Genomic DNA, 1,153,433 nt, shown 5'->3' on the forward strand with positions numbered 1-1,153,433 from the left:
GTCCAGCTAAAAGGAATTTCTATGCAAAACACAGACATTGTCCTACCATCTGCCTGACCCCTGAGAGATGATTAGGAGCTAAAAATGTCAATCTCAGCACATGTCACTTAACTAAGAGTTGTATTACTTTTCATTAAAAAGATAACATGGGGCGTCTGGCTGGCTCAGTCTGTAGAGCATGCAATTCTTGACCTTGGGGTTGTGAGTTTGAGCCCCATGTTAGGTGTAGAGATTGCTTAAAATCTTTTTAAAAGAAGATGATAAATGAAATGAAAGCAGGGTCATGACTCTTACTGAGCTCCCCAAATATCCTGCCTTCCCTGTAGAGTCCTCTGGAGTCAGGCATCTGAGTGCATTCAAACAAGTAAACCCCTGGGTTAATGACTGCAGTGACAAGTGGATCTTATGTCCACAGTCCTTCCCTCTCTAAATCCCCTAGTTCCTTTGGGTCAGCCTTTCTATTATTTATAGTGTTGGATGACTGTTAACCAAAATGACTCATTATTTCTCACTTATTCATCATTGTCCATGCTATGTGATGTTTGCTCTTCTTTTGCTAACATTCAAAGAAGACTTATGATTAGCTCTTGGAGGGGTTTCAGACAGAGGAGAATGTATAGAATTGGATCTTGGGGATGAGAAATTGAAAGACCCCAAGAATAATGCTGGGGTTCTAGCTTGTGATTGGTGGGATCATTCACAGGGAGAGAAAATATTGAAAGACCAAATCAGGAATGATGCTGTTGAGTATGGTTTTGGATATGTTGCATTTATGGTGTCTTTGAGAGATCCAAGAAGAAAAATGACAAATGGATTTGAGTATGTTCTGAACTTTTGAGGAAATTAGAGACAAATTTCTAAATTATTTTCAAATAGGTGATGATGGATATGATAATTTAGAGATATAGTATATAAAAGTGAGGAGAACAAATCCCTTAGGCCAACCTTGATGAAATTTCATATTTATTAGTTGGATAGTGGAAAATGAATTTATAGGGAAAAATTGGTACAATCAACAAGAAGGGTGGGAAGAAATCCAAGAGTTTACTGTATCATAGAAACTAAGGGGAAAAAAGTATTTAGGAAATAAAGGAGTGGTCAGCATTGATGAGCTGAGAAGCCAAGTCAGAGCCTTCGTATTTATTTGGAAGCCTTTGATAAGCTGAATGAGGTCATCCTAGGAGATGAATGAATAATCCCAAGTTTTTGTGTTTGCTAATATAAACTACTACAGTTCCAAAATTGGCTTTAATATTCAATCTCAAAGAGAAATTTCCTCGATATTCAAACCTTGGCAACCTCATTTGACTCAAAATGCCAACTACTGTGGATTATTTTGCATTAAGAGGACTCTTGTTATTTATAAATTATGGTGAATTTAGGAGTTTATTAATTTTCTACCTACCCTTCTCAAATCATGCTTGCCATTCTGCTGCCCAAAAGCTTTCCAAGAGTCCCTTTTGTTCACAGTATGGCTACATTTTATAAAATTATTACCAAGCTGCTGCTCCTGTTCCTTGCCTCAGTCCCAGTAGTTCCCCAAAATACCCACTGTGGACAGAGTTATACTGGGTTCTCTCGTGACTCAGTGCATTTTCTCTTCTAGGCCTTTTGCTAGGCATGCATGTTAGTTTTCCATTGTTGCTATAACAAAATATCAGAAATTTGGTGACTTAAAACCACACAAGTTTGTTGTTTCACAGTTCTGTAGGTCAGAAGCCTGGATACAGGATGCCACACCTACTCCTCTGCTTAGGGTCTTGAGGCTAAAATCAAGGTTTTGTAAGGGATGCTTTCCATTCTCTAGACTCTGGGATTAAATCACTTACAGGCCCATTCAAAATGTTGGGGAAAGTAATTTCTTTGCAGGTGTAGGACTGAGGTCTCCATTTTGCTAAGTCTTTGTTCCTGGAGGCCTCTCACATTTCTTATCATGCTTCTCTCTGGCCCCCTTCCAGTAATGACAGTGTGAATCTTACTCAAGCTTCAGATCAATCTTCCTCTTCCCTCTTTTCTCTTGGAGTTCAGCCAGAGAAAAAGTCACTGATTTTAAGGGCTATTGCATTTTGATTAAGCCCACCTAGATAACCCAAGCTCATCTCTTGATTTTGAAGGTCTACAGACTTAATTAAAAAGTCTGTTTTTTTCAAAGTAAAGTAACATAATTGCACTTGTTGAGGATTAGGATGTGCACATCTGGGGAGGAGGTGTTTTTCTGCCTACACAACATGCCCATCCTCCTCTTTCTTCACCCGTGTGCTCCTGGGTAACCTTAAAACTCCAGCTAAATGTCATTTCCCTTCTGCACACTATACTAAAGTTCCTACCTCCAGGAAGAGTCAATTACACCTCTTCCGTGTTTCTTCAAGCTTTTGGCCATAACTTTTAGTTTTAACATCATTGTATTGCTGTTGGTGCATTTGCCTCTACCACAAGGCTAAAGAGGTTTTGAAAATAGAAATGATGACTTATTATTCATCTATGTCTCCCTGTTGATAAGTTCAAGCCTATATATGCAGTGAATGCTCACTTCCTTTGACTGAACATGTGGAGTACAACCATATTCTAGAATATCCTGTTTCATTGACTTCTTACCTTTTCATTTTCCCATCTTTCTCTGTCTTTACCTTCTCCTTCTTTCCCACAACTGAAAATCACCTTGGAGTGTGAAAATGACTTTGTCCACACTCAAAAAGAAGTGAATCAGTGTTGCGTTTCCATCTCAGATTTTATTCAATCCAATACTTTATACCATCCCACAGTCCCTATAATTCCAATGATAGAGAATTGGATCTGCAAACATGTGTTGAATATAGATAGACATAGCTGTGCCTATATTCTCCTTTGAAATATTTGATATTTCCAAAAAAAAAAAAAAAAAACCTCAAATGATGGGGACCTTTCTGAAGGGGCTCAGAAAATGGAGAAAGGGACACTCTTAATCAAGCCCCAAGGTTTTGGATCCAAGGCTCTTCTTTCCATATTGCTTTAAAATGTATTATTTTTGAACTATTCTCTTCAGCTTCCACAGACACCCCACTGAAGTGCCTCCTGTCCTTTCTGTCACTGTGTCATTCAAGTGTGAATTTCAAAGACAGCTTCCCATCTTCCTACCCCTGCCATGCCTCCTGGCTCCTGGCTCCATGGACCGGACTGAGGAGCTGCCACCTCTCTCCCAGCAAGGACTTAAAAATACGTCTGGTTCTTCATAGTCTCCACACTTCAGTGTATCAGATCAGGGTCTCTGGGACAATGGAAATTCATGGATGTTAGGGCAGACTTTGCCAGATGTGAGAGAGGCATACAGTCCAGGCATGAGCCCCCTAGATCTCCTTAGAGAAGCCCTGTGTATGACCTGGAGCATTGTGAGTACAGAAAAGAAGTGTGCAAGGGAGATGGAAATAAAGAAAAAGAACAAAAGTAGACAGGGAGCAAATTTTTCCTCAAGATATCAGGCAACAAGCTCTCCTGTTTTGAGTTTAGAAAGAGAACTTTGCCTTCAGTCTCTCGTAAAAATATTTATTTGCATTTAAATTCTAAACCTCCTTTATAATAGGCAACTTTGAGAACATTTTTTTCCTTTTTTTTTACATATAAGAAGTCAGATTTTAAAAGATGTTTTTCTTTTAACATTGTTCCACTGTCCTTGAATTTATGTGCAAATTTAGTCATCATCTACACAGCTTGTTCTGTTTTTCATGGCGTTGTAGGATCTGCAGGGCCCTCTACTTCCCCCCATTTGGAGATGTGTTAATGCAATGCTGCTTACTCACTCTCATTCTCAGAGCCTGTTGGTATTTTCCATATCAAAGGATATGCAGGGCAACATTTAAAATTTGCCTCGGAAATTGCATTAACTGACATTTATGGCATAAAAGGGAGAGATTAAATTGTTCTACTTTTTAAAAAATCTGTGGTATTACTTTGCAAGGAGTACACCTAAAGGGAGGCAGTATTCATGAGAGTAAGTCCTCCTCCCAAGTAAGCACAAGATCCTGTTGACTAAACTGAGATTAAGGAGAGAACAGAGAGCAGAAGTCTATAAATTTTATGCTTACTGATGAAATTTCAAAGTTGTTTTCTTTTTCACAGCATATGTTCATTTTTATGTGCCATCTTTTGCTATGGGACAATGGCATGCACCGAGGGGACAGGCGGGAGACTGATTCTTACATGTGGTTTGTCATTAACTAGTTGTGTGTGGCCTGGGTTCAGGCACACACAACTTAATAGTGACAGCACCAGAACAGGGTTCTCTCTCAGCCTCATTTTTCTTTTCTTTTTTTTTTTTTAAGATTTTATTTATTTATTTGACAGAGAGAAATCACAAGTAAGCAGAGAGGCAGGCAGAGAGAGAGGAGGAAGCAGGCTCCCTGCTGAGCAGAAAGCCCGATGTGGGGCTCGAACCCAGGACCTGGGATCATGACCTGAGCTGAAGGCAGCTGCTTAACCCACTGAGCCACCCAGGCGCCCCAGCCTCATTTTTCTTATGTGGAAAATGTGTGTAATGTGGGGGTTGGACCAGACAGGGGTCTTGAATATTTATTGTAGCAGACTTTTGTTTCTTTGTCTTTAATCTCTTCTTTTGTTAACCCATCCCTGCTTCACAAGAATCTGTGCAGTAACAGTCATGAAACTCAATCACCTACCTTTAAAAATAAAATTTATGTGTACTTGTCTATCTCAGTTGGTAAAGCATGCAACTCTTGATCTCAGGGTCATGAGTTTGAGCCTCACATTGGGTATAGAGAGTACTTTAAAAAAATGCTTCTTAGATCATATCCAACAGTTATCATTGTACCAGCATGATGGTACTCCTGGCTCAGATCAAGACTGCTTTTGCATGGGAAGTGAAGGTGGCCACAAACTAGGAGGGTGTGGCTGGGTTTGAAGACTGTAGTTGAGCCCAAGAGTCTTCTTTCATACAGTCTAGGGCACTGCCATAGACAGGGATTGCAAACACATTAACGCCAAGAAGCCAGTTCTCTGGACTTGCCAAGGGGCAAGGGCAGTCTTGTGAAGTTGGATACCTTTAAGGAACTGGATTATGCAGAAAGGATGAAACATGGTTTCATGAAAGAAGTGGCAGTGTTAATATGAACTTGGGCAGTGGGGGACAGTGTAAGAGATAGTGCTGGCTGGAGTTGGGAGGACGGCACAGTGAAGCAGGCATTCTTGATTCCCACAGCTGCCTTAGAGAGGCTCCCACCCAGACGTCCCTGTGTGCTGTATTCCGTCTCTCCTCTTCCCTCATGTTCAAGGAGTTAACCTCTCACTGTCCAGCTCCTCAGCACATACAACAGACTCTTGAGCAAACATCATCCCCTCAGGACTTTCTTGGAATCTTACATGCTCTTTGCAGGCAGGCAGACCTCATTTTGAACTGCAGCTCTGCCACTGGGCATGTTTTTATCCTATTTCTGGTTTTCTTCGTTCACAAGGAGGAAGAAAGGCTGATCATTAGGCTGATCCTAACAGAAGATGCTACTTTTTAAATACTTACCTGATGCAGGGATTTAGGGCAAACAAAACACAGAGATTTCCATTTAATTTTTGTCTTAGAAAATCTATGTGGGGACACCCGGGTGGCCCAGTCAGTTAAGTGTCTGCCTTTAGCTCAGGTCATGATCCCAGGACACTGGGATCGAGTCCCACATCGGGCTCCTTGCTGAGCAGGGAACCTGCTTCTCCCTCTGCCTGCTGTTCCCCCTGCTTGTCCCTTCACTCTCTCCGTCTCTCTCTGACAAATACATAAATAAAATCTTTTTTAAAAAAGATTAAAAAAAAAAGAAAATCTCTCTGGTAGTAAACATGATTATCTGTATCTCACAAGTAAGGAAATGTGAGGTTTACTAAGCTCGAGATAATTTATACGAGGTCATATACGTGATGGCAAATTTAGGTACAATCTGAACTCTTGGTTATTGTATTAATTTCCAATGGTTCCTGTAACAAAACGCCACAAACTGGGTGGCTTAAAACAACAAATTTATCCTTTCTCTGTTTTGGGGGCTAGAAGTCCAAAACTGAGATGGCGACAGGGCCATGCTCCTTCTGAATTCTGTAGGGATAATCCTGCCTTGCCTTTTCCAAACTCTCCTGTGTGCTGGCAATCCTCGGTGTTCCTCGCATTACAGATGTATCATTCCATCTGTGTATCTTCTGATGTCCTTTGTCACAGTCTGTCTGCTCTTTCTGCATCTATTTCCAAAGTGCTCTTTTCTTATAAGGACACGAGGCCTATCGGATTAAGGGTCCACTGCACTCCAGTGTGACTTCATTTGAACTAATTACATTTGCAATGACCCTTTTTCCAAATCAGGTCTCATTCGAGGGTACTGAAGGTTAGGACTAGAGGACTTCACCCATTTTTGGGAAATAAAATTCAACCTGTAATAGTTACAGTGTAACTGTATGCCTGCGGGGTCATCATGAGAAAAAAAAATGAAGTAATAAATGTCTCCTATCTGGCAGGTAGTAGATCCCAGGAATTGCTCATTTTTCCAAGAAGATGATTTTAGGAGATAATTCATTAATCCAAAACATATATTAAAAAGATGTGGGGCGCCTGGGTGGCTCAGTGGGTTAAGCCGCTGCCTTCGGCTCAGGTCATGATCTCAGGGTCCTGGGATCGAGTCCCGCATCGGGCTCTCTGCTCAGCAGGGAGCCTGCTTCCCTCTCTCTCTCTCTCTCTGCCTGCCTCTCTGTCTACTTGTGATCTCTCTCTGTCAAATAAATAAATAAAATCTTAAAAAAAAAAAAAAAGATGTGAATGAGAAACATGGTAGCTGACCATTGTGGAAACCGTTTTTGGGCACAGAGCTTTTTGGATCCTTTTAAAATGTTATGACACCAGGAAATCCATTGCTTGTTTGGTTTTCTCTTCAGTTTAATTAATGTAAGGCACTATAAGATTTGAACTGCAAGCCCATTTCTCTTGTCTTCTTTAGTAATTTTCTTGGAAAAATTAAAAAGAGGAAAAGTGAGGATGGGAACACGTTTCTTCTACCACATGATGAAATGTTTACATAACCATTCCAGAAGGGGAAGATTTGTAAAAACTAGGGATTCCTATGATCTAGGTTAAGAGTACTGCCACTGTAAAAGAAACATGGTCCAATAATCAAAAAATGATGCCCATAAAGTTAGCAGTTTTTCACCTGAGTGGTTTCTAAATTACCATGATGAAGGGAAATTGTCCATTTCATTAATTCTTAGAATTTTCTTTCATTTTCCATTTTTTTTCCTTAGAGCCAAGCTGCTGTGCTCCTTCTCTTCTAAATTCTATAATTTCCTTCTCTCCAGGGGTTGGCCTAATGCCTCCCCTCCTCTCCTCCCAGACTTTCCAGGTTTGCTTTTGATTCTTCAGATTCTGCATCACAAACTAGCAAAGGTTCATTCTGACAATGACAGGACGATGAGTAAGAGTTGTGGATTAGAAGAAACAAATTGGGCCAAGTTCAAAAGCTTTTTGGTTAGCAAAGAACATGTCAGGATTGGTTAGACTTATTTTGTCTCCTCACATACGATGGTGAATTATTTTGGGGTGGAGATAATGTTAAGCTTGATTCATGTATCAGTCCTGCTAATTTTCCAGGAGGCTGAAAATAGAGACATCTGTGGATTATGAATCTGGTGGCTGTTTGAGTATTTTCTCTATGCAAAGCATGGTGCTAATCACTGGGGAAGTTTAGATACTTGATGCACTGGCATAACAACTGTCCAGTCCAAGGCTTGAATGCGCAGGGGGTTTCCAGAGCCTCCTGGGTGTGCCAGGGCTCAGAGCTAGCTCAGAGCAAAATGAGACAGGAAGCATATATTGAGGTCAGCTGTGCCACAGTGAGCCCACAGGGGGCCTGCTTTAGGCTTGGGTCACAGGGTCTTGACTTCGTGAATCATACATTATGAATATCATACATTTTGAAGGAATTATAAAAATATTAGATACTAGAATTAGGTTCTCAATAATTTCAGCTAGCTGGGATAAGATTCAGTTTAAGAAGGATGAGTGTAATTTCATGAGTATAGGTCCCAAAAATACTCTAACTCCAGGTCCAGAATAGGGGAGAAGTGAATCATGGAGAGGCAGCCTGAGGGACAATGACAGAAGGTTTCAGTTTGCTGCTGGTCCACCAGTGTTGATTTCAGTTTGCTGCTGGTCCACCAGTGTTGATTCATCAGTGTGATGGCAGTAGAAATGTAAATATTACCTGAGACGTCCTTGTTGTTCACAGAACTGGTAAGTGATTTCTAGAGTATTTTGTTCAGTTATGTTTGTTATGCCTTATGAGAAAAAAATTGAAAAAGCTGGAGCTTCTTTACTGGGAGCATACTGAGTGAGTGGCAGAAACAACATCATGTCTTCTGAAAGAGGGCAGGTTGGCCTGGAGAAAAGAAGACTGTCTGCTGGGTGGCCACAGGTCAGAGAGCACAGTTTTTGGCTTTGTGTGGGTCCAGAGGGAAGAACCAATCTACCAATAGTATATGATATAATAAGGCAGATTTTAGTTTAGATGACACCATTTAAATATGACCCATATATTAACTAAGATTTTCCTGCCAATTCATGTCATTAGAAGCCTCTTCCTCTGCCTGTGAAAACATAATGTTTTCCCCAAATTTGTATGGTCCCAGTCAGTTCACTTACAAGACTTTTGTGTTCATAAGACTTGACTGAAGGGAAAGATGAAGAGATTTAAATCACAGCATTTTAAAAATATTTAAAGGTCAGTGTTAGATATTCCTATTTTTAATTGTTCCTAAGTCACTTCCACAACTCAGAATCCAGTTCTCCACCCAGTGTCTTAACATTCTTTTCTTTCCTAGGCTAGTTTTGTTTGTTTGTTTGTTTGTTTTGTTTTTGTTTTTGTTTTAATCTCTTTCTCTTCTCATATGAAGTTATCTAGTTGTGTTTTTTCTTCTCTTGGCTCCCACTAGCTCCTGCCCACAGGGTCATGTCTTTCTTAGGTAAGGGACTTATTAAGTGTCTTAGTCCATTTGGGTTGCTGTAACAAGGATAACATAGATTGGGGATCCTATAAATGATAAAAAATTTCTCACAGTTCAAGACTGGCTGATTCAGTGTCTGGTGAGGTCTCACTTTCTGGTTCAGAGAGAGTCATTTTCTTGTGTTCCACACATTGAAGGAGAGAGGGAACTCTCTGGAGTCTCTTTTATACAGAATAGTAACCTCATTCATAAAGGATCCATCCTCATGTTCTAACCCCATCCCAAAGTTCCCTCCTCCTAATACTATCACATTAGCAATTAGGTTTCAACATGTGAATTTTGAGGGCATACAAATATTCTATCTATAGCCTGGAGTTTTGTCTGAACACTGTTCTCTACCTATCAGAACCTCCAGTGCTAGCTGTTTAGCTAATCTATCCTCTTAGCCCACTCTCTTTGCAAGTCGAATCCCTGTGAGAATGAAGTGGGATACTCAGGAAATACTACCTCCCTTCTGCCAGGTGGTAAGGCTGGTAACCTCTCTGAGTGCCCACCTGGAATCAGGTAGTTGTGCTCCAAGCTTCCACTGTAGGGTGGGACCTGGGTGTTCCCTCAGATGACAGTTAGTTCTGATAGACTATGCTTCTCTCATTAGCACTATTTTGGGAATGGCCAATAATTGTTTGGCATGGATCCCAAAACCACATGACAGGAGTCACTCTTATGTTAATTTTAATTATTCCTTTAATAAGGATGTGTTGGGGCTTCCCATAGCCTTTAACAGGGCTAGAATGCAATATGGAATGAAATCCAAAGACACACTGTCATGGAAATAAGAGTGTTGCTGCTGTAGACTGAGTGTGTGTGTTCCCCCCCAATTATATGTTAAATCCGAACCCTGAATGTGATGGTGTTTAGAGGGGGAGCCTTTGGGAGGTGATTAGATAGTGATGGTAGGACCTTCATGAATGGCATCAGTGCTCTTTTTAATTTTTTTTTTTAAGATTTTATTTATTTATTTGACAGAGAGAGATCACAAGCAGGCAGAGAGGCAGGTAGAGAGAGAGGAGGAAGCAGGCTCCCTGCTGAGCATAGAGCCCGATTCGGGGCTCAATCCCAGGACCCTGAGATCATGACCTGAGCCGAAGGCAGCGGCTTAACCCACTGAGCCACCCAGGCGCCCCGGCATCAGTGCTCTTATAAAAGAGACCACAGGGATCTCCCTTTTCCCCTCTTTTTGCAAGCACAGCAGAAAGACAGCTGTCTATCAGCCAGCAGGTGGGTCCTCGCCCGACACCCCAACCTTCCAGTGCCATGATCTTGGACTTCCCAACCTTCAGAACAGTGAGAAATAAATTTCTGTTGTTAATATGCTATGCAGTCAGTAGTATTTCTGTTACAGTATCCTAAATAGACTAAGACACTGTATTGCTAAGGAGGTGTGCATGTGTGTCTTTCTGAAAGAGCTGTGGTAGATACTTGGAGGGAAAGAAACGTAGTAGGTACCTCAACTTCATGGAAGGATCCAGGCTTACGTGGCTTCAGATGTTTGTTAAGGATGTTGTGTCCAGACTCCCCTCTTCTTCCCTATTGGAACATGGGATTAAGACCACAATGTCTAATGCTTCTCAGTGTCTGATGTCCTGCTTATTCTCGGATCTATGGCTATTTAGTGGTCTGCATTGAAGTTACATAATTATAAGTAATAGTTACACTCACTAAGCTTGCAGCCTGATACACTTGATGGTATCATCTCTGGGTGTCCCCTGGTGCAGGAATTGTGAACATATTAATAGAGTAGAAAATACTAGGTTCCTTGGGGAGAAACCCCATCACTTCCTGTAGAAGCATGGTGTAGGCAGCCTCTTCATAATGCAATTCCCAGTGGCAGGTGTTTGAAGGACTTTGGATTAAATGTGTGGTGAGGTAAAAAGACAAACAGAAATGGAAGGTACCCCTTTGTCTTAGGTAAGCAAAACACATCCGGGCAGCTCATCTTGGGTTCCTAGAATGTTTAAAATGGCAGTGTTCTAAACAAGATGAGACCAGAGAGGGAGATAAACCATAGGAGACTCCTAATCTCAGGAAACAAACTTGAGGGTTGCCGGAGGGGAGGGTGGTGGGAAGGATGGGGTGGCTGGGTGTGGGACATTGGAGAGCGTATGTGCAATGGTGAGTGCTGTGAATTGTGTTAGACTGATGAATCACAGACTTGTACTCCTGAAACAATAATACATTATATGTTAATAAAAAAAAAATGGCCGTGTTCTTGGGTGGAAAGAGAGGCTGAGACCTGAGGAAAGGGAGAGGATTTTAAAGATGTATCATTTAGGCTTTGGTACTGAAATTCCTGTATTTTGGTAGAAAAAGACTTACTCTGGGGGGCATAGGTGCACACAACCTCATTGGCCAGGGCTGAAGTTGTGGTTCCAGACTGAGCCCCAGGAATCACTCCCTCACCATGAGTTAATGAACTGTAGGTGCGGGGCCTTTCACTTCCATGGCTTCTTCCTAGGCTCTGGGAGGCACCCTAGCAATTTTACATTGAAATGTGTATACGTTTTATAAAGGTCCCTCTTCATAATAAAAGTCAGCATCAGCCCAGCAAAGCATGGATTGGTCCCTGTTCCAGGGCAATAAGGACCAATAATCTTGCTCCTACCTCTGGAGCTGCTACTGGAGTTAGGAACTTAAGATCTTTCCTCCACAGTCACAAAGACCACGAAGCAGGACTGAAGCAGCCAGAACTGTGACATGTCCTCGACTCTGAAACTGGCTCTTGGCATCCGGGAAAAGGAGCAACCACTGAAAAGCTGTTTATAGAGAATGTGGTGATTCCATAACCTTACTTCCCAAGAGAAAAAATAGTTTTGCTTTCTTTTCCTTTTACCTTTATGAAATGTCCCCTTTGAAGGCAAGACATTTGTATAGGTACCCCAGTTTTCTTTGGGTTAGTTTTGTAAGGCATATCATGTATAGCCATTTTCTCCTGCAATTGTAACAAATTACCACAAACTGGGTGGCTTAAAACAACAAAGCTTCTTGTCTCACAGTTCTTGAGTCCAGCAGTCTGGAATCACTGGGCTGAAATCAAGGTGTCTGTAGGGCTGCATCCCTTTCAGAGACTCTAGGGGAGAATCCCTTCCTTGCTTGTTCTAACTGCAGCTGGTCACCAGCGTTCTTGGCTCCTGGCTGCATCACCCCCCTTGTCTCCCTGATCATATGCATTTCTCCTTCTCTGTGTATCAAATGTCCTTCAGCCTTCCCTTTAAGATTTTGTTTGTTTGTTTGTTTTGAGAGAGTGAGAGCAAGTGAGCACAAGCAGTGGGAGGGAGAGGGAGAATCTTAAGCAGTCTCCACGCTGAGTATGGAGCCCACCATGAGGCATGGAGCCCAGTGCAGGGCTTGATCTCTCGACGCTGAGCTCATGACCAGAGCTGAGATTAAGAGTCCGTGCCTGGGGCGCCTGGGTGGCTCAGTGGGTTAAAGCCTCTGCCTTCGGCTCGGGTCATGATCCCAGGGTCCTGGGATGGAGCCCTGCATCAGGCTCTCTGCTCGGGAGGGAGCCAGCTTCCTCCTCTCTCTCTTCCTGCCTCTCTGCCTACTTGAGATCTCTGTCAAATAAATAAATGAAATCTAAAAAAAAAAAAAGTTGTGCTTAACCGACTGAGCCATTGAGCCATCCAGGTCCCCCTTCCCTTAGGCTTCCTTTTATAAGGAAGCATGTTAGGGCACTTCGTGCCCACCCAGATAATATGGGATAGTCTATCTCAAAATCCTTAATTTACTCATATCTGCAAAGACTCTTTTTTCCCAAATAAAGTGACATTTACAGATTCCAGAGATTAGGAGCTGTTCTCTTCAGGACCACCATTCAGTCCATTGCACTATTCTTTGACTTGTAACCTTTCTGAGCTTTCTATTTAAGATGTGTCTCTTGTAAGCGATTTTGTTTTAAAAAAAAAAAAAAAAATCTAACACTGTCTTTTCATTTGCATGCTTGTTTGCATTTAACAACATTGCTGATTTATTTAGGTTTCAAACCACCATCTTACTAGCTATTTTCTATTTGTCCTACTCTTTTTCTATTCTTTCTTACCTTCAGGATGGAAAAAATATTTTTCCTTATCCATTGCATTTCTTTGTCTCAATCTCGTGTGCATGCTTTTAAACAGAGCAAAAAAATTTACATCCAGACTTTCAGTTGCAAAGCCATCTGGGAAGTGTATCTTTCAGCTCTTCCACTCTTTGGTTTAGAAGAAGTGTGCAAGGTGGTTGAGATGGGAAGTCTACCATATCCAGCATGCATAGTGAGTTAACAGAGCCGTGATCCTTTCCCCACTTTTCTTTATCTTCATTACATAGCATGAGTCACTCTGTGTGTTCACGGGCTTTCCAGAACAAAATACGGAGCTTGGAGAGAATGGGTGGTTGGATATAAGCTTGGGCATGGAACGTGACCATAAACTTAAACACCATGACACCTTCATATTTTTATAACACTGTAGTAGTTTGTTGAGAGGACTAAACTGAGGAAATGATTTCACAGCTTCTGTCTTGATAAGGTGATTAATAAATGGGAATCGAGAATACAAATCAGTAAAAGAAATCTGAAAATCTTTTCAGTCAGGTGATACCGACAAAGATTGATGGAAGTTGTAGTGAAAATGCATTTTTTATTGCATCTCTGATTAGTTCTGCTTTCACTGTGGATGGAAACATATCTCTACAATTTGGAATTACACTTACTTTTTAGTTTTGGTATAAAGCAGATGAGAACGGAATAAAGCAGGGAGGGGCAGAATGAGATACCGGTTTGGTTCTGTTCCAAGTCAGTTTGGCACAGAAATTACAGCCTGAAATGGAGTGTCTCATTATGATTCCTCATGTGCTAGCAACAGAGGCTGAATAGATAATTTGCCTTAAAATACAATCCAGAATGGGAGTGAATGTGGGGACAGTTGCTGCTACCCAGAGAGCAAACAGGCTTCTGCAGCAGCCTAATGATCTATGCAAAATGGTTCAAAGTGGCCCTTGCCAGCCTTGATGTTTGCTGGGCTGAGTTTTAGTTAACCACCCCTCAGGGTGGTGCACATTTAAGTAGGCTTCCAGAGACAGATTTGTGGAGTACTCAACCAGGTGATCTCCTCCAGAATCTGTACATGGGCCTTTCTTTACCCTTACTTGGAACACTTGGGACAGGTTTTTCAGAATTTAACGTCATGGACAGGTCTCTTAGAACTTTCTTAGTCGTAGTAGTGATTTTGTGTCCTAAACAGTTGACACTATTTGGAAAGAAAGTGCTAGAAGTAGAAAGAGTTTATATGACATCTCCTAGGACATTAGTTTGAGAGATACTGTTTTCTCAGCCAGGATACCTCCCCAGTAAATTACTCCTATTCTCTACTCAGCATGTTGAAAAGGCTGCTTTTCAGAGGAGGCCAAGTCACAAGTTTCTGGCCAAAAAACTATAAGAACTTTGGAGAAGGGTTTCTGTTCCTGAATAAAAAGACAAAGCCTCAGGAAGAGGACTGTAGCTTTTTGGTTTTTACTGCTTAATGTGTGGAGGTAATGCCTGGAGGTACAGCAGCCATTTTGTTAATGTGAGGATGAAAGTCATACATCAAGTTTGGGGGGCAATGTAGGAGAAGACAAAGAACTCAGGTTCTTGATATCATCCTTGATCAACTACAAGAAGCCACAACTGTCTGCCTTCAGACTTTGTTTCTTAAGAAAAATAAGTCCCCATATGGTAGTTCTGTGTTTGTTGAATTTTTAAATTTTTTGCCCCAGATTCTTCTTCTGTCATGTGGATCTACTTCAGTGACACAGCTCCTCACCCACTTCTCCCAACACATCCTACTTCCATACTGACATGTACTTGAACCCACTGATAAACCAATACCCTAAGTAAATAAAAATTTTAGTTTAAAAATGTTTAAAATGTTAAACATTTTTGCACATCAGACCTATATTATTTACTTTATGTAACCCCTTAAAGTACTGGGGAAAATTACAGTGTATTAAAAATTAAGGAGTTTCCGTATAATCCCAAAGGTGAGTAAAAAATTAGAAATTGTATTTTTAAAAATTCAGTGTAACATTTTGATGCATACATGTTTGGAAGAATTATCACATGAGCTATATTATTTAAATTCAATGATTTTCATTTTGTTGTATTTGCCACATCACACAACTCTGATACCACTGGGATCTGAGATCCTTTACGTGTGACTTACAATAGTTAAGTAAAATTCTGCATTAATAACTTTTAAGGAATCTTTGAGAGGGAATTATGTGCAGCTCTACCAGTGTCCCTCCAGAGATACAGACTTGGATGTGTCTAGATGTGAGACTGCTGGCTTGCTGAAGAACATTGCTTCCCCACATTCTTACTCCATCTTTGGTCCAGGGGCCTTCTGAGCATAGTTCTTAAAGTATGGTCTGTTGTGATCATGATCAAGAATGAGAACTGGGTGGAAATGCAGATTCTTTGATTCCATTTTAGTGCTTTTAAATGAGAGATGCTAGAGTGCGCCCACCAACAAGGCTTTAGCTTTCTCATGAAAGTCTGAGAACTAGTATTTTTGAGAAATCAACTATACAGTATTAGATGGTGGTGGTTGAGGGCTTGTTATCACACATTCCTTCTTACAGTTGATCTTCTTTAAGATATACCACATGCATTTTTTTTTCCTCTGAAAACACTATCACAAGGGACAATTTGTGACCAAAATAGAGATAAAAAAATATATAATCTTACTGGAGCCGGTGGATCTGTTGTAAACCAAGTTCACCTCCACTGTCAGGGCTTTGTGGATGTTGATTACTTTTGTTAGTGTAGTTGATCTGATAAAATGTAAAAAAAAAAAAAAAAAAACAGGGGAGCAAATTAATGTTTAAACTGTTCCCCCTACATTGCTCATGAACTGAGCAGAAATGTGACACTCCTTTCCTGATATGACAATTTAGGGGAATTCTTGCTGACCTAGCCTTTGTTTTTCACTTCAAGTTTCTCCCCAAAGACACTGAGGAAATAAACTGTGTGCAATTGTACCATTCAGTAATATTTATATTCTAATTCTTACAATGTCAGAAGCTTTGGTCTGGAAGCTTTTGTTCAAAATAAGTGTACATTTATGCCAGTGGGTCATACAAGTCATTCTTAATGTGAAATCAGAGCCTTTGGATGAAGAAAATAAGATGAGAATGGGAACATGGGGAGTATTAAGGAATCTCTGAGAAAGATTCATGCACAGCTCTGCCATGTTCCCTTTGGAGAGGTAGTCGTAGACTCATCTAGATAGGAAATCCTTAAGCTTTATTTTGACCTGTATTCTAAGTTTCTTCCATTTAAGAGAGAATGAACAGAAAGCCAATGATATCAGAATGAGATGATTCAGTGAGTCAGGTTAGTGGGACCAACAGTCTCAATGTTCCTGGGATTGGGGGGTTTCCTGGGATGCTGGACTTTATGTGATAAAACCAGCAAAATCTCAGGCAAAACTAGAATCTTTGGCCACTTTTATCTCTGTAACTGAGAAAATTCCATAAAAATGGATGGTTTCTAAATCTTTTATTTTCCTATAAAATTGTGTGAATTTCCTATAAAATGTTGTGAACATAAGGTCCCCCACCCCAGCAGCCAAGAGAATCTTAACTTTTTGTCATCACCAGATAGTAGCCCAGGATTCATGTTTCTAAGTGAGAACCTCACAGAACATTAGGCTAATGAAACCAAGGTCTGAATCTTAGGAAGAAACACAGTGTTATCTCTTCCATGGAGGAAAAAGCTGTAGCTTTGACTCTTCATGGATTCTTGATCACGAGGATGGAAGTAAGACTAGGGCAGTTGACTTAATTAGCTCTATTGCTCGTGAGTTTTGTCTTCCTGAAATGGGAGTAGAGCCACCCATCTAACAGAGTTGCAGATCTGAGTAAATGATTACTGATTATACGATGCAGCTTTGCTAACTCTGGAGTCACTGGAGGAGCGTGGCTCATCATGTAAGTTAAACAGCACACTAAGCAGGTCATTTCTAGACATATAGTAGGAAGATTGGGGTCTTAGTTGAGATGATTGTTTGCACATTTGTGTGTAGCCATAAAAGCACATGAGATAGTTGTCATTGTTGCTGCATGAAACACCATCATTATTCATCCATGCACACTCTTCTTTATGATTAATAATATAATGAATTACTTGCTAGTCTATACATAGGCTAACACCTCACCATTACTGATAATTCACTTCTCTCTATGGCCTTCTTTCTTATCTCATTCTCCTATTTTCCCCAGAGGTAACTGTGATCCTGAATTTTGTAAATTATCCTGTAGAGCTTCCTTTTTTATTTTTTTTTCACTCAATATGGTGTTATTAAGATAGATTGAAGTGGTCTCATGGATTTTCTTGCTGCATAGTATTCCATTGTGTGACTGTACTGTGATTTCTTTGTCCATTTTTCTGTCAGTAGACACTGCAGTATTTCCAGGGTTTTGTAATTGTGGATAGGATTCCTATGAACATCCTCTACATGGTCCTGGGGTACCCGTAGAAAGATATTTTCTGAGTTGTTATGAGGCAGTGGAGCTGATGGGCCATAAAGAACATAGATATTCAACTGTGAAGTAGAAATTGTCTGTCCAAGTGGTTGTAGCAGTTAACACTCAAATCAGCAATATATGAGCTCTCCTTTACTCACATTTTCCTGACATTGCAGTTAGATAGGGTGGGGTGTCAAATGTTCTCACTGTGATCTCAGTTTGCTTGTCTCTAATTACTAATGAAATTGAGCATCTCTCTCTTTGTTCCTCAGTCATGTGATTTCCTTTTCTGTGAAATGTCTGTTCTTTCCACAAGTGAGTTGTCTGTCTTTATCTTACTTGCAGGATACATTTGACTTTTTATTTACATTTATGTGGATTTCACATTGTGTGCACATGTACACTTATTCCTAATACATATTTCTAATATGAACCCTTTGTTGGTGTATGCATTTTAAATATCTTCTTACAGATTATTTTTTTTACCTCCACTTTCTTTAAAGTATCTTTTGTTGAACAGTATTCTGAATTTTAATATAATCAAAATCATTAATTATTTCTTCTGTGGTTAGCCCTCTGTTCTTAAGAAACCATTCCTTACAGCCAAGGTCAGAAAGACACTTCCCTGTATTTTCTCTTAAAGTCCTTTTTTTTTTTTTTTTTTACTTCTGACACTTATATCCTTAAAATCTATTTTGGATTGATTATGTTGTGTATAATATGAACAAGTGTTCCAGGTTTTTTTCACAGACATAATGCTTTTTTCATCTCTATGGAAAAGATCCATTTCTGGGCTCTCATTCTGCTCAGTTGGGGGTATGAGCTCTCAGTTTGGTCATGTGTGCTGGGGACAGGGGGAGGCAGGTGGGACGGTTCATCATTCCTAGTATCCATGCAAGTCCTAATCCCTAACATCTGTGTTTCTCTCAAAACCACACTGTAGGGGGACGGGGTTAAAAATACATCAGTATCTAGGTGTCCCTCCAAAATTTGTTTTAATTAGTCTGGGGTGGAGACTGTGGGTCAGTATTTTTCAAAAACCCCCAAGGAGTTTCTAGTGTAAATGCAGGGTCCAGAAGAGCTGCTCTATGTTATGTCCAGAAATGATTTCAAGTGGGGAGCCAGCATCATGCTGTGCTACTTTGCCAACTTAGCAGAAACCCATAGGATGATTTTCAAACTAACTTTTCTCCCTATAAATCTACCATATCTCATTGCAAAGAAAACAAAAGGTTGAAAAATTTAAGAGTAAAAAATAATAATTCACAATTGCATAGCTTATTTTGTATTTTTCCTTCAAGCTTTATCATGGCATGTATATGTGCATTTATGTGGTTAGAATCATCTTGAAAATCATTAAGAGCATTTTTCTACAGCATTCTTCTGAATCACTCTTAAAACTGTTTAATAGTCTATCCTATTATAATTATTATGTATTGTTCATACACACACTTACCCTGTCCAAATCCTATTTCATTCTGGTTAGGGACTGATTTTGCTTATGGTGATTGTATTTCTTATTTTGGAGTGAAAAGAAAGCATATTTTGGGCATTGTAATTTATCATTTAACAGTTTTGGCTCCAGCGTCAATGAGATATGGGTTCAAATGCCACTTACCAATGGCGTGACTTTAGGGAAATTATTCTACCACTCTTTCTTTCCTTTTACTACACATTAACATGAATATAATGCCAACTTCTCCCACACAGAGATCTATTTAAGGTTAAATGAGGTGACTATGAGTTGCTGAACACAGTGCTGAGCACATGCCAAGTATCTGATGAACTTAGCTCTATGCTAGCTCTATGCACACAATGTCTGGCAGATATCAAGGGCAGCCCTGTCCCCCTTGGCTCATGGGCCAGTATGATTTGTCTGACCCAATTTCTCTAGAAGTAAATGTCCATTGGGAGGAAGACAGTCACCAAGATGGACTCTGTCATTGTCCAGCCTAATAGCCAGGTGCAGAACAGGCTGGGAAACTATTTGTTCATAGGAGAAGGTAAAAAAATATATATATTTTTACTTATTTTTATTTTACTTATTTTATTGTTACTCTAACAATGGATGCTGCTCCCTGGCTAGCTGACTCAAAGTTAGAATAATTTCTCCCTAGGATTTCCCTTTATTGTAGTGAATAGGTCCCTGCAGTTGAGAGGCAAATGTAGTTTTGCAACTATGGAACCAGGTGTAAACACAGCTGGGGATCTGCCTGCTTGGATCTCTATATCCTCTTGGAACCCAGAGGAACATAAAACACAAAGTAACAGCAAGCAAAATAAAGAGTCAGCATGTCCACATTTTCTAAGCAAAAGAAAGAGTAGTGGGGGAAAAGAAAAAATGCCGTGAGAGAAGATAGATTTGGGTTGGAGTGCTATACGGTGAATCTGGTTGTATGTCCTGTTTAAGAGAGCTCACCTCTGGACAGAAGTGCAGCATCTGCACAATGTTGAACGCCTCGTCTGCAATGCATACTTTTTGAGGACAGGAGATTTGGCTTATTACTGTGGTGTCCCCAGGAATTTAGAGCAGTGTCTGGTATATAGCAGGTGCTCAAATGGTTGATTGAATGGTCAACCACTGCCCATTATAACACTCAAGGGACAGTGAAGAGAAAAGAATCTCTTTCTCTCTCTTTTTTTTTAATTTTTGTCTCTTCTGTTTTATTCCTTTTTTTAATCATTTTTTTAATTTATTTTCAGCATAACAGTATTCATTGTTTTGTACCACACCCAGTGCTCCATGCAATCCGTGCCCTCTCTAATACCCACCACCTGGTTCCCCCAACCTCCCACCCCCCCACCTCTTCAAACCCTTCAGATTGTTTTTCAGTCCATAGTCTCTCATTGTTCACCTCCCCTTCCAATTTCCCCGAATCTCTTTTATGAACCAAATTCATATCAGCAGGGAAGACCTGGTGAAGAAAACAGGGGAACACACCAATATCACTTGAGCTCATGAGCTGGGGGGTAGCAGCCTGCTCATACAGAGCCAGTTGGATAGATGAGGCTTTGGACAGACAGACTGCCAAATGTCAAAATATAGTAATGAACCCAAGATCAGAACTTGGAAGATGACAGACCTAAGAACAGGAGAAGACACTCAGAATTCTAAATCTCTGGTCAGGATCACAGGAAAGGAGAGAAAAATGGTTTCAAGAGACAAATGTGGGTGGGTTAGTAAACTGTTCATTGAGTTGGTTTTCAGCCAATTTATGCAAAAGCTGGAAGGTGGGCAAATGCAGACCACCACAAAATAGTGACCTCTAAGAGTAGTATTTAAAGCCTAAAATTCAGAATGCATGCAAGGGTGCAGAATGAGTTAGAGCTGATAAAAATATTTTTTGCTTTGTTTTAGCCTTTTGTCTGTTCAAAACCAGAACATGAGAAAAGTCCTACAGTCCCTTAGATTTGACCATTGGTTTTCAAAGTATGGTCCTTGGACCAGCAGCATTAGCATCACTTGGAAGAGTGTTAGAAATGTCAATTAGCAGCTCTCACCCTGGACTACTGTGTTAAATTTGTAGAGGAGGGAACGACTTAGCATTTTGTGTTTCAGTAAACCTTCCAGGGAATTCCGATGCTCACTAAATCTCAAGACACACTAGATTAGAACAGTAATCCTCCACCCTACACATGGGAAGCTACAAGAGGAAAAAGAAAAAAAAAAAAAAAAAGTCCCCAAGCTTTACCCCAGAGCAATTAAAATGGACTCTCTGTGGTGGGTTCTGGCCATGTGTGTATTTTAAAATCTCTTAGTGAATTGAATGTACAATCGGGGTCAAGAACCTAACTCCAATTCAGGTACCAGCAGTGCCATCGTATCCCCAAGGAGTTTATTAGAAATGCAGAAACTTGGGCCCTTCCTGCTGAAAGAGAATCTACATTTTTAACTAGATCCCAGGTGACTGATTGATAGGCACATTAAAGTTTGGGAAGCAATTGTATAACATAAAAGTGTTAAAGGAGAGAAATCAGGATTTGTATCTTGCCTCCACTTTATTGATTTACTAATTTCTTTTAAAGAAAGGGGAAAAAATGACCCAAAAAGCCAGGATTAACACATTGACACTTGAGACACAAAGTAAAGGTTTGGAGTCAAAGAAAGGCAGATGTCAGGAATGCCATGTGAATGAGAGAAACAGGAATTCTGTAAGCCTTAGGTGCTTGAATTGCCCATACAACTCTTTTGACAATACTTGGGTTATTTGTTAGCCAATAAAATAAACACAGTAGGACAAAACCAGGGTCAGTAACCGTTGTGTGATCCCAGGCCATGGTGTTGAGTTTGGGAGAGTAAAGATATTCGGATTGTGCTGTAGTTTCCAAGGCATGCCCTGTCCTCCCCTCTCCCCTTGAGGAGTCCTGGGGAGTGTGTCCGGAGTCTGGAGGTGGTACACCACAGCCAAAACTTCTGATGGGGAAGACCTTGGGAATAACTTCTGAACTTGATTTGATTCCATGGCAGGATTGCAGGGAAGATGATCAAGGCAAAGTCTTATTTATTAATAAAGAAACAAAGAAAGCCCAAAAGCCACTCAGGGTTCATGGAGTCATAGTAGTGTTGGTCTCTTAGGTTTTGTGACAGTCAGAAATAGTGTGGATGCAGTGTGTTGTTACTTACAAGCCATGACAAATGTCCTTGGCTCTGATTTTTCTTCTTATTTTTTATTTCTTCTTATTTTTTCTTCTTATTTTTTATTAGCCAAAAGAAAATAACACAGGACAATCATTCGTACAGTTTTGGGGGGTTTCTTTCTTTCTTTCTTTCTTTCTTTTTAAGATTTTATTTATTTATTTGACCGACAGAGATCACAAGTAGGCAGAAAGGCAGCCAGAGGAAGGAAGGAGGAGGAGGAAAGATGCTCCCTGCTGAGCAGAGAGACTGATGCAGGGCTTGATCCCCGGGATCATGACCTGAACCAAAGGCAGAGGCTTTAATCCACTGAGCCACCCAGGCGCCCCCTGGGGGGTTTCTAATTAGAGCAGTAACCATACTTCTGTTGACCTAATGCTGATTAATGCACCAAAGTCAGCCTTGTCATGGGTCTCTGGTGGAAACCTCTAACGCCCTACTCTGGGCCCTATCATTTTCCAGAATATTATCACTACCTTGGCTGAGAGTTAATAAAGCAGCATTGATCACTACTATGATGATTGGAAGGGTAGGGAACCAATACAAATATCAGGATCTAAACAGATGCTCAACTGAGGGCATGATAAAGCAAATTTTACAAAAGGATAATTTATAGAAGAAAAACGTCAAATGAGAAATAGTACAGCAGCAGCAACTGGAGGAGGGGTTGAGGGACTTGAGTTCATTGGAGCCTGATTGTTTTTGTCTGTGTGAAGTGGTGACCAAGAGTGGTACCAGGTACCTTCGGCATGAATCACAGTGACAGCAAAGAAGGGGCGCTTCTTCCCCACTTGGACCCCAGCCACCCCACCTCTAACACTGTTGTAAGTTTTTGTGTTCAGACGAGGTTAGCACATTTCGATTGTGAAGTTAACATTTGGAGCAAGTTCATATATAGGGGCCTGATGGATGGAAAGACCTGAATCTCTGTCCTGTTGATGTTATAAAATGAGGACATGAAGGGCCCTGGGAGCGTGTGGATTGCCTAGGATTCCATAGCTGATTTGTCCTCGACATAGGAATTGTGATTCTGAATCGAGTACCTGCTTGCTATCTTGTCTCTTCCTTCCTTCAGATGGAAGTGTTTCTGATGTAGCTTATCCAGCCATCTGTGTTGGCTTCCCACTTCCCAAGACTGGTTCCCATTCTGATGAAAAGAAGGACTGCAGGGGAGGCGTTGTTCTCTCCTTTACCACAAAGGCAGAGAGTACAAAGGTCAGGTCTCACCTGTAGCTTCCTCTGGATAACCCGGGTCTTCCCTGCCCTCAGAGACCCAGCTCCAGCCCCTCTTTCCACAGACTCTTCCAGCCCTCCCTCCCTGTGCTCCTGTTCTTTAACTTCATCCTTCCATTCTTCCTTTCGCTGACTGCTTTAGAAATATTTATGGAATGCCTGCTCCTTGTCAGACCTTGCTCTCAGTGCTGGGCTAGTAGTAGGAACAAAACAGACAGTATAGCTTTTCTCCTAGTCCTTATTGCTGAAAGGGACCAACAAAGATGAAGAAACAGATAAATAAAGCAAGTGAGTGGATTCTCTGGGATGGGGGGAGGAGGCAGGCTGCTCCGTTAGATGAGCTCCGAAAAGACCTCTGATGTGATGATGTTTAAGAAACTGGAAATACTGAGGCAGTGGGGTCATGTGGCTTCGTGAGGGGAGTTAGTGCTAGGCAAGAGAATAGGCATTACCTATGCTCAGTATATTTGAGGAAGAGCAGGGAGACCTGGAGGGACATTCGTTCTGCTGCCTGCTATTGGTCCATTTTCTATCACATCTGTCCTAGGGCTATAGATGCACTTCAACTCAGCTGCCCTGTTGGGAAGGGAGGTTATGGAAGATGATTAGAACTGCCTTTGGAGGATTGTAAAGTATATAAAGCATATACTGTAATGCACATGATGTACATAAGGTATATGATGCATATAAAGGAAACGATATGTATTAAATGTACATATACATATATAATGTATATAACACATATACATATATTCCTTTATAGTGCTGTTGGTTTAACTTTTATCCTTGACGTTGTCTTGATCACTGTTAATCTCAATTCTACCCCGAGGATCCAGGGGCAGAGTAAAGGTCCTTGGCAGTAGCTCTTTCCACTCCTCGGTGGCATTGCTTTTGTTATTTCACCTGCACTCTTGCTCATACATCAGAATCATTGGGAAAGGCTGTTACGTGATTTCTTGGTGAAATAAATGGTTTTTCTCCTACGTGGCCAGAAGTCAGCCTGGCTTACCCATGCACTCTTTTACAGATTGCGTTTGCATGTCTGGAAGGAGAAAGCACTGTGCCCTCCATCTGATTTTTAAGACAAGCTATAACAACCGTGGTGGTACGGATGCTGGCTAACACAGGTGGCTGGTTAACCAGGGCTAGGCAGTGTTCTAAGCCCTTGGCGTGAATTTTTTTTTTCTCTCTTAATCCTCCTAAGTCTATGAGATACACCACAGTATTAATCTGTTTTCCAGTGGAGAAAATGGAGGATTCAGAATGTGTCTGTAACTTTCCCCCAGGATAGCTAGCAGAAGGAGAGCCAGGTCGCATGCACAGTTGTTTGGCTCTACTACTTGAAAGTGTTTATAATCCAAAACTCATGTCTGCTGTAATTAGCTTTTTATCTCATTGACCTGTTGTTTGAAGGGTATTTAAGGGATTGGAAAAGGTCGGAGATACTTTAATTTTTCTCAGGGTGATACTGAAATAAGATTTCTAGCTATGTATACAGATTTCCTGGGCCAAGAGAACAGCAAGAGTTTGGTGGATTCTAGACACAGTAGAAAATCAGTCACAAGTTGATCCACAATGGGCCATTTAAATCCATTGAAATGGATTTTGGGGTCCTTCCCTTGTGCTGAAGATCGGAGTCACCCTCTGCAAATTGATACTCTTTTGTGCTCATGACACCCAAATGAGTGTGAGTTTATCCATGAGGGTGTTCCTTACATATGAGTTTGGGGAACCCCAAATCTTAATCTTGCTGTCAACATGGCCACTGTATTTGTTTGGACGTATAGACAAATGTATTGTTGTAGTAATCTTTACTTAGATCCTTTGATTAAGTTTCATAGAGATATTTATCTTTTCACTCATTTGCCCCCAGATTGTTTATTGAAGCTAATATTCCTTTTTTTTCCTCTTCCCTTTGACACTTTTTTTCATTTCTGCAGTTTTTTATTTTTATTTTATTTTTAATTTTTTTTTAAATTTTTTATTTTTTCAGCATAACAGTATTCATTATTTTTGCACCACACCCAGTGCTCCATGCAATCCGTGCCCTCTACAATACCCACCACCTGGTGCCCCCAACCTCCCACCCCCACCCCTTCAAAATTCTCAGATCGTTTTTCAGAGTCCATAGTCTCTCATGGTTCACCTCCCCTTCCAATTTCCCTCAACTCACTTCTCCTCTCCATCTCCCCTTGTCCTCCATGCTATTTGTTATGCTCCACAAATAAGTGAAACCATATGATAATTGACTCTCTCTGCTTGACTTATTTCACTCAGCATAATCTCTTCCAGTCCCGTCCATGTTGCTACAAAACTTGGGTATTCATCCTTTCTTTTTTTTTTTTTTTTTTTTTACAGCTTTATAAACATATATTTTTATCCCCAGGGGTACAGGTCTGCGAATCGCCAGGTTTACACACTTCACAGCACTCACCATAGCACATACCCTCCCCAATATCCATAACCCCACCCCCCTCTCCCAACCCCCCTCCCCCCATTTATTGTTAATTTTTATTGTTAGGTTCAGTTAGGCACACTTTGGTTATTTTTGATGGGTAACTTGCTGAGTCAGTGTCTGAAGGCTGTCTGGTCTTTGATTTTAAGGAAACAAAATGCATGGGCTTTGTGATATTCCTTTTTAATGAGAGCATTGAGCCCCTATAGGTTTATCATTTTAATTTCAGATATAACTTCACTTGTGAGCTAAGGCTTGTTTCTTTAACAAGTTTGGTTGTTTTCAGTATTCCCTGACTTAAGACTTCATAAAATAAGCTATAACTAAAAGGGGATAAACAACTAAAAATATTTATTTCAGGAAATAAAAAAGTTAACCAAAGTATTTTATTGGTACATTCTTGGACAATATCACAGAATTGAAAGAGAATGGAAAGGGGGAATTTTTCAGCAAGGGTGTTTTCCACTAAATTGGCACATAAGCAGCAAGATTAACGAAAGTACTTATTACAAACAGTAAAAAACATACATGCTTTTTTTTAAAGTCCTTATCACACTGGTCAGTCATAGAGGGGCATGAACAAAACCTCAAGACATGAAAAATCTGTATTCTTTTCTTCAAATAGCTTAATCATTATTAAAATTATTGCAAAATATCCATATACCTTAATTAAAATAACAAAAGAGAACACAAATACGAATATTGAACATAAATTATTAACATGTACTGTAAAATACATTACTGGCATGCATTCCAAAGAGCAAGACCTCTATTCAGTTCAGCCAACACCTTCCTTTCATGGGACCTATCCTCATACCAAAGATAGGTGGGGCATACTTTCTCAGCACAGTTTTTGGTCTTTAAATATCTTTTTTGTCTTAAAAAAAAAAAAAAAAAAACATGATTTGCAGTGGTATTATAATCATAATTATACAGCCATTACATACATGGTTTTAATTTTCTTTCTTTCCTTTTTTTTTTTTTTTGTCTGCCGAGATCTTTTTAACATTTAACTTGTTGCAAAATTTTTCCACATATTCTGCCGTCTGAGAGAATAGGGCTCTATGGAAACAAGGCATTCGAAAACAAACAGTGAACCGAGGTACAACATCAGATGGCAAAGTGCAAAAGTCCTCACAAACTGTACAGAAAATTTCAAAACCTTGCAGTCTGGAAGTACATACGTAGAAAGACAGGTCAGCCCCAGAATGTTCACTGTGGCTCTCGGTGGTTCATCCTAAAGAGTCTGGGTGGGACTTGAGTCTCAACACTCCCTGTGGCAGGGAAGGTCCAAAATTGCAGCCGAGTTGGCAGTGCTGATACCAGTGACTTATTAAGCCAAGATAAAGTAAGAATATTTCATAAAGCAGCTGTGTAGGACACTTGGATCCTCTAACATTGGTCTCCTGGCTGGGGATGCTCCTCCAGTGATAGGCAGCGGGCAGGACCAAAAGAGTCCTATGCCAGGTTGGGTGACAAAATAACTGAGGGTCTTCCTCCTCCATGGTTCCATGGAATGAAACAGGTTAGATAACCAGGTTATTATAACTGACATACTTCTTTTTTGCAGCAGGGCCTGGAAAAAAAATGTAAGAGTTAGTTGTAGCAATGATCTTATTTGCAAAGGTAGTAACAGGCTTAGATCTGGGATGACTTGGGTGCAATGTCAAGATGGAACCATGCCCCACTGAGGAACACACATCACTCTGGATTCCTATGATGCTTTCTAAGGTTTTGTCTACTAACATCTGCAGTGCCCAGCAATTCTCAAACCATCTGTGCTCTCTATTCTGAGATGTCTCCAACCTCCCTCTTTAAGGTTAATAATGGTTAGTAAATTAATTAGTGGATGTTGTGCTTTCTAATCAGCTGACCCTAAGCTGAAAGGGCCCACCCACGTTGCAGTGTATTTTGTTGTGTGATCTTCTCCCAAACCTTCTCATAATAAATGGCCATTGCGTGGGACAGTTCTGTCCAGGGTCACGGCGACTGATTTCAGTTGACTACAGATTAGGTCAACCAGTGCCTTCTTCAGTTCTGATTCACACCATCAAATTACTGGTGACCGACTTGCACAGAGTTATCATCAGTAAGTTATAAATAAGTTATAAATGGTAATTTATGGAATGACTTCCATCAAAGTTTGAGGCTCACTTAAATCTTACCATGCATACCTTTTTTGTTTTCTTTAAATAATCAATTACTTTTCTATTTGGTACAGTGATTCTAGAATTCAGCTCTACTCATTCATTCACTCATTCATTCATTCATTCAGTAGATACTCATCAGTTGCCTACCATATGCCAGACATGGGCACTGACGAGCAGATGATGAGCAAATCAGACCCCTTCCTGTCCTCATGTTGGAAATGACACCAAGATTCTGAAGTATTACACTCTAGCTCTCAATACCAAGTAATACAACTATTGTGATGTGACATGTTCTTTTTTTTTTAGACATGATTATTTTTTTTTAATTTAATTTTTTTATTTTTTTATGTGACAGAGAGAGAGATCACAAGTAGGCAGAGAGGCAGGCAGAGAGAGAGGGGAAAGCAGGCTCCCGGCTGAGTAGAGAGCCCCGATGTGGGGCTCGATCCCAGGACCCTGAGATCATGACCTGAGCTGAAGGCAGTGGCTTAACCCACTGAGCCACCCAGGCGCCCCAATGTGACGTGTTCTTAATTCACTAAATCTTCGTAGTTTTGCATCAGCTTCTGTTGGACACAAAGTAACTGTTAAGTGGCATTTACTGATGGCTTATTTTATTTACTGTTTTCTATTCTAAGTAGTATTGTTCATTTACTATAAACAAGTAACAAGAATTCTTCCACACCTCTTAAGTAGGGATTCATATGGGAATTCAGGAGACGGAGAAGCCACAGTAACATACTAAGAGTTTGTAGCTGAACTTTGAGTAGGTAATGAAGCTAGTATATTACAGATACATATACGCATGTGTACACCATACATAAAGACAGATTTTATTTCCTGGATTAAAAATTCAGACTCTCCTCCTGGTAAATTCAGATTAGAAGATTCCAACTCATTTCTCTATTAAATCACATTGCATTTATTAACTAGAACTAGGTTAAAGAAACACAGAGGTCCTCTGGAAAATCTAGTCATGAGCTGGGTCATGCTGCATTGTCCTTGATAAATACATGGTGTCAGTAATGCCCCACTGTTAACAGAGCCTTCACTGTCTTCACTGATATGCTTGGTTTGAGTATAAGGAGAAAAACTTTCTAAAAATGTTTTCTTTACTACGAAGTCTATTTATAGTGTCATAGCTAAAAAACTCCAGTAGATAGTTGTTAGAAATAATTACAGCCTGTCTTGTCAAATGGTAATATAATAATTTTTCTCAGCAAAAAGGGGGGATCAAAGAAAAAACCCAGAGGTTTAATGACCTAAATATCTGAGTTTACCACTATCATGTAATTATTGTGCGATTGTTATCCATATAAGCATAACTGTCTAGTGAAAAAAGCAAAACATATTTGAAATTCCTCAAACAGGTTACTCGAAAACACCAATTTCTCCAGAAAAGTCTTCACCAAAAGAATAAGGAAGTTAGAAAATATTGTCCTTAAATTGTAAAGCTGAGCATTGTTTTGCATTAAACCATCATGAAGATGAGCTTATGTTGTAAAAACTTCAAAATGATAATAATAGTAATGGAAATTCACTGATGCTTAGCATGGATTATCTTCTTGTGTATGTAAGCCTTGAGGTGAATGCTGTTATAATCCCTGCCTTACACAGGACGGGTTTGAGTCTCAGAGGGACCAGCGTTCCAAAATGGGGCTAATGTTTGAATCTACAGGTTGCTCTCCAGATCACAGTAGGAAGACCATGTTGCAGCTGGACTCACCTGACCCAGGTTCTGATTTAGCTCTGTCCACTTATTTGAAGTGTGACTTGACCAGTCACTTGACATTGAACTTCTCTGAGCCTTTATAGAAATGGTTAGAATAATTGTTACCTTGTTGCCTGTTAATGGCACACATGTATGAAATATTTCAGTTTCTCATTTGGCAACATAATGGGTAAAGGTATTTCTAAATTACAAAACTCTATACAAATTATTAATTCAATTCATGCCATCTTGGCAGAATAGCTGGGGAACTTTGCAGCAAAATGCTAATGGAGTTGTGTAGGTCCTGAAATGGTGATTTATGTGCTTTTCAGAGAAATACCCAATGTTTTATAATGTTTATTTTTAAAATGTTCTGGCCCTATGAGTAAATAAGATAAGTACCAGTGGTGTCTGATAATTCCATTTATTTGAATACCAATGCAGTTTATGGCCTAGAAAAGAAAATTGCTTAGCTCAAAATAGTTGTGCAGTGAAACACTTTCTAAGGAAATGTACTTTTAGTATTTTGAAATAGTTTGAATTTTTTCTCTTGTAAAGTTACAAGATTTTCTTATAAAGTTACAAGGAACATTAAGAATAAACAGCAGGGTCCCTATAGAATTTTTAAAAGTTACTTACATCAGAGTTGATGTTTATGATGAGGCAGTAGTATGGGTTCTAGCTTTTGGAATGAATACTTCTTCTCCTTTAAAACATTAGACATTCCATCTTACTGTTGGTGTTTTGTCAAAATCAAAGTGGGCTAGACATTAACTTGAACTACTTGAACTACATTAACTTGAACTACTACGAGTGAACTACTTGTTTTCTCTTTAATTTCTCGTGAGTCTTTTTGTTTCACGGAAGTGTCATTTCTCACTGTATTCCATGGAACACTTAAAACCCAGACTATAGAGGTAAAGAAAAAAATAATAATAAATGGAGAAGAAAAAAGTCTTATGGATAATATAAGAAACATTGAATTATGGGAAACATAAGTAAATAAATATATAATTTTGAATAAGTAAGATTAAATAACCCTCTTTTCTCTACCCATATTTAATTTCTTTATTTTTTACATAATAAGGAACTTGTGTAGTTCACTGACAATATTCCATATATTTCTGTGAGATCTTGTTAAAAATTTAAATGCATATGAAAAAAAAGTGTATATATATCAGTGTATATATGAAGTGATTCAAATAGCCACAGAAAGTATAGACAATAGTTTATTACAGCCTTGAAAAGAGCCTTGAAAATATATATTTACATCTTTACTTCAAGTGCCCTTCCATCCACCCACAGAAAAAGCACAGTCTAGCCTTCCCTACTTCCCCAACCTCTCTGCAAGTGCTTCCCTCCTTCTCCCATCCCAGCCTGTTCCCCTGATGTGGGCATCTTTTCCAGAGAGGTTCATGCTGCTACTGTGTGTGTAGCTGCCCGTAAAATATAAGGAGTTTTACTTTGTGTTTTTTCAATTGTACAAAAATGGTATCACTGTGCATATCCATTTACAACCTGTTTTTCATATAACATTGTGGTTTTAATACTTATTTATGTTGATTTGGTAATCGTAATTACTATCTAGTTTCCTGTATAAGCATAGCAAAAGTTTCTAGTTCCTTTTTTAAATTGATGGGCCCTACTTACTTTATAATTGTTTTCAATTGCAAACAATGCTAGAATAAATGCAATTTGAAAACTAATATCATTTATAAAGTTAAATGATAAAAAACTATAAACTATAATTAATTATTTGCAGTATGATTAAGTGACAAAGGATTGTTAAATAAAATTTTTAACGTATACAAATAAGAGATCTAATTTTTTTAAAAAATGAATCAAATGATCTCAAAAAAGTAATTTGTAGATTAAAAAAACACTCAAAAAATGCTCAGCTTCAATAATTGGAAAATGCAAATTAAAACAATAAAGGGTTGGCATTTCAAGCCTAGCCGCTGCAAAATAAAAAATGTATTGGCACTGATACACGTACTAGTGAGGGTGTGAAGTGTGGATTCTTAGACCACTCTGATAAGAGTGGAAGTTGGTATAAATGCCATGTAAGAACCATTTGGAAAGACCTAGAAAAGCAGAGGATACACATGGCATTCATTGACTGGGCAATTTTGTTTCTACATATATACCTGACACACATTTTCTCGTGTGCACATGGACATGTGTGGGGGCTTCTCAAGGCTATTAACATAATGTTGTGCTTTATGATTCTCTAAGAGGGAATTCTTCTATAGTGGCTGGACATAAAGTACAAATGAGCAAAGTGGGTCAATGTGAGATACTAAGGAACAGCATGAACCCTGATCCATTGAAAAACACTTGCCCCATGTGACAGCATAATCATCTGTAGGATGCTTACCTTAATTTAGTCAGATATTTTGTTTTTTAAAGAGGTTGTTAAGTAAAGTTTCATTTTTTATTCACTTTAAATCTCTTCAAAATGTATTTTTCATTTATTGAGCACATATTAGGTATTGAGCTCTCTTCCAGGCGTTATAAATGCCTATTTTTTTGTACCAGGTTCAAAAAATATTAAAACCTTGAGCAAGTCAAAGGAAAGAGGCCAGGTGATTATTTCTTAAATCTTAGTCCTGTTTATGACTTCCCTCCTTTGTAAAGCTTATCAAACTTGGGAACACTGGTTTATTGCCTGATAAAACTTGGCTCAAACTGACTTTTCTATGAACTTATTCTAAGTGGTATCTGTGCCTCCCCTGTCCCCTGCCATTGTTTTCCTGTCAACCATAATTTGCAGTTGTTGCTTGTTAAAAATACTTTTTTTTTTTTTTACATTTTATTTATTTGTCTCAGAGAGAGAGAGAGAGAGAGAGAATGAGCAGATGGAGCAACAGGCAGAGGGAGAATCAGGTCTTCACTGAGCAGGGAACCCGATGTAGGACTCGACCCCAGGAACCTGGGATCATGACCTGGGCTGAAGGCAGGTGACTGAGCCACCCAGGTGTCCCTAAAAATACCTGAAATGGATGAAATTTTTCATATATAGTTTACAGTTACTAAAACAAAAGGAAATATTTTAAGCTATTATTTCTGTGGCCACTAGCTTGTTTCATTAGTAAATGTCCTTAGCCCATTACTTAAGGGCAAGTAAGTATGTTACCTTCAATTGCTAATTTCCACTCAGAATTTCAAAAGAGCTAGTAAAATTCCTATACTATGATTTTACCTACATCTTTTTTTTTTAATGGATTGTCATCTAAAAGTAGCACATTACTCAGCCAAAAAGATGGAAAACCCAAGAATGGAGAATATGATTACCAAAAAATGAGGCATTCACAATTGTGCAAGTTGAACACTGATCTAAGAAAATCTAAGACTTTTCTGCAACTTCTCTGTCCCACCTCTAGCTCTACTGCAGCAACTTGTCAGGAGGATGTTAGAGTATTTGTCTTTATGTTAGTTAGCTGGACTTCTTGACACAAAGAACCTGGCAGGGGTGAAAATACACCCAGCTAAATATGTTAGGATTTCACATCACCAGTAATTCTAATCTAGTCACCAAAGATCCAGAATCTGAATTTCTGTCCATATATCCAACCATCCATCTAATAAAATATTATTTAGCACCTGGTAAATACCAGTCACTTTAATACATGCTAATCTTGCAAAATAGGCTTGGAAGTTTGCAAGCTGTTTGTTCGATTCTTTTTCATCGTAAATTTGGATTCTTTGACAACATTTAGAGAGGACTGTCATGTGCCTTCAGCAAGGGCTTTGTATTTCCTTTGTTGTTTTTCCTCTGTAACATGATCAGCATAAGGCAGGAGATAGGTTAGAATCCCACTGGGAAGGGCCCCCAAAGCAAACTGGTACCTTCCCCAACATTGAATGAGAGAGGCTGTTCAATGGGTAACTGGACCAGTCTACCATATTTGCAGACAATATTAATCCAGTTCAAGAAAATAAAGAAGCAACATCCTAGAAATCCTTAGAAAAAGTGTGCAAAGTGCTTGCTCCATTTTCACTAGAAACAAAGATATGAGTCGGGTATAGTCCCTTTTGTTAAGGAATTTGTTTTATAGTTGGGGAAATGATTATAGGGCCTGGGATAAGTGTTTAAAGATATTTGATAAGGGCTAACTAACCCTGTCTTGAATGCGGGTGTTTTGTGCTAAGCCTGGGAAGCCTTCTCTGTGAAATGGGCACTTCATCTGGATGACGAATGGGAAAATATAAGAAGGATGCAGGTGGTTCAAAATTATACCATGTTCATATCAACATATAAGGGGAGGAGTGTCAGTTCTGGAACTGAAGGTTGATAGGAGGGTCCAGAAAATTATTTCATTAAATATGCATGCTGCCATACCAAATTCAAGACACTGGAGATAGTGATAAACAAGACACACTCCCTATGGTTATTTAGATTCCTAATGGAGTCTCTTGATAAAGGCCTTGAATGCCAAGGTAGGGCAATGGTGGCTGAGAGGCCGTGGGGAAGCCATCGGTGGTTCTGAAGCTGAATCTTCAACTTGAGGTACCTCCCTACAATGTTTACTAGTTTTCTCCTAAACTTGTTACCTCCTACTCCTTGTTCTCTTTGTAGTTTCTCAAAGTCATTTGATTCAGGGAGCCTTTCCCAACCTCCTCCAGACTAGTTAGGTGTTCCTGCTCTACTGTCTCATGGCTTCTCTACTTTTCCTTGGCCATGTTTAGCACAGCCAGGGTGTGTCACTTACTGCTCTTTGCTCTTGTATGTCTCAGACCTTAGCAGTGCAGTTGGAAGAATGGAACAGAACCTTGTTTTCCCTGGTGCTAGTAAGTGTGTGATACCAAGTAAGTGTTGGTACTGAAGAATCACTGCAGAGAGGCTTATGCTCTCTGAAGTCATTGTCAGATCTAGGAGCCTTTTAGGAGAGAAGGAGAGTTCTGATGTCCTCACCTCACCTCCCACTCCCACCACAGAACATGTGGGAACTTTGTTGGCTTTGTCAAGCTTCCCCCCTCCCATCCGCCCCCACTCAGTGCCCCACTTGGTGCTATCGTGTACAAAGCTATTGCTCCTTAGATTTCATTTGTAACTTCTAAATCACGGTATTCTGTCTTCCCCTTTTAGCAGCCACAGAGGCCCAAAACAGCCTAGCTAAAATTGGGAAATCAATTTTCAATTCTGCCATGAAAACGGCCAATGAACATTCTAGTGTTTCTTTAAGAAATCTAATTTGTTTTTTTAAGATGTAAAGCATCAAGCAGAGGTTTACGTGGTTCTTGGAAGATGTTTTGGAAGCAAATAGACTAGGTCTCTGTTAGGAAACATCTTTAAGCTTGGCCAAGTTAAAATCTGGGTAGCTTAATTGAGGTTGTATATGTTTTGCCCTAGAAACAAAAAGGATGCACTCAATTACTGCATCATAGATTCCTCCTTTTTCTAGTTATGCACTTTGTCTGGGCATTGAAAAGCTTTTGAGTATTTTGCAATTTCTGTCTGTTATAGATATGAGCATTCTGGAGCATATTATGGATGCAGTGGTGCCTCCAAGACTGAAGCTGTGCATGAAAACCTGTCTTAAGGATAATGTTACAAATAAGGCAGTAGTGACAAAATAGTAGCAGAGGAGTACTTAGTGTTTCTGGATGAAAAGCTATAGCTAAAATCCAGGTCTTGCTATTTTTGGGGTAGGACATTCACAATCCATTCATTCATTTCTATTTTCTTTATTCTACCATTACTAAGAGCTTATGGTGTACTAATGGTAGTTTAGTTAAAAACCGGTGGCTCAGAGGTAGGGGATAATAGTCTCTATCTTTGGACAACTCCTGCTTCAGTGCAATTCAGCACATATTTATTGACCACCTACTATGTGTCAAACATATGGCAGGGAAATTTAGCCACATTACAGAGCTGCACAGCCTCTGATGGTATGGTGCTTATACCCTAGTGGAGAGAGACAGATAATTTTTTTAAAAGGTAAATGCAACCAATTCTTGTTATTTGTTGTTATATTCTATAAAGTTGCCATAAACACTGAATTATGGAATAGTGAACCATTGCTCCTAGGAGAAATACAAGGTTAGGTTCCTATGAGATTCTGACCACAACATTTTATCAACCAATCAAGACATAACGTTGATTTATGTTTGCTTCTGTTTGAAGATGCCTTATTTAATATATATTATTGATTGATATCATTGAACTCATGGCCAAGAGAATTATAATTCATGCCTGAACAAAGTTAAATAATACATGCATCCTGAACTCAAAAATACTAGATAGCACTTTAGTTTGGGGGCTATTTTAAACAACAAAATCACTGACAAAAACAGAACAATGCAAAACTTACGCATTAAGCAAACTACAAATTCACCCTTAGAGCTAAAACAAAGCAGAGCATCACCTTGTTCAGCCTTAGCTGAGATTGTGGCATTGAATGACTCAAATATTTCCCTGTTCTGAATATGTCTGTCTGCAAATGACTCTAAAAGCACAAGTAGTCATTTTGGAATTGCACATCAATTTCAGCAAATAAAGGAGTTTGGAAATAGAGAACCTGTGAATAATGAGGCTGATGTCAGGCAATCACAAACACTGTGAAAAAAATGTTGACTAAGGGGTTAGAGGTTAGGCTGATGTTGCTGTCCTAGGAAAGGTGATAGTTAAGGTTTGGAGAGGATGACATTTGAGCAGTGACTTGAAGGAGATGAGGGAGAAACTACGAAAATTCTTGGATCATAGAGTCAATAGCAGGTGCAAAGCCCTGAGGTTGGCATCTGAAAAGCCAGAATGGCTGGAATAAAGAGAGTGAGCAAAAATGGTGGTCTGCATGAGGAATTCCAACTTGGCAGAAGGTGCCATCATAAACTCAAGGAAGGTCTCAAAGTGCAAGGAGTATCCTGAGCAGTTAATTGTGGACATTTCTCTGCCAGGGAACCCAGAAGTCAAGGGTACAGGTATTGAAGAACATTCCATGTGGAGGACCTGCCACTGCCAAAGGCAAGTTTTGTGAAAAGGCTGAGTGTTTGGAGAGAATGGCGAAATGTGTGGAGCATTTAAAGAGGACAGGGTTCATGAGAGAAGAAAGAATGCTGAGGAAGATGATTAGGGAATTTAATCTCCAATTGGCAAGGGCATTTTATGTTACATGTAGTGTTTCGGTTATGAAGATGAACTGTGAGAATTTCACCAATATTTGAAAGAAGTAGAGAATGTTCCGATAGTTACCTGAAGGATAAGTTGGGGAGAAGAAGTGGATAATAAGTGCATGCAGGGAGACCAGCTAGGATTTGATGGAGTAATTAGGATTGTGTTTGTGATAAGTGGAATTCCAAGACAGTATTCCAGTGGGGGTTCTAGATGAGGAAGCATCTCATAGTTCCAGCAGTGCCCTTGTGAACACCTTGTTCTCTTAGGCATGAAAACAAGGGAAAGAGCCTTTAAGGCCATTGTCATGGGGAAGTGCCTTGAGGCCAGAGCTACATTGTTTATTTGACTGATGGATTGATTAATTGATATTTAATTTAAGAGGGGGTGTATGTGACATTGCAGACAAGTGTTGTTAAGTTCAGTTAGGTTGACTTTGGGGCACAAAGAGAAGAAACCAGAGAAAACCTGGCCATGGCAAAGGGAAGAGATGAAGACATAACATTTCCTTCCTTTCTTAGAGTCCAACTCATTTTAAGCTGGTAGGCAAAAGACAGAGCCTGAGAACTGAATCTCTGTTCAGGAGGAAGGATGCAGTATTTCATAGGCTGTATGTTTTGGCATACTGGCTTTGGAAGACGGAAGGATTGGAATCTGCTCCAGATAACAGAAATCAGCTAAAACTTCAGTTTAAAACAAATATAAAACAAATGTCTACTAAATGTTGAACACTGGTTGCTGGGTATACAGAAGGAATAAGACATATCCCTGTCCTCAAAGAGGTCTCAGTCTAATAGACCACATTCCCCTGTGGCTAAATTAGGCATGGACTATAAAGCTTGAGTATGTAACAGTGAAGTGGCAAATATCGGCTTCCACGATGTATAAAACTCACCAGCTCATATTCAGACCTGAGTCTATTATGTCAGTTTCAATATTAGAACTTTGTAATGATGGAATGTTCCTTCCTTATTATTAATTTGGCATATTGATTTGCTCATTTATTTAACAGTAGTAAATTTTTATGAGCAAAGACATTAACATTAAATAACAGTAAATTTCAAGGTTTTTTTGTTTTTTTTTCAAGATAAATAACAAACTTTTAAAAAAGTAAAAAAGTAAATTGTATAAATTAATACTAGGAAAATGAGCATTTAAACAAAAAAGTATTAAGAATATTGATAGAAAATAATAAGGACCAAGTTATCTGCACAAAGATGTTCAGGAAGAGGTAAAATAATATTTGCGGTTTTGAAGAATCTAAATCTCAAACTAGACAGGGGTTAAATAAATTCTAAAGCATTCTTTAATGGGACATTTAAATCTATCAAAGGTAGTTATTATATATTTTTTTATTTTTTCAGTGTTATGATGGAGCAACTTGGGAAAGCTTATGCCATAGCATTAATAATGTTTAGCACAAAGAAGAGGTTACAGAATTGTGAGAGCTCTGTAATTAAAACAGTGTGCTGGGAAGTCTAAAAGAAATGGATCAAATTATTAAAAGCTAAAAGAAAGCTGGTGAGCTTTTCAAATATGTCAGTATCATAATGGACAAAAATAAGACGTGGGACTATTTCAGATTAGAGGAGTCTAGAGAGACAAAAACACTAAATGCAGTGCCTGATCCTTGAGTGGACCATGAATTAAAAATAAACAAAACCCCCAAAATATTAGCTGTATTGGGGAAAATGGGAACATTTGAATTTTGACTTTATAGTAAGTAATAATAACACTGCTTACAAGAGGGAACAGACGAGAGACTTTGTATTCAGATAAAAGATGGAGGGAACAGATGCCTAACTACACCATGCATGAGTAACGATAGTGGCTTCTATTAGAGGTGCTAGAAGAGTATACTGGAAATTGATTATTGTCCAGAGCTAATATAGCAAACTGGTTTACCACTCTGGGCTCTCATGACCAATCCAAGCAACATAGTCTGTGCCCAACCATAGCAGGTGTCTCATAGTTCCATACTTTCCAACCTCAGTGTTCTCTCTAGAAACGTTTCTCTTCTCTTCTTTTGTCTCACACATTGCCAGTCATTTACTTTGAATGGGGTGGATTGATAATGACCCTTCAGTATGCAGATTAGTTCAAGGAGCTTAAGATGATTTAACAATCCTGAGATATACCTTTCAAATTCCTGATTTTAAATTAATGGTTTACATCAATTTAGCATCAATGCTAAAACATTTTCTCTTTGCCATGCTAATGCTTAATGGAATCGGCCACATTGCCTGTTTCTCTTTGTATTCAAGATCAGACCACTTATGATGTAAATTAAGGCATTTGGACAGGAGACTGGAATTCTCCTCTATAGAAATCAGCAAGGTCTTGAGGAAATGAGCACTTAGCTGGGTTCAAGGCATTGGGTTTGGAGAAATTAGAGGGAGGAAATGGAAGGGTGCCTTCTATTAGGAAAGACTGAGAGACTCTGAAGACTAGAGATCAGAAACTGAATGCTAAATGATGTTAGAGAATTACTGTGACCTTGGTTAGATAGATAATTATATGATGGTAAGGTTGGAGAATGTCTGCATTTTATGATGAGCTAAATTTTTTAGAGTAAAGATTTATGGTATCTGTAGTTTAAAATGGTTCAAGGCAAAAATTACATAGGTACAAATGGAGCAAGTAGGGGAAAATATTAGTTTGTTCAGCCTTGGTGTGGCTTATACTACTTTCCTTCCACTTCTCTGAATGTTTGAGAAGTTTTATGATTAAATAGCTTGAGACCTGTCATCTCCAAAGAAAAATGTATGCTTCACAACTTGTCTGAGAGCTAGCCCTACCTTTGTCTCATACCATTTGCCCCCAGGAAGCAGTGCTCTCAAGACAGTTTTGTATCTCAGAGAAGAGATGAAAACAAACGGCAGTTGTTTCTGTGGCCGGGTGTAGAACCCTGATGATCTAATTCAAGAGCAATCATCAAAAGAGCCACAAGAGTGAAAAGTAGATCAGTGGAAAAGATGGACAGATGGACATACAAGGATAGCCACCACTCAATTTTATGACCTTGGGCAAAGTAACTTTATCTCTCTGGACCTGTTCCTATCTGAAAAATGGACATAACAATAGTGTCAGTGGTGTTAAGAGGATAAAAGGTGTTAATACATGTGAGACACTTAGAATGGGATTTAGTATAATTTTAATACAGTTTGGCTGTGATCTGGCTTTTCTCTGGATGTGTTTGGAGAATGTCACACACATAACACTGACTCAATTTTGTGTGCGTTGCCTTTCTCTTAGAGAAAGGGGTCCTTCCACAGCAGAAGGTCAGGCTCCCTGTAAAATGAAACCAAATTAGTTGTTCGGTGTTTGGATGCCCGTAGGGTGCCAACAACTTTCCTTGAGGAGGCTTAAGGTGTTGTCAAAACACCTAGTACATTTCTCCATTCATTGACAAAGGAATCTCCCAAGTCACTTTCAACATGTTTCCACTTCTCTCCAGCTATATTGCCATCATTAGCCACTGCTTCATCTTTGCAAAAGTGTATCACTGAGCGCTTGTACTTTGAGAGATTGTGTTAGTCAACGGGAGCCAAAGAGGGAAGCAGGACTTTGGCAGGTTCTATTATGACAAAAATGACAGTTTTTTTAACCATATGGACACACTTGTACACATAATCAATGGCTGTTGCTACTCCTACATACAGTCCATGACATTTTTGTGCAATATTAGAACTGGTACTTATTGATTCCAGGAACCTTTCCTGCTGTGCCATTATGTTATGGGCAAAATCAGTTACTAGAGCCTGTAAATGTGCATGTACTTATGTACTGCTTTTATCTATTTTGATTTAGTAATTGGATATCAACTGAGAAGCACATACCAAAATCATTTAGATGAGCTGAAGTGACATATCCTCTATTTATTTAGTCCTTAGCTTTGCAGTCAAGGTTTGAGTGGTGTCTGCACTGACAAAGCAAATTGAAGACTGGGGTAACTACCAAATCGATTCTGTCAAAAAGACTGAGCCTGAAGCTATCTATGCATGTCTATGATACATGAATGTATAAGCACACTGGGTCCATATGACCCAGGTTGCTTAGCAAACGCTTAGCAGTGACCACTCAAATTTCCATGTTTTCCAGAGATTTATGTACCCCATACCCAGAACAATCTGTTACATCCCAAGTGCAGTCATACAACTTGATTGCAAACAATGTAGGGTGAATCCTTAACCTCAGCAAACATTGCTGAGATGATGAAACACTAATTTTTTTTTTTTAAATCTCAATAGTTTTTCTTTCCCTGAAGTTAAGAAACATAGGGATGTACAAATGCTTGTACTTTGACTGTCGTGTTAGAACTTAAAATGTTCTAGGAACTCTGCTGAGTATTTGGTATTTACAAACCCTTTTAATACTTTCAGCAAACCCTGCAAGACAGATACCAATATTATCCCTACTTTACCAAAGGACATCTGAGGATTAGACAGATTAACAGACACATTCAATGTCACATCAGATATCTCTACCTTCTTGCAAGTATGAGTTTTGATAAAGCAAGAAAGGAGTAAGAGAGGTGGAGCTAATGTCAAGGGGGCACAGATTATCTCTTATTCAACAAACATTTTCCAGATGTCTACTACATACCAGGCAGGGAGGCATAGTCAGCTTCAGTAAGTCAGGACAACATCTCTGTCGCTCACTCCGTTTTACATCTAGCATCTGTCCAGCCTTGGTTTCTTCCCCAGAATTCCATTCTCTAATCCCCATGTATGTCTAGCTTGTTGCAGGAGATGCTGAATCCTGTGATGTGCTTAGGAAGTCTCAGTGACTAAAGTGGCAGCATGGATGCTTAGGTTCCAGGAGGCTGAAAAGCACTCTTACAGACAGGGAAATACCCTGACAACAAATCTGGCACGTGATAGACCTTTGTTCACAATCACCTTCCTTCTCCCCAGAGGAACAAGTGCAGGATAGATACTTTAAGAAAGAAACATAGCGTTTGTAGGAACTTGGAGGATAGACCTGAAATGGACAGTGTGATCCTAATCCACTCTGTAAATTTGGAGATAAGTCTATGGCTGGAAGCAAAGACAAAACAAAACAAAATGAAATAAAACAAAAGTTGACAAATGTCCAGACTTTGCCTTCCCCAAAAGAAGAGAAAGGTAGTATCACCCAAGTCAGTGATAGGGGCAGAGATGTGAATCTGTGGTTAAGGAGAGGTCTCTCGTGTCACACTTCAGGGATTTAAATCCCAGCTTTGCTCTGTAATCTGTATCTTGTAATATACCCCTAAGCACCAGCTTCCTTGCCTTTCAGTTGTTGGCGAAATCAGGGTGGTGATACTAGGGACAGTGCAGGACAGCAAAGAAATTATAATCATCACTTTCCCCCCTCGCACCATTCACCTCCATCTCTTTTACCGTCCAACCAGCATAATTATCATCACTAAAATGGAATTCAGAAGAATGGTTATATCTAAACATAGCTGGTTACCTGTTTCACAGGATGAACACATCTCATAGGATGTGATTTAAGCACAAAACGGATATGAGACTTGGAATTGCCAGTTTTGCTATTGTGTACTAGAGAGTGGTCAGTTCTGAACTCCAGCTTCAGTGCAGTCTGTTAGGCTCTTGGGGAAGAACATTCCTGGTCTATATATAGTGTGTAAGGAGATTATACTTTTGCAAAGAAAATAGAGGTGCATAGTTAAAAGGTAGATTTTGTTATCACTTCAGAAAATAAGAGTGGTCTCTAGATAAGAGAGCTTGGCTAAACAAATACTTTAATTTTAATTTAGTCAATGGAGTTTGGCTAAAGAAACAATTTTGGTTAAAGGAATATTTAAATATTTTAAATAAATTTAACTTAATTAAGAAAATACTTAATATCAGGGCCATCTTAAAAATATGGGTTATTGTGTTGCAACAGAGAATAGCACTCTTTTGTTCTTATGAATACTTCCAAATAATTACTATTCTCTAAGATAGTTACAGTCCCCAGAGTTATGTCACCTCAAACCGCCATAATGCGCACACCATTCCATCTCGCAACTACCTGCCTCACTGGGAGGGGATAGAACAGTCAGTAAAGACTTATCAAGTCCCTAATATGAGCCATCTTCCATTCCAGATTCTAGGGCTGGTACAGGTGTACAAACATATGAGGTATAACCCTAACCCTCAAAGAACTTTCAACCTGGCAGAAAACCTACGCGAATCATGCATACAACAAGGTTGCCAACATTAGCAAAATTGCCAGCAAAGACTGCTGCTCCAAAGTTAGTCATTGCCATCTGTCAGTTTTACATGACCTTCTCCTCAGGGAATTATTTTCTGGAAGAGATGTCAATGACATCCTCCCAAATAGGAAGTCCAGACTGTTGGCTTGGCCAGTGGTCCTTGCTCAGGTATCCTCTCTAGGTCTTTCTGTGTGAGTAGATGCCTGACTTTTTTCACTTCCATTTCCAGTCCTACTCTTTCAGTAAGCTGCTTCAGTTCCCAATTCCCTGGGGTCTATGTTAATCATTCTCTCTCTCTCTTTGTTGGCTACCTTTCATTATGCCATTTTCTCAGGTCTGAGCTTTTCTGGAGGCTTGAGATAATTGTTCTCTACTCCTTTTAGTGCTGCCTTGTTCCAAGGCCTTCTTTTTGGTTACCTTCCACCCCCATATGATGTTATGAAGATTCCTTTGTCTATTGTAAGACTAGTGTACAGAGGAGGGAGTAGAGAATGAGCATGTCTCAAGTGCTGCTAGAAACTGCAAAGTGAGGGAACAATTTGAAATGCTGATGAAAGAGAATTTGCTTGATAATGGTAATGGTTGACATTTATAGTGTGCTTCTGATGCCAGGAAATGGCACCAAGCATTATAGACAGATCATTTTCACAGTGATCTGTGAAGATGTTTTCATTCTCCCCATTTTGCAGATGGGAAAAGAGAGGCACAGAGAGCTTAAATCTAACTCCCAAGACCACTGAGCTAATAGAGCTAGGTCACCCAACCTGAGAACTCCTGTCTGACCCACGGTGAATCTCTTCTTTATACAGGAAACTTTGGTTTTGCTCATCTGCTTCGTCTTAGAAAATGGAATTATTGCACATCCGGAGAGTGGAGAAAGGGAATGAGGAGGGTGTGACAACATGTAGGTCCATTCTGCTGGCATGCTCTAGCATACTGGGGTGCCACACTGAGGACGAATAAAATGTAGCAGTGGACTGTGAAAAGCTGAGAGCAGATTTCCATCCATAGTAAGCATCCTGGGTAGAATTTGCTGTCACGTATACTCTTCCTTTTCTTCTTGCCTCTGAAAAAGCTCATACCTGGAAAGAGAATCTCTTTTCTGTCTAGCACTGAAGCCCCTTCCCTCCTGTTGCTGATGGACCATTGTACCTGATGAGCTACAGGCTGCTAACAGGTGTCCAGGAACAAAGATGTATCAGTTTTTTGGGGGGACAAAAATATGATTTATCTTGGACACTTGTACTTGAATCGAGGTTTGCATTTAACCTGCTGTAATTTCTGCATTTGGGCAATATATCCATTGCTCTCTAAAGATCAAAACAGGTGATAGATTGAAGCATATATTGCGAGAAAATCCCATGGCTGAATTCGTGACTCTTCTTGGTCTCTGAGGGAGAAAACAATGCACCAGTAGTTTCCAGATCTTCCATAACTGCTAATATAATTTTCTAGTCAACATGATTTCACCTTTTCGAAACCACAGTCAAGCAAGAGAGCTGTGCGTTGTCTCTGTCTACTGGCAAAGAAATTAGTTTGATTTTGATTTTTTTTTTAAGATCAAAGTTTTAGAGTATTTTATATCCATTTTTTTGGGTGGTTTCAAAATAAAAACTCAAATTGACCCATCTTTAATTCATCCATTTTTACATGTGGTGAAAGAAATAAGGTTACCTAATCACCGCTTTGAAGAAGAATGGAAAAGAATAATCCATTTTTCGGAAATTAAGACAATCCCAGGAAGATATCCCACATTCTAGACTTCCACACCTGCAAGTCTTTTTAAAGTTAATGCCAATAGTCAGAAAAATGAACTGAAGGCCATTTCAGAACTCCCACATGACAAGAGAAGATGAAATAATGCTCAGCGTGCTTCACCAAGTAAACAGAGTGATATAGTTTTGAAAATAAAAATTTCAACTGCAAAGATGAAACAAAGACATGTTGTCTGGTAACCCCAAGTCAAACAGAAAATTCAATAAACCTCAAGGACCAGATTTCCCAGTTCACTACTTAATTAGTGTTACTGGAATTAGTTTGAGTGAATCTACTTACTTTTCAACCAGCTGTTTAGATATCCTCTAAATACATCGCAAATATCAATTTTTGTAGCAGAGCCAACCATAAAAATAAAATAAACCAGCAGCATCATTCAATCCACAGGATTAGGATGTCCATATGAACTATATTATGCATCCAAGTTGGACTGGGGCCATTAATGTCATTCCATTTCTGCATCCTCTGTGGTAGTCTGTGAGCAAGTTCTGGCAATCCCTGTTCTTTCCATGCCCTATATTTCCTTTTTTAGAAAAGCCTACAGATGTTTCTACTTCTTAATATATGCCCTAGGTTTTGAGATGTTGACATGTAAAGTACTGAGCATTGGTATCACTTTTGCTGGAAATGGAATTGGATAATGGTCAATTTATAGACCCTAATCTTGAAAACTATTATTTTCTCTGTAGGCAAAAGAAATGAAAATGAGGGCAATAAATGTATCCTGGCCCTTGGGTAGTGATGCAATGAGTGTGGGGAATTGCTGGCTAAAGGAGCAGTCATTTTAGAATGTATCCCAAGAAGGAGACAGCTTGTGTGCCAGGAGCAGGATGCAAATGTACATGGATATGTCCATCTCATGTGTCTCTGAACTAGGAAAACACCGTCTAGTGTGTTAGAAAGCTCTATATTGGCCAAAGCTCCAGACCTTTGAATGAGGCACGGGTTTTCTCAGATGCGCTTGCACAGAGGGCATGTGATGGGCTCGTTGGAAGGGAAGAGCCTAGTGGCGCAAGAGAGGATACTCTCAGGGATCAGAGGGGAGGAAGGCCACTATGAAGGGGTACTAGGGAAGGGCTCCTGAGTTCCTGTGTTCTTTTTTGCAGGAGTAGCAGAAATGAGCAAAGGAGGACAGGAGACACTCACACACAATGTCGTGGGAGATGAAGAAGGAATAAAAGAGAAACAAATGATTTTTTGAAAGGAGGAAGGCTGAATTTGTGACCTTTAAGTTCTGTCTTACTTCTCTGTGTATATGTAGAATCTGTATGAGTAGAGTATGAGTGAGTCTCTGGAGCCAGGCTGTGGGAGTCTGAATCCGTGTTCTGCCACTTACTGTGTGACCTTGGGCAGGCTGATTAAATTCTCTGTGCTTCAGTTTACTTATCTCTTCAATAATGATGATAGAACCTACTCACTGAGTGGTTCCAAGGATTATGTCAGTAAAGTACTTACTAAACATTGACTATGCACTTGCTATGATGTCATCAGGCCTGCTGAGTATTCCTTTGTTCCCTTCTGTCTCTTTTATGGCTTTCTTTTTGTCAGAGAAACAGTTGCAGACATGGTATAGGCATACATTACACAGTGGCTAACTGAACATAATAATAATAATAAAAGAAATAAACTATTTTAATTACAAGAGATGAGCCACCCACTTAATAGGCATTGTGTGATGAATTCCTTTATAAGCTTATTTTGGAATCATAAGGGATTGCAGAATCCAGGTCTGCTTATTAAGGGACTGGACCTTTTAGTTCTAGGATATTCTTCTTGTATTCCCAACCTTTGGCATGCGTGGTGTTTCATTTTGTAAATTATGCCACAGTGTGGTATTGACTGTTCTGCCTTGGGCAACTGAAGAGTGCCTCTTAAGCATCCTTCCTACAGAAACAGGTGCTCTGAGAGCTGTGTATTGTTAGAGATGCTTGGATTTTATTCAGATTCAACAGGAAACATATACTGAACATCTAGCTGTTGGGTCTGATACTCTGGGAGTATATCTCTAGGCTCCTCTCCACCCGATCTCAGTGTACCCCACATCCTAATAAAGATGTGTACTATTTCTCAACATTGCCCAGAATCACAGACCTAAGAGGTAGAGTTTCCAGAAGTTATCAGAAAGATCATCATGATCTGGGAATGTGGCAATTTGTATTTTCCTCTTCCCAAGGGCCCAGAATGCTCTTCCTTTGTCTCTGGCTTCTCTTACTCTTCTTTCATGTCATCCAGAAAAATTGGACCAAATGCTGCTGCCCAGGGAGGATAAGAGAGCCAGTTCTATCATAGGTCTCAGGAGAAATGCCTCATTTCTTTGTGTTTTCCTCACCCCTAGCTTTGGGGAAAAAAATTCCATGGGCTTTTACATCAGCTATAACATATAGGTTGGTGATAAAAATCCAGCTAAGAGTAAATAATTCTGTTTTCCTGCTGTTTCGATAAACTATACAAACATATTTCCCTTAGGGACCTTGCAGGGAGCCTAGATGATCATCATGATGTCTCCATCTCTCTCACTAGCCATCACCTCATTTTAATTCTGAAACAAAGAAAATATTCTCCTTGCTCTAAAAGATTTCATGGCCTGGCAGTGATCTTTCATCATTCTTATTTTATTATGGACAACTAGGTCATTATCCCTACAGAGCAAATAGTATTTTCTTGTTACAGTCCCCAGAGTTCAAGACCATCTCTGAGTACAAGTAGTATTGACATTGAATGTGTGGTATATCAGGCTCTGAGACCCTGAAGATGCCTCCTTAGAAATGGATATTGATTTTATTTGATGTGCTGTAATCATTCAATACAGATGCTTAGCTACTCTAGTAAATTACATAATGTCTCTCCTTGAGACTCTTATACCCAAGGAACGGTTTACTGCTCTGTTTACACAGAGCAATTGGGTCATAAGCAACACTTACAGCTGAAGCATTTTATTAGTATCCAGAATTCCTTACACATTCCTCAAAAAATTCCAAAGGAAGGTTATGCAATATTTTGCTAATCCCCTTACATAGAAATTTGTTGTAATGGACTGTTCATTTTAGTTTGCAAGGAAATTTATTTTTAAAGAAACAATCTCCTTACAAACAGGTTTATATTTGCTATTTTTTTTTCAAAAAAGATTGTATAGGTCAGTAAGAAAACTACAGGATCAGAACTTGAGGATGGACAACAAAACAAAACAAATGAAAAGCCCATCTAGTGCTTAAAGGCACAGTCAGTGATAGAAGGATAGTCTGAGTTGCAATCAGTGATAAATGCTTCAACTAGCTGTCAGGGTTTAAATACTGAATGCACATCTTCTAATAACACAGTCCCTAGGAAGTTCAAAATACAGCATTTGGGAAGGGACTATATTTGACATCCATTTACTTACCATAAACCAGTTGTGATTAAGCAAGTTCACCCCTTCCCCAGCAGAGTGGAGCAAGGAGCCAGCATGTTGGAAATCAGACTGTCTTTAATTCTTAGTTTACCTGTGTTTGTCATGTTGTTCATTTAAAGTTCTATAGAAGAATATCAGCCTGATCAATGGAAAAGGTGTCCAGGCTCAATGAAGTGGATGCAAAGCACTTTGACCCTTGAATAACCAGTCAAACTTCACTTAGATATTGGTAGCTAGAGCTGCAAAATTCCCTGTCTGCCCTTCAATGAGAATCCCTTTAAAGCCCACAGAGGCAGAAGATAAAAGAAATGGGCATTTCTCTCTGAAATTGAAACCCATGTTTGTTGTCCAGGGAGAGCCTTCGATGTCACGTTTTGGGGAAGGAGAAGCCTAGGTTCAACCACTGTTTGGCTGGGAAGAGAAGCCACCAGCTCGGTGGCTATTAATTTGCCACTGGCCTGGGATCCAGGCTGATTGAGCATTTTTCCACCTGCAGATCTTCATAGGTGGGAACAAAGCCATGCTTCAGTTCCGATGCTCTTTATCACCACTGCCACCAACGAGCAATGTGTGCTGCGGCTTGTGACGGTGTCTCTTTTGGATTTAGGAAGAGATGGACTGAGGTCTAGCCTCTCACAGTCCAGTTAGTTCTTCAGTAGAGGAGTTTCATGGGGAGAAGTGCGTGTTGGTGGCCCTTGGCTGGTACAACCGGGCTGCTGAGTAGATATACACACACGAGAATCAGCATGAGGCAGGCTAGGAGAGCAGACTGGTGCCGAAGAGCACTTTTCAAACTATGACCTGTCTCTGAATCACCTGCAGATCTTGTGTTAATGTAGATTCTGAGTCACTTAACCTGGGATGGAGCCAAAGTTGATGCACTTCTAACAAGCTCCCGGCGATGCTGCTGTTGCTGGCTCACACACCAAACACTGAGTAGAGCAAGGCATTGGGGGCGTTTCTAGAAATGTACATTCCTGTCGTGTTCTGTTTATCACTCCCGGGCGTGTTGGCACACACAATTAAAAGGAGTGCTGGCACTTTTTCCAAGGCTCATCAAGGTATAAAAGTTGAGATAACTGAAATAGACCTGGGTTGGAGTTCATTCTTCAGTTTGAGATACCAAAATGGTTGCCTCCGTTTTCTGTTCTTTGCTACGTATATTTAAAGATGCCCTGTGCAAACATCTTCTCGCCAAGTCTGGTTTGTATACTAAAGCATTCAAAATAATTCCAAGCCTTCTGAATGACACCGTTCAGTTGTGTGTTTTGTTTTGCATTCTGGCTTCATTCACTGAGTAAGGCTGGCAATACATGCTCATGGACGCGGGACTCAGAAACTCGGATGTGCACACTGATTGGAGATTGGTTTCCCTGCCTTCCAGTTCTGCATCACGGAACTGACAACAGAGGCCCCTCTGCCTAATTCCAGGGAAAAAAACAGAGACATTGGCAATGGTTTTTAGAACTGTCCTTCTGTTTGTCCAGACAGGCTTCTTCACCAAGTTCTCAGTTTGCTTCCCAGGAACCAGGCACCGGGCCAGGCTGGTGAAAGGCTAACTCACACTACCGCCGGGGAAATAGCATCCATGACTGGTGCTCCCCTGCAGCCAAGGGACAGACTCCATGTTGACAGCTTCCTTTATTTAACAGTTGTAATCATTCATCATCCTTTCACACGCAGTGTTCAGAGAACTGTACTTGGCACTAATGCCTGCACTATTCTCTGAGCCAGGTATTATTTGTCCTATTACACATATCAGAAAACAATAATTAAGACAACTTATTCAAAGTCACGGTAGTAATCAGAAGTAGAAGTGGAACTCAGGCTTTTAAAAATTTTAATAATATTATTATCACTATTATTTAGAAATCACACTTTTAAATGCTCCAGAGCTTTGAACTTTTAGTCCTATAACCACTTGGAGTTCCATAGGGGACATGTTAGGGGTAAACTGCATCTCCCCCCTGCCCCCCGCCAAAGATATATTGAAGTCTTAACTCCCGGCACTGTGAATATGACCTTATGGAAATAGGGTTTCGGTGAGGGAGGGACAAAGAAAGAAGGATGAGGGAGAGAAGGGGAGAGGGAGACTGTTCTGCCCTAACAAAATAGACCTTTATGCAGAGTTCAGCCCAAGGGGTAACTTACTTGGGGGACCAGCATAATGTATCCAATAAATAAATAAATGGTATCAAGTAAATACTGTGTAAGTAGTATTTCAGATAATGCACACACACACACACACACACACACACGTAAACACATAGAACAATCTATAAGAAGAATATCTTTTATTGTTTTCATATTATAGATGTGAAAAATTAAGGTCTAGAGAGGTTAACTTACCCAAAGCCACCCAGATTATAAAAGGTGGAGCCCAGAGTCCCATCTGTCTGGTGCTGCCATCGCCTGTCCCTAGTGTGATGGCCAAGAAGGCCTACGCTACTTGGGGAGACTGAGGCTTTCCTGGAGAGCCTGTAAATTGGAGGCAGAGGAGCTATGGATGTGGTATAGTCTCCTGAGTTTAGTTGTTCAGTTATGTAACTTAAGTAGGTGCAGAAAGAACAGGAAGTGCATAGACTGTTTTTTTCTCACTGTTTTAATAAAATATTTAAAAGTCTGAGAGTGACTTGTCAGTTTATGCTTTTAACAGTCATAGTCCTTTAGATGGAGTTTGACCATGGAAAAGCAGTGAGATATCATAGTCACCTGTGAGGGTAATGATGACCTCCAATATGTGACACACAGGTGAGGTGTCAAGAGAACCCTGGGAAGGGGGTGTTGTCCCTTTAGCAATTGAGCAGAATGTTTCCCGAACATCTTCTGTGTCTTTGAGACACCCTGTTTTTGAGAAATCTTATTCTGAATGGCAAGTCAGAGGTAGTTCAGTTAACATCACATGGTTGGTTATACCCTTAGAGACTTCGAGATATAATGTGCCCTGTTCCTACCTGCAGCTGTGACTTCATTCCCTTTCACTCCCCTGCTCGGGTATTATACTACCCTTCTTGCCATTCTGGTGTGTGCCAAATTTGCCTCTACCTCAGGGCCTTTGTACTTGCTATATGCACAGTGTACCATTTCTGTCTTAAATGTCTTCCCAGAGATGTGGCTTATGACTTGTCATCATTTAGCCCCATCTCCATGTCACCTCCTCAGGGATATTTTATCTAAAATAGCAACCCTCTATCTCTCTACACCACCATGATGATTTTCTGTAAACATAACCTTTTCTTGCCTTTCTTTTCCACTGAAATGTAAACTCAGCATGGTAAGAATTTATCATGGATACTGTTGTGCTTGATACTTAGGAATTGTTCACCAAGAAGGGCCGTGTGAGTGAATGAAACTGGGCAATGACATAAAAGTGTGAGAGGGCTCTGTATAGGGCAATGAATATACAGGAGGGGCATTCCAGTCTTAGAGAAACTCTCAGGAAGGGTGAGGATCAGTAGAGTACTCGAGCTAAGATTGATGTTGAGATAAGGGAAGAGGGAGAAAGGTTTTTGGAGAGAGACTGGGACTTTTGAGATACTAAATGTTCAGCATGAATGGGGGGGTAGATTATGACAGTGGGGTTTTGGAGAGATGAAACTGGGGCAAGATCTTTCAGGGGCTTTGTTGATGAGTCTGGACAAACAGATTCTGGAGTGTGGCAGAAGCCGAGACAAGTGAAGGCAAGAGCTGAGCATCTCCTGATACATGTTGCTCACCTAGGCAGGACCAATGTCCTGCCTTTCCCCCACCTTGTCAATACTTAGATAGATGCCATCTGGCCTGGAATATCTGGTGAAGCCTTGGGTTTAATCTTGTGGGGCTGGGACTCTGGTTGGCTTCCTGATTTACTCCTTGTGACACCTTCTGGCAAGGTCCCAGGAATGTAAGTGACAAGGCAAAATAACACACCCTGAAATTACCTATAATGAAAATGACTGGTAATCTCTAGTGATTACTCTGTGTGTGAGTGACAGGGGTGCAGTTTCTGCAAAACCTTTTGCTGCAGCAGCTGCAGTTGGAGACTTGTATATTTTTTTTTTCCAAATGAGAATAGCTTCAAAACTTTGGCATCATGTATTCTTTTACCCAGATAATGAGGCTGATTGTGAATATTTAATAAACCTTATGAGGAGATACACTGAACCTCTTTTAAAAATGTAAACCCAAGTTAGAATGGATGAAATAGTATAATTCTTATACTACAGTGGAGTGGGTCAGCAATTAGATGCCAGGGGTCCTATCCCAGGGCCCGAGTTCTTAGAACATCTACAGGTAACAGGGGAAAGAGGGAGCCAAGGTTAAGTAGAGGTGGAGGAACAGCCAATGTGCCTCCTAAGGTGGCATATGGAGAATGAAAGTAGGACCAAAGACGGTCTGACGGCCCACGTGCATTGACACATTTACTGTCCTTTTTGGATGCCAGTTCCCTGTTATGGAGAAAAGGGGGCTCAGAAATCATGGGGGAATGCCCCTCACCTAAGTTTCTCCAGACCCATGCAAGGAATTGGAGAAATACTGAGGTGCTTGTTGAAATTAGTTTTCAGACTTGTTTGGAACTCTAACTGGAATGAATACTGCTCAGGAAGCCAAGATAGATGCCAGATGATGGAGAGGCTGCTCTGCTTGAGCCCACATGGCCACTCCTGCCCCCGACCCTCTGGGCCACTTCCTGGTGTCCCTGTGCCATTTTTAGAACACCCTTTGTAGACTGGATACATGTACGTGCATATGATTTTCAAGTTAGATATAATTTTATATATTTATGTGTGATATTTATATTGTATATTAATATATAACTATATATATATATATATATATATATATATATATACACATATATATGTATATATATATATTTTTTTTATGAGTAAAGAAGTCCAACCTAACTCACACCTGACTCCAAACTAACTCAGACCTGGCCTCAGGTGATTTTTTAGATCCATACCAGGTTACTGAGTGAGCTGGGAGATCTAGCCAACCACAGGATGTCAGGCATCATGCTATCAAAAAGGAATGGTTTCTAACCTCCATTACTGACATAAGAGTCTCCATCCTGATCATGCTTGTCCTTCTTCCAGGCAAATGCGTTTGCTCCTATGACTGGAAATTTAGGCTAGGTCTCCATACTCTAAAAGTACCTGTTCCTATATCTATAAACATAAATGTATTGTACTTAGCTCCTTCCCTCCCTCTTATCTACTAGACTCTGTACTTCTACCATGTTAATGCCTCTCAGCCTGTGAGATGCAAATTGCTGTCACCTCCCTCAGGAAGCCTTCTCTGAATACTTCAGGCAGAATTAGGTCTCTTGTCCTCTCTGCCCCTCTAGCACTCTGTGTTTTCCACACAGTCAGCCTTTCTACCACCTTTTCCACTTTTTACCATATTTGTTTACTCTCTGTAGTATTGGTTCACTGCTTTCTGCGCATCAACCTTAAAACAATTCACTCGGGGGGGAAAAAAAAGAAACTAGGCCTCCTTCTGGATAACAATGTACCATAATGCATTGAAAAGTGAGAAACCAAAATGCACTGAAACAAAAACTAGATATGTGTTGTTAGGATTGAAGATAAAAAGTAAAAATAAAAGAGACTTGGTGAGGGAAATAAAATGACAGAAGAGACTTGTTAATGTCCTGTAAAATCCTATAATTATGTGAAATTAGCCAAGACAAGTGCTCCATGAGATTCCCAATTTGATACATCCCCCAAACTTCCACTTTCTGAATTTGGAAGTCAATAACAAGCTTGCTTTACAGAGCGTGGAAAATCAGGAAAATTAAAACCTTTATAGTGATCATGTCTTATCGCAGTGCTACAAAGACCATATTTTGCAAAGAATAAAGTTAAATGGGAAGAGGACCAAACCAGGAACATATAGCACAGGAGCCACTGTCAGAAGCCACTTACAATGGGTCTGTCTTGGAGAGAGAGCCCATGGGGAATAGAAAAGATAAAGGGGACTCAGAATTTCTCCAAAAGAGAAAGCAAATATCAAATTAGTTCCTGGGAATGCTTTAGAAGCATCTGGCCTAAGTGATTTTGGAAATTTCTGGTGACCATGATGCTTCTACCATCTGCTGGTATCTTGTAAGTAATATTTTCATCTTCCTTTAAAATAGATGGCTTCAATTAAAAAAAAATTGATGGAATATCAGCAACAATGCGAACTTAACATGGGGCTAACTTAACATAGTGCATAGTACCAGCGTTTACACATTATGTCAAGTGTTACCTCCATGGAAACTGCTTGATTTTATTGAATGGCAAAGTATATGTAGGTGTGCCAGGGAAGAAACTGGCCTGCCTCTCCATTTCCTCGTGGGGGTTTCCTCAAATATAGAAAGGGAAGTTATTATGATCTGGCTCATTAACTGACTCTACCAGAAATGACTCAACCAAGAAACTCAGAATTTGGAGAAAGATTAAAATGTTGAAATGGGGGCCAACTTCCCTTTTAGGTGACATTAAAAAAAAAAATGCATTTTCCCTCCCTACCACAGGGGAGTAGATTGTGAGGGCAATAAGGAAGAACAGATAGAGAAATCTTTAGAAGAAGCTTTCTAACAGATGCAAAGCTAGTTGTGGACAAGGTGGAATTTGACCTTGGTTCATTTAATTTGCTGCTTCTAAGAGAAATTGCATATTTCTACAAAGCCCATACTCCACTTCAATGCAATATTGACATTAATTACATTTCTACTGCTTATGACATAAATCATCAATTTTTTTATATCATTGGCATATTATGCTGTAAAGAATTTAACCTTGCCCAAGAAGAAGTCTAGCCTTTTGCTCTTGGCCCCTGGGATGTAACATTTGTTTGCCTTGGTGCCTCGGGTGAACCAGATAGTAACAGTGTGATTTTGGGTGCGGGCTTTGGGTAATGTATGCCTGGTTGACCTGGAGACTGAGTTCAGTCACATGCACAGTCAGCCAATCAATCTTGCAGATATAATGGAGCCCCAGTAAATTTCTGAACACTGAGGCTTGGATGAGCTTCCTTGGTTGACCATACTCTGGGTGTCTTCTCACATATGAATGCCAGAAAAGGAATGCATGTTGACTTCATGGGGAAAGGACAATGAAAGCTCCAAGTGTGGGTCCTTCTCCTGGACTCTGTCTTACGTACCTCTTTTCTTGGCCGACTTTAATCTGTATCCTTTCCCTTTGATAAACTTTCAGTATAACAGTTTTCAAGTGAGTCTTTCTAGCAAAGTATCAAATCCAAGGGTGGTTTTGGGAACTCTCTAAGCTTGCAGTTGGTGTCCTAACTGGGACGATTTTAAGGACTGCTCCCTTCTAACTTTGTAGCTGACCTAAGCTCATCACACATATAAACTACTTTGACTTCCTGCATGGGGTTATGAATATAACATATATGGACACAGAGATCTCTTCTTTTTTTTTTTTTTTAAAGATTTTATTTATTTATTTGAACGAGAGATCACAAGCAGGCAGAGAGGCAGGCAGAGAGAGAGGAGGAAGCAGGCTCCCTGCCGAGCAGAGAGCCCGATGCGGGGCCCGATCCCAGGACTCTGAGATCATGACCTGAGCCGAAGGCAGCAGCTTAACCCACTGAGCCACCCAGGTGCCCCTAGAGATCTCTTCTTAAAGCTCTCAAAATTAATTGGCTTTGTGCATTGGAGAAATTGCACTTTACTTCATAGTACAGATAAATGAACAAGAATAAAATCAATTGAATTTGAGTAAAACGGCTCTGTAAAGATTAACCAACTACTTTGTTTTTCCCCATCTGGAGACACAGAAGTCAGTGAGTACATAGGCAAGAACTGCCATCTAAGTCGCCAGAATGTTCTTAAGGGTGGAGAACCAAATCATTACAGATCCTGTTGGTTTTATCTCTGACATAATTTATCCCTTCCAGTTCTCTCTGCCTCTACTACCCCATATGCAGTCAAAGTCAACATTATCACCTCAACTAATAAATATCTTCAAGCTGAATTCTGGATGTTTACATACAGCCATTCCTCTATCCAGCTGCTGGAGTGATTTCTTCTAAAAATGTAAATCAGATCATGTTCCTTATTTTCTCACCTCTTTTGCTTGAAACTCTTAAATGGCTTCCTTCTGCTTTTAGAACAAAGATAAAATGTCTCATTTGCTCTAAAAATATCTGTGGGACTTGACACTTTTCCATCTCTCTTGAACCATACTTCCCCTGGTTTCTTGCCTCTGGTCACACTGGCCTTTGCTCAACCTTTCCTTTTTTCCAGGTAACAGGGCCTGTAACAGTGCCTTTGAACATGCCTTTGCCTAGGTGGTTTGCCTACCACTTTTTGCTTGCTAATGTCCACACGCCCTTTAAGCAAACCTTTCTTAAGAAAGCTACTCTAGGTCTCCATAGTTAAGTTTCATGCTCCCTATAATTCTTGTTCAGTGTTTTCTGTTATCTACTATTTTATAATCTGTGTCTCTAGTAGACTGAGTTCTTTGAATTTGGGGGGAATCCATGATACTGTACTTTTGCCAGGAGCCCCTGATCATTTTGGTGTAGGTGGGCTTCAGACTGGACTCTGTTCAGAAAACACTTGTCAGGCAGGATGCTGGCAGCTGTCCCCTTGGGACTGAATATGGGTTGGAATGAGTGACTGCAGAACAAATATAGCCACTCAGGATCATCATTCACATCCAGGAGGTGCTTGCAGATGTTTTTCCCTAGTGGATTTGTCCTGAGCCACTATTCAGAAAAGTGCCTTTGATGTCCAAAATAATGGCATGGGTATGATAATTGGCCATCCTGTTGCCATCATGGGCTCCAGGAATGCAGAGTGTGGTAAGATACTGATCCCTTTAGACCTTGGGGCAGCTATTTAAAGCTTGGGACAACCATATCAGTCATGTGTAGCCACCAGGAGCATTTTCTGGGATCTACGTCTCCCTTGAAAGCTTCTTAAACAAGAAGGAACTGGTGACTTGTCTGACTGTTTCTACAGGTGAAGGGCACAATAAATGAGGTCCAGCCCTTGCCATTCTTCCCTGGTGCATGGGCAATTAGGTGCTCTCCCAACTGGATAAAAGATTCAGTCTAGTGTGTGCCACTGCCATGGTGGACAAAGAGCCCCATGAGCTTTAAGAAGATGTCATTCATGTGCTCAGAAAGCCAGGCAATTGGGGAGAGGAGGGCAAGATGGCTGAGTGGGCCTCCTGGCAAGTCCACATCCAATTGGTGACCCCGTATGTTTGCGTTCACATAAATAGTGGATACTTTTATCCATCTGTGACTGAGGCAAAGTCTCAGCTGCATGATAACTGCTCTAACAGCACATGTGTATCAGCAAACTAAAGCATCATCATTATGTAAAACACTTGCAAGAAAAAGCTTGCACTGTATTCAAAATCCATTCATATTGTCAGAGGACATTTTAACACTTCTTTTTTTTTTTCAATAAAGAAGAAGCTACTGGACTCTTGAAATATAAACCCAAATGCTATGCATTTTTGAATTATTATAAAAATGCTGTCAAACTCTGTATCACCTACTTACACAAAGTTTTTCATTTATGTTCTCTATCAAGAATTTGAAGAGATCATCATCAGTCTCAACCAGAGATACCCACTTCATGCATATAAGTAGATAGGAAATACCTGTTCATGGAATTAAGTCCAAGTTATGAAAAAAAAATGAAAATACTAGGTTTTGAAGTTAGATACAAATTCAGTCTCTTCCATAAAACTTTTAATTATTTGGTAATATCCTTATAAATAACATGCAATTTTTTTTTCATCAAGTCTTGCATAGATTTCCCCCACCCCACCCCAAATCCTCTCGTTTGCCAAGTATGCCTTACCAGTATTATCATTTTCACATGTGCCAAGACATGAAAAGACACTGTTCCGATGGATAGACGGAATGCATAAACAGTCTATTAACAGTCTTGCTATGTAGTGTGCTGATCAATAGGACCCAGCAGGGATGATGAAGGGGCTAGGTACTGGCTATGAGTATTTATTTTACAAGGAGTATTTATTTTAGAGATAAGAGAATGTAAAATGACAGTTTTCTTAACAACAGATTATTGATTATCTTTTCTGAAAATGAATTCTCTATACTGCCTCAAGGCAAAGAACTTGGTATAAATTTGGTAAGAAACTGTATGACCTTGCCCAACTGTGAAACTTCTCTAAGCATCAGTTAGTGCAGATTATGGGATCCATCCCAAGGGTCACTGTCACACATAAATGAATCATCTTTTAAAATACTTAGACTGTGTACCTAGTAAGCATCTGAAGGGGGAAAAGATTGGGCCATGTGGTAGTTCCTATCACTAGAGGTATTTGAGCCTATTATACATGATCTTATTTTTTAAAAGGCATAGTGGCAATTAGACCGTTAATTAAATGACACTAAGTTTCTTTCCATTGCTGAGACTCCCAGACTGAAAGTAGCAGAACCCACTCTAGAATCAACATTACAGCCCAGGTTGGAGGCCATCCAAAGGAAAAGTCTCAGCATGAGCTCTTTCAGTGGCCCCTCACAAGGATCTCTTGGGTAAGAACATTGGCAAGGACTTACCCCCTTCTCAGAAAAGAACTTCCAGTAGCATGCATCAGACTTACCTAGAGGGCTTGCTAAAACATACATTGACAGCCTCTGATCCCAGAGTTTCTGATTCAGCCCATCAGGGATGGGCATGGGGTTAAAAGAATCTGCACTTTTAATAAATTCTCAGGTGATGTTGATCCTGCTGTTTCTGGGACCAAATTTGAGAATCTCTGCCATAGATCAAGGGTTCTCAGCCCTGGCTGCCATTAGACTCACCTGGGGAGCTGTTTGGACCACAGCTTCCTAGACCCCATCTAATAGAACTCCACAGAGTGCTGGTGGTGAAGCCCAGGGTTAAAGGCACTCCAGGTAACTCCAGTGGGCAATCAGCGCCAAGAAGTACAGAGTCAGAGTGTTTTTATTTCAGTCGGTGAGCTCAGGGCCCCTTTCACTAGACTTTAGCATTTGTATTAGTAATAGATTAGTATTTGCGCTGTTTTTGTTATTACTTTCTCTTTTGAATTTTTTTTTTTTTGAAATGTCATAGTGACATTTGAAAAACAAGTGTTTTGTACTCTGAGACTCTTCCAACCATAAGTCACACCCCTTCCTCCTAATTATTCAAGAGCCGACTCACTGTTAGCAATTAGATGAAAATCTACAGTCTGTAATTATGATCAGTATATATGACAGTGCAAACAGGGCCTGAATATTTTACTATTTAACTTTTTATTACTTGATGTGTTTTCAACCATTGTACTTTAACCATTCTTCAACCATTGCAAGAATAACCTAAAATGACAAAAAAAAAAAAGAATAACCTAAAATGACTCACAGGTGAGATGATAACTTGCCATATTTTTATTTTATTTTTTTTAAAGATTTTATTTATTTATTTGTCATAGAGAGAGAAGCGAGAGTGAGCACAGGCAGACAGAGTGGCAGGCAGAGGCAGAGGGAGAAGCAGGCTCCCTGCCAAGCAAGGAGCCCAATGTGGGACTCGATCCCAGGACGCTGGGATCATGACCTGAGCCAAAGGCAGCTGCTTAACCAACTGAGCCACCCAGGCGTCCCAACTTGCCATATTTTTATGTTTTCTCCTCAGAGAGACTAAAACACCTTCACATAGCAATAGTCAATTGAATCATAGCAGGTTTTCACGTTCACTAACAATTCAGTGACTGTGTGAGGTTAGCTTAAAATGCTTGCATCTGGTCAATGCACATCTTTTATAGGTTAGGTTTTAAAGTCGACAAGCCTGGTAAAAGTTAGGCATGGTTAAAATTTTCCTGCGTAGTCCCTTGAATCCATGATACCCAGAGTGTGGTCCAAAGGTCATCGGCATGGGCATCACCCAGGAGCTTGTTAGAAACAAGGAGTCTAAGAAACCTTTAGAGTCCATACCAGCATTTTAACGAGATCCTTGGATGATCACATGGTCATTAAAATTTGAGAAGCACTGTCTTAAATTATTCATTAATTGCTAAGGCCTGGGACTGCAGAAGCTGAAAAGTCCAGAATTACTTATTTGGATTCTCTCTGCATTTTCGCTGAGGCTTCACTTTTCCCTAGGTGGGGACGCTCATCTCTAGACTGAACAAGAAAAGCAAGGAGAGCAGTTTTTCTTTCTTTTTCTTCCACCTCTCCTTCTACATTTTTCTTCCATAGAATCCATGTAGTTGAATTAATGTTCCTTGGAAATACATGTATTGCAATTTTCATTGTATTTTATGCATTAGCTCAAAATTGGACTGCCCATCTAGTGTGCACCAGGAACCACACTATCTACTGAAGCTATTACATCAGGGAGGAAAAAAAAAACAGCTCCCAACTTAATAGACCTTAGTGTCAGAAACTGTCCATTTAGAGATGTGATTAGCAGCTCTCATCATGTAATACATGAGTGTGTTCTGATTAACTCAGTGTTTGGTTTCCAAAAAAATTTTAGTGAGGAACCTTTCCTGTTAGGAGTTCCTGTTAACTGACCATCCACATTTGAGGCTGAGAGGGCATTTTCTGAGCGAGAAACCTGCCATCAGTTTAATTAGACTCCTCCTACAACTCATACAAAGGCCAGAAGGGATGGCTTGACATAAAGGCAACCACATGTCTGAGCTTCCAGCCCCAGCCTCCAGTGGCCAAGGAGAATCAACAGTGTTGAAAACAAAAGCATCCTCTGGGAAAGGCTGGGCAGCATGCTAGCAAAAGTCGCACCTGTCGCTCTGCCAGAGCCTCTCAGTATTACTGTCCTGAGCATGTCTTGGGCTGTTGTCAGCACCAACCCCATGCTCTCCATCAGAGGTCCCCAAACAATCTAAACAATTTTGTGCTCCTGCTCCCTGGAGGAATGAGGGGAAAATGCTTCTTTTTCCCTGCCCCCTTCAGAATTTATCAATTTCACTTTCTGACTGTTTGCCTTCTGTTGTTAACATCTTTCTTGGAGAATGCTTTTTTCACTTCTGAAGGGAAGGAAGGCATCTCCTATGAGATATGGGCTGTTCACCTAATCCTGTGATCTGAATTTCTTCCTGATATCTTACAACTACTTACATTCATGCCAGATGTTTGCCATCCTTAAAATGCCACAAGGCATTGCTCAGTGTTCTCTTTTCCCAACAATGGCTAGCAGATGTTTGGGGTTTGATGTCTTTACATGCCTTTCATCAGTACAGAAACTATACCTCTTGTTGGTTGTTCTTCCCATACAACGGCTGCTGTGTATTGATTTATTGTGTTTAAATGAGAAATTGCAACTTGCCTCCAAATAAAAGGAACAAAGCACATATTACAGGATATTTATGTCTAAATCTATTTACTATTTATGAAGAATCTAAAAGCTTAGCAGTCTCCTGTTAAGTGAAGCTCAAACGGTGAAGCTTGAAAAAACTACAGCTGTTTAAAGTTTCAAATCATTAGTTGAAAGCCAGATCTAGACTTAAACTTTCTCTTTGAGTACCTCTTTTAAAACAAAGCTGTTGAAGACAATGCAATTATGTCTTTTTCCCACTACAATACAAGCTGAGAGCCTGATGTTATTCCCAGGAGAACTGCTGACTCAGAGATGCTGGGGTTCCAGTTTCTAGCCTCCTAGCCCTCCCAGCTAGCATTGAGCCCATGGTGAGATGGGCTGTGGGGGAGCCTCCTGCCTTGAGTTGAGAGACAGTCAGACAGTGGCTGGAATGCGCCCTTGCTGAAGCCAGGTCATTCCCTCATTTAAACGCAAGAAGAATCTCCAGGAGCTTCCAAGATAGATCTGATCTCGCAAAAGTCCTAAATGATTGTTTTAAGTTCTGGATGCGAAGGAATACTAATTACTGAATGTTGGGCATAGATCAGACCACAGCCTGGGGACTTAGCTTGTGTTATCTTACCCAACTTCAAAAGAGCCTCATTAATAAGGGTACTCAAATCCTTCTGTTGACAGACATGGCAGCTGGAGTGGGAAGATACTTTTGTCAAAGTAACACTATGTCTAATTCTGAAGTCCATGACTCTCACCCTAAGGGTGTCTTTTTCTGTCAGAGATGCACTGTTTTCTTCCGTAAGGGTTAGATTAACTTCTCACAAGTAATCAAGTTATACTCTTAAAAGAAATCCATCTTTGAAACTCCGAAGTTCATTAGAAGCTTAGAGCTGCACTAGATTCAAGATGGCCATGGCAATCTTGTAAAGAAAGCTCAGAAAATTTTCCCTTCTAATCCTTTCCAGTGACATAATGCACTGAGAGTCAAAACAAGGAATAGAAAAGAAAGCTGATGTTTGATGAACAGATGAAATTATGCAATTAGGCCAGTGTTATTCACTGCCTGAGGCACAATTCTGAATTAGATCATTTGAGAACCATCTTTTGTTTTATAACACGTTTATTGTAGAATAGTTAGAAAGTGCGTAGATCTTGCTTGCTGCTAATAAAAGAGCTGCTCTGAACACATACCCATAGGTCTGAAATTTTGCCCATTTAGAGACTTGCAGGGAGAATACTTCCACTGTTTCCAATGTTGCTAAGTGTCTAGTATATCTTGCTGTAGAAGTGGCCTCTCTGAAGTTGACATAACTATGTTCATACTTAACAACATAGAATCTGATACTGGAGCTTCTTAAGAAGACTGACTGGGTAGTCAGTTTTTTCCCTCAGATCCAGAAGTTTTCCTACCTGAAATAAAACTGAGTTTTGAGCTTTCAGATTAGGGATTGGCTGCATTCCAGGGACCACTGGGTGAGATGGTTGCCTCAGCTTTTGGATTGTTCTTATAGATTATCCTTCGGTATCTTTAACTTCAAGATTTTTGAACACACGGTCCATAAAATCAGAGAAAACCTTCTGTTCCTAAGCGGAGAACTCAGAGTATACATTGTATCTCAAAGAACCTACTGTTGTAAGGCTTCTGCAGGTTCTCTCTTCTGCTGCCCTTCAGTTTAAAAACCCCAAATGGTGCCTTTCTCTCTAAGGATACATGCCCATAGCCTTCAGAATAGAACTTGAAAATAGTCACAGTTTTAATATATTTTTCTGTCTTGCTTCATTTTCACACGTCATATACTTGTCCAGTGGTTTCCAGCTGGGTGAATTGTGCCCTCAGAGAACATTTGGTGATATGTAGAAACATTTCTGGTGGATGTACACAACTGTAGGATGGAACTACTGGCATCTAGTGGTTAGAGGTCAGGGATGCTGCTAAACGTTCTACAGCACAAAGAACGGCCCCCTGCAACAAAGATTTATTTGGCTCCAAATGTCACTGTGTCATGGTTGAGAAGCCTTATGGTCTCACAGTGCTGGAGAATGGCTCTTCCTCAAACTACCTATGTACCGGAAGGCACTACAGTGGTCAGAAGCAGGACCTCTAAGCCCTGATGACTGAGCATATATTCAAGTTCCTCTATCTGTCAGTTGTGTGCCTTTTGGGGAGTCACTTAAAATCACTGTGCCTCACTTTTCTCATCTGTAATGTGGGCTTAATGATCCATATACAATAAGGTTATTATAGTAAATGAGTTAATACATATTAAGAACTTGAAATAGTGGCTTTTACATGGGAGGTAGTCAATACCTGTTACCCAGCCCTGTCACTAATATCGTTGCCACCATTTCACATACTTGGACTTTAATTAGGATGATCCATCCGCATGGAACACCCTTTCCCATGTTGGTTCATTGTTTAAGCCACAGTTAGAATATCCCCTTGCCATCCATGAGAGCAAATGACTACTTTCAGTCCTCAGGACATACTTCTAGTAATGCATCCATGAATCACATCTGACAAGGAGTTGTTCTTCCTTCTCCTTTGGGTTATGACCTAGGGAGCTGCAGCTAGTTCTGTTTGAGGGTTACATGTCCAGTCCCTAACAATAGTAAATATTCCATAAATCATGTCAGTTGGCTTGGGGTCAGGCTCTGTTGACAAGAAGACTAGTAGACAAAATAAATAGTAAACTTATCTTTCTTTTCAGACTTGGTTTAAGCTCTTTAGTAAGCTTCAGAAGCTTATAAAAAAGAAGCTTGAATTTAAATGGGGACATATGCATTATCTTTATAACCCACTCAGCATAAGCTAAATGAAATTCAAGACAGAATCCTCTTCCCTCCCATCAGACACAACACACTCCTCTCTAGCCTTGCCAACCTCCTAGCCTCGGAGAGATTCCAGCTTAAGTTGTTATCTGGTATTAATGATTCATTACTCCTATAGCTATCTATCTTTATTTCCAATTCTGGCTTGAGCTGTTTACCTTTCCATAGAAAAGGTGACCAGTGGCTACTCATTGCTGATGATTATCTACAGGTGGAAGGAAAGAAAGGCTTTTGTTGTTGTTGTTTTGTTTTGTTTTCCAGACTGTGCTATAAAAAGGAATCTTCTATAATGAGGGATTTTTGGCTCTTCTGCTCTGGCTTAAAAACTCATTTGTTAGTCTAAAGATATTTCAACTCTTTAAAGAGTGATGGGTGTATGTAAAATGGTGTCAGAATGGCTTCCAAAGCTACCTTGTAAAAGGTTGTATGTTTATAGATGCTGTATGTGCAAGCACAGGGCAAAATAAAACTATAAAATGTTATATACAGGGTAGTTGCTTGTCACAGTTAATTGATGATGCAGTTTTAAAAAATTCTGTGGATTTTTCTTTTTATCTTTTTCTGTACTTCTGGAACATTGACTCATTATACTGTTCTGCAGACAATATTTAGAAATCAATATAATCAATTGTGGGTTTGTTTTCTTTTTTTTCCATTAGACAATATATAGCTTGTCTGGAAAGTCCAAAAACAGAGGCAGTTTTTGTTTTTCCTGTCCCTTATGCAGCCATTTTATATCCGGAGTTCTGGAATGAGCATCTGAGAAGCTAGGAGAGGCCTCTCTTCATTTGCTAGAGCTGCTCTGGGATTTAGTATACTGCACGGGCTCTTGTTCCTAGCTTTCTGTGATAGTTTCTCAGTAAAAGTTCTTGGAATATAAACTGATAGCAGAGACTCCTTTAGACATGCATAACATCACTAACTGTTCCTCCTTCACATAAAACATCTGCTTGTTGAAAATGATAGACATCTTCATTTTTTTGCTTGTATTTTTTCCTTATTCTCAAACATTCATAAAGCACCTGACAGGCACTGTTTCCAAGGACTAACCAACACATAGAACAAATCAAGTATCAATGTGTGGGACAAATCTATCCTAGGCCATGTCATTCTGACTCTGATGGGAAACAATAATCATTTTTCAGCCAACACCAGAATTGCAAATTTGGGTAATCACAAGTGAAAAGTGTCTGGAAATGTGCTATTTGAGATTGGGTGAAGGCCTGTGCTCACATCCTTGAATACTTAAGTTGACATTTCCGCTGTGGAGCAACATTGGTGTGGCAAAACGAATATGTACATTGCTTCCATTTGGGTGGCGATGAAGAAAATCATCCTCTCCACCAAAACATGTGATGACTACAGAGTTGCCACCGAGCTTGATTTTCAAGAATTATGTGCAGTTAGAGAATCAATTAATACAGAACATTATAAAAGAACGGGGAACTTTCCCACCTGAGAGAAAACAGTTTATGGAAATTTTGTTGTTTTTCTTCACAGTATTTAGTGTATATTCCACAGTGTAAACCATGCTTTACCAGATGCCACACAAAAATTGATTCCAGTGCTTTCAGAGAGAGTCTTGAGACTATTTTCACAATCAGTGGAAAGTGCTAAGAACAAGTGATATCACTTCTATAAAGGATGTTCCTATGCTCCTTTTTACTTTCTCTAGGCTACAGTCCAGAGCACTATCCAAGGCAGCGTTTTGTATCTTTGCCATCCAATATGGTAGTCATTAGCTATGTGTGCCCACTGAGCACTTGGAAGGTGGCTAGTACAACTGAAGAACAAAGTGAATTTCTTTCATTCTAATTAGCATACATAGCTCTGCCATAAATAGCTCTGTGCGGCTAGTGGCTATCATAGGAACCAATCAGCTACCACTTAGTTGGTGATATTCATAAAAAGAGTAACATAATTATGGAGTATAATATTATATATCAATCAGTGTATTAAGCATTTTATATACACTAAGCCTAATCACAACCTAACGAGGTAGTAACTAATATTACACCCTTTTTGTAGGCAAGAAATTGATGCACAGAGAGTAAGCAAGTCCCCTACATTGCGATCTAGAACAGGGTACAGTTGGATCAGGCGTCCAGGAGTAAGAGTTTGGCACCCTCATTTTTAACCTGTGCACCAGGCTGCCTCTCCTTAAGATCACATTGAATTCATTAACACCAGTGGTCATTGAAACAATAGTTATCCTGATCTTTTTTGTTACCTGGTTGAACAGAAAAGCATCAATGAAAATTTTAAAATATTTCATCTCTTTGAAAACTTTTGGGCTAATTAAATTCAGAGGTGACCTACTGAGTAGCTTAGAATTGTTGTATAAAGATGTATTACCTCACTGTGCCTACAGAAGGCCATGACCTGTGGCCCCGTTCAGGAACAAGAAACACTAACACAGCTTCTTATCTGGGGTTGTCATGGAGATTCAGCCTTAAACAAAGATGGTGCTATGTTTTCCAGCTCCGGTAATAGAGCACAGCAATTGGCTTCATCTTTATTTAGTTTGTAACGCCAGTCTGGAAGACTTTCTTGAGAGGAGACCTTGAAATAGCTTCTCACAGTGCTAGCAGAAAGCTAGAGATGATTTCCTGGGAATATCGTCGATGACATGCATGTGACAAACCTGAGTATTTTTTTTTAATCAGTCATTTTAATATTCTGGAAAACACTCAGCTGTATAAATGATCGCCATCGCATCAACACCATATTTTATGTGTTATCGGGCAGAGTTTAAAGAGGGGGAAAAAAAAAAAGAAAGTTCCAAACCTGGATGTGTGTCAGAACCCTGGGGAATTTTGTGACATTTTGATGAGCACCAGGGGTAGGGAACAAAAGATATAAATTAGACTGAAGTATAAACTGAAATTCATTTCAAAAGGTTTCTTCTTGGCAGATTTTCTGCCATAAATAGAATTTTTAAATTGATCCTTGGTATTTCCTTAAATATCTTAGTACTAACAGTAATATTTTAATGTAACATTGCCATGGTGGTGACCATGTTGAATGTATTTATGGAAAGGAAATGTGTGCTGTGTTATGAAATTAAACAGAAGCAAAGTGTGTTTAAATGTGGCTTCCCAGTTTCTCTCTTGATAGCGCAGTGAACTTAGGCTTTAAGACACTGTTGCTCCAGAAATGATCAATACTAAACAGGTCAAAGACAAGACCGGAGATGTATTGATATTTCAATCTGAAAATCCTGCAAGTCTTTCCAGACAAAACTCAGATACAGATGGATTACTTGACACTCTCAAACTTTATTATGTGTGGTACAAAAATGGAATAGGTACAAGAGATCACATGGAAAAGGATCAGATTGGAATCTCCAAATTCTTTCCTAGAGGAAACACAAATAGAAAAATTCAGTTAATGTTAGGGGACCTAATAACAACACTGATGGCTAACATTTGAATGATTATTGTGCCAAACTTGCCAAACTCTTTTCTTTTCTTTCCTTTCCTTCCTTTTTTTTTTCTTTTTTTTTGAAGTAGGTCCTTGAACTCACAACCCTAAGATCAAGACCTGAGCTGAGATCAAGTGTCAGATGCTTAACCAACTGAGCCACCCAGATGCCCCCAAACTCTATTCTCTTTTATGTAGTTTTCACAACTATGAAAACTAAAAGGTTATATTTTACATATGAGGAAACGGAGGCACAGATGACCTTTTTTAAAGGGTGAGCATTTTGTCCATTTGGCAGAAATGGCAGGGTCTCACACACTGATCCTATTTCACTTTCTTTTACTTTGTAGGGGAATCAAGTAGGAGACCCTACTGATACTCTCATACCTGCCACTTTACCCAGGACAGAATGAGAACCCAATACCCAGGGAGAAACTGCCTTTGAAAGGGTCACATCAAAGTAGATCACAGTAGAGATCTCTTTTCCCATTTGCTGGTGTTGATGTCTTTCCTTTAAAAAAAAAAAAAGTCCCTAGAGATGGTTCTTTTTTTTTTTTTTAAAGATTTTATTTATTTATTTGACAGAGAGAAATCACAAGCAGGCAGAGAGGCAGGCAGAGAGAGAGGAGGAAGCAGGCTCCCTGCTGAGCAGAAAGCCTGACGCGGGGCTCGAACCCAGGACCTGGGATCATGACCTGAGCCGAAGGCAGCGGCTTAACCCACTGAGCCACCCAGGCGCCCCCCTAGAGATGGTTCTAATGGGCTAAAGTCTAAAGTTTCCTCTGGTGTCATTTCTCCTTGATTTTGGAATATTGATTTTGGAATATTGCTATATGTGAGGAGGACCACTGATGGCTAAGCTAGTCCTGGAAATTAGAGAGGGTCTCTTCATCACATTCCTTGGTGGGTTGGGTAGTAAAGCTTGCTCAGGATACTTAGAAGAATGCAAAACGATACTTGCCTTGGACAATTGCCTGACTGTATGCCTGTGCAGATGGCCACTTGTGGTTGCACTTTTCACCTGAATAGAAACAACAGCTAAAGTCTTAGTCTGGACTTTGGCAAACCACTGCAAATTTAAATGCAAATGAAATTTGCAAACATGGCCAAAATGAGGAAAAGAGAAATTAAGTTCCTAGAATAAAAATCTAGAATTTTTCATGCTAACCCTGGGAGGCCAGCTTAATCAAATTTTCAGCTAACGCAGTTGATAATGAGTCCAGTGTCCAGTTTCTTTATAGAGCTTCACTCTGGCAAAAGCAGACAGAAAAGGAGGAGGTGATGAAACTATGGTGGGAATTAGCTTTCCACATGGTTGTGCCAGGGAAGTGTCATTTTTTTAATGTGAGCAAATCCTTTTCTGAGTTTAATTTCACTTGCTGAAGTTTTCATAGCACTGAATGCAGAGATGGAGTCTGCTTGCAGCCATCATTATCTGATGACGTGGGATTTTAACTCTTACAGACTGCATTTACAGCCTGGGATGACCACAAGGCCTTGAGTGTGTTATTCAGTGCATTTCGATGAGTTCTCAAGAGTTAACATTTTCAACTCTGGAAGACCATGTTCTTGGAGGCAAAAACTACAGTCTTTAATTTTTCAGACCACCAAAAGAATCCAAGAATAGGTAAAACAACACTAAATTGTGTTATCATTTGCAGTACCATCCAGGAAGAAAAAAACGAAAGTGGGCCTTTCTCATTTCAAAGTGGCCCTGAACTCATTATGCTTTCTATCTTGAAGCCCTTGAGGGTTTTTAGAATCAACTGATGAGAGCAATAAATGTTGATGAGATAGATTATGTAGACTGAAGTGTTGTGTTCCATCCTATTTAATTTTAGAAATGTTGATTAAATAGGACTCTGGCCAGAAGCCCATGTTCAGACATGCACTGTGCCACACTGGGCACTGTGCTGCCCTGCTCTGAGCCTCAGTTTCTCCATATGTTAAGTGGGGACAATAAGTCCTGTCTCAATGGATGGTTGAGCACTTTGTAAATTTGTAGCAATAGGGATAATATGGTCCAGTTACTATCATCATCAGAAATGATAGTATTATTATAACTAATTATTAAATTGCTATAAAGCACCATGTGAGGTCCTTTGAAGACTAAGATAAATGAGCCCAGCCCTTCAAGGAAGTTCTATTTTTGGGCGCCTGGGTGGCTCAGTGTGTTAAGCCGCTGCCTTCGGCTCAGGTCATGATCTCAGGGTCCTGGGATCGAGTCCCGCATCGGGCTCTCTGCTCGGCAGGGAGCCTGCTTCCCTCTCTCTCTCTCTGCCTGCCTCTCTGTCTACTTGTGATCTCTCTCTGTCAAATCAATAAATAAAATCTTTAAAAAAAAAGGAAGTTCTATTTTTGATATAAGCTTGATAAATACCAAACTTCAAAGTATCAACAAAGATCTCTGAGGGGTTTTGTTAATTGATTTTGTCATAGTATCCTGGCCTTGAAAGGAAACAAAATGTGTTTTCACAAGCAAAGATTAAGGGACTCTGTTCCACTCAGTCATTATTCTGTCACTCAAGACATACCCCAGAATGATTATTTGTACTTAAAATGATCTTCAGCTTGCAAGCCAGCATGGAGTTACCTGTCGAAGTTAATCATATGGAGTGGTTCATGTATCAGGTGGTGTGAACCTATCGGTCCCACAGCAGCCTTGCTGAGTGACTGATAGCCCTCCCTGTCAATTTCACCAAGCTGAAAGACTATCACTGACCCATCAAAAGACCAAAGTGACCCATCTTGGAAACAGAGCTTGTCGTACCCAGAGAAAAGGTTGCCTGACTTCGCTGGCAATCTAGATGTCATTTTTTCCAACTTTGATGGTTTATGGAAACAAAAAATGTAACCACAAAAAGGAGGAGAAAGCAAAGCCAATTGAAATAAAACAGAAAGATGGTCAGGGACTAACGATGCTACCTCATATATGCATAGCCTTTGTAGAGGAAGGCTTTTATTTATAGGATTCCAGGCCATCTTCATGGAGAAAAGCATGCTCCCATCTTCTACAAGGGGAAACCGATGATCACATAGGACAAGACTTATCCAGGATCCCAGAAGGCCATGAGGCGATCGATAAAGCTTATGCTACCTCAAATATCGGAGCAGAAACTTGGTGCAGTTTTCCTTATTCTTGGCCAGAGAAAAGCAACAGCATGCTCAAGGTCATAGCTAATACTTGGACCAACACTTACGGGAAGTGGGGTTGCTGATTCATATCGTGTTCGTCAAAGGGTTTGAGTCAGCTCAGCAAGATCAGGCTGTGGACAAATTTCCTCAATCCTCTTAGTGCAAGCTGGGGTCCTTGGAGGTTAACTCTGAAAGAAGGCAGAGATATAACGGCATTCAAAACTAATCTTAAACTTGAAAAGAAAAAAAAATGAGAATATTCATGTGGATCATAAAGAGAAATAATGATTACCTTTGATTCCTAGAGAAAGTTAATTTAAAATGCATCCAAGTTCCATTGTACAGCCAAAAACAACAAAAGAAAAAAAAAAAAAAAACTCTGCGAAGCTGAGACATGTCTTTAGGAGGCAGAAATAAGAGTCAGCATCACTTGTGTCCTGAGAGGATGTGCATTCACAGTAATTGGGAAGAAGAAAGATTGTAGAGATTAACTGAGTTTGGTTTAGGATACACACTGTTTTCTTTTTAAATGCAAATGATACTTGGGTCCCAAAAGACAAAATCTGTTCTAAATGCCAGTTTCTTTAAAAAAAAAAAAGTACTTAATAATCAGAAAACTACCAAATTGATTATGTTTTTGTTTTTACCAAATTAGAAGTTCTAACCACTTAAATCAAGCCTGTACAGGATCCATTTCCAGTGGTAATTCTGAAGTTCACATGCCCTTTGAAAGAAAAGTAGAATAAATATCCATAGACCATAAAAGGAAAGAAATCGGCATGAAACTCTGTTGATTTTATACACAGGGTTAGCTCATCAAAAGAGACCCTGGTTAATTACCTATGTGCAGATGTAGCATTGACCATCAGTTTTAAGAGTTTTATGTAAGAACCACAACATAGTTTTGAAACCTGTGACATCACGGTCAAAAAATTGCCTTTTCAAGGCAGTCCGCAATTTTTAGAGGTTTTATCTGGAAGACTACAACTCCACTTGCACAGTCTGTAGATGCAGTATTTTCTTATTATTAATAAATACTTAATATTTAATGTGTATATACTGTGTTCTAGGTAAGGTTAGGAGGCCTTGGTATGTGAGGTATTATATATACTCCAATCATCTCATGCACATTTTCTGAGAACCTAGTATTTGCCATACCCTGTGCGAAAGGCACAAAGATAAAGGTGACTCAGTGCTTCTACACACAGGCCACTTTCCTGCATGTCATCCCCTACAACTATCTGCATCAAAACACAATACTTGAGCCTCACAGAACTGCTTTCTAATCCCAGCATACACCACATCCTTTTGTGCATCTGGCTCTTTGTGCATACTTGTTTTCTGCCTTGAGTGTCTTTCCTTTATGCTTGCCTGGAGCCCTGCATCTTTTAAGACCAGCTCAAACAAAACCTGCTGGGTAATGCTGTCTACCTGCAGCTTGCTAGCACCTGGTACAGACCTCGTCTAAGACCTACTCCTGTCACTTTGAACTCTAATTCCTTTCCTCTGAGTCTTCCATAAGATCTGAGCTCCCTGTGGGTATTGTTCACTTCTGTCCCCAATTCCTAGTCAGTTCAGGGCTGGCCCAAAGGAGTGGCACTTGACAAACACGTCTTTGATGGACCCAATTTAAGTTCAGAAAGAGTTCATGAAGCCTGCCCAGATAGCATAGTGCTGTGATAAAATGTAAAATCTAATTGTCATGGTTTTGGGGTACAATGCATATGTTTCTTTAATGCTAAGAAAGAGTGCAAATTCCAGCCATGTAAACTTTCATCCTGTTCCTGAAGTGGAACTGAAATTGTAGAACCGAGGTGGGAAATACTCTTTTTTTGAGGATGCTGAGATATCAAACCCCAATGAGAGAAATAATGGTGTTTCATGGAGCTCTTAGGTAGAAAGAAATAGGCCAACAAGATTTATAGCTGCATTTATTTCTAAGGTGATTCTATGTCAAAGGTCAGGTAACATATATTCTGCGCTATGCTATACTTACAGAGTGTTTCAAGATGGATTTTAAATTGACGGAGTTTCCGGTTAGCACAGAAATATCACACTGAATGTTAAGGACTAGGGGGAGTCTCAGTATGATACAAAAACATGGCTTACCCAGTTCTGCAAAGCTTTAAAATATAAGATAACCCCATTATAGTAATTATAAGAGATGAGATTATTGAATTTTTTACAATACCGTTTAATAAATTAGTGAAATGTCAATAATATTATAACCAGTGTGCTTGCTAGGAAGACTGTACCTTATAAAAACAAGACTCAGGGCTATTACTTGTGAGGCTGAATTAAACTGTTCAAGTTTTAAAATGAGAAGACCGTCCTGTAGTGTGAAAATTTACCTCCTAACAAAGCAACCTGTTTGCTGACCTGGCAATGACTCTAGAATGATTGTGTTTTTGTTGCTTAATTGCATTTTAAAACAAATGTCATTAGATTGATAACCATCTGCAGAGTTTTAAAATCTACAAACATTCAGACAAGAGACGGCAGGCAGTGCTGATTCAGCTGATGTCTGGCCTGTGGTGACTGTGAGACAGAGTTGTTCAACTGAGCCAGGAGGTGGAATGCATTTTCAAACCAGGTTAGGTCTGTTTTGTCTGAATTTGAACTTGCTTCCTTCAACCTGTACAAGTAGGTGCTTGGTGTGCTTTGTAAATTCCACCTTTGTTGGGGCGTGGTGGCTGAGACTGAATTTCTTACTAGCTCAGGAGTACAGAAGTTTACTTGAATCTACAAATCTCACATTACTGTTTTGTCTGCCTACACATGACATAGAAGTGGATTTGAATGCACAACTTTATGCACCTTCCTTCCTTGTTCGAGAGTTGTCCTGTCTTATTGTCATCTGAACAAGGTAAATCACTCCCCTCTCTGAATAAATCTAACTTGAACCTATTTCCCAATTATTTTTTACATAGCAGTGTAAGAACATTGTCATTAACTTGGAAAGCTACCTTCCCATTGGCAAAAAAGGAGAGCACCCTGTCAAAATCTTTGAAACAAGAAAATCCTAGCCAGAAGTTATTTTGAAACAGCACATCCTATAAGTATTTTTTAACTGAAAAATTGACTTAGAACATTTTCATCTTGCATCCTTTAACCCAAAAGGCATCAACTTAGAATGGAGCTAAAGAGAATTTTTAATGGATTGAGATTAAATCTATCATATTTACCCAGGGAAAATGCCCTCTCTTTTATTCTCAGAGAGTCTCATGTAAAAGGATGATTCAAGTGATGAGCTGCCGTGTTTTGACAAGCCCTTGGAGTACAAAAACTTGAAATCTCAGTGGAATACCGTTATATATTCGCTGGGAGAAAAGAATGCCCTATTTAAAAACTAGGACAGATCATTTTGATATAGAAAAAGGACATAAGTGTGTGAACAGTATATCCCAAATGAAAGACTGAGTTGCAGGCACCTACCTAAAAATCAACAGGAAATATAAATGGATTAAAAACACACACACACACACACACACAGCAATTGATCTGATTAAAGTTCCATGCTAACAACATAGAAAAGAGGAATATTAGCCCAGATTAGGAAGCAATATTTCCCCCTCCCATGGCAGGACCTCTCCACTCTCTCTTGGAATCTTTCTACAGATAGGTTTTTCTATTTTCTAAGCACAATAGCAGATTTAAAGGGAATCAAAAGGCAACCTTTTATTCACAACCACCATATAATTTTAATAACTCTATACCATGTTTTCTACTATTTTCCTACAGTTGGGAATACTTTGACATTCAGCTGGATAGGGATGCTTGTCAACACAAGGGTTCTTTTCCACAGTTTTATACTATTGTATAGGCTAGAGGAGGAAGGTAGTAAAAATAATAATGAGTAACAATAATATAAATTCATACACAGCATATACCTTTTAGTGAGAACCCCAAATAATAAACATCAGTGAAGAATCAATGATTATTCTTACGTTTGCTCATTCCCATGCCCAGTTCACACATCACACCATTCACCATTTTTCCTTAGTTATTTGTTTGAATACATTTGGTATTTATTGGTAATTCCTGGGTTTGACTAATGTTAAAACTCATTATAGATTCTTGACGCCCTTCATTGAAAATTTCCTTGCTCAGTGACATGACTGAAGTTGGTTCTATTTCTCTAAGACAGAGCTATGAGCCACAGTTCATCTTCAACACACTTCAAGCCCATCTAGTACGGCCTTTACTGAGAAGAAGGGACCAAGACTTTTTTGGGTTTGATATAGTAAGGCCATTCATTGTTTTTTGAATGAATACATTACTAGGAATATATTTACTAAAAATAAAGCTGAACAAATATTTTTGCTAGGCTTGTAAAACACGCCCCCCCCCTTTGTTCCCTGTAAGTTTCCACATTGCCTTCTAAAAACCAGAACAAGACAACATACTTTTAAAAATAATCTCTCACCATCGGTCATTTTAAAGTAGCCCAGAGTGACCCACACCAACTCCACCACTGTCGGCTACCTGATTAGAAAAGACAAATGTACACACACCCACATGCATGTTCTCCAGAAAAGAAACCAAGCATGTGGGCCATAGCAGCTGTCTGCACTATGCTTAGCAAACAGATCATCTTTGAAAACACGTTTCGTCATGTAAATATATTTACAGGTAATCATGCACAGTTTTCATAGAAAGATTTCTTTTCTCAGTAGAGACAAGAACATACAAATAAATAAAATTAGATTGTTTCTTACCTTTTAGAAAGCAGGCAAAAGCTATACTGTTGGTGGGATAGTGTACCAAGTAACAGACTTTTGTACACTCTTTCTTACTGGTGGTATACAGTCTACAGGAAAAGTAAATATATAGGTATGTATAAAATAAATGTACACACAATATTCCTTTATTTTATTTTTTCCCTTTTGGAGAAGAGGCTGCGATAGAGACCATAGACATTATGCTCACTTCAGTGCATTCAATAGCCTTTGGTAGACCAGTTCACCACAATTCAGGTACCTCTGAACATGGGAGTGCTGGTGCCTCTTGATTTAAGGCAATTGGGTTTTAGTTGCTTGAGCTGTAGCAGTTGAGGGAACCAGGTCCCAAATAAGTTATCTATCTGGTCAGAACTTTCCTTTCTTCCTTTTGCCCCCCCCCCCTTTTTCCCCCCTCCTTAGCCTAGTCCAGCCATGCTGACCAGCCTGCATGGTTAGTCTGGCAGGATGAAACAAATAGCATAATGTTGAGAATGTTAGAGATCCAAATAAATGAAGAAGCAAAACAAAACAAAAACCATAACAAATTAACACAGCACAGGAGCGTGTTCCAGAGTTTTCTAGGCATTATTACTTAGGTAGATTTGGTAACTACATCCATTTTCCAGCAATATATATATATATATATATATATATATTTTTAATCAAATGTCTTATGTTAACAGTTCAACTATTTTATGTAATAATTACCTTCTTTGAGAACAGCACAAGTTTTCATGTATGTTTTCCTTATATTAGGTGTAAAAATGATAGTAAAAAATGAAAAAAAAAACCCAGCATCAGAATACAAACATATTTAAAATATCTTATTTTAGATTTTCTATTTTAGGTACAAATTATTCTTCTAAACTATGCTTCATCATACAGTGTACTCACAGGTCTAGTGTAGGTCTAGCCTCTGTGTCAGTCAGTTAATCATACATTCCCACATCCTAGAAAGGGGGACCCAAGCTGTCCACCTGCCTGACATCTCTAGTTGCTACTGACCTTTCAGAGTCTAAGCTATCTGCAACCCATGCAGGTATTTGAGGACTTTGTCTGCACTACCTGGGGACATTGGCTTAGAAAATGGATGGTAGTTTAGGACAAAGGTAGCTTAGGGCTACTCATCGCTATGCACTGCGATTCTTTACAAGGAGAGCATCTGGGCTGAAGATAATTCAAAGAGTATCTTCTGTTTCTAACCAGTCCAGCTGAGGAAGGCAGCAGTTTTTATCCACCCATCCCAATAAAGACATACTGCCTCAGTTAATACCGTTCATCCAACTGCAAAAGGGTCCTAGCGGCCATCGATAAACCATGTCCCAAGCACAACAGGTCCTCTTATTTATTTGGCATCTACACGTTTGCCATGAACAGACAGCTACCAAGTCAGAATAGAAAGTGTGGGGAAATGTGCTGAATTCAGGATGCAGATGCGAGAACCAGAGCTCAAGGTGCCCTTCTTTTTAGAAAGGAATGTTGAGAAGGCATCATGGTGGCTAGATCTAAAGCTGTCTGAAGTAGGTCAGGCTCTTCTGACCCTCTAGCAATAGAAATCTTGTTTGTATACATAATAATTCAACAAGTAGCTGAGCTAAGCCCTTAGACATCCTACTGTTTTTCAATCCTGATACAGAAGCCAACTAGCACTTGCCCAATGCTGAATATCTAACGCCAGTAGTAGTAGTGTACAGATATGTTAAAATTTTAAGATTTACTTTTTGTGCATTCCACACAGAAGTTTTCCTTTTAAGCAATGACATTTTGACAGAAGAAGCAACCTAAGAGGAAAACTGAGCTTCCTGGGGGAAAACTCAGGCAGTGCTTGGGGCAGTTGTAATTTCTGCCCATAGTAAGCCAACAAGCAAATTCGTTGTTATGTGGACATGTAGTTGCAGTAGATGAGTAGAAGCGTGCATGCACCAGATGGCAAGCTGCAATGATGGAGCAGAGCTGTTAAAAACGAGAACACTAAAGGTTGAAATACATTGAGACTAAGTGTTTAGAGCAACAACGAATAAGGGGACACTGGTGTTTCATTATTTACTTCGAGCTCATCCTATAAACCCAACTTTCTCTCAGATACCCTCCCTCAGAGAATAGTGTACAGAATTTTCCCTTTGGAAAGACACATTGCTTTTTCGAGTACATGGTGTGTGCTTTTGTTTCTTTTTTCACCAGACAGCTTAATTTCAGCAAATAATTCCTCTGTCTCTGCTACCGAAGTTCAGGAATTTGAGAATACTTGAGCCATATTTGGTATTAATATAGTAATATTCCCTCACATCAGGTAGTCTTACTGTTTATTTTCATGAATTGAATTTTTCATTACTGCTTTTTGCCTATATACATACAGTTTTGGATTACTCAGGACTGATTTTCTGAATAAAATGACTATCTAGGATACCACTATTTCTGGATTAGATGCTCTTCTGGATCATTTGAAAATAACTACTTGTATTTTTGTCTCATCTCAACTGTTTCATCCCTTTAAGCTGACTTTATCCCAGGTCACCATCACTGCTAAAACGTTGGGAGACATTTCCAATATGTGCCCTAGATAAAATCCTTGCCTGTTAAGACATATTAATTTCTAGAGATGAGCTTTCTCATAGAGTAGCCACAAACACAGATGGCTATTTTGAGTGAAATTATTTAAAATAAACAACACTTTTTCCTCAATTAAGTAACCATATCTCAAGTGCTAACTGGCCACATGTGACTAGAACATTTCTACCACTACAGATGGTTCTTTTGGGAAGATTTTGTTTGGATAAACTCTTTTGATTTTTGAGGGGGACCTTTGGAAGCTGGGTCAACAGAGACGCCAATGTTTGGAGGTACATGAATCTCCTCCTATGGTTAGGCAAATATCTATTCAAATTACTTGTGGTATTTTAGGGAGTGTCTACACAAAACCAAATGAACTAAGACAATTTTTAAATTGTTTTGGACTGCTTATAAGGACTCTATTTGATTTCATTTTTCCCCTGAAATGTTTATTTTTGCTCTGTGTAGACATGAAAATATCATTGACAAAACCCAACAAACTTTTTCATGGGAAGGCACCAAATGAATTCCAAATGGAATAGTTGTCATGACTAGCATAAATGATAAGTTATATAAATTTTTGAGTAAGTAAGATGAGGCCTCTACCTGGGCAGCCTTCTTTGAGCTCAAGTTACAGCTATCTTTATGACAACACAGCAACAATAATACATTTCCCAGCACATTTAACTAAAGAGTCTGAAACACACATCATTATATGCCTTATATGCAACCTAAATCATCAGTTGAGGAAGCCAAAAGAGTAATTTCTATTTTGGAAGTATGATATGACACATTCTAAGGAAAAGAGCAGCAGAGAGAAGTAGGCGTGGATTTGGGAGTCAGACCTGGGTTTCAGTCCAACCTCCACTGCTAACTAGATGTGTAATTTTGGTAATGGCACTTAATCTCACTAAGCCTGGGTTTCTTCAGTAAAAAGAACAATTCTCATACAGAGGTACTGTAAGGGTAAGAGATCTTGCACACAAAGCACTTTGGATAATGCCTATTTCAAAGGTTAGCTGATGCAATATTGTTAGTAGTATTAGTGTTACTACTAGTACGAGTGTCAGTATTAGTGTTAGTATTAGCATTTTACAACCATTACTGTATCCAAAATAGCTGCCTCAAGGATAGAACATAATCATTAAAATTAATAGTAGTAGAAATGTTGTTTGAAAGCTATTTTTAAGTAGCAAAGTAATGAATTGTCCAAATTCAAAACTTCTAACGTGGTCATTTTTTTTTCAATATGTACAGACTTTTGACCATATTTTCTGTTTATTAATTTTGGGGCATATCTAGTTAAATTCTGTACATGTGTATGTGTGCACATGCTCAGATATAAATGTAAAATACTTAATGGAATGTCTTTAGGATAAAGGTTTAATAAAATGCAAGTCTAGCAAGGGGTCTAGAATGAAACACTACAGAAGTATAAACGTGCAGGTATATTTATCAACACAAGTATGCATAAAAATAGATGCTTATGCATATATTTTCATGGAAATGTTTCTTTTGGGGCATCAGCTGCATCTACCTCCATACAGACCTGAACTCTACCATCACATCCACATAACCAATCACATTAAAATGCACTTTTCTGCCTTTTAAGGAATAAAAAGGCAAAGTCACAACTGATATATTATTTTCTAGAAGCATAACGTTATGACACACTTATGACATAAATATTAGTATCTCCATTTTAAACATGAAGGTGCTGAGCTTTAGGATAGCTCAGTGATTCTAAAAGCCACACAGCTGGGAAGTGGAGTGGTTGGGATTTGAAACCAGGTCTGTCTCAACCCAGAGCCTCTTCCAACATCACGTCAAATACCACAGGATTCACTCTCCACTTTCCCTCCTCTCATTCTCCATTTGCTCTGAAGACACAAGAGCAGAGGCTATACATTCATTCTGTTTCTCCTTTCTTTCGGTGTGGTCTTTGCCCTTCCTCTTGTCTTGTCCCAGAATCCTTTCTATTAAAAGGTCCAAGTGAAGCCCACAATATTATTAACAAGCCTTTGTAACCCTGTCTACATATTCTCAATGAGTTTCACAATATTCACTCAGCCAACTGCTTAGAAATGGAGAGGAGCCAAGATCATGGATCTTAGCACAGTATTTGTCAGGAACAAACTCTGTTGCCTCCTGCTCTTAAAAGATCTCTTTCTTACTTGCAGAGTATAAAGGATTACCGCAGAGTCTTTAGAATAGGGATTCCTTTCTGCTTGGTGAGAAGTCTTTGTCTATGACAAAATGAGTTCATAACTGAAAAATGTCTTGAAGGATTTAATGGATGACCTGAATCCCCCTCTACTTTTTAAAACAAAGTATTATGAACACTTGAATCTGCCACATTGTATTTGGAACTGGTCAACTCATTCCTAGAAAACAAATCCTGGAAGTAATGTTTTTAATTTAAAATGCACTCTTCTCACCATATTATTAGTAAAATTGACAAGTGGGAATTCTATGTGTTTAACCTCTAGTTAAAGCGGTCTTGTTTTCTTGCATACAAGTGGTATGTGTATGTCCATCTTTTTGGAGTCATTGGCAGGGGTGACTAGAGGCTACCCAGGGGTTGCAGATATGCAATGTAGCATATCAGATGTGACATTTCACCTTTAATCTCCTCCCTAATATTCTGTCCTTCATGGAACGAAACTCTGCTGCGGTGGCACAGTAAATGTCTTTCCCATGTGGGGATGTCACGACCATGGTGGTCTTCAGCCTGTATACTTGGGTGTTTTCTTGTTTCTAGAAAGCTTGCTTAGTAAAGGATAACTTTCTCTACATTCATGTTCCAGTGTAAAGAAGTTTTGCTTCCTAAGTTATTAAATATTCCAATTTTATTCACTTTGCTACAGTTCAATCAGGTGTTAAAGCTTCCCTACTGGGAAGTTGTTCCCCTAACATGAGGAGATCTGGAAAGGTGGGTCACAACCCAACGGGTATGTTTCTGTCAATTGGAGGGTTTGGTACCAATGAGATTGAAGGAAGGAGGAGATTTCACACTTCAGAAGCAGAGCTTCTAAAAGCTTTTTTCCCACAGGGAGTAAAAGTGAAATCAGGCAAGAATAAGACAAACTCTTAAGAGCAGAGGTTAGCATTCACCCAGGAAATCACTCCATTAAGACAAAAATGGACACCGTATCTCTCCAAAGAAAGGCAAACTCATACCACAGTTCCTAGAGCTTCCTGATGTAGGAAGGGAAGTCGAAAGGAAAGAAAAGTTACTTACTGTTTGGGTCTACGTTTTCACAGAGTTCTGTCTTTGCCTCACCATTGGGTCTGTCACTGGGTTTGTGTGACAGCCGCGACGACATGGTGGCTGCCGTGACTACCGCCTTGAAGCTTCGCTTCCGCTTCTGGACATTGAGTTCAGGGTGGAAAATGATGATGTACACTTTCGGCATGTATAGCATCCCCAGAGCCACTGACGCACTTAGGTTCATGGAGATTGTAAGTGTGGTAGTTTGTATGTAGAGCTAGGAGACACAACACACAAGACACTATTACAAATAAAATGACTGCAAAGGAAGTCTGAATACTTAACACATGACATTAAGAATGACTTTGGCTAGGAGAGAAAGCATAGCCATCTCTAGGGCCTTTTCATTAAGAAAATAAAAAGGAAGTTGGTATAATAACTTGGCACATTTATTGGAGATTTTTTTTTTAATTTTTTTATTTTTTTCAGCATAACAGTATTCATTATTTTTGCACCACACCCAGTGCTCCATGCAATCCGTGCCCTCTACAATACCCACCACCTGGTGCCCCCAACCTCCCACCCCCCACCCCTTCAAAATTCTCAGATCGTTTTTCAGAGTCCATAGTCTCTCATGGTTCACCTCCTCTTCCAATTTCCCTCAACTCCCTTCTCCTCTCCATCTCCCCTTGTCCTCCATGCTATTTGTTATGCTTTATTGGAGATTTTTTGCGTATATTAATTGATCGAATGCTTTTGGGTGAATCCATGTGCATGCCTGCCCTGGAGAAGTCTCCTACATAGAAGTTCATACTTGTAATCAGAGTTGAAGTACTTTTGATCAGAACAAAGATGTGAAAATCACAGAAATCTGTGATCTTGAGTAAGGGTGGTTATTTTTTATTTTCTATATGTGCACAGAAGAATTAATACTACATGATTTCTTGCTACACAAAGACTCTGGCACCTTTGAAAGTTAGGTTAATATATGCCCCTTTTGTTGTATTATTATTATTATTACTATTCACCTTCACCATACCTACAAAGTAGTGAGTTAAGTTGCCCTGAAAAGTAAGTTTTTCTTGCTTAGTTCTGATTTACAAAACACTGATGGCAAGGACCCAAGATCTAGTGATGCTGACTCTTTTATGTTGACAAATTGCTAATAGGGCAAAAACATCCTGACATTTGTGTTATTTGTGGTGTGGATGGTGTCTCCATAACTGTCCTTGTCTCCTTTGGCTCCCTTGAAAAATCAGTAAACAACTATTGACTTATTGTGCAGTGTGTTAAATTACTGCCTTGGTTATAAACTTGAAAAGATGTTGGTGGAAGGGCGTGGGGAATTGTAAGATCAGTAAGGAGAAAACTATAGACAACTTGCCTTGGTCCAGTTGTGTTTATGAAGTGCCCTCTTTTGTGATCTGGAGCCCCACCCCTATATATTTAGATATGTTTGCCTTTTGCATGACTTCTAAAGGTTATATTAAATGTGAGGTGATGGATGCATTAATTAACTTGATGCGGTAATCATTTTTCAAGTATACATATATTAAATCATCACCTTGTATGCCTCAAAAAGGATCATGTTGTATGAACCTGAATTTATACAGTTTTTTTTTTTTTTTAGTCATACCTGGTAAAGCAATAAATAAATGAATATATTTGTTCATTCATAAAATTTCAATTATATTAAAAAAATGAATAGATGCCATGGCCTTTTGTGTCAGTGGAAATCCGATGATATATTTATTCAATCATTGTGTTCCATAACTAGGTCTTCCCATTGATCAGAGGGTAAAATCCCCATCCTTAATGGAGTCTACAAGGTCCCATGTGGTCTACCCCCTACCAACTTTTTCAGACTAATTTGCCACCACTTTTCCCCCACCCTTCTCCCCAGGCCACCATCCATATGGACAGTCCTTTAGGTCTTGAAGATGTTGTGTTCATTCAGCCACAGAACCTTTAATACATGCAATATTTCTTTACTTTTGTTTTCTTCTGTATGGAATGATTTTCCTCTGCTTCTTAGAAGCAACCTCAAGTCTAGGCCAGCTTCTTTACTTATACGGAGAACTGTTTTCTTTGTACCATCGGCCTCTGCTTGTAATTATATACCCTTTGCTTGTAATTTATATACCCAATTATATGCCCCAATCATTTGACTGGCCATCTCTCTCTGATTAGGCCACGAGTACCATGAAGGCATGAACAAGTGTCTGTGGTATATCATTGTGTCTGCAGTACTGACAAACAGGAGGCACTTAAATAAACATAATAGAGGAGCTCACTTGTTTGTATAATGGGTGTCTTACCTACCTGTGATTCAAACAGTCTTTCTCTAAACAAAAAAATTTCATCAGACCTATTGGCTGCCTGGATATTTCTGTATTGTATTTCAAACTGAGGCTCTGGTGAAGAATTAAGAGAGACTTTGCCATCTCATGTGGAAGGAAGGTAGTTTTCCAACAAACATTGATTTGAATGTGCATGTCTTTGAATGGTTTTAAGGAGCTGCCAGAGGCTAACTGTATAATACATAATGAATATAAAATAGAAAGACAAAACAATATTGAATTAATGATCCTTTGGTTTTGAATCAGACTGTATTTTAAAAGCTTATCTTTTCCTACTAGAATACTTCTAGACTTTGAATTCCATTCCACCATGCTAACCTACACCATTTATGAAAGGCTTACCATGTTCACAGGCTTTAAGGACCTAGGCAATGATGCTTCCTTCCTTCATGATCCTTGCTGTCATCTTACTAATGAGGACTTTGCAAATCATGGTTTAGCAATCCAAAAAAGAAAATGATACAATTTAACCTAGGGTTTTGTTCCTGTTTCTCTGTTCATGAGCAAATTTTACAATTGAAGAAATCATCCATAGTTTCTTTACACATAACTGTAAATTCTATACCTACATAAGCTTCTGTATGGGTGTGTGTCTGTGTGTGTTTACACTTTTTCTTAACAAAGACTACTTAGCAATTTAAGACCTCAAAAGCTATGACATTCATTTTATGGAGTGTCTGATTTCATTATTCTCAAACTGGAGCTCATTGAGACTCGATATTTTGTGTTGAAAATTTTACCATCTCTGGTGACACTTTAGGAGTATGTGAAAACCAACATGAATGCCGCTGACCAAATTCCCACTCCCACATTTCCTCCTTACACTGCATAATGTTTAAGAATGAGTGAAAGAAGCTAGCCTGAGTTCGATTCCCATTTCCTGGTTCTGTGACCTAGGACAAAAAATTTAGCCTGTCCATGCCTTAGCTTTTGCATCTGTAAATGGGGGTGATAATAACAGTACCTACCTCATAATATCATGTTGACAAATTAGTTTTTGTAAAGTACTTAGGATCAGACCCAGCAATACTATAAAAGTATTTTTAGACAAGTATATACATATAAAGATATGCATGTTTTAGTCTACAGGAATCCCAGAGGTATTGGTCCACAAAGATTCAACTCCACCAACTCCCAAAGAGAGGCCCCAAGTCACTGTCGCTTTGGCCTCTGGTGGGAGGCTCATCTTCTTACTGTGTTTATTCCACCACCAACTTTTAGTACATTCTTTTAATAAATTACAACCTATTTTAGTCTTGAGGCTATTCTTATTTTACCTGCTGCTTACTGTAAAATACATTATCCTGTTTATTTAACCTTGGGTATTTAACAATATGTTATCTTCTTTATAATTTCTTTAGCGAGGTCAAGGCATTGGTGATCACTGTTGGCCCCTTTCATCAAGACATAGAGGCCCTTGACACATAGAGAGATCAAGACTCTCTCCAGGGTTGACATACAACTAAACCTCATTCCATTCTGGCTCTCTGAGGATCGTCCCCAGGGGAGCTAAGTCTCCCCACCCTGGCCAATCCTCAATGACTCAGGCCTGTGGGAAGGATGCAGATTGCCTTGGAAATTCCATGTGTTTTTATAATTAAGCCTTAATTTTATCATCACCCTAAGTGAATTTCCAGAATCTAGTTTCTGCTCCTTGGTTAAATGTGGCTTTTCTTACACCTATCATCTATAATTCAGCTTATATAACCAAACACATTCAGGCAAGGAATTTACAGTCAAGCCAAGAAAAGTTTTTGCATATATTCTAGAACAGTGGTTATTTTAAAGTCTAATCCCTGGAATTTTGGGCTATAACTCTTCTCTCTGTCCATCAGTTTCCTCATCTGTAGAATGAAGACAATAATTATTACTACCTCATATGGTGGTTTTGAAGATCTAATAAATATATGAAAAATGCTTAGCATAATGCCTAGGAAAAAAGTACCCATGAAACATTAACTACTTACTATTATAACTACTTTTTATTATAACCACTATTTATATTCTGCTTAATATTTATTTAGATTAGGTTATTGGGGTCTAGATCTCAAGATGAAGGCTCATAACCATTTTCATTTATTTTGAACTTTTTATATATGTCTTATTGATTAACTAGGTTGTAGTGTCTAAAACACCAGGCCTAGTCATGTCTGGTCTGGCTGAAATGTACCAGCAGGTATACTGTTAGAGTGTATAGGTATATGCTTAATTTAATGCCATGCAAAGCCCACCTGAATCTTTTTCATTTTGGTCTAAATTCATTATCAGGTAAAATGCTAATCTATATTATGAGATGCCATTATTGTTTCAGAAGATGGTGTAGCACCATGGTTACTTGAGTTCTCCTTGTCCAACTTTTTATTGCTAAGATATTAAGAAATTTGAAAAGTGGTCAGATAGTGCTCATGAGCAACTTTGAAATTTGCCAACTCTTCTGTATAAATTTATTTTGAGAGATTTCAAGGCAAGCTATTAAAATTTGTAATAGTGACAGGCTTCAAACTTTTAACATCACAGTATTTGAGATACTGTCCAAAGAATAATGAGAAAAAGAAAGTAAAGAAAAAATTTATAGGGCACAGAGACAGATACAAAACTGGATTAGGAAAAACTCACTTTCAGGTTTTTTAGTTCATTGAAATACTCTCATCATTACTACTGATGTCCCTAGAAATATATACTACACAAAGGAACTAATACTATATTTATACTAATGAATTACCAGCTTTATCAGTAAAAATACTTTATTAGAAGAAGAGTCCTAGAACTATCTGATGGTGTCAAACTGTAGACGTAAGATGAACTTACATTTGAGAATGTAATTTCTTCAAATAAGAACTATTTAAAAAGGTGTCAAACCCATGCTGTAAATTCACATTTAGTTCTATTTTCTAGACAGGCTATGTGAAAGACTTACTTCTCCACTCTTGGTGCTTTCATCCATGTGCTGGTTCTCCATTTTTACTGAGATACTACTAAATGCCTGCACCAGCCCAAACACTAAGTACACCATTGTGAAGACAACAGACATTCTCCCTCCATCAGTTAGCCATAGTCTAATGGCATGAGAAAGCCAATCAAGAATGAACTAATGCACCAACTGTTCACTAAGTCCTTTCCCCACAATGTATATTGTCCCCCATTTTCCCCTCCTCTTGTCCTTTTCTTTGCTGACCTGTTGTGCTTCTGACACCTTGTTTATATTTGATGCATCATCCAGTGGCCCCTTCTACATAAAGCTTTCCCTATGTCTCCAGTCAGGGCAGTTCCCCTGTTGGCCCCTTCATAGGTACAGCTCCAAAGAGCACTTACCCTGGTCTGCTCAGAAAAGTATAGCCAGTTAGTTGTGCTTTAAGCCTTGTTTGGAAATGCAAATGCATCCCTAACAGATGGATAGGTTAGGAAACAATCTGAGTACAGTACAAAGCTTGTGCATGTATAAATTTTTTCCCCAAGAAACACTAGATGAACACAGTACTATATGCGGGGAACACACAAAAATGCACACACATACACACACACACACACACCTCAAACATCCTTCTTTGTCCCCTTGCACAATTTTACAATAAATCACAAGCAGCAATGCTTCTGGCACTTCCTTCCACGAGCAAAGTTTACCTCCCTTTTCTTAAGGTAAAATGCCATATTCATTGTAACATTTATGCACTGTTTAGCCATTTAACTTGTATAAAACCTTGCCACCATTTTATTAGATTTTTTTAATGTCACTGGTGATGTTTATGAGTGTTATGTCCCTAACCCAATTTTTTCCCCATAAGTCTTGTATTTTTATTGCACAATTTTGCATAGCATGGTGATTTTTAGAGGAGAACCGACTGGATAATAAACACAATGTCTGCTAAAAAGTGTATGCTTATTACATTCTGGTTGAATAAAAAGTTCTATACTTGAAGCAGGCATGAGGTACCATAAATTCTTGGCATTATGTTGTGTTTTGAGGAAAGCTATTACTTGTAGTCTGTTAGTTTGATCACTTTTATTTTTGAAATTATTTGTGTGGCTCTGTTTCCTTATTTCTAGAGTGGAGATAATAATAGTACCTCTCTTAGCAGGTTGTTGGGACCAAATGGTTGCCATTGTGAAATATATACAACGGTATTGCATGTAGCAACCACTCAGTCAAGTGTATTAGTACCACTGATTTATTAATTGGCTATACCATAAAATAGTTTTCTATGTTGCATTTCTTCATATTAGTCCATTTTGTAATGACAATATTTCTTATGAAATCTGAATCACAGCCTTTTCAAGGAACAGGCATTTCATTAAGTTTGCTTCTCTTTTGTTTGAAGTATTCTCAAACTCCTATTTTATCTTTTATTGAATCTTTTATGAGAAATAGTAAATTCTGTGCATTCCCAAATGACAGGTGAAAATTGGGACAGGAAGGCCTTAATGGAGACTTCAGGTGGGAAGGGACAAGTTTTCATAATCCTCACAATATCCCCAAAGTCAGTGTATTAAAATGAAACATGTGTCTGATGGAGTCCCAGAAAATAGGAAGGATACATTATTACCTGACAGATGATTGGAACATTCATATGACTGAATTAAATGAAAGTTCCTGGCAGTTAAGACCAGTGTTTACCATCCTTACACCCGTACTCCTTGCTTCCTAATTAGAGTAACCATATCTTCAAGAAGAAAAAATAACTTATATTTGAGGATAGGACAGGATGTTTGCAATTGGGACTTTCTCAGTCATTGGGAGGGAGTATACTCTTGGCTTAGTTATCAAATATTGCATGATGATAAAAGGATTCAGTATAATTATGGGGGAAAAACAATTATTTTTTGGGGTAGAGAGAGTTGCATCTTATAGAAGAATGGCGTAATAGAAAAAGTATGATCTTTGTTATATTAGAACTGATTACAAATCTTGGTCTCAGATTGTTGGTTGGTGACAGTGAGCAAGCTCCTTCACCTCTGGCAAGTGACAAGACTCAAAATTCGGACCCTAGCAATTTGTTACCAGAGTCTCTGATATACAACCCCATCAAACTCTACCACGACCATTGAGATGTTCTCACCATTTGAAGTTTAAAGGGTATCATGTGTGAAAAGTAGTGCACAGTGCCTAGAATATTGTGGGTGTTCAGGAAATGCAAGTTGATGCAAGTACATTACAGTTGATGGCCCCATCATCTGTAGGTCATTTTCGTGCTATTCTCTTTACACTTCCTATCTTTGATGAGGTAATAAAGAGGGAGGGAGGGATGGAGAAAGGGAAATGGGATATACATAAAAAGATACACACACCAAATAGTATAGCCACACTTTGTGGATAGGTGTCTGGCATAGAATTATAAATAATGAAGGCAACCAGATGACTATTGGACAAGACCTAGTTTTACGGTGTGTTTTGTTTTTGTCATTAGTATTTCTAGGCAGACATGATATTACATCTACACACAATTACATTCTTTATTTGGACGGACAGAAGACAAGCACTCCAGGTGAATGTAAATCTGTTTCTAGAGTATGAGATAAGTGATTGTGTCATGCTTGAAATCATTCTACATCTCAGTTCTTTCCTCTCCTGCGCAGAAGCTTGGTGTTGTGTCTATTCCAGTGGGATGCTATTAGTACAACTGACCACATGCTTAGGAAATTCAGTGTTTGGCTCTCCATGATATCCTCAAGAGCTCCAGGCCACCTCAATAGCCAGTTCTTCCAGGCAGTCACTTCTGATTTTGTTGGGCATAGCAATTTCTTTCCTCCACCAGTCATCTGACTCCTAAATTTTGATTTCAAGATATTTTTCCCCCATACCTACAAGGCAGATTTGCTCTTTTATATATAGCCAGCGCTGGCACGGTCCATGCTGTTGTGTTATCTAGAAGGATATTTACCATTCCTGCTGGGTTGAGAGTCCCACAACTGTTAGGTCACTGCCTTGCAGTGATATAACATACAAAGGCAAAGCATTTTCTCCACAGTCAGCCTGGAGAATCACACTTCTGCCAGATTCCATTGGTTCCCTTTGAACCTTTGGCCACATTCATTAAGAGTAAACTGTAGATCCTTTTTGTAGGAAGCAACCTCAAATTCTTCCTTATAATATGAAAATGCTTGTTTGTACCTTGCTGGGGAATACATTAGGTAAAAGACGATGATGCTCTGTATTACTTTGCAAATAAAGCAAGTAGATTAACAACAACAACAAAAATTAAGTCTGGACTTAATATATTCTTTTTCTTATTTTTAGAAAAGATTTATTCTATTTTGGTGGGGGGAGGGGTATAGGAAAGGGAGAAGAGACTCTCAAGTAGACTCCCTGCTGAGAGCAGAGCCCAATGAGGGGCTTGATCTCGTCATGACCTGAGCCAAAAGCAAGAGTTGGATGCTCAAGTGACTGAGCCAACCAGGTGTCCCTAAAGTATTCTGTTTCTAAAGTTGTCATTAGGAATACTCCACTTCTGTAAGTGCAAAGCTATCTAATCTTGCCAACTTTTAAAGTCAGCTTTATAGTTCTAAAGAACATAAAGAGATAGAAATCAAATGAAAAAATTGATGTCTAATTAATAGCTGAAAGAAAGAGACAATCTTTGCATTTCTTAGGCATAGTCAATGTGTTTTAAGTTGGACTTGTAAAGTGTTCATTGAAACTGGACCCCAGAGTGTCAATGACAAGAAGACAAAGTCAGGCTCTTACTAAAATAAAGTGTGTTCTTATCTCAGTTTTCAAAGCCACTGACAATGGCTTTCTGTTGAACTTTGACAAATTCCGATCATCATAATCATACAGTTTTCTCCTTTCTCTTTTTCATTCTGGCTATTATTTTGGTTGATCTTCCTCTGTTCCTTTTGGACCCTATCTTTTCCATCTTGCTGCCGAGTTGTGGTATCTTTCTTTCTGCCCTTGAAATTCATTCCCCCTTCCATTAGCTCATAGCTTTCCATCTATCATTTTTACTCCCCTGCTTTTGCATTGCCTCCAGAGTGGTGTGTGCATGCGGGTGGATGCAGGACCCCCGAACTGCTGCGATGCTGGGTAGTGCACTGTGGCACTCATTAGTGATCGTGCAAGTGCTGCCCCTGGCTGATGGGCAAAACACTTCAACAGCTAGAACCCAGTCCAGCTGAATTGCCTGCCCAGAGGTAATTTAGGCTCTGAACTTCTCATCGAGGCCCTCAGCTATTTAAGCCCATGGTTTAAGTCCCAAAGGAGCAAATAATTGCAATGAAACTTTACTCAGAAAATTGTCAACAAGTAGTTGCTCAGCCTATGGCCCTAACTGGAACAGTGAGGGCTCTGAGGTTGGGCAGGAAAACAACACCTATCCTGCCAAGAGAAATGTAGTAGTAAAAGGGAGGGAGTCTGGCTAAGGAGTAGGGGCTGAGTGGTTCATGGTTTTAATTCTGACTTCACAAGATCCTTTGGGTTTTGCTTTTGTTTGCAAGGTCTTGTGTCAGGGATCTCAAAGCTGCCATTTCCTACCCACTCACTCTCTGAGCCTGTCATCGGGCCTCCATCATCCCCTGGTCTGAGTGTGTCCTCGAAATCTTCCCAGACTCCTTGTCAGACAGAAGAGGTTTTGTTTTGTTTTTTTGTTTTTTTCCCAGGTGTCATTTCTTTTTACAATTCAAGTGCTAAGGATAGTGCTCTTGGGGGTTTCTGCTGTCCTGCTGCATTTGCTCGATTTTTCCATCACATTTGAAGTGAAGATAAAATCCTCAACACGGTCCAAGGAACTCTGTAGGTGTCCCTTCTGTCTTCCCTCACCTTCTCTAAGTCCTTCAAGTGTGTAATGCTCTGTTTATCCCCAAAGCTTTTGTACATGCTATTCCATCTGCCTCAGATGCTATTCCCACTTATCTTTACCTGGCTACCTCCTACCTGCCTTTCCTGTCTCAGACTTACTTCTCTGACTCTCAGATGTAAATTGTGACCTCCTTCTCTTGCTTGCATAAAGAATGCATCATGCCTCTTCATTACATTAATCATGGTTTGTGATTATTCATTCAAGTATTTATTTCCTAAGTATGTTGTCAGTAGACTCCTCCCCCAACGCCCCCCACCCCGCCACATGACAGTGTGGCCCATACTTTTCAAATTATTGTGTGTAGGTCCTGGAACATAGCACATGCCTAATTCATAGCAGCTAAACAAAGCAATGAATATGGTCCAGGAGATAGATACTGTACGGCCAAGAACAATAAAACGTATGACCAGTGCACTGGAATCACAGTCAGGAATTCGGCATTTGGATGTAGGCTCTGCTGTTTATTAACAACGGCAGGGGCGCGGGCATTTTGAGTACCTCACTTAGCCTTTCTAAGCTTGAATATTGCTACTTATAATATGAGGTGAGTAATGGCATCTACCCTCGCTGTGACAAGGAAGAAATGACTTGTAAGTGGTCAGACTTCAACTCTAAAGCCCTGGTCAAAATGCTGTGCTGGCAAAATTTATGTCTGTGTGGCACAGGATAAATTAACCATGTCCAGAGGCTCTTTGTCTCTGAACAATCATAACTGCTTCCCATTTTTTCAAGTACTTTTTCCTTTAGCAATTTCAGTGGCTTCACTTCTGGCTCCACTCCTGGACCTGGGGCATTCCTGTGGCCCAGGCATGGTATTCAGAGGTAATAGAGGAGATAAAATATAGAGATAAATTGCTTCATATAATAGGGAGAGAACCAGAATATTTTGTGGAAGTCAGAGAGGAAGAGAACAGTTATTAGTGAGCAAAACAAAGGCAGGACCATGTTTATCCACACCTTCATGCCCGGCATAGGGAACAAATTCAATACATGTTTGATGAAGATATGGTCTTCATTCATTTGACAAATCAAAGTCAAATTCAAAGGCATTTATTCATCTTTATTTTACAGCTCATCATGTCTCCCTGTCCCCTAGCCTCTTTCATATCCCTGAATATGGCATGCTCTAGTCTGCCACAGGGCCTTTGCATATGCTTTCCCCCTTCTCCTGGAATATTTCCCTACCCTCACCTACCTTGATTTAATTTATTCTTTAAATCTCCATGCAAGCATCACTTCTTCAGCTGAGAGTTTTCTAAACAAAATTAGGTAATACCATCCTGGTATAAACTCTCAAAGCAATCATAAGATTCATACTTAAATATGTGCATGAATGTGTGTGTGTGTGTGTGTGTGTGTGTGTGTGTGTGTGTATGATAAATATCTGTCTCTCCCACCAGGAAGCATGTCTGTTTATCTCATATTGTATCCTTGCATAGCACTGTGTGTGTGTGGGGGGCAATACAAGTGACTTGATTGATACTGACACTGTTAGTGAACTAACTCTTAGTGATAAGGAACTAGACAGTGTATTTCCAGTCTTTAGCTCCATACCTTCTTCCACAGAGCAGAGTCAAAAGGGAACCTGGCAGGAAGTGATGTTCTCATGGACTTAGACTGACTGTAAAAAGTACTCTCCTAACTGGCCCAGGGAGGATAGGACTGTATTGTCCTGGGGGTTGCCACCAACATTTCTTAAACCCTCTTCCATGTGTTCACCAATAAATAAATAATTAAGTAGGTAAAGTAATTGCCAATAATGACTCCTTTGGAACCAGAAGTAACAATGAAAATAAACAACCCTGCCCCTTTTGGAAGAATGAGATTTTTTTCTTTCAAAAAGTTTGCACTAACACCTAGGTTAGTACTTAATTGTCTCTTTACAGTGAAAATGAAATGGTTGCTATGACAATGCAGTGAAGAATGAATTTTGTTTTTTTTTTTATTTGACAAAAAGCTGCTGATTTTGACTTAACTGAGGCCATATATGCATTTTGGTTTTGCAATCCTGATCCTTCCTGGAAATTTTCAGAAGCAGCACTAAAGATAAGTTAATGAATCCACCTTCTTTAGACAGTGCAAAAAGCAATGAAGTGGATGAAAAAGGACAGGTGAGAGATAATATTAGGAGGGAGAAAAGAAAGGACACGGATGTGTTGGGTGGGAGGAAGTAAGAGGAAGTTACAGACAAGGGATCATTTTTTTTACATTCTACCTCGTTTTATGCAAGCCCCATCAGAGTACTATCCTAAATTGAATCAACCTTGCACAAACCCTAGAGTGACTTTGATCTCTCCTAAAAAAAAAAAAAAAAAAAAAAAAAAAAAAAAAAAAAAAAGTTGTCCTCCCTCCCTACGTAAGAGCGGATTGGCTAAACATTTTTCCAAGAGATTTTTAAATTTTTTTAAAGGATTTTATTTATTTATTTAACAGAGAGAGGGAGAGAGACAGGGAGAAGCAGGTCCCCCACTAGGCAGGGAGCTGGATGTGGGACTTGATCCCAGGATCATGACCTGAGCCGACCTGGGACAAATGCAGATGTTCAACCAACTGAGCCACCCAGATGTCCCTCCAAGAGATCTGAAGTGATATTAGCCCCCTTTGGGAGTGCTGGGACCCAGAAATTTATACCAGCTTCATCTCTCCCAATACCAGTGGAACTCTGATCCTAATCTAGCTGACCATGCAAAGCCAATCCTTCACCCTGAATTATTTTTATAGTTAAGATTTTCTCTCCAAGCCTCTACTCTGCATTTATTCCTAATTGGAACTCCTAAACCACCTGTTTAAAAAAATAATAAAAAAATCTACTTGTTTAGAAAGTACAAAAGAGATCCATAAAATGGTTAAGCACCAAGCATGTGAGTAGATAGCTGTCTCTCCACACCCCAAAATATTGAGGTTTGTGTATAATAATTTAAGAAAAAAAATTCTTAACAGTCGTTGTCTCATGTGAGTCTTGAAACCATTCCACAGTTGGATTATAATTCTAAGAAAAATGGATGAAGGAGTCTTAAAACATAATTTTAAAGGCAAATTCTCTCTTCAGTCTTGGCTTATGGAATCACCATATGCTATTTATGGGAAGGAAGGTAAGACATGAAAGGTCTTCTCTACAGTTTATTCTATATGCCTACAGAGATTTCAGGCCCACATGTCAGCAGAAGTTTCTGAGAAGGTTATTCTTATTTATATGCAACTAGATGTTTATTATCTTTAGTGTAGGGATAATCACCTTTGCCATCCTCTTAGGGCTGATGACACAATCAAGCAGACATCTCAAATAACACTGAAAATGGGGATTTCCCTGCATCTTGCCTTTGCACTAATTTTCCTCATCTCAAAAAGTGTTACCCTCATCGACCTGGTTGCACAAATTGAAACTTTAAAGGTTATTCTTGAATACTTGCATTTCCCTCACATTGTACTGTTTATATTCAGGCCATTAGCCAGTTAGCTAATATTATCTGTAAGATACTTCTTAAATCTTTTCCTTTCTCTTCCTCCTGCACTCCCCCACCCCAACTTAAATATGTTTAACCAGTAAACACAACTAAGTACAGAAAAGAGTGGTTACCATTTCTCAGTTCTCAAATTTAGCAACGACAACGATGATGGTAAATGAGGACATGATGACACACTTTCATGTTGTTCCTGGGGTGCTAGAGTGGTATCCCAACTGGTTTTACTACACCCATTTTTTTAAGCTCCCTTTAAGCAACTTTGAACAGACTAACCAGAATGATCTTTGTAAAAAACTGCAAATCAGCTCACATGGTCTCCTGTAAAACATCTTTCAAAAGACTTTTTCCATTGCCTTATGGTATGGTATCTGGCCTGGATACATTTCCAACTTGTTAGCTAGTCTATCTTGAATATGATCAATCTACAATGGCATTTTCTTTTATTAACTTATAACGTATTACTTGCTTCAGGGGTATAGGTTTGTAAATCACCAGTCTTACACAATTCACTGCGCTCACCATAGCACATACCCTCCCCAATGTCCATCACCCAGCCACCCTATACCTCCCCAACCCCCCAGGAACCCTCATATTTTTTCCTGAGATTAAGAATCTCTTGTGGTTCATCTCTGTCCCCAGTTCCATCTTATTTCATTTTTTCTCTCCCTACCCCTCAAAATCCCCTACCATGCCTCTCAAATTCTTCATATCAGAGAGATCATATGATAATTGTCTTTCTCTGATTGACTTATTTCACTGAGCATTATACCCTCTAGTTCTATCCATGTCATTGCAAACGGCAAGATTTGAGGTGTTATTGATGGCTGCATAGTATTCCATCATATATATACCATATCTTCTTTAGCTATTCATCTGTTGATGGACATCTAGGTTCTTTCCATAGTTTGGCTATTGTGGACATTGCTGCTATAAACATTCAGGTGCACGTGCCCCTTCGGATCACTACATTTGTATCTTTAGGGTAAATACCCAGTAGTGTTATTGCTGGGTCATAGGATAGCTCTATTTTCAACTTTTTGAGGCTCTTCCATACTGATTTCCAGAGTGGTTGCACTAGCTTGCATTCCCACCAGCAAGGTAGTAGGGTTCCCCTTTCTCCGCATCCTTGCCAGCATCTGTCATTTCCTGACTAACATGTTAATTTTAGCCATTCTGACTGGTATGAGGTGGTATCTCATTGTGGTTTTGACTTGTAATTCTCTGATGCCGAGTGATGCTGAGCACTTTTTCAAGTGTCTGTTGGCCATTTGGATGTCCACTTTGCAGAAATGTCTGTTCATGTCTTCTGCCCATTTCTTGATTGGATTATTTGTTCTTTGGGTGTTGAGTTTTTTAAGTTCTTTATAGATTTTGGATACTAGCCCTTTATCTGACATGTCATTTGCGAATATCTTCTCCCATTCTGTCAGTTGACTTTTGGTTTTACTGACCGTTTCCTTTGCTGTACAAAAGCTTTGATCTTTTTTTTTTTTTTTTCAGCATAACAGTATTCATTGTTTTTGTACCACACCCAGTGCTCCATGCAGTCCGTGCCCTCTCTAATACCCACCACCTGGTTCCCCCAACCTCCCACCCCCCACCTCTTCAAACCCTTCAGATTGTTTTTTCAGAGTCCATAGTCTCTCATTGTTCACCTCCCCTTCCAATTTCCCCCAACTGCCTTCCCTTAACTCCCCATGTCCTCCATGCTATTTGTTATGCTCCACAAATAAGTGAAACCATATGATAATTGACTCTCTCTGCTTGACTTATTTCACTCAGCATAAACTCTTCCAGTCCCGTCCATGTTGCTACAAAAGTTGGGTATTCATCCTTTCTGATGGAGGCATAATACTCCATAGTGTATATGGACCACATCTTCCTTATCCATTCATCCGTTGAAGGGCATCTTGGTTCTTTCCACAGTTTGGCAACCATGGCCATTGCTGCTATAAACATTGGGGTACAGATGGCCCTTCTTTTCACTACATCTGTATTATAGGCAGTAATCTCTTTGATAAAAGCTTTGATCTTGATGAAGTCCCAATAGTTCATTTTTGCCCTTGCTTCACTTGCCTTAAGCGGTATTTCTAGGAAGAAGTTGCTGCAGCTAAGGTCGAAGAGGTTGCTGCCTGTGTTCTCCTCAAGGATTTTGATAGATTCCTTTCTCACATTGAGGTCTTTCATCCACTTTGAGTCTATTTTTATGTGTGGTATAAGGAAATGGTCCAGTTTCATTTTTCTGCCTGTGGCTGTCCAATTTTCACAACACCATTTGTTGAAGAGACTGTCTTTTTTTCCATTGGACATTCTTCCCTGCTTTGTCAAAGATTAATTGACCATAGAGTTGAGGGTCTATTTCTGGGCTCACTATCTGTTCCATTGATTTATATATCTGTTTTTGTGCCATACTTTCTTGATGCTAATAGCTTTATAATAGAGCTTAAAGTCTGGAATTGTGAGCCGCCAACTTTGGTTTTCTTTTTCAACATTCCTCTGGCTATTTGGGGTCTTTTCTGGTTCCATATAAATTTTAGGATTATTTGTTCCATTTCTTTGAAAAAAATTGATGGTATTTTGATAGGGATTGCATTAAAGGTGGCATAGACATTTTCACAATATTTGTTCTTCCAATCCATGAGCATGGAACGTTTTTCCATTTCTTTGTGTCTTCCTCAATTTCTTTCATGAGTACTTTATAGTTTTCTGGGTACAGATTCTTTGCCTCTTTGGTTAGGTTTATTCCTAGGTATCTTATGGTTTGGGGTGCAATTATAAATGGGATCGACTCCTTAATTTCTCTTTCTTCTCTCTTGCTATTGGTGTATAGAAATGCAACTGATTTCTGTGCACTGATTTTATATCCTGACACTTTACTGAATTCCTGTATGAGTTCTAGCAGTTTTGGAGTGTAATCTTTTAGGTTTTCCACATAAAGTATCCTATCATCTGCAAAGAGTGAGAGTTTTAGGGCGCCTGGGTGGCTCAGTGGGTTAAGCCGCTGCCTTCGGCTCAGGTCATGATCTCAGGGTCCTGGGATCGAGTCCCGCATCGGGCTCTCTGCTCAGCAGGGAGCCTGCTTCCCTCTCTCTCTCTCTCTGCCTGCCTCTCTGTCTACTTGTGATCTCTCTCTGTCAAATAAATAAAATCTTTAAAAAAAAAAAGTGAGAGTTTTACTTCTTCCTTGCTGATTTGGATGCCTTTTATTTCTTTTTGTTGTCTGATTGCTGAGGCTAGGACTTCAAGTATTATATTGAATAGCAGTGGTGATAATGGACATCCCTGCCATGTTCCTCACCTTAGGGGAAAAGCTCTCAGTTTTTCCCCATTCAGAAGGATATTCACTGTGGGTTTTCCATAGATGGCTTTTGTGACATTGAGGTATGTCCCCTCTAACCCTACACTTTGAAGAGTTTTGATCAAGAAAGGATGCTGTACTTTGTCAAATGCTTTTCAGCATCTATTGAGAGTATCATATGGTTCTTGTTTCTTTTATTAATGTATTGTATCACATTGATTGATTTGCAGATGTTGAACCAAGCTTGCAGCCCAGGAATAAATCCCACATCGTCAGGGTGAATAATCCTTTTAATGTACTGTAGGAGCCTATTGGCTAGTATTTTGGTGAGAATTTTTGCACCCATGTTTATCAAGGATATTGGTCTGTAATTCTCCTTTTTGATGGGGTCTTTGTTTGGTTTTGGGATCAAGGTAATGCTGGCCTCATAAAATGAGGTTGGAAGTTTTCTATCCATTTCTATTTTTTGGAAAAGTTTCAGGAGAATAGGTATTAATTCTTTAAATGCTTGCTAGAAATCCCCTGGGAAGGCTTCTGGCCCTGGGCTCTTGTTTCTTGGGAGATTTTTGATGACTGCCTTGCCTCAATCTCCTTTCTGTTTATGGGTCTGTTCAGGTTTCCTATTTCTTCCTGGTTCAATTTTGGTAGTTTATCTGTCTCTAGGAATGCATCCATTACTTCCAGATTGTCAAATTTGCTGGTATATAGTTGCTCATAATTTGTTCTTTTAATAGTCTATTTCTTTGGTGTTGGTTGTGATCTCTCCTCTTTCATTCATAATTTTATTAATTTGGGTCCTTTCTCTTTTCTTTTGGAGAAGTCTGGCCAGCGGATTATCAATCTTATTAATTCTTTCAAAGAACCAGCTCCTAGTTTCATTGATTTGTTCTACTGTTCTTTTGATTTCTACTGCATTGTTGAAATATAGATCATTTACCCAATCTTTATTATTTCTTTTCTTCTGCTGGGTTTAGGCTTTCTTTGCTATTCTTTCTCCAGCTCCTTTAGGTGTAGGGTTAGGTTGTGTACTTGAGACCTTTTTTGTTTGTTGAGAAAGGGTTTTATTGCTCTATACTTTCCTCTCAGGACTGTCTTTGCTGTTCCTCAGTGATTTTGATCAGTTGTGTTTTCATTTGCATTTGTTTCCTTGAGGTTTTTTTTTTTTTAATTCTTCTTTAATTTCCTGGTTGACCCATTCATTCTCTAATAGGATGCTCTTTAGCCTCCATGTATTTGCATTCTTTCCAACTTGCCTCTCATAGTTGAGTTTTAGTTTCAAAGCATTGTGGTCTGAAAATATGCAGGGAATGATCCCAGTCTTTTGGTACTGGTTGAGACCTGATTTATGACCCCGGATATGATCTGTTCTGGAGAATGTTCCATGTGCAATAGAGAAGAATGTGTATTCTGTTGCCTTGGGATGGAATGTTGTGAATATATCTGTGATGCCCATCTGGTCCAGTGTGACATTTAAAGCCTTTATTTCCTTGTTGATCTGTTCCTTAGATGATCTGACCATTTCAGTGAGGGGGATGTTAAAGTCCCCTACTATTATTGTATTATTGTATTGTATTATTGTTGATGTGTTTCTTTGATTTTGTTATTAATTGGTTAATATAATTGGCTACTCCCATGTTAGTAGGTTAATGTAATTGGCTACTCCCATGTTAGGGGCATAGATATTTAAAATTGTTAGCTCTTGTTGGATAGACCCTTAGGGATAATATTATATCCTTCCACATCTCTTATTATAGTCTGGCTCAATATCTAATTTATCTGATACAAGGATTGCCACCCTAACTTTTTTTGGATATCTATTAGCATAATAAATTGTTTTCCACCCCCTCACTTTAAATATGAAGGTCTTTGGGGCTAAAAGGAGATTTTTGCAGGCAGCATATCAATGGGCCTTTTTTTTTTTTTTAATCCATTCTGATACCCTGTGTCTTTTGATTGGGGCATTTAGCCCATTTGCATTCAGGGTAACTACTGAATGATATGAATTTAGTGCCATTGTGCTGCCTGTAAGGTGACTGTTACTGTATATTGTCTGTGCAATGATCCCAGAAAAAAAATATACAGTAACCAAATCAGAAGAGACAGAAATGGCGGGGGTAAGGGGGGGTGGTAGGGAGAGGAAGAAGAAAGGAGGAAAAAAAGAAAAAAATATATATATATTAGACTGTTGAATAGAACAGAGCCACACACTTGATTTTGGGTGTATTTTGATCTGTTAGAAGAAACTGCCTCCCAGAATTTTAAAGAAAGATAAATATGTATATATACAAAAGTAAGTAAAAAACATGTATATATACAAAAAACACAATGAAGGGATGGAATATGATTGTAATGATGAAAATTTTAAAAGATTCTAAAAAAGGAGTTGATAAGATGTTCATTGAAAAAAGAAAAAAAGAAAAGAATATGATCAGGCTGGAGACTAGAACAAAGCCATGTGTTAGATTTAGGGTATATTTTGATCTATTAGAAGAAACTGTATCCCACAATTTTAAAGAAATATAAACCTATATGAATACAAAAAATAAGGTTAAATACAATGAAGAGATAGAATATGACTATTATAATGAAAATCTTAAAAGATTTTTGAAAAGGTATTGATAAAATAGTTTAAAAAAGGTTAACACAGGAAAGAGGAAAATTTTAAAAATAGAGTAAGAAAAAGTAAAATTTTAAAAATTTAACTTTGAAAGACTAAAGAATCATGGGAAAAGAAGACATGAATTCTATGTGCTGTATTTCACTAGCTCTGGAGGTCAGCAGTAATCACTGACCTGTGAACTTGGTCTTGGCTGGATGTTCTTGCTAATTTTCTGGGGGAGGGGCCTGTTGCTGTGATTCTGAAATGTCTTTGTCCATAGCGGAATTACACCACCCTTACCAGCAGCCAGGCTAAGTAATCTGCCTGGGTTCACTCTCAGTAGCTTTTGTTCCCTGAACACTTTCTGTACTGCTTTGGAGGATGGGAATGAAAATCCCAGCCTCCTTATCTTCGGCCCCATAGGAGCTGAGAGCTCGGGGCCCCAGTCCTCAATGTGCCCTCAGAGAAAAGCAGTCAATCCCTCCCTTCTCCCTACCTTCCAGAAAGTGGTCAATTTTCTTTTCCTAGAATTGCTGCTCTTCTTCTTTTCGACCTCCTGTTGATTTTGTAGGTGTTCAGAATGGTTTGATGGCTATGTAGCTGAACTCCTGGGACCTGATGATATTTAGTTCTCCTTCTCCTCTGCCATCTTGCTCCTCCCCCACTCTGGCATTCTTGAGGGCTCCAAGTTCATGTCCAGCAAAGGGACATAGCACATACAATTCTCCCTGCCCAGAATTTTGTTTGTTTATTTATTTATTGCCTGAGTTCTTCACCCAGATAACTCTTAACTCATCTTTTAGGTAACTTCCGTGCATTTCTGACAGACTTTATAGGACTACCTGCTGCTCCATGAATGAGTTTTCTCCTTCCATGATGTTCTGTCACTGAAGCCTGTTCTTTTTATTCATTGCATGTATTATAATCAGTAATGATCAACATAATCATGGATTCATTGATCCCAACTCTTAATCTCCCTCTAGAATTTAAGCTGATGGCAGGAATAGACCTGTCACACACACACACAAAGACTTAAAAATATATTTTTTTAATTAATGAGGAAGGATAACAGTTAAAAAATAATTCCAAAGTAAGGCACAAATATAAGCATCCTAATGAGTAAAACTATTTTGGAGCTATAAATATATTTTGGGTAGATATTTGTTCTTAGAGTGAATATCCTCAAAGAGTACTAAATCAGAATCCTGAGTTTCCAGATTACCACAGTAATGAGGTACAAAGCTAGGATGTAAGTTGAGGTCTTTTGATTCTCCCATCCAAGTACTAACCAGGCCCGACCCTGCTTAGCTTCCGAGATCAGACGAGATCGGGCGCGTTCAGGGTGGTATGGCCGTAGACGAGGTCTTTTGATTCTAAAGTGCACTCTACTATATTCACATCCAACTAAAAAGTCTGTTTAATAAAAGAATGGATCATAGAACTGTTTAAAGTTTTATTCCCCAAGGATTTAATTGCCAATGCTTAGAAAAACCAACAGCTCTAACTATTTCTAAAGGGAATAGACAGAAGCTTCCCATTTTTTTTAAGATTTTATTTATTTATTCAAGAGAGGAAGTGATAGTGAGAGAGGGAAGGCAGGAGGAGTGGGAGTGGGAGAGGGAAAAGCAGGCCTCCTGCTGAGCAGGGAGCCAGTTGCAGGGCTCAATCCCAGGACCTTGGGATCATGACCTGAACTGAAGGCAGAGGCTTAACCAACTGAGCCACTCAGGTATCCCAGAGGCTTCCCATTCTTTATCACAGATTGCATATTTGTGTGCATTTTATATTTAAGACCATATTCCCCACCAAGAATAATGTATAAATATCCCCTGCATGTGATTGAAACTGTGTCCAATTTCCTTGCCAAATCCAGCTTCTTGTCAAGAGGATGCAGCATTGCTGTAGTTCCCCCAACTGTGCAGATGCTTATACCCAAGGAGATGCCCCAAATGAAATGATAAAAGGTTTGATTGAGCAGGCAGAAAAACAGGATGAAAAATAAGTAATATGCAAATAGCATGTAAATATTATCTGAAGCACAAATAGGTTGCAATGTCTGATGATTCTGCTGACATGTGTTTATTCTATGACTGACTGATTTGGGAAGGTGCAGAGTAGACCAAGAAAACTGCACAGAGGAGAGGAAGGGAATTAACAGGAAAGGAAACTGGAATTCTTCGATTTTCAGATAAACACTGAAGGTCCCAGCATCTTCGTTTTTTTTTCTTTAGTGGTAGGACAGGACTCCTCCCTCCCTTCAGTTTCTAAGTGTTTAGCATATCATAAGGTGGAATAAATAAAGGGCAGTTAGCTATTCCCCTACAGGCAGGGTGTCTGTGAGTAACAATACAAAGAGATAATGCTAAAAGGAGACCCAGCCCTGCAGTGGGAAATGTGTGGTCCCTTTAGGGACATATGGCAAGCATCTGAAACATGGAGTATTCATACCAGAGGGCAGGAACCAAGAAGTAACACCTTGGTGAGAGTGAGCCAAGGAATCAGGAAGAGAAAAAAAAAAGGATTTATTCCCATTGATGAGGTAGCTGGAGGCTGGCTGAGGACAGGGGACCTTGCACCCCCTCTCCAACCACTCCCCTGGGTAATATGTGTGACATTCCTCAGGCACCCCTGACTGCCCTAAAAGAAAAACAAATAGTTAACTTGCAGAGATCACAATCCTGCAAGACAGGAGTCTCCCTTGGTTTACCAATGTCCTAGAGATCTACAACAAAGAAGTTATCTTAACAATAGCACAATTTCCAGAGGCAAATAACTCAGTTCCTCAAGCCCTAAATAAAGTTAAATTTCTTAAACCCAAATCTCACTGACAAGGACACCTGATAGGAGAAATGTGAAACTTTATCTCTAGATCTCCAAGATAGTGTCGAGAATCATTCCCAAGCATATGGCCCACTGATAGACATCTAAAGGGTCTCACAAGAAGATTTTTACTACTAGTAATAAATAACCTTTCTCCCAACAATAGCTAGCCCCTCAAGGTCCTAGAGACCTTGCTTCCAAAATTCCTTAGAGACTAACATCACCCACTTTGTTCTCACCTACCCAACTCCAGTGTTATAATCAGCCACTCCTCAGGATAACGGGGCAGCAGCTCTTTCTGCCCACGGTCCTGTCCCCATGCTTTAATAAACCACCATTTTGCACCAAAGATGACTCAAGAATTCTTTCTTGGTCATCAGCTCTGGACCTTATCCCACTGAACCTCACCTAGGTTCTAGAACTTCATCACCATGACTACAAAAAAGAGGCAGTCTTAGGGGCGACCTCCAAAGGAAAGACCTTACTGTGCCCAGAAGTTGAGGGGATTAATTGACTAGGAGAGAGGAAACTTTGCTCTGGCTGGGAAATATGGCTATAACCTTAGGATATGAACTATTTGTACCCCTCTCTGGACTCTGGGATATTTGGCTGGCTGAATGTATAGTGTTTAATAATGAACTCACCCACCTGTTCCTTCCCCTATGAAGACGTACTACGGGTTATACATACATTGGAGGTATTTTGGGACAAGGGATCTTATGCTTATGGTTAGAAAAGTGATAGTCTTTGTGTTAAGACTTGGGGCTGTCAGGTTTATTAATGGTATAGGGATGAGGTCAGTGGACTCAGGTGTCAGCAAACCTGGATGCTAGTTTCTGCTCTGACACTTAGTTAATGGATTTGGACAAGGCCATCTGTAAATATATTTGTGACAGTGTATTGTTATCTTTACCTTGACCCTCAGAAACATGTGTCTATTCTCTTTAACTACATTTAAAAAAAACAAAAACATAGTCTCTATATCATGCCATGAATTGAGGAAAGTTAAGCCATCATTTGAACAAAGTTAGAATTTGGAAATCATTTGTATACTGACAATGTATAAAAGTGATGAATGATTATATGCCAGTTACTTTATAAGCACTTTAAACAATTACTCATGCATGACTTGTACAAAAAGGAGGAAGAACCACAAGAAGCAGGGTGTTGCCTGCTTCCTGGGTCATGCCACACAGGATTCCGGTTCAGAACTGAGGGATTCATTCCCCTAGATGCTGGTGGCTGAAGGGGCTCCTGTTGTCTAAGGTGCTGTGCTATAACACTGGAAGACCCCTTGCCCCAGGAGGGGGCAGCTTTGAAGCGCAGCTTTAGAGTGTCTCAAGAGGCATCAGCTGAGACCTTGTTGATTCTGCATCATGGCCCAGCTTTTCCCTTATTTCGATCCTGTTTCTTTTCCTTCTACCTATGGCTGTTGATAACAGGGATACTCCCAAATAAACCTGCCCTTGGGCTCCCAAGGAGGCCAACTTGAGAATTGGCATATCAGTTATAATTCTTCTGGGCACCTCAGTTCCAATCACAATCAAGAATTTTCTCAGAACAATTTGTCCCACAGCACGGACCTCAAAGTCCGATCAAGCAGCCTACTGCATTACAGCATGCGCTAAGTGAAGCCAGCTGATCTCAGACAAAATGTATCCCCTCCCCAGAACTTGTTCCTCCACTTCTACTGTGTATCCATGAAATGAAAATTTTCCCTCTCTCACTTTTCACATCCAGATACATGTATGTACTACCTACATTGTCCCCCAAATCTTATTAAAAACTTGAAAATTTTTAGAAACTTTGACATAGGACAAGGACTATCTGTACAGTTCTCATTGAGGTCCACCACTTGTTAATATCCAACCCATTGTTTTCTTTTTTCCTTTGTGCCAAACACTTTTGTATGTATCACCTAAGGAAATGGACATTTACCACATAACCGCAATAATGTTATCACACCTAAGAAATTTAACAATTACATTGTATCATGTAATACATGATAACAGCCAAGTTCCCCCATTTTTCCCAAAAGTGTCTCCTGTGATTTTTCTCCAATGCAAAATTCAGTCAAAGTTCATGCATTGCATTTGGTTATGTTTCTTCAGATTCTTATAAATTAGAGCAGTCTTCATGCCTTTGTTTAAATAGCTTTATTGATGTAATGATAAACTGCACATATTTAAAGAGTAAAATTTGATGTTTTGACACATGTAAACACCACTGAAATCATTACTACAATCAAGGTAGTAAACATATGCATCAGCTCCAAGAGTTTCCTCCCATACCTTAATCCTTCTCTTTCACTCCTCCTCTCCCCCATCCCCAAGCAACCACTGATTTACTTTTTGTCATTGTAAATTAATTTGCATTTTATAGTTTCTTCTCTGTGTGTGTGTCTGTATACACATACATACATATATACACATTCCTCTGTCAGGCTTTTTGAATTCAGCATAATTACTTTGAGATTCAACCAAATTATTGAATGTATCAAGAGTTCATTCCTTTATATTACTAAATAATACTCCACTGTATGGTTACATGACTGTACTTATTCATCTGTGAACAGACAACTGGGTTATTTCAAGTTTTGGCTATTACAAATAAGGCTGTTATGAACATCATACCAAAATCTTTGTGTGAACACAGTTTCCACTTTATTTTGGGTATATTACTAAGAGAGGAATGCGTGGCCCATATATTAAGTATATGATTAACTTTTAAAAAAATTTTTTCCGAAGTACAATCTAAAATGGTAGTATCATTGTACATTCTTGCCAGCTGTGTATGAGAGTTCCAGTTATCAGAATCCTCTCCAACACCTGGTGTGGTCAGTCTTTTTTAATTGTAGCCATTCTAATAGGTGTGTAGTACAATCTCACTGTCAATTTAATTAGCAATTTCCTAGTAGCCAGCAATATTTAGAGGAATTCGTAAGGCTATTTCCCATTTGTATATCTTCTTTGATGACATGTTTGTTCAAATCTTTTGCCTATTTGTTTTAAATTGGGTTTTCCTATCCTTAAAATTTGAGAGTTTTGGATTCTAGATATAGGATCTTTTTCAGATATATGTTTTGCAAAGATTTTTCTACTAGTCTGTGGCTTGTCTTTTCATTCTCTTAATACTATCTTTTGAAAAGCAGAAGTTTTTAATTTGGTGAAGTGTAATTTTTAATTCTTTCTTCTAGGGAATATGCTTTTGGGGTGTGATATCTAAGAAATCTTAGCCTAATCCAAGGCCAGGATTCCCTCCCTATTGTAGAAGTTTTAGAGTTTGGGGTTTTATGTTTAGATCTATAATTCATTTTGCATTAACTTTAACATATGGTACTAGGTCTAGTTCTAAGTTCATTTGCGGGGGGGTGTCTGTCCCTCTAGCACAATTTGTTTAAAAGGTTACCCTTTCTCCTGCATTACCTTTGTACCTGTGCCAAAAATTAGTTGTCCAGCCATGTGTGGTTTTTTTTAATGGACTCTTTATTTAGTATCATTGACCTATTTGCCTTTCTTTACACTAATATTATGCTATAGATTTATAATAACTCTTAACATCAGATGGTGCCACCCCTCCAGTTTTGTTCTGTTTCAGAATTATTTTAGCAGTTGTAGGTTCTTTGTATTCTCATACGGGTTTTAGAATCAATTTGTCAGCTTCTGTAAGATTTTAAGGATTGTGATTGATATTGGATTGAATGTATAGAAGAACAATTTGAGTTATCCAGCATATCAACAACATAGATCACTCCATGTTTTAGGTTTGTTTTAATTTCTCTCAGCAATATTATATAGTTTTCAATAGACATCTCTGTCCAATTTTGTTGTTTTTCAAGACATTGACTTTTTGGAAGATCCCAGGCCCATACCAATGTCTTATAAAATGCCCCACATTCTGATTTATCTGTTTTCTCATAGGTTGATTGAGGTCAGAATGTCAGGGTGTTCTGCTACTGGTGATGCTGTTTGATCATGTTGTTAAGGTGGTGACAACCATACCTCGCCATTATAAAGGTACAATTCACTTTTGTCATTGGGAAATCATTTAGGAGTAGTACTAGAAGTCAAAACTGTTTAGAAAAGTTAAGTCATAAGGTTTTATTTAATACTTATGCTTTGACATGTGATAGTTTCTTTTTAAAAGATTTTATTTATTTATTTGAGAGAGAGACCAGGGGCAGGAAGGGCAGAGGAAGAAGCAGATTCGTCGCTGATTAAGGAAGTCTGACAGGACGTGGGGCTTGATCCCAGGATCCTGAGATCATGACCTAAGCTTATTAACTGATTGAGCCACCCAGGTACCCCTGACATGTGATAGTTTTCTCAGTGAACCCAACTCTAGTTTTCTCTCTAGGAAAAGTATTAGAAAGGAGGCACTTATACTTTGCTTATCCTAACTCTCTCCTAAAATAATTTACTACCAGAAATAATAGGCCACTAGGAAAGGTTTACCTGCCCCCAGTACCAAAAGCCTAATGATGGATCAGGGTGGGGTTAGTATGTATGAAATCTGAGATGAACCCTCAAGACATGAGGATACTGTAAAAGCAAATCTTTCTCAAAATGTTGACAAAACAAGTTCAGCTCCTATCTCCATGAGATCTTGTCACTATGGAGCCAGCCAGGTTTTGATCAATGCTGTAGGTTTATAAGCTCTGAACCAATTACATACGCCCTCAATCAACATTAAGTACAAACAGGTGTCTTGCATAATGGCATGCACTACGTGTGAACAGATGGGGTTTCCAGTAGGTGATCCCTTTCTTTTCAGACAGGGTGTATTTTATATTCTGTGAAGAGAATGCAAATCTACTGATACTCTATATCAAGCTTCATGCTATAGGATATTACATGTGTGATTGCTTTAGAATAGTCACACACTAAGCATTATTGAAGGAACAGAAATGTACACATGGCCTTTTAATGGACATTGGACTCTTTGCTTTCATCCAATGCACCTCTCTTCCTTCCTCAAAAGACTCATTTCCCACAGCTGGAAAGTATATTTCTGTAGAATACACAGTATACTTTACTATGCAATGTCTCCGCATTCCTTGTTTTGCATCCATGAAAACCTGAGTAAACAGGTGTACTGAGATTTATGGAGAAGCAGCAGTATTTATTTTTGCTCATGGGGAAATTTGCCAAGATTCAGCAAGTTACAGTTAATGTTCACCTCATTTGCCTTGGATCAGAACAGGTCTTGGTGGGAGATGGCTAGACAGAAATATGAGCAATTCAGACAAAAGAGTGTTTGGTTACTGGGTTAGAAAATAGTAATGACTTTTACTATTTTAAAAGCCAGTTTTTACATCTTTGCTTAAATGCAAAGATACATTTCACATGGAATACCCCCAACACTATATTTATTTAAAATGTGAGTGCTAACCCTTATAAAATTTTCATTCCTTCTTTTCATAAATTAAAATGTAGCAAAAGGAAAAAGCTGAAATGTATATAAATGACAAAAATGCATGGGAAATTGTTAGAATTGGAAGATTCTTAAATTACTTTGTTGATTTCATTTATTTAAGGTTTGCTATTCTATACACTATATTATAAACAATGATAAGGATCATTCTAAGATACATTATTACTCTTAACAGAATATCCACCCCTCCATAAAATACTCTTTTTAAACTGTTTATACAGCATTTATCACAAAGAGCATCATTAACTTGCTTTATATCAGTCTGCTCTCTAAAAATTGTGGGTCAATTTCACTGGATATCAGACATTTTTGTTGCTGAGATCTCTTGCTGTGGCTAGCTTTTATTGAATGTTATAGACCAAATGAGGTGGCAAGATAAGCAACTTCTTCTGTCTAAACAAAAGGATACAAAATAATGACAAAAGAACCAGTCTTCATTTCCCAAAACCAAACCGTTCAAGTTTCACACAATCAAATGGTTTTCCTCCCCTACTTTGTGGGATAGTCCCTATTTAAATGATAGTGAATGTTCCTTGGGCGTTTTGCTACTGTATTCTTTAAATTCATTAGAAACTTATTAAACTAGATTTATAAAATTCACCATGAAACCCAGCAGGGTTTAACACCGCAAAGATTCATTTAAGTTTTAGGGTGTGTTTACATGGATAGGTACACACATTCTCAGTTTTCCTGCATGTATTCACAAGGAATGCCTTTTGATGCACATGAACCTGGGAATTGTGGAGAAATGTAAATCATGTTTTTCGTCCTTAACAAGTTTGTTTTTGCCATTATTTTTTGGTTAACGTCCTTAATGATCTAACAGAGACACAGGTCTAGGAGCTGAATGTTTTCTCCAAGCCTCACTTAGTTGTTTAGTTGGAGGAATGAGTATTTGCTATAACTTCCAGCCTGATCTGTATACTGAGACAGTGTTCCTGCTCTCCTTGGGTGTGTCCCTCAAGGTTTCTTAACTTTCTCTGGCAGAGTACGGTGCTCCTTCTACTATAATTGGTATAATTAATAGTTTATGTATCTGTCTGCCCCCTCTCAGACACCACTACACTGGACTTCGAGGTTTTCTAAGGTATATATTATTCACTCTGCTAGCCATTATTGTAAGCGGATGGACTTTCAAAGTGATGGATACTCACTAAGTGTATATTTGGGGGAAAAAGGGAATGAAATTTTTTAAAAATATATTTTATTTATTTATTTGAGAGAGACCATGAGGGCGGTGAAGAGGAAGGGAGAAGCAGACTCCTCACTGAGCTAGGAGACAGATGCTGGGCTTGATCCCAGAACCCTGGAATTGTGACCTGAGCTGAAGGCAGTTACCCAACTGACTGAGCCACCCAGGCTCCCCTGGAATGAAATTCTTATGACTGTTTTCTTTGTCCTGGTATTTCACAAACTCTGCCTCAATGGAAATTAACATCAAATCAAACCTTTTGTCCTCTTCAAAAGCATGCTTTAGCTGCTTTAGTACTTTTCTTCTTCTGTGGACTGGGTATACAGCAACACAAGCCCATCACAAATGAGCCCTGCCTAGACGTTCAATATGTGATAAAAGATTTACCATTTCCATTAGATTGTATCCAAAATGTCTGACACTAAAAGGTATGGCCCACATAATCACTATTCCTTGAATAGAATATCCCCCCCTCCCGCCACAGGCTTGCTATTTTTTTCTACTTTTAACATTTTTCTTATTTGGAGGACTCCAGACCAACACTGTTCACACAAGGGAATTGTGAACTCTACAACCACATATTCTAGTCACTCTTTCCGTTGACGTATGCAGGGAACACGGAAAACAGGCTTTACTTTCTGAGTACAAATGTGCTGTTCCTTTGGCACTCATTACCTGGTTAGCCTCATTAGTTCAGATAAAAACACTGAAGATTTTCCCCTGCTGTTTTCAAAAGATCTTTGTACTTTACCCAAAGTAAACACTTACTATGTGTTTGGTAGCCTAAGTGTTCAAGTGACATTAGGTAATGAGAATTCACTTACTAGCTCAATTGGTAGGGAATTAGGCCCATTTTAGGTGACCTAATACTTCAGTTGATAAAAATGTCCTGATATTTTAAGGCATAGTCTAAAAGGCCCAATTATTTCATTTGTTTTTCTAGGAACTCTTCTTGACTATTTTTTTTTTGATGCTTTGCTTTTCAAATGACATTTCTGAGATAGGCTGTAATTTACAGTTTTAAGTGTAGGCATAAAGGAGCTTGAGTCAAGTATAAATGAATGCTGATGCTCAGAGAGATGGGGTTTAACCTGGCTGTCACATGGTATTCTGCTTCTCTATCACCATATCTGCAGTATATGTCATTTTGTATGTTCTAGGAAATGTACAATCACACAAACATTTTATCCTGTCCAGATAGTGACAGGATACAAAGAAAACCTAGAGTAAAAACATGTATGCATCACTACAGAATGACCAAACAATCTCTCTAGGTTGCTGTCATATGCCAAGCATGGTGCTAGGAGCTTTTACATTATTCTCATATTATAGATTGTAAGTCAAGTACTTTATGTAACATAAATATGGTCACATCACACGTAAGTGTTGGAACCCAGATCTGTCTTGCATATGGTTCCTTTATAAAGAAACCCTGAAAACGGATGCATTTATTTTCGGATTTTTCCACATGTCCAAAATTTTTGAAGAGGGCAAGGATGAGCAGATTTCTATTCAGGGTGAGAAGTTGTTCCCACTCTTAGAATCCATATGCTACAATGGGAAAGCAGAATTGCATTCCTAGTCTCTTTCTCATTTTGAAATTTTCAGTATCTAACAGTCATGACAACTAGTAAATCTAAACTGAGGTGATAACAAGGGCGAAGTCTCACCCTAAATCCCATTCAGTGGGTATTCCCCTTTTTCAATGAGGCTTCAAGGCAGAAAGTATATTTTCAAACTGAGAAGAAGTCATCTAGAAGTAAGTCATCGTAATCAATTGAAAAGTGAATTGAATATATACTATATAATACACACACATACATATAATGCCTGTCTGGAGCTTGTGAAAGTGACCTTCTTTGGGATAAATGTCTCCATAGAGGCTAACATTAAGGATCTTGACTTTAGAATACCTTGGAGCAGGGTGCGTCACATCTAATGACAAGTGTTCTGAGAAGCAAAGAGCAGAGAAGACACAAAGTACTGTGAATGAGACAGCAGAGACAGGAGTGATGTGTTTATTTATGAGCCACAGAAGCAAGGATTGCTGGCAGCGCCTAGAATCTTGGGGAAAGGCTTGAAATAGACCCTCTCCAAGGATCCAACCCTGCTCACACCTGCATTTAGAACTTCTGTCCTCCAGAACTGTGGGAGAATATAAGCCTATTGTTTGAAGCCATCACATTTCTGATAATTTGGCAGCCCTCAGAAACTACTGTAGCCAGTCTGGGGGCCAATGGAAAGTAGTTTTGTCTTCCCTCCTCTCACCGCCCCCATCCCTTCCTTTGTTATTTTCTTTGTCAGCTATAGGGCTATGGTAACAAAACTCCATAGCATTTAGTGGCTTTAGTGGCTCAAACAATGGAAGTTTACCTTTCACAGTCTGGGAAGTCCAAGATCAAGATGGTGGAATGTAGGTTTTGTTCTTAGAACTCTTTTCTTGGCTTAGGTGGCCTTCCCCTCACTGTATGCTCATGTGAACTATTCTATGCATGCAGAGAGAGCGAGACAGCTGTCTGTGCATCTTCTTTGAGGACATTAATCCCATCAGCATGGTCCTACTCTGGTAACCTCATTTAAGTGTTATTACCTCCCAAAGGCCCTGTCTTCAAATACATCACCTTGAGGGTTACAGCTTCAACGTGTGAATTTGGGAGGAGGGCCCAAACATTCAGTCCATAACCCATTCTTCCTTCTTTCCTGCTCCTCTAGGTCAACCTTCCTGAGAATTACATACCATAAAATTCACCAATTTTAAATGCACACAATCCCACAGTTATTACTACAATCATGATAGAATATTTCCAGCATCCTGTAAAGTTCCTCCCTGCCCCTTTGCAGTCAAGTCTTTTTCCTACATTCTGGCCAACACTGATTTGCTTATTTTAATCACAACAGTTTTGCCTTTTCCATAACTTCACAGAAACAGAATCATACAGTATGTTGTTTTTAGCATCTTACTCCTTATTTAGCATGATGCTTTGAGATTCATCCATGTTCTTGTATATAGTCAATTCTAGATTAGTATTCCACTGTATGGATATACAACCATCTATTTATCCCATGAACAGTTGGGTTGTTTACAGTTTTGGTGATTATACATAGAGCTGCTATGAACATCTATGTACAACTTTGTGAGGACATATGTTTTCATTTCTCATGAATAAATACTTAGGGGTGGAATTGCTATCACACAGTATTTAATTTTTATAAGAAACCACCAAACTCTTTAATTAAGTAGCTCTATACTTTTGCATATCCATTAGTATGAATGTATTAGTTGCTCCATATTCTTGCCAACATTGGGGTTGTCAGTGTTCTAAACTTCAGCCATTCTAGTGGGTTTGTAATAGTGTCTCACTATGGTCTTATTTTGCATTCCTGGGACTGATTTTATACTTCTAATCCTGCACAGCTTCTCCCTCCAGTTATCCCAAAGAGCCGCACTGAATTCTTCATTTCATTCTTGGATTAAAAGTTGATAATGTGGGACCCTTGGACCACAATAGTGTAGGAAAATGGATGTACCAACCATCACACACAAGACCCATGTGCTTAACAGTGTTTGCCCATGCAGTCATCTTGGGAAGAATTTTTTTCATATTTGTTCAAGTTAACCATTATATATGCTTCTGATTCTCATGAGTAGGGGATGCTAGGTAATAGGCCTTTCTCTTTCTTAGACCTTAGTGTCCCTAATGTAAAAAGTATGGTCCACCATGGTGGTGGTGACATGCATACAAGTCACCCAGGAACTAAAATAAAAATGAAGATCTACTCCTAGCTTTCTTTAGTTGGGCAGATCTGGAATGAGACCTTGATTTTATACTTTTAACTGTCTGATTTTCTAGATTGATGGCTGTTTAACTGTATTTTGGAAAGAAGCTTGCCTAGTTGCTCCCAGATTGCTTCTAAGTTTGATATCCTATGCAGAACATGAGATGACCTTGATCTATGACTCAGGCCTTTCCTCAAGGTTATAAAAAAATACAGTGTAAATAGTAGATGCTTTATAAATAAAGGCGGGAAAGAAATCATTGATGGGAAGTCAGTTTTAGGAATTCAATTATTGCTTGCCTGGTTCAGAGCAGCCATCCCTGAGTGTCCAGAAAAGAGAGGTCTCCATTCATTTTCAGTCAGCTCTCTGATTTCCACCTGCTACCTTTCACCCTGCTCTACCATTCTCTTGCTGTTGGACTGTGGCCAATTGCTTTATTTCTCTGAGCCTGTTTCCACATTGTAAATGGCTGTGGGGAGAACCTTCAAAGGCTGTTGGCTGTGAAATAATTGAAATAATACAGATGGAAAGCTGCATATAGCACTTGGCATTTAGAAAATAGTAAATAATAGCTATTGTTGTTTTGGTTACTATTATTCAGGGAAAATGATGCCCCCTCTCTCCTCTGAGCTGTAAAGGCTGGCCTCTGCACTTCCCCTTATGCCTTCCTGCAAGGCTTAGAAACCAAGAAAAGAGATGACCCAATTTAGCCTGCATTCGGCCAAGGCTTTGAGTGTGCATAAAGGAAGGAAGCTAACATGGCTAGGGGTGAACTATGATGCCACAGATGGGGGGCTCTGAGAGTCACTCTGAGAGAGTCACTCTGAGAGAGGCTTTAGAAACAAACTTTCAGCAAACATGGGAGCAATTCATTAGAGAAGCTGAAGGAGGAGCTTTGGGGATTTTGCATAAAACTTCCTGCTCTTCTATATCAAATTGAGGCAAGGCAAAGCAAAGCTGCTATATATATATTTTTTTATGACAACAATCTAACAAAAGTCTACCTGCTTTGCTGTTTTACTGTGAAGTAACCTAAGCTGAATCCCCTTTTAGTTGGAGGGTCACAAGCTGGGCTTTAGCCAACTTATTTTTTTTTTTTTTACTTGGGTCAATTCATTGATCTAGAACTCAGGATAACTGAGGCAGCTGGTAAGAGGCTCCTTATGCATGTTCATTGACATCCTGTTACACTCTAAGAAGAAGAAGAGAGAGAGAGACAAAGGTGGGAAAACGAGGCAAATTTCTAGTCTTCTGTGAGTAATAGCAATGACCATAAATAGAACATATATGTGGGCCACCCTGTGGGATTGTTTTCTAACACAGACTTAGGAGTCTAAATAGGAACAACAAATAATTCAAAACTACCATGTTTGAGCATTTACTCTGAGCCCAGCACTGTGCTCTATATAATGTGATTTATACATTAGCTAGTTTCAGCACCATGGTATCAGTCTCAGGCAATTCCTATTTCCTCAGATGAGACCCATATACTCAGAAAGTGGGGACAATCTCACACAGTTGTCTCATGGAAGAGTATAAATTGAAACCCAGGGATTCCCCTTTCCAAAACCCAGGGCTCAACCTCTCCAGCAACCTGAAAACAAGACTAAATCATGAAATGGAGGTGTTCTTTATAAAACAGTACCACTCCAGTAACTAATCCAGGAAAAAGAACTTCTGGATATATTAGAGACCCTATTAATTTGAGAAGAAAAAAACATTTCTAGGCTCTTTCGTTAATAAGCGAAAGACAGAGTCAAGTAGAAATTGTGATTCAAACTGGTAACACTTCAATTGTCGAGATCACACAAGGGCTAAAGACGTCACCCCACAAATGTGGGAGTGATAGATGAAGCCCTGGCCACTCCCTTTATTATGTTGAGTAGGCAGGTTTGTGCAAAGGACACAGTGAAGAGCAGGGTCTGGGGCATTCTCAAAGTTAGTTTGCAACTTATTTATGTATCCCCTCTATTTCTACAAAGTTCTTTATAAAAGACATTTTAAGGGGCTTACAATAAAACTAGATGAGCTCAGAGTGGATGGGGGTGGGAGGACAAACAAGAGAACAGCATACTTGAGGAAGGGAAGAGATGGTTTGAAGAGGGACCTAAGAGATAACTGCTACTAGCTATGAGTTTTTAGAGCATGATTCTGAGTTTCCTGCCAGGAAATGAGGACAGAAGGAATGTATCAGGATGATTGAAGGCAGAGGGGTTGGGGAGCACTGTCAGAGCCAGCAGTACCTGGAGGCCACACTGCTCCTATGGTCCTGACCCCATGTTTTAGGTGCATCATTTTGTCTACTTACATATATTCAGAATAAGTCAGCTCCCAGGCACTGACTGGGTACTCTGACCTAGACCACCGCTGGCTCAGGTAAATGCACTGCCCTCCAGGATTTTATATTCTTTTGCCCAGATGTTGGTCAAAATGTCCTATTAGGTTCTGATGCAGTTCCAAAGGGATGAGGCAGGAGGAGGCAGATGAGATACTCAAACTATTTACTATTGTAGGCATGGGCCTAGGTTGGTCTGCAGGCCATGTAGTTATGCTTGGGCAAAGGAATGGAATCCTCTCCCTCCCTCTGTCTTAGTTCTTTTGGCTGGAGCTTTGTTCTGCAATGAACTTAACAGGAGCTTCTTCCTATCGCTGAGTTCCTTCTGCTTCTGTAAAATAGAGTAGGACTCCATTATCTCTAAATGCCACCGCCCAGGATATCTGCATTTGGAGCCACACAGAATGAGCACATCTTTGGACCAAATGTCCTTGGTTGAAATTCCCCCCATGGAACCAAATAGTGAATCTTTGCACAGAGCCAGGTCTGGGGATTGGTTCCCCGGAAGGTCTAATGAGATGTATGTAAATAGCTCTCCCTGCCACCAGCCTCCTCAATTACAGAAACGGAGCTTTGCCAATTCACCCGACTTCTAGAAATTCACCTCTCCAGTCCAGCAAAACAGGCATTAAGATGCCTATAAATAATCATCTTATTCCCACATTTCTGCAATAGCAGAGAGGCTGGTGCTGCAAACAGATAAACCAGTAGTTCATAGGCAATGCAAATGAATACTGAAGGATGAAGCTTGCCTGATGTATTTGGAAACAAGCAGCAGGTTGGGGCCTTTTTGGTTTTGTTTTGAGGAACAAAAGACAACCCCCTTCCCTCTGTACCTCCTGTTTCAGTCTGTGGCTTTAACTCCTTCCCCAGCATCAGGTCCATGGCTAGGGTTTCCATTTCACATGCTGAAGCTAAACTTCAGGAAGAAAGAAACCCTCTGGGCCCCTGAACTGGGGAGACCCTGCCATTTATCAGAAGAAGACATGAGCGCCCTGTGCTATGAAGTTATATGTATTGAATGATAAAGAAGCTGCTTTTGGTTCCCCTCAGTTTTCTTTTAAAAGCCAGGACCTACAGTCAGATTTGGTGGGATCGGGAGACTGTTTTCATGAATTTTCATTAGTACCCTTGCTGTAATTTTTTAAGGACCCTCTGACTCTGTCCTTTTGATGAGGAGAAATTACTGTGGACTTGGAGTTTTCTCATTCCCTTCAGAGAAAATGACCTCTGCTTACTCTCAGTAACACAGGAATGAAGCCAGATTTCACACTCAGTGCTACAGTAATTAATAATCTTACACATCTGAAACCAAATTAGAGTCAGAGTCTTCAAAGGTGACAAGCAGAATGCCTTCTGCAAGGTGAAAGGAATACTTTCTTTACCAGCAGAAAGAATTATTTAAAAATTTCCATAGGGACCAATGTGAAGAATTGTCATCTTTATGGTGTAATAGCCAATGGTAGGCTCTCTCCTCAATGCTTTTTATGCAATGCCTCACTTAGTCCCTGCACACCTTACATGCTGGGCAGATGGGTGCCATCATTACCAGCAGATGCCCAATAAGTAACGAAGGCTCAGAGAACTGAAATCCCAATTCAAGGTCATATAGTGGGGGGTGCGGAGCGGGAGGCAGAGTCAAAATCTGTACCTGGGAGTGTCTTCACTTCATAGCTCATGTATTTATAGCACACAAGGCCTTAAGAAACACTAATCTTAGTTAATGTCATGGAACTTTAAAATATCATTAAATCATTTCTCAAATTGCCCTCTTTTCTTTATGCAGCATAAAAGGTTCCCTCTCTTTACTGAACAAACTGGATTGACAGACATAAGCATTCAAATCAAAATAATGTAGGAAAGAACATAAAAACAAATAATTCACCCTCTAATTAAGTCCTCAAATTTTCCATTTGAAGCCTGGGTAATGATATGGTGTGATTATTATAAAAATAACAAACTATTATCACCACTATGAAATTACCAATTATTACAGAATTCATATTGACTTGGGAACATCTCTCCTTGTTAAAGTAGTACACCCCCATTCCCCCTTTTTTTTTTTTACCTGTAGTAGAAATAAATTTGTGCAGAAAATTACATAAGGCATATTATATAATGAGAAAGAGTTTTTGGGAAGGAGGATGGTAAACACTTTGATTCACTCAGCAATCATTTTTCACCTAAATGTCAATGCTGCTCATCTTCCCAAAAGAAAGACACATAAGTTTGTTAAAAATTGAGTGGTATAAAAATCTTCTCATGCAGGTAAGCAAGGCAGGTGGTGGGGGCATAGGGTGTACAAAGTGGGTGACCTTGAACCACTTAGCAAAAGAAAAGAAACACCTCTCAACCAGGAGGCAGAAAATTTGTCTTTTGTGAAAAACTTTACCTAAAAGATTGGTTTTACCACCCTAGACCAAATGAAATATATAGTAACTTGAAAAGAATCTTAATTTCATCAGAGGCAGTCTCTTTTCTTGCAGAGTGAGCTTGGCCTGGTCAAACAGACACACAGTGCCCCATGGTGGGGTGAGAAGTGCCTCCTTTGGTTTGTTCCATTAACCAAAGAGCAAACTTTGAATTGTAGGGGGACTGTTGCATGAGGCTGAGCAAACCCTAGGAACACCACACTCTTGCTCTCACCAACTCCCAGAAGACCTACTTTTTTCCTAATGTCACTAAGTCTGTCAGGAAAGTGTGCTTGTAGGAAAGCACATTTGGTATGAAGCTTAGCTTAACTGAATCTGAAGAACTTATGCACTTTGGCTATTATAGGAAATCAGCTTTTTAAAAAATCCTCATTGTGTCCCACATCTCTATGTCTTTCTTTTCTCTATTAACTTTTTCCCCCTCCTTTCCACCCCTTCCCCACAAAATCCCAACTATTTTCCTATTACAAACATCAAAACTAGACAGAGTTCATAATTTAAAATCATAGCGACATTGAAAAAGGAAGTTAAAGGATTCTCTCATTTCCTTCTTTCTCAAAACCTCCTTTGGGAGTCCAAAAACACTTATACTCAAAGAACAGAGAAAGATCATACATTGCTTTGGAGATCCTGTAATACAATTAAGCTTTGTCCCAGTTTATTTCTAGGTTGGTTATTGAGCTACTGGGGCAACATCATGAAATGGCAGTTATGCCCAGTGAGATTCAGGAGCCCAGTAACTCCCGTTGTGCTGAAATTCTCTTTTTATAGAGCTAAATAAACAAAAAGCAAGACATATAGTAACAATCTCAAGTAGATTTTAGTACTTTTAATTTGTCCCCTTTCCTGCTACATCCCAAATCCATTTCTTTCCTGCTCTACCCCAAGTCCTTCAATAACAAGGTCATCCTCTGAAGCCAGTGATGGTCTTCCTACTCTCTCTTCCTCCCTCACCCCCAACCTTCAACCTGTAGCACGTCATGTCTGTTGATTCCAAATCTATGTCTATCCATTAACTCTGTCTCAGTGGCCACCATAATTTCTTACCTAGAGGATTCCTAAGTGGTCTTTGTTTTCATTCTTGTTCCCTCTATAATGCAAAGTGGTTTTTGGTTTTGTTTTTACTTTACATGAAATTATGTATGTATTAAGTATGATTCTCATACTTAGAATCTCCTATTGGCTTTCTCTTCCTTCTGCAATAAATTCCAGACTCCTCAACATAGTCTATGCTGCTTCTGCACAGTCTGGCCCTAGCCTCCTTGCAGTTTCTCCAAAAATTCAGTCACTCTTCTGGTTGAATTAGTTGGGCAAGGAAGTTCAGGTGGATGTGTTATTAAAAAAAAAAAAACAAAAAACCATTTTTGAGACATGGGAAGGAGAAAGACAAGAGACGATGATGTGCCTGTTCTTCCTAAGAGCAAGAAGGGGCTGGCTCAAAGCTGACTGAGTAGGAGGTCATAGTCAGGCAGAGATTCTGTGATTTGGAAGCAAGAGGGGAGGGGGAGAGGTTGATTCTAGGCTGATTCTTACAAGATAGGCATCCACATTCATCTCATCATACCTATTTGGGGGCTTTCTTTTAGTCCATCTATGTAACCACACTTCTATCCACTTAGCAAACTCTCATGGAACACAAACTATGGTCAAACAGAATGAAAAGTCAAGGAAACATTAGAACAAAAGAAGAATGTCGGTGGACAGCACTTTGGCTGGCCCCACCATATCTAAAAGCACACGCTGGGGATGCAGCACCCAACTCAGGCCCTTCTCCTGTCCTGGTCCTTGAAAATGAACTCGAGAATACAGACTTCCCATGACTCCCTGATTAAACAGCCAGCTATGGACTGAACCTTCTTCCAGCTGTGGACTGAAACTTCTCTAGCCTAGGAAAGGGTCTTTTTTGACTTAAAAAATAAGGCAGGGGGTTCTAATCTCAAACCATTTCCTATCATCAGAGATTCTAAGCTCACCCTCTCACTGTAATATATGCAGAAATATACATATAACCTATCCCCCTGCCTCCCAAAAATCATGAAGTGGAGGGAGATATGCAGCTGGTTTTCTTGGGCCTGGGGAACCAGGCAAAGGCTGTTGACAAAAACAAATTACAAGCATGCCTTTGGCCCCATGTGTACTCTGTGACACTAACAAGGCCCTTCAAAGAATTGGATATTGGATCTGACAGGACCAAGTGGCCTGTGATGGCTTGAAAAGAGACTGGGGCCCACCCTCCCCCCCCACACACACATACCCTGGAAACAGGGAGAAAGCAACCAGTGTTCCAGCTACGGAACACGGACCCTGCCCTGACACTAAGAACTTTTCTTTTTTCGTTAGATTGGGAACCTGCTCATTAGATCCAAAGCCAAGAAAGAAAGAGAGATAAAGAGATATGATGTTCTGATAGATTTTTAAACATATTTATGAGAGCTCAGCAAAAAGCACTTCTGATTTAAAACAACCAACCAGTTGCTCCCCAGACAAAATAAAATAGCTTATTTATGCAGGGACGGGGTGTGATAAAATTCTGTCTCAACGTATTCCTCTGTAGTGGAGGCTTTGGACACTGAAAGTAAAATTGGGGTCAGATTGGGGAAGATTACCACCTGCAGAGGCTAAATGCAAAGTCTGATAGCTCAGTCATAAACGGGGCCATGGGGCTCATTTTCAATTCTCCTTCCAAGCAACTCACAGAATTGCGGCTGCTTTTTCCAGCATTACATTTAGGGGGACCGAATTAAGACTGCCTATCTTAAGACTCGAAGCCTTATATAGACTGCAGTCAACTGGGCTCCGTGAGTCTAGAAGACAGAGAATGTAGACTTCCTAGTGATTCTTTCATCTTTTTAGGGGCTGGCAGGAAGGAATTCACTTCCTATAGACTCTTTGATCCATCTCTCTCAGTTCAGGAAGCGGACCAGTTCTCAAGCAAGGTCTGAGTTATTCCTCTCACCTAATGCTATACAGATTCATTTGGGGGAATTTGGCAGGGAGAGCCAGCCTGGAGGAGGCTTGCTCCTTTTCGTCTTTCTCTTCCTGGCTGAATCCATAGCTGAAAAGGGCTTCTGCAGAAAGGTGCATCTGGTGATAATGAGGCTTAGGACAGCCCTGGGAGAATGGAATTCCAGGCAGGATGTGGATCACTGAGAAACTGAGCAAGGTCTAAGAGGAGGTTTCTACCTTCTAGATCTGACCCAAAAGGGAGAATCAAGTCCATGTGAATTCCTCTGGAATAAAAAAATTAATTTTCCTTGAAACAAAAAACTATACAGACTGCTTGTATAATGAAAAGTGGTAGGAGTTTTCCACATCATATGGGTCTAAAATTACCTGAAAAAATCCAGGTCACTGAGACCAATTAAGTGTCTATGGTAAATTATCAGGATAAATGATTCATGCTATCATTTTCCCTAGGGGCCATTCCCTGGACTACCTTTTCAAAGAGTCTGACATGAGATACCATGTTGGAGTATTTAGCATGATGAGGAATAAAGACCTAGGAATAAAGAATTGTTCCTCAGTTTCTGTACCTTTTAGCATTCTGGGAATTTGTCTGGAAGGCAACTGAATTATTTAGATAATTTGACAAAAGGAATAACAAAAACTCACCTTACTTTCTCACATAACGTATATCAAATGGCGACCAGGAGATAACTGAGGGATTAGGTCTGTGATGTTAAAACTAACCATTTCTTCAAACTCCATTATCGGAAGATCTGTAGTCATAGAAACATGTTCAAGCATGTCTACAGCTTCATCTGTATTCTTTCTTGCATTCCATCACTATCTTGGCCCTCATACATACTTAACTGTACTTTAGAACCATAATAAGGCTCATAATTGGCATATTTAAAATCTGCCAATTTTCTCTTCAAGGCCACATATAGAAAGACAAGACCACAGAGTTGCCCTGCCCCTCAGATCATCATTCAGGCACTTCTCACATAGGAAGGATGGATGTACTGCATCTACTGTCAGTGGGTAAATGGACTTTAAAAAGAAATAGCCCTCTCTCCCCCCTCATCAACATGGAAACCACTTAGGCATTGGGGTACAATGCTTAGGATGATGATAATGATATTAATAATCTTTTTTATGCTTTATGATTTATAAGTGCTTTTCACTTACATTATCTCTGACCCCTGCGACACAAATCCTGCATGGTAAGTGTTATTAGCCTCATTTGACAGTTAAAAAAAAAAAAAGACAAGGCTTTAAGACACAGTCCATAACCTGGTAACCACTGGACAACTCCCAACCCTTGTGGCAGAATGCTTAAAATTCATGACAGAATCACATTTAAAAGTCACAGATTTTCATGTAAAACTCTGGATTTCCAATTTTGCTTTAAAAATCTCAAGATCTGGCCATAATTTTCTGATAGAGTTTGGTGGGGATGACAATCCTTAAGCAAAACAGGAGTGCTTTCATTTGTCACAGTCCCCACTGTGCCCTGTCAACGATGACTGCCCTGGTTCATTAGGCTCCCTACAGTTCCTGTAGACACTAGAGTTGGCTAAGAAGTGGGTTCAAGATGAAATGATTAATTAAATGGTAGAAGTGAAGACTGAAATCTGAATCAGAGTTCTGATACTAAGTCTATCTCGGCTTCTGTTTCTTTGGTGTTCCTCTCAAATAGAACCACCTGATTTACATTTTGGAATCCCAGGTATGGGGTCCAAAAGTCTGAATTTTGAAAAATCATGCAGGATGTGATGTAACTGAATGAAAGGAGCAACATCCTAAGGAGTCTGAAGACCCAGGGATCCCCTTGGTCCTTTGACTAAATTAATCTGCCTCTCTGTCCTTCAATCATGAAGTCTTTGGACACCCACAGAGTGCTGTGCTCTCTGGATGATGTCATCTTTTTGGGACCTTAGCTTCATTACTTACTTGTCAAATGGGTTTGATAATATTTGCCTTCTCTCTGCCATTTGGGTATTGATATTTTCTACACTTGTCCATTCATCAAGTATTTACTGAATGTCTACCTTGTGATAGGAACTGTGCTTGGCTGTAGGTATCCAACATCACAGTGTAGACGTGGTTATTAAACCCAAGTGAGACTGAGCTGTGGGTGTGTATTATACAAAACGCACTTCAGTATTTACCTCATGTTGGTAGGCACAGTCTTTACCAGAGTCCACATTGAGCTCACATGGTTAATGCATTCCTATGACCATGCCCCTTTTGTTGTGGTCTTAACTGAAAGTCTTTTTCAAAAGCAACTCCAGGATTTAATTTTCCAGACAATGCATAAAAAAGTAGGCAACTGTTCAAATGCCAAGTTTTAACTAATATTTCACTTATTTGCATGAGATTGAGAATATTGGCTCTTGTCTATGAGACTATATAGATGTGTATACCTAAGTTATGTCTTATATATCCCTGACCATTTTTTTAAGTCTTTAGAGAATCTAAAGATGAATATAAGCTATAGTCCTTTCTAAAATTCTGAAAGTTGACGAAGTCCTTGCTACTGAAAATTTGGTCCCAGAACACCTTGTATTAGTACTTACTGGGATTTTGCTCCAAATGCAGTTTCGTAGGCCTAAATTTACATTTAATACAATCCCCAGATTGTGACTATATACATTTAAGTTTGGCAAGTGCTAAGTTAGATTCCTTAGTAACAGTTCCAATTAACCTCATTGTGATAATCATTTCCATATACACATATATCAAATCACATACTTTATATATGAGTTATACACACACACTATGTACTTGATATACATGTATCAAAACATATATATACAATCACATCATCACATTGTACACCTTAACATTGAACAATGTTATATGTCCATTATATCCCCAGAAAGTTGGAAGAAGGAGAAAAAGAGTTCCCAAGATGTGGGTGTTTTGATATCTGCATTTATATAAGGACCATTTAGATACAGAAGGGTAGGCAGTAAGTAGAAAGTGTCATTCCAGAGGCTCTAAAACTCTACTCTTGAACAGTTACTCTATATTTAGGATTCCTCTACTAAGTCTAAGTTGGTTTATGAATGGACAAAGAGACTGTCTGAGGCAGACACATCTCATGATAATCACTGTCATGGCTTAGATGAAAGTCATGGTCTTTTATTTTTTTTTAAAGATTTTATTTATTTATTTGAGAAAGAGACAATGAGAGAGAGCATGAGCAAGGAGAAGGTCAGAGGGAGAAGCAGACTCCCCGTGGAGCTGGGAGCCCAATGCGGGACTTGATCCGGGAACTCCGGGATCATGACCTGAGCCGAAGGCAGTCGTCCAACCAACTGAGCCACCCAGGTGTCCCGAAAGTCATGATCTTGACATTGTATTGGATAGTCCTAATTTCAGCTTGAAGACGAAACAATATGTCCTTTTCTCCATAAAAGCAGCTGACATCACTGCAAAAGACTTTAGAGCCTTGGCATAATTTCCCGCCTATTCCATAATTTTTTTTCCTGCCCCATGAAATTGGCACTCAGTCTTAAGACTTTAGAAGCTTGAAGTACCAGGCTCTAGTCATTGCTATAAATAATATCTCTGCCTCTCTTTAGATTTACTTTATACATAAACTAAAAGGGCAAACAGAATATGTATTCTCTCAAAATATTTGCTTGACTGGCATTCAGAATTTGAATTCTTCAACTTCATCAGATTCCATTATTTGAAAACAAGCAAAATTTTTGACATTTTCATTTGAAATTTGTGGTCATAAAATCCACAGAATCCAGGACATGGTAACCTGTCCCAGGCATATGATCATGTCAAAATGCAGAATTTCACTTCCCCAGATATTGCATATTTGATCAATTCTCACAGAATATAATAAGGTTCTATAAGTATTGCTCTACCTCCTGCTTTACATCATGATCCATAAAACCCTCACCTCTCTAAAGCACCTGTCCTGGGGACATATAGTTTCACATAGGACATGCTATCTGCTTACATTTTACTTTTCTGCTCAAGTGATCTCATGACCCAAGGAAGGGATTGATCATTTACTCAATTTAATTCAACAGATATGTATCCTGTGTCAAATATACTTCAAATCCTGTGTGGGGTATTGTAGGAGACAAAATATAAATTGGTTGTGCTCTCTGCCTATAAAAGATGACTTGTTAGGGTGGAACAACAACAAAAAAAAGATAAAGGCAAAGAGTTTTTATAAGATGTGGCAACAAAGTGCTCCAGGATTTAAGAACTGTGTGTGTGTGTGTGTGTGTGTATGTGTGTGTGTGTGTGTGTGTGTGTGTGTGTGTATATATATAAATAAATAAAACTAAATCTTAAGGAAAGTTTGGAATAAAACAATCTAGACACAAATGAGTGCATACTATATAAATTCATCTATGTGATGCTTAAGAGCAAGCAGAACTAATCGATGATGATTGAGTCAGAATAATGGTTATTTGGAAATTGGTACTACCTAGAAAGAGACAAAGGAAACTTTTGGGGCAACAGAAATCTTTATCTTGATGTGAGTGATGGTTATACAACTGTCCACATTTGTCAAAGTTCATCCCAAATAGACATAAGACTTGTGTATTTCACTTTGTTATTGAACAGTTATATATGTCTGTCTGTGTGTATAATTAAAAACAGAAATACTGTTGTACCAGAATATCATAAAAACTGAGATATCCAAACACTAGCTCCATTTTTTACTCAGAAACAAGAGGGGGTTATTTCCCTGGTAGGCCTCCCTGTACTGGGGTGGCTTGTGTGGGAGAGTAAGTGTTTGAACTGGTGGGAATCCCACCTCCATTATCTTCAAGTTGTGATCCTGAGGCAATCTTTTAATCTGAGCTTTAGCTTCCCCTTCTGAAAAAGATAATGATGTCTACTTTAGAGAGTTATTTTGAGTATCAACTCAATTAATTGGTGTCAAAATGCATTATAAACTGCAAATCATTGAAGAAAATTGAGCATCCGTCATTCCGTTTCATAATGGTTAAGTCCCTCTATTTGGTGGAGCCTCTACTTCCTCCATCACTGAATGAATGTGTGTTCCCAGGACACTTTAAAGGCACAGTAATCTTTGTGAAGATTAATTTGTGATTCTGGAACTTGACCTTACCCCTGCCAAAAGGATGCGGGTCTGTTAGAGTGAGCATGTGTGGAATTCATCACTGAACATGCGTTCAGGGCCATTTTCTTTGTCTTGGTTTCTTACCCTGTGTCTCCATTCTCTCAGATACCTAGAGAGAAGTTAGCAAGTTTTCTCAAGGGGTCATCCAAGTCTCTGGACACTGCAGTGCTGGCAGGGGGCAGACGTAGCTTTTGGACTCTTAGGAGGCCTGTGTCAGAACTGTCAGAGCAGGTTCTGTGACCGGGGCCTGCCATAGAAGAGTGCCGTGAAGGCTCTCATGGGAGCAGACGCTCAGCACCACAACCTGTCTGTGCCTCGAAGTTTCACTGCTGAGTTTGCACTAGCTGTTGCTGTCACTGTTGTATCAGGTGTACATGCTGTGGTGACAGAGCAACACCACTGTTCAGCCTGACCAACCCTGTCACCTCAGCGAGTGGTCTGCTATGAGGGTTAGGTGTCTTTGTATCATAGGATTTCAAACCCTGTTTCAAATCCCCATGTGACTCCTTTCTACCCAACAGGTGGCATGCTCCTGCCAAGCCCCAGCAGAGAGAATTTCTGCAAAGCAAGTTCTATTTCCCCACTGGTAGGCTTGTATCTGACTGATATTTTATTGGGGGTGGCACCTGGCACGTCAGAATTGTCATTCTCGGGGACATGAACACAGTAAAGAAAGATTTTTTTTTTCTTGACTAAATGGATGGCTGAATGTGATCAAGTCTTTTGCAAAGGAACGTATCCTGACAGAGAAACCTAATACATCTCTTCTAGAAGTTGAGATCCTCTTGTTTAGAGGAGGCATGTCTACAACTGTTCCTCTTCCTTAAGTCTGCATCCCCCTCCCCCCCAAAACATGCATTTCTGCTAAACATTCTTTTGAAGCCATTTGGGAAAAAAAAATGGAGCAAAAGTTTGGGATGTCTCAGTTCATCTGGAAAATTGTCATGCCATGACCACTAAGTTATGGGCTTTTTCCATAATCAAGGGAAAAGATCATTTTGGAGTATGGTCTTTGAGGAAATTATTATCTCTTCTAGAAACCATTGATTTTAGTAGATAGAATGCTTAATACTTTCATGATTTGTGAGAAATTATGAAAGGTTTGCAAGGCATTTTACCATAGTACCGTGGTGAACCTTGGGTACTGGATGTTTATACATGATCCTGTCAGTTTGTACATGAGTGAAGTGGTAACTGGCACTCAGATCACCATGAATCTGGGCTTCTCTCTACATCTACACTAACCTGGTGTGTGGGGAAATATTCTTTCTATACATTAGGACCATAGCATTCAAGATAGGTCCAGATGCAATTACAGATACCCTTTTAGTCATGAATTTTTATAAGAACCTGTATAGTCTATATCTCCATTTGCTGTCCTGATATAGACAAGCAGATCTCTGCTTAGTACTTTCATTGAGAACTGACCCAGGGAGTTATTCTCCCATACTTAATGGAAATGTTCTCAAAAATTTTAGAATGCATATGTATTAATTTATCAAGTATTTGCAGTGTCTCTACTATGCCCAGACCCCATCAGAGATTCAGAAAAATAAAGATGAACAGGACAGAGTCTCTGCCTTCATTTGGTTGAAGTCCAGTGGCAGAGAAAGATAAGAACACTCACTCCTACAATCTCTGTTAGCATGACTAAAGCAAAGCATAGGTTCTGGGAAATGGGGCAAAAACAACAACAACAACAAAGACAACAACAACAACAACAACCCCCCAAACAAAAATCATAAAGTGAGGCTCAAGCTAAATCTTGAAGGATGAATAGGATTTACCCAAGTGGACATGATAAGAAAGGGTATTTCTGGCAAAAGTTAAGCACATATGAAGATAAACTATCTATAGTTAAAATTTGCCATAAACCAATTTTGAAGAAATCCGTTTTTAAAAATTTGCTGGTTGTGATCCTGTAGTGTATTTTTAAAATGATGAAAGTCAGATATACTTTTTGTGGCAGGGCAGATTAGCTTGTACAGGTTTGCAGCAAATTTGGCTTTGGATTACAGTAGTGTTACACAGAGGACTCTGGGCCTTGGATCAGTGTAACTCCCGACAAGGATCAAAGTAATTATCTACTGAAGATGCTACATGCAAACACAGCAGGGCAGTCCATAGCATTCAGCTGAGAAATAATGAATTTCATCTTAAACACTAGTGACGATATCATCTAGAAAAGTTAATTAAAGATGCCATTTCATTAAAGAATTAGGCTGGTGTGACAGCCCCATGCCTCAAAGTTCTTGATGAAACAGACGCAGTGTTGAACATCCCTCAAGTTCTGCTTGACTTCAGCCAAAGTTCTCTTAAGTCACTGGAGAGATTTAGTCCCTGTACTTCTGTTGGGTCCACTTTTCAGGATTTTCAAGTCTCCTCTACTCACTGACAGTTGTTGCTTTAGGAGGTACAAATTCCTGGCTTTTTCCTTTCACTTGTATTGCAAGAAAAATCTCTATAGTTGGGTCATGCTACATGGTAGCATGGAGCTAGGAGACAGAGGTGTTATTTGCATTTAATTAAAATTAAGTATTTTATTCCTCAGTTATACCAGTCACATTTCAAGTGTCCAATAGCCACCTGAGGCTCGGGCTATCATACTTGGCAATGCTCATATAGAACATTTCCATCATCAAAGAAAACTCTACTGGCAGTGCTGATCAATGAACACCCATGATTATTCCAACTTAACCATATTACAAGAGTATTAGGTAATGCTCTTGAAGAGATCTTTTGTACCTCCTAAAAACTTTTTTTTTGTGAATAGAATATCCAAAGTCTGGACCATTTACTAGTAACCTTGAAAGATCTATACTTGTTTTATTTTCCTAAGTGCAAAATCCAAACCAAACATTCCCACCTTTAATGAAAATTTGACAATGTGTTTAATAGCATATTCTTTCAGTTTGTAATGGGAAAAAGAGATGTAGATATTCCTGGTGCTGTGTTTAGGAAATAGTTTCCTAATTGGCCTAGGAGAGATTAAGATGATATGCGACAAATTACTTGATTATAACCAGTTGGCAGTGGTGAACAGATCAGAAGTTTTGGTGAACTGCCTAGTATAGATTAAGACTAGTTACACAGTTCTGAGCTGAAACCTACTGCTTCTTTCAGATTACTATTACGTTATCAGCCAAGTCATCCAAAAGTCACTCTACACATAAAAGGGAAATGCAGTGAACATTCGATATGATACCATATCATAACTAAGCACAATGTTAGAGTTCCCACATACCTATGGAATGAGATCTACCATGTTTTTTGAATACTAAATTAATAGCAGTGTCTTTGTGAACAAAAAGCAAGCATAATGCATGGGACAAATTGGGATGTTTTCTCTTAGGCTGCTGGCAATATCTATCGTTACACACATATGCCAAGGTCAAGGAGTAGGACATCGCTAATTAAGAGAATCCTATTTATTGGAATGTAATTAAGTTGATGAGAAGAAGCTATAACACAAGATGCAAAAAATAATTAAAAAGAAAAGGTCAGCTTGAAAGGGTCTTATTGATAATCATTGGGTTCATACAAAAAAGCAAAGTAATGGAAAGAACATCAATGATCATTTTGCTAGCACCTTCTAATACGCTACTGTGCATAGCACAAAAACTTGAAATTAGTTTGGTGTGGTTTGTAGAAGCTGCCAGGAATAGTGGAGGATCACAAGAGGCTTCAGTATTGAGGACGATAGCAATTCCCGTTTTATTCCTCTTTCCTCCTAACCACCTCATCCTTATTCACATGCACCCTGCTCTGCACATCACTTTTCCTAATTTATTTCAAATCCTGGCTCTATCACTTGCTAGCCATGCATTTTTGGGTAAGTTACTAAACCTCACTAAGTCCTCTGTTTCCTCATCTATAAAATGAGGCTAGTAATAGAAGCTAAGATCAGATACCTACTACACCAGGTTGGTAAGAGTATTAAATTACTAACAGAATAATCATGAACAGTTCCTAGCACATAGGAAGTACATGAATGCCATCTTTAGCAAAATGGGCTGTCTTTGGGAAACCTTTAGGGTGTTTATCCCCAAATCGACATTTTAATCACATGATCATTGTAAGAATGCATGCCCCCTCCACTCCTGCATTGGCTGGGACCATTCTAGATTTTGATACCTGTTGTATCCCAGCATCTAGTATGTACCCTCTTCATAGTAGGCATCAATCCAGATTTGTGGATGAATGACTGCTTGATTCCACCATTTCTAGGTAATAAATCAGGATACTAGTATAGTTTTCTTCAAAATATTTATTTATTTGAGAGAAAGAGCATGCAGGCAGGAGGGGCAGTGCAAAAGGGAGAGAGAGTCATAAGCAAACAATGTCCTGAGCCCCAGAGCCAGATGCTGAGATTGAGCCACTCAATCTCATAACCCTGAGATCCTGACCTGAGCTGAAACCAAGAGTCAGGAGCTTTAACTGACTGAGCCACCCAGGTGCCCCCCACCTTGGCTTCTCTTTCTATCAAAGCAGAATCTTATTTTCTGTTTATAGTTCTTAGGGTGATTCTGCAAATCTCAAGGTTGGCTATTCAACACTATACATGATATTAAGGAGTAAAATCGTTCCACTGCAGACCTTCCTTGCTCTATCATTAGTTAAAAATAGATTCACTAAGATCTTTTTTCAAAAATAAGTTTAACATGAGTTAAATGCAAACTTTCATAACTAAGTACAGGCTAGGGAATAGACTATAGACTGCCCGTGGTCAAGAAGAGCAGGTGAATTTGAAAGACATGTAGGAGATAAAACATGACACTTAACATGGAGGAAATTGTTAAGAATAAGACAACAGGCACCAAATGGAGGGACTTATGCTAATCCCCACATCACCAAACCAAGAGTCTTAATCAGGAATCACCTGTTCATCACTAGTTAGGAAATCTGATAGACTCCTGACATTCCCTAAAGGAAAATGACCTTGCTACAACCCATCCAGTTTTTGCTAGTATAACTTCCTTGTCCCTGCTCCTTTCTGCTTATAAAAGTCTTTCATTTGTACAGCTCCTTAGCGTGCCTTTCCATCTGCTAGATGGGATTCTACCCAATTTATGAATCACTGAATCAAGCAAAAAAAGATCTTTAAAATTTATTCAGCTCTATTTTATTTTAATGAAGTTAATGTCATTGCTCTTGATAAAAGTAATTAAAATAATTATGTTCATATAAGATAAGGCTTTAGTTAACTATCTCATCTTCATTAATAGATGTTTAATACATTCTATTTTGATCCCCATCTTACAGATTCGAAAATAGTCTTCAACACATTTCAAACCATCTTATCACTTAGCCATTTTGATTTTGTACCATCATTATTTCTTTTTAAATAAAATGGAATCTAAGATCAGATTTGGCTACAAATTAATTTTGCCAAATTGATGGGATTCTTGCCATAGGACTCTGTCCCTTTACTTTGTATCCCTTACAAGCACAAGTCAAACATACAGAGGGCCTTCCCACAGTAAATTGAGTAATAATGCTGACTTATCCTCTATTCCACTTCATCTCCACCAAATACATTTTAGGAACAACAGATTTCCTCCTACAGTATAGACAATGTAAGTAAAGACAATGTAAATAATGTCATCTTCCATTCTTGAAATTCTCCAAAGCCTTCCCACCACACTTATAATGAAATCCAAACTCCTATCCCTGCCCCAGCACCCTCTCTGATGTCACTTGTTCCCCTACCCCCAGTCCCATTCACACGTGCCTACTTCAGTTCCATGAATAGATCAACATTTGCTCTAAGCAAGGCCTGGGGATTGCTCTTTCTGGAACACTCCTGTATTCACTATGATCCTTCTTTAAGTCTGATCTTAAATATCACCACCTTAAAGACACTGTCCCTAGCCTTTTAACCTAAATTAATCCCATTCCATGAATTTTTCTCTTACCTAGTGCCATATATGTCTCCCTTGTGATATTTGTAACTTAAAGATACACATATATGTATTTCATTTCATTTCTTAGTTTCCTTTTATTTTAGCCAGGTCAACCAAGGGTAATTTTGTCCCTCCATTTACCTGGGGGTAAAAAGGTTTGGAGACCTTTTTATTGTTCCAACCAGGTTAAGGGGGTGGCTACTGGCAGCTAGGGGATAGAGGCCAGGGATATTTTTAAATATCCTACAACGCACAGACAGTTTTACTCCTCCCCTCCCCCCAAAGAATTATCCAGCATGAAATGTCAGTAATACTGAAGTTGGAAAACCCAGATCTAGTTCCACCATTATCCTGAAAGCTTCACAAAGGCCATCCTTTCTCTGGCTTGTTCATCACTGTGGTCCCACAACCTAGCAAATCATCCTATTGGAAAATTAGTGAGTAACATAAAGAAGGGGGGCAAAGTGTGGCAAGTTCTGGAATCTAGAAGCTATCCAAATGCAGAGATCTCTTATTCCAACAGGAGCTCCACTCCACTGAGATGTTTTCATTGAAATAAGTATCCTCAGCTGGTTACTTCTACCTGAGACAAAGTAGTCCCCTGTTGAAATCTTTGTCATGTATAAAGCCAGAGATTTGTAGCAGAAACAGACTTTTCCAAAGGTGAGGATCACAGGGCACAAAGAAAAAGCACAATAGGTCAGAGCCAGCTGATTGCCCACTGGTGGTCTGGTGCAGGAGAGCACCATCCACCTTCTACACTACATGGGTCATTGGAGGGGCCAATTGTATTCCTGTGGTCTGGTTCCCACATCTGAAAAAAACAAATGGTCTCTGACCCAGAGGTCTGAATGTTTGGCAAGCAGTCAGCTATGAAACAGACTACTGATCCACAGGGGACTAAAATGAGGCTTCACAGTAATTTCCCCTTTTATAACACCTAAGTGTTGCAGTGATGATCATATTTGACATTTCTGGAAAAGTCACATCATTATTAAATAAGAATTCCTCCTTCACCTATTGGACTAGACACATGGTGGCAACATAGATAATCAGAAAAAAAAAATTTAAAAGCAGGCAACATACATCAAATGCCCCAGAATCCCAAATAATGTCAAATATGCAGCTACTCCCTGAGGGTCAATAATTTCATCCAAAATTCGTATGTCTATGAAATTAGAAGATGTGACATAGCTTAACTGTTCTCGGTAAAGTGTTATGCTTTTCTACTAAAAAGGAATTGCTTGACTTCACTGATAATGTCAAATGTTGTCATAGGAAACAGAGGTTAGCTTACCAAAGCACGGATGTAGGATGAGGATACGAATGAATTGTAAGGGACCATCCAAACCTGGTCCTTCCAGTTCCAAGTGATTTCTAAAAGCCTTTTGTGAAGTAAGAGAGTACATTTTTGGATAGTAAACATCCACCCCTTTCCCGTCCCTATCTTCCCTCCATCTGGTCAGGAGGATGGACATCTGGCAATGCTGTCAGTGTGGCGGGTGAGCTCAACAGAGATGCAGGTCACCACCAAAATCTGATCTGGCAACTGACAGTCTTCTATAAATTTGCACAATGGTAGCTATGTGCCAAAAATAGTGAGGTAACTCAGTGAGCCCATTGTCATACTTGTTTGTGGCTGATCAAACATCTCAGGGAAGATGATGTAGTCTGACAGAGCAGGTGAAAATTCTTATTCTATGTTCCCAAGGGGACTTTCTTTCATGAGTCTTCCCCCACCCTCAAATTACTGAACCTTGATAATGGAACTCATCCTTCACATAAAAGATTTGGGGGCAAAAAAACTACAGAGTACCAACCATACGTAAAACCAACTGCACTTCAGGCTAAACTTTAGGTGTCAGATTATACTAACAAGGCAACTTGCTTTAAATATCACCTCATTTCTAACTCCGAAGAGTCTAATGATTAATTCAAATTAACCTACTCCACAGCCAAAGTGGTATGTGTTATAAAACACGAAAGTAAATTGGCTGAAAATTTTTAATTTTCCCTACTTATTAGCTATCTGTTCTGGGAATAAATTGAAGGTGTTAATTTCCTAGGTTTCAAATCTATTTTAAAATGTGCTAGGCTGAGAGAAAGGGGAAAAAATGGGATGTAGAATAATCTTCTCTTTGAGACAGAATTAAGAAACGTGGCTCTTTTTTCAGAATTGTGCTGGCTTTTTTTTTTTTATTTATTTATTTTATTTGACAGACAGAGATCACAATTTGGCAGAGAGGCAGGCAGAGAGAAACTGGGAAGCAGGCTCCCCGCTGAGCAGGAAGCCCAATGGCAGGGCTCGATCCCAGGACTCTGAGATCATGACCTGAGCCAAAGGCAGAGGCTTTAACCCACTGAGCCACCCAGGTGCCCCTGTGCTGGCTTTTTAGATACTATTTAGGGTTCAGGTGCCTGGTCCCTTATAATGCTTAGCATAAGATAATACTTAAAGTGCTGTATCAACCTGTTATGGATTGAATCATGTACCCCCAAATTTACATGTTGAAGCCTTAATCCCCCAATGTGACTACATTTACAGTTAGGGCCTTCGAGGAGGTAAGTATAATTAAGTGACGTTATCAAGGTTGGCCTTAATCAGATGGAACTGGTGGTTGCTTTTTTTTTTTTTTTTTTTTAATAAAGAGACACCGAACAGTTCTTTCTTTCTATGCACATTCAGACTTAAGACCACATGAAGACATAGCACAAAGATGACATCTGCAAACAAGGAAGAGACAGACTGCACCAAAACCCGTGCCTGCTGGTATCTTGATATTGGAATCCTAGCCTCCAGTACTGAGAGAAAATAAGTCTGTTGTTTAAGCCACCCAAACTATGGTATTTTGTTAGGGCAGCCCAAACTTCTACACAACTTTACCTAATTCTCTGCTTTGGTCATACAGTACTATGTGTTACTACAAAGTCACATAAGGAGACCTGTTTCTTATGCAATTTCATCTTACTAGTGAACCCAGTATTAAGTAATAAAAACAGCTATCCCAACATCCATGTACTTTGAACTGTGATAGGTCACTTGCTTCTTTAACAGAGCCTTTATAAATAATACCCACCAACCTACTAGGATCATCCTACTTTTTCCAGATCATTGCAAGATTTAGTTACAAGGTAGGTGGAGATGCAGAATATATATCCCCATGCCTACTCTAAATAGGATGGCAGTTGAAGGGAAACAATCACAAAGATCAACCAGTATTTAAAAGCCAGTGATCTAAGAGGTCAATGGTGACACACAACTAATTAATCACTGTCTTGTCTGAATAATGTCTCTGCATGTTTCTAGAGGTTCACATTTGGGTTCAACTACCCATATGGCATCTGGAACTTGGGTCAGGTTCTGGGACCACTCTAGGATTGGTGTCACTTCTGATCCTTTCACTACCCAAAATGCTCCTCTACCAACTCTCATTTATACTTCATGATGAAACTCAACTGCCCCCTCTTCCAAGAGGGCCTCTCTGACTCCCCAAACCTGAGTTAGACATAGAATTATTGAATTGGAAGTGCCCTTAGAGATTTCTGTTCCAAAGCACATTATTTTACAATTTTAGAAACTAAGGCAGGTGAGGTCATTGGCATAGGATTAGGACTCTTAGACAACCTTTTTTTATACAACACATTAAAATATTGATGTCTAAAATAGTTTTTCAAATGCAATTGAAAGAAGGAAGGGGAATAGTTTGTAACTAAGTGCTGAGCACTGAGGATATGGAGGAGAAATGGCTCCAGGGATTTTTCTAAAGTCATGGCCTGGACAAGCTGTTAACAAATATATCGGGGGGCTGTTACAGTAAGAACTTGATCTGAAGATACTGCCACAGCCCATGGACTGGCACACAGTAGGCCTTCAGGAGAAGGGTGGTGGGTGAATTAGCTAATATCTGTAATATAACTGAAGTATATACCACTTATTTTAAGGCAAAGGAAAAATGACTCTAATAACTTTTTTCCTAAGATTTTATTTATTTGACAGAGAGAGGGAACACAAGAAGGTGGTATGGGAGAGGGAGAAGCAAGCTTCCTGCTGAGCAGAAAGTCCCATATGGGGCTCCATCCAAGGACCTTGGGGTGATGACCAGAGCCAATGGCAGATGCTTAACTGCCTGAGCCCCCTGGGTGCCCCCTAATATCTTATTATTTCAAGTAAAAACTGCCTTAATTTTAGTATAATTCTTGGGAGCTATGCTTTGGAGTTCTAAAGTAAAACGGTAGTTATACTTTGCCTATGAGGAGGACATTAATCTGGAGTGATCAAAGAGGAGAATGTTATGTGCTGATGGTGTCCCCCCCCAAATTCCTATGTAGAAGCCTCACCCTCAGTGCCTTAGAATATGTAACTGGATTTGGAGTTAAGGTCTCTAAAGAGTTAATTACGTTGAAATGAGGCCATTAGGGTGAGCCCTGCATCTGTTATGACTGGTATCTTTTTTTTTTTTTTTTTTTTTTAAAGATTTTTTATTTATTTATTTGACAGAGAGAGAGAGATCACAAGTAGACGGAGAGGCAGGCAGAGAGAGAGAGACAGAGGGAAGCAGGCTTCTTGCTGAGCAGAGAGCCCGATGCGGGGACTCGATCCCAGGACCCTGAGATCATGACCTGAGCCGAAGGCAGCGGCTTAACCCACTGAGCCACCCAGGCGCCCTTGACTGGTATCTTTAGAGGAGGAAATTTGGACACAAAGTGTACCGGAACAGGAGGAAGACCATGTGAAGACAAAAGGAGAAGATAGCTATCTGCAAGCCAAGGAGGGAGGCCTCAAAAGAAATCAAGCCAGCACCTTGATCTTGGACTTTTAGCCTCTAGAATTGTGAGACAGTACATTTCTATTGTTTAAACCCCCCAGCCTATGGTACTTACTTTATGGAAATCTAGCCAACTCCTGAAGTAGAAAACACATACCTTGAGATAAAAGGATTTTCCAGCAAGCTACAGTGACAAGCTTTCAACTCTGACTAGTTGAGATTTTGTAGTTCTAATCTTATGCAAATATCTGTCATGCTGACCTTTCTACACCTATAAAGGAAAATTTCTTATTGTCTTTATGAATATGAGATGCTACTCCTCCAATGGGGAATAATTATTTCTGAGATATCTAATCTTAATAAGCTAACAAGAACATCTAAAACAGGGACACGATCTCTGTTCTACATTTACAGAAAGGTGGTGTGTTAATTTTTACTCCAGGTAAGATTTTTGAGACTAATTTACCACCTGAGGCCATGCGCTTGATTCAAACATTTGTTGATCAATAAGAGGCAAAACAAAAATGACTAGGTTTCTTCTTGGTTTTGTATTTATAAACGTGAAATGATAAAAAATAATGTTGAGCGTGCTTTATGGCTCTTCTAATCTCTTTTTGCATTTTATTTAATTTGAAGCACAATCCCCTGACTTGGAAGGATGAATTTCTAATATGTAAACAAGCAAGCTGAGGCTCAAAGACTTATCACAAGCTGTACACAACCTGATAACAGTTGAGGTGGGACTGCAGTCCAAGGATCCTTCCTTTCTACCCAACTACTGATACTTTTAAGGCAGCTAATGGGAACATAGTTGTTATTTCAGAATTTGTACAAAGTGCAGATGAAAGGAGGTGCTTGTGTAGGCTTCTAGACCTGAGCTACAACAAATCAGATCATGGTAATGCCAGATTCTGACATGATAAAAGTTTTGGTACTTCTGAATTCTGTCTCCCTCACCACAGATTCATATATGGAAGTCCTAACCCCCACTACTTAAGAATGTGATCATATTTGGGAATAAGATCTTTGTAGATCTAATAATTAGTTACAATGGAATCCTGCTGGAGTAGGATGTGCCCCAATCCAACATAACTAGGGTCCTTATAAGAAGGGGAAATTGGGGGGCACCTGAGGGGGCTGTTAAGTGGCTACTTAAAGTTAAGTTTTAAGCTAAGTTAAGTGGCTGTTAAGTGGCTGCCTTCAGCTCAGTCATGATCCCAGGGTCCTAGGATCCAGCCCCGCATCAGGCTCCCTGCTCAGTGAGGATCCTGCTTGTCCCTCTCCCTCTGCTGTTCCCCCTGCTTATGTTCTCTCTCCCCCTGTCAAATAATTAAATAAAAAAGGGGGGGTGAAATTTGGACAAAGACATGCATACAGAGGAAATGCCATGTGAAGTTGAAGGCAAATGTTGGAGTAACATTTCAACAAGGAATGCCCAGGATTGCCAGCAAACTACCAGAAACTTTAGAAGAGACATGGAAAAAGTTGTTCCTCACAGCCTCCAAAAGGAACCAACCCTGATGACACCTTGATTTCAGACTTCTAGCCTCTAGAAATGTGAGACAATAAATTTCTGTTGTTTAAGTTACCCAGTTTGTGGTCCTACGTTATCCCAGCCCTGGCAAACTAATACAGTCCTGTTACCACTGTTGCCCATTGTGATGATTTTAGAGCCAAGGAGAGGATATGCCAGTGTCTGGTCTGGGAACTCCAGCAGCCTTCTGGACTTTTTATCCTCAAGGATCCACTTTTTCCATTTATCTCCTAAAGCTGTTATTTCCTATCAAGTAGAATGGTTAGCTTCTACCAACCACCAATTTGTGAGCTACACTGTCAAAGTGAGACCCTGGGAGGAAGGGACCAGGACTCAGACTAGAGGAGCCTCATTCAAAGTAGGCTGCCTGAGAAACCAGCTCCTGATATGGGCCACATTTTACCCCTTGTGGTCTAGCCTCTGAACCTTCCATTGCCCTAAGATGGCTCCCCTTCTCCTTAAAAAATATCTCCGTGATGCTTAATAACATGCTTTCCATGTTGTTGAAAACTGCCCTTTTCTCAGCTGTGAGGACAGTATGTAACCTGCATTTCTTCTCCCTTCTTGGGCCATGCCTTGTTCTCTTTTAATGCTGTGTCTTTGCTCATCTTTTTATCTACTTTCTCCTTTGCTGATATTGTCAGAAAAATGCCCGGATACAAATGCCTCTTTCCAGCCCCGGACTCTCTTTGATAGTCCTAATATTTGAACTATCTACAGCACATTTCCATTTGCATGTCCAATAATTACTTCAATCTGAGCCTATAAAGGCAGCCTGGAGAGAAGACAGAGGAGATAGATGGTATCTTCTTGCTCTTATATCTTTACCACATGAGTTGTGTAACTATTTCTAAGGCTCAGTTTTCCCATCTAGAAAAGAAGTGAATGATTTATAAGGGCTTGTTCAGGTATAAAGTTCAGAGAGTTAAAAAAAAAAAGTCAAGCTCCTGTACCAGTTGACTTGTTTTTTTGTTAGAGTTCTATTATTTTTTCTTCCTCTCCAGACTATGGACTTTGGACTCTCTTCATTCCTGATCTCTTCAGCAAATCCTGTTTCTTACTTCTTTGCTAGGTCCCTTGCAGGCATCTGACTCAACATTCCAAATGCACCATCTCAGAGCTGGTCCTTATCACAGTATGACAGTTATAAGAAGCCTCTACAGATTTTCTCTGGTCTGGAAACTTATTCCCGTTGCCCACTGTATCCAATGTTGTGTGTAAACTGGCCTTCCTAAAGCTCTGCGTTCCTTTTCTGCTCAAATCCTCCCAAGGTGGCCAGCCAAATGAAGTTCAGACTTGGGAAGAACAAAGTAGAGCCACAAAAAGATTATCACTAATCTAATCAATAGTGAGATTTCTAAGACAAATTAATGTTTATTGAGCCTCTAAAACTCTTTAGACTCTGAGTTAGGTATTTCCTGCACATTATCTCAGTAAATCTTTATAACAACTCAGAAACAGTAGATTATATCACAGTTAGTAGAGATAATGGTTAATAGCTAAATTTATAGAACCCACTGTGAAAATTAGTAAAGGGAAACCTCACTAACATACAGTTGGAGTCTTACCATGCAATGTCAACTGTTGGAAGAACTGTCATTTACAGACCCAACAGAACAATCAAGAGGGAAAAATAATCTATTAATTATAGGTCCCACTAAGGAGAGATGTACTTTACATCTCTTACAAGACACAAACTATCCCTACAACTAGGCCAGTGAGATTCATTCAAAACAACCCCTCCCCGGACGCCTCAGTCAGTTAAATGTCTGCCTTCGGCTCAGGTAGTGATCCCAGGGTCCTGGGATGGAGTCCTGAGTCAGGCTCCTTGCTCGGAGGGGAACCTGCCACTCCCTCTGCCTATTGCTCCCCCTGCTTGTACTCGATCTTTTTCTCTCTATGTCTTTAACTAACAAACAAATAATAATAATAATAATAAAATCTTTAAAAACAAAACAAACAAAAAACCCCACACAACTTTGTCTTTCTCCTCCATAAAATAATGTTCCTCTCTTTTGTTGGACTGGTCTTTGGTTTTCCCACAGTCCTTGCATGTGGTTCAAATTACAATTCTTTTATTTTCAAATGAACCCATTTTTGCTGGTAAAATAATTGACAGTTTTAGTTTGAAGGTTCACAAACTGTTCTAGCACTTTCTATACATTAGGATTCTGTAGTGTTTGACAAACATTATATAAACTGAACTCAGTGTAGAGGTTTCATTAAGAAGTGTCATTAGAGGGGCATCTGGGTGGCTCAGTCAGTAAGTGTCTGACTTCGGCTTGGGCCATGATCACAGGGTCCTGGGATCAAGCCAAGCATCAGACTCTGTACTCCATGGGGAGTTTGTTTCTCCCTCTTTCCCTCTCCCTGCTTGTACTCTCTCCCTCTGTCTCGGTCTTTCTCTCAAATAAATAAATAAATAAATAAATAAATAAATAAATAATTTTTTTTAAAGTGTCATTAGAAATTCCTGTGTTATCAGATACTATAGTGCTAATATACAAATGTACCCACCTAGTTATTACAAAGCCAAATGTAAATGATCTGTAGTTTTGCAGTTCCTGAGTGTATTAAATTCATATTATAATGACTTCCTATGTAGTGTTCTACTTCAGATCCTTAATTCCTGAAGTCCATATGGTATCTCTCCTGCTAAGATGGCTTATTCTGGGAGAGGTCTTCCTCATCCCATATATGAGACATAAACAGCCCCACTCTGAGCCCTTAACTTGCTTTATTTCTCTTCTTACCAATCATCAACAGTTTACTTTCTATACCTTTGTTTGAAAGTAACCTCTGAGGGGCACCTGGGTGGCTCAGTGGGTTAAGTCTCTGCCTTTGGCTCAGGTCATGATCTCAGGCTCCTGGGATCAAGCTCTGCATTGGGCTCTCTGCTCAGCAGGAAGCCTGATTCCCCCACTCCTCTCTCTGCCTGCCTCTGCCTACTTGTGATCTCTCTCTCTGTGTCAAATAAATAAAATCTTAAAAAAAAAAAAGTAACCTCTGAGACTAGTTACTTTGTTTATTTCATTATTATACCTAGCCCTCAAAACAACCTTGTCACATAGACAGTATTACTGATAGAGTAGGCGGTTAGCTAGCTATGAGCTGGAGGCAAGGGTGGTGGTAAACGGTGGTTTTGTGGTTTCTCACCTCCTGGGGCAATCAGCCAAGAACAACAGTTGCCAAGCATGCACTCTCCTTTACAGCCAGTGTCCTACAATAACATATAATTTCATTATAATATATTTACATTGCAATTTCAACCCCCACCCCCATGGAGGAAGATGGCCATGAGGTCTGGTAAGAACTTCCTAAGGCCCAGCTCCCCCTCCCAACTGGTAGGAGGAGTCCCTCAAATGATTGGGAACAACCTCTGTCAGGGTCAGAATCAGCCCTAGTTATGACCCACACCCTATGCAAATGTAAAAGAAAAACCACCCCTAACCCAGGTGCAGTTGCTACCTCTGGGCCTGCCTGCTCTCCCACCTTGAGAGTGTACTATTCTTTTTTTTTTTTTTAAAGATTTTATTTATTTATTTGACAGAGAGAGATCACAAGTAGATGGAGAGGCAGGTAGAGAGAGAGAGAGGAGGAAGCAGGCTCCCTGCTGAGCAGAGAGCCCGATGTGGGCCTCGATCCCAGGACCCTGAGATCATGACCTGAGCCGAAGGCAGCGGCTTAACCCACTGAGCCACCCAAGCGCCCCAAGAGAGTGTACTATTCTTGATGAAATGCTTTGTCTTGATTACTTTCCTTCTGGCTGTCTTTACTGGAGCACAGATCCTCAAGTAAATCTTTCCTGGGGAGTTCAAGGAGAGCTCCACTCAAATCACTCAGACTCTCCCACTAGTAACATTACCTCTATATTGTAAACAGCTGAAGCCCAAAGGGCTGTAGTGGTTTAGGCCAAGATTCTAACCCCAATCTGATAAACTGGGCCCATGGATGCTCCTTCTGCTGTCCCATAAGACAGTCCGCTGCCCAAAATTCTAGCCAAACCCATCTTGATTGAAGTTGATCAACTTCCTACATGGGAAATTGTACATCAGATCTGAGAGAAAGAAGTGAATCATCCCCATTTCTTAGTTCCTGTCCACAGTTATCTTCTGAAACCACACATGCCCCACCTTTTCCTGGATTCTCCTTCAGCTTCTTTGACTCATGGGCAGGTGTGTATGCTTTTAGCTCCAGTGATGCATTATCGTGTCAGAGATGCACACACTGACATAGTTTTCAGCTGGCCTTTCAAGGCTCCAGCTTGTCCTTGTTCTGCCCCATTTTACATCCTTCTTACCTCCTCAAGGGCCTGCCTTGTAGGCTCCAAGTTCCAGCATCAAATACCAGGATGACAGGCTTACAGACTCTGCCACCAGCTCCCACAACACCCTGCTGTCATACTGAACACCTGGCTAAGTCTTCTTCAGATATCAGCTCCATCCCTGATTGAAACTGGGTCAGTTTCACCCTAGTCCTAGTCCATGCCCCATAGCACAACAGCCTTTCCTGAAGCACTTAACACTGTTGCAATTTCTCACTTATTTGTGGGGTTGCATAAAGACTGGCTGCCTCCCAGGATGCCTGGGTATTTCAATCAGGTAAATGTTTGACTCTTGATTTCATCTCAGGTCATGACCTCAGAGTCTGGGATTGAGCCCCATACTGGGTTCCATGCTCAGTGGGGAGTCTGCTTAGGATTCTCTCCCTCTCCTTTTGCCCCCCACCCCATCGTCTCTCTTTCTAAAATAAATAAATCAATCCTAAAAAAAAAATGAAAAAAGGAATGTCTGCCTCCCTTACCTGACCATAGTTCTCAAAAACATGGGCCATGTCTATTTCATTCAGTATTGTATACTTTGCACAATGTATATTCATTCCAATGACATTTCTGTAATGTATAGGTATCGAACACATTTCTTTAAAGCCAAGGTGGTCTGTTGCATTTTGAATAAAAGGGCAACATGGCATAGGTAGGATGATATGGGAAGGGAAGTTTTATGGCAAGATTTTACTTTTTTTTTTTTTTTAAAGATTTTATTTATTTGACAGAGAGATCACAAGGGGCAGAGAGGCAGGCAGAGAGAAAGGGGGAAGCAGGCTCCCTGCTGAGCAGAGAGCCTAATGTGGGGCTCGATCCCAGGACCTTGAGACAACAATCTGAGCCGAAGGCAGAGGCTTAACCCAATGAGCCAACCAGGCACCCCTCACTTTTTTTTTTTTTTTTAAATCCCACATGCCTACCACAGTATTGGTTCTTAATAATTATGTTCATTGAATGTTTCACCAAACTGATACCCTAAAACCCATCCCTGAGCTATTTATGAAGCTCTGTTCTACAGTCTTCAGGGCAAGAAAGGCCCTGGCTTAGTGATTTGCAGAAAATCATTTTACCTCTCTAAGCTTTAATTCTATCTAACTGAAAAATGGAGATTGTATCACATTCTTTCCAGGACAGAGAGTATTAAGAGCAATATGAAGAGACATTTACAGTGTCTGATGAGGAGAGAGCTGTTGTTCTAGCATTTTCCCAGATTCATAAGCAGAATTTAACAACCCCATCCTACTTTATCTCAATTCAATCTATAATGCTCTTTGCTTCTCTGTGTGAAGCGCCCACCAGGCTTTCGATGATGTCAAAACATAGCTGGGATGCCACAGTTATTCCTATGTCCGTGTTTTCCATTACAAACTCCTATTTTCAGGAACTCAGTGTGTTAAAGGAGACTCTGATTTCATCATTTTCTGTAATTGCTGTGAGCTACTACCGCTCTCCATGCGACATTTCACATATTTTCCTGATATGAAGAGCAACAAAAAAACATGTTTCATTGATCAGTACTATTGTATTTCATTTGAGAACATATTTAAAAAATAAATTATGAGTGTTGTAACAGGATAAGGCTAAGAAAGACATATTTAGAATACAAAAGCACTTCAGCTCCCTCTCACCCTCAGCTGACAGGACTTATGCAATACACATTTTACAGGTGCATGCCAGTGGATGCTAATTTCATCCATAATTCTTTTGGCAGAGTCCAAGTTTCTGTTTAATTAACTAAATGACTTGAACCATCCAATTCTTGTTGCTACTAATGTATCACAATTAGAGCAAACAGTAGCCATGGAAACCAATGGCCTCGTCATAATTCCTAAAACAAGGATGGCTTTACTTTTGAGCCCATCAAATTCACAGCTCTCTGCAGCATACGTTTATGGTTATTGCTAAATGGGGATGTGGTCACTCTGGAATGTAATGTGGAGCTCCTCGTTACAAACTAATGTCATTATAAGGAGTCTGTCATTTCACTTGTATTTGCCAAGTTCCAATCATTCCCAGATCCCTCATATTTATGTTCAATTAAGGAGATATTGCGGTTCATAAAAACAGATATGAATTCACTGTGGGGGTGGGGAAACTCGGCCCTTGTTCTACAGTATAAAAAAGGCAAAGATTAAAAATGTGTGTTGGGCTAAAACTGTGACAGTCTTGAAGTTAATCATTTACCTCCTCCTCTGAGATGGGTCGTTCTCCCCTCTCCCTTGTGGCAAGAATATTACTTTCCATAATTTTAGCACCAGGGTCTGCTCCACCACTGGGAAACAACAACAACAACAACACCAAAAACAAACAAACAAAAAACCCAAGATGTGCCATTGAAATTCTGGACAAGACTACTCTAACCTAACAGGCAAGGACATGGAATCTGCTGTTCCTGAATAGGGGTTGCTAAATGGTAGTTTACAATTTGGGTCATTCTAAAGCAATTTCTGTACTCTGTAACTGGCTATAAAAATGAAGAGAAAAGTAGCATGCCACATTCCTCCACCAGCATATAAAAGTCATTTTTAAAATAAAGCCACATATGTATATTTATGTGTAGCACATATATAATGTGAGTGTTGGGCCCAAGTGTCACTGTATTGCCCACTAGGCTGCAAATAGAAACCAAGAAGACATGCCATTCTATCCATTTCCTGCAGTTTTGTTTCTGAAAATGAACTGTGGTTTTAAGTCATCCTAGTTCACTGAGACAGTCACTTAATGCTTTACCTGTCTAAATTCCTGAAACATCACCTTCTTTCCCCCAAAGGTGATTTAGCTAGGCAAACTGAGTTGCCAGATAAAATAGAAGATACCTACTTCGATTTAAATTTCAGATAAACAAGAGGCATTGTTAATATGAGTATGTCCCCAATACTGTATGTTTTATACCAAAAATGATTCAGGTTAACTAATACTCAAATTTAACTAGGCATCATATATTCTTATTTGCTGAGCCTGGCAACTCTGGAAGCAACATGTTTTAATTTTTTTTTTTTTTAGTACTAAACATTATTAATGATGTCAACAGTCTCTCTTCTTCTCCACTTCTTACTACTGATAAATACTCAACTCCCTGCAGAGGCCAGGGGAGTGGGCAATGAGATTAGGTGGAGAAAGCCTCAAGAGAAGGGGGTCGCTGTGATTTATATTAAGTTGGCTGCCATTTCTAAAAGAGTGCAAAGGCAGAATTTTTTAAAAATGGCATTGGATGGCTGAAACGTTTTGCCAACAGTTATCTCAGTCATCATGGACAACTGAGGCCAAAAGTGATGCGTGGATGAGAAAGGTGAACTTTTAGAATAGAAGACATAAAATGTCATGAGACTGTTTACAAAACACAAGGTTTTGCTGAGCATTAGTCTAGGACTCCAGGCCACCTGTTCTGAGGGAGAACTTTCTGATCACAAGTTGTATTCTTTAAATCTGGCTTGAGTAAGCCCTCCACACACTGAATCCTGCCATAAATAGACGCATGTTTCATGGACAGATTTGCTTCCTTAAAAAGAAATTCCTGGATAATGCCCATGTTTTACTGTGCTTCTCAGAGGACGTATGGACAACATAGCAGCTAACAATGATCCTTGCAGGACGGACCCTTTTTGAAACCATCTCTGCATCTTTTACTTTGTTCCTATATACTGTTTAGTACATAGGCCCTTCATGTCTTGCTTTTGGTCTTCATTCACAGAACTGAGACCAGGCAGATCTTTCTATGCAAAGGCCAGGATTTTCCTAAAATCCATGCATTTCTCTCTTTTAGGCGCCACCTGATGACTCAGAGCCATTGCACTGTCCAGTGTAGACTTTTATTGACACCTGACATTTGCTAATACCCCAATTCCTCAATTTCATCATTTAGGGCCATTTAGTCTTCACATTACGTTGATAACCTAAATTATTAGCAGAAGCTATGCCACCACTAGTGAGGAGAAACTTGTCTTTAAATTACATTTAATTACCTTCATTAAGGATGGCAGCATTTGGTGACACATATTTGCAAAGTGGGCAGACTAAAATAAGCCTGGTGCATCTCATTTCCTGAACATCCCAGGCTTTTTTCAGCCTCTGTCCCGTCTGTGTCTAGTCCTCTCTAGCATTATAGTCAAAGGCAAGATCGTCCACACACTTTCTGACAAAGATATGGCCGTCTTCTAAAAATAATTCCTTCTTTTGATCCCTGGACCTCTGTTGATAAAGACTTTGATAAAGGCAATACTCACTACAGACTGGTATTTTTCTAAGGGACTGTAGATAGGCAATTTCTGCTTGTAGATGGGTGAGAATTGGATCTTCAAATGGCTTTTCTGCATTATTATCAGGAAGCCACTGATGCCATGTCCAGCTCACTGTAATTAGTAGCCTTCAAGGTATAGGTTCTCTTAAATGAGTATGTGGATTGAGCAGTGGCCTGACAGCTTCTGTGAAGGAGATATGGCTTTGTGCTGGTGAGTTATGTAGGGGATTCTGGGTTACATACAGTCAAAATAGACTTTTTAAAGCAATATTCATCCAGACTCAATTCAGTAGAGTCTGCTTTTACTTTATTTGTGATATTTAATTGGATTATTTGAAGTCACAGTTGGCAAAAGAAAATAAACTACCTAGGCCTATATGAACTAAAGGAAAAGAAAACAAAAAAACACCTTTACTTCCCTTTTGAATGTTTTAAAAGTTGGCTTTGGAAGTTCCCTCTTGGGATCTTAACACACTACTCTCAGCAACAGACAGATCATCTAAGCAGAAAATTAACAAAGAAACAAGAGCTTTGAATGACACATTGGACCAGATGGACCTCATAGATATATAGAGAACATTCCACCCTAAAACAACAGAATACTCATTCTTCTCGAGCACACAGGAACTTTTTCCAGAACAGACCACATACTGGGTCACAAATCAGGGCTCAACTGATACCAAAAGATTGAGATTATTCCATGCATGTTCTCAGACCACAATACTTTGAAACTGGAACTCAACCACAAGAAAAAGTCTGGAAAGAACTCAAGCAGTTGGAAGCTAAAGACCAACCTGCTTAAGAATATTTGGATCATTTGACAGAGAGAGATCACAAGTAGACAGAGAGGCAGGCAGAGAGAGAGAGAGAGGGAAGCAGGCTCCCTGCTGAGCAGAGAGCCCGATGCGGGACTCGATCCCAGGACCCTGAGATCATGACCTGAGCCGAAGGCAGCGGCTTAGGTTTCACTTATTTGTGGAGCATAACAAATAGCATGGAGGACAAGGGGAGATGGAGAGGAGAAGGGAGTTGAGGGAAATTGGAAGGGGAGGTGAACCTTGAGAGACTATGGACTCTGAAAAACGATCTGAGAATTTTGAAGGGGTGGGGGGTGGGAGGTTGGGGGCACCAGGTGGTGGGTATTGTAGAGGGCACGGATTGCATGGAGCACTGGGTGTGGTGCAAAAATAATGAATATTGTTATGCTGAAAAAATAAAAAAAATTAAAAAAAAAAAGAATATTTGGATCAACCAAGAAATCAGAGAATAACTTAAACAATTCATGGAAATCAATGAGAATGAAAACACATCAGTCCAAAACCTATGGGATACAACAAAGTTGGCCCTAAGAGTGAAATATATAGCCATCCAAGCCTTACTCAAAAAAATTGAAAAATCCAGTTCTTTACACCTTAAAGAACTGGAAAATCAACAACAAATTAAGCCAATCCCACACACAAGAAGGGAAATAATTAAGATTAGAGCAGAGATCAATGAGTTAGAAACCAGAGATATAGTAGAACACATCAATGAAACTAGAAGCTGTTTTTTTTTTTTAAAGAATCAATAAGATCGATAAACGACTGGCCAAACTAATCCAAAAGAAGAGCGAGGACTCAAATTAATAAAATTATGAATGAAAGGGGAGAGATCAAGACTAACACCAAGGAAATAGAAATGATCATCAGAAATTATTATCAACAGTTATATGCCAATAAGTTAAACAACCTAGAAGAAATGGATGCATTCCTGGAAACCTATAAACTTCCAAGACTGAAACAGGAAGAAATTGACAACCTGAATAGACCAATATCTAATAACGAGGATGAAGCGGTGATCAAAAACCTCCCAAAAAACAAGAGTCCAGGACCTGATAATCCATTCCCTGGGGAATTCTACAAAACATTCAAAGAAGAAATAATACCTATTCCCTTGAAGCTGTTTCAAAAAGAAAAAAAAAAAAAAAAAACCGGAAAACTTCCAGATTCTTTCTATGAAGCCAGTATTACCTTGATCCCCAAACCAAGCAAAGACCCCACCAAAAAGGAGAATTTCAGACCAATATCCCTGATAAATATGGATGCCAAGATTCTCAACAAAATCCTAGCAAACAGGAACCAATAGTACATTAAAAAGATTATCCACCATGGCCAGGTGGGATTTATCCCTGGGATGCAAGGGTGGTTCAACATTCGTAAATCAATAAATGTGATAGAACAAATCAATAAGAGAAGATCCAAGAACCACATGGTCCTCTCATTTGATGTGGATAAAGCATTTGACAAAATACAGCATCTGTTCCTGATTAAAATGATTCAAAGTATAGGGATACAGGGACTATTCCTCAACTTCATAAAATCCATCTATGAAAAAGTCACAGCAATTATCTTTCTCAATGGGGAAGAGCTGACAGCCTTCCCATTGAGATCAGGAACACAACAAGGATGCCCACTCTTGCCACAGTTGTTCAACATAGTACTAGAAGTCCTAGCAACAGCAATTAGACAACAAAAAGAAGTAAAAGGTATTCAAATTGGCAAAGAAGAAGTCAAACTCTCTCTCTTCATAGATGACATGATACTTTATATGGAAGACCCAAAAGACTCTACCTCCAAACTACTAGAACTCATACAGCAATTCAGTAATGGGGCAGGATACAAAATCAATGCACAGAAATCAGTTGCTTTCTTATACACTAACAATGAAACTACAGAAAGGGAAATTAGATAATCAATTCCATTTACTAAAGCACCAAGTACTGTAAGATACCTTGGAGTAAACCTAACCAAAGAGGTAAAGGATCTGTACTCAAGGAACTACAGAACACTCATGAAAGGAATTGAAGAAGACACAAAAAGATGGAAAAGCATTCCATGCTCATGGATCAGAAGAATAAACATTGTTAAAATGTCTATACTTCTCAGAGCAATCTATACTTGCAATGCCATCCTGATCAAAATTCCACCAGCATTTTTTCAAAGTCTGGAAAAAATAATCCTAAAATTTGTATGGAACCAGAAAAAACCCTGCGTCCTAAGGAAATGGCTGAAAAAGAAAAACAAAGCTGGGGGTTCGTGTTGCCTGATTTCAAGCTTTACTACAAAGCTGTGATCACCAAGACAGCATGGTACTGGCACAAAAACAGACATATAGACCAGTTTAACAGAGTAGAGAGACCAGACATGGACCTTCAACTCCATGGTCAAATAATCTTCGACAAAGGAGGAAAAAATATTCAGTGAGAAAAAGACAGTCTTCTCAATAAATGGTACTGGGAAAATTGGACAGCTATGTATAGAAGAATGAAACTTGACCATTCTCTTATACCATACACAAAGATAAACTCAAAATGGATGAACAACCTCAATGGGAGGCAGTAATCTATCAAAATCCTAGAGGAGAACGTAGTCAGTAACCTCTTCCACATCAGCCACAGCAACTTCTTTCAAGATATGTCTTCAAAGGCAAAGGAAACAAAAGTGAAAATGAACTTTTGGGATTTCATCAAGATCAAAAGCTTCTGCATAGCAAAAAAAAAAAAAAAAAAAAAAAAAAAAAAAAGTCAACAAAACAAAGAGACAACCCACAAAATGGGAGAAGATATTCACAAATAACAGTACAGACAAATGGCTGATAACCAAGATCTATAAAGAACCCCTCAAACTCAACACCCAAAAAACATAATCATGTCAAAAAATGGGAAGACATGAACAGACACTTCTCCAAAGAAGAAATACAAATGGCTAACAGACCCATGAAAAATGTTCATCATCATCTGCCATCAGGGAGATTCAAATCAAAACAACATTGAGATTCCACCTTACACCAGTTAGAAAATCCCAAAATTAACAGGACAGTAAACAACAAGTGTTGGAGAGGATGTGGAGAAAGGAAAACTCTCTTACACTGTTGGTAGGAATGCAAATTGGTGCAGCCACTTTGGAAAACAGTGTGGAGATTCCCTAAGAAATTAAAAATAGAGCTTCCTTATGACCCTGCAATTGCACTACTGGGTATTTACTCCAAAGATAGAGATGTAGTGAAAAGAAGGGCCCCAATGTTCATAGCAGCAATGGCCACAATAGCCAAACTGTGGAAAGAGCCAAGATGTCCTTCAACAGATGAATGGATAAAGAAGATATGGTCCATATATACAACAGAATATTATGCAGCCATCAGAAAGGATGAATACCCAACTTTTGTATCAATATGGATAGGACTAGAGGAGATTATGCTGAGTGAACTAAGACAAGCAGAGAAAGTCAGTTATCATATGGTTTCACTTACTTGTGGAGCATAAGGAATAATATGGAGGATATTAGAAGGAAAGGAAAAGTGAATTGGGGTAAACCCAAGGGGGAGGCGAACCGTGAGATACTGTGACTCTGAGAAACAAACTGAGCATTTTGGAGGGAAGGGGGTGGGGAGTATGAGTGAGCCTGGTGGTGGGTATTAAGGAGGGCACATATTGCAAGGAGCACTGGGTGTGGTGCATCAACAATGAAACTTAGAACACTGAAATAAAATATTTCTTATAAAAAATTAAAATAAAAGTTACCTCTTTAAAAGTTGGTTCATTGAATTAAAAAAAAAAAAGGAATAAAACTATGAGATAAAAAAAAAAAAAGTGGTCGCATTTCCCAAACGTTCCTTCTGACATTTAAGCACAGTGTTGATTGCTACAGGTATTTTTGTTTAGGTAGAGCCAGTTGTGCTCTTTTAACACTTAAATGGCATTTAATGTTTGCCTTACATTATAGACTACAACTGTGCAGTCTAAATGTTAATTCAGTGAATGGTCCTACCAACCCTACCATGTAAGTACTATTATTTCTCCAATTTACAAATGAAGAAACTGAGGCCAGAAAGGTTAAGTGGTTTACTCAAGATCACCTCCAGTTCCTTGATATGGGTTTTGATTCCTGACTCAAAATGAAGATATGGAAGTAAAAAGTGTATCAGCCAACAGTTATTTTGCACTTATTGTATGCCTGCCACTGAGCTAAGCATTATCTATTTTCTCTTCAACAATTCTGTGGTATAGATATTCCTATCCTGCCACCCCACTTTGCATATAAGAAAACTAAGGTACAAGATGGGTTAAATGATTTGCCCGGGACAACCACACAGGACAGGTATTTGGAACCCTACTCACCCCCTGCATCCAACCCATTGTTCTAAGGTATTTATCGCAGGACTGAAATAGTTTGATTTACTGAGAAACAAATCCTTATTCTCTAACCAAGGGTCAACATTGGGAATTTCTAGCCATGGAGACTCCCCAGAATGTCCTCCAAACGATCTTGTATCTCTGGTAAGATCATATCTTGCTATTTTTCTCTCACATGACTTTATCAACTCTATTCCAAGTTGTGGAAATTGTTTTCTATTTTTATTTTTCTTTTCCTTGATTTATTTTGTTTTCCTTACTTTCAGGAATCCTTTGTAACTTCTTGTTTCTTTTGTTTGCTAATAATGTTTGTATCCATTCTGTCATTCTTTTGCTTTACAGTTTCTTGGTTACTGTTCTTCTTAGAAAGCTCTTCCTGTCCTAACATTTTTCAAATTTATATTATATTTATAGATGTTTTTCTTTTTAATTTTAGCTATTTTCCTTACCTAAAGTTTCCTTTTCATGCAAGATGTAAAATATAGGTTGAAATTATTTTTCCTTTCATGAAGAATATCCAGTTCATTATATATTATGCACTGAGCAGAACACCTTCAGTTCATGATTTGCGATGACACTTGCAATATAAAGCAAATTCCCATATACATGAGTTTGTTTCTATACTTTTATTATGTTCTACTGAGTTATTTACTCACCCTTATAACAATACCACTAATTATGTTAGCCTTGATAGATATCTTGCCACATGATAGATTAAGCCACTAACACCACTTTTCTAAACTTGTCTTTATTTTTTATTTTTCTCCTCTATTACTTTTAGAATCTTACCAAAATTACACTGAATCTATATATTAATTGGGGACCGATAATCTTCTTCTCCAAAGCCTATCTTCTCAATTTATTAAGGCATCCTTTAAGTTTTACTTTCTAAAGTCATGAATTACAGCAATAAAACTGAAGTAAACCTATTGTCTCTGGCAGGGTTTCTAAACTAATCAGTGCTTATCCTTAGTAACTTTAGGTTTTCCATAGTTAGGATCCAAAGACTTGGAGGTCCTTTCATATGTCTTACCTACTCCTTAAGCAGTTTATTACAACTACGTAGGAGAAACCAACTGTACACATGCAGTAAGGAAAGCCTATCATACAGAAAATAAACACATGGCCCAGCAGCTAATGAGCACCAGAGCATGGTAGCAGGAAAGTTCAATATGGCTGGGGTCATGAAGGAAATCTACATAGAGGAAGGGGGGGCATTTGCTGGGTCCTGATACACTTATTCAAAGTTTTGTTCAGTGAGTGACATGACCGCACTATGTGTAACCAGCTGTAACATACATTCTGGATTAGCAATCTGAGATTGAAAGTTTCAAGCACAGTCTGTGTTAAGTGTAACAAGCATGTAGATCACTTAGCTTTATAAACTTGAAAATATTCTAAGTTGTAAACTTTTTTTCTTGATGCTGAGGGAAGGGGAACACTTAATGTTGAAAGAGCCTTATGCTTTTCATTTTAGAAGCTTCAAATATTTGTGCAAAATGTCGCCAACAGTAAAGTCTGCTAGCATAAGACCTTGCATTTCATCACAGTAAACGTTTTTTGTTTGATTTTTTAAGTAAAGTAGTATCTAAATAAAACATCATTAAAAATTGGATTTCAGGACACTTCTGCTAATTGCATTTCGGGTATTTCAGATCAACCTTCCAATAAGGACAACTAGAAAAACTGAGCAAAGTTGACAAACTTTCTCTTGCTCACTCTCTCTTGCTCTTTCTAATCTGTTCCAAGGTCTTAAAGAGAAGAACTGTAGGGAGAAGATCTTACAAAAGATGATAAAAAAATAAGTAATCCTCACATTTTCAAGGGTTTTATTTTTTTCTCCTTCTACTTTGTATTTCCCAAGAGCCAACTGCTTATTCTATAAAACTTCATATTCATTCAGGCTTTGGTTTGAGACCTTAATGGGATATAAGCTAGGAATAAGGACTATCTAGAAGTATACCAGTCCTCACAGAGATTGGTTTAGACTTACTTAGAAGCAAAATCAATCTTTTCTACTACCTCAAATTATCTGTACAGTGTCTCCTATATAATATTCAGCAGGGATTCATTACTAGGTATTCAAGGTAACAAGAGTAAAATGATGGTTAAAAAAAGTAACTCAGAAATTACTGCATAGATTTAATGGCAGATTAGAATAGAGCTCAAAATATTAGAAGATGTGTCAGAAGAAAATAACCAAAAAGGGAAAATAAAAAATAAGAGATTAACTAAGACATTCTAAGTTATTTAAATTTCAAGTCTCAGTATAAACTGAAAGTGAGAACATAGAAGAAGTAATATTCCTCTTGAATTTGGCCATTCATGCTAAATCCATTTGAGGAGTGGACCAAAATCGTAGATTTGCATTTCTTACCTTCAACTGGATTCTTCTGTTTCTGCCATTACCCAAAACCTACTAAGGTGTTAGTGACAGGAAGGTGTGGGGGGTAGGAAGACCTGGGATGTTAGAAATACTCTGATTATGAACTTGGGTACCATTTATCTGGATGTGTTCATTTTGTGAAAATTCACTGAGATGCTCTTGTATTTTTCAGGTACTTTATTTAAATTAATCAACTAGTTAATTATTTAATTCATGTTTTCTACAAGTTGAACAGCAGTGTTATCAGAATATCTAATAAAAGTTTCCCCCAACTTTCCCTATCCTAGGACTTAGTTATTGCACTAGGAGTATCAGTCAAAATATCAAACGTGGGGACCCTGGGGTGGCTCATTGGTTAATCATCTGCCTTTGACTCAGGTCATGATCCCATGAATCCCCTGCATTGGGCTCCTTGTTCACCGGGGAGCCTCCTTCTCCCTCTGCCTGCCACTCCCCCTGCTGTGCTCTCTCTCTTTCTCTCTCTCTGGCCAATTAAATAATTAATGAATTAAAAACAAAAACAAATATCTAACTCAAGGCCCTGATGTCAGAAGTTGAGACTTACTATCACTGTCTTCTGAATTAGCTTTTATCATGCTACCACAAATTAGCTCATTTAGAAGTGGTCATAGATAGGAAACCAAGGCTCACATCACCTGTTTTCCCAAACACAGGGCATTCGTGTTTGGGGGAATGCTGAAAGACATTCTCTCTCTTGTTAAAATGTAAATTTTCTTCAACTTCAAGGGAAAAACAGCAACTCTCTTTATACATTCAGAAGATGTGGACATTTCCTTCTCTACTTCTCCACCCTGGGAGAGGTGGTTGCCTTATGTTTAGATTCTGAGTGTCAGGGATGAATAATGCCACATATTTGGAGTGTTTCTCAAATGCCCAGTCACCATCTGGGCTGAAATCTAGATCCTTTTACAAATGTTTTGCCAGCTATAATTGAATCTTGTTGAAATATGCTGGACATATGTATGTTATTGTTGGAATGCTGAATGCATAGACTGAGCCCTATCCAGCAGTTGGAGGGCAATAGTAGAAACAAGTATTTTACTGTTCAACCCAACACTTCTGCTATCTTTACCTTTACTATTTAAGCAAAATTGCATTAGTCTGGTAGTCACTGATTCCAAATCCCCATTCATTCAGACTAAGTGAAACTGGCAGAATTTAGCTCTGCAGATGAAAAATATTTCCTAGGCAAACTGAGAGAGTAAATACACTGGGAGATTGTTTTTAAGATCTTTACATCACATAAATATGTTAAAGACTTAGAAACACTAATTATATATTCATGTTGCTGATAATTATATGTTCATGTTATCTGTTCATTAACGCAGCTCATTAATTTACTCTGAAAGAGTAATTGGTTCAAGTTACTGTGCATATTTGAAAGAAATGAAATTCTGCTTCCTTAAAGATAAGCAATGGATCTTTTACTGAATCTAATTGGTCCTCTCTATAAGCTAATTCAAATGTATGCAGTTTTATAGAAGTTCTTTAAGAATTCTTCCTTGGTGCCCAAATAAGTTAATCTCTCCTCGAAACCCAAGTCTTCCCAGATATTAGCAAATATGAATGGTTATTTCCCCAATCTTTAGTAGTCATCTCTCCAAAGTTGCTTCTACCCTCCATCTTAATTCTGCCCTTTGATGCCACATGGAGACATGTGAGCCTTTACTCCATGACAGCTCACTCTTATTTTAAGATGACTACTATATACAGTGTAGCTGTCTTATCTTCTCCAAGTTAAATAGATCCCATTTCCACCATGAGTTAAAGCTTAATATTTCCATGATCTTTTTGAATTTGGCCACTCACTTAAATCCAGACCTACCCCGATTACAATAATCACCAGCAGTTTCGACCCAGAGTTCTCTCCTCAAAAGCAGGGATTCTTCTTTGCTGCACATGTTAGCCTTGGGCCTGACATATTAAACACCTATTGCTCAATGGTCTCAAATACTTTATAAATATTATCTCAATTTAATTCTAAAGATAAACTAAGGAAAGTAGCTTTTGTTGTTTTCATGCCCATTTTAGAGATGAAGAAACTGAGACAGGTTAAAGAAACCTAACTAAGGGCATTAACACGAAGGTGGTGAGCTAGCTAGAGTCTGAAGTCTGGCTCTGGAGTCCAGGCTCTTAAATGCTAGTCTTTAACCATTCTCTCATGCTGTATTATTAATGCCATCAATAGAACTACAATCCAAGATTTTTAGAAGGGTCTAAGACAGTATCTAGCAAAGCCACACAGGAAAGAAAGTATATCCAAAATAGGGCAAGGAACTTTAAGGTGACAAAATTAGGATTGAAATTCCAGACTACTACTGTCTTTCAATCCAAAGTTCTTCCCACAATATTCTTCATGAGCACTGTGAATTTCTTTATGAAAAAATGTCCATAGTTTTTTTTCATTTATTTTTACTTATTTATGACTATGTGCCATCAAATTGTGAATTAACTTGAATGTTCCACATCTTTAGACTTTGTAAGAGTAGCCTCATAGGGCTGTGGTTTTCTACCTTTAAGGGGCATATGCGTTATCACCAGGGTATCTTGATAGAATACACATTCTGATTCAGTAGGTCAGGCCTGAGATTCTACATTGCTGTAGTGCTCCCATGGGATGCCAGTGCTTTCTGTACATGGGTGTGAATTTATAAGCAAGAACACAGCTGTTCTAGTTCTTTGAGATCCAGTTTCCATTTCTGGTCATTGGAATGTTTGGCTTTAATAATCACAAAGACCCCCTCCACCTCCAGTAAGTCTGTAGCAATTTTTGTTACTCTCTGGCCTCTCCTAATTTCTCTGTCCTCTTGGTAGAACTTCTAGCTTGTTAGCTGTGATTAGAATATGTAAGTTGGGGTTGAGAAGTCCTTCTAAAAGAACCTGTTTCTCCCAATCCTGGCTTGGGAACTTTGGAAATCCTCCCTCTCAATTTCCTCACCTGCAAAATGTGAGGTACCCACAGAATAGTTAAAAGGAGGGCTGGGTGGTGAATATTATTGTTTATACTGCCCTGGTGTGGCAATCAACAGACCTTTATTTCCATTCCTCTCTACCACCACCACCACCACCACCACCACCACCACCACCACCACCACCTCTCTCACGGACATTATAGATTCAATCATATCACCTGCCTTCTCAAAAACCTCGATAGGTTATTAGCATTTTCAAAAAGTTCATCATACCCATTATCCTCATCTGGGGGGATATAGAGTCCTCTCTCACTACCATACCTAAAAATAAATGTGCTTATCGTTCATCCACAAGTCAACAATAGAGGATAAAAATATGCAAAGCCACCTAAAGAGAAAGTGGCCCTTGCCCAGAAGATTAAAGCCAAAGAAGCTTTATAAGGCTATAAGATCTAAGAGAGAATTTGGGAATGAGAGAGGGGTTTGGCAAAGAACTATCAGGCAAAGAACTTAGGGCAAAGCACTTTCCAAGAGCCTGATGCTATCAGCCTGTTGTATCTTGTTCTCCTGGTAAAAGCATCCTGAGGAGAGAAACAGTTACTAAATTAACTCGCCTGAAGCCCTTAACCACTCATTTATCTGACCCCCACCATTATTTACCTAACCATAGGAGAGAGGACATACTAGTTATGCTGAAGTAGATATGCTGGTTCCAGTGGCAGTTCTGTTTGGCATTGCAAACTAATAGTCTGCTATTCCATTTTTTGTACAACAGTCTCCTGAGCTTGGATAATTCAAGTAGACCTATTATATAGGTGGTAATTGAGTCTGATGGTCAGAGTCCACATAAGCAAACAGAGTTTCATCCACTGACTAAGCAGAACAATGTGATCTACAGTGACTTGGGAGGGAGTGGCCATGGAAGAAGGAGAGGCATTCTTCACACTATAATCATGGAAGGCTTCTGAGGAGGTGACTTTATGTCAGACCATAGGTATGAGAGGTGAAGAAAGAGGATTCTGTACCGATCAGTCATATAGAAGTAAAGTACAATAAGGGTTGAGCATCATGTGTTCCAAGAATAGAAAGAGAAAGCTTCATAAGGAAGATAATACAATGAATGAGCTTGGTTAGAATAGAGACAAGGACCATACCATGCAGTCCTTTTAAATTTTAGAGTTCCCACAGAGTACTGGGAACTGGAGTTCCCAGTACTCTGTGGGAACTCTAAACTGCCACGGTTGGGGTACAAACTGTTAAAACTTTCAATTGGGTAAAACATAATCCCTCACATTAAAAAAGAATGGAAGTAAAGAACCCAGTCCAGAGACTGTCATGGTCACAAGGAAGGATGGAGGTTTGTTTTCAGGTGGTAGCAATGCAGACCAGAAGGAAAGAGGAATTACAAACATATTTTGGAGGAGGCTATTTCCTCTTCCCTGACAGGGTTTTTTTGTCCTTTTTTTTTTTTTTTTTGCATCCCCATGTTTCCTACTTTAATTCTATGTTCCTCTTCACGACAAATAACTCATTCATTTTCGTATCATAGCTTACTGTTCTCATTCCCACCATTTTCTACCAAATGACGGGGATTTTGATACAATAAGGGAACATTTTTTTATATAGTAATTATTGGTCACTATTAGGCAGTGTTCCAAGGAATTTATGTGGATATATTCATTTAATCCTCACAACAATCTAAGGTAAGTACTACTAGCATCTCTACTTCAGAAATGAGAAATATGAAGGTCAACAAACTAAAGAAGTGTATGCAAGGCTTGGGATGTTCATATGCATTTGTAGAATTAAAGTGATTATGATCCAGGAGGGAATGTACAAGTCAATTCTACATATTCTCTAAGACTGCTTTGCATATAGATTTATTTGAGGCTTGACAGTATACTCCATTGGCTCAGCTATATCTAGTGAACAAAAAAACTCTTGTTACACATTAAATATCTTCTCACTGATGTTTGTTTTTTAGTGGGTCAGCCAAGGATGGTCAACGTAAAGTTTAAGCTAACCATATCCCTTTGCTTATAATCTTCCACTCCAATGCATAGTGTGATAACTATAGGAGAAACCAAAAACAAAAACAAAAAATCTTTAAGCCCGAAGAAAATGTGGCCTTGGGGATTATCTGGAGTCTGTGAAAGACTACAATTTCAACTGCTATGGGGACAGCAGAATAAGCCAGATGTAATGACCTGAATCATGAAAATAAGAAAAAAAAATCACAAGATGTTTCTTTTGGACATATCTTGTACCTAATTCATTTCGCCATCTTTGCAATAGCTGACTTGTATTTTTCTGGTGTATTTCTTTTTGTTAGGCCAATTACCCACTGAAAACTGAAAATTTGTCCCCAAATATATTGCAGGTCGTTTAATTCTAAGTAGTAGTTTCATGGCCATAGCCAAGTATTTTAATAGAAATGAGAACATAAATGAAAATGCCTTATGACATTGCAGAAATTAAAAAACCTTATCTGGTTGTTTCATCTGCAGGGTAATTGCTTCATTTGACTAGACTGAAACCAATGTCAGCAGGGCTATTGGAAATTCCTGTAATGGACTGTCATGTCAATTGGTGTTGTGTTGGAGGCGGGGGTGAGGGGTGGTTCAAATTACTTTGAAAAGCATCTCTATTATGGCTAATTCTTTATTCAGTAGACATTTCATGAATAGCCTTACACATTAAAAAAAAAAAAAGATTCCTGGAGATAACTACCACTATTATGGACTAAAATCCTACAGGAATTTGGACTTAAAATGCAAGAAACTTTTAGCCCAACACAGTTAGCCACAATTCTTCCAAGTCCTTTACATTCAATAAGATAGATGTTCACTCAAACCAAAGAACAAAGATGTTCACTCTTTCCAAAAAATTAACAAATTAAAAATTAAAATTAAAATAAGCAGCAAGCACAGGACAGCAATGGTTGAGCCTGTTTTAAGTAAAACCAAGCCAACCAAGAAAGATTAAAGGACTAGAAATCTATTTGATGTGAATACTCAGGTATAAGTGGGACAGCTACATTTAGAATCAATTCCTTCCGGGTATCATTTGTTTAAGTTTTCTTGCTTAACGTTCTTGAAGTGGGTTTTTCAAGTTGGCTTGTTTCACTTTAAATTCACTACTACTAATTTCAAGTGGCTTCTGGATGTCACCTAAACATCAGACTGTAATGCTAGTCCTACCTGTTCTAACTCTCTAGGTGATGGGGTCTTACATTGTCTCATCCCCTTAAAATCTCAACATCTCTGCCCCCAATACTCATTTGATGTCCTTGTTTTCTATGTAACAGAAGAGAAGCAAACAGAAGTTCCCACCAACTTCCAGTCCACATTTACCCAGCTACCCACGAACTGTGTCATGCACTCTGCCTCCTCCTGTTGACACAAAAGAAATGTCCATCTTCCGTTCAGTCAACTGTTCCAAGGAATCTCTAGAGCTCATCTACTCTCCCCTCCTCAAGAACATCATTCCAGCAATCTCTGACCCTCTCCCATGCATCATCAGTTTCTGTTTACTGGATCATCTTCTTCTACATGCACGCATGGTGTCATTTCTCCCAACATTCAATTTCATCTACTGACGCCACTTCCTTTATCAACTAAAATGACATTTCCTGCTTCTCCATAGTTTTGGATATCTAGATTATTTCAAAATATTTTTTTAATAATATTTTATTTCTAAAGTACAGTACAATAGTATACTTTTGACTTATGTACATTTGTTTCTTACTTAGAAGCTCTATCTTTGCGCTCTGCAAATGAACATATTCATTTTTGCCACTTTGAGAATCTGTATCAGGGGCAGGTAGGGTGGTAGTTGTTGCTTGTGAGTTCTGTGAGTTTGTTGAAATGCTGGTGGAAGACCGTCCGTCTTCAATTATCCACCTCACCATTTTGTTTTGTTTTTTCCCCATGAATTAGTGTCTATTTTTATTAACAATTATAACTAATATAAGCATTTGATATTACACTTAGGACCAATAGTTTCAGGGGAATAAAACTGTGTGTACGCTTCTGTGTTTTTTCAAGGAAAAGAATATTGTATACTAAAGCAGTGGGAAATTGGGTTTCTTTTATTCCTCTTATATTTGTCTCCTTTCTGCTCTTTACACACCTTATACTCCTACATTCCTAAAACCTATTAAGGACTCCAAGGAGATTTTATTTGTAAGTTTTAACTATCAGTATGTACCAAGGTAGAAATATAAAGGGAACTAGTTTTACAATGCTTATATAATGATTCATGTGAAGATAACAAAAATAAAAACACTGCATGTTAAAACATCTTAAGAGTATAAAGTTAATTCTGACCTTGTATACTCTGAGATCTGTTCTAAAATAAAGTGTCAATTTGTTCCAGAACATCAAAGAACATGACAGACACAACTTAGAGGATGAAATTTATTTGCCTTTGTTAGAATACCTGAATCTGAGAAACTATAAAATGTGTTCGACTATCAGAAGAGCTTCTTCAATTTTGATTGACTTATTTTATTAATTTACTAATTAATGACCTCCACTGCAATATGAAGAATTAAATTTTTCTGCATAACCTCTCTAGGTAACAAAGGTATTGCTTTGCCAGATAAACTTCTGTGCTTTCTGTTGACTTTCTTTTGCCCTTGATTAAGAAGAACAACAATCCCTCTCTTATTAAAAAGCCAAAGTTCTTTACAATTGTATTACTTTGTATGCTTATTCACATGTCCTATTGTCAGATATTAAAAGTCCAAATCGCCTCTGCTATTATTTTTAATTTTTTGCCTTCCCCAAAGGAGATTCTTAATTAATAAAAAAAGAAATAATTCAGGATACTTTTATCCCTAAAACTCTCTTTGATATTTCATAGAGGTCACCTGGAATCATAGCTTTGTTCTTCCACCTTATAGAAAGAGAAACTAGAAGTGATTAGGTTCATTTGCTATGTTACTGTTTATGGGATTGCATGGGAAAAGTCAAAATAAAAGAGGTGCTGAGCCTTCCCTAGATTAAATCTGTGTAAGGTTAGATGTTATAAATATTCAGAAATTACATGTCTTATGGAAATTTCCTAGAAATGTGTCAGTGTCCTCACTGTGCATAGTATGTTTCTATTTCTCAGAGTCCTGGTTATGCTTGCTCTGATGATAGTATAATAATAGTATAGTGCAGCCATATGGTGGCACACCAGTCCAATATAGCCCACTACCTGTTTCTATAAATAAAGCTTTATTGGAACACAGACAAGCCCATTTGTTTAGGTATTATCTATGGTTGCTTTTACCCTGTAATAGCAGAGTTGAGTATTTGTTGCAGAGACCTTATATCCTATCAGCTGAAAAGATGTACTAATTGGCCTTTTATAAAATAAATTTGCTGAAGCCTGGTAGAGTGTTAGCCATAACTTTAAATTATTAAAATTTAAAATGCTTACTTGGCCAAAACCTCATCTCTTTTACTTATCTCTAGTGTTTTCTAGGACAATGGATTTCAATTTGGGGTGCCCATCAGCCTTCCCTATGCAGTTTTATAAAGATGAAGATATTGAGGGCCAATTCTAGACTTAAGATATTTTTGACATATTCTTGGTATTCCGGGTGAGTTATGTCTCTAGATTATTATACGTTATACATCAAGATTTTGTTCATCTGTAAAAATTCTGGTCACTAAGTTCTATAAATGATATCTAACATCCCCTATCTTCATTGAAAACAGAGTTAATCATTATTCTTTTTTTTAAAGATTTTATTTATTCATTTGACAGAGAGAGATCACAAGTAGATAGAGAGGCAGGCAGAGAGAGAGGGAGGGAAGCAGGCTCCCTGCTGAGCAGAGAGCCCGATGTGGAACTCGATCCCAGGACCCTGAGATCATGACCTGAGATGAAGGCAGCGGCTTAACCCACTGAGCCACCTAGGCGCCCCGAGTTAATCTTTATTCATAGAGAAGTTTTGTCTAAAACGTTTTTTGGATTAGCTTTGTTATCTGGTTGTCTATGCCACTGAAACAAACAAATTTCCTAGTCATTGAATTACACTTGATATGAACTCTCATTAGACACTTCACATTTGAAAATGGCCACTAATAAATGAAACACAGCTACCATAAGTCTCTCTGTTTTACTGACTGTTCCCTGAAGGCTTTGCAATCAGCTACAGACCCTCTCAGAGCCCTAAGGTAAAGGATTACCCCAGAATTGGATGGCATGATTTGGACAACTTTCAGACTATACCAGGACTTCTAGAACTTTTTTTTGTCAAAACAGTCATCTTCATGAGACTGCTATCCAAGAGTCCAAATGAAACAAGAATTAATTACATACGACTGAAGGAACTAATGAGGGAAATTTTATTTGTTAGCAATACTGTTGATGTTGGCCTAATGTCCTAGTTTGAATAGATAAGGAGGCTTTTTTCCTTCTTAAGCTGTCTATAACTCATAACAATTTAGTAGGTTCTGCTTTTGTAAACTGAAATGAAACACTTGCAAATGCTATCATTTTCATTTTTTTAACTCTCCTGCCCCGCCCAGGAATTCTTTTTGAATCTTTACTTCACATGACTGTATAGTTGCACAGATTCAGTTAAGAGTCCATTCCCCTATTTTACCAGGATAGGAAATACTGGTTATGCAACCAAAGACTTGCCTGGTATACCATATTTGATGGTGATATTCATCTAATCAGGTATGGCAAACCACATTTAAGGAAGAATAACTTTTACAGAAAACTGGCCCGGCACCTGGATATATGGGGTCTCAGGTAACAGGTGGTAAGGAAGGCTGCTCTCAGGCAGGCCAAGAATACTGAAGTAATTTAGGAAACCTGAGAAGAGAGAAACTTAACCAAGTATTTAGATACTGCAGGTGAAATCAGGTAGACCTTCTTGGGCTTGACCTCCTAGCCTCAGAATGACAATGATAATCTTCAAAAGTCCAATATGAGATTCCTGATTGAAATTTCCAGCAAAGCAAACTTAGGCTGTCCTAGATAATAAATTAACACTTGCTGCACCTCTATAAATAACTAGGCTGAGCCTCATGAGACCAGTCTTATTTTATAATCAAGAATAATTTTTTTTGAGATTACTTGTGGTCAAAAGGAGGACTACAAGAAAATTGGGAATAAATGCATAATTAATAAGTGTCTCTGTTGGAAAACTATGCGTTTTCTTGTTTTTGTTTTTGTTTTTTTAGAGCAACCCTTCCAGATTATCTGATTTGAGCTTTCATTGCCTTTGAGCTATTTCATACTCTGTAATTTGCAGTTAATTCATGGTAATGCTAAATAATTCTTGACTATAGACAGATCAATTTTGTCCAGTATGTCCAGAAGTCAAACTTATTTCTCTCTTCCCACACAATAGTGAAAGTCAATTTTGTGTCTACTTGAATATCTGTTTCAACATTTTTTATTCCATATAAATTTGTGCTTCTTTGATTTCTCCTCTGAATTGGTTGTATCATCTGCTTGATGCTCTCATTAATAATGCTCTGAGTTCTACAAAAACAATCTTAAACATGTATTTATTAACGTTTCTTTGAAATTATTTGCAAAGCTGGATTTTTAAAGACAGTATCAAAATAACTTATCTCCCCCTCTCCTTGGCTGAAAACTATGATAAATATAATAATCAGAGTAAAGCAGACAAAAATCCAATCATCCTAGACCGGACTCTCTGAAAGAATAGATACAAAATGAATACCAAAAGAGGAGAGCAACAAATAAAATGAATCCATAAATTAGTACATTTGAAAGTGACAGTATTATGAAAAAAATACAAGACATCACTGGTATGAGCTGCTACTCTGGACATTTAACTCAGTGGCACAGTTTTTCTCCAGGAGCTAACAAAACCTAGAAGGATAATTCTTGAGATTCTAGTGCCATTTGTGGCATATCAGAGTCTTGACTTTTGTGACCTTTACTATAAAATGGCAGAAATTTCTGGGCTGGGGGCACTTAGAAAAACAAAAATAACAGCTTCAAATAAGTGACACAATGTATTAATCAGTCATAACCTTTTTTCCCCTAGGTTACAAAAGGCAGCCTCAAGCATGTGAGTTAAAGTGCTGATTTGACAGAGAGATTGATTTTTGTTTCCATTAAATAAGATTTGTACTTGACCATGTGTACATCAGGTCTTTGGGAAAGAAATTTAAGCTCTGTTGTACCAACTGAAAATGGACAGGTTTAACTGAAAGACACATGACTGGGCATTAATGCAATATTCAATGGCAGCTAGCACTAGACAGACTTTATGACGTATAGTCTACACCACAGATTTGTAGGAAATCATACAGCTACAATTTTATGTCTGATCTCCCGATACAATGAGGTCACGAGATATCCCCCACTTTTGACAGTAGATGGTTGGCTTACCCATGCTAACCTACAACATTGAAAAACTGAACTTCTTACCTCATACCCAACAAACCAGTAAGCCCTTAGAAATAGTAGAGGGGGCTAGAATACTTACTCATAGGTAGTAGTGATGGCAGAATACCCTGATTTTCTACCAGAACATCAAAGACAAAACTTGCAAGTCTTCAAAGAATTCCACATTGACTACCAGCCTACCTTAGAGAATTCTAACTTATAAAAAAGTAATTTCTTCTGAAATAACTTTCTTTATTATGAAACAGTAGCAGGCAAATTAACTGCAATTGCATCTTCATAAAGATTTCCATTCCAAGAGCTAACATTTCAGGAAATCAATGGAGGGCTAATTATGCATGAGTAGTCCCTGATGCTGAAAGCAGGGACGCAAGGGACAGTACCGGAGAGACATGAATTGTTACCTCCCTGAGATAGTATCTCTCCTTCTGCTGATAGGCATATAAATCTGTACATAATTATAGGAAAAAGACGACTTTCTGTTCTTTCTTTTTAATCTCTTCTGTAGATGATAATCAGAGAGACAGATACTGAATGAATATGAGGTATAAAATATGACAACAGAGAAGAACTGTGTTAAATTTTGTTGTTCATTTTGTATCCTTTCTTTCATGGTGTGTAAAGCCTGACTCACAGTGTGCCACCTGATTTAGGGGAAGAAGGGAATTGATTATTCAGAAGACTGAGATGCTTCTATTTCCCCTGTACATTCTTGAGTGAAATTCTACTCTAAATGCATTTAAAAAAAAAAGCAGGCTGCCTATAAACGTCATCCCTTTATAGACTTGCTCTCCCCATACCTTGTTTTCCAAGGAAATGTGTTTAACAAACATAGAATGACATTTTTTTTCTGCTAACACATGGCCTCTGATGAGCCTCCCTGAAGAGATGTGTGTCGTTGACTCCGTTGATTCCCCACCTTGCATTTATCCCTTCCTATTTCTAGCATGGCTTATCATTTGTTAATTTTTCAATCAGGCCCTCCTCAGCTGTGGACAAGGATGCTCATCAGTCTTGCCCATCAATACATGATATTATGCTGGCAGATCTTCTTCTCAGGGCAATGACATTCATTCTGATTTGGCCCAGTGAGACTGAAGGGAAGATCACATTTCCCATGGCTAAAGGTGAGGGTCTCCTCCTTTCAACCATATAGAAACAAAGAAGCACATGGCCCTCTCTGCTACTAGCAGCATCCTGTAAGCTTGACTACAGACATCAAAATTAAAGCTTGGAAAGAGCCTGAGTTTTCCAGGTTTCAGAGACACTGACCATATTGAACCCTAAAACCGGTCACCTTTGGACTTCATGAGCATGTATCTCCTTAGTATTCAAGCTATCCTGAGTCGGGTTTCTATTCTTTGCAGCCCAAATCATGTTAAAGAGAGAGAACTTTTTATGTACCTTTTCTCTAAGAATTAAACTTGAGCAGTCTATATTAAATAGCTAGATCCCTGAATGGTTGTCTTTTCCAACTTTCTATTTTTTCACTTATTCATTCAACATATATTTATTTAGCATCTGCAGTCTGCCAAAAACTTTAATACACTGATCCAGCTATAGCCCCTGATCTAATTTATGGTTTAATATAGATTATCTTAAGCTCTTAGATGCCCAGCACCTCTTGACAGTCCAAAGAAACCTATGGACTCCTTCTTAGCATATTACTTTTAGATGCTCAGGACCAAAAAAAAAAAAAAAAAATTGCACTACAAAGAAAACCATGTATATCAATATACAGTTATCAAAATGTTTTTAAAAATTGTGACATGCAGAGAAGCACACAAATGCTTCTTTATTGATGATTTAAATAACAAGATCACGGCAGAAGTTTTAATAGCCAGCATAATTTAAAAGTAGTGATGAGCATAAAAGAGATATTGAGATATCTACAAGTACAACGTGGTTTGAATATGTGCGTGATTTTTTTTTTTTAATGTATGTGATTTTTAACATGTGCAAAGATCCTGTGGCAGGACACAATATAGTAAGTATGGGGGATTAAGGCCAATGTGGCTGGGTCACAGAAAGTTAGAAAAAAATTATATAAATAAGGTTGCTTAGGTGAAGATAGGTTGCTTTTCTCTCTCTTACACTTTCCTTTTCTCTCTCTTTCCCTGTCTCTTGCGCACACACACACACACACACACACACACACACAACTATAGAAGGGAAAGAGCACATGACTTGGCTAAAATAGAACATGAGAAGGCAATGGACCTGCATATGCAGTTTTTGAAACAAATGGGGCCATTCATCAATTCAGTGAAATGTTAATTTTCCCAAAGACACTATAATCTATAGTCAATTACAATAAAAAGAAAACCTAGTTTGAGATGTTATGGGCAAATGATAAGACATTTTCCCAGTTCATTTAATAATCATAGACTTGAGGTGACTTTAAAACCCATTATATGGATAAGGAAACTGATGCCCAGAGAGGAGAAAGTAACAAATGAGGTTACATGGGTGGACAGTGGCAGAGCTTGACATAAGCCCTGGTCCTTTCACTTGAATTCATGCTACTCTATTGCTTCGGAACACCCAGTTAAACACGACAGGCGTAACAAGGTCATTTGTGCTGCTTACCAAGAGCTTTTATTGACAACTAAGGGCTCTAAGGAGAAATTCAAACAGAATTATCAAAATCTAAACTTGTCTTCTTGCCAGTCCCATCTCCCCACCTCAACTCCTGGGATTGGGAATGAGAATTTTATTTGATGTGTCTCTCATCTAGCCGACATTTCTCTGTGATAAAGAAAATCCATTTCCCACTAAATTAAAATTGCTTTTTCATCCTAACAAACACGATACCCTTGGTACACACCAGAATAAAAATAAATTGATTTTTAAATATCCACTGGAAAAAAAATAACAATAAGAAGCATAAAAATCATGGTGCCATTGTATGCCTTTTGAACAATTTAGCTACAGAAATGGATTCCTTTCCTGGAGACAGCCATTATATCTCTATGATGGCAACACTTCAGGGCAGTTCAGCAGCTTCATTAAAAACTTCAGTCTTCAGGATATTTTGCATGAATGATGCCAAATGACCTGTTTGCTTGACATATTGCCAAGGTGATAAGATAGTTAATGGAATATACCATTCTATCACTCAATAAAAGAGAATAACTTTTAAAAAGCATCTCAACAACTTTTATGTCCTCACTAGAAACCCTCCAACCATGTATGTCAGGGTTTTAAAGCCAGCACCCAATGGTGTGCTCCAGAAACAACAGCTGATACCTAGGGCTGCAAGGGCTCAGTTTGCCCCTAATCCCTTGACCTCTGGGAGACCAAGATCCTTTGTTCTGTCCTTCTGTCAAAAGGACAACTGTCCTTCTGACAACCCCTCCTCCATAATGAGCTTGTAAAACACTTGCAGAATCACACAAAGACTGCTTCTCTATGCAGTGCTCTGCTAGTCACTGGGAACATATCTTTCTTTTGATACTAAAGCAAGCATAGACAGATGTCTGTGTGTCCACCTCTGGATCTAAGAGCACAGATTCCCAGTACTAAAACTCACACACAGATATCGGTGCAAAACTGAAGCTAATGCTTTGAGGACCAGGTTTTCTCATCACTCAGGATACAGGAACTAAAGGTTAAATAGATGTCCATAATATATCATTAAGTGATGCTCTGAACCTTTTTGGAGATTTACAACAAGTAGGAAATAAATGTATTTTAGTTTCATGATTAAAAAAAAAAAAGTCACAGAAGAATACTAAAAATCCCCAGTGTTTAACTTGTATGGCAAATATTAATTTTATAATAAAAACATCAAGAAGGACATCTCTGAATAATAAAAAAGCCCCTGTGAAAAGATAATGTGGTACTCTTAGTGCATTGTGGGAAACAAAATTTGCATTTGTCCCATTAAATGAAATCAATGCTGCCACTGATGATGGGTCCCTAGACAGGTCCCTTCAAATCTGAGCCTCTGTTCTCAGATCTGTAGAATAAAAGAGCTGGACTAGAACCTATCTGTAGTTCCTCTGGGTCAAATATCTTACAAATGGGGGGTCTCTTCTAAGAGACATATATAAAATTTAAGGGAAAAAGTTAAGTCCCTGCACCCTTGCCCTTTGCTCTGATTAACTCTATATAATTTCATTATATCCAAGTTTGGAATCCTTCTGAAAAGACATATTCATGTTTCAAATCATCACTGCTCTATATTTAATCCATCAAAGTCAATTATTTTTATTTCACTATTGATGCAAATGCTTATTTTTTCATCATGGAGAAACCCTTCTGCTCTGTCAAGAATTATCTGTGTCTAGCCCACTTTGAAGTGTGCCTCATTAAATGCAGAATTGCCAACAGGATTTTCAGAAGCCTGAGTAAAGGTCACAACTTTTAAGATTAATTTTACAATTGTTTCAAGGATTAAAAAGTCCTATTTGATTTCATTATCACCTGAAGGACAACTTCAAGACCCTTGTGATCAAAGCTTGGGAGCATGAGACCCTTTCCATGTAACTGATAAAAATGTTTTAAACAAAGTTTCTGTCCTTCACTATAGGGGTGGGAGCCATTGTGTCTCTATGAGGGAGAATGCTAGATAAATGGGTGGGGAGCATAAGGGGAGTGTGCCTGTGTTATCGAAGGACACATTGTTGGTGACATTGCATGCTGTTGCAGAGACAGTGGTCACCTTAATACCCATGTACTCCCTTCCATCTCAGATATTCTCTTACCCCTCCCATGCTGCTGTGACCTCATAAGTTGTGGGTTACAGACAGCATCCCTGGAAGACAGAGAAGGGCTGCCCAAACTTTATCACACTTTACTTGGTCAATAACCACTAGGATATGGAGATTCATCATTTACGTCATATCCCAGCCTATACTAATACACGTCTTGACACTGACATTTAGCCAACTGTTTTGTGATCACTGCTCCTCCCTCAACCTCCAGCTTTGTGTTCCTTATCTGTGATACACTGGATACCAGAAATGAAGAACAGACTTGTGAGATTCAGAAAAGGTTCTGATTTGCATGCAGATTTTATGGCTGAACAAGGTTCAAACTTCAAACATATGCATCCCCCCCGTCCAGAGGAATTTGTCCTCTAGTCTTCCTGAGAATGAAACTCTCTCTCTCATTCTGTTCAGAGGAGTAGAAGATAGAAAGAGAAGGGAGAGCCTTGTTGTCTCAGACAGACTGTTGTCTATCTCCTGATGGCCCCGTTCCTCATCTGTGATGTGTCCTGATTGACTGAAGACTATGCTGCTTCCTGTTCTAGCTTTCCTTCATTCCTGGAACCTGCCAGCTCTATCGATCTGTTCGATGACAGGTATAGTTCCAACTGCTCACGACTCCGTGGTTCCAGCAGATTACATACTTTAAAAATCTCATCCTCATGGAAACAAATAAACAACAACAACAACAAACTCAAGCTCCACCATTACACAAAGAATCCTAGATCAGAAGGCTTGAGATATATTCCATCTAATGGATGGAGGCATCACACCTCCTCATACACAACAGTCCCAGGAATTGATGTGATAAAGCCAGTACATCCAATTCCAGTCAAGGAAGACAATCTAGCAGTCAGCTGGACTACAGGCTCAGCAAACTATGGCCCATGGGCCATATCTGCATATTTGTGTATTGCCCACAAGCTAAGAATCGTTTTTATATTTTTGAAAGGTTGTAAAAAGCAAGTAAGCAAATGAACACTTACCACTTTATTTATTTTTTTTTAAAGATTTTATTTATTCATTTGACAGAGAGAGATCACAAGTAGGCAGAGAGGCAGGCAGAGAGAGAGGAAGAAGCAGGCTTCTGAGCAGAGAGCCCGATGCGGGGCTCGATCCCAGGACCCTGAGACCATGACCTGAGCCGAAGGCAGCGGCTTAACCCGCTGAGCCACCCAGGCGCCCAACACTTACCACTTTAGTAATGATTAAGTTTTCTCTCTCTGCAAGACTGTCTTCACCAAACAAACATTGTCTTCACCATCCAAACACTCTCCCTTAAGCTTAAACTTCTAACCTCTACCTCCAACTTGGGTCTTCACAGCTACATTCAGGTTGTTTATAGAATTCTTATAGTCAGCCCTGTGAAAGCCTTCACTATACTCACTGATGCAACTTTCTCCCCTCGCATCCTTTCTCGCATCTAAACAAGCTTTCACCTCTTGCCATTCCAGCAAACCACTCTCTAAGGTCTCCTGTGATAACAGTATTGCCCAAGCCCATGTTCATGTTCACATCTCAGTCTGTATCTTTCTCAACTTTTCAGTAGCATTCGGTCATTCCCTCCTCCTCCAGACCCTTTCTTCTATGTGTATCCAGGAAATCGTTCTCCTCCTCTCTAGCTGCAGGTTCTCATGCACTTTCTTTGCCACCTTTCCTTCCTTCTTCCCTAGTTTTAAATATGGGAGCATCCTCAGGATCATTCCTCTGCCTTCTCTGCTTACAATCATGCCTAAATGACCTCACTGAGTCTCAAGGTTAATGTATCATTTGTAATCTGCTAACTTCCAGCATTTCTCCTGAATTCCAGAACTGGATATCCAACTCCTAACTGACATCTTCATCATTTTTCATAGCGATCTCAAAGTTAACTTGTCCAAAATCATACCCCTCCCTGCACCAAATCTGCCCCTTCCATAGCCTCTTCCTTTTTAGGAAATATCATTGCCATCCACTCAGCTATTGACAACAACAACCATGGGACTCACACAGATTTCTCTCTTTTGTTTATGGCCCCTATAAAGACAGTCACCAAATTCTGTCCAGGCCATATTCACATCTCCAAACTCAAGCTACGTTCAATACTTCCAGCCTTGTTTCTCCAGGCCAGGAGAACATCAACTCTTATATGGATTTCAGTTATTATAACTGACTCATCTCCCTTCAACCTTTACCCCTAGAGTCTGTTCTCCCAATAGCTAGGAAGTCTTTGTAAACTATAAATCGGATCATGTCATTCTCTTGCTCAAAACAACCCAATAACTTTCCATAAAAATGTAGAGTAAAATTGAAATTGCTCACCGTGGCCCTTGGCTCAACTGTCAGGTTCCTGCCCCTGTAAGATCCCCTCCTGCCTGCTCCACATCCAACACACCAACCTCCTGGTTCTTCCTCTTGCCAGTCATGCCTCTGTCTCAGTGCCTGTCATTTGGTTGTCCTTTATCTGGAGTACTCCTCCCCACCTTCTGCTCCCCTCCCAGATCTATTCACAGCTTCTTTCTCCGCTTTGTTCTCTGCACAAATGTTACTCCCCACAGAGGCCTTCGCTGACTACCTGCTCTCTTTCCAACCTATCATGTCACAACATTTAAGCAACTGATATTACATGTTCATTTTCTAATTAATTTAACATTGGCCTCTGCACCAGCATGTAAGTGCCATTAAAAAAGGAAATTTAATTCCTTAACTCTTTTATTCCCTAGAATGGATGCTCAACAAGTATTTGCGCCCCACGCACCCCCCCCCCCCAAAAAAAGGAATAAAGAAGAAAGGGGAAAAGGAAGTATCTAGGCACCTCAGCGTGAATGAACTTAACAGATTATGTTTGCTCTCTGGATCTTTCTCAATACTAAGTCAGTGCAACTGTCACTTCCTCACTGAAGCCTTCCATAACTACCATTCTGAAGGATCACTGCTCTCCACAGCCACTCTCCATTCTCACTTGCCTGTTTTAGTTTCTTCAGAGCATGTATGACTATCAAATTATCTGATGGCTGTTTTCTCTCACTAGAATGAAAGCTTAATCTTGTCAGTTGTGTTCCCTCTCCAAGGCCTGGATAATGGCACGTACACAGTTGATAGTCCTAAAGCTACATTGAATGAATCAATCAATCAATAAGCCAAATGACTGAGTAGATCATTCCTTTATAGTAGAAGACACCACAGGATAGAATATTAGAAAATGTGGTGGCAACAGAAACATACAGAGAGAGAGGAGGGAAGCAATAGAAAGGTCAGGGAATAGAAAATTACTTTACCCTTCCTTCCACAATGATGTTGAGTTGACACTTTTAGCCCTAGGAGAGGTTGGGCAACTCACCATCTGCTGGTTTCTCCTAGATTGTGTAACTTGTCTTGCTCTTGGTGTGAGGGCCCTGAGCTTTGAGAAGAGCCTGCAGATGTTTCAGTAGAGGCCCAGATGGTGCTCAGGGATGTGTCTAGAATCTCAGACGAGCCCTGGCTGCAGCTCACCTCTGTTACCTGCTTTGATCTGAAATGTTTCTGATGGGTTTCCAGAATGAATGCTGCCAGAAGCCTGTCTAAGAGACAGGTTTAGAGGTTTTGCCTTTTTGAAAATGCACCCTGCTGTCACCACTACTGGCTGGACTGGCACTACAACAGAAAATATGTTAATAAACAAATGAACTCATTAGAATGCCAGAACAAGGATAATCACTATAGCCCATGTTCTCAGTAAACTGAAAAGATTACCTCTTGGTCATCTATTTCCAGTGGATGGAACAGTGGCAGGCTACAAGGTACAGCTGTGCAGGTTACACACTGTACAACTCCATAGAGGGACATTTCCATCATAGTCTGTATGAAAAACAGACCCTGGCATTGTGCAAGATATAACCTGCAAGACTCAACATTGTGATCCTGATTCATGGCATGCGGAACATCAAGGTTCTCTATAAAATGTGCTGAATGAATCAGGGAGGAGGATATACATGGGAGGCTCATTTGCTGTCAGGAACTATCTTAGATGGCCCCTGACCAGGTGGGTGGGCTTGAAAAACCCACCTCTTTTTAGAAGGAAAAAATAAAGAAGTAGGGTCCATAATCCTGGTGCATTACCTATAGAATTTGCCTACTTGAGGGAAGTTGTAGAACCTTGCCTACCTACCTGGTCTGATAAAGTGGGTTCCCCAAAGGGAGGAAAATGAGATGTTTATGCTGTAAATCACTTTTATTTCAATTTTCAATTTTCGATTTTATTTCAATTCCATGGATTATGTCAAGAACATAGTTGCAAAAACTCTATCAAATATATGTGTGCTTCTGAAACTGCTGTCTACCTCTCTGATCCTGCTCTGGGCTCTCTACAGTTTTCTTCTTACAAGCAGCCTAACTAATCTTTCTAAAACATTATTCAGGCTCTCAAGTCTCTTGTTGTTCCCCATCTTGCTCAGAATGGATTCTAAAGCCCTGCTCGAACATCCCCCAGTCTCCCTTCCTGAACCCATTTCCTACTTTCATCATCTACATTCCAGCTTCTATTTCTCCAATCATACTCTGAGCAACTTTGCCCATGCTGTTCCTTGGCAACTTGGCCTCTGATATCTCATCTCATGCAGATTTCTGCACCTCCTCTAAGTCCTCACTGGCCAGTCCCATCTAAAACAAGAGCCCCTGCAAGGTCTATTCCAACTGGTATTTCTTTATTTCTCCTACTTCTTTCTATTGTTACCTATTTATTTGAATACTGTCTCACTTTTCCTACAAGCATAGAATTTCCCTGAGATCACAGATTTGTCTTATTCTCACTGTTTCATCCCTAATACATAGGAAAGTACCTGACATATATTAGACATTCAATAAGTATTTGTGGTGATAGATGAATGAATGAAAGAATCAATCAATGTTTGATGTATTCTAAATGCAAAAATTTTATTGTTGAATCAGAGCTGGAGAGATGTACCCATTTTAAAAGGTCTTCTGTGGTCTTCCTAGACCCTGTCTTTCCATTATTGCATAATTACATATGGGACCCCTAATGGTTGGTCTCAGGAAGTTATCAGCCCACTGAGGTCTGTTCAAACTTAACTGTTGTTAGGCTGAACACCAGGACAGGGTTGGTGCAAGTATTCAGTTTCTTCGTATCTTCCAGTACAAACTGCCTTCTCTTGAGCAATGAGGAAATGGCATGTATCTGGGTATATAAGGGGATAAAGGAAGATGAAGTTTTTCTTATTCGTTTACAATATATATTAGTCCCAAAGACATTTTGAAAAATATATTGAAACTAGATAGATGATGATGCTAATACCACAAATAAAAATGTCTACACTTTACTGAACATTTAACATGTATCAGGCACTGCTCTGCGTACTTTATATGAAATAAATGTATGTTACATTGACCCTTTCAAAACTGAAGTCAGATCATTTTGCCTTCATACATAACCCTCTAAAGCCTTCCTATTTCATCTATTCTGATGCCATATGAACCAGTACCTTGTTCTCTATTCTTCCACCCCCTTCAACTACTGTGTTCTTCCTTACTTAGACTGTCTTCCTTTTTATTTCTGAGCTATTCCTGACATGTTTCTCCCTCAGGACCTTTGCACTTGCTGTTCCCTCTATCTGGAATGCTCTTCGAGGGCTCCTCATGGTTTGCTTCTTTAAATTTCTGCCCAAGGGTTATCTTCTCAGTGGAGCCTTCTCTGAACACCAATTCAGAATTGCAAATGCCATCTCCCCCAATCCTGGCACTTCTGTTCCCTTGGTTTCTTCATATTACTTGCCATAGTCTAACATTCTCAGTCTCTTTATCTATTTAAAGTCTATCTTCAGGGTGCCTGTGTGGCTCAGTCAGTTAAGCATCTGCCTTCAGCTCAGGTCATGATCCCGGGGTCCTGGGATACAGTCCCATGTTGGGCTCCCTGCTCAGCAGATTGCCTGCCTCTCCCTCTCCCTCTGCCAGTCCCCCTGGTTGTGCTTCCTCTCTTTCAAATAAAAAAAATAAATTAAAAAAATGTCTATCTTCCCTCCACCACATTACTGAGTATAGACTGGGAAATTTATCTCCTTCATTTCCTGCTTCTTCCTCAACATACACAATAATGCCCAATCCATGTACACATGTGCAATTAGTTAACTCATTCAATCTTCATGATAACCTTTTGAGATACATATCACTGTCATTTCTCATTTTACAACAAAGGAAACTGAGGCACGAAAAGATCAAGTAATTTGTCAAGGATATCAGAAATGAGTACTTCTATTATCGATGTCCATACTCTTGAATATGGTAGTTATGTGAGACAGGCTTTCATCGCAAATTTCTTTGTCTTTACCCAGCTCTGGGGCCAGAGTCACTTAACCTCTGTGAGCCTCTATTTTCTCATTTGTAAATGGGTGGATGTTAACATCTATTCAGAGTTTGGTGTGGAGTTTTTTGTTGTTGTTTATTTTTTTGTTGTTTAAAGATTTTATTTGACAGACAGAGATCACAGGTGGGCAGAGAGGCAGGCAGAGAGAGATGGAGAAGCAGACTCCCTGCTGAGCAGAGAGCCTGATGCGGGGCTCGATCCCAGGACCCTGGGATCATGACCTGAGCCAAAGGCAGAGGCTTTAACCCACTGAGCCATCCAGGCGCCCCTGGTGTGGAGTTTTAAAGAGAAAATATATACAAAGTGTTCAGTCTAGAGATCGATGCATAGAGAATGCTCAACCATTGATACTCCGGACTTGATCATTTGCACCATCATTTTTTAACAATCCCAAGTAGTGCATTGTATGGTACATCTACAATGCATTTAACCACTTTCCTTTGGCCAGACATTTCGATTCTGATGAATATTTGGATACCTCCATCTTTGGGAAAATTTCCAATTTCTTCCTTATCCTAAACTCTTAGAGATGGAACTACTAGGTCGGAAGTCATTTATATTCTAAAAGCTCTTGGTGCATAGCATTAAACAGGCCCTCCTTATGACTTGATCAGTTTAGTGATGTGATAGAGGTCTTAAATATTGCTATGATTTCAATCATATTATAACATCCAGTATACCAAGTTAACATATTTTATATCTTAAATTTACACAATATTATATGTCAAGTATATTTCAATTAGAAAAAGGAAAGAAAACAGATGTTATCATCCATTTGTAATTAATAAGAATATCCATTTTCTGTCACCACCATGTATATTATTGGATTTTTTCATCTTGAGTATTCTGAAGACTAAAAAATGGTTTGAGATTGGATATTTTTATAAATGATTTGGTAATTAATTAAAAAAAAAAAACTTCCACAATCAGTTCCTCCAATTTAGAAGGACTCTATCTAAGAGTGCCTGATTGTCTTTGAAATTTGCCTTGTTTGTGCAGTCTTCAAGAACATACTGCTCCGGCCAATCCTTCTCATTTCTTTCAATAAAGCTACTTTTTAATGGTTTTTATATTGAAGGCCGGGGTTGCATCTTACTCCAAAATAGATTCATTCATTTATCTCACCCACTGAAATTTACTGAGCATTTACGAATTCCAGTCCCTGAGCTGCCATTTGGGACCATAGAGATCCAGAGTAGAACCAGATAAACCAAGTGCTTGCACTCAAGGTACTTATATTTATGAGGAGACACAGGCACAATTATGTGAACAACAATTACTGATATTACTTATTGAAAAACAGGAAGAAACAGGATATAATGGGCTAGAGAGAACTTTAGCTGGGATGGAAGAGTTAAAGGACCCCTTTGAGATGAGTCTGGAAGCTGAAATATGAATGATGAGAAAGAATAGTTTTGGAAGACAGCATTCTCAACAGATGGCACATCCTGTATAAAGGTGCTAGGAAGAAAATGGTCACAGTATGTTCAGGGGCAAGGGTTAATATCAGCAAGATGAAGAGAAATCAGCAAGCATGAGAAGCATAGGAAATGGGGGTCAGAAAGATCCACTAAGGCAGTGGCAGCAAACTTTTTTGGTAAAAGACCAGATTATAAGTATTTTCTGCTTTGCAAGCCATATGATCTCTGCCACAACAGCTCAACTCTGTCATTGTAGCATGAAAGCAGCCACTGGCGGTATGTAAATGAATGACTGTGGCTGTGTTCCAATAAAACTTTATTTATGAAAACAAGCAGCTGGTTAGATTTAGCTCACCAGCCAGTTTGTGACCCTTGTTCCAGATCTCACGGACTCTAAGGAAGAGTTTAAATGCTATAATTTGCATGGTGACAAAGAGGCAATACTAATATTCACACTACTACTACCGCTACTAATATCCATGGGAAGCCCCTGGGGGATTCTTTTTAAGAAAAGAGAGGGATAGGATTCCCAATTGTTGGAGTGTCAAGGTTTGACATGTTACAGGCCCTGAAAAATCAATGCTAAGTAACAAGGGCCATTTTCAAAGACAAATTATTTGAAAACTCTTTCTGAGAATATCCAGCTCAGGGGTGGTAGGCACTGGAAGAAAAAAAAAAAAAGTCCTATTACGGGGAATATTTGTTGTTTTGGTGCATCTACTAACCTGGTGTTTTTAGACCCATGCCATGGGAAGCACTGGATCAAAAAATTGATCGTTGATTATAAGCCAAGCAATCAGTTGGAACATAAAGCTGAGTGGAAGTACACAGACAAGTTAGAGAGACAATTTTCAATTTTAGGCACCTGAGGACCCGTTAGAGACTCGAGCACTTTTGTGTCAGGCAGACTGATTGCTGGCATCACTGTTAAGAAAACATTCCCTCACATTTTCCTTTCCTAACAGCTGTAGTGGGAAACTGGATTTCTATGACAAAATGAAACAATAGGCCCTTCCATTTCCCAAAGCTCTTTATTAGAATCTAAAATTTAACAAGCTCACTTACCAGTCATCCACACAGCTCAAACCCTGGCATCAGATGGTGAGTCTCCTCTGCCATAAGCATTCTTACAGTAGCCAGTTTATTTCCTGTCAGCTGTTTGCCTCTGTCTGTTGTTTATAACTTTTGTGCCATATTTTCAACAGTGGAAAATCTGAAGATGCTGAGCCTGTTGCCATTACACTCTAACTGGGTAATGCCCCAATTTTGAAATTAACACACAAGTGCCAAAGTCTGATAAGACAGTTATCCCTACTCCTGTCCACCCAGCAAGAATTCTGGGAAAAAGAAAGGAAGAAGTAGATTGAATTTCACTATGTAAATTGGAATTATCTGTGTGGTTCTTCGTCTCTCAGTTAAATTTCTTTAAAAAAAAAAATGACCTGGGGAGGAGTCAAGATGGCGGAGAAGTAGCAGGCTGAGACTACTTCAGGTAGCGGGAGATCAGCTAAATAGCTTATCTAAAGATTGCAAACACCTACAAATCCAATGGGAGATTGAAGAGAAGAAGAACAGCAATTCTAGAAACAGAAAATCAACCACTATCTGAAAGGTAGGACTGGCGGAGAAGTGAATCCAAAGCGACGGGAAGATAGACCGCGGGGGTAGGGGCCGGCTCCCGGCAAGTGGCAGAGCAATGGAGCACAAAATCAGGACTTTTAAAAGTCTGTTCCGCTGAGGGACATCGCTCCAGAGGCTTAACTGGGGTGAAGCCCAGGCGGGGTCAGCGCGGCCTCAGGTCCCACAGGGTCACAGAAGGATCGGGGGTGTCTGAGTGTCGCAGAGCTTACCGGTATTAGAACAGGGAAGCCAACTACAGAGACAGAGCCGAGGAGTGAGCTCTCAGCTCGGGGTTACCTTGAACCGGTCGCAGGCTCGGTCAGCTCGAAGCGCGGCCGGAGGCCAGGGTGACGGGAGTAATTGGGCGCTATTCTCTGAGGGCGCACTGAGGAGTGGGGCCCCAGGCTCACGGCTCCTCTGGGCCGGAGACCGGGAGGCCGCCATCTTCATTCCCGTCTTCCGGAACTCTACGGAAAGCGCTCAGGGAACAAAAGCTCCCAAAAGCAAACCCAGCAAACCCGAGCGGATTACTCAGCCCGGCCCCGGGTAAGGGCGGTGCAACTCCGCCTGGGGCAAAGACCCTTGAGAATCACTACAACAGGCCCCTCCCCCAGAAGATCAACAAGAAACCCAGCCAGGACCAAGTTCACCTACCAAGGAGTGCAGTTTCAATACCAAGGAGAGCGGCGGAATTCCAGAGGAGAAGAAAGCAAAGCACGGAACTCGTGGCTTTCTCCCCATGATTCTTTAGCCTTGCAGTTAATTTAATTTTTTTTTTCTTTTTCAATTTTTTTTTCTCTTCTTCTGCTAAATTTTTTTAACTTTTACCGTTTTCTTTTTTAACGTTTTTTAAATAGTTTTTCTAATATATATATATATTTTTCCTTTTTATATTTTTTTTATCGGCTTTCTTTTTTTAATAGTTTCTTCTTTTTTTTTCTTTCTGAACCCCTTTTTATCCCCTTTCTCCCCCCTCACGATTTGGGATCTCTTCTGATTTGGCTAAAGCATATTTTCCTGGGGTTGTTGCCACCCTTTTAGCATTTTACTTGCTCCTTCATATACTCTTATCTGGACAAAATGACAAGGCGGAAAAATGCACAACAAAAAAAAGAACAAGAAGCTGTACCAAAGGCTAGGGACCTAATCAATACAGACATTGGTAATATGTCAGATCCAGAGTTCAGAATGACGATTCTCAAGGTTCTAGCCGGGCTTGAAAAAGGCATGGAAGATATTAAAGCCAGGAAGAAATAGAAAGCCTGAACAGACCCATAACCAGTAAGGAGATTGAAACAGTCATCAAAAATCTCCAAACAAACAAAAGCCCAGGGCCAGACGGCTTCCCGGGGGAATTCTACCAAACATTTAAAGAAGAACTAATTCCTATTCTCCTGAAACTGTTCCAAAAAATAGAAATAGAAGGAAAACTTCCAAACTCATTTTATGAGGCCAGCATCACCTTGATCCCAAAACCAGACAAGGATCCCAACAAAAAAGAGAACTACAGACCAATATCCTTGATGAACACAGATGCAAAAATTCTCGCCAAAATACTAGCCAATAGGATTCAACAGTACATGAAAAGGATTATTCACCACGACCAAGTGGGATTTATTCCAGGGATGCAAGGTTGGTTCAACATCCGCAAATCAATCAATGTGATACAACACATTAATAAAAGAAAGAACAAGAACCATATGATACTCTCCATAGATGCTGAAAAAGCATTTGACAAAGTACAGCATCCCTTCCTGATCAAAACTCTTCAAAGTTCAGGGATAGACGGCACATACCTCAATATTATCAAAGCCATCTATGAAAAACCCACCGCAAATATCATTCTCAATGGAGAAAAACTGAAAGCTTTTCCGCTAAGGTCAGGAACACGACAGGGATGTCCGTTATCACCACTGCTATTCAACATAGTACTAGAAGTCCTAGCCTCAGCAATCAGACAACAAAAGGAAATTAAAGGCATCCAAATCGGCAAAGAAGAAGTCAAACTATCACTCTTTGCAGATGATATGATACTATATATCGAAAACCCAAAAGACTCCACTCCAAAACTGCTAGAAGTTGTACAGGAATTCAGTAAAGTGTCAGGATATAAAATCAATGCACAGAAATCAGTTGCATTTCTCTACACCAACAACAAGACAGAAGAAAGAGAAATTAAGGAGTCCATCCCATTTACAATTGCACACAAAGCTATAAGATACCTAGGAATAAACCTAACCAAAGAGGCTAAGAATCTATACAGAGTAAACTATAAAGTACTCATGAAAGAAATTGAGGAAGACACAAAGAAATGGAAAAATGTTCCATGCTCCTGAATTGGAAGAATAAATATTGTGAAAATGTCTATGCTACCTAAAGCAATCTACACATTTAATGCAATTCCTATCAAAGTACCATCCATTTTTTTCAAAGAAATGGAACAAATAATCCTAAAATTTATATGGAACCAGAAAAGACCTCGAATAGCCAAAGGAATATTGAAAAAGAAAGCCAAAGTTGGTGGCATCACAATCCCGGACTTCAAGCTCTATTACAAAGCTGTCATCATCAAGACAGCATGGTACTGGCACAAAAACAGACACATAGATCAATGGAACAGAATAGATAGCCCAGAAATAGACCCTCAACTCTATGGTCAACTCATCTTCGACAAAGCAGGAAAGAATGTCCAATGGAAAAAAGACAGCCTCTTCAATAAATGGTGTTGGGACAATTGGACAGCCACATGCAGAAAAATGAAATTGGATCATTTCCTTACACCACACACGAAAATAGACTCAAAATGGATGAAGGATCTCAATGTGAGAAAGGAATCCATCAAAATCCTCGAGGAGAACACAGGCAGCAACCTCTTCGACCTCAGCCACAGCAACATCTTCCTAGGAACATCACCAAAGGCAAGGGAAGCAAGGGCAAAAATGAACTATTGGGATTTCATCAAGATCAAAAGCTTTTGCACAGCAAAGGAAACAGTGAACAAAACCAAAAGACAACTGACAGAATGGGAGAAGATATTTGCAAATGACATATCAGATAAAGGGCTAGTGTCCAAAATCTATAAAGAAGTTAGCAAACTCAACACCCAAAGAACAAAGAATCAAATCAAGAAATGGGCAGAGAACATGAACAGACATTTCTGCAAAGACGACATCCAGATGGCCAACAGACACATGAAAAAATGCTCCATATCACTCGGCATCAGGGAAATACAAATCAAAACCACCATGAGATATCACCTCACACCAGTCAGAATGGCTAAAATTAAGAAGTCAGGAAATGACAGATGCTGACGAGGATGCAGAGAGGGGAACCCTCCTACACTGTTGGTGGGAATGCAAGCTGGTGCAACCCCTCTGGAAAACAGCATGGAGGTTCCTCAAAATGTTGAAAATAGAACTACCCTATGACCCTGCAATTGCACTGCTGGGTATTTACCCTAAAGATACAAACGTAGTGATCCGAAGGGGCACGTGCACCCAAATGTTTATAGTAGCAATGTCTACAATAGCCAAACTATGGAAAGAACCTAGATGTCCATCAACAGACGAATGGATAAAGAAGATGTGGTATATATACACAATGGAATACTATGCAGCCATCAAAAGAGATGAAATCTTGCCATTTGCGACGACGTGGATGGAACTAGAGGGTATCATGCTTAGTGAAATAAGTCAATCGGAGAAAGACAACTATCATATGATCTCCCTGATATCAGGGAGAGGAGATGCAAATGGGGGGTTAAGGGAGTAGGAGAAGAGTAAATGAAACAAGATGGGATTGGGAGGGAGACAAACCATAAGTGATTCTTAATCTCACAAAACAAACTGAGGGTTGATGGGGGGAGGGGGGTTGGGAGAGGGGGGTTGGGATTATGGATATTGGGGAGGGTATGTGCTATGGTGAGTGCTGTGAAGTGTGTAAACCTGGCGATTCGCAGACCTGTACCCCTGGGGATAAAAATATATGTTTATAAAAAATAAAATTTAAAGTAGTAAAAAAAAAATGAAAATGCACAGGATATTTCTACACCTCAAGATCTGGAACATTAAACAAAGAGATAATTATTTTATTTCTGGGTTAAAACTAGCACTCAGTTCAGCTGGCTTTAGGTGTAGCACCAGATAGTGGCCCTGGCCTCATCAACAATGCAATTTGGCCATGGTATCCCAACCTAGTCACTTTGACAGGGCACTGGGAAGGTTACCAGAGAAACACAATGGACTCGATCAAATAGAAAATTTAGCCAGCTTAAATACCTAGTCTTGGATGTGAAAACCCAATCATTACAAGCTGATCTGGGGTTTTGGGGATGTTGGCCAGAATCTCCCAGGTGTGAACAATTGAATTCTTATATGTAAATCAAGCCTCATTGGAAACAATTTTAGCTTCCTAAAAGTGATAAATCAGCAAAGCATATCACATCGATGTTTAAAGTGAAATTGGAAAGCCTGCAATATAAGAAAGAAAATGGGACTTCCTGTTTCAGTCATTCAGTTGCCCATTTTTACTGGTGACCCATTGTGCATGACTGAGGTTCCTCCTTCAAGTGCATAGGGATATTTGAGAATCTCAAGGAATTGTTAATTTAGTGGTGTTGACTTGTCCTTTACATTCCTTACTATAACATACACTCAGCCTTTCCCTGTAATTTCTCTGTTGATAGTTTGTATACCCTTCTCTTCCCCAATAACTCCATGTACATGAGACCTGAATAGGGAAGTGTGATTTTGTTCAGAGTTGAGAGTTGAGAAATTCCACATGAGTCCTTTTGAGGTCTAATTTCTTTTTCTTTCTTTCTTTCTTTCTTCCTTTTGTTGTTGTTTTTATTTTTTTGGATGTTGCTCAATTCCTAATGCACTGACTTCTCAACAGCTTTATGGCCAAATTCAGCCAGACCTAGAGAGCCAAATGTGGTACTAAGCTGGGCTAGAAAGCTACCAAAGGCACAGGTGAACAAACTTGGCCATCTGAGATTTTGCAACTCCACAGCAGATGGCAGGCACTGTGATTCTAAGATCCAAGTGCCAGTCAGTTGAGGACAGCTTTATTCATTGGGAAATGCTTACAATTCAAAAGCCAGAGACCGTTATTATCCTTGGAAGACACCAGAGTGACAGTAACACAGTTAGGAAAACCAAAACCAGGGAGACTATGTACAGGAAATATTTCTAAATCTATATACTCTTCAAAGCCATTCTTACCAACGCTCATAATATAAATCAACAAGTACTGTGTTGTAGTCTTCTCTAGGTTCCTCTCTATAGGTTCTTCTCTACATGGGGACAGAGAGTATAGACTGGAGGCAGTGTTCCCCAGTCTTCTCCCCACCAACCATCCTATGGAGCAGCGAAGGGAACAGGATTCTAATTCTCAGATCCCAGGTAACACTCCCTGGTATGGGAGGTTTTTTGGCTCCTTTACTGAAAGGGAAGTAAAGGTAGGGACAGCTGGATACCAGCTCTAATCCAATGTTTTTCTCCAAGAGATTTGTCTCAATCTTCCTCATCCTTTGAATTATATACTATCATGGAACCAAAAGTCTAAATATAGGAAAAGTCCATTTAAATCATCACTGATAACCACTATTTATCTCTCCAGGTTAGCATTTCACATATAAACTATAAAATGTTCTGCACTCAATTCTAATGTGTGGATTTCCCCCCCCCCACACACACACACCACCAGGCAAGGCTTTGACACCTACTGGGTGTCCTGTAATTCAACCCAATTCTGACACTTTCTACTTGGAGATTGCATCAGACTCTATAAGGGCTCAGTCCTGTAAGACTGCACCTTTCCACTTCCACTTTAGATGCCAGTCTCAAGTTCAGGTTGTCACCTGTGCTTAAGACCTATAGGTTATAGATTAGAGGTTCCAACAACACCCTCCTTAGGTTTGATTAATTTTCTAGACTGCTTAACAAAACTGACTGTGACTTACAGTAATAGCAAACAGTAAGTAAACTTACTGTTTACTTACTACATTACTGGGTTTTTGGTTTGTTTTCTTTTTGTTGTTTGGTTTTGTTTCCTTTTGTTGTTTGGTTTCTTTTTGTTAATTGGTTTTTATTGTTTATTTTGTTGTTTGGTTTGCTTGTTTGTTTTAAAGATCCATTTATCTATTTGAGAGAGTCAGAGAGAGAGGGCACACAGGCACTCAGAGTGCAGGGAGGGGCGGAGAGAGAGAATCTTCAGCCCAACTCTTCACTGACCATGGAGCCTGACATGGGGCTTGATCTCAGAACCTGAGATCATGACCTGAGTTGAAACCAAGAGTCATACATTTAGCCAACTGAGTCACCCAGGTGCCCTTTGTTTTGTTTTTTATAAAAGGATATAACTCAGGAACAGCCTGATGGGAGAGCTGCATAATGCCTACGTATGGGGAAAGGATGCAGAGATTTCCTGCTCTTGAAGCATGCCATTTTCCCTAAATCTCAAAGCATTCATCAAACTGGAGACTCTCCAAACACTGTCCTCTTGGTTTTTTATGAAGCCTTCATTATAGGCATTATTGACTAAGTAAGTCACTTGTCAGTGGCAATCCATTCAACCTGCAAGTCAGGGAGTGGGACTGAAAGTTCCAACTTTCTAATAACATGGCTGGCTCTCTTGGTAACCAGTCCCTATCCTTCAGTAGAGTCAAAAAGTCACCTCAGTAACATAGCAAAAGATACTTTTATTGTTTTCATCTCTTCATAAATTCCAGAGGTTCTAGGAGTTCTGTGCCAGAAGTGGAACAAAGAGCAAACATATCCTTCTTGTTATAAATCACAATATCACAACTATCATGCAAACTATAACTCATAAGCAAAGAGGAATCTTTTGAAACCATAAATCCAACAATGTCCCACACATCGCTGCTCTAAAATTCACTGCAGAACATTTCCCCCTTCTTGACTAAAAAACAAAATCAAGCATACAGGGTCCTTCAAGAATTCACCTCTCCCTGCCTCTTCAGAGTTCATTCCTATCATTCCTCTAATCCATACTAACTCCTCTACTTTCAGCTTCCCCAAATACAGGACTATTTTACCTTCTGCGGACTCTCTTGCCTTGACCTACAAAACAGTCTTTGCTAAGGGGACCCTGGGTGGTAGGATACAGTTCTCCTTTACTGAGCATTTACCACGGGCTATAGAGTATTTGAAGAGCTCTTATATTGTAACTCATTTATATAATTCTAGTTTCATTACCGATAGAGTTTATAGTTTCAGTACTGGCACATAGGCTTATAGGCATAAGAGCACTTAATGATTCAGTTTCAAGAAACTAGAAGAGGATCAGAGAAGGAAGAGGGTTTCTGGCAAAGCGATTTTTAATGGCTTTATCGATATGCAACTGACGTATGATAAACTGCACATATTTGAAGTATGAAATTTGATTAGCTTTAACACATGCATGTGTCTGTGAACCCACCACTACAATCGAGAGAGTGAATACATACATCACCCTCCAAATTTCCTTGTGCTCCTTTGTAATTCTTCAGTCTCCCACCCATCCCCAGCAAACAAATGATCTACTTTCTCTCACTGGAAATTAATTTCAAAGTTAAAAATATTTTGCTATAAGTAGAATTATACAGCTCATATTCTTTTTGTCTTTATTTCTTCAGTGAGACTAATTATGTAGGATTTAACCATGCTGTTGGACATATCAATAATCCATTGCTTTTTACTGCAGTATTCCATTCTATGGCTAGACCACAACTTGTTTATCTACTCAGCTATGGATGGGCATTGGGCTGTTTCTAGTTTCTGACTATTAAAAGTAAATCTACAAAAAAAAATTATGTGCAAGTGTGTGTGGGTTCATTTCTCATGGGTAGAGAGACAGGAAGAACGGCTAGAGTAGTACAGAAGGTGCATGCTTAACATTTTAAGAACCTTCCCAACTGTTTTCCAGAGTGGTTGACTAACTTGCACATTCCCACTAGCATTATGTGAGAGTTCCAGTTGTTCCACACCCTTATCAGCACCTGTTATCATCAGTTTTATAAACACTGTACTAAACAATTTAAAGATCTTATTTTCTCCTACACACACCTAGAAGTAGGAATGATTATACACATTGGGCAGATGGAGGAACCTAGGACCTAAAAGGTTAAATGACACATTCCCACTATGTACAGTGATTAGGTTCAGAGCTCCACAGCATGACAGGGTATGGAGGAATTGCCCTCTAGGACCACAGGGCACCTGGACCTACAAAACTTACTAAGTAGAGCAGTATTATGGTCTGTGCTATGGGTAACTCATGATCCCAAACCTGGATATGGCAGCCCCCTGATGCTCATCAGCAGACTGTTCCGTTATGATTTCCCATGCTTTGAGAAGAGTTGTTTCTGAAAATAACAGGTGGCCTTTGATGCTTAGAGAAATGCCAAAGAACAGAGATTTGTCTGACGCCCTGGTACTATTTATAAAGGTGAGGCCTGGGTCCTTGGGACTGTATCCTTTGGAGGCTGAGATCTCAAAGTGAAAGACACGTTGGACTCTCAGGGGACACCCCACGGAGGACTGGTTCAAGACTTGCTGAGTTTTTCATTTTAGCAGCAATTTCTCTTTCTTGAGCACCTCTCTGTTCAAACCTTTAATGGCAGGGCCTTTTCTTTTAATAGAGTAAGCTATTTCCTTATTCTCACTCAGTTCAGTTTTACAAAGGCTCTTGAATTTTAGCTGCTGAACTAGCTCTTCTGGCTAAAGAAAGGGACTAAGATGGTGAAGACTCCAATTATCCTAGGTGACTGCACTTGAAATTAGCTGATACATCATGAGGGGAGTACAGGAGAGCGTTATCCCAAGTCATTGACTAATACCAGACATGCAAACAGCTGGTTTCGGAGTGCTGTTTGTAGAGGAGCTCAGTTATCATCAAGGTCGCAGCAGGAAGCACAAAGGAGATGGTTCCATATGCTTCTGATATGAATTTGAACAGACAAAACTGAACAACAGAAGCAAGACCTCAACCACCAGTATGCTTGCCCATCACAGCATGAGTACACAAATGACCTCAGCCTAAGCAATGCAATGGGACACTTTTCTCAATTATGTTTAGATGCAAGGAGAAGGTAAGGATTTTTGTCTTAAAAGACATTTGTATTTGTTTATGAATATGTGAATATCTATGTATCTAGAAGCAGAGTCATCAGACTGTTGGCAACAACTATATATGGCGAATGGGAGAGAGTCCATTCTCTTGCCTTTAGTGGGCAAATTAAATAGTGGGCAATTGCTACTTGCAAAATTCAAAAAAATAAAAAAGTATCTCTAAGCATATCTCCATTTCAGGAACAAAGCAGCATAACACAAAAAGAAAGATAAGGCATATTATATTCTCATATTCTTTTAATGTTCAAAATGTTCAAAGCAGCTTTCAAACCTGCTTTATCTTTTCTAGTCCCTCAGGCCTTCTTCAAACCAGCACCATCTTTTGTCCATCTATTACAAGAGCTACTTGACTTAGTTTTCTTAACTCCAGCTGCTTCACCTTTGCTCAAGTACTGTCCCTGGAATTCACATTCCCAAAATACCCTGTGTTGACGTTCTTCCCACCTTTATAAACTTGTCTTGGCTTAAAGGGATAAATCCAAAGAGAGTTCTCTGAAATTTGGATTTGCTGCTCTTCACTACGTCATTAACTCTTTCACAGAGCCCAGGCCTCCAAAATCAAAGGGTGGCTTGCGCGGGGGGGGGGGGGGGGGAGGGCGTGGATTGCATCAGAGGGAAGACCCTGCATAATTCAACATAAGCATGAGGGAAAATATCAGCCTGAGAAAGGAAAGCAGGTATTTCAGTTTACTAATTCTAGTATTTAAAATTAACTTGGTCTGTCACTTTGAAAAGATGAGATTCTTGCCAAAAGTTCAATTTGGGGAATGAAATGTTGGGATTCACCCTGTTTTAAAGTTTTCCCATAAAATGTGGTTCTATTAAGTTTTATTCTTACACCCTCATATTTGCAAGAGTCAAAGTTGCATTAAGCGTAATCTGTGTCTTCAGTCTCTGTACCATGTGGTGAAATTGCCATCCCATACTTTTTGACAGTGGATGTAATTTCTCACTGGGTTATCATAGTGCTTCCTCTGCCTGCTAACTTCAGTCCACTTGTCATTTTTCCATGAAGCAGAAGTGGAGTTCCTGTTTCTGGGTGCCCGTCCTGCATTCCTTGTGCTACAACTACAGGATGCCTCACACTATTCAAAGTTGGTTTGAAAATATTACTCCCATAACAATAAATCTTGGAACACCGCATTAAAAACTAATGATGTATTGTATGGTGATTAATATAACACAGTAAAAATTAAAAAAAAAAGAAATAAAGAAAATATTATTCCCAAAGAGAGCTAGGACAACCCCTTTCTGTATGGCATTGTGAAAATTTAGAAGAGATGCATAATCAGAGACAAAATAAAGACTAATTTAAGCACACTCCCATTTCCCTATTGTTTATACTTAACCAGATTAATTTTAATGAAAGCCACCCAGTGGCTCTTGCATAAGGACAACAAAGAGCTGAATGGGAAGAGGTATCAAAGGTCATTTGTCAGTGCCCAGTATTAATCAGAAATGACACATGGATTTCAGATTTCTTCCAGTTCTGACTTATTGGTAGTGGCCTCCTAAAGACTGTGTTGATAAGGATTTTTAAAACTGCACCTGGGTTCAGGGGAAGCTCACTGTAATTGATTATCAATGTCTGCGTAGGGCATGGGTTAGGAAATGTTTATCTACCTGACAAATATTTCTGATCCCTAATATCAGTCCTAGGTTGGTTTGCTTTTTGTTCAAATTCTGGGGAGCTATCTGCTACATGTGGATGATCAAAATGTTGGTTTATAGTCCAAACCCTTCTAGAAATACTCCCGGGATATATTCTTCCTGTCTTCTTGCTACCTCTGGTTGCAGGGCCAATGCCTTGGTCCTGCCTTGTAAGGTCTCTGGCTACAACCTTGGAGTTAACACTTCATTCAGACCTTCTGAGTCTAGGCTTTGTCTTTGTGAATAATGTCTTTCTTATCTCCTGGTTCCTTGATGTCTGCACTTCCTAGTTGCTTGAGATGAGAGTTAATATATTCCTAAAGGCTCTAAAACTAGAGATCAGGAAATAGTTAAATGACATATTTTGTAGATTAGGAAGAAAATGCTCAGGTAGTTTTAAGAAGCATGCTTGTTTTGCACTGATAAACTTCCAGCATGCTTGTTACAAAATCCAGGATTCGATGGTCACCCTATTGCCCTATTGAACCAGTCAGGAGGAGCAGATATGGAATATTTTTAAAATCAAGTTCCAATGGGGATTATCAGAGACACAATTTTGAGAACCATGGGGTTAAGAAACCTGAGCTGGTTCAGAGATTGCTAACAGTAACCTTATTTCTGTCATCTAGTGAATTAATTCAATAAAAAACAAAGAATTCGATTATTTAAGTGTTGTAATCCATGCTGTTCTATTCAGCTGTGTGCAGAAGAATGGCCTGTGGGTGGCATTATAGAAGACACACACTCCTTCCTGTATGCAACTACTCTTTTTTCATATTTTCCTCTGAGCAGAAAATGCCTGTTCTTATCAACCTCCTGTTGATAACTTACTTTCTCCTGTTCTTATCAACCTCCTACCTAAACAAACACATACAGATGGGAAGACCTCTGAGACCCTCCGACTCCTCTCATGTTATATCTAGGTCTACTTTGTCTTTACTTTGTCTTTGCAGAGCTAAGTGGTGTAGAGCTAAGTGGTGTCTCCTCATCCATGTGTAAAAAAATGATACACTGGTTTACCTAGAAAGTTCTGACAATAACTGGCTAAAAAAATCTGGATAATCATAGCATCTTCAGGGTTTCTCAGATTTTGGGAGGGTAGCTTATGTCCTTCCTACCTGAAGCATGCTCTTTTCCAGGTTGCATGCAAAAAAGATAGATAAGCCACAAACCAAGCCTTTGTGTTCTTGGAAAGTAATCTAGTCCTCTAACAGCTCTTACCGGTATATAGCCATGGGACATTACCACACTTCACTAGAACAGCTAACTCCTACCTTGCTATTACTCAACTATTTGCAGGGTTTCCTTGAATCATTTCAGTCATCTAAATAGAATTCCTAAAATCAAGGATTGTTCTCTTATGGCTAAAGTTTACCTCTTCCATCCCTGACCATTTTGCATGATCCCCATTCTAAAAATCACAGGATTAGCAACAATAAAACAAGATAACTGTAATCTCCTGCATCCTTCACAAAAGGAAAAATATACTGAGGGTTGATGTTTCATAAGAAAACAAACATTTCTCATCCTTTATGCTGTACTAACAAACTCAAGTGGTAAGAAGTTTCACAAAGATATCCCTAGCATAATCAGAATGGAACTCAATTTCCTAAGACAGTAAATAGTTATTACTGAACTCACTGCCTAATCTTTTTTTTTTTTCCTCTTACAATGGAATTCTTCCACTTAAAACACTCAAATTGTTTGATCTAAACAAAAAATGTAAGGGCTGTGATTCTGAATATTGCTAGCTTGGCAATGATGCCTTTTTCTGTTATCTCTGTTGCATTTGGCAATTTGCCACTTTCCACAATTTAAATTCCATGGTTTCATGTACAAAAACTATTTTTAACTTACCACTCATACTTCTGTAGCCATATGCCTATCTTTAAGATGTGTGAATTTCCAAATAAAATTTACTGTTCCCATTTGGCAATTTAGTACCTTTAATTGTGCCAATCAACCATGTAAAACATCATAACCTACCGAGAATATATGAAGAAAAAATACATTTCTTCCCAATCTAGGATACCAAGCACACTACTTAAAGACAGCTTAATTTTTCCTATGGTTCAGTTCTACCAGCTCAAGGCCTTGTAGAACAAGTGGAATCACTGAATTCAATTCTTGAAACCCGGTATCATTTTCAGGTTTTTAAGCAAGTCAATTATACACTTGACCTTACTGAAAAGATTCATAGTCATGACTAGAAATGGCTAGAAATGACAAATGAAATGGTAGACCCTTGCAGTGTCAAATATCATTACTCCAAGGCCCATCTTTAAGACAGCTGCAGGTGTTCCTGTCTTTTGCATTCCCCAAGAATAAATTTACAAGAAAAGGATTTAATGTTTTTAGCCTGTTACATAAGCAATTGTGTTTTAATAAAAAAAATTATTATCTTCATAGGCTTTGATGATACACATCATTTCCCATAAAAAGTTCAATGGTTATCAACTTACCAGCATACATTTGGGAAATTCTTTTTCTTTTCTCTCTATTGCATTTCACTACCCTAACTCATATTTTACTATTCCCCTGGCCCAGGGATAGAGGGAAGCAATAAAATGCAATTCAAGTTGGTTTCACAGACAGTAAACATGCATTATGAATTTGAAACATACCGTTGGAAACATACTATGCTCGTTGAACATCTATTTTAGAACTTCCTCTAAGACACTTTATGACTAAAACCATATCTGGAACCACTCACTGTCCTTGGTTGCAGAATTCTTTGTGGTTTTATAACATATGCATTTAAAAAAAAAAGAAAAAAGAAATAAGAAAGCCCCCAAACCCACACAGTCCAAACTGATATCTTCTGAATCAAACAGTTTAGGTGAAATATATCTCCTCAGGTGGAACACCAAATGTCATTAATTATAGGATTCTATGAGAATAGAAGCAACAAAGAAAAATTCAGATTCGACTAATTCCTAGAGGCACAGATTAGTGAATTTGTAGAGATTCCTACTTCAGTCCTTGCTTTCTTCATGCAGGGCACTAAGTCCTTGAATGTTTTATGGACTTCTCCAAAGTAACATGGAATCAGGCTAGACTCCCTGTGTTCTAACTTCTAATCAAGCCATAAGTGTACTCTCTCTGATACAGCACACCAGTTAGGGCTCTAGGTCTTGGTTCTGGTTTTAGTTGTACTGCCCTGCCAAAGCTGACTTTACTGAATGAAGGACAATGCATCTTATTAAGACCAACATATTAAAACTGCCTAATTTGCATATCTACAAAACCATATCCAGGTGAGTATAAAAGTCAGATGTGTATGAATCTCATCTAAAATCAACGCTTTAGTTTTGCCTAATTTGCATGCCTGTCAAATCCACAGCTAGACATGCATTCATAGTCTTAGGATTCAACACATTAGGGCTGCCTAACTTACAGATTCATACAAATGCATAACTATATGTGGAGAACATGTATACTAACTATATCTGGGACAACACATTAAGGCTTACCAATTCTGAACTTCCATAGCTTGACGACACATGCTCTACTATATACTGTCCCTCCCACTGCTAGAAAGTTGAGTCTCTGGTAACTCTCTGAATCATTTGATGCGATTAATGTATATCTAGTTTTAGGGAGCTGAGGGTGGAATGACAACCAAAACTTCCCTATATTCATCTATGATACACACACATATATATGTGATATGCAAATGAAAAATATGCAAATGGACAACTCATACATGGTGTTGCTCACACACTAGATCCAATCCACAGCGACAGCCTAGATGGTCACTAAGAGAGGGAGCTAGTAATCACCATCCCCATCCTAATGAAGGACTGTGGCCTTTTTCCCCTATCCCAAGGAAACATATGTATAAGAGGAGAGGGTGTGTAACGAATGAATTGGAAGGTTTAATTTGGACAGATCACACAATTTTATACTGGATAATCTATAATCAATTCGGTTCCAGTATTTACAAAAACAAACATATTTCTGAGATGAACAGTGCGGTGTGCATTTTCACTTACCTTTTCCGCTGACTGTGCAGTGCCAAAAAAAATGGGAATGAAGGCAAGCCACACTATACATGTCGTGTACATAGTGAATCCAATGGGTTTGGCTTCATTAAAATTCTCTGGGACACCCCGAGTCTTGATGGCATACACAGTACATGTGACCATGAGAAGAATGCTATATCCCAAGGAGCAGATGATTTGGAGATCTGTAATGTCACATTTGAGAACTCCCCTGGCCTGCTCAGGGTTCATTGTCTTATGTTCATCATAGTCTATGATGATGTTGGGTGGGTCAACACCAAACCAAATGAAAACACCTAGAAGCTGAACTGATATTAAACTGGAAGTGATGGCCAGCTGTGATGTTGGGCTTATGAGTCTGGGAGCTGTAACTGATTTCTTGCCTTGCTCAAATATGCGATAAATCCGATTGGTTTTTGTCAAGAGGGCTGCATAACTGATGCACATACCCAAGCCCAAGAAAACTCTCCGGAAAGAACACACTGCCACATCAGGTTTGGCTATCATCAGGAAAGTGATAATGTAGCAAAGAAAGATGCCAGTCAACAAAACGTAGCTCAGTTCCCGCCCAGATGCCCGGACAATGGGCGTGTCATTGTAGCGGATGAAGGTGGCCATGACAAAGATGGTGGCGATGATTCCCAACATTGCTAGGAAGACAGGGATTACAGCCCAGGGGGAATGCCATTCTAGTTTGATGATGGGGATATCCTGGCAGCCAGTTCGATTTTCATTGGGCCTCTGGTCATAGGGGCAATGTTGGCATGTCATCTCATCAAACTGGTACTGGTAGCCGTCGCAAGGCTCACAGGTCCAGCAGCATGGAGTTCCCTTCTGTGTCTTCTTTCTTTGCCCAGGCTTGCATGGCAGTGTGCACACTGAGGGGGGTATCTCCCGGACTCCTTTACCCCACTGCATGTCCTCTATCTGCAGCATAAGAAATGAGAAGGGGTAACTGGCAGATTAGTTCAGAGAAAAGGAAAAGAATTGAATATAAGTGATAGCAGAAGCATTTGAAGACTTGACAACATTAAGGGACTACTCCCCCCGCCCCCACAGTCAGTATGAACTACAACTAAGATTTGACCCCAACTATTCCACCCTGGAATTCTTACTTCTCACCACTATGGAGTATGCCAAACCTGCCTGATTCTAAGAATTCACTGTGGAAACTAAAAGTACAAATCCCCTGTTCCTACCCTAGACCTGCCAAATAAGAATATGCTAAAAATAAAATAAAAAAAAATAAAATAAGTAAAAAGACCTTTGGCTCTTCAACAAATGCCCAGAGGAGTCTTATGATAAAACAAAATAAAAATCTTAAATAATGCAAAAAGTTACACACATCTCCCTTATTAGCTGCTTTTTAAAAAAATGTTTTAAAATTATTTTGAATGATATTGCAATGTTGACCACCTTCCCTAAAATTCTGTAGACATCACTGCCATTGTCAAAGAGAATTTTCAAGGAAAATTCAGTCTAGTCTATTATATAATCACACAGGATCAACAAGGTTCATTACTGAAGGCTATAATGGTAGTTGACTATATCTAAGTAATTAGGAGGCATTTGATTGAAAAAAAAAACAACTTTGGTCTAGAAACCTTTTTTTTTTTTTAAAGATTTTATATATTTCTTTGACAGAAATAAAGAGGGAGAGAAACTGAGAGACAGTGCACAAGCAGCGGGAGCAGCAGGTAGGGGGAGAAGGAGAAGCAGGCTCCAGGCTCATCAGGGAGCCTGATCTGGGACTTGATCCCAGGACCCTAGGATCATGACCTGAGCTGAAGGCAGATGCTTCACTGACTGAGGCACCCAGGCATCCCCTGGAAATCCTTCAATATTGGTCATGTACCTATTTGGAGATGAAATTTAAAACTAAAACCTATATCCTAGAGGAGGATGAATGTCGATTTACTTAATCACAATAGTGGTCTTCTGGAGGGGAATTCATAGTCAACAGTGTTCTGAGAAATAATACCATTAGAAACAAAAAAAGTACTACTGGGTTGAAATTTCATTGTAGCAGAGGTCTCTCATTTGCCAGCACAGCATCTGATCTTCCTCCTCCCTGACATCAGTTCCTCAGATCTATTTTCTATGTGCTTGCTGTAAGATGCAACTTACATGGAAGCCCTGTTGCAGGGGGTAGGAGGGAATGGGAGGTTTGCTCCCATGACCCAGTCTTCACCAATTTAGTGTACTGCACTGATTCTCAAGCTCAAGCATTCCTCAAGATCACTAGGAGGACTCTTTATCACCCAGTGGGCTGGGCTCCACAGCAGGATCTTTTGATTGTTTGGGTATGGGAGGGGGTCTGAGAGTATATATTTGTAACAAAATCTTAGGTAATGTTGCTGGCGGTTCTCTAGGGACCACACTTTGTCAAAAGCAAATACATTCCAACCTCCTAGCCATGGAATATGGGTCAGGGACAGGATCATTATAGAATGGAAAGGAATTTAATTTTACTTTTACTAAGATAAATTAAATATATATATATATATATATATATATATATATATATATATATTGTTGTTGTTGTTGTTGTTGTTGGACTGGCAGTTTCTAGGATGTAAAGATGCCAGTATTCATGGTTTTAAGAAGGAAGGAGTTTATAAGAGAAAGAAGTCAATGCAAAGGGAAGGATTACTGAAAAAGAGAAAGAGAAGAGAAAAATTACTGATTAGACTGTTTGAACTACTTGATGTAGCCATGCCATGATTCCCTAGACCTCATCCCTATGCAAGTCAGTAAATTCTGCTATGCTGAAACATGTTAAGTGGCTTTTCTGTTACTCACAACCAACAGTCCTGAAAAACGTATGTACTAAATAAATATGTTGAGTATCTACTAGTTGCAAAAGCTGTGCTGAGTCAGCAAATTAATTTACAGAATAAATTCCAATGACCAAATTTAACTGATATCCCCCATAACTTTTTAATACAGTTGGACCAAAAAATAGGTTAGAAAAATACTGGAAAACCTGAGGCTTTAAAAAAATGCATAATTTTAAGAGATATGGGGGAAAGAAAATGAATTAATTGTTCTTAGAAGTTTAGTGTCATATTAAAACAGGATGTAATATACAGCAGGATATGACACTTCCATCAAAACTTGAATGAGAACTATATTCACAATCTAAATCAAATGCAGGTAACTATGAAAAAAATGGCTCATGGATAAATTTCATAAAATTTCATAAAATATTCCATGAAATATAAAATATTTCATAAAATACCATAAAATACCATAACCTTCTATGACTGTCAGCAGGGACCCAAGAATCTTCAGATGACTCGTGTAAACTCATTTGCCTTAATGCAAAGCCCAAGTCAGCACTAATAAATCTTACTAAATATAAAACATAATCATCTCTTTCTCAACATCATAATTTTTGAGGCAGTAAGTCACTGGCAACCACCCCAAAGTCATAAAATTAAAGAAATAATTTGTAATAAGAGAGAAAGAGATAGGCATTAACTTTACAAATGTCAAGTTGCAGTAAGTTGGAATCTAAAAAACTGCTATCATTAATACAAATGTTCCCAAATGTCAAATTAAAAGGTCTTACTCGTGGTTAATAAGAAAGATTAAGCGAAAACAAACAAACAAAACAAAACAAAATAAAAACAAAACAAAAAACCCTCTATAAATAAATTTCATTAGCTAAACTTGAGATTGCCTGATTCTAACACTAGTAGGTAGTAATACACCATATGATTACACTTGATCTATGGGAATAGAAGTAGGGCTTATACAAATATAAAAACAAATTATCATTATCTGTAATATTTTATAGCCAATTTTAAATGTTGCCAGCTATTTTTCCCCACTTGGAATAAAATAAAATGCCCAGCAATGCTGAATAGCGTTCTTTTCCCCCTTAACTTATACAAATATATACAAGAGCTGTAACTACAAACATTACGTTGACTGATTACTTAATTTGTTTTCAATTTTCATTTAAAGTACATCTCAACTCAGTTTAATTGTATACATTACAGCAATAAAGTTGCCTTTTGCACCAAATGAACAAAAGTCTAATTTACTTGCTTTGCCAACAAAGATCATTATTGAAAATATACTGTGTTCAATGAAGGTACCAACTAACCTTTAAAAGTTCTAGTAAGTGAGAATTTTTTTTAAAGTGATACATTTGATTTGTGTGTATTTATACCCAATCACACAACTTCAGTGGCTTGTTTCAAGAAGAAAGAGTCAGCTGCAAACGCCCATGGGTACTTATTGAAGGGAGAATAATCATTTAGGACTATGACAACTCAAGTATAATGTCAATTTATTTTGCCAGAGGGTAGTAGGAATGCAAATTTCAATTTCATTTTGAATGCTGCAACAAAACCATGTTTCAGTTAGGCATACTTGGAAAGCAAAAGTTAAGGTACTGAAAGATTAGAAAAAAAGGGCTAGGATGTTAACTACTATTTTCTTTAGAAGATACAGTTCTAAATTCTCTGTAAGAATGCATTTTCTTCTGGATGCCAGTGTGGATGGGTATTGGATACTGGATCTGCTCAGTAGCTGGCTCATGGGGAAGAGATGTTGAAATCCTAGCTGTTAGCAAGAGAAGAGACCCTTATTGACAGAACTATCAATTAACACTATGTGTGGCACATGTATTATATGGATAGGTAGATCAATGATTTAGGAAAGAGACAATATAGAGTTCTAGCCAATGCAAGCAAAAATAAGCCTGATGTAGTGTCCTAGGAAAGTGTTCTTCACTCTTAAAAGAGACACAAAGAAGAGTTATACTGTCTTTAGCCTCTGAACTTTGATGTGTGCAAATGTAATGTATGGAGCTGCAGCGGCCATTTTTAACCATAAAGAGACAAGCTACGGGAAGAAGCCAGTATACTGAGGATAGGGGAAAAAATAGATAAAAAGAATTTGTGTCTTTGATGTTGAAATAACTTCTAGGCCCAAAATGGAGCCACCCCTTCCCAGGTGACATGTCTGAAAACCAAACTTGAATAGGCTGTGTGTCCCTATAAACAGGTTTCACTTGACCAGACACAGAGTGTATCCAGTCAGCCATATGATTACACTTGATCTATGGGAATAGAAGTAGGGCTTATACAAATATAAAAACAAGTTATCATTATCTGTCAGAAAACCAGGTGACATGTCAGAAAACCAAACTTGAATAGGCTGTGTGTCCCTATAAACAGGTTTCACTTGACCAGACACAGAGTGTATCCAGTCAGCCGGTCCCCAAATGCCAAGCCAACTCTGAACCAACCCCAAAAGAGACTGACTATAGGGTCCCAGCCAATCAGGTATTTTCTGTCTTTTGTTTGTTTAATCTTTATCCTGTAAAAAGTTTTCTGTCTTCCACCCCATTTTGTGGTTCTCTGCAAGGAGACTGCCTAGTTCATGATGTGTTAAAATTAGTTTGTATCATCTAAATTGTCTTCATTAATCATTCTTTAACAGTGGCATGATGATATCACCAAATTAACAAATACATGTACAACTGTACCCCTGCATTTTGAACATGAAATGATAAACTTTCCTTAGTTGATGACCAATATTTCCCGAATAGTCTACTACTTGCAATGAAACATTGTAACAAATACACTATTTCTTACTTCAGCATCTAGTATGTGAAGACCTTCTGACTGTAGGCAATTAGCCAATAATTCAAATTCCAACAGGGAGAGTAGATAGCCCCAGAAGGAAAAGGGATTTTCAAAGCACATATGATCAGACACATGTGTCTTGTCTGGGGGATGCTCCTAAAAGAGAGTGGTACAGCCCTAGACTCTGACCATAAGCTGTGACTCCACTGCTTCTGGCTCAGAGAGAAACAATGAAAAAGCACCTGTCAGCTGAAGTTCTCTAGCACATGTGACTGGCAAAGATTGAGGTCTGGCTTTCGTAGAGAGTTAGCTGCTCCACAGGGAATGTGCAGACCTTATAATCACTGGAATTTTAAAATAAAACCAAATTAGTTGCTGTCTTACTGCCAAATGCAGAACTCAAACAGAGATAGAATTTTTATAAACACTGTTTGATGTATCATTTTTATCTAGAAGAGATCTGTTCTTTTCCCTACATAGACATTTTCTATCTGAAAGAAAATTTTGTTACTCCAGGAATATTTTCTTTAGTGAAATTCCATTTTCATGTTTCCAAAGCTTACTCTGTAGACCAAGCTGGCTGGCACTTTTATTGCATAATTCTCTACAATATTATTTTTTTACTTATTAAAACCCTAATAGAATGAACTAATTTAAAAAGAGCTTTCTTATTAAAATACCATTTGTTCATTAAAATACATTTGTTCTGTCTAATTTATGAAAAAGGCTTTTTTTTAGGAAACCTGCAAAGGAATGCTGCAGTTTTAATACTACAAAAGAGCTAGGTTTTCGTTCTAGGTGGAGAGGGCGGAGTGGGCAAGGTGGAGGGGCCACCAAGAGCTTCACAAGGAATTCTGTAGCAGCACTCAATGACTTTCTTTTTATTTTCTTTCTTCCTTTCTTTTATAAGACTGAGTCTCTATTTTTAAGCCTTAGGCAGCATGACTAGACTATGAAACAGAATTTCAGGGCTGCTATTTTATAATAAAAACACTTACTAATTCAGATTCTACTTCTTCAAACTTTAATTATAAGAATCACATTTTTTTTTTTCAATGTACTCTAGGAAGAATGCCAGGAATGGCTTTTTACTATGGTAGACCCTGGGCTTCATGGAGGAACCCAGAGCTTCATCTCACCATGAAGCCCCTGGAGATCCAAGATGTAGATAAATGTAGATAAATGATGCTGGTATAGCCTTTAGTTTTAATTAAGCCAGTGGTTCCCAAACTTGCCTGCACATGTGAATCATTTGGGGATCCTCTAAAATTTTCAAATAGGCATCAGTGTGTTTTAAAGCTCCTTAGGTGAAATGTAGACAGGTTTGGGAACTACTGAATTATACTCTCTAAGGGGCTGGGGTAACAAAGAAAATCTGCATTTTTTAAAGAAGCTACTGATCACAGAGATTTAATTCCCTGGTCTTTTATTCTTGACCTTATGATGCAGTATCTCATTAAAAGTCTGAATGGGTAACAGGAAATGCTCAGTGATACTGTGTTATGATTTAATGGGAAAGTATGAAGTTGTAATGAAATTACAGATTTGCATAGTCAGTAAAGTCTCCAGACTTACATTTCATAATGTCATTGGCCAAACAACTTAAAATGCCTATAGCAGCAGAACATATGAAATAAACAAGTGACGTGGGTAGGAGTAATACAATTTTGCCCCTAAAACCACCAAGTCTAAAGGAACAAAATACAATTATGCATACTTATAAATATGTGTTAAATTATACATCAAGAACAGACTTCATAATAGTTCAGTCTAAATAATCTACATTCACTGTTTCAATGCCTGCATTTCTCTCGAATACAAAGCAATGGGGTGGGTGCTTATTTTTAAATGTATATAATTAAAACCTCCCAAATTAATTGAACGGTTTGCTCCTCAAGTCAATCTAGGTTTCTCATTTTTTTAATGCCACTTCTCTATACCTCTAACTAAAAGGAAAGACTATACTTGGTTTCAGCACTTCCTTTCCCCACCCCCCAACAGCCTCATGTGAACCTTCTGATTTTTAATAAGGTTGATGCCTTTCAAAAGATATCATGTACTCTGAGGGCCAAACAATGCACATCTGCTGACACTAGCTAGCTGTCACTTTCTGAAACAATGCTGTCACTGGAGGAGCCATCTCCTTAAAATGTACATGCTAACTACAAATGACCATTTACCTACTCTTCCTCTGGGGACACAACTCCCTAAAAGATGCTTACCAATCAAAGATAGATATTTCATCTTGTTCTAATTATTGAATACTTTTGTAAGCACTTTTCTTAACAGCACAATTTAACAATAATTAATAATGTGAACGTATGCATGTGGCGGCCTCAAAAATAGCTCCAGTTCCACTTGTTTAAAACTAAAGTCATGAGGGACGCCTCGGTGTCTCAGTTGGTTAGGCATCTTCCTTCGGCTCAGGTCATGCTGGGATTGTCCCACATCAGGCTCCTTGCTCAATGGGGATCCTGCTTCTCTCTTTCCCTCTGTTGCTCTCCCTGCTTGTGCTCTCTCATGCTCTCTCTCCCTCTCATACACAAATAAATAAATAATCTTAAAAACAAACAAACAAACAAACAAAAACTAAAGTCATGATCTGCTCAGGGACATGGACTGAATCTTGCTGACTGCCTGTTTTGCAAATAGCGGCTGGATCAGAACATCATGGCACTTGTTCATTCAAGTTTTGTCTCTGGCCAATTTTATGTTACAGCCGCAGAAGCTGAGTAGCTGTGGATGCATGGGCCACAAAGCCTAAACTACTTACTTTCTGGTCCTTTATGGAAAATATTGACTGATTTGGATCCAAAGAAAACAGAAGAAAGCCCTCATGCATGGCAACCTTATCCGCCTATACACCACAAGTTTTGTCATCTGTCACATCTTTCCTTCCCTTTGGCCCCCCATATTTTTTTTAAGATTTTATTTATTGATTTGACAGAGAGAGATCACAAGTAGACAGAGAGGCAGGCAGAGAGAGAGAGAGGGAAGCAGGCTCCCTGCCGAGCAGAGAGCCCGATGCAGGACTCGATCCCAGGACCCTGAGATCATGACCTGAGCCGAAGGCAGTGGCTTAACCCACTGAGCCACCCAGGCGCCCTGGCCCCCCATATTTAAGTTACCAACAACTCATGTACGTTTTACCTCTTGAAATTAAGAGTTAATTATTTCATATAACAAACTATATATTAAATACAGGCATACCTTGATTTATTATTCTTCCTTTTATGGCCCTTAGCAGGTATTGCACTTTTCAAATTGAAAGCTTGTGGCAACCTTACACTGAGCAAGTCTGTGGGTGACATTTTTCCAACAACATTTTTCTTCTTTTTCTTTCTTTGTTTCTTTCTTTGTTTCTTTCTTTTTTTAAATTTATTTGACAGAGAGAGAAAGAACTAGCATGAGCAGGGGAACAGCAGGCAGAGGGAGAGGGAGAAGCCGACTTCCCACTGAGCAGGGAACCTGATGCAGGGCTTGATCCCAGGACCCTGAGATCATGACCTGAGCTGAAGGCAGACTCTCAACCAGCTGAAGCACTCAGGCGCCCCCGCAACAGCTTTTTTCACTTCATGTCTCTGTATCATATTTCGGTAATTCTCACAATATTTTGAATTTTTGAATATTTTGAATTGTTATGATTATCTGTGATCCTTGATCTTTGATGGTACTATTGTAATTGTTCTGCGGGTGCCACCAAGCAGTCCTATATAAAATGGTGAATGGGTTACTTAATTGATAATTTATTTAATAAATAAATCTTGTGTTTGTTCTGGCTACCACAGCAGCCAGGTGTTTCCCCATCTCTCTTCGTCTCCTCCAGCCTCCCTATTCCCTAAGACACAACAATACTGAAATTAAGGTAATCAGTAACCCTACAATGGCCTCTAAGTGTTCAAGTGAAAGGAAATTTAATGGAGCAAACTTCATTATTGTTTTATTTTAAGAAACTGTCACAGCCACCCCAGCCTTCAGCAACCACCACCGTGATCAATCAGCAGCCACGGACATTAAGGCAAGGCCCTCCACCAGTAAAAAAAAAAAAAAAAAAAATTAAATTAAATTTTAAAAAATAATTTAAAAATTACAACTCAATGAACAATCATGCTTAACATTTTTTTAATTTTTAATTTAAATTCAATTTAGTTAACATATACTGTATTATTAGGTTCAGAAGTAGAATTTAGTGATTCATCAGTTGTATATAACACCCAGTGCTCATTACATCCAGTGCCCTCCTTAATGCCCATCACCCAGTTACCCCATCCCCCCACCCACAACCCTCCAGAAACCCTCAGTTTGTTTCCTATAGTTAAGACTCTCTTATGGATTGCTTCCCTCTCTGGTTTTATCTTAGTTTATTTTTCCTTCCCTTCCCCTATGTTCACTGTTACTTAAATTCCACATAGGAGTGAAATCATATGGTATTTGTCTTTCTCTATCTTACTTCACTTAGTGTAACACCCTTCAGTTCCATCCATATCGTTGCAATTGGTAAGATTTCATTCTTTTTGATGACTGAATAATATTCCTGTGTGTGTGTGTGTGTGTGTGAGTGTGACATCTTCTTTATCTATTCAGCTGTTGAAGAACATCTGGGCTCTTTCCATATTTGGGCTGTTAAAAACATTGCTGATGCTTAACATTTTTTAGCAATAAAGAATTTTTTAATTAAGGTATGTACCATTGTTTAAGACACAGTGCTATACTGCACACTTAACAGACTACAGTTTAGTGTGAACATAACTTTCATACACACTGGGGAACCAGAAAGTTCATCTGACTATCTTTATTGTACTATTTGCTTTTTTGTAGTGTTTGGAACCAAACCCACACTATCTCTGAGGTATGCCTACAAACTCATTGGGTGCGATACCCTGTTTTAGTTGTTGGGAACAAAACAGAAAAAAAAAAGTGCTTTAGAAAAATGAATCCTACTTTCTCATCTTTGCTACCACACCTCCTCTGCAAAATCTTGCTGCGGAGTTTCCCTACCTCCCTTTGCTCCTAGCCCCTTCCTAATTCTATTAGCTGCACTAAAGCCAGAAGGATCCTTTAACATGCAGATTTGATCATGTCACCTTTAGGCTTAAGCTCTTCAGCAACATCTTGCCACAAAACATCCTAGATGATCCTGTATAATCCATCAGGGACACACATCAACTGACTTTAGCTGAGTTCCATGAAGTTTCCATGATGGTTACTACCCTACAGTGAGTATGGGGCTACAATATGCTGTTCTATGACTTCTTGCTCAGGAGTTCCCTACCCCACCAGACTTAGTGCCCCTCTAATAAATTCTAAAGATCCCCCTTTAAAGGACTTAACAAGAAATAACTGTGTGTCTAAAGAAGTATGTGTGTTTATATGTTTATGATCATGTTCTGTGTAAACACAGAATGCATGCACCATGCCCTATCAGCTATTGTTCAGAATACAATAGACTAGGGATTCAGAAGGGAAAAGCCACTGACCTCTCAATAAAGAGGTCACAAATCCAAAATAAATAGAACACAATTTGTCATTGTGCAAATATGTTACTTCATTGAAGTCTTAATTTCCAATTTCTATGTAAGCTCCTTGAGACTAGAGCTTCTGTCTACTTTATTCACTTGTTGGAAACTCAGATATGGGAGGAGGCTCCATAGCCTTGTTGGATTGGATGGGCGAACGGCAGGGTGAAGGACAAAAAGACTGACTTCTCCTTTCGTCAAAACTGGAGTTTAATTTTAACTAGGAATGAAAGATCCCAGATCCCTAACTGGGGTGCTTCGGTGGCTCAGTTGGTTAAGACTCTGCTTTTAGCTCAGGTCATGATCTCAGGGTCCTGGGATGGAGCTCAGCATCAGGCTTTCTGCTCAGTGGGGAATCTGCTCCTCCCTCTGACTGCTCCCCACCCTGTGCCTGACTCAAGCTCATGCTCTTCTCTCTTAAATAAATAAAATCATGGGGAAAAAAAGAGAAAGAATCCATAATCACTTTCTTGAGTCTTGGCTGTTTTCTGGTCATTTGCTACACATCTATAGAGTGAAAGTTAATAGTTGAAAAGTCCTTGGCATTTTCTTCAGGGAAGAAATGGAATTAAATACGGAGCACTGAACTCCTAGGTAGAGGGAAAATGAACACAATGAATACACCAAAGAAAGAGAAATAAGTCATGTACCCTTTGCAGCTAAAGACAGAACTTGATTTGAATAGGTCTCCATTTCACCAGCTAGACCCTAAGAGTTGGGCTTGACTGCCCACCTGCTTGTACTCACTAACCCTTGTCTTACATTTTCCCCAAAGCTCTTCTTTCAGGCTTTCACCTTAACTCAGACAAATGAAACACAAAACCCATCCCCAGGTGATGGCGACTGCCCTGAGAGGACCTTCCTTAGATCCAACCACCTAGACCTTCTGACCTAAACCTGACTCATGCCTGCACAGATGGATCAGGGAGTGGCCTCTAGAATGACTTACAATTACCTTTACCTCATTATAATGCTACAATCTCCACCCAGGAAGGAGCCTCAGCCTCATTTATATAGCGTACAATGTCTGTATAGGCATGCTTCCCTTAAGGAGCATGTGTGACTTTATGCCTGCCTCTGCATAGGATGAGAGGGTGTTCCCTTGTAAATATTCATCCTAACCCTAAACAAAAGAAACCCATTCACCCTCTCTCAAGGAGCCATCATTTTAGAAGCCATTCCCTGTCTTCTTATTTGCCACAATTAAAAAGTTTCTTTGTGGGACAACTCAACCTGGTATAGTTTCTGACTCTTCAAGGAGCAACTCATGTTGGTTCAGTCACACCTGACTATGTAAATAGAAAGAGTTAGGGTTCCCTGGGAAATGAATACAAGGCATTGCTTTCTTGACATAGGAAAAATCAATTTAGGGGGCACCTGAGTGGCTTAGTTGATTAAGCTTTTGACTCTTGATTTGGGTTCAGGTCATGATCTCAGGATCATGAGATAAGCCCTACATCAGGCTCCGCACTGAATGTGGAGCCTGCTTAGGATTCTCTCTCTCTCTCTCCCCCTCCCTCTACCCCTCCCCTCCCTCTGTTCCCATACATGATCTTCTCTTCCTCTCAAAGGGAAGGGGGAGAGGGAGAGGGGGAGGGGAAAAGGAAAGGAAAGGGAAGGAAAGGAAAAGAAAAGAAAAGGAAAAGGAAAAGGAAAAGAAAAAAGTCATTTTAGGCCCCTGGCCATCTTGTGATTTCTCCCTAATCAGCACTACTTGCCCAAAGCACATTTCTTGTAGGACTTCCTGGGATATGTTGAAATTGCAGAATAGACCCCAGTAGATAGTGATTTTAAGGGAACAACTGAATGTTAGAACAGCTACTATTAGGCTAGGAGATAACCTAATTATATCAGGGACAATAAATCAGTGGTAAAAGTCCCAATGCTGGCTCAAAAGTAAAGACTGACCTGATGCACATTCTTGAATTATCTTTGCAAGATTTAAGCCCCTTCAAGCACTCAAATATGGAACCAACTAAAGCTAGAGGACTGATGATGCTGAACATTGCTGGACCTTATGACCTTGACTTGGACTCTGTTACCTTAAGATGACTTTTGCTCCAATTCCAGGCTGAACTGCCTATCGTGTAAGCACCCTTAGTTTAAAACTTCCCCAGTATTGTTGTTCAGGGAGACACTGCTTTGGGAAAGATCTCCAGTGTTCCCCTTTACTAGTTGCATGCTCAACGTGTCCCAGTTTCAGGTAACAAATGTTCTCTGAATACTACCTTCTGTTAATAAGCTTAGCTACAGTTCAAAATAGAAAGAACACAATCTGGGAAGTCAGACTTTCCTGGGTTCAGAGACAGACCTCATCACCTTCAGACATGATACCCATAGGCAAATAGAAAATCCAAGTGTATGTTTGCCAAGCTTATCGGTTATGAAGACTAAATGAGATAACATGTCTAAGGAATTAGCATGGTGCCTGACACACCATAGCTGCCTGAATAATCATCATTAGAATATTTTATGGCTTCAGTGAGCAAGAACCTCCCAATGGCCATTGCCAATTCTCCCCAAACTCTTGAGCACTGATTCTTCCACTAGAATATGAGTAGCAATTTATGCCACATGGGCATTTCAGACTCTGTGTCAAAAACCGAACATATCATTTTCCTTCCTCATCTTGATTTCACCCACACTGTCTGACTTGTCTTGGAATAGCAGAGTACTTAATGTGAGTGTTAGACTCAGAGGGACATGTGCTCAAATCCTAAGAGAAATCTTGGCTAGGTCATTTATGTTCTCTGAACTTTTTTTTTTTTTTAATCTGTGAAATTTAGACAGTAAGAACACCTCCTGGACTTACCAAGAAAATTAATTATCTGTGACACACATCATTTTACAACATGGTAAAAGCTACATGAGTTATGTCTATTCAAATATTACTGACCATACTGTTCATTTTTGATACCCCTCTCCATCTTGCTCCCTTCAAAAAATCACAGTTGCAAAGTTTGTTCTAGTCTTCTTCTGTAAACCCCTTTTGTCTTTGTCCTCAAAGACAAGGATCTATTATAATTATCATTACTGTGTACTCTTAATGGCTTTCTCTGATTTTAGGTCTTCCCTTTCATTTCTTACTCTTTTCCTCTGGCATTCCTCTTCACAATAGTCACAGTCTGCAATGAAACATGTATGTGTTTGCTTCTTTGTCTCACTCCCCGTGAAGAGAGCACATCTGAGTTGTTTCCTTATGTTCTTTAGAAGGAACCTGCACTTCGAAGGGTGACTTGGAAAGACTATTTGCCATGTCAAAGCCAGAATGCCCTTTTGGAAGGTGAGTGCGGGGTTACTGCAGCCTAGATTCAAGTCCACTGCCCATCTGGAGGCAGTGCAGACACCTCATCACTGAGTCCTTCCCGGACCTGACCCTCCTCTCCAACCTTATCTGCGTTCACCACCCCAACATCTTAAGTTACTCTTCTAGCAAAGGGCAGTGCTTGTTTCCCCTGAATACCCTCTGATTCCCTACTTGCATTACCCAGTTCACACTGTCCTTTAGCTATCACATGTTTGCCTAATTCTTCAAACACCAGCTCAATGCCCCAAATCTTCCCTGATGCCTCTGTGCTATAAACACCCTCTCCCTTTGATGACATCTCTTAGCATTTTGACCTGGACTATTCTACCTCTTAGACTTTGAGAACTGGGACCACCACATATTTTTTTAAAACCTTCAGAGCTTAAAAGGTGGGTCAGAACCAGTGTAAATTCTGTTCCAAGAAAAATCCCCAGGATTAGAATGTAAAGAGATGAATCCTTGGCGGGGGTGTGTGTGTGTGTGTGCAGGGAATAGCTTCTTGTTATGCCCTTGAATGCTCCCCATTCTTTCTTTCTGTTTGAGACTCCCAACTCTGACTTGCTTAAATATGACAAAGTACATAAGCAAGCATAATAGAAGTCCTCATATCACTGCTACTAATCTTCTTTTCTAACCAGACAACTTGCAAATTTCTTTTCACCCACTCACCTGTGGTGAGTCATGCTCTCTGCCAGGTAAGTGGGGAAGGATGCTGATCAGTCAGTTTACCATCCGAGACAAGAAGGATTTTGATTTTCTTTCTTTCTTTTTTTTTTTTTCGTCTCTTCTCTTTTTGTAAGCCCCTAGATCTCTTTCTTCCCTTTTCTAAACTAGAGGAAAGAAACTTTTTATACAGATTTTTTTTTTTAGGATAGTTATCCTACATTTCATTCTGATGAATACTAGCCTTGCAATATATTCTTTTGAACATAGGAATCCACCCCCAGCCACCTCCCATTAACAACTGCCATGTCGGGAGGATCCATAGTACAGTTTATTAAAGACCCTGAGAAGTTTTGCTATTAAGGAGACACTATGTTTTGATGCAAGCCAGTGGTTTCTAATTCGTTTGAATATAGAATGAACATTCTTTACTACTTTGTCATATCGATTATCTCAATATGCTGCAGAATCTGTATCTGTCCAATAACCTACAGCGTCCAAACACTATGGAAAACAGTGACACTGCTAACTAATACTAATAACTAATTTGGGATTTTAGCATCACTTTTCAGATCTTTTTCTCTTCTTGGACGAGTGTAATCTGCCAGGTGATGGCAAGTCAGAGACATGAGCTGGATTGTCGACTCTCAGGATGCTAGCTGGATCCTCTTGGGCTTCAGTGAATCTTCACTTCCTCACCGGTAAAATGGAGTTAGTTATTGGAGAATCAAATATGACTGTACACCGGGGAGTGTTTTAGAAGACTTAATATTCAATTAAAGTATTTTTATTTTTTCTAACTTTTTCATTAGAAGGAGAAAAAACTATTATTTCAAGCCGTCTTTAGCTTTCTCTTTTTCACTGCCTCCCTGCCTTTGACCACACAGCCCTGCTAACTGGCATGTCCTCTTCCCTATGCAGATTAGCAAGACTGAGCCAAATATGTCTTCCTGGGGAACACGAGGCAAGCCAAACTAAAATATTAACTTCCCTATTACAGGGAACTGGGTTACAGCTCCCTACAAACTGAGCTTAAGTTAGTCTTATTTTTAAAGCCTATACTTTCCAATGATGAATTGGAAATTTATCACTTTAACAGACACCTCCACATCAATCCAAGGAAACAACTCAAATAACTACAATTACAGACTCAGTTGGGAGCTCAGAAGATATGGAAGTGACATAATTGGGTAAGAAGCCTTTGGTATCTTTCGTATTACATTGAAGTAACTGGTCACCTACTGCCACTGAATTTTATCCCATAAGTTTTGCAGAAGGCTGTTGAGATGTTAGAATAGGATCTATGATGTCACAAATGGAAAGTCCACAAAGCTAAGAGACAAGTGGTCTCTAAACCAAACAGGACATGCTATTCTCCCCAAATTCCTACAGTGAAGAATTATCCCAATGGGATGATATTAGGAAGTGGGCTCTGGGAGGTAATTATGTCACTAGGTAGAGCCATCATGAATGGGATTAGCATACTTATCAAAGAGATCACAGAGAGCTCTCTCACCCTTTCATCCCTATGAGGACAAAGTGAGAAGACAGGGCTCCCTGAACCAGGAAGCAGGCTGTCACCAGATTTGGGACTGATTTGGGACTTACCAGCCTCCAGAACTGTGAGAAATCCATTTATGTTGTTTACAAGCTACCCGTGAATGATACTGGTTATAATAGCCTGCATAGACCAAGACAGCATATTTGTTTATTTCTACATTGAGAAGCTAGGTTATCTTTGGGAGTGCAGTGAATGAAGTATTTATTTGATTCAGCTTATCTTTCCAGGCCTGCTAGACCATTAAATAAAGGGATAGGAAAAGTATTTTTTTCATCATGAAAAGTACATACAGGATTATAGAAACTATGATGCCTGGGAAGGAACTCTCATGGCAAAATTTTGAAGTTGACATGGGTGGTCTTTAAATCCTCCTCCAGACATCATGTATTTCTCCTGTCTCATAATTCAAAGGCCATTCACTGAGACATTCCTGTGCTCATGCACTACATTAAGCAATGACAATACAGACATAAGAAGCACCTATTTCCTTTTTCTCAGTTGAATTTTGGTGTCACGCTGGAAATTTGGACTTAAGTGTCACTAAAATCCAATGTAACTCAAGATACAACTGTGGTCCAACTGGCCCTTTAACTACCTTTTCTAGGATATTAGTGCCGAGTATCTGGATGAATTGCACTCTTTAGTGTGACAAGATGGGAAGAAAGCATTCAGGAATAATGAACAGCTTGAGCAAATGCAAGAAAGCATGAAAACACTTGATTCACTGATGAGGATGAGGATGAAGAGCTATAAGTAGTTTAAACTGAGCTGATATCTAGAATGCAAGGAAAGAAGAAAGAGGACAATGTTAGAGCCAGACACAGGCAGGCCCCAGATCACAGAAAATCAGTTTGCTCATAATGGATTCAACAACTGTTTACTGGTCACCCGGTCTGCACAAAGTGATGTTCTGTAGGATATGGCTGATGATCAAGTCAGGTAAGATTCCTTACCTTCAGGAGCTTAAGTTAGCTTAAGTTAAGCTTAAATTAGTAACACAGACAAAGCAACAATACAATTAAAATATATATTATAACAAGTGTGAAGCAAGAAATAATGGGCTAATGCAAGAGTAACAGGGGGGCAGCACCTCTCAGCAGATGAAAGAGAAAAGGTGATTTTCAAGCTATGAATTGAAGGATGAGGTCACATGAATGGGAAATAACTGGGCAACTGCATGGGCCCTGAGGCAGAGAAGACTGGCCCATTACAACGAAGATGATGGTGCCTCTCAAACTCGACTGTGCAAACAAATCCCCTGGGAATCTTGCTACAATGCAAATTTTGATTCAGTCCGCCTGGAGTGGGCCATACACTTTGCATTTTAACAAGCTCCTGGGTGACAGTGCTGGTCTGGAGACCACACCTTAACAGCAAAGAAACTGATGTCAGAGTGTGTCCAGAGCTTTATGGTGAGACTAACAACTCCGTCTGTAAGCGTGGAGAGGCGGAAAGAGGTCAGCTCAGGACTGTCACAAGTCCCACTGGGAAGCCTATGATTACCAGCAGGACTACAATTTATTCTCCTCCAGTATGGAGTGCTGTGGAGGGTAAATGTGGGGGCATCTTCCAGAAGGAAAAAAAAAGTAAAGTTACTGCATCAAATTTCCTTGCTCTAACAACAGACTTCCAGGAAAACAAACCAATGGTAGGTTGAGAAGCTTATCTATGGAATGCTTTTAGCAGGTGTACCTACTCTGTGTGAAACTGCCTATGTTAAACCCACTGAAATCTATCAATCTACAGGGTATGATTTCCTAGAAAACATCTTATAAGCTCCGTACCTAAGTTTAAAATAATGTTTCATATCCAAAACAGCTTTTCTCCATGTAGCCACATAAATTACTTACAAACTTAATATATTACCCTGAGTCAAAAGTATGACCTGAGGGCAAGAAAGAACCCAGGGGGTGGTGTTGGTACTTCCAGATCTCTCCCTACTTCCTGTGTCTCACAATTATTTGTAACTCTGGAATTCAGAGTAAAATGTCTGTTAGTGGGTTTTATGGACTGAATAATGTTCTCCCCCAAATTTGTAAGTTAAAGCCCTAACTCCGCCCCCCCACCACGTAACTCTCTTTTGAGATGGGGCCCTAAAAGAGATTATTAAAGATGGATAAAATCATAAGTATGGGGTCCTAGTCTGACAGTATCAGTATCCTTGTAGTAAGTGAGGAGTCACCAGAAGTATGTGCACATACAACAAGGAAGTAGGATATGCAGTCCAGGAAGAGAAGTCTCACCAGACACCAAGCCTGCCGGCACCTTGATCTTGGACTTTCAGCCTCCATATCTGTGAGGTAATACATTTCTGAGATTAAAGCCACCAAGTGTGTGGCAGTCTGTTACAGCAACCCGAGCTGACTAATACAATGGGTAAAATCACGATGTGTGGAAATCAGATTTTATCATCTAATCCTTTATGTTGACTCACCTTTGCAGAGAAGTTGCAAAATAATTCTGTAGAATGACTGATGGCTCAAAGCAGTAGTTCTCTGCCCAGAACATGTTGGGAGTTTTTGTTTTGTTTTTTGTTTGTTTGTTTTTGTTTTTTAAAGATTTTATTTATCTATTGGACAGAGAGATCACAAGCAGGCAGAGGCAGGCATAGAGAGAGGAGGAAGCGGGCTCCCCACTGAGCAGAGAGCCTGATGCGGGGTTCGATCCCAGCACCCTGGGATCATAACCTGAGCCGAAGGCAGAGGCTTAACCCACTGAGCCACCCAGGCGCCCCGGGAGTTTTTGAAACGTACCCATGTCAAAGCCCTAGCCAGAAGAGCTCTGATTTAATTGTTCAGGGCCTGTACGTCAGTAGGTTTTAAAAGCTCCCCATATGATTCTTCTCTGCAGCCAGAGGTTTGAAATAGTGGCTTAAATTACAGTTGTAAAGAGATTTCTGAAGATCCTGGACATAAATGTGGGTCACAAACCTTAGGTTTTTGTCTTTCCCAGACCTGATAGGTGATAAACAGCACAGATTGCCTTCCTTTCAAACCGCCACATGTTCGCCTCTGTCAGGGCACCTGATTTTCTATGTGATGAGAAACCAAGCAGTTCTGTAAGGGCCACAGATCCTAACCATGCCCAGAGCGCAAGGCCCCTCAATAATTGCTCATTTTAATGAAAAAAGTAACTTGTGATATATATGCATTATTAAAATGCACTCTCCAATCTTTCTTGCCAACCTGCACATTTCTATAATAAGCCATTTGTTCAGAGCTCAATTATTTTGTGATGTTTGATTAAACAAAAAAAGCACCAAAATAATTTTATTAGGGTTAATTGACATCTCTGAAGAAAATTAACCATGTTGTTGGTCATGCTTTCAATAACAAGCTTCCCAGATTTACATAGCCATATCTGAACACAATGCCTAAAGACTGCTCAGAAGATTGACTACAACCTCACAGATTGCTTTAACACAACAGTTACCATGTCAACAGATCAAACAATTATTCAGCCTTATAGATAGCACTATAATATTCATAAGACTTGGCAGCCAGGATTTAACTATTTAAGCCTTATAATTAGTTTCTTAATCCAGAACTTGAAAATGATAGTAGTTTAATGCCCAGACTACGTCAGTAACATTTAGGCAATGCAATCCACTGAAACAGATAAAATTCGAATTCTCTTAAGAAATATATGAGACAAAAAAAAAAAAGGAAAGAAATATATGAGACAAAGATGAAGTTAGCTTGGATCTGGATTAGCTAAGCTTTCTGAGCATAAAATTAATTAATTCATTGTTGTTGTTGTTGTTTATTACTATCCTCTTCCCTCCCATTAGGGTATGGTAGCTAGAATTGTGGAATCCTCCTATGGCACACAAGCACTCTATATCAGTGCTGGAGGCCTTCTTTTCTTTTCCTTTTTTGACTTTTCTTTTCCTTTTTTGACTACCAGGTTAGTATTTTTACTTGTGAAACTGCTTTGGACCTAAAACTGAGCCAGAAAAAAATTTATTTAGCTACGACTTATCATAATAAGGCTTTTACTCTTCAATAATATAGTTCTTGTTATTGAATATCCACTGAATGCCAGGCATTAAGTATACAACATCTCTAATCCTTATTATATACCAGTCAAGGTAAGAATTATTGCCTGGACTTGGTGAATGAGGAAACTGGGGCTCGGGTGTAAAGGGTCTGAGTCCACAACTTTTTATTTATATCTTGGTGGCTTTCAGAACACAAAAATGTATTTAGTTACATATCTTTTAAAAATTCAAGAGGTTCATAATCATATACTACAAAAACATAGTTTCCTTTCCATTCTTGCAGCCAGCTTCTCAGAGGCAAACACGCTTAACCAGTTTCCTGTACACGTTTCAGTGGATCTGTAAAAATACCTTCACTAATTGCAGTGCTTATGTTAATTTTCATGTGTTTCCCTCACCTCCCCTGGGGCAGGGTGAGGGAAGAAGAGCTACAAGGGGTTCAAGACACCAATCATTAATTATAGATACTGCTTATTTCTAAGGATTGTTCCCCTTCTCACTGGACTCTATGGCTCTTTGAGGTTATGCTCAGTTAAAAAGAGCTGTCTTATTTGTAAATGGCTGGCTTAAGGGAACAAAAAGAAACTTTACATATTCAGGCCCTCGTTCAGAATTATTTTTAGTTATAGTAATTATAAACTATTTGAAGACGGTTAATGAGCTTATGTCTCCTACTGTTATCAAGTATGTTTAATATGATTTTTGGTTAATGTTTTCATGAGCAAACTTGGATCTCTAAAGATGGCTGGGAATTCTAGTAGCTCTAACATGTCTTTGCACACCCTCCTTCTTCTCTCTCCATTTAACGAATCTCTCCATTGCGTCTCTTCCTCTGACCCAGCTCAGGGTTTTTCTTCTCCAGAAGGCACAGAGAAATCTCACAACTTCTCTTCTTTAGATCCAGGGCATCTTGCTTAAACCTCCACTGTGAAATTATAACTATCATCAAGATTTACATTTACATCTTCCTGTAAATTCTCCCAGGGTTGGAATGCAACATAAAGTAGGCACAGAGGAGAGATTTTTCTGGTGGAAAGCTTGTAGTAGATTTTCATCTAATATAAATCTGAGACCCAACACATATTTTCCTGATCTTTCATTTTGTATTTTTAGGCAAGTCAACAGGTCTTTCAGAAACTTTTTCTGATTCAATCAATGAAGAGAGTATCTGCCTTAGAAGCTTCTAGAAAGATAAATTAAGATAAATTAAAAGCACCCAAAACATAGGAGATGATGAATACATGGTAATTTATCTCATTTTTCTCTCCTCCTTCAATCTGTTATTTTTCTGAATTGACAAATATTGGCATTCTAGTTTTTATTTTAAATTAATTATAAAATACATCCCCAAACTTCAAAATTAATTCACAATCTGTCTGGATCTGGCCCTGTCCCGGTGAATGGCACAGCTACCCACACGGTTGAGGAAACAAGAATCCTTAGAGAGTCGCCCTACATATTGTCCTTCCCTATCTAATCGATCTCCAAATCCTGTCAATTTTACCTTCTAAATACCTATACCAGTCACCTGCTTTTCTCACTCTCCATCTTTATCCCTAGAGAGTGAGTTCTCTTCATTTCTCATGAAACCCTAGACTCTAGAAGAAACCCTGTGCAGGTCAGTGCACATCTGTCTGCTCAGATCTCCCCACTACATACAGAAATGTTTCAAAAGGCAAGTGTAATCTAATCACAGCAACTCCACTTTTGTTCACTTAAAACCAACAAATGGTTGTGTTTTCATTGTTCTTTAGCAAAATATCATACTTCTAACTGTGGTCTTCAAGACATGTTTTGTTGGCCTCATCCCACATGCCATGATCCCCTTAGCTTTCTACAAAGGCTTATGCATATCTGAGCTCTTAGAGCACATGTGGCTCCCTCTGATAGCTTCCCTTTGCCTAGGCAAGCTCCTACTCCATCCTTTGGTCTTCAGCTCCCAGATCGCTTCTTCAAAGAAGCCATCATTTCCCATTTTGGTGAAATTCCCATAAAATGGACTTAGAGCATTATTCATTGTCACAAATCTAGTGTGATATGGTATGTGAGTGAACATCTGATTACCATCTGCCCCTCTCCCACCCCCCCACCAAGTCAGCGAGTTCAGTAAGGGTAAGGGCAATGTTTTGGTTCACCATTGTGTCCTTCTCAGCTAGCACAAGACCTGGCATAACAGAACCAATAAATGTCAGTCAAATCAGTATGTAAACTATCACTATAGCTAACAACAGGTAGGAAGAACTCAGAGCTTACTATGTGCCAGGCACTTTGTCTGGATCATAATAGCTCTTTACAACAAGTATTTATACCTCTTGAACTCGACTTTAGAGAGGTGAAAATAATTTAAACATACAGCTTAATCTGTGTGGATTATCTAAAATGCTGATTCTCCTTTAAACATTTCAGGCTGAGGACATGAGGGTCTGCTGGTTGTTCCGCCATACTGAGCAGTGATTCTGCTCCTTAACTGCAACTGTCTACCTTGAATATAAGTACCAGTAAGTGCAAATACCTGCCAGTTCAAGATTTCTCCTGGCAAAGAGAAGAACTGAGATTCAGACAGTCATAATAAGGTTTTATTTTTTCCAATAAAACTATACATAGGTTGTTAGGACTAAAAGAAACCTTGGAAAAAAGTTAGTTGAACTTATCATTTTATTATTATTATTTTTAAAGATTTTACTTATTTATTTGATAGAGATCACAAGCAGGCAGAGAGACAGGCAGAGAGAGAGGAGGAAGCAGGGTCCCTGTTGAGCAGAGAGCCCGATGTGGGGCTTGATCCTAGGACCCTGGGATTATGACCTGAGCCGAAGGCAGAGGCTTAACCCACTGAGCCACCCAGGTGCCCCTGAAACTATCATTTTATAAGAGAGAAAAGCCACATAGCTATTTGCGAAATGTGAGTAAAAATGAACACCACACATCTACCCTGTCAGAGTCCTGGTTAGGAGAGAGGTGTGGGGAGCCTGATATAGCCAGGTAAAGGGAAGGGAAGACATTGTAAACTACTCCAGTGCTGATAAGCAAAGGACCAGGTGAACTATCACACTGACATAGGAGTGTTACACTGACATAGTAACCAAGAAACAGTAGCATTTTCTGTCTCTCTGATTTCAAATTCTAATTCCTTCAGGTCTTCCCTTGGTCACTCATGACAATCCCAATAACAATTCAACTGTAATAATTTGCTTGGAATAAACTAATCAGACTCTGTGCTATTATTTATAGAGTGCCTCAATTATTTCATTTTACTGCTCACAAAACAGAACTCTGGTATTGTCATCCATGTTTTTTTTTTTAATTTTTTTATTTTTTTCAGCATAACAGTATTCATTTTTTTTACACCACACCCAGTGCTCCATGCAATCTGTGCCCTCTACAATACCCACCACCTGGTGCCCCCAACCTCCCACCCCCCAACACTTCAAAATTCTCAGATCGTTTTTCAGAGTCCATAGTCTCTCATGGTTCACCTCCCCTTCCAATTTCCCTCAACTCCCTTCTCCTCTCCATCTCCCCTTGTCCTCCATGCTATTTGTTATGCTCCACAAATAAGTGAAACCATATGATAATTGAATCTCTCTGCTTGACTTATTTCACTCAGCATAATCTCTTCCAGTCCCGTCCATGTTGCTACAAAACTTGGGTATACATCCTTTCTTTCTTTCTTTTTTTTTTTTTTTTACAGCTTTATAAACATATATTTTTATCCCCAGGGGTACAGGTCTGCGATTCGCCAGGTTTACACACTTCACAACACTCACCATAGCACATACCCTCCCCAATATCCATAACACCACCCCCTCTCCCAACCCCCTCCCCCCATCAACCCTCAGTTTGTTTTGTGAGATTAAGAGTCACTTATGGTTTATCTCCCTCCCAATCCCATCTTGTTTCATTTACTCTTCTCCTACCCCCTCAACCCCCCATGTTGCATCTCCTCTCCCTCATATCAGGGAGATCATATGATAGTTGTCTTTCTCCGATTGACTTATTTCGCTAAGCATGATACCCTCTAGTTCCATCCACGTCGTCGCAAATGGCAAGATTTCATTTCTTTTGATGGCTGCATAGTATTCCATTGTGTATATATACCACTCTTCTTTATCCATTCATCTGTAGATGGACATCTAGGTTCTTTCCATAGTTTGGCTATTGTAGACATTGCTGCTATAAACATTCGGGTGCATGTGCCCCTTCGGATCACTACATTTGTATCTTTAGGGTAAATACCCAGCAGTGCAATTGCAGGGTCATAGGGTAGTTCTATTTTCAACATTTTGAGGAACCTCCATGCTGTTTTCCAGAGTGGTTGCACGAGCTTGCATTCCCACCAACAGTGTAGGAGGGTTCCCCTTTCTCCGCATCCTCGCCAGCATCTGTCATTTCCTGACTTGATAATTTTAGCCATTCTGACTGGTGTGAGGTGATATCTCATGGTGGTTTTGATTTGTATTTCCCTGATGCCGAGTGATATGGAGCACTTTTTCATGTGTCTGTTGGCCATCTGGATGTCTTCTTTGCAGAAATGTCTGTTCATGTCCTCTGCCCATTTCTTGATTGGATTATTTGTTCTTTGGGTGTTGAGTTTGCTAAGTTCTTTATAGATTTTGGACACTAGCGCTTTATCTGATATGTCATTTGCAAATATCTTCTCCCATTCTGTCAGTTGTCTTTTGGTTTTGTTCACTGTTTCCTTTGCTGTGCAAAAGCTTTTGATCTTGATAAAATCCCAATAGTTCATTTTTGCCCTTGCTTCCCTTGCCTTTCAAGATGTTCCTAGGAAGATGTTGCTGCGGCTGAGGTCGAAGAGGTTGCTGCCTGTGTTCTCCTCAAGGATTTTGATGGATTCCTTTCTCACATTGAGATCCTTCATCCATTTTTTTTTAATTTTTTTTAATTTTTTATTTTTTTTATTTTTTTTCAGCATAACAGTATTCATTATTTTTGCACCACACCCAGTGCTCCATGCAATCTGTGCCCTCTACAATACCCACCACCTGGTGCCCCCAACATCCCACCCTCCACCCCTTCAAAATTCTCAGATCGTTTTTCAGAGTCCATAGTCTCTCATGGTTCACCTCCCCTTCCAATTTCCCTCAACTCCCTTCTCCTCTCCATCTCCCCTTGTCCTCCATGCTATTTGTTATGCTCCACAAATAAGTGAAACCATATGATAATTGAATCTCTCTGCTTGACTCATTTCACTCAGCACAATCTCTTCCAGTCCCGTCCATGTTGCTACAAAACTTGGGTATTCATCCTTTCTTTTTTCTTTTTCTTTTTTTTTTTTTCAGCTTTATAAACATATATTTTTATCCCCAGGGGTACAGGTCTGCGATTCGCCAGGTTTACACACTTCACAGCACTCACCATAGCACATACCCTCCCCAATATCCATAACCCCACCCCCCTCTCCCAACCCCCTCCCCCCATCAACCCTCAGTTTGTTTAGTGAGATTAAGAGTCACTTATGGTTTGTCTCCCTCCCAATCCCATCTTGTTTCATTTACTCTTCTCCTTCCCCCTCAACCCCCCATGTGGAATCTCCTCTCCCTCATATCAGGGAGATCATATGATAGTTGTCTTTCTCCGATTGACCTATTTCGCTAAGCATGATACCCTCTAGTTCCATCCACGTCGTCGCAAATGGCAAGATTTCATTTCTTTTGATGGCTGCATAGTATTCCATTGTGTAAATATACCACATCTTCTTTATCCATTCGTCTGTAGATGGACATCTAGGTTCTTTCCATAGTTTGGCTATTGTAGACATTGCTGCTATAAACATTCGGGTGCATGTGCCCCTTCGGATCACTACATTTGTATCTTTAGGGTAAATACCCAGCAGTGCAATTGCACGGTCATTGGGTAGTTCTATTTTCAACATTTTGAGGAACCTCCATGCTGTTTTCCAGAGTGGTTGCACCAGCTTGCATTCCCACCAACAGTGTAGGAGGGTTCCCCTTTCTCCGCATCCTCGCCAGCATCTGTCATTTCCTGACTTGTTAATTTTAGCCATTCTGACTGGTGTGAGGTGATATCTCATGGTGGTTTTGATTTGTATTTCCCTGATGCCGAGTGATATGGAGCATTTTTTTATGTGTCTGTTGGCCATCTGGATGTCGTCTTTGCAGAAATGTCTGTTCATGTCCTCTGCCCATTTCTTGATTGGATTATTTGTTCTTTGGGTGTTGAGTTTGCTAAGTTCTTTATAGATTTTGGACACTAGCCCTTTATCTGATATGTCATTTGCAAATATCTTCTCCCATTCTGTCAGTTGTCTTTTGGTTTTGTTCACTGTTTCCTTTGCTGTGCAAAAGCTTTTGATCTTGATAAAATCCCAAAAGTTCATTTTTGCCCTTGCTTCCCTTGCCTTTAAAGATGTTCCTAGGAAGATGTTGCTGCGGCTGAGGTCGAAGAGGTTGCTGCCTGTGTTCTCCTCAAGGATTTTGATGGATTCCTTTCTCACATTGAGATCCTTCATCCATTTTGAGTCTATTTTCGTGTGTGGTGTAAGGAAATGATCCAATTTCATTTTTCTGCATGTGGCTGTCCAATTGTCCCAACACCATTTATTGAAGAGGCTGTCTTTCTTCCATTGGACATTCTTTCCTGCTTTGTCGAAGATGAGTTGACCATAGAGTTGAGGGTCCATTTCTGGGCTCTATATTCTGTTCCATTGATCTATGAGTCTGTTTTTGTGCCAGTACCATGCAGTCTTGATGATGACAGCTTTGTAATAGAGCTTGAAGTCCGGAATTGTGATGCCACCAACTTTGGCTTTCTTTTTCAATATTCCTTTGGCTAATCGAGGTCTTTTCTGGTTCCAGATAAATTTTAGGATTATTTGTTCCATTTCTTTGAAAAAAATGGATGGTACTTTGATAGGAATTGCATTAAATGTGTAGATTGCTTTAGGTAGCATAGACATTTTCACAATATTTATTCTTCCAATGCAGGAGCATGGAACATTTTTCCATTTCTTTGTGTCTTCCTCAATTTCTTTCATGAGTACTTTATAGTTTTCTGAGTATAGATTCTTAGTCTCTTTGGTTAGGTTTATTCCTAAGTATCTTATACTTTTGGGTGCAATTGTAAATGGGATGGATTCCTTAATTTCTCTTTCTTCTGTCTTGTTGTTGGTGTAGAGCAATGCAACTGATTTCTGTGCATTGATTTTATATCCTGACACTTTACTTAATTCCTGTACAAGTTCTAGCAGTTTTGGAGTGGAGTCTTTTGGGTTTTCCACATATAGTATCATATCATCTGCGAAGAGTGATAGTTTGACTTCTTCTTTGCCGATTTGGATGCCTTTAATTTCCTTTTGTTGTCTGATTGCTGAGGGTAGAACTTCTAGTACTATGTTGAATAGCAGTGGTGATAACGGACATCCCTGCCGTGTTCCTTATCTTAGTGGAAAAGCTTTCAGTTTTTCTCCATTGAGAATGATATTTGCCGTGGGTTTTAATTTACATAGATGGCTTTGATAATATTGAGGTATGTGCCGTCTATCCCTGAACTTTGAAGAGTTTTGATCAGGAAGGGATGCTGTACTTTGTCAAATGCTTTTTCAGCATCTATGGAGAGTATCATATGGTTCTTGTTCTTTCTTTTATTAATGTGTTGTATCACATTGATTGATTTGCGGATGTTGAGCCAAACTTGCAGCCCTGGAATAAATCCCACTTGGTCGTGGTGAATAATCCTTTTCATGTACTGTTGAATCCTATTGGCTAGTATTTTGGTGAGAATTTTTGCATCTGTGTTCATCAAGGATATTGGTCTGTAGTTCTCTTTTTTGTTGGGATCCTTGTCTGGTTTTGGGATCAAGGTGATGCTGGCCTCATAAAATGAGTTTGGAAGTTTTCCTTCTATTTCTATTTTTTGGAACAGTTTCAGGAGAATAGGAATTAGTTCTTCTTTAAATGTTTGGTAGAATTCCCCCGGGAAGCCGTCTGGCCCTGGGCTTTTGTTTGTTTGGAGATTTTTGATGACTGTTTCAATCTCCTTACTGGTTATGGGTCTGTTCAGGCTTTCTATTTCTTCCTGGTTCAGTTGTGGTAGTTTATATGTCTCTAGGAATGCATCCATTTCTTCCAGATTGTCAAATTTGTTGGCGTAGAGTTGCTCATAGTATGTTCTTATAATTGTCTGTATTTCTTTGGTGTTCGTTGTGACCTCTCCTCTTTCATTCATGATTTTATTTATTTGGGTCCTTTCTCTTTTCTTTTTGATAAGTCTGGCCAGGGGTTTATCAATCTTATTAATTCTTTCAAAGAACCAGCTCCTAGTTTCGTTGATTTGTTCTATTGTTTTTTTGGTTTCTATTTCATTGATTTCTGCTCTGATCTTTATGATTTCTCTTCTTCTGCTGGGTTTAGGGTTTCTTTCTTGTTCTTTCTCCAGCTCCTTTAGGTGTTGGGTTAGGTTGTGTACCTGAGATCTTTCTTGTTTCTTGAGAAAGGCTTGTACCGCTATATATTTTCCTCTCAGGACTGCCTTTGTTGTGTCCCACAGATTCTGAACCGTTGTCTTTTCATTATCATTTGTTTCCATAAATTTTTTCAGTTCTTCTTTAATTTCCTGGTTGACCCATTCATTCTTTAGAAGGATGCTGTTTAGTCTCCATGTATTTGGGTTCTTTCCAAATTTCCTCTTGTTATTGAGTTCTAGCTTTAGAGCATTGTGGTCTGAAAATATGCAGGGAATGATCCCAATCTTTTGATACCGGTTGAGACTTGATTTAGGACCAAGAATGTGATCTATTCTGGAGAATGTTCCATGTGCACTAGAGAAGAATGTGTATTCTGTTGCTTTGGGATGAAATGTTCTGAATAGATCTGTGATGTCCATCTGGTCCAGTGTGTCATTTAAGGCCTTGATTTCCTTGTTGATCTTTTGCTTGGATGATCTGTACATTTCAGTGAGGGGAGTGTTAAAATCCCCTACTATTATTGTATTCTTGTCGATGTGTTTCCTTGATTTTGTTATTAATTGGTTTATGTAGTTGGCTGCTCCCACGTTAGGGGCATAGATATTTAAAATTGTTAGATCTTCTTGTTGGACAGTTCCTTTGAGTATGATATAGTGTCCTTCCTCATCTCTTATTAGAGTCTTTGGCTTAAAATCTAATTGATCTGCTATAAGGATTGCCACTCCTGCTTTCTTCTGATGTCCATTAGCATGGTAAATTCTTTTCCACCCCCTCACTTTAAACCTGGAGGTGTCTTCGGGTTTAAGATGTGTTTCTTGTAGGCAACATATAGATGGGTTTTGTGTTTTTATCCATTCTGATACCCTGTGTCTTTTGATTGGGGCATTTAGCCCATTAACATTCAGGGTAAGTATTGAGAGATATGAATTTAGTGCCATTGTATTGCCTGTAAGGTGACTGTTATTGTATATTGTCTCTGTTTCTTTCTGATCTACTACTTTTAGGGTCTCTCTTTGCTTAGAGGACCCCTTTCAATATTTCCTGTAGAGCTGGTTTGGTATTTGCAAATTCTTTCAGTTTTTGTTTGTCCTGGAAGCTTTTAATCTCTCCTTCTATTTTCAATGATAGCCTAGCTGGATATAGTATTCTTGGCTGCATGTTTTTCTCATTTAGTACTCTGAATATATCATGCCAGCTCTTTCTGGCCTGCCAGGTCTCTGTGGATAAGTCTGCTGCCAATCTAATATTTTTACCATTGTACGTTACAGACTTCTTTTCCCGGGCTGCTTTCAGGATCTTTTCTTTGTCACTAAGACTTGTCAATTTTACTATTAGGTGACGGGGTGTGGACCTATTCTTATTGATTTTGAGGGGGGTTCTCTGAACCTCCTGGATTTTGATGCTTGTTCCCTTTGCCATATTGGGGAAATTCTCTCCAATAATTCTCTCCAATATACCTTCTGCTCCCCTCTCTGTTTCCTCTTCTTCTGGAATCCCAATTATTCTAATGTTGTTTCTTCTTATGGTGTCACTTATCTCTCGAATTCTCCCCTCGTGGTCCAGTAGCTGTTTGTCCCTCTTTTGCTCAGCTTCTTTATTCTCTGTCATTTGGTCTTCTATATCGCTAATTCTTTCTTCTGCCTCATTTATCCTAGCAGTGAGAGCCTCCATTTTTGATTGCACCTCATTAATAGCTTTTTTGATTTCAACTTGGTTAGATTTTAGTTCTTTTATTTCTCCAGAAAGGGCTTTTATATCTCCTGAGAGGGTTGCTTTAATATCTTCCATGCCTTTTTCAAGCCCGGCTAGAACCTTGAGAATCATCATTCTGAACTCTATATCTGACATATTACCAATGTCTGTATTGATTAGGTCCCTAGCCTTTGGTACTGCCTCTTGTTCTTTTTTTTGTTGTGAATTTTTCCGCCTTGTCATTTTGTCCAGATAAGAGTTTATGAAGGAGCAAGTAAAATACTAAAAGGGTGGCAACAACCCCAGGAAAATATGCTTTAGCCAAATCAGAAGAGATCCCGAATTGTGAGGGGGGAGAAAGGGGATAAAAAGGGGTTCAGAAAGAAAGAAAAAAAAAAAGAAAGAAAGAAACTATTAAAAAAAAGGAAGCCGATAAAGAAAAAATATAAAAAGAGGAAAAAAATATATATATTAGATAAACTATTTAAAAAAGTTAAAAAAAGAAAACGGTAAAAGTTAAAAAAAATTCAGCAGAAGAAGAGAAAAAGAAAAAAAATTGAAAAAGAAAAAAAAAATTAAATTAACTGCAAGGCTAAAAAATCATGGGGAGAAAGCCATGAGTTCCGTGCTTTGCTTTCTTCTCCTCTGGAATTCCGCCGCTCTCCTTGGTAGGTGAACTTGGTCCTGGCTGGGTTTCCCATTGATCTTCTGGGGGAGGGGCCTGTTGTAGTGATTCTCAAGCGTCTTTGCCCCAGGCGGAGTTGCACCGCCCTTACCCGGGGCCGAGCTGAGTAATCCGCTCGGGTTTGCTTTCGGGAGCTTTTGTTCCCTGAGCGCTTTCCGTAGAGTTCCGGAGGACGGGAATGAAGATGGCAGCCTCCCGGTCTCCGGCCCAGAGGAGCCGAGAGCCCGGGGCCCCACTCCTCAGTGTGACCTCAGAGAACAGCGCCCAATGACTCCCGCCACCCTGGCCTTCGGCCACGCTCCGAGCTGACCGAGCCTGCGACCGGTTCAAGGCAACCCCGAGCTGAGAGTCACTCCTCGGCTCTGTCTCTGCAGCCGGCTTCCCCGTTCTAATACCGGTAAGCTCTGAGACACTCAGACACCCCCGATCCTTCTGCGACCCTGCGGGACCTGAGGCCGCACTGACCCCGCCTGGGCTTCCAGTTAAGCCTCTGGAGCGATGTCCCTCAGCGGAACAGACTTTTAAAAGTCCTGATTTTGCTCCGTTGCTCCGCCGCTCGCCGGGAGCCGGCCCCTCCCCCCGCGGTCTATCTTCCCGTCGCTTTGGATTCACTTCTCCGCCAGTCCTACCTTGCAGAAAGTGGTTGATTTTCTGTTTCTGGAATTGCTGTTCTTCTTCTCTTCAATCTCCCATTGGATTTGTAGGTGTTTGCAATCTTTAGATAAGCTATTTAGCTGATCTCCCGCTACCTGAAGTAGTCTCAGCCTGCTACTTCTCCGCCATCTTGACTCCTTCCTCGTCATCCATGTTTTATAGCTGACAAGAGCAAGGCATGGAGAGCTGGGATCACTAAATCCAAGCTGGCAAGTGGCAGAGCCAGGAGGAGACCCAGGAAGTCTGATGCCAGAGCCTGCATTTCTAACCCAAGTCACTTCCTGGGCGACGCTGTACTTGACCAGCCTATTCTCTACTTCTTCTTTGAGGCAGAGAACAACTCAAGACTCTGGCGGGCACCTAGCTGGTCCATGCTCAGACTCCCTTGCATTTATGTTATAAGCACAGTGGTGTGTTTCATCAGCAGACCTGCCCATAGAGCCTTCCCCTCCAACTGCATGTATGCTGTCTGCCTGCTGAATAAGGAAGGAGGCCCTAGAAATGACCACATGGACAAATGGAGAGACTGGGCACTTAAAAGACTGAATGGAGCCCAGGTCCTATCATCTCCATACCAGCCCCAGCCCCCACTGTCCAGCCATAGTGGCCTGTGACCTAAGAGAAAAAAGAAACCATTATTATGCTAAGCAGCAGAGATTTGGAAGTGGGTTATTGACCCTAACTAATTCAATGGTATAGGTGTCCTGCACTGATCACAATTACAATTTAATTTGTATGTTATTCATTTACTGCTGTCTTCTTTGCTCAGTTGTAAGCTCCCTGAGGGCAGCAACCAAATCTGTTTTACCCACCACCATAGCTAGTAGCAAATACCCAGCCTGTAGCAATCCCCTGGTAATATTTGTTAAATACTGGGAGGGTGGGGAGTGAAAGCAACTAAGTGATCAGGGGCACATGCTCCCCCCTGCTAGTGATATGGGAAGTGCTGAATGGAATTTAATTCAAGAACCAGGAATGCTAGTGTCTTTGAGCATATTCTTAAATGAAAGCTTTAGGTTCAAAGGTTGTATATCTCCTTCCCCAAGAGATGTATTAGCATAAAATTAGAATTCAGCATCAAAATATGTCCCTAGATCTGGTAAAGTCCTACCTTGCGCGGCTCATAGTGGCTTTGAACAGATAGTGGGGTCCTAGAAACCCACACTGAGGCATGAGGCCCCTGTTTCTACCGAATGGGACCACTCTCTCTCAGCTGACTTACAAACTGGGAGCTGAAAACAGATTAAGAACTTAATGTAACTTTGAAGAGGGTCTGTGATCCCTCCTTGAAATCATAGCCTCCCCCAGATGATACACTAAATGAATGAAAAACAACAACAAAAAAATACCTCTGAGAGCTCACCATGGACCAGGAACTAATATGATTCACCTAATCCTACCTCAATCCTCTTGAGCAAATAATGAAATAATCTTAACAATAATAATAATAATAATTCTAGTTTCTACCCACTTTCTAACTATTACGGACTAGTCACAGGCAGTGTCATATGTGCTTCGGACATTATTATTTTTAATTTTTTACGATTTTATTTATTTTTTTATTTGGGAGAGAGAGGGCATATATGAGCAGTGGGGACGGACAGAAAGAGAGAAGCTTGAGCAGACTCTGTGTTGAGCATGGAGACTGACATGGGGCTCAGTCTCACTACTGGGATCACAACCTGAGGCCAAAACCAAGAGTTGGATGCTTCACTGACTAATCCACCCTGGTGCCCCACTATTACATTTAATTATCATAACAAATCTATCGTAACAAATCTATGACAAGTAGTATCAAGGTTCTGAGATTTTACCCTATTTTCGAACTAGCAAGTTAGCCTGCCATGGTCTCATGGAGGCTGGCAGAAGCAAGTCCTGGGGAGAAACACAGGACCATTTACTGTTCACAGTAATAGCTGTGTATCTGTGTCCCAGATTTGCGCTGGTATCTGAAGTCTCAATTCCCATCGGGCATTGTGAAGAAGGGCCTGATGTATGCTGTACAAACTGGTTGCCTTACAAGTGAAGGACCTGGAGTTTAAGAAACCCCAGTATCTCATAGGGACTGCACACACGTGTTCTAAGCTCTGGCATGGACAGACATTATTTTTATTTTCCTGGACAGAAAACAAATCTGCCCTCTGCTCTATAAAGAGAAATTTATATCTTGCACAGTATTCACAACATAAATATCCTAGAAAAAAAAAAAAAAACAGTATGAAACAAAAGCCGAATTCATTTGCTCACAAAACATGTGGAAATGTGACAGACCCATGGAGATTTGTTTCCCATTTTATAAATGTGATATCAGGTCTAGAGTCTTTGGGTAATTTCTCCAACTAATTAACCATAACTGGGAAGAAGAAAAGCAAGGATTCCAACTCGGGTCTAACTAACTCTAAAAGCCACACTCCTGGCTACTATGCAACATTATTGTCAGGTTTTCTTGAGCAAGACTTGGGGAATTAAGGATTAAGTCCCTTAATGCTGAAGGAGATTGTGAGGAAGATGAGATTTGAGACTAAACCATCCAGCTCCAGACCCAGTGGTATTACCACTATACCACAGCTACTGACCAAACGGACGCCAGGTAGGGATTCAGGGCAATCCAGACAAAGTGAACAAAGCAAGGAAAGGTATGGAGAGAATGGGAAGCACTGTTTACTCAGGTGAGGCAGGCAGGCTCCATCATGGTTAAAGAAGAGAGAGAGAGAGAGAGAAAAGAGAGGGAGAGGGATAGAAAAGAAAAAAGAGAGGGAGAGAGAAGGATGCGGGGAGAGAGAGGAGAGAAGGATAGGGGTGGGAGAGAGAAAAAGGAGCTAAGGGTGTGACTAGGCTTTAGTTTGAAGGTTGGTTTTTACAGTGTGTAGGTTTGCTATCTCATTGAAATGGAGATTGTGGGTACTGTGTTTGATGAACAGGTATTTTGGGGACAGACCTACCTCTCCTTTTCAGATTATCTCACCTGCTGCACAATATCACATTTTATTTGCCCCAGCTACCTGAAAGCTTAGCATAGCAGATGGTAACAGCAAATAAATCTCACCAGTCATGGGAATATACACTCCATCCTAGGAGGCTTGTAGGTGATGCTTATAGGCTTTAAAATGAAATTAAAAACAAAAACAAAAAACAAAAAAACAAAAACCCACCTAGGAAAATGAGTAAAGGATATGAAAGGACAGATCATGGAAGGAAGGAAGGAAGGAAGGAAAGAGAAGGAAAGGACAAGGGAAGGGAAGGGATAAGAGATGAGACGAACAGGAGAGGAGAGGAAAGGAGAGGAGAGGAGAGAAAAGGAAAAGAAAAGAAAGAAAAAATACGAATTGTTTCTAAACCTATGAAAAAAGCCCAAGGCCACTCAGAATAAATAAAATACAATTTAAAATCCCATGGAGACACCATTGCTCAGCTGTCGGATTGGCAAAATCCAACACTTTGACCACTCCTTCAGTGAGCTGGGCTGCCAGGAAGGAGGCAGACCTTTACAAAGAGTTACTCACTGCAGAATTATGCAACAGCAGAAGAATTGGCTACAACCTATGGGTCAAGGAAGTGACTGATGAAATAAATTCATATAATGGAACACTCTTCAGCTATTATCTAAAAAATGAAGGAGCTCTTTATGCACTCATATGGGAAGATAACCAAAATCTATCATTAACGGAAAAAAAAAAAAAAAAAGCAAAAAAAAAAGCAAGTGAGTATATTATGCAACATTTTGTGCAATAAAGGGGAGAATGGTGGTTAAAAAAACATATTTATTTTGACATGCAAATAAGAAACAAAGGATATGTAAAAAGAGCAGTAGGGGTACAGAAGGTGTGGGGTGTTAGAAAGATGGTGTTATGATCATTTCAGGAGTTTCTATACCTTCTGGTTGTTTGGACCACTTCACTATAATTTAAAAACTCAATTAAAATGCAAATCCTACATATTTATGATCAAGGATTAGCTCTTCTACAAGATCAGGACTGGGAAAGTTGGTCTTGGATTTCGTAAGGCAGTTTCATAAGCTTCTGGCATCAACATCACTCATGAGAACAGGACTGATTTCACCATCAGGAAGCAGAGCATGGATTCTACTGCTAGTTGCTGGATTTCTTTTCTCAGTATCTTCCCTGGTTTGTATAAGATACTGAAAACCCCACTTGGTTTTATAAGCACCTTTTGTGAAAGTCTTCTTCCAAGTTCTACCTCATCATTGTCCTTTGTGATAATAATCGAGGTGCTTCAACTATACTCATCCCTTCTCCCCAAACAGTAGCCCTACCCTAGAGGTGTGCTGGAAAGGTTGCCAGCCAGGTCAGTGAGGGAGGAAAAAGGCTTGCTTTATAGCAGTTGATGATTCCCACACTATGACTACACACTGTAGCTGATTTCAAGTTGGCAATGTGATGTCATGGAGCAGGACAGTGCATAATTAGAGAGTATTTCCACTACACAGAGTCAACAGATGTACATGACCTCAAGCATGGAGATAACAGTAAAATGCAGTAAAATAATTAGGAAGGTTGAGTTTTGAGTATTTATTACTTTTGTTTCTAATTTATTGAATTATAAGTTTGTATCACTTAATTTTAACATTTGCTTAAAGACTACCTCACAAATTTCCTAAAAATTTAAGTCAGCTCTTATGAGTCAATATACAATGGTGAGAGCTAGGTCCAGTGGGCCACTGCCATACCCCAAAGCTCTTTTCAAGGCTGTGTACTCTCACCACACTCTGCTTATGAAGCGAACTTCAGAGAAACTGAGTAAGACATCCTATGCCAGTTGATAGGCTACTAACAACCGTCATAAAATACCGAGCCTTACAAAGACCCAGACACTGTGCAATGTGCTTTCCATCTTGCCCAGCACTGTAGCCAAGCCAGACCCATGCCTGTTCTTGAACTCACCCTCAGCTCCTTGGAAATGTCTTCAAGAGCGGATTTAAATTGAATTGGACAAATGAACCTAGTGGTCAAGTTTACGAGAAGAACCAAAGAGAAGTGAGACTAACAGGTGGCCCTGCTTCCCACCTTACAAGCAAATACATTATTCCTATTTTTTAAGATTTTTTTTTTTTTTTTTTGCATTAGGTTTTACATTGAAATGTAGTCAGATTTCTCTCAGAATATTTTTCTCACTCATGCTCTGGGATGCTGACTGGAACCTTTTAGAATCCAAACTTGACACACCTTTAACTCTGCTTTTCTTCCTTGATCTTGCCAGCCACCCTTTCCTCTTTCTCCTGCCCATCTCCACCACTCTGCCTTCCTTGGGCTTTCTTTTGGGATCAACAGTCTAACAAAGTTGTCTTTTCCAAACTAGTTTCTCAGGAAATGATGTCCAGTTAGTGAAAGGGCTCACCTGACTTCAAGTCCCCTGTATATATACTTTTCCTTTTTAAGATTTCATTTATTTATGTGAGAGAGAGACAGAACACAAGTGGGCAGAGGGGCAGCAGGAGAGGGAGAAACAGACTCCCTCTGGGAGCCCAATGCAGGGCTTGATCCTAGGACCCTGAGATCACAACCTGATACAAAGGCAAATGCCTAATGACTGAGCCACTCAGGTGTCCCTCAATTGTATTTTTAAAAACCAAAGGAATGACACTTCTTAGAGCATGTATGTGGCTAAGGAGCAGTTTATACCCATATTTGTTTATTTGTTTTTTGTCTTCTTGTTCATTTTTTTCTTCCCCTTCTTCAGGTACAAGTAGGTGTGAATAGGATCCTTCTTAGGCTGGTGTTTGCCAAACTTTGTTACACATTGGAACAATCTGGGAATCTTAAAAAGATATATTGATGTCAGGGTCACACCTTGGAAATTTTTAACTGGTAAGAGATGGGGCCTGGGCACTGGGATTTTTTGAAGTGGCTTTGGTGATTCTTCTATGCAGCAAAGTTGGGCAAACAGTAGCAATTAAAAATTCACCCTGTAGGTAGCTGTGATGAGAAAGGCCACTCTCCCAAAGGGCTTTCTCATCAATCTGATATAGGACAGGTCCATTAATTAACACTTCAATTAACTAAATTTTCAATGAGCCCTCTCTTTCTACCTTAGGCCTGGTGGATTCATGATGTTTCAAATTCATGAGATGCAATTTGATTTAGTTTCCCAGCACCACCTTGCTTTCAAATAAAATAAAACAAAACAACCTCTCCTCCAAAAGAGATGCTCACTAAATAGAATGTAATTCAGCTGGCAGTAGAGAATGTTTTTCAATGGCTTATTAAGTTACTCTAACAGATGCATTTACATGCAAATAATTAATGGACAAATTATAAATTATTTGTTTTTGTCCATTAAAGCAGAACCATGAATTATTAAAGCAGGAACCAAAACAAACGCTCTTATTGTACAAATGATCCAGTCATTATAGAAAATTTAGAATATAAAAAATCAGCATGTATGTAAGAGAAAAATATTTCTAGGCTTTTCAGTATTCATCCAATGGAAAATATGACTAATTCAAGGTCAATGTTAGTTCATGAATTCACATGCTCTTGGGAAGAATTTACATCTTCTGAGGTGTATGCCCTTGGCCAAGCCAAGGTCACCTAAAGTCTTTGTTTTTCACTTGCTTTTGTAAAGGATACAATAGCCTTGAAGCTATATTACCTCCATTTCCCACAGCAAGCTCTTTTTGTTTATGGGCTGCAGAGAGGCGTAAATATGAAGGCCTGAATTAACTCAACATGAGACAGCACCATCCAGGTAAATTCATCTGAGATATCTTCCTGATACTGGTCTATTGTTTACTAAGTTTCCTTAACCAGTTTCACCCCAGGGCTATGGTCCCTTCTCTGTAACAAAAGGCCCAACTAGGGTCTGAGGAATGGATCTATCACACAGACGATCTACCAAAATATTGAGTGTAGAATGCAGGTGGTTAGGTCTAAAAGAAGTCACTGTACCATTCTTTTCACTTATCTGTGTGTTTGAAAATTTTCATGATGAAATGTTGGGGCCAGGGGGAAGTCTACATCTTATCCTGTTTCTATACCAAGACCCCCATTGTTCATGAGCTGTGGTGATGGAGACTTCTAACTCAGTCTCAGTAAATCTGAGCTAAATGAATAATGCTAATGAATAACAACTAATTCATAATTATTAACCACCAATGAACCAGACCCTGTGCTAAGCCATTTGTATCCTACCATCAAACCTGTGAGGTAGATGCTAATATTAATTTGGTTTATAAAGAAGGAAATCAAAGCTCAGAGAAGAAAAGTGACTTGCCTAAGTAAGTGACCTTTAGAAGGCTCAGACTGCATTTCTTGGTTTTATTATTCTGTCTTTTGGTTGAATTATAATGCACATCTATAAAAATACACAAGTCGTTAAGTGTGAAACTGTGAATTATCACCACCTGAACATACCCATATAATTAGCATCCAGATTAGGAAACAGAAACACTGCAGAGCCCTCAAAATTCCCTCTTTTTACCTCCCAATCACTGCCCCTGGGCCTCAAATTACCCCCTCTCCTAGCTTCTGATATCCTAGATTCAGTTTGCTTGTCCTTATTCTTGGTGTGTCAAAATTCTCAGGGCAAAGTTTTCTTTTTGCAAGGAATAGCATTCTCATCCCAAAGATTTCTGGTTAAAAAGTGAGCTAAGTACACTGCTATTCTAAAGTGCAAGGTTTCTTTCTCCTCTGCCTACAGAGGGCTTCCAGCTAACAGAAATAAATCACTTCAGTGAGACAGAATTGATGGTTATGAACAAAGGTATTGTGCTCCACTCCTTCACTAGTGGAGAGATCTCTACACTCTTGGGACTATTTCAACCCAGGATGAGTTGATCTACATTTTAATTCCTCCTTTCATGTGTTTGTTCATTAAAAAGTTAACACTGTTAGGGTACGGAGCCGACCACCCCTCAATCAGACAGAGAACACTCTCGAAAATGCAAGTCGCACAGCGAGGTTTATTTCCAGCCAGCTGGGGCTCAAGTATCCGCCCGGTGCAGCGGGTTTCAACAAGGACCCCAAGCACTCAAAGCCAAGGGTCTATATAGCATTTTCAAGGCACTTTTTCATGGCTACATACATATCTTGCGCCCCACTTTGACAGTTTAACTTTGTTTAACCTTTTGCCACCCCAGCATCACCCTGGCGCCATCCTGGCGGTTAAGTGAGATTTAGGTTTAGAAGAAATTTAACTTTATTTACATTTCCTTCTGCCTCAGCCTCCCTCAGTTTTGTGGTGGGGAGGGCAACCTTTGGCCTCAAGGCACTGAGCCAAATTTCTCTGGAAATTGGGCCATTGAAGAGATGGCCTTTTTGTTGTAAATCACCAGGACATTTCCAAACCAAAGGAGATTCCGTTCTAGCAGGATTGTGATCTCTGCAAGTTAACTATTTGTTTTTCTTCAACATTTGGTCCCTGTAGCACCACCACCTAACTGCCCTGGTGGTATATGATTAAGTTGTTTCTTAGGGTTTAGCTACTTTCTCTTGTCTCACCTCACGTACGCCCTGTGGGCTGGTTAGGGACGCTCAGTAAAATGGCTTTCCGGCCTTCAAGATGGCCATTCTTATGCTAACCCACTCTTACAACACAAGGTTAGTGATACAGAGCAATAGGAAACATGAAACCTATTGAGAGATGAAAACAAAGACCTGAAATAATTTCAAACAATGCTGTTGGAAGGTTTGGATTGATTTTTGGAAGTGAGAACAAATATGCTTCCAATTGCTATGTAGCAAGCATAAGATTAAGCAATTTCTTTACATTGTTCTCAGTTAATCCTCATCCCTCAACTGATAAATCACACCCCCATCCAATAAATATCACTGTGCATTTCTTATGTGCTATACACTAAGGATACTGTTGTAAATAAGACACATATCTTTTGCTAGCATATAATTTATAGTCTGGGGAACGTATTCTTAACAAGGGGCAACATTACCCCCAACAGGCCAAGGGGGGTGGGTGCGTTCAAAGAATAATAAATCTTACAAAGTTTAATGGCCTTCTAAGGGACTACAGTACGCAAACTGATAGAGCATCTGTGATATTAAAATACAGTGGGGAGGGGAGCCCACCATTAGGAAAAAATGTCAAAAATAATCCCAAAGGGACAGTAATACAGATAAGAAACACTGGTCTAGAGGGAAGAGCTACACCACGATAGATCATGGGTAGAGGAATAGCAGAAATACAGGGACTTTTGAAAAGAGGTAGCTAGGAGTTCTTCCAGGTGAGCATTTGGAAGTGACCTCAGGATGCCACCTGAAGGGATTCGTGGAACAACTGTAATCTTGGATTTACAAATGAGATACTGGGTTTATTTTGGCCGACAGCTACCTGAGATCTCCCACCTGGTCATGGAGAGGCAGAGGTGATTTCAGATCCAGAGCCCTTTGCACCTGACTCTAGCCTAAGTACATGTATGCTTTCTGGTCCTGAAAGTGTGAGAACTGAGATTCTCTATCCAGTCTACTCCGGACACCAAACTGAACTTGCCCCCTCCTGGGTGTAATCAAGCTGTAGTCAAGCTTCTTCACTAGATTTCTTCTTAATGAAATTATAGAATCCATACAATTGGCTTAAAATAGTGAAAAGCTCTGATTTAAGGAAAATGTAATAGCTTTGGCCAAAGAACAGCAAGTCTCAGCTTTTACAGGGATAGTGTAAGCCCAGGGATGGATCTGTGCCTCTCATTTAAAGCTAACTCAAGTATGGTGCCATCCCCAGACCCGTATTTTGTCTCCTATCTCTAGCAGCAAGTACTCACCACAGTTGAAGATCTGGTATTGATTTATGGCTTCCTAAAGACATATCCTACAGATATACCCAAGGAATTTTCTTTTTCTATTATATTCTAGCAAATTCTCTTTATAGCTTCTTACTAAAATTTTCCTCCATAAAGTCACAAGGACCCTTCCAAATTCCTGCACAGCCATCTTCAAGGATTTGAACTATTAAGTGTAATGGGCAGTTCCCCAGGCCTGTTGCCTAGTGGCAAAATTGTTGCCGGATCAATTAGCTTCATGTGAAAAGCACACAAAAAGTGGCCTCAGGATAGTACTGTCCTCTATGTTTTTTTGGAGCTGGCCAATGAACTGAGTGAGACAAGATTGCTTCTTTGGGAACTTCCTGCCTGCCCCAACATACATCACTGTTTTTTGATAACCTTCCGTTGTTGCCTACCACCCACATCCTTGCATTCTGCCTCCTCCTCAATGACTGAGCCAAGTGGGTACTATAATCACCCCTGTTCTCCACACTACATAACAGAGACTCAGAGGTGTCAAAGTCAATGGTCATGTGATAAGTGATAAAACTGAAAGGTCTGTCTTATATTAACCTCTCTACTTTGAACCTTTTATGTAAGACTGACTTCTTGACAGAGATGTGTGTTTCATACTTGCTTCTGGGTTATTCAATCACTCATTTGTTCAATTATTCCTTTGAACAAAAACTTAGGATAGTTAGTGTGTGTCAAGCAGTGTGCTATAATTCAGAACCAGTCAAGATTCGTACCCTTCACAGAATTTATTTGGGGGGAGGGGGACAAGAAGCAACCCCAGCAAGTCAGTAGTTAAATATTTACAGACTGTTTTTTATTTGTAACTTAATTATAACTATCTACAAATTGCTATGAAGGAAACTATCAGAGAAGAAAGAGAAAGAGAATAATAAAGAGGGATAAGGTCCTTTTTAAGAAAGGGTGTGATAGGAAATACATCTTAGAGGGGGTATTATTTAAAACCAAGACCTAAAAACAAAGATGGAGAAAGCTCTAGGAAGATCAAGGGAGTGTACTCCAGGCAGAGCAATTTGTAAGAGTATATTCTAGACAGAGAGTGGTACATGCAAACAGCCTGTGGTAGAAACTAAGGAGGATGCTCCAGAAAGTCAAAGATCAGTATAGTAGCCTAGTGGGAGACAGGCAATGGGTAATAGATGGGCAGGTCTTGAGAGACCTTTATTATCGGTTGAATTGTATCACCACTAAAGATATGTAGAAGTCCTAACCTCCAGTACAAGGTGACTTTATTTGGGAATAAGGTCTTTGTAAATGTAATCAAGTTAGGAGGAGGTCATACTCAATTAGGGTGGGTCCTGTTCCAATATAATCCTGTAAGAAAAGAAAACAGAAGCAGACACAGGGGAAAGATGCCAAGTGATGACAGAGGCAAAGTTTGGAATGATGCAGCTGTAAGGCAAAAAAGGATTTCCAGCTACCACTAGAAGCTAGAAAGAAGCAAGTGAAGATTCTACCCAGAGACTCAGAGGCCCTGTCAATGGCTTGATTTAGGATTTCCAGCCTCCAAAACTATTTTGTTCAAAATTCTGTTGTTGTTTTTAAGCCCCCAGGTAGGTGGTACTTTATTATGGCAAGACTGGGGAACAAATACAACCTTGTAGATGCCAGTAAGGACTCCAGACTTCATTCTAAGTGACTGAAAGCAGGACAAAGGGGCAGCTGGGGAACACTGGAGAGATTCAGCAGCCAAGGAAAAACTGGTGGTTGAGTAGAGGAAGGCTGTCACAGTGAAAATTAAAACAAAGGGATAGCTATGTTTTGATATTGAAGCTAGTATTTTTATGTAAGACAGTGTAAAAGATCCAGAAACTAGCATTCCATACATCACTTGGGGGTAAGTTCTTAAAGCAAATACATTATTCTTTAAAGTATGAGTCATAAACTTTTTGTGAACATTTACATTGCCCAGCACATAATAAACGTCTAATCAGAGTTAGCCACTCTCGCTACTCTTGTTATTATTATTTATTTATTTAATATTACTTATTATTGGGGCGCCTGGGTGGCTCAGTGGGTTAAAGCCTCTGCCTCTGGCTCAGGGCATGATCCCAGGATCCTGGGATCGAGCCCCACATCGGGCTCTCTGCTCAGCGGGGAGCTTGCTTCCTCCTCTCTCTCTGCCTCTCTCTCTGCCTACTTGCGATCTCTGTCAAATAAATAAAATCTTTAAAAATATATATATATATTACTTATTATCGTTATTATTACTCATTATTACAACCCTTGTTATTATTACTGTATCAGTATTTAATGAAGCCTGGTACAAAACTTGGGCCCCAAATGTATGTACCATGTTAAATTTAGTGCTAGAAAGTTTGTGTCTAAATCTCCATTCTTCTATTTAGGTTTAAAAAAATATTTGAAGAGGAAATATTTTTTTTTTTGACAAAGAAAAATTTCAATTTCTGATGGTTTAACCAAATCTCATAGTCACATGCAAAAGAATATTTACTATAATAAAATATAATAAATGTTGATCTCTACCATATTTGTCACTCAAGAACCAGAATATTGCCAGACTCTCGTCTTTAACACATATTGCCACAATGACCATTGTTTGGTTTTTTTTTTTTTTTTTAATTGTTTTTTTGTATCTATCGATAGATACAACAAGTTGTATCTACCTGCCAACCTACCCACCTACCTGTATATTTTCTCTTACACATGTTATCAGCCATTAAAAAGAGAACCACAAACCCAAAATGGAGTCACTTACTTGTAGGCTTTATGTCCGCAAATCAAGACTTAACACCTAACATAACTGCAGTCCCCACCTTCCCCTCCCACCAGGAATATAACCTTTAACCAGACAACATGGGATTTCCCGGACAGAAGAAGTAAATTTTTTGATAGACCCCCTCTGTCCCTCTTAGAAGGACCTCCTTCCCTAAAAGAACACATCATTTGCTAATAATTTCCTTTTCCTCTTCTCTCTTTGCCTTTAAAAACCTTTCCCTGATTGTAGTTCACCAGAAATCCTTTCTGTTTTCTAGATAGGATGCTGGCTGATTCATGAATCACTAAATAAGGTCAACTTCATCTTCAAATTTATTCAGCTGAAATTCTTGTTATTTAACACAGTGAATGTATGTATTTTCAAGCTTTATAAACACATGGAACAATCTTTGTATTTTTCTTCAACTTCATTTTTTTCCACCTGAATATGTTCTTAAGATCCATCCATGTCCTTGCCTTTAGTTACGGTTGTTTCATTCAGTGCTGTGTAATATTCTACTCTGAATATGCTGCAAATTTTTTAAAATAATCCATTCTTCTGCCAATGGCCTTCCCTTGCTGGGTAAATTAAATCACTTTTTCGTGATCTTATGCCCTATTTTCTCACATATTTTTTGTAATGGAGATATAACCTGCATGTCAGAAAACCCTCCATTTTGAAGTTTAAGATTCAGCAGCTTTTAATGTATTTTTTTTTTATTTTATTTTTTTTAAAGATTTTGTTTATTTATTTATTTGACAGACAGAGATCACAAGTAGGCAGAGAGGCAGGCAGAGAGATAGGAGGAAGCAGGCTCCCCACCTAGCAGAGAGCCCGATGCGGGGCTCCATCCCAGGATCCTGGGATCACGACCCGAGCCGAAGGCAGAGGCTTTAACCCACTGAGCCACCCAGGTACCCCTTAATGTATTTTAATACATTAAATATACTCATCAACTTGTATATAGTGTCACCACTGACCAGTTCTAAAATTTCAATCCCAAAGCAAGCCTCAAACCCATTAGCAGTCATGCCTCAACCTACTTTTCTCCATTTCTGGTCATTACTCTTTAACCTTCTGTCTCTATGGATTTGCTAATCCTGGACATTTCACATGAATGGGATCATACAGAAAGAGAGAGAGAGTATGTGTGTGTGTCTGTGCCTGTGTGTGGTGTCTTTCACTTAGCATAATGTTTTCAAGTTCCATCACTATTGTAACATAAATCAGGACTCATCTTTTTGTGAAATAATATCCCATTGGGTGGATATACTACACTATGTTCACTCACTCATCAGCTAAGGATTGAGTTGTTTCATCATTATGAATACTGCTACTATGAACATTCATGTACAAGCTTTTGTGTGGATGTACATTTTTAATTCTTCTCAGTATACACCTAGAAGCCAAGGTGCTAGGTCATCACGTAACCCCATATTTGACCTTTTGAGAAATGCCAAACTGTTTTCCAAAGCAGCCACTCTGGTTCACATCCCCAACAGCAATAAAGAGGGTTCCATTTTTTCCATTATTGGTACTAATACCTATTATCATTTGCCTTTTGGTTACAGATAGTTCCTCACTTTAAAAATAGGCATATAATAAGAAAACCCATTTGCAAAGTTATTAAGGGAAACAAATATGATAGGTATGAGAATGCTACTAAAATTGCTACATGTCCTTATAACACTGATGGAATCAAGGAAAATAAAGAGCTAGAGACAGCACTTCTTTAGTGTGCCACAGAGACACACAAGATATTTTAAGGACTAAGTAAGACAAGCCATCTTTGAAATTTGACTCAGTGCCAATTCCATTTACAATTCTAATGAACTCTTAAAACTGAAAGAACCCTGGAGTTGGAAGCATTTAATCTCTCTTGCATTCCACTGGTTTGCCTTTACCAGGCTTTCAGTGACTGATGAGGGACTGGCTATAAAGAAAGCAAGAAAAACTTCATCAAGACATTTAGGAGAACTTCCTGATTCGAAGGCAAAAGGCAAATTTGCTTTTTCATGACACATGCTGATGGTTGGGTCACGAACTCGCATAAAACCCTGCCAGAGGCCAGAGAGTAAATGTTAGGGTGAAAGCTTGGGGCAGAGTGGTGTGGTCTCCCCAGCTATTGTGCCCCAGTTCCCCACTGATCTAGACACAATAAATCACCTCAACAGACATGTTCTATGGCCTTTGGGTACTTAGAATCCCAGTTCTCATCTATAAGAATCAACCATCTGAAAGTTAATTTTAGAGGGCCATGAAGAGGAACCAAATTTTGCATCATTTGGCAAATGGACGGTTAGTTTGGGGGTGGAGGCTGCTGTGAGTTCCTCTCTGAAATACAAAGGCACAGTGGAGCACAAATTCAGTTTTTCTCTTACTAGCTGCAGTCAAGCATAAAATCATATCCTATTTGCCAAGTTCCTTTTCTGATAACCTACTTAGTAACTCAGGTTTACCTAGCATCTATTCCCTTGATTTTGTTAGAAAAGGAACAACAACAACAACAAAAAAAAAAAAAAAAAAAACAAAAAGAACAAGAAAAACACGATTCATGGTAAATAATCCTTCTAGAATAGTTGATATTCCTTCTGAATCTTCAAAACACTATTAAGTTGTATTTAATTGTATGTTCTTTTCATCACATTAAATTCTTTTTTTTTTTTTTTCTGGTTGCTGTGGAGCATTGTATTGCTTTATAAGCCCTGAATCTGACATCTAGCTAGTACTCAGTAATATTTACTGATTTGAATATAATTTTGCCAATACTATAAAAACTGCCAACATGCTTATATACTATCATCAACCAACAGAGCTTATTAAATTAAACCTTGGTACTTTCCAGTCTTGTGGAAAGAATGTGCATTTATTGATATACTTTCTCCAGCCTGGCAGGGGGGTGCTCCTGCCCAGGGTGCTGTAAGAGCCAGAGAGGGCCACAGAGAAAGCCCAGGTATCAAAATGTATTAATGACAAGGGCAGAAACTCCTGTTGTAGTCATGAAGTCAGCAGAACCAAGAGGATAAGCTTAAACCTAGTTAAACTGTGGATACAGCTACCAAACATATTCCTTCCAAATACTATTTTCATCTTGCCAAAACCAGTTTGGGAAAAAAACCCAAAACAAAAAACAAAAACGAAAAAAACTCAGCTGAACCTCTATTTTCTGTTCTGTTGATATAAACTGCAGACCATACCAGCCTTGATCAGTAGTTCTCACACTTTGGCAGGCCCTCTAAGAATCTGTCAAAAGTAATCGACTTTCACCTCTAACCATGGACATCTGCACTGTTAGTTGAAGCATATACAGGGAAATGACCCCTTCCTGGGCCACTCTGCTCACCTGCCTGAGTTCCAGAGGAGAGGAAGCTTATACATTCCACCTTTGAGCAAAACCTCTGCTAGCACAGGGCTTGCATGATCAGGCCTCCAATGCATTTCCGGCAACTGACCTCAAATCTGAAGCTGTTTTGGGCAATGCAACATGAAAGGCAAGTGCCTGTGGCCTCTTACATTGAGACTAGGGTTTAAATTGAATCAACCCATTTGTCTTTCCATGTACTTCTTTATTTTTTTTTAGAGGTACTCTTCCAAGTTTCATGCATCTGCTGAGGTTGACCCTGCTGTTTGCCTCAAGCCACAGAGTTGGACACTCAATTCTGAAAACAGCTTCTTATAAGAACCAAAGACTCATTGTAGTCCTTCAGGGTTTGCCTGAGCTGACTGTCAGGAACCCCAGTTTTATGATATTTTTAAAGATTTTTTATTGTTGCATGTTTTGGGTTCTTTATTTCATTTTTAGAGTGATTTATTTTTATTGTATTTTATACAAATAACATTATGTGCTAGATAAAAAATTAAAAGCTTATCCTTCAACACAGGTAATTAGTTTATAGGACAGTGTAGAAGTACGCTTCCATCCTTCCACCTCTCATTTCTCACATCCTTTTCTCTCTTAAACCCATTTACTCATTTGTATAGCTAGCATGGCTGTGACCTGTCCTGACACAACTTCCAGAAGTCACCTATAGCTTCCGTGGACAGATGCGGTATATGCTATAAACTTCCTTTCTCAGCCACCTGTGCTTCTCTTCCTCATGATTTTTTTCTGGCCACAGGAGCTCACCTGGCTCATGCAAGAAACAACTCAGAAGTGTTAGGAAGCTAATACCATGTATGAGTTATTACTACTGCATAACAAATTACCCTGCACTTAGGTACTCTTTACTATCTCACAGTTTCTGAGAATCAGGCACTTGCGAAAAGCTTATTGAGATGGCCTCAGATTCTTTCTTGAGACTCTATCAAGGTGTTGGCCAGGGCTATAGTCATCAGGAGGTTTGACTCAGGCTGGAGGATCCACTTCCTAGGTCACTGACTCACATGGTTCTGGGCAGGGAGCCAACAGGACCCATGTGAGCATCTGTACTTGGCTTCCTGAGTGACAGCTGACTTTCCCCAAGTAAGTGATGCAAGAGAGAAAACAAGGCAAAAGTCACAATGTCTTTAATAATCTAGCTGCAGAAGTAGCAACCCATTACTCTGCCATATTTTACTGGTCCTATAGACTGATGCTGATACAATGTGAGAAGGGGTCACACAAGGGCACAAATACCAGGAGGCAGGGATGGTAACTAGGAGGTTATCTAGTTAACTACCACATGTCCCCAGGCTCAACCATCATCTTTAGGAAATAAGAATCATAAATACCTGAGTTTTTGTTCCTTGGTGAGACAATTCTAAGTGGTGTCCTATAATGCTCTTAGATGGTTCCTGGTGGGATGAAGGCCCAGCTGCCAAGAGTGATAACTAGTATCAGCTTTCCTCTGTTCCCTACCACATCACCATGCTTCCTGGGGTCATCTACCAAAAAGCTACCTGACCTCAAACTCTTGGCTCAGAAGGACAAACTTAGACAATAACAAAGAAGCCAACTTGAGGGCAAAGCTCAGGCATTATGTTTCCCTAGTCCATGCTCATAGCTATCACACATTTTTGGTTCTGGGCTGCAATGAAGGATTAAAACAATGTGCCTACTTTCCTGCACATTGTCTTGCATGAAGGCCCAGCAGAGAGGCACCAGTTTCTCACTGTGAGCATCTTGAGGAGCTGGACTGCTGCTAAGCCACATGGTACCTGGTGCCAATTTTTAGAAGGTATTACTCTCCCTGTGCAGATGCCAACCCCTAGACTTTTGCAAGTGTGGCAAGTGATGATGTCTCGGTGGGATGATGTATTCCCTGGGCTGGTGTAAGCATCTGCCAAGATGCACAGCTTGGTGAGTGAAACAGGGCTGGATTTAAACTCTCCTTAATGGTCAGCAGTGTGGATAATCTTACATCTATATTACATAATATCTTTACTGGGAAAAATTTCTGGATGGATGTCTTCTGTTCTACTGGATGCTTAGAGGAATATTTATTGTTGGTCTCCTTGGGCATGGGAAGCAAAGATCTCAAGTCTTTCACTCCTGACAAAGACTCCTACTGTGCCGCTGAAGAAACAGAGTGCATGGAGGTTAAGTAATTTTCCCGAAAGCACACAGGGAGGAGATAGCAGAGCTGTCATTTGAACTGTTCCAGGTGAGTCCAGGTATGTTCCGAAAGTCCAGATAAGACCCCAAAGATGTAGAGTTTTAGAAGTGCTTCTTGTTCTCATGTCCCTGAGCTTTCCTTGGGCATTCTGTGGCTTCCAAGGCATTCCCATAGCCAACAGTAGTCATCCCGGCTGGCTCCTAGAACTACTTTGTGATTGTCTCAGATTCATTAGCATATATCTATATCTATATCTGTATCTATATCTATATCTATATCTCCATCCATCCTCCAGCTGCTTCAGCTCTGTCCCATGGGTCCTCTAAATCAGTCATAGTTGTTCCATTTCCTGAGACATCAATAATTTAGGGGATAGAGATTATGCAGTTCTGGCCAAAGATGCTCAGGGGTCTGTGGGGGAACATGTGGGAAAGGTTCCTCATTCTCTTTTTTAAAGATTTTATTTATTTATGTGTCAGAGAGAGAGAGTGAGTGCACAGGCAGGGACAGTGGCAGGCAGAGGGAGAAGCTGGCTCCCCACCGAGCAAGGAACTTGATGTGGGACTGCATCCCAGGACCCTGAGATCATGACCTGAGCTAAGGACAGATGCTTAACAGACTGAGCCAGCCAGGTGTCCCAAAGTTTCTCCCTCTTAAAAAACAAGCACATAGGAAGATATGGTATATCCTTTAGTTTGTGGTCATTTTTGAGTAAAATACCTGATACTCTCACAACTACCCTGTTAACAGTGAAGGAGGTTAGCTTCAGATACATGACAAGACAGAGTGGAAAGAAGGAAAGAATAACCTACATCTGCATCCTTATACTGTTGAGATGCTGAATGACCCAGCCCCCAAGGCACCCTGTCTGCGGTCTTCATGTTATGTAAGGAAATATATTTCCAATGGTTTACATCAATCTGAGTCTCGGATTTCTGTTCCTAAAAGCCAAAGGTAGCTCAGTGGTTTCACCACCTGAGCCATGTCTGGATTCCCACATGCTATGTTTGTTTTCACTTGTCATATTGCTGTCAACTAGGCCATACATTCTGTAAGGACCAGGACTGTATCTTTAAGTTTATATTCCCTCGAAGACTGACTACAGTACCTTATTCACTGTAGCTCCTTTATTAACAGGACAAATAGGACAACTGAAATTTAACTCTTGCTTCAAAGAAACTTTTTTTTTTTTAAGATTTTATTTATTTGTTAGAGAGAGAGAGGGAGCGAGCATGAGCACAGGCAGACAGAGTGGTAGGCAGAGGCAGAGGGAGAAGCAGGCTTCCCGCTGAGCAAGGAGCCCGATGTGGGGCTCGATCCCAGGACGCTGGGATCATGACCTGAGCCGAAGGCAGCCGCTTAACCAACTGAGCCACCCAGGCGTCCCTTCAAAGAAACTTTTAAAGATGTATCCATGCATTAGCTATGTGTGGCCTGCCAATGTTATTTCTGAATTTCAGTTTACATATCTGTGAAATGGGAGATGGTAACAAACAGTGGTAAAACACCCAAGATGTGGAATTAGCAACTATAGGTTCAAATCCTACCTCTGCCATATTCTAACAGGGCAAGTTGCTTCACATCTCTGTGCCTTTGTTTGCTCATCTGTAGAATCAGACAGTAACATATCTCAAAGTGTGGTAGTGAGGCTTAAGTATTCAGCACTTTCTATGCCCCATATTTAATACTTAGGTTAATAAGTCACTTGTTGGGATTATCATGTGGATGTAAGAAAACGTACTACTCATAGCACCTGACACATAGTAGGAATGCAGGAAATCACTAGGGAAGAAATTGTGTCTCAGTTGTGAGGCTGAGATGGCCCAGCTCTCATTACCCTTTGGAACTGGGGGAAGTTGGCATGTGAACATAGACCATGGAAGTATCTCTTACCTGTGGGAATTAAATATTGATTTCATTTTCACTTCATTAAGTCTCCTATCGATTTCAAACAGGCAGTGTGGAAGATGGCAGTCAATCACTAAACAGACACTCGATAAATATCAGGGAAGTTCGTTCTTCCTTCAGGATTGCGGCTCCCTCTAGCTTTTGAGAACTTTTGTGAGGCCGCATGGTTTACAAGGCAGAGATGAATCATTCTTGTTGCCCTCATGAACCTAACCTCTACTGGTCCTAATTGTAAAAAGTCATCTATATATTCCCTAGGTTAGGGTTTTAAGAATGACCATAATTCTTCTTGTCACACCAGAATTTGACATCAAAGGACAGCACAGGGCAGAAGGATCAGAATCCAGAGTCTGGGGGCACCTCGGTGACTCAGTGGGTTAAGCTCTGCCTTCGGCTCAGGTCATGATCTCAGGGTCCTGGGATCAAGCCCCACATCAGGCTTCCGCTTGGCAGGGAGCCTGCTTCCCCCCACACCCCCGCCTGCCTCTCTACCTGCTTATGACCTCTCTCTCTCTGTCAAATAAATAAATAAAATCTTAAAAAAAAAAAAGTATTCTCAAGCACTTTACCATATGGCACGTACTATGTGACAGGCTTTATGTATTTTGTTCAGGCTTCACAACCACTTAGTGGTAGGAACTGCTTAGTCTTATTTCACAGAAGGGGAAACTGAGAGAGGATACAAAACAAACCCAAGATTGTACAGGCAGTCGTGGCAGTCAATACACCAACCGAGATTCTTCTGATTCCCACAGTTCATGCTCTAAACCTCTGCTATACTGTTTATCAAAACCATGCAATAACAGATTTCTCTAACACAAAGTTAGAGAAAACAAAATGGTGGAATGGGAAACTGCACATACAGAATGGCAATAGCCATATGGGACGTATACAGCAAGCAGACCAGGGGAAAAATGCCAAAATGTACACTGAGGTAGAATCAGGCATTATTTTAAAAGCTGCTGCTGCTTCTTCTTCTTCTTCTTCTTCTTCTTCTTCTTCTTCTTCTTCTTCTTTTTTTCTATTTCCCAGAATAAGCATGGGTTACAATTAAAATGGGGGAACACATGCTGGGAAAACTTATACTTGCTTTTCCTATGTACTTCCAAGGTAAAGCCTCTTTATAAACTCTACCCTGGGGGTCCCAAGAGGTCTTGGATATTATTCCACCTCCAGAGCAGCATGAGGTACGGAAATACCCAACAACATTACAGGTTTTGTTTATGATATTTGCTGTCATTGTTTTGCTTTCTCTCCTGTATCCCTTAAGTTTTAAACTATGCTATAAGCACACTCCCAAAAGCTTTTGGAGAGATCCTTGGAAAGCTGGAATGGGGGGGGTATGGTCAGATAAGCTTTGACAGAAGATAGCAGGTTTAATTATAGGACCTACTCCTGCTGCTCATTCGTAACCCCCCCCCCCCAATCTACTAGCCCTACCATGACTATTCTGGATGACCATACCTGGCCCCTGTTCATGTGTGTACTTCAATGTCCCTCAACCCAGCCCCACCCTCAACAGCTCCAGCACTACCCCCTCCCCCACTACTGGTTCAGTGACCGCTTTGGCTATTCAAGCAGGGCACATAGAAGGCCAGAAGGAAGTCTAGTTTCTACCTCATTTCTCTGCAGCTGCCTTTGTCCTGTACCCCTTATAACTCAGATCTTTGTCCTTCAGCTGTGATGATATTACTGACTCCCCTTCCAGCGGTTTGCTGCCTTGCCAAATCCTAGAAGCTGAAGGAACGTGTAGATAGATGGCTAGCTACTTGAGTGGATTGAGTCTTTCATTCAGAAGCACCTCTTACAAACCAGACTCTATCGTAAACATTCATTTAAGATTATTTAATATTATCAAATATTTAATATTATCAAATATTATTTAATATTATCCTGAGTCAGGAACTATGCTACAAAATGGGATCTGTTCTTTCACAGCAGTAATTATTTTGTGACTATTAGGAGTCAGAGACCATATTAGACACTGGAACGCCCAGGATAAAAGGCTTTCCAACTTGAGTACATAGCAATTTTCCCAGACTTTTCCTAAAAATTTAGTTTCCCAGACTCTGTTCTTAAAGATTCTGATTCAGTCCACATTGGCTGGGATTGAGAAACTGCATTTTTGAATAATACCAAAAGATTTAATAATACATGGCTCATATTACTTCTGAGAAACAGTGAACAGTGCTTCAAAGCATCATCTGAATTCACTTAGGGTCCAAACTGAACTCATTCCAGCCCACTGGTACTGTCTGTGACCTCCATGGGAACAAGATGAAAGAAGAGGGGCTTTTCCAGAGACACCTAGAGTTTACTGCTTTGGAAAAGCATCGGCAGTAGAACCCAGAACACTATGCTGAGATATCACCCCTAATTATCCTTTTTTTGTTCTCAAAGTCAGGATATGTTTCTAGAATCCTCCCTCTCCCCATCATTGCATTTCTATGACTGTCTTTATTCTCCAATATCTCCCCAATCCAGCCACCTGCTAATGTGAGAGTGACTATGACTGTGACAGCCACAAAGGCCAGAATCAGAGGACATACCTTTCTAATCCAGTCTCTTTTAGGATCCTAAAAAAATTCCTCCCTTTCCCCAACATTTTTCTTCTGATGGTGCCACAGTCAGGAAAGCTCCTCCCTTGTAGTTTTCCCAGGTTTGCTTATTTCCCTTGATGTTCAATGATGCATATTGTCAAATGGCACATTTATTATTTAAGTGCAATAGGCTTTGGTCTTTCATGCACTTGGCAGAATACAGCAGGAGTGTACCCTGCTACCAGCTCAGAGATGTTTTGCTGGCCACATTGTTCTTTTAAAGTCCAGTCAAGCAAAATGGAGTGCACATGAGCAGCAAGACACTTCAGGCTCTCTTAGGCTCCATTTGTTACAGGTTACTAAGAAACTTGCTTAGGTGGGTTCAAGGTTTAATTAGGATAGAGGGGAAGAGAGTGGGACAATTTCACATTAGAAAAAAACTCCTTCTATATGTCAACTACTCCTTCCTCTTCTCTGACCTCTTTACTTAAAGGCCCTACAGGAAATAAATGGTGAAAAATAAATGGTGACAAGTAGCTCTCTCATGGGAAAATATGGGAAGAAAATATGTTAAGTAGAAAAAAAAAAGAAACATCAGAGCACAGAAATATTTTTCCTGCCTTTAAAAATAAATTTTACTTGTAATAACTATCATTAACAATTCTATATTTAATCCTTACCCTAGAGAATATACAAACATAGGCATTACCAGCTTTTAACATTTACTAAAAAGGTATGCCCTATACTAATGCAAAAGGATAAGACTCCCTTCCCACGCAGAATCTCTTCTTTACTATAGAGAATTCTCACTGCATTTGAATTAAGATTCTAGAGCATTCAGCAGAGAAGAACTTGGGTATTAGTCAGCTCCACCTGCCATAACAAAGTGTCATAGACTGTGGCTTAAACAACAGAAATTTATTTTCTCACACTTACAGAGACTGAGAAATAGAAGATCAAGGTTCTGGCCCATTCACTTCCTGGTTAGGGTCTTCTTCCTGGCTTGCAGACAATTGCCGTTGTGCTGTGTCCTCACATGGCAGAGAGACAGTGCTGGTCTCTCTCTTCCTATGGCACTAACCCCCTGGGCCACAAGCTCAGGACCTAATCTGAGCCTAATTACGTCCTAAAGACTCCATCTTCAAATACATTGACACTGGGGGCTTTAACATATGCATTTTAGGGGGATACAGTTCATAGCAATAAGCTACGGAGGCCATTCTGCCATTTTCAGGCTTCTAACCTTGACATGTGACTTACACTCTCTGAGTCTTTTCCTATAAATCCAAAGAATGTAAATTGAGAAGTAAAGCATTCTGGAAGTATCAGATGTGGCCAGAGCCCAAGGAATGTTTGAACAGGAATTTTCTGACTGCCAAGTATCCATGCGTGCATGTGTACATGGTTGTTGGTGGGGGAGGCAGGAAAATGATCTTCAGGAAATGGGGAGGAGGACAGGTTTTATAGCACTGAGGTCCAGCAGTTTGGGTCTCCAGATGGAGACAGAGCAGCAGATAAGATGGTATAAATGGGAACATGAGGCCAAGGACACTTCAGGATCCTGGGAGGACAGGTTAAGTGGATTAAGTAGCACAGGAAACTAACTACTGTTTCTGGCCTATTTGTATGTTTCCAAAGCTTAGGTTTTTTGGTTTTGTTTTTTAAGTTGATTGAATTTGTACACAAGGAAGGGATGGCACAGTATGGTAGGATAGTCAAATTTTGGCTTTCAAAAGCTAAGGTCAAGTCATGTTACAATGGATTTAATTGGCAAGAACCAGTCTATCTCATCCTCTTCCCTTATCACCAGGCTAGATGAAGATTCCAGATGCTATAGTATAAGTCAAACATAGCCTCTAGTTGGGCTAGAGGAGAAAGGCAGGTCTAACCCTATATAAACTGCTTCCCTGAATAAAGCCCAAGGTTGAGATGCTGGGTTCCACACTCCAGTGTGAAGAAGGAATCAGAGAACATAAATGTCCACATGACCTATGGAGGTAGGTGGGACTGGGAGTTTTATCCAGCTCCACCGATTCATTGAGAATCAGGGAGCCTTCAACGATTTTTATACAGGAAAGTGATGATAACTTCGTTCCCATTGAGTTGCTAGGTATCCCAAGTAGCTCAAGAGGGCAATTCAGTGTTTCTTTTATCTCTAAGGGGCATAGCAGTATCTAAAGAGGATCCCTGATGGAAGGATGATGATCAAGGATTGAGGCCACGCCCAACCACCACTATTGCTTTGAGGTCAGTGTCCAATACCACTGGAATCTAGGGAAAACTGGGAAGCAGAGAGACTGTGGCCTGCTTGACACTAGGTTCTTTCACCCAGGGGAATGAGGCACAAACTAGGAGTATATAAATTTATTCATTCAAACATAATTCTTTGCACACCTGAATTTTTGTCCTGATACTTCTTTCCATTCATTATTGCTAGATAATCATCCTACTATCAATTTAACTCTCTCACCTCCTTCTGTGTTCTTCAGGAAAAATGAAACTTGGATCAGAACCCACCCATTACTCAGGATTTAGAAGGGTATGGGGTGAGAGGAAAACAGAATCTGGGGTATGTTAGGAACGGAAATCTCCCAAGTTTTATATATATTAGAGGGATGAGCAGCAATGAAGTAGAAATTCAAGTTGCCTTCACAATGAAGTGCAATATTATGCGCTGACAGGAACATTTCTGATGTCCCACTCTGGAAAGTAGGCCATTGGGATGATCTCCCCTAGGGAATGAAATCTATTTTAAATGAGAATCTGAACGCTACAATTACAGCTCAATTGTCTATGTAACAGCATTATAAGCCTCAGACAAGGGCAAGCTATGAATTGGGCCCCAGGAAACATGTTTTCTACACCCTCACACGCTCTGGGAAATAAAAAAGGAAATAATCCGTAGAACATGAATTTGCATTGGGTTCAGTCTCAGTTGATTCTGGTTTTTAGATGCATTGTATCTTAATGGACAAATCTTAAGAGTCCCATGGTGGTGTTTTATTACATCCAGAGAGTCATTTGAATGTGGGATATAAAGAAGACAGAACTTAGAACTAATTGATCCAAGGAAGACCAGAAATTAGACCAGAGGATTAATAAAATAAGATGGACTCTTATGTGCCTAAACCAGACACGTGCCTGGCTAACCACTAAAGTGGCTCTTAAACCTATTAATTCAGCAGGTACTTGTCTGCCTCCTTCTTGTGTTACCTTTCCTTCAGGGTTCTAGCAACGATGGCTAATCAGATTACCAAGCTTTTGTGGGATCTGATGTGTTCCAAATATGGCCCATGTCACATGCTCCTCTTATGATATAAAAGATGTTTTCTCCTTCAAAAGGTAAGATCTATGTTTCCTCTTCTTGTATCTGGGCGGGGATTAGGATTGCCACAGTCAATAGAGTAAGGTGAAAATGATGTTATGCTTTTTCCTGAAGGTTGGGTCCTTGGACTATAGTTTCTACCTGTCTCTCTCAATCTTACTCTTAGGATGCTTGCCCCTTAGCAGCCAGCAGCCACACTTTGAGGAAGCACAACCTAGGCCACAGGTAGAGAATATGGATAGGCTCACATGGAGTAGAACTGTGGTCCCAACAGTCTGCATCAACCACCAGCTAAGTCCGTGAATGAGGCTTCAGATGATGTTAGTGTTCAGTCTTTGAGCTGTTCCAGATGATACTAAAAGTAGAGCAGAGTTGAGCTATCCCCACCAGACTTTTCTGAAGTTACAGACTCATGAGTAAAATAAATGTGTCTTGTTTTGAGCTATTAAGTTGCGGAGCAATTTATATATTGCTTATAGGTAACTGGTACTGATGAATAGTTCCCAGGTACTACTATAAGACTGGATTGTGTGCTGCCCCCCTGACCCACCAATTCATATGCTGAAGTCCTAACCCTCAGTGTGACAATATTTAGAGGTGAGCCTTTTGTAGATAATTAGGGTTAGATGAGATCATGAGGGTGAAGCCTCATAATGGGATCAGTGCCCTTATAAGAAGAGGAACTGGGGTGCCTGGGTGGCTCAGTGTGTTAAGCCTCTGCTTTCAGCTCAGGTCATGATCCCAGGGTCCTGAGATCGAGCCCCGCATCGGGCTCTCTGCTCAGCAGAGAGCCTGCTTCCCCCTCTCTCTCTCTACCTGCCTCTCTACCTACTTGTGATCTCTGTCAAATAAATAAATAAAATCTTAAAAAAAAAAAAAAGAGCAACTAAAACCCCAGAGCTCTCTCTCTTGCCAATGTGAGGATATTGAATGAAGGCAGCCATCTGTGAGTCAGGAAGAGGGCTCTCACCAGGAAGAAATTGGGCCAGCATCTTTCTCTTGTACTTCCCACCTTCCCAGACTGCAAGAAATAAATTTCTGTTGTTTAAAGCACCCATTCTGTGGCATTTTGTTATGGCAGCCCACACCAGCAAATATAAATGCCTAACATTACTGAGGCACAAAATGATAGTATGATTCCTGGATCATCAATAAATGATCCTAATTTTGCTTCACTGGTAATTGGAGTTATCTATGGCCTCTCTGACCCCTGTTCTAGGTAACTAGGAGTAAATGAATGGCTATTATTTGAGTTGGATGTAAAGTAACATTACAAGTTCTATACAACAACAAAGGTTTTAGACTCAGCCCAGGTTACAGATCCAAAAGGAAGGGAAATATAATGGCAATATCAATTTTATTATGAAACACTTCTAGGTGCTGTAGGATGGTTTCATGAAGACTATTGCATTTACAGCAAGAAAAAAACTGGATTGAAGTATTCATTGTCATTTTTTAGCTGAGCAGTCACTTAATTTCTCCAGACTTAGTTTCCCTTAATGCAAAACTGGGCTGAGAATAGTGTCCCCTTAGCGAAGTTCGATGAAGATTTAATTAAGTGGGTTCATAGAGGGAAAGTACTCAAAATTATTTCATGAATGAGAGTTATGAATGGCAGTTTTTTAATGATTTTTTAAAGGACCAATGTTAAAAATAGCCATCTAAATCTTAACATTAATCAGAGGTCCATTTTTCACTAAGGAAAATTAAAAACTTATTTCATTAACTTATATTCATTAGTATTACATGAAAATTATTTTCCATATACTGAAAATCATCTTATTAATTTCTACTTGGGCAGCTATAATTTTGAATTCCCCTGGCTTCTCAGAGTTTGATTGGCCGATGTTGGTCTTTTAGCCAAAACATAAGCTACAGGAAACCAGAGCTGGCAGCTTCAATATTATAATTTTGACGTTTAAAAAGTCCAACCAGTTCCGAGGTGTTTCTCTTAGCATTTTAATGTCAATGAGTTAATGGCTTAGTGAGAGGAGCAAGGTTAAGTCAAGAATAGGAATCTTAGATGTGTAATCTTTTCCTAGGAAGATAGGAAAGAACACCCTGGCTGGCACCTTTTTATCCTCTTGCTTAAAGCTTACCATGCCTGAATTACGTAAGGTGAGAGGGAACACCCAGGCCATGCCAGGCAGAATGAGAAAGTTTTTTTTTTTTTTATGATGCTTTCTGATGTACTTTACTCAGGAGCTATCAAATCACATTTACTTGGAGCTATCTCCATCTGGGGTTTGATTGTGTAGAACTTCCATTGGTATAGTTAGAATTCCCCCACCCCTTGGAAGTGCTACAAAGGTTCTCCAGTGGGAGACTATGAGGACTCCTTCTGAAGAAAGGATCACACCAAGCTGTGTTCTCTTGGGGGTACTTAGCTGCAAGGGTCCAGAGCCATCTTAAATCTGCATTTTGGGCACCTGTTTAAATCCCACCTCTGTCACATGTCAGCTAGGTAAACTTGGGACATCTGCTTCACTTAAAGTCTGAGGATAAAAGAATTCTAAATCATTGAACCATTATGAAGATGAATTAGGGTAATCCATGAAAAGTGTTAATGCCTGACCCCTATAAGCCCTAAAAATAAGCAGCACTAGTATCAATAAATAATACTATTTTAACGATATCAAGCATCAATTTATTTATAAATTTATTCTCCATTTTCTACATGTTTATTAATATTTACTAACTACATGTAAAGGAAGTGCAAAACAATGTCTGTGAAATTAAAACAAATAAAAAATGACGACAAAACACTTGTGGACTCTGCCTCAGTTTTACCAAAAGGAAAGGAAACAAGACAGTTGGAGTCTCAGTATGATTTATGCAACCCTGACTTGTCCATTGTCTCCTGTCTTGTCATGCCCTGTGACCACAATGCCAAGAGAGTCGCAGAGTGAGAAAGCTGCCACAGCCATGTCTGTGAAAGGAATTTCAGACAGGATCAGTGTACTTCAGCGAGGCTGGCCACAAAGAGATTGATGTTCTAAGTGGTGGAAAGTGAATGGGGTCTGCAGAGAGGTGCCTCTCAGCAACCTAAAATTAAGGTTCTCTTATAAAACAGGAGATTCACTAAGTCATCTCGATGGAAATAGCAAGGCTCTAAGTTAAACAGGACCGACTTAAATCTGATTGGAAAAATGTTGAAATGCGTCACTACAGAGGAGTCTTAGTCATCAGTGGAAGCAAAGAAAAGAGATTGTTGAGACAATGTTGGCAAGACCCATCAAATAACTCACAAGGGCCTCACTGGTACACATCCCTACTGTGGGGTTCATTTGTGGGGTCTGGGGACTTGATGCCATCCAACCCTCTGGTTCTTCAATACATGCCCTCTGTTCTCACTGCATGCTCACCAGGTAACTTCAGAAATCTGGCTTCCCCTATTTTGTTTTAGAGATCAACTGCACTGGTTACACCAAATTTAGTAAAGGTGGTCTTGATAATTTTATTTCTCTTTACAAATGAGTGAACTAACCATCTAATTCTTATATCTGTCTCATGAAAGAGTCACTGCCTCCTAGTTTATGCAACAAGGAACATCTGGCCCTAGGTCAGTAAGATCTAGGAGATAAGCAAGGCTAAGAGCATATGGTCTTTCAAGTCTGAGAATCTAAGCCTTTCATATAGCTAAATCATCAATTATATGTGGCTTCTCCAGGTGGCAGGTCAGTTTCCCTTGCTGTACCCTAATCGCACTATGAGACTTCATAATTCTGGGGAATTATTGCAACAGATAACCATTATACCTAGGTAATGCTTTAATGTCCCTTGTGATGCTAGTTTGATAAAATATTAGCAAGTATTGATTTCTGAGTCTTATTTTATCCTTTAATGCCTTAAAATCACAGACAAACTGCTAAGACAGAGCTTCTTAGTGAAGTGATTTTTTGCTCCCCAGGAAACATTTGACAGTGCCTGGAAACATTTCTGTTGTCAGAACCAGGAGAAAGGGCACTACTAGAATTTACTGGGTGGAGGCCAGGGATGCTCCTAAACCTCCTACAATGCACAACACAAACTTCTGTCTCTCCCCATCCCCTGCCTCCCCAACATACATGCAACACACACACACACACCCCCCACACATACACATATACACACAAAACACACACATACAAAGAATGAGCTGGTTCAAAGTGTCAGTAGTCCTCAAGATGAGAAAACTTCAGTTAAGAAAAAATGTGTGGGGCGCCTGGGTGGCTCAGTGAGTTAAGGTCTCTGCCTTCAGCTGGGGTCATGATCCCAGGGTCCTGGGATCAAGCCCTGCATTGGGCTCTCTGCTTAGTGGGGAGCCTGCTTCCTCCTCTCTCTGCCTGCCTACCTTTGATCTCTGTCTGACAAATAAATAAATTTTTTAAAATCTTTTTTTTTAAAACAGAGAAAATGTGTTAGCTTTTTCTTCCCCATCTAATACTGTACTTGTGTTTCAAAGGAACAGGCACTAACATCTTTTGAGTATTTTGCTTTCACATGCATTCTTAATTTTTACAACACCCTTTGGGTATTAATCAGTATCCCCATTTTACACATAAAGAAAATGAGGATCAGAAAGGTTGAATAACTTGCCTAAGTTTCCACAAAAACAATATTCAGGCCAGGCCTGTCTGCTACAGTAGATATCCTCTATGAATTAAGATTTATAATCTGAATTCAAGGGTGAAAAAACCCAGCTAACTCCTAAAGACAAACTGAGTTTTAGAGATACTAAAAACTAAGCAAAGTTTCACTGAAAAGGACTCTGGAGAATAAAAGCAAGTGCTTATGTCTTATGGAAAGTATTCCATTGAGAGGCAAAAGTTCTCACTGGCTCCTTTAATCATGGTATACGCTTACATCAAAGTCGGGCTCGTTCTGAATTTATATTGTACCATGCAGTGATTTATGTTCATTATTAAATTCTGCAAATAAGATGGTCCTATAGGACTTTCATGGGAGTCCTGAGAACAGTGCCCAAGAACTTCAGGATATTCTCTGAGAAATCAATTACCCTTATTGTAATGACCAGAAATAGGACTGGGGCACTGACTGGCCATAGCCATCCCAACAAAGAACCCTCTGATTAGAAAATAAGTGAAACATCAAACACGCATACGAAAGACAATATCTGGGCTTCACCACTTAGTAAATTCAGGACTGACCATTTTTCTTTGACTAAAATTCTCAAACTTTGGCTTTCATCAGAGTACCTGCAAAGTTTATTAAAGAGGCAGATATGTGGGGGTCCTAGTCCAGAAAATCTTATTCAGTAGAAATCTGTAATATTTACATACTCTGACGCAAGAGTTCCTTCTAACTTACTGCTTTAAGCCAACCTATTCCAAAAGTAACCTAGAGTGAACCTCTATCTCCAACCTCATTTTTGTCCCTCTCTGGCATTTTTTAATAGGAGAATTACATATTTTTTAATATGTTATATGCTCAAATTATTTCTTCAAAGAAAAGAGAAAATAAAGGGGTGCTGGGTGACTCAGTCAGTTAAGTGGCTGCATTTGTCTCAGTTCATGATCCCATTGTCCCAGGATTGAGCCCTGCACCAGGTTCCCTGCTCCATGGGGAGTCTGTTTCTCTCCACACCCCCCACTCTTGTGCTCTCTCTTTCTCTTCCTTTCAAATAAATAAATATTTTTTAAAAAAGATAAAAAGGTAATAAAAAATAGCAAACTAAATTCAATAGTACATTAAAGCAAGATTCATCCCAGGAATGCAAGGATGGTTTAATATCCATAAACCAATCAACATGATATGCCAGTAATGAACCAAAGGATAAAAAATCATATAATCATCTCAATGAACACAAAAAAACACCCATCATTTCACAAAAGTTAACATCCTTTTATGATAACAGAAGGGCCACAACCTCAACAAAATAGGGTTATATATGACAAACCCACAGCTAATGTCTTACTCAATGGTGAAGAACTGAAAGCTTTTCTTTTAAATGAGACACAAAACAAGGATGTTCACTCTCAACACTTCTATTCAACATGGTATTGGAAGTCCTAGCCACAGCAATTAGGCAAGACAAAGAAATAAAAGGCATCCAAATGGGAAAGATAAAACTGTCACTATTAGCAGATGACATCATACCATACAGAAAACCCTGAAGACTCCTCCAAAAATGAATTAGAACAAATAAATACAGTAAATTTGCAGGATACAAACATACAGAGATCTATTGCACTGCTGTACATTAATAGCAAACTATCAGAAAGAGAAATTAAGAAAACATTTCCACTTCCATTTGTATTAAAAAGAATAAAATACCTATGAATAAATTTAACCAAAGAGGTGAAAGACCTGTACTCTGAAAACTGTAGGACACAGATGAAAGCAATTGGAGATGACACATATAGGTAAGAATATACTCCATGCTCATGGATTGGAAGAATTAATATTGTAAAATGTCCATACTACCCAAAGCAATCCTAGAAAAATACCAATATCATTTTTCACAAAACTAGAACATACTAAATATGTTAAATATTAACATATTTAATACTAATATAATAATACTAAATAATTTAATATAAAAATAATACTAAAATTTGTGTGGAATTAAAAAAAGACCCCCAAACAGCAAAACCAATCAAAAGCAATCTTGAGAAAGAAGAACAAAGCTGGAGGTATCACAATCCCAAATTTTAAGATGTACTGTAAAGCTGTAATAGTCAAAACAGTACAGAACTAGCACAAAAAACAGACACATAGATCAATAGAACAGAATAGAGAGTCTAGAAATAAAGCCACACTTACATGGTCAATTAAGCTACTATAGAGGGGTCAAGAACATAAAATGGGAACAGTCTCTTCCATAAATGATACTAGGAAAACTGGCCTACTACATGCAAAAGAATGAAACTGGATCATCTTCTTCTACCATATATAAAAATAAGCTCAAAAAGGATTAAAAATGTAATTAAAATTAAATTAAATTTACAAATTTACAAATTAAAAATGTAACACCTGAAACCATGAGGGATTAAAAACTTAAATATATCATCTGAAACCATTAAACTCCTAAAAGAAAATATAGGCAGTAACTTCTCTGATGCCAGTCTAAGCTATATCTATATCTATATCTACATATCTGTCTCCTCAAACAAGGTCAACAAAAGCAAAAGTAAACAAATGGAGCTATGTCAAATTAAAAAACCTTTTGCAAAGCAAATGAAAGAAACCATCAACAAAATGGAAAGCCATCTTACTAAATGGAAGAAGATGCTTGCAAATGATATATCCAATAAGGGGTTGATACCTAAAATATATAAAGAACTCACAACATGCAATGACCAAAAACAAAACAAAAGCAAAAACAAACAAACAAAAAAACTGATTAAGAAAACTGGCAGAGATGGTTTCACTTATTTGTGGAGCATAACAAATAGCATGGAGGACAAGGGGAGATGGAGAGGAGAAGGGAGTTGAGGGAAATTGGAAGGGGAGGTGAACCATGAGAGACTATGGACTCTGAAAAACGATCTGAGAATTTTGAAGGGGTGGGGGTGGGAGGTTGGGGGCACCAGGTGGTGGGTATTGTAGAGGGCACGGATTGCATGGAGCACTGGGTGTGGTGCAAAAATAATGAATACTGTTATGCTGAAAAAAAATAAAAAAAAAAATAAAAATAAGAAAACTGGCAGAGGACCCAAATAAACATTTTTCCAAAAGAAGATATAACATGGCCAACAAACACATGAAAAGATGCTCAACATAACTAATCATCAGGGAAATGCAAATCAAAATCACAATGAGATACTACCTCACATTTGTCAGAATGGCTAAAATGGAAAAGAAATAACAGGTGTTGGTGAGGATATGGAGAAAAAGGAACCTTCAGACACTGCTGGTGAGAATGTAAGTTGGTGCAACCCCTGTGGGAAACAGTATGGAGGTTCCTCAAATTAGCATATGATCCTTTAATTCCACTACTGGGTATTTACCCAAAGAAAATGAAAACACTAATTCAAAAAGATGTATGTACTACTGTCTTCACTGCAGCATTACTCACAATAGCTAAGATATGGAAGCAATTTAAGTGTTTGTCAATAGATGAGTGTAAAAAGAAGATGTGGTATGTGTGTGTTTGGAGGAGAAGAAGTGAAGATAAACATTCTTGAGGAAGGTGGAAAAGGGGAGACACACACACACACACAGAGGGATATTATAAAGCCACAAAAAGAATGAAATCTTGCTATTTTTGGCAAATGGATGTACCTACAAGCTATTATGCTAAGTGAAATAAGTCAGAGAAAGAAAAAATACTGTATGATTTCACTTATACACGGAATCCATAAAAACAAAGCAAAAAAAAGAGAACACAAACCCACTCCTACATATGGGGAACACACTAGTGGTTGCCAGAGAAGATTGGGGAGGTTGCGGGGGGGCAGGCAAAATAGGTAAAGGGGATTAAGAGGTATAAACTTTCAGTTATAAACTAAACATAATGTATAGGTCCATAAAATAGGACATAATGTATAGCAGAGGGAATATAGTCAATAAGGAAATAACTTTGTGTGGTGATACACAATAACTAGACCTCTTTTATATATTTCATAATATATAAAAACAGTGAATCAACTATCTTATGTACCTGAAAGCAATTTATATGTCAATTATAATTCAATAATAAAATAGTATTATCAGCTGTCTTGTTTGAGTTCAAAGTACACACCAGAGCTTTTGGTAGAAGCTTCATTTAGAGTAACTTATTAATACTCACCCCAGACACCATCGCTACTCACATCCTACTGCTGAGGAAACTGATTAAGTTGGTCACTCAAGGCACAAGGTAAAGAGTGAAGAGCTGGATTTAGCTCATTACTAAAATGAGGTATTGTTTTTGAGGAATTTTTAGACTAGTTAGAAGATAAATATGCATATAACATAGATAGGAAAGAAGAGGTCCAGTAAAAGAAAGACTGATTATGTCCTGGAAGTTCAGAGAATCAAAAGAATGCCCAGCGAAGGGATCAGTTCAGAGGTGGTCTTTGAGGTATGCCTTGAGGATTGAGTGTGGCTTTCAAGGGCTCACCAATGGAAAGCCGTGTTAATTTGTGAAGGTAGGTGCAGGGTAGCTGGGCATCCATCTCATTATTCTTAAGTAAGACATTGCCTAGGACGAAGTAAAAGTTGGCCTAGAGGTGAGAAAGCCCTGGGTATGCATGTACAAGGAATTGTAACTTGGTGACTGTTGGGGGAGGTTGTTTGGTGTTGTTTTTGATCCATGAACAACTATTCTGAGTGTGCACTCCTCCTAGGGAAACACCAGGAGGGAGAAGAGAATGTGGAAAAAAAGAAGACAGCTCTGGCTGCAGAGTCCTAATGAAAAACACCACTTTGCAGACTTTATAGGTAATCTGTTTTCTGTGCAACAACCCTCCTAGGTTGAAGACTCTAATGCCTTCCCTGAAATGCTCCTAGGAATTGAAAACAATTCCCTACTCCCTGGACTCATTTATTTTCTCCAGGTACTGCCTGGCAGCCATCTGTAACTGTAAACAATAGTTCCAGTTGGGACAATTAAAACTGATTTTCTATTATGCTAAAAACACTTAATTAGTATTCCTGCCTTTGTCACATTGATGAATTTTTTAAACACAGTGACCCCTTCTAGTGACTGGGAGGGAAAGGACATCCTCTGAGTCCAGACTGGCCAGTCACAGGCCTCCCTTTCTTGTCTCTTTCCCACTCTTTTCCAGAATGTCTATCTTAGCTTCTCTCCTTCAGAGAAGTAGCTGCTGGGGCCTCTCCCAAAGGTGCTCTAGGTTGGGTAGAAATATTTTCCTCAGTATCAAGTGATGGCTTTTAAAGAGCATTTTCTTCATTTCATATCCTTGATTTGAAGGAAAAATACCCAGAAACACTCCTGTAGCAATCCCTCAAATTTTCAAAAGCCTCTCCTCTATTCAAAAACATCCAAATGACAACAAATAGATGGATAAACAAGAAGACTCAAAGCAAAAAGCTACCCCCACATACAGATCTATATTTATTTCCTCCCCCAAAAGATACTTAAGATGTTTCTCTTCTGTTGGAACCCAGAAAAAGGTTGACAAATGCCAAATATTTTACATCCTTATATAGAAGACACACATGCACATGAACACCATACACACAGACACATTCTCTACAACTATTGCATACAAGCTCTATAGAAGTTGTATCTTTTTTTTTTTTGGCGGGGGAGGGGGGACTGACCCTCACACTGGAAGGTAATTTACCAATCTCCAAACCTTTTATTACACTTAACTTTTTTAAGTAAAATTCAATTTCACATTTTTCACCTTTGGGCATTAGCCAAATATGCATTAGTCTGCTTAACATGAACTTCTCACAAGAACAATAGCAAAATGGTTTTTGTGCTGAAAACTATTGCTCCATAGGCCTTCTTATCGTCACTGACTGGTGCTGTTAATTTCATGGCAATAACACATGAGGGTTAAGGCTGGACACACTGAAGACATCACTCTGATGAGCCTCATTCTTCCCACCACCACCTTCTTTCACCTTTGCAGACAGGCAATGATTCCTCTGTTAGTCTTACTAGACGTCTTCAGTTTAACTTCATTAGAAAGTGATTTATAGCCGTTCTAAAACTTGATTGGGAAAATCAAAATAAATTTTTTTTAAGTATCCATGCTTTCCTTGGTGCTCTGCCACTTTAGCATGAGATGGGGCATCACTGGGTGTGATCATCTTAGGCAAAATGCAGCTGCAGAGATGAAAGTTGACACTTATGATGAATGAGAGCACACTAGGTAATGAGGCGGCCGCTCAATCTTAATGACAAGAGGTCACAGTGTCAGGTGTGTGCCCACCACTGCTCAACAACCTCTGAATGTGACCAGGTAGCAAACAGCTTCTGTTTATCTTTGGAAGGATACAGGAAGGAGCTTGGCTATGATTTTATCTTGGCATTGCTGTTCAAGTACTGTAGTGAACATCTGCTCTTTTTGCTACCTTTCTGTATGATGGATACATTAATCAAGGTTTTCTCCATCTCCATCCCTACAGTCAAGGAGTGAACATGTAACCTAAAGCAGGCCGTTCAGGCTCTCTGTTTCTAGATTTTGAAAATGGAGCTCAAGGAAACACTGATGAGGATGAACAGATTTGGTTTGATGGTAGCAGCCTCAATGCCAGTCTCTTTCTGCTATCTAGATTCCCAATAGTTCCCTGGTTTCTGAATTCCCTAAGCTCTGATCTCCCAGCTTGGATATCATGAGCTAATTTAGGAACTGGGAAGCTTTTTCCCATAAAGGGCCAGGTAGTGAATATTTTAAGCTTTGCTGACCATAGTGCCTCAGTCACAATTCCACCACTGTGTTGTGGTGGTGCAAATATAGCCATAGAAAAAACATAATCAAATGGACATGGCTGTGTTCAGTAAAAATTTATTTACGGACACTGAAATCTGAATTTCATATAATTTGCACATGTCATGAACTACTCTTTTTGTTTTGAATTTTTCAACTCTTTGTAAATGTAAAAATTATTCTTAGCTCATGAGCTGTACAAACACATGCAGCAGAACCAATCTGACCTCACCCCTAACTACCCCTGATAACCCATCTCCTTCCTATAATTTCCTTTATTTTACCTAATCTAACTAGAGTCAGTTTCTGTTGCCCGCAAGGGAAAAAGACTGACCACAATGTGCACCAAATTAATTTGTATCCAAGAGACACTGGCTACAAGGTTCCCCAGCCAACACTATTCAGTTACTTATTTGCTCATTCATGGATTCAATCTGTGTTGAGTACCTTTTATGCTGCAGGGAATGTACCTGGCACTGAGAATACAGCTATAATTTAGGCCAGCACCATTTTGCCTTCCTGAGGGAGCTTTCCTGTGTAAATTGTATGGACAACCCTGATGAGAAATAAAGGTCGGGATTTAAAAGAATCACCACTGGCTGCACAGGACACTGTCTGGGGAGGCTGGATGTTCAAAAGGCATGTTCCAGGAGTGGGATGGGGGGAGGGAGGATTAAAAAATCCAAAATGGTAAGAGAGGGTCAAGATGACTAGGCTCTGAAATGATTATTGAAAACAAGTTAAGGCCATCAAAGGAATTTAAAACTCTCATTTAGAGAAAGGAAGAAGAAATAAGCAATCAAAATCTCAGAAAATCAATGTAAAGAAGATATTTTTAACACGTTTTTTATTGGTTAAAAAAGGAAACAAATAGTAGAGATGACATTGGCATGCTTTCATAATTTACCAAGTGTGGATGGAATCACACAAAAAAGCTATCTAGTTTCTCTCTCTTCTTCTGTGATGAGTGTAATCAATGTCCCCAACCAGGGTTTTGGCTTTTCAAATCTTTGTTGATGATTCAATATCCTTCCTCTCACCTCATCTTGCTTTTGTTCTCTGATACTCAGGTTTGGGTGGTCCTTTTTAGTATTAAGGAAAACATCTGAAACTGAATATGTATGCCTGGCCTCCTTGCTGTGTACTCAGAAGAAATGAACTGTGAGGGCACCTGGGTGGCTCAGTTGATTGGGCATCTGCCTTTGGCTTGGGTCATGATCTCAGGGTCCTGGGATCGAGACCCACACTGGGCTCACTGCTCTGTGGGGAACCTGCTTCTTCCTCTGCCTGCTGCTCCCCCTGCTTTTACTCTCTCTCTGTCAAATAAGTAAATAAAAATTTTTTAAAAAAAGAAAAAAAAAAGGAATGAATTGTGGTTGCCTTCTCTATGAAGGATTTCTGAAGTGCTACTAAGATTTGTTACTAGGATTAAAAAAAAAAAGATTTATTACTAGGTTGATCTTAAGATCATCATTCCCTGGGCTTAATTAATTTGGGTGAATATACTTCTTCCCAAAGGGATTATAGTCCAAGTCCATTATGAAGTGGTTTATCAGAGCACAGGTTGGATCTACCTACTATGGAAGAGAGAGGTCCAAAGTAGTGCCTCTTTCAGACTTGGCTTGCCAGTGCAGTTATAGTGTCAAGGGGATTCCAGGCATGTAACAAGAGCTCAATAAATGCACAGCACTTTCATAGACATATTCTGAATTGACTTTAATAGGACATTACTACTGCCTTCCCAAGGTTTTTGTAAATTCCGAATTTTGTCTTTTATTTTCCTAATACTCTCAAGGGAAATGCCATATGAACCACTTTTTCAAAAACAACTTTTCAATCCATGAAGATGAAAACTGGCCAAACAAGGCACCTAAGAATACCCTTAGAAATACATTCCAGTCTCCTTTATCAAAGATTATTTGAGGGACGCCTGGGTGGCTCAGTTGGTTGGACGACTGCCTTCGGCTCAGGTCATGATCCTGGGAGTCCTGGGATCGAGTCCCGCATCGGGCTCTCAGCTCCATGGGGAGTCTGCTTCTCTCTCTGACCTTCTCCTCGCTCATGCTCTCTCTCACTGTCTCTCTCTCAAATAAATAAATAAAATCTTAAAAAAAAAAAAAAAAAGATCATTTGACCATAGAGTTGAGGGTCAATATCTGGGCTCTCTACTCTGTTCCACTGGTCTATGTGTCTGTTTTTGTGCCAGTACCATGCTGTCTTGGTGATCACAGCTTTGTAGTAAAGCTTGAAATCAAGCAATGTGATGCCCCCAGTTTTTTCTTTTTTAACTTTCCTTAGCAATTCAGGGTCTCTTCTGGTTCCATTCAAATTCTAGGATTGTTTGTTCCAGCTCTTTGAAAAATGCTGGGAATTTTGATCAGGATGGCATTGAAAGTATAGATTGCTCTAGGCATATAGACATTTTAACAATGTTTATACTTCTGATCCATGACTATGGAATGCTCTTCCATCTTTTTGTGTCCTCTTCAGTTTCTTTCATGAGTGTTCTATAGTTTCTAGAGTACAGATCTTTAACCTCTTTGGTTAGGTTTATTCCCAGGTATCTTATGGTTCTTGGTGTATAGTAAATGGAATCAATTCTCTAATTTTCCTTTCTATATTTTCATTGTTAGTGTATAAGAAAGCAACTGATTTCTGTACGTTGATTTTGTATCCTGCCACAGTACTGATCCTCAACTCTATGGTCAAATAATCTTTGACAAAGCAGGGAAAAATATTCAGTGGAAAAAAGACATTCTCTTCAATAAATGGTGCTGGGAAAATTGGACAGCTATGTGTAGAAGAATGAAACTTGACCATTCTCCTACACCATACACAAAGATAGACTCAAAATGGATAAAAGACCTCAATGTGAGGCAGGAATCTATCAAAATCCTATGGGAAAACATAGACAGTAACCTCTTCCACATCGGCCACAGCAACTTCTTTCAAGACATGTGTCCAAAGGCAAAGGAAACAAAAGTGAAAATGAACTTTTGGTACTTCATCAAGATCAAAAGCTTCTGAACAGCAAGGAAAACAGTCAACAAAACAAAAAGACAACCCATGGAATGGGAGAAGATATTTGCAAATGACACTACAGACAAAGGGCTGATATCCAAGATCTATAAAGAACTCCTCAAATACACACAAAATAGATAATCATGTCAAAAAATGGGCAGAAGACATGAACAGACACTTCTCCAAAGAAGACATACAAATGGCTATCAGACACATGACAAAATGTTCATCATCATTAGCCATCAGGGAGATTCAAATCAAAACCACATTGAGATACCACCTTATACCAGTTAGAATGGCCAAAATTAACAAGATAGTAAACAACAAGTGTTGGGGAGGATGTGGAGAAAGGGGAACCCTCTAACACTGTTGGTGGGAATGCAAGTTGGTGCAGCTGCTTTGGAAAACAGCGTGGAGATTCCTTAAGAAATTAAAAATAGAGATACCCTATGACCCTGCAATTGCACTACTGGGTATTTACCCCAAAGATACAGACATAGTGAAAAGGAGGGCCATCTGTACCTCAGTGTTCATAGCAGCAATGGCCACAGTCACCAAACTATGGAAAGAACCAAGATGCCATTCAACGGACGAATGGATAAAGAAGATATGGCACATATATACAATGGAGTATTATGCTTCCATCAGAAAGGATGAATACCCAACTTTTGTATCAACATGGATGGGACTAGAAAAGATTATGCTGTGTGAAATAAGCCAAGCAGAGAGAGTCAAGTATCATATGGTTTCACTTACTTATGGAGCATAAGGAATAACACGGAGGACATTGGGAGATGGAGAGAAGTGAGATGGAGGAAATTGGAGGGATAGACAAACCATGAGAGACTGTGGTCTCTGAGAAACAAACTGAGGGTTTCAAAGGGGAGAGTGGTGGGTGGTTGTGTGAGCCTTGTGGTGGTATTATGGAAGGCATGTATTGCGTGGAGCACTGGGTGTGGTACATAAACAATGAATTTTGGAACATTGAAAAGAAAAAAAATAAAATAAAATGGAGGGGAAAAAAAAGAAAGAAATACATTCCAGCCTCCATCATATTGCTCACTATCAAAAGTAAACAGCTTTAAGGAAATCATTTATGAGTACTGTGTAACAAACTGACCCCTTTTTATAATTATGTGTATGTATATACACATGTGTACACATATATACACACATATAAAATTATACACTAATATCCTTTAGTGTAGAAATATTTTTTGAACATAAATTCTTTGTGTTCATATTTAAATATACGCATAAAACACCACTTGAATATTTAAAGAACTACAACTTCATGGCACAGATCACTGCCTTCTCTCCAATATCTCAACTGTTATCTATCACACCCACACTTTTTTTTTTTAAAGATTTTATTTATTTATTTGACAGAGAGAAATCACAAGTAAGCAGAGAGGCAGGCAGAGAGAGAGGAGGAAGCAGGCTCCCCGCTGAGCAGAAAGCCCGATGCGGGGCTCGAACCCAGGACCTGGGATCATGACCTGAGCTGAAGGCAGCGGCTTAACCCACTGAGCTACCCAGGCGCCCCATTTTTTTTTTTTAAGCCTCCTTTCTTTACGTTTTTCCCACAGGGCTAATTGTAAATGTGATTTCCATTCCCAGCGCTATTTTGTCACTGAAAGGGTTAGCCCACATATTTTTGTCTTGATGGTCTCACTACAGCTATAGGCCTACCCACTTCTAATCACTGGATTGCCCAGGATTAATTGGTTGACAAGTATCTGAGAAGGAAAAAATGCAGACACAACTTTCAGCACCTAGACACTCAAAATTATGCATTAGTTTTGAATGTTGTACATAAGAAAATAATACATATGGCCTTTTTCTGCTCTCAGACTCTACAAATCTATTTCTGGGTGCTGATATGGGAAGAGGAATGATTGCCCCAAAGGAAAAATCAAGGAGCTGTCACCAGAAGAATGGAAATAAGTGTTGAGCAAGCAAATGTTAGCCAGAAATTGTAGATCTTTTCTGACCAACTTGAGGCATAACTATATCAGGAATTCTACCTTGTTTGAGAGAAAACAGAACCCTACACTTTACACTATGAGTTCCTTTAAAAAAAAAATACACAGAAGTCTGAAAACAAGCATTTTTTTTTAAAGACTCAAAACAACTGGAACAATATAGTGTCTTCTCAGTCATAATTAACTATCAGGTAATAGTTCAGGTTTGTTCCATCTGTCCCAAGTAACTAAAGTTAGTGGAACTACATCAGTTCTCCAATTGTCCTATGCCTTTATCTGTTGATGGATTGACTTCAGTTAGTTTGCAAACCTTTTCAGAACCACTGTAGTCCTTTAGTCTGATGAATCTTTGCAGAATAATGAATGTTTTCCCAGAAGCAGCTTTCCCCATAATACAAACACACGATACTGTATCTGCTTTCTCTACTGGGACTTGGTTTGATTCCTATCTGCTCATATTTCTTTATATGGAAATTAAAATCCTCTAAGTGTTCAAGGACAAATATGCAGTTTGTGTTAACTGACACCACACCCTTGTCCTGCCCAGATGCCCACTACCAGGAGCTCGTTGCTGCAGTTCCCACCTCCAAGTCCTCTAGACTAGACTGTTTCCTGCCTGTTCCCAAGCTGGTTCTCCAATCACACAAGAGAAAATTTCATGTAACTCTCTTTTGGTTAAATTAACCAGAGTAAACTCCTGCTTTTTCCAATAAAATATCCTTATCTGACAAATCATTTATTCAACTTATGTTTTTAAAATGCCCATGATCTGTCAGGCACTTGGGCTTCAATGATGGGCAAAACTAGTCTCTGCTTGTAGGAGCTCACACCATAGAAGAAGGGCTTCCAAGAATAGCAGTGAAAAACACACAGGATGTGAGAGGCACGTTGTGTCCCTTTAGATATGGTGACAGAGAGGACTCTCTGAAGCTAATTTTAGAGCTCAGATCTAAGTGGAGAGAGGGAGGCAGATGTTTGAAGAGCTGGAGCAAGAACATTCCACACATAGGGAAGAACTAGTACAAAGATGGAGGAAAGAACTTGACAGTTTTTGTTTTGTTTTGTTTTGTTTTAAAGAAAAGCAGACTGGGGCGCCTGGGTGGCTCAGTGGGTTAAGCCGCTGCCTTCGGCTCAGGTCATGATCTCAGGGTCCTGGGATCGAGTCCCGCATCGGGCTCTCTGCTCAGCAGGGAGCCTGCTTCCTCCTCTCTCTCTGCCTGCCTCTCTGCCTGCTTGTGATCTCTCTCTGTCAAATAAATAAATAAAATCTTAAAAAAAAAAAAAGAAAGAAAAAAAAAAAAGAAAAGCAGACTGCCACATGCAGCGCCTCATTTGGATGAGTCTGGGGTCTTGGAAGATTGACTACCCTACGTTCTCCTACAGATGGACCTTGAGTGCTTGTTTGGAAGTTCTAGCAAGGAAGTACAGCTACTTATATACTTTTGAGTGACGCTCTATCGAGAGGGGTGTTCTCTTTGCCTGAGCCTACAGTTTCAGGAGGGGCACAGTTGGAGCAGTGAGAAAGGGGACACCTGCTTAGCCAGTCAGATCAGTCAAATCAACCTTGGCAATCAATGGGATGACATGTCACAACCAGATCATCCTCACATCCAAGAACTTGGAAGTTTTAAGGGGAGTGATTGAACCCGTGTTGGGTATTTTCACCAATAGACTCTTTCCTGTAGATATCTTTGCCACAAGCATTTTTGCTGCAAATATTTCTGTTACATAACTAATAGGCTATATGGTAACTTGGCTGTAGAAGAGAAAAAACAACTGGTTGACAGTTTGGTTTTATTTCTCCTCTGATGGAGTACTACAATTTTTATATTATATTCATCTTAGCTCCCATAATGGTCCTCATAGTGGTACATAGGCTTGAACACACATTCCCCATAGAATGTTGAAATGTCCATCAGTGGACATGTGACAATATGCCAAGGGCGGTGGGGGGGGGCAGTGTATAAGGCTTTCATGAGATAGTATAAAGCTCAGTGACAAATGTGCCTTCTAGTATCCGGAACTAGTACCTCTCTTAGTGAGGGAAGAAATTTCAGCAAAGAAAAAAAAAAAAAAAAGAAAAAGAAAAAAGTGCACTGCAGAATAGGGAGACAAATCAACTAACAAGAACACAACAAAGTATAATACTGTGAACAAACAACTGTGAGGATGAATGGTTAGGTACAATCCATAAAATAAAATCAGTTATTTGTGCAGAACTGCCATGAAACTATACCATTCATTTTAAGTGTATTCAAGTATTTTGCAAGCAACCCTTTTAAATCTTGTTATTCACTTTTTATGTTTCATTATGCTCTTTTTAATCAATGCCCCTCTTTCTTCATGTGATTTTATATTTTATAGCAAAATTAACTTATAAAAATTAGTTACAAGGCAAAAATATTTGTGACAAAGGGGCTTAGGTAAAACTACCAATAACAGGACCAACCATCTGATTCAGGTTAAGTGGGGCCTAGCCTCTCCTTAAATCCCTCCCAAGCCCCTGTAGCTATAAAACGCTTGTGAAGCAACCATACTCCAAAAATGATATCTCCTTTCTCTAAAATTATTTTACCATAAAATTTTTATTTATTCTCAACTTGTTTCATACATTTGAGGCTTGTTTCTCAATAAAAAATATATAAGCCCTTTCAGAACTAGGGACACGTCAGGTACTTTCTTTTTATCCCCATGCATTATAAAATGGTAGGTGTCCCATAAAATTGATATTCCAAGTGCCCATCAGGAGCAGATTATTGTTAGTCTGTTACCATGTGTGGTAATCATGCTGTAAAGATCTTGCAGCATTCTCTCTATGGGCCGTCTTATTTCTGCATTCATTAATTAAAGCAATTAGGATGGAGATTCTTCATATATCCAGTCTAGCCTGAAAAAGCTGACAGTTCAATTGGATTCATCAGCTAAGTCCCTAAAGTTACAAGCTCTTATAATTAGCAATTGACTTAGAGGATTTAGTGAACAATGACAAACATGCGGACATTTTCAATCCCTGCTAACACACAAAAATAATCAGCTAACACACAAAAATAATCATCTTTAATACACGTATTAACACCATATACAGAGGGTGTAGGCAGTATACTACCAAGTGGGGATCCACTCTGTAGTAGATGATTAAAAGATAATGTTTCCAGCATAATTGATTAAAAAAAAAAAAAAAAAGAAGAAGAAGAAGGAATAATCACCAGGGATGTGCCCAATGGTGGGTAAGTGAATTGCCTGGAATGTTTTTACATTTGATGTAATGTGCAGGGATGTCTCAGGAAAACTGGGGGAAATAATTATTTTTTTTCTTCTTGGTGGGGAGGCCATTGTCATTGAACAGGGAGCTGTACTTTCCATTTGTTCCCATGGCAATGAAAAGCTGCATAGTGGGGAGATAATAGAGACAAAAAAGGCAGATGAACTTTATCTCATCTCTGTCTTTCCTTGGGAAGTCTTCATTTGTTCATTAATTTCAGAATTTTTTAGGATGTTTTATCAAAAATAATGATATGGTTGGGTGCCTGGGTGGCTCTCATCAGATTCTTGACTTTGCCTCAGGTCATGATCTCAGGTCCCTGATCTCTGGAGCCCTACTTTGGCTCCAGGCTCAGTGGGTAGGGTGCTTGAGATTCTCTCCAGCTCCTCTCCCTGCACCCTGCCTTACTTTCTAATACATAAATTTCTAATACATAAATTTTAAAATTTAAATTTAAAAAATTTTAAAAATTATATGGGAGATTTACTTGTCCCTAAAAAAGCAATTGTGTAATCCTGCATGATCGTCTCCTGCCCTGCTTTCTAGACACTTCCTCTGATGCTAATTAGACATAGCATGTGACAGCCATATTAATATCCTATAGAACAAATTACATCTGTTAGTTATTACTAAGTCTTTTGTACGGGCACAGAAGTAGAGCAGGAATTTAAATTGAGAATCACAAGTCATAATTTACTGTAACACTGAATGGACTGTGTAGTTATGTGGACTTAGCATTTCATCTGTAAAATGGCATGTATCATACATCAAGGATTACATTAGAATTAAAATGAATGTTGATGAATATTCAGTCATTACTACACTAAATATATTGACTTTGCATTTTGTCTGTGGTTTTTTACAATGAATATCCTCACCTGTTCAGACAGCAGTAACTATTTACTAATTAGTAGGAAAGGATTTTTCTGGATAAACACCAGCATACCATACATTTTCTCTGAACTTCTCAGGACATAAAACATTCCATGGGATAGGTAACAGTGAACCTATTCAGTAGAGGCAATTGGGAGCACTTAGCCACACACACATACACACTCGTATTTACTAGTATTTACTCAGATTATTTACTCTCAAATCATTCATTTTGGTTTGTTAGTTGGGTTTTTTTTTTTTTTTTTTAATCTGGAAGGAATGAAAGTTGATCTAATGCAAACAGCTCATTTTAATGTCAAGGACCTGAGGCCCAGCAGAGGAAGAAACTTGTTGAGTTTCTTATGTCCACCTAACTAGTGTTGAAGATCAATTTCAAGAAGGTGCTCAATTCTGTTAAGTTTTAAAGAGTAATATCTTCAAATAAGAATATATGCAAATTAGAATGATCCAGATGGTGAGTGAACAAGACATAATTCCTTATTAGACAACAGTGGCTTTTATTAAATGATTTATTATTTATTGAGGATAGTCATTGAGCTAAAGGCTTTAATACATTTTCATTCTTGACTCTCTTTATAGCAATGTGAGGTAAGCTCTACACTTAAGATTGTATAGATAAAGGTAGTGAGGCTTAGAGAGGTGACATAGCTTACCCAAGGCCTTAGGTAGCAGGCAGCAGAGCCAGAATTTAGGTCCTATTTTATTTGACACCAAAATCAAGTGCTCTTTTTCTGTTTTTAAATTTAATGAGTGGGGAGAGGGGCAAAGAGAGAGAGAGGAGCAGAGTCCCTGCTGAGCCAGGACCCTGATGCAGGCTGGACCCCAGGACCCTGAGATCATGACCTGAGTGGAAACCTAGAGTTCAATGCTAAACTGACTGAGCCACCCTGGCACCCCCAAAACCAAGTGCTCTTTACCACTATTCCATGCTTCATTGTCTATCAAAAAAGGTAACAAGTTCCACAGGATAGAAATCTCAGTGGAAGTTGCATGTAGAGCCCATTCTACTTATGTTCTATGATCATATGCAACAGAAGAAGACTGATATACGGCCCCAAGCTCCTTCCTTTATTCACTTCCATTTCATTGCAGTGTTCGGCACATATATTCTCAATCAATACTTTTTCAAGGAACAATTGCAAAAAATGATGAAGTCACTCAAATAGGAAATATAATTTCTCTACAAAGAAAATGCTAGTGAACAAAGTAGTAAAATATGCAGCAAAGAAATTCTGCATTCTGAATAAAAGGTGACTTAGTGGAGTAGATTAGAAGTTAGGTGCTATATCTGAATTCCATTAGAGTCACCTACTAGCTGTGTTACTTTAAGTATATTACTTAACCTCTCTGATCTTAAGTTTTTCAAGTATAATATAGGAGGATAAAACAATAGCAGCCTCAGATGGCTATTGTGCACTAAGTGATATGATCATTGTCTGACACAAGCAGTCAATAAATGACACCCTTAATCACTGCTCTTAGCAAATATGCCTGTGATAGTGTTTTCTGGCAGGATTTCACCAAGACCTATTCTTAAAAAGCAGAAGTTGTCAGTGTTCCAAGAATTTCAGAAGCATCTGCTTTTCTGATCTTAATAAGGATTTTCAAAATCCACTTTGGTGCCTTGTTCAAAGGGGGAAGTTTGATGAATTATTCTAATCATTTTAATGAAAGGCAAAGGTCTTTCTAACACTCAAAAATGGAGATAACATTATATACTTCATAGGCTTTAGAATTAAAAGTTAATGCATGAAATGTGCTTAGACAGTACCTGATACCACATCTTAAGTACTTAATAACAATAATTTTATAACAATCAATACTGTTATGATTCTGGCACACCAATTTCAATGTATTTTTTTTTCTTCCCCTAAACACTGAACAATTCTCCAACACTAGCATCCTCTGTGCCATCTCTCTTTAAAACTGAGCTTGTCTTTATGACTTGGAGAAACAGAACACTGTAGAAACTCTGGGTGGCTCCTAAGGCTAGGTTAGACAAGATGTGCTGCTTCTGTAGTCTCTCCTGGGATGCTCTCTGGGAGCCTTCAGGTGCCATGTAACAAGCCCAGTGATCTTGAGGCTGCCATGTGGCAAGACCACACCCAATACCACATAGAGTGTGAGAAATGCCTGAGGTGCTTCAGCTTTTCCACCCTGACCCAGCCAGAGAAGCTTTCAGATTTTCAATGCCCAGCCACCACCACGTGACTGCAAGTGCTTACAGAATCTAAGTGACAGCTGCCTCACTGGGTCTAGTCAACCTCAGTTTCAAGGGTAAAAATTAGTAACTTATTTTTTTCAGTCACTGTTTTCCCATGGTTTGTCATGTGCCAGTAGATACCCAGTTTGTAGTAATTCTGCAGTGCTCCAGTGGAACGAGGGAACCAATGGTATGAAGAGACCCAGGGCAGGCTGCCCCAGAATGTGCCACTATGACATGTTTTTTTTTGTTTTTTGTTTTTATTTATTTGACAGAGAGAGAGAGAGAGAGAGAGACAGCGAGAGAGTGCACAGGCAAGGGGAGGGTAAGAGGGAGAGGAAGAAGCAGGTTCTCCACTGAGTAGGGAGCCCAATGCAAGGACCCAATCCCAAGACCCTGGGATCATGACCTGGGCTGAAGACAGACGCATAACTGACTGGGCTACCCAGGTGCTCCGGCATTTGCTCATTTTCAGTAAAAGTTCCTTAAGAGACACCTGTGCAAGAAGGACACTCAGAACTTCCTCCGTCCCCCTGAAACCAGGAAACACATCTCTTATGGCAAAGGCATCCTCCCTCCCTATACCAGGAGGTAAAGAGACAACGTTATCACCAGAGATGGGACTTTTAGAGCTGTGAACATTATATAAACAACGCTTGTTACTTTTTACAATTTATTGCCCCTGCCCAAATTCTGTTTAGGATTCCTTACTAACCGAAGCTCCCAAGGTGAAGTTTGCTTTGTCCTGTCAGATATACTGTGTCTTTGTCTAAGAAGTATAAAAAACTTCCTTTCTTGGTCAATTCTTCAGGACTCAATTTCATTATTGGGCCTCCATGCACACATAAAACTTCTTTTCCTATTCATCTGCCTCATGTCAGTTTATTTCTCAGTCTAGCTGTAAGAACTGTGGACTGGGAAAAATTTCAGCTTCACCTTCATGAGCCAAAGAGGGTGGGGCTCTGGCTCACCCTCTGTATGTCAATCAGAATAATTCTCCTTTATATACTGGATATCTCACTTTCTCTTTACATATATATATTTTTTCTTTTTTTAATTTTGAAGGGAAAAAAACGTTTATGGTTCTGGAACTGGATACTATCGCAACCGTCTTCTAGATCCACAATTTCAAATATTAAGTTCACATTAAATAATGACAATGCTTGCCTATGTACTATAAGCCACACGTACTGTGCACAGTGCTTTATATACACTGAATCATTAAATGCTCATCATGTTCACCAGCCTAAGGTCAACCAGCTGTGAAACAGCACAGCCAGGATGTGAACCCAGGCATTCTGATCTCAGGGCTCACACTTCTAATTAGATCACAAGTGCTAAGCTGAGCTGTAGTGCTTAACAAGAAATAGTTCTCAAACTTCTTAAGGAAAGTTGTGAATGAGGGCCGCATCTACTTGTAAGTTGAGTGTCAGCTATGTGGCACAATTAGCTTCTAAAATATTGCTAACACAAAGCACTGATTCCAACTGCACATTCTCTTTAGTAAAGGCTTTGCCACTGGGGAGAAGTGATTCATTAAGTCATTTACACACATTAATTTCTCCAGTGGACAAGCAATGTTCTATGAGGACTCAGAAATAAGAGAAGAGAAGCAAAGTTTATTGGTAGAAATGTCAATATTTTTTCTAAGCAAGGTATAGTGCCCAAAGGGCTGTTTCATGTGTATTGGCAGAGACAATGGGTGGTAGAGGAATTCAGATGAAGAACAACCTGAGGAAATCTGACACTAAAAGAATTAGAAGAGGTCCTAAAATAAAGATCTATATTTCTTTCTTGAATCTTTCCAAAGGATCAGCCTTACCAGAATAATAATCAGTAATAATATGATATATTGTTAATACTATTGAGTCCCCAATACATACAATAATTTTAAAAATATTACATGTAGTTATTATAATCATCTTATCATTGTATTTGCATTGTGCTTATAAAGAAACTGAGGTTCAGATGGGCTTAACACTTACCCCAGGCCACAGAGCTAACTATAGGAGAAGACAGAATTTAAATCTGAGATTCAGTGACTAACTTTGACATATGCTCTTCCTTAGAGACATAAGAGATATCTTAGGGGTGATATTATCTCCCTGTAATTATACACAAAAGGCATATTTATATTTTTATCTATGTATCTACATAAGATACAGAAGAATCAGGTGTTTGATATATCTGACTCATATATATATTTATATAAGATTAACTATATGCAGATACATAGATATACCAAACATCTGACTTTTCTATCTCTTCTTTAAAATGACACAAGAAAAAATTAAACGAGATGGATTATGTGGTCATGCTTTGTAAACTGAAAGCACTACCATGTAATCTCCAAGAAAATGTGACTCTGAGACAAAAAAGATAAATCCAGTGGAGCACCAAAATTTGTATGTTGTTTGGGCAGTGGCTACATGGAGAGAAATCTAGGATCAAAACCAATTGGTAGGGGCACCTGGGTGGCTCAGTGGGTTAAAGCCTCTGCCTTTGGCTCAGGTCATCGTCTCAGGGTCCTGGGATCGAGCCCCACATCAGGCTCTCTGCTCAGCGGGGAGCCTGCTTCCTCCTCTCTTTCTGCTTGACTCTCTGCCTACTTGTGATCTCTGTCTGTCAAATAAATAAATAAAATCTTAAAAAAAAATTGGTAAAAAAGAGGGATTCGTGAGGCATAAACAGATCCCAACAGGTGGAATTATGCTCCATGAGAGACATATATGTGGTTGCAAACACTCTATGAGAAACTCTGCCATATATTCTATTTATAACCTCATGTCATGGTGTGGCAATGATTTGCTGTGTCTTGGACACCTCTGAGGCCCTGCAAGGTTTATCTGTTGAGGTGACACAAATTCCACACGTGACTGAATTCACACCACACTATCGAACTTATGAAAACGTTCCAGGAATAGTACAGAAAACCTCATACACTCTTTCACAAATTTTAACATTTTGCTACATTCTTTATCTTATCCTCTCTCTCCCTTCCTCAACATGTGTATGTGTGCACATGCATGGAAGTGTGCTTGTGTGTATCTATCCCTTTATACCTTAATGTCTTTTTCCTGAGCATGAGGACATTATCTTACATAACCACAGTTAAGTTACCAAATCTGGAAATTCAACACCAATGTCTTTCATGGCTTTGTCATGTTTGAAGAATATGGTCCTGTTCTTTTTTTCCCTTTTTAATAGTTGTCTCTCATTTTCAGTGTTTCTGATGTTTCCTCATGATAAAATTTTGGTTTGGTATTTCTTTTTTTTTTTAATTTATTTATTTGACAGAGAGAGACCACAAGTAGACAGAGAGGCAGGCAGAGAGAGAGGAGGGAAGCAGGCTCCCCGCTGAGCAGGAAGCCCGATGTGGGGCTCGATCCCAGGACCCTGGGATCATGACCTGAGCCGAAGGCAGAGGCTTTAACCTGCTGAGCCACCCAGGTTCCCCTGGTTTGGTATTTCTAACCAGAATACTATACAGATAGTAATATCTTTCTCAACATAATGTGTCCAAAGATTCATGGTGTCCACCTGCATTTATTGATGATATTAATGATCACTCAGTCAAGATACTGGGTTTCTCCTCTGAATACTGTTCTTTCTCTTGCCATGAATAAGTGATCTGTGGGGAAACACTTTCATAGTACTAACTTTTGAGTCCATGAATAAGGGTTAGATCCCCAGATGCCTATATCTGCCCCCAAACTTCCACATTCGCCTAATAATAAGATGACTGTCATAACAAATATTTGGGCATTGCTTGATATAAAAAAGGGCAGCAAAAAACACATTTTATGCTTCCTCTCCAGATGAGCTGACATAAACCCATTTTTCCTTGCTCTTTCCTTCTAACTGTAACTATCAACTCTGGAAATAGCTTAAGAGACAACAAAAGGAGACCTCTGAAAGTGGTCAGAAGAAGGTGATTTGCAACCCCCTATGCAATTGAAGGCAACCCAGACCCATGATTGCCCTATACATGATCTAGCAATCAAAATCCAAGCGGTTTATTTCTCCCAAGAAAATAGGAGTATCTCTGACACCACTGATAAGGGAGATCTACTGGGAGTCCCACCACAAATAAGCCATCAGGGGAAATACTCTCTTTCTTTGCTGGGCCTGAGATTCTCCTTTCACCTGTAGTGATACTGAGGTGGGCAGAGCAGGTCAAACCAACAAGGAGGACTCACATGTATCAAGGATTTGTAACCAGGAAGCATATTTGTCTTTATGGACCTGAAACTATTTTCCTCCATCCAGACACACAGAGGTAGGTAAGGGAAGGACCCCACTACAGCAAGCATCCTGATCTGAGGAGCCTCTTTGTTCCTGCAGACTCATGACTTTCTTCCTTCCTCCCCTGTTCAGAAAAATCAAGAGGAGACAGGAATGGTAGAAGCATCTCACCACAGCCCTCTTCCACCAAGACACCCACAGCCTGTCCTCTGGAAATCTATGCTTCTACCTCAGGCAGCACCATCAGTGACCAATGGGAGTTGAAGTACACCTGATAAGCCAAGCAGACCAAAATAGCACTGCAAAGACAACAAAAATTAAGCTGTTATAGGAAGCACAATTCACAGAAATAGGCCAAGACCCACATGCTAAATAAACTTTAATTCAGTGACTGCCTGCCTGTCAAAATTAAAGCTTCAACTAAGCCCAGAGTTGAGTAATACAATAAATAATATATGCAGGATACAAGTCGAAATTATTCATCATGCCAAGAACCAAGACAATCATAACTCAAATGAGAAAAGACATCCAAATGATGCTAACACTGAGTCAATCAGATGTTGGAATTATCTGACAAAGATTTTAAAGCTGTCATTATAAAAATGATTCAGTGATTACTTATAGATTCTTCTGAAACAAATGAAATAAAAAAATTAAAGCCTTATCAAGGAAAATAGTAAGTTATTAAAAAACAAAAAGGAAATGATAGGGCTTAAATTTACAATAACAAAAAAATACTCACTGGATGAGCTCAGGAAAAGAGAGGAGATGATAGAGAATACAATCAGTAACTTTGAGCATGTATTTATACAATGCACACTATTTGTACAAAAGACAAAAGACTGGAAAACAATGATGACAGCCTCAGTCACCTGTGGGATAATAACAAAGGATACAATATTTCTGTTTTCAGAGCCCAGATGAAGAGAGAAAGAGAGTGAGGTTAAAGAGCATCAGAATAAATCATGGCTGAAAGCTTCCCAGTTTGGATGAGACACAAACCCACAGATTCTAGACGTTGGACTGACCCCAAATAGGACAATCTAAAAGAAACACATGCCAAGACTCATCATACTTAAACTTCTGAAAACTAAAGACAAAGAAAAAAAAATCCCAAAAGGAACATTATCTGTAGAAGAATACCAATTTGAATGACAGGAGATTTCTTGTGGAAATGATGAAGGCCAGAAGGGCATACTTTGCAAGTGATAAAAGAAAAGAACTGTTGGGGCGCCTGGGTAGCTCAGTGGGTTAAAGCCTCTGCCTTCAGCTCAGGTCATGATCCCAGGGTTCTGGGATTGAGCCCTGCATCAAGCTCTCTGCTCAGCTAACTCAAATGAACACTGATTGACTCAGTGTTAGCATCATACCGGGGTTGTGGAATCAAGCCTTACATTAGGCTCCCTTGCCCTCTGCACCCCCCGACCCCATGTTCACTCACTCATGCTCTCTTTCTCTCTCATAAATGAATGAATGAATGAATGAATGAATAAATAAATAAATAAGAAAACAGGGATTTGCAGGATTAAAAAATGAACAAAATATATGCTGCTTAAAAGAAACTCATTTCGGGCGCCTGGGTGGCTCAGTGGGTTAAGCCTCTGCCTTCGGCTCGGGTCATGATCTCAGGGTCCTGGGATCGAGTCCCACATCGGCCTCTCTGCTTGGCAGGAGCCTGCTTCCTCCTCTCTCTCTCTCTGCCTGCCTCTCTGCCTGCTTGGCCTCTCTCTGTTAAATAAATAAATAAAATCTTAAAAAAAAGGAAAAGAAACTCATTTCAAATTTAGCTACATAGATAGGGTGAAGACAAAAAAATAATAAAAGGATAGAAAGATGTGTACCATGCAAATATTAATCTTTTTTAAAAAGCAGGAATGGCTACTTATTATCTCATAAAGTAGACTTCAGAGTAGAAACAATTACCAGAGATAAAATGTTATTATAATGATAAAAGGATCAATTTATCAGGAATACATAATGATCTTATATGTATAATCACCAAAAAACAGAGCCTCTAGATAAACGAAGCAACTAATACAACTGAAACTTATAGACAGATCCACAATTATAGCTAGGATCTTCAACACTCCCTTCTCAGTGACTATTTAAACAACTAGACAGAAAATCAGCAAGGATATTGAGATATGAACAACATAGTAAACCAGCAGGATCTAATTGACATAAATAGAACACTTGATCCAACAAAAGAAAAATGTACATTTTCTTTCAAGTGCCCCTAAACATTCACCAGTATAGACCATATAATGGGCTATATAAAACTGCAACACATTTAAAAGGATTAAAACCACTCAGAGTGTTCTAGAATACCAATAGAATCAAATTAGGAATCAATAACAAAGAGAAAGAGGAAAATCTCTAAATATGTACAAGTTAAACAAGATACTTCTAAATATTTCATGAGCTAGAGAGGAAATCTCAAAGGAAATTGTAGATTATCTTTGGAGTGAATGGACATAGGCATTTCATATCAAAACGTATGGGACACAGCTAAAACACCCCCAAGAAGGAAACTGCTTACTGATGCTTACTTTAGATATGAGGAAACTTCTCAAATAAGTAACCCAAATTTTTACTTCAAGAAACTGGAAAAAGAACAAAATAAACCCAAAGCAAGCAGAAAGTAGGAAATAATAAAAGGAGAAACCACTGAATTTGAAAATAGGGAATGGTAAGAGGAAACAAATCAATGAAAAATATCAATAAAATTTATAAACTTCTAGGAAAACTGATGAAAATTAAGAGAAGACATAAGCCACTAACATGGAATAAGATATTACTAGAAATCCTACAGTCATTAAAATGGTGAGTATGACCAAAAACTTTATATTCCTAAATTCAGGTACTTAAAAGAAATAAATCAACCCCTTAAAACTAAAAAAAAAAAAATTCCCAAACTCAATTAAGATGAAATAGACAGAAGCTCCTATCACTCTAATTTTGCTTATGTTTCAAAAGTCTCATTAAAAATCTTTTTTTTTTTAGAGTGGTAATAATGCATTAGAAAATTGGTATTATTATTATTTTTTGATTATTTTAAATTTTATTTTTTTATAAACATATATTTTTATCCCCAGGGGTACAGGTCTGCGAATCGCCAGGTTTACACACTTCACAGCACTCACCATAGCACATACCCTCCCCAATATCCATAACCCCAACCCCCTCTCCCAACCCCTCTCCCCCCATCAACCCTCAGTTTGTTTTGTGAGATTAAGAGTCACTTATGGTTTGTCTCCCTCCCGATCCCATCTTGTTTTATTTACTCTTCTCCTACCCCCTTAACCCCCCATGTTGCATCTCCTCTCCCTCATATCAGGGAGATCATATGATAGTTGTCTTTCTCCGATTGACTTATTTCTCTAAGCATGATATCCAGTCTCATTAAAAATCTTTTTAAAAATCTCAGTACCCAGGGGCACCTGAGTGGCTCAGTCATTTAAGCATTCCATCATTGGTTTAGGCTCAGGTCATGATCTCATGGTAGTGAGTTTGAGTCCCCACTTCTGGTGTCCCTCAGCTCAGCTCGGCTAGGTATCTGCCTAAAGATTCTCTCCCTCTGCCCCTTTCTGCACCCGCACAAACTCACGTTTGTGCTCTCTTTCTCCAAAATAAATTAATCTTTTAAAATGAATGATGAAATAGACAATTGAAATAGGACTGTAATAATCAAGCAAATCCAATCTATAATTTAAAATCTTGGGGCACCTGGGTGGCTCAGTGGGTTGAAGCCTCTGCCTTCAGCTCAGGTCATGAACCCAGGGTGCTGGGATCGAGCCCTGTGTCGGGCTCTCTGCTCAGCAGGGAGTCAGCTTCCCTTCCTCTCTCTCTGCCTGCCTCTGCCTACTTGTGATCTCTGTCTGTCAAATAAACAAACAAAATCCTTGAAAAAAAAAATAAAATCTCCTGAAAAAGTAATCTCTAGGCCCAGAGGAATTCACTGAGCAATTCTATCAAACACACAAACAAGAACTAACACCAATTTCATCCAATATCTTCTAGAAACCAGGAGAGAAGGAAATACTTCCCAACTCATTTTATGAAGCCAAAATTGCTTTGATACCAAAACCTGGAAAAAACAGCACAGGGAAAAAAAATAATAGACAAAAAACAGACCACTATCTCTCATTAACTCAGATGCAAATCCTCAATAAATTATTAGAAATAAAATTTAACGGTATATAGAAAGAATTATATAGCATAATTAAGTGGGATTTATTCTAGGTATGCAAGGCTGGTTCAACATTAGAAAATAAATCAGCGCAATACACCATATCAACAAGCTGAAGAAGAAAGATGATATGATCTATGTTTTTGTTCCCCACTGTCTCTGTCTTAGTGCCTGAGTCTGGCCAGGTGGACCAGGGCTACTCAAGAGGCTCTCTGGAAAAGGGGCACATTCCTTCCAACACTAGAGTTTTTAGAGTTTTTATGAAAGTTTTCTTGTCTTTAGGCATTTGTTGAACATCTACCAGGTACTGAGCTTTTTACCTGGTATTCCTATATTTTATATTATTTTATCCTTATTGTCTTCACTTTTCAAATAAGGAAGCAGATTCCAAAAGGCAAAAACGATTTGCCTAGGGTCATACAACTATTTTATAGAGGAGCTGATGTCTAAATCCAACACCCATGTTCATTATACCCTCCACTGGTGACTAAATGGAGGCTATCACAAAATGTGGTCATTTTAAAAACTGGAAGGAAATGTAGGGTTTAGAGGTCCAACTTCCTCACCTCATTAATGAGAGGTAGAGGGACAGTCTCAGAGCTTCCTTCCTGGGAGCCCAGGGCAATACCATAAACACACCATAAACGAAAATTTTATGCAAATACCAAATGAAAGATTAGGCTCAAATTCCAAATGAAAGATTAGAAAGATCTGACCTACAGATTGCATGTTCTATCTCAATAATTTTCTTTAATATTTTATTGCACACACAACTATAAAAGCAAAAGAAACCAAAACATGTAAAATAATTCACCTAGAGTTCTAACACACTGACAAATCCCTAACAAAGTACCTTTTTAAAATCATTTTTGCATATTTCTCTCCAGTCCTTGTTTACCTGCCAATGTTATCTTTATAAAATTTTTCACTCAGTCCTTTGATACTTTTAATAGGCACCTCATATCAGGTAAGAAATTTGCTGGACTATGGGGATATAATGAAAAGCAAAAATAGTCTCTGTGTCCTCATGATGCTTAGACAGTAAGGAGTCCATTTTTATTATTTTTATCATAGTAATGTTCTTACATGTCCACATAATTTTATTTGGAGCTATGAAAACACATTCCATTTAGACAGAACATAATTTGCTTATTTTAAATGTAGAACTTAATAGTTTCTCAAATTTTTACTGTTTTAGATAATAATACAGGTTTTTTGTTTGTCTTCTTTTCGCTTTACATTATTTCTTCTCCTTAGGCTTCATCAAGTGGGGCTGTGGGGTTGTAAGAGTATGCATAACTATGTAGTGTTCAAATTTTAAGTTAAGTTTATTTCTGAAACAGCTGTCCATTGTTTATACAGCTGTTCAGGAAGATACATTGGGTTTTACCATGTAGGTATAGAGATATATTTAAAAACATTTATTTATTTATTTACTGGAGAGAGTGGGTGTGTGAGCATGATGGGGAGGGGCAGAGGGAAAGAAATTTTTAAGCAGACTCTGGCTTTAGCATGGAGCCTGGTGTGAGGCTTGATCTCACAACTCTGAGATCATGACCTAAGCCAAAACCAAAGGTCAGACATTTAACCCATTGAGCCACTCAGGTGCCCCTAGGTACTGAGATTTTTTAAATAATTTTTAATGAGACTTTTGAAACACACACAAAATTAGAGAGTCTAAGGGACCTCCATGTATCAGACAATCATTTTAATAATTACATACCATTTTTTGAAGTATTTCTTTTATTGGAGTGAGGTTGAGAAAGAAATATTTTTTAAGACTATTTTTTTATTTGAGAGAGAGAGTGAGCAAGAGAGAGCAAGAGTGAGAGAGAGAGAGAGAGATATCACAGGCTAGGGGAGAAGCAGAGGGAAAGAGAGAGAAGTAGGCTCCCTGCCCCATGTGGGACTTAATCCCAGGACTCTGGGATCATGCCCTGAGCTGAAGGCAGACGCTTAACCAACTGAGCCACCCTGTGCCTAGAGTTATTTTTTTTTTCACCCAACGCCCACTAAACAAATATGCTACAAGTGATATTTCAAGTTATAGTTTCAGAGTAAGATGAATCTCAACCAGTCAGTTTCTATTTAGTGAATATCATGTAGAGAAAAATTTGAATTGCATGCTACATCTGAATGAACTGAAAATGTAGCTTTGCATATTTATATCAAAAGGAAGATTTAGGGAAGGAAAATCTGTTTTTTAAAAGATTTGAGAGAGAGAGAGAGAGAGAGAGAGAGAATGAGTGGGGGAGGGGCAGAGAAGAGAGAGAGAATCTTGGACAGGCTCCCTATTGAGCACAGCACCTGGCATGAGGCTCCATTTTCTCATCCTGCGATCATGACCTGAGCTGAAATTAAGAGTTGGCCACTCAACCAACTGAGCCACCCAGGTGACCAGAGGAAAAATTTTTGACTTGAGTTCATCCAGCACTTACTCTACTTCCATGTTTCAAGTTTAAGTGCAAAGTGACTATATGTCTGCAAGGTAAAAATACTGGGAAATAAAATGGTTCAGAAAAAGAGAAAAATAACGAATATGATAAATTTTCATTATATTTTTCAGTAAACTTTATGTATAATGTCTACATATTGATTTCAGATGGCTGTTTATATAAATTTGTTTTTATTATTCATTTAGTGTCTTTTTCTGTCATAATCACTTATGAATCTTTGGTTGGGATGGATTACACCATATTTTTCATATTATAGGGTATATACTAATATCTGTGTGTATAGATGTATATAATTTATATTATTTTATTAAAGGGAATAATACATATTATTATAGATCTTACTACTAATAATAATTACGTATACATACACACACTATCAGAGGATCCTGGTGCTTCAGTGATTTCTTCCCAAAGAAACTGGCTATCTGCCTTTGGCTCAGGTCATGATCTCAGGACCCTGGGATCCAGCCCTATATCGGGTTCTCTGCTCACCAGAGGGTCTTCTTTTCCCTCCCCCTCTGCCTGCCTCTCTGCCTACTTGTGATCTCTCTTTCTCTGTCAAATAAATAAATAAAATCTTAAAAAAAAAAAACCACAAAACTGGATAAATCGCACAAGCAGGGGGAGTGGCAGGCAGAGGGAGAAGCAGGCTCCCCACTGAGCAAGGAGCCTGATAGAAGGCTTGATCCCAGGACTCTGCAATCATGCCCTAAGCTGAAGGCTGATGCTTAATCAACTGAGTTACCCAGGCACCCCCAAATATAATTTTCTGAGCTACATTTGCAAAAGAGAAATAGCACATACATTAAAAAAAGGTTGTTGTGGTTACTAAATTATATTAAGTAAATTCCACTGTAAATAAATGCAACAGATGGTGGTTGTGGTAAAGGAGGGAGAAAAGGAAGAGGAAGAAGGGCACAGCATTTATGAATCTACAACCAAAATATTAACAAAAAAAAGAATAAAAATACATTTCTTTGGGTATGTTCATGTGTGCGTGTGTGTGTGTGTGTGTGTGTGTGTGTGTGTTGTCATATGAAATGTGTTTCTTACATAAGCCACAGTCAAGTTTAAAAAAAAAATCTGGGGAGACACTTTAATACTGTGAGGATGATGCTAGTACCTATTTCATAGGGTCGTTCTTAAATGAGTTTAAGCAAAGTAATTGAAACAACATCTGCACAAAGTAAACAACTGGTAAGAGTTAGCAATTATAACTAGTTGCTGAAGGTACAATTGGTATTGGTGACCTTGTCACTCTGCTCCATCCATGTGAAGAGTATGCTTTGATGTGTACTCTAACTCTGTCTACTATGCCATACCTTCTGCTAAAAGAGCAAAGAAAGACCTTCTTGTATTACCAGTTTCCAGAACATGGAACAAAAGCAAACAGTGGAGAGAAGAATCTAAAATAAGACAGCCAACTTTTAATTTTACCAAGGACATAAGAAAAACAACAACAAAATCTTCCTACATCTTATCATGATCACTATCACCACCATCATTATCCTTTACAAACCAAGTACATTTGAATATTTACAAATAAAACAGAAAAAAATCCCAGAATAAAGTTAATCACATAAATGTAAAATCATGAAAAATCTTATGGTATCTGACTTGCTTCCTTAGAGCAAAGGGAAACATATTCCTAGATCAGAGTCCATTCAAGAGGCAGTATTCAAGATCCACATTTTTCCTAATCCTTGGACTCTTAAACTTTAAAGCTATATCCTCAATTTCTGTGAGATTTGGTATTTCTGGAGAATATGATCACATATAACATACCTGTTTCAATATGTATGCACTTACTTGTGCATTCACTTATGTCTTAGCATGTTAACAGTGCCTCAAGTTTCAGCTTCTACTATTATCTACTCATGGATTGCTGGATAATATCCAATATTTAAGTTCTTCCAGCTTTCACTTTCATTCTACATGTGGGCAGAGTTTGTAAACATGGATTAATAATTTGTGCGGTAACCTTCCTATACAAAGGCACCAACAAAATTTTCTTGGTGTTGTGACAAACAACAACGAACAGGAAATGCCTAAAGATATATTTTTACAATCTTTGAAAAAGCAAAAATTAAGACAACAAACAGGCATTCTGGGAAAACAGAAACTGCTATCTCACATGTTAAAGAATCAGCAACTCCTGAACTTCCTTTAATACTTTGATACTTTGGGATAAGTTAGTGTTTATCTTAGAGTTCTAATTTTAAAATCTCTTGTGTTTACACTTCTTAAAATCTCTTGTGTTTACACTACACTTGTTGAAATTTTTTTCAACCACTCAAACAGGAAAAGGTAAGTACAAACTAAAAGATACATGACACTATTATGAACAGATCTATCTCCCAGAAACGGGAGGAATGATAATTTTAGAACTAAGGTGATATATTGTACACTTTCCTGACTAGATGTGTCTAAATGATGTGTCCAGGGCAGTCTTGGCAGGTGAACTGAGCGGCTCATAAAGGAACATTTCACTGTAAGTCTTAACTCCCTGGAGAATGTGCACATTTGAGGAAAAAGAAAAAAAAGAAAAAGTTGAACCCAAGGGAAAGGAGGCATATTAGTTATCTACTGCTGTGTAACAAATTGTCCTAATGCTGACTTAAAACAACATAACTTTTTTTTTCTCATATATTCTGTGGGTTAGAAACCTAGATACAACTTAATTGGGTCCTGTGGCTCACAGTCTCTCATACTGCTACATCCAAGGTGCCAAATGGATGGAATCTAATTTCAAAGCTTGAAAGAGAGACTATTTCCTTCTAAGCTGTGAACACCTCACTGCCTTTGCTTATTTTATCTATTACAAGCTGAGTCTCTAGCTTTTGCTAACAACACACAGAGAAGAGAGTCACAAAAGCTTGAAACAAAGATGTGAGGAGCACTTTGGGCCATTTTAGAGATCCCATTCCACGAGGTTAGAAGGCTCTATTTTATCATAAATTTCTTTTTTTTTTTTAAAGATTTTATTTATTTATTTGACAGAGAGAGATCACAAGTAGACGGAGAGGCAGGCAGAGAGAGAGAGGGAAGCAGGCTTCTTGCTGAGCAGAGAGCCCGATGTGGGACTCGATCCCAGGACCCTGAGATCATGACCTGAGCCGAAGGCAGCGGCTTAACCCACTGAGCCACCCAGGCGCCCTTATCATAAATTTCTTAATGTTGAAATCAGAAAAGTAGGGGTATTCGAGTGGCTCACTCTGTTGAGCATCTGACTCTTGGTTGTGGCTCAGGTCATGATGTCATGAGTCATGGGATCCAACCCCAGGTCAGGATCTGCACTCAATGGGGAGTCTGTTTGAGATCCTTGAGATTCTATCCTTCTGCCCTTTCCCCCATTCTCTCTCTCAAAATAATCAAATAAGCCTTTCAAAAATAAGAAACCAGAAAAGTAGAATTATAAAGAAATCATACAAACATACTAACACTGCAAATACTTTTTGTTTGTTTTGTTCCAAGTGCATTCTGGTTCTAAGAACAGTGCCTGGCACACAGTTGAATGAAGGAGGGTGTGGAGGATATACCAGTTGTGCCCCCTGTCTGGGCCTCCAATTTATACATCTGCACAATCAGGGGTTTGGAGTGTGTAATCTCCACTCAATGATCCTTCCAGCTCTGGAAGCTGGAGGAGACATATTTTCACATATCATGGGGATTGCCACTTACAGTGTATTGATATTATCCAGTGTAAAACAATCCTCACAGTATGGAGAAATGAATTTAAGAGAACCTTGGATTGACCAAAATAATAATGTTCACTGGTGTCAGTGAACATTAAAGAAAATGGCAGAGCTATCAATTCTCTTGTTCCATCTTCAGTGCCATTAAAGGGTATAAACTGTTCTGATCCAATTAAGTCTGACAAAGTCCACACAAGCACAATGAACAACATCAGAAAGACAACTGGAAATAAAGATTGCTCTGCTGTTGTTAATAACATACCTTACCATAAGTCTTCATTTTATATTTACATTTTGTTCCCTTATGAGGGAACTTTCTCACTTGTGAATAACTATTCAAAAAAAAAAATCAGGAAATAAACTGATTTTTGAGCCAGATCTGTGAATCTTAGTATCAGCATTTGTTAAAACACATTTAACAAAATAATAAAGTATACTGAATTATATTACTCTCACTAAAATATTAATGGTGTCTTAAATAGTAATATTTAGTGAGAGCAATATTTTTTTTTACTTTTAATGAAATAAATTATTTAAAAGGTTACTTTCCTCTTTAGCATATTTCTCTTTAGCAGATTTTAATGTATATTTTGTGTTTGATAATATTCCTAATATTATAGTTCATATATAGTCCAATATAATACATTTTTATATATCAAAAAATTTATATACATATCAATATAAGCTTATATTGTATCTATTTATCTACAGAAAGATGGGGAATGCTGAAAGTTATTTTTATTCTTTGGAATTTCCATTTGAAAGACTTAATAAATGGTCCCTCTAAACCTGGAATAATAAAACCAAGAAGCCTAACTAGCTTCCCTACTGCTCCTATCCCCTACAACTTAGTTTCAGTCCCAAAACCACAGATATAACTCAGATCATATCACTTCCCTAATTAAAATCCTCAAATGACTTCTGATACTCTGAAGAAAACCCAAGCTCTTCCCAAAATCCAAGATCCACTGGCCCTTGCCTATCACTGACCTCATTACCTGTCCCCTAATCTTGTTTACCTTCTACCATCCCAGTGGCTCCTTCAGTTTCTAGGACACACTAGTGTCCTCTCTCCTTGAGTTCTCTGTTCCTTGGCTGCTTTCTGTTTCATCTATCAAATCCATTCTGTCCACAGATTAGTATCCCTGGCCGCTTGTCACTCCCATGTCAACTTGACTGTCACCTCCACAAAGGACCTTTGCCTTCCAGTTTAAAGTATCCCTGTGTATCACATCAGGGATATTCTTCTTATTTTCTTCTCACATAGCACTTATGGCTATCTCTTTAATTACTGGTTTATTACCTTCTACTGCACCTGTCATGCTTCATATGAGCATAAACCTACACCCTTTTGACCAGGGCTGAATCCTCAGTATTTAGAAAGATATTTTGCACACAATAAGTCCTCAATACCTATCTACTAGATGAATCGATGAATATGCTAGAAGACAATCATGTTACTCATGTTCTTCTTGCTCATATCCTTTTTGAAAAAGGGCAAATCAAGAATCACACACTTTTTTAAAAAAGGATTTTTATTTTTATTTATTTATTTGAGAGAAAGCGTGAGAAAGAGAGCCTGAGCAAGGGGTAGAGAGAGAAGCCAGCTCCCCACTGAGCAGCAAGCCTGATGTAGGGTTTGATCCCTGAGCCAGAGGCAGATACTCAACCAACTGAGCCACCCAAGGAATCATACTTAAGTTTGTTAGGAATATCATAGATGATAAAAGTAAATAAGGGTGATACAGGAGACAAAAAAATATATGTTTGTTCTTCCCCTTCTCTCCCTAAGGACCATATAACTCTCTTAATGTCACTTATTTAAAAAATCATCACATGCACATGAATCAGAGGAACCACATCCTCAACCTTTTTCTAGAACACTTCTGAGAGCTCTCTGCTTAACCTTTCATTAATAAGGTCTGCTCATTCTTTCACTTTCTTTCCTTAAATTTCTACAAAAACCTCTGTGATCTACTTTCTTCCAGAAAAGAATCCAGCTACCCTAAGTTGGTAGAGAGTCTTTCACATCTGGACCTCAAAGTTGGCTTGTAGATATAGCATCATCTTTATATCACTCCAGCCTCTCATTTCATGACTGTCTAAAGCCATGTTGCTCCGTCCTGGCTACATCTTCCTTCAGGACCTTAGGGACTGACTCCTCATTGACTTTCACCAGTTCTCGCAGGCAGAGCTGAATTGCTGGCACATTAATAGGAGCTAGGTACATATGTATCCATTTTTCTTCCCATCTGCAGTTAAAAGAGGTGGCTTTTTTTCTTCAGGACATGCAAGTTTACTTAGAATCTATCAAGTGACAGATTTTTTGTCTAGAGCACTGGCTATGGGATTGAGACACATTTAATCAAAATCACTGGGTTTATAGGACCCAACTTGCCTGCCATGGTGTGAAATGTTAATTTCTAATTAGCAAAATTCTTTGACCTCTGAAGTACATTCACACCTTCAATGCTTTCTGTAGTTCACAGCAGGGCTTTTGCATGGTGCAGCCAGATGCTCAGCCCAGCTTGATGGAGAATACTTCTTCCATATTCTCTAAGAACCTCGGGGAGGCATTGTGCAGATCCAATACCCACATGAATAGACATGAGTCCTTTTGCCTCCCTGAGACAGGTTCTTTCTACCAAGTCATTATAACATACATCAAGGGCTCCATCACACATAGTGATAACAATTATCATTTTCCCTTGAAACAACCTAGCTAGCTGGCTATTATTCCCCCTTTCTCAACTGTGGAAATTGAGCCATGCAAGTTGCTCAAAGCCTTATAGCCATTACTTGACAAATCTGAGATTCAACTCCATGTTTATCTTACTAGCTGCCTACCATTTGCATCAAATTAAAGAATGAATTTCAATTTGCTTTGAAAAGCCTGAAGACCAACTCATCCTGTACCCTGAGTCCCACATGCAGGCCCACTCATGCACACACTTTTGCACAGCTACCATCTAGGTAACCATTCTGGACTGTAACATAATGCCATTTTCAAATGTCTCCTTTTTAAATGCACTTTGTAAATGCATGGGTTAGCATTTAATTGATCATTTTATTGAATTTAATGCAGCTCAATCTTGGCTCGCTCAGTAAATATGGGTAATGGGCCAGTCTTTCCAAAATGCATTCCATTCTTCAAGTACACCAGAATTACCTCTAATACTGAACAATGTTGTTTTAGCAGAATCAGAATTTCAGAGGTGGTGGTGGCCTGTGGTAATCTCTATCTCAACATTCACTCCAGTAATAGGAATGTATGGCAAAACTTGAAACTCATAGCTCTAAACTGTACATTTCACATCTCCTATCCTCCACTAGCTGTAAGTCTGCAATACTCACAATAAATTACTGTTCCCAGAGTACAAGCAAAGAAAGAAAAAAATAACATTTATGGACCATCATTTTGCTAGTTTGCTTTTTAGTTAACCTTGCAACACACTGGTAAAGTGGATATTATGGGGCCTATTTCATACTTTGAAGTTCAATCTCTGAGCGCTTAAGCCATTGTTAACAGAGCTCCAAACCCAATCCCAATTTGGTTCCAATTGCTTTGAGGTATGTTTATATATAACCCACTTTCCCTGCTGTAAGTGAAGAGGTTGGTCCCTCCCGCTCTGTGACTTTTTTCCTTATTATGTTGCTCTAAATCTGCATTTTCACTAGCTGGAACCTGGAAAACACGTTGCGGGCAAGGAAGAAGAACCTCTCTGCTACCTTAAGGGGCCTAGCCGAGTTTTGCATGCTTAGTTTTCATTTCTGCCACTTAGGTAGGGAATCCTGGGCATCTGTACTACCTGGTTAGATTCAGTGATGGATAAGACTGTCTCCCCCACTTCCTCTCTAACTCCCAGCAGCTCTGAGAACAAAGCTCTGTGCAAGAGAAACCTTCCATAAATGCTCTTGACTAATGATGGCCTCTGTGTCTGACAAGCACAGCATCCAATTGTGTGTAGCAAACGAATGGACCTCGTCTAAATTAAGCAAAGTGTCAAGTCCTTTATCTAAAGGTCTGTTTCTGTAGTCACATAAATGGCCTGAGTGGAAAGGTAAAGATAAGGGTTAGAGGTAGTTAACATGTATGTGAATCTAAAGATGTTTGCAGTCATTTTCTGTTTCCTTTTTACTCATAGAGAGGAATAACACATCGTGGTTAGACATAGTGGTTAGACACAGAGACTGTGAAGCTAGATTGCCTAGGTTTGTTTATCACTCCCACTTAGTACCTTAGTACCTTTGGAACCCTGACAAATGTTGGGGAACCTGTGCTCCTCATCTGCAAAGTGGTAGTAAAAATACCCTCATTAGTTAACTGTGAGAGTTAAACAAGTTAGCATGTATATAGTGACTGGCAGACAATAACCATAGGTGATCAAAAATGTTATCTACTATTATTATTAATCAAATCTCTATTGTGAAGGCCCAGTGGGGTAGACATGGAGCTCGTTCCTCTATCTACCTCACTCCTCTGTATACTCTGAGAAGAAGGTATTTATAGCAAATGTCAGTGCTCTACTTTTACCAACGTAGCCCACATCAGAGACTCCCTTGTGGATAGTTGCAGCATGTGCTGATTTCTTCCCAAAACACTGGCCTGACATTCTTTGTTGCCTTACCCAAGAGTCTTTACTGGCCATTTTTAGGTGGAAGCACTGGGGAGATAATGCCCAAGGAACAGCCCTCAATCTATGAAGCATGCAGTTCCTTGCCATGATTCGGAAGCTATTCTGGAAACTCACTCAGAATCTCAGTGAGACTTCTCTGTAGATGGCTCTCAATGACAACTTACCTGTTGACACACTCTGTACTGGCCTCTTCTTGCCTCACTCCCCTGCCCCCTTACATGTTTGCTAAGATCATCTCCCAAATGTGGAGATCTAAAACCTTGTCTCATAAGCTGCCTTTGGAGGAATGTAGTAGACAAGGACGACACAAATATCCTCACTTTACACATGTGTACACTAAGGTCAGAGAAGTTCACTACACTCCAGAGGCCATACTCTTTTCTCTTCTATGATATAACTGTCTTCCAGTGCTTAGCATAAGACTTTAAGTATTCTAAAGATTTTTTATTTATTAATTTGACAGAGAGAGAAATCACAAGTAGGCAGAGATGCAGGCAGAGAGAGAGGGGGAAGCAGGCTCCCTGCTGAGCAGAGAGCCCGATGCAGGGCTTGATCCAGGACCCTGAGATCATGCCTGAGCTAAAGGCAGAGGCTTAACCCACTGAGCCACCCAGATGCTCCGAGACTTTAAGTATTCTAAAATAATGGTTAACAGTGCTCTAGGGACATGGAATCCATTGCAAATTAGGGAAGGTTCTACAGCGACAGTGACATCTGAACTACCTGCAAAGATGAGTAGGCAATTGCATGCCTGGGGGAGGTGGTCAAAGATGGACTAATAAGCAATCATATACACAGGAATTATCTTGTGAATTGTTAAAATACTAAAATTCCTTCACGTATCTTGGTGAGTAGGACTGACCCCTTCCTCTGGTGTTTCCTGCTGCTCTACATCCCTGGCCTTTCCCTGTGAGACCCTGAAACTGTCCATGACCCAGAAACTTATGGAGTAGCACAGTACGGGGTTTCCAGAACTCTAGGCTAGCAAGAGCTGGTGACTGTGCTGTAACTGTATTGACTAGTTGGTCCCAGATCTTACTGGTTATTAAGTATTTGTAATAAACCCTCTTGGAAGAAGGAAGAGCACTAGCAAAGATATTTACTTTTCAAATCCAACGTTCTTTCTCCCTTCTTCCTTTTCAAGTGCCCCATTCATCTCACAGCTTAAAAATAAATGTCTACTTGATATGTTGGCCAACATAAATTTTTAATGCCATGAGCAATTACCCAGCGAGTATATTCCCCAGAGCATACAAGCTGATGAACCAGAGCCCAGTGCTTAGCTGTGAAGACTTCCACCTATGATGGCAGAAACATATGGTCTTGCAACAAGCCAGTAATTCCCCAGATCTCCCTCCAGTTGGCTTGGGAAAGACCAAGCATACATATTCATGGTTACTGAAGGACACTGTCAGTGTGAGGTTCGGTGAGCTGAGGAAAGGAAAGTGACTACAAGGGAAGAACAAGCACAACAGACAAAGGACTGCCAAGTCCATGGTTCTAGTTGGAAAGCTGCATTTTTCAGATTAATGAAGTCATCTGTTCTGACACCCTGAACTCGATCTTCCAAGGGAAAGGTACAAGGGGTCATGATTAAAGACAAAGACTTTGCAACTTTACAAATGGACATCAGATGCCCTTTTGTACCACACTCTAGATTAGACATTGATATGTATTAAGGTTCTGAATATACTTGTATGTAATTTTACTTTTTAATTGGAAGATACAGAGATTACAGGAGATGGAGGAAAATTAGCAATCCCATAAGAAATGGCTAGAAGAAGGGATGCAAAAACATTCAAATTAGATCTCAAAAGGCTTATTTTAAAAAGGAACACATGATGATTTTTCTTTGTCGTGATCACAGCAAAGAAGAAGAAAACAAAAGGAATAAAGATCCACATCTCAGAATGAAACAACCAAAATGAGAGGCAACTAATAATAGCCCCAAAGCCATGTCCTCAGAGGGTTCATTGTTAAAGAAGTTACCTAACACAGCTGAATCTGTTATCTCTGGCCACATGCCTGTGGATGCCTTTTTGAAAATAACTGTTGTGGATAGTAACTGATCTCTGTCTATTCATTCTGAAAGCCAACTGACAGTAGGGAGTTAAAAAGGTAAGATATCTGAAGTAAACCCCAGAGTTGGGAAGGGTTGGAGAGGAATGATTAGTGCTTTCTTAGTCTCTGTCTACAGAAGACTTCCTGTGCCCTCTTTACCCTCTCTCAGGATGAGGTTGAACTCCAAGGGTCTGGGTGATTTACTGCTCTGGGCAGCTGAGCATCTTGCTCTGTCAAGTGCATTTTACCAACTTTGGCCAGAGGTGCTTCTGCCAGCTTCAATAATGACTTCCCTTTACATCGCAATTGCAGAACTCTCCAACAAAAAGGAAGTTGGTGGCAGGAAGGAGATCCAAGTTTTCAATATTTTACTGCTAATAATTTCATTCTTAAGTAGCAATTCTGTGCCTAACACTGTGCTGGTGAATTTGGTTAGAGAAAGGAAGGTGCCATGGGGAGAGGGATAGTCCCATCTGGAGGGGAAAAGGAAGAGGAAATACTTGATATAGGGTCTTCCCAAGGAAGTTGGAGTATGTTCGGGGGCCAGTGTTTCAGTTCTGTAGTGGACTATGGCGTTCATTTCAAGTGACTTGGTAAGATGCAGAAATGTCAGAGAGAATGTGACAGATCTGGGACACTTCAGGGAGGTCTGGGTGACATGAGTACAGCAGGGAGGCTACCTGGGAGAAGGCAGAAGCTGAGAGGAGTGCCCACCCTGACTCTGGAGGAAGGAGAGGATGGTGTACAGGTCTCATAAAGAGTAATGACAAGGTCAAATTGGGTTTTAAGAAAAGCTGCAACAACAATAGTAGTCTTAGCAAATAGTGAATGTACCGGCCACCATGATCAGTGCTTTTCATATAGGTGATCTTGCAACAGTCCTTGGCAGTAGTTCCCCTTATTAGTCCAATCTTACAGATAGGGTGAGTGAGGCAAGTTAAGTGAGATGAAGCAAGTAGTGGTACTAGTAAGGGGGTAAAGCTCAGGTTTAAGCCTTCATGGGCTTCCGTGGTCCATGCTTGCTAACTCCATGCCATGTTGCTTCTTCATAAATGACCTTTGCCAGCATACCTGCTCATTTGACCTATTCCTCTCCATTTTTCAGCAAGGGAAATAAGGCAGGTAACACAAATCTCTTTCAGGAAAGGTTACCCAGAGGAATCAGTAGTATATTCTATTTGGAAATATTCCCATCAGTCACTTTAGCTCTAGGTATCTTTAAAAAGCAAATTTAAACATAAAGCTAAGACCAGCAAAAGTAGGCTGATTTCAGCAAGAGTCCCTAAATCTTGTATACTCCTTTATAAAAAAACTTTTACAATACTGGATATGCCCAATAAGAGGCTTGACAGTGACATTTGCAAGGCATCCAGGAAATCTTCACCAGTTTTCCAACAATGTTGCAAGTTTATGACCATAAAGCAAATCAGCTAGTCTTCCCCTCAAGCTTCTTTTCATTACAGGCAGTCACTTCAAGTGGCGATGACACTCATTTCTGTAATAGTAACAGTGATGAGAGAGAAGAGCTATTGGTTCCACCCCTTCTCGCCAGACTCCTGACAGTCTAATCTGCCACTCTTGATTGAATCCTGTAACCTGGCATTTATAGTCAAGGTGATCTATATCTTTAATGGAAAAAATTAACTATTGGGAAATATGCACACAAATCATGTAACTGACTATTTACCAACTTCACTGCTAGCTTCTTACTGAAGCATAAATGATTTCAGGGCAATTTCAAAGAGCCACTTACCTTTCCAATGCATATCCATCAATGTGTTAAAGCCAGCTTTCAGAGCGTGATTTCAAATGGCAGGCGTCATGTTCCCTGCTAAGATAAAGGCCCTCATGTCCTATTCAGTCATTGTGAAGGCTGTGTTACAGTATCACCACACAATAAATCAAGAATGCATTTGTTATTTATGAGAAATTTGGAGTTCTTTGTATTTTCCTACTGCATCTTTTCTGTTTTCCTTGTTCTGAGCTTGTTACTTCTTTCTCACTGTCATACTGAGGAGGATTATTAAGTAGGGCAATTGAAAAACACCACCGACATTTGAATAGTTGAGTGTTTGTTGAAGAGGTTTTAAAGAATGAACACCTATTGGCCAGAGCTCTGTGCCTGAGTGGCAGGCAAGATAACTCGAAGAAAGAGGACAAAGGGTATAGCTGGAAGACCACCGCTCCCAGGCTCTCCACATCTCATTTTCCAAGAATGACAGAGATTTCTCATGGGCTCCACAATCAATCAAATGAAAGAGGGTAAGCTCTGGGGTCAAAAACTCAACTGAAGCCACTTTTATTCTTAACAATGGGAAATAATCTGTGCAGCCGTGGAAAGACCAACTGGAACCTGTTCCCAGGCATGGGAAACACATTTGTAAACATGCACAACGTCACGGAGGGCTGGCAGGGTCTTTGCTCATTCAGATTTTTTGTGGGGAGGGCTTGCTACTCTGAACTGTAGAATTTTTGGAGATGCTATTTGTAAACATGATGCTACATAAAATGCTAGGAAGAAAGATGGCTTTAGCAAAGTATCCCCAGGAACTGCAGCGCTTACCAGAGTACACTGGGGGTGGGGTGGAGGGAGTTTACAGGGGAGCAACCAGAAAAGTGAACTTTTTCAGACTAGAGCCCCTACTTAGGACACAGACACTAACTTAAACAGAGGATGACTTGAATAGCATCAGTTATGGAGGTGGCTTCCATAAGCAAGTAGAGTAGGTTGGGATGGCATATAGCTCAGTGTCTATGCTATTTGGGTTCTGAAGATTGGGAGAGAATGGAAAAAGCAGACAAGTTTGACTTTCCACCATGGCCAATGACATTTGGGCAAGAATTATCCCTATATCTGAGAAGAACTGATACCACAAAACAGCCCCTTGCTAGGTGTCCCAGAACTCCACTGAGGATGACTCTGCACCCAGCTGGCTTATTGTAGGTGAAAAAATTCTAACTTGGTCCATCTTTTTAGAAATTCTTGCATGTAAGGATCAAGGACATATCAACTGTCTACACTAACAATGGTTCCATAATCCCAGAAATTCTTGATCAGGAAGATAAAGTTATAAATATTTTTTGGTTTATTATAGGAACTTCCTAAAAATCCATCTATTTCAATATAGGACTTGATCATCCTATTTCAAGGAAAATAAATTGCCATAGGGGAAGTTGTCTTTTTTCAAGAGGACTTATCACCCTACCTGCTCAAATCCTCCAATAAAATGACTGCTTACTCAAAGAGACATGCTCCCCAGCCCTCCTTGCTGTGTCCACCAACATGAAACTGTGATATCAGATACTTTGCTCAATTCTGATCAAGCCTCACCCATTGCAAGTAGTGCCTTAGTTCAGACAGCCAAACTGTAGAAAGATCTGTCTTTGCCCTTTCTCTCCTGAGAGGCTATGAAGACTCTATTTAATGGGTGTCCTCCTTTACGCAGTAATGGTACATATAACTTTGGTTTATCAAAAGGCTGTGATGGTAGCTCTGTCAGGGAGCTGGCAGTCAATACCCAACATTTCAAGCTGGTACTATAGTCTATTGCTTCATGGTCTTTCATGAGCCACAGAAAGTTGGAGTTAAGTATATGCCTAGGAGTGGAATTGCTATTTCACATGGCAACCTGATGTTTATCTTTTTGAAGAACTGTTTTTTCTCTGCATTTCTGCTTTGCCAATTAAAGAGAACTAAGGCAGTAAAAAACAAAGCGCTTGGGAATTGGGGGGGGAATAGGAGTAATAGGTTAAAATAATTGATCTTCTAAATTAAGAATTGGAATTAAAAGATTAATTAATTGGGGTAGGATGATTGGGAAACAGTAGTACTGTCAAATTATTATCCCCTGACAAATGAAAAAAGAAAATGGGTTAATGTAAGATGAAACCTCATTTCTCATTACCCTTTTGGGAGTTTCACTTAATTTTAGCAGGTTGGGCCATGTTGTCTGCCTAAGAAAGAGTTGGTGGTCACAGAGTTCCTTCCTGGAGCTGAGCTAAATCTCCTGTTGTACTGGCATCACTTATCCTTTCTGTTAATCTTTGATTTTGCCTCCCCTCTTAAAGAGGATTCTGTTTGCTTCTCATTATTTCAGGGTTCTTGCCCAGACTTTTTCAGAAATATGATTAGAACATTTATCAGTCAAACAGATAAGCTCAATTAGACACCAAAGTTGCTTAAGTATACAGAACTGCATAAAACTCCTATACATAACTATATTAACTCTCTACTGATGAATAATGTGAATTTAATATGGATGTTATAGACCTTATAGAAAGAGTTATGCAGTAAAGAACTGTAGTTAGGCAACATAATCTGCCCCCACCCCAACCCCAAGATTTCCACAACCTAATTTCTTAAACCCGTGAATATGTTCCAATACCTGGCAAAAGGGGCTCTTGTAGATGGAATAAAACTCCAGATCTTAAAAATAGATTATTCTGGATGATGAAGATGGGCCCCACATTGGCCCTTCAAAGTGGAAAGGATTAATAACAAGGGTTATTGAGAGAGATTCAACTATGAAAGAGAAGGCAGGAGAGACCAGAGGCATGAGGAAGGCTTGACCTGCCATGGCAGGCTTGGAGGAAGGAGTGGGGGTCACACACTAGTACATCAAGACAGTCTCTAGAAGATGGATTGACCCACAGCTGCTGGCCAAGAAAGAGACCCCAGTCCCATGCCACAAAGACCCGAATGGCTGCCAACAACATGAGTGAGCAGTTAACACATTACCACCTAGAGCCTCCAGAAGGAAACACAGTGCTGGTGACATGGTGATTTTAGGCCAGTGAGACCCACATTGACTTCTGACCTCTAAGAGGATTCATTTGTGTTGTTTTCAGCCACTAAATTCCGGATTATTATTTAGGGCACCGATAAGAAAATTAATGCAAGAAACACAACCACAAATGTCGTAGACTTTCTTCTATCAGGAAAATTATTGAAATTTATTCTCAAAGTGTTCTTGTGAAATAGCTGTTTTGCTTGACTTCACTTTATTTTAAATACATAAGGGAACTGTGGTTCAGGGATGTTAAATGATTTGTTTAAGCAGTAAGTGACAAAGGCAGGACTCCAGTTCAGACCTTCTGACACTACCTCCCTTTATAAGACTATCTCCTACTTATTTGAAAACCCTTTATATCTAATTCTTATATTTTAATTTTAACATAATCAGGTCATTCTAGATTTTTTTTGGTTTCATAGGGTGAAAAGTTGGGCAGAAGGTACATAAACTCAGCTCTTTCCTTTTTGTAATTTTGGGTTGGTGGTGATTGCTAAGAGCCCCTGTTATAACAGTTGAACCTTCTCTACTTATCCAGATTACTCCTTCTTGCTTATGTATTATGCCTGAGTTCACAATGCACATACTAATGAAATTTGACAATTTCCCCATAGAACATAGTTGTATGTTCATAAATATGAAGTGATTTGCATGAATGCCTATAATGCCAAACAGAAAAAAAAAATGGGGTTTAGAGTTCTCTATTTAAATGTTTGTGGAGCCATAAGGATAATTATAAATACTATTAATCTTCCAAACATTCACAGACTGAACACAGTTATACACCATTGACTACTAGAAAAAAATGCTAACAAAAGGGTGAACCATTTCTTCCATTTTCTTTTTTTTTTTTTAAGATTTTATTTATTTATTTGACAGAGAGAGAGATCACAAGTAGGCAGAGAGGCAGGCAGAGAGATGGGGAAGCAGGCTCCCTGCTGAGCAGAGAGCTCGATGTGGAGCTTGATACCAGGACCCTAAGATCATGACCTGAGCTGAAGGCAGAGGCGTAACCCACTGTGCCACACAGGCACCCCTGTTTCTTCCATTTTCAATGTTTCAGAATATGTACAAACACACATTTCCGAACAAAAGCACTCTCTTTACTAAGGCAGCCTTCTCTTGCAGGCTATATTTCCTGAGCCTTTAAATAAAGTCTTTTCACATATTAATAGGTGTTTTGGGTCATTGATAGTATCGATATATTATTGTTGATTTTTAAATTTCCAGAGAAAAACGTCCAGCATATGCTCAAACTAAATTAGTGGAAATAAATTAGAATGTATTCTAAATATAGATTGGGTGAATGAAACACACTGCTGATGGCAATAAGGTAGTGGTGGGTTCTGTGGAAACCTGGGAGAATATACACCTTGCTCAGTGGGAAGCAGCTACTTAGGTCCAGACACCTGTTACAGCATGGGATAAAGATCTATTACTGCCAGGTTTTCTGATCTTTAAAAGAACAGCCCAAAACATAGTTTTTCTTATGAAATTTCTTGATTTCTAAAATACTGCCAAATCAGTAACTTCCTAAACCTATCTGCTGTCTGTATTCAGTTTGCGACTTCTTGTCTCAAGCTGGCTGACAACTGGAAAACAGTAGTTATTGTCAGTTTCAGAAATGCTAACAAATGCAAAGAACTCTTGTTGCTTTGGTTTCACGTGAAATGTCATCTTTCAGGGAAACTTCCCTTGTCCTGGTTCATAGATCTAGGAACTGCAAAGAGCATGATTATAAACTAGATCTTCAGATCTCAAATCTTCTTTTCTTTGGCTCCGTCACTAGGGTAGCATTAGAGGGTAGAGAAGCAGGTGGCGGATGGAACCAACTTCAATGGCTTGATTTTTTTTTTTAATTTTTTTTTTTATTTTTTCAGCATAACAGTATTCATTATTTTTGCACCACACCCAGTGCTCCATGCAATCCGTGCCCTCTACAATACCCACCACCTGGTGCCCCCAACCTCCCACTCCCCACCCCTTCAAAATTCTCAGATCATTTTTCAGAGTCCATAGTCTCTCATGGTTCACCTCCCCTTCCAATTTCCCTCAACTCCCTTCTCCTCTCCATCTACCCTTGTCCTACATGCTATTTGTTATGCTCCACAAATAAGTGAAACCATATGATAATTGACTCTCTCTGCTTGACTTATTTCACTCAGCATAATCTCTTCCAGTCCCGTACATGTTGCTACAAAACTTGGGTATTCATCCTTTCTTTTTTCTTTTTTTTTTTTTTTTTACAGCTTTATAAACATATATTTTTATCCCCAGGGGTACAGGTCTGCGAATCGCCAGGTTTACACACTTCACAGCACTCACCATAGCACATACCCTCCCCAATATCCATAACCCCACCCCCCTCTCCCAACCCCCTCCCCCCATCAATCCTCAGTTTGTTTTGTGAGATTAAGAGTCACTTATGGTTTGTCTCCCTCCCAATCCCATCTTGTTTCATTTACTCTTCTCCTTCCCCCTCAACCCCCCATGTGGCATCTCCTCTCCCTCATATCAGGGAGATCATATGATAGTTGTCTTTCTCCGATTGACCTATTTCGCTAAGCATGATACCCTCTAGTTCCATCCACGTCGTCGCAAATGGCAAGATTTCATTTCTTTTGATGGCTGCATAGTATTGCATTGTGTATATATACCACATCTTCTTTATACATTCGTCTGTAGATGGACATCTAGGTTCTTTCCATAGTTTGGCTATTGTAGACATTGCTGCTATAAACATTCGGGTGCACGTGCCCCTTCGGATCACTACATTTGTATCTTTAGGGTAAATACCCAGCAGTGCAATTGCAGGGTCATTGGGTAGTTCTATTTTCAACATTTTGAGGAACCTCCATGTTGTTTTCCAAGGTGGTTGCACCAGCTTGCATTCCCACCAACAGTGTAGGAGGGTTCCCCTTTCTCCGCATCCTCGCCAGCATCTGTCATTTCCTGACTTGTTAATTTTAGCCATTCTGACTGGTGTGAGGTGATATCTCATGGTGGTTTTGATTTGTATTTCCCTGATGCCGAGTGATATGGAGCATTTTTTTATGTGTCTGTTGGCCATCTGGATGTCGTCTTTGCAGAAATGTCTGTTCATGTCTTCTGCCCATTTCTTGATTGGATTATTTGTTCTTTGGGTGTTGAGTTTGCTAAGTTCTTTATAGATGTTGGACACTAGCCCTTTATCTGATATGTCATTTGCAAATATCTTCTCCCATTCTGTCAGTTGTCTTTTGGTTTTGTTCACTGTTTCCTTTGCTGTGCAAAAGCTTTTGATCTTGATAAAATCCCAAAAGTTCATTTTTGCCCTTGCTTCCCTTGCCTTTGGTGATGTTCCTAGGAAGATGTTGCTGCGGCTGAGGTCGAAGAGGTTGCTGCCTGTGTTCTCCTCGAGGATTTTGATGGATTCCTTTCTCACATTGAGATCCTTCATCCATTTTGAGTCTATTTTCGTGTGTGGTGTAAGGAAATGATCCAATTTCATTTTTCTGCATGTGGCTGTCCAATTGTCCCAACACCATTTATTGAAGAGGCTGTCTTTCTTCCATTGGACATTCTTTCCTGCTTTGTCGAAGATGAGTTGACCATAGAGTTGAGGGTCCATTTCTGGGCTCTATATTCTGTTCCATTGATCTATGAGTCTGTTTTTGTGCCAGTACCATGCAGTCTTGATGATGACAGCTTTGTAATAGAGCTTAAAGTCCGGAATTGTGATGCCACCAACTTTGGCTTTCTTTTTCAATATTCCTTTGGCTAATCGAGGTCTTTTCTGGTTCCATATAAATTTTAGGATTATTTGTTCCATTTCTTTGAAAAAAATGGATGTTACTTTGATAGGAATTGCATTAAATGTGTAGATTGCTTTAGGTAGCATAGACATTTTCACAATATTTATTCTTCCAATCCAGGAGCATGGAACATTTTTCCATTTCTTTGTGTCTTCCTCAATTTCTTTCATGAGTACTTTATAGTTTTCTGAGTATAGATTCTTAGTCTCTTTGGTTAGGTTTATTCCTAGGTATCTTATAGTTTTGGGTGCAATTGTAAATGGGATGGACTCCTTAATTTCTCTTTCTTCTGTCTTGTTGTTGGTGTAGAGAAATGCAACTGATTTCTGTGCATTGATTTTATATCCTGACACTTGACTGAATTCCTGTACAAGTTCTAGCAGTTTTGGAGTGGAGTCTTTTGGGTTTTCCACATAGAGTATCATATCATCTGCGAAGAGTGATAGTTTGACTTCTTCTTTGCCGATTTGGATGCCTTTAATTTCCTTTTGTTGTCTGATTGCTGAGGCTAGGACTTCTAGTACTATGTTGAATAGCAATGGTGATAACGGACATCCCTGCCGTGTTCCTGACCTTAGCGGAAAAGCTTTCAGTTTTTCTCCATTGAGAATGATATTTGCCGTGGGTTTTTCATAGATGGCTTTGATAATATTGAGGTATGTGCCCTCTATCCCTACACTTTGAAGAGTTTTGATCAGGAAGGGATGCTGTACTTTGTCAAATGCTTTTTCAGCATCTATGGAGAGTATCATATGGTTCTTGTTCTTTCTTTTATTAATGTGTTGTATCACATTGAGTGATTTGCGGATGTTGAACCAGCCTTGCAGCCCTGGAATAAATCCCACTTGGTCGTGGTGAATAATCCTTTTCATGTACTGTTGAATCCTATTGGCTAGTATTTTGGCGAGAATTTTTGCATCTGTGTTCATCAAGGATATTGGTCTGTAGTTCTCTTTTTTGTTGGGATCCTTGTCTGGTTTTGGGATCAAGGTGATGCTGGCCTCATAAAATGAGTTTGGAAGTTTTCCTTCTATTTCTATTTTTTGGAACATTTTCAGGAGAATAGGAATTAGTTCTTCTTTAAATGTTTGGTAGAATTCCCCCGGGAAGCCGTCTGGCCCTGGGCTTTTGTTTGTTTGGAGATTTTTGATGACTGTTTCAATCTCCTTACTGGTTATGGGTCTGTTCAGGCTTTCTATTTCTTCCTGGTTCAGTTGTGGTAGTTTATATGTCTCTAAGAATGCATCCCTTTCTTCCAGATTGTCAAATTTGTTGGCGTAGAGTTGCTCATAGTATGTTCTTATAATTGTCTGTATTTCTTTGGTGTTCGTTGTGATCTGTCCTCTTTCATTCATGATTTTATTTATTTGGGTCCTTTCTCTTTTCTTTTTGATAAGTCTGGCCAGGGTTTTATCCATCTTATTAATTCTTTCAAAGAACCAGCTCCTAGTTTCGTTGATTTGTTCTATTGTTTTTTTGGTTTCTATTTCATTGATTTCTGCTCTGATCTTTATGATTTCTCTTCTCCTGCTGGGTTTAGGGTTTCTTTCTTGTTCTTTCTCCAGCTCCTTTAGGTGTAGGGTTAGGTTGTGTACCTGAGATCTTTCTTGTTTCTTGAGAAAGGCTTGTACCGCTATATATTTTCCTCTCAGGACTGCCTTTGTTGTGTCCCACAAATTCTGAACCGTTGTGTTTTCATTATCATTTGTTTCCATAAATTTTTTCAGTTCTTCTTTAATTTCCTGGTTGACCCATTCATTCTTTAGAAGGATGCTGTTTAGCTCCATGTATTTGGGTTCTTTCCAAATTTCCTCTTGTGATTGAGTTCTAGCTTTAGAGCATTATGGTCTGAAAATATGCAGGGAATGATCCCAATCTTTTGATACCGGTTGAGACTTGATTTAGGACCAAGAATGTGATCTATTCTGGAGAATGTTCCATGTGCACTAGAGAAGAATGTGTATTCTGTTGCTTTGGGATGAAATGTTCTGAATATATCTGTGATGTCCATCTGGTCCAGTGTGTCATTTAAGGCCTTGATTTCCTTGTTGATCTTTTGCTTGGATGATCTGTCCGTTTCAGTGAGGGGAGTGTTAAAATCCCCTACTATTATTGTATTCTTGTCGATGTGTTTCTTTGATTTTGTTATTAATTGGTTTATATAGTTGGCTGCTCCCACGTTAGGGGCATAGATATTTAAAATTGTTAGATCTTCTTGTTGGACAGTTCCTTTGAGTATGATAGAGTGTCCTTCCTCATCTCTTATTATAGTCTTTGGCTTAAAATCTAATCGATCTGATATGAGGATTGCCAGTCCTGCTTTCTTCTGATGTCCATTAGCATGGTAAATTCTTTCCCACCCCCTCACTTGAAACCTGGAGGTGTCTTCGGGTTTAAGATGAGTTTCTTGTAGGCAACATATAGATGGGTTTTGTTTTTTTATCCATTCTGATACGCGGTGTCTTTTGATTGGGGCATTTAGCCCATTAACATTCAGGGTAAGTATTGAGAGATGTGAATTTGGTGCCATTGTATTGCCTGTAAGGTGACTGTTATTGTATATTGTCTCTGTTTCTTTCTGATCTCCTACTTTTAGGGTCTCTCTTTGCTTAGAGGACCCCTTTCAATATTTCCTGTAGAGCTGGTTTGGTATTTGCAAATTCTTTCAGTTTTTGTTTGTCCTGGAAGCTTTTAATCTCTCGTTCTATTTTCAATGATAGCCTAGCTGGATATAGTATTCTTAGCTGCATGTTTTTCTCATTTAGTACTCTGAATATATCATGCCAGCTCTTTCTGGCCTGCCAGGTCTCTGTGGATAAGTCTGCTGCCAAACTAATATTTTTACCATTGTACGTTACAGAATTCTTTTCCCTGGCTGCTTTCAGGGTCTTCTCTTTGTCACTAAGACTTGTCAATTTTACTATGGGGTGATGGGGTGTGGACCTATTATTATTGATTTTGAAGGGGGTTCTCTGAACCTCCTGGATTTTGATGCTTTTTCCCTTTGCCATATTGGGGAAATTCTCTCCAATATTTCTCTCCAACATACCTTCTGCTCCCCTCTCTGTTTCCTCTTCTTCTGGAATCCCAATTATTCTTTTTTTTTTTTTTTAAAGATTTAATTTATTTATTTGACAGAGAGAGATCACAAGTAGACAGAGAGGCAGACAGAGAGAGAGAGAGAGAGGGAAGCAGGCTCCCTGCTGAGCAGAGAACCCGATGCGGGACTCGATCCCAGGACCCTGAGATCATGACCTGAGCCGAAGGCAGCAGCTTAACCCACTGAGCCACCCAGGCGCCCCGTATTCTAAGGTTGTTTCGTCTTATGGTGTCACTTATCTCTCGAATTCTCCCCTCGTGGTCCAGTAGCTGTTTGTCCCTCTTTTGCTCAGCTTCTTTATTCTCTGTCATTTGGTCTTCTATATCGCTAATTCTTTCTTCTGCCTCATTTATCCTAGCAGTGAGAGCCTCCATTTTTGATTGCACCTCATTAATAGCTTTTTTGATTTCAACTTGGTTAGATTTTAGTTCTCTTATTTCTCCAGAAAGGGCTTTTATATCTCCCGAGAGGTTTGCTTTAATATCTTCCATGCCTTTTTCAAGCCCGGCTAGAACCTTGAGAATCGTCATTCTGAACTCTATATCTGACATATTACCAATGTCTGTATTGATTAGGTCCCTAGCCTTTGGTACTGCTTCTTGTTCTTTTTTTTTTTGTGGTGCATTTTTCCGCCTTGTCATTTTGTCCAGATAAGAGTATGTGAAGGAGCAAGTAAAATACTAAAAGGGTGGCAACAACCCCAGGAAAATATGCTTTAGCCAAATCAGAAGAGATCCCAAATCGTGAGGGGGGAGAAAGGGGATAAAAAGGGGTTCAGAAGGAAAAAAAAAAGAAACTATTAAAAAAAGAAAGCTGATAAAGAAAAAATATAAAAAGGAAAAAAAAATATATATATATTAGATAAACTATTTAAAAAACGTTAAAAAAGAAAACGGTAAAAGTTAAAAAAAAATTTAGCAGAAGAAGAGGAAAAAAAATTGAAAAAGAAAAAAAAATTAAATTAACTGCAAGGCTAAAAAATCATGGGGAGAAAGCCATGAGTTCCGTGCTTTGCTTTCTTCTCCTCTGGAATTCCGCCACTCTCCTTGGTATTGAAACTGTACTCCTTGGTAGGTGAACTTGGTCCTGGCTGGGTTTCCCGTTGATCTTCTGGGGGAGGGGCCTGTTGTAGTGATTCTCAAGAGTCTTTGCCCCAGGCGGAGTTGCACCGCCCTTACCCGGGGCCGGGCTGAGTAATCCGCTCGGGTTTGCTGGGTTTGCTTTTGGGAGCTTTTGTTCCCTGAGCGCTTTCTGTAGAGTTCCGGAGGACAGGAGTGAAGATGGCGGCCTCCCGGTCTCCGGCCCGGAGGAGCCGAGAGCCCTGGGGCCCCACTCCTCAGTGCGCCCTCAGAGAACAGCGCCCAATTACTCCCGTCACCCTGGCCTCCGGCCGCGCTCCGAGCTGACCGAACCTGCGACCGGTTCAAGGCAACCCCGAGCTGAGAGTCACTCCTCGGCTCCGTCTCTGTAGCCGGCTTCCCCGCTCCAATACCGGTAAGCTCTGCGACACTCAGACACCCCTGATCCTTCTGCGACCCTGCGGGACCTGAGGCCGCGCTTACCCCGCCTGGGCTTCACCCCAGTTAAGCCTCTGGAGCGATGTCCCTCAGCGGAACAGACTTTTAAAAGTCCTGATTTTGCTCCATTGCTCCGCCGCTCGCCGGGAGCCGGCCCCTCCCCCCGCGGTCTATCTTCCAGTCGCTTTGGATTCACTTCTCCGCCAGTCCTACCTTTCAGATAGTGGTTGATTTTCTGTTTCTAGAATTGCTGTTCTTCTTCTCTTCAATCTCCCGTTGGATTTGTAGGTGTTTGCAATCTTTAGATAAGCTATTTAGCTGATCTCCCGCTACCCGAAGTAATCTCAGCTGCTACTTCTCCGCCATCTTGACTCCTCGAATGGCTTGATTATTAAGTTACTTTCACCAACACAAAAGTAGCTAATGACTCTCCCACTTGATCCCTCAGGACCATAATCCCACTGTTCTCAATAGCAACAGGTAGGTTTATAAATGAAAAATAAATGGAAACAAAATAAAACCATCTCCCATCCCCCTTTTCCCAAAGAGACCAATACAGTCTATCTTTGCAATTTTAACAAGCCTGTATACCACTTATAAAATGGAACCTGGCATCTGTCTGGTGAATCAAGTTCTTGAATAGATCTCTAAATCATACAGAATTTCTGACTAGGGTTGAACTCTGGATAAATCCTCCTATCCATCTAAGAGACACTGAAAATTCTACATTAAAAATGAAAATCCTTGCTCCTAGGTAATTTATGGTATAATTCAATGGTCTGTTCATCTCCTCATCTAGTTAATATAGAACAAGCCATTTTTATAAGCTAAGCATTATGTACTAGGGTATAAAAAATAGTGTAGCTAAACACTAGAAAGTGACATTTTGAGCAGTTACAGATGATGTTATAAACTACGGATATTCAATTATTGTTGCTGTTATGGCTAATATTAGCTGAATATTTACTTTGTGCCAGGCATGGTTTTAAGTATACTCCATATATCACTAAATTTAATTCTAACAATAACCTTAAGCTATTTGTGCTACTGTAATCCTGCTTTGCAGCTAGTAAGTAGTAGAGCAGAGACTCAGGTCCATTTAATCAGGTCTGCTTCGAAACCTACAGTCTTAACAAGAAAACAAAAAATTGTAAAAGAAGTGCTATTAATTATGATGAGGACTAAGGTGATTCTATAAAAGAAGACCATAAATTGAAGCTGAAGAAGTTCTAAGTTTTGACAACTTACATATATTTTTTTCCCTTGTCAACACTGCTGTGAGTATGGCTATCCATTACCCCATAGCTCAGGTAATACTCTAAATTACCAGTATGATTAGATTTTTGAAACATTTTTACTGTTGCAATTATGAACAATAGCGTGATTAGTAGTTTTATAGGCAGGTGTAAGTAAGTATTGATTGTGGCATATGTAATTTGATTAAACAATGATTTCTGCAATCAACTGTACTTTTTATGTCTTCGGATGCCTCTGAGAGCCAAACTTCTAAGTGCTGTGGAAGACTCAATATTTAACAAAATCTTAACATTTAAAAATTACATTTTGATCATCTCGATTTAATGAAATGTGGAAATAACTCTGCTTATTGAGGGTAGGCACTTTTTCTTTTCTGATCTGGGCATATTAAGAGAAATTATTTTTTAAAATTTTGATGGCTATGGTGAATGATATTGCAATAAATAAGTATCATACTTAAATCCCTTTAATTTATTGATAATGGAAGAATCCAGACACCATTATAAGTGGCTTCCAGCAGGGGTTTCCTAGGGCTCAAAGGCAATGAGCTGGACCTAGTTTTTCTCTCCAAGTTTTGACTCTGCTTACCTGGAACTCTGTGGCCTCCAAATGGCTCCCTGTGGCTCTGAAGGGTCACACCCATTGGACAGGAGCTTCTTGGTACCTCAGATTACCCCATGTACCCCTTGGTACTGACAGATTAGTGATTCTTTCTATTGGATGGCTAAGTTCAGCATACACCCTATTACTAAGGTCCTGGCAATTGGCTTAAATAGAATCAGATCTCACCCCCGGTCTTGGGGAATTCTCCAGGACAAACCATATGCTAAAAGGAAACCTGGGGCTTCTCCCAAAGAGAGGAAGTATGGTTGCTTGCTGTAGGTCATGTCTGTCATTAAAAAGTGTTCATATTCCCTTTACATGGTTTCATATATTAACAAAAAACCCCAAATGCCTACCGTGTGCCAGGTACTTGCTAGTAAGTATGAAAAACAATGACTTAATTTTGGGTTCTACCTTCCATGAGCTTTCAGTCTCTAGGTGAAAAGTAAGTTCAACAGTGAACAAATCACTTAAAAAGCTAACGAGGTTCACATACCTCACAAGATCACAAAGTTGTACTATTTTACAGAATGACAGATGGTTGAGGATCCAGAAAAGGTTAAGTAATATTCATCCAGAGCCTTTTCTGTAAAAGGAGTGCAATTCCCCGTAGGAAGATGCCTACTAAGAATGCTTGTTGTTTTTACACTCTAATTAGCATTTTGGTATTTGAAATAATTTCAGGTATTTGAAACTTTTTTTTTTTAAGATTTTATTTATTTATTTGACAGAGAGAAATCACAAGTAGGCAGAGAGGCAGGCAGAGAGAGAGGAGGAAGCAGGCTCCCTGCTGAGCAGAAAGCCCGATGCGGGGCTCGAACCCAGGACCTGGGATCATGACCTGAGCCGAAGGCAGCGGCTTAACCCACTGAGCCACACAGGCGCCCCCAGGTATTTGAAACTTCAACATTTTGGGGGCACATCTAATTTCCGACTAATTGCAAATAAATGAAAGATGACAAAAGTCATCTTCATTTCTCATACACATAATAAATATAGAGTTTACTTCACATCATACATTTCAAAATTTTAAAAAATCTACATTTCATTTTTTCCTTTCTCCTGACAGAGTCCGTGATGCCAATTTTTAAATGATACTGCATTATGCATTTTAAAACGTGTTTTTTTCTTCTCCATCCTGGGAACACAATTTATCCTTCAATTCCAACTCAAATATAGATCAAATGTAAATACAAAAATTAAATTATACAATATCTAAGCCTTTTAGATGCAATATATTCATTACAGACCCCTTATCCTAGTCCATGAACAGCAGGTACAGGGCCAGCCCCTCCTTATCCTAGCATCTCTATTAGCTATCATCCTTTCTGACACACTGCAGATGTCTCTTTGTTGCATTATCCCTTTTCCTGCTTTTCTGCTAGGCATAATGTTTTATGGAAACTCTGTATAGTAGAATACAAGCCTGAGAAAATAAGTCAGGATTATTTCCATGGAGGTTGCAATGGGGAGAGTAAACAGCTTTGCTCTTTAAGATTCCCTTCTGATGAATTCTTGTTCATGCAGAAATATCCTAGTAGCAAATCATGTGCTCATCTCTTAGCCCACAGAGCAGACAGACCCCTAGGCCTATCCAACAGGTAGTAAGGATGCACGATGGCATTCCCTAATGAGCAGCACACTCTTAGGCACCTAAAGTCCAGATAAAGAACAGCAGAGCTGTCTGGTCGATAGACTGGATTCTTAAAACTCTGATTTCTTGGCTCAGAAACTCATTTGCAATCACTGACCACAGAAACAGCACTTGTGAAAATTTCATTTGCTAGAGATTAGATCTAACTGGGGATTGCAAGAGTACCCCTGAGTCTTTGTAAATGAGAAGTACACTTGTCACTTGAAATGCTTTGTTTTGTTCTGTCGACTGCAAGAAAGCAAACCTATGAAACTAAGTTTGCCTGAATTACACTCTTAATAGAATTTTTAACTGAGAGTAATTATAACAAAAGGAACCTTATCGACAGGGTGGTGCTGGGTAAGATATCAACCATTGGTAGGCACCTGGGCCTACCTCTGGCTGTCCAGGATATGGTGCAGGAGTCCCCTCTGGATACTCTACTTTTCCCCTCTTTTGTCAATTTACTGATATCCTAAGAATCCCATAAAAGGTGTCAACAGGCTGATCGCCTATCAAGGCCAGTTATTCTAGCTGCCATCCTAAACTGAATTAACCCAGCCTCTCACCATTCTGAACACCCTGGCTCAGTCATCCATACCTTCAGGTTGCATGTAGGACCAAGCATATGCTACTGGGTGACGCGAGAATTCAGGTGTCTTGTCTGCTCTTTATAACACGGCACTTTCAGCATGAAAAAGTAAAATAAAAGATGTTCCCACCTAATGCTAGATCTCCCTGATTGGCTTCCAGTAACAAACACAAAACCAAAGTGTGTGTTTGTCCTAACTTTCATGAAACAGAGTATTTCAAGTTGTGTAATATTTGGAGTAGTTGGAAAGGACCTGTACCATTTACTATGAGGTTTTCAAGACCTTGGGTTCTTGGCTATTCTCTTTTCTCTTTCTTTAATGGCTTTAAATGTTATTTATAGGTTAACAACTAACTGGATTTTGGTGGGTTGTTTTGTTTTTTAATAACTATAGACCAAAACTGTTTTCAGAGCTTCAGATTTCTATCCACTTCATTTTGGCTCTCGAACATTTAAGGGCACTAACTCAGGATTCTCAGATTTACCCCCCTTTCCCACCCACTCTGAGTAGCCTTCCTAATCTTATGTGGCTATCATCCTCACAGCCTCTCAAGTTATAAACATGGGGTTCACTTTTGACTTTTATTTTTCCTTCAACCCCAGCACTGAATCCATCACTAAATTTTTTTTTTTTAAAGATTTTATTTATTTATTTGACAGAGAGAAATCACAAGTAAGCAGAGAGGCAGGCAGAGAGAGAGGAGGAAGCAGGCTCCCTGCAGAGCAGAGAGCCCGATGTGGGGCTCGAACCCAGGACCTGGGATCATGACCTGAGCCGAAGGCAGCGGCTTAACCCACTGAGCCACCCAGGCACCCCTCCATCACTAAATTTTATTATTGTTCCTCTAAGATATATATATCTAAGAGGAAGAATATTTATACAGACACACACACACGTAAATATATACACACGTGTATTTTATGTGTTTTCCACACATGTGTTTCTACTTATTTCATTACAACACTACTATCAGCACAGTCTCTAAGCCAGTGACTTCAAAGTGCCATCAGCATTACACAGAGGCTCTTAGAAAGGCAGATATTTGAGCCTCCTTCCACTCTGAGACCCTCTGAGTCACAGAGGCTGCTTTCAGGCAACAGGCTTGAGCAATGAAAACTTGATCAAGGCAAAGGGGCCTGTGTGAGACCACTTAGCTGAATACAGACAGGCTCATCAGGAGATCCACCTCAAGATACCCATAGGCGCTCACTGACCAATGGACTGTTTACCACCAGGCACAGTTCCCTAAGTCCCCATACCTCCTCACCTTGCCCCTTTAAAACAGCCCCACCTACTGCCCCATTGCAGACAGTTTCTCCTTTGCTATCCTTCCCATGGATCCCTTGCAGGGTATTCCAAAAATTTCTATCTCCTTTGCTCTGCCTTGCATAAATCCTTTCCCCACAGGTACCACCAGCTTCCACTCCACTGCTGCCCCACATCTGGGGGCTCTCTAGGTGGTCAAGACAGACACCACATGAATTAGAAACTCTGGCCGGCAGGGGGGTGGGGGGGTGTGGAATAGCAATCTGTGCTTTCACAAACGCTCCGGATGATCCTGCTACCTGCTGAGGTTTGAGAACCCCCTTCATTAACCATCCTATTTCACTTGACAGCTAAAATCAACTCTCAGTTGGTCTTCCTCTCCCACTCTTGCCCCTTCCAATTCATTACCTTCTTAGTAGACAAATTAATTATCCTTAAATTTGATCCAGTCACTCCCCTGCTTAACAGTTCTCAATGACATTTAAATTCACTCCGAATAAAATTTACAAATGTTTTAGCATAGCCTGCAACGGTCTTCATGCTATGTGTCTTAGCAATGGTTCTGACCTCTCCTACCACCTCTCTCTCCCCTCTCTCTTAGTCACGCCATTGCCACAGCAGTCTCCTGACCTGCTTGGTGGATCTTTCCTATTCTTCACACTGCTGGCTTCTCATCTGGGAGGGCTCTCTTCACCTCCACTACTCTCCCTGCTTTATGCCTCTTCTCACACTTTCAAATCACCATATATACATCTGTTTACTTGTGTCTCATGCACCTCCAATCCAAGACCATCAATTTTGTGAGACTAGGGACCATGTTTATTTTCCTCCCCCACTGTGTACCCATTGCCTCCTGAGATGCTTATCACATCACAGATGCATTAGAAACAAACAAAAACTTGTTAAATGGCTAATCAAATGCAATTTTTTTTCTTAATATTTTATTTATTTATTTGACAGAGATCACAAGTAGTCAGAGAGGCAGAGAGAGAGGAGGAAGCAGGCTCCCGGCAGAGCAGAGAGCCCGATGTGGGGCTCAATCCCAGGACCCTGGGATCATGACCCAAGCGGAGGGCAGAGGCCCCAGCCCACTGAGCCACCCAGGCGGCCCTCAAATGCAATTTTTATGAAGGACAAAATACACAGCAAATAAAAAAAAATAAAATTGTTGTTGATTTTGGTTCTTAAAAATTGTGGGCTTAAGAATTTCCTAGGTAATATCTGGATTTGGCAAAGCATGGTTGGGATTGTTTTGTATGGACAAACTACACAACGCCAGGAATTTAACACCGGTACAGGGGTTATGCTAGCAAAAGGTAAATACACCTATATAATCTTGTGGGTCTTATAATTAAGCGCTGAGAAGTTCACATGCATAGCACAGACTTTGATTCTCTACCTTTAGTTCAGGCTAATCCATCTTTGTATCCCACAGGCAATGTCCATTCAAAACATACTTTGGCTATGTCAGCCAGGTTATGCTACTTTGATTCTGCTTTTGATTATTACTCCTTGAGATTACCAGCTGAATTTTGTTTATTTGCTTGCTCTGCTTTCATGTTCTTTTTTTGCTCACGAGTTTAGTATGCTTTAAGTTCAGCATAACTTTAGCTTTTTCTTTGCTAAAAGAAAAAGTACTCAGCTCTTATCCCAGCCATGGCTTGCACTGGCTGGTTGGCTCCATCCATTCTCAGATGCCGGATCACAATCCTTTGGACCCGATCATTGTGTGAACTCACTTGGATGGGAGATCTCAGGAGAGGGAGAACTGGACAGGTATAAACAGAGCTAGGCCAGAGCAATGTGCAAATGAGGTAACTGGCCTCTGGTGGCCTCACCAACCCCCACTCCACCCCCCACTTATGAAAAATCCTCTCTTAGAAACTATGACCCAAAATCCCCACCCTATGACATTAATTCTGTATTCTACTCTCAAGAAACCCTTCTCTCAATAATTTCCAAAGTGCCTTCTAAAGGTATGGATTGATAAAAGTGAACAACAAAATACCCAGCTTTGTAAGAGATATTAGAAGGAATTTTCTGAGATGGGGCCTGTGATCATTCATTTTATGTACATGGGGTACCCAACCATTTGATTAAGCAGTATTTTAGGTGTGTCTGTAAGGGTGTTTCTGAATGAGATGAATATTTAAACTGGTATAGTGAGTAAAACATATTGCCCTCCCTAATGTGAGTAGGTCTCAACAAACTTGAATGCTGAAATACAACAAAAAGGATGAGTCAGAAAGAATCCTCTCAGCCTATCTTTACATTAGAACATCAGTCTTCCCCTTACTTCACATTCAGAGTAGAACTTACACCATTAACTCTCCTGGGTCTCTGGCTTGCAAATTAGACATTTTGGGACTTCTCATCCTTCATAGCTGAATGAGCCATTTTCCTATAATCTAACTATCTATCATCTACTCCATTGGTCCCATTTCTCTGAAGAAACCAGAATAATTCAGGAACCTGCTGGACCAAAGAAAATCACGTATTTGTATATACTATAATATTTATGAAGTTGGGATGTTCTACCCAATTTATAAGTCTTGCCCAGTGTAGCCACCCACCACACCACTGCAGGAAGGGACCTGCTGCAGAACCTCTTGAAGCGTAACCCTCTCAAGTACACCTGAGCACAGAGGCCCCACAATGCCCTTACTTCTCCAACTTCTGCTGCACTGGGTTCCAGGACCCCAAGCACCAGACTGGGGCATGACCTGTTTAAGAACCCTTTCAGGAAAGGAGGAAAATAATGGGATACATGAGTTGCTGAGCTCCAGCTGGGTTTGGCTCAGCCAGGGTGGATGGACCGTAGTTCGTGTTCTTTACTGTCTGTGAAGATTGGTAGATTTATTTAAATTAATAGTAATTTTAGGGTGCCTGGGTGGCTCAGTGGGTTAAGCCGCTGCCTTCGGCTCAGGTCATGATCTCAGGTTCCTGGGATGGAGTCCCGCATCGGGCTCTCTGCTTGGCAGGGAGCCTGCTTTCCTCTCTCTCTCTCTGCCTGCCTCTCTGCCTACTTGTGAACTCTGTCTGTCAAATAAATAAATAAAATCTTTAAAAAAATAGTAATTTTAAGTAGGACATTGTAAATATTATGAGAAGCACACCAATGAATGTTGAACCTAAAATATGAAGAAATGAAAAAAAAATGTAAATGGCAAGAAAGCTGTTAGGTAACATGGAGGCGGGCCCATTCCAAACAGAACCTCAACAACTTCTGCAGAATATAAACGATAATCAGACAAAGCCACTCAATGACTGTGGTGGAACAAGACAAAAACAAGGCCACTCCGCAACTGGGTCTGAAACTAGACAGAAAGAAGGATACTCTGCAACCACAAATATAACTTCTCCCTTCTTCAGTTCTCCAAAGTGCCTATTATTTCTCTTTTAAGTGACAACTCTTGCTTAGCCTTTATCTCCCCATCCCCTACACAAAAATCACGAAGGTATACTATCATCAACTTGTGTCTATTTCCTAAGAGGGCCCAAGCCAAACTAGTCATTTCCCTAAACCTCCTGAAAATCACCCACCTCAGCCCCAAACATATAATAAATGACATCGAAACTCCTTCATCATGAAGAGGTTTTGCTGGCAGGAGCAAACTTCATGCAACTAAAAGTTAAATAAACCTAACTGTGTCTGACTACAGATGACCAACTGATGGTCTCTGGCTGGTGCACTTTGACCTAACCTTGCACAAGGAAGTGGCCACTTACTCAAGGTTATGTTTGACCAGAAGAGGAAGAGGTTATGGATGTTAACATTGCAATTACTCAGACAATCTCAGTAAAATCCAAAGTGACTCACTAAAATGCTCTAAATGAAAAAAAAATACATCACCATATGAAGAAGAAAAGAAGAAAGAAAAAAGAAAATCTGACCAAGAGAAGGATCTTTTAAAGTATTAGCATGGAACTTGTTTGTTAAGCAATTCAAGCCTCAGGCTAAATAAGATCATTCCTGTAAGAGCTGAGTATAATATCCAGTACAAATTCAAAGCACACATTTATCATCATAATCATCATAACCATCACTCTTACATTATTATGGATTATCAATCCCTGCAGATGATTTTAACAGGATGCATGCCCACATATATATCCACACAAACGTAAAAACAAGAATGCTTGCCAGACTGAGCACATCACATGAGCAAAGGAAGGGGTAAGTAGTACTCACGTTGAGCTGAAGTTCATCTGTCCACTGCCCAATCAGGCGGTAACCAGGGTTGGTGGTGTTTGTGGTCTGGTACTGAAAGATGTCGTAACGCCCAGGAGCATCCCCATTTTTGTTAAACATTACTGGGGTGCCTGCACTACCTGAGGAAGACAAGAAAATGCCAGATTTTATAATCAAGATTCAGTCTACCTCTTATGCCTTGGGTGATGGTCTGGAGACCTGCTGATAAGCAAGGTAACTGGTAGATAATCACATTGTTTAATAGGTTCCCCCTAAATGGGCAATGGATTACCCCATGGGAAAATCATCACTGTGGCCTGTGGATGCTTACTAGAGAAGGTGGGCAGGTGACCTGCCTCCCCCTTTGAACAGTTCTATATCTCAATATTTCTTGATATTTTATGCTAATCTTCCCCCCTTGTGGAGAAAATTAAATGCATTATTTCCCAGAGACCATCTAAAGTTGTATTATTATTTTAGTTTCCACTTAATTATCAAATGTGGTTAATAAAGAATCATTTCAAAAATAATACATTTTTTAAAAAAGAAATCTAAGAGAATTAAAAAGCAACTAAACCAAAAAATTTACTTAAATATGTACTTGGATATTGATCACATTTGAACATATTTATTGCTGACCATGTCTAATTTATATAACCAGTCTAAAATGCTTACCAATGTACATGGAAAGTATTTAATAAATTTTTTTTTCAATCTGCTATGTGGGTCTTCTTTAAAATGTGGGTCTTAATTGAAACCCATTATTTTGGCAGAATTAGACACTGAAGTCAACTTAAAAAGATGAATACATTTATTTAGAGAGAGAGAGGGTGTGTGTCTGTGTGTAACCTTGAAAGTTAGATGTGAGTGAAAAGCTCCTTAGTATTAACCACATGGACCAACTGGCAAATCATACACAGAGAATGAAAGATGTGGGTTTGGGTTACTTTCAGCAACAGTTACAAAGGATTCAAGAGTTGGCAAACTGAGTGCTGTTTCTCTCATGATCCCTTGGAAATAGGATGAACACCACTGGGTATGTGACTGGTATCTGTACTCTAAGTTAATACTGGATTGATATTTTGCAGAGGAAACGATCTATTTCCTGTCTTTTACAAGGAAATTAAGGATCATTTATAAGCTGAAAGAGAATCACTAAGAACAGAAGTTCATTTTGCTATTTTTTGTTGGAGAGGGGTAGGTAAATTCAGATAATAAGCATGAAGCTCTTTTGATAATTTTCATTATAAATTTAAGATGACAAAGTTCTGCATTTGATTAGCAAAGTCATTACCTTCTGCAGAAGCTGGGCCAACATGGTATTTGCATCAATAACATGCACAGGGTGGGGGGTGGGGGATAAAAGACATGTTAACTGGAAAAGAATAATCAAGCTTAAAACAGGAAGAAAAAAAAGAAAAAAAGCACCTATAGTCAGGGAAGCAGGCATGGTGCTGAGTGGCCACACATGAATAATCACTCAACACAAGAACAGAGTTAGGAAATGGATCCAAACAGAGTGACAATATATTAGGTCATCAGAGACATACAGAATTGCAATCCTATGCTGAAGCTTACCTCTAGTGGAAGAGGGAATTCAAAATATAGGCAGGATACAGAAACAGCTACAGAACTCCATACCATCCTACAACTGCCGAGCATAGGATTTTATGATACTTTGTTATTGAAAATGGAAAAAAAAAATGGAGCTTATAGTAGTCTCAGTAGTGGCTCCCCAAATATTTCCATATCCTAATCCCCAGAACCTATGAATGTTATCATTAGAAATGAGAGATTTCTGGAGATATGATTAGGAATCTTGAGATGGGAGAAAACTATCTTGGATTATTTGGGTAACCTTGGAGAAATCATAATGATCCCTCTAGGAATGAGGGAACAGAACTCAGAGGAGGAAGGATTTGTGATGGTCAAACCAAGGAGTTAAAGTGACGTGAGGAAAGGTTCATGATCCCAGAAGGGCAAGTGGGCTCTCACAAGCTAGAAAATCAAAGAAACAGATTTTTTTCCCCTACAGCCCACAGAAGGAACCAGCCCTGCCTTCACCTTAACAAAGCCCGGTGAGACCTGTGTCAGACTCCCAAACTACAGAACTGTAAGATCATAAATAAATATATGTTGTTTAAGCCACTAAATTTATGGTATTTTTTAAGGCAGCAATATGAAACCAATAAAGAGCTGGAGAACACAGAACATCAAACTTGCTAATTTTACAGGTGACAAAGTATACGTAGGTTTAAAAGGGAGAAGTTCCTTGCCCCAGAGTGACTCAGCTAACTAAACTAAAATAGTGCTTAATAACTGGCTTTGGAATCCCGAAGAAGGGGTTTAAATTCCAGGAACCACCTTCTAAGTGTGACAGTTATGTTATTCAGTCTCCTTCAGGTTCTGAATATCCCTGATGCTACCTTTCTCATGGGGTTAGTGAGGATTGAGGATTTAGTGTAATTAAGTATATAAACTGCTTAGTTCCATGTCTCTCATGTAACAAATGCTCAAGAGACGGGAATGATTTTGTTTATTGTTTTTGTTTTAAAAACAAGCTCTGGCCAGTTTTATTAAAGAAAAAATTTGTGTGATTTACTTTTCACCAGCCTGTCCTGGCATGCTTCTAATGAGACCAGAATCACCTGGATTAATGATAACCAGTGTGCTTACTCTGAGTATTTCTCACATGCTGTGCCCATCTCAATATTATTACCACTACCACTGTAGTGATGATGTACACCAGTTCTAGCCACGGGGCATAGTACTCTATTTCTGATTTCCTCAGAACTGGGCAGTTGGTGAAGATGGCATGCTTCGCTTTGCCATGTCTGATTGTTTTGAGAGCCTACACTTCCCACTTTTTACAACAAGCTGGAGCCTAGGTTTATTGATCCCAGTGGCCTTTTCATCTTCTCCCGCCCACCATCTTCCTGCCTTAGGTGAGGGACAGCCCCACAAAGAGTACATGCCAAGGTGGCCAGAAGCGAGAATTATCGTCGTTTTATTTGTTGGTATCTCAAGACCAGAACACCCATCTTCAGATATTCAGTCTGTTGTGCACCAAAGTTGTCTCTCCTAATTCATATCTTATTTGAATTTCTCCATTAGTGTAAACTTTTTTTTTTTATTTTCTAAAGATTAGATGAGAGCCCATTCTGAAGATGAGCTGTGATCTATAAACAACATTACTCTGGTCTCACCAACTTGAGTTAGTGGGTGCATCTTCGTGTGGCCAAGGGCACTATTTCAATTTGCTCCTCCTTTGTCTTACCTAAACACTATCCCCAGAGCCCACAAAGGCACCCAATTTTATCATAATAGAAAGCTCTTAAGCCCGCTCTGTATGCTAATCAACATAAGCTTTTCCAGTAGAGAGGGGAAAACACATACACACACACACACACATCAATAACAAAAACAGCTTTTTAATAGTGACTTTCTGCTTTCAGTGAGCATTCTAAGTATAAGGAGAAGAAAGAAAATCTGGATTCCACATGTTATTAGCAAGAAGATGAGAATCCTATCATTTTGCAGGAAGATATTAATATTCATATGCTCACCTTTCTTTTCTTTCACATTGGATACTAGGATTCATGTTGTGCTTTGCTGTAATTCAACAGCTTCTATTCATTAAATAATATGACTTGAGCTTTTCATAGTCTTTGAGAAGAGAGAGCAAGAATATTGGAGGCCTGGGGCTCCAAAGGATCTCTAGCTCACCAGCTAAATATTCATCAAAATGAGACACACTGCCTAATCTTTCTCTCTTCTTACAATCTTTGTTAGGAGAAATGATTCTTGTCATGCCCTTTCCATTCTCATTAAAGTTCATGCTTTAAAAAAAATTAAGGCAGAAGAGCTGAATACTTTATCTAAGTGATGACTTTAATAGCATATTGTGTAGCTTTGACCTTTTTGATGGATTCTATAATGCAACAGGCTTATTATTTCCAGGGTTTTCTTGTGCCATAGCTCCTATTTAACAGGATCCCTGAATTTCTTAAGAGAATAAAGGGGATTATGTTTAATGAAGACTTGAAGACTATATTTAAAAAAAAAAATCAAAGAAGTCCAGAAAAGAGAAAGAAGTTATCAAAAGAGAAGTGATCCTCTGCAGAAATGTCCACAGCTATCAGGGCCAGGACACAAGCATAGAATGGTGAAGGAAACAGGGCCCCTTGCCAAGCTAGGACATTGAGAGGAAACCAGATGACAGAAGGTATTTGTCATCAATCTCCTCTACTGAATTAGAGTATCTGAATCAAATTCCTTTCTTCCAGAGCAGAATTTGGGATCTAGATTGCCCAGATGATGAGAGTCCTTTGCATCAAGGTTTTTACATTTTTCTCTCACTTTACCCCCCATACCCAGATTCCAGAAATGCAGCACTGATTTGTGTTTAATCATCTATTGCTACTCAACAAACCACCCTAAAAATTAGTGCTCCAAATAATGACGACCTGTATTTTGAAATTTGAGCTGGGCTCGGCAGGGACATCACCTCTCTGGTCCTCATGTCAGTGGGGGCAGCTTGAAGCTCACATGCCTGATAATTGATGTTGGCTGTCAGCTGGGATCTCAGCTGGGGCTATGGCCATACCCTCATATGGCCTGTTTGAGTTCTTGGCTTCCTCCCAACATGCTAGCTGTTTCCATAATACTAATGTTCCAAGAGTATCAGGCAGCAGTCCCGTTACTTTTATGCCTCAGAAATCACATGGTGTCACTTCTGCATTAGTCATAGGCTCACTCAGATTCAAGGGGAGGGAACTAGATCTTACCTCTCAACAAAGGAAAGCTAACCTCATTTTTCAAGAACACATGAGATGTGTCTTTCTTACAAAACATAGCACAATCTGATTTGTTCTCTGGAAACTAACACATGTAGATACAGACACATTTCAGGTTAACTACTTTCATGATACAGCAATTCTCTAAGATTAGATATGTGGATAACAAATTTGTTAAATTTACATCTGCAAGTAGTGACATTGAGTTGGATGGGCCAACACAGAGATAACTAAATCAAATTTAGGTTCAGGTCACTGCATTCATTTGGGATGCAGGAAAAAATGGCTGTAAGTAATGAAGAAAAAATTAGCCATCTTTTCTCTTGGTGCATAAAAGTAGGTTAAGTACTTGGTGAACCTGTAACAATACTTTCAGGGCATTTTCTTACTTCCTAAATTGATGCTTTGGTAAATTTGAATTTCAGAGTTATTAAATTGTACTCTACTGGTCTGGAACAAAACTCCCAGGGGTACAAAAAACTTCAAACTAAAGTAACATAAGAGCACAATTAAGCTTACTGAGACAAAGAAAAATCAAAATCCTCCATAAAACGTGCAAAAAAATCTCCATTCTGTCAGCAGGAATGATGCAGTAAACCCTTCTTCTCAGACACTTAAATAGTAGTCAAGGGAGAAAGCTGTGGAGTTAGGAACCTAGGGACCAAGTATGTAGCATCATCACTACATATGTGTCTTTGAACATCGTTGTTCTTAATTTCTCTATGAATTTCCTTATCTATAAAAAATTAAGGAAAACAAGAGAATCTAAACAATTTTGTGTTTTGAAATTTAAGCCAGCCAATACAAGTGAAGTACATAGCACAGGTTTTGGTTCATAGTAATCATTTGAAAACCCTTTGTCCAGTCCCTCCGGCTCATCAGTGGGAAAGACAGTCTTGACTAAATGAGTCTACAGAAACCTAGAAGAAGAGTCAGGGAAAAGTCACAAAGAACATTTTTAAAATCAACTTTTTCGTTAGTAGGGTAAAAATGGCCAAGCACATCCACAGACCAGAATGCAAAACCACAAACTGACCATAACACATATGATAAGCAGTTCTGTTTGATAAATAATAGAGTTTATATGCATTTAGTTCTGGGGAATTATGTATTCTAGGATATTCTTAGAATTTGGGAAAAACAACAACAAAAGATTATTTGTGGTTAAACTGTTTTTCTGGTTTTATATACGGTCATTTTTGTCTCCATCTTAACTAAGAAACTATTAGTTCCAAAATTGGATATGGTTCCCCTTTGTCCACCTGCAAGGTAACTCCTGAATGACTGACACAGTACTGTGAGCTTAAATGGATTATTATTTACAAGAAGAGAAGATGATTTTTTAAACCATAACGTAATAATCTAATTCAGGAAATAAACATTGATTTAATACTATTTGAAACATATGCAATTTTAAAAAGTTCTCACAATCAACAAACTAAAAGGCAATCTACGGAATGGGAGAAGATGTTTGAAAATGACACATCCATTAAAGAATTAGTATCCAAAATATATAAAACTCAAGACCCTAAAAATAGTCCATTTAAAAACTGGGCAGAAGACATGAGCAGACATTTCTCCAAAGAAGACATACAGATGGTCAACAGACACATTAAAAGATGCTCAACATCACACAACATCAGGAAAATGCAAATCAAAATTTCTCATACCTGTCAGAAGGGCCAAAATAAAAAAAACTCAAGAAACAACAAATGTTGGTGAGGATATAAAAACAAGGGAACCCTCTTGTACTGTTAGAGGGAAAGCAAACTGGTTCAGCCACTGTGAAAAATAGTATGGAGGTTCCTCGATAATTAAAAATAGAATGACCCTATGATCCAGTAATCTCAATATCGGGTATTTATCCCCGATAAATACAAAGACACTAATTCAAAGAGATACATGCACACCTATGTTTATATCAGCATTATCGACAATAGCCAAATTATGGAATTAGCCCGTGTTTATTGATAGATGAATGGAAAGAAGATGTGGTATGTATATAGAATGCAATATTTTTCAGCCATAAAAAAGAATGAAATCTTGCTGTTTTTTTTTAATTTAGTGAGACGTGTTTTGCATTTTTGTAAAATTTTTTTAAGGATTTATTTATTTATTTGACAGACAGAGATCACAAGTAGGCAGAGAGGCAGGCAGAGAGATGGGGTGGGGGAAGCAGGCTCCCAGCTGAGCAGAAAGCCGGATGCGGGGCTCCATCCCAGGATCCTGAGATCATGACCTGAGCTGAAGGCAGAGGCTTAATCCACTGAGCCACCCAGGCGCCCCAGAAATCTTGCTGTTTGCAATGACATGGATGGACTAGAGAGTATAAGGCTGAGTGAAATAAGTCAGTCAGTGAAATAAATGCTATATGATTTCACTCATGTGGAATTTAAGAAACAAAACAAATGAGCAAAGGAAATAAAGAGACGCAAACCAAGAAACAGAACCAAGTGACAGTTACAGAGGGGAAGTGATGGCGGAATGGGTTAAATAGATGATGGGAATTAAAGAGTATACTTATCATGATGAAAAGAATAAAATAAAATGACAATTAAAAAATTCTTCATTGTCCCATTAATGTCCTTTAGTATAGGATCAATCAGTGTTCCCATATTACATTAATAGTAATGTCTCCTTAGTCTCTTCAGTCTGGAATAATTCCTCCTCTATCTTTACCTTGACTTGGAAAGTCTTAAAGAGTACCCATCAGTTACTCTAAAAAACATCCTTCAATTTGGATTTCTCTGATGCTTCCTTGTGATTAGAGTGAAGTTACCCATTTTTAGCTATAAGACCTCAGAAGTGATGTTGTAACATTCATAGGGTATCAAAGGTAAGTGATGTCACTAAGGTTCAGTATTGGTGATGTTAACCTTGATTATCTTGTTAAGGTGCTGTCTTCCAGGTTTCTCCACTGTTAAGCTATTCTTTTTCCCTTTGCAATTAATGTTTCTTGCTGGAAGGTACTTTGAGGCCATGCAGATGCCTTGTTTCTGATCATACTATATCCCAATAATTTTAGTATCCACTGATGATTCCTACTTGGAGCAATTAGTAGAGGGGTCCTTGCAAAATGGTGATTTTGCGCTGCCATCTATCATTGCATTATACTTCTTCTGCACTTATGTATTCAGTTCGGTTATTTATTTCTATCAGTATGGACTCATAGATGTTTGTTTCATTCTGTTAGTATAATCCATTATTGCCCTCCAATTGGCAAGTGTGGTCTCCTTCAAGTTGGTTCCTGGGCTCTTTCAAAATCCCCCTATCAGTTTTTGAGCACTCTCTTACTTTCTGACATAACATGATGCTTCAGACTCATCTTTTAACCAGGTGGTGTGTATTAGAGAGGGCACAGACTGCATGGAGCACTGGGTGTGGTACAAAAAACAATGAATACTGTTATGCTGAAAATAAATCATCTTTTAAATGTCCTGGCCCTTGAATCTACAGTTATTCTAGACAGCCCTCATGCTTTTTAATGGATAGTGTCTATATAAATAGGATGTGGGAACTAGGTGTCATCTTTTCTACCAGGGTGTCATTGCTCCTAGCCCTTTCAGTGGCCAGAACTAGGCAACACAGATATGTATACATATATAACATACACACATCTATTTCTCTATCTACTTATCTTCAGACATATTAAAAGTTATGAGTTCTGGTGCATCTGGGTGTCAGTCGGTTGAGCAGCTGACTTAATTTCAGCTCAGACCATGAGCTCAGGGTCCTGGGATGGAGCCCCATGTTGGGCTCCATGCTCAGTGGGGAGTCTACTTGAGGTTTCTCTCCCTCTGCCCCGTCCTTCCCCATAATCCCCCACCTTGCTCAAACACTCTCTCTCTCAAAATAAATAACTCAAAAAAGAAAAAGAAAGAAAGAAAGCTATGAGTTCATGCAGGTATCTCCTATCCAAACACAACACAGCATTCCTTCCAGTTCTCTCTCATTCTTACTAGTAATTTTTTTTCTGACTGTAAGAAACCTAGCGCTCATTATCTACAATATGCTTCATTATTCTCTGAGTCCTCTTACATACATAAATTATTTTCAGAATTGTGAACCCACAAGTTTACTAGCTATTATACAATAGTTGTGTATAGCTATTTTTGTCTTGGTCTTATATAGCATATAGTCAAACTGTGTTCTGAAACTACCTGTGCTCATTTTTTATTCCTCAAACCCCTCAGCATGGTTACATCACTCATTTGTGACATAGTTAAATTTATTTATTACTCTCTATATTGAATTTTGTGTTATACCTACGTGATGGTTAACTTTCTGTGTTGCCTTGACTGAGATGCCCAGATAGCCAATAAAATACAATTTCTGGGTGTGTCTAATGAGGGTATATCTGAAAAAGATTAGTATCTGAATTGATAAACTGAATATAGCAGGTGTCCTTCCCCAAAGTAGAGGGGACATCGTTCAGTCTCTTAAGGCTCTGGCTGGAGCAGGAAGACAGAGGAAGGGCCAATTCACTGTCTCTTCTTGAGGTGAGACCTGTGCCTTCTCCTGCCCTCAGATACTGGTGCTCCCAGGTGTCTGGCTTTTGGACTCAGAACAGGACTTAAACCACAAGCCCTCCATTTCTTAGGTGTTTACACTTGGACTGAATTACAATACCAACTTCCCTGGTTCTCCAGCTTGCAGACAGAAGGTAGTGGGACTTCCCTCTCTCCATAATAACGTGAGCCAATTTCTGTAAGTTACTCTTTTCTGTATATCTATATATATCCTATTGGTTCTACCTCTCTGGAAAACTGACTAATGCAAGCCACATTTGGGTTTATTTTAACTGTTTAGTTTTTGATACGTGATGTGTTTAAATGTTATAAGAGTCAATACTATATGAAAGATACTATCAGAGAAGTGGTATTTCTCCCTTATGCCTTCTACCCTATTTGCCCATTTTTCCTACCCTTTTAGGTAAACAATTTGTAACAGGAATGTGCATAATCTGGAATGTAGTTACTGTGGCAATTCACAATCATTATTTCAATTGACACAGACACCTGGAGCAATGGTTCCTTTTCTTTCCTCTTCCCCTTCCCACTCCTACGGATATTCACGGAGGAAGAATCTAGCTTTCTGCAAGTATCTTTCTATTTTGGGGAAGAGAAGACAAACCATAGCTCCCAAATATTCACTCATTCATTCATTTACTCATCATTCATATATTGAATTGGCCATTTGAAGTCATATAAACAACTGGGTTTTTGCAATAAATAATTCAACTACATAACTTAGGAAACACACTATGCCAACACTTAGAGTTCCAAAAACATGGTTATTTAGAGACTCACCATTGAAATTAACATTGCGGATATACTTCAATAACTTCTTGCCCCCAGCTTGCTCCATCTCTGGACAGACACCTCGGTAGTCAGCACAGAGATCTTTGTTCATATGATGGAGGGCATGAGCCATCGCATAGACTGCATCAATTACAAACTGAACTTTACCTTCCTGTTCATAGTTGGAATCTTTTCCAATTCTCTCCTGTCCTGCACATTAAAACAAGAAACACACGCACAGAAAGATTGGTGTTGAGTAAAATGTCTACATTTGCATTTAAACTATACTTAAAACAATGTTTTGGGGGATACAATTGTGCAAAGTACATATATACGTTTGGCTACCATATTAAGTTGTTTTGATAGTGTTTGGTATTTGACTTGGTAGCATTAATCTTTTTCATGTAATAGATAAATTTTAGAAGCATACTCCAAAAGATCACAATGACAGCTTTTGTAATAAGCCAACACACTGATCAAATATAGCAGTTCCATAGAATAAAGGGATTGCTGGGATTAAAGACTGGACTTCAATATTCAAATCTTCAAAGTTCACTCACACTATAAAGGTGATAGATCAAAAGGAAAATGATAGAAAACAAACTGAATTCCACACCTAAATTTCAATCTTTTTCTATATACCTACTCCGTCTTTTGTCTGGCTCAGTGTTTGGTATTACTGGCAACTCAGGGGCTCGGGCTACATTTGTCATTTTTTATTCCTTCCTTTCTTACTCTCCACCCTCACATTATCTAATGAGGAGCCAAGTTCTATGAATTCTAGCTAAGTAATACTTAACAGTTGTAGCCACACTATGAGCCCCATTATGCCCTTCTCATCTTCCATTAGGATGCAATGCTAGATGCCTCTCTTCATCTATTCATTCCTCCATATTCATCTTTCCACACAACAGAGCTTATCACCTCACCCTCATGCTCAGAATTCTTCCATGGTTCTTCATTGCCTACAAAACAAAATTCAAATTCTTTCCCTTGACAAATGAGGATGCTCATCACTTTGCCCTGATCTGCCTAATAAGAAGAAGTGACATTAAATGCCCTTCACTGTGTTAGAAATGTTATATGTTATTTTTATTTCATTCTTACTTTATGAGTTAAATATTATTTATCCTTACTGTACAGATAGAAAAGGTCAGCCTTAATAGAGATTAAATTACTTCCCAAGACCACTTGGGAATAATCACTAGAGTGATTATGACAGGTCAAATTTGTCCAACTCCAAAGCCCATATTCTTCTTACTAGGATGGACTTACACAAACCTTTCCCTATAATTTTTTGTTGTCGTAGTTGTTCCAGACAGGGTGCTCTTTTTTTCTGAATACTATTGACTCTAATGTTAAGTTACATTTGCTCATGATCTAGTCTTTGCCAGAAACATCTTGCCTCCTGCTGTCATTCATCACAACCTAATTTTCTCTCTCTGGCACGATACAATGGTTGCCTACACTTAGTCCCTCGATAACATTTAAGGATTTTCAAGAAAAATTTCAAATCTTTATTATAAAATTAATAGTAGCACTATATTTTAATGTTCTACCAGTTTCCCAGAATTTTTTCTTTCTTCCCCTTATGTCACCAAAAGCAAATACAATATTTAATATTTAGTAGATTCTAAACAATACTTGTATTAAATTATGCATTCATTAACCACATGATACCAGGAACTCTCTTTAGACTTCTTGATTCTTTAGGAAGAATAATTATCCACAGATTGAATTTCACTTTCACAGCAATATTTCCCAAATTGTTTTCTATGGCACACTTCTATAGTGAACAAACAAGAGGAATTCTACAACCCCAAAACTTACCCCTGCAAAAGAAAAGATTCTTGATAGACACTGCATTACATATTTTTATTTTTATTTTTTTTTTAAAGATTTTATTTATTTATTTGACAGAGAGAGATCACAAGTAGACGGAGAGGCAGGCAGAGAGAGAGAGAGAGGGAAGCAGGCTTCTTGCTGAGCAGAGAGCCCGATGTGGGACTCGATCCCAGGACCCTGAGATCATGACCTGAGCCGAAGGCAGCAGCTTAACCCACTGAGCCACCCAGGCGCCCTGCATTACATATTTTTAGATTTGTCAATAGACTTTTCCAAAGCATTTAATGTTATGAGAAAAATTATAATGTCTAAGAACAATTTCCCAAATTTGCTTGAATTTGTATTTTTCCTTTTTAGACTATACATTAGTATCTTATAAGGTAGCCACTCTGTTTTATATGGCTATAGAGACATAAGTATCTATCTATACATAAGTATCTCTCTATATATCTCATTTAAATATCAATCAACCTAATGCTTACTGCTTACATGCTTACTGGTTCTTAATGATACCGTTCTGAAGATTCATTTGCTCTATTCAATACTATAATGTTCTTAAAATATCGTGTCTAACACTCTAAATATATGAATAGCCTTTTGAAAATTGTTTTTCAGGGCACCTGGGTGGCTCAGTGGGTTAAAGCCTCTGCCTTCAGCTCAGGTCATGATCCCAGGGGCCTTGGATCCAGCCCTGCATTGGGCTCTCTGCTTGGCAGGAAGCCTGCCTCCCTCTTTCTCTCTCTCTGCCTGCCTCTCTGACTATTTGTGATCTCTGTCTGTCAAATAAAAAAATAAAATCTTTAAAAAAAATTGTATTTCAATTTGTTACTTATTTTGGTGGTAGAGTCTGAGATAGGGATTGGTTTGTTAAAGGGTAAGTTTATATGTATTTTTTGCTAAATACTGACACATTCTCTAGGGTGAGATTATACTATTTGCTCTCCTACCAACAAAGGCTGAGAGTGATCATTTCCTAAGGACCTCAATCAAAGTATATTGTGGAACCTGATTTTATCAATCATATAGATACATGTGAAGCACCTCTACAGTATATTTTCATTTGCAATTTTCATAGTATAGGGGAGGATGAACATTTGTGCATATGACTAAGAACCATTGTATTTATTTTTCTGTAAACTATTCATAAAGCAACCAACTTTTATAAAACTTGGTCATTTCCTTGTCTATTTTTACAGGCTTTTTTAAATTAGAAACATTAACTCTGTGATTAACTTGCAAATCTTATTCCTAGTTGGTCATTTTTTTTTTTCCAGGATCCCTGAGATCATGACCTGAGTTGAAGGCAGATGCTTAACCATCGGAGCCAACCAGGTGCCCCTAATTTAACTTTTTAAAAGTGAGAATAATTTTTTTTAAAGCTGACAAAGGAATATGCAGTGAAATCCAGGCAGGGAGTTACTCAGAAAAGGGATTTGAAAAGGAAGACATTTCTGCATTGATTTTAAAAATATGGAACGCTTCACGAATTTGCGTGTCATCCTTGCGCAGGGGCCATGCTAATCTTCTCTGTATCGTTCCAATTTTTAGTACATGTGCTGCCGAAGCACATTACTTACTTTCTTTATATACTTCTTTATATACTTCTTTTCCAAATAAAATTTTTAGATATAAAATTTTCTTTCTTTTCAGTTTTGTTATTTTAAATTCAATTAATTAACATAGAGTATAATATTAGTTTCAGAGGTAGAGAGGTCAGTGATTCATTTGTCTTATAAAACACCCAGTGCTCATTACATCATGTGCCCTTCCCTTAAAACCCATCGCCCAGTTACCCCATCCCTCCACTACTCTCCCTTCCAGTAACACTCAGTTTGTTTCCTGTGATTAAGAGTCTCATGGCTTGTCTCCCTCTCTGATTTCATCTTGTTTTATTTTTCCTGAGTTTCTTTCTTTCTTTCCTTTCCTTTTAAAATTTTCTTTTTTAATTTTTTTCAGTGTTCCAAATTTCATTATTTATGCACCACACCCAGTGCTCCATGCAATACATGCCCTCCTTAATATTCACCACCAGGCTCACCCAACTCCCCACCCCCCCTCCCCTCCAAAACCCTCAGTTTGTTTCTCAGAGTCCACAGTCTCTCATGGTTTGTCTCCCCCTCCAATTTCCTCCAACTCACTCTTCCTCTCCATCTCCCAATGTTCTCCATGTTATTCCTTATGCTCCACAAGTAAGTGAAACCATATAATAATTGACTCTCTCTGCTGGACTTATTTCACTCAGCATAATCTCTTCCAGTCCCATCTATGTTGATACAAAAGTTGGGTATTCATCCTCTCTGATGGAGGCATAATACTCCATTGTATATATGGACCATATCTTCTTTATCCATTTGTCTGTTGAAGAGCACCTTGGTTCTTTCCACAATTTGGCGACTGTGGCCATTGCTCCTAGGAACATTGGGGTACAAATGGGTTTAAGAACCAGGAACATGCTGTATGTTTGGTTCTTTGATGTGCTTATTGATGTTCTCAGGCTAGCACACTCCTTTTATCCATTATATATTCCATGGAATTAGTGTCACTGGATTGCTTCATTCTGCTGTTGTAATTATGCCAACTTTTGTGCACAAACTTGAGCACAAAGGCTGGAATTTCAGGGGAAGAGTGTCAGTTTGAGTCCTTGTCATTCTGAGGTAAAGGTGTGTTGACTTGGCATTGAGCAAGTGGCAGGCAGTGCACGCTGACTTGGGCAGGAGGGTGGCTGGACTGGATTTGGGACCCATAGACCAGTGCCATCATGTGCGATGTGGATGTGACTGGTTTTGCTCCTGGCCATGAATTCTTTTACTTTTGTTTTCTAGGACACTATCTCTCCTATTCTGAATGAAAACCTTGCTGGATAGAGTACCCTTGGCTATAGATTTTGTTTTTTTCCTTTTAGCACTTTGAAAATATCATGCCACTCCCTTCTGGACTACAAAGTTTCTGCTGAAAAATCCACTGATTGACTTATGGGGTTTCCCTTGTATGCAACTGCTTTCCTTTCTCTTCTTTTAAAATTCTCTCTTTAGGGACACCTGGGTGGCTCAGTTGGTCAAGCAGCTGCCTTCGGCTCAGGTCATGATTCCAGCGTCCTGGGATCAAGTCCCGCATCGGGCTCCTTGCTCAGCAGGAGCCTGCTTCTCCCTCTGCCTCTGCCTGCCATTCTGTCTGCCTGTGCTTGCTCTCCCTCCCTCTCTCTCTGACAAATAAATAAAATCTTTAAAAAAAAAATTCTCTCTTTATTACTACTTTTGACTATCTTATTTACTCTGTGTCTCAGTGCAGATGTCTTTGGGTTGGTTTTGTTGAGAGCTTTCTGTGCCTCCTGGATCTGGATTTCTCTTTCCTTCCCCAGATTCAGGTTTTCAGCTATTATTTCTTCAAATATTTCTTCTGCCCCCTTTCCTCTTCTTCTGGGATCACTATCATCTGACTATTATGCTTGACAATATTACTGAGTTCTTTTGGTCTATCCTCATCTTGCATATTTTTTTCCCTCTCATCTGCTCAGCTTGATTATTTTCCATCACTCTGTTTTCCAGGTTGCTGATCCATTCTTTTACTTCCTCTTGTTTGTTACTTATTCCAGGTGGTCTATTTTTAATTTCAGTTAGTAAGTTCATTATCTCTAATAGGTTCTTTGTTTTTAGGTCTCCTATCTCTTTGTGGAGGGTCTCATGGAGATCCTGCACTCCTTTTTCAATTCTAGTGAGTATCTTTATGAGCATTACTTTAAATTCACTGTCAGACTATTACTTATCTCCATTTTGTTTAGGTCTCTTGCTCTGATTTTATTTTGCGGTTTCATTTGGGACATATTCCTCTGACTCCTCATTTTATCTATTGCTGTATTGGTTTCTATGTGTTAGGAAAGTCAGATATATCTCCTGCACTTGAACATAGTGGCTTTATGAAGTAGAGGTCCTGTAGTGCCCCATAGTGTAATGTCTCCATTTCACCGGAAAATGGTGCTTCAGTGGTGTCTCCTATGTGCGTTGCTACAGGGGTGTCCTACTATTGTGACAGAGCTGTGCATGCCTTCAGTCCAGCCTGTGATGCTCTCTTGCCGGGCAGATGCTGGTGCCTGTGGTGTCAGTGGGCTAGTACAAGGCTGCCTTGGGCTTGAGTTGAGTCAGACCTGGTGTTTACCAGAGATGAGGTAGCTTGTGCACCAAACTGCTGTGCACTTTCTCTGTGTTGTCCACTGAGAAGATTTATTGGTGGGTGGGGCCTGTAGTCAGGCTAGCTACATGCCCTAGGCTACTGCTGGGGTTACATTCAGACTGGTGTGTGGTTATCTTCCCCTCACCTCCCCTTAGAGTGGTGCTGGCCCTTGTCTGGGCTGCTTGCACCCTACCAGGTTTGAGGCACTGCTTTGATGGAATCCTGCCAAGGCATATCTGAGGGGTTGGATTTCACTGTGGCCTCTTGTTTATATCTGGCAGCTGAGAGTCTGTTCTGCCAGTCTTCAGGTTGCTTTCTGGGTTATTTATGCTGATGTGTGATTTCTCTAGGTGGCCACGCCACATAAGGTGAGCCCAGGGTCTTCCTACCCCACCACCTTCCCAGCAGCCTCTCAATATAAAATTTTTTAAAACAAGTTTTCTTTTTCTTTTTTTTTTAACTTCTAGGTTATAAATTCCCACTCTCAGAACAAAGAAGATTCCACCCATATCTTTTTCTAATACTTGCACAATTTTGCTTCTAAAAGTTAGATATTTTAGGGCTCCTGGGTAGCCCAGTTGGTTAAACATCTGTCTTCAGCTCAGGTCATGATCTCAGGGTCCTGAGATCGAGTTTCACATTGGGCTCCCTGTTCAGTGGGGAGTCTGCTTCTCCCTCTGTCTCCCCTGCTCATCCTCTTTCTATCAAAAATAAATAAATATAATCTTTTAAAACAAATGTTAGATATTTAAGGAGCACCTGAGTGGCTCAGTTGATTAAGCATCTGACTCTTGATTTTGGTTCAGGTCATGATCTCAGGATTATGAGAACAAGCCCCACTTTGAGCTCTGCCCTGAGTGTGGATCCTGCTAAGATTCTCTCTCTCCCTTTCTCTCTGGCTCTCCTCCCCTACCCCTGCTCATGTGCATGTTTTTTTCTCTCACTCCCTCTCAAAAAAAAAAAAAAAAAAAGATATTTGATCCATTTCAAATGTATTTGGTGTAGAGAGTGAAGAATAAATCTAAATTTTATCTTTTTCCATATAGCTATTCACTTATAACATACAACAGCTTATCTTCTGTCACAAATTTGAGGTGGTGCCTTCATTCTATACTAAATTTCTGTATGTAATTAGGTCTATTTCTGGATTTTAAAAATCAATTTCATTGTTTGGTTTGTCTATTCATGCACCAATGCTAGGATTCAATTTTATGGGGTAACAGTTTTAGAACTGGTAGAGTTAGACATTTTTACACAAAATTATTCTTTTCTCTTCCAAGTTTCCTGGTTATTTTTATTTATTGAAATGAACTTTATTAATTACTTATATAGCTTGAGGAAAAAACTTGATGGTACATTTATTGGGTTTATACCATATTTATAAATAAACTAGAACAAATCTTTATGAAGGTGAGTCTCCCTACCTTTTTCTTTCCTCTTGGTCAAGTCTACTTTGCTTCCTTAAGTGTTTAACTATTTCTCAAAATAAAGATTTTGTGTGCTTCTTGAAAAGAAAAAGAAAAAGCCTAGGTATTTCATCTCTTTTTGCTATTATAAATACAATTTTCTTTGCTATGTATTTCTTATTGGGTTTTGGTTGTATGTGTAAAAGCTATTCTTGGTTTTGTTGTGGTTTTATTACTTTCCAACTTTCTATCATGAAAAATTTTAAACATAGTAAAAGGTTGAAAGAACTTTACAGTGAACCCACCAACTAGATCCTTACATTAATTTTACAATACTTACTATACAAGGCAATTCATTTTCTCATATTAACTTTATAACCTGCTACTTTACAAATTTGTTATTTTTTATAGTACTTAAAAAAGGCCGTGAAAGTATTATGACCACTATAAAATATGTACTATGGAATAGGTTCAAACTAATAATTCAGGAGATTAGTTTCTAACTGTATTCATAGAGACATTTATCCCAGAAAGGATATCTTGAAAAATAATAGCAATATTTTAAATAATATTATTTGTGGAACACTGCAGGCTTTATATCTTTCTTGGAGAATCACCAGTTATATTCGCTTATTTTTAAAGGCTCTATGAAGACTTAAGAGATAAGTTTGTCTTTGGGGCTACCAGGACTTGAAAAATGTAATTCTATATCAAGAGTATCAGAAGTGGAAAGTTCATTACAATGAATAAAAAAAAAAAAGTTCATCTTTATTTTTCCTAGTGTCAGAGACACAGCTATTTGCCAACTTGCTCCACTCCTTCTTTTTTTTTTTAAATATTTAATTTATTTATTTGACAGACAGAGATCATTAGCAGGCAGAGAGGCAGGCAGAGAGAGAGGAGGAAGCAGGCTTCCTGCTGAGCAGAGAGCCCGATGCGAGGCTCGATCCCAGGACCCTGAGATCATGACCCGAGCCAAAGGCAGCGGCTCAACCCACTGAGCCACCCAGGCACCCCAACTCCCCTCCTTCTTTAACTGAAATCTGTTCTCTTCAGATACTGACACCACTAGTGTGTGTGTGTGTGTGTGTGTGTGTGTGTTGGGGGGATAGAGGGAAGCAGGGAGATGGGGAGAAAGATAAGGAGAAAGAGAGAGAGAGGGAGAAGAGAGACAAGTGTTCTGAACCTCCATTAGCCTCACTGAGTCCGTTCTGATTTGTCTCACTAATCTCATTTCTTCTGCAAAGGCCAGTTTAGAACAAGCATGGGAAGAAATTCTAGCCAGTGAGATAGAGGAGTTTAGTGGATTACTCCTGAGAAAGTTTATTTGCTCTTAAAAAGTGATGTACTCAATTTTATCAAAATAGCCAAACTATGGAAAGAACCTAGATGTCCATCAACAGATGAATGGATAAAGAAGATGTGGTATATATACACAATGGAATACTATGCAGCCATCAAAAGAAATGAAATCTTGCCATTTGCGACGACGTGGATGGAACTAGAGGGTATCATGCTTAGCGAAATAAGTCAATCGGAGAAAGACAACTATCATATGATCTCCTTGATATGAGGGAGAGGAGATGCCACATGGGGGGTTGAGGGGGTAGGAGAAGAGTAAATGAAACAAGATGGGATTGGGAGGGAGACAAACCATAAGTGACTCTCAATCTCACAAAACAAACTGAGGGTTGATGGGGGGTGGGGTTATGGACACTGGGGAGGGTATGTGCTGTGTGAGTGCTGTGAAGTGTGTAAACCTGGTGATTCACAGACCTGTACCCCTGGGGATAAAAATATATTATATGTTTATAAAAAATAAAATTAAAAAAAAATTGTTATCAACACATACCCTGCAATTACTCTCGTCATTTTGTGGTCCTAAGGAAATTACACAGCAAACAAATGACAGCATAACAATATGTTGGGTATATGAAAATATAAATGAGTTTTGAGTTAGCCAAGCCTGAAATCACCCTATGTTTTCTCCCTGTGACATATTAAACAGTTTGTCCACTTAACTGAAGCTTAATACTCAATATTTTCCATGTTCCTATAATGCTACCCTCCTAATTCATATAGCACTTATATTATCCTAGCATTAAGTATCCTCTCCCCCCCCAATACCATAAAATGCAGTTTTAATAAATACTTTTAACACAGATGGGAGTAGAGGGAAATAAGAACATTTTCTTCTTCTTTTTTTAAGATTTATTTTTTTAGAGGGAGAAAGAGAGCACCCCCACAAGTGGGGGGAGGGGCAGAGGGAGAGAGTCTTTAAGCAGACTCCCCACCAAACATGGAGCCCAAATTGGGGCTAGATCCCACAACCCATGAGATCACAACCTGAGCAGAAACTGAGAGTCAGACACTGAAGTAACTAAGCCACCTAGGTGTCCCAAAAATAACATTTTCAATTAATTGTTAGTTAATAGCTCATTCTTTCTATCTTTTGGATTAGCTAAGATGTTGTCATATTCTTTTCTTGGATGAAGTTCATCCCTTTCAACTTGTTTCCCAGGAAAGGGTCTCAGGTTTAGATGAGTAAGGAAAATTCTGAAGCATTATCGTTTGTTTCTCCAGCATGCAAAGAAGCTTATCTTTTAAATTCTTGTGATTTTCTGGAAATGGATAAATTCCTAGAAACAAAATCTTCCAAAATGCAATCAGAAATAAGTAGAAATCTGAGCAGACTAGTTACAAGTAATGAAATTATATTGGTAATTAAAAATCTAACAAAAAATAAAATTTCAGGACTAGTTGGATTCATAGCTGACTTCTACCAAAGATTTAAAGAGGAGTTAATACCAAAATTAGTAATTTTCTCAAACTATTCTGAAAAATTAAAGAGGAAGGAAAAATTCCAAATATATTCTGGAGACCAGCATTATCATGATTAACAAAACCAGACAGCGAGGCCACTAAATACATACATACATACATACATACATGAATAAATAACCAAACAGCCAATATCTCTGATGAATATGCTGCAAAAATCCTTGGCAGATTATTAACAAACCACATTCAATAATACATTAAAAGGATCATTCACCATAATCAAGTAGGATTAATTGGGGATGCAAAGATGATTCAATACTCACAAATCAAAGTGACACACCTCATCGCAAAATGAAGGATAAAAATCATATGACCATCTCACTAGATGCAGAAAAAGCATTTGACAAAATTCAGCATCTGTTTATATTAAAAACTCTCCACTAAGTGGGTTTAAAGGAAGCATAACTCAATGTAATAAAGGCCATATATGGAAAACACAGAGCTAACATTATACTTAATGGTGAAAAACTGAGAACTTTTCCTCTCCTATCAGAAACAAAATAAGGATATCCTCTCTCACCACTTTTATTCAATACCATGTTAGAAGTCTCAGCCATGGCAAGCCTAGAAGAAAAAGAAAACGTGGACATATGGGTAAAGAGGATGTTAAAATGTCATTTGCAGATGACATGGTTTTATATATAGAAAATCCTAAAGATTCCATCAAAAATGTACATAATAAATGAATTAAGTAAATGTGTGTGATATAAAATTAACACTGAGAAATTGGTAGCATTTCTAACCACTAATAATGAAACAGTAGAAAGAGAAATCAGTAATTCAATTTACAATTTCACCAGCAAGAATAAAATGCTTAGTAATAAAGTTAACCAAGGAGGTAAAGACCTGTACTCTGAAAACACTGATGAAAGAAATTGAACATGACACAAACAAATGGAAAGATATCCCATGCTCATGGATTGCATGAATAGTTACAATGTCTTTATTACCCAAAGCAATCTACAGATTTAATGCAATCCCTATCAAAATACCAACAGAAACATTTACAAAACTGTAAGTAGTAATACTAAAATTTGTATGAAACCACAAAAGACCTCTAATAGTCAAAACCATCTTGAGAAAAAACAAAGCTGGAGGTATGAGGTATCAAAATCCCAGATTTCAAGATATACTGCAAAGCTGTAGCAATCAAAACAGTATGGCACTGGCACAAAAATAGGCACACAGATCAACAGAACACAATAGAGAGCCCCAAAATAAATGCATGCTTTATAGAGTCCATAACCTATGCCAAGAGGGAAGAATATATGGAAAAAGACAGTCTCTTCAAAACACACTGCTGGGAATGCTGGACAGCTACATGCAAAAGAATGAAACTGGACCACTTTCTTATATGATATACAAAAAAGAACTCAAAATGCATTAAACATCTAAATATGAGACCTAAAATAAAAAATATTCTAGAAGAAAACACGGGCAATAATGTCTCTGATATCAGTCATAGCAACATTTTTCTAGATAGGTCTTCTGAGGCAAGGGAAACAAAAGCAAAAGTAAACTATTGGGACTATGTGAAAATGAAAAGTATTTGCACAGCAAAGAAAATCATCAACAAAACAAAAAGACAATCTATTGAATGGGAAAAGATATTTGTGAGTGATCGATGAGACTTATCAGTGATATATCCAAATATATATATATATATATATATATATATACATATCAGTTAATATCCAAAATATATAAAGGATGTGTACAATACCAACACAACAATTTGATTAAAAAAATGGGCACAGAACCCAAATAGACATTTTTCCAAAGAACATACAGATGGTAGACATATGAAAATATACTCGACATCACTAATTAACAGGAAGTGCAAATCAAAACCACAATGAGATAGCACCTTATACCTGTTAGAATGGCTAAAATCAAAACAACAAGAAATAACAAGTGTTGATAAGGATGTGAAGAAAAAAGGAACCCTTGCACACTGTTGGTAGGAATGGTAAAGGGTAGAGCCACTGTGAAAAACAGTATGGAGGTTGCTCAAAAAATTAACAGTAGTAATACTATATGATCCAATAATTCTACTACTGGATATTTATGACCCCCCAAAATTGAAAGCAGTAATTTGAAAAAATATATGCGCCCCTAGGTTTACTACTGCATTATTTACAATAGGCGAATTATAGAAGCAATTTAAGTCTCCATCAGCAGATGAATGGATAAGGAAGTGTGATGTGCACATACGCACAGGAATATTACATAGCCATAGGGTAGATGAAGAACGAGAAAAGGATGAAATTGTGCCATTTGTGACAACACGGAAGAACTCAGAGGATATTAGAATGAAAATAAGTCAGACTGAGAAAGAAAAATATCGTATGATTTCACTCATATGTTGGTTCGAAAAAAAAAAATAAACAAAAAGCAGAATCAAACCTATAAATACAGAGAACAAATGTGATTGCCAGAGAGTAGGGGAGTAGGGGGTTGGACAAAAAGCATGAAGGGGAGTGGGAGGTAGAGACTTCCAATTATGGAATCAGTCATAAATAAAAGGGTGCAGCATATGGAATCTGGTCAACGATACTGTAACACTGATGTATTGTGACATGGTAGTACACTTGCGGTGAACATATAGCATAACACATAAATTTTTGGAATCACTGTGATGTGCAACTGAAACTAATGGAACACTGTGTGTCAACTCTATTAAAAAACGTTCAAATGAAAACAATAGTCTAGGGACTCCTGGGTGGCTCAGTGGGTTAAGCCTCTGCCTTTGACTCAGGTCATGATCTCAGGGTCCTGGAATTGAGCCCCGCATTAGGCTCTCTGCTCAGCAGGGAGCCTGCTTCCTGTCTCTGGGCCTGGTGCTCTACCTACTTGTGATCTCTCTCTGTCAAATAAGTAAATAAAATCTTAAAAAAAAAAATAGTCTACTGATATCCTGCTCCTTTTGCATTTTTCCTCAAGATTCTAGTATTTAGCTTCAAAATGCACAACTTTTAACCTTCCATTGAATAAATTCTCAGCTACACTACACAAAAATAATCCATAAACTCTTCTACTATCAGAATTTCTAGTGTTCATTTTGCTGGTGAGGTAAGTCTTCTCTTTGAAAGACCTGCTTATTTTACCCACTGTGGCACACTTCTTTCTCAGAATGTACGCCTTAGTATGCATAAGCAAATTCTTAGAAGGAAAAGCAATTTTAGAAAATGCAAGAAATTACATACTTAAATACATAATATAAACAATCCTATTTCAGTGGGGAAAGCAAAAGAAAAAGACTGGGTGGGGGGCAGATAGGATTCAGAAGATGTTTGTTAATGCAGCCTGAAAAACTTACCAGACTGGTTCAGCAGCTTTGAACAACTGGCCTAAAGCTTACCATATGTTTATGAAAGAGTGAAAAACTGTAATTTTTATTTTGATTTCACATATTGATTGAAATTATTTGCTTTGGAAAGACCTCTCTCAAGTAATGTATGCTTTGTGCTGACCACGCTTTTAAACTATGCATTTACAGATTTATTTTGTTGAACACAGAGACTCAAACTTAAGTAAATCTTGAGGCTGAAGTCCTGAGTAGTACACTACATAATTAACTATAATACTAATGTTTGGATTTATTGCAAATGACACATACCCTAATCAATCGGAAGAGTGTATCACAGGAGCTCTCCAAATAGGGTCAGGGCAGATTTTGTTGGATCATGACCTGAGCCGAAGGCAGACACTTAATGACTGAGCCACCCAGGCACCCCTTCTTTTCATTTTTAACTTGAGAACCACAAATAATCTCTAAATTTATGCTAGCCATGATTTTTACATCTTCTTGTCCCCACTGAGTTTTTCACTATAGAAGTTTTCTTGCTGGGGCGGGGGGCGGGGAGTGAGGGTGATTTTGACAATGCCATCATATCCTTCCCTGATCTCGCCTTGAGTGGAAAAATTAGCATGCAGAGAAATGGCCAAAATGCTGGCAAAGGAACAAAGAAAACAAAGGAGAAATGGCAGATCACTTACCAACTGATTTCTTAGATGACCAAAATTTGATTACAAATGAACCATTAACATCCTAATGTTCTGCAGTGGATACACATGGAGTACTTTGTTATAGATTCATAAAGAGTTCCAGCAAGGGAAATACACAAGGTCTAGACACAAACTCTCATTTCTAATCATTTTTCCATGCAGGATGCTTCCTGGAGGACTATTTGATTGTCCATTAAAACTGAGTTTTTTTCTGCAATTCTGTTTCCAGTGTCCAGGTAAGTGCCAATAAAGATACACGCAGTGAATTAATGTATGTGTGTGGTGGGACAGAAGTGGGGGATAGCTTTCATAGAGTGCACTGGGGCACAGGAATAAAAGGGAGGGGTGTTTTAGTCCCAGTGTTCACACACCCCAAATGTGTAGGTGGTGTAGAGAGACTCAACCAAGGACTTTCTTCACTGCCAAGAGCAGCCTGTTGTAGGGAATGAGAGCCAATTCAGCAAAGGTAACAACACTACTTCTGAAACTCACACCAGGAAACCTGCTATACCAAACAAGAAAAAGATGTAGTTTCTTAAAGATGAGCATGGATCCAGTTTCAATTTCTCACATAGCTTTCTTCTCCTCTGATTTCTTAAGCTGAATTTCTGTTAATGTACTTTTTATTGTTTCTTTATGCAAACTGTAAAAACACTGGTGAAGTTTCCTTTCCAGAACAGACTTAAAGATTAAGAAAATATATGGTATAGAAGACTATCTTTTTAACCCCTTCTTCAAGGGGTTTAAACTGCTGCAGTAATGGGGTTCTGTCCCTCTGAAATTCTGTGTATGTCGTTCCAGGAATTGCACTCAGGTTGAACCTTCAGACTATTAATTAACCAACTTTTTAAAAATACATTAGATACCAGGTGAAATAATGGATTTATGCAATCATCACCAGTAGCTGCTAAAACCATGAATGGAAAAGCTGATGGAAATTTTATAGTGGATTTGGCGACAACATTGGTGACACTGCTTACTCTTTTCCTTTCTTCTCTTCCCTCCCAACCTCTTTCTTTCTCTCTCTCTTTTTTTTTTTTTTTTTTGGCTTTAGACATTTCACGATTTATTTTTTTTTTTAATTTAGAAATCGGCATTGTGTATGTATGTGTGAGAAGAGATGGAACGTGTAAAACTAAAAACTTTACAACAAATTTTCAGAGTATAAAATGTCAACTTAGTTCCTTTGTCTCCAGTTGCTCCCCTTTCCAAAGAGAGCTACTCTCACTTACCATCATCATCGTCATAACATGTGACATGTCCTCTGAATGATGCAATAATAAATGTACCTCTTGGTAAACATTTTGTCCAACATAAGACTGCCACATAGAAAAAGAAAGAAAAAGAGTGAAAGAGAAGGGCAGAGAAGGACAGAGAGAAAGAAGGAAAGATCTGAATCTGATCTACTGAATAAATGAAAGGAAATACAGGAAATGGAACAGGTAAATTGACATTACAGAGATGTGAAGAGCAAGATCCAAATGTGAGAAATTCTACAGAAATAGTAATTAAGCTGTTTTATTCAACAAAGGCAAAAAGTAAAATAACGGAGAGGAACTTTTTTTTAAAGATTTTATTTATTTTAGAGACAGAGCATGCGTGTGCATGGGAAGGAGCAGAGGAAGAGGGAGAGGGAGAAGGAGAATCCCAAGTAGGTTCAAGTGCTCAGTGCAGAGCCCAAAGAAGGGCTCGATCCCAGGATGTGAGATCATGACCTGGGCCAAAATCGAGAGCTGGATGCTTAACTGACAGAGCCACCCAGGTGCCTAAGGAGAGGAACATTTTTAGATAAAAAAAAGATACATTAAAAATGGAGTGTATGGGGGCACCTGGGTGGCTCAGTCATTATACCTCTGCCTTCAGCTCAGGTCATAATCCCACGACCCCAGGATCAAGTCCTGCATCAGGTTCCCTGCTCAGCGGGAAGCTTGCTTCTCCTTCTCCCACTCCCTCTGCTTGTGTTCACTCCCTCGCTGTGTCTCTCTGTGTCAAATAAATAAATGTTATAAAAAATATAAAAGAAAAACAATAAAAATAAAAATGGAGTATCTGGACTTTGTTTAGATGCACATGTGAACAAATCCACACGAAAGACATTCATGAGAGAAGGGGGAGGCTATTTGATAAGGAACTAGTGTTTTTTGTGTGTACGTGTGTATCATATATTTTTAATAATTTCGCAGAGTTGTGCACTGAAAATAATTAAATGCCTGGGTTTATTTTAAATGGGCCAGCAGTGAGAATAAAGCACATGCTGGGTATATGAAAATGAGCTACATTGGTACACATGGACTACTGCTGAGGTGCAGAGATGGACACATGAGATTCACTATACTATTCTCTCTGCTTTTGCATTTGTCTGAAAGATCACATGCCACTGAAAATAAAAATAAAAGGAGAAGAAGATAAAAGAGTAAAGGAAGAAGAAGAGCAGCAGTGGAAGCAGGGGTATGTGAAGTGGCACAGGAGGGAAAGGAGAACAAAGAGAAAGAGGAAAAAGAACAAAAAGAACAGTATCGCCAGGGAGGCAGGTTAGTTGCATCAAACCGGCACCTACTACGTGCCACACACCCTACTAGAGACAAAGGATGTAGATATAAATACAGAACCCTTTCCTACTAGAACTTTTCACAGTCCCACTCAGTCTCCAGCTGAAATGCAGTTTCCGTCATCTCGGGTCTTCCAGAATGATTCTGCTTCCCAGGTGTTTTTTCAAGAGCGCACACACTCTAGATGCTGAGGCCTATGGGCAGGGTTGCCTGACTCTCCCAGTCTAACGTCACTACCTGGAAGCACAGTGGCCAAGCTGCCAGGATGGAGCAGTTCCAGCTCAATGGCACCTTGACTGCCACAGAGAAAAGTCCTAAGGGAATTCGTCCCACTGCAGGGTTTGAGAGGGATTCTCTAAATCATCCATCCAGTGAAAGCTTATATGAAAAGAAAAAGCTATTGTTTAACTGCATGTGTGCTCCATATCCAGCACTAAGTGACTCTAAATAAAATGGACAAATATACCTACATTTACATTCAATTCCCCAGAGGCAAGTCTAGAGACTTAAATGTTACCATATGCCTATAACCCAAAGCAGGAACTGGAATATAGTGGATATCCGTTACGTGTGTGTTGAATAAAGGATGAAACAGTGAATGAATATCTTGGAAAGGGAAATAAAATAATGAGCAAGTAAGTACCTTCCATAAAAGAGTAGGAAAGGAAGGTAGTAATCCTTCACTCAGGGTAGTTGATGGTGGGAATAGAGAGTTTAATTCCATACAAGAGGATTACATATAAAAAGGGAGAGAAGGTAGAAGCACAATGAACCCTGATATTTGGTATCTTTTTTTTTTTTCAGCATAACAGTATTCATTATTTTTGCACCACACCCAGTGCTCCATGCAATCCGTGCCCTCCACAATACCCACCACCTGGTGCCCCCAACCTCCCACCCCCCACCCCTTCAAAATTCTCAGATCGTTTTTCAGAGTCCATAGTCTCTCATGGTTCACCTCCCCTTCCAATTTCCCTCAACTCCCTTCTCCTCTCCATCTCCCCTTGTCCTCCATGCTATTTGTTATGCTCCACAAATAAGTGAAACCATATGATAATTGACTCTCTCTGCTTGACTTATTTCACTCAGCATAATCTCTTCCAGTCCCGTCCATGTTGCTACAAAACTTGGGTATTCATCCTTTCTTTTTTCTTTTTCTTTTTTTTTTAACAGCTTTATAAACATATATTTTTATCCCCAGGGGTACAGGTCTGCGATTCGCCAGGTTTACACACTTCACAGCACTCACCATAGCACATACCCTCCCCAATATCCATAACCCCACCCCCCTCTCCCAACCCCCTCCCCCCATCAACCCTCAGTTTGTTTTGTGAGATTAAGAGTCACTTATGGTTTGTCTCCCTCCCAATCCCATCTTGTTTCATTTACTCTTCTCCTTCCCCCTCAACCCCCCATGTGGCATCTCCTCTCCCTCATATCAGGGAGATCATATGATAGTTGTCTTTCTCCGATTGACCTATTTCGCTAAGCATGATACCCTCTAGTTCCATCCACGTCGTCGCAAATGGCAAGATTTCATTTCTTTTGATGGCTGCATAGTATTCCATTGTGTATATATACCACATCTTCTTTATCCATTCGTCTGTTGATGGACATCTAGGTTCTTTCCATAGTTTGGCTATTGTAGACATTGCTGCTATAAACATTCGGGTGCACGTGTCCTTCGTATCACTACGTTTGTATCTTTAGGGTAAATACCCAGCAGTGCAATTGCTGGGTCATAGGGTAGTTCTATTTTTCAACATTTTGAGGAACCTCCATGCTGTTTTCCAGAGTGGTTGCACGAGCTTGCATTCCCACCAACAGTGTAGGAGGGTTCCCCTTTCTCCGCATCCTCGCCAGCATCTGTCATTTCCTGACTTGTTAATTTTAGCCATTCTGACCGGTGTGAGGTGATATTTCATGGTGGATTTGATTTGTATTTCCCTGATGCCGAGTGATATGGAGCACTTTTTCATGTGTCTGTTGGCCATCTGGATGTCTTCTTTGCAGAAATGTCTGTTCATGTCCTCTGCCCATTTCTTGATTGGATTATTTGTTCTTTGGGTGTTGAGTTTGCTAAGTTCTTTATAGATTTTGGACACTAGCCCTTTATCTGATATGTCATTTGCAAATATCTTCTCCCATTCTGACAGTTGTCTTTTGGTCTTGTTAACTGTTTCCTTTCTGTGCAAAAGCTTTTGATCTTGATAAAATCCCAAAAGTTCATTTTTGCCCTTGCTTCCCTTGCCTTTGGTGATGTTCCTAGGAAGATGTTGCTGCGGCTGACGTCGAAGAGGTTGCTGCCTGTGTTCTCCTCGAGGATTTTGATGGATTCCTTTCTCACATTGAGATCCTTCATCCATTTTGAGTCTATTTTCGTGTGTGGTGTAAGGAAATGATCCAGTTTCATTTTTCTGCATGTGGCTGTCCAATTTTCCCAACACCATTTATTGAAGAGGCTGTCTTTTTTCCAGTGGATATTCTTTCCTGCTTTGTCGAAGATGAGTTGACCATAGAGTTGAGGGTCGATTTCTGGGCTCTCTATTCTGTTCCATTGATCTATGTGTCTGTTTTTGTGCCAGTACCATGCTGTCTTGATGATGACAGCTTTGTAATAGAGCTTGAAGTCCGGAATTGTGATGCCACCAACTTTGGTTTTCTTTTTCAATATTGCTTTGGCTATTCGAGGTCTTTTCTGGTTCCATATAAATTTTAGGATTATTTGTTCCATTTCTTTGAAAAAAATGGATGGTACTTTGATAGGAATTGCATTAAATGTGTAGATTGCTTTAGGTAGCATAGACATTTTCACAATATTTATTCTTCCAATCCAGGAGCATGGAACATTTTTCCATTTCTTTGTGTCTTCCTCAATTTCTTTCATGAGTACTTTATAGTTTTCTGAATATAGATTCTTAGTCTCTTTGGTTAGGTTTATTCCTAGGTATCTTATAGTTTTGGGTGCAATTGTAAATGGGATGGATTCCTTAATTTCTCTTTCTTCTGTCTTGTTGTTGGTGTAGAGCAATGCAACTGATTTCTGTGCATTGATTTTATATCCTGACACTTTACTGAATTCCTGTACAAGTTCTAGCAGTTTTGGAGTGGAGTCTTTTGGGTTTTCCACATATAGTATCATATCATCTGAGAAGAGTGATAGTTTGACTTCTTCTTTGCCGATTTAGATGCCTTTAATTTCCTTTTGTTGTCTGATTGCTGAGGCTAGGACTTCTAGTACTATGTTGAATAGCAGTGGTGATAACGGACATCCCTGCCGTGTTCCTGATCTTAGTGGAAAAGCTTTCAGTTTTTCTCCATTGAGAATGATATTTGCCGTGGGTTTTTCACAGATGGCTTTGATAATATTGAGGTATGTACCCTCTATCCCTACACTTTGAAGAGTTTTGATCAGGAAGGGATGCTGTACTTTGTCAAATGCTTTTTCAGCATCTATGGAGAGTATCATATGGTTCTTGTTCTTTCTTTTATTAATGTGTTGTATCACATTGAGTGATTTGCGGATGTTGAACCAGCCTTGCAGCCCTGGAATAAATCCCACTTGGTCGTGGTGAATAATCCTTTTCATGTACTGTTGAATCCTATTGGCTAGTATTTTGGCGAGAATTTTTGCATCTGTGTTCATCAAGGATATTGGTCTGTAGTTCTCTTTTTTGTTGGGATCCTTGTCTGGTTTTGGGATCAAGGTGATGCTGGCCTCATAAATTGAGTTTGGAAGTTTCCTTCTATTTCTATTTTTTGGAACAGTTTCAGGAGAATAGGAATTAGTTCTTCTTTAAATGTTTGGTAGAATTCCCCCGGGAAGCCGTCTGGCCCCGGGCTTTTGTTTGTTTGGAGATTTTTGATGACTGTTTCAATCTCCTTACTGGTTATGGGTCTGTTCAGGCTTTCTATTTCTTCCTGGTTCAGTTGTGGTAGTTTATATGTCTCTAGGAATGCATCCATTTCTTCCAGATTGTCAAATTTGTTGACATAGAGTTGCTCATAGTATGTTCTTATAATTGTCTGTATTTCTTTGGTGTTCGTTGTGACCTGTCCTCTTTCATTCATGATTTTATTTATTTGGGTCCTTTCTCTTTTCTTTTGGATAAGTCTGGCCAGGGGTTTATCAATCTTATTAATTCTTTCAAAGAACCAGCGCCTAGTTTCGTTGATTTGTTCTATTGTTTTTTTTTTGGTTTCTATTTCATTGATTTCTGCTCTAATCTTTATGATTTCTCTTCTCCTGCTGGGTTTAGGGTTTCTTTCTTGTTCTTTCTCCAGCTCCTTTAGGTGTTGGGTTAGGTTGTGTACCTGAGACCTTTCTTGTTTCTTGAGAAAGGCTTGTACCGCTATATATTTTCCTCTCAGGACTGCCTTTGTTGTGTCCCACAGATTCTGAACCGTTGTGTTTTCATTATCATTTGTTTCCATAAATTTTTTCAATTCTTCTTTAATTTCCTGGTTGACCCATTCATTCTTTAGAAGGATGCTGTTTAGTCTCCATGTATTTGGGTTCTTTCCAAATTTCCTCTTGTGATTGAGTTCTAGCTTCAGAGCATTGTGGTCTGAAAATATGCAGGGAATGATCCCAATCTTTTGATACCTGTTGAGACTTGATTTAGGACCAAGAATGTGATCTATTCTGGAGAATGTTCCATGTGCACTAGAGAAGAATGTGTATTCTGTTGCTTTGGGATGAAGTGTTCTGAATATATCTGTGATGTCCATCTGGTCCAGTGTGTCATTTAAGGCCTTGGTTTCCTTGTTGATCTTTTGCTTGGATGATCTGTCCATTTCAGTGAGGGGAGTGTTAAAATCCCCTACTATTATTGTATTCTTGTCGATGTGTTTCTTTGATTTTGTTATTAATTGGTTTATATAGTTGGCTGCTCCCACGTTAGGGGCATAGATATTTAAAATTGTTAGATCTTCTTGTTGGACAGTTCCTTTGAGTATGATAGAGTGTCCTTCCTCATCTCTTATTATAGTCTTTGGCTTAAAATCTAATTGATCTGATATAAGGATTGCCACTCCTGCTTTCTTCTGATGTCCATTAGCATGATCAATTCTTTTCCACCCCCTCACTTGAAACCTGTAGGTGTCTTCAGGTTTAAGATGAGTTTCTTGTAGGCAACATATAGATGGGTTTTGTTTTTTTATCCATTCTGATACCCTGTGTCTTTTGATTGGGGCATTTAGCCCATTAACATTCAGGGTAAGTATTGAGAGATATGAATTTAGTGCCATTGTATTGCCTGTAAGGTGACTGTTTTTGTATATTGTCTCTGTTTCTTTCTTTCTGATCTCCTACTTTTAGGGTCTCTCTTTGCTTAGAGGACCCCTTTCAATATTTCCTGTAGAGCTGGTTTGGTATTTGCAAATTCCTTCAGTTTTTTTTTTGTCCTGGAAGCTTTTAATCTCTCCTTCTATTTTCAATGATAGCCTAGCTGGATATAGTATTCTTGGCTGCATGTTTTTCTCATTTAGTACTCTGAATATATCATGCCAGCTCTTTCTGGCCTGCCAGGTCTCTGTGGATAAGTCTGCTGCCAATCTAATATTTTTACCATTGTACGTTACAGACTTCTTTTCCCGGGCTGCTTTCAGGATCTTCTCTTTGTCACTAAGACTTGTAAATTTTACTATTAGGTGACGGGGTGTGGACCTATTCTTATTGATTTTGAGGGGGGTTCTCTGAACCTCTTGAATTTTGATGCTTGTTCCCTTTGCCATATTGGGGAAATTCTCTCCAATAATTCTCTCCAATATACCTTCTGCCCCCCTCTCTGTTTCCTCTTCTTCTGGAATCCCAATTATTCTAATGTTGTTTCATCTTATGGTGTCACTTATCTCTCGAATTCTCCCCTCGTGGTCCAGTAGCTGTTTGTCCCTCTTCTGCTCAGCTTCTTTATTCTCTGTCATTTGGTCTTCTATATCGCTAATTCTTTCTTCTGCCTCATTTATCCTAGCAGTGAGAGCCTCCATTTTTGATTGCACCTCATTAATAGCTTTTTTGATTTCAACTTGGTTAGATTTTAGTTCTTTTATTTCTCCAGAAAGGGCTTTTATATTTCCCGAGAGGGTTGCTTTAATATCTTCCATGCCTTTTTTAAGCCCGGCTAGAACCTTGAGAATCATCATTCTGACCTCTATATCTGACATTTTACCAATGTCTGTATTGATTAGGTCCCTAGCCTTTGGTATTGCCTCTTGTTCTTTTTTTTTGTGGTGCATTTTTCCGCCTTGTCATTTTGTCCAGGTAAGAGTTTATGAAGGAGCAAGTAAAATACTAAAAGGGTGGCAACAACCCCAGGAAAATATGCTTTAGCCAAATCAGAAGAGATCCCAAATCGTGAGGGGGGAGAAAAGGGAATAAAAAGGGGTTCAAAAAGAAAAAAAAAAAAACTATTTAAAAAAAGAAAGCCGATAAAGAAAAAATATAAAAAGAGGAAAAAATATATATATATATTAGATAAACTATTTAAAAAACGTTAAAAAAGAAAACGGTAAAAGTTAAAAAAATTTAGCAGAAGAAGAGAAAAAGAAAAAGAAAAAAATAATTGAAAAAGAAAAAAAATAAATTAACTGCAAGGCTAAAAAATCATGGGGAGAAAGCCATGAGTTCCGTGCTTTGCTTTCTTCTCCTCTGGAATTCCGCCACTCTCCTTGGTGTTGAAACTACACTCCTCGGTAGGTGAACTTGATCCTGGCTGGGTTTCCCGTTGATCTTCTGGGGGAGGGGCCTGTTGTAGTGATTCTCAAGGGTCTTTGCCCCAGGCGGAGTTGCACCGCCCTTACCCGGGGCCACGCTGAGTAATCCGCTCGGGTTTGCTTTCGGGAGCTTTTGTTCCCTGAGCACTTTCCGTAGAGCTCCGGAGGACGGGAGTGAAGATGGCGGCCTCCCAGTCTCCGGCCCGGAGGAGCCGAGAGCCCAGGGCCCCACTCCTCAGTGCGTCCTCAGAGAACAGTGCCCAATGTCTCCCATCACCCCAGCCTCCGGCCGTGCTCCAAGCTGAACGAGCCTGCGACCGGTTCAAGGCAACCCCGAGCTGAGAGTCACTCCTCGGCTCCGTCTCTGTAGCCGGCTTCCCCGCTCCAATACCGGTAAGCTCTGCGACACGCAGACACCCCTGATCCTTCTGCGACCCTGCGGGACCTGAGGCCGCGCTGACCCCGCCTGGGCTTCACCCCAGTTAAGCCTCTGGAGCAATGTCCCTCAGCGGAACAGACTTTTAAAAGTCCTGATTTTGCTCCATTGCCTTGCCGCTCGCCGGGAGCCGGCCCCTCCCCCCGCGGTCTATCTTCCAGTTGCTTTGGATTCACTTCTCCGCCAGTCCTACCTTTCAGATAGTGGTTGATTTTCTGTTTCTAGAATTGCTGTTCTTCTTCTCTTCAATCTCCCGTTGGATTTGTAGGTGTTTGCAATCTTTAGATAAGCTATTTAGCTGATCTCCCGCTACCCGAAGTAATCTCAGCTGCTACTTCTCCGCCATCTTGACTCCTCCCCCTCTTTTTTTTTTTTTAAACTGAGTTTTTATGTGGCCAAACAATTATTTCACTGGATTTGATCATTTATGTAAAGTTGAAAAAATACAGTTAGCCTTTTTTTTTGAAGTCAATATTAATTTTACACTAAACAAAAAACATATGTATTTACACATACTTCTTCACACAAACTTTTAACCTTTTAGCTATTATAACTCAAAAATAAGGCTCAATATGAAGAAACTGGTCTTAACAATATCCCTAACTGATGAGAAATAAAGTCAACAGGATTCTCAACTCAGAAATTCTGAAGACTCTGCACTTCTTAGCATTGCCACATCACACCAGCATTAAGAAAAATCAGACACACTGAATAATTTGCCTGCAAAGCAACTAGCCACATCCATGCTACCTGTGGAGGGAAAAATCAGTCATGTAATGAAGCAGAACTCTTCACAGAGCAGTACAAAGAAGATTCTTGATGTTAAGTTTCCAAATCCATGCTTAGTTAGTAAAACTTTATTTGTCAGAGAGAACATAAGCAGGCTCCTCACCGAGCAATGAGCCTGATGTGGGGCTCAATCACAGGACCCTGGAATCTCCACCTTAGCCAAAGGCAGATGCTTAACAGACTGAGCCACCAGGTGCCCCTCTATGCCCTTCCAACACATATTGCCATAGGACTTAACTGGGGCAAAGTCAAAACACTAACATTTTGAAGCCAGTATGTGATGGCATTTCCGTCTCTCCCACAAGCAACCCAACAACTACACAAGTTAGGTGCATGTAGGCTGGCATCAGACAAACCTGGGTTGAAACTCTGCCTCTCTATGTATTATAGTTGTGACTGAAGTGAAGTTACATAACCTCTCTAAGCTTGTGTCTTAGTCTATAAAAAGGTAGTCATTATGAAAGAGAAACTGGGTACATTCTCCATGTGGCTAGATAAAGTGAGAAATCTTGTATCACTGCCAAGACCTCCAAGCTTACAGCCAGAAATAAGCTACCGAAATAGAGATCATGATTTACCTTAACCCTATGGGGATTCTTGATTCCAAAGTTCACCTGAATCTTCATAGGCTCAAATGATCACCCTCCTCCAGAACATTTTCAGAACTAAATTCTTCATGCCTCCTCTCTAAGCTTTACTGGGCACTGCCCATATGGCAAGCTTCTCTGAAGGCTTTACTTCACCCTTACCTTTTACTCACTCTCATATGTTGCCTTAGTCCTTGATCAATGACCAGCCCCTTCCATCTTCACATCTTTGGCTGTGCTCTCTGGATTTTTTCTTTTTTAAGATTTTATTTATTTATTTGACAGGCAGTGATCACAAGTAGGCAGAGAGCAGGCAGAGAGAGAGGGGGGGAAACAGGCTACCCACTGAGCAGGGAGCCCAATGCAGGGCTTGATCCCAGGACCTTGAGATCATAACCTGAGCCAAAGGCAGAGGCTTAACCTACTGAGCCACCCAGGTGCCTCTGGATTTTTTAATCCATATTGGTCACTCCTCTACATAGTCTTACCCTAGTTTTCAAATACTTTTCCTTAACTAAAACCTGGCCATTTCCTGACACTGCTTACCCCATGGCTCTATTAAGTGGAGATCATCTTCTTCCACTTAAACGACCCTGCCTTCTTTGCTTCCCAATCCCACTTGCATCCTGTTATTTCTCCTTTTGTAAAAACACTCCTGCTCCTTTGAGTCTCATCCCCATAGGTCTTGACTCACTTGTCAAGAACTGTGAAGAGTCTGAGATTTTACGATGTCTGCAAGCCTACAAGTTACATATATGATGACAAGAGACAGGAGACTCATGGGTCAGTTCCAAAGGGCTTAATTATTCACAGCAGTAGTATGGAGTGTTAGCATTTGCTGGCCTTGGCTCTCTGGCCCCAAATTCATACACAAACAGGGTAACAGAAAGAGGGCCAAGTGACAAAGTGTGCTGTGCTACAGGAAAGGAGCCTGGTGTTTTACACCAGACCATAAACGTACCTGACCTTTGTCAGAAGAGAGTCACTACTTCCACCTTCCAAGATGGTTTGCTATATAAACTTCCTTGAAAACATAGTCTGGAAGGAAGGCACTTAGCGTCCCTGCCTGTACAAAATGCAGAAATAGGAGAGACCTACAGAGAATCGCTTTCTGACAGCATTCACTCCTCTCATCATACCATTGGTCTCTGGGTTTGAGACCCATGTTTCCTTTCCTGGGCAGTCATATTCATTCAAATGACTTTACCAATCATCTACTGACAAAGCTATGCTGTGTACTTCCAGCACAGACTTCTGAGTTCTACATTCTACACCCATGCACTGAATTGCCTTCCTAACCCTTCCAATCCGATGCCTTATTGCTGTACTGAACTCAACATGTCCAAATGAAATCAACTCTTGCCTTTCCCACCTACCAGATGTTTCCCACCTAAATACTTGAGAACTCCTGAACTAGAATATATTTTTTTTCTCCCGAGATCTACTCAGCAACTTTCTTTGTGCTCTGAAAAGCTCATGTTGATAGACAGAATCACAGAATTCTCATCCAGTCAGGTTACCAAATGGACATCACAAGCAGGAGAATGGAGGACGACAAGATGGTCTAGTTCTCCAGAGAGTATAAGTGAATACATTTCCCAACTCATCTTTGAGATCAACATTAATCTGGTACTACTGCCATAAAAAGACACTATAAAAGATGCAAACTATAAACCAATACCTATGATGACCAGAGATATAAAACTCCTTAACAAAATATTGGCAAATTTCATACATCAGTACATTAAAAAATACTAGGATTACAAATTTAATATTTGAGAAGTCAGTATAATTCCTGGTAACTAAAACAAAACAAAACAAAACAAAAGCATTATATCAGCTCAACAGATCCCAAAATAAGGATCCCAACAGATCCCAAAAAAGCATTACATCATCTCAGCAGATGCCAAAATGAGGAATTTATTAATGATAACAGAACTCGAAACTAGAAGGGGAACTCTTCAATCTTCTCAAGTAGGTCTACAAACATTGACACAAAATCCAAGAGCTATGATCACATTCACTGGTGCAAGACTGCTTTACCATAAGACTAGGAACAAAGTAAGGTACTTTCCTTTTTATTTAGTTTTTCATGTAGACTGACTGGGTGATTTTTTAAAATTTAAATTCAATTAAGTAACATATAATGTATTACTTTTTTCAGGGCTACAGGTCTGTGATTCATTTGTCTCATTACAACACATACCCTCCCCAATGTCCATCACTCAGTTACCCTATCCTTTCCCCCCACCTCCCAGCAACCCTGAGTTTGCTTTCTATGATTAGGAGTCTCTTATGGTTTGTCTCCCTCTCTGGTTTCATCTTGTTTTATTTTTCCCCCACTTCCCCTATGATCCTCTGCCTTGTGTTTCTTAAATTTCACATATCAGTGAGATCATATGATAATTATCTTTCTCTGACTGACTTATTTCACTAGCATAATATCCTCTAGTTCCATCCATGTCATTACAAATGGCAAGATTTCATTTTTTGATGGCCAAGTAGTATTCCATTGTATATATATACCATGACTTCTTTATTCATTCATCTGTTGATGGACATCTGGGCTGTTTTCCTAGTTTGGTTCTTGGGTACATTGTTGTTATAAACATTGGAGTACAGGTGCCCCTACATTTATATCTTTGGGGTAAATACCCAGTAGTGCGATTGCTGGGTCATAGGGTAGACCTATTTTCAACTTTTTGAGGCACCTCCATACTGTTTTCCATAGTTGCTGCACCAGCTTGCATTCCCACTGACAGTGTAAGAGGGCTCCCCTTTCTCTGCATCCTGGGCAACATCTGTTGTTTCCTGACTTGTTAATTTTAGTCATTCTGACTGGTGTGAGATGGTATCTCATTGTACTTTTTGGGTACTTTTATTATTACTTCTAGTTAAAATTCTATTGGAGGGTCTAATCAGTGCATTATAGGACTAACAAAATGCATTGAAGTCAGAAAATATAATGTCACAGATGACATGATCATTTACATAGGAAATCCTAAAAAATCTATGAAAGCTCCTATACCTAGTAAAGTAGCACAGCAAATTTATAGTATTCAAGCTCTGTATACAGAAGTCAATTTTACTTCAGTATGATAGCACTAACAATTGGAAAAAAGTACAAAGCCACTACTTTGCAGTAGCATAAAAATATGAAATACTGCAGGTTAAACAAAAGTTTATACAAAACATAGGAATAGTTAAATAAACAGAGAAGCACAGGATGTTGATGGATGAAAGACTATTATTAAAATGTCCATTTTATTCAAATTGATCTACACTTTAGTATAATTTCAGTCAAATTTTGTTGCTGGTCTCATTTAAAAGTACACCCAAAACAACAGATATGATGGGATGACAGAAGTTGCAACATGATAGGACAAAATTCTATTTTTAATGCTATTTATTGCAAACCTTTGGAGGGCACTAACCATCATTTAGGGATTATCCCTCAGTTATGGGGATACATTTGGCATGGGTATCCTTTACCTAGAACAGTCCTGGAATAAGTCTGCTCATCAGAAGAGATTTGAAAACACATTTGGATCATCCTTGGACTTAGATCTCATTCACTTTCATAGTATTACACACTTTCATAGTATTACTCACATAATTTTCACCAAAAAACTCCTTCGATAGCAACATAACATAACAATAGGGCAGCACTCACTCATCTTACCACATACTCTTACACTAGAAGTCCTGGTCTAATAAAATGTCATACGACCTTATCAAAGACTCGGATGCCACAGCAGCTGGTAGACAGCACATTGCTGATAGGGATGGTATCTCAGAAGAGGAGATAGTCTCTTTTTTTTTTTTTTTTTAAACAAGAACCTATGTGTAGTGTTGTTTCTCCATCACAGTGCTGGTTATCTTGAAAAGATCATCAATGCCTCTGTTTTCAAGATAAGTAGAAACATAAGGGACCCACAGAGGACTGCCCCAGTCAGACAATTATGAATAAAGCTATGATGAGCATCTCTGCATAAATGTTTTGAGGATATGTATTTTTATTTCTCTTGGGTCAATACTTGAGAGTAAGCATTGCTGTATCATAGGCTCATGCATGTTTAACTTTTAAAGAAGCTGCCCTGTTCCAAAGCAGTTGTACCATTTTACATTCTTTTTTTTTAAGATGTATGTATGTATGTATGTATGTATGTATGTATTTATGGGGGAGTAGAGAGACACACACAGAGAGAGAGAGAGCATGAGAGAAAATGCACACACAAGTGGGAGGGGCAGAGGGAGAGAAAATCTCAATCTGCTGAGTGCAGAGCTTGATCTCAGAATCCTGAGATCACAACCTGAGCCAAAACCAAGACTCAGAAGGAAGGGAAAAATGAAGGGTGGGGTGGGGGGTAGGAATCAGAGAGGGAGACGAACCATGAGAGACTGTGGACTACGAGAAACAAATTGAGGGTTTCAGAGGGGAGAGGGGTGGGGGTTAGCCTGGTGGGTGTTAAGAAGGGCACATGTTGCAATGAGCACTGGGTGTTATATGCAAATAATGAATCATGGAACACTATATCAAAACAAATGAAGTACTGTGACTAACATAATAAACATAATAACATAATATAATAAAATCTTTGGAAAACCAAAAACAAGAAAAAAGAAGCTCAACTGACTGTGCTACCTAGATGCCTGTATTTTACTTTCTAACAGCCATGTATAAAGTGCAGGCGTCTCCTTATCTTCAATACTTGGTGTTACCTATCTCTTCATGTTATCCACGTGTAATCTCCCTGTGGTTACAATCTGCAGTTTTGTGAATTATGATTAGGTGCATCTTTTTCACATGCCAATTAGCCATTTATATCAGGTCTCCTAGCCTCCTTTGCCAAGCATCTTAGCATCTCAGCATCCTAGACTATCCAAATTCTCTACTAGACTAGTTCAACAACCCAAGAGACCACAGGGTTAATGTCTGGATAATGGTCAAATTATATTTATTTTAAAACTATCTTATTGGCTGCAGCCACCAAATAATACTGCATAAGACAAAGATCTCGGAGTTGTAATTTGTAGCTAATTCTTTGTTGTTTAGTACGTCTTTCAAGGTCAGAACATAGAGTCTCTTTACTGGTTTCCCAATGAGCTACAGGTAGCAGCTTCTCTTATAAGATATCTAAATCATATTTTCCAATAGGCTTAATTAAGCTTTTTAAATGTATTTTTAAAGATTTTATTATTTATTTAGTAGAGAGAGAGAGCGAGAGAGAGCACAAGCAGGGAGGAGAAGGAGAAGCAGGCTCTGGAGCCACATGTGGAGCTCGATACCAGGACCCTGAGATCATAACCAGAGGCAAAGGCAGTCGCTTAACTGAGCTACTGAGGGTGCCCTGTGTTAAATAAACTTTTAATACGGAAAAGTTAGACATTGTTTGTTGTTGTTTATTATTTTAAAATTTTTATTTATTTATTTGAGAAAGAGAATGAGAAAGAGAGAACAAGAGCAGGAGCAGAGGGGAGAGGCAGGAGGAGAGGGAAAAGCAGATTCTCCATTGAGCAGGGAGCCCAATATGGGACTCAATTCTGGGACCCTGGGATCATGACCTGAAATGAAGGCAGACGTTTAACTGATTGAGCCACCCAGGCACCATGTTGTTTTTTAATGTGGCATTAACCCTTTTATGCCAGGAGATGCCACTTCCATGGGTCATAGTTTACTAGAGTAAAACAAAATGCTTTGGTTCAAATCACAGGTTTGCCAGATGCTAGCCAAGTGACTTTGGGCAAACCACCCAACAAATCTCTAAGAACTTTCCTTTATTCTTCTCTTCTGTATACTGTAAATATTATCAGCTCTGCCAACTCTGCTGAGTTGCAGGGATGATCATATGACACAAGGGATATTAAAATAATTTAAATACTCTAAAGTCATCTCATAAAAAAGATAAATCAGGACCCAGACATATGGAAAAAATACTCAATCTTGCAAGTTATCCAAGAAGTACAAAAAGAGAAACAACATTTTAGTTGTTATTCCTGTGGCTGAATAAATTAGTACAAATCCTTTCAGAAAACAATTTGGCAATACATTTCAATTGCCCAAAAATACTTATATTTTGAGTCTAAAATGACTTTTAAAAAAGTAATATGTGCTTTACTGGTATTTATCAAATGCTTCCTATGTGTTGCACATAGCACCAAGCACTTCACAACTTTATGTATGTTAATTTACCTAGTGCTTCTCCTTAAAACATAAAACCAAATTCTATCAGGTTTTATTATCATCTGAATTACAAATTAGTAAATGGGCACAGAAACCCAACACCATTTAGGTTAGGCTTCATGCTAGTATGGAACAAGGGTGGAAATTGATTTAAGGTGATTTGGCTTCAAAGTTCTTGCTCTTTATTACTCTATGGAACAACTTCTAGAAGTTCATCCTGAGAAAGAAATCCAAAAGAAGGAAAAAGCAAGGAATTTAAAGATACTTTCTTAAGTATTTTGTATATACCTGCAAACATGTGGAGCAATGTAAGTAAAGATTTAGGAAATGATGGCATATCTGATCAATTCATAGAACTATCATAGAACACTTAAAATAATCAATGAAATGCTAAGTACAGTATTTATGATGTAGATTTTTAAAAAATTACATTATTTGAATTCGTTATTTTACCATGTTAGGGTTATCAGATTGCCAGAATTTTTGCTCAGTCCTCACTAGCACTATAAGTTTTCTCAAGGACTATGAAGTAGCACAAAATGGTCTCCTTCCTATGACAAGATGAAATTCACAAATCCAAGTGATGTCACCAGGAATTCCTTGTTTCCATGAACACTAGTCAACAACAAAGAACCAATGACATGTAACTCACTATTTTAAGGCAAGAACACACATTCTGGTGTTAAATTCAGAAGAAAATTAGATACAGATGAGCAATTAAAGATGCTGTCCCAGGAGAAGGGAAATAGTCTTAGTGGAACATTTGCCTGGAGTGGATTATGTTATGTACAATCTTCTCCATTAGAGAAGTGAAAGTCCTTTCAAGAACAATTTCTTTTCCTTTGTCCATTTCTTTTCTCTCCCCTTGGGCAGAAAAAGAACTCAATTATTAAAAGACACATGCTCCTTTGGTGGGCCAACTCAGTAGTCCACAAACCCAAAGTAAAAAGCTCCGATCAGACACCCAAATTTAAAGCAAATGCTCAAAAGGACCAGAAGCCCATGGTCACACATGACACTCTATTGCTCTTCAGCCATAGTAGTGGCTACTGCTGGATCCTGAATGTCTCAGCTTTACAGCATTTTCACTATGAGGTATCTCTATTCAGGAGGACGGTTTGGAACAAAAATAAAACAAAACAAAAAAACAAAGCAAAACCAAATAGTGACATAGGCTGTGGAGGTGATCAGACCTGGCTTTCAATCCTGTGTCTGCCACTTTTGAACTGTGTGACCATGAGAATGTGGCATAACGAAGCTCCCGAAGGCTCAGCTGCCCTCCTGTGCTATGTGAGCCTGGGCCGGTCACAGCGGCTTCCTGGGCTTCCATTTCCTCATTCACAGAACAGTGAAATAACTATCTCAGAGGACTGTTCTGAGGATTAAAAGAGTTAAAATTGGTTTCCTCTTCCTCAACCAAAAATTGAGGATAAAAATGTAATACTCATTTTGAGGATCATTATTGTCTATGATGAGTGCTTGAGCTACTGGCTCGCACATGACAAGCACTCAATAAATAGTACTTATGGTAATTATTTTTAAAAAGATGCTCGAAATTAAAAATCTTAAATGTAAAACTTGCAAAAAACTAATGTGTTTGTTCATTTCGGTATGTATTCACTGATTTGTTTGGTGGGATGAGAGACTATCATTTAAACATCTAATAAGCATTGCCTATTTTATTCTTTTTATTACTATGGTTTTAGACCTGAATCTCCTTTCTTCCTCCTAGCATACAAAATGCAGGAATTCTTCAGTTATGAGAATTGCAACAATCAATAGAGGGAAGGATATGATCAAAGCTGAGAGGCTGATGTGTTCCTATCCTCTGCTCCTGTGATTTTTTATTTTTTTTAAGGGAGGAATGGTTTATATATTATAGTTTATTGGATTTTGGAGTTTTCACATTTTTACTTAAAATGGAGCACTTGTCAACTCAAATAAATGCAGATCTTGCTATTTTCTTTTTGTGTCTTGTAAAAAAAAAAAAAACACAACATAATGGACTTATGAAACATGTAACAGGGGCAGCCCAATAAATCCTACAAAGCCCTTGATTCAATCCATTTGCCCAGGCTGACTCCACAAATCGGAGATTGCGCTTCAGTTGCCTTACATGCAACGAGCTGGGCACCTTTAGCACAACCCAGGCACACAGGACTTGATCACCACCTGCCCTCACCCTAACCCCTCCCTATGACTACAGGGTCATGTTTTATGCAAAGCAGCTTTTTGTTTTAAGCACTGGAAGTTGATTCTTTGACAACTCCTACCCCATGCCTGCGCTGAGCTAGGGCCAGCAGTATGAAGAAAGCCATCAACAGGGAAGTGAACGCCTGGTATCATGGAGCTCACAGCTGAGTACAGGACAGAGACATGCACCACATATATAATCCAAAAGAACACCATCACAAACATATACAATGCCATTCAAAGAAAAGAAAGGGGGGAGAAGATAACAAAGACCCTGACCTACACTGTGGTGGAAGCATCAGTGGAAGCTTCTCATAGAGTTGACACTGTGAGATATGAAGCATGCTTGAGTGTTAACTAGTCAAATTAGTCCACTGTACTGAAGAAAGAATTCCAGGCAGCTGCAACAGCACATACAAAGGCCCCATGGTAGGGAAAATCCAGATGCCTTTACAGAACTGTAGGAAGTTCAGAGCTGCAGAAATAGGAGATGGTACCCTGCCCCAGGGGGGTCTGGAGATCAGGCTTAGAGTTTTAGTCTTTTTTCAGTGAATAATATATGAACACTGAAATGTCATAAATATTGGTGTAACAGGATTACTGCATGCTAAATATAGCACCAACTCAGGTTGTGAGCACTTCTTAAAATTCATTTAACACTTTCTCTGCAACCTCAAAAAATGTCCAAGGAACGAGAATCTCCTGAAATACAGTCCATGCTGGAAGTGTGATTTATGAAGTCATGTTAACAGTCAGGCTGTTGGACATTACAAGCCCAATAATGATCTGCCCTAATGATTTGTGTATACTTGGATCCACTGAAGGGGAACTGCTTCAGATTGGCTCTTGGCATAGTTGTCTTTTCCTCTTTGTGGTTTAAAAAAAAAAATTTTTTTAATTCTAAAATGTAGCCATTTGTTACAAACTTGTCTGAAACTTGCTCCTGACAGTTGCATTTTTCTCAAATGAAAAAGCAATATCACGTTGTAATTCAACATTTTCCTTCCATAGTAAATTGCCTACTTCTGCCAGATCATCAGACCACTTTGGTAGCTCAATTTGTAACTGCTTCTCCAATATTGGTATGCATCCCCTTCAAGGTATTATTTTGTCCTAACTCCATTTCTCACTTTCAGTCTCCACCATCTGTTCTGTAAGGCTGCAGGTCCCTTTGTCCCACCCTAGAAGGACAGGGAATCCCACGGGGGTGAGATATATTCAGAGAGAATTTTATGGTTGTAGCTGCAATTCCCTGTTGTATAATTATGGGACAAGGAGTTTGAATCCTGTGTCTTTTCTCTCTGCACAGCTACTAGCTTGTCATCAATAAAACAGAGTTTGAGCATAAACTGGAAAATACTGCTCTATTTTGAGTTCAGAAGAGGAGAAAGAGAAATGAGGTCAACTTGCTTCTTCACTGCACTGTACTGTTTATAAGGGAGGACCAAAGGGATCAATCCAGGATAGTTTTCAGATAAATTCTACTAAGAGTCCTTCTGTGGCTGGGTGTCACAATGTAAGGAAATTGCTCTATAAACAAAACCACGAAGTTACTAAAATGACAAGTGCCTGGTCACACTCGGTTTTCCAGGAGTCCTAGAAGGTGACTAGGTCTTAGAGAAAAGGGCACTGGGAGAGATCAGCTGCCTTCATCATTCGGCAGCTCCAAGAGAGACACAGTTTCCTCATCTGCGAAATGGGCATAATAATCTTTCAGGGACAGCCAGCACTGTTGCGGTGATCTCTGGCAACACGACTTTCCTGTGGCAATTATTTCCCACGGTTTTCTAGTTCGGCCCCTTGCTTGTTCCTTTCACAGGATTAGTCACAATTTACAATTATTTTATTCATTTGCTCTTGGTTTTCTGTCTACCTCTTGCATTGGAAGAGACGCCCCTGAAAGCAAAGCTTTCAGAGAATATATCTCACCTCCAGCACAGGTCAGTCCCAGTGCAGCTACTGCACACACATTTACTATGAGAATGAGGGACAGAATTCATGAGGAAATCAATGTAGGCCACTGGGGTTATTTTATTTTTCTTATTAGCAACCATGCTCCCATGGAAGTCACAGGATTTCTCCAACCTTCACTTTTGTTTTGATCTGTAAAAGGGGGAGGATACCAGCCTTGTCTATTTCACAAGGTTGATACAGGCAACAAATTGGATGATATAAGCACATAAAAGTGTCTTAATACATGTATAGCTACATATAACACAGAGGACATATAAAGGAAGAACGAGTCTGGGTATGGAAATAAGGAAAGGACAGCAATTTTAACGCATGGAGGAGTTTTTTGGGACCAAAAATAGCATCCATCATCACCACCAACCACAACAATGGCAGCTGAATTCTGAAGCAGCAAAGTCCTGCTTACCCTTGTGCATGACACTGCAAAGTATGGACTATTTTTATCCTGGTTTTACACGTGAGTCTCAGGATGTTTGAGTCACTGGCCCATGGCGACATAGTGAGTCAGCCAGTGAGAATTCAGCGGGCAGCCTGTCTTGTTTCTACATAACAGCCACTATCCTTCAAGTAAGCACAGAGCTATCTGTGCTGAGGAAGGGGAAAAAGAAATACTATTTGAGGTCGAAGGAATGGGAAACTTCCCCAAGTTTTTATCCACAAACCCGATCTACTGTCGCTAGAAACAGTAAGACAAAGTTAGAAGTTGCTCTTCCAGGTTTTTATCTGGGTTTATATATATGGTAGTTATTTAACTGGTGAGCACATTTTTATTCTCGGAAAAAATGAATATGATGCTGCACATGCTATAAAAACCTAAAACGCTTTTAGTATCCATATTTCTCTTTGGAAGTGGGAAGGGGGGAGAAAAAAAGAAAAAAAAAAACCTGTATTATTAGAAATTCTTCCTAAGGAAAGCTATACTCCATTCTAAGTTGCTTGATGATACTTAATAAGTCATTCAACAGCACTTGCTCGTACCTACTAAAATGACTCTAAGCATCCAATTTATAATACTTCTATTGCTTAGAAGAGGTACTTTGTTTGCAAGGACTGATGCTGAGAAGATGCATACACATCAATTCTCCTAGTTCAGGAATTCCTTCTCATTAACTGCCTAGCCTGACAGACTTTCTGAATCTGGAAAGGCCATAACTACCATTTTTTTTTTTTAAGATTTTATTTATTTATTTGACAGAGAGAGAGATCACAAGTAGGCAGAGAGGCAGGCAGAGAGAGAGAGAGGAGGAAGCAGGCTCCCTGCAGAGCAGAGAGCCCGATGCGGGGCTCGATCCCAGGACCCTGGGATCATGACCTGAGCCAAAGGCAGAGGCTTTAACCCACTGAGCCACCCAGGTGCCCCTCATAACTACCATTTTTAAAGCCATTGCCTATCAGAGCTAATGAGAAAGAAATGACACACAGCTCAAATAATTATGGCTTCTAACATTTATGGGAACCATTTTTCCCCAGTACCCCTGGGCTTTCAAATTAGTATTCTACTGTCTGGCTTGATTCTGCACAGAAGTAAGGACAACTCCTATAGATGCTTTAGTGTGCTGTCCGGCAAGAGGGACTTGAGGGAACACGACTTCAAGTACAAGGGTATTTCGTAGTGACACTTCTTTATACTTTGAAGGGTTTGTGACAGAAAGAATTCATTTACTGCGGTCCTATAAACATCTATTTCAGAAGGCTGAAGATAGCCAGCCCCTTACCTGGGTATCTAGTCAAGGATTGGGAAAATGGGCCTTAGGAGTTTAGTGCTATATTTGCACTATTTAGTGGAGACAAGGACCTGGCCTGCCATCCACACCCCTTATACTTGGGTTGTGCTAATATAGTGTTATATGGCAATATTCTTCTATGTTAATATGTTGTTTTATTTTTTTAAGATTTTATTTATTTATTCGACAGAGAGATTACAAGTAGGCAGAGAGGCAGGAAGAGAGAGAGGGGGAAGCAGGTTCCCTTCTGAGCAGAGAGCCCTATGTGGGGCTCAATCCCAGGACCCTGGGATCATGACTGAGCCGAAGGCAGAGGTTTAACCCACTGAGCCACCCAGGAGCCCTTAATATGTTATTTTTTTTTAAAGATTTTATTTATTTATTTGACAGATAGAGATCACAGGTAGGCAGAGAGGCAGGCAGAGAGAGAGGAAGGGAAGCAGGCTCCCTGCTGAGCAGAGAGCCAGATGCAGGGTCAATCCCAGGACCCTGGGATCATGACCTGAGCCGAAGGCAGAGGCTTTAACCCACTGAGCCACCCAGGTGCCTCTATTAGGTTTTTAAACTCAACAATGAATAATAAGCCAAATGAAACCATGTGCCCTACCATGGCTCTTAATTAAAGTAGAGCCACAAGGCCAGGAGCTTTTTCTTTCTCTACACACCAGCCCACTATGTGGCCCCAGGTGTGCTGTGTAATCTCAAGGTCTTCTAAGTAATAAACCTATCCATTTTTTTTAAAGATTTTATTTATTTACTTGACAGAGAGAGATCACAAGTAGACAGAGAGGCAGGCAGAGAGAGAGAGGGAAGCAGGCTCCCTGCCGAGCAGAGAGCCTGATGCAGGACTTGATCCCATGACCCTGAGATCATGACCTGAGCTGAAGGCAGCGGCTCAACCCACTGAGCCACCCAGGCGCCCCATAAACCTATCCATTTTTTTAAGGTTTCCTGATGGTTGTTGCAGAAGGTCTTCCAAACAGTAAAAACCACAAGGACTGGTCCATTCACAACACTGGTTGAGACCAGTGGAAAAACAGTAATACCCTAGCCTTTCTATGATTCTGAGACATTTAATACTTACTTAATCATCACTTTAAATAGATAAATTAGAAAAAAACAGGTATTTTGAGGAAGCAAGATGGCAGAGAAGTAAGACTGAAATATCATCAGGTCCCAGGAGTTCAGCTAGATAGTTATCAAACCATTCCAAACACCTACAAACTCAACAGGAGATAGAAGAGAAGAGGAGTAATCCTAGGAACAGAAAATTGACCACCTTCTGGAAGGTAGGACATGCAGAGAAGTGAATCCAAAGCAACAGGAAGATAGACTGCAGGAAGAGGGGCTGGCTCCTGGCAAGTGAAAGAGCAGCAGAGTACAAAGTTGGAACTTTTTTAGAAGTCTGCTCCACTGAGGGCCATCACTCCAGAGGCTAAGTGGGGGTGGAGTCCCTGTGGGGACAGTGTGGTCTCAGGACCTGTGGGGGTCACAAAAAGACCGGGGATATCTGAGTGTGGCAGAGCTCCCAGATGTTAGATCAGCGAAACCTGCTGCAGAGACAGAGCCAAGGCATGCTCTCTCAGCTCCAGGTTACCTTAAACCATGATCTGAGGCACAGTCAGGTACTGCTATCTGAGCAGGGAGCCCACAAGCAGCAGATCCAGGAAGACCCTTCCTTCCTCCTCCAGGAGGAGCGGCCCAGAAATGCATGGCAAGAATATGCTGTGTTTGGAGACCCCAAAAGGGGCTGTGGGCCAAAGACAGAAACGCCTGGTGGCAGGCTGGGTGAGCTCAGAGTGTGGCTGGAGACCCAGGGAGACAGGAGTGACTGACTGCTTTTCTCTGAGGCACACTGAGGAGTGGGGCCCCGAGCTCACGGCTCCTACCAACCAGAGATTAGGAGGCTGCCATCCTCATTCCCGGCCTCCAAAGCTGTATGGGAAAGCATTCAGGGAAAAAAAGCTACTGAGAGTGAACCTGAGCAGATTGCTTAGCCTGCCCTGTGGCAAGGGTGGTGCAATTATGCCTTAGACAAAGGCATTTGAGAATCACTGCAACAGGCCCCGCTCTGAGAAGATCAGCAAGAACATCCAGCCAAGACCAAGCTCAGAGATCAATGAGAACTGCAGAATTCCAGAGTGAGGGGAAAGCAACACATAGAATTCATGGTTTTCCCATGATTCTTTAGTCTTTCAAAGTTAAACTTTATTTTTTTCTTATTCTATTTTTTTTAAATTTGTCCTCTCCTGTTTTAACCTTTAAATATTTTATCTTATCAATACCTTTTTAAAAATCTTTTTAAATTTTCATTGTTATAATCATATTCTAGCTCTTCATTGTATTTAACCTTTGTATTTAACCTATCTTTGTATATAGGTTTTTCTTTCTTTAAAATTTTGGGATATAATTTCTTTTAATAGATCAAAATATATCTTAAATCTAGTTCATAGCTTTGTTCTAGTCCCCTTTTTTCTTCTTTTTCTAACCAGCTTATCTTATCAATTCCTTTTTTAGAATCTTTTTAAAAATTTTAATCTTCATAGTCATATTCTATCCCTTCATCATGTTTATCCTTATAAACACACACACACACACACACACACACACACACACACACACGTATTTTCTTCTTCTTTAAAATTTTGGGAGGTAGTTTCTTCTAAGAGACCAGAATACACCCAAAAATCAAGTGGGTGGCTCTGTTCTACTCACCAGTCTAATATATATATCCACCCCCCCCACCTTAATTCTCTCCCATGGTTCCATCTCTTCTGATTTGGTTAGCATATATTTTTCTGGGGTCTTTGTTACCCTTTGAGTATTTTGTTCTCTCATTCATCTATTCTTATCTGGATAAAATGAGAAGGCAGAAAAACTCACCACACACACACACACACACACACACACACACACAAAGAAGAACAAGAGGCAGCAACAGCTAGGAACCTAATCAATATGGACATTAGTAATATGTCAGAACTAGAGTTCAGAATGATGATTATCAAGGTACTAGTGGGGCTCAAAAAAAGCATGGAAGATATTAGAGAATCCCTTTCTGGAGAAATAAAAGAACTAAAATCTAATAAGGTTGAAATTAAAAAAAGCTATTAATGAGGAGCACTCAAAAAATAGAGGCTCTTCCTGCTAGCATAAATTGAGGCAGAAGATAGAACTAGTGATATAGAAGACCAAATGATGGAGAATAAAGAAGCTGAGCAAAAGAGAGACAAACAACTACTGGACCACAAGAGGAGAATTTGAGAGATAAGTGATACCATAAGATGAAACAATATTAGAATAATTGGGAACACAGAAGAAGGAGAAAGAGAGAGGCAGAAGGTATATTGGAGTGAATTATGGTAGAGAATTTACCTAATATGACAAAGGGAACAAGCATCAAAATCCAGGAGGCAGAGAGAATCCCTTCAAAAATCAATAAAAATAGGTCCACACCCCAACATCTAATAGTAAAACTTACAAATCTTAGTGAAAAAGAGAAAATCCTGAAAGCAGCTAAGGACAAGAGGTCTGTAACATACAATGGTAGAAATATTAGATTGACAGCAGACCTATCCACAGAGACCTGGCAGGCCAGAAAGGACTGGCATGATATATTCAGAGCACTAAATGAGAAAAATATGCAGCCAAGAATACTATATCCAGCTAGGCTGTCATTGAAAATAGAAGGAGAGATAAAAAGCTTCCAGGACAAACAAAAATTAAAAGAATTTGCAAACACAAATCAGCCCTACAGAAAATATTGAAAGGGATCCTCTAAGCAAAGAGAGAGCCTAAAATTAATTGACCAGAAAAGAGACAATATACAGTAACAGTCACCTTACAGGAAATACAATGGCACTAAATTTATATCTTTCAATAGTTACCCTTTACATAAATAGTCTAAATACCCCAATCAAAAGACACAGGGTATAAGAATGGATTAAAAAAAAAAAAAAAACAACAAGACCCATTGATATGCTATCTACAAGAAACTCATTTTAGACCCAAAGTCACCTCCAGATTTAAAGTGAGGGGATGGAAAACAATTTATCATGCTAATGAACATCAAAGAAAGCTAGGGTGGCAATCTCTATATCAGATCAATTAGATTTTAAGCCAAAGACTATAATAAGAGATGAGGAAGGACACTATATCATACTTAAAAAATCTGTCCAAGAAGAAGATCTAATAATTTTAAGTATCTATGTCCCTAACATGGGAGCAGCCAAATATATAAATCAATTAATAACAAAATCAAAGAAAAACATCGACAACAATACAATAATAGTAGGGGACTTTAACAACCCCCTCACTGAAATGAACAGATCATCTAGGCAAAAGATCAAAAAGGAAATAAAGGCTTTAAACGACACACTAGACCAGACAAACATCACAGATATATTCAGATCATTCCATCTCAAAGCAACAGGATACACATTCTTCTCTAGTGCACATGGAAAATTTCCAGAACAGCACACAACCTGGGTCACAAATCAGGCTCAACTGGTACCAAAAAACTGGGATCATTCCCTGCATATTTTCAGATCACAATGCTTTGAGACTAGAACTCAACCACCAGAGTAAAGTTGGAAAGAACTCAAATAAATGGAGGCTAAAGAACATCCTACTGAAGAATGAATGGGTTAACCAGGAAATTAAAGAACTAAAAAATTCATGGAAACAAATGAAAATGAAAACACAACTGTGCAAAATCTTTGGGACACAGCAAAGGTGATCCTGAGAGGAAAATATATATAGCAATACAAGCCTTTCTCAAGAAACAAGAAAGGTCTCAAGTACACAACCTAACCCTATCCCTAAAGGAGCTAGAAAAAGAAAAGCAAAGAAAGCTTAAACCCAGTAGGAGAAGAGAAATCATAAAGATCAGAGCAGAAATCAATGAAATAGAAACCAAAAAAACCGTAGAACAAATCCAATGAAACTAGGAGCTAGTTCTTTGAAAGAATTAATAAGATTGATAAACCCCTGGCCACACTTCTCAAAAACAAAAGAGAAAGGACCCAAATTAATAAAATCATAAATGAAAGAGGAGAGATCATAACCAATACCAAAGAAATACAATTATAAGAACATATTATGAGCAACTATACACCAGCAGATTTGACAATCTGCAAGAAATGGATGCATTCCTAGAGACATATAAACTACCAAACTGAACAAGGAAGAAATAGAAAACATGCACAGACCCATAACCAGTAAGGAGATTGAAGCAGTCATCAAAAATCTCCCCAAAACACAAGAGCCCAGGGCCAGAGGGATTCCCAGGGGAATTCTACCAAACATTTAAAGAAGAACTAATACTTATTCTCCTGAAACAGTTCCCAAAAAATAAAAATGGAAGGAAAACTTCAAAATTCATTTTATGAGGCCAGCATTACCTTGATTCCAAAACCAGACAAATATCCCCTCAAAGAGGAGAATTACAGACCAATATGCTTGATGAACATGGATGCAAAAATTCTCACCAAAATACCAGCCAATAGGATCCAAGAGTACATTAAAAGGATTATTCACCATGACCACGTGGGATTTATTCCTGGGCTGCAAAGGTGGTTCAACATCCACAAATCAATCAATCTGATACAATACATTAATAAAACAACAAGAGCTATATGATACTCTTAATAGATGCTGAAAAAACATTTGACAAAGTACAGCATCCTTTCTTGATCAAAACTTTTCAAAGTGTAGGGATAGATGATACATACTTGAATACCATCAAAGCCATCTGTGAAAAATCCACAGTGAATATCATTCTCAATGAGGAAAAACTGAGAGCTTTTCCCCTAAGGTCAGGAACACGTCAGGGATGTCTACTATCACCACTGCTATTCAACGTAGTACTCGAAGTCCTAGCCTCAGCAATCAGACAACAAAAAGAAATAAAAGGCATCCAAATTGGCAAAGAAGTCAAACTCTCACTCTCTGCAGATAATATGATACTTTATGTGGAAAACCCCAAAGACTCCACTCCAAAACTTCTAGAACTCATAAAGGAATTCAGTGTCAGGATATAAGATCAATGCACAGAAATCAGTTGCATTTCTATACAACAACAGAAAGACACAAAGAAACAGAAATTAAGGAGTCAATCCCATTTACAATTGCACCTTAAAGCACAAGATATCTAGGAATAAACCTAAACCAAGAGGTAAAGAATCTATAAAGTATTATAAAGTACTATAAACTACTCATGAAATAAATTGAGGAAGACACAAAGAAATGGAAAAAATTTCCATGCTCATGGATTGGAAGAACAAATATTGTGAAATTGTCTATGCTACCTAAAGCAATCTACACATTTAATGCAATCCCTATCAAAATCCCTTCCATTTTTTTCCAAAGAAATGGAACAAATAATTCTAAAATTTATACGGAACCAGAAAAGACCTCGAATAGCCAGAGGAATGTTGAAAAATAAAGCCAAAGTTGGTGGCATCACAATTCCAGACTTCAAGCTCTATTATAAAGCTGTCACCATCAGGACAGTATGGTACTGGCACAAAAACAAATACATAGATCAATGGAATGGAATAGAGAGCCCACAAATAGACCCTCATATCTATGGTCAACTAATCTTTGACAAAGCAGGAAAGAATGTCCAATGGAAAAAAGACGGTCTCTTCAACAAATGGTGTTGGGAAAATTGGACAGCTACATGCAGAAGAATGAAACTGGACATTTCCTTACACAACCCACAAAAATAGACTCTAAATGGATGAAAGACCTCGATGTAAGACAGGATACCATCAAAATCCTTGAGGAGAAAACAGGCAACAACCTCTTTGACCTCAACCACAGCAACCTCTTCTTAGAAACATCACCAAAGGTAAGGGAATCAAGGGCAAAAATGAACTATTGGCATTGGAAGCAAGGGCATAAATGAACTATTGGGATGTCATCAAGATCAAAAGATTTTGCACAGCCAAGGAAACAGTCAAAACCAAAAGACAACTGATAGAATGGGAGAAGATGTTCACAAATGACTTATCAGATAAAGGTTTAATATCCTAAAATCTGTAAAGAACTTATCATCCTCAACATCTAAAGAACAAAAAATCCAATCAAGAAATGGGCAGAAGGGTGCCTGAGTGGCTCAGTTGGTTAAGCAGCTGCCTTCAGCTCAGGTCATGATCCACATCAGAGTCCCACATCCCTGCTCTGCAGAGAGTCTTCTTCTCCAGCTGACCCCTCTCCTCTCATGCTCTCTAATTCTCTCTCTCTTTCTCAAATAAATAAAATCTTTAAAAAAAAAAGGAAATTGGCAGAAAACATGAACAAGACATTTCTGCAAAGAAGACATTCAGATGGCTAACAGACACATGAAAAAGTGCTCAACATCACTCCATCAGGGAAATACTCATCAAAACCATAGTGAGATACCACCTCACACCAGTCAGAATGGCTAAAATTAACAAGTCAGGAAATGCCAGAAGTTGGCAAGGATGTGGAGAAAGGGGAACCCTTCTACACTGTTGGTGGGAATGCAAGCTGGTGCAGCCACTCTGGAAAACAGTATGGAGATTCCTCAAAAAGAAAATAGAGCTACGCTATGACCCAGCAATCGCACTACTGGGTATTTACCCTAAAGATACAAATGTAGTGATCTGAAGGGGCACATGCACCTGAGTGTTTATAACAGCAATGTCCACAATAGCCAAACTATGGAAAGAACCTAAATGTTCATCAACAGATGAATGGATAAAGAAGATGTGGTATATATATACAATGGAATACTATGCAGGCATCAAAAAATGAAATCCTGCCATTTGCAATGACGTGGATGGAACTAGAGGGTATTATGCTAAACGAAATAAGTCAATCAGAGAAAGAGAATTATCATATGATCTCTCTGATATGAGGAATTTGATAGGCGGGGGGGTTGTAGCAGGGTAGGGAAGGAAAAATGAAACAAGATATGATCTGGAGGGAGACAAACCACAGGAGACTCTTAATCTCATGAAACAAACTGAGGGTTGCTGTGGGGGTAGGGAGGAAATGATAGGGTGACTGGGTCATGGGAAAAAAAGTAGCTAGAATGAATGCTCAATAAATTTTAACTTGTTTTAAAAAATAAATGAAAAAAAAAAAAAACTATTAATTTGGCTTATATGGTTCCACTTACCATATAGACAGAAATCAGCCATTCAGGAAGAAGGTAGGGTCAGACTTAAGTGTGATGGTAGCAAGAGAAATGTCAACCAATATTTTGACTTCTAGAGGTAAGTCAGAATACAAATTTCAACAAAGAACCTATAACACAGAATTCCATCATGGTTGCTATATGTAAACTAAGTCATAATTAATCTGCCTTGAACTTTTATTTAAAAAGGCACTAGGGTATAAAAATGGTATTTTACACTGCTTTTCATCAAAAGGACTTCAAAAAGTCAGAGCACCAAGGGGTTAGCCTTTATCTGTAACACTTTGATGTGGATTCCTCAACCATGCTGGGTATATTAGGTGCTGCAACAGAACATCTATATAACAATTAAAGGTCAATTCAGAATAAGATAAAATGGCAGGAAAAATTAATTAGTATAGTCAAATGCTTTCTGCACATATATTCTCAAAGCACTGGACTTACTCAAGTGTTCTTCCTTTGTCTTGATAGACTTGTTCAATTATGTAGGGTCTGATGGGCCTGGATCCCACGAGAAATGAATGAAAACTTGAGAAATACATGGTTTATTCGTTAACAGCTTTTCTTAAAAAACTTTTTTGTTCCACCAAGAAAGTGACCTTTACTTAAACTATTAGCTTTGAGAAGTGAGGTGTAAAGAAAAAGATAGTTTAAGGATTCTCCCAAAATGTGATCCTTTACCAGAGTATGCCCTTAAGCCTCTGATGGCTTTCCACAATAACCACTGATTGATTAGGGACTCAAATCAAAATCAAATTTGCTTTTTGTAGGACTTGCAAGCACTAGCATGGAAAACAATTTTTTTTTTTTTCCCAAAGATCAATTTATTCATCCTCTGTCATTTCAAAAGGAAAACAAATCTTTGAAAGTTAAATTGTCCCTTCATGGGATGATGGATTTCTAAATGCTGAGTTCCTTCTGTTCAGTAAAGAGGTAACTCTGATGAATCAGTATCCACAACATGGCATTTGGCAGAGGAGTAATGTTAGTTAGACAAATGTTCTATGTAAGTCATAAGATATGACAGAGTGATAATTTTTATGGGCTGCAATAGGCAAGCACATGCAGATTCTCAGAACATCCTTCTGAGTTTAAAAAATGGGCTTGAAAGCAAAGACCTCAGAGATGCCACCAACCACACAAAGGTATAGCAGGTCAGAGATAAAATGGCACAAAAGTTGGACTTGATGGACACCTCATGTACCAAGTCCCAGGGATGCTTGGACACATACTCTACATTATGGCACTGAAGTTTTTGAAGCCCTGAGCTTCATATTCTATCACAGCATGAAGTTACCTGCCTGTCTGTAAACTTTTGCTATCTCATTATATCACTGTGCAATTTGCATCCCACTGAAAATTTCCTGTCCATATTTACATTCTTATTCAATTTCCTGGCTGTGTTTTCCTGGAAAAATTTGATATACAGCCTGATTTTCTACAGCATTAACATGTGGCAATAGGATCTTCATGAAACCCTCACAGGCAACTGTACTCCGCCCCAAATGGCAGGTAATTGTTATAATTACTCAGTTTTATTATGTATTCTTTCAAGGTTTTATTTATTTGAGTGAGAGAGAGAGAGAGAGAGAGCACACATAGGTAGGGGGAGAAGGAGAGAGAGGAGAGGGAGAAGAATCCCCACTGAGCAGAAAGCCCAATGTGGGACTCTATCCCAGGACCCAGGGATCATGACCTGAGTGGAAGGCAGACACTTAATTGACTGAGTCAGTCAGGCTCCCACCATTACTGAGCTTTCATATACCAGTATCATTTTAGATGCCAAGTTACCTAACGTACTCCCTACAACAACTTCATGTGTAAAGCTTTATTATTCCCATTTCAAATATGAGAAAATGTTTTGAAAAGCTAAATAATATCCAGTCTCTCATGGGACCATTCAGGGATAGCTCTGAAACATAAACACAGGCCTCTTTCATGCCAAAAACTGGTTTCTTAAACACTTTGGTAGAGTGATTTTTTGCACTCCAGGATGGCTCCAAATTTCTTTTTCAGGGATATCACCACCTGGGTACTTTCCCTTATTCCCTTAACCTTGCTATCTCCATAAAAAAACATGTCATTCCCCCAAAAGATCATATTCTAAACTGGTCTTTGTGTCAACAATATACTGGTAAGTGTTAAGGATAAACACATTTAGCTAGTGGGGTAGGAGTGGGGAAGCACAGAAAAGAAAAATCACATCTGACCTTTCTGTTCCCAAACAACAAATAGTCTACAAGTATACTTCTAGAAGTATTGAGAGGGACTTACTTTATTCTGGTAGTCTATCTAGAAGAACTTACTTTATTCTGGAAGTATCTAGAAGGACATCAGTATGTGTAGCTAGCACTATGTCCCTAACAAAATCTAGGTCTACTATGAAACAGCATAGTATCTTTCAGAATTTGTGTTGTTCAGACACCTCTATCTCCAAGTTAAATTACCAAGAGTACATAGCTTAATAGTAATATTTTTTTTCATCATTCTTCCTACCATGACTTTTTACCATCTTGACTTTTCAGAACTCACTGCTATTTCCCTGACTGCAGAAATCTGCTCTCTCCAACTAGTATGGGGCCCACTCCTCATCTTCAAAGTTGTCTGGCCAGGTGACTAACTCATTGAACGTCTGCTTGGAGTTACTATATAATAAATACCTCATTATGGCTAAAGAGGCTATGTAAAAAGATACAGAGAAACAAGTTGGCATTTTAATTTGTGCCCAAATCCTAGAAGCATTTTAAGACTTTCTTATTCTTTAGCAGAACCCAGTCATAGAGGGAGATCTACAAGGTGGGCTGCTGTCTGCAGTCCTCAGAACATCCACGGTCTATGCTGTATAGAGCCAAACTGTCTGCAATGCCAGACTTCTTAGCCTGCTTCCTCATCAGGGTATTTCTTTCCAATGTGACTATTCTTTCTATTTTCAGAATCTCATTCCCAAAGCATCTTTCGCTTTTATCATCTACATCCTTAAGCTTATCAACACTTCCTCTCCCATCCACTCTTTTCCATCATTAAAACTTACTTTCTCACAATGGTTTCAAGAACTCTTATCAATACAATAAGATTGGTCCCGTCTCTCCATCTCTTCCTTCCCTCTAGTCTAGCAAATCTCAGCATGCTTTTTCTCTGATTATTCCATTTCCAAGTTGACTCTTCAACAATGTGTGTGGTTAGTATTGGCAACCCCCTGCATAGTCAAAAGTCCACCTGTGACTTTTGACTCCCCCAAAACTTTACAAATAGCCTACTGATGCAAGGAGGCCTTACCAGCAACATATTAATGAACACATATTTTGTATGCTATAGGCCTTACATACTGTATTCTACAAAGTATTCTAAAGAAAATGTTAAAAAAGTTGTAAGAGAACACATTTATAGTACTGTATTTATGGAAAACAGTCCATTTAAGTGGACCCATTCAGACCCAACCCATGTTGTTCAAAGTTCAGCTGTTTCTAAAGGTCAAAATTTTTAAACAGTAATTTGTGAATACTTCCAGAGCAGAATGCAGGATTCACTGGATTTGGGGAAAGGTGGTACAAAAAAAAAACAAACATGACCACCCATGTACTCATACCCAGTAACAGGAATAAGAGACACAATGAGGGTAGTAATATTTATCTCCACTCAATACGGCACATCTTACAACTGCTAAAGTGGTAAGGAAGAAAAGAGAGCAGAGACAGTATTCAAATAATTCTGGGTCACAGAATTTAGTAAATGTGATCAGATATTCTACATGGAATGAATGAGATATTTTTTGAAGATAATGATTTTGATCATGAGCTTATTTTTATGAACCTGAATTCTTGATGATCAACATGAAAATGTCACTACAGATAGAACAGTATTGTTAAAACATGGAAAGTGTGGGGTTGACCTTATAACAATCCTAATGGCCACAAAACGATCCATCCTACCTTCTCGACTCTACAGAATACAAAATGTCAGAAGGAACCAAAAAACTTCTATCATTAATCATATAGATACTTCTAGTGTACCTGGATGTTTGTCATACAAATTATCCAGATGTCAAACTCATTTTTTTTCAGTTTCCTCTTGAGAATTTTGTTTCACCCAGTCTAGTCAACATTGAAATATTTTTTTCCTCCCTCCCTTCAATATTATAAAGATCGTATTTTTTTTTAAGATTTTATTTATTTACTTGACAGAGACACAGGGAGAGAGGGAACAGAAGCATGGGGAGTGGGAAAGGGAGAAGCAGGTTTTCTGCTGACCAGCGAGCCTGATGAGGGGGTCAATCCCAGGACCCTGGGATGATAAGCTGAGCCAAAGGCAGATGCTTAATGACTGAGCCATCCAGGTGTCCCTAAAGATTGTATTTCTGAAAACACTGTTGCTATATACCATGGCATTGAGAATATAGTTCATGTGGAATTGTAATTTACTGAGTTGTTTATCTAATTATGTAACATTGATTTTGCATCATTATTTTTTCTCATACCTCTCTTCCTATCTTATCTCTCCTTCACAAAAACACTTTGAGGAAAAGCCATCTTAATACCATTCCTGATATTTTTAGGACCATGGTTTGCATGCATTATTCCTCATTAATAGGTGTTTGTCAAGTGGTTCAATCTACCATATTTGGATGGCCAATATTCAAAGACTCATACTGCAAAGATAAACTAAACAACAGTATACCTGAGTGCATTGTCTAGATCATTCTAGACAATTCTAGATCATTGTCTAGAACAGTTTAGAATAACATTTTGGGGTTTTGTGGTATTTCAAGGTCATCGCTACAATGATAAAGGTTACTAAAGTATGAAATTGGGTATTGCTATATAATATAGGAGTAGGTGATAAGATGGTAGAACATGTCACATGCTTCTGTAAACACCCCCACCCCTAGTTCCAGTATGCTTAGGGTAAAGACCAAATTCCATGTATGTCCCCACACATGACTTATTCCTTATCCACATCTCTACACTAGCAGCCTTAGCAGACATATTCATCCTATTCACTGTACTTCAGTCAGGTAATGCTGCTTATTCTGTCCACAGAGGTATCATAATTTCTCCTGCTTCAAGCCTTTTGCCATGTTATTCCTCCACGAGAAATTCTCCTATCTGTCCTTCCCTCTACCTAACTAGCCGGTGCCTACTTCTTCCTCAAGGAGGTCTTTTGAGACAGCTTCTGCCTTCAGTATAAGTGAAATTTCTTGGCTATATGCCCATATAGCCCTCAGAACATTTATTACAGTTTATAATTATGTATTCATGGGGAGCTCACAGGAATAATGTCGATTTTCTACCACTGTCCTCTGAGTATTATGAAAGCTAGGTCTTTACCTGGCTTGCTTACCATCAGAGCATGGTGCCTAGTATTGTGTAGAAGGAGTTGCTCAATAAATATTTGTGAATACACCAGTGAATGTTTATCCTCCGACTACTTCATATATGTACATACAAATGCATAGCATACACACATGTTTTTTAATTTGGAATTATTATGCAAGTTTATCTATGAGGCTGCTTATGGTTTTTTGTTTGTGTTTTGTTTATTTTTTAGGTAAACTCTAAGCCCAACATGGGGCTCAAACTCATGACCCCAATATCAAGAATCACAAGCTCTATTGACTGAACAAGCCAGGTGCGCCCTTAAGTATTTTTAAGCATATTTTATATAGCAGCAGACACATTAACTTGGATATTATGGAAATTATTGAAACTCACATCACTCTAAGCCCAAGTATTTTGTTTCTTTAATCAAATACACAGTATGGTCCATGATAACCGTTAAATCCGGTGCTGAGAGGGATTTGCTGGATTTTTGTCTATGTGAAAATGACTTCATACTCCTGGCTAAAACATGAACTAATATTTACCACTGAGAGCATTCAAAGCAACATGACCCTTTTGAATTCCAAGAATCAATGAAAATGTCAATTACTGTTAGATGGACAGGCAGAAAAGAATACAATTTTGTCCGTTCTACTCTTGTCCTGCAGGACTTATGCTCCTGCTCCATTTTCTGAACAATCTAGTAAAATTCAATTTACTTTTTCAATTTGTCTCCAGCCAAGCTTCCTTCTGTCAGCTATGCAGACATTTCAATGCTGGCCACGTAGAGTACCAGGAGAAGAACAACTGGAATGAAATTACCTGTGCATTTGCGATCTGTGTCTTCTTTCTTTGACCCACTAATCGTCAACTTGCAGTTGAAGTTTTCCTCCCAGTATTCAGCAAACCATACATTTCTTCTGTTGTTTTCAAGTGTGCGGGACGTAAAATAGGCATCAAACCCTAAATAGAGTTAAATGAAAAGGTCATTGCTTGTGGGGCACTGCTGGGACATTTAGAAATAAAAATACCAGTGATGGTTTTTCTTTGTTTTAGTAGACTGTATGCTCTTTCGTGTCAATTAAAAAAAAAAAAAAAAAGAAGAAGAAGAAGAAGAAAAATATTCCAGGACTAACCTTTGGCTAAGTCCCTATTTCAGTCTGTCAGGCAGAGATATGACCTCCAAATGACACAGTCACAATGACTTTAGAGAGGACATGATGATCACAATAGGTCTTGCATCTCCAGTGATGCTAGACCAAGGACAAAATGTCTTCTTCCTTCTCACCAAGATAATTGATAATTTCAGAGCTTACTATAGATAAGATTTTCTGTTTCACATAGATTCTTTTATTCACCTCAACAACCAATATAGCAAACACTATAATTCCCACTTCGCCAATAAGGAAATGAGGCTCAGATGAAATAGAAACATGCCCAAAGTCAACCACTAGGCCATCCAGTATCTGGGACTATGTGAGCTACTGACCTGTGAATATCCTTTTAACACCTTCCTTTCATTTAATAACGCTCCATTGTGTCGTTGATATCCTAATCAAAATGGAAGCTTTTGAAAAGGCCAGAAGTAAATAGGAGTCTAACAGAAAGCTCAGTGCTGCTCACTGAGTGCAGTAGTGTATGTGAAGAGCAGAAACTCAAAAGGCCAGGTCCCCAGGAAATCTCTTGCTACCTCTTTAGGAATGCAGCCTCAAATGCTCCAATGGAGCCACAAGGTCTTGGGAGAATCAGATAGGATTCAGTAATACGAGGTGGGCTGGGGGGCCAGCTCCACTCACTTCCTAAGTAAGTCAGGAGAACTTGAGCATGTGCACGCTTCCCTCATCATCCTTTCATCTTTCTGTAAAAATGAAGATTACCCTACCTCTTCCTTCTCAGTACCTTGTTTGGCATGGGGAGAAGACCTTGGAAACTTACAGAGTTCAGGGTCAAGAACAACAGGAGATGGACTTGAGAAAACTGAGTAACTGTTATGTAAATTACTTAGTTTTCTCATTTTAAGGCCATTAAAAAAAAAAAAAATAGCTCCAGACTCTCAACTCCATAATAGGACCATATCAGGTTAACTATATTCATTACTAAGTGGCCAACACCAAATTCATGGCCTGACATATATGAAACCTACTATAAATGGAAAATATAAAGTAAATGAGACAGTAAAACAAACAAACATAAAGTACAAGAGATTATATAATATTTTAGAGAAAATAGAGTATTTTGCATCTCTTATTTCATTTTCCAGGATCTTATCAGTAGATGCTGGCCAACTGTCCTTTTATCCCACTACCTTAAATTATTTGAAAGTAATCTGGCTAGAGTATATGATTCCATTCCATTATCAATACTGATTAAGCTACCTGGCTGGAAGTCTTCCTGCCTCACTGTTCTCCCACAGCCCTGCCTCCAGAGGACTATAAAGTAGAACAACACAATATTCTTCAACAAAGTAAAATCTCTGGGGGAAATACATGAGTCCCCGATGTTTCCCAAGACACTAAATGTATGCCTTCAGTCATATATATACATACACACGTGAACACATGGTGACTGGTGACAGAGTTTTCATTTCTTTCACCATTTTGCCCTGTGTTCCCTCCTCCCACCTCCCCCACCCCAAAACCCAATTAATCAACAGTGGTAGATTATGACAATGACCCCTGACTAGACCTGCTTCCAGGGCTTCATACTGATACACACCTTCCCTTTTCTGTGGGACATAGACAGGTGTGATGCAAGCAGAGGCTGGGAAGCCCTGGCCCCACTGTGGCTTGTTGTTGTGGAATTCTCTTTCTTGGAATCCAGCTGGCCGTGCTCTAAGACATTTGACAGAAGGATGGTAGGTCATGTGGCAAAAGCCCCGCTTGTCTCAGCCGAACTTCTTTGGAGATTGCAGCCCTCCAGCAGACCAGCTCCAGTTGCACAATGGAGGCTGTTCATCAAGCCAGTAACACTGGAGCTAGTTTTTTAAGTAGCTAGATGACTGAAACTCTCCTTCTTTATCACAGCACCATAATTCTCTCTGTGCAATACTGAAACAACACACCCTTCACAAAGAAGCACCCTCGACAGAACATGTCCAAGTTTCAAAAGTAAACTCTTCTGCCACATGTCACAGGTCTAAATCCCCAACCAGCCTCAGAACAGGAACTACTAAAATGGTTCAGATTGTAGCAAGGGTATATCCCTTTCCCAGCTCAGAAAAAAAAAACATCTTTAAAGGAAACCTCATCACTGAAAATGTCTGCTGCTTCAAAATGCTTCTCTCCATCCTGTGTCTGCTGGAAATGCAAAAGCTCGTTGAGGAAGGAAGGATTGTATTGCGGCTAACGTGCAGGTAGGGGACTGTGGAACATTTAAAACAGAAGAAAAAGAAAACAAAGCAGCAGTCAGAACTTCCCTCTCATCTGAGCAAGAACAAACAGAGTTCAGGAAAAAAAGCAAGCACCATTAAAGCTGTCTGTATGCACTACAGTACAACGCAGAAACCCTGAGCCACAACCCCTCTCCTTTTCACTCACACAAATAGCTGGTGCTTAGCTTCCTCCTCTTCCTCCTCCCCGTGAGTCCTCCAGCTACCTGCATTTCTAAGTTGAAAACTGTTCTTACTTCCCAAATGCATGTATATATGGACTTCCAGAGTATCTCCTCAGATGCAGATTTGGGTGGAGGAGGTCTTGGGTAGGGCTAAATACACTGCATTTTTAACAAGCCCCAGGTGATGCTCGTGCTGCCTACACTTTAAGAAGCAGGGCTCCAGGGCAAATCCTGCGTTTTAACAAGCGCCTTGTGATTCTCGTACTGCCCGTACTTTGAGAAGCAGGATTCTAGAACAAATCCTGAACTTCAGCAGATGGGACTTGAGCAGTTCCAGCCTAATTGGTGAGATCTTAGTATTTTCACCCTCAAATATATGTCTGGTTCAGATGAGAGGGTCTTTGCTTTGCTTCTATAGTTGTAACATTTGCTCAGTACCCAGCTCAGTATGGCAGGAGCTTTGCCTTACCATCTTATAGCCTACAGATGGCCTGGGGAGGTAGAACATGCTGTCTTAATTGCTGGTGAAATTTCCTGGTGTGCTCACTGTGTCTATATATCCCTAAGCATTGCTTCTCTGGGCCCCTTTGCAGCCTCCAAAGTTGTTCCTCACCTGTATGCCCTGTCACCACTCTGGGCTCTCCAGCCTGGCATTTCAATCTAGCTGCATGTCTTAGTGTTGCTGAAAAGATAACCTGAACTAGCCCTGTGTCTTCACTACCTCCTCTGAAGGTCCTATGGGCTCTGAGGGGAAAACTCAGAGCTCTCAGTCAAGTAGTAGAATGTAGCATACATTTGCTTTTGAGTGGTGTCCTGAAGACCTTGGGTTAAAACAGATGGCCCCTCATCAGGCTGATGGCTAGCCTGGTGGGGAAGATAGATTTTGGCAAGTATCATATCAAAATAAAATTACAACTGTGATTATTTCTATGAAGGAAGAGTACATAGTGTTTGGGGAGCACACACACATGCCCAGAGAGAGCGAGAACTCTCTTGGAGTGCCAGAGAGGGCTTCCTGGAGGGAGTAAACACAGGTGAGAAAAGGCAAAAAACAGATTTTAACCAGAAATGTGGGAAGCAAAGAGACTGGACATTTATTCAGTGGAACGCCATGTGCTTTGTCTTAAGAATATTGAAGTCATTTAGCATTACAAAATTCCTCAGAACAACCAGGCCTTAAAATCAACAAATATAAAGAAACCATCTCCCATGTGTATGCAATCTAGAATTTCTACTAACATTCTAATAAACCAATGGCTTAAATATTAATGTTAATGAATAAATATATGAATAAGCTATTCTTGGGAGTGGATGTCAAAATCTTTGTCAGATTTCAATTTGGTCATACAAAAAATTGCACTGACTGTTACAATTACAAAGGTAATAAGCATTTAATCTTCATTTTCTCAATGAGTGTCACATAAATCCTAAGAAGTAGGTACTAATCATATCAACAGTTTTGAGGTAGAAACTAAAGCTCAGAGAAATTTGGACCCAAATCAGTTTGCTTCTAGACCCTTGTTTTTGATATCCATGCAGAGTGGTGTTTCACACATTTTGGTGGGAATCCCAATCATCTGGAGAGTTGATGAAGAAAATAGGGATCATGGAGGCAGGTCAGCCCTGTTTCTTTCCCCCTCAAGTTCCCCCAGGAGATTCTCGTATTCCAAAGATTGAAAACCATGCCTATGGTGCATTGCTGGGGTTGACTTATTATGCTACCTCTTCACTCTCTCTAATGAATGCCCTATCACCAAGCTACTACATCAAACACAAATCCACTAGGCAACTAGACAGTTCAACAGGTGGAAGAACAAAGCTATTCTATGATCAGGGGCTGGAATGGGTGAGCCAATCCAAATGGTAAAACTGGCAGCTTGGGCTCACCAAGCTGGGGCAAAAACTAGTTTCAGAAAATGGAGCTCCTCTCAGACAATTCAACAAAACAGAAGCAGAGGTCAATAGCTATTATTCAATCGAGTGAATCTTGCTGATTTACCTCAGTTGAGTCCAATTTCTTGGACCTACTATTTATTTCACTTTAGCAGGGCCATGGCAAGAGATAAATTAAGTCTCACTGGTTCCCTCATTTTCATCCATATGGAATGAAGCTATCCAGGAAATATTCAAGTTTTTTAAAAGAGACCTTGCTGTAACCATCTGTTTACAATGCTTTGTTATGTTTTTGGTTGCTTTTTGGGTTAGGCACACATCATACCTCTGTCTTAGTAATAGACAAGGAGCTTCTGCTATGGGGTGGTTCAAAACTTTCCCTCCAGCTGCAGGCACTAACTCAACACTCTTGGTCTGTCATTACAGTTTCTGCGGCCTAGTGATTTTACATTTGTTTTAAGTCAGTTCCACACCCAGCATGGAACTCAACGTGGAGCTTGAACTCGTGACCCCGAGATCAAGACCTGAGTCTAGATCAAGAGTTAGATGCTCAACTGACTGAGTAATCCCAAGAGACCCAACTTGCTTTTTTTTTTTTTAAAGGAATAGGGTATTTAATATAAGATGTGCTGTCACCAAGGTGCAACAGAATTAGGGACAGAAGCAGAAAGTAGAATAACTAATCCAATAGTATATGTATACAGGGGTATATATGTGTATTCCAGTGAATTGAGACTTTATTCCTATTCTTACGGGAGCTCAGAAGAAAAGTGATCTGGAAATGCATGCCTTACTCTTGGTTAAATTATCAGTTTTAAAATTTAATCCAAGGCACCAAGATTGGGATTTCATCTCACAGAAAACGGAATTAAGAATTATGTTAAAGGAGAAGTTCATTCTTGTATGTAAAACTGATGAAATTCTTAGTATTAAATTATTCCTTTGGTTGAACAGATTATTTTAATTTCAGAAATTAAGCTACAGGGGATTCTAAGGCAAATGTCTCACATGTTGAACAAAATTCATATAACCTTGGAAGTAAACTTAAGGCAACATGGAAATAACAAGCAGGGTTTTAGCTGGCGTTACAACTACATTTATATGGTTCTTTTCTCTTTAACTGGGGTGCTGCCCTCAAATGCTCCCTAAAATTTGTGGCTGAGACAAGAGTGTGCAAATCAATAGACACATAATTCATCCCGAGCAGGATGTTTAGAAGGTGACCTTTCCAGCTGAGGAGGAAGAAGCTCTTACAAGTGTGTGGCAGAAGAGGAAAGCTATCAGTGTCAAGAGGGGGTTAGAGGACACAGCTGCCTGTTCAGCCAGGGTGAAGGGATGCTGACAGATACTAATGGGGCTTTGTACAGTCTAAGAGAGTGACCAGTAAGTAGCCCTGATTGCTGATTTAACCACACAAGTCATGCACTGCAGCTTAGGACATCACTGTCAGCCTAAATGTCAGGGAGCGCCCAAGGCTTCCTTCTACCAGTTTATAAAGGAGAGGTTCTTAGCTCTTCCTGAGCCACCTATGTTCTTTGTTCAACTCAGGAAAGATGGCTAATGATTTAGAAACACACAGGTTCTGGCACATCATAGGGATATGATACTAACAGAATAAATCCATGAATCAATGAATAAAAAGACAGAGTGAGAAAGAATGACAGCGAGAAGGAGGGAAGGGGAAGGAGGAAAGAAGAGGAGAAGAGAGAGGGGACAAGGGATGGAGGGGAAGGTATCTGCGGGGAGAGGCGAGAAGCACAGAATAGAGTAAGAACCAGGAGAACTCACATTGTCTGCTACCAAGAGGGTGTATCTGAAAAACAAACTTTGAGAACCAGTCTTAATTTGTTTAGCCCTTTTTCTATGTCTATTCTATAACTCATAGGGTTTAAATTGTAGTCCTCAAAAAGATATGTCCATATCCCAACCCCCTGAACTTATGAGTGAGGCCTTATTTGAAACCTATTTTGATAGTGGATAATGAAAAATTATATGGCAAGTGGAATTAAGTTAAAGATCTCTGAGCAAGATCATCCTGCATTGTCTGTATAGGCCCTAGATCCAAGAGAGAAGTATCCTTGCAGGAGAAAAAGGGAGCAGGAGTCATGCATAGATGCAGGCACAGATTTGAGTAATGGAGTCAAGCCAAGGTATCCTTGGAGCCACTTGAAGCTGGAAGAGGCAGGAAGCACTGCCTCCCCACCCCCCCGCCCTGGTAGCCTTCAGAGGAAGCAGAGTCAAACTGATATCTTCATTTCAGACTTCTAGACTCCACAACTGTAAGACTATGATATTCTATTGTTTTTAAGCCACTAAGTTTGTGGTCAGTTGTAGTTGAACTCCCAGTACTAATGCACTTGTAATAAGTAAAAAAGTCTTATTGGTAGATACCTTTCTACTACTTTCTGTGGTCAGAATGACAACATTTGTTTCTCAGATGTTGCAAACTGATGTCTTGCAGAATATATTTAACCTATGGACTTGTCCTCTATATTTCTCCCAACAGTATTTCATTTTATTTCTTTTTCCCCAGGAGTATTTTAAAACTAATTTAAAAATCATAAGATTTCACTTTTAAGTCCAAATTTTTGGATTCACTTGTAAAGTCAGAAGATCCTTTAACACAGACCCCATTCCCATGTGACAGCAGTCAGGTGCCAAGGAAAGTCTGTCCCCTTCAGATGAGCCTGCTCTCTCGAGCTCACAGTATTTCCCCACCACGTCTGATGGCTTTAACCTGGCCTCTTTTTACATTCATAAGATGCAGGTTATCATGTTTGACACTGAATTTCTCACTCCCAAGAAATGCATCGCCCATTTGCTGCAACATGAATGGTATACAGTCTCCACTGAATTGAGTATCTCAGGCCCCTAAGAATATATCCATGAAAAAGTGACTAAGAACAGAGGGAAGTCGGGAAAAAAGCAGGATTTAAAATTAACACACCTGGTGTGCACCTGGGTGGTTCACTCAGTTCAGCATCCAACTCTTGATATTGGCTCAGTTCTATTCTCAACATTGTGAGATTGACCTCCACCTCAGGCTCTGCACTAGGCATGGAGCCTGCTTAAGATTCTCTCTCCCTCTCCCCCCCACCCTAAAAAACTAACCCAGAGAAATGTATCCTCATATGCGCAGACAATAATAACTTAAAAGACAGAGCAAAAGAGAAGACCATGATTAAAATCATAACACTAAAATAACACCTATTGAAGAACAGGTACACCCTTCTACACAATCAAGTTGACTTTTGCTCTTAAGGAGTATTGCTTTAATTAATTAATGTTTCTCTTATGTCAATTCTCTTGAAAATTGTACATTTTACATGATCTTTATAAAAATATTAATATATTTTTCCCCCTAGAGCTAGGCAAGCTACCTTCAGAGCTCATATGGAAAAAATAAAAGAATGAGGAGACTTCTGAAAAAGAAGAGCACAGAGCATGAGTGTTTGGGGGGTTGCTGAAGATTGGAGGTCAGGACGAGGGGGGCAAACTCTACCAGGTAATATATTGTAACAACAGATTATAAACTCTCTATGATTTAAAAAGAAGACCTGACACAAGAATAAAGAGATCAATGGACCACTGAAATACAACAGAAAGTCCAGAAAGACTTGATTGCACATGGGAATTTCATATAATAGAGAATAAAGGTAGTGTTTCAGATCACTAGAAACATGTTACCATTTTAATAATCATGTTAATAAACAGCAACTTGTTGGATAACTGGTTAATGATCTCTTTGGATCCTAATTCAGAATGTGACATTGTATTAGCCCACAAAAATTATGGGAAGCATTACAAAGATTTAACGATAGTTAGTGAACATGGGGTTTTTTATCTCTGAAAGAGAAAGGATTTTGTACAGTTTCAGAAACTGGAGATCCTCCACACTTGGTGTGATGCCACCTGCTGCAGGACATCCATGGGAGGGTCCAGGGGCATGTGGCACATTCCCCAAATCCTGAGGACATGGCCCTGACTGCACTTGCAAGAGTGCTGTGGGAGATCATGTCTTTGTCTGTATCTCTCTCGTGACTCTGAGCTCTCACCATGAAGAGACTGCCCAAGTGCCTGTCAACATTTATTGAAGTAAATCAAAGTTAGAAACATGTAAATAGGGGCGCCTGGGTGGCTCAGTGAGTTAAAAGCCTCTGCCTTCAGCTCAGGTCATGATCTCAGAGTCCTGGGATGGAGCCCCACATCGGGCTCTCTGCTCAGCAGGGAGCCTGCTTCCTCCTCTCTCTCTGCCTGCCTCTCTGCCTACTTGTGATCTCTGTCTGTCAAATAAATAAATAAAATCTTAAAAAAAAAAAAAAAAGAAACATGTAAATAAGTTTGGCAAGAAAATCATTAGTGATCTAGTGGGATAAGTTAGGCTATCAGATGTACCCCCAAATTTGTTGGCTGAATCTATTGAGAGTGGTGGAAACCAACCATTATTTTTGAGAAAACAAATAAGAATTACTGCAATGGACATTATCCCACAAAGAACAAAAATCTCATGGGAAGTGTTTATGGATGAGGTAGAAGGAATAATGTTTGCAATATTATTCCACAAAATGCCTCCAAAGGGCTGTTGCATATTATATAATGCTAGAATGCTTGCCATTTTTCACTCTTTTAAACTGTCTGGGACACAGAAGGGCATTTTATGTAACCTGAGTACACTTATACAGGAACAAATATGGGTACAAACAATACATATTAAACTGATAGTTTTAGCATTACAATGGATAAAACAAACTCCTTCCTAAACTGGAATTCAAGGTTTCAATTCCTAGTTTTGTCACTTCCTAACTAGATGACCTTGAGCAAATGACCTAACCAGACTAAGTTTTTCAGTCTGTAAAATGAGGATAAAATGATGATAATAGGGGTCCCTGGGTGGCTCAGGCATTATGCATCTGCCTTCAGCTCAGGTCATGATCCCAGGGTCTTGGGATCAAGACCCACATCAGGCTCCTCACTCTGCAGGAAGCCTGCTTCTCCTTCTCCCACTCCCCCTGCTTGAGTTCCTTCTCTCGTTGTGTCTCTCTCTATCAAATAAATAAATAAATAAAATATTTAAAACAAAATGATGATAACATCTACTCCATAGTATTTGCAAGAGGTATCCATGTGAGAATATATGCAGTGTTGTGAATAATGCATGGCATATAATAAGAGTACAGATGTTAACTAAATGAAAAGAAAATGAAAACAGACATACATGTAAAGTGACAAAAAAAGAGAGAGACTACAAGAAGAGGAAATTTAGAAAACTTTGAACTTGAACACCAGAAATTCTCCATGAAATAGCCATTTATCAAGGTCCTGGCTCTGGAGTCAGAAAGACCTGAGTTTGAATCCTACCTTTGCCAACCACTAACTCTTTTATTTAACTTCTCTTATGCTAAGTGGATCACTTACTATCCATGTTTTGCTGTTGAACTTGTTATCTATTCACTCCTTTGCTTCCCCATTCATTTACACATGAATATATGCATTCATTCTTTCATTTATTCCAGAAGAAACTTAAAGTGGTATTTTTGTTTCACCTATTAAATAAGTACAGTTGTATCTACCTTAGAGATGGGTGGAAAGATTTAAAATATAAAGGCTAAACCAGCTAATATCTTATAGTTGCTCAGTACCTGGTGGTTCCTACCTCTTGTTAATCTAAGCAGTTTCAGTAGCATCTCCAGATAGCATAAAATAATCACCTTCCCTCTGAGAAAGCTCCTCCTTGATTTCCTATGCCATGTGCAGCATCTGTGAGCCTAACAGTTGGAATGGATGTTGCTTTGCAGCAACTTGGGATGCACAAGGTCAGTAGACAAGAAAGATGTAGGGCCATCCCTCAAGGGAGTGCTTTTAGGAGTTTGAAGAAGCCAACGTTCTGGAGGCCACTGGGTGAGGTGGAAGGTTCCTGCTCTTCTTCTACCCCACCTTCATAATCATGCTCAATTTAAACCCCTATGTTAGTTGGTTAAATGTTCTACACAGAATGTTGGTCAAGGGCCAAACTCAATGATCACTCACACAGGTTACAGCATTAACTTGGCCTTGGGTTTTTTATTGTCATTCCTATAATTTCTTGCCTTCCTCCCCTCTGGCCTCCCTTATCTTCCCCTTCATCTATCCATATTATGTTATTTTCTATTTCCATGTCTTTCTTTCCTCTCCAGTAACAATGAACCTACAAATCATGGTGCTAAATTTGTGCAATCTTGGCTGTGACACATATTAGTGCTATGTGTCAAAACTCATTAAAAAAGGGTACAAAGTCTTTGATCTAGCGGTTTGATTTGATCTGAAATGTCCCTTCATCATAAAAGTTCAGAGGGAGTAGTTAAAACATGGAAAAACACATGGTGCTTTTGCTCTCATTTTCATAAAGGAAATATGTATTATGTATTACAATATGTAATATTGTAGGGATTGCCTTTATAGAAATCAAGAAGAGTCGGGTGTGTTGCAAACATTGTTTATTCATAGGTCAGTGTCTGTGGCTTAATATTGCTGTTTGCATCATAAAAACTTTTTCTTTTTTTTCTGTAGGACTCAAAAGAGTTTAGAATTCACTATGGTTTCCTATTAGGCCACCAAGAAGCTTCCTCATGGGAAAGAAGTACAAGGATGAAAGGGAGCATATCGTATATTCCATAGAATACACATCCTGTTATTGCCCTCCTGCTGCCATCAGGGTTGAAAATCTACCATGTGATTAGTAGATTCCAGGGAAGTTCCTTCTTTTTTTTTTTTTTTTTTAAACCAAGTCTTTGAGAATCCATCTCCAAGACCCATCTCAGCTTCTATTACTTTCTTAACATCCAGGAATGACCATGATAGTAAGTTCCCAGACAGGCTGTTGGCCCAATTACTCAGCTGAAGAAATTCATGTTAAATCCAAAACAATCACTGAGGATCTTCCAGGGAGTTCCCCAGCTGATACCTGCCTATCATAAAATACAGCCTTTAGATAAGAAGAGGAATACTTGCCAAGGCCTGATGCATCTCCCTAGGGCTGTGCTATAGTGCCCCACAAATACTCATATGTGTACAGTTCCTCTCTCGAGGAACTCAGCCTCTGTTCCGCATGAGGTATTTGGAGAATATCTATGTCTGCAACAGTAGTTCATAACCCTGGCTACACCCTGGAATCATGTATGGAACATAAGAAAATAAATACACACACACACACACACACACACAGAGGCATACACACACCCCTAGGGCTGGACTCCAGGCCACACCAGCTAAATCAGTGCTTCCATTGGTGGGCTTAGGCATTAGCATTTCAACTTCTCAGGTTATTCTGAGCTGCAGTCTAGAATATTGCTCTAGAGTATTATGTGATTTTGTCACTCATACATACATTTTACACACCATCCTAGAAGAGTTGCCCAAGGCACACCAGAAACACAAGACAAGGTCTCTTAATTTGAATGTATCTATTTTTGGTATATATATCATGATTACTCAGTATCTATTCTTGGTATATGCATCATGATTACTCAGATAATATCACTTGCTCAATGTCTTTTGAAACATCAAATAAAAGTTGAGTATGTTGTCATAATTGACTGCATCTCAGTGTCATTCTTTTAAAATTGGTATACATTATATGAAAGCTTCCCCAAATTTTAATTAATAAACTCTGCCATATAGAGATTATACATATATTTATTCAAGCTCGATATTATTCTAATTAAAGATTAATGCTTCCATAGTAAATTTTGTGGACATTTGTAATACATGATTTTTTGTAGACATGTTTAAGAATTTTTAAGGGGACGCCTGGGTGGCTCAGTTGGTTAAGCCGCTGCCTTCAGCTCAGGTCATGATCCCAGCGTCCTGGGATAGAGTCTCACATCAGGCCCCTTGTTCTGTAGGGAGCCTGCTTCTCCCTCTGCCTCTGCCTGCCACTCTGTTTGCCTGTGCTCGCTCGCTCTCTCTCTCTCTCTCTCTGACAAATAAATAAAATCTTAAAAAAAAAGAAAAGAATTTTTAAGATCATATTATGATTACACTTGTGTGTGCCTATAGTTTTCCAACAATCATAAGATTACAAAGTAATGAATTTAACCCACAGTAGGTATTGAACTTTAACTACTGGAACTTACCAATTTTTCCAGCCAACAACAGAGTGAAAACCAGACAAACTTGTTAGAGAATTATTCTACATTGTAGAAGCTACACGTTTTATTTTTAATAACAGTACAAAACCATGTTGCCTGGTTACCATCTTCATTTTGTACCCTGATCTAAAAATGTTTCAGCAGCCAGAAGTTTTCAGTGAGCTCAATACCTAAACTTATATAATCAAACATCTATAACAGCCCAGAAACAATTTTACCAAAATGATATTTCATTTTCTACCTAATCATTGCCTAAAGATTGGGTAAAATTAATAACAACAACAACAACAACAACATTTTGAGGTAAGTACTTTCCTTATACAGATCTGAGAGGAAGAAGATTAGTGTAAGGAAACAAAAGCCCTTAAAAAACAATACCAGTGGGGCACCTGGGAGGCTCAGTCCTTAAGCGGCTGCCTTGGGGGCTCAGGTCATGATCCTAGGTCCTGGGATCCAGCCAGGCATCTGGCTTACTGCTCAGCCGGAAGCCTGTTCCTCCCTCTCCCATTCCTCCTGCTTGTGTTCCCTCTCTCTCTTCTGTCTCTCTCTGTTAAATAAATAAACAAAATCTTAAAAAAAAAAAAACAGTATCCCAAATGTTTGACCATGTATTATTTCAATTCCCATGGAAATATAAAACCAGAGGAAAAAAATTGGAGGTTCTGAAATTCTTAAATTGATTTTTAAAACAGCACCTAATAATTGCAAATAAATAAATCCCTTCTTGAGGTATTTTCAGATTTGAGGAGAACTGTCTAACATCCTGCATTTTTTATCCCTATGCCAGCAATTCCTAAGCATGTTATTTTGATGCATATTATTTATTTGTGTATTTTTTGGCATATAAATAAAGACACCATACTTTCAGAAACGTAAAAACAGGACAAAATAAATGCTCCTAATGTCTTCATGTAAGAATCAAGCTCATGAAGCAAAGTCAGGTTATTTAATTATTTTACCACCCACGTTACTAAGCTATTTTTGGGGTGAAGACACTGTATCAGGTAGTGTAATAGGAAAAGGTTATCTGTTCTATACTCTACTCTCTTTCACTTTTGGGCAGCTATATCCTATTTTCCAGGAATCCACTTACACATTTATATGTCTGTACTAGGTGTGACTGACTGAGTTAGGGCTAAGCACCTAAGCCAATCTGTGTCAATCAAATTCCTGTCCTTGGGAACCTGAAATTGGAAAAAATGAAATTCCTGAATCAACCCAAATAATAGAGACATAAACTTAGGAGTTGCTGACAGCAGTCATGAAGACTGGGAAGTAGAAAAAGTTTGCATTGGGAGCAAAGAGTGAGTCAATCAGAGGCCAAGAAAGAAGAGACATGAAGGAGGAAAAAAGAAATGTCTTACATTTCCTACAAGGATCAAATACCTGATTCCAATTTTCTCTAGGACTTAGGTATGTTCCCTGTCTTTGGCTTCTGTAAGACATCTTTTTAACTTTATTATAAGTTACCACCCCTCTTTTGTGCTTAGGCAATTCCCAATGGTTGTCTGCCATTGACTGGTAACTATAAGGGTTGTAACTAATACTGATGTGGGGATATGTCAGATTTGGATCTTGTTTTCAAGGAAATCCTGCTAAGCAGGATACACACAGATCATTTTTTTTTTAAAGAGAGTTTTAGAAGTTGTAGAGGTGAGATAATAGACATTTTCACAGGAAGAAGCAAACTTTCCTGGTTCTGAATAGGTAGATCAGACAAAAAATGTTTTTCAGAGCAGTGATAATCAATGCTTTTGAAAATGTCTAGAATGATGAACAACACTATTTTTTGTAGGTAATCAATGTTACAGGAGTACAAATTCAATTTTATGCCATTTGGTTCAGACACAGAAATCCTTGTTTTTCCTCTCAATGTGAAATACCTCACAGGGGAACTCCATGCTCTGTGTATTTCGCATAAGCAATGGGATGAATTGGATATTCAAACATATAGCAACATAGTAAATATGGTCTTTCCCTGGACATGGTATTTCCAACAACAAAATATAGTTGGCATTATCTGCACCATAGCCCTACTGATAGCATTCTCTTTAGAGTACCAGAGGAGAATTTTGTGACAGTGATTGGGAGAGCCTGTGACAGCACCTGGGTCACTGACATTATCCAAGGAAATGCAGTCCCATTTCATTCACCAGAGTTTGCTTCTTTGTTATCCAAATTTCGACAGTCTTGGATAAAAACAAAACAAACAAAAACAAAAACAAAAACAAAACATGACAGGGCAATTAATCACAGCAAAAATTAATTAAATTGATTAAAGCAAGAGGCCCCATGGTAGGGAGATTATGAAAACATAATACACAGTCACTACCTCCAAGACATTTTCAGTTTTGGGTGGTAGGTGAGAAAATACAAATAACAACAATAACAGTAAAACTGACCAATGTTTATTGAAAAAAAATTATACTGGGCTAAGGGTGTTAAATGTATTAATTCAATCTTCAGAAACATCCTATGAATTAGCCATCATTATTATCCCTATTTGGTGACTGAGTGAACTCAAACTTATGTAGTATTAATAACTTGCCCAAACGCTTACAGTTAATAAGTGGAAACTGAACATAGTCTGCCTGATTCCAAAGGTAAGCTCTAACCACAATGCAAAAAGAAATAAGAGAACAAAGCCATATAAAAATTTCAAAGGTACTCTTTAAATTTTACAGGAATTCAGGGGATGAAAGGGAACAGCATGCTGCAGTTACATGCATTTATTCCATGGCAGAGCTGTGATCTGAATTTAGCCTTGAAAATGCACAGTTCATATAGACAGGAAGAGCCAAATAAAATAGATGATGATAGCAAGAATAAAGGGGTGATGTGGTTGTATCATATGTGTTTCTGGGTGTTAACTGGATGAATTTGACTACAATGCTTTATTCAGGGAAGAACCTTATGTAAAGTTATGATGGAACTAGGCTGTACAAGAAGTTAGCATATTATCTCTTGGCACTGTGAAGTCACTGAAGGTCAGTTCTTAAGAATGCATGCCATGATAACAGAAAGACTTGAGGAAGAATACACCAGCAAGACTGGAAGGAAGTTTCATATATGCTGACCAACATTGTGATAGAAGCATTAATCTGTGTGGTCTAATATAATTCTTATAACATCCTGAAATACAGAAACTGCCATGTCCATACTTGCTTATCAGGGAAAATGCCTCTTTCAAGGTCACCAAGCAGAAAAAGGTAACCAATTTAATGATAATATTTCCATAATATTTTAGTCTCATCTGTTTAAAACCCAGACTCTTAAAAATTCAATATGAAACACTCTAAGCAAAGAAACATTGCAGAGCTATAATAAAAATAATAACTAACATTATTAAGCATTTACTATTTCTAGATTCTAACTGATTTACATTAAATAAGCTATTGTAAATCCAATAGCCCTGAGATAGGTACTTTATTATCTCCATTTTTCACATGAAAAAAGTGAAGCAGACATAGCATGGGGACATTTGCCTGTGGATATGGGAAAAATCTTTCTGTCATGACTGAGGGAGATGAGATTGTAACTAGATTTTCTGTCTCTACAGTCCATGCTCATGGTTCTTCTTGGAGCCCCTCAATTACAACACCAGGTGACTAAAAATGATATGCATGCCACCTAGAGTAGAAAGTTTTACAAGGACAGGTTGAAAACAAGGAACTTGATGGAGAAAAAAGGACATTTGGTGATTGGATCTAGAGTTGGGGGGGAAATTGATGGAATAACTTTGTTTTGTTTTTCGTTTTAAATAGAAAGATGGTGTGATTTCCCAATCACTGAACTTTAGGTGATGATTGAACCATGAAGGAAAATGCTCTCAAGAATAAAGCTATAGATTCAGAAGTCAAAGAAATGCATGTGATATTTGGAACTAACAGAAAGGATAAATCAAAAGGAAGAGGAGAAATGAAGAAAAGAAAATATATAAAGGAGAAAGGCACATGAAGAGATGAGTCATGAGAAATACCCACATTTAAGGATGTCAAAGAGAAACAAAGAAGCCATCGATGGAAATGTTAGGGGGATTGTCAGAGAAATAGAAGGAGGCCACAGGGTATTTGTAAAAACCCACAGCTCCATAAGATCTAGGGTTGGCTTTATTGGCATATGCTCCTCAGAACTCCTCATAGGAGTAAATTTCATTCACACAGGTCTTCAATTGTAGAAGTGCCTCATGCTTTGGCTTCATGCTCTCATGTCATCATTCTGGAACTATTAATTTTTTAACAAGGGTCTTCTCATTTTTATTTTACACTGGGCCTCACACAATATAGCCAGTACTAGAAAGATCTCAGGGGTCATCTTTTCCAATTCTCCATTTAATGATAATATTTCCTTTCAAGTTTTCCCAACCATATACTATCAAATTTCTTAATAAATTATCCAGTCACAAGGAACTTGGGGAGGGCCTGTTGCCTTCTCAAACATTTAGGAAGAAAACAAAGTGTCAGTATAATTGTGCTGTCATTTTTTATCTAACTTTCATGATTTACTAGATTTCAAATGTTTTGGCCAATAAACCCCATAAATTCTTCACTGCCAGTTGCCAAGAATGTGGTTAGCACATAGTAGGCACTCAGGAACTACTAATGAATTAAAGTGATTCTGAATCACATATCCTAGCTGGTTGTTCATTTTCAGAAAAAATACTAAAATGCACTTATGGGCCAATTTAAAATTTCTGAATATGTCATTTAAAATTTTGGTAATTCTGAAAAATTTTAGAAAGCAATGGTCTTATTTACACAGAATCTTCTCACTTTTTTTCAACCTTCCCTAAAATTTAGGAGAGTTTCTTCATCACCTGGGTCAACTGTAACTTAGAACATAACCAATGTTACAGATGTTTTGGGTCACCTTAAAGCAGGGTTCCTCAACATTGGCCCTATTAACACTATGGGCCCAGTAATGCTTTGTTGTGGGACTGTCCTGTGTATTGTATGATATTTAGCAACATCTCTGTTTTCTACCCACTAGATGCCAATATGATCCTCCCCACTGCAAACTGTAACAAACCAATGTCGCTAGAAACTGTCAAATGTCTAGGGAGCGGCAAAATCACCCTTAGTGAAAACCACTGATTTGAAGTATAACAACTCCATAAAGAAAGAAAGAAAGAAAGAAAGAAAGAAAGAAAGAAAGAAAGAAAGAAAGAAAGAAAATAATGAACTATAACAACTCTGCACAATGGTTTTAACTGGATGTGTGGCATTTGTTTCAGCGAATTACATTTATTTATTTATTTACTTGTTTGTTTATTTATTGAGAGAGGCCATGTTCCCTGCATGTGCCTAAGCCTGTTGGGGAGGGGAATGCACAGGGAGAGAGAGAAGATCTTCGGCTGGTTCCACACTCAGGGCAGAGCCCATTGCAGGGCTCCATCTCACAACCCTGGGATATGATCTGAACCAAAATCAAGAATTGGACGCTCAATTGACTGAGCCACCCAGGCACCCCATTTATGTTATTTTTTAATATTATGATGCTTGGAAAGAGAATATTAAAAATTTCATTATGGTAAACTTCCCTGGGGAATGAGCCGGGGTTTCTTCTTTATACTTTTTTGTGCTTTAGTTATGTCTTCACACTTTCCATACTCTTTAAATTATTAACAATTAGAATGAATGCTTTTTATAAGCAGAGAAAAATCATGTTTTCATCTTGAAATCCAATTAGGAACATGTGGGTAGTAAGGAAATGGAGCCTGTGGGTATAGAAACATTTAAGGAGGATTCATAAGACAGACTTTCCCCACTTTGCTTCCTAAGAACCCGTATCCTACAGTATATAGGAAATAGGAATAATAATAGAGTCCATGAAGTTCTACTCTATGAGGCAAAACTATTTTATAAACACACAGGAAAAATAGGCTGATTCAATAAGTTGGGATAGTACTTTAGAATGAAGAAGTAGCCAGCCACACCTAAGTACAGTTGCTCCTAAGGAAGAGGAAAATGGTGCCATCGGCATCAGATGCCACGCACAAGAAGGGCTTGAGAGTTTCTTGGGAAATAGGCCACCAAACTGAATGAATTCCTTTTATACATTCACATACTCATGCTTTTAAAACACTTTCTTAAACAAGTACTACTTTTTATCTTGATGATATAGATATAGATATATTGATAGATAGAGCATGAGACACTACTCTTGGATTTCTCCAAACTTCATGTAGGCATTTATACCAAAATAATAGCAACTAATATAATAAAATATGGATAACCAGAAAAAATCTCCAATGTTAATTCATAATGTAAAAGATGAGAATTTTTTTTTAAATTGATGTCAGGTTAAGTGGTAAGGATTTAACAGTTATCTTTTTTATTTTATAGCATTTTTTTAAAGAGAATAAAAGAGTGACAGAGAGGTTTTTCACTACCTCAGACATCTCAGATACATCATTTTTATTTTGTGTGATTGACTTTTATTTCACTAAAGCTTCTAATAAAGAAGTTCTATATTAAAATATATTTTCTTTTCTTTATAAACCTTATATATATATTTATATATATAAAACAGAATATTATTCAGTCATAAAAAGAATGAAATTTTGTCATTGCAATGACATGGATGGACCTAGAGAGTATAATGCTAAGTGAAATAAGTTGGTCAGAGAAAGACACTACTGTATGATTTCATATGTGGAATTTAAGAAACAAAGCAAATGAAAAAAGAGAAAGAGAAAGACACATCAAGAAAAAGACTCTTAACTATAGAGAACAAACTGTTGGTTACCAGAGGGAAAGGGGCTAGGGGATGGACTAAATAGGTGTTGGGGATTAAGGGATGTACTTGTCCTGATGAGTACCTAGCAGTGTAGGGAAGTGTTGAATCAGTATATATTGTATACATAAAACTAATATAACATTGCATGTTAAGTAATTGGAATTAAAATAAAGATTTAAAAAGCCCCCAGGAAAGTTTTATTGGACAAATAAATGTATTAAATCAAATAAATGTATTAAATCCAATATGTGGTTATAAGGATTTTTAAAAAGGCTATTACTGGGAAAGTTTTTATTTTATCTCCCAACTTCTCCTAAAGTTACTCAGGTCTCACTAATGTCTTAAATAATTTTGGCCAAGATGGATTCTCTCAGAGATGAGAATCATGGTAAAAAATGAACTGTGATATTTGGGGTTTAATTTTTGTTTTCACTGAGTGGAAACATGGGGAAGAGAGACGATAACTGAAATTCAACTCTATACTAGACTGGAAAGAGAATAAAAGGTAAGTAAGAGAAGTTATTTTCAATTTATTATGAGAACTAATGTGTACTCTATTTGGTAAATGGATGACAAAAAAGTAAATGAGGTTGTTTATATATGAAGTGGAAGAAGAAAAAGAAGAAAAAAAATCATAAAATGGGGGGGGCATCTGGGTGGCTCAGTGGGTTAAAGCCTCTGCCTTCGGCTCAGGTCATGGTCCCGGGGTCCTGGGATCGAGCCCCACATTGGGCTCCCTGCTCAGCAGGGCGCCTGCTTCCTCCTCCTCTCTCTCTCTGCCTGCCTCTCTGCCTACTTGTGATCTGTCTGTCAAACAAATAAATAAAAATTTTTAAAAAATCATAAAAAGGGAATAAGGGGCAACTTGGTGGCTCAGTGGGTTAAGCCTCTGTCTTTGGCTCAGGTCATGATTTAGCCCTTCATCGGGCTCTCTGCTCAGCAGGGAGCCTGCCCCCCACCTGCCTCTCCGCCTACTTGTGTTCTCTCTCTCTCTTTCTGTGTCAAATAAATGAATAAAATCTTGAAAAAAAAATAAAAATTAAAAAAAAATAAAATGGGAACAAAATCTCCAACCAAATTAGGATAGAGAAAAAGGGCATTTTGTCATTCTTAATGAGTTCAAATTCAGGTCCAACCAATTGTACTATGAACATTCTGGCAAGACTAAAAGAATACAGAAATTGATGAAAATTATAAAAATTAAAGTGTTTTCAGGTCTCACACTGAAAAAAATGTTTTTCCTACCTGAGAAAGGGGAGGACAAAGGAAGACAAATTATGGAAAACACTGAAGCCACTTTCTGGAAAATTTCCATGTATTTATATAACAAATGATCATGAATATAAGAAAAGAATTTAAAGATCATTGAGAGATTGCTTGACAAAAAGAAGGTGACATCAAGTCCCTCTTTCAGTGACCAGCCTCCATAAGCAGACAGAACATCTAGAACACTTTACATATCCTCGTTGGACAGGTTTTTTCATTATCATCTTTTACAGATTCTGTGAACAAACAAAAGAAATGTGTTTGAATCCATCATTTGGCAAAATGTGAGTAAGGCAGATTTATAGCCAACTAAAATAAGATTGTTGAACAATGGCTTAAAACACAGCCAGAAGGCAAGACTGTAGAGAGAAAGAAGCAGTCTTTTAAATCAGGTATATCTGGGTTCACATTTAGGTTCTGTTCCCTCACAGCTACAAGCTCTTGGGCATGCTATTTAAATTTTCTAAGCCAGGGTTCATTTATCTCTAAGATGGAGGATAACAATGATGACTTAGAAAGAATTTAAAATAATAATTCTGTGTAACCTCATGTAAAATGATATATGTAAAATATATGCAGAATGTCTAAACTGAAGAAATGTTACCATCTGATTATTATTGTAACTGCTACTACTACTACCACTATAATCTAATGGGAAGTATCTAAGTGGTGTGCTACGAGTTCCTCTTCTTGCTGCTGATCTTTTCGTGGTTTTTTTCTTTTTTAAAGATTTTATTTATTTATTTGACAGAGAGAGATCACAAGTAGATGGAGAGGCAGGCAGAGAGAGAGAGAGGGAAGCAGGCTTCTCGCTGAGCAGAGAGCCCGATGCGGGACTCGATCCCAGGACCCTGAAATCATGACCTGAGCCGAAGGCAGCAGCTTAACCCACTGAGCCACCCAGGCGCCCTCTTTTCGTGGTTTTAATCAACACCTTGTTGAATGAAGACTTAGTTGTTACATTTACCAAATTCCTACCCAGCCTGAAATGTAGAAGAAAGTAAACAGTGTGACAGGAGATACACAATAGTCTATAATAAATGAAATGAAATTTAGTGAAGCAAATATATATATACAGAAAACCATTTTAATTGTGAGTTATAATTCACATAAAGAAAATTATACAACACTTAGTTGCATGGTAAAATGAGTCATTATAAAGCAAGCAACCACTTTACCAACAGCCAGGTTAAGAAGAATGCTGTGAGCACCCAGAAGCTTTCCCTTTTACCCCCTTTACTGCGACATCCCCTGCCTCTCATGAGTTAATCATTACCTTGGTTTTTATGAGAATTAGTTCCATGTTTTTCTTTTTAGTTTTAGCATACTGTACACCCCACTAAACAGGACAGAATACTATTTTGAACTTAACATAAATGTAATAATGTTGTACATACTTTGGGCTTCATATCTTTTGCTCAACATTTTGTTCCAATATGAACAGTCATTCTTATTGATGAGTTCATTTTCATTGTTGTGTAGTTTCCAGGATAGGAATACATCACAGCATCTTATCCTTTCTATCACTAATGGATAATTAAGTTGCTTCCAAAGTTTGACTTTTGGCAAGAAGTATGCTATGAATATTTTTGTTTATATCTTGCAGTGCATTTGTGTACACATGGAAAAGTAGTCATGAAAAATATATTAAAGTTACTATTTAAGTTATTTTCTATTTTCCATTGCCAAGCAAGCATAATTTAATTCATGTAACTTAAATCTATCCTTTTGACATTTATGCACATAAAAATATATGTAGAGATACAATTTGAGAAAACTTAATAATAATAGTTGAACGTTTCTATGAATTACAGTTCAGCAATGTATCTTGACCACAAGTAAGTGCTTTTTTATCAATATGTCTAACACATTCCTTTCAGAAAAACGTAAATTATATTAACATAAATAAAAGTCACATTCTATATGGTCAAACAGAACATGATTTAATTTCCTAGAAATGCATTTTCATTTCTCTTGGTGAGAAAGGATTTTTAAGATACTGTATGGATTTTTATTTATTTATTTATTTATTTATTTATTTATTTTTTATTTTATAAACATATATTTTTATCCCCAGGGGTACAGGTCTGCGAATCGCCAGGTATACACACTTCACAGCACTCACCATAGCACATACCCTCCCCAATATCCATAACCCCACCCCTCCTCTCCCACCCCCCTCCCCCCATCAACCCTCAGTTTGTTTTGTGAGATTAAGAGTCACTTATGGTTTGTCTCCCTCCCAATCCCATCTTGTTTCATTTATTCTTCTCCTACCCCCTCAACCCCCCATGTTGCATCTCCTCTCCCTCATATCAGGGAGATCATATGATAGTTGTCTTTCTCCGATTGACTTATTTCGCTAAGCATGATACCCTCTAGTTCCATCCACGTCGTCGCAAATGGCAAGATTTCATTTCTTTTGATGGCTGCATAGTATTCCATTGTGTATATATACCACATCTTCTTTATCCATTCGTCTGTAGATGGACATCTAGGTTCTTTCCATAGTTTGGCTATTGTAGACATTGCTGCTATAAACATTCGGGTGCATGTGCCCCTTCGGATCACTATGTTTGTATCTTTAGGGTAAATACCCAGCAGTGCAATTGCAGGGTCATAGGGTAGTTCTATTTTCAACATTTTGAGGAACCTCCATGCTGTTTTCCAGAGTGGTTGCACCAGCTTGCATTCCCACCAACAGTGTAGGAGGGTTCCCCTTTCTCCGCATCCTCGCCAGCATCTGTCATTTCCTGACTTGTTAATTTTAGCCATTCTGACTGGTGTGAGGTGATATCTCATTGGGGTTTTGATTTGTATTTCCCTGATGCCGAGTGATATGGAGCACTTTTTCATGTGTCTGTTGGCCATCTGGATGTCTTCTTTGCAGAAATGTCTGTTCATGTCCTCTGCCCATTTCTTGATTGGATTATTTGTTCTTTGGGTGTTGAGTTTGCTAAGTTCTTTATAGATGTTGGACACTAGCCCTTTATCTGATATGTCATTTGCAAATATCTTCTCCCATTCTGTCAGTTGTCTTTTGGTTTTGTTCACTGTTTCCTTTGCTGTGCAAAAGCTTTTGATCTTGATGAAATCCCAATAGTTCATTTTTGCCCTTGCTTCCCTTGCCTTTGGTGATGTTCCTAGGAAGATGTTGCTGAGGCTGAGGTCGAAGAGGTTGCTGCCTGTGTTCTCCTCAAGGATTTTGATGGATTCCTTTCTCACATTGAGATCCTTCATCCATTTTGATTCTATTTTCATGTGTGGTGTAAGGAAATGATCCAATTTCATTTTTCTGCATGTGGCTGTCCAATTTTCCCAACACCATTCATTGAAGAGGCTGTCTTTGTTCCATTGGACATTCTTTCCTGCTTTGTCGAAGATGAGTTGACCATAGTGTTGAGGGTCTATTTCTGGGCTCTCTATTCTGTTCCATTGATCTATGTGTCTGTTTCTGTGCCAGTACCATGCTGTCTTGATGATGACAGCTTTGTAATAGAGCTTGAAGTCCGGAATTGTGATGCCACCGACTTTGGCTTTCTTTTTCAATATTCCTTTGGCTATTCGAGGTCTTTTCTGGTTCCATATAAATTTTAAGATTATTTGTTCCATTTCTTTGAAAAAAAAAATGGATGGTACTTTGATAGGAATTGCATTAAATGTGTAGATTGCTTTAGGTAGCATAGACATTTTCACAATATTTATTCGTCCAATCCAGGAGCATGGAACATTTTTCCATTTCTTTGAGTCTTCCTCAATTTCTTTCATGGGTACTTTATAGTTTTCTGTGTATAGATCCTTAGTCTCTTTGGTTAGGTTTATTCCTAGGTATCTTATAGTTTTGGGTGCAATTGTAAATGGGATGGACTCCTTAATTTCTCTTTCTTCTGTCCTGTTGTTGGTGTAGAGAAATGCAACTGATTTCTGTGCATTGATTTTATATCCTGACACTTTACTGAATTCTTGTACAAGTTCTAGCAGTTTTGGAGTGGAGTCTTTTGGGTTTTCCACATATAGTATCATATCATCTGCAAAGAATGATAGTTTGACTTCTTCTTTGCCGATTTGGATGCCTTTAATTTCCTTTTGTTGTCTGATTGCTGAGGCTAGGACTTCTAGTACTATGTTGAATAGCAGTGGTGATAACGGACATCCCTGCCGTGTTCCTGACCTTAGCGGAAAAGCTTTCAGTTTTTCTCCATTGAGAATGATATTTGCCGTGGGTTTTTCATAGATGGCTTTGATAATATTGAGGTATGTGCCCTCTATCCCTACACTTTGAAGAGTTTTGATCAGGAAGGGATGCTGTACGTTGTCAAATGCTTTTTCAGCATCTATGGAGAGTATCATATGGTTCTTGTTCTTTCTTTTATTAATGTGTTGTATCACATTGATTGATTTGCGGATGTTGAACCAGCCTTGCAGCCCTGGAATAAATCCCACTTGGTCGTGGTGAATAATCCTTTTAATGTACTGTTGAATCCTATTGGCTAGTATTTTGGCGAGAATTTTTGCATCTGTGTTCATCAAGGATATTGGTCTGTAGTTCTCTTTTTTGATGGGATCCTTGTCTGGTTTTGGGATCAAGGTGATGCAGGAATCATAAAATGAGTTTGGAAGTTTTCCTTCTATTTCTATTTTTTGGAACAGTTTCAGGAGAATAGGAATTAGTTCTTCTTTAAATGTTTGGTAGAATTCCCCCGGGAAGCCGTCTGGCCCTGGGCTTTTGTTTGTTTGGAGATTTTTGATGACTGTTTCAATCTCCTTACTGGTTTTGGGTCTGTTCAGGATTTCTATTTCTTCCTGGTTCAGTTGTGGTAGTTTATATGTCTCTAAGAATGCATCCCTTTCTTCCAGATTGTCAAATTTGTTGGCGTAGAGTTGCTCATAGTATGTTCTTATAATTGTCTGTATTTCTTTGGTGTTCGTTGTGATCTCTCCTCTTTCATTCATGATTTTATTTATTTGGGTCCTCTCTCTTTTCTTTTTGATAAGTCTGGCCAGGGGTTTATCAATCTTATTAATTCTTTCAAAGAACCAGCTCCTAGTTTCGTTGATTTGTTCTATTGTTTTTTTGGTTTCTATTTCATTGATTTCTGCTCTGATCTTTATGATTTCTCTTCTCCTGCTGGGTTTAGGGTTTCTTTCTTGTTCTTTCTCCAGCTCCTTTAGGTGTAGGGTTAGGTTGTGTACCTGAGACCTTTCTTGTTTCTTGAGAAAGGCTTGTACCGCTATATATTTTCCTCTCAGGACTGCCTTTGTTGTGTCCCACAGATTCTGAACCGTTGTGTTTTCATTATCATTTGTTTCCATGAATTTTTTCAATTCTTCTTTAATTCCCTGGTTGACCCTTTCATTCTTTAGAAGGATGCTGTTTAGTCTCAATGTATTTGGGTTCTTTCCAAATTTCCTCTTGTTATTGAGTTCTAGCTTCAGAGCATTGTGGTCTGAAAATATGCAGGGAATGATCCCAATCTTTTGATACCGGTTGAAACTTGATTTAGGACCAAGAATGTGATCTATTCTGGAGAATGTTCCATGTGCACTAGAGAAGAATGTGTATTCTGTTGCTTTGGGATGAAATGTTCTGAATATATCTGTGATGTCCATCTGGTCCAGTGTGTCATTTAAGGCCTTGATTTCCTTGTTGATCTTTTGCTTGGATGATCTGTCCATTTCAGTGAGGGGAGTGTTAAAATCCCCTACTATTATTATATTATTGTCGATGTGTTTCTTTGATTTTGTTATTAATTGGTATATATAATTGGCTGCTCCCACGTTAGGGGCATAGATATTTAAAATTGTTAGATCTTCTTGTTGGACAGTTCCTTTGAGTATGATATAGTGTCCTTCCTCATCTCTTATTATCATCTTTGGCTTAAAATCCAATTGGTCTGATATAAGGATTGCCACTCCTGCTTTCTTCTGATGTCCATTAGCATGGTCATTCTTTTCCACCCCCTCACTTTAAACCTGGAGGTGTCTTCCGGTTTAAGATGAGTTTCTTGTAGGCAACATATAGATGGGTTTTGTGTTTTTATCCATTCTGATACCCTGTGTCTTTTGATTGGGGCATTTAGCCCATTAACATTCAGGGTAAGTATTGAGAGATATGAATTTAGTGCCATTGTATTGCCTGTAAGGTGACTGTTTTTGTATATTGTCTCTGTTTCTTTCTGCTCTACTACTTTTAGAGTCTCTCTTTGCTTAGAGGACCCCTTTCAATATTTCCTGTAGAGGTGGTTTGGTATTTGCAAATTCCTTCAGTTTTGTTTGTCCTGGAAGCTTTTAATCTCTCCTTCTATTTTCAATGATAGCCTAGCTGGATATAGTATTCTTGGCTGCATGTTTTTCTCATTTAGTACTCTGAATATATCATGCCAGCTCTTTCTGGCCTGCCAGGTCTCTGTGGATAAGTCTGCTGCCAATCTAATATTTTTACCATTGTACGTTACAGACTTCTTTTCCCGGGCTGCTGTCAGGATCTTTTCTTTGTCACTAAGACTTGTAAATTTTACTATTAGGTGACGGGGTGTTGACCTATTCTTATTGATTTTGAGGGGGGTTCTCTGAACCTCTTGGATTTTGATGCTTGTTCCCTTTGCCATATTGGGGAAATTCTCTCCAATAATTCTCTCCAACATACCTTCTGCTCCCCTCTCTGTTTCCTCTTCTTCTGGAATCCCAATTATTCTAATGTTGTTTCGTCTTATGGTGTCACTTATCTCTCGAATTCTCCCCTCGTGGTCCAGTAGCTGTTTGTCCCTCTTTTGCTCAGCTTCTTTATTTTCGGTCATTTGGTCTTCTATATCGCTAATTCTTTCTTCTGCCTCATTTATCCTAGCAGTGAGAGCCTCCATTTTTGATTGCACCTCATTAATAGCTTTTTTTTATTTCAACTTGGTTAGATTTTAGTTCTTTTATTTCTCCAGAAAGGGCTTTTATATCTCCCGAGAGGGTTGTTTTAATATCTTCCATGCCTTTTTCAAGCCCGGCTAGAACCTTGAGAATCGTCATTCTGAACTCTATATCTGACATATTACCAATGTCTGTATTGATTAGGTCCCTAGCCTTTGGTACTGCTTCTTGTTTTTTTTTTGTTGTGAATTTTTCCCCCTTGTCATTTTGTCCAGATAAGAGTATATGAAGGAGCAAGTAAAATACTAAAAGGGTGGCAACAACCCCAGGAAAATATGCTTTAGCCAAATCAGAAGAGATCCCAAATCGTGAGGGGGGAGAAAGGGGATAAAAAGGGGTTCAGAAAGAAAAAAGAAAAAAAAAAAAAGAAACTATTAAAAAAAGAAAGCCGATAAAGAAAAATATAAATAGAGGAAAAATATATATATATATTAGATAATCTATTTAAAAAACGTTAAAAAAGAAAACGGTAAAAGTTAAAAAAAATTAGCAGAAGAAGAGAAAAAGAAAAAAGAATTGAAAAAGAAAAAAAAATTAAAATAACTGCAAGGCTAAAAAATCATGGGGAGAAAGCCATGAGTTCCGTGCTTTGCTTTCTTCTCCTCTGGAATTCTGTCGCTCTCCTTGGTATTGAAACTGCACTCCTTAGTAGGTGAACTTGGTCCCGGCTGGGTTTCCCGTTGATCTTCTTGGGGGGGTCCTATTGTAGTGATTCTCAAGCGTCTTTGCCCCAGGCGGAGTTGCACCGCCCTTACCCGGGGCCGGGCTGTGTAATCCACTCGGGTTTGCTTTCGGCAGCTTTTGTTCCCTGAGCGCTTTCCGTAGAGTTCCGGAGGACGGGAGTGAAGATGGCGGCCTCCCGGTCTCCGGCCCGGAGGAGCCGAGAGCCCGGGGCCCCACTCCTCAGTGCGCCCTCAGAGAACAGCGCCCAATGACTCCCGTCACCCTGGCCTCCGGCCGCGCTCCGAGCTGACCGAGCCTGCGACCGGTTCAAGGCAACCCCGAGCTGAGAGTCACTCCTCGGCTCTGTCTCTGTAGCCGGCTTCCCCGTTCTAATACAGGTAAGCTCTGCGACACTCAGACACCCTCAATCCTTCTGCGACCCTGCGGGACCTGAGGCCGCGCTGACCCCCCCCCCCGGGCTTCACCCCAGTTAAGCCTCTGGAGCGATGTCCCTCAGCGGAACAGGCTTTTAAAAGTCCTGATTTTGTGCTCCGTTGCTCCGCTGGGAGCCGGGAGCCGGCCCCTCCCCCCCGCGGTCTATCTTCCCGTCGCTTTGGATTCACTTCTCCGCCAGTCCTACCTTGCAGATAGTGGTTGATTTTCTGTTTCTAGAGTTGCTGTTCTTCTTCTCTTCGATCTCCCGTTGGATTTGTAGGTGTTTGCAATCTTTAGATAAGCTATCTAGCTGATCTCCCACTACCTGAAGTAGTCTCAGCCTGCTACTTCTCTGCCATCTTGACTCCTCCCCCTCTACTGTATGGATTTTTTTAAAGGGAGGTTTTATCTTCTTTCTTTAGCCCTAAGGGGATATGTTTATGAATATTGTTTAGAGGTTTTACAGATGAAATATTCTCCATTTAAAGGTGGTTTACAAAGGAAGGTAAAATGTCTTTTTTTTTTTTAATTATTAGTCATGTGTACTGTGTATAATCTATTTGTAAGACATTTGGTCTTCATAGTACATTCCTCAAGTTTCTGACACCAGAGGAAAGAGAGAAGGGAAGGGATGGACAATAAAAAGTGTGGTTCAGGCAAAGATTATACCTTCCTAAATATTCCTGATACCCTGTGGGGCAGTTAGAGGTTAGCTGTTTCATGACTGCCTATACCTATACTGTCCATGTTGGTAGCCAGACACGGCAATTGAGGAATTGAAATGTGGCTAGAGCAACTTAGGTGTTCTCTAAATTGAAAATACATCCATGATTTTGAAGACTTAGTATAAAAACAATAAGATATCTCATTTATAATTTTATATTAAATATATGTTAAGATGACACTATTTTGAGTATATTGGATTAAATAAAATGTATTACTAGAGTTAACTTCATTTATCCCTTTTTACTTTTTTAATACTAGAAAATTTATAATTACATATATGTTTGCATTATATTTGTATTGGACAGCACTGGTATAGATCCTTAACAAAATAAACTATGCCAAAAGATCATACATTTTTTTTCAGATTCATGGATTTATTTCATGATACTCCTCAAATGGATAAAAATGTAACATTTTTTGGTCTCTAATGTTATAAATAGTTCACTTTTACACATAGAGTAGCCACTATGTGGCTAGTTTATTCCTAGTGAGAATTATTAATAAAATTAGTTATAAAAAATAAACTTCAGAAAGCTAAAGGAACACTAGGGAAATTGTAGTTCCACGTAAAAAAGGTAAACACTAATGTTAATAAAAATAAATCTTGAGGTAGACTTCATCTATTCCCACTGTGGTAAGGGTACAGTTATGTATATTTCATTGGGTTAATATTTGGATGACTTAAATACAGATGTGTTTCTGTTTGTGTATTTTTGTCTTCCAATGTGGTAGAGAAAGCCAAAGGATTAGTTTAAGAAGTCTCTGGGGAAACTATGATATTTCACATTGACCTGTTCCTTGATGGTGGGTCTTAAAATTATTTACCAAAATCTGCTCATCCCCAGAGCATCTTATTTAACAGGTAAATACTACTCTGTAATAATTTGATAGGAAAGTATGTATGCAAACAGTGACTAAATGTGTGTGTCCTTTTTTGGATGGTTATTTCCTAATAGCATGGAAATGGCCTAAAAGTTCATTTTCTTTTTTTCTCTTTGTATCACAAAGTTTATAGTTTCCACTCCTCCATAAACCATTTTCCTACCCATTTCTATTTGCACTATGTCCCCTCAGCTACTGCAGTTCTACAAACCAAAGAACCAGAAGGAAGATAAAACACACCCAGCAGTTTCATGTATCCAGCTTTTTAATGTATCTAAATGAAATACCTTAAAGCATTTTCCATGGAATCGCATAGGCGAGGGGGAAAAAAGGATATGACACCTCCTTCAGGATCAGTGCCTTGGTAACCAATGGCTTCCATCTGAAATTTGTACAGGAGGGTCTTGACGTTGAGTCTGTTTTGTACTGATATTTAAGACCACTTATGAATAGCACAAGATCAGTGCAAACACATTACTGACTTGGCTTGGTTAAAACAAGTTCCTTTCTTTAGAGTCATAGTCTGTGAGTGGTAAGGGCAGGGGTCTGTGTGTTGTGATGGAATGAATATATGTGAAGTGAGGGTTAAATAATCTGCTCCAAAGTCCCTGAGTTGAAATTGGGCAGAGTAGTTTGATTACTTGGACTTAAAAATCCTGCCATCTTCAAGATCTGTCTCCTTAATGTACTGAGAAGGTGGTGTAGTAGTCTTCCTGACTTCCATCAAATGTCATTTTAGGTTACCCACTTCTAAACTATAGACAAATACTCTCAGAATAACTTATTTTTAGGTATCAATCACTGCTCTTGCTTTTTATGTACACTTTTAATTCAACAAACTTCTTTGAGTGTCTTTTACAGGCTAGTTACTGTTCAAAACTCAGACTTTGGTGAACAGGATAGGTGAAAATTTCTGCTCTGTACAGTTCACATTCTTAAAGAATGTCAATGGATTCTGTTGTTTGCAATAGTAAAATTCTTATGGTTGGAAGAGGATTCTCAGTAAAGTTTAAGAATAAGGCAAAGACAAGTACCACCACTGCCCTCTCCTGTACCACAAAGGACAGCTTCTCTAAAATAACAAAAGAAGAAAAAAAAAAAAGAGATATATGGATTAGAAAGGTGGAGACAACATCCTCCTGGTTTATAGCCAATGGACTTGTAGGCATGGAAAGTCCATGGTGATCTAGAGGCATTATGAGTTCACAACGGTGCCTGGTAAGTATCAACAACTTGCAATCATATCAGAAATCTCAATAAAGATCCAATTTCCAACAGCAAAAGAAGCCATAAAGTAACCAGGTTAAAAAATAAAAAAAAAACATTTTAAAAAGAGAGAGATAAAGGATTATTATAGAGAAATTCATAAAACATTTTTGAAGAATGAGTTTTGGTTTATTGTTTTGTTTTGTTTTCTTTTTTTTTTTTAAATCTGTCTGCTGAACGGTTTGATGGCTAGTGATTCTTAACTTATTTTGAGTAATAGACTTAATTTTTTTGACATAACTTATGGTTTATCGTCCTGGAAATAAATGTACATACATGAAATGTGGTGTTTGAGTGTTTGGTCAGCCTCTTATGTCCACTTATTCGAAACTGTATAATCTCCAATGTCCCACCAACTCTAAAATGATTCTGTTTATCTTATTATTGCTCTAAGATTAAGATAATATTAATAGAATATAATAAAAATCACAGCAGCAGAGAATATTTGAGTTAATAAGATCCTATTCTTTGCCAACAGTATGCTAAGCACTTAATCTACAATGTAATATTTAATCCTTTCAATGTACCTATGCTGTAGTCACTATTACTATTTCTACCTTATGGATAAGGAACTAGAGGCTCAGAGATCAAGTAATTCTTACTTAAATGGGGTCAGGCTCTTTGGATATAGCTTCTCATGAAACTAACTGATTTATCACTTGTTTTTTCTTTTTCTAGAGAACTTATCTCAATTTATACTTATATACCCCTCAGTATGATTGTTTGATTAATGCTGGTCTCCCCCCCTTGGACTGTAAACACCAAGAATAGAGACCTGAATTAGTTTTGTTCACCAGTATAACTCTATTTTTTGTACATTATGTAGGACTAAGTTATCACTCAACAAATATTAGCAGAATAAATCAATGAATAGGTAAAAAAAAAAAATGAATGAATTAAGAATGAAGCTGTCCAAACCTGTACAACTTTTGAGTAGGAAAGTCTGAAGTCCTGTCCAGATCTACATGATCCCAGAGCCCCACACATTGTAAATGAAGTGATAAAACATATAAAAAAATGAAAAGTATAATATTTTAAGAGTAACGAAGTTGAGCATCAAAAAGAAATCTACTGGCACAAAAACAGACACATAGATCAATGGAACAGAATAGAGAGCCCAGAAATAGACCCTCAACTCTATGGTCAACTCATCTTCGACAAAGCAGGAAAGAATGTCCAATGGAAGAAAGACAGCCTCTTCAATAAATGGTGTTGGGACAATTGGACAGCCACATGCAGAAAAATGAAATTGGACCATTTCCTTACACCACACACGAAAATAGACTCAAAATGGATGAAGGATCTCAATGTGAGAAAGGAATCCATCAAAATCCTTGAGGAGAACACAGGCAGCAACCTCTTCAACCTCAGCCGCAGCAACATCTTCCTAGGAACATCACCAAAGGCAAGGGAAGCAAGGGCAAAAATGAACTATTGGGATTTCATCAAGATCAAAAGCTTTTGCACAGCAAAGGAAACAGTGAACAAAACCAAAAGACAACTGACAGAATGGGAGAAGATATTTGCAAATGACATATCAGATAAAGGGCTAGTGTCCAACATCTATAAAGAACTTAGCAAACTCAACACCCAAAGAACAAAGAATCCAATCAAGAAATGGGCAGAGGACATGAACAGACATTTCTGCAAAGACGACATCCAGATGGCCAGCAGACACATGAAAAAGTGCTCCACATCACTCGGCATCAGGGAAATACAAATCAAAACCCCAATGAGATATCACCTCACACCAGTCAGAATGGCTAAAATTAACAAGTCAGGAAATGACAGATGCTGGCGAGGATGTGGAGAAAGGGGAACCCTCCTACACTGTTGGTGGGAATGCAAGCTGGTGCAACCACTCTGGAAAACAGCATGGAGTTTCCTCAAAATGTTGAAAATAGAACTACCCTATGACCCAGCAATTGCACTGCTGGGTATTTACCCTAAAGATACAAACGTGGTGATCCGAAGGGGCACGTGCACCCGAATGTTTATAGCAGCAATGTCTACAATAGCCAAACTATGGAAAGAACCTAGATGTCCATCTACAGACGAATGGATAAAGAAGATGTGGTATATATACACAATGGAATACTATGCAGCCATCAAAAGAAATGAAATCTTGCCATTTGCGACGACGTGGATGGAACTAGAGGGTATCATGCTTAGCGAAATAAGTCAATCGGAGAAAGACAACTATCATATGATCTCCCTGATATGAGGGAGAGGAGATGCAACATGGGGGGTTGAGGGGGTAGGAGAAGAATAAATGAAACAAGATGGGATTGGGAGGGAGACAAACCATAAGTGACTCTTAATCTCACAAAACAAACTGAGGGTTGATGGGGGGAGGGGGGCTGGGAGAGGAGGGATGGGGTTATGGATATTGGGGAGGGTATGTGCTATGGTGAGTGCTGTGAAGTGTGTAAACCTGGCGATTCGCAGACCTGTATCCCTGGGGATAAAAATATATGTTTATAAAAAAATAAAATTAAAAGAAAAATTAAAAAAAAAAAGAAATTAAAAATAGAGCTTCCCTATGACCCTGCAATTGCACTACTGGGTATTTACCCCAAAGATACAGATGGAGTGAAAAGAAGGGCCATCTGGACCCCAATGTTCACAGCAGCAATGGCCACGGTCGCCAAACTGTGGAAAGAACCAAGATGCCCTTCAATGGACGAATGGATAAGGAAGATGTGGTCCATATACACTATGGAGTATTATGTCTCCATCAGAAAGGATGAATACCCAACTTTTGTAGCAACATGGATGGGACTGGAAGAGATTATGCTGAGTGAAATAAGTCAAGCAGAGAGAGTCAATTATCATATGGTTTCACTTATTTGTGGAGCATAACAAATAGCATGGAGGACATGGGGAGTTAGAGAGGAGAAGGGAGTTGAGGGAAATTGGAAGGGGAGGTGAACCATGAGAGACTATGGACTCTGAAAAACAATCTGAGGGGTTTGAAGGGGCGGGGGTGGGAGGTTGGGGGAACGAGGTGATGGGTATTAGGGCACGGATTGAATGGAGCACTGGGTGTGGTGCAAAAACAATGAATACTGTTACGCTGAAAATAAATTTAAAAAATGATTTAAAAAAAAAGAAATCTACTAAATAATAGAATGAAACAAGGAAAGTAGATACAGCTGGAGCATAGATGTGTATGTGGGGAAAGTAAAATTGGTTCTGAGATTTCCTCTGGCCCAGAGCTAAGAAAGAAAAAAAGATGAATCACTTCTACTTTCAAATTTGAGTTTTTCTATCACCTTATACCTCCTGTATTATAATCCACCATTTTTGTGCACCTTGTCTTTTGACCTCAAAACACAAAGCCTTCCTTTCATACTCTTCACTTTAATACAAAATTTTCAGAGACTGTGGATATTACAATGGAAAAACACCAGTTTCCGCAGGGTTGTACCCTGGAAAAAATAATGTAAACAGAAGAAGCAGAAATGAATCTGGCTGAGCAGTTCCATTGAGCATAGTGAAATTTTGACCCCTGATGCTGAATCCTCCTAAGCTAGAATGGTGCAGAAAACACATACTTTTAAAGTTATATTCAACTCTACTACCTTCATATAAATTAGTATGTTCAAAGTTGAGCAGGCTTTGAAAGATTGAATTTCATGATTCATATAGACCCATTTTCTCACCCCTCTTTTAACTCTGGTGCAACAATCTCAGCAATTAATAATTCATTTATTTACAAAGCAGATGTTTACACTGTCAACATATGTTGCATCTTAAGCCAGAGAAAAAGGAACAGAGAGGTTGAGAGGAAATGAGTGTGCACAGAACCCATCTGATGATGCTCTAACTCATTCCCTATCAGGAAATTCATCCATCTGATATTTCAAATCTCATGGGTGCCTATGTGATACAAAATATCTACTGAATATGTGTTCTGAACAGAATATGATGCTCAGGGTACAGATACTCTCCCTCTTATTCTGAACTGAAACTCTTAGCCTCAATAGCACAGATCTTCCACAGTGGAATATTAAAACTTAAGGCTGTGTCCAAACTAGGTCATTCAGACCATTGCCTGCATTCATGTGGGACATATAAGACTTCTCTGAACAATTCTTTGTTTCTCTCAAAAAGTTACCAGCATTTATTTGGTATAAGTGAATAGGGGCTCCCACATTTCAAGTCACGCCAACCTTCCCTGCTTGTTTCTTAAATTAGTTTGATTAGTTTTGAAATACCATTTAGAGCTGGAGTAGACACAAATTAGGTGTAAGCTGTTTTTGCACAGGGTCATCTGCCAGTGAAAAAGAAAGCAGGGTGAGAAGAAGGTTGGGAGAGTTGGAGATCCAGGGATAGGACGAAAGACCAGGGCACAGTGTTTGAGGTTATGCTTAGGAAGCAGGTAAGGGAAAAAAAAAATCTGCTTTAGTCTCTCTGGAAATAGTGCCCTCTGTACAGTAAAGATTCAGAGAGCAAGAAGGAGCCAGCTGGGAGACGCTGAACAAGAATGTAGGGCGACCTTATATTCTTAGGTACAGAAGGAACATATGTAAAATAGATTCCCAAAAAGGGTTTGCTTTAAAATTTAAATCTCTAGCAAGGATACATTTCTTCCTGAAAATTAACATACTTGCATTTTTTTACAGATTTATAAAACATTTGGTCAATTTCACTCCAAAAAGAGGAATAAAAATATCAATTTCACACCAAAAAGAGAAACAGAATAACCCATTCTTTTGTAATTTTTAAGAAAGTAAAAGAGGGAAAAAAAAAGATACTAATAAAGTTTTGAGAAAACAAAGGAGGTGGCATTCTTAGCCATGTAGGGCTTAGGATATTAAGTTTGACAGTACTGAGGCAAGTCATGGAACATCCCTAATCTGTAGAGGCTACAATGACAATGCATAAAAAATGCCAGACTCCTGAGATGTAACATGTGTTCAATAAATAAATTTATCCAAAAGCTATGTTACAAAGATATGTTTTAGCCAATCAGGTAATTTGATACTTGAATTGATAATGAACTGTATATTATTTCTGTTAGATGTTGAGAACAGTATGCATTTATGTAAGAGAATATTCCAAATACTTATAGAAGTATATACTTAAGCATACTTAAGGAGAAAAAGTGTGATGACTTGAAATTCTTAAGGAAGGAATAAAAACACAGAGGAATCAAATATGGCAAAATCCTATAATTGTTAAAAGCAGGTGATTTACATATGGGAATTCATTTCATTATTTTATCCATTTTGACTTTGTGTAACTTTTCCCAGAAAAAATAAGTTTAGTCATTTTTAGTTAATAGGTTACATTGTGTTATACTACAACATGTTTTATTATATTACTATTTAATTAATACTAGCTAATATAATGTTATCAAATATACAACTAGCTCTTAAGTGCCTCTAAAGTCTTAACTGTCCCTCTTATCACAAACAGGATTCTAGCATGATATTTCCTATAAAGAGAAGTACAGGAGATGAAAGATTCATCTTAGCAGTTGATGCACCTGGGGGCAGAAGATCCCTTAACTCCAGGAATGGAAACAAAACTTGAAATTCTTTTCTCTCAAGAGGTAGAGAATCCAGCCTAATCTGGCTAAAGCCAATAGAAAAGTTTCACTTCATGTAAATTTACATGTCCAGGTGTTCAATTACCTTTAGGCTTGGTAGCGTCAGAACAGCAAATATCATGAAGGATCAATTTCTATTTTTCATCTCTATCTTTTACTCTGAAGTCTCAGATTCAGACTTCATATAGTAACAAGTTGGTGGTAATGATTCCAACCTCTATAACTTTTCAAGTTTCAGGACGAGAAGATACTAGGAAGAGTCTCTCTCTAGAAATTCATGAGTGAATGGCTCTACCTGAGTTGTGCTGCTATTCCACACCCAGTTATAAGGAGGCTTAGGCTTGACATCAGTTGCTTTTTACTAGAATTGAGATTAAAATCGGCTTCACTAAAACAGCATGGATTGGAATGGGAGAGGAGTCTTCCCAGGAGGAGATAATAGTAGATGACCAGATTCTGGGAAATGAAAGCAACAATCATTTCATATAACTGAGAACCACCATTTTGTCGTCCACAGAGAGAAAACCAGAGATTTTTTGCAAAGACATTTCAGCACTAAGCAGCAACTTCCGATGTCTTTGAGACTCTAAATGCAAGATTTTCTTGTTCTATTAGCACAACTAGTGTCCAGTATTTTTGTCTCTTCTTATATAATCTCTTGTTATGTAAGTATTTCTATTTGGTCTCTTACAGAAGCTGCTTGAGGAAGTGCACCATGTCTTTCATCAAAAGACCTAGTTCACATCTTAGGGGATGCAAGCATTGTCTTTAAACACATACCCATGGCAGGGATTCCTATGTCCCTTTAATGTTTTTTCAACCCTATCACATTATGGTATTAGTATTTCTTTTTATTACTTCAGATAGTGTTTTGCACATATCAGTTTCTCCCTCCATTCCTTCTTCCTCCCACTCTCCCTCCTCTTCCTTCTTTCCCTCCTCCTTCCTTCCCACTTCTACCATTACCATTCCCATCCTTGCCACCCCTTGAGCACTCATTAGGTGCCAGGCACTCTCCTAAATGTTTTCTAAAAACATGATCCCATGTTAATTCTAATCACATTTTACAAATGAGGACATTCAGGATCAGAGGGAAAAAAAATAATTTGCTCAAACTTATAGAGTTTATATGTTGATGAGGCTCAGACTTAAACTCAGTTCTACCAGATGTCACAGGATGTGCTCAACACCTTATGGCCATACTGCCAATCCACACACATGACTTGACTTGAACTTCCAGTGGAAGGATAGTAATAGAATGTGGCTAGAAAAAAATCTTAATATTTTTCCTCTCCTAACCACACAGACGTAGCTGTATTACCCTTAGGTCAGTAAAGTTTGTGTAACGAGTTTGCCAGAAGAAAGTAGGTGATACACTGGACTCCTTTGCATTTCTCATTACCTGATTTACTCTTGCTCTCTTCTAGAAATGTGTTTGTGTCTACTGTGTCTGGAGAGTGGTTCTCTTCAGACTGTGAGTGGTTTTGTCCCATCGGGGACATTTGGGAATAATTAGAGACATCTTTACTTGTCACAAATAGGGAAGATGTGACACTAGCTTCTAGTAGGTAGAGGCCCAAGATGCTGCTAAATATCCCACATTGTACAGGACTGCCCCTGGCCACATCACTTATCCTCCCCCAAATGTAATAATTCTGAGATTAAGAAACCTTGCTTTAGGGGCACCTGGGTGACTCAGTGGGTTAAGCCGCTGCCTTCGGCTCATGTCATGATCTCAGGGTCCTGGGATTGAGTCCTGCTCAGCAGGGAGCCTGTTTCCCTCTCTCTCTCTCTCTGCCTGCCTCTCCATCTACTTGTGATCTCTCTCTGTCAAATAAATAAATAAAATCTTAAAAAAAAAAGAAACCTTGCTTTAGAACAGAATTTAGAAAAAAAGTTTCCCCGTAAAAGGCCACATAGTAAATATTTTAGGCCTTGCAAGCCAAATGGCCTCTGATGTAACTAGCAACCCCCCTGTTGTAGTGTGAAAGTGACCATAGGAAATCCATAAACAAATGGTCAGACTGTGCTCCAATAAAACTTTATTTACATATACAGAAGTACAGGACAGTGGGTTTTGTCCTGAGAGCCATACATTTGCCAAACCCTGGCCTAGAGTGTCCCTGAAACTGCCTAACCTCAGCCCAAAGATAGCTGAAGGCTCTAAGATGATTATTCTGAGGAAGACTCTATTTTCAGGTACTCATCCTGTCTCAGGGTATCAGGGAATTCTAGTTTGTTTGAAATCCTCCTCTATGTTCTCCTTAAAGAACTTAAAGACATTTTTCAGAAGAGTGGGGAAAATACACACATGACATTTATTAGGAAAACAACCTTGTCTGAAGATTATAGCATTTATAAGAGACTATCATCAGAGTGCTGGCAGCAATGGGCTATGAACTAACAAGAGAGAATCAGAAGGAGAGGAAGCATCCTATTTGAAATAGAGTTGTCTGGCCCACATGGTGAGAAACATCCAGACAGCTAGAACCATGGTGTGTGAGCTCTTTGCTTGCCATAAAGCTGGTCAGCATGATACAGACACCAAGTCAGCAGAAAAGTTTAATTAAAACAGTGCCACCTTATATCTTTGAAATGCTTTGCCATTTTGAAAATGCTTTCACCTACATTAGTTCATGGGATCCTTGGGACAGTCTCATCTCCTCAGTAAGCCTTTCTGATGTATAATTAACAGGTATTTGGGTTACAGACAGAAGTGAGACTTGAGCTTTTCTTTCAAGGAGAACTTACAGTAATGAAGGGAAAGACAGACCTAGAGATGGAGAACACTGCCCTATCCTTAAGGAAAGCATCTAGAAGAGGATGGTGACCCAGCCTGGCTTTGGGTAAAGCTAAGATAGGGAGGTTTTCCTAGGTTGTCTTGCTTGAATTGAATACTAAAATAAAGAGAAGTCAATCTAGAAACTGGGATGGGGAGGGAGGTAAAAAGGGAAGTGGTGTATGAAGAGTTAGTCAATACAAGGATGGGCTGTGATGAGATGGAAAGGAAGAGGACACTGCAGGCACAGAAAGAGCAAAGCCAAGGAGGTGAAAAACAGCAGGGCACAGAGCACGTGACAGGGCATGGCAGGGAGTCTGGGGAAGCCAGAGGGGGGCTGGATTAGATATGGTGAAGAAAGCAAGTACAGAATAGATGTTTAAACAAGTAGGAGTGGATGTTTAAGTGAGAGCCAGTTCATGATTTGTCTTTGGTTGTCAAGGAGGGGTATGGACTTGATCCTTTAGGAGATGGAGAATTCCAAATTTCAAAACTCAAGTTGTGATACAAAGTCCATATTTGTGGAGAGTTGAGGCAACAAGACCTGGAAGGAGGTTGCTGTGTCATCACAAGAGATGAGGCAGTGATAGAAGAAGGAGGAAAGGAAGTAGACTCCAGAAACACTTAGGAGGTAAGAGTTTCAGAACATGAAGTTCTCCTCAAATAGGCAGGCCAGGAATTTTCTCCCTTGACAAATGAGGTAACAAACTCAAAAATCTTAAGTCATTAGTTCACTGTCTCAAATACGGATGCTCAGGTTTAATCCAAATCCTCTATCACATGCTCTCTGTTTATATATATATATTTTTTCCAAGATTTTATTTATTTATTTGACAGAGAGAAAGAGAGACAGAGAGAGGAAACACAAGCAGGTGGAATGGAAGAGGGAGAAGCAGGCTTCTTGCTGAGAGTGGAGTCCGACACGGGGCTCGATTCCAGGACTCAGGGATCACTACCTGAGCCAAAGGCAGACGCTTAATGACTGAGCCACCCAGGCGCCCCTCTGTTTTTTATTTTTTAAACTAATGCTTAAAAAGTGTCTACATGTACTAGACCTCAAGAAAGTCCATGTCACCCATGCTATATCTTACTAATGCTTCATGCAAGAAACAGTTCTTAACTTTGATTTTTTCCTGGTGGGGAAACTAAGGTTCAGAGACATATGTAACATTATAGCATGCCTAAGGGCCCAGAGATATTACCAAAAGAGGCTGGATTTTCACTATACCATGTTGTGTCTCCCAAGGAACGTGCCACTGAGTTGACCACTCTTCAGAACTGCCCTTCCTTAACAGAGGCCACTAGTCACCTGGGCTATTTCAATTTAAATTACTTAATATAAATAAAGTAAAATATGCAGTTCCTCAGTCACACAGATTTCAAGTGTTCTATAACCACATATGGTTAGTGGCTACCATATTGCACAGCACAGAGAATGACTTTCATTATGGTGGAAAGTTCATTTAAATAGTGGGGCTACTTCAGAATATGGAATCCCAAAAGTGTATGCCACACTCCAATACCATTAAAGCAGAAAATTCAGAGCCAGCTTTTGATGTCACAAACTCATGGTCAAGGGGAATTGTTCCCATTTTGTTTTCTTTCTCTTCATCCCTCAGTAGCAGAGACCCATTTTGGATATAAAAGTTTCACCATAAAACAAGAAGAAAGCATAGTGTTAATAACAAAGAAGAGCTTTGGTTTTTGATGCTCTAGATTTTTCTTGTAAAGAACTGGTTTCTTGGTGCTGTTTATTAATGCAATTTAATGGAAACTGGAGATTAACTAGAGGAGGCTGATAAATAAGGTCTACCAAACAGATATTATATGGGGGATTAAAGATCAGTCTAAGCAGCCTCATAATCTGATTTCTCTATATTCCTTTATGTATAGAAACAAAATAAAATGGCCCAACTAGCACCATTTGGAATGATATCACAAATAAACTTGAGTTAACCAAATCAGACAGCTCCGAAAAAATGAATGACCCAACTTCTTGGGTACCGAGTATAAAAGCAGTTTGTGATTTTGAAAGACTTGGCAAATGGGATTTAGAAAGCAGGGTACCAGTGGTAACAAAGATAAGGTACCACAGATAATTAAAGTATTAAGCAGACAGTGGTAGCTTTCCTTTGAACCATAAGTCCTTGTGCTGAGTGTCCTTGAGAGAGAATAAAACAGTGTGAGTGCCTTTGGATTTCTTAAATGGCCAGATCATAATTCCAAGTTCCAGGAAGATTTCAAATATGCTGCTCTAATTATGCCTTCCAAATGGCAATTTGAATTGTGTTGGCTTAGTTGTACATTATATAAGGTTTTTCTTTGTTCAAAAAATATATAAAATAAAAAGAGAAAATCTCTCATACATGTCCTTCATTGTCAAGGACAATTTTCTTGTAAATTTTTTAAAGATTTTTTGCTGTTTCCTTTTCTCCCCCCCCACCCACCCACCAACACATTCCTCTCACACATAAACATAAAATTTGATGCAGGTAAAAATTGTTGTGGTAAGATATAGCATAGATTAAAATAAGTGATGGAGTCTTCACTGTCCTTGATGAAGAGTGTAAGTATTAGCAATTACCTGTTTTGTACCAAAGTGAAGAATTAAAAAACACCTGCTACCTTGGGACCTTTTATTCTGAGTCACCCTGCTACATGTGAGAAGGAAGATTCATTGCTGAAATATTAGAGTCTAAACTGTGACTAAAGTGAATGGCATACCATTAGGGGTCACAAAGTATTCTGTATGCTTATAGTCTCAGGGCTAATTGGGAACAAATTTCATGTACACAGACCACCCTCTACAATTCTGGTTCCTAAGGACCTGTTAGATTTAAGAAGCACTTCACTTTTGGGCGCCTGGGTGGCTCAGTGGGTTAAGCTGCTGCCTTCGGCTCAGGTCATGATCTCAGGGTCCTGGGATCGAGTCCCGAATCGGGCTCTCTGCTCAGCAGGGAGCCTGCTTCCCTCTCTCTCTCTCTCTCTCTGCCTGCCTCTCCATCTACTTGTGATCTCTCTGTCAAATAAATAAATAAAATCTTAAAAAAAAAAAAAGAAGCACTTCACTTTAGACTCTACCCCTGAATTTCTCAATGTTTACTGAACATTATTAGCTTGTATGAAACCTGAGAATGCAAGATGAGTGTTTCTAGCACCCCAGAGTGTCTGAGACATATGAGGAACTTGAGAAAATCCATGTGTATGCATCTCTATATGATTGCCTTGCCAACATTTGAAACTCAGCAACTCCTAACAGGAACACTATCTTCTGCCCCCGCACCACTGCTCTTTACCTAGCTATCCCTTACTTTAGTTAGTGCCAGCAGCTTCCCGTCACCATGCCGAGGCTCCTGCTCACCTAGCATTAGGTGAGGCCCTTACCTATACCTGCAGAATATCTGACTGGCTATCTCTTCATTTAGACTCTTACATCTCCCCATATCTGCCCTTCTAGCAGATTCAACTGCTTCTCACTCCTGAGCATCTTCTACTTCTTTAGAATTATCTCCAACTATACCCTTAGGGTCTTCTGTTCTAGAACACTAGTCTACACACACCAAGAGCACTAACTCCTTGATTCATACTTTTGCTCATTCTGTTTGGTACATCTGTTAGAAACTTTCTCCCTTTTCAAAATTCAATTCTTCCTTCAAAGCATTATACCGAAGAGAGTGGGCCCATGGGCTGTTTGCTTGACTCCAACAGATTGGCCTAGGTGTAAATCTGAGATCTACTTATTACTAGTGTATGTGTATGGGAGGGAGGATCCAGGGGGTACAGGAGGAGACAGAGATAGAAAGAGACAGGGACACGGAGAGACAGAGACATGTCTATCTCTCATCTATAGCACTGGTTTACCAATACAATAGTACCTACCTACTCATATCTTTTCAGGTATTTCCTTTAGCTGTAGGATCCTCAATCAGTTTAGAATAAGGATAAGTAAAATGCGAGGAAATACACTGTAAAATAATGATGCTATTAAGACAAACAAATAAACAAACAAACAGAAAAGCCAAAAACTTTTACCATGTATTTCCAAGAAATTTGTCTTGATTCTGGGATTGTTCATCCATTTAAAAATATTTACTGAGCCCATACTATATGTCAGGGACTATGATCACCATTAGTGACAAAATGATGTATGAAATGTACTTCCTGTCTTCAAGAATTCTAAACCATAGTGGGAAAAAAAAAAAGAAAAAATGAAATGACAACTACCATTCAAAGAAAATAGTAATGTAAGAGGGAATTATGAAAACTTACATGGCAATAGCTGCTAATCATACCATAACATCTATCTCCCCTCCTTTAGTAATCAAATCCCATGTTTTAGCTATCACCATGGAAACCTAGCTAAAAATTACATTTCCCAGCTTCCCTATAGTTGGGTGTGGCCATGTGATAAAGTTCAGGCCAAAGGAATGTGAAGAGATGTAAAGATTGCCACTCTGAGAAGGAATGCATATGTGTTCCCCTTTCCTAGGCCTCTTTACTCCCTTCTTCTGACTGAACAGGACAACTGTACAGACATAGAAGACAAATGTTGATGACACTGAGTCATCCCACCAGGCCTGACCATTTACCTCTATCCAGCTCCACAAGAGAAATAAATGCTTATCCTGTTTAAGCTAGTTCATTCTGGAGTCTTTTTGTTCCAGCTGCTTAGCATATACCCTAACTAATACAATACAGCTTGGGCACCTGGCCAGGTTTTGGGTACGTTCAGTGTAAAGGATAACAGTGTAAATGATAACAGTATAAAGGATAACAATCTTGTGTTTAAAGAGAAGATTGGAGTATAAGATGGGAGCTCTGTCATCTTGGGTCCTGAAGCTCTGTAAAAAATTTGGACTTTATCTTAAGAATAATGTGGGGGCGCCTGGGTGGCTCAGTGGGTTAAAGCCTCTGCCTTTGGCTCAGGTCATGATCCCAGGGTCTTGGGATCGAGCCCCACATCGGGCTCTCTGCTCAGCAGGGAGCCTGCTTCCTCCTCTCTCTCTGTCTGCCTCTCTGCCTACTTGTGATCTCTGTCTGTCAAATAAATAAATAAAATCTTTAAAAAAAAAAGAATAATGTGTAAGATGCTTATGTATATTATTTACAAAGATCCTTCTGGTTGCCCTGTGCAATATGGAGGAGGAATACGAGGAAAGATAAGTTGAAATAAGTGAGAATTAAACATGGTTGGAACTTAGTGAGATTTTAAAAAATGGGAACAGGTTGGTGGATTCAGAGTAAGCATGGAAAACACTGATTAATATTATACATTTGCTTATTCAACACATTATTACCAGACTACTATTCTTTGACAAGCACTGTGCTTAACTTCACAAATACAATGAAAACAAAGAATAGATAGAGTCCCTGACACCATAAAACTACACCAAGAGAAGTTCTGTCCCATGCATTGCCTATATATAAGATCCCTACTATAAGTAAACTGCGATATTTATTATCACCATCACACACTTACTGATTGGAAAGATGAAGTTCAGAGGATTTTTAAGTAACATGATCCAAAAATGGCTTCTTTTATTATTACAGCCTACATTCTCAACTAAATCATGCAACTCCCTGTGGAGTACCATAACACAAAGAAGGACATATATCATCTCTATTTTCAACAGTAAGTGCTGAAGTAATCCGAAGGTCTGAGTTACATTTTGAATGAAAAAGATGCAAGATAAATTATCCATTACTACCAATAAAATGTTATGAGTCTCATTTTACTTGTTGTTAATGCATAAATTCTAAGAACTTTACTTAATTAAAAAAATTAAAAACTTACAAAATAAGCCCTAGAAAAGGAAAATTTGGGTTTCACTTTGGAAGATGGTAAGGAAATATAATTACATATCACTTTGGTTTTGCAAATCACTTCCATTTTTTAATTAGTGGCAAATTTGTATGTTGTACCTTAACAAACCCACCATTCTACCTCAGGGAGCAAAACTCCCCAAAATGCCTGTTAGTCCTTCCAAGCCAGTCTCCAGGAAGATGAATTCACTCAGGTAAAGTATTTTCTTAAGGTGTGATGGTCTTGCATTTTATGTACACCTCTTACACTTATTTTTTTCCAAGTAGACATTATTGCTTGGGTTCTCTTAAGTCCTTTTAGAATTCTTATTTTATTTATCGCTTATTTCCTCTCTCTCTCTCTCTCTCTCTCTTTTAAGGGATTGATGTTCCTTTTCCCTTAATGGTCAGGTTTGGGGAATAATTACTGCAAAGGGAGCAATGTAGAATGTGAAGCTTTGGATAAATGTTGGGATCAGCTGTCTACAGAGCCCCATCCTAATGGATTACAGAAGATCACAAAGGGATTTTACTATCCAGACTCTTCCAGACTAATTTCTTTCTTTTTTGTCTATCTCTTAGAGCAACCATTTCACACTGCATTGTTAAAACACACTTAGGTTTCTTGAGAAGATACTGGAGGGTTTTATTTTTTTGTTTGTTTGTTTGTTTCTTTTTTTTTTTTTTTTGGTCAGATGTGATTGTTGTTCAGGGCCTTCTTCCCTCCCATCCCACCCGTTCTCCTAGAATAGTTCAACTTGGTCTAAAGAAAACACAAGAGGGAAAGATAGGATACAATAAATAATGTGCACATTCCACTAAAAGCATTCTTTCTAGTATCTTGTCAGTAATCCCTAACATATTTTAATAATGGAATTGGTATATAAAATAAATTAATTCTTCTTGCATTTATGGTTTAGACCATTACCATGCTTGCAAAACAAAACAAAACAATAACAAAAAGCTCCAAAAAAAAATCCAGTGATATTAAAATCCATTTTCAAGATGAACCTTGGGCTATAATCATTAGAAATACATCAGTGATGGAGTACATGCAGACAAACAGTTAAAAACAAAAACAGAGCACCATGAAGGGGAATAAGAGAAATACATTATATTCCTGATCCTTTTTCAACAAGATTTTAGAATTCTTATCTAGAAAGCATATGGAAAAAAGTGCCATCACTCTTGGAGTAGGGATAGAACCATATGATATAAAAATAGATGGACCAATGTCAGGAATTATACAGATGACCTGTAAGCCACTTCATTATGTTCCTACAAGCATCCTTAGTGAGATTCATAATAAATGTGTGGAAATGTACTTCCAAGATAATTTTAACATTAATTTAAAAACCCATTAATAAACATAGCATAATCAATCAGTATGACTTATCTGACCAGTTCCTATTAAAATTTATTTTGATTAATAGAAATCTCAATTACCCATGGCTTTTGCTAACACATTACTTTTAGAGGAAAGACTCAAAAATGATAAGAGAGTTGAGTGATACTCTGTACTATACAGAAATTCTAGTTATTGTGATTCAGAATTCATGCAGCCATGTCTCACATAGCTTTTTTGATCTTCTCTTTTATACAGCGAGAGATGATGTTTTAAATGGCATACGGGAGAGACTGCAAATATCTTCAAACTAGAGAAAGATTAGGGTTATTAAATGGTATGCACTTACAGAAAAATATAGAGAGCAATTTTAGATAATTTCTGATCAGAGTTAACATAAAAAATGAGTAAGAAAATATCATTTCCCAAATTCATTAATTAAACATTACTTAAGCATGTTCATTACTCAAAAAAGTGTGAAAACATTGAAAAGAGCTATACTTCTATTTCTAGCAACATGGTGGACTAAGAATATGCAAACTTTCCAATAGTTTATTTTTTAAAAAAGACACTTAGAAAGTATGGATGGCATAAAACTTAGCATATTTTAGATATGTAGATAATTTGAGAGTGTAAAGAGAGTGTCAAAATTACCAGTGAAAATTAATGCCTATAATGCCACAGAGACCAGAGGGGAGAGGCAGAAAAAGGGAGTATTATCTAGATATAAGTCAGAACCAGTACAAGCTGAGTGTTGAAGTCCTCCTGGGGATGGGAGATACATCTTTGGGTCCATAAGAGTCAATAAGACCTCTGTATAAACTAGAACTCAGGAAAGACAGTTCCCTCCATTACAGTAAAAACAAAACAAAATGGCCCTTCCAGTCCAGAAAAGTAACAAAAGAAAAACATCTCCAGCTTGTACCCCATACTGTTCTGTGGCCAAATTCACTCTACTAGTGTAGTGTAAGAGTCTTACACTGAAAACTTAATAAAAAAAAAAACTGGTCCTAGACTGCTGAAATTCCCAGTTGTCTGGCAAATATTATATATTGATCTTCTCTATCGTCACACTTTCACAGAACAAGTCATTCAACCCTCCACATAAAGAGCAATCCCTACCAAAGAGAAGTTTGAAAACAAAAATTAGGGTTAGTGAAGAGAGCAAACAGCTAAATTAATCTGCAATAAATTGGGTAATACATTCATGTAAAGGAGGGGATAATATACTGGGCCTAGATGATTAAGGAGTTTAAACACATTATTGGTATAATAAAAAATTAGAACACTATGAGGATCAAGAAAGACAAGGAAATATATTATCATGCGGTTAATCTAAATAAAACTTTGGCTATAAACAACACTAGCCATGATAAGTACAAGGATTAAAAAATTTATAAGCCCTGGAATTTAATAGAAATAAACATACCCGGGGCACCTGGGTGGCCTTTGCCTTCGGCTCAGGTCATGATCTCAGGGTCCTGGGATCGAGCCCCGATTGGGCTCTCTGCTCAGCAGGAAGCCTGCTTCCCTCTCTCTCTCTGCCTGCCTCTCTCCCTACTTGTGATCTCTGTCTTTCAAATAAATAAATAAAATCTTAAAAGGTAAAAAAAAAAAAAGAAATAGACATAGCCATGGAATATGCAATTAGATGAGCAGGGTTATTCCCTTCAATAAAAAAAACTCTATTGTTTGAGTGGAGAAAAGACACAGTGTTTAATTTTTAAGTCAAAGTGAATGTTATAATTTCAGAAAAATAAAATGCATAATTTCCTAAAATAGGGAAGAAAAATGAATGAAAAAATGTTAAATAGGAGGAGAAAGGGAGGCAGGCAAATAAAGATTCTAGAATATAGAAAACAAAAAAGAAAGTAGTAGAAATAAATCCAAGTAATCATAGTAAAGAGAACACAAGTCAAGTTACTACTAAAAGGATATAAATCCTCAAATGCATTTTTAGAAATCTAGACCGACACTGTTTATAAGAGATTTACCTTAAATTTAATAATGAAAAAAACCTGAGAAATATATCAACTAAAACTGAGAGACCCTACATATGAGACAAAACAAAATTTAAGATGAAAATCCTTAAAATAGTAAAGATGTCATTATGAAAGGAAAGATTAACCAGGAAGAATAAGGAAATCAATATCATCTCTGAATTTCCAACCCTGCCCTCTGTCAAAACTGATAAGGTTACTGGAGAAATTAAAAACACACATATACAATCATGATGAGACATTTTATCACAACTTTCTTGGAAACACACGGATCAAACAGTATGATATCTATTAAGAGTAAGAAGTTTTGAATGACACAATTAACAAGCCTTATATACAATATATGTAGAACCCAACTTCTTTTAAGTTTTTTAAAAAAATTTATTTATTTGACAGAGAGAGAAATCACAAGTAGGCAGAAGTAGGCAGAGAGGCAGGCAGAGAGAGAGGGACAAGCAGGCTCCCTGCTGTGCAGAGAGCCTGATGTGGGGCTCTATCCCAGGACCCCGAGCCCATGACCTAAGCCGAAGGCAGAGGCTTAACCCACTGAGCCACCCAGGCGTCCCGTAGAACCCAACTTCTAACAATTGGAGAATTCTCTGGTGAGTGGGAAATCCATCAACAGAAAAATGAGAAAGGGTATGAAGAGTCAGTTTGTAAAAGATAAGATTAGAATGGCAAATAAAGATATGTAAAGTATACTATCAGGGCAATGAAAGATAAAATAGTACTTTTGCCCATCAGATTTGTAAAAATCTAAAAATCTAATAATATTAAGTGTTGGTGAGGATATGAATTAAGAGGAACTTCCATTGAATGTTGGTGGGATAAATCATTTGACAGCTTATTTGACATCAGTTTGATTGAAGGTAGCCACATGGGCGCCTGGGTGGCTCAGTGGGTTGAGCCGCTGCCTTCGGCTCAGGTCATGATCTCAGGGTCCTGGGATCGAGTCCCACATCGGGCTCTCTGCTCAGCAAGAAGCCTGCTTCCCTCTCTCTCTCTCTCTGCCTGCCTCTCCGTCTACTTGTGATCTCTCTCTGTCAAATAAATAAATAAAAAAAATCTTAAAAAAAAAAAAAGAAGGTAGCCACATAAGCCATGCGCCAGAAGTTCTCTTTAATGTGAATTTTTCTAGAGAAGCTATCACATATATATATCAAGATGTTCATCATCTTTGCAAGTGGTAAGAAGGAAAATTTGGGAATACACTAAATGTCCTTCCAACATGTAAATGGATAAATAAAGTCTGGCATAATCATAAGCATAATTAAAATGAATAAATAGGGACTAAATGAATTAAGATAAATTAAATCTCTGAAACATAATGTATCCCTGACAAATAATACTGACTGAGACAAAAAATATAGACGTGACATATGACATTTAAAAGAATACATGTAAAATTTAAAACCATGTAGGATTTTACCATATGTTTAAATATAAAAATACAGAGGCACATTGTTAGACATGATTTCACACTATTGGTTCTTAATGGGGAATGATTCTCCAGAGACAAATAGAGGCACCATTACTAGGAAACGGATATAGAGGGGAAAAGATGTGTATTATACACCTTCTGTTAATCTTATGTAGAGAAAAAATAGGTTTTGTAAGTGAGTATTATGAGATGCAACTGATGTTCTGGTTAGTGGATTATGGGGAAAATTATACATGAGACGAGGAGAAGGTCTAGAGGGTGGTTGTGTTTCCCAAAGTCTCTCATAGCTTGGGTTATTAAATAATGTTCATTATGCTGCATACCTTGCTCCTTTGGTCATATTGGCCCAAGTATTAGATAAAGTGGATTTTCCCTATCTTTATTTATCTTGACTTCTGTTTTTTTTGGAGTCCTTAGTGTTGGACAAGTCATGGAATTATGCTAACAGAGCAAACATGGCTTTTTCTACTTTGTGTACAGTGTCATTTAACTATCACAGTGACCCTGTGAGTTATATTATATCACTGCCGCTATTTTCAGATATAAGAAACTGGAGCTTGGAATAATGTGGCCTGACAAGTAAAAAGCAGTAGAATTGATATTTGAACAAACACCTTTTTATTATACTACCCATAAACTTGGACATATAGGTTTAGGGCTGTTATGCATGTTACTTACAAAGAGGTTTCTAAATAAACAGACATTAATTATATTTAAATGAGTATAACAACTGTATGATAGACTAGCAGTTGTGGATATTGCCAATATCTATTAATTGGACCACATGCATAGCAACATATGGGAGAGTTCACATAGGAATTATATTACAATAATTGGCTGTGAAAAAAGAAATATTCTCCCAATGTTTCTTAAAAATTATGTATCTCATGTCAATACCACTTTCGAATTCTGCTGAAATAATAAACAAAGAACAATTATTCTCAAGCTTGATCATTTTACTCCATTTTGGTTTTTGACCCCATATATATATAAACTTCTTTAGTATCTGACAATAGGCTTTTTAAAATTAGGATGTATCTTTGATTATGGGAACCTGCTATGCTATGTTTTTAAAATGTCCAAAATAATTATTATTATTTTGCTTCTTGCTTCCCACTTGAGTGCTAATAATACACAGCTTCAAATTTCATTCAACTATGTCCCAGCACCTTAATCATGCTGTTACAAATGACTTGAAAAAAATGATCATTTTTTAAAAAGTATTTCAAATACAATGACATGATATAACTCTCCATTTCTAGTTGTACCCTTTCATCTCCCAGATCATAATGACATACAAAAGCACTGCAATATGACTCTACCATCAAAGTTGAAACTTAGGATTTGAATAACCTACTTGTCAAAATTTATTGATGTGTGATAACCCTTAAAATCACCAGAAATCTTCCCTAGTGATCCTCCATTCTATAGTTACCAATCTTGAATTAATTCTGGACTCCTAGAGTTCTCTATAAGCAATATTTATCCAATCTTTTCTCCTCCCTTCAACATAAGTTTTTGAGAACTCATTTGGGGCCAAGTATGTGTTGAATGGCCAGAAGAAAATATCCATAGGCTCCTAAATCTTCTGAGCTGTCCTACTTCCTGTCCTTTTGGGTTTTTTTCCTCCCCATTTCTATAAGCCATACATTTTCAATATACATTTTTCTTAAATTATGTATTAGGAGCATCTGGGTGGCTCAGTAAGTGTCTGACTCTTGGTTTCAGCTCAGGTCATGATCTCAGAGTCCTGAGATCAGGCCCCATGTCAGGCTCTGTATTCAACACAGAGTGTGCTGGCCCCTGTCCCTCTGGTCCTCCCCCTACTTTCTCTCTCTCATAAAATAAATAAGATCTTAAAAAAATATATCATGTACTGGTATGCACTAGTTTCTGTTGTTTGCAACTGAAGAGCCACCTGAATAATACAGTTGTGCTTGAATGGTTTCTTAACTTCCAGAAAGAGGACAAGGTAGCCTATAGGGTATGATCTGAACCATAAACACATGTGTGTGCGCGCACACACACACATACACACACGCATACACACACACACATAAACTCAGAGATGCGAGTCTTAGCCAGAATACTTTAGAAAGCCAGAAAACTAAATAGTCATGTCAAGTACAAAGAACAGAAATGAAATCATGCACAGAAAATAGCCAGACAACTGGGGTCAAGAGAAACAAGCCTGCAGTAGCATATGGTTAACAAATAAAGCAAGGATGACCTTGAGTGACTTTGGATCTAGACTTGGAGTTTTTAGTTGGCTGGTGTTCAGAATTCAGGATAACAAAAATGCACAGAGTAGAGGCAGCCTGATGAATTCTAAAAGCTATTTTCAAAAAAAAAAATTAAACAGAAAAAGCATATACTTATTATTTATAAGTCTGAAGTGGCTATTTAGAATACCAAATTTCTGCTTGGGTCAAAGGTAGTTAATAAATAAAATAAAACAAGTGGCTAAGCAAACACATAAATAAATAGTAACACTAGTTATACCATGGCACTTGGGAATTCTAACTTATCACTGAAATCATCAAAAGAGTTTTTGTTTGTTTGTTTGTTTGTTTGTTTTTAGAATAGAATTTTGGGGTTAGACACTATGACAAAGACCACATGTTAGATATATTTCTAGAACTTCTCAAAAAATATGCTCAGGATGGAATTATCTTGCAACATGACTGCAGAGAATGTCTGACCTTTTAAAATATAGGGGCTTCTGAGAAATGAAAATTAAAAAGAAAAGTAAAGAAAATCTTTGGAGACTTAGTGATATTAGTTCAACCCAGCATGTTATACAGGAATTTTATTTATTATGTTTTGATGATTATCTACTCTTTTTTTTTTTAAAGATTTTATTTATTTATTTGCAGAGAGATCACAAGCAGGCAGAGAGGCAGGCAGAGAGAGAGGAGGAAGCAGGCTCCCTGCTGAGCAGAGAGCCCGATGCGGGGCTCGATCCCAGGACTCTGAGATCATGACCTAAGCCGAAGGCAGCGGCTTAACCCACTGAGCCACCCAGGCGCCCCTGATTATCTACTCTTAATCGGCCTACATACTTCTAGCCATCCTAATCATCATGACATCCCATGACATTTTGGCCCACCAGGAAACTTCACAGATTGGTAAAAACAGCCTTCATTGATGCAGACAAATAGTTTAGCAAGGCCCATTTGTTTGGTTACAATATTATTTGACACAGATGGATTAGAATTCCTATAGTTGAGCTAAGCAAAAGAACTGAATAATAGAGATATCAGGGAGCAAACAATATTAGGAAAATATTCATTATGACAAAAAAATATGGCTTTGTAGAACTTTGGAAACATTTACATAATTATAATTTTTATGGTGATCCCAAATAGTTGTTACCTGATGTATTAAAGTGTAATTTAACAAATACATACTTTGTCAAGTTTTATTTCCCCAAAGAGTATACTTGTACATTTTTATAATTTTTTAATTAATTTTAATTGCCTTTTGTTCCAAATAATCTAAATGCATACAGATTTTTAAAATGTAAACTCTAGGCTTTATTTTTTAATATTTGCCAATGTCACTTTCTTCTCAGATAAAAATGGTTTGTGAATAAACACATGCAGGTCGATCCAAAGATATATTCATTCATTCATTTATTCTCTTTATACAAGTAGGTACATGTGTGCGTGCATGCACACACACACACACACACACACACACACATAAACAAATATAAAGGCATCTTCATGCTTGCCAACATTACAAAATTGAAATTTCAGGATAAAAACAAGTTTTCCCCAACATCAAAGAAAAATATCAATCATTGTAAAACAGTTCTCTATCAACAGCCAGATTTTTACTGGCAAATTATGTCTGCTAAAAATCTCAGTAACTAATAAAGATCTTACTTGTCTGGCTGACTAAATCACTTCTCAGAGATCAGAAGAAACCTTGAGGACAATCCTGTTTGAGATTGAATTCTAAAAGAGGGAAGAAATGATAAATAATGGGAAAATAACAGGAATTACAGAGTAAATGTCTTACTTAGCATGAAGTTTATATTCAGCTCAGTATAGTTCCACAAATATTTTCTTCACAGCTATCATGTGCTATGTGCTGAACTCATTTATAAAGATACAAGTCAACTAAAAGAAATTGTGCTAAAAAAAAGAAAGTCAGAGAATAGAAAATACATTTCTTGGATGGAGACATTCAAAGGGATATGCTTGTTATTTTTTAGCGTCTATTAAAAGAAAATTTTGAGTAAAAACCTCAAAACACACACACACACACACACACACACACACATCCTGTAAAATGGTAAAGGCAAAGGCATTTTGAAATAAAATATACAGACCTAAGGAAATTCTCTGAGTTCAAGTTTATAAAGTACGTATGCAGTATAGTGAGGGGCAGGCTCATAAACAAAACGAAATGATAAAAAGGGGCAATCACCTATAAAAATAACCTGTATTCAATAATGCTTATCACAAAAGGCATTAGGTGGAACTTTAATCCTACAAGAAGTTTAAAATTATTACTTGCAAGAAGAGTGCCATGGAGAAATAAATTTTGGAAGGAGTATGTTCTAGTTAAATTGGTTTCTTTATTGCAGGACCTCTCAGAGCCTTTATAGAATTGAAATATACTTTGAATCTTCCAGGAATAAAAAAAAATAGTAAACTATATTTTCCAATATATTTGCCCACAGGATCCTTTCAGTACAGAGATCTTTAAGAATAGTGCTCTATGAAAAATATCAAAACTCTGGTCCATATGGTCATTGAATTCCTTCAACTTTTTAAAAAGATTTTATTTATTCATTCAAGAGAGAGAGAGCGAGTGAGTTGGGGGGAGGAGGAAGAGCAGAGGGAGAGGGACAAGCAGATTCCACGCTGAGCAGAGCCCAATGTGGGGCTCGATCTCAGGACCCCAAGATCACGACATGAGCTGAAAACAGGAGGTGGACACTAAACCAACGGAGTCACCCAGGTGCCCCAAATTCCTTCAACTTTTAAGAATGTTTATTGTTAACTGAATGACTGGGTGGTGACCTCCTGGGACTTGATTAATGTATTCTCACTTGTGGACCTAATTAACTAGATTTTTTTTTTAAAGATTTTATTTATTTATTTGACAGACAGAGATCACAAGTAGGCAGAGAGGCAGGCAGAGAGAGAGGAAGGGAAGCAGGCTCCCTGCTGAGCAGAGAGCCCAATGTGGGGCTCGATCCCAGGACGCTGGGATCATGACCTGAGCCGAAGGCAGAGGCTTTAACCCACTGAGCCACCCAGGCACCCTTAATTAACTAGATTTCTGGTAATAAGCTGATGTCTGTCCTTTCTTGCCTGACCATCACTTGGACTCCAGAATAATAATCTCCACATATGAAGTATCTCTTCTTTTTATTCCTGGATGTTTTATAGATCTAACTCCGTCCCCCAGCTCTCCAAATATCATCCCTAAATTGTGAATCTAATTTTCAACTTCCAGGCCTCTCAGGAGAGTTGCCTGTAATGTGAAATCTTAGACTAAGTTAGAGGAGAAATGGAGCAGAAGAAGACAGCGATGTAGCACAACATTAAGGGATCTATACTGAGGTTAACATTTCACATGCCTACAGGGGCCAGACAGAAAACTGACATGAGTTAAGCTGTGCAAGTACTGGTTTATTGGGTTGGAAGCAGTATTTTTCCATAGCCACAAATAACTAATTTTCTTATTAACTGCAATCCTCCTGGCCAGCATTTCAATGTCCCACTTTTGATAAAGAGATGAAGACAAAGAAAAAGTACCTTATTTTGAGGAAGCACAGAGTATAAAAGCTAGGATACATGGTAATCAGTCAGGTTGAACATCAGAAAGACCAGTGAGAGCAGGGACAGTGATACATGGGGTACATGAGAAGGACGTATGTCCTTACCAAAGATGGCATTCTCTGCTGCAGAAAGCTCTTCAGCTGTGACTATCACCTGCCAAGAAAAGAGGCAGTGCAACACAACATTCTGATTTTATTTTAAAGGATGCCAGAGATAGAGATGTTATGGGAAATCTCTGGTTTTAAATATTGTCTCAATATTTGTATAGCACCTGCAAAAGGAAACATGTTTTCGGGAACTACAACCTGGAGAATTCAGGTGGAAAAGAAGGTAAGAGGAGAAATGAAAATCTTATGGCAAGGACGATCCTGAAGTTTTTTGTAATTCAGTACTGAAGAGTTTCTTGTGAGAGAAAAGTGGGAAGAATGGAAGGAGAGTAATGCCACAAAGCTCTGTGAACTGCATTGCGTTTTCTTGTGTATCCTTAAGGATATGTGTAAAAAAGTAAAATTCTTTGTTTATTTTCACCTGTTTGCACAGTTCAGTAGCAATGAACCACGGCTTCAGTGGAGTTTCAAGATTATAAAGGTGCTGTTCTTATGATGATGGAGGGGGGCTGGCTCCAATTGGATGGTGGGGAAAAAGGACCTGAAGATGGTGAGAGGATAACATGAAGTTCCTATATGATTTTTTTTAGTTTTCTGGGACACTAGATGAATATCTTCTGTCTGATATGCAATGGCAATCGAGGGAAATCACTTTCCTCTGATGGAAAGGAGCCTCCTTGCATTAAGATCTCCTTCCTAGGAGAAGAAGTGATAAGTAGTATCCTCGGCTATACAGTGAGACCAACCTGGGTTTGAATCCTGGTTTCATCCTTCACTGACTGGGAAGTCTATGAAAATCACTTAAATCTCAAGAGTTTCTCCATCCTTATGACAAACAGAAAGACAAAACCCCACCACACAAGGTTGGTATAAGAATAAACGAGGTAGGGGCGCCTGGGTGGCTCAGTGGGTTAAAGCCTCTGCCTTTGGCTCAGGTCATGATCCCAGGTCCTGGGTTCAAGCCCCGCATCGGGCTTTCTGCTCAGCAGGGAGCCTGCTTCCTCCTCTCTCTCTGCCTGCCTCTCTGCCTACTTGTGATTTCTCTCTGTCAAATAAATAAATAAAAATCTAAAAAAAAAAAAAAAGAATAAACGAGGTCATATGTCTCACTGATGAGAATTTAATCTGATGTCCTACAGGTGTTACAGATTTCCCCTCGAACTTTATCATATGATCATATATTGTCTTTTCCTTTTATGTCACACCAAAGGGAATTTGCTTATAATTGAATTCATATAAAATCATTCATACAACTGAGCATTCTCTGGTTTACTCTGTTTGGACTGTCAGGACACCATGAGAAAAGACCCTAACCTGTAACAACCTCAACCTATGCTAGTTTAGGGCATTACCAAGTTCCACTAAAAAAAAAAAAAAAAAGAGCCAAAAGTAAGTGTAGCACATAGCTATGAATTACTCTCAGTGGAATAAGCTAAAAGGGCAAGGATTAGCAACCTTAAAAAAAACCTTTTCTAAGTCATTTTAGAAAGCAGTATGTACATGACTATATTGGAGAAGAACACTGTGAACACTAAGGAATGAAGGAAACTTTAAACAATATGAAATGGCATTGTTCTTATGTTTTGTGATTAAGCACTTACTGTACTATGGCCCCATATCTACATGGAACAAAGACTGTATTTCAAAAAATGTAAGAGAAAGTCAAGATGATATGCTCAGGAAAACTACAAAATGATTCAAAAAGTAGCTCTAAGAAGACAAAGGAATTGGGCTTAAACATGCTTATGAAACACTTGAGATTAATTATTTTGTGAAAAGAAAAAGAATTCTAAACAAGTATGTTATTCTTCATGTGAATTAAAAATGTGCATATAAAATCCATAGATTAATAAATATTTGATTAAAGTGCAGAAAGTGTACAGATATTTGGTTATTTATAAATAGTGTATAAATAGATGCTTGGTTATTTAAGCTATATCCTTAGCAGGACAAAAATAACCTTTTTGAATCTTGTTATAGGGGAAATAGAAAGTTGTTTTATATTAGGTAATAAATAAAATATCTGGTTTCATAACGATTTCGTCATTTCCTAAACTATGGAATGTTCCCAGGGGTTGAGCCCACTCATGGCGATGAGTTTGGCTTCTTAAGTTGCACAGAGCTGAGGCAGACAGCAAAGTTTCAGTTCGCCTACTTTGATACCATGAGTTAAAAAAGTATCCCCTCCTGTCCAGGGGACAACTTGAAGACTTGAGTGCCAATGAGTATCAGTGCAGAATACATGTGGAGAAGACCAATTCAAAAATAAAAATGCTCATACTGTGCTTGAGGAATAGCTAGCCATTATGTTCTGAGTTCTACACAACAAGCCCATGAGCTGGGCCACTTTATGCTAATAGGAAATAAGCTGACATGTTATAGCAACCTGCAAATGCAAGTTTGCAATGGCCGGTCTCTTAATGAATGGAGAAAGAAATTTATGTCAGGCTGTAACCAAGCAAAATGATGAAGAAAATCAAAGTCCAATAAAGAGGGAAAAGGAATAAAAATATTCATTGTGAGGAACTAAACTGACCAAGCCACTGAAACAGACTTTAAGAACCTGTCAGGCTGTGTTCTAAAGCATGCTATATGGAAACCAGGGAGAGAAGATGGTTTCTTACAAGAACCTGAATTCAATCTGTCTCTGTCTATGTAATATACTACTGAGAAGAGGCCTGCAGATACCACACATCACACCCCAGGCCCCCTTGCATGGAGGTAGAGCTGTTTAATTAGCACTCACCAATAAAATAGGGATGGAAGTGAGGTGTCTGGGTGGCTCAGTTGTTATGTGTCTGCCCTCAGCTCTGGCCATGATCCCCAGGTCCTGGCATCGAGCCCCACATGGGTTCCCTGCTCAGCAGGGAGTCTGCTTCTCCTTCTCCCTCTGCCCTTTCCCCTGCTCATGTTCACTCTCTTTCAAATAAATACATAAAATCTTAGGAAAAAAAAATCTATGGATGGAAGTGATGTGCATTGCTTCTGGGACAATGCTTTTAAGGTGCAGGTGTATCTAATCCATAGTCTCTGAATTTCCATATTCTGGGGGCAGGTGACTATGAGGCTGTAAAATAGTGATTCTCAGGCTTGGTGTACATCAGAACCACGTGGAGGGCTTTTGCAAGTAAAAATTTCTTGGCCTTTTCCCCTTGGTTTCTGATTTAGCGCCTTTGGGATACAGCCTTTTAATCTGCATCTCTAACAAGCTTTCAAGTAATGCTGATGTTACTGGCAGGAGGACCAGTCTTTGAGGAATGGAGGGGCCATGTGGTTGAGAGGTGTCTGGGCCTATGAATCACTGTGTGGACAAGAGTCACTTGCTGTTCATGGATATATTATTCTAATATAGTTGTATCTTTATGTATTTGGCAATCTATTTGCTAGAGAAGCTATCACTACCATATGAATAGAGGGAATAAATGAATAAGCAAGATTCCAGGAACCAGTGTTGGGGGAAACAGAAGTGAATTAAAGTTGAGTGTAGAGATAGGGTCAGAGCTGTGTGGTTGGGACATATCAGTAAGGAGAATGACCTAGTTGGAGTAAAGAATATACATTAACAAAAAGTAGGGATCTAACTCTCAAGATATAAATTGGAGTTCGTGGTAATATGGCCTAGAATACCAAATAGATTAACCAGGCTGTCAAAAGTCACTGCTTAAAAGAATGAGTCTGTGAAGTTTAGATTAGAGGGCTGAGGACATGAACCGCAGGGTGCCATGTAGAAGAATCATACAAATTTACTAGCAGGGGACCTTATGAGGAGGTCACTTGATCAGTCACAGCCTCAGTTTCCTCTTCTGTAAAACAAGAATAATGACACTCAGGTTATTATAAGAAGTAAATGCAAGTGTGTATGGAAAATATTCAGCACGATGCTTTGCTGTAAACCCACAATAACTATTAGCTATAAGGCCAGAATTAAGATGAAAGAAAGGAAAGAATCGACCCAAAGGACAATATCAAAGAAGCCCTTTGAAGATTTCGTAACCAATTACATGTGTTGAAGAAGGGATGGATAGGACTCATTAGCATCTCTAACCTAGGACACCCTTAAAGAGTGGGATAGACAGAAACTCTGAAGAGAGGCAGGGACAAGAAAATGAAGTGTTGTATCTTTTTGTTTTTGTTTTTACTCCTTTAGGTCTGGTTCATGTTTGGTCAAAGGTAGATTTGTGGAAGCCCTTGAACAAAATGGGCTGTTGGGATGTTTGGATGGTTCTGTGATAGAAATATTTACTCCTAATTGAATTTGCAGCACTTGAGAGAATATTTTCCAAATTAAAATGACTCATTCTCAAAAATATCTTGTCAGCATACCTGCGAATGTTGCAGGTGACCCAAGCAAAGTTCAGAAAATGGAAGGATCCACTTTAGGAGTTATCTATTGCTGTCCAGTAAGGTCCAAATACCCATTTACACAAGAAAATGGAACGTGTGTCAAAGGTGTCAGTGTGTTGTCTTAGACTCAAAGGCATTGTAAGGATCAGGCTTGAAATATTTTTAAGCGTGTTGTGATAGCACTCTAGCAACAGCACTCCATTAAAATTTCAGAGCCATTCTTCTCTCTAAACATACTTGAAGGCTTTTTTTGGAACTGCAATGACATTTTATTGATTTCACTAAGTAACCTGGATTGATTGAAAACTTGGGGAAACTTAAAACACTGAAAGTTCCTCAAGGGCATTGATGCCCTGTTTATTTTTAATACAGTGTTTTGCCTTCATAACCCATCTGTCTGACCATTTTATGTGTCTGGTTTCTTCTAGAGAGTTTAGGCATAGTATGAGATCTCACTAGCTGTGAGCCAAAGTCAAAAGTTACAAAACAGGTGTTAGGGGCTGTCACATAGGTTTAAACTTTCATGTTTTAGACTTAAGGTCTTTCTTGGTGCCAGAGCTCACCTAGAATTCCTATATTACTAGAAGTATCAGATTAGATTTAATGGGTATGACATACATGGTGAAATCACACACAAAAATGGGAAAGATATCTTATAAAGGGAAGCAGTACCTGCCTTTAGCTCACAGGCGATGCATTTACCAGTGGGTGCTCTTACTACTCACTTGATAATAAAATGAGAGTAAGGAGACTAAGGGAATTATGAATCTTATAATTACTCATTTCCACAGGAAAAATAAATGAAACTACATTTCTTTCTTTTTCCTCCACACAATCACTATTGCAACTAGACATTTCTGGGAGTAATTGTTCTCTTTGCATCCCCACAGAATATGATTTTTCTCACAAGGAAATGATTCACTGGAGAAATCAAACAAGCAATCCCAATGAAATTCATGGAATTTTTATTAGTATTTCAATACTTGGCTTAGTTCTAAAGAAGTCATGTCATCTACTTTCCACACAGACTAAAAATATGGAGACCTTCTGTTGGCTCCTGAAATTCACCAAATCCAGCATTCAGAAAGTTGAGGTGGGCTATTAGAATTGCTACAGGTCATTCTGGGACACATCAGAGTTGATATGGCATACACCACTTGCAGACAAATATGTTGTTAAAATCTGAAATCTGTGGTTTCACATGACTAAAATCTCCATGCACACAGAGCATAGCTGATAAAAAACCTTATTATAAGCATGTCCTCACCCGGCTATGGTGACCATCATCCAATTCAAATAAAACATAATGAGAGTCTTTGTCACATGTATGCTAGGTGCATAAATATCAAGATTAACGGCTATTAATTTGTAGCTTTTATAGTGTGTGGTCAATATATATGACGGAAAGTGGTATGGTTTGATTCATGGTTTATAATTACTTCTTTGTAATGGTATTGCTAATCATAATATCTTTATATTGTGCTTGAAAGCTGCAACTGTACCTTACATAAATATACCAGCATTCTTAAATTTGATGAACATCTTCTTCCAAATTGAACTTGATTTAGTTTTTGCAACTCTATGTGCATAAATACACATCTTATCTCAGCCTCTTGCAGGTCTTAATTTCTTCTGATGGCTATAAGAATGAAAAATGGGAAGCATCTGAAATTTGGTTTGATCTTTACCCATTGTAGTGGCTGACCATAGTCTGTAAGAGTTGACATTTATTCAAGTGCTTCTTATATTCTAGACACTGCATCTAAAACAGGCTGCAAAAAAGTCTTGCTGGTCATCAGAAAGAATGATCGTGAAGACCTGACCATATATGACAAGTCACAAGTGGAAATCATTATCATTATTTAATAGGCAACCCCATGTGATATGAGTTCAGATGAAGTTCAGACTTGGATATTTATAATGGAAAATTCAAATGTCACTTCAATAGTAGATCAGTATCTCTCTATAACAATTACATATTCTGGATTTTTCATCACTCCCCATTTTATGCATTTTCTTATTTTCATTAAACACAATTTGATAAATGTACAACTAAAGTTACATTATATATGTGTATATATATATATATATATATATTTATTATTCATATAGACATAGATATATAGATAACCTCACAAGTCATAGGACAGACAGCTTTGTTAATTTGAGTGCTCCCATTTTAGACTCATATAGTCAACCCTTTAGTTGTAGCCTCTACATCAGGGGTCCAGATTCCTGAGTCTCTCCTTCCCTACCTGCTGTATGCAATTTGTAGCTGAGGGGGCTGTGAAGGAATTTCATGGCAATGCATAACTGTAAACACATGAAAGAAGAATACAAAGAGCAAAATAATTGAGATGACGGATTTCAATCATTGTCATGGGAAATGCCAGTCATAAAACCAAGCCATGGTCTGGTGACAACACAATTATTTCCAAGCTCTTGCAGTTTCTGGAAAGAGGCATCCTGCTCTACCTTTACCAAGAGGCAGCGCTGAAGACGTTGCAGTGATTTAGTCTTTCTTCCCTCTAACAAATGTGTGTTTTTGTTGTGAGCATCAATCTGTGCAAAAGTCTGCCTCTTTGTTCATCAATTTGATAATGAAAAAACTCAAGCAATGGGTAACACAGTCTATGAGTAAATATTCCAACTGAAAATGGCCTCCTAAAATAGCTGTGAACTGCTGTAACCTCTTACATCCTGGTGCCTCCTGATGCTTAAAGGAATCCCATGTGAGATAGGTCTGGATGCTGAATTCCAATAAACTGAGCATTCGAGCACCTGCCATGTATAGAACACTGAGCTGAGTAAATGCAATGAATAAATAATAATTGGCTAACACCAAGTTCCAGGGCTCTTTTAAGCACTTAACATGTTTATACTCACTTAATTTTTGCAAAAAGCCCATGGGGAGGTATTGTTATTACCACATTTTACATATGAGAGATTATAGGCACCTTGACGTTTAATAATTTGCCCAAAGCCACACACCTCTTAAGTGGTTGGGCTGACATTTGAGCAGGCAAACTGGCTCCAGAGCCCATGATCTCAATCATGATATTACCAATTAAACAGCAGTGGTTCTTAAAGTGTGGTACTTGACCCAGTAGCATCAGCATCACCCAATAACTTGTTAGAAACAGAAATTCTTTGGCCCTGTCAAACATAAGGAGTTGAATACTCTGGTGTTGAGCCTTGGAATCTGCTATAATAACATTCGGCAGGTAATTTGGAGGCAGGCTAAAGGTTGAGAATGACTAGCACAGAGGGTTGACAGACTTGAGCACAACACATTCTGCCCTCAATAAATTCTTGAGGTAGAAAATAAAATTACATTTCTTACGCTAATCACAAAAGTGATAATGATATATATCATGGACTCGGACATGGGAGGATGGATGAGTAGTAGGCAGACTGCATCCTTTTCACTCTACAGCAGCAAAGAATCTAGGACCCAGACACTTTTGATGTTTGGTGGCACGTTTAGAAGTCTGGATTGAGGACCCACTTAAGAAAAACAACTGAAGCCAGGGTGAATAAACTTATAGTTTGTCTTACAAATCACCATGCAAAGAAGTCAGGGAAAATACCATCTCTGGCTTCCTGAGTCACTGCAATGTCATTAAAGCAAACTAATTTCAGTGCCTCATGGAGAGGTAGAGCACAGATCCTGCAGGGGCTTTATTTAGGGGACTATGAATTAAAGACAAAGGGGTACAATAAAGGAACACTGTTTCTCTTACATCCCATAGTCTCACATATTTATTATTTAAGAAAGCTTGGTACCTAGTATCATCTACCTCTCCTAAATGACCTTCACTTTAACCTTCACATTCTGTGAGTATAGCCTTGGCTCTTCAAGGACAGAGGCAATAAATTAATGGTTCAGAGTACTGGTTTGGGATTCACACAGCCTGAGTTCAAATCCCAGCCCTTCTTTCAAATTCCTATGAAACTCAAGCAAGGCTTTAAACTTCTAACCTTTAGTTAATTGTAAGTATATTAGTTCTAAGTTAGCTCTAAGTTTAGTTAGTTCTAAGCTTCAGTCTGAAGCAATATGAAGTCCTATCCAAAAGGTTTTATCCAGAATTAAACACATGCACAATACATAGTAAACACTCAATAAACATTAAGCCTCTAAATTAGACAATGAGTTCAATGTCGGGACAGACAAATCTCTCAGCTCCCACCATGTGCTCTTTGAATGAAATGGATTCAAAAAGGCAAAAACTTCTGCCTGAGGTAGTTTTGCAGATCTAATCAATGTGCAGAGTATACTACATACTGAAGTTTACTTCTATCCACTAGATTCTAAGCTCCTATAAAAGAAAGAATACTTTATGAGCCTTTGCAATGGCCTAACTCATAGTAAATGCTGAATAAATGTTTGATAAATAAACAAGGAAAACATGCTCTGAATTTTACCATTATTTGCAATAATATCTCTACAGCCCCTGCACAAACCCACAATCTCCTTTAAATTATGTTCTCCTATTGATGCATGAAGTTAAATCAATTGAATTTTTACCCTAACATGATCTCTAGAAGCGCTCTCAAATCCGAGGAAATGTTCTCTTCCATAGCATTCATTAACTATGGCCTTTGGCTTCCACATAGATATTAGATATCTTTTTAGTAAGTGATTCTTCTCTAGCTAGAAGTTGTGCCAAAATTAACAATGCTGAAGAATAAAGAGAATCATCCATCAGTGTGAGCTTTCTTCATTTCTAGAATCTGGCTGTGTTTGATTATGTTTTCTTCTTGCTGCAGAAAGCTGTGGGAGCTGCAGGCTGCCTCTGCTGGTACAGTACACACATAGGGGAGGCAGTATGCATGGGCCTTCAGCCCTGTGCAAAGCTAGATGCATGCACACAACTCTCATCCTTGAGCAGTTTGAGCTTGCTGCAAACCCAACTGAGATTTATGAAAAAATCTTTTTCGAAAAACCTTCATTTCATTTAAGCCTCTTGTTCAGAAATTGGGAGTTACTAATTCTATTGCTCTTCATGGATTTTTTTCCCCACTTCTACAGAATAAAATAGTATAAATGATTGATCCAAAACTGAGCTAATACCATGGTTGAAGGCAAGAGCTCTCACTTCTGGGGAATGCCCTCCTTCTTACCAGGTGGAAATATGAAAATGGAATCATGAGACATTGATGGAGAATGTAGTACTTTCATGGAGACACTGACCCTGGGCATAGTAAAGCATGCAAAAAAGATGTGACATCATTCTTGCTTGGAAGAAGCTTATTGTAGAGAAAAAAGATCAAAAACTATCCCAGCAGCAATAATGTGAGAACACATTCAACATATAATGTAACTTAAATGTTTACATCTTAGAAAATATATATTATCTTATCCCTAAATATTTAAAATTATCTTTAGGAAAGTTATTTCTCAGTTTCACAAAGATCTGGACTTTAGAATAACAATCTTTAGAGCCAAAACATTTTATTGTTCCCTGGCTTGTATTTTTCCTCTCCTGCTGTCCAACAGGTATAGTCAGCAGTCACTGAAGTAATTTTATATTTAGTAGATAGAATGTGTTCTTTGAGGTAGGTGAATGAACTTGGCTGGCCAGTTATTTAGGAAAAATAGTCCCCAAAATAATTCCTCCAAACACTTAGGGAGTACTCAGCAGAGCTCTTCAATTCAGTCCTCCCATCCTTAATGAGATGAGATTGACTTTGCTCTTTGCCACGAAGTAGCCCATTTCTCCTTTTTTTTTCTAAATTTTTAAATTTTTTTTCAGTGTTCCAAGATTCACTATTTATGCACCACACCCAGTGCTCCATGCAATACACACCCTCCTTAATACCCACCACCAGGCTCACCATCCCTCCACCCCTCTCCCCTCCAAAACCCTCATTTCTCCTTTAAGTCAATTCCTCTAAGACATCAAGCACGCTCATCTTCTAGGTGCTCTCTGTTTGACTACTGTTTCGGCTGACTCAAAAAGCCAAAGATGCTGGAGTTCAGATGCTCTAGGGGGCCACTCTGAAATTCTGACAGTGCTTTAAGGAAACTAACAATCTCCTAATTCAACAGGGTTTGGTAAAGATTCTATCAGAGACCAGTAAACCTAAAGCGTTGTATACAGATGAAATGCCATGTCAGCTAAAGGTTATACCCTGTGGTCAATTACTGTGATTACTGAAAAAACATACTCTAAACACGTTTACTTGATAAAATGAAAAGGTAGTGTGCTAGAAATGGAGGGTAAGAGTTGGCACCTACTAACTGCCTTAATCTTTGTTCTTCCGATTGCTGTCCAATCTATTACAGGTCTATATGCCTAGCCAAGTGGCCTTGGAACAGTCACTCTGGCAATTTACAAAAGATGAATGGATTTTTCCAGAGCTTCTCTTCAGAGAGATTCCAAATATTTAACCATACTTCTGTCTACCACATCTTTGAGATAAGACTCTTATGATCCAACTTACATTATTTAATTATTGTTAAATACAATTCTCTGTGGCTTGAATAATTTTGATCTTTTAACTGTGATTTTGTGGGTCATCTGGGTGGTTCAATAAAGCATCTGACTCTCAGTTTCAGCTCAGATCATGATCTTGGGGTGATGGGATCAAGCCCTGCATCAGGCTCTGTGCTCAGTGGGGAGTTTGTTTCTCTTTCTCTCCCTCTGCACTTTCCCTGCTCACCGTCTTATACTGTCTTTCTAAAATGAATAAATAAAAACTTTTAAAAAATGTTATTTTGTAAATTCTGATGTTCCTCTGAACTAGATAGATATGAAAAGATAATATTATGGGCAGTCAATATCAGGAGTTTTTCTGACCTAGACAGGAATCTCTTTTTATGAAATTATGGCAGGTGCAGTGTGCAGCTGGTAGAATGCCAAGCTACACTATAGGTCATAATTTTTTTCTACAATCATAAAATCAAAGAGATAATTTGTTGGTTTCAATACTCAGCTTATTTGGGGGCAATGATAAATTGTTATTTCTATAATCATGATATCAAACGAAGAGAGTTTGCTAGTTTTAATATCCATGGTCCAGTGATTTGAAGCAATATAGACATTTATATACAGCATCCATTATAGTGAAATTCAAAAGGCAAATATTCTCCACATAGTCATGAAATGCTATTCAGATTCCCTAAATACCAGCTATAGGTGCTTACTGCATTTGAAGATCCATGTGAGGGAAATGTGTTCTTAATTGAAAGAAGAGATCTTTGAAGACTTGGTTATTATTGATTATGTTATAGACTCATATATGACCCAGAGGGGAATTACACAAAGACATAAATCCATGATTTTAAAGTTTATTTAAACTACTTAGAATGACTATTTGATACAATGAAGATAGCTTATTGCCTATCTTAATATGGCTTTTCTTTGAGCATAACTTACCTCCTTTGGTCCCAAGAGACTGTATGGAAACAGGAGGCTTCAGTTCTAGTCTGACTCTCACTAACTTTTTAAAAAAGACTTATTTATTTATTTATAGAGCAGGGGAAGGGCAGAGAGAGGGAGAGAGAGAATCTCCAGCAAACTCTGCACCAAGGGGGTGCAGGGGTCAATCCCATGATCTCAAGATCATGACCTGAGCCAAAATCAAGAGTTGGATGTTTAACCAACTGACATACCCAGGCACTCCCTGACTCTGACAATTAACTCTAGGTAATCTTAGTTTTATTGCTTTCCCTATAAATTAGATGAATTATATATACTTGTTCCATCTCCTCTCCCCATACAGAGTTGTTGGGGAGACCACATTTGATAAGAAATGGAAAGCAGCTCTATAAACTCCAAACACTATATAAACTCAGTGCAGCAGTAATTAGTGGGATGCTGGGTTGACTTTCACTTTTATTGTATTTAATGCTACAAGGATCTGAAGTGCACTCTAGACAAAAGGGAAATTTCTGTTGGATACACCTTCAAAATATAATTTGATGACTTTTCACCATTACCTCTACTACTGATCTAGTCTGGGCACCACCCTCTCTTACCTCCTTTAAGTTTTAATATCCTTTTCCAGATACATCCAATGGGATTGCTTTGGGTTGGTTTACTTGCCAGTGTGGTACTGCATAGAACCCTTCAAAAAATATTCTTGAAATTTAATTCCTTGATTCTTATGTAATTCTTTTTTTTAAAGATTTTTTATTTATTTATTTGAGAGAGAGAGCACATGCTGAGTGGGGGAAAGGGATAGAGGGGAAGAAGAGAGAGAGGAAGAGGAAGAGAATTCCAAGCAGACTCCCCACTGAGTGGAGAGCCTGACATGAGGCTCAATCCATGACCCTGATATCTTGACCTGAGCTAAAATCAAGAGCTAGACACTTACCCAACTGAGTCACCCAGGTTCCCCAGATTCTTACCTAATTCTTGAATGCTGGAACCAATGGAACCCTCAGAGAGATATCTCTGTACTTTTTTACATAAGGGGAAACTGAAAATCAGTAAGACAAGAGACTTCTTTTATGCCATACAAAAACTATGAGGCACAAGACAGGACCTTGTTCTACGACAGGCAAAAGCCTCTAGAAGACTGGAGAGTAATGAGGCCAATACATCTATGACTTAAGTTGCAGGGCTTCTGGGACTTCTGGCTATAGAATCCATGCTGCAGTTTCACAGAGACAGGTTAAATAGCTATATGAAAAAAAAATGTAGTATGCTTTGAGCATGATATTTTGTTTCCTAACATATTAACTGGTGGTGTGTCCACTTGGGAGTCTCTGCTTCCACTACATTTTCAGAATCTTCCCCAATTTGTCCTCCTACTTCTCTTAGTCTTTTGATCATATGATTCTCCTTTTCAAGAAAATTCTCCATTTTTCTAACTCTGCTTGTCAAAATTCTACCAAGTCCACCATGAAATTCCTACTGATTGCCTCATCAGACATGTTCATTCCACTACACAATGTTTTTGTAGTTGGGTCATCACACCTGCTTTGTATTCACTTATTTTAAAATGTTTTTTAAGTACCTAGACCTCATTTAGACCTTATTTTTCAAATTTTAGTTCAGAGGGAAGATAGTGTTAACTAAGAGAGACATAGTCCCCGAACTTGTGGAGTTTTTATTCTATTCGGGGAGACAGGTAATAAGCAAGTGAATATAGAATTAATTTTCTGATAGTGGTTAAGTGTTATACAGAAAATAAACAAATAAAAAAATAAGATAGAGAGTAAGTTTTTGCAGGGGCTCAGCAAAGAGAGACATCTCTGAAGCAGTGACAATTCAGGGAAGAACTGAATGACTGGAAGAAATCAGACCAACTGAAATAAAAGAAACGAGATACCAAGTAGAAGCCCCACTTTGTTTGCAGGTCCTGAAGTGGGAACAAATATGGAACACTGGCGGAAAGGAAATGAAGTCAGCATGTCAGGTACAAAGTTGCAGATAACAGGACAGAAAACAAGGGTGTTGTAATCCTCCTAAACCAGCACTGAAAGGTGGGTTTTCTTTTCTTTTACTTTTTCTTTTGTTTTTTTTTAAAGATTTTATTTATTTATTTGACAGAGAGAGAGAGAGCACAAGCAGGAGGAGTGGCAGGCAAAAGGAGAGGGAGACTCTCTGCAGAGAAGGGGAAGCCCGATATGGGACTCAATCCCAGGACTCTGGGATCATGACCTGAGTCATGAAGGCAGTGGCTTAACCAATTGAGCCACCAGGGAGCTCTGAAGGTTTTCTTTTAACTGGGACAGAAGTCAGTGGAGGGTTTCAAGTGAGGTTCTTCCATACATCTCCAGAGAATCACTGAAACCATCAAGTGTTTCTTAGACATTTTTGTGATTTTAGCAGAACTAAGACAGTGTCTTACAAATAGCAGGAATTCAACATATATTTGACAACCTGACTATGAAGTGCAATTTATGAGATGTTTTGAGTTCATTTAGGAAGGATTCCATTTACCTGAAGTGGATACTCCATGTCACAACCTCTCAATTGACTAACATTATCTTCTGTGTTGCAAAATTACATTTTCTTCTTCCCAGTGGCATTATGAGAATTTAGTAATTAGTACTATGTGGTGTTTCCAAAACACTAGTCGTTCATGAACTTTCAATATTTTTTTTTGCTAAGTCCACATACCATCTGTACAATTGAATAATTAATATATTTCTCTAAAACAAAATACTTTTTTATTTAAATAAGCCTATTTTAAGGGAAATATATACATATATTTATGTGTGTATACACACAAGCATACACACATACAGACAGATAACATATGTCTGAGAGAAACATAAACACGCACATATATGCGCATGTAACACTACTGAGTGTACATGAAATCATGGATGTGATATGCTAAATATATTTTTAAATCACATTAAAATGCATGATTATAAAACAAAATTTAAATGTTCATTTATGTAAATCCCAAATCACTTCATTAATGGTGTAAGTATCATCCTTTCAGAAACTATGGTCTAATCAAGCCACCTGGCTTTATTCTGAATATCCCGAGTCTCTACTCCTCAAATCAGGGCAAGGAGAAGAGTAGCTAAGTGGTAGATGGTTACACACACCCAGTCAGAAAGAATAAATCAGGCTGCAACTTCTCCATTACTGGCAATGCAGTCTAGCCCATCATGGGTCAAATAAGTTCTCCAAGGTTGAATGTGACTGAATGGCAAGGTAAAGCAACTTATGGTGAAGCATGGTTGAAGGGACCTGCTTGCTGAATGATGGATAGAGCGGTTTTCAATATAGTTGTCCCTATTAGAATGAGCCCCTTGGGAAACTCTCTTTCTCCTAGTGGAAATCACAGCAAAGTAACAAAGTTTAAGAGATAATTTGTCATCACAATGTTCCTCCAGTGACTCATGGCCCTGGTTTGGATACTTTGATGATGTCTTTTGCAGCAGAAGGCAAGTTATGATTAATGTTAATGTCACAGAGCTAACATCCTTAATATAGGCCAGGTTATAGATATCAGAGGGCTTGGGATCTGGTTTTATTTAGGTTCTTTACCAAAGCTAACTCTCACAGAACTTTAATTTATGTTCAGAAGGAAGAACATCTGCAAAAAGACCAACAGGCCCTGCACCACAGGAAGTAGACATCCTGAAACTTTAAAACAGACCTCACACATACCCATCCCCACAAAAATGTCCCTGTGTTTCTCCCATATGAAAAACTCAATTCTAGGCACTGTGGGAATAAGTAATAAACCTGATCTGTGAGGGGTTTCGCATGTAGCTTTCTCTATCTAGTACAAATCATGTCAAGAGATGAATGCATTTAGCTTAAAGTAATAGCATTAATGACTTACAGGACCATAAACAGATAGAATGCAATGTTTGTTTCCTAACAAGTCCTCTGAGGGCTGAAGTTTAGGGTCAGTGTCAAGGCTTAACAATATCATCGGAGACCTAGGTCTATTTTAAATGTGTGCTTTGCTGTCTTTACCACGCTGACTTATTGACTGAAAGGTGAATGATGGCGGCTCCAAGAATCACATCTGCATGAAGGGCATAGATTGGGGTCAAGATGCAAAGAAAGGGCTGCTCCATTGCTTGTATTTTAGGGACCAAAACCCATCCACCTGGCCAACTATGACCAGCAGAGAAGCTAAACTATTAAGCAAAAGGTGGCCTATCAGTGAGTGATTAGAAATGATTTGAAGGCATACAAATCAAGTTTCTATTACATCAAATCTTTCTCCAGAGAATTTGGAACTAAACCATGTGATTAGAGTGTGCACAATATCAATAACACTTTTATTAAGTAGCACAGGGCACAACAATCATGACAAAGAGTCAATTTTCCCCAATCTGTTATCCTCAATAAATCAAACATGTATAGGGCTATTAATAGGCAAATCTTTCTGAACCCTAGAGTTTAGATGAGCCACAATGACTGGATATTAGTAGGTAACTCTATGGTATGAGAGAAAAGGAAGAGTTTCAGCATTGAAGAGCCCTGGGTTTTACTCCTATCTTGGTGCCTGGTAGCTAACAGCCCTAACCATAATCATACCATCTCAAAGTATTGTTTTCCCTGTCTACAAAATATCATTTACCTGTTTATAGGTTTCTTGTGGGAGTTATAATGTGTTTGTACATTATTTAGAACAGTGTGTGGCTCAAGATAGAAAAATAAATGGTTGCTTCTGGAATTAGATCTGCTTTTAATATCAGTTTGAGTTACCTATCAGGGTCACCAGAGAAATTTGTTAAAAGTTAATTATGATGAGATTTTAGACCTGGTCAAATCAAATTTTGGGTAATGAGGATCAGGAATTTTTATTTTTTGATAGGCTTCATTGGAAATTTGAGCACAAAGTTTGGTGTGAAAAATCAAAGAGGTCTGACTGCTTTTCCACTGTGAAAATATTTTCCACAGGGGAATATCAAGATGACTTTTTGAGGCTAAATACAGAAAAAATAATTCTGCACTTAGAGAATATTAAGGTCAAATATGTTTTGAATATGTTATCTTGAGGTTTTTAACCATTTTCCCTTATATGTCCCAACAGAATTCTGTATCACTGAATTATATCCAAACTAAAGAAAAAGAGCTAGAATACCACTCCCCTTTCCTTCCTTCTTTCCTTTCTTCCTCCATTCTTTTTTCTTTTCCTCTCTCTCCCTCTCCCTCTCTTTCTCTCTCTCTTACTTATTCTCTCTCTTCCTCTTACAAGAGTCAGAGGGGAGCTCTCAGTATTTTTGTCTGGTAAATAATAATGGGGAAATGAACACCTAAGAACTGGCAATAAAGGAATAAATTCATGGACATTAACTGTTAGCCCATCTTTAAAACACTCACAATAAGACATTTTCTTCACAATAAGTTTATTCTTATTAGATAAAAGTTAATTTGAATAATTAAAAATGAATTCACAAGTGTGCTCAGGATAAGTTTTAGGTCCAGAGCTACTGGCTAGTATAGAAAAATACTTTAATGAACAAATCAAATTCTCTAACAGTTTCTTCAGCATGTATTATATTCCTGGCACCATGCTCGGGATGAACTAGAGAGACACAATATGTGTTCTCAGGAAGCTTAAACTCCAGGAACACGGACAGATATTCTACCCATGGTTATGCAGACAGTTATTTAAACGTAACTGTAATAATTGTGGTGAGGAAAAAAACTTAAGTCTCGTTGAGCAAGTATAACAAGGAGGGGTGGGCAAAAGAGCTGGGAGAAACCCTAAAGGTTAAGGGAACATTATAGGCAATGTGAAAAAATAAACGAGTAAATATGAAGACATACTATTTTGGAACCAGAGAAAAGTTTACAACCTCCAGAGAAGGCTAATACTTCTGCAAAGCTCAATAACTCAAGGGAGCCATATTTGTGGCAAAGGGGAAGCAGGTCAATTCATGCAAGGCTCTTTTGGCTTCAGGTAAGAAAAGAAAACAAATTCTGACAACTCTCTTCTCAGTGACTTTCATGTCTCAAATCAAATGTCATAAAAATTAAAGAAAGGAAGGGGAGAAAATATGTCCCCTTTTCAGAAAGCAAAAGAACTGGTAAATATTTCACAATAGTAAATGTGTAAAGTGTATCTCAAATACTATTTGTTATGTATGCACAGAAGCATATGAGCTCGAACACCTGCCAGAGAAACAAAGAAGAGAATGACAATGGAAGGCTATTGAGAGTACTGTACAAACATGCACAGAGATGGATGATGAAAAGAATGGATGGATGCACAAGTGTGTGGGAGAGTCATTGCAGAGACAAAATGATGTAGTTACAACAGTTATGGTGGAGGTACCTGCACCAATAAAAATAGCATTCAACTATTTACAATGTGCCAGGCACTTTCCTGTGCACTTTACATGTATGAGTGGTGTGCATATTAAACTGAAAAGCTACAACAAACAGGTTGCTACTACATACGGGTTAAAAAAACAAAAAAAACAAAACAAAACAAAACAAAAACTACTAACCTAATACTTTCCAGGTCCCCTTCCTCCCCCAAATAGACCTGATCACAGTATTGTTTCTATAAAGCTGCCTGGAGGAACCCATCTCTCTGCAAAAATGAGGACTGGCCCCCTCTTAGCTGGAGAACAACAATGCCATTCTTGGAGGCCACCGTGAAACAGCAGGGCCAAGCTCTGTGAGCCTTTCATAAGGTAAGACAACCAAAGGAGAGATTCACAAGTTCTCGGGCTTGCAAAGCTAATTTCATGTTAACCAGGAAAGACTGGATTCAATACGTAAAGAAAAAAATAAATGCTATTCTTTCTCCACAACAATGGTTTGTGTTTGAGGATTATGTTGCTCTATAACTGGGTTCATAATGTATATTCCATCTAGAAAATTTCCTCCATCTTTCAAAGTACACACATCTTCTCCCTCTTTCCCCACCCCACACTCCATACTACCTTTTTCCATCTGTCTCCATGTTTCTTTTCTGTCTTTCTGTTTCTTTCTCCACGCATCCCTCTCCCTCTCCTTCCCACTCTCCTCTCTGCTTCTGTCTAACTCTCTAGCTTCCCCTCAGTACCTTCCTCAATGGCCCCACACCTCCAGGCCCTCACTTCACTCTCTCAATTCCCTAGTTATTCCGCCTTCCCGACATCAGTCCCAATCCCTCCCTCTAAATGTCCTCTACTTCTCCTCAATGTGTCTTCCTTTCTCCCTGACACACAGAGTGCTTAATTCAACCTTATTATCTAATGGTATGACAATTAACTGACAAAAATATTGCCTGGAAATCCTCTTTAAATGTTGAGCTCTTTACAGAAGAAGTGCTAGAGTCACTAAAATGTATCATCATCTGCAGTTACAAAGAGGATCAGGATCGTAGTAACTCACCTGCAGTTGTACTTAATGAGTTCTCAAGACTTAGTTAGCTCAACACTGACAGAAAGGAAACAGCTATCCAATAATTATGTGAACTTTTAAGTAGGCCTCCTTATATGAAACCACATGATTAGGTGGTTGTTTTCCCTTCAAAAAAAGTAATTTTTTCCTACTGTTGTTCAACAGATGTTGGCACTCTTAATTACTATGATTCTCACTTAAATCTAATTTCAAAGCTCTTTTCTCTTTGCTAAGAATCAGGTGGTACTCAAGCTTTTGGGAGAATAGAAGGGCTCATTTACTTTCTTTAGACAAGTTGGGTTTCATTTTACTATGATGTTCCTTCAAGCAATGGTTCATTAAGATGAAACACAGACTCAGGCATGGTTTTTGTGCTGTTTCTTACCAACAAATGGGTGTAGGCAAATAGTCCTTCATTTCTGAGAAAGAGAGAGAGAGAGATTATGAATTAATTAAGGGCGAGAAGGCCAGAACCCACCAAAGTTTTCACTGCTGCATCATTTGGAGGAATAAAAGTATGTACATTATTATTATTTTTAAATCTAATTTAATTTTATTTTTTTTCAGTGTTTCAAAATTCATTGTTTATGCACCACACCCAGAGCTCCACGCAATACACGCCCTCCATAATACCCACCACTAGGCTCACCCAACTCCCTGCTCCTTTCCCCTCCAAAACCCTCAGTTTGTTTCTGAGAGTCCTCAGTCTCTTATGATTTGTCTCCCTCTCTGGTTTCCCCCAACTCACTTCTCCTCTCCATCTCCCAATGTCTTCCATGTTATTCCTTATGCTCCACAAGTAAGTGAAACCATATGATAATTGACTCTCTCTGCTGGACTTATTTCACTCAGCATAATCTCTTCTAGTCCCCTCCATGTTGATACAAAAGTTGGGTATTCATCCTTTCTGATGGAGGCATAATACCCCATTGTATATATGGACCATATCTTCTTTATCCATTCATTCGTTGAATGGCATCTTGGTTCTTTCCATAGTTTGGCGACTGTGGCCATTGCTGCTATGAACATTGGGGTACAGATGGTCCTTCTTTTCACTACACCTGTATCGTTGGGGTAAATACCCAGTAGTGCAATTGCAGGGTCATAGGGTAGCTCTATTTTTAATTTCTTAAGGAATCTCCACACTGTTTTCCAAAATGGCTGCACCAACTTGCATTCCCACCAACAGTGTAAGAGGGTTCCCCTTTCTCCACATCCTCTCCAACACATGTTGTTTCCTGTCTTGTTAATTTTGGCCATTCTAACTGGTGTAAGGTGGTATCTCAATGTGGTTTGATTTGAATCTCCCTGATGGCTAGTGATGATGAACATTTTTTCTGGTGTAAGGTGGTATCTCAATGTGGTTTGATTTGAATTTCCCTGATGGCTAGTGATGATGAACATTTTTTCATGTTTCTGTTAGCCATTTGTATGTCTTCTTTGGAGAAGTGTCTGTTTACGTGTTCTGCCCATTTTTTGATGTGATTATCTGTTTTGTGTGTGTTGAGTTTGAGGAGTTCTTCATAGATCCTGGATATCAACCCTTTGTCTGTAGTGTCATTTGCAAATATCTTCTCCCATTCCATGGGTTGCCTCTTTGTTCTGTTGATGGTTTCCTTTGCTGTGCAGAAGCTTTTGATCTTGATGAAGTCTCAGAAGTTCATTTTCGCTTTTGTTAGTTGCTATGGCTTGTGTCGACAACATTACTGCCTATGTTCTCCTCTAGGATTTTGATAGATTCCTGTCTCACGTTGAGGTCTTTCATCCATTTTGAGCGTATCTTTGTGTATGGTGTAAGAGAATGGTCAAGTTTCATTCTTCTACACATAGCTGTCCAATTTTCCCAGCACCATTTATTGAAGAAACTGTCTTTTTTCCACTGGATATTTTTCCCTGCTTTGTTGAAGATTATTTGACCATAGAGTTGAGGGTCCATATCTGGTCTCCCTACTCTGTGCCACTGGTCTATATGTCTGTTTTTGTGCCAGAACCATGCTGTCTTGGTGATCACAATTTTGTAGTAAGGCTTGAAATCAGGCAACGTGATGCTCCTAGTTTTTGTTGTTGGTTTTTTTTTGTTGTTGTTGTTTTGTTTTGTTTTGTTTTTTTGAGGAACTAAAAAAAGGAATTTGTTTATTGAGGGCAAGAAGATGCAAACAATATAAAAATCAAAAGCTTATCTGACTTTTCTTTCTCTGCTTCTCAAATGGGGTTTGGATTTTCTTTGTACATTTTCTGAGGGTCCCCAACTGCCAATGGAATACTTTATACAGGGGGAAGCTGTGGGACAGATTCCTTAAGAGACCCTTCGGAAGAACTCTCATTGGGCAGGAGTGGTGCTCAATATCGCCTACTTCTTTCCCTTCTGCTTCATTGCATGCAATGGTGAGCCCCGCGATTAGCGAGAAATAGCTCTGGAAGTCCAATTTGCCATCTCAGCCCTGGTCGAGGTCCTTCATTATTTTGTCCATGGTCAGAGGGTCTTTCTGATTTTTCAAAAATCCTGCGAACTCCTTTTCCATGAGTACTTGCAGGTCCTCCTTTGTTAAGTAGCCTTTATCCCCAGCAAACTTGTGAAATGTGAACATCGTGGTTTCCATGGCATGTTCCATTTGAGACGACATTTTGGTGAGGTCTGTTGAAATCTTGGCCCAAAGCACAGTGGGGATGATTGGTTGGCTGGGATGCACCTGTTTTTCTTTTTTTAACATTTTCTTAAGAATTTGGGGTCTCTTCTGGTTCCATACAAATTTTAGGATTGTTTGTTCCAGCTCTTTGAAAAATGCCGGCGGAATTTTGATTGGGACGGCATTGAAAGTATAGATTGCTCTAGGCAATATAGACATTTTAACAATGTTTATTCTTCCAATGCATGAGCACAGAATGGTCTTCCATCTTTTTGTGCCTTCTTCAATTTCTTTCATGAGTGTTCTGTAGTTCCTTGAGTACAGATCCTTTACCACTTTGGTTAGGTTTATTCCCAGATATTTTATGGTTCTTGGTGCTACAGTAAATGGAATCAATTCTCTAATTTCCCTTTCTATATTTTCATTGTTAGTGTAAAAGAAAGCAACTGATTTCTGTACATTGATTTTGTATCCTGCCCCATTACTGAATTGCTGTACGAGTTCTAGTAGTTTGAAGGTGGAGTCTTTTGGGTTTTCCATGTAAAGTATCATGTCATCTGTGAAGAGAGTAAGTTTGACTTCTTTGCCAATTTGAATGCCTTTTATTTCTTTTTGTTGTCTGATTGCTGTTGCTAAGACTTCTGGTACTACGTTGAATAACAGTGGCAAGAGTGGGCATCCTTGTGTTCCTGATCTCAAAGGGAAGGCTGTCAGTTTTTCCCCATTGAGGATAATATTCTCTTTGGGTTTTTCATAGATGGATTTTATGAAATTGAGGAATGTACCTTCTATCCCTATACTTTAAAGAGTTTTAATCAGGAACGGATGCTGTATTTTGTCAAATGCTTTTTTTGCATCAACTGAGAGGATCATGTGGTTCTTTTATCTTCTCTTATTGATTTGTTCTATCACACTGATTGATTTGTGAATGTTGAACCACCCTCGCATCCCATGGATAAATCCCACCTGGTCATGGTTGATAATCTTTTTAATGTACTGTTGGATCCTATTAGCTAGGACCTTGTTGAGAATCTTGGAATCCATATTCATCAGGGCTATTGGTCTGAAATTTTCCTTTTTGGTGGGGTCTTTGCCTGGTTTGGGGATCAAGGTAATGCTGGATTCATAAAAAGAGTCTGGAAGTTTTCCTTTTGTTTCTATTTTTTGAAACAACTTCAGGAGAATGGGTATTATTTCTTCTTTGAATGTTTGGTAGAATTCCCCAGGGACTCTGTCAGGTCCTGGGCTCTCGTTTTTTGGAAGATTATTGATCACTGCTTCAATCTCTCTACTAGATATTGGTTTATTCAGGTTGCCAATTTCTTCCTGATTCAGTCTTGGAAGTTTATAGGTTTCCAGGAATACATCCATTTCATCTAGGTTGCTTAACTTATTGGCATATAACTGTTGATAATAATTTCTGATGATTGTTTCTATTTGCTTGGTGTTAGTTGTGATCTCTCCCTTTTCATTCATAATTTTATTAATTTGGGTCCTCTCTCTTTTCTTTTGGATTAGCTTGGCCAATGGTTTATCCGTATTATTTTTTTTTTTATTTCTTTTCAGCATAACAGTATTCATTGTTTTTGTACCACACTGTTTTAATGACTCAATATGTAGAGATTCTTTTTTTTTTTAAGATTTTATTTATTTATTTGACAGAGAGAAATCACAAGTAGGCAGAGAGGCAAGCAGAGAGAGAGGAGGAAGCAGGCTCCCCGCCAAGCGGAAAGCCCGATGTGGGGCTCGAACCCAGGACCTGGGATCATGATCTGAGCCAAAGGCAGCGGCCTAACCCACTGAGCCACCCAGTTGCCCCTAATATGTAGAGATTCTTGTAGAAATTCTGTTCTAAAGTAAGTCATGTGTAATTAGAATGGTGAATTCAACACTATTTAGATTCGTGTAACACCAGGTATACTGGATGATTTGGAGCCCCCCAGATTCCCTTTCCAGGCTGGTACATCTATCCATAAATTGTGTGTTGGCTGATAATGGCTTATTGCTGACCCTTTCTCCAGAGAAGTGCTTCTCAAAATGTGGTCCCTGGACCAGGGTATCAGCATCACTTGGGAACTTGAAATGCAAAAACTTGTATCCCACCTCAGACTTGGCAGATCAGAAACTCAGGTTGAGACCCAGCCATCTGTGTTTTAACAAGTCATCCAGGTGATTCTGATTAACACTTAGAGTTTGAGAAACATTGCTCCAGAAAATTTCCTTTAGGTCAAAGAAGGCCTATCAAAAGAAGTGCCACCAAGGAATCTGACATGGTAATATCAAGACAGGTATATTTAAGCAACTTCAATACCCAGATCTCTCTGAATGCTCTGGCCCACCCCTTTTTAGAGGATATTGATGGATTCTTGCTTGAAGATTCTGAAAAAGATAAATGGATACAGGTGGCTTATAAGACAGTACTTGGTATCCTCATGTTCCAAGTCCCCTAGCTTCCTGGTCATTAGAAAAATAACCAGAAATAATCTCAGCATAACCTGACCAGAGTAGTGCTAGCTTGCTAAGTGAGGAGAGGAATTATATGTTGGAAAATGCTGCAGGACCAGCTAATATATACTATTAGGAACTAGAGGAGTATATGCGGAAATAGGACTTCAGAGTGTTAGGTCAAAGGAGAAGGGGTCAGAATATGAAGGCAGATAATAGAGAATTTTTTCATATGGGGTACTTTCCTATTTGACATCTTGACAAGGATCCTATGGGCTCCATCCTTAAACAGTGTTGGAATGGCTCTTAGAAGGAGAGATACCAAAATGCCATAGCAGAAAGTAACTTGTGGTCATGGCTATTGATCTAACAAAAGTTAGATCTCCAAACTTTCTTACAGAAGTCCCCCTCAATGCCTAAAAGGCAAGAATATCAAAAGCAATTTGCTTTCAAATGGGAGAAAGAAGAGTATATATATTAACGCTATTACAGGATTTTAAGTTTTCTACTTTAACACAGTTTATTTCAAGATTGTAGACATTTTGCAGAAGAGAAAATGTGCCCACAATACTAATAATATTATGTTCATCAGACACATTGGGCAATAAGTAGTAAGTTCTGAAGATATCTTAGTAAGATGGATGTGTACCAGATGGTAGAGAGGTGTATTATGAAGATTTAGGATCCTGCAACATCAGTAAAGTTTTCAGGGGGCCTAATAGTTTGTGACATGTCAAGACTAATCCTTCTAAGTAAGGAAAAAAGTTTCAGTCTTGACTCCTCTTACTCCTAAAAATGATTCATAACGCATGATGTTACAAGCTGGGTATTTGTGGCCCACCTTCCCAATTTCATATATTAAATCCAATTGCCCAATGTGATTATATTTGGAGATGGGACCTTTGGGACATGATTAGGTCATGAGAGCAAAACCCTTATGCATAGGATTAGTGCTTTTATAACAGAGAACTCAGAGAGCTACTTCTTCCCTTCCTTCATGAGGCCATCATGAGAAAAGGGCCAACTATGAACCAGAAAGTGGGTTCTCACTAGACACTGAATCTGCCAGTGCCTTGATCTTGGATTTCCCAGCCTCTAGACTATAAAAAATAAATTTCTGTCATTTATAACTCCCAATATAATGCATGTTGTTGCAGCAGCCCAGATGGACTAACACACATGATAAGCTGCTAATAATTCACAGCTTATTTCCTTCTTCTTTGGCTAACCAGGGACTGATCCTATGAAGTTATTTATACCTCCTCCTAAGGGAAACCTTCAGCTAATGGATAACTAACTGGGGTATATAAATACCTTCTTCTTGCCTTATAGTGGGATCAATTCTCTGGATAAATTCATACTTTAGAGATCTCCTTGGAATCATGCCGAAACTATGCTCCAGTGGCAGTCATGTCCTTAGTGCCTTCCCCTTACCCACCTTGCTTTCTTCATTCCCCTTCTCCCATGAGCATTCCCTCAGTAAAACATATGCATCAGAATCCCTGACTCAGGCTCTGCTTCTAAGGAATTTAATCTAAGACACTGATGCCATCAAAACAAGCACTTTTCTAACATCCAAATGACACTTTCAATATTTCCCCAAGCTCCATTTTAAAAAATAATAATAATGAATTTTATACAGCAACTGGTCAATCTACTCTTCACCAAACAGAATATAAAATGGTAGCTAAGAAAAAGTGCTAGGACTCAAATAGCTGTTATTTGAGTAAACTCAAATATCAGTTTCAGCATATATTATTTTGTGTAAGTCTGGGCAAGTTACCTAATCCAAGCATCCATTTCTTCACCTCTAAGATGTGGATAAAAAAGTTTTTACTTTCAAGATTGTATTTCATAATACCTGCATATTATAAGTGTTTAACAGGAGTTCATAACTAATGTCATTCCTGTAAACATCAACATAACATCATCATCATCATCATCATCATCATCATTATGATAAATAGCTCCATATAACTATATACTCCCCTATCCATGCAGGAAAAGGAAACAAAAGAAAACAAACATCTAGATGGCTTTTTTTTTTTTACTATTTACATAGCTAATTTCAAAGGAATCCTGTTTTTATTTCACTCTTGATTATGCTTTTGATATTCTTTGGTTCTTTCTTAGACTGAAACACTAGCTTACCAGAAGCCACTCATATTGACATTGACATATGGAGGCCAGATATAACCTAAGCATAGAGTAAGTCACTCACATCTGCATGAATGATGTTGAGAGTTGAAATAATCAATTCAAGACAAGAACATTTTTTTGGAATCCCATGGTACCCAAAAGTACTGGGTATGTGCCAACATGCTGTGCTTCACTTGGCTTATGAATAAGAAATTCCATAAAACCTTTTTAAAAACATTAGACAGAAATTTTTAATGGTCAATTTATTCCTAAAAAGTAAATTCCCTGAGGTTAGAATAAATTAGTCCTCCAAATGTCAGTGTCAGAATGATTGGCTTTTGGCAAGCTAGTATTTGATTAAAAAAAAAAATATATATATATATATATATATATATATATTTATGTATACACACACACACACACACACACACACGCAAAATACCCTGACACAAAACCTGAGTGTGTTAAACAATGTAAAATATGAATAGGGAAAAAGAATTTTGTTCTACCATGAGTTGTTGTATGAAAACAGATGATAAAATGTAGCAGAGAGATCATAAAAAAATGCTATCTGTTTCCTAAGGATGAAAATTATGTGATGATTACTCTACTCTTTAGACTAGTCAGAGGTTGGTTTCTATATTCATCAAATTCAGCAAAGAACTAGACTCTCTACTTACATATATTGCTATGTATGTACACAGGGCGTGAGGAACTTGGGTCTAAAAGTAGAACTGCAAATAGAAATCTCATTTAAATGTAAAACCTGTTAGTATCAACATTACTCTCAGAACCTCATGAACTCTATAGTATTTGTATGACAACTCAGGTTTAGATCAAATATAATATTAATAGTTCTCACATTGTAAGCCATATCTTTCTGCATTCTCTGACTTTTCTTTCCATCAATATATATTGTTTTTCTCTGTGACTTTATGACTGCATCAAGAACTCATCAAAGGGACTCAATGACAATGAAACAGATGATGGAAAAAAGCACTAGGATACTTTACTAAAATGGGCACATTAGCTGAAAATGTACAAGAATATCAATTTGTCCAGTAAATTTTTCTTCAAAAAGTAATAAAAGATAACAGGTATACTTGTTCCTTAATACAGTGTTTCAGCTTGAAACTGGAAGTATCAGAAATTACATTGGCAGAGCACCATAACACAAATGTTTATGATGTATCAGTGGATAAACACATTGCAGTGTTTGGACAATGGAATATTATATAACAATAAAAAGAATAAACAATGTTATATGCTGCAATAGGGTTCTATCCCTAAAATAGTATATTTAGTGAAGAAATTAGACACCCACAAACATATACACGGTATGATTCCATTCTTTCACATATGATCCTATGGAATTCAGAGGCAAAACAGATCTATTGAGGGGGCGCCTGGGTGGCTCAGTGGGTTAAAGCCTCTGCCTTCTGCTCAGGTCAAGATCTCAGGGTCCTGGGATCCAGCCCTGCATCGGGCTCTCTGTTCAGCAGGGAGCCTGCTTCCTCCTCTCTCTGTCTCTGCCTGCCTCTCTGCCTACTTCTGATCTCTGTCTGTCAAATAAATAAATAAAATTAAAAAAAAAACAGATCTACTGTGAGATTAAAAAAAAATCTATACAAAGTGAAAGAGAAGACAACATTAACCCTTCTGAAGATGGTAGAATAAGTGATAGGAAATGAAACCAGGAGAATTCATTTGGGGTGATGAGAAAATTCTATGTCTTGATTTGTGTGGTGGTCACTTTGGTGTATACATGGAAAAAAGTCACTGAATGGTGCATTTAAGATTTACATATTCAAGCCAATGGAGATTATACTCCAATAAAAATATTTTAAAATAAAGTTTAAAAAACAAAGCAATAGAATACAAAAGGAAATCAGATTTAGAACAGGAAATGCATCTAAAAGAACAATGAGGAAACAAGAATGGTGTGGTATAGGTAAGTTTCGTCAGTTTTTTGTTAGTCATAAGTTAGAAAAGCTTTTGGTTTTTGGATCAAGTTCACTAGTAGCTTCAGGCAGGCTGGAACTAAATACCTTCAAATAGCCAGTCAGATGTGGACCTTTTCGTTCAACCATGGTCATTCTGGTTCTCTGAGGATAAATTTTGGTGTCCATAAGAAATCTAAGATAGACCAGTCTGAGCTCTGTGTTGACATCAGATCCTGGGATCAACATCTCAAAGGTTCAGATTGGTCCATTTTGTTGTAAGTCTTCAATAAAGCATGCCCAGGGTGCTGTTTATGGTTTAGTCCCTGCCAGTCTCTTCACCACTGATCCAAACCCCTCCATGGTCTTCAGTTTGTTCTAACATGTTGAAATACTATTTGTTACTTCTGGCCCCTTGTAAATTCTGCTGTCACTAAATGGAACCCCTCTACCTCTTATTTAGTAGGTCAACTACTATTTGTTCTTTAAAGATTACCTCTCTTGACACCTACTTTTGCCACTTAATGCCCTCTTCTAGTGATATTCACATACACCCCCCTCCACTTGGCTTATATCATGAGCACAATTCATCCTCTGCCATGATGATAATCAGATCTTTCACCTGATTGTCTTTACTATCTCCAATACACCATGAGTTTTTTTTAGGGAAGGCATCAGCATCGTATCTCTTATCCCTGGAGCATATCAGAATTTCTGGGCTGTATTCAACTAAAGTTTGTTGAAGATATGTTTAATGAAGGGACTTCAAAATACATCACAGTTTGCCCCCCTCCCATGTGTCTTTCCAAGACTTCCTAAAATTCAACAAGACAAAGTGGTATTTTTGTCTGAATTGTGAATTCTAAGAAAGGTAGTCAGCAATTTTACAATATTAAAGAGGTTTGAGTGTTAGAGGTTAGGGAAGTAATTTTCCAAGTCAAATTACAAATAGCACAGTAGACTTAGTGCTTAGGAAACTGCAAAACAACCCCTTCAACAACTGAATGGGGAAAAAAAAATTCTATTTAAAGTTAGAAGGTCATTTTAACTTGAAAATTTCAATTAACCTAATAGCACACACCTGATGTCATACATACAGTGCCTGAAAAAGCCCTTATCTGCTTTAGTAGGGTCTTTTTTCTTCTTCTCCAAATGAGGAGAGATTAACAAACATCTAATTTTTGTTAAGAACATTAAATAAACCCCTTCAACCTCTCAATTTTTGTATCTGATTTTTCTTCCTGCCATCCATTTGGCTAACTTAATGACCCTTTAAATTCTTACTACTGCTTTGCTTTCATAGTCAGCCCCGTGTTTAATAGTTTCAAGTGCTTCTGTTCATGCTCAGTCCAAACTCATGACACTTTTTAATTCTACTAGGTGCAGCTATTCAAAGCCTTTAGTGGAGTCTGTGGGTTCCTGCAATGACCCACTGCCCATAAAGAAGGGGAACCTTGGTCTCAGTCTTGATTTAATGGTCTTCTTCTAGGCAATGCTCCAATTCAATGTTCTCCTGCACACTGAAAACAGAAACTGTTTCCCTTTCTTTCTGTTAAGGAAATAAATAGCTATTGTTCTGGAAAAAGGAGAAAAAGCTATTGTTCTGGAAAAAGGAGAAAAGTTGGTTTTGAACAGTTTAATTTTGAAAATAGGGATTTTCAAAGAGTTACTCAATGTGTACATTTCTTCCTTTCTTTCAACTTCTGATTTTAGACTTCACTTCTCCCAGATTCCCTTTCTTGTTTTTCTTCTTCGGTGCCTCCTCCAATAATTTCATTGTTTTCTATCTCTGTCTTCTATATGAGTGAAGTAAAGATGGGTATTTTTAAAAATATTTTTGGTCTATTTTACAATTTATGACTGTTCCGAAATTTTGCTGTACTTGTGATTTTATCTCTTTATTGTCTCCCCTGGGTGCTTACTCATAGCAAGAGTTATAGTTCTTTCTGTCTACATTACACACACTAACACACTTAGACACACACTCATGTAATTTTTCCCCCAGTGGACAATCAGAGAACACTAGGGCATTAGCAGTTCTCACTAATCATTTAAACCTATCCTCTCATTTTCTATAAGAGAAGACTGAAGTAGGAAAAAAATGCCTACTCAGCACCTAACTAGTTGGTGGCACAACAAAGGAACTGATGTTGATTAGCTCTGTACTCAAATCCATTGTGTATGCATTTAGCAATATTGTTGGTAGTGATTATAGCACACACACTCACACATACACATACATTTTCTATCTGCCAAAATATAAGTGCAAGTATATGAAAAAAAAAAAAAAAAGCCTACAAGTAAATTCATCCTGTTGAAGATACTAACCCTGCCTTGTTAAGTTCCTTTGAGGCTTTTGCTCTATCTACATGTTATGAAATGGTTTCAGATACAAAATTAGCTTGATATCCTGAAAGCAGGATTATTATTTGTCTTAAATATATATGCCATTTTGCCATTTATAATGGCATATCCTTTGAAGATACTCCAAATCTCTTTTGTATTTGGATACCATATGTTGTGACAAGGTACCATGTTGTGACCATACCCCGCTTCCTCTAGGTCTGTGGTAATAAACCTGGGGAAACATTGCTGGGGATTCTACAGGATAGTATTTATTGACTACAGACACACTCCTACAATACTTTCATCCAACAATTTCATCCAGGATTTTGTGAACATCACTCAAATGTAACAATTTTTCAGAAATCACCAATGAACTCCACTTTGCCAAACTGAATGGCCAAGCATGAATAAATGGTAGTATTTTGATGAAGCAGATGACATTCCTCTACTCTGAAATATTTTCTTGACTTGATTTCCAAAAAACCACAGTCATGTAATTTTTATCCTAGCTCAGTGGTCAATCTAGTTTCTCCTCTTTGTAGTCTCTTAATGCTAGAATGTTTTAGCAATCAGTATTTGGTACCTTTTTACTCTCTAAAATACTTCTTCAAGTATTTCTTCAAGTAATGAGTCCAGGAAATTAAGAGGCTTCTAGAAGTCTCTCTTAAATTTCAGATACCTATAATGAATTGTTCATTTCATATCTCTACTTGGATGTGTAAGTATCTCTAATTCAGCACATCAAAAATTGATATTGCTGTTTGTTTCCCTAAAACCTGCTCTACTGACAGTTTTCCCCATCTCAGCTGATGACAATTCCATTCCTCTTGCTGCTCAAGTAAAGAACTTTGCAATCATTCTTGACTTATCTTTCCTTCTGTCCAAAGTCCTATTGGTTTCATTTTCAAATTATATTTTATTTTATTTATTTATTTATTTTTAAGATTTTATTTATTTATTTGACAGAGAGAGAGAGAGATCACAAGTAGGCAGAGAGGCAGGCAGAGAGAGGGAGAAGCAGGCTCACTGCTGAGCAGAGAGCCCGATGCCGGGCTTGATCCCAGGACCCTGAGATCATGACCTGAGCTGAAGGCAGAGGCTTAACCCACTGAGCCACCCAGGTGCCCCTCAAATTATATTTTAAATCAAAACACTTCTTACCTTCACTGCTACCCCCTGGCTCACCCTACTATTATCTCTCACTTTGTCTACTGTAAGAGCATCGTAACCATAATTTTAGACTTTATCCTTGTTTTTCTATATTCTATATTCAACCTATCAGTATTATCCTGTTAATATGCATGACATATCATGCTATTCCTGTGCTCAAAACCGTCAAAGGTCTTCTACTCTATTCATAATAAATGGCAAAATCTTTACAATGGCTTCCAAGATCCTATATGATCTGAGCCTCCCATTATCTCTTGGCTTCATCTCCTTCTTTCTCACTCTGTCCCAGGCTCATCACATTCCTTGCTCTTCACATACACCAAGCATGCTCTTGCCCAGGACAACTGCACTATTTTCTATAGACAGCTATAAACTCTTATCCCTCCAAAGAAATATCAAAAACAAGCAGAAACTACCGAAACCAACTATGTCATAACTCTGGAAGACACTAAAAGGTTACAGCAACCAAGTGAATGCTAAATTAAGAAAAAAGCAACTTGAAAGTGTTAGAAAAGCTTTGTGGATTTTTATTTGCTTTTGCCCCCACCCAGTCCCTGTCTCAATGGCAGTCTTAAAAAGCTGAAGGCCACAGCCTGCATTCTAAGAGTGAGACTGTCATACTTGGTTCTGGGGAGAAAGCAGAGCAGACCTTATTAGAAAAATATCATGTTTCTTTATTTTAACCTTTCTGGTGGCTACCTGAAAGATTAAAACCACATACTTGTTTCCATTTCACCTAACTTAGAAATTACTTAAGGTGTAAAAGAGATATACATTGTTCATAATCATTATAAAGTGAATGGAAAACCCATAGCCACCTGGAGCAAAAGATTATGATTGAAACATATAATAGACAGCCTAAAGCCTGAGAGAAAAATCTGAAAAGAGAGTTCCTTTGGGAAATTAGGACATTCACAAGTGCCTGTGTACACTGGGGAATTTAGAAAACCACACAAAAATCCAGGGCAGGATTGGTGCTCAGGAAAGACCTATGACCTTAATCTCTCATACTTGGCTAATCTCTAGGCTCAACAAAGGCAGGACGTAAAGGCTAAGGCAGAATTGTACATGGCTTGTTTAAGCCTTGAATGAGTGCCCCAGAAGAGAGCCAATTCACAAAGACTGGATGGTATGTCTTATTTGGATCCTGTCAAAATTTATTTGAGGTCTCTACCAGTATCTCAAATGTGAATGTATTTGAAAATAAGACCATTGATGATGCATTAAGATGAGGTCTTTAGGGTGATCCATAATTCAATATGACCCATAGCCTATGCAAAGGGAAAACTGGGACAGACAGACAGGGAGAACATATATGAAAATGAAGGCAACCTAAGGAATGCCAAAGATTCACAGCAAATTATCAGAAACTACACAAGGGAGCAGGAAACATATTTTCTTTCAGACCTCTGAAAAGGAACAACCATGCCAACATCTGGATCTGCCAACACAGCTTCCAGAACTGTGAGACAATAAATTTCTTTTGCTTAAGCCACCTATTTTGCAGCACTTTGCTATGAGACCCCTAACAAACTAATTCACCATGAAAGGTATGTTTGGGGTGTTTTGTTTGTTTGTTTATTTGTTTGTTTTAGGACCTGGCCTTCAAGGAACTCTCTGTCAAAACACAAGCTGAATATAATAAGCTAACAGAGCGGGCTGAATGCCAGTGATCATACATGACAAGTAATATAGTCTTTTCATATTTGGAAAAGTCACTAAGCAAACAAACAACTGCAGCCTTCAATAATCAAGACCATCAAACCATAGGGAAGAGGTAGAATCTCATTGCCAGAGTTATCACATTATAATAGTCAAAGTTTTAGTTTTCAACAGCAGCAACAACAACAGAATGACAAAAAAAAACAAAAAAACAAAAAAACAAAAAACCCAAAAAATTAGTAAAGGACAGGCCATTCAAAGAAAAAAAAAGAAGGACAGAAATGATCCCCTAGGAAGCCAAGACATTGAACTTACTAGAAAAATATTTTAAATCAACGGCCTTAAATATACTCAAAGAACTAAAGGAAACCATGGACAGAGAACTAAAGAAAACTAGGAAAATGATGAATGAAAAAATGAGAATATCAATGAAGAGACAGAATTTATACCATTTACCACCTGCATTTATTTTATTTATTTATTTATTTATTTATTTATCTGTTGATTATTATCTATTTCCCTCTGCTAGTGCATAATCCATGAGGGCAAGGGTCATTCTTTTCTGGTTACCAGCACCTAATTTGTGCCTGAAAGATAGTAAAGAGTCAAGATTTGTTAACTGACAATAAATGGTCAAATAAATGTGATATACAGAAACATTAATGATTATGTGATGACAGAGAAAACAATTTTGGAGTGGGTAATGAAAAAAGGAGGTACATTTCTAAAGTGAAAATTCCTACATATGATAACTTGTAGTGACATAGTTGGATGAATAGTCTATAATCCTGAGAATATATTATGATCAATTCTCATTTGGGCAAAGATCACATAGCAATTGTGATTTATTTTAAGGAACTATTCTCTACAGTGTAGAAGGTGCTAATTCAATGAAACTCTCAAATAATATTATCAGTGTCATATTTGCTTAGTCTGAAAAAATGCTTTCACATTCTGATATTTGAATAAAAATTAAAATTAGGTTATAAATATTTATATATTTATAATTTCAACATGGAAGGGCATTTGTTTGCAATATTAATTCTATCTCCCTTCCCCATTCTACAATTTTATTGTCAATCAATGACCAGAAGCTGTACTGATCTTACAAATATAAAAGCATTCCTTACTTTACATTTCTCCTTCAAGGGTAATTCTTGCATGGATATTTTCATATAATCTATAATAGTTACAAAACGGCTTATGAAATGACTGTACTTCATAATAAAATTAAAGTAATAATATTACCTGTGGTGAAACATATAGGCATATACAGTGAAAGTAACAATCTTTCTTGAAGCTATCTGAACTTTCACTCTACAGTAATATGATTTGCCATATATATATATATATATATATATATATATATGACATTATATCTACAAAAATGCTACAGCTGACATCATACTTAGTGTTGAGAAACTCTAAGTTTTCCTACAAAGATCAGGTACAAAGCAAAGGTATCATCTCATACTAATCCTTGCTAATGAAATTAGGCAAGAAAAGGAAATAAAAGTTATATAGATTTGGAAGAAAGACATAAAACTGACCTTATTCACAGATGATGTAATCATCCATGCAGAAAACTAAAAAGAATCAACAACAACCACCACAACAAAAAACTCCTGGAACTAATAAGCAATTATAAGAAACTTACAGGATAAAATGTTAGTATATTGAAATCAATTGCTTCCCTACATAACAATGAACAAGTGAAATCTGAAATTTAAAAGAGTAGCATTTATATTAGCACTTCAAAAAAGATATAATTAGATATATATCTATTAAATATTTATAAGTTCTATATGAAGAAAACTATAAAACTCTGAAGAATGAAATCAAAGATCTATAAAAATGGAGAGATATTACATGTTAATAGAAAGGAAGGTTTAATATTATCAAGATGCCAGTTCTTCACAAATTTATCTACAGATATGCAATCTCAATGCAATACAATCTCAATAAAAATATGAGCAAGTTATTTTATGGATACTGACAAACTGATTCTAAAATTGACATGAACAGGCAAAAGAACCAGAATGGCTGACACAATATTGAAGGAGAAGAACAAAGTTGGAGGACTGACTCTTCACAATTTAAGACTCACTATCAATCTATAGTAATTGCAATAATATGGTATCTGTAAAATAACAGACAAAAAGATCAATGAAATAGTCCCTCATAAATATAATCAACTAATCTTTGACAAAAAAGCAAAGGCAATGCAATGAAGCAAAGATATTCTCTTCAACAAATGGTACCAGAACAAGTAGACATCTACATTCAAACAAAATCACATTTAGATACAAACTTACACCCTTCACAAAAATTAACTCAAAAAATGGATAACAGACCTAAATGGTCTGTTTTTTTACAATTTTACAAAATTTTACAAAATTGTAAAACTCTTAAAAGATAACAAAGGAAAAAAATCTAGATGCCCTTAGGTGTGTTGATGACTTTTAAGATATAATACGAAGATAATAATCCATGAAAGAAAGAAACTGATAAGCTGCACTTCATTAAAATGAAAAACAAAAAACAAAAACTTCTGCTCTACAAAAGATAATATCAAGAGAATTAGAAGATAAGCCACAGATGGGGAGAAAATATTTGTAAAAGACATATGTGAAACAAGGCTCTTACCAAGAGTAAAGAGGAACCTCAAAACTCAACATTAAAAAAACAAAACAAAACAAAAAAACCTTGATTTTAAAAATGGGCCAAAACCCTTAACAGACACCTTACCAAATAAAATATACAGATGGCAAATAAGTGCATGAAAAGATGCTCCATATCATATATCATCAGGGGAATGAAAATTAAAATAACAGTGGTAGGATACCACTACTCAAAGAGCCAAACTCTTTTTTGACAGAGAGAGAGATGGCAAGTAGGAGAGAGACAGGCAGAGAGAGAGGGGAAAGCAGGCTCCCTGCCAGGCTGAGAGCCCAATGCAGGGCTCGATCCCAGAACCCTGGGATCATGACCTGAGCCGAAGGAAGAGGCTTAACCCACTGAGCCACCCAGGTGCCCAAGAGCCAAACTCTTAAACACTGACACGAAATGCTGGGAGGGAAGCAGAACAACCGAACACTCACTTCTTGCTGGAGGGAATGCAAAATGATAAAGCCACATTGAGAGACAGTTCACCACTTTCTTACAAAATAACATAGTCTTACCATACATTCTAACAATTGTGCTTCTTGGTATTTGCCCAAAGCAGTTGGAAACATGCCCACACAAAATCCTACACATGGATGTTAATATCAGCTTTATTCATAATTGCCAAAACTTAGAAGCAGCCAATATGTTCTCCAGTAGTTGAATGGATACATTAACTGTGGTATATTCAGACAATGAAATATTAGTCAGCACTAAAAAGAAATGAGCTATCAAGCCATGAAAAGACATGGAGGAAACTTAAATACATATTACTAAGTTGAAGAAGCCAATCTAAAAAGGCTACTAAGTATTATGATTCCAGTGATAAGACATTGTAGAGAAGGCAAAACTATAGAGACAATAGAAGATCTGCGGCTGCTTGTGTGTGTGGTAAGGGGATTAATAGGCAGAGCCCAGAGGCAATGAAAATACTCCATATGATATTATTATGATAAACATGTATCATTATACATTTTTTTCCAAACTCATTGATCATACGACACCAAAGGTGAAGCCTAAAGTAAACAATGGATTTTGGGTGGCTATTCTGGGTCAATGTAGAGGTAAGTAATACTGATAATGGGAAAGGCTACACATGTGGAAAATCTCTGTACTCCTTCTCAATTTTGCTGTAAACCTAACATTGCTCTAATAAAGTATTTTTTTTAAGTTAATTTATAGGGGTGCCTAGGTGGCTCAGTGGGTTAAGCCTCTACCTTCAGCTCAGGTCATGATCTCAGAGTCCTGGGATCAAGTCCTGCATCGGGCTTTCTTTGATCTCTAGCTCTGTCAAATAAATAAATAAAATCCTTTAAAATAATTTTAGAAAATTAATTTATAAAATCCACTCAGTCAACAAATATTTTATGAGAGTTGAGATTATTTCATAGGTCTATTTCAAGTGCTAGGTATACAGAGTGAGTAAGACAGATGAATGATTAAGGGCACCTTAGGCTGCATGTAACAGAATACCTAGCTCAACAGTGGCTTAAAGATAAGAGGTGATTTTTCTCCCATGAAAGAAAATCCTCAAGGTAAATAATTCCAGGATTGTTTCAACAACTTAAATAAGTCATTACGGACCCAGGTTTGCCAATCTGTCTTCTGTGCTTTCCTTTGTTGTCATTTGCTCCCCTCATTAAGAGGACTGCCATCACTCCAAGTATCCTGTCTTCACAAGTTAATATGACAAACACAAGAAGAGAAGAAGGCAGGGGGTTTTCTCCTTATGAAATGGGTGACCACATACTCTGCTTTGCCTGGGACAATTACAGTTTATGCCCTCTTTTACTTTTAATTTGTCCTGGATTGGATAATAATTTGGACTGTCACTGTAGTAACATGACTTTATTATTTTTTTTTAAGAGAGGAAAATATTTATGAAATGCTCTCTCAGAAAATGTTTTCATGGGTCCCAAAAATGGTAGGATTAGGTCACCTGCTCATCCCCTAACTGTAGGGGAGTTAAGGTCAGTGAGCATTTGGCATTTTCAAACTTCATAGAATGAGGAGGCTTCCACTGGTCAAAAAGAAGGGTTAAAAAAAAGAACTACTGGATGAACAGTCAAGAGCATTGGTCAGAAAATGACCAATCTGCATTTTCAGAGGTAACTGGAATTTTCCCAAGCCTTACAGCATGCAGGAATAAATGGAGTCACATTATCTATGTCCTCTCACTGACATCTTCCCATGTGGTTCATGCACAAACTCTGTACAAGGGTATTGCCTACATTCTCATGAACAAGTCTGCCAAGTATCTTACTATTTCCTAGGAATAACTTTTTTCATCTGGACTATCTTCTGGATTCAGTAGAACTTCCAGGGCTCTGCCAAGCACCATATTTTCCACTGACACCAGGATCCCCTACTTTGGATTACTGCCAAAGCAGTGCTACTGGTGTCAAAGTTATTCAGAGTTCTGGGGCAAAGGAGCAGAGAATGTTATTCTCCTCATATGCTGAACTCTTGTTAGGACATTCTAAAGTATTATTACGAGTGTCCTCATAGCTGACAGTTTTTAGTCAAATGGAATTTGAGATAGACACAAGTTGGTTTCAGCAATATTCAGCTTTCTTTTAGTTCTCTGCAGGATTTCCCTTGAATGGAAAACTTGCTTTGGCTAATGAAATTGAAGTAGGAATAATGCGTATCCCCTCCAAACTAGAAGCATTTGAGCATAGTTTGTGAATGTGCCGCTCTCTTTTTGGCAATGTGCACAGAATGTGTTCATATGGATGTGCCAGAAGACAGAAACAGCCTAGAAGGCTGAACAAGTACATTGAGGCCAGCTGCCCTGGAATGTCTCCTAAAGTCAGAGCAGATTTCACATGTGTGAGCAATATTTGTTTGTTGTCTTAGTCCTTGAGAGTTTATTATTTGTTACCACAGCAGGAGATCTACTTTCTGCATAGTCTGCCTGTTCCCTATGGAAATCATGTATGAATTCAATGAGTTCCAGCCTGGGAAGAGGAAATTTGTCTCTTTCTCCTGACAACTAAGACTTTCTTCCTGGGTCAGACTCATTTTGTCATTCTTCCTTTAGAAGGGCATCTCTTTCAATGGTGTCCTGAATTCTGAAACAGATTTCTGGAGAGTGATCTGATAGTTCATCTGTATTTCCTGGAAATAGCTGAAGCCACACTTAGATTCCAGTTAGCATTCTCTGGATATATACAGAAAATAACTGATTATGTGTGAAGATGCCTCACAAGCAGAAGAGCCACTGCATGCCTGAGAGGATGAGACTAGGAACATGGCTGAGGCAACAAGGGAAGGGAAACACCATGGGGCTGATGAGACCAATGGTCTCCTAACAGAAGAATGTAGAAATTTCACAGGAGAGGGATAAAGAAGCGGAGAAAAGGCAGGGACATCCAGGTGAGGTAAATAGCACTTGGAAAGGAAGTAACTCAGAGAAGATACAACATCTAACAAAAGGCCTAGCAGAAGGCTATCCTAATAAACAATCATTTCTGTTAAGTCATTTGAGATGTATGTTATAGAAGCCCATTCTGAAGGATCTTACATAATTAACAGAGTTCCGTAGTTTATAAAGATGGGAAATCCTGATCCAGATTTGGAGCCAGGGGTGTGATATGAACTCCATGCCCTATCACAGAGCCAAGGGTTAGATCAGTGTCACTTAAGTCACATGTGCTGACAGAAGAGTGTGGGGTTCCCCAGGTGAGAATTGGGGGGCTGTAGTGAGAAGAGAGAATGGATGCAGGGTAGGCAGAAATTTAATAGACAATCATTCTCACAATGTTCCTCCTAGAAGGAAACTTTGGGGTGATATAGTTTCATTTATAGGTGAAAAACTTAAGTCCAAGAGAGGGAAAACCCAAATTAAAGTATATTGGAAACTTTGTCATTAAATAGAATTGGGATGAAAGATTGGTCAGTTAATCAAAAGTCTCTATCTTGGTAATGAATCACTAAAAATACATAAATATATTAAATGTTTTAACTCAAAATCCATCTAGTCATGTACACACACACACACACACACACACACACACACAGACTCACTAGTCAATTTTCTAATGTGGGATCAAGATATTTTTTGTGTAGTTGGCTTCCCTGTCATAATCTTGAAAAAAAAAATCAACTGTAATAAAATTCAGTACTGTGGTCTTTATTTTTTTTTAAGATTTTATTTATTTATTTTGACAGAGAGAGAAAGCACAAGCAAGGGGAGTGGCTGGCAGAGGGGAAGAGAGAAGCAAACTCCCTGATGAGCAAGGAGCTCAATGTGGGACTCAGTCCCAGGACCCTGGGATGATGACTTGAGCTGGAGGCAGATGCTTAACCAACTGAGCCACCCAGGTGACCCCGTATTGTGATCTTTGGGAAATGAAATAAAATCCCAACACAGTAGGGTTACCTAGTACATTACCTAGCACAGTAATTAAGTGCAGTATGTTTCTAGTGTTTCTGATTTCCCTCCAAAATCCCCCCTTATTTAGCCCACAACTAACAGTGACAAACTTACCAATCTTTCCAAAGAATTCAAATGTGTCTTCTTTTAAACAGCAGCTCTCTCTTTTACTCTCTTTGCACTTACTTCACTGGTTTATACAATTTTAATTACATGAAATAATTATGGTAATACATATCTCTACAGTAAATATGTTTGGAATCAAAACTAGCTAGTTCTTTGTAGCCAAGAATTCAACCAGTGAGACATACTAGAGATCCGACTATTAACTATGAGTGTTCAGGGTACTGGGGGCATGAGACAGCATATCAGGAAAACAGAATGGATATTTTCTTGTTGATTTCCATATTCACTGGCTAGGAAATGATGGGTGGCCAGTTAAGTCAAGCCAGCTAGGAAAGCATCTATCCTAGGAGATGGGAGACAGCATGGCTCAAAACCTGGGCCTTTATACACATAAAGGAAATTGTACTCAGCTCTCCATAGTTATTTAGATTACAGGTGTCTCTATTTACATTTCTTACCACTTGCTCAAGGCCAACAATCTCTAGTTTAAACAACACAAGATGAAAAATAGGATGGTATTTTTCTTCATACACCTATTCTCACCCCTGGGACCTGCCGGCCCTCTCTTTTTCAGTCTGTTCTATTAGTAGAAACAGTACGGTCTGGAAAAGAACTTCCCACTGGAAGATCTAACACAAACAGAGGCAGCCTTATCTATGCTTCCTACTTTCTGAGGAGTCAGAGCTGAGGCTTCCCTTCTGTATTTAGAACACCCTAACAAGTCACCTAACTGAGCCATGCTATCCTACCCAGAAAGTCTATTCAGCCTTGGAAAACAAAGGCAAGAAGACCAAGAAGGCAAGAGGTGCTCCAAAGGCAAGCAAAAGGAAAAGTGTGCAGACCCACTTTAAAATTCCTGGAGTGGAGGAGTCAAGATGGTGGAGAAGTAGCAGGCTGAGACTACTTCAGGTAGCGGGAGATCAACTAAATAGCTTATCTAAAGATTGCAAACACCTACAAATCCAACGGGAGATTGAAGAGAAGAAGAACAGCAATTCTAGAAACAGAAAATCAACCACTAACTGAAAGGTAGGACTGGCGGAGAAGTGAATCCAAAGCGACTGGAAGATAGACCGCGGGGGGAGGGGCCGGCTCCCGGCGAGTGGCGGAGCAACGGAGCACAAAATCAGGACTTTTAAAAGTCTGTTCCGCTGAGGGACATCGCTCCAGAGGCTTAACCAGGGTGAAGCCCAGGCGGGGTCAGCGCGGCCTCAGGTCCAGCAGGGTCGCAGAAGGATCGGGGGTGTCTGAGTGTCGCAGAGCTTACCAGGATTAGAACAGGGAAGCCGGCTACAGAGACAGAGCCGAGGAGTGAGCTCTAAACTCGGGGTTACCTTGAACCGGTCGCAGGCTCAGTCAGCTCAGAGCGCGGCCGGAGGCCAGGGTGACGGGAGTAATTGGGCGCTGTTCTCTCAGGCCACACTGAGGAGTGGGGCCCTGGGCTCTCGGCTCCTCCGGGCCGGAGACTGGGAGACTGCCACCTTCATTCCCATCTTCCAGAACTCTACGGAAAGCACTCAGGGAACAAAAGCTCCCGAAAGAAAACCCAGCAAACCCGAGCGGATTACTCAGCCCGGCCCCGGGTAAGGGCGGTGCAACTCCACCTGGGGCAAAGATGCTTGAGAATCACTACAACAGGCCCCTCCCCCAGAAGATCAACAAGAAACCCAGCCGGAACCAAGTTCACCTACCAAGGAGTGCAGTTCCAATACCAAGGAGAGCGGCGGAATTCCAGAGGAGAAGAAAGCAAAGCATGGAACTCATGGTTTCTCCCCATGATTCTTTAGCCTTGCAGTTAATTTAATTTTTTTTCTTTTTCAATTTTTTTTCTCTTCTTCTGCTAAATTTTTTTTAACTTTTACCATTTTCTTTTTTAACGTTTTTTAAATAGTTTATCTAATATATATATATATTTTTTCCTTTTTATATTTTTTATCGGCTTTCTTTTTTTAATAGTTTCTTTTTTTTTTCTTTCTGAACCCCTTTTTATCCCCTTTCTCCCCACTCACGATTTGGGATCTCTTCTGATTTGGCTAAAGCATATTTTCCTGGGGTTGTTGCCACCCTTTTAGTATTTTACTTGCTCCTTCATATACTCTTATCTAGACAAAATGACAAGGCGGAAAAATTCACAACAAAAAAAAGAACAAGAAGCAGTACCAAAGGCTAGGGACCTAATCAATACAGACATTGGTAATATGTCAGATCCAGACTTCAGAATGATGATTCTCAAGGTTCTAGCCGGGCTTGAAAAAGGTATGGAAGATATTAAAGCAACCCTCTCAGGAGATATAAAAGCCCTTTCTGGAGAAATAAAAGAACTAAAATCTAGCCAAGTTGAAATCAAAAAAGCTATTAATGAGGTGCAATCAAAAATGGAGGCTCTCACTGCTAGGATAAATGAGGCAGAAGAAAGAATTAGCAATATAGAAGACCAAATGACCGAGAAAAAAGAAGCTGAGCAAAAGAGGGACAAACAGCTACTGGACCACGAGGGGAGAATTCGAGAGATAAGTGACACCATAAGACGAAACAACATTAGAATAATTGGGATTCCAGAAGAAGAGGAAACAGAGAGGGGAGCAGAAGGTGTATTGGAGAGAATTATTGGAGAGAATTTCCCCAATATGGCAAAGGGAACAAGCATCAAAATCCAGGAGGTTCAGAGAACCCCCCTCAAAATCAATAAGAATAGGTCCACACCCCGTCACCTAATAGTAAAATTTACAAGTCTTAGTGACAAAGAAAAGATCCTGACAGCAGCCCGGGAAAAGAAGTCTGTAACGTACAATGGTAAAAATATTAGATTGGCAGCAGACTTATCCACAGAGACCTGGCAGGCCAGAAAGAGCTGGCATGATATATTCAGAGTACTAAATGAGAAAAACATGCAGCCAAGAATACTATATCCAGCTAGGCTATCATTGAAAATAGAAGGAGAGATTAAAAGCTTCCAGGACAAACAAAACTGAAGGAATTTGCAAATACCAAACCAGCTCTACAGGAAATATTGAAAGGGGTCCTCTAAGCAAAGAGAGACCCTAAAAGTAGTAGAGCAGAAAGAAACAGAGACAATATACAAAAACAGTCACCTTACAGGCAATACAATGGCACTAAATTCATATCTCTCAATACTTACCCTGAATGTTAATGGGCTAAATGACCCAATCAAAAGACACAGGGTATCAGAATGGATAAAAACACAAAACCCATCTATATGTTGCCTACAAGAAACTCATCTTAAACCCGAAGACACCTCCAGGTTTAAAGTGAGGGGGTGGAAAAGAATTTACCATGCTAATGGACATCAGAAGAAAGCAGGAGTGGCAATCCTTATATCAGATCAATTAGATTTTACGCCAAAGACGATAATAAGAGATGAGGAAGGACACTATATCATACTCAAAGGAACTGTCCAACAAGAAGATCTAACAATTTTAAATATCTATGCCCCTAACGTGGGAGCAGCCAACTATATAAACCAATTAATAACAAAATCAAGGAAACACATCGACAAGAATACAATAATAGTAGGGTATTTTAACACTCCCCTCACTGAAATGGACAGATCATCCAAGCAAAAGATCAACAAGGAAATCAAGGCCTTAAATGACACACTGGACCAGATGGACATCACAGATATATTCAGAACATTTCATCCCAAAGCAACAGAATACACATTCTTCTCTAGTGCACATGGAACATTCTCCAGAATAGATCACATTCTTGGTCCTAAATCAAGTCTCAACTGGTATCAAAAGATTGGGATCATTCCCTGCATATTTTCAGACCACAATGCTCTGAAGCTAGAACTCAATAACAAGAGGAAATTTGGAAAGAACCCAAATACATGGAGACTAAACAGCATCCTTCTAAAGAATGAATAGGTCAACCAGGAAATTGAAGAAGAATTGAAAAAATTCATGGAAACAAATGATAATGAAAACACAACGGTTCAGAATCTGTGGGACACAACAAAGGCAGTCCTGAGAGGAAAATATATAGCGGTACAAGCCTTTCTCAAGAACAAGAAAGGTCTCAGGTACACAACCTAACCCTACACCTAAAGGAGCTGGAGAAAGAACAAGAAAGAAACCCTAAACCCAGCAGGAGAAGAGAAATCATAAAGATCAGAGCAGAAATCAATGAAATAGAAACCAAAAAAAACAATAGAACAAATCAACAAAACTAGGAGCTGGTTCTTTGAAAGAATTAATAAGATTGATAAACCCCTGGCCAGACTTATCAAAAAGAAAAGAGAAAGGACCCAAATAAATAAAATCATGAATGAAAGAGGAGAGATCACAACGAACACCAAAGAAATACAGACAATGATAAGAACATACTATGAGCAACTCTACGCCAACAAATTTGACAATCTGGAAGAAATGGATGCATTCCTAGAGACATATAAACTACCACAACTGAACCAGGAAGAAATAGAAAGCCTGAACAGACCCATAACCAGTAAGGAGATTGAAACAGTCATCAAAAATCTCCAAACAAACAAAAGCCCAGGGCCAGACGGCTTCCCGGGGGAATTCTACCAAACATTTAAAGAAGAACTAATTCCTATTCTCCTGAAACTGTTCCAAAAAATAGCAATAGAAGGAAAACTTCCAAACTCTTTTTATGAGGCCAGCATCACCTTAATCCCAAAACCAGACAAGGATCCCATCAAAAAAGAGAACTACAGACCAATATCCTTGATGAACACAGATGCAAAAATTCTCGCCAAAATACTAGCCAATAGGATTCAACAGTACATTAAAAGGATTATTCACCATGACCAAGTGGGATTTATTCCAGGGCTGCAAGGTTGGTTCAACATCCGCAAATCAATCAATGTGATACAACACATTAATAAAAGAAAGAACAAGAACCATATGATATTCTCCATAGATGCTGAAAAAGCACTTGACAAAGTACAGCATCCCTTCCTGATCAAAACTCTTCAAAGTTCAGGGATAAACGGCACATACCTCAATATTATCAAAGCCATCTATGAAAAACCCACCACAAATATCATTCTCAATGGAGAAAAACTGAAAGCTTTTCCGCTAAGGTCAGGAACACGGCAGGGATGTCCGTTATCACCACTGCTATTCAACATAGTACTAGAAGTCCTAGCATCAGCAATCAGACAACAAAAGGAAATTAAAGGCATCCATATGAGCAAAGAAGAAGTCAAACTATCACTCTTTGCAGATGATATGATACTATATGTGGGACACCCAAAAGACTCCCCTCCAAAACTGCTAGAAGTTGTACAGGAATTCAGTAAAGTGTCAGGATATAAAATCAATGCACAGAAATCAGTTGCATTCCTCTACACCAACAACAAGACAGAAGAAAGAGAAATTAAGGAGTCCATCCCATTTACAATTGCACCCAAAACTATAAGATACCTAGGAATAAACCTAACCAAAGAGGCAAAGAATCTATACTCAGAAAACTATAAAGTACTCATGAAAGAAATTGAGGAAGATACAAAGAAATGGAAAATTGTTCCATGCTCCTGGATTGGAAGAATAAATATTGTGAAAATGTCTATGCTACCTAAAGCAATCTACACATTTAATGCAATTCCTATCAAAGTACCATCCATTTTTTTCAAAGAAATGGAACAAATAATCCTAAAATTTATATGGAACCAGAAAAGACCTCGATTAGCCAAAGGAATATTGAAAAAGAAAGCCAAAGTTGGTGGCATCACAATTCCGGACTTCAAGCTCTATTACAAAGCTGTCATCATCAAGACAGCATGGTACTGGCACAAAAACAGACACATAGATCAACGGAACAGAATAGAGAGCCCAGAAATGGACCCTCAATTCTATGGTCAACTCATCTTCGACAAAGCAGGAAAGAATGTCCAATGGAAGAAAGACAGCCTCTTCAATAAATGGTGTTGGGACAATTGGACAGCCACATGCAGAAAAATGAAATTGGACCATTTCCTTACACCACACACGAAAATAGACTCAAAATGGATGAAGGATCTCAATGTGAGAAAGGAATCCATCAAAATCCTTGAGGAGAACACAGGCAGCAACCTCTTCGACCTCAGCCGCAGCAACATCTTCCTAGGAACATCTTCAAAGGCAAGGGAAGCAAGGGCAAAAATGAACTATTGGGATTTTATCAAGATCAAAAGCTTTGCACAGCAAAGGAAACAGTGAACAAAACCAAAAGACAACTGACAGAATGGGAGAAGATATTTGCAAATGACATATCAGATAAAGGGCTAGTGTCCAAAATCTATAAAGAACTTAGCAAACTCAACACCCAAAGAACAAATAATCCAATCAAGAAATGGGCAGAGGACATGAACAGACATTTCTGCAAAGAAGACATCCAGATGGCCAACAGACACATGAAAAAGTGCTCCATATCACTCGGCATCAGGGAAATACAAATCAAAACCACCATGAGATATCACCTCACACCAGTCAGAATGGCTAAAATGAACAAGTCAGGAAATGACAGATGCTGGCGAGGAGGCGGAGAAAGGGGAACCTTCCTACACTGTTGGTGGGAATGCAAGCTGGTGCAACCACTCTGGAAAACAGCATGGAGGTTCCTCAAAATGTTGAAAATAGAACTACCCTATGACCCAGCAATTGCACTGCTGGGTATTTACCCTAAAGATACAAACGTAGTGATCCGAAGGGGCACGTGCACCCGAATGTTTATAGCAGCAATGTCTACAATAGCCAAACTATGGAAAGAACCTAGATGTCCATCTACAGACGAATGGATAAAGAAGATGTGGTATATATTCACAATGGAATACTATGCAGCCATCAAAAGAAATGAAATCTTGCCATTTGCGACGACGTGGATGGAACTAGAGGGTATCATGCTTAGCGAAATAAGTCAATCGGAGAAAGACAGCTATCATATGATCTCCCTGATATGAGTGAGAGGAGATGCAACATGGGGGGGTTAAGGGGGTAGGAGAAGAATAAATGTAACAAGATGGGATTGGGAGGGAGACAAACCATAAGTGACTCTTAATCTCACAAAACAAACTGAGGGTTGATGGGGCGAGGGGGGTTGGGAGAGGGGGGGTGGGCTTATGGATATTGGGGAGGGTATGTGCTATGGTGAGTGCTGTGAAGTGTGTAAACCTGGCGATTCGCAGACCTGTATCCCTGGGGATAAAAATATATGTTTATAAAAAATAAAATTAAAAAAAAAAGTATTAAATTAAAACACTAAAAAAAAAAAAAAATATTTCCTGGAGCGATCACAAATGAGAGCCTGGAATTCCTGGACGTGGTCTTTCTACTAAATGTTTTAGAACACAAAGTCAAAGAGAAACCATTTTGGACATATCTTTCCCCATCCTGAGAAAATTTTAAATTCCCATAGAAATGCAGTTGTTTGCATATTCAGGTATTACAGATAGTTTGAGATAGAAGAGACAAAAAGATAAATTTAGCTTTTTAAAAATTTACTATGTCTCAGATCCTCCAGTAAATGCTAAGGAAGTAGAAGCAAAGATGGCTAATCTCAGGGAACCCAAGGGCTGTAGGCACTGCCTCCAATGTTCAGATTTTGGATCTAAGTGTTATAGTGAGCATGGTTATGTCTGGTGCTTGCTGTAAAGGGCATATGTGACACATTTTGGACTTGGAGAGCAATGAGCTTGGTCTTTGCAGGGTAGAGTAACGCTGGAAAAATTAGGTAGTCTTTTGAAAAGATTAATGATTTGATCTATCATGAAGAAAAAATTATTTTCCAGATCAATAAGAAATAGGGAAATGGGAAACCTTGGTGGGTTTTTACCAGTGAAAGAATCTGATATGAATATGAACCAGGAAGCTAGAGTAGGCTAGAGAGGCTCAAGCCACTGGCCTGCACCAACATCCTCCTAATCTTTGTTTTGACCTGCATTGTGTCCTGATCTCTCTTCTTCCTTTGTATCTCCATAATTTACAGGCTGGTCTTTCATGGAAAAAATACGGAAATTGATCTAATATGATATTTTCTTATTTACATTTTTCTTCATCATCACTTATCACCTCTGAATTAAGTAGGCACCTCCAGGAGAGCAGGGACCTGGTCTAGACTGTCACTTGCTATATCTCACTATTTAGGTTGGTCCCTGATACCCTGCTAGAGTTTATAAACTATTTGTAAAAGATTCAATAAAGAAATTGCCATGACACCAAATAGGCAATCCTCTTACTTCTTTCTTATTACACAGGTGATAGCTCTAAAAAGCAGATATGTTACTCAGAAATAGCCCTGTGATTTAAGGCAATGCTTTCTTTCTTGTCGTTTTCTCCCATTCCCCTAACAAAATCTTGTGATATGTGTGGAATATTCTAGGTACTCAAGGAAGGCTAAAGTAGGACACATCTAAATTGGAGCCAGAAATATTTTAGTTCAGCTCTTCATAGCTTTGATCTCTGGCTTTAGGAAAAATAAAGATTTCATTTCAATCTTGAATTAAAAAAGCATGAAATAACCAAGATTTTTTTATGCCAGGTCCAGAGCACTTTTTGTCTCTCCTACATATACTGCAGATTTAATTCAGGAACCAAGCTGTTCTGCAGCCCCATTTGAAAGTATCACCAATAGTCAGAGCCATTTTAGTTAGCTTTGAAAATCCACCCTTCATTACGCTAGCTCCCTAATGTTAATGATGATGGCTGAGATGAAAAGATGCTGGTCCATGATCCCTGTTGACTATAATTAGAGGATGCTTTGGACACCTATTCTCAGAGAAGCAGAGCACTTTGTAGAGCAAAGAGTTGAAGGCAACATAGGCATTTTTTTTTTCTCTGAAAACTTGTTGGGGGCTGGAGAGGATGACAGAGAATCCTAGTTAATGGGGCAACAGAAGAGAGAAACATGCCAGGGATCCCTTGGCTCATCAGACAATTCAGAGAAACTAAATATTACAGAAGTGTTTTGGCTCAGGAGCTGGAGGAAAGCTGCCAAGTTGTGGAGACATTCTCCAGATATCCTCTGACTGCCGGGCAGCCATTGAGGCCACAGCTGACCTTTCCCGGGCACAATTCCTATCATCACCCAATTGAAAGGGGGAAAAACAACACACTTGGCTAGCAAACACAGAGGCCCTTTATTCTATAAATGAAGAATAAATACAGATAAAAGATAAAAGAAGATGAGCACTACTTTCACAGAGGCCGTGTGCTTGCTAGCAATTTGGCCTAAAGCAATTTATTGTTAATTATTCATGGAGATAGAGAAGAGACCAGCCAAAAATTCAGAACTTTGCTGAACATGGTCAAAATATAAATCTAAAGAAAAGAATCATGTTGATTACTGCTTGGCCTCTTCCTGTTTACATCTGTACATATAGCATTATAAAACACAAAGATACAGGGATAGAGCAGTGTTATAAACATTTGGAGGATATGCCACGGCAGTAGAAATCAATATAGAACATTCATCAGAAAGAAAAAAAAATAGACAGGAGAGGAAAACTTATTTGCTAATACAGAATGTGCTTGATTATTACTTTCATTTGTGATATTTCATAGCTTGGTTCAGAAACCTTAGTGCAAGTGAATATATTTCTTTTTTTACTTCCTCAGGAGTGTGTCACTGTAAATGCACAGCCACAGTCTTGATGTCTCATCTCCTGGGTGAACAAATCCATGCTGTTCTTTGTAATAATGTGCATAGACAATATTGGTTAGACAGAAGCCACACACACCAGCTACCAAAAAGTCTTCATTTCTATCTGGTTAAGGATGGAGAGTTTTGTATAAAGAGTTGCTGCTCCATCACATCCCAATGTTTCTATTGCTAACAATATTTCTCTTTCATTTTGTTGTTTGGGATTCTCTCTCTCTCTCTCTCCATAGATATATATATATATATATATATATATATATATATATATATGTGTGTGTGTGTGTGTGTGTGTGTGTGTGTGTAAAATTTCCTTTTACAGATTTAGGATGCTGTTTGTATCTGACTTAAGAACTCTGTGTATCCAAGAAAGAAAGAAAGAAAGAAAGAAAGAAAGAAAGAAAGAAAGAAAGAAAACTCTGTGCATCCCTAAATACATAAATACATAGCAGGAATTTTTTTTTCAAAAATTTATTAAAAACTTCAAGATACATAGTAATTTCCATAAATATCATGAAACTGGAGTTGGTAACCATGGAGTATGGGCATCCATGTCTATGCAGCATATATAGCTAAGGAAGAAAGGATCTTAGTCCTTTCTTGCTTGCTTTGGCTCTCACCCAACTCCTACTCATCACCTCTTCATAAAGTCACCTGAGTGAACTTTCTTTGATCACATCCACTTTTCAGATGCTGCCCAAACTTTCAGAATAAAGAACACATTCCTTAGTATAATTTCAAGACCCTTCATAATCCAACTCAGGCCCATTTTTCTACTATATTTTATGTGAGGACCTGAGGTAGTCTGTGATTCCTCCATCCATTCCAGCATCCAACCACATCCATCCACTTAAAAATTTGCCATATGGGGGCGCCTGGGTGGCTCAGTTGGTTAGGCAACTGCCTTCAGTTCAGGTCATGATCCTGAAATCGTAGGGTCGAGTCCCGCATCGTGTTCCCTGCTCAGTGGGGAGTCTGCTTCTCCCTCTGACCCTCTCCCCTCTCATGCTCTCTCTCACTCACTCTCCTCAAGTAAATAAATAAAATTTTTTAAAAAAATCTGCCATATGTAGGCCAAGATCTAAGTGCTAGGGGTACAATGGAGGGGTTGCATAAGAGATATGTTTCCAGACAGAGACAACTAAAGAAGTGCTACAATGGTAGGGGTCATGTAGGATGCTGTAGAAGGAATAGAAAGGGCTTCTAACTCAAACTTAGCTGGGGTAGAATAGTCACTTGTAGCCTCCAAGGAAAATTAATATCTCAGCGGAGACCTAAAGGATAGAAAGGAGCCAATCAGGCCAATGGTGTAGTGACTGGAAATCTGGGGGAGAAAAGAATTCTCCCAATGCATTGTAAATGGGAACACTTTTTTTTTTGTTTTTGTCTTTTTTTTTTAATTTTTTTATAAACATATAATGTATTTTTTATTTCCAGGGGTACAGGTCTGTGAATTGCCAGGTTTACACACTTCATAGCACTCACCATAGCACATAAAGAACTATAAGAATTTCAGAACCATAATGCAGGACTATTTTGAAGAATGAATTATTTACTGTTACCCCAGTGTGTCCTTCACTCTTCTGTTCCTGCCCGGTAGGTTAGGAGTACAAGACATTCTTCTCATTGTTTGCTGGATGAACTTCAAAGTCATCATTTTACCTTCTCGCAGGAATATCCTCCAACTAACACCCTCACCACTGGAAAGACACTTCCACAGTCTTTCCTTTGTGCCCTGTGGTATCTATTCCATACTGCACTTACACAGTATCTCATTTGACCTAGTCATTAGCTATTTTTGACACCTTCTCTCAGCCCTGTATGCTTTGAAGTTAAGAGTTTTGTCCTTATCTTGTTTTTTCAACTTTTGTAACAGAGCAAGACACACAGCGGATACTCAAAATTTTGAGTAAAAAGGAGTGGAGATAGTTAAAATGTTGTCTTTTATTTCTGCAACCCATCTGCAAGTGCATTGGTCTGTGTTATAAGATAAGCAATCTTCTCAGGACACGTTCTGCAGAATGAAATGAATTCTAAGACTCCCAAGGAACACATGGGTGACTCATGGGATCTTTATCTACCCCCGATAACACAGAAAGGCAACAGTGACAGAACCACAACCTGGCTTGTTTAAAAAGGTCTCCACAGACCATGCAGTCTTCTGGGGAGAATAATTAATTATATTGGAGTGGAGACAGAATGGAAAGAAATGCAAATATTTGATCCCCTTTTGAGTAAGAGGATACAGGCTTTTTTAATGTGCAAAGCCAGCATGTTTTAGGGAATCTTTGGAGACCTGGCCCATCAGAAAAAAAACACAAAGAGCAGCAGCAGAGGAGCTCCTTTTCTTTACAATATCTTCTGTTAGAAAAAAGTTTTCTTTTCAAATTAAAGGAAAACGTAAATTATAATCAGCAACTTTTGTTAGATCAGAAGCATGCCAATAAAAGCCCTCTCCTCCTTCTTCCTCTTAAAGAATCATGAAGCAGCAAGGAAGGCAAGGAAAAGAAAGAGGGCAGTGATTTAGGAAGGCACAAGAAAGAGAAAGAGAAAGAGAAAGAGAAAGAGAAAGTGAGAGAAAAAGAAAGAGAAAGAAAAAGAGAAAGAGAGCAAGAAGAAGAGACCCATGAAGACAAGGTGGTGTTAGTGCCCAAGAGAAGTGGTATGTTTTGCCATCATAGGCACTGCAAGAAACCCCACAAGGTAAAGAGGGAAAGGATCCCTGTAGTTATCCTGCTATAGAATGGATAAATTGCAAAGGGAAAATATTCTCTCAGAAAATTCAGTTCACTTAAGTACACTTGGATTGTGTTATTATTTTACTTATTAATGGTAATGTTCTTCTCTCGGAAAGCTCTGGTGTCATAATGAAAAAAAATACACTAATTATTATAAAAATACATGATCTCTTCAAAAGAGGAATATCAACAAAAGAACAGACAAGATATATGGCTTAATTTGCATTTCATGGCTACATGTTTGAAATTATACTGCATAAATTATGTAAAAAACACCAAACCCTCAAAGAGACACATGATTTAGCCTGGCACAAACCACTCTCTTAGCATGTTTTACAACTGAAAAAACCCATACCTTCTACAGTTGCTCGCTTGGGCTGAATGGTAATGGCTCCTTCTGCAATATCTTCATGCTGGTGCAGTGGGTTGATTTTGGATCCCCAGCTGTCTGATCCTACCCAAAGAAAATGGCCCACTTGGTCAGCTCTCTTGGCTGCTGCAAGGATCTGCCTGTGAAAAAGAACATGACACATTATATTAATAATAAGGAGCAGCTGCTGAACATATATGTATTAGTAATGAAGCAGAAGAAAAGCAAGCTACCAGTTCTCAAAAAGTAAGTAATCAATGGCAAAAAAAAAAAAAAGTATGCCTCAGGATTTATATCTTGCTTATATAAAGAGATCTTATAAACCACTAAGAAAAATAATCAATGCAGCTTGAGGAAAATACACAAGAAACATTGAAAGTCAAAAGATAAAAGGAGAAATATAAATAACCAATAAGCTGGAGATAAATATTCATACAGATTAGAAAGGAGGAAAATATAAATTAAGGAAAGATAATCACATTTGGTTCTCATGTTGGCCAAAAGATTTGTTTTGTTTTGGTTTGGTTTGTGAGTTTGGGCATGGGGCTGGAGAAATGAGTGCTTGCATTCATTGCTGGTGGTGTGTATAATTTCTGGAAAGCAACATGCCAATCTAAATTAAGGGTCTTAAATTATTAAAATAAACATGTATGTTATACTTGAAAATTTTACAGCCCATATTCATAATAGAAATAGTACACAAATAAAAAGGGCAACAAGGCAAATAAAACAAAAGGAAACTAATCATTCATAGTAAAGTTATTAAAATTTTTTTTTGAAAGAAGTAGATAAGAGGTAATTATAGATCAGAAGAAGCTACAACTAAAGCTCCTTTGGTGGGCTGTACCACAGGAGTAGCAGTTTCTTTGTTTCTCAAGACTTGGAGATACTAAGTACCACAAAGGTACGTGGCCAAATAAAGGAGAATCGGTTGAAAGGTTGTATATAAAATAGCAAAACCTTAGGTTTCTTTCTTTTTCTTCCAGGCAGAAAATGGAATGGTAATTTAGTAATAAAATTTTAAGGAATAGGTTCTGATATTGTAAACATCAAAATACCAGAAGGTTGTGAGTTAGAGATGGAGAGTTGAAGGTGAAGGGAAGGAAGGTAAGTTAAATTTACCACTAAGTATTGAAATGGTAAGATCCTCTATGAAATCTACACTTCTGCTGACAGAATGTTAGAAACTAAGGGAGTGTCACCAGAGGTAGAAAATAACTTTTCTGGAAAAATCTGGACCACCCTAGAAAAAGAATTTTATATACTGACATAGAGAGACCCTCTAATAGATGGCAACTTGATGTCTGACCAGTCCACCAAAGGTCTGAAGTCTGAAGGGACAGGACTCTGCTGTTTGCATCAAAGTATTTCCAGTCATATTTTAATTTTTTAATATGTGCATGCATAATTTTAATAAAAATAAATGTAATCAATTATTTGTACCCTTGACCTAGAGATATGATTTCTACTAATCTGTCCAAAGGAAATGATCAAATACTCTCTCAAAAACATACGTTCATTACTGCAGACAGCCTCAGTGCAGAGCAGCAGGGAACTGTCTGAATAAATGACAGGGAGGATAGACTGGTAAACAATTAGAATATACTGAGTAAGATTTCCACAAGCACTTGTTAAAAAGAAAAATCAATTTAAAAAACTGCAAGAGGGACGCCTGGGTGGCTCAGTTGGTTGGACGACTGCCTTCGGCTCAGGTCATGATCCTGGAGTCCCGGGATCGAGTCCCGCATCGGGCTCCCAGCTCCACGGGGAGTCTGCTTCTCTCTCTGACCTTCTCCTAGCTCATGCTCTCTCTCACTGTCTCTCTCTCAAATAAATAAATAAAATCTTAAAAAAAATAAAAAATAAAAAACTGCAAGAGATTATACAACTCATATATAAGAAAAAAGCTGCCTAGATGTTGCTTGTACGTGTGTATATACACACAGGAGTATAGAGCCATCTGAGAGCACAGAAAAATAATGATAATACACAATGTATTGTTAACCTAATATTCCACCTGGAAGACACTGCTGAGATTGAAGAAGTTGCAAAGGTGGTCAGAAGCCAAGTAAAACATGAAAAACGACAAAACTACATAAATGCAAAAAGTGGATGTTCACTTTAATATAAATGGAAAAGTGTGGGTTTATTGACAATGATAAACAAGATTAAACCATTTAAAAATACTTATGGCATCAAAAGTGACATGTGAATTACAAAAAGTTGGAGATAAAAAGCAGGAGATTGTTTTGGGGGGAAATCTATGTATGTTTAGAAAGAAGTGCTGGCAAACATTAACCCAGAATTTTATGCTATCTCTGAGTATTGGGATTGCAAATTTTATAGGAAATTATTTAACTTTATTCTTTCTAGATAATCATGAGACAAAGTAAACTTAATAGCTCCTTTCAATAAAGAGCAACAACAAAAAAAACTTTTCCTTTTTCCAGTAGATATACAGTAGCTAGGTATTATTTTTATAATCAGAATAAAGTATTCCAGAAAAAGGATTCATCCTTGTCTTAAATCCAAATTATCAGGCGCCTGGGTGGCTCAGTGGGTTAAGCCGCTGCCTTCGGCTCAGGTCATGGTCCCAGAGTCCTGGGATCGAGTCCCGCATCGGGCTCGCTGCTCAGCAGGAAGCCTGCTTCCCTTCCTCTCTCTCTGCCTGCCTCTCTGCCTACTCGTGATCTCTCTCTGTCAAATAAATAAATAAAATCTTTAAAAAAAAATCCAAATTATCGGTACCCATGACTTACTTTGCATTTATTTTAGCTTTAAAATATAGACATTACTGTCTTCTCACTGCCATTCTCTTACAAAATATTTGAAGTTCTAATGTTCTAAAAAATCTCAAATTTCCCATTTACAGTGTAAATCTTCTGAAAAAAATAAATAATATAACACTGTGAGTTAACAGTACTCTTCAGACATCCATGTATTTAAGATCATGTTTTGGAAGGAAATTATATATGTACTTAAATGTTATCACTGTGGTCAAGAACTATTTCTGCTATCACTGCTATGAATCACAGTATGCAATAATATTCAGCACACAAACCCCAAAACAAAAGAATGAGCATACTTATTGAGCAGATTGCCTGCATTTTTACATCCTAAATTAAAACTTCACATTACCTACAAGTCAGGAGTATTAAAAAAAATTAGTCATCAGAGCTATCTGTGGTAATTTTTTATGTGACAGGTACAATGTATGTGAAGATAAACACAAAGCCGCACTTATCAATGTATTACCTATAGGAAAATATATAAAATATTTATGAAAAGCATTTATGAGATAAGAAAGATATCAACAGAGATGAATAAGATACAAGCCAAAAAAAACAAAAAACAAAAAACCAAAACCACCAAAACAGCAACAACAACAACAAAACAATGACCCAAGAGTAATATTATGAAAACAAAATCTTTTAAACAACTATAACTCAAAGTGTAGATGAAAAATGCCCTAAGAGCAACACTGGAGAATTTTTAAGGAGAGAAGTAATACATTTAAGGGGTTACCAGAAACAGTTTCTGTCTTAGAAACACATTCTGGGCATGTTATCTTCTAAAAACAAAGGTTAACTCTACCTGGCTTGGCCAAGAATGCAAAGAATGAGGAAAAATGGGGAGTCGAGATTCCAGTCGAATTTTTGACTCCAGGGAGGATCGAGGTAAGAAAAGAGAGGAATAAATGAATTAGAGACATACTGGTAGACAAGGTTGGTTTGGAACATACTGGGTCTAAAGCAGTAGCAATACAGCCAGGATTATATGACTTTTTTTTTTTTTCTTTCCTTTTACGTTAAGAGGAACCATTCTTTGGATAAAAGTCTGTTACATTTGGATATATTTTTAATAAAAGAATCTTTAAAAGGTCTAGTGGTTTTCTCTTTTTACAAGTAATTGAATACATTTATTTTGCTAATAGAGGGGGAAGACATGACAGCAACACAGTGCTGCTACCATGGTTTGCTATAACTACTCACGTAAGGGAGAAAGCACGAACAGACTTTGCCACTGTGTAATTATAGATTTGCTTTTGTGCTATCTTTTCCCCTTTCTCTGCCAGTATCCTGATCTTTCTGTCTCCTAAAGTTGCAGCATGCATATTAATTAATTTCACCAGTCATCCTTACTTTATATCCTCATCGTTGGCAAAAATCACGACGGCCCTGGAGTTGGGGGTGTCCAGGAGCTGTTTGATAATTCTATCAAAGTCAATAGTTCTGTCTTTGCGTTCTTGGGGGATTCTCACGGACTGTGCAATGCAGAGCCCACCTGTTTAAGAAAAGAAAGCAGAATGTCAATAAAGTTCCCTCAGACATACCAAAGGAACCAGGGTGAGTAGCTGGGGAGGAGAGAATTTTGAATTCTGAGTGCACAGCACTCCCTTGGTGATGCTGAGTGAGGAAGGCTTAAGATGTCATGCTAAGTCCTGAGCTGTTATTCATACTTGGTGCACCTTCCATGACATTGCACAGCCTGATTTTCTTAGCACTGCACTTGTATGATTAAGGATGCCCAGGAACACCAGTGATAACAATTGTGGGGAGGTAGATTTAGGCTGACAAACTGGGTGGGGGAAGGTCTTTAAAATGAATGCAATATACCACAAGAAAATTGTAATCAATACACTACAGTAAAAATGTACTGAAAGACATAAAACTCAGGTGAATTTCTGTGGCTTTTCTGGTGTTTGCATTCCCAGGACTTTTTTCACCTTCATAGTCATCCCAACTTTTAAAGGTCAGAGCCAATGGAATAAATCTAAAAATAAAACAACAACAAGAACACCAACGACTGTAAATCAGAGCAACAAACTATGAGTGACCACATACAATGTGCCGAACCTTCAAATATGTGTTTTATGTATATTATCCCATATTAAAAATTTTTAAAGTTATTTAGTAACATGTATTTTTGGTTAGAACATAAGGGGATTAAATAGAAAAATAGATTTGTTGACTCCAGACTTCTCAGATCTGTGATGATATTAATTATCATTACAAATTTCAAGACAGGGTAACATGTAGCAGTTTACTAAGCAATTGATACAGTCCTCGCTACCCCACCTCTTGCTTACTAGCAGCCCCTGGATCTAGTATTTTATAAAATACACTTTTAAAAAAGGCTGGTATAGGTGAAAGGGGTAGAGGGAATACTTGTAGAAAGGTAACAACATCCATCCAATGGACAGAAGACCTAGAGGTCAAGACAAATGGATAAACTTGTTCTTGTAATGTGCTGGGGAGGTAGTTATTGTCAAGCTTACACCTCGAGCATGGACAGCTGGGTGAATGGTACTAGGCTTCCACAAAAAGAAAACTATGAACTCTAATCCAAACTTGAGCTCCATTACACTTTTAGCTCAATTAGTGTTAGCTCTCTGTAAGTGGCTCTTAATTTTCAGTATGCATAAAATCTCTAATGGTCATTTTTCAAAATGTAGAGTTCCAATAAAATTACCAACCAACTTGACCTAATTAACATTTATAGAACAATCCATAGGACAACAGAACAGTATACATTCTTTTCAAGTGTAAATGGGACATTCATTAACCATACTCTGGGCCATTAAAAAAAACAATAATAACAAATTTAAAAGCATAGAAATTGTACAAAGTATGTCACCATGCCTAACAGAATCAAACTAGAAATTAATAACACTTGGAAATTTGAAAACACACTTCTAAATAACTTGTGAGTCAAAGAGGTATTGTCAAGGGAAATCTAAAATATTTAAAACTAAATGAAAATGAAAGTGGAACATACAAAATGTATAGATTACAACTAAAGTGGTATTTAGCAGGAAATACATAATCATCAAATGCTTATGTTAGAAAAGAGACAGCCAAAATAGAAACCTAAGCATCTATTTAAGAAATAAGAGGGAAAGAGAGCTAACTAACCACCCTCCCAAAAATGCAGAGAGGCATGATAAAAGAGCAAAAAACAATGAAACCAAAATCAGAAAATATAAGAGAGAAAAAATCAGTAAAATTAAAAACTGCTTCTTTGAAAAGATTAATAAAATAGATAAATCTCTAGTCAAAGCTGACAAAAAGGAAAGAAGTCACAAATTATCATGTCAGGAATAAGAGGAGCTAACCTTACTGATAGATCCCACAGACAGCAAAAGGTTGTAAGGGAATATTATAAATTATTTGATACCAATATATTTAGCAACTTAAATGAAATGGATGAATCTCTTGAAAGACACAAACCATACAAACTGAGGGCAGAGTGGATAATATTAATAGTTCTACATATATTAAAGATAACCAATTCATAGACACAGACTCACACTTTGAAAAAAAAAAAAAAAAAGACTCAGGCTCACATGGTTTCACTGATAAATTCCACCAAACAGTTAAGGAAGAAATAAAACATGATTTAGATATAACTTCTAACTGAAAATAGGAAAGGAGAGAAAATAACTCATTTCATAAGGTAGCTATTACCCTAATACACAAATCAGATGAAGATATTATTAAAAAAGACCAATATCATTTATGAACATACTTAAAAAACTCATACAAAACCAAGTGGATTTTACTCAAGGAATGCAAAGTTGATTCATTATTTGAAATTCACTATTTCATTATTCATTATTTGAAAATCAAGCATTATAATTTATATATGCTTAAATTAATAAGAAAAACCATATGATCATCTTAATACATATGGAAAAAGCACTAAACAAAATTCAATATACATTCATGATAAAAACTAAAACTGAGGATTAGATGAGACCTTTCTAAGCCTAATAATAGGCATCTACAAAAAGCCTAAAATAAGCATCACATTTAATAGTAAGAGATGACAAGGCAATTTTGTCCTATCTTAAAACTCTTATACAACATTGTACTGGATGTCCTTGTCAGAGGAATAAGGAACAAAAAGAAAAGAAAAGAAACAAAAGACAAACAGCTGGCAAAAGGAAAAAAAAAATTCTCTCTATTTGCAGATGATATGATTGTCTATGTAAAATCTTCTAGAATTAAAAGGTGAGTTAAGCAAAGTTGTGGGATATAAACTCAAAATACAAAGGTCAATGATGTATCTACAGATCAGCAATGAACAACTAGGATTTTAAAGGAAAAAAATATCATCAACAATATTACCTAAAATGTGGTGTTTATGTATAAATCTAACAAAATATGTATAGGAGCTATATTCTAAAAACTATAAAACATGGCTGAAAGAAATTTTTAAAAATCATTTAAATAAACTCTTCCCAATTTCATCTATAAATTCAATGCAATGTCAGTCAAAATCTCAGCAAGCTTTTAAAAATATGTATCGATAGCTAATTCTAACATTTATACCAAAAATGAAAGGAACCAGAGTAGTCAAAACAATTGAAAAAGAGCAACAAAATCGGTGAACTTGAACTACGTAAATTCAAGACTTACTATCAACCCCAAGCTGCAGCTGCAGTAATCAAGACAGTGTGGGACTGTAAAAAGGACAGACACTTAGGATCAATGGAACAGAAAAGAGGTCCAGAAATAGACCAACACAAACATAGTCAACTGATTGTTGGCAAAGGTGCAAAGGAAATCAGTGGAGAAAAGATATTCTTTTCAAAAACTGATGCTGAAAAAAGTGATATTCATATATAGAAATAATCTGGACAAATACTTCATGCTGCATGTAAAAATTAACTTCAAATGGATTGATAGACCGAAGTCTAAAATATGAAACTATTAAACATTTAGAAGGAGACAAAGAGAAATCTGCAGTGGTCTTAGCTTTTGTAAAGAGTTTCTGGATATGAGATCAAAAGCACAAACCATAAAGAAAAAAAAGATAAATTTTATGCAAATTTAAAACTTTTGTTCTATGAAAAATAGTATTAAGAAAATGAAAGCACAAGCCAAAGACTGGGAGATAATCATACGCCTAATCAAAGACTGGTATCTACAATATATAAAGAACTGAAACTCAGCAATAGAAAAAAGGAGGAAGTAGGCAAAACATCTAAATAGACACACGCACAAAAATAGATAGCAATTAAGCACAGGAAAAGAAGCTCAACACCAGTCATTAGAGAATTGTTAATTAAAACCACAAAGATATACTACTACAATACCTACTAAGACAGCTTTAAAAAACAGCAATATCAAATTCTGGAGAAGATGCAGAGCAATAGGAATGTTTGTTCATTCCTATGAAGGGAAGGGATGTACAATGGTACAGCCACAGTGGAAATCAGTTTGGCAACCCCAAAATGTTAAATATAGAGATAACATAACCAGCAGCAGTCAGTTCCAATCCTAGGTACTTATCCAGATGAATTGAAAGCTTGTGCTCACACAAATGTGCACACAAATGTTTATAGGAACTTTATTCATAATCACTAAAACTGGAAACAACTAAGACATCTGTCAACAGGTAAAGAGATAAACAAACTAGTACATGTTTACAACTGAATCCTACTCAGCAACAAAAAGGAACTACTGATTTGTGGATGAGCATCAATACATTTTAAAAGCATTTTGCTAAGTGAAAGAAGCCCCACTGAAAAGGCTACATATTGTGTAATTCTGTTCATATGAACTTCTAGAGAAAGCAGAACTATAGGGGTGGAAAATAGATCCGTGGAAGCCAAGGGTTGAGGGGAGGGGTTGAGTACAAAGGGACCCCACAAGAAAATTTGGGGGTAATGGGGAAGTTCCATATGGTACTATGGTAGTAGATGCATGACTCCACAAAACCTTAAAAACAACACACCATGATAACCAGACTTACGCAAGATTTAAAAAATCATCCAGGATGTCAGGGGATCCTAGAGTGGAATGTGGACTGTGACAAATGAATTTAAGTGTATTACTAACATATGAGGAAATTTTACTGATGGAGATGAGTAGAAAATAAGTTGACCTAAGTAACTTAAAAATTGTGTTTTGAAAAAAAAAAAAATTGTGTTTTGACTGGAAACTCTAAAGCTAGAGAGTAAAAGAACTGAACGTAAAATGGTACTTTGATTTGTATATTGTTTGCAGGGATATGAGTTAGCAATTCTGGAACTGCTTTCCATGCTCGAGTTGAACAAAACAGTAAATAAATTGTAGATAACATGAGCCAGGATCCTCACTGTAAAGAATTTATGCACAAGCAGAAAAGTAAGGCTAGCATGCACCATGTGGTGCCAGAAAGGGTCTGAACTATCCGTGGAAACTCACGTTTTAGATGGATGCTTGTTTCCATGGGTTACTACACAATGTCCACTGAGAGAGCTTAGAAGCAATGACGTTCCAGAGCAACCAGCCCTCCTAGGACCCCAGTGTTGGTTTCGAAATCCCACCTTTCAACAAAAAGATGGTTCTTTCTCTTTGAAGAAATGGCTGATTCTAAGGCTAGGGCAGGACAAACACAAGATGAGCCTACAATGTCAGGAAGTAAGAAGAACACAAAGGAAAAAGAAAGTTATGGGCACATCAATAGGATACAGGTGCCACCTAAAAGCATGTCCAGTGAGCAAAGCTAAAACAATATGAAAAACAAAATAAGAAATGATGGTATTAAATGATTATCTAAAGAATACAATACAGCATTTCAGTATGAGACCATACTGAAAAAAAAAAGACTAAATAAATATATAAATAAGAGAGAAGGAATTAATTTTCTGTACAGAACAATTCCAAGTAATAAATGTAGAAGGAATGAGAGAAATGCAATATCACCCTGAGAACACTATAGTAATAACGCTGCACAAAAGAGGCACTGATAGATGCTCAAGTTAGTGTGGGAAACTGTAAGGAGATGCAGAACATTTATATAGCTTAAATGTTATTTCCCCCCAAATATTTATTAATTACTCTGGTGGTTTTAACATATGCCTACAACTTCTTTGATCCCCTTTCTTCAAAGAGGTGGAGATTAATTCCTTTACCTTTGAGTTAAAGCCAAACTTGGTGACTTGCTTCTAAAGAATATAGGAAAGGAAAAATAGTAACTTTGGAGTAGAGAAATTCCAGACAGTGGATCACTTTAACTGGATCATTAAGTTAACAGCACTACTAAGTAACGAATAAGGTGCTGCTGGCTGATTTCACGTCATCCCTGTGATGATAAGGGCACCCATTTGTGTTTTAGTCTTCTCCCAAACCCATAACCTTCATCTAATCATGAGAAAATATAAAAATTCAAACTGAAGGACATTCTGCAAAACACCTGACTTGTGCTTTTCAAAACTATGAAGGTCACAAAATAAAAGACTGAGAAACTGAAAACTGAATTGGATCTTGAGACGGAAAGACATTCATGTAAAAACTAGCAGCATCTGAATAAAATCTGTAATTGAGGTAGTAGTATTTTTTCCATTGAGGTATGTACACTGGCTATTTGAGATATTAATTTTCGTGGTAACTTGGGGAAGGGAAGGGTAGAGGGGAATTCTATCTTTGCAACTCCTCTGTACATCTAGAATTATTTTGAGGTATACATATATATGTATACATCTACCTATCTACCTATCTATCATCTACTCATGTAATCTACCTATCTACCCACGTACCTGCCCAGGTCTTACCTCTGGAACACTTATTTAGTAAGTAGTAAGTAGTACAGCAGGTCCAAGGATTTTAGCAAGAGCTTTAGGTGAGTGATTCTTAGGCATTAGTTCACCTAGAGGACTTGTTAAAACACCCATTTCTGGCCCCACTTGGAGAGATTCTCCTTCAGTGGGTTTGGTAAGGCTTGTGAATTTGCACTTCTAACAACTTCTCCAGTGATTCTGGTGCTGCTGGTCTGGTGGCAGCCAGAGACCACTGCTCTAAGTGAGACGGCTGCAGGTGGCTAGGGGAGCAGGTTCTGAGAAGCACTGGCTTGGGCACTCCAAACTGACCAGCTTAGGCAAAAGTAGCATACTTGTATACATATTCTAGTCAAACGTTTTTAGAGAGCTCTTAGGAGGGTGAGATAGGGAGAAGGAAGGAAGGGAAGGATCATTATGCTTTGTTACAAGGTTTATAATAATGCAGAGAGAGAGAACAACAGGAGAAATCCCTGGGACTACAGTCTCCATGCCATAATTCCTCCAACTCTGGAAAACATCATGGAGTATGGAGAAATGAACCATCTGCAAACTGTCCTGGGGCTGCTAGGGAGAAGAAATGGCTACTTTACCCACCTTCTCAGCAGGAGAAGGGAATAATTCTGGTTGGAAACCCAGCGTCCCATCAGGATTCAATTACAGCTGAGCGATTAAGCAAATTAGAGCAAACTCCATTTGGCGATGTGATTAGTGGAGGGGCGGTCTGCACTCACGGATTTAGGGCCCACCCAGTGCACACCGAAGGAATCCATGCATGGAGCTCTGCATTGCAGAAATGAGCTGCTCGCCCCTATCATACAGAACTGCCCACAGGTGTGCAAAATCAAACAACTCAACAGAAGGGAGAAATTGGCTATTAACATGTTAACGGGAGCGAACATCTGCATAAAGCTAAAATCTTAAAAAGAAAGAAGATAAGAAAACAAAGGATGAGAGATAAACAAGCTGTTTTGATCTTCTGTTCTTAGAAGGCTTGAGCTGTGCCTCATAGAAAGATGGTCACTTCATTTGCTTCATATTTATAAGGGAATGTGGTAGACTGAGAATTTTAGGTATATTATACATACATGACTTCACCTCAAGAATTCAATCGAAAGTGTATCATGCTAGAAATGTGTCATTGTGAGAAAGTAATGCAAGTCTTATTTATATTTCAGCAAGGAATGAAATGGTCTGCACAGATGCACATGCATGCCCACACACTTGAGGCGTCCTGATAGCAGTTAGCTTATTTTTCAACAACGGTGGTAACTCAGCAGTCTACATTCTCTGACTTTGACCATCTTTTCTTCCTAAACTGCTGTCCTACTGAATGCTGACTTTCTCTCTATGGTTTGTCTTTCAGCTTAGACCCTCACAGTGGATTCAGCTTGCCTGCTGTTAACATCTCGGATGTAATTGTGGTCACCAAAGCATACAGGCAACTTATATCCAGAAAAATATTTGTTCAACATCAAGAGCTTAAGAATCTCACTTGTGAGGGGCATTTCATAACTCACATGAAAAGTAACTGGAGTTTTATGGTGCGGGTTGGCATTGACACTGCCAAATTAATTTTCACTTCTGTGGGGAGTAAACATACAGGAAAAAATGAACAGTTTCATCATAAATGGTGCAAATGAAGAGGCATGTCACAGACAGGATAACACCATTCATGACATGCCAGCTTTATCTAAGAAAGCCCACTGTCAGTGGCTTGAGGGGGGAGATACAAGCCACTGAGGTAATGGAAAGAATTTCAGAGTCCCGGAAATCAATCTGCTTCTCAATTTGAAACTGGGAACTGGTCAGTTTTCTGTCTGCCCGTGGTAGCTAGCAATCTGTAACAGCAAGAAAAACGTCAGAAGTTAGACCACAAATGACTTCCATTAGAAATATTTTTCTCTCTCAAATGAGAATGGATGCTTTTCCATCTAATAAGCAGAAGCAATAGGAAACCATTTAACATTTGCTGCTCAATCCTGTCAGAGGTTATACATGATACAGTTCTACTGATGATTTGCTCTATTATTTAGGTCTGCCAATTCAATTTAGAAAATATTTATTGAGACTTTTGTGTGAAAGGCTCTCTAGGATTTTTTATAGGAATAATATATGAGAGCAAAAGGAGCCTGAGAAATAATCTCATCTAATTCCCCATTATGAGGGGAGAAACTGAGGTCCAGAGGGTTTAACAGTGATACCAGCAATCATAGTTGAAGGATTGGAAATCACTGAATTCTATGTGTCATATACCATTCTAATGTGTTACGTTACTGACAGAGTCCATGGTCATACAACCATATGAGGCAGGTGTGCTAACATCCCCATTTAGACAGGAGGAAACAGAGGCATTCTGAAGTTTAGTAACTCATCCCAAACCATAAATTTAATGGCAGAGAAGTACTATAATTTTCACCTTCATGCTAAGTGATAATACAGCATTCTGGTCCAAATCAAGAGGAGGAGAGGAGGGCAAATGTTATATAAGAAAAAAAAAAAAAAAAGGTGGACATCTTGTTAGAGGAATCATCAAAGGCCTTATGGGGGAACTTAAGTCTTACATGGGTTGTTTCACATCTGGGGGGTGGAAGAGGGCATCAGTGGAAAAATGGAAGAATATGTAATGAAGGGAAGAAAGAGATCAACTGGAAAGGTAATTTTGGATAAAACTGTCCAACTGTCCATTCCCTTTCTTTGCTGACAGATACCTGGTGCTAAGGGAAGTCAGCTAGCCATTCCCAAGCATCAACCCATCATTGATCACCATCAAAGGTGCCTATTCTGTTTTCAAATCTCTAACTTCTTTTCCAATAGGAATGACCTTGTTACTCATGAAACAGACCACACTTTTCTGGGGACAGTTCTGAAAAACCAAAACTGAGGGGGCTGTGGGGTTAGAGGGGGTGAGGGAGAGAGAGAAAGCCTGTGCTTCCTCCAGCATTTTGGATATCATGTCTGGAACATTTATTGTCCTTTCAGCATCACTGAAAAACATGAAAAATGATGAAAATGAACACAGTAAAAATAGTAAAACAGAAAGCTAGAACCAGAATCCCTGAAGTCATGCATCCTTGGGCAGAAGAAATAGTGTCAGTAACCACTGACTCAGGGACTTCCTGATAAAAACCAACTTTTTAATTTAAATTACCAGCAATAGATTTATGTTATTTGCAATTGAATACATTACTAATTTATCCTTGCCTTCTAAGAATTCTCATCCTTATATAAAATGGAGAGAAAATTCCCAGAGTGAAAGAATTTCAAGGAAACATATCAAGCAGAAGAGAGACCAGGGCTCACCATGGCAGTAGAGAAGCTGGGAGAAAGGGACTGACTGGCACCTGCATGTATTTGTGGATGAAACTTTTAGGTAGGAGAGGGAGACAAAGGGAAAGAGTAAGGATTCCCATGGAAATTAGAAACAGTACCCAGGATTGGAGGAGGGTTGAGCAAAGATAAGGTGATGGAAGCATATCTGGTGGAAGCCTGGGAGTTAGGACTTCAGGGTTCTTGTTTTTCTTAGCCATCAACTCTCTATTTAATCTTTTTTTTTTTTCTATGTAATATTTGAGATATCATTGTCCTTTTCAGGATTGAGAAGGGGGAGGAAGGAATGGAGGAATGGAGGAAGGAATGGAGGAATGTCCAGGAAACAAGGATAGATGAACACCCCAAGAAAATGCTCAGCTGCCAGAGTATAAGCAGTATTTTGGGGAGCATGGAGAGATTAACTTGCCTGGAGCAAAATAGGATAAAATGCAGTAGTTAGACTGGTGGGCTTGGGGTTGTATGGCACAAGACTCTGTAACAAGAAACTCAAGGCTTGGGCAAGAAATCTTCTGTTTATGGCCTGCTGGTGAGGAGGGAGCAGAACTCATGTGCTACCTATACACAGTAATTCGACCTTATTCCATCACGTCTTTCAGCCAAGTGATGTCAGACAGCAAGTCTCAGTTAAATATGTTCAGGAATTTCAGTGGCTTCATTTTGCCTGAGAAGAACTTGCATCTTACTTTGAGAGACATGGAAACTTGAAGCAATCTTGAACAGAATCATGTATATTCTAGCTGACTTGATCTTAGAACAACCCTCCAATTGTAAAGATGGTGAAAATGGTATAGAAACAGGAAGCGACTGACCAACTTGCCACCAGAGCTGATGCTCTGCAATTAGCCTTTTTGATTCCTGATTTGATAATCTTCTGGCTGGTGATGTTACCCTGTGGGTTGCTTTATTTGCCATTTTCACAGCCAAGCATTCATTCACTCTATTAAACAAAATATTTACTAAGCATCTGCCATTTTTTTTAAAGACTTTATTTATTTGAGAGAGGTAGAGAGAGCACAAGTAGGCAGAGCAGCAGGCAGAGGGAGAGGGAGAAGCAAGCTCTCTGCTGAGCAGGAAGCCCAATGCAGAGCTTGATCCCAAGACCTTGGGATCATGACCTGAGCTGAAGGCAGATGTTTATCCGACTGACCCACCCAGATGCCCCAGCATCTGCATGTTTTAAGCACTCTCTTAGTTGCTAGCGATATAGAAATCAAAACAAAAGACAAATATCCTACTCGTTCACATGAGGATACATACTAATAAGACAACTTTTCTTTCTAATTCTCTTTCAGAACTGTGCTGGCCTCTGAGAACCCTCCGAGTTTAGTTTACAACCAAAATCCCAACATGGAACTAGTTTTTCTCAACAGCTGGCATCTTGTCAGGTTGTGAGTGAGTTAATCGAGAAAGTGCTCTGATTCAGGAAGCTTTTAGAAGGCAAGTTGTTCCTTTCCTGGAACAAGAACTAAGAAATTGGCTGATTATTTCCCATGACTGCTTTTCCCTGTGGCTTGAGCATGCTTGGGTGTCAGAATCAATTGTCACTTGTCTCCAAGCAGCAACTCTGTAAGTATATCCCACTATGCATCTCTGGACAACAACAAAGGAGGTCAACTCATGAGTCTAAAACATGACTGATATTTCTGAACTACTGTTTGCATTTGTTCAGTTCTCACTTGGGTGTGTGTCAAAATGGAGCAATGAAGCAGGCCAATTTCATGATTGATTTTAAATCTTGAAAACAAGGACATAATAGGATATCATATCTGTGTGGGAATCCATCCAGAGAATTCAAATTTAGTGGAAATTTAGGGCAGGCATACACACGTGTACACAAACACACACATACACACACTCACAAACTAGTTCATATTCTTAGGACAGTAGTTCTAAAGATATGCTCTTAGATTTGTGAATTCTTTGCAATCTGTGTGTGTATTTCTTGAGGTACTATACTCTAGTAATTTAAAAAAAATCATTTCCATACTATTATCTTCCATGAATAAATTAATAAGGGATTTCTGTCATTCTTCATTGGTCATTTCACGAATTGGTTACTATCTTTTCCCCAAAATAATCCTTTTTATTGGTCCAAAGCTTTTTTAATTCATCCATTCTTTTTTGAATACCACCAAGTATTATAAGACATAGTGGAAGTACTTATAGATGAGGGGACAAAAGCTTGGAAATTAAGCCTATTTGCACAATACTATATAGTTAAATACAGTACCAAGAAAAAAACTGAGAGTTCCTGACCCTTCATCCAGAGCTATTTCCCTCCCTGCTCTCAGGAATTCTGATGAGATTTCCTCCACCTCTGGGTCCCTTACTCTCTTCTCTATCACATTTCTCTCAATCAATCTATCAAATAGAAGAAATGGGATGCTGATAGCTCCTATGACCTTCTAGTCTATCAAACTCTCCTGAAAAATAAACATTTTTGTGAACACGTTTACATTAATGTCTCTTCATTTAATGAATCAGTGCTGATGTAGGAAAGACATTAAGGTTCAAAGCCAATGGTCAAGAAAGAATTCTTGAGATGTCTTTGGTGCAAAAAGGTGGTTTTATTAAAGCACAGGGACAGGACCCTTAGGCAGAAAGAGCTGCACTGGGGTCATGAGGAGTGGCCCATTATATACTTTCAAGTTGGGAGGGCCTTTAGGGATAGTGTAAGTCTCCAAGAAAGTTTAGAAGCAATGTTTCCATGACCTGAGGGGGCTAGCTATTTGGAAAAAGTTCATTTATTCACCATCTAATGAAATCTTAGTTATGCGACCCTTCAGATGTATATTGGTGGGCCATATGTTTGGGGATGATTGCCAACATTTTTCTTATGGGGTTTAGAGATAAAGGAAATTTCTAAAGGAATATTTCTATGTTAAAGTAGACTTACAGGATTATGTCTCAATCAGAAAGGATGAATACCCAACTTTTGTATCAACATGGAGGGGACTGGAGGAGATTATGCTGAGTGAAATAAGTCAAGCTGAGACAGTTAATTATCATATGGTTTCACTTACTTGTGGAGCATAAGGAATAACACGGAGGACATTGGGAGATGGAGAGAAGTAAGTCGGGGGAAATAGGAGGGGGAGACAAACCATGAGAGACTGTGGACTCTGAGAAACAAACTGAGGGTTTTGGAGGGGAGAGGTGAGAGGGGTTGGGTGAGCCTAATGGTGGGTATTAAGGAGGGCACATATTGCCTGGAGTACTGGGTGTGGTGCATAAACAATGAATTTTGGAACACACCCACACCAAATAAAATTTAAGTTAAAAAAAAAAGTAGACTTACTGGATCCTTGTTGGGGTGGGGGTAGGGGAGATGGGGCTAGGATTGCCTTCGACCCTTAGAAAAATGTTAACATTGAGGCCATTGAGTCCCTAGAGGAATGTCACTCGGCCTATTTCAAAGACTTATCAATGGGCTGTAGGTAGTAAGGAAATTTAATGATTTTTCTTCTGCCTTTGTTTCCTACATCAAGTGCCAGATATTTTAACCCAATATCTTCAAACAAATGATTTCATCCCTTTTGGTCTATCCTTAGAGGATTAAAAAAAAAAAATGATTGAGTCTTATCTTGTCAATAAGAAAAGAATAGTTTGTACTTAGATCTCTAGGCTTGGTCTTCATGATTGATGAGATGTTTAAATACACATAATTCAACTTTGTAAAGAAATATAAAGAAAGCATTACTTTTATATGAGTAACCCCATCGATTTGGATAGCAGTTTGCCACACTGGATGAAAAAATTATAATTATATGATATGATTAGCTATCATTGAAATAGTGACCTCTACATGTAAATGATAAATTGAACTTTAAGAATTATGCTACTTCAGCAATGGCCACGGTTGCCAAACTGTGGAAAGAACCAAGATGCCCTTCAACGGACGAATGGATAAGGAAGATGTGGTCCATATACACTATGGAGTATTATGCCTCTATCAGAAAGGATGAATACCCAACTTTTGTAGCAACATGGACGGGACTGGAAGAGATTATGCTGAGTGAAATAAATCAAGCAGAGAGAGTCAATTATCATATGGTTTCACTTATTTGTGGAGCATAACAAATAGCATGGAGGACATGGGGAGTTAGGAGAAGGCAGTTGGGGGAAATTGGAAGGGGAGGTGAACAATGAGAGACTATGACTCTGAAAAATAATCTGAAGGGTTTGAAGAGGTGGGGGCGATGGGAGGTTGGGGGAACCAGGTGGTGGGTATTAGAGAGGGCACGGACTGCCTGGAGCACTGGGTGTGGTACAAAAACAATGAATACTGTTATGCTGAAAATATATTAAAAAATGATATAAAAAAAAAGAATTATGCTACTTTTCACGTGTTTTTCTACAGCTCTCTTTCTCTTCCCCTTAGTATCTCTGCTAAGATATATCAGTACTGCTGCAAACTGTTATTCTTTTAACAGTTGGAATGATACACATATCAATAAAATACATGTTTAAAGAATTTGAGCATCTATCATTATTAAATAATTCTTGCTACTTATTAATATTTATGTCCAAACCAAAGAAGTGGAAACACACTGAATCTGACATTTGGTGGCTTTAGAAATGTGTCACCCTCACCATTTTTCACAAAGCCCAGAAAAAAATATTTTCCCTCCTCATTGAGAAGTGTGGTACTTAAAGCTTTATGCCATCTGACACTTCTTTATTCACAAGAGGTAGATGAAGATGCTGGTTAACAGCACAGTCTTCACCTATATGACCAAAGCAGGTAGCTTTGTATAAATGCTTCCCAAGGCCTAGGAGATGAACTGTACTATTGACAGTAAGGAGCAATGAATTCGATGAACTTTTCAAGGGTCTTAGACTCCTTCAACTTTCAATTGGTCTGCCTTTGGAGAAATCTTGTTCCCTTCCTTTATATTTTCTTTAGAGAATTCCCATAAGAAGTCATACTACAAAATGGGCCAATAAGTTGGAAAATTCAATACTTTCTGAGTTCTTAAGTCACTTAAGAGTTTGAAGAATTTATCCTCCAGATATGCTCATTTATTATTTGCAAATGAGATAAGAGCTTACTGAAAGGATTCTTCTGGAAATCAACCTCCTTCCACAACATCAACCATGCTGGTTCTAGAAGGGGCTTAAGTCCTCTGTCTAGAAATCAGGAAACATATTCCTCTACAATCATCTTCTAAGTGATTTACCCAAAGCTGCACCTGATAAAGACAAGGTTCTATTCTGGGAAGGTGCTGTTAGTGTTAAATCAAAATGACTTTTTTTTTCATCGTATTTGCAAATATAGTTATCTTTTGTGACATAATCACTTTTTTATTAGTTGATAATAGCAATGACAAATCTCCATTCTTAGAATATATTCAAAAGAGAAATAAATAAAATCACACCTTTAATGACCTCGATATAAATTTGATCAACCATTTGCAAATCTTGAAAGAAGAGAAGGCATGTAAGCAGATATCCTCAAATCCTAAAAAAAAGACAGGAATGATCAAAGAAAACGTGATCAGCTTTTAAAGCTTTATGTTTTGGGTCACCAAAAAAAGTTATCATTTTCACCTTTGACTTCTATATATTCTCAAAGGGTGATTGAGATAAAGTAAAATACATAAAAATTAAGTGTTATGTACCATGCATGAAAATAGAACCAATGATTCTGAAGAAGCTGGGCCTAGAAATAAATTGCTTCTGATAAACTAAGTTTCAGGCTGGTATGAGAGCAATGCCTATAAGAAAAGATGTTGTAGAATAAATATTTGTAGCCAGCACATGATTTCTACCCAGAGTGAGAAATCTGCAATGACAAATCCTCAGGATTATCAACTGGCCCGACAAATGACAAATGATATCTTGAAATGTGATTGCACAAAATACATTCTAATAAGTGGAACATTAAATGTTTAGTGTAAAATATTAAGAAAACACATGTAATTACGACAGAGACTATGGGTCTTAATTTAGGTTGAACCTTTGTGATTATGTGAGCTCTGAGCATTCCCTAGAGGGGAAGGCACACATTTTTTCTCATTCAAATATCTTAATTAGAGGTTAGGATCAGATCCAGGTTGCTACCCTTTTTGACAGTGCTATGACTTGAAGGAACCAAAGGAACACACGTCTAAAGGATATGCTATATTCACACATGGTTTGGATTCAACCAATGTTACCTGCAAAAGACACCATACGGACCTGGGCTCCAAAAGCTTTATCCACACTAAAATCACCCTTGGGCTTCAGGAATTATTTTAAGAGGTAAATGGGGGGAGGAAAAATCCATAAGGAAAGACGCTAACTAGAAAGGTACTCATATATAAAGAATCAATAATTCTTTTCGTCCCAGTCCAAAATTAGTGTTGACTTACCAACAGGGGATAGATATCACATGGCAGTCAAAAAAAGCAAAATACTACCTGAAAGTACAGGCATCTATAATTTCAGCAGGCCCTTGAATATATACTTAATCTAGCCTGGCCCTCTGGGATATAGGAATTTATATATAGATATTGCAAGTGTATGCATACTATGCCACATATATCATCCCCAGTTTTACTACCTGTATGTTTGTGGACTACCTCCCCTTATAAATTATGGTGTTGCACTCTTGAAAGGGAAAGCATACTGATATACATGGAAGGTTTATGTTATATTAGACTCTATTTGGTACTCATGTGTAATCTTTATTCAGTAAGATGACACAAAACACTACAGGTTAAACCTGAGATAAACCAAGATGGCATAGTGGGAATAGTCAGGCAATAAGACGTGCAATGTCTGTAGTGGGGATTTAAAAAAAGAAACCATTAAAAGTCATCTGCTTTTTATTACACCATATGATAGCAATTCTAAAAAATAACAGGTAAAAAAAATTACTTTTTGCCCCCAAAACTTTGGTTGATCTATGTCAGGAGTCGGCAAACTCTTTCTATAAAGGGCCAGGTGGTAAATATTTTATACTTTGCAAGCTGCAGAGTCTCTGTCATAGCTACTCAACTCTGTTATAGCAGAAAAATAGTCAATTTCCCTAGAGAATACATTTAAAAAGTGGTCAATTAAAAAGATATTTATAAAAACAGGCACTTGAACAAATTGGGCTTGAAGGTCAAAGTTTAGTGAATTCTGGTTCAAGTTTTAAACAACTGCTATAGTTACTACTGACTTTTATATGTGTGTGTGTGTGTTCTAAATTCTAAATTACCACCATTTTCATGATGTGTCATTTGACAAACATTTTATTCAACATGTAAGTGAACCCGGAGACACAAATTATGCAGTTGGCCTCTGACACGTGCAGATTCAGTACACACTCTCATTTCAAGAGTAAGTTCCTAACGCCTGTAAGTCATTCAAGCTCACGTCAGGCATAGTTCATCCCTCCAACTCCTACAGTATTGCATATTCTTGCATTTAAACAGTGCATTTGCAGTAATCAGTGACAGCACAGTGATTGCAAAGATGAAGAAATAACACTGAATATTTTGATTCTGTTAATTATTCTAAAGCAGTGGATTAATGTCAATAATTGACATCAGTTACCATTTTATCTGTTTTTACAGAAAATGATGTTACAAAATATAATAAGCATTTAAGATGAAGTTGTTGACAAAGGAGAATTATGGACGCTATGACAATTTCTGAAATATCAATGACACAGGAATTTCATTAATTTTGGCCAAACTTACACTTATCTTCAAGAAGTTTCCAAATTCTGTATCTGTTGCTTCTTATAAAAAATAAACTTTTACAAATAAAATTAATAAAAAAATTTTCTTTGATCAACTTTGAACAAATATAGATTGACAAATCTGGCTAAGTTGTCCACTGAACATCCAATAGGTAAAGAACGACTTTTACAAAGTAGTTGACAAATTTACAGAAGTCAAAGCCTACAAACAAAAACTGATATTACTGTAACAAGCCAACCAATATAGAGATATAATGTTTTCCCTTATTTTTATTTTATTTATTTATTTATTTTTACTTATTTTTAAAATTTCTTTTCAGTATAACAGAATTCATTGTTTATGCACCATACCCAGTGCTTGATGCAATACATGTCCTCCATAATACCCACCACCAGGTTCACCCAACCTCCCACCCCCTGCCCCTTCAAAACCCTTAGATTGTTTTTCAGAGTCTATAGTCTCTCATGGTTCATCTTCCCCTCCAATTTCCCTCAACTCCCTTCTCCTCTCCATCTCCCACGTCCTCCGTGTTATTTCTTATGCTCCACAAATAAGTGAAACTGTAGGATAGTTGACTCTCTCTGCTTGACTTATTTCACTCAGAATAATCTCTTCCAGTCCCGTCCATGTTGCTACAAAAGTTGGGTATTCATCCTTTCTGAGAGCCCAGATATGGACCCTCAACTCTATTTTTATTTTTTTAAAGATTTTATTTATTTGACATAGAGAGAGATCACAAGTAGGCAAAGAGGCAGGCAGAGAGAGAGGGAGAAGCAGGCTCCCCGCTGAGCAGAGAGACTGATGCAGGGCTCAAACCCAGGCCCCTGAGATCGTGTCCTGAGCCAAAGGCAGAGGCTTAACCCACTGAGCCACTCAGGCACCTGTTTTTCCCTTTTTAAAAAAGATTATGTATTTAAAATTTATCTCTTCCAAATCCCTATTCTGAAATTTTTGTGTAGTTATTTATGTATAATTTTATTATTAACATGAACATACATATGAAATGCAATAAAATAAGATTTTTACCACTTGCATTTTCCCCATTATCAATATTACTATTTTTCACTTCATGATTATTATTGAAAATAACTTTATCATACATGAGAGAGAAGTTGCTAAAAATTATTTACTTTGAGAGTTAAACAGGTTAAGTATGCCCCTGGTAAATAGTACTTTTGTTTCATAAATGGAGGAAGAGGTGAGAAGTTGATTTGCCCAAGACCAGGCAGGAGGTAAATTAAGCCTTATTTCAAAATTAGGTTTAATTATATACCACAAATATCCTATTATTTCATAACAGACATCATATAACAATGACTGTGGCTTAGAGTAAACCTGAGCTAGAAGAAGAAAAGCTGCCCTAGGATTCTTAGCCAGCGCTCTACTGAGAGTAGGATTACATCTAAATTGTAATAAAGAGGTAGAAGGGGAGAAAACTTAAACTCCAACCTCTCCCAAACTAGATTTCTCTATTCTAAGAGACGACATATTCCATTCTATTAATTATGTGAGGTAGTGCTGATATTTTAGTAATATATCTGTCTATATATTTCTGATTGTATCTGTTAATATGTTCATATTGACTGTTAGCATTGGTTCTATGCAGTAATGTGAAGATCCCAGAGAGAGCACATGTACACACAGTGACACACATACCATATACATATATCACATACATCACACATATATGCAGCACACATACGTGGCATACATAGCACACACCACAAACACACCACACACACACACCACATACCACACACATCATACACCACACACCCCTCACTCCTGAAGCTAACCACTCTGGTACTTTGGTAATCAGCATTTTGTAACTATGTTTATCTGTGATTACGAGTATTGTGATTTCGACTTACCTAATTAAACCTGGGGAAATTAGTGTGTTTCTCTCAACTTCCTTCAAAGCTCATTTTTCTATCACAATCTAATTGAGTTATTAGGCTGCAATAGAGACAAATTAAGATTCCCGATTATGTTTTCCTCTTTCAGGAAAGATACTGACACTGCAGTTCCAGTTATATTTGAACTGTCACTGTAGAAAGGTATAGACAGCACTTTTTTTTTAATTTTTTTTTTAAAGATTTTATTTATTTATTTGACAGAGAGAGATCACAAGTAGATGGAGAGGCAGGCAGAGAGAGAGGAGGAAGCAGGCTCCCTGCTGAGCAGAGAGCCTGATGCGGGACTCGATCCCAGGACCTTGAGATCATGACCTGAGCCGAAGGCAGCGGCTTAACCCACTGAGCCACCCAGGCGCCCGTAGACAGCACTTTTAATTGCAAGACCTAATCTTCTGAATTGGTTTGATTAATATGTTGCTGGAATCAGCTTTCATATAAATGGGTTTTGTTTATAATTTTAAAACAAAATACTAGGTTAGGAGCCCATATATTTCTTTCAAAAGAAAAAAAAAAACAAAGAAAACTTACTAAAGTGTTTTATGTGTGTCAATAATTCTTTGTGAAATGTTTAACTGCCAGTACAAATCCATGTGTAGAACCTGAAAGAATCTTCCACTGATTTGGCTGAAGTAGCCTAGATTTGTATAGTCAACTGAAATGGTACTAATGATAAAAGTATTTCTGCCATATGATGTACCAAAGCCTTTATTTTTTTAAGATTTTATTCATTTATTTAGTTATTTATTTGTCAGAGAGAGGGAGCACAACAGGGGGAGCACCAGGTAGAGGGAGAAGCAGGTTCCCTGCTGAGCAAGGAGCCTGACTCTAAACTCTATTCCAGGATCCTGAGATCACAACCTGAGCCAAAGGCAGACATTTAACTAACTGAGACACAAAAGTGCCTCTGTACCAAAGCCTTTACACTTAAATCTTATTTACTCAACCAAATGATACTCTAAACTCTTTTCTCTGGTTTGCATTTAACAGTAAATCTTAGAATTTCCCTTGTTTTCTTGTGTGTTTTTTTTAGAATCAAAAGTACTCTTTCATACCCATTAAACCAATATCCCTAATGAAGAACAGGGCTTATCCTCCTTATATTATTTATGTATTTGCATAGGACCTTAGTGTTTACATTTATTTTCTATTGATAATAATAATGATAATAGTAATAACCAAAAATTAAAACCCTCATCAAAAGTACTTAATATGTGCTAGGCTTTGTGTCAAGTATCTTATGTGCATTCCCTAATTTGAATTCACAGTTTTATGAGGTTGATTCTACTTTTGCCCAACAGATGTGAAAGCTAAAGCACAAAGAGATCAAATACATTTTTATAGGTCATGTAGCTATAACATCAGCAGTCTAACCCAGACTGTCTGACTCTAGAATCCATGTTATTAACATTTCCCAAAACTCAGAACTTTGAATTAGAGAGATTAAAATCTAAAAGAGTAAGTGGTTGGTCCAAGATGTGAATGTAACTTTCTTAATATACCAATCAGAATTAAAACAGAAGAATAAAGTAATCTGCATGCCATTACAGTAATTTGAGATTAAGTTCAATAAGGAAAACCTAGTCCTAAACCTAGTCCTAAATCTAGGCCCATATTTCCCAAAGTCTAGGAGATCTAAAAAAAAATAGTAATGGGGACAAATACATTTGGGCATTATTATACAGTATATCTCATTCTCAGAGCTTCATAATGTGATTTTAATATATTCTCAGGGCTTCATAATGTGATTTTAAGACTTTGAGAAGTCCTTCAGAACAGACATTTTCTAATTTATATTTAATCAGTGTTACCCAAATTTACTAGGTCAAAGATCCTATTAGTGAAAGCAGAATAATGACACCCTGAAGAGGCCCAGTTTTCAATTCCCAAGGCCTTTGATTAGGTTGTGTTTTATGAAAGGGAAAATTAAGTTGCAAGTGGAATTAAGGTTGCTAACCAACTGATCTTAAGATGTGGACATTATTTTGGCTGTCTAGTGAGACTATAGCATTCACAAGGGTCATTGTAAGTGAAAGAGGGAAGCAGACTCATCAGAGTGAGACAGAGATGTGAAGATGCTAGACTACTGGCTTTGAAGATATAAAGTGGACATGAGCCAAAAAATGGGATCAGCCTCTAGAATCTGGAAGACATAGGAATATCTTTTTCTTGAGTGTTCAGAAGGAATATAGCTTTTTTGACACCTTGATTTTAGATCACTGAGACCCATTTTGAGCTTCAGACCTCCAGTATTTTAAGATCATATATCTTATGTTGTATTATAAGCCAATAATTTAAGGTAATTTGTTATAGCAGCAAATATGAAACTAATACACAATTTTCTCTTCTAACATCTATTGTTACTTTGAAATACTGATCTAGTCCATCATCCTGGCTTGAAGAGACACATCTTATAAGCACAGGGATCATGAAATTATGATGTTTTAATGTAGCACTTCTCAGATTATAATATGTGTAGTAATTATGTAGGTACATTTTTAAAACACAGATTCTGATTCAGTGTATCTTGGGTGGGGCCCCAAATTCTGTATTTCCAACAACTTCCAAGGTGATCCTGAATCTGATACTGGTCAGATGTTCACATTTAGAGTAGTAAAGATTAAAGAATACCTGGAAAAAAAAGTCCCCAGCCTTCTTCAGAAAATTTTAGTAAAAGGAATTCCACGAAGTTTCACAAAGGAAATGTCTGGCTTCAAATAGATGATCTTGGAAATAGGGTGCCTGGGTGGCTCAGGGGGTTAAGTGTCTAACTTTGGCTCAAGTCATGATCTCAGGATCCTGAGATCAGGTCTCATGTCAAGCTCCTTGCTCAGCAGGGAATCTGCTTTTCTCTCTCCCTCTGCACTTCCACGCCTCCTGCTCTCTCTCAAATAAACGAAGAAAATCTTAAAAATATGATCTTAGATTTGTAAGTATTGCCCCATCCATCAGTATTTATGACAAAGAAAAATTTCTAAGGAAAGGGGGATAGAGGAGAAAAGTCACAATTCATTGAGGTCTCCCCTCCGTGATAGTTTAGAGACAATCTGCCTCACTAATAAGACACAAGAAATATAAGGCACAATAGGAGGTTTTATAAAACATTCTTGATTCGATATCAAAGTTATATAAAATACCTGGCGTAAACTATAAAAAGAACTAGATTTATAGAATAAAATGATAAATTTAAAAAATCTGGAAAGCTCTGCCTATTCTCTTCTAAAAACTATATTCTAGGGGTGCCTGGGTGGCTCAGTGGGTTAAAGCCTCTGCCTTCAGCTCAGGTAATGATCCCAGGGTCCTGGGATTGAGCCCCGCATCGGGCTCTCGGCTCAGCGGGGAGCCTGCTTCCCTTCCTCTCTCTCTGCCTGCCTCTCTCCCTACTGTGATCTTTGTATGTCAAATAAATAAATAAACATCTTTAAAAACAAAACTATATTCTAAAACAACAACAAAAAATTTCCCCTATGTTTCATACTTGCTCTAGAAACACCTGAATTCATGGAACCAGAAAGCATCATCAATTATCTTACCTCTTCTCTGCCTGGAGGGAGGAAAATAGAGCTTAAGTAAATTTGAGGGTGCCAAAGAGAACCATTCTCCACTACCTCTGCAAGCAAGAAAAGAACTGATGCTTTTTCTTTTTTTCTTTTCAGAGTAAATTTAGTGTCCATGAAAGATGCCAAGTTAAAGTCCCTAGAAACAAATGCCTTCTCTGTACCTGCAAGTCTGGCAATGATGATAAAAGCTTTTTCATATACCTGCCCAGTCCTGCAGGAGAACTCATTTCTAGACCATTTCTATGTAAGTGGTCTTTATACAAGGAGACAGAAATTACAGATTAACCTATTAGATAGCTGCCAGTTGTAGGTGTTTTGAAGATTAATCCAAAATACATCATTTTGTACCTCAAGAAACCTTTGTTTAAACATCACCACATTATGTACAATGTTGTAGAATTTATAAAGCATTTTGTAATGGCTCTGAGCTCTTAGTATGTGCTGGGCACTACTAGGATTTGTATCAGTGCTTTATATGTTTTACTGTATTTACTTCTCACAACAGCCTGTAAACAGGTCCCATTGTTATTTCAATTCTGCAGATGCCCAAGGTGACACACAAATCCAATATGTTGCCTATGGTCATATAGCTAATCAGTAGAGAAGCCAGGATTTGAATCTAGGATACTGGTTCCAGAGCTCACTCATTTAATGATTATAGGACATAACTATCACAATTCCAAGAAATAGAAAATTGTACTTACCAAATGATAAAACCAACACCCAGTGTTGGCATGTAACCAACTATCTCACAGAAAGTATGATAAGTCATATTTGAATGTAGCACTGCTTTCAGAGACCAAGGACTTTCCATCTTGACCTGATATACTCGCTCAAAGTGCTGCCTTTTAATAAGTTTTGCTAGTGTAGATTCAATTTTGCCCATAAGGATAAAGGGTAGGTAAACCTTTTATGATTAATGAGGATATACAATGCTAAATATTTCTGGCTTTCAAATTAAACAGTAGATTAGCTTTTATTTTAACAAAGCAAGCATGCCCATTTCTGATGGAAATATGTCCTAGGCCTGGGAAGAAATTCAAGCTCAAGAGGTTTCCTTGTAGTCACCAGCCTCCCATCTTGACATCCAGCCTACAGTGAGGTTTTTTTTTTGTTTTGTTTTTGTTTTTTTTTTTTTTTTATTTGACAGACAGAGATCACAAGTAGGCAGAGAGGCAGGCAGAGAGAGAGAGGAAGGGAAGCAGGCTCCCTGCTGAGCAGAGAGCCCGATGCGGGGCTGGATCCCAGGACCCTGAGATCACGACCCAAGCTGAAGGCAGAGGCTTAACCCACTGAGCCACCCAGGAGCCCCTACAGTGAGGTTTTATAGGGAAGGGCATGGGACACTGCTCTCAGAAGCAAAAGAAGTAGTCCAAATACAACCATGTACTTGGCAAACCTGTCTCTCAGCAGGAAAAATCATAAGGACAACCTGACTAGCCTTTGAGAACAGCAGGTACTTTGGTTTCAAGGTCTGTGAATCAACTCAAGTTTTCTTTCTCTCTAACACACACAGACACAGACATACATACAGAGGCACACACTGGTATGGGGTCCTAGAGAAGCATGTGTACCACTAAACCTGTTCAGCTGGGTCTTATGAAAGTGGAGCTGAAAGGCATGAAGATCTCAGCTATTCCTCATCTACCCTCCCATTTTAGGTTTTCTTGATTTCCATTCATCTGCTGTACCCTTCTTTCTACATAGAACTTCCTCTGCTTCCTCATAGTTTCTGCCCCCTCCAAACGTTAGCTTGCATACATCTACTGGTGGCTGTGGTGCCAACTCTTAGAGCCCACACCAAAGCTCATTGGCTCCATCTCTCAGTACTGCAGCACATGGGTTTGGTCAAATGTCCATTTCTCACACAATTAGTTGTGCAGTGAGGGAAAGGAGGATCCTTCTTTGCAACATATTTTATATATATATATATATTGTATACATGCATACATACATATGTGCGTATGTGTATATATTTTTTATATTTTTTAGTTGGGACAGTGATTGAAGTGAGTAGAGATGTTGGCGGTATGGTCAAGCCAAAATTTGCCGACTTCCATCATGTTAAAACTGATTTGGGTATGGCCTCACGTTTGTTATTTAGAGTAAGTGGAGATTTGTTTACAATATAAAGCTTTTAGATAAAATGATTTAATATCCTTATTTAACAAGTCAGTCCAACATTTGATGAACCTTAACAAATCCATTATATCAACTCCGTTGTTAGTAAATCTGTAATATAATGTCTTATCTATGCTGAAAAACTAAAATATTGTCATGCAGTATTTAATTTTTACACCAAAGTAGATATTAGAATTATAAATTGTCAGGTTTGAAAAGGACCACAGAAATAATCTATTTGGGGCATGATATTTTCACAGTTAGGTTTCAATAATATTGAAATTTCTAATCTTAGGCTTACCAAAAAGCTAAATGATAACTGTGTTTGATATTTCTTATTTGCTTGGAAAAAACTCAGTATGTACCTAACCCATTAAGCAAAGACCTGAGAAGTCTCTGTATTCTAATTATACCTCAATTCTTTTATCTTAAGGCTCTTGCAGATTCAATTCTATACTTTATCATGACTGTTATACTTTCTGAATTTGCTTATATACTTGTTTTACCAATTAGATAGGGAATAGCTGATACCAGCAATCACATCTTATTCATCATTATGCTCTTAACACCAAGTAAATATCTATGTAAATAGGTGCTCAATAAATGTCAAATCAATAAATAAATGCATCAAAAATATATACATTAAATGATCAGTGAATAAGTTAAGAAGAAAGAAGAGTAGAGGGAAAGCAGATGTTCTTGTCTCTTAAGAAACTTAACAAGTGACATGAAACAATGACATTACTTCTTTAAAATATGAACATACTATGCAGCTATTAATTAAATACATGTTTTCATTTACCTGAATATTGATTTGCTCAAATAAGACAAATCACAGAGTTTGAGCCTTATCACACTTTTATCTCTACCTTAAATTTATCTAAGCCTTGATAAAATTAAAGTCAAAGACAAAATAAAACTGAGGGCCCAATACTAATCCTTAATAAATTAAGATTTTGTATCCAGAAATTGCTTTTAAGGTATCTTCTATTAGACACAGTCTTATAGTTTTAAGCATATCTTAAATATGGTTTTCATGCTTTTTATCACTTCTAAGAATATTTTATTATGTTAACTAAATCAAACTCCCTATGATATAGGGGCGCCTGGGTGGCTCAGTGGGTTAAAGCCTCTGCCTTCAGCTCGGGTCATGGTCCCAGGGTCCTGGGATGGAGCCCCACGTAGAGCTCTCTGCTCAGCAGGGAGCCTGCTTCCTCCTCTCTCTCTCTGCCTGCCTCTCTGCCTACTTGTGATCTCTGTCTGTAAAATGAATAAATAAAAAATCTTAAAAAAAAAACTCCCTATGATATAGAAATGCTACTGTAAACTTAATTTAAAATCAAAATGATATGGCAATTGAAAGGCAAATATTAAAAGACAAAATATCAAGCCAGAAATATTTGTTTTCAGCAATAAAATAAGACTTAGAATACTTAACATCTTGAAAAATCATCAATTATTACTTAGTCTCATAGTGGCCTAGGGAAGAAATAGATTCAAAATATAATACATAGGTACCACAACCATCTTCCCTAGTTAATAGCTATGACAAATGTAAAATGTGTCAATAGTACATCTTCCTGTCTATTTTTTTTGTCTTCATCTTGTTCTCTATAATCCTCTTCCTTTTTTTTTTTTTTTTTTTTAAGATTTTATTTATTTATTTGACAGACAGAGATCACAAGTAGACAGAGAGGCAGGCAGAGAGAGAGAGGGAAGCAGGCTCCCTGCTGAGCAGAGAGCCCGATGTGGGACTCGATCCCAGGACCCTGAGATCATGACCTGAGCCTAAGGCAGCGGCTTAACCCACTGAGCCACCCAGGCGCCCCAATCCTCTTCCTTTTTAACATTCATTTAAAAAAAAAATCTCTGAGTATAGAGGACACAATATTTCAAATGTATAGGAGCAATCATTTCTTCTTAATGTAGGTCTAGACAGCTAGACTGGTAACATGTGTACCTGTACCCCAGGCCACTAGTGGTTGGTTCAGGATGGGAATGTTGATCAAGTGTAGCCAATATTTTATAAATAATGTGGATAGTAGACAGAAATGGATTTTGTTTCGAGTGGTCTTGGCAAATAAAGTATTAGTAATCTCACATTAGCCCACAGATTTTTGTTTTCTTAGAAAATTGTCTGGTCAATGAAATCCAACATAATAGAAATCACCTACCCGGTTTAGTGTGGAGGGACAAAGTCTTTATGAGAGAGAAAATAAGAGGTTAAAACCTGATCCTAGAGTTTTGATGATTACTTTTGTGCATCAACTTGGACTGAGCCCTACAATGCCAAAATTAAACATTCTTTCTGGGAGTGTCTCTGGATGAGATTAACATTTGAATCAATAGAGTAAGTAAAGTAGTAAGTAAAGTAAAAGTAAGTAAAGCAGACTGCCCAAAGCACCCCACGTGGGTGGGGCTCATCCAATCCTTTGAGGCCTTGAATAGAATAAGAAGGCGAGAAACAGAGAACTCACTCTTTCTGCTTGATTACGGAGCTGTGACATTATTCCTCTTGTACCCTCACACTCAGACTAGAAATTACACCTTCATTTCCTTATGTTCTCCCGTTCTCAGGCCTTTGGACTTAAGACTGAACTAGCCACCAGCTTTTCTAAGCCTCCAGCTTTCAGTAGACCGTGGGCCTTCTCAGCCCTTCCATAACTTGATGAGCCAATTCCTTAAAATAAGTTTCTACATGTAAATACATATACATGTCCATATATGTATATATAATTTATATTTCAATTTGCTCTATTTCAGTTGAAATCTCTGACTAGCACAAGGGTAAAATGGATTACAATCCATCAGTGACCAGTTTGGTCATGTGATGGATTAAGTGACCTTTCTTTGACTTGACTGATTACCAGTTGTAATATTGCTCTTGTTTCAAGCTGAAAATAACCAACTCTTATCACAAACCTAAGTTGGAAAGTAATTGGACATTCATGATAAATTAATTGTCATTGAGCATAATAATGACTATAAATTACTGTATCCACAAAGCACTTTCCTATAAATGATATTGTGCATATGGTTCTCGCTGTACAATAAGCAAGAAACAAACAAATGGCAAAGGAGACTTAGGTGTCACTAATTCCAAGGGCTAACTAGGGGTGTAATTCACTGAGTCAAAAAGATGACTTGGTAATCATCTGGCATTGTGCATCGCTTGGAATAATCTGAAAAATTACCCATAAAGAACCTCACAACTAGAATTTTTAGGCATATTCTAGTCCTCTATATTAGCCATTGAATCTGCAATAATTTTCATCTGAGATCGTTATGGAGCATGCTGTAATACTAAGTACCGGGATAGATCAGGAATGGGAAGTACTCGAAGGAGAGTAAGTCCAGTTTGTATGTTGGAGAGGCTCCTTTCTAGGGGAGACTGCCATGCGATACCTCTTTGAGCAACCTCTGTGTATCTTGCCAGGTTATCAAGAGAGAAATTAAACAAATTATTCTTTTGCTATTAACTAGGTTGGAAATGGAATTCATGATTTTGGAAGGACAATACTAAAATTTAGAGATTGTTCATTTTCTCTTAGACTCAGGCAATATTTTCACAATAAAGGGACAATTTTATATACATATATTTCATGACATAAGTAGTGGTTATAATGACAACATTTCACATACAGTGTAGTGTATAATCTTCTGCATTCACCTACAACACGCACCCCTATGCAGTCCTACTTCATGGGGATACATGCTCAGCAGGGATTAGGTTAGGTCAAACTCTATTTATGAGGAAAGATCACTGGATTGGGCATCAGAAGCCTGCATCATTCTTTCCTAGGTTACTCATGAGGAAAATGAGAGGGCCTGCATTAAGTGGAAGTTGAAACTCCAAATGAGACGGTCTACATTATAAAATGATGTTATACAGATGTCTAATAATACGAGAGGAAGAGGAGAAAGGGTCATGGAAGGAGAGAAGGAAAGAGATGGGGATGAACAACCAAAAATGAGATAATGGAGAAATAAGAAGATGGGATGTGAGACTAAGTGACAGAATCCTAACAATCTAACTACATAGAAATGGATTTCTTCCATAAAACATGTGTATGATTTAAAGCTCCCTCATAGGTTTTTCTTCTCCACAAATCTCTCACAATATTTGTGATTTCTGTTTCTTTCATTCTTTTAGATGGGACTTGGAAAGACCCTGTTAAAACAGAATCGCTGATCTCTGAGGAAGGGTACGAGAAGCAGTTACCAGCTGCCAAGAGTGCAACACAAACGTGTTGACAAGATTCGATAAGCACTCCGCTAAGAAGGCCCTGAGAAAACAGGAAGCAGCTATCTCAACTGGCAGATTTTGGGGACTGACGATGCACTTGGGCTGATGGAGAGAAAAGTGTTTTTTGAACTTTAAAGTGCAGAGGAACCACCTAGGGTCCTTGTTAAAATGCGATTCTAATTCAGTGAGTCCAGAGAGGGGCCTGAGAGTCTGTATTTCTAATAAGCTTTGAGTGATGCTGAATCTGCTGCTTCTCAATCACATTTTGGAGATAAAGAATATGCAACTTAGAGAAGAGTCCATTCTCAAGCCAAGCTGAGGTGTCACAGAGAAGACCTCCAAATGGCTGGAAAGTAACATAATATATTAAGAATTGAAAATAAAGAAAAGGGGGGTATACTGAGAAAAATTTACATTTTAATCTGAATGCTTGATGAGAAAAAGTTTATCCACAATTCAATACTTAATTGCCCATCATGCAATATAAATGTTAAAGATTCTATGATGTGCGCAAGCACAAAAGATTTATCCTCATGAAGTGCAGCCTAGCTAAAGCCTAGTGGAGAGCCAATCAGTTATCAAAACCACCAGAAAAGAAATGACAGCAAGCTAAGATTTAAAGCAGTGGTTCTCAAAGTGTGGTCCCAGGTGAGCAACATCAGCATCACATGAGAACTTGTCAGAAATGTAAATTCTCAGCCTTATCCTACATCTACTAGATCCCAAAGTCTAGGGGGTGGGACCCACCACTGGGTGCATTAACAAGCTCTCCATGTACTCTGAATGCACACTACAATTTGAGAAACAGTAATCTAAAGGAAGTGTAGAAGTTACCACATAGAAGATAGAGGGAATGGAGGGTTAGCATGAGAGAGTAAGAAGGTGTTCTTAGTTCAAGAGGTCATGAAATGGCAGCCTGGAGAACAAATTTCTTTACAGTGCTATCTTCCTTAGCTAGCAGAAAAAAAAAAAATTAATTTAAATAAATAAGAGGAACAGAATCTTCCTGCATTTACACCATTAGCCTGGCCCCCAAAGACCTTCAGTTTTGCAACCTTGGCTAACTCATCACAATAGAAGTAGTTGAGAAGTCATACCTGTATCTGTAGTGCATTAGTTCTTAGCATGGCTACCTATTAGAATTACCCAAGAGCTCGACCCTATATAAGATGCAAGCAGTAAACCCAGAACAATTAAACTGGATCTCTGGGGCTGGGTCCAGGCATCAGATTTTTTAAAGTTCCCCAGGCTGTTTTAATATGCAGCAAGAGTTGATTGAGCACCACTTAGTTTGTGGGGGGAAAGGAGTCAGTAAAATCATGGTTCTGGTAGATTTTCTTTAAAGATGCTTAAAGCAGCGAAGAATATAGGAATGACCATTTTGGTTTTCTTGTTCAATCCCCTTTTGTTCCCATTGGAGAGGCTTTCTGTTAAATTGTAGACTCATTTTCATGAGCAGAATGAATTATGGGTTGCTACAAATAATAGTAATGCAAATTGTGCTTTCATGGAAAACTATGCCTTATTTAGAGAACACTTTTCCTTCTAGGTTATCTGATTCTGGTTTTGTGGGGATTCTGTCCCTTCATTGCCTTTGAGCTATATTACAATTCCATGAATTGTAGATAACTGATAGCAGTGGGAAATAATTCTTGGCTAAAGACATGCAAATATATTCTATCTGTTGGAGGTTCAACTGACTACCCTTCCCAGGAGCCACTTTTGCATCCATTTACAGTACATTTCAATATCCGTGATCTAAAATGTGTCTGTTCTTTGGATTTTCCTCTGAATTGGTTATAATATCTCTTTGGTTCCTTCATTAATAATTAGTTAAATAAAATTTTTAATGGGCTCATTTTATATCTGTATGAGAGTCATAATTTTACCTTTCTTGAAAAATTATATTTGATACAACCTTGACTCTAAATCAGTGCTAAAGACACTTGAGAAATGTGGAGGTATGATAGGGTTTCTCTATTAGGGCTAATGAAAAACAGCAAGGGATATTTATAATCGTCACTAACTGGACATTTTCTCCATTCATTCCCTGGTTCTGCAAAAATTAAACTATCACAAAAGTACAATTCTAACCCCCTGCCTCCCAACTTCTCATTAGAATACCAATTGATACAATTTTCTCATTAGCCCATTCCAGTAAATTAAATCAACATTTCTAGAAGGTCTTATAGTAACAGCATGTTTTCATTAGGGGACATAGAATACTCATACTCTTATTGAACATTTTTTTGCTAAAAAAGGGGGAAAATAAAAAAATGAAAAAACAAATGAAAGAAAAACCAACCCCCAAGCCCCAGCCTTCTTTTCCCCTTGCCAACCAAAGATAGTGGATTGCATATAATCAATAGTTGCCAAAATATATAACACCTACAACTTGGAACTTTTAAGTTTCTATAATCAGTATCAATTGGTACATTTCAATTTTCGCCAAAGAAGCAATTTCCACTTTTATAAAAACAAACAAACAAACAAGCAAATAAATAAATAATAGAGACAGTCAACCGTAAATTCCAAGTGCATAATAATAGTTACAGTTAGTTTCCCTAAACAACAGACAACACGAGAATCATATCAGCAAATACCGCACTCTTTATGGAAAACTACCAAATGCTGTTACGAAGTCAAAAATGGCCTATGAAAACCTTGACAGAGCCTCCACGCAATCTCAAAGTCAAAGGGCCAGTTGAGTGGATATAAAATAAGTAAAAGTCATGTCTAAATATAGAATAAAACTTATTTTAGGATACATGGTTAGCCCTTTGTTGAAAAAAAAATGAATTATCCAAGTTCAAAAAATGAATGTGATTTTATGATTGTAGGTACAAGTACATTCAGCAACTTGAAATGTGATACAATGCATATTTTCTATTTAGATTGTCATAAAATAAATATATTTTTTCTAAGTTATATTGGATTTACACCAAAAATCCTGAGCTAGCTGTTTTCACTAGGTTGAAAAATAAAATAGAAATCATTTTGTTTGGTTAAAAAACCAAACAAGCAAACAAGTTGGCACATTGTTTTGTTTTCCCCATTTAATATTTTCAAAGGTGAATAAGTATTAGAATTTCTTAAAGTTAAATGAGATCAAAATTCTCCTTTTTTTAAGGATTTTATTTATTTATTTGAGAGAGAGAGAGAATGCAAGACAGAGCACAAGCAGGGTGGAGGGGCAGAGAGAGGGGGAAGCAGACTCCCTGCTCATCAGGGAGCCTGATGTAGGGCCCTGTCCCAGAACCCTGAGATCAGGACCTGAGATGAAGGCAGACGTTTAGCCAACTGACCCACCCAGCACCCCAAATGAGATCAAAATTCTAAGCTGAAAAAATTTCTATTCAAAATACGCTCATAGATAGAATGTTAGATACTAATAGAGTGGGACATGGGCTGTGTCATTTTTGATATTCTATCTAGCCTAGGGTAAATTTGAATGTGAACCCAGTCCTTGGGAATGAATTTGCAAATATCCAGCTGTCCACTCAACCAGAAAAGGTATCCATTAAGAAGTGTATCAGTGATTTGAAAGTTAAATATAAATATTTGCTTCTCCACTAACCACTAAACATAGATCCTCATCGAAAAAGGTGCATAGAGATCCAATTAAAATAAAACTTTTAAAAGTTAACTCAAAATCAATTAATTATTCATTGACTAACAACTCGTGGCAGCTTTAATGCAAGCTGCTTTAAATACATTTGCTCATTTAGTCCACCTTCATTTCAAAGGTGAGGAAACTGAGTCCAGGGGAGTGAACTTAATATATTTTGACACACACCTGATCTTAAGTGCTTTTCACTTTTCATATGCTTGGTCTTCACAGCAACCCTTAGCTACAGAACAGTGTACTTTTCAACTCCAAGAAGTCACTTAACTGGTAAGTCCACATTTTAGTCTCTGAGACTGCAGTGATTACAGTATTTATAACCACAACATACACTTGACCACAGCCCTAGGAATGCAAAGAACCAATTCAGCCTTTGCTCCTAGCAACTCTGTTAATCCCTTGGAGTCTCAGCTCTTCATCAGCAAAATGAGATTAACGTACCCCAGGACCTCAAGGGGTCTTTGTGAAGCTAATGTTCTGTAACTGTTGGAAATCAAAATCTCTGACCAGAACCTTTCCTGAGTAAAACAGTGAAGCAGGGAGCAGTGCTATTGAGCCCCTCTACCACCAACATCCCTACAGATTCCTGGCCCACATTTCTCCATGATATTTGTTTATAACCATTTTATGAGGCCTAGAGCTCTTCTATGTGGCTTGAGTGTGTTGAAGACTTGTACTTTACATATTAAGTAACATTCTTGAAAAATTTCAAAATTTATCAAGCAGTCAGCATAGGCTTTAGAATTCCAATTCACCAGTGTTGTCTTGCTTGCCAAATGGTGTAGCAGAAAAGAGACAGTAAAGAGATTTCACATGAGTGTATGAAAGGCTGTGAGCACAAACGGATCATTTACACTGTCAGCTTTATTTTTTCCATCTGGCTCCAACCTAGCAATAGACCAATGCCAATGCATTCAACTGGAACATCCTGCAGGGTGCACATGTTTTGCACACATACCTTAAGTGACTCTAGTAAAGTAGTTTTACAAAATTCTTGGACTTTTCCATACTCACTTTGGATTGCCACATTTATGCAGCCTTTCCTTTCTGCTCCTTCAGTATCTGTGTGCATATTCAAGACCACCACCTTCCCCCAACTACCCTTTTGTCATTGTCGTTTCCTTTTGATTCTTTACAAGCTATTGGGATGGCAGCAACACACTGAGGATTTACAGCACAGGTGTCCTTGAAATAAATCAGAAGGATATGATGGATTGTGGCAAGCATTCATAGTTCTACAGTTTAACCAAGAGGATATACTTCTGGTGCCTGGTTCAAACACATGCAGGAATCGTTTGTTTACACATTGTTTTTAAAAGATTCGAATTAGTAGCCCCATTTCAAAACTTAGAACTTTTTTACTAGGACCTGCATTTCTGGCTTTCATTGGAGAACAGAGGATTTAGCCACAATGGGCCCATTTGCCCAGGGCTAAATAACAGCTTCCTTTTCACAAGGATTTGAACTCTCCAATTACCATTGAGCATACTAACCCTTACTGCTTTTATGAAATAAAAAATACTCAACCTGCTTTTTTGGTAATCTACCTACCTAGATTCTAGGCCTTTGGGTTTTTGAATCTAGACATAAAGCCTACTTTCTCAACCCAGTCACCCATTCCACAGTCCTCTATACTCTAGATTTAAGTATGCTTCTGTGCAACCTCCAGTGACTCTAGAAGACATCATGCAAGTGGAATGAGAAGAAAAAAACTAGCCAAGAAATAGGATAATAAGAAGGCAGGGAGAGAATAAGATTTATACTTAAAGAAGGATGTTGGTACAGGAACACTACAGCATAGTGGTTAAACAACAGAATTCAAATCAGGCTATTGTCATGTGCTGGATGTAATTTATGAACTATTGTACTTTTCCGGGCCGAGTACTCTCAATGGAAAAAAAAAAAAATGTTGCAAAATACTACCTCACTCTTAGGGTTAGAGTATAAGGATTAAAGGAAATTCTTAGCACAGTGCCCAACACATGGATGGTTTAGTCACTGGAAACTCCTAAGTGTGTGTGAGAAGGTAACTGGAAAATAATTCCCACAATTCCTTATGGCCAGTTAGCAAATTAGGACAAGAAGGGGAAACAGGGCATGAGCATGTTACAGACATTAACCGTTCACTATGGGAATCTCTTACGCGGGTCAATGAATGAAACGTAAGTAAAAGTTTACAAGACTGTGTGGGATTTATGGAAGAGGTAGACATGTGAAGTGCTGAAAGCCGGAACACTACTAACAAGAATGGTTTTGCAAAAGCAATCATTATCCTAGTTAAGAATGAGTCATAATTAAATTTGCTTGCCATTGCTAGGTTTCTACCAAGGTCAGTTGGACAGAATAAATAAATGCATATAATAGACATGAGCAAACTATAGACCTGGCTCAATCTTTATGATACATTTGTGGGAGAAATAGAAAGGAGTCAAAGCTAAATTAGAGCTCTCTAGATACCTCCACTCCTGAGGCATCGAGTTTCCTAAGTTAATTGGCATGGGGTAAGCAGATTTTAATGGCCATTCAGAGAGATTCTCTCTGCTACTTAAAATGCTAGGTTGTTCTTTATCAAAAAACTCTTCTGATCTTGAGTAATCAAGATATCCCCAGAGAATGCCTTTGTGGGTGGGATGGTGGATATAATGACGGACATGGAGACAATGATGTAAAAAAAAAATAAATAAATAAAAGGATATGGCTTTCTCAAGTCATTTACTTACTGGTAGGGTTGCCCTCTGCAGAAGATTTTATAAGGTCCCACACCTACCATGAGTCTATCTCAAAAGCCTCCCTCATTTAGGACTCCCCCAAAAGGCAGAATCAGAATTAATTAAGGGGCAAACTATACCACTCAGGATCGAAAAGAAAATTCCATGTCCACCCAACAATCATACCTTTGCTTAAACAGATCCCCCAGCTAAAATGGCATTCTCTTCCCTGCTTGGCAAATTCTATTTGCCTTTGGAGACCTAGTTACCTAGTTAAGGTTTCTCAAATACCTGTGAGAAATTTAATCACTCTATCTTAAGTCTTCTCAGCAATTTTTAGTAGTTTCTACTAAAACATTTTTTGAACTATCCTTATCCTTTACAAGATGATAAATTCCTAAAGGATAAGTGCCACACTTAACCACTTTATTTTTATTTATTTATTTTTTTTTCCATTTCCAGTGCTTGGAATAGTCCTTGGGATATAGTAGGTGCTCAGTTAATGGAACCTGAGCACCTTCCTTTAGGGACTTGACATTACTTATATTGTGTGTATGTAGGGGGAGGGCTAAAATAGCTAAAATAGCCAGCATTTCAAAGGGGTTACCTAACTATAAAAACTCTGTGACTATAACAATAGAAAACCTTAGAGACACACCAATAACCATCCAGCATTTTCTCTGACACTGAAATGATAAAATGGTGAGCAGGAAAACTATTCTGCTTTTTGAAATACATTCTTTCAAACAAACTACAAACAGAAATCATTCTTATTCATCCATTCAATAAATACTTTTTTAGTGAACACCTAACAGCGTCAGGCAGTGTTCTAGGGACTGAACAGAACATGACAATCCCCTCTTTCAAAATGATTTCCTTCTGGCAGGGGAAACTATAAACTAATGAATAAAACAAATAATTTTCTAGTGTAATAATTGTTATCTGATGTTTGAGCTGATCCCTAAAGAACAGAAAGCAGACAAGCATGCAAAATTCTGGAGAAGTGTTGTTCTAATAGAGGAAATGGCTGAGCTGGGGCTCTCAATGTGAATTAAACATAGTGTGTTGAAGAAATAGAGAAAAGGCCAGCATCATGAATGAGGGGCAGAGTGGGCCAGGCAGGAACATCTATATCAGATCTGTGACCTGAAGTGCAGTGGAGAGATGTGCATTTTTGCTAAGGGCTAATGGAGTAATTTGAGGTGAGGAGTAGCAGAGTTTGGTTTCTAGTTTTATATGTTTCTTGTATAAAAGTTTTATTTGTTTCTTGTGCTATGGGGAAACGGACTGCAGGGGAGCAAGAGTGGAAACACATAGCCCCTTGGGAGGCTACTGTCCTAATCCACTTGGGGATGACATTTTATCGCTGGTTAGTGTGCTCTGTGGAACCCAGAGAGAATCTGTGTTAATTACAAGAAAGTTGCATAGTTCTCATTAACAGTGTCTTCAAGGGAGAATGCAAACTATTACTGTTATGAGTTTCACCCAAACAACCTCTCTACCATCCCTTATATAAAAAGCGTATATGACTTAAACACCTTGAATGAGTAGAATGATTGTTTTTAGGCCACTTTGGTTTTCATCCTTATCTAAAAAATATTGAAGCAAATATTTGGTGTTGCCAAAGGACCTAATTAAAATGGGAACATTTCTGAATGTGCTTTTATAATGCATCAGCTTTAATTCAGAGTCAGATTTGGTTGATAAGAAAATGTGTTGATTCCTTATTTTATGCATGAAGAGTTCTGGCAACTAAGAAGAAAGTGGGTAGACATTTACTCTGGGAGCTGGAAAAGCAGCGGCCCCTCTGAGACTCAATGGAACATCACAAGCTAGAGACTAGTAGAGACAGGCATTAAAGCCAAATGCAGTTCCAGTTTAACTGCTGATTACCTACATAATGAAACCTCTCCAATTTAAAAAGGACGTAGGGCAGGATTCTAGTGCAGCCCCTTCAATTTGTAGATGAGAAACAGAGGTGTGAAGTTGGTAGTTCCTTTAAAAGAATAACCTGGGGGACACCTGGGTGGCTCAGTTGGTTAAGCAGCTGCCTTCGGCTCAAGTCATGATCCCAGCGTCCTGGGATCGAGTCCCACATCGGGCTCCTTGCTTGGCGGGGAGCCTGCTTCTCCCTCTGCCTCTGCCTGCCATTCTGTCTGCCTGTGCTTGCTCTCTCTCCCTCTCTCTCTGACAAATAAATAAATTAAAAAAAAAAAAAAAGAATAACCTGGGCCTTTGCCTCTTAGTTGACTAGTTCCAGTGAACGAGGATCCTCTATGAAGGCCAAATCATTGCTTCCTTTCCACGAAGACTTACAAAGGAAGGTAGAGAAAGATCATTTAATCGAGATATTTAAGAATATGTTTGCTTTTTTCTCAAGGCGGATCCAGCAAAGGATTTGATTAAATTATCTCTTACGTGTTTATTATTTGCAGAATGCATAGAGGTCTGAAAGTCAAGCAGTTAATAGCAATGACTGTAAAAGTAGTATATTTAGTAGTTCAAGGAGTTATCACATGTTGAACTGTGCTAAGTGTCTTTTGTGCACTGACTCATTTAGTACTCACAACCACCCCATGAACACAGCATTTGTATTATCCAGGCTTTGCAGAAAAATAAACTGAAGCTTAGAGATGTTAAGCAACTGGCCCAAAGTCACAAAGTAAATGGGATAGCCAGGGTTTGAACCTGAGCCATCTGACTCTAAGCAAGGATTAGTAAACGCAGCCTACTGGTCAAATCAAGTCCACTTCTTAACTATATAAAGTGGTTTTGTTTTGTTTTGTTTTGTTTTGTTTTGTTTTTTAAAGACTTATTTGAGAGAAAGAGAGAGAGGGAGAGAGAGAGATCTAGCAGGGAGAGGGGCCGAGGGAGAGGGAGAAAGAGAATCCCTAGGAGATTCCCCAGGAGTTTCTATCTCAGGATCCTGAGATCAGGACCTGAGCCAAAATTAAGAGTCTGACACTCAATCCACTGAACCACCTAGGTGCCCCATGTATAGATAAAGTTTTATTGGAACACAGCCACACTCATTTTGCCCTCCATTGCCATGGCTGCTTCCATACTAAAATGGCAGAGTTAAGTAACTGCAATACGGATCATACAGTTGGAAAAGCCAAAAATACTTACTATCTGGCTCTTAAAAAGTTTTCTGACCTAAATCCTGTACTCTTAATGTTCTTCAAGAATGTTTACTGAGGGGGATGCCTGGGTGGCTTTGTCAGTTAAGCCTTTTCCTTCAGCTCAGGTCATGATCCTAGGGTCCTGGTATTGAGCCCTACATCAGGCTCCCTGCTCGGTAGGGAATCTTCTTCCTCTACCCCTACCCCTGCTCTGTTCTATCTTTCTCACTAACTCTCTCTCAAATAAATAAATAAGTAAAATCTTTTTTTTTTTTTTTTTTAAAGAATGTTTACTGAGTGCTTATAATGTCAGGGGCACTGTTCTGGGTGTTCTGAAGGTCTAATAAGGAAAACAGATAAAGATTTTGCCCTTGTGGAGCTCTACCCTAAAATATTCTAGGGCTCAGTGAAAAACGAAAATGGGAGAACTTCATTAAAAAATATTAAGAAGAAGAATATGTTCTGGATGGCAACGGCAGAGCATGACACCAAACAAAGGGCCTTTGCTAGGCATGGGGTCCTGTGGGAGTATAGGCTACATGCCCATGAAGCTAGCCTTGCTCCTTATATAGCCTTGCTGTATATGGGTTATGATACAACTGTGCCCAAGAGACCCTCACAAAGTAATCTCGATACATAAGAAAGGAACACTCTACTCCTTCTTGCCTAGTTGACCTCCTGGGATGGGTGGCGAAGGTCTGTGTAGCTCTCTAAATGGGTCACATCCCACAGGGTTAACAGTATGCAAAGCTATGTTCCTTACACTTAGCACAAACTCACCGTGCATTCTCCTTTTTAAGCAATACTTATGCAGCCATCATTTGTTAGAGTGCATAAATGCCAAACAACTTCAGTTTTCATGTTCTGATTTAATCAATCATCATACAATAGGATAATGAAACAACTCAATTTTTAGCTTCCATAAATATCTATTACATGATGAACTTGAAGTGTGCATTTATAAAGCATTCTCTGAGAGGGCCATAACCCAGTGGCCAAGAAATCTTTGTGGGATCCCTTAAAGAGGTGCAGTTCACCAATATAGTCTGTAATGGTGGGTGAATTTATGAATGTATGTTTGAGAGTTCATTCAGGATAGTTTAAAAGCCCCACCTCCAGAATCTGAATGCCTGCTCCTGAATCCTTACTCTACCACATCCTAGCACTGTGCTCTGGAACAAATTCCTCAACTTCTCTGTGACTTGGTTTCCTCAGCTATAAAGTGGGAGTAGAAAACAGGATGCTGTGCAGATGAAATAAGTGAAAATGTATAAAATGTTAAGAACAGGGGGCGCCTGGAAGGCTCAGTTGCTTAAGCGACTGCCTCCGACTCAGGTCATAATTCCAGGGGGTCCTGGATTCAAGCCCCCACATCAGGCTCTTTGCTCAACAAGAGCCTGCTTCTCCTCTCCCTGTTGCTCCCCCTGCTTGTCTCTCTATGTGTGTGTCAAGTAAATCAGACCTTTAAAATAATTTAAAAAATAAAATGCTAAGAACAACATCTGGCAATGCTGAATACTATATAAATTTGAATATCATTATTAATTATTATTATCATTATTTCCTTTGGGTAGGCTATAAGCAAGAGGTCATAAATTAAAATATCTACCTAGGTCACTTTGAGTTAACAAGGGACTGACATAAATGAATGAAGTTGGCATTTTAAAACACTGTTTTAAAGTGAGGAATACATGCTTATCAGAAGGGCCTTCTACCACTCAGCCTAAGCCAGTTGCTGCCATGTTCAACACTATTTCAGTGCAGCTTTTTTTTTCCCAAGAAAGAAAAACAACTAGAAATTTGAATATATATAAGAAATCTCTCAAATATTCAATGTTGACAATGACTTCAATTTCATTTAAATGCCCTGAGTAGCCCAAAAACATCTAAGCTCATCCTCCAGACAAAGGTTTTGTATACTTGGCTCTGTAGCATCCATCAGATTCTCACACAAGTGTGAGCTTCCCCAAAAGGGTAAGAACTCCCATTCTAGAGCATCAGTGGACCATCCAAATATCTCAGACCGTCACAGACTATTCTATTTGGGAAGGTCTTCTGAGAAGTTGTGGAGCTGTGTGTTCAAAAGGACTCGATGGCAAGGGAAAGAACAGGTGAGCAGGGAAATAAAACTTGTTCTCTTTGAGGCAGCCATTTCTACTGCCAACACCAGAACCATCTCAGACTAGCTTACCATATAGGAGAGCTTGGAGTTCATGCATCTGCTTTTCTAGGACAAATTCTATTCTCCCTATCTGGTTTCCTATCTATGATCTTTTTTCCCTCTTTCACTATCAAAAGTCAACCCAGGGAAGAGTTATAATTTAATGTGAATGGAAGTCAGAGATCTTCCATTTCCCATGGATTTTTGTGAGGGGCATAGGGAGCTTCATGTAGAGTGGATTCCCTGTGTTCCCTCTTGGTTAATCATATTATTTCTGGTAGCTGGAAAAAAAAGTGGGGCATTGTCCTCTGGCTAATGGAGTTTACTTATCCATTCTGGGCCTCTTACTTCAAGCAGCAGAAATGGAAGAGTTAATAACTTTAATAATTTTCACTTGACTGAAGGTTATCCGTATGACTTTTAATGCATACAGTGGATGTAAAGGCCTTAAATCTTAGTTGTCAGGGACTATTTTGAGGAGTCACTATATTTGCACTATATTTGCAATTGTCTTACAGTAATTGGGTACACAGACTGAGTTCACTGGAAGGACTGGACGTTTTGGAACTGAACTCCATGGTGGCCAATGTACTTTGGATATTTTTGCACTGCCACCATCTGAACAAATTATCTGTCTCACAACAAGTATTAAAATAGAAGGATCCTAGGAATAAATCCCACTTGGTCGTGAATAATCCTTTTAATGTACTGTTGGATCCTATTGGCTAGTTTTTTGGTGAGAATTTTTGCATCAGTGTTCATCAAGGATATTGGTCTGTAATTCTCCTTTTTGAGGGGGTCTTTTTCTGGTTTTGGGATCAAGGTAATGCTGGCCTCATAAAATGAGTTTGGAAGTTTTCCTTCCATTTCTATTTTTTGGAACAGTTTGAGGAGAATAGGTATTAATTCTTCAAATGTTTGGTAGAATTTCGCTAGGAAGCCATCTGGCCCTGGGCTCTTGATCTTTGGGAGATTTCTGATGACTGCTTCAGTCTTCTTACTGGTTATGGATCTGTTAAGGCTTTCTATTTCTTCCTGGTTCAGTTTTGGTAGTTTATATGTTTCTAGGAATGCATCCATTTCCTTCAGCTTGTGAAATTTGCTGAGAGCTTTTCCCCTAAGGTCAGGAATATGGCAGGGATGTCCACTATCACCACTGCTATTCAACATAGTACTAGAAGTTCTAGCCTCAGCAATCAGACAACAAAAAGAAATAAAAGGCATCCAAATCAGCAAAGAAGAAGTCAAACTCTCATTTTCTGCAGATGATCAGATACTTTATGTGGAAAACCCAAAAGACTCCACTCTAAAACTGCTAGAACTCATACAGGAATTCAGTAACGTGTCAGGATATAAAATCAATGTACAGAAATCAGTTGCATTTCTATACACCAACAATAAGACACAAGAAACAGAAATTAAGGAGTCAATCCCATTTATAATTGCACCCAAAAGTATAAAATATCTAAGAATAAACCTAAACAAAGTGGCAGAGAATCTGTACTCAGAAAACTATAAAGTACTCATGAAAGAAATTGAGGAAGACACAAGTAAGTGGAAAAACATTCCATGCTCATGGATTGGAAAAACAAATATTATGAAAATGTCTATGCTACCTAAAGCAATCTACACATTTAATGCAATCCCTATCAAAATAACATCAATTTTTTTCAAACAAATGGAAAAATAATCCTAAAATTTATATGGAACCAGAAAAGACCCTGAATAGCCAGGGGAGTGTTGAAAAAGAAAGCCAAATTTGGTGGCATCACAATTCCAGACTTCAAGCTCTATTACAAAGCTGTCATCATCAGGACAGTATGGTACTGGCACAAAAACAGCCACATAGATCAGTGGAGCAGAATAGAGAGCCCAGAAATAGACCCTCAACTCTATGGTCTACTAATCTTTGACAAAGCAGGAAAGAATGTCCAATGGAAAAAGACAGTCTCTTCAACAAATGGTGTTGGGAAAACTGGACAGCCACATGCAGAAGAATGAAACTGGACCATTTCCTTACACCACACACAAAAACAGACTCAAAATGGATGAAAGACCTCAATGGGAGACAGGAATCCATCAAAATCCTTGTGGAGAACACAGGTAGCAACTTCTTCAAACTCAGCTGCAGCAACCTCTTCCTAGAAACATCACTAAGGGCAAGGGAAGCAAGGGTGAAAATGAACTATTGGGATTTCATCAAGATCATAAGTTTTTGCACAGCAAAGGAAACAGTCAACAAAACCAAAAGACAACAGAATGAATGGGAGAAGATATTCGCAAATGACATATCAGTTAAAGGGCTAGTATCCAAAATCTATAAAGAACTTCTCAAACTCAACACCCAAAGAACAAATAATCCAACCAAGAAATGGGCAGAAGACATGAACAGAGATTTCTGCAAAGAAGACATCCAGATGGCCAACAGACACATGAAAAAGTGCTCCACATCACTGGGCATCAGGGAAATACACATCAAAACCGCAGTGAGATACCACCTCACACCATTCAGAATGGCTAAAATTAACAAGTCAGGTAGGGACAGATATTGGCAAGGATGTGGAGAAAGGGGAACCCTCCTACACTGTTGGTGGGAATGCAAGCTGGTGCAGCCACTCTGGGAAACAGAATGGAGGTTTCTCACAAAGTTGAAATAGAGCTGCCCTAAGACCCAGCAATCACACTGTTTGGTACTTCCCCTAAAGATACAAATGAAGTGATCTGAAGGGGCACATGCACCTGAATGTTTATAGCAGCAATGTCTACAATAACTAAACTATGAAAAGAACCTAGATGTCCATCAACAGATGAATGGATAAAGAAGATGCCATATCTATCTATCTATCTATCTATCTATCTATCTATCTATCTATCTATCTATCTCTATGTCTATCTATCTGTCTGTCTACACACACACACACACACACACACACACACACACACACAAAATGTTAATACTATGTAGCCATCAACAAAATGAAATCTTGCCATTGGAAAAGAGGTGGATAGAACTAGAGGGTATTATGCTAAGGGAAATAAGTCAATCAGAGAAGGAAAATTATCATATGATCTCTCTGATATGAGGAATTTGAGAGGCAGGGCGGGGGGCCATGGGGGTTAGGGAGGGAAAAAATGAAACATGATGGGATTGGGAGGGAGAGAAACCATAAGAGACTCTTAATCTCATGAAACAAACTGAGGGTTGCTGGGGATTGGGAGGTAGGGATAGGATGGTTAGGTTATGGACATTGGGGAGGGTATATGCTATGGTGAGTGCTGTGAAATCTGTAAGCTGATGATACACAGACCTTATCCCTGGGGCAAATTAACATTATAATTAACATTATATGTTAATAAAAAAATATAAGGATTCTAATAGCCCAAACACATAACTTTAATTTTATTCTCTATTGTTTGCTGTATTATAGTGATTTCAGAGCAATGATTCAAATTACTTAAGCATATGGGATTTGAACAGGATTTAGTATTTTTTTCAGGTATTCTCATTATATTCCTATGCTATCTCTGTGAAAAAGATAACATTCCCCCCATTATGTTGATACCCTGACAAAAATAACTGATGTAAGGTCAGGCATTTGAGAGAATAACTTAATTCTCTTGACTCCTAGCCAAGTACACTTTTCTCAGGAAATGAACCATTCCCTTTTTTCTTGCTTTGAAAGCATTAAAATTCTTCCTGGTTGTTCAAACTTTTAATAGCTCCTTGTTGAACGGCATCAACTATGGCTACTTTCCTTTCAGCATATCATTAGTGAAGACTTAATAACATAACATTCACCTTATGTCTCCCAATTGCCTACAGAATAATATCCAAACTCCTTACCAAGCTTTAGAAGGTACTTCACAATCTAACCCGAGTCAACCTCTCTGCCATTATAATCTTCCACTTTTACTCTGTATTTCCATGTTAGCCAAATTGATCTTCTCTCCATCTTTCTTTTTACTAAGCTTCCCTAATTGGTATCTCTCACTCATAATCAAGTGCACTATCTAATGCATTCATAAATGAACTAGACTTACTCCCAACTTCCTGACTGCCTACCATGCAAGAGTTTTAAAGATTTTATTTATTTATTTGACAGAGAGAGATCACAAGTAGGCAGAGAGGCAAGCAGAGAAGGCGGGGAAGCAGGCTCCTGCTGAGCAGAGAGCCCGATGCAGGACTCGATCCCAGGACACTGAGACCATGACCTGAGCCCAAGGCAGAGGCTTAACCCACTGAGCCACCCAGGCGCCCCAAGAGTTTTAAAGATATTTTCCAGTATGCCAATTATTTTTAATTTTTTAAATATTATTGAATGTTTAGTTTTTAAATGAATCCTTACTTATTAATATGAGTTATTTCTATGGTTAAATAACATTATAAAGTAGTTCTCTCTTTTATCTACTTCTAAGTACTTCTTGCCAAAATAGAAAAGAAAAAAAAATTATGTACTCTGGCTCCCAATAATGGTCACTGGCAATTAGAAGGAATAATATAATCCTTTGAAAAAAATGCATAAAGGAAAAGGAAACTTCTGATTTTTTTTCCCCTCTCTGTAGCTTTGATTCTTTAGGGATATCCAGTTCCAAGTAAATTTTTCCATCAATATCTACTCTCCCCTTTTAGTGCAGAATATTCAGCTAAGCCTTTGACCCCAAAGAATACGGTGACTAACTTCTGACCAAGAGATATGAGCCTAAGAGTGTCAACAACCTCTGGCCATGCCCTTAAAATGAAAGAGTGTTCCCTGGCCTTCCCATTTCCTACTTTCTACTCTCTATGCAGACACAGTGGTATGACATCTTGATATTTTGCAGGTGAGGGCAATGCCCTGGGCATTGTAGAAAAAAACAGCATTAATTTGGGCCCCTGCCAACTTGTGGATAGAGTCACATTAGTGAAACAGAGGTACACTTCTCTCTTGTTTTGATTCTGTTATTTTTGTTCTCTCTCACACACAACTATATCTCTATTATAACAAATATAGAAACATAAAATCCTTGTATATTTCCACAGATTTTTCACATGGCAAATTCAGGAGGCAACCTTATTCTAATGTGGTGATTTGTCTATGCCAATACTTTTCATTTGGCTAATTAAGAAGTGTTTAGTCATGCTCTTTTTTACCTCTAAATATAATTTCATGTCCCTTGTCAGAGTCAGTTTCTATATTATTGACCCATATTTAATTTTTAAAATTATGTAACACAATGGTTTTGAAGATAAACATTCAAAATCATTGCTACCCACATTTTCTAATCGTCTCTAGGTATATGGCTGATAGCACATAAAATTATTCTGTCCAAAATAATACTGAGAATTCTTTTCCTCTCTCTCATTTACCTTCACTCTAAGAAATGATGGGGAATTGTAAAAGCTAAACAAAGCCCAAGGAAAAAAATGCAGAAATCTATAGAAGTCACACTCACATTAACATCTATGCTCTAGGGACCTTTTGCTTTTACTTTCACAAGCCAGGTAACTGCCTGGAACAAAAGCACATCAGGAAAGATAATTCTGTGAATAGGTGTAATGAGTTTTGGCGGGGAGGTCACAAAATTCCTTTGAGAATCTCAGGCAAGTTATCCTAGACTACCTATCTATCTATCTACACACTCACACACACACACACACACATATATACATTTAGCATATAATTCAGTGAATTCACTTTAAAGACTTCTAGAAGACCATATATGAATTCCAGAGTAAAATCCTAGACTTGAGACTGATATCCAGATACCCATACTCATGTCTGTATCTATGTCTATGTCTGTGTCTGTTTCTGTGTCTGTGTCTGTATCTATGTCTGTCTATCTATCTACCTATACTTTCATCCCAGATTTTTAATACATTTAGTGTTTAAACTGCTGTGTTCTCTATCTGATATCTACTTATGAATAATGATAAACATAATAAAAGAATAAGATCAGCAACTGCTTTTATTAATGACTTCTATGTCTCAGCTATTGTGCACTTTTTCTGTCATTTAGTCTTCAAAATAAGTCTTTTACATAGATGATTTACTCTCGATGGTATATCTGAAACATTGAATATTTGTATTACTGGTCAAAGGTCTCCCATAGAAAGTGACAGAGTTATTATTTGAAGATAAATTTACCTAATATGAAGCCAGAACTCAAAACGACTTAATTATGCCAGATAAAACCAACTTATATAGTTAATTTCATTCTCAATCAACTTTTTTTCTTAAATTGAAGAATAATTTACATGTCATAACATGCACAGATTTTGAGTTTCAGTGAGCTTTGACAAATGTGTAACCTTCTCGAGCAGAACCCCAGTCCAAACCTCAGCACATCTATGTTCCAAACAATTACTTGGTGCCAACTGAGAAGAAAAGGTCTGCCCTTCGTTGGGGTGTTCGTTGTGACCTTGCAAATGGTGTCATGCCCAGGAAGCTTCCCTTCCCTCTTTTTCCTTCTTAAAAAAAATTTTTTTAACCTCTTTTATGGGATTGTTTGGGGATAACCTCGTTCTTTATCTCTGTCCTTCTATTTAAATAGAAACAACTAACTTGAAAGCCCATGGAACATTACACAGTAAGGACCTCACCCATCACTGGTCTTTATCACATTGGTATCAAATACCACTTCATTTCCAAATTACTACTCAAATCCATTAATTGTAAGAGAAAGCCACAGACCTACTCTTTCCCTTTGTCAAGATAGCACTGTTTCTGTCCTATACTGTTTTTAATCTTTGGCTAATGTGAGCTGCTGTTTTTAAAGTTGCTGGGCATTAAGCTTATTCATTAAAGAATTGGGATTTTGTGAAAAAAAAAGTAATCAAAAAAGGAGCATTTCTCTAACCCCCAAAATCTTTTTTTCAATTAATCTACTTCCTCCAAATGTAAGCACTGTTCTGATTTTCAGCACCACATAACAGCTTTGACTATTCAAGAATGTCACAGAGGTGTCCCTGGGTGGTTCAGTGGGTTAAGCCTCTGCCTTTGGCTCAGGTCATGATCTCAGGGTCCTGGAATTGAGTGCCGCATCAGGCTCTCTGCTCGGCAGGGAGCCTGCCTCCTCCTCTTTCTCTCTCTGCCTTCCTCTCTGCCTACTTGTGATCTCTCTTTGTCAAATAAACAAATAAAATCTTAAAAAAAAGTCACAGAAATGAAATTATTCAGTATGGTCTTTTTGTGTCTGCCCTCCTTTAGTGGACAGGTTTTTTAAAATCCATCCATACTGGTCATTCATTCCTTTCTATTGCTGTATAGTATTCCCTCATATGAATACAGCACAATTTGCAATATCCTTTTTGCTCTTCATGAACATCTCAGTGACTTCTAGTTTTGACATAATGAATAAAGGTCCTATGAGTATCTACGTACAAGTCTTTAAGTGGACCCATGCTTTCATTTTTTTTTTTAATAAAAACTAGGAGTGAGATTGCTGGGTTATAGTCCAGGTATGAATTTAAATTTATTAGAAACTACTGAATGTGTTTCTAAAATGACTGCCCTTTTATGTTCCCACTAGTAATATGAGAGTTCTAGCTTATAGACAACATTGATACTGTCAGTATTTTTTTGGCTGTTGTTTTTTTTAGTTTTAGTTTTAGTCATTCTGGTGGCTGTAGGCTAGCATCTCATTGCAGTTTTATTTGGCATTTTCTTGATGGTAATGACATCGAGTACTTTTCAAATGCTTATTTCCTTTTTGTGCTTACTTTTGTGAAATTTTCACTATTTGACCTTTTCTTACTGGATTCTTTGTCTTTTTATTATTGATTTGTAGGCATGCAGACATTCTTAATTTATATAAAAAATATGAGGTATATATATTATTTTACATACTATCATATTTTTTCCTTCTAGGTATGTAGCTTATCTTACTAAAGAGCAGAACTTTTAGGTTTGACAAAGTTTAACTTACCCATTTTTTTCTTTTATAATTTAGTTAGTGCTTTTTATGTCATATGAAATCTTTTCTTACACTGAAGTCATGCATATATACAGCTGACCCTTGAACAACATGGGGTTAGGAGTACTGACCCCCCACAAAGTAGGAAATCTGCACATACCTTTTGACTCCCTAAAATCTCAACTGCTACTAGCCTACTTCTGACCAGAAATCTTACCAGTAATATCAACACTCAATTAATACATATTTTGTATATGTTATATACTGCAGTATTAAAGTAAAGTAAGCTAGAGAAAATTTACTTGAAAAATCATAAGGAAGAGAGAAGACATTTATAGTATTATATTGTACTTACTGAAGAAAAAATCCCTCTGTAAGTGAACCCATACAGTTCAAACCTATGTTGTTCAAGGGTTAATACTCTCACATATTTTGTTTTCCTAAAAGCTTGATAGTCTTAAGTTTTATAATACATTTATGATTTTGATTAATTTTATGTATGTTGAGAGATAAGGTTGAATTTTTTTTAAATATATATATATATAGTTGATCAAGCAACTTAGGCTAAGAAAAAAACAAAAACAAAAACACCAACTTTCCTAACACTATTGAATTATCTTGGCACTTTTGTAGAAAATCAATTGACATGTGTGGATCTATTTCTGGGTTCTATTATATTGCATTGGTCTATTTTTCTATTTTTATGCCAATGTGATATTGTCCCAATTACTATAGCTGTATAATAGGTCTTGAATCTGGCATAGTAAGTCCTCCAACCATGTTCTCATTTTTCAAGCCTGTTTGGGCTACTGGCTGTTCCATATCACTTACATTTCCATATAAACTAAGGAATTAGCTTTTACAATCTCTACACAAGAAAATCCTTCTGGGAGTTTGACTGGAATTGTATTGAATCTACAGATCAGCTGGAGAATTGACATAGGGAGCTGTCTTAGATCTATTCACACCTTATTCAGACTCACAAGGCATGAGTCCACAGCTGGTACCTATCTATCCACAAGGATTCAAATCAGGTAAGAACTTGGCAGCAGTACACAGATCAGGATTCCTGCTGCATGTAGTCCTTATTTCTGTACAAATAACCATCCAGGAATTACTGTCTTTGATCTACCAAATGATGACAGCTGAGGGAAGAGGAAACAGGATCCCCACTGTGGATGTGAGGCCCACCTTTCTTAGCCCTATGCACATAGGAGCCAATATCTCTTGTAACAATATCATGGATTTAGTTTCCAGGACTCCTGCAAGAGATATGTCAATATATAGGATTCACTTCACTAAGAGAAATCGAAAGTTAAGTCTTTCTATCAGGAATTTATATTACTTCCCAGGCAGATGCTATTCTGGGGTCACATTTATCATATAGTTAATGTTGCATCTTTTTCGTATTTCTAGGGGAGCAGAGCTAGAAAACCCTGTAGAAATCTAATTATTTTTTTATCTAATAAATTTTCCCTTTAGTCCAATACCAAATTTCATCTTGATTCTAAGTTCAAGTTCTCATGTAGAAGGAAAAGTTTTTCGTTTAAGATGCACTTAAGGGTGAACTAGTAATATTAAGTCTTTCTAAATATAAACAAGTTATAATTCTCCAGTTATTTATATTTTTCCTTAATTCTTCTAAGCAATGTCTTGAAATTTTCAGGGTAAAAGTCACACACATATTTTTTCAAATTATTATAAGTATTTTATTATTCTGATGTTATCTCAAAGGCACTTGCAATTTAAGAAATGTTTAAATAACTAATTAATTTACTAACACTGTAATTTTTATTTTCTCTGTATTATAAGGCCCTAAACACGTTGCTGTTATTTTGGTTTGAATACTCAAATGTAATTCAAAGAATTTAAGAATAGGAAAAAACAATGATTTCTATTTATCTGCATATTTACATTTCTAGTGCTCTTTATACCTTTCCAAAGATCCAAATTTCTATTGTTTCATTTTCCTCATACATACGGAATTCTCTGTGTTGGTTCCTCCTGTGTAGGATTGTTGAGATTAATTCTCTCAACTTTCATATTTGAAAATGTCTTTATTTTATCTTTATTTTTAAAGTATATTGTATTAGGGTATTCCAGAGAAACAGAACAGGATCAAAAGGAGACACACTGCTAACCCTCTCTGTCTCACCTCTTCCACTCTCCTCCTCTTCCTCCCTTCCTCTCTCTGTCTGTCTAAATAAACATATGGGAATATGTGTGTGTGTGTATGTGTGTGTGTGTAAAGAGGGAGATGGTTAATTGATAGAGAATTAGCTTATGTGTTTGTGGAGGCTGAGAAGTCTCATGATCTGCCATCTGCAAATTGGAGTCCAGAAAAGCCCATGGAGTAATTCCAGTCTAAACCTGAAGGTCTGAAAACCAGGGGAGCCAATGGTGTAAGTCCTAGCTCAAGAATAAAGACCAGAAAACCAGGAGCATTAGTGTTTGAGGGCAGGAGAAAATGAATACCTTTTTAAGAAGAGAACAAATTTTCCCTTCCCCATCTTTTTGTTGTATCCAGGCTTTTAATGGATTGGACAGTACCAGCCCACACTGGTGAGGGTAATATTCTTTATTTGTCCACTGATTCAAATGCTAATCTCTTTTATCTACAACCTCACAGACATACCCTGAAATAATGCTTTACCAGTTATCTAGGCATCCCTTAGGCCAGTAAAGTTGATACATAAAATTAACCATCACAGATATTTCCCCTGGATATAGAACTCTAGATTTATGGCTTTTCCTTTTCTCTTTTCTAATTCAGCATTTTAAAGATTTTTTCATTGTTTCTCACAAGAAGTAGGACATTATTTATTCTTCATTACATTTTTCCCTTTTCTCTGTCCACTTTAAATAAGTTTCATCTTCTTTGGTTTTCAGCAGTGTGACTGTGGGGTGCCTAGATATGATTTTCTTTGCATTATATTGCATGAGGTTCAATAAGATTCTTTGATCTACAAATAATTGTTATTCATCATTTTAAGATATTTCTGCCATTACTTATTCTAATATATTTTTGCCTCTTTTTTAAAATTTTTAAATTATTTTTATTAACATATAATGTATTATTTGCCCCAGGGGTACAGGTCTGTGAATCATCAGGCTTACACATTTCACAGTACTCACCATAACCCATACCCTCCCCAATGTTATTTTTTGCCTCTTTTTCTCTCCCAACACTATTGGGAGTCTAAATATATATGTATATATACATATACATACATATGTATACACATGTACGTGTATGCACATATACACAGATATATGTGTGTATATATGTATATGTGTGTGTCTACACACACACACACACACACACACACACATTATTTGATGTTATGCCACAGGTGATTGAGGTTTTGTTCAGTTTTTTTCAGTCAATCTGAGCTTCATTTAGATGATTGCTATTTATCTTTCCTCAAACTGATTGATCAGAGAATCTTATTTCCTACGAGCTGTTACTCTCATTTAATAAGTGTATGACTTTAAATACTGCATTTTTCAGTTCTAGATTTCCATTTAGTCATTTTTAAAGCATTTTTTTTACAATTCTCTTGAAAATAATGTAGTAAAAAATCACAGTAATATAGAAACCAGAAAATATAGGTTTTAGAAATCAGAGTACATCTATTATTTTACCAGCCATCCATTCTCTCTTCTTTTGGTAATTATACTTTTACTTTGTGGGATGTCTATTTTATTTAGGCTTATCCTGACTCAAGAGTAAAGTGCATGACTTTAGCTTAAGGAAATCAGTTATTTACAGTCCCCTGAGCAAACTGATTGCTTTGGATATAGGTTCATGTTTCATTCAGAACCAATGAGATATCAGAAGAATTTCTACAGGAATTCTGGGAAGGGACTTCTCATTCTTGTAGCATTTTATCCCAGAACTCTGAAAAGTCTAGAATTGCTGAAACCATTTTGCCATCATGAGATGATCAACCTCCTGAAGATGGGGTCAACATACAATAAGACAAGAGACAACTTGAGCTAAGGAATTGAAGGTGAGGTCTGATCCAGAGCATCAAGCCTCAATCCTGCCCATATTGCACAAGGCAATATACTATTTTAGCTTAAACTGATAGAGACTGGATTATTGGTTAACTCTAATGCCAGCTGAATTTAGATTGGAGCCTTGAAAATGATGAATTATAGGTTATGTCATAAGTGAGTAAAAAATGTGTTTATATCTTAATCTTTCAGGCTTTAGGAAGGCCAGAAAGGTCTGCAGCCACTAGTGTTGTTCAGGTGGTCAGCTATAACTACTAACAACCTCAGAAGGTTATTTCAGTTTGTCATGGGTATATCATTATCTTCCATCTGTGCAGCGCTATGAAAATGTTTGGAAAGCATTGCCTTATGCAAATGATTTAATATTTCTAAACTTCATTTTTACCATATGTTAAATAAGAAAGCTATAAAATGGTATCGTTAAGGGATTTTTAATCTATACCATTTTATGAATCCACATTGTCAATTTTGGCTGCAAAATTCCAATAGCCAAGTCCAAAACCATATTGTATAACCCTGATGGGAAATGGATTATGTCAACACTAAAAGAAACAAAAGGAAAGGCATAATTAACAAATGGAGACACACTGAACACACAATGCTGGGACACACCGGGTCATTAGGGATGAGTGTACATAAAAAAAAACTTTCTAAAATGGGTCAGATCACTTCACCTATAACCTAGATGGTAGCACCCAGTTTTAAGAAAATTCTATACCTAAAACTGCAAACACATCAAAATAGATAGATACTGAGTCTAAAGGCCCTATCAACCTTAAAGTTTCCATCATTTGATTACCATTCAATAATCAGTAATTACATTCCCATGTGCAAGAAAATTGTCTGAAGTTGCAAACAAAAAGGAATGGCATTCAAAAAGTCTACACCAGAAAGCAAGACATAGATTGAATGTGGGCACATCCAGTTTCACAAAGAAAAATACACTGCATTATGCTGGAAGAGGTTTCATTCATCCTCTAGCACAAATCCATCATTTTAAAGAGGAGAAAGACCATGACAAATCTGATCTTTTCTGATAAACCAAATAGGTTCTTTTGCCATATGGCGCTCAACCACGGTCATCTAATTTGAGGTGTACACCCTGTAAGAGATCCCATATTATGAACCTCCATGGCTTCCTTTCCTGGTAAATAAATAGCATGTGCTATCCCTCTGGACCATTTAGCTCTTGCTAGTCAGAGAATCATTATTTAAGTTGAAACCCTTGTTTAATAATCTCATGATGCTAAGATATATCCTGCAGGGAATCAGATAAAACCTTTTAGCTCAGAAAGAATTATAAGTTAATGGCTCAGTTAGTGGTACCTATGCCTGTTGTGCTTTCTCAGAGATAACGATGCTGCTTCCATCCCATTTCACTGAAGCTGTAAAAAAGTTCCATGGGTAGAAACAAGAATTTCAGCAGGTGATACAGAAAAAAATAGGTGTAGTTACTGTCACTATATGCTAGCATTGCTGAGAAACTTACTCCTGGGGCATGATGAAAAAGCTGGGACCCTCGAAAGCTGGCAGATCTCTGAAATGTTCTAACAACCAAAGCATGCATCTGTGCATAAATAGAAATCTGGAGGGATGCCCTGGAAAGCTGGTTAGAGCAACCATGTGACTTACTCAGTTGGCAAAACTGAAGTATCACCAACTTCCTAAGTCTCCCATTTTTCATGCTGATGGGAGTTTATAATGGTTCTGAAAACTCAGAATCAGCATCTCATCTGTTCACACCTTCACTAGCTAGTCCACCCAAGCCTGCAACGTCGTGTTTAGCTGAGCATTAAGCTCAGAGTGGGTAATAAATATATTTTGATTAAGTATGTTTAATAGAAAAGTAAATAATCTTTCCTTTAAGTTTTCCTTTCCCTTTATTTTTAAAAAAGATTTACTTACCTGGCATACCTGGGTGGCTCTGTAAGTTAAGCGTCTGAGTTTAGTTCAGGTCATGATCTCAGGGTCCTGGGATCTAGCCCAGCATCAGGCTCACTGCTCAGCGGATTGATTGTCTGCTTCTCCCTTTCTCTCTGTCTCTCCCATCTGCTCGTGCCCATTCTCTCTCTCTCTCTCTTTCTCTTTCTCAAATAAATAAATAAAATCTTTAAGAAAAGATTTACTTACCTACTTGATAAAGAGAGAGAGAGTGTGAGAGTATGTGAATGGGGAGGGGTGAAGGGAGGGAAGAGGAAGAGAATCTCAAGCAGTCACCTTGCTTGAGCCAGAAGTGGTGAGATCTCAGGACTCTGAGATCCTGACCTGAGCTGCAATCAAGAGTCAGGCACTTAACCAAGAGCCATCTAGGGCCCCCATCCTTTTCCTTTCTTGACTTCAGGTTTATGGGATGGCTTTTTCAGTTATTTCACATTTTTTAAAAAAAAATTCCTAATTTAGGGGCGCCTGGGTGGCTCAGTGGGTTAAGCCGCTGCCTTCGGCTCGGGTCATGATCCCAGGGTCCTGGGATCGAGTCCCGCGTCGGGCTCGCTGCTCGGCAGGAAGCCTGCTTCCCTTCCTCTCTCTCTGCTTGTCTCTCTGCCTACTTGTGATCTCTCTCTGTCAAATAAATAAATAAATAAATCTTTAAAAAAAAATTCCTAATTTAAACATTAAAATAAGTTCCTCTATAGATAGCAAATGTCAACAATGAGTATAAAGTAAACTGATATGTGCAAAACCCTCAACGAAGTGCATGGCACATATATAAGCATTGTTACTTACTCATTGTTGTTCTCGTTGTTATTATTATTACTATCATGAGTAATACTAATATCACTACCACTTAGATACTTGTAATCTACAAAGACACCTTCATTCACAAGCCCTATAGAAATCAAAATTCAACATTTTTGATCAAATGATCAAAATTATTTTATCAAATGATCAGAATTTGATCATTTTTGATCGAAAGTGCCATTTTGTTCATTGATTAAGTTTCTCTCAAATTGGAGATCAAGCAAGGACCATCAACATTGAAGTAAATTTTGGCTAAATTATGTTTTATTTAATTAATTTAACAACCATATGCTGGCTGCTTATTTATGTGCCAAGCACTGTGTGAAGAACCATGTGAGAGAGAGTGAGTAAAGGAATAAGCAGTCAGAAGCAAGACTGACATTTTCCAGAAAGGCAACGTAAAAACCAGACTTTTAAATCCCATATCAATGTTACAGATGGGAGACTTATGTTGCTGATGGAGATACATGGTTCTTAATAACTAGATCTTCAATTTATGCCAAGATCTAACCATATATTAGTAATTATGTAATTCCCTCATTCATTATTTCAAATGACTTTCAATGTCTTCTTGCAAACATAAAAAAAAACTATATTACAGGTCACAAATTCTAAGTTAGTGGGCTGAATTTACTCACAACAGACATGTTTATTTGGAGCATTTTAAAATTGGGAGCTTTCAGATTTAAAATTTATGCCATATGTCTAGATGCCTTAAAAAAGTGGAGGATGTTGCAATGCGGGGTCTTCATTCCTGTATGACCATGGCTAGCTGAAGAGGAATAGCACATGCCTTCTTTAGAAAAGTTTGTCTTCAGGGCACCTGGGTGGCTCGTGGGTTAAGCCTCAGCCTTCAGCTCAGGTCATGGTCTCAGGGTCCTCGGATTGAGCCCCACATTGGGCTCTCTGCTCAGTAAGGAGCCTGCTTCCCCCTCTCCCTCTGCCTGCCTCTCTACCTACTTGTGACCTCTCTCTGTCAAATAAATAAATATAATCATAAAAAAAAAAAAGGTTTGTCTTCTCCAGGGTGTCCGGGCCCTACTATTCACTCCAGGATAAATGAGCATGCTCTTAGCTCACTTCACTTATTCATAGGACTTGCTCAGTGCCTTCAAGAAAGGCACTGAGCAAGTATTGAATGGTATGACTTCCACTCTATATCCATAGATTTCCAATATGCCTCTAGATGACCACAATGCCCTGTGAAGTTAATGATGCCTAAGCTCAGAGGCCCCTCGCTAGCACAAATTCTTATAATTGCCCTATACCTAATTTTATATATTTAGAAGGTCTTCTAAGTTTCAGTAAGTTTCAGCCCCATACCACCTTGATCTGCCTCTGCTATCTCTAAAATATTGTCAAACTAAAAGGAAATTCAATCATGAGAAAAAAACCAACACCAAAACCCATACATGCTGAAAAATTGCTGCCACTCCTAATTAATGGATATTTGATGGAAAACAACTGGGGATGGTGGATATCTGCTATCGTTGGGCATTATTTCTGACTGGGTATGGAAAACTAATTGATAAAATGACAGAGTGCCTTTACTCTTAGAATGTTTGTTAAAATCTGGGGGATTGCTTGCAGCCAAAAGTAATTGAAATCGTGATCAAAAGTTACATCCAGACTACTTGGTATAGTGTATGATGCTCCGATTTTAGAAGGGCAGAACTAACTTGTGAATTAAAGCCTTGCAAGAAAACCCTGATTCTGGAAAAAGGGGCACAAAGTCTTAACCCCTACGTCTCTTGCTCCCAGAACTCTACTTTCAGGAAACGAGTTAAACAAGTAGAATCTTTCAGAGTCTTTAGGAAAATTTTCCAGACCAAAAATGTCTCTTGTGACCAGACCCTTAAATCATGTTCTTAACAGATGGTGGTGGTGAGTTAGGGACAGTCATGAGGGTCTCTGCAGGAATAGGAAGGAGCAAGAACAGATAGCCTGCCTGAATTGAAATGCAAGGGGAATTCTCAGAAAGGCTCAGCCTAGGTTGGGCTCCACAGCATTTGGAAATCCAGCCAAAGCAGTAAGAAGCCAAAAGAAAGGCAAAACTGATACACAACAGTCAGTAACATATCAAACTCTACATCAACAAACCATAACCCACAGACCACTAGCCCCTTTTACTACCTGAGCTAGGCCCATATATAGGGGGTACCAAAATTTAATAATTATCTATCAGCTATTCTGTAGACTTCTTAGAGCATCCAATAGTGACTACTTGGAGTTGAAGCTTTCTTAAAGCAACTACTAAACATCGTCATTTTAAAGGGATGGGGGACAAGAGAAATATGAAAAGAGAAAGAACAGGGACTTTAGTCTTGTGCTCAGATGCTGGAACTGCCACTTAAGACCCCGCTGACTTGGTGTAAGGCAACTTTTCTGAATAACAATTGCTTCATATGTGAATGGAGGTAAGATTCTTTTGGAGCTAAGAAGTTCACTGAGGACCAAATGAGTTTACTTTTGTTCTCACAGAGTGGCACGTCAGGAAACATTTAATAATACTTATGTCCCCTTTTTTCATTAGCAGCATCAATGCACTGGGTCACTGAAGTCAGAGCAGTAAAAGGAAGAAAGCCCACTATATCAGATAACCATTGTTGTATGACAATTTGCTCCAAAGCACAGTGGTTTGAAATAGTACACGTTCATTGTTGCTCAGGAATATATGAGTGGTTCCACCTGTCTGGGCCAAGATTCGTTGATCTTTAATAATAGAATCCTGTGTCTCTGGTCAGCTGGGTCAGAGGCTGGGTGTTCTAGGAAAGATATCACTTATACATTTAGTGGTTATCTGGCTGGCTCTTGGCTATGGCAAGGATAGGAACTGGTTATGTATCTCTTATCACCTACTAGGCTAGCCTGGGCTTATTGCCATGGCATCTGATCAGGGTTCAAAAACACAATGCAAAAAGAGGCAAAGCCTCCTGAGAGCCAGATCGGAAACTGGCACATTGTCAATTTCTTCCACATTCTCATGGTCAAAGCAAGTCACAAGGGCAGTTCATATTCAAGCAGCAGGGGAAACCCTATTTCTTATTAAGAGTTGCTATCAAAGATGTTGGCCAGGTTGCAGAGAAAGGGGAACTCTCTTATACTGTTGGTAGGAATGCAGGCTGGTATAGTCACTCTGGAAAACAGTATGGAGGTTTCTCAAGAAGTTAAAAATAGAGCTACCCTATGACCCAGCAATTGCACTACTAGGTATTTACCTCAAAGATACAAATGTAGTGATCCAAAGGGGGCCCTGCACTCCAAAGTTTATAGAAGTAATGTCCACAAGAGCGAAACTATGGAAAGAGCCCAAGTGTCTATCGACAGAAGAATAGATAAAGAAAATGTGGTGTACATATACATATATACCATATATATGCATGTATACCATATGTATACATGTATATGTATACATTATAAATACATGTATAATTTGCATTATACATATACATGTATAAATATGGAATATTACTCAGCCATCAAAAAGATGAAATCTTGCCATTCGCAACTATGTGGATGGAATTAGACAGTATTATACTAAGCAAAATCAGTCAATCAGAGAAAGACAATTACATGATTTCATTCATATGTGAAATTTAAGAGACCAAAGAGAAGAGCATAGGGGAAGGTAGGGAAAAATAAAACAAGATGAAATCAGAGAGAGAGACAAACCATAAGAGATGATTAATCACAGGAAACAAACTGAGGGTTGCTGGAAGGGAGGGGGATGGTTGAATGGGGGTAAGTGGTTAACAGACATTAAAGAGGGCATATGATGTAAAAAGCACTGGTTGTTACATGCAGATGATGAATCACTGACCTCTCCCTCTGAAACTAATAATACATTATATGTTAATTAGTTGAATTTAAATTGAAAAAAGTTGCTGTCAAATTGTACTGCATAGGGCATGGATATAGGAGGCATAAAAAGTTAAGATCATAACCAATCTACTACATCTCCTTGTTCTGAAAAAAAGAGAGAGAGAGAGAGAGAGAGAGAACAATATTTGTCCATGTTTATGGTAAAGATAAAATGAGACAAAGTATTTAAAAGATCTAGAGCAATGGCACATCCTAGGCACTTAATACAGCTTTTGCTATGTGGATCAATCTTATGCACTAGAATTCAATCAAACATTTTCTTCGCAGCTTGTGTTTTTCTTTCAAAGAAAAGCTAAACTCCAAATAGATTTAATTCTGGCTGAAAAACAAATTATATGTACTTTATATTCTTTACATCTAGTTTAGAAATGATGAATATTATCTGCGTAGGCAGCTCAAAAATAGGATATGTTTCCGTTGTGAGTTGAATGAATTTGCATCTTTTCTGTGATGTGTTAAATAGAGAAGCAAGCTATAAATGCCAAGTGAGGGTTGTGCTGTCACTTGCTATGAAGGATCTGCTCGGTGGCCGAGGCCACATGCCTGGAGGTGTTGGTGTAACTCTGCATGAGCACAGTCCTTGGAGGCTAGAGATAAAGGCTGGTAAATATTACAGCATAATGGAGAGCCTAGGTATATTTAAGAGTACTATAGAATTTTACACAAGTGGTGGTCAAGTTATAAGGATAAACAGGTCTCTTCAGAAAAGGTTAAGAAGCAAAAGACTATACTTACCCATGCACGAAAAGTGCTGTACCAAATACAATGAGTATCTTGACTTACATACTGAGAGCTGAAAAATGCTATTTACGGGAGCAGAAAATTGCAGAGGCACATTGTATGAAGGACTATGTACAAATACTGGGACACAGAAAACGCAAATAGAAAGGAAGGGAATCACTGGCCATTCCTGTTGTTTATTATCTGATGGATTAGAGATGACAAGCAAGATAATGCAGGTTTAAGGCAAAAAGTGTTAGCTAGTTTTCTAACTTTTAGACTGGAAACTTTATTCTAAGGTAGGAAGTGCTTAGATAATAATTAGAAAACAAATGGGTCTACAGAAGGGTGACATAAATAAATAATATAAGGAGTTCTGTCTTCTAACAACTAACAAAAAGATAGATGAATGCCATATTGCAGAGTCCTGTCCTAAAATAATTCAAAGAAAAAAAGAAAAAAAAAGAACCTTTAATGAGTGCAATGAAGGAATCTTTGATCTGGCACCTGTCAAGAATATTAAGTAGTAAAAGCAAAACAGCATCTCTACTGGAGAGTATATTCTACGAAAAATTCACAAATCTCCCTCTTAGTTAACAAATTATCTCTTGGCAACAGTATTTTGCAACTAAATCGTGTTTTGTAAACTAATGATCTTTATCCCAAAATATAAAGAAATCATTTTCTTTTGGTGTTGCTAGAAAAATATATGGAGAAATGAAAGTTTTAGAAAATATTTTATCACATAATGTTATTTTTAGAATCATTCCTTAAAACAGTAAGGGGTTCCTCAAGAAGTTAAAAATAGAACTAGCCGATGATCCAGAAATTGCACTACTAGCTATTTACCAAAAGGATATAAAAATACTGATTCAGAGGGATGCATGCACAGTGATGCTTAGAGCAGTATCATCAACAATAGCCAAATTTTGGAAAGATCCCAGATGTCCATCAATCTATGAATGGATAAAGAAGATGTGGTATATGTATATGGAGTATTACTCAGACATAAAAAAGAATGAAATCTTGCCATTTGCAATGAGATGGATGGAGCTAGAGAGTATTTTGCTAAGCAAAATAAGTCATTTAGAGGACAGATACCATATGGTTTCACTCATATGTGGAATTTAAGAAACAAAACAAATGAGCACAGGGAGAAAAAGAAAAAGAGAGAGGCAAACCAGGGAAAAGACTATTAACTACAGAGAACAAACTGATGATTGCTGGATAAGAGCGGGGAGGTGGATGGGGGAAATAGGTCAGGGGATTAAAGAGTGCAATCGTGGTGATGAGCACCAGGTGATGTATCTAAGTGATGAATCACTAAATTCTACACCTGAAACTAATATTTCATTGCATATTAACTAACTAGAATTTAAATAAAAACTTGGGGGGAAAATCACTCCTTAGATAAGATACTTGATATATGTGTCATCAATGGACATTTGTTGAATGACGATTCCAGTAAGTGTGTTTTTATGGACCAGGATCATTGCTAAGTACTTTATAAACATTGTCACAACCATGCAACAATCTTATGATGTAGGTACTATTATTACTGGTTAGGAAACAGGCCCACAGAGGTAAGCAACTCACCACAAGTGGTACAGTTACTAAGTGGTAAGGATGGGAATCTAAACCAAGCATTTGGAATCCACATTAACCACTACCTTCCTTTCCCCAGGTGAAGTAATAATTAACACTGAAGAGATAGGTACACATTTTCTAAAGAACCTCAGAATCCAAGTCAAAATATCAAAATCAGTTTCCATTTCTGAAAATTACTTTATATTTTCGTATTTTATCAAAGCATTGTTTCTGGGTAAATATAGGGCATAATTCTGAGTTCTTCAATCCCATTCAATTTGCTTAAGAATCTCTTTGCTTTGACTATCATGAAGGTTTATATTTTAAAGATCTTAAACTGTGTTAAAGATAGTAGAATATGGAACAACTAAAATTAGAATCAACGGGTAGAAGTTGCAGGAAGAAAACTGAATGTTCCAAAGTACTTGAAAATGCTCTGAGCTACGACAGGATATAACACTCACGCAGGAAGTATTCAAGACAAGGTTAGCTGCTCAGAAGGAATGCTGCAGGTTAAGGGATATTCAACAGCAGTTGGGGAGGGGAGGATTAAATGGTCTACCTTCCAACCTAGAGAGTCCAGTAATTGGATTTACTCACTGCAATTTGAAACAATTTTGTTTGCAAAAAACAAAAAACAAACCAACAAAAAAAAACAAAAAAACTTCTGACCTGTTCAAAAGTCATAGCCTGTATGAAAACTAAATAGAGCAGTTCCATCTGACACTTTCCTCCAGCAGAGTGTCTCACATGGAATAGATATTCCATAAATGCCTATTACTATATTGACCATAGTTGGTACAATTACACAGACTACATGGTTTTTCAAAATAGCTATTATAGACATTTATTCTCACAGCTCAGATTAAATAAACTGCAAGGCTTTCAGAAACCTGTTACAATAGCTGGTACGATCTGATATCATAATCAGAACTCTATGTTATTCTCTGCATCCTTTTTCCTGTATTTCCTAACAATCATGGCAGTGGTTACTTCCCACTATATGAGAAGATTAGTCACTGATATTTAATCAGTGAAAGGATCATAATTAATCAAAGCGTCCATTTAGAAGAATTTGCCAGTGGTCTTTTTAGCCTTCTGACAAGTCTTATCTTGGAACACTGAAGTAAGCAGATTAAATAAATTGGGCTTTTTCAATACAAAATGTAATTCTGTAACTTCAATTACTTACAAAGTTTCCCAGAATTCTGAACTAGGACATATATATTCCACTCTCTATTTTAAGAACATATAATCAGTCTTTGAAGTAAAAGCAAAAAAAAAAAAAAAAAAATCCTTTGAAGAAAAAAAAAGTCCAAACCAAAACTTAACAGCTTTAAGTTCATTCAACACAAAGAACTATTTTAATATCACTCTCTCATCAGGGGACTCATAAGTATCCATAAATACCCATCCTTCACTACCATCTGAAGATCCACAGAAGACAGCCATCTAGAAGGGGTCATGACAAGGCTACCTTAGGAGGCTTGCAAGTTCATCTTTGTCAACTTGAAATTGAGTCTCTCAGCCCTGAGTTGGAATCTCTGCTCTGCTTCTTAGCAAGTGTGTTACCTACAACTGCAAAATGTTTTGAAGAAAAGCAGCTCTTGCGGTCAGGTTGTTGAGTGGATCAATTGAATCAAAGCTTGAAAAGCACTCAACAGCGCTTGGCACATGGAAAATATGGCCCAAAATATTCAACAGTTTTTCACTACATACTGTGAGCAAGTGCCTTTCATCAATGTCTCAGGAAATTCGAAAGGATGTGGATTGAGTTATATTCTGCCATATGAGCTGATCCCAAGAAAACATTCTCCCACTTTACATTTCTCCACTTATCATCTGACATTTCAGCTTGTTTTCCCCATTTCCAAAGAGATTCTTCTCACCTAGACTGATCTAGAAGGGAGTTGATGATGGGCATAAGGGAAAATAAAGGTTCAGTCTGTCCTATTTTTTATCATATCTCTGTCCCGACTGAGTCTCTAATGATAGATACATGTCATTGTACCTTTGTCCAAACTCAGAATGTACAACACCAAGGATGAATCTTCAGGTAAACTGCGGACACTGGGCAGTAATTATTAAGAAATATACCACTCTGGTGGGAGCCTTTTTTTTTTTTTAAGATTTTTTAATTTATTCATTTGACACAGGGATCACAAGTAGGCAGAGGGGCAGGGAGAGGGAGAAGAAGGCTCCCTGCGAAGTTAGGAGCCCAATGTGGGGCTCCATCCCAGGACCCCGGATCACAATCTGAGCCAAAGGCAGACACCCAACTGACTGAGCCACCCAGGTACCCCACGGTGGGAGTTTTTAATCCCTGGGAAGGCTAGACATCTGTGGAGCAGAGGTTATATGGGAAATCCCTGGATCTCCCTCTCAATCTGTACATTCCTTAAACTGTGCTAACAATGTTTTAAATAAATGAAGCATTAATAAAAGAATAATAACTTTAAAAAAGCTCAGTCTAACCTTTTAAAAAGTTGACCTACATTTTGGGAAAAAGTGATCTATATTTTGAGTCAATCCAGAGCCAACACTGTGAATTTTACTTTTTTTTTTTTTTTTTAACAACATTTGAGTGAGAAAAGATGTTGGAAAAGAGTTTTCCCATATACAGGAGAAAGCTGTCTCATGCCTCCATACTGCTCACAGGTGCTACTTCCCCTGTCTGTTAACATCCCTTCCCTTCATTTGTCAAAACTGCTACCCGTGCATCAAAAGACATCTCAGATGTTGCCATATCCGTGGAGTATTTCCTTTCCTGATTCTTCACAGTTAATCACTTATTTCTCTGTCCTACTTGATTATCTTTGACATACTTCTGTTCAGTGAGCTGCACATAGTTATTTGTTCATACCCCGTTCCTCAGCAGCTCCCATGGCTGAGACTCCTTGTGCCTTATCATTACCTCCTATGGTGCCTAACATAAACCGGGTCTTGATACATGTTGAACTGAAGCCCCATGGGAGGGTGGTAGCTAAGGGGGCAGATTTAGAGCTGGACTGCCTGCTTGAATCGAGATCTGCCTCTTCCTAATCAGGGGTAATGGTCTACCTTCCAACAGTAAATTATTATTATTCAGACAGTAAATGCCTTAGTTTCCTTACCTGTAAATAGATAATCATATAATATGTTATAGAGATGCTGTGAGAATTTAAAAAATCAGTACATGGAAATTCCTCAATCAGTGAGTACTACATAGTATTCTGTAAATGCCTGGTGTTGTGATGACTGTTGCTGTTATTGGTGGTTATAGTGATTTGTCCATAGATTTGTCTTGTCATCACTCCAGGAACATCCCAGCAAATATAACTTCATTGGTCAGCCTTGGAACTCTATCAATATAAACTGTTTTTGAGAGAAAAATCATATACTCCCAATTAAAAAAAATTCAGATAAAAATATTATAGAATGCCATCTGTTCATATGTTGGAGATGGCCAATTGGATGAAATCCTAAAGTAATATATTTAAGTGCTGACATTGTACTATTAGACACCTTTGACTGGGTATCGAGTTTACTCAGGTAATCTTTGTAAGACATATTCATAGGATGGATCATGGGGTGTATGCAACAAGAAAAATGACTGGTGTCTAGGAATCACTAACTCATATCCGGATTCACAGAGTGCTAATTCAGTGTTCAAGGCTCATTCCCACAGCCTTCCAAGGGAAACATGACAGAGCTGGTGCACAGAGACCTCCTCTCTGTCTCTAGCTGTCTTTCTATCTTCTCTGTAACACACACATATACTCACATACATACTGTTTTGTAATAGCTCCAAGTTTGAGAGTTTGAGTCTGTTGGGTAGGTATTTTTTCAATGCTCCTGTGAATAAGTGAATGGATGGGTAAGTGTGAATGGTGTTTCTTGCGGTCCAGTTGAGGTGGTAATGGCCTATATCACTATTCCATCACTACAAGGCTCATAAATATACCATCACGTCTTAACCCAATAGCTGATTCCCAAAAGTACTCCTACATGAACAACCCTGGTTTGCTCCATTATTTCTTCCCTGCAGCACACTTAGTACTGTTTGCAAAAAATCCTTAACACATAAATTTTCCAGGTCACTGTCAAGTCACACAATGCTGTTCAGAAAAAAAAAAAAATTCATTCTTATACAAATAAAATCTCTCTGAAAGCTTTCTTCAAGTTACTGGCCTACATTCAACTTGTAATCTATGTCCAAGTTTCTCCTTATCTTTTACACTGCTCTCATAAGTTCAGATGAATCTTGAACATTTGCAGGAGAAGAATCAAAGTTATACCAAATGCTTCCCTTATTAAAAAATGAACCTTCACTCAGAATTGGACAGTAAGAAACCCTCACTGGTATATACTTAATCATATGACTAGAATTCAAGTAACTTATACATAATATCTACCTGTTGACCCTTGACGATGTGAAAACCCAGCATGATGTAATCCTGCCCACTCTCTCTTTTTTTTTTTAATATTTTACTTATTTATTTGACAGAGATCACAAGTAGGCAGAGAGGCAGGCAGAGAGGTGGGGGGGAAGCAGGCTTCCTGCTGAGCAGAGAGTCCCATGAGGGGCTCGATCCCAGGACCCTGGGATTATGACCTGAACCAAAAGCAGAGGCTTTAACCCACTGAGCCACCCAGGTGCCCCCAGGAATGTGTATCTTAAGAGAGGGCAGGGGGTGCCTGGGTGGCTCAGTGGGTTAAAGCCTCTGCCTTCAGCTCAGGTCATGGTCTCAGGGTTCTGGATGGAGCTCAGCAGGGAGCCTGCTTCCCCCCAACCTCTCTGCCTACTTTGATCTCTGTCAAATTAAAAAAAAAAAAAATCTTTAAAAAAAGATACACATTTCTTCAAAAGGATAAACATCTCCCTGGTGGCTTTTCTACTTTAGTTTTTAATTCCTTCAAGTGTTGGGTATAAAATTTTGTTACTTTCTATCCTAAAACATTTGTGAACATATGTTTATTTCACTATTAATTTAATCAATTAGAATAGATATCTTTCCCTACATAAGGGTTCAAGTAGAAGATAGAGAATTGTTGATCCATAAAATATATAAATGTAAAGAAGCATTAAACATCTGACAACAGGGGTGCCAGGGTAGCATAGTCCATTAAGCATCCAACTCTTGGTTGTGGCTCAGGTTGTGATCTCAAGGTTGAGAGATTGAGCCCCATGTTTGTTCTGTGCTCACCATAGAGTCTATTTGAGACTCTGTCTCCCTCTTCCCCTGTTCCCTCTCTAAAATAAATGCATAAATCTTTTAAAAATATCTGACAATTAGAAAAAAATGTGTCTAATGTGAGCTGAGCTGGGGAAGGGAAGAACTTCTTTTGTTTTCTCTCTTTTCGAAACATCATTGTTCTGTTTTTTTTTTTCCTCTCCAGAGAGAATTTTGCATTAAAATCCATCTACTTTCCAATTTTTCTCAGACTATATTCAAACAGTCTCAAAAATTTTCAAACACCTAGACTCTACTAAATTAGGATAATTGATAAATAACTAGCATCTTCATGTGTAGTGAGAGGCAGTTTAACAAGTATGTATAGAGTAGTTGGTTTCTATCCTAGTTCCAAGGTTGTAGATGTAAGACACTGGACATGTTTCTTAGCTCTCTGTGCCTCAGTTTCCTCAGTTATAAGAAAGAAATAATAAAACAGTCTACCTTATAGGGTTGTTATGAGTAGGAGGTGAATTAATACAAAGAAGTGCTTAAATTGGTGCCTGTTACATAATTAATGCTCAAAAAGTTATCTAATGATAAAAATATTTCTGTGAGAGTTAACCATTTTGTCTTTCTCCTCTTCCTGTTTTATTGTCATAAGTATTGATACTACAAGGTAAACATAAGATCCACAAGTTTCCCCCACACCAACTCTTCAGTTGAAGCCAGAAAGTTAAGGTCACTTTTAAGTGGTTCTTAATCAATCACAGTGGACATCAGGGAAAAGTACTCAAGTCCACTTTTTCTTACTCCATGACTCTTACCATTGCATGACACCATGAGGTATTACAAGAAAAAGTCTGATTTTTTTCCTTTTGTATAAAAATAAATATTCACTATAATGTCAACATTCATCATATTGTTTAATAAAACTACTAATATCTTAGCTAATTAATAGGTAGCTGATGATATCTTCCTAACATCATTCTCAAAGCTACTATCCTTTCCCATTCTAGACATCTAAAATGTAGGTACCAACACTATCCACACCGAGAAAGGCAAGGAATGGAAATGGTAAGTAATGTATCTAATATCACATTCATGGGAGTAGACCCATGGTTAAAACCTTTTACACTTAATTCCAAATTCCATATACCTCTATCAAAAAGGACTCTACCATGAGAATGAAGAATATGGCTCTAGAGGCCTCCTCTGTATTCTTGTGTGCCAAATATCTATTTCCATGTCTTTTGACAGCCCCTCAGATTTTGATTTGGGAAGTTGTTCTTCTCCCACTGGGCACATTACTAGTGGGGCTGCTGTACAAGATTCTCTCATAATTCCCCCAATCCTAGGCAAAGGATGAAGACATGAACCAAGCTAGGGGAATAATTCACTTTTGTTCTAGAATTTGATTCTCCTTTCAAACCAATTTGTAGTAAATTCTCAGAGATTCCTTAAGCAACAGCCCGAGATTGAATTCCTAATGATTCTGTGCCCTGAAATTCCTGAATCCTGTTTCCCCACCTAGTTTCTTGTATTTTATTTCTGGCCCCTATCCTAATAGATTTGTGTTTTGTTAGTGTTAGCCAAGAACAATATCTATTTCTTACTAGAAAATGTTATAACTTACACAAATAGAGACATTCACCTTAAACATAGTTGTACTGAACACCTGTTCTTTTGTTTTTCGGTATAATATCTAGCATTGACCCTTCCCACCTTGTGATGTCAACAATTGCCCTCATCCATTCATAGACCACGTATCTCAGTTTGGGTTGGCCTCACCCACGGTGCTAATATTGGGCAACCTTAACACTAAATTCACCTCATCACAGTCACATGCTCAGTGATGGATTCATCACATAAATTGGTAACATCATAACTAACCACAGTTATTTCTGTGAAACAAATTGTGAAGGAATACCTTTCAGGTTGCTGTGAGAGAATCAGTGACTCAGTGAATATTTTCATACTAAAGTAGGTGGTAGATTGTGGAGAAAACCTAATTCTGAAAGTTTTTAAGCCCAAGAACACAACTATCCCTAAAGCTAAGAACTGTCCTGAACTTTTGAATCATCTAAGCCACTATGTTGCTTATCTCTCTGGTTTGGGGAGTCATATTTCTGTCAGTTGCAATTAAAACTGTCTGATCTAATATGACAACCAGTGAAAATTCCTCTCACAGTTTTGTTCTGATGCTAACATATGATAGTAAAGCTGTCTCTTCATGCCTTTTAGAACTCTAATTTTTTTAAAAAAACCTCCTACTTGTTTCTTATTGTATTTTTTTTCACTTTGATAAATATTTTATTTTTGCCATCTCATTTTAACACTAAGAGCCACATGGGGAAGGTAATGTTATTTTTCCATTTTGCAGATGGGAAAATCAAAGGAGGGGAAAAGTTTAGTAACTTATCCAAAGTCATACTGAAAGGTAGGCAGAGGACACAATTCTAGGTTTCTAAGAATTCACTGCTCTACCTTCTTTGGGAAAATATGGTGAATTTATTGAAAAAAGAGATGTCAAACACAGTCATATAGGTACTACTAAGGCAATAGTTACTCTACTATCTGCTAGAACTCTAAAAACCATGTTGTACAGAGTTGCCCAATTATTCTAGAATAAATGATTGACCCTTATTTTCTAAATATCTAAACTGTAAACTTTCATTCAATATGGATGAATATGAATTCAATATGAATCCTTATAATTTCTCACAGATTCATAAAAAAATGGTAAAATTACAAATGGTAAAAGGCAATCCAAAAAGAAATTATACTTAATATAAAAAAAATGATTGCTATATGACCAAGTAAGACTTCTACAGTTAAATAGGCAGAATACTGCAAGAGATTCCTTAATTAATATTAAAATAATTTAAATAAAAATTATACCACATATTCCAGTTGAAATCTATTTTATTCTAACCTGTAGGTGACTTTTTAACCTCTATCAAGTCTTAGCTAAATCAGAATGCCCTTGAGAATGCTCTTTGAATATGCTTAATAGTAAGTGAAATTTATTTATGGAAGCAAATTAGAGTAATGCCACTTTTAAGCTTTGTATGATTTGATCCTGAAACAAATGTTTGTGATGAAATAATAAAAACCCTTAAAATAGAGTTTTATTATCATGCAAATTCCCTGGGAGCTGACTATGGAGTATCACACAACATGAGGACTTTCACAGTTACAAAGTAGATAAATGAGAGAATCAATTGAACATAATGAAAAATAGGGCAGAAAACTTGTTTTGTACAATTTCAAATAGGATATTCACTTTTCAGATTACCTTATTCAGTAGACACACACTGAATAATCCATACCCTTGAATAATTCCCTCCCTGAGTGCAGGTAAATCCTTTGACTTGCTTCTAATTGATAGAATATGACAAAGTTAATGGGATATTGCTCCTGTTATTATGTTGTGTCAAGTAGGGCCCCATCTTAGCCAAATGGGTTGAGAAAATTTTTCACTGTCCTTGAAAAAACAACAACCATACAGAGGACAAAATGGCAAGAACCTATGGAAGGCCTCCAGGACCTAGGGTTGGCCTCTAGCCCCACCGTAAGAAGCTGACATACTGAGTCATACGGCCACAAGGAAATGAATTCTAGCATCAAACTGAGCCTGGAAGTAGATCCCCCACCCCCGCCCCAGTCAAGCCTCAGATGACACTGTAAAGGAAGCTGATACAGTAATTGTAGACTTGTAGTGTCGTCCTGACTTCTGACCTGTAAAAACTGTGACATAATAAATGAGTACCGTTTTGGGTTGGTAAGTTTGTGGTAATTTGCGATACAATAATAGAAGGATCCATATACTTTCTGCTCTGAAATTCATGTTCTCATATATATATATATATATATATATATATATATATATATACATATGTAGATAGATAGATAGATAGATTTAGATTTTATTTATTTATTTGACAGATAGAGATCACAAGTAGGCAGAGAGGCAGGCAGAGAAAGAGGGGGACACAGGCTCCCTGCTGAGCAGAGAGCCCGATGTGGGGCTCGATCCCAGGACCCTGGGATCATGACCTGAGCTGAAGGCAGAGGCTTAACCCACTGAGCCACCCAGGCGCCCCTCTTATATTTTTGATGAATCTCAGGACCTGTCATATAATAGATACACAGTAAATATTTGTTGATGATAGATGTGAAAGTAATTTTTTTTTAATCCAGAATTGGGACTACTGCCTTTACCAATAGAAGACACTGATAGTCTTTTGAAAAAGGCCATGCAGATCTGAAGATGTGATATGAAGCTTCTAAATTTTTCACAACTGATTTTGTTATTCTCATAGACACCCAAATAAGTAGTCATTATATGTGGATTATCAGATGAGGCTGATATTCCAGGTACCATTTATAAACCAGCACTTGGGTTTCAGAAATTCAAAATCTCTCCTAAAATAGTTTATGAGATATCACTAACTTGCAAATGAAATAAACTGAGAAAATTAAAGTCCTCAAAGACCAAAATGTAAGGAAACTGAACAATTCCTAAAGCCAAATATATGAAAAATTCCTGAGTGCAGATGCAGAGATCTTACCAATTAATTGGTGAGATTAATAACAACAAAAAGTCACCCATATATATATTTCAGTCAATATACAAATTTTAAGAACAAATATCTAGATAGAAAAACAATATGGAAAAAGGGGGGGGGGAATGCTGCTTCCTCTTCAGCATTAGTTTAGTAATGTGAATAAAATTATGAAAAAGAAAATGTATGATTCCAAAATTCACTACCGATATGCTGTCATTTACGTTGATGGCAAGAGATAAATACTCTTACATATACAAGTGCCCAGAAAACAAACTGGATAAAATTACTGAAAGACTGGCTTTGAACAAAGAAATAGTTTAAAAATAAAACTAATCCTAATTAACACTTGTGAAATGTAATGCAAATCTCAAGATCACACCAATAAATCTCAGATAGGATGGTGTGTAAAGGAAAACTGAGATTGAGCTAATCTCACTGCCTGCTGTATTAATTTTGCTGTTGCCACCATGACAGACTCACAAATGTAGTGGTTTAAAACAATGTGCATTTATTATCTCATGGTTCTGTTAGGCAGAACGCTGGGGGGCTTAGTGCTTCTCTACTTTAAGTCTCACAGGCTGAAATCAATGTGTCAGCATGGCTGCATTCGTTTCTGAGGTCTCTGGGAAGGATTCTACTTGCTCAATCAGGCTCTTGGCAGGATTCAGTTAAGACCAAGGTCCTGTTTCCTTGCTGGTGTTAGGAGTCATTCTCAGCTCCTGGGGCTTCCTGCATTTCTTACGATCCTCTCCTCCATTTTCAAAACCAGTCATATGGGATGTGTTTCCTCACTTGAAATCTCTTGCTTCATCTTCTCTCCTTCTTCCAAACTCATCTCTCTAATTCTTTTGCCTTCCTCCTTTACTTCTAAGGGCTCAGGTGATTACACAGGACCTGCACTGATAATCTAGAATAATCTCTCTATTTTAATATTTTATGACATCTGCAAAATCTCTTTATAGCACTACATAGATTATTGTTTGATTGAATAACCAGGAGATGGGAATATTTGAAATTCTTTGAATTTTTTGAAATTTTGCCTACCATACCTGGCAAAGGAAACATTCAGAAATACTGTCATATTGTTGGTGATGACTCATAAATACAACTTCAAATAAGATTATTTTTAAACTGAGAGTTAATTACTAGGGAATGTAAAAATAGGATGTATCTCCTCCAAGTCACTAAAGAGAAATGAGAAAAGAAAACTTAAGTAAAAAAATATATAAAGCAAAGAAAAGTGGAAGGAAGAAAAGAAGTAAAATAAAAGACTAGAAAGAAATAAATTTAGGAATTACATTAGTAAAAAAAAAAAAAGAATTACATTAATAAAGGCAAAATGTGAAAATAAAAAAAAAAAAAAAAAAAAAACAAAACAAAACCAAAAAACCCTATAGAAGTATTAGGTGAAAATGTGGAAGATAGTTTATATAACGTGAGAGTGGGAAGTCCTTATGATTATAAGATGTGGAATCTATGGGAGAAGAGATTAGCTAGGCCAATTAAATAAAAAATATTTCCAAATACCAAGAAGAAACAAAGTAAAAAACCAACAAAGCAGAAAACTTCTTGTTGCATAACTTCTCTAAATCAAAGAAAAAGAACAACCCAATAGAAAAAATAAGCATAAGACCTTGGGGCACCTGGGTGACCCACTCAGTTAAGTGTCTGCCCCTGGCTCAGGTCATAATCCCAGGGTCCTGGAATGGAGCCCCACTTAGCCGGGACCCTGCTTCTCCCTCTCCTCCTTGCTTGTGCTCTTTCTTGCTCTCTGTCTTTCTCTCTGAAATAAATATATAAATAAACAAATAAAAGAAAAATAAGCCGAAGATCTGGATTGAAAGTTGACAGAAAAACATACAAATATTTTTTTAAAAAACTGAACCGGTTTTCAATATATCATAAGAAGGAAAAACAAAATTATCACACTGATGAATGATGACTGCATTTATCATGGTTAGCAGTAATGTACAGAACTGTTTAATCACTGTGTTGTATACCTGCAACTAATATAATACTGTGTGTTAACTACAGTTCAGTAATAAATTTTAAAAAGGGAAAAAAAGTACACTGAGATTTTATTTTTAATCAGAGTAGAAACATACAGAATCTCTGGTAAATATTTTGTAAAGGAAACTTCTCTTAAACTGCTAGTGGAAGTTTAGATGGTATAACCTCAATATAGGGGAGATTGGGTAATGTCTCCCTTTTTTAAAAAACAACTTTAGAGTTCTGGACTGACAGAAAAATTCTGAAGACAACTGCTGAGACCTCACACTTACTTTCCCCAGTTATTAGCATCTAGCATTAATATGGTACATTTGTCACAATTAATAAGCCAATGTTGATATATTATTAAAATTCCTACATTATTATGTTTTTGGTTGTTTTTTTTTTTTTTTCCTAACGTCCCTAATCTGTTCCAGAATCCACCCAGGTAACAATTTTACAGTTAGTTATCATGCCTCCTTAGGCTCCTCATGGCTATGGCATTTTCTTTTTTTTTTTTTTTTTTTAATTTTTTTATTTTTTCAGCATAACAGTATTCATTATTTTTGCACCACACCCAGTGCTCCATGCAATCCGTGCCCTCTACAATACCCACCACCTGGTGCCCCCAACCTCCCACCCCCCACCCCTTCAAAATTCTCAGATCATTTTTCAGAGTCCATAGTCTCTCATGGTTCACCTCCCCTTCCAATTTCCCTCAACTCCCTTCTCCTCTCCATCTCCCCTTGTCCTCCATGCTATTTCTTATGCTCCACAAATAAGTGAAACCATATGATAATTGACTCTCTCTGCTTGACTTATTTCACTCAGCATAATCTCTTCCAGTCCCGTCCATGTTGCTACAAAACTTGGGTATTCATCCTTTCTTTTTTCTTTCTTTTTTTTTTTTTTTTTTTACAGCTTTATAAACATATATTTTTATCCCCAGGGGTACAGGTCTGCGAATCGCCAGGTTTACACACTTCACAGCACTCACCATAGCACATACCCTCCCCAATATCCATAACCCCACCCCCTCTCCCAACCCCCCTCCCCCCATCAACCCTCAGTTTGTTTTGTGAGATTAAAAGTCACTTATGGTTTGTCTCCCTCCCAATCCCATCTTGTTTCATTTACTCTTCTCCTACCCCCTCAACCCCCCATGTTGCATCTCCTCTCCCTCATATCAGGGAGATCATACCATAGTTGTCTTTCTCCGATTGACTTATTTCGCTAAGCATGATACCCTCTAGTTCCATCCACGTCGTCACAAATGGCAAGATTTCATTTCTTTTGATGGCTGCATAGTATTCCATTGTGTATATATACCACATCTTCTTTATCCATTCGTCTGTAGATGGACATCTAGGTTCTTTCCATAGTTTGGCTATTGTAGACATTGCTGCTATAAACATTCGGGTGCATGTGCCCCTTCGGATCACCACGTTTGTATCTTTAGGGTAAATACCCAGCAGTGCAATTGCTGGGTCATAGGGTAGTTCTATTTTCAACATTTTGAGGAACCTCCATGCTGTTTTCCAGAGTGGTTGCACCAGCTTGCATTCCCACCAACAGTGTAGGAGGGTTCCCCTTTCTCCGCATCCTCGCCAGCATCTGTCATTTCCTGACTTGTTAATTTTAGCCATTCTGACTGGTGTGAGGTGATATCTCATGGTGGTTTTGATTTGTATTTCCCTGATGCCGAGAAGAATAAATATTGTGAAAATGTCTATGCTACCTAAAGCAATCTACACATTTAATGCAATTCCTATCAAAGTACCATCCATTTTTTTCAAAGAAATGGAACAAATAATCCTAAAATTTATATGGAACCAGAAAAGACCTCGATTAGCCAAAGGAATATTGAAAAAGAAAGCCAAAGTTGGTGGCATCACAATTCCGGACTTCAAGCTCTATTACAAAGCTGTCATCATCAAGACAGCATGGTACTGGCACAAAAACAGACACATAGATCAATGGAACAGAATAGAGAGCCCAGAAATGGACCCTCAACTCTATGGTCAACTCATCTTCGACAAAGCAGGAAAGAATGTCCAATGGAACAAAGACAGCCTCTTCAATAAATGGTGTTGGGAAAATTGGACAGCCACATGCAGAAAAATGAAATTGGATCATTTCCTTACACGACACACGAAAATAGACTCAAAATGGATGAAGGATCTCAATGTGAGAAAGGAATCCATCAAAATCCTTGAGGAGAACACAGGCAGCAACCTCTTCGACGTCAGCCGCAGCAACATCTTCCTAGGAACATCACCAAAGGCAAGGGAAGCAAGGGCAAAAATGAACTATTGGGATTTCATCAAGATCAAAGGCTTTTGCACAGCAAAGGAAACAGTGAACAAAACCAAAAGACAACTGACAGAATGGGAGAAGATATTTGCAAATGACATATCAGATAAAGGGCTAGTGTCCAAAATCTATAAAGAACTTAGCAAACTCAACACCCAAAGAACAAATAATCCAATCAAGAAATGGGCAGAGGACATGAACAGACATTTCTGCAAAGAAGACATCCAGATGGCCAACAGACACATGAAAAAATGCTATGGCATTTTCTTAAATTTTCCTTGTTTTTTATGACTTTGGAAAGTTTGAAGAGAATAGTCAGGTATTTTGTAGAATGTTCCTCAATTAAGATTTTTCTCTTGTTTTTCTCATGATTCATCTCCATCTGTGTTTCTGAGAGGAAGAGCATGGAAGTAAATTGCCAGACTCACCAAATCATATCAAGATTACATACTGTCAGCATAAATTACCACTATCGATGTTTGCCTTGATCACCTGATTGAAGTAGGGTTTGTCAGGTTTCTCCACTGCAAGTTACTCTCCCCCTTCCAAGTATACCTTTTGAAAGGAAATCACTCTAAGCAGCCCATATTTAAGGAATGGCAAATGATGTTCTATCTCCTTGAAAGTGGAGTATCTACAGAAATTATTTGCATTTCTTTCATATGGGGGCTTTGTCTATACTTTTCATTTGTTTATTTATTTACTTACTTATTTAGTAACTTATTTATATCAGTATGGACTCTTGGATATTTATTTTATACTTTAGGTTATTATCTGATACTATATTATTCTGTTGCTTCAAAACATTTTTAGCTTTGGCCATTATGAACTCTTTTAGTTGGTTCTTGGGTCCCTTTGATTTACTTTCATCATCATGACTGGATTTTTTATTGTTGTTTTGTTTTGTTTTTGTTTCTGTTTTTAGCACTTTACTTTCTAGAACTATAGGATTTCCAGAGTCATTTTTCTTATTTCCTCTCCCAAATATAAAATCAACCATTTCTCTAAGAAGCCCTGATTCTTTTTACTGGGGAATAGAATAGAAGTCAAGATCTTGGTGCCGACCATACTTGTTGACACTAAGACATAATTGCTAACAGGTCCTCTCTGGTAACAGAGCAACACTAACCCATGTATATATAAATATCTATCAATATTTCTACATGTGTATGTACATACCTATTGTAAACTAAATATGACTTCATCCTGATGCCTCCATATCTAATCCATTACCACACAACATTATAGCCTCCTTCCACTGTTTACTATAACCTATCCTATCAGTTAAGACAGTGTCTTTGAAATAAAAAGATACATCCGATACTTTCAGTTACACAGACCAACTCATACAACTACAAAATGACATATATACAAATATACTCATTTCAGCACAACTTATAAGTCAAGATAGGAAAATAATTAAACCATCAACTGATGACTGATTAAATAAATTTATTCCATAGGTAGATTTTATGTAGATACTGTATAGTCTGACTGGAAAAGATCCCCAAGTGATAATTTTTAATAAATTAATGAATAAAAGAATGAGTGAATAAATGAATAAATGGATGAGTGGGTAAAAGATGAATAACAGAAATGAAGAAAAAAATCACTGGACATTATCAGAAAAATTTACTTATATGTAAGAGAAACCTTTTAACTAAGGAAGGAAATTCAAGAGCTGGAAAAAAAAATAGTTTCTCCTCAATCTGTATGCAATAATTAATCTCAGAAGGATTAAACCTTTTCAGTGGGAAATTAAAAACTTATGTGACCATATTATGTTTAATGATCAAAATACAACACAATTTATAGCACTAATGCTAAAAATACCATATAATTAATAGCATAGCATAAGCACCATTAATTTATTTTAATGACAAAAATTGCAAGTATAATGTGAATAGAAAAAAGGTACTTTGAAAAACAATTTTAAATTTGTAATGCACATGACAAATCTGTAACTATAATATGAAAAGACAACACAATAGAAATGAAGATAGAAAATATGAATAGGCAACTAATAGAAGAGCAAATTTAAATTGTCATACATATTTGAAAAGATTCTCTACCTTCCAAAGTAATGAGGAAAATGCATTAAAAATTACATGTGCCGGGGCGCCTGGGTGGCTCAGTGGGTTGAGCCGCTGCCTTCGGCTCAGGTCATGATCCCAGGTCCTGGGTTCGAGCCCCGGATCGGGCTTTCTGCTCAGCAGGGAGCCTGCTTCCTCCTCTCTCTCTGCCTGCCTCTCTGCCTGCTTGTGATTTCTCTCTGTCAAATAAATAAATAAAATCTTTAAAAAAATAAATAAATAAATAAATAAAAAATAAAAATTACATGTGCCTCTATCCAGAAACCAAAATATTGATAGTTTTTTCTCTTAATCTTATATATAATATTTGATCTTCCCTCACAACAATTATGTATTACTTACCTAATCATACAAGCAAAGGTATTTTTATTAAAAAAAATAGAAATAGAATAAAATGTAGGAAGAGGCAATTCAAAGAAGAAAAATGAAGCAAACTGAAAATAAACGTATGAAAATTTTTAATTTTACTAGAGAGCAAAGTATCATTAAATAAGGCAGTATCTTCCACCACCTAAGAAATTTCCAGTGATAAAAAATATTGATAATGCTGTACTATTTAGATTTTAAGTTGGTAAGAGCTGTCTATAGGGATTTGAAAATATCTATCAAATATTTAAACATACATACTTTTTAAAATTTTTTAATTTTTTAAAATATTCTATTTATTTATTTATTTGAGAGAGAGGGAGAGAGAGAGCACAAGCAGGGTGGAAGGGCAGAGGAAGAGGGAGAAGCAGACTCCCCACTGAGCAAGAGCTCCTCTCAGAGCTCTATCCTAGGATCCTAAGACCATGACCTGAGCCTAAGTCATATACATATACATATTTTCTAATCAACAACTGAACTGCTAGTAATTTATACTAAGGAAATAATCTGGGATTTCTGGGGGTTTGGCTGTAAAATTGCTACAGTGTTAGTCACACCACCCATTGTTACATGCTCACAACTGTTCATGTCCCTGTGTATTTATTAACTATTAAACAATAATTATCTCTTGAATTTAGGAATTTTAAAATATTTAAAATACTAAATATAAATGTTGTCATAAAATATTTGTACCTTACAGATAATTTCTTAGAGAAATTTTAAAGATTTCATAATGTGCATATATTACTTTTCCAATTAGCATATATGTGTGTGTAGATGAGAAAAACTCATAAAACATGTTCATAAAACATGAACAAAGGACCCTGGGTTATTATTTTCCTCACAACTTTCTTTATTATTATTGAAATGTCTTTTAAATAAATAAAAAGTAATATGGGCTTAGTGATTTGTAATTTTTTTCTTCAGATTTTAGGACTGGATAATCATTACTATTTAAAAAGTCAATAGTAAGAATCTGAACCAGAGTGGAAAAAATCAATTGTAGGTAATAAAGCTGTAGAAGACAGCCAGGAACCCACAGGGAAACAACAACAGCTTTACAGTTTGCCAGTTGAGTGGGAATTAGGTCAGTCAGCACACAGTTAAGTCGATCTGCCATTGGAGCAAAATTATAATTTGCTTGAATCCCATTATCAGGGTCACTGGTGGCCCATTTGTAATTCACTTGTAGTTCATCACATCCTTTCTCAATCTGGCCATCATAATCCCTCATTCCTCTCTCAAATTAGCTGCCTTCTGTTATGAAAGGCATTTTGTTGTTTTGTTTATTTTTTCCTTTCTTTCGATTTCAGCAATAGTTAAGCAGACCTCAGAGGTACACCTAAAGAGTTTGCCTAAAGATAGGAACCACTTTCTCAAGATGCAAAAACCAAATGATATGATTATATAAATTACTAGAAATCTTTCCATTTGGCTGGTTACAGAGATGCCTGAATCAAATACCAAAGACAGATGCTTGCACTTACACAAATACCCTAAAATCTGTTGATGTAGCAAAGTTTAATATTGGCATATCCAACACCATCTATAAAGCTGTCAGTTGGGTCACTTGTGTCTCTAATGAAAGCAAACCAGCAGAGAGGACAACACACACAAAACAAAACAAAACCTTGAACATTCTTCAGATGTGCCCTTTCAACCTAAGATACAAAACCATTTCCTAGCAAATTTCTGCAGTAATAGAGAATAGATTTTTTCAGGAATTTTTTTTATTAGATTTATTTATTCATTTGAGTGGAGAGGAGCTGGGAGAAGAAGAGAGTCTTAAGCAGACTCCACACTGAGCACCAAGCACGGAGTCCACTGAGGTTCTCAGTTTCATGACCCTAAGATCAGGACCTGAACCGAAATCAAGAGTTGGAAGCTTAACCCATGGCACCACCCAGGCACATCTATTTCAGGTATTTTTAGGAAAGCAGGGGCACTGATATCACTAATCTGCATATATAAGAATGTAGGCACAAAAGATTTATTATTTTCCAATTTTGAATAAGCATCTTAAAGCAATCTCCAATCATTATATATTATGTAGAAGAGAGACAATCTCATCTTTTTACAGGGTTGGCAAAGATGGTATTACAATATTCTGTCACCAATTTTAGTGTATAATTTTATTATTCTAAGGAAATAAAAATTACAATATATTACATATTCTGTACTCAAAGCCTATCACAGACATGTTACATGCACACACACACACACACACATTTAATTGTTTCCTATTAATAAACAATCAAGTATTCTCTATTACATTATCACAGGATAATAATGCAAAGACATGTTTCCTATAGAAAATTCACTCTTTGCTCTTCTCAGCTTCTAAATTATAAGAGTCTAGGGATATGACTACCTGTTTAATCAGGTATGTTCCTTTGAAGTGAAAGGACTAGCAGAAAGAGGTAAGTTTCCAAGGCATTTCTAAAATCCTTTGGAAATAAAACAGAATCAGACCTGGGAAAACATTCATCTTATTATTTTAAAAAGATTAGAAAATTTTAAAACCTTTATGTAGAGCTAGGGCTAACTGTCTTTTTAAATGGTGAATATTTGACCGTTTGTATTCCTGTCCTCTGACATGGGATATCATTGCCAGGAGGGTTTTCAAAGAGAGAGAGTTGGACAGGGATCACCAGCGAGATACCAAGCATTCTCTCAGTGGGAAAGCTGAGCTTTGTCTAATTTTCCAAAAGCTGTGTTAAGGATAGTGACTCAGAAAAATGCATAACATCCAGTTCTTCAAAACTTCATTCACAAGACTCTGGTCTAGCCTTTAAGGTTTATAAGCCACCTTCACACATTTAACTTTTTAAATGCGCATTACTAAACCTCTGAGGGTAGAAAAGAAATAACACTTCAGACACTGAAGGAGATTGAGGCACAGATATGTTCAGGGGTTTGCCCAAACTCATGAAGTAAGCATCACAATCAGAACACAGATTTCATTTTGGACTCCAAAACCTTTGTTCTTTCCAATAGGTGAAACAATTTTGAATGCTCAGAAACACTAAATTATAAGGGGTTGTAATCCGTTTCAGAGGATAAAGCTTAGGGAAATGTATTCTTCAGCAAACCCACCAAGTGATGCATGTATGCTACCAAGTATTTTACCACTTTGTTAAATTATTTTTCCATTTTTGTGGAGGTCACTTTTTAAAGGTCGCAACAAATCCATAGTTTCATGAAACTCAGAAGATACATTTTCTCACTATGAAAGAGGTTTAAATGGGAGACATATCATTATTCGTAAATCAGGCTTTCAGGTCTTTCTAAACACTAACCTCAGAAAAATCCTGGAGTGTATCAGGAATTCAATGTTTCAACCTGGGTAACCTTCTTAGGAAAAGTCTGTAGATGGCTGAATAATGATGCCAAGAAAATAACAACAACAGCAACAACAAAATCAAAGCCAAGATGATTTTTTCCAGTAACTAGCAAATCATACTTTTTTTTTTTCTGTATGTATTTTTCAAAACTGGCAGGGTTTCCTTTCCTTCTAGTCCACCCCAGGAAGATTTATGAGATCTCTGAAATCTGGCTGAAGATGAAATACTTGGGGGATAATTAAATATTTAGAGGTATGAAGTTTGAAGTTCAAGTATTTGTCTATGTGTGTAGAATAGTCTGTTACTTGTTTCATTCTACAAACATTTATATGCCAGACAAGAAGGCACTAGAGATATAAAGAAAAATGTCACATTACTGTATCCTCCAAAAATCCACAACATGGGGGAAAGACCTAAGACAATACAACAGAATGACCTGCAAGAGATGAGGTCATAAGAGCCAGGGCTTTATTTTGTTTGCTGCTCAATCTTCTCTAGGGTCTGGAACATCACCTGGGACAGACAGGAGCACAATAATTATCTGCTGAATTAAGAATTTGAAAAACAATGTTTTTTAATCCAATTAAAAGACAGTTACTAAAAATGATTTTCTTACTTTCCTGTAGGCATTTATTTGTGACCTCTATATTTATTGTACTGCCCCAGAAAAGACCTTCAGAATCTTCATTTTAAATGGTTGCTGATGCTTTCAATTATAAGGTTTCATCCTCAAGAATCATCACTGAGTACAGTTTCTTTTCCTCCTCTTCTGTCAATTAGCTAGGGCAGACTCTGTGGACATCCCAAACTAACTTTGAATGATATTTTGCAGGTGAATATAATATCTTCAAATAGTGCCTTTTGTATAAAATATGGAATTGAGACACCACCCAGTAATGAGAAACTTAGTAAAGAATCAAATATAAGGGGCACCTGGGTGCCTGGGTCAGTTAAGCATCTCCCCTGGGCTCAGGTCATGAACCCAGGGTCCTGGGATTGAGCCCCATATTGGGGACTCCCAGCCCTGCACTGGGCTCCCTGCTCCACGGGGCCTACTGCCCACCCCCACCTCCCCCACCGCCTGCTGCTCCCTCTGCTTGTGTTCTCTCTCTTTCAAATAAATAAATAAAATCTATAAAGAAGGAATCAAATATAAGGCTCTTTGTCCACATTTACTGGGAGATATTTTTATGAAATTATCCTCATCCTACATGGCAAATACTGTGGTGAGCAGCCTGCATACCCCTTGAGACCAAGTTCCTCATTCTGGCAGGTGCTGAGAGTGTTGGAAGGTGATGGCTTTCCTAAATCTGCCCTTGTCCAAAAACTTATTTATGTACCTCCAGGCAGGACAACTCTAAGGGGCCATCCTAGCCCAGAACCCACAGTGGGATCATTTGAGGTACTTGTTGTAGCTACATGGAAGTTCAATGCCTTCTTTTGCCTTCCTGATCCCTCTACTCGTTCACAGGTGTTTCCAAGGGTTCTCCCCAGTAAAACTGCACACACATCTCTCATCACCTATATCCCAGATAACACAACCATCTATTAAAGTATGTATGGCATTTGCATAACTATCATCAACTTGTTTAACATCTGTGAGCTTCATTTTTATTCTACCTGCAACATGAAGATATGGCCCTGTGATCTCCAAAGGCCTTCCTACCTGTAATGTTGTATGCCTCCACTACCTGATAATGTTACTATGAGATAAATAAGTGGTAAATTCTATAGATGTTGAGAAAAAAGAAAAGCATAGTTATTATCAATCTTTTAGAGCAGTATTTGGATAATACTGTTTAAAACCAATTTTCATGGGACACCTGGGTGGCTCAGTTGGTTGGACGACTGCGTTCAGCTCAGGTGATGATCCCGGAGTCCCGGGATTGAGTCCCGCATCGGGCTCCCAGCTCCATGAGGAGTCTGCTTCTCCCTCTGATCTTCTCCTCGCTCATGCTCTCTCTCACTGACTTTCTCTCAGATAAATAAAATCTTTAAAAAAAAAAAAACAAACAAACCAATTTTCATATCCAGATGACACAATACCTTATTTTTTCTCCTCTAGGAAAGAATAGACTAAGAATTTTGTTCCTGACTTGTTGAGCTGGTATCTAAAGGAGTCTTTGTAGCCTTGAGCAGGGACTGATAGAACTAGCTAGTAATTATCTTACTTGGAGCTCAATGACATGAGGAATTAAACCTGCAAAAATGGAGAATCAGGATGATGAAATCTTCCTGATGAAGGAAGGCTTCCCAATAGTTAAGAGTTTTGTACCAAGTTTTTTGGTAGTACAATAGTAGTCACTGCTACTATAATTTTTCTAGCAGCCTCCTCAACCTGTATCTGTCCCCTCCCAAGCATCATTCACTGAACATACGTTGTGTGGTCAGACATTGTACTTACTCATACTTAACATGAACAATAACTTGGCAAGTTTATTATCTTCTCCTTTTTCGCTGGTGATAAAAATGGAGTCAGAGGTCAGAGAGGTTGAGCCCCTAGCACACTATTCCATGAGTAGTCACTGCCTGACCTAGGATTTCAGTTGAATCTGTCACCACAGCTTTTGCTCTTTCACTCAGGTACACTGTGTTCTGGAGGGAGAAGTTTCTAGGGCAAGGAAATACACCAAGAGACAAGTATGTACCAAAGCACAAAGACTGAGTTAATATGTGTCATGAAGGACCATAAACTGATTAACTTTACTTAAAGAAAAATGGGTAATCAAACATGATATGATTGGTGTAGCCCAAGAAGTCTCTTTTAGAAAGTTTGGATTGGTTATACAATGAAGGCACTGGAAGATCTTCATTAGATAAAAGGCATGTATCTTTGCAACAACACCTGCATGCTTGAGGAACGGAAACTCAACATGCAATATCTTGTCAGTGGCTGGCATCTACAAGATAAGTGATAAAAATCTGTTGAACTGTTGAAGGTATTACTTACAACTGAATCTCTTGTTTTAAGTACATAATCAGGCACCAAACATTCACTCAAATATTATTAGCTGGCTGATGAAGGAAGGCATGAACAAAAACATAAATAAAACTTTAGAATGTTCTTTTCTTGCTCCCACTCAGCTTTAACCACATATGTCCCCTCTGTTCTTTCAGCAGGAAATTATCTTTCTTAGAAATATCTTCCTCCATCTCTTCCTGCACGCTTATAAGATCGGTTCTCCAGACAAATTTACAGTATTCTGAACATTAACTTCCTGAGGTTGATCAAAGTTTGCAATTACATATTTGTGTAATAATTTCACTAATCTATAATCATTAATGTTCCATACATGCTAGTATGGATCCATACTCTCTCTCTTATTGTATCTCTGGAAATTAGCATAATGCTTGACACATAGCTGACAATAAGTATTTGATAGGTGGATGGATGGATGAATGGATGAATGGGTGGGTAAATACTTAGTGAATGCAAAGAAAGAGAGAAAGAGATGGAAACTGAAAGGAGAGAAAGAGAAAGAGAGAGGGGGAAACCAAGGAAAACAATTAGATATTTCAGTTTTTCTACCATTTAGTGGAAATGAACAAGTAGAAGTTCTAAATCTCAGTGCCAAAAAAAAAAAAAAAAACCCACAAAAACAAAACCAAAAAAACCCCCAAAGAAATGAAGCTATGCTACATTTAGAAGGGGTGGATTATTTCCATGGTTTGACATAAGAACAAGGTATTTAACTGGAAATTGTATAGAATTTTAAGTTTCGTGAGGTCAAGACTTCGAAGGTAGTTTAGGATGGGATTTGCAGGCCTGTTAACAGTTGATCCTATTTAAGGAAAGTGTTGAGCCTGAGGAAGTAACATTTGTTAATTGGTAGAGAAGTGCCACCCAAAAAAAGAGAAACCAGCCAAAAAGTGGTCCCAGGGCCAGCAGCGGGACTGAAAAATTCTGAGTCAGGGAAGTCAAGAGTGGGAAAGTTTTAATATTGGTAAGCCACCATTGGTAATGTCAAATGCAGCAGAGAGTTATTATGTTCCTCATAATAATCTGTGCTATTAAATCCAATGTGAAGTATGAAATACAAATGAATTTCTGCTTATACCTGCCTTCTATAGATATTCCTAGTTGACATGCACAATAAAGTTTTTTCTCCTTTGGGGTGCCATTTTTTCTTCTGGAAGCACAGAAGGAATACTGGGAATTTATTGGCTCCTTCTGTAAGTTTATGTAAAAATCAATCTCCCAAATAGATTCTACCTGTCAAAACTGAATAGACGATGGATTTACCTTATTCTACCCAGCAAGAACTAGAGCAAGGCTTTGCCAATTAGGGTTTCAAGGCTACACAGCTCTCACTCAGGAACCCAAGATGACCATGACCCAAATCCAGTTTCTCTTGATGTCTGGTTCTCTTCCTACCTGAAACAGATTCCCAGAGGGACTGGGCCTTACCTGTAAGGCATCTGATTTAGAAGTTCAAAAGGGAGCTTCTACAAATGTAACAAGCACCTGGTACTCTGGATGCATACCACAGTTTGCAAAACTACATTGGAGTTTATGCAGAATCCATCTTCATGCATTTGCCTTTTAGAAAATGTGGTCAAGTTATACATACATTTTAAACAAAGGTACAATGCTTTAATCTAAGGTGAAGTAGAAAAGTCTACTTTTTTTTTCGTACCCATGATAAATACCATCATGTGAAAAAGGCTGACAACCTCAGTAATAAACACAATAATAGCCTTGTGGCTTTTTTTTTTTTTTTTTTTTTTTTAATTTGTGGAGTTGCCTTTTCACCTGGGGATAAAACTGGTGGATATCACTTCACATGATTTAGTACCACCAGGGAGTAAAAACTTCTCCATTTAATAACCAAGTGGTTTCCATTTCTAATATTGTGTAGCCTCCTTGTTATTTATTACTTCTACAGTTATTCATCACACCAATCCCTCCTCTGGAAGTAACACTATTTCAAATTTTATAAGGGACAAACAGGACACTGTAATTCCTCAAAAACCCAATACACAATATGTACATAATCGTCCCTACTGCTGTGTCATTTTGTGTTTTCACATACTATACCTAGAGCACATGAGCAGAGGGCAGGTCATGGAGGTCTTTCTTGGTGAACACTGTCCTCAGTTTCCACTTTGATACTGAGGTATTCATTTTATTTCCTTTACACAACCTTTCTTGAATATTACCTTTATCATGCAGACAGCAAGATCTTAAATTAGAAGGAAACTTCCATTAAAATCCCATCTGTGGTGCTTCCAGCATTTCTGTTCTTGACTTGATTATTAAAAACACATTCCTTCCGTAACACCTGGTCCTATGCTTCCACATCCCTGCACTCCCTAGAGTTTATCAGTTAAAAAAAATAATAATAATAAGGTTCTACTTTCAGGATAACAAATCCTCCAAAGATATGCAAGACTCATTCATATGCTGAATGGGATGCTAAGGTTTTATAAGGAAGTAGTGGGAATGTTTCTTCCACGCATTTCTAATGGCTGTGAAGCCACTGCAGCTAATAGATGAGAACTGAATAAATCCTCCGTTTGTTTAAGCTGATAATACTTTTGCCAGCTCGGTGCAGCAAAAGCTCTGTGTGAAGTTCCTTAGCTAGGATTCCTTGACTCAGCACCCAAGCCACTTCCAATTACCTTGAAGAATGTGGCAATAGTTGAATGCAAAGAGGTATTTTATGTGACCAGACTGTGAACAGCTGATGAAGATTAGGTTCCTAAGTAGACCGGAAGGAAACACTTAATTATCATACTTAACGTATCGTCTCTGCAAGGATGGTAATGAGTTAGTACATCTTACTTGAAAGTTTTACTGTCTGGGTTTTTTCACTTCCCATCTCCACTCCTCTGCCCTTTGTTCCTAAGAGGTAAGACACAGATCTCCCCTGCCAAGTAAAATCATTGCTCCTCTATACTCCTATAAAAAATAAACAGAAAAATTATGTTTCCAGGCCCACGTCTGCCAGCTGCACCTTCCTCTACTCTTACCACCTCATCTCCTGGCCCACAGTACTGTTCTCAACACCTTGCTTCAGGGTCACACTTTTCTTTAATTTTACCCTCTAGGTCTTGGATGACTTCCATGGGCCTTTGAACTCCGTCTTCAACAGAAAGTTCCTCAGTTGCCTTTGTTTCCCCCCTGTACATTCCACATTACCTCCACCTGTCACAGAACAGTGCCTACCCAGCCCTTGACACTTTTCTGAATTGCACCATCTTTTAAAGCTTTAAATCCACTGCCTGGACCTCTGGCATGGCCTTCTGTGCTTCTAGCTCTCACACTCCCTCACTCAGAGCACATTGTTTCTGGAGATTTCACCTCCCTATTTCCTCTCCCTCGATGGGGCCCCTCCTCTCATGTCCTTATTCCTTTATCTTGCCAACTTAGATCCTTCCCTCGATTCATTTATTCATCCAACTAATTCTTGATTTCCTACTATTTGCATTACTTATCCCCGAGAATATAGCAGTAAATAGCAAAGACAAGATACCTGACCTTGTGCAAGGTACATCTGACCATGCTCCTGCTGAACCCTGAATCACTTCATTTCGTATCTATCACATCCTCCTGGAAAAATTCTGTCCAGAATCGTGTTAAATATTTATCATCTTTGCTTTTACACGCAGATTCCTGGGTGCTGCTAACAAAGACTAATTGCAGAGCTCTAGGAAGTGATGCCACAAATTTGATTAAGCAAAATAAAAACGTGTTTTATAAATCAGATATATTTATGATCACCCTCATTCTGAATCCCTTGCAGAACCCAGTACAGTCCTGTGATAACAAAAACAATGGCCACTAGTGTTTATTGTACTAGGTGCTATGTAAAAAATGCACCCCGTTAAAAAGGCTCCCTCCTGTCTCTGCACCTCTGTCACCTGGCACCAGGCCCAACACACAGAATCTGTGAAGGTAGGTTTGGCAAATAAATCTATATCTTACAGATGAGAAAACTGAGGCTGAAAGCAGCTCAGTTACTTGCCCAAGGTCATATACTAGCAAGTACAAGCCAGCACCGCCAACATGAGAACTGCAGCCCCGGGCACCCTGCAGCCCCAGTCTATCACGCTGAATGGACACTGCTTGTGTCATGTCATCACCACTAACGAAGGCATCAAACCTAGTGAGGGTTCAGGCCGTGTCTGCTTTGCTCTCTCTTCTAGTACCATTGCCATTTGAAAAAGAAAAAAAAAAAATGAATGAATGAATGAATCTTTCGAGCGAGAGATGAGATGGGGAGGGGGGTGAAATATTTATCTTCTCTGACTGTGAGGAGTAACTGTGGCTGAATATGTTGTTGTCAAAAGTACTCATGCCTTTCCAAAGTGCCTTCTCGATTTCTCTTGCTATAGTTGGGTTTAAGGCAGCTGTACTAAATATAGAAGGCCCAGGATCTCTAAATGACCTATGTAATAACATTTCTCTCTTGTGCTCCAGACATTTCCTTAAAAAAGAAATGGGTTTGAGTAAATAAATCCCATTTTCATGGTAATAATTGCAGAGGCATCTGAAAGATAAAATGTGCCATTTTCATCATGTTTGTGAACAGATATAGCAGAGCCAGGATGATTTGTAAAAGATAGCAACATGTTCCGAAATATATGCTAGGAGTGTCTTAAAAATGTTAAATATCTATTGTAATTCTACTGTTTCCTATTACACATTTTAACATCTTACACATTTAGTGTCCAAAGCTGAAGACAAGGAGAGGAGATCCTCGATTTGACATAGAAACCTCCACATATGGAGACACTGCTATAAAGAATTTGCTTCTACAGCTGAAGTGTTAGGATATTTTATCAGTTTATCTAGATTTCTGTTGTGGCTGAGACTATGTTTGCAGAGGAGAGAGAGTGATGGGCAGGATATAGAAAATGAGCCCGCAGATGGGAAGGCATCCCCATGAGAGAAGATGGCATTAAATGACATCATATTCCAGAGCCATGGTCGGCTGGCTAAGAGGACTGTACAGTAGAGTCACCAAATGTGTAAGCCCAGTCCTAGACCAATTCAGTAACTATCTCTTGGAGTAGGATGGAAGCATCAGCACACTTTCAAATTCCCAAGGAATTGCAAAGTCCAACCAAGCTTGAGAAACGCTCTACTGGTGTTTCTGGCACAGACACAGCTGTTTGGAATCGGAGGTCACAGCAGCTCATCTGAGCAAGGCCAAGTGTGTGCCTTCATGCTTTGTATGCTCCGCAGCAAACCTTCTGTTCCTTTGCATTTTCCCCTATTTCTCTTTCAGGATACATTTAATTTCTCATGCTAACTTTCTTCATTGCTGTTACCTTCTCTCCATCCAAAAAGTCCATGTGCAAATTATTTTTAGCCAAAACCCCGACTTCATTTTTTCATGTATATATTTTGTCCATATTTTTAACCTCAAATCTTCCCTGGTGCTCCTTCCACTCCAGCATCCCCCAGCAGCTGCGTTCCAGGATCTATCACAAAGTCAGCCGTTTGGAAGTGAGCATCCAGGAGAACACTTCTAATGATAAAAGAAGGCTGAAATGGCTTCAAATTTTCTTTACATCACCTGTTATTTAAACCAATTAGAGTCACGCTATCACAGGCAGGGCCCTGCAAGCACCAACACCTCTGGATTTTCTCAGATGCTATCTCTCCTTTTGCTTTTCTTGCCAAGGTTTAGCAGATATATAGATAGACTCTCCTGTCTTGCACCTCAGAAACAACAGGGTTATTTTTGCTTTGTCCAAGATGATTTGATGTAGCTATTATTAGCACTGTTATACATCGCAGAGAATAAAGGAGGTTGGCTTTGTGAGATCATGGACCTTGCTTTATTAAATTTGAGTTTTATTAAATATATAATACTTGGTATCTTTTACAGTAAAAATTTTTAACTGTGAGCAAGAAAAAGCACATTTGCTATAATTTATTTGTGCAATAAATTGGCTGGCTTAATTTAATGATCAATTATTAATGAATTAGTAACAGATAAATAAATTCCATAGATTATCCCTAAGCTTCCTTTTAGCTAATAACGATAGCTTCTTCTTCCACTGAACATTTAATAGGAGCTGCTAACAAGTTGCAAAATTAGCAGATTTAAGTTTCATTACCTTTTGATTTCCCTATCTGCCTTCTAATGAGAGATCTAATGAGCAAAGAAGTGGCCAGGAGGAGGCAGTGAAAAAGAGAAAAAGAAAATAAAAGCAAAAGGACTGAGACACATAGAACTAAATGTACTTCATTCTCTACTCACTATTTAAGTGTCTCTTTTCTTTAAGACTTTGGTGTATGTCCACGTTAGACCTACAGCACTAATACAATGTCATGAACAAAGGCAATCATGTCCAATATACTGAGGTACCTTAGGGAAACTCAAGAATGATTAAAAGACACACAGCACAATTCTATTCATTCCTATTTTATTTAGCCAGGGTGTTTGAGTAAACATCAAAGTTAGGACTCTTCAAACGACTCTTTCATCAATTTGGTACAAATGAGCAGATTATCAACATGCATTTATTTTTTTTAAGAATCATCTTCTTGGGCAGTTTATCATAGCATGTGAAAATTACTATTATCACTCCACACTCATATCTTGCTTTTGCCTTTCCTACCTCCACATGATGGGTCACCATACTCACATAATAAACCTGCTACTGTTCTGAATGACTGTTGTATTTCCAAATATTGAACCCATCTTCAAATAAATTTGAACCCATCTCACAGAATATTAAAATAAATAAGTCTTGCTATTGGAAAGCAATTTTGAAAGGAAACATGATGTAAGACTATTAAGTAAAAATAGCATGGCTTGACATCCTGCTTTGTGTGTGATTCTGGGTGAATTATGTGCCTCTGAACCAAGGACAGCCCTGAAAGGAAAACCTTCCATTTCCTGGTGCCACCAGGTGTATGTGTTACTTGGTTGACTGAGCTATGGAGTTGAAATGAACAACTTCACAGTCCTAGTTAAAGTTCTTTCCAAATTATTAATTCAAAGTTATAAGAAAATGGTGACACTAAGTCTAATGCATATCCATAATGCAAGAGTCCCCAGATCTTCAGCTTCTTTGAAATTACTATTATTATTTAAAAACATGTTTCTGAGCAAACCAATTCATCCAATTCAGAAAAACACTAATGTTAACTTATAAAGGCATAACATGATGTTTGGGAAAAGCTATCTTACACTATAAAAAAAAATTAAAAAATAAGAGTAAAAAACATATTTTGGAGTCGAAGGCCTTAGTCCTCCTAAGAATAGGATTCAATTTGAATGTAAAAAACATAGTCACTTTTCCACACTACTATCCTTTTCCCATACTTATTTTTAGAGCTAATGCTTAAATAAGTCACCCAGAAAGCAAGATGATTATTAATTATTTACTTATTTGGAGCCAAACCATTTTAGTCTTCACTGAATTACTTATTTACAAATGAAAAACAGTTCAGAAATCCCCAAATATTGACCTAGAACATAAATTGCACATTTTTTCCTCTTACAAAGCTATTTTTAATATGAGCAATTATTAATGTATTCATTTCCAAATGGAGGGAAAAAACACTGCTCTACAATTAATGTAGTGTTGGGTCCAGTATTTTTCCACTTCTGTTAAAAAGCAACAGACTGTCCAGCACTCACAATGGAGAAGTAAGGATGTGACGTTCAGTGCAATCAAGAACACTTCTAGCACCAGAACAAGACCTTCTTCCTATCTCTACGGTGGTTCTTTGCCCACCCAGCATCCATTTCTCAGTGTTTTCACCCTTTATGATGAGGTAATCCATGCGCTTCAGGGAGAGCTGATCTAACCTCCAGACCTGAGTAGGTTCAAGGGACTCTTTTACCCTTGTCACTGATGAACTCAATAATGCAGGATTAAATCACTCACTTTCATGAAACATTCTTGGCTAAAGGGATTGGTGAAATAATTGGCAGGTAACCCATTATTGTCCAGTAAAACATAATGAATTATTGCTTAGGCCACTGAAAAAGAGATGTCTTTGCTTCTATTAGAGAACCACAGGAAGAATCATCAATCCTTCTCTGAACTTCAAATACTACCTGAGGCTTCAACATGCTCCAGCCATGCCCTCCTGTCTGAAGGTGAAGCTGCCACAGCAGGGAGTGGTGGCTGATTCAGAGAAACAGGGCAGGTGTCCCACACCCTAACTTTTTCCTCTATGTTCTGTCTTCTGTTAGTTTGAATTTTCTTCCTTCCTATTATATATAACCCCAAATACTTTTTTTTTGACATGTCCAAAAATGGTTTTTATAGGACTCTTCCTAATACACAAATAGTGGAAAACAACCCAAATGTTCACGAACTGTAGAATAGGTAAACTGTAAAATTCAAATGGAATATTGTACGGCAATAAAACAGAACAAAGTATTGCAACAGGTATAATTCTCACAGACATAACCTGGAGTTAAAGAGGCCAGATATAATGGAGTCCACTTCCTGTGATTCCATTTATATTAAGCCAAAACCAGACAAACTAATCCATGTTGGCAGAAGTCTGCAGAATAGTTGTTCCCTATAACCCAAAACACTTTGACCTATTCTTCGATCATAATCACAAACTCTTCATGTATTATATCCCAGCTTTCTCCACACATTAAAAGGCCTATCCCCTTTCAACTGCCTATTTTTTTTTAACAGTTTAATTTCCTTTTTCTCAGCAAGTCTTTCCTGCTTTACCTGGAATCAATCTAATTTCAAATATCTAAATTTACCGGGGAGGGGATGAGGCATTGGGGCATGGATATGAACATACATAAGTATTTATTTTCTATGCATCTCAGTACAAAATATGTTTATATACTATATGATGCCTAACATACTCAGAAGTTTCATAATTTAAAAAATAGTCTGGACTCAAAAAAAACCCAACAACAACAAAAACACCTCATGATAAGAATTAGTTTCTAAGATATCAGTGGCCTTCTAAACTACTGTAGCTCAACATCTAGATTATGGTAAATGCAGAAGCTCATACTGTCCGAGGCATTACCAAAAAAAGTAGTCTCTTAAGCTGGAGATTTTGGACTTTCCTGGAGGGTGAAGCCTTTCCCTCTGTGTCTTGTACCACTCTGGGGTCTCCCATGCATTCAAACCAAGGTGCTGGTCCTTCCCAGGAAATAGGGTAGGGGTGGAGGGTTGCAGAGGAAAGGGGAGAGCTAAGGAAGGAGAACCTGGGATTTGTACCAGGCTTTGGGGTTAAGTTCTTCATTCCCGAAGAAAGGATTTGGGAACACGAAGGGTGTGGGGGCAGGAAGTTTGGGGGAACCCTTTGGAAGGAAGATGAAGTTCAAGGATATTCTTGTTTTTAATTCCTGCATCACTCATCACTTTGTTCTTAAATAAAGAAATCTGTGACACAGTAGGTGGGGGAAAATGTATATTTGACTTAGGAGTAGAAAATTGAGTAATGGCAATAGCAAAAGGCTACTTGAAACTTTACCTGAATGCAGGTATTTAATTAAAGAAGATGACATAAATGGGGAAAACACTTACTTCCCACATATATCATAGAACAGAGAACAAGACAATCCTGAGAATTACATTTGATTTGAGACAACATGACTACAAACTTTCTCAATTAACCACACCAACAAGCCAAAAGACACTACTAGGGAACACAGAGCTCCAAAAGCAACAGATCTTAGTAGAAAGTTAAGATAAATACATTAAAGTTTCAAGAGGGTTTAAAAAAAATAGCTGGTAATGTAATTAGTAGTAGAATATTGTACAAACTTCAACCATGTTGAGGCAGTATATAATCTTATCCCCAAATTATTTTACCCATTATAGAGAGATCATTCCATTTTAACTATTGCTTTACATAAGAAGTGTTCTTTTTTAAAAATTGCATTTAATACAGATGCTTATATCCTGCCTCTTATTCATCTACCAGTTATCCTACGAGACAATGTAAAACTCTGGCTTTGATATTAATTAGTTATACGATCTTGGGCAAGTATCTTAATTTTGGTATGCCTCAATTTCCCCATCTAACCATTGGGAATAATAGTACCTGCTTATGAAGAGATTATCCGTCTATTACATTAGATACATAAGAGATTATCTGGTGTATTACATTAGATAGCTTTTGCTAAATATTTACATAATGTCTAATACATGGCAAAAATCCAAGAAAGTTTAACTGTGGCCATTAGTATTGATGTTTTCTCTCTAAGTTGACAGCAGCATACAGCTTGCAGCTGCTACAGAGAAGGAAAGTGCAGGGACTCAGAAAGAATTGAGAAATGATACAGGAAGAAAGCACCCTTTCTAAAACTGTACTGCCAGTATATAATCCATGGCAACCTTCATAAGCAGAAAAATTTTCTCTACTCTTTCAATGCTATTTGATATTTCAAAATAAATTAAAAATGAGAATCAGAAGCAAATCAAACCAATTATAAAATTAAATGTGTTTCTCCGTGATTTGCCCAGGCCCCTCCCATAAACACTAGATATTCTAATATGTTCCCCTAGGACAGTGTTTCATAAACCATGGTCCTATACCACTAATATTAGAATCGCCCCAGGTGAGACAACTTATTAAAATGCAAATTATTTGGTTCCCAGCCCAGAATGAAAGAAGAAATGTAGTGGTGAGTGGGGAGAGGTTCTGAGAACCTTCAATTTTTGCAATCGTCTGAGGTAAATTTTTATGTACACTTAGATCTAGGGCATTGGTTCTCAAGTGTGATTCAGACTACTAGCATTAGTGTCATCTAGGAACTTGTGGGAAATACAAAATCTAGACCTGCAGAATCAAACCTGGGCATGTGCCTTCTAGTTTATTCTGATACACGCAAAAGTTTGAGAACTACTGCTTTAGAGTCTTGCTATTCAAAGTGTGGTCCAAGAAGCAATGCTTAGGTATCACCGAGGAGCTTGTTAGAAGTCAGAAATTTGGGACTGCAATACCATCAGTTTGTTCTTTCCCAAGATTGCTCTAGCTATTTGGGGCTTCACCCCAGTCCACATAAACCTGATTTTAAAATTTTAAACAATGGCCAGATTATTTCTATGCACATTAAAATCTGAGAAATCCTGGGCTAAGTCAGTGTTTTTCAAACTTTCATGAAAGCAAAAATATAACTTTCTAAGCTCCTTCCCTAGAGATTCTGACTTTGAGGGTCCAGAATGATTTTAAGATTTTATATACATTAACATGAATCCTAGGTAATTAATGTTATCAGCGAAGTTTAGGAAACATGGCTTTGAAGACAAATTCCTGGGTACCACCTAAATTATGAATCATTGCTCTATATCAGGTTCTCAATTTTGACATTATAAATATTATGGGTCAGATGATTCTTTGTTGCAAGGGCTGCTCTGTGCAGTGTAGGGTGTCCAGCAATGTCCTTGGCCTCTCCCCACTAGATGTCAGTAGCAGCCTCTTCATTTAGGACAATTAAAAAGATCTCCAAACGTTGACAAATGTCCTCTATGGGAAAAAAATCCCCCCCATTCTCCACTGAGAGCCACCACTCTAAAAGGCAACTGTTGTAGTTATCTATTATTTTATAATACACTACTCTGAAGCTTAGGAGCTTAAAACAAAAACCAGGTGGCTTTTCTCAAAAGCCAAGAATTCAGGGCAGCTATGGTTGAGTGGTGGTTCTTTTGCTTCATGTGGCATCATCCCATGATACTCCCTTGGTTGTCTTCTATCAGCAGCTGAACTGGAAGATCCATAAACACTTAACATCTGGTCATCACCAGACCCTAGATCTCTACTACTTTAAAAATAAAATCTAAATGCTTAGCCTTCACAATCTCATGCCAACCTATTTTTCAAATCTTATATCACTTACTAACCAGAATACCTAACTGGACCCCACTTAATCTTTATGTCCAGCATGTTTTCACTCAGCCTTTTTTTTACTGGGGTCCTGATGGAGAAATGGACCCCCTCTCAAGGTCCTGCCATTTTTGTTTTTCCTTACTCATTTGAGTTGGTTAGGCTTTCAAATATGATTTTTTAAGCATAAGAGTAACTATACACTCCAGTAACTGGTCAGTTGAGATCTAATAACATGAGACTGTTTCTGGCTAGACTGCGAAAAAACCTTGAGATAGAAAGTATTTCTCCTTTGAGATAACACCTCAGAAACAGAAATTCTCAAAATATAAAACTTGACTGATATTTCAAAACATTACATGCTCAGGAACAGGTAAAATAGAAGAAGAGGTATATTTGAATAGAACTGCACGATCTTAATTAATCATCTTCCATACTACAAATATGTCCGGAGAAAGAGGGTTGGTTGAGTCTCTATTAAACAACATTGGAGGGACCATCTACTAAAGAATCAAAGGCATCAGAGAAGGCTAAGAGTCCAGGAAAAAATAATTATCACTGACAGAACTGTAATTTTTTTGAACATGAAATAATAGTAGACATGAAAGATGTCTTTAGTTATTTGAGAGAACATGATTTCTGTTTCCACTTAGTCTAGAATTGGGTCTAATCCATGTGTGTCAATATGACATAAACAGTATATGCACACAATGAGCTCCCATCATCAGGGGTGGGAGCCCTGACTTAGATTAAAATTTGGTCTAATATAGGTAGTTCCCAGCTGCTGGTATATTAACTAGAAGCCCAAGAGTCACTGAGGTACTTTTTTTGTTTTGTTTTGTTTTTTATTTATGTTATTTATTTTACTTCTAATTTTATTTTACTTCCTAATAATTTCCCTTCCTAATATTATTTTATCTTATTTTAATTCATTCTTTTTTTTTTCAGCATAACAGTATTCATTATTTTTGCACCACACCCAGTGCTCCATGCAATCCGTGCCCTCTACAATACCCACCACCTGGTGCCCCCAACCTCCCACCCCCCACCCCTTCAAAATTCTCAGATCGTTTTTCAGAGTCCATAGTCTCTCATGGTTCACCTCCCCTTCCAATTTCCCTCAACTCCCTTCTCCTCTCCATCTCCCCTTGTCCTCCATGCTATTTCTTATGCTCCACAAATAAGTGAAACCATATGATAATTGACTCTCTCTGCTTGACTTATTTCACTCAGCATAATCTCTTCCAGTCCCGTCCATGTTGCTACAAAAGTTGGGGATTCATCCTTTCTTTTTTCTTTTTTTTTTTTTTTTTTTACAGCTTTATAAACTTATATTTTTATCCCCAGGGGTACTATGGTGAGTGCTGTGAAGTGTGTAAACCTGGCGATTCGCAGACCTGTACCCCTGAGGTACTTTTTAGAAGGCAAAAACTTCTAATCTCACTTCCTAACCTACTGAATCACATAGGACATAGTGTCTAAGAACATGCATTTTTAAGTTAAGTACCTATCAAGCTTTAAGATCTCCTTTAACTGAAGAAATGTTTGCCTTTGATACCAAAAGGTATAAGGAAGTATTTCAAATTGTTCCTGATTCAAAAGATTCTTTGGATTTCTAAGCTTAATATATGGAAAATATTTTTTTTTTCAATTTCTTAAAGCTTCATCCATTTATTTGGAGGCTACCATGTGTACTGACATGGGGTTAACACAATGACTCAGGTCCATGAACTCACATAGTATCCAAACTGAAAAGGAAAACAGACATGAAACTGGGAGATACAGAAAATGAATTTATAATTACTACTATGTCAAGCCATATAAATGTGATGAATATAACGAAAGAAACTATGGCTTGATGCAGAGATACTAATAAGGAAGTCTGATTGAGACTGGAGGTCAGAAATATCTCCACTAACAAAAGGATATTTAAGCTGAGGCTGAAGGATGAGAGAGGGCTTTTCAGGCCATGAATGAGTAGAAGGGCATTTCAAGCAGAGGGAATGGTACCTATGAAGACTTTAAAGTGGAAAGAAGGAATTTGTGTCTGTCAGGAACTGAAAGAAGACCTGTGTGTTTGAAGAAGAAAAGTGTTCTAAGATGAAGTTGGTAGTTAAACAGGAGCCAGATCATGCTCAGTGTGATGCTTAATTTTATAATGAGGTCAAACATTATTCTGTATGTTTCCTTGAGGGTGATTTGAATGAGAGTGACCTTTAAGTAGGTAGACTTTATGTAATGCAGATTGCCCTTCAAAATGTAGGTGGACCTCATCCGACTGGAGTCCTAAACAGAGCAAAAGAAGGACCTCACCAAGAAAGAGGGAATTCTGTCAAAAGACAGCCTTAGGACTTGAACTGCAACACTGTCCCTTCCCTGAGTTTCCAGTCTGCTGGTTCACCCTTCAAATTCAGGGCTTACCAGACTTTTATATATATACACATATATCCTCTTGGTTCTATTTCTCTGGAGAACTATGATTAATGCAACAAAAGTTTGAAGATTTACAATATATACTTTATTTTGCTAAACATTAGAATGGGAAGCCATTTCAGAGAAGTAGCTTTAGCAAATAGTGGTCATCACATATTTAGTTTTTGTAGATACATTTTTATCCTGGTATCTCCATATACAGACTTCTAGAAAGGGCTACCAGATTCATAGTTTCCCCTTAGGCCCCTTTATCTCTTTAATATACTCTCCCATGCATTTTATATCTTTCCTTTATCTCCCTATTATTTCATTAAGTCTAATCTCAAAAGTTCTGCACTCCTTGTTTTAAAGGTTTTGCTGGGGAAATCACTGAAATAAAGCAGCTGTGAAACCAATTTAACTCCACTGCTCCCAACATATCAACTATGTATACTTCCAAAATCCCAATATTCTTTCTCTAGAATTTACATTGAACGACCAGAAAAATCCAGCCCAGATCCCCAAGTTAAAAGAAACACTAATTTATTTCCCTTTCTAGAAATAAATCTGTAAAGAACTTTCTTTGAATCGGGGTACATGGGAGGGAAGTCTTCTTGTAATTTATTTTCATAGCTCCCATCCAAGGGAAGTCACCAAACTAAATCAAGTGAAACAGAGGCACCCTGACTGACTCACTAAAGCATGGAGGGAGATCAGAATCTTCTTGAAGGATTCACACAATTCAAATAGCAATTATAGCTCTCAATTTTCTCACTAGGCAATACCTGCATGACTTGATTTAAAAAAAATCATGAATGATATTTGGGCTTTCATCATCAAATATATTTTTTAGAACCTACTATGTACAATTTCAGGCCTTAGGAATTAGATGATTGATAGCATACACTATTCATTCAACAAAAACACGATGTACATCAAGCCCTGTTCAAGCCTCTGGGGATACAGCAGTAAACAAGGAAATACGAAGCATGGATCTTTCGTCTTCTATTGAATCCTTTTCTATTCTGGAGGGGGTGAAATAGACTATAAAATTATAATTAAGCAAGATAATTTCAGAATCCAATAAGTGCTATGACTATAATCATAAAAAGAGCAAACACTTAACATATATTTTGTGCCAGAAACTGCATGAAGAATTTTACTCACATGAACTAATTTTACCCTCACAACAACTCTATGAGACAAGTACTATTATTATCTGTTTAACAGATTAGGACCCTGAGTTATCGAGAGGTTAATGAATTTGGCTGAAACTAGGTAGAGCCAGGATGTGCTTCCAGGCCCCTCTCACTTCCATGTTAGGCAAGTGGCTAGGATGGGAGGCACTGGGGTCCACTTAGAGAAAATAGTCAGAAAAGGCCTCCCTGAGGATTGATGTAGCTCTAAGACATAACTAAAGGATTCAAAACATCCCAGAACCCAAAAAACTCAAGGAATCAAAGCATTCTAGAAGTCAAATGACTTAAACCATAAGTAGAAATATGATGTCTAAAGTAACACAACAGGAGCACCCAACATTTTTGGAATGTTCCTTATTTGCCAAACTGTGTTAAGTGTACTCTCAGCTTAGTCTCCGTTAGTCCTCCAAATGCTCCTATGTGGTAATGCTATATATCTCCACTTCAATGAGGAAGGCAGGAATTCAGAGATAATAGACAGCTTGCCTTCGGTCAGCAAGAGACCAAGAGTGATTCTGTGTACAGAGTACAGAAACATTTGGTGACTGTAAAGGCAGGTAAATTGGAAACCACAAACTGAAAGAGGAAAGAAGAGTGACTGAAGTGAACAGAAAATATATTTTATACACAGAGTTTGTTTTTTCCTTCATTAATGGAGATGAACTATGTGGTTTAGTAGAGAATGTCTCAAGCAGAGACAACACCTTTTTGTGAAAAGAAATGGGGAACAGAACTGACATTTATTGATTATCAGTTACATATTAGGCACTGTATTCAGTACTTTTTGGAATTACAACTTCTAAACTTGAAGTAATCAAGATTCCCACTAGCAGCTCAAGGTACTAAGTTTGAATCTACACAGCTGTCATCTCACTAATGTTTGATGTCATGAGGTTTCTTACAGGTGTTAGAAGTCTGGTCTCTAGTTGTATATTTATGTGCCAAAATTTCTATGCTTTTGTTGTAGCTGGAGCTCATATTTTATTTCATTTATTCTTTTAAAGATTTTATTTATTTATTTATTTATTTACTTGACACAGAGAGAGAGATTGCTTCAGAGAGAGAGTACAAGCAAGGAGAGTAGCCGTAGGAGGGGGAGAAGCAGACTCCCCATTGAGCAAGGAGCCTGATGTGGGGCTTGATCCCATGACCCTGGGATCATGACCTGAGCCAAAGGCAGACGCTTAACTGAGCCACCCAAGCACCCCTAGAGCTCATATTTTAAACATACCTCTTATTACCTTTTTTTAAAAGATTTTATTTATTTGACAGACAGAGATCACAAGTAGACAGGCAGGCAGAGAGAGAGGAAGGGAAGCAGGCTCCCCACTGAGCAGAGAGCGCTATGAAGATCATGATCTGAGCCGAAAGCAGAGGTTTTAACCCACTGAGCCACCCAGGTGCCCCTTTTACCTTTTAATTTAATAAAGTATCCCAATATTTTAAGTTATGTGAGTGTATGTGACTAAATGAAAAAGAGAGCAAGAAAGAATAATAGCAAGAGAGAAAAAAGAATGAAAGAGAGCAAGAGATAGAAATCGAGAGATATAAAGAGAATACATAAAAATGGGTTTGTCATAGGGAGATGGAGAGGGGATGGGAGTTGAGGGAAATTGGAAGGGGAGGTGAACCATGAGAGACTATGGACTCTGAAAAACAATCTGAGGATTTTGAAGGGGCGGGGTGGGTGGGAGGATGGGGGAGCCAGGTGGAGGGTATTAAGGAGGGCACGTATTGCATGGAATGCTGGGTGTGGGGCAAAAACAATGAATTGTTATGCTGAAAAGAAATTTAAAAAATGGGTTTGTCACAAAAATCTTAGCTGTCACAGATGCTTCGAAGAAGTGGTGTCCATGTATTACCATTCATTACCTTAGTATAATTCAGAAGCTTGTTTGTGTGTTATTAATTTGCACAATAGAGTCAGGTCCCTGGAAAAAAATACAAAAAGGAAGAGGTCCACTGAATCCTTGGTCTTCCCAAAGTGGTCCAGTGTTCAACAAGATTTCCTGTTCTATCATGGAACTTCTAAGATAAACACAATTTCGTGTTCTAATCATCCGGAAGTGATGAAAAAGGGAATAATGAAAGCAAATAAACAACTTAGAGTCTGTCTCTGCTTATAAGCAAACCCATGCAATCAGAAATCAGTGACCTATTTCTTTCAACTGTGGTGTTTCTCCAGTTCATAGATATTAGCTCAGTTATCCACCCTTACAGTCACCCATTTATCCTCTCAACAAACGCACACTGAGCACCTATAATTACAGGCCTATGATATTATAGGAATCACGAGCCTTAGAGACGATGACTAAAGTCATAGACATAGAAGAGATTTCCCAGAGGGGGAGAAAATCAGTGAAAAGAAATGAAGGCCAGTAACAGAACCCCCTGGATAAAACAGACAATGAAGCATAAAGAATTATGAGCCAGGAAAGGAAAGTTAGACAAAATGGTCAGAAAATTAGGAGGAGAACAGAAAAGGTCTACTTTCTAATAAGAAAGGAAGGTCTGACAAGATCAAATCAGATGAAGACTAGATTAGTCCAGAGGCTTAGGTATCTAGAAGGTTATTGGCAGATTTTCACCTGTGACATCTTAGTGCAAGGTTGAAGGTAAAAGCTCGATTACTGTGAAGTGACAAGTGAAGGATAGGCACTCAGTGGAAACTGTAATGGGAGATCCACCTGAGGACTCTAGATGTGAAGAAAAACAGAAGGGGTGAGCAATAAAAGGATATTATAAGTCAAAAGAGAATTTCTAGTATAAGATGGAGGTGACTGTGTGGAAGGAACCAGTACAGAAAGAAAAATTGGAAATGCAGGAGAGAGGGAACAGAGGGTCATGAGGCACTCAGATCAAGAGCACAGAAGCAGAGATATGTAACCTTTGCAGGTGAGACACACCTTTTCCTCAGGCACTGAAAAAGAGAATGAAATTAAATGCAATTCTATATTTTAAAGTATAAGAAGAGGAATTTGAAGGAGAGCATCTAAAAATACTGTTTTTCTAGGTGACAAAGGCAAGGTTCAACTAACTACTGGCAGAGTGAGGTCGAGAATTTGAGGGGGCTGGTGTGGTATAAATACCTATGCTGGAGAATGGAAGGGGAAGCGAATCAAGGACATTTAGAATTACTGAGTGGACACAAAAGAACCATCTGAGTTTGACATCCACTTCATAGTTTTGAGCCACAGTGGCATTTCTTAAAGTCTGTCCCACAAACCACCTGAATTAGATTTTCCCTAGGTCCTTGCTATTAATGCCAATTTGTGGATCCATTTCAGACCCTACTACATCTTCTCAGTTGATTCTGGTGTTCTGTGAAGTCTGCAACCACTGTTCTGGACAGTTTCTCAAACTTTCTCAGTCCCCCAAATCACTTAAGCTCTTGTACAGATTCTTAGACTTTGATCAGATCTATTGAATCAATATCCAGTAGAAAGTCTTGGGGGTCTTTACTGTTAATGAAAGGGCCGGATGTTTCTGATGACCAGTCAAGTTTAAGAACACTGACCTCAAGTTCAGATGTGATGGAAGTTAGCAAGGAGTATTAATAATGGTGTATAGGGGTACCTGGGTGGCTCAGTTTGTTAGGCATCAGCCTTCAGCTCAGGTCATGATCCCTGAGTCCTGGGAGGGAGCCCAGCATCAGGCTCCCTGCTCAACAGGGAGTCTGTTTCTCCCTCTCCCTTTGCCTCTCCCCCCACTTGTGCACACACTCACTCACTCTCTCTCTGTCTCTCTGAAATAAATAAATAAAAATCTTTTAAAAAATAATGGTTTAATAGTTCACAGAGTACGATTTTTATTTTATTTTTAAATTTATATACAGTAAAATTGATATATTTGTGTCCAGTTATAAGAATTTTGGAACATATATAAATTTGTGTAATGATCACCACAATCAGAGTAGTTGAATAAAGCAAAATTTTTCTTGTACATTAAAGTAAAATTCTCCCGTAATTGCTGGCAACAAGTGACCTGTTTTCCATTATTACAGTCTTGTCCTTTCAAGAATGTCATATGTTATCATAAAGTGTGTAACCTTTTGAGACAAGTTTCATTCAGCATAATACTTTGAGATTCATCCAAATTGTTGCTTTTATGAACACTTTGTTATTTTTCTAGCTGAATAGTATTCCAATATATAGATGTACCACAATTTATTTGTACATTTACCCATTAAAAGACATCTGGGTTGGAGGAAGGAGTCAAGATGGCGGAGAAGTAGCAAGCTGAGACTACTTCGGGTAGCGGGAGATCAGCTAAATAGCTTATCTAAAGATTGCAAACACCTACAAATCCAACGGGAGATTGAAGAGAAGAAGAACAGCAATTCCAGAAACAGAAAATCAACCACTTTCTGCAAGGTAGGACTGGCGGAGAAGTGAATCCAAAGCGACGGGAAGATAGACCGCGGGGGGAGGGGCCGGCTCCCGGCGAGCGGCGGAGCAACGGAGCAAAATCAGGACTTTTAAAAGTCTGTTCCGCTGAGGGACATCGCTCCAGAGGCTTAACTGGAAGCCCAGACGGGGTCAGTGCGGCCTCAGGTCCCGCAGGGTCGCAGAAGGATCGGGGGTGTCTGAGTGTCGCAGAGCTTACCGGTATTAGAACGGGGAAGCCGGCTGCAGAGACAGAGCCGAGGAGTGACTCTCAGCTCGGGGTTGCCTTGAACCGGTCGCAGGCTCGGTCAGCTCGGAGCGTGGCCGGAGGCCAGGGTGGCGGGAGTCATTGGGCGCTGTTCTCTGAGGGCGCACTGAGGAGTGGGGCCCCGGGCTCTCGGCTCCTCCAGGCCAGAGACCGGGAGGCCGTCATCTTCATTCCCGTCCTCCGGAACTCTACGGAAAGCGCTCAGGGAACAAAAGCTCCCGAAAGCAAACCTGAGCGGATTACTCAGCCCGGCCCCTGGTAAGTGTCAGGATATAAAATCAATGCACAGAAATCAGTTGCATTTCTCTACACCAACAACAAGACAGAAGAAAGAGAAATTAAGGAGTCCATCCCATTTACAATTGCACCCAAAACTATAAGATACCTAGGAATAAACCTAACCAAAGAGACTAAGAATCTATACTCAGAAAACTATAAAGTACTCATGAAAGAAATTGAGGAAGACACAAAGAAATGGAAAAATGTTCCATGCTCCTGGATTGGAAGAATAAATATTGTGAAAATGTCTATGCTACCTAAAGCAATCTACACATTTAATGCAATTCCTATCAAAGTACCATCCATTTTTTTCAAAGAAATGGAACAAATAATCCTAAAATTTATATGGAACCAGAAAAGACCTCGAATAGCCAAAGGAATATTGAAAAAGAAAGCCAAAGTTGGTGGCATCACAATTCCGGACTTCAAGCTCTATTACAAAGCTGTCATCATCAAGACAGCATGGTACTGGCACAGAAACAGACACATAGATCAATGGAACAGAATAGAGAGCCCAGAAATGGACCCTCAACTCTATGGTCAACTCATCTTCGACAAAGCAGGAAAGAATGTCCAATGGAACAAAGACAGCCTCTTCAATAAATGGTGTTGGGAAAATTGGACAGCCACATGCAGAAAAATGAAACTGGATCATTTCCTTACACCACACACGAAAATAGACTCAAAATGGATGAAGGATCTCAATGTGAGAAAGGAATCCATCAAAATCCTCGAGGAGAACACAGGCAGCAACCTCTTCGACGTCAGCCGCAGCAACATCTTCCTAGGAACATCACCAAAGGCAAGGGAAGCAAGGGCAAAAATGAACTATTGGGATTTTATCAAGATCAAAAGCTTTTGCACAGCAAAGGAAACAGTGAACAAAACCAAAAGACAACTGACAGAATGGGAGAAGATATTTGCAAATGACATATCAGATAAAGGGCTAGTGTCCAAAATCTATAAAGAACTTAGCAAACTCAACACCCAAAGAACAAATAATCCAATCAAGAAATGGGCAGAGGACATGAACAGACATTTCTGCAAAGAAGACATCCAGATAGCCAACAGACACATGAAAAAGTGCTCCATATCACTCGGCATCAGGGAAATACAAATCAAAACCACCATGAGATATCACCTCACACCAGTCAGAATGGCTAAAATTAACAAGTCAGGAAATGACAGATGCTGGCGAGGATGCGGAGAAAGGGGAACCCTCCTACACTGTTGGTGGGAATGCAAGCTGGTGCAACCACTCTGGAAAACAGCATGGAGGTTCCTCAAAATGTTGAAAATAGAACTACCCTATGACCCTGCAATTGCACTGCTGGGTATTTACCCTAAAGATACAAACGTAGTGATCTGAAGGGGCACATGCACCCGAATGTTTATAGCAGCAATGTCTACAATAGCCAAACTATGGAAAGAACCTAGATGTCCATCAACAGACGAATGGATAAAGAAGATGTGGTATATATACACAATGGAATACTATGCAGCCATCAAAAGAAATGAAATCTTGCCATTTGCGACGACGTGGATGGAACTAGAGGGTATCATGCTTAGCGAAATAAGTCAATCGGAGAAAGACAACTATGGTATGATCTCCCTGATATGAGGGAGAGGAGATGCAACATGGGGGGTTGAGGGGGTAGGAGAAGAGTAAATGAAACAAGATGGGATTGGGAGGGAGACAAACCATAAGTGACTCTTAATCTCACTAAACAAACTGAGGGTTGATGGGGGGAGGGGGTTGGGAGAGGGGGGTGGGGTTATGGATATCGGGGAGGGTATGTGCTATGGTGAGTGTTGTGAAGTGTGTAAACCTGGCGATTCGCAGACCTGTACCCCTGGGGATAAAAATATATGTTTATAAAGCTGTAAAAAAAAAAAAAAAGAAAGAAAGGATGAATCCCCAAGTTTTGTAGCAACATGGACGGGACTGGAAGAGATTATGCTGAGTGAAATAAGTCAAGCAGAGAGAGTCAATTATCATATGGTTTCACTTATTTGTGGAGCATAAGAAATAGCATGGAGGACAAGGGGAGATGGAGAGGAGAAGGGAGTTGAGGGAAATTGGAAGGGGAGGTGAACCATGAGAGACTATGGACTCTGAAAAACGATCTGAGAATTTTGAAGGGGTGGGGGGTGGGAGGTTGGGGGCACCAGGTGGGTATTGTAGAGGGCACAGATTGCATGGAGCACTGGGTGTGGTGTAAAAATAATGAATACTGTTATGCTGAAAAAATAAAAAATTTAAAAAAAAATGAAATGTATTCTATCTCATCACAATGCTAAAACTATTATTAATAATAATTTAGTGAGCCCTTTAATATAGATTTTTGTTTAATTAATAAATATATTCTAAATGTTTTAAAAAAAAAGACATCTGGGTTGTGATTTCAGTTTTTATAATTATGAAAAATTCTGTAATGAAAACATGTGTGCAAATTTTTGTGTTAACATAAGCCTTCATTTCTTTAGTGTAAAGAACCAGGAATAGGATTTCTACAAGATGAATTCTGAATTAATTAACAAATAGTTATTGAGCAGTCATTGTGTATAAATGAAAGTTTTAACTGTCTAGTTGTAGAAGAATTATCATAATGTTGAATAAGATGCAGGATGACTTTCAACATGAGGTAGAGGAGATGGACATACACATGGTAATTGCAAAGGAGTGAAGTATGGCATTAGGGGTAAAGGTTCAGGGGGAAGTAAAGACTGTGGGTTGAACAGAAACATATTCAACTTCGAGGTTGATACAATTATATAGAAGAACCAATTTCTCCACTTATTGCCATGGCTAATACTATAGAACTCTGTGGGGTTGAAAGCTATAACAAATCTAAAGCAAGTAAAACAAAAGAAAATAAAACAAAAAACAACTTTCACTGATATTTTTGTCTACCACTATATAAAAAGATTAGAATATAGTATACAGTCAATGAATGCTTGGTAAAGGAAGAAGAGCCATACATAGGTATGCGGGGGGCCAGAGGGCATGACTATTTCAGAGGAAGTGGGTTAGTAAGAGTATAAGTTGTTAGTGCTGTAGAAAAAGAAATCAGATGCATTTAAATCACTGTTTATATTGTGAAACATTGTTTGGGGATTATGGGATATAGATTCCCATATACTAGGATGGGATGTCTGCCTTACCTCTAGCTGGGATGTGCCAGTGGCTGTACTTGTCTTCCAAGTCTAGCAGGACACTCCACTCAATGGCATGTGTTAACTGAGGATTCAGCTGTGTCTATATGCTTTACATGGGGGACACATAGTGAAAAACAATCCAAGAGTAACCTTCTCACAGGAGAGGCAGCCAAAGCACAGTAACGAGTTTGCAAAATGATGGTCTCTAGAGGATAGCCCATGCCAGCAATCAGAACTGGCGAAAACAAGGCATCATGCTAGTATGAATTAAACTCTTTATGAAAAAGTCTGTAGAATAAAGCGAAGTTGCTCAGGCAGTAAGCAGGAAGGGATCAAGGGCTATCAGATCTTATTTCCAAACAAGCAAATAGCAGACTTGGATTCTTCCTTGGCTTTAAAAATAGGTCCAGGAAGTACCTTTGTCTAAAACCAGTCCATACTTGTTTTTGAAATTCACTTCTGAGGTGATTTGTTTTGTTTTGTTTTGACCAAGACAGCATCCATTTAAGGAACATTCCCAGAAGAGACACTGTATGTGGAAGATAACTAAATGACAGCCTTAAGTTCGTCAAGGGATATACTGGCTTACTTATATGAAATGAAGGCCAAACGCCTGCTGTCCTTTAATCAACATGCTTCTAAAACTGTACATTAAACAAGACTATCAAGAAAGCACAGAGAGGGGCACCTGGGTGGCTCAGTGGGTTAAGCTTCTGCCTTCGGCTCAGGTCATGATCTCAGGGTCCTGGGATAGAGCCCCGCATTGGGCTCTCTGCTCAGCAGGGAGCCTGCTTCTCCCCCCCTCTCTCTGCCTGCCTCTCTGCCTGCTTGTGATCTCTCTCTCTCCATCAAATAAATAAATAAATCTTTAAAAAAAAAAAAAAGAAAGCACAGAGAGAGGGTATTTGCAAATAGCATCAAAGACATGTTACTTGACTAGAGGATAATCACAGTAATGACCATGGCTCCTGGTTTAGGACGTGAGTCAGAAACAATACAGACATGAGGACTTTATCACTGTTCAACAACCTCTTAGAGAAGAATAATTTGTTTAATTTTTTTGTAATTTTTATAATTTTCCACAAAGAACATGAACCTTCTTTGTGGAAAGTGTGTGTGTGTGTGTGTGTGTGTGTGTGTGTGTATGAGCATGTGTACATGTGTGTATAAAACATGCATTGCAGTAGTCTCAGCAAAAGGGATGATGTTTTGGTTCTATTCTAATATACCACTGGAGGAATAATGATTCCTTATCCTGCAATGTTTTTCTATGATGCTTTATATATGATTTGCAACCATTAAATTCCTGAGTCCCTGAGGAGCATATAGGTGCAGGAATTATTTTTATCACTGCTTTTGCTTGATGATGGGCACCTATTTTAAATTTACCCTGCAAACCAGCTCTTCACATCTTCCCTGGATCCATTATCCTATTATACAAGACAAAAGTTTGAGGTCATTGTGCTTTATGTCTCTCTTTCATCTATCCCTACCTAGTCAGCTGTTATTAAACTCCATAAACATTTCCTAGTATATTTCAAGAGAATAACAACACTAACTGAAAACAACAGCAGTAGCAGACATCTTTTATTGAGCATTTAGTATATGTCAGATGACCTAAAGACTTCAAAGGACTAACCCTCACTACAAAGCCAAGAGTCAGATAATCCTCATTTGACAGGAAAGAAAAAAAAAAACTACATTAGAAAGAATAACATCTTGCTCAATATCATAACTGGAACAAAGAGCCAGGGGTTGTAGGACAAAGTTGAAAAATCCAGAAAGAAGCAAGTAAAAAAGATCAGTCTTTAGACTCCAACCACCCTTGATTCATTGCCTCCTCATATGTGTGTGTATGTGTTTGTTTGTGTGTGTGTATGTGTGTATGTGTATCTAAAATATATATGCATATAAGTGAATATATACGTGTGTGTGTGTGTATACACACACATATATATACATCATATATATCTGTATATGTAAGCTTTATCTATATATCACTATATGGCTTCTGGTTCCATTATTATGTAAAACAAACACTTTGCAGCTGAGTTCATTACCACAACCACCTCTCACTCTAGCATAAATGGCTAACACAGAGCAAGTGGCCATACCACAGATCTATGACTGGAAAGGGGCCACTCAGCCAGGAAGTTCAACTCCCAAAATCTTCTATTTTTAGTTTAGAACACATAAAGAGCTACTGTCAATAGAAAATAAATGGAAGGGATGGGAGTTACTTCAAAACCAAGGTTTTTACGAAGCAGGTATGTCTGTCACTCTATTTCTCTTTTCACTGTTTGGATGCAATAATAATGGAATCCTATGGAATGTGAGGGACACAAGATTATAAGAGCCTGAGTCCCAAAATCACCACAAAGCTGCATACCACTACCAACAACAACAACAAAAACAATGAACAATTTTTTGTATGAATGAGAAATAAACTAGCTGCTCAATTGGAGAAATTTATTAGTAACCACTGTCTTTCCTTCCCTACACATTCAAGAAGATCCTTTATTTCATTATCTTTACTTATCATTTCCTATCATTTTCCCATGCAAGGACCAGAACATTTTTTCCAAAATGGCCAGATAGTAAATATTTTAGGCTCTGAGGGCCACAAAACATCACTGTGGCATATTATACTTCATTTTTTAATGATTCTTTAATGTTTAAAATAAAAGCCTTGGAGTGCCTGGATGTCTCCATGGGTTATGCATCTGACTTTTGATTTCAGCTCAGATCATGATGATCTCAAGGTTGTGAGATCAAGCCCTCCATTGGGCTTGATCCCAGGGGTGGAGACTGCCTGGGATTTTCTCTTTCCCTCTGCTCTCCCCCAGATGTCTAAAAATAAATAAAATAAAATAAAATAAATTTTTAAAAGTCTTCACTTGAGGGCTATACAGAAGAATGCTGTGAGATGGATTTGGCATGCGGGCCACAGTTTGTCATCCCCTAACTTAGGAATATTTGGTCAGGCTAAAATTTTAATTACAAATTATGTCACATACCCACTAACAAAGTTATTTGGGTCTGCACTTCCTATTTTATCAGCTATGAAGTTTTTCTCCTAGATTCCAGACTCTTCCTCATGCTGGTTATGCTGAATTCCCATCTTCCAGTTACTCTCTAAAACAAGCCCATTTCCTCATTCCCCACTTAACACACATCCCTTGTCCCATGTGTAGACCTCCTTGTACAGTGCTTATTCATGCTCTTGCCCAAAGTTCAATGTCAAGTACATGACCGTACATGACCAGGCAATGCCCACTCTATGTCTTTTCTCCTCCAAAAGCCTTCACTATTAAATTTTAATCCTTCCAGCTTTCCCTTTCTTCTGAGCTCCTGAAAGAGGAATCTTGCATTATATTATTTGGTACTTAATTATATTCTTGGGACTCAACTATGCACCAGTATTGTCCCGGGCACTGAGACTGCAAGAATGCATATGCCATAGGCCTTGCCCTTAAGAAATTTATGGAGGACTAAACAGACCAGCATGCAATGGCAATACAAGGTTGTAAGTGCTACCAATGAGAATCAGAGAACAGTGTGGGAAGTACATAGTGAATAGTTTGTTTCAAGCTTCATGCCTTTTTAAAATTTTGTTTCAAAGGCACATCTTATTGTTAGCTTGAGAAAAGAAGATTGTGTGTGTGTGTGTGTGTGTGTGTGTGTGCGTGTGTTCTCCCCTTTTGCTTAGTGCTGAGCATATTTCAGAAGAGCATTCGGTTGATGGAAATAAAAGAATTCAGACCAAATCCGTTATTAATTTTGGCATACTTATATGAAGGGCAGTGTCTCAAACACTTTGGTATACTAGAAGAAAATAAAATATATAATTATGCCAGTTTCAGGAAAGTTTTGAAATTACTAAAATTACTAACCATAGAAGACTAATTAACACCTGGATCATTAAAATAAAAATAAAAATGGAAAAGTAATATAGTACCAGGGAGACTGCAATTATTCCAGAAAGACAGGCTAAAGATCATTATTACAATGGCATATTAAATATGTCTCTTAGCTACACAATAACCAATATAAATATACACAATAAAGAGAGATAGAAAATATTATCTGATGAAAGAAAGAGAATCAGTTAACCAGTCTAACTGAATTATCTGGTGAGATATTTATATTTAAAAATAACTATGCCCTGAACTTACTCATTTTAATAAATCAAACCAAAATGTTTTTAATGGCCAATTAGGAATAATACCAAGGTAATCAGGACAAAATCTTCCTGGCAGTAAAATTTAAAGGGAATGTATTGCCTGGATTCTTAGACAAGGAAATATTCACATGTAACAATTTTTAAAAAATTAACCCTAGAAGAAGCCTAAGTTTAAAGAATAGTTCTATACTTGAATTTCTTAAGGAAAAATAATAAATAAAACTGTGTGCCAAACACTAAACCTTTTGTTGATTTGAACTGATAATGCAGGGCATCTGGGCAGCTCAGTGGGTTAAAGCCTCTGCCTTCAGCTCAGGTCATGATCCCAGGGTCCTGGCATCGAGCCCCACATCAGGCTCTCTGCTCAGCAGGGAGCCTGCTTCCTTGTCTCTCTCTGCCTGCCTCTCTGCCAACTTGTGATCTCTGTCTGTCAAATAAACAAATAAAATCTTTAAAAAAGATTAACTGATAGAACAAAAAGACAAAGAGTAAAATTTGAAATATGGATGATTGTTTAAGTCTATTATACTGCTCCTCCTGAATGTCAATGGGTATAGGAAGATTTTTGGCAGATCCTGAGCAGCAGATGTTTAAAGAGTCAGCTCATTATGGAATGACTGGAAACCAGGCTTTGTTTCCTGGTTATGGGAGATGTACCTCTGCTACTGCAGCCAGACATGCCCATTGCAAAGTTGGCATTTTGTTAGAAAACTTAAAGTTCTTAACTCATATCTTTGTTGAGATGGAAGACCATATCACTTCCATCTGATGATGGGGGAGAAAGGGCAGGCCAACTTTGGCCTCATAAACACAATTTGCTCAATTTTCTGTCAAAGTATTTAGATCTGGCCCCAGAAATGTAAGCACTGGCATGATTTGGAAACTTAGAAAGGTAGGTGTTCCCAATTGGCTACATAAACCATAATACATTGATTCTCATGGGTTGGCATGTATCAGAATCTCCTAGAGGGTTTGTTAAAACAGATGGCTGAGTCCCTCTCCATAGTGTCTGAGTCAGTAAGTGAGATGTAAAGCCCAAGAATTTGCATTTCTCACAGGTCATCGGTTACTGTTGATTTAGGAACAACACCTTGAGAAATAAATCAAAAATGAAGTACTCAGATGCCTAGACAACATCTCATATTAAACAGTACTGCTTTTTAAATGGGCTCATTCCTACTGGCTAGCTGCAAAACAGCCACAGAAAATTAATTAAATTGCCCAAATAGAGTTACATAGTAGGATCCATCTGAAAATTGAGGAAAACTGGCTAACATGATTATTTTCTTTGAGGCATGAATTGTCTTCAGGACTTCTCTGAGGTTTTTAATTAGTATGCTCAGATGAGAATGACAATAACATGAAAATGAATAATAAAATGGAGGCCAATCAAATAATTTCTCAAATCCCTATGTACCATTTCATTGTGACATATAACCAGTCTTTTCAAACCCTCTGTGAAAGTGTCAAGGTTTATTTTGGAAGATGTTAATATCAAAGGATAAAAGTACTTTCTTTGTCTGCATTATAACATAGTCTAGTAATTAAGGCTATGGTGGCCTGCATTCAGAGGGACCAGAGTTTAAAATCTTTACTTCAGCACTTACTAACATATCAAATTAAGCAAGTGTTTTGTTTTGTTTTGTTTTGTTTTAACTCGCCAAGCCTCTGTTTCCTTACCTGTAAATACTTGTAATGCCACTTAATCCACAGCACTTTTAGGAGAATAAAACTGTAGAATGTTTTTAAGAGAATGAAAAGACAAGCTGCAGAGAGGGAGAAGATATCTGCAAAGATACATCTGAAAAAGGATTGTTATCTAAATATACAAAAAACTCTTACACCTTAACAAATGAAAACAATCTGACTAAAAATGGTCCAAAGACCTTAAAGGACACCACACCAATGAAGATACACAGACAGTGAATAAGTGTATGAGAAGATGCTTCACATCAGATGTCACTGGGGAAATGCAAATTAAAGCAGTGATATACTACTCTACACATATTAGGATGGCCAAAATCCAGACCATTGACAACACCAAACGTTGGTGAAGATACAGAACAACAGAAATTCTCATTCATTGCTGGCAGGAATGTAAAATAGTACAGTCACTTTGGAAGACAGTTTGGCAGTTTCTTATAAGTCTAAAAAAAAATTCTTATGATATGATTCAGCAATTACACTCCTTGATATTTACCCAAGGAGCTGAAAACTTATGTTGATACAAAATCCTGAACACAAATGTTCATAGCAGTTTTGTTCATGATTGTTTAAAACTTGGAAACAAACAAGATGCCCTTTAGTAGGTGAATGATAAATACACTGTGGCACATCAGACAATGGAATACTATTCAAGGCTAAAAGCAATGAGCTATCATACCATGAAAAGACAAGGAGAAACCTTAAATGCATATTAAGTGAAAGAAACCAATTTGTAAAGGCTACATATGGTATGTTTCCAATTATTTGACATTCTGGAAAAAGAAAAACTATGGAGATGGCAAAAAGATAAATGGTTGTCAGGAGCTAGGGTGGGAGGAGGCATGAATTTGAAGAACACAGAAGCTTTTAGGCAGTGAGAGAGAATACTCTGAGGTCATCTGGGTGGCTTATTTGGTTGGTTAAGCATCTTTCTTCAGCTCAGGTCATGACATCAGGGTCCTTGGATGGAGCCCTGTGTTGGGGTCCCTGCTCAGTGGGGAATCAGTTTCTCCCACTCCCTTTGACCTTCCCCTCTCCCTCTATCCCCACTGGTTTTCTCTCTCTCTCTCTCTCTCAAATAAATAAATTAAAATCTTTAAAAAAGAGAAAATATCCTGTATGATACTACGATGATAAACACATGTTTGTCTAAACCCACTAAATGTACACTAAGAATGAGCCCTACTGTAAACTACAGTCTTTGGATAATCGTGATGTGTTACTATAAGTACATCAAATGTACTACTCTGGTGGGGTATGTTGATAATAGGGCAGGCTATGCATGCCTGAGGCAGGAGTTTATAGAGAATCTCTGCTCCTTTCCCCCAATTTTACTGTGAGAATAAAACTGCTCTAAAAAATGTACCTTAATTAAAAAAATACAGAATATATCAAAACAGTATAGTGAATGACATACAGTAAATTCACAATATTGAAATTCTTTTTCTTATTACTATTACTATCATTGACAACTGGGTGAGCACAAAACACCATTAATTAGAAGAACAAGAGTGAAATGGAAATAGATCAACAACGAAATGCCAAGGCAGAACAGGACTACTACATTAATAATGTAAGAGGCATGCATCACAACATGGTTTGTAAAAGCAAAAATATTTGAGTATATTAATGTTCATCAAGAGTAGGATGCTTAAGTATATTAGAGTTCAGGTAATGGAGTACCATATAGTCATTAAAAATGATGATGTAGTTCTAATTCATTTATATGATAAGATACCATGATGCACTAAGTGGAAAACAGAAAGTAGTTCACAAAATAGAGCAAAAGACACACATAGGAAGAGAGAGAACAGAGAAGAATTATATCAAAATGTATCCATACACACAATGTTAACAATATTTATCATTGAGCAGTAGAATAATTAATATCTTGTACTGTCTTATGAATATATTTTTCTTTTATAAAAAAATAACCATACAAAAACACATAATAACTACATGTATTTTACAATTGTAAACATTGTTTTTTATTTAGAAAAAATAAAACTAGATTTATTTTGGAAATTGATACACAAAATCAGTTAATACAACTGAACTAATATGAGGAGCTCTATAAAAAGACAAGGATGACAACAGGGAGCAATTCTCTAGAACAAGGTTATGGAGTGATACTCGTATTTTTGTTTTTTGTTTTTTACTTTTTCAAAGGAGGAAATAGATTATTTTCCATATAAAGCTGGAATTTCCTGCTATAAAATTGTTTTACATAATACATTATGACTTAATAAAATGGTTCTGCCTTTGGTCTCAACTTCTCTCTCTCAGTCTCTCCCTTCCTTTTATTCCCACTTAGTCATCATACCTATTATCATGAAATCAATTATTCCAAAGCAAAAATTTGATGTCACTGTTTTTGCCATACATATTTACTAATTTTCTTTTGTGTGTGAAATCACTTTTTGAAATATGGCATATATGCACCTTTTTTGTGTCATATAATTATCATTTTTTAAGTAGGTTCCTCACCCAACATGGGGCTCAAACTTATGACCCCAAGATCAAGAATCACATGGTCCACCAAATGAGTCAACCCAATTTTCATGCAATCTCCTAAATTTATCTTCTTCTCTAAAGATTTCCTTAATTTCTCCACCCTGAATTGTTTTGTTTTTGAGTTCTTACAACTGTGTATGTATGTGCGTGCATACAACTGTTGTAGCATTTATGATAGTCTGCCTTGCTAATAGCACCAAAAGCAACCACAATGAATACAATGGTATAAGTAGAAATGAACATCTAGTGAGTACTTATGTAATGCCAAACCCATGACAAGAGCTTTCCATGAATCACCACTTTCAGTTCCCCATTAAAATATAAAGTTCCAAGGAATAAATGAAACAAGATGGGATCGGGAGGGAGACGAACCATAAGAGACTCTTAATGTCACAAAACAAACTGAGGGTGGCTGGGGAGGGGGGGTAGGGAGAGGGTGGTGGGGTTATAGACATTGGGGAGGGTGTGTGATATGGTGAGTGCTGTGAAGTGTATAAACCTGGCGATTCACAGACCTGTACCCCTGGGGCTAATAATAATTATATGTTTATTAAAAATTTAAAAAAATATATACAGTTCCATGTGTTAAAAGCATGAAGTATTTTTCCCCCTGGCGCATGACTAGGAATTGTAATAGGCAGAACTTAATTATGTTTTTTCTTAATCTGGAGTCTTTGACGTTAATAACCATAATACTGATAACTATCCTTGAATGCTCATTGGGTTTATGGAAGGAACTTTAAAAAATATGGATGCGACCTGTACCCCTGGGGATAAAAATATATTATATGTTTATAAAAAATAAAATTAATAAAAAAAAAATATGGATGCTTGGCTACAACCTATAACTTCAGAACCGGCATCTCTTAGAATAAGGCAAGGGCAAGAATGTGTGTGTGTGTGTGTGTGTGTGTGTGTGTGTAGTTACTGAAACATTTTAAAAGCTCTGTTTGACTGATTAGGATTTACCAAGAGTCAGATGATTTGTGTCATTTATACTTTCCCCATTGAACTAAGCCTATCATTTTTATTTATCTATTCTTTTATTTGGCATTAAGATTTTACTTTTTTAAAGCCATTTTAGGCTCACAGCAAAATTGAGGGGAAGGGGCAGGGATTTCTCATATACACACATTTTCCACACATTATCAATATTCCCTAACACAGTAGTACATTTGTTACAATGGACAGCCTCACACGGACACATCATAATCATCCAAAGTCCATAGTTTACAAGAGTTCACTGACAATGTTGTACATTCTATGTGTTTGGACAAATGTATAATGACACATACCCATCATTATGGTATCACACAGTGTACTTTCACTATCCTAAAAACTCTCTGAATTCCACCTATTCATCACAGGGCCTCTGTCTCAGGACCCTGAGACCATGGACCTGAGCTGAAATCAAGGGACTGATGCTTAACCAACTGAGCCACCCAAGGACCCTGACATGCCTTTTTATTATTGGTGAGATCAGGGAAAGTTTTTCTTCAGAAAAAATGCTTATTCCAATTAATTGAACCTCTCCTACATGAGAATTTTGGGGAATAAAATACTCAAAGACCCTTTGAAGGAGTTGGTACCATCTTTCTGAATTGACCTCTGTAACGGGGCGCCTGGGTGGCTCGGTGGGTTAAAGCCTCTGCCTTTGGCTCGGGTCATGATCCCAGGTTGTGGGATCGAGCCCCACATCGGGCTCTCTGCTCAGCAGAGAGCCTGCTTCCTTCTCTCTGCCTGCCTCTCTGCCTACTTGTGATCTCTGTCTGTCAAATAAATAAAAATCTAAAAAAAAAAAAATGAATTGACCTCTGTAACGACAGCTAAGAACAGAACATAAACTACTAGATTTACCATGTTGTAACTTCATCTTTTTTCCCCTGAGGTCTTTCTTCCTTTATTGGGGAACAAAAGGTAAAAAAGAAAAAAAAAAGAAAAGAAAAGAAAAATACAATACACAAAAACAAAAGCAATTCTTTCCAAAAGATTTCTATTGAAGCAATAATGTTTAAAAGCTTTCAGAAAAGATACAAAGGGAGGAAAATCTGCAATCTACACAAAATAGCTGATTACAGCTCAGTTTTATACAATGCTTGGATAATGGCACATTAAAGGCTGAAGAGCTTGAGGCTATCTAAAGGTTAAAATATATTAGGATTCTCTTTTACTTAAGTAGGGTTTTTTTTTTTTTTTCATTATCAGTAAATTCTGAGAGGTTTTTATTACCGGCATAAGTCAATGAATTTGAATGTGGACAGTATGTAAGAAAAAGAACAATGGACAAAAAAAGAAAAAAAAGATGTCAAAAGTAGAAAACAGTTATAAGTGGAACAAGGCTATTTTTGGCCTATGCTATTCTTTAGCCATGAACTTGGAAAAGAGTGTAACAGATTGACATTGTATCAAGGCCACTGTTAATTAGATTTATATATACATATATATGTTAAGTGAAATTCTTACATCTTTTCTTAAATTTTGTGTAATTTAATATTATTTAAAAGCTGGAGGAAAAGGTATTTCCCTTGTAAGAAATGACAGAGCATAGTCTATAAAGCATAGACTTTTACTTTTGTTGTTATTTTCAGTGTTTTTTAAGAAGTGTGAGAATACAGGGAATTACTAATTGTACAGTCATTAAGGATCAATAAATGGAGTCTAGATTTTGAAACATTGGCTAAGGCTCAAAAATGATGGATTCTTACATAGGAAAAGACTGGGGAAAATGGATCTACAATGAGAGACAAATCCAATTAAAGAGTCTCTAAATTAAATCTGAAAAAAAAAAAAAAAAGGCATGGTGACGATTACAGCATAAGAAATGAAGGAATACCTCATGCCCAATCATTATGGAACAGGGAAAAGGTACTAATTTAAGATCTTTATGGAAATATATCCTGGGGGGGCACCTGGGTGGCTCAGTGGGTTAAAGCCTCTGCCTTCGGCTCAGGTCATGATCCCAGGGTCCTGGGATCGAGCCCCGCATCGGGCTCTCTGCTCAGTGGGGAGCCTGCTTCCACCTCTCTCTCTGTCTGCCTCTCTGCCTACTTGTGATCTCTGTCTGTCAAATAAATTAAAAAATTTAAAAAAAAAAAGAAATATATCCTGGAAGATTGGGGAAAAATGTAAAATAAGATATTCTATGATTGTATATCCGTGCTCAAAACATCAGTTATAAGTAGAGAATGAGACTAGCAGAGAGGAAAATGATCTCAGCAATCAACAATACTTTGCCAACTGGGACTTTTTTTTTTTTCTTTTTAATGATCATGGGAAGTTTTGCTCAGTTCAAATAAAAATGACTTGCTAGAAATGGAGGTCAAACAGTAGACGCATTAAGGATAAAATGGACTGGCTCAAATTTTTAAAATAAAACCTAAAGGATAGTATAAATATGATAGCAAAGTTCAATAAAAATAATAGGAGCCAAAAGTTGCAAGCTGTAGAATCCTAGTCAAATAGAATATATTGTTACTCCATAACTGAAACAGAAAATAGACTTAAGAGTAATGGAAGATGTAAGTTTGCCAACCATATGCTAATGTGTTTCCTTGCTAAAAAGAAGTATCTAATAAACCCTTGGCTTGACTTGGGATCTATCAGAAAAAAAAGTATGAACTTTGGGGTCAGGACTTTGGGCTCCGGATTTGAACTCCAGTTCTTCAAATTAGAAGCTGTGATGCGAGTTACACCTGCCTGAGGTAACTGGGTTCTGTGTCCGAACTGCATTTCAACTGTGGGGATACATTAAAAAAGAGATCACCCTGAGTGTCACCCTGGCTTGTACTTGTATGCAGTCAGTCAGTGTATGCCCACACACTACTGTTTGGGATGCACTAGGCTATTAGGAACAGTAAAAGATACTAAGATGTATAAGCTTCCTGTACATAACAGCACAATGTACATTAATTTCATCATTTTCTTTGCAGATAGGGACACAGAAGCTATTTGGTGATAACACTGGTCAAGATTTTAGTACAAATAAACAAAACTGTAAACATTTGAAAGTAAAGTGTTACCACTAGATTCCAGTATGGTTTACTACCCCCAGCAAGTTGTTACAAATCAATTTCTCAAATAATGCATTTTAATATCAATTGATTATCTCTAAAAAGATGGTGTTTTGAAAATAGAAAAATGGAGTATCCACATACAAAAGAAAGAAATTGAATCTTTACCTTATAATATACATAAAATTAACTCCCAAAGTAACAAAGACCTGAACAAAAGATCTAAAGCTATAAAATGCTTAGAAATAAATTTAGGGGAAAACTTTGCAACATTGGGTTTGGCAAGGAATTCTGAGATGGGATACCAAAGGAGAGACAACAAAAGTAAAAGAGACAAATTTTTATATCAAAGAACACAATCAACAGCACATAAAGGCAACCCACAGAATGGGAGAAAATATTTGCAAATCATACAACTGCTAAGAGGTTAATATCCAGAATACACAAATAACTCCTACAATTCAACAAGACAAAATAACTCAATTTTTAAAATGAAGGAACAGCCTGAATAGACACTTCTCCAAAGATGATACACAAATGGCCAAGAAGCAATTCTGACATAGGCTACAACATGGATGAACTTCTAGGACAAAAAAAAAACAAACCACAAAAAAACAAATATTGTATGATTCTACTTATATGAAATACCTATAATACACAAATTCAAAGAAACAGAAAGTAGGAGATGTTTGCCAGGAGATTGAGGAAGGGGAAATGGGGAGTTAGTGTTTAGTGGATAACTGGTTTCAATTTTACAAGATTAAAAAGTATTGGAGATTGTTTGTACAACACTGTAAATATATTTAACAATAATGTACTATACATTTAGAAAAGATTAAAATGGCAAATTTTACGTTATGTATTTCCTTGCCATGATAAAAATGTGAAATATTGATTACTAGACTACCATTTTTAAAACTACTTTCTGTGAGTGTCAAGAGATTACAATTTATAGGAGGTAAAAAGAAAACAAAACAAAAACAAAAACAAAAACAAAACAAAGCGAAAGAGAAAAGGAATTCCAAAGTCAATTAAGTTTGGAAATTGCCTTGTTAACCAAGTTAAAGATTTCAACTCAGACTTTGCAGAGCTATTTAACATGCTAATGTGTAGTGAATCTCTGAATAGGGAATAAGGTATGAAAAATTTCCCAAACTTTTATTTTTTTGCATAAAGTAAAAAAAGCAGAGGTAAATGGTGTTTTTCACACTGTTACTTGTCTTTTTTCTATACAAAGTGAACTTAATCCCTAGCTAGGTCTATTCTCCCTTCAGTATGAAACAGCTAGGGACATGTAAAAAGTTTAACATGAATGTAACATTTCTTATTCAGTACTAGATATATTACAACCCCCAAGAAACTCTATTGTATCTGAAAAATAAGACTAGATCCACGTTTTCTATTTGGAGAGTCTCAGCTTGCCTAAGTATTGGGGTTGTAATATTAATTAATTTAATTAAATATTACAGATGTTTCTACTTGCTCCTGTCCTGTGGTAAATGATTTTGTGAATGTTGGGCTGTACTGGGGGGTGGAGATATGAATATGACATTCCCTCCATTGACTTTAGATACCAAGTTCCTCTGTGCATAATGAAGTTTGAACTTCATGTACTAAGTTAGATTCTAGAGTACAAAGATATTGTTTTTGAGGAATGTTGTATGTCAACTATACTTAAATTAAAAAAAAAAAGAGGGATGCTATGTTGTTGTTGTTGTTGTTTTATAACATCCCTGAAACAAAGCACAACACACTTATTTGGTGTTCAATTCAAGAACTGGATATCTGCTTCAAGGTTAAGGAAAAAATCCAACTGTGTTAGACCATTTGCAACTTCTGACTTTAGTATGGGATTCTCAAGGATAATTTTGGCAATATGCAATTCCTGCCTTATGGGCTGGCTTTTGAAACCAACCATTAAACTCATTTTCTATGTATGTACAAACCTAAAGCCTTAGGAGAGGAAAATCAGAGCGGGGGTTGCAGTGAACACAAGGGCTCAGCACGGAGCTATTCTCATTATACAGCTTCCAGGGAGATGGAGATCAACAAGAATGTGATGTACCTAACAGAAGTACAAGATCATTGGGCCATTTAAAAGTCAAAGTGCGGGCGCCTGGGTGGCTCAGTGGGTTAAAGCCTCTGCCTTCAGCTCAGGTCATGATCTCAGAGTCCTGAGATTGAGCCCCACATAGGGCTCTCTGCTCGGCAGGGAGCCTGCTTCTTCTTCTCTCTCTGCCTGCCTCTCTGCCTACTTGTAATCTCTGTCTGTCAAATAAATAAAATCTTAAAAAAAAAATTTTAAAGTCAAAGTGCAAGAAAAAAAAAAGTCAAGTACAGAAAAAAAGGCAAAATCTAATTATACCATATAAAACAAATACTATGTAATAAGTCAGGAAGAGAATGGCAGAACTAAGGCAGTGAAGAAGAATTTAAAAAAAGAAAAGGTTTCTAAATCAATTTTTATCTTGGTCTTAATGCCCAATACATCAGAGGTGTTGCCTTTAGAGTAATTTCAATTAACTACTAAATGTCCTTAGATATTCTGTCTAGACTTTCTGATGCCATGATATGACTCTGGCTTCAATAAAACAACAGAAAAAATTATTCGCTAAGAAGCCTTGCTTTCATATTAGCTGAAAGATAGGCTTAACCAAAATGTTAAATTCATTAAAGTCATCTGCTAATAAGGAAGGTAATTAATCAGCAAATCTGAGGAAAACAAGAAAGAAATTAAGTAAGAAAGCAAGGTACTTTAACATTTAACATAGGACTACATATTTTGAACAAGATTAAAAGGAGTTATTTCTTAGAGGCAAAGGACATTATTATTGGAATGAAAAATTTCTATTTTAAAAGTACTCTCATTTGTGATAGGTTTTAATCAAACTTGAGGACTTAAGTAACAGTGAATTATAGGTAATAAAAAAGTGTTACTCTTGAGTCCTTAGAGCATACATGAAGACAAGTGGTTTAATAAGTAGTAGTATTAAAAACATATTATATGTCCACAGTCTCGAGATTTAAAAACAAAAATGGTATTATTTCTCTCCTTCCCTCCTTCCTTCATTCCCTCTTTCCTTCCATTTATTTTAATAAACACAAGATATCAACTGGATACCTAGATGAATCAGACACTGCCTTTCCATAATTAAATGTGGGGGCAAAAGTCATACCAGGACAACTTAAACACAATTAACTATATCCTTCAACAGCTCATGTTCAAAGAGTAAAAATAATACCAGTAGTAAGATAGGCAAAATGACACCTGTTATTCTAGAAAAACAGAAAAAGTGGGAAGAGGGAAGAGATTTTTACTTTCATGTTGATATTTTAACCTCAAAGAGCTCTAAAGGCTATATATACATTTGGGGGCATATTTTAACAATGAGAAAGCCAAGGCCCCAGAAGTTTAAATGGCCTGCTCAATGCTCTGCTAAAAAGTAGAGAGAACACTGAAATCAGAATTCTGGGACTCTATCTTAAGAATCCATACTCTTGAAGATTTTGTTGAATCCTGACTTGTAGAGATCAGAAGTTAAGGGAGAAGAAAACAGAGTCAGTAAAGAGAGGGAAATTTGAGGTCTGGGAGGAGAAGCACAACAAACTCACTCTTGCTTGAACTTTGATTTCACTGAATGGTACTAGTTGAAAGTTAAGGACAACTGTAATGCAGTATAAAATAATTTAAAAAAAATATAAAGATAAAATAAAACATCTCACAGATGGAGGTACAAGGGCTGGCTCCAAAAGGGGTTGTCCAAAGCTAACAGTCCACAATCAATAATCAATATGATTCAGCCCTTGGTTTGCCTAATATGTCCTGAAGCAAAAAGTTTTCCTGATAAATAAAAAATTACAAATGTTAAAAAAAAAAAGTAATGCTTAATCACAAAGTTAGCTTCTGTTCTTCTATAGGTAATAATGAGTCATAGAACTTTGAGTGACATGAATAAAGATGATTCATTAAGTCAGAGGTATAAAATGGAAGACTATTTGGGTTAATTGGTTATTTTATAATCATTGAGGTAAGAAGACAAAGAGAGAGAGAGGGAGGCCAGAAGGATAGGATGTGGCCAAAATAAAATTAACTCAAAGACATGACCAATAAAATAGCTCAAAGAAACAAGGAGGAGACACGAGTGGAGAAATAACTGCAAGGTTTCCAGTTTGGGCTCCTGGAAGAGTCATTTTTAGTTCTTTACCTCACTTTTCTAGGTTTCACTAAAAGTTACATGATACTTAGTAAGTCTTGATAAGAGGGAAATATTACTTAGTTTTTGCAGATCAATTTAGTAGGTCAGTTTCATTTATTTTCTTAAAAGAATAAATATGAAAGGATGAGCCTGTAAAATCTTAACATGAAGTGTTAGGTTTTGTGGATTTATTTGACTTTTTTACCTCATTTACAAATGCAAATCCATCTCTTTTGAAGTTTTCCAAGGCACATAGTATCATTGTAGTCAAGTCAAAGTCAAAAGTGGGAATCACACTGAAAATGTTATACTTAAAAATGCAAGTATAATCTCTTTCAAATGTATGTATATGGATGGATGGATGGATGGATGGATGAATAGACAGATAAGACAGACAACAAAGATTAGCCAACAATGAAGATACCACTTTTACTTTTAATGCTTTTGTGCTGATTTCTCTGCAGCATTTTTTGCCTTACTTTTGATGATGTTTATTAGTAAAATATAAGGTTTCAAGTTGATTCAAGTTGTTCTTCATTATTAAATTGTTCCTATATTTGTTCAGTGTAATATATTAAATACTAAATTTATTCTTTTATATAAGCAAAACCCAATGTTTGTTTCATTGAGCCACTACAAGAATGTCAACCAATCTTTAATAAAAAAATAACTCAGACAGAAAACTGCTGAAGATAATAAAATCATGGCAATCTTTGAATACTCTGCTAACTTGAGAGAGATGAAGGACCATGATATTTGCATAGAATAGAAGTGCTAGGAACAGCTGCTGGCTGCATTACAGAGTTGTCTCTAGCTAAATATGGGAAAGTTATCATTTTCATTCACGTTCTCAAGAGTTTAAATATATGTTCCAAAAGCAAAACTGAAAACATCAATTTAGAACCAAGTTTAACACACACTTTTCTTGGTTTCTCTCATTCCTTTCCTTTTCCTCTGTCTTCAGTGGACTTTCCTCCCTGATCTTCTTTCTATTTAATCCAAAGCAATGGATCACTTATGTTCTTGATACTATGCTGGGACATTTCACATATCCTTATTTCTCTTTAAAAATCTATATGTTAGTTATTATTGCCAGCATCATTTTACTGAAAAAGAAGTTGTGGCTTAGACTGTGCAAAATAATTGGTTGGATGCCTGCCAAAATTTCAGACTCCTCTTTCACAGTGTGAAGTTGTGTATGTGGTCTGTGGCCACCATATGGAAAATGAACTGAAGTAGGACAGGAGGTGGAAAAAGCAGCTCTCATCCATTGTAATGGTCCAGCATAATGCGAGACATTACACTGATCAGATACAAGGTAGTGGCAGTGGAATTTAGAAGTGGCTGGATCTAAGAAGATTGTGAGTAAATAAGGGCAAGAGAATTTGATCATTACTTTGCATGTAGTTGGCTGTTTTCTTCACGTGCTTAGTCTTTCTTTTGGAAGGCATAAGAGAGGACCTAGGAAACCAAACTAATAATATTCAAATAATGGTTCTGTCACTTCCTAGCTCCATGAACTTAAACAAGTTACTATACTATCCCTCAGTAGCTTCACCTGGAAGACAGTTTTGAGAATGACATTATATATGCATGTGTTTGTATGTGTGTACGTTTATTGCCATGGTTATGTTATTATTATATATAATTTATACTCCTCTAGTAAGCAATTATTTTTTTAAAGGTAGGACTGACACAGAGCATAATACCTGCATCTATTAGAGAATCAGTATATGTCTATTAAAGATCCAGTTAACTACATATATCATTTTTTAAAATCAGTATAATAGTACCACTGGGTTTAACCCTTCAAAAGAAGTATCAATTTTCAAGTAAAACTCCAAATGTTTGCTACCATGCTACCAAATGCCCAGAATGTGTTGTTCTTTCCCCCCCAAAAACAACAGAAATTAATTTTATAGCCACTGACACAGGCCCAGTGATGTAACCTGGTGATAAATATGCAAGATTATATTATACAATATGTGTAGACGACTATGTATTGACTTTCACAGATGTCCTGGGGATTGTGAGCTGCAAAAGATGTGAGCATTGTTTTTAGGACTTCTAGCATGAAGAAACAAGACTAGCTCCTCAGCTTTTGAAAATAGGCACAAATTATTGAAATTGCTATTGTCTGAATTAAGACCACAATGTCATACAAACATGTCTGGAGAATCATCTATTCATTTTATTTATTTATCTTCAGAAGGACTACAGCCAATGCTTAGGTGATAGGGGACTATGAATAGCTATTTCATTTAAGAATTTTAAGTGTCGGGGCACCTGGGTGGCTCAGAGGGAGAAAGCCTCTGCCTTCAGCTCAGGTCATGATCCCAGTGTCCTGGGATCGAGCCCCACATCGGGCTCTCTGCTCCGAGGGGAGCCTGCTTTCTCCTCTCTCTCTCTGCCTGCCTCTCTGCCTGCTTGTGATCTGTCAAACAAATAAATAAAATCTTTAAAAAAAATCTATATATCTTTAAAAAAAAAAAAGAATTTTAAGTGTCTACCACATCACTCTTCTAATTTTACCCCTAGATTTAGCTCGCAATTTTGTTGCTTAAAAAGCAAACAAACAAACAAAAGTAGAGCTCTATCATTTCAAGCCCCAGAGGGGAATCTCATATGTTCCTCTGGCAAATCCTTTGGATGTTTAATAATTTATATCTTACTGGCACTGTATCATCTGGAAAACCCTATGCTAAAAGAATGCATGTGGAAATGGAGTACACTGACAATTTCAAATACCAGCATGGAAATCCTTTTCCAACAGTGCTGAAAGACACACATATTTCTAGGAAAAATGTATTCTAAGCCTATTTCTACAGCCAGGGAATCAGTGCACTGGGAGCACTGCATGCTGTTTTCACTTCATTGCAATCATCACATTCATTATATTCCTAGGAGAAGTTGTAGAGAGAATGCTTTAAACTGTGAAGCTTTCCTGACGGCACATAACCCTCGCCTGAAAACATGCGATGCACTTGGCATTTGCTTGTGCTGGTGTTCAGGGAGGAGGTGGTGTTGTCATTTTCTAAATCAGAGTTCTCAACAAGTCATGCCCTGTATCTCATGGCTCACATGAGAAAGACCAAACAATTCAGATGGGTGGGCAGGGCTCTTACCTTTTGTTTATTTAACACATACACATTGGAACTCTAAGAACCTGACCTTGCCTCCTTGGGAATATGATCTAATGGTGGGGACAGACAATCACGCCAACTGCATAAATAACAGTGACATTATAACTGTGATACAGTCTACAATTGGAAATCCATGGTGCTATGAAACCTATTGTTATAGGTTGAATAGAGTCCCCCAAATAAATATATGGGGGAGTCCTAACCCCCAGTTCCTCAAAATGTGACATTATTTGGAGATAGGATCTTTATGGAGGTCATCAAGTTAAATTGAGGTCATTAGGTGAGCCCTAATCTGACTGATGTCCTTATAGAAAGGAGAAATTGGGACACCAGACACAGACAAATATATCCAGGGATAATGATGCACACATACAGGGAAAAGCCTTAGGTCTGCAAATCATTGATGGTGGCCTGGAACAGATCCTTCTCTCACAGCCTCAGAAGGAACCCTGACAACATCTTGATTTCAGACTTCACAACTGCAGAACTGTAAGATAATACTTTTCTGTCATTTAAGCCACCCAGTCTGTGGTCTTCTGTCATGGGAGTGAAGGAAGTTGAGAGGGTCACAAGAGGAGGCAGCTGAGCTGAGAGCTGAGCATGAACCAAGCAAAAATAAAGAGGTTATAGAAGCAGTCCAGACACAGGGAACAGCATGACCTAAGACGTACTTTAGCACATTTGAGATGGAAGAACCGCAGACATAGGTGGAGATGAATGACCAGGAGGAAGCAAATGACAAGATGAGGCTGGAAATGGATGTCGAAGCCAGATCACAAAGGGCCATGTAGGTGTCATTATGGATATTCTTTCTTTTTCTCACATCCTCTCCACTTTATAAGACAGGCCACCTTTATCCTTTTCTTCTGAGTGGAAGCAGCCAAATATCTATAAAACTTCCTTGCAGTGGACCTGTTTTCCCTATGCTTAGTCCCTTATGAATCATCTTGCTGTGTATGATGATAAGACAAGGCTTGTTGGTGTCACTTCCCTGGGTCCCTTCACATCTAATGCAGTACTAGGTGACAAGCATCCGCCAATCAGATTTGGGCCTGTGACACTGTGCCTCAAAATCAAACAAGCTGAGGAAGAAGGCTCCAAAAAGAATTCAAGAGTGGAGAAAACATATATTACATTCTGGGGATGATAGTAGTTTTCAGAAGTGGCGTCAGTGCAGGCAAAGTCACAACTATAGCAAAGTGAAGTTTCTGAAAGTACTGAAACTGTAGCAAGAATCCCTTGCTCAGGTCTTATGGCCATTTAGTCCTCAGGCCATTTGCTTGGTGTCGTTTGAGTCACTGTTCCTGGAAAATTGGCTACCACAGTGATTCCACTTCAACCAACCAATATCTATTTAATATAATGTTTCTATTTAAATAGCTAAAATCTGGTTTTTATAACTAAAAATGCAAATAACTGATTTGCTGCTCTAGTCACCCCCAAGAGTGGAGACAGCAGTCACCAATCATGCCTTCACAGGTTCCCATGTCACTGGTTTCTAAAGCTTGGTCCTCAGACCAGTAACACCTGGGAATGAAAAACACAGATTCTCAGACCTACTGTGGGTATGGGGACAAACAATATGTATTTTAACATGTCTGTTAAGTGATTCTGATACAGACTAAAGTTTGAAAACCATTGCTCCATATACACCTCTATTTTCAATATTTTAACATGTTAAAAATGTCTTCCTCCCTACCAGACTGAGCTCCTTGGGGAAATTACCACATCTTACTCATATTTAGATCCTGAGTATTTAGATTGAACCGGCACAATAATGTGATGACTGGCAAAGACATTTCCTACTCTTCTCTTCGTCAAAATGGGCTAATCAGTGCCCAAGAACTTTGTCTACTATGGCTATATCTAAAGGGGATGAAGAACAACAGACCTTCTTTCCATCAACAGTATATACATAACAACAGGACAAGAATAAAAAATGTTATGCAAATGAATCTTAGATGTTTACCTATGGTTCTACCTACTTTCATTGCTATCTGCTACTACATTCTTCAGTTTTCAAAGCTCAAATAACATTACTCTGCATCTCACTCAATTATATAATTTTCGCAGTGCTTCACAGTATCTCACATCCAATTTTTTGTGGGCATTTTTTGATGTGTGTGTGTGTGTGTGTGTGTGTGTGTGTGTGTGTGTGTTTTTCTGTGTGTCTTTTGTTGTTGTTCTTGTTTGTATTTTTATTGGTTTGGAAATTTAAGGACTCTTGTGAATAATTCTTCAGCCAAGCAACCCCGTGACAGAAACAATGAATTGAAGCCTGTACTTCAAAGGGGCTACCTCAGTTCTTTATTACACTAGGGGATTAGGTGGGCAGAGAGCTAGAAGTCAGTGTTGACTGGAATAAGTAATATTTATGAACAAAGACACAATGTATTTCTCTGACATGGATGCCCTAATGTATAGAATGGAAGCCAGGAGAAAATCTGTGGTACTCCTATACTTCCACCTCAGGAGAGAAAGACTTCCAGGAATGAGATAAAATGTTAATCCAAAACAAAGGGAAAGTAGAGTGGGTCCTGGAGGGGGGTGGGTTGGGGGTAAGGTCCTGAATACAAAATGTGGTTATATAAACAGTTTGTAAATCCTCTGAATACATATATATGTACAAACTAAAAAATATGTGTGAATATTCATGCACATATAAAAATATACTTTTTCTATTCTGCTTTAACTTTTTCTTCCTTTATATTATACAAATAATGTAGAGATAATTAGATGGGAGACTTGTCCACTACAAGCTCAGTATCAGGACAAGATAAAATCCTACCAAGGAGAGGCTAGTCATCTCCATAGGGAATGTTATTCCATAACATCACTTCTGAATATACCCTCTGGGTATAACCATGTATGTTCTCACACTGGAGAAGGTCAAATAAATGTTTAGTGCTGTATGGGATATTTGGATCAAGCTAACAGGAATATTTGAATGTCCTGAATAATAACAACAATGAAACAATTATGTAACCATCACCAAAATAATAATGGAAACTTAATTGCACATTTATAAAGTACCAGGCACTGAGCTGTGTTTTCTATGAAAAGTGAGTGTTTGTATATTCTAAGAAACTAAAATGTGGGAATATAGGAGGCATTCCTGGGCTGACTACTTAGCTCACAGTGGCCCCCCTCTCTCAGAGTTGCCATGTGATCCTGATCTAAGAGTGAATACCAGATATTATTTGGACCAGATTATCCCAAGAATTTGGATTACTATTATTTTGTATTTTACTTATTTTTAAAGGATTTTATTTATTTATTTGACAGAGAGAGAGAGAGAGAGATCATAAGTAGACAGGGAAGCAGGCAGAGAGAGGGGGAAGCAGGCTCTCCGCTGAGAAGAGAATCCAATGCAGGGCATCATCCCAGGACCCTGATATCATGACCCAAGCCGAAGGCAGAGGGTTAACCCATTGAGCCACCCAGGAATCCCTTATTGTTATTATTTTAATAAAATAAGATAGACTCTTGAAGTCACTGTAGTTGATATGGTAGATTCTACATAGATGATTCATTAGGACCCACTGAAAGGGGGTGATCTCTTTTGAGCTTATCGTTTCAAAGGCTGCTTACGCTAGTCTGCCTTGAATGCTGTGATGTAGGCAAATACCTTTCAGTAAATCATCATTTTCCTTAAGCTCATATGAATAAATCTCTATTATTTGCAACCAAAGGACTCTTAGCTAACCCCAAAATGGCACTCTGCAAAAGTACATGCAGGGATGTGTGAAAAACTGTTGATCTTCATTCTTAAGAGGGCTAGGGAAAGTGAAGCTATCATCACAATATAATGATTAGAAATAGTGTGTCGCAGGCTGCACAAGCAACCAACAAGTTTCAAAACTGAATTCTTACTGTGTGTGGCTAATGCAAATTACACTTATTAGGGTTAGTGTTTCTATTTGGACAATAATGTAAAGAAAAGGTGGTATAGTATTTTTGCTTAGAGTGCTAATGAGGAAACATTTGATTGAAAACAAAATCACTTTCTTAAGGTTCCATTACCAATAAAATAGTGACTATTAAAATGCAAAGAGCCATATTATCTATGTTATTAAAATACTAATCTATCTTTTATCACTTCATTTGTGGTATCCCATTCAGCTGGGCAAAGCTTACCTTATTTCATAAATGAAATATAATAAAACACAAAGGTTGCCATGATTTACAAGACATTTTTCATTTAAACACAAATAGTCAAATTTTATTCATTTCCTAAATCTTAGATAACTGACCAGGCAACATGGGCATTTATTATTAATAAAGCAGTAAGCGGGAATCTTGGGACAATGCTTACAATAGTGACTTTTGCACTGCCCAGCAACTGATTCAAGCAGAATCATTTTCTCTGATGAATGTCAGTGCCATCCAGTGACATCTGTTTGTTAATAAGCAGCTGCCCTGAAACTGGCTGAGGAAATGTAGGGATTTGTTGTCCATGGTCTAGCAGTTAGAACAGCAGGCCGAGAGTGCACATTTCTGGGCGAGAATCCCAGCTCTGTTACTGTCACTTCAGGCTGCCTTGGAATGAAATGTAATCTATATGGCACTAAAACAATCTCCTAATTTGGGTGGAGGCAGTGGTTGGGAAGGGGTAAGGGAGGTTTCATCCCAATTTGTCATCTGAGAGAAAACATTCCCTGCTAACTATCGGATTATTCATTCATCCACCGATGAGGGGGACAGTTCTAATACTGAAATACATTAATGGCTATTATCCAAAATGCTCATTTAGGCTATTGGTTAGGTGGATACATAATTCCACTGTCATGAAAAAATATTACAATATTACAGGCATAAGAACAGCAAGAATAATTCACCCATGCTATTACTAGAAATTCAAAAAAAAAATTTCCCTATTTAAACCTAGTTAATGAGGTACCTCGGTGGCTCAGCTGGTTAAGTGCCTGGCTCTTAATTTTGGCTCAGGTTGTGACTTCAGAGTCATGGGATCGAGCCCCACATCAAGCTCTACACTCAGTGAGTAGTCTGAGATTCTTTCTCTCCCTCTCCCCTGCCTTTCCTCTTGCTTGAAAGTACACACACACTCTCTAAATACATACATACATACATAAAATCTTTAAACCCAGTGAAAACTCCTTTCTTCAAAAGAACAAAGTTTTATAATTTAATTACCAACTCCAACGTTTTGCTTTCCATGTAGATAGACTGCTAAGTACAAAATTATATAAGAGCTCTTTGTCTCGGTTTCTTTAATTCTAAAATTGGTATTGTTAACCCTTAGCCAACTCAGACAAAATTGGTACTTTGTCTCAGTTTCTCTAATTCTAAAATTGGTACTGATAACCCTTAGCCAATTCAATGAACTTTCCAGATAACACATTATAAATAGCAGTAAGATAAAGAAAAGTTAGCATTCACACTGGTGAAAATTAACTTTTGCTCTTGACATTAGAGTAAGAATATATTTCCAAGTACTAGAGAATTTAAAACTACTTTAAAAGCAAAATTAATTTGCAATTACTGAAAAAATTCATTGAGAATGAAAAATTAATTGGCAATGCCAAATATATAATACAAATGTTGGTATTAGCATGTAATTTTAGAAAGCCAGATGGCTCAACTGAAATTTTAAATATTTAAATAGAGCTTTGAAGAGTTTACCATTAATATACATTTTTAAGTAAATGTTTTTAAGTAAAATTTCCTGAAGAGACTTGTGGTAACCAACATTTTCTCCCCTAATGTCATGATCACACATATTTAAGTTCTTGTATTTTGACAAGCTGTACAGATACTGAATTTACTAAGTATACTCTATTAAAATTATTCAGTATATACTACAGTTCTAATATTACTCTATATTAACAAAAGATTTTCTTCTTTTGTGGTGTATCTGGAGTCTGTTATTATAGAAAATAATACGGAAGTTTGAACCAAAATGTAAACTACTTATGGTAAACTACTATGGTAGTAAAAATACACATTAAAATACATGTATATATTCAAATAGTAAAGTGAATGGGCCATAGAAAATAAAACATTTGATTCTAAATTACTCAAATAGTTTAAGCTTTTCTATTTTTTTCTTCTTTGTCACACATAGTACCACTATAGAGGTAGGCACTGGCCTTTTATGATCAAATGTAGCTTATGATAGCTTGCTCTGTAGAATACATTTATTGGCGGATTCACTGAAGATACTTAAGCAAGAAATGCAGTTGCTGGGATGGGCCATGGGGTGGCTCATCAGACAGCTGAGGTGGGGGTGGTGAGGCAAGTGGGAAGAATGGAACCATGGAAATGTGAAAAATGCTATCTCAGTATCTCAAGTGAGGGATGATAAAAACCTAAAGTGGACATCAGTTATGTTTGCTCCTAGATGCATTCCCCATCTCTAACAGCATCCTGATATGGCCATGAGAATATATCTAGTGCTGGTGGGGCAATAAATACAGATGTCTATCCTCTCACTGTGGGAATAATAGGACTCCCACAGAATGACTTTCTTTCTTTCTTTCTTTCTTTCTTCCTCAGCTTGTTCTCATATTACACTGCTATCACCTTGTGATGGGCAAGGGACCCAGTGGGCCCAGCTGGATCCTCTCTCTTAGATTTTGTCTTGAAGTCAAGTGTTAAAAGGACTGAAGATATCTTTGAATGTGTTCATTCCAATAGCAGGGCCAATAACAAGTGGGTGACTCTTACTGAGTGTTCAGTTCTTATAAGCTACTTCACTCCTGTTGATTCCAATACATTTCTTTATATGTAAATTAGTGATAGTTTGTTTTTGCTACTTGCAATCTAAGAATTCTGTCTGATTTCTATGGCAACAGCAGTGGAAGAGGATATGGTCTAGCAACTAATAAGACTTGAAAGGGAGAAGTGAAACTGTGACTCTGTTAATGATGATGCTGGGGACGGAATTAGACATGTCATGTGAAACATGGCTTGGGGCATGGGTGATAACTAACTGTGGAAATGCCACTTTGAGAAAGAAGTCTTGACATTCTTTGTTACTTACTTCTACAAGTGTCCAGAGGTCTAAGGAGACTAATTTGAGTCTAGGCTGAGATTTTATGTTCTGATAAACAATGAACTGAGATGATCTAAGAGGTGGCCATCTGAATGCTTACCACAGGGACCATAAGGAAGCCACCTGACAGTGTAGCTGTTAAAATGATTTCTGTATTGGAAGGGAAGTTATACTCATACCCCAGGATTTAGCCTCTTGTTTGAAAAATTCTACACACAACTTAGAAAGTGATCAAGGGAACTTTTTAAAGCGTGATGTATGACACAGATGTGATCACAACTAAATCATTCCAGATAGTGACATTCTTTCTTTGAAAGTAGTAAGATATTCCTACCTCAAGCTCTTTGAATACTGCTGTTTCCTCTATCTAGAATAATTCCTCCTAAATCTTCATATGATTCAGTACTTCATTTCATTCATCCTACCGTTCAAGCATCAGCTCCTCAGAGAGGTTTTCCCAGCTATTTTATGTAAAATGACATCCAACACATATGCTTTCACTCTCTCCTATTACTCTGCTTTATTTGCTTATTGTTGATTGTCTTCACTCACTAGTATAAACTCTATAAGGACAAGGACTATTTACTATTGATTACTCAAAAACTCTAACAGCAATGAGCACAGAGAATATACTCATTAAATATTTGGTTAATGAATAAATAAAATGAAAATCTCTCTCTCCTTTTTGAGTTCTGCACTTGTTTACTTCAAGAGAAAGGAAGAGCAGCTGGTTACAATCTCCAAGCAAGACTGTTTTACATTTCCATAAAACTCTTGATCAGGAAGCAAGTGTTCCTCAATATTGATACAGACACCCTGGCTGCAACTTTTGGGAAACCTAAAAGATCAGGCCAGAAGTCTAGTCACTGCTGCTGACACTCTGAGCCTGAACTAAAGCAGCGCACCTTCTATACCACTCACCTGCTCAGGACCTACACAATGAGCTTTTCAAGAGAAAGGCTGAAGTAGTCTCATATTTGCATCCTTAGCCCAGTATAGTCTAGAGCAGCAACAGTTTGGAGAAGGAGGGAGATGAGGAACAAAGTAGGTGAAAGGGCTGGAGGAAGTAGAAGAATTGGAAGAAGAAAAATGGGAATAGGGAGTGAGGTGAGTGTGAAAAATAGACTCTCCAAAATGCTATCCTTGACTCTTCCCAACTCTGACAGCTGTTTCTCTCATCTCTATTATAATTCTCCCCTATTAAGTTCTCTACTCACTTTGTTCCATTTATTGGTCCCCATTCTTGCTTAAATTTATTTTATTCAGGTGGTGGCCTCACTGTCCCACCAAAACATCTCTTTCAAAGCCATTAATGACCTCCATGTAACAAAAACCAATGGTCAATTCTTAGGCCTCATCTTACTTGATTTTCCATTCATCACCCCTGCTTGTTGAAGCACTCTTTTTAACTTGATGTCTGGGTCACAGTACTTCCTGGATTTCTTTCTACTTTTTCAGACACTTCTTAATTCATCTTGGTGGAACCATTTCCAATTCTGGACTTCTAAACATTCTGTTGGGTCAGTCCTCCCATGTTTTCTCTGCTAAAATGATTATATCCCACCTCAAAGCATTATGTAAAATTTATATGCTGATGACTTTTCAAAATTAGATCTCCATCATGGACCTCTCAAATGCCAGATCAGCCCTTCTACTTGGGTATACTATAAGTATTTCAAACAATGCAAGAACAAAATAGGGATCTTGATTTCCACTCTAATCCTCAAATCCCTCCTCGGTACTGGCTCTACTTTAAAAACATAACCAAGCATTTGTGACACTTCACTCCCCTTCACCCTGTTTCAAGACATATATGTCCCCATGTAAGCATCAAAAATAAAAGGAATTTAACAAAATTCACTGTTGTATAAAATAACTCTCAGAATTTCCAAGTAGTAATGACCACGTACATGATATATTGCAGTATGTGCAATAACGGCATTGTGATATGAAAGTACTTGTGATCCTTATAATTCACAAAGTTACCAGAACTGTTCGTACTACTATGGTTCATTTCTACATTTATAATACAATGAAATTCTGAATTTCAGTTATATATTTGTTAAAATAAAGATGCATGAGAAAAGTGAGAAGAATTTTTTTTGTTCAAAGAGAGAGAGATAAACCAAGAAACAGACTGTTGACTATAGAGAAAAAATTGATGGTTGTTAGAGTAGAGATGGGTTGTAAGATGGGCAATACAGGTGATGGGAATTAAGGAGGGCACTTATGATGAGCACTGGGTAATGTGTGGAACTGTGGAGTCCCTATATTGTACAATTGAAATTAATACAACTCTGTATGTTAACCACATGGAATTAAAATAAAAACTTAAGAGCCAAAAAATTTAATTCTAATTTAATTTAATTAAAAAATACTTTGTTTCTCACATCCTCAACACTATATGGTTATTTGTTTACTGTACCTGCTTATCTCGTTAGAATGTACAGGAAAGGTCTAGATCTATTTTGTTCAACCCTGGCATCCAGAATTGTGCTTGAAAACCAACAGACCCTCAACAAATATTTGTTGACTAAATGAAAATAATAGAAGTATAAGAAAGGAAGGATTATTATTATGGAAGTACTAGTTAATATCTATCATTAAGGTAAAGATCATTCTAACAGCTAATGTTTCTAAAGTATTTAGTCTATGATAGGTACCATAAGCAATTTTATCCATTAAATTATTTTATTTATTTCACACAAAAGCTTTCTAAACTAGTATTATTCTTGTTTTGTATACAAGGACATGGAACCTTTGTGATGATAAGTGACTATATGTTACTTTTTTTTTTAAGATTTTATTTATTTATTTGAGAGAGAGAGAGAAAGCACAAGAGGAAGGAGGGTCAGAGGGAAAAGCAGACTCCCTGTTGAGCAGGGAGGCTCATGTGGGATGAGATCCTGGGACTCCAGGATCACTACCTGAGCCCAAGGTAGTCACTTAACCAACTAGACCATGCAGGTGCCCCTCTGACCACACATTTCTGTAAATGACTAACTTCCAAACATTTTCTTAACCATCATGAAACAGGAATATTCAAGTGTTCTATGGATGTTTGGGAAAAGGATGACAAATGGAAAGAAGAAAGAAAGAGAAGGAAGAAAGCTTGATTGCCAGGTATTGAGTATTTGCCCACTTCCTGTTGGTAAATCTCTGTCTTCCTCTAAAAAAGTAAAATGAAGTTTGATCTTTCTCCCAGACTGATTCCATTTACAGGGGAGAGAAATATGAAAGAGGAAGTCAGTTGGGCCCTTTATTCTCTTCTCTAATGAATGCACTCAGATCTTGATTGCTGCAAAAGCTAAAGCAAATTTATCTTAAATCAGGTAGTAGTCCTGTCCTATGGGAAATACATTTCTCCTGAAATGTAGTAGTTTATTGTTTGTTCCTCTTCTATCTATCTTTTCTTTTTTTTTTTAAATCTATCTTTTCTTAATTTAGAAAAAAAAATCTGTTTTAATCCCCCAACTCAACAAAACCTACTTGCCTTTAATTTTCTAGCTCTAAACATATATAATTGTCTCTATTTTAATTTTAATCTTTCACACACACACACACACACACACACATCTATGAAAAATCACTTCATGTGTTGAATGCATAAAACAAACCCTTTAATCTATGTGCAGAGTGAGTTTAAGATTTAAGAATGTGATTAGATTAGGTCTTGTTTTAACAAACTCAAGGGCACTGACAAAAAGAAAATCACTAATAAGGCAATCATAAAACTAGTGTTAACTCTGTATAACTTTCCTAATCCATCATAAACTCTCACCTAAACCAACCTTAGGAAATTGTGGGATACAGGTTTCTTTACCAGATTGCCACAGCAGCTTGTCTCCAGTATTACACAAGGTGGGACGAAAGGCTCTCTAGAGAGCTGAGATTTACAGAAGGATTTGAATGAAAAGGGCAAGTAGATTTATGGATTATAGATGCCAGCATTTCACTACATAAACAAATGTTTATTTAGTATCTCATATTTCCATGGGACCGTGTGTTATAAGTTCTGGCCAGCACCTGGATTGGGGGAAATGTCCAAGAATTTTTAGTTCCCCTTCACCATGTTAATATCTGAGGCTGCCCCTATGGAGTTCATAATCTTTCCTGTAATAACAGTGACAAAACAAAATAACTATCGCCATAGAGATATGTGGAAGTGCAAGGAATAATATACAGGAGTAGAGATGAGAAAAGAACATACTGTAAAAACTTCACAAAGAGAGGTATATGCCAGTCAACTGAGCTTGGGAGGGGATATTCCAGGCAGAAGAAAGTAGTTGAATGAAAGCCTGGAGGGATGCAACATTTGGTGTTTGGGGTCTAGCTTGTCAAAGGAAAATAAAGGACAGTGGAAACTAACCAAGGGGTCAACCTAAAACTGAGAGAAGGGAAAATAGATTGAAAGCAGAATGAAGTGTCCTCAATCCTCTTTCTCTGTATTAGTTTATGCATTGGACTTTGCTTCATAACAGAATAATAACCCACATCTTATTTGCTTTTCATTTCTGCACTTTACAGGGTTTTGATTATTCACATGTCAGAAAAGTAGATACATATGTTAAATACTCCTCTTTCACACTGTTTGCATTTTCCCAAGCAAACAATTAATGGCGGGCTCTCTAAGCTAGCTTTCCTAGAAATGTTTGTTTCCCACGTAGTGTTTGAAAAGTGTTTTCTTAGGCTCTATGGCAAACACAGCCAGAAGCTTCTCATCCCTGTCCCAGCATGCAATGGGCCCCCGTCATTTTCCTTCTCAACAAGTATTGTTTCTCCTGGGCTTCAACACAGAATGTTCAGCCACCTTATTAAACTCATGCCCCTGCAGGGAAGAACTCAGGAACAAGGCCTGTCTACCACCACTTCTACATTTCAAAGGGAGTTTGTTTATTACCATTATCAAAAATTCTCAGCCACAGAGGTTGGCTTGGAGGAATTCTGGGATGTAAAAAAAGAAATTACATCGATTTTTCTAAACTGCTCAGCACAAATGAGCAGAAGCCATTCTTATCATGTAAAAATGCCCCTCTTGACCCTCTGTCATTAGAATGAGTGCTCAGATTCTGTGAAAATTTCCAGTGGTGGTGATAAATCTCAACCCCCCACTCTCATTCTTTATATCTCAAGTCATGGGGTAAGTTAAAACTAATTGGATCACCTGACGTTTGAAATCTGACTCTTAATGAATTCTGTCACAGGTGTAAAGCTTGGAAAATTACATTCCCTATCTTTTTAGAAAGCCAGTGGTTTGGGGAATATTCTACAAGTATTTAAAGTCAGAATGGTTTCCTTAGAAAATCTCTTTAAAGGAAAAAGAAAAATACTTTTATTTTAGAAATGTAACAGAACTGATTCAACTAGAACATTTTACATTGCTATAAATTCTATTATTTCTTTTGAATGTATAAGGAAAGACATTATGGAGACTGAGAAGAAAATATACTATATCACATCTGGTAGGACATATTTGTCACCAGCACCTGCTTGGATATTAGGATCTGATGTTTATCTTAGATGTCTATGGATCTGATGTTATCTTTGATGTCTACATCCAAAAAAACTGTCTGGTATAATTGTTAATCAACTGTGAAAGGATGGGCACATTGCAGAATTCTGGGATGCTTTCTACTAGATCCTGTTTGGAGCACAAAACTAAAAGTCTAAATTGAGTTGGAACTGATTCGTGTTGTTGGTGGTGTCCTGAAGAATCAGTTCTTTATCTCCTACTACCTGAATTTTCAGAGTAGCCTACTTTCCTGTCTGTTTCAAGCTTAGTTCCTTGGTTTTTCCTCTATTTCCTTGAGAGAGCTCATAAACTTTCCATACAATCCTTTTTTCCCCTTAACCACTCATAGTTAGTTCATGTTGCCATGTTTTTTCCCTCCTTTTTTGGTAATTCTCAAAAATTTTCAATCAAATGATTTAAATATCTAATAAGATTAAACAAATAAAAACACCACCAACAAAAGAACTTCCAAAGTAACTAGAAATTCTACTGGTCTGTCTCACGGTGCCAATTCTGTCCTAGAGCATAAGACAAGTTCAGGATATAAAAACATATGTACTCACTTTGCTGTGTACTAATTTAGGGATTTTATACATAGAAAACTGACTTTAAGACTGAAGTTGTTCAGTCACATTCCACTGTAAACACCTTTTTATACTTTCCCTTAATAGATATGAGGATGACTTACCCCTTTAAAAGGAATGGATATAAGCCAGGCAGCAAATAATAATTACCAGCCAAAAGCCAGTCAAACTGGGAATCAGACAGCTCTGCAGAAGTGTTGTTTTATTATCGATTCAAGTTGCCACCAAAGCCATTACTCTAATATAGATGCAGTAATCTAAGGCTGAGTGAATTTGTTCAGAGAAAATAAGCCACTGTTAAACCTTAATTCACATTATAAGAAAATGGAAACTTTCCCTTTGCCCAATAACATTAAGGGAGCATCTTGGAAAACTGTAACCCCTCAAAAAAAAAAAAAAAAAAAAAACCAACAAAAACAAAACAAAACAAAAAACTGTAAAGGAGTTTATATTCAGAGACCCTCACCTCCTAATTATTCTCTGCCCCATTACTTCATTCTTACCATCCTGTGATCTTGACTAATCTTCACCACTGATGCTTAGCTTCCAACCAGCATCTTCTGTCAGCTCTTCTGTCTTCTCAACAACATGTTTTTTTTTTTTTTTAAGATTTTATTTATTTCTTTGACAGAGACAGATCACAAGTTGGCAGAGAGGCAGGCAGAGAGAGAGGGGGAAGCAGGCTCCCTGCCGAGCAGAGAGCCCTACGTGGGGCTTGATCCCAGGACCCTGAGATCATGACCTGAGCTGAAGGCAGAGGCTTTAACCCACTGAGCCACCCAGGCGCCCCTCAACAACAGGTTTTATTTAGAAATTTAAAAGTGTTTTCAATTTAGTATTACCATTTTTTTGAGTGCCTTATATCAATTTAGCAAAAACATATAGAATAGTAAAATATATTAAATTTGATTCAGTGTAATTCTTTAGAAAGGCAATTACTTAGTTAACACATATATTTTCATTTACAAAATGTGCTTCTTCTATCTTTTTCCTTTCAATTTAGATTTACTATACCCAAGTATAACTTATATTCTATTCTTTAAAAATATAGTGGAGGGGAGTGACATCAGCAACATGGCTGAGTAAGATATTCCTTTTTGTATCTCCCTTCAGTACCAACTAGAATCCATCCACAGACCAAAGTTCCTTTGTAGGATCTGTAGAATGGTACACCATACACCAAGGGACTGAAGAGGAGTATTACCCACCCATATATTAGGCAACAGATGTACAGACCTTGAACACGAGCCTGCAGCGGCCTATGAACTTGATCCTCTTGGCCATGATTCACAAGTCCTTGGAGAATACTATCTTATGCAATCACCCATGGATAAGTAAGCTGTTGTAGTAGTCCAGGTTTCCAGTGGAGAAGTCCCAACATATAATTGGAACCAAAACAAACAAACAAACAACAACAACAACAACAACAAATGAACAAGTTTGGATGCATTGGAGAGGGTTAAGAGGAAGACTTGACTTTACTTGCATTGCCTCTGCATTTCAGAATTACACTGCAATTCAGTGCAATTCATGCCAGATGAAATCTCAGCACATGATTTCTCCCCAGAGGTTAAGTGAGAGCAGGGGAATGAAAGCCTGTCTTCCCCAGCTATGTGGGACATTACCAAAGAGGCTCAGTTCTATCTCACCCTATCTCATGAGTATGGTAGAGTCATGAATCATGTCATATAGGACTCTTAGATGATATTAAAGAGATGTTGATCCTACCAACTGCATTGTAGACTCCATCAAGAAGCACACTCAGGAGCTGCTAAGAACAACTTGCCCAAAGATCCTCTCAACTGGCCACAGGCATCCCCCTTGCTGTGTTTACCTCACCCACAAACACTCCTAATCTGTGACTGGATCTCAATGCAAGCCACAAAATGTGGCAAGCATGAACTTAAACTTTGGCAGACATCTAGTGAAAATATACAGAAAGCCATCGTGAATCTGTGAGCCAGAAACAGACCACAAACTTGAGCTTCAGCTCCACCCTTGGGAAAGCAAATGACAGGCTACAACTACCTAACATGGTGTACTGAAGGATAAAGAAAAGACACACAAACCTAAGTATCTTTCCACAAGAAGAAGCAAGAAACATAAAGCAGACATATCCATAGAAAGACTGAGAAAGCCTCAGACTCCCTACCAGAAGTAATGGAAATAATTTCTCTCAAGTCTGTTAGTAATGACTAGAGAGGTGACGGCTATTGCAAATTCAAATACAGCAATGCAATACTTCAAAGAACATGAAAAATCAAAGAAACAAGACACCACCAAAGAATTACAATAATCTTTCAGTAATAATCCCAAAGACAAGGAGACCTATAGCTTATCCAATAAAGAATTCAAAATAGCTTTTTGAGGAAACCCAATGAGCTACAAGAAAACACAAAGACAATTCAATGAAATCATGAAAACAACACATGAACAAAATGATAAGTTTAACAAAGAGACAGAAATCACAAGAAAGAGCGAAACAGAAATTCTGGAGCTAAAGAATATAATGAATGGAACAAGAAATGCAATGGAGAGCATCAATATCAGAATGGCTCAAGCAAAAGAAAGAATCTATAGATTAGATGATAGGAACTTGGTTATTATCCAGGCTGAAGGGAACAAAGAAAAAAGGCATGAAAAAGAAACAAAGAAAGCCTATGTGATCATAAGATATCATCAAAAGAAGTAATTTCTGCATTTTCAGAGTATCAAAGGGAGAGAAGATGGAGAAGAGGCAGAAGGCTTATTTAAATAAATTATTGCCTGAGAACTTCCCAAATCTGGGGAGAGATTTAGAAATACAGTTTATGAAGCTCATAGATCACCAAACTCAATTTAAAGAGATCTTCCCTAAGAACCATTATAAAGATCAAGGGAACCCTTATAAAACAATCAGCAGATTTCCCAGGAGAGAGTGGGATGATATATGCGAAGTGATAAGAGAAAAAAAAAGTCAACAAAGAAAGTTTTATCCAGTAAAGTTGTCTTTCAGAAATAAAGAAGAGATAAAGACTTTGCCAGATAACCAAAAGCTGAGAGAGTTCATCACCGTTTGATTTTCCTTACAGGAAAAGCTAAAAGAAGTTATTCAATTGAAAGTGAAAGGAAGCTAATTAGTAACAGGAAAATGTATGAAAATATACAACAAACTAGTAAAGGTAAGGTTGTATCAACGTCAGAATATTCCAACACTGTAATGTGGTATGTTAACCACTTAAGTATAAAGTTTTTAAAAAGTACTAATAAACTATAATTACAATAGTAGGCTAATGAATACACAATATAAAAAAGAGGTCAATTGTGACATCAAAAACATAAAAGGGTGGGGGGAATAAAAGAGTAGAGTTTTTGTATGCAATAAAAATTAAGTTGTTATCAGCCTTATGTCATATATATATAAGATGTTTATGTAAGCCTCATCGTGGTCACAAAGCAAAAATCAATAGTAGATACATAAAAGATACCAAAAAGGAAATCAAAGCATTCCACTGTGAATTGGAAAACCACCAATTCACAAAGGAAGGCAGAAAGAGAGGGAGAAAGAAACAAGGGAAACCATAAAACAGCTAGAAAATAATTAATAAATGGCTTTAGTCTTTGTCTGTAAATAATTAATCTCAGTGTAAACAGATTATAAATTATTGAGTCAAAAGGCATAGCATTGCTCAATGGATTTAAAAAACAAACAAACAGAATATGCATATGTTATATACCTAAAATTAATATACTATTTCAGAAATAAATAAATAAATAAATAACATCAGCAAGCTGATATTAAAGCACACTAAAAGGATCGTATATCATAATCAAGTAGGATTTTTCTTTGGGATACAAGAATGGTTTAGTAAGTAGACATCAATAAATGTTATATACTAGATTAATAGAACAGAAGTTAAAAAAAAGCATATGGTTACCTGAATAGATGCAGAAAAAGCATCTGACATCACATCCTTTCATGATAAAACTCTCAACAATTTGAGCACATTAAATAAAAACTTTTAAAAACAGAAGAAATGTACTTCAACATAATAACTTGCTAAGCCTACAGCTAACAGCATCTTCAATGGTGATTAAGGTTAAAAACTTTTCCTCTAAGATCAGGAACAAGAAAAAGGTACCTACTCTCAAAACTCCCATTCAACAAAGTACTATAAATCCTAGCAGGAGTGACCAGGCAATAAAAAGAAACAAAAGATCCAAATAAGAACAGAAGTAAAATTGTTTTTGTTTACAGATATGATCTTACATACAAAAAGTACTAAGGACTCCACCAACACTAGTAGAACTAATATAGACTTACAAAGACTCTGCGTAGCCAAACCAATCCTGAGAAAGAACAAAGCAGGGAGCATGATGCATCCTGATTCCAAACTATATTATAAAGTTACAGTAAACAAAACAGTAGGATATTGGCTTTAAAAACAGTCACATAAGTCAAAAGAACAGAATAGAGAGCCCAGAATATAAATCCTCACTTATACATTCAATTAATATTTGAAAGGGAGCCAAGAATACTCAATAGAGGAAGAATAATCTTTCCAATAAATGGTATTGGGAAATTGGATAACCAATGCAGAAGAATGAAATTAGACTCCCATCTTACACCACTCACAAAATTTAACTCAAAACAGATCAATGACTTAAACAAAAAACCTGAAGCTGTATGATTCCTAGAAGAAAACAAAGAAAGTTATCCTGATACTGGTCTTGGCAGGGTTTTGTTTTGTTTTGTTTTGTTTTTGTTTGGTTTGGTTTTGGTTTTGTTTATTTTATTTTGTTTTGTTTTTTGATATTACATCCAAAGCAAAAGCACCCAAAGCAAAGTAAGTGGAACTACATCACACTAAAAGTTTCTACACAGCAAAAGAAATAATCAGCAAAATGAAAAGACAACCTACAGAATGGGAGAAAGTATTTGCAAATCATATATCTAATAAAAGGTTGATATCCAAAATATACAAGGAACTCATTCAACATAATAGGAAAAACAAAAACAAAGCAAAAAACCCCACTCTGATTAAAAAATGGGCAGAAGAACTAATAGACATTTTCCAAAGAAGATATACAGATGGCCAATAGGTACATAAAAAGATGCTTAACATCACTACTCATCAGAGGAAAGCAAATCAAAACTGCAATGAGATACCACCTCACACCTGTTTTAATGGCTATGATCAAAAGGACAAGACAAACATGTTGGTAAGAATGTACACTACTGGTAGCAATGTAAATTGGCACAGCCAATTTACAAAATAGTATAGAGGAACCTCAAAAATTTAAAATTACAACTATTATATAATCCAGTAAATAGACTGCTGGGTATATATCCAAAGGAAATAAAATCAAGATTGCAAAGAGATGTCTGCCCACCCATGCTCCTTGAAGCATTATTCACAATAGCCAAGACAAGGAAACAATGTAAGTGTCAATGGATGAATGGATAAAGAAAACTTTATATATACATAAATTACAACAGATACACACATATATATCTATACACACAAACATACACTGAACTATTACTCAGTCATTACAAAGAAGGAAATGCTGCCATTTGCAACAACATGGATGGACTGTGGAGACATTATGCTAAGTGAAATAAATCAGACAAAGACAGACAAATATTGTATGATATCACTTATATATGGAATCTATAAAAGCCAAACTCATAAAAACAGAGAATAGAATGGTAGTTGCCAGATGTTGGGAGGTAAGTTAACTAGGAGATCTCAGTCAAATGGTGCAAACTTTCAGTTAGAAGATGAGTGCGTGCTAGGGATCTAAGGTACTGCTTGTGGGTGTGGTGCATAAACAATGAATCTTGGAACACTGAAAAAAAATTAAATTGAAAAAAATAAGGTACTGCTTGGTGATTATAATTAACTACACTGTATTACATATTTGAATGTTGCTAAGAGAGTAAATCTTTAATGTCCTTACCACAAAATGAAACAGTAATCATGTGAGGTAACAGGTGGTAACTAACCCTACCATGGTAATTATTTTATAATAGATAAGTGTATCAAATCATCACATTGTATACTTTAAACTTCCCCCATTGCTGTATGTCAATTATAACTGAATAAAGCTGGGAAAAAAATATGGTGCGAGCCCAATAAATAAATGATGCAAACTCTTGAGAAGAAGACAGTCTGTGAGTATAATGCAAGTCATCCCAGTTTCTACTTCCTATCTTAATTATTCACTGGTTACAGTTGAACAAAACTTCTGTAAGAAGGGACTGATAACAAAATTTACATTATTTACTCCAAAGTGTGGAGAATGGAATGTGTACTAAGTGCCTTACCATATACCAAGATTTTAGAAAATAGCACTCCCGATCCTGATATAAAACTAGGTATTAATATTTGTGCCAAAAACCTTTGACCAGAAGAATATGTCATTTCTGCCCCCTTTAGTATTGAATTTGAAAACAACATACTTCTATATAATCAGTCATCACTCATCAAAATTTCTGTAATTATAATCTAACAACTTCAGCATTCCCAAGGAAATTTTCCTTATTTGAAAAGAAATAGAACAGGTTTGTACATACAATATTGATTTTTTTAAAAAATTTAAATCCAAAGGATCACTAACAGCCTAAGAAAAACAAAGCTTTTTCATAAGTGGACACCTAAAGTAAGCATTCTTTAAACTTAACACTTAAACACTTAAAGTAAGCATTCTTAAAGTAACTATATACTAGTTTCTCAAAGGTTTATCTCAAAATAGTATGGCTTGTAAAGAGGGATGACATCCCATTGATAGCTATCTAAAAAGGAGTTTGCATGGCAGTTAATGTCAACCCTAAAATATTAATATAATAGGATAATACCAACTAATCACTATTGGCAGTATGTTTAAAGTGCCTATTATTTAAGATACCCAGCCAAAAGAGTCACAAAAAATTTGAAACATCGGGAATAGGCAAATTTGGAGCTACCCAAGGTCCAAGTATTTCAAAGTCTTAAGGTATATGTATTTAGGATGGCTGCTGACCCTTCAGTTTGCCTGAGAGTGCTAATGCAACTGATGGAAGGCTTTGTAGAATTTCCTATAATCTCTTGAAAGATTTAACAGCAGGGAGCCATTTGCGAAGTAAAAGGAAAACAGATCCCTCAGTGTGAGCCTCAAGCCTCAAAGAGGCTCCATTTACCCACATCAAGTCGTTCAAAACACAAAATTATTTAGGAAGGAGCTGGAGTCCGGTAAATAGATATTTCACAAGCAACCAATTATTAATTTAAGGTTTCTTGAACTAGAGTATCTATTTTCTAGAACTATCCATTTGACTAATTCCAGTGCCCATCTCCTTGCCACTGTTTTGATGAATATTGCACTTTTCTGTGTGGATTCTATTCAAAACTCCCTCCCCTTTTTACTTGCCTATCCCAGTGGAATGAAACACTGAGAAGCCTCTGGCAAAGGCAACCAAAAAATAATATATTTTGGAGTATGACCACCCCCAACTTTTGGTTAGAGCACTGAAATTACTTTGGGAAATGTCTCTTCCCCACTGTGCATGGCCTTAGTGGGACTCAAAATCAAGTTTCCTACTTTCCCACAATGAAAACATAAGCATGCCCACTAAGCACTTGAACTCTATATGTTTCCTTTTAGTTCTACAGGCAGTTATTCTATTTTTTTTTTCTACTGCAATTTTTCTCCTTGCTAACATCCATCAAAACCTGTGAGATTCAAGCTGAGAGTTTCTTCCAATAAATACTTCTGTAAAGACCAAGAAAAGACAGCCTCACTTGAAGGCAGAATGCAGCATCACTAAGTAGGGAGAATAAATCCAATCCTCTGCCTCTAAGGTTTAGTGGGTATATTATTATATAAAAGCGTGGTTACTTTCCAATGTAAGTTCTGGGGTACATACTTACCTCAGAACAACAATGTTCTTCTTCCCTACCCAACTGACCAAGAAATTCTATTGTTCATTAGAATTCTCTACTTTTGAGTCTCTCCTATATTTTAAGTTGAGCTATGTTCCTTTTTCAATACATCTTTAACCTCAGTACCAGAATCCTATGTCCTTCCTCTACAAAGCATGTGCAACATATGGTAATCATACCAAGTAGGTGAGAAAAACAGGAGTTCCCTTTATCTTCAGATCCTTTCATATGCCTACATGATGCTCAAGTGCAATGAAGGTAGGTGGAAGGGGTGAGAAGGAATTGCTGAGATGTCTTTTCTAGTGTCTATTCCTTCATGCAGCAAAAAAATATTCTGTCATCATCTATTTCCAGTTGCACATCCACAGTTACAGTCCATTTTTGCCTGGAAGAAACCTACCCTTTGCAATCTGGATGATAGGCATCCGGGAATCGTCAGAATCAAGAAAGGCCAGTTTTCTCAATAAACATGTGATGACTTTACAAAGCAAAGGAGCAGTATGTTGACTCCCAGTCAGTTACCGTAGGACTTAGGGCTAAAATGAGAAGTTTTTGGCCCAAAAGCCAGAGCATTTTCTGCAATAGTTTCCATGTTGTGTGGAAGAACATTTTAAATCATAGTAATTCAAAATGCATTATTTTTTTCAAAGCAATGCTATTTCTTCTATCCTTTAAAAATTAAAATACCATTACATATATATATATATATATATATTTTTTTTTTTTAATATGACTCTCTCTTCCTAAAATGGCATTCATTACCCCATTTAGGTCAACCTTCTTTGCCAAGTCCTTTGAGGCTTAGCTAAGCATCTATTTTCTTCTAGAGTTCCCCCTTACAGCATGCCTCAATGAGGCTGTTTTCATGGCTCTACTTAGGTATTTCTACTCTTAGAAAGCAAAGATTATTATTACTATTGCCTTGAGGTTGTTACTACTATAATTATTATTTATAACTATTATGCTGGAACAGTATCTGACACAAAGTACTCAGACATACACTGTATGAAGGAAGGCAGACTAGCAGATATTTTATGCCTCTTTTTCCTTCTATAAAATCAGTTTATTACAACAGATTAATGATAAATTTAGAAAGCTTAATTGGAAAAACTTCCAACAGTTTCACTGTGCCAACTATAGCCATTAAATCATTACCTCTTCCATTATTAAAAGACTATTTTTAAATTAAATGTGCATTTATTGAGCTTACTCTATGTTGGACATTATCGTGGGTATAGAGTATTGAAAGACAAATAAAACATAACGCCTATCCTCAATAAATTTACACTATAATGGGAGAGGATAATTAGACAGATTACAATAACATGCAATCAATTCTATAACAGAGTTATGCAAAAGGTATTATGGAACTTATAGAAGAGACACTTTCAATTATATTAATGAAGGTAAAAGCCAAACAACTGAAGTAAAACCTGTCTAGATTAAGTAGAAAATAAATTATAAATTTAAATTATTATTTTAAAGTTTTTTGTTTTTTGTTTTTTTTTTGAGAGAGAGTGCACATGCACATGCACCCACACAGGAACAGGAAGGGAGGGGCAGGAGGAAGGAGAGAATCTTGAGCAGGCTTCACACCCCCCAGGGAGGTCTCTGATACGGGTCTCCATATCATGACCCTAAGATCATGACCTGAGCTGAAATCAAAAGCCACATACTCTGGGGCACCTGGGTAGCTCAGTGGGTTAAAACCTCTGCCTTCGGCTCAGGTCATGATCCCAGGGTCCTGGCATTGAGCCCTGCGCCCGGCTCTCTGCTCAGCGGGAGCCTGCTTCCTCCTCTCTCTCTCTGCCTGCCTCTCTGCTTACTTGCGATCTCTGTCTGTCAAATAAATAAATAAATAAATCTTTTAAAAAAGTCACACACTCAAACTGGCTGAGCCACCCAGGTGCAACCTTAAATTATTATTTAAATTATGCTGGACACTCCACAGAATCCCTGGGGAGGCCAGGGAACCGAAGTCAGAAAATGAGCCAAAACAAAGAATGACTAAGCTATCAATATCAAAGCCAAAAACGGTGTCACAGAACCAAGTTAGCTAAGGCACTGTTGCTGCCACTCTTGGAAGTTGGAGACTGTCTTTCTGCTGCCAATTCATGCTGGATGCCACCTCTAGCCTGAGAACATGGATATCACTGCTGCCACTGTCAGTGATATGGGTTTCCATTGCTTCTGCTTCTATGCACCCCCAGCTCTTGATTCACCTAGGTTGTGAATGTCTGATTAGCCAAGACTGGGTTGCAGGGCTTTGTCTTGGCTTTAAGGGAGGCTGGGAACATGAACACGTAGCAATTTTAGCTCTACAGGGAGATGAAGCTTGTTTTCTCCTTAAGACTTATGCAATTAGTTATTCTCCAAGAATTTGTTCAGGGAAGTAGACTTAAAATGGAGCACTGTTAAAATAGACAAATGTATACACTGCAGTCCGAAATAGAATCACAAAGGAAGATTAAGTCAGGGATGGCTTTTCCCAAGGGGTTCCGTTTTGAGAAAACAAATTGAGAGTTAGCTGGTAGTCTAGGCAGAGGTCTAGCATTTACAAAGGAACGGAGTATCCTGATACCTACAGAAGGTTATAGTGGCAGGGTAAAGAGAGTATGTATGGGGGTTTGAGGTGAGAATAAAAGAGGACAGGGATAGTATGTGAATGAGACTGGTGACTGAAGCACACACTGGATCAGAAAGGACCTATATGCCATGCTAGGTCTCTTTTACTTAATATTCTGGGGAAAGGGAGACCAGAGACAGATAAAGAAATTTCTATTTTAGAAAGATTATCATCATAACTGAATTCATTATACATTATGAATACATCATAACTGAAGTATTCACTGTATCAGAGGGGCTAATCTGGAGGCATGGATAGCTGTAGCTACGAATGAAGGTGAATCAAATGGGGCCCAGAAGTTAACAACAGTGATGGGGTGGCTAAGGGGTCACCCTCAAGATGTGCTAAGAAGTGGAGTCAGGGTTAAAATCTAAAATGCTGTGCTAACCCTTGAGAATCCAAAAAATAAAATAAAAATATAAAGCCTTTTCTTGAGGAATTTACAGTTTAGTTTTAAGCACAACTGAAGATAAATGATGTCACGGGAGTTCTTGTGATTGTATGTTTTGAAAATTAGCCTTTAAATGTTTAATACTTGTATTTAAACTAGGACCACTGAACACTTCATTCAGGAAACAATGCAGTTAGGCTTTAAAATGCCTTTGAGTTTTCTGTATTCACCATGACACAGGCAGAGACAAAAACAAAACAGAACAAAACAAAACAAAACAAAAACAAAAGGAAAGGAAAACCCTGAAATCCATCCTAGATGGAGAACTGGGAATTAAAAACATGTTGCATCACAGTGCTTCAAGTTTTGTGACGGGATCATAAGACAGAAGAAGGTAGTAGAGTCAGAGAGAGAGCAGCTGTAATAAATTACAGTAAACAGGTATAGGATATAATTTTTTATGACCCACAAGTCACAAAATTACATATCATAAAATTATATATCATAAGTGCTTCATCTACAGGCTTTGTTTTTCTAAAAGGCAAAGGAAGACATGCAATTCCTCCTTCCTCCTTTCCTTCCCTTAAATATTTATTGAATGCCTTCTATATGTCAAATACTATGGTAGATTATAGAGTCACAAGGCTAAGTCCTTGACCTTTTAGAGGTTATGGTGGGGTGGGGAAGACTGACAATTTCCACACAATGAAAGAGAACACTGCATCTCTGAAAGAGAGAGAAGCCCAAAAACCTATAAGGAAAACAAAATCCCATAATTAGCAAATCCAACTAGCTCCTGAGATCTAGGAAAAAAAAAAATCTCAAAACACAAAAACAACTGAGGGTTGTAAAATAGTTATTAATAGTTAATTAAGTCTCACTTAAGTATTCTAGGAAAGAATATTCTAGATTAAGATAGAATACTAAATAAAAAGTCTATGGTTTATCTGACTAATAATGGCTAATTACTTCATAAGACTAATTGAGAGGGGCGCCTGGGTGGCTCAGTGGGTTAAAGCCTCTGCTTTTGGCTCAGGTCATGGTCTCAGGGTCCTGGGATCGAGCCCCGCATCGGGCTCTCTGCTCGACAGGGAGCCTGCTTCCTCCTCTCTCTCTCTGCCTGCCTCTCTGCCTACTTGTGATCTCTGTCTGTCCTTTAAATAAATAAAATCTTAAAAAAGGAAAAAAAGACCAATTGAGATATCTGTACTAAGTAACTGTCATGAAAGACCAAAGGGATAGTTCATCTGTTATTTCAGATTTTGAAAAGTTGACATCTGTCATAATACCATGGGCAGCAGCAAATCATTACTATTTGTGTCATATTGTGAACCAGTGGTCATGGGATTCTCCTAAAAATTGTCTGGCAAACTTGAAAATCATAGTGATGTACTTGTTCTCATAATCTTTGAACCAAATTTGATTCAAAAGTCTAGGATATATTAATGCTGTAAATGCTATCATAAGCATTTACTTTTACCTTCGCTTTAGAAAGAGGAGTCTGTATGTCTAATTTAGGCTATTTAGGTTATTATGTTGACCTGAATATTAAAGTGCATTGGGAGTGAATGATCTCTCATTCTTATGATATGAAACAATAAATTGTTTTTGTTGCTATTGCATGTGCATTCATTCAAATAAACAGGGCAATTTATGCAAATATAACTGTTTTACAAAAATCTCATCATCTGAGAAAATCATGTTACCGTCCTCTCTGAAAGTTCAACAAGGAACAGCATCCATGCATATTTAAATGTCCAATGACTACATGAGAGAATTACTGAGGTTTTCTTTGACAGTTTAGAGAAAGTGTGCCTAGGCTTCCATGTTCCAAATGAATTATATGGCCTCCTAATAGAGGATGGCTCTTTTCCTCAGAGATCATTGTCTTGACTTGTTCTATCAGAGTATGATAAAGGATTGTTCACACGTTCTTGACTATGTGCCTGATGGATACACCTTACACTCTAGTTCCATAAGTAGAACTACTTTAGGACTTAAGTTGAAAGTAAGGTTTGGAACTAAAGTATCCTGAAAGGGTAAAACTCTTTTTTTTTTTTTTTAAGATTTTATTCATTTATCTGATAGACAGAGATCACAAGTAGGCAGAGAGGCAGGCAGGGAAAGAGAGAGGAGGAAGCAGGCTCCCTGCTAAGCAGAGAGTCTGATGCGGGGCTCGATCCCAGGACCCTGGGATCATGACCTGAGCCAAAGGCAGGGGCTTTAACCCACTGAGCCACCCAGGTGCCCCTAAAACTCTTTTTTTAAAAGATTTATTTATTTATTTGAGAGAGAGACAGAGTGCATGGGAGGGCAGAGGGAGAGGGAGAGAGAGCATCTCAAGCAGACTCCCTGCTGAGGCACAGCACCCACGCAAGGCCTGATCCCACGTGGGGCTTGATCCCAAGATCCTGAGATTATGACCTGAACTGAAGTTCAAGGTTTAACTGACTGAGCTACCCAGGCACCCCAGGTGAAACTCTTAAAGACATTTATAAAAGAGAAGAATCCTAATCTTCAAAGTCAAGCTGTTCAGGAAGAATGGAAGTAACCCCTTCAAGCCTGCTAGCAGTACACAGAAACATCAATGAGCTTATGCTCTCTCTCACTCGCATTCTCTCCTTCTCTTTCTCTCCATACACACACATACATACATAGGACAATATGAAAACTTAACCTCCTTTTCATCTTATGCTTCTTATCTAATGAAAGCATGTTAGCAAAAATAGCAACTCAGCTATTTATATACACTTATAGTTTATATTACATTATATAATTATAGGTAATATATAAAACCTTGTAGTTCTGGCTGAAGGCAAATGTCATCCATCACTTATATTATTTTCAAATTTTTAAAACTCAGAAAGTAACTCTACTAATGAGTAAGGGACAGGTGAGGCTAGGGAGAGACAGGTTGGGGACTACCTAACCAGGCTCACAGAAATCTCAAATGTGGAGAAATGTTATAGACAAGATATTAACCAGAGAAAAGGAAACAACAAATCCACCTTGTCTGTTCTAAATATTGGCAAGATATTTTCATATTTACAAAGCCACCTGTTTGTCTTCAATGTTACAGACAAGGTATTTGCCAAGTGCCCTGATCAGTTTTCTGTAAAACACTGACCATAAAATCCCTCAATGGCAACCCATTCAGGCCCCCTCACTCTAGAGAACTCTTTTTCTTTCCTTTCTGTTCTCACCTTCCCTTAATCAACTTTCACTTCACTTCACCCAGTTGTCTGACAGATTCATTCTTCGACTCCATAAGACAAGAACCCTGCAACAGTAATCTATGGAGAACAGAACTGTGTGAGGCACTAATAAGAATCTGGTATTGTTAGGTGTGAAGAGATTCTCTATGTATGATCATACTTATGTTACTAACCTGATGAAGCAGGTATTAATTTCATTCTCTACATGAGGAACCTGAGACCTTCAAAGTTAAATCATGTATCAAAAGTTTTACAGCCTGAAAGTAACAGTGACTGTTTCTCAATTTCCCATCCTTCTGACATCAGAGTGCTTACTTTTCTCTGTGACCCACCACCCCTCCTACACATGCATGTGGACCTGAATCTTTCTTTGGGGACAAGGTTCTACACTCCTCAGACAAGAGGAAAAAAGTAGACTTTTAAAATTACCCTTAAAAATTCTTTAAGCACATATACTTCTAAGAAATTCCAATAAAGCAATTTTTTTCTTTTCTTTTTTTGTTTCTGAACTAGAATACATCACTGTTTCTTTGGCTGAATATCAGAGGAAGCAATTGGATTATTTTAGAGACTATGGCATATGATTATGTATCTGTCTACTGAAGTCACACTTGGGGTAGGAAGATGCTCATATTACGAGGCCACAGAAGTGAAAACAGCTGAAGAAGCAATACAATCATGTTTCCCACCTCAAGTTTTCTCTAAGTAATGTACACATTGGAGAGTAAAGGTCTTGCACGCCATTTAAGTTGCAATATCCCTTCCTTTCTTTTCATTAGGAGAGGAACAGGGGTGTTCGTTAAGCCCGTGAGTGCATTCACTTATATTAATTGCACATATGCTATGGTTTCAATGAAATTTATTATAAATACATAGTGAATATCATAATACTTATAGGAAAAGAACCAATCTGTGAGGTGTTACCTGAACCCTCAATATTTTCTTGAAATTCTGAAACTGGCTTTTTAGTTACTCTCGTCCCCAAATTCAAAGGCTCTTAAACTGAAGAATCTCATCTGAAATGCCTGCCAATGATACTATTTTTATTTCTGCACAGGGTCATCTCACTGTATGTTTAACAAAAATTATGAGCTTGGAGTTCACACCATATTGCAACAGCTTTTCCTTTCTGCAGTGTCATTATAAAGCAGACGCTGATATTGTATCTTAAGTTTTCACCACGTGACACTAGGAATAAACAACCATATGAAACTCACCACTGACCTATCTATAAAATATAGTCTTTTATAAAAGATCCAAAGCAAACATTTGCCTTGTTCCTGTCCTTTACTGAACAATCAACATGATTTTGACCTCATGGACACTAAATTTTGTAACAAAATAGGTACTGCTCTTTGCTTTATCCCGCACAAAGATCAGCATTAAATCTGAGACCAACTTGCAGCAATTACGTAGAATGAGATGATATCTGAACTGTATCTCTGAGCCTTATCTTATTATTTTACCCATATTTTCTCTTTATCTTTTATATTGGCTTTTATGCTCATATTTTAGTTATTTCTCTAAATTGGCTTCTAGCATTTGGATCAAAATAAGAGTCAAAGAAACAAAGAAAGAAATAAAAAATGCAGTTATCAAAACTGATAAGGTATGTCTTTGGAGATTCACAAAGTGAACTATTAATGATGCTTATAAATCAAAGCATGCATGACACAAGCCCAGATTTAAGGTTTCTTTCCTAATCAGAGAATTTCTGGCTGAATTATACTGAGTATGTTTCCCTTAGAAACACTGTGGCTGAGACTGTAGTAGTGAATGAGACAGACAGGATCTCCTCTTAGAGTCTATGGGGCAAGACAGAAAAAACATCAACAACAACAAATTATACCAGTATGTGACAAGTGCTGTGGGAGAAGACACTAAAAATACAACCAAGTGGGTAGACCCAAGGAAGTTTGGAGTATGCTTATATAAAAACCTAGATATGGCATTTAGGATGAGACCTGTCAACAGTCAAGAGTTTTCTAGTCAAAGGTATGAAGAATAAGAACACTTCAGTCAGATGGAAAAGTATAAAAAGGACCCAGTTCTCAAGTGAATTATTCAAATGAGAGCAAACAGTAAGGGACTGAGTTAAAATCATGGAATTTATACAAGCCCTGGCTCCCTTTTTCAGTAGCCACATGAAGATATACCATCTATCCACTAACACATAACATGTCTTGGTGAAACTGTAGTCTGACAGTCAAGTATTCAAAACCATGTCTTCAGGATTTATGACAATCTTTCCTCATGAAAAGGACCTTTCCTGTGTGTGTGTATTTGCCTTAACGGTCAGCTAACTATTCCAGTCAATAACGGTTTAGATTAGATGAAATTCTTACAACCCAAACTGAGGGCCTACCTTTAGCATGAAGAAATTTACAAGAATACCCAAGCCTGCATCTTTAAAATACATGTTTACTGTATCCAATATTTCCATATGGGGAAGCCTCAATATTTATTGCCAGAATTCTGAAGTGTGAAGATTCTATCTCATTTTTCAAAGTCTCCCCAATGGCAACCAGCTGGCCAAACACTTGAACTCATTACTTCCATTTTGAACCAATGAAACATGAAAGAATCTACTACAAGTACTATTTAATTGAACTGTTTTTGTCAAAATAAAGTTCCAAAGATTATTTGGCTAAATACAGTCTGCTGTCCAGATAATTTGTTTAACTTTGTTGTGGATAAGTAATTCAGAGTTGTCACTGTCATTTTTCTTCAAAGCAAAGAGCCCCCCCATGATTAGAGTCTCATAATTCTAAACAATTTGTGCATTTTAGAGAGGGGCAGAGAGGAAGGACATGCACATTCAGCAGCACCACCTCAGGTTTCTATATGCAGCCTGCAATCCACACCATTACTCATTACACAGAAGTAAGGTACCAGATTAAGTGCATATTCTCTTGTCTTCCTTTCTGCTACCAAAACTTAAAGGACTCCAGTTTCACACTTTTGAAAATATTCTTTTCAAAAATGGCAAAGTGTTATAAATGAAGTCTTTACCAATTCACTTAATAGGCAGTAGGAATGTGAGAGTAGGGGTATGGTAATTATCTACAGTGTTGGTTTGATATGACGAAGATTGGAAAGGACACTACAAGCCACAGCCATGTGAAGATGGTCATTTGACCAATGCAATCTCTTCCTACCTGCCTCTTTGGAAATCTGTGTGAAGGATTCCACACCTTTCTCTCCATAACTCCCTTCAGATGCGAGGGTAGACACATAATTCCAACCTAGGGCCTTCACAATGTCCACCATAGCCTGAGCTTGGAAGGAGTCGGGTGGGACCACACGAGAGAAGAAGTCGTAGCGTCGGTCATCACTTAACTCAGGTGCTGTTGATGCGTAACTGATCTGGGGGATCTGGAAAGAAAGGAAAGCACCACATGAGAGAGCACACGACCAGGATGTGAGAGATTCATTTATACTTAGGATAATTCGCTCAAAATACAGGGCTTGAGCTCCAAAGAGGATGTGTGTTTTAGCAAACAACAGCCTGCAACTGTAAACCATCTAAATGCAACCAACTACTTTCAGACAGCTCAAAAGTGTGTACTTTTGTGCCTTGGCCTTTTGTTTCCTCCTCAGAGAGAAAGAGGATGGCAGTGGGAATCACATGAGTCATGGTGCTAGGAGAAAAGAGTCTGCAAACATTCTGACCAACACTTAGAATCATGCTTTACTTTTTTTTTTTTACACTTATATATTTATTTGAGAGAGAGAATGCAAGCAGGAGTAGGAGGGAGGGGCAGAGGGAGAGGGAAAAGCAGGCTCTCTGCTCAATGGGGAACCAGTCATAGGGTTTGATCCCTGGACCTCTGGGATCATGACCTGAGCCAACGGTAGGCGTTTAACCGACTGAACCACCAAGGTGCCATGCTTTACTTCTTAAAAACTATTAGATACCACCACCACCACCACAAAAACACAACTGCCTAACTGGAATTTGTATAGAGATTGGTTTAGTTGACCCAGCTCATGAATACTGGTAGAAGTCATTAGACATCTAACATTGAGTACCAACCATCTGTGAAGAAATACCTAAGCGAGCTGCATGCATTATTTCATGTATTATTCATAAGAATATTATGAAGTAGCTAAGGAACACCCTGAGAACCAGGCCAGGGGTTTCTTGCCACAAAGCCTTCACTTCAGTAGTCCCTGTACTCTGGAGGGCCTTCCTCAAAATTTCTTAAGCTCCTCTTTGGGTGATGATAGAGGGCTGGCAGTTCTGCTTGTGTCAAGCCCATAGGAGTTCCTGATTCCCATTTTTCCATTTAGGCAGTCCTCCAGTCCCCTACCCTGCATGGTATTAACCAGGTGTCCTAAAAGCTCTAGAACTTATACCTGTAAGGATCATCCTCGGCCCCAATAGCAGCCCCCTCATTCCAGAAGGGTAGCCTAACATGCAGATTTCTCCCATTACCTGATATAGCACTTGTTTCCTAAGACCGCATGAGATTAGGCTATCTAAGAAGGCCTGATATCCTGATTTTAGCTCAAATTATGTATACATAAAGAAGCCCGACAAAAAATGTTTGCTTGGGATTCCAAATACCCAAGAGGAAACCCCGAATTAGCCATCAGTTAGGACCCTGCCGTAGGTCCTAACTTCAGGACCTCTAAACCACTTATGATTACAATACATTGCCCCCTCGGTCTTCTAACCTCAGCATGCAATAGACTATGATTGGTACCATTAATCTGCCTGCAAGAATGAGCAACTTCACAAAATTTTGCTTGCATACTCCCCCAGAATTTACTCTTGCTTTATCATATGGATTTCTCAATTATCTACAGGCCAGTTTTGATCTTTGCTCAAGCAAAGCCCAAAGGTCGCTCTGCTCCAAAAATGCCAAAGTTACACTGGAGTCTATTCCTTGAGCCCTGAAAAATTCTACTCAGTGTTGATCTATTCCTCTCCTTCCAGTGCAGTTTGCCTAAACTAAACCCATTTACTGTTGTTTAAAGCTGGTTACCACCTCTGTAAAGCTCATTTTTCTAAGAACGTTCCTAGGTCATCATTACTCGTACCAAGTCAGACAGCCCTGACAATAGATATACCCACCAAGCAGCCCATACTTGATGCATTTTCTTCCTTGTCCACTGGGGGCACTGTCACTGATTCAAAGCCCAAAACCAGTGTGACAAAGTCCGCGGGGTAAGGAGAAACTCCTTGTAGTAGTAAGTGTTGTGAGGTGTAATGGAAACAAAATGGGATTTAGTATTGGCAGGATCCAGAACCAAAGCCTGATGTTTCTCTTCATGACAGTGTGCTCTTGTGAAGTTGTTTGTTTGTTTGTTTGTTTGTTTTAAATTCAATGAGGTATCATTAATAAAATGTTGTTTTGAGGGATAAGAATAATGATTATGCTGTGCTTAGCGTAATGCTGGGACGGACTGGTTGATTCATACATGGGGGTGATGATAATCAAAACAGACAACAGTGCGTCTTTCCTTACTAAGTTTACCCATTACTCATATTTGACTTTCCAAGTACTCCATGACACATTATTACATACATTCCCCTTACTGTCTAAGGGAAGAACATTTTTTTTAAAGATTTTATTTATTTATTTGACAGACAGAGATCACAAGTAGGCAGAGAGGCAGGCAGAGAGAGAGAGGGGAAGCAGGCTCCCTGCTGAGCAGAGAGCCCGATGTGGGGCTCGATCCCAGGACCCTGAGATCATGACCCGAGCCAAAGGCAGAGGCTTAACCCTCTGAGCCACCCAGGCGCCCCGGGAAGAACATTTTTTTAATATATTTCTGTCATTATTGCTTTAGAAATAATGCCTATTATTTATCCAACTCTTTCTTACAGCCAGTTATGTTCTAAAAGTTTCCTATGCATGAGTTTATCTAACCATCAGTAAATATTCTTTAGTATATTAGATTACTACCTCATTTTATATAAGTGGAAATTGAGAGTTCAAAGTAGAATGTGACCTTGCCTCAAGTCACAAAATTGTAAGAAAGAGAGCAGTACTCACACCTGAAACTATCCGGTGCGAACTTCTGAACTCTCAACTATGATACTTTGCTGTATTGCTGGTAAACCATTTTAATAAGAAAATAAAACAAGGAAGGCAAGTAGATTTTTGGAGTCCACAGCACTGACTACAGAGCCACTAAATGTTTTTTAGTGATCATCCTTAGACTGTTACTCAAACATTTTATGTAAACACCTTGTTGAAGCCTATACAGATATCTTAGTAAAATGAGCTCCATATGTTTCAGTTATCATTACAAGGTTATGAATTTTAGGTAAGGAAAATATCAAATGAATAAAGACTTTGGGTGGGAAAAAAAAGGAAGGGATTAAAGGGAGGGATGAAGAGAGAGGGAGAGAGAAGAGTGGGGAGAGAGACAGACTTTTTCATATAAGAAATAAAAAGGAAAGAAGCCAAGCATGTCAATACATTTCCATCAATTTCAACTTGTGGAAATGTGAAAGCTTCATGCTGTTGCACAGATACCTTTGCTGCCAAAAGCCCTTTCTACCTTTGAGACAGTGCTAATGAAGATACTTCCAGCCCTCTACTTGAATTTGCATTTATGTAGCTGCTGTAAAAAATCAGAATTGTAAAGCGCTCCCAATACAAGTGCATTTTCTAAACTGTATCCTAAATTTAGTGATGAAAATCCTGGTGAAACAATTTCTTCCCTCACTACCATGCATCCTTTCAAAGTGGTCACTATCTGGGGTCTATCTCTTTATCATAAATAAGACATATCTCCTGGTTTAAGATGCATATGCACCTTTAGGATCATGCACACAACTTATACACAGTGTACTTATTCCTACATTATGCATATTTAGAATAAGGAATGAAAGAACAAATGGATTTCATTTCTGTGATAAAAATATAGCTGCATATTTAGTTACTTGTTTTCAAAATAGTATTTAAGCACACCAAGTAATTATTTTGAAGTGTATGTTATAATTGGTACCTACAACTGGCCAAATTATTTTTAGTCATCTCCCATAATTGACCTTCACACTCTCCTTGATACCTTAGCAATACCTTCTCCTCCTGCTACTGAAACCCTCCTGTCTATAGTAATGCAGAATTGATCTTTTGATGAAGAAAATTAAGTGTAATAATACTTTGGCTATAGAAAAGTAGATATTCGATTTCTCTTTGAGACTTCCTTTCTCTGATAAAACAAAAAACAAACAAACAAAAAAACCCAGTAAAGTGTTTTTTTAAAAGATTTTATTTATTTATTTGACACAGAAAGATCACAAGGGGGTGGAGGTGGGGCAGAGGGAGAGGGATAAGCAGACTCCCCACTGAACAGGGAGCCTAGACCTGGACCTGGACACTGGGCTCAATCCCAGGATCCCGGGATTAAGACTTGAGCCAAAGGCAGATGATTAACTGACTGAGCCACCCACGTGCCCCAGGCACTTTTAATCTTTATCATAGGACTAAATTTTCATTTTATTTTATTATTCTCTACTCTTCATAAAAATTTGTCTATGACATAAATATGGTTTTGTTACTTATGAGTCCCAAAAAGGATTGGGGACATTTATAATCCATTGTAATTATTTAGAATGAATTTGTACTTTTTCTTAGAAATGTATATTATTTGTGAAAAATAGAGAAACAAAAGGAAAATAACTTTAGTGACTTCATCCCTGTTAACATTTTATCTCTTTACCATTTTTTGTTTGTGCATGTGGGTATGTACATACATATTATAAAGTATGAAAATGTGAGTCTTAATCTCTTCTTTCCTCCTCCCCTTACCTCCAGCCTTTCATTTCTCTTTCTCATTCTTTTTGGTTGTATAATATGCTCAGCTAAACCTAATCTAAGCCTAATGTTCACTATTGAGTGCTTAAACATTTTCCAAGTTTGCTACTAGAAAGAAAAAAAGAAGAAGAATCCTCAAAGTTAATTTTGCATAGATATCCCTGAGCATTTCCCTAGAATATTGTTCAAGTCCTTACCCTCACCAATGTGACAGAAATATTTGAAGCTTACATTTAAATATTTTCCTATATGGGAATTATTTGGGATTATTATAGAAGGTAGACAAGCAATCTATAGTGACTTCTCTTAAATGGTTAACTACTTGCCCCAGCACCATATATTAAATAATTAATCATTTTTTATTGATGAGAAAGACCATCTCCTGTCACGTATTAAATTCTTAAGTATCCTTGGATCTTTGGAGTGTATTCTCATTTCACTTTTCTATCTTCCACGTCTTGGGGCAGTATTTTATTATTTTAGTTCTTATAAGCGTAGAGGATTTAGGACTCTATTAGTTGGAACGTATCCTCTCTTCATAGGTGTTCTTTTAAAAATGACCACAGGCAATCACATACGTTTAATTTTCTAGCTGAAATTTTAGCATAATTTTTTTCACATTCATAATAAAGTTTCATTAAGATTTTGATGAGAATTACATTATATTTACAAATTAATTTGGGAAGAATTGATACACATATAATATTTTATTTTCCCCTATGAGAAAATAACTATTTTCATCCATTCTGTTCATTTTTTTCTCTTAGTAAAATTTTATGACTTTCTCCATGTAGGCACACTGTTAACTTTATTTCTAGATAATTGGTATTAACTTTATTTGTAGATAATTGTTATTTTTATTGCATTATGAATGATATAACATTTTCATTTTGTTTTCTATTTATTGCTGGTATACAGGAATCTATTAATTTTGTATATTTACTTTGTGACTTACACCCCTGTTAAAATTCTTATTAGTTTTAATAGCTTTCAGTTTATTTCCTTGGGATTTTCAGGTAGGGAAGTTATATTATAAAAATTCATTTAGTTTTATTTCCTAATTACATCAGCTAAAATATCCAGGAAAACAAAAATGATAATGGTGAAAACAGCTTCCCTTTTTCACATTTCTCAAACTGAGCATTTAAAGTCAACTAGCATTTATTTTTATTTCTTATCTTAAGAAATATATAGTCAAATGAAGAATTAAGACTATCAGTTAAAATCTCATTTTGCAAAATAAAACAAAGCAGTGTTTAGATAGAACTCATGGTACTCTAAGTGTCTTCAAGGAGTAGAAAAAGCATCCACCTCCACCAAGTCTCTTTTTTAAAGAAAATCTCAGTTTCTCCAATTATTTTTCCCAAGGTATGAATCAGGTGACAATAATCACAAGATGGAAACTAGTTTCAAGTAATTGAGTTTTTGAGCTATTCTCACACCTGAAAATTGTCATTTGAAAGCTATGTAGAAGCCAAATTCCTTGACCCTTTTTAAACACTGAAAAGCAAACAAAATAAAAACAGCAATAAAACATTCATTCTTCAAGTTATCAGATGCGACATTTCTCAAACCCATATATTACTCTTAAAATAGAAAAGAGAACAACAACCAAACAAAATCCCAATTCACTGTGGTCTTACTTTAACCTTTAAACTACGTACGCACATTTACAATTCTAAGAATTCCTATAACTCTAAGAGAATTAAGACCAGGGGGAAACTAATTTCAAGAATGTTCAAGAATAATTAAAGGGGCATTTAAATAACTTATATCCTCTTTATCTTCTAAAAAATTCAAGTTCATTTGTATCTAACAAATACAGTGACTGTGGTACCTGATTTGTTTGGTATACAGACAGAGTAATTGAGTTAATTCACATCCATTTCCTAGCACTCACAATCACTAGGAGGCCCGCAAGGCTCTCTCCTAGCCTCCAATGTTCTCCCTAGAAAGCCAGAGTTCATGGGAAGGTCAACTGATGAATTGTTGTTGTTTTTTTTTAAATTTATTTATTTGACAGAGAGAGAGATCACAAGTAGACAGAGAGGCAGGCAGAGAAAGAGGAGGGAAGCAGGCTCCCTGCTGAGCAGAGAGCCCGATGTGGGGCTCCATCCCAGGACCCTGAGATCATGACCTGGGCTGAAGGCAGAGGCTTTAAACTGCTGAGCCACCCAGGTGCCCCAACTGATGAGTTTTGAAACACTGTGGTTTTCCTTTGGAAATAAGTGTCACAACTTTCAGCATGCTGTTAGCTACCTGTGTAATTATCTGTTTATTCTTCTCTCCTTTTCTGGAGAAAACTTACCCCCATGGAGAACAAGGACCTTGTTCATCATCACCACTAGATAGCACTGTGAATGAGTAAGCCAGCAAATGAATGAATAGAATAATCATAAGAGAACAGAATCGTCATCTACTTGGTTGGTGTGGGCCAAGAGACCCACAGGAGTTGGGAGTTATCCAAGTCTTTGGTGGACCTGTGACTGACAGGTTTAGGCATGGATGCAAATGCCTTCTTTTGCCCTTTTTTCCCCCTTGGCACACTATCCCCTAGGATTTCCCTCCTCTTCATTGGAATGTAGAACAAGCTGACATTGGTTGGGGATTCAAAGGTAAAGGGAACTTAGGAAATCATTTAGACTGTTAATTGTTCTTTTCTCTTAGACCTAAGATTTGATAATTCTGGGCACCACTGGGCAGTGCCCAGAGTTCAGTCTAACTCTTCAAAATATACTTAAATTTATCATTTTAAATACGGTCATTCTGCCCTGCTGTCTCCTTAGCTTTTCTCCCTTCCCCAACTAGGCTTGAATGTCAGATGCAAGAAGCAATTAGTATTTCACATCCCATGTTAAATGTCTAGTTAAATGTCTTTGCTCAATGTTAACATTGTCACAAGCAAATTAAAATAGGGGGTAAAAAAGGGAATAAATTAAACAAATCTAGAGAAAATAATTCTATGCCGTGTCTAATAGAAAATCAAATGAATGTGTGATGTACTTTCACTTTTCAAGTGTTGACAAGATTGAAATCTACTAAATTTAATTTATCCCATAATTACTGCAAAGTTAAACATTTCTAGGCAAAGGGATACCATGGGCTTGGAATAAACACTCTTTTAAGCATCACCTTAGTGTCCAAATCTGCCAAAATAACTGAAAACCCAAAACCAGATTTGGGCTGGATTACTCTAATGTTTTTAATCAAACTGTTACCATTAATCCAACATAAACTTGATACTCTTTAAAATAAATTCTTAAATATTTACAAAATGAAAGACCCATTTCACTTATTTAGAAAAAATGAAAGACCTGAAATTGGTTCGATGCATTTTGAACTTCTTCTTTATATTAGAAGGACTGCCTATGACAAGGTTGTTTACCTGGAAACTTGTTATTTTTGTAAAACTAAATGAGGTTTATGGTTCCATGTTCCTGGGAAATCTGCACAGCAAGGAAAGGAAATACAAAATGTACTAATGCTTGTTCCAGAGGGCAGTTTCCACAAAACTTCTTAAAGACAATTTTTGAAAGTATCATGTGCAATTAAGATAATGCTTCAGTGTACCTGTTGAGATATTAATAAACTCCCAGTGGGGCATTATTAAGTTCACAGTTAGCAGTAATTTCACTCTTAGTTCTTATTAAGCTTTATTGATATGGATCTGGAAAAAGGGAAATTGAATGAATAAACCTTTCAGGTTCATTCTTTGAAGCATTCTCTTCAATTTATACTTATCTCTTCCCTCGATAATATCTCAGCTCATATAAGGATGGTTGGACTTCAATCCTGATTTTTGGTGGTATTTATTTATTTCAAAGTACTGAGTAATGATTAATAACTTTCAATTTGTCTAATATCTGGAGTTTCATTCAACTTTAAATTACTCACAACAGAGATTATCATCAAGTATTTCAACTGTTTTTCCTTCATCTTTCATTTCTTTAATTGCATAACACCAAACACCTTCAACATTCCGTGGGTGGTAATAACCGTCTTGGCAACCAAGTAGTTCTATGTATGGATTGCAAGCCATATATATTGCAAGCAAACATGTATAATACATGTTTCAAGAAATTTATCTCTAATTTGTTTTATTACAATTTCTTTATTAAATCTCTCTATATATTGTACTTTTAGATGCGTGATACTTTATATATGTAACCTCATGAACTTTGGCAACAACCTTTAATAGATAAAAATATTATCATCATGAATTTCATTGTTTTGCTTCTTCTCTCCAAGTTTCTAGAATTGTGGTAAAGATGACTATATTTCAGAATCCAAATGTTGGCACATGTGGCCAAATAGAACACACGATTCATATAGCTATTGAGTCAAGGGGAACAACATCACCTGATCTAGACTAATGTGAATAAATGAGATGTAATATAAAGGCAAAGTGGGGCAACCTAATATTTTACACCTCACATAGTTGGCAAATGTTAGGAACGGTTAGGAGATGTCCTTGGAACGTCTGTGTGTCACTTAGAACATGTCTATCCACTGAATTTTATTTTTTATTTTTTTTTATCCACTGCATTTTAAATTCAAGTTTTAGAATAATCCTCATTTTTTATTTTAATATTTTTTTTCTTTTCAATTTTTTAATTTAAATTCAATTAACTAACATATAATGTATTATTGGTTCCAAATGTAGAGGTCAATGAGTCATTAGTCATACCCAGTGCTCATTACATCAAGTGCCCTCCTTAATGCCCATTACCCAGTTACTTCATTCCCCCACCCATCTCCCCTCCAGCAACTCTCAGTTTATTTGCTATGATTAAGAGTGTCTAATGGCTTGTCTCCCTCTCTGGTTTCATCTTGTTTTATTTTTTTCCTCTCTTCTCCTATGATTCTGTTTTGTTTCATAAATTCCACATACGAGTGAGATCACATGATAATTGTCTTTCTCTGATTGACTTATTCCACTTAGCATAATACACTTTAGTTCCATCCACAGCACTACAAATGGCAAGATTTCGTTTTTGATGGCTGCATAGTATTCCATCATATATCTATACCACTTCTTCTTTATCCATTCATCTGTCAATGGACATCTGGCCTCTTTCCGTAGTTGGGCTATTGTGGACATTGTTGCTGTAAACATTGGGGTACAGGTGTTCCAATCTTCAAACTCTGTCTTGGCACAAGGTCCTCCAGCATTCAGGACTTCTGTTATGCAGCTATGCCCTTTCTTTCTTCAGACAATGCTTTGAGGATTTAGTTAACTTTGGACCAAGCTGATCCACACTTTCAAAGGACTCAGTGATTGGTTCTATGATGGACTTTCATTTTTTTTTTTAAATCTAAATCTGGAAAATATATACTGGTTTAGTAATTCCTATCTACTCTGATCTTCAAAAGTCACCCATCTACCTCCCAGCCATGTTCTGAGTGGGAAACCCTACTTTATGTAGACATGAAAACACCAAAGTAGGAGAGGAACAGGATCTAGATTGGAGCCTCTCCTTATTTTTCTACCTGTTTGTATTCACTTCCTTCTCTGCACTGCCTGGATGCGCACAAGGGAAACAAGGGGATGATTTTTCTTAAGGGTCCTGAGACCATCATAATTTTGTTGAAGTCACATTCTTGACATCCTGATTCTAATAAATCAGTGTATAAAGTCCCTGGGCAGGGGGAACATGTCTATCCACATTTCTTATGACCATAAATACTCAAGAAGGGGCACCTGGGTGGCTCAGCAGTTAAACATCCAGCTCTTGACTTCAGCTCATGTCATAGTCTCAGGGTCATGAGATCAAGCCCTGCATCAGGCTCCGCACTCAGTGAGGAGTCTGCTTGAGATTCTCTCATTCCCTCTCTAAAATAAATAAACAAATCTTAAAAAAAAAAAGACAAAACAAAAAAGAGAAAGCTGGAACTTTTAGATGGTTAACAGGAGCCAAAACAGCAATAACACATGTAATTCCCATCAAGGTAGATAAACTCACCAGGGTTATTTTTCCACCCATAAAATGGGGTTAATCATATAAGCCCAAGCTACATCACAGGGTAAAAGTGAAAGAGCTACAGAACAAAAATTTGACATGTCATATGTGGTATACAATGCTGTTCTGTCTGGTGATAATTTGCTTAAAGAAGCATTCTACTTAAAAGTGTGTCTGGGGATATATATGTATATAGTATACAGACAGGATCTCTAAGGACTTTTGTAGATTAGATAAATATCTCCACCCACATTTCCATAGCATTCAATGACAAAGTTAATGGAGACCTTTCTGATACCCCTAACATGGCATCATAGAAGTCATCAGCATATGCTTTACTAGAGAAACAGAAGAAAATGGGAGGGTGAGTTTTATAACCTTTCAGCCTTCTTCCTGATCCTACATATCTATGAGTTACCTCTGGCCAGTATTCCTGCAGACAACCACATATTAAGAAAAAAAAAAAAAAGTAACCAAAGTAAGTGTTATTTCAACATTTCTCATATTTATTAGATATGATCCTAGATCTCTTTCAGGCCATGGCGGCCAGAGTCTCACATCTAGAGTGTGGTTTACCGAACACCAAAGGCTGACTTTTGAGGTATTCCACTAGCAATATAAATGTCAACCGTCTGTAGAATGGGATTCCTTAACTTTGCTGCTATTGACTTCTGGGATCAGATAATTCTCTCTTGTGGTATAGGGAGGGATCATCTTGTGTGGTGTAGGATGGTTAGTGTCATCCTTGACCTCTGTCACTAGGTGCCAGTAGCACAACCTGTAGCTGTCACAGTCAAAGATGACTGCAGACAACACAAAATATCGCCATCTGTCTGTGTGTATGTATTGGGCAGTCAGAGGGGGCCAGTGCAGGGGGTGAAAAATTGCTTCAGTTGAACCAGTTGAGGTTTGTGTGTGGAAAGGACAATTATAGTCACAACACTGTGGTCACAAAATAAAAATGAAGAGATATTTTTAATGTCTTGCAAACTCAGCTTTACATATTTCCCCCTCTACCTGCCAATCTTTCCCAATTATCAGAGCTCTGTGCATTTCCCTGTCACCTTCAATTATCTGGTCTCTCAAAAGAATGCATGGAGATAAGAAACCGACATGCTCAGTCCTTCACATGGACACAGCCAGAAACTTCTTAAAGTGATAAAGAAAATAAAATGAAATCCAAATTTATTTTCTCTCTGAGAACCATTGCCACCTTTATTATGTTCTAGTCCAGTAAAATGGAGTATTGAAAATGGACTACTACAGTTAATTAATGTTGTAGTAAGCTATGCACCGTGGTCTATGCGAATTTCAGTTTTCAAGAAGTTAGGGCACAATAAAGTGCACTAAAAAGAAATGCTATTGAACATGATGCAATCTTTGCTTAGTGACTTAGGAGCCTTTTCAGGGTCTGGCAGGGCTCTAGGTACATTAATTCTCATTGTATAAGACTACAGATGTAGATGTTCCAGAAGGTGAAGTTAAATTTGTGCTGATCCTTTGATTCCCTGAAAGAGGCTTACTAGACAAAAATTCCTTATTTACTTTCTTTCTCTTCTACAAGGGAGGGAAAGCTATGCTGTTTATTTTAGCTTTTATATGGCTTATATTCTGAGTAAACAAGAATTTAGGAACTATTTATTAATACAAATAGGATGATTCGTCATCCTATTATTCCTGCATAATAAATATCATTTAATTTAGGTAATATGATACTATACTAGCACTATGACTAGATTTTTTTTTATTTGTAAATTTAGGAATTGTAGGTATAAGAATTAAGGAGATAAACCAACATTAGGGAGTGTGATGATTTAATATGTAAATATATTTGAAACCACTTTGGTGGGGGAACTGGTCTAAATGAAATACAGAAATGTCAGTATTTAAATTCAAAATTTGGAGAAGATATGACCAAGATGGGCTATTTAAGCTAATTGGAAGACAGGAGGCAGATATCCCCCAGCAAAGGAATGAAAGAAAGTCTCTTTCTTTAATTCTAAAATTACTCTTACAATACATAGAGTAAGACATGGGATTCTTTTGAAGAAAGCAGAGGAACTTGCATGACTTGAGAGTAGAATCCATAATTCCACTTGCTTTAAAGCTGGAGAAAGAATAGGGCAAAATGATGAAAGAAAATGAATACCTATCTGAGTTTATTTTGTTTCTTCTATTATAGTAATAACTTTTACACACTAATAAAATACACTGAACCTTTCTGACATCCATTAGTGCACTCTCAGAAGAATAATAAGGTGACACAAAGAGAGAAATCTCAAGAGTTACTAGTCCCAGGTACCTGGTGTGTAATAACTGAAATGTTCCTTTCATCAACAATGTATCACTGATCCTTCAACAAAGTCTCTGTGACAAAAGTTTTTCATGGTTTCACCTGACACCCGAAGAGAGGTATTCCCTGTTGCTTGGGGAAATGAGGAATGTGGTCACTTTGTTAGTAGGTATATCTCCTGCCTATAGAACTCAAGCGTTGGAAGAAGCAGTAAAGCTGAGCATTTGTCTGTTTTTTTTTTTTGGTTTTTTTTTTTTTTGGTTTTTTTTTTTTGTTGTTGTTGTTCTTTCCAGTCCTTCTTCCTAGTTCCTGGATGGGCATGGACAAATAAATGGTAAAGATTTTGGAAGGACAAAGTCTCAGCCAGAGGTCCAAAATGTTGGTGAAGTTCATCTGTGGAGTTAGTAGATGTTGATATAACTGTAAACTATTTGAATTTATACTAAACAGAACTGTCAACCGTTAAGTAAGTAGAACTTGTACTGGTTTCTGCACTCATGTCTTTCATTGACCCAGATATCTCTCTCTGGAAAGAAAAGTACTGCGTTCATCTCATTGTTAGCTTCAGTTTTGGGGACCTGGAACCAGGTGACTAATTCTTGGTTAAGCATATATGTGATAAAATACCCCTGTAAGATTTCCAGGATATTTTGCCGACTGAAATAGCCTGGTAAGTGCTCTTCACTGTACATTGTTGGAAATATTGATTTGTTCTGGAATTTACCATTTTTAATATTCTTTCCCTATACCCTGCAAGTTCTACTATCACATCACCTGCCACCATATCATCATCCAATTACCATGATTGCATATTTTTTTTACATGTAATTATATTTTAGATTGACTGTTTCCTGTGGAGATTGAGGGAGAGAGAAAATATCACCAATGTCAGTACCACACCTGGGTTTTAACAAGGCTGCTTCAGGAAAGATTTTGAGACAGATCTGCTAATCCCCTCCATAACACATGGATTCCTATTAGAGGCAAATTTTGCCTGGATGTGGGCATCATATCCTTTTCCTGAACTTGTCCTTTAGATGTTAGGTTGCAAATGGCAAAGGATATGATGCTGGTACTAATGGAGTCAGATCTCTACTTCCTCCAGGAAAAAAAATAAAAGATACTCAGGCAATATAATTTGTGAAAAGTCACCTTGTCACAGTGTTACTGAAAAATTATTAGAATCACATATTTTGACTAGTTCTTACAGTGATGTTTCAAAAATCCATACTGTTTTAAAGTGCATGATCCCTCTGCACATTATATTTAAAAATTAAAAAGACTCATTTTGGCTTTTATTCAATACCAATTATTAACTGGTTTGGTTTCAAAAATAGAAAACTCAAAATAACAGTTACTCATAAACATGTGTTTTATATGAGTCATATAAAATGTTCTATGTTTATATGTTTAAAATGTTTTATATGAGTCATATAAAATAAGTTGATAGGTAAACAGCCCAGAGCTGGCAGAATGGCAGGACAGTCCCATTGTCACCAGGGAACTAGGCACTTTGTAGTTTTCTGCTCTACCATACCAGCATATCAATTCCATCTTCAACATCACTTATGGTTCTGAAGGGTATCAAAGCTCCAGCAATGATAGACTCATTTGAGGGAACAATATGGGAGATGTGGAAAAAGACAAAGGGGCACATTTTCCAGTGAGATGAAGTCTTTCTGAGACATATTTCCAGACTTGCATGTAACATTTCCACCTATGTTACTATTCAAAAGAGTCTCATGATCACATCTAGTTGCAAGAAAAAAAAAAAAATTTTAATGTAGTCTTTTAGTCATGTACATTGTCATCTCAAATAATACTGAAGCTTATTACTAAGGAAGAAGAAGGAATATAGACAGAGTGGCCATTACCTACCACAATCTTGAAGGATGGATAAGTCAGCCATCTGCATCTCTAGGCCATGGGACTGGTAAGTAGATACAGTTGACAATTTAAGTCTGATTAAACTAATCTCCAAAACAATTGTGGACAAAACAAAGAAGACAAAGTAGTAGTCAATAATTAATTCCCTAGTAGGATATTAACTACATATTGACCATAGGTGATAAAAGATGTTGGGAGTACATTTCTACTAACATTATCCTACAATGACCTCCAAATAGTATTCTTATCCCACGAAGAGAGTCCAGACATTAAATTGGTGTGTTTAATGGCATAGCCGTTATAATTTCCCAATTCTTCTGCTAGAAACATCCATGAAAGTTCACTAAACTTTTCCAATCTTCTCCCACCCAAGACTCTTTTCAAATGTTTTTAATATGAGTCGGTTTACTATTCATTCAAAAAAAGTTTCATTTTATTTTCTCTCAACTTCACTTAAAGGCAACATTGTGATTATTTTGGGGCTTTTTTTTTTTCTTTGCCATAGCAATCCTTTACAGACTGTAAAGACAGCTCCCTTTACTTACTGTGTTCAAGTAATTAAGGAAGTTACAATTCTTGATTTCTGTGCTACCAAGGGCAGGAAAACAGCTATAGCTATAAACCATCATCCGAAATGAAGAACCCATGAGAGTCAGTGTCATCATTATCAGCCCAAGTATCTTGGATCAATGAGTTACAGATACTAGGTATCAGGTTTTCAGCAGTCAGACTTTCATGCATGTTTATATTCATGCATAGAAAGTAAAATAAAATGAATGAAAAGATCATTTCCTAGCTAAAATGCCAAGCAGAGTTATGAAGATACATTTCATTTCTTATAGTGAATAAATATACTTTAAAAGAAAGTCACAATCAAATTTTAAATGAACTCAAGAAGATCTATACTGTAAGTAATTTATTTTGAAAGTTAAAGAGCTACTATGCCAAGTAGAAAGTTTCTTCTACTTTCTATCCAACAGTGGTCATTTTGTTTTACATCTGCCAGATTTGTTGAAAGCAAACGGCCCCATATGTGTATTTAATTTTGACTTCTTCTAGTCTTCCCTTAGCCATCTTTCACGTTATCTCTCTAAAATTATAATGGATAAAGAAAATGTAGTCCATATATACCATGGAGTATTATGCCTCCATCAGAAAGGATGAATACCCAACTTTTGTATCAACATGGATGGGACTGGAGGAGATTATGCTGAGTGAAATAAATCAAGCAGAGAGAGTCAATTATCATATGGTTTTACTTATTTGTGGAGCATAAGGAATAACATGGAGGACATTGGGAGATAGAGAGGGGAAGTGAGTTGGGGTAAATTGGAGGGGGAGACAAACCATGAGAGACTGTGGACTCTGAGAAACAAACAGGGTTTTGCAGGGGAGGGGTTGGGAGGTTGGGTGAGCCTGATGGTTGGTATCATGGAGGGCATGTATTGCATGGACCACTGGGTGTGGTGCATGGATAATGAATTCTGGAACACTGAAAAGAAATTAAAAATAAATACAATTTTTTAAAAAATTACATTGTGTGTGCTCCTACTTAAAAGAATTCTCTTTACCCAGGCTGGCACTATTATACCTCAGAGAAAAAGCTCTGTTTTCATTCTGATCTAATCTGTCTCCACACCAAAATCAACAAACATATTAAGGAGCTCTGGCTTCTCCACTTCTTGTAGAAAACTTGACAGATTTGAAAATTCGTCATTTGGATTAGGCAAATGATATTGGAAATACCAAAAATGTGAGAAAATCCCAAGACAGTTTCTCTTAGGTTTTAGAATAAAATACTTATACATTTCCCATGCATGTGTAGTATAAATATATGTTTACTATCATTACTCTGTATATATTACTAGTGACAGTACTATATATTACATGTGACTTAAAGGATACAACTTCCTAGTTACTATTAAGAAATATAAAACTAAAAACCTGAATCCATCCTAAGGAATATTCTAACTAGATGCTATTCTGAAGACCATTAACACTGGAGTAGAAGGCAGCCATCTTGAAGTTAACAGTTATTGGTGACAAGGTAAATAGATGATAAAGCCTTGACTCTAATTTGTCTGAGGAGATGCCACACTGTTACTGGTATTAAATGCTTTGATCTATTTTCTTTGTAGTGATGGTTGCTCTGATCAGTTCCGTTCACCTAACACTTCCCTGGAACCATCCTGTGGGAGATGTCAGGGACACAAAGAGATAAAATCTCTCTTCAGGCATTTAGTGGGGAGAGAGCTGTGACCTTATAAATACACAATAGAGGTGGCTGCTCTCTAGAAATGCAAATAGAAGAATATATTTCCCAAATATTGCCTTCCACATGCTCAGTAAAATGCCAGTGTTAGATAATTTTACAAGTGACATCATTTTTTTCTAGTGAAGTGATAACTCCTTCTAAAATTAGTATGAAGCCAATTTGGCATAGTTTGTGGCTTCTGAACATTATCCACCTTTGCATAACTTCTTTGAAATAGCACATTTAGATAACTGAGGTTTACTTAATTATTAAAAGCAAACTGTGTGCATCTTGCTCCCAACATCTCAGAGAAATGGTGTCCAAGTGCATTTTTTAATTTTTAAATTTTTTTTATTTTTTTATATTTTTAAAGATTTTATTTATTTGAGAGAGAGAGAGCATGAGAGTAGAGAGGTCATCAGGAGAAGCAGACTCCCTGCCGAGCAGGGAGCCCCATGTGGGACTCGATCCCAGAACTCCAGGATCATAACCAGAGCTGAAGGCAGTTGCTCAACCAACTGAGCCACCCAGGCACCCACCAGTGCATTTTTTTAAAAGGCTTATTTATTTATTTTAGGGAGGGAGGGAAGAGTAGAGGGGGGGGGGAATGAGTGGGGGGAGGGGCAGAGAGAGAATCTCAAGCAGATTCCCTGCTGAGTGTGGAGCCCAAGGAGGAGCTTGATCTCAAGACCAAGGAGATCATGACCTGAGTCGAAACCAAGAGTCTGGTGCTTAACCAACTGAGCCACCCAGGTGCCCCACGCTTTTTTTTTTTTTTTTTAAACAAACTACAAATAGTCTGGCCATGAGGAAAAAAAAAATGAAGGAAAGCCACAGAGGTGAGAGACAGAGATATGCTGACAGTAGAAATGAGGAGATTGATAAATAACAAACAGAAGGACACAGTAAAAGAGAGGTAGAGGAGGGGGAGAAACAGAAAGGGAGGCAGTAACCCAAAATTTGTTTTAAATGGACATTTTTTATCTTGGAATGTTAAACTTTTTGTGAATTAAGGATTCCTCTAAGTTCCCCATGATGCAAAGAGTAATTAAACTGTTTCCCTCCAAACTCCACATAATCCAGGAAAAAGTGGAAGGTTATATAGGAAACAAAACACTGACAAGCCAGATGCCCAGGCATTTCTAAGCTTGATCATTTTTCAACCACCAAACCATACACCCATCAAACTTGATAAACTATCAGGGTTTCATATGTGACTAGTGGTTTCCCACAGCAATTTAAAATAAGCTATGCTGTCTAGAGCATGGCAATTAAAACATCAGGGCAATTTTATTTCATTGCTCTCCAACTGAGTGTCACACATTTGACCTCCACTGACTACTTAAAAATGGGAGTTTGAGTGCAGAGTTACGGTAATAGATGGCACTTTCAGAAAGGTAATTTCAAATCTTAACAAAGTACCAGAGCACCAGCCTATTCTGGGATAGAAATAACGGAACCCATCATTAGTCAAGTTCACTTAAGGCTAGAGGCAATTTGAAGCACCTGAGTAACCTTCCCAAAAAGCTCATCTTCACGACCGGCCAGCACCTTTGAGCTATTTCCAATGTGACTTTTCCTCAGCTCCCAGGCTGCCCTGATCCCCTTTGCTTTGCAGCAGTAAAAGATATTCTGTTTTTCTCTTCTTCTATTTCCTGACACTGCACAGAACAAATTATAATTAGGAAACCACCTGAGGGGGAGGTGACAATTCAGTTGTCAATTTTCATGGATAAATCCCATTTCTAACAACACAAGCAAGGCAAGCCTCTTACCCTCAAAATAGATACTTAGGGGATGCTACTGTTAGCTGGTTCACTGCCCTGAGAAGTAAGCAAACACAAAGATGACAGCAACTGCAACAACAACAGAGATGTGAACAAAAAAAAAAAAAAAAAAAAAAAGGCCTCTCACTATAAATATTTTCACTGCCAACAAGTCTCTAATGTGGTACGATGGAGTGATGCAAAACAGCCATGTTGCAAAGCACCCCTTATCAGGCTAAAACTAAAAGCTGTCACATCAACGCGTTGAACGCAGCCCAACAGGGCACTAGGAGATAAATGAGTGCAAGTGTTCAAAAGGCAGAAAATAAGCAAGTGTGTAGCTTGTGGTGGGAATATTTATACAGCCCAGCCTCATGTGAGATTTTAGCTCAGAATGGATTAAGGAGATGTTATAACTGTCTTATCTTTAATCATGTGGATGCAAGCTCTGAAAATCCGTTAGCCAAATAGATTTTTTTTAATCTCAGATTAATTTTTCTTACAACACGCTATCTTTATTCTACACATGCTCCACGAAAATCTACCCAGAGAGTGAGACACATATGTTAAAGGTAGGATGAGACCAAAAGTAAAGCAAGTATTAGAAGTAAAAAGAAGGACATTAATCTTAGCCTTGCATAGTAGGTCTCAGATACGAAAGCCATCATTAGCCTATGGGACTGAAACATAGGTATATCTAGTTATTACCTTAAGATATTATCTTTCTTTTGGACCCATTTTTCTTTCTCTTCACAAAAGTTTTTCATTTGAGGGGAAAGAGCCCTGGGAAGAAGTAGGTCTATTAATAAATGACTGTGCCACCCCCTTTTATTAAGGGAAAGTATAGTTGGTGTGATCTGAGTAATTAGAAAAGCTCCATATTGCTTATGTCTACTGTGGCAAAGTAATTAATATCTTATCAGATAATTTTAAAGAAAATTGTTCTGGGTTTATGAGGTTCCAAATCTGTGTCCAGCACTCCCCACCCCAGTCCATTTAATTCTCAATTACCATAGCTCTCCTCTGGGGAAGTAAAAGGCTATGGTACTGCCACATTTCTTCAAATCTAAGACTTCTATATTTCACATGTTAATTTGCCTGAAATTGGGATGTTTCTTCAATCATGAAGTTGTCAGAATCAGAGAATACTGTCACTGATTAGTTTAGAAACTTCCGATTTAATAGTATCTTTTTCAATTATACCCTTAAAACACTAGAAAAACAATAGTTTCCACAGCAGCTTCATCACAAGCCATTATGTATCACAACAGGTGATGAGCAGTAGCAGATTAGGGGTGTGGAGAAAGGGGAAAAATAGACAAAACTTTCTGGGTGAGAATAGGCAATAGGTCAAGATAAGGGCAGGGCACCAGGGTCCAGGACACAATCCATTCTGAGTGAACCGGGAATATACTCAAAGTAGAACTGAGTAAAATGGAGACCCCCAAATTCAGGGTCAGGAAGCAGGATAACAAACAGATCTGCAGGAACTGATGACTAGAACAAAGGACAAAACAAGACTTGAGTGGCAAAGACAGATTTTATCAAGGAGGCAAAGGAGACCTAAGTACAAAGGCATTTCTATTGTCTTCTAATGCCAGGAAGCATTGATCCCCAAGGTTGATGACAGAATTGCTGTTGTGTCCCATTGGAATGGGCAGTGGAGGAAGCAGAAAAATAATCACTGATGTCCTGTATTATACAGTAAGGCAACCTATTTCCTTAAGAAGAGTATATGACAGTCATTGTAATGGTAGATGGGACACCACTGTTCAAATATGCCATCTTTCCTAAGTCATTGGTCATCCTCATCTAAGCAGCTAAAAGAAAGAAGAGAAAAACCTGTTTTAAAGTTCCTGCCAAACATTACTATGATGATAAAGAGAAGGAAAAATTATCATTATCATTATCATCAATTATCATTATTTTATTTATCATTATCATTATTTTTAGTATCAGGTATACAATGATTCAATAATTCTATATATTACTCAGTACTCATTTTAATAGAGGTGGGAGAAGAAAGAAATGAAAAGAACACAAGATGGGCAAATCATTTGTGAATCACACATTCACCGCTGACATATTCAAAGATGAGAGGTTTCTGACAATAGTGATTCTGATTTACCAATTCACTTTGGGAAAGGGTGCATAATTTCCATATGTGTCTCCACAGGGAAAATGGAACCTTTTCAAAAATTCCCAGAGATGCTTTTTATACCTACTAAGTTGTTCCTACTGCTGATTATTCAAGGTTAAACAGATGTCCCTCCTCACGATAAAATACGTGTGAAGAACTTATGAGCTGCTTTCAGTATTTATCTTAGACTTAAAGCTAACTATTATTTTTGAAAAGTAATTTGTACCTAATGGCAGGTATCTACCCCAGCAGATATTTGCTAAATAACACGTGCTAGATGCATAAAATATTCTTTTACTATTTTCAATAATTTAACATGTTAGCACTTAAATACCTTTAGCTCACAAGTACTTTCAAAATAGAATAAAAGTTGAATAATTATTGTATAAGTAAGTCAGCCATGGTTTTCAAAGCATTTTCCTACCATTTTCTGTAAAAGTCATATTGGTAAAATATGCAGTTTTATGAAATTACACAGTTTGAAGAGCTAATTACATTAAAACAAAGATAATAATATTTTGATTAATTCTTACTATGGGTCTTAACAGTCATTTTATCTTTCAGGAACAAAAAAGGTTTCTGTGTTTTGACAACATATAAGTTTACTATATATGGTATTAAGTACATTTTGAGTCATTACTTAGCCTTCAAAATTTATATAGTTTGCTCTTTATGGCTTTTTACTTCTTCAGTCAGGATAAAGAACTTAAATTTTTGGCAAAAGGTAGTAAATTAGTAAATATTGCAGAAATGGCTACCAAAATGTCTACAATTGGACTGCTATGCCTCACTTTCCCAGTTGTGCATACCTACAGCTACTCAGGACCTATTTCTTACCACGCTGAGGTTTGGTTAACCATATTGGTATTGTTCTCAGCATTATCCATAAATTCCATCTCTGCTCCCTCATTGATCTCTCCACTATGATAGAGCCACGCACCTTATGTTCATAGATATTCAGTGCATGTTCAGTAGCTTTTTGGGATAAACTGTCTTTTCAATGGGACTTGATAAGAGATAGGAAAGAATGAGAAACAAGAGAAAAGATGGATTATGTTGAAGAGTTTGTGGTAAGGGTCTCTGGGAAGCTCAACTCATATTTGAATTTGGTAGTTTCTATAGACTGAATGCTTGTGTTCCCCCCAAAAGTCATATGTTGAAATCTTAACCCTCAATGACATGGTATTAGGATTTGCAGCCTTTGGGAAATGATTATATCATGAAGGCAGAGCCCTCATGAATGAGATTAGTGCACTTGTAAAAGAGACCCCAGAGAGCTCCATTGCCCCCTCTGCCATGTGGTGACACAGTACAGTATGTAACGAACAAGGAAATGGGCTCTCAGCACACACAAACCTGACAGCAACTTGATCTTGAATTGTTCAGTTTCCAATATGGTGGGAAATATATTTTTGTTGTTGTTATTTATATGCTGCCTAGTCTATAGTATTCTGTTGTAGCAGCCCAAACAGACTAAGACAGTACTTAAATGCACTAGATTGGGTCACAGGTTTTTGAAAGAGTATATCAAAGTGACTTCAAGAAGGTAATTCACAAATTCATTAATAAATCCAATATGTGACAAGCAAAGTAACATAAACATAATTCTATAAAATGGATGAATGGATGGATGGCTTGATGGATGGATGGATGGATGGATAGAAAAACCATACAGATAATCTCAAACTATAGCAAAGGTCAAATGTCCCTTCTTTGGTATGTGCAGCTGGGACACATGGTCATTTAGTCACTTCCTTTTAGTGAAATCTGCCACAGGGTACAATGAGTTCTTGGGCCAAGACCAAATGAATATTACGGAAATAGCAGGAAGACGTGATGGTAATACTCTTCCAGTTATAGTTCAACTCAATAAACATGTTATGAGATCTGTGTCAGGAACTCTGCTAGGGCTTGGAGCATGTGATGGCAAGAGGCTTAATATGTAGCTTTGGAGAGAGGGAAAAGTCACAATACAAAAGCATGATAAGTGTGGTGATTCTGTAAGGGCAGGATGTCCTTGGAGGCATAGTGAAGAGCACATAAGCTGTGACAGAACCTGGTGACAATTTAAGATTTTATTCTACTTAGTTTTATAATGCCAACAAAATCTACATTCTAAAGATTTTATTTATTTATTTGACAGAGAGAGATAGGGGGAGAGAGCACAAGCAGGGGGAGCGGCAGGCAGAGACAGAGGGAGAAGCAGGCTCCCAGCTGAGCAGGGAGCCCAACACAGGGCTCAATCCCACGACCCCGGGATCAGGACCTGTGCTGAAGGCAGACTTCTAACCTACTGAGCCACCCAGACACACCTAAAAACTACATTCTAGAAAGTTATATCGGGACACCTTACTGTGGCCTACAGGTAAAACTAGCTTCAGAAATATAGGATATTATAAGAATGGTGTTTTGTTTTGTTGTTGTCATTATTGTTTTGTGAGAAAGCAGAGCAGGACTAGGGGTGGGGGAGAGGGAGAGAGAACGAATGAGAAAGAATATTGAGCATGCTGAGCATGGAGCCTAATGTGGGGCTTGATCTCACAACCCTGTGGTCATGACCTGAGCTGAAATAAAAAAAAGTCAGATGTTCAACCAACTGAGTCACCCATATGCCCCTATAAGAGTTTTAACATTATGGATCAAATAAATAAGTTTTTTTTAGATTTTATTTATTTATTTGACAGACAGAGATCACAAGTAGGCAGAGAGGCAGGCAGAGAGGGGGGTTGGTGGGAAGCAGGCTCCCTGCTGGGCAGAAAGCCCAATGCAGGGCTGGATTCTAGGACCCTGAGATCACGACCTGTGCCGAAAGCAGAGGCTTAAGCCACTGAGCCACCCAAGTGCCCCAAATAAATAGCTTTGATCCAAGAACATTATGGATTTGAGATTTGGGTTGGTTTTAGAAATGGGAAATAGCCTTTAGTTAACACACATGTTGTTGAAATTGTTTGTATATTTAATGTAATTTTTTTCTGTCTTTTTTTTTTTTTTGCAATACATCTAAATACATGCAGTAGAATCCAAATATTATCTTGTAAATTTGCCATGGAGTTGATTGTTGCATAGTTCTTATGTTCCCACAAAACCATAAATGCATAATAGAAAATGCTTAGTACCTAAGGGCATTAGTCACTTCTATAGCAAGATAAGTATGCTGTGCAATCATCTGGGAAACATTAAAATTAATATTGACTATCATTATGATAAAGAATGAGTACCAAAAATCTTCCCGCTTTTCACTAAACATGCTCTGTAAATTAAGGTAGAGTTGGACAACTACATACTAATTCAAGATCTGGGAGCTTGAGATCTTAGAAATGCAGAACTCAAGTCTCCTATATGAATATCTTAATTTTTCCACATTTCACTCAGAGGTTTTTGTTTTTGTTATAGTTTCTCTGGCACATGAATATTTCAGTCACTGTGTGCATCAGCTTCTTGCAGCTCTAATGGTTTCCTTTCCCCTTTCTTCCTATTTTCATCCAGTGTTAGGAATCTCAAAGGTCTTCTATGTTCTTAAAGATTATCATGGATTTTTTGTGCTTGTTTATTTCGTCTCTCACTTGCCTGAGATTGATTTGCAAGACTCTGGGGGGGAAAAGTTATCATTTGCTACCTCAATGAAAGATTGTCCTCTCTAGAAAACCCTACAAGGAAATAACATGTTAAATGAAAACAAGACAAATGTCATGTAAACACATTTTACACTGGGAGGAAATGAGCTATGCAAATCAGGTGCACCCATGATCTTGAAATGTGAGCTCAAGTCACCTTCTCAGATATTGACCTGATTTTGCTGTTCTTGAAATAAATCTAATCTGAACAAATCTACAAAACAATAAAATTATGTTTGTGTATAGATAACTAATTCCTGATTCTAGAATGTAAGAAAAGCTCAGAGGCCAGTGTTGAAAGGTTTTAGGGAGGTTAAAAAAAAAATATTATGGACAAAATCCATCCCTAAAAATAATAATGTATCATAGGGAAAATGATCCTGGGGGAATTCATAAGAAAATGTGAGAGGATGTTACACAAAATTATACACAGCTCTGGACTGCTAGAATAATATGACTGATCAAGCAAGCACACACACACACACACACACACACAGGCACAGACAGTTTCTAATAAGGGATCAATAATAAAGAAGTGGAAAATTTAACTGATTTTTTAATGACAATTTAATAAGAAAGTTGTTTCTAAGTTTTAGAGTCAAGAAATAGTAATATTAATAATTATTTAGGAGAGAAGAAAGAGATTAATTATTAATTTAAGGTAAGCCAAGATATTATTGTAAATTTGACACTTCTAAGATATGAGTGTAATTTCCAAAGTGGAATGCAATGTACATATGCACAGATTTGGGGAGGTAGGCACATTAATATTCTTGTGATTTAAAACAAAACAAAACAATAATAACAACAACAAAAATACCTCATTTATTTTTTAATTGTTTGCATTTTTAAATCTGAAAAGCCAAAAACTATCTCTAGGAATTTCCAAAGGCACTGGTTCATCATCTTCAGGTGGTACCACAGAAACCACATGGAAAGATGGGATTTTAAAATCTCACCATTAGAAGAAAAGAATCAGTTTTTATTTTCATTCTCTTGTTTTTAACTATTTTTTAATAGGAATTGTAAGGACTGAAATGGTCCAATACCAAAATTAACTATATATAATATCACTTAATGCTACATCAAAAGCAAATCATTGTTTTCTATAGTTTTCTGTAGTTTTATGGGAAAAGCCTAAAGTATAGACTAAATTTTATTCCTTATCTGAAAAAGGTTATTTTAAAAAAGGATTTTATATATTTATTTGAGAGCGAGCGAGAGAGAATATGAGTGTGGGAGGGGTAGAGGGCAAGGGAGAAGCAGACTCCCTGCTGAGCAGGGAGCCTAAATAGGGCTCAGTCCCAGGATCCTGAGATCACAACCTGAACTGAAGGCAGATGCTTAACCAACTGAGCCACCCAGGTCCCCTAGTCAAAACTTTTTTTTTTTAATAGATAATTATGCATAAGGAAAATATTCTTCCTTTTGACAGAAATTTTTCCTCTTTTTTTTTGTAATCCATGGTGATAGCTAATCTTCTTTCCTTTGCTGGCTGTTATTTACAAGGCCCAACGTTTCTGGGATCTGATTGAGGGAGAATCAGAATCATCCTATAGCTTTATAGACAATAAGAAACTGGAGTTTTAGCTTTAGGAAAGAAAGAAGTTACTCCTGGGTAATTTCTATGAGGCTGGCATTTTCTGAAACTCATTTACTCTTTAGCAGAAACACATAGGTAGTGACTGAGGCTTTAGTTTACAATTTCATCACTGAGGACCAGAGTAACCAAGAGTATGCCCAACTTCACACAGCCTTAACTGTTGAACTGGGATTTTTAAACTAGGCTTTCTTTTCTGAACTATTGTGGTCTTTCCTCTGTTTGCTTTGAGATGGTAGAATAATTCGCCAAGGGAACATGAGGACAATTGGTTGTGATGGACTCAGGATCAAGTCTTCGGATGCCTAGGAAGTCTAGTGTTCAAGTCTAGCTTGAGCCACCCTGATGAAGGAAATCAGATGCCACATTCCCCCCAGAGCAAGTGCTACAAGGCAAGGATGTCTTCTTATGTGGTCTGTGGCTATAGAGATGCAAGTGGTTTATTACTTGGTTCCAAGAACAGATGGTCAAAGCCTTGGTTCAGAATTTTACCGAGACCAAGGATTCTCAGGCCAAGAACTGTGATGTTATTTCCTCTTTTCAGATACTGTTAAAAAAGACAAGAAAAGGAAAAAAATAAATCAGGCACTGTGACACGGATTTGTTCTTTCCATGTCTGAGTTCTGTGATAGTGAAGATCACAGGGGAAGTGTCCACCACAGCATCACCTTGTAACATGTGACTCTTTCCCTCATTAGACTATCATTGTAGTGTTCTTCCACTTCTCCTACGGGACTGCAAGGTCTTTCAGGACAGGGATTTATCTTTCCCTGTATTCCCTGAGCTGATAAAGCTCCCAGACATAGGATGACAGAAGTGCTCATCCCCCATTACTATGCCACCTACTCCTAATTTCTTCTTACAGATTTATTTTTATGAGCAAATTATCAAATTGCTTGAGCCAAAGCTTTATTCTCCAATATGGGTTGAAGCCCTGAATTTATAAAATGGCCAAATGTTGCTGGGTAAGGCAAATTATCCATTTTCACAATCACAAGCAATTGAAATAGTAAACACTTAGGCAGAACCCATTTATGGCCCAATTTCTTTTTCAAAAGGTACCCAAGGTAGGAGTATTATGCTCTGTTGATGATGTTATTTTACAGCAAAATAAACCTTGACAATGTTTTAAGGGAGGAGATAAAATAGAGGCATATCAGAGAAGATTTAGATTTTGCTCCCAATGACCAAAGTCTGCAAAGTACAGTAACAGCGGCAGAATTATTTTTTCTTGGCCCCATTCCAAGTCATCCCTTTTCTATTTGCTCCAGAAGGTATTGCTTTCTTATAATAGCAAAGTAACCCTATCACTTTTTTACAAGTGCAATGGTGGTTAACTTTTTAAATAAGGGTATAAATAGAAATAGAAAGGGATAGCAGTAAAGGACTTAACTCTCCAGAGGGAGAGCACCTGGATGCAAATTTGTGGCTTTCCACTTATCAGGTGCATCTCTCTATACCTTAGTTTCTTCATGTGCATAAGGGCATGATGCCAGGCTTTTGTTAGATGTATTCAATGAGCAAATATAAGCCAAGAATCTAGAATGGTGCCTGGCACATAATAAGGCCTTACATCAATTTCAGCTGCAATGAAGTTGTTAGCTTATGGGAAAACTGACAGCCCCTCGAGAATAAAAACAGATTAGGCAATTGTTCTGGTAAACACCAGGAGAATAGCTACCAACTCTACAAAGGATATTTTGCCACCATTACCACAGTATGTTGGCACAGTCTTTGAGCAACCCTATCGAACACAACAAACTCACACCCTTGTAAGATGGTAATATCAAGTCTAGGGAACACACCTCATGATTTAGGACATGTTTAAATCCTTACTTGTAAAGTCTGCAGTTTGACTGCAGGAGGACTATGTGTAATAGTCTTCTGGAAAAACCCAACTATCCGGAGTGGCCATGATAAGATGCTTAAAAGGCAATGTATAAACCAGATAGGGGAGTCTGGGTGGCTCAGTCATTAAGCCTCTGCCTTCGAATCAGGTCATGATCCCAAGGTACTGTGACTAAGCCCCACATCGGGCTCCCTGCTCAGTGGCAGGAGGCCTGCTTCTCCCTCTCCCACTCCCCCTGCTTGTGTACTCTCTCTTGCTGTCTCTCTCTCTGTCAAATAAATAAATAAAATCTTAAAAAAATAAAAACAAAAACAAGATAATTTTCTGGTCCCTGTTTTCAACTTAAAGCAAAGCCAGGGGGCGCCTGGGTGGCTCAGTGGGTTAAAACCTCTGCCTTTGGCTCAGGTCATGATCCCAGGGTCCTGGGATCTAGCCCCACATCAGGCTCTCTGATTGGCGGGGAGCCTGCTTCCCTTCCTCTCTCTCTCTGACTGCTGCTCTGACTACTTGTGATCTCTGTCAAATAAATAAAAATAAAATATTTTTAAAAATAAATAAATAAAACAAAGCCAGGTTAATAATTTGTGATAGCGAGGAGGCTCTGGCGATTTAAAAATTCATTCAACCCTCTGACGTATCTACTACAGTCACTGATTCAAGTTCTCTCTTACCAACCCTTCCATTTGTTCATAATAATTAGGAATTTTCTGGAATGGGACGAATGTATTGCATTCTATTCTGGTCTCTCTCCATGAGTACTTGGGGCAGACACCATTTAATTAGATGATCTGAGTAACTCTGGTATAGCTACCTTTCCTGAATAACTTCCCACACAGTCTCCAGGAAAGACTAATGTTTATAACAGATTAGCCATTTTCTAGGGTTGGAAAATAGGCACGGAGTTATCATCCACTGGCCTCTTACTGACTCTAACATGAGAAAAAGACTCTCAGAAGTATTTTTTAGCATCCATCTGTAAGTTCATTGATGGCATGAGGGGCAAAATGTCTTAGTTGTGAAGATGGCCAAGTTTCTCTTAGAACTACTCAGGAGAAAATAAAGTTGGGAAAGAAGCTAGCATGTCCTAGGAACATAAGATTTTTTGAGGCACTGGTTTAGTTGCTTGGCTTACGTTGTCTTGAAAGTTCCTTCCAAACTTCAGCAAGTCTGTTATTGCTAGTTTTATAGATTAGGAAACTGTAGCATGTCCACTATACTTGATATGCCACCAGAAAAAACAGTAAAGATAAAACAACAAAATAAAAAGTGCAACTAAACTATGATACAGTGTATTCTATTCATGTAGAATTGCTTTGCATTTATATAAAGAATTCATTTACATATATTGAAACAGATACTTTATTTTGTTTATGCGTACTTGATAGTGTAATCAAAACCAAGCCAAACCAAAGAAGTGGTTAATGTAGTCCTAAAACTTCATCCCATTCAGGATCTAACTCTTCTCAATCACTCTTCACCCCGGGACCCACTGACATCTGTGCCCCATTACTTTCTGCAGAATGTTCATCCCAGTGCATCTTAATGTTGAGGCTGGCACTTGCCTACCTTATCAAACTTGGTCTCTTCCTCTGTTGAGCCACAGGCCACTGGAAGCAAAGGAGCTTCAGTTCAAAGTCAGCAGGGAGTTGTACTCCCATAGTCTGTTGTGTTAGCAGCAGTCCTGGTGAATCAGTCACGCCAATCGCTTGTGACTTTGGCCATTCTTCTATTCTGAGGGAGGGTTAATTTGTCCTCCCTTCGGTGGCACCTCTGTACATGTGGCACCAACATATGTGGTAGCAGCAGTGCACATAACTCCACTGAAATGATGACAGCCATCACTCAAGCGAGTGCAAGCACATGAGGGCAAAGGCAATGGGGTGGGAGTTGCCACAGACGAGGTTGACAGTGTCAATACTGCAGCACCATTTGTACTGTACATCTCAATGTCAGAGATACAATAATATGGAAAAACGCCTTTTAAAAATGATAAAATATGGAATCTCGATTGGCAAACTATTAGAGAGAAATTTATCTCCTTCCATAAAAATGGCTATCCAAGTCCCTACTATTATCAGTTCCTGGACTAACAACATAACTGTTCCTTTTTCAAGATTTGACTTTTGCCATATATAGTACTCAGAACTTTGATGAGTCCCCCACCTTTAGAACTCCTGCCAACTTAAATTTCAACTTCATCCATTTTTGCCCCTTACCAAAAACACTAGGCAGCCTGAAAAATGTAACTTTTAGGGACAGTCAATCTCAGGCTTAAATTTAAAAGGCCCTGAAATGAGGCTTTTCTAGTTGACCAGTGATATATTCTTTTTGATCTGAGGTGCTGTTCATTCCAGAAAAAAAGTGGGGCCCTGTACAAATCTTCAGTTTAGAGCTTAGTGGTTGTTTGCAAAGTAAAAACACTAGGTATCTATGATATGTGCACTTTTCTGTGTGCATATTATAATTCAATTAAAATATAAAAAATAAAAAATAAAACAAAAAGACCTTAAAATATTCTGAAGAAAAACAAATTCAAATTCAATAATCAGTTTATTTTATAAGTCTGTGTACAAGCAACACTCTGATACTGTAGATCTTGTTCAGACCACCACAATAAGCGAATATTGTATTAAATGAGTTGAATTAATTTTTTGTTTCCCAGTACACATAAAAGCTATGTTCACCCTATAGTATATTAAGTGTGCAATCGCATTTTGTGGAAAAAAATGCACAATGTACATACCTTAATTTAAAAAAATACTTTATTGCTAAAAAAAGGCTAATCATTATCTGAGTTTTCAATGAGTCATAATATTTTTGCTGGTGGAGGGTCCCATTTTGATGCTCACAGCTGCTGACTGATCAGAGTGGTGGCTGTTGAAGGCTGGAGTGGTGGTAGTGATTTCTTAAAATAAGGTAACAAGGAAATTTGCCACATGACTGAGTTTTCCCTTCACAAATGATTTCTATGTAGCCTGCGATGCTGTTTGATAGCATTTTACCCACAGAAGAGCTTCTTTCAAAATTGGAGTTAACCCTCTCAAATCCCACCACTGCTTTACCAACTAAGTTTATGTCATATTTTAGATTCTTTGTTGTCATTTCAACAATCTCCAAAGCATCTCCACCAGGACTAGATTCTGTCTCAAGAAACTACTTTCCTTGCTCATCCTTAAGAAACAACTCCTCATCTAGCCAAGTTTGATCATGAGTCTCAGCAATTCAGTCACGTCTTCAAGCTCCACTTCTGGTTCTAGTTCTCTTGCTATTTCCACCACATTTACAGTTACTTCCTCCATTCAAGTCTTGAACCCATCAAACTCATCCATGAAGATTGGAATCAACTTCTTCTAAATTCTTGTTCATGTTGCTATTTTTACTTCTTTCCATGAATCATGAATGTTCTTAATGTCATCTAGAATGGTGAATCCTTTCCAGAAGGTTTTCAATTGACTTTGCCCAGATCCATCAAAGGAATCACCATCAATGGCAGCTTACAAATTGCATTTCTTTCTTTTTTTTTTAAGTTTGTTTGTTTGTTTGTTAAGTAAACTTTACACCGAACATGGGGCTTGAATTCACAACCCTGAGATCAAGAGTTGCATGTTCTTTCAACTGAGCCAGCCAGGCACTTCACAAAATGCATATCTTAAATAATAAGACTTGGAACTAAAAATGATTCCTTGATCCATGGGCTGCAGAATGGATGTTCTGTTAGCAGGCATGAAAGCAACATTAATCCCACTGTACATCTCCACCAGAGCTCTTGGGTGACCAGGTGCCTTGTTAGTAAGCAGTAATATTTTGAAAGGAATCTTTTTCCTTTTTTCCCAAATTATAGGTCTCAACAGTGGGTTTAAAATAGTAAGTAAAGTATGTTGTAAACAGATGTACTGTCATTCAGGCTCTGTTTTTCCACTTCTAGAGCACAGCCAGAGTAGATTTAGCATAATTCTTAAGGGCTCTAGGACTTTAAGTATAGTAAAATAAGCATTGGTTTCAACATAAAGTAACCAGCTACATTTGCCCCTCAGAGAGTCACCCTGTCCTTTGAAGCCAGACATGGACTTCTCCTCTCTATGAAAGTCTTAGATGGCTTCTTCTTCCACTAGAAGGCTATTTCATCTGCATTGAAAATCTGTTGTTTAGTGCAACCACCTTCATTATATTATCTTAGCTAGAGCTTCTGGATGATTTGCTGCAGCTTCTGTATCAGCACTGGCTACTTGACCTTGTACTTTTATGTCATGGAGACGGCTTCTTTCCTTAAGCCTCACGAACCACCTCTTTCAGCTTCACACTTCACTTCTGCAGCTTCCTCACCTCTCTCAGTCTTCACAGAATTGAAGGGAGTTAGGGCCCATCTCTCCATTAGGCTTTGGCTTAAGGAAATGTTGTACCTGGTGTGATCTTCTATCCAGACCACTCAGATTTTCTCCATAGCAGCAATAAAGCTGTTTTACTTTCTTATCACTGAAGTGCTCACTGGGGAAGCACTTTTAATTTCCTTCAAAAACTTTTTCTTTGGCTAACTGTTTGGTTCAGCTTCCAGGCTGTCTTGGCTTCAGACATGCCTTTTTCACTAAGCTTGATCATTTTTAGCTTTTGTTTTAAAGTGAGAGACATACGACTCTTTCACTTTAACACTTAGAGGCCACCAGAGGTTTATTAACAGGACTAATTTTAATATTGTTGTGTCTCAGGGCATAGGGAGGCTCAGGAGAGGGGAGAGATAAGGAGAGATATGACCAGTGAGTGGAGCAGTCAGAACACACACGTACAACATTTATCGATTAAGTTCATTATCATATGGCCGCAGTTCATGGTGCCCAGAAACAACTGCAATAGTAATGTCAAAGATCCCTGATCACAGATCATCATAACAAAGATCATAATACTGAGAAAGTTTGAATTTTGGCCATAATTACCAAAATATGACACAGAGACACAAGGTGAACAAATGCTGTGGCAGAAATGGTGCCTATAGACTTGTTCAATGCAGGATTGCCACCAACCTTCAATCTGTAAAAAACACAGTATCTATAAAACACAAAAAGTAAACCGCAACAAAACAAGTTATACCTGTACTGATCACAAATACTGTTGCAATTAAGTTGATTCTTTAAGCAGAACCTCTACTTCTCTGAATCTGTCAGTTAGAGGCAAGGCCATCTCTTAGCTACTCATAGTTCCTGCTCCTTTCTTCCAGTCTCCCACCCCTCCCAATCTTTAATCAAGTGCCATGTCATGCAGAGCTCACTTTGTACAGGCACCTTGACTTGGTGCACTTATATCTATCTCTTCCTTGTATCAGTCCCTCATAACTCCCTGCCTGTGCCTCTGTAATATAATACCATCTAGAGCAACTTTGGCTTCTAGTCTTTCCTACTTTCAATCTATTTTGTCACCATGTATCATGAGGTACCTGTCAGGCCATGAGTTTTCCTGAGTAAAAGCCTACTTCAGTGCCTCATCCATAGGGCAAAGTCAGCAATCCTTCTAGAAAGGGGCCTGGATCAATCCCTATAGCCTATATGAACATCATCCCCTGCCTTGCACTTTATCCCCTGACACATGTGGTTTCCCTGTACCAGGACATTTCTCCAGTCCTTGCAGCTACTCAGGCTGGTATAGTTCTTTTCTCCATTTCAGCCCTTCCTCCTGCCTCTTCTCCAGCCCAGATCTCTTCTCCAGGCTCACTACTGGCACTTTAATTTCTATCTCTGACATCATTTCTGGAAGCCTCCAGAATTCCCTTTACCCAGGCTGTGTTGAATTTCCCTCATCTGAGTTCACTTCCAATGTACACATTTCTCCTGCAGATCTTGTTATACCTTGTTACTGCTTATTCACAAGCCCTTCTCCCCTCTAGACCATTCCACAAACATTTCTATGGATCTTATTCATTCTGGCACGCTCATCCTAGCATCTGGCACTTAGTAGGCGATCGACTAATATTTTATGAACTGAAATGAATGCCAAAGGACTCATTGAAATGGGAGGGCACAACTAGCAAGAATCTAATTATAGCAATTAACCCGAAGTTAAGTAAGCTAATATAATTAACTTCCCTTTACGTATTTGTGAGATTTTTGGCATACGTCTTATTCATTTCTAACAATTAGTGTTATATCCTACATTATAGTTTCCTATAAGGAATAATACATAATCGATACTCATATAATATGAAATGGGAAAACATCTGGCATTAGAGTTTTTGAAAATTTTTCACCATAATCAAAATCTGTTGGAGATTTAGGTACTGTGTTAAATTACTTGGCCACTAAATGATTTTGCAAACTCAATGGATTCAAATTTTATAGTTTCAATGTTTAAAATAAATAATGAGATTTAGTCTTCAGGGTAGAAAAACCTCACGTCCCATGTAATTTTTTTTTAATATTACTATTTACAGTCAGAGAACGACTGAAGTACATTTGTAGCTAGAACAGTTCGGCTTTGATTTTTGTTCATCTAATTTAAGGGAAGCTAAACAGATTTAATTTAAAAGTGGGAGATAAAAACATAAAAAAAGAAAAATCAATTCTAGATGAGAAGATTACATTTATAATGGAATCACAGACATGCTCTTCACAATGGTGGGTAGAATGGGGAAATTGTAATAATTGCTTGCAATGGTATTGTTTTTCTCTAAATTGATATTACCTGCATACTATTTCAAAAATAATCAAAGAAAGATACATATGAAAGTTTCCTTTTACTGGTAAGTGAATTGTTTAATTTGTATATTAAGCTCTTATTTTTAGCATGTAAAGCTGAATAAAGCAGAAGAAATGGAAAAGATTCCAACCTCCTCCATAATGAATTGGAACAGCAGAGGAAAATGCTAGAGAAACCCGAACTAAGCAGCAGTATATTTGGGTCATTGTTTGGCCATTCCTGGACAATAAGTTTATTGGCAATGATTATTTTTCCTATAGATGATCACATATCTCAGCAGAAATTGAGCTAAGAGGGGAGCCTGGGTGGCTTAGTGGGTTAAAACCTCTGCCTTCGGATCGGGTCATGATCCCGGGGTCCTGGGATCAAGCCACATCGGGCTCTCTGCTCAGCAGAGAGCCTGCTTCCTCCTCTCTCTCTCTCTCTGCCTGCCTCTCTGCCTACTTGTGATCTCTGTCTGTCAAATAAATAAATAAATAAAATCTTAAAAAAAATAGAACAAAGAGAATAGCTAAACATAAAAACTTGTGAGATTTAGTTTAAACCCATATTGTGGACCACAGGCTGGTAAAATGGAGGGAGGGACACAAAATATTCATCAGAGTTGGTACAGAATTTAACAAAATCAGTAGCCGTGCAGCAACATTTACACAACGTGAATTATACAGAGTTAAAACAGAGAATGATTTCAGCTTCCGAGTGTTCTTTATATTTATTTCTCTTCATTGATTTTCTTACTGATCAAATTTCAAAATGACCACTTCCTTGAATATAAACTTGCTACTGAGTTCTGGTTCAAATTAAACATTATAGTCAATCAAATGTGAATGCAAGTGTATCTCAGCAAAAGGAACAGGTAAGAAGGAAAAGGAAGAGTGTAGCTTCCTTCCCATTTCATATCAGCCTCTCTAGTGTTCAGTGCTTAGACAAACACACTTGCTGAGGGCTCTGATGGCTCAGACCTTTTATCACTTACCTAGTATCTGAGAGAATATCATAAATTAAAAAAATAATAACATTATTCTCTAGAAAAAAAATACATTATGAAATCCTCAATTATATGCTACCCCTGAGACAAATCTGCTTATGAGTTTTGCTATTATGTTGAATCTTATCACTCTGTAGAAACTTGGGAACTTAACCTGCATTGAACCAGGTCCCTCATATGATTGCCACCTCCCTGTGAGAAAAACAACCCTGGATATCCCTTCAGCAGAAGTGGTCTTTTCTGTATGGCATGTGATTCTTTTATTTTGGCTGTAAGTAGCTATAAGAGTGCAAGAGCCTCTAATATGGCCTGGTATAAGAAATCAAATAGAACTTGTCCATAATGAATGGCTGATTACACCAACCTTTACTATTGCATTATCTTTAATTTACAGAGAAAAAACAATACAATAATAGGTAAGTAGAGATCTCAGAGAGACAAGAAACAACGAAAAAACCCACAATAATAGCTAAGTCCAAGATACAGCAAAATCACAGTAGAAACAAACACCTGCTTCTAATGGACTACAAAATCACTGGATCTTCAGAGTCACATCAGTAGGTCTATACTCAATAAGGGATCAGTAATTTGTCAGTTCTCCAGAGAGCCTGGCCATATATTTGCCCAGACTCCTTCATAACCTCCATCATTGAAGGCCACCCAACCATACAATCAGCGAGCTAACACAGGCCCCTGACATGGTTGCTGACAGTCCATTTTCACTCTAAAATACAGATTGTAGAAGACTGTATGGCTTGCTGAACACCGTATCAAGCAGTACTTACTCATCAATTTAAACAAGCTCCAATCATAGCACAAACACTATTTCCACTAAAAATGGCACACTATCCAAGCAAACAACCCTACAGCTTGGTTCAGTGAATAACAATCAGAAAATTACTATTTCTTAAAGGGTTATACGCATCCATCTCTTTTCTACCTGCACTTAAATTGTTCTCTTTGCCCACCTTGCTTTCACTGACAAGCATTTTATGAATATGCAACACCTGTTCTATCTCCTTCTTCATCTTTTATCTTAATTTTCTGATTCTGAGTTTTGGCAATATCCTGCAACCTAAGCTGGCATAGTAAAAGGCCAAGTAATTCCTCATTTCACAAACCTAATTTTTATCTCTTCAGCTCCCTTCTTGACTGACCTTTAGGTAACATGGTAAAAATGACTATCCTTTCTTTTAAATTCTCCAAACAACTGTTATCTTCTTGCAAACACTTCTTGCCAATCTATTTGCAATTAAGTGTATTATGAATTAAAATTATACTGACAGCCAATTTTTTTTAATTTTTTTTATTTTTTCAGTGTAACAGTATTCATTATTTTTGCACCACACCCAGTGCTCCATGCAGTCCGTGCCCTCTACAATACCCACCACCTGGATTCCCCAACCTCCCATCCCCCATCCCTTCAAAACCCTCAGATTGTTTTTCAGAGTCCATAGTCTCTCATGGTTCACCTCCCCTTCCAATTTCCCTCAACTCCCTTCTCCTCTCCATCTCCCCTTGTCCTCCATGCTATTTGTTATGCTCCACAAATAAGTGAAACCATATACTTGACTCTCTCTGCTTGACTTATTTCACTCAGCATAATCTCTTCGAGTCCTGTCCATGTTGCTACAAAAGTTGGGTATTCATCCTTTCTGATGGAGGCATAATACTCCATAGTGTATATGGACCACATCTTCCTTATCCATTCGTCCATTGAAGGCCATCTTGGTTCTTTCCACGGCGACCGTGGCCATTGCTGCTATAAACATTGGGGTACAGATGGCCCTCCTTTTCACTACATCTGTATCTTTGGGGTAAATACCCAGTAGTGCAATGGTAGGGTCATAGGGAAGCTCTATTTTTAATTTCTTGAGGAATCTCCACACTGTTCTCCAAAGTGGCTATACCAACTTGTATTCCCATCAACAGTGTAAGAGGGTTCCCCTTTCTCCACATCCTCTCCAACACATGTTGTTTCCTGTCTTGCTAATTTTGGCCATTCTAACTGGTGTAAGGTGGTATCTCAGTGTGGTTTTAATTTGAATCTCCCTGATGGCTAGTGATGATGAACATTTTTTCATGTGTCTGATAGCCATTTGTATGTCTTCATTGGAGAAATGTCTGTTCATATCTTCTGCCCATTTTTTGATATGATTGTCTGTTTTGTGTGTGTTGAGTTTCAGGAGTTCTTTATAGATCCTAGATATCAACCTTTACTGACAACAAATTTTACTGGTGTCTCTTCTTAAAACTTAAAACTTCAAAATCACTGGCTTTGCTGGATCTTTTAGTGCAGCATCTATTTCATAGAATTTATGTTGGATTTGTGCTATTCCATAGGATATATTTTCCAGGGACTCTGCTGCAGCAAATATCCTGCCTGGTACATACCCTTCTTATATCATTTATAGCAAAGTACATGGTAGCAATCATGCATGCTATCCTTGAGAAGCTCCCCTTTAAAGAATTTTCATCCACATAATAGATTTATAGGATATGACTACTTGAGAAAACTGGCACAGACTTTACTATAGAATATATTACATAAATACTCATTCAGCAAACATTTACCAAACTCCTGTTAGGCACTAGGCACCTATCTAACTGGTGAGAGAACTACAATTTATACTCTAGAAATTAATAGGAACCATGTATTTGAGTTATAATCTCCACTATTTGCTCAGTGCATAGAGAATATCACTATTTGGGTGGAGCTCAGGAAGAATTTCTTAAAAGAAAGAAAGCAAATGCTACATGACCTGGGCTTCTCATATTCTACTAGTCTCAATGCAGGCTATCTTATCCCTCATGCTCCACATCCCATGGGCCTAAGGTGAGTTTGTAAGGGTTATTCCTTTCAAGCTCAGCACATTGACAATGGTTTTTTTGGTCATCATTAGATCCCTAGCATACTACCTTATATTAGACTTGACATTCAATTATTTGTTCAGTGAATGGAGTGATTTACTCTTTTCATTTGTTGAATAGAGTCTTGGGGAAACAATAGTTGTAAGAATTCCTCACCTGTCAGACATACAGAATCCATCTGCTTGTAGACATTCAGTAAATGGAAGAAAAGACACAGTATGGCTTTGTTTTAGTCCACATCACCATTCCAACTTCATCCCACAAATAGTCAAGTGTCTAAAAGCAACAGTGACAAATGCAGGTGGAATTAGGTCACTAGGAGAAATCAAATGTCCAAATGCCAGAACAGAAATGGACATAGTGCCAAATTAATCCAATTGTAGCCTTTGCTTCAGCTGGATCATCCTGCATTTGTTCCAACTCAGCTGTTGCCATTATCCATTTGTTGATTGCTGCCCCATTCTTGGAAATACACAGGCATCCCATTCATTCAGAGCTTTGTTTTCTTGAAAATTATCATCCACATTTGAATTTTTTTTTTTTTTTTGTAGCTGCCTAACATAGCAATGTCCAAGAAGTTTGAAAATCAGGAATTTGATGAAAAAAAGAATTGGACCATCAATGAGGTCAATAAGGAAGCAGAATGGTTCCAAAAAAGAACAAAAGAAGAAAAAAATTTTTATCTCTTTATTAAAGATGTTACTGACCTTTTTCAACTACTAATTTAATTTTCTCAGAAATTTAAATTTTGAAAAAAAATACCCAATACTTTTATTTTAGATATACATTGTGATTTTTAGTTTAAAAGCATTAGTTGGATGTGAACATTGGTTGGATGAATGAATGGACAAAGAAGCAAATGAACTGAATTAAGTAGGAATTAGTTGAATGGGAAACATAAAGCCTATAAACATTTTCCAAATAGAGATCTGGAGAAGTTAATGATTTTCCAGGCAGGATTGTATTATATAATTTGAACTGTGAGAAAATCACCAATAAATACCACTATAAATTCCAAATGGGTCCCTTTGAAAGCAAATTCAACTTACTCCAATATTATTATTGAACAGAAAAATGTTTATAATAATGGCTTTTATATAGTATTAGTGTATATTTAATAGTAACTAAAACCCTCTATCTAAAAAAATCTCAAATACTATTAACAGAAAATCATTTAAGTTTATTCATCCCACTCCATTCTAAATTTTTGTTCTAATTTTATAATTCCACCTATTTTTCAAATAGAATTTTTGATAGAATTCAAAGGTAACAAAAAAAAAGAAGATAAAGTAGATGTAGTAGATGACAGAATCAATGAATGAGAATTATCAACATTTCTAAGATCTTAAGAAAAATAAATAATTAAGGGAAGGAATAGTTTCTACAAAAGAAAATTTGAAAGATTTAAGAGGAGCTTATTGGTTCCTACAACTTTAGATGTTTGCTCAATTTAGTCAATTAAATGAGGCAGGGCAAACCCCTGAAAAAACATGGAGGATTTACTAAAATATAATTTGTGTTCTGTTGCAACTGACTGAACTGATTTCTAATAATGTGGGAAAGGGGTAACAGCCAGAAGGTAAACCCAAAGTAGGCAAAGCTGCTACCAGGATTTTCAACTTTGTAGCTAGATCTCAGGAAGGATGGTTACAGATGAAAGATATCAGTGGTTTTCATTCATTTTGGATAACCAAAGCCCTGAGACAAATTTGCCAACTAATTCTAAGCCAACAGCAAATTTTCTGGATTTCCTAAACTAGGAAGATTTCTCACTTTCCATATAAGTTAAGTTTTTTACTATCATTACAACATTGTGATGAAGAATGTTAAGGCTGAATTAAACAAAATGTCAGGATCTGAAATCTAGGTATTTCAGAAATAGGGGCCTGAATAAAATGAAACACATTAAGTATTTATGGAGAATCTCTTGTGTCTACTGCCTATGGGTAATAAAATAATGCCTTCATGCTCAGAGAACACACTATGAAACCATATATTATTAGATGGAAATATAGAATTATATTAAAAAATAGAACTCAAAGAATGGCAAAATGTTCTTTACTTTCCTTTTAAAAAATGTTCAATCTAATTTATGTTCTTTGAATGGACAAGAAATCAATCACATAGCATTTTGAAGTTAAGTCACCAAAATTTTAAGTTAAGTTAAGTCACCAAAAAAGTCACCTAATTTCTTCAGTGGAGGTCAATGGAACCTGATAGGGTAATACTGTTATAAACAGAAAAAGAGATTGATATGCAAACATATTATAGAAGTGGTTAGTAGTCAGCTCCAGCTGCCATAACAAAACACCTTACATTGGGTGACTTAAATGATAGAAATATCTTTTCTCACAGTTCTGGAATCTAGAAGTCTGAGATCACAGTACCATCATGTTTGGGTTCTGGTGAAAACTATCTTCCTGGCTCACAGCCAAGAACTGTCTCACTTTATCTTCAAATGGCAGAGAGAAAGAACGTGAGAGCTTGCTAGCTCTCTGTTGTCTCTTCTTATAAGGGCACTTACTCCATCATAAAGGCCACACTCTCATGACTTCATCTAAACTTAATTATCTCCCAAAAGGTCCCATATTCAATACCATCCTACTGGAGTTAGGACCTCAACATATGAATTCTGGTGGCACACAATTCAGTGCATTGTGTGGAGACAGAATTTGTGAAGATAGACAAAGTAAGAACCCAATGTTGGAATTCAAAAAACCCAGAGCAAACAAATCACAATGATACAATAACTGGATTATATTAAAAACACTGGCTGTGAACAATTTTAAATTGGTGGGTTCTGGATTCCTTCTTACCATGATAGCCATCTCTCAGGGGAAAAAGAGGAGAAAAAAGAAGAGATCCAAGACTAAGAATCAAACAGACATGGTGTGAAGAATCCAAGCAATTAAATGTTAGTACATATTTGACTGAAGAAGCATGGAATTATCCCTGTCCCTACACGAATGACCTGGTACAGAACTATTTATTATAGACTCAAGTGGGATAGGCTCTTGGTGCTCCAAGCCTCTGAGTGCCTAAAGGAAATAATGGGCTTGCCTCTATTTGAGGCAAAGCCTCTCTTTGCCTCTCTATTCTGTGTTTTGTGGTGTGTGTGTGTGTGTGTGTGTGTGTGTGTGTGTGTGTGTGTGTGTTTTAATTTCTTAAACTTGGTCTTGATCTCCCTTTGATTTATTAATATCTTTTTTTTCCTCTTCCTAGCTGAAGTTCTTTTCATTCTTTACTTTACAAGTACTTTACTTGTAAAAGTACAAAGCTGAATGAAGTTTGAGCTGGCAGGCATCAACTATAGGAGGATTGTGCTCTGAGTTTAACCATATCCCTCACAAGAGAACTTTAAGAATGTTAAGAATAAAAAGATAAAGGTTAGTTAACAGGTTAATTGCATTGCACATGTTAGTGATTAGATTAGTCAGCAACTAATCTCTAGAAGGACTAAGTTATAATGACCTTCATAAGGCTGGTTCAGTTGCATTTATATGTGCAAGAATCCACTGAGCAGGGAGCCCAATGCAGGGCTTGATCCCAAGATCTTGGGATCATAACCTGAGCTGAAGGCACATGCTTAACAGACTGAGCAACCCAGGTGTGCTGATTACCCAGGATTTTTAACAGCATTTTTGAAAAAATTCCCACAATATTCTTAATAGAAGGATAATAAAGTCCTGAATTCCTACAACATATTATTCTTGATTTATGTTTAGAATTATTAAAAAAAATGCAAAGAAACATAAGAATGTGATCCAAAGTCAAGAGAAAAAGATCAATAGAAACAGGCTCCCATTGGCACCTTGGTGGCTCAGTCAGTTAATCATCTGCCTTCAGCTCAGGTCGTGATCCTGGAGTCTGAGAATCCAGTCCCGCATTGGGTTCCCTGCTTGCTGGGGAGTCTGCTTCTCCCACTGACCCTCCCCCTTCTCCTGATATCTCTCTCTCATTCTCTCTCTCAAATAAATAAATAAAATCTTAAAAAAAAAAGGCCCCCAAATTACCCAGAATCTGTTGGAATTAACAAGTAAAGTTTTAGAGAAGTTATTATAATATATCTGAAATTTAAAGGAAAAGATGGTAAAATGAAGGAAAAAAGAAAAATCCAGCAGAAAAAAAGGAATCCCTATGAAATAACCAAATAGAAATTCTAAAACTAACATACCCACACACATACACACAGTATGTGAAATAAATTTTTATTTACTGAACTGGCTTAACAGAATGCTGCACACAGGCAAAATAAATAAATAAATAAATGAATGAATAAATAAATAAATAAAATAAAATAAATTCACTGAACTAGAAAACAGATAAATAGACTTTATCCAATATAAATATGGGAGAAACCAAAAAGTTGAAAAAACAAAATGAACAAAACCTTAGTGAGCCTTGAGACAATCCAACACAGCCAAACACATGTGTAATTAGTCTTAGAAATAAAGGGGAGAATGGTCTAGAAAAACATATTTGAAGATATATTAGCTAAGTATTTTCCAATTTAAGGAAAGTGCTTTCACTTATAGATCCAGGATGCAACAAACTCCAAGCAGGAAGAATATAAAGGAAATATAAAGAATATAAAGGAAAAAAAGAATATAAAAGAAAAAAAAATATAGGAAAAAAGAATATAAAGGAAATCAGACCTAGGCACATCATAGCTGAAGTGTGAAAACCAAAGATAAAAAGGGAATCTTGAAAGCAGCTAGAGAAAAATAGCATGTTACATACAAATGAATATTTATTTGAAAAAAACAAAACAAAATCCTGACCTCTCTTCAGAAACAGTGGCAGCCAGAGTACAATGCATCAGCATCTTTAAACTGCTGAAAAGATAAACTTTTAACAAAAATTACACATTCAGGAAAAAATATATTTATATGAAGTCAAAAAAATAAAAAATAAACACGCAAAAACAGCAACAACAACCAAAATAAAAAACTACCAGACAAGTAAAAAGTAAGACAGTTGGTTGGCAGCAGAAGTGCACTCAATAAAAGTTAAGGCAGACATTTTTCAGGCTGAAAGCAACAAGGATGGAACAGAAAGAGAAATGGAAAATAGGTGGATAAAGATTTTCCCCCTAGTTGCTGCAAATGATAACTGAATATTTAATGCAAAAATGTTCACAACATATTATGGGATATTTAATATAAGTAGCTATTAAGTAGTTGACAAAAATATGACAAAGGATGGGAGCAGGTTAAATGAATTTATAATTTTGCAAGTCTCTCACATTTTATGTGAAGTTGTACAATGCTATCTCTAAATGGAATATGATATGCATATGGATATTTCCAGAAAAAAGTCATGGAAACACATAAAAAAATTATAGGCAAAAGCCATGAAAACAGTTTAGCCAAATGCCAACCATCTAAAAATATATTTCGTTAACCCAAGAGAAGGTGTGAAAAGAGGGAAATGGAATTTAAAAGAAAACAAAAAAAACAAAACAAAACAAAAACATGGCCTAGACTCATAAAAGAATGGTAGAATAAACCTTATCAGTGATTATACTACATGTAACTGTCTTAACACTCAAATGAACTGAGTAAAAAATAATGACACAATTATATGCTATCCATAAGGTCTGCACTTTAAATCTAAAGACACAGTAAGGAAAGGAAAAAAAGTCAGGCAAACCATAAGCATATAAAAGCTGGCAGGCTATATTAATATCTGACAAGTTCTCAAACAGAAAAATGTAAATTAAAACCATAATGAGATATAAATACACACTATACAGAAAAGCTAAAATTGTAAAGACTGGCAACATCAAAAGTTGAGAAGCTGTGGAGCAATTGGAACACTTATGCATTGCTTGTTGGAATGAAAAATGGAATAATGACTTTGGATAATAGTTTCAGAGGTTTGTTTTTTTTTTTAATAAAGTTAAACATAATGCTACCTTATGGCCTAGCAATTCCACTCTTTAATATTTACCCAAAATAAATGAATAATTGTCTACAAAAAGACATGTAAAGAACATTCATGGGATTCCTGGGTGGCTCAGTCAGTTAGGTATCTGACTCTTGATTTCAGCTTGGGTCATAGTCTCATGAGTTGTGTGATCGAGCCCCATATGAGGCTCCACACTCAGACTGAGGGTGGGGGTAGGATCTGCTTGAGAGATTCTCTCCCTTTGCTCCTCCCCACAGTCATGCTCACTCATTTTCTCTCTCTCTCTCTCAAAATAAATAAATAAATAAATCTCTTAAAAAAGGACATTTATAATGGCTTTTTTTCACAATAACCAGTATATGGAAACAACATAAAATTCCATCAGCTACATAATGGCCTAACAAATTACGGTCTACTTAGAAGATGGAATACAACTCAGCACTGAAAACAAGTTACTAATAAACAATATAAATGAATCTCAAAAGTATACTTTAAAAAATGTTAAGCAAAATAAGACACAATACATAATGTATTATCACTTTTATAAAAGCTTCAAGAACAAACAAAATAAATCTGTTCTGCTAAAAATGAGGACATGATTTGTCTTTGGGGTGGGAAAAGGTCAGAAAAGGATACAAAGAAGTTTTTTCCATTGATAGAGGTTGAGTACTTTATCTTCATGGGGGTAGTGGTTCTCTATCTTGATAGGAGAAACTGTTCTTATGTGTGTATATATTTATCAAAACTCAAATAATGCTACTTTCACAATTTGAGAATTTCACTGAGCATATTTTTTTTTCAATGAGAAAAATCACATTTCCAAATAATAATAGAACAGGAATTTTAAAGCTCATCTAGGGGCACCTGGGTGGCTCAGTGGGTTAAGCCTCTGCCTTTGGCTCAGGTCATGATCTCAGGGTCCTGGGATCAAGCCCAACATCGGGCTCTCTGCTCACCGGGGAGCATGTTTCCCCTCTCCATCTGCCTGCCTCTCTGCCTACTTGTGATCTCTGTCAAATAAATAAAAAAATCTTTTAAAATTTTTTTTAAAAATTTCAAATATTTTTTAAAAATAATAAATCTCAGCTAAACACAAGTCTCATGTTTTTTCACTATTCCACACTACACTCATTAACATTAAACTGTGTCAGGGATTTTAGACTATGATTTCTGTTAGTATTTTTGGCTTATGAAAAATTATCCTATTTTTGTTTTTCTAATAGCAACATCTTCCTTTTGTACAGTTTTCTTTCTGTGGGAGAAAAAGAAAAGTGATTCCCTTGGGAGGCTGCATCAAGCTCTTTAAAACTGCAGGGGTGTCAATAAACAAAGTTTCAGCAAGTGTCTGAACTTAAATCCCAGTGTGACATTCCCTTATCACCCAGTACAAAGTCCATGAAATACCATGTTGTTTCCTAAAGCTGATATAGTTCAGTAGTCATCTAAAGGAAATAATAGTTATACAAAATATAAAAGTTGATGAACCCAGTATGTCATAAAATTTTAGGTTTTTAACTCTGTCCCATTTTTCTATTGCATTTTTATATTCACATTGAAGATTTAAGTGAGTCAGTGCCTATGGCTCTCTGTGGAAAAAGTAAAGATTTTTTTCTTCTTTTACAATTAAATCTGTGAATTTAATTTAAATCTGTGAAAGGCCCAACGTCTTTCTCCATTCCTTGTTCATGCATGCATGCATTAATTCATTCATTCTAACAATCATAACAATTACTAAACTATTACTATAAAAGAATATTAGGTCTGAAACAAGTTCAAGGGCAAATAATGTATAAGTCCTGGCCTTAAGAAACTCATAGTCTCATAGAAATGAAAGATAATTAAAGGATAATGCTAAAACTGCATAATGAGTGCTAGAATAAAGAAAGGCCCATGAGCACCAGAGAGCATATTTCACAGCTATTTAAATATACCTGTGCCTGTGTACTGTGTCTCAATGGGAGAAAGATGGCGATGTTTATCTAACATGTATGCACAGCAAATGTCATTTCTTCCTTAAATGGAAAAATGCATCATACACATAGCCCATACCTAAGGAGCCCAGATTGTGACATCTTCTTACAATACTAAAAAATTAAGCCCAATGAAGTTGTTGTCCATCTTAGATGTCTTTGTGTGTTTTGTTTTGTTTTTTAATGGCACCAAAAATATTTCCTAAAACTTTCTCCACTAGAGCTATAATTGTAGTCTTACTGAAGAATAAAACTAAAAATTAAGAATATGTATTTTTACCTTGAAGCTCTTTTTTAGCTGATGTTTTCCTTGCTATTTAGTCAACTACATAAAGATGTGGGACACATAATATATGAAATTAATTCACAGATGAGGAAAAAAATGTCATATCTAATTCTAAATTTTAGGGTTGGGCATTTCTTAATGACATCATCTTCATTTTTTTGATAGCTCAAAATGACCTTAGAAACCTCTAGTTGAACCAAGGAATTGTGTTATATAATATAAATGGTGAATTAGATTTCCAAGGTAGTTCAATGCATCCTTCAGGATCACAAATGTAGCTTTTATTATTGTTATTTTAACATAAAAAAGACCCAACAAATATACTAGATCGATTTGAAATCGTTACTTCATTGATCAAGCTATTCAAAGTGCCATGGATTCCATTTCCTGGCATACCATTTCAACATTCATGACACACAAAGTTGAATCACTAGAAGACAGAAACATCTGTTACTGGGGAAATAAGGGAACTCTATAAAGGATTTAAAAATTATTCTGGGTAATCAGCTTCAATTTTGGAAATTAACAGCTGCTTTGAAACACAAAATCTATACGCTTCAGGCTTTATTTTGCTTTTGTTCCTTTGCCATTTTAATGTTTGTCATCAGGATATAACAGCTGAGAATATGCAATATATTGGGTTTTCATCAGTTACTCATCTCCTCAAAGAGATTCAAAGGCTCCTATTGATTTCTATAAGTCATAAGCATGATAAATTCAAACAATGTTGGGTAATAATTACAAGAGAAAAAGTTTCCATACAAAGGGGGAGGTCGCAAATGTTAAATGAGTCATAAGAGTCAAGGGTTTTGAAGTGTGTGACCAAACCATGGAACTTGTCAGTTGGGAAGTTCTGAAGACTTCTCACAGAACTCATCAAGAGTATAGTGTCAAGAGTATAGAGACAAAGCTCTAGCAGCATGTTGAAGGAAAGGAAGCAAAGGAGAGGAGTCTATCTGTAACTCTTAAGTGAATGGAGGATTCTTTATTCCTTTAATTATTTTACTGATGCTAATACTTTTATATTTCATACCACTCTACTGCAGTTCTTTGTAGATGAGTTCAGTGCTATATCAATGTTTCACTGAGTAGAGGATCCTTCTTCACTACTCCATAGGAGAAAGAAATATTTTAATGACTAGTTATAGTTCTCCATATAATACTCCTTTCAGGCCAAAGTTGTAAGAACAGTGAATTTGATTAAAAAAAGAGACTAGCATCAAAAGTTCGTATTTTTTTAACTAAGATAGATTGTTATTATATTGAAAAACACAGCTGTAGCCACTTCCTAGTTGTTTCACATCATTTTAGGCATGCCTATGTGTAGGTAAAATGTTCATCTTGATTATTGATGTAAGTGGTGAGGGAGGATAAAGTTTCCAACAATGTCTAGGGTAGATGTATCTATCATTCTCCCTCTTATTTACCTGTCATGGGGTAAGTGATCAAACTGGCTTTGTTCTGCATGCATGAGTGGCTTCAGTGTAAAGGAAAAGTTTTGGGAACATGAAATCAGGCCTCAGATTCTTGCCATATGCTCATTTGTTCCACATTTAGGACTTTCATGTTTCTTATTCATCACTTATGATTTAGATGGAAGGATACAAGGTAGCATAACTCCACTATTAATATACACTTGTCTTTGACTTTATTTCCTGACTAAATGTTTATTTTGAGAGAGGGAATCTGTAGTATGTATGTATATATGTATGTATGTGTGTATATATCTTTGTCCCTGTTTCCTAGCAAGGGTCTTAGGGGTCTTAGAACTTTTTAGCATTTCCTGAAAGGTAGCAGTGTCTTTGGTATGCTAATGAGAGAACTCAAAGTAGGCCCCTGGATGGCTTCAGAATAAAGGGTTGTCTACGAAAAGATTAACCATATGATTAGGACATTGGAACTCTGGACAATCTCAACCTCATGGGAGGACAATGGGGGTTAAAGATTAAGGTCAATCCTGTGGCCAATGATTTAATCAATTATGCCTAGGGAATGAAACCCCAAAATAATTTCTGGAATCAAGGCTCGGTGGAACTTCCTGGTTGGTGAACATGCTGATGTGCCTGGAGGATGATACACCATGACTCCACAGAAAAGAGCATGGAAGTTTTGTACTCCCTTCCTGACTTTACCCTATGTGTTGCCTTTATAATAAAACTGTAATCTTGAGGGGGGAGGAGTCAAGATGGCGGAGAAGTAGCAGGCTGAGACTGCTTCAGGGAGCTGGAGATCAGCTAGATAGCTTGTCTAAAGATTGCAAACACCTACAAATCCAACAGGAGATTGAGGAGAAGAAGAACAGCAATTCTAGAAACAGAAAATCAACCACTTTCTGAAAGGTAAGACTGGCGGAGAAGTGAATCCAAAGCGACGGGAAGATAGACCGTGGGGGGAGGGGCCAGCTCCCAGCAAGCGGCTGAGCAACGGAGCACAAAATCAGGACTTTTAAAAGTCTGTTCCACTGAGAGACATCGTTCCAGAGGCTTAACCGGGGTGAAGCCCACACGGGGTCAGCGTGGCCTCAGGTCCCGCAGTGTCACAGAAGGATCGGGGGTGGCTGAGAGTCACAAAGCTTGCAGGTATTAAAACGGGGAAGCCGGCTACAGAGACAGAGCCGAGGAGTGATCTCTCAGCTCAGGGTTACCTTGAACTAGTCGCAGGCGCGGTCGGCTTGGAGCGCGGCAGGAGGCCAGAGAGATGGGAGTAATTGGGTGCTGTTCTCTGGGGGTGCACTGAAGAGTGGGGCCCCGGGCTCTTGGCTCCTCTGGGCCAGAGACCAGGAGGCCACCATCTTCATTCCCGTCCTCCGGAACTCTACAGAAAGCACTCAGGGAACAAAAGCTCCCGAAAGCAAACTGGAGCAGATTACTCAGCCCGGCCCCTGGTAAGGGTGGTGCAACTCCCCCTGGGGCAAAGACACTTGAGAATCACTACAACAGGCCCCTCCCCCAGAAGATCAACAAGAAATCCAGCCAGGACCAAGTTCACCTACCAAGGAGTGCAGTTTCAATACCAAGAAGAGCAGCAGAATTCCAGAGAAGGAGAAAGCAAAGCACTGAACTCATGGCTTTCTCCCCATGATTCTTTAGACTTGCAGTTAATTTAATTTTTTTCTTTTTCAAATTTTTTTCTCTTCTGCCAATTTTTTTTAACTTTTACCCTTTTCTTTTTAATGTTTTTAAACTAGTTTATCTAGCATATATATATATATATATATATATATATATATATCTTTTTTTATTTTTTCTTTATTCATTTTCTTTTTTTAATTGTTTCTTTTTTTTTTCCTTTCTTAAGCTCTTTTTATCCCTTTTCTCCCCCCCCCCCCATGATTTGGGATCTCTCCTAATTTGGTTAAAGCATATTTTCCTGGGGTTGTTGCCACCCTTTTAGTATTTTACTTGCTCCTTCATATACTCTTATCTGGACAAAATGACAAGGCGGAAAAATTCACCACAAAAAAAAAGAACAAGAGGCAGTACCGAAGGCTAGGGACCTAATCAATACAGACATTGGTAATATGTCAGATCCAGAGTTCAGAATGACGATTCTCAAGGTTCTAGCCGGGCTCGAAAAAGGCATGGGAGATATTAGAGAAACCCTCTCGGGAGATATAAAAGCCCTTTCTGGAGAAATAAAAGAAATAAAATCTAACCAAGCTATTAATGAGGTCCAATCAAAAATGGAGGCTCTCACTGCTAGGATAAATGAAGCAGAAGAAAGAATTAGCGATATAGAAGATCAAATGACAGAGAATAAAGAAGCTGAGCAAAAGAGGGACAAACAGCTACTGGACCATGAGGGGAGAATTCGAGAGATAAGTGACACCATAAGATGAAACAACATTAGAATAATTGGGATTCCAGAAGAAGAAGAAAGAGAGAGGGGTGCAGAAGGTATATTGGAGAGAATTATTGGAGTGAATTTCCCCAATATGGCAAAGGGAACAAGCATCAAAATCCAGGAGGTTCAGAGACATCCCCCTCAAAATCAATAAGAATAGGTCCACACCCCATCACCTAATAGTAAAATTTACAAGTCTTAGCGACAAAGAGAAAATCCTGAAAGGAGCCCGGGAAAAGAAGTCTGTAACATACAATGATAAAAATATTAGATTGGCAGCAGACTTATCCACAGAGACCTGGCAGGCCAGAAAGACTGGCATGATATATTCAGAGCACTAAACAAGAAAAACATGCAGCCAAGAATACTATATCCAACTAGGCTATCATTTAAAAATAGATGGAGAGATTAAAAGCTTCCAGGACAAACAAAAACTGAAAGAATTTGCAAACACCAAACCAGCTCTACAGGAAATATTGAAAGGGGTCCTCCAAGCAGAGAGAGACCCTAAAAGTAGTAGATAGAAAGGAACAGGGACAATATACAGTAACAGTCACCTTACAGGCAATACAATGGCACTAAATTCATATCTCTCAATACTTACCCTGAATGTTAATGGGCTAAATGCCCAATCAAAAGACACAGGGTATCAGAATGGATAAAAAAAAAAAAACCCATCTATATGTTGCCTATAAGAAACTCATTTTAAACCCGAAGACACCTCCAGGTTTAAAATGAGGGAATGGAAAACAATTTCCCATGCTAATGGACATCAGAAGAAAGCAGGGGTGGCAATCCTTATATCAGATCAAATAGATTTTAAGCCAAAGACTATAATAAGAGATGAGGAAGGACACTATATCATATTCAAAGGATCTGTCCAACAAGAAGATCTAACAATTTTAAATATCTATGCCCCTAACGTGGGAGCAGCCAACTATATAAACCAATTAATAACAATATCAAAGAAACACATAAACAATCATACAATAATAGTAGGAGACTTTAACACTCCCCTCACTGAAATGGACAGATCATCCAAGCAAAAGATCAACAAGGAAATCAAGGTCTTAAATGACACACTGGACCAGATGGACATCACAGATCTATTCAGAACATTTCATCCCAAAGCAACAGAATACACATTCTTCTCTAGTGCACATGGAACATTCTCCAGAATAGATCACATTCTTGGTCCTAAATCAGGTCTCAACCGTTATCAAAAGATTGGGATCATTCCCTGCATATTTGCAGACTACAATGCTCTGAAGCTAGAACTCAATCACAAGAGGAAATTTGGAAAGAACCCAAATACATGGAGACTAAACAGCATCCCTCTAAAGAATGAATGGGTCAACCAGGAAATTAAAGAAGATTTGAAAAAATTCATGGAAACAAATGATAATGAAAACACAACAGTTCAAAATCTGTGGGACACAACAAAGGCAGTCCTGAGAGGAAAATATATAGCGGTACAAGCCTTTCTCAAGAAACAAGAAAGGTCTCAGGTACACAACCTAACCCCACACCTAAAGGAGCTGGAGAAAGGACAAGAAAGAAACCCTAAACCCAGCAGGAGAAGAGAAATCATAAAGATCAGAACAGAAATCAATGAAATAGAAACCAAAAAAAACAATAGAACAAATCAACGAAACTAGGAGCTGGTTCTTTGAAAGAATTAATAAGATTGATAAACCCCTGGCCAGACTTATCCAAAAGAAAAGAGAAAGGACCCAAATAAATAAAATCATGAATGAAAGAGGACAGATCACAACGAACACCAAAGAAATACAGACAATTATAGGAACATACTATGAGCAACTCTACGCCAACAAATTTGACAATCTGGAAGAAATGGATGCATTCCTAGAGACATATAAACTACCACAACTGAACCAGGAAGAAATGGAAAGCCTGAACAGACCCATAACCAGTAAGGAGATTGAAACAGTCATCAAAAATCTCCAAACAAACAAAAGCCCAGGGCCAGATGGCTTCCCGGGGGAATTCTACCAAACATTTAGAGAAGAACTAATTCCTATTCTCCTGAAACTGTTCCAAAAAATAGAAATGGAAGGAAAACTTCCAAACTCATTTTATGAGGCCAGCATCACCTTGATCCCAAAACCAGACAAGGATCCCATCAAAAAAGAGAACTACAGACCAATATCCTTGATGAACACAGATGCAAAAATTCTCGCCAAAATACTAGCCAATAGGATTCAACAGTACATGAAAAGGATTATTCACCACGACCAAGTGGGATTTATTCCAGGGCTGCAAGGCTGGTTCAACATCCACAAATCAATCAATGTGATACAACACATTAATAAAAGAAAGAACAAGAACCATATGATACTCTCCATAGATGCTGAAAAAGCATTTGACAAAGTACAGCATCCCTTCCTGATCAAAACTCTTCAAAGTGTAGGGATAGAGGGCACATACCTCAATATTATCAAAGCCATCTATGAAAAACCCACCGCAAATATCATTCTCAATGGAGAAAAACTGAAAGCTTTTCCGCTAAGGTCAGGAACACGGCAGGGATGTCCGTTATCACCACTGCTATTCAACATAGTACTAGAAGTCCTAGCCTCAGCAATCAGACCACAAAAGGAAATTAAAGGCATCCAAATCGGCAAAGAAGAAGTCAAACTATCACTCTTCACAGATGATATGATACTATATGTGGAAAACCCAAAAGACTCCACTCCAAAACTGCTAGAACTTGTACAGGAATTCAGTAAAGTGTCAGGATATAAAATCAATGCACAGAAATCAGTTGCATTTCTCTACACCAACAACAAGACAGAAGAAAGAGAAATTAAGGAGTCCATCCCATTTACAATTGCACCCAAAACTATAAGATACCTAGGAATAAACCTAACCAAAGAGACTAAGAATCTATACACAGAAAACTATAAAGTACTCATGAAAGAAATTGAGGAAGACACAAAGAAATGGAAAAATGTTCCATGCTCCTGGATGGGAAGAGTAAATATTGTGAAAATGTCTATGCTACCTAAAGCAATCTACACATTTAATGCAATTCCTATCAAAGTACCATCCATTTTTTTTTTCAAAGAAATGGAACAAATAATCCTAAAATTTATATGGAACCAGAAAAGACCTCGAATAGCCAAAGGATTATTGAAAAAGAAAGCCAAAGTTGGTGGCATCACAATTCCGGACTTTTAGCTCTATTACAAAGCTGTTTTTGTGGTACTGGCACAAAAACAGACGCATAGATCAATGGAACAGAATAGAGCCCAGAAATAGACCCTCAACTCTATGGTCAACTCATCTTCGACAAAGCAGGAAAGAATGTCCAATGGAAAAAAAGACAGCCTCTTCAATAAATGGTGTTGGGAAAATTGGACAGCCACATGCAGAAAAATGAAATTGGATCATTTCCTTACACCACACACGAAAATAGACTCAAAATGGATGAAGGATCTCAATGTGAGAAAGGAATCCATCAAAATCCTTGAGGAGAACACAGGCAGCAACCTCTTCGACCTCAGCCACAGCAACATCTTCCTAGGAACATCACCAAAGGCAAGGGAAGCAAGGGCAAAAATGAACTATTGGGATTTTATCAAGATCAAAAGCTTTTGCACAGCAAAGGAAAGAGTGAACAAAACCAAAAGACAACTGACAGAATGGGAGAAGATATTTGCAAATGACATATCAGATAAAGGGCTAGTGTCCAAAATCTATAAAGAACGTAGCAAACTCAACACCCAAAGAACAAATAATCCAATCAAGAAATGGGCAGAAGACATGAACAGACATTTCTGCAAAGAAGACATCCAGGTGGCCAACAGACACATGAAAAAGTGCTCCATATCACTCGGCATCAGGGAAATACAAATCAAAACCACAATGAGATATCACCTCACACCAGTCAGAATGGCTAAAATTAACAAGTCAGGAAATGACAGATGCTGGCGAGGATGCAGAGAAAGCGGAACCCTCCTACGCTGTTGTGGGAATGCAAGCTGGTGCAACCACTCTGGAAAACAGCATGGAGGTTCCTCAAAATGTTGAAAATAGAACTACCCTATGACCCAGCAATTGCACTACTGGGTATTTACCCTAAAGATACAAACGTAGTGATCCGAAGGGGGACGTGCACCCGAATGTTTATAGCAGCAATGTCTACAATAGCCAAACTATGGAAAGAACCTAGATGTCCATCAACAGATGAATGGATAAATAAGATGTGGTATAGGGCTGCCTGGGTGGCTCAGTGGGTTAGGCCTCTGTCTTCGGCTCAGGTCACGGTCTCAGGGTCCTGGGATCGAGTTCCACATCGGCCTCGCTGCTGGGCAGTGAGTCTGCTTCCTCCTCCTCCTCTCTCTCTCTCTCTTTACTTGTGATCTCTCTCTGTCAAATAAATAAAATCTTAAAAAAAAAAAGAGATGTGGTATATATACACAATGGAATACTATGCAGCCATCAAAAGAAATGAAATCTTGCCATTTGCGACAACGTGGATGGAACTAGAGGGTATCATGCTTAGCGAAATAAGTCAATCAGAGAAAGACAACTATCATATGATCTCCCTGATATGAGGAAGAGGAGATGCAACATGGGGGATTAAGGGGGTAGGAGAAGAGTAAATGAAACAAGATGGGATTGGGAGGGAGACAAACCATAAGTGACTCTTAATCTCACAAAACAAACTGAGGGTTGATGGGAGGGGTGTGGGGTTATGGACATTGGGGAGGGTATGTGCTATGGTGAGTGCTGTGGAGTGTTTAAACCTACGATTAACAGACCTGTACCCCTGGGGATAAAAACATATGTTTATAAAAAATAAAATTTAAAAAAAGAAAAATAAATAAATAAATCGTTAAAAAAGAAAACAAAACGGTAATCTTAAGTATAGCACTGTCTTGAGTTCTGTGAGTCATCCTAGCAAATTATTGAACCTGACGGAGTTACAGGAACCCTCAAATTTATAGCCAGTATGTGGGTTGCCTGGAGGCCTTCCAAGTGCTGCCAGTGTGTGAAGTAAGAGCAGTCTTGTGGAACACCAAGCCCTTAACTTATGGGGTTTGTCCTAACTCCAGGTGGTTGACATCATAATTGTATTGCTGTATGCCCTGTTGATGTTGGCCAGTGGGGAAAGTACAGAATAGAACCTTAAGGAGCCAGCTGGCTTGAAGGTCCTTTTGGATAAGGAAGACCAGACTGTTTTTGCAGACTTGACAGAAGTTTATAGAGAAGATACTTGAAAGAGATCCCCCCAAAATAATTGATTCACACTATAAAGTCAATATATTATTTTCAAGATTCTTAGTTTCAAGCAATAGAAACAATAAAGTATATATGTATATGCATATAGACACAAGTACTTTATATGTATAAAGTATATATATATATATATAGCAATATTTTTACTATATTACATATGTATATGTGTGTATAAATTGTGTATAACACATTCACACACTCTTACACATTTATACACACAACTCTATATACATATACAATATTCACATACACATGCAAATAGGTATATATTCATACATGCACACACATATATTCTCAAAGGGCACAAGACATCAAGTAGTTCCAAGAATGCCAAGAAAGCCAGAGAGCAGGGAATGAACATTTTGAAAATGAACAGTCAAAATCATGTCAAAATTATCTCATAGATAGAGCTCATGAGGAAGGCCATCAACACCTGCAAACGTCGTACATCAGTGTCACCACCAGCATAGGACACAGCTGTCAATCACTATGACCACACTGGCTTTGGAAACTGATTGTTGCTGCCAAAAGTAAGTTCTCAGCACTGTATTTTTTATTTGTGAGCTCGAGATTCAAAGCCTAAGATTGGCTGAGTCTGACTGGCTAAGCCTTGAATTCTTATCATCAAACTTGCAAGGGTCTTCAACCAAATTGCAGGGAAGCACTTTTAGCTTCTTTATTGGAAGTTAGGCTTTGCCTTCAAACAAGATTCATGTGGTTTAGAATTTCCTATATATAATGAGTGTTTCTTTTTCAAGCAATCAAAAATTTACAAATCTCTATTTCAGTTATCAAGCAATTTTTTTAAGTTAAATAAAACATTTGGGAGTATATAGCTTCTGAATCCTGAGTCCTCTTGAAATCCAACCCCTTGTAAATTCCTCATTCTTCCACTTTATTTCACATACAACCAATATTTTATTATGGATGTTTTCAAACATGTAGCAAAGTATAAGAAATTTCACAGTGAATACCCATATGGCTACTACCTAGATTCTACTATTGGCATTTTATTATACCACTTATCACAGATCTCTCAGCCCAAAGTATTTTTTAAGATCTGTTTACTTATTTTAGAGAGAGAGAGGGAGGGAGCACAAGCATGAGGGGCAGAGGGAGATGGAGAAAGAACTTCAAGCAGACTCCAAACCAAGTGCGAAGCCCGATGCAGGGCTAGATCCCACAACCCTGAGATCACAACCTGAGCTGAAACCAAATGCTAGACACTCAACTGACTCTGCCACTCAGGTGCCCCTCAGTCTGAAGTGTTTTTAATGCATTTCAAAGTAACCTATAAACATCAGTACACTTTTCTCTAAATATTTCAAAGTGCATATAATTAACTAGTGTTCAATAATTTTCGAATTTATGTAAAATTCAAATACACTGGAAAATAAAAATCTTTTTTATTTATTCATTTATTTGAGAAGGAGAGCATGAGAGAGAAAGAAAGAGTATGAGATGGGAGAGGGTCAGAGGAAGAAGTAGACTCCCTGCTAAGCAGGGAGTCTGATGCAGGACTAGATCCTGGGGCTCCAGGATCATGACCTGAGCTGAAGGGAGTCACTTAACCAACTGAGCTACCCGGGTGTCCCTGGAAGACAGAAATCTTAAGTAACAATTGAGTTTTGACAAATGCATACACCTACATGATCCAAGAAATAGATAACCTTATAATCACACCAACATGCTGATTTTCTCTTCAAAGCCCCCAAAGCAACAGCTATTATGATTTTTTCCAGCATACATTAGTTTTGCATAATATAGAATTTTTTTATAGAAGGGATTATACACTATTTATTATTTTCAGATAAATCTTTTTTCACAAGTATTTTGAATTTTTAGTAAGTCTCCTACTTTTCCTTGAGAAATTGAGCATCTTAAAGGATCAAAAGAGAAGTGAACAAATTTAACCATCAGCAAAAAGAAATATGGCAAAATGAACACAGAGGAGATAACTTCCTCTGAAACCAATACGCTGACCACATTTTTAATGATATTTTGCATTTTATATCATCTCTGTATTCCATGAAGATGATATAGAATACATTCCAAATGAAATATGAGAAATGTCTATCTCCATATAAAATAGAAACATGGAGTTATTCTTCAGGCAACCAATGAAAAAGAATGTTGTTTTTGCATCTCCCAATGTCCCAGGTTCCCCAGAATGTGTACCCTCAATGTGAATGAGTTCTGTTGAAAGGAAGGCAGGAAGGAAGGAAGGAAGGAAGGAAGAAAGGAAGAAAGAAGGAAAGAGAAAATTCAAAGCAATGACAGACATTAAGCTTGAAAATTTCTTAAAGAAGGGGCATCAATTTGGTGATTAATTTCTCACTGAGGAATTCCTTAAAAAAGGAAGTACAAAGTATCGAATTAATGAGTTTATAGAAAAAGTCAAGCCATTTAGTAACCTCAGAAAAAGAAGAGAATCTGAGGACTCATTATTTATATTCATCCAGCTGTTTGATAATTAAAGTTATTCAATTTTGAGAGGTTTAGGGACAATTAATTTATTTCTTCAAGTAATTTGAAGGTGAAAACTCCATTTATTTTTAGCAAGTCTCTTCCTCATATTTACTAGGTTGGGCATGACTATAAATCATTACTAAAGACCAAGAGATTCTACTACAGCAACCCAAAAATATAGAGGATGGCAAGAAACTAAAGCAAAAGGCATTGGCCCAGACTCACAGATTTTTAAAATATACATATCTTTGGTACCCACTGAAGTACCATTCTTCTATCTTATTCATCAAACATTAATAAATGTCCCTACATAATTATTGTAATGAACTTATTAGAGTTCCTTGATTAAATCAAGATTTAATAACTTTTTAACATTTATTCTATACTAGGCTATGTGTAAAGTGACTTACATGTATGAATTTTCTTCCCCAAATTTATAGTATATCTAATACATTTTATTACTACCATTTACAAATTATGGCATTGAGGCTGCATGAGTTTAAATTTTTTCCCCAATTTACATAGCAAGAAGTAGAGGAGCCAAAATATAAATTCTGTAGCCTACAGTTTTAAATATATTGCCTACAAAAGCTATTTAAAGTATTTCTATATGATAATTTAGTTTAGGCAAAAATATAGCCCAGATGGGAGTCCATCTGGTGCAAGGAACAGATAGGCAATGTATTTTAAGCCTAGTTCTGCCACTACCTATCTCTGGTTTTGATCAAGTTAATTCTTCATTTTCTATTGTAAACTAATAATGGTGTGGGAGATTTCCTGTCTCTTTGTGTTCTATGTCATCCTTTTTGAGGCAGAAGCCATTTCCTATGGGAAACAATATGCCATAATGTGGTATAAGCCTCGCATAAGTGAAATAGTTTGTATGATCATTTATGTAGGTAGAATGTAAAGAATGGAACAATATAATGTGCCACACTTATTCTTCGTTTCAAGGAATTGTGCTTTGCTTAGCCTACTTTGTGTACAGAGCCACCTCTACTGTCTGATGATAAATTGGTGATCTATTTATTGTTTGTCTCTTCCAGTGGAATGAAAGCTCTTTGAAGACAATAGATTTATTTATACTGTTTCCTGCTATATCTCTAGCTCCTAGAATAGTGCCCATCAGACATTCAATAAGTAAATACTGCAAGAAGAAAATGGCTAAAGGATTCAATGATGAAATATAGTTTTCTAACTCCTACATTTGGGCTAACAGCTCATTCTCTGGTTGTTAATTTCTAACCACACTACTTTCAATGATACAGGATGGGTGACAACATCTACAGCAGTTCCTGGTACACAGTTGGTGCTAAATAGGGGTTCCTTGGAACATAACATAAAACTCTCTACCTGGTTCCATTATCTTTTCACATTTTGAAAAGCAAAAGCAATTACTTTTTACAAAGAGTGTAAGAATTCCCTCTTTTCTCCCAATACACACACACACTCTCACCCCTATGCCATCAACCCAGTAATATTTACCTTCTCTGTCATTGTCTGTCCATACAACTTAAGAATATCAATTAACCAAACTTGGTTTTAGTTGCCTCACTGGAAAATTAAAAATATTTTAACTGCCTGAAGTCTCCAAGCAAAGGAGAGTGATTGCTAATCTTCTCTGTGTCACTCCCAAATCAGAGTTTAAAATTTCAGTAATTTCCTTTAAGTTTAATATTGACAGTAGGAGAGGGTCCACTTTTCTGACTAAGGTTAAATATTCTATTAGGGCTTTTATCAACATGACAGCCACCTTTCTTATAAATGTTAACAGTTCTTCTGACCTGGTTATAGTAGTCTTCAGAGTTTACAATGATACTTCAGGATCTCAAGGAATTTATGAACATATCGGATCCCCACATTCAAGGAATATTATTGCAACTGAAAACAACACAAAGAACAATCAATAGGGCCCAATATTTAAATGTTCATAAAGTGTCAGTCAGCTTTAATCATTTAACATAAATCATCTTATCTAAACCTTCAATAAGCCATTTTACAAAAAAACAGAACTACAAAATGATTATTACCTGACCAAAAGCATGAAACTAGGAAGCAGTGGATCACAGATTAAACTAAGAAATTACAACTGTAACTAAAATCTCTGCTGTTAACATTATAGATAGATCAATAAATGCATCTAACTTAAGATCAAATAAGGAATTATTATCTATTAAGAATTCCTGTCCTAGAGGAGGAGCAAGATGGCAGAGTAGTAGGAGACCTTAATATCCTCAGGTCCCAAGAATTCAGCTACCTAGTTATCAAACCATTCTGAATAGCTACAAACTCAACAGGAGAGAGAAGAGCAAAGTAGCAATTCTAGGAACAGAAAATCAAACATTTTCCGGAAGGTAGGACATGCGGAGAAGTGAATCTGAGGCAACATTCACGAATATAGGGCCTGCTCCTGGCAAGTAAAAGAGCAGCCCAGCACAAAATCAGAACTTTAAGAAGTCTGCTCCACTGAGGGACATTGCGTCAGAGTCTAAGCGGGGGTTAGGAGCCCTTGCAGGGACAGTATGGTCTCAGGACTAGTAGGGTCACAAAAAGACCAGGGGTGAGGTAGTGTAAGAGTGTGACTGAGCTCCCAGGTATTGGAGGGGGGAAGCTGGCTAAAGAGACAGAGCCAAGAAGTGGGCTCTCAGCTCAAGGTTACCTTAAACTGTGATCTAAGGCACAGTTAGACCACTGCACTTCCAGCAGGGACCACACAAGTGGCAGGTCCAGGGAGACTCACCATCCTCCTCCAGGAGGAGTGGTGCAGGAGCATGCTACTGGAATCTGCTCAGTTTAGAGATTTCAAACGGGGATGTGTGCCATAGATAGAAATGATCGATCACAGTCTGGATCACAGTCTCGATCACAAAGACCAGAGAGATGGGAGGGATTCCCTGCTTTTCTCTGGGGGTACATTGAGAAGTAGGGCCCTGAGCTCTTGACTCCTACGAGGCCAAGGCCGGGGATTGGGAGGCTACCATTTTCATTCGATCCTCCAAAGCTCTATGGAAAGCGTTCAGGAAACAAAAGCTCCCCAAGACCAAAACTGAGCAGATTAATTAGCCTGGCCCATGGCAAGGGCAGTGCAATTCTGCCTCAGGCAAAGACATTTGAGAATCACTGCAACAGGCCCCTCCCTCAGAAGAATTAATACCTATTCTCCTGAAAATGTTCCAAAAAATAGAAATGGATGGAAAACTTGCAAATTCATTTTATAAGGCCAGGATTACCTTGATCCCAAAACCAAACAAAGACCCCCTAAAAAGGAGAATTACAGACCAATATCCTTGATGAACATGGATGCAAAAATTCTCACCAAAATACTAGCCAATAGGATCCAACAGTACAATGAAAGGATTATTGTCCATGACCAAGTGGAATTTATTACTGGGCTGTAAGGTTGGTTCAACATCCACAAACCAATCAGTGTGATACAATACATTAATAAAAGAAAGAACAAGAACCATATGCTACTCTCAATAGATGCTGAAAAAGCATTTGACCAAGTACAGCATCCTTTCTTGATCAAAACTCTTCAAAGTTGGGGCGCCTGGGTGGCTCAGTGGGTTAAGCCTCTGCCTTCAGCTCAGGTCATTATCCCAGGGTCCTGGGATCGAGTCCCGCATCGAGCTCTCTGCTCAGCAGGGAGCCTGCTCCCTCCTCTCTCTCTGCCTGCCTCTCTGCCTACTTGTGATCTCTGTCTGTCAAATAAATAAATAAAATCTTAAAAAAAAAAAACAAACTCTTCAAAGTGTAGGGATAGAAGGTACATACCTCAATATCATCAAAGTGATCTATGAAAAACCCACAGCGAATATCATTCTCAATGGGGAAAAACTGAGAGCTTTTCCACTAAGGTCAGGAACATGGCATAGATGTCCACTATCACTACTGCTATTCAACATAGTACTAGAAGTCCTAGACTCAGTAATCAGACAACAAAAAGAAATTAAAGGCATCCAAATTGGCAAAGAAGAAGTCAAACTCTCACTCTTTGCAAATGATTGGATACTTTATGTGGAAAACCCCCAAAATTCCACTCTAAAACTGCTAGAACTCATATAGGAATTCAGTAAAGTGTCAGGATATAAAATCAATGCACAGAAACTAGTTGCATTTCTATACACCAACAGCAAGAGAGAAGAAAGAGAAGTTAAGGAGTCTATCCCATTTACAATTGCATCAAAAACCTAGGAATAAAGATAAACCTAAGATACGTAGGAATAAACCTAACCAAAGAGGCAATCAATTTGTACTCAGAAAACTATAAAGTACTCATGAAAGAAATTGAGGAAGACACAAAGAAATGGAAATATATTCCATGCTCATAGACTGGAAGAACAAATATTGTAAAAATATCTATGCTACATAAAGCAATCTATATACTTAATGCAATCCACATCAAAATACCACCACCTTTTTTCAAAGAAATGGAACAAATCATCTTAAAATTAATATGGAACCAGAAAAGACCCCAAATAGCCAGAGGAATGTTGAAAAAGAAAACGAAAGTTGGTGTCATCACAATTCCAGACTTCAAGCTTTATTACAAAGCTGTCATCATCAAGACAATATGTGCTAGCACAAAAACAGACACACAGATCAATGGAACAGAATAGAGAGCCCAGAAATGGACCCTCAACTCTATGGTCAACTAATCTTTGACAAAGCAGGAAAGAATGTCTAATGGAAAAAAGTCTCTTCAACAAATGGTGTTTTGAAAATTGCACAGCCACATACAGAAGAATGAAACTGGACCATTTCCTTATACCACACACAAAAACAGACTCCAAGTGGATGAAAGACCTCCATGTGAGACAAAAACCCATCAAAATCCTTGAGGACAACACAAGCAACAACCTCTTCGATCTCACTTGCAGTAACTTCTTCCTAGAAATATTGCCAAAAGCAAGGGAAGCAAGAGCAAAAATGAACTACTGGACTTCAAGGATCAAAAGGTTTTGCACAGCAAAGCAAACAGTCAACAAAACCAAAAGTCAACTGACAGAATGGGAGAAGATATTTTCAAATGCCATATCAGATAAAGGACTAGTATCCACAATCTATAAAGAACTTTTCAGGCACCTGGGTGGCTCAGTCATTAAGCATCTGCCTTCAGCTCAGGTGATGATCTCCGCGTCCTGGGTTTAGTCCCACATCGGGCTCCCTGCTCAGCAGGGAGCTTGCTTCTCCCTCTCTGACTCCCCCTGCTTGTGTTCCCTCTCTCGCTCTCTGTGAAATAAATAAATAAAAACCTTTAAAAAAAAAAGAACTTATCAAACTCAACACCCAAAGAACAAATAATCCAATCAAGAAATGGGCAGAGGACATGAACAGACATTCCTGCAAAGAAGACATCCAAATGGCCAATAAACACATGAAAAAGTGCTCAACATCACTCGACATCAGGGAAATACAAATCAAAACCACAGTGAGATATCACTTCACATCAGTCAGAATGGCTAAAATTAACAAGTCAGGAAATGACAGATGTTGGTGAAGATGCAGAGAAAGGGGAACCCTCCTACACTGTTGGTGGGAAAGCAAGCTGGTGCAGCCACTCTGGAAAACAGAGAAATGAAAAAAACAAACAAACAAAAAATTAAACAAGATGGGATTAGGTGGGAGACAAACTGTAAGAGACTCTTAATCTCACGAAACTAACTGAGGGTTGCTGGGGGATGGGGGGTGTAGAGATAGGGTAGCTGGGTTATGGACATTGGGGAGGATATGTGCTATGATGAGTGCTGTAAAATGTGTAAGCCTGATGATTCACAGACCTGTACCCCTGGGGCAAATAATACATTATATGTTAATTTAAAAAAAAAGGGGGGGGGTGCCTGGGTGGCTCAGTGGGTTGGGCCTCTGCCTTGGCTCAGGTCATGATCTCAGGGTCCTGGGATCAAGCCCCACGTTGGGTTCTCTGCTCAGCCGGGAGCCTGCCCCCGGCCGCCTCTCTGCCTACTTGTGATCTCTCTCTTTCTGTCAAATAAATAAATAAAATCTTAACAACAACAACAACAACAACAACAAAAGAATTCCTGTCCTGAAGTTGTTCAATTAGCAATGGAAAAAGATGATTTAGGGGCTCATAACTAGATTCTGGTTTGCTATAATACTGTATCATGATTCCTTTATTTTATGGCTTAAAAGCAGTTTTATTTTATTCAATATATTCTTCCACTTTACAAATAAGGAAATCGAAGGTCCAGGTAACAAAGTAACACCATGTGACTGCTTTGAGTTAAATAATTGCGATACAGGTCAAGAAAGAGCTTTCCTACATTTGCGTGAAGGCAAAAACTTCACTATAAAGTACAAAGCAGCAGAAAGTAGCTACCGTATTATTTAAGCTTCAAAAATTATTCTGGTTTTTTTGTTTTGTTTTGTTTTGTTTTGTTTTGTTTTTTTGACAGAGAGAGATCACAAGTAGGCAGAGAGGCAGGCAGAGAGAGAGGAAGGGAAGCAGGCTCCCTGCTGAGCAGAGAGCCCGATGCGGGACTCGATCCCAGGACCCCGAGATCATGACCCAAGCCGAAGGCAGCAGCTTAACCCACTGAGCCACCCAGGCGCCCTTATTCTGAGTTTTTAAACTCAGTCTGCATCATCCTGTCAAAAATATTCATACTGACTTTAAATACCTGGCTTTAATTAAGTTATTTATATAGGCTTTACTCCAAACGTGTTTGTCAAAAAGGCAGAAGATATCAAAAGCAAATAGTGAGATTTTGCTATTCATTATTGCATCTCCCCTCCTGCACATAAATGATTTAATGAGATAATGGGACTCTAGATGAGAGCACAAATCCAAAAGGGAACAGACGCTGCCAGAAAGGTCATTTTTTGATGCCTGTAGCAAAGGAAAATGTTCAAAATGGACTAGTGTAAACACACCAGGAGGCACAGCACAATGTGCTCTACAGCCATTTATAAGGTATTTTATGTGTAATGTCTGATGGAAATAATAAACATCTTATATCCAGAGGTGGAAATGATGTTGTGTGTTTCTGTACTTTGCTGTAGTATCTCTTTCTGTGGCTAGAGAAACCTAGAGGATGTTTATGTCCCAGGAGAGTGCCTTTAGTCCTCAGCAATTAACAAATGCCCTGACTGTTTCATCACAGGTCCTTCTAGTAGGTCACTACTGGACCCACACACAAATCCCTTTGATACCCATTAACCTATAAAAGTTCTGTACCCTCTGCAGAGTTGGAGAATTTGCATCAACTAATTTGTACATCACACACATTCCAAAAGATGGTCCCAAATAGGAAACATACAAGGTCAGTATTTTGGGACAAATAATCACAGTTACATTTAATATGCTAATCATTTTGAGTCAAATTCTTAACGTTTAGCTCAGCATGTCCTTACTATTCTATTTTTTAAACTCCATGTAATTTTCTTAAGTAATTGTTTGCAAAAGCTCTGTAATGGGATCTCATCACAGTTTAACATTTTTTTTTTTTTAGAAGCCAAATGCATTTTCTTAAGGACTTCAAAGACTCACTGCTGCCCTTGAGTTAGCTACTCATGTATAACAAAGAATCACTTTCTCAGTCTTAGAGGTTCCTCTCTCTATATATATTTTTTAATACTTCATTACCTACCACTGATTCCCAGTCTGAGTTCCTTAAAAATAGTAACTGGCAGATACAAGAGTTCTCTGCATACAAGATAATTAAATCTAATTGTTTATCTTCAGTTTGGAACACTATCAACTCTCTGTGGCCATACTAATCAGAAGTTTTAATTGGCTGTTGACATTATAAGAATAAACTGGCATTATCAATGAATTAGGCAGTTATCAGAGTAGAGTGGCACTCAATCAAATCTTCAATTTGTTAAGAAGAAAGTGGAGACATCTAGTAGCAACACTGTTGGGAACACTCTTGCATTTTGAATGAAAACCATGTTCTGGAAACCATTCCTTATTTCATATATCCACCCCCTGCACCAATCCTAATGCCACTTCACTCAAGCCAACATGACACTCATACAATCTCCTCATGGGTCTACATTTCCAGATTGATCTGTTCTCAGTCCAGTTACATTTTTCAGATTAATCTTCCTCAGTGGCTGCTCATTGTTCACACATAAACATGCACACACAACACATACACACACACACACACACACACCACACACACACACACCATCCCAAACCCTCATTACATTTTTTCAAGTTCTACTTATTGCATGCCAATCCTTTAAAAAAAATCCCCAAACCCTACGTACCCTGTAATCCATCTCTTTTAAATCAGTATTATACTTAGCTATGTTTTCCATCATTACTCTGGTCAAGCCCACATCTCAGCATCCCTTGAAATGTACTTATTTTCCAACAGCCAGCACTTTCTTTATGGGTGTCTTCCTCTTTCTCTAGCAACTGAAACAAAAGGTGTTCAAAGATGTACCTTAGGTTCCAAACTCTCAAAGTTTACAAGTCAATCCACATTGATAACCTCCTTCCTTAATGTCTATATGATTCAGGGCTTTTATCAACTATCATGGTGCTGAGACAATTACCACCTTTGGTTTTAATTTCCCTATACATATAGCCTCCCCTCCTCCAAATAAACAAAAACAAAAGCAAACAAAACAAAACAAAACAAAAAAAACCACAACACTACTTAAAGGGCAGAGATAATAAACACAATTCTTCTGATGCTCTCACAGCTCATGGTCAGCATTTTGGTTGATTACATACTATTTAATGAGGAGTAATATATGTCTGGAGAATTATGGAAGTGAAACAGCTTAGAAAGAAATGGATATACAAAACACTCCTTTTTTTAATTTTTAAAAAATTTTTATTTATTTATTTATTTATTTTCAGCGTAACAGTATTCATTGTTTTTGTACCACACCCAGTACTCCATGCAACACATGCCCTCCCCAATACCCACCACCTGGTTCCCCCAACCTCCCACCCCTTCAAAATCCTCAGGTTGTTTTTCAGAGTCCATAGTCTCTCATGGTTCACCTCCCCTTCCAATTTCCCTCAGCTCCCTTCTCCTCTCCATCTCCCCATGTCCTCCATGTTATTTGTTATGCTCCACAAATAAGTGAAACCATATGATAATTGACTCTCTCTGCTTGACTTATTTTACTCAGCATAATCTCTTCCAGTCCCGTCCATGTTGCTACAAAAGTTGGGTATTTATCCTTTCTGATAGAGGCATAATACTCCATAGTGTATATGGACCACATCTTCCTTATCCATTCGTCCATTGAAGGCCATCTTGGTTCTTTCCACAGTTTGGCGACTGTGGCCATTGCTGCTATAAACATTGGGGTACAGATGGCCCTTCTTTTCACTACATCTGTATCTTTGGGGTAAATACCCAGTAGTGCAATTGCAGGGTCATAGGGAAGCTCTATTTTTAATTTCTTGAGGAATCTCCACACTGTTCTCCAAAGTGGCTGCACCAACTTGCATTCCCACCAACAGTGTAAGAGGGTTCCATTCTAACTGGTGTAAGGTGGTATCTCAATGTGGTTTTAATTTGAATCTCCCTGATGGCTAGTGATGATGAACATTTTTTCATGTGTCTGATAGCCATTTGTATGTCTTCATTGGAGAAGAGTCTGTTCCTGTCTTCTGCCCATTTTTTGATATGATTATCTGTTTTGTGTGTGTTGACTTTGAGGAGTTCTTTATAGATTCTGGATATCAGCCTTTTGCCTGTACTATCATTTGCAAATATCTTCTCCCATTCCATGGGTTGCCTCTTTGTTTTCTTGATTGCTTCCTTTGCTGTGCAGAAGCTTTTGATCTTGATGAAGTCCCAAAAGTTCATTTTTGCTTTTGTTTCCTTTGCCTTTGGAGACATATCTTGAAAGAAGTTGCTGTGGCTGATATCGAAGAGGTTACTGCCTATGTTCTCCTCTAGGATTCCTATTTGGAATCCAAAGCTGATGCAAGAAAACTGCAGAATATCAGAAACCTATATACCTTTCTCATTGATTTTCTGACTTGATGTTCTATTTATATTATTTCTTTATCCTACTGCTTTTCTTATAGATTTTATAGTGTCTCTGGTACTACTGAATTCTGCGAGGCACTTGGTAAATACTTTGAGATAAAGTAACTCTACCAAGGGAAATTGAATTTCTCAAAAGATATACCTTTTTGAACCAAAACCATTAGAAAACGGGGAGGCTAAACTGAAAGTAATGAAAAGTTCATATGTGATTTTTGTCACTTCGTCACTGACATTTGATTTTGTTTGGGGGAAAGCTGTTTTTTTTTTTTTCTTTCTAAAGGAGAGCAATAACAAACAGATGATGGTATAGTATCTTGCTTTTAAGAGAACAGCTGTACATCAACACTGAAATACATCTCCTTGGGATATCAACTTCACCAAATAGCTTTGAGAAGCTCTGAAAAAGGTTCTTTTAAAAAGCCCCTGTTCCATATTTTACATGCTGTTCTAAAAGTAATTTCCAATCCTTCGATCTTTGGCTCAAAAGGACAGGGTCATGGGGGTGTTGTGCCTGGAACCATCTGTTTTATAGCACTCCTGCTTAGCACATCAGTCCTCCTATGGAATGAGAAATCAATAAACTTCTGGGAGCCACCAAGGCTTTAGGTGACTTTCTGGGGAAAAAATGAACCAAATGATCATTCAGCAATGCACATTTATGTGGAAGCTATGACCATGAACTTTCTGAGGCCACACATTTAGAAGATCACTGACCTGCATCCTTTACTGGTACACTATAGCCATTAACAACAACAACAACAAAAAACAAAAAACAACAACAAAAAAAAACCCAAAAAACCCCAAAACCCTTATTCTAGCTAAATACGCATTTATAATCATGGGCCATTTTTGCTATTTTTTTAAAGATTTTATTTATTTATTTGACAGAGAGACAGGTCACAAGTAGGCAGAGAGGCAGGCAGAGAGAGAGGAGGGAACAGGCTCCCTGCTGAGCAGAGAGCCTGATGCGGGGCTTGATCCCAGGACCCTGAGATCATGACCTGAGCCGAAGGCAGAGGCTTTAACCCACTGAGCCACCCAGGCGCCCCCATTTTTGCTATTTTTTAATTCCATATAAATCTTAAATTTTTTACTTCATTTTACAGATATTTTGAAGAATCTCTCAGCTGCTTCTTCTAGATATATTTGAGTCATAATTGTTGATCAGTGGAACTGATGTGAACACTTCCCAGATTTTGGTAACCATCAAGAAAGGGAGAACTGACTTTTTCTTCCAGCATGAGTCCCCCACAACCCAGTCTATGCCCCAGGAGTGAGGAAAGGGTGCTGAACTCTTGGCAACTGAACTGAGTAATGAATGACAATAATAGTTACTTTTTATGGCTCTGCCACAGCTTTATTGCTAGATTCTCCACATTAATCTTCCCAGTATGACTGTTAACTAGGGGTTGCTAATATTATTTTAATAGATATGAAAAATGAGGGTCAGAGATGTTAACTATTCTTCTCAGTGACACAATTATTAAGCAGTAGAGAATCCACACCTGTCTGAAAGCAAAACTTATGGTTTATGCCATTGTTTTGTGCACTAAGCCATGTTGTTGCTCTTATAAGTATTAGCCAATGTTGGCCAACTAGTAGAATGTTTTTATATCAATACTAATAAAGTCATTTCACATTTATATATCATTTAATTGCCACACCCTTTGAAATAGGTGGGCAAGGTATCATTTGTTAAAAAAAAATAATTTTAGAAACTCTAATGCCACAGTCCTTGTACTTTATCTACAAAACATTGTCCTGAGGGGAGGAGTCAAGATGGCAGAGAAGTAGCAGGCTGAGACTACTTCAGGTAGCGGGAGATCAGCTAGATAGCTTATCTAAAGATTACAAACACCTACAAATCCAACAGGAGATCGAAGAGAAGAAGAACAGCAACTCTAGAAACAGAAAATCAACCACTTTCTGCAAGGTAGGACTGGCAGAGAAGTGAATCCAAAGCGACAGGAAGATAGACCGCGAGGGGAGGGGCCAGCTCCCGGCAAGTGGCGGAGCAACAGAGCACAAAATCGGGACTTTTAAAAGTCTGTTCTGCTGAGGGTCATCGCTCCAGAGGCTTAACTGGGGTGAAGCCCACGCGGGGTCAGCGCGGCCTCAGGTCCCGCAGGGTCACAGAAGGATCGGGGGTGTCTGAGTGTCGCAGAGCTCACAGGTATTAGAACGGGAAAGCCGGCTACAGAGACAGAGCCGAGGAGTGACTCTCAGCTCAGGGTTACCTTGAACCGGTCGCAGGCTCGGTCAGCTCGGAGCGCGGCCGGAGGCCAGGGTGGCAGGAGTCATTGGGCGCTGTTCTCAGGATGCGCACTGAGGAGTGGGGCCCCGGGCTCTGGCTCCTCCGGGCCAGAGACCAGGAGGCCGCCATCTTCATTCCTGCCCTCCAGAACTCTACAGAAAGCGCTCAGGGAACAAAAGCTCCCAAAAGCAAACCTGGGCGGATTACTCAGCCCGGCCCCGGGTAAGGGCGGTACAACTCCGCCTGGGGCAAAGACACTTGAGAATCACTACAACAAGCCCCTCCCCCAGAATATCAGCAAGAAACCCAGCCAGGACCAAGTTCACCTACCAAGGAGTGTAGTTTCAATACCAAGGAGAACGGCGGAATTCCAGAGGAGGAGAAAGCAAAGCACGGAACTCATGGCTTTCTCCCCATGATACTTTAGATTTGCAGTTAAATTATTTTTTTTTCTATTCTTTTTAATTTTTTTTCTTCTTCTGCTAAAATTTTTTAACTTTTACCCTTTTCTTTTTTAACATTTTTTAACTAGTTTATCTAATATATATATATATATTTTTTCCCTTTTTATACTTTTTCTTTATTGGTTTTCTTTTTTTTAATTTTTTTTTTATTTCTTTCTGAAGCTCTTTTTATCCCCTTTCTCCCCCACCCACGATTTGGGATCTCTTCTGATTTGGCTAAAGCATATTTTCCTGGGGTTGTTGCCACCCTTTTAGTATTTTACTTGCTCCTTCATATACTCTTATCTGGACAAAATGACAAGGCGGAAAAATTCACCACAAAAAAAAAAAAGAACAAGAGGCAGTACCAAAGGCTAGGGACCTAATCAATACAGATATTGGTAATATGTCAGATCCAGAGTTCAGAATGATGATTCTCAAGGTTCTAGCCGGGCTCGAAAAAGGCATGGAAGATATTAGAGAAACCCTCTCGGGAGATAAAAAAGACCTTTCTGGAGAAATAAAAGAACTAAAGTCTAACCAAGTTGAAATAAAAAAAGCTATTAATGAGGTTCAATCAAAAATGGAGGCTCTCACTGCTAGGATAAATGAGGCAGAAGAAAGAATTAGTGATATAGAAGACCAAATGACAGAGAATAAAGAAGCTGAGCAAAAGAGGGACAAACAGCTACTGGACCATGAGGGGAGAATTCGAGAGATAAGTGACACCATAAGACGAAACAACATTAGAATAATTGGGATTCCAGAAGAAGAGGAAACAGAGAGGGGAGTAGAAGGTATGTAGGAGAGAATTATTGGAGAGAATTTCCCCAATATGGAAAAGGGGACAAGCGTCAAATTCCAAGAGGTTCAGAGAACCCCCCTCAAAATCAATAAGAATAGTCCACACCCCGTCACCTAATAGTAAAATTGACAAGTCTTAGTGACAAAAAGAAGATCCTGAAAGCAGCCCGGGAAAAGAAGTCTGTAACGTACAATGGTAAAAATATTAGATTGGCAGCAGACTTATCCACAGAGACCTGGCAGGCCAGAAAGAGCTGGCATGATATATTCAGAGTACTAAATCAGAAAAACATGCAGCCAAGAATACTATATCCAGCTAGGCTATCATTGAAAATAGAAGGAGAGATTATAAGCTTCCAGGACAAACAAAAACTGAAAGAATTTGCAAATACCAAACCAGCTCTACAGGAAATATTGAAAGGGGTCCTCGGAGCAAAGAGAGACCCTAAAAGAAGTAGATCAGAAAGAAACAGAGACAATATACAATAACAGTCACCTTACAGGCAATACAATGGCACTAAATTCATATCTCTCAATACTTACCCTGAATGTTAATGGGCTAAATGCCCCAATCAAAAGACACAGGGTATCAGAATGGATAAAAAAACAAAACCCATCTATATGTTGCCTACAAGAAACTCATCTTAAACCTGAAGACACCTCCAGATTTAAAGTGAGGGGGTGGAAAAGAATTTACCATGCTAATGGACATCAGAAGAAAGCAGGAGTGGCAATCCTTATATCAGATCAATTAGATTTTAAGCCAAAGACTATAATAAGAGATGAGGAAGGACACTCTATCATACTCAAAGGAACTGTCCAACAAGAAGATCTAACAATTTTAAATATCTATGCCCCTAACGTGGGAGCAGCCAACTATATAAACCAATTAATAACAATATCAAAGAAACACATCAACAATAATACAATAATAGTAGGGGACTTTACACTCCCCCCACTGAAATGGACAGATCATCCAAGCAAAAGATCAACAAGGAAATAAAGGCCTTAAATGACACACTGGACCAGATGGACATCACAGATATATTCAGAACATTTCATCCCAAAGCAACAGAATACACATTCTTCTCTAGTGCACATGGAACATTCTCCAGAATAGATCACATTCTTGGTCCTAAATCAGGTCTCAACCGTTATCAAAAGATTGGAATCATTCCCTGCATATTTTCAGACCACAATGCTCTGAAGCTAGAACTCAATCACAAGAGGAAATTTGGAAAGAACCCAAATACATGGAGGCTAAACAGCATCCTTGTAAAGAATGAATGGGTCAACCAGGAAATTAAAGAAGATTTGAAAAAATTCATGGAAACAAATGATAATGAAAACACAACAGTTCAAAATCTGTGGGACACAACAAAGGCAGTCCTGAGAGGAAAATATATAGCGGTACAAGCCTTTCTCAAGAAACAAGAAAGGTCTCAGGTAAACAACCTAACCCTACACCTAAAGGAGCTGGAGAAAGGACAAGAAAGAAACCCTAAACCCAGCAGGAGAAGAGAAATCATAAAGATCAGAACAGAAATCAATGAAATAGAAACCAAAAAAACAATAGAACAAATCAACGAAACTAGGAGCTGGTTCTTTGAAAGAATTAATAAGATTGATAAACCCCTGGCCAGACTTATCCAAAAGAAAAGAGAAAGGACCCAAATAAATAAAATCATGAATGAAAGAGGACAGATCACAACGAACACCAAAGAAATACAGACAATTATAAGAACATACTATGAGCAACTCTACGCCAACAAATTTGACAATCTGGAAGAAATGGATGCATTCCTAGAGACATATAAACTACCACAACTGAACCAGGAAGAAATGGAAAGCCTGAACAGACCCATAACCAGTAAGGAGATTGAAACAGTCATCAAAAATCTCCAAACAAACAAAAGCCCAGGGCCAGATGGCTTCCCGGGGGAATTCTACCAAACATTTAGAGAACTAATTCCTATTCTCCTGAAACTGTTCCAAAAAAAAGAAATGGAAGGAAAACTTCCAAACTCATTTTATGAGGCCAGCATCACCTTGATCCCAAAACCAGACAAGGATCCCATCAAAAAAGAGAACTACAGACCAATATCCTTGATGAACACAGATGCAAAAATTCTCGCCAAAATACTAGCCAATAGGATTCAACAGTACATGAAAAGGATTATTCACCACGACCAAGTGGGATTTATTCCAGGGCTGCAAGGCTGGTTCAACATCCGCAAATCAATCAATGTGATACAACACATTAATAAAAGAAAGAGCAAGAACCATATGATACTCTCCATAGATGCTGAAAAAGCATTTGACAACGTACAGCATCCCTTCCTGATCAAAACTCTTCAAAGTGTAGGGATAGAGGGCACATACCTCAATATTATCAAAGCCATCTATGAAAAACCCACCGCAAATATCATTCTCAATGGAGAAAAACTGAAAGCTTTTCCGCTAAGGTCAGGAGCACGGCAGGGATGTCCGTTATCACCACTGCTATTTAACATAGTACTAAAAGTCCTAGCCTCAGCAATCAGACAACAAAAGGAAATTAAAGGCATCCAAGTCAGCAAAGAAGAAGTCAAACTATCACTCTTTGCAGATGATATGATACTATATGTGGAAAACCCAAAAAACTCCACTCCAAAACTGCTAGAACTTGTACAGGAATTCAGTAACGTGTCAGGATATAAAATCAATGCACAAAAATCAGTTGCATTTCTCTACACCAACAACAAGACAGAAGAAAGAGAAATTAAGGAGTCCATCCCATTTACAATTGCACCCAAAACTATAAGATACCTAGGAATAAACCTAACCAAAGAGACTAAGAATCTATTCACAGAAAACTATAAAGTACTCATGAAAGAAATTGAGGAAGACACAAAGAAATGGAAAAATGTTCCATGCTCCTGGATTGGAAGAATAAATATTGTGAAAATGTCTATGCTACCTAAAGCAACCTACACATTTAATGCAATTCCAATCAAAGTACCATCCATTTTTTTCAAAGAAATGGAACAAATAATCCTAAAATTTATCTGGAACCAGAAAAGACCTCGAATAGCCAAAGGAATATTGAAAAAGAAAGCCAAAGTTGGTGGCATCACAATTCCGGACTTCAAGCTCTATTACAAAGCTGTCATCATCAAGACAGCATGGTACTGGCACAAAAACAGACACATAGATCAATGGAACAGAATAGAGAGCCCAGAAATAGACCCTCAACTCTATGGTCAACTCATCTTCGACAAAGCAGGAAAGAATGTCCAATCGAAAAAAGACAGCCTCTTCAACAAATGGTGTTGGGAAAATTGGACGGCCACATGCAGAAAAATGAAAATGAAAAATGAAAAATGAAATTGGATCATTTCCTTACACCACACACGAAAATAGACTCAAAGTGGATGAAGGATCTCAATGTGAGAAAGGAATCCATCAAAATCCTTGAGGAGAACACAGGCAGCAACCTCTTCGACCTCAGCCACAGCAACATCTTCCTAGGAACATCACCAAAGGCAAGGGAAGCAAGGGCAAAAATGAACTATTGGGATTTTATCAAGATCAAAAGCTTTTGCACAGCAAAGGAAAGAGTGAACAAAACCAAAAGACAACTGACAGAATGGGAGAAGATATTTGCAAATGACATATCAGATAAAGGGCTAGTGTCCAAAATCTATAAAGAACGTAGCAAACTCAACACCCAAAGAACAAATAATCCAATCAAGAAATGGGCAGAAGACATGAACAGACATTTCTGCAAAGAAGACATCCAGGTGGCCAACAGACACATGAAAAAGTGCTCCATATCACTCGGCATCAGGGAAATACAAATCAAAACCACAATGAGATATCACCTCACACTAGTCAGAATGGCGAAAATTAACAAGTCAGGAAATGACAGATGCTGGTGAGGATGCAGAGAACGTGGAACCCTCCTACGCTGTTGTGGGAATGCAAGCTGGTGCAACCACTCTGGAAAACAGCATGGAGGTTCCTCAAAATGTTGAAAATAGAACTACCCTATGACCCAGCAATTGCACTGCTGGGTATTTACCCTAAAGATACAAACGTAGTGATCCGAAGGGGCACGTGCACCCGAATGTTTATAGTAGCAATGTCTACAATAGCCAAACTATGGAAAGAACCTAGATGTCCATCAACAGAGGGAATGGATAAAGAAGATGTGGTATATATACACAATGGAATACTATGCAGCCATCAAAAGAAATGAAATCTTGCCATTTGCGATGAAGTGGATGGAACTAGAGGGTATCATGCTTAGCGAAATAAGTCAATCGGAGAAAGACAACTATCATATGATCTCCCTGATATCTGAAGTGGAGATGCAACATGGGAGGTTAAGGGGGTAGGAGAAGAGTAAATGAAACAAGATGGAATTGGGAGGGAGACAAACCATAAGTGACTCTTAATCTCACAAAACAAACTGAGGGTTGATGGGGGGAGAGGGATTGGGAGGGGGGTGGGATTATGGACACTGGGGAGGGTATGTGCTATGGTGAGTGCTGTGAAGTGTGTAAACCTGGTGATTCACAGACCTGTACCCCTGGGGATAAAAATATATGTTTTAAAAAAATAAAATTAATTAAAAAAAAAACATTGTCGTTAGGGAGCTTTTCAGCTATTAGATCATTCATTCACTCACTTAATCTCTTTCATCTCTTCACTCAGGGTTTTAGAACAAGTACTGACTCATAATAGCATTTAAAATTTTGACCGTGTGAATCAACACAATCAGGAAATACAGATATTGAAAAGTCTATGTCTTCCTCGTCCCTCAGCTGTCTCTCTCAAGTCCACAGACCCTGAAAGTTTTCTTTCTCTCAGCTGTAAATAAGCTTGTTTTTGTCCTATCAATTAGAAAAAGGTCATAATAACTATAAATAATTGTTCAGTTAGAGTGAAAAAATTGAGTCTATTCCAACCTAAAAGATACGCAGTCACTAAACGGAGAATTTGGCACACATCAGATAGAACCATTAGGTGTACCCAAAAACTTAATGAAATTAAGATAACCATTAACTTGTAGAAGGGAAGGGATATATTCCAAAACTTTTAAGCTCCCAGAAAGGTTATTTCATTTAACAAACTTAGAATAACTCTCTTGATGAACTAAATCTCTTAATCATTAAATAGATCTCCTTTTTATTTTTTTTATTTTTTTTTAAAGATTTTATTTATTTATTTGACAGAGAGAGATCACAAGCAGGCAGCGAGGCAGGTAGAGAGAGAGGAGGAAGCAGGCTCCCTGCTGAGCAGAGAGCCCGATGTGGGGCTCGATCCCAGGACCCTGAGATCATGACCTGAGCCGAAGGCAGTGGCTTAACCCACTGAGCCACCCAGGCGCCCCTAGATCTCCTTTTTAAATTAATATATAATGTATTATTTGCCCCAGGGGATACAGGTCTGTGACTCATCAGGCTTACACATTTCATAGCACTCACCATAGCACATACTCTCCCTAATGTCCATACTCAGCTAGATCTCCTTTCTTAAGATTGTTTTTAAGCTCCAGTTACATAACATACAATGTAATATTCATTTTAAGTGTACAGTTTAGTGATTCAATACCTGGTGCTTATCACAAAAGCCCTCCCTAACCCCCATTACCCGCTTAACTCACCCGCCTCCCCGCTGCTAACGGATTCCCACTAGATATGTCTCCTGAGGCAAGGGAAACAATAGCAAAAATAAGCTATTGTGACTTCACCAAAATAGATAGATCTCTTAATCATTAAGAAGAAAAGGCATGGTTATCAATGAGATATGTTGGGGATTTTAAAAATGGCCCCTAAACTTAAAAGTGAACATTTTTTAGTTTCTTCTATTTGCTTTCTTTTTGACCTCCTGAAATGCCTTCCTTTATTTAGCACTCATTGCCTCACCCAGGAAATGTGTCTCTTTCATGTCCTTATTTACTTTTGGAAAGAAGCACCAGAAGGGCAGCTCCACAGACTGAAATCCTCATTAGCCTCAGAAATAGTAGCATGGGCTCTGCCATCTGACAACAGCCAGGAGCCAGAGAGTCACCTCGACCTGAAGCAACATTTCCACTCCTGAGTTCTTGAGCCTGGATCTTTCCTCTTCCTATTCTTTTATCTTTTTCTTACATAAATGCAACAAGAAAGGACAAAATGGAGACTGATCCTTTATGTCTTTCAGTTAACTGACACCTGCTAAGGCCTGGTGGCCTTCTGTTCTTCTACCCGGCTAGGTTCCTTGGCCACTTCTCTTTTTAAAAAATCAACAAAGTGCTGAACAAGAGAATAGTATCTAGCTGCCAACCCCCTAGACCTTCATATCAACAGTTTTCTATACAGAAGTCACCAGGGTATTAGGAAACTATCACGAAGTATGTGAAATATTTCTTTGGAAATATTTCCCTTCCTTCATATCCCTCACTTTTGTCTTCTAGAAACCCTATGCGCTCACATATTCCTCTACTTAAACAAAACTTCTGAATGCTCAAAGCCAACCTAGTTTGACTGACCTATGGTTATAAAGAATACTAACTTGTGTCCTAAAGGGCTTTTTAAATTTTAAGATAAACATTTATAAACACATAGATTTACACACACACACATGCCTTCACACGCTATTTTTTTTTTTTATTTATACTGGTAAAGCATCACGTGGAAGATTATTCTAGATAGATTCAAAACCCAAGTAGCTGCAAAATGTAAAAGTATTAAATAAAATGCCTCGGGGGTAGATTTCCCCATCACTGAAAACAGTAAGGAAGAAGTCTTACTGACTACCTACCAGGAGTGTTGAAGGTATTTGGAGAGGATTGGCCTGGAAAATTTTGTAGTTTTCTTACATTCCTAAGATTCTGGAATTGTATAAGTATTTGGATTTTTCTAATAACTGAGGTAAACAAGAGCTAGGATTTTCATTCCTATTTAACATTTTAAGAAAGAGCTCAACAATAATATTGAAAGGCTCAAACTCTATAGTGGCAAAGCTAATATTCAGTTCTAATTCCTTATGTTTCTCCAAAAATATCATATATCCCTTTTCTGCTTTGCCCAGCAAAAACTAAAACTAACATATTCACTGTTAGACTAGATATTAGAAAGAAAACACATTGCTTTTAAGGATAACCTATTCTATGTTTGTCCTCCCAAGGGACACGTGTATTTTTAAAAAAGGAACACAGCAGTGTAAACTATACATACTGATAGATAAAATGTGGAAAGCAGTAAGGAAACACCATCTATGATGAAAAAGAAATCACCCAAAATTTAAAGTGATTTTCTTTTTCCTTATGAGTTCAAATTTAATAAAATAAAACAAAGTATTATTAGCCACCTCAACTTTATATGCCACACAACATATAATATATACATATATATATATGTTTTGAAATGTTTTGATCATATATATGCAATGGTCAGAATCCTACTTGTATTTATTTACCTAAGGTTGAATATTTAAAATGTAAATAAAATTATATATGTATATATTATATATATTATTATATGTCTGTATAGAGATTTATTTATACATTTATTATTTTCCTTCCCAAGATTCATGAAACAATTTTTTTAAAGATTTTATTTATTTATTTGACACACAGAGAGAGAGAGAGATCACAAGTAGGCAGAGCAGCAGGCAGAGAGAGAAGGGGGAAGCAGGCTCCCCACTGAGCAGAAAGCTCTATGTGGGGCTCGATCCCAGCACCCTGAGATCATGACCTCAGCTGAAGGCAGAGGCTTAACCCACTGAGCCATCCAGGTGCCGCTCATGAAACAATTTTATTTTATTTAAAATATATATATATATATTTGTGCCTTCAAAATTAGCCTCTTTATCTTCACTAGAGCAATGTCTTTTAGTACATTTTTCTTTAGTAAATTTTTTCTTTCATGTTTTTGAAATACAATGTTTATTCAATTTGAGTATAATACTATTCATAAAAAAATTGTATCCCAAACTGAAACATAGAATTCCATAATATTGGAATCTCTCATTTTTTGTATCCACCCCATAAGCATATAACAATGATTTCTGCAAGATAACTGTTTATTACTTTGTAAAAGTGAATTTGAAGACATGCTTAGAATGACACCAAATATCTCTAATTCTATGGTAATATTTTCATGAGTATATATCAAATCTGTCTTAATTTTCTTCCCAATTTTTTTTTTTTATTCTTGTTATATAACCTCCTTAAGCATCCAAAATAAGCATTGATTTGGGTAATTTCAGGCTACGGTGTATTCTCTAAGCAGCACCTTGTTCCTTTAAATAAAGAGCCTTACATTATGGGAGAGTCTGAAAGAAATCCAATACAAGATACTTATCTTTTTGGCAGATGTATTATTAGTACTGTTGCTATTTTAAAACTTCTTCTGACATTCCGGCATTGTGATATTTATGCGTGCTAGACCACACCTCTGCCTAAAACAGCAGAGGCTAATATTTGACATGTCACTTCTAAAACAAACCCTCCTGCCCTTGTTCACATTTCCAACTAAACCTAAACCTGAACCTTTGCAGGTCCACAGAAATAGAGAGCAAGGAAGAGGTATGCAAGGCACATCCATCACCTGAAGCATTTTTCACAAACATCACTTCTCAGTCTCACTGCACACTGAATGACAAGACAGAATCACCTAACAGAGTCAGCTCAGCAACACAGAAGCGATCTTTTCTGCCAAACATGAACCAGAATGCCAGCTGCATGTCCAAGCAGCTAATGTCAAGTTGGAGAAGCTCTGAGCTACACTGGACGTGAATGAAAATGTTAGAAGACACAGTGAAACACAACTGCAGAGTACGTGAGGTTAACCAGGATCTGCGAGGGCCATGAACACACACCCCTAGCAATTACTACACACATTAGGTTCAATGGATCTCTCTTCAAAGATGTTAATTAAGCAAGTTTCCGATCCAGGAAGCAACTTTATCCTGACCAACTCAAAACTAAGTCATGACAATTCAAAGTTTGTCAACACAGTTTTTATCGCATGCATAATTTTAATTATGCATATCACACATTGTTTTTATGCCTGATTCATACATTTGCATCATTAAGGCATGCTGACATTTCTATTGGATTTGAATAGCCTTTAATTACTTTAAACAAGTGAACAAAATCTGTATTTCAGTGGGCTGGGTAAGTTCCACATCTAGATGAAAAGGTAGATATTTTTTCCAGCTACCTGTGTCCTTGTGAGAGGCTCAAAGGGGCCTTGGAAACCACTCCAGGGTTTTTAGCTTACTAGCTTCCACCTACTAGGCCAACCACTCAATTCTTTCTTGGGTACTCAGCAAAACAATTAGTTGAACTAAACAAATCTGCATTCTATCTTCAATATGCCTAGAATAATTAGCTTGAAAGTTTACTCTATTTTCCAGCACTTTTCTTGAAAGTTTGAAACACTAAAATTCTAGAGCATCAAAATATATCAAAACCATAATTAAGGACAGAGCTAGGCAAATACTGTTGTTTATAATTAGGTAGAGAGTAATGCTATTACTTCAGATTCTTAATTCTGTAGAAGGTCTAAATATAACTAACTATCCCACTATAATTCAGGTATATTGTTAGTTGAAAAATAGCAAACATTTGATTCTTTAAATAGAAAGAAAATGTGTTATACTTCAAACAAAGGGGAGACTAAATAACATGATACATAATTCAGACATCCAAATTTTACAAAATAATAAATTATGTATCAGCAGCCAATATAACTTTGAGCCTGGGCTGTTCAAAATTAAATTGATTGGTGCAAGTTAGGCCTAGCAGATTCTGAATATATCTGATGTGAAACAGATTTTACAGACTATTAGGATCTTTAGTTGCATCTTCACAAAAAATTTCACTCTGTGGACTTCTAAAGCAACTCAGCCCTTCAGCAAGCTGTTCAATCAGATATAGAATACTACCTGAAGATCTGAAATGCTCATGACACCTTTGTCTTTCGAAGCAATAATAGAATAATTTTAATTTCTGGGTTCATTAAAAAATAGTCAGTTAAGAGATTCTATTAGCTGATCCCTAGCATATGACAAGTTAGAGGAATTAGACTCAGGAAAAATTTAAAAACTCACTTTTCTTTTAGAGCTAATTTTAAAAATGTTGACCTACATAGTTCTTTAATATCTATGGATCCTCATCTAGTTTTACTTCTTGAGCAAAAAGAAAAAATTCAGAGTAGCAATCGAAGTCTCCATATATATAACAACTGAAATAGACTTATTAAAGAGAAAGAGAACTCCAGACATGAATGCCCAACTGCCTACTCACAACTTCACTTGGACGCCTGATGGACACACTAAAAAGAATATATTGGAATGAAAGTGATCCCCATTCCAGCTGGTCGTCTCAGGATTTCTCTCAGCATGTGGTAACTTGATTCTACCAGTTTTTCAATCCAAAAACCACACAATTATCCATTTCTTACACATACCTCACATACAATCATCAGTCAAACCAATCAGCTCCAGCTTCACTGTATGTCAGAAATGGGATGACTTCTTACTGCTTCCAAAATCATTCATGCCCCAAAGTGGTGGTTTTCAGATGGTGGTGAGCATCCCTATTTGCTGGAAAGTTTGTCACAACACAGGTTTGGGCTCCACCTACTTCTAAGGTCTCTAGTTCAGAAAGTCTGGGGAGGGACCTATGCAATGTTCATGTTGCTCCAGAAAACACCCATGAAAATGACTGTCCTATATTAAGTCACCAATACTTCCTGACTAGACTTTTTCATAGACTCCTCTCTGGTTTCCCTTTTATCAACCCTTATTTCCTTGAGGATTTCCTCCTATAAGTGTCACAGATGATCTGCTTTAAATCTAAGTCAAATTATGTCACTCCTCTTCTTAAAATCCACTCACTGCTCCCATCTTCGCCAGAGAGGAATCTAGAGTATCTATAATCACTCCTCTTCTTAAAATCCACTCACTGCTCCCATCTTTGCCAGAGAAGAATCTAGAGTATCTATAATGACCTGAAAGACCTTATAGCATTGATATCCCCTTCTCCCTCTCTAAAATCACTAACTCTTCTCTGGTTGTACTGGGGGATGACCATGAACATCCAAATGCCTTCCCACCTTAATGCTGTTCAAGTTGCTGTGGGTTCTGCCTGCACTACTCACCTCTACCTTGTGGCATGATACATTCTTTCAGAATGTTCCAAAGAACTACTGTTTATTTCCTCTTAGCAGTCACAGAGAATATATGTAAAGTTTAGTAAATGTATTCACTTATTTTATATTTGTCTCCCACTATGAAACTATAAGTAATCATAAGAGTGGAGATGTGGCCTATTTTGTTCACCACTGGATTCTCAGCACCTGAAATAGAACCTTACTCACAGTGACTGCTTACACATCACTGGGTCGATAAGTGAAAAAAAATGAATATAAGCCTAGAAAAGGAGTGACAAATTAACAAAAGATCATATACTATGCTTTTGTATCAGGTACTATAGTAGACACTATATGACATCATTTATATCCTTACATGGATTCTGTGCTATAGCTGTTTTTATATATTGTAGTAAGATGCCAAGAGGGGTTTTTAGACATAATAATAAGGTGACAAGAAGGGGTTCAGAGAAGATACATAACTAGATTGTACAGGTATGAGTGGATGTCTAGGAATCCAACTCAAGTTTGTGTGAATCTGAGTTTCGTCTACGCTTTTGTCACTGAACTAGTTTAATCCACTTACTAAGTATTCTGAGTGCCAGTTATATGTCAGTCCTTATCTAGGTAGAGGGTGAACTGGGATAATTTAAGATGAAGAACAAGAACAAAGGGAGGAAGGAAAGATGGAAGGGTGGGCAAGCAGGAGGCAGTGACCGCAAAGAAGTCTCCATTTTATAGTCCAGTAGAGGGAAAATACAACATAATCACTATATATTTTAATGTCTAGTTATAAGAGGAGATGAAGCAAAATGGAATATTAGAATCCTAGGAAAGTTCAGTTTATAGCGAAGAGCTTCTTGCTATATTCAGGAATTTAGACTGGACTTGTTTCAGTTGCCTAGGAAACAGCTAAGAGGCTGAGTAAGTGTTACTTCCCACCAGTGTGAAGATGAACATCTGACTGAGGGGTCCACATCTTAAACTTGTCATAGGAGAGTTGGTCAATAACTTCAGGACTATGAATGCTATTTCCAAAGCAAAGTGTACACAGTGAGTTCAGCAGGGGACCAAAAATCACCAAAGGAGACTGTGGTATTATAGGGTCCATGGAAAAGTGTTCTTTGAAGAGTGCAATACTTAACAGTGTCAAAAATGCTGAATGACTTGATATGATTAGACTTCAAGAAAATGTCTTTTGATCTCAAAGGCACCAAAGTGGCTGGTGATCCCATTTTTTGGAGTTTGTGGAGAAGAAGGCAGTTTGGAGAAGTCTGTAGAGTGGGAAGGGGAAGGGGTAGGAGAAGAATAGAAACACCATAAAACAGGTTATAAAGGGATAGCTGAGGGATGTGCTGGGAAAGGGATGTCTTTCAGAAGCTTCTCTGGAATGGGGAGAGAGAATTAGAATGGGTCTCCTAAGGAAACCCAAATTCCTTAGGGTTTCACACAAATGTCATTTATTAAATGAACACTAGCACAGAGTTTCCAATTGTAAGAACAAATGAATAAACATCTTTGAACACTTGTTTCCTATCAGGAATTATGTTAAGGTTCTCCCTTGCTCAAGACCACCTGGGATTCTCACAACACCCCAAAATGCACAGTATCAAAACCATTAAATAACTTAATTGTGCTTTTTTTTCTTTTGTAAATTACTTTCCAGCATGTCTATTTCACATGCATTTCCAAACTTCTGCTCCATCAACTCCAAAATCATAGGCTGGTATAGCCCGATCCACCTCTCTACACCAGTTACACTTTTCTCCTGCCCCTCACAGCCCTTTCCTTGGTACTCATACTCAATCAGACGAAATGCCCGCTAGGTGTAATGTTTAATCACCCAACTCTGACTGGAAAACTCTCCCCAATCACCTTGGATTAATTTTTTAAAGAAAAAAAAAATGGGATTTTTTTCAGCCTCCCAGTCATTAGACAAGTCCCCATTTTTTCTTCCAATAGTCATCACTGCCTGCTTAAAAGGTTGAAATCAGATATTTCAATTTTAATGTTATGTTGGATTTATATAGTGCCATTCTTTCAGAGAGCATAGTGACCTTTATCATCTGTACTCAACCATATCTGTGGAAGAACAGGCATTATTCTCATTTAAAGGCTGACAAAGCCACTGTGCAGGTGTAGGGACTGTTTGACTATGTTCTCTCCCACTCAGGCTTAGCAGTGAACTAACCACGTAGAAGTCTTTATAGAATGTACACTCCTTAGAAAAAGAGCTATTCAAGCTATGATCTGGATCACTACTCTAACATAAACCACAAAATTAAATTCATATGGAAAGCATAAGTCACTTAATTATGACTGCTATACCTCACATAGCAAAGTTAAAATAATGCAGTATTCATGTTTACTTAAATTCTGATTAACACTCCTTTGTTTGGTTTTAGTCTTTAAAGCAAAGTTTCTCAAACATAGTAATATATCTCCATTACCTTTTTCACTTCAAAGATGACAGCTACCTCATTCTGATGACATCTATTAATCCTATTTACCACAACCAAGTAATGGGGGAAAAAATACATCAGGATTCCAAGAGGACTAAGAAAATGCCAGCAGGAGGTAAACCTATCTTTCTCCCATTAATTGATTTCCCCAAAATGACTTACTGATTACTGAGAGTACAGCCATGACTTACTGGCTGAACAATGGCACTAATATGCTATAGCCCCTATCACTCCATGACTAAATCCCACTCATTATTCAAGGGCAATTTCATATAATACTTTCCTAAACCCCACTAGATTCTGAGCTATCTGGAAATCTTAGCAGAAGTATGAATGAGTAAAAAAAATTGAGGGAGTGATTATGTTAGTCTTAGCATTATGGTAAGTACTTCAAGAGTATCATCTCAATTAATCATACAACACACAGGTGCTAAAATCACCAACATCACCTACTGCAGAGCTCCTCCCATTGTAAGGTGCCAAAAAAAGTACCTTGTTTGTACTTTTTTAAAAAGAGCTTTTTAAAGAGCAGAATCTGGATCTCGACCCCTGGGGCAAGGCCTGAGATTCTGCATTTTTGAATAGTTCCTAGGTGATACCTATTGGGATCTCACTGAGGAAACGAAGGCTCAGAGAGCTGATGGAACTGGTACATCACTACACACCTGGCATTGATACTAGAATCTGTTACCTAGTGTGACTGCAAAGCCTGTACTCTTAATAAGGGTTCAGCGAGCCACAGGCTGGCATCACTGTGACACAGCCAGGCTAAGTGGGTTCAGTGTTGCCTCAGGCTGTCTTCCTTCAAACTACTGAAGGCAAAGTTGGGCTGGTTGTGACCAAGACAATCAGCTCTGAGAACCTCAAGTATTTATTTTCAGGTTACTTTTTAGAGAAAGTACGCTGAGCTCTGCTCTTAGTCATTTTACCCTATGTCATACACATTTTTTTTTTAAATTCCCAGACATAGGTGCATAGAGAGAACTGTGAAATAAATGCTTAGAATCCATTAAATTTGCAGTAATAGCTCCCATCTATCACTGTTCATCATTACTTTTATAACTGTCACAATAAATTATATTCTACTTTGTGATGTATTTACGTAATACCTGTATGATCCCACCTTTGAAGAGTGGTCTTTACAGTAGTACGCTTGTCTAAGGAGTATTCCAGGTGGCCCACAGGGATGCGAAAAGAAAACACTAGAATTTCTATTTGTAATTATTTTGTCTTATTCTACTTTCATTTGGGGATATTTTAGAATTATTCCTGATGCATATTACAAGGACCTTCCCAGTACACACTGCAAGAGTCAGTGACCCATATTTGTATGCTCCCTGTGTCCGGCAGAGAGGCCTGCACAGAGCAGGTACATGGTAAGTCTGTACAAAGTACTCATTCATTTAGTAAAGGATTTTTCTTTAATTTTAAAATCCTAGATGTGATTACTTTCATATGGTTTCATAATCTGAGATAGAGGGCCACAGCCAGAAAATAAAAACTCATTTTTTAAGCATGGAGGAAAAATTCAATCTTCCAGGCATATGGCAGAAAGGATTACTCAAATAGGCTGGCATTCAGACCCAAAGATTCTATGAAAGACTCTATAATATTCTATGAAAGATATATGGAAATTCAGGTCTTAAAAAGAAGGAAGTTTTGTAGGGGAGGAAGATTTAAGAGGAAACCAACCCTGTGGATTTAAAGGAGGGGAGAGATAGGCCTGGGAGGCACCGAAATTACAGAGAAGAAAGACCTTAAAGATGAACCTGGCAAAACAGCACATCAGGCTGAAATTTCTGAAAGACAGCAGCTAATGCTGCCTCCTTGCTGCTCAAAATCTTCCTGTTTGCCTCTAGTGGGGAAGTCTGGGCATCAAGCACCAGGAACGTCCCCTGAGCAGTTATAACTCTCCAAGTGCCCGAGTCATCATTCTAAAGCACTAGTTCTCATTGTAAATGACAGAAGATGGATCTGAGTCCAACCAGAATCTAAATTCTTTACAAATTGTTTTTGACATAAATCCCTTACATGGCCCTTTTTCTTCTCATTTGCCCCCCTCCCCTAGGATCAAATCACAAAACTAGACTGGCTAAAGGAGGCTCTGCTGAAGAAAGGAGGTTCTGCTTCAGGACCTCCTTTCCCCTGACCAAAATGTTCACTGGAGTGAAATGCAATGAAAAAGCTGTTAAGGAATTCTTGGTTTTTTTCTTGTGGTAACATGCTTAGCTGGCTGTGACTGAAAATCTACCACGTGCTAAACACACTGCTAGATGCTAGCTACTACGTTCCTGCTTTTACATTCTGCAGCAGTCTTCTCAGGCAGGGACTAAACCCACTGAAAGAATAATAGAAATGAACAGACACCAGGATGGCCTCAAACTACATACAATGAAATACCCATTGGCTTTGTTCTGATTTTCAAATTTCCAATCTGTTGTTGATTGTTACTTATAACATACACCAAAAAAAAAAGTCCTGGAAATATGAAATAAAGTGTAAGATGCAAGCTTGATTTATTATTATTATTATTATTATTAGATTCAATACACATAAAATTACTGTCAAATAGTTTTGAAGTGTTGATTCTTAAATTTTGTATTTATATTGCCTCAGCACGGTAACAGATATAACTAGCAGAAATTCACTGACCACACCTGGAGTAGTGCTCTCTACATCCCTAGGAAGAATGTTTCCATCCTTAGCTCCTCTGGGTAACTTCTCTTTATCTTGTGATTCAGGCAAAATGGATGTAACTCCAGGCTGACATTCATAGGATTTACTGGATCTACAGGTGAGCTCTACCACTCATTGACTGTGTAACCTGAGTCAAGTGCTTCAACTACTCAGTTTCACCTTCCTTTGGCTACAAAATTGCAACAATGATAGAACCAACTCCATAAGTGCTACTTTGCCACGTGACAGAATACAATACATATAAAATGCTTAGAATACATTTTAGTCCATTGGAAACACTCAGATATGTGTTGTTGCTACTCTTAATAATAAACATAACTGCAGAAATATCTAAACATAACCACAGAATTACCTTTATCCCTGTCCTTCCTTTCTTGCAATATGCATGGCCAGAGTCCCTGCTGTGTAGCCTATCAACACTATCTGGCAATCTTTCTCTTTTAGTCCCCACGATCTATATCCTTAAACAAGAAGCGAGATTCTTTTCTAAAAATCCCATAATAAGGAAATGTCTATGGAATGTTTCATTTCAGTGACATTTCCTTTCCTCCTCACTCAGGGGCAGGTGGCTCTTGTCTAAGGCATTACTTACCCATTTATTTCCTGTGGCTCCAGGCCTTTGTAGGTAAGGGCAGGGAAACTATGACCTCTTCACCTTCATCAGGAGAACCTAATATACCCTGAACTTAGAGCTCAATAAATACTTACTGAAGTAGAGTCTCAATAACCAGTCAAACCTGGAAATTTTAGCATAAACTCTCTACGATACCTATCATGTAAGCTTGACAAAACTCAACAGCAATAATTCTTTTTTACATTAGATGAACACAGCCTGTTTCTTTTTCTATGATGAACTATTAGCTTATGCAACATTCATTTGGGAATCAAGGATTTTTTTGAAATGTGACTTGACAATCCACTATTAGAGGAAGATTACAATTGTTTTTACCTTCAAATAAAAAAGAAGATAGCCTACTTGTCAGTAATACTAAGATACTAGTGCTGTCTTGAAACAAGGGGATTAATCAAACATTCTTTATGAATTCCTTCCAGCTCCAAGGATTTCATGGAGTACCTGAGCCATTATTTTCAAACTGCATTGCCATTAGCTAATCAGCATCCATTCTGACAAGGCATGAGGTGTGGTACAAAGAGGAATTATTCTGAGATATGAAAAAAGTATTCTAAGTGTTTCTTCCTATCTTGGATCTACTTAACTATTTTATCACCATGTCAATCTGAAAGGATTTACCACATTGGTTATGCATTTTGTATATTTGCCATTAAAGTTGAAAATAGTAGCACTTGACCCTTTGTTATATGGAAACAAGTAACATATAATATTAAAAAAGTATGTAGTCCTTCACTAGTTAAACTACTATAAAAATTATTTAATAGAGGGACCATCAAGTTCCACTTTTGAACCCTTAAATCCTTCTTACAGGTCTGCACCAAAGGGATATGACAGCAGGCACATTGAGGAATGTTCAATATCACAGTCTAAATTTAGTCAGACTTTAGCCAAGATGGTATGATTCAGGAAAATAGCAATCCTTGAAATATATTTTAAAACCCTTCAAGCATTAGTATCCTTTCACAGAGTTTCTAGACACATAGGGGAAATTTTACAACTCAGTTAACTTGAGGTAACAACTTTAGATCTGATATAATTTGGCAGATATATGAATGTATAGACAACAACTTAAAAATATTTAAGGGTTCGTGAGATCACTGAACCCCACCTATGATAGATGACCTTTCCAGCTCTGCTGTGAGAATTTGAAATAGCTAATGGGGAAGGGATTATACATCTATACCACACTCTCCTACAAGAGATGGTACAGATTATTCTCACACAGGAATCTCTCCTCGGTAGAAACTGAGCATCTTCCTGTCACATGGAGTTATCCAGGACTATCAGGGGGAGCATATACAGAAACATAATGTGAATTCATCCATGAAAGGGGAAGACAGGTTTCTTCTTTTCCTTGCAGTTGTCATAGTAACAGTGGGACTGAATTTAACATTTTACTCAAGCATTTTTTTTTTTTTTGGTAGACAGTTCTCTGAGATTCAGATATAGTTAGTAAATATTAAATGTTATGACAAATCAGTGTTAATGTTATTGTAGTTTTAACATGACCAAATGGAATCCATTCCCACATGATTCTAACACTAACTTGACAAATCAGCTGATTTTAGAGGAATTTTCTTTAGCCACTGATACCAAAATTTATAAAATAATTGTCAAGAAAGTAAATATTGTGTGACTTTGAATTAATACGTATTTTACAAACATACTACAAAGGACCTAGCCTCACTAAGAGTCTTTTTTTTTTTTTGTCCTAGCGTTCCTTTTATGATACATCTTTTTCTCCTCAGTGTGGGGAACAGTTTTTCATTTATTTCTTGGAGATTAATCAGTCTAATGCAAAGATAGTAAGTCACTAGAGCATTTCAATAATTGAGAAGAAAACAGAAAGAAAGTAGAGTAAAAAATATTTAGAAAGTAGAGGAAAGTATGTCCTCAACTTTGGAATGTCTAGAGTATGTTCTTCTTTAATACCGAGGACAGAACCTGGAAGTTTCGTGCAGGTGAAACTAGTTGGGTGTCCAAGTCTTGGATGTTTCTTTGAAAGGGGTTCAAACTTATTCTAACAGTGACTTTAAAAAATACCACCTATGGGATGCCTGAGTGGCTCAGTCAGTTGAGCGTCTGCCTTTGTCTCAGGACATGATCCCAGGTCCTGGGATTGAGTCCCACATCAGGCTCCTTGTTCAGCTGGGAGTCTGTTTCTCTCTCTGCCTCCCTCTCTGTCTCTCTCTCTTTTTCCCTCTTCCCTTCTCTCTGACAAATAAATAAAATACTAAAAATTAAAAAAAATTAAAATGTCACCTATTTCATTTCTATGACTGAAATGTGGAAAAGCATCTAATGTGGAAAGCATCTAATGTGGAGAAGCATCGTAAAACCAAATGCCCATGCACAGGCAAATTGGTGTAGGTAAGAATCAAACAGAACAAAGTCACCATCCCTTGCTAAGCTTCACTCCAGTGGGGACTGGGAGTTTTGTGACCCTCACAATGGGAGGCTGAGTTTTTCAAATGAACACACAGTCACTATTTTCTGTCTTCCCAAAGGGTCTTGAAGAGAAAACCACTAACACTCTTCAAATGTAAGTCTTGGTCAATTTTAAAAAGCAAACTAAAGAAAAATAAAAGGTCATTTTGGTGACGTTAAACCAGTTGACCATTCATGAACCAGTTGTTATAGTAGGACTCTTTGAATATAGATATATAAGTCAGGAGGCTTCTGTCTACTGGATATACGTAATTTCCATTAGCCCTGCCGTATTTCTTTGTTCTTCCACTTAATCAATCATTTCAACTTAGATTCTCATAATACAAAAAAGAACTTCTGAGCAACTGATTGGATCTAGATGGTCAGAAGCTCTCAAGATACAAATTACTGTGATAAAATAGAATAGACAGGGAGAGAAACCAGCTTGATGTCCATTATAATCTCACAGTGACTGGTTTGTTGCTTTGTTTTGTTTTCTTTCTTTTTTTGTTTTGTTATATGGCAATTTTCACCAAACCAAAGGAATAATCCTACCTGAAAAAGAGTTTAAGTCCTTATACTGGAAGAGTATTTACAAATGGCTATATTTTTCTGTACTGTTAACTATTAAAATAAATGCTTTAGCAGAACATGATTTCTATGTTGAACATTCATTTAGAATTAAGGTAAACCTTCATTCCATAATGGAAAAAGTTTTCAGCATTTGGCACGTGGATCTGGATCCTACATGGTCAACAGCAGGTAACTTTCATTTTCCTCAGCTACCTGGGAGATTGCAAACATAATATAGTTTAGAAACTGTTGTTCAGACAATTGGCTATTTCATAAAACGTTTATTGACCAGTTAGTCTTTCTCAAGTCTTGGGTTACAATTTGAAGATATAAATATTTTTTGAAGTATGAGGAACTATCCTCTTCTTCCTTCTTCTATACATTCCCCTCCCCCAAAAAACCCCCAAACAAACAAACAAATATAAACTTAGCTCATCTTCCCAAAGGAAAGTACTATGGTTAAGACACATTTTTTCACTCTCAATATTACTTCCTCCTTCTCTGTGGAAAAGTGAATTTTTAAATTGTTGTAAAGTACAAAGCAGCTGGGATCTACTGGGCTTTCTCACTTGTAGGGGAAAACGTGGATCTTAAAAACCAGATAGAGAGTCTACTATGCCAGCTTCTTCGATCTATAAAAGTACTTTGAAAACTCCTCCCCATATACAAGTTATTGGCCAGTTGTTAATCATATTTTCTAGACACCAACAACGACAAGGTATTACAATCAGAACACCACATTTCCTTGGCTACCCTGTGTGGACATATGGTCCATGGAGGGCCAATGAGAACTTCTCCCTAAAAATTACATCTGGCCACAGGAAGAAACCCTATCTACTTACTCATGGGGCTAAATTGGGCATGTTGGATACCCCCCATTTTCCCTTGTGTACTAAATTCCCACCTTGCTCTGTACCCTCGGAAGTTGACCTCTATGGGCTGCATCACCTGGATTCTCTTACATTCAGTTAGATTTGGCTCATGGAAGACATTTGAAGACTAAGAGAGAAAGAAAGAAATTTTGATATATTTATTGCTTCAGTTCTCTCCCTCTGGGCTGCAGTTTGGCAGTAGCTGTGTTTTTCTACTACCACAGTTCCTGTTGAGGGGCCCTCTCTTATAACTACCATAATCACTGGTTCTGATAACTCATTCTTCTGTTTATTTCTTCAGCCTAGGAGTGCAAACATTCTCACCAACCCTTGTAGCTGTCTCTAGACCTACCTGAAACTTGCAAATATCTTCCATATTAATTCTCTTTGATCATCCTTTTGACTATGCTATTTTTCTCTCACTAACACTGATATATATATCATGACACCATGAACGAGCCTTAGTCTGAATAAACCCCCTTAATCTGCCTTATAGAGAAAGCCTGCATTCAAACTAAAGTCAAGCTTAGCTTGAATTGAGAGAAGTCCAGCTAAGAGATAAAGAAAAAGAGATGAATACTTAAAATCCTATTTGGTTTTTGTTTTATTTTGTTCTATTTCAAGCCATGGCTACAGATGTGCCTGAAGCCAACAAAATCCTTGAGCAATCCAGTTACATGAATTAATACATTTCCATTTTCTTAGAGGTGGTTTTGACTGCATCCTTGACACTTGTAACTGAAAAGAGAGGTGTATTTTCTGTAGCGGAATATATGCAGTGCTGAGAACTTCACATTCTGCAACATCAATAAAAATAATATGGTTGGTAAAGAAAAGTAGGTTTGAGAGAGTGTTCAAAACCTCCACAACCACAGCTCTGTATCTCACTCACTAGCTCAAACAACCCTAATAAAAATACACTTTATCATTTTTTTAAAGACATACTACATTTCCAGCAAAATTAGCTACAGTAAGCACTGTTGCATATAACACATAATAGAGAGCATAGCCAAAAATAGTTCCTGCAGAAATGGTGAAATACAAGGGTGTCTTGGACAGAATATTGCTCTACAGTTTACTGCAACCAGCTGTATTAATATAGTTTGTGTTTAACTACTGTTACTTGATGGCAGAAATCCTTAATGGGCTGAGAGAAAAAAAGCGTATAAATCAGTGTGACTGGCATATTATGCTGATATCATTATCCTATTTACAAATAACAAATGGGTTAATTCAAACTATAGAAGCATGCACTGTCCCAGGATAGACAGTAGGCCTGTAAAACTATATATTTTTTTCTTTTGCTCAGTTGTTTGACTGATTTAGAAAGATGTACACGTTGCATTTATTTTATCAGTAATTACCTCTAAGTTTTCTAAGAACACATCTGAATGTTTTCCATTTCCATGCAATCTCCCAGTCTCAGATGATTTGTCATAAAGACTTCTACTTTCAGCAACAAGATTTAGTATCTTTATGTATTATGAATTAAAGCATATCTAAAATGTTCTATTTTTTAATACCACATCATAGGGTGGCAGCTGTTCTGAATAGGCTGGATGTGGGTTATTTCCTCAGTATTTATATGATCAGTATTACATTGCAATTTGACAGAGCAGGTATTTCAGGCAATAAAATATTGGAAGTTGAGATACTACATCACAAAACTGGTTGTTCACAAAATTTATTTCCTTTCCTTCTAGACAGACAACTAAATGATGCCCCCAAGTTTATTTTCCTTATCATTACATTCCAGCCAATGGACTTTAGGCATAAGTAATATATTATCTTTCCAAATTTAACCATGGAGCTCCTTTCTGGTCTCCCATTTTTCTCTTCACCTTGTCAAGAGGAAGCCAGTCATCAAGACTTGCCAATCATCAGCGCATTCTTGGGAGTCATGCACTAAAATGGGACCCCCTCTACCTGCTTAGGCCCCTGAATGACTGGGTGTGTCAGAGGCTTCCACCTAACACAGACACCACTCTACATGGAAAAGAAACAAACTTCCATTGTGATAAGTCATGAGCCTTCCAGATTTATCTAGGATATCAGCTTGTGTGATTTTAACTAACATGTAAAGCTTCTGTTGGTCATCTACGTTATTATTCAAAAACTGTAGACCCAGATAGATGGGGGGAAAGAGGGTTTTGTTTTTGTTTTTGTTTTTTTTTTTAATTTTTCAGTTATTTTGCATGTAATCCAGCACTAAAGTATATAAGGACCAATTTGGGGGGGGGGGGTGTTCCAGTAGGAAGTTTCACCTATATACCAATCAGTTTCTCTTTTCAGTTGATAATGATTTTTTTTTAAGATTTTTATTTATTTATTTGACAGACAGAGATCACAAGTAGGCAGAGAGGCAGGCAGAGGGAGAGGAAGGGAAGCAGGCTCCTCACTGAGGAGAGAGCCCAATGCAGGGCTCGATCCCAGGACACTGGGACCATGACCCGAGCTGAAGGCAGAGGCCTTAACCCACTGACCACCCAGGCACCCCTCAGTTGATAATGTTTTAAGACATTTTTGGATTCAAGGATTAAAGACCAATCAAAATTATCTCACAAAGAAAGTAATTATTTTAAGGTATAGAGTCTTACCGAATTCATGAAGAATGAACTTTCTGCAAAGAAGTTAAGGTATGTCAAGACCTGAGGAACCTACTGCCTCTAGGTAGATATAGCTCTACCTAGAGGCATATTCATCCCATCCTTTAACAACCTCTTTCTGCATGTTCATCCCATCCTTTAACAACCAGCTATTAGACTCATGTTCTAATACTTACTCATTAAACTCATGGTCCCACACGGCCACCAACCCAGCATTTACCAACATAGCTCAATTGTCTCTGAGTTCTTGACAGAATTCTTGACAGAAGGCAAGAGAATGGATATGAATGGAGCTGATAAATTAAAATAATTACTCATTCAGTGGATCTTGCATAACGCACCTTAATTAGGTCTTAACTGTCCTTAGTTTAGTCAAGTGTTACTCTCTAGACTAATTAGTCACGGCCAAAGAGGGCTGGGATACAAGATCAATACTCATGCATCAGAGAGTAGGTTTAAGACAGACAACAGAGAACATGTTTGGAACAAAATGGCATCCAGATGAAGTAACTGCCTGTCTTACTTTGAGGGGAGGCAGGAATCAAATGTTTCTAAGTACTCTCTCCTCAGTGTGACTTTCTGGTGTTTATCGTGGCTCTCCAAAACATCAGTAGGAAACAGATGATTTCTCAGGCAATAGTTATATCTTTCAATTATGACTATTAGTATAGTTCTTCCAGTGATATTTCCAACCATGAATTATCTCTCTTATAGAACTATTTCTCTTTAGAACTATCTAGGAAGAGGCACAGACAAAATAAATATTTTTTGAAATTCAATCTCTTATGTACCATATTTGACCGAAATTACTCAGATTTTTTTAGTTTATTGATGACAACCATCTACGGTTGATATAGATTGTCTCATTTCCTGTAAATCTATAATTTAATTGAATTTAGATGTGAAAAGGTGTAATTAAACAAATATACTAAAAGTCAACTTTTACTTGGAATTTTCTATTATTCATTATCAATACCAAATGATGGGCTGACCCATTATCTACGGCACATTTTTTCAAATGGCAAACACCTTGGATTGACCGGCCAATTAAAGATACTGAATTATAGAAACCCTGTTTTATATTTCTTTGTATTGTTTCTAAAGTTTAGCTTAATATTATACATATAATAGGTACTCTGTTTCCTTTTTTAAAAAAAGATTTATTTATTTGTTTTGATAGAGAGAGAGAGAGTGTGTGTGTAAGTGGGAGGGGCAGAGGGAGAAGGAGAGAGAATCTCAAGTCAACTCTGCACTGAGCAGCCTGATATAGAGCTTGATTTCATGACACTAAGATCATGACGAGCCAAAAACAAGTGCTTAACAGACTGTGCCACCCAGGTGCTCCATAGGTACTCTATTTTTTAATTAATTAATTAATTTTTTTAATAATTTTTTTTATTTTTTATAAACATATATTTTTATCCCCAGGGGTACAGGTCTGCGAATCGCCAGGTTTACACACTTCACAGCACTCACCATAGCACATACCCTCCCCAATATCCATAACCCCACCCCCCTCTCCCAACCCCCTCCCCCCATCAACCCTCAGTTTGTTTTGTGAGATTAAGAATCACTTATGGTTTGTCTCCCTCCCAATCCCATCTTGTTTCATTTACTCTTCTCCTACCCCCTCAACCCCCCATGTTGCATCTCCTCTCCCTCATATCAGGGAGATCATATGATAGTTGTCTTTCTCCGATTGACTTATTCCGCTAAGCATGATACCCTCTAGTTCCATCCACGATTCTCTCTTTTCAGAATGAAATTCTCTCTCTCTCTCTCTTTTTTTTTTTTTTTTTTTGGCTCTTCATTTCTTCCTTAATTTGTGGATGGGTGCTCTCAAATTTAATCTACAGCCCTACTGTCTGCCTAAAATTCTACATCATCACTTTCATGTCCACTGAACATAAACTCTTCAGTATATTGTCCCCCATCCATTAACCAACCCATCTCCTGATTCCCATTCATTTCTCCCTCATCTCCTAAGATCCCTGTACTCTGAACAACTCAAGATGCTTGATTCTCACCATGTTCATATCTCTAAGAGTTCCCACACCATTCGCCTTCCTGCAAGACCCTTTAGCTGGATAAATAGTGGAAAATCTCATATTTTGTATTTAAAAAGACTGAATTTAAATTCCAGCTCTTACATTTACTCTTACTTTGACAAGAAAGTTATTTAATTCCCTTGTGCTTCAGCTGCCTTGCTTAAAAATTCAATGATAAAAAACTATTTTGCTGGGTTGACATTTTGGGAGGGGGTATTAAATGAGAACATACATATAAAACACTCAATCATGTTAGTTCCTGATCCTCTCTTTCTGTGTCAAGTCCGGCTTATCCCATCTAGCACACAGATCAAATGTCACTATTTCTCATTAAATCTATGCTTAATCATTTTCTTCACTGACTATCTAATTCATGTGCATGCCTGGCTGTCTCAGTAAAGAAAGGTTGAAATGTAAAACTTTTCTTCTTTTTTATCACAGTTCCCAAGTCTCAGCTGGGAGGTTTTACAGTATAGTGGCTAACAATGGTCAGCTCCAAGTCTGAATTCCAGCTTACTCTCTGTGGAAACATGGACAAGTTAGCTAACATCTCTTTTTAATTCATCAGTAAATGAAGTTATGTTAGTAACCCACCTCATCCATTTTCTACGAAGATTAAATGAGTTAATATAGGTTATAAAATTGAACAGTATGTAATATATAGTGAAGCCTCAAAAATGCTGGCTGCTATTATTTTTACTATTACTAATATTATATTACCATGTTTCATAACCAACAGTCACTCTGCAAGTACCTAAAAACAATTCAACCAATATGAAAGTGACATCCACATTATGTGGAATTTTCATGCACAGCCTTACATGATTTATCTTACCCCAAATCCTAACATGAGGGATGTGCTTTTCAGCACATATAAATCTTAGTATTTTTATGAAAGTGTGTCACGAAATGCCTGTACTAACACGACAGTGAATTCTAAATAAAGCTTAAAGGGCATTATATTACATTCACAGAAACAGCTTGGGAGAAGGCTTATGGATTCAATGGCAATGTGTTCTATAAATCAGTCACCCAGTATGACAGTAGGCATGGGAAAGGGGATGATACATCTCATGTGAGATGGGAAAATTGCTTGAGAGATAAATAATGATATGCCTTATAAATATAAACATATGCTTCAAAGACATTGTCTTTATCTCTCCTCATGACATTTTTTTTTCTTTCCTACTTTTCACAATAAAAATAAGACTATTTCTTCCTTTATAGACACAGGGAAACATCTAGGCAGTAAAACTGACATGACTAATCCAGAAAGCCATTTGAGTCACTGTAATGTTAGTGACTATAGCAAATAAACACCAAAACTGGAGTGGCTTAACATAACAAAGGTTTATTTATCATTCTTCTAACAGCTTATTAAGGATGTTCCTGATTCATAGGCAGCTTTCTTTCTGAAAGTAATTCCTTCCATTCTGCACACTGGTGACTCCTACAGCCAGAGATTTTTCTGTGCCTCAGTCAATGAAGAGAGGGAAGGTAGAAAGACACATTGGTGTCTCACCATCTTGTCCCTGCAATGATATATCCTTTCTGCTCTTACACAGTTAGCAAAAACTAGTCATAGAGTCACATCCAAAGGCAACTTTGCTGTCATGGTGGTGGTGATGGTAGCTATAAAGTTAGTACCAGACAGCCATTTCCAGGGACTTTCTACCAAACCACAGCAAAGACAGCCTAGATCTTGGTAAACACTGGTCTCTCTGTTACAATTGTTCTTGAAATTATGAACGTAAGGGCCTTGCCAATCATCTTAAGGCATTTATGCTAAAAGACAGAAATAGAGGCCAACTGGAAGGAAACCCCTAAAAAACTTTGATCCACCTTCTTAAAGGTTCACTTTCTTCCTTCTGGTTCCTCAATCAATTACAGGATAGAGGGAGGGAATTGAGACTGAATTTCTCTGAGCATATATACTTTCTATCTCCTCTAAGAATGGAAAATAAACTATTTTGGGAAGATTTAAGTTTCCTTTCAAGAAATCTAGCAATCTTCTGGGGAAAATTTAGGACTAGCAATAATCAACAGAGCTAATATAGACATATCTCTTAGTCTTTAGAGATGTTCTTTCTCTTATCTTATAAAAGATAAAGATTAAATAGAAACTTTTCTCAAGACCTTTCTAGTTGTAAAAATCTGTGAATTAAACAATGGCAGGGAATGAAGGAGAAAGAGAAAAAGTGTAAAAAGAGGAAATATATACTAGCTCTTTAGATCCTATTTACAGGTATGAAAACTTTTGCTTTGGAACATTAAAAAAATAAAAGTCTCTCAATCCTATGTGAATTCACTTTGTTCTATTTAAAATAGATATCATTAAAACACTAATACTTAAAGATAAAAATCTAAACAAATAAATGACGATTGAAATTTCAGTGCAACTGGCACTTAGAATCATAAACACATGAAGAACAACAAAAAAGTCAGTAAAACAAAATTGAGTCAACTCTTTCCAAACCTGTTTTTTAATAGTAATCAATGTGATATTCCAAACTAACCAATTAACATGGAACAGAGGCTTTGATATGATGTTTGTGTTGAACATTTTTCAATTGTAAAATGTATAAACATAAATATGCAAGTAGAAAATTATCTAGTTCACACTTTCTAGAATTAGTTTACGGACTCTCATAGAGCTAGTTACCTAGAACTATGGGTAGCCTAAAGAAAGAAAATTTGATATGATCAATCATCTCACAAAGGCCAAAAATCTCAACTTCTGAATTTCAATAAAAAGGTATCTGAACTTACAAAATGGAGAATGTTTCACGTGTTTATTTTCATAGAAGTTAAAGACAGAGTGATTCACACACAATTCAAACAAGGCTATCACAGTATCCCCAGGAAATTTAATTAGGTCACAGAAGGGGCACTGACCAAATACTAATGAAATGTCTAAGAACTAAAAGTCACATATTATATAAAACATATCCTATCTAGATACTTGATGAATCCATGGCCTTACTATGTATCATTCATTTGCCTATGCAAGTCAATTGACTAACAAGATATTAAGCAATAAAGTATGCAATAGAGATAGAAGTGACCTAACTCATGACTTAGTGAACCATAAACTACATAGTACACACTAGTCATTCTAAAATCTTGTTGAGCCTCAATTTCTCCATCTGGAAAATTCAATTTGGAAAAGATTTTAGAGATCAGCTCATCTAATCAAACATCCTAGTATTCTAAAGCAGATATGCTGTGGGTTATACATTCTTTAGAAACATATTTTTTTTTCTTCAAAATGCAATGACTTACCACAACTCAATTATGAAAAAGAAAATGTTTGATTTACTAGAAAGGAAGCTCTTGGGTATTTCTATCTGTAAGTTGGGTCAGAATTAATTGTTTAGGGAAAAGGTTATTAAATATATTTTAAAAATAGTGAAGTAACATCTAAAGAGAAAAATTTAAATGACCCATATTTCTATACCTAGTGATAACCACTGCATTACTTTTGTATTATACCAATTTAAAATAAGTTACTTGAAATGAAGGATCATTTATAAACAAACGGTATGTATAAATACAGGGGTAAACAGATTTCAGAGTAAGACTCACAAACTATCGTTGAGTGTGAACCTTCCCAACATTCCCTTAAGTGACTGAGAAATCTTTATTTGAATAGAAACAACTTATATGTTAATTGAAAATCATTCAAATTTACCAATTCAAATAAGTTTCCTAGGGATCTACCACTGACAACACTTACTTTGTCAGCACAGCTTTTCACATCAAATAGTTTTAAAATGAACTTAATTGAACTTCTTTTAATATTTTCATTAATCATACCACATTTATAAAGACTCTTCCTACAAATTCCAAATTAGTAAGTTTAATTGTACTGCAGAATGACTTAGAAAATTTAATCAGTTAAGAAAAACAAAATCCCATTTTTATTTTTTATTTTTTATTTTTTTTAAAGATTTTATTTATTTATTTGACAGAGAGAGATCACAAGTAGAGAGAGAGGCAGGCGGAGAGAGAGGAGGGAGCAGGCTCCCTGCTGAGCAGAGAGCCCGATGCGGGACTCGATTCCAGGACCCTGAGATCATGACCTGAGCCGAAGGCAGCGGCTTAACCCACTGAGCCACCCAGGCGCCCCAAAATCCCATTTTTAAAACCTTGTAACAAATACAGACATCTATGAGGTCTACAGTAAAAAGCACTAAATTATGATATTAATGTAATATAATAATTCAAATTCAATTTAATGATATGGTGAAATATAATATTAATTTTAGGAGGAAAATCATTAAGATCTTTTTTCTCTTTGTTATTCCATTATTTGAAAACAGACATGAAATTTTCAGTAAATGTGGATAATATATCTAACAAATATAGGTAATATGGTACACACAGTTTCCTTGGAGGAACCCATAATGATTTTGTTGGGGTGATAAATGGACCTCAAAGAAATAAGCTATCATCTTCCACAGCAGGTTCAAAAACTGAGAAACTACCAGGCTGCTTCCCACTTGAATAACTGAAAACACTTGTTCTGAGGTGAGTATCAGAGGGGATTTATTTAACAAGTTCTAATGATTCTCCTGATCAACAGTGAATGGACCATGAAAATATATATACACATACATATGCCACATACATCTTTAAGTTCTTGATTTGAAAGCATAAGAGAGACAATGTAGCATGAATTCAACAAAATAGTTCACTACCTACCTATAAAAGAAATGATCTGAGTAAAGATGCACCCAGCTTGTTTGGCTACCTAAGACTGGCTACTGATTTTGAGAAATAGCTAATGACAAGTAATAACCCTCACCAGCTGACAGAAAGAAAAAAAGAGAAAAAGAAAGAGAAACACTATCCTAATGAATTGTTTATTATTGTTATATTAACTAGAACCCTAGAGAATGAAGTAAAACATGACTCAAAGACTACAGATTTGTATTTGGTCCAAGTAAAAAACAGACAAACCAAACAAAACAGAAAAACAGAAAAAGACCAAAATATGATACAAAACCAATAAATAGACTTCAACTTTGGGGTCACAACAGGATAACAGAGGCCTGATTTATAGTTTATATACTCACTTTAAACAAAGGAAAAGTAGAATATGTATATAATTCTTCTAAATATATGTGAATATGTACATATATAATATGCAGATGTACATCTATATAAAATATATACATGAGTATATATGTATATATACTCATATATATTTTTTTCAGACATTAAATATAGGCAGGAAGAGGACAGTGAGCCCTGAGAGATGGAAAACAAATTAGATGAGCCCTATAGTCACCCCAGCTCGTTTTCTCGACAGAGATTCTAGGATATACCATATGGAGGAGTAATCTAAACAGAGCCTGGTGCACTTCCTGAGTTGGAGAGTCAGACTTTGTGCTTCAGGGAGCCCAAGATGGCTAGAAATTCAAGAACAGAGGGAAGAGTTGGCACAAAGAGGAGGGAGATGCACAGAGAGGCCAGTAGTTGACAAAGACAAAGGAGTCCCCTTGAGTCTTGGGCCAAATAATGATCTGTGCATGAATGTGTGGAAATCAGCTAGATTGTGCAAAGTACCATGGGGGAAAGAGTAGATGGTACAATATTCAGAGTCTACAGTAGGACTGAGGTTGTGTTCTGCACAGGGCATCAAGTAGCATCCTCAGAAAAGTACTGCTTTAGCAGCAGAGCCAAATTAGCCCGAGTCTAAAGGCTACACAGGATCTGACCTAACAAAGCTTAAAAGCAAACCTTAAAAGAATAAAACTGTGTTTCAAGCAACTTAGCTGTGCCTTAGAACAAAATCCTACAGTAATGAAAAGGATACGACAAACCCAGTGACCAACAAAGTAAAATACACAATGTCAAACATCCAACCAAAATTGGAAAAACAAACAAACAAACAAAAGCAAAAAAACAAGGTAAGCTGACCCAAAATTAGGAGGAAAACACTCAACAGAAACAAATTTAGAAATGATGAATTTAGCAGACAGGGAGGGACTTGTTATAAAGACAAGGGGATTTCTATTATACCTATTCTCCATATTCAAGAAGATAGAGCAAAGAATGCCCATGAGATGAAAGAAATGGAATTATAAGAAAAACATCTAGATGGGGCTTCTATAGATAAAAAATATAATATCTAAAGTGAAAATTACACTAGGTGGAATTAAAAGCATATGAGGAGCTTAATGAAAATAAACACATTATAATAAAATCTATCCAAGATTAAATAGTGAGAGAAAAAAGATTTGAAAAAAGCAGACAGTTTATCAGTGAGCTGTGGGAAATTAACCAGCAGTTTAACTTGGTGGTTATTAGAGTCTCATAAGGAGGTTTCTTTAGTTTTGTTTATTTGTTTTTTGCTTGAACCAAATACAAATCTACAGTCTTTAAGTGATGTTTTTCCTCCTCTCAAGAGGAGGCACAGAGAGGGAAAAAATTGATAAAAACAATATTTTTTTAAATTTGATAAAAACTATAAAATAGAAATAAAAAAACTTTATGCAAAAGAGAAGGAACAAAAAGAAAAAAGTGGCACAGCATCAGCAAAATGCTGAAACTACTGATCAATAAATTTTAGAGCAGCAATAGAAAAAATATGTACAGAAAAACAAAAAGAATAATGATAGTAGACTTCTCTTCAGAATCAGTGTAAACAGATGAGTGAAATCTTTAAAGCACACAAAGTTTGTGTTGGGGAGGAAGCAGGAGATGCACACCCAGCAAAGTACCTTTCAAAACTAAAGATGAAACAAAGATTTTTTTCAAATATACTGAATTTGAGATTTGATTTCCCATATCTATACTTCAAAAACCCTTAGTAACCCAGACAGAAGAAAAATGAGACCAAATGGAAATCTGGATATATAATAAGATTACACCAGAAGATGTAAGAGAAAATATTAAAGGCTTGCTTTTCATTGTTTAAACTTCTTTAAAAATTGTAATTATATGAAATTATATTATATAAAATGAAAAGTCTCAATATATTTGAAAAGATGAAAGTCATACAAAATATGTGAATATATAAGAAATTGGAGCAAAAAAAAAAACAAAGAGATAAATGAAAAATACCTAAATATTTAGAAATTAAACAGCACATTATAAAAAGATACTAAAGCCAACCAAGATATCACAAGAAGAATTATAAAATTCCTTCAATTAAATGAAAGTAAAACTGCCATATTTACAATTTGCTGGATACATGCAAATTAATGAATGTGTAAAGGGAAATTTCATAGCATTAAACACTTATTTTACAAAGTAAGTATACAAAAAAACACTTGTTTTACAAACACTTATTTTAAACACTTATTTTACTATTTTTTCTTCACTAAGAAGATAAAATTGATAAACCCTTAGTCAAATGAACAGGGAAAATAAAAGACAAAAATTACCGTATTAGTAATCAAACAGACGATGTCAGTACAGATTCCACAGAAATTAAAAGAGCAATGACATATGCAGAAAACCCACTGAACTTCTGAATTAAATCTCATTAAAAGAATCGTAAAAAGGACATAGTAACAACTTTATTCCAATGGCTTGGAAAACTTAAACGGACAAATTCCTTAAAGAATCCAAACAACCAAAACTCACTCAAGAAGAAATAAACAATATGAATAACTCTCCAAATAAAAAAGAAAAGAAACCTATCTTCAGCCAGTTCCCAGTTCCACATGTAAAAAACTTGGAAGCCACCAATCTCTCTTAACCAGCAAAAAACCTGAACAGGCTGACCAATCAACAATTTTCCTTGGATCATTAAGAGAAGAAAGGACTCAGAGAAGCCCAAGGCCTCCAGGATAGAGAGTCGGACAACAATCACAGTCCTGCCTTACCAAGAGCAGAGACTCATATAATGAAACTGGCGGGGATGCGGTACAAGGACTTGGGCTAGGATAGGAAAACCTAGACTGAACCTTAAGAATTGCTGGAATAAAGAAAACAAAAAGAACTAAAAGCTCTAGGAACCCAGGGACATGGAAGAGGAAGCCCACAATATGGTGAGATTTACCTCTTGGAGCTTCACTAGGTTAAATATCAGTAAATGCCACCACAGTAAATATCAAAAGAGAAAAACAAACAAAACAAAACAAAACAAAACACCTAGTAATCCCAGCAGGGAGAGGAGGAAAGGAGCCACTTTGAAATCTATGGCAGCACTCTTTCTTAACAAGGCCTGTACTCAAGGGGAAACTAACCACAGCCTGACCTGTTGGGGGAATTATCAGAGCCTAATTCACCTGAGAGAAGGGAAATGACGAAATCCAGCCCTCTTTAGGGCTAAAGTAGGGAGAAGAAAAGGGAAACAAACAAACAAAAACCCAAAAACAAAAACTGAGAATTCTTGTGAAGCTCGCAGTCCAGAGGTGGAGGCTCGCTAAAATAATAAGATCTAATGTGTCACTGGAAAGAAATCCTGCCATTTGTTACCATATGGATGGAACTTGATTGAGGGCATTATGCTAAGTGAAATCAGCTAGACAAAGACAAATACTGGTTGGTTATCATTTTCACGTGGAAGCTGAAAAAACAACAACAAAAATAAACAACAACAACAACAAAAACACAAGCTCAAATACACAGAAAGTAGAAAAGTGCCCACTAGGGGCTGGAGAGTGGGGCAAATAGGGAGAGGTTGGTAAAAGGATACCAACTTTCAGATACAAAATGAATAAGGTCAGAGGATCTTATGTAAAACATGGTGACAATAGTAACACTGTATTTTGTTATTGAAATTTGCTGGGAGAATAGAATTTAAATGTTCTCACATACACATACACATACACACACACACACACACACCGGAAGAGATAATAGATGTGTTAAATAGAAGGGGAAAATCCTTTCACAATGCTTACATATGTCAACATGATGTACACTTTAAATATTTTGCAATTTTGTCAATTATACCTCAACAAAGCTGAAATTATAAAAATAAAATAAACCTGATTAAAAAATGAGCCAAAGACCTTAGCATATATCCCAAAGAAAAGATCTATAGATGGTAAAGTAGCCTATGAAAAGATGTTCCACATCATATGCCATCAGGGAAGTGCAAATTAATACAACAATGAATTTCACTACATACCTATTAGCATGAGTCCCAAACCTAGAACACTGACAACACCAAATGCTGGTAAGGATGAATAGGAACTTTCATTCATTACTTGTGAAAATGCAAAATGGTAGGGACACTTTGGCAGGCAGTTTGGTGGTTTCCTAGACAAGTGAACTCTACTAGGTGACTGATGGTGAGCAATGAGTAACATATTGTGGAATCATTATATTACCCACCAGAAACTAATATTTGTTAATGTTGTATGTTAACTATACTTCAATAAAAAAAAAGAAAACAAACAAAAAACTAAACATACTCTTACCACAGAATCCAGCAATTGCATTTCTTGGTATTTACACAAAAAAATAGTTCAAAATTTACTTTCACATAAAATCCTGAACAGTTTTATTCATCATTGCCCAAATTTGGAAGCAGCCAAGATATCCTTCAGTAGGTAAATGGATAAATAAATTGTGATACATTCAGACAATAGACTATTATTCAACTCTAAAACAAAATGAGCTATCAGGCCATGATAAGATACGGATAAACTTTACATGCATATTACTGAATGAAAGAAGCAAAACTTAAAAGGCTACATGCTGTATAATTCCCACTGTATGGCATTCTGGAAAAGATGAAACTATGGAAAGAGTAAAAAGATACATGAATGGAAAATAAGCACATGAGAAGATTCTTAATATTGTGAAACCTTAGGGAAATGCAAATTAAAATCACAATGAAATACCACCACACACCAAATTGAATAACTAAAAAAGAGAAAAAGCAAGTGTCATTGAAGATATGGAATAATTATACTCTTATATAACACTGGCTGGAATATAAAGTGGTATGGCAACTTGGAAAAGCAGTTTAGCAGTTTCTGGAACACCTGGGTGGCTCAGTTGGTTAAGCATCTGTCTTTTGCCCAGATCAGGATCCCAGGGTCCTGGGATCGATTCCCATATTGGGCTCCTTGCTCTACCAGGAGACTGCTTCTCTCTCTGGCTCTCACCCTGCTCAGGAGTGCTCAATCTCTCTCTCTCTCTGACAATAAATAAACAAATTCTTAAAAAAAAAAAAGGAAATGCAGTTTAGCAGCAGTTTCTTATAAAATTAAACATACACATAACATAAAACCCAGCAAAACGTTACTAAGTATTTACCCCCAAAATTAAGACATATGTCCACTGAAAGACTTGTTCAAAAATGTTTATAACAGCTTTATTCTTAATAGCCCCAAACTGAAAGAACATAAATACCCATCATCTAGGGGATCTACAAATAGTGGTGTATCTAAACTACTCAGCGATATAAAAAAACAATCTTCTGATATTTGCAATTACAAGAATGAATATCCAAAGCATTAAAATGAAGGAAAGAAACCAGGCACAAAGATAACCTACTGTTTGTTAAGAAGCAATAGAAAGCAATCCAGTGGTTACTTGGGTCTATGGATAGGGAAGAAGACTAACTTCAAAAGGAGTACAAGATAAAAAAATTTAGGGGATTATAGAAATGTTCGATATTTTGATTGTGGTAGTGATTTAAGTTTTCAAAACTTATAGAATTGTACATGTATGTTGGTGAATTTTGTCTCTAAATTATACTTCAGTTAAACTATAAATAGAAAAAATATCTAAAAGTTAATTTTTCTTAATGCTTAGATTTGGATAATTCTCAAAGAGTCCCATGCACAAACTAGTACAGGGAATTTTTTTTATATTATTGTTAATATAAAACTGAACAGGATAGATAAATAGTTTAGACCAGTATGGTGTCTCTTAGGGAATGAAGTTCCCATATTAAAAATCAAGATAATGAAACTCAAAGACAATCATTTATTCATAAAACATTTTGGCCCAAATATTGTGTTACCTCTTTGTAATCTGAAAGGTCCACAAGTAGACTCCTGGAGCAGAGTATAAGAAAAAAACAGAATTTCTAAAGCAATGAGATGACTTTGTTAACATGATTTATTAATTTATAGGTTAAAACTGTGCTTATATGTAGAGAGGGAGGGCTGGTATCGCCTTGCCTTCTAGCACAAAGACTTAAAAATTAATTCACATAAATAATTTTTACAGCTTAACAACTTAATTAGATCAGATTTATTTAGTTTCTAAACTATAAAATAAAGTTGCCCATTGATGTAGAGATTATAGTTGATCTGACAGGTCAAGCCTCTCTTCCTGTTTTCATTATATACGCTGAATCCTCCTAAAAATATTGTTCTGGTTGAAATCAATAGAAACTATTGCAGAATACAAGAAATGTTCTTGACCTTAAAAGGCATTTTAAATTGCTGACTTCATTTGAATTTCTAAAAAAGAAACCGATCTTTTAAATTACAGGCATAGGGAGGGCAAAAAGGAGAAAGCTTCCTATTTACCTAATACCTTTAGACACTTTTTAGTGAAGTGGGATTGGACCAACTTTCTCAAAGATTCCAAAGGATTTTCCACATTTTTCAGTCAAAAGGAAAAACTTGCCCATTGCACAAGCAAGACTCATTGCTTGTATGTTCTGGAGCTAGACTCTCTTCAGACTGGAGAAATGCTACCTGAGAGTCAGAAAGATAGAAGTGAAGGTTCTCATAGACAGCCACATGGGTTCAGTTTCACAATTATTTACCCTTACAATTCATTAGGAACTCCATGATCCCATCATGCTGAGCAGAAATTTATACTCTTGCAGTCACTGTACTTGAACTCTCTTAAGTTTAGGCCAACCACTGTTTTCAATTAAGGAATCCATCTCATAGGGTTGGGTGAAGATTACATGAGAAAAGAGTTTGAGAATTTTTTTAAGGTTCAAAGAAGCTTTTATAAGGAACTTTCCTGTACTAGACGAAGCTTTTGATTCTGGACCTTAGAGTGTAAACCCCATGTATACTCATTTGCAAACAGATGTCAGATTTTTACCTTAAATTAAACCACTGATCTCCAAACTCCAAAAAAATGTGTGCATGTGTGTGTGCATGTGCGTGTGTGTGTATACATATATGTGAGAATTTTTTTTAGATCAGGGAAAATAAATTTCTAATACTTTTTGCCACACTTCCCTGAGGAGTTTTCCCAGGTGAATGCTAATTTAATCAAATACGAAAGAAACAGAATTCCAATTTCAGAACAATTAAGTTTTCTTTCAACTGGCATCTAATCGGTGATCAAACACTGTGTGGAAAGGAGGAGAACTTATAAGTTGAATCCTACTGTCATAGTAAGAGATTATGGGTGCATATCAATACTTGCAACTCCAAATCCTAGTGGATGATCATATTACATAAGCTATATTCAAAACAAAAACATTTTTCTATACCCCTGGGTAATCAACTGGAATGAACTTTTGAGATTTACCTCCTGCATTTGTATGATAGGTTATGATTTAATTTAGCATTAGGTTCTCAGCTCTACCTCTGAAAAGAAACATGGATTTACTTTCTGAAACTTCATTATATTTTATTAAATAATCTAATTGAATATTGATCCCTATTGAAATATTTACATTAGGAGAGGACTCTAAGGTGACTGTATTGGATAAATCATGGGTTTAGTGGTGAAACTGTCATGGATTTAAACTTTGTTCCCATGCTAAGAAGCAGTGTGACTTTGAGAGTCACTTGAGATTTGTAAAGCTTAACTTCTTCATGTATAGAATAAGATTTATATTTGTGAAGTTGATGTTGAACAGCTTGATGTATGTAAGGCTTTTGATTCAGAGCAGATTTCATATTAGCATTCCTCCTCCTTCATTAACAAAGAAATCTTCTATTTCACAAACAGTTATATGGGTGAATTCCACAGAGAATTCCATACTTATGAAATTGTGGAGCATAAAGAGACATCCCATTGCACAAGTCACTTAACATAAACCTCACTCAGGTCTTGTATCTTTCTTTCTTAGCCCTGCTCCAATTCATTACGAGCCTAGCACCAGGAATGGTATTTTCAATTCTTAAATACAGCCACATTACCTCCCTGGTGAACTCTTCACTGGTTGTATTCCTACAGTGAAGCCAAACTCTTCAGTGTGGTGAGCCTGGTGTGATCTCTATTTTCTATGTCCACTCCCTCTATACTGAAATAGCCTGGTGTTCATTTTGTAAATCAGCCATTATGCTTCCTCTTCCATGACACAATCTTTGTACAGGCAGCTCATTTTGTTTGGGGCATTCTCCTTCTGTCTTCCATCCACCTTGAATTAACTATTTGCCTGTCAGTTAGCTTTCAGCTCAAATAAACTCTGAGTCCCCAGTTTATAACAGGTTTCCTTTGTATAGTTTTTCACAGAACCATAGAAGTATTATCTTTTCCTCTATAACACTTTTATCAGGGAGTTACTCTACATTTACTTTTGTGGTATAATTTTATTAATAGCTGCCTCCCTCTCTATAACACAGTATGCCTCAGGAGAACAAGACGAGTGTGTGGTTTGGCTCACCATTTATTTCAGGTGCCTAATTGAGAGTAGGAGCATAGTGAACTGTCAATAAATACTTGTTTAACAAACAAGTGTGAGAAGAACAAATGGACATGGATGAGTAAGATGATTCATTTCAAAGTTTTAATATTTATTTTATCCTTGAGTAATAACACTATGACAATACACTTTTTAAATTCCAGAGATGCCTGTTTTTTTTAATCTAGATGAGGAACAGAATCATTAACGGAAAGACATAGTATAAAACATGGAGAGAGTAAGGATTGTCTTTCTAAACTTAAGCCTCATTTAATTCTAATTAAGTTAACTCTCACCAATGTATTTTTTTTCTCTTTCTTTCTATCTTTCTCTTTAAACATGATAACCCTTACTTCCTTTGGTCAGCAAAACAAAAATACAAACATCAATTTAGCATAAAATTCAATTAACTATTATTTAAAGTGAAACTTGAGACACTGATTTTAATGTCAAAGTATCGATTTTATGTGTACACCTCAGTGCAGACAAAATAACAATAAGAATGAAAAATCTATTCAGTTCTCTCACATCAGATGCTAACCCAACTCTGAGTTATGTGCTCTGACATATAAAAAGACAATAACTCAGTTATGCTTGGATCAGGAAGAGAAAACTTTGAATGTAATCTGTTACTTTGCTTATCTATTATGCTTGACAATGCAAGTCAGAGATAATTAAAAATATAGGAAATCAAACTTTTGTGGAGGACTTTAATAATCCAAGAACTCAATGCACAAATTTGGCTGTGTTCCATTTTGTCACAAAGTTGAACTCCAAATAAGGATTATTAATTATGTTCATGTCGAAGGCTTATTTAACATCAAAATCTTCACATTGGCAATACTTCTCATGAAGAAAGCACAGCTGAAAAGAAGGATAATTAAGCACCACGGTCTGAATTACATTAGTAGAACTGGGAATTCGAGGTTTCATAGAAATTTTCAAAATAAAGAGCAAAATTATCTTTTGAATCAATAAAAATAATCTTTGAAGGATCACTCAAGCTTTATGATAATGCTGACCCAAAAGTTACTTCCAGGATCTTATTAAACAAGTCCATGTTATAAACCAGTGGAACAGAGTAGAGAGCTCAGATATGGACCCTCCCCTCATCTCTGTGGTCAAATAATCTTCAACAAAGCAGGAAAAAATATCCAGTGGAAAAAAGACAGTCTCTTCAATAAATTGTGCTGGGAAAATTGGACAGCTATGCATAGAAGAATGAAACTCGACCATTTTCTTACACCATACACAACGATAAACTCTAAATGGATAAAAGACCTCAACGTGAGGCAGGAATCTATCAAAATCCTAGAAGGGAAGATGGGCAGTAACCTCTTCGACATCAGCCACAGCAACTTCTCTTGACATGTCCCCAAAGGCAAAGGAAACAAAAGTGAAAATGAACTTTTGGGACTTCATCAAGACCAAAAGTTTCTGCACAGCAAAGGAAACAGTCAGCAAAACAAAGAGGCAACCCACAAAATGGGAGATAGAAAAAGGGCTGATATCCAAGATGTATAAAGAACTCCTCAAACTCAACACGCACAAAACAGATAATCACTTCAAAAAATGGGCAGAAGACATGAACAGACACTTCTCCAAAGAAGACATACAAATGGCTAACGGAAACATGAAAAAATGTTCATCATCATTAGCCATCAGGGAGATTCAAATCAAAGCCACATTGAGATACCACCTTACACCAGTTAGAATGGCCAAAATTAACAAGACAGTAAACAACATGTGTTGGAGAGGATGTGGAGAAAGGGGAACCCTCTTACACTGTTGGTGGGAATGCAAGTTGGTGCAGTTTTGTTTTGTTTTGTTTTTCCCAAAGTGTTTTCCACTTTGGTAAACAGTGTGGAGATTCCTTAAGAAATGAAAAATAGAGCTTCCCTATGACCCTGCAATTGCACCACTAGGTATTTACCCCAAAGATACTGATGTAGTTAAAAGAAGGGCCATCTGTACCCTAATGTTCATAGCAGCAAGGGCCACAGTCACCAAACTATGGAAAGAACCAAGATGTCCTTCAATGGACAAATGGATAAAGATGTAGTCCATATATACAATGGAGTATTATGCCTCCATCAGAAAGGATGAATACCCAACTTTTGTATCAACATGGACGGGATTGGAAGAGATTATGCTGAGTGAAGCAGTCAAGCAGAGAGAGTCAATTATCATATGGTTTCACTTACTTGTGGAGCATAAGGAATGACACGGAGGACACTGGGAGATGGAGAGGAGAAGTGAGTTGGGGGAAATCAGAGGCGAAGACAAACCATGAGAGACTGTGGACTCTGAGAAACAAACTGAGGGTTTTGGAGGGGATGGGGATGGGGGTTTGGGTGAGCCTGGTGGTGGGTATTAATGAGGGCATATATTGCATGGTGCACTGGGTGTGGTGCATAAACAATAAATTTTGGAACACTGAGAAAAAATTAAATTAGAAAAAATGAGTTCATGTTATAGTCAGGTCTCCCTGTTATTACCAAGGGTTAAATCATCTTTAGGTAGTATCCAGGAGACATGAACAAACATTCCATTATGCAGCAGCTTCCCAAACTGTGAGTGATTCCTGTCAAATACTAATCAAAAGGAACCAACTTATCTATTCAAATTCATAATGTAAACCTTCTTTATCAGTTTCTAGAAACAGTATTGGCTGGAATTGTAGCAGCTGGAGGTTTATTCTTTGTCTCTTACTTGCTGTGCAACCTTAGGCAAGTCATTTCACCTTTCCTGCTCTTGGTTTTCTACTGGCAGGAGAGGTAAGTGTTAAACTGGATGATCCCAATGAACCTTTCGGCTCAATTATAAAGTCAGACACATATTTCCCAGTGCCATGGTAGCTCTAACCATTCACATGGGATTTTGGTAACAACAATTTCCTAGTTTTTAACTATGTACTATATAAAGCAGGTGTTGACAAAATTTTTCTATAAAGGCCTAGATAGTAAATAAATATGATCACTTTTTCAGGCCATACAAACTCTGTGCTGCAACTACTCAAATCTGCCAATGTAGAGCAAAAGCAGCCATAGAAAATAAGTAACTGAATTGTTTTTCCAATAAAACTTTACTTATAGGGGCGCCTGGGTGGCTCAGTGGGTTAAGCCTCTGCCTTTGGCTCAGGTCATGATCCCGGGGTCCTGGGATCGAGCCCCGCATCGGGCTCTCTGCTCAGCGGGGAGCCTGCTTCCCTTCCTCTCTCTCTCTGCCTGCTTCTCTGCCTACTTGTGATCTCTCTCTGTCAAATAAAAAAAAAAAAAAATCTTAAAAAAAAAAAAAAACTTTACTTATAAATATGGGTAGTGGGCCAGATTTGATCCATGGACTGAATTTTGCCAGCTTCTGTTATATACCATAGCAAATACAACTAAGGAGCTAGGATTTATAAAAAAAAAAAAAAAAAAAAAAAAAAAAAAGCCTTCTTAATCATATCCCTAGACTTGCCCAAAGGGTTTGGACTTATTAAATAAATAATTTCATTCTTTTTATCAGAGTTCTTTTTTTTTTTTAAGATTTTTTAATTTTATTCATTTGACAGACAGAGATCACAAGTAGACAGAGAGGCAGGCAGAGAGAGAGGAAGGGAAGCAGGCTCCCTGCTTCACAGAGAGCCCGATGTGGGGCTCGATCCCAGGACCCTGGGATCATGACCTGAGCCAAAGGCAGAGGCTTTAACCCGCTGAGCCACCCAGGCGCCCCTCAGAGTTCATTTTTAATCCTTCTGTCTTCCTTTTTCCTTTTAAGAACTACTTCATTGTTCCTATAGTTCCTATCTCCCAGAATTTACTTTGAACCCAGTTCATGGCAAAAATGCAGTATTTTCTGGCAACGATAGTCACATCATATTCTCCTTTACAGAAACTAAAGTTTTATCACTCAGGATTTTTTTTTTAAGGACCCTTGTGTAAGTATCCATTCTCCCTCTTGTCATAATCTGACTGCCTCTAGTTTCAGTTATTAACTGACTTTGCCTCCCAAAACAAACCCCTCAGGGAAAACACCTAATCACCCACATAATCTATATATGTCTCTTGAACAGGAGTGTCTCGTGTAAACACCTGAAAATGACAAAACTGCAAACCAGAAAATGCAACAAATGTGGCTGTTGCTAGATTCTGCAAAAGATAGTAAGCAAAGACAAATTCTAGAAAAGGTAGTCTGTCTTCCCACCATATCAACCAACCAACAGCAAGCGAACAGCAAACAACTTTGTGTGGTTTACCATGTTGAAGACGTGTTGATATTTGCATAGAAGCCATAAACACGGTGACAGTTAAGTTCCTCAGAATGAGTCCAGCTCCAGCTCATCAAGATCCCCAATTCTGCCAACTGCTCACACTCACCTGTTTAAACTCAGCTTACAGTCCCATTTAGAAATGTCTACCAACAGTGCAAAACTGAGCACTCCTAAATTTTAATGAATACCTCAAGAGCAAGGTCGCCTGCAGTATTATCACTCATAAGGGGCAACAGAAAGAAAAAGAAGAAAGAGAATTTACTCAGCTTTTTTTAAATTTTATTTTTTATAAACATATATTTTTATCCCCAGGGGTATAGGTCTGCGAATCGCCAGGTTTACACACTTCACAGCACTCACCATAGCACATACCCTCCCCAATATCCATAACCCCAGAGAATTTACTCAGTTTTTGAAGGAATTTTTCATCAAACACTTGAGTTAGTTTGTTTCAGTTATGAAAATTTTATCCTAAGATACATATACACAGGGTGATGGGTATTATGGATGGTGCGTGTGGCAATGAGAACGGGTGTTATATGCAACTGATAAATCCTTGAACACTACATCAAAAACTAATGATGTACTATATGTTGGCTAATTGAACATAGTAATAAAAAAATAAAATAAAATAAAAATTCTTAAAGATGAAAAAAAAAAAAGAAACATACAATAAGGCTCAAAAGTCAAAAGATAGAATGCTTCCCCTGCTATATTTCTGCAAGTTTATAACAAAGAAGCAAGAAGCAAGTTTATAACAATACTACCGAATAAAATGATAAAAAACCATGAGCAAAGCATGGTTACCCTGCTAGCAGCAATATGGACAACAGTGTGTATGTGTGTGTGTGTGTGTCTGTGTGATCATGTTATGTTATGTTATGTTATGTTATGTTATGTTATGTTATGTTATGTTATGTTACGTTATGTTATGACATTTCCATAACATGAGGTGAAATTCAGCATTCCTGGATTGCATTAGCCTAAGAAATAATCTGAATAGAAGGGTAACACACTGCTTTGTCCAGCCACCCAACTTGGAGAGGATAATGACAGACAGCTGAGGCGGAAGTCCATGAGGTCTATGCCCACCTACATTAGAAATACTGATACTTCTGTGCATGGTGTCAGGATGGAATGGAGAAATGAACAAAAGATGGAGTCATCCAATTATAACCAAAGAAGATAAACATGTTAGAAACTCTTAGCAGTGTGCTAGGACATGTGCAAACCAGTGAGAACAATTAAAAAAGGCTTTTTTCCTGTGGTCAAATCTGGCTAGCAGCTCAATGATTCCTCTTTTCCCCTCCTAGTGTTAAAGACAGAAGTCATAGCCTTGCTTTCATGCAAGGTGGGACATTGAAATGTGATGCTTCTTGAGTCCTCTCTTTGCTTATTGTCCAGGCAAAGGCAGTAGATTCAGAAATCAGTCTTAAGTTGGATGAGATAGATGGAAGGAACTTTCCATGGAAGGCTGACTGCCAAACATCTGATTAGACTGTATGTACTTTGATGCTACACCATGAAGATTTTGTGCAGTTTATTATAGCTGATGCCAACAGACTGAACACAAAAACTTGTGCAATTCAACCTCATAACACTTCACAGATATGAACAAGGACAGGCTCCATGTCAAAAGCATACCACCTTTCCTCACACTAACACACAGCTTCAGCAGTCACACTCACACCTGAGAATAGCTTTTAGAAAACATCATCTACTGTATGCAGTCTAGTTTCTATATTAAAAACAAGAAAGAAAAAGAAAAACAGGACTTTGTGACAATGCTTCAACAATAAATACAAACAGGATGGAAATGAAATGCTTCCACTGACTCCACCCAAAAATTTTTGACAAGAAGTAATAATAATAATAATGATGATGATGATAATGATCATTTTAAAAAAATGACCTGCAAACTGGTCTGGGTAAAATAAATATCAATGTAAGTTCAGTGAAAAGAAGGAAAGAATCAGGATCTTTATGAATGTGGGTGATTTTTTTACCAGATAAGGTCCATCTTACTGCCAGGAGGCAATTAGATATCAAGAGATATCTTGAATCTTTACCAAAAACCTAAATGATATCAGAAATGTTTTGTGTTTTTAATGCATAAAAATGTGGATTTAATGAAATTACTAATTGTAGTTGTCTCCTGCCAGTGGGAAGAGAGGTGACCTTTGTTTTTTATTAGTTTGTTTTTATATTTGTCTTTGGAGTATTTTTTACATGGACATCAAGAATTTGAATATCTGGTAATGATGGACAATGGTCTCAGAAAGATAAAAAATAAATGAGGTTGAGTCCAACGGTTGCCTCAGCTTACTGGATGGAAAGAGTTTCCAAGCTGTGACAGAGAGGGGAAATGCAGACAGAGCCCAGGGGACTTCATCAATTGAAGAGACAGAGCTGAGAGTCCAGGGAGACAAAGGCTCTTAGAGTTCCAAGACAGAATATCATAGAGAAAAGAGGAAACTCAGAGAGAGAACTCTGACCATGTTCAGAGCACCCCACAACTGCAGTACATAGCTTAGGACTACTCATTTCATTAATATGAAGTCATTTTCTGAAGCCAAAAGAAGAACCACTTAAAAGTATTTGAGAGAATAATAGCAGGTCTCACAAAGCTAAAACTAGTTTTTGTTCCCACTATCCAAATTGGAAAACCTCACAACTCATGGGTATCATATAGAGTACTCAGAAGAGTGTTTTTCTCAGCAGTGAAGCAAAAATTAGCTCTTTACTTAACACCAATCTGGTTCCATATGTCAAAGCTTAAAAGAAAAATGAGAAAAGATCAAACTGGCTTCAAGTAACTGAAATATACCCTAGAACAAAGCACAAGAATATTTGCAGAAATACCAAAATATCCAGTACTCAGCAAATAAATTCACAATTTTCGACAACCAATAAAAAATTACCAGGTAAAGGGGCGCCTGGGTGGCTCAGTGGTTAAAGCCTCTGCTTTCGGCTCGGGTCATGATCCCAGGGTCCTGGGATCGAGCCCCGCATCGGGCTCTCTGCTCGGCAGGGAGCCTGCTTCCTCCTCTCTCTCTCTGCCTGCCTCTCTGCCTACTTGTGATCTCTGTCTGTCAAATGAAATGAATAAAATCTTAAAAAAAAAAATTACCAGGTAAAGGTCATATATGACAAACTCACAGTTAACATCAAACTCAATGGTGTAAACCTGAAAGCTAAGATCAAGACAAGACAAGGATGCCTCCTCTTGCCACTTTTATTTAATGTTGTACTGGAATTCCTAGCCAGAACTAGAAGAGAGGGGAAAAAAAAAAAAGGCATACAAATTGGGAAGGAAGAAGTAAAACTGTCTCTATTTGCAGATGGCATTATATTATAAACAGAAAACCTTAAAGACTCTACACTAATTTGATAGAACTAATAAATGAATTCCATAAAGCTGTACAAAATCAACATATAAAAATTAGTTGTGTTTCTATACATTAATAGTAAACTATCAGAAAAAGAAATTGAGAGAACAACCCCATTTATAACTGTATCCATGAATTAATTAATTAATTAAATACCTAGGAATACATATAGCCAAAGAGGAAAAAGGCCTACACACTGAAAACTGTAAGATATTTGTGAAAGAAATTGAGGAAGATGCAAATAAAATGAAAAGATTTTCTGTGCTCAAGGATTGTTAAAATGTCCACACTACCCAAAGTATTCTATAGAGGCAATTCCTATCAAAAGTCCAATGGTATTTTTCAGACAAATGGAACAATAATCCTAAAATTTGTATGTAACCAAAAAAAGACCCTAAATAGCCAAAGCAACCTTGAGGAAAAAAAAGTTACACTTCCTGATTTCAAACTCTAAACTTCTAAAGCTACAGTAATCAAAATAGTATGATATTGACGTAAAACCATATACAAAGGACAATAGAACAGAGTAGAGAGGCCAGGGGAAAAAAACCCACATAGATACATTCAATTACCTTACAACAAAGAAGCCAAGAATTTACAATGGGGAAAGGACAGAATAGACTCCAATAAATAACGGGAAAACTAGACGGCCACATTCAAAAGAATGAAACTGGGTCATTGTCATATATCATACATAAAAACCCACTCAAAGTGGATTAAAGACTTGAATGTAAGACTGAGATCACAAAAGTCCTAGGAGAAAACAAAGGGGGTAATCTCCTTTACATCAACCTTGGCTATGGTTTTTTGAAAATGACAACAAAAGCTAAGGCAACACAACAAAAACAAATGGGACAAAAATTACCATGTATGCAAAAAGAAGGAAAATATGGCCTACAGTGAGGAGGAAAACCAGTCCATTGAAATAAACACAGGAATGACACAAATGATGAAATTAACAGACAAATATGTTAAAACAAATACTATAAATATATTCTACACGTTCAAGTAGCTAGAAGAACACATTGCATGTTAAGTGGAGACTTGGAAGATGGACAAAAATCCAAATAGATATTCTAGAGATGAAAACTATTATCTCTAAGATGAAAAATATTCTGGATAGAAATAAAAATAGATTAGAGATTATAGAGAATATTTTATGAATTTGAAGATTTTTAAAATGATGATTCAGTGTCAGTGATTTGACATGTGCCTGAAAGCATGTCTAACATCCCACCCAGTGAGAGCCACACTGGTGGTTCCAGGACAGTATTTTCAGTAGCAAGGGATCAGGGTCTTACTTGAGACCCCAAACAACAGAACTAGGCAATTAGGTTAAGATTTTAGGGAGGAAGAAAAGATCAAGGTATGAAATATATCCCACTATCCCATTAGAAGTGTTGAGTCATCAGCGTTCAGCTATGTTGCGGAGAAGATGGAACTGGAACATTTCTGAACTTCCTTCCAATGCTAAAATAAGAGGATTCACTAAACTTGAACTTCAAGTATGTTTTATAAACTGGCAATCTTGGAATATGGCCACAGAAAGGATATACTGGCTTTGTGAAAACAACACAAAAGCAGCAGTCTGGGGAATAACTTCACTGGTGGCAGCATTGCCTACCCTCCAGTGGATACTTATTAAGCTATTGCTATGTGCTAAGTACAGTGGATACAGTGGATGGCAAGACTGGCATTCCTGAACTTGGCAAAATCATTGTTTTAAAAATGACATCGCTAGGACCAGAGAAGCCAGATAGGCTTTCCTACTCATAAACATTCCAAAACACTGAATAAAATAGGAAATAACCAGTTTACATATTCACAAGACACACTTAGTCATGAAAGACAGATTAGCAACAACAAATCAAATCCACAGTCAGTGGAACAGCTTCTAGTTTATCTAGGAATTCTCAAAGAATTTTTTCTCAGTTGTTCTGCCAGAACATTGCAAGAATGACGCTTTCTCTGAACTGAATTTCAACTTCGTATTGATTGACATTTCCTAGGTGGAAATTATGTCTTTTACTTTCTCCTATCATGGCACATCCAATATTATCCATGTAACATGCGTTTGCTATATTGTCATCTTTGCAAGCAAAATGATGCCACTATAGATTGATTAGCATATGCATTGCTCTAATCCCCTGAAAGGGAATAAGCTGCCACAAATGTTCAGGATAAAGAAGGTTACTTTTTACTTCAGTGCACTTAATTAGACAAATAAAGACATAAATGTAATTTCTTGATCCATAAAATACCTGTCACAAAACATAAAAAACACTTTCTCGTTTAAGATCAAGCCAATTTTCTCCACATCATCTGCCTTCCTACATAATTACGATCATAAGTATCATGCTACAGGGTGAAAGTAACTTGGAAAATTTGGAAGGTCTGTGTGTTTTTCCTATGTTTTTCTTGACAACTTATTCTTTTTTCAAAGGAACCACACATATTCCACAATTTCAGGCTTGTAAAAACAAAACAAAACAGCAAGCTTAGCTGGGTCCATGAGGTCATTTTCTGACATTAAACTAAGACTTCTTTTTTTTTTTTTTTTTTTTTTTTTTTTTTTTTAATGTGGGAGAATACAGCACAAAGCAGTGGTCCTCAAACTGGACATCAGAATGGCATCAGAATTTCTGGGAGCTCAGTGGAGCCATAGATGGGTGGACCCCACCCCCAGGGTTTCTAATTATCAGTAGGTCTGAGATGGAGCCTGAGAATTTGCATTTCTAATTCCCAAGCCATGCTCTTGTTGCCTTCTGGCAGCACTTAAGAACCACTGGCAGCAAAGTTAAGAACATGGGGGTTGGTATCAGAAAAGGGGGGTTGAGTCTTTATTAATCAACGATGACCTGTCTACAACCCCGTTGAGCAAGTCACTAAAATTCTCTAAGCTTCAGCCTTTTTACCAGCAAAATAAATATAATAACTGAATCAGTATCTTTTTATGAATGAGAGAAATATCTAGAATAATGCCTATAAGAAACTTCTCATTAGATGTCAGGCTCCAGGCATAAAGAAAAGTTAGCCAACTAGCCCTCATTAATAGCAGTTAATAATATAGGTAGGGAGCCTTTGGGGAGAGTATCCTGGGTCTTGTAACCAGATGAGTATTTTCCTAGCTCTTCACTCTATAAAGCTTCTCTCTTCTGACCCTCAAAGCAAAGGGTTCTCTTGGGCAGCAGCTAAGTCAATGAGCTTTGCTTTTGCTGTCTCTCGCCTGTTGATAAGATCTGCTTGAGTTTAGTGCCAAAAGCTAGGGAAAGGAAGAATTGAGCAAGTCTGTCGAAAGTTCATAGAGTAGCAAGGATTTGGGAGGTAGAGATTCTTTTTTATTTTTTTTTTAAGATATTATTTATTTATTTATTTGATAGAGATCACAAGCAAGCAGAGAGGCAGGCAGAGAGAGAGGAGGAAGCAGGCTCCCCGCTGAGCCGGGACCCTGATGCCAGGCTCTATCCCAGGAACCTGGGATCATGAGCCCAGCTGAAGGCAGAGGCCTTAACCCACTGATCCACCCACGCGCCTGGGGGGTAAAGATTCTTGAGACTGTGTGCTAATGAATACCTTGGAGCCTTCCTTCCTGGCTAGTTGTTGAGTGGAAGTTGGTCAAGCAAAGATTTTTACTAAAGATGATCCAAAAGAGTTTAAGATTTAAAGAAAAATAATAATATATCCTCAAACACATCACGGGGGCACTAGGCAGCAATGGCCTGGTTCCTAGTTGAGGATAGTGCTATGGTAAAGCCGGGCTGGATAAACCCATCTTTAGTCAACAGAGGAGTTTGTATATAGGAAAAGAAAACTTTTCTCACTTCAGATGTCTTTTTTTTTTATTGCCTGAAATTATATTATTCATTATAATTCATCAGCAGAAAAAGAAAGTGGCAAGGTGAAAAATAAAATAGTGGCTATCTGTTTAATATGGAAAGCAATTAGACTTCGGTTAAATTAGTAGAGCAGAGCTCGAGTACTTTATGTTTGGAATACATTTCCATGCTTATGAGGTCTCAGTTTCTTACTTAATAACTAGAGACTTGGAAATCTGCTTAAAGTATAATTTCCCCTTTGTGGTTTCTATGACTACTCTCCCTTTTATTTTATGAACTCCTTGTCATTAGATGTACGGCTGTTGCTGCAGTAACAGGTTCTATTTCTTGAGGCAATTAAAATATTTGTACCAAATATATTTTCCCTGTTCCTAAAGGCATTTAGCACAATATTAAATATATCACATGCTTGTTGGTTCCTTCGTTCAGTCAGACATGGTATGTTTAAATTTCTTTTCAGTTCTTCAAGAAGTGTGGGAAAATATTGCATGTCTCTGCGGAAAGGCACCCCCATTCCAAAGAAGGTGAGAAAAGTAATAGCAATGCTTATCTAGCACTTTCTGTGTGCCAGGCACTATTCTAAACCCTTCCCATATATGAACTTACTTAATCCTTAAAACAAGCCAAGGATGTAGTTTCATTATTTCTATTTTTAAGATGGGGAAACATGAGACAAGAGCACATTAAATAATTTGTCCAAAGACACACCGTTATGAAGTGTCAAAGCCAGGTTCTAAAACCCATACAGGGGCGCCTGGGTGGCTCAGTGGGTTAAGCCGCTGCCTTCGGCTCAGGTCATGATATCAGGGTCCTGGGATCGAGGCCCGCATTGGGCTCTCTGCTCGGCAGGGAGCCTGCTTCCTCCTCTCTCTCTACCTGCCTCTCTGCCTGCTTGTGATCTCTCTCTGTCAAATAAATAAATAAAATCTTTAAAATAAAAAATAAATAAAATAAAATAAAACCCATACAGTATGGTATCCAGACTCCTTCATAACTTAGTATTGTATAGAGTATATTTCTTCCCACCCAATAAGGATAACTTTGTTCTAAATGAGAATGGAAAGCCCATTAGCATTCTGTCAATTGAGTCAGCTAGTAAACTGCAGTAAAACACTGCTGTTTTCCTTCTGCTTTGGGAAAAACTCATACAGCTGTTGCAATATTTCTAGGTATTTACCCAAAGCCAAAGGTATTCTTTGGTACTTAGTGAAGCATCATTAGAAACATTAATAAACATTTCAGCACCTAAGACATGCATCTACTGATTACCCACGCCACCATGCCATCTGTATTACAGGTAATTCAGGGGTTCTAATGGGGAGACTGTTTCATGGATGGAGACATCTGAGACTCAAGAAACACCGCTCATCCATGGATCACTTGGTCTGCCACACCCTCTTCATTTCATAAATTTCAGGAAACATTTTGGCCAGACTCTTTGCGGATGGAACAATTTGAAACATAGGACAGTTCATGATTTCTCTGAATCTTATTCAAAATTTGTGGCTGAGTTTGTAACTGCTCTACAGCATGCTAAAAGGCAGTCAAGATGTTCCTAAATCTTTAGAAGAACAGTGATTTAAACTGCCGAATTGTGGGGCAATAACAAAAAAAATTGGAGTTTACTGTAATTTCTGTATTAAATAGGGAACCCTTTCTAGTCATTCAGTGGAATTAAAGTATATAAGATTTTAAAGAAAAAAAGTCAACCAAATAAAATGTCTATTTTATAGTTCAATTAGCTCTTCATTGAACTCTAACTGGATTATACTCCACAATCTCCCCTCTCCCAGATGATATTTTTAATGAATTAGATGTATAAATTAGAGATTCCATAATCATCTCCGAGTTATCTCTTGGTTATCTGGATGTTATCCTGAAGATTATAACCTCCAGAGCTCTTCCCATTTTCAAAATCATCATCTGGGCGGTGGTCAACAACATGAAGTACATTCTCACCCCACAAAGCAAGTAAAGTAAACTCACTCCCATAAATAAAATTAGCCATGGAAATTACATTGTAATGTCATAATGTTGTAATATGCTTCTTACTCTTCCCTTCTCAAACTCATTCCAAACCAATGGCCACAACTCAGCTGTCAGAGTCTCCTATTTATCTGTCCTTCTCAGTGATATTTATTATACAATCATAGCACACTAACCTCTGTGGTTATACCCACAAAGCATGGGTAATACAAACAACTAGTTTGAAGTTTGATAGACTTGGATTCATGTCCCAGTTCTGTCCTTCTCTGGTTTGCTGATCTTAGATAATTTAATTCACCTGTCTCCTTATCTGTAAAATGGGAGTAAAATACCATATCTGTTGTCAAGAATAAACAAAATGATGCACACTGAAGGGAGTAGAACATTTCACCCCAGTATATGATGCAAGAATTCAGAACACGCCACCCCCAAATAAGTCACATTGATATACTGGTTATTTTGAGCTCTAGGCACTACAAAAACAACATATGTGGAAAAAGGCATTCTCTGAACTCCTCTTATCTACCTAAAGAGACAAATCCTCCAAAAAGAAATTGATTGCCATAAATTCTCCCTCTGGGGATTTTATCCATCAGAGAGGGTCAACTCATCACAGCAAAGGAGACTAGAAATGGACAAAACACACACCCAGATAAACTTTGTCACAAATTAACAAACTTACTATCTATTCTTCTAAGGGCTCATTCAATCTTTCCTAAAGATCATTTATTCTTCCCTGAGAGGCCTACATCCTCCCACCACCCCACCCCCCTGCCATCCCACCCCCACCCCTCACTTCCTTTTCCCTATTAAGATGGTATTTAATCCTAAATTCTAAAGCCACCTCTTTGAGAGTCACTCACTTTTCCTGGATCACCCATACACACATGAAGGATGCATGTTAACAACATCTCTGTGTGTTTTTCTTGGCAATATATCTTTTATTATGGAAGTATCAGCTAAGAGCTCAGAAGAATAGAGGAAAAATTCTTTTTCCTCTTCTACAAAGTCATAACTTTAGTGACATAGCCTAATACATAGTACATGCTCAATAAAATGTTAGCAAATACTGATGCTTAACCCCATGTGTGTTTTACCTGGGCTAAAACAACCCATGAATATTTTTAAGACAAGGGGGCTGAGAGGGTGATTCTGAAATTAGTCTCTGGAATGGCCCCACATTCTTGATGTTTTCTCACTTTACATGTCTACAGGCTCATGGGAGGCCAGATGAACTGCTATCTTCTTTTTTTTTTTTAACATTATTTATTTACTTAGAGAGTGAGAGACAGCATGAATGGGGGGGGGCAAAGAGAGAGGGAGAAGCAGACTCCCCGGTCAGCAGGAAGCCCCACATGGGACTTGATCCCAGGACCCCTGGGATCATGACCTGAGCAGACACTTAATCAACTGAGTCACCCAGGTGTCCCTGATACCTCCTTTTAAATGAGTTCTTTTTTTTTTTTTAAGATTTTATTTATTTGACAGAGAGAGATCACAAGTAGAGAAAGAGAGAGAGAGGAGGAAGCAGGCTCCCTGCCTAGCAGAGAGACTGATGTGGGACTCGATCCCAGGACCCTGAGATCATGTCCTGAGCTGAAGGCAGAGGCTTAACCCACTGAGCCACCCAGGCAGCCCTAAATGAGTTCTAAGAGGACATGCGACATTCAGGTTGTTTCTTACAGGTGGCACCCTCCTTATGCAACTCGGTATGGGCCTTGAAACAGCATTCTCTATTGTGTATTTGCTTTCCCACCCTTAATAGGACGATGTTTTATTCCAATGGGATTCTTTCTAAGTCACTGGCTAAAGTATCTGAAACATCTTCTTTCCTAATTAGGAAGGAAGAAACCCTAATGAGGCTCTTCTGCTTCCATTTTCTTCTGCAGCCATTTCCATAGTCCAGGACTCTGGAGTCTCAGGCACTGCATGTCTCTGAGGTCAAAGAAGTATTTTCTTTGACCTGCCACAGGGTGCACCCACAGTCCCTCACAGGGTGCAGACGCTCAGTCCCAAAATGGTGGCCAGGGCTAACACTCATACCTCCACTCGATCTTCTAGTCCCAGCCAACCCAGTATCCATGGACCTCCTCAGAACCTAACAAAGATCAACCACCCATGAAGCCAAGTGTTCTGTACAAGGTGACTCACCCAGACCTAGAACTTCGGGCTTCTATTATTTCATCTGGTCCTATCCTTTCTGAATACCTAAGAGATCTCCCTCCATACTGCCACACTGTCCCCTAGCTGCTATCACAGCCCTCCCCCTCCTGAGCTAGGGAAATCAACACAGACTGTTAGGCTGAAGTGGACTCAGCCAGTCACCCTCTAATTGTTTGGGGTCCTGGCTCCTATACACAGATCATTTGATTTTTTATTACTCTTCATCACAAACATCTGTCCCTGATTCCTGGTTTATATTTGCCAATGCTGAGAACACAGCGTAATTTGTGATGGACTGAGAGTTCTCAAATTACATGACTAATAAAGTCTAGAAGGAAGTCATAAGATTCGAGTTTTATTATTATTTTTATGCTTTCTTCTAGAGTAGCTACAAATCAAGTAGTGATGCAGTGATGCTTCTAGTGGTGAGAGTTATTTGTCCAGTCAATGCTTTGGTGTCGGTCCTTTTGTTGATAACTCAAATGTAGGCCAAATATTTCGGTCATTTAACTATTTTTCCCAAACTCAGTTCATTATCAGAGTCACCTGGAGTATCTATTGATAAACACAAGTTCCTAAGCCCACCAGAGACCTATTAAGCTTCTGGTTATGGGGTCAGAAAGAACCTTTTTTTTTTCTCCAAAAGGATCCCCAAGTGACTTGGGTAATGAGCCCAGGTTTGGAATAAACAAGCAATGATGGAATGGCACCAATTCAAGAAACCTGGTCCAGTCTTACCCAGAGGAAAATCCTCCCCTCAGCCCACCCTTAGCTAACTCCTGTATCATGCTGTATGTCTCTTCAGCTGACTGGAGAACAAAGTTTTAATCTAACCGAAGGGGAAAGCTAGATGAAAGATTTAAACTCTATGTCCTATAATGATGCCTAGGCATGGCTGCAGATAATCACACTTGAATATTTTAATCATTATGTTTTTTTTTTTTTTTAAGATTTTATTTATTTGTCAGGGACAGAGGGAGAGCGAGCGAGCGAGCACAGGCAGACAGAGAGGCAGGCAGAGGCAGAGGGAGAAGCAGGCTCCCTGCCGAGCAAGGAGCCCGATGTGGGACTCGATCCCAGGACCCTGGAATCATGACCTGAGCTGAAGGCAGCCGCTTAACCAACTGAGCCACCCAGGCGTCCCTGTTTTGTTTTTTATTTATTTGACAGAGAGAGAGAGATCACAAGGAGGCACAGAGCCAGGCAGAAAGAAAGAGGGAAGCAGGCTTCCTGATGAGCAGAGATCCAGATGACGGGATCGATCACAGAACCCTGAGATCATGACCTAGACTGAAGGCAGAGGCTTAACCCACTGAGCCACCAGGTGCCCCATTCATTGTTTTATCATGCAAGTAAACTAAGGCAATTCCCAAAAGCAAGCACTTTCAGAAATATAATAAATTCACTAATGAATACTAGTTAGTCCTCTTCATCACTTTAACCCCCTTGGGTCACCTTCCCACAAGACCCCCTGCCAGGGTGACCAGCTCTCCCAGTTTGCTAGGGAGTGAGGGGTTCCCCAGGACTATCAATATTAAACACAGGACATCCTGGGAAAATTGGAATGGCTGGTCCCCCTCATCAGCTCATGTTTCTTAGGCAGAGAGAAAGAAATCAAAGAGACCTTGGGCAGAGGGAAAAAGTAAGGGGGACAGCCCACCAGCAGCTTTAGGGGGCAAATACCTTTCAGAAGCCTTTTGTATATGGCTGGGCAATGAAGAAAGCACATCTCAGGGAAGAATAAATCTGAAAATATATGTGTTTAGAAACTATAGTTTTAAATCTATATTTTGAAAGTGGTTTTCACAAATATTACTGCTTTTTAATGTTAATCACTAAGTAACATTATAAACAGATAAAACTTGATTTTAAATACATTTTATTTTTTAACAGTTCAGGATAATTTTCTGTATTTTGTGAGTTGAATAGCATACTCCAAAATTTATGTCCACATGGAACATCAGGATGTAACCCTTTTGGATATACAGTCTTTGGAGATATGATTAAGTCCCAGTAGATTCAGGTGGACCCTACACCCAGTGGCTGGTGTCCATAGGACACAGAGACACAGACACACAGAGAGAAGAAGACCATGTGATGACCCAGACAGAAACTACAGTGGTGTGTCTGTAAAGCAAGGAATGCCAAGGATTGTCGGCAACCATCAGAAGCTGGGAAAAAGGCATGGAACAAATCTTCCCTCAGAAGCTCCAGAAGAAACCACTCCTGGTAACACCTTAATATCAGCCTTCTAGCCTCTGGAATTGTGAGAGGAAAAATTTCCACCCAGTTAGTGGTGATTTGTTATGGCAGCCCTTGCAAATGAATCCACTGTACAAGTGAGTACATTATAGAGTACTCCCCTGGAATGAGAACAGTGTCTAGGTTCTAATCCCAGGATTGCCTTTGACTCACTTTGATACTTTGAACAGGTTACTGGACTCTGATTTTTTCATTTGTAAAATGAAAGAATGATTAAAACCAGATGATTTTCAAAGGGCTCCCCCACCCCCCAAAAATCTGTGATCTGAGTATCATGACTCTTTTCTACCATTTTTGTTGTATCATCGCTGCATCATTTGTACAGTTTACAAGTCAATTCCTACTTATAACCCATACAATAGTATCTCTGAGGAAATAATTTGAAATCCCAAAGATCTATCAGAACCTGTTATAAAAAATATCCTAGGAAATGGATCCAAAACATGGTTAGGGAAACAATACTAAGCATGAAAGTAATAATAACAATAATAATAATAATGATACTTGTATCTATTATCTCCTTTAACACTTATACAACCTTACAAAATTGTAAGAAAATATTATAGAATTACCTGTGTTTCCTGCTCATATCTAACGAATAACTTACAGACCATATAAGCACAGTTTGGGCTAAAAGCCACATTTTCCCACAGATACTTAATCAGTCATGCATTTGGGTATGAAGTATATATTCTACATTTCTCTCCAGCAGAAGGCCTACATACATTTTTGAGAGAAAAATCATCACTTAAAGTATAAGAACATATTGTTCCACAAGCTGGCTTACCAAATTAACTCCCATAGTGGCTGACAGCTATGTAAGATGTCTTTTACATATTTTAGGATATCAGATGCTTCAAATGTAATATTCATCTGCAATTCCTTCCCTTAGACATAGAGGCATTGATACTATTTCCCTCAATGTTAGAGGCTGAGAGGGTTAATGGAGAGGGCACAGGTAAGTTAGCACATCATGGTAGTACACTCAGCTGTGTTTCCTTGGGCAGGGCACTACCTTGTTCATGTCTGAGTTTGACTGTTTTTTTTATTTTCACTAGAGATTTACTAGAAGCCTATGTGTGCTAGATCTTATACTATACTCTAGGGATAAATTATTGAACACAATGGAAACAGAGCATATGGTCTTGGAAAGACAGAAATTAAGCAAAGTTAGATATTAATGTGTTAACATTAACAAATCAACACAATAATTACAACACAAGATATTAGCAATGTCTATAAAGAAAAAAGTATTCAGGGTAATTCTATAAAAGAGAGTCCAAATTCAATGGCATTCAAGGAAGGTCACTCTGCAGACATGAAAGTAACATCCAAACAAGGGGAAAGTATCCAAGGAGTATTATGTGTGAAGGAACTTAGCATTTCGAAGAATGCTATGGGAGTTAATTTGGTAAATTTATTTACAAACTTCTAAAGAAAGGCAGCATATCAGAATAGAAAATACAAGGACAGTGGCATGGTATGAAGTGACTGCATTTTTTATCTGGAGTTTAATTTGCATATAATGAAATTTTAAAATCTCTAAATTATGGACAGGAGTATTTACTACATAGTCTTTTTTTTTCTACCTAAGGAAGAAAGTGATAGTATTAATGAATATGACTTATACAAGTGTCATACAAAATAAGGTACTTCTTACTACACATCTTTTTCAATAAGAACAACATAGAATCCGTTCTTTCATCTCTTTCAAAAATTGTCCAAAGAGGGCCAGTTGAAGAGGATGCTTTAACATCACACTCCAAAAGAGTTAGAGTTTTTGGCAAACTTGATTCTGAATCATTTGCTTCTAAATAATAGATGCTAGACAATTTTATGACATACATATTAATTATTCATTTGGATAATTTAAATTGATTTCAAATTATACTATGTCATTTTCTATTAAATTTCAATAAGCCTGCAAGGAATCCATTAAATTCCAAATCATTATCATTAATTTTCATTAAGATGCATGGACAACAAATATATTCCATTTCTTAGAGTCAGTAGTTTCCATGATCCATCCGATTAAATTATAGTGAATAGCAGCCAGGTCTTGGCTTGTGCCCTTCATAAATAACAATGGCTTTTGGATCAGACGCATGTAGATATTGTGATAGTTTAAAACCCTTTATTTGAGTATAATTAAAATACAAAAAACTTCACATATTTAAAGTGTTAAATTTGATGAGTTTTGACATAAGTATACATTTATTATAATAGCACTACAATCAAGTAATGAACATATCCTCCTCCAAAACTTTCCTAGTGGCTCTTTGAAACGCCTCCACCTCACCTTGTCTTGACACCACCCTTGCTTTCCCTCACCCACACGCAAATCTGTAGGCCATCACTGCTCTCCTTTTGTCACTATAGATTAGATTTTTTCTACATGTTTTTCTAATGTTTTCTATAAATTTTCTAATGTTTTCTATAAATGACATCATAGAGTGTACACCTGTCTTCTTTCACTCTGCATAATTATTTTGATATTCATCAAATTTGATGTGTGCCTTAATAGTTTATTTCTTTTTATTACTGAGCATTATATTATTGTATAGATGTACCACAATTTGTTTATTCATTTATCTGTTAATGGATATTTAGAATGTCCTCATATTTGGCTATCATGAGGAAAACTGCTATGAACTTTCATAAACAAGTCTTTGTATAGATATCTATAATTGTGACTATTCTATGTACCTCATATATCTAGAATAATAAAATATTTGTCCTTTTGTGTCACAGTCATTTCACTTACCATAATGCTTCAAGTTTCATTCACGCATGTACACATTTTGTTCATCCATTCATCTGTCAGTGGATATTTGGGATATTTCCCATATTGTGAAAGACTATTCTGAATAGTGATGCTATCGACGGTGGTGTACAAATACCTTTTCAAGTCCTGGCTTTCAGTTCTTCAGGGTATATACCCAGATGTGGAATCAATGGGTCATACGGTAATTCTATGTTCAATTTTTTGAAGAAACACCATATTGTTTTTCCAACAGGCCATGCCATTTTACATTCCCACAAGCAATGTACAATAGTTCCAATTTCTTTTGTCTAGCATTTTAAGAAACTGCCCAATTGTTTTCTAAATGATTGCATTATTTTACATTCTCACCGTCATTTCCAGTTTCTCTGTATCAGTGCAAACATATGGTATGGTTAGACTTTTTCATTTTAATGATTATAATCATTGTGTAGTGGTATTTTATGGTGGTTTTAATTTGCACTTCCCTAAATGGCTAATTCTCTTGAGCACCTTTTCATGCATTTATTTGTGCAATAAGCTAACACAAACATAGGTATCACACCTTGTCTTAAAAAGACATACAGGGGGCATCTGGGTGGCTCAGTCAGTTGAGTGTCAGACACTTGATTTTGGCTAGGTCTTGAACTCATGGGTCCTGAGATGGCTTCACATTGGGCTCCGTGCTCAGCAGGGAGTCTGCTTGAGATTCTCTCCCTCTGCCCCTGCCCCTACTTGTGTTTTCTTTCTCTCTCTCAAATAAATAAATCTTAAAAAAAAAAAGACCTACAGATGGCCAAAGACACATGAAAAGGGGCTCAAAGTCACTAATCATCATGGAAATGCAAATTGAAACCACCATGAAATATCACCTTATCTCTGTCAGGATGGCTAAAATAAAAAACACAAGAAATAACAAGTATTATTTCTAAGGATGTAGAGAAAAAGGAACCTTAGTACACTGTTGGTGGGAATGTAAGCTGGTATGGGTGCTGTGGAAAACAGTATTGAGGTTCCTCAACAAATTAAAAATAGAAGTATTATACAGTCCAGTAATTCCACTACTGGGTATTTAACCAAAGAAAACAAAAACACTAATTTGAAAAGACAGATGTACCCCTTTGTGTATTGCAGTATTATTTACAATAGCCAGATTATAGAAGAACCCCAATTGGTGCCCATCTGTAGATGAATAGATAAAGAAGATATGATACTATATATTTATTACGCAGCCATAAAGAAGAATGAGATCTTGACACATGGAGGACCTAGATGGTATAATGCTAAGCAAAATAATTCCGTCAGAGAAAGACAAATACCGTATTTGGCGGGTGGGGCGCAGAGGCAGAAGGAGAAAGAGAATCCTCAAGCAGGCTCCCTGCTGAGCAGAGAGCCCCACAAAGGACTCCATCCCAGGATCTTGAGATCATCACTTGAGCCAAAAATTAAGAGTCACATGTTTAACTGACTACACCACCCAGGCACTCCAAAACACTCTTAACTGGCGGTTGCCAGAGGGGAGGTGGGTGGGAGGATGGATGAAATACCTGAAGGGAATTAAGAATATACTTATCGTGATGAGCACTGAGTAATATACAGAATTATTGAATCACTATATACTACACTTGAAACTAATGTAACACTGTATGTTAATTATACTTCAATAAAAAAAGAAAAAAACATTACTTCATAAATGTTTTGGTTTTTGTCTTTAAACAGTTGTTTCAAACAAGAGGGTAAATATGGAACCTGTTACTCCAATCTTGGCCAGAAGTGGATATCTGAATTGACTGTTTTTAAGCTGCGAATGTCATCATCCGAAAGTTTTAAAACTAACGTAATTAGCAAATTTTTTTCACCCTGGCCTTTTAAATCTGTTCTTGAATAAATCTATAAACATGTTGTCAAATGTCTACTAAACATCTATAAAGAGCTAACTACTTTGTACTTTTCAAAAAATTAGCAGACAGGTATCACTTATAAGATGCTTACAAACACTTGGGCAGGAAAAGCACAAGTATCTGTTCTATGATGTTATAAACCAGGAGTCGGGTAGCACAAATATTCAGTAAGCTGTTCACCTATGATTGCTATACTCCATGGTAGGCACTGAGAAAACTGCAGTGAAAAAGATAGACATGGTTTCTGACGTCCTGGGGCTTATAGTCTAGTGGAAGGAAGTAGAAAAGATAAGGATTCAAATACAGAAATAGGATCATGTTAGATATATAATCAAGGAAAATAAGATAGGGTAAGTGGGCAAATATGATGGGGGGGAGAATGAGGGTGACTTCATTTGGGTGATAAAATAATTACCAGCACTTAAATAATGAGAAGAAGCCAGCCATGTAAACATTTGGAAGAAAACCTTCAACATTACTAATAAGTACAGAAATGCCAATCAAAGCCACCATGAGATATCATCTCACACATTTTAGAATGGCTATTGTCAAGAGGATAAGAGATAAATAATATGTATGGGTGAGGATGTGGAGATAAAGGAATCTTGTGCACTGTTGGTGGGAATATAAACTGGTGCAGCCACTGTGGAAAGCAGTATAGAGGTTCCTCTAAAAATCAACAATAAAAAACTACTGTATAATCCAGCAATTCTACTTTCGGGTATATATCCAAAGGAAACAAAACTACTCTCCTAAAGAGTTATCTGGATCCCTATGTTTACTGTAGCATTATTTACAATAGCCAAGACATGGACAACCTAAGTGTCCACCAACAGATGAATGAATAAAGAAAATGTGAAGGATGTGTGTGTATATATTTGTGTGCGTATATGTATGTGTGTGTGAATTGTATTCAACCATAAAAAGGAAGTAAATCTCGCCATTTGCTACAACATGGATGGACCTTGAGGGTGTTATGTTAAGTGAAATAAGCCAGGCAAAGACAAACAGTACATGACCTCATTTATATGTGAAATCTGTAAAACAAACAAACAAATAAAAACTCACAGGAAAAGAGGTCAAATTTGTGATTGATAGAGGAAGAGGGTGGAGTGGGGGATAGGGGATGAAGATGGTCAAAAGGTACAAAGTTTCAGTTATAAGATATGTAAGTACTAGGGATATAAGTACAACAACATGATGACTATAGTTAACATGGATGGTATATTTGAAATGTGATAGAGAGTAAATCCTAAAAGTTTTCATCATAAGAAAAAAAATGTGGTTTTTGTTTTGTTTGTATCTATATGAGATGATGGATGTTAACTAAATTATTGTGGTAATCATTTCATAACACATGTAAGTCAAGTCACTACACTGTACACCTTAAATGTATACAGTACTGTGTCGATTATATTTCAATAAAAATAGAGAAAAAAGATTTGAAAGAAAAACAAATTTATACAGACTGAACAGCTTGGCATATTCAAGGAAGAGAAAAAAGGGCAATGTGGTTGATGCATAATGAGTAACAGGGAAATGGGTCTCAGCGAAAGGACGGTATCATAGGAATATGCAATTTATCTAAATTCAATGGAAAATCATTGGGGGAGGTGGATTAATGGAAAGAGAACAACCATTTATGTACTTTTTGTTTTGTTTTTCTTCCTTTTTAAAAGATCATTCCACCTCCTATATAGAGAGTAAGCAGTGGGGAGGCAAAATAATGAATATGAGAAAAACAAACAACAACAACAAAAAGAGTAAAGGCCAATGTGTGTGCTATCATTGTCCTGGGAGAGATAATGATGAAATAATAAAAATGAGTAAAGTTGGCTGTATAAAATCAAAAGGGAATAGTGTCTAGCAAACTGAAGTAAATATCTATATGTATAAGGAATGGGTACCACTCAGTTCTATTGGATTTTTGCCACATTAAATGTAGGCCCAATGTTGCCAGCTGTTGTAATTTTTCAAGGGTCCAGACATCCAAAGTTTTAAGATATTCTAACTCAGAAATACTGTATGGAATGCCACAAAAGGTCTGTGAGATAAATGGATACTATGGACCAAGTTTGCAGTCCTTGGTGTCAACTGATAATACAAAAGTTTAAAGGCAGGAAGGTGCCCAGGAAAAGAGAAACTGATGTTAAGTTTTGTGATTTCTGCATACTAAGAGCCCACTACCAGGATGTGCATCAGGCTCCTTGCTCTTTGGGGAGTCTGCTTCTCCCTCTCCCTTTGCCTCCTCACTCATGCTCTGTCTCTGTCTCTCAAATAAATAAATAAAATCTTAAAAAAAAAAAAAAATGAGCTCACCACCAGACAAATGATGGGAGTCAGGAATGGCTTCATGGGAAAGTTGGAGGCATTTTTGAAAGAAGCCATGGTTTGAAGTAAGGCAATGAGTTTTGAAAAGCCTAAGAGCGGTTGGGGGAAGATGAGTCAACTAGCCAGCACCAGGATTTTGGTAATGGAGCAGAAGTAAATCCAGCTGGAAAGGTAGATTGGGGTCAAAAACATTAATTTGGGCATTATTCTTATGTGGATATAATTTCTGGGCATGCATTATCATAAATGAGCATTTTTTTTCCCTCTCTTCTAAGTACCAGGAAGATGTTTCTTTTATATATGCATCATGGTGATAAATATTCCAAAGTACTTTAGTAAAGGTAAATTTACCCCATTTTCAAAAACATAGCAGACAAAACTCCCAGTGTTAGAAAAGCCTTGGACTTTCAATGTAGTGAGTCCTGTATAGGCAGGAATAAATGATAGGATTCTAAAACAGGCATTCCTTTCAGGATTCAGTCATCCTCCTTTGAATGCAATGACTAAAGCGATTCACATGATGGCATTTCTGTTGAACAGCATAGATCTGTCAAGCACTGAGTTGTCATTCCTGGTCCTACTGGCTACAGAATTCCTGGCAACTTAGAGGTGGTCCTGATAGATAACAACCTTGGCCACTGCCTACAGTGCAACCCAGCTTGTCTTAAGGAGGCTGCATGAGTCATGTTCCCAAAATCACCAGGTTATGGCAGGCCCATCATGCTCTCTGATATGACTGATATGACGCTGCCAGGATCCACTCCCTCTGCCTCAGCCCCCTTTTGCTTAGTGTATAAAGTGATCAGCACAGAGAAACTGCAATTTAGTCATTGTCAGGGGGTTGGGGGGATGATAAATAGTCACAGGTAGTCACCTAGCTGCCTTCTCTTAGCCATGTAAGGCTTTGCAAGGTATGTGTCATGAGATAGAAGGGATATAAATACATCGGTACAATAATTCTGATGCTGGAGACTCCTACTACTTGTAACTAAATGATAGATTGCATACAGAATAGCTTCTGCCTTTTAAATACAGATGCTACAAATGTCATTCTCTCTGTCATGGTCATTTGCTAATCCTCTTTAACTAGATCTTTGGGCAAGGAGGTTTCTAAAAGAGCACAGGAGGTCAGGATTAGAATAAGAGGCAGGCAGAGCAAAATACACATGTAGGAAGGCCTTAAGTGGAAAAACCAGCAAAGACACAAGAGAGAGAAAAAGAGGGCAGGGGAATGTTCCAACAATTCTGTTATTGAAACATACTCATGTGCCCTGGAGCATGACTCGGGGAGTCGGCATCCAAGCCTTCACAGGGATGATTGAGAGCAGAGTTCTGGGGATACTCGAACGTCATATCTTAAGACATTTCTCAAGATCTGCCCCCAGCTCTGCATAAACAGAGAACTGCTGACACTCACTCTACTATATATTAAATCCTAAAATGAACTACCCTTTAACTTCTTCACAGAGATATGTTGCACCAAAGTCTATATTTTAGCATCTCCTAGTGGTAGGCAGAAAGGTGTCCAAACTGTAACCTCTGACACCCAGATATGTCTATTATAAGGCAAAGAGGAAAGATTGTAAATGGATTTAAGATTACTAATCAGTTGACCTTGAGGAAGGGAGATGATGATGATCCTAGTGGGTCCAATGTAATCACCAGGGTCCTCATAAGTAGAATGGAAGGCAGAAGGGAGTGTCAGGGTAATGGAACATGAGAAACACTGGACAGGTCATGGCTGGCTTTAATGACGGAAAGGGACATGGACATGGACAAAAGAATGGGGCAGCCTTCAAAAGTTGGAGAAGCAAGAAAACATACTCTCTCCTAGAACCTCCTGGAAAAAAACACAGCCCTGTCAACACCTTGATCTAACCCAGTAAAATTCATTTCAACTTCTGATGGCCAGACCATAAGATAATAAATGTATATTGTTCTAAAACCAATGAGTTTGTGGTAATTGTTATGGCTGCTGTGGAAAACTAACACACTCCTACATCTACCCAGGAGCATATGCACTCTAATGCCACCTTTATGTGGGGAGATTCCTGGGTAAAGGCAGTTGTAGCTTTTCAGAAACTGCCCACACAGATTCCCAGTAAAATGATGTCTAACAAATAGCGCTTTATAGCCTCAATCTTATTCTGCCACCACACACTCTAGGCTGATAGCCACACTGGACAATTATTTTGTGAACATGTCACCTGTTGTCATACTTGGTCTCTGTTCATGCTGTAGTCTCTACCTGGAATGCTCTTCCCACCCACTTATCCCAAAAGCTATCCGTTTGTGCCCAGCGATCTTCTATTTGTCTGTTAAGTCCCAGTCCCAGCAACATCTCCTCACTGAAGCTTTCTATGTTCAACTATCTTCCTTCTTAAAAAATACTAATTTTTCTCTCCTCTGTAGCATAATACTTATGTTAGGATATACATGGTCAGTTTGCCTCATCTTGGAAACATAGAGATTGCATTTGGTTTGGGGGGTCTGAGTTGGCTTCTTTGCCATGGGGGGGTGCTATATATTCCCCTTCCCTCTTAGGGGGATTTAAATATTAAAACTTCCCCAGCCTAAATTAGAGGAAACTAGTTTTTCCATTACTTAAGTTTTAGATTTGGAATTAAATAGGTCTGCTGCAAATAAGACAAAAGGAAAATCTGCAGAGATACCACCCCTAAAAGAAACAAAAGGAGGTGATATGATTTCCTCAGAATTAAAAAGATACTGAAAGAAAGAAGTTATCAATGCAATTTGTGCAGCCAGGAAGTGGGCTTGCAGGGTTTGGGTTCCCTTTGCTAGATCACACAGCTTGCAGACAATACGCTGGGCTTCCATCATCAGCAGTACCTATGAAGACTTTACTCACCATCTCACCTGCCCTCAGGAGGGATATCACCAAATTTCATTTTGTCTCCTTCTGATCATCCCACAGAAAAATCTGTACAGTTGAACTATGTTCCCCAAAAAGATATGTTGAACTCCTAACCCCCACTACCCGTGAATATGAACTAATTTGCAAATATGATCTTTGTAGATATAATCAGGTTAAGATGAGAGCATTAGGGTGGATCCTAACCCAATATGACTGGTCCTATAAGAGAGAAATTTGGACAAAGACAAAAAGGGAGAATGCCATGTGATGACAGAGGATTGAAGCAAAGCATCTGCAAGCCAGGGGACAGCAGGAATCACCAGTGTCATAAGAAGCTGGGAGAGAGGCATGGAATAGGCTTTCTCTCAGAAGGAACCAACTACCAAAACATTAATTTTTGACTTTGAGCTCTTCGAACTATGAGAACAAGTTTCTGTTGTTTTGAGCCACCCAGACTGCATACTTTGTAGAGCAGTCCTAAGAAACTAACACACAATCCTTCAGAAGGAAGCTTATAAGCCAAAAAAAGAAAAGGAACCCCCAGGACACCTAGTGGGGTAAGAATGTGAAAGTCCCCCCATTTCTGCCGCCATGGCTGCATTATGACATTCATGGGCTCAAGGCACTTTTGCTTTCATGGGTCTCTTCCTCCATTAAAAAAATAAAATAAAAATAAAAATCTATTATATAACATGTATATTTTTTACAACTAAATTGATATGTACATTAATGTATTACTATATATTCAAACATTTTCTGTAACCTAAAAGTTTAGTGTTTTCCTTCTGATTTATAAAGAAATAAAATATTTTATTGCGTCCCTAGAAAGATTTGGACTCCGTAGAACCTGAAAAGATAGTAGCTCACCAAGATGGGACAGGATATGGAGAAATACATATCCATACAGACTTTTATATTTATATCTTTTTAACAGTTTTCTCTTAGGTCATATTATATTTGGCTAACTTTGTAGTTAGCACTGTATATCATTTATTCCTTTATGAAAGCTCCTCAGTGTTGTAATGCATTTGACGACATTGAGGTCACACCAAATGCTAAGTGGTGCTAATTGCTACAGAAACAACTTGTGCTGAATTGCAGCCACTTCATAAATATTTGGCCACTATTATTAACAAACACAAAAAAAGATAAGAAAACAAGAAATTGAAACATACTTTGTCTTAAAACCTTTCAAGTCAAGGCCTGCTCTAAGATTTCCTAGACAGGGTTCACATCTTCAGTTCATTCCTCAGAAATGTTCTTCCTCCTGAGGGACAGGTTGCAGAGTGGGAGGCAGGGGGGACAGTGCTCTGAGAATGGCATCCTACAGTGCTTCTGAAGTTCAGCTTCTTGATCCTCTAGCAATTATCACATAAGTGACCTTTCCTAGGTAAGGAAGGCACTGCCATCACTCAAAGTTCTAGTAACTTAAAGTTCATTCACTTAATGTTCTTTTTGATGTACTAAGTGGACAACTATGAGCAGGTTACACCTATTCCCACCCCAGCGGGGGAAAGCCAGGTTAAATTAGTAGCTTCTCCTCAATTACCATGAAATTACTCTAGTGCATTCCATAGGAATTTATTATTGAGTCAGTTGGATAACGCATGGATGTATATATATATTGCCCTAATGCCCCTGTGAACATATAGGGGAAATAGAGAATTCATCAGCTTAAGTTCCATACAGTTATTTAGTAAGAAAGGGAAAATGCATATAATTAGTAGCTTTAAAATAATGATTTGGTCATTATTTTCATATTCATATTATTAACAAATCATTTAAAAATTGTATCTAGGAAACATACAAACTGGCGGTTTATTAAAGTGATCTGCTCTAAATACTTCGCATGCAGGCTTTTTTTTTTTTAAGATTTTTTATTTATTTATTTGACAGACAGAGATCACAAGTAGGCAGAGAGGCAGGCAGAGACAGAGAGAGAGGGAAGCAGGCTCCCTGCTGAGCAGAGAGCTCTATTCAGCGCTCAATCCCAGGACCCTGAGATCATGACTGAGCCGAAGTCAGGTTTTAACCCACTGAGCCACCCAGGCACCCCAACACATGCAGCATTTTAAAAACAGGCCTCCTTCCTTCTTAAAAGGACCCATCCACCATCATAGCTAGGGATGTCTTCTGGACTCTGAGAACGTATTTTACATTATGTAACCTGACACTCATCAAGCTGAATGATAATCTATGTTCTGTCAACCAGACTGAGCATTTTCAGACAGGAGAGAGTATCTTATTTTATCATAAATTTCCCAGCATCTAAATAGACTTGCACATAGTAGACACCCAAAAAGATTAGATAAATAAACCAATGCATAAATGAAGCATGAATAAAATAAAATTCCATATTTACACACAAGATCATTGGAATGCTTTTTTAAAAAAAGATTTTATTTATTTAATTGAGAGAGAGAGAGACAGGGAGAGAGGCAGACTCCCTGATGAGCACAGAGCCAGAGGCAAGGCTCCATCCCAAGACCCTGAGATTCTGACCTGAGCCAACAGAAACTTAACCTACTGAGCCACCCAGGCACCCCAGGAATTTTATAGTGTTCTATTTAGCCTACAAAAGAGGGTTTTAAGTAGTAGATTTCACAGTAGCATTCCTCTGAACTGTAGTTTTCAAGCTTTAATGGGTATGCTAATTGTGTAGGTACCTTTAAAATTCAGGGGCCTGAACCCAGTTTCAGAGAGTGTGATTGTAGTAAGTGTGAGGTGCACCACAGAAATCTACATTTGAACAACGAAGCCCAATGTCTGTTAAACAACTTGAGAAACTTTTCTCAATAGGGAGATCTCCTGTGATACATTTGACTGAAGGTCTTAATTCACTTAATAGAAATATACCTATTTTATACAGTGAAATAATCACACAAGTGTCTTAAACAATTAATTGATTATATCCTGGTGCAGTGCACTATTTTTGAAATGTTAGTATACTTAGGAATTTCTGGGCACCTTGTTAAAATACAGATTCTCAGTGAGTCTGAGGTGGGCCTGGGATTCTGCATTCCAAAAACTTCCAGGTATGGCCTTTCAGTTGATGATATCTCTGTCTCCCTTGTATGTGTCCAGTGGCATTTAGGCAACGTATATAACTGCATGTGGAGGCGGCTAGTCCAGGAAAAACACTTTGAGTATAGCATCTTTCTGTAAAATGTGATACATGATTCATTCATTATAAGATACACCTCACCAAAAGTATTCCTTGTGTCTCGAGCGAGACTCCAAGACCTGGCCTTTACTGCCTACCTGCCTATACTCATTAACCTTTACCTTACATTTTCCCCTAAGCTCTCCTTTCTGGATTTCCTCTTAAGTAAAGGAAACCTGAAACCACACCTCAGGTGATGTGATAGTGACTGTCCTCACAAGGCCATCTGTTGGCTCAAACCACCCAGACTCTGTGAGCTAAACCTGACTCACGCCTCTGCAGATGGACGATGGACTGGCCTCTGGAATGACCTACAATTACCTTTACCTCATTATAATACTAAAATCTTCACCCAAGGATGAGCCTCAGCCTTATTTACATGACATACTGTGTATATATTGGCTTGTTTCCCTAAGGCACACATGAGACCTTATGCCTGCCTTTACATATACTGACAAGGCTTCCTGATCTAAATATTCATCCTAACCCTAAACAAAAGAAATCCTTGAGAGCTTGTTTGTAGGTTTTAGCAGGGGAGCGCAGCTACTCGTATACAGCTACTCGTATACAGCTACTCGTATACCCTTGACTGAAGAACGGGGTGCCTGGGTGGCTCAGTGGGTTAAAGCCTCTGCCTTCGGCTCGGGTCATGGTCCCGGGGTCCTGGGATGGAGCCCCGCATCAGGCTCTCTGCTTGGCGGGGAGCCTGCTTCCTCCTCTCTCTGCCTGCTTCTCTGCCTATTTGTGATCTCTGTCTGTCAACTAAATAAATAAAATCTTTAAAAAAAAAAAATCCATTCACCTTCTCTCAGGTGGCTTTGGAAGCCATCCCCATGAGCTCCTTATTTGCTATAGTTAAAAGTTTCTTTGTGGGACAACTTAATCTGGTGCAGTTTCTGACTCACCAAAGAGCAAACTCACTTTGGTTCAGTTACACTTGGACAAATAAACATTCTCAATGCTGTATGCTCTAGAATGCTCTTGAAAATATCACAATACATGGGAATGTAATATATTAGAAGTTGTGGCAAGTCATACAACACTTTTAAATAATTTAAAATTCACAAAATTTATTTTTAAGCATCACTATCAACTTCCTGTGGAATTGGTTTTATCCAGCGTGTAGGACATCTCTTGTGCCACTCAGAGCCTCTCGGTCCCACCCCCACTCCAACCCCTGCTGCAAGGACTATTCTGGGCTCTACCTATTTCAGGAACCTGATGGAACCTGATGTGGGGAACAAAGGCAAAAGAAAAATTTAATTTCCTTACTACCTACAGTTCATTGACAAGTCCTTGAAACTGGCAGAGTGACATTCCTCAAGGAATTCTGCTGAGTCCATGTTAATTCATACTTCACTAAGGGCAAAAGACAATCTTAGCCTGACCCCCAGGATGCTGTAAGTCTATTTTAACATATGAAAATTCCTTTGGAAACTTGGTTTATCTCTCCCCTTCACCAAGATACATATTGGCAATCATCCCCCAAGCATATGACCCATTGATGTATATCTGAAGAGTCTCAGCACTGAGTTTTTACTGAACAGTAATAAATGACCTTTTCCTAACAATAGCTGGCCCTGTCAAAGTCCTGAAAGCCTTGCTTCCAAAATACCTTGGAGGCTTGTGCTATCCCTACCCCCCTCCCAATGTGAAAGTATATAATGGGCCAACCTTCAGGACCCCAACAATCCTACTTCAGAACCTGCTTGGCCCACAGGCATTGACAACACAGAAATGTGGGGCTCTTAGAGCTATGGGGCCACCCTTGTCCAAAAAGTGATGGATCAAACTTTATTTATCAACCCAGCTGAACAGTTCTCAGATATATTTAATAAGACTCCTGAGAAGTGTCAATAGCCAGACACCTGTAGGGGTGGCCCTCATGGTAACACATCTCTGCCCCCTTCTCTGTAATTCTACTCTTTCCCTCATTCCAACTCTCTGGTATTATTTTCCAAATGAACTGATAGGAAATGTTTGCTAGTCTGAATTTAGTTGTACTATGAATAGAAAATACACACTTGATTTCATAGCCTTTGTATTAAAAAAAAATCCAAACATCTTCTTAACTAATTAATCATGTTGATTACATGTGAAAAGTAAAATTTGAATATATTCAGTTGTGATATTGTGATTTATATCATAACAAACATATATTTGGCCTTTATCCCCATTCCTGACATAAAGCTCCTAAAAACCTTGGTATTTTCTAAGTGTAAGAATGATAAAGGTGATGTGTGTCTTTTGTTATTCATAACAAGCCTCTTTTAACCCACAACTGAGTTTATGTTAGTGAGGTGACTCTAGGGAGCTTCTAAAGGGGGCTGGTTGCCAGGGGAAACAACCACCTAATTAGAGGGTTGGAAATTTAACCCCCCTCCCCTTTTCCTCAGTCTCCTGGGAAGGAAGATGGGCTGCAGATTGGGTTGAATCACCAATCGCTCATGATTTTTATCAATAATGCCTGCGTAATGAAGCCTCCATAAAAATCCCTCAGCTCGGGGTTTAGAGAGTTTCCAGGCTAGCGAACACATGGTAGTTGGAAAGGTAGCCTGAGTGGAGAGGGCATGGAAGTGCCACATCCTTTCCCCATACCTTGCCCTAGACATCCTTTCCATGTAGATGTTTCTGAGTTACATCATTTTTTAATCAACTGATAATCTAGTAAGTAAGCTTTTTTTTTCCCTGAGTTTGCTAGAGCTATTCTAACAAATTGTCAAACCTGAGGAGGGGTTTTGGTAGCCTCTGATTTATAACTAGAGGTCAGAAGCACAGATAGCAATGTGGATTCTGAGTGGCATCTCAGGGTGTGTACATGGGGCGAGCAGCCTAGTGGGACCGAGCCCCTAACCTGTGGGGTCTACAGTTTAAACTAGGTACTTAATGTGTTAGAAAAGCACTTGACATGGGGAAAATCCACAAACATCTGATACCCAATGTACTGAGAAGGGCATAGAAATACAGAAAAAGAAAAAGTGAAGGTTTTTTTTTTTAATCTGTTAAATAAAATATATTATTGAAGTTAAAATCTTGCCTGTATTTATTTATTCATTTACTTATTTATAAAAAGCACTACTAGAAATGTAAAATCAGAGATGTGGTTCACATCTGTTTGGGCAGCACCGTCATCACCTGGTGGGCTACCACAAATCCTTCCAGAAAATTCACCCTCATATCTATTAAGCTTGTATGTGATTAAGTTGTTTGCAGCCTAAAGACCCAACCGGTAACTCTAGTAGGACAACAGATAAGATGTTATTGTGTAACTTTTCACTATATCTCCACTTATGCTCACTCAACTAACACTAACTGAACAATTAAGAGGTACAAAGACAGATTGGAACTCACAGAAATTCTCTAGGTCAATGGTTCTCAACTCAGATTTTAAATTAGGCCTATGTGGATGGTTTTTTAAAAACTTCTGGTAATGGAGCCTCATGAAAGACCAATTAAGTCAAGATTTCTGGGGAAGAGACCCAGGCATCAGTATTGTTTTAGGAAGTTCCCATGTGATCATAACGTGTAGCAGATGGAGAATCACTAGAAAAGCCTGTCTAGACAGCACATCTTATCTACTTCAGATTAGGGGAAATATGACTATTACCGACAGACCGTGGGAGTAGCATTTCCTTCCACATAGTTGCTTTTGAGCACCTAAGGTAATGAAATTTTCCTCAATTCCTGTATGATTTCATTCAATATCAATTAGCAGAATAGACTTGCCACTTGTTGGAGTTGATACTCAGTGGACTTAAATTTCATTCTCTCTTGGGTATGGAGAAAACTGTCCCAAGTCCCTGTATTATTAATTATTATAATTATTAAAAGTACATATCAAATTGATCCCTCTTTGTAAACCCTGAATGGTTCTTCTTTAAAAAAAAAAATTACTTATTTATTTGAGAGAGAGAGAGAGTGCGTGTGCACCCATGCATGCAGTGGGAAGTGGCAGAGGGAGAGGGAGAAAGAAACCCAAGTAGATTCTGCACTGAACACAGAGTCCAAAGTGGGGCTCAATCCCACAACTCAGAGATCAGACTTGAGCCAAAACCAAGAATAGGACACAACCAACTGTACCACTCAGGCACGCCCAAATGGTTGCTCTTAATTTTGTTGAAAATTCTCAGGAAAGGGGAGATGTGTTAACACCAACAGTCTCACTATAGTAACAATTCAAAAGTTTCATTTTCTTTTAAGTACATATCTTCTACATGGTTATTATATGTACAGAATTTGAGTTATTTTTATGACTGTAAGTTTCCTTAGAGATATCAATAGCATAGTCCTTAAAAAAATGCTTCTCAAATTTTAATGTGCATCTGAATCAGTGGGAGCTCTTGTTAGAAATGCAGACACTACTTCAATAGGTCTGGAATATATGGCCTGAGACTCTGCTTTTCCAACAAGCTCCTGAAAATGATGCTGATGCTACAAGGCCACAAAAAAAAAAAAAAAAAAAAAAAAAAAAAAAAATCAAGGGGCAATGTTTAAAGTCCAGGGTATAAACTGAAATCAAAACTGCTGAGTCTGAATTCTGTCTCTACCAGTGGGTGATCTAGGCCGAGTTACTCAATCTCCCTAGGCTGGATTTCCTCATCCCTTAAACAGAACAGTAGTGGTTACCATGATGACTGAAAGAGGTACTTCATCTATAGCACTTAGAATTTCAGTGCTCTAGTATGTGATGTGGGAAATAAAGGTAGAAAAAAATTATTAGATTTCCTTACTACATACAACCCATTGACAAGTCCTTGAAACACACATAGTAACATTCCTCTAAAGACTCAACTGCCTTGATATTAGTACTTTGCTAAGGGTAAGAAGCAAACTTAGCCTGATGCCCAGAATCCTATAAATCTACTTTAAAATATAAAAATTCCTTTAGAAATTTCCTTTACCTTTAACCCCCCCCAAGATATATGTTGGCAATCATTCCGTAAGCATATGATCCAATATACATCTGAAAGTCTCATGACTAAGGTTTCATTAGATAGTAATAAATGGCCTTTTCCCAACAATAGCTAGCCTCCCTGCCACCCCCCCCCCCCCGCCAAGGTCCTGGGAACCATGCTTCCAAAATTCCTCAGAGACTTATACTATCCCTAACCCCCTTGAAAGTATATAATGGGCCACTCCTCCAGACCCCAGTGGAGCTCTTTCTGCCCAAAGATCCTGTCCCCATTCTTTAATAAAATCACCTTTTTTGCAGCAAAGACATCTCAAGAATTCTTTCTTGGCCATTGGATTTGAAACCTAAAGTGTTTCCTACCTCAATATATACTTGATAAATGTTACTTCATTTCACTGTTGTTATAGCCAAGTTCAATTCCAAATTTTTTCAGTAATGAAAAGTGTGACTCAAAGGAAAATAATAATAATAATAATAATTAATAATAATAATAATAATTTGCCAAAGCTATCAGTTTCGTTTGTAACAGAGTTAGCCAGGATTTCGACTCAGATTTCCAAACTCTTATTTCATTGCTTATTCTTCTGCTGTGGCCTCCCAAAGCTTCTAGATCCACCTTGGACATCTCTCTACAATAGTTTTTCCTATACATCATGATCATCATTATTTGTGGTGGTTTAAAAAAATGTCCAAACATCCTTTGTCGCTTTCTTTAAAAGATGTAGCCTAATTGTTGAGTGTGGAATGGAAATAGTGACTCATTCCTAAGGCAGAGTGAACAGAATAAGGCAAAAGTGAAAGTGTGTGACTTTTGAGATTAAGTTATAAAAAGGCACAGTAGCCTCCTTCTTGCTCTCGCTTAATCATTCACTCTGGGAGAAGTCAGCTACATATTGGGAGGACACTCAATCAGCTGTATGGAAAGGTCCACATGTCAAGGAACAGAGAGCCCCTCCCAAAAGACAGTAGGGAAATGATGATATCTGCCAACCACCACATGAGGGAGCCATGTTGGAAAGGTATCCTCTGGCTCCCATCCAAAATTCAGATGAATACAGCCCTGAACAACAGCTTAACTGCAACATTCTGATATGCCCTAAACTGGAATCTAGTTAAGCTTCTCCTGAATCCCTTACCCATAGAAACTATGAGATAATAATTTTTTCTTGTTTTAGGGTGCTGAAAGTTTCTGTGTTAATTTGTTGTGCAGCAAGAGATAATGGATACATTGTTTACTTAACTGTGTTCTTTAATAGACCAAAAGCACAGTGCCTGGAACAGCGTATAGTACTCCATTTATTCATTGAATCACTCATGCACTTTCATAACAATCCACCTACCCATCAAATATTAATCAAGAACCTATGATGTGTCAGGTATCACTTCTGGATATTGGGGAAACAATGGTTGAACACAGTACAGATCCTTTCCTTAAGGAGCTTACAATTAAGGCAAGAAGACAGGTTAGTATTCACTAAATATCTGATAAATGACTTGAGGTAGAACATAGTAAATAATGTAAAACGCTGACTAATGTTAAGTGTTTTTTTTTTTAATTTTTTTTAATTTATTTGACAGAAATCACAAGTAGGCAGAGAGTCAGGCAGAGAGAGAGGGGGAAGGCAGGCTCCCTCCTGAGCAGAGAGCCCGATGCGGGGCTCGATCCCAGGACCCTGAGATCATGACCCGAGCCGAAAGCAGAGGCTTTAACCCACTGAGCCACCCAGGTGCCCCTAATGTTAAGTGTTTTAAAGATAAGCTAATTTTGCTGATTTAATCACACTGAGCCAAACTGTATCTACTCTCCAAGTTCAAGGTAAGCAAGAAATTCTAGAGCAGTCTTAAACTGATGATAGTACCTAGAGTTTTTTGTTTGTTTACATAAATACCTTAGTAAATTAATAGATGTAGGCATTGATTATTAAGAGATATAACATTACTAAAAGACAAGCATCTAGAACCCATATGCATCAAAACGGAAAAACACAATAGCATAATGGTTCCATATATTCTTGAAACAAACTACCATAATCTATTTAAACCTTTATATATACTAAAAAATATACTGAAAATTCAAGGAAGGTACACACATGTTAATACCACAAAGAACAAAATCCAAATTGTAGAAACCTACATAGGAAAAACAAGTAAGTTTTTTCTACAAGTTCTTTACAATAAAAATAAATAAATAAGAAAAGGAAGGGCATATTAATAGATGAACAAATAAAATACTTAAAAGACATAGCAACCAATTACAATTACTTTTATTTAGCTGTCAGTGAAAATAAACTCTTAGATGAGACGAAGAAATAAAAATAGGTAAGTACTTAAAACATTCAGGGAAACTATGAAAATATCAGAACTTAAAACACTGACTATATATTTTTTTAAGATTTTATTTATTTATTTATTTGGCAGAGAGAGACACAGCTAGAGAGGGAATACAAGCAGGGGGAGTGGGAGAGGGAGAAGCAGGCCTCCTGCTTAGCAGGGAGCCTGATGTGGGGCTGGATCCCAGGATTCTGGGATCATGACCTGAGCTGAAGGCAGATGCTTAAGGACTGAGCCATCCAGTTGCCCTGGTATTTGGAGTTCCATTAAAAACTATCTTCTGCCTTTATTTGTGTTTGATATATAATGAACATTTTGTTTAAATTAGGAGATTTCAGATAAAACCTCAGGTTTTTGAATCATCTTAAAACATCCAAGTATCAGGCAACAAGGAATTGTCACTGCGCACGGAGAGCTGGCACCTCTTCTACAGATAAGCCGTGCTTACCTTATGCTGACCATAGCCCACCCTATTTTTTATTGTCTTTGTTTGACTGGCTTCATTTACATACAGTGTTCTCCTGTGCACTCACTCAGTGCATGTGACCTCTGGGGAAACTAGGTTTCTCTGCAGTGCCAGGTTGGAAACCAAGTGTACCCAGGTACTCTAGTGGCAGGGAAAGAACAGGCAGCCCAAGTAACAACTCAGAAGCATGGTTAATCTGATTCAACAGATTAACCTCCTTCAAAGGTTAATTCAAAAGCTTTATCTTAGAGGAAAGCTCTCTTCTAGGAATCTTCATTTGCAAGACAAAGGACAGAATAAAAATGAACCACGTACAACCAAATGGCTGATAATGTTATTTCCTAAGGCTTTTGTAGAAGCTCCCATATAAAATGATACCTTTCCCACTGTTTCTATTACAAATTCACTTAACATTTTAAAATCTCTTTTTAATCCTTTAGGAATGAAGAAAAGAGACTCCTATTACCATATACATGGCTCTCAGTAGAGGTAACTCTGCCTCTTTTTTTTTTTTTTTGGTTTCTAGGTTTGCTTTCACTTGTTAGTCGATTGTAGGAATAAGTTCTTGGTGGTATTAAATGGATTCCATTTTAGATAAAGCTAAAACCACTGGCACTGAATGATAGCTATGTAAATGAAAAATAGGAGATACTCTGGCTTTGTTCTCTACATTAACTGGAAGGGGGGCAGCATGCAAAGACTAAAAATGGCCCAAAAGCACCTCATGGTGGTCACATGTCACCAAAGAAATATAAACACTCATTTTAAAATTAATGAGTTAGTAAATTAATTAATTAATTAATTGATAATTATATTTATTATTTTTATTTATTATTTAATACTTATTTAATAACAAATAAAAACTCAATTTAAAATTAATGAAACAATTTATAAATGCTTCTAAAGAGAAAACTTGGCACTAAGAACATCAGAGACTTATCAATCAACTAATGGTAATAAAGGTTATTTTCTTCTATTTATTAATAGCTCTTTTATATATGGGCTTACAATTAATAATAATATTAATTATTTTTATCATTGAAAATGATGATATATGTGCCAGGTACCATTCTAGCCAGGTGTATGATTATCTCATTTAATTCACATAACAATCCTACAAATTAATTATGGGGATTACCTATTCTTCCCTAACATTTTTGCCACATGACAGAACCAAGTCTTTGAAGGCTAAACCTTCATAAACTATAGAGTTAACCCAAAGGGAAACAGGATGCCAAGCTAAGAAATCTGACATGATATTCTAAGCACTCTTGACAAGTCTTGATGTTATCCACTGCAGCATTTTTCTTAAACTAAGTATCAAGAATATGATCTGAAGGATCTGGAAGACCCTTCTTCCCCTGACTCTGCTTCTACAGTCATTTTCCTGAATGTTCAATCACAAGGAAAATGCTTTTGCATTTTCCAGAAGTTCCATGGTCTCAAATACCCATAGGCTTGTCCAACAAATTCCCTACAAAGACGACTGAGACTTGAGGGTTAGTTGCTGCTCTTTGCCTCAAGCTAGGATTGTAGGTGTAGCTGGAAAATAAATTCTTTTTAATGCTGAGTTTAAAGAAAGGGCCCCTTTGATAAAAATGAAAGTTGCTAGATGTAATTTAGAGTATCTTCTTGGGTCCCGGCATTCTGGAATCCAACTTGAGAATCTGTAAACTGTTCACCAGCTACAGGTTGTGTTTAATTCCAGAGATTTCTCAGACTCCCAAAGCCTATTCAAAGGATCTCCTAGATGGCCAGGGATTGCTGGTTAAGAACTCTTTCTCTTATGACTACCCAACACACAGTGTCAAAAAGATGACGTCATTTCTAATCACTAAAAGCAGGCAGTGTGCACAGGATCAGGCAAACAGAACTGGACATGGAACACACTCTGTCACTTACCACTTCTATGACCTTCTGAAATTCCACAAACTCCAATTTCCTCATTTCTAAAGTGAGTTTGTTTATAGTTCTTGTGTCATAGTTGTGGATGAATTAATTGTACTATGTAGTTTAATGTTTAACACACAGTGAATACTCAATACATGTCATCAAAATGATGAATATATGGTGATACAGATCCTATTATCATCTGACATAATAAACCTTAATGAAACAGAGGTAAGGATAAAGAAGAGTTTAGGCACCAGTTGTTTTATTTCTGAGCACAGAATAATAGGAAACTGGTTTAACTGAAAAAGCAGTACCTATTTGCCTTGGGATAAGCAAAGGTCCTCATGACACAAGAATTAAGAAACATTAAAATTATTTCTTTAAAGAAGTCCCTAGAGCCTAGTAAGACTTACAATTCTGGAGAAGATCCTTTCACATTCATTATTTCATCCAATTCTCACACAAATTTTTTGAGATAGTCATTATTTTCACCTGCATTTTTCACATAAGAAAAGCTAAGTTTCAGAAGAGTGAGGTGTTTTATTTAAATTCATGGTATTAACATTTAGCAGAAACATAATTTGAATATTATTCACTGGTTCTAAACTAACTGCAAGCAAAAAGGAAGGAAAGAAAAAGGAGGGTAGAGAGGGAAAGAAGAACAACAAGAGGAGGAAGGGAAGACTAGAACCATAGAGGAGATTTTCAGGTAAACCTACTCAAGCTCTGAAGTATACCTCCAGCCCTAAAATGAGGTAAAAACAACTAAATGCTTCACTTAAAATTTTAGATATAAACTTCTATTGGAGAAACAAAATCCACCATGTAGTAATTGTAAGTAGTGTAGTAAGTGTCCACAGGTTTCCCAAGATGATGTGAGTTGTCATCAGAGTCCCCATTAGTTAAGAGTGTTTGCTTGGAACCAAATCAACTACATAATTTCTTAAAGGCCCAGGCCCTAAACAAAGGATGAGCTTGGATCCTCAAAAATAACCATCCTTGAAAAAGACAACAGACAATTGGAAAGACAACTCCCACTGGTGCTCCAGCTGTTTCACAGATGCTTCAGAGTCAATTCAGCTTTAGAATTCTTTCTGATCAAAGAGGCACCTTGTCACAAGGAGAGAATCCATCCATTTTAAGTGACCCCAATAAAAAGGTCAATAAATAGCTATAGATGAGGGCTATATACTTACTTCTTAAAAATTGCATTCTAATTGTTATTTACAGACATCTCCAAATGAACATTGTATCATCTTGCTAGCAAGTCTGTACCATATTTCATTTCCTTGTGACAAGCTGGACTTTTCACTTGGAAAAGATTATAAGTTACATTTAATTCAATGTAGAACAGGAAGAAAGGACTGTTCTAGACAATTCTTGTATTTCTCGTTCTGCAGGGGCAGTTGACAAAGGACCAAATCTGCTTGATGTCCACAGTCAGTTAATGGGTATAAGGCCTATATCCCAATATTAAAGTCTGTCAAAACATTGTGCTGTTTCAGTTTGGATTTAATTTGAAGCCACTGTATATAAAAACTGTTTTCAGTTTCAAGAAAGGAATAACCCATGAATGAACCTGAACTTTTTGTGGGGAATCAGATAACTTAAAATTATTTCATAATTACAACAAAATTTCTGTTAAGTGGGAAGTACAAGCCAAATTTTTCAGGGTAGAGGAAACTCAGATAATCCAGAACTTTTCATTTTACGCATGAGGTTACTTCTAGGCACAGGTGTGACTGGGAGAGTAATGAGAGCATGAGATAATTTGTGCTTAGAGACGTTGAACTGTTCCAAGTATTGAGATGTACTTGTTCATTGATCTATCTGAATCTTTGTTAGTTGGCAATATGGAAGATATTATCTTTATTTTGAGGGATAAATATCTGCTACAAAAAAGTTAAGATTGCAGAGAAGATCTCCAAGACCAGTAATATCAAGAGCTAATATTTGTATTGGTATTTCTATTGCTTTGTATAAACTGTGCCATTTTATCTTTGCAACCACCATGTAGGTTAGATGCAGCCTTCATTTCCATTTGATTGATGGGGAAACGGAAACATAAAATGCCAAAGTAGGTGAATGAGGGACACATAGCAGCTGTTAAATGGCAGAACAGAAACTTGAGAGGTCACCTGCCCAGTTCTGAGCTTTATCTTCATCAGTCCCACTGTCACTAATTATTCAAGAAATTGACTGTAAGCTGGAGACACAAGTAAAATTACCTCCGACCAGTATTTTCAACCTATCCAGAAATAATAGTCAAATTAGCTCTATCAAGTTGTCTGTCAAAAATCTGTTACTCTTAACAAACAGACCTTCTAATACTAGAGATATTCTGTACTGTCTGAAGTTACTCACATGTCTTATCAGTATTACTTGTCAAGGTTTTGAAGGAAAGTCCCCTCTTTTCTTTCATTGTATTTTTCTCAGATCCTAACACACAGTAGGTGCTCGACAGTGCTTGCTTAACTTAACTCATTAAAAATAGTTCAGGTTTGGGGCACCTGGGTGGCTCAGTGGGTTAAAGCCTCTGCCTTCGGCTCAGGTCGTGATCCCAGGGTCCTGGAATCGAGCCCCACATCAGGCTCTCTGCTCAGCAGAGAGCCTGCTTCCCTTCCTCTCTCTCTGCCTGTCTCTCTGCCTACTTGTGATCTCTGTCTGTCAAATGAATAAATAAAATCTTTAAAAAAATAGTTCAAGTTTGTAAACTGGAATCCGTACATTTTATATTCTTTCAGATCTATATATACAAGCACCCATACATGTCTATATATTCACACATACAAGATATATATATAGATAGATAGATATAGATATACATATACATATATCTATTTATATGTATATGTATATCTATCTATCTATATATATATCTTTGGCTCATATTATTGTAAAATCAAGCACTGAAAAACAGTCATGAGGAAAGTAGAAAGGATATAATGACCACAAAGACTACTATTATTAATATGGCAAAACAACACCTTTTCCTTTGAGCTTCCTTGCCTCCAGAGTAAAAAGATAATGATAATTGGATAAGCAATCTTTCTGATCTGATGGGAGGAAATACATCAACTCATCAAGAATTGATTAACAGGAATTTATCCATGGCCATTCACACTGAGTGACACTATGGATTTCTCAGACTACATTTCCTAGCAAATAGAGATGTTCTTCACACACTTCCTGGTGATCTAATTGGTATGACTTTGAAGCTCAGGGTATCTACTGAGTTTCAGTAAGGATTAATGACCCAATTAGTTTTCTGTTATCCTATCTATCTCGAAATGAAAAAGGCTGTAATATAATGCAAAAACAGTGCTTCCTAAATTCTTGGGGAACTCTTCCAAAATAAAAATTCAAAGCCCAACTCTTTGGAAATTCAAGTTAGCATATATAATGTATTTGGGAGTGGGGACAGCAAAAGGGTGACCAAATATCTATTTTCCCCTTCTGATTATAGCATCTCATTTTTCCTTTAAGGAATCTGGCCTCTCTTATGGATGTAGTTTGAATGAAGTTGGCTCTATACCTTTCATTACATGAGTAGGCATGTGACACAGTTCTGGCCAGAGCAATCCTCTCCTCTGACCACACAGCCTAGCTTAGCAACAGGAAAATGAGACTCAATACTGGACCCTTTGTTAGACCTATTAGGAGAGCGGCAACCTCTATATGCTAAGCATTGAGTGAAGATAGGAAGTAAGCCCGCTGCTGCCTATACATAGAGCCATCAGAGAGAAATCCAGAGCTCCAGTGAATATTCTGATGCCATTTTTGGTGCTCCTGAATTTTGGTGCTGAAGTAATCCTGGATTTTTAAATTCAAATTCAATTACTGATAGTTGCTATTGCAAGGGTAATGACCAAAAATGCCTAATCATCATTATTTTTAAATCATACAAACAAACCTTCCCAGATGAGTTTTATTCTCAACCAAGGTAGATAAACAATGCATAAAGTATTTTCAAGAAGCACCTCTTAGTATATCCACAAATACCCAAAACAGTGTACATTATTATTAAATTTAAGTTCATTCATAAAATACAGTATTACTGAAAACTTTGAGATGCTTTCTCATCTTGAGAGATGCCAGGATTAGATTATAGGATCAAATTCATTTGTCAGACTCTTAAATATTACTCCCATGCTATGAGTGAGTCATAGTTTTGGCAAGGCATAGGGATCCCATGTAATTGATGGGGGGCGGAATTAGAGCCAACCAATATCTAACTGGACAGACCCACTGGGATGGTCACCTCCACTTGTGAGTACAGTCTAGGCATCTATAGAAGGTAGCCCTGAGAGGACGTATACTGGGTAAAATCATTCAGCCCATGATGGTCCTAAGTGGCAGTGAAAATGGTGAACAATATCCAACATTGACTGCCCCTCCATGATATGCTTGGTCAAGGACATGACCTACTACCTGGACATCTACCTCAATAGCTGGCTGGATACCAAATGTGGACCCTTCCATGTGGACATAGGATACTATCAAGCTTTTTACAAAGCTTGCTGCATAGACAAAGGACAGTCTGTAGAGGGGACTGTGCATGGGGATGACAAGCAGGACTCCTGATGTACTCCAGGCAACAGCCTGAAATCTAAGTCCTCTTGAATATTAATTTGTTTGTCTTTTGATGTGTTTTTTTTAGAGGAATTTGTCTTTTTTTCCCCTTTTTTAACAGGCATCGAAGCTTGTTGTAGGACTCCTAATAACACAGTGTATTTCATAAATTAAGGTTTCATCATTACTTTGAGACACTTGACATAGAAAAACTTGATTAGATTTGAAATCCATTCACATTATCACAATAAATTGAAAAGAAAGACCTGTTACAATCTGAAAACATAATTTTATATAAATTCCAAATGGGTTATAAAATGATTTTAATTCTTTTAGTATCCACTTGTGTAAATGAAGTTTCTTATTAAAGATGCCAATCAAGAATTTGAAGAGAGCATCATAAAATAGGCTTGATCACAAATTCCATGTAACCATTTCAAGCATAAAATTAGCTCTTAAATAATTTTGCCCTCAAAGAAAGTTCAAGATTCTTATTAATAACTTAAATAGATTTTATTTAAACATTTTACCCAATTCAGTATTTCATATCTGTCATCTTACTTTTATAAACCTAACCAAAATTATATAATATATAAAAAATAAATATTTTCACCAAACCTCATTTGTATACCTTCAAATTCTTCCAGTTTATCTCAGTGCACTATAAATATGTAACTCTTGTTTTTATTTTAACTCCTTTAGCCAGGCTCTTAGATGGGCCCCAATTATTCTCACCTCCTTTTATTCACTCACCTACTTAGTCACCTTCTCCACTGCATATAAGTAACATTTGTAACCATGAGTCACTGCATAAATGATGGAGTGTGACTTCTAAGATGACATCATAAAGGTCTATGTGGCTTCTGCCTTAAGCCCCTTGGGATCACTTACTCTGGGAGAAGATAGCTGCCACCATGTGAAGACACTAAGATTCCTTAGGTAGTGAGCCACCTTGCAAGAAATTGAGGCCTCTCTCCTACAGTCGGGGCTAACTTGCTAGCCACTTGAATGCACCTAGGAAGTGAATCCCCCAATTCTAGTTGAGCCTTCAGCTCTAGTTGACACTTTCACTAAAACCTCATGAGAGATGATGAGGCAGTTAAGTAGCTCCAATTATTCCTGACTCACAGACACTGGGTGAAATAACAACAACAACAACAACAACAACAACAATAATAAATGGTTATTGTTGCTTTAAGCTGCTACAGTTAAGGGGGAAATTGTTACACAGAATAGATGCATATACCATTGTGTTATATTGCTATGCTAACACTACACTGCATTAATTACTAGTATAGTAGCAATCACCCACCACTTAGCTAAAATTGCAAAATAAAACAATACTGGAGCATGTGGTTGACACAGATCTAGACTCATTCACTAGCTCAGTGACTCATTTCCACATGTCAGTCTTAAAGTGATAATTCATGGTTCCCCATCTATGGGTTTTGTACACTCTAATCCTGTGAGGAGTACCCAAAAATGTAAAATCATTATACTGCAATGGTCTATGGTGTAAGTTTATTACAGAGCACTCTAACTCCTACTGCCTCTCCCATTAAGCTAGGAACCATTGCTGTTTTGGCACATCTCTGTATGTCCAGTGGCTAGCAGAGTGCTCAGGATAAAGTAGGCATTCAATAATATCCTTTTATTTATATATTTGAAATATAATTAGGCATCTTATATGTGTATATTAGTGATTCTTTGTCAGTAATCTGTATATTTGAATATCATGTAATCTCTGGAATGGTGCATAATATGAAAGCTATGCTTTAATGAGGAACACTATCTGCTAGGCACTTTAGTTATAATTTAATGATTAGAGCAACCCTGTCACTATCCCATTTTTCAGATGAAGAAAAATAAAGTGTAATAAAGACAATGCAACTTCCCCAAACACAAATTGGGAAAGTTGTGGAGTAAGATTAGAGAAAAGTAGATCTGTCTGACTCAGGGCCCTTGCTCTTAACCACTGTACCCTCAAGGTATCAGCCTCCCTTCATAATTCTTAATGATTCAATCTTCAAATCAAATTATTTGTCATTTTATACTTCTGATTTTTTTAAAGTTGAAATAATAGTTGTATAAGGAAGTATCTCTACTTGTCTGTAATGTTTCCCATTAAAATGGGATATTGATACTATATAATTTAAGATTATTTCCATCATTAATAAAATGTATATAATTAAAGATGAAATGAATTAAATGTCTCAGGTTAGTAATTGGTTTGGAGCAGTTAGTGCATCCTGCAATAACAGAGCATGTAGTGTGAATCAATGTACAGATGGGACTTCCACTTGCAAGTGGTGCATAATTCATGTTTATTGCAGAGAAAAGTTTGATGGAGGGCAATAAATGTGAAAGATAAAGTTTTAAAATAAGTTTATTTTTCATTCAAAAGAGGCAGTCCAAAGACAAATTAATAAAACTTATATTGAGCACATTTTGTTCAAAAATAAATTAATTTCAAAGCCCTTGATTCAGTTTTAGAAAGTGAAACCACTCTAGTAACTCAATTTATCTATAACTTACTCTTTTTTCAACTCAATTTAAAAGTTAACTTTATTATATTTTTAAACTCTAAAACAAGCTGTTTTTTGTATGTGGGGAGGAGCTTTTTTCCCAGCTTACAGATAGATATGTTTTTCATTTGGTCTTAACAGATTTACCAATAAGTTCATAATTTAACTAGTTCACCTATAAATTACACATGCATAAATTCCATATGCATGCTCCTCTAAAATGTAACATATTCACATGCAAAAATAAATTAGACTTTATAAAGCTTTGCATGGATATAAATTGTCAATAGTTTGGTTTAAAAAATATTATTATTGTTTTTTACCTTATTTTGGGTTATGTTGGAAGGTTAGGTTATCAATTACCATCATCGATTTGAGGACTTTCTGAAGAAGGCCATTACTGCACAGAGTATCCCCCAATTGGTAGTAGCCCTGAGGCATGTTACATAATTCCTAATCATGGTTTCCTCTTTTCAGCCCCACAGATATATTGAAGTATGCTTTCAAGGACCCTTATAGTCAGAGTGCACATTTCTACACAACCACTAGGCTCTATTATGTGACGCATTCTAGTCAATGGCATGTGAGCAGGGGTGACATAAAGCAATGCTGAAGCAAAAGTCTGGCTTTGTCTCTTGCTTTTCTCACTTCATGAGAATGTCCCAAATAGGAGCCAACCCTTGAGCCTGGGTCCCAGGGAAAGAAGAATCATGGAATTGCATCAGTCAGTACACAGCTGCTGATAACTTGGCTTATACTTGTGGTTGTAATCTACTAAGATTTGATGATTGTTAATTAAAGCACTTGGCTGAAAAAATCATCTTTCAAAATTATCTCACTCAAATGAGATAGTATCTTTAAAAAACAACAGATAGGACCACTGATGAACTTCCTACTTACCCATTTAATTCAGATAATGCTAGGTGAGGTAGGGATTTGTATCCATTATACAGAAGAGGATTCTAAGGTTCATAGAAATTAAATGTTGCAAATCACAAAGCAAACAAGTGCAGAGAAGGAAATTAAACTTAGTTCTAAAATGCTCTACTTGTACCTGGAAACCTCAGAATGCACTTTGTAAAATGTCAGACCCTGTATCATTATTGTTGCAGCTGCATTCATGTTAATGAAAAAAATGGTTACAAAATACTTGAACATAGAAGAGGCAAATCCTGAACAATATTATGTAAGCCACTCTACTATGTGCATAATTAATCCAATACTATTTATTATTAACAGTACTCATGGTGGCATAAAGTTTAATTTGGAAATAAAATTAAAACACCTTTTATTATATAGTAAATATAGTAATCATATTCACTAAACTATTAAGTTATTAAGCCAAAGCTTCAATTAAAAGCAGATAACATAAATTATTCCTGCAGAAAGGCAACCTCAGTCATGGCCCCTGACCAAGATAATTGTCCAATATAGCTAATAAAACCAGCTTTAAAAGACAAATAAATAAATAAATAAATAAATAAAGAAAAAATAATAGAAAAGAAAAAGAGAAAAGAAAGAAAAAATGAAAGAAAAAAAGAGAAACAAGAGAACCCAAGAGTTATGGAGTAATGAATTAAATATACCCATATTCAATTTTTACTCTCACATACAGTAAGCAAATAATAACTAAAAGTTGGATTCTAAAATTATTAACATATCTGTTTTTGTGTTCAAGCACAACTTCCTACTACGTTACCGCTATATGAGAATTTTTCATTCTGAAGTGTTTCATCTGGGTTTGTGAGTCAGGGAATTGGGCAGATAGTTTCCCTTCCCCAGATTTATTTGCCACAGGTTTGATTCTGGTGAGTAAGATCCTCTCAGCTCCCATCTGGAATCCCTGGCTCAGGCTTCTGTTTACACAAAGCAGGAAATCAGCCACATGAATGACAGGAGATAAGACATAATGGCTGAAGGAAAGAAAGATACCCTCCGCCTTTGCAACAGAAAATGTGAAGGATGTAATAAATTTGTCTGAAATGGCCCTTGCTCTTAATGGAAGGAGAACTCTGGTATGCTTTCTCACCAAAGAGGCATTGGATACTTGTGAAGTTTACCAAGAGAAGCACTTATTTAGAAAATAAGGGAATTCAGGAGCCAACTTATAAAGACAGCCTTGCCTAAGCCATTACTGTTACAGAAAGCTGAAGTTGACTGATAGCATAACAATCACACTTTACAAATCACCCTGAAAATCAGATAACCACATTGTGCACTTATTATGTCGCATTTCAAAACTGATTTCCCTCACTTTAGTTTTTTTTTTTTTTAAGATTTTATTTATTTATTTGACAGACAGAGATCACAAGTAGGCAGAGAGGCAGGCAGAGAGAGAGATGGGGGAAGAAGGCTCCCCGCTAAGCAGAGAGCCAGATGTGGGCCTTGATTCCCAGGACCTGAGGTCACGACCTGAGCCAAGGCAGAGACTTAACACACTGAGCCACCCAGGTACCCATTTTTCCCTTTTTAAAAAAGATTATGTATTTAAAATTTATTTAATAATTAGTTGTAAAATCTTTTTTTTCTAAGATTTTATTTATTTATTTGACAGAGCAAAAGAGGGAGAGACAGAGCACAAGTAGGGGGATCGCTAGAGGGAGGGGGAAGAACAGACTTCCTGCTGAGCAGGAATCACATGCAGGGCTCTATCCCAGAGTCCTGGGATCAGGACCTGAGCTGAAGGCACTTAATCCACTGAACCACCCAGGCGCCCTTGTAAAATTTTTTATTGAAGTAGAACATACATGCAGAAAACGTCACATATTGCAGATGTACAGCAGTACACATTTTTACAAAGTACTCTTCACAAAGAGCATCTCGATGCAACCAGCACTGAACTTGAGAAATAAAAAAATTATGAGTATCCTAGAAGTCTAATTTTGTCTCTTTATAAACTTGATAATGATCATTTAAGCCCAATTTCTGGGCTCCTGGGTAGCTCAGTTGGTTAAGCAATTGCCTTCTCCTCAGCTGATCCCAGAGTCCCAGGATCGAGTCCCAGTTTCAAGTCCCACGTCGGGCTCCCAGCTTCATGTGGAGTCTGCTTCTCCTTCTGACCTTCACCCCTCTCATGCTCTCTCTCTCTCTCTCATGAATAAATAAAAACTTTAAACCCAATTTCCATTCGTATTGGGGTTTAAGTGATATGGAGGAAGTCAGAAAACCTCTTCCCATGGACCCTTTCTTAGAGATCATTCGTTTCTGGGTATTATTTCTCTGACATTACAACTGCTCAAAGTGGCTTTCTTTTTTCCTTTCTGTGTTCATATTGGAGAAACTTTCTAAGTGTTTGGCCTATTTTTTTCTTAAATAGCTGTCCTAAGTAGATTTTATGTCCTTATTTCTTTAATTCCTAATATGACTCATTCAGATTAAAGATCTGAAACCCAAGTGATTTTATACGGTCCCATTTTAACAAACAATCTCCTAGAGAAGTACGAAATGCCATCGACTCTTCAGGTCTCACATTCCCTTTGTGAAGTGTAGTAATAGTTACTTCAGACAGTACAGGCTGGGTGATGCTGCCACAACAACTCAACAACTCAGTGGCTTAAAGGAGATGCCAATAAATTATGGCTCATGGGCTGAATCTGGCTGCTGCCCGCGTCTATAGATAACATTTTATTAGAATACAGTCATGCTCATTTATTCATTTATTACCTATGACTGTCTTTGCACTACAATGGCAGAGTTGAGTTGTTGATGACAGAGCCCATATCACCCACAAAGCCAAAAATGTTATCTTTTCCTTTTCAGAAAAAGTTTGGTGACCTCTGCTTATAAGCAATAAATTTTACTTCCACTCATACCTCATGAAGAACGTAGGTTGGCTGACAGAAACTATGCTCATTGGGTCATGCGGTATTCCAGGAAGAATGAATCTCCATTCCTTTATGATGCCAATACAGATTTACCAAAGGAGAACTCTACAACAACTCTTGAATGCATCACTTCTGCTTACTTTTTATTAGTTAACACAAGTTATGCAACCCTGACTAATGTCAGGATGGCGGGGAGTGTAACCTGTGTGCTCTGGGTGGGAAGAACCAAAAATAACAATTACCCTCAAATAAAATCTCCTTCTAAATATAGAAATAAAAAAGTCAACTTAATCCAGCCATTCAGACATACAATTCCATCACGGAAGACTTCAGAAAAACACTAAGAATTATTTTTAAACATTTACCATAAAACCAGGAAATATAATTACTAAAAAGATAGCAAAACTGTTTTATGTTACTATCACTGGCTAAGATCTAATCATAACAGCAAATAGTAAGTTGTCCTTAAAAAAGAAAAAAAATACTGTATTTTAAGTTAAAGAATTAACATGTTCAAGATAAATGTCCCACTAATGTTATTTAAGTTGTTCCTTTTTAAAAATTATCAACGGAAGAAAAAGGGGGCTTTATATTTCTGCTTTAAGTATGGGGATGTTATGGCAATTTAATTACTCAATGAGTCACTCTTAGAAACTAATCTCTCCATCCTGTGGACTCCAAGCATATTGTTACTAATTTTTTTTTTTTTAAGGACAACAAGTACCATTTCATTTACATAAAACCAGATAGAAAATATGAGAATAAGAGAATTGATTCCCTTCTCCCTGCAAATATGCTCAAGTCTTCTCTATTAGAGAAACAAAAAACCACATTCCTGCCCAACCACCTCCCTGCATATGGTCTTACTCATTCTGCTCCTTGACCATCAGAGTCTGCAAGAGTAATTTACATAATTATACAACCCAACAGTTTTTCTTAGTCCTGATTCTTATTTGAAATATTTTACTTAAAAACTGCCTCTTTCCATGGATTCTAATGTTCCAGTATTTTACACTTTTCTTTCCCTACTTCTGTATCTTGTATTAAACTCTATATAGAATCACATCTACTAAAATACTATTCACCAAATTTCCACTAACAAGGTGTTATTATTTTCTATTCTTGGCAACCCTATTCACTCTTAGGCAACTATCATCTTCAGGCAGTTGACTACCAAATCTACAACTTCATCCCATAATCCATTCCCAAATCTTCACCCCCTGCACAAGGAACTAAAAATGAATTCATCACTTTCTCCTTCAGTTCTACTTCTTGCCAACTTTTCCTTGTGCTATACTACAACACAGGTTACCCAGGTTCAAGTCTTCATTCTTATATTTCCTTCCATATTAATCCATATTTAATCCTGTGCCTCTAGAACCATAATTTCCTGCTTTCTCCCCACTGCCAACATCCTTTTCAGACACTCATAGTTGTTCGCTTTGAACACTGCAAATAAGCTGAGTGGTTTCTCTGCATAGAGTTTCCACCACCTCCCACTTACCCTGACATTAGATTGTTTCAGCATGCCATTCTTTTTAAGTCAAAACCATCCAGAGAGGAGGAGTCAAGATGGCGGAGAAGTAGCAGGCTGAGACTACTTCGGGTAGCGGGAGAGCAGCTAAATAGCTTATCTAAAGATTGTAAACACCTACAAATCCAACGGGAAATTGAAGAGAAGAAGAACAGCAATTCCAGAAACAGAAAATCAACCACTTTCTGCAAGGTAGGACTGGCGGAGAAGTGAATCCAAAGCGACGGGAAGATAGACCGCGGGGGGAGGGGCCGGCTCCCGGCGAGCGGCGGAGCAACGGAGCAAAATCAGGACTTTTAAAAGTCTGTTCCGCTGAGGGACATCGCTCCAGAGGCTTAACTGGAAGCCCAGGCAGGGTCAGCGCGGCCTCAGGTCCCGCAGGGTCGCAGAAGGATCGGGGGTGTCTGAGTGTCGCAGAGCTTACCGGTATTAGAACGGGGAAGCCGGCTGCAGAGACAGAGCCGAGGAGTGACTCTCAGCTCGGGGTTGCCTTGAACCGGTCTCAGGCTCGGTCAGCTCGGAGCGTGGCCGGAGGCCAGGGTGGCGGGAGTCTTTGGGCGCTGTTCTCTGAGGGCGCACTGAGGAGTGGGGCCCCGGGCTCTCGGCTCCTCCGGGCCGGAGACCGGGAGGCCGCCATCTTTATTCCCGTCCTCCGGACTCTACGGAAAGCGCTCATGGAACAAAAGCTCCCGAAAGCGAACCCGAGCGGATGACTCAGCGCGGCCCCGGGTAAGGGCGGTGCAACTCCGCCTGGGGCAAAGACGCTTGAGAATCACTACAACGGGCCCCTCCCCCAGAAGATCAACGGGAAACCCAGCCAGGACCAAGTTCACCTACCAAGGAGAGCGGCGGAATTCCAGAGGAGAAGAAAGCAAAGCACGGAACTCATGGCTTTCTCCCCATGATTTTTTAGCCTTGCAGTTAATTTAATTTTTTTTTCTTTTTCAATTTTTTTTTCTTTTTCCCTTCTTCTGCTGAATTTTTTTTAACTTTTACCGTTTTCTTTTTTTAACGTTTTTTAAATAATTTATCTAATATATATATTTTTTTCCTATTTTATATTTTTTCTTTATCGGCTTTCTTTTTTTTAATAGTTTCTTTTTTTTTTTTTTTTTTTTCTTTCTTTCTGAACCCTTTTTTTCCCCTTTCTCCCCCCTCACAATTCGGGATCTCTTCTGATTTCGCTAAAGCATATTTTCCTGGGGTTGTTGCCACCCTTTTAGTATTTTACTTGCTCCTTCATAAACTCTTATCTGGACAAAATGACAAGGCGGAAAAATTCACAACAAAAAAAAGAACAAGAGGCAGTACCAAAGGCTAGGGACCTAATCAATACAGACATTGGTAATATGTCAGATATAGAGTTCAGAATGACGATTCTCAAGGTTCTAGCCGGGCTTGAAAAAGGCATGGAAGATATTAAAGCAACCCTCTCGGGAGAGATAAAAGCCCTTTCTGGAGAAATAAAAGAACTAAAATCTAACCAAGTTGAAATCAAAAAAGCTATTAATGAGGTGCAATCAAAAATGGAGGCTCTCACTGCTAGGATAAATGAGGCAGAAGAAAGAATTAGCGATATAGAAGACCAAATGACAGAGAATAAAGAAGCTGAGCAAAAGAGGGACAAACAGCTACTGGACCACGAGGGGAGAATTCGAGAGATAAGTGACACCATAAGACGAAACAACATTAGAATAATTGGGATTCCAGAAGAAGAGGAAACAGAGAGGGGAGCAGAAGGTATATTGGAGAGAATTATTAGAGAGAATTTCCCCAATATGGCAAAGGGAACAAGCATCAAAATTCAGGAGGTTCAGAGAACCCCCCTCAAAATCAATACGAATAGGTCCACACCCCGTCACCTAATAGTAAAATTGACAAGTCTTAGTGACAAAGAAAAGATCCTGAAAGCAGCCCGGGAAAAGAAGTCTGTAACGTACAATGGTAAAAATATTAGATTGGCAGCAGACTTATCTACAGAGACCTGGCAGGCCAGAAAGAGCTGGCATGATATATTCAGAGTACTAAATGAGAAAAACATGCAGCCAAGAATACTATATCCAGCTAGGCTATCATTGAAAATAGACGGAGAGATTAAAAGCTTCCAGGACAAACAAAAACTGAAAGAATTTGCAAATACCAAACCAGCTCTACAGGAAATATTGAAAGGGGTCCTCTAAGCAAAGAGAGACCCTCAAAGTAGTAGATCAGAAAGAAACAGAGACAATATACAATAACAGTCACCTTACAGGCAATACAATGGCACTAAATTCATATCTCTCAATACTTACCCTGAATGTTAATGGGCTAAATGCCCCAATCAAAAGACACAGGGTATCAGAATGGATAAAAAAACAAAAACCATCTATATGTTGCCTACAAGAAACTCATCTTAAACCCGAAGACACCTCCAGGTTTAAAGTGAGGGGGTGGAAAAGAATTTACCATGCTAATGGACATCAGAAGAAAGCAGGAGTGGCAATCCTTATAGCAGATCAATTAGATTTTAAGCCAAAGACTATAATAAGAGATGAGGAAGGACACTATATCATACTCAAAGGAACTGTCCAACAAGAAGATCTAACAATTTTAAATATCTATGCCCCTAACGTGGGAGCAGCCAACTATATAAACCAATTAATAACAAAATCAAAGAAACACATCGACAAGAATACAATAATAGTAGGGGATTTTAACACTCCCCTCACTGAAATGGACAGATCATCCAAGCAAAAGATCAACAAGGAAATCAAGGCCTTAAATGACACACTGGACCAGATGGACATCACAGATATATTCAGAACATTTCATCCCAAAGCAACAGAATACACATTCTTCTCTAGTGCACATGGAACATTCTCCAGAATAGATCACATTCTTGGTCCTAAATCAAGTCTCAACCGGTATCAAAAGATTGGGATCATTCCCTGCATATTTTCAGACCACAATGCTCTAAAGCTAGAACTCAATCACAAGAGGAAATTTGGAAAGAACCCAAATACATGGAGACTAAACAGCATCCTTCTAAAGAATGAATGGGTCAACCAGGAAATTAAAGAAGAATTGAAAAAATTTATGGAAACAAATGATAATGAAAACACAACGGTTCAAAATCTGTGGGACACAACAAAGGCAGTCCTGAGAGGAAAATATATAGCGGTACAAGCCTTTCTCAAGAAACAAGAAAGATCTCAGGTACACAACCTAACCCTACACCTAAAGGAGTTGGAGAAAGAACAAGAAAGAAACCCTAAACCCAGCAGGAGAAGAGAAATCATAAAGATCAGAGCAGAAATCAATGAAATAGAAACCAAAAAAACAATAGAACAAATCAACGAAACGAGGAGCTGGTTCTTTGAAAGAATTAATAAGATTGATAAACCCCTGGCCAGACTTATCAAAAAGAAAAGAGAAAGGACCCAAATAAATAAAATCATGAATGAAAGAGGAGAGATCACAACGAACACCAAAGAAATACAGACAATAATAAGAACATACTATGAGCAACTCTACGCCAACAAATTTGACAATCTGGAAGAAATGGATGCATTCCTAGAGACATATAAACTACCACAACTGAACCAGGAAGAAATAGAAAGCCTGAACAGACCCATAAGCAGTAAGGAGATTGAAACAGTCATCAAAAATCTCCAAACAAACAAAAGCCCGGGGCCAGACGGCTTCCCGGGGGAATTCTACCAAACATTTAAAGAAGAACTAATTCCTATTCTCCTGAAACTGTTCCACAAAATAGAAATAGAAGGAAAACTTCCAAACTCATTTTATGAGGCCAGCATCACCTTGATCCCAAAACCAGACAAGGATCCCAACAAAAAAGAGAACTACAGACCAATATCCTTGATGAACACAGATGCAAAAATTCTCGCCAAAATACTAGCCAATAGGATTCAACAGTACATTAAAAGGATTATTCACCACGACCAAGTGGGATTTATTCCAGGGCTGCAAGGCTGGTTCAACATCCGCAAATCAATCAATGTGATACAACACATTAATAAAAGAAAGAACAAGAACCATATGATACTCTCCATAGATGCTGAAAAAGCATTTGACAAAGTACAGCATCCCTTCCTGATCAAAACTCTTCAAAGTGTAGGGATAGACGGCACATACCTCAATATTATCAAAGCCATCTATGAAAAACCCACCGCAAATATCATCCTCAATGGAGAAAAACTGAAAGCTTTTCCGCTAAGGTCAGGAACACGGCAGGGATGTCCGTTATCACCACTGCTATTCAACATAGTACTAGAAGTCCTAGCCTCAGCAATCAGACAACAAAAGGAAATTAAAGGCATCCAAATCGGCAAAGAAGAAGTCAAACTATCACTCTTCGCAGATGATATGATACTCTATGTGGAAAACCCAAAAGACTCCACTCCAAAACTGCTAGAACTTGTACAGGAATTCAGTAAAGTGTCAGGATATAAAATCAATGCACAGAAATCAGTTGCATTTCTCTACACCAACAACAAGACAGAAGAAAGAGAAATTAAGGAGTCCATCCCATTTACAATTGCACCCAAAACTATAAGATACCTAGGAATAAACCTAACCAAAGAGACTAAGAATCTATACTCAGAAAACTATAAAGTACTCATGAAAGAAATTGAGGAAGACACAAAGAAATGGAAAAATGTTCCATGCTCCTGGATTGGAAGAATAAATATTGTGAAAATGTCTATGCTACCTAAAGCAATCTACACATTTAATGCAATTCCTATCAAAGTAACATCCATTTTTTTCAAAGAAATGGAACAAATAATCCTAAAATTTATATGGAACCAGAAAAGACCTCGAATAGCCAAAGGAATATTGAAAAAGAAAGCCAAAGTTGGTGGCATCACAATTCCGGACTTCAAGCTCTATTACAAAGCTGTCATCATCAAGACAGCATGGTACTGGCACAAAAACAGACACATAGATCAATGGAACAGAATAGAGAGCCCAGAAATGGACCCTCAACTCTATGGTCAACTCATCTTCGACAAAGCAGGAAAGAATGTCCAATGGAACAAAGACAGCCTCTTCAATAAATGGTGTTGGGAAAATTGGACAGCCACATGCAGAAAAATGAAATTGGATCATTTCCTTACACCACACACGAAAATAGACTCAAAATGGATGAAGGACCTCAATGTGAGAAAGGAATCCATCAAAATCCTCGAGGAGAACACAGGCAGCAACCTCTTCGACGTCAGCCGCAGCAACATCTTCCTAGGAACATCACCAAAGGCAAGGGAAGCAAGGGCAAAAATGAACTATTGGGATTTTATCAAGATCAAAAGCTTTTGCACAGCAAAGGAAACAGTGAACAAAACCAAAAGACAACTGACAGAATGGGAGAAGATATTTGCAAATGACATATCAGATAAAGGGCTAATGTCCAAAATCTATAAAGAACTTAGCAAACTCAACACCCAAAGAACAAATAATCCAATCAAGAAATGGGCAGAGGACATGAACAGACATTTCTGCAAAGAAGACATCCAGATGGCCAACAGACACATGAAAAAGTGCTCCATATCACTCGGCATCAGGGAAATACAAATCAAAACCACTATGAGATATCACCTCACACCAGTCAGAATGGCTAAAATTAACAAGTCAGGAAATGACAGATGCTGGCGAGGATGCGGAGAAAGGGGAACCCTCCTACACTGTTGGTGGGAATGCAAGCTGGTGCAACCACTCTGGAAAACAGCATGGAGGTTCCTCAAAATGTTGAAAATAGAACTACCCTATGACCCTGCAATTGCACTGCTGGGTATTTACCCTAAAGATACAAACATAGTGATCCGAAGGGGCACATGCACCCGAATGTTTATAGCAGCAATGTCTACAATAGCCAAACTATGGAAAGAACCTAGATGTCCATCTACAGACGAATGGATAAAGAAGATGTGGTATATATACACAATGGAATACTATGCAGCCATCAAAAGAAATGAAATCTTGCCATTTGCGACGACGTGGATGGAACTAGAGGGTATCATGCTTAGCGAAATAAGTCAATCGGAGAAAGACAACTATCATATGATCTCCCTGATATGAGGGAGAGGAGATGCAACATGGGGGGTCGAGGGGGTAGGAGAAGAGTAAATGAAACAAGATGGGATTGGGAGGGAGACAAACCATAAGTGACTCTTAATCTCACAAAACAAACTGAGGGTTGATGGGGGGAGGGGGTTGGGAGAGGGCGTGGGGTTGTGGATATTGGGGAGGGTATGTGCTGTGGTTGTGGGGTGTGTAAACCTGGCGATTCGCATGCCTGTACCCCTGGGGATAAAAATATATGTTTATAAAGCTGTAAAAAAAAAAAAAAAAAAAAAAAAAAAAAAGAAAGAAAGAAAGGATGAATACCCAAGTTTTGTAGCAACATGGACGGGACTGGAAGAGATTATGCTGAGTGAAATAAGTCAAGCAGAGAGAGTCAATTATCATATGGTTTCACTTATTTGTGGAGCATAACAAATAGCATGGAGGACAAGGGGAGATGGAGAGGGGAGTTGAGGGAAATTGGAAGGGGAGGTGAACCATGAGAGACTATGGACTCTGAAAAACGATCTGGGAATTTTGAAGGGGTGGGGGGTGGGAGGTTGGGGCACCAGGTGGTGGGTATTGTGGAGGGCACAGATTGCATGGAGCACTGGGTGTGGTGCAAAAATAATGAATACTGTTATGCTGAAAAAATAAAAAAAATTAAAAAAAAAAAAAAAAAAAAAAAAAAAAACCATCCAACCACCCACCACAGTACAAATCACCCTGCTAGGCATCTACGGCTTCCCTCCATATTCCTCTCAAGACCACTTACTTACACATGCCATCTATTAGCCAATCTGAATGATCATCTTTGATTTTCCACTTCTTTGTCTCTTCTCAATCTGTTCACATTCCTGGAAATGCCCTCCTCTGATATTAACCATATCATTTATGCCCCAAATCTTATACTATTATGTGACCTGCTCCTTTTTGACATCTCCAACAAGGACTCTCTGTTTTTTTCCTCATCCTCATCCTCATCCTTCTTTTGCCTGTGCTGATCTGTGTCCCAGAAAGCTGATCCCATTGACTGCCTTACTCAGCCTCCCACATTAACTCACTTTGAATTTGCTTGACCAATAGCATGCAACAGCAAGAGATAAGAGGATCAGAAGAGAGATAGTTGGAGGTGTTTCTTCCTCACTCTCTCCTTATTCAAGGCTTTATTTTCTGGCAGTGGTCACTTTTCTCAATGACTACAGCCCCTGTGGGGCAGCTTTCATCCATGCCTCTACTCCTTACCAGGTTCAGTAAACTATTCTCTCTCCTGGCGCCTTTGGGGCCCAAGATGAAGCTTCCCATGACTGTTAGCCTCTATAACATCAACATCCCTTGGAACCTATTCACATTTCTATGAATAGTATTTCATTAAAGGTTTCTAAACAATTCAGATTAGATTCTTTCCCCGTTGGTAGTCTTATTAATATGAAGAGGTGTCGGGGCGCCTGGGTGGCTCAGTGGGTTAAAGCCTCTGCCTTCGGCTCAGGTCATGATCCCAGGGTACTGGGATTGAGCCCCGCATCGGGCTCTCTGCTCCACAGGGAGCCTGCTTCCTCCTCTCTCTCTCTGCCTGCCTCTCTGCCTACTTGTGATCTGTCTATCAAATAAATAAATAAAATCTTTAAAAAAAATATGAAGAGGTGTCATTACCCACTTATGAGCCCCCAAATGCAATCTGTCCCTGTTTTTGTGACCCATGTCCAATTCTGCACTGCATTTAGGTTATTTGTATGTGTGCATCATTTCTTCCACTTGACTGTAAGTGGTTTCTGGTTACATATTTATCTTTGCAGACTTCAGATAATCAATACCCAGTCTGGCACATGTAGAGACTCAGTAAATACTTGTTGAATTGAGTCTATGGAATAGTAGTAAATTATGTCAAAGGTGCACACGGCACAATAGACAGATAGAAAAGGAATACTAAGAGCAATTTTCCTCATTGAATGCCCATTTTCAAAACAGTCTGTGGTTGTGCCCCTATCCTCCCATTATTTCTTTCCATTTTGGTCTTTCTTCTGTGACCATAACTCTTCTACCTTTCTTTCTTATCTCTGAATCCTCCTCAACTTTCCCCTTACATGGCACAATTATGAAAACTGAATGTTTGTTAACATTTCTGTTTCCCACCAGTGACTTTATAAACAAGGAGAGTAGTTATAACTTTTAAATGCCTCATATGTCTGCTGTTTCACTAACAAAGAAAAATGAAGGAAAAAAGAATTCTTTTTTATATGTAATTCCTAATCCCAGATTCCCAGTCCAGGATTAATGGACTTTCAGAAGTAAAGAGATGTTCATTTGTTGAACCCCCAAAAGAGTCCATGAAGTTGTACCATTGGGTTTTATTTACTTGTTTCTAAAGTTTTTATTTTCTTCTTATGGAACTTCTAAATGTTAAGGAAGCAATGGATTAAAATATATATCCAGAATACACATATCTTTCAGAAATTTTAGCAAAATAATGATCAGATTCAGAATACCACCACTACCCTTCAATTTTCAATTAGTTCAAGATAAAAGGGGAAGTTGGGAAGGACTGCCTATATCTAACATCCAGAAAGTCCACAGAAAGCCCTGATTAGTCTAAAAAATAAGCAGCTCTATTAACACAGCCTTTTAGAAATGGAGGAATGAATATAGGTAATTTAGAAAGGATATGGAGAGTCAGCTGGCATTGTGTGCTCTTGAATGTTACAGAATCTGAGCAACTTAGGGAATAGAAGCTCTGAAGATAAGTGGAAGCAATTGTTGTTCACATTTCTGAGTGCTTAGGCTAATGCTCCAGAAGAAGACTAATTAGCACATATGGGTCTTCCTCTTTCATTCTGGAAACTCTATTTCTGTTCATGCATGCAAAGATAATATTAGCTCTTTTCATGGCTATGTTACACTGATAAATTCATATTCAGTGAGTGGTCAATTAAGACCACTTCATCCAGGGAGCCTGGGTGGCTCAGTGGGTTAAAGCCTCTGCCTTTGGCTCAGGTCATGATCCCGGGGTCCTGGGATTGAGCCCCGCATCGGGCTCTCTGCTCAGCGGGGAGCCTGCTTCCTCTTTCTCTCTCTGCCTGCCTCTCTGCCTACTTGTGATCTCTCTCTCTCTCTGTCAAATAAATAAAATCTTAAAAAAAAAAAAAAAAAGACCACTTCATCCATCTAACCTGCAACACTCCTTAGGTCATATGAACTATCAACTTTTTGAAGCGAAAAGTAGGAATTTTCCTTCAACTCAACCACTTTTGTCTTCTTTAGTTGGGCCAATTTCTCTTAAAACACTTTTTGGTTCTAGATTCAGATGTCTCATGTATTTGTCGTCATGACCGTTCACTGTAAGCTCCAGAGTGAGAATTGTGGGGTGGCGGGAGGGAGGCAGAAAGGAAGGAGGAGGAGGGGGAGGAGGAGGTGATATCAGCCTTTTAAATATTCCAGATATCATGGATTTATTAATCTATGTTCATCTATACAGTACTAATAGTATTAGTCAATGTATTAGAGTACTTGAAGTCAATGAATGCATAAACACATATTACTTCTTTTGGACCAGAAAATAACCTTTTGAATTGCTATTTAAACATAGAAGCAACTTCAAGTGATATCTTTTGATGAGTAATTCACAGACCACTACTTCCAGAAGCTTTTCATAATAGGAATATCTTGTCAATTTGCTTTGAGAACTGTGGTACATTCTACTCACCTGCTCAGTTAGAAAGCTCAGTTAGAAAGCCTTAAGACACATTTGCATCCTGAAGGATTTGCAAAATCCCATCCTAAAGAAAACCGATTTTGTTTGCTTATTAAAAAAAAGATAGGGAAGTAGGAGTTTCTCCTGGCAATAATATCATTTACATCTCAAGAATCAAGTTGAGCTTTTAGAAAACATTGCCTTAGGAAGACTTATTTATATGACCTAAGAAAAATGCTAACATTGGTGTGTAAGGATTAAAGAAATTGCCAACTTTCATGATGGTTTTCAATTAAAAGATAGAAAATATAAATGATTTGGAACTTTTGGTCCAATGAAAAATTTGGCACAGTGGAAGTACACACAGCAGAAGATTTGCAAATAAAAATTAAATTTTAAGAACTCAATCTCTAGTGCTATCTTGTGAAATGAGGAAAAATGATATGAAATATCATGATGTTCTGGTACAGGGGGAAAAAAAGTAAAAATAAGTGTATTTCACAGTGTATACCTGAGCTAGAGCTGTGAGGGTTGATACTTTAAGGCTTCAGAGTTAATAATTGCGAGAATAACATTAAGACATGTCATTATGAGACTTAATCAGTAGAAAAGTAGAGTGTTTTTTTGTTTTTTATTTTAGATTTTATTTATTTGACAGACAGAGATTACAAGTAGGCAGAGAGGCAGGCAAAGAGAGAGAGGAGGAAGCAGACTCCCTGCTGAGCAAAGAGCCCAATGCGGGGCTCGATCCCAGGACCCTGGGATCATGACCTGAGCCGAAGGCAGAGGCTTTAATCCACTGAGCCACCCAGGTGCCCCTAGAGTGTTTTAAAAAAGATTATTCCCTCAGTGATTGAACAGCATTCTTGGAGAATACTGGGTCCATCTGGTGCCTGCTGGAATTTCTGATGGCCACCCAAGAGGTCCACATGTTAATTCCTGAAAGAGTGGTCCATGATGACCAGGAAAGCTAGAGCTGATGCAGCGTCCCTAAACACCAGACTAATTCCTAGGCATAATTCATGCAGGGACAGACCCTCTTTCTGTGACCCTGAGTTTATCTTTTAAGGATATGTTGTTCTTCTGGGATGAGTTCAAGTTAAAGAGATGAGTCTGCTTCAATCACTATCAGCCTGGCCCAGACTACTGTTAGGTGTTTCCTGGACCATGTCCATAGCCACCTTCTTGTCTCCCTGTTTCCAGAAATCTTCCAGTATAATTGATTCTTCACAGATCAGCCACCGTGATTTTTTAAACATGGGAGTTTGATCATTCCATTTTCCTGTTAAAATCTCTCTACTGGCTTCCCACTGCACTTAGAAAACAGTGGTCTATAGGCAATTAGCACAGTCTGGCCTGGAAAAGCTCTTGAACTTCACCTCAATATGGTTCTGCTCCCTTTCATTCTGCCTCTTGAAGATATCACACTCGCTCCTGACTCAGAACATTTGTACTATCTTGTTCCAGGCAGGTCTTTCTCCTCTCACCACTCAAGCCTCAACACAAACAGCTCTTTATTAGAGAAGTTTACCCTAACCTCCTTATTTAAAGTAATGCTAGCCACTTGGCATAAATTTATCTTTCTTTCTTTTTGTTTTTCTTTTCTTTTTTTTTTCTTTTTCTTTTCCTTCCTTCATTTCTCCCTTCCTCCTCTCCTCTCCTCTCCTTTCCTTCCCTCTTTCTTTCTTTCTCTTTCTTCTTTTCCTTTCTTTTCTTTTTTTTATAGCATTAACAAATTCTTTATTTACCTGTATTTACTCCTTGTTTTTTGCTTATCTCCTCCCCACTACTAGAATGTTAGTACCCTAAATGCATGGAAATTGTTTGCATTTTTTGCCATTTTGCTCTTAGAACCCATATCTGTCCCTGCTACAAAGTAAGTGTTCAAGAAACACTTGACATAAACTAGAAAAGAAAAGGCTTATAGAGGAGGACAGCAAACAGAACTGTTGTTGAATGGGTTAAGAATTAATTGAGTAACAGAGGCTGGGATCAAATTTTTGAAAAATATGTCATTCATTTATTTATTCATTCACTTATGTAGCATATGTTAAATGCTTATATAAAATGCTGCTGAATGCTAAGATGGAAACATGCAAAGAATGGCTGTGGAATTCCAAAGAGAAACCACTACCTTCATGTATTAGTGGAACCAGGGCAAGTTTCCTGGAAAAATAGCATTCTCATAAAAAGCAGAAGTTAGCCAAGTGAAAAATGGCAAGATTCTATTCCAAGCAGAGGGCACAGAGGGGAAGAAGCAAAGGCAGCTTAGAAAATCATTATGATTAGTTCCAAGATTAAGAAATAACAAGTTAAGGTATGAGGCAGAAGTCAAGTATGAACCTCAAGAGTGTGATCATAATAAGTTAGGAAAACAAGGAATAAGTTTTAGGAACTAAAATACTGCTTGTGGTGGAATTACTGAGAGTTTGGAAAGCCCTCATATAGGTGAATTTGAGTCCTGATAACATTACTGGTGGGGCGCCTGGGTGTCTCAGTCAGTTAAGCAGCTGCCTTCGGCTCAGGTCATGATCTCAGGGTTCTGGGATCAAGCCCTGCATTGGGTTCCCTGTTCATTGGGGAGTCTGCTTCTCCCTCTTACTCTCCCTCGGTTCTTTCCTTTTCTCTCAAAAAATACATTTAAAAAATCTTAAAAAAAAAACCCACAATATTTGGCAGGGTTTTCTTACACATTATTTTAGAAGAAAATATTAAGATACTATATATGTCTTTGTAATTTACTCCCTTTGCAGTCAAGCCCATTTTGATAACTAATAATACACTCCTGCTACATGGAGGCCAAACTGCTTCTGCCATTATCTGCATCTCTTTCTTACCACCTAAGTACCAGCAGCTATAGAATAATGGAAAGTTAAATGGGAGTTCAGTTGGAAAGTAGAGATTCATATCCAAGGTCTACCTCATATTGGCTGTGTAACATTGGGCAAATCATTTAAGCATGGCAAGCTTCAATTTCTTCATCTATAACGTGGGATTCGTAAGTTATACCTACAAGTGTGTTGTGTGGTAAATAACATAATACTTGTGAAAATGGTTTGGAAACAATACATTAAGAGTGTGATAAATGATAGAAACACAGTGAGCTGTGAGCTTTGCCCACACCAGTGTCTGTAGCCTTTTTAATCTCTCTGAAGCTGAAGAAAAAGATGAGGCACCGAAATGGATTGCTTCTTCACTTGAAGCATAAATACAAACTTTTGTTTTGGCACATGAATGCCTATCATAATGAAATACATTAAGTCAGCAACCTACTTTCTGTGCCCCAGTGGGAAATGGCTTTGTTATACTCCAGGAACACTTTCTCAACAGTCTGTGACCTTACTTTTCTTGCACTTGATTTTCTAACAAACACTGACCTAACAACCGTCACTGGGATATGTCAGTGTACCAGAAGGGTGGTCTGACAATTTCTCTCCACAAAGGCTAAAGATAGCATTCAGGGTGACTTCAATATCCACAAGAACAGTTGGTCCACCAGAAGACAGATGTAAATATAGGTTAAATTCTTCTACAATATTCACAGAAGAAAAAATAAAGTGCTGTAGCATAGATATGGAACTTTTTACTGTGATTACTGTAAAATACCTGGCAATCACTCCTTAATGAAAAAAAGAGATTACGGAGTCCAGTAAACACTGATGGAATGAAATCTATGCAATCCTTACTAAGGACTGCCTTTGTAATGCATCAACTTTCAAAAGGGTTGGGGGATATATCTTAGACAGCAAGATTATCAAAGCAAGACATGTTAGCTTCACTGATAGAGTATTATTCCTTCTCCTAACCCCTTCTGTGCTCTGCTTTTTGTCATAAGATAGGTACTAATTGGCGAGATAATAAGGATGATAATAATAATACAGTTATATTCATTCTGCTCTTGATGTTACAGTTCTTTTTCTTAACTATGAGTCTCAACTGTCTCCAAGATAATGTTCCAAGGAATTTATGTATATATATATATATATATATATATATGTATATATATATATATATATATTTTAGCAGGAGTTAACTGGGGATAATGTCTTAATTTAAAGACCGTCTAAAATATGGTAGATTCATGGGAGAAATATTTTTTAGCAGTTAAGCTTTTGATTTGTCCTTCAAGTTATTCCATGGAAATGACTACCTATCAGGATTCTATACCTGACATATGTTCTTTGTTTCATTACAGGAAAAAAAAAAAAAAGCATGCAAGGGTTATTTTAGTTGTTTTATGGGTTAAATAAGATGGTCTTTTCAGTGAAATCTATTAATTTTTTGGCACTTAGAAAACTGAAAGAGAAGAGAAGAAGACATGAGAGGGGAGGGAAAGGAAGAGGAGGGGAAGAGGAAGAAGGAAGTAAGAAAAGGTCATTTGAGGGTAAGATTGTAGGAAAAAGTTTAATGCACTTAAGTCCATAAATAGGAATTCTGTAAAAGTTGGGTTCTTCCACAATGTTTAATTTGTAGATGAATTGCATTGTATAATGTCAAGCCAGAAAACAGAAATGTCCCAGAATAATTCACAAGTTTACAAGTTTATAATGCCCTAGTCAAACATGAAACTTTATATCTTTTCATTTTTATTCTTCTCTTTTATTTTATTTGGGGAGGGGGGTAAGGGAAGAGAGGGAGAGAGAGAATCTTAAACAGGCTCCACACCCAGTGCAGATCCTAATGTGGGGCTCAATCTCACAACCCTGAGATCATGACCTGAACTGAAATCAAGATTCAGATACTTAACCTACTGAGCCACCCAGGTACCCCTGAACATTTATGTCTTTTTAGTAAATGCTGAGTTCCTTGTATGTATAAAAATTATGATAAACAATGAAGAGACCCTCACTAAACAGTTAATTCACACAGTATCACTGATGTATCCCTATATTACTCTTGAAAAAAAAAATCAATTTCTTGAAATCTTTAAGTAGAGTAAGCTTTCCTTCTACCCAATCCTTAAAGACTCCTAACCATAGAAACCTAAGAAATTTTCCTTTGTGGATTTATGACAGTTCCTTCTCTCCCCAAGGCTAGAAATATCAGGCCTATTTTTTTCCTGAAAATGAATGAAACTGGGGTGCCTGGGTGGCCCAGTCAGTTAAGCATCTGCCTTCAGTTCAGGTCATGGTCCCAGGGTCCTGGAATGGAGCCTGGCATTGGGTGCCCTGCTCATTGAGGAGTCTGCTTCTCCCTCTCCCTGCCCCCTGCTCATGCTCTCTTTCATGATCTCTCTCTCTCAAATAAGTAAATAAAATCTTAAAAACTACCCATTTTCTTGAATATAAACTATTTCCCATTCATTATCATTGATTTATTGATTTCCCTCTGCAGTAAGTTGGCAATTTTTCACCCAAATATTCTTGGATAATCAGAGACAAGTGTGACTTTTTAGTGATTTGTGATAATGTCTAAAATTCTCAAGGATATCTTGTTTTCATAATCTTTCATCTTTGCATTGAGCACAAAGATAAAAAAATCAATAAAAATAGAATTTCTAGAGGAAAAGAGATTTGTTAGAAATAATTTGTGGATAATTTGTGAATAATTTCCCCCCACTACATTTTCCCCCACAAAAGTCTTAAGTGAATAATTCCATTCCTGATGATTTTCTCTCAAAAAATGAAAATATACATTCATACAAAATCCTGTGCATGAGTGTTCCTAATAGTTTTATTTGTAATATCCCCGAACTGGAAGAAATCTAAATGCCCTTTACTGAGTGAATGAATAAATAAACTGTGGTAAATCCTTATAGTGGAATACCACTCAGCAATAATAAAGAATGAGCTATAAATACAAAGAACAATTTGGATGAATCTCAAAGGCATGTTAAGTAAAAAATGCTGAGTTTCATATTGTATTGTTCCATACGTATAACATTTAAACAGGCAAGACCAAACTGATGGTGATAAGATCAGTAGTTTCCAAAGGTTACCTGCTGAGTGAGAATCGAATTATAAAGGAATAAATAGCACCAGGGACTTTGCGGGGGTGGCGGTGGGCAGGGGAAAGGCAGATAATGGAACTGTTCTGTGTCCTGATTGTGGTGATATTTCCACAGATCTATACATGTGGTAAAATTAATATAACTGTGTACTAAAGGTGGCTATATTATGTGATAATTTAAACAGTAAAATTAAAGAAAGATGTCCTAGGTATTTTACAGTTTTTATGTTATACATTCTATTTTCTTCCCACTGCCTTCCTTGCAGCATCCTCTTACAAACCAAAATTTAACTTTAGTGGAAACCAAGGCAGTCCTTCCCTGCAAGCTAAAAAACCCAGAATCAGGGGCTTTCAAATTGAGGGTGATCAAGTGGCTAGAAAGTCATCTGTGAGGGAGATGAATCCCCAGCCTATTAAGGGGAATGGTAGGACCCTGAGTAATTATCCTGCAATGTAATTTTTACATTCAAGAGGAACAGGCCTTAGCCAACACTAGCCTCTGGATAGAGACAATTATTTATAAAAAGAACGAAAGACACTTATGTAGCCTCATTTAACTAATTTGAACAGGGATGGAGAGCTTCTATTGCCTTCTTCCAAGTGCCTTGTTCACCTTCAACTACTAGAGAAAAACACCCACAGCAAAGAAAGCCCAGAAGTTGTGGGGAATTACATAATATGTCTAAATTTAGACAGTACATATAACTATATTAGAGTTCTCAAAGCCAAGATATTTCGCCCTTAAAAGAACACATCTGAATTATAAATGAATCAAACATTTATAATTTAAAAATCAAAAATATGCAATATGGAAGTCAGTTAGGTCCCAACACCCTTCAGATTCTTGATGAAACTCTGAATTCCATTCCAGGCCCTGCACAAATTTCTATAAATTCTTTCCAGGACTCCCTGTTTTTAGCTCTGTGTCCATTCTCTCTTACTGAGTTCTCCCCAAGGCAGGCTAAAGATAAAATTTAGCTTCTTTGAGTCTTTGTATCAGAGAAAAAGAATCCCACTCCTAATCTATCATTTTGTACTTCAATAATTTTACCAGTTCACATTGGCTGGATCATGGAGAGGGGTCATCCCCACAAATCTGTAGCCTTTTCCAGTTCTTCTAGCTTCACACTTTTCCCTTCATGTACTCCCAGTCCTCCTTTGGGGTAGTAAGCAAGTTCTTTTTATTTATTTTATTTTTTTCTTTTTCCATCAGGGAAACTCACCCAGGCCTTCCTGAGTAAGTTTCCCAACTTGTCTCTCTAATAGGAATTTAGGTACGTGTGACTCATAGGAATTTAGGTATGTGTGGCTCAGAGAATTCTAAACATGTCATTATATATACATTGGGTGTGAGCTTGCTTAACTTTGAAAGTGATCACATATTCTTGTTGTAGATAGGTGGACACAGATATGTAGATATGTATCATTTATTTAATACATATCCTCATAATCAAACAATGGAAGTTCTCATATGAACACTTTATATCTTTTATAAGTAAGTTAGTTGGAAATCATGGAGATAGAGCTACACATCCAAGTTTCCAGAGTCTGAAACAATCAGGGAGAATTGCCATTCAATTTTTTTCTTTCATTATAAGGATTTGTTGCAAAGATAAAAAAGTGACTAGTGCCATGAACACAGGCAAGGATACAAGACCGACATTTGTCTTTGTCTAGAACACAACTAGAAAGTATCTCAAAGGTTATTTAACCAAGGAGCCTCCTAACCTGATCTAAGGAAAATGACTTGTGACGGACATCAAACAGTTCATGAACACCACTTTCTCCCCAAAATTGTATATAAAGTTTTATGTATGTATATTTTTCTAGAGAAAAGGTGAATAGTGTTTATCAGATTAGATATAGGTCTGTGATGCATATAATTGAGTTAACCATTAACAGGATGACAAGATTATTCAGTGAGGGTTTTATTTGCTTTTCTTTCCCAAGGTTTCTTCTTCATTAGAAGTTAAGTAAACTAACGGGAAAACAAACAAACACATTATGAAGTTGAGTTTAGCAAAATATATTCCTTTTTAACATTGGTCCTATAGAGCATTAATCACAAAACACCAGAAGTGGGATGGTAAACAAAAGAAGCCTTGTTGAGATTCAGGGCTGTTCAACAAGAATGATTAATTGTTATGTGTTATTCTCATGTCTTTATGAAATGGAACATGTTACCTCTCCCAGAGCCACATGCAGGGGGTAGGGGTAGGGAGGAGGGTTCCCCATAACAACACTTATCAGGACACCAACTGGGTTTCCTGCAGTTCAACTCAGTTCTGATACCATATACCTAGAGATAACCAGTTTCTACAGGTTGAGAGCTCAGTCTTACAAGATGGCCACCTTTCCCCACTTCAGACATCAGTTCCAAGTCCAGATTGTTACCAGTACTTCTGACCAACTGACTATAAATCAGAAGTTTCTAGAAATCCCACTTATGTTCAATTAATTTGCTAGAGAGGCTCACAGGACTCAGAAAAAACATTATACTTACTAGATTGCTGGTTTATTTAAAAAAAAAAAATGATAAAACCAGAAATAGCCAGATGGAATTGGTGCATAGAGCAAGGGATAAGAAAAAATACAGAGGTTCCATGTGTTGGGTCCGCGGGCTCCAGGAGTGCAGGAGGAACAATAGAAATGACCACCAGGGCCCGACTTCCTCAACCCTTGACTCTCCCGCCAAAAGGATGTATGCCCAGGTCACGTCTCCATAGGTAACCCGATACCTATGTAGGAAACAGAAGTATCAGGACCCCCCACCCCATACCTTCCAATCACCAAATACCCTACCATATATGGATGTGAGCCCACGCCCTTCCTTGGCCTGATAAAAGACCCCCACCAACTCCCTCCCAATGCGACTTCCCCCACTCCCCTTTCTGAAGTCGAGGAACCTCGCCCGAGGGTGCCCACCTCCTCCTGGCACGACTTTCCTGGCTCCCCTTCTCCTGAGCCCTGAAACTTCGCTGAGTGCCTTTAATAAATCTTGCCTTGTGCCTACTTCGCCTGGTGTCATGTTTATCTTGCCTATAAAACCTTACACCATGCCCTCTGCAGGTGCACAATTCTCCTCAACCCCCATGTGTTCACCAACTCTAAAGCTCTCTGAACACTGTCCACTGGGGTTTTATGGAGGTTTCATTAAAGAGGCATGATTGACTAAATCTTTGGGCATTGATGACTGTTACCACTTTCAGGCCCTGTCCGTTCCCTGGAAGGAGGGATAGGTACTAAAAATTTCTAGCTCTTTAATCACTTGGATGATTCACCAGGCAACCAGTAACTATCCTTAGTTTACCTATGGGGTTTCCAAAAGTCACTCATTAACATATCAAAATACACCTTTATGGACTTTATCACAGGAAATTCCAAAGGTTTTAGAAAATCTGTGCCAGCAAGATAAAAAGCTTCTGCACAGCAAAGGATACCATCAACAATATTAAGAGGCAACCCACCAAATGACAGAAGATATTTGCAAATGACATTACAGATAAAGGGCTGGTATCCAAGATCTATAAAGAACTTACCAAACAACACTCAAAAAACAAATAGTCCGGAGTCAGGATGGCAGAGAAGTAGCAGGCTGAGACTACTTCAGGTAGCCGGAGATCAGCTAAATAGCTTATCTAAAGATTGCAAACACCTACAAATCCAATGGGAAAATGAAGAGAAGAACAGCAATTCTAGAAACAGAAAATCAACCACTATCTGAAAGGTAGGACTGGCGGAGAAGTGAATCCAAAGCGACAGGAAGATAGATCGCAGGGGGAGGGGCCGGCTCCCGGCCAGCGGCGGAGCAACGGAGCACAAAATCGGGACTTTTAAAAGTCTGTTCCGCTGAGGGACATCGCTCCAGAGGCTTAACTGGGGTGAAGCCCAGGCGGGGTCAGAGTGGCCTCAGGTCCCGCAGGGTCACAGAAGGATTGGGGGTGTGTGAGTGTCGCAGACCTTACCGGTATTAGAACAGGGAAGCCGGCTACAGAGACAGAGACGAGGAGTGAGCTCTAAACTCGGGGTTACCTTGAACCGGTCGCAAGCTCGGTCAGCTCGGAGCGTGGGCGGAGGCCAGGGTGAAAGGAGTAATTGGGCGCTGTTCTCTGAGGGCGCACTGAGGAGTAGGGCCCTGGGCTCTCGGCTCCTCTGGGCCGGAGAGTGGGAGGCCGCCATCTTCATTCCCGTCTTCCAGAACTCTATGGAAAGCACTCAGGGAACAAAAGCTCCCGAAAGCAAACCCAGCAAACCCGAGCGGATTACTCAGCCCGGCCTCCCGGGTAAGGGCGGTGCAACTCCGCCTGGGGCAAAGATGCTTGAGAATCACTACAACAGGCCCCTCCCCCAGAAGATCAACGAAAAACCCAGCCAGGACCAAGTTCACCTACCAAGGAGTGCAGTTTCAATACCAAGGAGAGCGGTGGAATTCCATAGGAGAAGAAAGCAAAGCATGGAACTCATGGCTTTCTCCCCATGATTCTTTAGCCTTGCAGTTAATTTAATTTTTTTTTTCTTTTTCAATTTTTTTTTCTCTTCTTCTGCTAAAATTTTTAACTTTTACCGTTTTCTTTTTTAACGTTTTTTAAATAGTTTATCTAATATATATTTATTTTTTTTTCCTTTTTATATTTTTTATCAGCTTTCTTTTTTTAATAGTTTCTTTTTTTTTTTTCTTTCTGAACCCCTTTTTATCCCCTTTCTCCCCCCTCACGATTTGGGATCTCTTCTGATTTGGCTAAAGCATATTTTCCTGGGGTTGTTGCCACCCTTTTAGTATTTTACTTGCTCCTTCATATACTCTTATCTGGACAAAATGACAAGGTGGAAAAATTCATAACAAAAAAAAAGAACAAGAAGCAGTACCAAAGGCTAGGGACCTAATCAATACAGACATTGGTAATATGTCAAATATAGAGTTCAGAATGATGATTCTAAAGGTCCTAGCTGGGCTTGAAAAAGTCATGGAAGATATTAAAGCAACCCTCTCGGGAGATATAAAAGCCCTTTCTGGAGAAATAAAAGAACTAAAATCTAACCAAGTTGAAATAAAAAAAGCTATTAATGAGGTGCAATCAAAAATGGAGGCTCTCACTGCTAGGATAAATGAGGCAGAAGAAAGAATTAGCGATATAGAAGACCAAATGACAGAGAATAAAGAAGTTGAGCAAAAGAGGGACAAACAGCTACTGGATCACGAGGGGAGAATTCGAGAGATAAGTGACACCATAAGACGAAACAACATTAGAATAATTGGGATTCCAGAAGAAGAGGAAACAGAGAGGGGAGCAGAAGGTATGTTGGAGAGAATTATTAGAGAGAATTTCCCCAATATGGCAAAGGGAACAAGCATCAAAATTCAGGAGGTTCAGAGAACCCCCCTCAAAATCAATAAGAATAGGTCCACACCCCATCACCTAATAGTAAAATTGACAAGTCTTAGTGACAAAGAGAAGATCCTGAAAGCAGCCAGGGAAAAGAAGTCTGTAACGTACAATGGTAAAAATATTAGATTGGCAGCAGACTTATCTACAGAGACCTGGCAGGCCAGAAAGAGCTGGCATGATATATTCAGAGTACTAAATGAGAAAAACATGCAGCCAAGAATACTATATCCAGCTAGGCTATCATTGAAAATAGAAGGAGAGATTAAAAGCTTCCAGGACAAACAAAAACTGAAAGAATTTGCAAATACCAAACCAGCTCTACAGGAAATATTGATAGGGGTTCTCTAAGCAAAGAGAGACCCTAAAAGAAGTAGATCAGAAAGAAACAGAGACAATATACATTAACAGTCACCTTACAGGCAATACAATGGCACTAAATTCATATCTCTCAATACTTACACTGAATGTTAATGGGCTAAATGCCCCAATCAAAAGACACAGGGTATCAGAATGGATAAAAAAACAAAACCCATCTATATGTTGCCTAGAAGAAACTCATCTTAAACCCGAAGATACCTCCAGGTTTAAAGTGAGGGGGTGGAAAAGAATTTACCATGCTAATGGACATCAGAAGAAAGCAGGAGTGGCAATCCTTATATCAGATCAATTAGATTTTAAGCCAAAGACTATAATAAGAGATGAGGAAGGACACTATATCATATTCAAAGGAACTGTTCAACAAGAAGATCTAACAATTTTAAATATCTATGCCCCTAACGTGGGAGCAGCCAACTATATAAACCAATTAATAACAATATCAAAGAAACACAAAAATGAACTATTGGGATTTTATCAAGATCAAAAGCTTTTGCACAGCAAAGGAAACAGTGAACAAAACCAAAAGACAACTGACAGAATGGGAGAAGATATTTGCAAATGACATATCAGATAAAGGGCTAGTGTCCAAAATCTATAAAGAACTTAGCAAACTCAACACCCAAAGAACAAATAATCCAATCAAGAAATGGGCAGAGGACATGAACAGACATTTCTGCAAAGAAGACATCCAGATGGCCAACAGACACATGAAAAAGTGTTCCATATCACTGGGCATCAGGGAAATACAAATCAAAACCACAATGAGATATCACCTCACACCAGTCAGAATGGCTAAAATTAACAAGTCAGGAAATGACAGATGCTGGCGAGGATGCAGAGAAAGGGGAACCCTCCTACACTGTTGGTGGGAATGCAAGCTGGTGCAACCCCTCTGGAAAACAGCATGGAGGTTCCTCAAAATGTTGAAAATAGAACTACCCTATGACCCAGCAATTGCACTACTGGGTATTTACCCTAAAGATACAAACGTAGTGATCCAAAGGGGCACGTGCACCCGAATGTTTATAGCAGCAATGTTTACAATAGCCAAACTATGGAAAGAACCTAGATGTCCATCAACAGACGAATGGATAAGAAGATGTGGTATATATACACAATGGAATACTATGCAGCCATCCAAAGAAATGAAATCTTGCCATTTGCGACGACGTGGATGGAACTAGAGGGTATCATGCTTAGCGAAATAAGTCAATTGGAGAAAGACAACTATCATATGATTTCCCTTATATGAGGGAGAAGAGATGCAACATGTGGGGTTAAGGGGGTAGGAGAAGAATAAATGAAACAAGATGGGATTGGGAGGGAGACAAACCATAAGTGGCTCTTAATCTCACAAAACAAACTGAGGGTTGATGGGGGGGAGGGGGGTTCGGAGAGGGGGGATGGGGTTATGGATATTGGGGAGGGTATGTGCTATGGTGAGTGCTGTGAAGTGTGTAAACCTGGTGATTCGCAGACCTGAACCCCTGGGGATAAAAATATATGTTTATAAAAAATAAAATTAAAAAAAAATTAAAAAATAAAATTAAAAAAAAATAAAATTAAAAAAAACATATATAACATCAAGAATGTAGCAACATGGACAGGACTGGAAGAGATTATGCTGAGTGAAATAAGTCAAGCAGAGAAAGTCAATTATCATATGGTGTCACTTATTTGTGGAGCATAACAAATAGCATGGAGGACAAGGGGAGATGAAGAAGAGAAGGGAGTTGAGGGAAATTGGAAGAGGAGGTGAACCATGAGAGACTATGGACTCTGAAAATCAATCTGAGGGTTTTGAAGGGGCGGGGGGTGGGAGGTTGGAGGATCCAGGTGGTGGGTATTGGAGAGGGCACGGATTGCATGGAGCACTGGGTGTGGTGCAAAATAATGAATACTGTTATGCTGAAAAAAAACAAAAAAACAAATAGTCCATCAAGAAACAGGCAGAAGACATGAACAGACACTTCTCCAAAGAAGACATTACAAATGGCTAACAGACACATGAAAAAATGTGCAACATCACTAGCCATCAGGGAAATACAAATCAAAATCTCAGAGATGCCACTTTATACCAGTTAGGATGACAAACATTAACAAGACAGGAAACAACAAATATTTGTAAGGATCTAGAAAAAGGGGAACCCTCTTGCAGTGTTGTTGGGAATGCAAACTGGCTGTACCAGCTTGTCTGAAAAACAGTACAGACCCAGCAATTGCACTACTAGGTATTTCCTCCAAAGATACAGATGTAGTGAAAAAAAAGGGCACCCCCCCCCCAGCAATGTTCATAGTAGCAATGTCCACAATAGCCAAATTGTGGAAGGAGCTAAGATGTCTTTCAAAAGATGAATGCATAAAGAAGATATGGTTCATATATACAATGGAATATTACTCAGTCCTCAGAAACGATGAATACCTATCATTTGCATCGATATAGATGGAACTGGAGGGGATTATACTAAGTGAAATAAGTCAAACAGAAAGACAATTATCATATGGTTTCACTTATATGTGAAAAAGATGGACTCTCACAGCGAACCATAGGAGAAGGGAGGGAAAACTAAACAGGAAAAAATCAGAGAGGGAGACACACCATGAGAGACTCTGTACTCCAGGAAACAAACCGAGGGTTAGAGAAGGGAGGGGGATCGGGAGATGGGATAACCACATGATGGGTATTAAGGAGGGGACATGTTGTGATGACCACTGAGTGTTATATGCAACTAATGAATCATTGAACGCTACAAAAAATAAAAATTAAATTTAAAAAAATCTATTACAGGAACTGGGTCAAAGACCAAATACATATTTCTTATTATAAATCACAATATCCACATAGTATAAAATTTTCTAGTCTATTTTTGTGCACGTATATTTTTAACAAAATTGAGATGATGCAGTAATTAATACTTTTCAATCTGCCCTTTCAACAGCTCAATAAATATAGATCTCTGTAATTGTTAAAAACTGATTAATTTTCCTATAACCTAGACAGGTAATTATTTAGTTAATCTCCATATCAGGATGTTAAGTTTTTTAGACTTTTCAGTTATTAGTAAATACCATTGAGATGAACATCCTTGTAGATAAATCTGCATGTATCACCATACTTACCATTACTCCTCTGTAGGTGAGCAATATTGCCACCCCAAAATGTGTCTCTTTGGCATGTGGATTATTTTAGGCTGATTGTATTTAAGAAACAACAGAGGTTCAGAAAGAAAATCTAACCTTCCCCAAATGCCAAGAAGAATTTATCTAGATAGATAACCTGATATAGAAAGAGAGCCATTACAATAGAGAACTATAATATATTATTAACTAAATGTGTAGATAGGAACTTAGCAAAGTCTTTTTGTTAAAACTCCTCTTTGCTTCCCTTTGCGGCTATAAAACCCAGTAAACACTTGTTTACCAAACATTTATTCTGTCCATTATTCCTGTGAATTTTCTTCCTTCTCTTTAAAGCCCCAGACCACTAGCTCCTTCTACTCAGTCTAGAATCTCATTTTGCCCGACTGCCTTTGGACCCTCATGTTTATGTGGATTCCCCACACATACATAACTAAATTTTATTTTCTCTTGTTAATCTTTCTCATGTCAATTTAATTCTTAAGAGCAGCCAAAAGAATTTTGAAAGGTAGGGGAAAAAAAAATGTTTCTTCTCCAACACCAGGAAATATGGCTGTTGGATCAGAAGGGTTGCAAAGAACACAATATTGGTATGTTTCTCTTAGGCTCATGGTGAACATCAGAGATACCAAATGTTTTCCTCTACCCATTGGCAGGAAAACCTTGGCTCTCAGTGTACTCCAGACAGGTCTTCTCCTTTTGAACATCTTATTGAGCATAGTGTCTTAAGATCATGACTACTGACATGTCCTACTGCAGAAATTTCTCCCCTGCTAATGTTTAGATTCATTCCCTTATTATCATTAATAGGAAACATTAGAAAATTTCCTATTAAAAAGTTTTGGGGTGCCTGGCTAGCTCAGTCAATAAAGGGTGTGACTCATGATCTCGGGGCCATGACTTCAAGCCTCATATTGGGCATGGAACCTACTTTAATTAATGAATTAATTAATTTTTTAAGAATTAAGTCAAATGATGGGTCTTTTTGGTTGACTTTACTGGGAAACATTTTAGTGCAAATACTTGTTATTCAATTAGTCACTTTAAAGAATGCAATGGCTATATTGGAATAATCTGTTTTATCTCCTCACTTACTATTTGGCAGACACACTACTCTGAAACATCTATACACTCACCCAGAAACTTCTTCCTTCAAGAACTTGGGTAGAGTGAAAAGAGATATGTGAACTCTTCTTTCTAGGTCCCCCTTTATTTTGAGCCCACTATCAAGAATGAATGTTTATTCTGGAAGTGTTTGGATGTCTTCCTTCCACCATGGAAGAATAATACTTACAAATGCATAACAGACACATGAACTCTGGGTTAATAAATTTCTACTTGTTAATAGAGTCTTTCCTATTTTTTAAAAGATTTTATTTATTTATCAGACAGAGACCACAAGTAGGCAGAGAGGCAGACAGAGAGAGAGGGGGAAGCAGGCTCCCACTGAGCAGAGATCTCAATGCAGGGCTCGATCCCAGGATGCTGGGATCATGACCCGAGCCTAAGGCAGAGGCTTTAACCCACTGAGCCACCCAGGTGTCCCTTTCCTATTATTTTTAATAAAGAAAACTGTTCTAAGAAGTCTTTTTATTTTCTTCCATGCTACTATGTTCTCCTCTAATGGAAATAATGTAGATAAGTTATCCTCACTCCCACTCACCTTCATCAAGGGAAACAGTAGATACAACAACTTCATTTTGTAGTTTTACCAAACCCAACATTCACCTGACTAAACAAAGTCCCTGCTTGTAGAAAATGATTCTAGAAAACAATGGAGTTCAATGCATAATAGCAACTTAATCATTGGATATAGTAGGAGAGAAAACAATAATTCTCATTGCCCTTGCTGTGTTTATGACTTGTGCAGCCATTAAAAATTTTTTTCAAAAACTCAGTAATTCAAGACAATAGAAAATGATTCACTCATAGTTCTGAAGGCCACGAGTCCAAAATCAAGATGCTGGCATAACTGTACTCTCTCCACAGCCTCTAAAGGAGAATCCTTCCTGGACTCTATTTGGTGGCTCCAGAAGTTCCTTGGCTTGTGGCTGTATCACTACATCTCTGTCTCCGTCTGTACTTGGATTTTCCTTTTCTCTGTACATCTCTTCTGCTGTCTGTGTTGAATCTCCCTCTGCGTTTCTCTTAGAAGATGTCTCTTTCATCATGGATTCAGAGCCCACCCAGATAATCTAGGATAATTTCATTCTGAGATCATTAATTATGTCTGTAAAGATCTCTTTTCCAAACAAGCTTGCATTCCCAACTTCTGAGGATTTGGACATGGACATACTGTTGGGGGAGCCAACACCATTCACCTCACTATTCTTGCTTACCTGAAGCTTTTCAAATAAACCTAATAAGTTTATTAACATAGGATGAAAGCAGAACTTTATTTTTCCCCATTCATTTTTCAAGAAAAGTTTATCTTCCTCTAATCACTCAACCATTGACCAAAATACTATCTGATAGGATTACATTAAAAGGCACTTTTCCAAGAATTTATAAGTCCTTGACTCACCAAAGTTGTGCTTGACCCAGCATTTGGCAATACTCATATATTTCAGTGTACTTATTATCTCCTGTCCATCTACAACTTGGCCCATTCTAGTAAAATCTACCAAAGTGCTCATCAACAATATAAGGAATACATATTGGATTGGATTTTGATCATATTTATGGCTGATTTGTTTGTTTGCCTCCTGTTTTTTACTTTTGTTTGTGGGTTTGCTTGAGTTCCTCCATTTAATGGTGGGTTTATATTGCTAGATCTAAATTCCAAACTTCAGCGACCCCTGACATTGAAGAGAAGCAGTTAGGATGTTATGGTTTTCATTATATTCATTAAATTCCAGGAGGGAAGACAAACTCATATGCTTGTAGCCTTAAGGGAGTGACCTAGGTAAATGACTTGATCAAGTGTAGAGAGAGAGAAAACAGACTGGAGAATTCAAAGAGAGGCTAAGAAAAGGAACATCAATTCTTCTGTTTTTAAGTTTGTTTTCTAATTTATATGTAGAAATATAAATTATAGAATTACCCCATTTTAAGATCTTGATAACTAATATTTTTAAACAAAATCAGCCCATGGTCCAGTTTTATTTTCTGACTACATATTCTTAATATGGATGCTGTGATTGAGATTTCTTTATGCCGCATGAACTCTTTAAGAGTTCACAGAATTTTGGGGCGCCTGGGTGGCTCAGTGGGTTGAGCCGCTGCCTTTGGCTTGGGTCATGGTCTCGGAGTCCTGGGATCGAGCCCTGCATCGGGCTCTCTGCTCAGCGGGGAGCCTGCTTCCTCCTCTCTCTCTGCCTGCCTCTCTGCCTGCTTGTGATCTCTCTGTCAAATAAATAAATAAAATCTTTAAAAAAAAAAAGAGTTCACAGAATTTCATAATTACAGATTAAGAGGCATTTGCAGGAGTGTCTTTTAAAACTATTCTCTTCATGTGGTATATATGTACAATGGAATATTACTCAGCCATCAAAAATAATGAAATCCCATCTTAATGTGGATGGAACTATATAATGTATATGTTAAGTGAAATATGTCAGTCAGAGTAAGAAAAATGCCATATGATTTCACTCACATGTGGAATTTAAGAAACAAAACAGATGAATATAGGGGAAGGGAAGGAAAAATAAAATAAGATGAAAGCAGAAAGGGAAGCAACCCATAAGAGAGTCTTCACTTGAGGAACAAAACTAAGGGTTCCTGGAGGAGAGGTGGGTGGTGGGATGGGGTACTAGGGGATGGGCCTTAAGGAGATCACTCAACATAATGAGAACTGTGCATTGTATGCAACTAATGAATCACTAAATTCTACTCCTGAAACTAATAATATAGTATATGTTAAATTGAATTTAAATAAAATATTAAATAAATAAAAAATAAAATAAAATGAAAAACCTGATTAAAAAAGAAAACAGATGAACATACGGGGGAGAGAAGAAAAAAATAAAGTAAGATAAAAACAGAGAGGGAGGCAAACCATAAGAGACTCTTAACTATAGGAAACAAACTGAGGGTTGCTGGAGGGGAGGGATCAGGGGATGGGCTACCTGGGTGATGGGCATTAAGGAGGGCACGTGACACAATGAGCACTGGGTGTTAAATGCAAATAATGAGTCATTAAATTCTTCCCCTGAAACTAATAATATACTGTATGTTAAATAAATTGAATTTAAATAAAAAATTTTTAAAAAATAAAAATAAAACTGTTCTTTTCTTTTTTTTAATTTTACTTATTTATTTGACAGAGATCACAAGTAGGCAGAGAGGCAGGCAGAGAGAGAGAGAGGAGGAAGCAGGCTCCCTGCTGAGCAGAGAGCCCAATGTGGGGCTCCATCCCAGGACACTGAGATCATGACCCAAGCTGAAGGCAGAGGCTTTAAGCCACTGAGCCACCCAGGCGCCCCAAAACTGTTCTTTTCAAACTATGGATCATGATCCACTAGTGGTTTATGAAATCTATTTCACAGTCAGACTAGCCAGACTTAAAAACAAACAAAAATTAAAATACATTACTAAAAATATATTAGGACAAAATAGATTAACACAGAAAATATCAGACAGTATCACATATAGGAAGAATAAATATTGCTTTTTAAATTTTTAATATTTATTTATTTATTTAAAGACTCCATTCATTTGACAGAGAAAGAGAGAGAGAGATTGAGAACGAGCAGGGGGGAGCAGCAGGTAGAGGCAGAGGGAGAAGCAGGCTCCCGGCCAAGCAGGGAGCCCAATGCAGAACTCAATCCCAGGACCCTGAGATCATATGCCGAGCCAAAGATGCTCAACCACCTGAGCTACCCAGGTGCCCCAACATAGCTCTTTAAACTTTAGTTGTGTAAGTACATGGGTCTACATCAGCATGTGTCTTTAATGGGTCTAATACAAAATGTCTTAAGATGAAACAAAATGTCTTAAAGAGTTCTGGTCAAGAGGCACCTGGGTGGCTCAAGTTAAGTGTCTGCCTTCAGCTCAGGTCATAATCCCAGGGTCCTGTGATACATCCCAGTGTCAGGCTCCCTGTTTGGTGGGAAGCCTGCTTCTCCTTCTCCCACTCTCCCTGCTTGTGTTCCCTCTCTCACTGTGTCTCTCCTTGTCAAATAAATAAATAAAATCTTAAAAAAGAGAGAGAGAGAGAGAGGATTCTGGTCAAATAAAGGTGAAAGCCCTGATTTTTTTGTCTGATGCCTACATGTTATAGTCAAATATACAGAGGCCAAAAGAGGTGAAGTGATTTTACAAATCTCACAGAAAAGGAGAGAATTGGAACTCAAGTTGAAATTCATATGTATCTTCTTGAAAATCTCCAATAGAATCCTTTTTCAGAAAGGAACTATGATCAGAGCTGTTGCGTTGAGATCTTTCAAATGAGGATTCGAGATCTCCTGGTAGATTTAATTCTGACCATTACTCTCTCTTCTCCAAGCTCAAGGACATGTTCTACCACTCCATTCAACACTCATGAATTTTTACTGAGAAGGCAGAAGAAATCCAGAGATTCTCCACATATTCTTCCATTGCAGCTACTCATCTACATGCATTTATACCCTCAACTATGCATTCCAACAAATGTACTGTCTTTGCTCCTAAAGGCAACCACTCTTTGTGCATTAAATCCTGACCCCTTGCTTACTGAATAACTTCTCTACTAAAATTGTCTCCATTTTCTCCTGCATCAAGATTATCTGTCTCTACTGATTCAAATACATTAATACATAAGCTTGCACTGATATTCCCCAATATGTCCCCAAAGCACTATCCCTTCTACCTGTCCCTCTGCCATGACCTCTTTTCTACCATCCCTTTCCAGCAGAAGTCCTTGCATAACTACTGTACACAATTTCAATTCTTTTCCTCCTATTTTCTATAAGCAAAACAAATAAAAAACCAAAACAAAAACAAAACCAAACCACAGTTCAATCAGGTTTCCACCTCTATCTTCTACTCCTCCAAAAGATACCTCATCATGGTTATAAAATAACTTCACTGTGAACATCTGATGGGCCATACTCAGTCTCCATCTTAACCTGACATAGCTGCAGCTCTCAACACAGTTGCCTGCTCTGTCTTCCCTGAAATACTTATTTTACTTTGTTTCTAGGACACCACTTTCTATTTGCTCTCTTCCTGCTTCACAGGAGACTCCTTTTCAGTATTCTTCACCAATTCCCCCACATTCTACAGATTGCTAAATGATGGTGTCTAGGGCCCAGTCCATCTTCTATCTTTTTTTTTTTAAGATTTTATTTATTTATTTGACAGACAGAGATTACAAGCACGCAGAGAGACAGTCAGAGAGAGGAGGAAGCAGGCTCCCTGCTGAGCAGAGAGCCCGATGCGGGGCTCGATCCCAGGACCCTGGGATCATGACCCGAGCCGAAGGCAGAGGCTTTAACCCACTGAGCCACCCAGGCGCCCATCTTCTATCTTTAACCCAGACTTACTCCCTTAATAACTTCAACTGCTTTCTCTAGGCATGAAATACCATCTTTAGGTTGGCAGCTCCCAAAATGGTATCTTCAGCTGGATCTTCAGAGACTTAGTTGCCTATTCAATATCCTCACTAGAATGATTACTAAATCAATTCAAACTTTGTCCCAAACTGAGCTCTGAATCTTTCCCCAAACACTGCCTTCAATGCCCCTCCCCCCCCCCAGTATGCTACTCCCATCATCTTTTCCTATGTCTGTAAAAGGCTATCCTCCTTGTCCACAGTTAAAACTTTATGGAGTCATCCTTGCTCTTTGACTTTCCCATTTCGATCCTCTCCATCTGTAAACACTGTTGACTTTATATTGAACTCAGGTTGAGAAAACAATCACCTCACTTCAAAGTTAAAAATCTGTGCCTTGGTCTGAGCTGTCATCATTCCATCTCATGGATTACTGTAGGGCCATATAACTGGTCTTCCCATTCAGCACTACTCTTCATACAGTCCATTCTTAACACACCAGCCCAACAGATCATGCCCAACTCTGCTCAAAAATAGCTACCCCTCTCCTCAATCAACAACAAAATCTTTAAGACAGTGATAAGTCTCCACAGTATCTACCTCTCAGACTTCAACACCTTTTATATTCCCTTTGTTCATGCATTTCAACATGTGATGCCTTGTTCCTAGAACATTCTAGGCACATTCCTACTTTAGGGGCTTTGTACCTGCTATTCTGCCAAATGGTTCCTTTCCCAAAACTCCTGACTCACTTTCACTTTATTTTTATCTGGCTCAGACAGCACCAGATCAGAGGTCTGTCTTTACCACCACATGTAATATGCTACCCTCATTCCTCCTCCTGTATCTTGCTTTATTTCCTCCTAAGCAGTTGTTGTCACCTAGTATCATATTATTATTTTTTATTGTCCACTTTTATTCCAACTGGCATGTAAGCTCCTTGCAAACAGGGATTTTGTCTGATTAGTTCACTGCTATAATTTCAATGCTAAGAGGGAGCATGCTGCATAATAAGTCCACAATTAATAGCTACTCAACTAATGAATGAATAAATTATTCTCTTTGGTAGTAATAATAATAACTACATAAAAATTCAAAGCATTTATATAACCCACAATAGTCTCCGCAAGTGCATGGCCTCATTTTTGCCTTTCTACCCCTCTTTATGGTTGATGTATATCATGTTCCCATTTTACAGAGAAAGAAAGTAGGCTCCAGGTACCATAGCCAGTACATAAAGAAACCCAAATTGACACCCATATTATCTGGCTCTACTTCAAGTTCTATTTCCCAGTGACATGGCTCATAACTACATCACTCTGCTGCAGACAGAGAAACTTGCCACTGAGATTGCCCCTCAAGAAATGGCTTGCTGGGGCGCCTGGGTGGCTCAGTGGGTTAAAGCCTCTGCTTTCGGCTCAGGTCATGATCCCAAGGTCCTGGGATCGAGCCCCACATCAGGCTCTCTGCTCAGCAGGGAGCCTGCTTCCCCCTCTCTCTCTGCCTGCCTCTCTGCCTACTTGTGATCTCTCTCTGTCAAATAAATAAATAAAATCTTTAAAAAAAAAAGAAATGGCTTGCTGCCTAGCTACAAGGAGTATGATCTGCTAACAGCCATTGGCTTCATTAGAATTCCCCTCAGTTTTTGATCTGAGAACAAACTGTTTGGGGGACCAATCACTGAAGAAGGTGGTAATATAAGGTACTAACCATTTCTGCTGGACACAGATGCTTCCAGGCAACAATGTACACTTCAGAGCTGCCCACTGGCCTGGCAGAGACTTTCTCAGATCTAAGCCACAGTCTAAGGGCTCTCCCTGCCCATTCTTGCTTCCTCTCTTTTCCTCTCATAGGCTCCTCTATAATAGACCTTTAAACTTCTGTCTTCACCTCAGCATGCACCTGCCAGAAAATCCAAACCGCACACATGAACAAATGATACTTGACACCCCAGGGATGGCACTGGACCAAAAGCAAGAAAAAGGGAAAGATTTTACCAGATATGCTTTATCATATATTTCTCCCAACATTGCAATAACAACATTTTTTTTCTTCCTCATCTTCATCTTCTGCTTTCTATCTGAAGACTCAGGGACAAGGAAAGTCAGAACCCTCTCAATATGAAAAACTTCAGGGCTGCAGAAACTTGAGGAAGGGCCTGTGTATTCAAAATCTAATTCAGAGAAAAGCCACAGAAGTCTTTTCATAATTGAGTGCCTTCCTGCCCTCGGAGGCCAACACATTTCAAAAGGGAAAGGCACTACTTGTTCTGACATCAGTGAGATGAGAAAAAATTATCTAATACAACTTACATGTCTCTTCAGAAGTTTGTGCTGATACTACAAATCTCCCTTTTACAAATTTAGCTAGAGATAATGGCAGATAGATAGATACTTCAACTATAAAATAGGGACACTAACAATAATAATGGTTGTGTGGGAATTAAATGAGATAATACATTGTAAAGAGGTTAGTATAATGCTCAATAAACATCACTTGCTATTATTATTATTATTATTTTACTGTAACTATTATTTCTACACCTAAAATGCAATAAAACTATCCTTTAAAATTATATTTACTTCTAAATTGTATTTTTAGTTTAGTAAAATACCTGTGATGAGCCCTGTAGAAAATTATTCCTGCTTTTATTTTATTCAATTTGACTGTTTCTCTTCATTGCTTTAAGGGTCTCTTAACCCATGATTATCTTTTTCTCAATGAAGTAAATGAATGAATATATAAATTGAAATGTGTGGCAAGGAAAAAAAAAACAGAATTTGGGGCTAAATATGTATACATGCAAATACGTATATGAAAGCTGCTTTTTATCTGGTTCAAGTGTATCAAAGACAAACATTTTGCAATGCATGAACCTGAACTAGATTTTTTTTTTTCCCCATAAAAGATACCTCTGAAAAAAAATCACTGAAATTTGATGGGAATAGGAATAATGTACTAGTGTCAATCTCTTGATTTTGATGGCTGTATTGATTTTTATAAGAGAGATGTCCTTGTTTGTGGCAAATGCACACTAAAATATTCAGGGATGATGGGCATAAGATAGGCAAATTCATTCTCAAAGGGTTTAAAAAGAATAGGAAGAAAAGCTCTTCCTGTAAACTTCTGTAAGCTTGTGATTGTTTCAAAATAATAAAAAAAGGTTAAAATACCATCAAACTTTTTTTTTTTACTTTTGCCAATACATACAGTTTTAAGCAAATGTTTTTTAAATATGCATCCAAATTAGGACCAATTAACAGTGTCTTATTGTTATTTTTGATGTCTGTTTTAAACACAAGCAATTACCTTGGAAGACAAAATATTCTGTTTGAACACAGTGATTTAGCTGGGAGGCCTAGCTGACTCTGGTTTGATAAGTTAACATCCCCTAATTAAACTGCAGTCTTTTTAAACATTTGTTATCACCTGTAGGTCAAAACGAAAAGTCTTGGAGCTGGTTTCAGAAAAGGACACTGCTTTTCTAAGCTGAAAGATGTCCTGGGTCATTGTTGGCTAAGAACCAGGTGGCACAGAAGAAATTTCTCTTTTGAAAGATGTATCTAGAATTAAAATTTTACTAAACGAGGTACCTTCCACGTCAGTTCGCTTCTCAGTTTTGGGAAGAGGTAAGGGGAGTATCTATTGTGTTCCTTCTCATCTCAGGCAGGAATTAATTCCTTCCACTTCTTAGGAAAGGATACTTGCATTTCTGCCTTACACGTTCTGAGGGTGTCATTGAAGAAACAAGAGCTGACAATTCTAACACTATCCAGTACTCAGTTTTCCTGCTAACACCCTTGTATGCTAGGAAAATATGATGGGCCAAATGTATTTGGGGATTAAGACCTACTATGTCCCCAAACAACCACCACTACCTTGTATCTTTGAAGAGTATGGGTTAGAATTATCAATTTTCCAAGAGAAGGAGTACTCAGGGTGAAACCAGGGTGATGTTACACAGCTTTCCCATGATCTCCTAAGAACTGATAAATTTGCTTTTCTCTAAGCCATTCATTTATTCACTCATGACCTACTGTGTTAGGTCAGAAAAAGAGGTCTCACAATCTATGATATTTCCATTGCTCTTTAAAACCCCTAAATATGAAGTGAGCCACGGTGGTTGGAATACTGGTATAGGGTTAGAAGTCTTGGATTCTAGTATATATTCTGGTATATATTCATGAATTCACTAAACATTCATTAATTGTGTGACCTCAGGAAGTTTAATAAACTTTTCTGAGTAGTTAGTGTATTCATATGTATAATGGAGATAATGGTGACTATTACCCATGGCTATATAGAAGATGGAAACAAGTTATGTTCATACAAATATTTCTATGAACTGCCAAGGGACTATACTTATATATAATGACCTCCTTTAGTCAGGAAGGGATATATATATTTATATACATATATAAATATAATTCTTATGACATACTACCTACCCTACCCTGATGGGGCCAAGTTCTAAAACTATGACTTTAACAAATTTTTTAAAAAATCAACCACAACAATAAAAGGGTGTGCTTTAAATTTAATTATTGGCTCACCAGAAACCGAAGGCACAAACACCAACAAAAAACCTCTGATTTGTAGTGTTTGCTGAGGTCAGTGGTGTAAATACTCCCACCATGGCCAATTTTAAGCTACCAACATGACATCATTGATGTTGCAGTTGAATACAGAACAAAATAGTTGCCAACATTTAATAATTGGTAGATTTCACATACAAATTGAATTTTTGGTGTATTCGAGAAAATCTGACAATCTAGACCCATATCTCACTTAACTGCCATTGTTCCCTGGTGAATCTGTAGAATGTGTAGCTTCTTGTTTTGGGACACTTATTATGTCTCAAAAGATAGGGAGGAGAACTCTCTTCAGTCAGCTTCTACTTCTGGACTCTGTAATTAAAAACCACCCCTAAGCCAAAGGAACCCAGAAGTATTGCCTATTTCTTTTAATAAGGAAAAGGAAAATAAGGGAGGAGAAAGTGAATAAAAAAAATCATAATAAAAGATTCTGAGAAATAATATTAAAATAGTGTATTTTGCAATAAGCATTTTAATGATTACACTTCATTCTCTTAACAATATAATGAGAGAGGTATTATTATGTACATTTTCCAAATACATACACTAAGTATATGGGTTAAATTGTGACTTCATTAATCCCCAGTACCTCAGAATGAGAATGGGACCTTTTAATCAAGGTTAAATGAAATCATTAGGATGGGTCCTAATCCAGTATAATGGGTGTCCTTATAAAATGGGGAAATTTGGACACAGAAACATGTACTGAAGGACGATGACTAAAGAGGCACAAGGAGCAGATGACCATCTGAAAGCTAAGGGATGCCTAAGGCTACCAGAAGCAAGGAGAGAAGCATGAGGCAAACTCTTCCTTCGATCCTTCAGAGGGAGTTTGGCTCTGCTTGTCGACACCTCAATTTCAGATTTCTGGCCTCCAGAATGTGACAGGATACATTTCTGTTATTCTAACCCAACCGTAGTGCATTTTTATAGCAGCCCGACTGACTAAGTTTCAGAGAGGATTAAGCAAATGGCCCTAACTCAAATAGTTATTAAATTCTCAAATTGGCTGCAATGAATTTGTTTGTGTTGTTGTTGTTTTTGTTTAAGAAAATACCAATGCCCATATCTTCTTACCTCCTACCCTACTGAAACACGGATTTAATTGGTCTGTTGGCCTGGTGTGACACAAAAGAGGATTCTGATGTGTAGTCAGGTTTGAGAACCACCATATGAGGTGGCACAATGGGGATCCCAACCCATAGTCCCGTCACTCCCAAGCTCAGCTTTGAGATAATGCACTGGCATTCAACATTTTATGTCGGACATGAGTTTTTCTTTTACATTTGTTCTGTATCAGTATCTAATAGTATCCATTCCAACTGATTATGAAGATAAAATACTCCCCAAAAAGTACATCCCTCTTCAAGAAGATGAGACAAAATGATAATTTATAATGTATAGTAACATAAACTCATTTCAACTTCTGTAAATGATATGAGAAGACATCCATGTCTTCTCACTTTAATTAAGAGTCACTTAATTACAGGAAATCATGGAGATCTTGTTAAAGTCTTATTCTAGTTTAGCAACCTAAAGTGACTCCTATAGTGGTTACTAATATTGTTTGAGAGGCAGTAAAATTCCCTAGTTACTGTGCTTTCACACACTCACATACCCAATAGCATTTAATCAACTATAATCCTCAGTGTAATTCTATAAACTAATATTATCATTCTTACCCAAGTTTTGTAGCAACATGGACGGGACTGGAAGAGATTATGCTGAGTGAAATAAGTCAAGCAGAGAGAGTCAATTATCATATGGTTTCACTTATTTGTGGAGCATAACAAATAGCATGGAGGACAAGGGGAGATGGAGAGGAGAAGGGAGTTGAGGGAAATTGGAAGGGGAGGTGAACCATGAGAGACTATGGACTCTGAAAAACGATCTGAGAATTTTGAAGGGGTGGGGGGTGGGAGGTTGGGGGCACCAGGTGGTGGGTATTGTAGAGGGCACGGATTGCATGGAGCACTGGGTGTGGTGCAAAAATAATGAATACTGTTATGCTGAAAAAATAAAAAAATTAAAAAAAAACTAATATTATCATTCTTCATTGTAATTCTGTAAATTAGTACTATTATTCCTCTTTATAAGACACCAGAGGATAAGAGGTTAAGTCTCACAAGGCAAAAGATTGCAAAATTATAAATGGCAAGGCCAAATTTTACCCCCTCAGATCTCTACTCCAAAGCTGTTACTCTCACTAACATCTGGGCTCCCTCTATTTCATCTATTAGCAATTACATAAACTCTCCTGCTTTACTGGCCAGTTACACTCACAACTTCCATATTTGACTTTAAGAACATCACCCTTCATTTTGACCCTTCCCCCCTGATTGGCACTTTCTAATAGATGCACTGATTTATCACATATATTGACCTTAAAACAGAAGATTCAATGTTTAAAAGTGTTTTTGCAGGGTGAGGATAAAAAGACTTTTGCCTGACTCAAAGCTAATGAGCAAGCCTTTAGAAGGTTCACTAGCTGGCAAAATCTGACCCTGCTTTCTAAGAATATGTATTCATTGCAAGAAATGTAAACTTCAAAAATACAGCACCTTCCATTTATAGCTGGAGACCCCAGGAAATCCCGAGCCTAGAAGGTCTCTGTATTACTCATCCAACCTTGCATCTTTACATCTTTCCCTCCTATTTAAGGTTATTCTACTTTAATCTTCAACAGAAAACCATCAGTTATGAAAGAGGATTATTTTGTCACAACTCTTTCACCTCCTGTCTACTCTAATTATGCGGTTTGGTAGAGAAGGAGATTAAAATGATGCCACCCAAAAACATAAAATAAATTCCAGAAGTCCAAACAATTCCCTGAATTTAATTAGCACTGGTGTAATCACAGTAAATTATTATTATCATCACAGGAACCTGGTTTGGGGGGGAACCTAAAGGGTATATAATATAAGCACCAGTGATACTTAAATTACCTTTACAACATTCCTGTAAAATAATTCTCCTCCCAGGTTTGAAAATCATTCAGATCACCTTAATGCAAATCATAGGGTATAGTAACATGGATAATCAAAACACTACTTGTTTTCAGTATGGACAGGATTTCTCAACTTCTGTGTGACCTGTTTGTGGATATTCTGAAGAGCTGCTGAACTTCTTTCTGCCTGTCCATTATTAGCAGAACCTTTGACTGATGCAAATAGAACAGTGCTCACATATTCTCCAGAATGCATCGAAAAGTGGTCATAGGCAGAATTTGGGCTGGGAAGGAGTCAGAGCAGCCTAAGATTTTAAATTTAAAAGGAATCTCTTCATAGCAACTACTTGAGCTATCAGATGCAGATAGGAAGTGAGAATAGAAGATGCAGCTAACAAAACTATCTCCATGAGAAAGTGGAGACAAAGAGACCCAGTATTGTTCTTAAGTAACTTTCTCTTCTCTGCGCTTCAGCCACATTGGCTCCAAATCATTTCCTGACAAGTGGCAAAGGGCATGCTCCCTCCTACCCAAGGTCTTTGGATATGAGGTTCCCACAGTTAGGGATGTTCTTCCTCTCTCCTCACCAGTCAATACCTACTCGTATCCCTCCAATCTCAGCCAAAGTGACACTTTGCCAATGAAGCCTTCTTTAAACACATCCCTGTATTTCAGAGCCATTAAAGAGAAGATCTCTTACATTTCCTTTATAGATCTTACTGTTTGTCCTTCTACATGTGTATAGTAATGTGATTTCTATCAGCCTCCTCCACTAAACAACAAGATGGACAAAAGTAGGAACAGGGTCTGTTTGTTCATCATTTCCTCAGTTCCTAGCTTAGGGCCCAGCATATGGCAGATGCTCAATAAACAACAACTGAATGAATGAATTCATTTATTCATTTTCAAATAGGTAAAATATGGGTGCCTGGGTGGCTCAGTGGGTTAAACCTCTGCTTTAGGCTCAGGTCATGATCTCAGGGTCCTGGGATCCAGCCCCGCATCAGGCTCTTTGCTCAGAAGGGAGCCTGCTTCCCTCTCACTCTCTGCCTGCCTCTCTGCCTACTTGTCATCTCTGTCAAATAAATAAATAAAGTCTTTAAAAAAAAAGAAATAAAATAGGTAAAATCTCTCCCTCCTATGCCTTCTTGTCATCATGCATGAAATCTCTCACTTCATTTGTAAAGCATCTCTTTTTGATAATACAGGACATTTAACCTAATTTAAATAGTATCACTTTAACTGAATACTATATGAAAATATGTAAGTCCAGAGAAGAAAAATAACAAATAAAAGTAATTTTACTTTAAATAATAATTATTAATATGTTATTAATATGTTTATGCATATCTTTTAAGATAAATACATGCATATGTATGTAGACAAAGCAAAAATCATATTGTTATAATATTTTTATGAATTTAATAATATTCAGTAATATATTTCCAAGTCAATGTCAATATACATCATAATTTCTTTTTTTTTGTTTTGTTTTGTTTATTTATTTGAGGAAGAGAGAGAATGTACTTGTGCATGTAAGTGGTGGGAAGGGGCAGAGGGATGGGAGAGGGAGAGAATCTCAAGGAGATTCTGCACTGAGCGAGAAGCCCAACAAGGGCTTGATGTCACCACCTTACCCTAAGATCATGACCCAAGCTGAAACAAAGAATTGGATGCTTAATCAACTGAGCCACCCAGGTGTCCTTATGTATCATAATTTCTAATGACTGGATAGTATTACAACATAAAGAATTCATTTAACCAGTCCCTCCTCCCTGAGTTTTAATGGAATTAACTTCACACAATGGAATACTATGCAACAATTAAAAGTGTCCCCATTTGGGGGCTATTAAGTTTTATAAAACTGAATTAATTCTACATAATGGATAGTATTCAACAATTAGAAATGTCCCCCATTTTTGACACTTAGATTGTATGTAATTCATCAACCCTACTGTTTAATATATTGCATTTAAACAAAAAGAAATGTGTATGGGTATATATCTTGGGAGGTCATGTCAGCAGTCATCCACTAACATTAATGTGAATTAATATATCAGCTCACTTCCCTCAATGTCACCTAGATAAGAGTTAGTTCAAAATTGAGTTGGGGTATTTATGAATCCAAGGCTAAAGGGAGATTGGGAATATCTCTGGAGAAGAAAGGAGAGGATAGGCTTATAATCATTGGAAGAATTTTGGTTTAAAGAAAATGTCAACATCGTATGTTTTCATGTGGATCTTGAAAAACAGGTTAAAAAATGAATAATAGGGGCGCCTGGGTGGCTCAGTGGGTTAAGCCGCTGCCTTCGGCTCAGGTCATGATCTCAGGGTCCTGGGATCGAGCCCCGCATCGGGCTCTCTGCTCGGCGGGGAGCCTGCTTCCTCCTCTCTCTCTGCCTGCCTCTCTGCCTGCTTGTGATCTCTCTCTGTCAAATAAATAAATAAAATCTTTAAAAAAAATGAATAATAATCTTTCTCTGCTTCACAATTCTCATATAACAGGGTTCTGAATTAGAAAAGATGAAATTAGAAATCAGACTCATGTTTTTACATTTATTAACTGAGAAGGTCTTTATAAAGTAGGTATGGCAGAATTTATAATCTTCATTTTAAGATAAATTAAATGAGGTTGAAAAAATGTGGTATATATACATATAACAGAATATTATTCACCTTTAAAATAAAAAAGGAAATTCTGCTATTTGCAACAACATTGATAAACCTGGAAGACATTAAACTAAACAAAATTAGTGAGGCACAAAAAGAAATACGGCATGATTTGCGACAATGTGGATGGAACTGGAGGGTATTATGCTTAGCAATCAGAGAAAGACAACTATCATATGATCTCCCTGATATGAGGAAGTGGAGATGCAACGTGGGGGGTTTGGGGGTAGGAAAAGAATAAAGGAAACAAGATGGGATCAGGAGGGAGACAAACCATAAAAGACTCTTAATCTCACAAAACAAACTGAGGGTTGCTAGGGGGAGGGGGTTGGGAGAGGGTGGTGGGGTTATAGACATTGGGGAAGGTATGTGCTATGGTGAGTGCTGTGAAGTGTGTAAACCTGGCAATTCACAGACCTGTACCCCTGGGGCTAATAATACACTGTATGTTTTTTTTTTTTAAATATATATAATGAAAAAAAAAAGAAAGAAATACAGCATAATTTTACTTATATTTGTAATATAAAATAGTCCAACCCTTTAAAGAGAGAGAGAGAGAGACTAGAACAATAGTTACCACGGGCTGAGAGATGGGAGAAATGGCAAGATATCGGTTAAAGGATACAAACTTTTACTTATAAGATGAATAAATTCTGGAGACCTAATGTACTGTGTGGTAACACAAGCTAATAATAATGCACTGTATTACTTGAAATTTGCTGAGAGTACATCTTCAGTATTCTCACCATTAAAAAAACAGTAACTATGTGATGTGATAGAGATGTTAATCAGCTTCGTTGTGGTAATCATTTCACAATGTATATGTATATCACAACATCACATTGTATGCCTTAAATATATAAAACTTGTTCTTCTCAATTTGCCTCAGTAAAGTTGGGGAAAAATTAAATAAGTTTCAGCAGAAATAAGATTAAAAATCCAGTTTGTGGGGTGCCTGGGTGGCTCAGTTGTTTGGGTGTCCAACTCTTGATTTCAGCTCAGGTCTCTGGGGGTTTTGAGTCTGGGTGCAGTGTGAAGCTTACTTAAAAAAAATAAATAAAATAAAATAATAAAAATAAAATGAAATAAAATCTAGCTTGTGAATGACAGTGAAATCTCATATCTTTGACTGCAAATATAGGGTTATTTTTTAAAGATTTTATTTATTTACTTATCAGAGAGTGAGAAAGTGCAAGCAGGGGGAGCAGCAGGCAGAGAGAGAAGCAGGCTCCCTGCTGAGCAGAGAACCCGCTGTGGGACTTGATCCCAGGACTCTGGGATCATGACCTGAGCCAAAGGCAGATGCTTAACTGGAGCCAACTGGAGCCACCCAGGCATCCCAAATATAGAGTTCTTTTCATAAATTGGTCTCAAAATTTTTTTTTTTTTTACAGCTTTATAAACATATATTTTTATCCCCAGGGTTACAGGTCTGCGAATTGCCAGGTTTACACACTTCACAACACTCACCATAGCACATACCCTCCCCGATATCCATAACCCCACCCCCTCTCCCAAACCCCTCCCCCCATCAACCCTCAGTTTGTTTTGTGAGATTAAGAGTCACTTATGGTTTGTCTCCCTCCCAATCCCATCTTGTTTCATTTACGCTTCTCCTACCCCCTCGATCCCCCATGTTGCATCTCCTCTCCCTCATATCAGGGAGATCATATGATAGTTGTCTTTCTCCGATTGACTTATTTCGCTAAGCATGATACCCTCTAGTTCCATCCACGTCGTCGCAGAATGGGAGAAGATATTTGCAAATGACATATCAGATAAAGGGCTAGTGTCCAAAATCTATAAAGAACTTAGCAAACTCAACACCCAAAGAACAAATAATCCAATCAAGAAATGGGCAGAGGACATGAACAGACATTTCTGCAAAGAAGACATCCACATGGCCAACAGACACATGAAAAAGTGCTCCATATCACTCGGCATCAGGGAAATACAAATCAAAACCACCATGAGATATCACCTCACACCAGTCAGAATGGCTAAAATGAACAAGTCAGGAAATGACAGATGCTGGCGAGGATGCGGAGAAAGGGGAACCCTCCTACACTGTTGGTGGGAATGCAATCTGGTGCAACCACTCTGGAAAACAGCATGGAGGTTCCTCAAAATGTTGAAAATAGAACTACCCTATGACCCAGCAATTGCACTGCTGGGTATTTACCCTAAAGATACAAACATAGTGATCCGAAGGGGCACATGCACCCGAATGTTTATAGCAGCAATGTCTACAATAGCCAAACTATGGAAAGAACCTAGATGTCCATCTACAGACGAATGGATAAAGAAGATGTGGTATATATACACAATGGAATACTATGCAGCCATCAAAAGAAATGAAATCTTGCCATTTGCGACGACGTGGTCTCAAAAATTTTTTAAAGCTGTCTGAAAACCTGAAAGGTCTTGAAACTGGAAGACTTTGAAATTTTTCAAGAATCATGTTTAGCATCTAGAAAATTAAAAAGGAAGTGACTTTAGTAAGGTTGAGAAAGGAAGAGAAAGAGGTGAAATTCTTGCAGAATTTGGGGTCCAATACTTCTCTGACTCAAAACTGATGTCTGATGACCATTTGTAGCTGTTTTTCCTGCTTTCATCTGCACCTAAAACCAAACTCATCATGGTTATTTCACACCAGCCCATCCTCCAGACTTCTTGGTGTAACTGTCTGCAATAATACCATCACCCTCCCCCGGTCTCCCAGACATCCTAACTCTTTGCTGGTTGTCATGACACAATTCAATGAGACAAATGATATCGATCCTAAATCTTTGGGATTTAGGAGAGGGAGAGAATCTCAAGGAGATTCTGCACTGAGCGAGAAGCCCAAGGACTTGATGTCACCACCTTACCCTAAGATCATGACCCAAGCTGAAACAAAGAATTGGATGAGAATACAGAGAGGATACACAGAGAATACAGGGGAAGGTGGGGAATTTGTTGATTTTGGTGGGAAGAACAGAGAGTTGAAGACTGAATCTTAAGATGTGTTTAGGTTATAGAAGCATGTGGGAGAAGCAGAGTCAGCAAAGAAGAAACCAGATATGTTGGAGAAGTAGGGCAAGTCACCATGGAAAGCAAGACAAAGTTTGAAGAGGAAGGGGGTGCTTAATAATGTCAAAAGCTATCAAGAGACTTTTAAATTTGGTGATTAAGGCATTGTTGCTGACCTTGAAAAGCGCAGGTTCACTTAAGCATTGCATAAAAATGTGGGGGTAGGACTGGGAAATCAGAGGTGACAACATGGGGGCAGCAAATAGATGGTCTTGCAAGGAAAAAAATTAAGTGGTAAAATGAAGGTGGTTTCCTGAAGGCAATGAAGTGTCAAAAACAAATGTGTTTAGAGAAAACTCCAATGGAACTTAAGTTTGGCAAACTCTGATGTGCACAATAGAAATGAAAAATATAAGCTTGCATTTTCTAATTCACACAGAAAACCCTTAATATTAGTTTTGATTCCACTGAAATCTAAATGCTATCACATAAACCATTATTGTTTTACATAAGGAAAAAAATGTTGCTAGTTAAAATATAGCCCACATCAATTGTAAGTTCTACCCTGATTTCAGAAATGCTAAAATGTTTGCATAGATGAGCTTTAGTGTTAGCTTTACTTTCTCTATTCTTGAGTCTATGCTACTGTAAATTGCTAGCAGGGGTATATTTTTTAATGCAGGGGTCTATCCATACATCCTCATGCATGACACAGCCCCAGAAACATCTGGATTCTGGCAGTCTTATTACACGGATATTGTCTCAATACAGCTTAGGTATTTGGGGTTGCTGGGCTCGAGAAGGCAGGAATAACAGTCAATAAAAGTTCTTAAGAACCTTCAACTTTTGACTTTTCTCCATGGCTTTATTTTGGCAAATAATTTACTTCTCTCCTGGAAAAATCGCAAAGCTTTATGTTTATGCTGAACCAGCAGCTATACCCACTTTACAGAACACCGACCACCTAAAAAACATTCCTGAAGAAAATAAGGGCTCCTATAGACTATCAAGACTGTTTTTAATCTTATTTATAAAAACTGCAATTACATACTACAGAAGAATAAAGTGAACATGGGTCCTCTGGCAGTTTTCCAGAGATGAAGGCAGTTTCCCCCTTACATTTAACCTTGAAGCATACTTCATGGCATACAATCACGGCATGATTGATAATAGCTGGAGACAAGTAAGCAGCTTAAATTTAAAAAGTAAAATGATTACAGTGTTTGCTGGGGTTTTTGTTTGTCTGTTTTTTGGAAGAAATCCTCTCTATTTTCCTGTGGAGTTGTTAGTCTTCTGGATGCAACGTGGGACTATCCCTCTCCACTACTTTGGTAATGCTATTCTTGCTACAGCATGGCACAGTGGTTAAAAGCAAGCATTCTAGTTGGTTGTGGGTTTGAATCCCAGTCTTGGTACTACTACTTATTTGTATAACCCTAGTCACATTACTCGTGTTAACTGATCCTTGTCACTTTTAACCTCTTCTTGCCTGCTTTAAATGCATCAGCTGGACAGGAATAAATATACGTAATCATTACTCATCATTTCAATATTATTTTTGCTTTGACTGACTACTGAAGGAGGTTTAATATATTCATATTCCTCAGTTTAATATATTTGTATTAGTATATTCATATTCCTCAGAATTCATATTCATTTATCTTTGTAGTTCTAGCTATTTTTTCCTTTCATTACCTACGTGAGCCCTCCCCTTTCATCCTTTTCACTAATTCTAGCATACTGTTCTTTTTACTTTTTCATGTTCTCTGATCCCCTGAATCCTGGGTCAAATGTCTATAGATGTACATTTTATGGATACTATTATCCAATGGGAGAATTGTTTTTATTTTGTCATGCATTCATTCAATAGAAATGTATGCAGTATCTACTACATGCCGGGATTGCACAGGACTATGCAGATGCAAAGACAAAACTGTGACACAGCTTTAATGTCCCCAAAGTTCAGTGGGAATAGACAAATAGTAATTATGAAAGACCAAAATAAGAGCTAAGGGACATTTAGCTCAGAGAAGTCAAGAGGATGCATAAGATGATGAATGGGAATTGACTGCTATATTCGGCAAATTGAAGATGTGGAAATGAAAACTCAACTGGAATGGAGTAAAGAAAGATTGAAGGTTGAAGGTGTTTGGGCACATTTTTAAGGAAATGTTGCTATAAAGGGAAAAGGAGATATGGGGCCCTGGCTATAGGAAATTTGTAGTTAGGTGTTTATTTGTTTGTTTTGTTTTTTAGTTTTAAGTGGAATATAGTACTGCATGATAGCTTGTTTATACTCCAATGGGGACAATCTAGTGACAACTGAGAAGTTGAAGAGGAAAGACTCAATTGGCAGACTGGTAAGTGAGAGAAGGGAAATAATTGCATGAGCAAAGTGCTGATATGTAGGGCTGCCTGGGTGGCTCAGTGGGTTAAAGCCTCTGCCTTTGGCTCAGGTCATGGTCCCAGGGTCCTGAGATCAAGCCCCACATCTGGCTCTCTGCTCAGCAGGGAGCCTGCTTCCTCCTCTCTCTCTGCCTGCCTCTCTGCCTACTTGTGATCTTTCTCTCTCTCTCTCTCTCTGTCTGTCAAATAAATAAATAAAATCTTTAAAAAAAAGTGCTGATATGTGATGGGGAGGAGGTAGAGGGACTGCATATACAAATGGGTTGTTTGCCCCTAATTAGCAAAGAGATATCATCCATGGTAAAGTGCAAGTGGGTTAGTACACTTAAAAAGAGAAAGACAAAGCAGTTTTCTCCTCACTATATTTATTTTTCAGTGAAAGAAGCAGAATCACTGAGAGTAAAAAAGAAAGAAGGATGTACATCTAGTCATTTAAGTAGAGAGGAGAAGGTGCGATTGATGGAGGATATGGGGTAGGAGCTCCAGTCAGTGTAGAGGTTCACTGAGAACTGTCTGAGACTGGTCAGAACATCTATGCATTTTCCTCAAGCCATATTCTACTCTGTGCAGGTGTCTAATAGGTAGAGAGTTAAGACAGAATTGTCAGGTGAGAGGAACAGATGGAAAAGAGGCAAAAGAGTTGAAGACTTGAGCAAGGAAGTGATTATGACAAGAACTGTAGCCATTAAACTGAGGAAGGAGGAATTGATGTGAATGGGAGTTATTGGAGATGTGAAAGGGTTAAGCAAATTTTAAGTGAGATTATTTGTATGATATGGAAAGTTGGGAGGCAGCTGTGAGAAGTTAGCCACTGAGATTTGGGAAATGTCACTCTTTGGATGATAAGTTCTAGAATGCATCCAAAGGAATGAGCAACTCGAGTCAGGCAGAAAAGATCACCAAATGCATAGAGGCCACGAAACCAGGGTAGATTATTCATGTGACTTTATTATTTTTTTTAATTTTATTTATTTATTTAACAGACAGAGATCACAAGTAGACAGAGAGGCAGGCAGAGAGAGAGGAGGGAAGCAGGCTCCCCGCTGAGCAGAGAGCCCGATGCGGGGCTTGATCCCAGGACCCTGGGACCATGATCCAAGCTGAAGGCAGAGGCTTAACCCACTGAGCCACCCAGGCGCCCCTATTCATGTGACTTTAGAAGTCTCCAAAAATATTGGCAAGAATAATGGCAGAAAGACAGAAGGCTAAAAGCAAAAACATTCAGGAAATGAGACATGAGTGAGATTTAATAGATCATGACACCCAGGACAGCACAGACTGATGGTATGTACTTAAAACAAGCTGAGTTTTTTGAGACTATGCCAGATTAAGAGACACAAGAGGTTGTAGGTGTAATCCACTGTGGGCTTCTAACATGCTCAAAATGAAGTCATGGCTAGGGAAAGAGAAGTCTATACCAGAACCACAGAAAATTCTTCAGGTTCTTCTTGAATACAGAAGAGTATAAGATATCAAAATGAGAGGAGGCTGGGAATCAGCCACATGAAGAGGCTGGAGACAGCAGAGGAATGGACTGAGGGCAGAGTGACCTTGAGTCATTGTCTGAAGCTGGAGCTTGCCTTAAAAGAGAGAACCGGAGAGTAGATATTTGCCTAATGTAACAAGAGAATTAATTACTTCAAGCAAAATGCATTCAGGAATGTAGGAGTCTATCACTCATGAGTATGAAAAAAAATTAACCTCCCATTACAGAAACTGCATTTTAAACTTACCATAAGGAAAATGAACATTGAAGGGGCCTGTATGGTCAAAGGCTGATGATCCATAACACATATAGTCATAAAGATAAATGGATTCTAAATGGATATAGTGATAGATTCTATTTACACTTCTGGTACCTCTTATTAAAAAAGACTACAAACTCATTTTAGTAATATATGCCCTTTGTAATTAAAGATGATAACCAGTCTCCTTAATGAGCCTATATGGGGTAATACATTGTCTAGTACTAGCATCACACACTTGCCACTTTTCAGGAAATGCTCTTCATTGCTCACTACAATCTTTTCATAGACTCACAGATAACATGAAGTATAATGTAATCGTAAGAAAACTTCATTTATTTGGCATGATTGGGAAATAAATGTTTCCACCCTAAGCACTATTTTAGATGACTCGAACACTCCCCTTAAGAATCTAAAATTTAGGGGGGCGCCTGGGTGGCTCAGTGGTTAAAGCCTCTGCCTTCGGCTCAGGTCATGATCTCAGGGTCCTGGGATCGAGTCCCACATCAGGCTCTCTGCTCAGCAGGGAGCCTGCCTCCTCCTCCTGTCTCTCTCTCTGCCTGCCTCTCTGCCTGCTTGTGATCTGTCTGTCAAATAAATTTAAAAAAAAATAATAAAGAATCTAAAATTTAGGGACACCTGTATGGCTCAATGGGTTAAGCCTCTGCTTTAGGCTTGGGTGGTGATCTCAGGGTCTTGGGATCAGGCCCCACATCGGGCTCTCTGCTGGGCGGGGAGCCTGCTTCCCCCTCTCTCTCTGCCTACCTCTGTGCCTACTTGTGATCTCTTTGTCAAATAAATAAATAAAACCTTTAAAAAAAAAGAATCTAAAATTTAGAGAAGAAAATCTGTTTTAGATGTATTCTTTAAAAAATTTGTTATTTCTTTAAATGGGGTAAAAGAATACCAAGTAATCCTTTCCTGATTACTTAGACTAAGCAGGCTGGAGTCATAACTAAAAGCTATGTAACTAAGGTCAAGATATTTAAGTTCTCCCAAATTTTTGCCTCCTTTACAAAATATATCAATACCTACTTTATAAGTCATCATGGGAATTTAATGAGATAATGAATATAGAGCTTAGCTTCAATTCTGGCACATAAAACACAATCAAGGGTTCCTATCATTATCAGTAGCCTCATCAGAACAGTATTTTAATTGGTGAAATCAAAATTTGCTTCCACTTTAATCAAGTGATGCCATCGGGTCACAGGACCCTGGACAAAATGGCCCAAGACTGCTGTGGTTTTGAATTATAATTTTATTTTTCATAAAATATTAATTCTATGTTTTCACTTTTTCTTGCAGTGTGTGTATGTGCCCATATCTGAATTAATTCTCCTCTTTGCCACAGGATTTTCTGCTTCTGATATAAGAAACTTGATACCTGAGTTTACTATGACTGTATAAAGTATAGAATAGATTTTGAATGAAAGCTAGAGAATCTCTCTTATAAGCAAAGTCACGAATTTTCTGTATGAAATTGGTGACATCCATATTGGTTATTGGGAAACTGTTCTTGGATTTATTTCAACTTTTCTTCTCAAATATTTGCAAGGGATCTGTTACATAAGGTCTAGAACAATGTCACAACCATTTATTGAATGATCAAATGTGTTAGAGGACTTAGGGTGCCTGGGTGGCTTAGGTTCAAAGTCCAACCCTTAATTTCAGCTCAGGTCATTATTTCAGTGTTGTGAGATCAAGCCCTGCATCAGGTGAGGCTCAGCACTGGGCATGGAGCCTGCTTAAGATTCTCACTCTTCCTCTGCCCCTGCCCCAATTCCACTCAGACACAGTCTCTCTCTCTCTCTCTCTCTCTCTCTCTCATCTCTCAAAAAAGAAAAAAAAAAGTATTTTTTTATATTTATATTTATATTTATATTTAAGATGTACTGCTATACTAAGTATTAGGGATGCAATCATAATGAGTTAGGCCCTACCTTTAATTAGGGAGGTGGACCAGAACCTTGGATATCATAATAGCTTAAGATTGGAATAGAGTGTTGAGCTAATAAAAGTTATTTTACGGGCACCTGGGTGGCTCAGATGGCTGAACATCTACCTTCGGCTCTGTCGAGTCCTGCATCGGGCTCCCTGCTCAGCGGGGAGCCTGCTTTTCCCTCTGCCTCTGCCTTTCTCTCTCTTTCTCTGTCTCTCTCTGTCTCTCATGAATAAATTAAAAAATCTTTAAAAAAAAAGTTATTTTACCTATATGTGAGCTCTCCAGAGGAAACAACATTTAATTGGTTAAGTAAGATTTAAACAAATAAATGGACAGAAAGGCAGAGACATTGAGAGTGCAAAGGTTCAGAGGTAAGAAAGAATTTGGAAAGCCTGATGTGACCTAAAAAAAGCTTATTATAGGTGAACCATAAAATGGAACAGGAAGAAAATACTGAGTCATAATGTTAGAGTGTGCATTAAACTGAAACATGAATATGCAGACTATGTAAACCATGGTATAGATTTGGGGCTTTTTTTCCAAGAATTATGTCAAGCTATTGAAAGGTTTAATCTGGAGTGATATACTCAGGTTTATTTCAGTATACAATTTTTTTGAAGGTCATTCTGTCTTAAATGCAGATATGGATGAAGTGTGCAAGTCAAGGGATGGGGGACCAGTAAAGATGCTGCCCCAGTGTTCCAGGAGGCAGAGAGCAGTGATCTATACAAAGCACTAGCAGTGCAAATGGTAAAGATTTTCATGAGAGAAAATTGCAGAACTTAAAGACCGAAAAAATAAAGAGGGTAGAGGAGGAACAGGTGTCAAGGCAGGCTTTCTGTGTTGCTAACTCTACAGATACTGGTACCATTTACTAAACTAAGGAATACTGACAAGGAACCATATGAAAAATAAGATCAAGAACTGAAATTCAAAACTTGCCAAATTTGAGGTGCTTTTGAAATATATAGTTAGCCTTGGTCGGGAACCAACAGAAGTCCCAACTTTCCTCCTTCAAAGATCCACTTCTTTGTGTACTCCAACTTCTTGCACTGTTTTCTTGCATCAGTTAAAGTTCTAATATTATATCCCAGGAATTATACTCCTAGATATTTACTCAGGGGAAATGAAAGTACAACGTTCACATAAAGACTTATAACCAGGTATTCATAGCAGCTTTAGTTCTAACAGATGAGACTGGAAACAATACAAATGCCCATCAGCAGGTAAACAAATGAAAAAATTATGGTATGTTCTTGCAATGGAATACTACTCATCAATAAATGAGAAAATAAATAGAGATACATGTCAAGCATGGATAGATCTCAATATCATTATGCTGAGTAAAACAAGGCAAACCAAAGAAAACCAACTAAACAAAAAAGAGCATGATGCCATTTTTTACAAAATTCTAGAAAATGCCAACTAATATAGAGTGAGTAAGGCATAGAAAAGAGGAGAGAGTGCAAGGGGGCACAAGAAAACATGGGGGAGGGCAGTAACATATTTGGTATTTTGATTGTGATGATAATTTTGTGTGTGTGTGTGTGTGTATATATATATGTCAAAACTAACACTATTTAGTATACTTTAAATAAGAACAAAGTATTGGATGTAAACTATATCTCAATCAAGTTATAAAAAATTCCATCTGTTACTCCGATCACTTACTTCCAAATCAGGTGAGCACTTGTTCCCCATTCTACTTCCCATTATAACAACCTGCACTTTGGCTTTATAAATGAATCCAATTGTGTTTTGTAATTAGTGGCATATCTGCTTGCTTAATGTCTTTCTTCTCCTCTAAACTGTCAGTTGCATGCAGGCAAATTATATACCCCTCTTATTCACTGTGCTTCCTACATACCCAACATGTTAAATAAATAGATGATATTGATTGTCTCCCTTGTGCTGGTAACTACCTGGAAATGAGTCTCCTTTCCTGTTAAATCAGGTCCTCTGAGGACAAGGCAATAGGAGATGGATCTATGGTGAATGTGAAGAAAGGTGTCCACTTACAGTGATCTGGTATGCAAGTGAGAGATGGAGAGTGATCAGTGGTGGATAGGACATAGGGCAGAAACAATGCTTTAACTTGAGACACACACAGAAAACCAGTGAAAACAAAACAAAACAAGCAAAGCTTTCAGAGGTAAAATACAATTAAAATATATCCCATGGAGAGGCGCCTGGGTGGCTCAGTTGGTGAAATGCCAACTCTCGATTTCGGCTCAGGTCATGGTCTCAGAGTCCTGAATCCAGCCCCATGTGGGGCTCCTCACTCAGTGGGGAGTCTGCCTGGGATTCTCTCTCCCTCTCCCTTTGCCCCTTGCTCACTCATGTGCATACACAGGCACTCTCTCTCTTTCTCTCTCTAAAATAAATAATCTTTTAAAAAAATGTAGAATGTGCTATCTATGGGACACCAAGGAATAATGCTTGCATATTACAACTGGTGTCAGAAATACAAGTACAAAGGGAAACTTCTGTGTATATGTTAGATGCAGCCCTCAGGAAACACCTATTTTGAAATGAAGTGGTATCATGCAGCATATTGGGGTTCCACTGCCATACAGCTACCTTCGGAGCTCACTGCTCTCACCGAGCTGGCAGGCTAGACACCTTAATTGAGAATGGAAAGCTCTGAGTCCTGGGAGATAGTCCTGCAGCCGAGAGATTAATTTTAACTAAATGGAAACACCTCATGAAATGAAAGCAAGTGTGGGCTTAATGGAAAATTTTAGGATTGCACATGGTGGCAGTCCTAAGATGAAACACCAGGGTCCAAAGGTAATCTTAAAAAGATGCTTTTAGGGTCTCTTAAGGCATCTGAAATGACCTACAGTGGAAAATAATATTCTAGTGGGCAAATCTTTACACTATATATGCCTACAAATGGAAGGTTTAAATAGTCATCTAGCTATTTTTAGATATTTAATTTGATGCAACCTTGATGTTATTCTCAATAGCATCTTTGCAAAACCCTCACTGAATGTCATTTTAATTGAATTTATATTATTTAGCCTATGCATTCAGTACCAGTGGGTTGCAAATTGTAATTTAAGTCATAATCAATGCCTGCCTTCAAGGATTAGCCTCTCCCTTCAAATAACATTTCCTGCTCCTGTGCTACATGAACTAGACATGGTAATATAATTGAAAAATATGGAAGAAATTCTGCAATTTAACTCAAGTGAGAGACATGAACACTGTTTCAAGGGGTTAGAGAGAAAGAGGTCTATGTGAGCAGTACTAAATAGGTAACTTTTCAGAGAAGAGAATGACTTTAAGTTTACTCTTGAAGTAACCTCTTTAAGGTTACTCTTAATTCTTAGATTAGCGAAGTGATATCAGATAGAGGAAGGGCATCCACATAGAACAGGATAAAGAGCATGAGAGAGATACCAGAGAAAGCTCTTAGGTTTTACTCTTTGTTAAGAAAATGTAACAGTTTGCTGAGTTTGTCCAAGTCTCAGAGAAAAGCATCCAAGAGAGCAGGGCTTCTCGGCAATTACTTGATTATCTAATCTGCGTTAGAAATCACCTCAGAACAGAGGGAGGTAAACAGACACACTCCAACCTCCTCCCACCAATGCTCATTGAAGGCATTACTCATAGATTAAAACCCTTTTGACTGTGGACTTCGAGGTAGGCTGTCTAGGAATATGGGCCTATGGTGTTCAACATCATAAGCTACCTTTTATCTGTTTCTGGATTTACTTTAATGTTTTCTACAACATTTGTTGTGAGAGAGCCTCTAGCTGGTTACTAAGTTTCTAAATGGAATTAGTCTTTATTAATGATATTAAAATTAACCTGGGGTAGTAGGGCTTATAGAATCATAGATATTAATATTCCCCTACTTTGTGATGAAAGCAATCCATGCCATGTCATACATTTAAGAAATGTTGCCACACAAATCCAGCGATGGTTTTCGTACACAATTCCAGTGGTCAAATCCTTCAGGAAAAGGATGCCATCCTATTTTTAAATAACAATGTTAATAAATATTAATAGCACTATTCCTTACAGTTGCTTGACATTTGTTTGTTTGTTTTAATCTTAACTATAACGGGCCATGTAGAAGGCATAATTTATGTGAACTAGGGCCACCGATAATGAAAATGCAAAGAATTTTAACAGATACTTCACGTTGTGCAGGTACTAGGCAAGGTTCTATGCAATTTCCCATACCTTATAATCACTCTATCAACCCTGTGAAAAGAATTATATAACCCTATTTTATAGATCAGGAGACTGAAGTTCAGCATTAAGCAACAAAGCATGGATATAAATTAAGTTATCTGACCCTAATCCCAATATTCTGCCTATTGTATTATACTGTCCCTTCATTATAATCACACTAAGTATAAAAACATTTATTAGGCACTAACTTGTATGCCATTTCTTCGTCTAAATGGTTTATGTATTTTTTTCTTTATCTTATTCCTGCCCTAAGGTCCCTATGAAGGTAACACCACTGACGAAAATGCACAGATTCAGAATTTAGGATGTTCAAGTTCATACAGTTGATAAGCAATGGAGCGAGAGTTTAAATACTGACTTTAGAACCAAAGTTCTTTGTTAGTATACTTACTGCCTTTTGTAGGGCAGTAAAATTCTAAAAGTAGCTTCAAGGTATTCAGCCCTTATTCAGGTAATATCTCTCTGACAAGGTGAGGGGAAAAATTCAGTCTCTTGAGAAATCAGACAGCAAGCACCTACTAAAATCTTATTAATAGTTGCAGAAAACAATACAAGTTTAAATTTTTCTACATATTATCACCATCCCCAACAAGAGCGCTAAAATTTTTGCTTAACATTCTATCCTTAACTCATAATTATAAGAGCTTCAATTATTGTTTCTATATATGCCTTCGACCAAAGTGCTAAGTAAGCACTTTACATAAAATATCTCATTGTAATCCCCATTTAATAATTTAAGCCTGTCTGCTCTATGATTTCTTTGTGTAAGTCAAGGAGGCAGTCTACAAGGCCCCAAAAACTCCAATAGGTACTAACCTAACTGGTTTATGGGGAACAAACAATTTTGGCCCAAAATGCCTTGGAAGCTAATTATCTTTTCCTTTATATGGACACCAGAGTTGGAGATTATTCAGCAGTCACTTGGTGAAATGTAATGCATGTGGGAAATCCAAATGTGGGAAAAGTACTATGAAAAGAAACCCTCTGTACTGTCCTTCTTGTGCAAAAGAAGGTTCTTTTGACAGTGTGAGTGGATGAACCACTAAAAATATATTTAGGCTGTTGCCCATGATCAGAATTTGGGAGATGGAAAAAATAATAAAGCATACATTTCAGAAGCAGGTAAAAGGCTACAAAGTTTCTTATGTTTGTCAAGAGATGGTTTCCTTGTATCAAGTTGTTGCTAGAAGTTAGCTGCCAGGACTGCATGTCCCAGTACAGCCTGCATCCAGATCTTGCCTATGAAATGTGAGCTGAGGTAATGAAGGTCACTTCTGAGTTGGGGTGATCAGGAACAGAGCCTTCCATACTCTCTTCTCTGTCTTCCAGCTGTATTTCAAAGTCTATGAGGCCCTAGGAAATGGCAGAGTCAGGACATAGAAGAAGTGTGGGCCCCTAATTCATTTAATGGAAAAAAGCCCTTAGCAAATCTGAAACACCATATTGGATTATTATGTGAACAAGAAATAAACCTTCTTTTTATGTCAAGTCACTAACAAATAGAGATTTGTTGTTACACCAACTCATATTACCCTCACTAATATAATGTAGAATTGTGAATCTTTTTTATTTCATTAAGAACAGATGTTGTATTGTGCAGTCAATTATCCGTTGTCATTGGAATTTTGCATCATGACTACATTGTAGAAATCCACAGGGAATCATGAAACTTCATTTTCTCCATGAGGATGTTAGTAGTAGAGTAACACAGAGAGGAAAGTCATTAGCTACTATTAATTCAATTTGGTATGCTCACAAACTGCCAATTTCCAGTTAAAATGTAATACAAGGACTACATTTACTCTTTTATCTGAAATGTTAAAAACGAAAAAAGTAGAACATATGAACCTAATGTTTAAGAAACTAGGTATCTATCAGGCAATGAAGATCAGTGATCCCTAAGAGAGAGGACAAATGGGGCAAGCCCTATGATTGCCCCAGATTACTGCATTAGTAGAATTTTCAGACCACAGGGAAGGGAGAGGAAATAATGAAGAGCCTGGCCAACTCCTTGAGCTGAAGATCCAGAGATGAGAAATCAAGGCCACTACAGTTGACAGAACAGAATGCCAAAAAGGAAGAGCTGCATACAGAGGGAACTCCAGAGATCTGCAAAGGGTCCTCCTTAAGTGTTTAGCACTGTACTGATTAGTACATGCATGTGAAAAAACCACCAAGCAGGAAAAGAATATTTCAAAGGGATTAGCAGTAACAGTGCCTGGTGCACACAGGATCTGGAAGAGCACCAATTCCTACTCTCCAGCCTAGCTAATCTCATAATTCATTAAATATTAGAGGACTTGGAAGAGTCTAGCCTCGGTGTGTGGAATAATTACACCTACACTAAATGCGACTCTGGTCCTTCCTAACAATGCCTAAAAGCAAGACCAGAATGAGACTGTTTCATGTAACATAACTTCATCCCAGGACAAAGCTCCAGAACATTTGAAACCTAAGATTCAGAACAGATTAATCAAAAACGTAGCAAGATAATAGGCTTAAAACTAACAATATCAATAACTGCTTGTCAAAGAAAGCTGAGGGGTTATATTAAGACCAGTCAAAGAGGATTTCAGAGCACGGAATATTACCAGAAACAAAAAATATCATTTCATAATGATAAAGGGGTCAATTCATCCAAAGGACATCATAGTTCTAAATGTCTATGCAAACAAACAGACAAAAAGAGTTACAAAATGCATAAAGCAAAATAATCAAAAGAATAAGCAGATAGGAAAATCAGTAGGGATATATTAGACTTTTAAAACATCGTCAACTGGGCGCCTGGGTGGCTCAGTGGGTTAAGCCACTGCCTTCGGCTCAGGTCATGATCTCAGGGTCCTGGGATCGAGTTCCACATCAGGCTCTCTGCTCAGCAAGAAGCCTGCTTCCCTCTCTCTCTCTCTCTGCCTGCCTCTCCGTCTGCTTGTGATCTCTCTCTGTCAAATAAATAAATAAAATCTTTAAAAAAAAAAAAACATCGTCAACTAACTTGCTAATTGACATTTGTAGAACTCTTCATCCAACAATAGTGGAACACATACTGAAGTGCATTTGGAACATTCATCAATATAAACCATATTCTGGGCCATAAAATAAGCCTCAAAAAAATGTAAAAGAATTCAAGTTCTACCAATTAGAAATCAATAAAAGAAAGGTCTCTGAAAAAAAAATCTCCAAATATTTATAAACTTTAACACACTTCTAAATAACCCATAGGTCAAAGATTAATCAAAAGGGAAATTAAAAACTGTCTTGAGCTAAATGTCAATGAAAACATAACCCATCAGTATTTGTGGAATGCCACTAAAGCAAAAGAGGAAATTTATAGCAGCAAATACCTATGTTGGAAAAAGAAAAAAAAAATATTTCAAATCAATGACCCCAAGTACCACATTAAGAGGTTAGGAAAGAGAAAATTATACCAAACATCAGCTTAAGAAAGAAACTAAAAAAAAAAAAAAAAAAAAAAAAAAAAAATCAGACTGAACTAAAAAATACAGAAAACAAAATAATACATAAAATCTATGAGACCAGAAGTTGTTTAAAAAAAATAAAATTGAGGGCACCTGGGTGGCTCAGTTGGTTAAGCGACTGCCTTCAGCTCGGGTCATGATCCTGGAGTCCCGGGATCGAGTCCCGCATCAGGCTCCCAGCTCCATGGGGAGTCTTCTTCTCCCTCTGACCTTCTCCTCGCTCATGCTCTCTCTCACTGTCTCTCTCTCAAATAAATAAATAAAATGTTTAAAAATAAATAAATAAATAAAATTGATAATTTCCAGTCAGATGAATCAGGAGGAAAAAGACACAAATTACCAAGATCAGAAATGAGAGAGGTAGCATAATTACAGATTCTACACATATTAACTGTGTAACAAAAGAACATTAGAGATTAGTATTTTTGCCAACAAATTGATACCTTAGAAGAAAGACATGAGTTACCAAAGCTTACTTAAGAAATAGAAAATCTGAATAGATATGCATCTATTAATGAAATCAAATGGAAAAAAAAGATCTCACAATTAAAACTACAGGGGCAATGACTTCATTGGCAAATTCTACCAAGTATTTAAGACAGAATCAATACCAATTCTAAACAAACTCCAGGAAATTGAAGAGGAGGGGATACTTCCCAACTTATTATATGAAACCAGCATTACTCTGATATCAAAATGAGAGAGAAAAGGGCATTAGAAGAAAATAAAACTACACATCAATATCTCTCACAAATACAGATGAAATATTCTAAACCAATTTTCAGAAAATAAAATCTAACTATTAAAAAGTATCATATATCATCTCCAAATAGTTTTGTTCTGAAAATACAAAGCTGTTGTAGCATTTGGAAATTAACCAATGTAATTTAACATATTAAGATACCAGTAGAGGAAAGCCACATATAGTTGACCCTTAAACAATATAGGTATGAGCTGCATGGGTCCACCTATACATGGATATTTTTTAAAAATTAATATAGTAGCCCTTTATCTGTACGTCATTTGCAAATATCATCTCCCATTCTGTCAGTTGTCTTTTGGTTTTGTTAACTGTTTCCTTTGCTGTGCAAAAACTTTTGATCTTGATGAAATCCCAATAGTTCATTTTTGCCATTGCTTCCCTTGCCTTTGGCGATGTTTCTAGGAAGATGTTGCCGTGGCTGAGGTCGAAGAGGTTGCTGCCTGTGTTCTCCTCAAGGATTTTGATGGATTCCTTTCTCACATTGAGATCCTTCATCCATTTTGAGTCTATTTTCGTGTGTGGTGTAAGGAAATGGTCCAATTTCATTTTTCTGCATGTGACTGTCCAATTTTCCCAACACCATTTATTGAAGAGACTGTCTTTTTTCCATTGGACATTCTTTCCTGCTTTGTCGAAGATTAGTTGACCATAGAGTTGAGGGTCCATTTCTGGGCTCTCTATTCTGTTCCATTGATCTATGTGTCTGTTTTTGTGTCAGTACCATGCTGTCTTGATGATGACAGCTTTGTAATAGAGCTTGAAGTCCGAATTGTGATGCCACCAACTTTGGCTTTCTTTTTCAATATTCCTTTCGCTATTCGAGGTCTTTTCTGGTTCCATATAAATTTTAGGATTATTTGTTCCATTTCTTTGAAAAAATGGATGGTATTTTGATAGGAACTGCATTAAATGTGTAGATTGCTTAAGGTAGCATAGACATTTTCACAATATTTATTCGTCCAATCCAGGAGCATGGAATATTTTTCCATTTCTTTGTGTCTTCCTCAATTTCTTTCATGAGTACTTTATAGTTTTCTGAGTATAGATTCTTAGCCTCCTTGGTTAGGTTTAATCCTAGGTATCTTATAATTTCAAATGTAAATGGGATGGACTCCTTAATTTCTCTTTCTTTCTGTCTTGTTGTTGGTGTAGAGAAATGCAACTGATTTCTGTGCATTGATTTTATATCCTGACACTCTGGAAAATAGCACGGAGTTTCCTCAAAATGTTGAAAATAGAACTACCCTATGACCCAGCAATTGCACTACTGGGTATTTACCCTAAAGATACAAATGTAGTGATCCGAAGGGGCACGTGCACCCGGATGTTTATAGCAGCAATGTCTGCAATAGACAAACTATGGAAAGAACCTAGATGTCCATCAACAGATGAATGGATAAAGAAGATGTGGTATATATACACAATGGAATACTATGCAGCCATCAAAAGAAATGAAATCTTGCCATATGCGACGACGTGGATGGAACTAGAGGGTATCATGCTTAGCGAAATGAGTCAATCAGAGAAAGACAACTATCACATGATGTCCTTGATATGAGGAAGTGGAGATGCAACACGGGGGGCTAAGGGGGTAGGAGAAGAATAAATGAAACAAGATGGGATTGGGAGGGAGACAAACCATAAGTCACTCTTAATCTCATAAAACAAACTGAGGGTTGCTGGGGGGAGGGGGGTTGGGAGAACGGGGGTGGGATTATGGACACTGGGGAGGGTATGTGCTATGGTGAGTGCTGTGAAGTGTGTAAACCTGGTGATTCACAGACCTGTACCTCTAGGGATAAAAATATATTATATGTTTATAAAAAATTATAAAAAATTAATATAGTATAGTACTTTAAATGTATTTTCTTAATAACATTTCCTTTTCTCTAGCTTACTTTATTGTAAGAATATCATATGTAATACACATAATATATAAAACATGTGTTAATTGACTGCTTATGTAATCAGTAAGGGTTCTGGTTGACAGAGGCCCAAACTGATCAATAAATTCAACACAATCCCAAATTACAACAGTTGTTATTTTCAAAATTGACAAACTGATTCCAAAATTAATGTGGACATGCATAGTACTCAGGATAGGCAAAATAATCTTTTTTTTTAATTTAATTAATTAATTTATTTATTTGACAGAGATCACAAGTAGGCAGAGAGGCAGGCAGAGAGAGGGGGGCGGGAAGCAGGCTCCCCGCTGAGCAGAGAGCCCGATGAGGGGCTCGATCCCAAGACCCTGAGATCCTGACCTGAGCCGAAGGCAGAGGCTTAATCCACTGAGCCACCCAGGCGCCCCAGGCAAAATAATCTTAAAGAAGAAAGTTAAATGGTTGTTATTATGCAACTTCAATACTTATAAGGCTAAAGTAACTGAGAAGTGTGGTATTGACACAGAGATAAACAAATGAACCAATTTACAGAGTCTGTAAATTACCCAAAGCAGTTTTTTGACATAAACAATTTAAACAGAAAAAGGAAAGCCTTTTCAACAATTGTGCTGGAAAAAAATGTATTTCCATACACAAAATAGTGAATTTAATCCGTACCTGACACCACATAAAAAATTAACTCAAAACAGGCTACAGACCTAACTGCAAGTCATAGAACTTTAAAGCATTTAGGTCAAAATATAGAAGAAAATCTTAGGACTTTGATTTAGACAAAGATTTCTCAGATACCATATCCAAAAAATGATCCATAAAAGAAAAAATAACAATAATTTGGACTTCAAAAAATAAAACACTTCTACTTTTTGAAAGTCCTGCTAAGAAAATGAAAAGATAAGCCTCAGCCTAATTTTTTTTTTTGCAAAGCATATATCTGACAAAGGACTTATCTCTAGAATATATGAAGTATTCTTAAAAACTCAAGAAAACAAAAATTGAACAAAGATCTGAACATATACCTTATTAAAGAAAGAAGTATGGATGACACAAAATAATCTAGAGATAATCAAAATCATTAGTCATTAGGGAAATATAAATCAAAACAAAGATGGAGGAGGAGTCAAGATGGCGGAGAAGTAGCAGGCTGAGACTACTTCGGGTAGCGGGAGATCAGCTAAATAGCTTATCTAAAGATTGCAAACACCTACAAATCCAACGGGAAATTGAAGAGAAGAAGAACAGCAATTCCAGAAACAGAAAATCAACCACTTTCTGCAAGGTAGGACTGGCGGAGAAGTGAATCCAAAGCGACAGGAAGATAGACCGCGGGGGGAGGGGCCGGCTCCCGGCGAGCGGCGGAGCAACGGAGCAAAATCAGGACTTTTAAAAGTCTGTTCCGCTGAGGGACATCACTCCAGAGGCTTAACTGGAAGCCCAGGCGGGGTCAGCGCGGCCTCAGGTCCCGCAGGGTCGCAGAAGGATCGGGGGTGTCTGAGTGTCGCAGAGCTTACCGGTATTAGAACGGGGAAGCCGGCTGCAGAGACAGAGCCGAGGAGTGACTCTCAGCTCGGGGTTGCCTTGAACCGGTCTCAGGCTCGGTCAGCTCGGAGCGTGGCCGGAGGCCAGGGTGGCGGGAGTCTTTGGGCGCTGTTCTCTGAGGGCGCACTGAGGAGTGGGGCCCCGGGCTCTCGGCTCCTCCGGGCCGGACACCGGGAGGCCGCCATCTTTATTCCCGTCCTCCGGACTCTACGGAAAGCGCTCAGGGAACAAAAGCTCCCGAAAGCGAACCCGAGCGGATGACTCAGCGCGGCCCCGGGTAAGGGCGGTGCAACTCCGCCTGGGGCAAAGACGCTTGAGAATCACTACAACGGGCCCCTCCCCCAGAAGATCAACGGGAAACCCAGCCAGGACCAAGTTCACCTACCAAGGAGAGCGGCGGAATTCCAGAGGAGAAGAAAGCAAAGCACGGAACTCATGGCTTTCTCCCCATGATTCTTTAGCCTTGCAGTTAATTTAATTTTTTTTTCTTTTTCAATTTTTTTTTCTTTTTCTCTTCTTCTGCTGAATTTTTTTTAACTTTTACCGTTTTCTTTTTTTAACGTTTTTTTAAATAATTTATCTAATATATATATATTTTTCCTCTTTTTATATTTTTACTTTATCGGCTTTCTTTTTTTTAATAGTTTCTTTTTTTTTTTTTTTTCTTTCTTTCTGAACCCCTTTTTCCCCTTTCTCCCCCCTTACAATTCGGGATCTCTTCTGATTTCGCTAAAGCATATTTTCCTGGGGTTGTTGCCACCCTTTTAGTATTTTACTTGCTCCTTCATAAACTCTTATCTGGACAAAATGACAAGGCGGAAAAATTCACAACAAAAAAAAGAACAAGAGGCAGTACCAAAGGCTAGGGACCTAATCAATACAGACATTGGTAATATGTCAGATATAGAGTTCAGAATGACGATTCTCAAGGTTCTAGCCGGGCTTGAAAAAGGCATGGAAGATATTAAAGCAACCCTCTCAGGAGATATAAAAGCCCTTTCTGGAGAAATAAAAGAACTAAAATCTAACCAAGTTGAAATCAAAAAAGCTATTAATGAGGTGCAATCAAAAATGGAGGCTCTCACTGCTAGGATAAATGAGGCAGAAGAAAGAATTAGTGATATAGAAGACCAAATGACAGAGAATAAAGAAGCTGAGCAAAAGAGGGACAAACAGCTACTGGACCACGAGGGGAGAATTCGAGAGATAAGTGACACCATAAGACGAAACAACATTAGAATAATTGGGATTCCAGAAGAAGAGGAAACAGAGAGGGGAGCAGAAGGTATATTGGAGAGAATTATTAGAGAGAATTTCCCCAATATGGCAAAGGGAACAAGCATCAAAATTCAGGAGATTCAGAGAACCCCCCTCAAAATCAATACGAATAGGTCCACACCCCGTCACCTAATAGTAAAATTGACAAGTCTTAGTGACAAAGAAAAGATCCTGAAAGCAGCCCGGGAAAAGAAGTCTGTAACGTACAATGGTAAAAATATTAGATTGGCAGCAGACTTATCTACAGAGACCTGGCAGGCCAGAAAGAGCTGGCATGATATATTCAGAGTACTAAATGAGAAAAACATGCAGCCAAGAATACTATATCCAGCTAGGCTATCATTGAAAATAGAAGGAGAGATTAAAAGCTTCCAGGACAAACAAAAACTGAAAGAATTTGCAAATACCAAACCAGCTCTACAGGAAATATTGAAAGGGGTCCTCTAAGCAAAGAGAGACCCTCAAAGTAGTAGATCAGAAAGAAACAGAGACAATATACAATAACAGTCACCTTACAGGCAATACAATGGCACTAAATTCATATCTCTCAATACTTACCCTGAATGTTAATGGGCTAAATGCCCCAATCAAAAGACACAGGGTATCAGAATGGATCAAAAAACAAAAACCATCTATATGTTGCCTACAAGAAACTCATCTTAAACCCGAAGACACCTCCAGGTTTAAAGTGAGGGGGTGGAAAAGAATTTACCATGCTAATGGACATCAGAAGAAAGCAGGAGTGGCAATCCTTATAGCAGATCAATTAGATTTTAAGCCAAAGACTATAATAAGAGATGAGGAAGGACACTATATCATACTCAAAGGAACTGTCCAACAAGAAGATCTAACAATTTTAAATATCTATGCCCCTAACGTGGGAGCAGCCAACTATATAAACCAATTAATAACAAAATCAAAGAAACACATCGACAAGAATACAATAATAGTAGGGGATTTTAACACTCCCCTCACTGAAATGGACAGATCATCCAAGCAAAAGATCAACAAGGAAATCAAGGCCTTAAATGACACACTGGACCAGATGGACATCACAGATATATTCAGAACATTTCATCCCAAAGCAACAGAATACACATTCTTCTCTAGTGCACATGGAACATTCTCCAGAATAGATCACATTCTTGGTCCTAAATCAAGTCTCAACCGGTATCAAAAGATTGGGATCATTCCCTGCATATTTTCAGACCACAATGCTCTAAAGCTAGAACTCAATCACAAGAGGAAATTTGGAAAGAACCCAAATACATGGAGACTAAACAGCATCCTTCTAAAGAATGAATGGGTCAACCAGGAAATTAAAGAAGAATTGAAAAAATTTATGGAAACAAATGATAATGAAAACACAACGGTTCAAAATCTGTGGGACACAACAAAGGCAGTCCTGAGAGGAAAATATATAGCGGTACAAGCCTTTCTCAAGAAACAAGAAAGATCTCAGGTACACAACCTAACCCTACACCTAAAGGAGTTGGAGAAAGAACAAGAAAGAAACCCTAAACCCAGCAGGAGAAGAGAAATCATAAAGATCAGAGCAGAAATCAATGAAATAGAAACCAAAAAAACAATAGAACAAATCAACGAAACGAGGAGCTGGTTCTTTGAAAGAATTAATAAGATTGATAAACCCCTGGCCAGACTTATCAAAAAGAAAAGAGAAAGGACCCAAATAAATAAAATCATGAATGAAAGAGGAGAGATCACAACGAACACCAAAGAAATACAGACAATAATAAGAACATACTATGAGCAACTCTACGCCAACAAATTTGACAATCTGGAAGAAATGGATGCATTCCTAGAGACATATAAACTACCACAACTGAACCAGGAAGAAATAGAAAGCCTGAACAGACCCATAAGCAGTAAGGAGATTGAAACAGTCATCAAAAATCTCCAAACAAACAAAAGCCCAGGGCCAGACGGCTTCCCGGGGGAATTCTACCAAACATTTAAAGAAGAACTAATTCCTATTCTCCTGAAACTGTTCCACAAAATAGAAATAGAAGGAAAACTTCCAAACTCATTTTATGAGGCCAGCATCACCTTGATCCCAAAACCAGACAAGGATCCCAACAAAAAAGAGAACTACAGACCAATATCCTTGATGAACACAGATGCAAAAATTCTCGCCAAAATACTAGCCAATAGGATTCAACAGTACATTAAAAGGATTATTCACCACGACCAAGTGGGATTTATTCCAGGGCTGCAAGGCTGGTTCAACATCCGCAAATCAATCAATGTGATACAACACATTAATAAAAGAAAGAACAAGAACCATATGATACTCTCCATAGATGCTGAAAAAGCATTTGACAAAGTACAGCATCCCTTCCTGATCAAAACTCTTCAAAGTGTAGGGATAGACGGCACATACCTCAATATTATCAAAGCCATCTATGAAAAACCCACCGCAAATATCATTCTCAATGGAGAAAAACTGAAAGCTTTTCCGCTAAGGTCAGGAACACGGCAGGGATGTCCGTTATCACCACTGCTATTCAACATAGTACTAGAAGTCCTAGCCTCAGCAATCAGACAACAAAAGGAAATTAAAGGCATCCAAATCGGCAAAGAAGAAGTCAAACTATCACTCTTCGCAGATGATATGATACTCTATGTGGAAAACCCAAAAGACTCCACTCCAAACTGCTAGAACTTGTTCAGGAATTCAGTAAAGTGTCAGGATATAAAATCAATGCACAGAAATCAGTTGCATTTCTCTACACCAACAACAAGACAGAAGAAAGAGAAATTAAGGAGTCCATCCCATTTACAATTGCACCCAAAACTATAAGATACCTAGGAATAAACCTAACCAAAGAGACTAAGAATCTATACTCAGAAAACTATAAAGTACTCATGAAAGAAATTGAGGAAGACACAAAGAAATGGAAAAATGTTCCATGCTCCTGGATTGGAAGAATAAATATTGTGAAAATGTCCTATGCTACCTAAAGCAATCTACACATTTACTGCAATTCCTATCAAAGTAACATCCATTTTTTTCAAAGAAATGGAACAATAATCCTAAAATTTATATGGAACCAGAAAAGACCTCGAATAGCCAAAGGAATATGAAAAAGAAGCCAAAGTTGGTGGCATCACAATTCCGGACTTCAAGCTCTATTACAAAGCTGTCATCATCAAGACAGCATGGTACTGGCACAAAAACAGACACATAGATCAATGAACAGAATAGAGAGGCCCAGAAATGGACCCTCAACTCTATGGTCAACTCATCTTCGACACAAGCAGGAAAGAATGTCCAATGGAACAAAGACAGCCTCTTCAATAAATGGTGTTGGGACAATTGGACAGCCACATGCAGAAAAATGAAATTGGATCATTTCCTTACACCAACACACGAAATAGACTCAAAATGGATGAAGGATCTCAATGTGAGAAAGGAATCCATCAAAATCCTCGAGGAGAACACAGGCAGCAACCTCTTCGACGTCAGCCGCAGCAACATCTTCCTAGGAACATCACCAAAGGCAAGGGAAGCAAGGGCAAAAATGAACTTTTGGGATTTATCAAGATCAAAAGCTTTGCACGCAAAGGAAACAGTGAACAAAACCAACAAAGACAACTGACCAGAATGGGAGAAGATATTTGCAAATGACTATCAGATAAAGGGCTAGTGTCCAAAATCTATAAGAACTTAGCAAACTCAACACCCAAAGAACAAATAATCAATCAAGAAATGGGCAGAGACATGAACAGACATTTCTGCAAAGAAGACATCCAGATGGCCAACAGACACATGAAAAAGTGCTCCATATCACTCGGCATCAGGGAAATACAAATCAAAACCACCATGAGATATCACCTCACACCAGTCAGAATGGCTAAAATTAACAAGTCAGGAAATGACAGATGCTGGCGAGGATGCGGGAGAAAGGGGAACCCTCCTACACTGTTGGTGGGAATGCAGCTGGTGCAACCACTCTGGAAAACAGCATGGAGGTTCCTCAAAATGTTGAAAATAGAACTACCTATGACCCTGCAATTGCACTGCTGGGTATTTAACCCTAAAGATACAAACATAGTGATCCGAAGGGGCACGTGCACCCGAATGTTTATAGCAGCAATGTCTACAATAGCAAACTATGGAAAGAACCTAGATGTCCATCTACAGACGAATGGAATAAAGAAGATGTGGTATATATACACAATGGAATACTATGCAGCCATCAAAAGAAATGAAATCTTGCCATTTGCGACGACGTGGATGGAACTAGAGGGTATCATGCTTAGCGAAATAAGTCATCGGAGAAGACAACTATCATATGATCTCCCTGATATGAGGGAGAGGAGATGCAACATGGGGGTTGAGGGGGTAGGAGAAGAGTAAATGAACACAGATGGGATTGGGAGGGAGACAACCGTAAGTGACTCTTAATCTCACAAACAAACTGAGGGTTGATGGGGGTAGGGGGTTTGGGAGAGGGCGTGGGGTTATGGATATCGGGGAGGGTATGTGCTATGGTTGTGAAGTGTGTAAACCTGGCGATTCGCATACCTGTACCCCTGGGGAATAAAAATATATGTTTATAAAGCTGTAAAAAAAAAAAAAAAAAAAAGAAAGAAAGAAAGAAAGGATGAATATCCAAGTTTTGTAGCACATGGACGGGGACTGGAAGAGATTATGCTGAGTGAAATAAGTCAAGCAGAGAGAGTCAATTATCATATGGTTTCACTTATTTGTGGAGCATAACAAATAGCATGGAGGACAAGGGGAGATGGAGAGGGAGTTGAGGGAATTGGAAGGGGAGGTGAACCATGAGAGACTATGGACTCTGAAAAAACAATCTGAGGGGTTTGAAGGGCGGGGGTGGGAGGTTGGGGAACGAGGGATGGGTATTAGGGCACGGATTGAATGGACCCTGGGTGTGGTGCAAAAAGAATGAATACTGTTATGCTGAAAAAAAAAAAAAAAAATTAATAAAAAAAAAAAATAAAAAAAAAAAATAAAAAAAAAAAAAAAATCAAAACAAAGATATATCACCACACACATGTTAGAATGACAGAAATAAGAGTATACAAAATTCGGGGGGAATGTAAAAGAGTTATAACTCTTTCACACTGCCAGTGGAAATGTAACATGGTACAACCACTTTGGAACACTGTTTGTCCATTTCTTTAGAAAGTTAAGCATACCGTTATCAAAGTTCCACCATTCTACTCCTATGTATCTACCTGAGAGAAGTGACAGTATCTACCCATACAATGACATGTACATGACTATTCACAGCAGTTTTTAGTTTCAAATCTGAGTTAACTGGAAATACACATATTCCCATCAACAAGGTGAATGGATAAACAAATATGGTATAACCACACAATGGAATAATACTTGCTGTTAAAGAAAATAAACTATTTACATGATCTCAAAGTAATTAGCTTAGGAAAGAAGCCACATGCTGACTTTATGAGTTCTTCTTATTTTAGAAAATACAAACAGGGGCCCTGGGTGGCTCAGTGAGTTAGCCTCTGCCTTTAGCTCAGGTCATGGTCTCAGGGTCCTGGATCCAGCCCACATCAGGCTCTCTGCTCAGCGGGGAGCCTGCTTTGCCCCTCTCTCTCTACCTGCCTCTCTGCCTACTTGTAATCTCTATCTATCAAATAAATAAATAAAATCTTAAAAAAAAAAGAAAATACAAACAAATCTATACTAGCAAAAAACATGCATGAAGGAACTTTTATGGTGTTGGATATTGTGGAGACAGGTTTCACCATATGTACACATGCTCAAAATGTACCATATTGTGCATTCTAATCATGTTATTTTATGCCAAATATACCTCAAAAAGCTGTTCAAAATCAGGCCTTTAAGTGCATATTCTTTTATCTTCACCATTTTCTTACTGGTAGAAATTGTGGTAGTTTTTGTCACTCTACAAAACGGAATCCATCCTTTGGAGAATGTTGGGAGGATCATAAGAAATAGCTGCAATATATATTCAATAAAATATAGTTCTTGCATGTGAAGCATATGAACATAGTTACTTTCATGTAAAACATCTGAGGCAATGCAGGTAAAATAAAGTAACTAAGACATGTATGGTGCCCTTAAAAGCACAACCTCTTAGACAGGTAAATAGTCAAATATACAATGAGACTAAATGAAATAGCTCTCTTCTGGTATTCTGTTCATAAGACTACAGTGGTACTTGTCCATTGCGTGATGATTATGTGTTAACCACTATGACGCCCTTCAAGACTAGGAGAGTCTCCAAGGTGATGACAATGCCATCTTACCTTTCCAGTCCAGCAGCTAGATCAATACCAGGAAAGTCTACACAAACAAAAACTTGGTAAATATATGAATGAATATGTAAATGGATTAGGGACCCTTGGGTGGCTCAGTTAAGTGTCTGCCTTCGGCTCAGGTCATGATCCCAGGGTCCTGGAATCTAGTCCCACATCGGGCTCCTTGCTCGGCGGGGAGGTTGCTTCTCCCTCTGCCTGCTGCTTCCCCTGATAGTGTTCTCTCTCTGACAAATAAAAAAAAAAATCTTAAAAAAATGTAAATGGATAAATACATGAATACAAGAATGAACAAATGAATGAACAGACAAATATACAGAAAAAGAAGCCATTATTTCCATATCAAGACCATTTAAAATACTCCATTTACTTTAGAGCGCCTTTTTGAAGTTATATTGAAATGTGGATGTGTCTAAATCAGTTCAAAATCATTAACAATAAAGTTAAGTCAAATGGTTAGAGTATAAATCCAGCAGAAAGAGCTTGTTTGTTTTGCTCTTGTTGCTCACTTTCTCGCCATAAACTTTCCTGGCTGAGACAAAATGCCAACCTAACTTGTATTGCCCTTTTTTGGTTCAAATTGTGTTACCTTTCAAATTATTGTCTTAAGTGGTAGACAAAGAATAAATGTGTGTTCTCAGTATGAAAAGCCTGTTTTCAGCTCCTTTTTAGCTATAGGTTTAGTCTAGCTAAGAAAAAGTAAAATAGAGAAATCTGCCATTTAGAGTACTACTTTGACAATTTCTTAAAAGCTATTAAAGTCACATAACTAAAGCAAGAGCGCAACCATTCTGCTTAGGTATATCATTGTGAATCTAATGTTTATAAGTGGGACACGAGGCAATGATCCCTTTAGCCCTGGGACTGCCAGGTGAAGCTTAGGTTACCTAAAATCCTGGAGCTCTTCACATTCAACCATGAGTAGCATCTCTGGGGTCTCCCAGGAGGTGGCCTAGAGAGGCAGAGTCTAAAAAGAGGGTCAATTTGATCCAAAGTGGTCTCATGGCAGCACAATGAGAAATATCCACACCATGGTCCCCACAGTTTGCTCAACATTCAACCACTGGGCACAAATTTCTGCATCACCTAGCTGCACAGTATGCCAATGCTCATAGTAAGAAGGGGGAAAAAAAAGATTGTCAAGATTGCTGGAAGAACTCATGTTCAGGGCATAGGTACACATGTCAGGGGTAGAATTTCAGGGAGAACTTATCAGCATAGTTTTAGGTAGTTGCTCCATATCTCTGCCTTTACATAAAGATGATATGACTGTGTTACAGATGCAGGCACTTTAAAAATAGCAGGTCCTCCCACCATAATTATTGTGACATACTTATAAAAGCAACAACAAATTGGATTGAATTCTACCTCATACACACTGTAAGATGACATTTCAATAATCTTTTCATGTGAAAGAAAAAAAAAGAGAAACTAGGTTCTTTTTTCTTCAAGATTTTATTTATTTATTTGAGAGAGAGCGAAAGAGGGGAAGGGAGAGGGACAAGCAGACTCTGCACTGAGTGTGGAGCCCGATCCCAGAACATGAGATCATGACCTGAGCTGAAACCAGGAGTCTGATGCATAATTGACAGAGCTACCCAGGTGCTTCAAGAAAAACTAGGTTATTTAAAAATAATCAGCTCTTGAAAATTTTTGAATAGTTGTAAAAATGATTAAAATTTTCTTGCTGAATGTGATTATCAAAAATTGTAATCTAATATTAAAACATCTTGATTAGAATTACAGTCATCACTTAAAGTATAAAATCTGATGGAAAAACTTATGTTTGTAGAAGCAAGCACAAATTTCCTAATAAAAACATGGAAATGTTATTTGAAAGTTTTATGTAAATTAAGAATTTAATATCTATCCAAATACTTGGCATTTTATTGTAGTTGTTCTGTTAAGAATTTTATTTATGTTATAGTTGTTTTATTTTATTTTTATTTTCATTGTTTAAAGAAGGATATATAGTTTTTACCAAGCTCCACTTTGATTCCCCCCAGATTGCCCTAGTGTGGCCATATAACTATCATTTTATAAGTGTGCCATGATGTGAAACAGTAGGTATTAGTATCCTGATATATGAACAACATATTAATATTCACAACTAGACACTCTGTTTTAGATTTGAAGGGGGCAGAAATCAGAAGACTCCCTTAGCTGTTGATTAGGTAAATGCTCAATTTTAGACTATATATTCCCTAGATGACACACACACAAAATAAATACCAGGATAATGATGGGATTTGAGATGTTAATTTCATTGGCAATGTAATCCTTAGGGCAGAATCACCAGTGTTTGATGCACTAATTGCTTACCACAGAGCTTTTTGACACAGGATAGAAATTAATTTCATATAGCTCCATACCTAAAAACTTACTTACATTTTTCATGATACATGCAGAATCTAAGATTTATAATATGGAAATAGAATGTTTTCCATTTAAAGTGGTATCAACTATCATTCTGAGCTGCAAATAACAATGCAAATAATTTTGGTTTTAAAAAAATTCCAGTTACTAATGTTGCTGCTATTGTTCCTCTTGCCCATTTAAAAAAAAAAAAATCTTACTCAATGAAGTCAAGCCAAAGTATTCTGTATTTGAAGAATCAGATTTTATTGATTGATGGTGATGTAGATGAATCATAACAATGAGGAGGTAGGGCAACCTAAAATTTCTGATTAAAACTATTTACATATTTTTTTTGGTTGTGTATGGATCCAGTCACTTTTCTTTTTCTTTTTTTTTTAAGATTTTATTTATTTATTTGACAGTCAGAGATCACAAGTAGGCAGAGAGGCAGGCAGAGAGAGAGAGGAGGAAGCAAGCTCCCCGCTGAGCAGAGAGCCCGATGTGGGGCTCAATCCCAGGACCCTGGGATCATGACCTGAGCCGAAGGCAGAGGCTTTAACCTACTGAGCCACCCAGGTGCCCCATCCAGTCACTTTTCTTATTTGAGCTAGAGTTTCCTCATCTCTAGAATGAAGGTTTACATTAAATATTTATTGAGTTCCCTTAGGCATCCTGTGATTTTTGTTATCTTGTATGAATTGTAATGGAAAATAATAAATAAATAATACAGAATCTTAGAAGTACTTATTCTCATTATAAATTCAACATGGGTTTGGGGAGTGCAGTTTATACACTGAGTTCTTTTGATTTAATGCCATACTATCTGCTAATAAATAAATACCAAGTGCCCTGACAGTGATTCTATAATATTATGGGGATGTAAAAACATTTTGGGATTGAGAGCTTGGATCACCTCCCCCATTTATGTTACCTGCACTGTCTCCTTTTATCGCCAGTCTCCTTCCTTTCTTTGCCAGACTTTGTTTTTGTTTTTAACACCAAGAAAAACCTTCATGGTACAGAATTTCCCAGAAGTAACCCACATTTGAACAGCATAATTCCACTAAGAAACTCAGGAATAGGCCACACTTCAGCATTCCCTGCTGACATATTCTTCTCCCCATCTCACTCCTTTCTTCAAATGCCATGTGACTGAAGGGATTTTTGGCAACGGTGTCAATGCCTGTCTTTCCTAGGCTGTCTTATTTTTAAAATCCTCGACAAGCTACCACAGTAAGCCAGCTCTTTACACGTTAAAGGTGCTCAAGATATATTTGTCAAGCCATCACATCTCTCTCAATTTCTCTAGACTATAGGCCCTTAATTATAGAACCTAGGACAAGTGGGAGACAAAGGAATGGAGTTGTGGCTGGCCTGGCAGAAACTACAGACTTTTACTTACAGTGCTTTGTGTATTAATTCTGGATAAGCACATGATAGAATATTGTACATGTGAATTTTATTTGTCAGGTGTAGTTATGGTGGGAAAGAGGTTGGTAATATCTATGCTAGACCATATTGCACTATAAAACATCTGATAAATTCAAGCAATTCCATTCAAAATGGTCAATTAAGGGGAAAAACGTAGTCATTTAACTTGATAATTCTACATGAACATTAAGTCCAACAGAGACTCCACTGAAATGAAAGCTGAAAGGAATTGAATGAAAGTGGGAAAAGGTTTTCTTTAGCTCCAAACACATGGGAAGCAGTAAAGCAGACTGCTTGGGCCACTGTATTCACCTGATGGTGGAGTCAGACAGTCTAATCTGTGCACTGGGTGAATGGATGGATAACTGTGTGATCAGAGGCAAATTTCTAACTGTTCTCCTCCTCAGTATCTTCATCTTTAAAATGGGGATATGATTGGTATTTACTTATTAAGAGCTTCATGAGGATTAGCTAAACGAACCCATGGACAAGAGGCATATCATCTCCATGATAGGTGCTCAATACAGTGCTTCTGTTCTTTTGTTGATAATGACCATGACAACAATGTTACTGTTTGTCTATCTATTTTTATGATTAAATTTTGATTATACACAAGATGGCGGAGAAGTAGCAGGCTGAGACTACTTCAGGTAGTGGGAGATCAGCTAGATAGCTTATCTAAAGATTACAAACACCTACAAATCCAACGGGAGATCGAAGAGAAGAAGAACAGCAACTCTAGAAATAGAAAATCAACCACTTTCAGCAAGGTAAGACTGGCGGAGAAGTGAATCCAAAGTGACGGGAAGATAGACCGCGGGGGGAGGGGCCGGCTCTCAGCGAGCTGCGGAGCAACGGAGCACAAAATCGGGACTTTTAAAAGTCTGTTCCGCTGAGGGACATCGCTCCAGAGGCTTAACTGGGGTGAAGCCCATGCGGGGTCAGCGTGGCCTCAGGTCCCGCAGGGTCACAGAAGGATCGGGGGTATCTGAGTGTCGCAGAGCTCACAGGTATTAGAACGGGGAAGCCGGCTACAGAGACAGAGTTGAGGAGTGACTCTCAGCTCGGGGTTACCTTGAACCGGTCTCGCAGGCTCGGTCAGCTCGGAGCTTGGACGGAGGCCAGGGTGGCGGGAGTCATTGGGCGCTGTTCTCTGGGGGCGCACTGAGGAGTGGGGCCCCGGGCTCTCGACTCCTCCGGGCCGAAGACTGGGAGGCCGCCATCTTCATTCCCGTCCTCCGGAACTCTACAGAAAGCGCTCAGGGAACAAAAGCTTCTGAAAGCAAACCCTAGCGGATTACTCAGCCGGGCCCGGGTAGAGCGTGCAACTCCGCCTGGGGCAAAGACGCTTGAGAATCACTACAACAGGCCCCCTCCCCCAGAAGATCAGCAAGAAACCAGCCAGGACCAAGTTCACCTACCAAGGAGTGTAGTTTCAATACCAAGGAGAGCGGCGGAATTCCAGAGGAGGAGAAAGCAAAGCACAGAACTCATGGCTTTCTCCCCATGATTCTTTAGCCTTGCAGTTAAATTAATTTTTTTTCTTTTCTTTTTCAATTTTTTTTCTTCTTCTGCTAAATTTTACTAACTTTTACCCTTTTCTTTTTTAAACATTTTTAACTAGTTTATCTAATATATATTATATATATATATATATATATATATATATATATATTTCCTTTTTATACTTTTTCTTTATTGGTTTTCTTTTTTTAATTTTTTTTTATTTCTTTCTGAAGCTCTTTTTATCCCCTTTCTCCCCCACCCACGATTTGGGATCTCTTCTGATTTGGCTAAAGCATATTTTCCTGGGGTTATTGCCACCCGTTCAGTATTTTACTCCTTCATATACTCTTATCTGGACAAAATGACAAGGCGGAAAAATTCACCACAAAAAAAAGAACAAGAGGCAGTACCAAAGGCTAGGGACCTAATCAATACAGACATTGGTAATATGTCAGATATAGAGTTCAGAATGACGATTCTCAAGGTTCTAGCCGGGCTTGAAAAAGGCATGGAAGATATTAGAGAAACCCTCTCAGGAGATATAAAAGCCCTTTCTGGAGAAATAAAAGAACTAAAATCTAACCAAGTTGAAATCAAAAAAGCTATTAATGAGGTGCAAACAAAAATGGAGGCTCTGACGGCTAGGATAAATGAGGCAGAAGAAAGAATTAGCGATATAGAAGACCAAATGACAGAGAATAAAGAAGCTGAGCAAAAGAGGGACAAACAGCTACTGGATCACGAGGGGAGAATTCGAGAGATAAGTGACATCATAAGACAAAACAACATTAGAATAATTGGGATTCCAGAAGAAGAGGAAACAGAGAGGGGAGCAGAAGGTATATTGGAGAAAATTATTGAAGAGAATTTCCCCAATATGGCAAAGGGAACAAGCATCAAAATCCAGGAGGTTCAGAGAACCCCCCTCAAAATCAATAAGAATAGGTCCACACCCCGTCACCTAATAGTAAAATTGACAAGTCTTAGTGACAAAGAGGAAGATCCAGAAAGCAGCCCGGGAAAAGAAGTCTGTAACATTCAATGGTAAAAATATTAGATTGGCAGCAGACTTATTGACAGAGACCTGGCAGGCCAGAAAGAGCTGGCATGATATATTCAGAGTACTAAATAGAAAAAACATGCAGCCAAGAATACTATATCCAGCTAGGCTATCATTGAAAATAGAAGGAGAGATTAAAAGCTTCCAGGACAAACAAAAACTGAAAGAATTTGCAAATACCAAACAGCTCTACAGGAAATATTGAAAGGGGTCCTCTAAGCAAAAGAGAGACCCTAAAAGTAGTAGATCAGAAAGAAACAGAGACAATATACAATAACAGTCACCCTTACAGGGCAATACAATGGCACTAAATTCATATCTCTCAATACTTACCCTGAATGTGAATGGGCTAAATGCCCCAATCAAAAGACACAGGGTATCAGAATGGATAAAAAACAAAAACCCATCTATATGTTGCCTACAAGAAACTCATCTTAAACCCGAAGACACCTCCAGATTTAAAGTGAGGGGGTGGAAAAGAATTTACCATGCTAATGGACATCAGAAGAAAGCAGGAGTGGCAATCCTTATATCAGATCAATTAGATTTTAAGCCAAAGACTACAATAAGAGATGAGGAAGGACACTATATCATACTCAAAGGAACTGTCCAACAAGAAGATCTAACAATTTTAAATATCTATGCCCCTAACGTGGGAGCAGCCAACTATATAAACCAATTAATAACAAAATCAAAGAAACATATCGACAATAATACAATAATAGTAGGGGACTTTAACACTCCCCTCACTGAAATGGACAGATCATCCAAGCAAAAGATCAGCAAGGAAATCAAGGCCTTAAATGACACACTGGACCTGATGGACATCACAGATATATTCAGAACATTTCATCCCAAAGCAACAGAATACACATTCTTCTCTAGTGCACATGGAACATTCTCCAGAATAGATCACATTCTTGGTCCTAAATCAGGTCTCAACCATTATCAAAAGATGGGAATCATTCCCTGCATATTTTCAGACCACAATGCTCTGAAGCTAGAACTCAATCACAAGAGGAAATTTGGAAAGAACCCAAATACATGGAGACTAAACAGCATCCTTCAAAGAATGAATGGGTCAACCAGTAAATTAAAGAAGAATTGAAAAAATTCATGGAAACAAATGATAATGAAAACACAACGGTTCAAAATCTGTGGGACACAACAAAGGCAGTCCTGAGAGGAAAATACATAGCGGTACAAGCCTTTCTCAAGAAACAAGAAAGGTCTCATATACACAACCTAACCCCACACCTAAAGGAGCTGGAGAAAAAACAAGAAAGAAACCCTAAACCCAGCAGGACAGAGAAATCATGAAGATCAGAGCAGAAATCAATGAAATAGAAACCAAAAAAACAATAGAACAAATCAACGAAACTAGAAGCTGGTTCTTTGAAAGATTTAATAAGATTGATAAACCCCGGGGCGCCTGGGTGGCTCAGTGGGTTAAGCCGCTGCCTTCGGCTCAGGTCATGATCCCAGGTCCTGGGTTCAAGTCCCACCTCAGGCTGTCTGCTCAGTGGGGAGCCTGCTTCCTCCTCTCTCTCTGCCTGCCTCTCTGCCTACTTGTGATTTCTCTCTGTCAAATAAAAAAAAAAAATTGTATAAAAAAAAAAAGATAGATAAACACCTGGCCACACTTATCAAAAAGAAAAGAGAGAGGACCCAAATAAATAAAATCATGAATGAAAGAGGAGAGATCACAACGAACACCAAAGAAATACAGACAATTATAAGAACATACTATGAGCAACTCTATGCCAACAAATTTGACAAACTGGAAGAAATGGATGCATTCCTAGAGACATATAAACTACCACAACTGAACCAGGAAGAAATGGAAAGCCTGAACAGACCCATAACCAGTAAGGAGATTGAAACAGTCATCAAAAATCTCCAAACAAACAAAAGCCCAGGGCCAGGTGGCTTCCCGGGGGAATTCTACCAAACATTTAAAGAAGAACTAATTCCTATTCTCCTGAAACTGTTCCAAAAAATAGAAATGGAAGGAAAACTTCCAAACTCATTTTATGAGGCCAGCATCACCTTGATCCCAAAACCAGACAAGGATCCCATCAAAAAAGAGAACTACAGACCAATATCCTTGATGAACACAGATGCAAAAATTCTCGCCAAAATACTAGCCAATAGGATTCAACAGTACATTAAAAGGATTATTCACCACGACCAAGTGGGATTTATTCCAGGGCTGCAAGGCTGGTTCAACATCCGCAAATCAATCATTGTGATACAACACATTAATAAAAGAAAGAGCAAGAACCATATGATACTCTCCATAGATGCTGAAAAAAGCATTGACAAAGTACAGCATCCCTTCCTGATCAAACTCTTCAAAGTGTAGGGATAGAGGGCACATACCTCAATATTATCAAATCCATCTATGAAAAACCCACGGCAAATATCATTCTCAATGGAGAAAAACTGAAAGCTTTTCCGCTAAGGTCAGGAACACGGCAGGGATGACTGTTATCACCACTGCTATTCACATATTACTAGAAGTCCTAGCCTTAGCAATCAGACAACAAAAGGAAATTAAAAGGCATCCAAATCAGCAAAGAAGAAGTCAAACTATCACTCTTTGCAGATGATATGATACTATATGTGGAAAACCCAAAAGACTCCAGTCAAAAACTGCTAGAACTTGTACAGGAATTCAGTCAAGTGTCAGGATATAAAATCAATGCACAGAAATCAGTTGCTTTCTCTACACCAACGACAAGACAGAAGAAAGAGAAATCAAGGAGTCCATCCCATTTACAATTGCACCCAAACTATAAGATTACCTAGGAATAAACCTAACCAAAGAGACTAAGAATCTATACTCAGGAAACTATAAAGTACTCATGAAAGGAATTGAGGAAGACACAAAGAAATGGAAAAATGTTCCATGCTCCTGGATTGGAGAATAAATATTGTGAAATGTCTATGCTACCTAAAGCAATCTACACATTTAATGCGATTCCTATCAAAGTACCATCCATTTTTTCAAAGAAATGGAACAAATAATCCTAAAATTTATATGGAACCAGAAAAGACCTCGAATAGCCAAAGGAATATTGAAAAAAGGAAGCCAAAGTTGGTGGCATCACAATTCCGGGCCTTTAAGCTCTATTACAAGCTGTCATCATCAAGACAGCATGGTACTGGCACAAAAACAGACACATAGATCAATGGAACAGAATAGAGAGCCCAGAAATAGACCCTCAACTCTATGGTCAACTCATCTTCGACAAAGCAGGAAAGAATGTCCAATGGAAAAAAGACAACCTCTTCAACAAATGGTGTTGGGAAAATTGGACAGCCACATGCAGAAAAATGAAACTGGATCATTTCCTTACACCACACACGAAAATAGACTCAAAATGGATGAAGGATCTCAATGTGAGAAAGGAATCCATCAAAATCCTTGATGAGGGGCACCTGGGTGGCTCAGTGGGTTAAGCTGCTGCCTTCGGCTCAGGTCATGATCTCAGGGTCCTGGGATCAAGTCCCGCATCGGGCTCTCTGCTCGGCAGGGAGCCTGCTTCCCTCTCTCTCTCTCTCTCTCTCTCTCTCTCTGCCTGCCTTTCTGTCTACTTGTGATATCTCTCTGTCAAATAAATAAATAAAATCTTTAAAAAAAAAAATCCTTGAGGAGAACACAGGCAGCAACCTCTTTGACCTCAGTCGCAGCAACATCTTCCTAGGAACATCGCCAAAAGCAAGGGAAGCAAGGGCAAAAATGAACTATTGGGATTTTATCAAGATCAAAAGCTTTTTCACAGCAACGGAAACAGTTAACAAAACCAAAAGACAACTGACAGAATGGGAGAAGATATTTGCAAATAACATATCAGATAAAGGGCTAGTGTCCAAAATCTATGAAGAACTTAGCAAACTCAACACCCAAACAACAAATAATCCAATCAAGAAATGGGCAGAGGACATGAACAGACATTTCTGCAAAGAAGACAATCAGATGGCCAACAGACACATGAAAATGTGCTCCACATCACTCGGCATCAGGGAAATACAAATCAAAACCACCATGAGATATCACCTCACACCAGTCAGAATGGCTAAAATTAACAAGTCAGGAAATGACAGATGCTGGTGAGGATGCGGAGAAAGGGGAACCCTCCTACACTGTTGGTAGGAATGCAAGCTGGTGCAACCCCTCTGGAAAACAGCATGGAGGTTCCTCAAAATGTTGAAAATAGAACTACCCTATGACCCAGCAATTGCACTGCTGGGTATTTACCCTAAAGATACAAACGTAGTGATCCGAAGGGGCACGTGCACCCGAATGTTTATAGCAGCAATGTCTACAATAGCCAAACTATGGAAAGAACCTAGATGTCCATCTACAGACGAATGGATAAAGAAGATGTGGTATATATACACAATGGAATACTATGCAGCCATCAAAAGAAATGAAATCTTGCCATTTGCGATGACGTGGATGGAACTAGAGGGTATCATGCTTAGCGAAATAAGTCAATCGGAGAAAGACAACTATCATATGATCTCCCTGATATGAGGGAGAGGAGATGCAACATGGGGGGTTAAGGGGGTAGGAGAAGAGTAAATGAAACAAGATGGAATTGGGAGGGAGACAAACCATAAGTGACTCTTAATCTCACAAAACAAACTGAGGGTTGATGGGGGGAGGGGGATTGGGAGGGGGGTGGGATTATGGACACTGGGGAGGGTATGTGCTATGGTGAGTGCTGTGAAGTGTGTAAACCTGGTGATTCACACACCTGTACCCCTGGGGTTAAAAATATATGTTTATAAAAAATAAAATTAAAAAAAAAGAAAGAAAAAAAAATTTTGATTATACATAATACATATTACATCTCCATGTTCTGAGATTAGCACAGCCTCCCTTGCAAACCATCATATGGCTTACCAAGTACCAGTATTTCTATCAGTTCGTGCAGAAAACATCCGTGTTAAGTTGAAAGCAAACATTGAATTAAGTCTCTGAAGCATGTCTGGTTCTAGAAGGCATTGCCTCCATGTACTTCCTGGTGGGAGGGAAATTCCAAAAGCTGCTAGTCATGATGAGTCCCTTAATTCAAATTAACCTGAAAGATCCTCAATAGTTTGGATATGTTTAGCTCAATATCGGAGATTATTTATACTTGGGAGGTAGTCATGTCAAAAAAAATCAACAATGGACCCAGTGATTTGGGGTTTCCAGTGGAAGCTACAGGGGTTCTTCTCTGCAAACACTGGAAATCAGCCAAATTCAATTTGTTTAAGACATTCAGGTTAATACTTTTCTTTTTCAAAGCCCTCCAAGAACCACTAAATATTCTGAATCATTTACTTCATCATTTGATGAGGTGCGTTCCCCAATTGTATAACACAGGAAAATATTTAATCAGAGAAGCAGCTAGAAGTGATTTGTGATAATTGATTTTTAATGGCTCAATCTCAAATCTAGTTTCAGTTCTCATGCTACATGGAGATTTTTCAGATTCTTGCTATGAATGCTTAGCTGAAGACAATAAAAACCATGACTTCCTCACTTTTTTCTCATGTTTTATTATTGCACTAATATGTTCAGTGTTCTCGAAAATATATACATCACTTAATGTGATATGCTCATCATTTACTTCTGATTAAAATGTCCAAATGGCCAAGAGTTAATTGTAATAAAATCATTATGGATATATATATAACAATGTGTACAAAGATGTTTACTAGAGAATTGTTTACAATTTTGAAAATGGAAATAGTGTGAGTAGATGTATCTGTAGGTATGTATAAAACAAATAAGAGATGAAAGAAAAAATTATATTTACTACTATATAGACTACTATACAACCATTGAAATAATGATGCAGAAATTCAAGACTGTTGTGAACAAAGGGGTTAACAATTCTTTTAAAAATTAAAATAATAATATACATACCAGTATTAGTTGGGGAATTTAGTCATTATTCTGGGTTCAACCAAGAGGGGAAAGCCACACAGTAACTTGAGCATGGAAAGTTTTATAAAAAAAAAAGTATTAATTACGACAGGATTAGGGTAATAAGGGCATAGCTGGTTATGAGTGAAGAGAACTCTAAACTATATACAGATAGCACATAGAAGGAATAGCCACGAACTTTCCCAATGAGAAGGAAACTCTCCTTTCTCCTCACAGAACTGAGGTCCAGATTAGGTTAGAGACAGCTTAACCATGGATTACTGGATGGTAAAGAAGTTGCTATGATGCCTCATGGGGGAACTTTCTGGAAATATGCCCTCTATAACTTGCTGGAAATCCACCTTCTATAGTTCCAGGGAAATCTGCTCATGGTGAGATTTCTCACTGGAGGCATACCTTTGCAAAACTTGTTGAAAGGAGGTGCTGGCGGGGAAGCTGCTGGCTGCCAAGTACTGTTGTGCACTGTGGGAACTGGACACTGAGAAGGCCCTTAGGGCTGTAGGAGGTGGGTGCTGGAGAATCCTTGAATGCTGGAGGAAATTGCATGCATTGCAGAGCTGGCTACTGGGAAATTGACAGGTGTTGCACCAACAGGACGCTGGAGAAGCCACCAGGAGACTTCCAAGGAAGCACACCGGTATCACAAAGCAAATCCTCTCTCTGCAATGCTCCTTCAGTGCCATCTATGAGTAAAGGCTAAAATCACTCCAGATGGCAAAAGAAAAGCTATTTAAAGGTCCCATACCTATTTTCAAAGAGCAGGTGAAAAAGAGTGAATTTAGAGCTGAAAGGCAATAAACTTTAAAAACTGGAATGAACAGTATATATTAAATTGCTAACAATGGATCTCTTTAGGTGCGAGATTATAGGTTAATTTCACATTTTTCTTGGAGTATTGCCATATTTCTGCAATGTAAATGTAAATAAATAGATTTCCTTTGTAAAAAATAAAATTATCAAGTCAGCTACCCAGTAAACTTACTATTAATTTAATAACATTTACTTTTAATTTAATTACTCACAGCATAAAGTACAAAGTACAATGTGGATGCTGCATATTTAATGGAACTCAGTCTTACTCACTTTATGGAATCAACAAAAAAAGATCACTGAATTGTCTATCAAGTTCTTTTCCCATTCTACCACCTAAAATACTCCATCTAACAGGAGGAATAATGTGGGTCAAGTTCTAGTTCTCCAAATAAACTACATTTAACATATGGTCTAGGTATATTGGTTGTTGTGGGCAGAGGGAAGGTGGGTACAGGGTAAAATACTTTCAGGGAGTGATCAAGGAAATAAAAGAAAGAGGCTTCCATAATACTGAGTTTCTCAGGATGTGTAAAATGCTGATGTACATTGAGAATTTAATTCTACATGGGGGCAAGAATGTCAGGGTTTTAAGGAACGAAATAAAAGAAAATTGTGTGCCAATAAAAGAAATTGGCACAATAAAAGAAATTGGCACAAAGCAATGGGTTAAGTTAATCAAAACTATTATTTTAACTATATTTCAAAAAGAAGCACAGAGATACGGTAGACTTTTTTGTTTGTTTGTTTGTTTTGTTTTTTTTTTAAAGATTTTATTTATTTGACAGACAGAGATCACAAGCAGGCAGAGAGGCAGGCAGAGGAGGTGGGAGAAGAAGGCTCCCTGCTCCCCTGATGAGGGGCTCGATCCCAGGACCCTGAGATCATGACCTGAGCTGAAGGCAGAGGCTTAAACCACTGAGCCACCCAGGCGCCCGAGACTGTTTTTATTTTTATGTGTTCAAAGGAGTTGTTACGTGTAAGAGATGGGGCAGGGTATATTTGTAAGGCCTAGCAGATGGACAAGAACAGAAAAAAGAAACTTGCTTGTAGTACTGCCAATTTTGTGACGGAAAGTCTATGAATATTATATATGGCAAAGGAAAGTATACAAGCGATAAGGCTTCTGTGCTCAATATCACATTCACCTATGAACCATTCAGCAAACAAATTCTATTCATTAAGAATATTTGTCTATAAATGTTTCTGGATGAACCTTCCCTATCCTTAAAGTTGTAGGGTGGAGTTTTTCTACAAATGGGAAAGAAATGTAATTCAGAGCCCAAATTCCAGATTAGTGCCCTGGGTTTGAAACAGATGGAAGAAGTGAAAGTTCTAAAAGTGGATGTGACATCCAAAGGTAATGGAAAATCAACAGAGCAAAAACTTTTCCTCTAGAGCGGTGATTCCTAAACTTTAGTATGAATTGCAGCCAACCAAGGAACTTGTTAGCAGTGAAGATTCTAGGGCTCTATTTGGAGAGTAGATCTAGAATAATACTATGGTATTGGTCATTTTTATAAAATACACCCAGTGATTCTGATGAACTGGGCTTTGAAATAAATTTTGAAAATTTCTTCATCATGGTAGGCAAATACAGGCATTTCTTCCTAATAGTTCTTCACTGGAATTGACCCTCCCGCTCCTCTATCCATATGCGATTGTAGGCACAGCATGTCAGTACTGTGCCCTCCAGCTGGAGGTGACTGGGCCTGATCCCACTCAGGCAATGACAAGAAGCCCTGGTATATGTGACAGTAGGGCTGAGAGTTTCCTCTATCAGTATGAATGACCTTTGAAACAAGAGGTAAACTTACAGTAATGGCAGTTTCTACTTTCTAGCTTGTGTGCAAACAGGGGAAAAAATCAACCTAGGAATGAAGCAGATACACAGAGACAGTAATGAGGAAACAAAGAGGGGACTTCCTGGTCTCCAAGTAGGATTCCATTCCTGGGTTTTCTAAGTTCCTGAGATGAGCATAAATCTTTGACCTGGGATTTTGAAACACCCTCTGTATCTGTATATTTGAGCTTCTCTTTTGATCAAAGGTAAAGCCCAAAGAGCCGTTACTAATGCAAAGAACATGCCTCCTTGGATTTACTGACTCTCCTTAATGACTTCATGCTCATTCTCCCATTTACTCTATCTGGTTTCTAGACTTAATACTGGATCAAAACACTGTATGATATCGCTGATATCTTCTTCCTTCAAGAAACACCTCATGGTTATCTTCTTTACAGCTTTCCTTCTATTTCTCCAATTATTCTAATGTCCTTTGGGAGCCCAATTTGATAGCCTAATTACTAACTGTTGTAGCTCATTAAAATTCAGCTCTAGGCCTTTCTTTCTGTCCTTCTGTAGTCTTACACATGACCACAATTTCGGTTTCCACCTGTATATCAAAAGATTCAACTTTTGTGTAAAATTTCAATCTTACCCATATTCATATATATTCATTTACTTAGTATATTAAAGCTTTGGGGTATCTCAAACACACATCAAACTCGACATGTCTAAGATAAAACCAATTATATCAACCCTTCCACCCTTAAAAATATTGATCTTCTTTCATACTCCTTTTTCTCAGTGCATGATACAAACATTATGTGAGGCTAAAATCTAGGGGTCCTCCTTGAAAACCCTTCAGTAAACCAAACTTCACCAAGTCCTATTGCTTTAATATACCCTAAGTATCTCTCTAATCTTGTATATCTCATTTTTGAATGGCCACCATCCTTCTCTACATTAGAACATCTCTCACCTGCACTGCAATAACCTAACAATCTCTACAGCCACACTCTCCTCCCCCATCCCCCTTCTCCACAACATCAATCTCTTCCAAAGACATAACCAGTCAAAACAAACAAACAAAACCACAAAGATATAGCCAGTCCCCACCTCACAGAAAACTACAAATTACCAACATACACTTAAAATCTTTCAACATCTTCATATTAAGTTGAGGGTAAGTATTACAGTCTATAACATGAACTAACCTTGGATTGTAATTACATATTCTCTAGTTAATTTTCTTTTTCAATATTGGTTTCTCTCAATATCATTAAATTCCAGGAAGGCAAGGGACAGTCACTATTGTTGCTATTGACATTACTTTCCTCAGCATGATCCTGACACAGAAGTGGCATTAAAAAGAAAAGTCTGTTGAATGATAAGTGAAAAGAAATGGATGAACAAATGTCACTATGTGTCTCTTAGTAAAGAGATTCTCTTATGGTCCATTCATTCATTCATTCATTCACTCCACAGATATTTATTGAGTACCTATTATGTCCTATATATATGCTATAAGTTTTTTTAAGACCTTGCATCCTAGTGAATGAATGGGTAATAGATTGCAATCAGGCTAGGACATAATCACTGAGAAACTCTATCCTCGTTTTTGTAGAAGGAACCACAGTGTCCACTGGCACACAGGAAGAAGGATTCTCCCCATACACACACAGAGTGCATTTGCCAGCCACTCACTGGCACCGGCTTACCTCTGAAAACTCCTTAATTTACCCATTTAGGCCCAACCTTGTGCTTACTTAACTTTGCATCTTGATCTTGTTGGCTTTTCCTATATATACTCCCTCACCTGGGGAAAAAAAACAGTTTGTAAGTCTATGTTTCCTGTCACTTATATTGACCAATAAATAAAATAGTTACTATTCTAGCTTAATCTTTTCTGAATAATAGCATAATTTTGGCACAGTTTTGTACCTGACTTTGAGAATAACTAACAATGTTTTTCTAAACAATGTTTTTTTTTTTTCTAAAATGACACATTTGTTAAAATGTAGCCTGTTTGATTACAAGATAGGTATTAGGCCCAGAATTCATCTTTATTATTTCAAGAATATGATGGGAACACTTCTGGTTTGATCCTGTAAGACAAGGCTTGCAGTTACTTTGTTTCCCCCTGCTCCTGTTTTAGTTTGATCTGAAGCAAGTTGCAAGATGTGTTTACATCAGTGGCCTCCTGTATTCCAAGTAGAACAGGAGCTGAATATGGCACTGACTGCATAAATTCTTCACTTTAATTTAAAATTGATTGGATAGCTTTCATTTTAAAGTAAGCAGCATCCATTTGATTTAAACACTATTTCTGCTTCTATTTGTACGTGACATATGGATTCATATAGAACTGCAACAGAGGATCCAGTTAGAGCCTAGATATGCTCCTCGTTTACCAACCCAACAATGAAACTCTTCTCTGCACCTGACTGAGTCAAGGTGAATGAGTATGTTTGGGGGAAATTTTAGAGGCCTGTGCCAAGTCCTATAGCTCTCTTAAGTGCTATACTATAATTATAAGAGGTTTTTCTTTCTTTTTAGTGACTTTTACCTTTCCACCTTATTTCCTATATTTTGTTAAATTCCATGTTCGGTTAAATGTGATTTAAAGAAATGTTTTGCCCCATGCTTTTTTTTTTTTTAAGATTTTATTTACTTATTTGTCAGAGAGATAGAGAGAGTACAGGCAGGCAGAATGGCAGGCAGAGGCAGAGGGAGAAGCAGGCTCCCTGCGGAGCAAGGAGCCCAATGTGAGACTCGATCCCAGGACACTGGGATCATGACCTGAGCCAAAGGCATCCACTTAACTGACTGAGCCACCCAGGCATACCTGCCCCATGCTTTCCTAATTTATCCCTCCTTTCCTTCATCTCTACCTTATATGTATAAATAAATAAATAAATAAATAAATAATCAATCTAGCCAAAAATCTCCAGCTTATTTCTAAAAAGGCTTCAACAGCAAAGGGGCATGTTACCTCCTGCTACAATCAATATACCTAACAATTTATCACTGAAACTGTAAGAAAGTTAATGGCATACCTAAAGTAATCTTTTATTTTAAATCTCCTTTGCTGTACTAGTCATGACTTTTCCTTTATTATCCCCAAGTCATATATTTAAATCTAAAAAGCCAAATGCAATTTCATTTCTCTAAATTCTTCTACTATAACCCCATGGCCCTTAACTGTAGAAGATGCTTGAGTCATTCCAGAAAACTTGTGGTCACATAATCCCCACTGACCCTTTTGCAAATGGACCACAAGTTTCCATCAAGGTCACTGGATCACATCAGTTAGTGAATATATCTGTAAAACACAGGATAAAGAATTAACATTAAGAATATCCTTAAGGGAAAAGCCTAATTGTATGTGCTCTGAAGGCAAAATATTCATTATATTTATTTTAAAATGCTTTCAGGGCCATGCAATAGGTACATGCTGATATAGCTGGAATTTAATTTTAAAAAATCTTTAATGGTGGAACATATCACTCAAACAGATCACAAAAGTTGAAGTGTTGTATTTTTTTTAACAGATTTATTGAGGTCCATTTTTACTCGTTACTCTTCAAAACCCAATCTTAATATCGCCTTCAGGGTGCTTCCCCAACACCCGTCCCTGCCCCCCCCAGGGCAGTGATATTCCCTTACATTGTAACTCTTTTATCACATTGCATCATAATTATTTACTTAATAGGCTTTCTCCTTTACTAGAATATGAGTTCTGTGAAGCTAGGATCCCTGTTTTATTAAGTTTGAATCTCTAAAATTCCGTGCATCCATTTTTCAACAAATATGTATTAAATGTCTACTCTCCCAGATGTGTCCTGGGTACAAGGTGGCTGGCCAAAAAGAGAGATTTATTGGGGGCACCTGGGTGTGGGCTCTATGCTGAGAAGCCTCAAGCAGCGAGCCTGCTTGAGAGTTTCTCCCTTCACCTCTCTCCCTGTTCTTTCTCTCTCTCTAAAATAAATAAACAAGTCTTTTAAAAGAGAGAGAGTTTTAGTTCTTGAACTCATAGGGTTCAGAGTTCAGTGAGGGAAATAATAAACATAGAAGTAAACATTCCAATAAATAATTACAAATTCATAAAAGTTGTATGGCAGAAAAAAGAAGGATGTCACAACATGTAATAACCTGGGGAGTTTCTTAGGATAAACGGAAGACCTTCCTGTATGGACCACTTTGGAATAGGGGGTGCTCAGCAGAGCATCCAGGCTGAGGGAATGGAGCGTGTGAAGTTTTTGAGTCAGGGAAGACTCAGCAAGAGGAAATGGAGGATTGAAGGAATTAATGAATGGTCTAGAAATGAGCTGTGCAGCAACGTGATGGACAACAGAAACATTACCTCTAGCTCCAAAAAGGTTAGAGAGACCAAGAAAATTCATGGACCTGAGAATCACCATCTTTTCAGCCCTGTGTGTCACACATCCTATGTCAATTCTTTCTTCTTTCCTCCAAGACAGACATTGCTAATCAATATTGGCATTCTTAACTTACTAAGGCTACACAGAGCCTTGAAATTTTTCTTGACTCAGGGCTTCTGGCAGCCACTACAGATCATTTTACTTGAAATGATACTGTTTTGCCCTGATTTAAATCATTAATATCATTTTTACCTAATGAATAAGGGATTTGATATTCTTCTGAGGAAGACAAGAGCTAGCAAACTGAACTAATATATATAAAGCAGTGACCAATGTTAATTGATATGGAGTCTGGCTCATTATAGATGCTAAATTGATAGGAGTGATAATAATGGTGGTAGTGAAGGTAATGATAGTGGCAAAATGCGGGGCATCCTAGCAACTGATGGGAGTTAGCATTTGAGGTTGCTCCTGAGGGGGAAAGAGATGACCAGCTGGGAACCACTGAGTGCCCTTTAATGACTTCATAGTACTCACTTGGGACAGCTGAGCTAATGTATTCTCAAAAATTCAGAGAAAGAAATATTCTTACACTAAAACAGAGGGACCAAGCTCTTGGCTTTCCTGAGTCTACCCCTTAGTCTGCATACTAAGACCAGAAACCCAGGAAGCCAGTATCAGCATGACCAAAATATTTATTTTCCCCTACTGCATTGAGTGAACCATGGATGTTAGGTATAAAATGATAGCATTTATAATTCAGTAAGAGCTGAACTCAGAAGTACTCTAATGCATTATTAAGGTTAAAAAATCAAACACTTAGAAATCAAAGAAATACAAAGGTTTCCTTCTTATGATCATATGAATTGCAAATATGTTGCCTATACTCCATGGTGAGAATCTCCTTGGATATGAATTCATGCGTTGGGACCTAGCCACAGAATCTAGTCACACAATCAGTTAACCCTTGTTTACTTATAAGTTATCGTGAATAAGTTTTTATTACATATTATTTTGCTTTAGGACTACCTAAGTTGAATAGAGTACTTTTCTTGGGTTAGAGTAATAGTCATCACTTTTAGGGTCTATTGCATGTCAGTACTATGCCTTTTACATGTATTATTTCTTTTAAAAAAAAAAGATTTTATTTATTTATTTGACATAGAGATCACAAGTAGGCAGAGAGGCAGGCGGAGAGATGGGTAGAGGGGGAAGCAGGCTCCCTGCTGAGCAGAGAGCCTGATGCAGGTCTAGATCCCAGAACCCTGGGATCATGACCTGAGCCAAAGGCAGAGGCTTAACCCACTGAGCCACCCAGGTGCCCTACATGTATTATTTCTAATGTGTATAGTAATCCAGCAAAGACTGACTCTATTTCCACTCTACAGATAAGGCAACTGCAATTCAAAGAACTTAGGGAACTTGTTCAATTTACATAACTAAGTGAATGGTAATGTTAGAGTTTTAAAGTAGTTCTGCCCTATTGCAGAGATCCTATCATTTTCACTACCCTTTGTTTGTCTGCACATTAACCTTATTTTATTCCAAAGCCCCACATAGGGTAGAGAAAATTAGATAATCAATACAGACACCACATTTACAGGGGCCTGCTTTATAGAAGGGTAAGAGTGGGTTATCCATGAGAGAGAGAGTTGTCCCCCTCTAATGCTAGAAAGATCTAGGACTCATATACCCTCCATCAACCCTGAAATCACTCTGACCACACCTAAGCAGTGTGTGCGATCCACAACTTCTACGTTCTCTATGACTGCTTATGATGCTAATCAACTTTTTTATCTTCTTATAGATGTTCATTTTTGTTAGTCTCTCTTTGTAAACAGGGCCAGGTGTAAAGCCCAGTTTTTGCTCCATCCACCCTCTTGATGCCAAATACTCCATCTGTATTCTCCCTTAGCTTTTTCTCAAAATTATGAACAATATGCACTGTGAGTCTTAAGCACGAATAGATAGACATGAATCTATTCTCTCCTCCCTGGAAGAAAGAAAGAAAGAACACCTGCTGGGTGATAATATGGCCAGGAGGCTGCTGTATCACCTTTATAAGCAGGGTACTCTGGTATAATTATTCAGGACTAGTTTATATACCCTTTCACTAATTTCCTGACTCTCTTTTTATTTTGTGCAGCTCATAAAAGACTGATTCATTTTTGCAGAGAGCAGTCCCTGTGCTCTCTCTCAGCACTGTCTCCAGAAGACATTTCAAAGCAAGTACAGAGAGGAGCATCTGGTAAGATGGGGGGGGGGGGGGGTGGCCAGGAAGGCATGGAGACCTAAACAGATTAGTAATGGGGATAAGGAATGAGAATGGAAGCTCTGTGCATTACTTAAGATGAATATGAGCCCTCTTGCCAACCAGATGTACCATCTTCATATAATTGAAATGACCCCTTTCCCGCACCTCCCTACATGGGCTACTTTGGCTCTGATTTTTATTAACAAGTCAGCATGTGCTATAATAACAATATCACACTGAATAGAACAGATGGACAGTACTAGAGATACCAACATCTCTTTCCACTGTTTTCCCAGCTTTCTGAACAGGCTGCGGGTATCTTGTGCAGTTCTCTCATTTGCTAGCAGAGGACAAGTAGTACAGTCATTACCTAAGCACCTGAACAGGGTTTCTAACCAGCAAAGCAGATAGAAAAACCACTTTAAAATACTATAACTGGCATTTTACATGCCAGTTCAAATATGGGGAACCCAACAATTGTGAGTGATAAGCAAGTGCTCACAAATCCACTACTTATTAGCACAGTACGCTCCATTTAAAAGGAAATTTTCTAATGATAAATACAGCAGAAGGCTACAATTACAACCTTTCAATGACTGCTATCCATGAAAAAGCCATTTAGTTATAAATTGGAGGCCAAGAGGAGATTATCACCTGCTTAACTATGCTTCTATTGATTCTATCAAGTTGTTTGCCTGGCAATATCAGGGTTATGATGAAAAAGTTGAGAAAACTCTTTTTTTCCCTTATCTAAATATTATTCATTACAAGCACTCATTTTGAAAGGTATGCGGTACTTTGCAGAAAAGGATCTGCTTGACAACTACTAATTATACTTACTAATAAATAGTATTTATCATTTACATAATTATTTTCATATATAAATACTTTCACAGATGTTGCTTCCTCATATGCGTGATATTTCATGAAATATCAATGCAACTTCACTGTACAAGAAATGTTGTAATATTCCTGTGGATACAGCCCCAAATCATACGCTCTCACCAGAAACATAGTGGGGCTTACTTGCATCCATGTTAACAAACATTAACAAATCATAACAAATCATTGGAACTGCATTTTTTCAGTACCTAAGAGGGGGGCACTACCGAGCAACTAGCTTTGAAAAAATTTGAACTGATTTTTGACAAAATGCTTAGTTAATGCTCAAACTGTGCAAATGTGGTTAGATGTGGCACAGGTATGAGGCAACAAGATCAGTGAGGGGTGTGTTAAATTAAAATATCTATCATATATCATCTATTATCTATTAAGAAGATAAAACCAAGGAGCACAACAAATAAATATAACTGATATAAGTGTGAATGTAAAAGCCTGACTTAGGTTTTTTTAAAGACTTGTATGAGTACAAGTTGGATTTTTCACCTAGTTACTACATATATAGAAATTTACTCTGAGAGTATAAACATAAGAAGTCACAGAAATCTGGGTACAGTGGCATCAAGTGGAACATTACATATAAAAAGAAAAATGTGAAAATAATTTAAATATTCAACAAGAGGGGATTATTTAAATAAGTGATCCTATAAGTTGAAATATTAAAGAACTTGTAAATTATCTAAACAAAGAATATATTAGATATGGAAAATAGTCATAATATAGTGTTAGGTAAAAATGTAACAGACATAAATATTATATAAACTGTATACCTTAATATTATTAAATAATATAACATAAAATATGACTTTATGTAAATATATGTGTATATAAATGCATATATGTTGATAAAATAAAAATGGAAAAGATAATAGTTATGTGAAATTTCTATGAGTATATGTATGCTTATTTTTTCCTTTATATTTTATATATTTTACAATTTTTCTACAATTACAAGAAAATATTAGTATAATTACGATATAATCTTGAACACTTCCATTTCTTAAATTTGTTTTTACATATATAGTGATTAAATTTTTGCTTAACACAGTGCAAGGACAAAAATTCAGGCTGTTTGACTCTTAAATAAAGAGCACAGGGCTCCTGGCTGGCTCAGTTAGCTGAGCGTCCAACTCTTGATTTCAGCTAAGGTCTTGATCTCAGGTACATGAGTTCAAGCCCTGTGTTGGGCTCCACACTGGGTGTGGAGCTTACTTAAAGAAAGAAAGAAAGAAAGAAAGAAAGAAAGAAAGAAAGAAAGAAAGGCACTCCAGAAAACAGTACGGAGGGTCCTCAAAAAGTTGAAAACAGAGCTACCCTACAACTCAGCAATTGCTCTACTGGGTATTTACCCTGAAGTTACAAATGTAGTGAACCAAAGGGGCACGTGCATCCAAATGTTTATAGCAGCAATGTCCACAATAGCCAAACTATGGAAAAAGCCTAAATGTCCATCAACAGATGAATGGATAAAGAAGATGTGGGGTGTGTGTGTGTGTATGTGTGCGCACACACGCATGTGCATGCACGCATGCGCGCGCGCGCACACACACACACACACACACACACACACACAGGAATACTATGCAGCCATTAAAAATGAAATCTTGCCATTTGCAATGACACGGATGGAACTAGAAGTTACTATGTTAAGTGAAATAAGTCTATCAGAGAAAAACAATTATCACATGATCTCACTGATATGAGGAATTTGAGAGGTAGGGTGGGAGGGTTGTAGGGGAAGGGATGGAAAAATTAAATAAGATAGAACCTGGGAGGGAGACAAACCATAAGAGACTCTTAGTCTCAGGAAACAAACTGAGGGTAGCTGGAGGGGAGGCGGGTGAGAGGGATGGGGTGGCTGGGTGATGGCGATTGGGGAGGATATGTGTTATAATGAGTGCTGTGAATTGTGTAAGACTGATTATTCACAGACCTGTACCCCTGCAACAAAAAATACATTATGTTAATAAAAAATAAATATATATATATATTAAAATAATATTATTAAAAATTTTATGACCTAAATGTGAGGAAGGAATCTATCAAAATCCTAGAGGAGAACAAAGGTAGTAACCTCTTCAACATCGGCCACAGCAACTTCTTTCAAGATATGTCTCCACAGGAAAAGGAAACAAAAGTGAAAATGAACTTTTGGGACTTCATCAAGACCAAAAGATTCTGCACAGCAAAGGAAACAGTCAACAAAACAAAGAGGTAATCTACAGAATGGGAAAAGATATTCACAAATGAACTGCAGACAAAGGGCTGATACCCAAGATGTATAAAGAACTCCTCAAATTCAACACACACAAAACAGATAATCACGTCAAAAAATGGGCAGAAGACATGAACAGACACTTCTCCAAAGAAGACATACAAATGACTAACAGAAACATGAAAAAATGTTCATCATCATTAGTCATCAGGGAGATTCAAATCAAAGCCACATTGATATGCCACCTTACACCAGTTAGAATGGCCAAAATTAACAAGACAGGAAACAATGTGTGTTGGACAGGATGTGGAGAAAGAGGAACCCTCTTACACTGTTGGTGGGAATGCAAGTTGGTGCAGCCACTTTGGAAAACGTGTGGATATTCCTTAAGAAATGAAAAATAGAGCTTCCCTAAGACCCTGCAATTGCACTACTGGTTATATATCCCATAGATACAGATGTAGTGAAAAGAAGGGCCATCTGTACCCCAATATTCATAGCAGCAATGGCCACAGTCACCAAACTGTGGAAAGAACCAAGATGCCCTTCAACGATGAGTGGATAAAGAAGATATGGTCCATATATACAATGGGGTATTATGCCTCCATCAGAAAGAATGAATACCCAACTTTTGTATCAACATGGACAGGACTGGAGGAGATTATGCTGAGTGAAATAAGTCAAGCAGAGAGAGTCAATTATCGTATGGTTTCACTTACTTATGGAGCATAAGGAATAACATGGAGGACACTGGGTGATGGAGAGGAGAAGTGAGTTGGAGGAAATCGGAGAGGGAGACAAACTGTAAGAGACTGTGGACTCTGAGAAACAAACTGAGGGTTTTGGAGGGGATGGGGGGTGTTGGGTGAGACTGGTGGTGGGTATTATGGAGGGCACATATTGCATGGAGCACTGGGTGTGGTGTGTAAACAATGAATTCTGGAACACTGAAAAGAAATAAAATTAAATAAAAAAATAGAGCATTCTAAAAAAAATTATACACACACACACATAGAGAGAGAAGGAGAGAACAAACTGACAGTTAACAGAGAGGAGGTGGGTAGGCGATGGGTGAAATTAGGTGAAGGAGATTAAGAGTACACTTAGCCTGATGAGCACTGAGTAACATACAGAATTGCTGATCACGATATTGTACACCTGAAATTAAATATAACAGTATGTTAACTACACTATAATATAAAAAAAAAATTTAAATGTAGACTGTTTTTGTGGCCCTGATGATGCTTAAAGGACTAGAACAAGTTCTAAAAGCTCTAAGTCTATTTTGGCCAAACAATTCCTCATCTAGTCTAGGAGTTTATCATAAAATTATCAAGCAACTGGGTAAACAAACTGTACAAAGATGTGTTTTGCAACACTATTTATAATGGGAGAAACATGGAACCAACATTAAAGTCAACAAACATGTGGCATATCTGTTCCATATAGTTCTACAGCTATTCAAATGATGATGTTCAGGGAACACAAACTCAACCCTAGAGGGGGTGTTATTGTTTGAATGAAATAGTTAAGGCTGATTGATGGCTATGCCCACTGGAGAACACCTGCCGAGGGAAAAGCAAGCACCTGTTATTCTGCATTTTAATTTTTGAAATAAATATCTATATTTTATGGTTAAAGAATTATACTAAATTGAAATATAGTTTTCTGGGGCACCTGGGTGGTTCAGATACTTAAGCATCTGCCTTCAGCTCAGGTCATGATCCTGTGGTCCTGGGATTGAGCCCTTTGTTGGGCTCCCTTCTCTCTGGGGAGTCTGCTTCTCCTTCTCTCTCTGTCCTTCCTCCTGCTTGTGTTCTCTCTCTCTCTCACTCACTCTCTATCAAACAAATAAATAAAATCATTAAATATATATATATATATATATAGTTTTTCTTGTGTGTGTATGTGTATGTATGCTTTGTCTCATTCTGTCTCAGATAGACCATATCAGGAGCACTAGGTCAAGTTCTAAGCACTACCTTTTTTGAAGAAAACAAAAGCAGTGTAAACATTAGTAAACAAGAGGATGGAGGGCTCAGACATACTTCCACAGGATTACTAGAAAAAAAAATTACTGGTGTTTGTCCTAAAGAAAGGTCTTCAGTGGGCTCCTGGGTGGCTCAGTGGGTTAAGCCTCTGCCTTCGGCTCAGGTCATGATCCCAGGGTCCTGGGATCGAGCCCCACATCGGGCTCTCTGCTCAGCAGGGAGCCTGCTTCCCCCTCTCTCTCTGCCTGCCTCTCTGCCTGCTTGTGATCTCTCTCTCTCTGTCAAACAAATAAATAAAATCTTAAAAAAAAAAAAGAAAGGTCTTCAGTGGTGTGATAATGGACTACATACATCTCAAGTGCCAATATGGTATTCAAAACTGAAATATTTTTCTCTGTAGTTCAAACCAATATTTTTCTCTGTAGATCAAACAAAGACCAATGGGTGGGATGCTTCAGGGAGGTGAATATAAGGAAGTAACTTTATAGAAATTATAGCTGTTTATATATAGGATGATTTAGCTCAAACAAGTAGAACATTCAAGTCACTAGAGGCTGGATGACCAGTACCTGGTTGAATACAGTAAATTCCTACATTGGATGAGGTGACAGAACCAATGATCTCAACTTCTGAAATCAAATCTTTTCCCTTTGAGACTAATGGTATTTCAGTATAGTCTTCTCAGATACTGTATAAAGCAAGTAAGCGATTTGAGGAGGGTACTGAGTTTGAAGTCACACTGACCAACTGACTGATTGATTGATTCATTTATTCATTCAACAAACACTTATTGGGGGACACCCTGGGATCTCACAGAACAAAATTCCAGCAGAAGTGAATGTCTGTAATCGAACTTAAAATATGTGGAAGACAAATCATTATATGCTTATATATAGTAAAGCATGCAGTGTATTCTGAAATAGGAAATTTAGATGATTTTATGTCCAAGGCTTTCTCTAGGAGCAAGTCTTCTCTAAATAGATTACTTTGCTTTTCTCTTTCTTTCCCCTCTCTGCCCCACTTACATCTCTTTTTCTTGGTTCAGTGAAAGACAGTTGTCCTTTCCAATTCTAGCTGAAAAGAAGTCTCAGGTGTCAATTTTCGATATAATTGTGTGTTCCTCTTTATATTATGAAACAAGTTCCACGGGCCAATGAGTCCTGATATCATAACCCTCAAAAGGGTAACAAAATGTTGCTGAAAACTGCAATCATTTTGGGGTCTTCCCTACATTTTTCCCAATGACCCAGGTATGAAAACTTGCACATCACAGGTCTAGAATCCCTAGAATCACTGGAAATATGGTATGTTAATGATAACATATTGTAAGTTCCTTTAATTAGTACCTGGTAGCCTCCCCAAGTAGTTCCATATATCTGATCGGCCACCATTAAAAAGAAAAAAAAAAGTCCACATTGCTACTCATCCTCATAGAATTGCCCATGTAAGAAGCAGAACTACCCTGACAGAGCATTTCTTTTGTAATATATTAGCCACAGTATTTTAAGTTACATAATAGTTCTTAATCTTCACTGTGTATTGATCATACTGAGTATTAGGGTTCGCCAGAGAAACAAAATCAATAAGATATGTACATATACATATATATGTATATTAACATATAAGAACATTAAATTTATAATAAATATTAAATATATATGAATAGTAAATGTAAGCTAGAGACCAGGAAATCCTGAGAGCTGGATAGCCCATTTCATGTCACCATGAGAGGGCAGTGCACTGACGTTCCAGCTCAAGCTTTCAGGAAGAAAGGACAAATTATCCCTTTCTCTGCCTTTTTATTCTAATCAGGCCCTCAGCAGATTGGAAGAGGCCCACGTACATTGGGAAAGACAATCTACTTTATTCCATCTAACAATTCCAATGCTAAACTTATCTGAAAACACCCTCACAGACCAACCCAGAAATATTTCGCCAAGTATCCTGACACCTCATGATCTAGTCAAGTTGACATAAAAGTAACCATTACATTCTGTAAGAATTAAAAAATATGCCAATGCCTCAGCCCAATTCCCTAGAAATTCATATTTAATTGGTGTAAATTATGGCCTGGTCTTTACGATTTCTAAAATCTCCCCAGGAGATTTTAATGCATTGCCAAAGTTAAGAGCCACTAATATCACAGATATTGTGATATTAGAGAGAGAGGTCTCTCCTGATGAGAAGTCAAAATGCTTCTCACTTTATCTTAGTTGTTGATGGACCTCTTTGAGGTGCCTCCAGAGTACACCTCTGTACTCCGTGTAGTCAATATTTTCAAACAGACCACTGCAAACATGTGCTTCCAAATCTGGTGAAAATCAATCCAATTATTTTTCCCTAAAACGTTAGCAGATGGGTAAAATTTCTTTTATGTTTACCACATTGTGTGGTGGTCATAATTATCCCCACACAGAAGGTGAACTGAGATTCAGAGAAAGTAAGAGCTACAAATTACCATGAAGCTAACAAATTTTAAAAGTCAGGAAGAGATAAGGGTTTTCTGACTTCAATTTAAGTGTTAGATGTCATTATTTTATTCCACAGACACAACTGTCACGAGTGAGCAGAAATAAAGTGCTTAGTGAAAATGTAGCAGGCTTCTGAACAGGAAAATGGCTAGCATCCTTCACACAAAAGACCTGATATGTGTTCAGCCATTAAAGAGGTTTAGTCAGCTGTATTTACAGCCTCATAAATGGGAAGAAACATCAGGACAAAAGGAAATTCTATGAATCCAGGGAAAAACACATCAAATTAAATAAATGATCCATAGACAGAGCAAAGATCACAGAGTTGGCTCTGATAACAAAGTATCTAAAATAAGTGTTATGTGCTTCTCCAATCACCCAGTCTGTCAGTCCAGGTGCAGAGGAAAAAAAAAAAAACAAACAAACTGCTATAGATCTAGTAAAAGTTAAACAGAGAATAAAAACCAACAGCAGAGATGAATTCTAAATTGATGATTCTTTGAACAACCCTCAAAAGATTTCCATTGCTATGTTAATGCAATGTCAAGGCCATTTTAGAAGTAAAAGAACATTTGCCTTCTTGCTAGAGTTTAGGCACATAACTCCTCAAACTGTACTAAATCAAGATGCTTCTAGATTCATATAATTGAAGATCATCAAGGATTATTAAAGAACTATAGCTCCCCCCTTCATTTGACAGGTAAAAACAAACAAGCCAAAAAACCAAACAAACAAAATCCAAGGTAGTAAGTGAATGTGTGATGGACTTAAAGTCAACATTATTCCTGTCAGTGGCCAAGACAAGATTATAACACAGGTCTCCTATTTCCTTTTCACATAATTATTCAGCATTCTTTACCCATTTGAGCACAACTAATGCACTGCTGTTTGAAACCTGACCATTCTAATGACAGTCAAAAATACCATATTTCAACAGTGTTTCCAATGTCTTTTAACAGAATATTAAATAACTTGGAAATCATGTTCTGATAATTTCCAGGTAAATTATATGTTAAGCTCTATTTCAATATTGATTTGTAATATACTTTCTAGCATGTTAGTCTTCCTCTTGTCTCTTACAGTTCTGTGCTATATGCATGATAGAATTTCTAAAATGGGATTTTCTGAATGATATGGCTTTCTCTATCATGTCCAACAACCCAACAATAGTCACTGCTTGTAACTAGGGGAAAAAAGTTGATAAATTTACAAGTGAATCTTCTATCCAATTACTTTATGAAAAGGAAACCTATTTGATCTAGAATCCAAACTCTAGGAGCACATATAGGACTTAAAGGAATATATAATTCCTTATATATTAATATATAATATATTACATTGTTATAATTATATAATTATATATTCTTAAGGAATATATAATTCTTCTATGAACTATTACACTGGGGGAATTCTTGTCTATTTAATCAATTAAAGCACATCATTAGTCACTCAGGTTACTAAAAAAATGGAAAAACTCACTTATAAGAAACGAGTGATCACCTTACCTAATGAAAATGTAAATGCATTTCAATCTTACTTATAGTTGTTCATTTCTACCCTGAATGTGGCTCATTTCTCAGGACATCACTATAAAAAAGCAAACTGACAGGTGAGAAGGATATGCAGAATAACAGAGAGGTTAAAAGCATGGACTATGTGACATGGACAAGCTATTCAGCCTTTCCAATCTTCTATTGGCACATGTACAAAACAAGGAATAAAACATGTTACAAAGAGATATGCTTCTCCTCCTTCCATGCTTTGGCCTTTATAGGTTTGGGAGGAAACAGGAGATCTGACCCCTTCTCCTTTCATCCTGTTCCTGGAATAGGAATTGTTAATGTTATTGGTTAGTAACCAGAACAACTACTGAACAGTGAATAGAACTATTGCACTGGAAAGTGACAAATGTGCCTTACTGTCCCAGTAGATCAGCTTATAATTTAGAGAGTAAGGCATGTTAGCTTGGACTTGTCCTGTGATTTGGAGAGAAGAAAGAGAGAGAAAGCAATGGGTCCAATTTAGAATTTCAAAACGAGATAACAGGGGCTAGCTCACTATTAATAAATAATTCTTTGGTCTTTTCTTGCCATGTTCCTTATATACAGAGCCCTTGGCAGGAACCTTAAGCATCCACTTCAGAGGTCTGTCATTAAATAAGATAGAGTATGTAAAACTGCACAGTGCTGTGCCTGGTACACAATAAGTTGTCAAAGAATACTATCTACAGAGCCTTGGATTTGTACTTAAGCCTTTGCTGTTAAATCAATTTGTGTGGGACTGGACATTCTGAGCCTCAGGATAAAATGGATCCGTTTATTCTAATAAACGAAAGGCTCTTTTAAATTCTAGATGGCAGGTTGTGGGAACTCAGGTAAGTAGAAGCTATTGGTTAGGCTTTCCCTCAGGACACAGGTATTGACTGAATGAGGACTCAGGGTGTAGAAATCGGTTTGGCAGTGGATGGTAAACCATCACCCGGGCACATGCTGCCTCCTGTTAAGCAGAAGGCTCTCATGCAAATTGCTTTCTAAATCATTAGCTGTCATCTACCCCCATTTCTCCTCCTGCAGCTGCTCTTTCTGATTCTGCCTGCAAACTTTTCACATTGGGAAGGTTCCCAAGCCAAACAAGCTGCCTCTCAGCAGCCTTTGTTCCTGCTGGGAGCTAGAACTGAATCACACAGATAAGCCAAAGTAAGGATGCAGCATGGGCTGATACACTTGCCGAAGGAACAGACTCCTCAAAGCTAAGGTGATGAGTGATTTTCATGTTGGCTCACCTGAGAATGTCGGTCAGTCTCTAGAAGATACAGGCCATAATTTAAAAATTATCTGCCTCTTTAGGCTTTTCTAAAGCTGCCATCAGCTAAGAGGTACCTTTAGATTAGACTGTATCTATTAGATAGAAACATGCTGATAATATCCTCAGGAAGGTATGATTCTGAGATCACGTTAGGTCACTCAGGAAAAATGAAATGAGAAGCTCATGTAGAGACCACTTCTCAGAAACAGGGCTTTCACACAACAGCAGCACATGAAAAACAGCTCAACTGGTTCTGGAAACCTAAAGGGAGAGGTAGGCCCAACTCCAAATGATGGCAATCATGCGTAGTGGAGTCAGTAAAAGTAAGCTGTCAATTAAAGCCCACAACTCATGAGAGGCTACAGTAAACTAGTTTGATTTGACCTGCAAAGACATTATTCTCCATATTTGTGAAAAAACTCATCCATGTCTATTTTTCTCCATTTGGGGATTGATAAAAATGTATCATTGTTGTATCATTAATTATAGTTAAACAATTCAAATCTCTTCTCAATCTCAAATCTCTAAATAAAGAAGAGTATGAATACAATTGAACTAAAACAAACAAGAAAACACTGTCTCACATTTGTATCATGTTCTACAATGTTTAGTATCTATATATTATATATAATTGGCAGGGCCAAGGAATAGAACACAGCTTTGTCTCTTTACCACTATGTTATACTCCTCCCTATAAAAAAGTATATGCTATGAAAAGGCATGGAGGGAACTTAAATGCACAATATTAGCTGAAAGAACCCAATCTGAAAAGGCTAAACGTTGTTTGATTCCAACAATATGGCATTATGGGAAAAGCAAAACTATGGAGATAGTAGAAAAATTAATAGTTATCAGGGGGTGAAACTACTATGTAAGAACTTGGATACATGCCATAATAATTTTGTCTGAATCCATGGAATGTGCAACACAAAGAGTGAACCCTAATATAAACTATAGATTCTGGGTAATAATGATGTATTGGTATAGGTTTACTGATAGTAACAAATGTACCACTATGGAGTGTGATGTTGATAATGGGGGAGACTGTGCCTGTGTGGGGGCAGGGTCTATGTGGGAAATCTGTATGCCTTCTATTCAATTTTCCTGAACCTAAAACTACCCTGAATAAATAAATAAGCACATATATATTTATGTGTATATAACATATCTGTATATATAAATATACAGATACATATATATAAATTCTGAGCAACATGAGGAAATAAGATCATATATGTTTTAAGCCTTTAAAAAAAAAAAAACATGGAAACATTTGCTGAATAAGCACCATGGCATTTGGGTTAACTAAAGCAACAGAAACTAAGCTTCACCTATGATTTTAGCAACTTAATTGGGTGAAAAGCTCACGGCAGAGGCTTGAGCCTCTGTGAACAAGCCAAGTTACATGGAGAGGAAGGAAGGATGTTTTAGTCAAATCCTAACTTTCTATCGGGGATAAATATAATATCAGAAATGAAATAATTTGGGATCTTCTCAAAAGTAACTTTCTCTATAATGTCCCCCTAAAATTGACAATTAATAAAAATCTAAATCAAGTAGGGAGAGGCTCCCCATTATCTTCTATCTGAAATCAAATTTTTAAAATGTTTTCTTCAGAATCTCTTTTGCCTGGTTGCAGAAGGAAAAGAAGCTGAGCAGTGCATCCAGAGAGAAAATGACAAATAATGAAATCATGTATTTTCTACATTTTGAATAAGAAACCTGAAATATATTTCTTTAAAGATTCCTTCTATCTATGTTCCCATACTTTAAGAACCAAAATTAAAAGTAAATTATATTAGAGCAGAGGGACAAAAATTTCTAGCCAACCAAAAGGGCTGCCTTATATGCTGGCTGCATAAAATTACAAGTCCATATCCAGACTCAGCTGGAAAATTAAAGAGTGCTGTAACCACTTGGTGTGGAAAGAGGTCATGGAGATTGATTTCATTTATACATACCCTCATATATAATAGTTTCTCACTTTCTTCCCGAGCTAATTTCCATGCTTACTTAATCCTCATTTAATCCTTACCAAAGAAACTCTGTGAGACACACTTGAGCATTATTCCCATTTTCAAGAATGAAAACAGGCTAGAGGTGTGGTGCAACCACAGTCACCAACATTGTCACTCTAAATGTCTCCAGGCTTATCTCTTTAATCCGTGTGCTGGTCCTTTCCATTGTCTCTGCCATCTGAGCTCTTCATCGTTTCCTGATGTCAATCCAAGTCTTGACCTCTCCTGACCTCTCATATCCACTGAAGGATGCCTTCCAGCCTCCTAGATAAATTTAACCATTCAGAGTACTTGACACGGAGCAGGTGCTTTGTGAACTGAATTAATTAATAAACATGGGGCGCCTGGGTGGCTCAGTGGGTTAAGCCTCTGCTTTCGGCTCAGGTCATGATCTCAGGGTCCTGGGATCGAGCCCTGCATCGGGCTCTCTGCTCAGCAGGGAGACTGCTTCCCCCTCTCTCTCTGCCTGCCTCTCAGCCTATGTGATCTCTGTCAAATAAATAAATAAAAAATTTTAAATGAAAACCAAAATAAATATGTAAGACAGCATTCGAATTGCCATGTAATGGAAGGAGAAACAGGCTCTGAACAATCAGGTAACTTCCTTCGTGTAAGCAACAGATCGGAATTCAAATTCTAAAACCCATGTGATCAGCCATGAGAATAACTGGAGTTATCTTCATCAGGATGGAATTTATCCCTCATTAGACTCTAAGTGACATGAGGAAAGTTCTAGTTGCCTAATATGCTTCATTTTGCATAAATTTTTCATTCATACAAAAATACTATTTAAGGATGGACTGAAGGATAAAGCTTCCCCCGCTGGCTTCCCTGATGAACTTTGAGAATTACTGTGATGAAATCCTCATTTAACTCACTGAATGACCTTTCACCAGAAGATTCCCTCTACAGCCACAATTTCCCCTTCTGTAAAATACTGTCAACAGGACTCGTCCTACCTGCCTCACAGAGATGCATATATAGAGCACTTTGGAAATTATGAAGCTTTCTTCAAAAGCAAGCAGAATCAGCGTTGGTGGTATAGTGGTGAGCATAGTTGCCTTCCAAAAGCAAGCAGATATTGTAAATGTCATTGCCATAGGACCCCTTAAGCAGAGATTTTTTTTATGGTAAAAAGAAACCTTAGTTTATCAACTGCACAGCTAAACCATACAAAATTTAAGGCAGAGCATTCTGATACAATAATAATTCCAAATAAATCCCTGTGACAGTTAAGAGTAGTCAGAATTCTTTTCAGCACTATTTTGATTTAATATGAAAGGTATCCCTTCAGAAGCTATGGAAGGTTAGATACAGAGCCTCAAACTCTAGATTGCAATGTGATTTTTTTTTCCCCTAAACTTCTGCTGCCAGTCTTGCTATCAGTTCTGTTGCAATGTAATATATTACTGCATTTCATTTCTAGGCAAGAACATTATTTAGTCACAGGAGAAATACTTTCCTGTGGAAAGATTGTCTTTGGGAACTTTCAAGGACATTCGAGAAATGCTTCAACCCAAGCCACAAAATTATGAGCATTTGTTTGTGCCTCTGTGTTCCCAAGGAACCATTTTTAAAAGTCTTTCATTTAAGTTTATTACCAACATCCATCTTCCCTTTCCAAAAAAAATAGCAATTAACAAAACTTCATTGATTTCTAGTTTTCATAGATGTCATTTTATAATGCATATATTTTAATCAGTTTACATCATCATTTTTGCCTCTTTTAACATTTTCCTTGTGTCCCTATCTGAATTTTGACATTGTGTAGAAAATTCTGTTTATCACTTACAACTACTTTGACTGAACCTAATGTCAAATTTCACCATTATTTAATTAGGTTTATTTTCTTTAATCTGCTTCTAACTTAGCAGACTATGGGTGAAAATATCATATAGTTGCTAATATTTATATAGAAACATAGTCCTAAAGGCTTATGAAATCCTCACCAAATCCTTTAAGTTTGATGCTATTAACCTTATCATTTGACAGAAACTAAGGCATAAAGTGGTTAAGTAACCTTCCAGAGGTCATACAACTAATGACTGGCATAGCTGGCATTCTTCTGAATAGTCACTAGCAATATCTGCAAACCCTCCTTCCCAGTCAAAAGGGAAATAGGGGAAAATCCTAAGGATTACATATAGTGGTTACCTTGAATCAGCTTCATCTTGCAGCCCCCACTGTCTCCCCCTAAGAAGTGAAGTGGTGTTTTTTCCTGCCTGACATCTCATGGCTGAGAATTGTATAGATACATAGTAGGGTCCGAATGGACAAATAAATGAATTAATAAAGTTTTATCTTCCTGCATTAGACACTTCATTGGAGAAGTGTCTCCAACACTTCTCATCACTGATACCATTTAGCCAATGCACCCCTCTGATCTCAGTTAAAATGGCACTGACATAGGGAAGTCCTTCTCAGACCTCCTAAAAATATTGGCTTGCCATTTACTTGCTTTCACAGCCTCATGTTTATCATTTACTTCATATATATTTGTGTCATTATTTAATGTCTGAACCCCTAATTCCCATGGGAAACTTTAGTCCCATTGTGCTTTCTAAAATATAAGATCCATGACGACAAGGGCTATGTCTTTTTTGCTCACACTGCAGCTTCTCTATTTGCTATGTAGTTAAGTATCCAGGAAATGTGTTGAATGAATGAATAATAAATGGCTGGATCAATAAATTCAATGGATCATAACATAAACAATAGCAATGCCATATTGAAAAATTTACTCTGGGTCTATAACCAGAACTCTTCTTAAAGTGCGTTCCTGGTTGTTGTCTATACTATCAACTAGAAGAAAGAAAAGCCATTCAATGACTTTGTCATTATGGATATGGGATGAAACTGATGAGCTGTATTGAAATACAGGATGCTTTAGAATAATTCTGCTGCTGGCTGAACTATATATATATAGAAATGAGTCTTGGGTTAAAAAGACCTACTTTTAATATGTTTGGGTAAAGAATGAAATAGAAGGTTCAAGCCCATAAGTTGTGATACTGGTTTCTATTGTACATTTCCACATCCATTTCCATGAATTTAGATCCCTTTAGGTCAAGCTCAACCAAGCATTTACACTACCTTGATGAATAATGAAATATCAATGGATACACAGAGAGAAACTTTCCAAATTTAGCAGAGAACACATTAGCATGAACTTGTAAATTTCTCATTCAAGTTCATTGGCATGCATAGAACCAAGTAACTTCTGTTAAAGTAGGAAACTTTATGACTATATGAGGTGATGAACACTGAAAAAGTGCTTCCTATTTTTGAATCACAAAATTATAAATTTTTTTTTCTTTATTTGACAGAGAGAGAGGTCACAAGTAGGCAGAGAGGCAGACAGAGAAGAGGGGGAATCAGGCACCCAACCGAGCAGAGAGTCCGATGCGGGGCTCGATCCCAGGACCCTGAGATCATGACCCAAGCCAAAGGCAGAGGCTTTAACCCACTGAGCCACCCAGGTGCCCAAATTATAAGTATTTTAATGAATCACATGCTTTCATATCTGTCAGGCAGTGACAGCAAAATTCAATATTTATGCATGAGATTCATAAAATATTCTATACGTATGTACAGAATATAAGAATATATATGACAAAAAAAGAATATATATGACATATAAAAAATAAAAAATATATTATATATAGACTATAAAATCATAACTTTATAGAATGTAAGTTATCTCCTTAAATTTCCAAGGTACAATATAGAATAAAACAAACAGAACAAGAAAAACCAATTATAATATTTTGGCTTCTCTTAAATGTAAAATGATTACTATATTCAGATGAATAATAAAATAAAACTATAAAGGATTGTACTCTATAGAGTATATAAAATATTAATGACTATTTTACATGTGATTCATCACAAAATCATAAAAGTGCAATTCTCCATTTTATGTGTTTAAGAATATTCATGATGATGGATAAGAGCCTCATATGGCTGTGCATATTGGCTTAGATCTTGGAACATGTAGACTTTTTCTTACATTTCTGTCAAACACATCTGCTCAACTGCTAAAAACGAGTAATGCTATTGAGAGAAAGACTGGGCCCTTACTTGTGAATAGAGATGGGTAGAACTGGGATAAGTTTTCTTTATTCTCTAAATTTTCAAAGTCAAATTTACTAAATAAATAAAACAATGTGAAAATAACCACCCCAAAGAAGAAAATGATAGTAACATTTTAGGTAGCAGACAGCCAAATAAGTGACTTCAAACACATTTCTATGGGAGAAATAGATCTATTATTAATAAAAATTAACAACTTTATTGGGATTGAGGAAGAAAACTTCATTGAAACAAACTATGAACCTATTAATAGTTTAATGACGAATTGACTTACTGATTCTGGAAAGGATTGTTTTCTTAAGGCCAGGTAGCAAAGGTAGTAAAGGAAAGGACAAGAATTTAGGACTCTAAAGAATTTGAAGGGACTTTCTAGCCAGAGGAAACAGGGGTACATTGGAATACAAGAGAAGGAAAAGAACTTGTCTTCCAGATAACTGAAATCAGTCAAGTGAATGGATATTCAGCATACGAAAAAAGTGGAGAACAAGACTTGAAGTGGGTTTTGGAGGATTAAAGTATGCAGTATCTTAAATACTGGCATACCATTTTTGAACAAAAGGATAACATGACCAGAAGTCTAGGGTTAAGAAGTAAACTGCTAGTCAGAGTTAGGTACTCAATCATTCAGTCTGGTTATCCATTTTTCTATCAGAGGGAGTTGATCAGAAGAGGGTTAGGGAGAAGACTGTGAAAGACTACTAAAACCACCAGAACTCTAAAACCTAAATGGAACAACATTCTAGCTTGACTAAGAATACCACTTAATAAATCAAAGATGCAATCAGAAGGCTCACCAAACTTGGAACTAATAATAGGGAGGTTGATGAGGAGGCCTGCAAAGAGCAAGAATTCAACAGTGATGGGAGAATTATAGCATCCAGAACTAAGGATGTGAGAAATTAAAAACAAAAAACAAAGCAAAACAAAAACACAGAGAATATAAGATTTGGGGGGGTTCATTCTTCATTCTATCTACTTTCATACAGCAGGAGTTTTTGGTCACCCATGTATTCATAATCTACATCCACATGGTTTTAAGTTGTCCATAGATTCCAGCTTTTCTAAGTTGGCAAACTACCCATCTTATTTCAGTCAATTACTTTTTTATTGATGAATACATAAATAAACATAGTATCACATTAGAGAAATAAAATTTAAATCAACTTCAAAGTGAAATCCTAAATTTTAAGATAGAAGATCATTAAGACTTTGTAAATAATACCAGAGATCTGCTAGAATAAACATACAAAGCCACTGATAAATGAGAATCTGTCAAAGATACATGGTTAACAATTTTAAAAAAGAAAAAGACACCGTTAAACAAAAAGAAGAAGAAATGTATTTGAGTATCAAATGATTAAGAGAAGGATTTAGGAAAACTGATGAACTCCTTGGATGAATTTTTGCCAGAATTACCTAGTTTGATTGAGATGCTAACATTGAACATGTAGTGAAGCACTGTTCATATAATCCAGTTTGAATGAATAGCTCAAAACTATATGTAACCCTTTCTTTTTCATTCTAGTAATTATGCATAATTATAATTTTGCCAAAATTTTATTAGATACAGGATAAAATTTACTGATACTATTTATGTAATGAAAACATATTTCAACTTAAATCTCAAGTCAAAATAATTTTTATAAGTATTTTCAATTAATCTGTGGTCATTATTTATAGATAAATTTAAGTATTTGTTTTTTTTTTCATGTATGAAAGAAAGACTTTTTTTTACCTGAGTAGAATTTGTCTTAATCCAGAGATCACCAATAGAAAAAAATTAAAAGTTAGAATTTTCTAATAGTAAAAGGCACTTAAAAAGTTAAAACTTCCTAACAGAAGAGCATTCTAACTATAGAATCATCAGACTTAAGGTAGAGAGCATTTTGTTATCAAAATATGCATCCACAGCCAAATGAGTCTGTACATGGATATAGTGTAGATTTCTGTATTGGATTTTGGATGAGTTTGCCTGTGGGCTTCCTTCCAAATGCTAAGATTTCAACAGCATAACTGAGATTAGAACATTTTCAAAGTTGCTAGAAACAAGAGTCCTTTAAAATGTTCCATCGACAAGAAGTTGAATAGCCAAGTAAAGTTTAAAAATACTTCACATGGCAAAATGGGTAAAGGGGAGCAGGAGATACAGACTTCAAGTTATGGAATGAATAAGTCAGAGGAATAAAAGGCACAGCAAAGGAGTAAAATCAATGGTATTGTAGGAGCCGTGTATGGAGACAGATGGTTACTACCCTTGCGGCGAGCCTAGCATAATGTAAAAACTTGTCAAATCACCATATTGTACATCTGAAACTAATGTAACTGTGTGCGAACTACCTTAAAAAAAAAAAAAAAGAAAGGAACAAAAAACCCAAAACAAAAAACAAACACTTCACACCAAACCCTACTTAACATGGAAATTCACATTATAGTTCATTACACATGTCCAAAGCCTTCCATTCAATAAGCATGTTTAATTTTATTGAATCCAGCAATTCTCAGATTTTATTTTACTTCAAAATCATTTTTCCTATCTTCTTTTCTGCTTCACATCAACTAACGGTCTCATGGAAGCATAAATGATATTCATAATGCTTAATAACCTTGAGGCGAAGACACTAAACAATCAGGCAGTTAACTAGAGTTATAATAAACTAGTGTTCTTTGGATCATATTTGGGGATGGGGAAAATTTTGCGTAAAATTGAAATCTCATTTAATAATCTAGTATCATCAATCTGCAAAGTTGCCTTCATTATCAGATTTTTTTGCTTCCAGTTGCTGAACTTGCTTGTAGTTGACATGATGCAAATCATTTCACAAAGATTGTATATATGATTGTAACATGCTCCCTCACATCATGGCCACTGTTTTAAGTCTAGACTAGTCTCCTTTTTAAGTAAACTTTTTTTTTTTTTTACTTTGGTAGGTTTAGTCCTAACCTAAACAAGCTTTAGGTCAATTTTCAAAAATTAAAAAAATAAATACAGAGTAGAAACAGATAATAACTAAAAGAGAAGGTGTTTCCATTGGCCATGAAAAAAATCTCCTCTTAAATCTGATTTAAAACCTTTGAAACACATATATATATATATATATATATATATATATATATATATATATATACATTTGCCTATGTCCATAAAAACCTTCTGAAAGACACATAAGAAATTATGGCAGTGTTCAAGAAAGGGGAAAAGAACTGTAAAACTGGTTGCATGAAAGCACAAAAAAATCCCAGAAGGAATTTCCACTATTTATCTTTTTTTTAAGGATGATTATTTCATTTCTATTTCAGAATATCTAATGAGATAACATATTCCAAAATCACATAATATAAAAAGACTATAGATAAAGTGGTTTTATAAACTTTGGCAAAAAGAAAAGTGAGGAAGAATTTGAGTATAGTGTTCAGCAGGCCAAGAAATAGGAAGGAAGAAGGAATTATTAGAATGTGGCCAGAAAAATGCTAGATTTAGGAGAAACTTTTTGATAAGAGCAGTAAACCTTCTCATTTTTTAGTCAAGGATAGCTAGAGGCTCCCACAAGAGGGCTAGAGGGGGCTGGTGTCCACATTAAGTGAATTGCTGAGATCCTGACACCAACTACTAGAAATCATCCAGGGCGCAGGAGGGAGAAAAAAGGTAGATTGCAGTTGCCAGTACAGTGCTTGGTGGATGCAAGTACTTGTTGGTTTACTAAATAAATGATAAGACTATAATTCTTGCTATCTAGTACACAAACTAAATTGGTAGTTTTCAGTAGATGATTTATTACCATTCAGAAGTCAGTTAGATGGGACAGTGCTCCTCAATGATTAAGAAATCAATCTTCCTCAACCTTCATGCATCACCATCTGCAAACATTGCCCCCTGCCACAGATTACTCATCTTCAGCTGTGACTGAGACAGTGACATGCATTTTATTTTTCTGTTCCTGGACATACATATAATAACTGCCTTTTCTAAGCTCCACTGTAGTTGGGTAGAGGTCACATTTTTGCATTCTGGCTAAAAGGGTATGGGTCCAACACTCCGAGGCCTGATCAACAAAACTTACGCATTACTTTCCATGTTCCCTTCTGCTGTAGTTTAGGAGGTCATATACTTAAGACAACAACATTGTAAGATGGAGAAGGTATTGGTTCTTGATTTACTACTTGAAGGCAATCTGCTAAAAAAGAACTACCTTATCCACACTGGTCTTGATGTGACAAATAAACAGTTATTGAGTTAAGACATCTGACTTTAAAGAGTGTTTGTTATAGTACCTAGCATTGCTCACCTTGACTAATTCATTGCTATATGGGTACACTGGTAATAACCAGTGGATTAGAGATGAGTCTACTCAGTACTGACTCTGTCCATTTCTTATTGTCCATTTCCTCCATCTACCAGAAATTATTTTTCATACTACCTCTTGATGACTATATCAGTCTAGAATTATCCACCCTACCTCCCTATCTAATTCTTTCTCCATCCCAACTTCCCCAAAGGGAAGCTGGCATTATCCCTCTATATAGATATAATCATGGATGATCAGGTCATAAAGAGATCATATCTAGAAAGGTTCTGTTCTGCAAGCTTTATGGTTTGTTTCACTATACTTTGGCACCATATATTTGTTTAAAATCAAAACTGGTATGACTTTTGAAGGAGAAAGAGAAGTGGCTGAAAGAAATTTCTTTTATCAGGTACAAATATATTTTTCCCCTGAAGTTTATACTAGGTCTTCTCTTTTTTATTATTCTGCAAATCTGCATTTTTACATAAAAATCAGTTATTATTCCCTGTGTATTTCATGGATAGAAAACAGGATTCTTCTTGTGTCTCAACGCAAATCAAATAGTGAAGGATTGTTTATACTGTGCTAGTGGCTTATATTGTACAAGGATCCTGAAGTCATGTCTAGTCCCAAAGAGAAGAATCTCATGATAGATTAACAAGTATTATAATGAATATAGGAGGGATATGTATTGGCAGATGTGCTAGGCATTCATTTCCCTGACCAAAGTAATTTCCTTATTATATACAGTAAAAATCACAATACTAGTTAAGTTGTTCGTGAGCTGCATGACACTGACCATCCACCCACCCACCATTTAACTAACTTTTGTGAGAACTTAATGTAGACCAGGACCATGTTATCTGCCTGAGAAATAGTGAAAAATAATACCGTTTTCCTTATGAAGCTCAAAGAGGAAGACTTAACTTATACCCGAATAGTATTTGACACAAGATAATGGGCTGAATGGGTGGTTTCTTTTATCGCACGCTTGAGAAATAGAAAGCAGAGAGAAAAATATCTCCAAAGAGTTGGACAGTTTTATTGCCATTGATTTTTGGGTAACCACCAAGCAAAGGGCAGGCTTAGCAGCTAAAAATGAAGACCTCATTAGATGACTACAAGAGCTATACACTTTCAAACATTTTTCTTAATTTCTTAGTTCCATTTTCATTTCATAAAGAGTCAGCTTGGTAAGTCGAAGGTCATGTTCTTATATGTCCAAAACAGAGATGATTTAATGCAACTAGCAAGCTACCTGCTGGGCTGCCACCTGAGGTCATAAGATTTTGAATCATGGGAGGATTTAATGACTTGGGCAACTTTCTTTCCTGCAAATAATGTGCAGGATGGATGATGAATAGTACTGAAGTATAATAGATGGTACAAATTATGAAATTTAAATTCTCTAAGAAATGGAGGAGAAACAATTAGCAAAGGGCATCCTTGACTTACCTGAGCAGCAATGCATCTCTGGTTCCCGAGACACTCGTTTTAGCAGTCAGGCCCCAAGATGTATCTTTAATTTCTGCAAAATCTAATTCTAGCTAAAACTAATGGGAACATGATCTTAATGGATGTCTCCTGTTTCTCACACAGTAGGGCTATGAAATTTTATGGGATGAAGTCAACAAAAAAGACTGTACCTTTTTTACAGCATTCTTTGTGTCTGGTCAGTGTTGTTATTGTCTTAGTGTCCTAACAAAAGGACATCTCAGGGACTGTGAGGACAGGTACAGTGCAGTTTTAGTCAGAGTAGACTAGCAGATGGAGAATCACATGAGAGTGGACAAGAAAATAGGGGCGCTATTCCTGGCTCTGGTATCACCTCAAGAATGACCTTGGTGAAACCATTTAACCTCTTTGAACCTCAGTTTTCTCATCTGTGAAATGAGGGAAAGAACATCTGCTCCTTTGCTCCCTCCCAGGATTGTTGGAGAATTAAACAGGTCAGTACCATAACCTGAAGTACATTAAGCCCATGAAAAAAAAAGAAGAAACTACCTAAGTGCATAATATTCTTTTTATCATTATGAATTTCCAAAGGTAAAGATAACCTTGTAAAAGAATTGCATAAGCTGACTGTATTTTTCAGAAATCAATTAAAGGCTTAGCTTATATCCCTGCATTAGAAAAGAGAACTTGGAATTTATTTCCAAACCAACTTTAAGATAAATAGGACACAAAAATTTCCTTCCACTTCTCTAAGGTTCTTCTGTTTTATACACACACACAAACACACACACACACACACACATCTATGTGTGTGTGTATACACATATATATAATGTATTTTTATATATTTGTATATACATATATTAGTTATTGTATATTAGTTATTGTCCTCCTTAAAAATATTCATTACATTTGGGGGTCTTGCTGTTGCATAATTTAGCATATATAAGGTAATTTTTTTTTAAATGTTCTATTTATTTATTTGACAGAGATCACAATAGACAGAGAGGCAGGCAGAGAAAGAGGTGCAAAAAGGCTCCCTGCTGAGCAGAGAGCCCGAAGCGAGGCTCAATCCCAGGACCCTGGGTTCATGACCCAAGCCAAAGGCAGAGGCTTTAACCCACTGAGCCACCCAGGCGCCCTGGTAATTTTTTTTTTTTTTAATTCACCAATAGAAAGGAAGTAAGGGAGAGAGGGAGAAAGAGAAGAAAGGAGGGAGAAACAGAGAACTAGCCTATATGGATAAAAGAAACTGACCTGAAAAAGCAAAACAACTTCATAATTTAAAACACTATGTAATACATGGGGTAGCTGGGTAGCTCAGTCAGTTAAGCATCCATCTCCTGATTTCAGCTCAGATAATGATCTTAGGATTGTGAGACTGAGCCTGACATGGGGGGATTCTTTCCCTCTTCTTTTGCCCCCCCCCCCCCCGCCTTTCCCCACAACTCATAAATAAATAAATAAATAAATAAATAAATACTTAAAAAAATAAAAGAAATGGAATAAAGTTCTATGTAACACAAATGAAATTAAAGATGTGTTTGCCCAGAAGAGGGTTCCCTGGAACTGGATTGATGTGATTTTCTGGATAATGTCTGTACTTCCCTAATTTAATGAGGCACCCGGTTCTAAGAAGATCTCTATCCACCAGGACATTAGGAGAGGAAAATCTTCTTTTTTCCATGATTTCTTAAAACCAAAATGGTCTTATTCCTTCTCATTGTCCTAGAAAATAATATTCCAGAATTACTTTGAAGTAATTACAGATTATTCAATGATTCTTGATTTCCAAGTTTCTTCATATGAAAAATAAGAAATTGGACCTCATGATCCTAACTTTTTCTTTGGTTCTAAATGTAGTTCTCTGAGACCATATTGTTAGAGCACTATTTCTTCTTTTTGCTAACAACTTTTGGGTTGGAAATCAGTTATTTAACTTCTTCAATGTACCCTACAACAGTCAAATGTCTAAGGATATTTAAGAACTTTTTTTTCTTGTAAATATTTTGAAATTGTTAACTTTATAGTAGTTTTAGTAGTACTAGGGGTGGAAGACTAGGTGGATGCTGAGTTTTTCCTTCTTTGTATTTTTTTAAAGCTTTTATTACTTTTTTTAATTAAAAAAAGTGAACCCAGCACAAGAAGGGTGCACATCTTTAGTGCACTTTTAGTAGGTATTGATTATAAAGTGTGTCGAGGTAAGAATCTAATATATACTCAAAGAAACACTTTTTAACCTTAGATATACCCTCAATAAGTTTTAATTCCTTGTACAGTAACTAAACACTTAGGAGAAAATATTAGTAAGCTACAGATGAGATATACTGTGTGATTATGTGATTCTTGAACATGGGTTCAAGAATCCATTATGAGAGTAGAGCCTTCTGAACATCTTCAGTGCATGCAGAGAACCACTTGTCCAAGACGATGTGATTTAAAGTGTAATACTCATTTCTATTCCCTTCAACATATTAAGTACCTTAAGACAAAATGGTAGCCCTGGAAGTAGAAGAAGAATATTGTGCCAAATAGGGGCACTACAAAAAAGTCAAATTTGCTTTATGAAACAACAGCCAAAAACCTGAATATAAAATTATTCCACACTTTTAAACTGTATTTAAAAAATTGTGATAGGACTCTTCAAAAATGATAGTAAGCCCCCTTCCTGACCCTCATCCCTGGGTTACCACTTTAGCAGGACTCTGGGCTTTGGCATATTATCTTGCTCTACATGGTGAGACAATAGTGAAGGAGCTTGACCTCTCAGCTACCATGGACTACACTACTAGGTTCTGAAGACAAGTGTACCACATTTTTCCATTGCTCAAGACAAATGTACCAGATTTTTCCATTACCAAACATGTGAATGGCTCGGGTCATGATCCCAAGGTCCTGGGATTAAGTCCCAGGGGCTCCCTGCACAGTGAGGAATCTGCTTGTCCCTCTCCCTTTGCCCTTCTCCCCTGCTTGTGCTCTCTCTCTCAAATAAATAAAGTCTTAGAAAAAAAAAAAAAGAAAGAAAGAAAAAAAGAAACCAGAAGTAAAAAACAGCCCAGATGAATCCAGTCCCAAACTGGCAAGTGACTGTTATCTTAGGCCCCAAAATGCAACAAAAACTAATTTATACAATAACACAACATGGTCACTTGGTTTTATCCTAGAGAATTTAGGTTGGTTAAATATCAGAAAATCAATCAATGTGATTTATTATTTTAGTTAAATAAAGAGAATCATACGATCGCTTTATTAGATATAGGAGATAAATGTATCCCGTAAAGTTCAAAACCTATCAAGTGGGGTAGATTTTATAAAACTATATCCAGATAATAACTATCTTTCCTTGATAAAGCCTATATACAAAAATTACATGGCACATGTACACAGTAATAAAAATTATCATACTTAATAATTTTTTTAAAATTAGCATTTCTCTTTTATTTTATTTTTTTATTTTTTAAGATTTTTTTATTTATTTGACAGAGAGAGAGAGAGATCACAAGTAGGCAGAGAGGCAGGCAGAGAGAGGAGGAAGCAGGCTCACCGCTGAGCAGAGAGCCTGATGCAGGGCTCGATCCCAGGACCCTGAGATCATGACCTGAGCCAAAGGCAGAGGCTTAACCCACTGAGCCACCCAGGAGCCCCTAAAATTAGCATTTCTCTTAAGGAGAAAATTGAGATAAATATTTCCAACATAACTGCCTTCACTTAACATGACCTATTGCAACTGAGCAAAATAACAAGATGTACATTTAGAGAAATACAAAGAGAAAGAAATGGTTTAGAAGAATATAAATTAAAATGTCATATTTATAGATTGTTTTGATCACTTATTTGGAAACACAGGAAATGAAATAAAATAAAGAATCTAAGAAAAGAGCTCAACATGGGGCACCTGGGTGGCTCAGTGGTTAAAAGCCTCTGCCTTCGGCTCAGGTCATGATCCCAGGGTCCTGGGATCGAGCCTCACATCGGGCTCTCTGCTCAGCAGGGAGCCTGCCTCCTCCTCCTCTCTCTCTCTGCCTGCCTCTCTAACTACTTGTGATCTGTCAAATAAATAAAAATCTTTAAAAAAAAAAAAAAGAAAAGAGCTCAACAAAGTGCTAGAAAAAATCAATAAATACCTCATTCAGCTGTATTCCCAAATAACATTAATAACCAGATAACATATATTTGCCACAGCAACAAAAACTAGAGCATATACAGCTTCACCTAGTAAATAATGCAAAAAATCTTCATCTTTAACTCTATTAGGGGACACACAAGTAAAAGAAATGTATACCACAGTTATGGTGAGATGACTTACTATAATAATAACAAACTCCTTATATTAATCTATAAATTAAATGCAAATACAATAAAAATCCAATATTTTCTCTTCAGGACAATGTGAAAAAGTGATTCTAAAATTTATCTGGAAGAATAAAGTTCTTCATACAGTTAAGGAAATTTTGGAAAATAAGACCAAAATGTAAGAACTTGCCCTACCAGATATTAAAATACATTGGAAAATCGTGATGGATAAAAACAGTGCAATGCTCTTGGAAGAAGTGAAACAAGAAAACACTACCAGACAGGCTATCTAGAAATAGAGCCATATACAGATAGAAAGTTGGCACACAAAAGAAATGCCATCACAGTCTTGCAGATAAAACTGAATTATAGCTTTTGGGGAAACAGGCTCATTATACAAAGAGAGAAAACTGGATCATAACCTAATATCATGCCTATTGTGCACAGTCTTATAGCTCACTTAATACTCACAAGCAGTCCCCTGTGGCATAAACTATTTTCCTGACTCGACAGGTGAGAAAACTAAAACACAAGAGACAAAATGACTACCTAAGAAGTGCATGGCAGAGCTGGAACTTAAACCCATACAGTCTGTCCCAGAGCTCCTTTTATCAACTGCTATATTGTATAATCTCATACTATGTATAAAACAAAAATATAAAATATTTAATATCTAAATGTGAAAAATACAATCTAAATAAAAGAAGAGAATATCTTTGTGAAATCAGGGAAGGGAATAAAATTGATCTTTGAAAAGAAGCGTATTATACAAAGCAAAACTGATGAATTTGACTAAATTAAAATTAGAAGTTTATGTACAATAGAGGACACACAATTCAGACTTAAAAATAACTGATGAATAGAAGGCATAAACAATACCTAAAAATCGATAATGGGTTCATATTTAAATGCAAAAAACTCCTACAAATCTAAGTAGACATGGGATATTCAATAGAAAAATGGGCAATGGTCATGAGTAGGAAATTCACAGAATGAAAAATATGAATAGCAGAAATGTATATGAAGACTCAACCTTCTTAGTATCAGAAAAATGCAGAATTGAAAAAATATTACATATGAATCTACACATGTCATATTTCCAAAAGTTAAAAAGCAAATTAATATAGTGTGGTGGCAAAAGATACAATGAGAGAGAAATTTCAAGTACTGCTGGTGAGAAGTAGATAGTGCAGCTCTTCTGGGGAGTGATCTATCCCATAAGATATGTGTGTGACTTCTACCTCTGCCACTGCATGTCTGAGCATAAGCCGCGGGGAAACTCTGCACTGTTCCTCAAGGCGACATGAAGAAATAGGTTATGAATGCCTTATGGTCGACTATAAAGTGTTGAAAACGTAAGTATAGATCACTAGGGTAAAGGAGAAGCAAAACATGGTACTAACATATGGCAAAATATTAGACAGAAGCAATAAGCAATAAATTTACATGAAGCAACATAAATTTTATTATTTTGAGGTAACGAATTTTAAAACTATAACTCTATGGGGAAATTAAAACATAAAATGTGATTTGTCATCAATACTATTTTGCAAAAGTTAGAAAACACAAAACATTCAATCCATCTTCCATATGTGTGTGTGCACGCGCGCGCGTAAGTGTGTGTGTGTGTGTGTGTGTGTGTGTATTTAAAATAAGTATGAAAGGTAGTTGGTAAATTACATACTAAGTTACAAAAGTGGTGCTAAGTAGGGAGGAAGAAAGGAATTAAACCTGGCAGAAGAATGTCAGGACTAAAAAATAATAATCAAATATTAGAAGATAGGAGAACATATGCATTGATGATAGAGTAACATGAGTTGAGGTTCACTGTCCATTTTGTCTGTCTTCAAAACAAACAACAAATATCTTTAAGTTCTAAAGAATTACAAAAATATTTAGTGCTATTGCAGTACATAGCAGAAACATATAACCTTTGGACTTAAACAAACCAAACAAAAAAAGACTGATTAAATATCACCATTGTTCCTATGGTATCCATGCTAAAGAAGCAAAAGGAAATCAGCTTTTAAGAGAAATTTTTACCATGAAAGACAAACAAAGAAACAAAAATCCAAACTGCTTACTCCTCTAAAGGGAGAAAAATCAATTTGACAAGTCAGAGTAGAATTCCTTTGGGATAATATTAAGCACATTTCTTTAAAACAGAATTTTAAGAAGCTGGTTTACAGAGTTTCTAATTAGCATCCCAACTAAATACAAGGTCCATTTAATACAGAAGCACATAAAAAAGTTCTAACTCTTAAAATTCTAGGCCCCAGAGTAAGTGCATTCAGGTGTGTGTGTGTGTGTGTGTATGCACGTGTGTGCATGCACGTGCACGTGCTCACATAAGTGTGCATGTGTGTGTTCAATAAATTCAGTTATGCAACTAATAGAATGGATACCTCAGCAATAACCAAGAGTTTACAAAACAATAATGCCCAAACATTCAGGGCAGTAAAAATTTAGGTCTAGAGGTTAGCTAATTTAACTTGGATTTTCTACAACTCAAATAAACTACAGGTATATACTATAATAACCCTAAAAACTTCCGACTTTGTGGTTTAAGTTTTCTCTGTAATTGACTAAATGGTGTAACCAGATGTTGGACTTTAGAGATTTTCCTTTTGTGTTCTCACAAACAAATGTTCAGCTTGATTTTTGGATAGCTGTCATTTAAAAAAAAATGTGCAAAATCTAATGCCTTTTGCTAGAAGACAAATCAATTTCCCCTGGACATGCAGTCATACAAAGCCATGCCATGTATTGAAAGTAAGTGCTTTGTGCGAGACATTAATCTGGAGGTTAAGAGCTCAGTGGTTTGGTTGAAGTCTATAAACTATTTCAAACATACATATAGTGTTAACTCACTTTGTTAAAAAAAAAAAAGCCTTTATTTCCTCATATAAAAATTATTTTTCTTTCTATTTTAAGCCCAAGGAAAGTCCCATAAGTCTGTCTCCTAGGGGAAAACATAAAGAGGTCTTTTTTTAAAAAAAAAATTATTTATTAATTAATCTCTACACCCAACATGGGGCCCAAACTCCCAACCTCCAAGATCAAGAGTCACCTGCTCCACTGATAGAGCCAGCCAGGTGCTCCTATAAAGAGTTCTTAAGATGGAAAAGTTCCTATAAAATATGTAGAAAGCTAGAAAGGGGGGCACCTGGGCGGCTCAGTCATTAAGCATCTGCCTTTGGCTTGAGTCTTGATCCCAGAGTCCTGGGATCAAGTCCCTCATTGGGCTCTCTGTTCAGCGGGAAGCCTGCTTGTCCCTCTCTTACTCCCCCTGGTTGTGTTCCCCTCACTCGCTCTCTCTGTCAAATAAATAAATAAAATCTTTACAAAAATAAATATAAATTAGAAAGCTAGAAATGTATCCACTAGAGGAAGATGTTGAGGTAGTCTAAGAGAAAGTCCCACAAATAGAAATTTAAAATGATTTCACTGAGATTTCAGTCCTGAGAACAAATAAATTATTTCTAAATGAAAAAGTAAATGGAGACAGTAAAGATTAAGAGCCAAAAGGAAATATATAAAGTAACAAAACTAGGAGCCAACACAAAGTTGAAAACCTATTAATTTTATTATATTATCAAAGGCTTCATAAAACTTCTCATAAATATTACAAATTAGAATAAAACAAACAATAATTGGAAGATTCCCCCCCCCAGAATTGTCCTATGAACTGCTTACTGCTAAAGTGGTAGGAAGACAAATTCCCTTTAACAACTGGATTTTATACCTATCTATATTTTTAGCTCTTAGGTGGATCTTGTTATATAATATGTATGATCTTAAAAGAAAATTTGTTGATTATTTATTTATTTATTTATTTAATTTTGGCATCTGCCATTCCATTTCATACTTAATTACATCACCTTAATTTTAATAACCTTAAACCACCTTAAATTGTCCCTAAATAAAAACAAAAGCAAATACAGTGTGCTTCACACCATTAATTTCAGGCTTCTTAGAGTTGGAGAAGCTCAACCTAGAGAATAAACTTGAGTTTTATTGAATGAAGAAATCTACTTTCTAGTTTAGGAAGAGGAAAGGACAGATTATCCAGTTTCAGTGGAGGAGGCAATCACAAAGACACAAGTGGAATGATCCTTTTTCCGTGCTAATGCCAGAAATACCCTGAATGTTGCACTAGACTGTGTAAAAATAGCCACTGGTCCAGCACTCACAGGTCTAGGTGATGGTATGTTAGACAATCATACCTTGACCTGATGGTACTTCTCTGAGCCAAAAAGGTTTATTCCATTAACCTCACTGCATTGCATTGCATTGTTAACAGGAAATGTGTTTATTTTTTGAAATGACATTGAAATACATCTTTTAAAGCACATTTTAGGTCTCTACAAGTTTCTCTTATTTTCAGGCAACACATTCCCTTTTATAAACCAATAGTTTACTTCTCTTTTTTAAATCATCATATTGTAAAACTGTAGCAGGCAATAAATGTTAATGTACTTTTTCCAAAAATGTTAAATTTCTATGCCCTCCACCTTAACATGTCTTCTCAGGGCAAAGGTTATCTTTCCATTCCTTATAGTATTGTCAGGATTATGGATTTTGTTCATTTTTTAAAGTGGTGTTTAGGGACATTAATTAATACAAATATAAAAATACATTGTATTCTTCACTAGCTGATTGAATTAAGTGATATGCTTTTAAAACAACTACTTTACTGCTCACCCACTGGTTCAAATATACAGAAATATATTTTAAGTTTAGACTGTTGTAGCTTTTCTTCAATGCTTTCCTTCCAGGCTGAGGTCCACATATCAACCTCATATTTTATTCTTAACTTGTTGCTGTCGTTGTTCAATCTATAAAATCTCTCTTGAAGTCTCTGAAACTGCCTATAATTTAAACTTCTACTTTTGGTGACTCACTGTTTTCAAATTGCCATCTCTGACCATATCCCCCTTCCAGCTGAATTTACGCAGTCTTTTAACTAATAATTGCTTTACTTTTTACCTGTATTTTTGGATTCTTAAATTAGCTTTTAGTTACATCAGTATCTTTTCTTGTCCAAATTATTTTGTTCTTAGTCATTTTTCCTGGAAGTAAGTCCACACTGTTTTTGACAAGCAGATATTTAACTTCTGAAAGAATACTGAACTGATAATTTTAGAAATGGATTTATGTCCTGAATGCACCACTAAATAACTGTGTCACCCTGCATAAAAGCACCTTTAACGTATCAGGTGCTCTCTTTGCTCAACTCCAAAAGTGAGTTGATTAAAAATCTGAATATCTTGCTGTTTATGCTCTTTAGTTTCAGTTCAGTTACTGAAACTTTCAAAAGTACATCATATTGTCATGATTTTTATCAGTAGCCCATGTGTCTAAAACAAATTACTGTTTATGAAGCGAGTATTTTCCTTTATTCTTGCATCTGATCATTGTAAATATTTTCATGGACTCATTCTTAGAAGGCCAATAAGTAACCTGGCCTATACCGATTTCCCCTTTGAAGTCTTAGTGACTTGCCTTCCCCAATAGCTTTCAGAGAGAGCTTTTCACCCTTTCCTGTTACTCCTTTTGACCTTCAAAGACTATAGAACTTTCAAAAGACATCACACTAATAATAGATTACCACATACCCTCCAAAAAGCCCCAACCTGTTTGTGCCTATGTATTAATAAGTTAATACTTTATCAAAAGTTTTCTAATTGAGTTCTTTAACCACAGGTCTTTGTCAGATATTTTACATTTTCTGTGCTATAAAGCCCTCAGGGTCATTAAGAATTAACTTTATTGCATATTCTCTCTGATACTTTCCTCATGACTGAGTCACTGATTGTCTCTTGTCTATAGAAAGAGAGCTGAGAGAGAAGAAAGCTACATGAGAAAATCATGGAAAATAACTGGCACAGTATCAGGCATATGAGTGTTCAATAGGTGGTAGCTATGATTCTTATCATAATCACCATCATAATCACGTTTGTCTATATGTATTAAGAATGGACTCTCCTTTTACTTTCATTTCTCATTTCATTTCTCATTTCTCATTTCTCATTTTGTGTGTTTTGTCAATTTTTTAATCATTTTTTATTTATTTTCAGCATAACAGTATTCATTGTTTTTGTACCACACCCAGTGCTCCATGCAGTCCGTGCCCTCTCTAATACCCACCACCTGGTAAGACTTCATTTATTTATTTGACAGACAGATATCACAAATAGGCAGAGAAGCAGTCAGAGAGAGAGAGGGAAGCAGGCTCCCCACTGAGCAGAGAGCCTGATGTGGGGCTCCATCCCAGGACCCCGAGATCATGACCTGAGCCAAAGGCAGAGGCTTAACCCACTGAGCCACCCAGGTGCCCCCATTTTCCTTTCTAATTTGATCCCCGCAGCAACTCTTGAGAAAGCTACAGGAACCCTTGAGCAAGCTATACCTTATGCCCATCTCATAGAGTCTGCAGCATAGGAGCTTTGAGTACCTTGATGGAAGGCATATCACCAGGAACTGAGGCTGTATTTGTCACAATTACATGCCCACGTTTTGATGGAATGATGCCACTCATCATTATGCACCTGCACTAAGGTATTACTAAATTTTCTACTCTTACTCTCCTCTTTTTTCTTTATCCTGCCATTGCTCCCTCCCCCACTCAGGCTTCACTCCCCCAATCTTAGTGAAGAGAGAAAAAGGTAAAAAGTGAGACTACAGCAGGGAACTTTCATGTTATTCAAGTACTGACTTCATCTTAATTTCTAGCCATTGCCTACCCATTCCCTGCTCCAAAGAATATTTGCTCTTCTACTGTATGTCTTGCCTTCTCTTATCTTTACACCATGACCTTTTCTCTACTTGCAACAAATCTTTCCATTTCCCTTGCTTCTTCACCAATTCTTACTCTGCACTTTCCATTAAAATCCAGATCTTCCTTTAAAGCCCAGCTCAGTTCTGCCCTGAAATATCCCAGGTCAGCCAGGTCAGAACCAACCACTTGTTCTGCGGTGCTTCTACAATGGTCGTTATGTTAAAATAGCAAGTGGTTTTATAGCTTGCTCACCATCTGTGGCACTTCCAGGTTCTTTCTCCATCCAACTCCATGGTATAGATGGCTTATATGACCTTCCTTAGTAAGTGTCTTCGTTCTGTTTACCGGTGAAAAGGACCAAAGATTATAGGGAATGAAGGAGGAATCTGAGGTCAAGATGTTAATTCCTCTAGATTCCACCCTGCCAAGTTCACGAGGGCTGGTTACACCACCATCCCCAACCCAGCTAATGTACAACTTCTATGACAAGTACACAGCTTCTATGGGGAACCCTCTCTCTAGCAATGCCTCCCTTCCCCTTCCATTCTTTGGCCTGAAGTGATAAAATCACCAAGCCTCTACTAAACCCAAGATGCTGCACTACCTAATTTTCTACATTCTGCTCAAATGGACACCTGATCTCCTATAAAGAACTTGTCAGATAAGCTTGTTAATATGCCTAAACCATAAGTTCTGCATCTAAGCCAGGGTTTCCCAAACTGTAGCATGAATGAATATCACCTGGAGGGCTTATTAAAACACAGATACTGGGCTCCACCCCAGACTGTCTGAATCTTTAGGTCTGGAGCAGGCCTAAGAAATTGATATTTAACAAATTCCCAGGACAAGCTCATGTGCTATTCTGGGTATCACACTTTGACAGCCACTGGTCCAGGAAAGCTGCTTCCCATATATAATGACTTAAGAAACTGTTGGACAGTATGAAGAACAGAAATTTTAGGGGTAGTTTCTGGTTTAATCCCTAGCTGAAAGTCAGAAGAACAAAGAAGGATTATTGTCCATATATTATCAATACAGTGCGGTCCAATTCAGCCACCATTTTAGGTGTTAGAATAATTGGCTAGTGATAAATGTCAAAGAGAAATGCACCACACTCAAGAATTTATTCTGAGCAAGAAAATGTTAAATAAACAAGTATGACTCAACATGAATAACTATTGTAATAGAGCATATATGATGTGTGTGTGTGTGTGTGTGTGTGTGTGTGTGTGTACATATACCAGGGGAGGAGTACAATTCAAGGAGAAATAAATTCTCTTCATATGGAGGTAATAAATTCTATCTCATTCCATAATGGACTATACTTTTATAAAGGAGAGTTATCCTCCCGGAAAACAGGAGGAGATGGGCATTCTAAGAACAGAAAATGTCCTTTCAGAAAAACTGCAGAGAGAACTAAAGAATAACATTGCATGATTCTGGTACTCAATGTTCATAGAACACAAGTGTGGATACACTGCCTCTCTAAAATGGGAAGCCAACCTTTGCTCGTTAGATCCACACATTATTCAGTAAAAATTCTTACTGAAAATAGCATTCTCTAAACGCTAGACACTGAGCTCAACATCATCACTATACCGATGATGCAGATATGGTACCTGCCCTCAAGGAGCTTTCATTTTATATAATGCACATCAGTTAGATACACTGCATCGTGGAAATATACGGGATTCAAACTCAGCCTCAAGCAAAATATATTCACAAAAGTGATCCAGGAGTCAAAGAGCAAAAGACCTCACTTCAGAAGCAGTGTCTGTTTTATAAAGGATAGGTAAAAAGTATATGCCAAGATAGGCTTTGCTTAAAAGGCATAATAGTCTTCTATATATACTATATGAGCCAGCTTATAAGTGTGTGACTTTTTCTGGAAGAAATTTTCCCTACTTTCCCGAAAAGCTGAAAGTAGGGGTCAGAGGTGGGAATACTTTCATCGCAGATAAAACCTCATTCCAACTGCTCAGCACAGCTCCAATTCACATCCTTCTGAATGGTTTCCAAACTATATAATTTAACAAAGTGATGATGAAAAAATGGTCCATTAATCTTATGCTGCATGTTATAATTTAACTCTGGGTTTAGCATAGGAAAAATATTATTTGCATTGATTAGAAATATGCTTTATGGCTGCATATATTACCAACTCTGAGCATTTGAAAATTATTGGCTGAGCTGACATGATGAACTACACAGGAGCACTTCTAGATGGCACCTCAATGTCATCTGTTACTCATAACATATTGGTATAGAAATAAATATATGTTCTATTCAATGTGAGATTTTATTCTGAACCCCAAAATATGCTCTTTTCTATTAAATGGTGTTGATGAAGAAGCCATCAGCTAAACGTCATTTAGAAAATTCAATGCAAGTAAATGCAGGTGTTAATTATCCAACTATTATTATGCCATTTCCCACTCTGCTGAACTTAATGACCTGATTATTGTGACTATGAGGACTTATTTATTAATTCATTCAAGTGTTCTTAGATATATTTTGAAGAACTGCAGGATCCAACAGAAAGAAAAAAAAATCCACAGAAAACTGTACAAATTTATCTTACTAGCTGTGTGATCCTGGCCAAGTGACTTTGCATCTCTGAGCCTCAATTTCATAATCTGTAAAATGGAAATAATAATAGAACCCAAGTTGTAAAGCCAAAGAAAAAAATAAACGTGGTAATGTATTTTGGCACAAAACAGCAGTTAATCGAACAGTCATTATTAGGAATATGGTTTTTAAGATTACTGAAAACCTGTTGTATGTTAGGTCATGTTAAAGGAGCTGGAATTTCAATACTGTTCTCCAAACTTATCTCAGTTTTACCTCTAAAGTTCTGCCACACAGTGGGGAAAAAAATAACAACAACAACAACAACAAAGCCCATAATGGCATTTTTAGGAAAGGGGACCACGGTGTGATATCTTTATTCTAACAGGTATAGAAGGTGTACAAAAGTTGTAGCATATCTTTGGGGTCCTTCTTTGGATTTCTAATTACCTTTCACTACAGTGAGCCCTGACATCCACCCTGTAGCTCTCTGGTACAAGGTCAGTGATGTTGGCAGCTTCTCTGCTTCATGAGCAGAGGACAGAAACACAGGAAGAAAAAGCCTCTCTTTCCACTCCTCTAAGAACCATCTTGGGATAACAATAATCTTAAACCGTTTGCCACCTTGTTGCACACTATAGAAACAAGGCAGTATGCAAAACAAATAGCAATGGCCTCTGTTATACATGTATTTCACTTGAGATTTGCCTTTCCAGACTGTGGAGTAAGCAGATGTTTCAATACTTTCCAGGTCCTGGACTATTACAATCTGGCAATCTCCACCACTGCATGTTTGTTCATACTATTCCCTCCAGATGGAATGTTGTTCCAATAAGGTCAGATTGACCAGTGGAAATGCCTGATTTTATCTTACAGTCAGGATCAAATAACTTCCTGAAATTCTGCTCAGCTTATTCTTCTTTCTGTGTTAAACCTGTTGTGAGCTCCCAAATTGAAAACAACTTTACCTTCTTCAGAAGACATTGTGTACTATATAAAATGTATCTTACATAGCAATATATGTATACGTGTGTGCGTTTTTTTGTTAAAACTCCTATGTCTTCTTCTAATGAAACTGAACTCCCTTATAATCCCACTGTTCATCATTGTACATCACTGCATCCTACAAGAGAGCAAGAGTAGTGCCATAGATTCAGTCTACAGTTGCTTAGTAGAAAGTAATTACATAACTATTACAGAATACTAGCATGTCTTCAAGTATGTTCAGGGGATCACAAATCCCATGACAAAGTCCATGAAGAAAAGGGTTCATTTCAAATAAATTTCGGACTGCCTGTCCACTACATCTTCTTCTCAGAGATTCATAATTCACAAGACTCTAATAACTCTTAAAAAAAAAAAAAGAAAAACTAAAAGCATACAAGATAAATATAGTATATACTATATTAATGAGAATAATAACAATGATAGACATATTTATAAAAATCATTTAAAATAATACATGTAATACTTTTTTGGAAATTTACACAATAGCATATTTATTTATTTATTTTTAAGATTTTTATTTATTTATTTGACAGACAGAGATCACAAGTGGGCAGAAAGGCAGACAGAGAGGGAGAGAGGAGGAAGCAGACTCACGGCCGAGCAGAGAGCCCAATGCGGGGCTCGATCCCAGGACCCTGAGACCATGACCTGAGCTGAAGGCAGAGGCTTTAACCCACTGAGCCACCCAGGCGCCCCCACAATAGCATATTTAGTGATGATAATTGAATATATTTGCTTCAGAAACCTCACTTAAAAGGATGGCTACTAGAAACTACAACTCGAATCCAAAACAACTAATTTTGTTCATTTGTTCCCACTCCTTAGTATTTCAGGATAGAGAGGATAGATGCATACATTTATTTTCTGCCATAATATAACATCACTAAAGGCATGATATTTTATTACCTAGAAATAAGATCTTTTGTTATTTTGTATATTCAGTAACATAAAATTATTCCTAGATTTTTTTTTCCCTCATGTCACTTTCATAGCATCCCCATCTACAATCTACTTGGGAGATTTGGATCAAATGCCATATTAATTTCTTAATCTGCTTACTGTGTGATTCTACCATAGATTTAATGTCAAAATAGCAAAAGGGAGAAAAAAAGGCAGAGAGAAATGAAATAGGGGTACTAAGCACCAGTCCCTACTAATGAAATGTCCTGGAATTTTGTGGAAATTTGTATTTATAAGTAGAAAGATTTTCCATCTGGAACATATGGTCGTTGAACTTTCAAGAATTTCTTTTTCATTACTGAAAAGACAACGTTCCTGATTTTATCATAACCTAAAATCTTTACATTTGCTTAAGGTTTGCCCTCAAGACTGCTATTTGCCCTAAGAGAAGTCACTCATTATGTACCAAGGAAAGAATGCACAATTTAAAAGGAATGCCAGAGGAGTGATACTAAGATTAGCCTCTCATCCCACCAATAAAAAGATACATGTAGATTTTTCACTCTCCACCTTATTTTCCCCCTTATTTTCATGGTTATAACATGGTTTAATAACACTGATAGTGTTATTAAAAAGAACATAAATAATAAGCCATGTATAAAAATGCAGTGCAAATAAGATATTTATAGAAAAAATACAAATTAATGAAAATTAGTAAATGCTAAGAGAGATTAACAATATAAAGGATATAAAAATAACAACCATATTTCATATGCTGGGAGATTTATCTATGGGTCTTTTTTCTTTGTTGCCCTTCCTCAGCCCTGAATAAGTAAAGGGATGTATTTATAAGATGGTGAGCATGTTTTGGACATTCAACGGGTGTTTGTGGAAATGAACAAAGATAGTTACCTCAATCTGGTTATATACTATGTAAGAGATGAGTGAGGCTAGAGGCCAAGGAAGGATTTGCGTTAGTACTTACTAAAAATGTGAACAATCACAGATATGCCAGCACAGCACAGTAGGCAAATATACTTTTAAAACACTTCTAAACTTCCCTTATATTCTATATGGTCTGTAAAGACATCTTAGTTCAATCATCCTCAACTACTCTGCACTTAATTCCACAGCTTCTGAGTAAGAATCTCAAACATTTAAATGACTCTGTATCAGGCCAGATAATTGCTGAGATCACAGGCTAGGAATACAGGCAGAGCTACTATTCCGTTCAGGTTGTTCTACCACTCACTGGTGATCTAGGGTATATTCCAAATTTTTTTGAACTTTGAAGAATCTAGAATAATTTCTCCTACTTCACAGGGTTGTAGTGGGGGTAAAAAGTCATTAGAATGATGTGCTTTTCACTGAGGAAACATGAAAAAATGTTACTGATGTCACCACCACCATCATCATCATCAACACCATAATAGGTCAAGGACATGTTGCCGAATGGAAGTTCAACAATCCCTTGGCCATGCATACCTTTCCTTTCAAGTATTCATAGTCTATCTGGGGTCCTAACATCATAAAATATCAATAACATAAGTCCTTACACTTTTTTTTTTCCCCTTGTAGCTAATTTTGGCATCTTTCACCTCTATCTATTTATGTCTTGGTTCAGCATATTCTTGTCACACACAGAAGCTGCTTCCAAAACAGACCCCAATGTGGTGTCAAGTGGCAAAGACACCGAGTGAAGTCTTTCACATCTTAGACTGTACATGATACAGCTCTGTGGGCCTCTGAGTTGGCAGCACTGGGTTGACTTCACCTGTGTGTGAGAGGTGAGGGACATGGTACTTAGGTGTGTGCTCTGTGCAACAAAGGCAGCGGCAGATAAATTATAGCACAAGCAGAGGATTCAATTCTTCCCTCTTAGGTTGTTTTGCCCATGTTCAGATGTTTGGAGAACTTTCCTGCCCTGTGCCCCTGACAAGAATATGTTACATCCTACTGGAAAAGTAGGTCACAACTGTACATCAGAAAAGTTCTTATTTGTAAGCAAGAGGAATCAGATATGGCTGATTTAAGCAGAAAAGGAAATTTTTGGAAGGTTATTGGTTAGATCTCAGTTACTAGAAGCAGACTGAACAACTGGAAGCCACGGCTATTCTATTGAAATTAAGTAATCATGCCAAGCGATATTATATGTCCCCACTTGCCTTGCTGACCCGGCAGGAACAAGATATAGGAGGCTGACACAGACACTGGTGTCCTTGATTCTTCATATCATTTATTTCTAAATCAAAATCTAGGACATCAGTGTAATTGGCCAACTGTAGGTCACTTGACTGTCTTCCAGCTGTAAGGGAGACTGTGGTAAGAGAGTAAACAATGTATCTGGTATTTCCAGCTTGTATAATGGGAAGCACTATTTCTCACCAAGACACACAAAGTGGAAAATTCCCTAAATAAAGAAAGGAATTTCAGATCAAATGCTTGGAAGTTAAAAACAATAACATCCAACAAACTCAGGTGTGGAATTATACACACAGAGTATAGTTTTGGAGTGATTCAGACCTAAGTTCATACCTTGAGCAAGCTACTCTTTCAGAGCTTCAATTTCCTCTGAAGGAAAAACCATGGAAGGTAATATGTATATAGTACTTGTGATATAGATTAAGTGAGATAAGGAAAGTGTCTGATATAGCCTAAGCATTTTATAAAATTATTATTATTATTATTATTATTATTATTATTACTATAAAAATTAACAGGGAAAGTAATAATAAATGTTAATGCAGTGTTAAGGGGTACTTTTATTATCTAAACTAAACATGGGCTGACTCAGCAAATATTCCATATATCAGAAAATAACTTGTTAGTATAGTTTTTTATAGAAAAAAAAAGGCCTTAAAGGTATTAAAAATGTACCCAAAGTCACTCAGTTTAGAGGTAATGGAATATTATTCAGCTTTTTAAAAGGAGAGCCTGTCATTTGTGACAACATAAATAAACGTGGAGGATGTTATGCGAAGTAAAATAAGCCAGATCAAGAAAAATACTGCATAGAATAATTTATATGTGAGAAAAAGAAAGAAAAGAATGGAAAGAAGCAAGGAAGGAAGGGAGGTAGGAAGGAAGGAGGGAAGTTAGTTGAACTCATAAAAACAGAAGAGTAGAAAAGTGGTTGCCAGGGGCTGGGAGAGAGTGGGGAAAATAGAGAGGAGTTGCTATAAGGGTACAAACTTAGCTATAAGAAAATTTTGGTGTGAGAACTTAATGTATAACATGGTGGCTATAGTTGATGATACTGTATTATATAATTGAACTTTGCTAAGAGAGTAGAACATAAGCGTTTTCTCAAACACACAGAAAAGGTAAATAAATGAAATGTTGGATGCATTAACTCAGTGGAGAAAATACTTTCACAATGTATGCATGTACCAAATCATCACAATGTATATTTCAAATATCTTAAAATCTTGTTTGTCAGTTATACCTCAATAAGACTGAAAAAAGAAGAGATAATGAGGGTAAGATTCCAACCCAGGATTATCTAGCTCAAAAAACCACACTCTAAACCATTACAATATATCCCTTAAAATGTTATGACTATAAAATGCTTAACACAAGGAAAAATTAAGTGATATTTATTATAACTATAACACAGCCTGGAATGACGTTTCTCATTTCCCACCCCAGAGTCTCCTCAAGTCTGTTGTTCCTCACACTACCTTCTTAAGATATGGGAATAATGGGTTTCTCACATTAGCACTGGGCATGGAAATTCATCCATACTTCCAGGTACATATTAAACCTTAGTTTCTCATCATCTTGGAGTCAATATATATTCTAATAATATATTAATATTAATATAAAATCCTAGGAGTAGTGAGGCATATATGTGGAGTATTAGAGGAATCCAAATAGCTTTCTGAGTTGCCAAAGTTCTCTACCTTCAGGACAAATGTTAGGGTTCCACATATAAAGATTAATGTTTAGAAATGAAATTTAAAATAAAATCAATAGCATTTATAATTAACCAAGTAGGTATTATGGGCCAGGCTATATACTAGGCACCACTCATCTTTCTGGGGTCCTTCAAAGCATACATTATTATTTCTATTTCATATAACAAAACTGTGTCCAAGCAGGTTAGGGACTTGCCCAAGACCACATAGCTAGGTTACAAGAGAAGAAAGGCAGGTTTTATTTATTTTTTAAAAAGATTTTATTTATTTATTTGACAGAGAGAGACACAGTGAGAGAGGGGACACAAGCAAGGGTAGTGTGAGAGGGAGAAGCAGGCTTCCCGCTGATCAGGGAGCCTAATGCGGGGCTCGATCCCAGGACCCTAGGATCATGACCTGAACCAAAGGCAGAGGCTTAACAGCTGAGCTACCCAGGTGTCCCAAAAGGCAGGTTTTAATGGTCAAAATGGCTATGGATGGTATAAGAAGAGTATACCTAATGAAATGTGTAAAACTATCCTAATGCATCGTTAGGGTTTCCATTCCTTTCCTTTTTTTTTTCCTTTTCTCTTTTCTTTTCTTTTCTTTTATTTGACAGAGAGAGACACAGCGAGAGAGGGAACACAAGCAGAGGGAATGGGAGCAGTGGGAGAGGAAGAAGAAGGCTTCTTGCTGAGCAGGGAGCCTGATGTGGAGCTCAATCCCAGGACCCTGAGATCATGACCTAAGCCAAAGGCAGCGGCTTAACAACTGAGACACCCAGGCACCCCTCGTTAGGATTTCTTTAGAGTAACTTGGATGCCCTAGTGAATACAATAGTTGTAGAGATTAGAAATAGTTTAATTAGCTGATTATACACATCTACTTTAATATTCTTGGTGACAAGGAGCTAACTAGCTGACAAGGCACCTTCTTCAACTTTTAGACATCTCTAGGGATGAAATGCAATAACATCTTACTGTTCACAATGTCACCTGGTTCTATCTAGGAGAATAAAGCAGAACCAGTAGCCACTATTCTTGACAAATGGATACAATTTCAGTTTTTTAAAATGTGAGTGTTCCATTCATTCATTATAATAGATAGATCTGTCACATAGCTTTGCCTATTTACCAATCGACAGTATACTACAAAAACATGGTAGGTCATTTAAAGAACTAAATCTCACCTCATTGATACTGTTATCAATATAATTTATATTGGCATTTTGTCTCACACTGACTTGAAGGACTATGGAGGGAGCTCCAAGTCTGCAGATCACGGCTTGATCACCTCTGCTGTCATACTCTTTGCTCATTTCCTGAAAGGACCAAGGATAAATGCTTGGATTTCTCAATTTACTCATCCTGCCTGACAGCACACACTATCTAAGCTGATTGGATCAAGACACCCCAAGCAGGAGACCCAGAGTTTAAACTCCGACTTGCTTTTAGAAGGAAAAGCTGCCCCTCACTACCACAATCCTTAGTTGTTGCTGCTAGCCCTATCATAGTTCTTAATAATCAGCATTTCATACTAAAAATTAACACTTCTTATCTTATGGCAAGCATACAACTTCAAATGTCATTTTTATAAATAAGGCAAGATTCTTCAGAAGGGTAGATTCTTTCCGACAATATGAGGCAAACATTTACATTCTCACACTGCCCAAAAGGAAATAAATCCATTATAAATTCAAGAGGGTAACTGATGATGTTCTGTATGCCTGTGTTCATTAAGGGGTTTTTTAATAGTCTTGACAGTATTATATTTCTATATGAATAAAATAAAAATTAGTAAGTGAAATCAAACTGCATTATATAATATGTAAAGAATAAATATATTATTAATATACAAAGGTGTTACAGATCAAATGAAGAAAGATGGATAAAGGTCATAATGTCATAAGAAGAAGGACAGCCAGTTAATATATGAATATATGTTCAAGCTTACTATTATTAATCAAAGAATTACAATTAAAATAATTGTCATATTTCACTCATCAGAATGACAAAAACTTAAAATATTAATAATACTAGTATCGTCGAGAGTGTGAAAACCACACAGGATGTAAAATTCTAGCAGAAAAGTAAGGCAGTGTAACCTTTCTGGAAGGCAAAATGTCAGTATGTACCAAAGTTGACAGGCAGTCATCCATGTTCTAGAAATCCATTCTAAGGAAATAAATGAACAACTGCTAAAAGAAATGGGAAGAAGGATATTTCTCTCATTGTTTAGAGCAGCAAAATGTTAAGCAGTAGAGGACTGGTAAGATAAATAATGGAATGCTGTTCGACCATTAAAAATTATGATGCAATTTTTTATTAAGTGATATGGAATCACGTTCATAATCTAGTACTAAGTAAAAATATGTTTCATTGTGTTTGTGGGCACCTTCCCTCACAAAAAAGTCTCAAAAGACACCTTTAAAAATGTAATAGAGGGGGCACCTGGGTGGCTCAGTGGGTTAAGCCGCTGCCTTCGGCTCAGGTCATGATCTCAGGGTCCTGTGATCGAGTCCCGCATCGGGCTCTCTGCTCGGCAGGGAGCCTGCTTCCCTCTCTCTCTCTCTCTCTCTGCCTGCCTCTCTGTCTACTTGTGATCTCTCTCTGTCAAATAAATAAATAAAAATCTAAAAAAAAATGTAATAGAGATGATTTATCAGAAATGGAAATTTGAGGTTTTTTTCCTTTTTTTCTTTGTATCTTTTCCACTTCTGTAGTTTTTGTACTAAGTATTACTTTAACAATTAAAAATACTTTAATTTTCAACAAGATGATAGATTTTTCTAATTTCCCATTCATTTTGCACCATGGCTCAGGATATATGTGTAAAAGAAAAAAACACCTCCCTTTTTTTTTGGTCCATCTCAATTTACCTTCCACAAATTTATCATGTGAAATTGATAAAAATTGCAGAGTAAAACTTTTAGGGTTTGAGTATTCTATTACCTTTCAAAGCATTGGAGACTTCAGAATAATTTCTTTCAGCTTTCATTTGATACTGAGGTGGCAGTGAAATAGCAGGATGGAAGGAAATAGACAGTCGTCATTTTGAACTAGGAAAGACAGCAAGAAGCAATTTGCTCTGTTTTCTTTTTTAAGATACAAGCTCCCAAGTTTCAGCTCATATTAAAATGTACACACACACACACACAAACACACACACTTTCTCTCTCTCTTTCTCTCTCTCTCTCTTAATCCACTGCCTTAGGCTGATCACTCATTGTGGCAGAATTAACCAGCTGTAGACTAGAGCTTGTAATTAACTCCTCCAGATTATAAAGGCATCATTAAAACCAAGCTAAGACAACATTCTTCATCCCCACTTGCAACTATGTGTGGCCATATCACTAGTTCTTTCCCAAAGAATGTGACCAGAAGTTATATGAAAAGTTGACATTTGAAGGATAATGAGTTGATAATTGAGCTTGCCTCTCCCCTTTCCCTTTTGAGATGAATGTAAAGTCACGTGTTGAATGTGGTGGGTTCCCGAATCACTGAGCAGAAAACAGACCTTAGTACTACAAAAGACCATACTGAATTACGGAGTGGGTAGGTAATAAAATTCAAATGAGTTACACTACCATGATTCATGGCTTATCACCTGGAGTTCAATAACACCTTTTTTTTAGGCCTCAATGTTCTCATTTGCAAAATAAAGTATTTGAAGGAGACCAACTCTCAGTTTCTTTTAGTGCTTTTATTTTTCTTACTTTTTTTTTAAAGATTTTATTTATTTATTTGACAGAGAGAAATCACAAGTAAGCAGAGAGGCAGGCAGAGAGAGAGGAGGAAGCAGGCTCCCTGCTGAGCAGAAAGCCCGATGTGGGGCTCGAACCCAGGACCTGGGATCATGACCTGAGCTGAAGGCAGCGGCTTAACCCACTGAGCCACCCAGGCGCCCCTTTTTCTTACTTTTTAATTCTCAGAAACAGTCCACGTATTGCTTACTTTCTCAGTTCACCAGCAAGTCTACCTTTTTCTTTCTTTTTTTCCCTCCTACAGAAGCAGGGTCTTCAAGTTAGGGAGATATCATAGCAGACTGTTGCTTTAGTTTGAGTTCTGAATCCAAATATGGGATAAGAAGAAACAGTGAGGACCCGGAGAAATGCTTTTGACAAAGGGGTGTGAGAGATAGCAGGCCGAAGAAAATTCAGTAATAAAGAATTCAGACAGGAGAAATGGATACATAGTATCTAACAGATTTGTTCAGAGACACTTCAGGAAGGAAAATTTGTGAAAATATAAAGATGAAAAAAATAGCAGGCATGAAATGCCTTTTGGTCCCTAAATGAATTTTATTTTGAAAAGATTCATATCACTTATATATGTATCATAAATTTATCTGTCCACTTCTTCCAGAATTTTCTAAAACCTGACAGAACATCTGCAGAAAGAGGATGTCATTCCAGGATAATCAACTGCAAGTTACTAAATTAAGATCAAAATGTCCTCAACCTTGAACAGTTTTCAAAGAGTTTTTAGAAGAAAGGAGGTCTCTAGAGGATTGTATAATTATATAATTGTACCCTTTCTAAGAGCCTATTTACAGATAAGTAAAGTTTCCCATCATTCTTTAAAGTAAAATACATGAGATAAAATAGAGTTGGTGGATATTTGTTTGGGATAGTGGGGAGGAAGTCTGTTCAGACTGCTAGTTATCTAATCAATAACCACTGTCTCCCTATTCCTTACTGTCAGAGCCCTGGTTTAGGGGACCTCATTATCCTTAAGGTTAAGGTAGTCAAGTTAAACCTTTAACTGCTTGAGATCTAAATGGAAGTCTGCTGAAGATCTGTAAGAGGTAATTTGCTGTTTTATTTTAGACAGTGCCTGGCTACTCCCCACCCCCGATACTCTTCCCTGCCACAACACACACTCTTTTATCTTTCTTTTTCTTCCCCTCTTCTTTCCTTGTTTTATTTTTTTTTAAGATTTTACATATTTATTTGACAGAGATAATGAGAGAGCACACGCAGGGGGAAACAATAGAGAGAAAAAGAGGGAGAAGCAATCTCCCAACTGAGCAGGGAGCCCTACACAGGACTCAATCCCAGGACCATGGGATCATGACCTGAGCCAAAGGCAGACGCTTAACTGACTAAGCCACCCACGCGTCCCTTTTCTTTTCTTTCTTCCTGCCTGAATGGTCAGAACACTGTTAGAGATTCAGCAACCACCTTGCAACAATGGGGATCACAGCGACATGCTAGAGATGCAAGAGCTAAAAGATGAACAGAACCCAGTCTCTGGCTGACATTCTCAGCAGCAGAATTAACTAGAGGGACTATCTCCAAACTTCTTGTTACATGCAAAAAGTGGGGTAAGCCACTCTTACTTTCCATTAGTTCAGCAAAAGCCATTACTAAAAGATACAGAATTCTAACCCCAGGTTTCTAGAATGCAACTCAGCATCCCATAGTTATACTCTTGTTTTAGACTCCTAATTACCAGATTTGCTTAGGGTAGGTGTGTGGGGATGGCTGGTTCCTCTGGAAGGCCTGATAGGCTCCTCTTCCCATAACACACACGCCAAATGAGTAACATATTTGTGTCCACTCATCCTTCTATCTACACTTGGAGGCCAAGGAGACCTTCACTAATGACCTTTACTCCTCTCAGAATGGTTAAGAATGTGGGTTCTGGAATCAGACTTTCTAGATTTGAACTCTTAAATTGCTACTTACCAGTTTAGGACTTATACAAGTTAATTACCTCCTTTGGACCCCCATATAAAATGGGGACATGAAGTAAACACCTATATACTTTACTGAAGGGATTAAATGAACAAGCAAAGTTCTTAAACAATGTTTTCTGAGTCAATCAATTCTAGCTACTATTGTTACCTCTGACTAATTAGGATAGAATCCCCTTGCCTCCATGGGTCTCTGTCCATGTCTCTTCCATGGCACACACAATCCCATACTGCAGAACGTTGAAGATGTTTTCCATAAACAAGTGGTAAGTCATTCTTTAAGTGTTGTCCCTGGACTAGCAATATCAGCAACATGCAGGAACTGATTAGAAATATAAACCCACTGATTCAGAAAATCTGGGGGTAGAGCCCAGCAATCTGTGTCTTAATACTCTCAGGCAAATCTAATGCTCATTAAAGGTTGAGAGCAACTGAGAAAATCCATCTCAGACTCTCTTGGAGGTGCTCACCAAAAAGAGTTTCCTGGACCTCACACCTGACCAGTTGGAGAAGGGGATCAGGAATGGGCATGGTTAGCATGCCTGCCATGATTCTTCAGCACATTAATATTTGAGAATCACTGTCATTGCTAATGTGAGGCTCACTCTGTTTTTCCCGTGGACTGCCAGATTTCCTTGCAAGGAAGGTCTGTGAAAATTCATATTTATTATTATTATTATTATTATTCTAGAATCTCTAGTGCATAGTGCAGTCTCAGGCACAAAATAATTGTTCATTAAATGGGTCTCTGAAAAGTCTCCAGTAAAGCATCAAGATTAATTCCTTCAGAAGAAGAAATATCATGCACTCACAAAAAAACAAAACCACAAAGCAAAACAAAAAAACAAAAAACTGCTTAGAAGTTTAATTCTTTGAATTTCCTTGCCAATTCTTAGTTTTCATCATTTTGGATAATACTTTTTATAATTTTAATTTTTTTGTGTTTCAGGCAGTATTTTCCTTCTTCAATCAGAGAGACAGAAACATAAATACAATTAAATATTTCCTTTTTAAAATTTCCAAGAGTATATAGGTATAAGGGAAATGTAAATAATTAAACCATCAAATTACTTTTTGGGGTATGTCTGTAGTGCATATATCTGAGGGTATTAAAGATTTAAAATGTACTAAGACATTTGAAACATGCTATATTGTTGTTAAATCAATTCAATCTTGTGTAAAGTGGTAGAAATGCCCCCAGAAGGTTTTTTTTAATAAAAAGACTATCTCTATATAACTTTTAATGCACAATTAATGAGGACAATTCAACAAAACTCAAACAAATATTTGCAGATGTACTATTAGAAGAAAAGAACAGAGTTAGATGCTGCAGGCCTAAAATTATGTTTCAGGATAAGACTCTAAACTTGGCCTCAAATAAATTAACATGTAATAGAGTGGATGAGCCATGTACAGAATGTAAGAATCCTAGACGGCCAAAGTAAGTGCTGAAAATAATATGTAGGGATTCTTGGGGCGCCTGGGTGGCTCAGTGGGTTAAAGCCTCTGCCTTCGGCTCAGGTCATGATCTCAGGGTCTTGGGATAGAGCCCCACGTCTGGCTCTCTGCTTGGCGGGGAGCCTGCTTCCTCCTCTCTCTCTGCCTGCCTCTCTGCCTACTTGTGATCAAATAAATAAATAAAATCTTTAAAAAAATATGTAGGGATTCTTAAGGAAATTAAATATTGGTTAATTGATTCAGCAATGCCAAAAAGGAGCAATTTCCCTTTGACCGGTCTTTGAAGAGGTCCCTTTCTCTCCCTACTAACACTGAGGCTAGGGTAGCATGGGGAATACAGGAATATGGGGATGAAGAATTTTCTCTTACCTAAGTGGCTGGAAGCAGATTTTCTTACGAGGATGTGGTGTAATAATATTTAAGGGCTGTTGAGGTCAGAGAGATAGGGGTTTAAATATCCTGGCTCCATATCTTGCTATCCATCAAGATGCTTATTTTTTCAACACCTCAATGTCTTTTATCTATGAATTGGGGATGACGGTAATCAGGTCTCCCACCTGAGTATGCGAACATGATATGGTGCATATAACAGGGCCAAGTTTGGTGCCTGGCACACCGGAAGCGCTCAGTATGGTCAGTTAAGTGGCACCAATGGCAATGGTAATGGTGGTAGTGGTGGTAGTGGTGGTATTGATCCAACCTCCCCCACCCCAGGATGGGCTCTGATGAGGAGCAGAGTTGAAGGACTTCTGCCATCACGAGGCTTTATTACAATTCTTAATAAATGTAAGCTGATTATTCAAATGGTTATGTGCAATTTTTTTATAGTTGTTATGTGCAATTTAAGAAAAAGAAGGACATCCGATTTGCTCAGCTACTTAACAGTATTAGTAGTGATAGTACTTATGAAAGTTAAAATGTATTTAGTGATTACTATATGCCAAATAGTGTGCTAAATGCTTTATTAAATTACTATAACAATACTATGCAGCAGGTCATAGTAGCTTTGTATCAGCTCTGAACTCACCAGAGTTACAAAAACACCTAACATCTCACGGTCAGTATATAATGGAAAAAAGTTCAAATTCAGTCTGTCAGATTTGTTCTTAAGTACTAAACTATGAAAGTAACCATTTTGCCCTTTGCTGATTTCCCTTTTGAGGCCTGGGTATTATTCTCAGTCCCCCCCACCAGATGAAGAAAAGAGAAAATTGTTGGCCTCAACGCTCAGCTTTTCCCTTTTCAAATCAGGAATTGTTTCAACAAGCAGCAGTGAATGCTGTCTCTGACTCCAGTCACTTTGATGACCAGGTGTCAGCTACCAGTGGAAATAAATGCTCTGTCACAACCTTACCCTTGTAGAGAAACATTACAGAAATGGTAGGGAGCAGGAGGTAATAGAAGCATGCATAGGAGAGATATTATCTGGCCTGGTGGTGGTGGTGATGATGATGATGATGACAATGGCAATGATAAATAGACCTCGCTGTGCTCTAGGCATTAGGTTAAGTGCTTGGTATGGGTAACTTCACTTACTCTTGAAAACAGTCCTAAGAGGATGGAATATTATCATCATTTTATAGATGGGAATACTGAGGTACAGGTAATCAGGTAAACTGATCAAGTTTATACAGTTAGCAAGTGAAAGAAGGAATGTGAAACATATCCAGTGCCTGCAATCTTAACCATTATGCCATACAGCCTTCTGAAGATAAAAAAAATTCCAGTGATCTTTCCCATAACCCACCCCTGCACTGCAAACTTAAGTGAGTCCGAGAGAAAGAGCCAGCAAGCTTGGAGTGTGGCAGCTGAGAAACTGTCAGTCATTTCTAAACAATGTACTTTACTCATAAGATACAGTTTCTGAGATAATCTTCTCAATCAATATTCAAGAAAAGGAAGCAAAGATTTGAGTGTATGTCCCAATTTACAAGAAGGTAGGACTGCATATTTGACAACGGGTTTAACTATTCCAGAAAATGTGGTCCCAGTAGACATACATGCTAGTAGATCTTCCCCACGTACCAAATCAAAAACCAATATGTCATTTCCATGTTGCTTTTCATAATCCCACCCTTTAATATCTGTCATTCATCCTCTAGCATCTTAGTCTCTCCATTTCTGTACAGAAAGATGCTAACTGTATGTTCTCTGATGTTAAAAGGGTGTGTTATGACAGGGAGCCATGGTGCCTCAACATTTTGTTTTGTTTTGTTTTTTTTTTCATCTTAATTATATTATGCAAACTCCACTGAACTTAATTATAGGAATACAGAATTACACAATTACCCTCTGTTCTGTTCTTCAGATGCTATATTTTGATAAAATTTACTACATGCTGTTCTCCCCCTGAACACTAGAAATGGATGTGTGTTGATATAAAATTTGTTATAATTACAATTAAAATATAGCTTACATAATGACAGTGTTAAAATACAATTATAGATGTGCAGAGACAACATGGCCATGCATTTTTTTAGTATAAGGACATGCTTAAACCAGTATCTGATAGTCAAGTGAATAAGGAACAGAATTTTGGTTAAGCTACAAAGGATATTAAAGGATTTGCAAAAGCCTAAAGGGAGCTTGCAACCAGTAAGATAAAAATCCCCCCCACCATGTTTTCAATTGAAAAGTGAATGGAAGATATGAAATGCCTTGTGAAATTGTTCAAAGTAGGTGCCATAATGGGATATTATAACAAAATCCCATTATTTTTCCTTGAATACCTAGGTCATTGCATAAATTCTCATGTACAACTGACCCTTGAACAACATGGGTTTGAACTATGTGGGTCCACTTTTACATGGAGTTTGTCGATAAACACAGTAAGTACTGTAAATGTCTTTCTCTTTCTTATGATTTTCTTAATTATATTTTATTTTCTCTAGTTTATTGGAAGAGTACAGTACATTATACACATAACATACAAAATATGTATTAATCAAATGCCTATGTTATCAGTAAGTCTTCAGGGCAGTGGAAGACAATTATTAGTAAAGTTTTGGGGGATATGAAAGCTATATGTGGATTTTCAATGGTGTGGGGTAAGTGCCTTTAACCCCACATTGTTCAAGGGCCAAATGTATTATCAATGATGCAAATTCTCAACTGAGTTTTAAATTTTACATATATATATATATATATATATATATACACATAAACATATATATATTGCACTGAACTAGATAGTTCAAAATTATTTTTAATAAAATAGATACGCTATCACAACTAACTAACCTTACAAAATATTGCTACAAAATATTGCTACATTACCACAATGAAAGGTAGGAGATTGAAATGTTACTATAATGTTTGCGGTATGGTGTTTTGACTTAAAATAATTGTCACAGATACTGTTAAAATAATTGTGATATCATTTTGTTCAGTTTTATTGCAAAAACAAACTATAGGATTTGTTTTCATTTCATGTAATTGTCTTTAACTAGGAGCTATTAAATTTTTTGAGAACACACAGTGTTAACTGTATTATCTCTTTATTTTTATTTTTTAAAGATTTTTATTTATTTATTTAACAAAGAGAGTGAGAAAGCACAAGTAGGGGAGTGGCATGCAGAGGGAGAGGAAGAAGCAGATTCCCTGTGGAGCAGGGAGCCCTATGTGGCTAGATCCCAGGATCCTGGGTTCATGACCTGAGCCATAGGCAGATGGTTAACCGAATGAGCCACCCCCCTATATTATCTCATTTATTCTTTTTTTAAAGATTTTATTTATTTATTTATTAGTGTGTGTGTGTGTGTGTGTGAGAGAGAGAGAGAGAGAGAGAGAGCACATGCACAGGCAGGCAGAGGCCGAGAAGCAGTCTCTCTGCTGAGCAAGGACCTTGATGTGGGACTGGATCCCAGGACCCTGGGATCATGACCTGAGCTGAAGGCAGCAGCTTAAGCGACTGAGCCATCCAGGCGTCCCTCATTTATTAAAATAACACTTCCATGTAATTATTCTTAACATGACTATTTTATTAAAATGTATCTCTAGTCCAGACGTTTCTTCATAACTGCAGACTTGTATTTCCAACTGCGCATTCAACATCTCTGTTTATATGTCAAAAAATTTCTCAAACCTTATACCTCCAAATCTGTTCCTTAATTCCTCAGTTGTGCTCCACTCCATCTGAAGTGATAGTAATCCCACCTTTCCAGTTGCTCAGGCCCCACATCTTGGATTCACCTTGTCCCCTTTCTTCCTTTCACATCTCCCATTTGACTCACCAGAAAATACTGTCATAATCTTCCAAATGTATTACTTCTTGAAGCACTTGTTGCACAATTCACCAACAACCATCTCAGAGACATCTGTAATCACCTCCTGAGATTATCCCTGATTCCTCTCTTTCCCTCATCCTCAACACCACAGATGAAATTCTTTTAAACTAAGAGACAGATCATGCCCCACCTCCACTAACATCCTACCACACTGCTTACACTTAAGGTAAGACAAAATGCATGTGACGGTTTCCAATGACTTACCTCATCTGACCCCTCATATCTCTGACCTGAAGCCCTCCTGCTGCCCCTTTCTCTTCCTGACTTACTCAACTGTAGTGGCATCCCTGATATTCCTCAAACCTGCCAGGCATATTTCTGCTTTGGAGTTCTGACACTGGTTGTTCCTGCTCGCAGGGAGTGGTCTTCCCCTAAACCATTCTGACAATTCCCATGCTTCAAGTCTTTGCTCAAATGCCACCTTATAAAATTCATCCTGACTACCATAGTTAAAAATAGAACCCACCTGTACACTCCTCAGCACTCCCAAACCAACACTCTTCAGTGTGCTTCACATTCTTTCCCTTGTCCCAAAGGGCTCATCAACTTCTAACATACTCTAGGACTTATTTATAACATCCATCTGTTTCCATGTGAGAGTGTAAACTGAGAGACAGAAGAATAGAGATAGGAGGAAGGGAAGAGGAGAGAGGAGGAAGGACAGAATGTGGAGGGGGGGAGCTCTTGTCTATTTTAGTCACTGATATATCCAACCATCTAGAACAGTGCTGAAGGGGGAGGCTTAATAAATATTCCTGGAGAAAAAAAGATATCTATAAAACTAGTAGTAAAGCTCAAAAAGTTTAAATAAGTTCTTCACGGTTCTGCACTAGAAATGGGTCACAGTGGACTTCAAACTTGGGGCTGGCTAACCTCGAAGCCCACGGCTCTGAACCTGTCTGGTATCTAAGCCCATGGCATTCCTGATTCACCTGAATCAGTGCCATAGAAATTCTAATTCCACTGAATACTATCACTAAACTGTGTTCTCTCTCTCAATCTGTGTAATATTTTCCATTTTTTAAAAAAGATTGTATTTATTTATTTTAGAACACTAGGACTGGAGCTCAAGTGCCTGGTGGGGAGGGGCCAAGAGGGAGTGAGAGAGACAAGCAGATGCCACGAGGAGCAGAGAGCCTGACAGGAGTCTCAGTCCTACTACCCAGAGATCTAAGGACCCTGAGATTATGACCCCAGCTGAAATCAGGAGTCAGATGCTTAACTCCTGAGCCACCCAGGTGCCCCTAATATTTTCCATTTAAACAAAGAAACAGAAGAGTGAAATCCAACATGGATTATTATGGTAATTTTACAGTAAATTTAGCAATAGTGACATTTAAGAAATAGTGATATTTAATAATAGCGTAATAATAATAAATAAAAGCTTTTAAATGTATTAAACACTCATTACATGCTAAACTCAGTGCTAAAATATTTCCATGTATATTTTGTGCAATCTTTATAATTACTTTATCAGACAAGTACACTTGTATCATTCCCATTTCAAAGATAAGAAAATTGGTGAACGGTATGGTACTTGTTTGATCAAGGTGAGTCTGGTGATAAGTGGCGAGTATGAATTTAAATTCAGATCTAACTCCAGAATTTTATTCTTAACCCCTACATGAAAATTCTATGATTCCTTTGATAAAAGTATGTTTTCTCCAGGAAAATATCCCACATTATCTCTGTCTGTGCTAATACATTCAGAACATAGTCAAGTTTAAAACATGATAAAAATGTTTAAGTAGTGCTTTAATGAATGGAAATATTTTCATCTAAACAATAATGCAGAAAAGCAGCCTGAGCCTTTGAAGTGGATTCCTTGCTATCTTCCAACAAGGACAAGAGAAAGAACTGGCAGCCGCAGAATGGAGAGAGCACAACACCCAGAGACGGAGAGTTCTGTAAATGACCAATTAGAAAACTGTTTAGCTGCAGCACTTTTATAGCAAGAGGCAAAATAATCCATTAAACTGAAAATTCTCCTACCCCTCACTCCATGGCCCACACAAACATTAATGTTGCATTTGTTAGGATGTATTTCCTGTGCTCCATCAACTTGACTTTCAGCAATTGTATTAATACAGTCCTATCACTTTGCACATATATCTGAATGATGGATTTTCCCACTTGAGGTCTGTAGAAAGAGTGGAGTGAATGAAATAAAGTTCAGGAACAGCCATCATCATCCATAATGATGGGCACTGAATCAGGACAAGAAGAAACATCTTTTCTCATTTGTTTGAGAGAAAAGCCTACTATGTATTTAAAGCCTACATACAGGACTATCTGTTGAATAATGGAAAACAAGCATCTCACTTGGAGGTGAGGATTTGTACGCTCAAGTCTCAATAGACAGAATTAATCTCATTGCAGAACTGTAATAAATTTTTTTTTTTTCTGCAAACGGATGTGGTTAAGGAATCAGCAACTCTGATGTTGTCCTCAAACCAACACAATTTCAGAGTAGGTGAATATATGATTATTTTAAGTATTTCTGCATAGGTGCAACAACTGAGCAGCTTGCACAGTGGTTAACAACCAGGGTATTGTCAGGCAAACCATTGTGTGAATCTAGACTTTGCCACTTACCAAAAATGTGACTTGGGGCTCTGAGAATCACTTCCTTCAGCTGTACATAGGGATGATAACACGCCTTTTGCAGAACTATTGTAAGAACTAAATGAGATGAAGTACTTACAGTGCCTGGCATAATGGCTCATAGGAAAGATAAAGTTATTACTGTGGTCACTACTGTTATTGAAAAGAAGTAAGAACTTCTGTTCTTACAAAATGAGATATGTATCCTGTATTATTGTAACTTCATATTATTTTATTTTGACATAATAATCCAATAACTTGATCCAAGAAACATCTAGTAGTAAGGATAATTGAAAGTAGGTTACTTGTCAAACATGGAAATGCTGTCACAGTAATGGCTGGCACAATGCTCTTCTCAGATATTTACCTGTAAAAACATTTTGTTTTGCCTTTAGTAAGTGCATAAAACACATATATTTGCTGTGCCAATTGACAAAAGGTCCATGAATTAATCAGTCTGACTATATGTTGCATAACTGTCCTCTAAACAGTGATCATATACACAGATGTTGGGAAAATGTGTTTGTGACTCTTCTTTTTTGCCTACAAAAAACAAGTAGTTAGGCTGGATGCTTCCTGTGGAGTAACCCAGGAGTTTAATGTACTTTATACTCCATTATGCCATGAAAAATGCTTCTCTGCCCTGGAAACATCGACAAAAGACTTGTTTTAATGAAGGGAGCTAAGTAGGGTTCTAAAGTTTCCAAATAGGAGGCCTCTATGCTGCACTCTATATCAGAGGTGTTCACCTTATCTCTCAACTGCATCAGGTTGTGATAACAAATACTTAAAGTTAATACAGCAAATATTGGGAAGAGTGGGGAAGAATGCAGAGTTGTGAATATCCCAGACCTGGACTAGAGGATTATATTTAAAGTAAAGAAAATATCATATATAATTTTTCAATTAATGAATGTCAGTCAGCAAACCTTACATTAACGTAAGAAATCAAGTGTTTTGGCTAGGAGGCTTTTAATTGCACAGGCCTGAAAACAAATTCAAAATAGTAGAAGAAATTTTTGTATTAATTTATTTATTTTAAGAACAAGTGCTGGAAATTCAGGGATGCAGCTAGATTTGGATATAGTTAGATTTGAGAGTTTCAGAATATCTTCAGGGCTCTGGCTTTCTCTCCGTCACTCAGCCCTGCTTACTTCCCTGTGAGTTTATTCTACAGAAAGTCTTGTGACTTTATTCTACAGAAAGCTATTGGGAGTCCCAGAGTCGTATCACCCTAGCTTAGAAATTCCGGAGAGAAGAGCCAATTTTCCCATTTTCCTCTGGCAGAAAAGTCCTGGGAAGGATTTTGATAGGTCTAGCTAAAGTCAAAAGTCTACATCTGAACTCATCACCTGCTTTGCCTGAGTTCTGCCAGGGGACTCATCCCTGGGGCCAGGAAGGAGGCAAGAAGTCACTATCTGGCATCATTGCAAAAGAAACTCTGGAGTTTTTGCAAGATGAAAGGGAAGAGAACACTGGATAATAAAAGTTATATCTGCTACTATAAAGCCCACAGTTCTTGCTCCCTACCTGGTGTATTATAACCATGCAGTAAGCTGACCCAGGAAGTCATTTTCCTCAATACCAGCCTTGATATACATGACCGAGGAGCACGCTGGCAAAACAAGGGATAAGGTTTAAATATGGGAAATCAGCTAGACTGATATTAACTAAGATATCCGTGTGAAAATATTCTTTAAAAGTTTTCCCAAACTCACTCTAAGTTCAAAGTGGGAGCTGGAAATTCAATGTCATGGGGTTTGGATTAAGAGCAGGTTTTCTTCAAGCAAGCTATGACCCAAAGAGATTAAAAAACTTAGAAACCACATTTGTTTTTAAAGAAAAAAAAAATCACATGAAGTAATTGAGGCCTAGAAAGATTATGACTTATTTAGGGTAAGAGAGTTAATTCACGGCAGGACTGAGATTGGAGTGTACTTTGTGTAATCCAGCTATGGTCTTTGAAGTCCATGACACAATCTATAGACATAGGAAACAGAGCATTTATGATTTGTTATACTCTCAGTGTTTATGAAATTGAAGCAAAGGCATCCATTACTTCAATTACTTTTGAAGAGAAAAATCCCCAAAGACATCTTAATGTTATGGGCACATATACATAAAATACACATGTAGAGGTATCTTCAAATATAGGATGTGCCTGTCTCTATTCCTTCCCTCTCTGCTTTTTTTCAAAAATGTCCCTTTAAAAATTGCCTACTCACCATCTGTTAGGTAAATTTCCTGAAACACAGTAAATGTGGAGGCAGAGATTGTTATAGAGCCTATTCCAAATGGCACTGACACCTGTATTTATGAAATTTTGTGAAGAGTTAGGTTAGAGTTATTAAAAAAAAAAAAAGTCCCCACTATAGTAATACCACACTAACCTAGGTACCCAGTTCTATCCAATTACATAAGATAGAAAGAGAGAAGAGAGGGAGCAAAAGAAAGGAGGAAGAAAACTAGAGGAAAAAAAATTATATATATATATATGTATATATATATATACATATATATATATATAATGTCCCCAAAGTTGGAGATTATATTCAAGCTTCAATGAACATTCAGAAATTTACAAATGTATTTACAAATGTATTTCATTTATGATATAAGTTCCACAGCTTTAGGTTTGCAATATGCCCCAAACAAGAGTCAAGTTGGCCACTTTTTCCATTTAGTTGCTTCTGAAGGGCCAAAGCAACTGAAATAGACACCATCTAACTCCAAGTCCATAGCTTAGACCATGTCACTGGCCATGAAATATTGTTCATTCAGAGTCAGGATGTAGTGAGAGTAATTTATACGCTCAGAGTGTTTGCTCTCAAGTCAATAACAGAGAAGCCTTGAATAAAAACATGCCCATTACTTGCCACTATAATATATCTTACTTATAGCCCACAAAAGAGTGGTCGGGAGATTTATCCTTTGGACACCATATTATATAAGCTCTTCACTTAAGCCATCCCCACTCTCTGATTATTTTTTAAATATGTTACTCATAGTCAAAATTAATTTACATTTAATCTTTCTTAGCATTAGGAAGGTATTATTTTGTACAGGCTCAGAAACAAATCTCCAGAAATTCCTCCCTGATGCTTCTTTGAGGTTGAAAATGCACTGCAGTGTGGTTGCAGTGACTTAATTCTAGTTGGCAGAGCCCTGGCCACACACTAATTTCATTAGCCTCAAATTCCTAGATTTGAAAGACCCAGCAAATATCATTCCTGTCCTCTGACATGTCACTTACTAATCAATTCAGTGTGCATAGACAAGAGAGAGAGAGAGAGGACTTGCTTAACTCATATCTTCAGTCTGCTATACCAGTAGACAAATGAAAATTCAAAGTCATAGACACTATTTACATCTGAGGATTCATTCTTGCCCAGGTCCTCATTCTCAGGAAAGAACTACATTCTAGTTTTTGCTGGCAGCAACAGCACTTGCTACATTTATTAGTATTTCATTACTCTTTCCTGTCCTCAATCCCCACCCGCAATGTGTAGCACTCCCCCATTTAAGTCACTAAGTATTCCTTCCCCCAGCCCAGAAGCTTATCTCACCATAAATTTTTATCTCAAATGATAGGCTTGGTATGGTCCCCACAGCAAGCTACAGGGCTCAGGAAAAGAAAACTCAAATACCTGGAGAGCTAAGAATTCAATAATTTAGAGGAGGGTTTTCTGTTTTGTTTGTTTGTTTGTTTTAAATATAGGACAATCTTAATTGAGCTGAACTCTGCATTCCCAGCAAAGATTCACCTACCATTCTTTTCCTCTCTCTAAATTGATTGTGCCTTTGAACAATGGGTCTGTGTACCACTATTCTTGCTATTCATTTTGCAAGCTTACAGAGGCTGGGAAACTGGGGATTAGACTTGCAAGCCAGGAGCTCCTATGATCACGTGCAAAAAAGGCTACTGGAAGAGACTGTTGGAATATATAAATATATATTCCAACACGGGCAATGGTTAAGCATGTTGCCCACACCAACAGTTATACCCAGCTCACAGCACAAGCTACAAGTTGGTAGCATTCCTCCTACTACCAGCCTCTTCTCCATAAATGCAGGTGAAAACTGGGGGCTCTTTTCCCCTCAGCTGTTCAATCCAACATGAATAGCTGCAATTTGCAAATTAGAGGAAAATGACAGTGTTTTCTCTGAATGGTTTTAGTCCCAACCCACACTGCTAACATTGGCATTCGCTTCCTTTTCTTCCCAGCCCAGGGAACGAATGGGGGAACTAAGCATAAGGCAAACCATTTCTTTTCCTCACAAGAGCCTCAGGTTCACACACCAGAGGAAGAATCAGCTCCCCCTGGAATCTTTTTCAGCAAACACAGTCCCTCAGCCTAGTCTGCAATCCCTCTCTTGACTTTAACATTTCACTCTTTTTCGACAGACAGGCCCATCTGCAGCACTGCCTGTGCTCTGAGGGAAGAGAGAAGCAGGCACCAAAATAATTTAAAAATGTGAGACACCAAATGTGCCTTCAACCCCTAGGGCTCAGGGCTCACAGGGCTGTGAGTCACCCCAGTGGTTCTCAGGTGATCTCTGACCTCACTCTATCCTGCTGCACTGCCCTCTTAAGTTGTCTAGCTTTAAAAGCTCAGGCAAGAAGGAAAGGCTTCTGGGTTTTGCTTACAATAGCCTCGCCTCTTCCCAAAAGCACCATCTCAGAATTAAGGGTGCCCCCAAAGCATTTCTGAGTTTGCAAATAGGGATTCCTAGGGATTCCCAGGACAGAACACACAAGAAGTGTTAGGGATGCTCAGAAGATCAGAGGGGCCACACCAGGCTGCAGCCTTGGGCAGGCACCTCTCCTGGTGCACACACAAACTTCACACTCCTAGGAGCTGATGTGGTGACAGATTGAATCTCTCAAGGAATCCCCTCCAGGAACCCAGTACCCTAGGGAAAGCATTTGGAAGGGACCCAATTCTTTAGATATAGGGAGCATAAGGACACCAGGGTTAGCCAGAACATCTGGAGAAGGGATTAATTGGGTTTGGACACTATCAGGCAGGGAGAGGGCTGTTTATTAGGAAAGGATCATCTCAAGACAGAGATGAACAAAACACTTGGGGTGGGGGGAGAGGGAGAGAAAAAAAAAAAGAAATTGAAAGAGAAGGAGAGAAAAGGAAAAAACAAAGAAGGAAGAAAGATAAAGAGATACACCGGAGAAATAAGAAGGGAACCCACAATCACACAGATCCTGAAACTCAATTTCTTAAAATCCGAAATCCATCCATTTATACCCAATGCAGCACAGGAGCCACGGGGCACAAAATGCAGGAGCAGGCGGAGAGAGAGCACTGCAGTAGAACCCACCGCTCAGCTGCCCCGGATCCGCCTTCCTCCCATTTTCGGCATTGCCCTCTGGCGCCCAGAGCAGGAGGACCGCCGGCTTTACTCAGCGCACCCTAGTGCCTCCCTCAGGAGCCTTCTCTCCTGGCTCCGGGAATCGTCCGCGGAGCCGAGGATAGGGGCTGAGGGTCTGTGTTAGGGAGGTCGTGGGAAATGATGGGCGGAGGGTGGAGGCAGCGAAAGCGATTTGTTTCGCAGTTAGCATGAGCTCATCTCTGGGATCTGAAGTGGCTGGAGTAGAAAGCTGATCGCCCAGCTCCTGCCAGTGGCCGGAATGCAAACGCAATTTAGACGGTGCAAACAACTGCCCAGAGCAAATCACCCGGGGGTCGCGTCTGCGGGTGGCATCTCCCCATTTGGAGAGCGTCCCCGTGCCTTCCGCCCCATGCCCTCGCGTGGCTACAGGTCGGGAGATCCAACCTGAGAGTCATGGGCAATTAACATCCACATGTAGGTGAAGACCTAGCCCTCGGTTTAAGATGTGCCCCCCTAAGCTCTTCTCGAAAATTTCCAAGGGAGCTGCGGCTTGCTGGGCGGCTTGGGGCTAGGGAAGGAAGCTGGGGAGTTGAGAAATGCCCAGTTTCGAGGCGTCTTCTCATCTTTCATATTCCATGAGCCTAACCGGCTCTCACAGGAGCCCGGCACTTTTACAAGCCTGTTTTGGACCATATTTCACTCTAATGCAAACCCATTTAAATCATCGCCTTGTTTTTCGCAGATTGCTTCTTGTAAATAGGGCCATAAATCCAGGATGTCAAGCCGGATGGAGTGGAGCGCGGACAGGGGAGAGATGGAAGGGAAATGAACCAAGCAGGGAAGGTACCTCCTCGGGTGGGGTGGGAGGGATTCGCAGGATCTCCAGGGTGGAAATGAGCGAAGGCTGACCTGACCCCGCACCCCTGGAGTCCAAGCCAGCTTTTGGAATTAAGTGCGCGGGGAGCTAAAGCGCGCTGTGCCCCGGAGGGAGCGCCTCCCTACCTGGAAGAGCCTCAGGATGTTGGCTACCATGATGGAGACCGAACTCCCCGAAGCCCCAATCACTCCAACTACTTTCTCCGGCTTGACGAAAACCGGAGGCTCGCCGTTGGTGCAGCGCACGTCGGAGGTGTCCTTCTGGATGAGCGCCTGGACGAAAGTGAGCGACTGTTCGAGCGCGTAAGTGTCCCTGGAACAAGTGTCCAGGATCCGCGCGCCCAGCGTCACGTTGGGCAGCAGGTTGGGATCGCTGTTGATCTGGTCCAGGGCGTAAAGCATCGCTTCCAGCCTGTGGATCCCGTTCTCCCTCTTGATGTCTCCGCAGGGCACTCCGCTAGGACCCTTGGCATGCACGGGGAACAGCCCCCCGAGGGTGACGTCCCCCTCGATCCGGATAGAGTGCGGGGCGTACATCTCCTGGCCGCGCGCCGCCGCCGCCAGCGCGCACAGGAGCACCTCCAGGACGCAGCAGGGGAACTTCATCAAAGTCAGGACGCGGAGCAGCTTCCCCAGCTGGACCATGCTGCTCCGGCTACTGCGGTGGTGGCGGCGGCGGCGCTGGAGGGGATGGTGGCGGGCTTGCCGGGGTCCGGGCCCCTTGGGGTGAGGTCCTCCGGGGAAGCCCAGAGGCTCTTGCAGGCACGGAGGGTGGGGGCGCCCGGGAAGGGGCGGCCAGAGAGGCTACGAGGTCCCGCGGCGCCTGCCAGATTGGGGCTCCGTGCGCTCCTGGATTCGCCGGCCGGCGCGCCGCGCTCGCGCTCCCAGGCTTGCCGCTCGCGCTCTCCAACAACCCAGCACTGGGGAGAGGGCAAGGATTGCTATCGCTTTAAATGGTCGTTCGGCTCCCTCTCCTCCTCCTCCCACTCCCTCCCTCCCTCGCTAGCTCTCCGACTCTCCCCACCCTTCCAAGTGCCCGCCCTCCCCACTGGTTTGCATCATCACGCAGGGAGGGGCTGCGTGCTGAGGTAAGGAGGGGGGGAATGGGTGGGCGGCTAAGCAGGGAGTGCCTCGGACTGGGGAGTTTCGCGGTCCCCAGGGAATCTAGGATTACAGGTCTTAGGCGAGAGCTGAACTCCTTCTCCCAGCTCCCGGTAGAAGCCTCCAGCTCGCCCGCCTGCACCCACACGCACCTTCTAGGCACGGGTGTCATCAACCCCGAGAGGGGGCGGGGATGCCTGGAACCGACTGCTCCCAACCCTGAGGTTGGGAGCCCCAGCTGTCAGATCTAGGAGAATGCGAGGAAGTCGCTAGGTGGAGAACGCAGTGATGAAGGGGAGCAAGGAGATCCCACTTTCTACTACTGCTCAGTCTATGCCAGTTTTTCTCAAGAAAAAACAGAGACGGGAACCTGATTGACAACTTAACCTTTACCCTGAGACTTCTTGGGGCGAGGCACTGAACTAGCTCTTAGTAAAACACGGCAAGAAACGCTAGGAATGTAAGTGCACCCTTGATCTTCAGGGGTTACTGGAGCCTGAGACGGATGGACTAACTGCGGTCTCCAGCAAATCTGTGGCAGAAACCTCGGACTCACTGCTTTCCTTCCTTTCATCGCTAAAGATGTAACAACTAAGAACTCTGCAGAGCGCACGTTCTTCTCTGGCACTGACAGGTGCAAGGCTCCCTCCTACCCATTTCCAGAGATACTTCTGGGCTGGTGACAGGTTTTTGCGGGCAGGAAACAGCAGGAAAGAGGTTATAGTAGGAGGAAGAAGTAGAGGAGGCAGGTAGAAGTCTCCCCAATGATACAGATGCCTTTCTTTTTCTGGCTGGAGATTTGGTAGCTAAATCAGGATGCAGTGCAGTTAGGAAGCTGATTTTCAAAGGTGTCCCCTCCTGCAGGCTGAGACCAAACTTGAGCTATTAAAGCAACAGGTGGCCCTAGTTCTTATATAAAGGAAGGATAATGTCTCTGTCCCTATAAGGAGTGAGTGAACTTATGATGATTAACTAAACTCTTGCTGAGGTTTTCTGTTGGAATGCAGCAAAACTACATTATACAGATTTGAGAATGAAGAGAAAACCAGAAACAAGGCTATACTTTCTGTTGTTGTTGTTGTTACAAACCAAAGAAAAATGTCCTTGTACAAAAAGCAAGCAAAACACACACACACACACACACACACACACACACACACACACACACACACACAACCCAAAGTCAGAAGATAGGTAGTGGGTTGTCTCTGCCATAAACTACCTGTAAGTCCTTGGCATTTCTGTTTTCCTTCTGGGTTTTAGTTTCCCCCTTTGTAAAATGATGAGATTGAACTGGGTGCTCTCCATGGTATCTGTTAACTCTCAAATCCTTGTTAAAATAGGCCAGATCCCTTTGGCCACGGGGCTCTTTTTAGGCCAATACCCTCTGTTCATCTATGTGTAGGAGACAAATTTTTTTTGATCTCCAAAGAACATTACAAACATTTTCTGGTATAGAGGACTTTTTTTTCTTTTTTCTTTTTTTCCCCTTGCTCACCCTCTGTTCTTCTTCCTTTTAGGAATAGTCCAGTCCAGTTTCTTTTCCTCCATGTTTCATTACTTATGATTTGAGAATGGAACCCACTTCTTATAAATTAGGACTGATGACTGGCTACAGTGATGAGTTAAAGGATGAGAATAGAGCCCAGCCAGAGCCATTAAGGACTGATCCCTGGGCATTTGCTATGGTACCTAGGATAGGGACACAAGGTTACCATTATCCAAAAGACAATCTGTGAATGAATTATGGGGAAAAAAAATGCTTCAAAAACACTTCATGCATATCCTTTGGAAAATGTTATACTATTCTTATTATCTAAGAACACACATTATAGAGTCTTCTTCAAGAAAACAGTGCTGTAATTAATATACTAATCTGCTTCTGTGTACAATGTATTGATCAATCTTAGATGGGATGCCCTGCCACAACCTTACACTATCATAATCCCTAATCTTCCCTGGAGCTGTAAGGATACAAGCCTATAGCTGTGCCAGGAGCTTCCACAAAAACAGAGAGATATTTGAATTCTATAATAAGAGATATAGGAGAGGGGGAAAAGGAAAGGAGAAAAATAAAGAGAGTTAGGGACTTAATTTGAACATCTGAAGTTTTGGATCTAGACATGCCATCAAGATTGTCTCTGGATTTTTTTTTTTCAGTTTTATACTATTTTCTTTCTGTTGTTTGAAGCCAAGAGGATCTTGTTCTAATTCACCTGTTCTAAAACACAAGCTCAAAAAGGGTGAAAGACCTGAAATGGGTATCTTGAGGTACCATCAAGATAAGAAAGCAATAGGAAGGCATACTTGGGAACACAAGTACTACTATCCTACTGTTAAGCATCATTGCCCCAGTCTGTATTTCAGAGAACAATATCTTTATTCAGCTTTTAATTTAAGGATATTTATTATGAACTTGGTGACAAAAAAACATATTTAGAAAGCTGAGTAACAAGTCATGTCACCTGATTTTTCTCCTGCCCATTATCCCAGTCCATATTTTACTCTTCCATGCCCATTTCACATTTTATGATTGCTCAATAAATATTTCTTGGCTGACTACTGAATGTTGCCTTATTTTGTGTTCTCTCTCTGCTTTGCTCATTCTCCCTCAACATCTGGCAGCAATCACTATCTTCATTTTATTGCAGTCATCTGTGTTCGTGTCTTATTTCCCTCTCCACGTTGTAAGACCCTTGAGGGTAAGGGCTGGTATTATTTATGTTTTTCTCCTGGACAATGTTTAGAATGGTGTTTTGTACCTAAGAAGCACTCATGTGTTGAATGAATCAGAACTGGTTTTGCCATTCCCCACTGCCTTTATTTGACAGTGACTGAAACACAAAGTGGGCAGAGCAGAAACGATATCAGATAATTTGCTGCCCTCTTAGTCCTGAAATGCAATTTCTAGAACTTAAAGGATAATTAGTAGATTTCAAAATAATTTTGTTTTACAAAAATTGCCCAAGATTGAAATACTCTAACCTTAAAGCTCTCGATTAACTATAAAAGAAGGCTTCCATTGGTTCTTCCTGAGTCCAGTGTTAATTCTTGGACCAGTATCATAGTCTGGTTGAGGAAGGGCAGAAGCCAGACACTAGCACCATTTTAAACAAATGGGAAGAGTGATCTGTTACCAGAGAAACAGGGAAGTGATGCTGAGCTTGCAAAATCTACAGACATCCAGTACTTATAGTATTTTAATTCATCTTTATATCTTTAGCCACAGAGCATAGGATCTGGAACATAACAGGTGACACAGTATTTGTTTTTTGTTTTTCTGAGATTTTATGAATCAAAAATCTTATCTGTAAGTCTGGTTAATCTAAAACTGGGCCAGGCCAGTCATCATTCTAGCACCATACTTAAATGGAAGAGAATCTAGTTTTAGGCCCAAGGATCATACATCATAAAGTGTGTTCACCGGCTGGTTTTGTGTAGTCCTTAATCTGTCCTCATCCAAGGATTAATTAAAAAATGTGTAACTCAAGTTAAGGGCTCAGTCCTAATTTTATCTTTTAAGCACTGTGTTTTCTTAATCATTTCAGTTTCATTTTTTTTTGTTGTTGTTGTTCTCCTCTACCCATCATATTTCTACAGAAAATAATGTCTCCACTTCCAATTCCCTCTCTATTTAAATCCAATTTGTATTTTACGAAGTTGTCCGCCTTACCTGCTGCTACTTCTGCTATTGCTGCTAAATAGTCTGGCTATTCTTCCATCCTTTATCTAAATCTTCAGCCATAGTTATGTTTTGTTTTTATTGTTTTATTTGTTTTGTATTGTTTTATTGTTTTTATTGTTTTGCTTGTTTGTTTATTTAATACAATCTTACATGCGCATTGCACTACTGAGTGGAGGTCATTTCATGGAAAGAAAAAGAGAAGAGAGAAAGAGAAAATAAGTTCTCTTTCATCTGCTATACTTTCCTGTCATACTTATTTGAGTAGACATCTTGTGTCACTCAACATCTACTTCCTGATCCCATATAGTTAAGAAATTCTGATTTTTTATACCCTCTATGTTGATAGGGGAGGAAATTCCTGCTGTTCCTTTGGTAACATCATCAACTATTCTTTTGGAAAAGAACGCTTTTCAGCCTCTATGAGTTGGGTTGGAGCTATCAATCATGCCTTACCAACTCAAACTCAGATGCAGGGTTGACTGAAGTGAGATCTCCCTTCCCCTGATGAGGCTGAAGAATTCAAGCACAGGTAAAGGACCTGAGATTTGATGCATAGTATTGAAAGAAGGCAGGTCTATTTCTCTTGACTTCTTACCTATGAAGATAGAAAGTGGAGATTCCCATTTTCCCTATCACATGAACAAAGTCTGTATGAGAATAAACTAATCCACACAGGGAAGCAGATTAAAGGTGTAAAGAAAAAGGTAGAACCCTTATGAGATCATCTGGAACCCTAGATCCAGCACTGCCTGAAGCTGCTTTTGTTTCTGAACATTCCATTTTGTCACCCAATATATACCATTCTCTGCTCAGACTAGTAATTCATTTGAGTTGGGTATCTCAAAATTGAGGATGTTAATTTAAATCATTGCTGCTTAAAGATAAGCACATGATTAAAAGAAAAACAGCAACTGATTCTTAGATTCACTCTGACATGGGACTGTATTAATTATAGAATTAGCTCTTAATGGGAATCCAGACCAGACCATATGATATCAAGCTCCAAATGATAGTGATTTCAAATGACCAGTTGAATGAAAAGTAAAATTATAACCGATAGATTGTAAAATTCTCTTCAAAATATAACTTATGTTCATCTCTGTAGCAATAGTACAGGTTTTTACATGTGTGTAAGATATATAGGGTGTTTTATTTTACCTATCTACAGCTAGTAGTAATTCTAAAGTAGTAGAATTTGCTTCATTACTTGGAAGAATCACACCCTTATATTCCTGACTCCTGCTTATCTATGAGCAATGGCACATTTGAACCTAATAGTTGAAACTCCTGGATTTCTTGAATCAACCATGACCAATGTGTGAGGTTTAGTCTGTTTTATTAAGCACCTACTATCTATTAGGCACAGAATGGGCAGTTGATATTCAGTGACTCATTTAAACTCTATGTTAAACCTATAAAAGAGCTACTATTATTATTATCCTAATTTTACACAAGAAATAATTAGAATGGCTAATACTTATCTTGCACTTACTATGCCCCAGGTACTGTTCTAATGGTATACATATGTTGGTTTATTTAATTCTAATAATAAACTGAGGATTTATTTAATCCCCAATGCATGTAAAGTAGGTATTATCATCACTCTTATATTTCAGATAAGGAAGTTAAGGTACAAATTTAAGAGACTTGCCAAGGGCATAAATCTAGGAAGCACCAGGGATAAGGAAGTCTACTTCCAAGGTCTGTGTTTTAATTATTCTGCCCCCTAACTCATGGGTACAAAAAGCAGAGTTTACATCCATCTTTAAGTTGACTAATCATGCTTTTTTTTTTTAAAGAGTTTATTTATTTATTTGACAGAGATCACAAGTAGGCAGAGAGGCAGGCAGAGAGAGAGGAAGGGAAGCAGGTTCCCTGCTGAGCAGAGAGCCCGATGCGGGGCTCGATCCCATGACCCTGGGATCATGACCTGAGCTGAAGGCAATGGCTTTAACCCACGGAGCCACCCAGGTGCCCCACTAATCATGCTTTTAACTACTACACTCTTTTGTCTGTCTATGTCTTAGACACTGATCCCTATCAGCAGAGTGTTTCTAAGATTGTTCCTCCTATGTGAAGTATCTTCAGGGTATGTCCAGTGGACAGTAAGTACTCTTTTGCCCAATTCCTGCCTTCTACGCCTTCCTACACTCATGTGTACAGTTATAACAAGAGGTAGGGCATATCTGTTCTCAATCAGCCATCTAGGTATTCATGCGGCTATGAATACCTCTACTGTACATTAAGGTCCTGAACAAGCTGCCCTATTTTTGTCAGGACTTCCTCCCTGTGTCGCACTCTATTACATTTTACCGAGCTGCTATTCCCAACCAGTTGGAGCCCTGTCCTTAAACTTTGAAACTGCCAAGTATAACACTTGCCTACATCAAGTTTCAAGTTCACCACCTCATTTGAAGTAAACCAAGGGCATGTCCTCCTTCCTAATTTCCAAGTATCTCTTTTACTACACTATTAGTGTATTCTTTAACCCAATCTATCAAGGTATGATATGTTTCAGTAAATATTAACTGAATATTTTATATTTTATAATAGCTCTATTTTCAAAATCCCTGAAAATAGCCATCTAAATGAACTTCTATGTCCTTCAACATTATCCAGGTGAGCCTAACTTAATCACAGAAGTCCTTTAAAGGTAGAGATTTTGCTTTGACTGCTTGTAAAAGGTTAAATCAGAGAGACTGTAAGTGTTGAGAGGGATTCAACATGATGGAGGTTCTTTGTTACTGAAAGGGAGGAAGCCTTATATATACTTGAGAGTGGCCCTAACATCTGTCTGGCCCCTGGATGATAGCCAACAAGACAAAAGGAACATCAGCCCTACAGTTGAAAGGAACTGAATTCTGTTAATAACATGAATAAGCCTGGAAGTAGATTCTTCCCCCAAAGCCTTCAGGTAACTGAGTAGCCTCAGTGACTGCTGCTTTGACTTGAGACTTGTGAGAGCCTCAGGAAAGAACCCAGCTGAGCTCACCCATACTTCTGTATCTACAGAGCTGTGAAATAAATGAGTGCTGTTTCAATGCCACTGAATTTGTGGTAGTTTGTGACACAACAATAGAAAGAAATATAAACAGCTAGTGTAAGTATATTCAAGAATTTGAGGAAAATATGAATACAATGAGGAGAGAAGTAGAAAAAATATAAGATGAGCCAAATGGAATGTCTAGAGCTGAAAAATACATTATTTGAAATTCACTGCAGGAGTGTAACAGCAGGTGCACACTGCATAAGAAGAGAGATGAACTTGAAGAAACACAAGGCATCAATCAAGATAGACCACATATTGTTCCACAGACAAGTCACAGTACATTTAAAGTACTGAACTCATTCTGATAATGTCATTAAATTAAAAATCAGTAACAAAGTAACTGAAAAATTCCCCTAATATATGAAAATCAAACAATACACTTCCAAATAACAGGTCAAACAAAAATACCCAGGTAAATTATTTTTAAATGATAATGAAAAATAAAATATTTTTAAGTGATAATGAAAACATTCTGTCAAAATTTGTTGAGTATAGCAAAGTAGCCCTTAGGAAGAGATTTATAACTTAAATCCTTATATGAGAAAAATATATATATATATTAAATTCAATAATCAGATTTGGCATTAGAAACTGGAAAAATAAAATAAATTAAAGCCACTGTAAGTAGAAAGAAGTAAAGAATAAAGAGCATAAGTCAATGAAATAGAAAGGGGCAAAAAGAGAAAAATCAATAATGGCACAAGTATTCCTTGTAAAGATCAGAAAAATTCAGTGTCTAGGTGGGCAGATTAAGAAAGGAGAAAAAAGAGGGGTGCCTGGGTGGCTCAGTTGGTTAAGTGGCTGCCTTCGGCTTGGATCATGATTCCAGGGTCCTGGGATGGAGCTCCTACTCAGCAGAGGGCCTGTTTCTCTCTCTCCCCCTCTTTCTGCCACTCTGCTTACTTGTGCTCTCTCTCTAGGTCTCTGTAAATAAATAAATAAAATATTTTAAAAAAAGAAAAAAGAAAGAAATGACTAATATAAAATGAAAAAGATCACTCTAAAATGCCCAAAACAAACAAACAAACCAAAAAAAAAAAAAAAAAAAAAAAAAAACCAAAAACCAAAAAACAAAAACAACCAGGGGCAGGCAGGGGGCAGCACTTGGGTGGCTCAGCCAGTTAGGCATCTGCCTTTGGCTCAGGTCCTGGGATCTAGTCCTGCACTGGGCTCCTTGCTCAGTGAGGAGCCTGCTTCTCCCTCTGCCTGTGGCTCCTCCTGCTTGCACACTCGCTCTCTCTCTCTCTGACAAATAAATAAAATCTTAAAAAAAAAAAAAAAAGAAAAAATCACTCTAGATCCTAGACTCATGAAAAGAATAAGGAAATGTACTGAAAATTTCATATTAAATAATTGTTAATTTAATGGACAAATGCATTTTAACAAACAATAAAACTGACTCAAAAAGAAGGAACAAATGGAAAAGTTTGTCTTTCAAATTTCCTTTAGGGGCGCCTGGGTGGCTCAGTGGGTTAAAGCCTCTGCCTTCTGGCTCAGGTCATGATCCCAGGGTCTTGGGATCGAGCCCCGCGTCGGGCTCTCTGCTCCATGCTGAGCCTGCTTCCTCCTCTCTCTCTCTCTCTCTGCCTGCCTCTCTGCCTGCTTGTGATTTCTCTCTCTCTGTCAAATAAATAAAATCTTTAAAAAAAAAATTTCCTTTATGATTAAAATCTTCATGTCATTGCCTGGGGCAGTGGTAGGAATGGAGATTAACTTGAAATGCATATAAAGGATCTTATCAGGGGGAATGAAAATGTTCTAAAACTGATTTATGTTGATAGTTGCACATTTATTTTATTTTATTTTATTTTTTAAAGATTTTATTTATTTATTTGACAGAGAGATCACAAGCAGGCAGAGAGGCAGGCAGAGAGAGAGGAGGAAGCAGGCTCCCTGCTGAGCAGAGAGCCCGATGCGGGGCTCGATCCCAAGACTCTGAGATCATGACCTGAGCCGAAGGCAGCGGCTTAACCCACTGAGCCACCCAGGCGCCCCAGATAGTTGCACATTTATTTTAATGGTAAAGTTACTAAAAATGATTAATTCATATATTAAAATTGGTGAATTTTGTAAGTAAATTTTTTCCATGGTTGTGTGTGGTAAAATTGTTACACACTGATTTGCTATGCTTCTGCTGCTTCTTTTCTTTTCTTTACTTTTCCTTCCTTTTCTTTTCTTTTTTAAAGATTTATTTATTTATTTTAGAGAGAGAGAGCATAAGCAAGAGGGGCAGAGGGACAGGGAGAGAGAGATTCTCAAACAGACTCTGTGGAGTTCGGAGCCTGATGTGGGCCTCGATACCAGGACCCTGAGATCATGACTTGAGCCAGAGCTGGATGTTAAACCAACTACACCATCCAGGCACCCCTACTGCTGCTTCTTTTAGATAGTATCAACCATAGTGTATTAAACTTTCCATTCTGTATTTTCATTTGTGTTTTACTAGCCTTTAGGGGTTGCATGGGGGTCTTGCAAAATGAGAAGTCACCAGTAGAGAATATGCATCAAGTTTAAAAGGGAGGGAATACATGAGAAAGAGTTTGAGGCTCCCTCAATAAATCTGTTTAAATAAGATTAATAAAATCATGTGTAAAAATTCAATGAATTTTTGAATTCAATGAATTCAATGAAAATTCAAGATTATTTCCCTGGTGAATTTAATCAACAAATGATCCTACTACCTATTAAAATAGATAAAATTTAAAAATCTGAGGCGGGAGGAGTCAAGATGGCGGAGAAGTAGCAGGCTGAGACTACTTCGGGTAGCGGGACATCAGCTAAATAGCTTATCTAAAGACTGCAAACACCTACAAATCCAACGGGAGATTGAAGAGAAGAAGAACAGCAATTCTAGAAACAGAAAATCAACCACTATCTGAAAGGTAGGACTGGCGGAAAAGTGAATCAAAAGCGACAGGAAGATAGACCGCGGGGGGAGGGGCCGGCTCCCGGTGAGCGGCGGAGCAACGGAGCAAAATCAGGACTTTTTTTTTTTTTTTAAAGATTTTATTTATTTATTTGACAGACAGAGATCACAGGTAGGCAGAGAGGCAGGCAGAGAGAGGAAGGGAAGCAGGCTCCCTGCTGAGCAGAGAGCCAAAATCAGGACTTTTAAAAGTCTGTTCCACTGAGGGACATCGCTCCAGAGGCTTGGCTGGGGTGAAGCCCAGGCGGGGTCAGTGCGGCCTCAGGTCCCGCAGGGTCGCAGAAGGATCGGGGGTGTCTGAGTGTCGCAGAGCTTACCGGTATTAGAATGGGGAAGCCGGCTACAGAGACAGAGCCGAGGAGTGACTCTCAACTCGGGGTTGCCTTGAACCGGTTGCAGGCTCGGTCAGCTCGGAGCGCGGCCGGAGGCCAGGGTGACGGGAGTCATTGGGCGCTGTTCTCTGAGGGCGCACTGAGGAGTGGGGCCCCGGGCTCTCGGCTCCTCCAGGCCGGAGACCGGGAGGCCGCCATCTTCATTCCAGTCCTCCGGAACTCTACAGAAAGCGCTCAGGGAACAAAAGCTCCCGAAAGCAAACCCGAGCGGATTACTCAGCACGGCCCCAGGTAAGGGCGGTGCAACTCCGCCTGGGGCAAAGACGCTTGAGAATCACTACAACAGGCCCCTCCCCCAGAAGATCAATGGGAAACCCAGCCAGGACCAAGTTCACATACCCAGGAGTGCAGTTTCAATACCAAGGAGAGCGGCGGAATTCCAGAGGAGAAGAGAGCAAAGCACGGAACACATGGCTTTCTCCCCATGATTTTTTAGCCTTGCAGTTAATTTAATTTTTTTTTTCTTTTTCAATTTTTTTTCTTTTTCTCTTCTTCTGCTAATTTTTTTTAACTTTTACGTTTTTTTTTTAACGTTTTTTAAATAGTTTATCTAATATATATATATTTTTTCCTCTTTTTATATTTTTTCTTTATCGGCTTTCTTTTTTTAAATAGTTTCTTTTTTTTTTCTTTTTGAACCCCTTTTTATCCCTTTTCTCCCCCCTCACAATTTGGGATCTCTTCTGATTTGGCTAAAGCATATTTTCCTGGGGTTGTTGCCACCTTTTTAGTATTTTACTTGCTCCTTCATAAACTCTTATCTGGACAAAATGACAAGGCGGAAAAATTCACAACAAAAAAAAAGAACAAGAGGCAGTACCGAAGGCTAGGGACCTAATCAATACAGACATTGGTAATATGTCAGATATAGAGTTCAGAATGACGATTCTCAAGGTTCTAGCTGGGCTTGAAAAAGGCATGGAAGATATTAAAGCAACCCTCTCGGGAGATATAAAAGCCCTTTCTGGAGAAATAAAAGAACTAAAATCTAACCAAGTTGAAATCAAAAAAGCTATTAATAAGGTGCAATCAAAAATGGAGGCTCTCACTGCTAGGATAAATGAGGCAGAAGAAAGAATTAGTGATATAGAAGACCAAATGACAGAGAATAAAGAAGCTGAGCAAAAGAGGGACAAACAGCTACTGGACCACGAGGGGAGAATTCGAGAGATAAGTGACACCATAAGACGAAACAACATTAGAATAATTGGGATTCCAGAAGAAGACGAAACAGAGAGGGGAGCAGAAGGTATATTGGAGAGAATTATTGGAGAGAATTTCCCCAATATGGCAAAGGGAACAAGCATCAAAATTCAGGAGGTTCAGAGAACCCCCCTCAAAATCAATAACTATAGGTCCACACCCCGTCACCTAATAGTAAAATTGACAAGTCTTAGTGACAAAGAGAAGATCCTGAAAGCAGCCAGGGAAAAGAAGTCTGTAACGTACAATGGTAAAAATATTAGATTGGCAGCAGACTTATCCACAGAGACCTGGCAGGCCAGAAAGAGCTGGCATGATATATTCAGAGTACTAAATGAGAAAAACATGCAGCCAAGAATACTATATCCAGCTAGGCTATCATTGAAAATAGAAGGAGAGATTAAAAGCTTCCAGGACAAACAAAAACTGAAAGAATTTGCAAATACCAAACCAGCTCTACAGGAAATATTGAAAGGGGTCCTCTAAGCAAAGAGAGACCCTAAAAGTAGTAGATCAGAAAGAAACAGAGACAATATACAATAACAGTCACCTTACAGGCAATACAATGGCACTAAATTCATATCTCTCAATACTTACCCTGAATGTTAATGGGCTAAATGCCCCAATCAAAAGACACAGGGTATCAGAATGGGTAAAAAAACAAAACCCATCTGTATGTTGCCTACAAGAAACTCATCTTAAACCCGAAGACACCTCCAGGTTCAAAGTGAGGGGGTGGAAAAGAATTTACCATGCTAATGGACATCAGAAGAAAGCAGGAGTGGCAATCCTTATATCAGATCAATTAGATTTTAAGCCAAAGACTCTAATAAGAGATGAGGAAGGACACTATATCATACTCAAAGGAACTCTCCAACAAGAAGATCTAATAATTTTAAATATCTATGCCTCTAACGTGGGAGCAGCCAATTATATAAACCAATTAATAACAAAATCAAAGAAACACATCGACAAGAATACAATAATAGTAGGTGACTTTAACACTCCCCTCACTGAAATGGACAGATCATCCAAGCAAAAGATCAACAAGGAAATCAAGGCCTTAAATGACACACTGGACCAGATGGACATCACAGATCTATTCAGAACATTTCATCCCAAAGCAACAGAATACACATTCTTCTCTAGTGCACATGGAACATTCTCCAGAATAGATCACATTCTTGGTCCTAAATCAAGTCTCAACTGGTATCAAAAGATTGGGATCATTCCCTGCAAAATTTCAGACCACAATGCTCTGAAGCTAGAACTCAATAACAAGAGGAAATTTAGAAAGAACCCAAATACATGGAGACTAAACAGCATCCTTCTAAAGAATGAATGGGTCAACCAGGAAATTAAAGAAGAATTGAAAAAATTTATGGAAACAAATGATAATGAAAACAAAACAGTTCAGAATCTGTGGGACACAACAAAGGCAGTCCTGAGAGGAAAATATATAGCGGTACAAGCCTTTCTCAAGAAACAAGAAAGGTCTCAGGTACACAACCTAACCCTACACCTAAAGGAGCTGGAGAAAGAACAAGAAAGAAACCCTAAACCCAGCAGGAGAAGAGAAATCATAAAGATCAGAGCAGAAATCAATGAAATAGAAACCAAAAAACAATAGAACAAATCAACGAAACTAGGAGCTGGTTCTTTGAAAGAATTAATAAGATTGATAAACCCCTGGCCAGACTTATCCAAAAGAAAAGAGAAAGGACCCAAATAAATAAAATCATGAATGAAAGAGGAGAGATCACAACGAACACCAAAGAAATACAGACAATTATAAGAACATACTATGAGCAACTCTACGCCAACAAATTTGACAATCTGGAAGAAATGGATGCATTCCTAGAGACATATAAACTACCACAACTGAACCAGGAAGAAATAGAAAGCCTCAACAGACCCATAACCAGTAAGGAGATTGAAACAGTCATTAAAAATCTCCAAGCAAACAAAAGCCCAGGGCCAGACGGCTTCCCGGGGGAATTCTACCAAACATTTAAAGAAGAACTAATTCCTATTCTCCTGAAACTCTTCCAAAAAATAGAAATAGAAGGAAAACTTCCAAACTCATTTTATGAGGCCAGCATCACCTTGATCCCAAAACCAGACAAGGATCCCAACAAAAAAGAGAACTACAGACCAATATCCTTGATGAACACAGATGCATAAATTCTCGCCAAAATACTAGCCAATAGGATTCAACAGTACATTAAAAGGATTATTCACCACGACCAAGTGGGATTTATTCCAGGGCTGCAAGGTTGGTTCAACATCCGCAAATCAATCAATGTGATACAACACATTAATAAAAGAAAGAACAAGAATCATATGATACTCTCCATAGATGCTGAAAAAGCATTTGACAAAGTACAGCATCCCTTCCTGATCAAAACTCTTCAAACTGTAGGCATAGAGGGCACATACCTCAATATTATCAAAGCCATCTATGAAAAACCCACCGCAAATATCATTCTCAATGGAGAAAAACTGAAAGCTTTTCCGCTAAGGTCAGGAACACGGCAGGGATGTCCGTTATCACCACTGCTATTCAACATAGTACTAGAAGTCCTAGCCTCAGCAATCAGACAACAAAAGGAAATTAAAGGCATCCAAATCGGCAAAGAAAAAGTCAAACTATCACTCTTTGCAGATGATATGATACCATATGTGGAAAACCCAAAAGACTCCACTCCAAAACTGCTAGAACTTGTACAGGAATTCAGTAAATTGTCAGGATATAAAATCAATGCACAGAAATCAGTTGCATTTCTCTACACCAACGACAAGACAGAAGAAAGAGAAATCAAGGAGTCCATCCCATTTACAATTGCACCCAAAACTATAAGATACCTAGGAATAAACCTAACCAAAGAGACTAAGAATCTATACTCAGAAAACTATAAAGTACTCATGAAAGAAATTGAGGAAGACACAAAGAAATGGAAAAATGTTCCATGCTCCTGGATTGGAAGAATAAATATTGTGAAAATGTCTATGCTACCTAAAACAATCTACACATTTAATGCAATTCCTAACAAAGTACCATCCATTTTTTTCAAAGAAATGGAACAAATAATCCTAAAATTTATATGGAACCAGAAAAGACCTCGAATAGCCAAAGGAATATTGAAAAAGAAAGCCCAAGTTGGTGGCATCACAATTCCGGACTTCAAGCTCTATTACAAAGCTGTCATCATCAAGACAGCATGGTACTGGCACAAAAACAGACACATAGATCAATGGAACAGAATAGAGAGCCCAGAAATAGACCCTCAACTCTATGGTCAACTCATCTTCGACAAAGCAGGAAAGAATGTCCAATGGAAAAAAGACAGTCTCTTCAATAAATGGTGTTGGGAAAATTGGACATCCACATGCAGAAAAATGAAATTGGACCATTTCCTTACACCACACACGAAAATAGACTCAAAGTGGATGAAGGATCTCAACGTGAGAAAGGAATCCATCAAAATCCTTGAGGAGAACACAGGCAGCAACCTCTTCGACCTCAGCCGCAGCAACATCTTCCTAGGAACAACACCAAAGGCAAGGGAAGCAAGGGCAAAAATGAACTATTGGGATTTTATCAAGATCAAAAGCTTTTGCACAGCAAAGGAAACAGTGAACAAAACCAAAAGACAACTGACAGAATGGGAGAAGATATTTGCAAATGACATATCAGATAAAGGGCTAGTGTCCAAAATCTATAAAGAACTTAGCAAACTCAACACCCAAAGAACAAATAATCCAATCAAGAAATGGGCAGAGGACATGAACAGACATTTCTGCAAAGAAGACATCCAGATGGCCAACAGACACATGAAAAAGTGTTCCATATCACTCGGCATCAGGGAAATACAAATCAAAACCACCATGAGATATCACCTCACACCAGTCAGAATGGCTAAAATTAACAAGTCCGGAAATGACAGATGCTGGCGAGGATGCGGAGAAAGGGGAACCCTCCTACACTGTTGGTGGGAATGCAAGCTGGTGCAACCACTCTGGAAAACAGCATGGAGGTTCCTCAAAATGTTGAAAATAGAACTACCCTATGACCCAGCAATTGCACTGCTGGGTATTTACCCTAAAGATACAAACGTAGTGATCCAAAGGGGCACATGCACCCGAATGTTTATAGCAGCAATGTCTACAATAGCCAAACTATGGAAAGAACCTAGATGTCCATCAACAGACGAATGGATAAAGAAGATGTGGTATATATACACAATGGAATACTATGCAGCCATCAAAAGAAATGAAATCTTGCCATTTGCGACGACGTGGATGGAACTAGAGGGTATCATGCTTAGCGAAATAAGTCAATCGGAGAAAGACAACTATCATATGATCTCCCTGATATGAGGGAGAGGAGATGCAACATGGGGGGTTGAGTGGGTAGGAGAAGAGTAAATGAAACAAGATGGGATTGGGAGGGAGACAAACCATAAGTGACTCTTAATCTCACAAAACAAACTGAGGGTTGATGGGGGGAGGGGGTTGGGAGAGGGGGAGTGGTTATGGATATTGGGGAGGGTATGTGCTATGGTGAGTGCTGTGAAGTGTGTAAACCTGGCGATTCGCAGACCTGTACCCCTGGGGATAAAAATATATGTTTATAAAGCTGTAAAAAAAAAAAAGAAAAGAAAAAAGAAAGATGAATACCCAAGTTTTGTAGCAACATGAAAAAAAAAAATTAAAAATCTGAAATTAAATTTAAATTAAAATTTAAATAGAGATGACATTTGAGTTAGCAAAAACAGAGAAGAACTAGTAATTTCATCCACTGCTAGCCAAAATGTAAAACGGTACAATTACTTTAGAAAACTCTTTCTCAGTTTCTTATAAAGTTCAACATGCAGCCCCCACATTTCCACTTTTACCCAAGGAAATAAAAAATGTATGTCCACAGAGATTTATGTTTATGGTGGTGTTATCCAAAATAATTATAAAATGGAAACAACTCAAATGACCATTAAAAGGATAAATATACTGTGGAGTTTCCATATAATGCAATACTACTTAGGTATAGAAATAAAGAAGCCACTGATACACATATCCCAAATAAATCTTAAAAATATTATACCAAGTTAAAAAAGAAAGACTAAAAAAGGAGTGCATTCTATATGACACCTTTTATATGAAATTCTAGGAGAGTTAAAATTAACAAACAGTGATAGCAGATCAGCCTGGGCCTTGGAACAGGGACTGGATTTAAAACATAGGGGAATAAGGGATATTTCCAGGGTGATGGAAATGGTCTATATCTTGATTGCAGTGATGTTTCTTATATAAAATCATTCTTAGGTGATATGTTTATAAACTCATTAACCAATATATTAAATATGCATGTATTTTTGTTTATTTCAATTATACCTCAATAAAGTTTATGTAAAAGCTTAAAAAAATCCTATGATCTGGGCAAATTATGTAGCTCTTCTCTTATCTATTTTTAGCATGTATAACCTCAAGAGATATTTTTTTTACTTTCCGAATTTTAACATTTCTCTCAGTTTAATTATATGCCATGATTTTTATAATTATTGATAAAATATAAACTTGCATAATGTCTCCTCATGAACTTTTATATTTGTGTTGCTTCTTATAAAAAATTATTTTCCCATAAATTGAACAGTGGTTAATGTTGTAACACATACTTTCAAAAAGGCATTGATAAAAGTGCTTTTAGAAGACACTGATAAGGGGCGCCTGGGTGGCTCAGTGGGTTAAGCCGCTGCCTTCGGCTCAGGTCATGATCTCAGGGTCCTGGGATCGAGTCCCACATCGGGCTCTCTGCTCAGCAGGAAGCCTGCTTCCCTCTCTCTCTCTCTCTCTGCCTTCCTCTCCGTCTACTTGTGATCTCTCTCTGTCAAATAAATAAATAAAACCTTTAAAAAAAAAAAAAGAAGACACTGATAAAGCCTTACTCCTACTTCGGGTACACTCTTAGAAATTATTTTAATATAAAATACCATAGGATTCTCTTGCTTCACATCCTTGTTCTTCAGGAAGTGGTATCCCATGATTTGATCCAAAATAGTCTTCTCTATGCTAGATTTGTCAAAGTCATATCAGACTTCTTCACATCTTGTCACATACTCAGCAGTTATGAAGGAAACCATTGGTTCCTTGTGATTTTTTTTTTTTAATCTCCTTTTCTTAGGAGATGTGTTCATGCTCATGTTTCTACAATGGGACAAGGTTTTAAGCCCATGGGATGGTAAATCCTGCATGTCCTAATTATTCCATTCAGAAAAGATATGTGGAGAGATAGCCAGTCTTAAAAAGTAACCTGATCGAATCAAATATAGTTAACAACACAGCTATTTGTTTTCAGAGCAATTCAAAATTGTGTAATATGTCTGCTACAGTTGGAATATTTCTGGCTGAATTATAACTGAAAGAATTCTTGAATTAACAGAAGTTAAAACAATTTTAGAGGGTTCTAAACCTCAATTGTGATAGTAGTTACATGGGTTCATGTATCTGCCGAAGGTAATGGATTCATACACTTAAGATGAGTGCATTTTATCCATGTAAATATACATTGAAAAGCTTAATAATCATTTCGAAAGAGTAACTGTACAGTGGAAAAACAGGTCCAACAGCACCTCATCCAGGTAATCCAGGTTAACATCAACAGTGGTAAGCCATGTGGATGGTATTTACCCTTGATTTGATGTAATAAAATTGGTATTTAACCTCTGTGGGTTTTTTCCCCCAAATCCACAGTCCCATTCTAATAGTGAGAAAAATATTTTTAAAAATCCCAATTATGAAACAGTCTACAAAACATCTGAGTAGTGGGGTGCCTGGGTGGCTCAGTGGGTTAAGCCTCTACCTTCGGCTCAGGTCATGATCCCAGGGTGCTGGGATCGAGCCCCGTATTGGGCTCTCTGCTCGGCGGGGAGCCTGCTTCCTCCTCTCTCTGTGCCTGCCTCTCTGACTACTTGTGATCTCTCTCTCTGTCCAATAAATAAATAAATAAATATTTAAAAAAAATCTGAGTAGTATTTTCCAAAAGTGTCAGTGTCATCAAAAACAAGGACAGGGTGCCTGGGTGGCTCAGGTCATGATCCCAGAGTCCCTGGATCGACTGCTGCATCGGGCTGCCAGCTACTCAGGGAGTCTGCTTCTCCCTCTGACCTCTGCCATTCATGTTCTTTCTCACTCTCTCTCTCAAATAAATAAAATTAAAAATCTTAAAAAAAAAAGGACAGCCCAGAGGTGCCTGGGTGGCTCAGATGGTTAACCATCTGACTCTTAATTTTGGGTCAGATTATGATCTCAGTTTCATGAGACAGAGCCCCACACCAGACTCTAAGCTCAGCGGAGAGTCTGCTAAAGATTCTCTCTCCCTCTGCCCCTCCCCACCGCTCTCTCTCTCTCTCTCAAATAAATATATCTTAAAACAAAACAAAACAAAACAAACAAACAAAAAATATAAGGACAGCTTGAGAAACTGTCAAAATTAAGAGGACCCTAAGGAGACATGATGGCTAAATATAGTGCAGCATCCTGGATGGGATCTTGTAACAACAATAATGACACAACAACAAAAGACATACAATAAAAACTAAGAAAAAATGAATTAAGCATGGATTTCAGTTAATAAAAATATGTCATTACTGGTCATTAGTTGTGACAAATTATGTAAGATGCTAATAATAGGGGAAACTGGGTGTAGAGTTCATCAGAACTCTCTGTACTAACACTGCAACTTCTTTGCAAATCTGAAGCTCTTCTCCTAAAAGTTTTGCAGAAATCATTTTGAATGAAAGGCATATATATAAAATATATGGGAGTTCATACATACTAATGAGGGAAGCAGAATTAAGGTGATCATATAACTTACTGTCCAAATCTGGACATTATTGTTTTTGGTTTTTTTTTTTTTTTTTTGTAGCAGAAGGGAGGCTATTAATAATTACATGAAGATAAGAGGCCTAAGTTAAGACGTATGGTCACCCTAAATACAAAGTCATATTAAATGAATATTAAATATTCAAATTCTTATTTCATGCTTCCCATGTTTCAATCCATTCTCTATCACTTACTGGTTGGATAAATTTACTACATTCTCTATCACTTACTGGTTGGGTAAGTCGCTTAAACTTACTGAACATCATTTGCAATTTGAGAAGGAGAATAATATTTACCTTATAAAATCTGGGAGAACTGAATGAGATGATCAAATTAAAGAGCTTACTCAGTAAATTCCTAGCACATGATCAATACTCATTAAATGATAGATAATATTTGTGCATATGTAGACATTAGTGAATTTTGCCAAAACTTGCCTACCTAATTATACTGAATCCTCTATACTAATACATCCTCTTGTTTTCTAGCCTAACTCAGTGGTGGTCATATAAATACTACACTTCTAAATAGTTAGTTCAGATGTCACCTAACAATTCCCAGGCCCCACCCAAGATGGGTTAGGAGACTGAAGCACATCTACAATAACAATGTTAATTAACATGATAATATTAAAAAAAAAAAGATATTGACTATACAGCTTCTTTTTTCTTCAGATAACACTCTCTCTACACTTCTCCTTATCTTGGAATATCTGTTAGTCTCATGGCCCGAGCACCCAACTGCAGAAGCAGAACATGGACAAGGCTGCCACACATTCACTTAGATACAGGGATTGGTCCAGACATGGGTCTTAGACTGAAGCAGAGTCACTCTGTATCCTTTAGGAAAGAGAGGTAACCTTTACCTTTGGATTCATGACCTCTAATGATGTTAACCCAGAGCTACCAATGGTCCTTTTCACACATGAAAAGACATTTCCTGAGGGTAAAGTCAATACACAAGTAAACAAAACTAAGAGGCAGAGAGAAGACAGAGTTCTAGTGTCATGGTTTGAAATCCTGAGTTCAGCTGTGCCTGAATTGCATGTCCACGCAAGAGTTTTTTCCTACTTAAGTTAGTTTGAATTGTTTTCTGTCACTTACAGCTGAAGAAGCCACAACAAAAGAGTGAATTTCCCATTACATTCTGTGCTTGCCTACACCACAGTAGCTATCATGCTGTACATGATTTCTTGAATTTTCTTTTCTCCCTAGACTAAAATATTTTGTAAAGTCTGCAAAGACTCAATCTTTATCAAGTTAGAATCCCTCCCTCTTGGTTCTTGACTTGGAAATGGGTTGAATAAATAAATGTTACAACTCTTACACAGGTGAGTTGAACTCTTTGTCCTCCATCATTAGAATTTGGAAAGAGTAGGTGAATAGAAGTACAAAGTCACTGGTTTGATTCTGGACATTTTCCTCCTCCATTATCATCTCTATTTCAGTCTGTTATGAGGTCATTTTTCTCTGATGCCTTGCTTGTCCTTGAGGAACAGGCTTGCAAGATAAGTCACATACTCACTACTTTTTTTCATTATTCACTGCATTAAGGTTCAAGGGGTTTTCTACCCTTTGCTGTTATCCAGTTGATCTTTTACTTCTTTAGCTGCTGCTCTGCTGTCTCTGTATTTGCAATGCCTTGCCCACATTTGCTCACTGGTAATATTCACTATACTGAGCAGAACTTTTTCAACTGTAAATGATGGAAACCTAACACAAACTAGATGAAACAAAAAGAGATAATTTTGTTGAGTCATACTGTTGGATGTCCAAAGGGAAAAATGAACTTCAGATATGGCTGGATCCAGGTACTTAAAAACATCTTGGGGCTGTTTGTCTTTCAGTGTTGTTTGGCTTTGTGTCTCTTTGACTGTTGGTTTTATTCTCTCCTGTTGTGGCCAGGCTCCTTGCATTGGCAGATAAGACAATCACAGATTACCACCTTTACAGGATCATTGAAGGTCAAAATCTAAAAGTAATAAAGAGATCTCTATGCCAATGGCCATAAAACAAACACAAAAAATATCTAAAAGTAATAATATTGGGCAAAACTGAGTCATGCTTTGCACCAGGAAGTGATCATCCAGGGGTTGAAAGACTCACTAGAACTATGTGGGCAAAAGAAAAGTAATCCACGCTGTAAATAATAGTTGCTCACTAAATACAAAGAGGAGGAGGAGGAGAGGATGGTGGAAGAGGAGAAACCAACATATAACTCCTTTTTATTGTAATAATGGGAAGCTAATTTACAGATCTTCTTGTTTTTAGGTAACAAAGGAGTAAGTTCAAAACAGAAGTTACATAGAATATCATAGTCCATTGCTCAAGACAGTCCTTTCTTCATGACTTTTTCCATTTTCCACTCTGAAACACATGCATGCATCAAAATGGCAAGCTTAAAGAAATTCTGTCACCATCACCATGCTCTCAAGTTTTATTGCTTTGCCAAGGGGTCACACAAGTGGTCTTGGTAACTGAGTTCTATTAAGTTACAATATCAAATATTTTTGTTGACTCACCATACCTGCTAGGCATATAATCAACTCACATGCATCCCACTTCATTTCTATACATTAAGCCTTGACTTCCACACCTACCTCACTTCTTATTGTCCCAAATATTTTCCCTAGAATTTTGAAAATATCTGACTATACTGCTTAAAATTTTGGAACACATGTACACACACAATAACTAACATATGGTAGCATATCTTCAATTATTTCTCTCAATTCTGAATTAGATACTCTAGATCAGTGGTTCTTACCTGTAGGTGATATTGCCCCCCAGTGGATGTTTGGCATTGTCTGGAGATATTTTCAATTGTCGTGATTGAGAGATCTCTTCACAAATCTAGTTGGTTGAGGCCAGGGATGCTGCTAAACATCCTATAATGCACAGGGGAAAAAATAAAATAAAATAAAATAAAATTCAGTAGTGCTGAGGTTGAGAAATCCTAATCTGGATTAATAGGCCATGGATTTTGGACAAAATTCTATTATTTAATTTTTTTTATCACTTTCAATATCTATAATGAATTCAAACAGATGGAGAAAGAATTTCAATCTTCTTTGTAATTTTTTCCCTATATTCTTTCTATTTTTTTTCCTTTTTCAAGACATCATGTCCAATATATCATGACATTACAATTGGGTTCTTAGATCTTTAATAAAAAAGTGAAATAAAAAACACAATGCTCTTAAACTCAAGAAACCATGGTCCTAGTTTCAATTATGTCTTTTATTAGAGTTATGATGTGGGGAAAATCATTTAATCCCTTAGAAACTAATTTTCCACCTTTTCGATATAAAATATTTAGATCATTGATTTCAAATGTTTTTTCATCTAATAAAGAAGACCACAGTGTAAAAAGAAACTCAAAGAAATGCCATTGAAGAAGAAAATTGAGGAACCAGGAACCTTACTAATTTAGCTCACCTCCTTTCTCCACAATGGTACCAGAATGTAGATTTTTCTAAATTCATTTTACTAACCACAGAATTCAATTAACTCTATTTTCCTTTCCAGCACTAATGTTTAATGACTAAAGGAAAATTTATCTGTCCTAGGCCCCATTTTTATAATTCTTTGCTCTCTATCAGGGATTAAAGTTTGACCTAAAAAAATAACCAATATCTATCCTTTTAGATACCAACATGTAGAAACATTTTGGAGATAAACACAGAGAGATCTCTTTGGGAATTATTCTGATACTTGTATTTCCAAGCATAACGCCAATCTAGTGCAGGTGACATTTTTGGTGAGGGTACCATTTTACTTCTGTCAAATAATGTGGAAAGATAGCTCTTTCAAGACTTGCCGAAAAAGGACAGTTCTAAAATGCCAAGCCACAGAGCAAACCATGTTCCTGAGACAAAGACAAGTGACGGAAGGTCACTCCCTAGAGCATCCACTTGCTCTCAGGGGGAAAAAAGCCTCATAAACAGAAAAATAATTTTAATTTTTTTTGAAAAAAGGAAAAAAGTGCAAAACAATATTTTTAAAAAGATTTTATTTATTTATTTGACAGAGAGAATCACAGTGAGAGAGGGAACACAAAGAGGGGAGCAGCAGAGGGAGAGGAAGAAGCAGGGTTCCCACTGAGCAGGGAGCCCAATGTGGGGCTCGATCCTAGGACCCTGGGATCATGACCTGATCTGAATGCAGATGCTTAACAACTGAGCCACCCAGGTACCCTAAAAAACAATCTTCTTGTTGTTAACAGGATTCTTCGAACAGTGTTTAATCTAAAATTTTCTTTTTTTTTTAAAGATTTTATTTATTTATTTGACAGACAGATCACAAGTAGGCAGAGAAGCAGGCAGAGAGAGAGAGAGGAGGAGGAAGCAGACTCCCCATGGAGCTGGGAGCCCGATGCAGGGCTCGATCCCAGGACCCTGAGATCATGACCTGAGCCAAAGGCAGAGGCTTTAACCCACTGAGCCACCCAGGTGCCCCTAATCTAAAATTTTCAAGTAAGGTTTGGGAGGGCCAGAAAATGAGCAGGGATATAAGGCAAGCAAAGGCACTTACTGAGAATTTATCCATCTTTTCTAGTCCATCCCAATTCGTTGATGTATAATCATTCTCAGTAGCTTTTCATGTTCTTTGTATTTGTGTGGTATCAGTTGTCACGTCTCCTCTTTCATTTATAAGCTTGTTTGAATCCTCTCTCTTTCTTCGTGAGTCTAGCTAAGGGTTTACGTATTTTGTTTTCTTTTCACAACACAAGCAATTAGTTTCACAGATCATGTCTACCGTCTCTTTACTCATCTTCATTTCCTTCTGCTCTGATCTTTATGATTTATTTCCTTCTTTTAACTTTGACAATAGTTTGTTCTTCTTTTACTAGTGCCTTGAGGTGTAAAGTCAGGTTATTTATGTGAGATCTTTCCTTTTTCTTATTGTAGGTGTTTACCACTGTATAAACGTCTTTCTTAGAACTGTGTACTACAAGGTTTAATATGTTGCATTTTGCTGTATTCCATAGGTTTTGATATGTTGTAATTTCATATGTCTGAAGATTTTTGTTTGTTTCCCTTTTGTATCTTCTTTGCTCCACTGGATGTTCTGTATCATGTTGTTTAATCTCCAAATATTTGTGGATTTTCAGTTTCCTCTTTATAATTGATTTCTATTTCTATACTCTTGTGGTCATTAAAAGTGCTTGATATGATGTCAATCTTCTTATATTTTTCTGAAGAACACCTACAGATGGTCAACCGGCACATGAAAATGTACTCAACATCACAAATCATCAGGGAAATGCAAATCAAAACACAAGACATCACCTTGCACATGAGAATGGTTATATCAAAAGCCAAGAGATAACAAGTGTTGGAGAGGATGTGGAGAAAAGGGAATACTTGTGCACGGTTGATGGGAAGATAAACTGGTGCAGCTGCTATTGAAAATGTATGACGTTTCCTCAAAAAGTTAAAAATAGAACTACCACATGATCCAACAATCCTACTTCTGGGTATATATACAAAGGAAATGAAAACAGGATCTTGAAGAGATGTCAACAATCTCATGTTCAATGTAGCATTATTCACAGTAGCCAAGACATGAGAACAGCATAAGTGTCCTTCAATAGATGAACAGATAAAGAAGATGTAGGATGGATACATACAAAAATATTATTCAGTCATGAGAAAGAAGGATATCCTGCAATTCGTGACAATATGGATAGACCTTAAGAGCATAATACTAAGTGCACTAAGTCAGACACAGAAAGAAAAATACTGTATTATCTCATTTATATATGGAATCAAACAAACAAACAAACAAACAACTTGTAGAAAGAGAGACTAAAATGGTGGTTACCAGAGGCAGGACGGTTGGGGGGAAAGGGGAAATTATAACCAGAGTACAAATTTCCAGTTTTAAGATGTAAAAGTTCTGGGGATCTAATGTACAGCATGGTGATTATAGTTAATAAAACTGTTTAATATATTTGAATGTTCTCATCACAAAAAAGAAATGGTAATTATGTGATATGAGGGAAGTGTTAGCCAACACTATGGTAGTCATCATTTTGCAATATATAAATGTATCAATTCAACACTGTATACCTTAACTGTTACATAATTATATCTCAATAAAACTGTGGGAAAGTTCTTTTCTAAATCCTGCTCTTTCTTTCCCTTCTCTCTCTATTAATGTTAAACATTTTGGTTTCTTTTTTTTTATTACAAAACAAAATTTCCCAGGTGACTAATATAGAATATTAATCTCAAAAAGTGTTAATATTTTCTTTTTTATTTAAGAAAGTAGATGACCAAATATACCCTTTTGTGGATATTCCCCATTCCCATTACCAAATAAATTTTCTGAGAAGTTCTACAGCAAAATTAACTTTTTAAATTGTTTCCCAAAGATATTTCACAATTGAACTCTGCCCCAACTTCTTTATATTTTTCAAGTAATAGCTATTAAAACCTATGAAGCTATTAGCAGAACAAATTCTGGAAAATGTTAATCTTTGACTTTTATGTTCCTGTCCATCTCTTCTTTTCAAAATTCTTTGCAATCTGGATTGTGGCCCTTAACATACTACCCGCTTAGTAGCAAAAGCACTTTTGCAAGAATCCTTGAGGATTCTGAATTTTTTATTTCAATGTTGTCTTTTAAGTCTCCATCATGATTGGCTTTTCTGCAAAGTATGTAACAGAACCCATCACTCACTCCTTGGTTTTCTAAGTCCCTTCATTTTCAAAGAACTATTATTATCTTCTGATTTTCCTCCTCTTAAGTGTTGTTTTTTTTTTCCCCCTTGACTCTTTCATCTTATAAACAAGTCACCACTAGGACTCCACCCTTAGTTCAACTATTTCTTTTGCTTTATTTTCTTTTCTTGTGTGATCTCATTTACCACATGCATTTAGTTATAACAACTGGTTGTCAGTAATTCTCAAATACATATCTCTAGCCCAGATTCCAGTTCTGAGTTGGAAAATTAAATCTCAGTAGTTCCCAAATAATAGTCCAGAGTTTGTGAACTCTTTGTGGGTAGGAATGTTGTGTTTCATTCCCTTTTTTTTTTTTATTTTTAAAGCTCAGCACTTCAATTACAGTGCTTTCATCATTACACATACTTCATACAACTTGGTTGAATCAAAATTGTGAACTAAATAAACCACATGGTTCAGTAATACATCTTAAAAAGGTAAAGTCAGTTTAACTTGCCATTCGTTAAATCACTTATTTCTTTGGCTGTCAGTTTCATCTGAAAATTGGAAAAGGTGGACTAGATAATTGCTATGGTTCCTATTAGCATTACTTTTTTGTTTCTAAAATTCTCTATTATCTTTCTTTAAAAATGGAAAACATCTTATTAAAAAAGCCACTTAAAACAAGAGAAGTCTTACATAAGCAATTATGTTACTTCAGTTACATTCATTTAACAAACTTTTCTAAGTGCCAAGTATATGTCAGGCACTGAATTTGCAATTTTATTAAGATGAATAAAAAATGCTAGGTATAAGCAGAAAGATGAGGCTAACAAAGGTGATTTATATTTCCTTTAAAGTCTTATATTCTCTTGGGGCACGTGGGTGGCTCAGTCAGTTAAGGGTTTGCCTTAGGCTCAGTTCAGGATCTTCAGATCCTGAGATTGGTCCCCGAGTCAAGCCCTGCACTCAGCAAGGACTCTGCTTGAGATTCTTTCCATCCCTCTTCCACCACCCACTCACATTCTCTCTTTCTCTAAAGAAAATAAAATCTTTAAAAAAAAAAGTAATAGTAAAATATTTTCCTAATTTTGAAATGTAACAAAACTGAATCTAATTGCAAAGACTTAAAAAAATTGCACTATGTTAACCATCAAATAATTATTCCATTTTGTGTTTACTACAAACTTCAAAAAGATTAAGGAAAAAAGGAAAATCAGGAAAAAAATAACATTGGCCAAATATCGCTCAGAAGTACTGGAAGGCCAAATAATGGTGGCCAGTCATGGAGTGGAGTTATGAGTGAGGCAAATGACCTATAGACATTCATAAGTAAAAAGCCATCTGCTAAAGCACTAGATGCTATCCTGTTCAATTTTTTTCAGAGATACAGAGATGATTCAGAAATCTCAAGAGATTGAGAAAGATTTAAATTTAACCCTCCTCACACTTGAGTGAAGAACATTTAAAAGAGTTGTAAATAATGTAGACTAACAATTAGTGATGAGGGCACACACTTTCAGTTGCTCTTATGTCTTTAACACTTTATCTAAATTATACAGTAAAACATTACATAAAATACTGGAAGAAAAGCTAACATAAAAATAAATCACATGGGGGCCTATTTCTAATAGGTAAAACCATTTATTATTAGTTTTTGCACTTGGTGGAAAATATGAATGGCTGTTTGTGATCCCCTTTGCATAACCCTTTTTGCATTCAGGGTCCAGTCCCCACTCATCTTGATATTCCCCATATGTAACTGAGTACGTGTCCACAAGTAGAAGGTTGAATTCAACTAAGTGAAGAGGAAAAAGGAAACATAATATATGCATGATTGATATTACCATATAAAAAATGTGTAAATATGGCAGGAGCCCTTTTAACTGGCCTCTACTTAACTAACCTATTGGATTAACTAAGAATCCCAATTTCCCTTGCAAAGCCCATAATTTATGTTCATCACCCAAGCCCTGCTCAAGGCTACTAAATTATGGTCTAATAGTCTCTCATTTCTGCTACCACCAGATAAGCTTGCATGCTTACGAAGAACAATTTGTATTTTTTCCCAAATCTTTTTTTCTCCAGGTGTACTTTTTGTTACTTCTTTCATTATTTATACAACTAATGGAATATGAGCATGGAAGAGAACAGTTCTTTAGAAAAGAACAAATTAACAATTTAACAAATTGTTAAAAAAAAAAAAAAAAGCCCTGAATCATGTACAGAAAAATGCAAATGGAAAAGATTGGGAAGGAGATTTTTGCAAATATATTTGAGTTCTTGTTTCACTTTGAAAAAACAACCTGGAAATTAAAGACAATGCATTATGGATATAGTTTATAAAAGATAAAGAACACAGTCCTTCAATCAGCAAACTCACATTAAAAAAGCAAAATTAAAAAAAAAACAATAAAATGTAACCCTACTTCAAAATATTGGAAAATGAAAGACAGTTGAAGCAGTGCATTAAAAATATTAAATATTTTTGGGGCACCTGGGTGGCTCAGTGGGTTAAAGCCTCTGCTTTCAGCTCAGGTCATGATCTCAGGGTCCTGGGATCAAGCCCCACATCAGGCTCTCTGCTCAGCGGGGAGCCTGCTTCCTCCTCTCTCTCTGCCTGCCTCTCTGCCTACTTGTGATCTCTGTCTGTCAAATAAATAAATAAAATCTTTAAAAAAATAAAAGTATTAAACATTTTTAAATTACTACAATGAAGGCTTGGCCATGAAGCTTATCACCTCAGGTAAAAACAGGACTAAGCCCAGAATAACACAGTCACTGTGTAGTTTCAAGACTTCAACGTGGACTTGTTTTTCCTCATGGGGAAAACTTATCTTCACACCTTGACTATGTTAACAACAGCAGAATCTCAAAATTCCTAAAAATCTTGTACGAACAAGGTAGAAGCCAGGATTGGAGATATGTTTATATATCTAGTGCATTTTACTTAGCAGCCTCATAGTCACTTATAGATAATCTTTTGAAAACTCTTTTTGCAAGAGAGGTACCTAGAAAATTCTTTTGCTTTGGATGCCTGCTTTTAAATCATGTAGAAATGCCTCTTTATTTTTATTAAACACCCTGTTATTAAACACTCTGAAGTTTTGTTTTGTTTTGTTTTTTCCCTTTGGTAGTGGTTAGTTGTGGCTAAAGAGAGAGAGTGGCTTGGTATGCCCAAGAGAATAAACATGAGATAGTATAGGGTCTGCACACAATGGGAGAGGGATCTAGAAGTTCTGTTATTCCTCTGTGGAAGAGCTCAGAATTGGGAGCCAAGCTTGCCATGAGGCTAGAACCACCCCGATGAGGGAATAGGTAGCCTTGGGATGGTTGCTTTGACATGAATAGTCTAAGCCAGGGCCTGGATGGCAGGTATTTCTGAGACTCAAAAGATTTGAAGAATCAGTGAGAACCAAAACAGAGCTACATTATGGGGAAAAGGGAACCGCCATGTTCTGAACAGACCATAAGTTATACCAACCTCAAGGTATTTCAGCAGTAGGTAGAGCAAGTTGTGAAACCATGGCTCAGAGTCTAGTTGAGATGAGTTAATGAATCACCTGGAATTTATCTGAAGTAATGAAGAGAAGAGCATGCATACCAGAGACCTCTTTCTCCAAATCCATGGACATAGGTATCTCTCTGTACCTAGAGGAGATTTATAGTAGGAAGAGGAATCCTGGAGCATCATTTGATATGGGATCAACAAACTTAACAGTAAGTGTGAACTATGGCTTGACTGAATATTCATCTTATAATATATTACTTTCCCTGACGAAGTTTAAGTTTTTCTGAAGTTTACTTATGGAGAAATAAAGAAACCATATTGTTCGTTGTCTCCACATTTGAATGGGAACATATGTATTTTTAAACATATACACATATATACACACAAACATAAATGCACACAAATCTAAGAATTTTTTTTTAAAGATTTTATTTATTTATTTGACAGAGATCACAAGCAGACAGAAAGGCAGGCGGGGCGGGGCAGGGCGGAGCAGAGAGCCCGATGTGGGGCTTGGTCTCAGGACCCTGAGATTATGACCTGAGCTGAAGGCAGAGGCTTAACCCACTGAGCCACCCAGGCACCCGCTAAGAATTTTAAAATGAAAGGGCCTGAGAAGAAATGATGTTGATCTCTTTGGAGAGAAAACAAGATTTGTTCCATTGATGCTAATGAAAATTGATGTGAATTAAAGTGTATAGTTCTCATCTTTGTTTTACTTATTAAAATGATTCATGGGCAGTTTTAGAAAATAGAAACCCTAGTATACACCCTCAAAATGTTTTTCGACAATCACAAGAATTCATGTACAGAGTTCATTATTCTGATATATGTAAATATCAGTAGCTTAAAAACATATGGAAGCCCTAGAGCTATGGAGAATTATTTTATGCATGAGATTAACTGTGGCCTTGTTTTCTCATTTTTTAAAACTCATGGCTGATGAATCAGAACAATAAATTTAATAAGAATAACACCATATTATGCGGAGGTATTTTATTGAAAAGTTCTGTTTTTGATGAAATGTATAACATGTTGTTAATGAATCAGTCTGTTTTCACAAGAACACTAAAGTATATTTCAAAGAGCCAAGTGTCTAGCAAGATAATAGCTCTATCATCATGGTATAAAACAACCAATTTTACTTTTTTTCTCCAAAATTGTATTTTCTTGACTATCTGAAAACAAAAATGGCAAATTTTATTCTAGAGTCATAATAGTAGAACTTCAATGCTCAAGTTCCCAGCTTTGCTTTCTTTTTTTACCCTAAAATTGCCCACTGTTTTCCAAAACAAATTTCAATACCATCAGAAAAATGCAGCAGTGAATTTGAAACAAATTCAGAAACTGTACAGATAACCTCTCCTTTTAGAAGAATATCTTACTTATGATCACTTTCTCCTCACAGTTTTTGTTTTAACAGTGCTTGACTCTTTCCTAGAAGATATGCAACTCTGACTCAGTTATACCCTGTCAGCCAAAGTGAAAATCCCAGATTAATTACAGAAAAATCCAAAGGAAGTAAAGTTCTTTTAACAAAGTTACTTTTGCTAAAAGGAATTGTTCTTTCATTCTTTTACATTCTCATCAATATTATAGACAACAGTAGATAGAATATTCTCTTGTTAAAGTTTGATTTTCTTCCTAAACACATTTTATTCCTTGATATAATGTGGAAAATAAAGGTTTACTTTATCACTAATATTGCATTTCTTGGGTAGTCATGGTCTCCCAAGAGGTCACAGAATAGCGCAAAAATATAACGTTGTATTGGCTTGCTTCTCATTAAAGCTGTTAAACCTAATCATAACTTTCTTTTTCCCACCAGAAGTTATACATTCTATTTCTATTATGCACTGGCAATTCATCCTTGAATGAAATGGAAACCATTCTGTTTCTCATTGAATTTATATTCAAATAGAGGAAAGGGACAACAAGAAGTATACAATAAATAAAAATAATTTCTCATTTTAAAACATCTTTGATGAGGGGCACCTGGATGGCTCAGTCGGTTGGGTGTCTGCCTTCAGCTCAGGTCATGATCCCAAGGTCCTGGTATCGAGCCCCACATCTGGCTCCCTGCTCAGCTGGGAGCCTGCTTCTCCCTCTCCCTCTGCCTGATGCTCCCTCTGCTGTGCCATCTCTCTCTCTCTCTCTCTGTCAAATAAATAGATAAAAATCTTTTTAAAAAGGACATTAAAAAAAAAAAACATCGTTGATGAAAATGGGATATTGAGGCAGATATATCTGAAGGTGAAACACGGAAACCTAATTTAGGTGAGGTGGGCAGGGAGGGCATATATAAATAAGTGGAATGTCAGGCAGGGCTTGAAAGTGAGAAGAGACTAATTTCAAAAGAGAAAGAAAGAAAGAAAGAAAGAAAGAAAGAAAGAAAGAAAGAAAGAAAGAAAGAAAGAAAGAGAAAAAGAGAGGAAGAGAGAAAGAAAGAAAAGAAAGAGAAGAAGAAAGGAAGGAAAGGAAAACACTTCTCTCTGAGGGCAAATGGGAGGCTAGGAGTTGGAAGGAGACTGGATCGTAGAAAATCTAACATAAAAACAGTGTATCTGCAACATAGTAAGCAAGGTGGAAAGTGAAACCAGACACAGCTGGAGTGTTGGTCAGTAGACAGGATATGATAGACATGAGAAGGCCTTGCTGTCACTACAAAGTCTAAGTACTGTCCATTTTTTTAAAATATCAAATGTCGAACAGGGCAAAAAATAATGAGTTCTTTGTTTGTGATGATTTGAGAATTCTGTGATGGCAGCTACATTCTAAACTATTAGAATCTTTACCATCATAAAACACTTTCTCAGCTCTCTCAGGCTTTGCTCTGTCCCTACCATCAATTCCTAGTAATGCCAAGATGCCAATAGTACAAGCACTGTAAAGCATATATTTTTCCAGCCAATAATAGTTTAATCAATAGGAGTAAGAATGTTTTGAGGTGCTGGGGCACCTGGGTGGCTCAGTGGTTTAAGCCTCTTTCTTTGGCTCAGGTCATGATCTCAAGGTCCTGGGATGGAGCTCTCATCAGGCTCTCTGTTCAGCAGGGACCCTGCTTCCCCTTCTCTCTCTGCCTGCTGCTCTGCCTACTTGTGATCTCTCCCTCTCTGTGTCAAATAAATAAATAAAATCTTTAAAAAAAAAATGTTCCGAGGTGCAAGAGTTTGGGCACATACCATTCAACAAATTTACTTTGGGTCACACATCTGGTCTACCTCCCTGATCTACTTCTCATTCTTCTAATTGTGGTCCGTAATAGCCACAGGTCATGGGTTCTAACAACTGTGCACCTGTAATTATAAGGAAGGACTGTTTTCCATAATTCTTCTCCTCCTCTGTTAGAAACACCGAGTCCATCGTTCATTCTCCCACCCCTTTTGGGGTAAACTAACAAACCCATTTTTATACATTTAATAATTTTTTACTTTTTGAATTTCTCAAAATCTCATTTTTCTTAAGCAGAGATTATTAAATTATTTCCAAGAACACTCAGAAGTAATTGTGTTAATCATGAAGTTTTAAGTGGAATTCATTTCTAAGAAACATATGAAATTCTGGTGGGGAGGGAAAATCATGATGATTTCATACTCTTCTACAAAATTTGGCATTTTATAAAATAAATGAGAGGTTTCGAGCTGTTTCTGAGAAAAATAAAACAACACTCAATAACTGCAGGGACTATAAATCTTATAATTAATAAAAGTTATTTTAATTCTAATTATAAATAATTATAAAATATAATTTATATAATTATACAAAATATAACTATAAGAAATAATTATAAAATATAATTATTGAAAGACTTCTGGATTCATTAATTATATTTATAGTTAATAACCATGGGAGTTTAGTACTATTTCACTAAATTACTTATTTTTTATTTTGTTAGGTCAGAGTACAGCATACTAGAAGGATGAGTGAGGTAGCTCAAACTTCTACAAATGGAGACATTTAGCATTTGGAGACATTTTCTCTCCCCTCCTTTTTCTTCAAGCATTCTTAAGCTTTTGTCCAACAGAAAACAAGCTCTTTCAAACTCTTAGAGTGAGTTCAGACAAGCTAATTTCATTTCAGATATGCAGTGAAGAATATGTTCTTGAAAATTGCAATTAGTAATAAATTAAATAAGAACAGAGCAAATAGTGTGTGAGCCCCAGCAAGCATGCCAGTACTTTGCATGTGTTGTTTTTGTCTGCCCCACAATCTATAGGTATCTCTAAAGAAGGTTCCAAATAAATTATATCATGGATTCTTGTTATTCCAAATATTATAAGGAGTGAGGAATTATTTATATCAAAAATTACAACAAAATAAACAAAACAAAAAAAACAAAACCCACTACATTAGAAGCAGAACGTAGAACTGATAATGTTCTCTTTGAGTACAGGTCCCAACAGGGAAATCAATGTATTGCATGCCTAGCCTTGAGGATAAGCAATTATCTTCTTGGCTGAAATCAGGATGGGAGATCCAGGTCTCACGGCTATATGACACTAAAAATAGAGCTACATTTGGTGGCTGAAAGCAGAATTATGATATTTGATTACTAGTTCTGTTATGTATCCCAGGATGAGCTTAACATTGAGGAAATTCCCTTTCCTTTGTTGAAAGGAGTAGCCAAGTTTCTGTGGTGGTTTTCCATTAGAAACTGGAAAATTTCACTATTAACCAGCCAATCTAATTATTTTATCAGATGAATTAACATGGACAATATCATTTGAACCTCTGCCTGGGGTGATCCAAAGATAATGACAATTTGGATCAAAGAATATAAATGCAAGTGTTCTTAAGGTAGAGAGACCTCATAGTCATTAGAGATAAACTTCAAAAAGATTATCTTCTTGCAAGAAAGGAGCCTAGAAGAATATGTTTGTGTTTCTTTTGAAGTTGTCTTAGTTCTAAGCACATCGTAATGCCCCTTTACCTCCTAAAAATTCTTCCCTCTGAAAAGGATTTGCTACCAGTCATTTAGTAAAATAAAGTCATTATATTTTTTCAGCCAAGGGAATGCATGCTTGTATTAAAAATGAATTTAAGAATTTGTCTCCTAATTCCTAATGAAAGAAACCATAAAGAATGGAAAGGAGGAAGTGGAATATAAAAAGGAAATGGAAAGAAAAAAGAATAGGATGGAAAGGGGAAGGGAAAGAGAATTCAGAGAAAGAAAAAAAAATTTAAGCATGAAAAAAGTGACAAGTGTTATGCTATTAACCTTCATGTCCTAATGCCATTTAGTTTCCCAACCACAAGTAGTATCTTAGATGCATTCTGAGAGATGACATGAGATTTCCTTACTCTGAATTCACTTGTAGTCATGGGATCCTTCACCATTAGCATCAGCAAAAGGTATCATGCTAAGTGAAATCAGTCAGATAGAGAAAGACAAATAACATATGGAATCTAAAAAATAAACAAACAAAACCCCAAAATAGACCCACTGTTACAAACTGGTGGTTGCCAGAGGGGAAGGGGTGAGTAATGGGTGAAACGGGTGAAGAGGATTAAGAGATACAAACTTCCAGTTACAAAATGAAAAATTCATGGAGGTGAAAAGTACAGCACAGGGAATATAGATTAATATTGTATGGTGACAAATTGTGACTACAGTTAACGTGGTAAACATTTCATTATGTGTAGAATTGTCAAATCATGATGTTGTACATCTGAAACCAATATAATATTGTGTTGTTAACTATACTTCAATAAAAAATAAACAATAAAAAGAAACCACTAAAATGAATTTTAGTAACCTAATATATATAAAATATCATTTTAATATGTTTTCATATAAAAAATTATTGAGAAAAAAAAAGGTAAGAAATTAGAAGTCCAGGTGGTGATATTCAGGTAGTGTTAATCATGAAGGATATCAACTCCTATTTTCTGTGCTTTCCAGTGCATTTTTTTGAATCAAGAGTCCAGTTCCCGGTATAAACCATAGATTTAGAGGAATATGTACCTAATCTGGCTTACTCACCAGAACAGTAGAAGGGAAATCCTTTTTACTTCAATAGATCATTAAAATTAGTTCCTGGGTTGCGTCTCACTCTGATAAATGATCCCATAATCCTCCAGCCCTATGCCAAGCTCAGGCAGTAATGGGGGTAGAATAATGTGCAAATGGGATTTATCATTCAATCAGCATAGGCTATTATTAATTACAATAATGTATAGCTTGTCCTTTATTTCAGTGCATAAAACTGCAGTCCAGTATCAGGCAATTATACCAAAAAAAAAAAAAATCCACTACCATTTATTTGTACTATTATGTAGTTAGTAATTATGAACATAATTATAAGGGAAACATAAGGATATTTATAATATTCTTCATTAGAGAATTATGAGTCATTTTATAAACTATTTCCATTGTCCAATTTAAAATAATACAACCTAAAAGGATTATAGTGATCATCCAAGTTATATTCTTTTACAAACACCTAACTTCGAAAAAATTCAAAACACATTAAAAATAATCTTCTTTGGGGCGCCTGGGTGGCTCAGTGGGTTAAGCCACTGCCTTCGGCTCAGGTCATGATCTCAGGGTCCTGGGATCGAGCCCCGCATCGGGCTCTCTGCTCAGCAGGGAGCCTGCTTCCTCCTCTCTCTCTCTGCCTGCCTCTCTGCCTGCTTGTGATCTCTCTCTGTCAAATAAATGAATAAAAAAAATAATAATAATCTTCTTTGCCCTCACATCATACCTGTGAAATTTTTATCTTCTATTTTACAGAAAAGAAAACATTTTCATCCTTATAGCTCTTAGAGTTTGCAAATTTTCCTCACTTCTATTATCTAATTTTCTCTTCGTAACACCTGCATGTTAGGCTGAACAGGCATTAATATTTCCATTTTACATATGATAAACAGGAGACTTTGTGAGCTCTTCTCAAAGGCATACAATGAGAAATTGGCAGATTCAACCACAGGTTGTGGGTCTGTCTCCAAGATCAAAGTTTTTTCCCATCAAATCCTAAGACATGGGAGGGTTATATGACTTGCTTAAGGCAAATGGCAGAACAAGGACAAGGAAAAGATCTTGAGATGTTGAACTTAAGTGCATATCACAATCACCAGGTTCTTATGAGAAATGCAAATTTCCAGGACTTATCCCCAGGAATTCCAGTTTGGTAGGTGTGGTTGGGGCCAAGTAATCTGCTTGTTAAGCAAGAGCCAATTATATCTGATAGTGATAGATAGAGACTGTACTCAGATAGATAGCCCTACCCCAAAGTCAAACTTTGTGACTCAGAGAAGCGAATTTATTGTTGACCTAGAAAGATGTCGTGGGTATCATATATATCTTTCTGTTTACCTATCTATATCTTACTTTTATTCATATATCTTACCTTTTATAAGATATATATTTATATAAATCTTACCTTTAAATACATACAGCCTTTTATAAGATATTATAAATAATAAATATGGTTCATTTTGCCAAATATGTCAATATATTTAATATACATATAAATTATATACTTAATATATTTATAATATATTTAATACCATATTTACATATTTGTGGAAAGCAGTTAATATTTTCTTTTTAGAAACATAAGTTTATATGATCTTAGCACTGGGTGCTTTATAGACATTTTGCACTATATAGAAATGTTTCTAGGATTTAATTCTTACAACAGCCCTGTGAAGTCTGTGCTGATATTATCCCCATTTTACGGTGAGGACAGCAATGCACAGAAGGTTTAAATGATTTTCCCAGCCTTACATAACTAGATATTGGATGAGTTGAAATTTAAGCTAATCTGCTTAGCTCTTAGGAATAAACTGGTGTTTATATGGGCCTAATAAAGCATCAAGAAAATGTAAAAAGTCATAGTAAAGGAGTAAAACTCCAGTTATCAAAAACATTTCTACCCAAGGGTCACTTAAAATTAAAATGAATTCACCCTTCCCCATTGACTTAGGTTGAGTTTACTGCACTAGTAAATAGAACAACAATAAACTGATAAACATACACTGCATTTTAAAAATAAGTGAAATAACACCCATTTCTTTTTTTTTAATGTCTCAGGAATTCAACAAGTTTGATATCTTGATATCAAGATACCTCTCACATTGGGAAAGAGGTGGGAGGAAAAGGAATGTTTTGTTATTGTAAGGAAAGGTAGAAAGTGTTTTGGACTTGAAATTAAAAGGTATAGCTTCCAACAGTCTTGTGTGCCAGATTTTAAAACTTCAGCTGGTAGATTTTTACCTTTTTGAATCTCATAAATGGGTATTTTCAGGAAGTTTGTACCAGATTTAGGGATTGATTGAACTAACATACAGATTTCTAGTAACAGAAATTCTATACAATACATGTTCCTTAATGCTGATTTCTATTCAAGATTTTATTAACTAAGAAATGATCTTTATTTTTTTTTAAAGATTTTATTTATTTATTTGACAGAGAGAGATCACAAGTAGACGGAGAGGCAGGCAGAGAGAGAGAGAGAGGGAAGCAGGCTTCCTGCTGAGCAGAGAGCCCGATGTGGGACTCGATCCCAGGACCCTGAGATCATGACCTGAGCCGAAGGCAGCGGCTTAACCCACTGAGCCACCCAGGCGCCCCAGAAATGATCTTTAGGAGAAAGAAAATTACTTTAAGGGTGGGACATTATCTTCCAGGGAAGATCACTTACCAAAAGCAGATTTTGTTAGAAAGAAAGAGATCTGTAACCCATCGCTTACAAAATAAAGTCAGTGTTCAATTTTTATTTTCCCTGAAAATTTGTGAAGAATCTCCTATTTTGATTTTTTCAAGAATTATAGGGACTGTATGAAAATCTATTTCTGTTACCAGATATAGTGCTTCAATCTTGACAATTATCACACCACTTAATTCTTGCTATTACCTTGTGAGCTAATTATTATTATCCCAATTTCCATAAAAATTAAAAAGCTGAGATTGAGAAAGAAAAGTCACTTTCAGACATCAGAATCTTTCCAAAATTTCTACTATACTATGCACTTAGAGTACTGAAGCCCATACCACAGAAAGCTTTCTGGTTAAGTTAGGTGGAACACGACTTATTAGGAGAATTTTAGGGGTCTTTTAAGACTTCCAGAATGTGGGCAATTCAGGCCAGTGACCTTAAGACTAGAAATGACACCTAAAATTAGTCTGCCACCCACTGGCTGAAAAGTAAGCTGGGGAAGCTTATGTTTGGACATTATAGCTTCAATAGTATAAGGAGGGTAAGAGGAGGGGGGCTCTGCTTCATAACCTGGATGGCCTCTCTAATTAAGTCTAGGAAGGAAGGAGAGATGCTAAGATGATAAGACTCTGATATATCCTGTTTAAAACTGAAGAGTACATGCAAAGGTAAAACTAATTAATACAAAGTATTTATATTAATAACTTATTTTTCTATATGTAAATACTAAAAGTCAATTGTATATAATTACCTATATGTATGTAAAACGTGTTCCTGTGTATACATGTATATAAGCATATATATGAAATATTAATGCCCAGTAATTTCACTATTATTGTATAAACAAGTATAGATTTTGACAAAGTAAGCCAATATTGGCATTAGAAAAACTCAGGTTTGAGTGCTGACACCTCTATTTCCTGTGTGAACTTTAAGCTTTCTGAGAGTCACTTTCCACTTGTAAAATGGAAATGGAATGCTTACATCAAAGGTAGTTATGAGCATACAAGTACAACATTCCAATGCTTCATATATAAAGTGCTGGACATTTGGCAGCTTAAAATTATAAAGCCAAATAGGATGATGTGTTTTTGTTCTGGTTGACAAATACATAATATATAATATAATGTAATAAAATCACTGAAAGTTCCACCATATTCAAAACACTTTGTGAGAGATGGTAAAGATCACAGAAGCTTTTATTGAAAAAGAAAGTTGATATTTGTGCTCAACTGGGAAAGGTGGTAGGTAACATTGCTAATAGATTTTCAAATAACCAAAGAGAAGCTATGATTGCAGTTCCAAATCCAGAAAGACTTATTAATTTGGAATATTGTTTTCTCTCTGTATGCTCTTTAGTTTTCACCAACATGAAATAAGGACTTTGGAGATTATGTTTCTAGGTCCATTCCAACTCTGACCTCCTATTATTCCTATTTAGCCTAATGCTTTAGTTCACTTACTCTTTGATACCTGCCCTTGGATCTGTAAAATTTTACTCTCCAGCAAGAAATAAGTATCCAGTGGCAAAAGTGGCTATCTACACTTTTTTTTTTTTAAACTGAACTATAATTGAGGCACCTGAGTGTCTCAGTTGGTTGAGTGTCTGACTCTTGGTTTTGGCTCAGGTTGTGATTTTGGGTCATGAGATCGAGCCCCACATTGGCCTCTGTGCTCAGCAGGGAGTCTGCTTGGGATTCTTACTCTCTCCTTCTCTCCCCTCCTCCCACTCTTTCTCTTTCTCTCAAAAAATAAATAAATCTTTTTAAAAAATGAAGTATGATTGACACAATGTTACATCAGTTTTAAGTACACAGTGACTCAATAACTTTGTATATTATACTATGCTCACCATATGTGTAGCTACCATCTGTTATCATACAATGTGATTACAATAACCGTTGACTGCATCCCCATGCTGTGCCTTTCATTCCTATGAATTATTCACTTAATAACCAGAAGCCCATACTTCCCACTCCCTTTCATCCATTTTGCTATCTCCCCATCTCTCTTCCCTGTGTTTAATCCTCTATATGGGTCTCTTTATTGTTTGCTCATTGTTTTGTTTTTTTAGATTCCACATATAAGTGAAATCATATCATATTGGTCCTTTCCTGACTTATTTCACTTAGCATAATACCCTCTAGGTCCATCCATGTTCTCACAAATGGTAAGATTTCATTCTTTTTTTATGGCTGAGTAATATTTCATCGTGTGTGTGTGTGTGTGTGTGTGTGTATGTGTAAAACATACCACATCTTCTTTAACTTTTCATCTATGGATGGACACTTGGGTTCTTTCCATATCTTGGCTATTGTAAATAATAACACATTAAAATAGGGGTACATATATCTTTTTCTGATAAGTGTTTCTCTTTTCTTTGGGTAAATACCCAGAAGTGAAATTACTGAATCATATGATAGTTTTATTTTATTTTTTTTTTTTGTGGAACTTCCATAGTGTTTTCCACAGTGGCTGCAACCCCATTAACACTGTAGAAGGGTTTCCTCTTATTTACATCCTCACCAAAGTTTGTTATTTCTTATCTTTCTGATAATGGCCATTTTGAGAAGTGTGAGGTGATTTCTCACTGTGGTTTTGATGTGTGTTTCCTAGGCTTTGTTTTCATTATGCTAAAGTTCTTTCTATCAATCACACAGTTCCAAGAAAGCTGACTGCCTTTTCTTAGCACCACAAACATTTCCTCCTCTTCCGAATACCACCTACAGTAATGCTCTGTGACCATTACTATAAAGTAAATATTTACTGAGAATGACAGGTAGCTTTTTAGTCAAACAAACCATGAATATGAAAGTCACTATTAAATATTTAGCTCATCTTTTGGAAAATGTCTGGCACCTACAGTCAGTCAGTAAATGTTTGTTAACTAAATGAGTGAGTATGTTGATTCCACTGTGGGACAAAGTTGAACACAGAACAGAGGACCAACTCCTATACAAGTGACAGGGGAAAAAAATTATTTGCTATAGACCGTCTGTTGCTTCCTAAAAGGACTTATGTTTTATATTTCTGAAAGGAGTAAGAACCAAAATCCTTACTAAAGAAGCCGAGAGAGATCATTTGTTTGAGATAGGAACAGGTAGAGTGTGTGTGTGTGCACGTATGTGTGTGTAGGCAGGTGTGTGTGTGTGTGTGTGTGTGTGTGTGTGTGTGCTGGGAGAGAGATGGGAGGGTAATGAAAGTAGAAAACAGCCTGACTGACTGAAAAGCCTATAGAGGGGGGGAAAAAAAACAAAACCTGTTTGCATTGAGAGGAGGTAAAATAGGAAATTGGATGCTTTTATAAAGGTTGGTCACGTGATGTCTGATATAGACCTTTTCATGGGTCTTCACGAAACAGTAAAAAACACCAGTTTCTCTTTAATATAATGTAGAGTTGGTTGTTCCCAGCATATGTCAAAATGCTGAGCTTTGCTTCTCCAAAGGTGGTGAGTGAGAAGCTTGTCACATCCTGCTTATAGATGCTAACAGTGCTATTTGCTCCGGGCAATCCTGCAGAAGCCAAGCTCATGTGCCTTTTATATCAGCTCTTTTGATTTTTAACGTTCTTCAATGGGGAAATAAAAAGTACTAAATCACCCTTGCTCCCCAGAGCCCCTCCTCCCTACAACACAGACACATACACACACATACACATAAATCTCAGTACACCGTAATACTAAACCAGCATATTCCTAGAGGGACCAGTTAGTCAGAGAACACAATCAAGAGTTCTCACAAAAAATTTGCTGGGTGTCCAAGAAACTTTAAATAAAATGAGGCGGGTGGCGAAAACTCATCCAAAGGGAATGTTTGCTTTGAGATCTGCACTTATATTTTAAATCTTTTGTATAGGTGTCAAACTAATACTTGAGCTATTTGACTTAGGGTCTGGAAGTTTTGCTGAAGAACAGATGAGCAGTTTTTACCCTTTGAACATAAAATTTATTTTGGAAAGAGAAGGGTAGTAAATTATTAAGAATACTATATTTAAGCATGTGTAAATCAGCAGCTTAAAGACAGATGTTACTAGGATAATATGATAAATTCAAAGCAAGTCCACTTGCCATATTTGCTAGACAATGATCAATTTGGTTCAACATTATAAACTGTTCAAAAATATTTAAAATGGGATACATGGCAGTTATTTCAGAATTAAGCTAAGGACAATAACTTTTAAAAAAGAAGATTTATTGGAAAATCTATACGACCATCCTAATTCACAAATGGGCAGGTAAATTCTGCATGTAAGCTATAACTTTCGAGAAAGAGAATACTTACAGTGATATTGTTAGCTTTGTTATCACTTACGTGAACATCAATAAAATCGTATTTTTTTTTCAAAAAACATACTGCAGTTCAGCCCTTCCACTAATTCAGATTTGCTCTGCAGTCCTCAGATTAGCACAATTAACGACATTACCATTCCTTTTACTTATCCATTAATTACAAAATTTAACTATGTGTTATTGTTCATATAACTACATATTTTGCTAGGCATTGAAACTACACAAACCAATGAAACTGAAATCTTTCCTCTTCAATTCACTGGACAGCCAGGTAGGTGGATATACAAAAGATAAACAGATGATAAAAAAATGGAAAATATTAATTCAATACCTTTTATGTGCCAGATGCCCCTGTAGGTACTGGTAATCTAATAGTTAATAAAACACGAATGTCCCACGCTCATGTGGGACTTCTATCAAAGAAGGTATGAAAGTGCTAGACATATGTGATGCATAATTAAAAAAATAAAAACACTTTGCTTTCTATATAGAATATTATTGAAATTCCAGTTGAAATTCAACAACTTCAGTTATTGCTATAATATCCCAAAGGATACTCTGCAACGTAATAGCAGAGATGCCAACTGAGAATCAGAACACACCTTTGACATTAACTTACTTTATGCAATTACGTAGGTAATTTAACATAGGTAGGTCACATTTTCTTCATCAATTTTATCTGAAAAATGAGAGGACAGATCATGTATTATATAAGATGTCTCTAACACCAAAACTCAGCATTTCTGAAACTACAGACTTCATCTAATCCAGGGATGTGTGTTGGGATAACTTCAAACAGTAAGGGAGGGGGGGGCAATGTATAATAGTAAAATACATATTTTCAAAGAAACAATGTTAATCAAGGAAAGATGGGTGCTGTGGTAGTCACTATGGCTGTTTACCAACTATTTCCTGCTTTGTCTTTTGGTTTTTGTTTGTTGTTTGTTTTCTGTTTTCTTCATTCAGTAAGTATGATCAGATTGCCCTTGAATTTGGGCCCACGGGGGACTTGAGTAACCTGAGTGGAGACAATGAGAAGAAAAGACTCCTGCTGACCTGAGATGGACATATGATCTGAGAAAGATTTTTTTGTTTTGAGCCTCTGAGTTTGTTAACACAGCATAAACATACCCACCTTGACTGATTTGGGGACTATATTAGTACCTCCCCAAACTGTATTACCAATAAATCTCTTCCTGTCTTCTCTCTCTTTTGTATGCAAAGTTCAGAAGGTTGACTCCTACTAGTTTATGGCTATTACAAAAAGGAGAGAGAGAGATTTCACCTTATTATATACACAACTTGCTAGAGGTTTAGTAAACTTTTCAAACTGAAAATTATTCTTTTATCTTTTATTCTTAAACTGAATTTGGTTAATTTGGGCAAACTTCATGAGTAGTATCATTTAAACATATACTCCAAAGGTCCAGCATGGCTTGTAAAAACTCAACAGAAATTTATTGTAGATGGTAGACACAGAATCCTTATTTTGATTACCCCCTTCCTACCATGAAGACTGCATTACTCCTTTGTAATATTTTTCAGCCCAATTAGAAATTCTAGATGTAATAATCCCAAAGTGTTTGAGTATTAGAGTTATCAAGTCATTATTTTCTTCTAGAAGTTTCCTCAAGCATGTAAAATTGCCCAGCCTTTATCAGGCTGACTCATTTAGAACCTGTCTGTTCATACACCACCCACCCCTAACATGTGGGACTCCAACACCAAGTTGAAGACTCCCACACATCAAATCCTGGTTTACCAAATCCAACCCACAATAAAACACCTGCCAGCAATAATATTATGACTGTAACTCACACTGCTCAAGTGCTGACCACAGCATTATGAAAAGGTTATACTTTGTGATATTTTTATGACTTATTCTGAAGCAGAGGAGGTGGAAAAAAAAGAAACATGGATGGTCACAAGTTGCTGGTTATTGACATTTTCTGATCTGCTTCCAGTTTTTAGACCTGAGACACAGTACGCTAACATATTTGGAAAGAAAGAATGATCCCATTTTCAGCCTGAAGTAATAATTCATAAAGTGTGAACTATGTTACTGATCATGTGTCTTTTTATGCCAGCTTTATTTCTGCTGGTAAATAACAATCCATTTAATTACCGAAATAAATCTGCTACGCCATCACCATGAACTTGAAAGTGATAAAAACGTTTAATAAAATAAGCCCCAGAAATAGAGAACTCAATTAGATGCCATTCTTTGGCCTGAACATTATTTTATTTTAGTTCTTAAAAGACTTTTTCACCTCCTTAAACATAGCTGAGGAATGGAGATAATTGTTAATCCTTCTTAATAGTAGTTACCTTTTCTGAGTTCTCTTTGTTAAAACTATTTAGTTTCTTATTAGTCTCAGGCTCTTTGTCAGACAGACTGAACTCCTGCCTATGTTGTATATTCTTTTCTTTCTCACCATTTTTTCCTCTTTTTTTTTTTTCTTTTTGCTATGATCTCCCCGTCCTAGAAAAGGTAATTTCACACATACTGAATTACTGCAATTTAGGTCAGAGAGACCAGACACCATGAAAATAAGACCTTTATTTAGAAAAAAAAGTTTCTGATCTATATCTCTTGTTAAGCTTGTGAGAGTGTCACCTTTTTTTTTGTGTTATGGCTATTGCAAAAAAAAAACCATAAAAGGACATTTTTTAGGCATCCTTTAAATAACTCCTGAGAGGTACAAATATGTTAGTGTCTTCCCATAATGCTGTTCAAGATAAGTAAGACTACATTATAGGAAACAAAGGGCTCTGATCTGGATCCTTCTCTTTATGTCATTGGCAAACATTGCATGATTTAGTTCAAACCCAATATGATCTTCTGTCTTTTTATGCTAAAGTTATGGAGGAGTTTAGTAGTGTGCTATTACTATATTTGTTTTGGCAGTTTGTGAAGGTTTAGGGGATTATACTGCAGGGTTAAATTTCATTTTGTATTTGCTAATAAATACTCATTTCTCTTTTGTGAGAAGGCATATTCACACACTACACTCATACTGTTCCAACAGCTTTACAAAAATTGCACCATTTTATCAAATACAACAATATTCTATTTCCTAACTGAAGAAAATGAAGATTTTGAAAGTTCAAGCAACTCAACCAAGATTACACAGCTCAAAAGTGCTATTGTCAGCACTAAATCCTCATGGTTGAACAGTGGGAAGTTCTAACTCCATTATTCCTTTTTTTTTTTTTTTTTTTGGTCTTCCTCTGCCATCCTCTGCCACCATAAGATTAAACATGGTGACTGAATTCAGTCAATAGATATTATTGAAAGGCTTCCATGGACTAAGTGCCATGTCAGATGCTATGTGACATGAATAGGGGATTAAAAAACAAAAAACAAACAAAAACAAACAAACAAGAAAACACCTCACAATCAAGTAATAGTGGAGCTAGTCTTTTTTTTTAAGATTTTTTTTTTAATTTTTTTATTTTTTTCAGCATAACAGTATTCATTATTTTTGCACCACACCCAGTGCTCCATGCAATCCGTGCCCTCTACAATACCCACCACCTGGTGCCCCCAACCTCCCACCCCCCACCCCTTCAAAATTCTCAGATCGTTTTTCAGAGTCCATAGTCTCTCATGGTTCACCTCCCCTTCCAATTTCCCTCAACTCCCTTCTCCTCTCCATCTCCCCTTGTCCTCCATGCTATTTGTTATGCTCCACAAATAAGTGAAACCATATGATAATTGACTCTCTCTGCTTGACTTATTTCACTCAGCATAATCTCTTCCAGTCCCGTCCATGTTGCTACAAAACTTGGGGATTCATCCTTTCTTTCTTTCTTTTTTTTTTTTTTTTTTTACAGCTTTATAAACATATATTTTTATCCCCAGGGGTACAGGTCTGCGAATCGCAATGTCTACAATAGCCAAACTATGGAAAGAACCTAGATGTCCATCTACAGACGAATGGATAAAGAAGATGTGGTATATATACACAATGGAATACTATGCAGCCATCAAAAGAAATGAAATCTTGCCATTTGCGACGACGTGGATGGAACTAGAGGGTATCATGCTTAGCGAAATAAGTCAATCGGAGAAAGACAACTATCATATGATCTCCCTGATATGAGGGAGAGGAGATGCAACATGGGGGGTCGAGGGGGTAGGAGAAGAGTAAATGAAACAAGATGGGATTGGGAGGGAGACAAACCATAAGTGACTCTTAATCTCACAAAACAAACTGAGGGTTGATGGGGGGAGGGGGTTGGGAGAGGGGGTGGGGTTATGGATATCAGGGAGGGTATGTGCTATGGTGAGTGTTGTGAAGTGTGTAAACCTGGCGATTTTTTAAGATTTTTTAAAAAATTTTATTTATTTTACAGAGAGAGACACAGCGAGAGAGGGAACAGAAGCAGGGGGAGTGGAAGTGTGGGGGAACAGGCTCCTTGCAGAACAAGGAGCCCTATGCAGGGCTTGATGCCAGGACCCTGGGATCATGACCTGAGCTGAAGGCAGATGCTTAATGACTGAGCCACCCAGGCGCCCCTAATCAGAAGTCCCAATGAGAGAAATTACATTACTCAGAAGTCTCCAATGAGAGAAATACAAAATGAGCAGAGATAGCTGTTTTCCTTTTTTTTTTTTTTGACTGACAACCTGGTCCAGCCAAATGTTTACTTTTTGCTCTGGAGGGACATGGCACTAATAGAAAGATGAAACTATTTGCTAGATTTTATTTATTTATTTATTTATTTATTTATTTATTTATTGCTAAATTTTCATCATAGCTTTCTACCAGATGCCTCAAGACCCTATCAAAGACTTTACAGCATACCTCAATATATTGAGGCTGTCCAGAGGAGCAGTATCTCTGTGGAAAATGTAAAGAGAAAATGAAAAGATGAAAATAGATCCTCAATTAAACCCATATGACTCTGTTGCCAGAGAGAGGGCAATGTTGATGACTTCACATATAATTTGAGCCTACATTGAAGCTTTGAAATCTATGCTTGGGGCCTGATCCTGGTGTTGTTCTTTAAGGTTAAATGAGAAATCTTTCCCAAAATGGTAACTTTAATCTTATAGTAAAACCTAATGGAAGTGCCTACTATATGTAATATCCTATACAAAACACAAGGGATTCAGAGGGAAATGCAACTTATCCATAGTCTTCCATAAGAAGCTCCCAGACTAGTGAGGGAGACAGATGTTAAACCATATTAATGCACAAATAAAAATGTAATTATAGGTGATGATTAGGACTATAATCAAAGGTGCATGTAGTAAGTGAGGAGATAGTGAGAGTAACTACTATAAACTACTTTAGGTTGGTAGGCCAGTGTCTCATTGTGTAGCCATAGTCCCATCTGAATGTTTTTCTCACTCCTATATGATTACCTTTGCAAACTATGTGGTGAAGTTTGGTGTCATTTTGAAGATATAGCCAGTGTGTTTGTATGCGATGTTTTTTTTATCTGTTTTAAGGGTTTACCATATCTGGAATCTCCATCACTGGCCTCATGACCAGCCTGCTTGGGATACCTTAATTTCAGAGTTTGAATTATACCAAAGAAAATGTATATATTTGCTTTAAAATTCTAATTTATTTATATACAACAAAACATAAATTAACTTTCTACCTAGCCAGAGATGTCAATTAAAGCATGATTTACAGTATAATGTCTTTGACAACCCAGCCCTTGAATTAAGAACATACTATATTTTAAATCTCTCATAGCAAATTTGAAGCTAAATCAAGAGTATTTTCTAAGTAATTTTTAAGACCAGTGATAACCAGGAATTCAGGAAACTCTTAATGGAAAAACAATCAAGACTGACATGGTCAGTAGCATCTTTTTTTTTTTTTCCTGAAGTTTGAAGTGTTTCCACTTACTAATAAGATTGGACAAACTTTATTTTCTTTGTTTTCATTAAAAATAGAAATAATTAGGGACGCCTGGGTGGCTCAGTTGGTTAAGCAGCATCCTGGGATCGAGTCCCGCATCGGGCTCCTTGCTTGGCGGGGAGCCTGCTTCTCCCTCTGCCTCTGCCTGCCATTCTGTCTGCCTGTGCTCACTCTCTCTCCCTCTCTCTCTAAAAAAAAAAATTATAGATGTAACAGTGGAGAAATCTACAATCTACAACTTATCCTGTAAGGTATCCTAAGTGACACAGTTCACGTTGCAATTTTCAGCTCTGAATATATTTCATAATAAGGGCACAGAACTAAAATCCTGAAGGACAAATAATAAACCAGGTTGTTATGGGCAAAGGAAAAGACATTTCCCCTATAATTTCTGAAAACAGCCATTGTATTGGTGGCCTTCCCCATACTCCAAGATTAATCAGAAATTACCGTTTGATGTTTCTTACAGCTTCAGATAGGAACACTAAATCTTTTAAATTCATGATTCGATGTTCAACATTCTCCTTGATTATTTTAATCACATCACACACAGAAGTACTTCAGTCATCCAATATTTCCCAGGAGGCACAACCTCAATTGCTATCTCTAATCTTTTTTAGAGCACCCTCTTCTCCCGTTGTTCATTAATTAAACATAGTTCTGGTGATACTTCTTTTGGCTGCTGTTCTCCCAAAAGCTGCCCAATCGCTTGTCATCGAATTGTGTCCTTCATCGCAACCACATTGATTCACCATCAATTATTTCCCTCCTTCAAAATTATGTTCCTCTCTTATAATAGTCTTTGATAACTTGATAAATCTTTACAATCAAATTCCACCTCATTTATTCAAATTACTGTTCTTCAAAGGCACTACCAATCTTTCTTTGTAATCATTTCCTTATTCCCCAAAGGAGTTTGACTCCAATATCAATTGAAGACATACAAAAGTAAATGCCCAGATTAAAAAGTAAATTTCAAGCCCGGAGCCAAGTCTAATACCAAAAATCTGTGTCAGTTAGAAAAAAGCAGGAACTAGGATAATAATATAGGTTTCTTTATTTTCATTCACTGAATTTATTCATTCAATAAGCAAATATTTAACAAAGTACCAATACTGTGTCAGACACTGTGCTGGCAAAATAGAAATAGCATTTTTTGGCAGACTGCATTTTTTGGTGTGGTCATGCTCACATGCTCTTCTCATTATGTAATTTTGATATTTCTCCTATAATGAAATTATGGTCTATATTCTTTCCCCATGAATCTGCATGGACTTGGAACTGTGCCAGAACTAATTATTTGACTCCTCAAGTTAGACCAAAAAAGCCACAGTTTCTGACTGGAATTTTCTCTCTCTTTTCTTTTCTTTCTTTCTTTCTTTCTTTCTTTCTTTCTTTCTTTCGTTCTTTCGTTCGTTCTTTCTTTCTTCCCTTTCTCTCTCTCTCTCTCTCTCTCTCTCTTTCTTTCTTTCTTTCCCTGCCTGGATTTTTTGTGACACTCACTTAGAAGCTCTAAGCTACTAGGTAAGCAGTGTTACCATCTTGAGGCAGCCACACTGTGCGGGAGCCCTAATAAGCAGCCAGCCTGAAATAAGGCCTTCAGTTTGGGTTGTGTTTACTACGACAGCTGTCACCAACTTTCTAGTCCTGTAAGTGAGCCATCTTGAAAATGGATCCCCAGCCTCAAGTCAAACCACCCCCAACTGAAGCTACATGGAGTGGAGCAGTCATCCTGGCTGAGCCCTGACCAAATCGTAGATTTAATAAGTATTTTTGTTTTATTGACTATGTTTTGGAGCACACCATTACTCAGAGATAGACAATGGGTACATCCCAGACTTCAGAGCACTTACAGCCTACCTACACTGGAGAACAGAAAATGTTACCAACTTACATTCATATTACATAATCTGGTATGCACAACGTTTTCATTTATTTTATCATGTTTGGGTTAGTGGATAAGAACTTCTATGCCAGGAGGCCACAATTCTAATTCAAACAACAACTTTGTGTGAATTAGAAATAGTTACTCCTTCATGAATTTCACTGTTATTTACTGGAACACATGTGATACTAATCTAGTATCATCATGAGAATTAGAGGCACCCCTAAAGTTATGTGTGTAGTGTACTTATGGTCCTGGCTGAAATGTGGCATTCAAAAAGTCTCACAAAGTTAGAAATAAAGTCCAGGAAACCAGAACCAGAACCCCAGAAAATAATTTAATACCTTTTGACAGAACACTCTTCCTAATTCTTACTATAGTCATGACCTACAAATTCTACTGCTAGGAAGTGTTCTTTTTAACTTCTAGGTCTAGAATATAATAACAATAATGATACTACTATGCTACTACAATGAACTACATAAACATACTAATATGTTTATTGATCAGTACTAATTATTAAATATTTTATTGTGCATTACATATATACACACATATATACACACACATACATTTTCTCATTTAATCCTAAAGTATTCCTATAGGATAAATACATCAACATTTCATGGAAAAGGAAACTAAAGCATAATTAAGTGAACTCAAGTGCCCAAAGTCATACAACATGTGAACTACGGTGTTATATGTGAACTCAAGATAACCTCAATCAACAGCATACACTGTTAAAGACTGCATATCCTGCCCTCTTGTGTGGTGTGGTGAACAGTGTGATGGCTACCATTCACAGTTCACTTTTTTTAACTGCCCAATTTATTGCTAGCTCCTGAGGGCAAAAATCAAGTCTTATTCACCATTTTATTTGTATAACCGCCAATGAAGTGCCTGGAACATGTGTGTTCGGTGCCCAGTAAATAATTGTTACCTAAATGCTTGAAAGGATGAATTATATAAGTCATTTCTCCTCCCTGGTCTGTAATATCCTCAATGAGAAGATAAGCAGTTTATGTACATGGTCAGGAACATCTTTTTCAGCTCTGAAATTGTACGATTCTTTGAGCTGAACCACCTCTAAGTAAAGCTGGAACTGAGAATTTTCATTCAGTTTTTCCTATCCCCAGACTAGAAAATAATAAAATTTCAGAGTGTTGTACTAAGACTGCCTTCTTTTCTTAGCATTGGGGATTTCCTGTACTACTTTAGTGAAATAGATCATACACTCTGGATCCTTAAGAGACAACCAGGTGAAAGAGTCGTACTTTTGTTCTTTGAGATTGGTGGGGAAATTGAAAAATCCTCAGTGCCCACAGGGCTTGGCAGTTTAGAGTCAGAGCAGAAGGAGGTCGGAGTTGGGATGCCATGAGCACTCTTTTAGGTCTCTGGTCTTCAGGATCAACACACCTAGGACCTCCTCACCAGGCAAACCACAAGTAGGAGAAATGGGAAGCCAAAGCTACTCTTGCAGGGTAGGAAAATGAACTCCACTTTTTATATTCTAGTTCTTGAAATCTGATATATAAAGTCTATGGAATGCTGAGTCAGCTTTAGGAGGGAGATGATCCAGCTCTGCTACTTAGTCTAATTTTGCATTTTTTTTTTAAATTGGGGAAGAGGAGAGTTGTATTAAGTTCATTGCCAAGCAAAATTATTCAATATAAATCTCCCCCATTGAGCTCTCTCAAATGAGAGATGTGAATCTATGTCCCAGATTCTCTGCTCCATTTAGGTGTCACAGTCGTCCTGTCAAAGTCTTTTCTTTTTTTTTTTTTTCTTTTCTGAGAAATGCTCACATTTCCCCCCCTCTGCAATCTATTGACTACTCTCTCATGTAAAATTACATGGGCTTCCTGGGTTGTTACATTCTACTGTTTCCTCAGCAATGACTTTAGAAAAGGAATTTGTTATCTATAGGGCACAGTCCATACCCTCTTTTTCTTACTTCATATTCTTGTCAAGTTGTCTATCATGTTGCATTAAGTGCACTCAAGTGCCCAAAGTCATTTCTTTTCTCACTAACATGATAAAATTAAAGTCGCCACCTTGTGGGGGGGCAGCCTAAATGAGTAGAAATACTTTTTTTTTTTAAAGATTTTATTTATTTATTTGACAGAGAGAGATCACAAGTAGACAGAGAGGCAGGCAGAGAGAGAGAGAGAGAGGGAAGCAGGCTCCCCGCTGAGCAGAGAGCCCGATGTGGGGCTCGATCCCAGGACCCTGAGATCATGACCTGAGCCGAAGGCAGCGGCCTAACCCACTGAGCCACCCAGGCGCCCCTAGAAATACTTTTTGATTAAAGGATTAATATATGGCAGTTTGACACTATAGATACTTAAACAATTTCCCTCTCCAAAAGCACAAGTATTATATTACTTTCTTACTGAGTCTACCTCTAGTACAAAGTACCTCTCTTTTCTTTATGGTCTCAAATATACATTTATTTTATTGCCAATAGTTTGGTACATTCCTGGAATTTATACCTCTGTTATGAGCTTCATTGTTCTGTGATGTCTTGGGCCATTCCTCATGGACCTTTGTAAATATTGACACTTTGTGTCTGTTATCACAATGCTGTAGACAAGCAATTTTGTGAAGCCTTCTAAGACTCTTTCTCCCAGGGTTACCCAATAGCCTCACTCATATTAAACTTTGGATATCAGCCAGGTTATTCCAAATGAATGTGAGAGACTACCAAACCCTTGCTCACTGGGTTTCTTTCTTTCTTTCTTTCTTTTTTTTTTTTTTTTTTTTTTTTGGTCCTTCTTTGTTCTTGACTACAGCATCTAATGACACTCTCTCTCTCTCTTCTGTTTCCATGGCTAGTAACTCTGAGGTCGCTTTTGACTCAGATTCTTTCTTTGAGATGAACATTAGTCAGACCATTAGGAATTCATATATCTACAGCTTGTCACAGAGATATACAAAGAAAATTGGAATGATGGTCACACACTGTCCTGTGTCTTTAGTTTCTTTGTTGCATTTAGTCTGCCTCATTGTGTGGAAACATTGGGCTTCCTGCTTCTTTTTAATCTTTAATTATCTGGTACATTTTGGATTGTGTATAGCCTCCTAATAAGATCTGAGTCTACAAATCTCTCATTTATACCTGTCATACAGAACTACAGATTTTTTGTAAATGTGGATGGTCTCTTTACTGCTTGGCCACCCTCCCTTTTCCTTCCTTCCTTTCTTCCATTTATTTATTAGACATTTGTTGAACACCTATTATGAATCAGGTCTTGTTGAGGACACTTGGGCTAGGTTGCTAAGGAAAAGAGATGCCTTATGTTTACATTTTGGGAAGGCAGGGAAAAGAGGGAAGAAGGAAGTGGGTAAGGAAGGAAGGAAGAATGAAGGAAGGAAAGAAGGGTGGTGGGAGGGAGGGCAGAAAAAGAAAGGGAAAGGAAGGAAAGAAAAGGAAGGGAAAGAAAAAAGAAAAAAGATACTATGAACAGGATAACCATTAACAGCAGGATAACCTCTAACAGCAATTATAAATGGTAGCGTAATTGAGAGTGAAAGGGGGCAAGGAAGATTATCAGAGAAGACTTCTGAGTTGAGTTGAAATGATCATGATAACAGAAAAAGATAATCATGGACGGTTTTACAATAAGAACATTCCAGGCCAATGGAAAAGCATATGCCATGATGTGTGGGGATGGGGCAGGGGTGGGGGGGGGAGGAAGGGCTTGGCTTGATAAAAGGATGGAAATAATATAATAAAAATGTTAAAAACCAAACTTGAGAGCAAGAAGGCATTGCATCCCACCCATGTTACCACAGAATGAGTAATAACTTTTCAAAAAAGACAATGATCATCTATTTTCTCTTTTCATTTGTTTCAATGATACACGGTAGAACTCAGCTTAATCCACTCAACATTGATCTAAAAAATCTGTGAGACTGCCATTAGATAACTAACTCAGTATATTTGGTTCTATTACATTACCTCAGCCCTGCCTTTCCACCTCTTTTCATAAGAAAATATCTTTGAATTCTACAGAATTATGCTTGCCTGATATAACAACACCAAAGTCTGAGAATTAGGAGATGGAAATATATGCACATGTGGGCCAAGAAACAGGTATAAGACTGCTGTGTTATTCATAACAAACAACTAAATGCTATTCTTTCTAAAATGGATACATTTTAGGATATTTATACAGTAGAATAAATTGTGGCATATTTATACATTAGAATGAAAATGACCCCAAGTAATGCTACAAACAAGAACATGAATGAATATCACAAATGTAGAGTTGCATGAAAGGAACCAGACATAACAGCATATGTACTATTATGATTCAGGTTACTTGAACTTAAAAACAGATGAAAAAAAAACAGCATTTCTGGATGCATGTGAATGTGCTCAAACTATATAAAGAAAAGCAAAATTAATAGTCATGACCCTATGAGGAAAGGCAGTAAGGAGATGAAAAGGAAAGGAGTTGGAATTGGGGTTGATGTAGTTTTCAAATGTTGGTGAGGTCTGGAGTCCATGGCCAAGAAAGAATTCTTAAGATGTCTTTGGTACAAAAAGGTAATTTTATTAAAGCACAGGGACAGGAACCATGGGCAGAAAGAGCTGTTGCACTGGGGTTGTGAGGGGTGGCTGATTATATACCTGGAAGCTGGGGAAGGTAAGGACAAAGAGAGGTGTCTAAAAGGTGTCTAAAAGGACTTTCATCAGCTCAAGAAGACTCTCAGGCTGTGCTATTGTCAAGCCCAGTTTGTTTTTTCCTCTAGTAAAGCATTAAGACAGTTGGGTGCTTTTTGGAGGAATGTTATACTCTTCCTATTTTAAGTCCTTGTCAATAGGCTACAGGTCTTGAAGAAACTTTGTTTACATTTCCTTATGCCTCTGCTTTCCACATTACTTATATAGGGGAAGGAGATGTTAGGGCTCTAAGAAATTGAGTTATGGGTCTCTGAAAGTTAGGCTATTGATAAGAATGCTTTTTCCTTGTAAATCACTAAGACATTGGTAAATTTATGGAGACTTCTCTGGCAGGACTGTGATCTCTATTAATGAACCATTTGTTTTTCCCTTTCCTTAGCTTTAGGGCTGCCAGAAGTGCCTAAGGAATGTCACACATATCCCACGTGGGGGTTGGGGTGGGTTGTGGGGTGTCAGCTTGTACTTTGCCCTCAGCTTGCCTTCTTCTCCCTCATCAGGGTGGGCTGTTCAACAATTTTGGAGAGGAGATAATTACCAATATAAGGTCTGAGTGGCATTACCTGGGTGCTCTTTTTTTTTTTTTATTTTTTTTATTTTTTATTTTTTTTTTTTAAATTTTTATTTATTTATTTGACAGAGAGAAATCACAAGTAGGCAGAGAGGCAGGCAGAGAGAGAGGAGGAAGCAGGCTCCCTGCTGAGCAGAAAGCCCGATGTGGGGCTTGAACCCAGGACCTGGGATCATGACCTGAGCCGAAGGCAGCGGCTTAACCCACTGAGCCACCCAGGCGCCCCCTGGGTGCTCTTTTTATGGTAAATTATTGACCTATATAACTTTATGGCAGACTCACCTACATGGATACAATAATTCTCAATAAAAAATTTGTTAAATGGGCGCCTGGGTGGCTCAGTGGGTTAAGCCACTGCCTTCAGCTCAGGTCATGATCTCGGGGTCCTGGGATCGAGTCCCGCATCGGGCTCTCTGCTCAGTAGGGAGCCTGCTTCCCTCTCTCTCTCTCTCTCTCTGCCTGCCTCTCCATCTACTTGTGATCTCTCTCTGTCAAATAAATAAATAAAATCTTTAAAAAAAATTTGTTAAAAACAGAGAATAACATAGTTTCTGGCACACAATAAATATACCATTTATTAAAGCAGATGGTATTATTAGTTTGGAAAAGGCATTTCTCCTCATTTGTGAAAGGAAGGAGTAAGTGAAATGTTTTCTAAGTACCCTTATAGCTTAGAGGAAAGGGGAAAAAAAAACTATTTTAAGAAACTGTTTAACCTAATGAGTCTATTAGTTTTCTCTGGACTCAGTTCCCTGAATATAACATGAAATCCAGATGTGGATTTGTCCGGAGTATTTGGAAATAACAAAAAAATAAATAAATAAAAATATTGTCAACGCTAGGTAGGTTGGATCTCACTATATTATGTGCTCTAAAGCCACTCAATTTCTATTTTGCATTTCTTTACATGTATATAATTAATGGATTTAATGCAATTGTTTGACTAGTCTGCTAGTAACAACTGAATGGGGTTAGAGGTCATTCTCAACATGGCTACTGTTGGATCCTTGCCATCTGTGTTATATGGCACATAGCAGGCAATGAAGAATGTTTGTGGTTTTCCTGACTGAAGTCATACTCTCTCACGGCTTTTATAAGTTAAAGTAATATTAAGCTGTTGGAACAGATACACCCAGATTCTCAGTGATGAATAACAGTTTTATAAGCAAGGTCTAGAGAGGTGGTGTCCACAATGTGGTCACTGATGACAGAGGGTCTGCCTCAGGTTGAGTACCTACTGACATCCAATTGGCAGAGGGGGATAAGAGAGACACATGGAAGATCATGTACAAGGATTGTGAGGAGACTAGCTTGAGAATGGCATACATCACTTCTGCCCACATTTTCTGAGGAAAACCCTATAACATGACACCCTATGCAAAGGGGACTGGGCAATGTAGACCTTGTCTGGAAAGTTCCATCTTGGCAAAAAGATCCTCTGGAAGGTTTGTCCATCATGAATTGAAGTCGACAGCTGGCAGAGCCTGCTACAAAACTGTTCATTTTTTCAACCAGCCTTATATTCCACTAGCTAGACTCTAAGCAGGTGAAGGGAAAGGGATTGGATCAGAGTTTGAGAAGATGTGACTTCCCTCCTCTTCAAGACATCCTTTAGTGTGACCAATGCAGATGATTACTTTGCATTTTAAGAAACCAGACTGAACATACATTTATGTTTTCACTCAATTGTGAGGATGTAAATGTATGTATACACATGCGTGCACACACACACATAGACCCTTGCTTAGAGTTTTTGAGAGAATATCTCAAAACATTCACATTCAAAACAGAACAGTTCTGCTGAGAGATTAATCTTCATTCTCACACAGTGCTGGGTGAAATTTGGAAGTATAACCTTGATTCCTTGATTCACACCAACAAAGAATATTTCTAAGAACCTCTGTTCCACATCAAAATCTTAATTTGTTAAAACAAACAATACTCTTTCTTTTGTAAATGCTTAATACATTTTCAGACTATTCCTAAGCTGTATGTTCTTTGTTATTAAAAGTCAGCTGTAGACATGTTAGCTATTCAAGACAGGGGATTTTGAAAATTTTAGATTCCTAAGAGGTGACCCCAAAATGCTGAATGATCATCAAGAACTGGAAATTGTGGGACTTTTGCTTCTGTGATGCCAAATTGGAGCTTGCAAAATCTCTCGAATAACCAAATATAAAATAGCACAGGGGTGATTTAAACATGAAAAATAGGTACAGGTAATGTGGTTTAGAACCAAATCACTGAAGTACTGAAGATTAAACAGAATTAATGAATTTTATTCTGCAGTCTCCATAAATGAGCCAACAAATATGCAGCAAAATCCTCAATTGCAGCCTTGAAATAAAGAGCTTAATGTAATTCAGTGCATACTGGTTGCCTAGAAACTAACTTGGAAGGGGGTTGGGGAGGGAAGACTACAAAACATGAAGAGTTCATAGGTTTAATAAGGAAGTTATTAACTCTGAACTGCTTGGTGATATGATATTTATGTTCAACAATGCTCTCTTCTTCTAAGAGATCCTTAATGTATCAGAGAGCAAGGTTAGAGGGCTCACAGAAGAAGCTGCTATAGAATGACAGGACAGTGGTTAAGGCTTCAGGCAACCAGTGATAGAAAGCACCATCATCATATTCAAACTGCAGTCATTGTTACCAGAGATCATCTCAAATTGTTGTCAAACTGCATCTGTCCGTAAAGCTTGCTTATATACTTTTCCTAAATTCTCTTCCTATATACAGCTCAGGACTTACCTCCTACATGAGACATTTCCTCATTTCATTACAACACTTAAGATGTTAAAAATAAAAAATAAAAATGGACAGGTAAGGAGTGGGAGAGTTAGAAGACAACTGAATAGCTTTTAGATTAGGAAAGTAGAATGGGCTGAGAAATGGGGCACACATCTTCATCCAAGAGCCTTTGGAAAAGGAGGAACTAGTTTTTAAGTTTTAATTGCAAACCACAATATGCTACAGGATCATTGATATCTCACATGGCACAATCCCCATTGTTAGTCCAGATTATTGTATTTTATTTAGATACAGAAACTGAGGAGGTGATGCTCAGAAGGCATTTCATGAGTAGCATTTTAGCATTTCCTCTAAAACCACTGAATAAATAGCCCTCTCAATTTTAGCATAGTGAATACACAGGAGATACCATGCTTTAGCAACTTAGCTTAAAAGACTTGCTTAGGGAGGACATATTTCATCCTAATTATTTTTGACAGGAATTAGGTCAGATTAATTAGTTTAAAATTCAGCTGAACAACAGTGTCTTTGCTAATTACTTCAGGGTGTATACATAATTCATTTACAATAAGGGAAAAAAGGAAAATACAACCCTGACCCCTTTGATGGGTGATTCCTAAAGAGAGGACACTCGGTGACCTAAAAGGGGAGCAGAGAATTTGGAGCACTTTGTTTAGTATGAGGAAAAAATAGTTATTTATACAAATATACATATTTATATAGTCATGATTTTGAGTACATTTAAAATATTTAAAAATTTAAATATACCTTTGAAAATAGCTTAGAATATAAATGTCACAGTGAGACAAAGTAGAAAGTGAGTGGTTAAGAACAAGGGTGTCAGGGAAAAGATCTTCCTAGCTCAATTCCTTGCAAGCTTTGTGACCTTGGGCAATGTGCATACTTCTCTAAGTTTCAGGCTGATAATAGCTTTTAGCATCTACTTTAGGGCTTGTCCTGAGAATTAAATGAGTTAATATATGTAAACCATAGCAAGTGACACAATATTTAATATTTCTTGGGTATTATCATTTCTATAGCAGCACAGAAAATTAAATAAATGTTTGCCATGCCATCAACATACTTTTAAATTAGTCCCCAAATTACCTTTAAATTAATTATAGCTTTGGCTTAAATTGCATTAAAAAAAGAAAGAGCTCTTTAAATTTAGGCTCGATTTTCTATGGGGAAAGATGGATTAAAATTTTTTAGTAGATTAAATGTGAATTGATACTAACCAAAAGCCAAAAGTATGCAAGGGCACTTGGACAAACAGGAGAGTGTAAGTTTGTATCACTTGCCCATAGTCCTACATTACAAGAAAGGATTTCCAAATCTTTATCAAAGCCAAAAATTTTTGTAAGGAATGCCCTGATATTTAAAGTTGCATTCACAGATTTTTTAAAAATTACAGGGGAGAAACAAACTTATTCTCATATTGGTTTCTATTAATTGAAGAATTCTAGCCTAAATTATGGGTGTATTTGTGGTCCTATTATATGCATTTAGATACATATACATTGAAGACTAATTTTGCTGGCATATCAAATTAGTTTTAGTTGCTGTCATTAAGGGTCACTTTGATTTTCTCTTCAAATACTGGACTATATTTACAGTTTAAAAATTAGGTGGAACAGATGACATTAAAAGTGATGACACTGAAGGAAACAGTAAAAATTATTTTCAAATGTGGACCCATGTTGAAAACAACTCATGACACCATCTGCATCTATGCCATCTATTTTGTTGACTAGCATATATGTTAACATGATGGCTGTGACTCTAATTTACACATTTCCCTCACAAAATAACTGAATACTGAAGAGAATCTACGCCTCCCAAGATATATGATGTGCCGCAAATGCTACTGATCACATCTGGTAGAGAAGATGCTTTCATATTTTCCACACAGGAACTGTGTATTTGAACACTGTGGTAGGCTATCCAAGTGTTTTCTTAATAGTTCTTCTGTCCCAATACCTGATTTCCATATGAGAGGCATGCTCTTTGCTCAAGGGAGAGCTTTTCCATTCAAGTTATAAAACATCCCAGTAAAATGAGCAACTTAATAATTGCCATCAGAGAATAAATCCTAAACAAACATAATCTGCAGCATTTTTAAGAGATAAAAAGAGTAAGCATTCAATCTATAGAGACAAAAAGTCAAAAGTCAAAGATGTCAAAAGTTAACTTTGGCTATTTCAGGGCAAAATTCAGCTATTAAAGTGAAAAACAGAGTAGATAGTGTTGAAGTGAGGTGGGAAGGAGAAAGGAGCTATCTTGCATTGCTGAACAGCTGATTGTAATCATCAGATATAGGTGATTCCTGGTCTTGCCTCTTTGTCAGAGCAGCAAACGTGCATGAGATGAGCCTGAGCTACATCTCATAAGCTTTTCTAGTCTTTGTACTTCTCAATATCAACCGCCTATAACAGATACGGTCATTCCCACTGGCAGGGCTAGCACAGCAAGTAGTCAAGATGTGGAGTCGTGGTGAGAAACATATAGCTGAAAATCTTTTCTCCAACACGGACCATGGGCTCTTTGCCTACCTCATAAAACTGTTTCAGCACTAAATTTTACATAAGGAAGGTTTTAGCAAATGTCCTGATATATCATTACTCTAAAATAATGAAGGGCATTATGGTTGTTACTATTGTGACTTTTATCTGTATCAAATAAAAATAACCTAATTCTAAATTTAAGAAGGTTTCCATTTGAAAGAGGGGATATTAACATAAGATATGTGCAAATGAGAAGAATCATATAAAACAAATAAATTTCATAAATATAACTGCATTGTAGTATTTGACAACACTTCTTGATCATTTTTTTTTCATTATAAAATGCAAACACTTGCATTTTTTGAATGCCAACTCTGAGCTGAACTGTGTTAGGTCCTTTACATATACAATCTCATTTAATCCATTACAACATCCCTATAAGGTAGGTATTATTATAATCCTCATTGTAAAGATGAGGACCTTGAGCTTAAATGAAGCTTAGTATCACCCCCAAAGTCCCCCGCTGGTGATGCTTAAGCTGTGATAGAAGATACTGGTTATCTCAAGTAGACAGCAAGATGTAGGGACTTCCATCCTCCTGTCCCACTAGATCCCAGAATATATCACCTACCTTTGTCTGGGTGTAGTTAAACCAGCTGTCCACTGTCATGTATTTGCAAGAAAGGACAGAGGTGGAGTAACAGACTATGTGATGGAAGGGATAGAAAAGTCATTTCCATGACTGGCCCCTTGTAATCTAGACCACCTCTGATACTCAGATACATTTCAAAAATTTTAAGTATTAGCACCATGTATAAAACATGAAGCAGTAACTTACTTTGCTCCCCACTATCCGAAAGGTGAACAGCTTTTTCCTTCTAGGCCAAATAAATGAATCCAGTTACAAATGTAAATCAAATATCAGCTTTTATAGGACTGGGATGGGAATGTGGGCATAAAAAGTAGGGGCACCTAGGTGGCTCAGTGGGTTAAAGCCTCTGCCTTCAGCTCAGGTCATGATCTTAGGGTCCTAGGATCAAGCCCCGCATCGGGCTCTCTGCTCGGCAGGGAGCTTGCTTCCCCCCTTTTCTCTCGGCCTGCCTCTCTGCCTACTTGTGATCTCTGTCTGTCAAATACATAGATAAAAATCTAAAAAAAAAAAAAAAAGTAGAAACAATCCAGATGTCCATCAATTGAGAAATGGGTATATAATAGGTGGTATATCCATAAATGGAATACAATTCAACAATAAAAAGGAATGAAATACTAATTGCATGCTACAACATGGGTGAACCTCATCAACGACATACTAAGTCAAAGAAGCAAGACATAAAAGACCACATATTGTACAATTTATACAGAATGTCTAGAGTAGGTAAACCTACAGAGATAAGAAGTACATAAGTGTTTGCCTGGAGCTGGGCGTGGGACTGGGGATTAAATGGGCATGAGGGATATCACTGGGGTAATGGAATTATTAAATACTGGATTATGGCAAGGGTTACACAATTTTGTAATTTTATTAAAGCCAACGAAATGTATACATGAAATCAATTAATTTTATAAAATGTTAAGTTATACTTCAATGAATTTGTTCTAAAAAAAAATGCTAAGAAATTAGGAATGGAGCATGTCAGGTATGATGTAAGACTTTGACTCAAGTTGTTTCCTTCCTAAAACATTCAGCCTCCTCCCCATTATCTGTTGCATCAAACTCATTCCCTTTTCTGAGACTAACTTCTTTTTAAAAGACTCTGTCTCTGCTTCATGTCTCTGAATCCTCATCTCATATTCAACCCTCAGCCCACTGCAATCTGGCTTCAGCCCACATTATTCTACTGAAGCTATTCTTGCCAACTTTGTTATGACCTCCTTTTTGTTAACATCTAATACATGTATTTCAACCTTCATCTTTACTTTATGTCTCAACACTTTTGACCCTGTGGACCATTTCTTCTCTTGTATCTTTTCTCGTCCCATAGAATTTGTGTCATTTGATTCTCCTGGGTTTCTCTTCAATGCCTTTGGTTACTTCTTCACAGTCTTCCTTCTGGATTCCCATTGCTCTGCCTGTCCCATATGTGCTGATCCTACTAAAGCTAATTTGCAAGGCCCTCTTCTTTATTTCAGAGTGGGATCAGATGATCATCTGATCAAAATCATGTGATGGGACTCTATTTGTCAAAAACATATATGTATCAACTACATCCTATACCTACTCAATAAGACACTCTGGAGTTGGTACACTGAATTTTATCAGGTCTTCTGGGTAATTCATCTGAACCCAAAGTTTGAGTGAGAATCACTCTTTTAAACATCTTCTCTGAGTAATATCATCTACTCCCATATGTTCAATTACCATCTACTTGCTGAAAAGTCTAAAATTTGTATCTCTAGTTCAGATCTCATTCCTGAGCTTCAAATTCCATAGATCCAAATTTCCGCTGGCCATCTCATTTGGAATCCTACAGAAACATAAAACTTTCTATGCCCTATGATCTCCCTGATATAAGGAATTTGAGAGGCACGTAGCGGGGGTTTAGGAGGTAGGGAAGGAAAAAAATGAAACAAGATGAGATCAGGAGGGAGACAAACTGTAAGAGATTCTTAATCTCACAAAACAAACTGAGGGTTGCCCGGGGGAGGGGTGTAGGGAGAGAGTGGCTGGGTTATGGACAATGGGGAGGGCATGTGCTATGGTGAGTGCTGTGAAGTGTGTAAGCCTAATGATTCACAGACCTGTACCCCTGGGGCTAATAATACATTATATGTTAATAAAAAATTAAAAATTATTAAAAAAACCTTTCTATGCCCATAAATGATCTCATGGCCTTCCCTTGTAAGCTTATCCTGAGTTTTCTATCTTTGGAAGTAGAACCAGTCACCACTGTTGTAGATTCCAGAAATCTAAGTTATGTTCCCTGACCCTTCATCCTCATCCTCCTCTACTTACAAACAACTCCAAAGCCCTCTCAATTTAATCTTCTAAAAATCTGATGATACCAGCTACTTTTCTGCATTGTTCATTAGTGGTATTCTAATTGAGGCACAGCATCTCTTGTCAGGAACCCTAAACAAGACTCTAAATAAGACCTTCAGCATGTAGTTTCTCTGCTCTCATCTGCCCATCATCTTTTCTTTACACTGAAATGTTTCTACAGTGTGAATCTGAACCAGTTCACTTTCTTTAAGAAAATCTTACTAAGAATCCCACTGCTCTTAGAAGGAAGGTCAATTTGTTAAATATAGTGAAAATGGACTTCCATGATGCAGTATCAGCTTATCATTTCATCCTTACTTAGAATACCCAGCTCCTATTTCATTTGCTCAAGAATTCTAACTTCTAGTTACATTGGATTTCTCTTACTTCTTCAAAGAACAACAATCCTCTTTTGCCTTCAGACCTTTCACATATGATGCTCACTGCAATTAAAGAATTCTTCTCCATCCCTTTGCTTAGCTGACTTCTACTAATACATCAAGTATCATCTTCTAGGTCACTTTCCCTGGAAACTCTCTCTGACCTCCAAGTTCATGTAAGAGGATCCTGTAATATGTAATTATAATATGCTGCACTGACCTCATTATAGCACTTGGTAGACTGTATTTAAACTCTCAGGTTACTTAATTTTTCCTCCAGTAGACTGTAGGTTTAATGGAGGCTGGAACCAAGTGACCAGAACTTTGAATGTGCCAATACACATCTACTGAATGTGCCAATCTTTACTTAAAGATTCAAGAGGTGAATCATTTTTTTATTTTTTTTATTTTTTTTAAATTTTTTTATTTTTTTCAGCATAACAGTATTCATTATTTTTGCACCACACCCAGTGCTCCATGCAATCCGTGCCCTCTACAATACCCACCACCTGGTGCCCCCAACCTCCCACCCCCCACCCCTTCAAAATTCTCAGATCGTTTTTCAGAGTCCATAGTCTCTCATGGTTCACCTCCCCTTCCAATTTCCCTCAACTCCCTTCTCCTCTCCATCTCCCCTTGTACTCCATGCTATTTGTTATGCTCCACAAATAAGTGAAACCATATGATAATTGACTCTCTCTGGATGAAGAATCTCAATGTGAGAAAGGAATCCATCAAAATCCTCGAGGAAAACACAGGCAGCAACCTCTTCGACGTCAGCCACAGCAACATCTTCCTAGGAACATCACCAAAGGCAAGGGAAGCAAGGGCAAAAATGAACTTTTGGGATTTTGTCAAGATCAAAAGCTTTTGCACAGCAAAGGAAACAGTGAACAAAACCAAAAGACAACTGACAGAATGGGAGAAGATATTTGCAAATGACATATCAGATAAAGGGCTAGTGTCCAAAATCTATAAAGAACTTAGCAAACTCAACACCCAAAGAACCAATAATCCAATCAAGAAATGGGCAGAGGACATGAACAGACATTTCTGCAAAGAAGACATCCAGATGGCCAACAGACACATGAAAAAGTGCTCCATATCACTCGGCATCAGGGAAATACAAATCAAAACCACCATGAGATATCACCTCACACCAGTCAGAATGGCTAAAATGAACAAGTCAGGAAATGACAGATGCTGGCGAGGATGCGGAGAAAGGGGAACCCTCCTACACTGTTGGTGGGAATGCAAGCTGGTGCAACCACTCTGGAAAACAGCATGGAGGTTCCTCAAAATGTTGAAAATAGAACTACCCTATGACCCTGCAATTGCACTGCTGGGTATTTACCCTAAAGATACAAACGTAGTGATCCGAAGGGGCACATGCACCCGAATGTTTATAGCAGCAATGTCTACAATAGCCAAACTATGGAAAGAACCTAGATGTCCATCTACAGATGAATGGATAAAGAAGATGTGGTATATATACACAATGGAATACTATGCAGCCATCAAAAGAAATGAAATCTTGCCATTTGCGACGACGTGGATGGAACTAGAGGGTATCATGCTTAGCGAAATAAGTCAATCGGAGAAAGACAACTACCATATGATCTCCCTGATATGAGGGAGAGGAGATGCAACATGGGGGGTCGAGGGGGTAGGAGAAGAGTAAATGAAACAAGATGGGATTGGGAGGGAGACAAACCATAAGTGACTCTTAATCTCACAAAACAAACTGAGGGTTGATGGGGGGAGGGGGTTGGGAGAGGGGGTGGGGTTATGGATATTGGGGAGGGTATGTGCTATGGTGAGTGTTGTGAAGTGTGTAAACCTGGCGATTCGCAGACCTGTACCCCTGGGGATAAAAATATATGTTTATAAAGCTGTAAAAAAAAAAAAAAAAAAAGAAAGAAAGAAAGGATGAATCCCCAAGTTTTGAATCATTTTTTTAAAAAATAATCTACAATCTAAAAGTGTTAAAATCTTATACTTGTAGTTCCTATATAATTGGAATCAAAATCAAGGGTGAGAGGTGCCTGGGTGGCTCAGTCAGTTAAACATCTGCCTTTAGCTCAGGTCATGATCCCAGGCTCCTGGGATTGCATCCCACATGGGGCTCTCTGCTGCTCAGCGGGAGCCTGCTTCTTCCTCTCCCTGACACTCCCCCTGCTTGTGCTCTCTCTCTCTCTGTCAAATAAGTAAATAAAATCTAAAAAAAAAAAATCAAGATTGAACACTCATATTCTCGATTTTTGGATTATAATACTTATATATATAAGTATATATGTGATATATACTTATATAATTATATATATAATATATAATAATTATAATATAATACTATAATTATTTTAATATAATATCTGAATGTTTAAGAATGAGTAAGTATGTTTATTAATATTTTAGGCAAAACTATTAAAAAGTATTTACAATTTCAGAGCTAACTCAGTATGAACCATGATAAATTATATAAAAAATTATCTTTAGATATGTGGATACAAGAGATACCACTATAAATTTTAAGCTATTTAATAGTCACAAATTGAATAAAATTCTCATTTAAATAGACATGAAAAAAGAGTCTTCTTCAAGGTCTTTTATCCCTGTTGATTTTCCTCCTCTGAATGAATGGCATTTAAGAAGCTATAATATCCATTTCCTTATTTGAAAACAGATTTTCCTCCTGGAAAGCTTATGCTTTTATTCTGTAGATTTCAGGGTGACCGCTTCACTGGCAGTTTCAAGGTACTTCACTTATTTTTGCATGTGGGCTTTTAAAATGAAACTAGACTCCTTTAAACCTTTCTATTTGGAATCCAGAAAGCAAATTCCTTAGGAAGCTCCAGTAGGATTCTTTAATTAGAAGCTTGAACTCGATGTGCAAAAAATCAAATATTCAAAGCCTATGAACCTGTTCTCCTTCTTCCCTCAGTGGCCATCTGGTGGCAAGTTCAGTTCTGGATAACTCCCTTAGAAATTGAGCAAAGTGTGCAGATTCATTATAACCAGCAGTAAATCCCATTCAAGGTGTTGTTACATTGCCACATAATGGCAAATCAGAACTGCACAACCTCATAATACACTGGTATATCCATTTAGATATGGGAAGTGATCAGGTAGCAGCAAAATTAAGTTTTGCCCTCCTATAAATGCTGAATAATTTTAAAATCAAACAATAGAGTCTGAAAGACTAGTTCCTTCACTTACTAGTTGTATGACATAAAAGCAAGTAAGATAACACATGTTTTTAATGAACATATATCATATTTCATCCTACAAATGAAATCCCACAGCTCTGAAAATGATTTCTTTTAAATAGCTGGTTTGTGAATTGTATAAAATATAACTTAATATACTAGTATACTCCCTTGTACCTCACACTGTGCTGGTTAGCACCAATTCTTCTAACACACTGCACTGCCTGGAAGAAAGTCATGATATCAAACAATAGGGCAGAATTCCACCAAGTAATACTGAACACTTTTAGTAAGGAAACAGGAAAAGAAAAAGAAAATATGAAATAGCGAGAATTGCTCTGCACAAAAGCTGAATAAAAATTGCTACCCTCAAGGTAAAAAAGTTTCTTGAATTGGGAAATAATACCCTGAACTGAGAGTTTGGGACATTTGTTCACAAACCTATTAACTTTTCTATAGCTTTACATTAAACATCACAAGTAGTTTATTCCCTTATCATCTGGGCCAGTAGGCCAAATTCTGTCCTGATTTTTTTTTATTCGTATATTCCTTTTGGCTGTCTTTACTGATCTATATGCCATTTCTCATCAAGAGTAGCTTTATTTTGCCCTTCCTAATTTTCAGGAGACATCCTTGTGATCTTTGTGACATTTTCATGAGGGATGTTCAGCCCGAAAGAAAGAAAAAGAAGAAAGAAAAACCCAAAAGCTATGTAAAAGTGCCTCTGTGGTGTTCTGTAGAATACAGAAGAGCTCATATTTATGACCTTGGGTGGCTGTGTACCCACTGGGGCTTTAGGTTCCTCACCTGTGAAATCAGGAAAATGATAATAATTATTGTTAGAAGGTTGTTTCTTTTTTGTTCTCTAACAAAGTAACTTTCATAAATATTGCTTCATTTAAACCTTATAACATCCTCTATCCCTGTGAGGTAAATAACACACTCAACAGTATTTTATAATGGTGTTATACAAATACCATGGGGAGGTTAATATGAATCACTGCACCAGGCAAAAACTCTCATTTAAGACTGGCTATGTCTGGAGGGAAAATTACCTGTTAACATGCAACAAATATTTCTTGAGCACCTGCTATGTGTTATCAATGTTCTGTACACAAAAAGGATAGAGCAATGAACAAAAGAGAACATGTTTCAGTGCTTAGCAAACATATGGGAGTTAAAGTGGAGAAAGACCATACATTAGGAAGCTAAATAATAAATTAGATTGTAGGGAGAGGGATATGACACCATGAAGGTAATAAAACAGTTTAATGGAATACAGAAGGAATGAGAATGTCTCGGAAAAACAACCCTAGGATGATCAAGAAAATCTTCTTTTAGGTAATATTTATTTTCTATTCTGAATGATTAAATGTAGGAGGAATACACAGTTCTAAGAAAGGTGACTTGAAGGACAGAGCAAAGATCAACTATAAAAACCTAATGTGGGAGTTAGTCTGCTATGTCCAGCTGTCAGAAAGATCTATGATAACCAACGGAGGGGAATGATATAAGAGGGAATTAAACAGGAACTAGATCATATAGGACATTATAAACCAGGGTAAGATTTAGATTTTACTAAAATTGTTATGGTCAGTGATTTGGAAGGTTTTGAACGTGAGAATAACATGACCCAAGTTGTTTTCTAAAACATGTCACTCTGTGGGCAATGTATGTAAAGAATGGACTCTGTGGGAGCAAATGTAACAACACGGAGAAACCAGTTAGGTGAACTGCGGGAGTTCAGGTGAAAGGTGATGATGGTACAGACCAGGATGGCAGCAGGAAAGGGAAATATTCAGGTCCTGTTTACAAAACAGAAATGGCTGATGGACTGGTTGTGAGGAATGAGAGAAAATATATCAGAAAAACTGTCAGGTAAAATGTATTGATAGAATCCTGCCATCTTAGAATTGAAAGAGAGCTTAGAAATTATGTAGCCATACTTCTCTATGTTGCATGTGAAGAAGCTGAAGTTCAGGAGCAGGAAGTGACTTCATTTGTAATATACAGGCAGTTAATGCCATAACTAGTATTAGAGATATTTGTTATACACCAATGCAAAGCATCCTCTTTACCTGTTGATGTATGCATCTGACCATCAGTAGAAAGAATCAGCCACTAACTTATACATTCAATCTTTCACTTATTTACTCATCAGTAAGTATTCACTGAACAAGTGCTCAGTACTGGAGGATGAGAGTGAGCAATACAATGTTGCATATGGCACTGTCGTTCCCTTAATGACTTTATAGCCTGGTTGGAAAAGATAAACTAGATCAGTAGCTAGAATCTTGCTGATCTAGACCACATGCTGACCACCTTGCTTTTACCATAAGACTTTCAATATTTTACATTACTGGACTAACTCCTTCAAAAAGTATCTCAGAAGATTCTTATCATGCCACCTACGGATAGTTTCCAAATTCTCCCTAACCTCAGCTGATGCTGTTCCTCATGCCTTCATGTAGGAGAAGAGGAAATATTTAAACCTCTAATGATTTCAGAAGGAAACTTGAAAGACTGAGATGTATCTTATATTTCATGGCTATGGAAGATACCAATGCTCACCTACAAAGAATCTTCACTACTTCTCTTACAGATAAAAGACTTCAGTACAGATGTTGAATCTGCATGAACTAAACTAATTTCCATACACGGAGTCATCAGAAGTCAAAACTTGGAACAGAACTTAGAGATCATAAAAATCCAACCCTCTCATTTTGTTAGAATTTAGAGAAATAGAAAACCATCTGATGGAAAAGAAAGGTTTACAATCTGGGTCTTTAAATTCTTACCCACTTACATTTCTCCTCATTTCCTTAACTGCTCTTCTCTTTATCTCTTGTATCACTACAAAGTTAATTGTTTTAATTTGTTTTTCACTCAAGGAAACTTTAATTTTAGTTTAAGAATGGTTGTGTTTTGTTTTTAAGATTTTATTTATTTGGGGCGCCTGGCTGGCTCAGTGGGTTAAGCCTCTGCCTTCAACTCAGGTCATGATCTCAGGGTCCTGGGATCGAGCCCCACATCGGGCTCTCTGCTCAGCGGGGAGCCTGCTTCCCTTCCCCTTTCTCTCTGCCTGCCTCTCTGCCTACTTGTGATCTCTGTATGTAAAAAAGAAAAAAAAAGATTTTATTTATTTGACAGAGAGAGCACAAGCAGGGAGAGCAGCAGAGGGCGAGGGAGAAGCAAGCTCTCCACTGAGCAGGAAGCTTGATGAGCTGAAGGCATATGACTAACCACCGAGTCATCTAGGTGCCCCAAGACTAGTTATGTCTTAAGCAACAATTCTGTGATTTTCTGAATATAAGTTAAGAACATGATTTTCAGTTATCAGATATTATAAAATAGATTATAAAGAACATATGTAATCCCATCATGCCAAGGAAATCATTAAAAGAATTTTGGAGTATATAGTTCAGGTATTTATTTAATACCTGCAAAATTATATGTTTGTCTCTCATATAATTGGAATCACTCTATAATCTACTCTAACCTCCTTTTTTAATTTTCCAAAATATATGGAATTTTAAGTCAATATATGTAGATCCTCTTTATGGTATTAATATTTATAAAATATTTATTTGAAGGATTTCACCACAATTTACTTAACTCATTCGCTTTGATGGGCACTTACATTGTTGCCAACTGCTCACTACTTTAAGCACCACAGCAATAAACATGTGTACAGTTATCCTATAATGCTCAATTATTTCCTTAAGAGAGATGTTGAATCAAGGGTTATACACATTCAACTGATGATGTATACTGCCAGATTATCATCTAGGAAGATAGTTCCAATTTACACCTGCATCAACATTATCAATCTTATAGAGAAGTATTTGTGAACATAAGATTGAGAAAATGTTGAAGGAAGGAGAGAGGTAATAAATAAAAGTCCTGGGAATTCAAAGAGAGAGATTACTTAGGCAGAACTCATACTCAGCTAGAAACAAAAAGCTAAGCAATCTCATCTTAGCTCTATCTCTTTTTTTTAATCACATATAATTAAAGAGTCTTGATTGTGACATACACAAAAGATATATTTTTACTTTATAATGTGCATTTATGTATAGGTATATATATATATTTACATATATAACTCTTTATCACATATAAATCAACATTGGCTATTAATATTAAAATAATATTAGACATTCACACAGGTCCAAAACTCAATCTCATTATTTAGTTGGCAGTTTTTAGATTACAATATAGACTAACTCTATTCTCCTGTATATATTAAATATATAACAATAATTTCCCATTCACCCTTCTTATTATAAATTGCCTAACAATCTTCACTTTTGCTCATTTTTTATAGTGAATTATTTTAAATGTTCTTTATAATTTGTAAAAGCTCTTTATATATTAAATGTATTCTCCTTTGTCATATATGCTGTCAAGATACAACCAACATAATTTTTAATAAAGCCTCAAAGCACATTTTAGTTATATTCTGTATTCTTGTATTTTCTGCATGTATCACAGATATTCCTGTATGACTTAATGTATTTGGGCTTTATCACTCTTGGCCAAATATTTAAATTAGGTAGAACATACCAATCATGAGGCCAAAGTTTTGGGTGATAGGCATAATTTTCAAAAACTTCAGAGGGAACTTCTAATCTTAGGCAAACACCATATCAAGGACTACCTTGTGCTCTTGAAAAAGATGATTATGACTCAGGATAATTAAGCCCAATTGTAGAGAGCCCAATTGCATAAGTCTTCTTCCTCCAAGGTGCCTATGTCATCTTCACACATAAAATATGACACACTATTAATAAAGACTAGTGGGGAAAACATTTTTAAGGCTATATGTTTGCCAAAATTCAGCAACTAAATTTATATTTCCCAGAGGTTGTCAAAAGCATGTTATCTTCATGGTCACAGAAGTATTTATAAAAAGAAAATCTAATCACTTTGAATAATTATCAGTCCACTGTCCATAATTGTCCAACAATTACAAAGTTTTCAACTTAACAGGACTCTAGACTTATAAAAAAAGTCTTTCCCCCAAAAGAAATCTGCATGTTGAATTCTGTCATTCTTCATATATAAGAATTATTAAAGTATGAAATTGGTGTGTGTGTGTATACACATATATATATATTTTTAAGAAACCCTGACAATAAGGAATGTTTCTATCATTTCCTAAAAGTTTATGTATGAATTTCATATAATAGCAAATCTAAATACATCTGCTATTAAAAGCACAAGTGTGCCCCCTTCTGAATAAATGAAATATTGAGTCCTATATTTGCTCTTAAAATAACTACCTCCCTCCTTTCTGGACCAAACTGAATAAATGAATCTGGGCAAATACCAGCAGTGAGCTTTAAGAGCACTCTTTTCTAGACACATTCAAGATTGGAAACATTAAAGAGAATGCTCTGATGACATGATTTGTCTTTTTATATTTGTCTTTTTCCACAGGAGAAATCTTCTGAAAGAAAGCAGGTAAGAAGAAAGTTTGCTCTTATTCTGAACAGAGAACCAAAAGCCACTTTGCTACACAACACAGCGAGGGGCAGAATGAGTTGGGTAGAGAGATAACAACTCTTTTTGAAACTGAAATAGTGATAAAGATGTCATCAAGAAGTGAATTGACATTCCGCTGACACAAACCATTACATTTTGAAAGACATGGCTACATGAAGTAAGTTTTTGTGTTGACTTCAAGTTTTTCTCTCCTCTTCCAGTTTTACAGCTGAGGAAATGAAGGCTCAAAATGAGTAAGTGGGTTTTGGAAAATCACTTAATAATCAAACCATACCTTCCCATCCTCAATCCAGTGTTGCACCTAGAGTAAAACACAGTGATCCAAATTAACTATTCTGGTAGTTTTATGCTATCTGATGGACTTATCTTTAAATCCATTCATTTCAATCTAGACACCCTTTTTATCTGTCCTCCTGCAAATTCAAAACCAAAAATAATTGTGACCAAAATAAGGCACCACGTTCAATTTGATTATCTTGGGCAGTATGCCACTCACTTAACAATTATAAAATGCTATGGAAATGAAATGATGATGATGATGAAAATGACAACAGCAGTAGTTATGGTCAGGAAAATAATAATGAAATGCAATGTTATGGTAAAGCCCTACATTATTAGAAACTGATAGTTAAATGATAAATTGTAGTTAGTTTTAATCTTGAACCACTTGAATAAATGAATGAACTTAGAACTAAGTTGTCTAATTCATAGTCAGGAAATATAGTCCTTGGTCTTATGTCTGCTCTTACAGAGGCAAAAATAGCTTTTCTCCTTTCAAATACAAAGGTGGGATGATTATGCCTGTAGCAACCGTGACAGTTTTTAATGGAATGTGTGGCTAAATAAGTTACCTTCTTTCCCAAATCCTATCGTCTCAATAGATCAAAAAACAAGGACAGGAATTGATGAAATTTATTGAAATAAATACGAGTTTTTTTTTCTTTAGCAAATTTCATCATTTCTTGGCCATTTGACTTAAGTTGAATATAGTTTTTCACAGAGTATATAAAAATCTATATCCCCCATGTAAGTATTTTTTATTTTCTATTTTTTTGCCAATACATTTCCTGGAAACACCAACTGCTGATGTTATCAGAACTTTGGATTAAGTAAATACAGGTCTTTTAATGAAATAAAAGCAGTCTATCTACCTAAATTCTTTCCCAACACCATTCTTCCATGATACTATAAAGATCCTAGATAGTAGAATCTTTACACCAATGTATTTGTTACTGAATGAAGTCTTCAGAACACTGCATTAAAAAACATACAAAATGTTGAATGTTTAAATTGTTGTCCTCAATGAATAAAACAGACAAAAGCACATTTGTAAATGTCAGTTAGCCATATGGCTTACACTTTTGGTAATGATCAATCCCAGGATTAAATCAATCATTAGAAAAATATTATAAAACCATGATATGTTTACACTAACTCTCTTATTTTCTCCTGAAGTCACACCACTAACTTGTGCCAATATTTATATATATTTTACCCATGCTCAGTCCTTCCTACTACAATATTAAATCTCATCAATTGGATTTAGACTGGAAACCTGTTATTTGGCCAAAATAGTCATTTTCAAAGAACCCTTATTAAATCAACATATGTAAAAAGATCTATGATTGAATTAAGAGCCATTGTATATTCATTGCCAAAAAATATGTTCTCAAGCAAAACATACGCTATGATCATCAGCTCACAGTCACTGCTGATTATTCAGAATTGTGCAATGAACCATCGGGTAAACAACCTCTATACTTCTTATTTAGGGAAACTTTAAAACATTCAGACTAGTAATTACATTGAATAATAGCTTAATTTAAATCATAAAAGACTTCTAGTGGATTGTTTATTTCTTCTCCACTATGTGATGTGTTTCACACAGAATGGAGTTATACATACTCATGAATCAATATGCACAACCAAGAATTAATGTTGAAAATAAATGTATTTTATTCTATTTTGCTTTAAATTGTAGAAATTGAGTTCAATACTCCCACTGCCACTTATCCCAACCTCTATTGCCCATGGGCACCACCTCTTTCCTTGACTTTTGAAATTTACCACCTATTTTTCATCTGATAATTATTTAATTATGAATATGTCTTCTAATATTATTATATTTTTGTCAGGAGGGGTGTGTGTGTGTACGCACGCTTGTGTATGTGTTGCTATCTGATGCAATTATTAGTGTGGAATCTGATTCTCTTCCTTAGGTAACTGCAAATTATCTCCCCTTTGTGAATCTGGTAACTGTAAATCACTATCAACCCTTGAGTGATAGACCAGAGACATAAATCTATCTAATCAACATATTCCATTCCTCCTCTGACTGCAGAGACTAGTTCAGAAATGACAAATTAAAATTGATCCAGTCTCATTAGGACACTGAGAATTAAAACAACAATGATACTAATACACATTTTTTTAGAATGACTAAAATCTCAAACACTGAAACAACAAATACTCACTAGTACCTGGATATACAGGAACTCTCATTCATTGCTCGTGGTAATGCAAAAGGGTATGACCACTTGGGAATATACTCTAGCAGCTCCTTCCAAAGCTTAATATAGTTTTACAATATGATCTACCAATTATGATCCTTGGTATTTATTCAGTGAAAACTTATGTCTACACAGAACCTACAAACATATATTTAAAGCAACTTTACTCAAAACTGCTAAAACTTGGCAAGATATCCTTCAATAGGTGAATGGATAAACAAACTGGTATATACAATAGAATACTAATTCAGCAATAAAAAAAAATGGGGGCGCCTGGGTGGCTCAGTGGGTTAAAGCCTCTGCCTTTGGCTCGGGTCATGATCCCAGGGTCCTGGGATCGAGCACTGCATAGGGCTCTCTGCTCAGTGGGAAGCCTGCTTCCTTCTCTCTCTCTCTCAGCCTTCCTCTCTGCCTACTTGTGATCTCTGTCTGTCAAATAAATAAATAAAATCTTAAAAAAAAGTGGGCTGTCAAGCCACAGAAAGACATGGAGGAAGCTTAGATACATATAGCTAAGTGAAATAAACCAGTATAAAAATACTAAATATTCTATGATTCCAATTATATGACACTCTGTAAAAAGCAAAGCTATCACTGGTTGCCAGAGGTCCAGCAGGAGTTGGGGGGGTGGGAGGAGGATAAATAAGTGGAGCACAGGAAATTTTTAGGGCAGTGAAACTAATCCTTGTGATATTGTAATGTCATATACCTGACACTGTGCATTGGTCAAACCCATACAACTGTATAACACAAGGAGTGATCATAATGTAAACAAATATGGACTTTAATAATAATATATCAATACTAACTCATGAATTATAATAAATCTACCACATTAATGCAAGATGTTTGTAAGAGAAGCTGTTTGTGTAGGGAAAAATAGTACGAGAACTCTGTACTTTTCTATTGAAATTATCTATAAACCTAAACTCCTCTAAAAAAATAAAACCTGTTCATTAAAACAACTGGTACAATAAATTGCAATTCCAAAAACGGTATAAGAATTACTGGAAAAGAAAAGCACATTAAAGACTACTTGGGGGCTACCACATGAAGAAAGCCTGCACATAAATAAAGTCAATATCTGTAAAATGAGGTGAATGACAGGAAAAGAGAGAAAGGGAGAGATGGAAAATTGTATTTTCTAAGCCTTCTGGAGGGCAACTGTGCTTAAACTCAGCCCTATCCCTGTGCCTCTCAATCATGTTCGTCAATAGAACCCCTTTAGGTCAGAATGAGCTGGATCTTGTGCCACTTGCAACCAAAAGACTGCTGAATGATACAGTTCTACAGATACAAATCAATGTTTCAGTGCTTGTTTTACATTACAAGTTAGAATCCAAGACTACTTTTAGAGTGGGGAAGAAAACATTTTCAAATAACATGATGATAGACCTCCAGAAATTGAGGTAGACACTGAAATACATTTTATCCAAGCAGTATTTTTAATTTTGAATAAGACAGAGCCCTAAACGGCCTTTGGGATTATCTCAGTGGCTACTCTGGAATAAGCAGATGCCACAGGTGGATATAAGCAATGAGCAGACAAGGCTCCCAAACTCAGCAACAACACATCCTCATCCTTATTTTATTTACTGGGCATCTTCATAAGTTCTTCTTTGAACAAAGAATTGTTCATTCAAGATAAAGTTTGAAAACCATTATGTTTGGAACATGAGTGGTTCCCAAGTTCAAGCCATGTTCAGTTCCAGGGGAGGCCTCCAACAGAACCACTAGAATAATAACATGGAAAGTGAATTTAGCAACAACTTAGTGTTGCAACAGGTGCACTAGCGGGATGAGAACTGCCATCTTTCTAAGAAGAGAAAATCAGCCTCCAAAGGGATAGAGAAGCTTGGTACCTTGGAAAATCCACTTTGATGTCATAATATAGGAGAAAAAGGGAGAAAACACATCAGCACAGAAGTGTTATGAGAGCAAGAACAAATGACACTGATTTACCTTATAAATCAGGACTCTGATTTTATGAAGGATATCTCAACATGGTCTGTCCAAATTACTGTTTCTTTCCAGTATCTTCTATTCCATGATACTTTATGGAATAAGTGAATGGATGAATGAACAAGCCCCTGGAGTTTTTCAAAGCAAGGCCCCTGTTGCTATCATGTTAATACCCATTGTTCAGTCTATGTATTACCAGCTATTTCAGGTGGGTGTGTTAGTCTTGATGCCATACTGGAGACATGGCCTCCTAGCAAGGAATGCTCACATTTGTCTGATTCCCTCAGAATTCCAGGCCATCATGTTCTAATCGACCTCCAAATTATCATTTCCTACCCCAAATTTCTTCCAGGCACCTTCTGAAATGTTTGATTTAATTTTTAATATTGAGGTTCATTCCTATTCAACAAAGCTCTTGCTTTCTGACAAACTTATTTTGTGTCTGTGGGAAGACTTGCACAGAGCTATAAGAAGGTAATAACAAACACGATAATATTAATAGTAATTACTTATGTTGTGTCACACTGTACTCACTTAGTATCAAAGACTTTGAAATATATAATCCCATTTTAGGAACTCCTAATTTCTAAATAAAACATTGACTGACTTCTCTAAGGTGTCCTGAGGATTCCACCCCCAAAAAACTGTCTATTTAACAGGTACAACTGGCAATTCTGCCAACTGGGATTCCTGCTGCTAATGTGGTTTCCCATATTGTTGTGTAGGAAGCAATCGTGACATCAGTTTCAGAACTAACCATGGAAATAGCAGATCTCACACACACCTACTCTCCACAAATCATCACGGACAGTTTCCCTCTTTCATATTTGTATGAAAAAGGGGAACAGATGATTTGTGTTACTTGAGGGGGTGGAGATAAAAATTCCCCAGCTATTTGTTGCACATCGAAGTCATGGAAAATGTTTCAAGAAAAATTTGAAGCAGAAATGAATAATTTTGGATTCCGATCTTGCCTCTACTGCTCTCTCAAGAAGTGTGCATAACAAGAATGTTTTTCCTTTTATCTCAGAATTCCGGCAAACATTTCAGAGAATGAGGATTAATCCAATTTCTGAAAAAACTGTTTTTAGTCATAAGAAACATTGAAAGCAATTTTTATGAGCATTCTGATGTTTTTATGTCAATAATATTGAAGATGGAAAAAATAACAAATTAAGGCTCTACTTTCCTTTTAATTAGCTATCTTCAAAGGACAATGTACTTTTTATAGAAACATGCATACTTTGACAAATGCACATCCTACAGAGAAAAGTTTTCATTACATTAAACTGTATAAGAATTTTGCTACAGGATTTCTTTCTTACTCAACAATTTTATGTGATTTTTTAATGTGCTTGTTCACCATTATACTTAAAAAATAATCTTACATTGTAGCTCAGTTTTTACCTGTAATATTTTAGCCTTTAAGCTTCTTTGTATAAACCTCAAAAGAAGTTCCAAGCAGTATGGGACTATGCATAGCCCCATAGTCAGTTTGGGCTATGCCAAGTGTTGGGTTCTAGTCCTACATATATAAACTTCATGCTCCAATACATGATTTCGAATACCTTTCCCCTTATAGAGTCACATTAGTACTTTAACAGGTATACGGAAACTATAACCTTATTTATATAAGAGAATACCGAGGGGTAGAGTCAGGAGCTCATGCTGTGTTTGAATGAGATACAAAACTGTCATCTTTGAGAGAGCAAAGTGGTCCAGCCAATGTCAAAAAATCAAGGTTAATTGTGAGGCAGAGAGACAGGTATTTTTTTTTCACCAGCTAAACCAGCTTCACCATGTGGCGTGTACAATTAGTTTCCAGGGGAATTGACTCACCAGTTTTTGAATGTAAAGATTCTTTTTTTTTTTTTTTTAAGATTTTATTTATTTATTTGTCAGAGAGAGCGAGGGAGAGAGAGCGAGCACAGGCAGACAGAATGGCAGGCAGAGGCAGAGGGAGAAGCAGGTTCCCCGACGAGCAAGGAGCCCGATTCGGGACTCGATCCCAGGATGCTGGGATCATGACCTGAGCCGAAGGCAGCTGCTTAACCAACTGAGCCACCCAGGCGTCCCTGAATGTAAAGATTCTATTTTCCTATTCACATGTTATAAATAAATGTTATAAATAAATAAAGACTATTTTGATATCCTTATTAGCTCACTATTTTAAATTTGCATGGTTCAATTTAAGAAAATGTGACTGCATCATAAGACACATTAAGGTGTCCAACACATGGAAGATTCTCTTACCTAATAAACCTAACCTTTTGCTGTAGTCATCCTCATTCATGTTGACACTGATCCTGAAGAAGTAGAAATAGTTTATACTAAAATAAATTCTATTTACTGACCTTGCCCCTACTAACTCACATTTAATTTATTCTTTTGGCATCAAGTCAACCATGTGAGACTCACAGAGCAGATACCTGATTTTATTTCTGTGCTTCTAAACAGACAGCATAAAAGAGCACCCCATCTATGAAAAAAGCTCTTCATACCTCATATTTCACACTTTTGTTTCAAGAAATGGTTTAGTTATGTGCATTCAGAATGCTACCTAAAAGAGACATGAAGAATATTGAACCCTATGACATTTTCTTTTGGAGTATTTTTTTGAGCTTGTGAAGAAGGACTGAAGAGATTACAAATGCAGTCCATTAAGTTTTATAATGAATGTCCTTTAGATCCAAAGAGGTAGACTTAATTGTACTCCAAAATTTTTAATACTGTAAGCTAGTCCCCACTCTACTGGGTCCTTAACTCCATATAGTTGGTGCAGTGTGTGTTATTCTGCCTGGCTGTTTATTTACTGAATGAAGGTCATTGCCTGGTGTTCAATTAGAGATGCAGCAGACAAGGGACAACCTTGTTTGCAGTTCTTTTCGCCAAGATTTTCCTATCTGGAAGCAGATCACCTGGGTTTGTAACCAAACTCTGCCACTTAGTAAATGGATAAATTACTTAACCTAATTATATACTACTTTCCTTATTTGTAAAATGGGAAACTTAGAAGCAACCGCTTAGGGTGTGTGGTGTGAAGACTCAGTAAAGATGAAATGCTTAACCAGTGTCCACAGTAGCTAAACTGTGGAAAGAACTGAGATGTCCATTGACAGATGAATGGATAAAGAAGATATATGTGTGTGTATACACACATACATCATACATACACACAACAGAATATTACTCAGCCAACAAAAAAATGAAATCTTGCTATTTGTGACAACATGGATGGAACTAGAGGGTATTATGCTAAGTGAAATAAGTCAATTAGAGAAAGACAATTATATGATTTTACTCATATGTGGAACATAGGAAACAGCACAGAGGATCATAGGGGAAGGGAGGGAAAAATGAATGCTAAGTCATCAGAAAGGGAGAAAAACCATGAGAGAATGAGAGACTCTCAGCTATAAGAAATAAACTGAGGGTTGCTGGAGGGGAGGTGAATGGGGGGATGAGGTAACTGGGTGATGGGTATTAAAATGGGCACGTGATGTGATGAGCACTGGGTATTAAACACAAATGATGAACTACTACTGAACGCTACATCTGAAATTAATGACGTACCATATGTTGGGTAATTGAATTTAAACTTAAAAAAAGACGAAATGCTTAGCACAGAGAATGCTTAATAAATTTTAGCCATTGTGATTAGTATTATCATCAGTCCAATCTATTTCCAAATAAATAAATAGCCATAATAGGAACTTTCTTCCTAACATTTTTTGTACTCTGTGTAGACTGCCAGTCTTCATATGTTTTTTTCTTCTCCAGAATGAATATATACATATTTTTCCAAGTGTATTTTCCAACTGTATGTCTATGTGTGTATTTTTTTCCAGTGTATTTTCCAAGAAACATTTCCAACATCCAATTAAACTCATGCAAAAGAATTAAGTACCAATGTCATAGGAAAAACGAGCCCAGAAAAAATGGCCAAAATATTTCCCTCACTACTTGATATTGATTTTTATCAAGCAGCTCCTAAGTTCTCTAGGAAAGTCTTAGCAAGTACCTCTATTAATGATTATTAAGTTCCCTCTACAATGGAATACTATATAAATTCTATAACAAGAAATGACAAAGCCATTGTTTATTGTTCTCAAAAACAGTTTTAAAAACCTCTAGGGAAACTCTTTCCTGCAGAAAGTGATGGCTTCATGAAACTCTTAAGTATGGATATGATCAATAAAATACCTATCTCTACAAAAGAAATAAACTAAATGTGAAGCTGCTATTAACCAACTAATATCCAAAAATGAAAATAACCCCCAATCTATTTTCCACATGATACAAAAAAGTAAATTTAATCAACATAATGTGCTTTTACCACACTTTAGCACCACATCTTAACCCACAGCATATTATTATTCATATTTAGTAAATACAACACAACACATCTGCATGTCAAAATAAAGAAAACTACTGAGGTTGTTTGTTCTTCGCGGCTTTTTTGTTTGCTTGTTTGTTTTTAATAAAACCCTGCATTCAAGTACAAGAACTAATAAGGATTATGTAAGAAAAAAAGTGAAAGAAAATGGTGATATAAAGACAATCAAATTAATGGATAGTCATCAAGCAGCTAAGTGACTGCCTGCTTGTGAATTGTTAACATCAACTCTCTCAAAATTTGAAGAACGTTCTTATTAACCATGCCACTGCTCTTACTCAAAATAAAGTTTTAAAGCACAGGGTTTCCAGGTTTGGGCTCTAGGTTCCACTTTTATTTTTATTTATTTATTTTTTTTAGAATTTATTTTATTTTGCTTTTGTCTGAAAGATTCTATTTACTTGACAGAGAGAGAGAGATCACAAGTAGACAGAGAGGCAGGCAGAGAGAGAGGGCGGTGGAAGCAGGCTCCCCGCTGAGCAGAGAGCCCGATGAGGGGCTCTATCCCAGGACCCTGAGATCATAACCTGACCCGAAGGCAGAGGCTTAACCCACTGAGCCACCCAGGTGCCCCAAGTCTCCACTTTGTGATCAGTTACTTCCTAGGTCAAAGTCTTAGTTTACTCATCTTTAAAGTGAGATCAACAATAATATATATCTTATAAAATGCTCAGTATAAATGCCTGGCACATAACTAAGTATGTACATATATATGTTAAACTGTTTTTGTTTTTCTAGGCAATGCTCAAATGGTACATGCTCAGCAAAAGTCAACTGATTTTAATATTAGCTGAAACCGATTATTTTTTTCTGGCCCCCGTGCTCCTTGGCCATGAAGAGTGTGAGATTTTTCACACAGTAGACATTTACAATTTAATTAATTAAAGCTACTTTTGCTACTTCTTCTTTACTTAGACATGAAGAGTGAGTTTATTCATTTATTCATTTATTTATTTTTACTTTTCTACCCTCACTGCCCTACTTCTCCTAAATACTCATATAAGTCTCGGCGATCTGTCTCCTTTTTTATCTCTATCAGAGTCTATTGGTGTTATGTAGGGCTTCTCAGCCTCAGTACTATTGCTATGTGATGCTGGACAACCCTTTGTTGATGGGGCTGTCTTGTGCATTATAGGATGGTGAGCAGCACTCCTGGCCACCACCAGCTAGATGCTAAGCAACACCTCACCCCCTTGTAACAATGAGCAATGTCTGCAGACATTGTTAAATTTCCCCTGGAAAATTGCCCCCAACTGAGAAGCACTATGTGACATATTGGTTAAATGCACACTTTAGAGTAGGAAAGTTAGCATCCAAAAATAACTTGTGAAAATAATGGCTGAAAACTAAAAAATCACTTTACCTCTCCAATCCTTGGTTTCCTGACTCTAATATGAACCTATGGTGGGTATTAAGGAGGGTATGTATTGCATGGAGCTCTGGGTGTGGTACATAAACAATGAATCTTGGAACAGTGAAAAAATAAAATTAAATTTAAAAATAAAAACCCTATATACAAAAAAAAATCGGGGCAATTTTCTTAGTACACAAAAATAAATAAATAAAACAGCCTATTTTAAAGAGTTGTTTGAAGGACCCTGAATGGGATTTAAATGAGATAATATACTTGATCGATCCTCAAACACCATGTATTTGAACAGCACAGGTCTACCTATATGTGGATTTCACATATGTGTATTTACAGTACAGTCCTGTAAATATATTTTCTCTTATGATTTTCTTAATAACATTTTCTTTTCTCTAGCTTACTCTATTGTAAGAATACAGTATATAGTGCCTATAACATACAAAATACCCATGAACTATTTCAACACTAGGCACTAGCAGCTAAGTTTTGTGGGAGTCAAAAGTTATATTCAGATTTTCAACTGTGTGGAGATCAGTGCCCCTGACCCCTGTATCATTCAAAGTTCAACAGTGTATGTCAGCTCCTGGGTTTAGTTTGGGTATCTGAAACAGAAATCAGATAGGATTAAACTCACAAGGATTTGATAAGGGGAAATGGCTACCTGACAGATAAAGGGACAAGACTAAAAAACTGGAGCTACCCACAATCATGCAAGCCTGACTCTAGAAGGAATGTTGGGTGAAGTGCCCTTAGCTGCCCATACAGCCTCACAAAGTTTCAGCATAGCTGAGGGGAGTGTTCTGGAGTTATAGTCAGTCATTAAAGGAGTCTCACCTCCCTGGAATCCCTGCCATGCTCAGTCCTTCCCTGCAGCTTTAGTGCATCTACACAATGGATTTCAGAGCTCACCAGCTGGGGCACTTGATCAGTTACACTCCTCATAATTGGAGGTCTGCCAGATTCATGTTCATGGCTGCCATACACTATATACAAGGCTTCAAACAGATTAAGGCCTTATTATTAATAATAATAATTATTACCATCTTCATTATAATTACTAGTTTTTTTCATATGCCAACTACACTATGTAGCAGTCCCCATGTCCCCAGCCCTCTTCTGAAATTCTATGGCACATATTGCTTGCATCACCTTCTCAACATTCATTATATATCTCTACAAGGACATCTAATAGGAACCCTGAAATTAACATGTCCAAAACACCACTCATTTCCCTTTATTGGCAACTATTCCTTCTCAGTCATTGCCAGCTCAAAAATGGACCATTGTCTAACCCAACTGCTTAAACCAAAACTCCTGGAATCATCTTTGACTCCTCTCACACACTAGATTTGATTCAAAAGCAAACCTTGTCACCTGACCTCCTGAATCCAAGTATTTATTTCTCCCCTATGTCCAGCCCTTCATTTCATCTGCCATCTTCTTTGCATGGAGAAATAATAAATGATTATACTGCAAGGCTGAACATTGTTACCTATGCCAGAAGTTGGCAATTTTTTTCTTAAAGAGCTGGAGAGTAAATACCCTAAAATTGCAATCAAGAGGCAAAATCAAGGATTTTATGTAGGTATTTAAAGAAACATTTAAAATGTAACCATTTAAAAATGCAGAGGGGTGCCTAGTGACTCAGTCAGTTGGGTGTCTAACTTTTGCTCAGGTCATGATCTCAGGGTCCTGGGATTGAGTTCTGGGTGAGGATTCTTACTCAGCAGGGAGTCTTTTGTCCCTCTCCCTCCCCCACTGCCTCTCCCTCTGCTCATGCTTCCATCCATGCTCTCTTTATTTCTCAAATAAATAAAATCTTTTTTTAAAATGTGGAAACTACTCTTAGTTCTCAGACTAAACAGCAAAAGCCGTCAAAGAAATAGATTTGGTCATGAGCTGTAGTTTGCCAGCCTAAACTATCATCTCTCAACAAAGAAGTCCTCTTTCCTCCTTTTTGACTTCCACACTATTCTTAATAGGATATTCTTTATATCACTCCATTTCCCTCCTTTTCATTGCTTCTTATAACAGCTGTTATAAAATCCAAAATCCTTACTTTGACGTGTAAGGTCCTATAGATTTGTCTCACACCCCACCCCATGTCTTTGATTTCATTCCCCATCACATTGTCTCTTGATTTCAAACTGCAGCCATAATGGTTCTTGAGTTACTTCAAATGCTGTTCACATGTTCTGCCTCAGGGCCTTTGCACTAGTACTTTCTTTTGCTATCTTCTGAAAGAGCCACCTCACATCTGTCTCTGCTAAAATCTTTCTTCCTCAGAGAAATCTCTCCTTAACATCCTATCCCAAATGTCATTGCTCTGTCACTCTCTCTCCTCTTAGCCTGCATTGTATTTCTTCACAATTACTGCTGCCAGGCAGGTGTTCATTTGCTGGTAGCCTGTTTCCTCCACTGAAATGCTAGTCACAAAAATACAAGGATTTGATAGTTTGAAGACATCTCCATGCAAGAAGAGTTCCTGACACTGATTAAAAAGGGCTTCAATATTTTTTGATTAAAAAATAAATAGAATGTTATGACTTTTGAATCATTTATTGCATTGTCTAAGTTAATATGAGGCACCTTAAGGTTTGAAGCTCATCTTTCATTTCTTTCTATTCTTATGACTTACACATAATTAGTACTAAACATTTATCACCATTAAACCCATCAAGCATATCTCACAGGTATCTCCTTTCTTTCAGTAAAATAGTTATGTTTCTTTGCTTTGTCAATAGGAAAGCAAGTCTTTATTTTTTTTTCTGATAATAAAACTAGTGTACATTGACCATTAAGAAAAAGTATAGAAATAAAATATATACAAGTTGGAATTTCCCGAAAATCTCAGTTGTAAGAGACAATCAGTGAATGGGTTGTTTTAGACCTTTAGTGTTCTTCTATGCACAAATTACATCTTTTACTTTAATAAAATCAGAATCATACTCCCTTATAATGCCTTAATACTTGGAGACTTTTTGCTGTCCTTGTTGTTAACACTAGGTCTCTGATAATCCTCATGCCAAGAACTTATAATTTGAGAATTCTGTCTTTGAAAAATAAATAAGGAAAATAAAAAACCATTAATTAGGATACTTATAGATTAAATCACGGCAGAAGTGACAGTAGGGGACTTTCAGTGAGCAAGATAAGATGACATTTAGGAGTCAATGAGTAGATAGTGAAGTCTAGATATAAAGCTGAAAAAATAATGTCATCTGTATATTAACAGACTACCTAAAAATCACAGATTAGCAGTCTGAATTCTACAGGAGTAAGAGTAAGATAGAACAGTATAACAAATGTAACAAAATTACAATGGAACAGTCAAATGGATATGTTTTTTGGCAATAATTGTGAAAGGTCTGGAAATGAGAAAGTGGGAACAGCTAGTGGTTGCTGTATAAAGAGAAAATAAACGAGATTAAATAGCTCAAGTTTTAGCATGATGACTTCTTTAACAATCTGGAAAAAGTTTTGGGAGCATTTAACCAAAGACACATATTTATGTGCAATATTAAGGTTAAAAAACTTATTTTCTGGTTAACTTGAACATATACATCTCAAATGCAATGTTATTACATTGTATAATTTAAATTATTATTGCTGATATCTTTGTCCAAGACCCTTAATTTTTAGAGATGTCAGACACTTTCACACAACAGAAACACATTAACAAAATAAAGTAATGTAAAAAAATTTTTGCTATTGTTCTTAAAAGGGATTGTTTATATGCAATCATTTCTGCCTTGTATGGGGTTATTAGTGTTTATACTGATCAATCTTTTTGCTTTCTGCTCAGTTGAGTTTCTAACTTGATTTCATCTCCATTCTTGGAGATTGTGATTCTTGTGATTCCTGTGATTCTAGTGTAATCCTTTGAGCCAAAAGCTATTGCTGCTAAGGCAGTACTTATGATACACCCACAACCCCTGTTTGAAATGTAGTCCTTCTCTTTATTTATTCCTCCTTTTGCTCTTAGAGCTGGGTGGAAACAATCTAAGTCCCTTTAAATGAAAGCATGCTGAGAATGTGTGTGGAACCATACATCACCCTTTTCAGCACAGATTATCACAGGTGGCTTTAATGCTTTATTAAGCGACATCTTATGAGAGCTATTAATTTTTCTTAAGTTCATTCTGTTTTCCTTGAAATTGAAATATGTTCTCCATCTGCAATCTAAACGGTTTGGAGGGCAAAGTAAGGCAAAGTACATTAGTTTAACATGTATATGTCTAAAATAGCCTCGCCCTGAATCCCTTAATATTTCTCAATGGTGATCATGGATTTTGGGTGTTATCTCCTGAACTGCAATAACTTGATCTGTATGGACTCTGATTTTGAGTGGCACTAGCATTTGTGGCTATATATAATAATAAAAACAACTTACATTAATAATGTACTTGGTGTAGATGAGATACTACTTTAAGCACTCTACACATACTAACTTATTAAGTCCTTAGAAAAATAGATGAATATTACCTGTATTTCAGGGGGCGCCTGGGTGGCTCAGTGGGTTAAGCCTCTGCCTTCGGCTCAGGTCATGATCCCAGGGTCCTGGGATCGAGCCCCGCATCAGGCCCTCTGCTCAGCGGGGAGCCTGCTTCCTCCTCTCTCTCTGCCTGCCTCTCTGCCTACTTGTAATTTCTGTCTGTCGGGTAAATAAATAAAATCTTAAAAAAAAAAAAAAAGAATCAGATACCTGTATTTCAGATGAGGAAGCTGAGCCTCAGTAAGGTTAAGTAACTTGCCCAAAGCCATACAGGTAATAAATGTCAAAATCAGGAAATGAACCAGGAAATATGGATCTAACACCCCATTTGTTAATAATTATGCTCTATTGTTTCTTATTAAATTAAATGATCTATTGATCATTGGCATCTTTTAGCTGCTGCAAGATTATTAACGCAAGATCAATAAAAGACTAATAATGTGTGGCAAGCGGGAAACAGAGATTGGCCCCGCTTAGAATGATTTCAAGGCATCAAGGATTAGCGTCTTTCTTTCTTTCTTTCTTTTCTTAAGATTAATTCATTTATTTATTTGACAGAGAGAGAGGGAGAAAGAACGCATGCACAAGAAGGGGGAATGGCAGGCAGAGGAAGAAGCAGGGACCCCCACCAAGCAGAGAGCCTGACGACATGGGGTTCCATCCCAGAACTCTGGGATCATGACATGAGCCAAAGGCAGACACTTAAATGACTGAGCAACCCAGGCACCCCAACGATTAGTTTCTTTGAGACAACAACTCAACTGCATTTAATATTATTATTGACACATGTCCCATCGCAGGAACTCAATTAGAGAAAGATGAATCCATTCAGTCAACAACAAAATATGCACTAAGTGTCTGTTATTTTGAAGCATTGTGCTAAAGTGCTTTTAATATAAGGATGGATAAGCCAAAGGATGCCTCTACCTTTAAGGATTTTGCATTCCAGTGAGAGAAGACCAATGAGAGACAGAGAAAATATTCCACAAGCCACTATCAGACTGTGATGAGCTCTATAAATGAAATCAGCATAACTTGAAAGAGAGTACTTGGAAATGCCTCTCAGAAGAGGTGACATGTGAGCAAAATCCTGAAGAATAAAGAAGTAGTCTTCTCCTAAAAATTGTGCAAGAGGATTCCAGGCTTTAAACAGGGACATTCCTGAGGAAAAGAAAGCAGGAACAAATGAAAGAAGAAACAAGAGATTTAACTGAAAAATGCAGATGCACTCAATGTTCACAGTGTAGCCTCTAGAGGACCCTTTCTAAGATTCAAGATAATAATTTTCTCACCTTAGCCCTATTTTAAACATTGCATTTCATTTAAAAATTTACTTTTGTACTTAACTAAAGATTCCACACCTCTGTTTCCATTTTTCACTTAGTAGAGCTTCTGTACCTCAGTAAAGTTTCTATGACTCAGTTTCTCTTTCTTTGCATAGAAAAAAATTACTTGACTCACTTACCTTCAAAGAGTTATATGGGAATTGCAGAAGGTAGTAGGTGTGCATGTATTTGGAAAATATAAGCATGGCTATAGAATGCATAAAAGTGAAATCTACCATGATTAATAATAATTCTTCTCCCTTTTTACACTCCCCAAAATGGTCTTTCATTACTTTTTCTCCCAAAATCTGGGCAGATATAGTCCAGAAGAACAGGATCTTTGCAAGTTAATGCATCTCCTAAAAAGCTTAGTGATCCTGATAATTGGCAATGATGAGAATAGATGCTTTCCCTACTCTGTTCAAAAGAAGTCTCCCAGAGACCATTGATTTCATTTCGCATTGTCATTTACAGTCTCATTAGCATGTCCCTTTATCCATCAACTTCCTTGATATACCATGACAACAGAATAATTTACAGCCATCCTTTGTCTGACTCACAATGAATTCAAATTCACTGGAGGCATTTCATTTAGCACTCTGTCAAAACACTTCCGGAAACAGAACAGTCTTCACCTGACCCCAAATTCCTGCATATCCCATTACCTTATTAATGACACTTTTTCTCTGTAAATCCTTTTAATCTTTGGCAAAGTACTTTCAGATTCATTGATTTATTTGTTCAATTTAATGTAGGCTTACTGTGGGCAAAGCACAGGGTTGGGGCAGGGAGAAACAACAAAGAAAGTACTGTCCTGCTTATGGGGAATCTAACCAGGAAAAGCTGAAGCAGAAGTGCTGAGCAGTGGTATTGACAATGATTCTCAAAATGTGGTCCCCAGAAAAGCAGCATACACAGCACTTGACATTTTAAGAAATGGGTTAGAAAAGCAGTGTCTTGGGACCGAACACAGACTAACTAAATCAGAACATGAGGAAAAGCAGGAGGGCACCAGTGACTTGGGTTTTAATATGACCCCAAGATGACTACAATGCTCATAAAATCCAACAAACAATTATAGAAGAATATTTTCCAAAGTGAAAAGTGAAACAATGTACTCAAGTTTGGAATTCCCTTCAGAAACTGGGTAACAATGATCAGAAGACAATTAACTTTCAAACAGAGATGATTTTGTTCCCTAGGGGATGTTTGACAATGTCTGAGACATTTGTGATTGTCACTACTGGGAAAGGAAGTGCTACTGCATCCGAAGAAGAGGACAGAGATGTTGCTAAATATCTTAGAATGCAGAGCAGTCTTCAAAAACAAAGAATCATCTAGTTTAAAACATCAAGAATGCCAAACTAAGACACCCTGAAATAGAGTTACAGCAAAGGGGTTGCAGGAACAGAGAAAAAAATGATGAATTTGTAAGACAGTAATTCAGAAACCCAAGGATAAATCAGGACGTGGTGGTTCTTAGGCCAAACCTCAAAGGAGCAGAAGATTTCTACCAAGGAAGAGAAGATAGTAGGAGGTGAGTGATGGGGTCCGTTATCAAAGGAATGAGACTGAGACAAAGTGAAAGTTATGCAAAGCTTTATTCTATGCCAAGCATTAGAAGTCCGACTGACCAGCCAGGGCTGCCTCCGAAGAGAGCGATCACCCCTTGGTCTTACAGTCTAGTTTTATAGAGCACAACCACAGACCTCTACATATGTGGCTTTGGCTGATTAGATGTCTCCTACCTGTCTGGCCTTATCTTAGGTGTGTGTTTTAGCAACGGTTACCCGGAACCAATATCAGTAACTGCTGAGATGTTTATTAAACAACAAAATGGCTACCTAGTCAACATGGGGTCACTCTGGCTAAGCAGGCCCAGGCAGGCTCTAGGGGTTTAACAGGATTTAACCTGGAATCGGCCCCAACAGTGAGTGTAGGGAGAATGGAAGAATGGGAGTTTGAAGTGGGAATTCTAGGTTGAGAAAACCCCCTGAAGTAAAACCAGGTAAGTAGCAAATGATGTAATTCTAACTCTGTTAATCAAGCACACCTCCTTACCCATCCCCTTCATATACATCTCTGGGCCACTTTTCCTCCTTCTTCCATGGGGACAATATATATTTGGATTTTCCCATGTTAGCACTTGTCTTGCTTAATTAAAGATTCAGCTACACTCCTATTTCAGCAATATGAAGTGTCTGCATTATCACAGCCTCATATTTGTAAGTTATATTGCTGTATTTCAAAATACTTATTTTATCTCAGTTGAGGGCAAACAGTATTAGCTGCTAGTTTAGGAGTATGAGACCTGAGATTCAAAATGATCCAGTTTGGATCATGGTTCTTTGTAACTTGGGAAATATGAGCTGTTATAAGGATCAAAGGAGATAATGCATAGAAAGAAGCTAACACAGTGACTGGCACAGTAACAGCTTAATATATCTTAACTGCTATTAATAAAATACTTGTGAAATTACATTTCACCCCAATGCTCTCAGGGAAACAATGGATTGTCCTATTACACATGAAACCAAAGCATCTTTTTTTTTTTAAGATTTTATTTATTTATTTGACAGAGAGAGATCACAAGTAGACAGAGAGACGGAGGGAAGCAGGCTCCCTGCTGAGCAGAGAGCCCGATGTGGGACTCGATCCCAGGACCCTGAGATCATGACCTGAACCGAAGGCAGCGGCTTAAACCACTGAGCCACCCAGGCGCCCGAAACCAAAGCATCTTATCCTGAAGAACAAAACAGGCTTTTGTGGCTCTAGACCCTGAATCTCAGTAAGCTTGGGACTTTCTATTTCAGGTGGTCAGGCATAAACACATATTCAACATAATTATTCAAATGAAGATTGGGATCCCAAGTAGCTTAAAATTATATCATTTACTTAAGAACACATATAGGGCAATCAAGCTAGAAAGTGCAAGTAGCTTTCTCTAAGGCAAAGACGAAAAGATGGCAGGGAATGGGAAGGCTTTTACACTGGGGGATACTGTTTAGATATAATGATTGTATCAATTCTACCTGAGTTTCACCTTGTGTCTGGAACTATAGTGGTTCCTGGGGCATACTCAAGGAATTCAGAGTCTAGTTCAGTACAGATTTAGGCACAGGAAGCTGTGAGAACAGGCAAAGTTCATCTAACCTGCCTGAAAGTGTTGATCAGTCAGAAACCATGTCCCAAGGGAGTTATAGTTAAGCTTAGGAAAAAGGAAATTACATGAAAAAGTGGTGTGTGGCTGCAGAGAGATTCTGTTCAGACCCACATCATCTTCAGTATTTTTCTGTCTACTTCTCCAAGATGTGCAGAAGGAGAATATGGGCCCAAACTTTACAGTTTGGAAATGCCCCTTCAAGTCCACACTGGCTACAATCTCCGGAAAGTAAAGGACAGAGAGGTCACACTTGTGACCTTTGAATTCTTATAAGCATTATCTTATAGTATCTTATAAAAATAAAGTATGAATTTTTACAAACATTAAAATAAGTGTCAGAGTTAGTGCACACAGCTTTTAATATATGTTCTGGATGATACTCATTTGTGTAAATGTTCGTAAAGTGAAATCAAGTAAATTTCTGCCTTAGTAGGTAAATACATAACTGATATTTGCTGTGGTCCCATATTTTTAGTACATAAAAATAGCAAAATGTCCACAGGGAAAGGATATGGGGAAACTGGATTCCAGTCTAAAGCCTATAAAGAACTGTGTGGCCTTAGGCAAGTCCTGCTCTGGTTTCAGTGTTCTGTTCCATTAAAAGAGGAACCTATGACTTCTTATTCTTTCAGCAATATGTAATTATGCATGAAGTTAGTTGTAATATTTTATAATCCTAGAAACAAAGTTAATTCCTCTTCTTTTCTTCCCTCTTGCTCCGTTTCCATTCTCCTCTTCCTAAATAGCATTTTCATCCAAGCATATGAAATTTTTGATAATGTTTTAGAAAAAAATATTGGGTGTCTGAAAATTATGCCCACTTAGAACTTCTCCACATTAATTTATAAAATACTTTGATTGTATATATATTTTTCATTCATTCATTCATTCATTCATACAGCTGTGAGTCCCTGAAGCTATGCTATTGACAGCATTCTGGGTCTTTTGATTATGTTTTTATCTATGCATGTGCTGGCTGTGTTAGTATATGAAGGGGCTGCTGCATAAGGAGCAGAGGTCTTCTTCCCAGCAATCCTGGTCCCTTTCACCCATGGTTATCCTCGTCCCCAAATGACAGTCTTGCACCCATAGTCCTGGGCCTGCCTCCTATCACCTGTCAACCTCCTTTTCCTACAGGCACAGATATTTCTCTCACTGAGTCTGGCATCTTATTTTGCTGGTAAATGAATGCAATGGAAGGATTTACCCCAGCACAGGTCTTTCCAGAGACTCTCCCATAGGCTCTCCAGTCCAGAGAGCTACCCCCAACAAGATATTATTTTGAAGTAGAAATTGTTCTGTTTAAAGACAGATGATCATAAAAGGTGGTATAATGGAAAAGTAAATGGTTGCTATAATGCTGTACTACACACACGCAGGCATATATACACACACATTCACATGCATACACACAGCAGCTGTCTGCTACATGAGAACAAAGGCAACGTAGACATTTTCTATACGTGTAATTGTCACTATAATAGCATTTGCATTTGAAAGACAATGTAAAATGTCTTATGCCTGAGTGGTGACTCAGCTTCTATCTACCTAGGTTAATTTTTACATAAAGAGCAAATGGAAATCAAGATGAAATGTTTGAGCAAACCTTATTGATTCAAAATGATTCAAAAAATCATTCAAACAATGGTTTAATCTTATCCTCTATTTCAAATCTTCTAAAATATTTTGTCTCCATCCTGGGCTTGTCTGACTCTGAACACTGAAGGAAAAACTTCCTCAGCAAGGAGAAAAAAATAACTAATTCATGACTTCCAAATATTGAACATTGACAAATTTTAAAACTATTTTCCACATCTTGTTACATTTTCACCTTTATATCGTTCCAGAAATACTGTCTTTGAAGAGAATGACAGTCAGAAAAGGAATTAAAGAGCACATTTCTTTCTGACTACTGATGCTCATGTCAGCAAGAGACTATATAGTGCTATATAAATCAACTGTTGGTTTCAGTTGTGGGAAGGGTTGGTCTTGTTTATGTATCTTAGATATCAATAAAATGGTCAAAAGGACACAATCAAAGTAAACATTACAGTGATACTCTACTTGCCATGGTCTCTTCCAGCCCCCATGCTATCTGTTCCCCTTTCCTCTTAAACACATAAGAAAACAAACCACAAATACAGCCTCTGAAGCCAAAAGTTTTCTACTTGTCTCCCCCTCTAAACCATCAATTCTTCCCCCAACATTCACAACATAAGCCCTGAGAAGACATCCAAGACCTAACAGAAGAACCAGGAGGAAAGACTTTTATATTTAAAGTAGAAAACTACAGAATCACTGCAAACATTAAAACAGGACAATTCAAGAGAGGGCCAGGCTCAGCAAAAGAGAAATCCTCATTTTAGCTTTTAGCTTTCATAGAAAGCATTCGGTGAAGACAAAGACAAAATTAAAGATAGAGAGAGAAAGCAAGTATATTTCTTTGATATCCTGGCCCTACTCCTCCAGGCTAGTTTATCAGGGTAGAAATTGTGATTGGAAACTAAGACCCTTTGGCTATATAGTAATAAATAATGGAAAACTGTCCGAAGCAGTGTGCCTCCAAAAAATAGATTTACCAGTACCACATTCTTCATTTGGTTTTCTTTACATACCATCCATATTACCATTCTTTAAAAACTGGGCTCATTCTTCTTATTGGATTGATTTAAATAAATATATTGAAAGAAGGACACTTCGAATCTTCATAAACCTTTTTACTTTAAAGGCAAAACCAGCATCATTCTGGTATAAAGATAACTCCAAAACTGAAGGCAATGAAAGGAAAATGGTGTTCAGAGAGTCTGTGTGGGCACAGAGGGCTCTGAGCCTCAGGTCCCAGTCTTTAAAGGTCAGTCATCCCTTGTCATGAGAGAGGTCAATCCTTAACAACTACTGGAGGGATGACCGGTAGTGCTTCATGATTTCTGTGGTGGCAAATACTCCTACCATGGACAATTTTAAGGTAACAAAGTGATGTTATTGAACATGGATAAGAAAAGAGGCAAAGTATCAGCTCTCGTGACATCTATAGGGCAGCTTCAACATAATACTGCCCTGAAGTAATCAGAAGTGCTAAAAGAGTAACATTTTCATTATTATTGGTTTCCATGTAATTCCATTATAGTTGTTGTTGTTATTATTATTATTATTATTATTATTATTATTATTATTATTTTAACATATAATGTATTATTAGGCCCAGGGGTACAGTTCTGTGAATCGCCAGGTTTACACACTTAACAGCATTTACCATAGCACATACCTTCCCCAATGTCCATAACCCCACCACCCTCTCCCTCCCCCTCTCCCCCCTGCAACCCTGTTTGTTTTGTGAGATTAAGAGTCACTTATGGTTTGTCTCCCTCCTGATCCCATCTTGTTTCATTTATTCTTTTCCTACCACCAAACCCCCCACGTTGCATCTCCACTTTCTCATATCAGGGAGATCATATGATAGTTGTCTTTCTCCGATTGACTTATTTCACTAAGCATAATACCCTCCAGTTCCAGTTCCATCCATGTTGTCGCAAATGGCAAGATTTCATTTCTTTTGATGGCTGCATAGTATTTCATTGAATATATATACACCACATCTTCTTTATCCATTCATCTGTAGATGGACATCTAGGTTCCTCCCATAGTTTGGCTATTGTGGACATTGCTGCTATAAACATTCGGGTGCACGTGCCCCCTTCGGATCACTACGTTTGTATCTTTAGGGTAAATACCCAGTAGTGCCATTGCTGGGTCATAGGTAGCTCTATTTTCAACTTTTTGAGGAACCTCCATGCTGTTTTCCAGAGTGGTTGCACCAGCCTGCATTCCCACCAACAGTGTAGGAGGGTTCCCCTTTCTCCGCATCCTCGCCAGCATCTGTCATTTCCGGACGTGTTAATTTTAGCCATTCTGACTGGTGTGAGGTGATATCTCATTGTGGTTTTGATTTGTATCTCCCTGATGCTGAGTGATGTGGAGCACTTTATCATGTGTCTGTTGGCCATCTGGATGTCTTCTTTGCAGAAATGTCTGTTCATGTCCTCTGCCCATTTCTTGATTGGATTCTTTGTTCTTTGGGTGTTGAGTTTGCTAAGCTCTTTATAGATTTTGGATACTAGCCCTTTATCTGACATGTCATTTGCAAATATCTTCTCCCATTCTGTCAGTTGTCTTTTGGTTTTGTTAACTGTTTCCTTTGCTGTGCAAAACTTTTGATTTGATGCAATCCCAATAGTTCATTTTTGCCCTTGCTTCCCTTGCCTTTGGCGATGTTCCTAGGAAGATGTTGCTGCGGCTGAGGTCGAAGAGGTTGTTGCCTGTGTTCTCCTCAAGGATTTTGATGGATTCCTTTCTCACATTGAGGTCCTTCATCCATTTTAAGTCTATTTTTGTGTGTGGTATAAGGAAATGGTCCAGTTTCATTTTTCTGCATGTGGCTGTCCAATTTTCCCAACACCATTTGTTGAAGAGGCTGTCTTTTTTCCATTGGACATTCTTTCCTGCTTTGTCGAAGATGAGTTGACCATAGAGTTGAGGGTCTATTTCTGGGCTCTCTATTCTGTTCCATTGATCTATGTGTCTGTTTTTGTGCCAGTACCATACTGTCTTGATAATGACAGCTTTCTAATAAAGCTTAAAGTCCAGAATTGTGATGCCACCAATTTTGGCTTTTCAATATTCCTCTGGCTATTCGAGGTCTTTTCTGATTTCAGAAAACACCTCGAGTAGGTCTTTTCTGGATTATTTGTTCCATTTCTTGTTCCATTTGTTCTCTATTTGTTCCATCCATCTGGATGGATGGGATTTTGATAGGGATTGCATTAAACGTGTAGATTGCTTTAGGTAGCATAGACATTTTCACAATATTTGTTTTTCCAATCCAGGAGCATGGAATATTTTTCCATTTCTTTGTGTCTTCCTCAATTTCTTTCATGAGTACTTTATAGTTTTCTGAGTATGAATTCTTTGCCTCTTTGGGTAGGTTTATTCCTAGGCATCTTACGGTTTTGGGTGTAATTGTAAATGGGATTGACTCCTTAATTTCTCTTTCTACTGTCTTGTTGTTGGTGTAAAGAAATGCAACTGATTTCTGTGCATTGATTTTATATCCTGACACTTTACTGAATTCCTGTACAAGTTTCAGCAGATTTGGAGTGGAGTCTTTTGAGTTTTCCACATATAGTATCATACTGCAAAGAGTGAGAGTTTGACTTCTTCTTTGCCGATTTGGATGCCTTTAATTTCTTTCTGTTGTCTGATTGCTGAGGCTAGGACTTCTAGTACTATGTTGGATAGCAGTAGTGATGATAGTGGACATCTATGCCATGTTCCTGGCCTTAGTGGAAAAGCTCTCAGTTTTTCCCCATTGAGAATGATATTCGCTGTGGGTTTTTCATAGATGGCTTTGATGATATTAAGGTATGTACCCTCTATCCCTACACTTTGAAGAGTTTTGATCAGGAAAGGATGCTGTACTTTGTCAAATGCTTTTTCAGCATCTATTGAGAGTATCATATGGTTTTTGTTCTTTCTTTTATTAATGTATTGTATCACATTGATTGATTTGCGGATGTTGACCAACCTTGCAGCCCTGGAATAAATCCCACTTGGTCGTGGTGAATAATCCTTTTAATGTACTGTTGAATTCTACTGGCTAGTATTTTGGTGAGAATTTTTGAATCTGTGTTCATCAAGGATATTGGTCTGTAATTCTCTTTTTTGGTGGGATCCTTGTCTGGTTTTGGGATCAAGGTAATGCTGGCCTCATAAAATGAGTTTGGAAGTTTTCCTTCCATTTCTAATTTTTGGAACAGTTTCAGGAGAATAGGAATTAATTCTTCTTTAAATGTTTGGTAGAGGGGCACCTGGGTGGCTCAGTAGGTTAAAGCCTCTGCCTTTGGCTTGGGTCATGATCGTGGAGTCCTGGGATCAAGCCCCACATTGGCCTCCCTGCTCAGTGGGGAGTCTGGCTCTCCCTCTCTCTCTGCCTGCCTCTCTGCCTGCTTGTGATTTCCCTCTGTGCCAAATAAGTAAATAAAATCTTAAAAAAAAAAGATTTTTATAAATGTTTGGTAGAATTCCCCTGGGAATCCATCTGACCCTGGGCTCTTGTTTGTTGGGAGATTCTTGATGACTGTTTCAATCTCCTTACCGGTTATGGGTCTGTTCAGGTTTTCTATTTCTTCCTGGTTCAGTTGTGGTAGTTTATATGTCTCTAGGAATACATCCATTTCTTCAAGATTGTCAAATTTGTTGGTGTAGAGTTGCTCAAAGTATGTTCTTATCATTGTTTGTATTTCTTTGGTGTTGGTTGTGAACTCTCCTCTTTCACTCATGATTTTATTTATTTGTTTTTTTTTTTCTCTTTTCTTTTTGATAAGTCTGGCCAGGGGTTTATCAATCTTATTAATTCTTTCAAAGAACCAGCTCCTAATGTCGTTGATTTATTCTATTGTTTTTTTTTTTTTTTTTTGGTTTCTATCTCATTGATTTCTGCTCTGATCTTTAGGATTTCTCTTCTCCTGCTGAGTTTAGGCTTTCTTTGTTGTTCTTTCTCCAGCTCCTTTAGGTGTGGGGTTAGGTTGTGTACTTGAGTCCTTACTTGTTTCTTGAGAAAGGCTTGTATCACTATATATTTTCCTCTCAGGACTGCCTTTACTGTGTCCCACAGATTTTGAACAGTTGTGTTTTCATTATCATTTGTTTCCATGAATTTTTTTTCAAATCTTCTTTAATTTCCTGGTTGACCCATTCATTCTTTAGAAGGATGCTGTTTAGTCTCCATGTATTTGGTTTTGTTCCAAATTTCCTCTTGTGATTGAGTTCTAGCTTCAGAGCATTGTGGTCTGAAAGTATGCAGGGAATGACCCCAATCTTTTGATACTGGTTGAGACCTGATTTATGACCCAGGATGTGATCTATTCTGGAGAATGTTCCATGTGCACTAGAGAAGAATGTGTATTCTGTTGATTTGGGATGGAATGTTCTGAATAGGTCTGTGATGCCCATCTGGTCCAGTGTGTCATTTAAGGCCTTTATTTCCTTGTTGATCTTTTGTTTGGATGTTCTGTCCATTTCAGTGAGGGGAGTGTTAAAGTCCCCTACTACTACTGTATTATTGTCAATGTGTTTCATTGATTTTGTTTTTAATTGGGTTATATAGTTGGATGCTCCCATGTTAGGGGCATAGATATTTAAAATTGTTAGAGTTTCTTGTTGGACAGACGCTTTGAGTATGATATAGTGTCCTTCCTCATCTCTTATTATAGTCTTTGGCTTAAAATCTGCGTGATCTGATATAAGGATAGCCACCCCACCCCACCCCACCCCATGGTGTCCATTAGCATGGTAAATTGTTTTCCACCCCCTTACTTCAAGTCTGGAGGTGTCTTTGGGTCTAAAATGAGTTTCTTGTAGGCAGCATATTGATGGCTTTTTTTTTTTCCATTGTTTTATCCATTCTGATACCCTATGTCTTTTGATTGGGGCATTTAGCCCATTTACAATCAGGGTAACTATTGAGAGATATGAATTTAGTGCCATTGTATTTCCTGTAAGGTGACTGTTAACTGTATATTGTCTCTGTTCCTTTCTGATCTACTACTTTTAGGGTCTCTCTTTGCTTAGAGGACCCCTTTCAATATTTCCTGTACAGCTGGTTTGGTGTTTACAAATTCTTTTAGTTTTTGTTTGTCCTGGAAGCTTTTTATCTCTCCTTCTATTTTCAATGATAGCCTAGCTGGATATAGTATTCTTGGCTGCATGTTGTTCTCATTTAGCACTCTGAATATATCATGCCAGTTCTTTCTGGCCTGCCAGGTCTCTGTGGATAAGTCTGCTGCCAATCTATTATTTTTACCATCGTATGTTACAGACTTCTTGTCCTGGGCTGCTTTCAGGATTTTCTCTTTGTTGCTAAGACTTGTAAATTTTACTGTTAGGTGACGGGGTGTTGACCTTTTCTTATTGATTTTGAGGGGGGTTCTCTGTGCCTCCTGGATTTTGATGCTTGTTCCCTTTGCCATATTAGGGTAATTCTCTCCAATAATTCTCTCCAATATACCTTCTGCTCCCCTCTCTCTCTTCTTCTTCTTCTGGAATCCCAATTATTCTAATGTTGTTTCCTCTTATGGTGTCACTTATCTCTCAAATTCTCCCCTCATGGTCCAGTAGTTGTTTGTCTCTCTTTTTCTCAACTTCTTTATGCTGTCATTTGGTCTTCTATATCGCTAATTCTTTCTTCTACCTCATTTATCCTAGAAGAAAGAGCCTCCATTTTTTATTTTGCCTCTTTAGTAGCTTTTTTTTATTTCAACTTGGTTAGATTTTAGTTCTTTTATTTCTCCAGAAAGGGCTTTTATCTCTCTGGAGAGAGTTTCTCTAATATCTTCCATGCCTTTTTTGAGCCCGGCTAGAACCTTGAGAATCATCATTCTGAACTTTAGATCTTTCATATTACCAATGTCCATATTGATTAGGTCCCTAGCCTTTGGTATTGCCTCTTGTTCTTTTTTTGTGTGTTTAGTTTTTCCACCCTGTCATTTTATCCAGATTAGAATATATGAAGGAGCGAATAAAATACTAAGAGGGTGGTGAAGACCCCAGGAAAATGTACTTTAACCAAATTGGAAGAGACCCCAAATTGTTGGGGGAAGGGAGGGGGCATAAAGAAGTTCAGGAAAAAAAAAATTAAAAAAAAGAGAACAAGTAATGGAAAAATATAATATATATATATATATATATATATATATATATATATATATATATATATTAGACTAGTGACTAGAACAGGGTCACCCCCTTAATTTTGTGAGTATTTTGGTCTCTTAGTAGAAACTACCTTCCAAAATTTTAAAGAATGAAAAACATATATAAGGGTAAACACAATGAAGGGATGGAATATGCCTATAAAGATGAGAAAAAAAATGTTTTAATTTCTAAAAAAGGAGTTGATAAAGTAAGTTGGTTGGGAGAATAAAGAAAAAAGAAATTGGAGAGAATTTGCTCAGGCTGGAGACTAGAACAATCCTGGAGCTAGATTTAGGGTATATTTTGATCTACTAGAAGAAGCTGTACCCCAAATTTTTTAGAAGAAAAAACCCTATGTGTATACAAAAAATAAAGTTAGATACAATGAAGGATAAAATTTGACTATAATAATGAAGTTTCAAAGAAGACTTCTTTTTCATGAAATGTATTGTTAAGATAAACTTTTAGAAAATGTTAAAAGAGGAAAGGGTAAAAGTTAAAAAAAATTTAGCAGAAGAAGAAAAAATAAAAAAAAATTAATTAAATGCAAGACTAAAGAATCATGGGGAGAAAGTCATGAATTCCATGCTTTGCTTTCTCCTCCTCTGGAATTCTGCTGTTCTCCTCGGTATGTGAACTTGGTCTTGGCTGAGTTTCTTGCTGATCTTCTGGGGGAGGTGCCTGCTGTAGTGATTCTCAGGTGTCTTTGCCCGAGTCAGAATTGCACCACCCTTACCAAGGGCCAGGCTAAGTAATCTGCTGGGGTTCACTTTCGGGAGCTCTTGTTCCCTGAACACTTTCCGTAGAGTTCCGGAGGACAGGAATTAAAATGGTGACCTCCCAATCTCTGGTCCAGAGGAGCTGAGAGCTCGGGACCCCACTCCTCTGTGCGCCCTCAGAGAAAAGTGCTCAATCACTCCCATCTCCCTGGCCTCTGTCCACACTCTGAGCTCACCCCGCCTGTGACCGGTTCAAGGTAACCCTGAGTTGAGAGCTCACTCTAGGCTCTGTTTCTGTAGTCCACTTCTCTGCTCTAATACCTGGGAGCTCTGCTACACTCAAGACACCCCCGGTACTTCTGTGACCCCGCGGGACCTGGGGCCATTCTGACCCCGTGTGGTCTTCACCCTGGCTTAGCCTCTGGAGCGATGTCCCTCAGTGGAGCAGACTTTTAAAAATCCTGATCTTGTGCTCCTTTGTTCTGCCACTTGGCAGGATCCAGCCCCTCCCCCCGCAGTCTATCTGCCCATCGCTTTGGATTCACTTCTCTGCCGGTCCTGCCTTTCAGAAAGTGGTCGATTTTCTGTTTCTATAATTGTTGCTCTTCTTCTCTTCAATCTCCTGTTGAATTTGTAGGTGTTCGCAATGGTTTGATAAGCAATCTAGCTGAGCTCCTGCTACCTGATGTCGTCTCAGCCTGCTACTTCTCTGCCATCTTGACTCTTCCCCTGGGAATAATTTTTTGAATTTTTTTGTTTTGTCTTCTCTTATATTTTAATGACTATTTTAAATTTAGTTGAAAAATGAAATCATTAGTAGAAACTATATGAAACTCTTTAAATTATAGTGTTTCTTTTAGTAAAGATATTTCCTAAAGCAATGATGTAGAAGAGAATTACCTGGTGGTCACAGATCTCTATGCTCCATCCCCAGCCTGCCCTGTCAGAAATCCTGGAAATGGGCCCAGGGATTCACATTTCTTCCTAGTTTCCAGAATGAGACTGTCTGGAACTAGAACAGAGGTGGTATAAGATGAAGGCTGGGGTTGTTAGTTTGGGCATTTGACAGACACAGATTTGAAATTTGGTTCTGCCATTAGTTACTATAACTATATAACAAGGAGGAAGTTATTTGTTCCCTCTAAGCCTTGACATTTTTATCTCTAAAATGAGGCTAATTATTCTAATTATGAGGATGAATGAGTCAATATTTATATGGCATGTAACACAATAATTAAACATTTTGTGAGCACTCAAAATAATAAAGTTATTATTTAAAAACAAAAATAAAATATATAAATAAAAATTTTAAAATGACATAAAAATAATAAACCCCATTAACATTATTATTAGCCTCTTAATAGCCTAGCATGATGATAATGCAAGTTAATAGAAAAAAAATGCCTGAAGTCAATTTATATAAAAATTTCAGGTTCATTCTAGGGGAAATCTTTCTCTCATCTACTCTCGAGGGCAGACTTCCAAATGGCTTCATTTTCTATCAAAAATCACTTCTACTTTTTAAAAAAATATTAGTAGAAAGGGAATTGAATTTTAAGAGTCACTACTGATGTAATAGTTTCAGAAACAAAAGCAAATAAACAAAAATCACCTCTAGTGTTCTCTGAAAGAAAAAAAAAAGACAGGGGAAAATCACTAATGTTGAATTACTAGGGACATTTACTTGCATCCCATGTGCTTGGGTTAGGCTTGACCCCAGGAGAAGCAATAGCAAAACTGAGTTCAGAGAACTACAAGGAAATTTCTAGATGAAGCCAGGTAGTTCAACACAGTCTGAATTCTAGCCAGTCCTTGAATTGACAGGAAAATTAAAATTACAGGCAAATAAACCTTTGTAAAGTCATCATAAGGAAATCTGAACTAGGTTTTGTATTCTGGAGATTTTACAGGTGACAAATCAGAGTGAATTAATATCTGGTATGAAAAAATTAGAAGATGCATATTATAACTATTTAAATACAGGATGCTTGAATATATTTCTTCTTCTTTTTAAAGATTTTATTTTTTTGAGACAGAAAGAGCATGAACAGGGGAGGGACAGAGGATGAGGGAGAAGCAGACTTGCTAAGCAGGAGCCTGGCACAAGGCTCAATCCCAGGACCCCGAATCACGACCTGAGCTGAAGGCAAACATGTAACTGACTGAGCCACCCAGATGCCTCTATATTTCTTCTTCTTCTTTTTTAAAAGTTATTTATTTGCTATTTATCTCCTATTTTATGATTCTCCCCTCAAGAAGAAATAATGTAATTTTCAAAATTAAACAGAGAAATGAGTTATATAATAATATATTTCTGGCTGTTATTTCAAAGTTGGATTTTGGGGGGATGAAACTGGAGCCCAGTATATTAATTTGGAGGCTATTACAGTATTTTTGATAGACTAGTCTTTGTATGAGTGTGTTTGTAAATTTTTGTTTACTGAAATTATGTTTTATACAAGCCAAATAAAATATGTGGAGAGCAGAAGACATCATGTAATTAAATGGTATCTTTATTTATGTTAATTAGCCATTCTTAGTTCAAAGGGCCAGGATAAGGGATATATGTCAGTTTTGTTGGTTTGTTGGTTTGTTTTCTCCTACTGCTCTGCTACCAGTAGCTAAAGCAGTGCCTGGCTTAGAGTTGGCACTGTTAGGTATGTTGGGCATTTGACGTAGGACATCAATAAGATAATTTATACAGTGACAGAGTGAGGATATCTCTGTTCTTTTTATCTGAAACAACTCCCAAAACAAAAGAGACTAACAAAAATCACACTAACAGATACCTAAACACTTCAAATCACAAAAGCCATAAATGATTAGGAAGGAGTGTCATAGGAAGAAAGGATCTTATGGGATGCCAGAAGACACTGAAGAAAATCATTCTTCTCTAAAAAATATTTTATTTGTTTATTTGAGAGAAAAGGAGTATGATTGAGGGGGAGGGGTAGAAGAAAAGGGAGAAGCAGACTCCCCGCTGAGGATGGAGCCTAACTATGGGGCTCCATTCCAGGACCCTGGGATCATGACCTGAGCAAAAGGCAGAAGCTTAACCAACTGAGCCACCCAGGTGCCTCATGAAGAAAATCACTGTTGCAGCAGAATACAGCAAAAGTTAGGAAGATATCAGTTCTTAAATCTTGTGCAGACCAAGGGGCCAGAACAGCAGTACTTTTAACAAAGGATCAAAATGCACAGCTTGCTACAATGACTCATCTAATTAAAAGTAAACAATATTGCAAAAGGAACCAGCATATTTATGTAAAGATTAGCGACAGGGGTGGAATGGAGGGTTTGGGGAAGGGGATGGAGAAAAGGAAGAATGGATCCAGAAAAGCAGAAGGCAGAGAACATACTTCAGAAAAATGTTGCTCTGGGGTGGATGAATATTGCAAGCAAACTTATTGTCATGGACTCAAATAATTGAAATAAACAATCCTAAATTTAAAAAAATTGAGGCAGAGATACGATTTTTAGTAAGAAATTATAATTATGTTCAACAGAAACAAGTGAAACTAAGTTGTCAGAGCTTAGGAAATAAGTGAAGAATAAAATTGTCACATAAATGAAGACACTATCTGAAAGCAAAACAAATTCAAGCAAACAAAACCTCAGGGATTGTTTAAAACACAACAAAAATACAGAAGAGAAGACAGATTGAAGAAAGTAAACACACAGACCAGAAACTGACAGTAGATTTAATAGAGTTACTGAAAACAAAGGAATATCAATGTATGTTTATCATCCTTGAATAAAATAACCTCCCACCAAGGTGGAAAGTGAAAACATACTCTAAAGACTATTTAAGGACACATTCAAAGCACATCACAACTAAAGAAAAATTAGTAAGGTATGTGTAAAACTGAAACATGACTTTGTCAAATTATGAGTTTTAAAGATAAGTATATAATTCTTTGAGTATTCCAGCCAAAGATCAGATAACTTACAAGGGGAAAATCAGGCTGTCCTTAAAGTTCCCAACAATATATATCATTAGAAAACAATGATAGGATAAAATGCATAGTCATCCAGGAAATAAAGTGTCAGGAAAATGTTATATCTAGACAGCTTGTTGAAGTAAAAAGGCAAGAGCAAGGGGCACCTGGGTGGTTCAGTCAGTTAAGTGTCTGATTCTTGATCTCAGCTCAGGTCTTGATCTCAGGGTCCTGAGTTCAAGCATTGTGTTGGGCACCATGCTGGGTGTGGAGGCTACTTTAAACAACAACAACAACAACAACAACAAAAATAAGAGCATGTACTTTTGGTTGTGCAAGTACTATGAGAATTTATTCTTACATATCCACCATGGCTAAAATAACAACAATGAGCTAAATAAAGGAAAACAGCAACAACAACAAAAACAGAGGTGAGCATAAAATGCAATTAACTTTTTTTTATGCAATTAACTTTAAAACTAAGGAAGGAACAACTCTTGGAATCATAGTTTCAATACATAATGTGAATAGAATGACAATAAAGAAACAATGTAATGTAGAAGTTGGAGGGGAACTAGTTGTATAAAAATATCAATTATTTCATCTTTTATAATCACAGTCATTTGCCAGGTTCTCTTACATCAACCACCCAAGAGTCTAGCTGTAAGCAGCAACAACCTCTTCCCTCATCTCCACCATCTTGGCAGCCACAAAGCAGTAACCCCGAGTGAATGCATCTCCATACATGTTAGCCAGGCTGGTGTTCAGATTGGTGATGTCTTTTGGGAGCCCTGTTGCTGGAACACATCATCCCAGCCAGCTGGTCAGATGCCAAGTGACAGGATTATTGATGAAGAAAGCTCTTTTGATGCCTTCTTTGATGAAATCAGTGCTGAAAAGCATGTGCCCAGGGCAATATTTGTAGACCTGGAACCCACAGTCATTGATGAAGTTCATACTGGCACCTACTGCCAGTTCTTCCACCCTGAGCAGCTCATCACAGTCAAGAAAGATGCTGCCAAGAACTATCCCAGGGTTACTACACCACTGGCAAGATAATTTGCCTTGTTTTGGACAGGATTCAGGAACCAACTGACAAGTGCACAGTTCTTCAGCATTTCTTTGCTTTCCACAGCTTTGGAGGGGCAGCTGGTTTCAGTTTCACCTCCCTGCCAATAGAACATCTCTATCGATTATGGCAAAAAGTCCAAGCTGGAGTTCTCCATTTAGCAGCCGCCCAGGCATCGACAGCTATAGTGGAGTCCTACAACCCCACCCTCACTACCCATACCACCTTGGAGCACTCTGATTGTGCCTCCATGGTAAACATTCAGGCCATCTATTATGACATCATTGATAGAACCTTGATAATGAACACACAGCCTACACTAATCTAAATAGGTTGATAGTCAATTTGTGTCCTCCATCACTGCTTCCCTCAGATTTGATGGAGTTCTGAATGTTGATCTGACAATTCCAGACGAACCTAGTCCCATCCCCTGTTACTGCATCCACTTCCTTCTGGCCACATATGCTTCTGGCATCTCTGCTGAGAAAGCCTACCATGAACAGCTTTCTGTAGCAGAGATCACCAGTGTATACTTTGAACCAGCCAACCAGATGAGGAAATGTGACATTGTGACCCTTGCTATCGTAAAACATGGCTTGCTGCCTGTTGTACCATGGTGACATGGTTCCCGAAGATGTCAATGTTGCCATTGCCACCATCAAGACAATGTGTACCATCCAGTTTATGGACTTGTGCCCCACTGGCTTCGGATTGGCATTAATTACCAGCCTCCCACCATGTTACCTGGTGGAGAACTTGCTATAGTACAGGGAGCTGTATGCATGGTGATCAATGCACCACGGGTATTGCTGAGGCCTGGGCTCACCTGGACCCCCAAGTTTGATCTGATGTATGCCAAGTGTGCCTTTGTTCACTGGTATGTGGGTGAAAGTATGGAGGAAGGAGAGTTTTCTGTGGTCTGAAAGGCTGCCCTTGAGAAGGATTATGAGGAGTTTTGGTGTAGATTCTGTCAAAAGAGTGTGTGAAGAAGGAGAGGAACATTAAAGTTAAAAATGTCATAACAGAGGTGCCTGGGTGGCTCAGTCATTAAGTGTCTGCCTTTGGTTCAGGTCATGATCCCAGGGCCCTGGGATTGAGCCCCACATTGGGTTCTCTGCTCAGCAGGAAGCCTCCTTCTCTCTTTCCCACTCCCCCTGCTTGTCTTCCCTCTCTTGCTGTGTCTCTCTCTGTCAAATGAATAAATAAAGTCTTCTTAAAAATGTCATAATATGGGGTACCTGTGTGGCTCAGTTGGTTGAGTGTCTGCATTCATCTCAGGTCATGATCCCAGGGTCCAGGGATGAAGTCCCTCATCTGACTCCCTGCTCCTCAGGAATCCTGCTTCTCCCTCTGCCACTCTCTCTCTCTCTCTCTCATGAATAAATAAATAAAATCTTTTTAAAAATGGCATAGCAGGGGTACCTGGGTGCCTCAGTCAGTTAAGTGTCTGCCTTTGATTTGGGCCTTGGTCCCAAGATGTCAGGATCGAGCCCCATGTTGGGCTCCATGCTTGGCAGGGAATCTGCTTCTCCCTGTGCCTCTCATACCACTTGTGTTCTTTCTCTCTCTCAAATAAGTAAAATCTTAAAGAAAAGTCATAACATTGCTGCTTTTACAGGGAAGCTTATTCTATTGTAAATGTTAGAAAGTTGTGCTCTGATCATTTAATTTGTGTGTATCAGTGTATATTCTCATATATGAATACTGACCTATGCTTTAAAACACACTTGCTAACAGACCCAAGCTGTCCATTTCTCTCATGGGTTTGAATAAAGTATTACCTATCTTTAAAAAATCATGTATAGGGGGGACGCCTGGGTGGCTCAGTTGGTTGGGTGGCTGCCTTCGGCTCAGGTCACGATCCCAGGGTCCTGGGATCGAGTCCCGCATCGGGCTCCTTGCTCGGCAGGGAGCCTGCTTCTCCCTCTGCCTCTGCCTGCCTCTCTGTCTGCCTGTGCTCACTCGCTCTCTCTCCCAATGTCCCTGACAAATAAAAAAAAAATCTAAAAAAAAAAAAATCATGTATAGGGGTGCCTGGGTGGCTCAGTGGGTTAAGCCTCTGCCTTCGGCTCAGGTCATGATCTCAGGATCCTCGGATGGAGCCCCGCATCGGGCTCTCTGCTCAGCAGGGAGCCTGCTTCCTCCTCTCTCTGCCTGCCTCTCTGCCTGCTTGTGATCTCTCTCTGTCAGATAAATTAAAAAAAAAAAAATCATGTATAACTGATAATTAGAACAGGTGGTATTTGAGTATAGTTTCAGGTGAGGAGTAAGCATTAGAACAACTAATGACTATAATGATACCTACTAAAGGTATTGGAGATAGCAATCCATCATTATTCCTAGTGTCTATAAAATAGAAGATCGGGTATACAAAATAATCTTTTAGATATAAAATAAAACACTCAAATGACCCAAAAGGGAAAAGAAAGTTTCTGAAGTGTAGTAAGCTACCCAAGTCATGCACAACAAAGCAAAGAAATACACATAACACAGAAAAAATAAAGCAATAAAAGAGAAAACATAACATAAAATGTGATTCTGGAATGAATATAGATAATATATTTTAATATAAATGGGATACACTTATTAAAAGAAAAGAGTCTTAGACTGTATTAAAAAGCACAAGCAAAGTGGTACTGTATGTGTGTGATAAATCCAAAGCAGAAAGATTAAAAATAGAAGGACTTGAACAGCATACTGGAATCCACACATATAAAAAACATATAAAAAGGATTTATGTTCTTAATATAGACAAACATAAATCAGGGCAAAAAGCACTGAATGTGATAAATAAGGTATTGTAGCTTGAATCATGTCCCCCAGGAAGACATGTAAGTCCTAACACTGGTACGTGTGAATATGACCTTACTCATTGCAAATAAGGTCTTTTAGGTGTAATCAAGTTAGGATGAAGGCCTAATGGGTTACGGTGGACTCTAATCCAATAACTGGTATTCCTGTATGAGGGAAATTTGGACAGACACATAGAGGGAAGACAGATATGTGAAGATGGAGGGCAGAGATTGGAGTTATGCTGCCACAAACCAAAGAATACAAAAAATTGCCAGCAACCACCAGAAGTTGGAAGGAGGCAAGGAAGCACCCTCTCCTAGAATCTTCAAAGAAAGTGTGGCCTTGCTGACACCTTTATTTTGACTTCTAAACTCCCAAAGTGAAAGGCAATACTTGTATTTTGTTCTAAATGACCATATTTGTGGTACTTTGTTATGGCAGCCTAACAATACAACAGGGAAACAAAATTCCTATTAAAACAATTCATAAACAAAAAGTGCAGTTAAGGGGCGCCTCGGTGGCTCAGTGGGTTAAAGCCTCTGCCTTCGGCCCAGGTCATGATCCCAGGGTTCTGGGATCAAGCCCCGCATCGGGCTGTCTGCTCCGCAGGGAGCCTGATTCATCTTCTCCCTCTCTCTCTGCCTGCCTCTCTGCCTACTTGTGATCTCTGTCTGTCAAATAAATAAATAAAATCTTTAAAAAAAAAAGTGCAGTTAATCAGTGGAATATCAGTCAAAACACATTGCTCATAGGACCATCATATACTCATCTGAGGCCATGAAAGATCAAGTGTATGAATGATAAATTCACAAAAATCTAAATGGCAAATTGAAGTAAATAGAGTGGATGTAACTTTAATATATCAACATCTATACTCTGAAAGAGAATGCTCATAATTTCTCTATGCTAATTAAATATTTAGTAGAAGAATAAATAATAAAATATAGAAGTATCATGGACAACTACTATATCTAATCTCTATGCAACAAAACCAGAAATTAAGATCAAAATTGTAAATCATGCCTGATGACCCAGTAAAATAAATGAGAGAAAGTGAGGGTAAGAGAGAAGAAAAAGAAAAAAGAAAGAATAAGAAGAATAGTTGGCAGAGATTTGATAGATGGAGATGAATGAAGAGATCAGGTGAACATGTTACCTGAATGTTGGTTTAGCAAAGAAATCAAAGTAAAAATTTCAGGGTAGGGACGCCTGGGTGGCTCAGTTGGTTAAGCAGCTGCCTTCGGCTCAGGTCATGATCCCAGCGTCCTGGGATCGAGTCCCACATCGGGCTCCTTGTTCTGTGGGGAGCCTGCTTCTCCCTCTGCCTCTGCCTGCCACTCTGTCTGCCTGTGCTTGCTCTCTCTCTCTCTCTCTCTCTCTCTGACAAATAAATAAATAAAATCTTAAAAAAAAAATTTCAGGGTATATAAAAAATGATAAAATAATACGTAATGGAACATATGACATGCAACTGAACGAGTGTTCAGAGAAAATATATAATCTTAAACATTTAGATTGTAAATAGGTGGAATGAAAAATCAATGCTTTGAACATGTAATTCAAAATATAGAATTAATATATGTAAATATGTCTTCCCCCAAAGTCTGCATTTGGCCAAATTGGAAAATACTGTAACTTTCCATTGAACTTATGATGAAAACAAGGATGATGCCTGTTAAAAATATGTGTCATTAAAAATTGGAAAAAAGAAGACAGAATTTTCATTATTTGCAAGAAATACAGTAGGTCTGAAAAGCATAAGGACGTCAGCTGGGAACTACACCGAATGAAAGAATTCAGTAAAATGACTGAGTACAAAATTAATATTAAAAAAATCAATAGCCTTGCTGTATGCAAACAGCTGTATTTTAAAGTGGCAGAAGAGATTCCATTTCTGTTAGAAAGATAAAATAGTTATGAATAAACTAAAAAATATATACTGAAAGAATATTTATTGAAGAAACTGTGGATGTTACTGATACCTAAAAGGAAACTTGAACAGAGGGAAAGGCGTACTGATCCCAGATAGATAGACTATGGAATGAAGATTTCAGTTTCCCATAAATTAGTCTATACATGTAATGCAATTCCAATTAAAATACCAGCAGGATATTTTTCTCTCTGAGATTAGAGAATCAGATACAGAAGAGCACATTGGAAAAAGTCTAGAAAAGTCTAGAAAGATGTGAGAGATGTGAGAGATGTGAGAATCAACTCTCCAAATCACACTTCAGATATTATCCAACTGAAGTAATGTCAGATGCATTATTGGAACAGAACAGAGTTCCTGTATAGAATCAAACAAGTAGGGGATTTTTTTATCTATCAAAAATGTAGTGACTATCAAGGAAGAAACAATAGATCACTTGATAAATTCCATGGAGAAAACTGGGTGAAACAGAGAGAAGATATAAATGAAAACATTACTTGATGAAAACATGGAAGGCTTATTGCTTTGGAATTATGTAGACTTTTCTAAGAGTGCCTTTTCTTCAAGAACTCTAAAATTTCATAGGTAATACAGAAAGGTATACATATGAGAGTAGTCACTCAAAACATTTGTTGCAATATTTAGAACTATTTTAAAATGCTGAATAGTAAGACACTGAATTCAACCGTATGATATAGCTTGGTTATATCACCATTTGGGTGCTGGTGTATGCTTAGATTGTATCTGGAAGAATTCACACAAAAATGGTAATAGTGCTTGTATGTAAGAAAGGAAACCGGAAAACAAAGAGGAGGGTAAGAGTCTTACTTTTCCCTGTATGTATGTTTGTAACTTTTGATGGTATACCATGTGCATGTGTCAGCCATTCAAAAAAGAACTAGAGCAGCACCTGGGTGGCTCAGTAGGGTAAGCAGTTAAGTGGTTAAGTGTCTGCCTTTGGCTGAGGTCAGGGTCCCAGAGTTCTGGGATTGGGTCCTGGGATCCAGGCCCCTGTTGGGCTCCCTGCTCAGTAGGGAATCTGCTTGTCCATCTCCCTCCCCCTGCCCCCCACCGCTTGTGCTCTCTCTCTCTCCCTCTTTCTCTTGCTCACTCTCGATAAATAAAATCTAAAACAAAAAAAGACAAAAACAAAAAAAGTAGAAAAATATAATGGGGTGAAAGGGCTGGAGGAGGCATTTTGTAAGTGTTAGTTATGCTACCTTACATACTTGGTGTGAAGTTTTCCTTTAAAACTTGGACGTTATATTATTTTGTGTATTGGAATATTTTTAATTTTTGGAGGTGAATATATATATTGGATTGTTTGACTACACAGAAGCTTCCAAAATATTTAGAATAAATCAGAAGTCAACAGTTTTTTCCACCATTGATCTGGTGGTCTGTTTATGCTTAGTAAGATAGGAAAGAATTAAAGATCATTTTTTTCTCCCAAACTAGAGTTATCAAATCACCATTTCTGAAGGCTTACCTATTTATATCTGACTCAGAACTGTTGAATGCTGTCCATTTGCATAGACCAGTTAATAAATCCTCCAAATATTTAATTTGTGTGCAAGATATATCTAACCCAGAGGCTCTCATCTGTCTTGATTTAATTTGATAATGCATTTCGTCATTTTAGAACAGTCTGAATATTTACTACAAAGATTTTAGTTTCCACTAAAATTCCATCACGGACCTTTTTATTCACTTTACAAATATTTACTTAAGCTCTGGGCGTATTCAATACAGTGGATATTTGTATAGAAGATAGTGGAACAGATAATTACATGTAAATATCATAATTTGAAGTGCCTTTTGAGCCTCTATTTTGCCATAATGTGAAATATTTATTTACATTTACATTCAACTTACATTTGTTGGATGACAGGCACTAGAATATAAAAATAAATGAGCCATGGTCACTGATAATCTACAAGTGTAACATGAATGGTTAATTATAATGGAATGTGGCAAATGAAGTACAGAAAAATATACGTGAGCCAAGAGGAAGTACATATACTCTAAGGTGAAAAGTGGAAAAGAAGAAATCTTGCTGGAGTTGGTGACTCTGAGTCTGAAGAGGTGGACTGCACTTAACGAGGGAAAATACAGAGAATATTGTCTAGTGGTGAATCAGTAGTTTTGAATCCCAGAATCTAAAACACACTAACTGCATGACCATGGGCAAGTTTATTTAACCTCTTTAAAATGGTGATTGTAATAGTCCGTGCATGTCAGGATTGATTGATGATTAAGTGAATTAGAACAGTACTTAGAGTGTAGTAAGTGTAGTATAAATATATTACTAATTATTATTATTTTTATTGTCATTATTATTAATTGGAGTAGAGGAGGAGGAGGAAGAAAAGAGCCTCTCAGACAAGCAAGTATACCAAGCCAGGAAAAGAAAGAGAGAACTGTCACAGGGTGCAGTTCATAGGAAGGATGGCTAAGTGATGATGCTGGAGGGATAGGCAGAGACCAGATCACTCTGGCCTTGAATATCATCTTTAGGCTCTTGAAAATCATGCTGATGTGGGGATATTCTGTGCAGGGGAATATTGTGGAGATGTGATCCATGGGTCTTATGGATTCCAGCTTGAAACCAGGTTATCGTTAAAGAAGGCATCTGTGGTAGGGAGTTGATGAGTGAGGAAGTGAGGCATTATTCACAACTCTTTTACCCATTTTTTGAAATCCAGAACCTCTCTTTTTAAACAGTTAAGCCGTTCAATTTGCTAAAATGTCAGCTCAGTTGAACATTATGGAGAAGAAGGAAGTATAAGGGTCTCCCCTGACAAATTATGCCTTCTCTCTGTCGATGTAAATGCTCCCTTAAATCACCCGTAAATTTTTCCTCTATTCCTGAGGAACTGGTTGGGAACCGAAGCAGGCTATAATAATTTAATCTCTACATAAATTCATAAAATGGAAGTGAAAAGACAGAGTTTCACCCTACTATATTCTGAATGTTCACATCTCATTTCTGGATGCCATTGAATCTTTATCCATTAGAAGAACATCAGATTTTTAAAAATCTAGTAACTTTCTTCTTATTTGATTTGATATGGCATTCTGAAGAGATTCAGGACATTTTCCATCTCTGCTTTTACACATTTGAATTCCATGTATATGCTTTCAAGGTCTTAGTTGCTGAATCTGCATTGTTGAGATGAAATCATGAGTCTTTTGATTTAATGTAAGAGCTTCATTATTCTCAGCTGTGTCATTTGGTGCCTGTATCTCTGCTTCCTAAAAATGCCATTAGGATTCATCTAAATAAACAAAACTTCCTAAAATTTACTTTCTGTCTGAGAACAATAGGAAAAGTAGTGAGAAGGATACAAAGAAGCTTAAAGAGGATGCACAATGTAAGTAAGGGAATTGAATGAGAATAAAATATGTACATTTTTTTCTGAAAACTTTGTCTCATGTCAACATTTTGAAAATTTCTGATAAATTCAGAGAACAAACCCCATTTCCTTCCCATAGAAAAGTTAAGTTTAAAGATGTTAGGATATTTTCTCTTTTAGTTTTTTTTTTTTTTAAGATTTTATTTACTTATTTATTTGTCAGAGAGAGAGAGAGAGCGAGCGCACAGCAGGCAGAGTGGCAGGCAGAGGCAGAGAGAGAAGCAGTCTCCCTGCCCAGCAAGGAGCCTGATGCGGGATTTGATCCCAGGACCCTGGGATCATGACCTGATCTGAAGGCAGCAGCTTAACCAACTGAGCCACCCAGGCATCCCAATTTTCTCTTTTAGTTTGTGTTTATTTTGTATTTCACAAAGTTGAAACAGAAGCTTGTTACTATGACATTCATATTTATATTTATTATGTACTTTCTACAGATAGATCTTTAGTATATAAGAGAAGGTGAGGAAAGTATGATGTACAACCTTAACTGTGCAATCAGGCTTTGAAGTAAAAGATGATTACCTTTTCCAAAGTAAGACCTTACTATTAAAGTGCCTCCATTAAAAAAAAAAAAAAATGAGACCTAGAGCCTGGGCAGTCACCTAAGACTCCTGTTTTCCAAAGTGGGTATAAATAGTACAATGATAGGTAATATAATTTTGGGCATAAAACTATAATGGGGAGGAGGAGTCAAGATGGCGGAGAAGTAGCAGGCTTAGATGACATCAGGTAGCAGGAGATCAGCTAGATAGCTGATCAAACCATTCCGAACACCTACAAATCCAACAGGAGATTGAGGAGAAGAAGAGCAGCAACTCTAGAAACAGAAAATTGACCACTTTCTGAAACATAGGACTGGTGGAGAAGTGAATCCAAAGCGACAGGAAGATAGATGCGGGGGAGGAGCTGGCTCCCGGCAAGTGGCAGAGAAATGGAGCACAAAATCAGAAGTTTTAAAAGTCGGCTCTACTGAGGGACTTCACTCCAGAGGCTAAGCTGGGGTGAAGCCCACACGGGGACAGCGTGGTCTTAGGTCCAAAAGGGTCACAGAAGGATCGGTGGTGTCTGAGTGTTGCAGAGCTCACAGGTATTAGAGCAGGGAAGCTGGATACAGAGAAGGAGCTGAGGAGTGACCTCTCAATTCAGGGTTACCTTAAATTGCAATCCATGTGAGCAGGGACCCCACAAGATCTAGGGAGACACCCCTGGAAGAGTGCAGGGATCTGAGGGGTTTGGAGACTCCAGGTGGGGCTGTGTGCCAGAGACAGAGAGTCTTGATCACAGGGTGGGTGAGCTTGGAGCACAGCTGGAGGCCAGGGAGATGGGAGTGATTGAGCGATTTTCTCTGAGGGTGCACTGAGGAGTCGGGCTCTGAGCTCTCAGCTCCTCTGGGCTGGAGATTGGGAGGCCACCATTTTCATTCCCATCCTCTGGAACTCTACAGAAAGTGTTCAAAGAATGAAAGCTCCCAAAAAATGAACCCAAGCAGATTACTTAGCCTGGGCCCTGGTAAGGGAGGGGCAATTCTGGGAGGTGAAGGGAGGTGAAGACACTTGAGAATCAGTACAACAGGCCCCTCTGCCAGAATATCAGCAAGAAATCCAGCCAAGACCAAGTTACTTACCAAGGAGGACAGCAGAATTCCAGATGAGGAGAAAGCAAAGCATAGAATTCATGGCTTTTTCCCCATGATTCTTTAGTCTTGCAAAGTGAAATTTTTTTAATTTTATTTTTTTCTTATGCTGAAATTTTTTTAACTTTTACTCTTTCCTCTTTTAATGTTTTTTAACTAGTTTATCTTAACGATAACTTTCATTTAAAAAACTCTTTTTTGAACCTTCATTATTATGGTAATATTTTATGCTTCATTGTATCTAACTTTATATTTTGTATATGCTTAAGGATTTTACCTCTAAAAAAATGTGGGATGCAACTTCTTTTAATAGATCAAAATATACCCTAAATCTAGCACAGGGCTTTGTTCTAGTCTCCAGCCTGAGGAAATTCTCTCCACTTTCAAAAGAAAGTTATTTCAAAAGAAAGTTATTCTCCAAACCAACTTATCTTACCAACTCCTTTTTTAGAAATTAAAATTTTTTTTTCATATTTATAGTCATATTCCATCCCTTCATCATGTTTACCCTTATATATATATATTTCATTCTTTAAATTTTGGAGGTAATTTCTTCTAAGTTTCTTCTAAGAGACCAAAATACTCACAAAATTAAGTGGGTGACCTTTTTCTAGTCACCAATAATATATATATATTCTTTTAAATATTTTTTCTTTATTTTTTTAAATTTATTTTTTCCTGAACTTCTTTATGCCCCCTCCCTTCCCCCAACAATTTGGGGTCTCTTCCAATTTGGTTAAAGTACATTTTCCTGGGGTCTTCACCACCCTCTTAGTATTTTATTTGCTCCTTCATATATTCTAATCTGGATAAAATGACAGGGTGGAAAAACTAAACACACAAAAAAAGAACAAGAGGCAATACCAAAGGCTAGGGACCTAATCAATATGGACATTGGTAATATGAAAGATCTAAAGTTCAGAATGATGATTCTCAAGGTTCTAGCCGGGCTCAAAAAAGGCATGGAAGATATTAGAGAAACTCTCTCCAGAGAGATAAAAGCCCTTTCTGGAGAAATAAAAGAACTAAAATCTAACCAAGTTGAAATAAAAAAAAGCTACTAAAGAGGCAAAATAAAAAATGGAGGCTCTTTCTTCTAGGATAAATGAGGTAGAAGAAAGAATTAGCAATATAGAAGACCAAATGACAGCATAAAGAAGTTGAGAAAAAGAGAGACAAACAACTACTGGACCATGAGGGGAGAATTTGAGAGATAAGTGACACCATAAGAGGAAACAACATTAGAATAATTGGGATTCCAGAAGAAGAAGAAGAGAGAGAGGGGAGCAGAAGGTATATTGGAGAGAATTATTGGAGAGAATTACCCTAATATGGCAAAGGGAACAAGCATCAAAATCCAGGAGGCACAGAGAACCCCCCTCAAAATCAATAAGAAAAGGTCAACACCCCGTCACCTAACAGTAAAATTTACAAGTCTTAGCAACAAAGAGAAAATCCTGAAAGCAGCCCAGGACAAGAAGTCTGTAACATACGATGGTAAAAATAATAGATTGGCAGCAGACTTATCCACAGAGACCTGGCAGGCCAGAAAGAACTGGCATGATATATTCAGAGTGCTAAATGAGAACAACATGCAGCCAAGAATACTATATCCAGCTAGGCTATCATTGAAAATAGAAGGAGAGATAAAAAGCTTCCAGGACAAACAAAAACTAAAAGAATTTGTAAACACCAAACCAGCTGTACAGGAAATATTGAAAGGGGTCCTCTAAGCAAAGAGGAGACCCTAAAAGTAGTAGATCAGAAAGGAACAGAGACAATATACAGTTAACAGTCACCTTACAGGAAATACAATGGCACTAAATTCATATCTCTCAATAGTTACCCTGATTGTAAATGGGCTAAATGCCCCAATCAAAAGACATAGGGTATCAGAATGGATAAAACAATGGAAAAAAAAAAAGCCATCAATATGCTGCCTACAAGAAACTCATTTTAGACCCAAAGACACCTCCAGACTTGAAGTAAGGGGGGGGAAAACAATTTACCATGCTAATGGACCCCAGGGGGGGGGGTGGGGTGGGGTGGCTATCCTTATATCAGATCACGCAGATTTTAAGCCAAAGACTATAATAAGAGATGAGGAAGGACACTATATCATACTCAAAGCGTCTGTCCAACAAGAAACTCTAACAATTTTAAATATCTATGCCCCTAACATGGGAGCATCCAACTATATAACCCAATTAAAAACAAAATCAATGAAACACATTGACAATAATACAGTAGTAGTAGGGGACTTTAACACTCCCCTCACTGAAATGGACAGAACATCCAAACAAAAGATCAACAAGGAAATAAAGGCCTTAAATGACACACTGGACCAGATGGGCATCACAGACCTATTCAGAACATTCCATCCCAAATCAACAGAATACACATTCTTCTCTAGTGCACATGGAACATTCTCCAGAATAGATCACATCCTGGGTCATAAATCAGGTCTCAACCAGTATCAAAAGATTGGGGTCATTCCCTGCATACTTTCAGACCACAATGCTCTGAAGCTAGAACTCAATCACAAGAGGAAATTTGGAACAAAACCAAATACATGGAGACTAAACAGCATCCTTCTAAAGAATGAATGGGTCAACCAGGAAATTAAAGAAGATTTGAAAAAAAATTCATGGAAACAAATGATAATGAAAACACAACTGTTCAAAATCTGTGGGACACAGTAAAGGCAGTCCTGAGAGGAAAATATATAGTGATACAAGCCTTTCTCAAGAAACAAGTAAGGACTCAAGTACACAACCTAACCCCACACCTAAAGGAGCTGGAGAAAGAACAACAAAGAAAGCCTAAACTCAGCAGGAGAAGAGAAATCCTAAAGATCAGAGCAGAAATCAATGAGATAGAAACCAAAAAAAAACAATAGAACAAATCAACGACATTAGGAGCTGGTTCTTTGAAAGAATTAATAAGATTGATAAACCCCTGGCCAGACTTATCAAAAAGAAAAGAGAAAAAAAAAACAAATAAATAAAATCATGAGTGAAAGAGGAGAGTTCACAACCAACACCAAAGAAATACAAGCAATGATAAGAACATACTTTGAGCAACTCTACACCAACAAATTTGACAATCTTGAAGAAATGGATGTATTCCTAGAGACATATAAACTACCACAACTGAACCAGGAAGAAATAGAAAACCTGAACAGACCCATAACCGGTAAGGAGATTGAAACAGTCATCAAGAATCTCCCAACAAACAAGAGCCCAGGGTCAGATGGATTCCCAGGGGAATTCTACCAAACATTTATAAAAATCTTTTTTTTTTTAAGATTTTATTTACTTATTTGGCACAGAGGGAAATCACAAGCAGGCAGAGAGGCAGGCAGAGAGAGAGGGAGAGCCAGACTCCCCACTGAGCAGGGAGGCCAATGTGGGGCTTGATCCCAGGACTCCACGATCATGACCCAAGCCAAAGGCAGAGGCTTTAACCTACTGAGCCACCCAGGTGCCCCTCTACCAAACATTTAAAGAAGAATTAATTCCTATTCTCCTGAAACTATTCCAAAAATTAGAAATGGAAGGAAAATTTCCAAACTCATTTTATGAGGCCAGCATTACCTTGATCCCAAAACCAGACAAGGATCCCACCAAAAAAGAGAATTACAGACCAATATCCTTGATGAACACAGATTCAAAAATTCTCACCAAGGGTATTGTAGAGGGCACGGATTGCATGGAGCACTGGGTGTGGTGCAAAAATAATGAATACTGTTATGCTGAAAAAAATAAAAAAATTAAAAAAAAAAAATTCTCACCAAAATACTAGCCAGTAGGATCCAACAGTACATTAAAAGGATTATTCACCACGACCAAGTGGGATTTATTCCAGGGCTGCAAGGTTGGTCAACATCTGCAAATCAATCAATGTGATACAATACATTAATAAAAGAAAGAACAAAAACCATATGATACTCTCAATAGATGCTGAAAAAGCATTTGACAAAGTACAGCATCCTTTCCTGATCAAAACTCTTCAAAGTGTAGGGATAGAGGGTACATACCTTAATATCATCAAAGCCATCTATGAAAAACCCACAGCGAATATCATTCTCAATGGGGAAAAACTGAGAGCTTTTCCACTAAGGCCAGGAACATGGCATAGATGTCCACTATCATCACTACTGCTATCCAACATAGTACTAGAAGTCCTAGCCTCAGCAATCAGACAACAGAAAGAAATTAAAGGCATCCAAATCGGCAAAGAAGAAGTCAAACTCTCACTCTTTGCAGTATGATACTATATGTGGAAAACTCAAAAGACTCCACTCCAAATCTGCTGAAACTTGTACAGGAATTCAGTAAAGTGTCAGGATATAAAATCAATGCACAGAAATCAGTTGCATTTCTTTACACCAACAACAAGACAGTAGAAAGAGAAATTAAGGAGTCAATCCCATTTACAATTACACCCAAAACCGTAAGATGCCTAGGAATAAACCTACCCAAAGAGGCAAAGAATTCATACTCAGAAAACTATAAAGTACTCATGAAAGAAATTGAGGAAGACACAAAGAAATGGAAAAATATTCCATGCTCCTGGATTGGAAAAACAAATATTGTGAAAATGTCTATGCTACCTAAAGCAATCTACACGTTTAATGCAATCCCTATCAAAATCCCATCCATCCAGATGGATGGAACAAATAGAGAACAAATGGAACAAGAAATGGAACAAATAATCCAGAAAAGACCTACTCGAGGTGTTTTCTGAAATCAGAAAAGACCTCGAATAGCCAGAGGAATATTGAAAAGCCAAAATTGGTGGCATCACAATTCTGGACTTTAAGCTTTATTAGAAAGCTGTCATTATCAAGACAGTATGGTACTGGCACAAAAACAGACACATAGATCAATGGAACAGAATAGAGAGCCCAGAAATAGACCCTCAACTCTATGGTCAACTCATCTTCGACAAAGCAGGAAAGAATGTCCAATGGAAAAAAGACAGCCTCTTCAACAAATGGTGTTGGGAAAATTGGACAGCCACATGCAGAAAAATGAAACTGGACCATTTCCTTATACCACACACAAAAATAGACTTAAAATGGATGAAGGACCTCAATGTGAGAAAGGAATCCATCAAAATCCTTGAGGAGAACACAGGCAACAACCTCTTCGACCTCAGCCGCAGCAACATCTTCCTAGGAACATCGCCAAAGGCAAGGGAAGCAAGGGCAAAAATGAACTATTGGGATTGCATCAAATCAAAAGTTTTGCACAGCAAAGGAAACAGTTAACAAAACCAAAAGACAACTGACAGAATGGGAGAAGATATTTGCAAATGACATGTCAGATAAAGGGCTAGTATCCAAAATCTATAAAGAGCTTAGCAAACTCAACACCCAAAGAACAAAGAATCCAATCAAGAAATGGGCAGAGGACATGAACAGACATTTCTGCAAAGAAGACATCCAGATGGCCAACAGACACATGATAAAGTGCTCCACATCACTCAGCATCAGGGAGATACAAATCAAAACCACAATGAGATATCACCTCACACCAGTCAGAATGGCTAAAATTAACACGTCCGGAAATGACAGATGCTGGCGAGGATGCGGAGAAAGGGGAACCCTCCTACACTGTTGGTGGGAATGCAGGCTGGTGCAACCACTCTGGAAAACAGCATGGAGGTTCCTCAAAAAGTTGAAAATAGAGCTACCTATGACCCAGCAATGGCACTACTGGGTATTTACCCTAAAGATACAAACGTAGTGATCCGAAGGGGGCACGTGCACCCGAATGTTTATAGCAGCAATGTCCACAATAGCCAAACTATGGGAGGAACCTAGATGTCCATCCACAGATGAATGGATAAAGAAGATGTGGTGTATATATATTCAATGAAATACTATGCAGCCATCAAAAGAAATGAAATCTTGCCATTTGCGACAACATGGATGGAACTGGAACTGGAGGGTATTATGCTTAGTGAAATAAGTCAATCGGAGAAAGACAACTATCATATGATCTCCCTGATATGAGAAAGTGGAGATGCAACGTGGGGGGTTTGGTGGTAGGAAAAGAATAAATGAAACAAGATGGGATCAGGAGGGAGACAAACCATAAAAGACTCTTCATCTCACAGAACAAAATGAGGTTTGCTGGGGTGGGGTGTTGGGAGAGGGTGGTGGCATTATGGACATTGTGGGGGGTGTTTGCTGTGGTGAGTACTGTGAAGTGTGTAAACCTGGCAATTCACAGACCTGTACCCATGGGGCTAAAAATACATTATATGTTTATAAAAAAATTAAAATTTAATTAAAAAAATTATTCCCTTTAACTCCACCACTCACAGGTAGCTATTTTTCATACTTAGTATGTTTTCTTCTTTTTTATGTATAAGTATATCCTTTTTAATTGTCTCTTCCAGGCCATCTATAATAGTATTCCACATATAATATGTATCGTGATTTTTATATTTAATATTGCTTTATAAATAGTTATCATAGTATCATATAGATCCTTATAAAACTTGGGTATTCTAGTTGTACAAAAACATGAACCCAACTGGAAGTGGCTTTTATAAAAATAAGAATTTACTGATTAATATACTACACTTCAGAAAGAACAAAGGGAAACTAGATTCATGATACATATGAATTATTCATTAGTGACACCATTTCATCTAGTTTAAATATAGTACAAATCTGTGGTAGAAAATGGTTTCTAAAATTTTAGGTACTTTTTTATACTTATGGTATACTATGCTTTATATTACATTATATTTTGTGTCATATATGATAATATATGGCACAGAGAAACAGATTATACATAAAAGAGATAAAGAGAGTCTATTCAGAAAAGAAGATTAAAAAGTATCAAAGCATTTGAAAGAATATAAAACAACAACAGGTATATATGGACCATATCTTCTTTATCCAGTCATAAACAAGATATGTTCCATATATAAAATGGAGTACTATGCCTCCATCAGAAAGGATGAATACCCAACTTTTATATCAACATGGAGGGAACTGGAAGAGATTATACTGAGTGAAATAAGTCAAGCATAGAAAGTCAATTATCATATGGCTTCAGTTAATTATGGAGCATAAGGAATAACATAAGGACTTTGGGAGATGGAGAGGAGAAGTGAGCTGGGAGAAATCGGACAGGGAGACAAACCATGAGAGACTGTGGACTCTGAGAAACAGCACTGGGCGTGGTGCATAAATAATAAATTTTGGAACACTGAAATAAAATAAAATTAAATTAAATTTAAAAAAATATCAACAGGTGCTCATACTGTCAAAAACAAACAAAAAAATGTAATTTTTCTGTCCTGTCCTAAATTTGTTTGAAGTCTCTGTGTTACATCCAGGGCTCATAGGAAATTATATAATCTACAAATTTAACACTTAGATCAAAATTTGTACACTAACAACCAATAAAAGAAACTAGAGCTCTAAGAATTTTGGGGGATATAGGGAAGTTCAAAATGGACCTACTACATGTTATGATCATTTAACAAAAGCAACTTAAAAATATATATGGGCATAGTGGTAAAAGAACAAAGGAATTGACTTGAAAAAGTTTTCATTCTCTAAATATTAGCAATGAAAAACATAATAATAAGTATAATCAACTGAAAAATAATTCAAAGCTATATAAATCTTCCCTGATAATACACAAGAGAAAACAGTATTAAATATAACTCATACCTGATTTCCAATAATTTTCACACACAAGTTTAAACTGCAACAAAATTACATCAGCACTATACCCAGGTTGTTTTGGTCAAAACTTAAATTGACAGTCACAGATGACATAATTTAAAAGTCAAAGACTTCAAAATATAAATAAAGTATAAATGATGAAATAGAAGTATACTGAAATATCATAGTCTTTGATATATTTTTTTAAGATTTTATTTATTTATTTTACAGAGAGAGAGAGATCACAAGTAGGCAGAGCGGCAGGCAGAGACAGAGGAGGAAGCAGGCTCCCCGCTGAGCAGAGAGCCTGATGTGGGGGTCGATCCCAGGACCCTGAGATCATGAACTGAGCCGAAGACAGAAGCTTTAACCCACTGAGCCACCCAGGCGCCCCTGTCTTTGATATTTTAAATAAAAACTCATACATGTCTTCTACATTACAAGTGAAATTATCTTAACACTGAGATTAAAAGTTGCTAACCTATCATCAATATAAAATATACAGAACGAAACATAAAAATCAAGTGGAAATAAGTTTTATATAAATGTGTGTGCATACACAAACACATACACTCCTATTGCTTCAGGATATTGCTTAAGCACTACTAATTCTTAAAACCTATCTAAAATAAATAGTTATTTACACTTTGGATTAAGGTCATACTGGATTACATCATCCACTGAAAACAGCCAAACTGCCCAAATCCAGTTGATGCACTGAGCCTGGCTACAGAAAATTTAAAAATAAAAAAAATAAATAAAAATAAAATGTTCACACCAAAAGAACTTAAATAAAAAGTTATATACTAATACTCATCAAAACATCAAAATTATATTCACAGGATTTAGTGAAAACTAAAAAGACTAAAAATCATAGCAGTAGGTCTAAAGATTGAATATGCTTATAATTTTGTGATTCCAGAAACATCTCTCAGTTTATTTCTTAATCTGGATAAAATTTAAATGAAACATCTTATTTGTCAATATGTAACTTCTGCAAAATGGAATATCGCTAAAATTAAAAATGAAGCAATTCCAGCAATAAGGAAATAGACTATACAACTTATAAATAAAACTGGGACTTAGAAATTCCTGCCTACAAACTGCCATTTATAGGAAACTTTAAATTCTAGTGACATTTACTTCATATACTATGGTCCTCTCTGGATTGTTACCACCAAACTCAAGGTGTAAAATGAATCAGCACCAGCTGCCCATATTTATTTTGCCTTTAATAGGTCAAATACAATGTTAATTTTTAATACATTGACCCTCTCTTTTCAATAATGAGAAAATGAAGGGATTATTCCAGAAAACCATTGGGCAGACTTCCCTTTAAAAAACTAATTTGTTGGCCTTGTCAAAAGTGGTTTCAGTAGCATGGGGGGGGACTGAGAAATGAAGGGGACAGATGAGTAGAAACATCAGGTACAGGGGCGCCTCGGTGGCTCAGTGGGTTAAAGCCTCTGCCTTCGGCCCAGGTCATGATCCCAGGGTCCTGGGATCAAGCCCCACGTCGGGCTGTCTGCTCCGCAGGGAGCCTGCTTCATCTTCTCTCTCTCTCTCTCTGCCTGCCTCTCTGCCTACTTGTGATCTCTGTCTGTCAAATAAATAAATAAAATCTTAAAAAAAAAAAAGAAACAGCAGGTACAAACAATATTTTCAAGGATTTTTATTATAAATCAAGACAAGGAAATGGATAATAGTTGAAAGAAGTTGTAGGGTTTAAGAAGAATTTCTTTTTAAATATGAGTTAGGTTTTGGGGTGCCTGGGTGGCTCAGTGGGTTAAAGTCTCTGCTTTCAGCTCAGGTCATGATCCCAGGGTCCTGGGATCGAGTCCCACATCAGGCTCTCTGTTCAGCAGGGAGTCTGCTTCCTCCTCTCTCTCTCTCTGCCTGCTTCTCTGCCTACTTGTGATCTCTGTCAAATAAATAAATAAAATCTTTAAAAAAAATAAAAATAAATAAATATGAGTTAGGTTTTTTTGAGTGTATGTTGAAGGTAGTAGAAAGGAGTTGAAGAATGACAGTCTTCAGCTTCCTGTGAATGAGCATAGTGGACTGGAACAATGTATTAATGTTTGCTATACTTGGGGCAAAGAGAAATCCATTCATTATAACAGAAAGGGAGGCATGTGCAGGGGCAGATTTGGTAAAGGGATGGTGATGAAGAAGTAGAGGAAGTGACACTGAAAATGAAATAAAATGACTATTTCTCCATAAAAAATAAGTCAGATAAGGAGAAAGAAAATATAAATGTTCCTCTGAAAGAATGGGAGATCATCAGAAAAATACGATAGGACAGCTAAGGACCCAGTTGAGATCTGTGAGTAGAACTTTAAATGGTATCAGTAAGCAAAGTTGTTCACTGCTCAGATGAATATACAGTGTAAGTAGAAATCTAGATGCAATGAGGTTTGGGATCTTGCTAAGAGAATACAATAAAGAGAGGTACAAGGTAATTGTAAGTATGTGCAAACAACAATGTATTCTGATGGGCCATGGAATCTGTACTGGAAAGGAGAGGGTGAAGAAAATCATGGGGGACAATTGCTGAAGCCTTTGATGAAACATTGTGCAGGTGGAGTAGGTGGTGTATACAGATTAAATGCTGTCTTTAAACAATCAATCAAGCAAAAACAGAGAAGTAGTGGCTTTGAGAGGGAGAGACATGGTCTACCTGCAATTACAGGCAAGAAGGATATCCACTCCACTCCTACACCATATGCTGTGAAAGACGAAGGCCACTGTAGAGGAAAATAGAGAAAGGAGGAGGACCCAAGGACATCAGGTTTCAGTTAGAGTAAATGTGATTCACAAGACAGGCAAGTTTATCAGTGATGGACACTGAATGCCAATGAGCACAGTGGAAAGACTAGGGGAATTTAGAGGGTGTGGAAGATTGGATCTGAACAATTTTTTTTTAAAGATTTTATTTATTTATTTGACAGAGAGCGATCACAAGTAGGCAGAGAGGCAGGCAGAGAGAGAGGGGGAAGCAGGCTCCCCGCTGAGCAGTGAGCCCGATGTGGGACTCGATCCCAGGACTCTGGGATCATGACCTGAGCCGAAGGCAGTGGCTTAACCCACTGAGCCACCCAGGCACCCCAGGATCTGAACAATTTTAACCATTTGCAACTTACAAAGTTTCTTAAGGAAGTTGCATTGGGAATGGTGCATTATTTTCTTAAATACATTAATTTCACTTTATGCAACAAATGCAATAGGAATAAACATTACAAGGTTTCTAGGAGAATTGTGGGTTCATAAACAATGCCACTTCACTATTTAATTAATGCTACCATGGAATATGGTAGAACCTGCCTAGCGCAGCCACCTTGAATGTACTAATGGTTGAATGCCATAGCTACTTATTCACAAGCCCACAGAAAGATTTTTTTGAATAATCTCCACACTGTTTTCTGGAATGGCTGTAACAGCTTTCATTCCCACCAACAAACAGTGTAAGAACACTCCCCTTTTTCCACATACTCAACATCTGTCATTTCCTGACTTGCTAATTTTAGCCATTCTGACTGGTGTGAGGTGGTATCTCAGTGTGGCTATGATTTGTAATTCTCTGATGCCAAGTGATGTTGAACACTTTTTCATGTGTCTGTTGGCCATTTGGATGTCTTCTTTGCAGAAATGTCTGTTCATGTCTTTAGCCCATTTATTGATTGGATTATTTGTTCTTTGGGTGTTGAGTTTGATAAGTTCTTTATAGGTTTTGGATCTATTTATCTGATAAAACATTTGCACATATCTTCTCCCTTTCTGTTACTTGTGTTTCAGTTTTGTCAACTGTTTCCTTTTCTGTGCAAAAGGTTTTTATTTGAATGAAGCCTCAATAGTTCTTTTTTGCCTTTGTTTCTCTTGCCTTGGAGATGTGTCTGGCAAGAAGTTGCTGCAGCTGAGGTCAGAAAGGTTGCTGCCTGTGTTTTCTTCAAGGATTTTGATGGATTTCTATCTCACATTGAGGTCTTTCATTCATTTTGAGTCTATTTTTGTATATGGTGTAAGAAAATGCTCAAGTTTCATTCTTCTACATGTGGCTGTCCAATTTTTCCAAAGCCATTTGTTGAAGAGACTGTTTTTTTCACTGGATATTCTTTCCTGCTTTGTCAAAGATTAGTTGACCATAGAGTTGAGGGTCACGTTCTGGGTTCTCTATTCTGCTTCATTGATCTATGTGTCTGTTTTGTGCCACTATCGTACTGTCTTGATGATTACATGTTTTTTTTGTTTGTTTGTTTGTTTGTTTTTTGTTTTTTGAGAGACAGAGATCACAAGTAGGCAGAGAGGCAGGCAGAGAGAGAGGGGAAAGCAGGCTCCCCGCTGAGGAGAGAGCCCGATGCGGGGCTCGATCCCAGGACCCTGGGATCATGACCTGAGCCGAAGGCAGAGGCTTTAACCCACTGAGCCACCCAGGCGCCCCTGATTACATGTTTAATACAGCTTGAAGTCTGGAATTGTGATGCCATCAGCTTTGGTCCCTTCTATTCATATACTATGAAGAGTTGAACATGAACATCAAGGATGTTGTACTTTATCAAATCTTTTTCTGCATCTACTGAGAGAATAAGATGGTTCTTGGAATGTCTTTTATTTACATAGTGGATCACATAGTGGATCACAATGACTGATTTGCAGGTAGTGAACCATCCTTACAGCCCAGGAATAGATTCCAGCTGGTTGTGGTGAATAATCCTTTCAATGTACTGTTGGATCCTACTGGCTAGTATTTTGTTGAGAATTTTTGCATCCATGTTCATCAGTGATATTGGTCTTCAATCCTTTCTGGTGGGGTCTTTGTCTAGTTTGAGGCCCAAAGAAAGAGTCTGGAAGTTTTCCTTCCATTTCTATTTTTTGAAAACAGTTTCAAAAGCATAGGTATTAATTCTTCTTTAATTGGTTGGTGAAATTCCCTTAGGAAGGCATCCAGCCCTGGACTCTTGTTTGTTGGGAGATTCTTGATTACTGCTTCAATTTCCTTGCTGGTTATCAGTCTATTCAGGTTTTCTCTTTCTTCCTGTTTCAATTTTGGTAGCTTATAGATCTCTAGTAATGCATCCATTTCTTCCAGATTGCCTAATTTGTTGGCATATACTTGTTCATAACATGTTCTTATAATTGTCTATATTTCTTTGGTATTGGTTGTGATCTCTCCTCTTTCATGATTTCATTTATTTGGTCCTTTCTCTTTTTGATAAGTCTGGCCAAAGGTTTGTCAATTTTATTCTTTCAAAGAACCAGCTCCTACTTTCATTGATCTATTCTACTACTCTTTTGGTATCTATTTCATCAATTCCTGTTCTGATCTTTATTATTTCTCTTCTCCTGTTGGGTTTAGGCTTTATTTGTTATTCTTTCTCCAGCTCCTTTAGCTAGGTTGTGTATTTGAGGCCTTTCTTGTTTCTTGAGAAAGGCTTGTATTGCTATATACTTCCCTCTTAAGACTGCTTTTACTACATCCCAAAGATTTTGAACAGTTGTGTTTTCATTTTCATTTGTTTCCATGAATTTGTTTAATTTTTCTTTAATTTCCTCATTGATCCATTTATTCTTTAGTAGGATGCTCTTAAGCCTCCATGTATTTGAGTTCTTTCTGGGTTTCCTCTTGTGACTGGGTTCCAATTTCAAAGCACTGTGGTCTGAAAATATGCAGGAAATGATCCCAGTCTTTTGGTACTGGTTGAGACCTGACTTGTGACCCAGGATGTGATCTATTCTGGAGAATGTTCCATGTGCACTCAAGAAGGATGTGTATTCTGTTACTTTAGGATGGGATGTTCTGAATATATATATGAAGTCTATCTGGTCCAATGTGGCATTCAAAGCCCTTGTTTCCTTGATGATCTTCTACATAGATGATCTCCATTGCACTGAGTATTAAAATCCATATTATTATTGTATGATTATCTATATCTTTAATTTTGTTATTAATTATTTATAAAGTTGACTGCTCCCATATTAAGGGCATAAATATTTATAATTATTATATCCTCTTATTGGCTATACCTTTCAATTATGATATAGTGTCCTTCCTCAAATCTTATTACAGTCCTTGTTTTAAAATCTAATTTGTTTGATATAAGAATTGCCACCCCAGCTTACCTTTCATGTCCATTAGCATGATAAATAGTTTTCCATCCCCTCACTTTAAATCTGGAGGGGTCCTTAGGTCTAAAATGAGTCTCTCACAGACAGTATATCAATGGGTCTTGCTTTTTATCAAATCTGATACCCTATGTCATTACATTCAGAGTAACTATTGAAAGAAATTAATTTAGTGCCATTGTATTACCCGTAAAGTCACTGTCTCTGTATATTGTGTCTGTTCCTTTCTGGAATCTGTTACTTTTGGGCTCTCTCTTCATTCAGAGGATCCCTCTTAATATTTCTTGCAGCCATGGTTTAGTGATCACAAATTCTTTTAGTTTCTGTTTGTCCTGGACTGTTTTTGTCTCTCCTCCTATTCTGTTTTTGTCTCTCTTCCTATTCTGAATGATATCTTAATTGGATAAAGGATTCTTGGCTGCATATTTTTCTCCTTTAGCACTCTGAATATATCATGTGAGTCCTTTCTGGACTGAGGCTCCCTTTCCCCATGGTTTATCTTTCCATATATCACCTCCAATTTACTCCTCCACACCTCCTACCATGCAGAAAGTGGTCACTTTTCTATTTGTAGAGTTGCAGCTCTTCTTTTCTTAGATCTCTGGTTGAGTTCACAGGTATTCAAAATGTTTTGATAATTATCTAGGTAAGTTCCTGGGACCAGACAAAACTAAGGTCTCCTACTCCTCTCTCATCTTGGATTATCTCCCAAACTCATAATTTTTAAGGACTGTGGAGCTTATAATGGAAAATCCATATTTTATCAGCTTCTTATTATTGGATATTCTGATCACTTCTCACATTTTTATTATTATAAAAAAGACCACAGAAATATCTTTTATACATGCTCAAGTGTGTATCTTATTTTTTTTTAAGATTTTATTTATTTGGCAGAGAGAGATCTCAAGTGGGCAGAGAGGCAAGCAGAGAGAGAGAAAGAGAAGAGGAAGCAGGCTCCCTGAAGAGCAGAGAGCCCAATGTGGGACTCGATCCCAGGACCCTGAGATCATGACCTGAGCTGAAGGCAGAGGCTTAACCCACTAAGCCACCCAGGTGCCCCTTAAGTGTGTATCTTATTATCCCCTTCTTTAAATTCCTAGAAATGAGACTTTGAAGTCACAGGAAAAAATGTCCATACTGAACATGACCATCTCGCCTACTCATTTATCTATTTTTAAAGTCTGCCATTATTTTTAGGGCAGGTGACTCTTTGGGTTCCTTTGGCAAGCTAAAGAGCAGAACCTTCACTGGAAATTATTTCTAGTAGGACCTTAAAAATAAACCTATAAATATTAGCTATTAAATTTATAAGTAGTCCCATTTCAGCAACTCCTAAACTTTGGAACAGCCATGATCTGGTTTAGGGTAGTTCAGAGGTCAATGAGAAAGCTTACCCTACTAAAAAAATAATAATAATAAAAAATTAAAAAATAAAATAAAACCTGTTACGAATTAACTCAGATAAAAACAGAACCTCTATTGCATATAAGGAACATGACCCCAGCTAACACCAAAACATTATGACCTTTGGTAAATGCATTTTTCTTTCTTTATTTCGTTCTTCTTCTTCTTCTTCTTTTTTTTTTTTTTTTTTTGGAAAACTGAGGGTTTGCTTTTTAGGACACAAACAAGACATTCTAATTCACTGTTCAAGTAACCATTTACCTGGTGTCAGATAAACTGGCCCTAATTTCAAAAGTAAATTAATGATAAACTTCAATTTGAGGCAAGTTGAAGCTACATATATATTATGGAGCTAATTTCAAAAAATGACATAAAGCTAAAATGAAATAGCCTCTAAAATTTGAGAAACTTCAGACATAGTAAATCTTAGTTATAGGAGAAAATGAAACGTCTGATGATAAGATCGGGTCTGATAAGATGTAATAAAAACATGAAGCATGATACATAAGGTCAGAAGAATCAATACAAAATGTGAAATGAACACACAAATTGCATAGTCCTAGTCACCAAATGTGGTTGGAAATGACAGGGGAATTAACTAGCAAGTAAAGCTGAATATTAAATGTGGCTGAGAGTATCATACATCATTCCTAAATCTATCTAGGTATTCTTAAAATGTGGGCCACCTTTTCCCTGGAAATAACTAAGATCTAATCCAAGGTTAAATGAAAAATAAAGTTAGAACATGGAAATGATTAAATTTAAACACTGGCATTGTGTATATTTGAGAGGAAAGAGATGTAAAGATGGAGCATCTGGCAGCAGTAAACAGAGTGAAGAGAATGACAGATATTTATTCTTGTTAAATACAGTCTGACTTACTGGCCTATTCTTACACCACACCTTGAAATTATCAGAGCAAAACCCACAGGAATTGAAATTGCCAAAAACCTACTCACGTTGAATCACAAAGCAGCATGACATTATCTCACACAGACCTCTGACTTATTCACATAACTCTTTAACAAGCACAAAGGCACCTTTTTAAATTTTCTGAAACATATTCTCTTGATAATAAAAAGTGCTTTGGAAAGAGGAATACCTTTCCAGCTTGTCATGGCTGGATTTCAGCTCTGTCTTTGCTCTCATAGTTCATGAGCTAGAACAATTTCCAGACTTCCCTGAACCTCAGTTTCCTCCTCTGTAAAATGGATATGAGTCTTGTGATTGTCAAATAAGCTAAAATATAAGCACAATGTCTGTTAACTTCCCCAAAGCTGTTAATTTCTCTTTTTCCCCTGCTACACGTTAATCTCTAGAGGCTGCAAAACTATGAATTGATCTTAATTGAACTGTTGTTGCCTTCAATTTGAGGTTAAAAATCAGTCTCTGAGATTAAATGCAAAAGGGAAGGGGAGGTGATAAGAAATATGATTAATGGTACAGGCTCTTAATAGTTTACAAGGTGCATTGCAGGCTTATCTCAAAATCCCATGAACAGTTAGAAAAGGTAATCCATAGAACCTGAGGCTCTGGGTGACAATGACTTCAAGATCAATGTTCTCCTCATACTGATACTGTCTTACATGTTCTATATGAATAATGAGGGCATTATTTAATTTTTCTTACACTTTTTATAGTACCTGGTTTTCACCTTATTGTCAGTATTTTCAAAGTGTTTGCTTGTCTGACAGAATTTAGTATAGAAGAAATGCCAAAAGGAGAACGTATCACTGACAGTCAAAATTCAGTAGGACAACAGCCTTGAAAAACATGCCACTGTCTTCGTAACAGATTTGCTAAATTATTTTCTCTCTTCTTTTCACTTCACATGACTGACCTTGTTGGACTCGCTGCAAATCCTTCCATTGTGCAGAGTTCAAGACCTCCAAGCTGCTGGACTCCAGAAGGTACCATCCTCACTGTATTCAATGGTTTTCTCAGAGGATGCCATTACATAAAATACAATCTGAATAATGTGCAAAGAGATACTTCTATCCCATGTTAAAGTCAGGTGGAGTCAGAAGGAATAAAGAAGATGGAAGGGAAATAAAAGGAAAATAATTTCTGCTGTCCACTTAGGTGATGCAAGGGAGAGAAAGTTAGGGCAGAGGAGTTCACGAAGGGGACAGATGCAGGTGTCCCAGTTAGGGAAGCACATGCAATAGTTCAAGAAATGATGGGTGATAGGGATTCAGGCCTTGTACCCACCTATTAATCTGGAAGGAGATTTCTTTGTAGGCTGGACCCACAATCATGTAGAGGACAGGCACATAAAAACAGAGGGCCGTGGAGGGTTAGTTTCCTGGGTGGCCCTTCGATCTGATGTAGCAAATGTATACACAGAGCAGCTGAATGTGTGTCTGGGATGCTGATCAGATGAGTTTACATTAGGGTTTCTGCTCCCAGAGCTGCAGGTGAACTGGGATTCACAGTCAGACAATCAGGGCATGGATAGCACCATCAAGAGCTCACGTGTTGCTGAGGTAGCCAGAAAGTATCAGAGGGCCCTGTCTATACACACAGAAAAGATCTTGACTACAGCGCTAAATGCCAACAGGGCTGTCAGCTCCAGGATGAAAGCGGACATCACTCTGGAGACCAGGGCAAGAGAAGAGTGGCAAGAGGAAGTACAAGCAATCCCTCTCCTATACCCAGGTATCACCTTGAGGAAAGAAAGCAGGGATATTTGGGCTACAGCAGTCTTTGAGATAGAGTAGGGGATTATGTTTAAATGATCAATAAACAAACAAATCAAATAAACAATTTCAAAATGCCTTAGTTTACATGTTGAACAAATTTTTTTACTAATTTTTACTAATTTTTACTAATTTACTAATTAAATTTTTTTACTAATTTTTTACTAAATTTTTACTAATAACTTCAGATCAGGTTGGAGGAGACAAACAGAGTTAAAGGCAGAACATGAAGGTAGCTTTTTTTTCTCTCTATAGCTAAATTGAGTAAAAATTATCTGAAAAATGTTACTACTCATGATCTGTGCACTGTTTACATTTGCATGTTACCTAAATAATATTCCTGTTAAATAGTACTTTACTTCTTATCTTTGCGCATCAAAGCCTAAAGTTTACAAAACATCTCCAAATATATTGACTTTAGAATGAGATTATCAAGCCTGAAAACATGTGGATTTCTCAAAGAGGTCTGGGGTACATAAAGCGAGAGAAGCAGGAAGGAAAGATAAATGGGGGAGGTTAGCTATAATAACTTAAAGTAAGAGAATCATGACTGAGATCTTGCCCTATCACATATGCAAAGATGTCCTAAAGTTGCAACAACTACATCAGTACATTGCTGAAGTGTAAATGAGACATCAGGACAACAGAAAAGAGTCTGGAATAGACATACATATACATGAATTTCCACATACATACACATTCTTATATGAAAATATATGATTCCAAACGAGTAGGTGGAAGATGGACCATTTAGTAGCATGAGTATCTACAACAGATTATCATCTTGGGGGGAAAAATTAGATGACTATCTTGCATCTTCCTCCACCACATATACAATTCCAAATTAATTCATGAGAGAAAATAAAATTTAAAATACTGAAACATGGCATGTCTGGGTGGCTTGTCAGAGAAGCATCCACTCTTGGGTTCCAGCTCAGGTCATGATCTTGGGGTCATGAGATGGAGCCCTCCCTTGGGCTCTGTGCTCAGCAGGGAGTCTGCTTGAGTTTCTCTCTTCCTCTCCCTAGGCCTCTCCCCGCCCAACTTTCTCCAAAATAAATAAATAAATCTTAAAAAAAAGATTCTCTCTCCCTTTCCCTCTATGCCTCCCCAGCTCATTTGCTCTATCTTAAAATAAATAAATAAATAAATAAAATAAAATACTGGAAGAAAATATATATATGTTAGTTGTAGAAAGCATATTTCTTCAAGAATGAAATAAAAGCCAGAAATGATAAAGGAACTACATAAAATTAAATAATGTTCAAATATTTTTAAGAAAAGGAATTAAACTTCCATATGGCAAATAATACTATAAACAACTTTAATGTCAAAGACAAACTGGCAAATTATTTACAAATATAAAAACTGATGCACGCAGTGATATCTAAATACATCTAAATATCTGAACTATTAGAGCAAATATTAAGTGCAACTTGTAGGGCAATTTGATTATATCAACATTTCAACTGAGGTTACATAAGCTGCTCATTCACTGACACCAAGACCATATTTTGAGAAAGAAGCAAGGATGTTAGGGAGGGAAGTATTCGTTAGAAACTAGCACTCAGAAGAGACTAATTTTTCTAAACTCACTGGGTTACATACTGATTTAAATATTTCTTATTAAAAATCAGCAAGTACATTATCAGAATTTTGTTATATGGAATAACTATCCCTACATATGCATAAAGAGATGCACAAGGATAAGAAGTAAAGTACTATTTAACAGGAGAAATAGCAGTTGCCTATTAGTAAAACTGAAATAAATCTCTATGCTCTTGTGGACTGAGTTCAACATGTTCCTAGATTAAAGGAAGTAACCTGCAGAAATGTGTATGTAGTATAATCAGTTTCATAAAAAGTGACAATACAAACACCCATTATACACACAGATTTGTGTGTGTGTTTTATATATGCATATAGAATCTAGATTGATCTTCACCAAGCTTTAAATGGTGGTTAAAGTTGCAAAGTAAAATGGAAAGGAGAAATTTCAATTTTAATTATGCCTTCTTCATTCCTTTCATTATTTTCTTCCTTTTCATTCCCTTCCCCTCCCTCCTTTTTCTTCCCTTCTCTTCCCTTCCTTTCCCTTCCCTTCCCTTCCTTTCCTTTCCTTTTCTCAGTAATTTAAAGCAGAAAAGTACTGCTATTTATTTTATTTATTTTATTTTTTTTAAATTTTATAAACATATATTTTTATCCGCAGGGGTACAGGTCTGCGAATCGCCAGGTTTACACACTTCACAGCACTCACCATAGCACATACCCTCCCCAATATCCATAACCCCACCCCCCCTCTCCCAAACCCCCTCCCCCCATCAACCCTCTGTTTGTTTTGTGAGATTAAGAGTCACTTATGGTTTGTCTCCCTCACAATCCCATCTGGTTTCATTTATTCTTATCCTACCCCGTCAACCCCCCATGTTGCACCTCCTCTCCCTCATATCAGGGAGATCATATGATAGTTGTCTTTCTCCGATTGACTTAATTCGCTAAGTATGATACCCTCTAGTTCCATCCACGTCGTCGCAAATAGCAAGATTTCATTTCTTTTGATGGCTGCATAGTATTCCATTGTGTATATACACCACATCTTCTTTATCCATTCATCTGTAGATGGACATCTAGGTTCTTTCCATAGTTTGGCTATTGTAGACATTGCTGCTATAAACATTCGGGTGCACGTGCCCCTTTGGATCACTACGTTTGTATATTTAGGGTAAATATTCAGCAGTGCAATTGCTGGGTCATAGGGTACTTCTATTTCCAACATTTTGAGGAACCTCCATGCTGTTTTCTAGAGTGGTTGCACCAGCTTGCATTCCCACCAACAGTGTAGGAGGGTTCCCCTTTCTCCCCATCCTCGCCAGCATCTGTCATTTCCTGACTTGTTAATTTTAGCCTTTCTGACTGGTGTGAGGTGATATCTCATTGTGGTTTTGATTTGTATTTCCCTGATGCCCAGTGATATGGAACACTTTTTCATGTGTCTGTTGGCCATCTGGATGTCTTCTTTGCAGAAATGTCTGTTCATGTCCTCTGCCCATTTCTTGATTGGATTATTGGTTCTTTGGGTGTTGAGTTTGCTAAGTTCTTTATAGACTTTGGACACTAGCCCTTTATCTGATATGTCATTTGCAAATATCTTCTCCCATTCTGTCAGTTGTCTTTTGGTTTTGTTCACTGTTTCCTTTGCTGTGCAAAAGCTTTTGATCTTGATAAAATCCCAATAGTTCATTTTTGCCCTTGCTTCCCTTGCCTTTGGCGATGTTCCTAGGAAGATGTTGCTGCGGCTGAGGTCGAAGAGGTTGCTGCCTGTGTTCTCCTCGAGGATTTTGATGGATTCCTTTCTCACATTGAGATCCTTCATCCATTTTGAGTCTATTTTCGTGTGTGGTGTAAGGAAATGATCCAATTTCATTTTTCTGCATGTGGCTGTCCAATTTTCCCAACACCATTTATTGAAGAGGCTGTCTTTGTTCCATTGGACATTCTTTCCTGCTTTGTCGAAGATGAGTTGACCATAGAGTTGAGGGTCCATTTCTGGGCTCTCTATTCTGTTCCATTGATCTATGTGTCTGTTTTTGTGCCAGTACCATGCTGTCTTGATGATGACAGCTTTGTAATAGAGCTTGAAGTCCGGAATTGTGATGCCACCAACCTTGGCTTTCTTTTTCAATATTCCTTTGGCTATTCGAGGTCTTTTCTGGTTCCATATAAATTTTAGGATTATTTGTTCCATTTCTTTGAAAAAAATGGATGGTACTTTGATAGGAATTGCATTAAATGTGTAGATTGCTTTAGGTAGCATAGACATTTTCACAATATTTATTCTTCCAATGCAGGAGCATGGAACATTTTTCCATTTCTTTGTGTCTTCCTCAATTTCTTTCATGAGTACTTTATAGTTTTCTGAGTATAGATTCTTAGTCTCTTTGGTTAGGTTTATTCCTAGGTATCTTATAGTTTTGGGTGCAATTGTAAATGGGATGGACTCCTTAATTTCTCTTTCTTCTGTCTTGTTGTTGGTGTAGAGAAATGCAACTGATTTCTGTGCATTGATTTTATATCCTGACACTTTACTGAATTCCTGTACAAGTTCTAGCAGTTTTGGAGTGGAGTCTTTTGGGTTTTCCACATATAGTATCATATCATCTGTGAAGAGTGATAGTTTGACTTCTTCTTTGCTGATTTGGATGCCTTTAATTTCCTTTTGTTGTCTGATTGCCGAGGCTAGGACTTCTAGTACTATGTTGAATAGCAGTGGTGATAACGGACATCCCTGCCGTGTTCCTGACCTTAGCGGAAAAGCTTTCAGTTTTTTTTCCATTGAGAATGATATTTGCGGTGGGTTTTTCATAGATGGCTTTGATAATATTGAGGTATGTGCCCTCTATCCCTACACTTTGAAGAGTTTTGATCAGGAAGGGATGCTGTACTTTGTCAAATGCTTTTTCAGCATCTATGGAGAGTATCATATGGTTCTTGTTCTTTCTTTTATTAATGTGTTGTATCACATTGATTGATTTGCGGATGTTGAACCAGCCTTGCAGCCCTGGAATAAATCCCACTTGGTCGTGGTGAATAATCCTTTTAATGTACTGTTGAATCCTATTGGCTAGTATTTTGGCGAGAATTTTTGCATCTGTGTTCATCAAGGATATTGGTCTGTAGTTCTCTTTTTTGTTGGGATCCTTGTCTGGTTTTGGGATCAAGGTGATGCTGGCCTCATAAAATGAGTTTGGAAGTTTTCCTTCTATTGCTATTTTTTGGAACAGTTTCAGGAGAATAGGAATTAGTTCTTCTTTAAATGTTTGGTAGAATTCCCCCGGGAAGCCATCTGGCCCTGGGCTTTTGTTTGTTTGGAGATTTTTGATGACTGTTTCAATCTCCTTACTGGTTATGGGTCTGTTCAGGCTTTCTATTTCTTCCTGGTTCAGTTGTGGTAGTTTATATGTCTCTAAGAATGCATCCATCTCTTCCAGATTGTCAAATTTGTTGGCGTAGAGTTGCTCATAGTATGTTCTTATAATTGTCTGTATTTCTTTGGTGTTCATTGTGATCTCTCCTCTTTCATTCATGATTTTATTTATTTGGGTCCTCTCTCTTTTCTTTTTGATAAGTCTGGCCAGGGGTTTGTCAGTCTTATTAATTCTTTCAAAGAACCAGCTCCTAGTTCCGTTGATTTGTTATACTGTTTTTTTGGTTTCTATTTCATTGATTTCTGCTCTGATCTTTATGATTTCTCTTCTCCTGCTGGGTTTAGCCTTTTTTCTTGTTCTTTCTCCAGCTCCTTTAGGTGTAGGGTTAGGTTGTGTACCTGAGACCTTTCTTGTTTCTTGAGAAAGGCTTGCACCACTATATATTTTCCTCTCAGGACTGCCTTTGTTGTGTCCCACAGATTCTGAACCGTTGTGTTTTCATTATCATTTGTTTCCATAAATTTTTTCAATTCTTCTTTAATTTCCTGGTTGACCCATTCATTCTTTAGAAGGATGCTGTTTAGTCTCCATGTATTTGGGTTCTTTCCAAATTTCCTCTTGTTATTGAGTTCTAGCTTTAGAGCATTGTGGTCTGAAATTATGCAGGGAATGAACCCAATCTTTTGATACCGGTTGAAACTTGATTTAAGACCAAGAATGTGATCTATTCTGGAGAATGTTCCATGTGCACTAGAGAAGAATGTGTATTCTGTTGCTTTGGGATGAAATGTTCTGAATATATCTGTGATGTCCATCTGGTCCAGTGTGTCATTTAAGGCCTTGATTTCCTTGTTGATCTTTTGCTTGGATGATCTGTCCATTTCAGTGAGGGGAGTGTTAAAATCCCCTACTATTATTGTATTATTGTCAATGTGTTTCTTTGATTTTGTTATTAATTGGTTTATATAATTGGCTGCTCCCACGTTAGGGGCATAGATATTTAAAATTGTTAGATCTTCTTGTTGGACAGTTCCTTTGAGTATGATATAGTGTCCTTCCTCATCTCTTATTATCGTCTTTGGCTTAAAATCTAATTGATCTGATATAAGGATTGCCACTCCTGCTTTCTTCTGATGTCCATTAGCATGGTAAATTCTTTTCCACCCCCTCACTTTAAACCTGGAGGTGTCTTCGGGTTTAAGATGAGTTTCTTGTAGGCAACATACAGATGGGTTTTGTTTTTTTACCCATTCTGATACCCTGTGTCTTTTGATTGGGGCATTTAGCCCATTCACATTCAGGGTAAGTATTGAGAGATATGAATTTAGTGCCATTGTATTGCCTGTAAGGTGACTGTTATTGTATATTGTCTCTGTTTCTTTCTGATCTACTACTTTGAGGGTCTCTCTTTGCTTAGAGGACCCCTTTCAATATTTCCTGTAGAGCTGGTTTGGTATTTGCAAATTCTTTCAGTTTTTGTTTGTCCTGGAAGCTTTTAATCTCTCCTATTTTCAAAGATAGCCTAGCTGGATATAGTATTCTTGGCTCCATGTTTTTCTCTTTTAGTACTCTGAATATATCATGCCAGCTCTTTCTGGCCTGCCAGGTCTCTGTGGATAAGTCTGCTGCCGATCTAATATTTTTACCATTGTACGTTACAGACTTCTTTTCCCGGGCTGCTTTCAGGATCTTTTCTTTGTCACTAAGACTTGTAAATTTTACTATTAGGTGACGGGGTGTGGACCTATTCTTATTGATTTTGAGGGGGGTTCTCTGAACCTCCTGGATTTTGATGCTTGTTCCCTTTGCCATATTGGGGAAATTCTCTCCAATAATTCTCTCCAATATACCTTCTGCTCCCCTCTCTGTTTCCTCTTCTTCTGGAATCCCAATTATTCTAATGTTGTTTCGTCTTATGGTGTCACTTATCTCTCGAATTCTCCCCTCGTGGTCCAGTAGCTGTTTGTCCCTCTTTTGCTCAGCTTCTTTATTCTCTGTCATTTGGTCTTCTATATCGCTAATTCTTTCTTCTGCCTCATTTATCCTAGCAGTGAGAGCCTCCATTTTTGATTGCACCTCATTAATAGCTTTTTTGATTTCAGTTTGGTTAGATTTTAGTTCTTTTATTTCTCCAGAAAGGGCTTTTATATCTCCCGAGAGGGTTTCTCTAATATCTTCCATGCCTTTTTTGAGCCCGGCTAGAACCTTGAGAATCATCATTCTGAACTCTATATCTGACATATTACCAATGTCTGTATTGATTAGGTCCCTAGCCTTTGGTACTGCCTCTTGTTCTTTTTTTTTGTTGTGAATTTTTCTACCTTGTCATTTTGTCCAGTAAGAGTATATGAAGAAGCAAGTAAAATACTAAAAGGGTGGCAACAACCCCAGAAAATATGCTTTAGCATATCAGAAGAGATCCCAAATCGTGAGGGGGGAGAAAGGGGATAAAAAGGGGTTCAGAAAGAAAAAAGAAAAAAAAAAGAAGCTATTAAAAAAAGAAAGCCGATAAAGAAAAAATATAAAAACAGGAAAAAAATATATATATATTAGATAAACTATTTAAAAAACGTTAAAAAAGAAAACGGTAAAAGTTAAAAAAATTTAGCAGAAGAAGAGAAAAAGAAAAAAAATTGAAGAAGAAAAAAAAATTAAATTAACTGCAAGGCTAAAAAATCATGGGGAGAAAGTCATGAGTTCCGTGCTTTGCTTTCTTCTCCTCTGGAATTCTGCCGCTCTCCTTGGTATTGAAACTGCACTCCTTGGTAGGTGAACTTGGTCCTGGCTGGGTTTCCCGTTGGTCTTCTGGGGGAGGGGCCTGTTGTAGTGATTCTCAAGAGTCTTTGCCCCAGGCGGAGTTACACCACCCTTACCCGGGGCCGCGCTGAGTAATCAGCTCGGGTTTGCTGGGTTTGCTTTCGGGAGCTTTTGTTCCCTGAGCGCTTTCCATAGAGTTCCGGAAGACGGGAATGAAGATGGTGGCCTCCCGGTCTCCGACCCGGAGGAGCCGAGAGCCCGGGGCCCCACTCCTCAGTGCGCCCTCAGAGAACAGCACCCAATGACTCCCGTCACCCTGGCCTCCGGCCGCGCTCCGAGCTGACCGAGCCTGCGACCGGTTCAAGGCAACCCTGAGCTGAGAGTCACTCCTCGGCTCTGTCTCTGTAGCCGGCTTCCCCGTTCTAATACCGGTAATTTCTGCGACACTCAGACACCTCCGATCCTTCTGAGACCCTGCGGGACCTGAGGCCGCGCTGACCCCACCTGGGCTTCACCCCAGTTAAGCCTCTGGAGCGATGTCCCTCAGCGGAACAGGTTTTTAAAAGTCCTGATTTTGTGCTCCGTTGCTCCGCCGCTCGCCGGGAGCCGGCCCCTCCCCCCGTGGTCTATCTTCCCGTCGCTTTGGATTCACTTCTCCTCCAGTCCTACCTTTCAGAAAGTGGTTGATTTTCTGTTTCTAGAATTGCTGTTCTTCTTCTCTTCAATCTCCCGTTGGATTTGTAGGTGTTTGCAATCTTTAGATAAGCTATTTAGCTGATCTCCCGCTACCCGAAGTAGTCTCAGCCTGCTACTTCTCTGCCATCTTGACTCTGCAATCTATTTTAAAATACATTAAGTAACTAAACCACCTTTGTATAGCAAAGAAGGGTGTCATTCTGTATATTGGCTTTTTTTTTTTAAAGGTTTTATTTGTTTGACAGAGAGAGTACAAGCAAGGGGAGCAACAGAGAGAGAGGGAGAAGCAGGCTCCCTACTGTCCAGGGAGCCTAATGCAGGGCAGATCCTAGGACCCTAGGATCACAATCTGAGCTTTAGGCAGTCGCTTAACTGACTCAGCCACCCAGGAACGCCTGTAATTCTCTATGTTGATTAGAATCATAATTTTATTTAAGAAAAATTAGTAAACACACTCAAAGATTCAGTCTTAGTTGGAAATGAGGTGGGGAAGTTTTTTTGGGGGAAATTTACCAAGATATGAATAACAGCTATGGATAATTTCTTTTGAAAGATCTAAGTTATTTATTTGAGAGAGAGAGCATGAGTAGGGGAAAGAACAGAGGGAGATAATGTCAAGCAGATTCCATGGCCAGCATGAAGCCCATGTGGGGCCTGATCTCAGGACCCTGCGATCATGATCTGAGCTGAAACCAAGAGCCAGATGCTTAACCTACTGAGCCAGCCAGGTGCCCCCAACTATGGATAATTTAATTTACTTAATTTTACTTTTAACTCAGTATCTGATGTGACTGCTTTTATTATCCAGAAAAAAAATGCTACTAAAATGACAAAAATTCAAGTCAACTACCTATTTTAAAATAGCTCTTTTTGTACCTATTACTTAGGTAATTCTGTATTGATAACTAAATTTATTATTTCAGCAAGCACTTAAGAAGGTATCTATCTTAGATTGGGTCCCCTAGAAGGAGATCCTGAGATCAGGATTTGACTTGGGTGAAAGTGCTTTATTTATTAATGAAGTGCTCCCACAGGAGATAAGTAACGGACTGTGGAGGGAAATAGAGTAAGAAAGGGAAGAAAACCCAATAAAAATGGGATTTCAGGCAATGCCTCTTCAGAGTTTCCAAGTCTATTCCAGCAGGAGGTCTCAGGAGCTTAAATTAAATTCAGTTTCCAAACCTAGGTATAGTGGTTGGGCTTTGTTATTCATTGATAGTGCTACTGCAGGAGGGAGGAGCTCCAGTGGGTGAGAAATAAATTCTGCAGGAGGTGGATAAAGCTTTTCCTAGCCCTGTGGCAGGCTACCTAAGAGAAGTACACATGCAATCCACAAGAAAACCAAACACATGTCAGGAGAAGGATGCACCCAAAGAGAGAAAGAGATCCAAAGAGATCTGGCAGAGCACCAATGGTATCCATTTCAAAAAGGATTTTATTTACAAATACTTCATTTATTCAAATTATTCAGTTGAACAAAGGACTTTTCCTGTTTTTGCACAATAGGACCCCAATTTTTTTTTTTTTTCAAAAATTACAAGTCAACAAACCTGAAGCAGCAGCAATTCTCAATTAGGGAAGCTTCTAAGAATTTCCAGAAGGCAAACAATTTAACAGCTTCAAATTTAGTCAGACCAAAATTCAAAGTTCTTAGTATTTTAAGGACTTAAGCTTTCAAGTTTTAAGATCAAAGCAATGATTTAGCTCCTATTCCTACTGTTCTTCAAGATCTATTTGTTTCAGTTTTCAGCATTCTATCCTATCCTCTGGGAAACTTAGTAGAGAAACAGTGTACTTGCTTTAGAAACTCTGTATATTTCACAGAGATAATCCCAGTTATTTATTCTTTAATTATTCTAATGCTTCCCTGGACACTAGGGAAAACGAGTGCTTTCAGGCTGATTGTATGCAAAATTTCAACTATAGCACAAAGGAAATAAGAGAAGGCATATGCAAAATGGAAAGTAAGTGCTCAGAGACCTTACTAGATGTGATGCTACATGAACACACTTTCATTCTCCCCACAGATTTCTTATATTCTACTCTTCTCTCCTTATAACCTTGGGCAAATTTCTCAAGCTCTCTTAACTTCAGTTCCCTATTCATTTCCTGATAGGGCTCTAGTACACATTCAGCACCAAGGAAATACTTGTTCGATATATGAGGAGATAAAAAATACAACAACCTTATTTTGATCTCTGGATCTTAGTGCATGTGGCTCTATACATCTAGAATATACTCATCTTTTTTTTCTTATTTATCTGTATTAGTTTCTATTGCTACTTAACAGATCTCCACAAATTTAGTGGCTTAAAACAACACACATGGATTTCTCAGTTTTCATGGGCCAGAAGTCCAAGCACAGCTGAGCTACAACCTCTGCTCAGGGTCTCACAAGGCAACACTGTCAGCTGGACTGAATTCCTTCTGGGTCCCCTTCTAAGTTCATGTGGTTGGTGGTGGGATTCAGTGCCTTGCAGCTGTGGAGCTGAGGTGTCCATGTTCTCGCTATCTATGGGTTAGGTGCCACTCTCGGCTCTAAGACAGCACTGAGAAATGCCAGCCCATTTCTTCAGAGCCAGCAAGACAGAACACTCATCTCATATCTCACTCCACTCTGCTCAAATGTGGCATATATTCATATGTGTGTGTTAGAAGCAAGTGAGTCACAGGTCTGCTCACACTCAAGGGACAGGATCACATACGAGTGTGATTCACTGAAGGTCACCTTACGGAGCATTTCCCAAACTATGCACATCATATTTCCTTCAAAGTCAAGCTCAAGTCATAACTTTCTCTTTCTGATTGCCAAATACCAAGTCCAGATAGGACAGAACTAAGCATTTATCTGTGGTGATATTTTTCATCAGTTACCATGTCTTATAGAACATACACTCAGATGAACACACAGATACAGAAACCACACATTTAGTGCTAAATGCTTAATGGGCATGGCTTAAGATTCTCCTAACCTGTAATCTTGGAGATACATGCAATCTTTATATGTCCTTTATATGTCCTTTAGTCATGCTACCCATCAGCAAATAATGCTAAATTTTCTGCACAGAGACTTAGAAACTCATTTCTCCCCTATCCATGGGTATTCACTTTATTTCAAACCTCAAATAAGTCATGGGTGAAAAAGCCTCTTGGTTGTATTTCATGCTCCCAGTCTTTGTTAACTGTGTTGAACCCCATGCTATGCCCTGGCACTGTTAGCAGACAGCAATCTCGTGATCCTTGTGGCATTAGCCAGATGTTTTCTTTGCTTAAAATATTTGAAAATACCTAAATATCTCATATTTCAATGAGCAGTTGTATAATGGTTAAGAATGATTTATATATTGTTTTTTGTTAGGTAACACAAACAGTATTAAAATAATACTTTCAAAAAGTTAAATAGGCAAAATGCCAAACACATATTAAATAAGGCAAGTCACTTATGATGAAATAAGGAAAGCACCTAAAACCTTGTTTTTAAGATGCAAAAACAAGACTACCTTGAAGCTGTTTTGTTTCTTTGTTATGAATATTAATTTTTCTCAAAATTAATATGTGTAAGAAAACCCATATTTTTGTAGATCTGTGTGTGGAGCACAAAAACTACTAACCAATCAAGAGTCACCTGTAGTCAGCTATACCCTAAATGGGTAAAGCAATTCTACTCAGTGTGCTGTTTTCCAAAGCTGTCTGATGAGTCTGACACAGCTTAAGTCAGAACTTGACACTACAGAAACTCATCTTAAATATTGATGCTATGAAGTAATTAGTACTCTCATTAGAATAAGTGAAAATTAAATTCAAAAAGGCAAAAAAAAAATATTTACAACAGGATCAGTGAGGGCCAAGACCAGTACAAATTTACACAATGAGCAGAACATATTTTTTCTTCCATCTGCTTCATGGAGCTATTTATTCATTTATTAATTTAATGACATGGGGCTTTCTTGGTGTTTTGTTGAATTTTGGGAAGTCAAACATGGAACTTTGGTATTGTGATGATTCTCCAAAACCCACTTTGGTGACTAAAGTTTATTTAAAGCTAAAACAAGACAAAGGTAAATTTTTTAACAAATTAGTGTGTTCTGTCCAAGGAACAATACAGGAATGAAATAAGTGATTCCTATTCTTCCACGGTTTAAATAGTACTTCTTTTATTAGTACTCATTATTAAATACTTCTAAGTACTGATTATTCTGTGCCGTGTTAGCATATGACTAAAGTACTGTTTCTTTTCTATGATTAAAGAACAATAATCTTCCAGACATGCTGAAAAACTATAGCTAAATCTTTCTGGACAATTGAACATAATCTTTAATGATCAGTAAATATACTTAGTATCTAATGGTGCATTCTAATAATTTTTTGTTTGTGTGTTCATTCTGTTTTGTTTGGTTCACTATACCATGAACAGTACTGACACTGCACCATTGTGGCTCTTAAAAGGCCCATACTTAGACTGATGTTTTCTTTTAATTAAACATAAGAGTGTTCTAAAAGAAGTGGCCCAAATCCTTTTCACATGTTTCTTCTCACTGGACCATTTAGACTGTGCCTGATTTAATTTATTTTAGGTTCTACTACCTAAGTCTCAACAAGAATCAGAAGCCATAGTTTTCAATAGAACTGCTGCAGTAAGTAAACCACTGAAATGTCAAACAAAGTAAGTCATGGCATCCATGGACATTATCACCAATCTTATCATCATGCTTGCTCCAGCCACACAGATTTTAAGACAAACTGTGCTGCCTATCCTTGTCATATTTGAGCCATGTTTTTTTCAGACCTTGTGAAACAGTCCCTGGCCTCAGCTACAGAGCTGAGGTGAGTAGTTAACAAAAGATGAGCTAACTATAGGTCAGTCAGCATCTAAAAGAAATGAGGTGGGTAATCAGATCACCTGAGGAATTTGAACTAGGACACACAAAGAAATAGGAACAATAATAGTAACAGAAAGGCATAAAAGGACATGAGAGAACAGAAATACTCCTGAAAATTCAAAACAAAATAAAAAACAAACACACATATACACACATGCAGAAGAAAGAAAAACTCTGAGGAAGCTATGACACAAAGGTAGTGTGTTAAGAAGACAGAGGAATTCCAGGGAAAGGATTCAAGAAAACATGAAGCTAACTGATTCATAGAACTGCCAATTTCTGAAACTTCGTCTATGGGTACTACCCCTCTCAGTAACCTTAATTCTTCCTCTGAAGTTTCTTGAATGTCTCTGTTTATATTCATATAACAACAGCAACAATAACAAATAATTTGACATCTTACTTCTTGGTGTAAAATTCAAACTTAAATAATCAGCACAATAAGAGCAATGACCAACCAGAATGAATGGATGCTAAATCTAAGTATCTACTACTCACATAACAGGTAGCTTAGCTAAAATATTCACCCTGATAACTCCATGCAATATGTGCTTCTCTAAATTAGAGCTGGTTGGGGCACCTGGGTGGCTCAGTGGGTTAAAGCCTCTGCCTTTGGCTCAGGTCATGATCCCAGGGTCCTGGGATTGAGCCCCGAATTGGGCTCTCTGCTCAGCAGGGAGCCTGCTTCCACCTCTCTCTCTCTGCCTGCCTCTCTGCCTACTTGTGATCTCTGTCTGTCAAATAAATAAATAAAATCTTTAAAGAACAATAAATAAATAAGAGTTGATAAATTATTCAAATCATCCTGTGTTCACCTTTGCCTTTGCCATCAGTGCAAAAATGATCATAAAATTTAAAAGTAGCATAGGATTCCAACCTAGTCCTCTTTGGCTTCTAAGTTATATTAATTCTATTTGAAGATTAGATTATAAAAAACAGGACTAGGTGGCATTTATTGAGTGCTTAATATATGCCAAACACCTCATTTAGTCTTGACACTTATTATTGTACCCATTATAGAGATGAAAAAAAGTGAAAATCTGAACAACTGGCTCAAGGTCACATAACTAATATATTTTGGACTCGAGTTTTAATGACAGTCTAACTCGCGAGCCATTTTTTTTTAATTTTTTTTAATTTTTTTTCAGCGTAACAGTATTCATTATTTTTGCACCACACCCAGTGCTCCATGCAATCCGTGCCCTCTACAATACCCACCACCTGGTGCCCCCAACCTCCCACCCCCCACCCCTTCAAAATTCTCAGATCGTTTTGCAGAGTCCATAGTCTCTCATGGTTCACCTCCCCTTCCAATTTCCCTCAACTCCCTTCTCCTCTCCATCTCCCCTTGTCCTCCATGCTATTTGTTATGCTCCACAAATAAGTGAAACCATATGATAATTGACTCTCTCTGCTTGACTTATTTCACTCAGCATAATCTCTTCCAGTCCCGTCCATGTTGCTACAAAACTTGGGGATTCATCCTTTCTTTCTTTTTTTTTTTTACAGCTTTATAAACATATATTTTTATCCCCAGGGGTACAGGTCTGCGAATCGCCAGGTTTACACACTTCACAACACTCACCATAGCACATACCCTCCCCGATATACATAACCCCACCCCCTCTCCCAACCCCTTCCCCCCATCAACCCTCAGTTTGTTTTGTGAGATTAAGAGTCACTTATGGTTTGTTTCCCTCCCAATCCCATCTTGTTTCATTTACTCTTCTGCTACCACCTCGACCCCCCATGTTGCATCTCCTCTCCCTCATATCAGGGAGATCATATGATAGTTGTCTTTCTCCGATTGACTTATTTCGCTAAGCATGATACCCTCTAGTTCCATCCACGTCGTCACAAATGGCAAGATTTCATTTCTTTTGATGGCTGCATAGTATTCCATTGTGTATATATACCACATCTTCTTTATCCATTCGTCTGTAGATGGACATCTAGGTTCTTTCCATAGTTTGGCTATTGTAGACATTGCTGCTATACACATTCGGGTGCATGTGCCCCTTCGGATCACTATGTTTGTATCTTTAGGGTAAATACCCAGCAGTGCAATTGCAGGGTCATAGGGTAGTTCTATTTTCAACATTTTGAGGAACCTCCATGCTGTTTTCCAGAGTGGTTGCACCAGCTTGCATTCCCACCAACAGTGTAGGAGGGTTCCCCTTTCTCCCCATCCTCGCCAGCATCTGTCATTTCCTGACTTGTTAATTTTAGCCATTCTGACTGGTGTGAGGTGATATCTCATGGTGGTTTTGATTTGTATTTCCCTGATGCCCAGTGATATGGAACACTTTTTCATGTGTCTGTTGGCCATCTGGATGTCTTCTTTGCAGAAATGTCTGTTCATGTCCTCTGCCCATTTCTTGATTGGATTATTGGTTCTTTGGGTGTTGAGTTTGCTAAGTTCTTTATAGACTTTGGACACTAGCCCTTTATCTGATATGTCATTTGCAAATATCTTCTCCCATTCTGTCAGTTGTCTTTTGGTTTTGTTCACTGTTTCCTTTGCTGTGCAAAAGCTTTTGATCTTGATAAAATCCCAATAGTTCATTTTTGCCCTTGCTTCCCTTGCCTTTGGCGATGTTCCTAGGAAGATGTTGCTGCGGCTGAGGTCGAAGAGGTTGCTGCCTGTGTTCTCCTCGAGGATTTTGATGGATTCCTTTCTCACATTGAGATCCTTCATCCATTTTGAGTCTATTTTCGTGTGTGGTGTAAGGAAATGATCCAATTTCATTTTTCTGCATGTGGCTGTCCAATTTTCCCAACACCATTTATTGAAGAGGCTGTCTTTGTTCCATTGGACATTCTTTCCTGCTTTGTCGAAGATGAGTTGACCATAGAGTTGAGGGTCCATTTCTGGGCTCTCTATTCTGTTCCATTGATCTATGTGTCTGTTTTTGTGCCAGTACCATGCTGTCTTGATGATGACAGCTTTGTAATAGAGCTTGAAGTCCGGAATTGTGATGCCACCAACTTTGGCTTTCTTTTTCAATATTCCTTTGGCTATTCGAGGTCTTTTCTGGTTCCATATAAATTTTAGGATTATTTGTTCCATTTCTTTGAAAAAAATGGATGGTACTTTGATAGGAATTGCATTAAATGTGTAGATTGCTTTAGGTAGCATAGACATTTTCACAATATTTATTCTTCCAATCCAGGAGCATGGAACATTTTTCCATTTCTTTGTGTCTTCCTCAATTTCTTTCATGAGTACTTTATAGTTTTCTGAGTATAGATTCTTAGTCTCTTTGGTTAGGTTTATTCCTAGGTATCTTATAGTTTTGGGTGCAATTGTAAATGGGATGGACTCCTTAATTTCTCTTTCTTCTGTCTTGTTGTTGGTGTAGAGAAATGCAACTGATTTCTGTGCATTGATTTTATATCCTGACACTTGACTGAATTCCTGTACAAGTTCTAGCAGTTTTGGAGTGGAGTCTTTTGGGTTTTCCACATATAGTATCATATCATCTGCGAAGAGTGATAGTTTGACTTCTTCTTTGCTGATTTGGATGCTTTTAATTTCCTTTTGTTGTCTGATTGCCGAGGCTAGGACTTCTAGTACTATGTTGAATAGCAGTGGTGATAACGGACATCCCTGCCGTGTTCCTGACCTTAGCGGAAAAGCTTTCAGTTTTTTTCCATTGAGAATGATATTTGCGGTGGGTTTTTCATAGATGGCTTTGATAATATTGAGGTATGTGCCCTCTATCCCTACACTTTGAAGAGTTTTGATCAGGAAGGGATGCTGTACTTTGTCAAATGCTTTTTCAGCATCTATGGAGAGTATCATATGGTTCTTGTTCTTTCTTTTATTAATGTGTTGTATCACATTGATTGATTTGCGGATGTTGAACCAGCCTTGCAGCCCTGGAATAAATCCCACTTGGTCGTGGTGAATAATCCTTTTAATGTACTGTTGAATCCTATTGGTTAGTATTTTGGCGAGAATTTTTGCATCTGTGTTCATCAAGGATATTGGTCTGTAGTTCTCTTTTTTGTTGGGATCCTTGTCTGGTTTTGGGATCAAGGTGATGCTGGCCTCATAAAATGAGTTTGGAAGTTTTCCTTCTATTTCTATTTTTTGGAACAGTTTCAGGAGAATAGGAATTAGTTCTTCTTTAAATGTTTGGTAGAATTCCCCCGGGAAGCCGTCTGGCCCTGGGCTTTTGTTTGTTTGGAGATTTTTGATGACTGTTTCAATCTCCTTACTGGTTATGGGTCTGTTCAGGCTTTCTATTTCTTCCTGGTTCAGTTGTGGTAGTTTATATGTCTCTAGGAATGCATCCATTTCTTCCAGATTGTCAAATTTGTTGGCGTAGGGTTGCTCATAGTATGTTCTTATAATTGTCTGTATTTCTTTGGTGTTCGTTGTGATCTCTCCTCTTTCATTCATGATTTTATTTATTTGGGTCCTCTCTCTTTTCTTTTTGATAAGTCCGGCCAGGGGTTTATCAATCTTATTAATTCTTTCAAAGAACCAGCTCCTAGTATCGTTGATTTGTTCTATTGTTTTTTTGGTTTCTATTTCATTGATTTCTGCTCTAATCTTTATGATTTCTCTTCTCCTGCTGGGTTTAGGGTTTCTTTCTTGTTCTTTCTCCAGCTCCTTTAGGTGTAGGGTTAGGTTGTGTACCTGAGACCTTTCTTGTTTCTTGAGAAAGGCTTGTACCGCTATATACTTTCCTCTCAGGACTGCCTTTGTTGTGTCCCACAGATTCTGAACTGTTGTGTTTTCATTATCATTTGTTTCCATAAATTTTTTCAATTCTTCTTTGATTTCCTGGTTGACCCATTCATTCTTTAGAAGGATGCTGTTTAGTCTCCATGTATTTGGGTTCTTTCCAAATTTCCTCTTGTTATTGAGTTCTAGCTTTAGAGCATTGTGGTCTGAAAATATGCAGGGAATGATCCCAATCTTTTGATACCGGTTGAGACTTGATTTAGGTCCAAGAATGTGATCTATTCTGGAGAATGTTCCATGTGCACTAGAGAAGAATGTGTATTCTGTTGCTTTGGGATGAAATGTTCTGAATATATCTGTGATGTCCATCTGGTCCAGTGTGTCATTTAAGGCCTTGATTTCCTTGTTGATCTTTTGCTTGGATGATCTGTCCATTTCAGTGAGGGGAGTGTTAAAATACCCTACTATTATTGTATTCTTGTCGATGTGTTTCTTTGATTTTGTTATTAATTGGTTTATATAGTTGGCTGCTCCCACGTTAGGGGCATAGATATTTAAAATTGTTAGATCTTCTTGTTGGACAGTTCCTTTGAGTATGATATAGTGTCCTTCCTCATCTCTTATTATCGTCTTTGGCTTAAAATCTAATTGATCTGATATAAGGATTGCCACTCCTGCTTTCTTCTGATGTCCATTAGCATGGTAAATTCTTTTCCACTCCCTCACTTTAAACCTGGAGGTGTCTTCGGGTGTAAGATGAGTTTCTTGTAGGCAACATATAGATGGTTTTTGGTTTTTTATCCATTCTGATACCCTGTGTCTTTTGATTGGGGCATTTAGCCCATTCACATTCAGGGTAAGTATTGAGAGATATGAATTTAGTGCCATTGTATTGCCTGTAAGGTAACTGTTATTGTATATTGTCTCTGTTTCTTTCTGATCTACTACTTTGAGGGTCTCTCTTTGCTTAGAGGACCCCTTTCAATATTTCCTGTACAGCTGGTTTGGTATTTGCAAATTCTTTCAGTTTTTGTTTGTCCTGGAAGCTTTTAATCTCTCCGTCTATTTTCAATGATAGCCTAGGTGGATATAGTATTCTTGGCTGCATGTTTTTCTCATTTAGTACTCTGAATATATCATGCCAGCTCTTTCTGGCCTGCCAGGTCTCTGTGGATAAGTCTGCTGCCGATCTAATATTTTTACCATTGTACATTACAGACTTCTTTTCCCGGGCTGCTTTCAGGATCTTTTCTTTGTCACTAAGACTTGTAAATTTTACTATTAGGTGACGGGGTGTGGACCTATTCTTATTGATTTTGAGGGGGGTTCTCTGAACCTCCTGGATTTTGATGCTTGTTCCCTTTGCCATATTGGGGAAATTCTCTCCAATAATTCTCTCCAATATACCTTCTGCTCCCCTCTCTGTTTCCTCTTCTTCTGGAATCCCAATTATTCTAATGTTGTTTCGTCTTATGTTGTCACTTATCTCTCGATATCTCCCCTCGTGGTCCAGTAGCTGTTTGTCCCTCTTTTGCTCAGCTTCTTTATTCTCTGTCATTTGGTCTTCTATATCGCTAATTCTTTCTTCTGCCTCATTTATCCTAGCAGTGAGAGCCTCCATTTTTTATTGCACCTCATTAATAGCTTTTTTGATTTCAACTTGGTTAGATTTTAGTTCTTTTATTTCTCCAGAAAGGGCTTTTATATCTCCCAAGAGGGTTGCTTTAATATCTTCCATGCCTTTTTCAAGCCCGGCTAGAACCTTGAGAATCGTCATTCTGAACTCTATATCTGACATATTACCAATGTCTGTATTGATTAGGTCCCTAGCCTTTGGTATTGCCTCTTGTTCTTTTTTTTGTTGTGAATTTTTCCGCCTTGTCATTTTGTCCAGATAAGAGTTTATGAAGGAGCAATTAAAATACTAAAAGGGTGGCAACAACCCCAGGAAAATATGCTTTAGCCAAATCAGAAGAGATCCTGAATTGTGAGGGGGGAGAAAGGGGATAAAAAGGGGTTCAGAAAGAAAGAAAAGAAAAAAAAACTATTAAAAAAAAAGAAAGCCGATAAAGAAAAAATAAAAAAAGAGGAAAAAATATATATATATTAGATAAACTATTTAAAAAATGTTAAAAAAAGAAAACGGTAAAAGTTAAAAAAAATTTAGCAGAAGAAGAGAAAAAGAAAAAAAAATTTTAAAAGAAAAAAAATTTAAATTAGCTGCAAGGCTAAAAAATCATGGGGAGAAAGCCATGAGTTCCTTGCTTTGCTTTCTTCTCCTCTGGAATTCCGCCGTTCTCCTTGGTAGGTGAACTTGGTCCTGGCTGGGTTTCCCGTTGATCTTCTGGGGGAGGGGCCTGTTGTAGTGATTCTCAAGCGTCTTTGCCCCAGGCGGAGTTTCACAGCCCTTACCTGGGGCCGTGCTGAGTCATCCGCTCGGGTTCGCTTTCGGGAGCTTTTGTTCCCTGAGCGCTTTCCGTAGAGTCCGGAGGACGGGAATAAAGATGGCGGCCTCCCGGTCTCCGACCCGGAGGAGCCGAGAGCCCGGGGCCCCACTCCTCAGTGCGCCCTCAGAGAACAGCACCAAATGACTCCCGTCACCCTGGCCTCCGGCCGCGCTCCGAGCTGACCGAGCCTGCGACCGGTTCAAGGCAACCCTGAGCTGAGAGTCACTCCTCGGCTCTGTCTCTGCAGCCGGCTTCCCCGTTCTAATACCGGTAAGCTCTGCGACACTGAGACACCCCCGATCCTTCTGTGACCCTGCGGGACCTGAGGCCACGCTGACCCCGCGTGGGCTGCACCCCCATTAAGCCTCTGGAGTGATGTCCCTCAGTGGAACAGACTTTTATAAGTCCCGATTTTGTGCTCTGTTGCTCCGCCGCTCGCCGGGAGCCGGCCCCTCCCCCCATGGTCTATCTTCCCGTCGCTTTGAATTCACTTCTCCGCCATTCCTACCTTTCAGAAAGTGGTTGATTTTCTGTTTCTAGAGTTGCTGTTCTTCTTCTCTTCGATCTCCTGTTGGATTTGTAGGTGTTTGCAATCTTTAGATAAGCTATCTAGCTGATCTCCTGCTACCTGAAGTAGTCTCAGCCTGCTACTTCTTCGCCATCTTGACTCCTCCCCCTGCATTCCCCTTTCTATTACTGGATGAGCTTCTATCTTGGCACTGACAAAACCATATATACAGTAAACGATTCTAAAATGGTCTTAATGTGAAGAATAAAGGCAAGTAGTAGGCAGGTAAGTTAGATGGAAAATAAGATTAATAGCTTGATAGTAACAACATAGTAAAATCCAGTAGAATCTGCAGGAAGTCCCTAGGATGGAAAGAAATCATGAGACAGGTGTGCTGATGGCACGAGTGCCAATCATGATTTCTAAAATAAAATGTAAGGGGAGAGGAACCTTATTGTTTGATCACTTTAGTAAACCCCAAGTCAAGGCTGAGAGGAGATGATGCAGAGCAACCTAGAAGAAAGAAAAAAATTAGCCTTGGCAACTGCCAAGTCAATGATAATGCTTAATGCAGTCTTTCTTAGGACAAAGTCAAAAGAATACATATTACCAAAAACTAGATATTTCATTTGTAGACTGTATAGCAGCTGTCAATTCCAATAAAGAAAGGTAGAGGACTGGGGGCTGTGAAAAGCAGCTACTTTGTACTTACAGATGGCTCAGGAATCTGCACAATTCAGACTTAATTATATTTTCATCAAGAACTCACTTTATCAGAAACTTGTGACCTGAAATATTCCTGCTTAATGGATTTGTCATGGTGAACCAGAGAGTCATTTTCAGCTGGGCTAGCAAGTCACTGATGTGAGCTTCAGGGGTACAAGTGAATTTTATATCCTTTATTATCCAAAGAAGAAAACAGATTTATGGCCAACAATTTAAAGAAGAAATTTGCTAAAGAGAGGAGATGCAGCTTTTCTTTTTGAATAGTGACCACTGGGTAACTTGGTAACAACTCAGAGTCAGAAACAGAGAAGGAAAATTACTACATTAAGATTCAGTCAGGAATCAAGATGGTCAAGATGATGTAGTCTGGCCATAGTCACACATATGGAAGTCATGAGGTAAAAGGGTAGAAACTGGAGGGAGAGGCCCAGGAAAAAGTGTGCTTCATAGACGTCTAATACAAACAAGCATTTCTCAGTCTCAAACCCTCTGTGGTCCCTAACAGTCAGGGCAAACAATGTACCTACCCTGAAATCTCTAATACTAATGGTAGGGACATTCACAATTATAGAATTATGGATCTTATTGATGATCTATATTAGTCACCTAAATATCAATTATTAAAGTTACAAATTTTTTTTAATTTAATTTTGTTTGTAACTACAAAAGTTACAAACAAATTTAAATCAAGAATAAATGATATTCTTTAAATAAAATCTTAAAAAAAGAATAAATGATATTCTAAACACAGATGATATAACATGTAAATATGTTTAGAACTTATTTATTCTAAACATAGCCTTTTAGAATATGGTATAAACTTTACTTAATAACTCTTCTCTACCACATACCTTTTTCATTTACTAACCAAAACGTATTTAAGATAGCCTCAAGATCTGAAGAGAAATGAGACTTCCTCCATTGTCTGTTCTTACAGACACATACCTGTAACAATAAGGCAGCAGTATGCCCTAATCTCTTTCCACTTTATACATAGATGAGAATTTCTAGTTCAGGACCTTGTTCTTCTAGAATATTTAGTATTGCAGAGAGAATGTTATTAACACAATTACTCAAGACAAACCCATTCTCAACTCAGTGACCATAAACTGACTACTGGGGGAAAAAGTTTTCAGCAAGTCATGGAAAAATTCTATTAGATTAAAAAAAACTTTAAATAATTTACCTTTTTAGTGTTGCAATCCAAGTGTATATATACTGACTATAATCACTTTCCAGAATCTTAATTTATTTCATCATTTGGTTAAACACTGATGCTGATAACCTTCGAGAAAAATGATTTTCTGGTTTTTTATCAAATAATGGGTTGTAGTATGTGATTAAAATATGCATAATCAGAGAAGAGATGATTGGAGAGGAAAAGGTTCTGAACATGTTTTCTTTTTTTTTTTTAAGATTTTATTTATTTATTTGAGAGAGAGATAGTGAGAGAGAGCATGAGCAAGGAGAAGGTCAAAGGGAGAAGCAGACTCCCCATGGAGCTGGGAGCCCGATGCGGGACTCGATCCCGGGACTCCGGGATCATGACCTGAGCTGAAGGCAGTCGTCTAACCAACTGAGCCACCCAGGCGTCCCTGAACATGTTTTCATTTGAAATATTTATCATCATCATCATCATCATCATCCATAAATTAATATGTATCTTTCTTACTCTTTGTTCTTTGCTTGAAACTGACTAATACATGTACTGTGAAGGGAACATCTTGGTTTCTTTGCTGGCTAAATGTTGAATTCACGATTGATAAGAATCCTTAACTTTAAGACCTATAATGCCCAGTTTAAAGTTTTACAGACATGACAATTAAAACATGATACTTTCTTAAAATTTATTTTTGTGTGTGTGTTCCAAAATTCATTGTTTATGCACCACACCCAGTGCTCCATGCAATACGTGCCCTCCTTAATACCCACCACCCGGCTCACCCAACCCCCCTTTATCCCCCCCTTCACAAACCCTCAGTTTGTTTCTCAGAGTCCTCAGCCTCTCATGGTTTGTCGCCCCCTCCGATTTCCCCCAACACACTTCTCTCCAACTGCCGATGTCCTTCGTGTCATTCCTTATGCTCCACAAGTAAGTGAAACCATATGATACTTGACTCTCTCTGCTGGACTTAATTCACTCAGCATAATCTCCTCTAGTCCCATCCATGTTGATACAAAAGTTGGGTATTCATCTTTTCTGATGGAGGCATAATGCTCCATAGTATATATGGACCATATCTTTATCCATTCGTTCATAGAACGGCATCTTGGTTCTTTCCACAGTTTGGTGACTGTGGCCATTGCTGCTATGAAGTTTGGGGTACAGATGGTCCTTCTTTTCACTACATCAGTATCTTTGGGGTAAATACCCAGTAGTGCAATTGCAGGGTCATAGGGAAGCTCTATTTGTAATTTCTTAAGGAATCTCCACACTGTTTTCCAAAGCGGCTGTACCAACTTGCATTCCCACCAACAGAGTAAGAGGGTTCCCCTTTCTCCACATCCTCTCCAACACATGATGTTTACTGTCTTGTTAATTTTGGCCATTCTAACTGATGTAAGGTGGTATCTCAATGTGGTTTTGCTTTGAATCTCCCTGATGGCTAATGATGATGAACATTTTTTCATGTTTCTGTTAGCCATTTGTATGTTCATGTCTTCTGCCCATTTTTTTGACATGATTATCTGTTTTGTGTGTGTTGAGTTTGAGTTCTTTATAGATCTTGGATATCAGCTGTTTGTACTGTCATTTGCGAATATCTTCTCCCATTCCATGGGTTGCCTCTTTGTTTTGTTGACTGTTTCCTTTGCTTAGCAGAAACTTTTGATCTTGATGAAGTCCAAAAAGTTCATTTTTGCTTTTGTTTCCTTTGCTTTTGGAGACATGTCTTGAAAGAAGTTGCTGTAGCCAATGTCGAAGAGGTTACTGCCTATGTTCTCCTCTAGGATTTTGATAGATTCCTCCCTCATGTTGAGGTCTTTCATCCATTTTGAGTTTATCTTTGTGTATGATGTAAGAAAATGGTTGAGCTTCATTCTATACATAGCTGCCCAATTTTCCCAGCACCATTTATTGAAAAGACTGTCTTTTGAAGAGACAGTCTCTTCAATATATTGTATATTTTTTCCTGCTTTGTCAAAGATTATTTGACCATAGAGTTGAGGGTCCTTATCTGGGCTCTCTACTCTGTTCCAGTGGTCTATATGTCTGGTTTTGTGCCAGTACCATGTTGTCTTAGTGATCACAGCTTTGTAGTAAAGCTTGAAATCAGGCAATGTGATGCCCCCAGTTTTGTTTTTCTTTTTTAACATTTCCTTAGCAATTCGGGGTCTCTTCTAGTTCTATACAAATTTTAGGATTGTTTGTTCCAGCTCTTTGAAAAATGCCAGTGGAATTTTGATCGGGATGGCATTGAAAGTATAGATTGCTCTAGGCACTATAGACATTCTAACAATGTTTATTCTTCAGATCCATGAGCATGGAATGCTCTTCCATCTTTTTGTGTCTTCTTCAATTTCTTTCATGAGTGTTCTATAGTTCTTCAAGTACAGATCCTTTACCTCTTCGGTTAGGTTTATTCCCAGATATCTTATGGTTCTTGTTGCTGTAGTAAATGGAATCGATTCTCTAATTTCCCTTTCTATATTTTCATTGTTAGTGTATAAGAGAGCAACTGATTTCTGTACATTGATTTTGTATCCTGCCACATTACTGAATTGCTGTATGAGTTCTAGTAGTTTAGGGATGGAGTCTTTTGGGTTCTCCATATAAAGTACATGATACTTTTTTTAAGATTGTATTTATTTATTGTATTGTATTTATTTTTTTAAAGACTGTATTTATTGTATTATTAGACAGAGAGAGCACAAGCAGCGGGGGCAGTAGGCAGAGGGAGGCAGAGAAACAGGCTCCCTGCTCAGATCCATTCCATAACCCTGGGATCATGACCTGAGCCGAAGGCAGACACTTAACTGACTGAGCCATCCAAGTGCCCTAAAACAAGATGTTATTAATCATTATAATTTTATATTCTTTTATCAGAATGATGTAAGAATATGTGTATTTATGATTAAGAACTAAAAGTGAATGTGCAGGGAGACATGGTTAGCTCAGTTGGTTAAGCAACCAACTCTTGATTTTGGCTCAGGTCATGATCTCAGTGTCATCAGACCAAGCTCCATGTTGGGCTCTGCACTTAGCATGGAGTCTGCTTAATATTCTCTTCCCACTCTCTCTCAGTCCCTCCATCACCCACCCCTATTCTCCTCCCCCTTCTTGTATGCCCCAGCATGCTCTCTTTAAAAAAAAAATAATTAAATGATAAAGAAATAAATAGAAATGTATAAAACTAGAAATAATTAATATGTTTGAATGGTGAAACTAATGAGAAGCCTTCCCTCTCTTCTGTTACATTATTTTAAAAGTTCTTGGAATACTGATTTTATATGAAAAATAAACTCTATTTGTAATATTACTCAAAAATCTAAAAGTGTTCATTCCTGAACATTTATGTGTATGTGATGTTATACAAATGTTAATACAGTTGTCTTAAAACTATAAGTAATTATTGTACTTATTAAAAGAATACTAATTAAAAGAAAATGATGAGCTGTTTTATATTACTAAAATAAAATGTGTAGGCTATGTGTATGAGAAAGCATGTAGAATTAAGTTGTATATGTATAATTTAACCATATTTAACAATGCATCAGAGTTCTAGCAACTTCCATATAACAGATCCCCAAACTCTGAACCAAAAATTGACTCCGAGCTAAATCTTGCTCTAAACTCCTATGCAAGCCAAAGGTTTAACTCTATTACTTCACAGTCTATTAACTCTATGGTAGCTTATTATAACTATAAACTTTCTTTTCTAATTTTCCAGTCCATGGCAGATTAAAAGTAGAGGATAGAAGGATTTGGGGAAGAAATATGGGGTGGGAGAGGTTGGTGAAAATACAAGAAAAGCAATAGCTGATAGTTTGATCCATAAAAATAGAATTGGGCTGTGTATTATATCATCACCATAAAAGTAGCAAACAACAAAAATATCTAATATTTACTACACATTTCTTTTAGACTATATACCTTTAAACTATATACAAATCAGTAAAGATTTGCATGAATTATTTTGTTCTGGTTCTCAGACATGTAAGATATGTATAATAATTATTACCCCCTTTTTAATGAGGATTGGAGAAGGTAAACAATATAGCAAAAGTCACAGAGTTAGCAAGTTACAGAACTAGAATTCAAACCCAGACATCTAGACAGTCAGCATTCAACATATTAATGTTATAACTGTGATTAATATCTTTTGTGTAAGAAAGAATACAAATGTCCTTACAAATTTATTTGTGTTTAAAAGAAGTAATGCATTAGGACATAAGGTTCATTTAGCCAAAAACCCTACATATGTGGTTACACATTTTCTAATCAATGAAACATTGCTGTATCTCTTCACTGACTCACTAATTTTTACTTCTAAGTTAAAACACAATTCATGTTGAATAAAATTAAATGAGATTTTGAACAAAATGTACTTACACAACCAAGTATTTTACTTTCCAAACACTTTAAATTCCTTTAAAATTTTCCAGAAACAGGATTACAGTTCTCTGAAGGGTTTTTAATAGAGTCTAAGTAGATGTTCTGGTATTAGCTTGTAAAATGCTGAACCAAGGGTAATTTAGTCTTGAGAACTTTTAAAAGAGTTATACAGTTAAGTCACCTCAGGGCCACATCCTATCTGCTAGTTCTATCTTATTACAGGCTTTTAAAAGAAAATAACAGTGGCATTTTCTTTTTGCAGCCATATTCAGAAACTGGTAATAATAAAAGCATACCTGTGTTTGTGCAGTTGAATTTTTCAAGCATTAAAGCTTTTTGAAGTATACCCACCAGACAGGCAAAAGCTCTCTGTGCAATGGTATGTTTGTTGAAAGTTAAGACAAGGTGACACTTAAGTGTAAGCAGTTGAATCATCTTGTTGGAGTTGATGAACTTCAAACTTTATTGTGCTGAATAAGTAATATTCTTAGGATGCCATTTGCCTAGAGTTTCCTGTAATATATTCTGACAATTTTGCAGCCAATTGGCTGAGATTAGACTAAGTGTCTTAAAAAAAGCGAGCTACTGAAAATAATTTTCCTTTTAGAGAACATTACCTGAGCTCAGCACTTGCTACCAATTCCCAGGCACTGCTAGGAGAGGACGTTAAGCCATGTTTCACTGGCAGAATCAGCAAAGTCAGATATGCAGGAGTCACATGTAAAGGTGCGTCTTACTTCAACTGGATTCAAGATCCAACTGAAACAGATATCTACAGCCAAAGAAATGTAATGGAACCTGCCTTTAAAACACAGGACAACAAATATCAACTGATACCTGAGAAGGAAGAGAGATGGTCATAATGTAACATAATTTATTATTAATGCTTGAATGTTCTTGGAAGGCATGAACTGAGCTTACCTGGTTATCAGAAAGACCTTACAAAGTTTGGATTTGCTGTCATCACTGTCACTTGTGTTGAGATCAAGGTAAGACATCATTATAAACATATTATAGATGTTACTGGGTATCAGAACTGTGTAACCCTGATATTTTGGGGCTTAACTAACTTACCTGCAAATACCTAGACTTGTTTGGTGGATTAATTTTTTTTTTTCCTAGCAGCCGAAGTCTTTAAAGATGGAGTACTATATTGAAACACCAAAAAAAAAAATAAATAAATAAAATTGGCTACATTAGAGCTGGTCTGATTGAGACAGATTGGAGGCTAGAACTTATCCCACTAAACACCAAGGAAGCCTCCAAGAATACGTGACATAGAGAAAAACCACTAGACTGGATAATCTCAAAGGTTTATGATCTTGTCCCTTTAACTGATGTCTGTTATACTGCTCTGTTGTGATTTCAGAACCAGACTTGAGCACAGGAAAAAGAACAATTTTGTCACATGTAACTCATATACTAAAACAAGCAGTCATTTCAGTTGCCACTTTGGAGGCACCATAATTCTTGGACTGAATCATCCTTGTGGACCATAACCTTAGTTAATAAATATTAAGCCTTTTTTTTCCCTCTCATTTAAGAGGCCACATGACTTTTTGTTGTTGTTGCTAAGTGTCATCAGGACATACTACTAAATGTATCATCGGATTTTTCTCAAAGCACTCAGGCTTGGATTCTCGGAAACTTTGATTCAAAAAAAGAGATGCTTTTACTGATCATTTGTGAAAGAATATAGGGGAAAAGGCAGATCTGTGAACTGGAAAGGCGAATTTAGGACCTATTGGAAAGGAAAAGTTGTGCAATGGTACTAATTCGATGGATTTTTTTTTAATTGAATGTATTTTAATCCTCATTTGATGCTTATTAGAATCACCTGGGGCTCTTTTAAAACATACATGCACTCAAGCTCCACCCTAGCAAATAAAATCTAAGTCTAGCAGGGTGTCCTAAGACACAGGTGCTTTGTTTTGTTTACACACTTTTAACTTCAGAATAGTTGTACATTTACAAAAGATAATTTTAAAACAAGTTTGAAAGATTAAATTTAGGGTCTCCCTATACCCCATACATACTTTCCTCTATTATTATCTATAATAATGGATATATTTCCACTACCCCCTATAATATTATAAAATATTATATTAACACTAATATGATACATTTATTATAATTAGTATACCAAAAGTGATGCATGGTTAATAATTAAAGCCTATATCTATCACATTTTCCTAGTTTTTACCCAATGTCCTTTTTTCTGTTCCAGAAAACCACATCACATTGACTCATCATGTCTCCTTATGCTTCTCTTGCCTATGACAGTTTTTCAGATTTTCCTTGTTTTTGATGACTTTGACAGTTTCAAGGAATACTGATTATTTTGTAGAATGTCCGACAATTGAGATTTGCCTGATTTTTGTTTTTCAAGAATAAATGAAGTTATGAGAGAAAAACCACAGAGGTAAAATGCCACTCTCACCATCTCACATCAACAGTACATGTCATCAACATGACATTACTGTTGACATTGACTTTGATCATCTGGCTGAAATAACTGTCTATCAGGTTTCTCAGTATAAAAGTACAACTTCTTCCACCTTTGTTACTACACTCTTCAGAAGGAAATCATCAGCCCACAATTACAGAGAAGGTAGTTAGTTTTCCACCTCTTGGAAGTGGAATATACATAAATTATTTGGAATTCTTCTGCTCAGCAATTTGTCTGTTTTTATTTATGTATTTATTTATTTAGTCATGTAGTCATTTAATTATTTAATTAGTACGGACTGATGGACACTTATTTTATATTTTGGGTTATACTTCAATATCACATTTATTTTGTTGTTCTAACTGTTGCAAGATAGGCTATTGAGAGCTCTTTCGTTTGGCTCCTCTGTCCCTTTTACATAACCCATCATTTTGTTTTTTGAGCTTTAGACTCATCTGCATATTCTTTGCCCCAGCCTTACAGTCAACCATTTCTCCAAGAAGCCCTGGTTCCTTTTATTGGAACATGGCATTAGAAACCAACACCTGGGAGTATGGTATGCCCATTGCTTCTGAGGTGTTGTTGCTTCTAGGACCTCTCAGAGAACAGAGCTAGAAATTACATGTGTGCATTACTAACCCATATAAGTAAACTAAATATGAGTTCATGCTGATGTCTCTAGCTCTAATTCATTACCCCGTGGCTCATTCCAGCCTTCTGCCCTTTGCTTATCTAAACCAGTATTGAGAAACTTGGATCCAGTCATTCACCATCTATTTACTTAATGGTTTGATTCCACTATATATGTGTAGAAGTTTCAGGATTATTAACCTATGCCTTTGTAGAAACTAACTTTACTAACTAGAGTACGTTTCTATACAGTTTGTATTGCCTTTAGTCCTTAGTCTCTACTCAATTCCAAAGTTACTTAATCCAGCACCTTTTCCCTCTACCTATTCGGAAAGGTTATGTATTCATTATACAGTTAGATTCTTTGTTTACAGTCAACATCCCATCTTGGGATTCTCTGATCTCATAATTGGTGTTTCCAGGTTGCATACAGTAGGGTTCAGAGTTTGAGCTGTAAAATTTTGTGGGTTTTGACAAAGGCACAGCGTTAAGTATCTACTAATAAAATTAAGAATATTTCTACCACTTTAAAAAATAAAATGAATTTTCTTAAGCTGATTAGGGGATTCTCGTGTGCATCCAGAATTAAGAGTTAGACTTTTCTGTCTAGCCAGGTTGTAGTGTATCCAAGAACTTAGTTTTAGTGTTTTGGATTTTTTGTTTTTCTGTTTAAGTTTTTTGTTTATTTGTTAGTTTTAACTCAAAATCTAGAAGAATGCTGTGTTTCTTACTTAGTGACCTTGCCAAATTAGCTAACTTCTCTATCCAGACGAAGTACCCCCTCACAGAGCATTTCAACACCTGCTTCAGAGTGGTTTGAGGACTTAAAGGATTTTTGAAGGTAAAGCATAATGACAAAAGTTGAAAAGGAGTATGTGTTTAGTAAATGTCAGCCATTATTGCATTGTTTTCATTATCACCTCTTTTAGTCAGTAATTACTCCAATCCAGTTTGTCAATGTTGTCCCCATGGCTTCTTAACATGCCTTACAAAGACAGACAAATAGAGGTAAGTCTTATGTTTTTGCTTTTTAATTTTTATGCATTCTAGATTAGACATTAACTAGGTTGCTGCCCCCAGAATCATTTGAGGTGATAGAAAACTTCTGATGCCTCATCTGTGGCCAGAGTCACTAAATGATTATCTCTGATAGTGGTGGTGGGGAGAGAAACTGCCTTCAGTTGCACGCACAGTAGGAACGTTCCTCCTCTACTCCAACTCCTTATCTCTCTGACTCAAGTTTGAGAAAATAATTTAAGATGTTACAATATTACCTAAAAGAATAGCCTAGCTGAATGTGCCCATGAGTCACAGAAAACAACTATTATAGTTGTGATGAGCAACTTTCCCTAACTATAAACATGTTTCCAAAACCAATTCTCAGTACTGTGTTTCATTCCAATCACTAGTGTCGTTAAGGTAAGGACAACTAAAGTCTCTGTCCTATAGGTTTTCCAGATCATATGACTGACTCTCTAACCATGTCACTGTTTCCTATTCCAGATGGAGATTATCCACCCTCTTGATCACATGTGTTTATGCCTCAACAATTACTGTTCCAGTGTTTCATTCATTCATATACAAATATATATTTTTTTTTCTATCTCAATTTCTCTCGCTCTCTCTCCCTCCCTCCATTCCCTGCTTTCTCTCCTTCCTTCACTTCAGCATTTTCCAAACTATTTTCAAATAACTTACTTTAATGTGAGATGTTAAGAGATTTTGAAAAAGAGTACTGCCTTGGTTTTTTAGGAAATACTACATCCTTCCTCCAACACCTGTAAAAACATGTCAGCTTATTAAAAAATAATATAATATTCTCCAACTACCCAATTCTACTTATATTAAGTTGTCCATACAAATATGATTTAAAAAAAAAACATTTTGAAGTGTGATGGGAAAGGGATGCATAGCTCTTATAAAAAAAATTCTGGTACAGGGGCACCTGGGTGGCTCAGTATGTTAAGCCTCTGCCTTCGGCTCAGGTAATGATCTCAGGGTCCTGGGATTGAGCCCCGCATCAGGCTCTCTGCTCAGCAGGGAGCCTGCTTCCCCCTCTCTCTCTGCCTACTGCTCTGCCTACTTGTGATCTCTCTCTCTCCCTGTCAAATAAATAAATACATTATTAAAAAAAAATTCTGGTACAGAATACAAAATAATTACATAATTATAATTATATAAGATACATAAAATACATAATTATATAAGATACATAAATTATCTTATATACTTCTCCTTCCCCATATGTGCCGTTCAGTGTCACAATGTGAAGCCCGTTATCTACGCTCAAAATCCTATTCCAACTTACTTCATAAAATTTTAGAATCACTTTATAATTAGTTTTAAATGTCCATAGTCAAAATTCAGTAAACAGCTAACACTTTTCAGGTATTTTTATATAAGTCATCTCATTAGTTCCTTACATTAACTCTGTAAGATATTATCCCCATAAAGGAAGGGTGGGGGGAGACTTAGAAGAAGTAAAGTTTTAGTCTGAACTAGAGTTCTTGGCTTTGACTACTTGTATTTTTGGCCAAATAATTCTTTGCTGTGTGGGGGTTCACCTGTGTTTATAAGATGTATAGCAGCACCCATGACCTCTACATACTATATCACAGCAGCATATCTTTCCCTCAAGCTGTGAAAACCAAAGTATCTACATACATGCCAAATGTCCTCTATGGGACAAAAGTGCCCTGTTACTTGAAAACTACTGGTTGAAACCCACACAGCAAATAAAATACCAAAAGTCACTGTTTTCTGTTTTCTGTCTAGACACTTAAATGCTTCTCAAATATAATGCCTTTATGGTTCAAGTCCTATCACGTATCATTAATTGCTAAGCCCTTCCTAAAAAGCCATCATCTTCTTCACACGATGTATTATCTCTTATCGGTGAAACCAGCTAGTTCAAACGACTTGGCATTCAGGTATAACTTGGCATGGGCCATGGAAACAGACAGGAGCCGCTGGCTCTTGCCTTGCAAATGTGCAGCATTGGTATAAACTAAAATGTCCAAATGAATCCTAATCACCAGTAAAACAGATGGTGGGCCTGTAATTTCATTGCTGGATATACAGCACAACATTATAATTGGAGCTCCACAGTGTAATAACCTCCCAGACTACGTGGCATTTTCCAAACTGGCATCAAGTTTCTTTATCATTATTAAATCCTTCTAACACAATGATGATAATTAGATTTTTCTTCATCTTTCTGGCATTTTTAAAAAATCTAAATGTTAGCCAGATTTGTGTTCCATAGATTCTCCTTTCTCTCAAATGTGGGATTTCTCTTGGTTGTGTAAATGCATTACAAGTCAATATCCCTAATTTCCTTATCACCTACATCATCTTCTTTCTTTGTAAAGTTGCCGTTTTCTTTTGTGGAGACAAAATTCTCATATTCATTTATTTTTTTCTGCTTAGAGATACTTGCTCCATCAATAAATTACCTCTTTCCTTCCTCTGATAAAGCTGAATGCCCAATTACTACCTTCCCTCATCAGCTAATAACTCATCTTAAATACCTATATGTGTAGGTAGATGGATAATTGATAGATAACTTACTCTTAAAATCATTTTTTAAAAAAGAATTCAGAGCTGACATTTCCTTCCATGTAGTTTGCCTAGATGAAAGTTTTAATTGAGTAGAAAAATCTTGTTGAATCTCTTTTGAAACAAAATTTCAGAAGACACCAAAGTTAAGACCAAAACTTCTAAGTTGACTGTGATGTATTTTGCCCCAAGGCTGCATTATGCCAAGTTCAAGATATGAAAAGTAAAGAAAACACCCTTCAGTTCTCTGGCTCTTAGCAGTTTCCAAGAAAGCCCTAAGTGTTCTGTAGCCCTAGAGCCAAACTGCCTAAGCATGAAAGATTCCCTCTTGGCATAACAGAAAGGTTGTTTGTTGTTGTTGTTGTTGTTTTTTTCAAATTCTTCACTATTTTCAAGGGACCATAGATTCTTTCCTTTTTTAAAAAGTTTTTATTTAGGGGCACCTGGGTGGCTCAGTGGGTTAAAGCCTCTGCCTTCAGCTCAGGTCATGATCCCAGGGTCCTGGGATTGAGCCCCACATCGGGCTCTCTGCTCAGTGGGGAGCCTGCTTCTTCCTCTCTCTCTCTGCCTGCCTCTCTGCCTACTTGTGATCTGTCTGTCAAATAAATAAAAATTTTTAAAAAAAGTTTTAATTTAAACTCCAGTTAACTAACATACAGTGAAATATTAGTTTCAGGTGTACAATATGGTGATTCCACAGTTTCATATAACATCCAGTACTCATCACAAGGGCACTCTTTAAACCTCATCGCCTACCCACTTCCCTTCTGGTAACCATCAATTTGTTCTCTATAGTTAAGAGTCTATTTCTTGGTTTGCCTCACTCTCTCTCTTTTTCCCTTTGCTCAAAAACCCTCAAAATTGGAAAAGGTATCAATAGTTGACTAACTCCCCGCTAGACATAAGAAAGAGATCTTTTATCAAATATTACTTAAAATGTTTAGAAAGTTAGCTATACCTTGCTTCTCCCTCCTCCAAATCTTCTTAAAAACCTCCCCCCATTACCACTAATGTTCTTTAAGATTGATTCCTTGATTCTAATAAACATCAGTATCTAGAAGTTCATGGCCAGAGTGAAAATATAACTTTCTGAAGCAATTTTAAAACAATCACTAAGTATATTTTAGGGTAGGTTTAAGTTTCCTAAAACTTGTCTTAAAGAGCAGCTACTTTTAAAAACAGATCATCCCTAAACTGCTGAAAATATACTTTCACCCTTCTCCATTCTGGATCTAATCTTTAAGAACTGCCAGGTCGGCCTCCCCACTCCCATGAAGCTGTGTACTTAGCAAATCCTCTGAGGTCTTTAATTTTTTTTTTATTAAAGATTTTATTTATTTATCTGACAGAGAGAAATCACAAGTAGGCAGAGAGGCAGGCAGAGAGAGAGAGGAGGAAGCAGGCTTCCCGCTGAGCAGAAAGCCCGATGTGGGGCTCGAACCCAGGACCTGGGATCATGACCTGAGCCGAAGGCAGCGGCTTAACCCACTGAGCCACCCAGGCGCCCCAAATCCTCTGAGGTCTTGAAATTCATAACCAGATAAAAGATTCACTGCTTTATTATTTTTTTAAGATTTATTTATTTTAGAGAGCATGCGCACATGCATGTGCATGAGTTGGGGAGAGGCTGGGGAAGACTGAAAGAAAGAATCTCAAGCAGACTCCTCCCTGAGCTCCAAGCCCAATGCTGGGCTCAGTCTCATAACCCTGAGATCATGACCTGAGCCAAAACCTAGAGTCAGATGCTTAATCCACTGAGACACTCAGGTGCCCCAGACTTATTACTTTAGAAGATAACACAACTGGAAATAGAACTTTGAAACAGAGTTCACTACAGGGCCAGGAGAGAGGATCTCACAGTTTGCTGATCTTCAGCATTTGCCTAGCACTGTGGGTAGAACATTATGAGGTATCCAACAAATATCTGTCAAATAATTAAACAGTAGTATTAGCACAATATGATCAACAGTAACAGTACCCTATTTCTTATTTCTTAGGGTAAGAAATAAGTTACAAGCTTGACATACTTATTTTGTGTCACTCCTACAATGATTTTTTTTTTTTTCAGGAAAATAGTATTACTGACTTTTCATTCAGTGTCAATAACTAAGGCCTAAGGAGGTTGTACTGATTAAGTGCATGCCTGAATGAAGAATGTAAATCTCCAAAACATGTGTTCCTACTTCTATGCTCCACTGCATCTGCCCCTCCTGGTCTTCCTTCCACAAGTATTATTGAGTGCCTACTACGTTCTAGGTATAGGAGATACAGCAATCAAAAGGGACATACTGTCCCTATCTTGTGGAATTTAAATCCTTTTGTGAAGAGAAAGAAAATACCGGTGAAATGTAATAAATATATTATGTTATATAGTATGTTAGGAAGTAGTAAGCACTAGGGGTATAAGGCATAGAGGACAGGTAATGTAATACCACTGTAAATGAATTGGTCAGCATACACATATTGATATAATGATGTCTTAAAAAGATTGAAGAGGGAGATAGGATATGAAGGCATCCTCTTAAAAAACAGGGTTACCTAGAGACAAACCAACACTTCAGGTCTTATTTCACTGTACTGAATTTCCATAACAAGGGAAGCTATGTCCTAGAATTACAGAACCATACAACTAAATCAGACATCAATCTGAAAATTTACATCAGTTAGATTCTTAACCACAGCAAAATCTATTAGATACCACCCATCTTATCCCCCTTTCCAACTTTAACTCCACAGCACTCATACCATTTGATATAAATATATTTTATTTATTTACTTATTTTTTTTGTGTCATTAAAATGTAATATAAATACAACAAAGGGAAGAATTTATCTGCATTTTGTTCACACATATCTCCAATTACCCATACAACTGCCTGACACATAATAGTTCCTCAGTAAATATTACTGAGTAAATTATTCCCATACAAAAGAGCTGGCAGCTTCAGACACTAGTTGAACATCTCCTGGGAAGGGTGATCTAACAACATCTAAAAAGGCATATCAATCTATTCCTCATCTGTAAAAACAAACAAACAAAACAAAAAGGCTTCTTTGTGCTACTTCAAGGAGTATGCGAGAAGTTATGTGCCCAATACAGGAGGAAAGGTGGCTAGAACTCTATGTCTTCATGTGCTGTCCAACTAATCAGTGAATGGTCTGTTTCATCATTATATACATTGCTCATTGTCCCCATTTTGCTGAGTGAGAAAGCTCAATAACTCAGGAGACTAAAAACCAGAAATTAAGATTAAAAGGAGGTGTTCTGGATGAGTAAGAGCTGGAGAGTATGTTCATCCCCAGTACTTAGCTCAATGACTTAAACTCAAAATGAATGTTGAAAAGATGATCAAATGGACAAAATCTGCATTTCCTCACTATTAGGGGTTAATTTTGACATCCCACTGCTTAATAAAATTAATATTTATTTCTGGTCACATAAATTTAGTTTGTGGAATAGATGTTTCTCTTTTCCCATTTTGTAGCTCAGAGACCTCTCTTTCTTTTTTATTTTTTTAAGATTTTTTAAATTTATTAATTTTTTTAAATTTTTTTTTTATAAACATATAATGTATTTTTATCCCCCGAGGTACAGGTATGTGAATCGCCAGGTTTACGCACTTCACAGCACTCACCATAGCACATACCCTCCCCAATATCCATAACCCCACCACTCTCTCCCGCACCCCCTCCCTCCCGATGCCATCTTGCTTCCTTTATTCTTTTCCTACTCCCAAACCCCCCATGTTGCATCTCCACTTCCTCATATCAGGGAGATCATATGATAGTTGTCTTTCTCTGATTGACTTATTTCGCTAAGCACAATACCCTCTAGTTCTGTCCATGTTGTCGTAAATGGCAAGATTTCATTTCTTTTGATGGCTGCATAGTATTCCATTGTATATATATACACCACATCTTCTTCTTCTTTTTTTTTTTTTTTTATAAACATATAATATATTTTTATCCCCAGGGGTACAGGTCTGTGAATTGCCAGGTTTACATACTTCACAGCACTCACCATAGCACATACCCTCCCCAATGTCCATAACCCCACCCCCCCTCCCAACCCCCCTCCCCCCCATCAACCTTCAGTTTGTTTTGTGAGATTAAGAGTCACTTATGGGGGGCACCTGGGTGGCTCAGTGGGTTAAAGCCTCTGCCTTCGGCTCAGGTCATGATCCCAGGGTCCTGGGATCGAGCCCCACATCAGGCTCTCTGCTCCGCGGGGAGCCTGCTTTCTCCTCTCTCTCTCTGCCTGCCTCTCTGCCTACTTGTGATCTCTATCTGTCAAGTAAATAAATAAAATCTTTAAAAAAAAAAAAAAGAGTCACTTATGGTTTGTCTCCCTCCCAATCCCATCTTGTTTCATTTAATCTTCTCCTACCCCCTTAACCCCCCCATGTTGCATCTCCTCTCCCTCATATCAGGGAGATCATATGATAGTTGTCTTTCTCCAATTGACTTATTTCACTAAGCATGATACCTTCTAGTTCCATCCACGTCGTCGCAAATGGCAAGATTTCGTTTCTTTTGATGGCTGCATAGTATTCCATTGTGTATATATACCACATCTTCTTTATCCATTCATCTGTTGATGGACATCTAGGTTCTTTCCATTGTTTGGCGCTTTGGGTCACTACGTTTGTATCTTTAGGGTAAATACACAGTAGTGCAATTGCTAGGTCATAGGGTAGTTCTATTTTCAACATTTTGAGGAACCTCCATGCTGTTTTCCAGAGGGGCTGCACCAGCTTGCATTCCCACCAACAGTTTAGGGAGGGTTCCCCTTTCTCCGCATCCTTGCCAGCATCTGTCATTTCCTGACTTGTTAATTTTAGCCATTCTAACTGGTGTGAGATGGTATCTCATTATGGTTTTGATTTGTATCTCCCTGATGCTGAGTGATGTGGAGCATTTCTTCATGTGTTTGTTGGCCATCTGGAGACCTCTCTTTCTCATCTGAAAAGGGGGTTGACAACATAAATATCTTTTGATTTCCTTCCAAGCATCCATTTTCCCCACTTCTTTTAGCATTGCGAATCTCCATTTGTGGAGAAGCCACGTAATTTGGGTGGTATTGGTTGTACTTCCAAATGGAAGGATGAGCTCTGACTAAAGTAACTCAAGGCATTCCATTTCATGATGGAAACCATAAAAAACCTGATAGTGAAGTATATGCTGTAAACAAAGAGTGAAAGTGATACAGTTCTTAATGAGACTTTGAGCCACTAGATCCAGCCTTCCCTGAAGCTTGACTTATATTCAGATTATTAATTTATAGAGACCATTAATTCCCTTTTTGCTTAAGTGAGTTTGAGACATGTATTCTGTTGCTTGCTGCACAAAGGGTCATGATACAGATGATCTAACTGATATAACCTCTAAAGTCCCTTTCAACTCAAAAGTTCTAAGCCTCTGTTTATTTGTCTTCTGATTGAGGATTATTTGGAATTAAAAGCAAAATAAATTCAGAAGGGCTGCTAAAGACAGAGCAAGAATACTCCAGAGAGATATGGTCGAGGTGAAGAACCTTGGCAGAAAGCCTCTCCAAAGGCACATTCATCTGAGGGAAACTGATTTATGTTAGGCTCATGTCTACAGTATTTTATAACCATAATGGCCAGTAAATAAAAAGAAATTGTTTCTGTCAGCTTACCACCTCTCTTATCATGAATAGAAGAAGCAGAAGTACCCAATCTTTAAAATTACATAAAGGCCAACCAGGGCTCTGAACACACCTTCTCCAAGCTGGGAAAGGCTTTTGCATTTTCAAAGTAGGATGTAGCATCATGATAACATCATATAACAGATTCATTAATGATCAGTACTTTTAATAAACTTAAAAATACACTTCACTTGTACTTCAGAATGATGTTTAAATTTTAGATATAAAGATACTAAAATGCATTCTTTGCTTGACTGAATTGTACTATGTAGCTGGGGGCCAGGAAATACTTCCTCTCTGAGTGCCTGGATACTAATGACACCATGGTACAAAACTTCCTAAAGCACTGTTAAAAACAAAACTATTTAGTAACTGGAGGCATCCCTTCCTCAATTTAGATGCAATTTTTTTTATACTGATAGAATTTACCTTCAAATCTTTTCATTGGCTCATTGTTATGAATTCAATTTATTCTTGGTGTTTTTTTTATTACATTATGTTAGTCACCATACAGTACATCATTAGTTTTTGATGCAATGTTCCATGATTCATTATTTGTGTATAACACCCACTGTTACATGCAATTGTGCCCTCCTTAATACATCACTAGGCTCACCCATTCCCCGACACCTCTCCCTTCTAAAACTCTCCATTTGCTTCCCTGGAGTCCATAATATCTCATGTTTCATCTCCCACTCTGATTTCTCCCACTCTGATTTCTCTGCCTTCATTTTTCCCTTCACCTAATGTCCTCCATGCTATTCCTTATGTTCCAGAAATAAGTGAAACCTATGATAATTGATGGCTCTCTGTTTGACTTATATTTGTTAATTAAGTGAAACTGAATTCTGGTTACTATATCTGGTTATTATTATAATTGTTTTTTTTTTTTTTTTTTAGTTCACAAATATCATAGAACCCTGAAAGATGAACATACTGGGATAGTGAAATGTGTCACCACTGTATGCAGTATATAAAAATGGTAAATTCTAGAGCCTATTTCCAAATATCAATTTCTACTACTTATGAGCTGTATAACCAAAGACAAGCCATTTCACACCCTGTGCCACATTTCCTTTATTTACAAAACAGAGGTTATAATAATAGTGTTACAAAGAGCTGCTGTGAGAATAAAATGTATTAACTTATATAAACACTTAGAGTAGCACCCGGTATAGTTATTGTTTTTTGGTTCTTGATACTGCATTTTCATTTGTGATAGGTTTTTATGAAGTTACTTCAGTTAAGTAAAATACAATTATTGTGAGAAAAATGTTAAAAGTACAGTCATATAGTGGTATGTAGAAATGAAAAAATGTCAAGTGCTATCTTGTTAAAAATAGTAAAAAAATGAAGGGTAAGCAGAATCTGAAGAGCAAATATTAAAGAATCTAAGGATGTGCAGATATATATTTTATGATTCAGGATGTAAAACACATTCCAAGCATGAAAAACAAAAAGTAATTCTATATTATAGAGAAACTTCAGAATACTTCACAGATCATAAAAACAATGAGAGAAAATAAGAGTTGAATTTCAAAGGCAAGAAAACTAAACTCATCTTAGATTATTTTGTACATCTACCCCAGACACTCTGTAAATCTGCAACACCTACTGGATGGTACAGTAGGAATGAAATTAAGAGAGTGACTTCAGAAAATAGTTTAGATGAAATATCAGGGTCCCGTTGCTCATTACCTAAAGAGAGTGAAGAGAGAAATAAGAAGGCACCAAAAACTGACTGCCAAGTTTGAACAAACATACTGAGGAAGCTCTTCCCTAAGACAAGAGCAGAACCAGCATGAGATGGGAAGATCATGAGGTTTTTGTTTGTTTGTTTTCAGATTTTATTTATTTGAGAGAGAGACTGAGCCTGTAAGTGGAGAAGGTCAGAGGGAGAGGGAGAAAGAATCTGAAGCACACTTCACACTGAATGCAGAGCCAATGTGGGGCTCAATCCAGTGACCACAAGATCACGACCTGAGCTGAAACCAAGAGTCAGAACACTTAACTGACTATGCCACCCAGGTGCTCCTTGAAGATCTTGTGTTCTTAAATGAACTCAGGAATGTGAGGAATCTGTAAAACCTCAAGCATTTTTGCCTTACAAGAAGTTGGGAGTCTGAAGCTAAGTTGAGAAGTCAAACTTTAGAAAAGAGATAGTAGTTATCAAAATAAAGTTGTAAATAAAACTGTGGGATGGGGACACCTGGATGGCTCAGTTGATTAAGTATCTACCTTTGGCTCAGGTCATGATCCCAGTGTCCTGGGATCGAGTCCCGCATCGGGTTCCCTGCTCAATGGCGATCTGCTTCTCCCTCCCTCTCAGCCCTTCTCCCTGCCTGTGCTTGCACACACTCTCTCTCTCTCTCTGACAAATAAACAAATAAATAAAATCTTTAAAAAATACAAAAAACTGTGGGATGAAGTGACCAAGAACACATAGCAGAGAAGGAGATCAAGAAGAAAACCTTGGGATAAGCCTAAAAACAAATATTAGACACAGAGAAAGCCTCAATTAAAGAATTAGAGGAGCAAGCAAACTCAATGACATATAAACCTGAAGAATGCAGAGTTTAGCAAAGTGTATGGTTATATATCAGACTTTAAGAAAACAGAAATTCAACTTTAAATTAGTTTAATCATGAGGCATTTTTATAGAAATTACACACAGGTCAGTTCTATATCAATTACACTTAAATACCTTAAAAACAGCAAAGATTCAAGTTCTGTCAAAATTCTGCTCTGCCATTTTAGCACTTGAGTGCCTTTCAGATGCACCAGTTCCAGATGTAATATGTATACATCACAATGCCCAGTGGAAAGAGAGGCACGTTTTCATTTATATCTCTTTTATCCACAGAAAATCTTCCAACACATCACCCTCCCTGACAACTGGCCCAAGGTTCAACCTAACTATTCAGTTGTTTCTTTGTTCATATTGGCCATAGCTCATAGTCATGCTTATTCCCAAACCATCAATGGTAAGGAGAACGGATTTCATCTCTGATTCACTTAAACTTGATAAAGATCTATCATCTTTCCTGGTTACAGGGTCTGGCAGAAATGAAATAAATTGGGATTCTGCCAAAAGTAAAGTGGGAGCAAAGCAAAGTTTCAGGTAAGAACCAAGAGTGTCTGCTAAAATGGTCAGAAAGATTAAATGAGGGGTGCCTGGGTGGCTCAGTGGGTTAAAGCCTCTGCCTTCGGCTCGGGTCATGATCCCAGGGTCCTGGGATCGAGCCCCGCATCAGGCTCGCTGCTCAGTGGGGAGCCTGCTTCCTCCTTGCTCTCTGCCTGCTTCTCTGCCTACTTGTGATCTCTGTCTGTCAAAAATAAATAAAATCTTAAAAAAAAAAGAAAGATTAAATGACATACAACAGTCAAAAAAGTTAGAAAGTAACAGGAGACCACCAAACAAACATATTTGTTAGACAGATGTTATTTGGATTTCTCTTATATGCCAGGCACTGTTGAATGTGTGGAAATGCAAAGTAAGGCACAATCCCTGCCATTTCAGTGCCCATGGTTTAGACAGAGAAGTGTGCAAAAAATGATGAGATTAAAGACCAAAGAGCAGAAGTCCAACCTGCTTATTTTATCAAGAATATTATACCACAATCCATTTCCACAAAAATCAATTTGCTCAAATAGTACAAAACTCTATTTGAGAACATTATCTTACCTAGCAAGCCAACCTTTTCTATTTTTGATTTGGAAGAAAGTAAAATCAGGTGGAAATTTCCCTTCGGTCATATTACTCCCCAGGTATAGTATTTGCAAACAGTGGAATTTAATTTGAGGATCTGTATCTCTAATTTCTATGAAGTTTATTCTAGTTGAATAATCATTTTGTCTTCATGATATTGAGTGTAATCTTATGGCAAGGCAGGGTAAATAGTATACTTTGGTAAAACAGGGTTATAAAAGAGAAAAAGGAAAAGAATTAGGAAAAAAAATACACTATGCAGTTCTCAAGCACTTTTACATCTGTGTCTGTATTGATAAGTATATAGCACTATGACACTAAAATTGAAAAAAGAATCAAAATTCACAGCTTAGGATACTCTGTATTGTTAATGTTTTATTTAGCTTCATTAAATACTCATTGGCCATTAGACTAAAAAATATTTTATGGACAAAAGTTAATTTTTAATCTCCTCTTATTATTTTAAAATTTTATTCCATTTACTACAAACCATCTAGTACAAAGAATAAACTGTTTTCTCCCTAAACTTAACATTCTTTTTTCCACTTTAAAGCTTTCCAGTACATTAACATAGCTGCTCAAATTTGTGAACATTTATAATTGCACCAAAGATAAAATATCAGGCCAAGGAAAGACAGAGTTCTTTTGGAAAAGATCAAGTAAAATAATCCGGATCTCAACTTCCATTAGTATATTTTTAAATTTTCTTCTGTTGTTAGATTAATACACAGAAAATTAGCTAAATATCTCAGATATTTCACCCAGATATCTATGAATCTGATAAAATTATAAATCACTTTTGACATGGAACCACAGCCAACTATCAAGGGGGAAAGAGAGCTAAAAGTAAGAAGTATATAAATAGAAACAGAACAGTTAATGTTAATGAGAATAAAGTTTGCACTATGGCCATGAATGAGTTCCTTTAAAATGAGTTCAATGTTGGCAGCATCTTCCCCCTCTCCAACCTTTGGTTGGAGTTTATACTGTGAATATAAAGTAACAGAGCTAAAGTATACATAAGAGATAGACATTAGTCATAACTAAGATTTAAAAATTCAAAAGCTTTGTGGTATAACTTCATTAATTCAGAAAATAATATTTATTATAGGACTCGCTCACATTTTGATTTTGCTGAATTCTACACAATGATTCCCAGAAGTAAAGTGAGATTGAAGAGTAACACTATGCAAAAACTTCAGGCTCCTCCATAATTGTCCTTGTAGAAAGAATAGGTTATATGAGCTTATGTGTAATTAACAATGTGTAGAGAGAATAAAGTCGGTGGACTTGTATATTTCTTTAGTGTTCAGACTGCACTTATGTGTATGACACCATGCAAATAAAATAATCAATGGAAATAGGTAGTAACATAACATAGAAAAATAGGCATCCAGATAACTATCATAATAATCATATTGCTTAAGAGAGGCAGATGGTGAGTTATAATTATGGCCCCAAAATGTCACTAGGTCCTGAATCCACAGCCTTACCATTGCCTCATCATTGCCTTGGAGCCATGTGACTTTGGGCTCTTGACTTTGCACTTGGCCTGTGATCTGCTTTGGCCAGAGGTATATGGGCGGAAATGACAGTATGACAATTCCAAGAACAGGCTTCAAGAGGTCTTTGTGTTTCTGCTTGTCCTCTTGAGCCTCATTTAGAACCATACTTGGATGGCCACTCAGTAACCATCATGAGGAGTACATGCAATATTTAATCCAATAGTCTCAGAAGGAGGAAGACGAGAATGACATGTGCTAACCTATAGACTTGCAGTAAGAAAAATGCTGTCTCCACCAGCTGAAGGCCATCCTATCCAAAAATACATGAGCAGTAATAAATGATTATTGTTTTAATTTACTGAGTATCAGAGAAGTTTGAGATGCAATATTATTTTTATAAAATCTAATACATCACATACACAAAAATTACAAGGACATTTAGAAAACAGTTACATCCACCTTTGCTTTTTAATGATGGCAGATAGAACTTGGCCATTTGAAAATGTTGAAGATGGGTGTTTCATGTTTAAAAAGGAGTATATAAGAAAACACATGAAAAATAGAATACATATGCCTTCGCACACACAGAGCAATCTGGCAATAACACATTTCAGCTAATTCTCTGGCCTCCAGATGTTGTGTTGGCATCCTTGTTCAAGCTTAGAAAATGGGGCTGGAAGAAGAGAACTGAAAAAGATCTGGGATAACCTTTCCTTCTCTCTTCTACTGCCCTGATGACCTAGAAAGGTGGTTTGTCCATTCATTCAACAGGACCTGCATTGTGTCCTGGCCAGTTGGAAAAGGAGAAATGGATGGTTCTAAGATTAAGTTGTAGATTTGTGATAATGAGAGAAAGTCTCTCATACATTATACACAAATGTGGTATTAGGGCATTAAAATAATTACATCATATGAACATGGTATTAAGATGGTGACAAAAATCAACTTATAAGATATTTTGTAACACCTATAAAATTGAATATCACTCACTAGTCCATTGATCTAAATGGAAAAATACTTTCTTTTACAGTCTCATAACTCATGTCACTAAGAGCTCACATCACAGAATTCTCTATAAACAATTTATGTACAGTTTTATCATTAAGGTAAATATGGTGAGAACAGTAGTACTAAATTAGGGTTAATTAAAACTATTTTTTCAATTAACTAACATTTGATCTGTTTTAATTTTCATTAACTTAATTTTATTGACAAAATACCTACACAAAGTTTACTAGCTTTAAGTTGCAGTAAATTTATATCATTAGTGCACCATTTTATTTGCGTGACTTAACACCTTTAATAAGAATTTTGTTCAAACAAGGCCTCAGATCCTCCTGTGTACAGACTATACATTTAAAGTATATTAATTAGCAATTTAGAAAATATTCTCTATACTTTTAGGCTGCTATCAAATTTGGAAGTTTGAAGAAGCACTCTGGCTTATTTGAGACAAGGTAAGAATAAAACTGGTAATTTCAAATGCCATTTTGGCCACTACTATCAATTTTCTTCTTTCTCTACAGTTCCTGCAAGTAAGTGACAAATAGTTGATATAGTTGTGTAAATATTTCACACTCCTTTAAACCCAACCACCAAATAGGAAGAAAAGGAAGGTTTTAGCTTCTGTTCTCCAGATTCATTGTTCAGATTGCCCCATGCCTAAGATCTGGTCTGGCCAATGGTCCATGGGCAGAAAAGACAGTAAGTCAATTCCAACCCTCAGCCATAGAAGGTATTTTAGAGAGATCTTTTGTTACTAAATTCACTTAGCAATTGCCCAGTTTGCTGATTCACTGTTTGTATATATCTCCTTCAAATACTGTTACAAAAACTAAGGATAGCCTGTCTCTCCTTAGACACTTTTTTCAGCCACACATTTCATGATGGCATCCAGTAACATAAGGCCACAAATGCACTACCCCAAGCATGGAACAGGTGAAAGGATGGAGACCTGATGGAGCTCTAGGGAAACACTAAAAACAGATGAAGGAAGAGGTCCAACCAATGGTTGTCTTTGATTGCTTGCATATTTCTTGTCATTGGCAGAGAGCCACACTTAGATGTTAACTGAAATTATGATTAACACTGAAGCCTACTCCAAAATCTTCATTTGCAGTCAGGGCAATCAGTGTTTGCTGCATGGGTAGACATTATTATTTTCAAAGGAGACCCTGAGTGGCATCAGTGCTATAGTAACAACGAAGAAGAAAGAAGGATCTTGGGTGACTAGCCTTATTTTCCTTTTTGTAAAATTTTTCGAGAAGAAAATAGACACCAGTTTGAACTCTGAATGGAGCAAATTCCTACAGCTCTCAGAATGAAGTCTGTGAGGCCCTGGGTAGGAAAAAATGGTCTATCATAGGACTCAGAATAACAATAGTTCAGACATCTAAAAATGTCACCTTATTTTTTCCCAAGAAGGTAAAGGACAAATGACAATAGGTATTTCATAGACAAATTATACAGCAAAAAAAGATGAGAGAAAGCACATTTTAATCTTACAAATATTTAATTTCAGCATGCATTTTACAAATCAGGCAACCAATGGTCGCTTTAGGAACATCTCATACCCCACACCCAGTACAGACACTACTACCTTACACAAAGAAAAATAACTTATTCTTTTGAAAAGTCTGTTTTTT

At 38.0% G+C, this 1,153,433-nt stretch overlaps 1 protein-coding gene and 1 non-coding gene across 3 annotated transcripts; both read right to left on the reverse strand.

Annotated features, from left to right (window-relative positions):
* Positions 1–26,189: 26,189 nt before the first annotated feature.
* GRM7 (glutamate metabotropic receptor 7) lies at positions 26,190–971,930 on the reverse strand. 2 transcript variants are annotated; one of them, XM_047746115.1, is made up of 11 exons: positions 971,099–971,930; positions 653,942–654,158; positions 495,767–495,908; positions 491,610–491,764; positions 381,812–381,952; positions 330,103–330,303; positions 319,998–320,137; positions 195,353–196,288; positions 81,307–81,553; positions 75,513–75,604; positions 26,190–27,393 (listed from the first exon to the last, which is right to left on the reverse strand). In XM_047746115.1, exons 1-10 carry the CDS (start codon positions 971,615–971,617, stop codon positions 75,534–75,536), a joined length of 2,769 nt encoding a protein of 922 aa, XP_047602071.1. In that variant the 5' UTR covers positions 971,618–971,930; the 3' UTR covers positions 26,190–27,393; positions 75,513–75,533. The 2 variants fall into 2 exon arrangements, with proteins under 2 accessions (XP_047602071.1, XP_047602082.1); XM_047746126.1 differs by lacking the exon at positions 75,513–75,604.
* On the reverse strand, positions 333,403–333,506 carry LOC125089606 (U6 spliceosomal RNA). The gene has a single exon (XR_007123992.1). It is a non-coding gene; the product is annotated as a U6 spliceosomal RNA (small nuclear RNA).
* Positions 971,931–1,153,433: the final 181,503 nt, after the last annotated feature.

The sequence above is a fragment of the Lutra lutra genome, chromosome 1, assembly GCF_902655055.1.
Source record: "Lutra lutra chromosome 1, mLutLut1.2, whole genome shotgun sequence".
Lineage (NCBI taxonomy): Eukaryota > Metazoa > Chordata > Mammalia > Carnivora > Mustelidae > Lutra > Lutra lutra.

Excerpts from the sequence above, each read along its gene's own strand:
- GRM7 (XM_047746115.1), bottom strand. The coding sequence starts at position 971,617 with ATGGTCCAGCTGGGGAAGCTGCTCCGCGTCCTGACTTTGATGAAGTTC. Across the intron at positions 381,953-491,609 it reads CAAGCGAGCAACTGTAGAAG|GGTTTGATGCCTATTTTACG; the intron begins GTATGGGTTTTT and ends AACTCTATTTAG. Across the intron at positions 81,554-195,352 it reads CTGCACAGTCAGCGGAAAAG|CTCTACATACAAACTACCAC; the intron begins GTAAGTGAAAAT and ends TGTGTCTCCTAG.